Raw genomic sequence first — 1,129,491 nt, 5'->3', positions numbered from 1 at the left:
GGTGTTGAGACTTTGTACCTAATTTACTCAGCTTTCAATATAAAGAAATTAATCTACAAAGTTTACAAGAGCAGAACCATATGAACAACTTCATGGAAGGATAGTTTTCTTTGGTCCAAAACAGAAAAGGCCATTTTTTATTGTGCATTTGTCTCTTTTTGTTTGTTTGTTTCCTTTTTTTTTTTCTTTTTTTGTTTTTGCACATTTCTCTCTTGATCCCAGTTTTACATTTGCAGATAAATTGTAGCTGAATAAGCACTTTCTAAAATTTTATATAGTTGCCCAATGGGGCTGCCCTCAAAATGGAGATGATAGAGAAGATCATCAGAGGTATACATGCTATGACTTGTAGAGCAACTTCTTCTTCATGGTTTGCCATTGTTTGTCTACATCTTCTAAAATTTCCACCATTAGATTTTTTTTTTGACAACAAACAAACAAAACAAAACAAAGCAGAACAAAATAAAAAGGGAAGTAGAGCTTCTTGGTCTACCAATATCCATCATGAATTATCCTCATCATCGCCTACTTTTCTTTGGAAATTAGGTTAACATCCTCTGTCTTCCATTATGATTTTGCTTCTCAACAACAATCTTGAGAAAGAAGGAGGGGCTTAAACTATAATTTAAAAGTCTAAAATAAGAAAAGATCATGCTCAAAGGGGTTCAGTGACTTGCTCAAGGTCACAGAGCTACTAAACGATCCCTCATTGCTCACCCTGGAAACAGAGAAAGCTTGCCTCCCCCTTTCATGCTAACAGATTAGAGAGAAGAGGGAGCCCTGGGGAATTTCCTCTCATCACCCCACACTAGCTGAATAGCGCAGATTGCCTTCTACTTCCTCTCAAACCCCACTGCACCTGCCATCTGTAAAATTCACTTGAGCTCTTCTTCATACTTTGCCTTCTCTGGCTTCTAAGTGTTGAATAAGTAAATGGATGAAAGGTGTGTGTATGTGAACTCCTTAATTATGTAGTAGAACAGGGATCTATACTTCCATATTCTCACAAAATTTAGCATAGTGCAATACTTAAAAATAGTTTTTTAACTTGAATTTAATTACATTAGATAACGGCATGGAAAATACAAGACTTTGGCACTAAGAAGGTAAGAGAGAGAAAAGAAAAATTTTAGTGGAGGTATACCAGGTACATTTGTGCCTACTGAGTCCTTTACCATCATTTAAAGCATCCTTTTGCCAAGACATTTAATTCCCTGACCTGCTCAGAGCACATGCCCACTTCAGTCCTAATCCTGGATCAACTTATAAGTCAGCCTTCTTCACTCTTTACCCTGGTTAGGGAATGACAAGGTATCAAGCAACAGAAAGATTAATATACACTTGTTTACATAACAAAGGATATTTGGATTGAAGAGCCCAAAGGTAAAACTGCCTTCAAATGGATCTTACAGCTCAAATGCTCTGAGCAAGATCAAGCTTCTCTTGGGTGTAGAGAAAATGGAACCCTCCTACACTGTTGGTGGGAGTGTACACTGGTGCAGCCACTATGGAGAACAGTATGGAGGTTCCTTAAAAAGCTAAAAACAGACTTACCATGTGATCCAGCAATCTCAATTCCAGGCATACACCTGGAGAAAAATAAAATTCAAAAAGACACATGCATCCCAGTGTTCATAGCAGCACTATTTACAATAGCCAAGACATGGAAACAACCATCATGGTCCATCATTTGATGGACCACCAAATGTCCATCAACAGATGACTGGATAAAGAAGATGTGGTACATATATACAATGGAATACTACTCAACCATATAAAAGAATAAAATAATGCCATTTGCAACAGGATAGACCTGAAGATCATCATTCTAAGTCAAGTGGGCCAGAAAGAGAAAGAAAAATGCCATATGATGTCACTTATATGTGGAATCTAAAAAAAAAAAAAAAAAAAAAGGACACAAATGAACTACTTATTTATAACTTAAATGACTGATTTCTTGAATATGTATAAGCACATTTGACTGTCCTTTATGATTGGATTACCACATTCTGTTGATTCTTACTTTGTGGTTGGCTTTATTCCTTTAATAACTATGTAAGTTTAAAAAACTAAAGCTCTAATCTGTTCTTAGAAACAAAGACCAGTACATATATGTAAATTAAAAAAAAGTGCAGTATATTGTATATATGTTTTTACATACAATATAATGTATATGTTCAGTCAAACTGTAATAATTCTACCTAATAAAACTGAAAGAGGGAAAAAAAAGTAAGACCAAGCTTCTCTTTGTCTTTTCACTTTGTCTTCCTCAGGGTTGGCTTTATCCTCAGACTGGGCATCGCTTCCTTGCCTTCTGGTGGTCAGCACTGCTATTGAGCATCTGATGCCATTCTTGTTCCTAGTCCTTGGTATGTGAACTATTTTTCCCCACTGGGAGCCTTAGGGTTCTAAAATTTCAAAGTAATCTTTATTCATTCATATCATCAGGGAAAAACAAGTATGTATCCCAGTATTGACAGTAAACGTCCTAGGTCATGAGCCTGCCGTTGAACCAGTCACTCCGGCCAGATAAATGGATAAGTTATCTTCTGTGTTCCATATTGGAGCTAAAAAGGGAGTCAACTTCTCTAGAATCACATGGATCCCAAAAAGAAATCAGTAGTTACTGGAAAGAGGGAAATAGATACTAAAGAACTAGCTAACATGTTCTTCACTTTTCTCCATCTTGGCTGATGGGTGTTGCTAGGATAAGTCAAACAGCCATGTGTAACACACAAAGGAAAATGTGTGGTCGCTACTGTCTGCAGGATTCTTATTACATTAATTATTCTCCTCCATCGTATTTCACTCTCTACAAAGTCCTTGTCCTCGGCTTGTTGATCAAGTATCTCGCTTCACAAAAATGGACAAAACTCACCTGAACCAATGCCAGTTAACTATTCCCTTGTTTATCACCCCTCAAAGCCTAGTGCTTGAAGTCTATACACAATGCAAACCATAATAAAGCGAGACAAAAACAAGGTCCCTGTAACCCACAAAAATATCAGTCATCACCGTCTCCCAGCTAATAAGAGTGAAGATGATCCTCCTTCTAGTCTTCCTTCCCTATAGGTAAGATTTATTGAGCTACCCAATCATAGAATTGCCCTCACTTGAATAAACCCGTGTTTCTCTACACTATCCCCCAAGTTACACAACTAAAGCTCAAATCCAACAAATAGGTTCTTTCCAATGCCCCCTTGTTGAAACACCCCTTGATTCCTCATGGTATTACTACTTGCAATGAGTAATAAAACCAGCTTGTTCAACTAAAGGTATGCACCTAGTGGTCTCTGGCTAGGTGTTGGCAGCCCTTACTGTATCTATGGATGTATTCACTGAAATCCATTAAGTATGATTCATTTCTCATTTGAATTACCACAGCATCCTCAAAAAATGGTTTTCCCTGTTCTCAGTCTTATTTCCTCTAATCTATGTTTCAGAGTCCTTTCCAGAGTGATCTTTCTGATACTCAGATCTAATTCTGTCACCTCCAATAAAGGTGGTGAATAAAGCCTAAATGTTTCAGCCTAGCCTGTGACACCCTCCTTACAACCACGCCTCCTGTCTTATTAGTCACCACCTCCAAACTCCAATTCCATGCACCAGCCTTGATCAAATTGCTTGCAGCTCTTCCAAAGCATCTTTATGAAGCCTGGCACAGCCTTTGGAATTCTTCTGCTGCCTAGAAATCTTCACCTAGCTAATTTTTCCATAAAGATTTGTCTTAAGCATTTTGTCCTCTGAGAAGCCTTGAATCCCTCTGTTTTCTCCTCTCATGTGTCACGCTGTACTGGATTTATCTATCTGTATTCTCTGTGAGACTACCAACTGCCCAAGGTCCATAACCTTGTCTTATTTATCCTGATCTCCTCTGGCAATGGATCATACCCAGGTTCTTCTGCCATGTTTGGAAATGGAAGTGGGGAGCAGGGTTAGGTTGCTCAGGGACTGAGAACTGCTTTGTGGATGGGGCCCAGAGATAACATTTTGTAATATACTGGAAAATTCGGCACAAAGAATTATCTCCTGCAAAATGCTAATAGCATCTCCATTAAGAAACACCGTAAGTTCTGAACAGGTTTCTGTTTGTTGAAGGAATGACTAAGTGAACATGAATGAATAAGTAAACCAATGTAAAAATGAAAGAATAAATTAATAAATAAGTGAAGAGAGAGAGAAGCAAGGAGCACTGTATTTGGAGATGCAAATGCACCCCAAGGGGAGGTACTGACTGGAAAATTCATGCTTTGAACAACTTAAAATTTTCTCCTGGTCATCTTTGCTGTCCCTTTCTCCTGATTTGTGAGTGTAAGATACAAACAGAATTGAAAGAAGTAATGAAAGTGAAAAGATTCCTCAGAAGATGCCTTTGAGGGGAGATAAAGCCAGGATATCTAGATGTGAGGGGGCTGGGCATTTATACAAGGTTTCTCAGAACACTTGGCCTATGACATTTACCTCACCTTTCTCAAAACAAGACATCTTAATTCTGATCTGCACTGTATATTCAACCATTTAACCTAAGGCCTATTACTTGCAGCTTATTGTTGCTGCAAATTAAAATCCACAGGGAGCAGACATGCACTGTGGTTTTATTTGCTAATGCAAGTGCTGTGTGACTCACATCCTCCCTGAAGGGGAATCTTAGCTAGGTGAAACTTTTCCAAGACTCAACTTTTTCTGAAATAACTTTGTCATTAAAGACTGAGGCACTGAATCAAAGGCTAATTGAATCAAAACTGTGGATAATTTAATGTGGGATGCTAGACCCATTTAGTGCATAAATAATTGGTACCAAGTGTCTTTTACGCAAGGATGCCAACTGTTTCTGGGTCCCAATGCAGTCATTTCTAGTTCTGAAGGCAGTGCTTTAAACTTCCTCAATCTGTTCACATACCCAATGACATAAAAAAGATCTCAACGTGATATCAACCCATAAATACTAGTTGATGATCATGACCTAACCTGCACTTCAAAAAATAAAAGACAGCCTTAAAAATCTTTTTTTAAACTTATGCACATTTTTCAGGGAAATATTTTTCTGAACTTCTAATTCCATTAGAGAAAATGACAGTAAAGTCTTCATATAAGGATGACCACGAAGGACTTCTGTTCATTTCAGTAATCATAGACCAGCACCCTAAGTGCTCGATTGCTTCATTTACTGATGGTCAAATGAAACACGGCCATAAAAAGAGACAAGGGAGTTGTGGAACTGTAAAAGAGGGACATCATAATCAGTTGAGGGGATTAGAATAAATTTCTAAATAGAGATTTTTGTGAAGGCATTTAGGGATGAATAGGATTTGGGGGAGCACCTGAAAGCAATCTCTCATTTCTGTGATTGCCAACGTAGGGAAAAATCGTAAAAGACTTTGAAATGGACCAAAAAGATTACTGGATGACTTCAGTGGAAAACTAGGTGAATTCACTGATTCTGTAGGGTCACTGGGCCTTTCATTGTCTTTGAGCTATTTTACAATTCTATGATTTGTGGATAACTGATAGGAATGTAGATAATCCAGTTCATAAACAGGCAAACCTGTCTGCTGGCAGTCTAGTCCCTCTCCGCTGCCTATGTTCAGTGCAGGCACCTCAAGCAGACGCCTGGTGCCCCAGCCCGGGCGCCCAGGTTGTCAGCAGCACATCTACCGCCTCTCACATCTATGTCTCTTCTTATAGATGGTGATGCCCAAGCAGGCTTGGATGGCTTTCCTAGTGGCTCCCATAACGCTTGTCCTTCCCAGTTCCTGCCCACTACCTACCTCTCACTTCTGTCCCTAACACGCAGGAATCACTGAATCACCCTGTCCCTTTTATTTTTAAACCATTGGGGTAGGGGGAGGTAATTAGTTTGTTTTTTTTTTTTTAATTTAATGAAGGTACTGAGGACTGAACCCAGGACCTTGTGCATGCTTGGCATGTGCTCTACCACTGAGCTATACCCTCCCTGCTCTGTCCCTTTTTTTGAATAAACAACTATATTGCCTCTTAAGACAGTATAACTCTAGACAGTAGATTCCAGACTGTGACAGTACAAATAGCTGTTTATGTTCATCCCTATCCATCACCTTCCCTTTAGTACCTGAAGCATAAAATTCCCTCTAAGGACGAGGAAAACTGTAACCCAGGGATCACCGGTACCTTAGAGTTCTAGAGTATAAAGTTGTCTCATGAGATGAAAGGTCCTTCTGCCTTCTAATTATGTCCATCAAACCCATAACATTTTAATAAGAAACCTAGATATTCCAGAAATACTTTTTTAGAATCACAGACATTCTTTAAAAAATAAACTATTATATATACATATATATGTATAACTGAATCACATGCTGTACACCAGAAACTAACACAACATTTTAAATCAACTATACTTCAATAAAAAATAATAAAATATTAGTGCATTGTTTCCAATCTTACGAAAATAAAACAACCCCTATAGTTGTTGCCAGCCCTGAGTTCATTGTCATAAAAATGGCTCTGGCTCCTGATTGAAGTCAGCAACCAGTCCATTATCTTCAGTAGATGTCTCCTAGGAATGCAGGCAAGAATTTGTTTAGGTGCTATTTTGTTTATTAATAAAGTTGTATACCAGAAACTGACCAGTGCTACAGTACAACGTTGCAAATAGTTTTCCATCAGGAGTGGGATATGAAAAAGTTATTCTGAAGTGGAAGCATGAAGCCCATGGCCCAGGACCTTTGCCTGCTCTAGTCACACATCACCGACAAGAGAGGAGCAGACAGGTTCTGAGAGGAGGGTCTTCTCACATATGGTTGTTATTCTGTCTTACTGTTGGGTCTCGAATCTACTTTTAAGAGCAGCACAAAATAGTGCCTTATAGGTCACGAGGAAGTTGAAGCATCAACCAGAATAACACAGAAGGAAGGCTTTCCTTACTATATCCTCAGGAAAACCGAGTTAACGCCCACCCGGAAAGGAGAGAAAGAGAGCCCAGCACAGACTGGGTATCACTTTAATTGAATCTCCGTGCATGATTTGATTAAGACTATTCTGTGGGGGGGGCATTTTTAGGGTTGCAGGATAGTGCATTCATCATGACCTTCCAGTATGCTATGTTCTGGTTATGTAATTGTGAAATCATTAAACTGCCTTCATAAAATTATACGAACATTGAATGATTACTTCTTAGAAATGAACCTCTTGATCCTGCTCAGTTTCTAACCCATAATAAACTTGGCACCACGAGAGAGGGTTGGAAGTGAGACGTAAAGTGAGCAGGGCTTGGCATCCTTCCGCTAAAATTCCTACTGGGGAAGACTGGCCCTTTCAAATAACGCCAGACACTAAACTGGTATTTAATTTAAAAATCTATAATCAACAACCATCCCAACAACCCCTTAGACGTCACTGCGTGTCCATTCTAACTCCCAGTTACGAAATTGCTGCTAATGCGCTCAACAGAATAGGAGCATTTGAATTGGGGACGTTGGAGGTCCTGAAACCATAGAGATCAAGAGATCGCTATCCTGTTTCTGAAAAGAAAATTCTATAGAAACGTAGCTGAAATTAAGAACAGAGGTTTTTGAGTGCTTTTTAATTGAAACTGCTTTAGACAGGGGTACCTCATTCAGTTACTCTCATTCTAACTAGGACAGTAAAAGGATACTACTGTGTCCTAAAATCCACCATCCTGAAATGTTCATGTTTTCACAGTTCTGAGTATCTTAATGAAGAAAAGATTAAGATCGAAGAAATCCTTTTGTAAGTGTCAGGGAACCACGTGAAGAAGACCAAACTTAAGGAGAAATTTCCAGGTGATGGGTTACACTGAGAAATTAGGTATTTCACCCTCCCCACTGGCCCCCCACTGCCGACTCAGCAGATACATATCTCAGCAGACATCATGTGAGGTCTGAGACTCAACCATCTTAAATACCTTCTATTTTTCAAAGCATTTTAGACTTGCCCAGCATGCTTTATAATTCAATTCACAATCATGTCTACCCATTTATCCACAAGATGAAAGAATGCACAACAGGAAGAAGTCCCAAGAAAATCCATCACGGCCTCAGAGATTAACACGGTAAGGACTCACCTTTATCACCAGCTGGGAAGCAGGTGATGACTGACATATGCAGATCTGATCGGCTTCTCAGTGCTGGTACCCGAGGAGAGCCCCGCTAAGAAAGGTGGAAGTACTTTGGAAACAGCAGCTGATGAGTATCGGTCAAGGTAGATTCTTGGTCCTGAAGCATCTCACAAGGTAAAGCCAGCCTCAGTTACAAGTTAGAGATCTGTCTTTGAAACGGCAAGCTGATCCTGAGAAAAGCAAATGAATTAGGTAAGTTGGGGGAGGGTGTAGCTCAGTGGTAGAGCGTGTGCTTAGCATGCACAAAGTCCTGGGTTCAATCCCCAGTACCTCACCAACAGCAAACAAATAAAAATTAAAAATCCTTAAAACAAATAAATTAGACAATGATTTCTGATTCAGCTACCATTTTTCTAAATTTGCTTTGTTTCTCTATGTGTAGGGGGAAGGTTGTTTATTGATTTTGAACTTTGCTAGCAGTGTGCCTACTTCTAGAACTCTGGTCTTGTCCTCATAGAAGTATATCTCTTTAATATTTTAAGAACCTTGTTTATAATGGTACATAGTGTTTCATATTAGTAATACATTTTTTTATTTTCCCTATTATAAATAATAATGCAGTGACTAGCTTCAGATATAAATCTTTGCATGAATTATGAGATAAAACCCCTTGGAATATAGTTAATACCCTTAATTCTTGTCAAATATCCTTTCGCAACAGTTGTACCAACCCACACTCCCTAGTATCATAAGGGAGTGTCTCATGCTATTATCACCAGCATAATTTTAGCTTTTGCCAATTAGGCAGGTAAAAAGCAATATTTTGCTGTAATTCCTAATCATATGGTTAATAATAGTTCATTTAAATTTAACCATATTTTCATGTTTAATGGAAATGTGTTTCTCTTAAATGGCATTCAGTTTTATGTTGTTTATGCATTTCTATTCCTGTTTTTCTTATTGATTTGTAAGAACTGTTTATATATTAAGGTCATTTGTGTTTTACATTTTTGAAGTATTAAGATTTTTCTTAGAAATGTTAAAAATAGAGTATGCCTTTCTGTTGGAAGAAAAGAAGTATATCTCTTTAATAAATATTATTGGTGAAATCTTTGTTTCCACCTATTTATATATTTAACATTTAAGAACCACAGATTTAAGCAAGAAGAGTTGGAAAAAGGGGATACCATTATACTTTAACGGGAGTAGTCATTGCCATTTTCTTATATTATGAACATTTTCCTCTTCTCAGCAGAATCAGTGTTTTATTTTAGTGAGATAGTCAGAAGTGGAGCGGTAAGGAACAGTCTAAAATTTAAATACCAGTGCAGTGATTCCTATAGATTTTCAGGGTTTTTTTGTTTCTGTTTTTGTTTTTTAATCGAAGTATAGTCAGTTTACAATGTTGTGTCTATTTCTGGTTATCTTTTTTTGGCTCTCCACACAGCAGATTAAAGCTGAAAATTCTCAATGACACCAAAAAGAGGTCCCAGGATTCGATTATTCTCATAGAAGGTAAAGCAAAACTAGAATTACACTTGGAGATTCCAAACCAGACCCTAATAATAGCTACGCTTTTCCAGGCATAGTTAAACACTCCCTAGATGAAACAGAGCTTTTAAATGTCTGTGCCGCCAGATGGCACTATATAAACACCTTTATTTTCACTTTTCCCTTCTTCCCCAAGAAATAGGAAGGAAGCAAAATATTAGGTAAGGGAATCCATTCAGTCTTTGAAATGACTATGGTTGATTAATTTAACTCAATCTTTAAAGTATGAACCTAAACACCTTGTAACCGATTTGTCAATACCTTAATTCTCTATCAGCAAGTACAGTTCCATTTATGAGAGGTTGGCTCAAAGGCAGCTTTAGATTTGTTCTTTGGCAGATAGGAAACTGAATAATAAGAAGGCAAGAAAATTGATAATATGTGAGAGGGCAGACTGAGAAAAGAAATACATTTACAAGAAAATGTATAATCTTGAATTTTCTTTGGTTTCCATTAAAACTCCCAGTGCCTCAGAAGACTGTCAGTTTAATGTTCTATCAGCAGTACCATAATTTATTCTTTTGTTACACCACGAGGACTGGGGACGAAAAGGCCCGTGCTAGCAGGAGGCACAGGAAGAGATTATATATGCAAATCATTTTGTAGCTCTTGTACCAGGAGAGGGTTTGCCTTGTAATATTTCTTTTAAGTCCCACAGAGAAATCTTTGGTTTGCTGCCAAAAAGCAAAACTGTGAGCTTTACAAAGAAAAGAGAGAAAGGCAGAGAAGATCTGAAAGGAGTGTGTAAAGCTGTGATGAACAGTCAGAAGATGTGTGATAACTGCTGTGTCTGTGATTTTTGTTTTTTGTTTTAAGGGCCAAGAATGGAAGGGCAGAGGGGATGGGTAAGGAATGCAAAGCAGTTTGGAGACCAAGGTTAAGTGGATTCAGGCCTCAGGAACTGAGGGCATCAGGTCAGATCCAGACAAAATGTGACCCGTGTGACTGGTGGTGGATAGACATAACTCAGATCACCTGCCTTCCTAGGGCAGGTGGGATGCCCTTTGATTTCCCTTCCCAGGAGCAGTCAGCTGTGTGCCACAGACTGGAGGTCCCAGATGCTGATTCTTCCATGCAAGAGACAAGTGGACACTGAGGGAGAATTTTAAAGACATCAGAGAGCCTGAGTGGGCTACCTTATCTCTGTAGCTGGTAGTTCTGCTGGTCCAGGAAGGTCAGTGAGGAATGGAGACAGAGATGGAACATGGGTGGGGGTGGGGGTGGAGGAGCCTTCCTCCTCCAGCACACAGTCAGTAAATTCTTTTTCCTTCCTTTGTATTTTAGCTTACAAACATTGGCTCATCTCTGAAAAGGTCACCCTGTTGTTCAGACAGAATTTGTGACTCTCAGCAGCTGGGAATACCTTGGAACCAAAGAGAACCTATTAGGAAAGAAAAAAAAAAAAAAAAAAAAAAAACCCAGACTCATTGCTAAGCCAAAAATAGGGAAAAGATTAACCTCTGATTTTTTTAAAAATGGCAACAAGAACACACAGCATTTCTCTTTGATTCACAGCCTTAATAAATTCTGCTTTTTGTTTGCAATAATTCTGAGGTGTTCTAAAGACACTTTTACATTAGAGAAGAGTTTCATATTAGTTTAAATTACTTTAGGAAAGAAATGCCCTATTCCACCAAAGTTATGGAAAAATCTATAGGGAACAATTTTTCTTCTCACTAATGAAGAAAGAACCTAATAAAGATTGCTGAATTTTGGAGATCAGGGAGTTATGTTTATACCCACAATAAAATGTTAGGCGACTACATCAGAAAAGCCTTGGTTCATTTATTTTGACACAAGTATTTGAAAGAATTTTGTTTCCTTGGTAAATGGTCTGTAGACTCTTGGAAGTGTTGTTAGCTAAAATATTATTAATGTGAATTCACTCAAGACATCTCATAATTTTGCTGAGAAATGAGATGTGAACACTGCGTTTTATGGGGGCAAATGTTGGAGGAGGGGTGCAGGGAGAGGATGAACAGTGTAGCTGAATTGATGGGAGCTCAGAGCACCAGCAACAGGGAAAGAGAAATCACGAAACTTGGATTTTGCTATCAATTATCATTCAGATTCAGCTTTAAAAAATTAACTCTTTGGTTAATAAACACGTGGGGAATAGCTCCACACAAACTATAGGCACAATGCTGGGGTTTTCCTACGCATTCAGTGCAATCTAGTTTCCATGTGCTAAATTCATTCACCTTACCAGTGTTCTCACTGTCCCCATCCATCTAGTATTTCATTAAGTTTATGCTGGACACCAAGTCTAACATGACTATACCGCCACCCCTACCCCAGACGGCATTAGTAGATCCGACTTCGTGGCCAGGAGGTCAGGAGACCAACTGTCCCAGTTCATGCAGGAACGAGTGGTTTCTTAGGATGTGGGACTCTCGGTGCTAAAATGGGGACAGCAGCAGGCAAACTGGGAGAGTTGTTCAGCCTAACAGCCTAACACTGCTCCCCCTGCACCCACCTCCGACTCCCGCTTTTGTTAGTGCTCTCATAAAATTGATTTTTCTCGTTTGTCTCTTTTACTAGACCAGGTTTCCTGCCTCTCTGTATCCTTATCACCTAGCACAGCGCCTGGTACTTAACTGATACTCAACAATGTTTGTTGATCACATAAAAGAATGGAGAAATACATGCATAGAGGAGGGAACAACAATTTTCTTTATTTCCCCATAAAGAGGAGGCACTTAGGCTTTCCGTGTTGCAATCCTATTATAGAGGGTCTTCAGAGAAATAGGGCCATCAAAAGAAGTCAGAGTTTTGACTGCAGCCCAGAGCTGCCTGGCTAACTTTGGCGCTCTCTTCATAGAGAAGAGGCCCAAGGAGACACCATGCGCTGCCTGCTCTCTTCTCTTCCTGGCAACTCAAGGGTTTTCTCTTTTAAGAAGACTTCTTTCATCCTCCTTCCATTCCAGGTTTCTAAGAGCATTTGTTTGTGTTCTCTACTTTGAAGGCATCTCGAACTGTCTGCATCTTAACTCATTCTTGGATCACCAGAAGCTAGCACTGTATCTGGTCCAGTGTAGATGCTCAACAAAGGAACAAAAGGAAATGTTGAAAACACAGAGGGACGCACTCACCAGTGTCTCATTAGACAGACGTGGAAACCAGAGGAGCTGAACCTAAGAAGGAGTACTCATAACAAGAACATACACTGAATAAGCACTCTGTATCGTTGTACTTGATCCTCACGACAAACCTCATGAAGTTTGAATCAACCCGATTTGATGAAGGAGGAAATAAAAGGTCAGAGTGACGAAGTAATTGCCTGAAGTCTCATAGTGCGTGAGAGACACAGTCCATGCCAGCTTCCTGTTCCATTTCATTTGACCTGCTTTATTTAGGGATAGAGGCTTTTGATGCGCACAGTAAATAGGATGGCATCTGAAGAAAGCAGGAGTGTGAAAACCGGCTCCCAGCATATATTAGAGATGGAGGGCAGGGGTGGACGGGACACACTGAGGAGGGTGTACATTATGACTAAGAGTTTGTGGAACCAACCATCCCCAGAGCTCCCTTCGTAGGAGACATTAGACATGGCTTCCTCAAAGCTCTCAATTCCTCAAATACTCTAGACTTTGAGATCTGCAGGGAGGCAAGCGAGTGTCCAGGCCTAGGTCTAATTTTGTGTTTATATCTATTAGTGAGATATGAGCGAATATGATTATATGATCTTTAGGGACTTTGGAGAAAAAAATCCAGTCCCAGATCACACCTGGAATACAAAACCCGGAGGAATTCCACTTATGAAAAGAAGGACCTCTAAAAGAAAGTTTGAAAAGCAACCCAGGACAGAAAGCCTTATGAATTTTAATAAAAAGTGTGTGTGTGTGTGTGTGTGTGTGTGTGTGTGTGTGTGTGTGTGTATGTGTGATTTAGGGTTAAAGTTTGGTGTTATAATCATATATGCCAAGAAATAAAGCATCTTTACTTCCTATAACTAGTGTAGAAGTAAATGAAGGAATGAAAGACCTTTTTTTTTTTAAATTTAATTTTTTAGTTTTTAAAATTGTGTACAATTCTGTGGCAGAACAAGAGACACTTTAACTTGCCAATTAAAATAACTTCAGGATTAAACAGTTGTGTTCAGGTAAACATTTTGTCAATTTAAAGGTCAGCTCCCTGTTGGAGATGTTCCACCTGATCTGTTTTTCTACTCCACAAGCATCCATGGAGGAAAGTACTTTGGGCAATGTGGGCACTCGGCATTTATGGACTGTTTTCTATTGGTCTTCACCACCAGGCGGAGAGTCTCAAGTAGTCTCTGGATGAGTGTCCATTGAAGTCTAAGTGGAAAGTCCACTGTGCCTCTCCAGCTGTTCCCACCAGCACCCGCTCCCAAAGCTCTGCTCCAAGAGTTGCACATCCAGTTTCTGACTAACTTCCTCTGGAAGGGGAGTAACTTTTTCCTTTTTCTTTCTCTCCGGGAAAAAAAAAAAAACAGAAGAACAAAACTTCCTCTCTATCATATCCTTCTTTTTTTTCTCACAGCATTACGCACAGTGGCTCAGCCTCCACTGCGGGTGAGTGGTCCTCTACACATCTTGACAGAACCTGTGATTTGCATCTGCCACGTGTAGCTCTTAATATGGGAGCTTTGTCATCACTTAGAAACAGGAATTACTGAGAACCACAGAGCACCCAAGGAGTAGCCTCATTACACATGTAAATAAAACTTTTAAATGGACACGCTTGGATCAGTGACTATAGGACATCTTTACTAGATTCCATCTAAATCTAATCCTAAAAGAAAAAAAAAGAGTAGGAAACCAGTTTTTCTCACAAAACAAATTGAAAGAAACAATTCACTTATTCAAATATTTAATGAGTCTCTTCTCTGGGCTCACCATGCGTTTTTGCTGGCTACATGTCCTAAAATCAGATTTAGCAAGTGGAAGGGGAAACCCAAAGGTGAGTTATGATTTCACATACACAAACACACACACACACACACACACACAGATCTGATTTGAAATAACATGTGGTTCTCCTACTTTTGACTGTATTTTAAGCAGAGAAATAATAGAAGCCTATAATTAAGTCTATATGTTTTGATTCAATACCATAGAATACACATTCTTTATTTCTAGGAAAACCTTTGAAAGTTGAAAGAAACGTCTTATCCTGCTAGTCTCCAAAATAATTTTGGAAGTTTTACCCATTTCAAAAACAATATTCAATTACACGTAGAGTCCTTGTCTTTCAAAATTTCCATGAAAGTTTTCTCTGACAATGCAATCATGACGTTCCAAGTTTTTAAAAAGTATTAACCTTCTATGTATTTGATAATTACATACTGATAAATACTATATTAAGTACATTAAGAAAAAAAGCTTTCTTAATGTTTAATATTCACTTTTGACATTTTTGACTTTCTGGGATGAAATAATATGAACTAAAGATAGCTATCAATTTAATTAAAACTGAGTTTTCTTATATTAAGATTAGTTGACATTGATATCTTAGGCATAGCTGGTTAATTTACATTAATATTGGGACAAGAAAAAAATTTATAAACAACGTTTATACTTCTGGTTTTCCAGAGATTTTTCAATATGGAAAGGGAAAGAGATCAAAAGATAGTAGAAAGAACATTGGCTGTACCAGCAAGAATTCATCTGAAAAGGACTGGAAGTACAGAGACATGGTTAACCCCAGCTGCACCAAACTACATGGGATGGAACAAATTTTAACTCTCACCTTGGCTTAGATTTATGCAATTTTCCTGGTTGCTCTGACTTGTTTTGCTGCCAGTATGGTTAATATACTCATTTTTATTTAATATACATTCTATCCACAGTCAAACTGCAGCAGAATCAGCAAGGTAGGGAACTGGCCAGTGCAGCTTTGTAAGAGCCAGGTGGATTTTTGTGGCAGCTGCTTGTCAGTTTCAAATTAAGCAACACCAAAGAGCTTTCATTCTCCTCCAGCTCTCCTCGACCTCACCTCAGTCACTTCACAGTGGACACAGAAAAGGGGCGAAAGTCTCTGATCCTTTTCAAATCTATTTTAGGCACATGGATCAATACATCCTGAACACTGATTCTGAGAAGCTACAGAAACCTTAACCTTCTTTTTTTTATATTTCTCCAATATTGACCTTTATTTCCTATATTCAGGGAAGGTGTGGGACAAGTAGAAGGCTGAAAGCAAAGTGGTCTTATGGAATTAAGATAAAACAAGAAATAAACCCTCAGCTGTTGCGCATCACTGGAGAGTGCACAGTAGGCACGGACAGTGTTGGCATCTAGAACCGAGGCAATGTTATAACCTGAGGATCCTTGGGAGCTACAATTGTGTTGGAGGTGCCCTGGTGGAATTATGAGAGAGGTAAATTTAGGAAATCATAGCTAAGACATACCAAGGACTTTCTATGTATCAAGCATTTCCTTACAAGTTTTAATTTTCACAATCCCATGCTGAGGGAGGTACTGTCATTATCCCTGTTTTACAGACAAGCAAGTGAGGCCCAGAAAGGTAAACTGTCTGACATCACACAGTTGGACAAATGGTGGAGTACTTATATACACAGGCAGGCTGATACAAGAGGCCATGTGTTTAGCCTTTATTCAAAGATGTCTCATAATCATAGTAGACTTGAGTTCATTCAAAAACAAACTGCAGTGTGAGAATCAACCCTCGTGTATATGGTCAAATGATCTTTGACAAAGATATTTATAACACTCAACGAGAAACAGTCTCTTCAACAAATGATACTGGATATCTACATGCAAAAGAATGAAGCTGGACTTTATCTTATACTATATACAAACATTAATTCAAAGTGGATTACAAGCCTAAGTCTAAGACCCCAAACTGTAAAATTCCTAGAAGAAATTATAGGGGAAAAGCTCCATGACAAAGAATTTGGCAAATTTCTTGGATGTGATACCAAAAGCACAGGCAACAAAAGCAAAAACAGACAAGTGGGACTACATCAAACTCTAAACCTTGGTGCATTAAAAGCTACAACCAACAGAGTGAAAAGGCAATCTAGAGAATGGGAGAAAATATTTGCAAATCACATATCTAATAAGGAGTTAATATCTGAATATATAAAGAACTCTTACAACTCAATTACAACTCTTACAACAATAACAACAAAGCAACAAATAACTCCAATTTAAAAAACAGGCAAAGGAGGGGGAGGGGATATCTCAGGGTTAGAGTGCGTGCCTAGCATGTGCAAGATCCTGGATTCAACCACGAATACCTCCAGTAAAATTTTTTAAATAAAAATTTAAAAAAACAGAAAGTGAAAAAAAATAGGCAAAGGACTTGAAGAGACATTTCCACAAAGATGATGTACAAATGGCCAACAAGCATATGAAAAATGCTCAAGATCACTAACCACTAGAGCAATGCAAATCAAAATCACAACGAGATATGACCTCACACACATTAGGATGGCTACCATTGAAAAAACAGAAATAATAAGTGTTGATGAGGATACAGAGAGATTGGAAGTCTTCTGCACTGTTGGTGGCACTGCAGAATGGTGCAGCTGCTATGGAAAACCCAGTATGGTGGTTCCTCAAAACATTAAAAAAGAACTAGCATATGATCTAGTAATCTAGGTATATATCCAAAATAATTCTAAAAGAATTAACTCTAAGAGATACCTGCACACCCAGGTTCACATCAGCACTACTATAATAGACAAAAGGTAGGAGAAACCCAAATGTCCACTTATGGATGAGTGGATAAACAAAGTGTAGTATATACATACAATGTAATGTTATTTAGCCTTAAAAAGGAAAGAAATGTTGTCCCATGCTATAGTATGGATGAATCTTGAGGACATTAGGCTAAGTGAAAGAAGCCAGTCACAAAATGACAAATATTGTATGATTCCATTTATATGAAATATTTAGTCAAATTAATAGAAACAGAAAGCAGAATGGTGGTTCTAGGTAAGACTAGGGGTGGAGGAGGTGAGTTTGGGAGTTGTTAATGGACACAGAGCTTCAGTTTTGCAAGGGGGAAAGTCCTGGAAATCTGTTGCACAATGATGCAAATAGTTAACACTACTGAACTGTACAGTTAAAAATGGCTAAGATGGTAAATTTTATGTGGTATGTTTTTGACCACAGTTGAAATAACAAAGAAATGGCAGTCTGTAGTTGTGAGAGGCTAAATTAGGGGGACAAGTGTATGAGGAGAAGTTGCTTGCTATCTCATTAAGCTGGAGATACAATGTGTTAAAAACAGCTCCTTTGAGCAGAGCACACTGCTTGAACAAAGAGATGTTTTCCTTATTCTGAGTATGTAAACCTATATACTGCTGGAATAATAACTTTCACTGAAGCATTTTTTTTTTTATTAGCAGAGACGTCAGGAATCTCCATAGTCATTACTTTGAAGCAAAAATTAATCTACGAGTAAGAACGATTATTTTACAGGGGAAAAAAAAAGAGAGAAAATATCTTCATCCAAAGTCACTGCCTGGTAGACTGAACTAAAGGTAGGCAACCTTTAATTTTGAAACTCACCTGACAAAATAACATCCCATGTCTCCCTCTGGATTCTCTCAAGCTCAACATCCCTCCAGAGCTGCTTTTCCAGGAGACCATCTTATCTTTCTCTGACTGGTCAGTGGTCGAGGAGTGTTGGAGTGAGAACTTGAGATGAGTACTGTACATTAACTAGACCAAGGGGTCCTTTCCCCTCTCCATTCTCCTCCCCTTCTTCCTCCGGCCACCTTAGGAAATCAAACTTTTAGACTGTTCAACCAGCCAAGTTGTCTGGAAGTACTTAGCGGTTTCTAGTGCAGCCGCCATTCTCTGCAAAGAACCAAAGACATCCCCTCAAATTAGTATCCAGTCCTGAGGAAAGAATCAGCACCACATCATTTCCTCCAGTTTTTGGTAATCTGTTTTTGCCTCACTGATTTCAAGGAGGAATGTAAACTCCTCCTTGAGGTGGTTGAGAGCTTGAGTTTAGAGGCAGTAAACAAGAACTGAGAGTTGAAAAGTGTACATCCTCAATTATGTTTGGCTTCTGGTGCTTAACTTGACTTCCAGATTGGTTATCACAGGTTAGTTTTATGCTTCAAAAACTGCTTTACTAATTCTTATAATAGTGTTTTGAGCTAATCTGAGGTGCAAAAGAGGAAGGAATTTCGGCGATAAGACCAAGGTGAATACTGCTTGAATACTCCCCTTGCACCTTGCTCTGCCTGTAACCCAGAACTTTCCCTGGAAACTAGGAAGGAGGTGAGGACTAACCTCTGTCTCCACAGCAGCCTTCCAATGTATTAGGAGGGGATAATTTCAATGTGAAGCAAAGTTTGAATGCAGTTGCTTCTATCTTCTAGGAAGTGGCCAGCAGTGGTTAAGCCATCCTTAATCTTTCTTAGGTTCTGTTTTCAAAGTTACCCCCGATAAATATACAATCTGTTCTAGTGATTCTCCATCGCCCCACTCCACCCCCGCCTATTCTGGGCCACAAGTGGGGAATCCCTGCAGACTCCTTCATCAGGGCCCCTGCCCTCTGGCTTCTGGTCGGGTTCAGCCCCTGGGAAGCATCTGTAGGAGCTTGGAGGGCAAGCAGGAAGAGAGATCAGGTTATATCTTCCTCTACTCCCTCCCTGCGTTGGTGCCTGTAACCCCTGAGATAACAGCTCTTACTGGCTCTCCACAGCCCCAGCTTTCAGGAGCTCAGAGACACTACTTCCTTCCCTTGCTCCTTCAGGCCTGGGAGTGTGATGACCTCCCACTGCCCCTGTTCCGGGGACTCAGTGTTCCTTGTTAGTTTCTCTGTCCCACACACTTCTGGAGACAGTCCCTTAATTCAATTCCTCTTTTAGTTCAACTCTTCTGAGTGGAATTTTTATTTCTGCTGGGACTTTGACTGATGCACAATTAAGTTAAAAATAGTTTGTTTGCTATGCAAGCACCATTTCAAGACACATTTTTTTCAATTCCCTTTCAATCAGACTAAACCGACAAAGCCCCTTCTACACAGAATTTCTGAAACTCCCATGAGTAATGTTATAATTCAGTCTGGGGGTAGATGGTTCTTTTTAGGAAAACATCATAATGATATGGAAATCTTGAAGAGCGGAGTGAGGAGAGGGTCTGGAAAATCTTGAAGAGCTCCCCCCACCCTTTTGTTTTCCTGCACAGAAATTGTGCCTTCTGATTCTAGTAAGGGTACATGCAGCTACATATTTTAAGAAATTCAGATTTAACTCAAGAACACAAGTGTAACTGTATGTTTATTGTTGACTGAAGGTACTAGTGATGGGAGAGGGAACTCCTGGTGTTCATAGGAGAGCAACCACAATCAGTGTTACTCTTGTCTGCTGATGCCAGACCACATTTCCAACACCTCTTATACATATGACACTCAAAGCTATCTTCTAACACTATTACTACCTCATTTCACAGAGGAGGAAATAGAGGCAACAAGAAGTTAACTAACTTGTTGGAGACGTCACAGCTAGTAAGCAGAAGGCCAGGATTGCAAACCAAGATAGTTTGCATTCAGATGTGAAGTTCTCAATGCCTAACTTACCTAATCTCAAAGCCAGAAATAACCAGCCAGGAGAACGTTCCACTTTGGTTCATCTGCCTCATTATTTTGTTGTCATCTCTGGGGACACGATTCTAAAACCGCATAAAAAATGCTCATTCTTTATTTATCACTGGAAGTGGGAAGGAGATAATCTAACAGGGACTTACTAATTCCATTTTTTCCAACAAGTATTTAGTGAGCATCTGCAAAGTGCCAGAAACTCTTTGAGGTAGAGGGGCAATAGCTGTGAACATGTGGACAGAAATCCATGCTTCATGGAGTGTAGACAGATTCCAGTGAAGTGGACACAGGCAATACACAAAATAAGCATAAACAGAATAAAGGAAAATCAAGTGGAGAAGGATGAACAGACAGGGAAGGCTTCCACAAGAGAGTTGTTCGTGTGTTTAGGAAGCCATGGAGGAAGAAACGAAATCCGTGTTCTCCTTTTCCCCTTTACTTCTAGACTCCTTCCCGCCAAGATGACGCTTGGGTGGGTGCTGGGTTGCCCCAGGAGCCTGCCCACCATACTTTTAGAAATTCACTCCTCAACCAATGCAAAGCTGGAAGTGTTGCTATTAGGTTGTTACTGCTCCTTGTCAAAACCATTTTTAGGTCCTTTTAGGTTGTGGGCCACTCACATGTCTGTAGTTCTTGAAAGATCCTTTTAAGTCAGAGCATCTTCTCCATCTGATCAAGAAATGCAGCGATTTGAACTTCCCCAAATGCCACGGGCACTTCAAGATCCTCACATGCAGGACACCAGTTATCAACAGATGAGTTGGTGGGGAAGGAAATAGCTCAGTGGTAGAGTACATGTTTAGCATGCACAAGGTCCTGGGTTTAATCCCCAATACCTCCATTAAAAAAATTAAAAGTAAAAAAAATTTTTTAAAAGAGATGAGTTGGATTCCCCTGAGGCTTGATCTCAAACTTGTCTGAGGTTAAGACATTGAATGATGAGATTTTCCCTTCCCTTTCTATTTCGTATGTATGTACATTTGTGCTAAAAAGGCAACAGTGCCACAGAACCTACAGAGACAATTATTATGGAAAAATAAAACCATGGTATGAGATCATGCTGACCAAGCGTGTGGTTTTTTGTGGATTCTCACAAATGACCTCACCTAAACACTGAATAACAGTCCCCAAAACACAACAAATAAACAAAACTCGAGCAAAATGCTCATCATGGAAAGAATGTATTTTCATTTACCAAAGGGTTTATTTCCACACTTTAAAGAATGTTCAAAAATCTTAAACAGTCACCATTGACCTCAGTTTTCTCTCTGCTTCCTGAGGAAGGTGATTTCCTCATTCACAAAATGTCACCTCGACCTGCTTATCTGTTTTTGAATATTAGGGAAAACGTAAGCTAGAGATCCATTGTATGACAGCTGGGCATTTTGACACAGCAGTTCTCATAGTCCATGCTTGACTTTGCTCTGTTCAAACATGAAACCCAGGTGACAATGTTAGCAAAGAGATGCGTTCTCCCAGGAGTACCCTCTCCACCTACGTGGCGCCCTTCTTCCCTCTGCGCCTGTTTCCTCCGCATCCAAAGCTAGGTAGCAATGATCACTGTTTCACAGTCACCTTTCCCTCCCCTCTTCTATGGTTTATTCCTGGATTCTCAGTGTTCTCAGACTTTGGAGGAAATAGGGATCCCCACAGAGCCCACTAGGCACAGTCCTGAATCCCTCCTCCCATTCTACAGATCTTTTTTTAGGAAAACTTTTTTTCTTTTTCTCTGAGCTTCATTGAGATATAACTGACATATACCATTGTGTGAATTTAAGGTGTACAAGGTGCTGACTTAATATATGTATATATTATAAAATGATCACTGCCATCAGGTAGTTAGCATGCCCAGCACCTCACAGTATTATCACCATGTGTGTCTGTGTGTGGTGAGAACTTTACGGTACTGTTAACTATGATCACCCTGCTGTACATTAGATCCCATCCTAAAGATTTTGATCTAAAAGGCTTGGGTCAAGTCTCAAGCTTCTGCATTTTAACTTTTTTTTTTTTTTAACGGAGGAACAGGGGGTTAAACCCAAGATGCTAAGTACGCACTCTACCACTGAGTTATTCCTCTCTCCCACAAGCTTCTGCCTTTTAAACAAGTATTCCAGGTGATTCTGTTATTAGAAAGTTTGAGAACCACACTTAGAAAAACAGTGTTAGTGGGAACAAAATACTGTCTCTGGAGAGGATCTACATAAAATTTCAGATTTCAGATATGATCGGTGTAGAAAGAAGATTAAACTTGAGAACTGTAGAGACATAGCATTATGGGATGTTCGGGCTGAGAAGGAGGATCAGTCTAGTTTAATGCCTTCATTTCACAGATGAGAAGATACAGCCTCTGAGAAGTTAGGTGATATGCCCAGAGGTTTATGACACATTTGTGGCTGAATCAGGGCTAGAAATAAAGTCTCCACTTCCTGTTCAGGTTTTCTTTCTCCCATTTTACATTCTAAAAAGAAGTAAAATTGAGAGGATTAATTAGAAAAGTTCTTTTGTTTCTTTTTTTTTTTTAAACCTTTTGTAAGGCTCTAGAGTATCTAATTGTCTCTCAAAATATAGCTCCGGTCTATTTACACATTTTGGAAGGGTAACAAAGGAGCTAACTTCCACAAAAGCAAAAAAGAGCACAGAAAAAATACAGCTGGTAGAGGACAAGCTTTTCTCTGTGAAGAGATTCTAAATAATGATTTTATGCTTCAAATACCTGTAACTAGACCCCTCTGTGTAACCACTCCATTCTCCTTTTGGCTTTTCCACATACAATCTTTCTTTTTTTCATCATAGCAAGGTCAAACAGTGTCTTATTGATGCACACATGATCAGCAAGGTGCGTGTGTGTGAATGCTAACACAAGTGGGCATTATTATTTTCAAGAACCAGGTATTAAGTACCAACTTCATCAACATGGAGAAACAGTCCTTTGACACTAGCGTGTCAAGCTCTTCTCCACTTTGATAAAAATAAAAATCGATTTCAAAGTTGTGCTGCTAAGCTGTTTAGCAGGAAATTTGTAGCCTATAAACATGGCCAGTGATTTCCATGTGGAAAACAGATAAACCTAAGTAACATATAAAATTACTGTATAAATTGTACTACCCTGATTGCTTGGAATATCTACCACCCGAGACAGTCTCTTCTTCAAAGGGAAGGACTCATCAGAAAGTCAACTGCACATTCTCAGTCCTAAAATTCCTTAAAAAAAAACTAAAGCTAGACTTACCATATGATTTAGCAATCTTACTCCTAGGCACATATCCAGAAAAGATGAAAGCTTTAATTCAAAAAGATACATGCATCCCAATGTTCTTAACAGCACTATTTACAATAGCCAAGACATGGAAACAAACTAATTGTCCATCAACAGATGACTGAATAAAGAATATGTGGTATGTATATAAAGGAATACTACTCAGTCGTGAAGTCCGACAAAGACAAATATCATATGATATCACTTATATGTGGAAACTAAAAAATGATACAAATCATATTTACAAACCAAAAATAGACTGACAAACATAGAAAACAAACTATGGTTACCAAAGGGGAAAAGGCAGGGGAGGAATAAATTAGGAGTTTGGGATTAACAGATACTCGTTACTATATATGTAATAGATAAACAACAAAGACCTACTGTATACCACAGAGAATAATACTCATTTTCTTGTAATAAGCTGTCATGGAAAAGAATCTGAAAATATATGTATACATATATATGTATTTGTATAACTGAATCACTTTGCTGTATACCTGAAACTAACATTGCAAATCAACTACATCTCCATAAAAAAGAAAATTAATTTAAAAAGAAAGTAAATTGTACATTCAGAACTTGAAATCTGACATGCTTGAAAGAAGAAAAATTTCCACTGTCTCCACAAAAGAGGCAGTGAATATATTAGAGTAGGGGGAGCACCGGTGTTAGAACCAGGAGACAGACGATCTGGCTTGGCTGCTGTGACAAGGTTTAATTTCAGTTTGCATATGTGCAAAATGAGGCTTTCTCAACCGATGTGACAGATTGTCATGAGACTTACATGAGTTTATACTGTAATATGATTAAATAAGATATTGTTATTTAGTAACGGGTACATGTATTCCTAGTGAAAGCAGTATTAAGAGTATTATAACACATGGTATAAGGAGGAAATGGTGACAATATTTACCATGAAATAATACCTATTTCTGGTGAAAAGGCAACACAGTCTTTTGCACAGCGTAGCATTCCATAAAGCATGACAATAATGTTATTCAGTGCTTTCCCAGTGTCCTGGAACTAGCTTGCAGGTGTGGACTTGCTCCAACCCCTAAATCTCTATTACAGGCAGTAATTAAGCCAAGTAGAAGGAGGAGAGATGTGTTTCAGGGAAGGGGACCATGAGTAGAGATAAATGAGAGTCCACTCTCCCTGCTAGATCCTTAATTCCTTGTATACAAGTCCAAATTTAGGATTTTTTTCTAAGTGGACCACCTACTACAAGCTTTTTTTTTGCCTCTGTAACTTGTCAAATCAAATTCACTGAATGAGATAAATCAACAGCAGTGGTCTGAGTGCCCCCTAGTCATAATCATAGAGTTTGGAGCTGGAAGGAATGCATTTTTTGGAAATTTCTTAGGTGATTCTGAGACCTAACCAGGTTTGGGAATCAAAGCTATAGAAGATCTAATCCAGAAGTTCTCAATCTCTGTTAGAAACAACAAGGGAATTAAAAAAAAATTATCCAGTTTTTTTTTGAGCTGGGCATCAGAACTTTTCTAAGTCTCCCACATGTTTCTAATGTGCAGCAGGAAGGTTAAAAACAATGGCTCTAGTTTAATTCCTATTTAATGAGGGAACTTCACTCCTCCCTTCTTGAAGGGAAAGAATTAACTTTCTATAAGCATGTACCAATCATGAGTACTCAATTCAACTCAAAAAATCTTTACTGAGCACCTGCATGCATATGGTATAAATCCTGGTTCAAATGACTTTATCAGCTAGTAAAAGGGATGAAAACAATTCAAAATCATATAAGGCAGAATCATGCAAAAGATACAGGGCAGGAAAAACAAAGTGGGTGTTTCAAAGGGCTGAGAAATAACTCGAGGTCTTTATCAGGAATACAGAAGATGATTTCTTAAAGTCAGAGGGTGTGGACTTCTGACAGCTAGTGAGGTCTGTATCTGTGGAACTGTAGATAATAGTATGACATGCACACTGTAATTCTATCTCATGCTTTGAAAGTTAGCCTGTGTGCCAGAGAATTGTAAATACTTTGATAATCACGGACATTAGAACTATAAAAATGTCCTGAAAGGAATATTGCCATAAATAAAGGTAACCTTGGATTTTTTTTTTAACTTAAGTGTTTTAATTTACAGAATTGCTTTCATTCTTTTCAAAGTCCTGAAAAATTACTCGAGAATAACTACAAATGATGGTCATGGAGCACATGGTCGAACCTAGATATCTTTTAAAATACTTTTTAAACTTTCTAAATATTCTACTATGTCATTACTTCAATTTCAGGGATACCCACCAAGTTCAGGGCCCCATCACCTACCATCTTAACCATCTCAAAGTCTTTCTGGTTTCCTTTCCTCTAATCCATCACCTGACTCAATTCATTCTACACATTGTGAAATTAGTCATTCTAAAACACTACTATAAAATGTTTTAAAGGTAAAATGAAACTACATTTTGCTATACATAATTTTATAGTATCCATTTATATTTTTCTCCTTTCAGGGTTTAATTATTATTTGTCAAAGGAATACATTTACTAATTAAAGAATTAGAAAAAATTACATGGCTTATAATGCAACACAGCTCTCTCCTGCTTAATCTTTGCATTCCCGATTTCTGCTCCCCAGAGGAAATCATTTTCAACTATTTTAGTGGTTTCTACTGATGTTACTTGAAATGGTATGCTTATATTGTTATTTCAAGACTTTTCAATATTGCCTGTTGATTTTCATTCTAAAGGATAGGGATTTATCTCAATTACACATGCTCTGCCCCTTTCCTGTCTGGAAATAACTGGGGATATGCCAGCGGATAAGACAAAGTCCCCATACTTATGAACTTACATTCTGGTGTGAAAAGGTAAAAAACAGACAAAGTAGCCAAATAATTGGATACTTCCAAAAAGTGATCCATGATATGAAAAAAGTAAAGAAGGACAAGAGAAAGGATACATGTTCCCTTCCTCCAACCACATAACATAGATATAACAACATTTTTGATGTTTTCATTGGTATAACTAGATAAATATTACTAAACACTGAGGCATAAATTGTACTATGATTACCTTCCATTTATTGCACAACGATTTCTTTTCTCTGAGTCTGAAATGGTCTCGTTTTCACATTTATTTAGTTTTTCATTTTCTGAGAACTAATTCATTCACAAACATGCTGCCAGAATTGTAAAACTTTTCTTAATATGATCAAATACTACAGCTAATCTCTCACTTTCTCTTCCTCCTTCCCTTCCTACTTTCTCATCGTTCCTTCCAGAGACCCATGCCCTCTTGCTCCAGTCTTGCCTTTCCAGGCCTGCAGCACACCTGTCACCCTGGGGCCTCCTTTCTCATCTTCTAGTATTTCCCTCTGACTCTCATTGGTGGATCTCCTTTCCTGGACACCTCATCCTCTTCCTTCTTGATTTAGTCCTCCAGTAGCTTCATCAGAAAGAGTGCACAGGAAGTAACTGTTTGCAACCTTATATAATTGAAATGATTTTATTCTATTCTCATCCTTGATGCAGAGCCAGGTATGGAATTCTAGGTTGGAGATGACTTTTCCTTAGAAGTCTGGAAGGACTGCTCCATTGCTATCTGGTGCTCAGCAGTGCTGCTGAGACTTCTGATGCCATTCTGGTTCCCAGTCCTTGGTATGTGACCTATTTTTTCCCCACCGGAAGACTTGGGTTCTAAAATGTCAGAATAATTAGGCTTTCACAGGATCTTTTTTTTTTTTTTTTTTTGGGAGAGGCAAAAATGTGTGGTGATTAGGAACACAGATTCTAGAGCCAGACTGCTGAGTTTATCACTTAATTAGCACTGTAAACTTTGGGCAGGTACTCAACTTCTCTATGCCTCTGTAGGCTGTAAAATGAGGATAATACTAGTATCCACATCATAGGGCTTTGGGGAAGATAGTAGTAGTAGTTCAAAATGCTATTGATGTAAGGTTTTAGAAGAGTATAGAAATAAACAGACTCTTCTCAACAAAATATTAGCAAACAGAATCCAACAGCATATAAAAAAGATCAAACACCATGATCAAGTTGGATTCATCTCAGGGACACAAGGATGGTTCAACATATGCAAATCAATCAATGTGATACACCATATCAACAAAAAAAGGACAAAAACCACATGATCATCTCAATAGATGCAAAAAAAGCATTTGATAAAAATTCAACATCCATTTATGATTTCAAAAATTCTTACCAAAATGGGTATAGAAGGACCTTATCTCAACATAATAAAAGCCAACATAATACTCAATGGGAAAAACATCCAAAACAATAAAATACTTAGGAACAAATCTGTCTAAGGAAATAAAAGGCTTATACCCAGAGAACTACAAATCATTGATTAAGGAAACTAAAGATGACTTAAAGAAATGGAAACATATCCCATGCTCTTGGATTGGAAGAATCAATATCATTGGCCATACTGTCCAAGGCAATCTACAGATTTAATGTGATCCCTATCAAATTACCTAGGACACTTTTCACAGAATTAGAACATATAATCCTAAAATTTATGTAGAATCACAAAAGACCCAAAATTGGCAAAGCAATATTGAAAAAAAAGAAGGAAGCTGGAGGAATAATCCTCCCAGACTTCAGACAGTACTACAGAGCTACAGTAATCAAAACAGCATGGTATTGGCATGAAAACAGACATATGGATCAATGGAACAGAACAGAAAGCCCAGAAATAAACCCACAAACTTGGTGAATTAATCTTTGACAAAGGAAGCAAGAATGTACAATGGAGAAAAGATACTCTCTTCAGCAAGTGATGTTGGGAAAACTGTATAGCAGCATGTAAATCAATGAAGTTAGAACATTCCCTTACTCCATACACAAAAATAAACTCAAAATGGCTTAAAGACTTAAGCATAAGACAATACACTATAAACCTCCTAGAAGAAAACATAGGCAAAACATTACCTGACATAAATCTTAGCAATGTTTCCCTTGGGAACTCTACCCAGGCAATAGAAATAAAAGCAAAAATTAACAAATGGAACCTAATTAAACTTATAAGCATTGGCATAGTAAAGGAAACCATAAGCAAAAAAAAAAAAAAAATGACAACCTACGGAATGGGAAAAAATATTTTCAAATGATGCAACTGAAAAAGGCTTAACTTCCAGAATATATAAACAGCTCATACAACTTAAGAACAAAAAAATCAAACAACCCAATCCAAAAATGGGCAGAAGACCTAAACAAGCAATTCTCCAATGAAGACGTACAAATGGCCCATAAGCACATGAAAAAATGCTCAATATCACTAATTATCAGAGAAATGCAAATCAAAATTACAATGAGGTATCACCTCACACCAGTCAGAATGGCCATCATTCAAAAGTCCATGAATGATAAATGCTGGAGAGGGTGTGGAGAAAGGGGAACCCTCCTACACTGCTGGTGGGAATGTAGTTTGGTATAGCTGTTATGGAAAACAGTACGGAGATTCCTCAAAAAACTAAAACTAGACTTACCATATGATCCAGCAACTTCACTTCTGGGTATACATCTGAAGGGAACTCTAATTCAAAAAGACACATGTACCCCAATGTTCATAGCAGCACTATTTACAATAGCCAAGACATGGAAACAATCAAATGTTCATCAACATATGACTGGATAAAGAAGCTGTGGTATATTTATACTATCGAATACTACTCAGCCATAAAAATAATAAAATATTGCCATTTGCAGCAACATGGATGGACCTAGAAATTCTCATACTAAGTGAAGTAAGTCAGACAGAGAAAGACAAATATCATATGAAATCACTCATATGTGGAATCTGAAAAAAAAGAAAAAAGAGGACACTAATGAACTCATCTACAAAACAGAAACAGACTCACAGACATAGTAAACTATCTTATGGTTACTGCAGAAAGGGGGTGGGAAGGGATAAATTTGGGAGTTTGAGATTTACAAATGCTAGCCACTATATATAACAGATTTTTAAAAAGTTTGCTGTATAGTACAGGGAACTATGTTTAGTATCTTGTAATAACCTTTAATGAAAAAGAATATGAAAATGAATATATGTATGTATATGCATGAGTAGGGCATTGTGCTGTACCAGAAACTGACACATTGTAACTGAATAAAAAAAAACAAAACAGGCTCAATGTGCCATGTTAAAATGGAGGCCTTCTTTTACCCTTAGGTATTAGTATGTTTGTCATTAACTGTAATATTTTATTTCATTCATTTAAATAATTTCTTATAAAACTAAACATTTGTTGTACTACATATATGAAAAATAAATACCTCAGTGTTCTCATAATCTGGTATTTTTTGAGGGAACAAATCAACACTTTGTGATCCAACAGGCTGGTGTGCCCTCATATTAGTCAAACTGTGAATATTCTGTGAAGGAGAACAGACCAGAAAATGTCTATGATTTTGTAAAACAAAATTATAGAATGATTCATGCTAATAAAAGAATCTGTAAAAAAAAATCCCTATAATTTTTATGGAAAAATACTTTTGTCTAGTTTATTCTTCTAGACAGTGTTCAATAAATGTTTGTTAAATAAATAAATGCTCCCAGAAACAGTCCTACCTCATCCATTCAGCTGATTTCATTTCTATCAGAACATTTCCTTTCCCTAACTACTCTCCAAACTCGGCGAACGAAATGTAGAAGTATTTATGGTAACATTTCCCCAGCTGTGCTCTTTGGAATCTCAGATTTGCAAGAACCAGACTTGCAAGAATAATAAGTAACATCTGAGAAAATGATCTGTAGTCAAGTACATTTTATAAACTCCGAGCTCGACAAAGTTAAGTAAATTTCCTTACATCTTCCTAGGCTCTTACCTATGATAATATGCATTGTGAATCTTTAAGAGGGGAATAATTACAATTATTTCTCAAATTTATTTTATTACTAATTCTGTTTAGACAGCATACTATTTTATTCCTTACAGAGTAAATTGCATCAAAATACAGTTCAGAACATTTATTGTCAACAGTATGTTTCCAAATTCTGTATCTGTAAAAGACCTCATTTTCATTCTGAGGAGTAGGTTTTTTTTTTTTTTTTTTTTTCCTCCCATTACCAATTCTATTCTAGATCTCGATCTCTCAGTATTACCCTGTCTTGAAATTCTCTGGAATATCAGGCTGCCTGTCTCCCTGCAGGATATAAATGATGCAGGACGAAATGAAGTCTGTGTCAGAGAACTTTTTCGATTAGAGTTATTGGGGGAAAGCAGAAATGAACAGAAGGTAACAGCGGGATGGTGTGGCACATGGCAGGCCATGCGAGGAGTCCTGTACTGAGCGTGATGCCTTAGGACCAGTGTTAACTTTGAGCAGTATCAGGCAGAGAAAAAGAACACCACGGGTAATCATTAAGCACTCTCTTCTCTCTCTCCCTGCTCTTTAGTGTTTTCCAAACTTTCTCTCGGTGTGTATTAAGCATTCAGAGTCTATGGCCAGAGGCTCAAACTGACTGAACCAGACTCTCCAGAGAAGGGAGCTAGGAATTTGTATGCAGAAAGAATGGTTCTCAGGACTGGCAGGTACAGAAAATACTGGGCTTGGAGCCGCAACTGTGGGGCTCGCCTGGCCACGCCTGTCCATGACCTCATCTTGCTCCCAGATCCATGCTAATCCTGTTGGAGAATCCGAACTTACTCTCTGCCTTCCATATCTACTTCTCTTGGGATGCTGACTGCGTAACTTCTGAGCCCAGTCTCTCATCCTGGCTCTGATTTCTCACTCTCTGTTTAATCTTATGAATTGGCATTAAACTCAATGAATTCTCTCTTGGCAGAGCAGCTCAGAAGAAAAGATCTGAATACCTTCTAATATCTGAGGGAACTGAATGTTAAATAGATTCAAGGTAACTGAAGAAGAGTTGTGAAAGGGGATTTAAAAAATTAGTTAACATCGAATTCAAAAAAGTACAACAAAGCAGTAACTAAAACCTGTGATTCTCCTATACTGTTTCTACTAGCTATGCAGTTCTCCTGCCTGGAAGCTACTGATGTTTTATGAATCCTTCTGGAGATACTCTAATGCATTTATAAACATTTCTGTTATATGTGTGTGCACATTTTTTTACACAAAGATGTTATACAATCTCCACCCTGCCTTGAAAAATTTAGGTGAAAACCTACTTTATCTTGGAGATTGTTATAGATTGAATTGTGTGCCTCCCAAAAGACGTGTGGAAGTCCTAACCCCCAGTATCTCAGAAGGTGACCTTATTTGGAAATAAAATTATTATAGATGTAAATAAAGTTAAGATGAGGTCATACTGGAGCAGATTGAGCCCTTAATCTTATGTGACTGGTGTCCTTATAAGAAGAAGATGCAGATGCACAGTCAGAATGCCATGTGATGACAGACATCGGAGGCAGATATTGGAGTGATGCAGCTTTAAGCCAAGGAACGCTAAGGCTTGCTGCAAATCACCAGAAGCCAGAAAAAGGCAAGGAGGGATTCTCTCCTACGAGGTACAGAGGGAGCATGGCCGTGCCAACACCTTGATTTTGGACTTCTAGCTTCCAGAACTGTGATACAATTAATTTCTATTGTTTTAAGTCACACAGTTCATAGCACTTTTCTCAGCCATGCTAGGAAACTAATACAGAGGTCTTCTCATGTCAACAGAAAGCTGCTTCATTCTATTTGACAGATGCATAGTATTCTATCGTATGACTGGACCAGTTTATTTACTCAGTCCTCTACTGATGAGCAGTTAAGTTGTTCTGAAACTTTGTCATTAAAAACAACAGAAAATGAATAGCCTTATATACATGTCATTTCACACCCGTTAGACTGTCCTGAGCTAAATACACAGGAGTGATGAATATTTAAAATAAAATGTTCTGTACGTGAACAAGTGTGAAATTATTGTGACTTGAGTGATCATAAGTTTCCACAAACAGAGAGTGTAATAAAATTGTGCTTAAGCCAATAATGATGCTAACTGGCAGGAATTTGTCCCGACTCCTCCCTCATCCCTCTCCCTAAATGTTCACCTGCCGCAGGACCTTTTAGACAAGCCTCCCCTCTTTTCTCTGGATCTCTGCTGCACTTGAGTTTTTAGTGTTTTAGTACTTAGGGTCTTAGGGTAGTTATGAGAATCAAATTTTTAAAAAATTTGTGAAAGCCACTGTCCTACTTAAAGACAGGGACTGCTATTGTCTTTGCTTGAGAGCAATCTTTGATAACTTTTTTATGCCCTTCATCCACACTCTGTCCTCACTCACACTCACACATACACACGCAGTTCCACTGGGTCAAATCTGTTTCTCACAATGTGTTGTCATGTATTTAGTAGTTTCTTACCGTCTTTACGTTTGTCCACAACAGTTAGCATAATGTCTTTTTCACAAATGTGACTACTTGACTAACAAAAATCTATTCAGTGCTTCTGTATGCTAAATTTTTCATCAGTGAAACTTCTACATTTCCTGAGGGTAGCCTGAGGATTTACTTTTATGGAGTACCATTTCTCTGAACCACGCTCTTCCTCTTTCTTCTTTTCTCAGATTAGAATAATTGTTGAGGATATATATTTTTAACCAACAGGTTGGAAACGTTCAGTACAAGACACACTTTATGGTCCCAATTAATTCATGATGAGAGCCTTACAAAGGAAGATAGTAATTTCACCTTGATTTCCTAAAGTCATGAAGACTTTTCTTTCTGGAAAGGGTTTAGGATTGGGATGTGGTCACATGGTTATTATTCTTAGTAACCTCAGCCTTGTCGCCTGCCAAGAATTGTCAGAGCTAAGAGGAGTCTGTTGTTTATACAAAATAATTGGTAAAGTGCTAGGAAGAGTCCTGTCTTCACACATTTCCCCTAGAGCCTTCCAAAGTACTGAAAATTCCTACCTTCAGAGTCAATGCTTTCTCTTGCTCAAATGTACATAGCCTAAAGGGATATCATAATAAACCATTAACAGTCATCAGCAACGCAGCATGCATTGGTCTATTAGATTCTTTTCCTGCAGTAGAGGGCCAAGAAGAGAGTGAGAATTCAACAGAGAAGCTTTCCCTGAAGTGAGCTGTGTCCTACGGCTGCCCTGATGAGAGAGAGAAGTCTGGCCAGAGACAGATCCCCCACCACTCTCCTTCCACTGACCAGGAGGCCAGAGCTCTTTTGGAAGCGGGAACTACTAGGATCGGAGAGGTAGAGACAACTGAGCTAAAAGGATCTTCCTCACTTGCATCGCAGGGTCAACTCCAGGCAAAGTCGTGAAGAAGTACGTTTTTCTAGACTTTCAGTATGACATGTTGATGATTCTGGCAAAGCTCAAAATGGTATCTGGCTGTCCAAACCATTCATCAACATTCTTGAGCACACAGTGTTGAAAGTGCCTGTTTTTTGAACCAAGCTACTCAATGCTGAGATGAAAGTACTCTGTACTCTCCTCCATTTCCCCATTTTTCCCATTTCTTTTTCCACTGATCTCCATCTATTGCAGGGGTTATTTGACTTCTTTGATGAATATTTATGGCTAACAAAGTAGTTAATATTCTCCTATGTGTCTTACCTACTGAAGGGAACCCTCAAACCTGAGATCTGCTTGGGGATTGACTGCCTGCTTTGTTTAGATCTCGCTCTCATCTATTTAAGTCTCAGCTAACCAGAAAAACTGTTGAAAGGAGGTGATGTCCCATCTAGGTAAACCTGCCCAGACTCTTTGCCACATCTTTCAAGAATTTGCATTCATTTCAGAAGCAGTAAAGAATTGCAAATTGACAGCGCTCCGTGAAGGAAACACTTACTTTGCTTGAGAACAGCCAACAAATTGCAGGTGGTTTCATAAATTAGTTTCACCCATAGATGTTTCAACTCAAATATTGTTTCCTGTTACTGATTTATTGAACTTGTCATATTATCTCTTTGTGAAATTTATCCGTTATGAGAAAATCTTATCTAAATAAAGAACTCTCCACTTATAATAGTATTTTTATTCAGTTACTGGCTCTTTTTCCTCTGCTTAAAAACACACGCAAACCTCTCTCCATCCTAAAATTAAAAAAAAAAAAAATCCCTTCTTGGATGCTGTTTCCTACTCAAGTGGATGCTTTATGTTTCTCCTCTTTCTTGTAGACTTCTTTTTCTTCTTTTTTTTAAAATTTATTTCTTGCATGGAACTTTTTTCTTTTCTTTTTTTTTACTTTTTAAAAAAAAGTTTTGAGGGGAGAGGTAATTAGGTTTATTAACTTATTTATTTTTAGTGGAGGTACTGGGAACTGAACCTAAGACTTTGTGCGTGCTAAGCATGCGCTCTACCACTGAGCTACACCTCCTCTTCTTGTAGACTTCTTGAGAAGCCTTCACATCCTAACTTCTCATTTTCTCCCTGATTGTGTAATAATAATAATAATAATTATTATTATTATTATTATTATAATTAATAAATTATATATAATTTATTAATTATTAAATTATTAATTATAATTATTATAATAATTATTATAATTATTATTATTAATTATAAAATTAAATAATATAAATTATTATTAAATAAATAATAATAAAAATTTTAAATTATTATTATTATTATTATTATAATGATAGCTAATATTCATTGAGTGAATAATGTGTGCCAGGCACTGTGCAGCTTTCATCTACTATTTCATTTAAATCTTCCAAACATCCAACAAGGAAGGTATCATTAGCAGCCCTGTTTATACAGATGAGAACTCGGAGACTTCGAGAATGTTAGTATGTTGCTCAGCAAATCAGAGAGTGAGTGGGGGCAACACAGATACTCCAGTTTCCTCCTGGGGGTGATCTCTAATCACTGCTACTATCCACAGTGTGTACTGTCTCTACCAATTCACCGCAGCCAATCATTGCTTAATCATCATATCCAAGGGTTTATTTTCAATCTTCATTTACTCAGTCTTCCTGTAGCAGCTGCCACTGTTGCTCTTTTAGACAGTTCTACATCCTTCATTTCCCTGATATGACACTCTGTTAGTGCTTCCACGTTTTTAATTATTCTTTCTGACTTCCTGATTCATCCTCCTCCCATTCTCGCTTAAATGTGGGGCTTATCTGACTTTTCTGTTTCCTTTAAATGTCTTCCGTGGGTGATCTCAATGACTCATGTCCTCAACAATCATCTCAAGTCAGATTCCACTGTCCCTTTCTCCTGAGCTCCAGGTTCATCTCTGCTTACAGACACTAGAAATATCCAAATCAATCTCATTATCTTTCATTTAAAGCCTGTTCGTCCCACTGCATTTCCTCCCTCATTTTAAAACATACTTTATCGAAACATACAAGCTGAAAGACTGAGGGGCAGGGAGTTTTTTTTTACATCTTTTTCTTTTACTTCCACATTTAATTGGTCCCTACATCCTGAGTATTCTAATTTTTAAATTTAAAAATGTGTCCATTCATCTCCATTACCATTCCTGCTGCTTTAACTCCGACCCTCATCCTGTCTCATCCCTTTTGAGGTCAAGTATTGTGTATCGTACTTTATTGTAGCCCCTACAACACCTAACCCAATTTTGTATAGAGATGTAGACCATCAGGCATTTGTTAAGTGACAGATGAATATCTACCCAACACTTACACTTCATGAAGATTATTCTACTGCCTAATACTTGTGCAGCACTTTGCTATCATCACACACTGTGCTAAATGCTTTACCTATGTTACCTTGGTCAATCTTCACAAATTTCTTTTGAAGTAGGTACAATTATTATTCCCATTTTATACATGGCGAGACAGACAGAGAGAGGAATTGACTTAACCAAGTTTATACAGCTAATACATGGCAGAGCTCAAATTAGATCACACTACGGCTTCAAGTTCATACTCTTAACCATTGTACTTCCTAACGTTTCCTTTTGGTCTGCTTCTACCTATTACACTGAGGTCCTAATTATTTTCCCATGATAGCTATGAAAATACAATAGTTACTAAATTCACAAGCTTAGAGATATAGATCTGAACCTGAATTCCTATTCTCAGCTTCCTCCAGGCTCTCTTATAATCCTAGAGCAACTCAGAACCAAAATTACTTCAGAGTTTTGAAGGAAACCTGGAGATTAAGGTAGGGTCCACTGGCCCAACAACACATGACATGCAAACAATTAGCATGGTTCCTTAAACTCAGAGCAAAAGTACGCCTCGGGAGCAGGATCTAGACCTCTTGGTGAGTGTTAGCCCTGCTGCCTGGGACCATGGTAGCACTGAGTTGGAAAGACAAGACTGTAAGGCAGGACAAAACACAGTACGGAGCTGCCATTTAAGACGAGGTGAGTGGATGGTCTAGACCCAGTGAGCCAAGGCAAAAGACAGGTCCACATGGAGGAATGGATGAATGTAAAGATAAAGATCAAGAATACAAAGAAGGTGGGAGCTAAGGTGGGTTAAGGCTGAGGGAGGGACAGAGAGCAGCCAGAGGAGAATGTGTGGAGAGACAAGTGTGTATTTAAAACCAAGGTGAAGTCACATCAGGTTTCTAATACTCTGTGGTAGAGAGATTTTTTGAACTGAGTGTCAGAAGACCTGCATTCTAATTTGGTTCTACCATCCATCAGGAGAGTGCCCCTCGAAAAGCTCCTTAAACTATCTAGAGCTCACTTTTCTCATTTGTATAATAAGACTTCAACATGATGACTCCAGTAGTTACAGAGTTACAAAGTCTAATAGGCTTTACACAGTGGTCGACATTTTCTGATCATCATGGACTCTCAATAGGAAAGAAATCTGAGCAAGTAGGAAAGAGCTGCATGGACAAATTTATCAGTTATTTACAAATATGTAAATCTGTACGTGTACCACTTCACTAATACTAGTTATATTATCATTAAGTGGTATTGCAAGGCACAATATACAGGTGTGGTGAGATTTATCATTATAATGGATGGAAATGCCTATTTGAAATAGTCCTAGACAACTTTGATTCTTTTGTGCACTTCTTGTTAGATCTGATTAGATTTTCATTATTTTTCATATTGCAATTTGGGTGACAAAGAGCTCTTTCTTGGATTCAGGAAAGTGTCAGCAATGTCAATTTCTTACTCACTGGCTCTTACAGATCAGTATGATCTTCATTATGAAGTTTCTTTGCAGAAATCTTTTAAAAACATGTGTCCATCATATGAGCATTAGTTAACTAGATAACGAGATAGTACGAACATTCACTTCACCCGACTTCTTGGGTTCCCTCAATAGCAGCCCCTGAGGGAAGGACTAAGAGCGGGTTGTTTTCTTGGGAGGTGACTCTCGAAAGCACAGGGAGGGCGTAGGCACAGTGAGACACAGCGAGTGGTGATGACACGTTGTGCTGTGGACCCAATCCCAGTAGTGACCCCCTGAGAAGCCATGTGGGACATACCTCAGAGCCATCATCGTTCCTGGATGAGGGCGCGGTGAGAGCACTTGCCCACCGACTTTCATCCCCCGTGGTTAATGGATGTCCCTGGCGGTTTTCTCCCTTCACTTCCAGGTTGGACTTGTCTTTGGTGGAGCAAACACTCGTGGTGCTGAAGAATCAGACAGAGAAGAAGAGAGATACCGGTGTTAGAGGTGGAAGGCTTTTAGCTTGCTGCCAAGTGCTCACCATACCTAAGGTGATCTCAGGACAACTACAGGGCATGCTATCTACAGCATCTGCTCCCCCTGGTGATGGTTAGGATTAGAATTAGGGCCAGGATTACTGCTCTGATAAACTGAAGCAAACAAAGAAAGGAGGGCACCAGCATCAACTGTCCCCTTTTTACCTTGGGATATACTGAGTACCATATTTTGGCAATCTGTGTATTAAACATTAATAATAAAGTACGATTTCTTTAATGTTTTTAGACGAAATATGTAAATAGAAGTCCTAATATTTTCTTTCCACATTTTGAAGGTCACCTGATACATCCCTTGGGAGCCTGCCTCTCTGACCTATGATCAGCTCCCAAGAGCGGGCGACCCAAGGGCCAGGTTCTCCAGGAAGCTGAGATGTACATTCTGGCAGAGGCTGCTTCAGTCCCAGGAAGATAAGCCAGGTGCTGCAGGACCCCACAAGCTTTATGCCTCCAGTGCAAAACTGTGGGTTTCTATCAGCAGCGTAAATGTGTCTTCTCCAAGGTTAGTGTCAGGATATTCTGGGGGCCTCTGGAGGGCGCTGAAAAATCAAGGAGCCCTCTTACAGGAAGTACTTCCGTGAGATGCTGACTTTTCAAGAAAATGAACTGGAGTGGGGGTCATAGCTCAGTGGTAGAGCACATGCTTAGCATGCACAAGGTCCTGGGTTCAATCCCCAGTACCTCCATAAAGGACAAAACAAACAAAAAACTCTAACTACCTCTCCCACCCAAAAATAAAATAAATGAATAAAAGATACATTAAAAAAAGAGAACTAGAGAAAGACAATGGTATCTTATCTACATATAAGTTGATCTATAAGACAAGTTTCATTATTGTATGATTGATGTTTACAATCATGGTAAAGCTAAAATTTTCTCTGAACATCTTTGGCATCGTCACAATTCCACACTTGAATTTAGAGAAATTAAATGAGCAACTTGACATTCAAATGACATTGATTAGGGTAACTCAAATAAGCTAACTCTCTGTAGAAAGTGGTATGGGTTATAAAAAGATGAGTAAAACTTAGTCTCTTACAATATAATTGGGGGAGTAAGCACTGCATGTAAGTAACCACAAAGCAAGGTGGAAAGTGATAAACTCCACAAGAAAAATACCAAGGGCTGTGAAAAATTCTAAGATAGAAAAATTATTTCTGCACTGACTAGTTTATTATTTGTTGTGATGATAGCTAAGCCTAGCCCAAATTCCATGTCCTGGAAATTTCTTTAAACATGGCCCATTTGCCAGCCCACCAGTTGGAGTTTAGTAATAAGCAAGCGGACTTGGGCTTAGAAAAGACAGAGAGGTCTCAGATGGGCCTCTACCTGGGTGATAACTGCACTGGGCTCTAAAAGGCCCTCAAGAGACAAAGCAGATCACTTCTCTAATTCTTAATCGTAAAAAAATCTACCACCACGTGATCTGTTTTTAAGCCATGAACTTTAAGGAATACAAAGGCAAACAATGGAAACAAAACTTGTGCGATATTTGTACTGATAGTATATTGCTGCAGTTTTCTTGAACGTAAAAATATTTTCGCAATAAAGATTTTATCATAAAATGGAAACATGGGTTAGGTGTCTGTTTTTCTTAACTGAAAATCAATTTATAATGAAATTATACACATGAAAGAATTTGTAAGATATTTTAATAGAAAATCAAGTTCAGCAAAGCTATTGAGAATTATAGTAAATAATATCTCATGCTCAAATAACTAGGAACTCTACTTTTCATATTAGGTACAACTGGTGATCTCATAAGTACATTTTTTTCATTCTGTCCAAAGATTAAAAAAAAATGTTAGAATGAACGGCCTATGATTTGTCACATCGGCCATATAGAACATATATAAGACAACTCTCTAAAAACATCTTTCAGTCACAATGTCCAAATTAGTATTGATATGTTTTTAAATATCTTCTTTATGTCAACTCTGATAAGTTTTGTCTTAATTTCAAAACTTCTCATAACATCCAGCTGCTTAAGTGCCAAGCTAAATTCCATTGTTTGATGCAGTGAATATCTCAGTATTGAACCTGTAACATGAAAAGTGTATTATTTTTTAAGTCTGTTTTCCCCATAGAGTAACTCATTTTTTTTTTCTTTAGGAAAGAGAGTAAAAGGTCAGTTTCCAATAAAGGTGCTGTGCTACAATTTCTAAAATTTTTTCTGAAAAGTTAAAATTTATTCTAAAATTCCTGTTAGCTAGCAAGGCATCAGATTGATTACTGTCGTATTTCAAACTTCACCAAGATTAAAGATGATTGAGAACTTGTAACTAATTTGTAATTTATCCATCCATCCATCCATTTAGTTCTTCATTAGGTGCTTTTCTGGACACTGAAGATACAAATAAGAAAGGACGACAGTCTGATCTAGAAGTCAATTATGTAACAAATAATTATCATACATGAGGTATCATAACTCGCTTGGGCAGGACAGAGGATGGAGTAGTGCACGCTGTCTGAAGCCAACATGTTTCAAAAAGAAGGTGATGTTAAGCCAATATTAGAGAATGAATCTGAGTTTACCAGGCAGGCGAAGAAATATGTATGTGGAAAATTCTCTGAGCAGAGTTTTGAATTTCAGAAAATAGAAAAAGAGAAAGAAAAAGTATGACAAGTTTGGGGAACCATAAACTGATTAGTATTGCAGGAGATTTCTGCCAAGCTCTCCCAGGACTCTCTTATTTATGGTCATTATTATGCTTGAAACTTACTTATCCAATGGTGTTTCTTTTAATTCAAAGAATCTTGTTATTATTTTTAACAGTTTCGGGATATAATTACATACTGAATAATTAATCCATTTAAAGTATATAATTCAATGGGTTTTTTTTTTAGCATAGTCACAGAGTTATGCAACCATCACCAAAATCAAATCAATTTTTGAGCATTTCCATCATCCCCGCTCAGAGAAATTCTTATCCATTAGCAGATACTCTCCATTTCCCCCACTACCAATTCCAGACCTGGGCAGCCACTAAACTACTTTCTGTCTCTATGGATTTGCCTATTCTCGATATTTAAATAAATAGAATCATACAATACGTGGCCTCTTAAGACTGGCTTTTTTTCATATAGCATAATTATAAGATTCATTCATGTTATAGCATGTATTAGTACTTCATTTTTATTGTCAAATAATGTTATCACTATAATATTGACATTATTATAAACAAATATGTCGTATTTGTTTATCATTTATCAGTTGTCCTATATTTGGGAATAATGTTCAAACACTGTCCAAACACTGTCCAAACAACATCCAAAGTGTGAAAACACTTTCTGGCTAGTGTGAATAATGGTGTAAACACTTATTTACAAGTTTTGGCGTATATGTACTCAAAACTCTCAGATGTTTACTCATATGTACTCATGTCTCTGGGATATTTACCTCGGGGTGCAACTGCTGAGTCAAATGGTAACCTTTTGCCTAACATTTTGAGGAGCTGTCAATCTGTTTTCCTAAGAAGCTGCACAATTTAACATTCCCAGCAGCAATGCATGAGGACTCCACTTTCCCCGAGTTCTCACCAATGCTTGTCATTACTTGTCTTTTTGATTATAGCCGTCCTAGTGGGGATGAAGTATTATCTCATGGTGGTTTTGTTTTGCATTTTCCTAATAGCTAATGATATTGAGCATCTTACTGGCTATTTGTATATCTTCTCTGGAGAAATGTCAATTCAGATACTTTGCCCATTTAAAATACAGGTTTGTCTTATTGAGTTGTAAGAGTTCCTTGCATATTCTGGGTATAAATCTGTTATCAGATACAGGATTTATCAATGTTTTCTCCCATTCTGTAGGTTATCTTTTTTCATTTTCTTGATAGTGTTCTCTGAAGCATAAACATTTTTAGTTTTGATAAAATTCATTGATACATATTTTTGTTATTGTTTGTGCTTTTGCATCATATCTAAAAGAATTTCCCTATCCCAATGTCACATGAATTTACTCCTATGTTCTTTCTAAGAGTTTTTTAGTTGTAGATCTTACATTTACTTCTGTGATCCATTTGGAGTTAATGTTTTTGCCTGTATGTAGGGAAGGAGACCAACTTTATTTCATCTGCATGTGGATATCTAGCTGTCTCAGCACTACTTGTTGAAAGATAATTATTTCCCTGTTGAATGGTCTTGGCACCCTTGTCAAAAACCAGCTGAACTTAAAAGTGAGGGTTTATACATGGACTCTCAGTTCTGTCTCACTGATCTACAAGTCTGTCCCTGATGCTACACTCTCGTGATTAATGCAGCTGTATGATGTGATTTGAAGTTGTCAGGTGTAAGCAAAGATGTCCTACTTTGTTCTTTTTCAAGATCATTTGGCTATTCTGGGTCTCTGGAATTTCTTTAATACTTTTAGGATCAACCTGTCAATTTCTGTAGAAATTGCAACAGAGAATTTAATAGGGATTATTTTGAATCAGTAGTAGATCAATTTGTGGAATATTGCCATCTTAATATTGTCTTATAATACATTAACAAAGGATTTCTACTCATTTATTTAGGTGTCCTTAAGATCTTTCAGCAATATTTTACAGATTTTCCCACTAGGTTTATTGGGCTATAATGGAGGTATAAAATTAAATACATATTTAAAGTATACAATGGGATGATTTGATACATGTATACATTGTGAAACCACTACCACAATCAAGTTAATTCATGCATCCACCATCTCACACAGTTAACGTTGGGTGTGTGTGGTCTAAGATCTACTCACATAGACACCATGCTGTAATTTTGATCCTCATAACTTATTCATCTCCTAACTATTCATCAGTAAGTTTGTACCCTTTGACCAATAAGCTCCCTATTTCCCCCACCCTCAGCCCCTGGCAGCCACCATTTTACTCTGTGTGTCTATAAATTTTTTTTGATTCCATAGATAAGTGATACCATACAGTATTTGTCTTTTTCTGTCTGGCTTATTTCACTTAACATAATGCCCTCCAGGTTTATCTATGTTGTCACAAGTGGCAGGATTTCCTTCTATTTCATGGCTAAATAATATTCCCTTGTGTATATATACCACATTTTCTTTATTTATATGCTAATGAACACCTAGGCTGTTTGCATCTTGGCTACTGTGAATAATGCTGCAATGATCATGGGAGTGTAGATATCTCTTCAAGATACTGATTTCTTTCTTTGAATATATGCCGAGAAGTTGAATTGTGGGATCATATAGTAGTTCCATTTTTAATATTTGAGAAACCTCCATATTGTTTTCCATAATGGCTGTGCCAATTTACATTCCCACCAACAGTGTACAAGGGTTCCCTTTTCTCCACATCCTTACCAGAACTTATCTCTTATCTCTTTGATAAAAGCTAACTAATGTGAGGTGTATCTCATTGTGGTTTTGATTTGTATTTTCCTGATGATTAGTGATGTTGAGCACCGTTGGTCATTTGAACCTGTTGGTCATTTGTATGTCTTCTTTGCAAAAGTGCCTATTCAGGTCCTTTGCCAATTGTTCAGTCAGAACTGCTATTGCTGCTGTTCCATGTGTTGTGTTTCCACTTTTGTTTTTATGAATATATTTCTACCTTCCCTTTTTAATGTCCTCATTGACCCATTGGTTGTTCACGAGTGTATTGATTTCCATGTATTTGTAAAAATTTCAGCTTTCTGTTATTGATTTCGAGTTTCATACCATTGTGTTTAGAAAAAAATAGGTGGTATGATTTCAGTCTTCTTAAGTTCATTATGACTTATTTTGTGGCCTAACATATGATCTCTCCCAGAGAATGTTCCATGTGTGCTGGAGAAGAAGCTATATTCCATTGCTTTTGGATGGAATATTCTGTATATATCTTTTACATGCATTAGGCCAGAAGTAGAGCTCAAGTCCAGTTTTTCCCTATTACTTTTCTGTCTGGATGATTTAGCCATTGTCAAAAGTGGGCTACTGATGTCTCAGACTTACTGTGTTGCCATCTATTTCTGCCATCAGATCTGTTAAAATTTACTTAATATGATTAGGTGCTCCAATGAGAGTGCCTATATATTTACAATTGTTAAATTCTATTGATGAATTGGCCCCTTTATCATAACATAATGACTTTCTTTGTCATTTGTTAGGGTTTTTGACTTAAAGTCTATTTTTTTCTGATATAAGTATAGCTGTCCCTGCTCTCTTTTGATTTCCATTTATATTTTTTAATTTATTATTTTTATTTTATTATTAAATATTTATATATTTCCATTGTATATTTTTTCATCCTTTCACTTTCAGCCTATGTCCTTAAACCTAAAATGAGTCTTTTGTAGGCATTATATAGTTAGATCTTATTTTTATTTTACCCATTCAGCAACTCTAGGTCTTTTGATTGGAAAATTTAATTTATTTACATTTAAAGTAATTGTTGATAGCTAAGGACTTACTATTGCCTTCTTGTTAAAGCTTTTTTGGAATGTTTTGTAGTTCCTTTGTTCTATTCTTTCTCTCTTGCTGTCTCCCTTTGTGATTTGATGATTTCATGTAGTGGTATATTTTCATTGCTTTCTCTTTCTCTTTTTTGTATCTACAATAGGTTTTTGCTTTGCGATTACCATGAGGCTTACATAAACATCTCACAGTTATAACAGTCTATTTTAAGCTGATAAGTTAATGTTGATTGCATACAAAAACCGTACCCTTTGACCTCCTCCTCTCATTGTATGTTTTTGGATGTCAAAACTTACATATTTTTATGTTGTGTATCTGTTAAAAATTATTGCAACTATAGCTGTTTTTTTAGTACTTTTGTCTTATAATTTTTATACTAAAGGAATTTCCATATCACCAGTACAATACAAAATATTCTGAATCTGGCTATATGCTTACTTTTACCAGAGTGTTTCACATTTTCATGTGTTATGTTACTAACTAGCATTCTTTCATTTCAGTGTGAAGAAATCCCTTTAGCATTTCTTATAAGGTAGGGGTAGTGGTGATGAACTTTCTCAGCTTTGGTGTGTCTGGGAAAGTCTTTAAATCTCCTTCATTTCTGAAGGACAGCTTTACTGTGCAAAGTGTTCCTGTTGGCATTTTTTTTTTCTTTCAGCACTATGAATATATCATTCCACTCTCTTGTGACCTACAAGGTTTCTGCTGAGAAATCTACTCATAGTCTCATGAAGGTTCCCTTGTATGAGATGAGTTTCTCCCCTCTTTCTGCTTTCAAAATTCTCTATTTGTCTTTGATATTTTCAGTTTTATGATACTGCATCTTGGGAATTCTTCTTTTGGTTGAATCTGGATGGGGACCCATAAGCTTCAGGTAGCTGGATGCCCATATCTCTGCCCCAATTTGGTAAGTTTTCAATCATTCTTTCTTTTTAAAAAAATTTTTTGTTGAAGTATAGTTGGTTTACAATGTTGTGTTAATTTCTGGTTTACAGCATAGTGTTTCAGCTATACATATATATGCATATATATTTCTCTTCATATTCTTTTTCATTATAGGTTATTATAAGATATTGAATATAGTTTCCTGTGCAACACAGTAGAATCTTGTTGTTTGTCTATTTTATGTATAGTAGTTAGTATCTGCAAATCCCAAACTCCCAATTTATCTCTCCACTCCCCTGCCTTTTCCCCTGGTAACCACAAGTTTTTTTTTCTATGTCTATGAGTCTGTTTCTGTTTTGTAAATAAGTTCATTTGTGTCATTTTTTTAGGTTCTACAATATAAATGATGTCATATGGTATTTTTCTCTCTTTCTGGCTTAGTTCACTTCGTATGATAATATCTGGGTCCATCCATGTTGCTGCAAATGGCATTATTTCATTCTTTTTTAAAATTGCTGAGTAGTATTCCATTGTGTATGTGTGTGTACACACACACACACACACATATACATACCACATCTTCTTTATCCATTCATTTGTCAACGGACATTTAGGTTGCTTCCACGTCTTGGCTATGGAAACTAGTGCTGCTATGAACATTGAGATGCATGTATCTTTTTGAATTAGAGTTCCCTCTGGATATATGCCCAGGAGTGGGATTACCTGGATCATATGGTAAGTCTATTTTTAGTTTTTTAAGGAATCTCCATACTGTCTTCCATAATGGCATCCATTATTTTTTAAAATAAGCTTTCTGACCCTTTCTCTCTTCTTCTGGTACTCTCAGAATGCAAATTTTGTTTCTTTTGATGGTGCCCCATAATTCTTATAGGCTTTCTCTACTCTTTTTCATTCTTTTTTCTTTTTTTGTCATCTGACTGGATAATTTTAAATGAATTTTCTTTGAATTCATAGTTTCTTTCTTCTCCTTGATCAAGTCTGCTTGGATGCTCTATATTGCATTTTTCATTTCACTCATTGTGTTCTTCACCTGCAGAATTTATGTTTGGTTCTTATTTCTTTCTTTCTGCTTACTCTCTTACTTTGTTCATGTATTGCTTTCCTGATTTTATTGAGTTACCTATCTGATTTCTCTTGTAGCTGAGTTTCCTTAAAACATTTTTTTCCTCACTTTTTTGGTCCAAGAATTTGTAGATCTCCATTTCTTTGTGGTCAGGTACTAGAAAATTATTGTGTTCCTTTGGTATTTGATTTGTCATGTTCCTTGAACTCTTGCGCTGCTATTTTCTCATTTGAAGAAGCACTCCCCTCCTCCAGTCTCTACAGAGTAGCTTCAGGAGGTCAATACCTTTACTGATCAGTCCAGCTAAGGATTCTGAGGCTTTCTCAGATTTTTCCTATGGATGTGCCCACTCACACATGCTGTTCCCTCCTGGGAAAATCTTGTGTTGTATGGCTTCTCTCAATCCTGCAAACCAGACTGCAGGCTGAATGCCTCCTGTTACGCTTTAGTTGCATCTCATGCATTTTAGTATGTTGTATCTACATTTTCATTCATCCTAAAATATTTTCTAGTTTTCCTTTTGGTTTCTACTTTGACCCATTGGTTATTTAGCAGTGTACTGTTTAATTTCCTCACTATTTGTAAATATCCCAAATTCCTTTTTGTTATTAATTTCTAATCTCCCTCCATTATGATCAGAGAAATACTTTTGTACAATTTCAATCCCTTTAGATTTATTGAGGGTTGTTTTATAGCCTAGCATGTAGTCTGTTTCAGAGAATGTTCCATGTACTCAGACAAATGTGTATTTTTTGTGTGTGGAGTATTCTATAGATATCTGTTAGATCTATTTTACATACAATGTTCAAGTTTTCTATTTCCTTTGTTAATATTCTCCTTAGATGTTCTATCCATTGGGGGGGTTGTATTTAACTCTTTAACTGTTTTTGTCAAATTGCTTATTTTTCCTTTCAATTCTGTTTATTTCGGCTTCATGTATTTCATATAGGTGCATATATGTTTGTAACATCTTGGTAGTTTGATTCTTTCATTACAAAATGCCCTCTTTATCTCTAGTAACATTTTCTTTTCATTTGGAAGTCTATTGTATTTGATACTATTATTATCATTTCTGTAGTTGCTGTTTGCATGATATAACTTTTTCCATTCTTTTACCTTCAGTCTGTTTGCACCTTTGAACCTAAAGTGTTTCTCCTGTAGACAACATATAGGTGGATGGTGTTTCTTATCCAGTTTGACAATTTCTACCTTGTGACTGGGTTATTTAATCCATTCACATTTAATATTACTACTTCTGTTTTTTTGTTTCTGTTTCCCCTACTGCTCTTTTTTGAATTAAGTGAATATTTTTAAAGTAATATTTTAATTACTGTAATTACTTTTTTCATTATTTAAAACATTTTGTTGGTGATTACACTAGGGCTTACTATATACATATTATCAGAATCCACTTCAGACTTCTACAAACTTAATTACAATGTGATATAGAAACATTACTTCTGTGCAGCTCTATTCTCTCTTTCCCCTTTCACCCTATTATTGTTATACATGTTACATTATATAAGTTATTAATCCACCAATACTTTGTTATAACTACTAGCTTGTATCATTTTATGTGTATTATACAGGCTGAGAGAAGAAAGGAGAGTAAGTTTATATTCACCGAGTTTGTTATGGTAACCTTATTATTTACTTGTTTTTGGTTCTCTACATATGTTCCTAGGATTCAAGTTACCATCCGGTGTCATTTCCTTAGCCCAACATAGCTTTCCTCAATCCATCTTCTTGGTGCTGTTATTGGCAAATATATTACATCTGTATATATTCTGACCCAACAATACAGTTATATACATACTATTTTATACAGTTGTGTTTTACATCAGTTCAGAAATAAGAAGAAACATTCATTTATACTATCTTTTATAACTAAAATGAATTATTTAATTTATTTAAGTTTAAAATAAATGTTGTGGACTGAATATTTGTGTGTCCCCTTGCCCCTCAATTTGTATGTTGAAGCCCTAAAGCCCAGTGTGATGGTTTTGGAAGGTGAGGCCTTTGGGAGTTATAAATTTAGATGAAGCCATGAGGGTGGAGCTCCCATGAGGTTAGTGTTCTCAAAAGAAAAGGAATAAACACCAGAGCTTCCTCTCTCTGCTGCACACAAAGAAAAGGTATTGTGAGCATACAGAGGGTGACTGCCTACAAGCCAAGGCACGAGGTCTCAGAAAGTAACCTACCCTGCCAACCCCTTGATTTTGGACTTCTTAGGCTCCAGCACTGTCAGAAAAATCTATTTACATTGTTTAAATCACCCTGTGTATGGTATTTTGCTATGATATTCTGCAATAAGACATTAAATTAATAATTAAATTCAAGCAGGGGTAGTTTTTGAAGCTATTTCTAAGATTTGTTCTGACCTCCAGAGGGCCTGTCTTAGCTCTCTCTTTCATTGACTCCCTGGTGAACTGGCTGGACTATGGTTCTACTTGTTGCTCTTACTTATAGGACTTTTGTTTTTGAGATTGCCCTTAATTTAATAAGTGTTAATTTCTTTAAGATATACAAATCAAATGGGAAAATTTTTTTAAAAATCCACTGTAACTATATGCTGACGACATGTTACTATATATAGAAAACCCTAAAAGGTCCACACAAAAACTACTAGAGCTGATTGAAGAGTTCAGCAAGGTAGCAGGTTACAAAATTAACATTCAAAAATCAGTTGCATTTCTTTACACTAAAGATGAATCAACAGAAAAAGAAAGTAAGGAAACAATCCCCTTTAAAATAGCACCCAAATAAAATATCTGGGAATAAATCTAACCAAGGAGGTGAAAGAATTATACACAGAAAACTATAAACCATTGATGAAGGAAATTAAAGAAGACTTTAAAAAATGGAAAGATATTCCATGCTCTTGGATTGGAAGAATCAATATTGTTAAAATGGTCACACTGTCCAAGGCAATCTACAGATTTAATGCAATCCCTATCAAATTACCCAGGACATATTTCACAGAACTAGAACAAATCATAATAAAATTTACTTCAGACAATACTATAGAGCTACAGTCATCAAGACAGCATGGTATTGGTACAAAAACAGACATATACACCAATGGAACAGAATAGAGAGCCCAGAAATGAACCCACAAACTTTTCGTCAACTAATCTTCAACAAAGGAGGCAAGAATATACAATGGAATAAAGACAGTCTCTTCAACAAATGGTGTTGGGAAAACTGGACAGCAGCATGTAAAACAATGAAGCTAGAACACTCCCTTACACCATACACAAAAATCAACTCAAAATGGATCAAAGACTTAAACGTAAGACAAGATATAATAAACCTCCTAGAGGAAAACACAGGCAAAACATTATCTGACATACATTTCAAAAATTTTCTCCTAGAAGAAATAAAAGCAAGAATAAACAAATGGGACCTAATGAAACTTACAAGCTTCTGCACAGCAAAGGAAACCAGAAGTAAAAGAAGAAGAAAACCTATGGAATGGGAGAAAATTTTTGCAAATGAAACCGACAAAGGCTTGATCTCCAGAATATATAAGCAGCTCATACAACTCAATAAGAAAAAAATAAACAACCCAATCCAAAAATGGGCAGAAGACCTAAACAAGCAATTCTCCAAGGAAGACATACAAATGATCAAAAGGCACAAGAAAAAATGCTTAATATCACTAATTATCAGAGAAATGCAAATCAAAACTACAATGAGGTATCACCTCACACCAGTCAGATGGCTGTCATTCAAAAATCCACAAATGACAAATGCTGGAGAGGCTGTGGAGAAAGGGGAACCCTCCTACACTGCTGGTGGGAATGCAGTTTGGTGCAGCCACTATGGAAAACAGTGTGGAGATTCCTCAAAAGACTAGGAATAGACTTACCTTATGACCCAGGAATCCCGCTCCTGGGCTTGTATCCAGAAGGAACCCTACTTCAGGATGACACCTGCACCCCAATGTTCATAGCAGCACTATTTACAATAGCCGAAACATGGAAACAGCCTAAATGTCCATCAACAGGTGACTGGATAAAGAAGATGTGGTATATTTACACAATGGAATACTACTCAGCCATAAAAACCGACAACATAATGCCATTTGCAGCAACATGGATGCTTCTGGAGAATGTCATTCTAAGTGAAGTAAGCCAGAAAGAGAAAGAAAAATACCATATGAGATCGCTCATATGTGGAATCTAAAAAACAAAAACAAAAACAAACAAACAAACAAAAACAAAGTGTAAATACAGGACAGAAATAGACTCATAGACAGAGAATACAGACTTGTGGTTGCCAGGGGGGTGGAGGGTGGGAAGGGATAGACTGGGATTTCAAAATTGTAGAATAGATAAACAAAATTATACTGTATAGCACATGGAAATATACACAAAATGTTATGATAACTCACAGAGAAAAAAATGTGACAATGAGTGTGTACATGTCCATGAATGACTGAAAAATTGTGCTGAACACTGGAATTTGACACAACATTGTAAAATGATTATAAATCAATAAAAAATGTTAAAAAAAAAAAGATGACATGTGTACTCAGTCACTGCTGCATTGTTTTTAATAGCAAAAAGCTGAAAATCTCTTAATAGGGGATTGTTTAAATAAATGGTGGTACATCCATTTGTGGTAGATTGCGCCAGCAGCTCCGTTCTTCAGCTCCTCCTCTGTACAAATCCCTTGCCGTGTTACTTGGCAGTGCTCTCTCACTGTGCACCAGGGAGTTGTAATTCCCTGGTCCTCAGCTTTAGCATGAGATTTGCTTTAACTTACAGCATGGTGACAAATGGGAGGCAAGCAGTATCTTAAAAGGGACTTACGTGGATTAGGTTTACATGTTCTTGTACTTCCACTGCCTCAGCTGTTTCACTGGTCTTGTGGGGAAGGTAATAGCCATTTGGAGCAGAATTGTCTTCAAGTAAGGTGTGTCAGTCAAGCCCAACCTAAAATAGAGCCCACCAGTCAATTTGCAGAAGCATGAGCAGTCCAGATTAGCAGAGTTTGCCAATCAAGTCCAACCCAAATCAACCAACCCTCAGCCAATCTGCAGATTCACAAGCTATACTTATAAATAATTGTTATTTTAAACCACTGAGTTCTGAGGTGGTTTATTGCACAGCAACAGATAGCTAATACCCTGTCCAGTGGATAACACCTACCCATGAAGAATTCTTCATTATACTAATAATGAATAATCTGAGTCTCATAGTTTAGTTAAACATGGTGCAGAACAATGTGAAGTGTTCAATTCCTTGTGAAAAGAATTTGCATAGATGTACAGAGGATCTAACTGGAAGGATACACACAAAAACCTGATAAAAGTCGGCTGCCTACGGAGAGGTGAACTGGACAGCTAAGGGACAGAAGCGGACGATTTTCACTTGTACACCTTTCTGCCACTTTTGAATTTTCAACTGTATAAAAGCATTATATCTTTTAAAAATAAACTAAATTATTTCTTAAAACTCAGGCTATTCATAGAGCTCCAAATCCTTCTAGCATCTAATAGAGCAGAAAAAATTTCTGAAATCATTTTAATTTTTCTTCCCTCACAAGTGCCAATTTAGCTTTAGTAATTGTAGGATTCTTTACTATCTCTTTAAATCTAGAGCTTCAACAATATTTGTCTAGCTTAGAACTCAAATTTATTATTATTTCTTTGTTGCTAGAATATATATTTAATGAACTTCTAAAACTCAATTGTAAGAAAACAAATGGCTCAATTAAATAAATGGATGCATGAATTTATCAGACACCTCATGAAAGAAGATACACAGGTAGCAGAGAAGCCCATTAAAAGGTGCTCAACATCATTGATCAATTAAAAGCAAAATGAGATACCATTACATACCTCTCAGAATACCTAAAATTTAAAAATCCAATCATATCAAGTGTTGGAGCAATTGGAACTCTTCTTCACAGCTGAGGGTAATGTAAAATGGTATGATCACTTTGGAAATTGGTTTGGCAATTCCTGAAAATGTTAAAAATGAATCTATCATATGACCAAACCATTCCACCTCTTGGGATTTGCCCAAGAGAAATAAAAGCATATGCCCAAAGACTTGAATGCGAATGTTTATTGCAAAACTTTTTATGAGATAGCCCCAAACTGGAAAAAGTCCAAATGTCCATCATCAGGTAAAAGAATAAACAAATTGTCCTATATCCATGCCATAGAATACTACTCAGCAAAGAAATGGAAGTGAATTATTGATGCTCTTAACAACATGGATAAATCTCAAATTAATTATGCTGAGTAAAAAGAAGCCAGATAAAAAAGAGCATATACTGTATAATTCCATTTATACAAAATTCTAGAAAATCCAAACTAATCTATAGTGACAGAAATCAAATTAATGGTTGTCTGGACATGGGTTTGGATTGGGGGTGACCTGTGGATGAAGAGATTACAACAGGTCGTGAGGAAATTTTGAGGCTGATGAATATGTTCATTTTCTTGAATGATGGTTTCAAGACTATATACATATGTCAAAACTTACTAATTTGTTCACTTTAATTACATACAAAAGAAAATAGAAAAAGAAATCAAACGTTAGCATTTGTAAAGCTGAAGAGTAGGTACACAGCTTTTCTCAATCCTTTGTTTTTATGAGATTCTATATTTAATAATAAAAATTTTAATTCCACCAAAAAAGAAAACTAAATTTCCCATACTTGAGTTAATTGATTTAATAAACTGGCGGAAACAATAAGTTTCTATGAAAACAGGGCTTTTGTCTGTTTAATTCACCATTGCATCCTCAGTTGTCAGTACAATGCCTAGAAGAACTTACACACTTCAAAGTTATTTATCTAACAAATAATGAATAAACTCAATTTTTAATGACTGGTTATTTTCTTATTTTAAAGATTTCTAATTCCTTATGGTAAAGCTTGGAAGTTATGGAACAATTTTAGAATGATTGCCCAGACCGTGGAAGGCGGTTACCAAAAGAATCAGAAACCTTTATTATATGTATGGATTATATACACATATTTGTATACATTTTTTTTGCTTGAATTCTGGTAGCTTGCACCAACAAAGCCCTATTGGTTGTTTACAGGGGCACCCCATTTGATTGTTAAACACTTACTGGTCCATGTCTTCACCATACTAATTGTGAACTATGTTGAATACCACCCCTTTGCAAACATCATCACATCAATATTTCTTGGGTTCAGGTACCTCCTGATGTCACGCATTCTTCCAGCAGACTTTTGCTCAAGTTCAGTATAATTATCCTTTGGCATGCACTTTGCACCTACCTCCTTTATTCTATTATTTTAATTGCATTAAAATATTCTGTTCTTAAAAATACAAAACACATACTCAACACCCACTCACTGTTCAGGCCATATGATTTGATGCGGACTTGATTTTGTCTCTCTAGTTAAGCTCTTTAGCTTCATTTTTTTCACTAGCAAGGTAATGTGATAAATTTCTATTCCAAAATACATAATATTTTCAGTCTTCTCTTCTTGGACTTTTATGTGACAATGTAAACCAAATCTGATAAATACTCACTTACTGGCCTTGAATATTTCAAATGGTGCTAGAAGGCAACTTATTGACCAGTGTGCTTCAGCTCACTGGGAAAGACTTGTAAAATAGATTAGAGATGCCTGGGTCATGTATATAAGCTTTGGCTCAAGTCTATCTGCTGAATTTCTGCCATGGACATGCAATAGATTGCCTGTCAGTGTGCCAGGATCAGAAACATTTTTAAGGAAAATTCCTGCCTTTGGAAGTGGCTCTGTTTGGAAGCTAAAGTGAATACCACACAAAAGAGACACATTAATAAACATTTATTGAACTGTATTAAATTTAATTGAAATTAATTGAATTTGGACAGTAGCTACAATTGCAACTTCTCCCATTGCTTGGCTGACTTCCAGGTTTGGTTTAGAACTCAGGTTGGGCAAGGACTAGAAAACTGGAAAATCCTCAATGTCAGTTTCAAAGTTGAATTAATTTACAGTAGAGAAAAAGTATTAGGTAATATTGCTGATTTAAATATCGCAATATTTTTGAAAAGACAATAATTTCAACTAAATAAGCCAGGTTCTTCTTCAAGTGAATAAGCTCACTGTTCTACCCTTTACTCTGGGTATTTTTCAGCTTCCTTACAGTCGAACTGACTCTTCAATCTAGAACTATTAGGATTTCTCTTGGATGTCATTTAAAATACAGAAGTTATCTACTATGTCACACTTTTTAGTATTATAAGTGCCTGTATTCTCACCTCCATACTGAATAAATCACCAAGAATTATAGATTCTACCTCTTATATCTGTATGGGTTATTTTCAACCTTTGTAGAACCAATGTTTCCTTTTTAAAACAAGTATTTTATAAAGCCTCCTCTTTATATAAAGCACACCTTCATAGACACTTAAAAATATGTACTATATTTGTCCTAAGTACTTTGACAGGGGTTGCATTGGATCTGTAGATTGTTTTCAGCAGTGTGGCCATTTTGATAATGTTGATTCTTCCAATCCAAGAGCACAAGATATCTTTCCATTTCTTTGTATCATATTCAATTTCCTTCATCAATGTTTTACAGTTTTCAGAGTATAGATATTCTCCTTGGTTAAGTTTATTTCTGGGTATTTTGTTGTTTTTCATGCAATGGAAATGTTTATGCCAGTTATAAAATTCTGGTTTTTGAAGGAAAAAAAAGTGAATGAAGGGCTGCAAGTGGCAAAATACCCTTCTTTCTTATGGGTGAGTTGTATTCCATTACACACATATGCTGCATCTTCTTTATCCATCCACCTATTGGCATGCACTTAGGATGCCTCCATATCTTGGCAATTAATAAAGAATGTTGCTGTTAATAGTGGTGTGTATTATCTTTTTGGATTAATTATTTTTTTTTGGTTGGCAACATTCCTTTGATAACTATGTAAGTTTAAAAAGCTAAAGCCCTAAACATTCTTAGAAACAATGAACAGTACATATACGTAAATTCAAAAACATGTGCAGTATATTGTGTATATGCATTTACATGCAATATGTTGTATCTGTGCAATCAAATTGTAACAATTCTACCTAATAAAAACTGAAAAGTGAGGGAAAAATATACTATATTAACTAAAATATAAAGGAGAAATAAGAGGAGTATAATTAAATGTTGAATGATATGTAGTATAACATATAAATAACTATATCAGGAGACCTACTGAAGTGGTCATTTACTTCCACCTACTTATAAACAGGGTAGGATTTAAGAGGAGTTAGACTAAGACACAAATGAATAGTGGATATAATTTTTCTTTACATTGGACATTTTGAAATAAGAATCACTGTAAATGCAGTAAGTACAAATGCAAACTGATCCAGTTGGTTTGTATTGGTGATTCAAATAGCATGAGGGGCATAGCTGTCAGAGATACAATTTTGGTAGCATTCCAAACAAAATAATATGTATTTTCTCATTCAATGAACATGGTAGCTGCATTCCTGAAAAATTCAATGTGTATTAAAACCATCCTGTAAGTATTTGCAGTTTAACTGTAAAATGGAGTTGTTTCTAGACTGAGATGACTAATAATCAGGTTTTTCACCTATAAGAATGTTTAGAGGGATACTTAAAAGTCAGGTAGGAAGCAAGATAATTTTTAGTTGTATGAGATTATCCCTCTAACTGCAGGATGTCTAATATCCCTTGCCTCTACACACTAAATGCCAGTAGCTGTCCCCAGTGACTGTGGCAACCTTACTGAAAATGCCTCCACAAATACCCAAAATGCCCACTAGGGGCAGTGTTACCCTGTTGAGTGTTCCTGCCTTGCCAATTTTTAACACTGCTTTAGTTTAGTTCTTCAACATCTATCACTCAGAAACTCCCAATTTCTCCCCTTGTCCTCAGTCTCTCTGTCTGTAATTTACCCTTCAAACAGATTGCAAAGTTGATCTTTCTAAAACGCACATCAGATCATGTCATTCCATTTTCAGAGCCTCCCCAGCCCTATAGGATGAAATCAGACTTTTAAAAATAGAGGGCAGTAATCTGATCTCAACGTATTTCAAATCTGACCTTGTCCCACTCTCTCCAATGTGTGCCGTGTTCTTCCCCGTGTAGTTTCTAGAACTGAACAAGTTCTCTGAGTCTCTTCACCAACTTGCTGATCTGTTGTTTGGCAAGTTCTTACTAGTAATTCAAACTGCAACTCAGGTATCACTTCCCCAATGAAACCTTCTCCCATCTCCCCACTCCACCCCTGACTCTTGTACTTACCATATGTTAATTTACCATATGTAATTTAACTGTTACATAGTTCGACTTCACCGCTAGACTGTGAGTAATCTGAAGGCAGGGTATTTTATCTTATCTACCTTTGTAGCCCAAGAACTTCATATAGACGGAGGGCATACAGCAGTCTTAAAAAGTTACACACTTTAAAAAGTTGAATAATCCTGTAATGCTAGCTATCTGGAAAATTCTGCAGGTGACTGTCTGAATGTTTTTATTTACCTTTCAAAATTTTCTCATCCTTGATGAATCACATATTTCCATCCAGTTTAAGCTTTCCAATTTTACAGACTTTTAACTTGTTCTTTCTTTAGTATTTATTTAATCTCCAATAAATTCTGAAATGTCTTTGCTATATGTTTCTTTAACTAGTTCCAAACTCTATTGTACTGACTCATGCAATATGTCCTTTTCAACCCACTGCCTAGTTAATACTTTATTTAGTTTATACCTTTTAGACAAGAAGCTGACTTCTTTCTCAAATGATATGAAATCAGCTCATGAAAAGTTTTCTTTTTAATCATTAACAATTAAAAATTGTTTTTCCATGGCTGTATAATGTTTTTTCCCGAAATTGACCATCAAGTTGATTGTTCTGGTTTTAAGTGTTTTAGATATTTTTCAGATTTGAGAGTGTTTGCCTTTATCAATTCTTTGCTAATTTAATGCAGAGACCGAAATTAGCGTCTTAAATAATCTTGATGTTTGCTCATGCTGGACCACATGGTTTCTACCTTGTGCTTACCATGAGGGTGGCCATAATCACTCATCATTTTTTTTTTTAATACTACATTATTCCTTGCCCTTCAAGGATTCAGCAGCAATATTTTAATAATTTACTAATGACTTCCCTTTGGGTCACTAAAAGAGAAATTGTTCCTGCAGAAACACTGTGTGAAATAAATGACAGTGCAAAGACATTTTCCTGGAGGCTATAAAGTGACCTATTGAAATACACTAAATTGGTTCTTCTCCATTAGGACATTCAGAGCCTTCTTTTATTTTATTTTGGAAGAGAAGAATAAATGGGGGGGGGGATGTGCTCTGAAATCCTCCATCCTGCTTTAGAGCATGTAAATAGCACCATGCACAAAACATTGTCAAGCTGTCAGGAGTTAGGCAAGTATGATAATTTAGGATAATTAAATGCTTAAGACAATCAAAATAGAACTGATCCTAGTAAGCTTTTCTTACTTGAAGAAAACTTCTTTAAAAAGTAGTTACTGATCTAAATGTCTTTCAACAGGGCAGTTAAAAAAATGTGGTAACACAATCCACAGTATAGAATATTTTGCAGTCTTTAAGAAAGAAGAAAGCATACCTATACCTATGGGCACAGAATGATATATGGTAATTTTAAAACCAAAAAAAAAAAAGAATACATATACCATGGTCCCATTCATACTAAAAAATAAACAGCAGAAACAGAAATAAAATATACACAAAGAAAGAGGAGATTGGTAAGATAAATGCACAAAGCTGTGTTCAATGTTGTGCATTGAGAGCTTTTGTTACTGTGTATGTTTCTTCCACCAGGTTATGAGCTCCTTTGTTGCCAGATCAAATACAGGAAGCCTAGTTAAATTAGAATTCCAGGTAAAGAATGAGTGTTTTTTAGTGTAAGTATGTACCAAATTTTGCAGGGACATACATAAACTAAAAAGAATTATTGTTTATCTGAAATTCATATTAACTGAGTGTCCTGTATTATTTGCTAAGTCTGACAACCCTACTTGAAGGAGACATTAAACTGTTCATCTGTATACTCCTACCACTCACATAGTTACAGAGATGGGTTGGGTGCACAGGAAATGGCGAGAGGGAGAGTAATTACGGAGAGCACTATAATAACATGCAATTTTGGTAAGGGTGTTATATGTGTTATCTCAATTCTGATGAAAATGCCTTAACGTCTTATTAGTGGTCCCATTTTACAGATTAAGAAACAGGTATACAGAAGCCACAAAGTAAGTGGGGAAACTAAAGATGACCCCAAATTTCTGAGTCCTGATTAAGCAGCCATAACCAACTGCCAGTTGCAGGCAGGTAGAGGGAAATAAGAAAAAAGAGAATCAGGGGTGAGGTTCTGCCTAAGTAGAACTTAGGAAGCAGAGTAGAAATTCACACAAACTCCTCAATCTTGCCTCAAGGCAAAATGTGAGATGGATACCAGAAGCAGACAAATCTGGGCTTGGTCCCCGCCTCCACCCACACATTCGAAAAAGTTATGTAACTTAACTTTTGCCTCAATTTCCTCCTCTGTAAAACTGGAGTGAGAGGACCTACCCGAGTTTTGATGTGAAGAGTAACTGAGATAATTCCTAAAAGCGATCAGCCCAGGGCTTGGCAAACTCAAGACTGTCAATGCTAGTTATCCTTAGCTCAGAGCCCCAGGTTTTTCCGTTGTACAACAGATTAACACTACCACCAATAACAAGACGATAATCTAATGCTATCTATATTGCTGAGTTGATGGGAGGATCAAATGAGAATACAGCTTTCTAAATTCGAAAGTGCTTCTCACTCTCCTTAAAAGAGCAGAACCAGAATTAATATCATGCTTGAGCATTTCTACATTTTCCCATGAGTACTTAATTTTGGTGTTTTTTTTTTTTTTTTGAGTACTCAATTTTGGGGTTTTTTTCAGTACTTAATTTTGTTGTAAAAATTATCATACTGTAAAATTGACTCTTTTTGGTGTACAGGGTTCTATGAATTTTAACACATGGACAGATTTATGTAACCACCACCACCACCACCACCACAGTCGGGATACAGAACATTACTACAGCTTTTGAGGTTCTTTTTTCAAAGTGCTTCACATTCATGTTACAAAACACTTTTAAAAATAAGAAAAAGTGATTTAGATAAGCGTGCCGAAAATGCAAATGAACAAAACTGGCTTTTTGCACCAATCTTTGCCGTCACCAGCCCCTCTAGGTCTTGTGGGGGCCATTTTTGCTATTGGCTCTGCAGACTATCTCTTCCCACAACAGTAAAATCAGGAATCCACTGGGAGTGGGCCCTTTCTTCACACTAAAGGTACACGTCACAGACACAAACTTAGGCAATCCTTATTCGACTTCTTTTATATTACCAGATCTTAATATTCCTAACTGCTTTCTTTAATTGCCTGTTTTCTCTCCAAAATGAAGAAGCCTTGAATAACCAGCACCTTCTCACCCTTTAAGGGGAATTACTTGATTAGGACAAAGGAGATACAGAGTCATCGAGCGAGCAACGATAGACTTTTCAGGACCCCAAACCTCTCCGCTGTAACAAATCCTCCCCATATGCAATCATTCAACGTCTCATTCCCCTACTCCAGTCTCTTCACGCGCCCTGCCAACCGGTGCCTCCTGGAACGTCAGACTTTAGTACCAAACTTCTGTTCTCCCCAGGCAGCCTCCCTCCCACCTCCACCCCATGAACTCTCCCAGCTTCAGTAACTTGCACTGACACACCACAGCCACATCTGGTGAAGGGGGCGGGTCCGCTTTCCGGGTGACTCACGTCCTCGCTATTTGCCTTTTGTTTCTAGCACGCTTTGGCTGCCGTTTTCTTCCCTCTGCTTTTAATTTGGGGAGGAGAAAAGCTAATGAATCTGGAGTGAATCTCCTCTCCACCAATCTTTTTCCCCCTTCTTCAAGTTGGCTTTCTCGCTTTCCAAGTTCCGTAACTATCCAAGAAGGGCGGGGGCCGGACAGGTGGGGACGCATTAATTGCACCTAAATCTGAAGTTGTCAGTCTAAGGTATCACTTTGGTGGGAAGACTTTATGAAACTCCCTTGCAGGCTGCGGGGCATTTTGCTGCTGCCACTGTGCTTTTTCATTATTTCTTTATGCTGCTGCTTCGCGCTGCTCTGTCACGTCTAAACCTATCTAGTTATTGCCATAAGTGCCCAAATCAGGGTGAATCCCACGAGATTCACCGGGCGGTTTTGTTCCTGTCCAAGGTAAATACAGTATGCAAAATGAGGAACCACCAAAGGATGCCAGGGAAGGGGGAGAAAAAGGGATTCCCTCACCTTTTCCTGCACCTTCCTCGTCAATTTCCACCAGGAGGAGGCGCGCAGCCCAGATCCCCACCTAGTCTCCTTTCTTAAATACCCCTACTAAGGGCTGCCGAGGCTGACCACGCGGCTGGAGCATCTCCACTGGCAGGCCTAACCCTCCCCCTCCCTCCGGGTTGGTTTTTCCCAGCTGCGGAGGTTGGGCCTGGTGCTGGGGTGCGAGGAGAATCGGCGCCTGCAGCGCGGAGCCGAGACGACTCTGGTGGGACTCGGAGTTGTCTCCGGAGGTGGCGGCGCGGAGGTGAGCGATGGAGAGTAGGCAGAGAAGGCGAGAACGGGGGGGCGGCTCCGGGCCTCCTTCCCATTCTCAGGCAGGAGAGTAGCGCAGGTCCGGGGTCCCACCGCCGCTTTGTTCACGGCCTCTCCGCTTGCCTTTGGAGCGGACTTGAACCCCCTCGGATCCGAGGGCCTGGCAAGGGAGCGGGCTGGGGGGCAACTGCCGCACCGTCCTCCACTTCTTAATCCGAGAAGGTACTAAAAGAGATCAAAGGACTCCTGTAACCTGAAACTTCACTCTCATCTTAACCTGGACTCCGGCGGGGGTGGAGACCCCGGAAGGCAGGTCGTCTGCGGAGGCGGTGGGGGAAGAAGTTTGGTCGGGAGGCGCTGGGGATTAAGGGAGAAGTTAGACGCGGGGGACGAGACTGATCGGGAGAGGAGGAGGGCGGGAGCTGGAAGGGTATATATTGTTGGGGCCCGGGGAAAGAAGACTTGGCGCTTGGTGTCTTGGGTTGCGCGCCCCTCCCGGGTAAGGTGAGGGCGAGACTTGGACGGGCTTTCGGAGGGAGGTCTTGGGTACAGAGCGGGGACAACTCTGCTTGGAGAGGCCGGTTCCTGCACTCAAGGAGCTGCAGCCGCCGCGCTCCTCACGCTTCTCTCCCGCTTGTCCCAGGTCGCGCAACGGATCCAGCGTGAGGCGCCAACAAAAGAGACGAGGAGGTGCCACCCGGGGGCGGCGGCAGGAAGAGGAGCGGGAGGAGGAGCGCGGAGCCGAGCATCCTGACCCGCCGTGCGTACTTTCTGGAGGGAAAGGGCGGGGGACTCGGCCCCGGGAGTGGGACCGCCCGGTGGCCTGGGGGTTAGCCAAGTTCCAGCGGCAGCATCCCTCCAACGCTCCCACGAGAGGAAAGTTTGCTCCGGACGCTTCCGGCCCGCCCGCGCCCTCCGGGCCCAGCTTCCTGAGCCTTCGGAGCGGGCGCCGTCCCAGCCCAGCTCCGGGGAGACCCGAGCCGCGATGCCGGGGGGGTGCTCCTGGGGTCCCGCCGCCGTGGACGGGCGGCTGCGGCTGGCGCGGCTGGCGCTGGTCCTCCTGGGCTGGGTCTCCTCGTCCTCCCTCCCCTCCTCGGCGTCCTCGTCCACCTCCTCCGCGTCATTCCCGGCCTCCGCGGCGTCCGCCCAGCCTCCGCTGCCGGGCGGATGCCCCCAGCCTTGCGAGTGCTCCGAGGCGGCGCGCACCGTCAAGTGCGTGAACCGCAACCTCACCGAGGTGCCTGCGGACCTGCCCCACTACGTGCGCAACCTCTTCCTCACCGGCAATCAGCTGGCTGTGCTCCCCGCCGGCGCCTTTGCCCGCCGGCCGCCGCTGGCCGAGCTGGCCGCGCTCAACCTCAGCGGCAGCCGCCTGGAGGAGGTGCGCGCCGGCGCCTTCGAGCATCTGCCAGGCTTGCGCCAGCTCGACCTCAGCCACAACCCGCTGGCCGAGCTCAGCCCCTTTGCTTTCTCCGGCGGCAACGCCAGCGTCGCGGCCCCCAGCCCCTTGGTGGAACTGATCCTGAACCACATCGTGCCCCCTGCGGACCCGGCCGAGTGGCAGAACCGGAGCTTTGAGGGTATGGTGGCGGCGGCTCTGCGAGCGGGCCAGGCGCTCCGCGGGCTCCGCCGCCTGGAGCTGGCCAGCAACCACCTCCTCTACCTGCCCCGGGACCTTCTGGCCCAACTGCCCGGCCTCAGGCACCTGGACCTGCGCAACAACTCCCTAGTCAGCCTGACCTACATGTCCTTCCTCAACCTGACACACCTCGAAAGCCTCCACCTGGAGGACAACGCCCTCAAGGTCCTGCACAACGGCACCCTGGCTGAGTTGCAAAGCCTGCCCCACGTCAGGGTCTTCCTGGACAACAATCCCTGGGTCTGTGACTGTCACATGGCAGACATGGTGACCTGGCTCAAGGAGACAGAGGTAGTGCAGGGCAAAGCCAGGCTCACCTGCGCATTTCCGGAAAAAATGAGGAGTCGGGTTCTCTTGGAACTCCACAGCTCTGACCTGGACTGTGACCCTCTCCTCCCTCCATCCCTGCAGACTTCTTACGTCTTCCTAGGTATTGTTTTAGCCCTGATAGGCGCCATTTTCCTACTAGTTTTGTATTTGAACCGCAAGGGGATAAAAAAGTGGATGCATAACATCAGAGATGCCTGCAGGGATCACATGGAAGGGTATCATTATAGATACGAAATCAATGCGGACCCCAGGTTAACAAACCTCAGTTCTAATTCGGATGTCTGAGAACCAGGCGAGGACAGAATAAGGACAACTATGCATGAGTGTAGACTTAAGCTTTATCCTGTCCCAGGCTTGCTCCACCTCCACCCTCCACTGTAGACACTGACGTTGACTGAAAGCAGTGAAGAGAATTTGCTCCCTTCTTACGTAAAGTTTCTTGGCGTGTTCTGCTACTATAAGATGATGGACAACTGTGCATAGTGTTTTCCCCTTTTCCTTTTCCTGGAACTCAACACGTGTGGAGGGATGCTGTCACGTTTCAGCATGTACATGGACTCCTGGCTGTCTTCCTCTTAGAACAGTTCAAGGCGTAGCAAGTGTACCCACACAGATAGCATTCAACAAAAGCTGCCTCAACTTTTTTGAGAAAAAAAAATTCGTAAATATCAGTTTGATTTCTCATGTACCTAAATCGTGGAGAAAATGATTGCATTCCATAAACTGCCTGCAGACCTTAGCAAGCTCTTCAAAGTAACTCCGTAGTACACGGAAGCACCTGCATCCGAGAGCATGCTTATCATTTACTGTTCTGCATATTACAGAAAATAACTTGCAACCTCAGATAACTTCTTTGATCAAGTAAATTACTTTTTTTGATTGCAGTTTATATGAAACTACGCTGAAGTTTTTTTATAAACTGCATTGAGATCCAAATGACTAAATTGTTAAAAAAAAATCAATAAAGATTCTTAAAAGAATTACAATTGTGTTTAAGTTTGCTATTTGAAAAGAAAGATTGGGGCAATGATACTGAATGGTCCTGGTTCGGATGTTAATTAAGGTATTAGTTATAGCTGAGAATGAAAGAGAAGCAATGTCTTACAAAGACAAACTTTAGAGATGGTTTTGAGATGGTGGATCTTTTCAGGATTTAAATAGAGAATTTGAATATTCATCTAACTAGATGTCTCATAGTCCCAAAGTGAATGCTATTCATTAAACACTTTTGTAAAAGCATTATAAAGTTGGTAAGGGGGAAGAGTTTTGTATAATAAACAGTTCATGGTTTGGGGCTTTTTCTAGACTAATTAAGTTGTTAGGACAGAACAAAATTATTTACATAATAAAACTTTCCATATGAAATTGTGCTGTGGATTTTTAGAGCAGAGTATGAAATAAATACAGTGCAAATAAATGTATGGAGATGAAGTGTCTTGAAGACACAGAATATTCTAAAATAAGAGATTTTAAAATGGAAATTTAAATTTTTTTTCTAAGATTATAATGTATATTGAAACTTAGATTCTCGTGAGAATGTTTTTAAAAACACTTAAAATGGAACATGTATGGTTGATAGTTTATTAGGGCCCCTGCTAATAACATGTTTAAAAAATTGTCATGGTAGGATGAGAATTTGGGGAGATAATCAGAGAGAACTATTTCTGAAAGCAAATGTCTTCACCAATCATAGGTTCTTACGTTTAGTTCAGTATTTAAGAAATTCGGAATATTTTGATTCTAGCTAAACACTGATAGTATATATACCTTTGTGAAGAGTAAGTCACATTAAGGTGTAAGTAAAACAAATTAGTCAATTGACATTGTCTATCAATGAAAGACAAGATTTCCTTTGTTTTTTTTCAGTTTGTTATTTGCCAATTAAGCTTAAAAGTAAGTTCCATTAATCTCTAAGCTCTTATACAAAGTGACTTAAATTTAATTTAGCCATTATTGCATAATTTAAAGTATAGGTAAACTTGTATCAGTAAGTCTGAGGGCCCTTCTTTCTCTTTAAATTGGTTATGTTTCTGGAGTGTTTTATATTTGAAATAAAATTTAGGTTTCCAAAATTTTATAAATGAAATAGGATTAGATAATACTGTGTTCTAGAAATCTGCTTTCGAATAGACTAGAAGAATAGAAACCTATTCCCGCCTTGACTTAAATTCAGAAGTTTTCAAAATAGAGCTAAAAATAACTGAATCTGTTCCTTGTTTAGATTAGATCAAATAGTCAGAATATGATGTTTTAACTTTAACTATATTAAATTTCCTAAGACTCACTTCATGAAATAGTACTCATTATTTCTGGGTTATACTTCAGATCCTACAATTACCTAAGAAAAGGTTAAATATATGGTGCTTAATATTCCATTAAACATTTTAAGTGTTCACCAGGAATTCATAAACTGGCTGGCTGCCATTAGTTCCTAAGAATGATGAAGATATTAGCCTGCCAAAAATAGTGAAAACATCTAATAAATAAAAGCACACCATCTTAGGAATAAACTGCTGATGGACTTTCTATTGGTAAATCTGCTGATACTGTAGAAAAGAACAAATTGTAATAGTCATAGTCTCTGTTCAGAATGATTTCTCCTTCATCATGTGATAATCTAACGGTTAAACCCTGAGCTTTACCTAACATCCAGTAAAGCAGTAGACTCATTAGTCTAGCTTTTCTCATCATCAGCTTGCTAAAAAGTGGAATCTGTGATACAGTGAAGCTGAGTTTTTGCCCTTTAGGTGATGGCTTTTCGGAACTTCTGATTTCTTGCTTCTTTTTTATTCCCTTGCTTCTTCCTTGGTGTGAACTTCCCAGTTTACCACTGCTCTCTTTAACAGCACATCCCTCAATGCTGTTCTCCAATACAAGGCAATAGACATTCTCAGTAATTTCAAAAATACTACTGTTTGAAAAACAATTGCTATTGTGCAGTTACAATACTCTATAAGCTTATAAGGCATTCTTGGGAGATAGGTGTTATATAAATCCAGTAAGAATACAGGAAAAATGAAAATGAAAGTATCATCACTTTAAGTGCACTTGTTTCAAACACTGTTCCTTAGTACCATGAGGCATTATTGATCCTAGAAACCAACAAGTAATCCACTTCTTAATATTTCTTTTGGTTGGGGATACCTTTTATTACTCAGCCTAGCCTTCATTTATCCTTAACAAGTTTCATTTGAAGAAAGTTAGAAAGATACTTAAAAATTTAAGCACTTGATGAATCCCTCAATTCAAAAAGCTATTAAAATGTCCAATACATTTCTATTTAAAGCAGAAAGACTTTAGGGTAATACAGCTATTTGACCCTAAACTGTAATCCCCCTTTCAATGTAACAGTTTAGTTTGCAGCATTAATATATATATGTCATCAGTTTTGCTGCCCTGTGTGATTCAGTGGTGACCTAAGAGGCACATTTGTACCTTATAGCTGATAGATTTTTCTTACAAAATAAGGAGACTTTGAAGCACATTTGAAAAAAAAAATTAAAGAAAAAGGAGCTATGTAAATTGATGCTAACCATAATAGACAAGATTGCTTTTTTCTTCCCCCCAGAGGTGGGGAAAGGCTTGGTGGAAATAAATGGTAAATCCTTTTAAAATATCTTGATTGACAACAAATGTGGATTATGCACAACCTCAATATTTAATCAGCAATAAGTTACATCTTTGTTTTCTGGGTTTTTTTTTTAAGTGGATGGAAAGAAAAAGAAGGTCTAAGCGAACCGTGGTTGTTTCCTGAGAGATCCTGTTGACTCTGTCCTCTTGGCCTAACGTTCCAAATACGGGGCTTACCTTCTTGAGGACTTTAGAGGTTTGCTGTGCTGGTTTGGGCATCTTTCATATCATTTCTGCTTTTCGTTTACATTTTTCTCCAAAGACTACACTCAGAGACCACATGAGGATTTGCAGGTTAAAACCCATTTGGCCCATGCTTTCGTCCTACTTCAAAATCCATTCAGTCATACCGCCCTCAGAGAGTGGCCCCAGAAAGTGAAGATACATTTTTCAGGTGCAATTCAGGTTTCACTTTTACACCTGTGCAAGAATTTTTCAGTGAAGGAGAGGGAAGGAAGAAATTTATATTTCTAGATCATAGATGAAAAATACCTTGACAGTGTCTCTTTAAAATCTTTTAAAAATACTGCAGCACTGCACTAGAAATAATTTGTTTAAGATAATATACTCTACATTGTCCAGGTGATCCTGTCTTCTTTTAGAAGGAGAAAAACAGCTCCTCAAGGATGTTTTATACAGGTATTTTCTCATTCATATCTGCAGAAATGTTTGATTAGAAAATGCAGGCTGGTTTTATTTTGTTTTGCCTTAAAACATTTCAGCAGCCCTAACTTTGCCATGGGTTAAAAAACAAAACTAGATTTAAAAAAAATTTAATATATGATTTATGTAATTTATGATTTATATATTTATATAATTTATATATAATGTATATTATTATATGATTTATACTTTATGTTAAATTATAATTTATATACATTATATAATTTATCCAAATTACATAATTTATATAATTTTGACAAGAATAAGAATTCTTAGTATTTCAGGGCTTAGATGTGTTTCTTAGATGTGTCAAGCCCAGTTTCCCATTCTACATGTGAAAAACTGATAATTGTGACATATCATTGTTATATAGTGACAACCAGGACTGGATCTCAGGGTTCCAGATTCCCCTTCTAGTCCCTTTTTTTTTTTTTTTTGCCATGTGATAGTATTACTGATTACCTAACTTAAGACCTTTGAAATTCTCCTGCCTAATTAAAAAAAAGGGAATTGATGTGAATTTGTTTTGTTTTTGCTCTGCACTCAAATGTTCCCTGTATTTGTTTGCGCAAAATGTCACTTTCAGTGTGTTAAAAAAATTAGTTTCAGACCCCTGAATACACTTCAGTATGTTTGAAGTAATTTTGTCATAAGCAATCTTATTACTGTAAAGCTCCTCTGAATCCACAGTATGATAGGAAATATTTCAGAAGTTTAATGGTGATCTTTCTTTTGAAGAGACAAATGAAACTCTGGAAAGCTGTGCTAGCATGTATAATTCTATCTTAAAAGATGAGTTAGCTCATCTGGTGAGAATACTAAACAAATGAGACCAAGTTCATGGCCATGAAGTCAGTCAGTCACCAGGTGAGACAGTCAGCTTTGCATGGGCTGGTCAGCTGTCCTGGGGGCACCCGCAGCAGGTGCAGGCTGCCACCCGTCCTCTGGGGGACCAACCAGGGAATCTACATCAATGCAAATCCATCATCACCCTGGAAAACCAGTGGACTGATGGACCAAACCCCAGCAGCCCCGTTGCTGATGTGTAAATTCTTTACACACGCAGGTCTTAACATGACAGTCCCTATACCCTCACGCTGTAGTATGCAGGCCACAGATCACAAAAGTTTTCTCATTTATGTGAATTTTGTGAAAAATCTAGAGGTGCCTTTTAATGTATCACATGGGAAATTAATCAGATTTGCCTGGCTATTTAAAATGAAAATGTGGTGTAAGATTCGGGATCATGATTACTATGTCACAAATCTGGATGTAAATGTTTATAAAAATAGAAATGCAGTTTATGTTTAGCTGATATTTTAGGATAATAGGATTTATTTGTGGTTCCCAGTTTAACTTGGTTAATGTAAGAATAAATTTGTTTTTAAGGAAGCAAACACTTAAAATATAACCAACTGTAATACTTTCTGTGAAAAGTAAGCATTTCATATGTTTTAAAGAACCTGAAGATGTCATCAAGATAGGACAAGTTTTTTTAAAGGAGAAGTTCATAGTTTTCCTTCCCCTCTTCCCCACCAACAGTGCTGTTTGTACAACTTTGTGTTTTCTTCCCCGAAAAAGAACTATGATGTATCACATTTCAGGGTGACGACTCGAGCCAGGAGAGTTGCACTGAGACATCAGGTGGGTCAATTTACAAATATACCTTTCTGTGTATGATGCGGTTTCTCTGAGTTTTACAATACAGCTAGTTAAATAGTTTCAAGGAAGACTTTTCAAGTAGATACATTCTGTGCTTATTCTTATGGATCGTGGCTATTAAACATTTAAAGGACATATTTTAAAATTAACCCATGTTTATTGTAGATGATTTAAAAATATGGGGTGGGGAGAAACACCACGAATAATCCTATCACTGAGGAAAAGGTGCCTTAATGTTGAGATAACTTGCCTTCTGTACCTGGCCTTTTCACTTACAGTGTTGTGTTCATTCCCTGCTCTCATTAAAAAGTATTTTATTATCTGATTTTAAAGTATTTCAGACAATCACATATTTTACACATATAGGATGTTTCTAGCAATTTTAGCTAGTGTTCTAATGAGCATTGTTGTAGCTGTGTTTCTGCATCTCCTATTTTCCCCTTAAAGTAGATCCTTGAAAGAGAATTATTGTATCAGAGTATCATTTCTTTTTTTTTAAGCTTTAAAAATATTTTGATGCCTATTTAAAGCAGGAATATGAAACGTAGACCAGCATAGTTCACTGTATGTTTTAAGAGTCTCACATCATACTTTGTACAGAGTACTGAATGGTCTGTGGTCAGGGGTTTGAACAGAAATTTTGATTAAGTTGCTGTTCTTAACTTGTCACTGTTGTTAATCCACAAATATCTATTCTTTGTTAAAATACCAAAATTAGAGGATAACAGTCCATAACCCAGTTATAAGCACGCGCGCGCGCGTGTGTGTGTGTGTGTCACAGAGTCGAGAGAGGTGGTATGGGGTGTGGAGAACACCTGGGAAACTAATTTAACTAGTTGTGAGTTAGCAAGCAATTCTGAAGACAAATCTACATCTTTCTTGAATTGTACTCATTTTTTTTTAATTGTACTCTTTTTAGATGGTTTCTGGGTGTATACTTAGAATTAATTTAGATTCCATGCTGCAATTTGTGCGAATCTTACTGTTAATTTGCTTTAAAATTTCAATGAAGTTCTGTGAATCATATATTCAGTTCATTCAGTAGATATTTATGAAATGCTTTCCATATACTAGACACTGTTGTTGCTTTGGATTAAAAAATGAGTCTCTGACATAAAATTGCTTCTGATCCAGCAGAAAGGATAAATAATGCTAATAGCCAACATTTTATTGAGTGCTTAACAGGCAAAAGCTTTCACACGTCAGATCTTATTCTCTCATTTGAAGAGGAAATTGAGGCTTAGAGAGGATAGGTGACTTGCTCAAGGACAACTAGGTAGCAAGTATCCGATGTGGGATTTTTTTTTTTTTTTTTTGATCTGTTTCCAGAACCCATGCTCTCAACCTCTGAGCTTTAGGGGCAATAAGATGTGAACGACATTGTTAGAGGGTAGAACATGATAAAGCACCACCAGAGATTCAAATTGTGTGATGCAGAGTTCAAAGCAGGGAGAGCGCTTATCTAATTGGGAGATTCAGAAAAGGGTTCATGGAGGAGGTGGCTTTTAAGATGATCTTGAATAAGGGCCAACAGAAACAGTGGGGTAGAAGAGAAAACTTAGGACAGAGGGAAGGGAATAAACAAAGAGAATGGAGGCAATTAAAGGCCAAGTGTGTTCTGGGAACAGTAAAATTTGAAGCATTATGTTTATCAAGGAAAACAGTGGAGAGTGAGACTAGAAAGATAAATCTGTAGTTATGATAAACCGTGTCTACTGAATTCAGTGGACAGCGGGGGAGCTATTGGAGGTCTTTGAGCTGGGGGGTAATTTGCATTGACGTGGTTGTCCCCTACAGGGTGAGAGCATCACCCCCGCCCCAAATAGGTTTGGGTATCAAACCTGATGACACCACACATGCATCGAGAGGGTGTGAAAAGGTTTATTACTCCCATATGGGATTTTCTGGGCGAGCAGGGCTTGGCTGTGCTTTTCATTGTGATTAGGAGGTGGGGCCAGAGCGGGAATTGGGGTTTTCATAGTTTTAACTACCCAGCAGGTGCCAAAGGATGAAGCTCACAGGCCTTCTTATGGGCTTGCCCCAATGTGGAGCAGAAAGTGGAAGTGGGGGGAAGGGCTCGCAAGCTATCAGGACCCAGACGTGACAAATGGAGTCAGACTTTTTTATAATTCACCACTGATGTTTGATTGATGATGTGCTGTGTCTCATCTGCATGATGCTGAGCTGGTTTAAGTAAGCCATGATGGCTCTCTGAGGCTTACAGCGTGCAGCCATTAGGGAGGTGAAAGTTCCATTGAATGTCTTGCTCAAGAGTCTATGGCATGTCTTTTGAGACATGAAATGCATGCCTTTGTTACTATCAATAGTGTCTGGAACACTAATGAGGATAAGAAATATATCGATAAGGCCTTTTACTTTGGCTTTAGTACGGGCAAACATATGGACCTTGATTTATATCTTGGGTATCTGAGAGGCAAGAAGTTCCCATGGTGTTTAGTCCAAAGGAGGTGACCTAGGATAAGTTGTTGCCGTTGGTCGGATTAAATGGACAGATAATTAACTGGTAATGCCTCAAGATTCTACAAAAACGTGCACACTGGGCCAATTTTCGTTCAAGCATTTTCCGTCACTAAGATGACTGCAGGAAGTTTGGCCAACTCACCCTTGATCGACACTGTCCTGGTTAGCAGATGGATACAGGAGCTTGCTAGAGGGCTCCATCACCGTTAGGGTGACCTTACTGGGACTGAAGCAAATGAACTCCCTTTTCTGATCACTCAGTTTATCCTGCGTAATCACACAAACACACACACACACATCCCCCCAGGTGGCCAGTGGATCTGGGAGGGGGAGACTCCCTCTAGCATTTTACTACATCTGGCGAGGGACAGAGGACCAGGGAAGCCAATTCCTCCTGCAGGTGAGATATGCTGGCAGGCCTAGGTTTGGCTCTCTCCTGTAAGTGCAAGCTCCATTTTAGTCAGGAGGCCTCTGTCACTGTGCCACATCCGCTGGGTGTTGACCCAGTGATCCAAGGCTTAGGGGGCAGCTGGGTGTGGAAAGCCCTGGGCTCAGGGTCTGTGAAGGTCTTTGTCTCCAGAAAGGCCTGTATGCAGCCAGCTGCTGATGTTTGGATGGTGTGTAGCATGCACTGAGGGCAGTTCCTTATATCTGAAGTTCAAAGACATCTTCTGGCCATCACAGGCAGTCCAGAAATTCCAGGAGACACAAGAGGAGGTGGCTGTAGCCTCAGCAGTGAAGGCTTCTCTGGAGGGCATTCATGGGAGTGCCTGTTGTAGGATACTCTTTAGACAGATTCTAGGGCCTTTGGTTGGGGGGCAATCTATTTAAGGAAGGCCAGTCAGCAAGGAACCGCTGAACTGAACTGAAGTAAAATCTGTCAACAAGGACTATGTTACCTCTAGAACCTACAAAGTTCAAAAAGATTTTGTTTTAGCATTGTGGGTGCTGAGGTCAAGGACTGTTTTCTGAGTGGCAGGCTGGGAGCAGCCCTTAACTGACAAAATGATTACTAGGAATTTAACTGAGGCCTTGTGTTTTCTGTGGGACCGTGGCCCATTCCCTTTGGTGAGAGCCTCTGTATCTCTGTCTTGAATGAGCATGTCAAACGAGTCTTGGAGGAGAGGGATGTCATCAGTGTCCTATCACATCTGTGTCCCTGGAAAAAGATGGATGTAGCGAAGACCCTGCCTGCGGAGACCGTGTGGGAGGGTAGGGCTGTTGAGATACTCCAGGGACAGCCAGGTAAAAGCGTGTTGTGTCTCTTCAAAGGTGAAGGCATATTGTGGCTGAAAGGCTGTTGAAAGAGAAACTTAATGGAACATATTTGCCAAATGTATGACAGCAAAGCATTTTCCAGTCGCTGATTGGATAGATGGAATCAGTCATTTAAACGGTGTTGAGAAAAGGGCCTTAACTGCAGGTACTGTGAAATTAAGATTGTGATAAATCCACTGTTGGATTAAAAAAACTTTTTTTTTTAAATCAGGTTTAAGCAATGACCAAATTGGGCAATTAAGAGGAAAGCAGCAGGAATGACGGCCCCTTCCTTTTGTAGGTCTTACATGGTGGGTCATAATTCCTGACAGCCTTGTTTTAATCTATATTGGGCTGTATTAACCATTTTAGCTGTTGGGGGAAGGTCCAGGAGATCTTATTTTGTTAGACCAATTGTAAGTGTCAAAGACAATTTTATTTCAATTTGTTTTTTATTGGGTCAAAGCATCCATGCCCAGCATGGGAAATTTTAGGTCAATGGGCACTATGACCATGGGAAATTCAGGCGAGACATACACCAGTGTTAAGGTCATGAAGACCATTGGGTGCATTTTAGCTGATGTTAAATTTAATTTAGAATCAATGTTGTAGAAGCACAAAAGCCAGCCAGTGCTCCGTTAGATAAATTATGTTAGCCTATTTTGGATTTGTAATTATGTCCAATTGCTGAACTCTGTTTCATTTCTTATTCCTCCCCCTATACCAAAGTCCCCCACACCTCTATGTGGTGGTTACTGGATATACTTTTGTGTATATGTATATGTATATGTATATTCACTATCAAGATGGGTTCATAGATGTCCTTTGTGACTTTAAAATGATCAGTTTTATGCTATTGGCTGCAACCATTTTGGGGAAATGTATTCCACAGAGTGAAACTTAAGTTTTGAACACTGGAATAATAAGACCAATGTGGATAAATTAGACAGTTCAAGCCTTCTCTTGAATGTTTTGACCTTAATTATCTGATCTGGGGTCTGTGTTTATCATTTGAATCAGAGGGTTGTGAAATTCTCCCTGGTAAGAGTTCAGAATAATTTGTCATGTCTTTTCAGCTTACCCTTGGCTGGACAATTACCCTCTGGGTGGAGATGCTGAGAACAAGCATTCTTGCCCTTCTTATGTGTCTGCCAGGGGGTTAAAATGTGGTATCCTCAGCAAGGCCCAGCTTCAGGGATTCCTCTGCTGTCTACGTAAACCCTCCCTGATGTGTGCTGCAGTAAGGGTATTTTTCAAGCATCCTGCATCTTCGTGTACAAACCAGCTGCTTCTTACTTTCACTGACTCCATTGGTCATATCAGCACTATAACCTCTCTGTCTAAAGAAACAATTTTTTTCAATGCAACTGACCTTTAGAGTGAAATACAAAATGCATTTGTAGATTGACTTGACTTTTCTTCCCCTACGCTTGACTGTTTTGCTTGTGTAGGTTACAAGACTGTTAGTCTGATGATCTTTGGTAAAAGATGCAGCAACATAAATAAAAAGCAAAGAACCATTAAGTCAGATTTTTCTGTGTGTCTCATCTACCCTCTTGGTTGGAGGTGAGTTCCTTTACCATTGGGAAGACCTGACTCAATTCTGTGATGCTGTGGTAGAAAAAAATGGCATTTAACTAAAAAAAATCAGCAATGTTGACATTTATTTGACAATTTGTTACTGTCATTTGTTTTGCTTGAGAAGCTCAATATGCAGCCAACATTTTGCCAAGAGAACTGAGTACAGAGAGAGAGAACTTGACCGGATGGGACCAGTTTTGGCCCATCTTCAAGTTGAGTCGAGTTCCAAGCTGAGTCAAGGCTTAACTCAAGAGGACTTTCCTACTGGCCATAGCTTCTGGACTCTTTGACCAGCTCCAAAGGCTCTGGAAGTCCGTGGTCTCCAGGGTAGACCAAGTGCATTAATCTGGATTAGGTTTAGTTGTGAGTGTCAGGAAATTCAGTAGAAGTAAATTTATTTCTGTCTCTTACAAGTTTGTAGATTTGAAGTCCAGAGGTGATGTGGTAGCCTTGCTCCATGAAATCCTCGGGAACTCAGGATGCTTCTGGCTCATTGCTCCTCTATCCCTGGTAGGCGGCCCTAATCCTTTTGGTCTAAGTTGGCTTGAGTCTGGGGTCCCTTTAGGATGAGCACTTGGGAGTCTTACTTCAACCAGTAGCTAGTGGACCACACAACTGAGAAGTGCCGAGACAAAAAGCACATTTTGCCAGGATGTTTCTCTGTTTTTTTGTTTTGTCAATAGAGGGGATAAAGTCAGCCTCCCTCTATTTTTAATTTTGTTTCTGTTACACATGTATTTTGCCTATTGAAAAGCAGCATTTGTATTAATTGCAATGTGGTAAAAGCCCTATTTTTCTTGTTTTGGTTTGGTTTTGGGGGTGCTATGTGTCTTTTCTCCCCACCCCAACCCCGTAGCTAAAGTGAATCATCTAACTGTGCTTCAAATTAGTGAGGTTTTCAGTTCAGAAAATATTTATTCAACAGTTTCTAAGGGTCAAGGTCTATGCCAGAGGATATGGGAAAAAAAGATGAACAAGATAGGCTTGGTGCTTTCTCAGAGTGGAAATGAGGCAAGCATACAGATAACTTGCTTTGAATACAAAGCAAAATGTGTATATAAAAGATATACAGTGTTGTGCAAAACCAAAGGAGAGGTAACTTTTACTGGACGACTCAGAGAAGGCCTCAAGGAGTCAATGTCACTAGCTCTTGGCTCTGGAGGACCAGAGGCAACTGTTGGTTGCCATCCCCATCCCTCCCATCTCCCTCCTGGATGGTACAGCTTATCTCCTATTTTAGAGGCTGAAAAGTACTAGATGCTTACATCTCCTGCCTCTTTGAAGCTACAGAAGGAGCATGGAGGACTCCTTGTAATTAGCACCTTAGCAGAAGTCTGCAAGTGCATACTGGATAAGCGTCTCCTTCTGTTAAAAAAGGGATATGGGAGGAACTCCTCTCTTCTCTTTTGACATAGGAAGGAATGTCTGGAGCAGTGGCAACTATCTTGTGACTATAAGTAAACAAGCCTCAAGACCATGGCCAACACTCTAAAAGATAGCGAAGTAGAATGAAAGAAAGCGCATGACCCTTTTTCAGAACTTCTTGCTGTGTAAGGCAATAAATGTATTGTTTAAAGCACAGTTAGTTGAGTATTCTGTTACAGGAAGCTATACACATCTTAACTGAGAGAGTAGGATTTTCCCAGGCAGTTTGGGTTATGGCAACCCCGTGGGGTGGGGTGGGGTGGGGTGGGGTAAGGGAAAGTGGTATTGGAGAGAGAATATTCCAATCAACAGAAACAGTGTGAACAAAAGTGTGGAGTGGAAAAACTCATATTAGGGAAACACAGTGGTTTGTTTTGGTTGGAGTAAAGAGAAGAGAGGATGGCAAGTAGTGGGAGGTAACTGGTAAGACGGTTTGAGACAAAACCAGAGGAGATTGTGTAGCCTATTTAAGAGTTTAGAACTTATTCAGTAAGAAACAGTGAGCAGTTGAAGATTTTTGAGTACAGAGAACTATAATCAAAACTATGCTTTTTCTGAAGAATTTTTGAAGAATGTCATACATATGTATACATGTACATATATATGTACATATATAAAGTATTTATATATACTTCCTCATGGTTACACTTCTCTTTTTGAATTTCCTCCATCCTGTCATCAAAAACATATCACTTACAAAGTCAAAAAGAGGCACAGACTTTTATGCATTTTATAGCACTGTTGCCTAACTTTACATAACTGCTTAACAATTTTAATTGCATAAGGTAGTTTCCCTTTAATTAACTGACTCTCATTTAAACATCTTTAACATGAAGAGATGTGATTTTTATGGACAGCTTGCAGATGAGAACTCTTATAGAGAGGCTTATTCTATTTTAATATGCAATTATTTTGTAGTTTTACCAGGAGTTAAGTAATTTAATCAACATTAATTCCCTTACCCTCAGAACACTATTGCCCTTCAAGTTTTTTTCCTGAAATGAATTTAGTTTTAAACAATTGAAGAGGATGCATTAAAATACTTAAATTGAAAGTATGTAATTGGCTTACATAAGTGAACCAAATAAATCTGATTTCATGGTTTGGCAGTGACATATTATACCATATCTCTAAAGTATTATTTAGATAATGTGTTCTTCAGGAAACCAGCATATTATTCGTTAGGAGTTTTAGTTTATTTCAGGAAGGGAAGGCAGATTATGTCAGAGTAAACAGAGCAATTGCTCCTCCTTAGTAAAAACTGAGCAAACCTCAGTTTCATTTTGGACTTCCAGAAAGACAGTCACAATCCAGTAGGGGTGACTCTTGTTCTGAACAAAGCTTTTTAGAATTTTGCCAGATGATTTACAGCATAATCCTGTTCGCCTGAATTCTGAAAAGACTGCATACAAGGCATAAATTATTCGATAAATGAGTGAAAAATAATAAACTGGACCCATTTAAAACTATTACATCAGACAAAACTAGTTGTTGCTGTTAGATTTGTCATCAAGAATTATTCTTTTGTTCTGTAACATAATTTGTTTATTACACACTGTTTGGGCCCATTGTAACAAACCTCCAAACTCTATGGGAGGATTTCTAGAAACACAAAGTCACATTAAAAGTCTGTTACACTCATTACGTTGAATTAAATATTTAAAAGTTTAAAATTTAGAATTTAAAAAACGACTTCTGATTTAACTTCAATAATTAGTTCTGAAATTAAAAAACCCATCTCTCCTTTATAAGAAATACACGTAGCCGTGTTTTAGATCAGTGCTTCTCAAACCACAGTGTGCACATAAATCATCTAGAGTGCAGTTTCTGACTCAGAAAGTCTGGGGCAGAGCCTGAGAGTCTACACTGCTAACAACCTCAGTGCCAATGCTGCTGGTCCACTGACTACATACATTTTGAATAAACGGCTTGAGAGGAACAGAAAAAAAGAATCGCTCCTGTTACCAAACGAGAAAAACGTATTCTGCGCACTATGTGATAGACCAGTTCAATTACACGTAAATTGGTTGTGAAATGCTGAGATCAGGAAAGGCCATCGTTCAATACTCAACTCTTTGCAACTGCAAAACTGTATGAAATTTTAACTCAGTTACATTTTCTAAAATATTTTTCTTTCGTGCATTCAATGACTCTATAGCCCTGACATTCTTCTGCATCAAGTTTAAACTAGTCTAGGCTGCAGATATCAAACATCAAATACAAGTTCGTATTTTGGATTTGTCTGTGGACGGAAACTTGGAATGAGTCTTTTCCAAGCCTTTGAACATGTTTAAATGCAGTCATTTTCACTAATTACTCTTAACAAGTAATTAACGTTCTGTTCGGAGCTTCACGCAAGCTCACGTCTTTCAGATGATGTTTTTTTTTTTTTTTTTTTGGATTTGTGTTTGATATCATTTTGCAGGCTTTTGGGCTAGTTACTGGTCTTTCAGAAACACTCATGAGGTGGGAAAGGAAGGAATTTAAGCAGAACCAATCCTTTAACTATTAACAGATGAGGTATAATTATATAGAGGTTGTATGTTTTTTTTTTTTAATGTTGAACTCTAGGCATTTAACAGAAAACTTCTATTTCTGCAAAGCTGATTTTTTTCTCCCCGCCCCTTAAGTAAAATCATCTTACACAAGCAAAGGTTAAGGGAAGTAAATATTTATCTCACTGGTTGCAAACGGAGCATTTTAGCAAGTTAGGCACAGAATCCTCTGGCCCATTACATTGGCTCCAGATAGATGGTGCTGGGTCCTCAGGCTTGGGTGCATGGCTCACCCTGTGGGACTCCTTCCCCAACACAGAACCCAGCCCGCCAGGCGGCTCCTGAGAACAGAGAGCCAGATGCAAATTAGTTTTTTTTTTGACAAAAGGCAGTTTTCTCTGCCTTACTGGTGGATGTCAGCAAACTAGTCATTAAATATATTCCTGTCAAAGTTCATTTCTCATATTTCATGTTCTTCAAAGATCAAGTCTGAGGTCAGCAATGAGCACCATGGATCTTAACTGGAAGTGATACCTTTTTGTAAACTACAAGAATGCCAGACTCTGGTAAGTCTGTTCCTGGCCTAAAGAGATTTTCATTTCACTTGAAATTCTCAAATTGTTATTGTCTCCTCATTAGCATAGAGATCTCAAATTCTATGGGAAGAAAATTTTCCTAATTTTAAAAGAGAATTAATTAGAAATAAAATTCCAAGCAAGAACAGAAATGCCCTTATACAATAAGCCACACGACTTAGAGATATGACTCAAGATGGACGATACGTGCCTGCAGATATCCAACACAAATGTCTGCTCATCAAATAACAGCAATTTAATAATCCTGCAGTGCACAGCATTTTTAATCCCAGCTCTCTACTCCCACCCTCCTCCTCTTCTCCACAAATCAAAGTGATTTAACCTAAGTTGAGCATTCAACGAGGGTCCACTCTGTAGCAAGCATGATTCAAAACAGCACCTCACCCAAGCTAACCTTTCCTTGTGGCCTCTGCTCTAGAATAGAGCCCTCACCTCCCCCTCCCCTTCAAAGTCTAGGCTTTGTATCATGGGACGTCCGAAGCAAGCTTTTGGTGACCAGAGCTATACAGACAGGAAGGGATGCTCTCAGCCGGAGAACTTCATCACCTACATGCATTAAGATGTTGGTCCTGACCAGGTTCCAAAGAAGGTATTCGCAGCCTGCCAGAGGGGGGAGGGGGAATGGAGTCATGCTAAGTGCATGATTACACCTGTGCAGCTGGTGAAGACGAAGATTTGCGGGGTAACATTTTTATTTGTTAAAACGATTTCCCTTTCTAAAATTGCCTCAGGGTAAAAGTACAAAACTTCAACCATTAATTAGTGTGCATAAGACAACAGTGATAATTAAGACAGCATCAAAACCTCTTAGAGGAAGTCAGAGTAAACAAAAGGCAATTAGAGGTACTGAAATTGTGAATCTGGTTTGTCACAAGTTTTTACTTCTTTCATTAAGAAGTTACAGGTGTTTGCCCTAGATTTAATTTTACATCAGTTTATCTTTCAGTATTTATGGTGTTGATCAAGAGATCAAGGTTGTATCGAATATGATACCTATCTGTTCTCTGTCCACTGATTTCCCGAGGTTTTAATACCACTGATAATAGCCCATATTACTGGTTCCTGCCCAGATGACTCTAAAGCATTTAGAGGTGCAATCCAATAGATGCTGTGTAAAACCAAAGTGGTGGCTTGGGACTATTATTAGCCTCATTTTGAGAAGGAGTAATAGACTCCAAAGGTTTAAGGGACATGCACTCTTGGCAGGAGTGGGCAAGAGAACCTTCATTAACCTGATACCAGAACTGCAACAGGCTTTGACCCTGGAACTCTTCCAAGAAAGAAGTTTCTTTCTGCTTTTCTGAGCAGATCTGATTCAGCCACCTTTTGGTGTGGCATGCTATCTGCTAGAGATGTTCCAGATAACACTAGGACGATCTGCTCCACAGTATAGTCTGTACGTGTGTGCACGGACGCTTGTGCATGAAAACATAGGAACGTGTTTCCAAATTTAACTCTCCTGCTCGGAACCACCAGGCAGTGGTTCCGAGCTAGTGCAGTGAGATTTCCTGCCTGAATAGTTCCCTCTTGTGTTTCCAGACTCCATCAGTGCTTCTCTTTATCTTGGATTACTTCTCAGGAGTCGCTTAGAAAGAACCAGAAAATTATAGGACTAATTTAATATTAACAAATTCAAAGTGGTATTTTCTCATGCCATATGATATCACTTATATGTGGAATCTAAAAGAAATGAGACAATTGAACTTACTTACAAAACAGAAACAGACTCACAGACAGAAAACAAACTTGTGGTAACTGGGGTAGGGGGGCAATGGTGGAGAGATAAATTGGGAGTTCAGGATTTGCAGATACTAACTACTATATATAAAATAGATAAAATTGATAAACAACAATGTCTTACTGTATAGCACAGGGAGCTAGAGTCAATACCTTGTAATAGCCTACAATGGAAAGGAATGTGAAAAGGAATATATATATATATATATATATATATATATATAAAACTGAATGACTATGCTGTACACCAGAAACCAACACAACATTGTAAACCAATTATACTTCAATTAAAAAAAAAGAAAAACAACAACAAAACAAAGTGGTATCTTCTCATGAAGCAAACAATTGTGAATCTTTTCATTTTCTTTGGCTGTCAGCTACAGGGGGAGGCGAAAGAGTAACATAAATTATTTCAGTGGAAAAATAACATCTGAATCTTTTAGAGGAGCTTTTCATTTAGCAGATACCGAGTACAAATTTTAATATACATGTATATATACTGCAAGTGAATAAGATGTCTACACACAAGGCAGCAGGAGAAAATACATTTGTGAATCCCTCTAAATTCTTGATATATTACTACTGTTAACTTATAATAAAGGAGGAAAACATATGGCAGGCTGGAAAATAGTTCTGAGGACTAGTTTTATGTCGATTTTTATATGGTGTATTTTTTGCTTGATGTTCCAGTGTTTTTGCAAAATAATAAAATAAATACAAATTGAGTGCAGTTTTTTTTTTTTCCTAGGAAGAATAATTGTGCTTTTTTGTGTTACTACTTAGCATTGGGAAAACTGTGCCTCCTGGGGATAAAGTGTTAACGACAATGGTAAATGTCTACTTTTAGTAAAAGGAGTTCATTGACATTGCACAAAAATCCTCATTTTGATGAAGCTTTTACATAAGGTAGTTGTTTCTGAATAATTGGTTTCTTCCCTGGTGTTTAAGTAGCTCTCTATTTTGTACCCTTCTAAAACTTTCAAAAGTGAGTTGAACTGACAGTGACATTTACTGTTTATAATATACATCATTAAGAAAAATATACATATTTCAGAAAAACAAAACTGAGCTAGCCTGTTGTAGGAGGCTCAAACATTTAGACATATTTTTGGAAAAAACAGTTATTTTTCCCTAGCTGAAAGATATAAGCATACAAGTTTTTAAAATTCTTTTTTCCAACTATGTTCAATAAACACAAATACACATCTTCAAAAAATCAATATTAAAAAATAACCATTGTGTATTAATCTTCCCTGTATTTAGAGTACATTTGTTTACCTTTTTCTAAAAATTAGTCTAATTTATACGTTTCCTTCTAAAAGAATTGTTTTGGAAAATTGCCAAAATTGAAATATTTGTTCAGATAAAATGTGTACTAAGTCAATGAGTAGCTTATTTACTTTACTTCTTGCACACCAATTATTCATAACACTTATGCATCTAATGTCATTTTCCTGGATCATTATAACATTTTTCTGTGTGGGAGAGGTAAAAAAATACTTATTATAATTCCAAAGATGAAAGAAACTTCTGAATAACGCATGGTTAAAATTTTTTTCAACTGGCGGTGGCAAATGAATATTTGCTTAAGAGTTCTGTTTGAAGTTTTCATGAATTGCATGAAAAACATTTGATCACTTCTAAAGAAAATGAATTTTCTTATCAAACACACAATTAACAAAGCTGAAGACATAATGTTTCTTGTCCCACCCACTCACTCATGGACAAATTCTCTTACACATTTTCATTTAGATGACAAAGGGCATGCACTGCGGTATGAATTCTGGAAAGGGATAAGATCTCAAATTGTGCGCTAACTTCAAATACAGTAGCAGTCCATTTATAATTTGAGATAGGACTTTATGCAGTATTGCAAAGCCTTGGATTGTGTGAACAGGAACCCAAATTTGAAGAGGCAGTCACAAAATGTGATTAAGAATTTGCACTACGGAATCAGAGGACCAGGTTCGTATCTTGGTCTCTCTCACTTCCTATTTGGATGAACTTAGGCAAGTGGCTTCCATGAGTCCTGATTTTCCCATTTATAAAGTAAATCTTATAGTGGTATTTACCTTAAAGTGTCATGGCAGTCAAAAGAAATAATTCATACAAAATGCCTGGCACACAGGAGTGGCCAATAAATGGTATCTGTTGTATCAGTTTCCTCCCCAGCCGACCTGGTATGCTCAGTGATGACTTCGGTCATACACTTACATTTCATCTAATTAGAAAATTATGCAGGTTTTTTTCAGTTGTAATAGTTGAAAATTTTAAGAGTATTAATATGTTTACTTTATGTAATACATTTATTACATCATATAGTTATAGTTTACCTATGTTCAGTTTAACTTACTCCAAATAGTATGATAAGGAGGTAGAACTATCTCATGACCTCATTTTTCAGTTGGGAAACCAAATCAGAGAAAAATTAACTGAACTGACCAGAATTGCACAATCTATAGCAAAACAGGAAGTTAAGCATTTACATTAAAATTCCAAAGATTCAGAACTTTCATTTGAATAGGAGAAAGCAAATTTATATCATAAAGCAGTTGTATGTAATTGATTCTATAAAGAAGATATATACACCCTGATTTAGAAGGCATAGTTTTTCTTTGCAGCTGAATTTTCATACTAATAGGAGCAAAGTGTTTCATACACTTTAACTGCATTTGAATTTATTTCTAGAGTACTGGCAGAAAAAAAATAACTTACTTTTGAGTGATGGAAAAGGCTTTCAAAATATGGCAAAGGAAAAAAATCCTTTTTTGTGGCACTTAATGCCAAGTTCACGCTTAGCTTAGCTTCTGACACACAGCTGGTGTTTCTTGAGGGCTTTGACATGCTGTGGCCACCATGCATATTCTTATACAGACATCACATTCCTTTATATTTTGTGTAAAATTCTATTCTCTGGCCACATAAACAAATTGCCATTTTGCTAGTCACAACTTTGTTACACACAATTTCTCACTTTTGATTTCACCAAGATGCACATTTATTTGCCATTTTATTAAAATACATCTTGCAAGACAAAGTACCCTTGCTGTTAATAAGTATCTGACAGATTAAAAACAATCAATATATGGCCTAATTCGCTAGTCTATTATTCAAAGATCTTTTCACCTGATTAACCAACCTCTATCTGTGGACCCGTAAGAACTTCTCTAATTTTATTCCACCTTCATTGGAGGTAGAGAGATGAATGCCTGCTGATTTTAACATTTTTAAGAGTTTAGTGATTTCATCATAAGAGAATCATTGACCCAGCCAACTTTATTAGCCCATTTACACCATAGCTCTAGGTTTCCTATATTCACGTGTACCATTCAGACTCACAAGGAATATAAAGATCTCACAAAGTAAAAACGCTTACATTATTTAAACAGTGTAGTATCCACAAAATAAACAATATACTGTTCTGGTTCACCAAGCTTGGATTTCTTCTGTGCCCCCTCTGGGTCCCCAGTGAACTACAACTCATTAAACCCAGATGCATTGGGACATCAGATTCCCCTCTCTAACAAGGAAAGGGGCACCACAAGGAGAAACGTAGAGCTGCTAGTCCGACTCACCTCCCACCCGACACCTGCTTTAATGAGCACGTTCTTGCTTCTTGGGGCAATCCTCACGCTCTCACTGCGCTCTCAGCAAGAACACCTGGGATTCTGCAGCCTCGCCACGTGTGGAGAACAGCCCAAAATAGGCTTGCTAAGACTTCCCAAGATGGATTGCTAGACTTTGTGAGTCACCTCTGAAACCTGAAGCTCTGTGCTCTGTGATTTCTGTTTGCATCATTAGGAAGAGGAATTTCAGCAAAGTTCACCACAATTGCTTGTAGCTAATCTGAGCAGATATAAAAGCAAGCATTTTCTCTTTCAAACCCATACACGTACAAAGGGCAAATAAAGCTCAGGCTTGGATAACGCTTTCACAACTACCCTTCTCAACAAAATACTCATCCACAAAAGCTTTTCAGTATCAATATGATGTTCCACTAAAAAGGAGAAATATATTTCCCAACTTGATGTGGTTTTGAACATTTACATACGATGCTAACAAAGAATAATCAGATCTGGAATATTAAGCATACAGATTTCACACTGGGTCTCTTTACAGGGAGACAGGTCAGGCTCTGGAAAGACCCATGGATCAGCTGGCATTCTCATGAGACTAAAGCATCAATCGAACTGGGCTCGACAGAATACACAGAACATGAGTTATCATGCAAAGGCTGCGCTTTACCAGAGTGAACTCTTGTCCCCACATCCTGTGTTTTCCCCCATGTTTTATGGCTGAAGAGACATATTGACGTTAAAGGGCTGTGTTTAGGTATATGTACCCATAGCAAAGTGGGAGATAGAACTCAAAAATAACCCAGAAACAGAAAAAGGATGATATACCATGATGGTTTAATAAAGACAGAACCAGTGTTCATCCAAATCTAAGTTGCCTCTTATTTCAAGGAGAACCATATACATCTTTATGAAATTTAATGCCTCAAACAGACTCAAACGTCATAGCAGATTGGAATGTTTGGGTATATATGTACTCTGGCAAGGAAGAAAAAAGGCAAAGTGAAAGAAAAAAGAATGGGAAGTACAGAGTAGGTAAGAAAAGCAGAGAAAAGAGCAACATGGAAATGATGAATTTGGTGCCACAGACCATCTCTTCCAGATCCAAAAGATATACAAAAGAAAATGAATAAATGAAGCCATCACCTCTCAGTCACTTAGGACATAGAGAGAAAGGGAGAACACGCTCAAGGAAATGGAGATTAAAGATTTTAAAAAGCTAATTTCAGCTAGTGGGTTCAATTCACCCTAGCAATCCAAGCACATTTTTCAAGGCTTCAAGTGTTTATGTCAGGTTCATGGAATTATAATCTTTAATGCCTCCCATTCATGTCTACATGATAAACGATGACCTACATTAACAACACCCCATTGGCCCATGTCCTCAGATCACGTTAGCAATATTTGCCCTCCTGGACTTCAACAGTACCAAGCAGTATTGCCACCCTTGGTTTGTACAAAGGAGAAAATTCAGACTCAAATAAATAAGTGAAAAGCAGTTGTTATCCAAGATTACACTGTGAATACCGGGGCTGAGTTCAAATACAGCTCAACTGATTCTGCTCACACATACTGCATTTTTTTTTTTGTTTTGGATATGTATGTCGCAAATATCGTTTCTCACTCTGTGGCTTGCTTTTCTTAAAAAATAATATTTATCATTTATTTAGGGGGAGGTAATTTTTTAAAATTAATCAATTAATTAATTATTAATGGAGGGACTGGGGATTGAACCCAGGACTTCGTGCTGAGCATGCACTCTAGCTCCTCCTACACATGCTGTCTTACATTCTACCCGAAAGTTACTGGTTCCCAGACTGGGCAAAGCTGTAATTTTAGAAACTTCTAAAATTTACATGAATTCTTTTAGACCGAAAGTGACTCACAATACAAACACATGAGCAACTGTTTGGTCCCGTCAGTTCCAAGACAGTGCAGGTTTGGCCAGAAATTTAATTACCTGAAGGCCAGCCTGTCTAAATAATAACTGGAAGAGGAGATATTTTTCTAGAAATTAGCTTACGGGGGAGGAGGACGCACACCCAGAAACCAGGCGTCTGACCTCTTTCAGAAGAGAACATTTCCATCAAGTCTGAGAGGGTACAAGGAGCAAGAATTTGACTGGTTCTCAGTTCTCTGAGGGCACCGGCAGGGGGCTGGAGTCTGCAATCACTGGGACCCTGCAGCTCATCAACACTGGCTTGCGGGAGCCAGCTGTTAAATTTTCAGGAATTTGTGAGCCAGTTTTTAATTGGAGTCATTAATAAAACTTAAATTACATAAACTTAAAATTAAAGAAATTATATTAAAAACATAGCTAATAAATACTCAAAATTCATCATGTCCTAATTATTTTCTTACATTTTACTATGACCTGCGCTGTCGAGGTTAGCTGTGTCTGTTGCATCTGCATGGTGGCAGTGCTACAAATAGCACGCTCTATGCATCTCTGATTTCACTGTCGAGAACTTCACGTTAGGAACCTGAAGTACCAATGGTGAGAGTATGGACACAAGGGAGACTGTCAAGCAGCAGGGCTAATGATTTGTTGCTCTATTGTCAACACCAAGGTTCAGAAAACTAGGGCCAGCCCAGCCTGTTCTTATAAATAAAGTTTTATTGGACTACAGCACTGCCCATTCACTTAGGTATTGTCTATGGCTACCTTTATACTACAATGGAAGAGTTGAATAGTTTTGAAAGAGACTGTGTGGCCCATGAAGTGTAAAATATTTACCATCTGGTCCATGATAGAAGTTAGGCCTACCCCTCACCTAGACTGAAAAAAGTGATGAGGAAAATGTTAATAATGCAAATTAAACTTAAAAGCATGTTGTTCATAGTTGTTACATTGTGAATAGCACAAAAAAACTGAGGGAACAGTCTCCCAATATTGGAAAACTTTGATCTGATTCAGCAAAATTGTCACTCACACTGTTGAGCAGTGAGTGAAATTTGAACGGAAGTATGCTAAACCTAAAAGAAATTTTAGTTTAATGAATATAACCTGTATGGGAGTGAGAAAGAGTTGTTAACCTCAAACAATAAAACAGCCAGTTATTTTACCAGCAAAATAGGTTTACTTGGAGCAGCAAACAACTGTAATTTGGGACATATAACTACAGCAAACCACATGCAAGTCCGGCTAAGCAAAGGAGAGGAAACCCTTCTATAGGAGAAGGGGAATTTGGGAGGGGCTGTTATAAACAAAAAGTCCATAGAGGACACTGGGAGTTTGAAGTACAGTGGCTTTTCATTGTCTAAGCTGTTGCCAGGCAGGGAGAAAGATCTTTCTTTCTCCTTCTGGGGAGAGTAGTGTTACTTCCTGCCAGAGATGCAAAGTAGCTCTCTGTTGGGATCTGTATTGGCGTTGAGTGATACATGCATGAGAGCTCCCCCTTCTGGCCTCCCAACTCCATTTTAGTGAGGATTTCCTTTACTAATTTTCACATTTCTCCCTTTTGATTAAGATCTTTTTCTGAAAGCACTGCTGATCAAGAATCTGTTCGCTTGTTTGCTTTAACTAGCATTCAGTGGCTTTTTGTCCTTCAAAGCCAGGAAGAACCTTTCCTGGGTATTGTGTCCCTCATCAGATGGAAAGTATGCAGATTAGAAACCTATTGGATCACATTTGAGTAATAAGGAAGATCTACAGTCTGTATCTTAAAGTAGTGAATATAGCAAGGACACACTAAAAACTGAAGGAATTAAACAAGTGCTTTGGGAAGACGCAATGTAGGAATACACAGGAAGTAATTAAACAGTATTATTATCTTGAAGTGTTTGGAACAAAATGTTTTCTCAGTGATATAGCCTGCAGGTTACGAAGTGAGACACATGAGTTTAGATAAGAATCCAAGAGTACCTGATAGGGGCCTTTCCAGCGAGGCTGAAGAGAGCTCTTCTGGAGGTGTCTTTTCCAACAGATGGAATCTCCCTCCAGGTTGCAAGTTGTAATGCTTAAGGTCTTCATTTCCTGAGAACACAATGGAAAGATTGTTCAACTAAAACTTGGTTATTTTTAATAGAAGCAATTAGGCCTCTGCAATATTGACGATATATCTTCTCTTATCAACAGTGGGTCAAAAGAGGCAGGAGTCAGTTGCATTGGGTGTCCTGTGACTAACTCAAAGGGTCAGATTCCGGCAAGAGTATGGCATCTAATGGATTCTAGATATAAAAGCCATTTTAAATGTCCTCCTTGTTAGAGGTAAGGAAACCACGTTGTTTCCATAGCATCTCGAAGTCATGGGCTGCTCCAAAGGCAAATGGATTATTGGTATAAATGTTTGTCTTTTTGCTCTTGACTAAAGTATAAGCCCAAGTAAGAGTGTGTAACGCAGCCAACTGGGCCAAGGTAGCCATAGGTGAAGGTGCTGCCTCACTGATATCAAAAGGAGTTGCAATAGCTTATCCAGCACTGTTATTTACCACTTTTTCTCCCTTTAAATAAGAATCATCTGTAAACCATGAAAAATCTGCATTGGTTAGAGAAGTCTCCTGGAAATTTTTATGAGGTGTCAGAAGATGTTGGCTGTAATACTCTATGGGTTGATGGTGGTCCCCATGTTTTGGGGTGAGTACTCCAAGGGCATTCGCTTCCTTTTCACATATAAAAGGAAAAAGGGAAACTGATAATGAGAATGTCCAAGCACAGCTGGTCTCATTAGGCTTTTCTTTAAGCCATCAAAAGCTGTGTCATCTTGACCTCCCCAGTTAACAGGGTCAGGTTTGCCAAGTTTTAATAAAGCATATAGGGGCTGAGCCAGAAGAGAGAAATTTGGAATCCAATTTCAATAGTAACCAGCTAGCCTGAGAAAATCTTGTAACTGGTGCTTAGTTTTAGGCTTGTGGAAGTTCAGGACACCATAACACTTCTCAGGATCCAAATGGAGCCCTTGTTCTGCGATCAGGTGCTCTCAACATCAAACCTGAGTTTCAGCAAACTGCAACTCTGCTTTGGAGATTCTGTGTGTCCCTTTAAGATCCCTAGCAGGTGGATGTATTGTGAGGAGACTGGAGGAGAACAGCAGAGAAGCAAATCGTCTATATATTGTAACTAAGTAGAACACCCTTTATATCATCCAAATCAGCTTTCAATATTTGAGAAAAGTAAGAAGGACTTTCTGTGAGACCGTGGGGCATTATTGTCCAGGTGTAATGTCATCCTTCCCAGGTGAAGGCAAAAAGATATTGGCTTGCCTTTCCAACTGGAATGCTGAAGAGAGTACGGCATAGATCAGTTACAGTGAAAACCTGCTCCCGGCAAGCATGGATATCATTCCAGTGCGCAGGGGTTAGAACAACAGGGTGTCAAAGGATAACAATGTGATTTACTGCTCAGGGGTCCCCAACAAAACTCCATCCGTGGCCCCTAGAATTACAGGGACTACAGCAAGGGATAACGATTAATTCTGGGGAAAGATTTTGAGGGATCTATTTAAATCATTTGTGGGAGGTGCACTGGGGATTTATCCATTATTAGAGATTTTGCCCATAGGGGAATGGTAGCTAATTCAATAGGGAAAGATGACCAGTGTTTCCAGAACGAGCTCTTGTACTGTAGGAGATAAAGCAAAAGATGTTGAAGGGTCATTTAATTCACTTGGTTGGCTCATTTGATGGTGTCTGTCAAATTCTAGAATTATTTTCCCCTTTTGGAAGAAAGAAATCCTGGCATGATACTTTTCCAAGAAGTCTCAGCTGAATAAATGGATAAGGGCAGAGCTGCTAAGGAGGAAGGCTGTGTACCTCTCAAAGAGACTAAACAAAAGGGAGTAGGTTCAGAAACAGGAATCTGTTGAGGTCCATTGGGGATCCCCACTATTTGAACGGTTTTAGTACTGAGACAGGGGCTGTTTTACAGCAGTGTGGTTGAGCACCAAGGGTGTGGCTCCAGCATCATTTAAGACAGAGAGATCACTCTCCATCTGGAGAGTCATTTCTCTGAGCTGATTAAGAAGGAGGATTAGGAAGAGTCCCTGTAGTTCCTCAGAGGTCTGTCATTGAGAATTGGGAGGACACTGGAAAGGCTGGTTAGAAGGCTGAAGATGCCTGAAACGTTTAAATTTGTAACAATCTTTCCCTCAATATCCTGGCTCTTTGCAATAAAAGCAGAAAGTGGAAGGTTTTGGGTTTGTTTAGGGAACTTCATTTGCCAGAGTTGAAGATTAAGAAATTTAGCAGTCTTTTTTTGTGCGTGTGTGTGTGACTCATCTAGGGTTTGAGCTAATTTGCCAAATTAACTAAATCTGGAGTGGACATAGTTTCCCACTCCATCGTGGTCCTTTTAACTAAAAGAGAAAAGTCCTGATCAAGCCCATTAATAAACATGGTGTGGAAGGCTACTCTAGTGGACTTAACATCTGCAGGAAGACCAGATTTTCTTTAAAAATAATCTGAAGTCAATTACAATAGCCACGGATAGGTTCATCTAATTTTTGCATGCAAGCCTGAATTTTGTTCCCAGCAACAGGTTAGGAAAGGCTACTGCAATTTGTTGGTGGAGGTTTTCAGTGAGTGCTGTAGCCACTTGCCAAGTTAGGGTTTTGCTTTTCTAACTCCTTCCAGGATGTTCCCAGTGGGCTATTTTCATCCAATTTTGTTTTGACCCTCACCAACCAGCATGTAGACTAACTAATATAAATCTGAGAAACCAGGCTGGTAGGTTTGAATAACTATGTTAAATTCTTCAACAAACCTATGGGGGTCCTCAGTTATTTTAAGAAACTCTTTAACTATGGCTCACAATTTATATGTAATTTGGGGTTTATCTGGATCCTCAGAAGATTTAACATAAAAGGGGCACTTTCTTTTATATTCAGACAAGGAAGGAAATGGTACTGGAGGCAGAGCCTGAGACAGAGAAGCCCTGGAGACAAACATGAGGCTTTGGAAGGCATTTTATCTTTTAATGGTTTGTTTGCCTCAATTAATTTAATTATTGTATCCTGCAGAGAGGCAACTTTTAGACTCCTGATAATGTTTGGAAGCCTCAAAATACCAATCAAAATAGGCATCCACTTCAGTTTTGACAATTTCAGAACGATGGCTGTCTTAACAGATTTTAAGAAATGTAAGTTTAGAGAGTTTAAGAGTTCCCCATAATGGCCACTGCTGTTCTAAGTTACTTTTAGTTAAGGAATTTAACCAAATGAACAGGAGGAGGGCCCATGGCTTTTAAGCTAAAATTGGCCAGGGTCGCTGAAGGTTGTGGGGGGCACCCTCAAAACATTTACATAACTGGGATGCCATTTTTCAGAGGCTTTTCCATAGAGCAAACAAAAATTCTTCAATAGCCTGCAGGCCAAATACCGGCACAGATTCAGCAAGAACAATCTGCTCCTAGAGGAGTGAGGCCTGTCTGAACAGCGCAGTCCCAACAGAACAGCCCCGGCCCCAAAGGAGTCTGACCGAAGACTAGCAGTTACAGTAAAAGCACCCTGATTTCAAGAGTCAGGCCAGGGCACCACACGGGCACTCACAGACAAAAAAAAAAGGCCTTAACAAATAAAGGATGCAGCCTTTAAACAGATCCCGAATACAGCCTGAAGGGCTTCAGAAGGCAAAAAGAGCAGAGCTGGGATCCAGGAGAAAAACTAACTCTCGGATTTCAGGGTCAGTGAGGAAGCAGTGAGCTCCGTGGGCTCCTGGACAGCAACACTTGTTTGCTCACCAGCCTCGGAGTTGTCAGCGTTTTCTGGATCTTTGTGAGACCTCCACGTAACGTTAACTTCAAACAGTAAGGCAGCCAGTTATTTCACCCACAAAGCGGGCTTATTCGGGAGCAGCAGAAAAAAAAAAAAAAAAAATCGCAGCTTGGGACTTGCAACATGATCAGCCGCGGGCAAATCTAGGAGAGCAAATTCTTTTATAGAGGAGAAGGGGAAGTTGGGAAGGGCTATTACAAACAAAAAGTCCATTGGACGAAACTGAGAAGTTCAAAGTACAGTGGCTTTTCATTGGCTGAGTTGTGACAGTCTTTCATTGGCTGAGCTGTTGCCAGGCAGGAGAAAAAACTTTCTTCCTTCTGCTCCTGGTAGTAAAGTAGTATCATTTCCAGCCAGAGATACAAAGTACCTTTCTTCCTGTTAGGATCTGTATTAACGGGAAAGCTGCTCCCTCTGGCCTCTGGACTCCATTTTAGTGAGGTTTCCCTTTATTAATTTTCACATAATTTAACAGTAGATCATTCATCAGATTTAATGACAAATTTTACAGTGTAAGGAGTTAGTGGACTGCCTCACACCCATTATTATAGCTACTATGAAAAAAATAGAAAATAAATATTGGCGAGGATGTGGAGAAGCTGAAACTATTTTGCACTGTTGGTAGGAATGTAAAATGGTGTGGCCATTATGGGAAAAAAAGCATGACAGTTCCTCAAAAAAAAATTGTTTTAATAGGATTACCATATGATCCAACAACTCCACTTCCGGGTATATATACAGAAGAATTAAAAGCAGGATCATAAAGAGATATTTGCACACCAATGTTCTTAGCAGCACCGTTCACAATAGCTAAGAGGTAGAAGCAACACAAATGTCCATCAATGGATGAATGCACAAATAAATGTGCTATATTCATACAATGAAACGTTATTTAGCCTTAAAAAAGGAAAGCACTCGGCCGCCCCTCTCTCCCCCTCTTCAGAGATGGCCCACACTCTGTCTATGGAGTGTGTACCTACTTTTAATCTGAGCACCCAACCCCCACACCTCGTGGCCTTTCTCTTGCTTTTCAATGTATCTCTCTGAATAAATCTACCTTTACTTAAAAAAAAAAAAAAGGAAAGCACTCTTTTCACATGCTATAGCATGAATGATACTGAGAACACTATGCTAAGTGAAATAAGCCAGTCACAAAATGACAAATTTATGATTCCACTTAAATGAAGAATCCAGAGGAGTCAAATTCATAGAAACAAAAAGTAGAATAATGGTTGCCAGGATCTAGTGGGAGGGAAGAATGCGGAGCTGTCATTTAATGGGTGCAGAGGTTCAGTTTTGCAAGAAGAAAAAGTTCTGGAGACTGGTTGCACAGCAATGCAAATATGCTTAATGCTACTGAACTATACACTTAAAAATGGTTAAGATGAATAACTTTTGTGTTACGTGTGTGTTATTACAATTTTAAAGAAAGAGTTAGTGGATTGAGATACAACTCTACTACGCAAATCATGGCTGAATTGCAATCATGGGTTGGTTATGGATATAAGAATTGAGCAAAAATCAAGCAAAGCATCCAGTGATAATCAATTAGCCAAATGGAATTTACATTAAAGAATATTGTATATTTCATTATCATTTGTAAACTATTTGTTATCCATCCATTATATGAGTAAAGTATAGAATAAAATTACATATAAATATACACACAAACATTTTTCTATCCAGAGAGCTGGTTGTTAACATTTACCAGCACATCACCATTAAGACTTGGCTGTCAGCCATGAACTGAAGTCAGTCTGGTAGAAGGATACTGACCTGGGTTCACGTGCCTGGGTTCTATTTCTGACTCCAGTAATAATATGGACAACTCTGGGCAACCTGGGTAGGCTCTTGAGTCTTAGTTTCCTCATCTGTAAAATAAGAAGTGGATTGGGTAACCCGATTACTTTCTGCTGTAAAAGACTATGACCATATTAGATTGTAAGCTTCATGAACATAAGGACTGTTTTTCATCTTTGCATTTCCAAAAGCACTGAGCATAATTCTTTGCACACTCAATTAATGTTTGTCAAATTAAGTTGAGAAGAATTTTTCTCAAAATGCTGGTGATTCCTAGAGATGATAATGGCTTATATTGCCTGTATCACTGTGCACCAGTAGCTTTATCTCATTGAATCCTTTTAACTGTATGCAAGAGGAACAGTTATTAACCCCACCTATACAAACAAAATAAATGAGAGTCCCAGTATCTCATGGATAGTAAATGACAAACTAAGATTGGAATTTGAGTCTGTCCCATTTTACAAACCCTCTTAACCACTGCACTACACTGCTTCAGATCAAAAATTAAGGTCTTCCCCACAATTCTAATCATGTGGAAGCCCTCTGCAATGCTACAGAGTGATTCAACAAGCAATTCTTACATCTCTTCATTGCAACCCTAGAGTGCTATCATCTGTGTCTGTAACATTAGTGATTTAGTCAGGATCACCTGTAGTTCCTCTAGAATGCAAAATTCTGAGCACCACTCTAGACCTATTCAATCAGCATTTCTGGGCTGAGGCCAGGAAGCCACATTTTTAATTGAATTGTTATGATTTGAAGGCCCTGGACCACCTTTGGGGGAAGCACTAGCCTAGAAAGGGACTTTTAAACACTTTAAACCGAACCCACTTAATGAAATATTTTATATTGTGACCCAACACTCACAAACACGACAACAAAAATGTAAGCATTTTGTTTTTCTATTATGTACTACTTTTATTCTTCTATAAATGTTCAAAAGCCATATGTACAAGACCATTTAGCGAAATACCACAATGGCATTCATAGTTTATAATTTTTAAAAAACAGTCAAAAGCTGCTGTACCTGATAAATTATGAAATAAGGGGTTTTGAGTAAGATCGAAAAATATGAGTAAACCTACTTTCCCAGCAGGAAAAATACTGCTTGCCATTTAAAAAAAAATGGTTCGTTTCCCCCCACCTCAATATATAATTAATACATACATGAAAACTAAAAAAAAAAAAAGTGCAGTATACTGTATATATGAATTTACGTGCAATATAATGTGTATGTGCAGTTGAACTGTAACAATTCTACATAATAAAATTGAGAAAAGGAAGAAAAACTGACTTCATTTGAGCATCTATGTCTTATGGAATTCGGTTTTAAGGCTGTAACTGCTCAGACATAACCATTTACACAATTCACTGGCCTCTTCATCAACAAGGCGCCTTATAAATGCACATCATGATACTGTAAAGAAGAGACATGCAAGTACTGTCAAGTCTATTGTAAAAATGGAGCCACTGAATTACAGATTATAATTAGAATGAGAGACTAAATGATATTTAGGGTTATTTGCAGGGCTGACTTCCTGAAGTCCATGCTGGCCAAATGATTACGGTCATATGTTTAATATCTATTTGAATAGAAAGACCCAATCATTTTTCATACCCAACCTTCAGGGCCACCTTCCCCCAAGCTGCACAGTCAGCGTGCTATTAACCACAGCTGCTTCCATGATCACCAGCAGCATCTGTTCCTCTTATTGTACAATGTTATCAACATGGCATTATAGGAATATTGGAACCTCAGACAGAATGAACTTGTAAAATTATCTATATGTGTGGAGTGCTCTTCCATTTAAAAACCAGTTAGGTATGCATAGTGCTGATAAAAGTTTAGCAATCAGCTCTCCAGGGGAGAAAAAAGCCCTGATTTAAAGTGTTTGACAATTTCTATGGTGTAAATCCTCCCATGGCCAATCCCAAGCTTCCAACTTAATGACTTCACTGAATGTAGTGTTGTTTATATAATAGTATTTCCACCACACAGATTACCAACACACCTACAGAGCATGATAATAGTAAAATACTTATGAATGATGAGTTTTGAATACTTATTGCCTTTGTTTTAAACATAGTTTATTTAATTGTAAATTTATGAGGGGGAGAGTATAGTTCAAGTGGTAATGTGCATGCTTATTATGCATGAAGTCTTGGGTTCAATCCCCAGTACCTCCTCTAAAAAATAAATAGATAAATAAATAAGTAAACCTAATTACCCACCCCCCCAAATAAAATAAAACCGATTTTTTTAAAAAAATTGGAAATTTATATAATTTAATATTTATTTTCAGCTGTGTTAAAAAAAAAAAAAACACAGGCTTACAAAGTTTCTAAAAATTTAACAGGCTGCTCTCATGAGTTGGTATGAGCCAGCTCCAGCACACCACTGGGCTATAAAGATATTATTGCTGATTTATAGATGAGGACACTGGGGCTGAAGAAAGGGAGAAAAAATAAACACTTATTGACCACCTATTTGAGGCCATGCACAGTGTGGGACACAATAATAAATCATAACTCCTATAACCCTCAAAACAGCTCAATGAAACAAGAAGTATTATTCTAGTTATACAGATGCAAAAACAGAAATTCCCTTACATCATAATCCTACTAAGTGACAAAAGAAGAACTAGAGCCCAAGGCCTCTGACTCAGGAATCTCACTTTAGTTTATATCAGCATCTCTTACCCTCTAAGTTTCCACATAAACTATGGAGGAACACCACATGCTATCAGACCAGATGCTGTGAGATACAGCACTGGACTACGTACCTTTCAAACTACTATTTTTTAGTGGTGAATATGGCTACAGATTTCAAAAATCACAGTATATAAACAGTGGATGATTATTACTGTCTGTGTTGATTTCAGAAATAAAGATACTGGTTTTAAATTTTTAGTAACTAAAAAGCTTAGGTAAAAATAAAGACTAAGGAAGAATAGAGAGAAATATATCGTAGTAGAGTAATTACATTATATTGAACAGTAAGATGTAATGATGGGTGGACAGTATACCACCACTGAAATTGTAAATAATTACTTTTGGGGTACTCAGTATTGTAAGCAATGACACTCAGTACGGAGATGAGATAAGAACATGTGGATGTTCAATAAAACAATGTCTAAGGTGAATCAGTTTTTCAAGATCAGTAAGTTACAGCAGGGACAGTGGGAATTTATAGCTAAGGTGCACGGTGAGGTTGGTAGATGGAAAATTACTAAGAGGAAAATCAAGGGTCAGGGAGTTCTGGTTAAACTGACCAGGCCTGGGTGATTAGACATCACAGAGGTTGGTAGAGGATGAGGAATCCAGCCAGCTATGGAAGATGCGGGGTGGGGGTGGGTTCTGGTTAAACTGAATTAGGATTCCTGCCAAAATCTGACAACACAGAGACAAAAAGGGAAGCCCAAAAGTCAGGCTTCGGTCAGTGAGAAACAAGTGATTCTTGAAAAAAAATTGTCAACTCTTCCCTTATACTGTTACTGCATTTCTTTTGTAATCAACTGTTTCCTCTAATTTATTGAACTTCCATCATCATTAATAAGGATGACGCCTGACAACGGAGCTGAACGTGTCTCCATCACACTCCTGACCTGGAGAAAACAGAACCCAATCAAACTACAACCATTAAATTAAACTACATACAAGTAAATAAACTAGGGAAGTAAGGCATTTATGCCCAAACGAATGTGAAAACATGGGAACCTAGAGTCAGACTTTATCTTGATGAGTCTCCAGTATCCTTCCACATGGCATTTCTGTTCCAGTAAATAATTTATGAAGTTGTATCTACTATGTAAACAATCTAGATTCTTGCTTTAACAGTGCTCTGATTGTTCTCTACTGTGGAATTCATTATAAAGCAGATTCACTGGGTATCTTATCCGAGGACCGTCGTTACTGGAAGTACAAGAAAACCTAATTAAAACACTACCACGTAGGATGGTCCTCTATGAATCTGTGACAATGCACAGATTAGATGTATACCACAGGGTTTATACTATTGAACCTCAGCATCATTATTACTTCTCTGTCTTTTTGGTTCAAGACTCAGAAATCTAAGCCAGGATAGCCAAGGTCTGAATTACGGTCTGGTGATTCAGCCAAAAATATATTAAAGTTTCCTTCCATGATTCCTTGCCTTGTTCCATTACCTGTCCCCTGCATTATTCCTTGTACTATTAAAATGTAATAGAGACCTGGGGAAATTTTCTCTCTTTTTAAGCATGTTTCATATATTTGTCTGAAGGCATAAGTATTACAATGATAGGTGCTTCTAAAGAACCTGGAGATAAAAAGAGGCATCTAAATCAATGCCCACAACATCAGAACCATGATTACTTGATATGAGAGAGAAGCAAGTCATAGTTTTGAACATTTTTCTTAGGATTAAAAAAAAAAAAGAAAGAAAAACTCTTTTTTGCTGACAGCAGCAAAGTCTTTCGGGAAGGAGGCTGGTATCTGAGAGGATGGTGTGGGGGCCAAGAACAGGACCCTGACCCAGACCACACCGGGTACAAACCCCCTGCTCTACCTCTTACTATGATGCATGTGTCCCTGGGGTGAGCTACTTAACCCTCTGTGTCTCAGCTTCCTCAGCTATAAAATGGGGATAATAGTACTCAATTTTTGAGCCTTATTAGGACTAAAAAGGACTTGATATGAATAAAGTGCTTTATTAAGTAAGCAATCAATAACTATTAGCTACTATTATATAATACACCATGTTTAAAATATCTCCTTTTTGCCAACTGTATAGAATAAAAGAATATAGTTTTTCCTATGATGCCATTATGAGGAATATAAGTATTTCTTAATTTAACGGGGTAGATTCCCACCTGGATGAGTGTGATGTTTCACAGCTGTTATCATTAACGATGCATCTGTCTATCAGGTATTAGACGTCATACTATGGGAGACATGTTGGAAGTAAGGGACTTTCATTAATTGGATTCATAACTGGTTTTAAAGATATGAATTTGTCAGTATTTAGTTTATTCCAGTTCACTAAAAAAAAAGCTATGCATATTGAAACATGTGATATATACTTTCTTCTTGAAGAAAAAGCTATGTTTTGCCTTGAAGAATTTCTAGTAAAAATTGTCTAGAACTTTTTTTTAATGCTCCATGGGTCCAAAATTTGAGACTAATACATTCAACTTCCAGCAAAAATTTTAAAAGCCATTTATTAAAACTGCTCAATAAGATTCATAAGGATAACAGCATTCTGTTTTCTAATTTTATGTAGAGAAACGTCTCTGAAAAAGATAATTAGTACCTGGACTAAAAATACACATTTTCTAGCACAGAGTAGGTACCTGATAACATTAAAAAATTAACGAAAACATATACAAAGAGATCTAATTTTACCCCTGATTCCAGAATTTAATAGTTGTTACTTAAATTTAAACTTTAAAATGCCGATTTTAGTTTAACATACACTGTTATAAGATGAATGCAGACAATACCAACAATTTCTAAAATAGCACTGTCTCTTTTTTAAAAATCACACTGACTTGAAGCTTCATGAGAGCAGAGGCTGTCTCTCTTGTTCACTGTACCCTCCCACGTGTCCCCAACAATGCCAGGCACACAGTAGGTGCACAATAAATATACTTGCTGTCTCTGATGCTCTTGAGTTGAACTAAAGAAAATAAGCAATTTGTCTTCAGACCAAAAATAAAATAAATCAAGAAGGACTAATGAGAACAAAACATTTGAGGTACACTTTTCCTCATCTATTCTTGTGGGAACATGGATTTTTCAGGAGGCACTGAATGCATTTCATCTAGACAGATTTTTTAATTCCTGGCACTCTCTTGGTTATTGAATATTAGAGTTTTCAAAGAGTTGAGACCACTCTAAGAGGTGTATGTTACATAGGAAGTGACATTAATAAATATACAAGATAAGGGGAGGATGGGTATAGCTCAGTGGTAGAACACATGCTTAGCACGCATGAGGTCCTAGTTTCAATCTTCAGTACCTCCATTAAAAATTAAATTAAAATAAAAATTTTTTAAAAAGTCATATACAAGGTGAGTAGAAATTTTTTTGGTTCAAATAATTTTTTTTCAAAGATTTTGAAAGACTAGACTATTTTTACTTTAGGTTTAAGATGATATCATTGGTTTGGATTATTTTAAGATTCTGGCTTGTTTCTCTTTGCTTCAGGAAAAAGCAGCATAATAACCGTAGCTATAACCATAACAACACACTTACCAACTACTGAGCGAGAACAATGGGTCAGGCACTGCCCTGAGTACTTTATAGGTACTGATGTGGTACTTGTCAGAGCAATCATGCAACTGGACGAAAGTTATCTCCATTTTACAGACTAAAAGACAGGCAGAGAGAAAGTAAGTGACTTGCTTAAGTTCACATCGCAGGCAAGTGCCAAAGCCAAGTTGTGAACCCAGTGTGTCTTCTACTCTTATTAGGTGATGAAATCAAAGCCTTTATAAACCTTATAAATCATATTGTATGAATTATATTCGAGCTACATACATGGTATAGGATTAGCACTCCAATTCAATTAAGGATTATTCAAGAACCACTTAAAAAACAGTTTTCTCTTGAGTAAGTATAATCACAAATAAAGTGGCCAAGAATTCAGAAACAATTTCATATCCTTTGGTTCTTGTGTGAGCCATGGAAAGAGACACCCCTCTAGGTATTTTTAAAAAAAGGGGTCTTAATACAGTGAACTGGTTATAAAAGGTGTCAGCAAGACTGGAGGTGCAAAAAGGTGATGCAGTTATCCATAGGTAGATGATGCCATGAAGCCACTTTCACATCAAGTCTGGGAGAAAAGGGGAAATGGTGTCACCAGACCCACACTCACCATAGCTAGGTTTACCAGAGCAACCACTGATGCTGCGGGGCCACTGGGGCCACAAGAGGCACTACCCTGTGGAGACTAGGACTCTAGGAGCTGGGAGTCACCTGCCCCACCATAGGTTCCTCTGGAAACACATCTAAGGCTGCTAGAGTTCACCTCCTGCCACCATGTCTGAAGCCATGCTTTTAGAGCAGGGAGTGTGAAGTCCACAGGCACTTGACTGCTGATGCTACTGCCTGGGACGCTGCCAGAAGCAGAAAAGGAAAAAAATTGGCTGATCCCTTCCTGCCACCTCACATCTCCTGCCACTGCCTCTTGTTGACAGGACTAGCTTGCAGCCACCTGGCAAGGGAGTCTGTGAAACAGAAGTGGCAGAGTTCCAACCTCTGGAGATGCAGATCAGACATCAGAGCCATCAGGCAAGCCTTGTGGCATTTTGTTTGTTTAGAGGCAACAGAAACCATTTAAAAATGAACAAATACTGATGTACCTCTTCCTCAATAGTGGAATAACCACTGGGGTTATTAGTTGCCAACAATAGATGTACTCTATTTAGTTTAAGCAGGAGAGTAAGTCATTAAAGGTTTTTCTGGATAGTCCACAGAGTCTCTGAGAGGGCTGCAGACATGGACCATTAAGGACACCCAGCCAGGTAAAATGCCCACGATACACAGCGAAGTCCCCACCGCCACCTCTGGGCACAGATACCACGCTGTGTACTGGACATTAAACACTGGAATCTCCTTCACTCTTTAAAACCACGCGCTTTCTACTGTTCATGCTCATCAAAAAAAAAAAAAAAAAAAAGGATTCTACATGGTACCTCTGCTCTCACATTGCTCTCTTCGAAATCAAAGTCTTGTGTGATGGCTTTATCACATGCCTATCTTCAAAAGAGGCTTGGGAAAAGCAAGTTTCTGACTTGAACTTTAGGGAGCTGATATTCAGAATGTCATTCAGTCCTGGGATAAGCCATTGTTTGCAAACTACCTGATGTAAAGACCATGTAGCCATTAACATTTGTTGAATACTTGCTACATGCCAGCCTCAGTTCCAGCCACGTTACAGATATTCACAATGCTCTATAATTTCTATTTTGCAAATGAGAAAGCTAAGGTACAAAGGGATCTTTTTCATCAGTTCATAGTTCCATAGCTACCAAGGGCCAAAAACAGGATTTGAACTTAGGCTTCTCGGTTTCCAAGTTTGAGCTCTTAATCACTCAGCTACACTGTATATGGTAAGATCTCAGTAAATAATAGCTATTTCTGTTCACCTTTTTTTCCCCCCTGGAGCTTAGGACATAAAGAACGGAGAGGTCACAGGATGCTGGAGGACGGCCAGGTCATGAAGGAGCTGGGAGTCATGTTGAAGAGTCATGATGAACTTCATCCTGCTAGTCAGTGGTTCCCAATCCCAGCATTATATTGGAATCCCCTGAGCTGAAGCAGTGGTAGCAGACTTCAGATCTGGACTGAGCAATTCACTCAGTAAAGAGGGAGAAGAGGACCAAACATAGTATTCTCTGTTTTGTTTTTAAACATTTAAAAATACACAAAGGAAGCAGAGTTCAGGAAGCTGAGAAAGACTGGTTAGAAAAGCAAGAGAAGCAAGAGAGATTGTTATTCTAGAATCCAGAAGTGAGCACTTGAAGAAGACGGAATCGGCCAAGAGCATTAAATACTGCAGGGAAGCCAACTAAGAGAATGAAAAACTGGCCTTTAAATTCAGAAACCTGGAGGTCACTGAAATGATCTTAGCAAGAGTAATTTCACTAGTGTAGCTGAAGTAGCAGCAGATTGTCAAAGGTTGAGGGATACAAAGGAGGATGTGTAGACAGGAAGTATAAACAACTCTTGACAGGAAGGGAGGATTCAGAATAGGTCAAGGGCAGGCTTTTTATTAAGGTGGGAGAAATGTGAACATTTCAATATGGTGGTAAGGAAGCATCCAATGGAGAGAAGGTTAATGACACAGGAAAAAGAAGAGATAATTGAGAGTATAAAGACCTTGAATAATGGAGAGCAGATAGGATCTCAAGAATAGATAAAGGGACCAGCCTTAGGTATTTCTTCCTCTAGGACGTGAGAAAAAGGCAGCACAGTTATAGGTAAGTACACTTCTGTGGGGAAAGGAATATGAGAAAGATTGTTCCTGATAGATATTCTTTTTTCCCCTTTGAACTGTGAGGAAATGTCTAGCGAGGGAGAAGAGGCTAGGGATGGGATAGGATGTCTGAAGAGAATGGTGAACGCTAGGGACAGCCACCGAAGGGAATGGGAAGGACAGCTTCCCAAAGGGTGGTTCAGCCATGCAGGAGCTTAGCAGAGGGGAGAGGTAGTATATTTTTAGCATGATGTTCTGCATTAGTTGTTAGGAGTCCAGGCATAGGAGCAGAGAAGGCAAATGATAGTTGAGGAAGATCTTCAATTAGCCGGGCTGGAGCAGAGGGGATTGATTCTGACAAGAAATCTGCTGAGATGGTGTGCCACAAAATCTAGACTTGATTGGAGGGAACATGGACAGGGAAGTGGCTGGGGATGGGGTGGGGGAGTGCGTGACCACCTGTGAAAAAACAGAGATGGTCAGAACACTGGAAACAGAAGTGAATTCAAAGATAAAATGTATCGGGAGCAATGGAGTGAGATTTTGGGAAAGATGAGGGCTGTGATCAGAGTGGGACATGAGGGTGTTTCAGGCCATGGTGGCTCAGGGAACAGGGTGATTGAAGAGGATCAAAGTCACAGGCTGCTGGAGAGAAGAAGCTCAGAGGTAGGATGTCTCAGGAATATTTTGAGTTAAAACTTAAGAAACTAAAATGACTCTTTAAATGAGTTTTTTATTTATCCAGAGCCACGAGGGCTTGTTTCTTCCCATAACTCAGCATAAGTGATGGTGGGATTACTTGGGTGAATATCTCATGAGTGTTGACTTTGACCTTTAAGTGTTCTTTAATCAGCAGTGTTGCTGAGCAGAAATGTTCGTGGTTGTCTTCAGAAGGGCAGACTAACTGGTGAATCAAATAAACCTGGAAATGTATTATAGCCCAACCAAGACAGAAATGATGTAGACTTTGCTACAGCCCAAGAACCAGAAAGATATAGGATTAGAGCTTTTTTGGTTTTTAAAAAGAGGATGGCATTAATAAAACAGGGATAAATTATACTATGCTCTTTTAAAAAATAAATTCAACTTCTGTGGGGATTAACAGACACATTACTATAAATAAAATAGATAAACATTAAGGACCTACTGTACAGTGCAGGGAACATTCAATTTCTTGTAAAAAAAATATAACAGAAAAGAATCTGATTAGAAAATATATATATATGTATATGTGTAACTGAATCACTTTGTTGTACACCTGAAACTAAGATTGCAAATCAGCTATACTTCAATAACATTTTTTTAAAAATTCAATTTCTGAAACGGCATCTCCAAAAGATGTTCATGCTTAGAAATGCAGGTAGGATCTCTCAGTGGTGTGATAAAGCACACGTCAAAGGCAGCGGGGAGGCAATTCTGGCTGAGGATGGATGGGCCTAAGGAGGGGAGAGAAAACACAACGTGACTGAAACAAGAGTGGCTCCTGGCCTCACGATCAACACCACCACAGCAGAACCCACTGCCCTCCTCTTGGAACAAGTGCGTCCTTCTCTGACTTCCTTAGTTAATGGACCCCTGAATCTTCTAATCTGCTGGATTTCAACACTGGAAGTAATTTCCTTTTCTGCTTCTCACACACTTGTAAATCCTGCTCAAATCTCATACGGCACCAAGACCTCTTAATTAATCCTTCATCACATCTTCAACAGCCTGAAGAATGACCCGTCAGGCTCATGACACTCGCTACTGGCAGAGGGAGCTGGCTTTTCTGCCTTAGCACTCCTACCTAATGGTGGTCATGTGGGTTTCCTTGGAGACAGCTGGTACTGCCCTAGGAATGCTTCTGTGGACTGGGTTATGAGAACTTACTTTCACAAGGATCTGCCCCCTTCCAACCCTGGGATAAGGTTCTGTTCAGTGCAGTGCAACTACATGCCATTTTAAAAAGCAAAGCAGACATGGGAATAGCTTCTTTTTGGCACCATGGAAATTTTCTGGAATTAGATTGTAGTGACAGTTGCATAACTTTGCAAATGTATTAAAAATCACTGATTGTACAGTTTAAAAAAAAAAAACAAAGCTGAAATGCAGGGCTTTGTGTTACAGATCAAAGCTTGCAGGAAGTGTGTGGGTTCTAGCTCCTAAACAGTATTCGCGCTCACACACACACACAAATGTGAATTCATATACACAAACTCTGTGAAAATTCCCATTAAAAATGAGTCTCTTTAACCTGCCATACAGTCAAACCATGACACCAGAGAGCTACTCCTCATTTAGCCTTGTTCTTATGCAGAGATGTTCTTGGCTATACTAGTCAGAGTAGGCTAACTGGTGAAACAAAAACCCCCAAATACACCATAAGACAAATAAGAAAGGCATTTATTATTTGCTCATATGAAGTCCCAAATGGGTTTCCTTGTTAGTAGATGGCTGTCTTTCAAGCAATGATTCAGGAACCCAGGTTCTCTCCATCTGTGCCTCCACCATCTCTAATATGTGCCTTCGAAGGTCTGCTTCAAGCCAGTGAGAGGAAATGAATGTGCAAGATTGACTGCACTGGCAAATTTTTTTCCAGGATGGGAAGTGGCACATAGGACTTTCACTTACATTCAACAGCCAGAATGCAGCTTTCTGGGAAATGTAATCTGTGTGTCCAGGAAGATGAGTCATGAGGTTAGTAAATAATGAGCAGTATTATTCCCCCGCGCTGGATCAATGTGGGGAATTTACTGAAGAACACCTGCGCTCCTGCACCCAGCGTGGTGACGGAGGTATACAAGCGACTACTGGCCAAGGGAGACGTCAGGCCTTTACGTGGACAGAAAGCCATGGTTACATTCAAGGGGAAATACCTACACTGGATACTCTAATAAAGTCTCCTCATTGTCTAAAACACACCAAAAGGAAGTTTTCTTAAATGAACACACTCTTTGGTAATACAAAGTTGGCAGATTGATGGGTTGAGATGTGGGCAGGAGCAATTTGAAGGAATTAAGCAAGAAGCCCAGACTAAAGAAGCAAAGCTCAGGCAGAAATCCAAGAATGCCAGCGCAATGCCGGTGAGAGGAATCAGATAAGTGAGCAGAAATCAAGAAGCCTGGAGTGGGTAAAATTGGAGTCACAAACCTTGACACTGGGACCTGGCCTTGCCACTTACCAGCTGACAGGAGAAGCCACTAAACCTCTCTGAGTTTATTTTTCATTTGTAGATTTAGAGTAATAATATCTATTTCACAACGATCCACTGGAGAATCAAATGAGATGATGTGCATGAAAACTCACGAGGTCTGGCAAAAAGAGAAAGAGGGCTAATTTTACATCTATTTCTATTTTTGTAAGTTTAGGGTTCCAAAGAGTGTTGTTTAGGAAGGAGAGGATTTGGAACCCGTTGTATGTATAAGTCCCCAATCAGGAATCAAAAGGAGACTGAGAAGAACTAGCTTGTGTGAAAGGTTGTCACTTGGGCTGAAGAAACTCAACAGATTCAGTTTCCTTTATAAAGTCCTGCCTCCCTACATGCCTGTCTTTCTCCCTTTCCATTTGCTTTTCTTCCCTCTTTTTCTTCCTTCCTCCCTCCCTCCCTTCTTTCCTTCCTTCCCACCTTTATTTTTCTTCCCTTTTCTCCATCTAGTTTCTTTGTTAGACAAGCCTAGACACTGAGGACGGTGAAATCAATTTCATTAAAACGGTTCTAGACAGGAGCTTGCTAATGCAGGGTTTTAAGGGCTGATTCAATGATATAAACAGAAAGGATGCTTTGCTCATGAATGTGTTATTGGGTGTAACTCTTTGGGAAAAAAATTTGTAGTATGTTCCCTCCCGGTGATAATTCCCTTTGCCCTGCATTAATTCTTCTGGGTAACCATCCTAAGGAAATAATCAGAAAAATAAAGGTCTTATGAGTATGGATACCCATCATAGTTTTATTTACAGCAGTGTAAAATTTGAAACAGGCTAATTGCTCGACATTAGACAGATGGTATATTAAACCATGTTATAGCCACACAATAAAGTATGTAATTATTAAAAATTGTGTCTATGAAGTGTTTCAGTAACACGGAGAGGATCATGGTAAAATAGTAAATGAAGCTGGTAGATTACAAGGCGATCACAACCATGTCAAAATTGCAGGCAGTTAAAGCCTGGGGGGAATGCAGCACTATGGTGAGAGCTGTTGTTGGGGGGGGGGGGGTGAATACAAGTGCTTTTCCCCTTCTTTCTACTTTTCTGAATTGTCTACATGTTTATAATGCACCTGTATTATTTTATGTTTGAAAATACAAAGTCAGTTTTAGTTTCTGGGAAAGTTGTTGATACTAACTTGCCTCATTTTAGCCCAGTGCAACCGAACAAAGAGCTGGTGTCATTAACAGCAAATCAAGTTCACTTTGTGCATCATAATGTAACTCATGCCTTTCAAAAGTGAGTATAAATATATATGTAGGTACAGATATATAGGTACCCTATATGAATGTGTAATATGGGATTTAACGTTAACCATTTCCTTTCTCATAAGTCATAGTTTTGCTTTACAGGGTTTGGTAAGAATAAAATGTAATTTGTTGGTGCAATATTTTTAGTCCCTCTCATCATGACAGCACAGATTCTATACTCTGACTCATAGCGTTTGCATGTATCACAAGGACTATGTTGGAGTCAGTCAGGGTGAGAGGGAACTTCTCTTTGACTTGATTCTTAAGTTAAGTTATACTTTCTTTGTAGAATATGGTGATGGGGACTACAGACAATGAAAAAATTTGGATAATCATTATATTGACATTGACAAACATTATCAAACAGCATGACCCCATGGATGTTCCTGGGAGTCTGGCTGGGGGCACTGCAATCCACAGCGGCAGATGAAAGAAACTCAATGCAGTCTTATCCAAATGCCCATTTAATTAAAAATAATGACTTAGACTGAAATTCTTGGAAGTTTTGGGAAGATTTAAATGCATTGAGTAGTCCCTGCTAGCTGCGAAGAGAGGAATAGATTATCAAGCAAGGAAGTCACTAACAGTTGGCCCAAAGAGTCAGAAAAGACAGTTGACAATGTTCTGGGAGAATCATATGGTATTATAAGATATTGGTAAACAGATAGAGAAAGTTGGCCAAAGAAGAGCAAAATATTATTTTCTTTATTCAACTCAAAAATAAAATTTCGTGAACTGTAAAAAGTAGATATGGAAAATCCCTATCTTAATATTTACAGGCTTGATTTGGATTCACTGAAAGGTGGTACCACCTCCTACCACGTGGTAAAATTGCATTCAATATTAAAATTACAGGACAGTAAACCATAAAGTTTACCCACGAGGCTGCATATGACAGATTTAAAATGAGGAAGGAAAATATAACACAGCTGACAGGGAAAAAATATAACCTGAATCTGAATTCTCTGCCCATGCAAATGAAGGTGCACTTGGAGTCCAGGAAGCATCACAGTCTATTTATGATAACAGGGCTTTGTAGGTGTCTGGCTTCAGGTGAACTGCTCCGATATTTGGCACCAGTATTAGTCCAGGCACAAAGCTGTATTTTATTTCCTTGCAGAGCTTTCATGATGAAATTGAAAATATTGATTTGTGATCACCCCCCTCTCGATCAATCTCCACACATGGATTTTGTGCTTTGTTTTATTTAAAGGACCTGGATCAGAGATTTCTATTTTGCTTTATGCTCAAAACCTCAAGTCAGTGTTTCTCAAACTTCAATGTCCATAAGAATCTCTTGGGTTTTTATAGAAATGCAGATTCAGGAATAAGCAAGATTAATCTAAATGAAGGAAGTCTGAATAGTAGTTGTCTTTGTAGGGGTAATGGCTGGGAGGGGCATGAGGGAACTTTCTGGGATATGAAAAATGCAGTATATATACAAAAGGGACTGAACGCTACCCTTAGGAATTGTACACTTTACCAAATGTGTCTAATTTGGCAGTTATCATTTTTTAAAAACAAAAATGTAATACAGTTTAAAAATGAAGATTCTTGGATTGTGCTGCAGGGGAAAAAAAAGCGTTAAGGACTGGACCCATTGTAATAAGGCTGGGTCTCTTGTTGGCTGGGATGAACTTGTCAACCAAATATCAGACATGAGGAACAGGAAAAGATAGACACATTTCTTTTTAAGGATCATTGAATTTACGGTTTATTTTCTTCATAGGAATTTTTTTTTTCAGTGGAGGTACTGGGGATTGAACCCAGGGCCTTGTACATGCAAAGCACATGCTCTACCACTGAGCTATACCCACCCTGCTAAGAAATTTTAACTTGACTTCTCACCATTTTGGGTGCTCCTACCCACACCTATTTTTATATCAAGCAAAATCTTAGCTGGTGCTTTTTATAGTAATTCAGAAACTATAAATCTCCTAAAAGCATCCAAATTAGTCAAATCTTGAAGGTTTGGTTTTCGTGTAGCTAAAGGAACAGTAATTGCATTATAATTCTTAGTGTAATATAGTTACTATGCTTGGGAAAATTACCTTGTTAAGATTAACTTTTCCACTCTTGTCCACTTACCATTTTAAGGCCTACTGAAAGAGAAAAACAGCTCTTACATTCTGACTGAAAGGATCTATTGGTTCAGACTTAACCTCAACAGAACGGAAGTATTTTCTCACCAACTATTACTGCACTCAATCCTGCCATGTGGTTCGTGGAACCCTGCAGGAGACCCAGTCATTCCAGGATTTTACTTCTTGTGGGCATGAGCTTATGCTCCGTCCCCAGAGGACATAGTTTGGGTAATTCTTGCTGGCAACACTCTCCTCAAGTCTGTCACAAATTTTACTGCCAGTCTGCAGAATAAACTTCCAGAGGGAAGCCACTGAAAGTATTGCAAGTGACAAATGGGACATTCTCCTAAGCTAAATGGAAAAATGATCAATCATCCCCCTTGTTGCTGAGTTATACACAGTGGAAATCATGTAATGTGTCAGGTCCACCTTGATCAATTCCACTTGTTAACTAACCAGAGCACCCCCAGCAATGAACAAGCAAGGGAAAGGAGGCAGAGTGACCCCAGGACTAACTTCTTTCTTTGCCCCATTGATGAACTCTTCTGCTTAAACAGTTGCTAATTTCTTCCTGTCTTTAACATGGTTTGGCTCCTAGTCGTAAAATGAAAAGAAAAGATGCCAGCTGAGATAAAAATCCCTCCCCACACAATGAGCACCACATTTCTGAGTAAACTACAACCAGATTTCAGATGCTTGAGAAATCGCATGGGCTGAATTAAGTCACGGAAAAGTAATCAGTTTTCAGTTATCTGGTTAAGCTCATGTTTGTCTAGTTGTCTCATTTCCTGCCAAAACAGAAACATCAAAGTAACAACAAGATACCAGACACTAGCCCTGCTTTAAAAAAAAGACACTGTCTTTAATTCAATCATTTATTCAACAAATATTTACGGGATGCCTACCGTTTGCCAGATACTGTTCTAGGCTCTGGGTGTACAACAATGCACACGACACCAAAAAAAAAAAGAAGAAAGCCCTCTTCCCATACCCTATGAAATGTCTGATGACCCATAATGTGAAAATTACAGCAATGATGATGAGATGGATGATATAATACATAGGAGGATAAATGTTTTAATGTGAGAGGATATATGACAAGAACAACATTTTTTCACATTATAAAACAGCTTTTTCTCCCAAAATTTTAAGTAAAATTTTAAAAAAATCTCTGGACTGTCAAACTATGTTTCTATTATTACTGTGAATATTGTACTCAGAAGAAAATAGAGGTGATGTCCAAACACACAAGAGTAGATGAATCTGGGTGCAGATCTGAGCTGTATAGTCACCTGTAGGTTTCCCCAGGCCTTTACCAGGAGCATCTACTGAACTTTCTCAAACCCATTAGGAAACCAACCAAAGAATAAAAAACTGGACATGCTTTATGCTACACATAACAGTTCAGAGCCCCTAAAACCAAGCAGAATTCTTTTAAAAAAAAAATTATTTCCCTATTGAAAGTCTAAATTCTTCTCTCTCAGAATCAAATTTTTTTCATAATAATATTGATTGTACAAATATGCATGTGAACAATGGGTTTTTTTTCAGAGCTTTTAAAGTAATTACAATGAAATAAAATTAAAACTTCAATTCCTCAGTTACACTGACTACATTTCAATATCCACATGTGGCTAGCAGCTACCATAGTTGGAGTATATTTACATCGTATCAGAAAGTTCTGTTTAACAGTGTTCTTTTAGGGAGTTAGATCTCCCTCTAACTTGACACTTTTAAGATGGAGAGATTAGAATTATTTACTTAAATTGCATATATGAAGGTCAGGTTGATGGTGTCAGACAAGCTTAGTGCCAAAGGTACTTCTGGGGCAGTCTTTGCGGGATTTGCAGTGCCAGCAGAAGAAGGGGAGGAGTAAATCCTAAAGAGTCCCCTTAACTCATGATGTTTTGCTACCAACATTACCTTCCAAATGTAGTAGTTGACGTGCAGCAGTGGGCACCTCCAGAGAACATCTGACTAGTCCACCTGGGACTGTTTTTCAGTCCCTTCGTGGCTGAGGCAAAGAGGGATGCCCAGGGCCATAGAGGTGTGGTAGCTGTAAAAGTCACAGATCCCCCAAACTTAAGCAGCATGGACTGTTACCCCAAACCTGAGTCACCCTCTACGCCAAAGGCATTTCAACATCTGCTGTAGGAAGATTTATAAGGCAGCTTGGCAAATTTGCTGAACACAAATGCTGCTGAATGAAGAATAAAGCCATTTGAAGCTTAATGAAGCCAGGGGAGTATTTAAATGTACTAATAAAAAAGCTAATGAAGGAAGCCTAACCAAACTACAACAGAAAATTAATGACAGCAGCATACTTACCTTGGAACTAAATGGTCGAACATAATCAGTACTGCTGAACCGAATTAAATTTGCAACATTTAAATCTAAGTTTCTAAAATTACAAAGGATGCATCTTTATGCAAGGCTAGGATTTTTCCTAGTGAATGAGATGTCAAGAGTAAGAATTCAACAGCTTGTTTTCCTTCTTTGCTTTAAATCCGACATCACATCGCCAGCTCCCTCAAGAATAAGCAGTAATCTTGCTTCTTAAAGTCATCTTCCCACTTACGCCTTTCTCCTTAATCTAATGTATTTCTGCACACATAAATAGTCATGGTAACTCCTTGGTAACTAGTTTATATTCTGTATTGCTAAAATACACCTAATAGCCTTACAAATGATGGTTATTAAGGACCTAAGCATACCCTATAGACTGCCACAGCTGGAAGGGAATTTGGGAATAATCTAGTATTTCTTATCTCCAGGCCATTCATTTTTCAATCGTGTCATGCTTTAGAAAATGTATAACAATAATAATTATTCTTTTAAATTTTTAATTGATGTACATTCAGTTTACAATGCTATGTCAATTTCTGGTGTACAGCATCATGATTTGGTCATACACATACATACGTATATTCATTTTCATATTATTTTTATTATAGGTTACTACAACTTATTAAATATAGCTCCCTGTGCTATACAGAAGAACCTTGTTGTTTATCTATTTTAAATATAGTAGTTAGTATCTGCAAATCTTGAACTTTCAATTTATCCCTTCCCAACTCCTCTCCCCCTGGTAGCCATAAGTTTGTTTTTTATGTCTGTGAGTCTCTGTTTTGTAAATGAGCTGATTTCCGTCTTTTTTTTTAAGATTCCATATATAAGTGATAACAGTAATAATTTATTGAGAACTTACTACATTGCAGGCACTTTACTAAGGACTTTATCTGAATTTTCTCTTTAATCTTTCTACAACTCTTCAGTTAGGTGCTATAATTAACCTCATTTTGAAGAAAGAAAAATGCAACTCAGAAGAAGTAAGTAACTTGTCCACAGCCACATATCTGTTAAGTACCTGGGCCAAGATTCAAACCCAAATTAGACCCCAGAGCCTGAGTTCTGAGCTACCAAACTGTGCCATGTCAGGGCAGGCAGCTCCAGAGAGAGGGACAGAAATGGCCACATGTCTAATAAGAGGAAAATACCATTTTTATCATCAGTGAAAGAACCCATCAAGAAAAGAACAGAACCGCCAGGCAGAGGCTGTTTGCCAGGCATTCTTTGTATTTCAGAGGTAAGCTGAATGATGTTAGTAGAACAAATAAGATATTATTTTAATTAATATCAATTAATAATTGTGTGTGTTATTCTATTTTCATCAAAACCAAAATGCAGTATTGCCCTCAAAGGTAGGTCACAGGAATATGCCTCTAAATTGTTCTCCTATCTAGGAAAAGTTATTCTGTGTTTTAGTTTTTTCCTTTGCTTAAACAAAAGACAGGTCTGAGGGAAAAATGTCACATCAAATTTTCTAACAAATCTCAGAAAGTCAACACAGAATAAATAGGGCAAAGAATTTGCATTTTTTTCTGACACTTACTTAGAGTATTTATTTACATAACTTATAGTTTGAATGGAAATTACCAGTTTGGTAAATGGTCCTCAACATGTTTGCATACAATTAGGCGTATTTTTTTTTTAATTTTGTGACCTATGTATAAATAAAATCGCTCAAAAATGAATTCCTATTTCTCAACAGCTGAGTCAGAAAGTACACAAAGGAGATACATGAACCCATAAGAACAGAATGGTAGACAAGGCACTGAAAGTGTTTATTGATGATACGTGCTTGTCGTTGATTCTTATTCTGAGTGTTAGGACCAGAGACATTTAATAGATTTAAACAGAAACCTATGTTGACTTAACAGATGATGTGACATTCAGCATTTTTTTCCTTTTATAATATTTCAGTTGGTGTTAGTAACATGCACATAGCAAAAAAGATCAAATAGCCTCAAAATTCTCATGATGGCAAAATAATAATCTAAGGTCTCACCTTCTCCTTACTCCCCAGCCCAGCTTCCTAGGGACAACTACTTGTAACTTTTTTGCTCCTTCTTGGTAGTTATTCCCAAACCTCCAAGGAATATGCTATTTGGCTGTGCCGTGGTCTATCAATTTCAGTCACCATCTATTAACTTCCTTGTTATGTCACACAACAGTGTGGTTCTCTTACACACACACAGCTCTACTATGTCCTCCCAAATTAATCACATCATAGCTTTAGAATTAAATAGACAATGTATGTATGACTTACTGAAAGGCTAAGAAGTATATTTCATTTACTTTCTCATGCAGCTTTTTTATTTGACTCGCTATTGTTTTCCTCTCTTTTGCATATTTGCTCTTTTTCCTGTATTCAGATTTTCAACAAAGGCATAGCAGATTGTGTCAAGCCCCTATTTTTTCTCGTTGCCAGAACGCCCTTTCCTCCTACTCCAGACTGGACGGGTTATGCTCCTGGCCTGCTGCACAGCTGTCTTCTTGGGACTTCACTTTTCGGATTTGCTTTTTCCTCTGTTCCATCTTTTTTCTTTTTCTTAGTTTATGTCCTTATTTTGTTGGACACACCCTTGAGAATTTCCTAAGAAAGAGTATGTGGAAGGTGAAGTTTTCAGTCTTTGCATGACTGCAATTTAAAAGAAAATTCTCCATGAGTGGCTGAGTATAGAATTTTAAGATAAAAAATAATTTTCTCTCAAAAAGTTGAGCATCTAGCAATGCTGTTGAGGAGTCCACTGACATTCTGGATTTTCGATTTTTTGAAAGGGGTCTGTGCTTTCTCTCTAGAGATACTTGGCTCATCTCTTCCTTCTAGAATTCCTGAAATTAACAATTCAATTCCTTGGTATAGATAGATGTTTGCCCATTCAAAGAGATGAAAAATCAGTGGGCCCTTTAAATCTGGACACTCATGTTGTCCCTGACTCTGGGAAAGTTTGTCTATTTACTTTTCAATTACTTCTCCCTCTCTGGACCTTCTAGATGGATCTTTGATCTTTTAGCTTTTCTTTCTTATTATGTTTCTTTTTTCATTTTGTTCTGCATTATGCGAGCTTTCCTTGAGATTCTCTCTCAAGCTGTCTACTGATTTTAATATTTGTCAATCTCATTTTTAATTCCCAAGAACTCTTTCTTCTTCCCAATTGTTCCTTTTCTACGTGTTCTGATTTCGTTTCATGGATGCAATATCTTCTCTTGTATCTCAAAGGATGAAAAATGGAGGGGTTTTTTCCTTCTCTTTTTAAATTTTTCTGTTACATGAACTGTCTTTTCTCCTGGGTCTCTTTCTATTTCTTTCCTTTCCCCTTGTTTGCTTGTTTTCTCCAGTGTTCACGTTGGAGGTTTTTCTCAAATGTCTGAATTTATTGATTCCTCATATTTGTTTTTTAATTAAAAAATAGACCACTCTTTATACATTTAGCACTGTGTGCAGTAGAAGCACTGGGATGGGGGCTTTGTTGTTGATGCTACTGCTATTACCTGTGTCACTTAAAACTGAAAGTAACCTTAGTCGTCATCATTCTAAAGACTTCATTGTACAGAATAACAATCTGATTTCCAATACATTTAAGATATTTATACAATGGAATACTATTCAGCCATAAAAACCGACAACATAACGCCATTTGCAGCATGTCATTCTAAGTGAAGTAAGCCAGAAAGAGAAAGAAAAATACCATATGAGATCGCTCATATGTGGAATCTAAACAAACAAACAAAACATAAATACAAAACAGAATCAGACTCACAGACATAGAATACAAACTTGTGGTTGCCAAGGGGGTGGGGGGTGGGAAGGGATAGACTGGGATTTCAAAATGTAGAATAGATAAACAAGATTATACTGTATAGCACAGGGAAATATATACAAGATCTTATGGTAGCTCACAGAGAAAAAAATGTGACCGTGAATATATATATGTTCATGTATAACTGAAAAATTGTGCTCTACACTGGAATTTGACACAACATTGTAAAATGATTATAAATCAATAAAAAATGTTAAAAAAAAAGTTGTGTTATATGTGACACAATGGAATAATACTCAGCCATTAAAAATGAAACAATACCATTTGCAGCAACATGGATGGACCTGGAGATTGTTGTTCTAAGTGAAGTAAGCCAGAAAGAGAAATGATATCGCTCATATGTGGACTCTAAAAAAAAAAGACAACAAACTTATTTACAAAACAAACACTCTCAGACATAGAGAACAAACCTGTGATAACCAGGGGTGGGGAGAAGGGGTTGGGAAGGGATAAACTGGAAGTTAGAGATTTTCAGATACTAACTAATATACATATGGAATAGATAAACAACAAGTTTATACGTATAGCACAGGGAACTATATTCAATACCTTGTAACTTATGGTGAAAAAGAATATGAAAATGAATATATGTACATGTATGTATGACTGAAGCATTATGCTGTACATCAGAAACTGACACAAAATTGAAAACTGTGTGTGTGTGTATATATATATACAAAAAGAAGAGTTATGGTCAAACAACTTTTCTTCAGAGGGTGTCTCTGCTCTTCTGTCTTGTGCTTCAAGATACGGAAGCAGCCATAGTGCACAGAGAAAGTCCACTTCTAGATTGGTAAGAGAGGTGATGATGTGAATTACATTTTATTCATGGTTGCATCATTCACAGCCTGAAGAGCTATTTTGAATAGACAATGGACTATTGACTCTCGTCAATCAATCATATGATCTCAAAGCACAATTTGCAATAGCACAGAGAGTACCACACAGGATCAATCCAAAGAGGAATGCACCAGGGCACATAGTCATCAAATCGACAAAAATTAAGGATAAGGAGAAAATATTAAAATTAGTAAGAGAAAATCAACAAATAACATACAAAGGAACTCCCATAAGGTTATGAGCTGATTTTTCAGCAGAAACTCTACAGGCCAGAAGGGAGTGGCACGACATATTTAAAGTGATGAAAAGGGGAAAACTTACAACCAAGATTACTCTATCCAGCAAGGCTCTCATTCAGATTTGAGGGAGAAATCCAAAGCTTCACAGATAAACAAAAGCTAAAAGATTTCAGCACCACCAAGCCAGCTTTACAACAAACGTTAAAGGAACTTCTCTAGTCATCAAACCATAAGAAGAGAACAAAAAAAAAGAAAGAAAGAAAGAAAAAAGACATACAAAAGATTACTTTGGTTGTTCGGGGTCTTTTGTGGTTCCTTATAAATTTTAGAATCGTTTGTTCTAGTTCTGTGAGGAATGTTATGAGTATTTTGACGGGGGTTGCATTGGATCTGTGGATTGCTTTGGGTAGTGGCCATTTTGATAGTGTTGATTCTTCCAATCCAAGAGCACAAGAAATCTTTCCGTTTCGTTGTGTCATTTTGGTTTTCCGAGTTGAGGTAACCTCCTTGGTTAAGTTTATTTCTAGGTATTTTGTTATTTTTGATGCAATGGAAATTTTTATGCCAGTTATAAAATTACGGTTTTTGAAGTGAAAAAAGAAAGTGAATGAAGGGCCACAAATGGCAAAATATCCTTCTTACTTACAGGTGAGTTGTATTCTATTCCATATATATAAACATATAAATACATACATACATACATACATACATACTGCATCTTCATTACCTATTCAACTAATGATGTGCACTTAGGATGCTTCCATATCTTGGCAATTGTAAATAATGTTGCTGTTAATAACAGGGTGTATGTATCTTTTTGAATTAATTCTTATTTTGTTGGCTTTATTCCTTTGATAACTATGTAAGTTTAAAAAGCTAAAGCTCTAAACGTTCTTAGAAACAATGAACAGTACATATATGTAAATTTAAAAATATAAGTGCAGCAAAAAAAAAAAAAAGGAAGAAAGAAATGAGCTATCAAGCCATGAAAGACATGGAAGAAACTTAAAAGACATATTACTAAATGAAAGAGGCCAGTCTGAAAAGGTTACAAACTGAATGGTTCCAACCAAATGACATTCTGGAAAAGGCACAGCTACAGAAACGATAAAAAGATTGTGGTTTACAGGGGTTTGAGGGGAGGGAGGGCGGGAGGGAGGAATGAATAGATGGAGGACAAGGGATTTTTAGGGCAATGAAATTATTCTGTATGATACTATAGTGGTGGCTACATGTCATTATGCATTTGTCAAAACCCACAGAATGTACAACATCAGGAGAGAACCCTAATGTAAACTATGGACTTTGGTTGATTAAAAAAAAAAGATGGTTTTAGATTAACCTTAGATACCCTTAGTTGATTAGAGTTATTTCTGCATTACCAGTACAGCGAGCTTGAACACCGTCTGCTTGTGTGATTTGTACCTTTCTTGAATTTTTAATCAAAGGCCTATCCATGATCAGAATTTTTATATAATCATAGTTTTTAAGAAATAATAATTCTTACTTAACCTAATGAGTGACTCTCTTCATCAGAAAGCTAAACACTGTGTGCAAAGGCATCTGCTTGTGAACAGCTATTGTAGAATATTATCCCAAAGGTGGCAGAAAATCAATCATTTCCTAAGTACACCAATTTGTACAGTGATTAGGCTACCAAGATGGACCTAAGTGCTCATTTTTCAGTGGGATTGACGTGCTAATGCTGAGCAGTAAAATTTCCTACTGGGTAGGATCTTGTTATCTTAGAGATAATCTTCTTTTTGGTTTGTAAGAAGGTGAAACCGAATTAAAATCTTGAAATTTTCAATTTTGAAGGTCTATAAAAATTTTATATATGCTTTTTATTTGTTTTTTAAAAATGAGTGTACAGGAACATTTCATCTTGTCCTAGAGAAGTTTAAGTATATAAATGATATTTAGCTCTGAAATTCTTCAATCGTAATAACATATTCTCAATGGATTGTTTCAGTGAGGATACTATGGGCTGCAAAGAACAAAACCCAATAATAGAAGCTTAAATAATTAGAGGAATTTATTGATGTAGAAACAAAAAAGTCCAGAGGTTGGATGGATTTCAGGCATCATCTAACCAGGACTTGAGGCCCATTTTTTTGCAACTTGCTCAGATCTGCCTTGTTCCATGTTGGTGTCATCATTAGGCTGGCTTCTTCCATGGTTTTCATAAGGCTCCCAACAACAGTGTCTTTCATGCTTCCTCATTCATATTAACTGTGGGTTGTGGGCAGGGACAGCGACAGGTTGTGACGAGGAACGGACACTAGAGAAGTAAGAATTTTCTCTCACAAACAATCAAATAAGAGTCTTGACCTTTGGTTTAACTAGACCATCCTTTATCAATCACACTGGCCAAGGGCATGCATTCTCTGATTGGATATGGCCATCAGAATCCATCTTTGCAGGGGTGGGTGGAGAGATAAATTACACCTTAACTCAGCCACAAAATGGGGAAAAGGTAGTATGTATGTTGTTGAGATAGCTTCAATTTTCTCTACACTGAGCAAGAAGGGAATGAATTAGTTGCATATAATTTGCATTCTAACATCTGAGAGCTGTAAGGATAGAATGATCATGTAATATGATGGTTCTCAATGTTTATCCTGCCTCACTACATTGAGGGAAGATATTATCATGCATCATCCCACATCCCTAGGTAGGTTTATATGAAATTCTCTTTCTTTTTGCTTCAACCCTCTTTCTATCACTACAGAGAGAATGCTGAAATAATGAGAAAAAAACTAGCTCTATTTCATTTCATTATCATTGTAAATTTCTTGGGTCCAATTCAATTAACTAGAATATATAACAGTGACATCATATGCTGTTAAGAACCTCTCAATTTTAGAGTGGCATCAACCAGCTATCTGAATAACTGCTCTACTAGACAAGAACTATGCTAAAACAGAAACACAAAGTTCTGTTTCTTTTTTTAAAAAAAAAAAGCTTTGCTACTGTATCAATTAGTGTTCTCAAGAGAAGTAAAACCAATAGCACACACACGTATGTGTGTGTATCTATACCTATACTTATACCTATACCTATATCTATATCTATCTATCTACCTACCTACCTATCTAAAACGAGACCTATTATAATGTGTTGGCCTGTAGTAATGGGGGCTGAGATGTCCCATGATCTGCTGTCTGTAAGCTGGAGACCTGGAAGAGCCAGTGTTGCAGATGCCAGTCTGAGTCTGAAGGGCTGAGATCCAAAAGTAGTGAGGGCAGAAGACCAATGTCCCAGCTCAGCAGTCAGACAGAGTGATTTCAGCCTTCCTCTGCCTTTTCACTCTGTTCTGATCAATAGATTAGAATATGCCCATATATACTGGGGAGATCCTTTTCCTTTCCTCAATCCATCGATACAGAAATAATGTTTAACCAGATATTTGGACATCCTTTGGACTGGTCAAGTTCACACAAATTACCATCACAGCTAGGCATAACATAGCAAAATGAAAAGAGCACAGCATGCTCCATCAAGGGTATGGGCTAGAACTGGGCAAGTCACTTCACTTCTCTGAGTTTAAGAGAAGTAAAAATACCTAACCTACCAACATCACACACACACACACACACAAACCAAACAACTTGATTAAAAATGAGCAGATCTGAAGAGACATTTTTCCAAAGAGGACATGCAAATGGTCAACAGGCACATGAAAAGATGCTCAACATCGCAAAGCATCAGGGAAATATAAATCAATATCACAATGAGATATTCCCTCACAGCTATCAGAATGGCTATCACCAAAAAGACTACAAATAACAAATGCTGGCAAGGATGTGGAGAAAAGGGAACCCTCGTACACAGTTGGTGGTAATGTAAATTGGTGCAGCCATTGTGGAAAACAATATGGATGTTTCTCAAGAAACTAAAATTAGAACTACCATACGACTCAGTGATTCCACTCCTGGGTATTTATCAAAAAAAAAAATATCCAAAACCATACATGCACCCCAATGTTCATAGCAGCATTACTTACAATTGCCAAGATAAAGAAGCAACCTAAGTGTCTATCAACAGATAAATGGATAAAGAAGATATGACATATGTATATGTGTACACACACACACACACACACACAATGTAATACTACTCAACCATAAAGAAAAATGAAAGCTTGCCATTTGCCACAACATGGATAGACTTGGTGTGTATGCTGTGAAATAAGTCAGACAGAGAAACACAAATACTGTATGATATCACTTATATGTGGAACCTAAAAAATACAACAAAAAAGAAACAGACTCACAGACATAGAGAACAAACTAGTAGTTACCAGTGGGGAGAGGGAAAGGAGGGAGAGATTAAGAGGTACCAACCATTATGTATAAAATAAGCTACAAGGATATATTGTACTATACAGGGAATATAGCCAATATTTTATAATAACTATAAATGGAATATAATCCTTAAGAATTGTGAATCACTATATTGTTCACCTATAACTCACATTGTACATCAACTATACTTAAAAAAATACCCAGCCTACCTACTGTGTAAGAAGTCGTTGAAAGCTTTAAAGAGATAATTTGTATAAACATATTTTATAATATGGTGAAGTGCCACAGTATTAATTGGAAGGTAAATATTATTATTAGCGACTGAAAGCTCTTTGGATCGTAAGCTCCTAGAAGGTGGGGTACTGTTTCTTTATTTACATTCCTCCACTGTGCTCATCTACCAGTAACTCTTTAATAAATAAAGAGTGACATGAAAATAAGGACAATAAGGCTGGTTATGATAATCGGGGAAAATATCTGTGGTATTGGAGAAAATGAATTGGCAGAAGAAATGATAACATTGGGTAAAAGTTGGGAAAATACAAGGAACAACTGAGTTCCTGGACTGGAGTTAATAATGTATCATCAAAATATTTAGTGTACTCCAAGTTCCATCATGCCATTGGGCTATCCACTGTCTCACTAAAAGTTTGCAGTTAAGATTGTGAGAAGATTTTGCCCCTTTGGGAAATCATCCCTAACTTTTAAAATACATTCAAGGGAAATGGGATTACCTTTAAAGCTGAATTTGCTGGAAGGCATCTATACCATTTAGCAAAAACATACCTGTATTTCCATTTTCTGTAAGTGGCTAGGGGATCTACACAATTGATGAAGTTCTTATAAGTCTCAGGAAAAGAAATAAAAATCTTTGCTACTTCAAGTATGCTCTGTAGCCTCATAAAAATCAATGATACTCTTCACAGAACACATGACGCTTTAAGGCACATGTGTTTTCACTCTAAAACTTCTTCCTATAACTAAAGGCAATTAGTTGTCACATGTCCCCAATTTACTGCCATTTGCCAACACTAAAAATTGGGCTATGATGTGCAGTGTACAGTCAGATGCAATTCCTGATGAGTCGGGGCGGGGGGAGTTTTCCCCACAAAACTCTCAGTAAAGCATCTTCTGTGAACTGCAATAGACAACCCACAAATTTCAGCTACAAATCCTGCAAACTGTACCACTGGGAAGCAGCACTTTAACTGATGGTCCGGTATTTCCAAAAGATAATGTCACCATGACATTTTCAGTCTTTTAATATCCTTTTATTGAGTCCCTTTTGCATCATCCTAGTGCTGGAGCCACTAGAGCTGGAAGAGCTGAAATGCACTCTTCTTTGCCATGCTCTGGTCTGCCAAGCCAGCTGGGCCCTCACATTACAACCCCAAGTTCTCAGAGGGAGCGTCTTACTGTCCCTCCCAATAGAACAAAGACGCTTCTTGGGAAGTAAGAAAGTGTTCCTTTTGCCATGGCTCTCTCTCCAGTAAAGGAATGTCTACCTGTTACTAGGTTGAGCTGCTACGCTTATTCTGTGTTACCACAGAAGTAACAGAGGGCAGCAATGCCCCTCAAGTCTACAGAATCAGATGGATATTTTTGGCCAACATTGTGTGGGTGTGTGTGTGTGTGTGCGCGCAATCACATGAGTATCTGGCAAGTTTGTATAAAAATACATATACAATATATAAGGTAATCTAACGGTTTATCACATGGAGGACTATGTTCAAAACTGGAAATCATCTGTGTCCAGGAAAGAATACCATCAAACAAAAGATAAATGTTTTAAATGGTCATTTTCTTCAGTACATCATTAAAGCAGTTATTTCCATTGCTGGTGACCCCGAATCTCAATGTCACAAACATCCCTTTGCCCTAGCTCTCTCAATTGTACATTTTCCTCTCTTTGGATAGATAGGTGGCTGGCTGGCTGGATAGATAGATAGATAGATTTTGCATTAGTCAGAGTTCTCCAGAGAAACAGAATGAATAGAATGTGTGTGTGTGTGTACACATACGCATATACATATATATGGAAAGAGATTTTTTTAGTCGCTGATAGAGACTAATCTTTTTGTTTTAACCCTTGCCTAAAAGTATTCTTCCCATTATTTAAAGTAAATCACTACCAGTATGAAAAAGCTGGAAAAGACAGAAAGAATAAGGGAAAAATAACAATCACCCCAAATGGTGACTAGTTAAAAACAATAACAAAAAATCTTTTTACCTTGGGAAATCCAACATATAAAGTAAAAAGAATAGTATAGTGAACCTCTATGTTCCAATCATCCAGATTCCTTAATATCAACTCCTAGCCAAACTTATGAAAGAGATTTATTTTAGGAAATGGCTCATGTGATTATGGAGGCTGGCATCTCCAAATCCACAGTGTGGGCCAGCAGTCTGGAGACCCAGGACAGCAGATGGTTCAGATGGAGTCTGAAGGTATTTTGCTGGAGAATTCCCTCTTGCTCCTGGAGGCCAAACTTTTTATTCTATTTAGGCCTTCAACTGATTGGATGAGGCCCACCTTCATGATGGAGGGCAATCTGCTTATTCAAAGTTCACCAATTTGAATGTTAATCTCATCCAAAGCATCCTCTTAAGTTGGCCCACAAAATTAAGCATCTCAAATTTAGGTAGACCAGTATATCTGTGTCTCTCTCTATAGACATATAGATATATCTTTTGCTCACTCTCTCTCTCACTCTCATCAAACAGACCTAAATCCAAATTGCAGCCCCAACAATTATGTGTGACTCGTGGCATGTTAGTGAATCTCCATAAGGGTCAACCTCCTCATTTATGCAATGGAGACATCACACGTCTTCCTTAAGTCACTTTAAGGGTAAATAATGTAAATGAGGCCATATCTATAAAACTCCTGGCACAATGTCTGACTCATAGTAAATGCTCAACAAATGGAAACCATTACCCATTCATTCAAACCAACATGTAGTACCTTGATTCTTTCCACTTCTCCACTTCTACTACCACTACCCTAGTTAGGTTATACTGATATATTTGTCTGGACTAGTTCAATAGCCTCTTAATTATTTTCTCACTTCACCTTGGGGTTGGTGAGGAAAAGCCTGGCTGGAAAATTGTTATTTGAGTGAAGCATGGATACCACAGAAAATTTTTTGGTAGAAGGGGCGGAGAGAACAAAAGAAACCCAAAACAGCAAGAGTGTTGAGGATGGAAATCCACTTCTCTGAGTTTTGAAAAATGGTAACCCTTTTATTCTACTCAACCACGAGAATACAGTCTTTGTAAGTTTTTGAAACAATGTACATGAAATTAGTTATTTCTTTCTTCTTTAATGCCTGCCTAACATGAACCATGGGAATTGACCTATGAAAGGAAACTGTGTCAGTTGCAAGCAGAGCACAGATAGGGGAGAGAGCTCACTGGGCTCCAGGCTGCTCCAACTACCAAAATCAAATGTTGACTTTTTAAATATTAAAGATTAATTGAATCAATATTAAAACAGGTGGACACCCCAGATGAAGTCTCTTCCATCCAGCACTCACATTTCATGGTTTAGTCTAAACTCTATTTGCTCCTTCCTGCATAAACCTTTGAACTCCTTAGTGAATGAAACAGGTGTACCAAGCAAGGCTAAGGAGCTCCAAATGCGGCATTTTAACATCTTGATGTAAAAAGACAGCAGGGGTGAATCAAATAGAGACCTTTAACTCAAATCCACAAAACCAAGAAAGCCAGCACAGTGCCTGCCTGTGAGCTGTAAAGGGAATAGCTGAATCCACAACCAGGATGTTTGTCTGCACAAAACCATTCACTTTAGGTAGGTTTTTCAGTAATGTGTCTATTTTTTTCCTAAAAAATCTGTGGTTTGGGTCTACCATTGACTAAAACTCTGACAAAATACAAAAATTAGATTTTTGCCACCTTGGCACCGTATAAACAAGCTGCTATAATATTGCAATTTGCTCTTTTGTTTTTCCTGCCTTTCTTGACTGCTTTTGAAGGGTTTAAAGTTTAAGCTGTTTTTGTCCTCTATGAAAAGGGGAAGTAGCTTTGACTGATTAGCTCTAGCTTTAATAGCAAGAAGGAATTTTTTTCTTTTTTCTTTTTGCATAGAGGACTTAAAAAGAAAAGAATTTGTATCTCTAGACAAAATGTTTTTAAAGGTAGACAGGAAAGTGGAGGGTTCCTTCCAGGGTAGCAGATATTCCCTTGGGCTGGGGTGGGGCAGGAGAAGTGGGGAGCTGCTCCACCCCAGAGAAGAAAGGACTATGAGCAACTTCTAGGTAGAATATCTCATGGGCAGCATTGTTGCAGGAAAATGGGGTGCAAGAGGTTGGGTATGTCCCAGGTCTTAGGCAAGTCCCTGGGATGTCTTCCGCCAAGTGAGGGTCTTTGACTTCATGCAAGAAAGAATTCAAGACTGAGCTATAATAAAGTGAAAGTCGATTTATTCAGGGAGATACACACTCCACAGACAGATTGTGGGCTGTCTCAGAAGGCAAGAGGCCCTAGAAGACAGGCAGAATTCGGTCTGTCTCAGAAGGGAGAGCAGCCCCAGGGCATAAGTGTCATCTAGGAAAGTGAGAGTGCCTCCAGGGTATGGGGGTGGTTAGTTTTTATGAACTGGCTAATTTCATATGCTAATAAGTAGGAGAATTATTCCAACTATTTTGGAGAAGTGGTGGGGATTTCCAGGAATTGGGCCACCGCCCACTTTTGGCCTTTTGTGGTCAGCCTGGGAACTGTCATGGCACCTGCGGGTGTGTCATTTAGCAGCTAATGTATTACATTGAGAGTATAATGAGGCTCAAGGTTTACTGGAAGTTGAATCTTCCACCATCTTGAGCCAAGTTGGTACTAATCAGTTTATGTTGTATCCTCAATGGCTGTCATTCTTTTAACAGTTGTACCCTTCCCCTGTCCCAGCATTGCTGAGTCTCCTACACCCCACGTATGGCAGGAAGCCACAAAGGACACAATGAGGGGCAGTATCCAAACACTCACAAAGGGGAGGGAGGGAGTCCTTATTCTTACCACCACTTCATTTTTGCCAGCATGGCAATCATTCTTGCAAGCCTGGACAATCTGTGCCCAGGGGCCTTGCTTGCTGTCCCTTTAGTTGCTGTGTCATCACTTGGCACCTCTGCCAAAGTCACCTCCAGTATTAATGCTTGTGTGTGCCCCTAGATTTCATGAGACCATACTCTGAGGGGAGAGCCTCCCTCTCAGCCTCTCAGGGCACCCACACAAGGACAAGAGAGTTTGGAAGGAGCAACTCCAGACCCTGTGAACTAGGACAGAGATGAATAATGCCTCCTCTCTATATAACTTAAGAACTTATTTTTGTCCAATATAAATAGGCATAAATTGTTTAATAAACCTCGTTGGGCAGCAAGCTGTAAAAACTGAAAACTTCTTTGCTATATTTTCCGCACAGGAAAGATTTTAGTAATTATTCTCACTGAATCTTTAGTATAAAATTGCAATATTTGATATCCAGAGTCTTGAGAAGAACAAATCACTTATTTTGCCCAATTTTTTTTTTAAGTAAGAAACACAGCTTCTCCAACTCAACATGGCCTAACTGGGTTTGGCTATTTTTCAGCCTTCTTTCCTTATTCAGCTTCTCTTGAATCTTCCACCTTGGTAACTGGTACCATCCACATGTCCCTTGGTGGGATAAGAATGACTGCAAGAGGGGAGAAGGGTCCCAAAGGGCCAGGCATGAGTCTGGAAGAGAAATGCATCAAGGCCAAGGTGGACACCTAAATTAGGGGTGTGTGCACAGCTAATGGCCAAATGGGAAGAGAGTCAGAGAGAGTCTGCCTGTGTACCAGAACCAAGGAGTCCCAAAAACAGGAGTCTGAGTGCCAGAGAGAATGAAAGAGCAAGACAGGAAGTCTGATAAAATTACCTGAAGGGAAACACAGCAGACTGAGACAAGTCATTATGTACTAGGAGAGTTTAGTAGAGAAAAGATAGTATACCTTCACGAGATACACTTTCATTTCTTTTGAGCAACAACTCTGTGATAGAGATGAGGAACTGAGTGACATAGTCCATGTCACAGAGATGGAAAGTGAGAGAGCCTGCTGTCAAACCCAGGCAACTGACTTCAAGTCCTGAGTCAGGTGTGCACCAGATGAAGGCGGTGACATCTGTAATGTCTACAATGAAGTTGATATTTCAGCTACAGCTGCACCGTCTGTTGTAATGTTCTCATCACCTGCTCTCTCCCATGTCTGCCTGGGACTCTGAGGCCAAAAGAAGACAAGTATTTTTCTTCAGTAGGCTCTACTTGTTTGCATGAAAAGCCACCAACAAGGAATAGGAAGGAGAGCTGATATATTACTGATAGGGCAGGGAGACAGATTCATTTTGCCCTGAGCTCACTACTTTTATGGCTCAGATTTAAAAGAAAATCCCAAATTGAAAACCACAAGTGTTCAGCACCAAAGCCCATCATCACAGAAGAAGAGATGGAATTGTCTTTTGTCTTTCACTGTGAATCTGGAAACCAGTCAACTTGGACATGAGGTGGGCTTCTTGGCAATTCAATTCAGTTTAGAACATGATGGGCTGTGACTCTAGAATGCAGTCTTTGCAAAGTGGGAGTTTTACAAAACAGAACAAACAGCAAACGCTGAATGAAGCACCAGTTTCAGAAATCAAACTGCAAATTGTGTAAACTAATTACCAATATTTTCCCTCCTGGATATGTAGGAAGACAAAGATAGTCTCACTGTTCTACTACATTTCATAAATTACAATAATTTGTGGTGTACAATGTGCTTATAAAGGCAGTGATCTTTAGCAGAACTGGCCATTATGCTCGCCCAGATCATTTAAAATTGCAGGATGTGTGCGATGAGCCTGTGCAATAAATAATTCTGACTGGATTTTTCCCCTGTTTTTGGAGAAAAACTGGGCTGCTAAACAAACGCTTAAAGTGAAATTGTATTTCTCTCTTAGGCAAAACACACTTCAAAATATTTTTGCTTTTTTAAAAAATTGTAAATATTACAGAACCAATGGAAAGTAGAAACAACAACAAAATGAATCACACACAGCAATGCCACTACCTCAATGTAACAATTGTTATCATTTTTCTGTGTTTTTCCCTTCGAGTGTTTTTTCAGCTGTACATATTTCACATGGTGGTCATACACAATTCCACTGAGCAGATACATCAGAGCTTACTAAGCCATTCTCTTATTTTGCTTTTAGATTCCTCCTGAATTTCCACTATAAACACTTGCTTTTAAAATGCTTAATGGATATGGAACACGATTGTGATTGTTTTCCCACGGGGGAGAAGGTGCCACCTTTATATAACCTAAATAAATATAAGTCCAAATCACTTATGAATCATTTTTTAGATGCACGCACTGATTTCTGCTGGCCTCCGATGTGGTTATGACACAGGAAAAATGGGGTGTAAAGGATGGCCATGCCCCAGGTCTCAGTTGAGTCCCCGGGATGCACCCTGCCAAGTGAGGGTCCTTCGCGTGCTTCACGCAGGGAAGAATCCAAGAGCGAGCCATAGTGCAGGGAAGGTAGATTTATTCAGAGAGATACACATTCCATAAATAGAGTGCAGGCTGTCTCAGAAGGCCAGAGAGGCCACGAGGCATGGGAGTGGGTGTTTACTTTAAAGTAAAAGTAGATGCACACTTTATAGACAGAGTGCGGGCAGTCTCCAAAGGTGAGAGAGCAAGAGGCCGTGGGGTGTGTTGTTGCTAGTTTTTCTGGGTTTGGTAACTTTATATGCTAACAAGTCGGAGGATTATTCCAAGGACTTTGGGGAAGGGGCTGGGATTCCCAGGAACTGGGCCACCACCCACCTTTTGACTTTATATGGTCAGCCTTGGAACTGTCATGGCGCCTGTGGGTGTGTCATTTAGCAGCTAATGTATCACAGTAAGCATATAATAAAGCTCAAGGTCTACTGGAAGTCAAATCTCCTGCCATTGTGGACCTCAAGGTCTACTGGGGGTCAAATGTTCAATTGCTGTGTCATTCCTTTAATGGTTGTGCCCTGCCCCCTTCCCGCCTGTCTCAGTGAAATACATGTTTACATTGCTGTGCCATTAACTGAAATGGCTCTGCTCCAAAAGAGATCCTTTGTGTTGAGTGTTGCACAGAAAAATGACTAACACCTGCAACTGTAATATAATACATCTCTATTTGTCCCATTAAGCGCTTGATAAAAGGACAGATCATATTTCTAAAACTCAAATGTTTATCTCAGTGTAGCTTAGCGGTGACGAGCTTGGGTTTTGAAGTCAAGCGGACCTGGCTTCAAGCTCTGACTCTGATCCTTTCTGCTGCGGACAGGGCAGTTGCCTTCTTCTACTCTTGGAACACATTCACACTAGAGCCTAGATGAATGGCGCCCCCTAGAGTAGAGCAGTGTAAAGCCACTTACCTAGACCTCAGCAGCCTTGCCCTCATGGGAGTTGTACAAGGCAGCTGCCCAGGCTTCAGGTAAATTACTTAATTTCTAAGCCTCACCTTCCCAATTTGTAAAACCGGGGAGTGCTAATAGTACTTTACTACTGTTGTGCTAATTATGGGGTTGGGGAATATTTAAGTATTTAGCATAATGCTTAAACGCAGTAAGACCTCAATTCATGTTAACTCCAATTATAAGGTTTCCAAAAATGTATACTTTTCAAAAGAAGGACTTAGAAAGAACAAGTTCTTTTGTATGCTTTTCCATCATATGGTTGGTTTCCGCTTTTGATTAGCCTACTCAGAATGGATAAACAGCATGAAAAAGGATAGAAAAGAATAACCATCTGCTCATATTCTCCATCCCAGTGCCTGAGGCTAATCTGATTTTATCTTAAACCAGAGTCATAAATTATCCCTGAACTAAACTGCTTGTAATCCAAAAGCTCTTGAGAAATCAGCTGTGGGAATCTCCTTGAGCTTGGATGGGATTCAGTGAGGCCACAAGCTACAGCAGGAACTCCTTGGCTCAGGAAACAGGAGTAGGTGAGGACGGGGGCTGGGTAGAGGCAGAAGACATACAAGGCTGATCAAGTTCAGAATGTCAAGAGAGGATCTGAAAGGCAGCCATATTCAGGAACAGTCAGAGAAATAGAAGGTGAGCACAGTCAGAAGAGTCTCTAGAAAAACCATTCATCAATCTAATAAATACCACTTGAATGCCACTATGTGCTAATTCTTGGGAATAAAAAAGGGACGGACCATTAAGTTTACCATCATTTATTCTGATGAGCCTTCTCTACTTTTGTTTGTATCTTGGGCATGGGATATGGGTAGACTGAGTCAGAGGAGAGAGGATCACTAGAATAGACACAGAACTGAGGTTCCAGTCCCAGCACAGACCTTGGGGCCAATCAGATGCTTCCTAAAGCAGTTATAGATCTCTGAGTTTACCTAGCTTCATTCTTCTAGTGGCTTATAGATCAGGAGGGAAGGAGAACCACTCTGAGGTCAACCAACATGTCTTCCCTTCCTGCTTTTATTCCAATTCCACAAGGATTGGGAACAGATCCAACTGTTTGAGGACCAAACAGAGGAATTGGGGCAGCAGAGGGAGCATGTAAAAGAGCTGCTCAGTTGGATACAGCCTAACCCAGGCTGGACTCCCCCAAGGAATCAGGCTGTAATGAATCAAATTAGACTTCCAGACTCGCAAATTGAGGGAAGACTGCTCAAGAAGAGAAAAAGGAATATGAAAGTGGACACTAAGCTGCTAATTAAGAGATATTTTGGATGTGAACTCTTCTCTACAGGATGACAGTTTAATCATGCTGATTTCTCAGCATAAAGTGTCGTTTTGTCAGATAGATTTTAACCATAATTTACTTTAACCACCCTACTGCAGTTCTGAGACAGCACACAGCCAGCCCTGTCAGAGCAAACTCAATTTCCTTTACATCATCAAAATTTTCTCATCTCAGGTGAGAAGCCCTGAGAACCATGCACAAGTTTCTTTAATAAATTGCTTATCTTCTAGCTGGTGTGTATTTACCGCTTCACCATGTTTCCTTTTAGGTTTAAGTTTGTAGGACATGACTCATGTCATATTTCTAGAAGGCCAAAGCTAGGTGAATATACTTCAATATCGTAACATTCAAGGTTGCAATTAATCTTGCAAGCTTCATTTAAGGAAAGTATAACGTAGGACAATAATTCACACTAAAGTCATCAGTTTAGGCCCTGCAAAGTCATTTCTCATTTTAGCTATAAAGAGGATTGTTTTCTGGGAAGATATAAAAGTACAAACATGATAATTGTAATACTAATATAATAGGTTCAACTCTCGTATGGAGACCTTTATCCATCTGCAAAGTTCTTGCTTCTGAGCCAGGTAGGATGCTCTCCCAAGTGAATGAAGAGTTCCATACAATGGTGTAGAGGGGACGTGGCATGGAGGAGTAGGTTTGAGGGGCCAGGGCCGAGGAGGGTCTGCATTCCAAAAGAGGAGGAAGGGAACTGGAGGATGGCTAACGATTTCAGGATGTGAGCGCCTATTCAGAGCCAGCTCTATACACAGGTGTTAAGGAGGTTAAGGATTGTTTGGTTCTAAGAGACAAAAACTTACTGCAGTGAACTTAAGGAAAAGTTGTGTGTGTGTGTGTGTGTGTGTGTGTGTGAAGACTCAAGGGCAAGAAGCACAGGATGGTCTCTCAAAAGAATGGAACCACCCCTGGAAAAGATCTTTGTCTTGCCAGGATCATGTGGTCTCTCGCCTTTGTCCTTCCCAACGTTCCCACTGCAGACCGGCTTTCCCTGTTTTGAGATGGACAGGTTGAAAATCGGCTACCAGCCTGGGCTTTGCATCATTGCCTGTTCTAAGACTGCCATGGACTCACCAGAGCTTCTGGGTCCCAAATCCAATTCTTATAAGAGACTTTAATTGGCTCAGTTTGGGTCAGGCATCCTTTGGGCTGGAAGCCCACTTAGCAGGGGTGATGGGGGCAGGTTCTCTGAGAGGGAGTTTGGAGATGGGAGAAATAATTGGCAGAGGAAATGATTTAAGAAACAATGGCAATTCTTTAGCAAAATTTCTTCTCTTCTGCTGTTGTTTAATTATAATCATTCTTTTAGTGATCAGAAAGTACTCTTAAAATACATGTAACCCTTCACAGGGGTAAAAATGAACCTATTAGCATTCGTTTTAAGATACTATCACAAAAGAACCAAGTTAACTAGTTAATAACCTATCCAACCAATAAACCAATAGCCTACAAATTCCCTGAAGGGGAAGTGTCAAGGACAAACAAAACGTGCTTGCAGTTAAGGAGAAAAACAATACAGTTACAGTCAAATAGTTACCTAAAGGATGTGACACCTGGACGTTACTGGATGCCCACAAGCCTGACCTGGTTCAGCTCTATGGATCCAAACTCCCTCTCACCCCTATGTCTTTGCCCATGGACACATTTACCTGGCTAACTCCTACTCTCTCCACGGTAGTGCTGTGGACTGAATTATATTTCCCCAAAAGATATGCTGGAGCCCTACTGCCAGGTACCTGTGATGGCATTGTTTGGAAAGAGAGTATTGCAGATATGATCAAGTTAAGATGAGGCCAGATTAGATTAGGGTGGGTCCTAAACTCAATAAATGGTGTTTCTACAAGGAGAGGGAGATTTGGAGACAAACACACACAGGGAAGAAGGCTATGTGACAATGCAAGCAGAGATTGGAGTGATGTAGGTACAAGATGAGGGACCCCAAAGATGGCCAGTAGCCACCAGAGGTGGAAGGAAAGAAGGGAGGAAGGAAGGAATGGAGGGAGGGAGGATGGATGGATGGATGGATGGATGGATGGATGGATGGATGGATGGATTTCTTCCTAGAGCCTTCAGTGTTACTGACACCTTGATTTTAGACTTCCAACCTCCAGAACTGTGAGAGGATAAGTTTCTGTTATTTCAAGCCACCCAGATTGGGGTGCTTTGTTACAGAAGCCACAAGAGACTAATGCCAGTGCTATGGTCAGGCACAGCCATGCCTGGGTTTGCTTCCTAGTTAACATTTGCTGTAGACTGAATGTTGGTGTCCTTCCCCCAAATTCATATGTTGAATTCCTAACCCCTAATGTGATGGCTTAGGAGGTGGGGCTTTGGGGAGATGATTAGGTCATGAGGGTGCAGCCTTCATGAGTGAGATCAGTGTCCTAAAAAAGTGGCCCCAGAGAGCTCCTTTGTCCCTTCCACCATGTGAGACACAGGGAGGGGAATGCTGTCTTTGAATCAGGAAGGAAGCTCTCACCAGATATTAAACTTGCCAGCACCTTGGTCTGAGGACTGAGAAATAAATTTCTGCTGTTTACAAGCCACCCAGTCTACAGTATTTTGTTAAAGCAGCCTGAATGGACTAAGGCAGCATTCAAAGACTATGCTGATGTCCTTTCTCTGTACCACCATCCTTTGTTTCTTGCTGCCATAGCTACCATCTCCCCATCATAGTAGAGATGACACTGTTCTATAATAGCATGCTTTTCTGTCTCTGGATCGTAAAGATTTTGAAGTATCAGAAACAATCCTTATTTTTATATTGCCAGTGCCTGGCAGTTTGTTGAGAATAAGTGCTTAGTAAAATGAGATGAAGATTATTTCCGTCTGTATTAAATCTACAATGCACTTGTGGGAAGAGAGTCACCCCTCAAGAATTTAATACATGCAAGTGTGGAACAAATTAAACTCACATTGTTGAATTTCACTCTATACATTAAAGTATGCTACCAGAAGAAGTTAGGGAGCCACAGTAACTGAATCACTGAGTATATCAACTTCTCTTTGGTTGCCCCCAGCCCCGGTAATAGAAAGAAAAGTTTTCTGAATGTAAAAAGTATACTTCTTCGGGGGGGAAAAATAAATCTCAAGTTGGTTCTATGAATTTAGCTCTCCATAGACTTCCTTTCCATTCAAATAAAGTAATTGTAATTCATGAATTCAGAAATGTGGTACAAATGCAGATGAAGATAAATAGCACGTGAGCCGTCGGAGGCAGGCAGATGCACGGGGGAAATTAGAAGCTGTCGTCGGGAGAGTTAATGGAACGTCCACTAATCCTAATTTGCAGGCACGATAAATGGAATTGTGTGCTTTCTATGCAATTTGCTCTCACGTGAGGTCTGCTTCCCTGGAGAGGCTGGGGGCGGTGGTTCCATTTACTGCCAAAGTATTTACCCCCCTCAGGTACATATTAGCTACAGCGCCGTTCTGTGATGTCTGCTATAGATTTGGAACATGTTTCAATTTTTCTAAATAAAGAAATAGCTGAGAGATTCTCTGAGTTATGTAAGGATACCAGTGCTCTCCAGTGTGAATTGTCACTCGTTAATGTTAGATTATTCTTCAGACAAGTGGCACAAATTGTCCGCTGAGTGGCACAAAACTCAGGGGGTGCCGGGCACACAGTCCCATCGACACATCAAATGGCATAACGACACATTCTGTAACGCATGTCACCATGGCTCCTGGGTGGGCAGAGTCTATTTTATCTCTTGTTTCACACTCAAAAGAGCTTCACCTTCTTGAACAAGGTTCCACGCACAGTCTGAGAATCATTCTTCCATTGTATTCATTACCTTAACTAAGCCTGTGAAACTTTTTTCTCACACCCAGTTCCTTGTGTGGGGAGCACTGGGGCTCCTTTCCCAATCATCATTCCGTTTTTGACGAGTATCCTACTCCAGGCCAGGGACTGGCTTAGGAGTGGGTGCGGAACACACTTCTTGCCCGTGAGATGTGAGAGAAATTTGCTGGTGCGGGTGAGAGGTGCATATTCTAGGAAACATGTCCTTGCTCTCGAGAGAGTCACGGGGAGAGATGGCCTCTCTTCTGCTTCTGGGCCCTGTCTGGTGTGGATATAACACTGAAAGGCTACAGCCATCTCGCTACTTGAGGAAGAAAACTTCGTCAAGATGGCAGGGCGAGTGGGGGAGGGAACAGCTCAGCGGCAGAGCACATGCTTGGCATGCGTGAGGTCCGGGGTTTAACCCTCAGTGCCTCCGCTTAAAACGACGACGGCACAGAAACGAAAGAACTTGGGCCCTCAGTGGCCCCTTTAAGCCAATGAATCAAAGAACTTTGAAGTCTCCTCTACGCGGGCACTTACCGTTAATACTAAGTAATAAATTTCCTCTTTATTTAAGCCAGATTTTGGTAGTTGCAGCTGAAGGCAATTCCAACTGCTGCCCTTGGCTTCAATTCCGCTGCAGAAATGGCAGGTGACTAAACTGCAAGTCAACAGCTGGGCCGCTATCTGTGGTGGACACACCTTTTGCTGCCTAAACCGTCTTTGAGATGCTTTCCTTTCTAATTCCTATTCCATGTAGTTTCAGGGGCTGACCCCTGCCTCTACCTTCACAGGGGTCTGTGACCCATGATCTGGCCACGGAGATTCCTCAGGCAATCTGACTGCAGTGACAAGTTCCAGAGCGGGCTTATGACCAAAGCAAGGCCAACGAGCAGCATCACCAGGAACCTTACTCTGTTAGGAAAGGGGGATGAGAGTTGGTAAACTGTTAGGTTATCATCTTAGAGCTGCCGATGGCTACTTTTGCCATCACCTGGAAAAAGCCTGAATGAGAATGAAGCCAAACACCAGAAAGTCACAGAGCGAGTACATGGGCTGTAATAAGATATGGCTCATCCATGTGGGCTGCTGTAACAGGATACCATAGACTGGGTGGCTTGGACCATAGGAATGTATTTTTCACAGCTCTGGAGGCTGGAAAATCCATTATCAAGGCCTTGGCAAGTTTGGTGTCTGATGAGGACCCATTCCTGTTTCACAGAAGTCTTCTCACTGTGCCTCACCTGGCAGATGGGTAAGGGAGCTCTCTGAGGCCTCTGTGATAAGGGCACTCATCCTACTTATGAAGGCTCCACCCTCATGACCCAATCACCTCCCAAAGGCCCCTTCTCCTAATACCATCACAGTGGGGATTGAGACTTTAACACATGAAGCTGGGGGGACACAGACATTTAGTCCATAACAACACTGACCCCCATCGCTGCCCAAAGATCAGCTCTACACTTGGACTTTTCAATGGCATAAGCTCAGAAGGTCCCTTTGGCTTAAATCAGTTTGAGTTTGTTTCTTTATTTGCAATTAAAAGGATCCTAATTAATACAAAATTACATTGATAGCTACCATTTTCGAAAGACCAATTATGTTCCAGACATATTATATCATTATCTCTAGGCTCACAGAGCGTCTGAAATGTAATATGTATCACTTCACAGAAGAAAAAGCTGAATCTCAGAGGGTTGTTGAATGGTATGCCCTCTTCACCTGCTACGGACAAGCAGTGCTGGGCTACAAACCCAGTCACAAATCTCTCATACCTCCTCTCATCACTGGCATTAGTAACCTCCATGTTGCAGTACAGAGACCCCACACTTCTTTTTGACATTTGTTTATCTTCAAGTAATAATTTAGCTTTTTGGTAAAAGACAGTGAAGGATTCAAATGTCTGTACTACTTCTCGCCTCATTTCCCAGAATTTTTTGTACAGAGACGGAGCTACTTGATGCAACCCCTGCAATTTCTCACTTCCTCTGCTCTTGCTGTTTTCTTCTGCTGGGATTTCTTTCTGTTTCTTTATGATCAAATCCCACGCATCCTGATGACACAGCTCAACTATGACTCCTTTCACACAGCCCTCTCCAGTACCTCAAGGTCAAAGCACCTTTCCACTGCATGTGTGCCTAACAGCAATCTCCTCTTACCTATTGATTAAGTTATGAGGGTAGGAGACTTCCACCCCTTAATAGAACGTATGCCCCTTAAGTAATAGGCATTTGATCCAACTTTGTATCCTCATATTACTTAGGATTCTATCAATACTGAATGAATGAATGAAAGGCATTTCGAGACCCATCTTCACAGCTAAAGGATCATACAGGAAGCCTGTTGGTAAGCATGTGAGGGTCTTTGAATCCCATTTAGCAAGTAATGTGAACAAAGTACACATCTAATAATAAAACAACTTGAACTTCGCATAACACTTAGCCCCTTAAAAAGTGAAAACCACTTTATTACGATCTATATTCAAAGTCTTGGTTTCTATAAGTGGCATGCATTAAGTTGAGTTGTACCAACTTTCCTATTTATATTTTTTACATTTACTTGCACTGAACAGTCATAATAGTAAAATGTGACTTCAAATTCTTCTTTATTTTCATTTTTTTGGTGAATCTAATCCCTCAATGACTTCATCTCTCAGGCTACTGTGAGTGTCTATTTTAAGAGTTGGCTTTCTACTAACATTACATGTTTTAAGTAAAGTCAATTCTAGTATTTTGTTTAATTTTAAATTAAAAATTTTTTACTTTTTTTTTAATTTTGAGAGGGAGGTAGTTATGTTTTATTTATTTGTTTGTTTGTTTGAATGAAGGTACTGGGGATTGAACCCAGGACCTCGTGCATGCACGTGCTCTACCACTGAGCTGTACCCTCCCCCCAAGTCAATTCTATTCTTGATTGATGCTGGCCTGTGCCTCAACTGTTTCTAAAAAAGGATGACTTACTGTTACTTTTCTAACCTCTGCTCCTCTGTGATTACACAATTTGAACTCATGTGAATCTACCTGACCATTTTTAATGGACTCTTACAGGTTGGTTCTCTCATATGCATTTTCACTTCTAAACCATTTTCACAAATTTATGTTAAATAAATGGCCTTACCAGGTAGATTCCAAAGTGGGGGGAAAGCTTCCTTTGTCTAAATAAAAATCTCTGGAAGACAGCTGTCATATCAAGTGTGTCATGTAATAAAGTAAATTTAAAATATGATGCAATACTGTATTTAAATAATTTAATATCAAAATTACATTATGATTAGTGTGCTGAAAGATTTTAAAAAATTAATTGTAAAGGCTCAGCCAAGTCATGTTGCACGTTATCTCATGTCTAGTGTAGCTTCATTTTTAGGTAACAATATTTGACTCATTTTCCCTAAAATTCTTAAATACCTGTGCTAGTTTATGGGAGGGTTCCTTTATAAAACTGTGTAAAAATGGACAGAACAATTGTCATAGAAAGATATACTAACTTTTTACCTAAAAAAACCCCAAAGCCAATGTTATAATTAGTCATCTGTCATGTACATACATGAAAACAACCTTTTACTTGACACATAGATTAACACCACAAATGATGCAGGATTTCAAAGCTTCCGACCTTCATATCCTCAGAAGCAAAATCATGAAAGCAAACTTGTAGTTATCAGCAAAAGACAAGCTTGCAATAAGTTGCTTGGCTGCCAGTCATTTTATATCTTTTTACTTTGGAAGAGCAGGGAATTCCTAACCAGGTACTGATAATCAAATTCCTCCTCTTTATTTATGTAGGACCCTATCCCTAAATCATGTTTTGTTTTGTTTTGTTTTTAAATAAAAGCTTTTTAAGGATCTCTCAAAATGATGAGCTACTCATTTTGGATTAACTTTTCTCTCTCTTTCCCTCCCACTCTCTTCCCTTTTCCTTTTCCCTTCTCCCCACTTTCTTTCTTCTTTTAAAGGATCTTTGACTTTTGCAGTGTTGTGTTGACAGGAAAAGTAAACCTAGAGCTCACATACATTTTCTATCCATTTCCTCTCCTTCTTTTTCATTGCATCAATCCCAGGATTAATTTTCTTTTTAACAACCTGCAGCATCACAGTTTAAACTTTGGGAAACCAAGGCTATGTCAGATTTTGCGGGACGGTATTTTTCGATTATGAGGTGACTGGGGAAATCTGAAGCATCCTAGAGTGTTTAAGTAATTTATTTTTCATAAGAAACCTTAACTGAAAGCCTCTTCTTAAAGTAAAGCCTTGCAGTGGTTTCTCACTTAAGCTTAATTTCAGATCCCTTAAGAGGGAAAAATATCTCTAGTTCCTGGAAAGAAGCAACATCTTAATTCATGATAGTAGGAAGCCAGGACCCAAAGCCTTAGTTTCTGTTTCCCACACTTAACTCGTTGTGTCGACACAGGTCAGCACTGTGCATCTGCAGTTCTTAGGAGTTTCTCACATGTGTCCTAACAACTCCATGATCCCACAGCCTCACTCATGACTCGCATGAGTTGTCGGAGCAGGAGACTTTGAAGCTTCCATTTAAGTGTCAGCAGTGACACATGGTCAAATCTCTGCTTCAAGTAGCTTATGATCTTGCTGGATGCTATCATCTCCTGAAGAAAAGCAACGTTGCCACATCTTGTAATCTATTTGCTATGAAATGTTCAGCTCTCATCACCTCTGAACAGCTGAGCGTCTCTGAACATCTCCAGAGGCAGAGTGATTTTTCACCTATTCTATTTTCTTTATCAACACCACTTCAGAGAACTAAACAAATACTTAAAATTCGATATTTAAAAAGTCACATTTTTACACCACGAATGTTTGCCCATTTGCAAACTGTGCAAACAGTAGCATGTTTAAGTTGAACATTATGTCACTAAAAATGAGGATCTAACAGCCCTCAGATAAATGGTTCACAACTTTTTTTTCCTTGATAGAGCTGATGCTTCTAGTGCCTGTCAATTTAGCTGTAGGGCTTAAAGTTTCTAGTAAACAGGAGTCCACAGTTACTGACTGCAACTCACCTGTCTAACCTGGATCCATGTGGATCCAGACAGAGTCGCACATCTACACCAACACAGCCACATGCACCAACTGTGTTGCAAACACTGTTTGAAAATGCTTTGCATTACACAACAATCTTACTACCTGTAATAAACTGTGGCACCATCATCTATTAGGAAAAAGGAGAAATGTACATCAATGCTCTAAAGCAGCCACAATTAGAAAACAATATTTGAATTTTTTAAAGACAAAAACTTTCTCGGCATTTGTAGAAGATACTTAAAGGGTAAAATCTTCTGGTAAAATTTGGTCTTAGGTGATCTTTCTTTCAAAAGTGTTCACTCCTCAGACGACCAGAGAAGCATTTTTGCCCTCTGTAAGTGTTCCTTGCTCTTCTATAATAATCATGAATATCACTGCATTATATTGAAAAAACTTAAAAATCATCTTGGTCATTTACCCTTTCCTGCCTAAGTAATATACTAAACATTTGTAAGTAATATACTAAAGTAATTGTAAGTAATATACTAAAACTTGTTTTGTATTTATCTATGTAAATAATATACCAAGTATTATACTAAAGCATGCTTTATGTTTATCTATGCAGTGCACTCCTTCTTCTCTGGAAAAGATGCACAGTTACGATGTTTGATGTTTTATAGCAGACTATGCAAACTTCTCAATAATCATCTCATTATATTTATGTATAACCAAGACAAAAAAATTGACTAAGACTATTCAAAGACCATAACCTTTATAATTAAGTGCTTGCTATTATTTTTATTCTCTTATGGATTACCAATGACTCTTTTTGCTTATCCTTATTATGCCACTTGTCAAGCTATATTATAATTGTATGTGTGTGTGTGTGTGTGTTTTATGTCTCCTCCCTAGACTAGAAATATTTCATAGACAAGGACTGTATAGTATTTACTCATTATTCTAATCTTTGTGCATTAGCAGGAGAGAGAGGGATGATTAACAGCTATGGATTCTGTCCTGTAGCTTTTATCCCCCCAAATCAAATGGAAGATAATCAAGTTTGATACTTTTGATAATCACAGCTAAATAATGTCTTAAACAGAAAAAGCAGAAATCAGAAGGTACTTTAGGATCAGGGTAACACAATTCTCAAAAACACTAAAACAGATCCCTCAAGGAATCGATTTAAATTCACAAAATTTGTCTACAATAAGTGTTTGCAGAGCAGCTAACGTGAGGAGGTACACAGGCAAAAGGGAGAAAGGAGGGGAAAAGTATCCTCTAATGACAGTTGAAACTGTCATTGTTAATATAAATTGAAGAATTTATTCATTGAGAATAAATGTGAAGACGTTATCACTATTTTGAGATGGATTCAAAAACATTGAAGTTGAACAATTTAACCAGAAGTTACCATAAACACTGTAAAACATGAAAATGTGGAGGGTAAACTTGGAATACTAGAACGGAAGGGCAGTTTCAGAACACTTTAATTATAATCTGCCAAGTTTAGAGATACCAGTATTCTCTGTCAATTGTGACAATATTGTCACTATCTAGATAGTGAGGAGACAGAAAGAAATGGACCCCAGTCAAAAGATTTCACATGCCCTTTAACTTTTCTCGATAAAATTCACTGCTCCTACAGTAACTAGGTATTTCTAGCCCTGCCTTCAACCCTCTGTCAAATCCTAGACTGTTCCTTGGTGTTTGGGAGTGGACACAAAGGGATGTTAGCCTACCAGATTTCCTACCAATGGGAGGAGTCATACTAACCTTTTTTGTTCTTCTTCCCAGATAGAAATTATGGGTCCAGAGTAAGATGCAATTGCAAATGCCTTTTTCAACACACTGACTATTGTTAATATTTACAGTTATTTCCTTCTTCCTGTGGGTCATTCTTGTGTGTTGGCTGGATTGTGGAATAAAGGAATTTCTTGTTATCATGAGGCTCCAATATAGTTTTGCTTTTTTTGTTTGGTTGTTTGTTAAAAGAAATAACAGGCCCCAAATGGAGTCTCTTGTGCTAAGCCCCACGTCAGCAAACCAAGACTTACTACTAAACCTAACTGCAGTGACAACTTCTCCCAGGAATGTGGTCTTAACCAGTGAGTCTGGAAGTTTCTGGTCTACACCAGTGAGGTAATCTGCCATACAACCCTCTTTCATCTCCTGGAGGTGGGTTACCTAAAAAATCCACTTTTTCTCATCTTCTGCCTCTAAAAGTCTTGCATTTTGTACAGCTCCCCGGCGCTCCTTTCTCCTTCCTAGATGGCATGCTGCCAGATTCATGAATCATTCAATAAAGCCAAATAGATCTTTAAAATGTCCTGGATTGAGTTTTGGCCTTTTTTTTTTTTTTAACAGTTTCGGTGACAGTGATAGGATCCAAACCAAACTTCTAATGGCATTTGGGGACAAGAAGAAGTGCAGGCATGGTGCCTGCAAACTACCTTTTTGAGTTCACTGTCTTTCTTGCTGCTTCTGAGAGCAGTGGGTAAGTTCTCAGCTCTGAGCTCTTCTCTCTTTCATCCAACTCCCAATCTAACTGGCTTCCCAATCCAGGGCGGGGCAGCTTAAGAGGAAAGACAGTTCTACCCGGAGCCCAACTGAGCTGGCAAATGGCTCTGCCCAGAGTTAAGTCCTTAGCCTTTCAGACTGCAATTCCCAGGTTCTTGAGTGGAAACCCTCCAGACCTTAATTCTTTCTGAAAATCCATGTGGGAACCCTTAGTGGCAGCAGGCAGTTCCCCATCCACATGGAGCCCCCAGTTTGCAGCCCCCATTTGCTGAGGTCTGCTGGCTCAATTCTTTACCAAGTCAGTGTTCCACGGGGATTGGTGGTGGTCACACAGGACCTTCTCTCGGCCTGTCTAAAGTGACATCTCTTGGTTATATCAAGGTGCACATGTGTGTTTTGTTTTGTGTAGATAAAAGTTAATTAAAAGAGATGGAATCTTTAATTTCCAAACAGTCAAATGTGCCATCTTCTGGAACACCTGCTTATTTTATGTCTTGTAACTATAATCCCAGAAGCTGTAGATATCTGCAAAAATGGCAAAATCTTGCTGTGTCCTAAGAGTCTGGCCTGGTAACCATGGAGTTGGGGGCCTCACAATATGGCCAGACAGAAAGGTGAGTTGCACCTCATTTGTGGCTAGGGTCCTAGCAAAGCACTGTCAGTTCTCAGGGGAATTACAATGGCCATTAGAAGGAACATTCCATTAGAGCAGATCATTCCAAAAGTGCATTTAAAAACAAAGTCTTCCAAATCAACAAACAGAATGAGATACCTATCTTAATTAGTATGCAGAAGCCTTGAAAAGTCTCCAGTATTCCAAAACAGCTTCATTGAAAGATTTGTTGCAAAGGGCTAATGGAAAATTAAAGATGTAAGGGGCACCTAACACAGAAGTCTGTAAAACTGCTGTAATTCCCACTGCTCCCTTCCTTCCTCTTTTACTTGAGTACTCATTCTAGCAGTCCTGTCTCAGTTGTTTTCCACTTGAAAAAGACATAACCATAAACTATATGTGCTGAGTTAATGGCCTTACACCCCCCCAATACCTCCCTTCAGCGGAGGGCCCCCATAAAGGTGCCTCCCAGAGTTGACAAGATTGAAGGAATTTTTTTCTGGTAAATTGCTACGTTTATTCCATTAAACTAAACTGTTAATGCCATAGGGAAACTGAAATTAAAATTTTTGAAAAATCTTGCCAAAGTCTGGGAAATATTGGCACTACACTCTCTATTTTAAATTCCACTCAGCACCTGCAGATGGGATCCTGGCAAAACTGGAACAAGCTGGCGAAGGGTGAAAATCCTCACCAGGGTCAGCTCTCCCAAATCTGCCTACATTACTTGTTAGGGAGAGGAAAATAAAATATCCCTGGAACCCTCTGAGGAAATCTCTTGAGTCCAGGGGGTCATTTGGTACTGCCAGAAATATTTATTATCTGTCCTAGTTAAAAAACTGGCAAGACTGAAACACCTATGATCACACAAAAACTTGAATGTTCAGAGCAGCACTATTCCTAACAGCGAAAAAGCAGACAGATCCCAATGTCCATCCACACATAAATGGATAAATAAAATGTAGGCTATCTACACAATGGACTGTCATTCACCCATAAAAAGGAATAAAGTACTGGTAAATGCTACAACATGAATTAACCATGAAAATAATATGTTAAGTAAAAGAAGACAAACACAAAGGGTCACATACTATATGGTTCCATTTATATGAAAAGTCCAGAAGAGGTAGTCCACAGAGAGTATGTTAGTGGTTGCCAGGGAATGAAGGTAGGAAGAAATGAGGAATGACTGCTAATTGGTACAAAGTTTGTTTGGGGGGCAATGGAATGTTCTAGAGTTAAATGGTGAGAATTACACAATCTTGTGAATATATTTAAAACCACTGAATTGTACACTTTAAACTGCTTAAAGTGATGATTTTTATATCTTGTGAACTTTATCTCAATAAATCTACCTGAAAAGAAAATTGGCAAGACATTTGAAATAATTTTTTTAAAGTAGCTCTATGGTCAAAAGTTGGTCAGAGACTGGAAGCTGGTGTTTAAAGCCTGATAAGAATTTTTTTTTTAAAGCCTTCTTCCCTAAGCAAATTGAAAATACTGTATTTGTATGGATAGATTCACAACCGAATTCCTTGAGGAATTAAAAGCAACTGTCCTTATCTCACAAATCTTTACAAAACCATGAATGTGACTCCAGAAAAATTTCAAAGTGCTCACTGGAGGACTTACATTCCTCCCCTGTGCCTTTGAGATATAAATATTTCACCTGGTCCCCTCTGGGAACTTTCACCTAGATCATCCCCAATTCCTAAAACTAAAGGAAAAAAGGAAAAGAGGGTTTTCAAAAATTCACACTGCTCCACATTTTCCGTAAGATTACTTGTCAAGGACAAATACAAATCTTAAGTGTCTTCTTCACAAATAGTAACAGAAAAAACTTTAGCCATCGGAGCAAGTAAATTATTCAAACTGTACTTTTATAACAAGTGAATTTTATATTATTGTACCGGTCTTAGGGCTAAAATTCTAAAATGAACTGTAAGGTCTCTGTTTCTGTCTGTCTGTATATTTATGTATGTTGCAGATGTGTGGTGTTTCATACCTCTAGATGGTACTACTAAAATTAATTTGTAAAAGAGCTCTATTTAAATGCCTTTAAACAAACTCTTAGATAAACTTAGTATTTATAAAAATCCTCAAAATTATAATACAAAACAACCAAAATGCCTTTCAGCTTCATGTGATCTGGGAAAACATTTGGTATTAAAGGTAGTTTAAGTTTATTGGCTTGATTAAAATAGACATGTCTTAGAGTTACCAACATTGAATATAAACATAACAACTTTTATTCTACCTGGATTAAGTAAGTTAATGATACAAAATTTGTCAATAAGAAAAATAACTTGGTATGATGAAATTTTCACTAGGAATCTAAATCTAATTGTTGAAGACAAGTAAATTAAATAGATGTAAGCAGGATAAAAATTTTATTGGTAAACTTTTTAAATAATTTCCCCAAGTCCTTTTGGTAACCTGAAACCTTAAAGTTTTCCTAGGTTAAGTTAAATGATGAGTCCAGTTAACTTCATTGAATATCCAGATCATTTCCAAGTAAGATTAAATATTGAAACATTAATTACTACCCATATAGGTTTCTCCACTTTTTCCCTCATTTTATAGATGACTGAAAGATATTTTATATTGTTAATAAACATGTTTTATGCCACTCTGAGAAATTTTCTTTAAGAAAGCATGTTTCTAAAAATTATGAAAATATTTATGTCTGCCAAACAATAGAATGTTAATGTAAAAGACAGTTTATAACTGCTTGTGTCAGTTTACACTAGAAATTTGAGGATTTTTAAGGGTTAAAAATGCTAAAATATGTAATTACAACTACCTTAGTAGTAGTTTTATGTGTGGTCAGAACTGGCTAAGATTGGAATAAAATTAATTTAGTAAATGAGGCTCGATATCAAAAGTAAGTTGGTGCAAAACTAGAATTTGAGTTTTCTCTGTTAAAAGAACAAAGCTATTGTAAAAGCTTTATTTACCTCTAAAGTAATCTGACTAGAAAAACCAAAGACATGATGTCTTAAAATAATCACATGTCTCATGTTGTCTTTATCAGGTTTTTGATTACTTATGTAAACCAAATCTTTGCAATACTGAAATAATTAAGTTATGCTCAGAACTATGTACCCTTCTATATTTGCCTGTGAAGTCTTTGTCACTTTGGTTAAGTAGATAATTATTGTTTCACAGTAACCTGTGATCCTATATGACCCAGTATTTTAACATCCTTACATATTTTTGACAAAAATTCCCCAAAATCAAGTTCTAAAGTCTTTCTGACTTCAAGCTAACTTTGGGATAGGAAAAAGGAAGATGTTAAACAAATTAGGTTTACCTGATACGTTAAATTGCATGGGAAGGATTGTCAAATAGGAAATAATACTAAACCTTCTTTATGTTTTGTCTATATAAGTATATGTTATAAGTGTGTTCCCCAATTATGTAAAATTCCTGGAAATCTGATATGTCCTAATATAATGTTATCAGTCATAATTCTAGTTTTTATCTTAAAATGTATGTTACAGGAATAATCACATTTCCTTGTTACTCCCATTATAATAAACTCTCATCAAATCTTTAATAATAGGCACTTTAAGTCTTTTGTCACTGACGGAGAGTTATTGTTCTATTCTGATACTTCTGCAGGTGTTTCTACAGAAGTGCTTCATCTTAAGGAAGATTCATGGAAAGAACCTTTTTAAGTATAGGTTTCTGATAACTTTAAGATTATAAATGTGAACTGGGTACAAATTTCCAGAACTAATGGAAAAACTGGATTTAAGCAGAATCATACATGAGACTGGATGGACTAAGAAGGGGAAATGTTGCTGATTCCTTAATGTTGTTTGTCCAGACATAAGGAAACCTTTTTCTCTTAAAGCTATCAGCAATGTGGCAAGATATAGCTTTGTGAACAAAGATGAAACATTTACTTTTATCTCCTTATTCAATCCCCCCAAAATTTGGAAACACTTGCATATTTTTTTTCATGGCAATATAGTCAGTTATTTTCCTAAGTTAAATAAAAATCTGGTCTCTTTGTAACAGGACACAATTAGAAACATTGGCTATATTACTAAGGCTTTGACTGGTATATCTTGTTTGAGAGATATATGCACAGACTTAGATATGACCAAACAGCTTTAGGAGATTGCTTGAAGTTTAGGTTAGCTTTCTGGCCTCAAGGAGTTTTTGAGTTCTATCAGAGATTCCTTATCAAAAGTCCCAGAAAAGCAGTATTAAGAAGAGCTTGTACAAAAATAAACAAATGGGACCTAATTAAACTTAAAAGCCTTTGCACAGCTAAGGAAACCATGAACAAGACAAAAAGACAACCTATGGAGTGGGAGAAAATATTTGCAAGTGATGCGACTAACAAGGAATTAATTTCCAAAATATGCAGACAGCTCATACAACTCAATATCAAAAAACAAACAACTCAAAAAATGGGCAGAAGACCTAAATAGATATGTCTTCAAAGAAGACGTACAGATGGCCAACAGGCACTTGAAAAGATGCTCAATATCGCTAATTATTGGAGAAATGCAAATCAAAACTAAAATGAGTTATCACTTCATACCAGTCAGAATGGCCATCAACAAAAAGCCTGCAAATAATAAAGGCTGGATAGGGTGTGGAGAAAAGGGAACCCTCCTACACTGTTGGTGGGAATGTAAATTGATGTAGCCACCATGGAGAACAGTATGGAGGTTCCCTAAAAAACTAAAAAATAGAGTTACCATGTGATTCTGCAATCCCACTCCTGGACATATATCCAGAGAAAACTCTAATTCGAAAAGACAGTGCATCCCAGTGTTCATAGCAGCACTATTTACAATAGTCAGGACATGGAATCAATCTAAATCCATTGACAGATCAATGGATAAGGATGTGAATAAATTAATATTGGAATATTACTCAGCCATAAAAAAGAATGAAATAATGCCATTTGCAGCAACATAGATAGACCTAGAGATTATCATACTAACTGAAGTAAGTCAGAGAAAGACAAATATCATATGATATCACTAATACATGGAGTCCAAAAAGATGATAAAAATAAACTTATTTATAAAACAGAAGTAGACTCACAGACATAGAAAACAAACTTATTGCTACCCAAGGAGAAGGGGAGGAAGAGATAAATTAGGAAATTGGGATAACAAATACACACAGCTGTATATAAAACAGATAACAAGGACATATCATATAGCATGGGGAACTATATTTAATATCTTAACCTACAATGGAAAAAAAGCTGTTAAAGAATATATATATGTATAGTTGAGTTGTGTTGCTGTACACCTGAAACACTGTAAATCAACGATAATTAAAAATAAATAAATAAACATTTTTAAAAAGAAAAAAGGGAAAAAAGAACTTATAAGGTCAATCACTATTCTTGCCACAGTTACGTAAATAATCAAGCCAAATTAAATGCAAAAAAATTAGTTTTGCTGTGATTATCCTTGGGGATAAAAGAAACAAGGATAATTGTAGAGAAAAATTATGTTTTCAGCTTTGTCTATATTAGATTTTACTCCTGTTCATCAACTTCGATGTTTCGTTATATGCTTGTAAGTTGGACTGGATTCTGAATTTTTCTAATGTCCTCGAATATTTGGCTGTGACTCTCCAAACTAACGTTTCCAATGTTCTCCCACCCTTCTTATTTGGAATCAGTAAGAATAAAGTTTCCCCTTGAATCTCTTTGGAAGGGACTATACCAGGCCCTCCTCACTACTCAGGTGGCAGCCAGATTTCAGCTGTGATCTCATAGCTAAAGAAGGCTCCACCTGACCTCTAGTCTTGTACAAACTGGTTTGAGTCCTGGCTACTATGGCTCTGAAGGGCACTCCAGACATTGGGAATTATCCTGCTTATAATAGTCATCATAGTCTCCCCAGTGCACTGTGTTCTCTCAAAGGCTTTAAATGTGTGTTCACAGCTGTTAACCACCAGGCAAATGATCTTAAGACTGGAACATAAGAAAAGGAATGAAGAGAATGATGAATTTAAAGATTATGAACCTGAAGCCATGAGCTGTGACTATCACAGGGATTAAGCAAAAACACCATGACCCAGGGACACCACACAAAGATCAACACAGATGTGAGAACTGCAGAGCGGTAGCTGAGAGTGATGCTAATGCTTTAAATTTTGATCACATCTCTCAGTTAAACTGAGAGTCTGATCAAAAGGGGAAAATTGTTAAAAAAAGAAGTGGCAGGCCCCACATGGAGTCTCTTGTGCTAAGCCCCACATCAGCAAACAAAGACTTAATACTAAACCTAACTGTAATGACAACCTCTCTGAGGAATGTTGTCTTAACTGGTCAGTCTGGAATTTTCTGGTCAGCAACAGTGAGGTCATCTGCCATATAACCCACTTTCACCTCCCACAGGCAGGTTACCTAAGCCTGAAAAGTCCACTCTTCCCCACCTTCTGCCTAAAAACCTTCCATTCTGTACATATCCTTGGAACCCCTTTTTACTTGCTAGATGTCATACTGCCCAGTTCATCAATCATTTAATGAAGCCAACTGGATCTTTAAAATTCACTTGACTAAATTTTGTTTTTTAACACTTTTGTACTTCCTCCCTTTGCACTCCACACCCACATGGCTGGCACATGCCTGCCTGGGCATCTGGGCTCATTGTGTCTTCCTCATCTATAACTTCCACCCCTCCCCATCCAGGTAACCTCCATCTACTCTATGAAGCTTCCTTCACACCAAGAAGTGTGACATCACTCCATGCTCTGAATGCTTGCAGCAACAACAAACTTGGCCTTTTCAAACACTGCTTGGTTATGAGATAACTCTTTACCTGTCTCTTATTTTCCTCAGACTGTACGTTCTTTTAAGGGCCAATTTTTAAAAACACGTTATTCCATTATGCATATATTTATATACATGAAACTTAGCTAGTGCTACATAAATATTTTGGACTAATCATTTAAACAGGCTAGAGAAGATAAAATTAGGAATTAAACTAAGTAATAAATCTGAATTCAGATACAAATGAGTATGCCATCTCAGATAGTTTTACCAAAAGTGGTTTGATTGGGCTAAGTGGATGACTTTTTTAGAGATTTCAATCTAAAGATGCTGTATTTTCATCAATAATTAACAAGAAAAACAATCTGTTAATAAATGATACTAGTAGTTTGTGTAATCAGTAAAAATTCTTCCTTCTGTGCACTAAAATAAAGTTCAGATAGTATTAGCAGTTAATTTTTTTAACTAGAAAAAAGAAATAAACATTGAACAAACCTCTCAGAAGATACTTTCTAAATTTAAAACACTAGAAATTATGAAGGGGAAAAAGCCTCCCAGATTTAATGATGTAAAAATGTTAAAATTCTACATGTGAATTGAAAAATTAACAAAAATTTGAAAACCCGTAATAAACTAGAACAAATTTTCTTACTAAATATGACAAAGAATTGTCTGTAACAATAGATTCTGCGGATATTGCATGGGGGAAGAAACTGAGCCTTGGAGTTACAGACTAACCTAGGATGGAATTTAATTACTAGGTGTATGCTTTGGGGCTAATTACTTAAGTGCTATGTGCTCCTTTTTCTCATCAACAGGTAAGAAATGGCAGTGCTCCTTCAGAGCGCATTTTAAATAAGGTAAATATGTAAGGGTTTGGGACAATGCCAGGCACACAGAAGTCACTTAATCAATGGTAGTTTTAGATTTATTACACAAAAATCACTCATACAAAATAAGATAAGTCTTCTAGAATGCAAGCTTCTTGAGGGCAAGGATTTTTGTCTGTTTTGTTTACTGCTGTATCCTTAGTGCCTAGAAAAATATCAGGCACATCTGAAGGTTCAATAAATGTTCCCAAGCATAGGGTGAAGCTTTAACTACTTCACCATTGAGAACCTTTGCTATAAACTTTTTTGTAAATACTCTTCATAAAATTAGGGGAGTTTCCTCTGTTCCTAGGGGACCAGAAGGTTTTTCCTTTCTTAAAAAAACTGTGACTAATTTTCCTTAAAAAAAAAAAAAAAAAAAGATACTTGGTATTAGATTTCATCAAATGCTTTTTCTGCACCTGTTAAGAAAATCATTTTATTTCACTTTTAAATTCTGCAAATATAGTGAATCACATCAATTGAATTTTGTGTGTTAAATTATTTTTGCATTCTTAGGAAAAGCCTAACATTGGTCTATGTTTTTCCTTTCTTGGAATATTCCTGTCAGGTTTCATTATCAAGGTGACACTGACCTAATAGGGAGAGTTAGGAAGTGCTAATTCTTTTTCAATTTGCTGGAAGAGTTTGGTAAGACTGATGTTGTTTCTACCTTAAATAATTGGAGAAATTCCCTGATGAAGCCGTTTAAGTCTGGATATTTCTTTGCAAAAAGTCTTTAAATTAGATTCAATTCCATTATTTGACAAAGTACTATTCAGCTTTCCTATTTCTTCTTGTGTCTTTTATGCTAAGTTCTTTAATGGTAAGTTTTCAAAAGTTACTTGGGTTAGTTTCTAACTAACTCTTGCCTATACTTCAGTGTGGTTATATTATTCATTGAAATGCAGTAACATCATTTGTGTTTCTATTCTATTTCAGGCCACTCTCAAACCTGATTTTTTAAATATGTGACATATTAATATGGTTCTAAATGTTAGATTTATATAAGAAGTTTTTTCAAAGAATGACCCTTTCCCCCATTTCTACTTTATTCTCACCCTTTATCCCCCTGTATCTTTCTTATGCAAAATGTAGCATATTTTTGTTACACAAAAAGTAACATACTATACTCTTTCGTACTTTGATTCTTTCACTTAGCAATATATTCTAGAAATTATTCCATATCAGTTCACAGAGATCTCCCTTTTTATTTTTGACACAGTTGCATAGTACTCTGTTTTGTGGATATATCAAGTTTATTTAACTATTCTCCTATGTATGAGCATTTTGGTTGTTTCAAGTATTTTCCAATTAGAAACAATGTTGCAGTGTACTTTTTGTATTGTAGGAGGTATGTCCTGGGGGTTAATTCCTGGAAATGGGATTGCTGGGTCAAAAGGCGCATTTATGTGCTGTTTTGTTATTTCCACATTTCCTTCTTTTCAGGTCCTGTGTGCCCTGCTGAAGTGAGGCAGCTGCTGCTGCTGGTCCAGTCTGTACCAGCCACAGAATTTCCTTAAAAGGATACAGTTTTATATTATTGGAGGTATCTCTTTGGGAGAAATTCACAGAAGCAAGATTTGTGGCTCCAAAGATAAATGAGCACGTGGTTTTGTTAGATGTCAACTTCTCTTCTAAACGGTTATACTAGTTTGGATTCCCACCAGCGATGGGTGAGAACACCTGTTTTCCCACAGCCTTGCCATCAGGACGTGCTGTCATGTGCTTTTGAATGTTCTCCAGTGCTATGGTCTGAATGTCTGTGTTCCCCCACACCCCACCCCCGCCAAATTCACATGCTGGAATCCTAATCCTAATGCCTTATGTGGTGGTATGAGGACACGAGGCCTCTGAGAGGTGATGAGGTCATGAGAGCTGAGCCTTCGTTAGTGTTCTTCTAAAAGAGGCCTAGAAAACTCCCCCTTTCACCATGTGAAGTGACAGTGAGAAGATGGCCATCAGTGAGGAAGCTGGCTTTCACCAGACGTCAAATCTGCCAGCACCATGATCTTGGACTTTAGCACCATGAGAAATAAATTGATGTTGTTTATAAGCCACCTAGTGTGTGGTATTTTTTACGGCAGCCCAAATGGACTAGGACAGCCAGTCTGACAGGGGAGAAATAGTAACGCTTCACTGCAGTGTTATGCCTTCTGCAGACGGAGAACTGGATGCCAGCTTCCACCCCATAACACAGTGCAAACGCATTATGCCAGACTTCCCTCATTCCTGCAAAAAGTCTTTAAATTATAGATTCAATTCCATTATTTGACAAAGTACTATTCAGGTTTTCTTGGTTTTTGTGTCCTCTCCTGCTAGCGAATCTCAGGCAGGGATCCTCCAGCCTAACAGAGAGGATCTTATCTTAATGAACTTCAAAAGGTACATGGTCATAGTCTCCATCCCACTTCTCCCAAGGAGTTGACAGCCTTGCAAAATTGCCTGGCCCCTACTCACTTACAAGTTTGTAAACCAAGAAGTACCAAAAGGGGACGATTTTAACCTCACAATCTCCTGACAGACCCTGTGCCAGGGAAATGACATGTCTGTCACTGACAGCAATAAGAGGGGCAGTCTCCTGACTTCCTCTTGAACAAAGGCATCTCTGTCCACCAGGAGAGAGAAATAGCAGCTGACAGTAAGTTATTAGTTTACTGATGACGATTCCACTGACCCCAAAGACGCCATCCCTAGGAATGCTTTTCCATCCTCACGTGCCAGAGAATGTTCCAGACTGGAGGTGCCTCTATGTTAAGTATTATCCTCCGAAGAGCTTGACAGACAACTCCCAAGCAGTTTGGCGGCGGGGGAGGGGAGGGGGTTGGTGGTGGTGGTGATGAAATCAGAGGAAATGACAGAACTTCTGAGGAACTGGGTGTCACAGCCACTGCTATACCTGCCCTTAGCACCCTGGACACCTCTAACTAGAGACGTGCTGGTTGGCACACTGAGCTCTCCCCCACCCCACATTAAGGCGCTAGAGACTCCGGGGTACTTTCTTCAGTGAAGGAGCAGGACAGGCTCTTTGTCCCCTGCCAGAAGTGGCACCTCCCTGTGGCTCTCCCTCATCCTGCTCAGCCAGCTACAGACCCCTGCAACCCTGTGGTTGCAGCTTGTGCCCTGATGGAACACGCCTCACTCTCCAAAGATTGCTGATGGGCTGGATCAGCACACAGTAAGCAGACAATCCCAGAATGGAATCCCCCAACCAGCAAGTGAAAACCTTCTCAGGGGCTTTTTAGTAGATAAAATAGTGAAGGAAAGATGCGGGGAGGAAGAAAAGGAGGGAAGTTGACAGACTGGTGTTGATAGAATGCCTTCTAAATCCCCTGGTGGCCAGGCACAGTGGCAACCCGCTCAGCCCATTTCAATTCTAATTAGTCCTTTATTATGTAGTGAGCACCCCATGCACAGAAGAGCTGAGATCCTTACATCATCCAATATTCCTGCCACCTGTGAAGCTTTTGTAGTTTGGCAAAAGGAACAATAAAACCAACAGCAAAATTGGGAAATCTGAATTATTTAGGACATTTGAGTTATCCCCAGGTCTACTGCCAAATAGCTGTATCTGCTGTATGTTAGATGATTATGCAAATGTAAACTATAACACTAACCAGCTACTTTTTTTGGTACACAGTTTGAATCCCACAGAAGAATAGATTAACTTCTCAAATAATGAAACATCGACACACGTAAGCAAAGTATCTGGCACATAGTAACCACTCAAATGGTTTGTGAGGGAGCTGGAATCGTAAGAAAAATTTTATGTGTAATTACAGACATAATTTTTCAGGACAGACAGTCCATCATCTTTTCAATGGACTATTATCCCCCAAAAGGTTAGCAACAACCAGATGAGGCTACGGCATTTCTTTTGATCTGTATTAAACATTACACACATAATAAAGCAATAGCCCTTCCATTATGCTATTTCATACTTTTCCTAAATAACATAGCTTTGCTGTAATCCTAATGACTATTGAAAACCACTGAAAACAAAGATGTGCAAACGTTAAGTTAGTACATTCACAATGTCCTTGAACATTATTATTCTGTTATGCTTGAAAAAAAAAATTGTATCCATTTTTCTTAACAATAAACAGTTTTCTCTTCCAAATGATGTTTCCTTCTAAGGAAATTCACTTTAGGAAAAATATGAATTTTCACAAATATGAACTGAAAGAGATTTTCAACTTTTTAGAAGTTTCTATCAATCATCATATTGTTTGGGGGAATATTAAGCCTATTTGCCAGAAAATTCAGATCTTATATATCCAATGTTTATTTGAAAAATAGGCCATTAAAAGTCACAGATGAATATGGAGATGAACTATGAGATAGCTATAGAATTTTTTAAAGGAACTATGGGGTTGGCAGGATAAAGAGAAGCAGCATGATAAAAATCTAAAGAATGAGTGAATATTTGACATTTCAACAGCTCAAGGCCATATAAATGACTTCCAAGCAGAAGTATTCATTTAAATTCTAGGCCCTCAAGCAAAATGTCATAAAGTAAGAGGAATCGTGAAGTGCTCTTAGGACTTAACTCCCACGGACAAAGGAGAACTTGATGGCAACATGGGAATGACAGAAATAGAGAAAAGAGCCCATGTCATCTTGGAGCTCACAGAAGAAATGCAGTGCTGGACATTTCTGGACACACATTTCAGACTGACTTAAAAGTTGATTCAGAAAGTTCCAAGAAGAATAAGAACATGCCAACAGCCAGAAACACAAAGGAAAAATTACTCACGAAGATCAAAGATCCTGAGCAGTGAAATTCTGACTATACATTCAACGTTTCAACGTTCAAACAAGAGATGTGGGTGGGCGTGATGGACATCAGGAGACACTAGCACGGCTGTGTGGGGAGCTCAGGCTTCTAAAGGACAGGAGTCAAATATGGATATGAGTCAAGCAGAAAAAAAAAATAAAGGCAAGTATAAACCATAGCATTAACAGTTAGGGGTAAGTCAGGGAAGTCAAAGACCAAAGTGAGCAGAGACTGGAGGACAAGACAGTGTTGTTTAAAGCACTTGATATATGTCAAGAAGTGTAAGCCATGAAGTTTGCATCACTATTTCCTTCATTTTAAAGAGGAGAAAATTCAGCTGCAAAGAGGTAAATTTGCTTCTGCGGTAACATATACCTGTTACAGAGTGGAGCAGAGATTTCAAAGCAGTGAAGGCCACTGACTCCTTCCTTCTGTCCCCTTCATGCGAAAGAATCTCCTTTCATCCTGGCTTTTCCCATCTCAATGAACCGTCCACTGTGACGGTCAAGGAACAAAGAGCTGACTGGTGAACCTGTGCTAACTAGTCCTTCCTCTTTCTCTCTTGGGAGAGCTGTCTCTGCAAGCAATGCTCTCAGATGCTCTCAGCCTGGAGGTAACTTAGAGGTGAAGGCCTTGCCCTCTAGGAGAAGGTCTGCAGTGGGCCAGAGCTGCCTGTGGCTGACAGGGAGCATCTCTCAAATCCTGGGGTGCAGCTCTACCTAGCTCACCTGCAGCCAGATATGCCAAATTCTCCAATATCAGCTCCACTATCAGTCATACAGGTGATAGTCTTATTTCCCCTAGGCCCCATTTTTGGGATGGTCCTATTTTCAGTTGTTTCAGAATACAGGCTTTTCAACAAAGCCCTGTTTTTATGACCTCACGTGTGAGCCCCTAACCACTTAGCAATGCCGTTTTGCTCATGTTTTCTGTAAGATGGGGTAAGGCTTCCAGATGGCAGAGACCACTGCCATTTTGTGACTGTCTTTCCCAGAAAATGCAATATTTTGCTAAATTAGAAATGGAAAAGCATGATTATGAGAAAACTGGAAATCAAGACAAGAAAGGGGAGGCATAAAAGACCCTGCAAATTCTTTGAATAAAGTCAGTTTCTCAGACCCTGAAAAATGATACAGCAGCCAGGTTAAATGATTACTACCTCAGAGCTCCTTTGAGTCATAGAAGTTATAGAGTATAGAAAAACATGTCCAAAAGTCTAGAGATGGGCAAATATCCACAGTTTCCGAAAGGCTGAAAAAATGGGGAAAAAACCTCAGAAAATTATAAATAGTAATTGTTGGGGCTTGACATCAACCCTCAAGAACCTTATAAAACAGGTTTGTGAGACACTGATATGATGAAAAACTATAGTCAGGATGGGTCCACTAAAAAGGTATTCTGTTCCTGGCTGTAACAGAGTGAAGCCCTGGTATTGTTTCTGGGTTTATTTATTTATTATTATTATTATTATTTTTTTTTTTGGTGTGTGTTTTGTTTCTAAGCCAAGTACTCAGCTTTAAAACATATAAAATACTGATGCTTTCTGAAGAGACAGAGACTAAAATTATGCTTAAAATCTGGTTTACTCGCATAATTTCTGCTGTGTGGCAATAGTAAATATATATTTACATATTATGTGTCTCCAGTTCTTAATAGCACTTGAGTTGTTTGTGCGAGCAACAAAGGCACTCAAAATCCTGACTGCTGTGCCAAGCCCCTTATTTGTATGCCCAGATGGCATCCTGCCCTTCAGTGATCATGTCTTCCAGGTACTGGCCCTATGTGACCAATGCTGGGGAGAAAATGGGACAGGACTTGTCTTTCTGTATATTTTCTAAAAGTTACTAAAACCATTGCATTAACTGTATGCTCCAAATGTTCATTAAAAACTCAAACCAAGCCCTTTTCACCTTTAGGAATCATGAAGAATCTTTACGTATTTATATAACACATTGTCCATTATATGCATGGCCTGTTGATACTATTTTCAAGAAGGGAATATTGTTTTAAACTAGTAATAAACCAAAATTAACTGAACAAAACAGTATGTTGCCCCAAATTCATTCCACTAACCTGTTAGATAAGTTTACTGATGTGTTTATCAGGAGATGCTAAAGAAGATAGCATATCTCAATTTCAGCAAAAACCACAAACAGAATTTTATAATATGCTTGAGCTGATGGTGGAGAAGTAGAGGCAGGGTCACACTGGTAAATGGCGTGGCCCCTGGAAAATCAATCATAGCGAACGCGAGTAACATTTGTGAGGTGAATGGGGTCTTGGCCTTCTCATCACTATGTTGTACACACCATGTATACACAATTTTTGTTTGTCAATTATGCCTCAATAAAGCTGGAAAAAAGTAAAAAATAAATACAATCTTCAAGTTGCATTAAGAAAAGAAAAAGCCCCAGATCATGGCAAGAAACATTCCTGACGCACTCTTCAGTAGTCAAAGCACATTTTGAGTTTTGAGTGAGTTTCTGAACACTGCATGTTAAGAGAGAGGTGGACAAACAGGAGCAGGTTCAGAGAGCAGTGAAGAAATGGGGAAGATCCTGGGGGCCATGTCAATTAGAACAAGGCCAGGAAGCTGGGAATTCTACTCTGGAGAAGAAAAGACAGTGATAAACATGGAAAGTGGCTTTCAACCTATTTAGCTGTTTGGGGTGACAGATTTTCCTTGTATAAAATGAAGAGGCTTTAAACTGCTGAGGTCTTTTTTTTTTTTTTAAATTGAAGTATAGTAAGTTTACAATGTTGTATCAATTTCTGGTGTACAGCACAATGTTTCAGTCGTACATACATATATATTCATTTTCATATTCTTTTTCATGACAGATTACTACAAGATATTGAATATAGTTCCCTGTGCTGTACAGAAGAAACTTGTTATTTATCTATTTTATATATAGTAGTTAGTATCTGCCAATCTTGAACTTCCAGTTTATTCCTTCCCACCCCTCCTCAATAACCATAAATTTGTTCCTCTATGTCTGTGAGTTTGTCTCTGTTTTGTAAATAAGCTCACTTGTGTCTTTTTTTTTTTTTTTTTTTTAGATTCCACATAGAGTATTATCATATGGTATTTTCGTCCTCTTTCTGGCTTACTTCACTTAGAATGACACTCTCCAGGTCTATCCATGTTGCTGCAAATGACATTACTTTATTTTTTATGGCTGAGCAGTATTCCATTGTATAATGATCCTAGTCTCAACTTCTATGTGCCTTCTGTACAAACAGAAAAAAATCACAGTAAAGAATGAAATTGGATCCCTCTTACTGAAAAAGACAGAATTACAGTCAGTGGGTAATGGTTACAAGGAGGTAAATTTTTAACTAAATATAAAAGAATGTTCTAACAATTAGGTGTATCCTAAAAGAATGAGGGCATTGATAGCTAGTAAGCAGACTAACAACAGAGATATGTGAGCAGTGAATGGTGATGGTGATGATGATGATGTTTATCTGTATTTAATTGTTATCATCACTGTTACAATATATTAGGTGTCTACTCAATAAGCCAGTCTCTGATGGGACCCTTGACATATGTTATCACATGTGGATGAGCTCTTGTTGGGATTGCCACAGTGAGTGTTCTTCAGTGGCTGGAGAGATGGTCTAGATCAATGGTTCTCAAACTCTGGAGGACTAAGTCAAACACAGATGGCTGGGTCCTCCTCCCAGATTTCCTGATTCTTTAGGTCTGAAGAAGATGCTTAGAATTCACATTTTTAACAAGTTCCCAGGTAATAACTGATGCTCCTGGTTCAGGACCCACTGGTCTAGATTATTTCCAACTTCCACCTCAATGCTAAGACTCTAAGTTTCAATAATTTCAATTTCTCCATGAGCAACAAAGAGATCCCCACTCCTGAGAGCAAGATCTTAAAATAGCAAAATCAATTATAAAAAAATCAGATCACTGAGAAATTTTTTAAAAATCCCCCAACTTTCCCTCACTTCTTTCTTAAAATGCTGGTTTGTCTTTTCCTTTTTTTCTGTAGAGTTAAGTTGCTGTCATTTCTAAAGGGGCCTCGGTTCTTTACCATTATACAATTTCAGACACTTTTATTATTGTTATCTCCCAGGATCTGAAATTTGAAAAAAAATCCCCTATACTATAAATCATTACCAGTACTATGTAATGAAAATATTGTTAAAGTGTTTCAAAATTCTGGAAAGATAAACTTTTTGGCTGAGGGTGAGCACGGGAGTGAGTATTTGGAGATGGGGTGTGTGTGTGTGTGTGTGTACATGTATTCCAGAGAAAAGTAAAATTTCATGCCTAGTTGCTTCAGGTGACTTTTCCTTGCTATTTTTAATGCTGTTCATGATTTGGATTTGCAGCACCCCAGGGGTCTTTAGCTATTTCAAGAGGTGTCATGAAATTCTGAAAAGTTTCTCAAGATAACATTTTAAGTCACTTCAATGGAAAAATTACATATTTTTTCTGTACAGAAAACTTCCAACTTGGTGAAAGGGACAAAGAAGGAAGTTTAGAATGGAAATAAACAAAAAAACTGGAAGTTGCTGGTACAGTATTGAAACTCCCATTCTGTGCTTGTTCCTAAACAAATTGCAAAGTGGTTGTATTCTGTGCCCCAAGAGATGTGGCACGTAAATCAAACACCAAATGTGCCACATATTTTGAAATGAGAAAAAAAAAAAAGCCCACATTTTCAGACAGTTCTCAATTATCTCATTAACAGATTGTCTGGAATAACTAAAAGCCCTAATGATTGTTTCTCTCTGAGACTATTTTTATACTTAGAGGTGAAGAGCTGTTTTTCCCAACGACCTAAGAGTTGCATTCAATTAATGTTAAAGGTGCCACTAACAGGGGCTGGAAAGTGGTTCACGGCTCTTATGCAAAAGGAAGTTTTCTTCTCCCATCATGCATGGTCTCTTTTCTCCGAAAACCATTCCCAGAGCTGGGGAGAGGGGACAGAGAGTGTTTTAGAGTTGAAAGGGTGTCTGGACCTCCAGGTGGAGAGAGAGCTGAGATACTAACATTATCACTGCATCGATTAGGCACTAACCCCAAAAGATTAAATTTTAAAAACGAATAAGCCCCTGCTAATTGTCTATGTATGAGAAAGAAACATTCTTTGTAAACACCACACACACCTGTTTTGTTCTTCCCTATAAAGAGCGGCAGGTAGGCAGGAGCGTGCTCAGCTGTCTGTGGGCTCCGCTGAGACGGACCATTAGCAGAGGCCTGAACCCACAGTCCCTCAGGTCCACTTCCTGCAATTTCAATTCTCAGCATCTCACTGGACTCATCCCGCTGCCCAGTTCTCTCCACCCCAGGATTTCTCAACCCTTTAAACCGATGCCAGCTTCTCATAACTATAAACATCTCATTCACACTTCCTGCAGAAATCCTAACCCGGCCCTCAGGATCAGGGCAGGGAAAACGCCAGCTGGGAATCTCTGTATTTTCTCTGTAACCTAGCAGCAACAAGGGTGTTGTGTTTTGTTTTCTGAAGTTGGCGCCATAAACATAATAGTTTCGTTGTATTTTTATAAAATCAAAATAAATGATAAGATTATGTCTTCTCAAATTTTTCACTTGCCTTCTCTCACCCCATTCCCCACGTCCCAGAGATTCTAGTGTTTCTCTCAGAGCCCATTCCTCCAGTTGAGAATTGATGCTCTAATTTCTACTTCATGACCAGGACTGGCTGTACAACTTGTGGGGTCCAGAGCTAAATGAATATGTGGGTTCCCTTGCTCAAAATTTATTAAGCATTTCAAGACACCAACAACAGCATTAAACTGATGGTGGAGCCTTTCTAAGCCCAGGGTCCAGGGTAACTACACAGATTTCATGCCATGAAGTTGGCCATGATCGTGACGTCTCAGCTTCTGCTCCTCCTGTGACTGACTCTCTGTTTCCAACTCTGATCCTTCAGAGTAGCAATATGATTGGCTGAGATAAGCACTTCATTCCAGGGTGTGTCACTGGTTGCAGGCAAGCCTACTCATTGGAGGTCCTTTGGTCAGTTAAGTGTCAGGCCCAAGCTGTTGAGTGTGACCAGAGTGAGGAGGCGATGGGGGTAGAGAGTGGATCTCCAGCACAGGGCATGGCCACCAATGCAACAGAGGCAGTGGAAGGGGCAGTTTTTCTTAGGAGGGGATGTGAGTAGGCAGACAATCATTGACTTTGTTGGTACAAAATATAAAAATATGCATTGGAAAGTGGGTGTGAAGGGACAAATTGGGAGTTTGAGGTTTGCAGACACTTGACTACTATCTACAGAATAAATAAACAACAAGGTCCTACGTACAGCGTATTTTTTTTTTCACTGAGAATGCAGCTTTCATTGGTCACTTCACCTCTCAACCATCCCCTAGAGAGGGGTGGGGACTCTGCATCCAGCCCTCCCCCCCCCAGGGCCTTCTGGCTGGACTATATTCAGTATCTTATAGTAATCTATAATAAAAAAGGATATGAAAAGGAATATACATGTACACGTACGACTGAAACATTATGCTGTACACCAGAAACTGACACAGCATTGTAAATTGACTATACTTCAATTAAAAAAAGAGATTGAAAAAATAAAATTATATGGCTAACCTTAAAAAAAAAAATGCACTTCCAATCTGAGCCTGACACCTATGGATATAAAATGGAGTCATAACATTTCAGATGCTAGTTTGGGGGAGAGGGGCAAATGAGACAATGGCACAAACAAATGGGATGTAAAGCCCTAACAAATAATTGTTATTACCACTGTGACTAAGGGAGCTTATACAGAGTGGAACCTGATTTCGTATCCCAGAAACATCTGTGTGTGACACGTACACTGTCAGGACGTTTCTTCTCTGGCGTCTGCCCAGAACAACGATTACTGTGAACCAAACACAGGTTCTGTGTACTGAGGGCAGACACACACCAGGGACTGTGTCTTCATTCAGATATACAGAGGAAATGGGTACTAGAACTGAATGGGAACCAAGGGACTTCCTATCTAATAGACTGCAGCTCGTGATATCTCTAATCTGTTGATGAAAGCACATGTTACCTATAGAAAAAAAAAGAATTTCCTAACATTCCCCTGAGTCTGTCAGGACCTGGGAGTGACTGTCCCACTTTATTATCACTATGATCATACTTGTACCTCTTCTAGGCTTAAAAAAAAAATTCTTTTTTTTCCCCCTGAGGATTTTAATCTAATTGATGATCTCCTTTCAATTTAACTACTGAATCAAGTCATGGGTTTTAAACTCCAGGCCTTACCTTTTGCCATTTTTATCTTCCCCCTTCCTTGGTCTCATTGCAGTTACATTTTATCATCTATACAAGAATTTAAGTTGATCAAATGAAGGATTTTTGAAACATTAAGGATTTTGAATTCCAGCAGTGATAATCAGTAGCTTTTAATGTTTAGGAATTTTTCCCTTTTGTATCTATGAGACTGGGTGAGTGCATGCATGTCCGTGTGTGTGTTTAAAGAATTCTTAGATTTACAACTGTTTAAGAAGAAAGTTCAAACTGCAAACACTAGGAGTCATGCCAAACAGAGATTTCCACACAGCCTTACATGATGCTCACTGAATTAATTATTACAAAGAAAGTTTCATGCTATTCAATTCTGAAAAAGAATCAGGAAAGTAAAAATCTAAAGAGCTGTGCTTTGGAGAAAAAGAAGTTTGTGATGGAGCATTTTGAACAGCAGAGGGTGGTTGGTTAGGGTGGGGACACCTGCTTCCTTCAGGCTCCAGTGGTCCCAGGTAGGGCAGCTTGCATCTGCATAATCCTGTTACCTGAAGGACACTGCACTCAGCCTTTGTGATGACTTTCATTTGCCAGACGTGCTACACTTAGGACACTGATCATACTAGCAGTTACAACAGGTTTCCAAAGATTGGTGGCAGCCCGAAGTGGAAAAGATCTTACTAACTACCCTCCAAATATTCATTTGAAGAATGTGTGTGTGTGTCGGGGGTAAGGGGCACCATGTGTTCATGTATTTACTCAGCCAGCATGCTGGAGAACACTGGTTTCTTACCACTTGTTTCTAGGCAGAAGCAATTTCAAAACCCCTCAGTTGTTTTGAATGTCAGCTACTGCACAGATACAAAAGCCATGTACTTAGAGAACATGGAATTATAAACAGCCTTAGGATATTACTCTTTCCCTTCTACCCTTCAAAAATCAATTTGGATCTTTAACTTTCCATTTTGGTACAACACTCTAGACAAGGAAGAAGTACATAAATAAGTAAGATTTCAAAAATGTGAGGAGTGTGTCAAAATGCCTTAAACAGCAGTGTGGGTGCTGGAGGACTTTCAGTTCACAGATGTTCCAGTGCTCTGTGGGCTTCACTGGCAAAGGACATCACCACAGATTCTGAAAAGCATTAATCTCCTGAAGGACAAAATCTAAATACACTTACTATGAAGAGAATTGATAAACTACTTTCTCACCATGTAGGTGAAAACTCACAGAGCCATATTTTAACTGTTAGTTTGTCAAGGAAGACTGAGAAACAACACTTTCCTGTGTGTCCAGATTGGGGACCAATGGAATTTTGAGCACTTTCAAGCTCTTCTCATTGAAATTTTGCATAGAATTGGTAGAACTCTGATTCTTTGATGATCAGAAATTCATTTTGGACTACGGCTAATATGACCAGCTATTCCATTTTCCTGGGACAGTTTGGTCTGTGGCTGGTATCTTGCCATCTCATTTGACTTAGCATTAATCCAGAATGCACTTAAAGCTTTTTAACAATGCATTATTATTATTAATAATAGTTGCATTAAAATAAGTTCGAGTTTGATAGACCTCCATTTTGTACTTCAAGTTTCTGATACTGTCTCATCCAATAGCAAGCAAAACACACATATGGTGATCCTAGTTCACACTTAATACGTGGTTAAATCTGAAAGATGACCAGCAATAATCCATCTCTCCTGGGCTGACCCTTTCTCCAGCAGAATGTCAATTAACACCCTCTGCATCAGCTATCGATTACTACATACTAAACCACTCCAAATTTAGTGGCTTAAAATAACAATGGTTTATTTTTCACAATTCTCTGGACTGACTGGGTGGCTCTTCTGCTAATCTCACCTGGGTGTAACCATGTCGCTGCATTTAGTTGGTGACTGGGCTCAGTAGGGAGGTCCAACATGGCTTCACCCACTCATGTGGGGCTCTCATGCTGGCTGTCAGCTGCCATGCTTTGGTACTCCTCCTAGTAGCCTCTGATCTAGGCTTCTTCATAGCATGATGGTCTCAGAGTTCCAAGGTGGAAGCTGCAAGACTTCCTGTTAAGGCTCTGGTTTTAGAACTCCTTGAACATCATTTCTACCACAATCCATTCGTCAAAGCAAGACATAAAGTTCAACCCATATTAAAGAAAGTAGAAAAATAGATTCCATCTCTTGGTGGAAGAGTGACAGTATTCCATTGCAGAAGAGCATTTATATAGAAAGGCAGGCTTCATTGGAGGCTGATACTATAACAATCTACTACATCTTACTTTAAAGGACAGCATGCACAGCTCTTGCTGATAAATTAAAGTATGCTGAGACACAAGGAGTTGGGGACATCCACCTCATTATGTTCTCTTGCGGTGGAGGGAGAAGTACTTGTTACTGATAACCCTACTGGCCATGTTATATACCAGCTGGTGGTACATTGGCCTACACTGAGGCTTCAGATGCACAAAGCTCTTGAACCTCTACCCAGCACAGCTGTTGAGAAACATGGGCAAAAATAAATTTACCAATGTGAAATATGCGTAGAAAATAGAGGATGAGCACTTCTACAAATATTTATTTTATTTTTTGTAATGCTTTTTACTTTTGCAACAAATCACTTAAGGAGTGATGAGCTTTAAAAAAGTTCTTGACTATGATTAACATGGAACTTGCATAAAATACTTGTTACCATTTAACACCACTGGGGCCACAGTAACACCACTATTTAAAAACTAGAAAAAACAAGTATGATGATGAAGCATCAGTATCTACCTAAAAACTACTAGTACCTTAAGAAATATTATGCCCAAAGATGATGATTTAACACATGAAGCTGCAGATGGTAAGTTTACTTAAGATTTCATAAAGCATTACTTTTTATTTAGATCAAATAACTGCTTCACTCATATAGCCAAGTTTTTGTGCACAGGTGAGAAATGAAGGATTAATTATTAATACATTGGCTCCAGCACTAGAAAAAAAGTGCAAACAGCTAAATGACATCAGTATGACATTAACATTATCAAATGTTTCAGCAGAAAATCAGTTAATCCCACTAACAATTTTATGTTTTTTTAATTTAATTCATGGAATCATAGCATTTTGGAGTTTCATTCTGTCAAAACTAAAACATATCTCATTAGTGTGAATGGGAAAACACTTAAAAAGTTTATCACTGAAGATGAAACTCATTGCTTTTGCCATGAATGAAAATTTTGGTGAATAAAGCAAATTTTAATGCATAAACTCAAATTTGGTGAATAAAGCATCATACAAAAAATAAGACTTTTACTAAATTAAGAAATCTGTAGATCAGAAATGTAGTTGGAATGGTGGGGGGAAGGTCAGAGCTGATGTTGAAAACAATGTAGTGTGGTAGTATGCAGTTTCTTTTGGCTGCCCATCATAAGCTGAATTCTTAAAATGTCTGATCCTTTAAATAACTGATTTTTTAAGTCTACCTAATGTTCCACCATGATATTATACCTTTTTTAAAATGACCTCTAAGCAGTTAGACAAGAAAAAGAAATAAAAGGGATCCAAATTAGAAGAGAAGAGGTAAAATTGTCATTATATGTGGATGACATGATACTACATATAGAAAACCCTAAAGGCTCCACACAAAAACTACAAGAGCTGATAAAAGATTTGGCAAGGTACGATACAATATTAACATACAGAAATCAGTGGCATTTCTTTACACTAACAATGAAATATCAGAAAAGGAAAGTAAAGAAACAACCCATTTTAAAATTGCATCAAAAAAAAAAATACTTAGGAGTAAATCTGACCAAGGAAGAGAAAGACTTATATGCAGAGAACTATGAAACATTGACTAAGGCAATTAAAGATGACTTAGAGAAATGGAAAGATACCACATGTTCTTGGATTGGAAGAATTAATATTGTTATAATGGCCATACTACCCAAATCAATCTATAGATTTAATGTGGTCCTTATCAAATTGCCTATGACATTTTTCACAGAATTAGAACAAATAATCCTAAAATTTATGTGGAATCACAAAAGATGCAGAATTGGCAAAGCAGTACTGAAGAAAAACAATGAAGCTGGAGGAATAACCCTCCCAGACTTCAGACAATACTACAGAGCTACAGTAATCAAAAACATCATGGTACTGGTACAAAAAACAGACATATGGATCAATGGAACAGAATAGACAGCCCAGAAATAAACCCACAAACTTTTGGTTAATTAATCTTTGATAAAGGAGGCAAGAACATATAATGGAGTAAAGAGAGTCTCTTCAGCAAATGGTGTTGGGAAAACTGGACAGCAGCATGTAAATCAACGAAGTTAAACTACTCCCTCACACCATACACAAAAATAAACTCAAAATGGCTTAAAGACTTAAACATAAGACAATACACCTTAAACCTCTTAGAAGAAAGCATAGGCAAAACATTACCTGACACAAATCTTAGCAATGTTATACCAGGGCAGTCTACCCAGGCAATGAAAATAAAAGCAAAAATAAACAAATGGGACCTAATTAAATTTATAAGCTTTTGCACAGCAAAGGAAACCATAAGCAAAACAAAAAGACAACCTGCTGAACGAGAAAAAATATTTGCAATGATGCAACTGACAAGGGCTTAATTTCTAGAATATATAAGCAGCTCATACAACTTAAGAAAAAAACAAACAACCCAATCCAAAAATGGGCAAAAGACCTAAACAAACAATTCTCCAAGGAAGACATACAAATGATCAATAGGCACATGAAAAAATGCTCAATATCACTAATTATCAGAGACATGCAAATCAAAACTACAATGAGGTATCACCTCATACCAGTGAGAATGGCCACCATTCAAAAGTCCACAAACGGTAAATGCTGGACAGAGTGTGGAGAAAAAGGAATGCTCCTACACTACTGGTGGGAAAGTAGTTTGGTGCAGCCGTTTCGGAAAACAGTATGGAGATTCCTCAAAAGACTAAAAATAGACTTACCATGTGATCCAGCAGTCCCACTCCTGGGCATATATCCAGAGGGAACCTTAATTCAAAAAGATACCTGCACTCCAATGTTCATAGCAGTACTATTTACAATAGCCAAGACATGGAAACAACCTAAATTTGTCCATCAACAGATGACTGGATAAAGAAGTTATGGTACATTTATACAATAGACTGCTCAGCCATGAAAAATTGTAAAACAATGCCATTTGCAACAACATAGATGGACCTGGAGGTTATCATTCTAAGTGAAGTAAGCCAGAAAGATAAGGAAAAATACCATATGATAGCACTTAAATATGGAATCCAAAAAAGTGACACAAATGAACTTATTTACAAAACAGAAACAGACTCACAGACATAGAAAACAAACTTATGGTTACCAGGGGGGAAAAGGGGTTGGAATGGATAAATTGAGAGTTTGAGATTTGCAGATACTAATATGTATGAAATAGACAAACAACAGGTTTATACTGTAGAGCATAGGGAACTATATTCAATATCATGAAGTAACTTATGGTGAAAAAGAATATGAAAATGAATATATGTACATTTATGTATGACTGAAGCATTATGGTGTACACCGGAAATTGACACAACATTGTAAACTGACTATACTTCAATAACAAATATACATACAAAAACTACAGTGACTTCTATATTAATTAGGGTTGTATTCTGGTCAAAATCAGCTGGACATCCTTATTCAAATAATCAACAAATGGAGTAAATAAAGTTTTAGCTTTTGAAGCTTTACCAAACTTCAGTTAATAAAAACAAAATTTGTAATCAGGAGACATCTAAATATATCAGGATAGAAAGCCCAGAAATAAACCCATACATTTGTGGTCAATTAATCCACAACAAAGGAGGCAAGAACATACAATGGAGAAAAGACAGTCTCTTCAATTAGCGGTGCTGGGAAAACTGGAAGCTACATGTAAAAGAATGAAATCAGAACATTCTCTAACACCACATACAAAAATAAACTCAAAGTGGATTAAAGACTTAAATGTAAGACCAGATACTATAAAACTCTTAGAGGAAAACACAGGCAGAACACTCTTTGATATAAATTAAAGCAATATTTTTTTTGGATACATCTCCTAGAGTAATGGAAACAAAAATAAACATATGGGGCCTAATTAAACTTAAAAGCTTTTGCACAGCAAAGGAAATCATAAACAAAATCAAAAGACGACCTACGGAATGGAAGAAAATATGTGCAAATGATGCGACCAACAAGAGACTAATTTCCAAAATATACAGCTTATACAGCTCAATATCAAAGAACCAAACAATCCAATCAAAAAATGAGCAAAAGACCTAAATAGATATTTCGCCAAAAAAGACATCCAGATGGCCAACAGACACATGAAAAGATGTTCAACATCACTAACTGTTAGAGAAATGCACATCAAAACTACAATGAGGTAGTCTCACACCAGGCAGAATGGTCATCATCAAAAAATCTACAAAGAATAAATACCAAAGAAGGGGTGGAGAAAAGGGAACCCTCATACGCTGTTGGTGGGAATGTAAATTGGTGCAGGCACTATACAGAACAGTATGGAGTTTCCTTAAAAAACTAAAAATAGAGTTACCATATGATTCAGCAATCTCACTTCTGGGTATATATCTGGAAAAGATGAAAATTCTAACTCAAAAAGATACATGCACCCCAATGTTCATAGCAGCACTATTTACAATACCCAAGACATGGAAGCAACCTAAGTGTCCATAAACAGATGAATGGATAAAGAAGATGTGATATATATATTTGTATATATACACACACACAATGGAATATTAATCAACCATAGGGAAGAATGAGATAATGCCATCTGCAGCAACATGGATGAACCTGGAGATTATCAAACTAAATGAAGTAAATCATTTAGATAAACAGAAATATTATATGATATCATTTATATGTGGTATTTAAAAAATACTACAAATCAATCTATATGCAAAACAGAAATAGACTCCACTGAAAAGATCATGGTCTGTAGAAAAGAATCAGTAGAAGATACCATTAACCATAAGTTGAAACTCTGAAGAGGCTTTCAGGCATTTTTATGGAAAAAAAAGACTACATTGAAAAATATTTTTCAAAAAATACTATCAACAAAGACAATTGGAAAAATCATATAAATATATAACAAGTACTATTATCTACTTTTGCATTTTTAACGTTCAGGTAGTCGATATAAAGAAGTTTTTTGAAGTTTTTATTCAGAATATACTGATGTAATATATACTAATATTTCTCATGTGATTTATAGATTTTTTAACTTATAAAATAAATTTAATAAAAATTTTAATAATAAATATCACTATCATAAAAAATATATAACAAAATATTAATTTAATGTTAATGAAATAGATTCAAATTTTATTATAAGTATAAAATACATTTCATATTTATGTTTATATATACATGAAATAACTATTTCAAAAATATTTCCAATATAACAATACATTTTTTGTTCAATAAATATTGTAAAAATGATATATTTTCAATTATTTTTGTTGATCCTTTTAAAAAGTAAACCACATTCTTGGTTTAGATAATTAGTCACTTTACCTACGGTTCTTTTCACTTTTGGTCCACAGTCATCTTGAAGTTCACTCTCTCCCTCTGTGTATCTCTAAAAATCAATCCTTATTTTTAGGAAGCTACTAATAGATTATTTCCTTTGGAATTCCACCAGTCTTTATATTTATAATCTGACAAACCCAAAGTTCTCCTGCTTCAAGTGTTAGTAGCGTTAAGTGTTAGTAGCATGAAATTGTCTCCAAGGTCAGGATGATGTGAAGTGTTACGGTTCTATGTCAATGTATTAACAGTTATGCTTAGCAGGAACAATCACTCAAAGGAATAACCATTCTTTGTGATTCTATGTATTGTTTTTTAAAACTTTGTGGGATAAAAGAAATTATATTTTTGGAACATAGGTACTGATGTAACACTTAAAAATCTGGCAGAGTGCCAATATGAATCGGTAGTATTTACAACATATTTGATTCATATAGCAGTCTCCAAAGAGCTCAAAGTGATTTTACATACATTAGGATATTTGTCCTCCTCATTCCTAGTGAAGTAGATTTTAAAGCTCACTGTGCCTATTTTATTAAGTCTCATGCTTCTTATACTTCTCCAGAAAAGCATGTCTACTTATTAATACACTGTTACTCATTTTGACTAATTATCCTGAAAAAAGCATTAATTTTTATGCCAAAATTATCCAGGTAGTTTAGGCTATTACATGGTAGATATACATATATATATATATAAAACCTTTTCTCAAATATCTCTGATGAATAGCCTACCCCACTACTATCACCTAAAGAACACATTTATTTTTGACACCTGGGGCAATCTACCCTCTAAGTGCCTTAATTTTGTTCAAGGAATTCATCAATTACTTGAAGAAATACTTATTCAGGACTTCCATTACGTAAGCATTGGTCTTTGTGCTGCAAAATACAGCATGAATCTGAAACTGAATTTAATCTAGAAGGGTTTACAGTTTCACAGAAGAGACAGACCTACTTTGATAGCTACAGTATCGGTTAGAAATGGAAGAGGCAGATGAGAAGAACAGATGAAACGCTAAGGAAGTTTAGATGACGAAGTGCTTACTCCAGCTCAAGACATTAATCAGAAGTCAAACTTGTGCTTTCCTCCCTCCCTAATCCCTCCTTGCACTTACCTCTGTACGACTTAGGAGAATGTCGGGGATATAAGTAATAGGAGACACAACTCAAAATGTTCTAAACAGTGAGAGGATTTGTCAGTTTCTATGACAAGAAGTCCTGGGGTAGGCAGGCTCCTGAGTGATTAATCCACTGGCCCAGTAGGATCATACACACTCCATCTTTCTCAGCACATCATTAGGCATATCCTTCTGATCTCAAGGTGACTGCAGCAGCTTCAGGCACCCCGTTTTTTCACACCAATGTCTGAAGGCAGGAACAGAGACTCATCTCTCCCTTGTGTTTCTTTACAAGAACTAATAAGTCTTTCACAGACGTGTTCTCTCCTTTTAGGCTTTATTGGTCAGAAGCAGCCAATCACTGGCAGTGATTAAAGAGTTACTACAATTAGCTCAAGCTAATCTAGATTCCTTTTCCCTGGCAACATAGTTATGCAGCAAAGACTGAACAACTAAATAATTTTGGGTCTCTCCTAGCAAGAAAAAAAGTGGGGTGAGGGAAAGCTTGGGGTAGGTGGCCAAGACTCTTACACTACCTCTAAACTTGCTCCTTCTAACTTCCCTAGTGTGTTTCCTGGTGCCACCAACCTCCCTTTCATTGAATGGATTCAAAATCCTAAACTAGTTCTTTGGTAAGACTCTTGTCTGATGCCCTCATTAATCATAAAGTTTAACGCCTACGTCTTGAAAACGCTTCCCAAGTTCCGGTTCTGACTTTCACATGCCTGGAATGCTGCAAAAGTCTCCTAACTCAGGGGAGCATATGAATACATCATCCAAACCAGTATATTTCCGAGACTGAAATAAGGTGCTATTAATGATTATACAAGGAAAACAGGTATAAACTACAGCCAGCCCAATGCATGTTCATCCTGCCCCTAACTCATTTTATTCAAGTCCAGTGTTTATGTTGTCCAATTCAAGTTCACACTGTCACTAAATTACTCTTTCTGGAGCCCAGCCCTAATCATGCCACATGCCTGTGCTAAAAAACTTCCAGTACCTTCCCCATACACCCACAATTAAACACTAACTGCATACCCCACGTCTTAAGAATTTCTCACAGTATGGTCTCAAATTAAACTTTCCTGGTTTGTCTCTCATTACTTCCTAAACTGTAAACAAAGTCTCAGTATACACTACCCTTCAACCAAAACAGGTTACCAACAATTCAAGTTTGCCTGTGCTCTCCCAACCGCTATGTCTGCCAGTGTGGTTTCTTCCATTTGTATTGTCTTTTCCTTCAATGTCAGCATCATAGCCACCTCTTCAGGCTACAGCAAATGTCTCTTCTCTTTAACAAATCAGATGTGATTGTGCGTTCTTCTATCGGTACATCGATGATGGTTATGGCTATGGTGACCACATTTGTCATGGATTCTGACAATGGGATGGAACCCAAATTGATCATATTGGTGCTTTTACTATAGATGAATTTGATAGTTTTCCTTACTCGATGACAGGCTCTGTGTGGGGAGAAAATGAGTCTTGTCCGTCTTGAACTGGCATATTGCCTTACATGCACCAGCTTCTCTGTAAATATACTTACATAAATTTCCCTATAGATAAATTACTGAGGCCACATAGCAATCACTCATGTCTTCATCTGGCTTAAAATCTATTATAACATGAAAATAGTAATGGTATTTATCTGTTGGAGGGGTAAGAATGGAATAGCTAGAAGACAAGGGGCAGGGCAAACTTCTTCTGTATACACTTTTATACTTTTTGATGTTTGAATTATTTATGACTGCTTATTAAAAATTAATTTGAAAGCTTAAAATTCTAATTGGAAAATGTGCCTTTTAACATGTTGATTGCCCCTGTGGATTGGATGCCCCTGAGGAAACACAACTGTCACCCAGATTTGGGTGCCATGGCAACCAACATGTTAATAAAGGGTTTACATTTAATTTTTCTTTTTAAACAGATAATAGGTATGTAGTCCTGTGCCACATCTTTGTAGGAATTCTGCACATAGAATTTATCAGAGTTGCCATTATTAGCAGAAACAATGGAGAAGAAAAACCAATTACTCTAATAAATATCTATTACAGACTATTTTACTGTAGAAGGATACACTATAAAATATAAAATCAAAGACTTCAAAGATGCAGATTATCTTGGAAAATCTTTTATCTTGCTCTCAGTAGGATTATACAACCAAAAGGGGGCACCACTGGTGGTGTCAAAGGACACCAACAACTTCTGTTTCACTTGATTTCCTTCCACAGTATGCTTTTGCGTTTTAAAGGTTCTTGTAACTCTAATTCATTTACTCTAACTACCTTAAGGTTTCTCATTAATGAATAAACCACAATCTGTCCTACTGATGGACAGCAAGCTTGTTTCCTCTGTCCCCTGTTGTAACAATGTTACAATGAACAACTTTGTGTACGTTGCCTTGTGCAGTGTGAATCTGCACATGTGACCAAAGGGCAAGTGCGTGGCTGACAGTAAAAACAGAGGATGCAAGTGTCAGCATCAATTATCTTCTCTTCTCAGGTCCTTCAGTGACCCACAGAAATAAGTATTTTCAATTATACTGGGTTATCCTTGGAAGGCAGGAAGGCTCTCCCTCCTACTGTGCCTTGAGAGATTATAGACTTGAATATGTCAAATGAACGCCCCACAGCCTTGTATTGACCTTGCAAGAGTCAGGGTCAGGGCTGTTCACACAGACTGCCATCTGCCCACATCTGGCTTCAATGCCCAACCTTAACACTTCGGTGGCGGCTTTCACACCTTTTATGAGTAAGGAAAAAAATGTGAGCAAAACCCAGAGTTTTCAGTACTTTAGCTGGTTAAATGAAGCATAGTCTAGCAAGGGACAAATCGAATGTATTGGAAATGTGCCACTGCCTTCCTCTGTGACCACAAGAAAGTCACTTTGCCTTTCTATGTCTCTATTTCCTCATTCTTGAAATGAAAGCACTCTCGTTCATCTTCTCATTAATTTAAAAAATCAAGTAAAACACCTAAAAGTATTAACTAGATATACTTAGTATTTTAAACCCTTATTTAGAATTATAGTCATTGCATACATTCCAAACTTTGACCGTCAAAGGTCATTTTTGCCAACACAAAAGTCTGGAGGTATTAGCATGATTTTGTATGAGAGTAAATTCATTGTGATCATAGACTTGACCAGTCTTGCAAAGATTTCTATTTTATTCACCTATGCTAACCTTCAAATCTTTCTTAGGACAATATTCTTGGTCATATTTGTATATATTTCACATTCTCAGTAAGGACTAAAGTTAACCCCTAATGTTTATTTTAAACAAGGAAAAGTAAATCACTACATATTTCTGGTTCTTAAAACCTCTGAGATGGTTTCTTTAAACTTCATAAGGTTTTATTTAAAAGTCACTCTTGATTATAGAAAACAGACCATAGTTCTCAGAAGATTCAGTATCCATGTCTAAAAATATAAAATCAGCCATTTTTTTCAGTATTTTTTTTTCAAGGTTCAAATAAAGCTTCAGAGTGGTTAAGACCAACTTGCTTTCTCTAGAAGTTGAGTAACTGCCAGCCCCAAGGAAGTAACATCTAAATCATTTGGGTTATTAACACTTGACACAGATGAGCTTTTCAGAACAGCTGAGATCGGGGTTATTCTGAAAATGGGGCTATGAAAGAGGTCCAGAACCCCAGAAATTATCTGAGTACAGCAATTCAGATTGGGGAGTTTAAAAAGAAGGTATTCAGCAGGTAGAGGGCAGCTTGTTGGAGGCGAAGCCCAGGGGGAGGGAGATGCAGATTTTAAGAAGAGAGATGGTGTTAAAGACAAACTTTCCCTGCTTTTACATTGTGCCACTTCTAAGAATGGAAGATCGGGAGCCTCCCAAGGAGGTCTTGCAGCCCAAGCTTCAGAACATCCAAGCAAGTCACAGGCCTTCTGTGAAAAGCACGGATAAAATCTGGGAGAGTAATTCAGTCATACTGACTATTCACTTTTAAATCTGTAAGTCCCTAGAATGAGAATAACTTGGTTAAGAAGGTAAGAGACAACAGGGACCCAGAAGAACAGACGATTATCAGCTATATTTTATCTTTAATTGCAAACATCATTTTCTATTTGAACCATAGCCTTTCATCAAGTTAGAATATAAGACATAAATTTTGGGGGCTGTGGTAGCAGGGACATATAATTGGTCTTTGTTTAATATGACTTGGGAAATTTAGCTATTTTGAGAAATGAGTGTGGAGGAAGGCATTTCTGCCCCCCGCCCCCAATGTCCCTAGACTCCAAACTACTGGAGATTTTGTGGTCTAGATTTTTTTTTTAAAGCAAATAAGCTGAAGTCACTCTGACCTATTAGTGCCACACCGAGGAATGGTTCTTGAATTCTACTCGATGTCTTTCTCTGCTTTCATTAAATATAGATATGTCCTAAAATATTAAAATAACACTTCTGTGATGCAATTCCAAGACAATACTTTACAACAAATTAGTATCCTTCATTCTTGTACCCTGTTAACACCTAAATATTGCAGACCTTTTAGTACAGAGGATTGTAAACTCCTCTCACAAGACAGCAGCACTGAGAGTAAGTCAATTTTTCTAGTGCTCAGTTGAACTGCAGTTTACAATATAGATCTTTGGCTTTTAAGGATTTAACATGTATAGCTGCAAGTATTACCAGCAACACTGAAGGTCGTGAAATGTAATAATGTATCATTTCACTGAGATTAGAATTTGAAAGCACATGCCTTGTGCCTGACACAGGAGATCACCACTCTTCAAACACTGTGGTTTCCTACTCATTGCAATGTATGCAGGTTTCAGAACGTATCTGTATTGACGGGAAATGGCCTCGGATACATGCAAACTTAAAACATGTAACATGATTGGAACCAGCCCTGATCAAAAGTCACTCTCCCCCTCTTTCAGGTCCTTTCCTTTCCCCTTTGCCATCCATCTTTATCAGAAAGTAAAATCTGTGCCCTGTGCCCAAGGAACGCTGCCCTCCAGACCACCCCTGGGATACCTGATCTTCCTAAAGACAACTTAACCACTTGCCCAGCCAGGGCTCCACCCAACAAGGGCTCCCTGGTCCTTGAGTTTGCATAGCAAAAAGGTAACTAGTAAAGGAATTTTGACAAATCAGTTAGTGATTTTATCTACCAAGGGAAGTTTGCACTGGAGCAAGAACAAGTGAGAAGAGTAATGCTTAACTGAAGAGAAAAATGTCTAGTGGATTGGGATTTCAAGCCAGTTTCACCTAAGGTATGGGAGTTATTTCATTGTGCGGTAATACAAACGGCGAAAAAGTTTCTCACGGCCATAATGGCCTTACAAAGTGTGTGAAATTTCTTATAGTAAATAATTATTTCTTGCTAAAAATACAAATGTCTTTTAGGTCAGTGGTTTCAAAACATGAACACTGCACTCTTCTATGGATTTCTTAAGAAAATGTAGATTCTATCTTAAAAAATGATACAAATGAACTTATTTACAAAACAAAAACTGACTCACGGATATAGAAAACAAACTTATGGTTACCAAAGGGGAAAGCAGGGGAGGGATAAATTAGGAACTTGGAGTTAACATATACACATTACTATATATAAAACAGATTAACAAGGACCCACTGTATAGCATGGGGAACTATATTCAATATCTTGTAATAACATAATGAAGAAGAATCTAAAAAAGATTATATATATACATATATATATATACATATATATATGTATATAAAAAACTGAATCACTTTGCTGTATACGCAAAACATTACAAGTCAACTATATTTCAATAAAAAATATGTAGATTCTGTGTCCCATCTTGGACCTAGAAATCTCTTTTCCACACAGGATTTACCAGAGGTTTATAAAAAAACATCTTTTGGCTTTGTTGAATACTCTCTGTTGTATGTTTGTTTTATATTTTATTTATTTCTGTTTCATATTTACTTTTTCCTTCTTTCTGCTTTCTCTTGTTTAATTTTGCTATTTCCTTTCTAACTTCTTGGGATGGATGTTTGGCTCATTAGTTTTCAGCCATTTTTTTTTTTTAATTCTATGGATTTTAAGACTATAAATATCCCTTTAAGTTTGACCTTTGATATATTCTATACATTTTTAAATGTACTATTTTAAAATATTATCCAGTTTAAAATATTTTCTTATGCCCATAGTTTTTTGTATTTAATTTACAAATGTGTATTTCTTAATAATCAAAGATATAGAAACAGTATTATCTTTTTAATTTTTGTTGCAAACTTAGTTGCACTGTGGTCCAAGAACATGGACTATATGGATTTAGTCTTGCAATTTGTTGAAATTTGCTTTCTGATTGTACAACTGGCCTTTTATTTAATTATAACATACATTAAAAATAATTCTTGTCTACTAATTTTAACATCTGAGGTTTCTAGTTTTGTTTCTCCTGCATTTTATTTGGTTGCTCCACTCATTTTGCTTTGTTTTCTTGTGTGCTTTGTTATTTTTTACTGTGAGCTACACATATTTTTTTTCTGGAAGATCATTTGGGGAAAATCTTTAAGGCCTAAATCAAATATTTCTTTAGTGAGAATTTTTTTTTTTTTTTTTTTTTTTGCTTTTACCATGTGTCTTTATCAGCTCAGGACCACCTTAAGCTAAATTTGGGGGTCAAGGGTTCTTGGGTTATTCAAGTGATGTGATTTGGGGCTGCAAAATCTGCAGGAAGGCCAGCTTTTGGTTGAAGGCTCTCAGGGATGCTTTCCCCTTCCTGTCCTGCACCATTCCAAGGAGACTGCCCTCTGCAGTCCCTTATGGTGGTGGTGGTGGTGAGACGGTGGGTCAGGTTTACTTCAAGTTACTATTACCCTGAGGTCACAGCACTTCGGGGCCTGTGGCTTTAATGAGAACCAGTCTCCTATGAGACATCCCAACGTGGATGAATCCTAGGCTTGGATTTCTGTCCCCTGCAGAGCTGACTTAATCCAAACAGAAGCTCAGTTCTGCGCACCTTCTGTGACTCTGAGCAGCTTCCCTCCATCCCCACTTTCGGTTAGATGGCAACCTGACTACCTAGTCCTGAGCTCCTAAGTGATTTTAAGAAAACTAAGAAAAATTGACAGTATTTTCTTATTTGCTTTTCAGTGTGAGAAATGATCTCAGTAACCTAACTGGCCATGAGTCCAAATGGAAGTCATCGGCTGGCTTTGTTCTGCCTTCCTTTCTACAGAGCAGAGGACATGGCTGTCTGCAGGTCTGGGTCTTGAACAAGAGCACAAAATGGCAACCCTCTCCTTAGCCCCAGTCTGAAAAATCTCCTTTGAGTAGACCCTGATGGCCTGACTGTAGCTGGGAGATGAGGCCTTGAACCAGGACAGAACCTGTCACCAGAAGAAGGAAAGACAGGGGGCTGGGGAGACTGACACAATAGTGTCCACTAAGCAAACCCTACTTTATTTAATTCTTCAGCTATCACCAAAGCTTTCAGTCTCTTTTACCTGAAGACAACAATGGATCAATGAGGCTAAGCAGCTCTTCCAATTTCATTTTACTTAGGAAGGGCAGGAGCCAACTCAAACCTGGGCATTTGCTTTCATACCCCATGTTCTTAACCACTGTACTCTCCTACCAGTTACTCATCCTTTAAGTGGTCACTCACTTACTATGTCTATAACACAACAGGACTCAGGACACGGTACTTCTGATAGAAGGGATGGAAGGTGTGAGAACATGAGCCAGTCCACATGGGCAGCTCAGGGGCCAGGGGATCTCGGCAGGTGAGCGGAGACAGAGTGAGTGGGAGACCACCAGACAAGCCTAACCACACTTTCCATACTTCACCTTTCTGCCAGGATGGACTCGCTGTCCTATTGCATCTTGGGAAGATATAGATGTGATTCAAAGAAAGCTAAGCTTTTTGCACTGCCTTGCATTCACCCTATGCCCAATGTTGATACATCATCACATGCAAGGGTAAAAAATAGGCACAAACCTAATTCCAAAAAGCATTGAAAGGATTATGGGCTTTTCCTGAAGTTTCAAGCGCTGAAACAGCATACAGTGAGGGTGCAGCACGGACATCACAGCGGGGCTTCTGAAAGGGGCCTTTACAGCTCTCCCTCCCTCCCTCTCTCTCTCTCCCTGCCCCCCACCTCCCCGCAAAGCTCCACTTCTCACGGAAGCTGCTCCAATCTCTTAGCCACCAGCTGTTCAAGTTCAACTTATTTCCCCGGCTTCTCTCTCTACATAACCTTAGTGTCCTCCCTGATTTGGGATCTCTCTTCCCAGGTTGCTTAAGCCCTTTCTCCCACAGAACCGTATCCTCCATTTGTTTATCATTAAAAATCTTTTCTTTCTAACAGTACAGTATACTGATCAGTCCGGTAAAGTCCTAGACAAAGGATTCAGGGATGGAGAGAAGGGAAGTTTGCATATACTTTTTTGCTTTCACCTAAGTTTTCAGTGTACACAGGCTTTCAGGAGTAGAAGATGAACCTAAGCAATGTTAAGTGCGCGGTGAGAGCTAAGCTTAAACGAATCTCTATGGCAAATGAGCCGCCTCACGAGAAAAGACATTGTGTTTTCTCTGCAGACACTGGAAGCACGTCTTATTGGATAGGAATCCAATGTGAAGCGTAGGACAGAATTGTTTTTTGTCCTTCAATGTCTTTGTTTGTTCACAGGGATGACGTCCCTGTAAAACACTATTGCTAATCTAATATCGCATGCTTTCTTAAGCCCTGGATCCTTTAAGACCAGCTGCCATGTAAGGTGATTAAGGATACGCGTGCAAGTAATTTCAAGAGAAACTCCACTGATGATACGATGACTTGCAGACACGCAGAGTTTAAGTCAACTGCCTCTCAGCAATAAATCAAATGGTCTCATAACTGACCTGGCAGGTTTTCATCTTGGATTTCCATTTTGTTCACCAGAAATATCTTTTGGGGAAAGCTGAAGTGCTTTTGAAATGAAAGCCAACCAAATCGGTTCTTTTGCAAAAGATAACACCTGACTTTGCTTATTTGTTTAAAAAGAAATTGGTTGGATTCACTTGAAAATCTGTCTTGGTCTTTGTGTTTTATGCTATTTTTTAATCATTTATGTTTACCCCTTAAGAAGTAGACTGCTCAACATCTACAAAATGAAATTAAAAAAAAAAAATAACAACAAAGCACGAAATAAGAGAGACTCATTTAGATAAAATCAGCTTTCACCTTACCCTCCAGCACACCAAGCACTCACACACTCACACTCTTTGGCCACTTGCCTCCTTTCTTTAGTACCATTCACCAGGGCTCACATTATTAAGGTACACACGCACACACACACACACACCTGTATCTCAAGTAGCATGTCATACTTTAAACAGCAGTATTTTTTTCTTAATGGCATGTAAAATAATTATGCCTCTTATAATTAAGCATGTCTTATAATATTCAATAAAGTATGGTGCTGAACTGTACCTAATGAGAGATATTCCTATGGGATTTGAGGGGACCTATTAATGTAGTTCAGTTAAAAATACCAAGAGTAAGGGGTCAAATGACAGAAATTCAGAACATGGAGTGAGAAAGGTATTTCCTAAAAATTAAAGGAAGCAGAGTTACAATTCATTTACTGAGCACTTACTATGTGCCATGCACTGTTCTTGATGCTGTGGACACAGGAGTGAACAAAATACGCCTTGTGGAGTTCACATGGTAGTTGGGGAAACAGACAATAAGTTTTTAAAAATGTATAATGTCAGGGGATAATAAGGGGTGTGAATAAAAACCAAAGTGGTCAGGAATAAGGTAGGGGAGGGGGGTGGAGGGAGATGGCTGTTTTAGATGAGGTGGTCGGAGTGGTCTTCACTGAAGAGGTGACAGTTGCACAGAGAAGGAAGCAAGGATGTATGCTATATGCTTCCTGGGAGTTGAGTGTTCCTTCGAAAAGGAAAGAGCAAGGAAGTAGAACATTCCAGAAAAGGAGGACATATTTTAGAAGTGTTTGAGAACAGACAGGAGCCTGTTTTGCAGCCAGTGAGCATGTGTGGGAGTTCTAGGAGATGAGGCCAAAGGCATAGGAGGGGTCCCAACACGTAGGGCATTAGAGATCACCATAAGGGCTTGGTTTTATCCTGAGCCATGAGATAGGCTATTACGAGTTTTAAACAAGGAGTGATATTGTCTAGCTCACGTGTGGGGTTGTGTGCTGCTGTGTGTGGGGTTGGGGAGGAGGAGAGAGGCTGGCCAGGACAGGAAGAGAAAGATCAGTGAGGAGGTCACTATCATAATCCAGGTGAGAGGTGGTGGTAGCTGGGAACAGGGCAGTAGCAACAGAGGTGCTGGTACTCTGGATAAATTTCAAAGGTAGAGCTGTCAGGATTAGCTAATAAACTGGATACAGAATATGGAAGAAAGAAATCAAGGAGGATGGCAAGATTTTTGACCTAAGCAATTAGTAGAATGATTTGTCATTTAGTGAGATGGGGAGGACTGGTGGAAGGAATTGTTCAGAGGAGAAAAAAAAAAGAGTTCATTTTGGACACATTAAACTAGGAATACCTACCAATACTCAAGAGGAGATGGTGAGAAATGAGTCTATACTTGAGGAAGGAGGTGGAAGGAAATATAAATGAGGAGATGCTAACATACACGTGGAATTTTAGGATAAATGAAATCTTCTGGGCTCTAGAGTAAGGGTATGGATGGGGGTGTTGGGGAAGAAAGATGGAGCACTGGGGCGACCCCACATGAAGATCAAGGAGATGAGAAGGCACAAGCAAAGCAAAGGGAGAGGAGCAGTCAGGGAGATGGGGTGGGAACCACGACAAAGCGGCATCCCAGGTGCCAAGTAAAGGAAGTGTTTCACATCAAGGGAATAATAACGCTGTCAAATTGTCCTGAAGAGATGAGCAAGATATGGCCCGAGATGTGACCACTGTATCTGGAAGCTAGGAGGTCATGAATGACCTTTATGGAAGATGAGTCAGAGGAATGTAAGCACAAAATTCTGGTTTGAAACAGTTTACATGACATGAGGTGGAGAAACGAAAATGATGATGGGAACTGGCAATTATAAACCACTCTTTGTTAAGGGATACTGATATGAAATGTCAGCTGGGAAAGAATATGGGAATAATGTGAGGTTCTGTTTTGTGTGTATATGTTTAAATAGGAGCTATAGCACATTTGTATTCATTAAAGAAGGGTATTCAGTCTCCATTCTTAGGTCCTTTCCCCCAGTCTCTCTAAAGTAATTACTTAGTGCAACTGGGGGAGAAGCATGCAACTGAGATAAAAATTTAACATCCTTTCTAAGTTAAAATCTGAAAGGAATATTACTTACACTTTTACTAGTGACTGTCTTATATTTCTCAAAGGGATCTAAAGAATCAGCTTTTAAAAAATACCCTAATCTGTTTTGTTTCTTAGTAAGAAACGTTATGTGGGGGAAAATGGTATTTTTCTTACATTTTGAATTAGGAATATAAAGTAAAATAGTGTTTTGTGCTAGCAAAATTCATTTATTTCCATATAAAATCCTATTAACAAAGGAAGAATAAGGTCTTATTCTGAAAAGGAATAATCCCATCACCCTGCTCCTCTTTGTTAGTATGAGAGCTGACAGATAAGCCAGTCTCATCAGGAACAGATAGAGTCTTCTGACATCTGTTACAGTAGGGGGCTGACAGTAACCCTAAACACGCTGACTCTATTTATTGCAGAAGAGCCAGACTGGATTAATGGGGATTCTAACTCAAGAAAAAAAAAATCATAGCTGATTATGATGAAAAGGCTTGAAACGATCTAATCTCAAAAATAGAACAGGGGAAATAGCCACCTTCACTTGACGTGATCTGTCCTGGGAATTCTCTCTACCGGTTAGAGCACATGTTCACGGTCCTGCTTGCGTGGGAGCTCCACGCCCTGCTCAGTGAACGTGCGAGGGGGCCAACTGGCATCTGTGGGCAGGATGTCTCTTCTCCCTCCAGTGACTGAGATGACTGTTCAAAGTCTCGGAGCAGTCAGACTAAATTGGCTTTTCTTTGTTCTTTTTACTACACTTGACAGCAAAGTACAAGGAAAAGCTAGGTAGTCACAAAGCTTATTTTAGGCATTTGTTGGAGGGAGAGCAGGAACGAAGTGAACGCAAGTGAGAAAAAGAAAATACGAGAACAAGGATGAGAAAGACAAAACTCAGCTGAAGCCAGATCTCCAGGGGCAAACTCGCTTTTGGTTTCAATTGCCCACACAATTCAGGTAACAGTAGAGTTTTTACTTGAATTTCTGGATAATTATGTCAGTTTTCTGTTTTGTTGATGACAGCCACAGAGTATGTTTTTCCTCTGGAAAGAAAAGTGTACCACAATGAAGATGTTGGACTAAGGCAGTCTTTCTTTTATTTCCCACTAGAAATTTGATTTATAGGACAAAATGCCAAACAAACAAAAACTCTCATCAAATAAAAATAAAGCAGAAAAAGCTTTTGATAAAAACCCAACATCCATTTATGACAAAAACTCTCCAGAAAGTGGGCATAGAGGGAACACACCTCAACATAATAAAGGCTGTATTTGACAAACCCACAGCTAACATCATACTTAATGGTGAAGTTGAAAGCATTCCCTCTAGGATCAGGAATGAGACAAGGATTCCCACTCTCACCACTTTTATTCATCATCGTTTTGGAAGTCCTAGCCACAGCAATCAGAGGAGAATAGGAAATAAAAGGAATCTAAATTAGAAAGGAAGAAGTAAAACTGTCACTGTTTGCAGATGACATGATATTATACATAGAACATCCTAAAGGCACCACCAGAAAACTACTGGAGCTCATCAATTAATTCAAAAAGTTGCAGGATACAAAATTAATATACAGAAATATGTTGCATTTCTATACACTAACAACAAAATATCAGAAAGGGAAATTAAGGAAACAATCACATTTATTATCACATCAGAAAGAATACCTAGGAATAAACCTAAGGAAGCCAAAGACCTGTACTCTGAAAACTATAAGACGCTGATGAAAGAAACTGAAGACAACACAAACAGATGGAAAAATATACCTTGTTCTTGGGTTGGAGGAATCAACATCGTTAAAATGACCATACTACTCAAGTTACTATACAGATTCAATGCAATCTCTATCAAATTACCCATGACATTTTTCACAGAGCTGGAACAAAAAATGTTAACATTTGTATGGAAACACAAAAGACCCCAAATAGCCAAAACAATGTTGAAAAAGAAGAGCTGGAGGAATCACACCCCTCTAACTTCAGGCTATACTACAAAGCTACAGTAATCAAAACATTATGGTATTGGCACAAAAACAGACACATAGATCAATACAACAGGATAGAAAGTCCAGAAATAAACCCACACACTTATGGTCAATTAATCCACGACAAAAGAGGCAAGAATATACAATGGAGAAAAGACAGTCTCTTCAATAAGTGGTGCTGGGAAAACTGGACAGCTAACTGTAAAAGAATAAAATTAGAACATTCTCTAACACTATATGCAAAACTGAACTCAAAATGGATTCAAGACCTAGATGTAAGACAAGATAACATAAAACTCCCAGAGGAGAACATAGCCAGGACACTCTCACATAAATTGCAGCAATATTTTTTGGCTCTGTCCCCTAGAGCAATGGAAACAAAAGCAAAAATAAACAAATGGGACCTAACTAAATTTAAAAGCTTTTGCACAGCAAAGGAAATCATAAACAAAACAAAACAAAAAAACAACCTATGGAATGGGAAAAAGTATTTGCAAACAATGAGAATGATAAGGGATTAATTTCCAAATATACAAACAGCTCATACAGTTCAATATCAAAAAAATAAACAACCCAATCAAAAATTGGGCGAAAGACCTAAATAGATATTTTTCCAAAGAAGACATACAGATGGCCAACAGGCACATGAAAAGATGCTCAGCATCACTAATTATCAGAGAAATGCAAATCAAAGCTACAATGAGGTCTCACCTTACATGAGTCAGAATGGTCATCATTCAAAATTCCACAAATGGTAAATGCTGGAGAGGGTGTGGAGAAAAAGGAACCCTCCTACACTGTTGGTAGGAATGTAAATTGATGCAGCCACTATGCAGAATGGTATGGAGGTTCCTTAAAAAACTAAAAATAGAGTTACCATATGATCCAGCAATGCCACTCCTCGGCATGTATCCAGAAAAAACAAAAACTCTAATTTGAAAAGATACATGCACCCTAATGTTCATACCAGCACTGTTTACAGTAACCAAGACATGGAAGCAATCTAAATGTCCATCCACAGATGAATGGATAAAGATGTGGGGTGTGTGTGTGTACAAAACGGAATATAATTCAGCCATAAAAAAGAATGAAATAATGCCATTTGCAGCAACATAGATGGACCTAGAGATTAGCATACTAAGTGAAGCGAGTCAGACAAAGACAAATATCATATGATATCACTTATATGTGGAAGCTAAAAAAATGATACAAATGAACTTATTTACAAAACAGACATAGACAACAAACTTATAGTTATCAAAGGAGAAAGGGGGAAGGGATAAATTAGGAGTTTGGGATTAAAAGATACACACTACTACATATAAAACTGATAAACAACAAGGACCTACTATATAGCACAGGGAACTATATTCACTGTCTTGTAATAATCAATAATGGGAAAGAATCTGAAAAGGAATACATATATATATGTGAATCAATTTGCTGCACACTTGAAACATTGTAAATCAACCAAACTTCAATTAAAAAAAATTTTAAAGAACAAAAAACACCTTGAATTTCACCAGCATAAGTTGCCTATTTTCTGTTACTCAATTTGGTGTTTTTACATATAAATAGAATCATAGGAATGAAACTATAGAATAGATGCATTCTGGCCTTTCATCTACCATCTATTTGTTTCTAGTTGCACTTCAGATGCACAGATTTCGACTGATATAATCAATCGTCCTCAGCTGCCTCCAGATACATCATCTGCACCAGTTCACCTGTTGTTCTCCTTCTTATAATATTTGGTTTCTTGGTTAGATCCTTTCCTTTCAGATCCCAGCCCCTTACTCCACTATAGACACCCATGCTCGTACATTTAAGGTGTTTCCTTCCAGTACATATTATCTTCCTTTATCTATGTGCATATCTGTCCGTGAGCAGTATACATTGTTTATGGAGAGTGTGCTTTAACATGTATGTTAATGATATTAAACTCTAAGTCACATTTAACTTTGTTTTTTTTAAATCACTCAGCATTATGTTTTGGAGGATTCTGCATGTGAATATATGCAGTTTTTCTCTCTTTTGATTGCTAAATCGTATTTCATTGTTTGCTTATATCTTATTGTAGTAATCTTTTTGCAATAAAGTCATCAGAATTTTAATCTTAATGACAATATTATATTCCAACATATTGAAACATCAATTTAAGAATTTTTCTACTATAGCTTATTTAGTTTTTTTAAGCATTGTAATTAGTCTGTATAAACACATGTATTTACACATGTATGAGTTTGCTGGAGCTGCCAAAACAAAGAACCACAGACTGGGTGGCTTCAACAGAATTTTATTTTCTCACAGTTCCAGAGGCTGGATATGCAAACATACTGTGCCAATGTACACTTCCAATTTCTCTAGATGTGTGCCAGTTTTACCAAATATTGCCAGCATCAAGGGACAGAATTTAAATTAACTTTTTCTTTTTTCAGCAAGTCTGAAATTAACACATTTTTTTCTGGAGTTGCCGTCCCTTGCAGCAGTAACTTCTGATCTCTACCAGCCAGTACCAAGCCAAGACTGTACTTTAGACATCAAAAGCATGACAGCAGACACTCTGCAAAATGGAAATGCACCAACATCGCTGTACAAATGTCCTTATAAAGCAGGAGGTAATTTTGATGGTTTCTGGTTTTACTAGTCAGGAGTCTCCAGAGAAACTGAACCAAGAGGATATCCACCATTCATTCAGTGTTCAAAAGACCATTGTTTCCCTATTTAATGGTTTTTTCCCCTAAGCGATCAAACCTTTATGTTAACAGAGTTCATGAAAAGTTTACCTTGACATATTTGGTGAGAAAAACCTCTACTTCCATTTATAAACAAGAGCTCTAAAGAAAACTGTCACAATTATGTTAGAGGTTTTTAACTCTAAGCGGTATGATGATTTTAGGTAAAAAGAGAGAAAAAGTAATTTAGGTAATCTGAGAAACAACTTTTGTGGACCTACTACTTCAACTTTAAACACATCTTCCACTGTTATTCGTATACTACTTACAAAGATGAGTCGACAGTTCCAACCAACTTAATTCCTTCCCCTCACCTGCAGTCACAACTTTAGAAATCACCATGGAAATGTAACACTTACAATGTCATAAATAAATCTCAAAAGCACTTTTCCTCTTCCTTGTCTCTTGGAAAGTGTCAAGAAATGTCACAGCATTATAGACCCAACTCTACTGCCAGCCCTGGAAGTCAGAGGAGGCACTGAAACAACAATGTGGAGATTTAAGACATTCTTGGGGAAAATGATTACTTCTTTCCTTCCGGGTCTTTTACCATCCAGAGGACCAGTTCCACACAGGCAGTTGCAAAAAACTAACAGAGTTTTGGTGGAACTTGAACAACAGAGTCTAAACAGCTCTTCTTTATGGAAGAACAAAAACCCACAAATACCCAACATCTCTCCTTCAAAAAGAGTAACACGGGAAGACTTAGCTGAATGAATACTTATGATCCACCTCTCTCAATTAGGATAAGGATAAGCAAATAGACCAATGAAACAGAGCAGAGAGATCGATTGCTGGACACGTGCTATATGATGTGCTGGAACCAGCCTTTACCAGCTCCTGAGAGACTGTTAATCACTGGAAGCTTGAAATTGACATTTGGTCCCACAAGGTCTGTTATGTAGTAGATTTAATCTAAAGTTAATGGCTGTCTTCTTATCTGGAATCTCTATTTTTATCTTTCGATATCTTTTGAGAAGGCAGGAGGCTTACCTCGTATTTACTCTATATCACGTAACACATAATTAATGGATTAAAGAATGAGTGAATATATTAACTGCCTTTAAACTGACAAGACTTAGCAATAATTTTTTCCTTCCTGAAATTTATTTGCTTGGATTTGGAATTCAAAATGTTTCACAATGTAAAACTTTTGCTTTAGAACCTCGTCCTGAAGCGAACTTTTAGAAGTCTCTGGATTAGAAAGTATGAGATAAAACTGGAGAACTGTGAGATAAAGTTAAGTTTATTTCTGCTTACAGTTTCTGCTTAATCTGCTAAAGTTTACTGGCCACGATGAGGTTACGGAGGGCACACCCTTACATGCCTCAGTTGGGTGTGCAGGGGGAGGGACAGGAGGTGTGATGGAGTCCAAATTTCTACCCTATTTGGGGCAAGGGATCTGCTTTTAGCTCAAACCCCAACTACAAAGACACTCTTTCAGCCAAAAGGTGTTTCAAAACTTCTTCCAACTCCGAAGGAGAGCAAAGAGTGCAGAACAAAGCGTTATGGAATATACTCAATTCAGAGAGAGATTGTAAACTACAGCTTCCTGCAGAGAGAGAGAAAAGTCCTTTGGGAATTTATTGGTAGCAGGCATTTTATTTTTAAGAGCAAAAGAACTCCTTCACAATATAGTTAAGAGTGTTTGTACTTAAAAAGAAATTTGCACAAATGCATAAGTAAAGAGGGAAATTTAGGTCCTGAAGATAAAAATGTATATCCCAGCGTGGCTCCAGAGAAATACGTTGCAGAACAGTAGATCCTGTTACAGCTGGAGAGACATAGAACCCGGGCTGCCCCAGGGCTTGGAGCATTCCATGGTCTCACCAGGTCTCAGTGAGAAGGAAATGGGACGTTTGCAGAAAACATCACAATCATCCATTTGACGTTTATTGTTAGCTTAAAAATTTAGTGAAATATACAGTACTTTTAATAAAATGAGTGGGTTCAGCCATTCTCAGTTAATCCTTTAAAGTCCAGAGTGAGCAAACTCCCTGCCTTGATCAAAGGCTTTTAACCGGAGTCCCAGGGACAGACTGCCAGGGTTCTTTGGATCAAAGTTAAAAACCCATGTAAAATTTCATATCCATATGTGAATGTTAAGGGTCTATAGATTTTTTTTTTTAGACCCTTGAAGAGGTCTGTGACTATAAACAGGTAAAGAACCAGTATTTTGGATGAAAATCAGAACTGGGCAGTTCATACCTAATTTGTTTAGTCAAAATTCTGTTGTTCAGAGCAAAAAAAAAAAAAAAAAAAAAAAAAAGGTAAACAGCCCACATATAAAAATGTGCATTTACAGGCTTGTTTCTGTCTGAGTGTCCTACATATTACACTGTTTTCATGGGGAAGAAAATATTTAACAGTGTAGAGACTAAAGGTTTTTCCCAAAATCATTAGACCAAAAAATGTTCATCAATTATGATTTTTTCTTCACAAACCATTCCATCTATTTCCTGTTCAAGAACAAAATCAGCTGGTCTTCACATTCAGACTCTATCAGTAGATACTGATCTAAATACCAGCCTGAAAGAAGGAAGCCGCAGGGACGAGGCACATTAAGTGACTTCTAGGTCCACTGCCTTGTTTCACTGAGGTTCTGGGCACCGACCTTGGTGCTCAAAGCATCACAACTCCTATGAGCCTGAGTGAGGCTGAAGCCCGTGAGTGTGGACAGGGCAGTGGGTTCAAAGGGAAAGGAAAGAGGCCAAAAGAACAAGTGACAGTCTCCATCGAAGACTGAAGAACTTCACAAAAAGCTGTTGGAATTCCAGAACTAATATTAGTCCTCTCCCACGCTTGGGGGAAAATATTAATGTAGAGAAAAGTTTGGCAAAAAGGGAGAATACAGAGGAAGGAGGATGTGTGTGTGTGTGTGTGTATAAAGGACAGTGACAGGGGAGGAGCAAGAAGAAGAAAGACATCAAGAACTATAAGTCAAGGAAGCAGAGGCACCTTTATTCAAGTAGTGAACACAGTCCCTGTCTCCTGTGACAATGCAAGGTGGTATTATTTGGTCAAAATCATAACTAGAAATCAGTTTATTTATATATTGCATATTCAGGATGATCTATTTTCTTTCTTTTTCTTTTTTTAATTGAAATATAGTTACAATGTTGTATCCATTTCTGGTGTACAGCAGAGCAATTCAGTCATACGTGTGTGTGTGTGTGTGTGTGTGTTCCTTTTCATATTCTTTTTCATTATAGGCTATTACAAAGTATTGAATATCTCTTTTATATATAGTAGTTAGTATCTGCAAATCCCAAACTCCCAATTTATCCCTCTACCCACCTCCCCTTTCCCCTCTAGTAACCACAAGTTTGTTTTCTATGTCTGTGAGTCTGTTTCTGTTTTGTAAATAAGTTTATTTGTGTCATTTTTTAGATTCCACATATAAGTGGTATCATATGGTATTTTTCTTTCTCTGTCTGGCTTAATTCAGTTAGAATGAAAATAGGATAATCCATTTTCAATATGCAGCCCTATGGTGTTGAGTGTGTATGGTGGGAGGTAGACAAAGAGATGCTGAAGGCTACTTTCAAGTCAGATGCGACGTCAAATGCCAGTGGAATTGGAGAAAGGAAAGAGGATGGCCTTTAGAAGGACAATGTCACCCATTCCTCTGTGGACCTGGGTGCCGTGGACACAGTGAGGAATAAGTTTTAGAGGGTCCCTGTCCTTGGGCAGATGATGTTCACATTGAGTCCAGGGAGAGTCGGGGAACCTGTTGTTAAAATAAAATAATAAACTGAATGTATGGGAAATTTTATACGTCAACTTGGCTGGACTACAATGCCTAAATATTTGACCAAACATGTCCTAGCTCCTTCTGAGAGGGTGTTTTTGGATGAGATTTACATTTAAATCAGTGGACTTTGAATAAAGCAGTGTCCACATAATGGATGGACTGTTTCCAATCAGCTAAAGGCCTCACTAGAAGAAAAGACTGACCTCCCCTGAGCAAGAGGGAATTCTGCAGCAGATGGTGGATTTGAACTACAGCACAAGCTCTTCTCTGGGTCTCAAGGCCCACTTTGCAGATTTTAGACTTGATAGCCTCCATAACTGTGTGAGCAATTCCTTAAAATCTTTATATATATATATATATATACACACACACACACACAAACATATACACACATATATATACACATATACACATTCACACATCTACTGCACCTAATTGGTTCTGTTTCTTTGGAGAATCCTTATACAGTGAACTGCAATAAACCAAACTAAACTAAAATAAAGTTACACTTCTTAAACTATGCAATTAAATCTTCTTAACAGGAGCCAGATTGTCCTTCAGTTGCCACACTTAAGAGTCCAACAGGGAGACTTCCAAAAAGCTGCTTTCTTCTGAGGCTGCTGAGATAGTGCCAGTGGCTGAACCACCTGTCAAGATGAGCTATTTCAGGAGGTTAGGCCTTCTCTTAGAGAAATGACAACAGTTGTCAGTTCCAACTCTGGTATACAGCCTTGAAAACAAGGAGTTTACCTACCATGGATGGTTTTATTATTTTTTAAAAGATCATTATACATTTCATTAGAGACAGAATAAGATTTCCAGATTTGGAAGCCTAGTAATTGTGGAAGACCAAAAATTCTAATGTGAAAGAGGGTTCTAGCTAGAAATTCAGAGAATCAGCAGGGTCAGATATTTTCCCTGATCAATGAGGGCCAACTCTGTGGCAGACCCTGTACAAGGGGCTGAGGAAAATATAAGGAAGGCAATGGTGTTCAGTGAGCATAAAACGTCAGTGAAGAAAATCTGTGGCTACAGAAATGTTAAAATACAATTTAAGAGCTTAAAAATTATATGACAGCAATATAAGGTAATACATATATTTAGCAGCATATGATTCTCAGGTGAGTAACTTAGAAAAAGAGTTCAAGGAGGTCAGGAAAAATCTCTCTTTGGGGTACAGTGCTCTGGAGAAATCACAGTTTCACCACAGCCTTAAATGGAGCCTACAGAATCATGGGTTGACCTTTACATAGAGGTGGACATATGGGATACCTTTCCATTTTATATGACTTGAAAAGGTATACACACACACATAATTCTTTTTTAACGTGGCTATCAAAAATGTAGTAGAACCAATGCAATCTACAGAGTCAATGCAACCCCTATCAAATTACCAATGGCAGTTTTCACAGAACAGGAACAAGAAATTTTAAAATCTGTATGGATACACAAAAGACCTCAAATAGCAAAAACAATCCTGAGAAGGAAAAACAGAACTGGAGGATTCATGCTCCCTGACTTCAAACTGTATTACAAAGCTACAGTAATCAAAACATTATGGTATTGGCACAAAAACAGACATACAGATCAATGGAGCAGGACAGAGAGCCCAGAAGTAAACCCATACATGGATGGTCAATTAATCTATGAAAAGTAGCAAGAATATACAATGGAGAAAAGACAGTCTCTTCAATAAGTGGTGCTGGGAAAACTGGACAGCTATCTGTAAAAGAATGAAATTAGAACATTCTCTAACACCATATACAAAAATGAACTCAAAATGGATTCAAGACCTAAATGTAAGATAAGATACCATAAAACTCCTAGAGGATAACATAGCCAGGACACTCTCTGACATAAATTGAAGCAATATTTTTTTGGATCTGTCCCCTAGAGTAATGGAAACAAAAGCAAAAATAAACAAATGGGACCTAATTAAACTTAAAAGCTTTGCACAGCAAAGGAAACCATAAACAAAATAAATAAACAAACAAAACCAACCTATGAATGGGAATATTTGCAAATGATATGATTGATAAGGGATTAATATCCAACACATATAAACAGCTCATACAACTCAACATCAAAAAAAAACCAAAAAACCAATTAAACAATGGGCAGAAGAACTGAATAGACATTTCTCCAAAGAGGAAATGCAGATGGCCAACTGTCAAGTGAAAAGATGCTCAACATTGTTAATTGTCAGGGAGATACAAATCAAAACCACAAAGAGATATCATCTCACATCTGTCAGAATGGCTATCATCAAAAAAACACAAATAATCAACGTTGGCAACGATGTGGAAAATAGGGAACCCTCATACACTGTTGGTGAGAATGCAAATTGGTGCAGCCATTGTGGAAACTGTACAGAGGTTTCTCAAAAAACTAAAAGTAGAACTACCATATGACCCAGCAATTCCACTCCTGGGTATATATCTGAAAAAAACAAAACACTATTTTGAAAAGATACCTGCACCCCAATGTTCATAGCAGTGTTATTTACAATTGCCAAGACATGGAAGCAAACTAAGTGTCCATCAACAGCTGAATGGATAAAGATATGGTACAGATATACACAGTGGAATACTACTTAGCCATAAAAAGAATGAAAGCTTGCTATTTGCAACAACATGGATGGACTTGGAGGGTATTACACTAAATGAAATAAATCAGACAAATACTCTACGATATCATTTATATGTGGAATCTAAAAAATGCAACTAACAAGTGAATATAACAGAAGTAGACTCACAGATAGAGAACAAAATAGCGGTTACCAGTAGGGAGAGGGAGTGGGAGAGGTGCAACATGCAGGTAGGGAGTTAAGAGATAGAAATTATGATGTATAAAATAAGCTACAAGGATTTATTGTACAACACAGGGAATATTGGCAACATTTAATAGTAAGCTATAAATGGAGTGTAACTTTTAAAAATTGTGAATCACTATATCATACACCTCTAACTTATATAATATTATACATAAACTGTACTTCAATAAAAAATAAATTTTAAAAAATTTCAATGTAGTTAAAAAAAAATGTAGTTATAAGTAGAACCAAAAATTATTCCAGTAAAGGTTTTCTTAGTTCCTGGTTTGGATGAAAACAGTATTATAAATAAAAAAAATTTGTTTTGATATATTCTTTGGGTTTTTTGTTTGTTTTTTGTTTCTGTTTTTGCTTTCTCTGATATCCTTATAATTGAGGATGAGTGGTTAGATTAGGGACATTTTACTTTTTGTGAATTGCCATGGAATATTAACCAGGTTTTTGTCTGAGGCCATAAATCACTACTTTACCCAGCAATATTCTCCAGTTAACATTGCAGATGGTGTGCAATTTGTAGGCAGTCTAAATATTACAAAACAACAATGACTACTGATCTCCAATTACCTTTCTTTCAATCCTGCTGGCCCCAGCTACAAGGAAAACCCTTGTTTATAAATAAATCTTCCCAATTAAAACAAACCCCCCTCAGTATTGAGAGGGAAGGGCTCTTGGTTGCTGCCAGCTAAGCAATGTTCACAGTGTTCCAGCAAGTTCCATACTGCTCCTCCATGGTGGGTCCTCTTATAATTAGGGCCCTGAGCTGGTCCTGGGCCTGGTTCCCCCTGCCCCAGTCATTCCTTGCCCTTCCATCACTCTGCTCTGTTTCAGGGAGATGAGGGTGGGGTGCTGACCCTGACAGATTGCATTTCAAAGGTCTCTGTACCACGTGGTTTCTGGCTGGGTTTGGTCAAGAGGATACTGGTGGCAGGGGCAGGAGGAAGTGGGAGCTATTGCCCTCCACCCCTAGTGCCTCAAGTTGCTGAAGCAAGAACTTCAGCTTCATACATCTTCCTATTTTTCAGAGATCTCATTTTTCCACTGTTGCCTTATGGCCAGTGCTCTCTGGAGCACTCACTACCAAAGAGAAGCTAAGACAATATATTCTTCACCTAAAAATAATACTAAACGAATAAAACAAAATAAACAAGAGGAACCAAAACCCAAGCCGGAGAAGAGAGCATCATCTGCAAAGAAAAGTTTTACATTTAACCCATTTTGTTAGCAAGCCACAGAATAGTCTTAAGAACCTTGGAGATGGTTGGAGGTAGCAACCACAATTACTTCTAAATCTTCTTACCAAAGCCTATCTCTTGGGAGCTGCTCTAAAGCTGGCAGAGTTTAGTCTCTGTTTGTAAAAGATCTGCCAGTACTGAGACTACCTTTTCCTGTGAGAGACTGAGAAAAAATGTTCACAAAGGTTTCGTTTATGGTTTTGCCAGATTCCAAGGAAGGCACTGCCCACGTTCAACAAATTATCTTCGGAAAGAACAGCACGATTCTCTGTATCAGTTGACGGAACCAGTCATAGACCATGCTCTTATATCAACCACAGACTTCCCCCTTTTCCTTCCTAAAGATGTGTACACCTCCCCAGTTCTCTTTTTCCTCTTGTATTCTAAGCATATTCAACAGGGTGTTTATCACCGGTACAGGTTTTCCTTTCTTCCTTGGCTATTTCTGCTTGTTACTTAAGCTATCTGGAACTATCGCATTCCCCTAGGAAATAACTACTGATCTCCTGTTAGAGCATGAAGGTGACTCTCAGGCACCCTTTCCTAGAGCTTTTAAGAAACACTACATAGGAAAGCAAGGTTACAAGCCCCAGCTCGGATAGAAAACCAAACAAGCAGTGGACCATATCCCAGCATGAATCATCGAGGCATCATTCTTTAGACTACAGGAGAGCAGTTCAACTACCACGAGTTCTGATTTTAGTGTTCACACACCCAAAGTATGAATTTTTAGTCACTGAGCCTGTGAGCCAGTACTAAAGGGTTTGAGGGGTATTCTTAATTAACATATTTTCTATGATATCCTACAGATAGGGAAGGATTCATATATGCTTTCCCAAGTGCCCTTGACCCTTATAAGGAATAAAAAAGGAAGGACCGCCCTTCATTAAAGGTCTGGTAAAGAAATGCTGATGTTGATTTACAGGCTTCCCAAGGCACTGGAAGAAGGGAAGGAAATATTCAGTCTATCAAATGAACCCAAACGAGTATCGATGCCTTTAAAATAAGGAACTTGGACTTCATAGCAGCTACGGTTTTCTCCCAGCTCTGAAATACCGGGATTGCAGCAGCGCAGCTTCCTTTCACTCTCTGGTCTTGTGGTGCGGCGTCCTTAATGATCTTCTGATTGTTCATGTCCTTTCTCTACATTCCCCTCTGTCGTCTTAATTGGAAATCATAATTATAAATTATATCTTCTTGAGAAATTTCATTATCCATCTTCTTTACTGCTTTGTAACAGACGCTATTCATGTCACAAAAATCTCTGAGGACTTTATGAATATTCCTCAATGCCCTGTGTCCTTTGCCAGGGCATACAAATGTCGAATAAAAGAAGCAGGTTAGACCTCTGTTTCTCCAGTTAGGATGCAGAAAGATGCAAAAGACCTTTACGCTCGTCACTACAAGAAAAGACCTAGACAAAAATCAAAATCATACTTTTCTATGAGGTTAGTGGAGAACAGTGGCAGCAAGGAAACCTGGATAAACTATATTCCAGAAAGAAATGAGCCTATCACATGTGAGCAGAAAATGGCAGCAGCTTCCATACTTGGATCCAGGGCCCAGGTGAGCTGCCAGAAAGGGGGAGAATTGGTGGGGGATGAGGGGAATAGCCAGCCCTTCCTTGGATGACAGGCAGGGGGCTGAATTGTGAGTCTCAGTCCAGCGAGTCTATTGGCCCAGACTTTCTCACATTCAGAAAGCAGCGGCAGGGGAGGGGCTGGTGAGCAAAGGGCGATCACATGGTCCTGGGCATTTTCACCGTGATTGGACTCCGGGGCCAGAAGTGAATCCAGTACATCTGAAACTACAGTCAACCCCTCCCAGCTCAAATACCAACATCAAAAAGGCACTAATGTTCTTTTAATTTACAATATTTGGAATTCTCTTTCTCCCTCCCTACCTCCCTGCCCCCTTCCCTCTTCCCTCCCTCTCCTTTTCCCTCTTCCTCTCTCGATATAGATATAGATATCAATGAAAAACATGGAGGAACAGGAATGTGATCATCAAGAAAATAGTTGGATGACATGGTAACAGACCCAGAGAGAGCTGCTGAAATTCGCAGACAGGAACTTTAAAACAATTATTATAAATCTGTCAAAGAATGTGTAAGAAAATGCAGATTATGGGTGAAGAAGTGGAATTCTCTCATGATACTCTATGAAAAGTAGAAACACTCTAAAACAACCAAATGGAAATTTTAAAACTTAAAAGTGTGAAATCAGAAGTCAAAGCTTACTGGATGAGCAAACAGCAGATTGGATGTTGCAGAAAAAAGGACGGGTGAACTTTGAACAAGTCAAGAAAAATGAGTCAAACTGTAGTAAAAAGAAAAAATGTTTAAAAATCAACAGACCAGCTATGTCTGTGAGTCTGTTTCTGCTTTGTAAATAAGTTCGTTTGTCTCTTTTTTTTTTAGATTCCACATGTAAGGGATATCATATGGTATTTTTCTTTTTCTTTCTGGCTTAGTTCACTTAGAATGATGATCTCCAGGTCCATCCATGCTGTTGCAAATGGTATTGTAAACTGACTATACTTCAAAAAAATCAACAGACTGTAACTGTGAGATAATAGCTAACAGTCAAATGTAATTAGAGTCCCAGGAGAAGAGAAAGTGGGTCAGGAAAAAATTTTGAAGTAGTTTTTTCATAGCACCAAAGTGTTCATTTCATAATGGTGTCTCTGTCCTCCCGCCTTCTAACTGGTCTCTGCCTTCCACTTCCCCCTGGGCTAGACCTGGTGTGGGTAGATGGGCAGGGCTATCAGCTTGAAACATGGCTGATCCTGAAATTACAATAATTAAGGCAGGGTAAGCTTGCTCTAAGACTCAAGGTGTAATAACCTTCAAATCCAAAGACCATCAGCCAGTAAGTCCCACACGGTTAAAACTACTGTGTAAGTTCTATTTTTAGTCCAAACATAATAAAACTCAGATTCTGACTCTCCAGGGAAGTTGAGGTGGGGTGGGGGAGGGTTTGCAATTTAGAACATAAACATTTCACGTAATCGGTTTATTAAATAATCCCTCTTTCCTCTACATGGCACTTTTAAAATACAAAACTGAAACCACAGAGGGGAAGGAGCAGTGATGTAGCAAGTAAATCTGGAAATGCTCCTTTTAATAACTTATTCTGCCAAATCTTACTATGTAAGGAAACGGAACCAACCAGGTATGAAGAGGCTGTTAAGGGGCAGAAATTCATCTGGGAAGTATGTGGACGTATATGGTTCCATGAGATGAGGCTTAAGCACTACTACCAGGTTAACAGCCTCAGGAATGGGGGTGAGAAGCTCCTCTTCATATCAGAAGATTCACATGGGGTGGGGGGACGTTCTGTCCGCACCAGCAGGAGCGGAAGGGGAGCAGTCACTACTGGAAGTCACTGCAGTGTGCCTCCACCTCTTACTGGCCCTTTGTCAACCACTCGGACAAAACAAGTTTACAGGAAAGGGAAAAAGATCAAAGACGTTTTAATCTTATATCGTAATAATGAAACTAAATGGGGACATTCATAATTCATTCCATATTTCACACTTCTCAGCTTGTCAGTCAGTACTTAATGATCCCTTGGCAAGGCAGCCTCCCTTTCCTGCATTTTGAAATTTTCTGATTATAACTTGTGTCACTAGGTAAGTGTAAGCTATTATTATTTGGGGAGAAGTACTCTTGTTTTTTTAAATTTATTTTTATTTACTTAATTTATTTTTAATTGAAGTATAGTCAGTTACAATGTGTCAATTTCTGATGTACCGCATAATGAATACTCTGATGAAAGAATGACTGGAGAAAGCTGGTGATATTAACTGATCTAGGTGCACTTTGGAGGTAGCATTTTCTCGGATACATGGGCATAAGAGTCAGAAAGAATAGATTTGAAGACGGTTGAGAATGGTGATGAACCACAAAGCCTTAAAGACTTTATAGTCCTCCTGAGCATCACTTTCGAATGAAAATGAAAAAGAAACAGTGTGCGTGAGGGTGGAGAAAGGGGCTGGAGAGGGAGAGGGTATGGAGGATGGGGAATGAATGGATTTAACTGAATGACTACAGTGCTGTACAGAAAAGAGGAGGGATAAAGTTAACAAGAAAAAATAAGTAAAAAGAACCCACTAGTTAAATTCTAGGAATTACTCTTGAGCAAGTTCCATGTACGGTGACTCTCAGCTTGTTTGAATAATAGCTGACTGCTTCTCATTCTGAAAGGCTTCTAAGATTACATTCCATCATTTTCCCTTTTGGACTCATAGGCTCCCTGAAGAAATAATCTTTGCTTTTTCAAAAGCTGTAGTGAACGTACGTCCTTTGACTTTCAAGCTGAGATGAGAAGGAATGGAAAGGACTAGTATTCCTTCCCTTCTGCCCCATCCCCAGTCCTGTATGAGCATCACCACCTCTCATTCTGACCCAGAACAGCACACGTCCACCCTGGCATCCTATCACTATTTTAGTTCCACTGTGAAACTTGGAATTCTTTCCTAAAGAGAGAGTGTGAGACTGGGGATTTTATACTAGATATTTGGCCAGAGAGCAGCTCAGAAGATAAATTGTCTCTTTTTCTAGGAAAAAAAAAAGTTTCCCAGGAACATTGCCAATCCTGAAAGAGTTAATTAACCTCCACCGGATCACACCCGACTCAAGATCCTGCTTGACTTTCCATAGGAGTCAAAATAAGATTGAATTAAGCCTGAAGGAGTCAAAGTAAAAACACTTTTAAAGTGATTATTAACTCAGCCCAGGCAGCAACTATATTTTGTTAAAAGCATATAAACATGATGCCCAGCATTGCCATTATCTTGCCCCCAAGGGAAAAAAAAACTGCTAGCCAAATGTTAAATTGTAAGAACTGGTAGAAAAATTTGGGAAGAGTTATAAAAGTCTTTAAGGATTTGCTTCCTTTTTACGCAAATTATTAACGGTCATGGGGAAGTACAGTGATCTGAGAAGAGAAGCTTGCTGCGTACCAGCTGCTGCTGGAGTCAACTCGCTACAAGAGCCCGCTTGGTATCTCACTAGATACACATGCATGAACAAGAAGGGCTCCAACATTTTACAATTAGACATTTAAGTTATCTTCTAAGACACCTTGCAGTTGCATAAATGACATCGAGAAACAAATTTCCAGCTAGGTTTCATATCATCAATTTCAACATCCTCTGTGATGTCTCAGAGACACTGAATCCAGTTCCTCTCCTCAGTGAAAGGACGGGGCTGTCCTTAGAAAGGAAGAGTAATTGCTGCTGTCAATTTAATAACCTGTCTCCTCCACTAGATTGTGAGCGCCTCCTGGGCAGGGACCAGGTGTTTTACTTCTGTATCCACGGGACCCAGCACAGAGTCCACCATCTGGTAGGTAAGTACTCAGTAACAAACAGCCGGATGGATAACAAGGAGGCGGCAACCACCATCACGCCGTGTCTGACGGTGGTACCCAATGACTCCTCAGGCCCCGAACCTTTCCTTATCAATGTCTTCTTCAGATTAAAACATTAATGGCACTCCTGATAGACACTAACGTAGATGTGAACAAATTCAGAGCCCTCCCCTGTTCTGGAATCATGTGACTCAACATTACAAAGATGTCAGCTCTCCCCAGGTTAACTGATAAATTTACAAACCCAATAAAATACCAAAAAGATTTTTATGGATTTAGACAAGTTAATACTAAATTTCATTTGGAAAGCAAACATGCAAAAATAACCAGAAAAACACTTTGAAAAAGAAAAACCATGACAGGGGGCATCTAGCCCTACCTAAAGCACACTATATTGTAAAGCTTCTGTGACTGAAACATTGTGGCACATGAATAGACAAATAGACCAAAGGAAAAGAATAAAAACAGATCCAAAGACGTACGGAAATTTGATGTCTGATGAGGGTGCATCTGGAATTACTGGGGCAAAGATCGACTTTTTAGTAAAATGGTAGCCATTTGGTAAAAGATAAAATTAGATCTATACCTCACTCTGGACACAAGAATAAACTCCAAATAGATCAGGAATCTTAATGTTATACATGAAAGCATGTAAGTATTAGGAAAAAAAGGTGAATTTCTTTAACTTTAGTGGAGGAAAAGGCTTTCTAGCTATGATTCAAAATTCAGAGGCAATAAAAGGAAATACAGGCACACCTCATTTTACTATGCTTCGCAGATTCTGTGTGTTTTACAAATTGAAGTTGGTGTCAACTCTGCGAGGAGCAAGTCTATCGGCCCCATTTTTTCCAACAGGATTTGCTCACTTTGTGTCACAGTGTCACATTTTGGTAATTCTCACCATGTCTCAAATGTATTCATTCTTATTATTAATATTTGTTATGGTGATCTGTGATCAGTGATCTTTGATGCTATTATTGTGATCGTTTTGGTACAACAGGAACCATGCGCATTTAAGATGGTGAACCTAACTGACAAATGTTGTATGTGTTCTGACTGCTCCACTGACCATCTGTTCCAGTCTCCCTCTCCTCAGCTGTCTCTACTCCCTGAGATACAATATTGAAATTAGGCCAGTTAACAACTAGAAAAGGACCTCTAAGTGTTCAAGTGAGAGGAAGAGTCTATCGATGCATCAAACTTCACTGTTGCCTTATTTTAAGAAATTGCCAAGGCCACCCCAGCCTTCAGCAACCACCACCCTGATCAGTCAACGGCCATCAATATCGAGACAAGATCCTCCACCAGCAAAAGGATTATGACTCACTGAAGGCTCAGATGGTGGTTAGCCTTTTTTTTTTTTTAGCAACAAAGTATTTTTTGAATAGAAAACCAATGTATTTTTTTTAGGTACTGCCATTGCATTAATAGACTACAGTATAGTGTAAACATAACTTCTGTATGCACCAGGAAACAAAAAAATTAGTGTGATTCATTTTATCTGTTTACTGTGCTACTCTGGAACAGAACCTGCAGTATCTCTGAGGTGTGCCTATATTAATACATTTGAAATTAAATAATTAATAATAAAAGTTGAAATAAAAAAAACTGGATGGCAAACACCATAAATTTAAGCAACTAACAAACTGGGAGAAAATATTTGCAATGTGTATCCAAAATAAAAAGCTAAAATTCTTAATACACAAGAACTCAAAAACTGAGGGACAAAGGACTAAAACCCAATGGAAAAATGGTAAAAAAAAAAAAAAAAAAAAAAAGAATAGACAATTCACAAAAATCTATAGAAATGGCCCTTTTAAATATATAGTCCTTAAACTTATGTAAAGCTGCTTAAACTCACTCATAATTAAAGAAATGCAAATTAAAGCAACTCTGAGTTAACATTTCTCATCTATTATCAGATTGGAGAAAATTTTAAAGTACGATAAAACATTCTATGGGGCAGGCTGTGAAGAAACACTGCTAGGAATGCAAACTGGAATATAACTCTTCTGGATGGGGAATTTGGCAAAATGTAACAAAGCTATAATGCATGTGCTCATATATCAAAGAGGGTTTGAATAAACTATGGCGTCTCCACACAATGAAATACTATGCATATGCAACAGTATAAAGAAAGGTAAGGGCAATCACTATGGATGGACAGGAATGGTTTCTAGGATACATTGCTAAGTACAAGAAGCAAAGTACAAAAGATGATCCACAGTGTGTCGCTTCCTTAAGAAATAGGGGAAAATAAGAAAGTATCAAAAAAAAAAAAAATACAGGAAGAACAAACCAGAAACATGAATGGGGATGGTTATCCACAGCGGCTAGGTGGGAATGAGGTGGAAAGAAGAGGGAAAGTATAACTTTTCTGTGTATTCCTGATTTTTAGAACCATGATGATGTTTCACACAATGAAAAATAAATAGTTAAAATCAACCAGGACACTGGGGGAGCCCAAAATGGAATTCAGAGTTAACCTAACTGTATTACCAATGTATGAGGTAACCACACTGAAGGAGTTGGTGGAGAAAATGACTAGCTTAAGTAATCTTGGAAAACAATAGCTTATTATGTATGTATGGCTAAGGAAAAAAGGACACAAATATTGCACTCTATGAAATTTTGTTTTCAAAGGGGGTGGTTAGTAAATCTGAAACTACGTTCATGCATTCTATGAGCAAATAAATATATTTTGGATAACACAAACAGATTTCTTACAGAGATAGGAGTTACAAATAAGAATGGAAAAGGTGCCTATGAAGATGGATAGGAATAAAAAAATTAATTTTTAATGTAATAGTTTACATAGATACAGATATCTAGGAGGGTCTAGAAGTAACAGCACCTAGGTCTTGGTTTCTAAATATCCAACTATAAGAAATCAGGGCTTTTGGGGAAAATTGCTTATTTCAAAGCTGGGGCAGAGATGTTATGAGTGCCAAAAAGTAAGAAGGTCCATTTTTTTAAAAAGTAGCAGCATGTTAGAAGAACAGAGGCACTTTCTTGAAGGAGCTCAATTATTTATTGAAAAATAAATAATAACAGTAATGGATTTTAGCCCACAGAATAAAGCAAACATCCATTAGTCCATATTGATATAAGTAAATAATACATAAGTAAATGGGGGAGAAGGGACTGCTCTTCTTTTTTTTAATTTTATTTTTTATTCAAGTGTAGTTGATTTACAATGTTAGTTTCAGATATACAGCAAAGCAATTCAGTCATACATATACATACATGTATATACACATATGTTTTCAGATTATTTTCCACTATAGCTTATTACAAGAAACTGAATATAGTGGACTGCTATTCTTTATAGAAAAATTCCGATTAATAAGTGTGAAAGGATAAGTGAAATGGAAACAGCCAGCAATAATTGGCAAATACTACAGAAATAATTGTTGTAGGCAAGAATCATCACTGGATGCTAAAATTAGTGTGCAAAAGTAAAATGTGCAGTGTGATATTTGCAGTCTGAAAGTACCTCCCTACAAGATGCTTATTAATTACAGGGGGAATAATAGCAACTTTACAGTGGAGAAACTCTGCAGACACTGCCTTAACCAATGATGAAGATTAAGGTCACCACTAATTAGGTTACATTGACACATGTACTTCCCAATATGATACACTCAGAAGGACAAAACATCTTTTCTGTGGTATTCTTGAGAAAAATGTATAACCTGAGTTAAGAGGAAATATCAGAAAAAAAACCAAATCGAGAGACATTCTATTCACTAACTGGCCAGACTCCTCAAAAGTGTCAACATTATGACCAACCAAGGAACTGTCCCAGTATACAAGAGACTACAGATGCAAAACTAAATGCATCCTGGGATCTGGACTGGATACCAAACAAGGGAAGAACATAAGTGGGACAAGTGGTAAAATTTAAATAAGGGTAAGTAGATTACTTAATAATACTGTATCAATATTAGTTTCCTGAGCTTAGTAATTGTACTATGGTTATGTATGATGTTAAAATTTGGGTAAGCTCACCAAAGGGTATATGGAAACTTTGAGTATTGTTTTTGCAACATCTTTTTGTCAATCTAATATTATTTCAAAATAAAGCAATTTTTAAAGGGATAAAAGAAGATTAAAAAATAAATTTTAGAACTATATTAATGACAGCCCTACAAATGCACACAGTACCAGGGAGTTATAATATGCAAAATTTTTACAGACTGCTTCACATTATAGTTTAAATCAGTGTATCAAAAGAGCTCTGAAGAAGTTGGACACTGGATAAATATATTTTGACTTGGATGAGGAGAGAAAGGGTAAAAAGTTCAGTCTGTTATCATCTCAGTAGGTCTATAGAAAGGAAGCCTTTGTGGCTTTAAGGGAAGCAGAGGGGGCCCTGAAGGCAGGGGGCACAATGTGAAAAACTGGAAATGGGAAAGAGAAGTGTGAATACACACTTGCCAGTTACCTGTTTAGGGCACAGTTAATGCAGTGAACACTGGTCTTGCCCTAGACACTAGTTTAAGTCCACAGTGTTTAAACATCATTAAATTTTTTAAAATTGGAAAGTTAGTCCAAATTATAGAATAACAAACACCTTCACATTCAAAGGGTACTGGTTACAAGTGGCCACCACCTATTAAAACTTAGAGGGAGCAACTTTCCCCAGCCATTTATGTACTTTTCAGTTCAACAAGTATCTCTAAGTATATGGTCTGGGTGAAACAGGAGTCCCATCTGCATTGCTTTTAATATATTCTATGATTTTAAACTGTTAATTATTATGACTGACCTTCTAGAAAATCACTCTAAATTAATAAAACTACATATGAATGAACAGCACCTTCCCTTAAGGAAGTAAAATCACTGCTGGCATAATTATTTCCAAGATCGGTTTGAAATTTAGGCACAGAAAAAGGACATTTTGCATTCTCAAAAAAATCAGGTTAGAATTATAAACAATAATAATAGTCACCATTTATTGAGTTTTATACGCCAGGCACTCACCCTGTGCTTTTCACATAGTATTTCATTTAACCTTATTTAATTAGCAGTTATGATGTTTCCAGAATAGGACATGTTTACTATCAGGAAATGGAGACAGAGGTGAAGTAACTGACCAGTATCATCTCAAATCTGCCCAACGTCACGTCATACTCTCCATGCCCACCAACAGTGAGGGTTCCCTGATTGATGTTACTGTTTTATTTCCCTACACTCTACTGTCTTACAACCACCACATACAAGAGTAACTGTGGACACACAGCATCCCATCAGGAGAAGAGCAAGGGACAGTTACTCTTTTTTCTTATCTGGATGGAACCTTGGGTTACTTCTCTTTGTGATCTTATTTGGCACCTATATTTTCTAGAACTCAGTTCATCTAATGTATTCTTTAAAGGAAAAGACAGACCGTAATGGGAAAAGGTATTTCTCAGATTCTACCAAAAGATTTCAGAGACTGGTAGAGATTATTTCTTTTAGCTAAGGCTTATCTTCAAAGTTTAACCAGTTTCCAAACTTATAATTGCTTAAACTGTAATCTAAGGAATCCCTAAAGTCCTGGCTTCTCAAGAAGCATCAGTTCTTCCGTCACCCATGGGCCAGGGATGACTGCAAGGGACTCAGTTTCTTTGTTCGTTTCAACCTCCTGGGCAATCCCTTCACCTTTCCACCTCCCTTTCCCCTAGCACTCTAAGAGATACCACAAGACCTGGCAGAGAAAAGTTAAATGACTTGACTATATCCAGGGTCATTTCCCTAATTTGAAGGTTTTTTAGAGAGCTGGAAATCAAAGTTGAAAACAATTTAAACCCAAGAAAAATATATAAAGAAGCAGCTAAATATAGACATCAGAAAAGAATCCTATGCTTACATATTGTATATGTGCAGTCAAATTGTAACAGTTCTACCTAATAAAACTTAAAAAAAAAAAAAAAAAAGAATGCTATGCTTGGAAGAAATGGATATCCTGTTCAGTAAAAGGCCCTCTCCTCCCAAATGTTTCCTTTACAACAAAGAAACCCCCTCATTCCTGAACTGTGATGTGCCCGGTCCCACAGCCTCAACCCATAGCTGTGCAGCTGGCCTGTCTCCTCCGCCAGCGCACTTCATTTTCTCCAGGGGCTTGTCCAGACTTGCCAGAGAAACAGCAGTGGATCTAGAAACTGGAGTGTTTGACTGGAAGGAGCAATGAGGATACCTAAGTGCTACCAAAAAGAACGTTTCAATGACCAAGATCCTTGGAGAAACATTTAAGACCTAGTGTTGCCAGAGAGTAGGTCCTTGTCTCATCACATTTGAATAAAGAGATGAGACACGGAAGTCAAGAAAGTAAAGCGAGGATTTATTAAGGGATAGACAGCACACTTTCAAGGGGAGAGCAGGCAGGCTCAGGTGAGCAGCTGTGCCGAGTTTCTTTGGCAAGCTGGTGACACAGGGTAAAAATAAGTGGCTGGGATACTCACTGGGGAAGGAGGGGTTTGGGGTTGTATTCCCTGATTTCCATCCCAACTCCACCTTTCAGAGGGGAGGAGGGGTTTTTGTCCTTATTTAGTCTTGATCGGAAGTGTCATGGCGTTGGTGCATGATGGGTACTTCTACTCTGCAAGGCTAATTGTAATGAGGGCATAAGGAGCAAAAGGTTACATTCAGATGTAGGAGATTCTGGCATTAGCCCACCTTTCTTTCTCTGCCTCCAGGACACCCCAAATGTGTGATTTTTTTTTTATCAGTCTGGAGGTTCCTGCTTTCCTCTGTCTGCCCAAGGACCCCCACTGTTCAGAAGATGTGTGGTTTCCTGCCATTTGGCCTGTGGTACCACCTTTCTCTCCTCATATCTAGCTGTCCACCTGCTCTAACACTAGCATATGGCATATAACATCCATATTTTACAGACCATTCAGACTTAAAATCTGGAGAAATTTTTTAAAAAAGGGGATTTTGTTGCAAATTCTGCATAACTACTTATAGATGATGCTCTGCCAAATAAACCTGTATGTATTTATGATATAAATATGGACTTTGGAAAATACTTTTTTGTTTAAGAGCCTGTCTTTGCTGTGGGTTTAACTGTGGAGAGCTATGCAGAAACTTTAGGCTGGTCCAATTTATTCTGAATCAAAGCAGATCAACTCTTTCTGAATTAGAACTTGTCAACTCATCCATTTATTCAAAGGTGTTGATTTCCTCTTGAATTTTAAGTTTCAAGATTATACCATTAGAAAATTATCTGTGATATTTATTTAATGCCCTACCTTGGTATAAAAGAGATCTGTGGCAGTTTATGCACTTAAATGTTGCACAATGGGATTTTTTTTTAAGGGTAAAGAAATCAGAGGAAAATGACAGGAAGGAAAAGAAAAGCCCAGGAGAGTTAGTTCACAGAAATGCATGCCTCAAGATTCTACACGGGAGTAAGGGAAACCACATAGCAAGTCCTTGGTGGTAGCCCAAGCTAGAAGGGAAATGTAGTCAGCTATGGAATTCATGTTGTCCATAACCCAGGGTGACATGGAAAATACTTTACAACTGGGATAGTTTAAGCCCCAGTTGACCTTATGCTCACCTTAAAAATGCAGCACGGCTGTATGGTGATGCGTGTTAGCAGACTTACTGTGGTCATCATTTCACTATATACACCAATATCATCATTATGCTATACATTTGAATTTAATATAATGTTATATGTCAATTTCACCTCAATTTAAAAAGACAAAAAAATAATTTTAAATGTTGCATAGCATCTCAGGATCTAGAATTTTGCCAATAAGAAATGCCATTCCCTTACTTTGCCACCCTTAGATTAAATTACCCGAGTACATGTTCAGAGAAAGGTTCCTCTGTAAAGCAAACTCTTTGCTTAAAAGAAAAGCATAGTTTCTTTTTCCTTTGTTTGTTTCTCATGGTTTAAAACAGAAGCTTGGTCAAGACTTCAAGTTAAAATTTGAATCTTCGACTTTTGGGGGGTGAGGTTTTTAAGTTAAAAGTAGGAGAAATTTTTCCAAATATGCCTACTGGTCTTATTTTCTATTATACACCTCATACAGGAACACTCAGAGTTTCAGAGATTTTTTTTTCTTACAGCAAGATTTTCTTTAAACTGAGTCCCAGTGAGGACATCTTTAGCTTGGAAGCACTAGAATGCTACAGAACTGGGAAAGAGGAGTTCCACGAACGACATTCTGATTAAGTATGACACAAATGTGGTGTGCATTGTTCCCAGGGAGTGGCTTCTGCAACAGCTCCTCAAAGAGGAATCAGCAAAGAGGAAAGTGGAAATTCTGCCAGGTAACGCTCATCCCTCCCAGAACTCCATTCCTGGGAAAGGGCAGGAAAGCAGTGTTAGGAATACAGTTAGGGTCCCACCCTAATCGCCCCTTGACTTTTCACAGAAACCTTTTTCAAGGGAAACTGAATCCAGTCATGTGGGGAGATTTGAGACTCCTTTCCCTAAATGTCCCTGTCCCCAGCCACAGAAGGGGATTTCCCACATTTTTCCAAGTGAAGAATCTCAGGAACACAGCCATCATTTCTGCATCCTGCAGTCTGTGGTTATCACTGGCTCTCCCTTCACAAGTAACTATAAAGTGTGCGTGACATTAAGGACTCAGACCAACTAATGCAAATGGAATTTAAGGGATCTTTGTTTAACTTGTATGTTAATTTTAATCAGCTTCTGGGGTTTAACAGGCAACCTTTTTTAGTTGTTACCTTATGTCCTGGGGCCACTAACGAACCTCGACAGAGAGGAATGAGCAAAGAGAAGCCTGGGAAAGGGTGTGAGACTGTCAGAGGAAGAGAAGAAATTAAGGGGCAGAACAAAAAAGAAGAAAATGAGAATGAAAAGAGGTAAGCAAGTCACATTTCCTGTGGTGTGAAGGTAATAAATGACACTGAGAAGACTCCAGAACAAATTCGCCATAAAATAAAAATGGGACTGATCATTTCTGGGACAAGAATAAATTTCCTCTAGAAAGAGGTTTTTTAACTTGAGTCCCTAGACCTTTGAAGGGCTCCTTGTATAGGTCATGGGGAACCAATGAATCCCCAGAAATTGTATGCAAAATGTGGTGTGTGTGCATATATGTGTGTGTCATGGTCTATGGTTCTATCAGCATCTCAAAGAGCTCTTTTGCTTAAAAAAAAAAAAAAAAGTTAAAACCAGGGCACAAAAAAGGAATTTCTTTACAATTTAACTTGGATCACCATCTGAAGTTCTTGGTTCATTTAACCATAGAAGGATTCATTACTCTATTCCTGAGCAAGTTAATCCATGAATCTCAGATTCGGAAAAAAAACTGAAATGTTATGTGGCCCATTTCTCTGCCTTCAGAAAAGACTAAAGTCTATAATAAGTGAAAATAGATCCATTTTTCAAACTCTGCAGAGTAGATTTCCAAACCCTTTTTGGTAGCTTATTCATTGTTCGCATTTCTCACCAGAAGGAAGTTCTTCTTTCTGTCAGGTCTAACTCTCTCATGCTGCAAAATGATTTACTCTCTTATGTTTAACAATGCAGTATTTTTGGATACTATTATTAAATTCACCTTCAGTTTTCTCTCCCCCAGGATTTCTGATCTTTCCCCATGAGTCATTCTCAGACTCATTAATCATCTTTATGGCTTTCCACTGAAACTTTTCCAGTTCCTCATGTTTGTCTGTAAATTCAGAAGTGAATGGACTGAAAAGAGACTGATAAAACTCTCAATTAATTGGTAAACTTCCTTTTGGTCTCTACAGCAGGTATGTAATAATAAATTGTTAAAAAATAATAATTATAAGATTGCCCTCTGAGGGTGACATTATAAAATCAAAACAAAATGACTCAGAAACAGATAATTTTTTTTTTTACTGTTAATAGTTATCCTTTTTTTTTTTTTTAAAAAAAAACATTGTTTAGAAAAAAATGATAGTTTTAAGTTCGACTTTTAAACAGCTTTAAAGCAGATCTTTGCTAATATCATTGGGAGTAGTTTGTTTCTTTTGAAGAAATTAGCTTTCTTTGTTTTTACTTGTCTAAATCATTAAGATAAAAAAGAAGACACTTGAAGAAAGTGAAAAGATACAGGAAGAGAAAAAGTAAGTCGCCAATGTGTCTGACACTCTGTGGACAGGGACTGGCACCCAGATGAGCCAGGAGTGGAAATTCTGATTCTATTTTGTACATATATGTACACAGACTCAGACAATTTTTAGTGGGGAGGGGAATTCCAGAAGCAACAGGATGGTCATCTGATTAAAGATCAGATATTAAAGGAAAGACGGTGTCACTCAGAACAGAGGTGTGTTAGCCACGAAAGCTTGAAAAACAAGAATCACAGAGTCAGGTCTTGGCAGTGCCCATCCAAACAGTATCCAGGGAGGAGGATGTGGGCCAGATTCTTCCAATAACCAAGTCAATCTGGTTTCCTCCTGATGAGGAGGTAGCTGCAGTAGCTCAGAGTCCTGCCATCATTACACAGTTGAATCACTGACCAGAGAACCACTGTTAATATGACTGTCCATGTCGCTTGCCTACAAGGAGGAGACCAGCGTGACCAGGAGACCAGAAGAAACTGCCCTTGGTCCTGGAAGCCCTAATTCCTGTATTAAACTTCTTTTTTCCCCTCATACTTGCTAAACTCTGATTCAGATATCAGATAATAATGCGCTTACATTTTTCCAGTTTCCTGAAAAAGTTGGATATGAAAAGTTCATTTTTATTAACCTTGCTTTATTCCACAATAAAATACAACATCTTTTACCTGAAGTTTAAGTCCTAAAAGGAAAGTAAATATGAAGTCTGTTGATTACTATACCAATGCTTACTTGCCTAAAAGAAAACGATTTTTGTTGATTGCACTTCATCATTTTCTTCCTAACATTGGAAAATATAGCTAATTAATAAATATATTATTAGCTTCTAAGAGATATCCAACTCAAAAATCTTCACTGATGGCCCACCCCAGCGAATGCTCATTAACTCATTGCTCTGAAAAATGAAAAGGAATGTACTACTAATGTGCATTATATCCATTTGAACAAAATCACTCTGAATAAAATGCTGTAAATCACAAAGGAAACCTAAAAGGATTCACCAACATGTTGTAAGTGGATAAATCATTAAGAAGTTCATGAGACATGGAGGAAGGTCCAAGATACAGGTCAGCACTACTCTTCCTCTCTGTCTACGAAGGCAATCAGTTAATAAGCAGAAGATGGACATAACTGATAGTATTTCTCTCACCCAGAGTCTCATGGACTTCATTTGCAGTAACAATTTGGAGAGATTTGCCCCACGTTCACAGCAATCCATATATGTCCAATCAGTGATATTTCTAGCATGGCCAACACCCAGAGAAGAATATTATTCCTCTCTATGACAAAATTCTTTTCAGTAATAACCATGACATCAAACAAAGAAAAATAATATCCAGAAAAAAAAGAAGACTGTAAAATTTTTTCTTCATTGACCTTAATAGACATACCCATACCAGAAATGAATGAATCAGTCAATAAATATTGCAATACTAAAAAGGAAGAAATTAATGGATTACTTTCTCAATGTCCTCAAGATACTGTTCTGCAAAGAAAAGAAAAAAATATCTATATTGGTTTGTTACAGTCAGGAATAGGTAACATTACAGTTTCTGTTTTTTGAGGTTTAGCTTTTGCAAATTTGAAACTTTAAAAACTCTAATTAGTCACATTAAATGACAATTAAAGTAACTCAAGGTCTGTTTCATTGTTTTACAACCACTACTAAAACTCTATATCCACAGTAAAATGGGAAGTTAAAACTATGGCAGGAGGGAGCCCCATGATTCTGAGTCATTACAAACTCGCTCTTGGAACAAATGTGGCTGCATCAGTGTCGGGTGGTTCTCTCCACTGACTTCCAGGCGGAATACAAGGTTCATGGAAGAGACCATTTATAAAAAGGAGCTAAATTGACACAACAGTAACTGCTCTCCTTGTTTGGATCATAAACCAACAAAAGACTTCATCAAAGAGGAGTATTTTTCTACTGAGAGTGTTTGGACTTGCAGGCTCAGGGTGTTAATAAATAGTAGACCAATGTTTAATTGGCTTTATTGTTGTTTTTTCCTGCCCTATACACAATGCACCCCTTTTGCCTGTATCTGGGGTGGATTAATCCACTGACCCAACTTTGATATGCTGCTGCTTCCAGTTGGATGAAGCTGGATTGCAATCCTGATGGATTCATGTTCTTCTTCCAATAATATTAAACGTTCCCTCCACTTTCAGCCACAGATCAAATAATATGATCCCTTTTTTTTTTCCCCCACAGAAGACTGCAGCACAGTTTCCTTATTCAGACCAGCATGTGCCCCTTTGTTGGAAAAGTTCTCAGAACAGAGCCTAAATCCTTGACCTGGGATGGTCAGCCCAGTAGGACACCAAGTTTAGAGTCCTGTCCCTACCCCATCCACCTCTCTCTCTCTCTCCCAGGGTTGTGTCAGTGCCTCGCTCCTCAAAGGTACCTTGTTTCATTCATGATGTCATCAAACCCAACATGCAAAAGCTCAAGCCTTCACTGTAACTGCTTACTCTTGACATTGCACACTTTCCTTCCAAAGGAAATAGGTGGGGGTCAACTTTGAACTTTACTGCTTCTCCTACCATAAGGACCCGCCATATTTCTATTATATCTTAGTATTAGTTCCTCTCCTTAATTGGTCTATACATTTCTTATGGACTTATAAGAAATCATTACGTCTAGTTCTTACACACAACATAACATCCTAATTTTCCTCCCTGATGTTCCCAAGCTATATCTTTGCCTTTATGAGTTTAGACTGTGTTGTACTCTGATTGAAAAAAAAAAAAAAAACCTCAAAACCTTCTTTGCTTATCTGTTGCCTGGATCTCTTTGCAAGTAGAAATATTTAGCAACAAAAAAAGTTATCTGGCTGTGGAATGTTAACCCCATCCAAGCCCATGCAGGCTTTGATTCACTGATTTACTGTATATTGTACATACAATTTGTTTTATATATACACATTTATTGTATAAACATATTACACTTATTGTATGAACATATTAATAGAGCTAAAAATGTGACAGAATCTATGCTAGGTGCTGGGGATACAGTGAAGAACAAGGCAGGAAATCCTTTCTGGTTTTGTGAAACTTAATCGAGAAGTGACTACAGTGAACATTACATTACATTATTTCTAGAATTATCCAACTCCCAAAGTGACCTCAGGGAGCACATCTGTGAAATTTTTCGTAAATAACTACCTATTTGCCATAGCCAAGACATGGAAGCAACTTAAATGCCCATCAACAGATGAGTAGATAAAGATGCTGTGGTGTATATATATATATATATATATATATATACACACACACACATACATATATGTATATATACATATACACACATACACATATATACACATACACATATATACACATACACATATATACACATATATGTACACACATTCACACATATACATACTACTCAGCCATGAAAAATAAAGTAATGCCATTTGTAGCAACATGGATGGATGTGGAGATTGTCATCCTAAGTGAAGTAAGTCAGATAGAGAAAGACAAATACCATATGATATCACTTTTATGTGGAATCTAAAAAAAAAAAGACACAAATGAACTTATTTACAAAACAGAAACAGACTCACAGACATAGAAAACAAAACTGTGGTTACCAAAGAGGATGCAAGGGGGAGGAATAAATTAGAAATTTAGAATTAGCATATAAAAGCTACTGTGTACAAAATAGATAAACAACAATGTCCTACTGTATAGCACAGGGAACTATATTCAATAGCTTATAACCTATATTCAATAGCTTATAACCTATAATAAAAAAATATATATTCTTTTTCATATTCTTATATATATATATATAACTGAATCACTATGCTGTATACCAGAAACTTACACAACACTGTATATTAACTAAACTTCAATAAAAAAATGACTGTGGTTGCAAAGACTTCCTGACCTACAATATAGAAGTATATTCAGTTAGAGAGTGGCTGGAGGTGGGGGCAATACTCTGCAATGAGTGAGCGCTCAGACTACAGAGACTATAGGTCCTGGGTCAAATCCCAGCCCTCCTGATGCAGTGGTGGGGAACACTGGCTATCTGCTTGACTTCTTTGTGCCTCATTTTCCTCAGAGTCTTAAAGGGTTAAAAACAGTACTGTGTATCTCATAGAGTTATTGTGACGACTCAGTAAGATGTGAAGGGCTGAGAACATCATCTAGCACATAGTGAATGTTAAATAAAGGCCAGCCGCTTTTGTTATCATTTACTATTATTTATGATTATTTTCTACTACAAATGTTTAAATGAAAGTCCCACTTGACGATAATTAGAAACAAGACATAAGACAATTGAATCTTTAACATTCAAAATCGATGGACTGATACTTCGATGTTGAAGTAGTTGGTTCATAAATGTGTCAGTCGGAATCCAGTTGGGAAAACAGAAATTACACGATGTATTTCACATAGAAGAGACTGACTGCAAAGGTGTGGGCAGGATTAGAGGGAAAAAGGCTATCTGGAGACCAGGAAGCTGCTGGCGTGCCTGGGCTTGGGGCTCACCGGCTTGCACCTGCTTCCTTGATGCCACCTACTGCTGCCAGCCTCAAAACCACTGTGACCGGGGCCAGAACTGCCACCGAGACACACTGCTGCCAGTTCTGGACAACCTGTGAGATGTGCTACCAGGGAACCCTCAATCACCCTCCTCCCCATCCCGAAAATTACCAGCACCTGCCAGTCCCTGCCATGGAGTTGGTGCCAGAGGCAGAAGTCTCTCTTCCTCCTGACTTGTGGTCTCCCACCCGTGACTCCTACTGGCAGAACAAGGCGGGAAGGCAGTTTGTAAGGGAGCCTGGGAAATGCAGTTTGCAGACGACCAGCCCCGGCATTACAGAGCAGAGCAGAGAAAGGCAGGTAGGAAGCTGGGATACTAAGTAAACAACACAGAGAGCAAAACAGACTCAGATCTATGATCAAATTAGAATTGAAGGGGCATCAAGATCACTGAACTTAACTTCAAGTGGAAAGACAAAAATGTAAATGCCCTTTTTCCTGTCTACTGCCTATTGCTTTGCTAGTTGATTTTGTTAGAGTAAAGTTTCATGTTTATCCTGGCACAACCCCTACCATAGAGTCTATTTGAAGTTTCTACAGATTATTTTTTTAAGGGGGTTTAAAAAAGTGTTTTCAAGTGGAAGAATTCTAATATTTGGAATTTAGTTTTAAAATGTCATTCTATCCATCTTACTAAACACTGCCATGAGATTACCGTCTTGGTAACGAGCCCTGTAGAGATGTGGGTATTCTACATTTCTGGGTCACCGAGGAGGATGTGGAAGCTTTTGAATAGCTTCCCCAGCAAATAAAAGCCATGCCAAGAAAATGATAACAGATAATGATTATCGCCCAAAAGACAGAGAAAACGGCCTTTGGAAAGCATGACCGGGTGGCAAGGCAGTGCGGTCCCATTATGCAGTCAGGAAAGAAAAACAGAAAGTCGTGGACTTTTCCTACCTAGCTCTTAAATAAATTTTTGGACTCAAAAGGCATTGAGAATGTAAGGAGACCACTCATTCAGAAGTTTAACAGCTACTAGACAAATATTACCAAAATTGTTTCATGATACTAGGTCTGAAGCGGCTACTTCTGTTAGAATCTGTGATGAGGGAACTAAGACACAGAGTTAATCCTTAACCAGACTAGTTACTTTCACAGGAGAAAGTGAAAGTGCGCCAGGCTCAGGTGCCGCTGGATGTGACAGGACTCAGACGAGGACGTGGGCGCACCAGCTGAAAAGGAATTAGCAAGCACCGAAGTAGAAGTAGGTGGCTATTGACGTGGTGAGGATATACATTTATTTAAAGGACGTTATGGTGAAGCCCTCATTAAATTTCCACCCTCTTGTCAAAGTCTCTGCTCAAGAGGACTGTTACATTTCCCTAATAAAAGTAAAGCCTGCCATCTTTCTCCTTAACCACTTAACGCTTTAGAGTCACGTAGATCAAATAATACGTGTCAGGTATATGTACTGACTGATTTTAGAAACCTCAGGGGTGGTTACGTCAGGGATGCTGAAGGAGGAAAGGGATGGAACAGAGAGATGGGAAGCTTGACTTGCAAATTATACCTAAAGGGCAGCTTATCAAATAAATAAATTAAATAAATAAATAAATAAATAAAATATGTATTTATTTACTACCTCTTTAAACACTTTATTGTATAACTTATGTACCTTCTATATGCAAATATAAATTGGCAGAAACTGTCACACAATACATCTTTTTATATTACAATGTATCACGAATAGCTTACCATGCAAGCAAAGATTATTTTTAGTGAGTGTGCTTTCCCAGTATTTCAGATATTATTTCAAAGGCAACACGATGTTCCAGGAAGAACACAGGCTCAGGCATCACTCAGATGGGAACTTAAATATGTCTCTGCATTTCTCTGAACCATAGGGAAAATGTATGTAAAATCACCCAGCACAAAACAGACCTTTCAGGAAAAGGCAGCATTCGTCTTCAATGATGTACACACAAACATAAAGTGCACGACTCGTCACTGTGACTGAACAGCTGACTCTGTGAATATAAACAATGCAGATACATCAGTGGGGCATGAAGTGTCTCCTCCACACAGCACTGGGAACAGTATTTACACGTGTTTGTACAGCTGGCCCCTGAAGCTGCCTGTTAGTTGGGGGCAGGGGAGCCAGCCGAGAGCAGGCCTGACCTCCAGGAAGCAGTCAGTAGCACAGGACACAACATGGTGAAGCTGCAGAATAAAACTGTGCCCCTGTGCTGCTAGAATTTTATCATCCATGATCAAAATTATGATTTGAAAGATTTGGCCCAGGACCTCCATGTTTCAGGAAAAAATGTTTGGAGACAGCACCAGGTAATGGGAAGAACATGGGAAGAGGAGTTAGAAAAGCTCATTTGGCATAAACTCAGCCAACAGCTCTCTGAGCCCACCTGGAGAGTTGTTCCACCTCTTTACCATGTGAAAAGCTCCTGAAACTGAGTATCCAGAGAAGGCTTTTAAGAGAAAGTGAGCGCTGAGCTGAGACTTGAGTGACAAGAAGGAGCCAGGTATGGGATGGTCTGGCAATAGAGCCTCTCAGGTAGAGGAAAGAAGAGCAAAGGCCCTGAGGCAGGTGCAAGCTCTGAGTGTCCAATGACAAAGAGGAAGCCAGTGGAACTCAGGCAGAGTGAGCCATGGGGAGCATGACCTGAGCTGAGGCCAAAAAGCACACAGGGGCTTGGTCATGTGGGGCCTCAGGTTTTATTCAATAATCAATGGTTTTATTTAATACTGGAGGGCTCGAAGCACAGAGAGGATATGACCTGAATAATAGTTTAAAAGATCATTCTGGCTGCTGCGCAGAGAGCAGTGGAGGGAACAAGAGTGGAAGCAAAAAGATGAAGATGAAGGTGGCAGTTGAGGAAAGAGATGATGATGGCTTAGGCTCACATGGCAGCAGGGCAGAGCAGAGAAGGGGACAAATGCTGGCTGTGTATTAGGGTAGGATCAACATATATGATACAGAAGACCTGGATGTGTGGGATGATGGACAGCAGCTCAAACACAGCGTCGCCTAGGAGCATGCAGGAAATTGCCTTTAACCAGGGCTGGAGTTTCCCCAGGTGAATACCTCAGAGGGGAGAAAGCAGGGGTGAGGGTTTTTGTAAGGGAGTGATTTTAAAAAAAGATAGTCTAATTTTAATTGGCTCCTCCTTATAGTTTCTCATTCCCTTTCACAGTAATCTACATTTCTATCAATAGCTTCCTCTCTTAAATCCTTCAGTATTTTATCTCCTTTTTTTAATTTAAAAAAGTTTTAAATTTTTATTGTAGTTGGTTTACAATAATTTCTGGTGTACAGCATAGAGGTTCAGTTATATATATATATATATATATATATATATATATATATATTCCTTTTTATACTTTTTCATTGTAGGCTATTAAAAGTTATTGAATATAGTTTCCTATGTTATACAGTAGGACCCTGCTGTTTATCTATTTTATATAAAGTAGTTTGATACTCCCAACCTCCCAATTTATCCCTCCACCTCCCTATTTCCCTGGTAACCACAATTTTGTTTTCTGTGTCTGAGAGTCTGCTTCTGTTTGGCAAATAAGTTCACATTTGTGTCATTTTCTTTAGATTCTACATATAAGGGATATCATGGTATTTGTCTTTCTCTTTCTGGTTTACTTCACTTAGTATGACGATCTCCAGGTCCATCCACGTTGTTGCAAATGGCATTATTTTATTACTATCTCCTTTATGAACTCAAGTTCTGGTAGACTAGAGAGATCTGTTTTATTGTTTGTTGTTTCAGGGGATTTCTCCTGTCCTTTTAATTAGGAGTGGTTCCTCTGCTTCTTCATTTTACTTTTATTTCTCTGATGCAATGTTCATAGCAGCACTATTTACAATACCCAAGACAAGGCATGGGAGCAACCTAAATGTCCATTGACAGATGATTTGATAAAAAGAGTGTGGTATATATATACAATAGAATACTACTCAGTCATGGAAGAGAATAAAATAATGCCATTTGCGGCAACATGGATGGACCTTGAGATTATCATGCTAAGTGAAGTAAGTCAGAGAGACAAATACCATATGATATCACTTATATGTGTAATCGAAAAAAATGACACAAATGAACTTATTTACAAAACAGAAACAGACTCACAGACACAGAAAACAAACTTAATAGTCACCAAAGGGGAAAGGGTGGGGAGGGATAAATTAGGAGCTTGGGATTATCAGATACAAACTACTATATATAAAATAGATACACAACAAGATGCTATTATATAGACAGGGAAATATATTCAATATTATGTAATAACCTCTAATGAAAAAGAATATATGTATATATATGAATAACTGAATCACTATGCTGTACACCAGAAACTAACACAACATTGTAAATCAACTACATTTCAATGTAAAAAAACAGCCTAGAATCTTAGAGAAGTGAAGATACAGATAGGTGGGTGATGGAGAGTGAAAAAGCAACAGAGTCAATGGAGTGAAGGTCTCTGTTATCCGTCCTCAAAATGAAGGTGTTAGAGTAACTGCCAGATTTATAATCTTTGGTAAATTATTCAATAATTTTTCAAAGCCTCAATTTCCTCATCTGCAAAATAGGAGTAATAATTGCCATGTTACAGAGCCATGATTGGAATTCAATCAGTTCATGTATATAAAGCATTCACTGCAGTGCCTGGTACCTAGTTAATGCTCAGTAAACAGTAGCTATAATTATCGTAAACCCCTTCCCCTTTCAGTTTCTCTGGGCTTTTTTTGTGCTTAACTGCAACACCAATGGACGTTAAAATACAATTGTGCTTTTGAGTCACTTCTCCCACGTCTGGGGATTGGGTAAAGGTAAAACATTTCAAACACACAAAACTATCATTGCAGGCACAGTAAACAATCTTATGGTTACCAGGGAAAGGGGGTGGGAAGGGATAAATTTGGGAGTTTGAGATTTGCAAATGTTAACCACTATATATAAAAATATATTAAAAAATTTCTTCTGTATAGCACAGGGAACCATATTCAATACCTTGTAATAACCTTTAATAAAAAAGAAGATAAAAAAATATATGTACGTATATGCATAACAGGGACATTATGCTGTACACCAGAAATTGACACATTATAACTGACTATACTTCAATTAAAAAAAAAACACTATCATTGTATTTTAGTCTTCCAAACACCTCTGAACTCAGTAAGTTCCATTTAGCAAAGTTTCAGTTAAAAGCTGGCATTGAGAATCATTTAGACACATTTTATTTTTAGGCAATAAGGCAGCCCCTGGACTCAGATCCCAAAGGTGCCATAAACCAGTAGACCCCACATGTCTGCTTCCACGAACTTATGTTGCTCTGTTGCTCTCCTCTGACCGATTTTCCCAGGACAATGTCCCATGTCTGACTCAGAGAACCCTGATCTTCCAGGATTGGCCTCAGGGAGCAGGTCAGTCATTTCCAGAGGTTGCATTAACCTTTCAGGCACCATTTAGTGGATTAATGTTTTGATGTACTAAAATGGCACCCTAGTGGTCCATTCAGATAGGATGCAGCCTTTAAGGAGAAATTGCACTAAAAACTTTGTTGTTTCTTAGAAAAAAAAGAGCCTTAATATTTGCACTTGTCTATAAAAATATTTCTCTAAAGACCTCATGATGCAGTAGAACCCCATTATGATTCTGGCTTCAAGAGATGGGAATAAAATCTGCATAATGATATGAAGAGCTATATAGGGGAGTGATGTACCATGTGGTCTAATAGGTTAGTTTATAACGATGCTTCCCAAAACTGGCAAGAATTGGCCCTATTTTACAAATATAAATATAAAAAGAGACATGTTCAGTGATCTAAAGATCACTTCAAATAATTCCTCTGAGTAATCAATGATACATCTTTTAATAGCTCACTCTCATTTGATCATTTCTGTGTGCTAGACATATTCTGCATGCTTTATGTCGTTTAATTATTTCCTCTTTACAACCTTATGGTTGTTACACTATTATCATTCCTGTGTTACAGATAAGCAAACAGATGCATAGAGAAGTTAAGTGACTTGCTTCTGTAGCTGGAAGGCAGCAAAATCAGGATTCAAGTCCAGACAGGGTAGCTAAACAGCCTGAGCTCTTAATCATGCACTATATTTTTTCAAATATTTTTGGTCATGATTTACAATAGGAAGTAACTATTATTATTGTTTTTATTTCTTTTAATTGAACTATACTTGATATACAATATTAGTTTCAGGTGTACAACATAGTGATTCAAGATTTATGTACATTACAAAATGATCACCGTGAAGTGTAGTTACTGTCTGTCACCATACAAAGTTATTACAGTATTATTGACTATATTCCCTGTGCTGTGCATTACATCCCCCTGACTTGTTTAGTTCATCATGGAAAGTTTGTACCTCTCAATCCCCTTCATGTATTTCACCTAGTCCAGCACCTCTCTCCCCGCTGGCAACTACCAATTTTTTCTCTGTATCTATGACTCTGTTTTGTTACTTTGTTTTGTTTCTTAGATTCCACATTATAAGAGAGATCCTATGGTATTTATCTTTCTCTCTCTGACTTATTTCATTTAGCACGATAACCTCTCATACTGGTCCATCCATGTAGTTGCAAATGGCAAGATGTGATTCTTTTTCATGGCTGAGTAATATCCATATATATGTATATATGAATCTCATCTTTAGTTATTGATAGGTATGAATTTATTGCTATTTTGCTCATTGTTTTCTGTTGTCTTTATACTTCTTATCTGTTACTTTCTTCATTTTCCCTTCTGTTGTGATTTGATGACTTTCTTTAGCTGTTGTTTGTATTCCTTCTATTTACTTTTTGTGTATCTGTTACAGGTTTTTCGTTTGTGGTTACCATGAAGTTCATATATACCAACCTATGTATCTATTTTAAGTTGATGGTCACTTAAGTTCAAGTGCATTCTAAAAGCACTATATTTTTTACTTGTTCCCCCATATTTCATGTTTCTGACATCATATTTTACAACTTTTTTTCTTTTTTGCACTGCTTAACGAATTACTGGGTGGGGCTGGTGCTCAGGGGAATGCTGGGGGTGGGGTGCATGGTGTTAGCCAGGTTGATAAAGAATAATAGAAATGGTGCCCCCAGTGCTGGGCCAGTTAGGTAGAGAGAGAGAGAGAGAAAGAAAAAAAAAAAAAAGGCACCCTCTAGCACTTTTGTTCCTGCAGAGTTCCACTGGATCCCAGCCCCTCTGGCATACACCCTAAAATCGATCAATGAATCTCCTTATATGACCCAAGCAATTTTCAAGGTGCTGCCTCTATATTGGGACTCTGAGCAAGTGAGTTTGTGCATGAGCCCTTCAAGAGTGGGGTTTCAGTTCCCTCTAGCCCTCTAGCCCTCCCAAACGTAAGTCCTGGTGGTTTCCAAAGCCAAACATTATGGGGGCTCGTCTTCCTGCTGCAGGACCCCTGGGCTTGGGAGACCAATGTTGGGCTCAGACCACTTACTCCTCATGGGGACGTCTGTGGCTGTGATAGCCCTTTCCACTTATGGGTCACTGCACCAGGGGTGTATGTTCTGACTAGACTGCATCTCTGTCCCGCCTACTCATCTCCATGTGGTCTTTTATTTCCTCAGTTACAGAAAATCTGCTCTGCTCATCTTCAGGTTGTTCTCTGAGACAGTTGCTCTATTATAGCTGTGGTTGTACTGTGTCCATGGGAGGAGGTGAGCTCAGGATCTTCCTACTCCACCATCTGACCCAGAACCAAGAAAAGTGGTAGGAGGTAACTTCACATTGTAAACCAGTAGAAAGTTTTAAAAATCGTATCTATCCTAACAATGGGGAACACCTCTCAGTATTTTCCTTTTTATTATGTTCCATCCCATTTTTAATAAATGCTGGCTGAGACTCACTGAATTTATTTTATGACTCAGTAATAGGCTGTGCCCTCAGTTTTCCAAACACACCACTAATTATGCTGCTTCCTAAACAGGAGCCTGGGATTCATAAAGAACCTTCACTGGAACAGAACGGAGGCTGAAATTGGCTTCTCCCTCGTTTCCTGCCCATCCTTCAACCCCCACCTGTGCCCACTTAAACAAACAGCCAGCAGGCGAAGGTCAAGGAGAAGAGGAAGAATTGATCTGCTGAAATTTCCTAATTCCTTGTCAGTTGTTTTCTTTCTTTTGTTCCACCATCCAAATTATGCTTGGACCATTTTAATAGAGAATAAAAACATCACTCAAAATCCAATTCCCCTGAACCCTAGAATAACGGCATTTTTTACTAATGAAACATGCAAACTACTGTCAAGGCCATTAATAGTCTCAATTTTTAATCTCTCAGATGATGGAACATTAAGGTTGCCATGGCAACAGCTTCCAGCTGTTGGGGGATCCCAGGCTTTCAGCTGCGTGACAATTAGAATGAAGCATTGCTGAGACATCCCAGTGTTTCTGTGTCTTCATTATGCAGCACTCAGTATTTTTAAAAGCATTGATTATCACGATGCATTAGTTTAAGGAACTTGACATGTTGGTACCTATCCCGGGAAAAGAGTAATTTCTTGCAGCCTATCACCAGGAGCTTCCTGACCTATCTGGAGTGATGATCTGGCTATGATCATGGTCTTCAGTGTTTGGCTTAAAAATTAATAAAAGTCTTGGTGAATTCAATTATAGACAGTTTGTGTTCCAGGACTCTAATGATTTTTGATGAGGACAAAATCCAAAAATCTAAGAACAAGGCCGGAAAGATCTTCATCTCCAGTGTCCATACATCAGAAGGCTGCAGTAAGCATGTGAAACCTAGTTAATTTGATGGAAATTAACAAGAATTTTGGAGTAAGTGTAGCTAAAAGAAGAGAGACAGGCACCAAAAGAGTGGCAAAAACTAATCTGAATATTTGGGATATAATCAGCTGCCATCGAATGTCACTGATCACAAGATGCACAGCAAAAGATCATCAAGTTTTAACTTCACTAGTTTGAAGGGCGTGGCTGAAGTTACTTTTATAAAGAAAGTTAGGGGCGGGGAAGAATTGGGAGGAAGAAAGAAAAAGAGAGAGAGAAGGCAGGAAGGATGACCCCATTTTTTCAAATATGAGAAAATGTACCAGTAACTTAGATGTTGCTTACATAATAGCATTCACACACAATGCCCATGGGGTAGGTCATCAATGGACCCATTTTATTAATGAGGTGACAAAAACTCGAGAATGTGACAGAGTCAATTCTCTCTGTTAATTAAGCCTGTTTCTATTTTCTCTTGGACATACACACTCAGAGCTTGATCACATTTCTTACCCTGCCTTGCACTTGTAAGAAGTAAGATCACATGACTGAGTTCTGGCTGGTGGAATGAAGGCAGAAGCAGTGTGGTCTCTCCTCCCATCTGTTTGCTGGGTGTTGATGCTGTAGATGATCTTGTGAGCCATGTGTTGAAGGTGGAGATGCATCTCTCAGTCTGGTTCTCTAAATGGCTATGTGGACTAGATCTCTGTGAAGACCCATACTGGAATGGGATGAGAGCAATTAATGTACTTTCTGCATTAAGTCACTGAGATTTCTGTGTAGGGATTCTTATTAAGAATCAACCCAGGCCTTAATTATCCTACCTAATAAAGAAATCAATACCTTTGATGAAGGGTGCTGCTGTAACACAAAACTGAAATGTATGGCATTAGCCTGGGAACTAATATCAGATGCTAGAGGGATGGAAATCAATGTTATACTGCGGCAAAACATCTGGGGAAACTAGTAATATGGAAGACAGACCTTGTGCCTGCCTACTGAAGTGGCCAATTCAAAATTGATTTGAAAGGATGAATGGATGTTGGTGGGAATGTAGTTTAGTGCAGCCATTATGGAAAACAGTATGGAGATTCCTTAAAAAAAAAAAACTAAAAATAGACTTACCATATGATCCAGCAATCCCACTCCTGGGCATATATCCAGAGACAACTCTAACTCAAAAAGATACATTCACCCCAGTGTTCATAGCAGCACTATTTACAATAGCCAAGACACAGAAGCAAGCTAAATGTCCATCAACAGATGACTGAATAAAGAAGTTGTGGTGTGTGTATATATATATATATACACACATACACATACAGGAATCTTTCTCAGCCATAAAAAAGAATGAAATGCTATTTGCAGTAACATGGATGGACCTAGAGATTTTCATACGAAGTGAAGTAAGTCAGACAAAGATAAATATCATATGATATCATTTATATGTGGAATTTTAAAAATGACACAAATTAACTTATTTACAAAACAGAAACAGACTCACAGACATAGAGAACAAACTTATGGTTACCAAGGTGGGAAGGGGAGGGAGGGATAATTTAGGAGCTTGGGATTAACACATACAAACTATATAAAATATATAAACAACAAGGTCCTACTGTATAGCACAGGGAACTACATTCAATATCTTGTAATAAACTATAATGAAAAAGAAAATTAAAAGGAATATATATATATATAAAACTGAATCACTATGCTGTACACCAGAAACCAACACAACACTGTAAATCAACTATACTTCAATAAAAAAATAAAATAAAAGAACCCGGGCCAAGTAAAAAAAATTTATCTTAAGCAAAAATATTAAGAATATTGGCATTAACAAAAGTCCAATTATCTATAGACAGCCCAGTAATCTTACTATTAATTTTTTCAATTCAGTGCCTATTTAAGATAATAACTAGATAAGAAAAAAAACAAGTTAATCTTCCAAATTTTTTTTCTTTTTTATTAAAGTGTAGTTGATTTACAATGTCAGTTTCAGGTATACAGCAAAGTAATTCAGTTATACATATACATACATACACATATTATCTTTTCAGATTCTTTTCCATCATATGTTATTATACGAGATTGAATATAGTTCCCTCTGCTATACAGTAGGTCCCTGTTGTTTATCTATATTATATATAGTAATTTGTATCTGTTAATCCCAAACTCCTAATTTATCCCTCCCTTGACCTTTCCCCTTTGGTAACCATAGTTTTTTTTTTCTATGTCTGTGAGTCTGTTTTTGGTTTGTAAATAAGATTTGTATCATTTTTTTTAGATTCCACAAATAAGTGATATCATATGATATTTGTCTTTGTCTGACTGACTTCACTTAATATGATAATCTCTAGGTCCATCCATGTTGCTGCAAATGGCATCATTTCATTCTTTTTTTAAAATTTAAAAATTTAAAACTGTAGAGGAAGGAACACTTCTAAACACACATTCTATGAGGCCACCATCACCCTGATACCAAAACCAGACAAAAATATCGCAAAAAAAGAAAACTATAGGACAGTATCACTTATGAATATAGACCCAAAAATCTTCAACAAAACACTAACATATCAACTCCAAGAATACATTAAAGGATCATACACCATGATCAAGTGGAATTTACCACAAGGATGCAAAGATTTCTCAGTATCTGCAAATCAATCAGTGTGATACACCACAGTAACAAATTGAAAAATAAAAACCATATGATCATCTCAATAGGTGCAGAAAAAGCTTTTGACAAAATTCAATGCCCATTTATGGGAAAAACTCTCCAGAAAGTGGGCATAGAGGGTACGTCCCTCAACATAATTAAGGCCATATATGACAAACTAAGTTAATCTTTATATTTCTTTCTTGACAGTCATCAACACGCAGCGTTCGCCCAATCTTTCCTCACACAATCCTCACAAGAGCAAAAAATCTTTTCTAATGTAGAATGTTTACTGAGAATGAACTAGCACAGCATGGAAAAAGGGTGGTTATTTTTAAGCAGGCCCATTATATTCCTCTTGAGAGCAATGGCGTACATAATCAAGTAAATTCATTAGACATGGGGCTGATGATGGAAGAACATAGCTGAAAGGGACCGCTGTGGTTTCCCATTAGCAAGCTTGATGATCACTGGTGGACTAACCCTTTGGGAACACCAAAGATGGAGAATGGAGGGAGAAGAAACTTTCCTATTTCTCCTCTAAAATGTGAGCTACCATTTCCTAAAGCTGTACTTATGTAATGAATGGAAAAGATCAGTAGGTGGTAACTATGACTAAGATTCTCAGATGGCGGTTGAGAGGGGCTGGCTGATCTGCAGCAGGAAGACACAGTGGAAGAAATCTGTTGAGTAGTTGTATCTGACACAAAACATGTCACCTATTTAATCAACTGAACAGCACTAGCTCTCAGCCACGACTAACTTATAAACAAGGATCCACTGAGTGATGGGGGTGAGACAACTCAGTGAGTTCGTGTTTGTAACACTTCTGCTCCCAGCAGAAAACGGGAGATCTTTTTTTTTTTTTTAAGAAGTTGGCGACTTAAATACTAACATCTTTTTCCTAAAACTCTTAAGAGGAGATTTAAGAAAAGTTGAGAAAAGACTGAGTAGAAACCAGAAGCACTTTGTTTGATTTATACAGTCAGGAATTAAAATTGCAAACAAACAGTACATATATATCGACTCCTTGTATGTTCCTGTGTTATAGTCTGCTCTTTGGAGGTTATAAGAGGAATGTAAGACAAGCTCCTAATGCTGTGCAGTAACTTGACCCCAACCTAACAGCGGAGCCAGAGCAGGTAAGCAGACATGGAAAACTAAAGAACCCAACTGTTTGGACATGTCAGGACAACAGAGATGTGGTAACTGGAAGGCAGGCCAGTAAAGAATAATTCAGTCTGACTTATAAAATATGTTTAAAGAAATGCATTTTTATTGTTTAGGAGTGCTTAAAGAGAACTGTGTAGTAAGGGACACCTTTAACAATGAGGTAACTGTGACTCTGCCAAAATGACTCACTTCCCTGGAAGGGCATGCCAGTAAGTCCATGGTTAGAAAGAACACAATTTTATAAGCAACCAATTCCAAATATTCTAAATCCAAAAGATAGTCATGGTGTCCCTTCACTGTCTTCCTTGGGTCCCTGTGTTCATCGTTATCCAGGGGTGGCCTCCCAAAAATCTATTTCCCCCTCAGTCATCCCATAGAATCTCAGCTTCTTCCAGCTACTGTTCTTTGTCGTCAAAATCATGGGAAGCCATTCCTGGATCCCTTCGGGGAAAGGAACGGTGGACTCTTCATTCTTCATGGCGAGCATTTAAAGACAAAATAAACTTGTTCTTGCCAATAATCATCACTTTTCAAGGCATGTTCTGATGCATTATTTTCCTAATAAACATTCTCTCCACTGATAATGAGGGGAAAGAATAAAAGAAGAGATGTGAACATTACACTATGTCTAGTATACATAGATTTGTGGTGCGAAGGTACTTGAAAATGGTGTGTTCACCAAATAGGTTTTTATGTATTTGTTCTGAACTATTGCACTTATACTATCTCTTAATAAAAAAAAGCTTTGAATTTCTACAGAAGCAGGTAAGTTATTTTCAGGTTCAGCTCTAACAAAATTATCAAAATTCTTCATTAAGGGAGTTCCAGTTAGTGAGATATCACACTATGAAGACAATCTTTTTATAACTCTGTTCTTTTTAGTCACTGTCACCACCTTGTCTGCGTGCTCTCGGTGATATTTTTCTCTCTCCAGAAAACGCCTCACATTTCAGTCTTAAGCCAGAAATGTTTAACAAAAGTCATTGTTTTAAGAATATGAAATTGTTTTCAAAATATAACTCTAAAGATTCTCCCTCATGCAAATAAAAATGCTCAAATATAGCTCCAATGCTATCATAATGAATAAAATGACAAACTCTCACAAAGAAAGAAACATTCCGAGTCTCAAATGACGACCTGCTCCTTCGTGGCAGCACAGAGAAAGACTGTGCTCATGCCCTGGGAATTCTCAGTAGCCAGGTCTTAGCCGCAGCACTGGTGACAGATGCTTCTTCTTCTTCAAAGAAAAGCGATCCTTTTCCAGGAGGAACTCTCTCTTTAGACACAAATCATTCTGCTGTGTGCGTGTGTCGTGGGCGTGGGCGACAGAGCAAGGGGGAGAGTTCTGCACCCTCTCCATCAAAGACTTGATGCATCTCATTCCAGGGCCACTTTATTTCTGTCCAGCCCATGGCAACAAGGTAAATGGCTAATACTGGCATAATGGGTTGTGCATAATGGGATTATTCCTTTGTTCATAGCTTACTGGTTTACTATTAAACTTTTCTGTTAAAGAAATATATTTGAATGTTATTCATATATTTGTTTGCATTCAGTTGTTCTTGAGGTTGTGCAGAGAAATACTGAGCTTTTGGTCTTTCACCTCCATAGGCAGAGATTTAAGATAATGAATATATGTAGTTTCATGAGGTGAGTAAAGATGAGGGGTAAGGAAGTACAGGCATTATTCAGAGACATTCCGGCTTTGATTCCAGACCACCTGGCTAAAGTGCAATATTTTTGGTTTCCCAGTGCATAGAAAAGTTATGTTTACACTATACTGTAGTCTATTAAGTGTCCAATAGCATTATATCCAAAAACACAATGTATATACCTTAATTTAAAAATACTTTATTGCTAAAAAATGCTAACCATCATCTGAGCCGTCAGCAAGTCGTCATAGTAACACCAAAGATCACTGATCACAGACCACCATAGCAAACGTAATAATAAAGAAAAAGCATGAGATATTGTGAGAATTATCAAAGTGTGACAGAGACATGAAGTGAGCAAATGCTGCCGGAAAAATGGCACAGATAGACTTGATGAACGAAGGGTGGCCACAAACCTTCAATGTGTAGAAAAACGCAATACCTGTGAAAACGAGGTGCATATGCCTGTACCTCTTCTGACAAGTCTCAAACCTCAAAAACATTCTCAAATAAATTCATTATTCATTCATTCAAAAAATATTTATGCCAGGCACTATTTTAGAGAAATAAAGCTGAATAAGGTCTAGTGCTTGCTCCTGCTCTCAAGAACCTCACCAGCTGGCAAAAAAACATGCGACATAAGTTGGTATGTGACACCGGACAGGCACAGACAAATCTCCCGTAACTGCAAAGTCTGACAGGCACGCTGAGTCTGGTGTGTCATGGCTGCTGGGCTAACTGCTTTCCAGGCTGTACTGATGACAGGTTACTTGAGCTCTCTGTACATGGCAGCTCAACAGACATGGCTTAATGAATGGATGGAGGCTGATATTTTCCTTAGTGGCTGTTAATTCATAAAAACAATGTTGAGCCTGGCAAAATAAAATTTATGTTTGTAAATACTCTGTAGCTTAAAAGTTAAATTGTTTTAATGTTCTGAGCGGTCCTAATGAGGGCAGTTAAGTTTAGAAGGAGAGCATCATTACTCTAGGTTAAAAAGTACATGGCATTCCTGGGTCTCGCTGGTTAAGAAACTCACAGATGTGCCTAATGAGTTGAGAGCAGCAAGAGGCAGGAGGTTCCCGGTTCTGCCAAAGACTAGCTGAAGCCCTACAATTTTCTACAAGGGAAGGGGGGAAGAACAACCTCTGCTTTTCAGATTTGTGCTTCTGAATCATCTGGAAGTTTTTTTTTTTTTTTTTAAGGGGGAGGTGATTAGGTTTATTTATTTATTTATCATGGAGGGACTGGGGGTTGAACCCAGGACCTCGTGCATGCTAAGCACATGCTCTACCATTGAGCTCTACCCTCCCCTACCCCCTCCAAGTGTCTTTTAATGAATGGTTCTGTATGGACTGAATTGTGTCCCCACCAAGATTCATATGTTGAAGCCATAACCGCCAGTACCTCAAAATGTGACTGTGTTTGGAGACAGGGCATTTAAAGAGGTGATTTAAGTTGAAATGAGGTCTGAGCATGAGCCCTACTCCAACCTAACTAGTGACCTTTCAAGAGGAGACCAGGACACACAGAGAGGCACCAGGGGCTGGGGGAGCACAGGAACGACCCTGTGGGGAGGTAGCAAGAGGGCGGCCATGTGCAAGCCGAGGAGAGAGGCCACGAGAGAAACAAGCCTGCCGGCACCTTCATCTTGGACTTCGGACTCAAGAACTACGAGAACATATATTCCGGTGGTTTGAGCCACACAGTCTGCAGTATTTCGCAGCCTGAGCAAACGAACACAACTCCCCATCCCCACCCAGTGCCCCAGCCAACAGAAAATCCTGATTCAGTAGAGGCCAGATACCAAATCTGAATTTTTAAAAACACAGGTGAATCTGATGCCAGCACTCCCTAGCATTTACACCTCAAAAAATGCAGCTTCCAAAGAGAACTACATATGTTTTGCCAGAGAGACCCCTCTCTTGCTACATACCTTCACCTGTCCTCCACATATGACCCCACAGTGGCTGCTGCCACCATGGCTGGAAGAGGTTTGGGACCAAAGATGTCGGCTCAGACTAGACCCCAATCATCACACAGATGGAGCAGAGTGAAGGAACGGGAAGCCTCCCCGGAGCCCTGTCTGTTAGCACAGGCGTCCTGAATACTCAGACTGTGACCCGGAGTTCAAATCTCACATATACACTCACTGCCGCGTCAAAGTTACTTCTATTTGGCTGTGCTTCTCTCTTGGGACTCCTTGCAGTTCTCACTCTGGGTTGTAGTTAAGTTTATCAAGCACTACTAGAAAAAAAAAAATCACTCCCATTACCTGAGAAGCTCCTGTGGAAACAGTTCTTTTATAGATCGGGGTCTTCAAAATCCGACACTAATGATGTGAATTTGTCTCAGGGCACCTGGCTATTCAGTAACAGAGTGAGCCCTCCAGCAAAATCACAAGGTTAGAGAAGTCTGTCTTCAAGGTTTTAGCTTCTGTTTCCCATTATCTCAGTAAGGCCACTAATCCTTGCCCCAGACACAGGCGGCTCTTCTGCACTGTACTGACATTTGATTTGGAGGAAGTTCTCCTAACATTCATTTATTCAGTCATTCACTCAACAAATACTTATTGAGTTTTCTCTTTGTAGCTGCTAGACACTGAGCTAAGATACAATAATCTTTTCTGCTCTTAAGGAGATTATAGTCAGGGGTGGGAGAGGGGAGGAAATTCATCAAATACTTCTAACAAAGAGGATATTACTACACATAGATTAAAAAGGAGCCAGGGTGGAAACAGGGGCAGTGAGGGTGCAACCCAGAAACCTGATCCAGGGAAACTTCTCAGAGGGAGGAAAAAAAGTTCCCTTCCAGTCTTACTCAAAGGCAGATGTTACTAGATCAAGGGGCTTCACCTGGTGTGCTACAGCAGAGGGGGCAGCAAACACAGCTTTGGAAGATGCATGCTGATGGGGAGGTGGGACCCAGACTACACGGGGGGTCTTGTAATGGAGCTGGGATTCAGGGGGTTCTCTTTGCATTAAATCATCTGTTTACTGGGAAAAAAGATCAGTGCACTGAATGGATGCCAATGTGATAATTAATAACCATAGTAGACTTACCAAGTAAATTTCCAACACCTATTGTAGGTGGTGATAGAACATGGCTTATTGATATGACTATTGTTTAGCACAAAAGCAGTACTTGAAATTAGCCCCCAGAGCATGACAGGTTTTTCTTTCTTTGGCTATGAGACTATAAATCCACATGAGACTAATTTTTATTCTATCAGATGTTGTAAGGATGATACGCCTTTATCCCCCATCCAAGTGAAATGGTATTTTTTCAACCAAATTTAGCAACTGGAAATTTTTTGTATAAAGTATCTAGGGATGTAATTTATCTGAAATAGCAATACTGAAAGTGAATACTTTCTACAGAGGGCTTTTCTGAGCCGGCTTTTTGTAGAAGGCTTGTCTGCACATGTCTGGCTTATCTTCCCCTTGGAAGAGGAAAATAATGTCTAATCCTGGCACAGGAACTGTTTCAGGGCTGACCACACCCCATTACCAACTGTTTTCTCTTGGAAAGCAAAACTGTACATTTCCACACAAACAAAAGCCAGCTACAAATGCTAACTGGTAAATGAACATGGAGTGGGTGAGACAGACTACTAAAATTTTGACTACCCTGCTAAATTTAGTCAAGGAAGAGCCATCTATGCCAATTTAAAATGGTTTCCAGGGGCTGCTTGATCACACGGTTCAGCAAAAGTCTGAAGACAGAAATAGAAAAAGGAAACGTAGTTACTCCCTGCATCTAAATGTGCTTCTAATTAAGGTGCCTATCCACACCCTGCTTTACAGTAGGAATATGTAGCTCTTTTCTGCTGGCCAAGGATTAGTGGATTCTGTGATGAATTCACTCTGGCTGGCTGGCTGTCTCCTTCACTTGGCCATAGAGACCCAGATGAGCTGGAGCTGCAGAAAGGAAAGGAAACACAGAACTGCCTATATGTCAAGGGGAATCCCACCAGCACTTTTTTTTTTCTTCATGAATTTCAGTTCAATACTAACATGGATCAGGTATAAATTTGTTAAATGTATTAAGTCCTTCTACATAACATATTTTGCCCTCCAGCACTGGTTTCGTTCCAAAGGCTGCTTTATCAATAACATTAGTAGTTTCTTTTGGCCAGTACATTTTCTTGCATGCTTCAGCAACCACCAGTATAAATAATAATGATAGAAGTGATTACACAGCTATGACCTTGACTTGGAGATTCTGAAAATGATACCTGCATTATTCTATTTTAGAAACAACCACCACATAGAGCATGTTTTCAGCCGTTTTGTTCGTTGCCAGAATTGCACAGAATTGCCAGAATTGCTTTGGAATCAGGACCCTGAAATAAATGTGTAGTTCTGCCCCTGACTTTCTACATAACCTTGACAAAGACATTTACCGTGCCTTGGCTCAGTTCCATTTTTCTATCTGTGAAACTGGGATAAAAATATTGACTTTACTAATAGGGCTATGGTTCAGATTAGTTACCCCAGCTTTGCAAACTGCTTTCAAAAATCATCAGGCTGCAAAAATCACATGCAAGCAAAGGATGTACGTATTCTGCCTATTCTTATAAATACGATCCTTTCCCACTCAAATAACTCATCCCCTTCTCCCACATACTACAGTCTCTCAGGTGAGAAATTAGACTAATGGTAGATGTCACCAGGCACCCCTTCTGATATAATCCCATGCAATATGGAGCAATACATAATTTAGTAACTAATATAAAGTTACAATTAGATTCTGAACTCATAGTCTGTTTTTTATTAAGACTCCACTGAACTTTTCATTATGATTTAATTCTGGTTTTCGTATTACATCAATATTGTCATCACACTCATCATCATTATCAATAATGTTTACTGAATGTCAACCAGATGCCAGGCACTGTGCTAAGCTTTTTAACATGGAATATATCATTTAATGCTCACAATTCAATGAGTAAAGTCTTGCCATTATTATTCCCATTTTACTGTAAGGCAGTTGAGGTTTATAGGGATCAAATAAGTTGAAGTCACATGACTTGTAAGAGCTACAACCAGAGCTCAAGCATGGTTCCAATTCCAGAAGCTCAGCTTTGAATAACCTTGCTATATCCCCATCCCGCTCAGCATCATGACTAAATTACTCAGCAACCAAAAGTGGTGTTAAAATTTAATGCAATTATGGAAAGGAAGAAGATGTCAAGTAGCTGATATTATTGCAGGTGTAGAAAATGCCCCAAATTAAAGCAGCTTTTTAATTAAAAGAGTCCAATGAACCTATACAGCCAAAAGGAGGAAAGTTGACCCCAGGAGAGAACACAGTTGATTCTTCCAATTGAGCAGTAGCAGTAAGAATGGAATATAGTTTTATACCAAGTATGTCCAACCTATTAACTTTTTCATATGCCCCTTCAATTATTTAGAAATATAATTAAGGCTTTTAAATAAAATTTAAATCTGTAAAGGATGGTTAAAAAGATATTGCATTAAATTGAATATTAAAGTAGATGAACTCTAAGTTTCCTTCTATCTCAAAAGTTCAGTAATTTTTGGAATAATTGGTGAAAATATACATGAATTAAACAGCACTGCTTTGTGCATATATGGTATAAGATCATGTTCATATTTCTCCTGGAGGCATTTTAAAACTTCTTCCTTCCCCATTAGTCTCCTACAATCACTCAGAATTCCTTCCTCTCACTAGGTAACTTTCATTCACTCTTAGATGAGGAGATAATTTATCATTGACATCAGGATATTTTTGATACTGAAACAGGGCTCTAAAATTGAAATTATATATTGTTCTGGAAAACATTTATTGATTTTTCAAATTTTATATATATGGATATGTAAATAGCTCTAAATAGAAGCTATTTTCAAAGTTAAAATTCTTTATGAAAATAAAAATGACGTGTATATTTAAAGCAAAATTTTCAAAATTTCTTTATACTGGCTATTTGAATATTAAAAATAATATAAGCAGAATAATTAGTCAGTCTCTGAGTTATCTCTGTTCCAAATACTGCATTGCCAGGATTTTTCTTTAAAAATGTCAATCTCCTATAATTTCTTTTTGTGAAATTGCCTGCAATCTTCTTCAAGTTGCAGAAAATTTATTCACAGTTTATATATTTGAAATTGTTGACACTTTCAATTGACTCCTCTCTGTCAATCACAATAGTTTTCATCAAATAAGTTCCTGAATTTTATGATTTTTTTTGATCCCCCTGATTTAGATGCTGCAAAATTTTAGTCTTCCTCAATTTTATTCCATTCTGGCTAAGAATGTAAATTCATTGTTAGGAGACCATACTATACTCTATGGATCCTTCACATTATTGCATGACTTCAGAGTGACTAATGACCATCTTTTGTTCTAGACTGCCTTTTCAAGGATGTTTAATAGAGCAAATAGCCTGGGAAGGTAGAGATAATGTCTCCCTCCAAAGGAGAGGACATGTTGGTTCACAGCCTTAGAAGAAAAAGACAGTGTCTCCCTCTGGAGCAAAGTTCAGACATACTTACTGCCCACTCTAAAAGGTTCAGGTCCCCTAAGGTCAAGGTTTCTCTCCTGGAACACAGCTCACTGCCTGTGCAGGTGTCATCTGGTACTTCGTGCATCAGAAAAGGGAGCTGGAGCTCAGGGAATCAGTGCTAAAAATGCCAACTCTCTGGCTATTACCGTTGCTGTACTAAAGCATCATCTCTGACCTAGGAGTCATGTCGTCTACCACCGTCCATGAAACTCTGGCAGGCTAACATATGAGCCTGAAAATAAGGTCACAGATCTTGCCAGTTTGTGTGATGAGAATGGCATGCTGACAGAGGCATGACTTTGTGGAAGAGAAAGACAGAGGATCTTTGGGGCCAATTTAAGGAATCTGAGGGAAGTCCATAATATTGGTAGAGAATATGTCAACCAGATTGTATGGTTGACTAGGCAATAAATGGCCCTCCAATTTGTTGCCTATTAACGAGGAAGGATTGAGGTGGTGGTTGGAGACTGAATACTGGGAAATCAGTTCAAAGACAGCTGCCAAAAGAAGTGAAGGGGTTGCTGTGAACACTCATCCAGGGTGGGCTTTCTGACCAACTGAGCTGTCAACTTTAAGTCCTCTCCGTCGTGACAACTAGTATTAAGATTCACGCCGGATGTGCAGAAAGTTCCATTCCAACAGTTACAGAGATGAGTACTTACATGGAGTGAAAGGAAGCAAATCTGCAATCTCTGTGGCAGAAACTAGACTGACTGTTAGTGCTCTGGCTGGGTCATCTGGGAGAAAAGGGTGCTGGGTGCCTAATGATTATTAAGGAAAAATGACAACAGCTGGGGTGTCTTATTTCTAAGGCCTTTCTGCAGCCTATCAAGCCAAATTTAAGTTCATTCAGAAATGAGAGAGAAAGGTCTCTGTTCTTACAGTGGGCCTTGGCTGTGATGGGGGACCTTTGACCCTCTTGGAGAGATTTTCCTGAGAGTCAGACTCTTACAGGAAACCACAGCTGAGTCACTGACTAGCATTCAGGGTCTTACTGCCCAGGTTGGGTGTACAATGCTGCCAAACGTCAATCAGTGGACAATGAGAAGCTAACCCAAAGGATTCTAGACACAGTCTTATGGTCGGCCTCATTGACTGGAAAACTCCCCAAGCCCTTACGTTAATTAAAAACTGGGCAAAAACTTAAGAGATGTTATCATGATAATGGGGCAGCAACTGACCCAGATGAAAGCAGATTTTTTTTTAAAGGTTTCATTGTGTAAATCAAGCTCAAGTCACCAGTGGGTGCAAATCCCCTACAGCCCTAGTTGGAAAACAATATGGCTGGCGGCTGCTAAATCAAAGAGTCTTCAAGGCAGAAACAGACAGCGTCACCTTGCCACTCAAGATGGGGAGGAAAAGTGACTCACAGTGGTGAAGAAAAGACTTTGTGACACCTCGGGGAACTCTGGGCCAATTCAATGTACCGTTGCTATTTCTTCTACATCTGAACTAAGAATTGGAGTATTATATGCTTGTACTTTCCTATCCCATAAATGCCAGAAGGATGTCTCCCAATTGGGAAGAGCCACTTGGAGAGAAGTGATATAGGGACCTGGAAAGTGTTCCTTGAATCATCCCCCCACCCCCTCCTAGGTGGTCCAACAGAAAGAGTATGGTATCCAGGGGGAAAAGGGAAATCACAGCCTCAATGCCTTGACTTAAAAGTAGCAGGGGTAGCAAGAGATGCAGTACCTCAATATAATAGCCCTTGATGGCCAATGAAAAAGGCCAGTGGTTGCTGGGGACTTACTGAATTCAATTGCTTCCAAAGCCCAGACCTTGTGACTATAACTGAAACCACTACACAAAATTTTGGCACTTTGTATGGTGTCTTGGACACTGGCAACACTTTTTTTCCTAGCTCGCTGGCACCCTAGGACCAAAATCAATTCATATTCATGCAGCAAGTCCTCTAATACACAGTTGCAATATTCCCCAAGGGGGACCACAATTCCCCTACCATTCGCCACCAGTGGGTGAGTCAGGCTTAGTAAAAATGCCTCTACTCTCTGAAGTCCAAAGCTCTCACTATGTATATAATATTCTTTGGTTGATAAATGAGAAGACTCAGTTTCAGCCTCTCTAACTGCAGTATGATCAGACTTCAGCCAGCGGGGTGGCTGATAAACTCTGATGAAATTCAGGAGCCTGTTTTCTTAATAAAGTTCCCAGGGAACTTGTGGGTGGAATCACGATGTTCAGTCCCTGTGGCAGTCAAGGGAAATCTGCTCTCCCTGGCCACCGAGCCCTAAAAAGAACATCATCTAATTTGGCGTTAGAGACAGTATGTGCCTCGCTCAGGCGTTCTGCTTGGGTATCTGTATCAGCTAACTCACAAATTAGCATCCTTTGAGCTGGCAGGTGGGGGGCATTGGAAGTTATCAGCAAGCTGCAGACGGCTGCCAACCTTTGGGGCCCACAGCCCTGTAACTCTTCATGGCTACAAGATTCGGTGACTGATGCTTTTTTCAGCTGAAGCCTCTGGTAGAGGACAACAGTGACCGCCCCACGGTACCCCTTGTAGTTTTAACTTGTGACCTTCTGACACATCTGCCAGCTTACTGCTTACTGCTGAGCCCCTGCTGAAACTGAACACCTGACCCGTGGAGGTGTTAGGACTCTCCAGGGCCTGATACTCTCATTTTTGGGTGGATCAACTCATACTCACCCTAACAACCTGGGAAGGGCCTAATAAGCCTTGATGGTCACATGGAAATGGTACAGTCAAGAGCACAACTGGCGTGGTCTGAGTGACATCTCAGCTTTACATGAAAAAAAAAAATGACAGCTGTTTCTTTGGGGAGAAACTTTATTTCCCCTTCTACCACCTGAAACTGCTGGCTCACTGAGCTCCTAATTCACCTAAGCGCCAGGACCTAGTTCACTAATGGTTTGGCTAAGCTGAAACCTAATACCATCTGCTGGGCTGTGTGGCTTTTCAACCTCAACACCAGATAATGCAAACTAAAATTGGACATGGTTGCTCCACTCAGTAGGTAGAACTCAAGGCCATTCTCATAGCTTGAGTCAGAATCCCTTTTGACTAATGCTTGGGCTGTGGCCAATGGTCTGGCTGTTTGGTCTACCATTTGAAAAACTGGCCAATTAAAGACAACTCTCTGTTTTCCATTCCAGTTGAACAGGTAATTGTGTCACTACCATTTATTAAATAATCCATCCTTTTCCCACTGAATTGAATCCCCACTCATAATATATAAAATTCTCATATAGCCTGAGATTTTAAATTATTTTTCTCTTCCTATACTCATATTGATTATGGTATGTTGAATACTTGGTAAGGAAATTTCCCCATCACTTCTCATTCATTTCATACATTTTTCTGGTTACTTTAAGGCATTTATTCTCTTATCGGCACTTTAAGATGATTTTTATCTAATGCTTGGAAAATTTTTTATTAGAATTTCATTAAAATTACATATTAATTTTGGAGAATTGAGATTTTAAACAGTAATTAGTTTTTCCATATGAGATGTTTTCCCATTTGTTCAAAATTTCTTTGTATGTCTTCTGATAAGGCTATAGTTTTTTCACATGTCTTATGCTTTTCTTATCAATTTTTTGCCAAATTTTAAGTTTCTTTCATGTGTATATATGTTTGTCCACATGTATGACTCTTCCAAGTGAAGTATTTTTTCCTATTTCCATTTCTAGGTCATTATTGCAAGAGTAGAGGAAAACAATCTCATCTTTTGTCCAGCTACCTTATCAAATTTCCTTATTAATATTAGTGGTATTTTAATAGATGCCTTTTGATTTTCAAGGAATTCAATCTGGAAAATATTTATTTATCTCTTATTTTCCAACATTAATATTTCTGACATTTTTTTGTTGTATCACAGTTGCTAGCTACTCCAAAAAATGTTGAATGGTAACAATGAAAACAGGAATCTCTACTAATTAGTTACTGAGACTATATAGCATAGTGTTAGGGCACGATCTCTAGAGCATAGCTGCGTAATTTTGAATCACAGGTTCACCACTTGCTGTTTGTATTCTCTTGGGCAAGTTATTTAACCTCCCTATGACTCAGTTTTCCCATCCTTAACATGGGGATTATAACATCTATCATGTAAGATTTTTGTGAGAATTATTATATTTAAAGTGCTTAGAATTATCTTTGCACATAATAAGCACTAAAAAAAGTGTTAGCTATTTTTTTTCTTGATTTAGTTGAAAGTTTTAGTGTTTTGCTGTTTAGAATGGTATTTGATGTAGGTATATGATAAAACTTAGTAGTACTTTTAAGTTGTTTCTTTTCCAGTTTCACTGAGCTTTTATTAGGAAAAACTGCTTTATTTTATTAAATGTCTTTTATCACCCATTTATACAATCACGTGTTCTTTTTCTTAAATTTACTGATGTCATAATAGATTATACTGACACTGAATCACTTCTGAATATGAGTTACTTCTTAGTCATAATATATTATTCTTTTGATACATTCTTTTGGCAATATTTTATTTAGAATGTTTGCATATGTTAATAAATGAGTTTTGCTTTGTATTGGGTACTATATTGCTAATTGATAAAGTTTTGTCATTAAGTTGTGAGATTTATAAAATAAATTGGAAAGGTTTCTATCTTCTTCTATGCCTTGAAATAGTTTAAATAACCTGGAAAACTTTTCTTTAAAGGTTAGATAAAACTTGGCTGAGAACCCATCTGTCCCTAGTGTCTGTTTGAATGGTACATCTTTATTCACCTTTTCAATCTTGTCTTCGGTAATTGGTCTATTCAAGGATCTTACATCTTCTTAGGTCAAATTTGGTATTTTATCTTTTGCCAGAAAATCATCCATCTTCTCTAGATCTCCAAACTTGGTGTCAAAATATACATGCAGTCTTCCATAATTCTTTTTAATCTCTTCTATATCTGTGCTTATGTCTACTTTCTCATTATTAATCTTATATATATATTTTATTCTTGTTCTTTTTTTTATAATCAGGCTTATCTGGTTTATTGCTCTTTTCTGAAAACTATCTTTTTGACTTATTTTTCCTTTTTCTTTAGTGTTTTGGTTTTTTTTACTTAATTAAATCCAGTTCATCTTTTAAAATTTCCTCTTCCTATTTTCTTTTGGTATTCCTTTTCTAACTTCTTAAGATGAATTCTTAGTTCCTTTATTTTCTATTTTTCTTCAATACTGAGGGCATTTAAAACTATTGATTTTCTCCTGAGTGCAGCTTTTGCTGTGTTTCATAGATTTGGGGATGAAGTGTTCTTATGTCCTTTTTCTCCTAGATAGCATGTAATTCCTGTTTTCATTTCCTCTCTGACCCAACATAATGTTTCCTGAAGTAGGTTTCTAAGTAGTCAGAGTTTCTGCTTATCTATTTACTATTTATTTCAAATATGATAGGTTTATAACCAGAACATGTGACCCATAAAAAGCTGGTAATACCATTAAAAAATTAACATTTTTTGTGGTCAAAACTCACGACCAGCTTTTGTGAAAGCTGCAGATTGTATAAGAAGTATTTATTCTCTTCTTGAGGAATATAAAAGCCTATTTACACTTATAAGATAAAATGTGTTAATTACATGATTCCTCTATGTCTTTACTTTTAAGCTTTGGCTAATCAGAACTGTCAAACTCTGGAAGAGGTATACTGGAGTTGCATACATTTGCATGAATGGATGATAATCACTATATTCACGTACACACATGTGAATTAGTAAGGATTACTCAGAGTGTTAACAGGATTGCATTCTGTAGTGATTATCAGAAAGCCCAGTAAATAGTGACTTAGCAGAAACAGGTTTCTTCATTTACATAAGAAAAGGTTGTAGGTGGGTAGGTCTAGGGCTTGTATGGGGCCTCAAGTATGCCACCAGGAAAGCAGGACCCTTGCTTTTCTGCCCTTTTAGCCTTAATAATGGCTGCTCCAGTTCTGGGATGGCTTCTGTGTGCCAGGCATCAGAGAAGAGGAAACAGACGTGGCAACACCAACAGATTTCAACACTTAGGTCTCACTGGCCAGAACCAAGTCACATGGGCTCCTCTAGTTAAAATGGAGTCTGAAAAAATAAGTCTTAAGCTTTAGGGCTTCCAAAATGCAAGAAGGTAAGTGAAAAAAATTGGAATGGATGTTGAAGGAGTCAACTAACAGTATGTCCCACACATAAAAACCACTGATAAATACACTTAGAATTCAAATTTTTTAATATTTGCTGCCTCTTTCTTTCTTTGGTGCTGCCCCAACTTTCCTTCATCTCCTCTCGATAGCCTCCCTCTTTATTTAAAAAAGAATTTGCAGAGAGAAGCAAGATGGCAGAGTAGAAGGATGCTTGTAAGCCCACCCTCTCCCACAAATACACCAAAACTCACATCTACGGACTCACTCAGCCAACCAGAGCACCTGCTGAACTCCAACAGAACATCTCCCTCTTCAAAAGACAAAGATGCCAAAAATCTGGTAGGAGAAAAGGAAAAAGAAAGAAGAAAAAACAAAACAGTGTGGGACCGGTCCCATGGGGAGGGAGTGGCAAAGGAGGACTGGCGCTCGTTCACTGGGTCTCCCCTCTCCAATGGAGAGGCCAGTGGGACAGAGGGGGAGCCTCCGAGGCTCAGATCTGCCCCGAGCTCCCCTTGACTGACAGAACTGAGTTAAATGGGCACAAAGGGTCCCCACGACACCCAGCCCGAGACACGAGCCGGCAGCTGGGGCCAGGACAGGTGGCCTGAGCCGGGCGGAGGACTGGGACGGCTGCAGTGAGGCAGCCCCAGGGGACTCAGGGGGCTGCGTGCCATGGCTGGGAGGGGATACGGAGCAGAACAACCTCGGTCCCCCATAAATTGTGAAAAAAGCAAAGCAACACAGCTGGTGTGCCCTGGGGGGAGGGGCGCTGTAGCCTTTGTCTCCTTAGACCTCCGCCGCCATTACTGGCGCTTCTGGAGAGAAGAGAGGCGGGGCACAGCCGCCATCTCCTCCTGTGCACAGCGCCTGGGCGGGGGCGGGGCTGAGCCCTGAATCCAGCAGCAGAGCAACCGGTGCCAGGAAAGGGCAGGCGGCAACCTGCCTTCCTGGCAGTAATGGAGCACCTGACCACAGTGTTGGGAGGGGGTGTGATCCACCCACCTGCCTACCCCCAAGCACAGCATCTGACTGCGGCATTGGGAGGGGGAGTGACCCGCCTGCTCCCCAGGTAAGAACTTAGCACCTGACCCAGTGTTAGGAGGGGGCACGATCTGCTAGCCAGCAGCCACTGGGAGCAGCACAGATAAGGGCCCAACAGAGGGCCTCTGGAAACAGCAAGCTGAGTTCACGAAACAGGGCGAAGACACAAAGACCTCTCGATAAAATCATTAAGAGCATATTGTCTCCAGGAGAACTAGATAACTGATACTCCTTAAGCCACAATGCCAGAGAGATATGAGCAATATGAAGAAGCAGAGGAACCACTCCCAACTGAAAGATCAAGAGGAATCCCCTGAAAGGACGATCAAGGAAATAGACATTGATGGCCTACTAGATCAAGATTTCAAAAAAGGAGTGATCAAAGTACTGAAGGAACTAAAAGAAATAGTGTTTAGAGATACAAAATATGTCAAAAATGAAATAGAAGCTATAAAGAAGAACCAACAGAATTAGTAAACTCATTGGCTGAGATGAGAGCTGACCTAAAGGCTGTACAAAGCAGGCTAGATAATGCAGAGGAATGAATAAGTGACCTAGAAGACAGGACAACAGAAAGCACCCAATCAGAACAGCTGAGAGAAAAACAAATAAAAAACAATGAAAACAATATAAAGGACCTATGGGATAATATAAAGCATGCCATTTCTACATATAATAGGGGTTCCAGAAAGAGAAGAAAGGACAAAGGGGATTGAAAAGGTATTTGAAGAAATCATGACTGAAAACTTCCCAAACCTAAAGGAATCAGATATCCAAGTACAGGAGGCTCAGAGGGTCCCAAACAGGAAGAACCCAAACAGATCCACACCAAGACATACCATAATCAAGATGGCCAGAGTCAAGGATAAAGAAATGATCCAAAAGGCAGCAAGAGAAAAACAAAGAGTAAGTTACAAGGGAACCCCCATAAGGCTCTCAGCTGATTTCTCTACACAAACACTACAGGCCAGAAGGAAGTGGCAAGATATATTCAAAGTCCTGAATGAAAAAAAGATGCAGCCTACGCTACTCTATCCAGCAAGGCTATCCTTTAGAATAGAAGGAGAGATAAAGAACTTCACAGACAAGCAAAAACTAAGAGTTTAGCAACACTAAACCCATGCTAAAAGAAATATTGACAGGTCTACTCTAAATAGAAAAGAAGCAGGATGCTACAAAAATGAGAAACTCATAACTGGAAAGGAGATAACTGCCATGACTTACAAAAAGAATAAACACAAAATTGTAAAAGAAGACATCTAAATCATTAAGAGTGGGAGAGGGAAGCAAGTGTGGAAAACAGTATGGAGATTCCTCAAAAGACTAGGAATAGACTTACGTATGACCCAGGAATCCCACTCCTGGGCATCTATCCAGAAGGAACCCTACTTCAAAATGACACCTGCACCCCGATGTTCATAGCAGCACTATTTATAATAGCCAAGACATGGAAAGAGCCTAAATGTCCATCAACAGATGACTGAATAAAGAAGATGTGGTATATTTATACAATGGAATACTACTCAGCCATAAAAACCAACCACATAACGCCATTTGCAGCAACATGGATGTTCCTGGAGAATGTCATTCTAAGTGAAGTAAGCCAGAAAGAGAAAGAAAAAAACCATATGATATCACTCATGTAGAATCTAAAACAAAACAAAACAAATACAAAACAGAAATTGACTCATAGACATAGAATACAAACTTGTGGTTGCCAAGGGGGTGGGGGTGGCAAGGGACAGATTGGGATTTTAAAATGCAGAATAGATAAACAAGATTATACTGTATAGCACAGGGAAATATATACAAGATCTTGTGGTAGCTCATAGCAGAAAAAAAATGTGACAATGAATATATATATATGTTCATGTATAACTGAAAAAGTGTGCTCTACACTAGAATTTGACACAACATGGTAAAATGACTATCACTCAATAAAAAATGTAAAAAATTTAATAAATTAATTAAAAATAAAAATAAAGAATTTGCAAGGGTTAAAGACTACCTAATTTATGATCTTCTCCTCTGATAGTCAGTGGGATTGGAAGAGGGAGAGCAATGGAGAAAAGGTGGGTGTAATTTTATAAAAGAAAACGCTTTAAAGAATTGTCTATTCAAGAGATTCTCTAAAATCTGCATTCTATTGTAAATATGCACTCAATACCTAAACCAGGTATGAATATGCTACTGCAAAACTAGGTATGCAGAAATGTTACATTCTTTCCTCTCCTCAAAACCAAGTCAACTCTATGAAAGTTTTAAATTTCTGCCTTTTCCATTTAAATTCTTAATCCATGGAGAGTTGTTTCATGTATGATGCACGTTAGAGATTAATTTTCATGCATTTCCCATGTAGCTAACCAACTTTTTCAGCCATAACTATTGAATAAAAACTCCTCTCCCAAGTGATTTTCCATGCCACCTCTATCAAATATCAAAGTTCTATATATGTGTGGGTCTTCTGTTGAACTCTGTATTCTATTTCATGCATCGATTTATTCCTTCTGTGTGAAATATATCTTAATATAGCCCCAGAAGCCTGTATATCTGGAAGCACAACTTCTTCTTCATGTTTTTATGTTTTAAAGAAGTATTTTGGTTATGTTTGGACTTTTGAGTTACACAAACAAGCCTTTTGGGATTTTGACTGGGGTTACATTAAATCTATAGATCTGTGGAGGAAGAATTAAGATTTTTCTGACATCTTCCCATGATGAACATGCGATATGTCTCTTCTACTAATCTTTTTTTAATATCCTTCAAGAATGTTTTGCAGTTTTCTATATACAGGTTTTACACATCTATTGTTAGATTTATTCCTAAATATTGTACTTTAGATTTTTAATTGTTATTGTAAAAAGTGTCTTTCATAGTTATTATTATTCTAGTTGTTTGTTTCTGGTTTATAAAAATGATAAACTTTTGTATTGACCTTATGTAAAGCGGCCTTGCTCAACTCCCCAATTTTTATAATTTGTTTACTCAATTTGGGGGGATTGCAAGTAGACAATCATATCATCTGAAAGTGACAGGATTTTTTTTGCCTGTCTTATCCTTATGACTTTTAATTCATTCCTTCTATAGAGTTGGTTAGAAACTCCTGTAAATGTTGAATAGAAGTGATGATGTGTTGTTGAAATAAAAAGTTTAAAATTCGAAAAGGAAAATATAGAAGAAAATCTTTCTACCTTATGGTGGAAAGTGATTTCTTAAACCATCACAAAACACTCAATAGGAAAGAAAAGATTAAGATTTTGATAGTATCTATAAGTAAAGAACTCCTATGAGTAAATAATAAAAATACAGAAAGAAATGAACAATGTACAAAATATCTGAACAGGGATTTCACGAAACAAAAAACATGTATCACTGAAAAGCATATGAGGTGAGGCTCAATTAACCAGCAATCAAGGAAATTTTAAAAAAGAGCAGGAGAGTTATTTTATGTTCATTCAATGGGGAAAACTAAAAAGTTAGGAATAACAAGCATTCCAGAGATTACAGATTGACGGGCTCTCGTACATCGTTAACAGAATGTAACTTGGAATATTCACTTCGGAAAACAATTTACCATTATTTTATACAGTTGAATATTTGCACACTCAATAAACTAGCAATTCCCCTGCAAGGTATTTACTCAAGAGTTTAGCAAATGTATGTCAGAAAATAACTAGCAGTACTGTTAATGATGGCACAAATCTGGAAACAACCCAGATGCCCATTGATAGGAGTTTGAAAAAACTGTACCATAATCACTGAAATACTAAATATCAATGAAAATTAGTGAACCAAGCTACATGTAACACAGAATGAATCTCCTTATGATAATGATGAGTGGAAGAAACAACTCCCAATAGATGCATCCAGTATGATATCTTTTTATAAAAATCAAAAAGAAGCAAAATATTTTTAGGACGACCTATGCATGTAACAATTTTTCTTTAAGACAGGATAAGAATAAACATAACGTTCAAAATAATGTCCACTCCAATGGCTGACAAAAAAAAATGGAATAGAGAAGAGCACACAGGTGTATATTAGATTCCAGTTCTTGAACTGGGCAATGGATTCACATACTTTCATCATATCGTTAATGACTACATAAAACAAATGAAAGCCATGAATAAGCAAAGATGGCAGTACGTCATGAATCAAAGATCATGATCAGTCCTATTTGGTGCTCTAAGGGAAAAAGAAATGGTAATAACGACAACAGAAACAACAACAATGACCAAACAGATAAAAAAAATTAATTCCATTTACAAGCTCCATCCTGCCAAACTGGCCGAAAATTTAAACTCAAGTATTTGGACGATTCCCCTACCCAGTGCCCTGCAAAGGTCGTGGAGTCTTCTCAAGAACAAAAAAGTTGGGAAGACCCCTCCTCTCTCACCACCACTATAGTTACTACTGAGCTCCCCCTTGTTCTTTTATCTCTATTTCATGCTTTGTAGTCTGTAAGTAATTTTTCCTTCCACCCTGTGACCCAGTCCTTCCTAGAGGCAAGGTAGTACAAAGGTTTTGCTACTTTCTAGGAACTGAATAAGAAAAGAAAAAAATACAGAGGAAAAAGAATAAATTAATATCTCAAAAAATTACTACAGACACCACTTAAAAGAAACTGTATTCTCTATTATATTTACTCACCTGTGAGAGACAGTTTAGTAAGGCTACACTTTTTCTCCAATTTCAGATTTTCAAGGTCATATATATTACATTTTTTTTTAAATAAATTAAAAGGATTCCTACTTGTTATACCACTAAACATTTGGCTTTGCCTCTAAGCCCAACTCTTTGGTGACTGAACTTGAGGAAAAATTTAATTACAATTTTATATGTAACTCTGTTTACTTCCAGAACTAGAATCTGTTGTAATAAATGAGAAAATGAGTAAAGGCATAGAAAACAAATTAAGAGAACTGCCCTATCAAGTGAGAAATGGGCCCTTTGGCAAGTTGTTTTTATTGCTTTTTTTTCCTTTTTATCTAAACAGAGTTTATTAGCATTACATTGCCAAATGAAGCAGCTGAGTCTAGTTCAAGTTTATTACTAACATTATCATTCATTAATAATAAATTTATAAGTCAAATAAGTACTTCATAATATTTGCATGACCCAAACTGTAACCTACGTTATAACCATTTAACAAAGGATGATTTCAGGTCAACTTGCTAAAAAATCAACACTGTGCTTGCCTTTATAAGATAACTTCATCCTCTCACCCTGACGTGTTTTTCTTACACCCATTAATGAGCTCTTCTATTTTTGTCTGTTCCGTATGTAACTTGCAAAGAGAAAAAAAACATCGAAGTTGATACTTCTGAGTGTCAGGTAGAGTGGAGCTACTGAGCAGAGAGAAAGGGGTTGTGAGTGGAGAATTAAATTCGCAGGGCAGCAGTGGAAAGAAAAAGATCTAAGAGGCAAAAACAGAATTCTCCCATTATGAGAGGAAGACAGAGAGAAGAAATTAGGGAGATAACTGCTTTCCAGGATATGATCATAAGAAAACCGCCCTTCCTTTACCCAAGTGTAAGACATCACTTTTCCAGCCCAGAACAGAACATTAATAACAAATACAGATCTGTCTTCTGACATTTTCCTCCCTTTTTATTATCTCTCAAGCTGACAAAGGGAAACTAAAGGGTAAATGCAGATCAAAAAGGTGGTTCTTGGATTAAAGCTACTCTTAAAACATTTGAAGAAACAGATTCTCAACCTTTGAATAAACATAAACACATAGAATATGCTTTTTAAAACTCTTTATGGGTAACTATCATTTTTCATAGGTGCGAAAAATTATACTGCAAACAATAGGCTTGCCCTAGAGAAGACATAATATAATGATATAGAATACTATACTATTATTCATATATTAATTATATATTCATATTTATATTATTTATAAATATGTATTACTTATACATTAATATATTGATATATAAAAATTAATGCCCTTAATTCATATAACAATATATAATTATTAATATTATATATTTATATAATATATAATTAATATTACATATTATATAATGATTATATAATAATATATTATTCTTAATATAATAAATGTTTAGTGTCAGTCTTCATATTTACAGGATTACTGCCGTGATCTCTTAAGCCATTCTCAATGGCATTTAATTACTTCAAATAATTTAAAAGGAGGAAAAGCAAATCCTAACAACGGACTTGTTCACGGCCAAGCCTCTCCTTTTAGAAGTACAGATCACATTTACATCTATTAGTAACAAACTGCTTTTTAAAAATTGAAGTATAGTAGATTTTTTATATTAGTTTCAGGTGTACAACATGGTGGTTCAAAATTTGTACTTATGGTTTCATTTCTTTTTTATGTCCACCAATACGTGGGTGAGGTCCAGATTTTCATTCGTCATGCATCTTGTAAATATGAGAGGCTTACAGAACTCCAAGTGTTCCTGGCCCAGCTGTGCCTGTCCCACCCAAGTACTACCTGTCTCTCCAGCACTGATTCTGAGAAGGAAGCTGTGATTAGAACTCATCACACACTTTTCTGTGAGAGAGTACTTGAAGGAACCATCATGTCTCACAACTGTCTACCTCGGTCTCTGCTAGAAGCCCCAGATTCTCAGATCAGCCTTCACTGCCCACACTTATCCCCTCAGACAATGCTGTTCATTTCGTAATTCTAAACTTTCACCTCCCAAACTTCTGCACTGTACTCTCTGAAACTCACTCTTCTAACCCATCTCTAGATCTTTCTGCTCTTTTCTACATATTAATTTCAACTTCTTCATCTAACAGAAATTTAGCTCTTCCCTGAACATGCTGCCTCCTCTGTAGCCCCAAGCGGCTGCTTTTTAATCTCTTATCCCATGTGGTACCACCAGCCTGGAGACAGAATTGGTGTCTGTTTCTCATGGCTGCTCCTAGAAAATTTTTCTTCCTTCTTTCCATAAAAACAACAGATCTATGGATCACAGCCCATCAGACTGTACCCCAGGGTACCATTCTGCAGTGGTATAGATGGCGATGCTATGGTCACCATCAGCCTTCGGATCCCTCTCTCATTTTTTTCCACGCTACCATTACTTCTGTCGCCATTCTTAGTGAGTTCAATATTCATGTCGATATCCACTCAACATCCTGGCCATCACTGACTTCGTATTTCCAACATTTACTTTTTCCTCTCCATTTTAACAATCCAATCGTAAGGTTATGTTTTAGAACGTTTCATTAACAATTACTCACTGCATCACTTCCAAACATTGTCATTCAGACAGCCTACTTTCTACCAATTTCTCTTTTTCCAGACCATGTATTCTAGTATTCCAACTCCAAAGATATCTGGATCTCAACTCCATTGGTACAATTTTAAAAATTCCCTTTATATTCTCCCTTCTCTCATCTTGGATTCTATAAAACATCATTGTAATCACTCCATTGCATGTACTTTCAACTCTTCCCCTCATCTTTCTCTGGCATTCTTTCCAGGAAAAAGGAAAAAAATTCAATGCTAGCTAAGTTCAACTCCACATGAGCGCTGCATCTGCTCTCCAAAAGATGAATTTGGCTGCAGCAAAATATACAATCATTACTAAAGTACTTTTCAAATCATGATCCAGATCATGTGCACATAAGGGAAATTTCTCTGGTGGTAAAAATGTTCTATATCTTGATCAAAGCGGTGGTTACAGAGATGTATAAACATAACAAAATTCATCAAGCTATAATACTAAAGATCCACATGTTTTGTTGTATACAAATTATACTTCCATTTAAAAAACAACTTTTTAAAAGTTAGTTGGAAGCAGATTCTTTCTTAACAAATACATAAACTTCCATACTAGTTGGAAGTTTAGGAGTCAGGTTATTATGCTGATTTCTGTTAAGAAACTTCTTTCCTGATTATGTTTTTTAAAGTTATTCTCATAAAAGAAATTAGAAAATATTGCCTCTTAAATCATGTTCAAAGCCATTTTTAGGTCAAACTATCTCACAATTTAAAATCCAGGAACAGATAAAATTAACTTTTTATTCAGTGTAAATGCTAACATAATATATGCATGTATATAAAGATATCTATATATACACAAATGTGTAATTTGATTATTTTCATGTAGTTTTTACATTCTAGGGTTGAGAAAACTGAAAAAATATTCTAGCTAAAATCATTTAAAATCAATAAATTCCTCAAGTATATTCTTTTTTTTTTTTTAATTGAAGTATAGTCAGTTTACAATGTTGTGTCAATTTCTGGTGTACAGCATAATGTCCCAGTCATACATATATTCGTTTTCATATTCTTTTGATTAAAGGTTATTACAAGATATTGAATATAGTTCCCTGTGCTATACAGAAGAAATTTGGGTTTTTTTAATCTATTTTGATATACAGTAGTTTATATTTGCAGATCATGTCTCTTCCTCATCCTAGATGCTACACACACCAAAAGCGAGGTGGATATGGAAGGGGTCAGCCACCAGGGCAAGGGACTTAATGCCTCCTCCCTCTTCAGAATCCTTTCTTCATGACTCCTAAGCAGCCAGTAACATTAGGAGTACTTCATGGATGTTCAAATGCCCTAATGCAATGCACCAGTGCAGTATCTGCTCCCTTCTAAAGTAAACCATCCCCCAAAGCATCTCTTTTCTCCCCCCATGTCCTGATCCCAATCAAGGTCCCAGTTCCTCACATAATTCCCTGAATCTTTCTAAACTAGAATGATTGTTAGGCCCAGACTTCACAGCACTGCTAATAGAAATCGATTCCTAATTGATAGAAAAGAGACAAGGGTAAGGTAAGTATTTTTAGCACAAGCTACTTGTTCCACGCCTGTCCTAGATCCTGTCTAAGGAGTTTGCCCATTTATTTTTGCCTCCATTCTGTTGGCTTACCAGAAGAATAAGGTTCAGTGACTTAAAAGCCCATTTAGAAACTTGACAATCAATATTACAATGGGTTGGGAGTTGATGTTTGAAGGGAAAATGGGTGGTTTAAGGACATTTTTATTTGATTGTTTGCGTGATACTATTGTTGCGTTCTAGATAAGCAGGGATACTCCACCTGTCTGCATTGATTCAGCCTTCTAATTTTTAAAATATCAAAAATTTTGTTTATGTAAAGGGCCGCTACCCCAAGCCCCTTGAGGGACTTCCTGTTCCCCCCAGACCCTGTCCCAGGCCCCCCATCTCCCTAGGGTACAGCAATTCAAGGGTTAATATCTAGCATGTCACAGTAGGGACCTTGGAGGCTTTGTTCCAGCACTTTGATGGGTATCAATTCTAACTGGTCAGTACCTGTGAGGCACCAGTTTATTATAACGTAAAGTAATGAGATCTTATAATTGTACTTTTTTCTTCTAATCATCTGTGCATATGAAGTCAACTCTGAGTTAGCTATATCAATGGCCAATTAGCTACTTTAAAATACAGAAAACCACATAAAACACTTTACCAATTTACACTGCAATGCATTTTGTGATTTTCAGCAAGCTAAAATTCTTCACTTTCCTGCTACTATCAAAAGTCAGTAATACAAACTAAGTTACTATTTCTCAAATATTCAAGATAAACAGCATCCAAGGGAAAGTGAAGGAATAAACAAGTTTTGGGCTTTTTCTATGCCTGGCTTGATCTTATTAAATTCTCACAAAATCCTCCAAGTATCACTACTCCCATTTTACTGATGGGCAACTGAATGCTCAAAATTGTGTCTAACATGACACAGTTCTCTAAGCACGAGCACCAAGATGATCTGTTTTGTGCCCCCTCCTCCCAAAATGTGAGGAAATCAAGACTCAGGAAAGTTAAGTAGCTTGCTCGGAACTACACACAAGTAGGGAACAGAGCTTAGGTGAGAACTGCGGTTTTCATATTTCCACATCCTGGGGATAGAAACTTCACAGCATCAAAACTATACTGTTTGAAAAATACATTGTTTTCAGGCTATCTCCCCTGCTTCAAGATACTGCTGGCTGCAGCAGGGCTCCTGTGTGCTTTTCCCCATCCTCCATCACCTTGGCATCGGTCCTCACCAGAGCTCATCAGAGCCTTATTGTTTGTCTCCACTTCAGAGACTGCCGATGAGAATCCCTCAGGGCTATGGGTCAACACACAAACACACACACACACACACACACACACACACACACTCTCTCTCCCTCTTTCTCTCTCTCTCTCTCTCTCTCTCTCTCTCTCTCTCTCTCTCTCTCTCCTCTCCTCTCCTCTCCTCTCCTCTCCTCTCCTCTCCTCTCCTCACTTTAGCAGGATCTGGACTAGCTGGGATTTTAAAAGATCTCAGAACCTTTCATTTTAGGATGAGGTGTCATTTTTTCCTTGCTCACAGCCTCCACAGGGCAGAGAGGAGAGCTGAATGTTTTCTGCAAGGAGAGAGGAAGCCTGTACTTCGCCGTATGCAAACTCTGCTTCTTCCCCAGGTCCGGGTAAACAAACTAATCTAATCACTACGCAGAGCGGAAGGGGGAGAGAATGTCGGTGGGGGTGGAGAAAGACAAAGTTGAGGAGGGGGGAGGCAGAAATAAAGTCACCAGAGATTGCCATGGAAGAAGAAAGAATGTTTCCCAGCGTCAAGCACTCTTCTTTCAGAAGAAAACTACTTCTGGCTGCAAAATAAGCCTCCTACTGTTAGGCTCTTTAACTCTGTCCAGTCTCCAAGGGCCCCATCCAAATGAATTTCATTCTTTTGTCAGGGTCCTCCCCTCTTTAGCTACCCGTCTCCATCTGTGCGTTTTGAAGGATTGCTGGGCACTGAAGCTTCAACATCCTTCTTCCTGGCTGCCTTGGGCTTTTAAGAACAGCCTCTCCCACGGAAGCAACTCATCTAGGGACTTTGGGAGCAAGAACTAATCGGCAAGGGTACTCCTCCAACCTACCAAGAAAACCCCACACAAGTGAAAATGACAAGCTTGTTTTAAATAAAACGCTGCTCCTGGAACTGTTAATTCCACAATTACCACGTTATGCAGCTTTCGCGATCAATCTCCCCATTTATATTTTTCTCTAGAAGATCTGCTTTTAAGGAAGCACTTACCCATGTCTTAATTTAGTAAATAAAATTTGAAATGCAAACCAGTTATATAGCTAGCATCCCCCAAAACAACAGAACCACCTAGAGCATTACCTCCAGAGGACATGACTGAGATTATCTAATCAACCTTTTCATTTTTAGGTGAGAAACGGAGGCACAAAGACCCTGAAGGAATTTCCTCGTTGCACTACACAGTCTGTTACCGGTGATGCTAAGAGCAGAAACAAGATCTGAGTTCTGCTCCAGTGATCTGATCTCCCTCATTGTAAAGTTTGAAGATAGATAAAGCCAGAAAAGGTTCACGTTTAGAACAATGAGAAGCACTCTCACATTAGTAATAATGTAAGCCCACAAGGAGAAATACGTGACCACTTTGCAGATTCCGGTTCTGTTTCCCTTCCACCAAGTAGGTTTTGTATTAAGAAATAAAGGTTGTTCTTCATGTAAATTTAGCAAACACTGAAAGGGAAATGTGCTGCTTCAGAAATCATATACAATATGCTTTATAGTCATGTCTGCGTGTTCAGAGTTATCCATTCTTCTGACTTATCTTGACATTTTTTCTCTTCCATTATTATGGATAATTGTGTTGACTAAATTTAAAAAAAAAACTAAGACAACTTTAAAAAATGCTGTTTTTACAGTTTTCCCAAAATATCTTTGGCATTTAATCATGGCCCCATGCACAGCCTCCCTTAATTTTCTTCATTCCGGATCTGAACTTAGCTGTAACCCAGTGCTATCTTGCTTCTTCTGCTTTATTCACTCTTCCCCCACTTTCGCTAGTACTGACTTTTCCCCTGCTGAATACTTCCTAAATGTGAGTGCTCCCCAAGGCTATGCTCTTAGCCCCTCTGCACAAGAACATTTTCATCTTATTTCTTAGCTTTGCCCCTTTGAAAATAAATCATCACCTTTATGTATTCCTCTTCCCCCAAATTAGTACTTCCTAATTATCCACGATTCCTTCTCCTTTGTTTACACATAGAGTTACACAATCTGAATGCTCTGCCGTCCATTTAATTTTCATTTAACTCAACAGTTATTGCCCTATACTTTATGTAAAGCACTGTGCTAGGTCCTATGTGGCATAAATAATAAGTTGCATTCCTTCCCCAAAGTAGTTACTTGTCAACCAGGCGCGTCCTCTCCAAAAAGCCAAAATGGAGTTGGTAAAGTGTCTATAAGAGATATTTTGAGGAGTAAGGAACTACTGCATGTAGTCCTTAGTGTGTATTATTTAATACTATGTTACTTTTAATATCATTGACAAACCATTTCTTTGATCCTCTCCAGCCCAAAAATGCAGTGACAAAAAGACATAGAATACAAAGCAAAATGTGTGCAGAACAATAGGAGACCTGGTAGGCACCATTTTAAACCAGTGATTAAACATCACTGGTAATGGGCCTTACCAACATCCTTTATCTCTTGATATGAGGCAGAGAAGGGCCCATCACTGTTGTGATATTCTTGCCATAAATATATAACCTGAATCAAATCATGAGAAAATGTCAGACCAACCCAGAAAAAGAAAGTCTCTTAAATAACTGTTTAGACTCTTCAAAAGTGTCCAGGTCATGAAAAACAAAGACTAGGGAGCTGCCACTGGTTGGAGAAAACTAAAGATGCATGCCAGATAAGGATCAGATAAAGGACCTTAGTGGGACAGTTGTTGGAATCTCCATAAAGTCTGTAGATTACTTAATGGTATTGGGTCAGTATTAATTTCCTAGTTCTCATCATTATGCCATGGCTCTTTAAGTTATGATTTGGGGAAGCTGGGTAAACAGTGAACAGAATTCTTTGCATGACTTTTGCAATTTTGTTGCAAGTCTGAAATGATTTGGAAACAAAAGATCTTTGCTAAAAAAAAATAGGAGCAATATAAAATACAGATGTAAGATAAAGGAAAGAGAATTCTTCCTCGATTCATGCTTCCTTGATTCATGAAGACAGTAGAATGATTCTGGAAGATGGAAGCATTTGAGCTGAGATGTGAGGCCACTGATATAGAGGAATGGTATTCTAGGCAAAGAAAAAAGCAGAATTACAAGCATCAAAAAAGAGCAAAAAGCAAGGTATATTTTGGATGTAAGTAATCATGCTCCTTCGGAGTTCAATGTCTGAGAGGGAAGTAGTGTGTGACAGCAGCCAAACTGGAATGTTCCTATGTCTCTGTGGTAGGTACCCCCAAAATGCCCACATCTCAATACCCAGAACCTGTGAATATGTTACTTTACATGGTATGAAAGATTTTGCAGATGTGGGCAATGGGGAGAGGAACCTGGATTATCCAGGTGGGTTCAGTGTAATCACAAGGGTCTTTATAAGAGGGAAGCAAGAAGACAAAGGCAGAAAAGGGGGAGATGGAATAAAGGAAGCAGAGGTTGGAGTGAGATGCTTTGAAGGTGGAGGAAGAGGTCATGAGCCAAGGAATGCAGATGGCCTCTTGAAACTGGAAAAGACAAAGGAAGCAGATTGTCCCCTGAATCTTCCAGAAGGAAAACAGTCCTCCAGCATCTTTATTTTAGACTTCTGAGCTCTAGAACTGTATGAAAATAAATCTGTGTTGGTTTAGCCACTAAGTTTGTGCTAATTTGTTAAAGCTGCAATGGGAAACTAATACAATCCCTATTACCTTACTTTGGGCCATTTCAGCTTCCCCTCCATCTGGACTCCTATAGTGGCCTCCTGCCTGTTCTCTTGGCTTCTATCCTCCATTCCTCCCTTCTACAAAATGATGTCAGATTTTTTTTTCCAAGCCCTGGACTGATCATGCCATTCTTCTAAGGAAGCTCTTAAGGGACCCCAGAACCTACTGAAAAACATCCATACTTACTATCCTGGCATTTAAGAATCTGGCCCCAATATCCATTTCCAACTTTATCTAGATTTCTCTGCAGCATTAAGTCTTCACCCAGGCAAATGGATTTAGTCACAGTCTCCTGAGCTCTCCTGTATTTCAGAATGCCAGTTTTGAAGGTCCAGGTCATATCCCCACTCTTCCATATCCTAGTCCACAGTGATTGCTTTCTCCACTGAACTTCTACAATCCTATCCACAGTCCTTACTCTGAGACCATCGTGCCATCTGTTCTTAATGTCCAGACCCGAAGTAAAGGGCCCCCAGCACTCACAGACAGCCTTAATGCCTGAGAATTGAAGCATGGAAAAATCCCAAATGAATGGGACTGCCATTTGAAGATGTGATTCTGGATTTTATAAATATGTGTGAATCTGGGAGGCAGATTTAGTAAACACTCAAGTCAACAAAGATGAATAAAATATAATTCCAGAAGCAAGACTAAAACCAATACAGAAAAAAGTTCCAGACAACGTGCTACAATAGTTATGTAACTCTGTGGTCATGTTTTCTGGGTTCAAATCCTGGATCTATTGCTGGACAGTTTTATTCTCATAACTGGGATCATTATTGATTAAAATAACTGACTGTCCTTGTTCAGAATGTTATCATAAGCATACCTTCCAATTATAGAATTCGGCTTCACACATATGTCTTCCTCCCAGGAGAGAATCTACTGGCATGAACTCTGGTTCCCACTGTAAATTTCTAAATTGGCATTCAGGTTCATACATCAGTCTCTCATGAATTTTGTTATTAAGTCAATCACTTAGGCTAAGTCCAAAATTACACAAATCAAATGAAGGAGCTGAAGCAATGTGAGGCATTGCTCTGGCCAACACCAATAACTTTATGCTATCAGCATGTGAGTTATTTAGACTGGCTGTCTATGATGACCAAATCCACCCAATGATTGCTCAACTTTTCACTGTAATTTGCATAGATAGCCTCCTTGTGCACCTGGCATTGTCCCTGGAAGTTCTGGGCAGCTGCTCCATCGAAAGCTTCCAGCTGCGAAGCTTAAATCATTTCATGTTTTAGTAAGATGACAACAACATGATATGCGAGCAACTGATCGGAAATTCCTTTTGGACAGCAGCTTGTTGCAAACACAGAACAGCAAAGAACCATACAATACAGTTGTGTGCTTTAAACGCCAGAGACAGAAGCCAGTGAGACCCTCAGAGGAACTTGGTAATTCACAGTTCATAGAGTTGCCAAGAGCATAGTACCTTAGCACATATCTTAAATCTGCTAAATCTTGTGCCTAAATGACACTGCAGAGAATTAAGAAGCACTCTAGCCTGATTCATTGTTCCCTTCATATCCTGGTAATGAAGTCATATTAATTAACGTGCCTATGAACACTTCTTGATGAAGCCCTCTATGTTATTTTCCCTCAAATCCTCTCTTTGGTAAGTGATTATAGAATCACATAAAGTTCCCAACTGCATCATACGTACCTAGCAAAAAAATTTTTGGACAATCCCATGCTTATTTGCATAATTCCTCCTCGCATTATAGGAGTATGCCATTGCAAATTAGTACAACCAACCATATGCATTCAAACTCAGTCTTTAGAAAGGAGGCTACTCAACTCAGAAACCCTCAGATTACCGGGCATCCAGAGACAGTGGGGGTTGATACATGCGACAAGCTCTCTAGCTGACCTTTAAATGGTTTTGATGAAGAAAAGGGCAGCTCACTTGAGTAAGAGAAGGAAGTACTCACCGAAGTGAAAATATCTGACAAGCACCGAGCAAACACCTGTCAGAGGGTCTGCGCTTCCCCTGCTTTTGGATTTGAAAGCAAAGGTCTCTGTTTAAATCCAGATATCCCAGCCAAGGCAATACCTCCCAACACACCGGCAAGATCCTTCCAAAACCCAATCTAAAACTCTCTCTGATCAAGTTTAGTAAGTATTTTCTTGCTTAAAAATCACCAGCGGATATCCATTGTCAAGATTCTAACGTGGAATCCTAACACTTTTTTAACATGGTCTTTCATCCTCTGACCTAGACACATCTTTTCTTTATTTTCATTTTTTAAAGCTTTGTTTAAGCAAGTTTTTCCAATTATAAAAGCAATATGTGGTTACTATAGGCACGCAGAAACACCAAGAAGTAAATATGAAAGTAAAAATCAACAACCAGAAATAGCCACTACCATTGATATTTATCTTTATTTCCCGACGCTGCTTTTTGCTACGTGGATACACACTCATTCCAGACCTCTCTCTTTCTCCTTTTGTTCTTTTCTACATCAGCCTTTCACTCTAAGCGCATTTTCATGAACATTTTCACCCCCACTGTTTAGGAATCCATTAGAAAGGGATCATCATAAAACCATTTTAGTCTGTAAGTTATTAAAGATAGCTATAGGAGGATAATACTTTTTATGTTAGCCAATATTTTCCACTGTTTTCTGATCTTTTTTTTCTTCTCCCACTTATTCAAGGACATTTATTGCCTTGGGATATGGTTGTTAGAGCAAAATTCAGGGGAAAAAAAAGTCAAATTCTTGACTTCTGATTTTCAAAAACCTCAGTCTTTAAGGATCTCATTACATAAGCTTATACCATAAAGTTTGAATCTAAAAGATTAGTAGGACAATCAACCTGCCCTGGTTTGCCCAAGACTGTTCTGGTTTAAAAAATGAAAGCCTCGTGTCCTAAGAACACCCTCAGTCCCAGGCAAATCAGGACAGCTGGGCCCCCCAGCAAAAGCCAGTTTTACTGCCTCTTGTTTGGCTCAATATTCCATGGCACTGGAGGGGGAGAGTCTTGGAAAGCAAGGACTCTGTGTCTCACCAGGAGTCAAGCTCTGGAAGGATGGACAGGATGGCAGGTAGGTTAGGTTCTCCTCCTGGGAGGAGCAGAGTTCTGACTCTATTTCTCATTTAGTAGTAGAGTCAGAACTAAAAACCAAGATTCTATATGGGTCATGGTTATTAACTATTTGAAATAATAAAACTATTATAGGACCTATTTTATGAGTACAAATATTTCCAAAGTGTCAGGAACTGTGTAGGGTCTTGAGATTTTACCCTACTTACAAACAAACAAATTGGGCCTGTTACTATTTCATGGATGCTGACAAAATACACAAGACCCCTGGGTCAGAAACCAAGGACTTCATTTTCCTCTTGAGAGGAGAACCTGTCTTTTGTTTCCCTAGTAGTGTCCAGAAAGCAGCCAGTGGGTCAAAAGATAAAGAGGAAAAAATTCTGATTATCTGCGCTTTTCTCCCGAGAAATAGGAAATGAGCAACCTAGAAAGCATGAAGAACCCTGCAGAGGAAATGACAAGGGGCACTGAGTGGGGAGAGTAACCACAGCACAGCTGGTGGCCCTGCTGAGGGGAGGTGACTAGGCCAGTCACCACAGCAATACCATTGCCTCCAGCTATATCCAGCAGCCCCAACCAGGGAGGACCCTTGAAATGACTGGCCATGGGTTCCCCAGAACACAGTTGAAAAACCACTGATCTAGTTGAACCCCTTTATTTTACAGATGAAGAAACAGAGTCCCAGAGGAATTTAAAAAAAAACATACTCAAGATCATTCGTTTAGTAGTAGAGTCAGAACTAAAAAGCAAGATTCTATACTGGTCATGGCCATTAATTGTTTGAAATAAAATAACCATTATAGGACCTATTTTGAGTACAAATATTTCCAAAGTGTCAAGAACTGCGTAGAGATTGTACTGTACTCACAAAGTAACAAATGGAACTGTTACTATTTCATGAATGCTGACAAAAGCCGCAAGACCTCTGGGTCAGAAACAAAGGACTTTATTACTCACGGCAAAAGCTGTGGCCAGCCTCACAGTCACCTGCTCCAGGTCTCCACGCTCCCCAGGTTACATGGGGGCAAGACAAAGGGCTCATGATGGATGCCTGCAAACAAAATGGGTTGTGTTTAGGGGACAGAAACATTGAGCTTGGGAATTCGCTGCTTTTGGAATAAGGAGAAGCAAACCTGACCTGCTTTGGGGGAAGACAGTACCTGATCTCTAATGGTGCCTGTTGCAAACACAACTCTGATAAACGGTCTAGTAAGAGTGGAAAGGGCCTTGCGTTCTCAGCATACCCAGGAGGAATGTGTGGGGATGCTAGGGCTCATAGCACAATGCCCTTCCCAATAACTCTCCTTAAACTAGATGGAGAAACAAACCTCAGTGGTTATATGGCATAATATTGTCTGCTGGTATTCCCATTCCTTCTGAAGGCTGAAGTTTGACTCACCACGTTAGAGGAAATAAAGTGTCTTCCAAACCCTGCGGTACTTCCTAAACACTTTATGTAATTCTATACCCACTTACTCTACATATCATTGTTAAAGTGTAGCTGTTAAACAAGAGTCATAAACTATTTACAATAGCCGAGACATGGAAGCAACCTAAATTTCCATTGACAGATGAATGGGTACAGAAGATGTGGTGTGTGGGTGTGTACACAGTGTAATACTACTCAGCCATAGCAAAGAATGAAATAATGCCATTTGCATCAACATGGGTGGACTAGAGATTATCCATGAAGCTAGACAGAGAAAGACAAATATAGTATGTTCTCTCTCATATGTGGAATCTAAAAAAGATACAAATGAACTTATTTACAAACCAGAAATAGACTCACAGACATAGGAAAAAACCATGGTTGCCAGGGAGAGTGGGGGAGAGGGAGGGATAAATTAGGAGTTTGGGATTAACATATACATATTACTATATATAAAATAAATAATAAGGACATACTGTATAGCACAGGGAACTGTATTCAAAATCTTATAATAATCTATAATGGAAAAGAATCTGAAAAAGAATATATACATGTATACATGTAACTGAATCACTTTGCTGTACACCTGAAACTCAACACAACATTGCAAATCAACTGTACTTCAATTAAAAAAAACACACACACACAAGAGAGATATTCTAAATATCTAACATGGGCACCAGTGAGAACAGAGCTATGAACTAGTACACTGCATGATATTACCAGCTGCTAAGTTCGCCTAAGTATTCATGCCTAACTTAGAATACAGGAAGTCAAACCCCAGAATTTGCTAGAGTACATAAAAAATGGACAGTGTCTGCCTAGAAACAAGGCAGACGTGACTGCATGTTAGTGATCACAGTCCTGGTCTGTTGGATCTAATTCAATTGGAAGTCAATCCAGAAAATAACTTTATGTTCCCCCAAACCCTGCTATTATACTCCCCATTTTCAAATGAATATGAGGAAACCTGTTTGCATAGAAATGAGCTTGTTTGGAAGGCCAGGGTAACGTACAGCTTCAGCTAAAAAGAATTTTCTAGGGAGCAGCTGTTTGAGAAAGGTCAAAGAATTCTTTCAATTTAAAAAAAAGGTAAAATAATTTTAGGGGATGTTTTTTATAGTCTTGAGGAAGTATTATGAGTGACTAAAACTCTGAGGAATGACACAGTGGCACTTAAGATGCTTTTTTTAATATATTGTCAATTGAGTCTGTCTGGTTAGTCTCTCCAGGAGGCAAGATATAATTGACAGTATGAAAAATCTGCCAGAGAAATTATGTAATTTTCGCTCTCATTTAGAAGAAATGCTAAGGTCCATGCATGGCTCACAGCCACTCAATCAGATGCTTATAATCCCAGAAACATCTCAAGCAGAAAAGTTCTTGCTTACTTTCCTCTCATCCTCAAAGGAAAAATATTTTATGATTTGTTTCTTGGGAATCACGCCTAACTACATATTCCTCAAGGCTCTAGAACACCTCCCTTAGAAAGGCACAAATGACCTTGTCTGCTGAGGGGCAAAAGCAAAGCACAACAATGAAGAGCTGTGAGACTCACTAAGTTCCAGCTGTATGGTAGAATGAGATCTGAACAACAATCTGCAGAGCTATGTCAATTCAAACTATCTGAATAATTCCATCATGTTTCTACTTCACAGACCTGGGACCACTGAATCAGCAGAGGGAACCAAGAAACAATGTCTCAAATCTTCATTATACCCTTGCCACCACTCCATCACCAGCCCTAAAATAAAAAAAAGCACTTCCCCCAAAGGATGTGCCCCACGTGAGGCATTTTCACACACTGTATCATTTTATCCCTAGAACAACCCTATGGGGTGGTGTTATATTCCTGTTCCGCACATCGCAAATGCAAAGGACACATCCTTCTTTACGAACTCTTCAGAATTTTATAATCAGAAAAGCTGAAAGGGGACTATTAGTTTCAGCATACCTGTTTGCGCTTTTCAATTTAGAACTGGTTTTATATTAAATTACATGTGGCAACCCAGGGGCAGGACAAGTGAGACTGCAACCTTCTAAAGATCTTAACTAGCCCTGTTCAACTGCTAAGTGTGGTGATATCTTAGTTTCTGTGGCTCCCATAACAAATTATCATGAACTTGGGGGCCTTAAAGCACAGATATTTATTCTACCACAGTTCTGGAGGCCAGAAGTCTGACATCAAGGTGTCAGAGGGGCTGCACTCTTCCAAGGGATGTAGGAGAGAGTCCTTCCCTGCCTCTTCCAGGAAACTCTGGTGGCTCCAGGTGTTTCTCGGCTTGTGGTTGCATCACCTGCATCTCTGCTTCCATCTTCACATAACCTTCTCCTCCTTGTCTATAGCTTCTCTTCCCTCTCTTTTAAGGATACTACTCACTGGACTTAGGGACCACGCATAGTCCAAGATGATCTTGTCTCAAGATCCTTAACTTAGTAAGGATTTCATAGATTCTAGGGGGTGGGACATGGACATCTTTTGGAGGTCCACCACACAACCCACTATAGGTGGGTTTAGACAAGATAATTTAAAAGTCTCCTGCTTTTGTATTAATTGTATTTACAAATGACTAAAAAAAAAACATGAAAATATAATAAACCATGTAAATAAGAACTCTATGAGGACAAAGGTTTTATATTTTCTTGTCTTGTTTTTCTCTGCCTTTCCCAAGTGCCTAGCATATACTAGACGCTTAATAAACAAAGCTGAATGAAGGCACTCACAGGCCATATATGAATGTGTGGTAAGGTGGGGGGTCATTCTAGAAGAGGAAGCATTTGAGCTAGCCTTCACTGATGAGCTGCTCATTGCTCCTGAATAAATTGATGAAGAAAGATAGGACCTCAGTTCTTAGTGGCCAGACTGAGAGAATAACTAGAAATACCTGGATAGGCAGAGAAATTGACCTGGTTGTAAAGTTAGTCCCTAGGAGATGAAGCCAGAAGTCAATACTTTAAAGCCCAGAGAGGCATGGCAGAAATCAAAACTGTGGTCCACTCTTGTGAAGATACCAAGATGACTTAGCTGTGATATCACATTCAGGTTAATTCTGGCAGATCAAGACCCCAACCACAGGTTGGAACAGCCCCCTAGAGCAGGAGCTATCAAGAATTAAGAAGCATCAAGATCCCAGTCAAGAGGACTGAAGCCCCTGGTACAACTGCAGTGCTGTAAGAAAACTTACACGGAGTCCCAATTTTGCACACTGGAGAAATACAGTAGGAGTTAAGAGAAGTCTGTGACTTAGTGGGCATGCGTACCTATAGTTCCCACACATATACCACAAGCATGGGGGTTGCATTATTTTATGGCCTGCCCTTCCCAGGATCTTAGCTTAGGAAGTGATGGGGCTGAGTCATCCGAAGATGGTCCTCCACTGCAGCAGCTAGGCTGGACAAGAAGAGAATGGACATGTTTGGCAAATGAAAATATGGAAGGAAGTGCATTCCAGTCAGAGAAACACATGATAAAATGCACAGGACCAGGGAATGACAAAACTTGTTTGAAAAGTGGTAGATAATGCGTGGCTAGTAGATTGGGAAACAAAGCTGTAAAGTTCTACAGGGGTCCAGTTGTGGACAGGGAAATGAGACCCATTTCCTTACATACTTCAGGTCATTTAATTTTATGACAACCTTTCAGAGTTCCCTCAAAGAATAAGGAACTCAAGCTTGTTTGGGTTAAGTTACTTGCTCAGATTTAATCAATGGAGCAGATGAGATTCCAATCCAGGGCTGTCTTCACTGCAAATAACAGGCACTTTCCATGGGATGTGAGACTAGACCTGAGTTTGCCCTTCAGAAAGTGAGAAAGACTCCCCAGAAGTGATCACCACAATTAACACAACAATACTGCACATATATATGTTTTTAAGGAGAGCAAAGGACATCTCAGGTAGGAACACCTGTTAGATTATTGCAATGATCCAGGTACAAAGAAGGCAGGTCCTACACGAGGATGAGAACAACAGGAGTAACATACAAAGTTACACTGGCCAAAGTCCATAATGTATTTGTCCCAGGAGTCCAAGTGGTATATCTCAGCACATAGACCTTAACTTAAAACAATTTTTACTTTAACGGATTTAGGAGATGAGACAGAAGAAAAGGAGAGGCACTTAAAAGGAACCAAGACATTTAAGCCTCATTCTTGTTTTGGAAAAAAAAAATCACTGCTTGACTTTTTTCCTCTTAATAGAGAAATACTTACTTTAAATCAGAGAATTCAGTATTTTTAATTTCAAATTTCAGGAGGGTAATTTATTAAGTAACTCTTCTGCTTCCTAAGATATCAGAGAATTCAACAATTTAAATTTCAAATCTCATATGAAGGTCATTTATTAATAAATTCTCCTGTTTCCCAAAATGGTTTGATGATTTATGAATGATGGAAAAGATAGTAAAATTTTCAAATGAAACATGCCATATTAATTGGAAATATTTACAGTATCTTCATCCATTGAAATAAAGCAGAGCAGTGAGGTGTTTGTAATTCAGTAATGTGTGTTGTAATTTAGAATGCTGATTTTTTAAATAAATTTATTTTTCTAATGACAACTGTAGAGACAGATAAAGATGACAACTTATGAACAGCTTGTAGTTCACCTGACTCAAATTTTTTAATCATTAAAATACCAAATTATCACAGAGCCTGAAATATGAGTATCAATCACCATTGTCCAGACTCCAAAGAGGAATCTCACTGAAGTACAAACATGGACCTGGCTCAGAAAAGCAAAGCCCAATGAGAGGGAAGAAAATGCTGGCTGGGAGTGTGGGTGTTGGAGTCCGATCATCCTGAGTTTGAATCTCAGCTCTGCTACTTATTAGCAGTATGTCCTCAGTTATTTCCCTAAGTCTTATATCCCCTTATCTGCAAATTGAGGACAGTTATTCCTATCCCAGAGAGTTTCTTTAAAAATTAAATAACATAATATTCATAAAGTGCTGAGCAAAGTGCTGGGCTCATTTTAAGAGATTAATAATGGGCTCTGCTATGGTTGAGATTTTTTTTTCTCTCTCTCTCTTCCATTGTGTTTCTGTCCTTGGAGGTGCAGGATATTGTGGAAGCTGCCAGTCACACTCCTACTGGGATACTTGTAAGCAGGTTTTCTTTTTTCCTAAAGCAATCAATACAACATCCTCCACCCCATGCATCAGTAACTTTCTTTGTTCATTGCATTTATAGACGACAACTGCAAGCGATTCATTGCAACTGGGAGTAAAACTTAGCAGGTACACGGATTGTACCTGGGATGTGCTGACCATAGGAGGAAGGAGCAGAAAAAAACAGGAAGAGCCATGGGAATGGTAGATTCTGGAGGTTTTTCATATATGAAATTTGACAAGAGAAAATTACAGATGGATTCAAATTATTGGGAATAATTTCTCTCCACATATCACAGCATCAGGCAGAAGCAGCAGGAAGTTCTGTGCTCGCCCAGCTGACCCACAGTAGGTAAAGGTCTAGCAGGTGTGCAGATCCCGTGTCCTCTAAGAGCCAAGGAGACTCCTCTGAGTCACAGAGAATGGTGAGGGGACCCAAGAGAAGCCTCCATTGGTGACGGAATGACAATGTCAGGGGCCTGGTTGGCATCTCCTCACTCAAAGATAAGAATACAGACAAAGAACAAGCTGGGGTCCATAAAATAATCTTTACGATAGGAAAAAGCAGCACTGCCCAATTAAAAAATGAACATCTCTTCAAAGAAGACATGCAGATGGCAAATAAGCACATGGAAAGATGCTCAGCATCACATGTCATTAGGTAAACAAAAACTGAAACAAATGAAATACTACTACATAGCTCTGAGAATGGCTAAACAATGTTGTTTTTTAAAAAAAATGACAATACTAACTGCTGGTGAGGATGGAGTAATTACAGGAACACTCATTCATTGTTGGTGGGAATTCAAGGGAGACATGACGATTAAATGTAATGTGGTACTCTGGATGGGGTCCTGCCTTCAGTTAGGCGTTTAGTTCCTAATCTTTGGAGTTAGATTTCAGGGAACCTTCTGAAGCTCACAAAACACCCAACCCATGTGCTGCAGGCCACGTGGGCTGCCAACTCTGGAAAATTCTGCATTTTGTACTTTCTGCTTGAGAACCAAGTTCATCCCTTGGCATTTCCCTGACTCCACCACACGTACCAAACATTCTGGTCCAGTGTTTACTACATTCAGCCCAGTTTATTTTATTTTTCAACTCAGAATTTTGGAGTATTTTCTAATTTCAGCAAGACAAGTTTGCTATTTCTCTTTCTCCCCTTTTTTAAAATTTACTTTTTACTTGAAGAAGGAGACAGAAAGATCTCTAGTCTAATGTCTCTAACCAGCAAGGCCAATGTTACTGTAATTTCAAAGAAGAGAAAGTATTAAAAAGAGAAGTTAACTGCAACATGCAGCACTCTCTTCCCTCCCTCCCACGACCTTGAATTCGTTTTACATTTTAAGACCAAGCAGATTACAATGGTATTTTGTGGCACCTTTTTGAATTTTCAGGCAGTCATAATAGTGATGTCCTATAGACATTTTAGTATAACAACAATTGCTGAAAACATAAGATAAAATCAATCTATGTTCCCTGTAATATTTTGCCAAACTTCCAGTGAGCAGCAAGGAAGTCCAACAGATTAACATGTGATTTCTTCAAGATTCTACCTAGACTTTGAAGACTTTATAATAATATTTCTCACATTTAAGTGTTTGTATTGCTCTAAATAGTGTTTTTCCATTTAACTATTTATACCCACTATGTGTGAGGTATTAAGTTTCAGAAACCAGTTGACTTTGACTTTTAAAATTTTGTTGAAAATAGCACATACATTTGATATCGCCAACACATTTTCCCAAATTATTTCTTGTTTTACATTTATAGCAATTATCTGCTAAAGATGCTTTGGAAAACAAAAATGGTAACCAAGACTTTTTTTTTTTAAGAAAGGTATATAGGCATGAGGCTCAAATCTCAACCCTCTGTAAACAAACGATATAGCTAAAAAGAGAAGATGCGAGATTTTCCTATAACTTCCCATAAATTCTCAATCTTCTGTCGCCTTAAACAAGTAAAGATCATTCTAATGTGAGCCTTCCTCACAATATCTGGACAGCTAACTCTGCGTCAGAATGGTCCTGGGTACAGAAACCTCCAGTGGCCAAGGGAGAGTGCGCTCTCTGTAGGTTGCACAAGGCTGCCTCCTCTCCGCCCAGGCTCTGCCCTCTGTCCCCAGGCCCTGACGTTTCTATTCAGAAGAGCAGCTTTTACTAGTGCCATCATCTTAGTCCCTGTGTTCCTCTTCCTTCTCCTTCTTCATTGGAATGATATTTACATTAAATACTTTTCAACTCCAGAGGGAGCATGATTTTAGCAGTATTTATCCTTAAGATTTCCATCTCATCCACACTACGTCATAGTATGTGTGTCAAGTGGTCAAGAAGATGCCAGCATGTGGAGGCAGGTGACTCGAATTCCAGCTCCAGGGTCATCCCTTCCCAATGGGCACCTGCAGGGGAGCCTCTCTGCTGTGTGCCTCGCTTCCCTTCTGCTTCAGGGGATGAGGAGGAGAATAGCATCAACCTCACAGAGTGAGTGAGAGGATTACGTGAAATAATGTTAAGTCCCGGGCATCCAATAAGCTTCTAATAAAACCTGGCTATTACAATTCTAATTATTACCGGTGTTTCTTCCCAATTGTCTTCTATTTTAATTTTTACCATTTTATCTTCTTTTAAATAGAGTTTTGATTTTTTTCTTATTGTTTTATAGTATTATAATCTTTTTCCTTTGAAAGCTTTATGGTTTTTAGTCCTTTTTTGTTCATTTCTTAAATTTCACCAGTATAGTTTAATTCTTTCACAGCTTCGTTTATTTTATTCCTAAACTTTTAGTGAATTTTGTCCTTTTATATTTTTGCCTCTCCCCTTTTTGAACACCTTGAATTTCTAAGCTTCTGGGGGTTCTTTCTAACTTGTTTTTGTTTTAACTCTATTTTGTTTAATCATTTCTATTGAAATCTTTTAAATATTCTTTATTTTATTCTTTCTGTTCTTCACCCTGTGATCTCAATTTCTGCTCTTCTCAACCGTCTGCCTCCACAAGTGCATCGATTGCTAACACCCTCAGTGTCTGATGTGGGTCTTTGACTTCTTCATTGTTTGTTTCACGCAGGCCCAGGAGAATGGGGGCAGGGGGGCCACGGAGCAGGACCATTCCATAGCAGGAATGATTAGTACCTATTTCCTTCCAGCCATCCCTCAGGCTCTCATTAATGGAGCTCATATTCCCTTCAATGTTGTTCCAAAAAAATTACTTAATGAGTAATTTGGGAGACCCATAGGATAAAAATCCTCCCTATGACCATACAGATTTTATAGAAATGGTACATCTAGATTGCTGGAATAATGCAGTTTCCTCCTATTGAAAATTTACTTCTTTCCTTATTATAAAGGTAATTAATACTCAGAATATTTTTGGAAAATTCAAGAGTGTACTTTAAAAAACAAAACAAAATTATCTACAATCCCACTGGCCAGAGACTGTCACCTTTATACATCAATGTATCACGTTCCTTCCTTTCAGACTTTTCTGATCTATATATACTTATATTTTTCCTTTAGGATTAGAGAGTATGTAGTAATGCAGTCTGCATCTTCCCACTATCAACATATAATGATTATTTTTCCTTTGCCTGAAAAATATTCAAGAAATCATTTTCAATGGCTCTTATATAACACCAAATAGATATACCATTTTTAAGCATGCCTCTAAGCTGGTGTCATTTCTCCTAATGCATAATCCAGTCTCTTCATGAGAAGCTGTGCACCCTTGGCCCACAGTCTTTTGCAAGTACAACAGAGAGGAAGCAGACTAGATGCACTTTTCATAGCAAGATCACATACAGCCTAACTCCAGTAAATTAGAAACTAGAGTATGTTGGATCTCTGGAGTTGGAATCATAAACTCAAGGAGCCATAAGGAATCAGAAGGCGCCTCAAATGCATGGCCTGGCCTGGGCTTAGCGGCAGTCATTGTGAGTTGTAGGGACTGGAGCCTAAAATCTGGCTCTGGACTCATTTTTTTCAAGAGAGGCTAAAAATCCAAAATGTTAAATGTGTTATCTTATTGTGAAGAATTGACAACTGATGGAAAGTTTTAACACACATTGTGCTGGCAATGTTATGCAAGCAAAACCAAACTGTCTGAGAGCTAGGCTCAGCCCATGGGCCACAAGTCTGAGGTCTCCATGTTGGCTGGCTTCTCATGGAAGGAGTCACATGAAGAACCGCTAAACTGGAAACTTTTTAAATCACAAAATCTGATTGAGAATTACTGCACATTGATCATTTTAGTCTTATCCAACCATCTGTTTCAACCAGACATGTACAAAGGATGGTTTCCGCCCTTCCAGAACAGATCCAGGAACACATCCATGCATATATGTCGATATGATAAGTCCAGAGGCATTTGTGAATCTGTGACCAATTCCTGACTTGAGAAGAAATGTTTATATTAAGGGCACTGGAGAGTGAAGACAGAGGATATCCTTTCCCTTGTATTAATATTAGTGCAAACTGCTACTTCTCACACGGGTGAAGAGTAAGGGAACGATGGCTTTCAGAGAGGTCTGAATCTGCATAAAAATATGAATGCATAGCTCCTTAAAGAAGAGATGGAGGGGAAGAGTTTCAGAGGAATCACAGGATCCACCAGAGATGCTATGAACTAAGGTTCACATTCCCACATACTTCCTCTAGTCCTGGTCTGCAAGGCTTTAAGACTATGGCAAACTTCCAGTGTTTCAGACTGGTAAGAGGGCCGAGATGATTCAGGACCCAGATAAGACAAGGCCATGGAGAAGTAAAATTCTACAAACCAGTAACACAGTGTGGAACTTTTTTATGTAAGCCAAGTATAATAATACAATCAGTATTTACCTCTTCTCTAAACAAAAACGAAAAAAAATTAACTGTGTGTCAGAGGCATTCTTTTTGGTATACATATGCTCAAACAGTATTTTTAAAAGTTATCCGTGAATGAATATTTGATGTCATCATACTCTTTCCCTTAAGAGTTAACGGAAATATTTAACAGCATTTGTAAAGCAGGGTATCTCATTACATTTCTTCACTGACTCCAGGAGGCAAGTATTATTTAAAGCTTAGAGAAAATAAGTAAATTCTCCAAGATGATGGAGTTAGAACTCATGCCCAGACCTTACAACTCTAAATACAATATTTTCAGACTACACATTGATATAATCTTTCTCTTTTAGTGAGCATGAATTTTGATTTCAAAGAACTGTTTTCTTTCCTTTTCCTCATTTCAAAAATCTTCATCTTTGGTCTTTATTTTTCCAAACTCAAACATGAGACCACAAAATCCCTTCCTCCAGTTGTAAATTAATGTGCTCATTTGACTCTCAAACATGTACTAAGTGCCAACCATGCTACTGGTCCTGTGCAGGGACCAATAAACAAGACACCTGCCCCTATACTCATTTTGTTAATGTTAGAAAATATTGAGACAAATATGAGCTGCCACATGATATGCTTATAAAAAGTTGATGTGCAGTGATAAAGATGAATTAATTCAAGTAACACAGCTAGTTAAAAAGGTGCGAAGAGGCAAACTAGGCAGATTTGAGGGGAAAAAAAGTGAGGAAATATAAAGTAAAAACTAATAGAACTGCAAGGAGAAACAGTAGGAATATTATCACTATTACAGGTGGAGACCTCAGCACCCCTCTATCAGTAATGAACAGATCCAGCAGGCAGAAAGTCAGTAAGTATATAGTTGAAATCAACAGCATCATCAATCAACTAGATCTAATTGACATCTGCAGAATACACCATCCAGCAGCAGCAGAATACACATTCTTCTCAAGCTCACATGGAACACTCACCAAGACAGACCATATTCTGAGCCATAAAACACACTTTAACAAATTTAAAAGAATAAAAATCATACAGTGTATGCTTTTAAACCACAGTGGAATTAAACTAGAAATCAGTAACAGAAAGATAGCTGGAAAATCCCCAGCTACTTAGAGATTATATAACACATTTTTTTTTAATTTCAAGAAAAAAATTTTAAACTATTTTGATGTAAATCTAAATGAAAACATAACCTAAAACTTGTGGAATACAGTGAAAATACTGCTTAGAGGAAAATTTATACCACTGAATGCATATTTTAAAAAAGAAAAAAGATCTAAAATCTATCATGTAAACTTCTATTTTAGGAAATTAGAAAAAGAAGAGCAAATTAAATCCAAAGTAAGCAGAAGAAATAATAAAAATTAGAGCAGAAATCAATGAAATTGAAAATAGGAAATCAACAGACAAAATCAACAAAACCAAAGCTGGACCTTTGATAAGATCAGTAAAATTGATAAGCCTCTGGCCAGGCTAACAAAAATAGAGAGAAGACACAAATTACCAATATTATAAATGAAAATGGGAATATCACTATAGATCCCATTAACATTAAAAGGATAGTAAAGGAATATTATGAACAACACTATGCCCACAAACTTGATAACCTAGATGAAACTGACCAATTCTTTGAAAGATGCAATCTGCCAAAACTCACACAAGAATAGACAACCAGAATAGGCCTATATCAAAGAAATTAAACCAGTAATTAACAACCTTCCAAAGCAGGAAGAGCCAGGCCCATATAGGTTCATCAGTGAATTTTACCAAACATTAAAAGAAGAAATTATTCTCTAAAAGCTCTTCTAGAAGATGAAAGTAGAGGGAATTCTTCCTAACTCATGGTATGAGGCCAGCTTACTCTAATATGAAAACCAGAAAAAACATTACAAGAAAACTATAGGCCAATATCTCTCATAAACATAGATGCAAAACCCTCAACAAGAAATCAACAAAAAATTCAACAATATACTAAAAGATACAGTATAATCAAATAAGATTTATTCTAGGTGTGCAAGACTGGTTCAACATTCAACATTAAAAAACCAATTAATGTTATCAATCACATCAACCAGCTGAAGAAGAAAACCATAGCCACTGAACCACTATGCTGTATACCAGAAACTAACACAACATTGTAAACCAACTATACTTCAACTTAAAAACACTGACTTCACAGACTTACTGTAAAGCTACAGTAATTATGTGTGATATGGGTGAATAGACAAATCAATGGAACAGAGTATAGAGAGTTCAGGAAAAAAATCCACAAAATATAGTCAACTGATCTTTAAAGGAGTAAAAGCAATTCAATGGAAAAAGAAGTCTTTACAACAAATGGTGCTGGGCCAACTGAACTTCAACATGCAAAAAAAAAAAGTTAATCTACACATAAACCTTACACCTTTCACAAAAATTAACTCCAAATGTATTGCAGACCTAAATGTGAAATGCAAAACTATAAAACCCCTAGATGATAACATATGAAAAAGTCTTGATGGCCCTCAGTTTGGTGACTTTTTAGATAAAATACCAAAGGCATGATCCATGAATGAAAGAATTAACAAGCTGGACTTCTGTAAAACTTCCACTCTGTGAAAGGCATTGTCAAGAGAATGAGAAGACAAGGCATAGGCTGGGAGAATACTATTGCAAAAGACATAACTGACAAACGACTGTTATCTAAAATATAGAAAGAACTTTCAAAACTCAACAATAAGAAAAATGAACAACTAGTTTTAAAATGGGCAAGAGATATGAACAGACACCTCACCAAAGAAGATATACAGATGGCAAATTAGCACATGCAAAGATGCTCGTCATTACGGAATTGCAAATTAAAGCAACAGTGAGATACTGCTATCTATTAGAATGGCTAAAATTTGAAACACTGACACACCAAATGCTGACAAGGATAGGGAGCAACAGGAACTCTCTATTGCTGAGGGGAAATGCAAAATGGTAGAACCACTTTGGAGAACAATTTGAAGTCTCTTACATAACTAAACCTTCTCTTACCATATGATCCAACAATTGCACTCCTTGGTATTTACCCAAATGAACTGAAAACTTATGTCCACACAAAAACCCAAGGATGTTTATAGCAGCCGTATTCATAATTGTCAAAACTTGGAAACTACCAACACGTCCTTCAGTAGGTGAATGGATAAACCATGGTACATCCATACAGTGGAATGTAATTCAGCACTAAAAACAAATGAGTTATCAAGTCATGGTAAGACCTGGAGGAAACTTAAATGCATGCTACTAAGTGAAAGAAGCAAATCTGAGAAGGCTACATACTGTACGAACTCCAACATATGAGGTTCTAGAAAAGGCAGAACTATGGAGACAGTAAAAAGCTCAGTTGTTGCCAGGGGTTCTCAGGGAGGTGAGAATAAACTGAGCACAGGGGACCTTTAGGGCAGTGCACTATTCTCTATGATACTGCAATGGTATGTCCAAGTCACTAGACATTTGTCAAGACACATAGAATGTACAATATCAAAATCAAACCCTAATGTAAGCTATGGACTTCGAGTGATTACGATGTTTCAATGTTGGTTTATGGATTGCAACAAATGTCCCACTCTGGTGGGATGCTGACAGTTGGGGAGGTTCTATGTGTGAGGGGAGAAGAGGTATATGGGAACTCTGTGTACCCTCTACCTAATTTTGCTATGAATCTAAAACGTCTATAAAAAAAGACTATTAAAAAAGAGAGAGATGAATAAAGAGATAGGTCCTGGAGGATTCCCTAACAAACAAGACACAGTCACAACTTTAGTATATAGTCCATTTCCTGCCTGGAGAGGCATAGCTTGGGGAGGAGATGTCAAAGGCACTGACCAGACTCCTAAATTATATGACATGAAAAGAGACTCTGTATCAAAAAGAGCTGTAGATTTGGAGTCAAGAGACTCCACTAGTCTACCACTGCACATCTGTGACTTTGTAAGTCACTGAGTTTCAGTTTCTTTGTCCTTGTAAGAATTATTATGAGGATCAAGTGAGTTAGCAGGTGTGAAAATCCATGAAAATACAAATCACCATTCTTACAGAAGATTAAAACCAAAACAGGTACAGCGCAAAGATGGGTGAAACAACCCAAGTCTGCCAAGAAAAGAGGCTAAAATGCCCAGGTCACAGGAAATGAAATTGGCGAAAAGAGTCAACTGGTTCTGATGAGTGATTAATTATGTAGAAGTTGGAAATAGGAAGAAGTCGATAGTGACCTTGGGATTTCCTACTGGTGGTACAAGGGGAAAAAAAAACAACATGGGGTGTCCCTAAGACACAGGACAAGCTAGGAGGGGCATATAGTTTTTCATGGAAAGTGATGTTAGTTTCCAAATGGAAACATTCACTGAATAATTTAAAATGTGCAACAGAGACTCAGAAGAGAGCCTGAGGCCAGAGACATAGAGGGCAAAGCTACCTGCTTGAGGCAGACAGGTGATGGCACAGCACTAGAGAGGAGCAGAAGGAAAGCAGGGGGCTGGGAACAAACACCTCCACAGCCAACTCCGCCTGAAGTGCTTCGTCTCCGAGAGAGCTTATGGGTTGGAAAATGAAGTCACCAGACACTCATCACTCCAAGTACTGCCCTTTAAATCTCCCTTCTCTAATTTAAACTGGAGGTAATTAATCAAACAAGACAAAAACTTCCAGAGATTTGTTCTTTTACTGCACTACACATCTCTCTTCTCCAGGCCCTTCTCCAAAGTCTTCACTAAATAGTTCAACAAGCCTGTTTGGAGCTTTTACTGGCTGTAACGTCCATATCTATCTGCCAAGGGAAGTCTTCCAGTGTGTGATAACTAACAAGCTGGACACTTTAGCAGGTATTGAAATAGGGCCTTCAGGCATGACAGCCCATGATAATTGCTCTGGAACTATTACAGGCAAACATCCCAAGGCTTTTTAAAGATATTTTTCTTTTGAAGTCCTGGACCACTGACCTCAGTAGCTTTGAGGCTCTTGCCACCGTGTGAGTTCCATTCCTGTCCCTCCACTGTCAGAGGCAACAATAGCCCTGTCCTCTCTGGTCCAATTGTGTCTTAAGTTTCCTGTCATGGGTACATTTCTTTACATCTCAAGGACATCCAAAATTTGACCACTCAGGGAGAAGTTTGGGTTTTCTTTTATTCCTGATTCTTGTTCCTTCTAACTTTGATCATTTATAGTCAGTCTGAGCTCACAAAGCTTTGGGGATTTGGTTTGATTTGTCAGGCCTCTGGCCTGAGCAAACAAACTAAGCAATACATTTCATCCATGTGTTTCTGCCACTTGAAGCCTGGCTCACATCTATGACAAGCATGCTTCAATGCCAGCTGCCCTGTACCTCCCGAGAAAAGATGGGCACAAGACAGGAATGCTCAGAGCAACCATAATCAAGGACTCCCAGAACCCACAACGGCCTTAGCTCAATGTAGGTTCAAGTGTATGAATGTGGTAAATGTTCTTGTCCACAGAAATAAACACCAGTTCCCCAGCGACATCCCTAGACTTCTTATAAACTACAAAGAGGCCCCTAAAGAAGCCAAAAAGCATCATGTAAAATATGATCTTCTTTAAAGTGACTCAGAGCCCTTTTCCACTTTTTAAACCTTGGCTCATTATCCAAGCGCATTTAATAATTTCCTGCGTGTCGAGCTGTACTAGGCATTTTTACAAGGCTAATTAAACAGACACGGGGCCTAACCTCTAGGTGTTTATAATTTAAGGAAGATGATGCCAGTGGAGACAGAGGAATTCATTCAGGACATAAAGGAAACTGAACGTGTCCCACACAACTGTAGATGAGCTACAAAAATAAATGTGTTTTTGGCAGGCTGTTTCCTGGCAGCAATAGGACCATTCAGCTTCCCTGAGGACAAAGCCCAGCTTTCTCCACTTCATTCCCAAAAATGCATTTATTTCAGACAGGAAGATCACTGGGCACAGTAATTAAAGTCAGTGAAAGAACTAGAGTCACCACTTCACATCAGGGGTCCCAAAGACCCAAGAGAACCCAAATTGTATTTGAACAGAGCAGGTTTGAATAACTTTGCAAAGTAGGTTAAGAAAAAGAACACATTAGACCTAGAGCCTGACCACGAGTTTAAGAGCACAGGGTAGAATTCCCGTGATGGCTTTGCAGGAAAGCAGAGTTACACTTTCTATTAACAGCGGTCAGTTCTATTGTGAAGGTGTCGGTCACTTTCAAGCAGCAAACAGAGGGCAGTATCTGAAGCTGTCACATGCAGTAGTCCAGCAGGGCGAGGAAAAGACACGGCACCTACATGGGACCAAAGGACCTACATGGGACCAAAGCAGACGGACCCTGCTGTCGCTGCTCTGCAGTCAGCCCTGCCGAGCGCTAACACTAGCGTTGTAGAGTCTGCATGGTCCCTTTGGGGCCAGTGCTCCGCTGCTTCTGCGCCTGTGCAGGGAAGACACTTCTTGGGCGAGGCTGGGAGTCCCTCATCAGGGTTCAAACCCATGTCCTGCCCTCTTCAGTCACACCACCTTCTCTGACACTGCTGCAGAGCAGAATGCAAGTCCCTGTTCTTTCTGGGACCTACGCCCAGATTCCCAGATTCCCAGACAAACTCTCTTCTATCTACCTTTTCACAGCTTCTAAAAGACCCAGTCCTCTTGAAGCAGTCTCCAACACATCTTGCAAATATCTTCAATGGGTTTAGGGTTTTCAAAAATCCAGAGCTGTGTCTTGCAGGAAACTTTGGCTTTTGGCCCAGAAACATAAACCATCCATGAGATAAGAAGGCCAAAAAGCTCTGGGTACTTGCTTCAAATGAGGAAAGGGAAAAATACAGGAAAAAGAATTATGTTGCCACAGAGGTACACTGTGGATGTAATGCAGACAGAGAGCAGAAGGCCCCTAGCTGGGGTAGAGAAATAAATTTAAGATGAGTCTTCAGGTATGTAAAATTTACATCTGATCTTTAAGAATATATATTTTACAAATCAGGGAAAACTCACAAAAATTAGTTTTTTTCTGATTCATAAATTTCACTCAAGATGGTCCAGGAACGTAGCAAAAATCACATTTTTTAGTATGTGGTAGATTTCCCAGTGATGTCAATAACAGTGACAATTACAATGAAAACACAGAATGCCATGAACTCCTAAAAATCTTCTGGCATCCAAGTATATATATATTTTTAGGTTTGCCTGGAGGAATGGTGGAGATCAAGTTAGTCCTTATTTTCCACTAGCCTTACTCTTCACACCTAATTGTAATGTGCATGCAGACTGACATGGGTTTGAGTGACTGAGTGAAATCAGACACACTGAACTTCCCAGGTCCAGTAATTAATACCTTGTCAAATAGGAAGACAGAGGTGCACTCAAGGGGAAACGCCCAGGAGTGATTATTCAGTGGCCAGGTTAGGGCTCAGTGACACTGACTTATTGGCTCTGAGCTTCTGACATTGCCTGTCGAGACTGATTTATAACAGAAATGACTCATCTACCCTTCTCATTCTCAGATTGAGTGTGCGTCTTCTGCTCAGGGAAGTCTAACTTTCTCTGGCAGACGGATGGCGTTAAAGTCTAATTAACATGATGATAAATCACATGGAAGCCATTGCCTATTACCTGACTCGCAGATAACCGATTCCATGCTCTATGCTATCGTTTGTCTGGTCCCCGTGCCTTTATAGAGGATCAGTGCAAAGACCATCCTGCACTAAATTACAATAGTTCTTAGAGGTGGGGGAGGGGTGGGTAGGGATAGTGTCATTTGCAAAACAGAATGCTGGAAAGAAACTAAGGAGGAAGGAAGGAAGAAGGAAACATATACTGAGCATCTTTAAGATACAACGAGGCTCTTTCCCTTACACAGCTCTGTGTGTTTTTCACAAGTCTGCAAGAGCCAAAGAGCCAGGCCACCAAGTATCATCTGACTTGGACAGAATTACCCAGGCTGAGAGTACCTAAGACTTGGCCAAAAAGGGATTTTTCTCAAATATCTGGGGGTCTGTGGGAACCCCATGCCACTGGTAAACAAGAAATAGAAATCCAGTAAATGCTGCAAAATTGAAAAAAACAAACAAAAATTTGGCCAACCTACGTATCTTTATTCTACTATGTCCCAGCTGGCAGACCTAAGGTCAGGTCTTAACCTAAGCCTCAGTTTCCTCATCTCTAAAACAGGGAATTAAATGGCGTAATGTGAACACCAAAAAGACAAATAACCCAACTAAAAATGAGCAAAAGATTTGAATACACATTTCTCCAAAGAAAATATACAAGTGACAAATAAGCACATGGAAAGATGCTCAACTTGATTAACCATCAGGGAAATGCAAATCAAAATCACAATGGGATCCTACTTAACACCCACTAGGATGGCTATAACGAAAAAGATAATCACATTGGTTGACAAGAATGTATAGAAATGGGAAGTCCTGTCCATCGCTAGTGAGAATGTAAAATGGTACGGTCACTGTGGAAAACAATCTGCCAGTTCCTCAAAGGGGTTAAAAAGAGTTATCATATAACCCAGCAATCCCACTCCTGGATATTCAACCAAGAGAAATAAAAATATATGTCACATAAAAATATGTGCATGAATATTCACAGCAGCATTATTCATACTTGTTAAAAATTGGAAATAATCCAAATGTCCATTAATGAATGAAGGGGGGATAAACTAGGGGCTGGAGATTAACAGACACACATTACTGTATAGAAAATAGATTAAAAAAAAAAACAAGGACCTACTTACTGTATAGCCCAGGGAACTGTACTGAATTTCTTATAATAACATGTAATGGAAATAAATCTGAAAAGAAAAATATATATGTGTATATATATTCATATATATATATATGAATCACCTTGCTATACACCTGAAACTAACATTATAAATCAACCACACTTCAATTTAAATTTTTTAAAATGTGGTGCATCTTTACAATAAAGTAGTATTAAGCAATAAAAATAATAAGTCAATGAATAAATGGCATAAAGTGCATAAAGTCCTTACCACCATGCTTGATAGATACTTGGTGCTCAATAAAATGTTGGTTATCATCATCACCTTCACTAGGATAAAGAAACTCAGCAGAAGTAGAAGAACAAGGGACAGCCCACACTTGAAAGTCAAGAGCTACAGTCTGAAACTCACCCAACTTGGACGTTCAGTGGTTTAAAAACTAAAACCCATTTTTCATTATATTTTCCAGAGCCAAAGAGATTTATACTTTATATAACAGTAGAACTAATTTCATTTTTCAAAACTTTAATTACACATTCTAAACCATCATAAATTCCATTAAACCAGTGTTTATAATATGTAGTGGGTTAAGTCATACTTCATTTCCTGGTATTTTAAATGTTATTTGTGACTTGACTTTACTTCATGGCACTAAAATTTTTATTTTTTAAGGGGTAAAGAAGTCAGTACTTTATATAACAAAGTTGAGTTCATAGAAAACAGCTCAGTCTCCAAATACAGGATGAGACTTAATTGAATTTTCAGCAGGTAGCATCTAGTCAGTAAATCATTTCCCAGAACAAAATGCAGAAATAATGGAATAAAGCCCTATCACTGACATGACTTTCCAAAATAGTGTCTTGAGTCAGTCAGGATCTCAGAAACATTCTTCAGTTAAAACGGTAATTTCCATGGTTATGGAGTTACTGAGTTTCAAAATATTTGTGCAGCCCAAGGGATGGGAAGTAGCTATCAAAACCAAAGAACCTATACAGGCTTGGGCACTGAAGATAACAAACAGTGAAGGCAGTAAGGCTCTCAATTTTTTATCTGGTCTCAAATACCTAAAACGGGGGTCAAGGGAGGACTGGGTCTGCTAGGAGTACTCTTCTCTTTGCATGAAAACGTGATTTAAAAAAAAGTCTCCACCCTGTCCATCCAAACCTTCTCAGGGGCCTCGATGTCTCCAGTAACTGGACACCCGGGGTGGGGGTGATGTGAAGAGAAGGGAAAAGGAGGAATGCAAGAGGGTTATTCTGACGTTATAGACACCTTAGAAGTGAACACGTTGGAATAAAACTCTTCCAAAGAGGATTCTAAGAGTTGTGCTGGTTCACTGTTTCTGAACAGAATCTAAAGCACCAGGGATTCGGTGCTGGTGTAGGATTTTCTAGGCACATAGAAGGAAATAACTCCAGATAGACAACTGGGCTTACACTCAGGTCAGTGTCATCACAGCCACTGTCCTGGCTGCCACCATCATGTGACCAGGAAGTATCACCCCAGGGGATCAGTGTGCAGACCTGGAGGCCACACCCTTCAGATCTCTCAGCTGCAAGGGCTGAGGATCCTGACCTCATAGGCAGGGGGTCAGGTACATTCAATAATGGTCCCCAAGATAAGAACAAGCATCTGCCTGAAGTACAAAATCAAAAGTTTACCCAGTCCTGATATGAAGAGAAAGGTATTTTAGGGGTGCCGTAACTTTAGTGTCTCGCTTAATTCTCTCCCAGGATGCCCTTCTTTGCTCACACCCTGGGACCCCACATGAAACATACACTGGCAAGGAAATTAGGGTCTCTGGATGCTTTCCTTGGTTCTTGGTCTACACCTTTTTTCATACACTTTAAAAAGTCACTTAACAACTCCGTAAACTGACTATATTTCAATTAAAAAGGAAAAAAAACTAAGTTATTTAGCTAAGCTGTGGTTCAGTTTCCATATCTGCTATAAGGGTACATCAACTCATTGACATTCACAAGAAAAAGACATCTGACCTAGAAATAAAGTACTAAAATTAGCTCTCAAATTCCACTTTGGGTCCTTAAGCAGCCAGTATATATAAAATAACATTTTTAATTATATTTATATACACATCTTTTATTATTAATTAATTAAAAAATCAATATAGTATTACGCTGTTCTACAACATACTTGAAAGTACTCACACATGGTGTGAGTATCATGGGTACATTACTCAGCATAACCTCAGCAAAGGTATCAATTCAAGAATGCAAAGACTGGCGGGGAGAGTCATAGCTCAGTGGCAGAGGGCATGCTTAGCATGTATGAGGTCCTGGGTTCAATCCCCAGTACCTCCATTAAAAAAAAAAAGTGCAAAGACCAGGGTGGTCTCCTGGGGTTCTACTCAGAAAATCTGCTTCACAGTAACTTGTCATTCACACCTCAATCAACAACCAACACTTTGCTAATTAATGTGTATCAGCAATGGTTTTTCATTAATAAAAATAGTGGCCTGGTGAATAGCATGATAAATTTTAGACAGGGCTCTTATTGATTAAATTAAAGGTATCCTAGGTATGGATTGGTTTAAGACATCTTGGAGACATTCAACTCCTTTGCATGAATAAGATATAAAATCCAGTGAGGCCTAAGCCTTTATCTTTGAGGATGGCACCTAACTAAATAGTTCTGTGTTTGGTCATTGGTTTAAGAGGATTTTTAGTTGCCTGATACTGTGTATAAAGGGATAGGATTCTGCTGCGGGAATATGGTTGTGTTTGTCTCAAACTCTGCGTGCAAGATGGCGGTCAGAATAAGCTAAAAGACAGAGAGCCAGGACTTGACTGGGCTTATACAGCTGGTTGTATGAGCTATTTTGTGCTGGCTTTCTAATTAATATGTATTTAATAAACATCTCAATTATGGCAGAATTTGATCTGAGACGTGCTTCCTTTAGAAGCTGTACCAAAGTTGTAGGGGATTATTGACCTTCAGCAACTTCAGACTTCTCCAGTATCTGCCATTATTGATCAAAAAGAACTGAAGTTTTTGTGTGACCAGTCAGTTTACAACATACAGCTATTAACACTGTCAGAAGTAAAAGATTTCATTTGCATCAGGGAAGCCTTGAATTTTATTTAATAACCCAGTGTCTAAAACTTCACTGTATTGGAATAAGAGTTCAAATAACTCTTCAGTGTCATTCAGGGAAACACTGCTTCCTCTCCCCCTCACCTCCTTTTTACTTTGGAAGGTAGAGATCCAACATACTTATTAGACAATTACTAAGTGCAAAGTTCTACGCTGGGTCCTACCAAGGGTACAATTATATGTAACTTGAAGTTTGTGAGTTTAAGTAACTTTCATGAAATGGTGGAGGAAGATGGAAGGAAGACTGTATTAGGAGTTAGGAGATCCAGACTCAGTCCCAGCCAGCCCACTAGGATTTCCTTGAGCAAGTCCACCTACCTCTCTGAACTTCACCTCTTCATTTGAGAACAAAGGGGAGGGGCGGCATGGCTTCCCTAGTTTCTTCCACTGTAACTTTCTTTGATTTTTTTTTTTATCAAGGTCCATGAACTTATGACTGTGGGGCATCAGGCACTTTACTAGTTCTTAGGATTACAAAGATGAGGAAGGTATGGTCCCTCCTCTAAGCAGCACATACAATAGTAGGAAAAAACCAAGGGGGAATTCGTCCTGATCATATTATATTACTCCTGTTTATTTATTATTGTTATCACCCCCATTTCATTTAGAAATAGCCAAAGAGCTTAAACCAACACTGCAAGCTTTTCCAGAAACAATAGGTGAATGCTATAAACAAGGAGATCACCTAAGACTATAGGAGAAACAAAAACCATCAGAATTGGTTCAAGTAATTTTGACTCAGGCTCTAAGGCTGGACTTTGATGTCCCTCCCTTTTCATCAAATATCACTTAAGGACTATAAAAAGGCTTTGTCTAAAAACATAAGCCCTGCTATTTATCCTGAAATCCTATCATTAGGATCACTCTTAGGCAACATAACCATCAAGCCTTGAAAATTTTACTCACAACGGATAATGCACTGGGTCATTAGGAGACTTTACAGACAACATCATAGATAAGCTTATCAAATACACAAGATAGGTGGGCTTTATCAACCTGTGAAAAGAATAAACAAACCATTTTTTAGCTCTCTTCCTTCCAACAACCTCCATTAGGTTGTCCCACCAGAACCTTCACCTCAACATTTTAAAACCCAAGTTATCATCTCCACCAGGTCCTACCTTCCACCCGAACCACTCCAAACCAACCTTCTCCACCTGATATCTCTCTCACTATTAATGTTGCCATTTTTTTCTTAGCCACATAAGCTCAAAACCTTACAACCAACTTTGATCCTTTTAGTCCTCACTGCTGAAATCCTGTGCAGGCTCTCTCTGACATGTCTCTCTTTTGAAAATTGTGGTAAAATACATGTAACACAAAACTTACCACCTGAATAAATTTTTGAGTGCATAGTTCAGTAGTGTTAAGTACATGCACATTTTTTGCAACCCATCTCCATTAACTTTTTCACCTTGGAAAGTAGAAACTCTAAACCCTTTAATCAGTAAAATCAGAACACTTCCTCACACCATACATGAAAATGAACTCAAAATGGCTTAAGGACTTAAATATAAGAGACAATAAACCTCCTCGAAGAAAACATAGGCAAACATTCTCTGACAGAAATCTTAGCAATGTTCTCCTAGGGCAGTCTACCCAGGCAATAGAAATAAGATCAAAAATTACCAAGTGGGACCTAATTAAACTTATAAGCTTTTGCACAGCAAAGGAAATCATAAGCAAAGCAAAATGACAACCTACATAATGAGAGAAAATATTTGCAAATGATGCAACTGACAAAGGTTTAATTTCCAGAATATATAAACAGCTCATACAATTTAATAATTAAAAAGAACAAACAACCCAATCCAAAAATGGGCAGAAAAACTAAACAAGCAATTCTCCAATGAAGACATACAAATGGCCAATAGACATACGAAAAAATGCTCAATATCACTACTTATCAGAGAAAAGCAAATCAAAGCTACAACGAGGTATCACCTCACACCAGTCAGAATGGCCATCATTCAAAATCCACACACAATAAATGCTGGAGAGGCTGTGGAGAAAAGGGAACCCTCCTACACGTCTGGTGGGAATGTAGTTTGGTGCAGCCATTATAGAAGACAGTATGGAGATTCCTCAAAATACTAAAAATAGACTTGCCCTATGATCTAGTAATCCTACTCCTGGGCATATATTTGGAGGGAACTCTAATTCAAAAAGATACATGTGCTCCAATGTTCAACGCAGCACTATATGCAATAGCCAAGACATGGAAACAACCTAAATGTCTATCGACAGATGACTGGATCAAGAAGGTGTGGTCTATTTATACAATGGAATACTACTCAGCCATAATAAAGAATAAAATAATGCCATTTTCAGCAACATAGAGAGACCTGAAGATTGTCATTCTAAGTGAAGCCAGAAAGAGAAAGAAAAATACCATATGATATCACTTATATGTGGAATCTAAAAAAAGAGGACACTAATGAATGCATCTACAAAACAGAAACAGACACAGACATAGTCAACAATCTTATGGTTATGGGGAAAAGAGGGTGGGAAGGAGTAAATTTGGGAGTTTGAGATTTGTATATGTTAGCCATGATACCTAAAAATAGATTAAATAATCAAATTTCTTCTATATAGCACAAGAAACTATATTCATTATGTTGTAATAATCTTTAATGAAAAGGAATATGAAAATGAATATATGTATGTATATGCATGGCTAGGATATTATGCTGTACACTAGAAATTAACCTGTAACTGTACTTCAATTTAAAAAATTAAAAAATAAAAAATAAATAAACCCTTTAAATAACTCTCCATTCCTCTCCCCTTTGCCCTGACCACCACCATTCTGCCTTCTGTCTCTCTGGTACTGACTAGTCTCTAGGTAGGTCACATAGTGTTTGTCTTTTTTGTGACTGGCTTATTTCACTAAGCATCATGTTCTCCAGGTTTATCCATGTTGAAGCAGGTCTCAGAATTTCCTTTCTTGTAAATCTAAAAAATGTTCCATTGCATGTATAGATCCCATTTGTCTATCCCTTCATCCAACAATATACACGAGTTGCTTCCATGTCTGGGGTATTGTGAATAGTGCTGCTGTATTAGGGGCATACAAGTATTTCTTTAAGACTCTGCCTTCAGTTCTTTTGGGTATATACCCAGAAGTTGAATTACTAAATCATACAGTAATTCTACTTTTAATTTTTTAAGGAGCCGCCATACTTCTTTCCATAGTCTGCCTAGTCTGCCATGTCTCTTGTCTTATGACCCAAGTCTGCAGCCCACTAACACCATCCTAATCCAACCTCACCATCTCTCCCCTGCACAACAGCAGACCCCCCCAAACTCTTCTCCTCTTCCAATCCACTGAGTATACTACTGCCAGATGAGTTGTCCTTTAAGTGCAGCTCCGATATCATTTCTCTGCTAAAACAGCAATGATAATTAAAAAAAAAAACAAAACCTTCAGTGGCCCTATTACCTGCCAACTGAAGCACTAAATCTTTGATCAGATTTTTAAGGGCTGTCAAAATATGGCGTCAATCCATGGTCCTACGAGGCTGTGCTCCAGCGTGTCCTTTCCTCTACCACTGCCATGCTCTCTGCCATCGTGTCCACATTTACTCTACCTGCTGAGACAGACTCACCCCATAGAAATGATTTTACTTGGCACTCACACTAGTTCAAATACCTGCACCAAATCTAAGTGTCTATCAGCCTATGATTCATCTGACTAGCTCCCAGGCATCCAGTGTGCCAGAACCATTCGCTATACTCATAATTTCATATGCACTGTCTTCTCCACCACACTGAAAACCTTAAGGATAGGGGAGGGGTCTATTTTATTTGCTGCTAAAACCCCACTGCTCTACACTGCTGGGCATTGAATAAACAGGGGAGAACTGATTGTTGTTTCCTAAATATGAATTCTTCCCTCTTTTGAAATTTCAAACTCTTACAATTGAATCAAGTTCATAAACAAGAGCCCTCTGGAGACGCTCTGAGGGTTCTTTCTTTAGAGTCTAAATTACCCAGTTTGAGTGTCTGCATTGATCAGACCAAAGAGATAAGAGCTGAATATCTGCTTCCCTTGAGCAATAAAGAATCAGTCTTCACTGGATTTCATATTGGACTTTCTGCAATTTGTTCTCTTTCCCTTAATTGTGATCACTGTCTTCTAAATGCTCTATGCTCAGAAATACATTATGGTTATCTAATATTCTAGGGGTCTCATGAAGATAGATTTGAGAAATATTATTCAGTAGGTGGAGTATTATTATCTCAGTGAGAAGTTTATAACTTCCCTCCTTTTTAATTGGTTTATTTTATTAGTATTTTCCTGCTCTATTGAATGGAATACAATAAAAAGAATCACTACTTTTGCCAGGGAAAGACAACATAAAAATAAGTTAAAATAGGAGACAGCCCTACACGCATGGTGCAATTTTAAAGTGAAATTATAACACATAATAAAATTCAAAATGAGTTGCAGCTGGGGTTTAAAAATCTTCATTCTACCGTTGAAGAGAAAATTGACTAATAAACAGCCTCCCCAACACTAACGAATCGGAGTACATATGCAGATAAAAATAACCCATGCTATAAAAGGCTAAAAAGTAATCTATAAAACATGTGGTAAGCTGCCATTTTTCTGGAACAGTCGGAGGAGAGAGTTGGAGGAGGGTAAGCCCTGTTGAGCTTGGGGAAGGGAGGGACAGGAGAGGAAGTAGGGCCAAGGTACGTAACTAGGGGAAACCCAAATAACTAGGGGAAACCCGAACACCTGCCAGGAGGTGAGAACAATGATGGTTCAGAGAACACAGTAAGGAGAGAGCTTCAGGCTCACGAGTCAGAGCATGAAGCACTTTGGTCCAGGAATTCTGTATTTCTCGGACTGCACCTTGACACACCTGACCGGGCCAGGGCATCATCTTAAAACAGCAGAACCAGGATGTACACATCTGTCTTTTACCTCCTATTTGACTGCAGACTCCTTCAGGCCAGAATCCGTCCTTGACTCGTGTTTGTACACACCACAAATGTGCAAGAAACTGCCCAGTGTGTATTTAAGAAATTAATATGCTAAGTACTGCAGTATCCTAGAGCCACACTGAATTGTGCATTCAGATTATTCTGTGATCTATAACCTAGGTCTTCACAGAGTCCAACTTGCCTGAGCTGGTTCTAGTGAACACCTGCTGTCTCCGCAGTTCTTCCTTTCACTCTCAAATGTGCCCAGGTTTGGAAGATAAAATTTTACAGTAACTCTAGTTATAATGTAGTCTGAAAGTTGATTTCTAGAACTTCCTGTCAGTTTGTTTACTGGTCAGTCTTTTTCTGATCAAATCAGAAAAGAGACTATGCGAATTAACGTAGCAAATACTGTGGCTCCGGGTTACAGGTAAACAAATTTAGTTGTCATTATTCTGACATTTGCGATTTTTTCTAGAGAAATAGTTTTCTAAACTCAATGAATATGTATAGATACCTAATGATTTCTATCATCAATTTTTGTCCAGCGTGAATGTGTATCAGAAATGTTACTACCTTCAACTTCCTGGGATATCAGTATAATAAATCATCAAATGTGGAACCACCACTATATTGCAAATTAGCTCTCTCCATGTGCATGCGTGCGTGTGTGTGTGTACGCATCTTTGGGGAAATGGAAACACATTTGATGCTCCCAGAACCATGAGACTTGGCATCATGGTTGTTTTACTTGGCAATGACTCCGCTGTTGGATTTTTTTTTTAAAAAGATAAGCGATAATTTTTTATCATTTTAAAAACATTTTAAAAATTGCTTTGTTTTTAACAACATCTTATTCAGGGCTGCTGCTAGCACATGCCATGTCATTTGTAAGAGTTAGAGAAAAATCACCTCTCTGGATGGACCAAGTAGAAAAAGAACCCTCGTCCCTTAGCTGAGTTGGGGGGCTGGATTTCACCGCTAGACACCCCTGAAAAACAAGTGGTGGCCCTGATTGTAAAACTAATTTTTCCTGCTTTACAAAATAGACACAATCACATAAAGATTGCCTGTGAAGTAAGTCTCCTTATCTTACATTCAGTTTTTTTCATTAAAACATTTTAAAGATGTTCATCTGAGAGGCCAAAAAAAAAAAAAAAAGAGCCAGCTTTATAATGTGGGCATGTGTGTGGAGCTGGCTGGGGGATTCCACTTCACAATGCAGGAAAGTCATCGAAATCTCGAAGTTTAAAGACATGTAGCAGACATTCGATAAGATCTTAAATCTACAATTCAAATAAGCAAAAACCTATAAATCAAAAATAGCTAGAACACTCTTATTTGCAGGATTTTCTGCCAAAGACCAAAAGATTAACAGACCAAACGGAGCTTAAAAGTTCTCTAGTTTTTAATCAAACCTCTAAAATACAAGAAAATGAAAACATGCTGTTCTCGTATATGAATCTCAGTCCCAGCTTCTCAGCAGTTGTTAAAAGGTGGTTAAAATCATCATCATCATCATGAATATTCATTAATTAATTGATTGCAAGACTAAGGAAGAACAAAAACAGAAATACGTGAGAGACGGTGATTCAGAATGTGGCAGAAAGCAGCAGAGGAAAGAGACCTAGCACATTGCCTACAATCCACACTACGGTCCCAGGTGTAACGGAGCTGAATGTGCACGAAAATCTATGGCTGAGGGAAAAAAACATATACATATATATATACACACACACATATATACATATATATGTATGTATACGTGTAACTTAATCATTTTGCTGTACACCTGAAACTAACAACATTGTAAATCAACTACACTTAAGTTAAAAAAAAAATTTTCCAGAAGTAAAAAACTTCTGGTATAAGCAAAGATAGAGTTGTCCTCCCCACCCCGACCCCGCAAAATAAATCTACAGTTGAGAAGGCCCCAAAATTCTAAAAGAAATCTTGGTAAAGGATAGCAAATCGCTTCTCTGATTTACAACCTATGTAGGAGTCCGTTCTGTGCATCCAATGCCTGGGTAAGGAGACATCCTAGTCGCTTTCCATTTTACCTCTTGCTATAACTGCAACATTAAAAGTGCCAGATGGCTTTAGCATAGATGCTGTAACTGGAATGGTGCTGCATAAACAGTATTTTTATACGTTCTGAACTGATCTGTCTGCTCTTTATTTCCACTATCACAGTGTCCTCCAAATCGCAATAAAATAAATGTTTAAAATGCTATCATTTTATCAAAAGACTTGCAGTTTCCTAGAACAAGAGAACAGCATTCCAGATCTTGATGCACCTTTTTTTTACTGACTAGCAAACCAAGTATCATCCCTGCACTTAATTGTAAAAAACTGAATCTAGGGAGTACAGCCCTTCAAGAAACATTGCTGGTTGACCTTGAAAGAAATCCCATCGTCAACTGTACTGATCTAGGATTTTCTTTTGGTATCTGTGTACATTCAACCTGCGATTTATTTACTCAACAGTATTTTGAATGGATTTGTTAAGAAAAAATAAATAGACAGTCTTTACTGGTAAGTCTCAATCACTTTCCATTAAAGATTCTTTTTGCATTTTAATATAGCTCACAGTTGACATTTACACTTGATGTGAAGATTTCATTTCCTTGGGTATCTCGTCTCTTCACTGTAATACTTTTGAGACCTCACAATACAGTTACATGTAACTTTCCTTCCCCACCTCCACATCTGCCATGATTTAGACAGCCACTCCACTAAAACCTATTGATTCATTCGCTTTTCTCCCCAAAACACTTCAGTTCAAAACATAAACCTTCAAGTTAAAACTAAGCTCCCAGTCCTTCACGCCACACACTGCCTTGGCACCCAGTCTGGGTACTGGTTCTATTCCTTGCAATGTTGAGGACATACTCTAAGTGGTTTGGACCCGTTTCCTGTGAAACAATTCCCATAGTGACTGAAAGGAGCACGTCCTCAGAAACACAGGGACCAACAAATAGAGGAGATCAAGGATGTCTTTAAGAGGACAGGAAAGGGAAGTTGTAATGCAAAAATAAAATTAAGTACTGAAATGAATTTTATTGGGAAAAAATCTATAGTCTCTAAGAAGAGGCTTAGACACAGAATGGGGACAAACAAGTTGAAAGGGAAGGGAAGAGAAATATGTGCAAACACTGGTCTATGCTTGGAATCTTCAAGCATAACCCATCATTACTCCTTAGAGGGACCAAAGATATCCACCTTCTGTGACTACAGCAGCACAACCACACTTCAGTTGGCAGATCCTCTGAAGTGAAACACCTTCTTAACAAAGGTGACAGTTCAAAACCAAAACCAAAAAATAGCATCATTTATGACACATAATCTTGGCTTTCATCTTTGTGCTCAGGATGTAAGTCATGTCAGTATGACTGTGCAAGACCAAAATGTTACTCACCAAGCACAGAGTCCATGTTATAAGTCTAATTTTCATTAAAAAATAAAATGTATTGCACCCCAATGTTCATAGCAGCACCATTTACAATAGCCAAGACATAACAACCTAAAAGCCCATCAACAGATGACTGAATAAAGAAGTTGTGGTATATTTATAGAATGGAATACTACACAGCCATAAAAATAATGCCATACGCAGCAACTTGGGTGGACCTGGAGATTGTTATTCTAAGTGAAGTAAGCCAGAAAGAGAAAGAAAAATACCATATGTTATCACTTACATGTGGACTCAAAAAAGAAAAGACAAACTTATCTACAAAACAGAAAATAAACATGGTTATCAGGTGAAAGGGGGTGGGAAGGGATAAACTGGGAGTTCGAGATTTCCAGATACTAACTAATATATATAAAACAGATAAACAACAATTTCATACTGTATAGCACAGGGAACTATATTCAATATCTTATAGTAATTTATGGTGAAAAAGAATATGAAAATGAATACATGTATGTTCATGTATGACTGAAGCATTATGCTATACACCAGAAATTGACACATTGTAAACTGACTATACTTCAATAAAAATATATATATACATAAATTTTAAAAAATAAAGTGTATGTATTCAGTTGTTCATTAATCCAAAAGCTCTTTAAGGAGAGTAACTAAGTGGTAATGATGGCTACTGTGTGTGCCAGATGAATGAAGAAAGGCATGAATGACCTATTCCAAACGCTAGAGTGATTGACACATGATGGCTAAAAGTGAAGACTGATATTAAACTAACACCATTCACAGAGTGCATATGCTGCAATAATGCTATGCTAACAGTTCAACACAGGAGTTCATGCAACACAACAACAGCACCATGGCTAGCCCCGTTTTTCAGATGAGCTCATTAAGGCTTGAAGAGGTTAAGTTGCCCACCCATATCATATAGTCAGTAAGGGCAGAGTTGTCATTACAACTGTCTGTCCGATGTCAGAGCCCAAGCCATACGCCTCACAAAAGCTTGAAAATGTAAAAATGAACCTTTGCCTCAGAAAAGCAATCAGACAAAGGATGCTTAGAAACCTCTGGATGTTTGCATGTCATCACTTATTTGTTATTTATATATTATCTATTTCCAAAAGGGACTTGAGGTAAATTCCTGAGTATAGGCTATACATACACATATACACGTAGATTGCATATATATGTATGTATATGTAATCATAGTTATCAGCTTCTAAAATTAATGGGTGGGAAATAAAGCTGATAAGGACAGAAGCCTTGTTAGAGGGTGGTCCCAAGCAACAAGTCATACCCAATGACACAGCCTCCTGAGTCCTGATCCAAGCCTCCTACCCCCCACCACACACTGAAGTGTGAAGTCATAAAAAGCCCAAGCTGGGAGCCAATCCATTTGGGTTCAAATCTGTGCAGTGAAATGCCAGCTAATAGCCTCTTCCAGTCTCAATTTCCTCATTCTTGAGAAAGAAAAAGATAACAATCAGACTACTTTCCTTGAAGAGTTGTGAGAGAATCCTAGAAGTAAAGTTCCTCATGCAGTCCTAGTACACAGGCACTAAAAAAGAAGGAAAGTTTTCTTGGCAGCACTATTTACAACAGCCAAGACAAGGAAACAGCCTAAATGTCCATCAACAGATGACTGGATAAAGAAGATGCAGTGTATCTATATACAATGGAATACTACTCAGCCATAAAAAAGAATAAAATAATGCCATTTGCAGCAACATGGATGGACCTGGAGATTGTCAGATTGAATGAAGTAAGCCAGAAAGAGAAAGAAGAATACCATATGATATCATTTATATGTGGAATCTAAAAAAAAGGACACAAAAGAACTTATCTATAAAACAGAAACAGACTCACAGACATAGAAAACAAACTTACGGTTACCAGGAGGTAAACTGGGTGGGAAGGGATAAACTGGGGATTCAAAATTTGCACCTCTGAGAGAGTGATGGAAATGTTAGCTATCTTGATTGTGGTGGTGGTTTCACTGGTGTATACATCTATCAAAACTCATCAAATTATTCATTGCAAATATGTATAGTTTACTGTACAGGAATCATACCATAATAAAGGTGTTAAAAGAGGGAAAAAAAAAGGAAGGAAACAAGTTTTGAGAGCAGGAAATGCTATGATCATCATCATGGAGTAATAGCAAGACCTGTTTTCCCACACCCACTCCCTCAAAAGCAAATCCTCCAATTACAAAAGCTCAATTCAAGGAATACCTCTTGACTCCTTGAAATATGGCATTGGTGCTCTCCAAGAACCTACCACAGCCACCAGAAGCAGACGGGCATGTAAACAGTGAAAGGTTCCTGCAATAATAATGTCACGGATACTGATGGAGAGTTAAGGCATTTATTAAGTGTTCCTTTGGAAGATGTTAGGGAAGATGATTAAGAATAACAGCAAAAGATGACCAGACTCACTGGCTCCTGTAAGCGAAAGCCCCAGGCAGTTCCTGAGCCTATTAGAAAGACGGAGACAGCCAGGTCAACAGAGGGTCAATTTGTATCCAAAAGCCAATAAGTAGATGATAACATAAACATATGGTTTGTATTTGCCATCTTGTTCTGGGGTCTCTCGGTAAATTTGGTTTCTTAACACAAGGATGAACAGTCTTTAATGAAACCAAGGTCTACTGACAAGCTGCACAACCCACGAAAGGATCCCGGGGAGAAAAGGTCTTTTTCTTCCCCGGAATATCCACGCATTCGTGCGATGGCTTTTGTTTGCTTTCCTAACTAGGAATGTTCTTTAAATGAATAATGCGTTACTTATTCTCTTAACGTCATGTGCTTTCAAAAGATCTCCTTCATTAGTCTCTTAATCATAGTCTATTTATGGGGAGACTTTGCTATTGAACTGTATCGGAAACCGTTACAGTTTGTCTGAACAGCACAGGTGGTGAGGTTAATTCCACTTCTAAATGATTGCTTTGGACGGCCCAAGACATGAAACAGAACTAGAAGCATATCTGATGTCACTCACCTTAGAGACAGGGCACCTAATACAATTCATTAAGTATAATTGAACTAGATATCCTACAATGAGAATGTAACGAGGAACACTGTATAAATTGACTTTTTGAAGTATATCCTTCCCTTGGTGCACATCTTCGGCTCCCATTAATTTTAATAGACATAAATTGCTCATATATCAGCTAAAGGATTTCACCTGTTCTGTGAAAAACTGGCTGCATAAAGAAAAAGGTGCCCACAAAGAAAAAGTGAAACAGCTGCTGAAGACTGACTGGATAATCAAGTCCAAAGGTAAAGCAGTTAATTAAATGTAAGATGTTGCAGAGAATAATGAAGAATTATGAAATTAAGCAAAGTGGTTTTTTTCCCAATAAAGAAAGCACCTAGGAGAATAATGCTGAGGTCAAGTCATGTTTATCTTTGACTGCTTTCCCACTAAAAATCCAGTGCTCCCACCCATATGGACGGTGAACTAAAGAATGTCTTATTCCCCAGCACTGTACACAGCATGAATCTACCCCACAAAAGGCACTCAGCAGATTCTTCCTGAATTAAAATGGACTATCTGTTGTTTTCTAAATGCTCTCCAGACTTTCACACCTCTGGACTCCTGCTCACACTGACCCCTCTGCCTTGAACATCCTCTCACACAGCCAGCCCCAGTTCTTCAATTGCGAAGTTCCCAATCAGCTCCTCAAGACCCTATCAAACGCTAGGAAGGTCTATCCTTGCGAACGCTGACAGATCAGTGTAGACTCGGAAACCCGTTACACTCTTGAAATTTATTGAAGACTGCAAAGAGGTTTTGTTTAAATGAATTACACCCATCGATATTTACCATATTAGAAATTAAAAGTGAAACAACTTTTAAATATTTTAGTTCATTAAAACTAATATACTCATTACATATTGGCATAAAGGATATATTTTTGTGAAAAACTATTTCCCCCTCAAATGGTGAATACATTGACATTGTTTTACACTCTGCAAATCTCCTTTATGTCTGGCTTAATAGAAGACAAACAGCTGGATTCTTACATCTGCTTTGCAGTTAATATTGGCAGCCTTTTCAGCTAGTTGTGGGTATTGATTTTGATACTACACCGAAACTCTGTAAGTCGTCATTTCTTAAATGTTAGCTGCAATGTGGAATCTGAAACAATATTAATGTTAACTTTTCATACTGTTACATTATTGTCCTATTTTGCACTTTGAAAAAATCTTTTTACTCATGCATGATTTTTTAACATCATGTATTGGTTATTTGGGAAATATTGATTCATTGAGTTAATGCAGATCTTCCAAATGCCATATTCGATAATACAATATTTTAAAAATCACATTAACATCACTTCCAATTTCATCATACAAGCCTTCAACTATTGAGAAGCTGTCAAGCTCACAGTAGAAAACAAAGTTTTCCAAAACCAACTGTCACTTGAAAGCTTGAGTTTTTATCACTGGCAACAAATACTGTCAATTGTTTCCTTTGAAGCGATAAGCTCGCTTAATTCATTTTGAGAAAATGTCTGCCAAATACCCAAGTCTGAATGATTAGTTTATCTGTCAGTCATTCCTTCTAAGTGAAACCGTTGTGTCATAAGAAAAGCAACTAACCCGGCTCACAACAAAAACAACTGCACCAATGCTTTTCCTGGAGATGACAATCGTACTTCAGTATCCCATAGAAACTCCCATTGCATCACGTAGTATATTAAAAATATATGTGTTCAAGGATCAAGACTTTATAAAATTAACCACTTTTACTGCTTAGTCAAGGATGTTAAGTGAAACTTGTATTCTGTCTCACTGTGAAGGTGTGACAGTTAAGGAACACAGTGACTTCCAGCACTGTTGGGAGCCTCTGTCTTGATTTCTACTAAGGCGCCAATGGTTTTATCCTCCACTGCTTTTGTTTGTTCACTGGATCAAAATGTAAATACAGTGAGAGGCAGATAACATTTTAGTATTATTTTCAAGTAGTGTTAACCACACAAATCCCCTTAAAGAAACTTGGGGAACCCCAGGAGCCTGTGGCCACATTTTAAGAAACACTGTGACAGAGAACAACAGACTTTAATAACTGGCCTTAAGCAAATTACTTAAACTTATCTGTAAAATAGGGATAATAAATCTTGGCACATTGGGTTATTGTGAGAATGATATACTGGAACATATGTAAAGCATCCTATGGTGACTGTCACACAGTCAGCACTGTATTCTTACTCTCCTTTCAGCCCTGTGGTACTTACTTGGTACTCCCCAGTACTTACTATGACTACATTTAGATAATGGCTTATTAAATGCTATCTTTTATTTCCCTATTAGATTGTAAACTCTTTAGTGAACATTAATCAACATTTCTATCCTATATAGTGGGTCATTAGCCTTTTTGAGAATCTGTTGCACCTCTCTCCCACTAAAAATGTACATAGACACACACACAATTTTGCATACAACTGCAAACTTGAAGACCCCTTGAAGTGGGTCTTTGGTTCCCCCAAGGAAGAGCTTTTCAAAAGTTGATCCTTGAAACAACTGCTTCCAAGTCAACCTAAAACAAGACTAAAATAATGACTCCCAGGCCCCTCCCACAGCTACAAAATCTGGATCTCTGGCAGTTGAATGAAGAATTTGCATCTTAATAGTTCTTCACGTGTTTCCTATACACTTTCCAGTTGGATTTCTAAGGGAAACCATGGAGCCTGGGTTAAGAAACCCTACTCCATTGTACCTACTGCATGGTTGATACTCAATCAACACAAATTAATCTGATAGACACTGCAGTCTGGAAGTGAACAGAATGGTAAGAGGATCAGTAACATTTAGAAAAGTGTACCCACTGCCTACCTGTTTCAGAGCCTCACTGATCATCACAATTATTTTGCAATTTTTGCGGGGTTTTGTTGTTAAAAAAAAAAAACAAACTTTTGCTTAGGCTCTTCTTCTAGAGGTTCTGATTTGGAAAGGATTGTGTGGGGTCTGAGTGTTTATAAATTTTTTAAGGGTTTTCTTTAGTAATTCTGATAATCAGATCAGATATAAGAATCACTTTGTCTCCCTCTGAAAGCACAAAGTTTGCTTCACTAAAAAACAAAAGAGATACCTACCTCTATAGGTTTAATTGATCTCGGATTTAAATGTTTAATAAATCCAGGACTAATTTCCTTGTCAAAATATTTTCTTTGCATTTTTAAATCATAAAGTCACTCTAGAGTACGTGGCTAACTTTTCTGCATGTTGGAATAGCCTGGAGAGCTTTTAAGTCTCCACACCAGACCCAATCAAATTAAGCCACAATCTCTTAGGGATGGACACAGGCATCAGTATTTAAAACTCCTTAAGTGACCCAACGTGCAGTCAAGTTTGAAAACTACTGCTCCAGAATTTACAGTCAGAGCCATAGGAACTGAAATGTGTTTCTTTCACCTCCTCCCACCAACCCTGGCCATAATAAGACCTTCCTCCTGCTATTTTGGATATAAAACAGAAAGAGGGGAGTTGAAGATTAGGAAAAGGATGGGGGAAAAGGTAGGAAAAAGTAGATGAACCACTATTAATATTTACTACTTTGTGAGTGCCTAGTCTGTGCCATACATGCATACACATAACTTTTTTTCTGAGCTATGTAAGATTATATCACAATTCATTTTAGGGAGGATGACCACAAAAGTAATGTCATGGCCTTCTCAGTGCATGAAACAAGGAGGACACGACACCTCTGCATCATCATTAGTGATGCTAAGTTTGATCACTTAGCTGATCCCATGGAAATCCTTTTTTTTTCTCTTTGTAATTAATACATATCTTCTGGGGAGTTACTTTGAGGCAACATAAATATCCTGTTTCTCATTAAGTTTTCATCCACTGGTTTTAGGTTTCTTTCTTGATTCTTGCCTGAAAATATTATTATTGTGGTGGCTGCCCAATGATGATGGGTCCACTTTTTAATGCCTTTCAAGTTTCCTCTTTTCTTTTAGCAACATCAAGTATCTCTTATTCTGTAGGTGACATAATATTAACAAAGCAGTGGCATTGCTTAACTGCATTCTCAGAGCTGATCAGATTCTAATCAGTCGAATTGGGTTTGCGTCATTCCATACATTCTGGGGCTTCCCTAATAGTGCTGCCATCAAGCCGATATCTGGAAAAATCCTGGTTGGCATATCTCTTCTGAAGTCACTGAAGATTTTCACTGTTTTTTTTGACAGAGTTAAGAACCCTACAAACTCCCTGAATTTTCCTGAGCTTCAAAGTTCTTATGTCAGAAAAACTGTGGATTCTTGACATACTTGAAATGGTAATTGGCCCCCAGGAACTCTTTAGACAAACTGCAATGGTCATTTCTGAGGTTCAATGTACTGTACTTCATTTTATTGTGCTTTGCAGATACTGCATTTTTTTTTAATAAACTGAAGGCTGTGTCTAGTAAGTCTATTGGTGCAATTTTTCCAACAGTATTTGCTCACTTTGTGTCTCTGTGTCACATTTTGGTAATTTTTGCAATATTTCAAACTTTTTCATTATTGTGATATTTGCTATGGTGATCTATGATCAGTGATCTCTGATGTTACTGTGATTGTTTAGGGGCACCATGAACCTTGCTGACATAAGATGGAGAACTTAACTGGTAAGTGTTGAGTTTGTTCTGGCTGCTCCATGACTGGCTGTTCCCCAGTCTCTATCCCTCTCCTTAGGTCTTCCTATTCCCTGAGATACAGCAACACTGAAATGAGCCAATTAATCACCCTACAGTGGCCTCTAAGTGTTCATGGGAAGGGAAGAGTCACAAGTCCCTCACTTTAAAGCCAAAGTCAGAAACAAGCTTAGTGAGGAAGGCATTCTGTAAGCCAAGACAGGGTGAAAGCTACACCTCTTGTGCCAGTTAGCCATGTTGTGAATGCAAAGGAAAAGTTCCTGAAGGAAATCAAAAGTTCCTGAAGGAAATCAAAAGTTCTTGAAGGAAATCAAAAGAACACATGAATGATAAAAAAGTGAAACAGCCTCACTGCTGATATGGAGAAAGTTTTAAGGGGTCTAAATAGATGAAACCAGTCACAACATCCCCTGCCAAAGCCTCATCCAGAGCAAGGCCCTAACTCTCTTCAATTCTATGAAGGCTGAGAGAGGTGAGTGAGCTGCAGAAGGACAGTTTGAAGTAAGAAGAAGTTGGCTCATGAGGTTTAAGGAAAGAAGCCTTAAAGTCTCAATAACACAGAAGTGTCAGGTGAAACAGCAAATGCTGGTGTAGAAGCTTTAGAAAGTTATCCAAAAGATGTAGCTAAGATAATTAACAAAGTAGCTACACCAGACAGATTTTCAACGTCAACAAAACAGCCTAATATTGGGAGAAGATGCCATCTAGGACTTTCATAGCTAGAGAGAAGTCAATGACTGGTTTTCAAAGCTTCAAAGGACAAGCAAACTCTCTTGTTAGGGGCAAATACAGTTGGTGACTTTAAGTTGAATTTACCATTCCCAAAATCCCAGGGGTCCTTAAGAATTATGCTAAATCTACTCTGCCTGTGCTCTACAAATGGAACAATAAAACCTGGATGACAGTACATATGATTACAATAATAAATATTTTAAACCCACTGTTGAGACCTACTGCTCAGAAAAAAAGATTCCTTTCAAAATATCATTGCCTATTGCCAATGTACCTGGTCACCAAAGAACTCTGATGGAGATGTACAATGAGATTCATGTTGTTTTTGTAACACAGCATCCATTCTGCAGCCCAGTGATTAAGGAGTCATTTCAACTTTCGTGTCTTTTTATTTAAGAAATACATTCATTAAGGCTATAGCTGCCATAGATAGTGATTCATCTTATGTATTTGGACAAAGTAAATTGAAAACCTTCTGGAAGAGAGTCAACATTCTAGATGCCATAAGAACATGGGAAGAGGTAAAAACATCAGCATTAACAGGAGTTTGGGAGAAGGTGATTCTAGCCCTCAGGGATGACTTTGAGGGATTCAAGACTTCAGTGAAGGAAGCAATTGCAGATGTGGTGGAAATAGCAAGAGAACTAGAATCAGAAGTAGAGCTTGAAGATGTGACTGAGTTGCTGCAGTCTCAATGATAAAACATTAATGGATGAGGAACTGTTTCATATGGATAAGCAAAGAAAGTGATTTTATGAAATGGAATCTACTCCTGGTGAAGATGCCGTGAAAATTGTTGGTATGACAACAAAAGATTTAGAATATTACATAAACTTAGTTGACAAAGCAGTGGCAGGGTTTGAGAGGACTGACTCCAGTTTTGAAAGAAATTCTATTGTGTGTAAAATGCTGTCAAACAGCACTGCATGCTACAGAGAAATCATTCATCACAAGGAGAGTCAATCATGTGACAAACTTCATTATTGTCTTACTTTAATTGTCACAGCCACTCCAACCTTCAGCAACTATCACCCTGATCAGTCAGCAGTCATCAACTTTGAAGCAAGATCTTCCACCAGCAAAAAGATTATGACTCACTGAATGTTCAGATGATGGTTAGCATTTTTTTTAAACAATAAAGTGTCATTTAACTAAGATATGTACATTGGGTTTTTTTTTTAGACACAATGCTTTGAACACATAATACAGTAAAGTATAGTATAGTATTTTATATGCACTAAGAAACCAAAAGTTTGCCTGATGTGCTTTATTGCAATATTAACTTAATGCAGTGGTCTGGGGCTGAACCTGCAGTATCACCAAGACTGACTCTTCTTTTTGCTTTTAAGCCTATTAAATGGATTTTTGAAACTTCAGATAATGCATTTTTTCAGGTCTAGGATTTCCATTTAGTTCTTTTTTTTTTTAAATATCTATTTTCCGCCTAAGATTTACTGCCTTTCAATTCATTAAATGAGCATATTTTTTTTTATAAACCTGAACATAGTTTTAATTGGCTTCTTTAAAATACTTATCTGCTAATTGCAACATCTGGGTTCTCTCAGAGTCAGCTTCTGATGATTGACTTTTTTTTTAGGAGAAATTTTCTTGTTTCTTCATATGTCAAGTGCTTTTGGATTATATTTTGAACACTGTGAGTGATATACTACACAAACTCTGGACTCGGTTATGTTCCTTTGAAGAATGTTGATTTTGTTATCAGTCAGTTAAGTTGGCTGAATTCAAACTGAAAACTCAGTCTCTTCTCTGGTGAGCAGCAGCTCAAGTCTCAGTTCAGTCCCTTTAGCCATGGCTGAACTGCTTGAAATCTGCACCACATGTGCATAGTCTTGGACCAGCCAGAAATTTGGGCAGAGCTGATGCACAGAATTTTGGGTTCTCCCTTTCTGGGTCACTTCTTTCTAAGATTTCTCTTTTACTTTCTAGTGACTACAGTTTCTCTGAACTATGTCCTCTATTTCTTTAAACAAATAGAATTATATGAGGTACTTTTTTGTTTATAGTTAAGTCCCCCACAAGGCTGACTGGAACCTGTCTAGGGCAAAATGCAAAAGATCTCATGAAATTATATTTCTTTTCCCCAATGCCACCTCCCCTCCCATATTTTCCTGCTTTTATTCACTTTCCAATGACTTTAGATAGTTATTTTTCATATTTTGCCTAGAATTTTTAGTTATCCAAATGTTGGTCCGAAAGGAAATACCTGGCCATTACCAAAGGCAGAATCAGTCCATCACATTCAAGTCAGCAGTTATTTGAGATAATGAATTCCTCTTTATCAAGAAACTGTTACATTTAACTTTCTCTTCTTTTCATTCATTCATTTCCTCATTTGATTAGCAGATACTTTGTGTAAGGCACTATGCTGAGTGCTGTCACAGAATCAAAAAAGAAGGCATAGCTCTCAGCTTCAAAAAATTTAAAATCTAATTGGAAAGATGAAACAAAGTCATGGAAGTTAAATCACATGTAAGGTTGCAGGTGATCTAGGGCCAAATGAATGTTATAAATGAGGGCCCTTTTTACTCAAAATGTGGTATATGGATCAGCAATGTTGGTAACCCATCAGAGCTTTTCAGAAATGCAGTATCTCAGGCCCCACCCCCACACTTGCTGAATTAGAATCTGCATGTTTACATGGTTCCCACATGACTCCTAAGAATATTAACGTTTGAGAAGCACTATTCTAGAAGTTCAGAAGAGGGGACTCTTTGCAGGAAGTTTGGGGGGAGATTACACATAGAATATGAGATTTTAGGCTCTGGATGGCCTGAGAAGCCAGAAAACAGCATTTCAGGTAGAGCACACAGGAACTAGATGGGAAGGAGCTCAAACTGAGGAGTAGTTGAAGATGATCCTGGGGGGACAAAGTTGAGACCTGTACTAACTAGAGCGCTTTTATCTACAGATTAGAGAAAACCTGGCCAAAGAGACTTATAAAATAGGGGCATCTATCATCTCACATAACTAGAAGTCTGCAGATAGGTCAGTTCTAGGGATGGGTAATTGAGTAGCTCAACAATGTCATCAAACATTGGTTCCAAATAGACAATCTGAACAGGCCTATATCTATTAAATAAACATAACCAATAATTAATAACACTGCTTCCAAAATAGGAAGCACTAAGTCCAGATGATTCACTAGTGAATGCCACTAAACATTTAGGAAAGAAATTATACCAACACTTCACAATCTATTTCAGAAGATAGAAGGAATACTTCCTAACTCATTCCATGAGGCCAGTATCACTCAATACCAAAACCAGGCAAAGGCATTATAAGAAACTAGAGACCAATACCTCTCATGAACACAAAAGCAAAAATGTTCACCAAAACATTAGCAAATCGAATTCAGCAATGTGTGAAAAGAATTACTCGCCATGACAAAGTAGGATTTATCCCAACCATGCAAGGCTGGTTCAGCATTCAAAAATCAATTAATCTATCAAATCAACCAACTAAAGAAGAAAAAAAATCACGATTATATCAATAGATGCAGAAAAAACATCTGTCAAAATTCAACACCCATCCATCATAAAAGCTCTCAGTAAAGTATGACTAGAGGGTAACTTCCTCATCTTGATAAAGAATGTCTAGAAGAAAACCTACAGCCAACATCATAATAGTAAGAAACTTGAAGCTTTCCTACTAAGATCAGGTACAAGGCAAGAATGTCCCATCTCGTGACTCCTTTCAGCATCATGCTGGAAGTCCTAGCTAAGTCAGTAAGATAAAAAAAGGAAATAAAATGTATACAAAATAGGAAGGAAAATATAAAACCATTTTTGTTTGCAGGTGACATAATTGTCTATATAGAAAATCTGAAAAAACAACAACAAAAACCTTATGGAATGAATACGACTGCAGGATATAAGATTGATATAGAAAAATCAATTGCTTTCCTATATATCAATAATGAACAAGTGGAATTTGAAACTAAAAACACAATGTCATTTACATTAACACCCCTCAAATGAAATATTTCACCATAAATCTAACAAAATATGTACAAAATCTCTCTGGAAAAAAAAAAACTACAAAACTCCAATGAATGAAATTAAGATATTTAGAACATGGAAAGATATGCCATGTTCATGAATAGGAAGACTTAATTTTGTCAAAATATCAGTTCTTCCCAATCTGATCTTAGATTCAAACGTAATCACAATCAAAATCCCACCAAGTTATTTTGTAGATATTGACCAACTGATTCTAAAGTTTGCATGGAGAGGTAAAAGGTCTAGGATAGCTAACACAATAGTGAAGGGGGACAAAATAGGAGAACTGACACTACCTGACTTCAAGACTCACTATAAAGCTGCAGTCACCCAGACAGTGAGGTATTGGTGATAGAATAAAGTAGATCCATGGGACATTATAGACATCAATGGGACAGTCAGACAGCTGAGAAATAGACCCACATAAATAGAGTTAACTGATCTTTGATAAAAGAGCAAAGGCAATACAATGGAGCAAAGAGAGTCTTTTCAACAAATGGTGCCAGAAAACTGGAAACCCACATGCAAAAAAAAAAAAAAAATCTAGACAGAGACTTTACACCTTCCACAAAAATTAATTCAAAATGGATCACAGATCTAAATGCAAAATGCAAAACTATAAAATTCTTAGAAGATAACCTAGAAGAAAATCTAGATGACCTTAAGTATGGAAATGATTTTTTGATATAACAACAAAAGCACAATCCATGAAAGAAAAAATATATAAATATATAAGCTGGACTTAAAGAGAATGAAAAGACAAGCCACAAAGTGGGAGAAAATATTTGCAAAAGGCATATCTGATAAAAGACTGTTATCCAAAATATACAAAGAACTCTTAAGACTCAACAATTAAAAAAAAAATCGGATTTAAAAAAAAAAATAGATCAAAGACCTTAACAGACACTGCTAAAGATAGAGATGGTGAATAAGCGTATGAAAAAAGTGGTCCTTATCCTATGTTATCAGGAATATGCAAATTAATAACACTGAAATATCACTACATACCTATTAGTGAGGGAAAATAAGAAAATCTTCTCAGAAGCCCTGATAGATTTACCTTCATTGGCCAGAGCTTTGTCACATGGACACATTTAAGCCAATGATTTAGGAAAGTGAATAAGACCATTATAATCGGCTTAGAGGAATCAAGAGTTACCGCCTTGGTTGGGAAGAGCCCAGCCATCATTGAAGGAGATGCTCCTAGGAGGATGGTGAGCAAAAATTAAGGTTCTATTTTCAAAGAAGGTGGATGGCTATTGATCAAATCTCAAGTGCCTTCCATCTTTCAATTTTCTGTCCTGGTTGAGTCTTCCCCTGTAATCAGCCTCCTTTATTAGAAGAAAAGAGTGCTTTAGGAATAAACTACAGCCAATAAATCATGGATAAACATAGAGAACATGATGAGTCATTCACGGCACTTATCATCTGATCCATAAGAAAGCATTTTCTACTCCACATTTTAAAAGACTTTCTTGATTTTACTTTCAAGACTGTCATCATCAAGACCCAAAACCATGCCAAGTTAATAAGTTTAAAATTCAAGCCCTTTTTCACTGGTTTGCATTTGTTTTTCCGATACAGAGAATAACACTTAAGATTTATTGAGTGACATCTGGTTAATTAAATGTCTATTTCCTCCTGCCTATTAAAGGGATCATAACACAGAAAGACAACATTGGAGGAATAATTAAAGTGCAACCAAAGAGCAAGACTAACCTTGTAACTCAGTGTAATTAAAAATAAAATGAGAGCAATATGCTGAGAGAATTGACTGTCTTTATCAGGACACCTGTCTGTATATTTGAAGCCTTATTCTGGAAGTCTCCATTTTGCTTTTCTCCATTTTTGTGTGCAATTGAAAATTCCACTTTCCACAGACATCTCTTTGGCAAACCTGTTTATAGTCAGCCTTTAGGAAAACTTACCTCTTAAAGAGACCAGACAGTATCTTCTACCTGCCTCTACATATAAGCAATGACCCCGTGTTATCACCACTAAAGGAGAAATAACAGGGGTCAGCCAGGAAAGGGTAGTGATCCCAGGTCTTGGAAGCTCTCAGACTGCAATGAGCAAGCTTGCAGGTGATTGGTTATTAATATAACCACATACTTTGCATTTTATTTCTAAGGGAAGAAGTTACCTTCCTTATATTTCCAAAAAGCCTACAGACCAAATACTAGAGGAAATATACCCTAAATGTGTTCCCCCAAACTTTGTTTACCTTAGAGGAAAGGGGAAAGTAGCTCTAAAAGGATTAGAGCCCTAATCAGAGGCTGTTTGAGCTCTGTTCCAAAGTAGGGTATAGAGGCACAGTTCAATACAGTACATTTGAGTCATGACTCCACTATTTTCTGAAAATGTGTTACTAACTACATCATTTACCCTCTGATAGAATCAGTCCCTTCATCATGATAATGATAATTATGCTAATTGGGCCTCTCTATTGTAAGGATTAAATGAGAAAACACATGCTAAATGCTTACCTCCTAGTAGTGGCGCTACTATTATTTCCTTCCATTTAGTCAAGACTGTGATATAATGTTACTGGCTCAATTGTGTCTCCTCCAAACTCATATGTCGAATTTCCAACCCCCAATCCTCAGAATGAAAGCATATTTGGAGATAGGGCCTTTAAAGAGGGAGTTAGGGTTGAATGAGGTCATAGGAATAGACCCTAGTCCAATATGGTGGGTGCTTTTATAAGAAGAGTCACCAGGGATGCACATGCACGGAGGAAAGACCACACGAAAACACAGCAAGAATATGAACATCTCTAAGTAAGGAGTGAGAAGTGAGGAGACACCAACCCTGCCAACACCTTGATCTTGAACTTTCAGCCTGCAAAACTGGGAGAAAATCAACTTCTGTTTTTTAAGCCACCCAGTCTGTGGTATTTTTATTATGGCAACTGTAGAAAACCAATATACATAGTACAGAAAAAAGTCTCAAATCCCACCTCCCATCACCAAAAAAAGTCACTTGCATTTTTTTCTTTATATTAACACCCCATATAATGAAAAGAAACCTCCAAGAGTCATCCACATTGGTGCCATTATTTTGTTTTGTAAGTAAACAATTTAGCAATGAATGGCCCGGAAATAAACAGACAGGGTCTAATCTGATTCTTTCAACAAGACCCCAGGGTTTATGGACTAGCACTTAACTCCTCTGGACCAGAGTTTCCTGAAAAAATTTGATGCAATAACCCAAATCATAAAGCTTTGAGTATCGACTTTATGTCATTCACTAATAAAATGGTGATTTACAGATAATCTTTGGAAGAAGAGAAAGTTCAACTTGTTAAGACATTCTCAACTCAAAGTTTTTTTTTCTGCCCATGACTATGTTTAAACCTCACTTCTTTAAATTTGATTTACTCTTCAAAGGTTATGTCACATTCACTATATCCATGAAGGCTTCCCAATCCTACCAGCTCAGGGCTCTGTCTTCTTCCTGTGAACTCCCATGGTGCACTGCTTTCACTTCTCTAGCATCATCAAGTTCAACTTAGCATCACAGTTTTTTTTTTACTTTTTTTTTAATTGAAGTATGGTCAGTTTACAATGCTGTGTCAATTTCTGGTGTACAGCATAATAGTTCAGTCTTACATATACATTCATATATTCGTTTTCATATTTTCACTATAAGTTACTACAAGATATTGAACATAGTCCCCTGTGCAATATAGTATGAACTTACTAACTAATATATATAAAATAGATACACAGTATCTACAAATCTCGAATTCCCAATTTATCCCTTCCCACCCTCTTCCCCTACTGATAACCATAAGCTTGTTTTCTATGTCTGTGAGTCTGTTTCTGTTTTGTAGGTAAGTTCATTTGTCTTTTTTTTCCCCCTAGATTCCACATAAAAGTGATTATCATATGGTATTTTTCTTGTTTAGATCTTCTGCCTGTTTTTGGACTGGGCTATTTATATTTTTGTTATTAAGTTGTATGAGCTGTATGTTCTGGAAATTAAGCCCTTGCCTTGACTCTCCCTCACTTCACAAAGCAGAGTGACATGCTGCTCTTGAACTTCTTCTGTGTTATATGTAATTATTGCTCCTTGAATAGAAGAAATAGTTTTACATATGATATTCTCTGTCGCACCTGGCATATCACCCTCCTGAACACACAATCAATAATGGTTGGATTGAACTGGATTAAATTAAAATGAAAGAGTTTTCTTTAATGAAAATAGTTCCGATGATGAGGATTCAATGTATTCTTAATAGGTTGCTATGTCATTAAAATAGCTTACTTTACAGCTAAAACTAACATAATAACATACATTGGGGTTAGGAAATATAATATCTGGATAGACAAAATATTAATATAACATTTAAGGGAAACATATTCTTTCAAAATTTCCAAGGAAAAAATTTGTTTAAATCTTACATTTCTCCTGTTTGGTGACTCCATTTGAAATAATGGTTGTGCAAATGTTTTGCAAAAGGTAAATCATTATGTAAACATCACATTTTGGAAGTATTTAGTATTAATGTAATATAGGACATCATTTTCTTGACTTGGAACCATAAAACAGATTTCACTACTGAGAATAAAGAGAGAAAACCTATTTTTGTACTTAGCCAATATGACAGATTTATGGCACACCAAAAAGGAATATCTTATAACTTTTTTTTAAAGCAAAGATGAACCACACCTTGTAAAAGATTCAGTTTTTAATATCTGGAAAGGGCACATCAGTATTTTTAATTTTTGTAACGTTTTTATGCTTCCCAGGGTGATGACTACAAGATCAGTAATAGACACACAATCACTCAGCCTGAGAATTGTACCAGTTTCATCTGGTCAGTCAGCTCCCGGTTGTTCATACTTGTGTAGCCAGTGAAGCTGCTTATTCCATAAATCCTCCATATTAAGGAATGGACTAGGATAGCATATCACATGTTTCAAGGATATACCACAAATGAAATACCCTTTCTAAATTTCCCTACATGATCCCCTAGTTTCTCTCTTTAATCCATTGCATCTACCCATATCTGATTGTACTTAATTCATACCAAGCTGTTTCCTCTGCAAAGCCTCTCTTCAGGGATGTTTGGGTTTCTAAGCACCCCTTCCACCCTAAATATTGTGAGATGATGAAAACTAGGCAGTAGACATGTCCACAGCAAAAAATGAACATTGCCTACCTAAGCAGGGGGACACAGAGCACTGGAGTTACCTCCAAAACTCCTTTTGAAAGTTAATGTTGCCACTTATAATTTCCCAACATAATCCACCAACCTGGGGAATAGCTGGTTACTGACTTGGATGAAATGGTTGCTAATTACAGCAACAGGCAATGAGCCACATTTTTTATGAAAAGTTTTGTGGAATCATACTGTCGCTGTCTCACCTCACACTTCGTATTGTGTCATACTTTATGTTCATTGTGAACTTGAGAAGTCTCCTTTGGTCTTTTCAATGGTTTTCTTGTGTTTGTTAATATTAGTCCTCCTTCTCTCTGCAATAAAAGTGGCTTCACATTCTGCCTCTAGCACTTACAGCACCCAGAGCAAGGCTCACATTGGAAAATATGATCAATTCTTCCAAAAGCACTGTGGGCCTTCCCAGAAGTACAGTCATTATTTTAGTTGCTTCCATCTAATAGTATGGGAGTTTTTTATAATATATTTGCATCAGCATTTTTCACAAAAAAACTCCAAATTTATTTTACTCCAGAAAGACATTAAGCTGTTTCTGCATTCAAACAACTTTTAATGCAAAAGTTCAGTATACCCTAAACTTACCTTATCTCATTTTATAATTTAATTCCCTAAATATCACTCACCTTGGTTTTTGTTACCCTCAAAGGGTAAAATTTCATTTGTGCAACTTCACAAAATATCCTTTTATAAAAAAATCTTTTTTTGCAACCAAGTAATAAATATAGCTAAAGCTTCCCTAGGAGGTTGCATTGTACATCTGTAGTCTGAGTTTGGACTGAAGGCCATCAGTCTGCACCTTCTGGCTTAACTACATTATTATAACTCTGGGGTTCTGTTGTTATTGTTGTTGCTGTTCTTGAGCTTTTTCTGAGACATTCAGACATACAGTTAAAATATATGGGACAGAAGAATCAAACTTATAAATGGTTATTGGAGAGTGATGACCTAAAAGGAAAACAGGCGTAGTCATTTTAGGAAAACAAGGTGGGGTGGAGATCAACTCATGTCCTTAAAAATTACAGTTGACCTTTGAACACCACCAGGTTAGGGGCACCAACCCTCCATGCATCCGAAAATCCATGTATTATAGAGAGTCAGCCCTCCATATTGCAGGTCCCACATCATTGAATTCAACCAATCATGGATCACGTAGTACCATGGTATTTACTGCTGAAAAAAATCCAAGTGCAAGTGGACGCACCACAGTTCAAACCCATGTTGCTCAAGGGTCAACTGTAGTAGATTTTAGAAAATGTTAAATACTAGGAAATCCTAGAATCTATTTCGCTAACAATTTTAATAATAATAGGCTAGATTGTTAAAACAGTCAAACCCAAATGAGGGTATGGCCACATCACACTGAAAGTCAGATGTATACATTCCTTGGACACAGGGAGAGCTGGAAGTTCAGCGACAGTGGACAGGCAATTTGTGAGTTCACAGGTAAGTTCAAGGAAAGTTCAAAAGTAATTAGCAATGTCACCTACAAAAGGATGGAGCTAATAGAAATGAGTTGTGGCAAAAATTTTAAGAGGCAGTGGTCATCTCAGATGGGGATTAAACTTAATTATCATTACAAAGACCGATAGCCTAAAACAAGTTAATTTCCATTGGGACTGCCATCGCTCAGGTCCTCTCCATCAGTTTTTCTCTCTGCAAAATACTTTTCAGTTCTATCTCACTGTCTTCTAATCACTCTTCCTTTCATAGTGTTCCTCTAGTGATGTTTCCAGTGACGTGCCAATGACAGGGTGGCAGGAATGGTCCACCCAAATGAAGGCAAAGGTGGGCAAGTCTACTGAGAGTAAAACAATAATAAAAATTGACTAAAAATGAGTCTACTTTTTAATATCCCTATGAGTCAGTGAGTCTAAACAGTGTCAGTGACAAACTAATTCTCCTACCAAAAAACTTTTCACTCTAAGTTCTAAACAATTGCTGTGATAACTGTTGAGTTCAGTAGTATACGTAAGCTTTAAATTAGTACATTTTAATTGTAAATCCTTTAATAAATATTTTTACATGGAAATTAATTCAGAGAATTCCCAATTATAGCGTCAACACCCTAACTGTATTTATCAACATGACTAAGTTTGGAATGCTTCAATATTGTTCAAGCTCACTTCAAGAGCAGTTTATATCTCCAATCCCTACAACACTACATAGTCTCACATTTAAATATATGTAGTCCTTGCTTTGAACGACATTACAGGACTAAAAATGACCATGCAAGTAGAAGTCATGGAAAACAATCTTTATAACCAATGGGGGACATATGATTTTTCTGTGACTTTCAAACTTTTGGTGGGAACATTAAAAACTCTATGTATTATAAACGAATAGGGAACTGAAAAACAGCAAAATTGATATTTAGTACACTGTAATTTAAAACCCCAGAAATAGCATGAATTAAAGGTGTTTTATTTCTTTGTTTAAAAAACTATCAAAGGTAGTCTGAATGGTACATGACTTCTTATCCTGAACTTGTGATATGGAATAAGTACGTCTATCTCTACCTTGACGAACTGTTCTACTCCTTCCTACATCTGGATAAGGTTCCAACATTTTTTTCTTTGTGTTTTCAATGTCATGAAATATCTACAAGAGTTCTTTCAATATTGAGTTTTTGCCAGCATCCCTTCCTCAGGGACATCTTTCTATTTTTCATCACAGCCACTTTGCCCCATTAATGTCAGTACATTCACCTTCACTGAGTTCCTCTGGCTGCGTATCTAGAGTCTTAAATGGCACAGTGTCAGTATTTGCATGGTCAGCCACTTCCTCCACAACCTCGTCCTTGTTAGACTGGGATCCCACCTCCAGCATTACCACTTTTGTTTCTTTGTTGCACTTTCACCTTTGTTGGCCCATGTTCTTTTTTGATGACCAATTTTTGTAAAATGTCATGTGGATGATCACCAGGCAACAAGGATGCAACACAACTGCACACTTCATTGTACATGAACTAACACACTCACAGTGACCAATGACCAAAGACTTTTAAAGAAGTGTTGTAATTGGTCACTGACCATGATCTGCATCTGTTACTTATGTAGTGATTTGTGGGCTCAAGAGCTGGCAGTGTCAGCTTGTACTTCATTCAGTTCCTCACAGGCAATAAAACAAACTAGTAGCCAAAATCTGAACCCTGCTGTTGAGGGACTGGTGTTACTTAACTAAGTTGTGGTAACTGAAATTTGTGGAAACAGTGTAAAGCAAGGGTTGCCTGTAGTAAATTCTCAACAATTATATTATAGTGATTATAAAGATGAATAAACAAAACTTGTGTTACTTCAGTTTTGTCATTCTGTGTGACTAGTTGATGTTTTTCTGTTTTTAATATTTCAAACAGTGAAAAGAGTGCAAATAATAGGGGCTGTTTAGTAAGTGTAAATTTTAGTTCATATATAAAATATTTTATTAAATTTGAGTATTTAAAATCAAAATGCATTCTTTTAAGATTCTTAACTTTTTAAAACAAAGAATAAAAAAGTATTAGTTATTATTACTGAAAATAGCTTTGTGACGACATACAGGAAGAATGTGATTTTTTAAAAAATGATGCATTCTGCGTGTCAAATATGCAAGGCATGCAATTGGATCTTTCTAAAAGATGGATCTGAACTTACAACATTCCTGATCAAAAATTTTCACTATTTATCACCTATGTCAGTAATTCTCAACAGTATCACCTGTGAAACTTCTGAAAAGCACAAATCCCCAAGTTCCACACACATATATTCCAGTGCAGTAGATCTAGGTGAGGGCTTAGAACACTGTATTCTTAAAACCCATAGGTGGTTCACCTAGGTGCTGATCCACTGACCCACCAGTCTAGTACTGTTTTTCAGCATGAAAATACAAGGGATCTTAATATCTGACACCTACTTCTACAAACTCATCTTACATTTTACTACTTATAACTGGTTCTAGAGCTTGAAGAGCCATGCGTCTCTATACATATTGTTTCATCTTCCAAAGGCTACTCTACGTCCCCCAACCCCATGCCTACATTCACTTGGAACACCTTCATTCCTATTTAAGAGTTAACGCAAAGCTGAAATGTTTCAAGCATTTTTCACAGAACTAGAACAAATAATTTTTAAATTTTTTATGGAAACACCAAAGACCTCCAACAGCTAAAACAATCTTGAGAAAGAAGAATAGAGCTGGAGGAATCACACTCCCTGACTTCAGGTTACCCTACAAAGTTACAGTAATCAAAGCAGTATGGTACTGGCACAAAAACAGATACATAGAACAATGGAACAGGATAGAGAGTCCAGAAATAAACCCATGCACTTATGGTCAATTAATCTACAACAAAGGAAGCAAGAATACACAATAGAAAAAAGACAGTCTCTTCAATAAGTCATGCTGAGAAAACTGGACAGCTACAGGTAAAAGACTGAAATTAGAACATTTTCTCACACTATATACAAAAATAAATTCAAGATGAATTAAAAACCTAAATGTAAGACCGGAAACCATAAAACTCCTAGAAGAAAACACAAGCAGCGCAATCTTTGACATGAATCATAGCAATATTTTTTAAAAGCTTTTGCACAGCAAAGGAAGCCAACAAAACAAAAAGACAACCTATTGAATGGGAGAAAATATTTCCAAATGATATGACTGATAAGGGATTAATATCCAAAATATATAAACAGCTCATATAACTCAACATTAAAATAACAAAAATCTAGATTAACAAATGGGCAGAAGACCTGAATATACATCTTCCCAAAGACAATCAGATGGCCAATGGGTACATGAAAAGATGCTCAACATTGCTAATCATCAGGGAAATGCAAATCAAAACCACAATGAGATATCACCTCACACCTGTCAGAATGGCTATCATCAAAAAAACAACAAACAAATGTTGGCGAGGATATGGAGAAAAGTGGACCCTTGTACACTGTTGGTGGGAATGTATATTGGTGCAGCCACTGTGGAAAACAATATGGAGGTTCCTCAAAAAACTAAAAACAGGACTACCATATGATCCAGCAATTCCATTCCTGGGTATGTACCCAAAGAAAACAAAAACACTAATTTGAAAAGATATACGCACCTCGATGTTCACAGCAGCATTGTTTACAATGGGCAAGGTATGGAAGCAACCTACATGTCCAACAACAAATAAAAGATGAAGAAGATGCGATATATATAAGCAGTGGAATACTACTCAGCCATTAAAAAGAGTGAAGTTCTGCCATTTGCAACAACATGGATAGACCTGGAGGGTATTATGCTTAGTGAAGTAAGTCAGAGAAACACAAATACTATATGTTATCATTTACATATGGATTCTGAAAAAATAAAACAAGTAAATGAATATAACAAAATACAAAGACTCTCAGATGTAGACAACAAACTAGTGGTTACCGCTGGGGAGAGGGAAAGAGAGGGGCTCCAATATAGAGGTAAGAGATTAAGAAGTACAAAGTACTATGTATAAAATAAGCTACAAGGATATATTGTACAGCACAGGGAACATAGCCAAGATTTTATAATAAAACTGTAAGTGGAGTATCATCTATAAAAATTTTGAATCACAAAAAAGAATAAATGAATAACCTTCAAGATAAAGAAAGGCAGATAGATCTGGTAAATGATTAGGGTAGAAAAGCCAAGAATAAATACCAACACTATCATACAAATAACAGAAAACTCAAGTCCCACAACTCTGGACAAAAGCGAAACAAAGGACCTAATTTATGTGTCTTTATATAGCTTCCTCACTGACAGAGGCATCAGGCAGCTCCAGGCTTACATCCTCACAACTGCAAGTGCAGGGGGAAGAAAGCATCACAGGAGCCAGAGAAGACAGGAACAAGCTCATGGTCAGGTTTGGGTCACATGGCCACCCTGGTCCAGCAGTCAGGAGCACTGCCACCCAAGACTCATGGCCTGAGAGGGGGAGAGTGAAGAAAATCAGAAACTCTTCCCAACAGAAAGAAGGACAGGTGATCAGCAGGCACAAAGAATAAATACTACCTCAAACAGATCCCAAAAATGGGAGCTGAGCATTCAGGAGTGAGCATGAGAGGTTAGCAAGGCAGTTAAGTCCAGAGCCCAGGAAAGCCTCTGAAAGCCAACCTGATCCATCACTGCAGCACCACCACCACGTGGCAAAGGAGCTTGGCAGGTGTCATCTCAGTCTGTCTTTCCTTAGGTGATTAGATTTATGACCTAGCTGTTAAGAGGGTAGATTAAATCAATGCTTCTCAAACTTTTTCATCAAAACATCCCCAGCAGGCAGGGAGAGTGCACACTCTGGAACTTGGGCTGAGAGGTAGACTAGGAGGCTGGCAGTATCTTCTGGAGCAGTTTGCTTCAAAACTGAAATTTATTTGAAGTTTCACACTGTTTCTTAGAAATGTATGTTAACTTTTAATTTTATTCCATAGAATAGCTGTGTAATTTAAAAAACATTTTCAATTACTAGTTATCCCCTGACTATATACACTCCACTGCAAGCAGCACAGGATTAAGGAAATCCCATGCCCTGTTTCCAAACTCTATTATTCTCAGGTAGCTGTTTCTGGCAGTGACATCCATCTATAAAAACTCCATTAACAATATATTTTAATGATAATTACCATCTATTGAGCAGCTACTACCTTCAAAGTAGTTTTATGTATTTTCTCATTTAATCCTCTCAGTAATTCTGAAAAGCAAATCGTTACTATCCCCCGACACATGATGGTTGTGAAAGTCACAGCAGGTCACTAGGTCACTAAATCATCCAAAGTTACACAGTCACACACCAGGATTGAAACACAGGACTCTCTGGCTCCAAAACCTACGTCTCTTCCACCATGTCTCCCATCCTTTCTATTTGTATTGCTTCTTCATGCTTCCAGAATGTCAACCTCAGTTATGAAGCAATCCACAAGTTCAAGCAGAAAAAAAAATAACCAGTATCATGATTCTACACACCCTGAGGTCTCCAACAGGGCAGGGTGAAAAAGAAGAGCAGTGGACCGGCACTCCGGAGTCCCAGCTGGTGGTATCGACACCACCCTCAGCAAACCGTGGGGCTTTGGAAAAGTCACCTCACCTGGACCTGAGCATCTTCATCTGCAAGATGAGAGTGGGACTTGGTTGCTTTTGCAGTCCTTTCCAAACTCCAATGTGTTATCATTTCAACATCCATCCCTCAAGACTCAGGTGCTTAAGTGTAGACCGAGTGTCTCATACCACTGTTGAATGTAACACGTCCGCCAAAGGGGACCAGAAAGATCCAGTTATAGACACACTCTCCAAAATAGTATCGCTCGAACGCTAAATTCCAACCTCAACTTCTGAGAAAGTAACCCTCAACAGTACTGTTATAACTGCTACTTATTTATTGCTAATTATGTCCCCGTAACTGTTCTTATGTAAGTATTATGTCAGTTAGCCTTCAAGACAACCCTATGAAGTAAATCCTGTTATTCCCATTTTACAGGTGAAGAAACTGAAGCACAGAAAGTTTAAGTAATTGCCTGAAAGCAAACATACAATGTATGGTAAGTCTACAAGTAAACCCAGCTAGTCAGACTCTGCAGTCTGACTCCAGATCACCATGAAAGACTTGCCTCCCTCCCGACCAGGTACTCTTACTGAGAAATATTCACTTGAAAAGCTTCTTGGGAAAGAAAGTAAGATCTCATCACTACTGCTGTGCCGCAGACTGAATTTAAAATTCAGAGTTTTATCCTGTCAGCCGATGCACACCAGAGTTACATTAGGGTCCATTAATGTCTAGGCTTTGTTAACCTTGTCAGAGTCTGAAGATGACAATTGTCAGGTCTGAGAGAAAGACTGCCCCAGTGGGAAGGAGTCTGGTTGGGACCAGGAGGCAGACATTTTATACAGAAGGATTCACTGCATTGCAATCATTTAAAGGTTTATGGTAAGACAGACCATTATCATTAATCAACACCTGTAAGACAAGCATCATCACTGGCTTTCAAGTTTAAGGAGAGGAATACTAAACTTACTTAATGTTCATTCTCTGGTGCTTTCCCAAATTGGCTAGGCAGATAGTTTCTTTTGTTTGGTTGGTTTTTTTCAAGGAGACTCCTTTGGGACCAGTGTTCCACAGAACACATTTGGAAAATTCTACTCAATAGAATACAGCAAGTTTTGGCCAATAGACAAAAAAAAAAAAAAAAAAAAAACTAGTACAATAGAGAGTTCTTAGCTCCCCACACTATTTGTGCAGGGGGCCTGCTTCCCAACACAGCTGGAACATGGAAGAGGAGGCAGCTCTACACTGTTCATCACTCACACCAGGGGCAGAACAGAAACAGCTTCATCAAGATGTAAAATTACACTACTCAGCCATAAAAAAGAATAAAATGATGCCATTTGCAGCAACACAAATGGACCTAGAGATCGTCATTCTAAGTGAAATCAGTCAGAAAGAGAAGGAAAAATACCATATGATATCACTTATATGTGGAATCAAAAAAAAAAAGGACACTATGTACTCATCTACAAAACAGAAACAGACTCAGCAGACATAGTAAACAATCTTATGGTTACCAGGGAATGGGGGTGGGAAGGGATAAATTTGAGAGCTTGAGATTTACAAATGTTAGCCACTGTATAAAAAAATAGATTAAAAAAAAAGTTTCTTCTGTATAGCAGAGGGGACTATGTTCAATATCTTATAATAACTTTTAATGAAAAACAGGGAAACAAAACAAAAAAAGATGTAAAACTAATCACTACTTTTAATTAAAGACACTATGATAAGTACTTTATATTGTTTATATATTTTTATTTTTTTTAAGTTGGAGCATCTGTATCATTTATAGATGTATGAAAGATAATTTCTGGAAAGAACACTTGCTGGTAACCCAGCTTCACGATGACTCTTTTCCTAAGTAGAATGAGTTGATTAAAATTAGAAGGAAGGCAATAAGAGATTGGTATCAGGTCATGTCCTTAACATGTTCTGCTTAAAAGAATTGCTGCAAACATCCAGCCCAAGAAGAACTTGCTATCTTTCATCTGTACCTTTCTTTTTTTTTTTTTTTTTTTTAGTAATTTCAAATTTCAATTCCAACGTATAATTCATTTTTGCTGTGAATTCTTTATGAACCTCTGTCAAGAAGGAAATCTTGATTAGATAAGGGAACCTCAGATATTTATAGTCCTTAGAAGAAACAGGCTACCGAAGGAAAGAGGGAAAATGAAAGACGGTTCCTTTAAGAAATGAACAAAGAAGCTAGGTTCCCAACCACAAGAAGCAAACTGAAGGAAATAGCCAGCTTCAGAATGTTAATACCATCCCTGCAAATTAGCTTTAATATAAGTAATTAATCAACTTTTGTCACTTTTTGTGATACATTGTGAACATTCTGTGTGAGGTCCGTCCTTCACTGTACTACTTCAAGTTTAAAAGCCTGAGGCTTTTAGAACTTGCCTTATGACATTGGCAAGACCCTTTTTATAGACTAATGAACATGCCAAGAGTTTCAAGCCAATAAAAGATACAACGGTATTTTTCAGTGCTTGAGAACTTTTCCCTGCCCACTTCAAGCACCTTTTACACTTTGACCCTCTCTGCTCAGATACCAGCCCAGCTCACTGGAGAGACCAGCTTTTAATTTCACCTTGAGTTACTATCCCTCCTGGCACCAGTGATGGGTGGAAATAATGGCATCACACTATGCAAGTTCCCCTTTGTGTAACCTCTTCTTCTAGACCCTTTTGGTGGAATGATCAGGAAAAGGTAAATCCACACTCACTGAGATTAAACTCAGTCTCTAAGTGAAAGACCACAGTGGATCGGAGCAAACATAACAGACCTCAGCCTGGATGCCTGTGGCTTCCAGTCACGTGAGCCACGCAAGGATTTGGGAGATGGGGAATGCTGGGTTCCAGCTTTACATTTTTCTTGCTACTAAACCACTGCCTTTTCTATTAAAGCTTAAATTACCAATACACCAATACAGAAGAACCTACACTCACAGACAGCTATTCATGGGGATGTTTGCAAACAAGTAGATTTCCTGTTTCTTGAACCTAACTTAGCAGGACAGAGTCTCATCAGGAAGCAGCTTAATTCAATTTATTAGTATTTCCTTTATATAGGTAAGTGTGCCCATTATGGTATGTAAAGAAAAATAGATAAGAGTAAAAATACCATCACCCATAATTTACCAGTATTAACACCTTTAAGTCATTTCTTTCTTTTTTCTCCCATAACTTTCATTTTGCTATCACACTTATGTGGAGAATGAGCTTAGTTGAAACTGTAAGTGAATTCTGACCAATTGTATTTACTGGCTGTGCCAGGCTCACTGTCCTCTGAGACTTCACACCCAGAGATAGCCCCTGTGTCACCCCACCAAGTTGGAAATAGGACTCGGTGCCCCAGGGGTAGCATAATTTTGATTTCCTTCACAGTCAAGCAGGGCAGACAAGAGGAATGAGGATTACTAAGGAGAGAAAGTGAAGCTAAACTACCAGCTCTCTTTCCTCCACTCTCGAATTCCATTACTGCTTCCTTGCCCAGACACCCTTCCTCTCCTCACCCAGAGCGGTCCACATCCTCAGCTCAGCATCCTTTGCTCCCTTGAAGGGCACTCCAGGGCTGCACACTGCTTCAAAGCCAACCACTACCTTAGCCAACCCTCTGTCCTTGTGGTCCACCCCCGTGGGTCTCCGTGGCTACTTGAGTCAAGTGGGAATCTCATACAAATGAATTCTAAAATCCTTCCCTCCTTCACAGGAATTAGATATTTATCTTGTCACCAAGAGGAAAACATAAACATTTCTGCTGTCACTGAGGTACTCCAAGCATGGCTGCCTTTATTGCACACCTCAAAAAGTCAATTTTGCGTGAAAAATAAAATGTCTTAACATAGGCTTTAACATCAAATGGGTTAAATTCTTCAAGAGACTAACTTACACCTGGAGTTTGAGATTTACAGACAGACGCTACTATATATAAAATAGATAAGTTTCTACTGTATAGCACAGGGAACTCTATTCAATATCTTATAGTAACCTATAATGAAAAAGAATATGAAAAGGAATATATGTATGTATGGGTATGACTGAAACATTATGCTGTACACCAGAAATTGATACAATATTGTAAACTGACTATACTTCAGTAAAAATTTTTAAAAAATGAACTGTGTGAACACAAACAAGCAGTATCTGAAAGGAGAAATCCAAATGATAAATATGGAAACATAGCTTCCATCTCGTTAATAATCAAAGGAATACCAAACAAAGCATAAATGTTTTGTTTACCTACTAGAAAAGCGTGTTTGACTTGAATATTTGGTATCAGCATTGGCTAGGATGTGGGGAGACCTGCCGGTCATACATATACTACCTGTTGGGAGTAGTTTGATAAAAACAATTTCCCAAATACAAATTTGGGAATTTGCATTAACAGTGGAAACTACAGGGGGAAGGGTACATGCTCAGCACGCAAGAGGCTCTGAGTTCAATCCCCAGTACCTCCTCCAAGCAGAAATCAATGAATAAACCTAACTACCTCCCCCTTATAAAACAAACAAGAGTAGACACTACAATCTCTGACCTAGCGATTCTACTTGTGACCCTAAGGCTGTGATTAGTAGTATGCACGAAGATTTATGCATGCATGAGACTCACAGTTGATAAGAACCAAAACTGGAAAAATATTCGACAATAAGGTAGCTATAAAAGACGGTACAGTCACTCAGCAGAACCTTCTGCAGCCATGAACAAGATGCTGGAGGAAGGTCTGTAAACATAGTAAAAAGCTTGTTACAAAATAAAACACAATTTAACCACATTTGTGTGGGAAAATACATTTGTAGAAACATGAACATCTAGAAAAGGGTCTGAGGAAGAGCCAACAGTGGTTATCCCAGGGAGGGGTGGGATGGAGTCAAGGCTAACAGGGTGCCATGTGGTTCAGGGTGGGTGCCTGGGACAGGTCTGTTACATATTCTAACTCTGCCACTGTGAAAACTGTAGCAACTGGTTTATAGATTCCTTATCTGTAAAATGAGAATAATGCTACTTCTTAGGGTTTGGGAAAGATTTAAATGAGATGATGCTAGTCAAGTACATAGCATAATATCTAATACAAATAAATATTTAAAGAACTGTAAAGGTTGATCTGTCATTTCCAATTTTCTATGATGAATATGTATTACTTCTATAATTAGTCACTGCAGAAACTGTAAACAAATATAGAATTTTAATTTGTGACATATATACTTAATTACTTAGGAGGGCAATATCCTTATATCCATAATTTATTCTGAAATGCATCAAAAATAAAATGGATTGATGGTGGGTAGACAGATGTTTATCGTAAAATTCTTTCCAGTTAGTTACATGTTTGATAATGTTGATGATAAAATGTTGAGAAAAAGTTATTTCATTTAAAATGTATTACCTTTTTATTGATTTAACTAAAACATACCCACTCATTTTAACAAAGCATATAATAAAGACAGATATAAAGAAAAATTAATAAACTCCCCAACACACTCTTCACCAATGCCTCCACCCTTTAAAGGTATTTTTGGTATCCTTCTATATCTTTATGCTCATAAATTTAAGGGAAGTTTTTTCATAGGATCATATTGTTCACTTTACCTGGCAGCCTGTGTTTTTCACACTTGGGAAAGTAACTTTTAGGGGATGTAATACACAGCATGAGGAATATGGCCAATAACATTGTAATAACTTTGTATGGGGACAGATGTTACTAGACTTACTGTGGTGACTGTTCCATGATGTATGCAAATACCCAATCACTATGTAGGACACCTGAAACTAATATAATGTCAACTACATTTCAATTAAAAAATAACTTTTACTTTAAAAAACATTGTGAGGTCTCTTACTAATAAACCTATAAGTCACAAATAAATTTTCTTTATAGATAAGATTAACAGTGAGAACATAGCTTCACATATTTTTAAGATTTTAGAAAACTTCACAGCAAAAATATTTGGCTTTTAAATTGTTTCTATATTAAGATACAATATAACTATCTGTGGGTCCACTATCCAGCTAGGGTTTTATACCCACCTCCTTCTCAGGTCCTGAGCCTACTCACCTGTCCCTGTCTGCAGTGGCAGTTTCAACACCATTAGAATTGAGGCTATTTTCTGGAGCCACCCCTCCAGCCCAAGGTAGAGAGAAAAACCCATTTGAGATGCACATGCCTCTGAATATGCATAACCACAATTCCTTTTCATAGTTGTACAGAGAATGTGAAGAAAACAAAATAACTGCAAAAAAACTAAATCCATATACTTTGAGTGATGAATTATTGCATCCACCCAACAGAAGTATCTTGTAATAGCCTATAATGAATATGAAAATGAATGTATACACGTATAACTGAATCACTATGCTGTCCATTAGAAACTAACACAGCATTGTAAATTCACTATACTTCAATTAAAAAAAGGAAACATGTAAAGAAAAGAAAAAAAAAGCAGAAGTTAGCTTTACTCATTAAGGCACGGATACTTCAGCAAAATCACCAAAAATACTTACGCATTTGCCTGAAAATGTAAAAGAATCAGCTTTCTATGATCCACGAGAAGAACCTACTGAAGCTTTGACTGGACTTGCACTGACTCCATAAATCAGAATCTCTGCAATAATGAATCTCCTTTCCCATGGACAGCTAATCTCTTCGTTCAGGTCCTCATTTAATGCCTCATTTATAGTTTTCATTATATATTAAATATATATGTCATTTTATAGTTTTCCCTACAGATCTTGCATAGCTTTTATTAGATTAATTCCTCAGTACTTGATATTTTCTTTTCTGGATATTTTCCAAGTATTTGTTGCCACTGTAGGGAAATGCAGTTGGCTTTTGCACAAAAACCTTATACTCATCCACCTTGTTCAACTCTATTACATCTAACACATTATTTATAGATTATTTTTGGTTTTGTACAAAAATGATCACATCATCCGCTAATGAAGACATTTTAATTTTTTTTTGAAAAATACACTATAACCATGAAAAGGAGCACAGGTGAGTTGCACAGAAGATCCCTGGAAAAATATACAAGCAACCGGTAACACTGGTCGCTAATCTAGGCTTTAAATAATTTTATACCTCATGTCCTTTTTGAATTTTGAACCATTTTACACAATACCTATTGAAAATAGCTAAAATATTTTTTCTCAAAAACAATTCAACCTTTAAGGCAGTTAAGATATGACTGAATAGCAGGACAGGTCGCAGGCTCTCTGGGCTCAGTTACCCGTGTGCCAAGTGCCTTTCATTGGACTAGCCCCAAGGTTATAAATTCGAGGCCTCTGAGTCAAACCCAGCCTGCAGACGTGTTTTGTTGGGCTTTCAAAGTGGGATTTTGATTTTCATTTTATCTAGTTGCCAACATTAAAAAGCAGGCTTCAGTTACAAGTTCAGGTTTCCAGCTTTCTTACACAATCTGGCAACCACAGAGCTGAACACTGGCATCTTCCCTGCAGACAGGGTACAGGCTCTCCAGTTTACCACAGTCCCACTCAGCGGGCCTTAGTCATTTCTATGCTCACCTGTCTGGGTCCTGGTGGGCATTTGACTTTGCAATTCCTTGAGGACAGGTCCCTGGTCCCCTCCTGTTGTGACATATTGCTATATATTCTCTGAGAAGCTACATACATAAAGTGTGTGTGTGTGTGTTTCAGTTACCTGGTAAGGTAGGTACCATTTCATTTACGAGAATAACAGCCAACTGGTAAATGATTTTTTTCAAAAAGAGGAAAATTATTACTGACTGTATTAAAAAGTGTGTAGAGAGATGGAAAGCCAAGTGTAAAATACATTTTATTTAAGCATAAAAGCCTAAGTATTTGTTATAAACACAATTCAGATGAATTTGATAGCAACTTTCAGTTTCCTCTCAATAAGAACCGACCATCGACCCTTAACTATGCAAAGGTTCTCAAACTTTAACATATAAAGATTTGCCTGGGAAATTTGTTTAAAAATACAAATTCCTTGCGAATCAAAACCACAATGAAATATCACTTCACACCAGTCAGAATGGCTATCATCAAAAAGTCTACAAATAATAAATGTTGGAGAGGGTGTAGAGAAAAGAGAACTCTCTTCCATTGCTGGTGGGAATGTAAACTGGTGCAGCCACTATGGAAAACAGTATAGAGATTCCTTAAAAAACTAAAAATAGGCTACCATATGATCTAGCAATCCCACTTCTGAAGGGACTGAAGTAACTCTTATAAGAGTAACTGCTCTGCAGCTTGCTTCCAGTATCATGGAATATCTATACCAATCTCTGCTTCCTTGGGTTCCCCCTAAAATGGGCAAACATATAGCTAGATTTTGCCCCTCTGTGATTCAGAATCCAAGGGCAAATACAGCATTGTCCAACAGAACTTTCTATGATGATGTTCTGTATCTGCACTGTCCAATATGGTAGCCACTAGACACATGTAACTACTGAGTTCTAAAAATGTAGCCAGTGTACAATCTACAGATTTAATGTGATCCCTATCAAATTACTCAGAACGCTTTGCACAGAATCAGGACAAATAATCCTAAAATTTATATGGAATCACAAAAGACCCAGAATTGCCAAAACAATATTGAAGAAAAAGAATGAAGCTGGAGGAATAACCCTCCGAGATTTCAGACAATACTACAGAGCTATAGTAATCAAAACAATGTGGTATTGGCAAAGAAACAGACAAATGGATCAATGAAACAGAACAGAGAGCCCAGAAATAAACCCACAGACTTACAGTCAATTAATCTTTGACAAAGGAGGCATGAATATACAATGAAGAAAAGCCAGTCTCTTCAGTAAGTGGTGTTGGGAAAATCAATGAAGTTAGAACACTCCCTCATTCCATACACAAAAATAAACTCAAAATGGCTTAAAGACTTAAACATAAGACAAGATAACAACAAATCTCCTTGAAGAAAACATAGGCAAAACATTTTCTGACATAAATCTTTGCAATGTTCTCCTAGGGCAGTCTACCCAGGCAACAGAAATAACAGCAAAAATAAACAAATGGGACCTAATTAAACTTACAAGCTTTTGCACAGCAAAGGAAACCATTAGCTAAACAACAACCTACAGACTAGGAGAAAATATTTGCAAATGATATGACTGACAAAGGCTTAATTTCCATAATATATAAACAGCTCATACAACTTAATAACAAAAAAACAAAAAACAAACAATCCAATCCAAAAATGGTCAGAAGACCTAAATAAGCAATTCTCCAATGAAGACATATAAATGGCCAATGGGCATATGAAAAAATATTCAGTATCGCTAATTATCAGAGGAATGCAAATCAAACCTATAATGAGGTATTACCTCACACCAGTCAGAGTGGCCATCAATCAAAAGTTCATGAATGATAAATGCTGGAGAGGGTATGGAGAAAAGGGAACACTCCTACAGTGCTGATGGGAATGTAGCTTGGTGCGGCCATTATGGAAAACAGTATGGAGACTCCTCAAAAAAACTAAAAATAGACTTACCATATGATCCAGCAATCCCACTTCTAGAAGGGAATTCTAATTCAAAAAGATACATGCACCCCAATCTTCATAGCAGCACTATATACAATAGCCAAAACACAGAAGCAACCTAAATGTCCAAAAAATGACTGGATAAAAAAGTTGTGGTGTATTTATACAATAGAATACTACTCAGCCATAATAAAGAATAAAATAATGCCATTTGCAGCAACATGGATAGACCTAGAGACTGTCATTCTAAGTGAAATAAGCCAGGAAGAGAAAGAAAAATGCCATATGATATCACTCATAGGTGGAATCTTAAAAAAAAAAAAAAAAAAAAAAAAAAAAAAAAACCACTATGAACTCATTTACAAAACAGTTAACAGACTTGCAGACATAGTAAACAATCTAATGGTTACCATGGAAAGGGGGTGGTAAGGGATAAATTTGGGAGTTTGAGATTTACAATGTTAGCCACTATATATAAAAATAGATTTTAAAAAAGCTTCTTCTGTATAGCACAAGGAACTATATTCAATATTTTATAATAACCTTAATGAAAAAGAATATGAAAACAAATATTTGTCTGTATATACATGACTTGGACATTGTGCTGTACACTAGAAATTGACACATTGTAACTTGACTGTACTTCAATTTAAAAATGTAGCCAGTTTAAATGAAGACTTAAATTTTATTTCATTCTAATCAGTTTAAATGTAAATAATCACATGTGGCTAGTGGCTATTTATTCAACAGCTCATATCTAAGGTCATTCATTCATGGGCTTTGTATATGGTTATAATTATAGATTTACAGTTTTTAAATATGTTTACTGTCTTTTGGAAGATCCTTCAGGGTCAAATCTGGTTTTCAGTCGTTTTTAACTTTTCCAGGGCAAGCTTACAAGTTTCCATCTAGCAGAAACTCAAAAATCGTCTTGTCAAATCAATCTATAACCAAGGCACACTCGATTTAAAAAGTGAAACGGAACGAAACAAAAAATACCCCACACTCCACTACGCTTCTAATCCTAATTCCCAGGCAACCACTTTCACCTCTAGATGTTTTTTCTACCATTGACCTTCTTATTTCTAAGTAATGACATGGTATATCTCTTAATTCAAAACATTACAGATACCTATCAACTTCCTATTACATTTTAGCTCTTATAATGCTCATCTGCTCCCTCATCTTCCTATTTCCTAATAGTGAAATCTCCATGTAATGTTTTCATGGTTATAATATATAGTATATAAATATCATTCACTGCTGAGCCATGGTATGTACCATGATTACATTTCTTCTCTTGTGCTTTCTGTTTTGCCTGGAGTCACTGCCTCCTCTTTCTCCTCCTCTTCTTCATTTAGCTTGTTTTTATTTGAAAGTAGGCTAAATTATATATATCCTTCAACAACTTCATAAATGCTTCTCATGCAACTTTCAAACAGTCAGATCTGGCAAATGAACCAGGAACCATCTCCATCCTCCCATTTCAATCTAATTGGTTTGTTCTCCAGGCCAGATTTATAGCGAGAGCCCTGGGAATTCTCTTTGCTTCTCTCTTGATCACATTTCATGAAATTCTCCGAATCTACCCCTTCATTCAGTGGATCATGCCCGCCAGGAGTTGGCCGTAAGGGAGAAAAGCAGCCTGGGTAGTGAATTTTTGGTGTGTGGCTTTGTATGTCTGAAATAACTTTATTTTATCCTTGAGTGATAATTTAACTGGGTTAAGGATTGGCAGCATTGGAGGAGGGTAGAGAGATGAATCTGCAAATAAGGAAGAAATAATTTTCCCCTAGAACTTGAAGATTTTCTTCTAGTTTGCAGTGTTGTTGAGTCTGCTGATACCACTTTGATTGAGAATCCTTTATACAGGTCTGTTTCTTTCTGGCAGCTTTTAGGATTATATCTTTATCCCTGTTATTCTGAAACTTCACAATGATGTGTTCGATATGAGGATATTTTTCACTGACTGTGTTGGGTACATGATGGACCCTTTTAATCTAAAGACCCGTATCCAGGGAAATTTTTTTTTATTGTTACTTTGAAAATGTCCTCTCTATCATTTTGTTTCTTCTTTATAAACTTCAGTTTGTTAGGACACTGGACCTCCTGGCTTAAGCCTCTGTCTTAGCTTTTCTCCCCTATTGTCCATCTCTGTTTCTTTTTTTCTCCTGGGTACTTTTCCTTGACTTTAATCTTCCAATCTTTATCTTCCCACCTGTGATGGAAAATTTTAAAATTTGAAGTATCATTTTAAATTTCTAGGTGCTCTCTGCTCAGACTATAGTTGTTTCACAGTTCTGCATTTTTATTTCATTTCATTAAAAGATATTAACAAGAGTTAATTTGTAATTTTTCCCCTTCAATTCCCTGCATTGCTTCTGTTAGCTCCGAGTTTCCTTTATTTGTTTGTTTGTTTGTTTAGGTGGGGAGGAACTTTTCATATTGAAGGCTCTACTTAAATGAAGAACAAAGCATTACAATGCTGATTGGAAGCCCTGCTATGCAGTTGGGGCTTGACAACCAGGGAACCTCACTGTAGGGCAATCAAGTGGGGAGCCAGCTCTTTCACTGAGACATTACCAAAGTGTCTTTATTTGTAGGTCTGGTTGGTTTCTGAGTTTCCTAGAGAAGAATCCTTTAATCCCTTCCCTGGGATAGGAGTCTGGTCGCTGGGACTCTCGGGAAGGGCACTAGAGGCCTCCTTATTCAATATGCAGAGCTACTTACATTTCCCCTGTTTTCCATCCAGAACCCTATCACTGCCCTCCTCTATGCTCGATATCTAGAAGTCCAAAAACCATTTCTGAAATTTCTCCAAGAAATGGATCTCTCAACCCTCATTAGGACCAAAGAGGGGTAGTCACCTGACTTCTCAGAATGAAGGTGGGGATTGGAGTTCAACTGCTCCTGAAACAGACAGACCTCCTAACTCTTCTCCACCCTGGGTGATACCTGGTGCTTCCAGTTTCTCAGAATTCCTGGCATCTGGCAGGATAAATCACCCAGTCTCACTGGCAACCTCCCCCACCTCCACACACACCCCTTTAGATTCGACTTACTTTTAATCTGCTCAATGGTTGAACACTCACACGTTCACTTTCCATCTTCATATATTATCATTTGGAGTTTCAGGTATTTCCTAACTAGATCAAAGATAAAATTGAACACTTATACTTTTGCTGTTGTCATTACTGATCTTGTTTTGCAGTGACTTCTGAGAGGAGAATTGGTCAGAGACATCGTTACTTTGACTTCTCATAACTAAGAGCATCAGTAGTCTTCTCAGTATAGGAAGATTCTTGTTTATTTTTTAAGAGATGTAGGAAGTTATTCTCTACTAGTTAGAAAAAGCCTATCATATTTGTTTTCTTCATACTCTCAGCATGCATTTTCATCTAAATGGTGTGCTGATTTCCTTCATTACATGTCTGATACATAGACAGTAAGAAAAACTATGGCAAGAACTCAAAAAGGAAAGTTCTTTTCATCTCTGGCAGTTCCTTCAACAATTTGAGCTTTATATATTACCCCCATTAGGTGAGACAGAAAGACACTGAGATAACAGGAAGCCAAAAATTTTAAGGACATTATGCCAAAAGAAGCTAATTATCCACATAGAGGACCAGGGGCTTTCATCCGAAAGTTTTCTTTTTTAACACCAAGGGGAAAAAGGAAAATAATGAGGAAATAAAAACATGCGGGTTGAGTGAGATAGGTACCAAACGTGGCCGCGGTGTTGACTTCACAATATTCGGTGCTATGTTCTAAGAACAAAAGCATCAACATCTTCCCCTGAGTAAGGAGAAGCCTGTTTGACGCACATGGCTCTCATCCACGCCCCTCTGCCACCGTCCTCCTAACCGCACTCCAGTCCACATCCCTCCTGGTCTGGCTGCCATTCATCTCAACCTCCTCCCTCTCTTCCTTTGTCTGAGAAAGTTCCCACCTTGTGATTCCCGTTGAGAGGCAGAACTCTCTCCCACTCTCCAGACTGAGCCTGTCAGAGGCTCACCGTCCCAAGCCAAGGCTGCTGGCCTTTGACCAAATCAGACGCATCTGCTCCAGCTAGCGATGTCAAGGCGCCAGGATCACGGAGGGAGGGGAAGCCGCTTCTGCAGCAGCGGCTGTGGCGGCAAGATAGGCTGCCCCGGCAGCAGGAGTACCGGCAGCCCGCCGGGCTCTGCCCGCAGGGCCTGCTCCGCAACCTAAGTGCGGCCGCTAACTCTGCAGCCGCGGCGCCGGGTCCCCACGGACACCGAGCCTGAGCCGGGCCCTCCAGGCTTCTGCGAATTCTCTCCACCACCCATGATCCTTTTAATAAATCCCCTTTCTGCTCAAGTCAGCTGGAATTAAGACTCCGAAACATGCACATTTCGTGTTTTAATTGTTGAAGTGACTGAGCAGTGAAGGTGCAAATCTTGATCTAGGAAACGACGGCAAACGCTAGACAGGTGGGTATAATTATCTCCATTAACGCTCTAGACAGGTAGGTGTTTCTGTATCACAATATTCTTACCAGTTTGAGTAATATAAGCCTGTGTTTTCAGAGTCCCATCCCAAGAAAAAACTGCTAATATTCTTCTAATCCTGCAGATTTCAGGGACCAGGCTAGAGGTTGGGACGCACGAGAACCAAAGTGAGCAAGCTAGCTGGGCTTCCTCCTCATCTTAACTGCCTAGACCCATTCCTCAGACATCAGCAGGCTTAAGGACCACCTCTGGGTCTACACACCTGCCTTTAAAATGCACATTCAGGCCAGAGAGAGAACACACACACGGAGGGAGTTAATAGCTGTGGGAATCATATGAGCTCTCTTTTTAACTAAGCAAAGCTAATGAGTGCTGGAGCCCTTTATAAAGTAGTATCCAGGTGGTGGTTTCGGGTATCATTACTATAAGTAAAGGTAGTGTAAGCTTCAGGGAATCAGAGGTCCAAGTCCTGAGAGAACTTTATTTTCTACTCAATATTTAAATAAGCAACTCAAAATGGAGAGAGAGGCAAAGGAGAAATCTTTTCGATAATGAACAAATAGCTATTTTATAGAAGAAAGTCGAAATAAAATAGAGAACTCACTTAAGACAATGAAACAAGCACTTCCGGGGGCCAGTAACGCAGATGATACCCCATCAGGACAGAAGAGAATCTAGAGATGAAGGGGGCTGCAGCCCCACCATCCCTCAGAATGACCATCTGGGTGACAGTGGAAAAGTGGAAGAGGGATGTGAAAAAAGGAAGATATCTAAGTATGATGAAAGGCAGAATGTCATAAACCAAAAGAGGTGCAGCCAGAAACATTTCTCATGTATTTTTAATTGTCTATTTTTCATTCCCAATCAAACCCTCCACCCCGGGGCCCTCCACCACTGAGGCCGAAGCGCACATCACTTGCAGGGGGAGGGTGGATCTGTGTAGAATAAAGAAGGCAAAGTCACACTATGATTTTTTTTTTTTTCCAATTTCAAGCATTCACAATAGACATGAAAACCCCTAGCTTTCAACTGCAACAGCCAGACTCTTGCAAGAGAAAGCCTTTTCCCAGAAATCTCAAAGGTGGGCTTTGAAATACCCATCGGCCCAGCAGAGAGGACTAGATTGTTGAGTTTTAACTACAAACACAGAGTAGGGAGACGGTAGGAGAAGGGCAGGGATTTGAGAGAGGTCCATCCTGAGGCTGAAGGAGGAAATTTAGGACAGGAAGGGAAGGGCCAGAGAGTCGAGATGCCTGTCTTGGGTACCCCTGGGCTGGAAGCCTGGGGTGGGAGGTGGGTAGACAAGAAACAGGTAAGCTGAGAATCCCACAACGCAGGAGGCCTGAGCATCACTTCTGGGAACTCTTGGAGAAGACATCCTTGCCCAGGGAGCTGGGCCACCCTGGGCAGCAGGGTTGGATGAGGAGCAAGCTCCGTCTAAGCTAAAAGAATCGGGGATAAACCCCCACGCTCCCCTCCATCACGAAGTGAAAACAACCCAGAAAAATCTGGAGTTCTTTCAGAGGGGTACAAAAGGCTTCTGAGAATAAAAAACCTCAGTGTGAGGAGTCCTCGAGTCTGAGAATGGTATGTTGTGGGGAAAGGGGACCCTACAGGGCCGGGAACTAGGGAGTCACCAAAACACTTCAGACTGCGGCCCCAGTGGAAGCAGAGCTGAGAGAGAGATACTGGAAGAGAACAGATGGCCAGCAACGCCACCAGGCATACCTCCAAAACAGACACAGAGAGACTCCACAGAGGGCCAGCCAGGCACACCTACCTGACTGCCCCATTCCCTGGGGGCCCCAGGTCGAGTCCTGCGTGCGCCCCCAAGCTTCTCCCTGGAAGCTGGATGAGAGAAGGGAGACTTCTGAGGATACATCCACCCTGCTAGGGGGTGTGAACCTGAACTGACTCAATTCAGGCCTGATTTAATTAGTGATTGAGTACACCCGAAGTGGCAAAATAAAGTGTTTTCTCCAGCTCCAGCTGATTGGTGGCTGATGAGTTTGTTGGATTCACGTGTAGGAAACCATCTCTATTTCTACACATGGGGCGGTGTGTACATGGGGCCCACAATACAGAAGTACACACCAAATGCAGTGGGGAAGTTGAAGGAATTTTACAACTGCATTGGTAAAAAAATTGAATATAATCCAGGCTAGACTATATTCAGGTTTTTCTTCTGGTTTTTCAAAGAAATTTTGTGAGCTCCTAAAAGTCTCGTGGGCCCTAGGCACTGCACATATCATGTCTAATGGATAAATTGGCCCATGTGTGGAAATGCCAAAAGATCAAAATGATGTTTGGTGTTTTTTTTATGATTATTTTCGCCTTAAAATAGGTGGTTTTTACCAGTTGAAGGGCTTGTACTTCCTCAGCTGGGGTAGGTAACTGGACTCAGCAACTGGTCATCAACAGTAATTATTTCAAGCAGAAAGTTTCTAGAAGACCTGAGTATGACATACCCTTGCATTGGTCACATCGTAGACCTCCGAGTGGATGTGAGGTGGCTGGCTGAGGCCCTGTCAGCTGCGGGAGGCTGAAGAGGGATTCGAGGAGGTGAGCTGCCCAAATGGAAGGCGTGAGGAGCCAACATGGAGCAAAGCAGTACTTCGCTGCAGTACAAGCGGGCGGCGGTGCAGGTGTACGCGCTTGTCCTTTTATGATGCCCGCGCATGCGTATTGTTCATAATGCTGACTCATGCTGCTAGCGCATGCGTACATTTACTTCTTACCTCATACACATGTAAGTTGTTGTGAACGTTGGCCTGAGTCCCATGGCCTACTCACTTAAGACTGCTGACAGGCCGCACTGGGGCTCATTCTAAAATGGGCTTGCATTTTCCTCTGGATCAAAGTTTGGGGAAGTGACGTACCCTACCTGTTCATTTCCTGAAAACCTTTCCCCATTATAGTCCTTTATTCAACAACACAAAAAATGGAAGGATGGAAATTGAAGGAAGACATTGTATTAAGTTGGGGGGCAGAGGGATTAGGCCAGTATTTTAGGGGAGGGGGACAAGGTGGAACCGATATTTTTAACAGAATTTTTTTAAACTATGTCTTAGTGAATTTATGGGGTTTTGACAAGTAGAAATGAGGCGGAGACATTCCAGAAGGCAGAAGGAGGTTGAACAAAGCCTAGGAAGTGGGAGGAGGTGGGAAATGTTCAGGAAAAAATGATGGTCCAATTTGGCTAGAACCTAAGGTCCTCTTCTAAAATTCCACATATGTTCCACCAGAGCCCTGTGCTTTGTGCCTCAGTGACGGGAAGGGTGTTGTAAACATCACAGTATAAGATATTCTGAGCTGAGTGATGCCTGGAAACGTATGCCCATTCCTTAGAAGCCCTGTTGCCTCTGCCTGCTTCCCGTCCCTTCCTGCAAATGCAGTAAACAGACTTGCCACCCAGTGATGCCTCCAGTGGGAAATACTCTTCTCTCATGCTCTGCGAGCAGCCCTACCCGCAGAGGTGGGCTCTTCCATCAACACTTCATCCTTTCATCAGATGCTAGCTTTCACCATTCTGCGTGCCCTTATGATGGAGGCTTCACTACGAGGTGGTGGTTCACTGAGTGTGAGGTGGGGGCCAGGCACTTTTATTTTGACAAATCTCCAGAGGTGATCTAGACCTCTCTTTTTTCCCTTTTCACACTTTCCTTGCCTCCCATTCCTTCATAAAAATTCAGAACACTTTCTGGTACATATTTGGTGTCAGTAACTACTCACTGAATGAATGAATGAGTGCACAGGCACACGAATCCATTTTTCAAACTGTAGGTACAATGGAATCAGCAGGAGGGCTTGTTAAATTACAGATTGCTGGGTCCATCTGAAGCATTTCTGATTCAGCAGGTCTGAGGGAGAAGCTGAGACCATCTCCCTGCTCACCGCCCCTCCCCCTTCCTCCCACTGGGTGATGCCTATGCTGTTGGTGGGGGAGGGAATACACTTGGAGAATGACTGGTCTGGATCAGTATGGAAATATCCCTGAACACTTCAACCACAACCCAAACTGACTGGTGCCTTTACATGTTTTGCCTCCCATCTTCCTGGAAGCTTTTAGAAAAGGATGTTTCCCTACTTTTTCTTACATAAGTTGTAAGAGCAACTTAATAGCATAAATTATAGGCATTGAAAACTGTTTCTAGAAGATATGGAATTCTGATTAAGAATTCCAGGAATCAGAGACTTCTGAGTAAAATGTGAATTATCTTTTTCCATTCAAGGGTTGATGTTTTAATGATGCAATAAATCAAAAAGCCATGAGAGTTCTGTGATTTTTCCCTGGACTGGCCTTCTTCCATATCAAAACAAAAGCAAAAGTCAGGCCACTCCTTCTGGAGTGATTGAGAATTGGATGAAGTGGAGTGTTTCTATTCATTACCTGGAGGAGAATCCATTCTGAGGTAAAACTGCCTTGTTTTTTTTTTATCCTAATAGGGGAAACAAAACAAAATAACACTGTTTCCACATTTAAGTACCCACAAGGGGCCAAGTTTTTGCTTTGTTTTCCAAGCCCTGTAAAAAGTCCAGAATTGTCCCTTAAGTAAGAAAATCTGTAAAAAATTGAGAGGTTTTTTATTTTTGTTTTTTGCTTTACTTTCAAACACCAATGTTAAATATTCATGTTGGGCCATAGGTTTCCTTGGAAAGATTTTTCTTGCAATTTCCTAAGCTGTATATCCAGTTCTATTATCTGTAGAGTCAGACACCCAAACTTTGTTGGATCACTGTAAATAAAAAGGATTTACTTTATAATGGTGTATATCCTGTTTACCATGTGGATTCTTACTGCTCAGAAATTTAGATGCTCAAATACTCTTGTTCCTGCAAGCTCCTTGAGAGTCATCAATTCCAATTATACCTAACTAAATAAATATTATGGAATTCAGATAAACAATATTTGAGCTACAAAGGCATGCTTTTTCTCTCAGAGCCAGACTGCACATGAAATTCCCAATAAAATGCCTGACACAGCTCTGAACTACACAGCTCCTCACATTTATCCACAGGCCTGATACTGATACAGTTCTACAGTGCACAGAAAGAAGGCTCATAAGGGCAGAAAATATCATTTATCTACAGAAGTGTTCATCGATCTGGGCTTTTTATTAAAAATCTCACTTATCCAAAGGCTAATGCTTATTAAGCTTAACATAACTTATTCCAGACCTGAGGCTTCAGCTTCAGATTTATTTTCCTTGCTGTACTTTATAAGACGTGAAAAATTAAATACTCCTGTATGTAATTATTATCATTTGTAATTGCAGGTTGTATTTTGTCTATTGATTGCTCCCTGCTGCCCCAGTGTTCCATGAGTATATGTAATTTTACCTCATACTCTAATTACACATTAGAGAATTTTCTATTTATCTGCCAACGGATTACTTTATCAAAATGCAAATGGGCATAGATATCAGAGGCCTTCATAGCAAAAGCAAAAATGGAGCTTCATCAAATCACTTTTAGGAAAGGAAAACTAGCCGTATTCTCACATAATTTGGTAGAAATTCATAACTTGGTCTCCTGAGTGAACGAGGCTAGCGGAGGTGGGCAGAGGTCAAGAGAGGGAACAGACACCAAGTTCAGGCATGAGAGTGGAGGGCATCAGAACAGATGAGTGTCAAGATAGATAAAGAAGATGTTGACAAGTGAGCAACAGGAGGAAAGATGCAGAATAGGGTTGCAGGTTTGGGAAGCAAAGGTGTGGGATATCCAGGGAAGTAAGGGTACCAACCAGGTGAGCATGCTGAGGGGGCCTGGCTGACTCATAGGGAGGGTGGTGAAGCTGGCAGAAGCTGGCAGATCGAATGTAGAGGGTAAGGAAATAAAGTTAGAGTCAGGGATAGGCAGCCAAGGCTATGACTGTATAATTAATGGAGATGCAAAAGAGTGAAGATGGAAGCAAAACAGACAATCCATTTTGACTCTCCTAATGAGCCTTAATTAATAGCTCTGGCTGAACCCCTCCCATGACAGAACATAGTATCCTCTAGAGCAGCTTGAAGAAGCTATCAGGATGCGGATCAGCTGTTAACTGACTATATCGCTTGAGTTTCTGTTAGCTAGTTGTTTTCCATTGCATGGGTGAATGATCAAAGATGTGACTCTGAATCACCAAGTGAACAGGATACCAAAAAAAAAAAAAAAAAAAAAAGGAAAAAAAAGCTATTAACAGCATTTATGTTACTAGCAGCAACTGTCCTTAGGGAGGGTTAAAATTAATTTTTCAGGAGATCCCATTACTAAGTGTTTAGGACATCTCTGCATAACATTTTGAATTCCTCAGGCAAGCAATCAGGCTAGGTGTAGAAAAACCCACCAGCTGCCCTGTATTCACCTGTTGTCTTCACTAACAAATGAATGTTGAATTCAAGCCTTAAGTTAGTGGCCCTCATCCTGTTTGAATTATACAGGAAGATTCTGATTTAAATTCTGATTTGTTTTGGGGTAGGGAATGAGCATCAGTACTTCTCAGAAGCTCCCTGTGAACCCTCCTACACTACTGGTGGGAATGTAGTTTGGTGCAGCCATTATGAAAACCAGTATGGAGATTCCTTTAAAAACTAAAAATCAACTTACCATATGATCCAGCAATCCCACTCCTGGGCATATATCCAGTGAAATCTCTAATTTGAAAAGTTGCATGCACCCCAGTTTTCATTGCAGCACTATTTACAATAGTCAAGACATGGAAGCAACCTAAGTGTCTACTAACAGATGACTGGATAAAGAAGATGTGATAGGTAGGTAGATAGACAGATAGATAGATAGATAGATAGATAGATAGATAGATAGATAGAAAGAAAAGAAAGAAAGAATAGAATACTACTCAGTCATAAAAAAGAATGAAACAATGCCATTTGCAGCAACATGGATGGACTTGGTAATTGTCAGACTAAGTGAAGTAAGCCAGAAGGAGAAAGAAAAATACCATATGATATTACTTATACATGGAATTTTTTTTTAAAAAGACAAATGAACTTATTTACAAAACAGAAACAGACTCACAGACATAGAGAACAAACTTATGGTTTCCAGAGGGGAAAAGAGGGTAGAGGGATAAAGTGGTAGTTCAGGATTTGCAGATACAAACTACTATATATAAAACAGATAAACAACAAAGTTCTACTGTATAGCACAGGGAACAAAATCCAATACCTTGTAATAGCCTGTAATGAAAAAGAATATGAAAAGGAATGCACACACACATACACACACACATATATATATATATAACTGAATCACTGTACTGTATACCAGCTATACCAGCAATTAACACAACAGTGTAAACCAACTATACTTCAATTAAAAAAAAAAAAAGGAGCTCCCCTGGTGACTGTAAGGGTTGAGAACTACTGCTATGCCGAAGTAACCACAGAGTAAAACACGACTCTGAGTGCCACAATATTAAAGTATGTCCTAGGAGGTAGCCAGGATTTTGCTGCCTCCTAGGACCTCACACAACCTTTGCTTTTACTTCTTTGTATAAAAGAAGGCACGTGGTGACTTTGGCCAATATCAAGAACATGGTTCACCTCCTGAAAGCACTATGACTCTTCTTTCAAGAAAACGAAATATGAGAACTTATTGTGTAATCATACTTTATGAATACATCTGATAAGTTTCCATTGTTTTCTAGGCTAGTACTGATGGTGTTGTTGCACCTCCGTTCATTATGAGTTGTACAGTCTAATTTACCCTTTCAGTTTCTGAGTATATATCCAATGATTTGATGTAACAGAAAAGCAGGAAATGTCTCTCATAGAGATCTAAAGCAGTGGGATGTTTTAACCAAGGCAATTATTGAGAAGCAAAGAAATGGTTTCACACCCAGGAGAAATAGATGTTACATCAAAGAATGCTTTCTAAAAAGTGACATTGGCAAAAGGAGATAACACAAACTTTTGCAGACTCAAGAAGATCATTTTGAACCAAAAATAGAGCTACCATATGATCCAGCAATCCCACTCCTGGGCATATATCCAGAAAATGATGAAAAAAATGAGGACTAGCCTTACATTACTACAATCTTTGTGGACTGGGAGGAGGAGGAGGAGGAGGATCTAGAAAAGAAACAGAATGAGTGGTGAGTAAAGCACGGAAAAGCCACGAGAAGATGTTTCCCAAAGGCAACTGAAGAAAAGGCTTTAGGAAAGGAATACCCACGTGTGTCAAATGCTACCAAGAGCTCAACTGAGATGACTCTTTCCTATTCTCTCTCCTCAAACTTGTTCCTCCCTAAGTATTCATTGGCTCAGTAAATGGCATCAACATTTAATCAAATAGTCAGACTAAAATGCTTTGACTTATTCTTAACTTCTCTATTCTTCTCATCCTCCAAATCCCATCCACAGCAAATACTACTGACTTTAATTTCACAATTCAAGCCAAATCTGATCACTTTTCATAAACTCTCCTTCTTCCACTTTAGTTCAAACCACAACCGTCTCTCCCCTGGACCGTGGTCATGCAACTTTGTCTCCTGCTGTTTTATGACTTCCGTTCATCACATAGTAGCCAGAATGATCATTTTAAGAAGTAAATAGGGTCACAACCTATAGAATGGAGGAGCTATTGCTAGAAGAAACAGTGGAATCCAATGTCTCCTGCTCCTGATAGTTCCTGATGGTGTTAAGGACAAGACAAGAAATGGGTCTAGTCTGTTGATGCCTAGAGTCCAAAGTAGAACATAGGCCAGGATGCCTCTTAATTGTGGTAACAAATTCCTGAAGAGAAAACCTGGACTTGTATCCTGAAAAAGGTGATAAAAATTAAAGCAAGATAACAGAGCAAAAAAATGATATACCAGTTGATGGGCAAGAAACTAGACTGTAGAACAAGGTATGAAGAGGAGGAGTGGGAGTGGTACATGTGAATCAGTGGACCAGATGTGTCCTGCGTCACCAAAGCACCTTCTCTAGGAGTTATTCCAAGTCACAGCACCTGATGAAAGCCGCAGGTGGCCATGCTTATTAGGTGTGATTCTCCCAACCAGGATGATTGTTCCAGGGACCATGATGATGGAGTGGGTGAGAGGCAGTCATATTCTTCTTGTAGAAAAGTGCACTGGGATGCTGGGAGCCTCAGACTGTTGTAAGACAGAGACAAGAAAGCTCCTGGGTGATGAAGTTCTAGAAAGTCTATGGACTGAAATTTACTTCTCATAGTTCTGGAGGCTGGAAGTCCCAGGTCTGGGTGGCAGCATGGTTCTGGTGAGGGCCCTCTTCCAGGTTGCAGAATTCTTGCTGTGTTCTCACAAAACAGAAGGGGCTAGGGAGCTTTGTGGGATTTCTTTTATAAGGGCACTAATCCCATTCATAAGGGCTCCATCCTCAAAACTAATTACCTCCCAAAGGCTCCATCTCCTAATACCATCACATTGAATGTTAACAGTTCAACATATGAATTTTGGAGGCACACAAACATTCAGATCAAATGAAACAGCTAGAACGGAAGTGGGTGGTCTGGGTGTATTACAGAGATGGAATTCTAAGGCCTTTAGATGTTTTCCATGCTCTTAGTATTCAACTGATATGGGAAGCTGGGTTGGGACAGTTTACTCTCTTTACTTTTTTACACCAAGTGAGATAACATGGTGATGCACGAACCCATTGCTTTGGGATGCCTCTCACCTTTGGGCTAAGCAGGGCAAAAGTGAGGCCCTTGGTTGGTTCTACTCTAGGCTACTTAGTTTGGCTCTACTCTTGCCTTTGGATGAAAGAGGCTAAAGCCTTTAGATAAACAAACAGTCACCCAGTCTTCCTGAAGTGAGAGACCCAGAAGGAACCTGTAGGAAATATTTGTCTGGATGCCTCTATACCTAGGAATCCCTACAATGAGGAGTTCTTTGCACATCCCACCACACAAAATGTGTTCAAATGAGACAGTACACCTTGTCTCAATATTCAAGGCCAACAGCATCTGATAAGGAGCAAAAACAAAAACCCAACAAATTATAAGTCACTCAAAATATATTTTTAAAATAATAAGCATGATAAGCTAAAGGAGGAATTCTCAAGGAAAAGCTGAGAATATTGTATGCTCTGTGAAAACACTGAAACACTTCTCAAAAACAATTCAAATGGCAAGGTACAAAATTAAAGGGATTTTAGGACAGGTTAGTGATGAAAGACTGAGAGTAACCATCCCCAAAAGGGAGCTTGCTGTCTACCAAGGAAGGGGCAGGAAAAACACAAAGTCAGCCTATATGAGCCAAGGAAAGGCCACAGGCGGTCAGAAAAATCAAAGAAGCACCAATTTTTTTTGTGATCTGGTTTGAGCATTGTAAGACATAAACACGTCCTTGATGGAACATAACATAAGGGATTTGGCAGATAAAATCTTGATTCTGTTTTGTAAAGCCGTTTGACATTGAAATGTCGGGGGTTTTATTTATGTGGATATGAATTTGAGTAACTACATTAGTGTTCTACTGCTGCTGTAACAAATTACCACCAATTTAGTTGCTTAAAACAGCGTATCTTTATACCTGACAGTTCTCGAGGTCAGAAGTCCAGGACAGGTCTCATCAACTGAAATCAAGGTGTCAGCAGGGCTGCCTTCCTTTCTGGAGCCTCCAGAGAATATGTTTTGTTGACTCTTCCAGCTTCTTGAGGCTGTCAACACTCTTTGGCTCACAGCCCCTTTTTCCATTTTCAAAGTCAGTAACATCCCATCTCTCTGACATTTTCTGTGATCGCACCTCTAGGAAAGGGTCTCTGATTTTAAGGACTCATGGATTAGACTGGGCCCACCTGCCCATTTCTAGGTCCTTAACCTTTTTTTTTTTTAATTGAAGTATAGTTGATTTACAACGTTGCAGGTATACAGGATAGTGATTCAGTTATATATAGAGAGAGTTTTTTTTTTCTTTTCCAGATTATTTTCCATTATAGGTTATTATAAAGTATTGAATATAGTTCCTTGTGCTATATAGTAGAACCTTGCTGTTTATCTATTTTATATATAGTAGTTTGTATCTGTTAATCCCAAATCCCTAATTTATCTCTCCTCCCTCTTTCTCCTTTGGTAACCATAAGTTTGTTTTCTATGTCTGTGAGTCTATTTCTGTTTTGTAAGTAAGTTCATTTGTATCATTTGTTTAGATTCTACATATAAGTGATATCATATGATATTTGTCTTTCTCTGACTTACTTCACTTAGTATGATAATCTCTAGGTCTATTCGTCTTGCTGCAAATGGCATTATCCCATTCTTTTTATGGCAGAGAAATATTCCTTTGTATATATATACACCACATCTTTATCCATTAATCTGTTGATGGACATTTAGTTGCTTCCATGTCTTGGCTATTGTAAATAGTGCTGCTATGAACATTGGGGTGCATGTATCTTTTTGAATTAGAGCTTTCATCTTTTCTGGATATGTGTCCAGGAGTAGGACTGCTGGATCATATGGTGAGTTTATTTTTAGTTTTTTTTAAGGAACCTCCATGTTGTCCTCCATAGTGGCTGCACCAATTTACACTCTCACCAACAGTGCAGGAGGGTTCCCTTTTCTCCACATCCTCTCCAGCGTCTATTATTTGTAGACTTCTTGATGATAGCCGTTGTGACCAATGTGAGGTGGTACCTCATTGTAGTTTTAATTTGCATTTCTGTAATAATTAGCGATGTTGAGCATCTATACTTGTGATAGGTCCTTAACCTTAATCACATCTGCAAAAGTCCCTTTTGTCATGTAGGGTCACATATTCACAGGTTCCTGGAATTAGGTATGGAGCCATTATTCTGCCTACCACAATAAAGAAAACGGAATCTTCTTCAGAATGAGTTAAGCCCACAACTATCTTCAAGTCATCCAGATGTCATCAGATGCCCAAGTCTTCTCCCCAAACTGATGAAGCATTTTCCTTTCTGCTTGTAGTCCATAAATTCTAATGTCCTTCAAACTGTCTTCTTTAATTTACTACAGGAGATGGTGCCTTCTCTAGTCCACTGAATAAAAATTCACTCAGTATATCACTTGATAAATTTGCTGCTCCTTGTACTCAATTAAAATATTGTCCTTAAGAACTTGTTTTTTGTCCTTTGTTTAATCTACATACACAACTGCTACATCAGGCCCTCTCCCAGAGGCCAGTGCTGGATATTTAACTCTCTACAGATGACTTCCACACCACCATGGAGGTAGAGGATTTTTATTGATGCTTTTATCATTTAACAAGCACATGGTAAAACAAGTATGTACTTTATAGACAGAAAACAACAGATAAGTGGTGTTTTTAAGTCCAGCTATCAAAACACCTCAAATTAGGTGAAGTTGGAGAAAAGAACTTTCCAAAGTAAGTCACTAAAAATGTCCTTTAAAAACAATTTTTGGCATGCCTAAAATACAATTTTCAGAAATTCATTTGCTACTTCAAATGAGATACTCCATTAGTGATCTCCTTTGGCCCTCTACCCAGCAGAGGCAGATCACAGATGCCACAGGAGAATGGAGCTGGAAGGGAACTCTGAAATCTAGTTTCACCATTTTACAGATGAGGAAACAGAGGCTCAATAAGGAGAAAAGAATGAAGGCATGAGAATCGCATTGGTTTTATGGGTGAAAATACAGGTTGGGTCGCCTGTATTATTCAGAATTAGGACCAAAAAGAGTTACTTTCACATGGTTGAAAGAAAGAGAAAAAAAAAAAAAGAATTAGGACTAAAAGGGAAAGATTCTCACACTCTCAGACTTCCATATGGCAACACCCCTGTCAAGCTTAACCTTGAAAATGGATAATGGCCACAAGCTAGTGGGGCAGAAGGCAGAGAAGAGAGGGGTGTCCCCCACGCAGATGGAGTACCGGAACCCGGACACGGCCCCATGGGCAAAGACAGTTCAGCATCATTTCCCCCAAAGAGTCTTAGTTAAACGTTTTCAATCACCGCTTGCCTGACTTTTAATAAACAGTAAAGTTGATCATCTTTCTTCTGAGACTGTTATCTCTGATGCTAAAACAAATTTAAATCAGTATGCTGTGTCATTGTATGTTTTCACCCACGTATACAAACACAGGAGCAAACAGCTAACTTCGCCCACAGCCTTTACCCACCTCTCACCTCTTCCTCGCCCCTCTTCTCACACACTTGTGACAGCTGTGAAGATGCCAGGTGGTGTTTTCTGTCAGGATCCACTCATGCCCAGCTCTGAAATCTGTTCCCACGTGTTCTCCTGCCACAGATCTCCTACAGCTGAAGACAACAGGAAGAGAAAATAGAAGAGTTCATTAGACAAACTGAGCATCCCCTCACATGCAGTGATGAAAGTTTAACTCAGTTTTATTCCACTTCCAAGCACAAGTTTCACACAGAATTTGCTCCCGTGTTTTCACTCTCCCACTACCCATCAATCTAGGAAAAGGCTCTGGGACGTTTTTTTCCCCAGGCTTACCGAGGTATAATAGAGAAATGAAATTGTAAGATATCTAAAATATAAATGTGATGACTTGATATACATATACATTGTGAAAAGATTCCTTCCATGCAGCTAATTAATACATCTGTCACTTCACATACTCACACTTTTTCTTTCTTTTATTTTTCTTTTTGGTGAGAACATTGAAGCATTACTCTCTTAACAAATTTCAATTTTATGCAATACAGTTATCAATTATGGTCACATTTCACACAGTAGGTCCTCAGATATTACACATCTTAAGGCTAAAAGTTTGCACCCTGTTACCAACCTCTCCCTATTCACTCCAGCCCCCATCCTGTGGCAACCAATTTTCTACTTTGTTTCCATGAGTTTGATATTTTTTTTAAAGATTCTACATATAAGTAATACCATGTAGTATTTGTCTTTCTCTGTCTGGCTTATTTCATTTAGCATAATGTGCTCCAGTTTCATCTATGCTGTTAAAAATGACAGGATTTCCCCCTTTTGAGGGTTGAATAATATCCCTGTGAGTGTGTCACATTTTATTGAACTACTCATTCATTAACGGAAAATTAGATCATCCACATCTTGGCTATTGTGATTAACGCTACAATAAACATGGGAGTACAGATGTCTCCTGGACATAACATTTTGGGGGTTTTTTGGATATATACCCAGAATGAATTGCTGGATCATATGGTATACCTGTTTATAATTTCTTAAAGAACGTCCATACTAATTTCCATGGTGGAAAAAAATTCCCACCAACATCGTACAAGGGTTTCCTTTTCCCCATATCCTTGCCCATTTTTGAATTATTTTTGTGTGTATGTGGCAAGGGGCTGTTGTTTCTTTTTTGTTTGGGGGCTTTGGGGGTGTTTGGGGTTTTTGTTTTTGTTTTCTTTTGTTTTGTTGGATGGTGGGAGATGGTGAGCCCCAGGGAACAGACAGGGTGAGTGTTTGTGCCCTTGGAAGCAGCTGCTCCTGATTTGCTATAGTCTTGCTAGTCTCAAGGACACAAGACTCTGGCTTTCAGAGCGGGATGTTTTGGGGGCCTGGTCCTCAGGTGGGAATCTTAAAACTCAGGATGCTAAGTGTGGGTTCCAAACCCTCCACTCCTCAGGGAGAAGCAGGGAGTTGGGAGCTCCCCTAACCTCATCCCACAGCTTGTATGGTGCTGTGCCAACGTTTATGGCAAGAGTGTGTTCCAGCCTTTCCTACTCATTTCAATGTGGGTATTTTCTCATTTTTCCATTGTGTAGGAGTCACTCAGCTAGTTTCTGGATTTCTCTCAGAGGTAATTGCTCTGTGTGTGGCTATAGATGTAAAGCTGTCAGTGCGTCTGTGGGAGGAGAGGCATTCAGGAGCCTCCTGTGTCAGCATCTTGGTCAACCTCTCTCTCCTCCAGAAAGTTTTTTTTAGTTCCCTAGGAATCTCTTTATTTCCTGGGTCCTTCTTGCAAACAAAAACTTTACAAAGCTTGAAAGAGCTGAGAGTCAAGTTGGGAGAAAGGGCAGAAGAAATCCATACACAGAGCATACCAATATTACAAAGCAGTTTCTGAGAAGTGATCCTTTTCAATAAATGCTCGCTGCTGCTCCTGCTGCATCTCGGGCTCTGTGATGGGCGCTGAGATACAGCAGTGAAGACACGTGCCTGATCCATGGACTTTTGAATCTATAGACAATTGACTAAGACTAAATCTTCTAATGAAAAGAAATGGTCTAGAATTAAGGTTGAAATAAACTTTATCACCTGCTTTGAATTTGAGGTCAAGACAAACGTTACCACCTGAGGTGAACCAGCATTTGCTCATGGACAAACATTTGTAGAATTAAAATGTTGCCTTTTCCCCTTTTCTGCCTTCTCTCTAGAGGGGCTAAAGCTCTCTTTATCATTTAAATAACTTCCTGAACCTAAGGCAGTATCAGAAATATAGTACATATTCAATAAATTCTTGATGCATAAAAAAAAAATGAAGAAACAGCTGCTCTAAGATTTACTTTTTGAATTTCACCCAGGAAGGTCCAGGAGCCCTTTAAGATCGAAAGCCAGCACAGGATTGACAGACACAAAATAAAGATGTGTCAAAAGAGCAATGCTGGGAAAGGCATATAGACGATCTGCTCACTAGAACTTTGATTAAAGAGAGTGAATCAGGTGGTGGACAAGCCAAGGTGAGAAACAGAAGGTCTGTGGCCCCATCCCCTGAGTCTGACTTCTTACTAAGCCTACTGTGTATAAATTTCTAGCTGTCAATATTCTGGACCACTCTCTTCTAAGCCCTTGGGATCTTCCAGCTGCCCTGAAATCAATGCGTTGCTCATTGAATTCATCTAGTCTGATTCCTTTCTTTGACTCTGCCCAGTTCCTCCCTCGGGCCCAGACACTCATCAGACCTTTCCTTGATGGCATAAACTTCCCTCCACAGGAAAAGGACACACAAATCATAAAAGGAGCCAAGAAGGCAGACAACAAAGGAATCATCCTAAAGGTAAGAGAAGTAACGCAATGTACTATCATGCAAGGGATGTGCTGTTAAAAGGGTGAGGCAGGGCGGTGGGGTGGAGGGGGAGACTTCCAAGTAAAGTGCGAGTCTTTACAGAACAAGAGCTTTGGAGACAACGTGCCAGATTTGCTCTTGTAAACAACTCTGCTGTTTACCAAGTGTGTTAACTTGAACCAATTACTTCATCTTGGGTCCTAGAGCTTCCATACATAAATAATAACAATACCACTTATCCTCATGGCAGTCCGTGAAGACTAAATAAGTTATTACTTTTAATATCTGGCACATAGTATGTTCTCTGTTAAAGTTGCCTAATATAGTAATACTAATGTCACTTCGATCCTTGACCCTTTCACAAGTGCATGAACACACGTAAAAGGTCTTAAAGTTTGCATTTATAATTGCCCAGTTTTGCCATTTTTCTTTCCAGGGGACACAAAATACATTGCCTCCAGAAGAGAATAGAGGAAAGGAGCCTGCTTTGCCCTCTTCATTCACAATAACACATGCTCCCTCTAAGAGGGAAAGAGTTTGACAGATTATGATGTATAGTCCTTGTCAGGAGTGCAAAACAACCTTGCAGTAAATCAGTTTTTAATTTGTGGTTTTGAAAAACTGGGACTATGCTTTAAAATTTTCTGAAATTATTCACTGGTGAGGATGTGATTCTAGGGACATAACTCTCTCCCTTTCCCCAGTGGCAGCAACTCCCCAAAACAGAGCAAGCAGACCTGGTCTTCATGTTGTAGATGGGGTACTGTGGAACCTCATCTTCCAACCTGTAGGCGGGGTAGGCTCCCCTCCAGGGGAGTCCTTTTTGTCACATTAAAAGAATGGTAGCTGTGGCTCTGTCCAGCAGCGATCGGAGCTGAACGCACCTGGGCTGCTGTTTCTGCCCTCACATGGTCTCTACTCAGTTAATGCCCCTGAATGATAGCAACAAACATGAAATGGGAATGGGAAAGGACTGGATGTAAGGGATGGGGGGTAATCAAACACAGGTGGGTTTTAGATTTTTTGAAGTTAATGCCAGAGTCAGTAACAAGAAAAGACCAGAAGATGAGTTCCTGGGAGGGGTGACCCCCTGGGCAGAGCACAGGAATCTTGAATGGGAGCCTAGAAGCTTCAGATGGTGAGAGTGCCAAGGAGAGAATGAATGAAAGAAAAATACAAATCTTGTCCAGAAAAGCCAGGCCACCAAAAGCACCAGGAAAGACTGAGTGACACATGGAGAAGGCAGAGTCTCTAAGACTCTCATATAGGCTGTGTGCCCAGAAAGTCTACTTCAGGAAGACACCTTTAGGAGATATAAGAGACCTCTGGGGCCAGCTGGCTGAACAGTTTTAACCCAGAACCAAACGGAGAAGGGAGCTTACTTGTTCGGTAAGCAGAAGTGCTCAGGGAGAGCAGTGCACCAGCTCCGGGGGGACTGGAATGTTGGTTGTTTGCCTTGCATCCATTCCTTCCTTCTTTCTTCCTAACAAAATCTCAGTATCTTTCTATGGATTTTTTTCTTCCCCTATAACAGTCTCTGAGAAGGATGAACCCATACCCAGTTCCTCCAGTGGGTCTTAGCTGTCTAAAAGCAATCCCATCCTCCTTTCCAGAGGGTGGGAAACCGTCACATGACCCACTGTGACCAGGGAGAGGCTTCCTGGGGCTTCTGCTAAAGTTCCTTCTCACCTTCTGGAAGACATTCTGGATCTTCCTAAAAGATACAAGGGCCAGAACCTCGGAATTAAGTCAGTCCACTAGGGAGAGAAGAGCTAAAGAAACACAAATATAGGGAGCAAGGGCCACGGGATTAGGTCACCAGAAGCCATCCTACCTTTGACTTCTGATTTCACAAACTCATAAAATCTTTATGGTTGAAGCCAGTTTGATTTTGATGCTATTGTCATAGGTTTACACCCTGGAAAAGAAGGAAGAGGTGCAGGAGAAAGAGGAAAAGGAAGAGGAGGAGGAAGAGGAGGGAGACAAGGGAGATGAGGGAGAAGACGAGGATGAAGAGGAATTGTATGTAAGACTAAGAAGAATTATTGCAACTTGCAATAAATCAGCACTTCAGCTCACGTCTAGCTGACTTTGAAAGCCTATCTTTGCCCACTGATATCTCGCACTGCCTGTCCACAGTGAGGAGCAGAGAGGACAGCGCTCTTCATTTCCCACCTGAGTAGGGTGTGCCTGGACCTCCACACTGGCTGGCAAAGTAGGCTTTTGCTTGAGAAACAAAGGGCTGTATATAAAGAGGAAGGGAAAGAGCACTGATCCTGGAACCCGATCTTGAAAGGAGAAACCCAGATCCTATGGAGGTGGGAGAGGCAGAAACTGCTGGCGCTCCTCCTGCTCTGTGGCTTCCCTGGGTCGTGTTTCATCACAGTGCACGTTCTGGCAGTAATGGGAAGAAAACTGCCAGCAACTCCTATTCTCAAGTCCTTGGCAGAAACAAGTTGATGGAGAAAATAAAATGCTACCAGTGGATGCAAGTATGTAGAAAAACTGATGTATACACTTTTCCAAAAAGAGCAAGGAAAGTTACACCCTTACCTTCATTTGTATTTTCCTACCCTTTAAGGCAAGTGAAATAAGACATATATTTCCCCCTGTGAGTCATGGCAATTCAGTATGAACATGCTTTTTTATGCACAAAGTACTTTTTCCTTAGAAAATGATGTATTAAATGCATAGATAACTTGCTTATCAAAGGACACTTTGATAATCCAACAGAACACTCCATTGCCAGATATGCAGTTACCTAAGATGGAGTTAGCACAAGTAATACAGCTACCTGAGACAGCAGTAGGTGGAAAGAGGAAAAAGCATCTATTCTAGAGCACAGATTCCCTCCCTGCCCATCACAGAAGGGTACCACCGCCCCCCAAGGCAATGGAAGACCAAGATTCTGATTCCTCCAGCTCCTGACAGGGAAGAGAGGAGTGGGGAGGTGGAGGAAGGGAGAGCACTCATGAACCTCCCATGATGGAGCTCCCACCCCTTCCCAGGATCAGCGGGTCAGCATGCCAGCACGTGGCCTATGGTTCTCCAGATTACACACCACGATCCTTCCACTCTGCATTTGTGCTCATCAGTTATCCCGTCTCACTGTGAATCTGTGATCACAAACCTCAGGGGGGCCCCAGTGCTGCCTGGCAGTCCTGCTGTATTTCCCCTACGCTATTCATTTCCTCGCTCTCCCAGACAATTATTCCATTCACTCTTCTCACCGTAGGCCTCCAACCTTCCCTGCCCTCCTCATTCTCAACTAATGGCTTTGCTTCTTCCTTCAGTGAGAAAATAGATGCACACAGAAGAGAATTCCAAATCCTCCCATGAGCAAATTTACCAATTGTTCAGATGTATCAACTGTCCTTGTGCTTATCTAGCCAACCTCTCCCCTTGGACACAGGATCTCATCCCCTCTCATCTGCTCTTAATTATGAAGGAGCTTTAAGGGGTTGGTAGACTCTTGAAAACATATGCAAAATGTCCCATGTATATTTTTCCTGAGGAAACATTCATAGTTTTCATAAAAATCCCAGAGGGAACCAAGACACTTAGTCCCACCTTTTTTAGAGCTAATAATAATAGCCGTTAACATGTGCCTAGTTCAAGCATGAATGAGCTAAATGAATTCTCAATGCAATCCTCCAATAAAAGTATTACTGAGGTATCACAGGTGAGAGAACTGATGCTCAGAGGCTCATAGAGTTTTGATAACCAGTTCAAGTTCATACAGCTTGAGCTGTAGGGCTGGAATTTGAGCCCAGACAGATGCTAAAGCCCATGACACTAATATGGCCTCTATGTGGTCTAGGAGAATTGGGATGAAGGATTTAGGATTATCTTTTCCTTCCCCTCACCTTATCTTTGGAAAACATATATGAAAATGCATATACAAATTCTCAAAAAGAAAATGCTACTTTACAATCAAAATTACTCTCATAAAACACAAGGCTGGGGGAGGTGAATGGCTTTACTTCTTAAGTAATTTAAATGATCTATTGCTTTCTATATCGTGCATCATTTTTTAATGAACTATTATGAGATATTATGCAAATTAAAAGTTATCAGCCCTCTGTAAATAACAAAAAGTACTACAAATATTTAATCAGTGATTTATAACAGCTCAAGTGATCAAAGAAGGTAATTTAGCCTGTTCCTTGAATTCTGTCTATTTGGACAATTAGAAGACTGTTTGGTTTCCATTTAAAAATGCCAAAATGCGAGGCACTAGGATACATCCTTACCTGTTACATCTTGGCTGATAATTTAATCTCACGTTATATCTACAGGTCAAGGGACGAGTGCTCAGGACATTCAACTGCCCTGCCTTGAAGCTCACTTGTCCTGGTTCTCAATGAAGAAAACCAAATATTCTTCTGAAGATAAGATGGCCAAGATATAGCCACCTTCCCCTTGTTTCATACTATCTGATCTTCATTTCTTGATGTGCAGAAGTCACAAGCAACATATCCAACTATTTGGAACAGATAGAATCATGTTCTTGACTTTCTGTAATTTGTCAGAATATACAGAGTCTCTGAGAATTCCCATTTCGTCATGTAGTAGGTGTGTTCCTGCCTGTAAGATGAAAAGGACTTACCCCAGAAAACCAATCCAGGAAGAAATCTCAACCCTCACCCTGTGCTTCTTCTGCAGACGGGTTTCTATATCCAGGAAATATGTGACCAGGAAATTCCAGGCAATTCTTCAGTCTTAGCTATCACTTACATCAATACCTGGGAAGTGTCAAATCCACCCCCAAATTTATCAAGCCTCCGATTAAGTTCCTTTACCCCCTACAGTCCATACTCCAGATATACTGAGCTTTACCACTCTGCAAAACCACTCTGTTAACGCTAGATTTGTTGCTGCCTCTGCCTGGAACACCCTTCCCTTCCTCTTTTTCCTCCTTTATTTGGCCAATTCTTCATCCTTCAAACATCACCTCAGATATGCTTTCCTTGGGTACCCCCACCCCAGCTCTGGGTAGGTGACATCCAATGGCTACTCAGTGCCCTGTTTACTCTCATTTTAAGAACAAACTGTTCTTATGGCCTACTCTGTCCCCGTTGCTGGGCCACCATTCTTAGGACAAAGAACTATTTCTGCCTTGCTAACTTTCATCTTTTGCTGTAACCCAGTGCCTGGGTTAGAATAGATGATAAATTAAAATTACTTGTTGAAGGAATGAATGACTGTCCTCATTGATCATTATCCTCTATTTAGGGCTACATGCCTGTAGATGCATGTAGGAAAGGAGTGTGCTGAAGTAAGTAGTACAGGGACACAGAAAAATTTAAAAAGAGAGAGAGAACAAAAAGCCTTACCTCCTCTCTATAGGGAAAAGAAAGGTATATTTATCAGGTAAAAACTGCCCTTCAAAGATAAACATTTCCCTCTTCATCTTTATTTCCATTCCTCCTCCTAGATTGCTACCTTGCTGGTCCTTATGATATACCCTCCTCCTTTCTCATCATTTTATTTTTGCCATATCTTCTACTGCCAACTCCCGATCATTCTCACAGCTTGCCTTTCCCCCTTCTGTCTTCTGATGACCACTTTCATCGATTCAAATTGTCTGTTTCTATTTGGATGTCAAACCAGCATGAAAATAATTTTGCAAACAAATGTGGTGTACAATACATGCCTCACATTAATTTATGCCTTACAATACCTACTAGGGTAGCAAGATATGTGTTCTGTGTGTAGTGAATCTCAACACACCATATATAACAAAAGATCAATAACAGATTTCATCTGGCTAAGATGGAGGGAATAGATTTATGATCAAACCTGAAGCAATATGCACACACCAAAAAATAACACATAAAATACATAAAAGAATAGTTTTAAAGACACTGGACATCAAGCAATGAAAGCCAGTAGTCCCTAACAGCAATGGCACCCAGGTGAAGAAGTGAAGAAGTTCATAGCCTCCCAGGGCACAGAGTATGACAAGCACAGTGATCCTGGCATTGAACGTGGCTGCAGGAACTGCTGACTTCAGTGCCATGTAGTACCTGTTGACCCACAGCAGCAATGTGGATAGTTCATGGACCACTTCTTCTTTCCCCACTCAACTCAGTTCTGAATTTTGGTCTCCTACAAATGCATCTGATTGGCAAAATTTAAATTGCATCCAAAAGCCTAAATACAAAAGTTTAGAGAATATAATTAGCCTTCCAGCTTTTGCAGCCAAGGAAGAAACAAAGAAGTTACAAACAGATGTTGAACAAAACAATCTACTATATGTTCTATATCAATAAAAGTATATATTAGGAACTTCCTGAAGATATGTCAGTTGGAATATCCTTATGTTGACACTATCACATTATTCAGAACATACTGGAGTCTGGATTCTATTTTTATCCATGCATGTGGGAGCTTCCCCTGCCTAGAGAGACAACCATAAATATTGAGTTCCAGTTCAAGATGGCAACTTAGGAGCATCCTGAACTCTTTTCTTCCCGTAGACACTCTGAATCCATAGCTACATACAAGAAAATTTCCTCTGAAAGAAACCCAAAAATTAGATGAGTAACTCCTATACACTGGACAAATGAGGAAAAAAAATGACATTGAAATGTGTAGGGGAATCTGAGACACAATCGCACCATAAGCTCCACCCTTGGTACGGCAACCCATTGGGAGGAAACCCACCATTCCATGCAAAGGGTTTAAACCCCATATCTGGCATCCCAACTTTAACTGCACCCAAGAGACTATTCCCCAAAACATATAGCTTTGAAAGCCAAGAGGGCTTGCATCTATGAGACCCATGAGGCGATAGCAAATTGAGAAGCAGTTCTAAAGGGCTCCCACAGACTTACTGGGGCTACATCCCAGAGCCTAGGACAGAGGCACCTGACAGAGACCCAGTCTTTCTGTGAAAGAGACATATTTGCTTATCTTAAAGCATCAACCTAAGGGGCAGAAATCTAACAACACATATCTGTGGACCTACTGAAACACTACAAAGACCACAGGGGCCAGTGAGTGCCATCTTTGTGTTCTTCCTCTGCCTTGCTCCAGGTCTCCAAAAAAAGGAACCTGAGCACATTTCCAGAGCTCTGGTTTTTATGGCTGCCACCCAGGGGACAACACTTGATTGTCTAGCTCTGTGGCCTGTGGGGCTTATGTTCACAGATCCCACGGTACCAAAACAAATGGAGAAAGAGTTCTTAACCTTCTATCCCCCAGGGCACAGTGGAGAGGCAGTCAACCGAAACACCCAGTCTTCCTGTGACAGGCACCTCTTAGCTTACGTTCATAGCTGTGGCCTGAGGGACAGGCTCCCAACATACATCTAGGGGAAGACTACGATACACTCCAGAGTCCATGGAGGCCAGTGGGTGCCATCTTCACATTCATTCTGCCCCGTGCCAAGGCAACGGTATCTCCAGGAAAGGAGCTTGTGCACATATCTGGCTCCCCAGATTTTGTGGCACATCCCTTGAGAGCTGGTTCTGGTGTTCAGTAGGGCTTGTGTTCATGGTTGCAATGGGACTGTAGCAAACAAAGAAACAGTTCTTAACTGGTTATCACCCCAGGGCTCAGCACAGAGGGAGCAGATAGAAATGCCCATCTCCCATACTTTAAAAGCTGCAAACTGAGGGCCTACCCTCCAATCAGCCTGAGCCTAGCTGCTATTGGAGATCCTCCCCTTAGAGACACTGACAGGTCATGACACACCCTCAACAACTGGGAGCTATTAAAAAATAAAAGAAAAAGCTGCTTGAACAATCACAGAGGTTTGAGAGGCAACCAAGAGCTCAGACAGGGTTGAACAACAAGATTTATCTCCCACGTAGGACCACTCCTAAGACCAGGAGAGGTGGCTGTTTTATCTAATGCACAGAAACCAATACAGAAAATTAAGAAAAACAAAGAAACAAAGGAATATATTCCAAACAAAAGAGCAAGATAAAACCTAAGTCAAAGATCTTAATGAAATGGAGATCTACCTAATAAAAAGTTTAAGCTAATGATCATAAAGATGATCACTGAGGTAAGGAAAGCAATTCATGAATAAAGTGAGAATTTCAACAAAGAGATAAAATATTTAAAAGTACCAAACAGAACACAGGATTGAAGACTACAATAATTGAACTGAAAAAAGTCAATGGAGGGGATCAATAGCAGACTAGATGAAGTGAAGAAAGCTTCAGCAAATGTGAAGACAGGGCAGTGTAATGCATCCAATTAGAAGAGCAAAAAGAAAAAAGAAAGAAAAAGAGTAAAGATAGCTTAAGAGACTTATAGGACAATGCCAAGCAGACCAAGAGTCTCATTATAGGGATCCCAGTAGAAGAAGAGAGAAAGAAAGGTGCAGAAAACTTATTGAAAGAAATAATGGTTGAAAACTTCCCTAATTTGGGAAGGAAACAGATATTCAGATCCAGAAAGCCCATAAAGTTCCAAATAAGATAAATCCAAGGAGTCCCACACCACAGCACATTATAATTAAAATGTCAAAAGTTAAAGACAAGAAGAGAATTTTAAAAGCAGCAAGAGAAAAAAAAATTAAGTACAAAAGAAAAAGAACCCTCCTCAGACTATGACTAGATTTTACAGGCCAGAAGGAAGTAGTACAATATATAAAAAGTTAAAAGAAAAAACCATCAGTCAAGGATACTTTGCCCAGTAGTGGTCCTTCAGAACTGAAAGAGAGGTAAAGAGTTTTCCAGACATGTAAGAGCTAAAGAAGTTCATCACCACTAGACCATCATCACTTACAAAAAAAATGTTAAAGGGACTTCTTTAAGCTAAAACAAAAGGGCACTAATTAGTAACAGGAAAACATATGTCCCATGAAAGAATAAGTATTATGATAAGGCAAATATATACTAATTCAGAATAATCTGTTTTAAAGATGTTAGGTTAATCACTTATGAAGCTAGTATAAATGTTAAAAGACAAAAGTAGTAAAAACAACTACAATAATTTGCTAATGGATACACAAGCTAAAAAGATGTAACATCAAAAATATAAAACATGGGGAGGGAGTAAAAATGTAGAGCTTTAGAGTGCATTCAAAATTAAATTGCTATCAAGTTAAAACACACTGTTATAAATAGAAGTTGTTGTACGTAAGCCTCATAGTAACCACAAAGCAAAAACCTTTACTATAAAAAGATAAAAAGAAAGAAATTTAAGCATACCATTACAATGAACTGGGGTCCTTCAGTGGGAGGGTGGGGAGGAGGAGGAAATTTTAGGTGAGAAATCAGGAGTTATTTGCAAAAATAATTTAAAATAATGTTATTGAGACAGGAGGGAAGGGGGCAAGGCACAAGCATTAAAAGAATGACAGAGCCATTGAGGATACAATATAAACTGGTTAGAACCAACTAGGCCCAAGATGGCAAAGGATCTGACTCCCAACAGAGCTTGAGATTCATTATACACTCATGTAATACATTAGCTGCCAAATGACACACCACAGGCATCATGACTGTTCCCAGGCTGATCACGAAAGGCTAAAAAGTGGGCAGGGGTCCAATTCCTGGAAATCCCTGCCCCTTCCCCAAAACAGTTGGAATAATCCTCCCACTTGCTAGTAGATGAAATTCTGTCTATGGAATGTGTATCTCTCTAAATAAACTTGTTTTCACTTTACAATGGCTCGGTCTTGAATTCTTTCCTGCACAAGACAAGAACCTACTCTCTGGGAACATTGTGTACACTTTTCTACATCTTTGCCTTCCTCCTTTTTCACTTAACTTTCATTTGGTCCAATCCTGACTCCCACTCTGTCTAAACTATATACTGTCTCATCTCTTTTTTATATCCAAAGCTCAAAATGTTTCCCTACAGTTATATTACATTACTATAAAATAATGTACCTATACACATGTTCTAAAGATCTGAGAAAAGACACATCTGCCTATGCCTACAACTCCTGGGAAAGACCTTAACAAGCATACCCACAAGGAAAGTTTTAGCTGTTGTCAATGTCCTCTGGGGTGTAAGTTGGCAGTTAAAATTTGGTTTAGTCAAATTTCTGAGATGGAGTGGGCCCTGAAGTTTTAAGGATCAGGCCAACTGAATTTGAAGAAGTAGCCAATCTTCTCCATTAGTATTCTTGCATATAAAATGATTGCATAACTTAGATTCTGTAAAAATCAAATGCATTTCTTTATTTACATATTATAAGCAAGGCTCATTAGATGTTCTTTTTATTTTAAAAAATGCAATTTTTTAGAGAAGAGTTGAACTTCCGACCCTTCTTCTCATTTTAACACGAGGTTTTCAGATTTCTAAAAAGCCGTACTGAATGTTTAGGTTTTTCTAGTGGCTGATTTCCATTCTAGAATTGATTTGGCTAATCTGTTTGAAAATACTCTTCCTTCTGCAAAACATGTTAGAATAACGTTCCCTTCCTTAACCCCAAAATGACATTGGAATTTAACAGCTTTAGCAATATTCATTTCTTAAAAAAAAACAACAGGGTTATATGACTTAAATTAAGAGAAAATGTTTTGTATCTTTATCAAATTTTCTTTAGCAAAACAAAATATAATTTTAAGCTGAAAAATGAAAGAAAAACTTTAGAGGGAATTTTTAAAATAATAAAATATAAAGACTAAATGAAAATTAAAGTCATTTTATAGATATATATAATAATAGGACAGCTAGCTTAAATATTACTTTCATGTCCTTAAGATGGTGCCAATCAAACCTCTTCATTAAATGATAAAAGTTAGAGATATCATGATCAATGATTAGACTAAATTATTTCAGAATAGAAGTAGAGACTCACCATCTTGGATTTTTAATGGGAGGATGTCAGGGAGAAAATAAAGTGTCATAACAATGCTATTGATAAGAGTTTGCTTTTCTGTACCAAAATGTTGATGAAATGAAAGAGGCTCTTCATCTATTAAAAAAGGATTGCATGTACATAGTGAAAAAAACAATGTCTGCCTTAGAAAAACTGATTAAGATGTGACGAAGTTGGGGCTACAATAAAGCTTCAAGAGAAGAAAAAGTCAAAAAGGAACATATAAGCTCCTCTCGACTCAGGAAAAAAGAAGATCAGAAATATATTTTTCCTTTTATGATAGTGAGCTTCTGAACAATGTTTTGCTTCCCAGAAAAATTGAAAGCAAAGGAAAAAGCATTTCAAAGTGACAAAAAAATTCCCCAGCAATATTACAGAGTAGACTGATCTTATATACATAGCAATATTTTCCTGAAGACAAGAATTCATCTCATGCAAATAAATATCCTACTTTATTTTTCTGCTAAATTCCTTTGCCTTTAGTTGTTTCAAGGCTTTTGAAGCATTGCTCAATTACATAAGTTGTAAAAGCAATTGTTCGTGTGAAAAATTAATGATGTTTATAAAATTATGTTGATATACACTGAGACAAGCTCAATTTTTTATAAAAATGTAATAACTTACTAAACCTCTCTTATAAATACATTTATTCAAAACATGTAAAGGTCTAATTTATCTTAATGGTATTAAGGTAATATTAACTTGATCATCTACATAATACTCACTTGAACAGTAGAATTTTTTTCTATTTCACTCTCTTAATCTAAAGTTTTTTCCAGTTTTATTGAGATTGAATTGACTATAACATTGTACTAGTTTAAGGTACCCAACATACAATTTGATGTATGTATATATTGCCACAATAAGTTTAGTTAACATCCATCACCCCACATAGTTAACAAATTTTTTTCTTGTGATGAGGACTTTTAAGATGTGCTCTCTCAGCAACTTTCAAATATACAATACATTATTGTTAAGTATAGTCACCACGAGGTACAGTACATCCTCTAGGGTCTCTTTTATAAGGGCATTAATCCCATTTGTGAAGGTTTCACCTTCATGACCTAATCACCTCTCCAAATTCCCACTTCCTAATACCACCATATTTGGGATCAGGATTTCAACATATGAACTTGGTGGGGAACACAGACATTCAAACCATAGCAGTGCTAGAACTGACAAAAGCTAGAGACTCAGAATAGAGGAGTCTAGGGAAGACACCAGAATGACTGCCTGGCTCCTGAGAAATTAATCCTGGCAATTGAATTAGGGTAAAACAGGTTTTAATGGGAAGCTGGAGTTTCATCATGGAATTTTCCAAATTTAATTCACCTGTTGTACGTCTGACTCACAACTTGAAACACAGGTCTGAAGTTTAGCAGAGTACTAGGGATTGGATAGATATGAGAGAAATATTCACCAAAGAGGAAAAGATTTGAAAATCATGGGTACAGTAAAGATTGCCCAGAAAATATGGAAAAAAGGCTAAGGATACAGCCCTTGAAGACCACATAAAAAGGACAGATTAGATAAAGGTGCTATAAAAATGTGTGGGAGTCATCAAAGAAATAGAACACCCCAAGAGAGTTGTGATCTGAAACCCTGGAGCCCAAAGAAGGAATGACTTCAACCTAGAGGGGAAGGATGGTGGGACAGTAAATTTTATGTTCACTTCACTAGGCTAAAGGATGCCCAGATGATGGGTAAAACGTTATTTCTGGATGTGTCTGCAAGGGTGTTTCTGGAAGAGATTAGCATTTGAAACGGTAGACGGGGTAACGAAGATCGTGCTCTCCTAAAGCAGGCGGACGTCATCCAATCATTGCAGGGTCTGAAGAGAAAACAAAGGCAGAGGAAGGGGGAATCTGTGCTCTCTCTTGAGCTGGGCCCTCTGTCTCCTGCTGCCCTCAGACATGCCTTCTGACTTTTGCAGAATTACAGCATGGGATTTCCTAGTCCTCTGGCTTGCTGTTAGCAGATCACGGACCTTCTCAGTCTCTGTAATTGCATGAGCCAATTGCATGCGTGTGTGTGTGTGTGTGTGTGTGTGTGTGTGTGTGTGTGTGTGCGCGCGTGTGCGTGTGCGTGTGCGTGTGCGTGTGTGTGTGTGTGTGTGTGTGTGTGTGTATACTTATATATATGTTTTGTTTCTCTGGAGAACTCTGACCAATACAAAGGGTCCTCCGAGAGGACAAGATGGAGGGTTGCTAGAAAATTTGTGAATCTCTCCAAGTCTCCTAACAAAACAGAGAAATAGAACCAAAAAGGGTTAGGGAGGAGGGAGAGAGAGAGAGAACATGGATGAAAAGGAATCCTCCAAAAATTAGTAGGGGTAAGAGCAGGTCTCTTCCCTGTCCCCTCCCCTTCCCCCAGGAGCCTGACCCTGCAGGAAAGTGGCAGAAGCAGAGGAGATCTGCCGGCACTGAGCTGGGGAAACTGGGAGCAGCCCACCAGGAGTCACGCCCAGAAGGAAGAATCGCACTCCAAGTGGGACCTGCGACCACATTAACCTTTGGGGATCAGTGGGCTCTCGTGAGGGAGGATGTGCAGAAGGGCTTGGGAACCCAGGAGGGCTACAAGGAAGAGGGAGGGCAGGGCAGGAAGGGGTCGATCTGAGCAGCCACAGTCAAGACTCTTGGGATCTCAACTAAACCCCTTCCAGATGAACAGAGCGGCACCCGGAGGTAACCTGCTGAGAACAGAACCCAGAAGGGGCATGCAGGGGATAAAGGAGACAGATGTAAAACTACTCATGAAGGAGGGAATCAGAAGTGGCTCTAGGAAGAGGCTACATTTTTTAGCGCCTGGCAACAGCCATGAGGCTGGGAAAGCTTTCCTGCACCCCACCTCTAACAAAGGAACTCCTACAAATACAGGAAAACTCATCATATATTGCCCTGAGTAACAGGGTGGTGTTGGAGCCCCATGCAAATATAAGAAAAAAGGAAGAATGGCCCAAGTCATATACCAGGACAACTACCACAGCTGAGGAAAAAAATAATATATGGTCCAAAAGCAACTGATGACTGTAATCTAGTATTTCAAAATGAGATTAAATAAATTAAGAAAACGGGAGAAGCTGTGAAGGAACAGCATAATACTCACAAATGATGCACTGAGAACACAGAAGGGTATAAAAACAGAGATGGCAAAGCTCATAGGCTCCTAAACAGAAGGGAGAAGGCACAGAAATGGCAGAGAGGGACACTGGAGACACATGTCACAGACAGCACTGTTTACAAGCAGGTTCTCACTTAGAGAACAAATCTGGGCTAAGTTCCCTGGCTAGTTAAACCAGTGTGGCTCTGTCTCGGATTTGCCCTGCCTACGTTTGCTTGTCTGCATCCACGGCTTTTGTCCCCACCCACAGCATTACGTAGCCTCTTCTGCATCATCCCTCAGGTGCTCCTTCCTGTCTTTTATTCGCTCCCTGATACTCTCGGAGCCATTCTCTACACATGTGTCATTCACCTGCAGAGCCCATGGTGTCCAGGCTCTGCAAAGAATAAGTCTTAACCTTAACAGCTTCTTTGTTCCCTCAAACTCCTCCATCCCACCTCAGGCAATACGTAATTCAGACTTCGGCTACAGAAGTGACACTTGGTAACAGACGACAGTTCCCCTTAGCAAATGATCTGAGGATAAATGGAATAAATGGGACCTGGATGATGTCATATGGCAGATGATGCGGGTTTTAAAAATGGGGGTCAGGGAAACTCCCTTTCATGTATGTTGAACTGACTTTAAGTATACAGTAACTGGAATAAGTGAAGTCCAGATAGCATGCATATCATATTTAGCTTCTGTGCTATCATGGCAATGACAATTAGAGAGAGTGGTGGCATTACGGGGTTCCAAGTATGCCAGGAATTCCCGAGGGATGCATTCTCCCCCTGAGATCTCCTCTTTCTGTCCACTGTACCATCTCCCAACAGCCTGGCTCTGACAAGGCAGAAAACTCCATTGCCAAGATGTGGTACCATGTTAAAAAGGCTAAGAGAAGTCAGTGGGGGAAAAAAACTCCCCATATTTCAGCAAAGAATAATGCCATCATTCTTTCTAAGTAAGAAACATCTCTGATTTGGTAAACCAGGTTGTAGAAATCTTAATTTCCCTACCCTTCTGCCCTACCCTTTATTTTTAAAGTTCCAGTCTGAATTTTCCCCTTACTTAGAAATATTAAAACCACCTTGACACTTCGAAAGCTATGATGATTTAGTTAGCACATAAATCTAAACTTAACCTCTAAACCAAGAGTTTCTAAAGCCTTATGGATTTTATCCTACAGATGACAGCATGTCCTCTCAAACAGCTCCCTGCCACTGTATGGATGAGAGCTGGACTTCCGAGGATTAAAGTTGGTGACAATGAGCTTCCAAATTTGCTCATAAAAGTCTAAGCAAAGTTCAGGTAACATGATCCAACACCAACAAAATGAGATGGCATTTCTGATCACACTGCAGAAGCTCAGCAAGACCATTCAAGGTACTCTGTGCGGGTTGCAATAGTACAGGCTGCAGATGTCATGTACAAGCTGGGAGAGACCTACCGATTTTAATTTAGTGGGATAAAAAAATTGTGAGAATGGCACCCAAATCCAAACCAGAAAATGGGTCGGTCAGTGGAGGTGGGGGACAAGCGCAATCAGGATGGTTTAAAATAGTTCATTTTCCATATAAACAAATGTTGATGCATGAGAATGTCAGTGCTGACAGCCTGTTTCTATAGTAATATCCTAATAGCTTGGAGACCTCCTGGGGAAATTATTTCTCTCTCTCCTTTATCTGGTGGTATGTGAAACCAATCACATCCAAAATAAAACACTGAGAGCAGTACAAAATGTAAGCGCAGAGGCAAGCAATGTGTTATATGACTACCTCTTGATCCCAAGGAAGAACTGGGAAAGTGAGCTTGTTTTTTGCAGCAACTTTTGTCCTCTGATTTGCACAGAAGAACGAAAAAAAAAAAGCCTCCCTTCTTCCTTTTTCTGCTGTCAGTGAATTTGAGAAAAGGACAAATACTGCCAATAAGAGCAGAGAACAGAGGGCTGTAACATGTGACATTACCAAAGGCTCTTTTCCCGTTAGCCTCCCTTCTAGCTTAGAGCTCAAGGTGTTTTTGTTTGTTCAGAAGCTCTGTTTGTAAAGTTCAGTAATTATTTTAAGAGGAATAGCTTATCAATCTAATATGAATTAATACAAACATTATTAATACATGTAATATCCCCCATTGTTGCTTAAATTAACTGAGTTCCGTATGGGGTCCTTCAGTTTCATTAAGTCAGAAGACTGCCAGCAACAAAGCTTTTCCTGAAATAAGTCAGTAACTCAATTCTGCTGCAGCTGCTATAGGTGAAAAGCAAGAGGAATGCCCCTCCACACCCAAAAAAAGGACTGTTTATTTTGGGTTTAAATTTCATTAAAGCCAATTTCTGTTTTCAACTGCCTTGAGAATAATCTTCCTGTTTAGTACTCCAGGCAGAGCCTAGAGGCAGTGCAGACCTGGCAGCTGAGGTGGGACATTGTTTTCTTTTCAATCGGAATTAAGACATTGCTTCCCACTTTTCCAATAACCTGGTGGCTGAGAAGATGTCTAGTAGAGATTGCCAGGTGGTAAGGTTATAGCAGCCGCGACCGCAAGTCTTTGATGCAAAGATTCAGGCGATATGAGGTATAAATGCAAGCTCTGCATCGTGATGGTGTGACTACAGACTGCAAGCGCTGTGGGAAAAAATGCAAAAGAAGTCATTGCTAATTACTTAGAAAATGCAAACGTGGTCTTTATCAACAGGCAGGAAAGACTGTTCTGTTTGGGAGAGAGGAGGAGGAAATGAAGGGACCACTTCAGCCAACATCCTGCACTATCTTTGTTGTTGTTGTTGCTGTTCTCAACAGAATACACAGGAATACGTTAACAGCATGGGAGCAAGGCAGCAATGTCATTATCCACAGGAGTGTAGAAAGTGTGTGAAAACTGTTTAAGTCACGGGAAATTCAGGTTAGCACGAGATTACAAATACCTCTTCCCTCCCCCCAACATCAGAGCATGAGCATCTTTGCAGGAATTATCAAGGCATATAAATACAGTCGTGGCATCAAGTACAGCCTATAAAAATGGACTCAAAACAAGATTCACAAGAAACAATTTGTGGCAACACAGTTTAGCCTGTTATGAAGAAGAAAGCCGGGTGAGTACCTTTATGCACTTAAGCTGTGAGACAAGAAAATCAAACTGAAAGGATTTGATAAAATCCCTAAATGAAAGCTTATAGCCCTTTCCTTGGGAAAAGCAAAGAAATAAGCCATTGACTTTTTTTTTATCCCTAACTTAGCCAGCATCCAAAATGCAGTGCAAGGCATAATATTTATCCTCCAACTCTGTGCACAAATACAGATTTCCATAAAATCAATTAGTCTTAGGGGTGGAAGGGGTCTTAGAGGTCACGAAGCCCAGCTTCCCACCCAACACTCCCACAGCCAGGAGATTATCCAGCCTGTGTTCCAAAACCTCTCCTTGGGGAGCTTAACACTGTGAAGGCAGCCCCCTTGCCCTGATGAAGAGTGACAGTTATTAGAATGTTCTAATATTGGGCTGAAATCTGCCTCCTGGTAATTTCCACCCACTGGTCCTAGTTTTGTCCTCTGAAGCATTTCAGAGTCTAACTCACACATTATCACCATGACAACTCTTCAAATATTTGAAGGCAATGAGAGCCTTCTTCACCCAGGCTGTCCATCCCCAGTTATCACACCTCTTCACTTAGAGCTAAACCCTCCATCCCCTCCAGGAGACCCTCCTTTACTATATGCTCTTTGGTCAATGCCCATGTTAAAATACACTGACCAGAAAGCAATACAGCATTACATTTGGGTGCTGATGTGAAGGCTTCTGCCCCTTTCCAGGAACACACATGTTCCTACATAAGGAAAAGAATTCTGTTCACTTTCCTAGTAATGCCTACCACCAGAAGCAGAGGTGGATGGACTCAGCACTGACATCCCAAGGATAGAAATTTTTCATAGCAAACATTATATTATAAGATTGACTTCAGTTTTATTCTATAAATGGTTTCAAGCATTCATGATATAGAAGGCTTTATGCTAAAGGATACGGAAATACAAGATTGAGTATTTTTACATCAAGTAGGAAAATTTTTTTAATGCCTAAATAAACTACAAAACAATATAGAAAGAGATAAGTACCCTAAGAGATATATACAGGATTATAAGATACAAAAGAAGAGGAAACTTCTTCCATGGAGAAGTCTGGGAAGACTGCCTGGAGGACACAGGACACAGTAGGATTTGAGGGTCTCTCCAAGGTGAGATTTTAGTAGGCAGAGAAACATGTTGGGAGAATGAGGGCTTCCAAGATAGAACAGACAAGTGAAAAAGGAACTAGAGAAAGAAAAAAGGATGATGTCACCAGGAAAATAACAGCTCAGTCAGAATGAAGTGCACAAGGTGAAAAAAGGAGGGAGGAATGGGCTATAAAGCCTTCAAAAGCCTATTTGAAGAAGTTGGATATGTTTTAACAAATGCTTATCAATTATGCTAATTATATAAAGTTGACAAATCACCCAGTCATGGCTGGTGACTTTGTTTACTTAGTGTGGGAATCTCTAAGATACTCATTTCTATACTCTTAATATAGTCAAATAAAATTTGGCCACACAGAACCTGTTAGAATGGCCATCATGAAAAAGATAAGAGATAACAAATGCTGTGAGGATGTGGAGAGAAGGGAACCCTTGGGCACTGTTGGTGGGAATGTACATTGGTGCAGCTGCTATAGAAAACAGGACAGAGGTGCCTCAAAAAGTTAAAAGTAGAACTATACAATCCAGAAATTGCACCTCTGGGAATATATCCAAAGGAAACAAAAATACTAGCTTGAAAACATATCTGTATCTTCCTGCTCATAGTAGCATTATTTACAATAGCCAAGACATGGAAATAGCCTAAGTGTCCAACCATGGATGAGTGGATAAAGAAGTTGTGCTATACATATACAGTGGTGGAATATCGTTCAGCCACATGCACACCAAAGAAAAAGAAAAGAAAAACAAGGAAATCCTGACATTTGCAACAACATGGATGAACATTGAGGGCATTATGCGAAGTGAAGTAAGTCAGACAGAGAAAGGCAAAAACTGTGTGATGCCACTCACATGTGGAATCTAAAAACAAAACACATAGAAAAAGAGATCAGACTTGTGGCTACCAGAGGCACAGGCAGCAGGGGAGGGGAGGGGAAATTGGAAGATGGTATCAAAACACACAAAATTCTAGTTATAAGATAAACGAGTACTAGGGGTATAATCTACAACATGATGACTATAATTAACACTACTGTATGTTGTATATGAAAGCTGTTAAGAGAGTAAATCCTGAGTTCTCATCACAAGGAAAAATTTTTTTCTTTTTTTGCTTTTTCTTTTTCTATTACATCCATATGAGATTGATATTAGCTAAACTTACTGCAGTAATCATTTCATAATATATGTAAGTTATGCTGTATACCTTAAACTTACACAGTGATATAAATGTCAGTTGTAGCTCAATAAATCTGGAAAGAAAAAAAACTAGAGGTATAGTATATATTAATATTTTTGCAAATACAATAATAACTAACATATTTTACTTTATTTCATACTACCCATGCCAGGCACTGTACTTAGTGCTAGACATGAATGAACTCATTTAATATTTATAATGTCCATATGAAGTAGGAACTTCTGTTTTCCCCTTTTTATAGAAGAAACTGGGGCACAGAGAGGTTAATGAACTTGCCCAAGATCACACAGCTAGTGAGTGGGAGAGTTAAGACTTGAACCCAAAGTTTGGTTCCGGAGCTAATTTGCTACACCATGCTGCCTCTCACATTAAATATGCAGTTATTTGTTCTAACAACCTGTTTATAACCTTATTTATTCAGACTTTTTAAAAGCTGTTTTTAGCCTACAGGATGAGCTAAAGCAACTTCTTTGGTGTATCTCTATCTGTTCACCTTCCGGAACTCTTACACTATTCTAGATAGTGATTAAAGGGCTCATTTAGTGTGCTGAATCCCAAGAACTCTGAATCATCATGGAAAACAAGTCATTCCTCTATGGCTAACAGAAGGATAACTTATGCGTGGTAAAAATACATCTATAGATCATATACAGTTCCCGTCATTCCTCCTCTAGATCAGCGTCTGTAATTAAGGGAAGCTAATCTCTCTAAGCTGCCTCTCCCTCCCCTCTTCCAGGATGGCTCACAGTTGAACAGCACTAGACAGATAAAAATGTAACCTGCTGTTAAAGTCTCCAGGAAAGAAAATTCCACAGCCACCCCCAAGGTAACAAATCCCCTGACCTGACCACTTGGAGTCATGCCTATTCATCAAATGAAAAAGTTTATTTACAGACTGCCAATGAAAGGGCTTTGTCCTGATTTCCTGGGGGGCCCCCAGGTCCCTGAAAACCTGCTTTGTTCTGCCGCAGCTGGTGCCTGCTCATTGAGGATCACTTAATTGGGTTGTGACCTTGTTTTCTGGTCCTGACTCCTCTGCCACCAAGGAAACTTGCTATAGTTGGCAGACCCAGCCAACAAGACTTAAGGGAAGTCTGTCCCCCTAGAAGGAAGTACTATCTTCACTGACCAAAAAGCTGGGCAGACAGATCCAAGGGTGTCCCAACCCAGGAGGCATGCCCTCTTGGTAAGTCCTACCTCTCTACATCATCTGAGCTGTCTGTTCTGGTTGACCCATCTTTGGGGGGGGGCACTGACTTATCAAGTCCTCAGAAACTTACAGGGCTGGGCTACACTGGGTGAGAGAGCCCCAAAGTCTGAATTTCAAGAAGCTTCCACACTCTTGTAGTGAACACTCTTGGGCAGATTCTCAGGGCTCAGCTGGGTCTTCTGTTTCCTTCCATGAGCAAGGAGACGAGCATAGGACACAGTCACCCTCCCATCATTTCTTAAGTCCGCCCACAAATTCTCCTGGTGTTGCTGGAGCTGGGAGGCGACTATCCCAACATGAATGACTCCACTCAGAACAACAGACTTTCAAATCACCAGCCTCTCCGGACTCCAACCAGCACCCAGGTGGTTGTCAACTCATGACTGAGGTGCAAGGGTGCTTTCGTTCCTCTACAGGCGAGGGGAGGGCACAGCAAGAAGTTAACGACTGCTTGAAGAAGTTGCGGGTCGTGAAATCCAAGCTGCACCTTGAGAATGAATGGGGGTAGGCGTGAAAGACAAGAGGGGATCGAATGGTCTTGTCGAAGGAAGACTCTTGAAACGAGACACTAAGATATAAAACTAGACGCCACATGAGAGACATAGTTAGACCGTTCTAACAAACCGGGTGCCTTTCTCTTGTTCTCGGTATCTACAAAGGAGCAGATTGTGGGAAGAACCTGACAAGCTGCTGTCAGAGATTGGGGGGCGTGTCCTGAGGGAGAGGGCTCCGCCCCTTCTCAAGACCCGAGCCGGATGCGGCTCCGAGAAGGAGTGAGATTTCACCTCAGTAAGACGGAAAGTGCATACGGAAGGTGCCAAGCTGTGGAACTGGAAAGGATGGTGGTTCTATTGCACGTTCCTCTTAAATCCACTTAGAATCCACTGTAAGTACGTACAAAAGGATTCCCACAGTGACTGCCCTCGACCAGCCCACCACTGTGTGTGAGGAATACACTATGTTTTTATTTTTATTTACTATTATTATTATTATTACTATTACTATTATTATTATTTGCTAAGGGACAACATGGAGATTGCTGGCTAATATAAAATACTGCTGAATATTATTCAACGTACATTGCAGGCAAGAAGGAGCCAGCACAGCAAATATTTACTACACCCCTTTTGTATGCCAGGGCCAAGGCCACAGCACACATCAGCTTTTATTTTGAAGGCTCTAGTTCTAGCTTGCCAGAACAGCCACCTTTATTGATCACCTGCTCGGAGCCAGACTTGGTAGTAGCTGCCATATTATATAAATCTTCATCTGCACAAACACCACCTGAAGAAGGTATTACTCTTCCTATTTTATGGATATTGAAATGGGAGCACAGAGGGTGAATAACTGACCTAAATCGCTGTGCTGGGTTTCAGAGATGGACCTGGCTCTGAGAGCCATTACCTCCCAAGCCCCATGTCTTGCCGCAAGCTGCCGCCCTGGGGAGGGCAGGCAGGTGAGCTCTGAGGGATGCTCTGACCCAGAGCACTGAAACCGAAGTTGAATTCAGGAAAGACCACAGATGCAGGGGCTGGCTCTGGGCAGCAGCATTTTTTCATCCTCATCTTCTAAGTGAAGATGCTTTCATTTCAGTATTCTCAGATACTGGATATCTAAGGATACTGAAAGAGGAATGGGCCCCAGACCCTGGGAGGCCAAAGTGACCCACCTTCTGGCCCTGCCTCTTTCTTTAGGGGCAGAACCTCGGTCAGCATCCCCTCAAGTGTGTCTGAGGAAGCGAGGTTCCTGAGAAGTAACTTTTTCAAAAAGTAAAAAATCTTGTTTTAGTTTTGTGCCATGCAGTAGTTCAAAAAGTCACCTGATCCTTTTTCCCATACAACACCGAGCACCCCACAGAAATGACAGCTTACAGGACACATGGTGACACAGGCTAAGGAACCCTCTCACTCCAAAGCAATCCCAACATCCGAGGTGTGGATTAGCCTCTCGGGTGATGATTCCACCGGAGCCTCTGGCAGGCGGTGTGGGTGTGAAGATACAGAAGAATACCATATTTTGATGACTGGTGGAGGGAGTCACTAACTCCTTGGAGCCTCACTTTCCTCATCTATGAAATGTTAGAAGCCTGAGGTCGTTCTGAGGATTAATGACAATAATGCATTGAATGAGTATAATATAACAACCTGACACATAATAAGACTGAAGGAATGTTAGCTATTAGCTTTTTAAATCAGATTCAATGCTGGAGGTAAAAATTACATGAGACATGGGAAAATACTTTAGGAACCCAATAATACTATGTAAATGTCAAGTATTAGTTGCTGTCATTATCGGACACTTCCTGGTCTCTGTGAAATGCTGCAGTTTGGGTATATTTTCCGTGTGCACAGAAAATACTCAGTTGTTGAAGACTAATTATTCAGCTTGTTAAGGGTTCATTATTAATTTAGCCCTGACCTGCAATGGAAAGAAATAAAAATCTGCCTCCCCTCCCCTCCTGTAAATGGGAATTATTTTTCAAGAGGCCATTCCCTCTGGGAGTGAGACGCGAAGCACTTGGGTAGGGGTCTTTGTAATCAATAAAGTGTGAGAAAACCAAGACCATTTATGCAGATCATAAGAAGGTTTTAATATAGTAATCCGCAAAGATCTTTAGAATTTTTTGTTCAGGTGGTCAGTTTCTAGCTAAGTGACCATATGCTAGAATTTCAAGTATCATGGGAAAAAAGTCGAGACATTGTGTATACATAAGCATATATGTACATATGTAGTATACATATATGCATGTGTATATTTGTATATTAAACTACAATTTTTTTTTTGTTCTAAGAAAATTAGGTAAAATTAGGTAAGTTAGGGATAGAAAATCTGAATTGACATTCAGGGGACATTCAAGAACAAAGCAGAGACCATTCAGTGATGCGAGAGGAGAGAGAAAACAAATCCAGCCTCCATATGATTCCAACTTTGCTGCAGCATTGCTGACTCAGGGCTTTTCTTTCTTCAAAGAAATGTTTGCAGTAGCTCTTATATTTCACAAGCTAGCTTATGCTTAGTGTTTTATAAATTCAAAATAAGAATACACATTTTTTAAGATGCAAGAACACACCATAATACTGAATAGTGCTGAGAAAGCACCATAATTTGGTACAATATATTTAATGTATAAGAAAAGAACTTTTCTGAATACAGTTTGGATAGTTATTATCTTAGAACTTGAGAAAATACACATAAACTAAGATATTCTCAAATATAACTATGTGGAGAAACCAAAATACTTTATTAGGAGCTAAATAAACACTCATAAATAAATTCTACCTTTTCTTACAACCTGCTTCCCAACTAGATGGACCATTTCTTTCAGGTTAAAATCAACAGCCCTTTAAAATGCATTAACTAATATTGGACCCATTTGAAAACCCCCCAAAAGACGAAGCTGGGAGAGGTGAGTTGCAACTAGTTTTCTGCATCCTCTGGAATAGCCCCAGGAGTTCTCGAACCTGGGTATCCTTATACTCTGACTGCCCAGAGCTGCCCAGGTCATAGTGACTTATTATTTTAAGGAGAGGAAGGCCTGGGAAATCCAAAAGCATCTCCATGGAATCACTGTATAAATGAGTCATTTCATAATACTACAGAGCTACAGTAACCAAAACAGCATGGTATTGGTACAAAAATAGACATATGGATCAATGGAACAGAATAGAGAGCCCAGAAATAAACACACAAACTTTTGGTCAATTAATCTTTGACAAAGGAGATAAGAACATGCAATGGAATAAAGACAGTCTCTCTGGCAAATGGTGTTGGGAAAACTGGACAGCAGCATGTAAATCAATGAAATTAGACTATTCCCCCACACTATACACAAAAATAAACTCAAAAAGGCTTAAAGACTTAAACATAAGACAAGACACTATAAACATCTTAGAAGAAAACACAAGCAAAACATTATCTGACATATATCTCAGCAATGTTCTCCTAGGACAATCTACCCAACCAATAGAAATAAAAGCGAAAATAAACAAATGGTACCTAATTAACCTTATAACTTTTGCACAGCAAAGGAAACCATTAGCAAAACAAAAAGACAACCTACGGAATGGGAGAAAATATTTGCAAAAGATGAGACTGACAAGGGCTTAATCTCCAGAATATATAAACAGCTCATACAACTTAATAAGAAAAAAACAAACAATCCAACCCCAAAATGGGCAGAAGACCTAGACAAGCAATTCTCCAATGAAGACATATGAATGACCATTAGGCACATGAAAAAATGCTCAATATCACTAATTATCAGAGAAATGCAAATCAAAACTACAATGAGGTATCACCTCACACCAGTCAGAATGGCTATCATTCAAAAGTCCACGAACAATAAATGCTGGAGAGGGTGTGGAGAAAAGGGAACCCTCCTACACTGTTGGTAGAAATGTAGTTTGGTGAAGCCATTATGGAAAACAGTATGGAGACTCCTCAAAAGACTAAAAATAGAATTACCATGTGATCCAGCAATCTCACTCCTGGGCGTATATCGGGAGGGAACCTTAATTCAAAAAGACACATGCACTCCAATGTTCATATCAGCACTATTTACAATAGCCAAGACATGGAGACAACCTAAATGTCCATTGACTGGATAAAGAAGATGTGGTATATTTATACAACAGAATACTACTCGGCCATAAAAAAGAATAAAATAACGCCATTTGTAGCAACATGGATGGACTTGGAGAATGTCATTTAAGTGAAGTAAGCCAGATAGAGAAAGAAAAATACCATATGATATCATTTATATGTGGAATCTGAAGGAAAAAAAATGTACTTACAAAACAGAAATAGACTCACAGACATAGAAAATAAACTTATGGTTACCAGAGGGGAAGGGGATGGGAAGGGATAAATTGGGAGGTTTGAGATTTGCAGATACCAACTACTATATACAAAATATATAAACAACAAGTTTATACTATATAGCACAAGAAAGTATATTCAATATCTTGTAATAACTTAAGATGAAAAAGAATATGAAGACAAATGTATGTTCCTATATGACTGAAGTATTCTGCTGTACACCAGAAACTGGAAACTAACTACACTTCAATAAAAATATTTTAAGAAACCAAAAAAATGAGTCATTTCACCCAAAGTCCATAGAATTTTACTTCCTATAATAAATATACTTGTAGTGTCTAGTATTAAATATACTCTTTTTTAAAAAAATTAAGACTATTTTTTCAGAGCAGTTTTAGGTTCACAGCAAAACTGAGCAGAAAGTACAGAGATTTCCCATATATCTTCTGCCTCCACACATGCATAACCTCCCCCATTATCAACATCTCCCACCAGTGTGGGACATTCATTACAACTGATGAACCTACGCTGACACATTACAATCACCCAAAGTCCACAGATTACACTACAGTTCACTCTAGGTGTTGTACCTTCTATGGGTGTGGACAAATGTATAATGTCATGTATCCACCATTACCATATCATAACAGAGTATTTTCACTCCCCTAAAAATCCTCTGTGCTCTGTCTATTGGTCCTTCCCCTCCCCCAACCCCAACCCCTGGCAACCACTGCTCTTTTCACTATCTCCATGGTTTTGCCTTTTCCAGAACATCATATAGTTGGAATCACGTGGCATGTAGCCTTTTCAGATTGGCTTCTTTCAGTGAGTGATATGCATTTAAGTTTCCTCCACGTATTTTCATGAATTGACAGCTCATTCATTTTTAGTGCCAAATAATATTCCATTGTCCAAATATACCACAGTTTGTTTATCTATTCACCTACTGAAGGATAATATACTTTTAACCACGAACAGTGCAAATAATGTGGCAATGGGATGTAGTGTAAAAACTCTGAGTTTTAGGGTCTAAGGGCTAAACCATATTACAGTAGAAAGTTATAAGGAGATAGGTTTAAATTTTGACTCCACTATTTATGAGCTACATACTTCTGCACAAAACATTTATCCTCCATGAACCTTGTTTCCTCAATTATAATATGAGTACCTAACACATACCTCATAAGTGCTTTGAGGAATGAGTCAGATGACATGCATAAAAACTCACTGTTAGACGTACAACAAGAGTTTTGTAAATCATGGTTGAACCTGAATCTGAATTGAACCTGAAGCTAGATGTGTTCAGTTCTTAAAGGCAAATACATGTGGCTTCCAATTCCCTTGCTATCATCACCCCACCCCAAATCCCGGGAGTCACATTCAGCTAATAGTGGGTTTTCAATTCATCCCACTGATCCTTCCTTCAGAAGATCTCAAAATTCTTAGACCTAACTTCATTCTCAGAAAGTAAAGAATCACACATTTTCTCTGAAAGCACCAGTTTCCAAACATGATGGGCTTTTATATGTTTATTTTGTTTTAAGGAAGATTAATCTTTATTAAACTGAAATTTTATGTTGAAGCACAATCTCTATAAAATCAGTAAAATCTGTCCATACATGAAGATGAAGGTGTGTGATTTTGGAGTAGGGTAGGGTCTGGCCTGCAGCCAGCTTGCCTTGTCTCCAGTGACTAACCTCCTCCATCCTTCCAAAGTCCCTCAGATAACTCCCAGAAATCCCTGGATGCTTTGGAAACTTCTGTTCTAAAGGGACAAATAAGCCTTCCACTCTATGGTAGGAAAGCTGCCAGAAATATTCTCCCACCACCCTCATGACTGTGATCCTGTTCTTTCACCAGACAAATGAAAATATATGTAATCCTGGGGAAATCAGGACATTAAATCCCAATGGGCTCACCATCTACTGAGAAGTCACAACCAAACAGACCTGTCCCCTTATTTCATTTCAGATCCATGTGATCTTTAAAACTATCTTAGGTTAGTTAATTAATAAAGGCTCAAGGTGAGATTTATTTCAATCTAACTGGTTAGCCCAACCTTAGTATTAGTTTGGTGATGGGTAAAATAAATGGACGTCACATAGGGTATTTCTCTTTGGGCGTAAGAGAACAAAACCGCCAGATTCAATATTCTGCAGGTTTAAAGTCGTCTCTTGGTTAGCCCCTAGTTGCAGACACCCTCCAGAAGACTATAAACATTTGGGTCTAAACTGAGCAAAGTAGGCATAAAACTGTTAGTGTCCTCTTTTTCTTTTCTTTCTTTTTTTTTTTTTTTAGACACTAATGAACTCATCTACAAAACAGAAACAGACTTGAAGACATAATAAACAATCTTACGGTTACCGGGGAAAGAGGGTGGGAAGGGATAAATTTGGGAGTTTGAGATTTGCAAATATTAGCCACTGTAATATATAAAAATAGATAAGTCAGATTTCTTTTGTATAGCACAAGGAACTATGTTCAATATCTTGTAATAGCCTTTAGTGAAAAAGAATATGAAAATTAATATATGTATATATATGCACAACTGGGACATTGTGCTGTACACTAGAAACTGACACATTGTGACTGACTGTACTTCAATTAAAAAAACCTTTTTTTAAAAGCATTTGACTGTCACATGTGTTGCCGGGGAAAATGTTTGGGGATACAGATTAGTAGAGATATCCTCGTTTGTTTCCAACCAAGTAAAGAGAATCTTTCTCCTTACTGAAATGTAGTCATCTTAGATTAAACAGTGTGGAACACATTTCTGTAAATAAAGATACTGTGGATAGTCAATCTGAAGAGAAATACAAATAGCTACTGGAAGGCTGTTATCCAGATTCTTAAAACTATGGTTTTAGCCCAAACTTTCTTGAAGAAGACACTGCTTTCACATCTGTAATTACGAAGGTATATAAATAGCCCCTGAATTAAAGCATGCTACTTTCTTTATTCCTTCCGCTTGGGAGACAAGTAAACTCAACACCAGGGCAAGGCGTCATCTGTACTACTTTTGTCATGATGCCTACTTTGCTCAGGCAAGTGCTCATAACACACAAGCAGCAGTATTTTCTACATAGAGCATTAACCATTAATAGAGCTCTTCATTCTCTTGGAAAATAGGCCTTTTCAAATCACTGAGTGGCTCTAATCTAATAAATTAGATCAGCCTGAATCTTTTACACTTTGCTCCTTTTTTTTTTTTTTTTTTTTTGCCTTTTTTTTGCCCTTTTCCATCTTAACACTTAAACGAAAGAGATTTGTTTAGTCCTAGACCTTGTGTTTGCTCTTGGAGAGATGCAAGGAAAATTTCCTGAAAGAATCATGTTTTCCTAGTTGTGAACAGGAGAGAAACAGGATGTGTGGGGTTGTGAGGCACTGACGGGCTAACTTGGAAACAGAGCCTGCTGCTCAGCCTTATGGCAAAAGATTTGGAAGTGCCAATATTCTGGTCTGAACGGGTGGCTGCGTTTCATAAATATCCATGCTGTTGTGTGATTAGCCGCAGAGAAGAGAAACTGTGAGTCACTGAAATGCAAGCAAATTAAAACAAACAAATAAATGAGAACCCAGAAAAAACAAAACGGTAATTCAGGGCAGTATGCAGGGATAAAATGGTGCTTTGTTGCCAATGGCCACAGATCACACCCAATGCTAGCCGGAAAGTCTAGGAATTCACAGGATAGGACTCAGATTCAAGACAGAGGAGCACCGACATGCATCAGCCCACCTTTTCTCCTCTTGTGTCCTATTCAAATGGTAGAAAAGTTATTCATTTTTTTTTTAATGAACCTATAACAATACTGACAAGAAAGGAACCAAGCAGAAGAACGGAAAGGCTGAAGGAAAGGAAGAGAGAAAGCAAATATGGTCAAAGGAACAAAGAAAACAGAGTGGGGAAAACAGCACTTCACAACTACAGTGCTCATGTCACTGTCACACTAAGTGAAGGAGGCCAGAAAGAGAAAGATATCACATGACATCACTGATATTGCTGCGGAAAAACGTGTTACAGCTCGGTGTTACAGCTCAGTTATGACAGCAACCTGGATCCAGGCGAGAGACCAAGCATTACTCGGAGAGTTGGAGAACTCAGGTTTATTATATCAATGGGCCCAGAGGAGTTAACACTCCAAGCTCTGGACCCTGTCTGTAGGTTTACTCAGGCCTTTATGGGCTGCCAGTTTTATACTTCGCAACATCATATGCAATTAAAGTATAACAGAAGTTGACCAACCAGGAACAAGCTTTGTAGAAATAGACCAATCGGGAATGAGAGAAATAACCGATCAGGAGTGAGAGGAATGGACCAATCAGGAGTGAAAGGAATAACTAATCAGGAGTGAGCTCCATGCAAATGAAGTACTACAAATGGATCAATCAGAAGTGAGAGTAATAACCAATCAGGAGTGAAGGAAATAACCAATCAGAAGTGAGCTCAGGGAACCAATAGAATTTTAGGGGTAAGTAAGCCATTTCAGAGGCAAAAAGTGAGATAGAGCCTCTGGGCCAGGGAACCGGATGGTGCCGGCACGAGAGTAGTGGCCCTGCTTGGGGGTCCTGCCGGTCTTTTTATAGGGCTTCCCGCCTCAATATGCGGAATCTAAGAAAAATGACACAACTTATTTACAAACAGAAACAAACCCACGGACATAGAAAACAAACTCATGGTTACCACGGGGAAAGGGGTGGGAAGGGATAAATTGGGAGTTTGAGATTTGCAGATACTGACATCTACACATAAAATAGATAAAAGTCACAAGGTCCTACTGTACAGCATAGGTAACTTTATTAAATATCTTCTGGTAACCTATGATAAAAAAGAATATGAAAAGGAATATATGTATGTACATGTATGACTAAAACATTGTGCTGTAAATATATTGACACAACATTGTAAACTGACTATACTTCAATTAAAAAAAAAAAAACTACAGTGCTCGATGAAACTTTAAGATTTAAGTCAACAAATACAAAAAGCAGGACTGAGCCCTGGGGCAGTCATCAAGGTAATTAATCAAAAACTGAATGCAGGACAGCTGAGCCAACTGGCCCCTTGCAATTTCCAGAGTTATAATGGCTAACATTCATTGAGGACGTCTAAAAAGCCAGATACTCACTGACTCTTCACAATAACTACCTGAAGCAGGTATTATTTTTATGCTTATTTGTTAAATGAAGAAACTGAGGCACAGAGAGGTTAAGCACCTTATTTACAGTCACATAGCTACTAACTGTATTCTATCAAACAGAAAAACCCAGGAACAGACTGTGTCAGGAAAACATTTTCCTAATAGCCATGCTACCCTATACTGACACAAAAGGCCAGCTGAAAACTGCTCCTTATGAAATTGGGAGGCTTCAGATTCAGCATGGCAGATGGAGCATCCCTGGAAATAGCAGCAACAAAAGTTTTTAGTGTTCATTTCTACAGTGAAAAACAAGCAATGCCTCCTTAGGACCAGACACTCTGAGAACTTGTGAACGTCCTCAGACGGAAGTCAAACGGGATCAGATTAAAGAAGAAAACTGCAAACCAAAGCAGATGCAAAAAAGGACTACTCAAAAAAAGGAAGGAGGCCAAAAGTGATTGAAGCCCAAACTACAGCAGTTACTGGAGAGAGGGGTGGGTCTCAGGGCAGCTCAGAGACAAGGGCACTGTTGCTCTGTTTCTGAGCAACAGAAACGATGGCCCCAGTGAGAACTATGACTCTGGGCACTTGGGTCATGGACACAGAGCGGAACCCTGGGTAAGAGGAGGAGAAACGGGTATCCACAAACCCAGAAAACAGCCTGCATCCTCTAAACATGAGCACATGAGCCCCTCCTCCAAGCCCTGGAGTGTGCACCTCATCAGACAAGGCATGGGACCCTCTCCCAAAAGCAGCTTCACAGTCAGTCTAACTGGTAGGCTTGAATATAAAGAAGAATGCAAAACCATGAGTCACCAATGTTTTGATGTAAAACCTAACCAATGGAAGCACTTGCATCCTGAGGAAAGAGAACAAACAGAATAAATCTTTAAGATATCCTCAAAGACATAAAGTGTGACATCCATAAAGTCAATGAAGTGTGCATCTTGAAACCTAAAATATGCGTACTGACTTAGCATTCCTGAGCCCGAAACAGAATCTTCAGACTGGGAGAAACAAGATTCAGCCGAGGGATGGGTTACCATATGAAAACAGGGGAGTGAGTGAAAGTCCAAGTAACTATAGAACCTTGAGACCCATTGCCCTGTTCCCAGGAGGATCCCAGGATGTTTTCAGTGATGTTTTGCCCTCCAGACAAACACTAAGAGATTCCCTGGGAAATTAGAACAGCCCCAGAGAACAGACCTAAGAATACTGACATCAGTGATTCCCCAATTTAACTGCCTGACCAATCTCCCTGCTGGGAGGCCAACAGTCAACAGCTCCAACCATGTTCACAAAGCTTCCCATCAGCTTTTAGTGCTAGAACCAGGGATCAATATACATCTGAGGAAAGCCTGAGAGGAAAGATCAAAGACACATCCAGAATAAACAAATTTGGAGGGAATAGTTGGTTTCAAAGAAATCTTTTAAAAATACTGTCATTATTATTCTTGCAGAAATAAAACATATCCATAAAATAAGATTAAGTTGCCCTTAATAAGGAGCATTCAGAGCAAAAATACCTCCTAAAATTAGATATATGATGGATAAATATTAGAATGCTGGGAACAAAGAGAAAGTCCTAAGAACTTTCAGAGAGTTAAAACAGCTGCATGTAAAAAAAATAAATTAAAATTGCATATCAGCCTTCTCAATGATAAAACTAGAAATGGAGTCCAACACAGAATTAATTTCAAATCCAGTTAATCATCAATTAAGTATGAGGGTAGAATAAAGGCATTTTCAGAAATGGAAGATGTCAAAACTTGTATTCCACACACTGTTTCTCAGGGAGTTACTGGTGGAGGTGTTCGAACACTCCAGCATGACTGCTGGAAACAAGTAAATGAGATTCTGGAACAAAGAATTCAGCCCAAGTGAGGGTAGGAAATTCCCAAAATGATAAAGAAAGGAGACCCCAGCTAGACAACAAGCCTGGGAAGACAAGTCCAAATTAGGGAAGTTCAGAAATCTCCAAGATAGAATTCTTCAAAATGACAAAGTTGATGGAATACCACATGTGCGCAAATATATATCAAAGGATAGTTAAACAATTAGCAGAAAGTTTGGGTATGAGTTAAGAATAAATATATTTTAAAAATGAAAATGAAAAAAGAATGAATAAATCCAGGGGGAGCAAAAAGATGTGCAATAGAGTTCTAAGTTAACTTGGTCATAATCATAAAAAATTAATATTGATCTAAATAAAATTATGTAATTTTATTACATCAGAAAGACAGGAGGAATGGAAGACTGCCTCTGGAATTAATAAAAGAATGATAAATCCTCAATTTATATGATAAAAGATCAATAGATAATTCTCAAAACTAGAAACAAACTAACAAACAAACAAAAACAAGAAGTGGAAGTAAATGTTATTTACTAAGCTTTTTAGAGCTACTTGACTCTGAATCAACAGCAACAACTTGAAGGGAATCATGAACTATGTTGATACAAAACAAATTTTTAAAGGTTCACACCAACCTGCAAAGAAATGAGAAATAAACTGGAACAGGCTTCTCATCAACAACACTGGTTACCACAATACCAAGTGGCAGTACCTTCAATGGTCAAGGAAAAATCATTTTCAACCTAGAATTTTATACCTATATTAATTATCAAATATTGTGAAAATAAAATATTTTCAGCTATGTATGGATTCAGAAAATTTACATTCAGGCATCCCATATGAAAATTTCAGCAAGATAAAAAGGAATGCAAGGAAGAATATGACATGACAATACAGGGAACCATGGCAACTGGGTAATATCTAAAAGATGAAAAGAAAACTGAAGATGCAAATCCCTTGTTCTTTGGCAATTAGGATATTCTCTTCCCAGTAGTTAGAGTTCAGAGACACAGTATTACAGCTTTTGTTTTTTCAGAGCAAAAAGAAAACTTAAGACATAGGAATAACCTAAATGTCCACTGACAGATGACTAGATAAAGAGGATGTGGTATATATATACAATTGAATACTACTCAGCCATAAAAAAGGATCAAATAATGCCATTTGCAGCAACATGGACGGACCTAGAGATTATCACACTAAGTCAGGTAAGCCAGAAAGAGAAAGAAAAACACTATATGATATCACTCATATGTGAAATCTAAAAAAAGAAAAAAGAAGATACTAATAAACTTATCTACAAAACAGAGACAGACTCACAAACATAGTAAACAATTTGTGGTTACCAGGGGGAAAGAGGGTGGAAAGGGATAAATTTGGGAGTTCAAGATTTGCAAATATTAACTACTACATATGAGAATAGATAAAAAACAAATTTCTTCTGTATAGCATGGGGAGCTATGTTTGGTATCTTGTAATAACCTCTAATGAAAAAGAATATGAAAACAAATATACGTAAGTATATATATGACTGGGACATTATGCTGTACACAGAAATTGACTTGTTGTAACTGACTATACATCAGTAAAAAAAAGAAAAAACTTTACTTGGCAATGAAGAATATTTCAGTACTGTAAATGTTTATTTTTATTTCGGTTTAAATCTTTAGAGTCAATCTACAGAAAAATCAGAGAGTGCTGATTCATAGTCAAAGATCATAGTGTAAGTGTTATAAACTTTAACCATGAAAAATAAGAATAAAACTATTCTAAAAGCAGGAAATTGAAGGGATTGTGGTTGAGGTACTATATGTACTAAGTTCCTCATCTTTCATAGTTGAGAATTAAAAGGTGCCATGCAAATTGTGAATTATGAATGATGAGTCATAAATATTTTATTTAAAATATAAAGGGAGGAGGTTATAGCTCAGTGGTAGACTGCCTGCTTATCATGCACAAGGTCCTGGGTTCAACCCCCAGCACCTCCATTAATTAATTAATTAATTAATTACCTAATTACACCCCCCAAAAGAAAAAAAATATATATAAAGGAAAGCACCAGAAGATATAAAGCAAAAGCAGTTAAAAGTAGTACTAGCACTCCCTTTGAGAAATGGAATTAGGTGTAGGGAGAGGTGACAACTATTATTTTTCATTTTGTATTTTTTCCTTATAGTTTAAATATTTTTACTATGTTGCTATGGTCTGAATGTTCATGTCCCTCCAAAATTCACGTTAAAATCCTAACCCCTCAAAGATGATGGTATTACTAGGTAGGGGCTTTGGGAGGTAAATAGGTCATGAGGGTGGAGCCCTCATGAATGGAATTAGTGCCCTTAGAAAAAGAGATCCTACAGAGTTCCATAGCCCCTTCCACCATGTGAGGACTGTGAGAAGTCTGCAACTTGGAAGAGGGCACTTACCTGACCATAACCACACCTTGGTCTTGGACTTCCAGCTTCCAGAACTGTGAGAAGTAAATTTCTATTGTATATAAACCATCCAGTTGGTTGTATTTTGTTACAACAGCCCAAACAGGCTAAGACATAAGCCTAAAAAATTTTTAAGTTTTATAAAAGATTAGCTTAATAGGAGAAAATCAAATAAAGTTGGGCCCTCACCACAGGGAATCTGTAGCACATCCACCAACAGGTGGTAATGCCTCAGTGCAGTGGAATCCTGGCGGATGGTGGAAGGACAAACGGGGAGCTCAAGACCCTCACAAAGGATGTCCACAATGTGATGGTGGTGAAAATGTTTTTCATTCAGTTATTCAATCACTATTAATCAAGGGGCTATGGCGGGCCTAGAACTGTGTGAAGTGCTGGGTGTATACTGGAGAGTAACAGTTCTGACAGAGCTGATGGAAAATAAACTCAGAAATCGATGTATAGTTACATTAGGACTTCTGTACAGACTGAGTCCTAAGCAAAGGCCTCTCAGTTGCAGGAAATAAATATGTAACACGATCAGTTTTGTGTTAAAATTACATAAATATAAAAGCATGCATTATGGATGTGGGCTTGTGCAGACATAGAAAGAAGAATGGAAAGACGTACACCAAGAGGTCAGAACAGGGAGCAGCGAGGGAGGAGGCCAAAGAGGTTCATTTTTTATTTTCTGCATGTGTTTTGGACAAGCATTAATTTTGCAAGTTTTATCATTTAAAAATTTAAAATAACACAAATTCATAATAAAAATAAGCAGAACTGGTCAAGAAAGTGGATAACTGAGCAACAACAGGCTGCTTGTCACTTCTGAAAAAAAAAATTAAAATGTTCTCCCCGTGGATAGAGAATTGTTAGCATCTTATTCCTATAAAAAGCAGAGAGGTAGTAGTCAGCACCTGCAAATCTCAAACTCCCAATATAGCACAGGGAACTATGTTTGGTATCTTGCAATAACCTATAATGAAAAAGAATATGAAAAGGAATATATGCACGTATATGTATGACTGAACTATTATGCTGTACACCAGAAACTGACACAGCATTGTAAACTGTACTTCAAAAAAATTTTTTTTAATAAATAAATAAAAATAAATAAATATACAGAAAGAAACTTAAAAAAAAAAGGAAGGATGTTATTATTTAGGCAAAGGGGCTTTCTAGAGCTTTACTTTAGAGTCCTTTAAGAATCATGAATTACTTAGCATTGATATCTATTTCTTTTATCATAAGCCTCATGCTTTAAGTGAGAGGGTTTTTCATGGACCAACTTAGTGTTTGGCAAGTCTTTAAACTCTGATCATTCAATTCACTTAGATTCAATAAACTTTTTTTTTTTTTGCATTCTTTTTTTACTGGAGTATAGGCAGTTTACAATGTTGGGTCAGTTTCTGGTGTACAGCATGTCATCTCCATCATACACATACATACGTATATTCCTTTTCATCTGCATGACAGGACCTTGGCTAGGACCTGAGGGACATGAAGATAAGTCAGAGGGAGAAGTAGCTTGAGGGAAATTCACAGGGGAGTCTCAGTGTCTCTACAAGGGTCTCAACTCCTCTCAGGAGCCCTGAGATGCTCTCACAGTCAGCCTAGTGCTCATCTTCTCATTTCTGCCTCAAGTTATTAGGTTATTTTTGAAGGTAGCCAGGAGGCCTGTGGCTCTATTCGATAATGGAGATTTGAAATATGACCCTAGGGGCATAAAGCGATCTCAGCAACCAAAAATAGAGTTACGCTGTGTCCAGGATTGGGCTGTCTGGTCATTTGTGTGCACCAGTGTCCCAGCTTTTGCATTCTCATTCTCAGCCAGATTTGTAGATTCAATGCGCCAACACTGCGACGGTGGTTCTAACTCCCTAAGACTTCATCTTGTCCTGATTTGAACGCAGCTGCAGATCTCTATTGGGTGACTCTAAGCAGGTTTAAATGCTCTTACATACCTCACTGTCATTGGACACCAAAAATATCCAGCACCCCAGTGTTTGTACCTTTCATGGCCCTCAAGTTATCATTTATTAGCTGATATGCTTCCGTGTCCATCTTCCCCTCTAGAATGTGAGTTCTGTGATGGCAGGGAAACTGTTACTGTTTTTGTCTTTCCAGTACAGTACAACATGTTTAGAAATAAATTTTTGATTCAGAACTGTTTAATGAATTTTTTAAAGGTTACTTATTTAGTGGACAGTTTACCCTGCATGTATGATATGAAATATTTCTTATTTCTATAAATGTTCACATCCATTTCCCCAAACTACTGAATCTTTGACTCAGTATCTGAAGAACATCTATGAGAATCTGGCCCTGATAATAGTAGCAACATGTACTGAATCCTTTTTATGTTCCAGATCATGTGCTAAGTGTGTGTGTGTGTGTGTGTGTTTATTTACACACTGTGTTATTTTATCTTCACAACAATCCATTAGTATCATCGTTATCAGTCACCACTGCAGACATGAAGAATAAAGGTCTAGAAGTAATATGTCCCATGTCAAGACACAGCTAATAGTGGGGAGGGTATAGTTCAGTGGTAGAGTGTGTGCTTAGCATGCATGAGGTCCTGGGTTCAATCCCCAATACCTCTATAAAACAAACAAATAAATCCAATTACCCGCCCCCCAAAAAAAACTTAAAAAAAAAAAAAGGACATAGCTAGTAAAGGGTAGACACAGGATTTGAAACCACAACCTTCTATCTTTAGAGCCTATATGTAGTTACTACATTATACAAAAGGTGGAGTTCCCTGGACTGTGAGAGAAAATAGTAAAGAAAAGCATTGATCGCATGAAGTGGTAAAGCCAGGCAGGGCACTTAGAAATGTGTGGCTCTGACTGGCATGCTAATCCCTGGGTTAGGTGGAAGTTCATTCTACTCAAGTAGAGTAAGAAGTAACGTGGTATTCCTCTGCTTTAATAAGAATAATGAACTCGAAAAATCACTCCACCACGTTTCTCAAACAGCAGTCACTCAGTATTTACATCATGGGAATCATTACAACTCATTTTGTAATTTGTACAAATATGCATAATGAACTATTTACAATATTTAGACCCATGATTAGGGCATATAATTATAATTTTTTTAACAAGGGTTGATAATATTAATATTTTATTTATTTTTTTATCATGCCTTTTAAAAAATCTCAATGTTTAACTAATTATTAGTATTTTCCTTTCTTTCTGTCTAACATTTCTGGTAAAACTCCTTCCCCTTCCCATGGAAGTGGTTGGAAAGCTTCACAAAGGCCTGGTTTATGTCTTGGTTCTGCCGCTTTCTAGTCATGTGACATAGGACACGTTGCTTAACCTCCCTAAACTTCAGGCATCCACACGTAAAGCAGGAAAAACAAGTCCTAACTTTGGGGTCCAGGTCCTTTGAGAAGAAGAGACGAAGGACATGAAGCCCCTCATGGTGTCTGGAACCTAGTGATGGTGCGGAGGAGGAAGATGATGACGATGAAGACACCAACTCCTTTTACTGAGTGCTTACTGTTTGCCAGGCACTGTTCTGAGCACTTCACATAAATACACTCACTGACTTGATAAGAAGTAGTGAGCAGTGGTCCCTGTAACAACAGTGCTCAGTCTGAGGACTGAATGGCCATGCTGCCATTTCCCTGTCGGGAACACAGTAATGGAAAGTTTTAAAAGTCATTGTAGCTCCTTGGTGCTTACCCAAATGAGTTGAAAACTTAGGTTGACCCAAAAACCTGTGCATAAATGTTTAAAGCAACTTTGTTCATAATTGCCAAAACTTGGAAGCAACCAAGAGGTTCTGCAAGAGGCAAATGGATATACAGACTGTGGTACATCATATAATGAAATATTTTCCAGCAACTAAAAAAATGAACTCTCAAGCCACACAAAGACACGGAGGAGGAACCTGAAATGCATATTGCTAAGTGAAAGGAGACAATCTGAAAGGTACATACTGTATGATTCCAACTCTATGACATTCTGGAAAGGGCTGAACTATGGATACAATAAAAAGCAAACAAACCGCTGTTGTCAAAGGTTCAGGAGGAGAGAGGGAAGGATGAATAGGTAGAGCACAAGGGATTTCTAAGGCAGTGAAACCACAGGTGACCCTGAACAACACCAGTTTGAAGAGTGATGTCTCACTTAAATGTGCATGTTTTTCCACAGTAGGTACTCCTGGACTGCATGATCACAGCTTGGTTGAATCCTCAGGATGCAGAATCACAGATACAGAGGAACTGCCTACACGGAGGGTTGACCTGCAAGTTACACGCAGATGTTCAGCTGTGCAGAGGATCGTGCCCCGAATCTCAGGGTTCTTCAAGGGTCAGCTGTATTCTATATGATACTGTCTATAATCATGACTACATGGCATTATACGTTTGTCAAAACCCAAAGAATGTACCAAGAGGGACCCCTGATGTAAACTAAGGAGTTTAGCTAACAATAATGTATCAGTATTAATATTGAATCATCAATTGTAACAAAGGTACTGCACCAGCGCAAGACGTATTTGGGGAAGTGATGACTAGTATATGAGGGTCCTGTACTTTCTGCTCAATTTTTCTACAAACCTAAAACTGCTCTAAAAATAGTCTATTAATTTTGTTATGAACATATCAGATTGTACACTTTAAAAATATACTACAGGGAAAAGAGGGTGGGAGAGGATAAATTTGGGAGTTTCAGATTTACAAATGTTAGCCACTATATATAAAAATATATTTTTTAAAAGTTTATTTTGTATAGCACAGGGAACTATGTTCAATATCTTGTAATAACCTTTAATGGAAAAAAATGTGACAATGAATATATGTATGTATATGCATGGCTGGGACACTGTGCTGTACACCAGAGATTGACACATTGTAATTGAATTAAATTTAAAAAAAATTTTTTTAAATACTACAGAGTTCTTTCAGAGAGTTAATACCTTTTTTTCCTGAAAAAAAGTCAAAAACCTAAAAGTTGGGAACTGTCTTACTTAAATAAGATTTGATGTAATTGAGTTTATTACTATGTTATTACTGCTTCTTTTTCACATGCACACAAAGAAAAGGAAAAGAAAAAGACATTCAGAGACTAAATAAAGGGAACCGACCTTGAGTGTCCCCTCCTCCATGCTGAACAAAGGGGTGTGGTCCCTGCAGCAGCAGTTTAACCAGGGACTTGTTAGAAATGCAAATCCTCAGGTCCTCCTGAACCGGGGGCGGGGCCCAGCCGGCTGGGTTTTCACCAGCCCTCCAGGTGAGGGACGCTTAGTGAAGTGCCATAGCTAGGGCTCTAAGTCCATGAATCTCTGCTTTACATTCTTAGCCTACACAGAAACTCACAAGCAAAAGTCTTGTTTTGATAATGAGGCTTCAGCATAAGACCAGCACTAGGGTGAGGCAGGTGAGGTGCCAAAACACGTAGTAATCAAGATGGATAATACTTCAATGCAATGTTTTAAAAATCAGAATTAATGCAAAAAAAAATCTATAATGAACAAAATACCAAAAATTTCAAATAAACACAGGATCAGTGTGACCGATTTTCCCTTTCAGTTCAGGCTGCAACGTGGCTCCACAAGGTGCTGTTTCAGCAAGGGGTGGAGGGGCGCGGCGGAGGCGGGGAAGGGGCGCAGGGCTACTTTTACTGAGGCCAGATCCATTCCTTCTTCCTGACTGATGCACACACCCTGTGTCACACCATCCTCATTCACAGTCCCTGCCTCCTCATTGCCCGATTCGACCTCCCTTCACTACACCCAATAAAAAATGATACTAACTGAGTGGAAAATGTTAGCATTTCCAAAAGAAATTAAATAACTACTGTTCTCAAGAAACTTACCATTTCTGTGGGACGATTGAGTTTAACACACAGAAATAAATAGCGGAGAAGCCATCAAATAATCTCTCTACAGGCAAGCTACCACAGTGCCTAGTGTTTAAATTCTGGGGAATCACCAGGGAAAAGAGTGAAGTGAACTAGATGAGGGTCATTTGATAACTTCATGAAAGTGCTCTGTGAACTGCCCATCACTAGTGGTGTTGCAAGAAAATGGGGGGCACATGAGGATGGTCATATCCCAGGTCTCTGGTGAGTCCCTGGGACGCACTAATCAAGTAAAGGTCTTTGGCTTCATGCAGGAAAAAAAAATTGAACAGTAAGCCATAATGAAGTGAAAGTAGATTTATTCTGAGAGAGACACACTCCACAGACAGAGCACGGACTATCTCAGAAGGCAAGAGAGGCCCTGGGACATGGGGTTGTCTAGGAGAGTGAGAGAGGCCCTAGGAGATACACATTCCATAGGCAGAATGCAGGACGTCTCAAGAGGTGAGAGGCCCCCAGGATGTGGGGGTGGTTAGTTTCTATGGGCTCAGTAATTTCATATGCTGACATACTCACCCGGCCACAGTCTTCTCTTCGGGTGCATCCTGTACAGTGCTACTCAGATCTTTCTCCTTGAAGGCTGATTTCATCATGTCAACTGGGTAAGTCGAGAATCTTAAAAAACCTCTTCACTCTCTAAGGCAAAGATCTTAACTTTTTAGCCTTATCTTTATTTTCTAGTGTAAAAAATTATTTACTCCCAATTTATCAGAAGTTAGTATTATAATAATGGTCTCCTTTAAAATACTGACTATGTTAAAAATAAGTAAATAAGTAAAATACTGACTATGTTAACTAGTATATGTAAAATGGATAAACAACAAGTTTATACTGTACAGCACAGGGAACTCTATTCAATATCTTGTAGTAACCTATAATGAAAAAGAATATGAAAAGGAATATATGTATGTGCATGTATGACTGAAACATTATGCTGTACACCAGAAACTGACACATTGTTACTGACTATATTTCAACTAAAAAAAGAAAGAAGAAAAATAACATAGAAATGGGCAAAAAAAAAAAAAAAAAAAAAAAAGGAAGGCAGGAAGAAAGAAAGAAACAAAGAAAATCTTGGCCTGGAATGGCCAGACAGAATCTCATCAGGAGATAATGTTTGTTCTGGGGGTCTTGAAGTGTGAAGATTATTCTGTTTGGGGGAAGGGGGTGGGGATTTCCAGGAATTGGGCCCCTGCCCACTTTTTCGCCTTTTATGGTCAGACTGGGAACTGTCAAGGCACCTGTGGGAGTGCCATTTAGCAGCTAATGTATCACAGTGAGCATATATTGAGGCTCAAGGTCTACTGGAAGTCGAATCTTTTGCCATCTTGGGCTTAGTTGGTTCTAACCAGTTAACCTGTCTTCAAGTGCTGTGTCATTCTTTTAATGATTGTGCCCTGTAAAAAACTTCTGAGAGGCTCAAGGACACATAGGAAAGATGGAGTATTTTAATCAGGGCAGAAATGGAGGCTGGAGTAATTGACCAGACTAGAACTGGGCCAAAAGGGAAATAACCACAACCCAATAGACATTGTACAAAGGAGCCTGGGGGATGTGTACCCTTCTGCAGTCCTGATACTGAACATGGTCCCAGTAACTGGGGGGATCGGCAGCAGGAGTATCTGAAATCTGAGGGTCAGCGGAGCCATAATTTCAGGGCTCTCTCCCTGGCCCTGCAAGGCCAGGCCTGGGAGAGACTTTGACAAAGGCTTAGCCATGAACTCAAGACAGAGAACAGTCCCTCTCAGTGCTGGAGAGTTTAAGAAGCTGAAGTCCATAGGGAATGGTCTTTGCCATCTCTGCTGATGAGCAGATTGCCAATGCCTAGAACACAGCCTCAGAACATCAGGTACCAGGTCCAGGACAATAAAAGTAATCTGTGACCCCATCCAGCCAGAATAAGCTAGTTCTGATTATCTTCACTATTTCCCCAAATTACTATTACAATGATTTACAGGAGGTAAGTTTTCAGTACATATTTTCTGAACAACTACACGAATGTGTTTTTATGCTATGTTAAACTTGTTTTGTTTCTATTTCCTGCAGGACTACAGGCTACATTATCATCACCATCAATCATCATCATAATCATCCTACTAGCTACCAATTATGATGGGTTTACCATGTGCCAGATGCGATGCGGAGAGCTGAGGATCTCTAGTCCTCAGAAAATTCTACATGGCAAATGTTATTAGCCCTCTTTTACAGATGGAGAAAGTCAACTTCAGAAGGATTATAGATCTTGCCCAAACTCGCATATAGCTAATAAGTGGCAAAAGAGTGGGGCATCAAAGCCAAGTTCTACTCATTATCAAAACAGCACGCCTCAGTGGTAAATGTCACAAGTCATTATAAAAAAATTGGTCAAAAGTCATTCTGTTTAGTTGGTATTGTGAGAATGAAACAGTTAAGTGATTTTTCAAAGGTTTTATTATATTATAGATACAGAAAAGTATACAATTTGATGCATTTTTACCAGCTGACAACATTGATTTTTCACATTTTGGTTGGATGTATTAAGAGTTCCATGAATATAGCACAAAAATCACATTTTCTTTGTCTATTACAGCCTTCTTACAAATAAGAGGGAAGAAATACATTTCCAAACTACAGATTTGTATGATCTTATTCTAAAATTTACCAACAGCATTCTGGCACCATAACTCAAGCTATTTTTCTGTCGTTCACATGTTTAAAAATGCAGATCAGTTAAAACATTCAATCAACTCCATCACCAAGAACTTTACACTGACTTGAGGACATTTTATTCCACTATATTCAGGTTATTGTCTGCAAAGAAATATCTCAATTTTCCCCAGTCTCTCCTTAGGAAATTCAACTCTCCTAAACACGCTGAAGGCTTCAGAAGTCAAAGATCTGGCGGAACCTGAGTTGCCCCATTTATTCTCATCACACAAAACTGAGAAAGTAGCAAGGAAGTTACATCTGATTCGCAAAGAACCTTGCAATGGTACATTTTTAAAGTGTTCCTGTCTGTCAGGGCATATGAATTATGATGCTCTACCACCCTGACTGCCAAGCCTGCCCCCTCTCCTGGACGTGCCAGCTGCTGCCTGTTCACCAGCAACAGCTCTGTCACTTTTACTTTGCATCCTAATTAAGAAGACATCAAGGGACACATGGAAGTGCAGGTACCAGAAGGACTGTGCTATCTGTCAGACTGTCCTCCAGATGTTCTAATGATGCCTTTGAATGTGGATGGAGGAGACGCACAGAGAGAACGCAGGCACTAGGACAACTTTTTTGAAGAAAGACAATTAAGAACCGAACAGCTGCTAATGGGAACCTTTAGCTGGAGAACTTGCAATGAAGAGCATTTACCAGCTCTCGGAGGAATTCATACTGATAAACACCTTAGTTATCCTCCTTATTTTTGTTCGAAAATGCACAATTTATCCTTCCTAAATCAGTTTCCTTCAAATACTAAGAGAGCTCATTAAGATAAGAAAGATAGATCACCAATTTAAAAAAAAAAAATCATTCTGTGGGCTCACAGAAGCCTACTACAGGAAGCATTTTCCAGAAATGTATTTTAAAACTTCCCAAATATTTGACTGGTAGCCACTCATGTTGTATTATAGGGGAATTGCAAACATATAGTTTTGAACACTGGAGCCAAATGTCATGAACTTCCCTACTGCATATATCACTCATTCACTTTTAAAAAGATACTGTGCTGAGAGTACCATGACACACCTCCACTTCTCCAGAGACACTTACTACAAGTTCTTGTTTTGGATACATGTGACTTACAGGAAAAAAAAAAAAAAAGAAAGAAAGAAAAGGATACACTCAGTAACTCAAATTACTTTGGCAGTAGGCTTTGTCTTTGAAGGGGTCTGACTTTATTACAGCTATGGGGGACTATTGTTCTATTTGCTCTAAAGTGTAAGATGGAACTGAAAGGTATGGATCTCATAAGGGAGAGTGATCTTGAGCAAATTTCAATCAGTGTTTATCTCATCCCCTGACGGAAGAGGAAGACTAATTAATAAAAAGGTCTTTTAAATAGAAACACTGTCAATTCTGTCCAATTTCATTATTCTAATGACCTCTTTCTCCACCCACAAAGAAAAATGAACACTTTTTTTTTTTTACTAATTTTCATAAATAGTGTACTATGCAATCAGGAAATAATTAATTTAGGGCTCTTCATCAGTAATGAGGATAAAGTTCCTTAATGAACAATGAACAGGCTCCCTTTAATTCAATGATGAGACAACTATTACTGAAATATTTATTGATATAAAATTATATCAGGGAAAGAGAAAAGACGCAATTTTTTTTTAAACTCAGGTCAAATCCAGAATAAGGTACTGCTGATTGCTTGTCCTTTTTATCACCAAAGTAATGAAATTCTAGAACACTAGATCTTTAAAAAATATATCTAAATATTATTTTTGTTAAAAAATAACAATCAAGTTTCATTCATCTTCTCTCTTACAGCATTATGTTAAATAATATGTAGTGATACATATAAAAGAAAAGATTTTCCCTTAAGAAAATGATCATCTAATTCAGATTTTTCTTAACCGCAGCACTATTGACATTTTGGGCTGGAGAACTGTTGGTTGTGAGGGCTTTCCTGTGCATTGTAGAATGTTTAACAGCATCTCTGGCCTCTACCCAGACAGTAGCATGACCCCTTGCCCCAGTTATAACAATCAAAAACATTTCAGACATTACCGTATGTCCCCCGGAAAGTAAAATCACCTCCAGTTGACAACTGACTACTTGAAGAATCTAAAGCTAAAAAACCTTCAAGCTCATAGTTTGCATAAGTGGGATATAATGATAGGGAAAATAACAGCTCAGCATTAAGACAGGCATCTAAATAGCTGGATAATTGGGTGGATTTGGTGATTTTGAGCTTTGACTGTAAAGTCAGATGCTTAGGTTTAAGTCCTGGCTCTACTTTTTTCTAATGTGGGCAGGTTACCTGTCTCTTCTAAGCTTCAGTCTCCTCCTCTACAAAATAGGGATAATAGCAGAATGTACACAGAGGGTTGTTTTGAGGATGAGACAAAATAAAGCATAGAAGGATCTGTAATGAGCCATATCACCCATTATCACCATAGGTGGCACTCAGATTTATGTTGAATTGGATAGACTAGACCTATGAACATTTGGCCATTATTTGTGTAGACATTAACAAGTGCAAAATAACTGAAAGCATATTTTAGTGCTAACAAAAAATGTAAGCATTTATTATTCATTGGTATAATGCTACTTACATTTTTAAGTAATATGTTTTATAAGAAATATGACATGTCTAATCTCATAAGTTTTTCCTTTAGAGTAAAAGGGCACACATTGACCCAGGAATAATTAATCTAGAATGATCAAAATTGAGACATATCTTATGAAAGTTATTGAAGTTTAAAAACAAGCCAAACATTTGGGGGACAGCCAGGCAAAAATATCAAGTAGTACATGAAGAGAAGAAAAAACAAGGCTGATCTCACATTTCTCCACAGAATCCAATGCCACAAACCAGTAAATCAATACCTAAGATTTTTCAAAGAAAGAATTGTGAGCTTAGGAATTTATATTCAATCAAGCTGTCCTTTGAGATTTATAAAAGCTTCAGTCAAACCACCAAATGCAAAAATTCAGGGAATACTGCCATTATCCCTCCTTGAGAAACTCCTGGATGGCAAGTTTCATCCAACCCAAACACAGCTGGGGAAAGTCTAGCAGGAGAAATAATAATGACAAACATTGAATTATTTCACTGTAAACCAAAGGAAAAAACATCTCAACATAGTACATCTAATAAGCATTTGGAAAGAGTTGTGAAGAAAGGTGTTAAGTAAGTTACCTGACTGCCTCACCTTTGACACCTGGAAATCAAAGGATCTCAAAGGTAACAAAATCAAGTATCAGTGTCAACATACTTAGGAGTACAATGAGAAACACTAAAAAAGCTAATCTTATTGACTGAAATAAATTGATAAAAGAAGAGCAGGAGAAGGAAAATGGAACATGCTAATTTCAGTACTGCATATAGTAAGTAGGAAACGAGTCAGTACAGTCAAAAAACATGGAGGAACAAAAGATATTACATAAAACCGAAATGAAAAGGTAATTAGAATAAAAAATATAAACTTCTTACTAACATAAAAACTACCCAGAGGTAAACAATGAAAACAGACTGCAAACTAAAGGACTCTTTGAAATAGAAAATATAACATGAATTAATACAGCAGAATCAAGATCAAATGTACCTGTCATATCAACATATCTAAGTGACCTACACCAATTAAAAGACAAAAACTGAATCACAAATAAAAACCCATTCCATATATATGAAAACTAAACTAAGGTGATTCAGAAAGTGAAAATAAAGAGGCAGCATGATAAAAAAGCAAAGTCAAATAAAAAGAAAGCAGAGCTTAAAATTTTCACAGAAGGCAGGGTGGAATCCAGAGCAAAAAGCATTAAACAAGACAAAGAAACCTATTTAAGATGATACAAAGTAAAATTTACAATGAAGATACAATTGCTAAAATATTTATGCACCAAGTAACATAGCAGCACTACAGACAGAGCAGAAAGTATAGGAGATTCAAAGAGAAATACCTAGAAACATATTAATAGTAAGAGAAATGAAGTCATTTCTCTTAATCTATTGACAAATTGTATAGAGAAAAATAAGTAATATTCTAGAAGAATAAAGTAAGAATTAACAACAAAGCTCTGACTGATAAATACAAAATTCTGCATCCTGAAAATTGAGACAATGCCTTCACTTCACATAAACATTCACAAAAATTAACAACATATTAGACCCCCAAAATAAACTTGTAAATCCAAAAAGTAGAAATTACAATGCCATTAAAATAAAAATTCCATCTAGAAATAGTAAAATTCTCCCTTAAACAACACTTGAGTAAAATAGGAACTAAGAAGCAAAATTTCCAAATTTCTGGAAAACAATGGTTATGATAATGGAACATATCAAGATAAATCAGATATAGCTAACACAGTGCTAAGAGAAAAATTCATAGCCTTAAATGCCTATTTGAAAGATAAAGAATAAAGACCAATGACACAAGCATTCAACTTTAAAATTTATATATGTATCAGGAAAATTAACAGAAGGAACACATATGAAAGAAATTAATAAAGACAATATAATAGCAATTAGTAAGTTAGAAACATACGCACAACAGAACTTCTAAATAAATCCAAAACTCTTTCTATTGAGGAAAGAGGAAAGGTGAGTAATTAGCTAAACTTATCAAGACAACAACAAAGAAAAAAATTGCATGTACAAAAAAAGATGATAAAGTAGAAATGGGAAACATAAGAAATTAAAGAATCACAGATTAATTTGCATAGAATTTGGTGAGTTTTAAAAGCTATATAAGACACCTGAAACTCACATTATAAATCAATTACACTTCAATAAATTTTTTTTAAAAAACCTATATGAAATAGATAACTTTCTAGGAAATGCCATTTACCAAAACTGACAACAAAAGAAATAAAAAAATCTGAAGTGTCAAGGAGCTTCAAACAACAATAACAGGATTATTCACAAGATAATTCCAACAAAAATCAATGATTTTAAACTGCTCAAATTATAGGTATTGACAGAAGTACTTAAATTATTTTTGTGAAGCAAGCTTAACATTAATAGCTACACCTGACACAATAGCATAAAAAAGGAATACCAAAGACAAATCTCACTTATAAATACTAGTGCAAAAATCCTAAATCAAATACTTGCAAATAAACTCTAGCAGCACATTACAAGACTAATATAACATAACCACATGAAATTTTATTGTGGAAATGTATATGAAAAGAATTTAATAACCATTTGTAAAAGAATAACAATCAATAAAATAGAAAAATATAGATATCTTCTTAACATGGCCCCAAAGCCAACCACATGCTTAATAAGGAAACACTATAGGCATTTTCAGAAAAGTCAGTAACAAGAAGTGATGCCTGCCATAATTTCTGTTATTTAACATTTCACTAATGTTACTAGTCAATAGAATTTGCCAAGAATAAAGAGTTACAGGTATAAAATATTGCAAAGGAGGAAGTAACTTTTTTTCATTTTTTGCAGATGATATGATTGTATATCTGGAATATCCAAGCTAATTAACTAAAAACAGTAGAGAATTCAATAAAGGAGAAAGGTTAAAAACATTAATACAGTAGTAATCAATAAATTCATATAGTTTAAAATAACCAATAGAAAATTCAACAGAAGAAATGACTATATAGTCTATCACCAAGGAATAAAATTAACAAGAAATTTACAAGAACATTATGAAGAAAAATTTTAAATGCTACTGAATAAAACAAAAGGAGGCATGAACAAATGGAAGTTTTCTTAGGCAGGATAATTCAATACTACAAGGAGATCAGTACTAAGTTAATTAAATGTTTAATAATATCCCAATAAAAATACCAGCTGATACCTTAAGTAAGAAAGTGAATTCTAAAGTCTGTATTAAAAAAAAAAATAAGAATATGCAAAAAGCTCCAAAATGGAGAGGATTAAGTGGGAACTAGTATCACTAGATTTTTAAAAAATTATAAAGCCTTGATAATTTATAAAATGCTCTGGTATATGAACAGATGGAGCAATTAGTTCAGATATAGACTCAAATTCATTAGGTGATTTAGGATGTTAAAAAGGTGACATTCCAATAAGTGAGAAAGGGAAAACAGGTAGCCACATGGGAAAAGTATCCACACCTTGAACCAGGATCATTTCCAGATGGATTAAAATGTTAAAAGTAAAATATTAAATATAAAAAATACCTAGTGAAATGCCATGGGGGAAGTATTTTTTATGAGTTAAAATTTTCCAAGTTTGACACAAAATCCAGAGGTCATAAAATATTAATAATTTAACATATACAAATTTCCACATGACGAAGCCAAAATACAAAGAAAAAATGGTAAAAAAAAATTTCACTCATATCCCAAATGGCTGATGTTACTAAGTTAAAAGGACCCCCTACAATTCAATATGTAAAAGGCCAACACATCAATTTTAAAAGGTTATGAATAGTTTGCAGGAGTAAAAATAAAAATGGCTCTTGAAAACATGAAAAGATACTAAACCTCACTCTTAAAAATGCTAAATAAAACAACGTTGAGCTTACATTTTCCACTTACGTTGGCAAAGATCAAAAATGATAACACACTGGCCTGGCAAGGATGAGGGAAGAGGCATTCTCATGCACTTCTGCTGGGAGGTTAAATTCATAAAACCATTATGGAGGACTATTTAACAATATCATAATTATAAAAGGTTTTACCTCTAACCCAGCAATTCCACTTCTAGAAATATATCACACAGATAGATATAAACTGGAAAATCTATGTGGTTTGTTTAAAGGCAACCCTAGTCACATAAAATCAGCAAACATTTTGAAACAATCAGAATGGATAATAACAGGAGAATGGTGAAATAAACTTTGATACATCCATATAGTAGAATGAGAAAGAATAATAATGTACTGAAAAGAATACACTGAAATGGAATGAATGTACTGAAATGAATATACTGAAATGTTAAGAAAGAGAAGGAGGGAAGGAGGGGGAAAGTGGTGTAGAATAGTGTGTAGAAAGTCAGGGTTGGGAAATGGACACGCATGTTAGTTTATATACATGTATACAGAAACTATCTATGGAGGGATACATAAGAAATATTTTTAGCTTCTCAACTGGAAGACAATGGTGGAAGAGAGGCTTGCCATTCACTATATAACCAAAAGATGTCTTTTGATTTTTTTTTTAATCTTGTTTTAAGTTTATAGGTTGGATTTGGCCTGTGGTTGCTAGTTTGAAGTTTCTTCAAAAATTATTAGGCCAGAAGTGATCAATTCCTATCATAAAATTACTAGCTTTTTGTCTAAATGTATCTGTCTAAATGCATATAATATTTGCATCATGCAGTCAACCTCATGCAATATCACAGTTATTATAAGATAAGCACTGTAATTCCTAGTTCTCCAAATTCTAAGTCCATTATAAAAACTAAGTATTTTATGCACCCCTATGTTCGCTGCAGCATTATTTACAATAGCCAAGATATAGAAGCAACCTGTGTCCATTAACAGATAAATATATAAAGGAGATGTTATATATATCATATATATATATATGAATATTACTCAGCGATAAAAAATAATGAATTCTTGCAATTTGCGACAATACAGATGGACCTAGAGGGTATTATTCTAAGTGAAATAAGATAGATATAGAAAGACAGATACCATGTGATTTCACTTGTATGTGGAATCTAAAACACAAAACAAATGAATAAACATAGCAAAACAGAAACAGACTTGCAGATACAGAGAACAAACTGTTTTTTGTCATGGCGGGAGCTTGGGGGGATGAGGGAATGCATGGAATAGGTTAGAGTGATTAAAAGGTACAAGTTTCTAGTTATAAAATAAATAACTCACAAGTATGTAATATAAAGCATAGAGAATATAGTCAATAATATTGTAATAACTTTGTATGGTGACAATTGGCAACTAGACTTATCATCATGATCATGTGTAATGTATAAAAATATCAAATCACTATGTTGCACACCTAAATCTAACATAATATTATGAGGCAATTATATCAATTTAATACAAGTAAGAAAAGAAAAAAATAAGAAAAGAAACTCAAGGAAGAGAAAAAGGAAAGAGAACTGGGGTTTATTTTACTCTATTTCTCAAGAGGGAGGCATGCTACATATGCTCATATTTGGAGAAGAGTTTAAAAGCATAAAAGTTGATAAATAGTAATCAGATAAAAAGAAAGAAACTAATCACATCTGACAGCATAATCCCAGAAGAATTTTTTTCTTTTTTTATCAGAAGGGTTAAGAAAAAAAATCACCAGTATTGATTCCCAAATTGCTCTATAGATTCAAATCTCTTTTTTCAGTTTCTGAATGATCTGAATTTCTCAGATTTGGAGGCTTTTATACCTTCCCATAATGTTTATATTGCCAACCCACACATTTTCTTGTATACATATCACTCCAAATTAAATCTGTAACTGGTTTTGACCAAACTGATTCCTCCTATTTCAAGAATTATTTAGTGACACATTTATGGAACTTAATGAAAATGGTATCTACACAACCATCTCATTTTAAAGTTTACTTTCCCAAAAGGCTACTTCAGCCTCTCACTATCTAAACTGAAATTATGCAGTCTTTATTGGACTGTTTATCTATATACTCTGAGCCATTATTTTATATAAAGGTTTTGGGTAAAAGAAGAAGCATGCTTTTATGAACCTTGCCCTTTAATTAGTGTAACCTCCTTGGGGACTGATGGTCTGACTTCATAGCAAGTATTAGAATGGATCTAAGCAACAGTGCTAAAATTAAACATTCCTTCCAAATGTTTCAGGCAATCCTAAGCCGTGAAATGCCCGCCAACCCCCTGAGAAGATCAATAGAGCAACCACTGGGCATATAAAGCAGAACCGCCCACTGGAAAGTCCAGTTAATGAAAATCCTCAATGGGCAACAGGTCTGCAAGATAAGCACGTTCTTACAGAAGAATGGATTCCCTTTAACTCTGCTTCTAACTCCAGAGAATGGTCCAGCGAGCAATTAGACCAGCAAAAACTAACACCCACCAGCCTTAAACTGATTAGCTATCTTCCCACAAACAAGATTAGAGTTCTTGTCTTTAGGAATCACTAGAGTACTGATATTAAACACAAGCATTCAAGGGTCATCTTGAGTCACAAGGCTTTTTTTTTTTTTTTTTTTTTTTTTTTTTTAAGAAATTCAACTCAGAACAGCCAACATTTGGATTGGCTTTTGTAGAAAAAGCAATTTGTCTTTTACTGACCAGCACATTTATCCAAGTCTTTTAGCTTCCTTCATTAAATTTAATGCACATGTATCACACATTATTTTTAAGAGGAAAGACACTCAACTGTTACAGATTCTTCCTAATAAATCCATCAATACAGTGGGATACGCTGTATCTACTTTGCAATTCTACACTAGGCTAGAATCTTTCAACAGCAAGTTATTTATCTTACTAACAATCTATCAAAATAAATATCTCCTAAGGTAGACTATTATTAAACATTTTTCACAGCTGAAATTCCCCAACCCCCTTAGGCAGAATTAATAGCTCTTTTCTTGGACATATATCATGATCCTTCTCAACTAATGGGTGCTGTTACTGATGGATATTTTATTACCACCAGATGGGGACCCCCTTGAAGGTAGAGAATAGGTCTGATTCAGATCTAAATAAGTCCCAATGACTTTCACAGGGCCTCCCACATTAGAGATGAATGAAAAATGAAAACTTGTAGCCAGAGGTTCACAGTCCTCTGTCGTCTACTTAATCCTCATAGCACTGCTGGACTGGGGGTGGCAGGGCAGAGAGAGGTGGGGTGTTGAAGCACTTAACTTATTTCTCCTGAGTTCCTATTAATCCCATAGCCCTAGTTCTCCTTTTCTCTTTAATTCTATTGCTATTTTGACTCCCAGATTTACTATATAACTCTTTTGAATGTAGCAGTTGCTATACAGAATGGAAATTTAGACGCATGACAGTGCAGTGCAACAACAGGCAGCCCGTGGCACTGAAATTACCTCGCGGCACCTGAGGCCCCTGTTGGGGACACACTCTCACCCTGTCCACTGCATAGCCCTCTTCCGTTTCTCTCTTGCACAGCTTCTCCTCTGTCCCTTCTTCTGGTTCTACTCTGCTACGATCTTTTCTTCCCCATCCTCCTCTTTGCAATTCCCTGCTTGTGCTTAGAGTAGCCCATGAGCTAGGACTATTGCTGAGTGGGGCTGGGAAATGGCCCGCAGAGCATTGCCGCTCTTCTTTCATTCGCCCAGAACAAAAATCTCTCATTGATTTTTAAGACTCTTATCTGCAACCCCCAAATCCTAAAACAGGGCTAGAGACAGCCACCACCAGTTAGTACGAGTAGGCATGGAAGCTGAAATTTGTTTGCAAAATCTAGGGCATTTTTATTCTCTTGGCAGTAGAAAGTATTAACTTATTTAGGCCTTAGTACGGAACTGTCCAAAAAAAGCTTTCATTTTTTGCCTTAACACGCCCCCACCCTTCACTTCCATCCTGACGGACCACAAGTGACTCTTCTGGATCACTGAGTTTAATGTGATGAAGAGATAGCATCCTGGCCCAGTAAGAAAAAGTGCTGTAATGCACTGGCAATGTCTTGCTAAGAAACCAAGAATAGAAAGTGGCAACATACATGCTGGATATTTTCTGCATTTGCCCTCCTCTCTTGTCTAGTAAATTACTATTCCAATATCCTCAATGTAATCATCAGGGCTTGCAAAATTTATTTAATTCACTCCAACAATTAACTGAACTTGAGTTCAAGTTAATTAATTACAATTGACTATGAGCCGGTTCTATGCTAGACACCAGACATGTAAAGATAACTAAACACAGTCCTTAATGCCAGGCCACAAATAGAGTCCAGCTTCTAACAACTACAGTATTTCATCTGTGCTTCAGTAAAACCAACCAGTAGGCAACATTATTCATGATCTTGCAGTTTAAAGGAATGGCTTGGCTTGCACAGAATCATACTTTTAATTAAACCATGAAATCTTAAGCTTGGATTTCCAAAAGCCTAAACCAGTCACAAATATTTCAAAAGTTCTCCCTAAATATTGTTTCATTTGAAAGGGGCTTAGGGTCCATGATGTAAGTTCAAATGAAAGTGAGAATTTGTGCGTTAGATTCACATAGTACATGATACTGGTGACAATCGCTGAAATCAGGACAAGCCCACAGAAAACAATAGACTGAAACAATATAGTTCTGCACAAGTATGAATACAGTTGACCTTTGAACAATTCAGGAAGGTTAATGGTGCCAACCACACACAAAGTCGAAAATCTGCCTATAACTTGTAAGCGGCTCTCCTACGCCTGGCTCCTCTGTATCCTGGGTTTGGCGTCCATGGATTTGATCAACCACAGATGGTGTAGTACTGTAGTATTTACCATAGAAAAAATATCTGCCTCTAAGTGGACCCATGCAGTTCAAACCCATGTTGTTCAAGGGTCAACTGTATACACCAGGCCTGGACTAACTTTCCATAATAATCAATCCAGGGTGAGGTGTGACAAACGTAGAAATTGTGACATTGACACAGCCATGATGGGAGTAACAACTAAGCACCATCTGTGCTAAAAAGTTGTTGCCCTTCAAGAGGCAGAACTGGTCAACCTGAGACTGGGTGCAGTGGCAGGGCAGAGTACAGGTCAGAATGGACTATACATACACTTTAGTCTTCAGAGTTAAATCATCTTCCGCGGTCAGGGTATCCTCCTCTCTGTGAATCATCCTGGCGGTTTCAAACCCAGAATCCTCCTCCCACGCATTAGGCTGCTGCTCGTTTTTAGATCTCAAACCCTGCTTATGACAGTATAGCCTCTGACATCTAAATCAGCAAATTTGGGGTTTTGTCTATTTACTTGAGTTTAATTTGTAAGCTTCAGAAAAGTCTCCTAAGTTTTTAACTAGATACATGCAGTATATATATATATATATATATATATATATATATATATATATATATATATATATTTGTTAATCAGATACATTCTAATATGAAATTGGGAGATAGTGTGTTTTCCCCCAAAACAGCCAAAATGAATCCACAAACAGGCTTATTTTCAGCTGTTGCTCTGTACTTACAAGGTGAGGCGGGAGTTCTTCAATCACCTCCCCACCCTCACCCACTTCATAAGAACAGAACGGATCCACAGGACAAAGCATTTCTCAAGAGGCAGCCCATAGACCACCTGCCCCAAAATCGACCTAGGAAACATTAATATGCAGGTTCATAGGCTCCAACCAGGAACGACTAAAGGCCCATAAATCTGCATTTTAACAAAATCACCAGTCGATTCATAAAGAAACTGAAGCGTAAGAACCCCTTCCATTCTAGGGTAACCGATCCATGGGAAACGGCTTCTCCCATCTAGTTCTTAAAGGCATCTATAATACAGCAGCAAAACTAGTCACATTGTGCAAAGTTCAGATCACTGGAAATTTACCCCAGGTTGGCATGAGGCCCCACCATCAGCGTGATGGGTCCAGAATCATCCTGTTCCCTGATACACTGGGGACACAGAGGCCGCGGACGTCTGCCTACTTTGATTCTACGACTATTTGCAGACTGGGCATAGATCTTCAAGCCTCAGCGGACCTCTGGCAGCAGGTCCCGCCCCTCCTAGGACTGGCCAAGCTGCTGTAGCTCCGTCCTAGCACCTCTGGCCACCTGCCTTGCTATTTATTGATGGATATTCCTGGCTCCAGAAGGGCAGTTCCCAAAGTGAGTCACCAAGGGCTTTTTGCAGCATCTCCGGCCGGTGCCACTCAAAGCTGAGCCCCCATAATTCCTCCTGCCCTCTTCAATCAATAGCAGACACAACAAAACACAAACCAGGCAAGTTTAAATTTCAAACATGGCCGCGGAAGGAAAGCACACAGTACCCTGATTCCCCAGGTCCTTTTTAAGAAAGACAAGCTCAGAGATAAATACAGAAAATCATTTTCTTGCTATTTTCCAATAGCTAACCTTTAACTTTGTTTAACTTCAATAATTGCCTGAGTTGAGACTCCTTTTAAAACCAGGTTCAAGTTAAAGACTAAGTTCCCTGTTTGATTTTATGCAAGATAGATTTCCATTGCCGACACCTCAAAAAAGCAATCATTTTGATTCAGGCACACTTATTTCACATCACGCATTTTAACACCGATACAGAAGAGCCCCCGTGCTAATGCTGGTGTAGCATGGAAATACCTGAGTTTGTGCATTTCCAAAGTCTCTGTAAGCCTCTTGGTAGTCATGTTCTGCTGCTAGCAAACATACTTTCCTGGGCAGATCCAGAACAGGATTTTGTACTGAGATCTTAATTTGTATAGAACTGTACTTGAAAGATCTATAGCCAATGAAAGAATTTAAAAAGTTACCGACAAAAGTGACTAGAATTTAGTGGACAAGTGTCATTCTGTAGTGAAAGAAGGTAGATTCTGTTGGGTGAACTGAGAGTTTCCTTCCAGCACTGAAACTGTGATTTGCCTAATATGGCAGAGGCTGTTGGCACCCTGCTTTCTCTGTCAGCAGTCAGGATCCCCAGACAGGCCCACAACTGCCCACAGCAAGCACCTGTGCCTCTCCACCTGCCTGATGGTCTTCTCTGGCCACAGGAGCACACAGTTTATGCATGGGTAAGAGGCAGGTGCTGGGGAGTTAGTGCCTGCAAACAAGCTCTCAGCCAATAACACAGGAAGTTAGATACCAGCCAGCTTCTCACCCTCAGACAGCTAAACCCTGAGAGGCATTTTACACTATCCCCCAGAAGCAGGTACCCTGCTGACACTTCCCCTCTCCCTGACATCCTCACCCTCCTTTGCATTCAAATTCTTGTCTCGGGGTATAATTTCCAGCAGAGACCATCCTAATGCCCAGGCCCCAAAACTATGGCCAAAAGGGAAAATCAAGCTGGTTTCGTTTTAGTTTTTTTTTTTTTTTTTTAAGACAAATATATTGGATCATGTCATGGGAACACAGAGGAAGAAGTCAACAGTTCTGTCTCAAACAGTGTGAGGGGTGTTCACCCAGGTCTTAACAAGTGCCAAGTTTTCAGAATCTTTCTCTCAATTAATACTAGGGAGTTATTAAGAATTGAAGAACACATATCAGTCAGGCTCAAAACTAATTCAATGAGCTTTGAGGTAAAACTGAAAAAAGCAGCCAAATTTCCTCTAAAGCAGCATTCGGGATCCTCGCTCTATGAGGGCAAAGCATCCCAACCCTTCAGGTGTCTTCAGAATTAGTGTTCGGGCTGAAGAAGCCTGATATCTCTATTTAGTTCACTGTATTTCAGCTTTGCTTTAACCAAGACACTTTTACAATGACATTTCATTCAGCTGGTGCTGGAGTAATCTTAGAAAACTTGCTTTAAAGCTTGAGTTTTTATGTTTTCTTTTTAATAGGTAGTATTTGATAACACTTTAGTCCAGTGACAATATTCAATTTTTATTAAATAGGTTTTACAGGTTTTCAAAACAAAGGCTTATTTCTCTTCCATTGTTATATTGATGGATACATAACGACATGAAAAGAGGATTTTAAATTTGAGCCTTCGCTCCACTGACTCTGAGGTCACTCAAAAGATTAATTCAGGATGAAAAATGTAGTAATACGGTGTATTGGTACAACTTTTTCCCCAAGGAAACATTTTAAGTATCTTAAAAATAGTCATTGCTGCAGCAACACAGACAGAAGAAAAACATATATCCGTGTTTTCCAGAGCAAACCAAGACACTAAGATTGCAGGTGAGCAAGTGAATTGCCTGAGACCGTTCGGAGTCAAAGAAGTGAAAACAGGCTGCAGGACCCTAATTCCAGATCATGTTGCCTAGATAAAAATTTGATTATTTAATCTCACTGCCAGACAGAGGTGGATTTACCCCCAGTGTAGGGAAGCTTCAACTTCAGGGCCCTACATGTGCATGAATCATTTCCAGAGCCCTGCGTAACCCTCTCATGTGGTGGCATGATTTTGTAAAATTTGCAAAAGTGCAGTCCTTCTTTTCTTTTTTTCCAAATGCAGGTTGTGTTTCTTTATTTTTTTTTTAAATTAAAGTATAGTCAGTTTACAATGTTGTGTCAATTTCTGGTGTACAGCATAATGTTTCAGTCATACATATACATACCTATATTCCTTTTCATATTCTTTTTCATTAAAGGTTACTACAAGATATTGAATATAGTTCCCTGTGCTATACATTAGAAACTTTTAGAAACTTGTTTATCTATTTTATATATAGCAGTTAGCATCTGCAAATCTTGAACTCCCAATTTATCCCTATCCACACTCTTCCCCACCAACAACCGTAAGTTTGTTTTCTATGCCTGTGAGTCTGTTTCTGTTTTGTAAATAAGTTCATTTGTGCCAAAAGGACAATTTTCTAACTGTAATTCATTAAGATCAATCTTCTAAAAAGGACCTCCCCAAATTTTATAAGCTTCAGATTCTACAAATTCAAAATTCTTTCTTCTGCTGAGTCTACATGAACATCAGCTATACTTCTCAGCTGAACACTTACCATACAACTCACAAACCCACCCAGAAGTTTTCTCTTCCCACAGAGACTTTTATTACAGCATTAGCTCAGGCCTCACAGCACTTCCCCAAATAATGACTTCACTAATCCATGGACCTCCAGAAAATATTTTACAATTATTCTGAACCTTTGTGAGAAACTTAGGAAGCTTTAGTGCATCAGTGAGCCGTTAACATCTGTGGGTTCCTACTGAGATCTGAGGTTTAAATCAATTAGTGGTAACCAGGACTCTCTGCAATGGGCTTTCATAGAGAACAAGCATATGCTAATGTTTTAAATTAAAAATGTACTCTCCTGGAGAGAATGTCTGTCCACACAGCATTCTTCTTCTTTGGCCCATGTAATTCTTATTGCATTTTGCACTCCAAGAGTGATTATGGGACTCATGGAAACAATGAATCCCCAAAGAAAATATTTCTTTATAAGAAACCATAACTCTTTGAATCCCATCATTTTGTGGACTTTTAATCATGGAGCTCTTTTATCTTTGTTTTTTATAAACCCTTGCTGCTCATTCTTCATTCTCTACTCCCAAATCCCAACCAAAGTACCAGATAAAAAGAGATGAGCCCTAACTTAATAGCAGGGCACCCTGATGCTACCATGCTTCCAGGCTGAAGGGAAGACCTGGAGAGGAGCTGACAACTCACCCTAGTCTTCAACTCTTGATATTGTAACTAATGTTGCCAAGTGTGCCTGCACAGGTTTCATTAATAATAATCATGCTAATATTTACTGAGCTCAGATGATAAACCAGGCACTACACTAAGCACTTGTCATGCATTGCCTCATTTGAGCAGACCAATGACTCTAGAAGTAGGTACTCATTAACATCCCCATTATACAGATAAGGAAACTGAAGCACAACAAGGTTAAGTTACTTGCACAGAATTACGTTTTGTTTGACCATCTTCTTTCTCACCTGAGGACTCAGTCCAAGCCTCTCTCACCGTAGATTTAGACATGTGACTCATGCTGCCCAGTGAAAGAATCCCATCCTTCTGGCCATGATGATCAATTCAGGGATGGACATTGTATTAGCTTTCTATTACTATATGATAAGCTACCACACACTTAGATGCTTGAGGTAACACCAATTTATGAGCTCACAGTTCTGCAGGTCGTAAGTCCAAACAAAACACGTCTATATTCTCTGCTCAGAGTTACAAAGCAAAAATCAAGGTGTTGGCCAGCTCAATTCTCATCTAGAGGCTCTGCGGGGAAAATTTACTTCTAGAATCATTCTTGTTAGCAGAATTTAATTCCTTGCTTTTGTAGGACTGAGTTCTCCACTCCTTGCTGGCTAATAGCCACGGGCCACTCTCAGATCCTGGAGGCTGTCTGCAATCCTTGCCACACGAACCTCATCATCTTCAAATTGGCACTGATGTGTTGAATATTTTCATACTTCAAATCTCTGATATCACCATCTCTGACCACTACACCCAGATTTAAAGGGTTCTTGTGGTTATAATAGGCCCATCCAGACATTCTCCCTATCTTAAGATCACTGATTTGGGACCTTAGTTATGTCTGTAAAATCCCTCAACACCTAGATAAGTGCATGGTATAATAACTGGGAACAGGTATTATATACATCAGGGCCTGGGAATTTTCAGATCCATCTTGGAATTTTGATATATAAGCCAAGCTAGGCCAGTCAGAATCCTCTAAACATGGGAGCATTCTCTCCACTCTGGGTTCACTAACTGTATACACAACATACACCTAGAGCTGTACAATGGAGAGAATGCCTGCAATGGAGTTAAATTGTAGGAAGAAAAACTGAGAGGGAAGGAGAGGTTGCTGGTAAAATTAATTGAATATCTGGATACAGGTATCTGCTAGCTTAAGTTGGCATCTGTTATTTGCAAACAGTTCTAACCAACATACTCTGAAGCCCAAGCTCTTAACTATGGAATTTTTCTCTGTGTTAATGGAGGCACAATACAAAAAGATGTAAACTGTGACACCAATAACATAAAGTGTGTTTGCATATGTGTGTATGTGTGTAGGGGGCAGTAAAAGTGTTGAGTTTTTGTATGTGATTGAGGTTATGTTATTATCAGCTTAAAGCAGACTGTTAAAACTAGAGGATGTTTTATGGAAGCCTCATAGTAACCACACAGAAAATACCTACAGAAGACACACAAAAAGAAAGCAAGAGAAAAGCAAAAGAAAAAGGAATCAAAGCATATCACTATAAAACATCAATGAAACACATAGGAAGATAGCAAGAGAGGAAAAGAGGAACAAAAGAACTACCAGACAGACAGAAATTGCAATAGAATTCCTTCCCTCTCAATATTTACTTTAGACATAAATGGATTAAACTCCCCAATCAAAAAACATAGAGTGGCTGAATGGATAAAATACAAGACTCAATGACATGCTTTCTACAAGAGACCCACTTTATATTTAAGGACACACATGGGCTGAAAATGAGGCAATGGAAAAAGATATTCCATGCAAACAGTAAACAAAAGAGGGAGAAGTAGTTATACTTATATCAGACAAAATAGACTTTAAATTAAAAATGGACCCAAGAGACAAAGAAGGACATTATATAATGTCAAAAGGATTAATTTGTCAGGAAGACATAACAATTATATATACCCCCAACATCAGAACACCTAAATATATAAAACAAGCATTGACAGAACTGAAGGGGAAAACAGTGATACAATAATAGTAGGAGAGTTCAGTACACCACTATTAACAATGGAGAAAACATTCAGACAGAAAATCAATAAGGAAACAGCAGTCTTGAACACTACAGACCAAATGACCCAACAGACATACACAGAACATTTCACCTAATAGTAGCAGAACACACATTCTTCTCAAGCACACACACAACATTATTCAGGATAGATCACATGTTAGACATCTAACAAGTCTTACCAAATTTAAGAACACTGAAATCATACCAAGTATCTTCTCTGACCACAGTAGTATGAAATTAGAAATCAATAACAGGAGGATAATTAGAAAATTCAAAGACATGTGGAAATTTAACAGCACACTCCTGACGAAACAATGGGTCACAGAAGTCAAAAAGGAAATCAGAAAGTGTCTTGAGACAAATGAAAACAAATATACAACATCTCAAGCCTTATGGTATGAGACAAAAATAGTCCCAAGAGGGAGGCTTATAGAAATAAATGTACACATTGAAAAAGATGTATCTCAAAAACACCCCTAACTTTACACCTTATGCAAGTAGAAAAATAGAATAAACTAAGCCCAAAGTTAGCAGAAGGAAGGAAATAAGAAAAATTAGAGCAGAAATAAACACAATGGAGACTAGAAAAACAATAGAAAAATCAACAAAACTAAGAGCTAGTTTAAAAAACAAATAATGTTAACAACCGCTTAGCTAGAATAAGAAAAAAAGAAGACACAAATAAATGAAATCAAAAGTGAGTAAGACCCTTTCCTCAGCTGTTGCCAAGGTGCTCGGTCCTTCTGAGGAGGCTAAGGCCATGTTGGGGTGAGGCCCTCACTCATCTGGCAACTAACACTGTGCCTGGCAGCACCCACCTGGAACTCTCCCAAGCCATGGCCTCGGTCTCCGAGCTCACCTGCATCTACTCGGCCCTGATCCTGCACGACGATGAGGTGACGGTCACAGAGGATAAGATCAATGCCCTCATTAAAGCAGCTGGTGTAAATGTTGAACCTTTCTGGCCAGGTTTGTTTACAAAGGCTCTGGCCAACATCAACATCGGGAGCCTTCTCTGCAACGCAGGGGCTGGTGGACCTGCCCCAGCAGCTGGTACTGCACCAGCAGGAGGTCATGACCCCTCTCCCACTGCTGCCCCAGCTGAGGAGAAGAAAGTGAAAGCAAAGAAAGAAGAATCTGAGGAGAATGATGATGACATGGGCTTTGCTCTTTTTGACTAAACCTCTTTATTAACACATTCAATAAAAGGCTGAGCTCTTAACTGCTGTTGATCTTGCTAATAAAAAAAAAAAGTGAATAAGGAGACATTATAACTGATGCCAGAAAAATATAAAGGATCATAAAAATTAGTATGAATAATTATATGACAACAAACTGGATAACCTAGAAGAAATAAATTCCTAGACACATACAATTTACCAAGACTAAATCACAATGAAATAGAAAATCTAACTAGAACAATTAAGAGTAAGAAGATTGAATCAACAACCAAATCCTCCTAAAAAAGAAAACCTCAAGATTAAATGGCTTCAAGGATGAATTCCACCAAACATTTAAAGAAAAATTAACACCAGTCCTTCTCAAATTCTTTCAAAACATTGAAAAGGAGGGCATACTTCCAAACTCATTTCATGAGGCCAGCACTATCCAAATATTAAAGCCAGATAAAAATACTACAAGAAAAAAAATTATACGCCTGATGAACACACATGCAAAATTCTCAATAAATGTTACTAATTCAAGTTCAGCAACATATTAAAAGGATCATACACCGTGATCAAGCAGAACTTACGCCTGGGATGCAAGGATGGTCCAACATCTGCAAATCAATCAATCTGAAACACCACATTAACAGAATGAATGATAGAAATCATATTATCATTTCAGGAGATGCAGAAAGAGCTTGTGACAAAATTCAATATTCATTCATGATTGAAACTCATAACAAATTAGGAACAGAAAAAAGTACACCTCAATATAGTAAAGATCATATATGACCTGGCCCACAGCTAACATCATGCTCAACAGTAAAAACATGAAAGTTCTTTAAGATCAGGAACAAGACAAGGTTGCCCACTTTTTCCATTCTATTCAACATAGTCTTAGCCAGAACATTTAGACAAGAAAAAGAAATAAAAGGCATTCAAAGTGGAAAGGAAGAAGTAAAATTATCCCTGTTCACAGATGATATGATTTTAATGTAGAAAACTGTGAAGTTCCCACACTCAAAAAGTTGTTAGAACTAATAAATGAATTCAGTAAAGTTGTAGGACACAAAAATCAACATACAAAAATCAGTTGTTTTTCTATACACTAACAACAAACTATCTGAAAAGCAAATTAAGAAGACAATCCCCTTTACAATCACATTTTAAAAAAAAGAATAAAATACTTAGAAATATACTTAACCAAGGATGTGAAAGACTTGTACACTGAAAACTACAAAACATTGATGAAAAAAATTGAAAACACAAATCAGTGGGAAGACTTCTGTGTTCATATGTTGGAAGAACAGAGACTGTTTAAAATTCTGCCCAAAGCAATCTACAGACCAATGCTGTCCACATGAAAATGTCAAAGGTACTTTGTTACAGAAATTTAAAAAAATTTTAAATCTCATTTGGAACCACAAAAGCTTCAGAGGAGCTAAAGCGATCTTGAGAAAGAAGAACAAAGCTGGAGGCATCACACTTTCTGATTTTAAAATATATTACAAAGCTACAGTACTTCAAACTGTATAGCATAAAAACAGACATATAGGCCAATGGAGTAGAATAGAGAGCCTAGAAATAAGCCCAAGTATAAATGGTCAACTGATATTGATATAGTGCCAAAAATACACAAGAGGGGAAGAATAATCTCTTCAACAAATGGTGTTGGGAAAACTGAAGATCTACATGCAAAAGAATGAAATTGGATACTTATCTTACACCATACACAGAAATCAACTCCTAATGGATTAAAGATTTAAATATAAGACCTGAAATTATACGACATATAGAAGACAACACCTTGACATTGGTCTTTGCAGTGATTTCTTGGGTCTGACACCAAAACAACAGGCAACAAAAACAAAAACAGATAAGTGAAGCTACATCAAACTAAAAAGCTTCTTCATGGAAAAAAAAAAAAAACAGAGTGAAAAGTTAGTCTCCAGAATGGTAGAATTATTTGGAAACCTTACATCTGATAAGGGGTTAATATCAAAATATATAAGAAACTCCTGCAACTCAATAGCAAAAAAAAAAAAAAAAAATTAAAAAAACCCTCATTTAAAACTGGGTAGAGGACCTGAATAGACATTTCTTCAAAGAAGGTGTACAAATGGCCAACAGGTAAATAAAAAGGTGTTCAACATCACTAATTATCAGAAAATGCAAATGAAAACCACAGTGGAATATCACCTCACACCAGTTAGGATGGTTATTATAAAAAAGATAAGAGATAACAACATCCTGTTGGTAACAGTGTGGAGAAATTGGAACCCCTGTGAACTGTTGGTGGGAATGTAAAATAGTGCAGCTGCTATGGCAAATAGTATGGCGGGTCCTCGAAAAATTAAAAATAGAACTACCATATGATCCAGCAATCTCACTTCTGTGTATATGTCCAAGAGATTGAAATCAGCATCTCAAAGAGGTATCTGCACTCCCACGTTCATTGTAGCATTATTCACAGTAGCCAAGATATGAAACAACCCAAATGTTCACTAACAGGTGAATGGATAAAGAAAATGTGTATACAGTCAAAGAAATATTACTCAGCCTTTAAAAAGAAGGAAATGTTTCTGCATGCAACAACGTAGATGAATCCAGAGAAAATCACTAAAATTAAATACAAAATGGAGACCAGACTTAATTCCTCGAGCAGACAAAACTATTTAAGCCATTTAAATCAAAGTTAATTTAGCTTATTCCGCAAAAAAAGTGAAACTTAACTTGGGCCACTTTTTGTAAATGCTTCTGATAATCAGAAAAGAAACTTAAGTCATCTTCCTAAAATGGTGTAAGATACTCACTTGCAACCAGTCCCTTGCTGCCTGGAAACCTCCATTGTAATAATTAATCATTGTAAAGGTTAAACAACTTCCTCATTTTCACCTTCTAAGCCATCCTGTAACATCCTGCCCCTGAACTTCATATTAGTCTTTGAATTTGAAAGCTCCCAGTTTGTGAACTGTTCTTATATGCAAAATGAACTCTTACTAAATACTTTTTATTGATTTGGTGGTTTTAATTTTGCTGTTTCTGGATTTTTGACATTATGTTAAGTGAAGTAAACCAATCACAGAAAGACAAGTACTGCATGATTCCACTTATCTCATATAAATGATATCTAAAACAGTCAAAATATTAGAGGCAGAAGATAGATTGGTTGCCAGAGGCTGGGGTAGGGGAAGATGGAGAGCTGCTGTTCAATGGCATGAAGTTTCAGTTATGCAACATGAATACATTCTAGAGATATCCTGTAAAACAATGCCCATGGTTAACAATACTGTGTTGTACACTTAAAATTTGTTGAGGGTTAATCTCATGTTCCTACCACACACACACACACACACACACACACACACACACACACACACACACACAACTTACAGTGTTGATGGATATGTCTGTTACCTTAATTGTGGTGTTGGTTCCATAGGTGTATGCATATGTCAAAACCTATCAAATAAGTACAAGCAGGGTTTTTTTTTTTAATATGGCAATTATACCTCAATAAAGGTGTTTTTTAAAAAGGTCCCAATGAAGGGAGTATGTTTCCCCACTGACTTCCATAATAAATCCAAAGGTACATCTATGAATATGGATTGATGAAGGCTTATTCCTCTTGAATGGAGTGTCTTACCCTCAGAGATTCTGATTTAATTGCTCTGCAGTGTTGTCCAAGCATCAGGATTTTTTAAAACTCCACAGATGATTTCAAAATGCAACCATGGTTGAGATTATCTGATATACATCAGTACTTCTCCAACATGAATAAATATACACGTAGCCTGAGGAATCTTGTTAAAATGCAGATTCTGATTTAGGATGTCTACAACGGGGCCAAAGAGTCTACATTTATAAAAAGCTTCAGAGGATGCAAAGGCTGCTCGTCTGTGACTTATTCTTGGAGTAGCAAGTCTCTAGTAGTTGGCAATCTATAACCAAAAGGGCAATCTGGATACAAGAAAAGTGGCTCCTGTAGAAAACATAAACAGTGCTTCTTTAGCCTTGGCTTCTGCAGGGTCTCTTTGCAGGGAAATCCATGAATGGGACTCCATCTTTCATGTTCTTTTTCCATAAACTTATCAAGCAACCACAACATTATTGATCTATTGTAGTGATCTAAGCTGATCATTGTTGGGATAGGAAGAGAACAACTTCCCTTTATGAGTAGAGGTACTCTGGAGTAGGAAAGAAGCATTCATCTTCTTTGTGCATTGCATCTGCAAGTGACAAGCTGTAAACAACAGGGGAACTCATTTGGCACATTCTCCCTGCAGCCATTTGTCAAGTGTCATAATTCTATGGGGAAAAAAAAGCCTTTGGGAAAGTATAATGAATGTATTCCTTACTATTGAATTTCTATTTTGCTGCTATCTCCATAGAGTCTCAGCTTATATCTGTATGGTAACATTATTTTGATGTTAATATCATTAAGCTTTTTGGAGAATTCTCATTTGATATACAAACAGAAGGTATTTTTGTAAAATAAAACACATATAACATTTCAGGATTTTCATTCTCCATAATGTTTGTTCCTAGAAATAACCGGAAGAGACATACTTCTCGTAGTTATACTGGTTTTAAGGTCGCTTTATGGCTATTTTTAACATCATAGAAGTATAAGTGCTGGTTTTAATTTTCATATTAGCAAACAGAAGATGTGCAAATGAAAGGATTAAATGTGATCTCAGGAGGTTTCTTCTAGTTCAGTGGTTCCCAAATGTTTTTGTCAGGAGACCCTTTTCCATCCTTAAAAATTGTTGAGGATACAAATTGCTTTTGTTTTTGTTGGTTATTTCTATTAATGTTTACTCTTTTAGAAACTAAAACTAAGTCATTTTATATATTCACTTAAATATTTAAAAATAACAATAGTATACCCATTACAAATCACCATAAATAATATATTAGGGGAGTATATTTTCCAAAATAAGAAAAATTTAGCAAACAGAGTATCATTGTTTTCTTACATTTTAATAAATCTCTTCTGAGTCTGTATTCCTGGTATTCACTATCAGGTAATTGTGAATATCCTTCTTTGATAGTACACCAAAACTCAGCAAGTGGTCACTTCTGAAAGGTTAACTGCAATATGGAATCAGAAACCTTATCAATAAACTTTCACTCTATGTTACATTAAAATCTATTGATCTAGCTTGCTCTTTGAATGGATCTTTTGCCCACACATGATTTTTTAATATCTGGAGCATATTGATTCGCTGAGTTATGGGGATCTTCCAAATGTTAACATATTTCATTATACAATATCAAAAAACCCATCAATTAATATCACCACCAATCTCATCAGAAAAGTTTTTACATAGTGGAAAGCTATCAAGCTCATGGTGGCAGATACATGTTTTTCAAAATTCAAATTTCCACTTGAAAGCTCAAGTTCTACCATTGGCAACAAATAACATCAGTTTGTTGAAGTGACAGGACCAATTCATTCATTTCTTTTTAAGTGTCAGCTAAATATTCATGCCTCAACACCACTTGTTTGTTAAATCATTTTTTCAAGTGAAAAGGAAACGTTTCCTTGTGTTCCAGGAAAAACATGGCTAGTTCAGCTACAAATCAAACGACTCTACAAGTCCTTTTCTTCAAAATAACTGTCCTAATTCACATGCAGTAGAAGTGTTTGTGCAGAGTTCCCATTTATCCACAGAGATTATTAAAAATATGTGTGCTTAACAGTCAAGATTTAATGATGTTAATAATTTTTACTACCCCAGTGAAGACATTATTAAGTAAACTGACTTTTGTTTGTTTTTTGTTGTTTTACTGCAAGTGTGTGATGGTGAAGAATACAATGGCCACTATTACCATTTGGAGCCACTCCCTTGATTTGGGTCAAGGCACCAGCGATTTTACCCACCACTGATTTTGCACCATCATTATTTGACCACAGGAAATGTTCATTTATTTCTTGAAACTACCACTATCTTCTGCAACAGTGTTCCATGGAACACATTTGGAAAAAGCTGTATTATATACTCCCTTTAGTCCTTTCCTACTTCTAGATCTATGAAAGAATTTATGGTTCCATAAATCTACCATATTATCTCTTTGAATTGACATAAATTTAAGGGGTGGAGACATTTTTACCAATTTTCATTAGTCTTCCATGTTCTTTCCTATACTTTACAAATCAAGTTTTGACTTATGTCTCTAATACCTAACGCAGCACCTGGAATAAGAGTACATGTTTTGAAAATGTTTATCTATTTATACTTTAGTATTTTAAAAAGAGGATGTAAGGCATTTTACCAACACACACAATATGATAAATGCATTTTAAAAATCTGATCAAGCAAAACTGTGCAACATGAACAATTTATAGGAAGAGAGTCAAAAATTTGACTTAGAACTTCCTCACGGTCAAAACATTTAAATCTCATTCAGTTAGAAAATCCACATTATGAACTTAGGTTTTAAAAAGAATTGGGCAGAAGAGAAGTCAGGGTCATAGAAAGTGGCCCCCATTCACATCCAGAGGTAGGCTGAGGCAGTTTAATAAATATTAGATACAGATTTTTGTTTCAATTGATGGCTGGTAAAATATTACTTCTCTTTAATTTTATTATTTCACTCATTTTATTTTTATTCACTAATTTTAATAACATCTACTCTTTTTTAAAAAATAAAATCTACTTAGGATTAGAACTGTGAGGAGCCAAATTGTCCAATAAGTGTTCAAGGGAATGATGCTGTCTCATTTACTGACCAAGTTTAAATTTCTCTAATTTTTTACTATGAAAACTCCAGAATCATAATAGCAACACATGTTGAGCATTCTAGAAGGATTAAATGTAAGTAAATCTAAATGTATTTGTTACTCTATTAATTTATTTATTCAGGAAATATTTATTGAGTACTTCTATGTACAAAACCACTGGGTGTGAGGTATAAGCACCTACATGTTTCCTCAGAGTTAGGTATCCAGATGTTTTAACTCATACAAATACTTTTTCCCAAAATATAAAAATATTTGAGAAGTAGCTAAGAGCAGTCAACTTTTGCATTTACTAGGGACCAACTTTGACTGTTATACACAGAGCTTGAGTAAGAGCTCATATTAAGCAGATCACGGTGATTATTTTGGAATGTATAGAACTTTTGATTTAATATGTTGTATACCAGGAACTAATACAGTGTTATAGATCAATTATACTTCAAAAATAAACAAACAAGTCCATAGAAAAAGAAATCAGATTTGTGGTTACCAGAGGCAGGGCCTGGGGGAGGGGCAATTGGATGAAGTTATTCAAAAGGTAGAAACTTCCAGTTATAAGACCAGTAAGTACTATGGATGTAACGTACCACATGATCAACATAATCAGCACTGCTGTGTGCTACATATGAAAGTTGTTAAGAAGGTAAATCCTAAGAGTTCCCATCACAAAGAAAATTTTTTTTCTATTTCCCTGATTTTGTATCTATATGAGAGGATGGATGTTCACTAAACTTACTGGATTATCATTTTATGGTGTATGTAAGTCAGATATTTTATGCTGTATACCTGAAATTTATGCAATACTATATTTCAATTATAGCTCAATAAAAATGGAAGAAAAAAACTATCAATTAATTATTTAAAAATCTCCAGATCTGTCAGCTAACCAACCAAGGAGGATTTACAACAAAGAACCTTAAGAACATGTCTTACTTGTCCTGAGTAGCATTTTGAGGGCTGGAAGGAATTATGTATTTCAAGGATGCACCCAAAATGCCTCAAGAATTACATTTCTTACCACAAATGGGCGTCAAAAAAAAATGATGACAGATGACTTGTAGAATTTTGTGATTCGCAATGAACAATCTATTTGAACAGTAATAAAATTCAGGCAGAATGAGACCTGCTGAAATTCTCTAATAATCATTAGAAACCCCTCTGTCATTTTTAGTATGATGTGTTCCAGACACCAACCAAATCTCCAGAAACCAAATAAAATTGATGTTAATATCACCATTTTACTGATAAAGAAACGGAAAAATCAGTGAAGTTAAATAACTTGCTACAGGTCACACAGCCAAAAAACAGAAGAGGTAGGACACAATTACATGTCTGATTTTAAGGTCCATGCTTGTAAATGCTATGCAGCCTCACCTTTTAAAAATTTATTTGTATTCTGCCAATTTCTGAAGAGGATTTGAGGTGGCTCCCAATAAAGAAATAAAATAATAAAGTTATTACGACAATGGTAAAAGTAGTTCCAAACAAAAGAGATCATTATACCAAAGATCCCAATTAAAATCTGATTCCCTAGACAGCCCTCAGAGAAGAAAGGAAACATACATTGTATATTTCTCTCTGTATGATAAAAGGAAATAGAGCAGTAATTTGAGAGTTATCAAGTTTCCTATCACTAACTTCAAAGGAAATGGTTAGAGATAAGGCATTGAACAAAATTTCTTCCGTACACAGCTTTACAGATCTGCTGTACAGCACTGGGCCTAGAGTTAATAATACCATATTGGGTAATTAAAATTTTGCTAAGAGAATAAATATCATATTAAATGTTGTTACCATAAAATAAAAAAATAAATCTATATGTGATAAAAACAAGTCAATTTATTAGAAAATAAAGATAAAATAATGGAGAAAAACCATTGTGTGACTATTACTAAGATCAATCCTCAGAAAATGTTGAGGATGTAATGTCACATCACAGTCCTATGAAGGAATTTCTATGAGTACATAATTTTTTAGTGATATGGCATAATACAGGTATAAATCTCAGAGTATATGGAAGTGGTTGTTTAAAAGGTCCTTTAGATGGAACTTGCATACTGCCTTTGAAATATTAACTACTATAAGAATTGCTTTCTCACCATAAACAACCAGAAAACCAGACAAAATAGAAGAAACAACTATTTTCAGCCATTGGACATCAAGCAGTCCAGAACTGTGACCCCAAAGAGAGGAACAAGTCATGAGGACCCTACAATCACCCCAGCTTGCTAGCTGAAAGCAGTTTCCAGGGTGTAGTATCAGGAGGGGAACCCCAACAGTCTAGTAGTCACACTGATCATACTGGAAGCTCTACTCAGTGCTGTGAGTTGAAAAAAAGAAAAAGGCATATATATAGAAAGGAAAAGAAGAAACTCAATATTTTTATTCATAGATGAAATGAATATCTAGGTAGAAAATCCTAAGGAATCCACTAAACAGTTACTAGGGCTAAATTTAGCAAGGTCACAGGATAAAAAGTCAATATTTTTTAAACTATATTTCTATAGTTTATAATTAACAGCAGAAATTGGAACTTAAAAATACATTACAGTCACACACAAAAAATGAAATACTTAGAGATAAATTTATCAAAATATGATCAAGACTCATACACTGAAGGCTATAACATTTCTGAGAGAAATGGAAGAAGGCCCAAGTATATGGTGAGAGAATTGTGTTTATTGATTGGAAGACTCAATGTTATTAAGTGTCAATTTTGCTCAAATTGAACTCTAGATTCAATGAAATTATAATCAAAATCCCACTTTTTAAAAAAATTTTGATAAAAATTGATGAGTCAGTTCTCAGATTTACTATCTGGAAATGCAAAGAATCTAGGACAGCTGAACGACTTTGAAAAAGAACAATATTGGAGGGTTTTTAGTGCCTAATTCTGGGACACACTAGTAATTAAGGTGGTGGTGTGGTACTGACACAGAAAAAACAAAGAGAACAATGAAATTGAATACAAAGTCCAGAAATGGAGCCACATGTATGTGGCCAATTGATTATTTTTCCTGCCAAAGTGCAAAGGTAATTCAACAGAGAAAATATAGTTATAGCAACAAATAGTGCTAAAACAATTCAATATGAAAAAAAAATCTCAAACTTTACTATGTACAATTAATGTGAAATGAATCAGAGACCTAAACACTAAAGCTAGAACTAAAACAATTCTAAAAGAGAACATAGGAGTCAAATTTTATGATCTTTTATTAGGCAAATACTTCTTGCACAGGATATGAAAAGCATGAATCATAAAAGAAATAACTGACTTCCTTTAGTAATCTGTAAAGCAGATCTACTAGTGATAAACTGCTTTCATTTACATGTATCTGGGAATGTCTTAATTTCACCTTCATTCTTAAAGGGTAGTTTTAGCCAATATCAAATTTTTGGTTGACAATTTTTTTTCTTATATATAAATGGTCTGATGAGATGATCATTCACTGAGATAAGAGAAGACCAGGTTTGGGGATGGTATGTGGCCAGATTCTAAGGTCAGGGTTAGATATGTTGAGTCTAAGTTATGTTTCAGGTACCCAAGAGAAGTCAGTGAGCAGTCAGACATATTGGACTGTAATCAGAAGAGAGATCTTGAATGAAAATATAAACTGCCAATCATCTGGTCATCCACAGGAACTAAACCACAGTTCTATCTAGATTCCTTAGGGAAGGAATACAGCATGAGAAAAAAGTGCGGAGTGGGTAGAGAGCAAGCCCAGGACTGTGCTTTGATGGAGATGAATTTGTGTAAAGAACACAGAATAACTGGCCAGAAAATGTAAGATGGAAACAGAAGGATAAAAGAGGATAGCAGGACAGCTGAGAGGCGAAATCATTTTAAAAGGAGGCTGTGGTCATCAGAGTCAGATTAGGTTACTGAGTTCCAAGATTATCCATTGAATTTAGCTACATGGAAGCCATCAGGACCTTCACAGAAAGTATTCAGGTGGATTGAAGAGGACATAAGTTAGACTGTAATGGTTTTGAGAGGAGTAAAGAATGGAGCAATGATTATAGACAAATCTTCCAGAAATTTGGTTGTAAACGGGGAGAAGAGAAATAGAACAAAGCTTATGAGGATATGTGAATTTATTTTACCTAGCAGAGACTTAAGCATAACTGTGCATAGATATGATCCATCATTGTAGTGGAGGTAAAGATTGTGATTCAGGTCCCAAAATCATCAACAAATGAAAGAGACCCAGAAGCTTCTAGATGACATGAACCATTAGAGAGGGTGGGTGATAGGGCTGAATAGAATGGCCCTAAAGAAAAAGTCTTTTCTTGTAAGAGAGTAAGGGAGTACTAAGTTGAAAGAAGCAAGGAGAACATCAATTCCGTCACCAATACTCATGTATGAAATGTGAGTGGTAAAAGAATAAAAAGCATCACTTTGAGATGGCTACAAGGAATGCCCTGTCCTTGGGGAAGAGCCTGATTTATGTTAAGGCAAGAGGTTCTTGGGAAAATTGAGAAGAGGCTATGATATACGGGCATCTGTCTATTAGACTGTGAGAGCCTTGAGATCAAGGATTATGTCTACATCAACAAAATAGTATAGACCTACAATTCTAAAGTTTTAGTATATATCAGAATCACCTAGAGGGCTGGTTAAAACATAGATTTTTTTTTTTTTGGTCCCATCCTTAGAACTTCTCATTTAGTAGACCTCAGATGAGCTCATGGATATGCATTTCCAGTAAGTTCCCAGGTGATGTTCATGTTGCCAATCTGGAAAACACACCCTAAAAATCACTTAATTTTTGAGGAATCTCCATACAAGATCAAGCTATTCTACTTCTGGATATTTATCTGAAGAATATGAAAATACTAATTTGATAAGATACGTGTACCCCAGTGTCTATAGCAGCATTATTTACAATAGCCAAGACATGGAAGAAACCTAAGTGTCCATCAACAGATGACTGGATAAAGAAGATGTGATACATACATACAATGGACTACTCAGTCATAAAAATAAACAAAATCTTGCCATTTGCAACAAAATGGATGGGCCTTGAGAGTATTATGCTGAATGAAATAAGTCAGATGGAGAAAGACAAATACCATATGATTTCACTTGTATGTAGAATATAATAAACAAACAAACAAACAAAAACAAACACATAGATACAGAGAACAGAGTAGTGGTTACCAGAGAGGAAGGGAAGGGTATGATTACAGATGAAAATTAAACCTTTGGTAGTGAGTATGCAGTAATGTATACAGAAGTCAAAATATAATGTTGTACAGATAAAACACAAAAAATAATTTTTTTTTAATTAGCACTAAAAAAAACTTGGATAGTCTATGGTGTGATAACAAACAAACCCTGATATCTCAATAGCTTAATAAATCAAAAGTCCAACTGGGCATTCTCTTCTAAGCAGAAACTCAGGAATCCAGGTTACTTCTACCTTGTAGTGATGCCAGTTGGTACATGTGGCCTCCAAGGTCACACAGGAATGAAAAAAACCTAGAGTCATGCGATATGTTTTCAAGGGTTATATCTGAATGAGGTTTACCTCATTTCTGCTCAGATCTCATTGGTAAGAACTTAGTCACGTGGTCCAAACATAATAGAAAGGGAGTTTTGAAAATGTAAAGACGAATATGGATGTTTTGTGAGCATAAACAATCTCTGTCAGAGCATCTTCTGTCTCTCACCTCAGCAGAGAGAACGATACCAATCAAGATCTGGAGCTCAATATATGCTGATGGTTCAATAAATTGAGTTGACTGAAACTGGGTTTTAGTTTTCCCTTAGACAGACAAAGCTCCCCTTATAATGAACTGTTGTTACCCACACACAGCCTTCAACACACACACGAATCAGAATCTTCTCTGAGTTAGCTTTTCTGACCTTGCCAGGTTCAATTTTGTGTTACTACACTTGGGACATTCGTAGATTGAAGTGATATGAACACATTGAGAGGGAAAAGAAAATTACACTGATGAAAAAAACCAATGCTGTCTCATGTTCACTCCCCTCTGCTGTGAATTCAGCCATGTGAGGCAGCGTATTTAGTTCAACAAGCAGCCTCCTTTTTGAGAAGGTGATGCCCTTGGGATGCTTCACTTTCCAGATTACTTTCAAGGCCTTTATTATATTTGAGGACCGGTGATGGCTGAGTGACAGGAGAGCTGACAGTTCTATTAGCTGTAGAAGCGGGACAGGTCAATCAAGACTTCACATCTGTAGGTAAAGAGCTGAGTTTCCGAAGGCAACCCAGATTCCAGCAGGATGAGCTGCGGTGTCTTTTTATAAGATGAAATGGGCTCTTGAAGGCTGCTTTTACACTCTAGGATCCTCCAGCACCACTTGAGTGTTAGTCCTGTTTCAAACTTGCCCTGCCAGCCTTTGGGAGAATCTAGTGTGGAGTACAGAAATACAAACTGGGAGGGAGAGCGCAGTTTTCTAGTGTCCAGAGAGCATACCTCATCCTCAACTACTTGGGGTCTTTCAGGAAGGAAGACCCTGTGATGAGTACTTAAGATAAGGAGACCTTCATTTTGGTTTCAATCTGTGAAGAAAGAGGTCATTTTTTTTTGGAGGGGGAGGGAATTAGGTTTATTTATTAATGGAGGTACCGGGGATTGAACCCAGAACCTTGTGCATGCTAAGCACATGCTCTACCACTGAGCCATACCTTCCCCCAAAGAAGTCATGTTTTAATAATGTATGTCTTATTTTTCATCTCCAGTTGAAGCACAAGTCTCACAATGTTAAAAAGTTACTTTGTTCAAAAAGCACAACTATTGGGGAGAAGATGAGAAAACTCTGAGAAAAATAAAAGACATTCCAGTGTGAAGTAAAAATGTATTATTCAATGCCTCAATACAATTTGTGTGATGGAAGCATTTCTAGTTGGAAATTAGTTAAATTGGCATTTTATTAGAAACATAATTTTCACAGCATATTACAGATAGAGGATGCATTAGCACGTGTCGTACTGAGCTGCTGCTTTGAATTTTGCACAGTACCAATCTTATTTATCTTCAAGTTCTCATGATAGTGACCAAAGGAAGAAAAAGTTCATTACTTAATTCTTGACCTCAGAGAGATGCCTTTTAAAAGGAAGCAGAGACATTGAGTTCACTTTTCAGGTATAAAGACATAGTGAGGTTTGCACAAACGTGATCTGCATTCAGATCCCTACGCACCCCAGGAAATGACCACCTGAATGATACTATATTTGGAAAATTCCAGTGTGGCTTCAGAGCTACTCTTCTGGGAGGAATGTTTATTCCAGGAATAAACATCTGACTTTTTGATATGCCACCGTAGAGACCTGGGAACCAGAGCTGCCCCAAGACTCGACCCACACACACCATGCCACGGGTCAGTTTGTTAAGTTGTTATTGTCCTTTAAATGCATGAAAACAACATTGCTCTGGAATCAATACTGCACCGAATAAATATTTATTGGGGCCCATTATGTCCAGTGAAAATCATGCTACATAATTCGACACACTTTTTACTGAGTATATAAAAAAGTGAAAGCATGGATCTCGGAATCCGTGTTCCTGTTTCAGCACATGGACAAGGAGAGCAATTCTAAGAAAGAAATATGTCAAATGGCATTGGGAGGCTTGTGCAGAGACTGTGTGATGTAATGAAAAGGGATTTGATGAATTTTTTAATTAGTAATGCTTGAGTTTCATCCTCACCCCATCATTTTCTATCTCTGGGATCATGGGAACGCTATCTAAGGCTCAATGAGCCTTCGTTTCCTCATCTGTAAAAGAGACATTATTTACCTTGTAGAGTTGCCGTGAGAATGAGAGCTACATGAAAAAGCCAAGTGTATAGTAAATGCTCAATAAATAGGAGCCATACTTGAGCTGTAATTGTTATTATTAAGCTTTCTGTGAACAGGTGATTGTACTAAATGTATTCTTTATCAAAAAGAGTATGATTTCTTTTTTAATTTTTATTTTTTTGTTTTTTTCTTTTGGGGGGGAGTTAACTAGGTTTGTTTATTTATTTTTAATGGAGGTACTGGGGATTGGTGCATCCTAAGCGCACACTCTACCACTGAGCTATACCCAAACCTCCAAAAAAGAATATGATTTCTAAATAAAAAGTGCTATGGACTGAATGTGTCCTCTCAAAATGCATATATTAAAATCCAATCCCCAGTGTGACAGTAGTATTTAAACTTTGGGCCTTAGTGGAGGTGATTAGATCATGAGAGTGAAGCCCTTGTGAATGGGGTGAGTGTCCTTACAAATAAATGAGACTCCAGAGAATTCCCCCACCCCTTCTGCCACCTGAGGACACAGTGAGAAGATGGCCATCTGTGAACCAGGACGTGTGCCCCTCCCAGACGCCAAATCTGCCAATGCCTGATCTTGGACTCCCCAGCCTCCAGAACTGGGAGAAATACATTCCTGTTGTTTACGAGGCAGTCTGTGGGATTCTGTTAGAGCAGCCCAAACGGATGAAGACAAAAAGCTTTCTTCATAGAAATTACAAAAGGATCTAAAGGCATGATAATATGTTTGTATAACTGCTAACATGAAATATACATTAGGTTGTAAATGCTTGTTAACCTAAAGAGCTGGTTTATATTTCAAAAGAAATGAGGATGAAAAACAAGAGGAAATGAATCCTGACTTGCTATTTGATGACACTTTCTATTGTGTATTTGGCTTTTTAAATTTCCATTGACCTTTAAATTAAACTGTTTATGTGTCACAGAGTATATTTTGAACATTCTTTTAGACAAGTCCCTAGACAATTTAAAAGAACCAGGCTAAGGTAGGAAATGAACCACAGCATACACAATGAAGTATATCAAACACCATATGAGAGAAAGATGATCCCTGAGTCACAGAAACCAAAGAACTGCAGAAGTGGGAAGTTATTTTAAAACCTGCTCCTTTTTTAATTAGTTCCTATAACACCATTTATCATAAACTGTGAGAGACTTGCTCATAAATATTATAACTTGAAGGTCGTATTTATAGACAATATACCTGCTATGCTTTCTCTAATTGGTCAATTGTCCAGAAGTAGGTATTTTTTTAAAAAAAATTTTTAGAGTTCTCAAAAAATTTCATTTCTAGGAGGTCATGGTCACAGTTCCTGAAAGAAGAACTTTAAAAGACACGGATTGTAAAGAAATGAATATGCCTTTTTCCCAATAAGAAGTTCCTGGATTGCATCTTCCACACTGTTCGACAGAGTTAAATGTCAGAAATCAGTAACAAAGCTTAAATGTTCCATGCCATCTCTGACAAGCGTGTAAGTTAAAAGGCTGTCAAGCTATTTAGTTTTAAAGACAAAGGCAGACTTCCAGGCAGTCATTTTTCCACCACTGATGACTCTGACTGTATCCAGAGAGGATGTGAACTAACGAAGCCGAGACGGGCAAGGAAGGAGGAGGACCAAGAAAGTGAGGAGCACAATGAAGGAAAGAGAAAGAGAAATAGAACAGTTTCAGAGCCAAGAATAGAAACAATCACGTGATTTTTCCAACTGCCTCAAATATGGAGGGAATTCAAGAAAATCAGAAGTCTTTTCTCAGTTGGATATGATAAATAAATGAAAAGAGGCACACCTGTTTTTAACTCAGATGCAATTGTCCTTGTGTGGGAAGAGGCACCCTAGGCCAATGTTTTAAAATCTCATTCTAAATACATATTACACTTCATATTTTAGTTTTAGGAGTGGCATTACATTGGCTCTACTATCAAATCCAAGCAGTGGACTCTGAAAGTAACCAGGTGACATCTCTGATGAATTGATTAGAGGAATGAAAGCAGAATTTGGGAAACTAATTAGATTTCTTATTTCTTTCTTACTCTGCTGGAATGGAAATAAATGAGATCCACTTCTTTTCCAGAAGTAAATTCTAGAACTAGGACTCATCTATGCTAATTTATATATAAATATCTGATTGTGTTTTTTTCTTTATACACATTACTATATCTGTATATTCACCTATAAAAATACTAAAAAAATGAACAACACAGAAACACAGAAAAGATTAGTAGAAATCTGTTCAGATATACATTTCTATGGAAGCCAAGGATGAACAGGTATAATATTTATATTGTTACAATAGGACACTATTAAAAACAGATGGATTTAGATACATTATTGTCAAAATATATCTCAATACAGCTCCTCACTAAAAGGAACCAGGGCTCTTTGGTAAAAATGGTTAATTCCATGGCTGAAACAGGCAAAACGTAAGAGGAGCCTAGGACATCTTGTGCCAGAAAATGCTCACAGAATGAATGAGACATTTTTAAAGGACCTAGAAATCATCTTGAAGGAGCTTCCTCTGGCCAAATTTGAGACAATTAGATCATCAAAATAAATAACAGTAGTAACAGATTATAACCCACTAAACTAAGAAAATCCAAGACAATAGAGTTATAAATAAATAAACAAGCAAATTGAAATTCTGGTGAGGAACTGGCATTTACATAATCTCATAGCACATCCCCACAAAATATTTGGTAATTACAAAAGGAAAAAGAATAAACCTCTAGGGAAGCCTGGAAGACATCATCTTAATCAAGCAGCAAAAGGAAACATCATCAGTGATGGGACAAATCAGAATTGGTACCACCCAATAGGATGCAATGAGATGACGTCAGCATCACTTCTCTCTCTGGTATCCTTGCTAAGACGTATAATCTGAATCAAATCATCAAGAAATACCAGACAACACAAATTTAGGGACATTTGATGAAAATACTGACCTTAACTTCAAAAGTATCAAGGCCATGAGAGTCAAGGAAAAACTGAGAAAGTGGTCCAGATGGAATGAGACTAAAGAGGCATGATAACTAAATGCAATGCATGATTCTGAGCTGGATGCTTTTGCTATAAAGGACATTATGGGCACATTTGGTGAATGGAATCCGAAGATTAGATGGTAGAACTTCATTCATGTTAATTTCCTGACTTTGATGGTTTTATGTGCTGAATTATGACCCACTTCAGATTCCTGTGTTGAAGCCCTAACTCCCAGTACCTCGGAGAGTGACTGTATTTGGAAACAGGGCCTTTAAAGAGGTGATTAAGTTAAAATGAGTTTGTTGGGGTGGGACCTAGTCCAATCTGACTGATGACCTTATAAGAGGAAATTTTGACACACAGAGAGACACCACGGATGTGGGCACACGGAGGAAGGCCGTGTGAGGACACAGAGGGAAAGAGGCTGTGGCCAGCCAAGCAGAGAGACCTCAGAAGAAACCAAACTTGCCAACACCTTGATCTTAGACTTTTAGCCTCCAGAACTGTCAGCAAAACAAAACGCTGCTGTTTAAGCCACCCAGTCTCGGGTATCCTGTTACGGCAGCCCCAGCAGACTAATACCAGGGTTCTATTGTGGTCACAAAGGAAAATGTTGTGGTTTATTAAAAAAAAAATTAATTCAAATAACAGGGTGCTGACTCTCAAATGCTTCAAAAAAAAAAAAATCTTTGAAATGGACCTGTAAATTTTCTGTAAGTTTGTGACTATTTCAAAATAAATATAAATAAATATATATTTAAAATAATATATAAATTTATTCATACATATAAACTTAAAAGCTCCAAAAGAAGTGTTTACACAGTTGAGTGAAGAGCGTATTTCTTTTAATGAAATAAGCTTGAAGGGTCTCCATAAATTAAAAAATCCCTTAAATTTTATTCCCTGCCTTGACTGATTCAGGCATCTGTCTTCATCCTTTGTAAGCAGCGGTTTAGGACACTCTGGAGCACTGACAGGAGTGGTGCATGTTGAAGAAGTGAAGAACTGAACTGCCTAACTCGAGAGCCTCTAGACTGAGAGTTGGCCCCCAGAAGGCTTCTAGGATAGCAATGAGTTCCTGAGTCTTTCCACTCTATAACCCACACCCCTCTAAAACAACCCCAGGAGCTCCGCGGTAAACTGCATTCTCCTTCAAAGCATTCACTGCTCCTGTCTGGGGAAGGACTATACTTCCCACCCCATCAATGACACACTTGGTCTCGTGATTTGTTCTTGGCTGTTAAGAAGTGTCAAAGTGATACATGTTACTTCTGGACAGAAGGCTTTTTTCCCTCCATCACAAAACTGGCAATACTCCAGACAGAGGCTACTGCACGAGCCTGATCCCAAAGATGACGGGGAACAGAGCTGTAGCTGACCCAGGATGGACCTGTACGCGCTATTAGTGTCGTGTGGATGGAAAATAAGTCTTTGCGTTGTAGGCCACTGAGATTTTCGAGGTGTTTGTTAACACAGCCTATCTGGCCTGTACTCACTAATACAATACCCAGTTACCCAGAATCATTTCATAAAAGCAAAAAATGTATTGCTTTAACAAACACTTCGAAAATATTTAGATTGAATTATCATATATTTAGTCTGGCAGTGTTAAAGAGATCGATCCTGGAAAAAGTTGTGCTGTGTTGCTTTGTCTGTGAAGTAATCATTTGCTGGAGAAATAAAGGTAACGAGGTTTGAAGACCCATAATTTGGGGTCCCAAACACCACCTCAAAGGTACACATCTAAGCAGGGTTTTTCTCTCAACCTGCCAATCAGAAAACATATGCTCATTTTTTGTCCTTCTTTATATCACATATTACATTACCTACATCTTTGGAAATGGCAGTCCCCCAATCACAAATGCCTGGAGGTCATAAGATTCTCTGTCACTTAAAGACCCATGATCCCAGCTACCTCTCAGTCGTAGTGAACTTTAAAGCACCAGAAAGTTCCAGCTTCCAGCCCCCATCTGAGAACACAGCATGCAAAGGCCCCTTGTTGGTAAATTACATCATCACGGGCAGGAGGGACATTGGTCTGAGCTGCTCCTGTATTTGACTAGAAGAAAAGTCAGATTCAGACATTTATGCTCCTAGAAAATGACTCTTCTACTATACCCAAAACTTCAATTCTAAAACTCAACAGTAAGACCTTGACAGTATCCTTTTACTTTTCTTTTAGTGATTTTTCTAAACTAAGTTAATTAAAAAATTGGGAAAATATGTAACCATGACTAAATAACAAAGCAGTCAGAGTTCTTCCATTGAGAAGAATTTGTTTTTCTTACAGCAGACTAGATGTTAATTCCCAAGGGAATCACCTGGAAATTTAAAATAAGAGGTGACAGACTGTCCCCCCTGGCTCAGAGAGGTAATTTGGCGAATATAATCTTGTTAATGAAGTTGGAGTTTCACCTAGAAATAATAACTCAGCTCTGTCAGGGATTGATAGAATTTTTTTTAATTTAAAAGGTCGGGCTAAGGTTCCTTTAATTTCTGTAAAACAATATTTCTACAACTGTACTCCTTGAAACAGTATTGTCCTGCAAGTAATTAATAAGAATTATGTGACAAAGAGATGTTAATAAGTATTCTATGAGAACTATTCAAATAAATGTGTGAAATGCTGCATACCACATCATCTCTTTTTTCTAATTGGTATTAGCATATTAAGACCCTGAAAAGTCTTGCAATTAAGGAGAGTGCTTAGCATTTAACCAAGTAATTTATAAAATTATAGGGAGCAACTTATAGCATCCCTGGGAGCTAATAATTCTCTGGATATACTAAAAGAGCAAATCTTTATAAGCACCACAGGATGGTCAGTAGGGTAGAGCCAAATTCTCAGAACTGTCTCAGGTCACCAGGGTAATTTAGACTCTGTGTGACCAAAGACATACTCGTCTGAAGAGAAAGAATCTGGAGCAAGTGTATCCCACATGATTTCAGACATGACATGGTTAAACAGAAGTGCTCTTAAGCTATTCCCGAGGTGCTGCAAGCAGGGAGTTGTTCATGGTGTCACATAAGGAGTGTCATCTGGCTACCCGAGGGCTGGATCCATTTTCAACTCCCACTCCAATTTGCAAGTGGTTCTTCCAACCAAAAGAGATTCACACCCTCTGCTACCACCCCCAACCCCTAGCCATCAATACCAGAGTATGCAGAATGCTGATCTGACAGAAAGAGCATAGCTGGAGAGCACTAGGACTAGAGATACAGACATATACCGCATCACAAAGCCATTTCTGGGGTAATGAGGCTAAAACTAATCATATGACATATGATTAGCAATCAGAGAGCCAATGACTTCAACTGATAGCAATCTTCATCTCTGCTGGCTTCTGTGATCCAGAACCGTCACCCTTGCCATCCTAAGCATGCCACATGGGCTTCTGTATTGCTGAGTACAGATTCTTGAAGCTCTCTCATCTCCTAGTGTCTTGAGAGTTCCTTAGACTCTTCTGAAGTGAAAACACAAATATCTCCTCAAATAGCACTCTTACTGACCGGAGAGGGAGAGATTCAAGGGTGTGTAACATCGTCTGTCTTATATCTGAAATCACAATTTCCTCAGATCCTGACCATATCCAGTGTCACTTCATGAAACCTGAATTCCATTGTCTCACACCCCCATTATCCACAAGACATGTCTGTATGTATCTAAACTTCCCTGGAAGTCTACAGTTCAAGATAGGTTGTTATTATTGTTGTTTCCAGATTCCTCAGTCCCTATGTACATCACAGGGTGCAAATAATTATTTGAGAGAATTACACATTTCATACATTGCATTCAGTCAAGTGTCAGTTCCAGACCATTTATGGCTCTTTATATGTATATAATTTTCATTTCTGTGTATGGGTTCAGTTAGTCTTAACAAAATTGTTATATGGAGATGCCTGGATGGGCTGACTACCCCCTTGGCCAATAGAGTAAAGAGTCTGAGTCACTTTGTAGAATGTTCTCTGGGTATGCTCAACATCACACCACACAGTCACAAGTTTACGTGTTTTTTTGCCCCTGGGGCCTTCACACCCACACGGAAGCACTTTCAACTTTCAGGTCAAAGGCAACATCAGTGGGGCAGACTGGCCTCCTAAGCATTAGTACGTCTGCGTTTCCATTTTGCCGCTCCCTTTCTCCTGTTAGCACAGTGCGTCCACCTTAACAAATCACCTTTTTTGGGACAAGATCACCTTTCTAACATCTTGGAACCTGAATATTTTCTTTTCTGACCACCTGAGCTGAACTTTTATTCCCAGATCCCAAGTTCCCATGCACATGTGAAGCTACTATCTTTGTTTAAGGGCTTCTTCCCCTCCTGCAAGGCAACGGTCAGCCTCCTTCAAGATTTCTGTTACTGAAAAGACCATCAGCTTTTCAGCTGAAAATTCTGACTAGAAGCAACAATATGTTTACAACAATTAGACCAAACTCTTGACAAATAATTTAAATATAATTGACTTAAAAAACTTTTCCAATCATTACTGGATGATATCTTAATCTTTTGGCTATAATATATTATTCCTAAAATATTTTTTCAAAATATTATTGTGACTAAATGTAACAAGGATTCTGTAATGATTTTAAGTATATTTTATTTATACCTTTTATAATAATTGTTTTGACCATATATAACTTTTATGTTATTAATTTTCCATAATTGTTTTGTCTATTGTTATACATATTGAAAATATATTTAGTGTTATACTTTTTAAAAACATTTTTTTATTGAGTAATAGTCATTTTATAATGTTGTGTCAAATTCCAGTGTAGAGCACAATTTTTCAGTTATACATGAACATACATATTTTCATTGGCACATTTTTTTTTCCGCTGTGAGCTACCACAAGATCTTGTATATATTTCCCTATGCTATACCATGTAATCTTGTTTATCTATTCTACAATGCCTGTCAGTATCTACAAATTTTGAACTCCCAGTCTATCCCTTCCCACCCCTCCTATACTCTTTTTTTAAGACAGAGATTCACAAAACATAAATCTTTGGTGTAACTTTTCCTCACATAGCAACCTTATTAGCAATACTATGCATTTATTATTTTATTTTGGGGGAGGTAATTAGGTTTATGTATGTATGTATATATTTTAATGGAGGTATTGGGGATTGAACCCAGGAACTTGTGCATGCTAGGCATATGCTCTACCACTGAGCTATACCCTCCCCCCAACACTACATATTTAGATTCAACTCCTTTCAAGTTCAAAATGATTTCCACATAACGGGGCAAATCCATTTGTAAGTTATTATGTCCCTAACACTGGAGTACCATTTAGTGAGCCAAAAACATGATGTCTTAGGCACTGGGAAATGGTTTAATTATTGCCATTCCTATGTGATGTAGGGGACCTCTATAGGTTAAAAAAATAGTTGGCATTTCCAGTTATGGGGAAAGGATAACATATCCTTCCCTTGGGCAGTGACACTGCCTCTCCCTGTGGAAGTGAGGTCAGCCATCTCTGCCTTTCTTCAGGTCCCAGAGTCCTCCTCCCGCCTACACTGGCAGACACATTGGAGAAGGGGGTTGGAAGCACAGAAGAATATTGGGAATTGAGTGGAAAACACAGAAGATAAGGGTGGCTTCTTTTTTGAGCCAAAGCCAAAGAAAATAGCCATTGGGGGACGAGAGCAGCAGGCACATACTATTAGGAGAAGGTGGTCAGGGTGGTTTTATAATTATTAAGCATATTATTAAGCTGCTGTAACAAAAATATTATAGACTGGATGGCTTATACACTCATATCTCACCATGTTGGAGGGTGGAAAGTCCCAAGCCAGGGCATCTGCAGATTTGGTGTTGAGTGCGAACCTACTTCCTGGCTCACAGGCAGCCTTCTCACCATGTCCTCACATGATGGAAGTGGGTGACGGAATTCCATGGAGTCTGTTTTGAAAGTACACAAATCTCATTCGTGAGGGCTTCACCCGCAAAATCTAATCACTTCCCAATGGCCCCCACCTCCTAATACTATCACCCTGAAGGGTAGGACTTTGACCTATGAATTTGAGGGGAACACAAACATTCAGTCTATAACAAGCACATTTATAGAAATACAGTTTCCTCATCTTCAGGTACACACTACCAGGAAGTAGGGCAAGGAACTAGAATTAGACTAAATTTCTTAAGGAAATTGCTTTACATAAAATCTGAGTAACTTGTAGTTAGTGAATCAGTACTTTGAGGATAAGTGGGTATTTCTGAACGGTTTGAGGGTGTTTAAATTGTTTTGTTCTCCTCCAAGTATCAGTAACTGCCTACAGTATTGTTTATATCATTTATTTCCCTAGTAAAGCTTTTGTTACACAGTCTCCCAGCAATGGCCTCCACATGACCTGTCATGGGCTCTACCACAGTGGGAGGTCGGCCACGAGCTTCGTGTTCAGTCTTGCCTTGCACTGACAGCAGGGCACTTCATCAGAGTTCTATTAAAACCTCATGCCTGTTGTTCACTTGGCCATGGACCCAAGCAGAAGCAACTCTTACCTTCTGTGTTCCCCACTCATGTCCTAATATTTCTCTGTGTTTCCTTGCCCTTCCCCCAAGCCTCATTGCTTCCCTTCTTCCCAGAGTGTGCCATGGAAACAATCCTTTATTCCTAGAAATCTCCTTCTGGGGATGTGTGGGTATAGCTCAGTGATAGAGTACATGTTTAGCATGCATGAGGTCCTAGGTTTAATCCCCAGTACCTCCTTTAAAAAAAAAAAATCTCCATCTATCTCTTTGGCCTGGCTAAAACCTGTCTCCCCTAAGATTGTTGCTCCCAAAGACTGTCCGGTTTCAGGAGATCATTCTAACTCATTTACTTACTCTGTTTACTCCTGGGGGTTGGGAAGTGAGGTTAGTGTTTTCTTAAATCTCTCATGCCACTTCCAGATCATTATTTTTTCCTGTTTTATACTAATCCCTGCTTAGTTTAGGACCCTGCCATTGGGCTATTCCACTTTACCCATCCTCATCTCTGTCAGTTCTGATCTCCATTCACTCCACCCTATTCTACACAGTTTATGGACGTGGCTCAAATTCTTCCTCAGCTCTCCAAGTGTAGCCACCATCCTTTGTGACTTCATGTGGATAACCATCCAGAGCCCTAGCCTCATAGTTCCTCAGAGTTCCACTGATCATGGCCTTTGTCATTCCATCCACTCCTTCCCACATCACAATGGGAACATCATCATCACTCAGAACTTCTCTTCTGAAGTCACACTTTATACTCATTCTAACCTCCTGGCCCTCCCTTCCTTTACTCCCACGATAGCAGTCCAGAACCCTCAGCGAGATTTTTATTCCACTAACACTATCCTCTTCCAGTCAATCAGTTTTTCACATATGCTTTCTCTTTCCTGTCTGAAGTTGAAGGACCCACGGGCTATCATGACCCCTTTACCCTCTTTTATATTCTTCATTATAATGATTACCATCAGGAATCATATTAGTTATTTGTTTGTTTTATGACTTTTCCACTAGAATACAGCCTCCTTAAGGGCAGGGACTCAAGTTCACTGAGGCATTCCCAGAGTCCAACAGAGTGAAACACTAATGAACTTCACACATTGTATAGATTCATTAAGTATTTGTGGAAGGGAGGAGGAAGAAAAAAGGATAGAAAAAAAGATACAGATTTTTCCTCAATCCAGAAACTAGGAACCCCTTATTTAGTCCAACAAGTTTAAATCTGAAACAACTTTTCAGAAATGTGTATATTAAAATGAGTCAGTGAATCTAAGAATATATTATTCAACATTAGAGGGTTGATTTAATGGTTAGTGGTACATCTATATAACACAATACTGGACAGTCAAAGCTAAATGCCTTAGAAGAATATTTAACAATATGAAAAATTTCAAATATCTTGATAACTATAAAAATCAATTATAGTACAGTATATATTATTGTATTTTAATAAAACATACATGAATAAAAAAAAAGAATAAAGAGAAAATCTATGTGGCCTTGGATTTAGTGATGACTTTTTTAGATATAATACCAAAATCATGATCCATGAAAGAAAAAAGCTTGACTTAATTAAAATTTTAAAAATCTACTCCACCAAAGGCATTGTTAAGAAAATCAAAAGATAAGCCACAGAGAGGAAGAAAATATTTGCAAAATACATATCTAAAGGGCTTATATCCAAAATATGCAAGGATCTCTTAAAACTCAACAATAAGAAAACAAACCACCCAATCAAAAAATGAGCAAAACTTTGAACAGCCACCTTACTAAAGAAGATATACAAGTGGCAAATAAGCACATGTAAAGATGCTCAACATCAGTTGCCTTGAAGGCAATGCAAATTAAAACAATAATGAGATACCCTTACACAGCTGCTATAATGGCTAAAATCCAAAAACTAACCATCCCAATTGCTGTTGAGGATGTGGAACAGCAAGAACTCTCATTAATTCCTGGTGAGAAGGCAAAATGTTATAGCCATTTGGAAGAGTTTGGCAGTTTCTTACAAGCCCAACAGTTGCATTCCTAGGTGCATATTCAAAAGATCTGAAAACATATCCACACAAAAACCTGCATGTGAATGTTTACAGCAGCTTTAAAGTGAAAATTAAAAGTAATCAACGTGTCCTTCAACAGATAAATGTAGAAACAAATTTTGGTATATTTATTCAGTGACAAATGTGGAATATTATTCAGTGATAAAAAGAAATGAGCTATCAAGTCATAATACAACACACAGGAATGTATCTTAAATGTACTTTGCTAAGTGAAAAAAAAGTCGATCTGAATAGACTACATACTATAGGATTTCAATTATGACATTCTGAAAAAGAAAACAATTCTAAAAAGACCAATCATTGGCAGAGATTTTAAGGGAGGATAGGAGGGTTGAGAGGTGAAATATAGGGAATTTTTTAAGGCAGTGAAACTATTCCATATAAAACTGTAACGGTGGATACATAACACACTTGTCAAAACCCATGGAACTTTTAGCACAAAGAGTGAACCTCAAATGATGCAAACTTTTTAAAAATCACTTAGGAGATCCTGGGAATTCCAGCATGGAATGTAGAATGTGACAAAAGAATCTAATGGCGTCACAAATGGGTGAAACAACTTCACCAAAAGGAGTAGGGGGAGAGGTATTGACTAAGGAACTTTAGAAACAAGTGAGAACAATAAGATCAAAGGCAAAGGAAAGTGTATATAAATACTGTGTTGTTTCCCACAGGAGCACCAGTTAACAACTCTAATTCTGCTGTACATGTATGCTGGGGCTGAACCGTCATGCCCTTGCTCTGTCAGCTGAAGGAGCCTGAAAGCAGTGACACTCCAGTCACAGTGAGCACACCTCCCCCCCAGATCTTGCTTCCGAACGCCATTCTCTAATAAAAGGACCAGGTTTCCTCTAGGAAGTGGCTGACTAGAACCGAGACCATGAAGATGAGCCGAGATCATTTTGCAGTACCAGAAAAGAAGTAACTACTCAAGCAAACAAATAAAAACACACTTACAGTTAGGAGGGGTACATCAAAAGACAAGAACACAAGAGTCAACTGAAAGAGCTCCCATGGCCAAAGCTGGAAAACAATTCGAGCAAGAAAATAAATAAAGCAGTATGGGATTATAATCTAAGTATACAAAAGTATATTCATATGTATTCATATATTCAAAGTATATTCATAAGTTCACATTGATAAATAAAGATAGGTCGATAGATTGATAGATCTATAGATCAAGAGGAAACAAATCTCTCATGCAGAAGAATAACAAATAATCCATATAGATTCTCTACTCTCCAAGAGGTGGAGCACAACTCCACACTCCATGAATGTGTGTGGTGCAGAGAGACTTCCTTCCAAGGAGGACAGGGGGAGAGAAACAAGTCACTCTACAGTGAAGAAACCTGACCAACACTACTCCATCCAGTTGGTCAAGGTGAGCATCAGCAGTGATAAGTCACGTGTATAGTTTGTGCCCTCAACATGATGGGATCAGAATGGCATTTGACCTCCTTGGTCTTCCTTTCAACAACCCATGGTCCCAGTCTAATCATGAGAAAACATCGAAGAAGTCCCAGTAAAGGGACATTCTACAAAATGCCTGATAAGTACTCCTCCAAGCTGTCAAGGTCATCAAAAACACAGAAAGTGTGAGAAACTATCACAGCCAAGGAAGACCCAAGGAGACAGGATGACAAAATCTAATGTGGTGTCCTGGATGAGATTCCCGAAACAGAGAAAGGATCCTAGGTAAAAACTAAGGAGATCTGAATAAAGTACATTACTTGCTTAATAAGAATACATTAATATTGGTTCATTAATTACAACAAATATATAATACTAAGATAAAATATTAATAATGGGAGAAACTGGGTATAGAGTATATGGAAACCTCTACATTGTACTATCCTGGCAACTTTGCTGTAAATCTAATATTTTTTAAAGGTATATTTTAAAATGAAGAAAAAAACCTGGAAAGACAACCCCCAAACTTTATCAATGATTGTGCTTTAGTAACAGGATTACAAATGGTTTCTCCTTTTGGTTATCTATACTTTTAAAATAATATTATTGGATTTTGATTTTTAGCTCTTGAAGGCTTGACACTAGCCTGATAGGTTTAACATTTGGTCTCTTGCTTCTTCAGAGAGTTTTGGCCCTTGTTAAGCAAGTGACACCTGTTACTACCTCCAGGGAAGGAGTCCCACTGAGCTGAGGATCCCACTACCAGGAGCAGCCATTCCAGGATATCAACCCCCTGTGCGGTTTGCAGGTATCAGGGTTGCTGAGAAAGATACGACCCCCACAGACATGGGACAGAGCAACATTTTACTCACACAGAGAATAGACGAAGCAAGATCAGCCTCGATAGTGAGCCTTCATCTGTCATGGCCAGTGCATCCTGCCCCATAGCTGACACAGGTCTGCACATACTCCTCCTGTGATGCAAATGAAGGACCCCCATCTCTCCCCACCAAGGACAAACACAGCAGTGAGCCTGGCCAGGTGCCATATGCACACTCTTGAAGCCAAACAAAGAAGTACGCATCAAACCCAGAACAGGAAAACAGATTCACAAACAAGGCGCTATGCTCAGCGCAGGCTGTAAGGGCTCCTTCTCTCCATTTAAGGAAACAATGTTCCAAGCCCCGGGCACACACGTCTGTATCCCTGCAAAGGTCAGCAGACCGCGCATGGCTGCCTTGCCCCAAACCCCTCAATCCTAGGAATACACACCAGACAGCGTAACTTCCTTTTGGAGAAGGAAATAAAAGAAATATAATTATCTCACAGTGAGTGATAGAGGTTAAGTCATGTTAAATATCAGGGGAATACAGTGAGCCATTATTTTTAGAGAAACAATTAACTTCTGCAAATTAAATTTTAGGACTCACGCCAGAAAGATAGCTGCAAAACTAATAATGCCTCGGAGAAGTAAAACCTCAAGCTCTCCAGAAAGGCAATCCTCTGCATATGTTACCGAAGTCAGAGGGAGACCAACAGAGCAGACCTTCATTCACAGAGGACGGCAATGTCTCAGGGCAGATGAGAAGACACTGGTCCTACCCTTGGTTGATGAAGGCATCTCTCTAAAATTTGCCCTTCACATCCGCCTGAGGCGCCAAACTCCCAGGACAGTAAGTTTATTTGCCATCAAGGTGGCTGGTTTCAGTTTCAGGCCAGTTCCACAATCAAGTTACATAAATCAAGACTAAAACACCCCATGATGATTTGTTTGTTGTTTGTAAACCATCGGTTAATGAATAATCATTGTGAATTGAGGAGATGAATTTTACTTAAAAATGGCTACTATCTGTCTGTTAAACTCTACAAAGGCAGTATGGGTATAGAAGTTAAGAGCATAGGTTCATAGTCTGCCTTCAGCAATAACTAACATCTCAGTGCCTCATCCCTTCACTTGTAAATTGGAGAGATCTGTAGTCCCCACCTCTAGTTGTTGTAAGGGTTCAACCGAATTAACGCACGTTAAGTGCTTAAGATGGTATCTGGCACGTAGTGAGTTCTATATAAATGTTAGCTGTTATTTTAAGTAAGAGCACTCAGTGGCTTTTGACCATCTCTCTTTTCCTCTTTCACATTCTACTCAGATCTCCAAAACCAATATCCTAGTGCCCCCATCCTTTGTCCCTGCTGGCCTCTCATTCACTCACTTCTCCACAGCCTAACCATTTCTGAGTCACCCAGGTACAAAGTCTATTTATTCTTTCCTTCCTCGCTCCTCTTCCCGTTAGAATTGCTACATCCTTTAGGACTACCTTTGGTGATAGTTCTTGCATGTTTTCCCCACTGCCATCACTAACACTGAACTTAATCAACAGTCAATCACTAGTCTACTAACCTCTTATTCGACTTCCCTCAACCATCCCAATCACTCACACTTTGATGTCAGGTTAAATTTTCTTTTTATCTTAATAACAACTTTGTTGAGATATAATTCACATTCCAGAAAGCCCATGCTTTCACGGTGGACTTATTCAATGGTTTTTTGTATATTCAGACTTATGCAACTATCATCATTACCTAATTACAAAACGTCTTCACCATCCCCTCCAAACCTCATACTCAGCAGTCACTCCTATTTTCCCCCACCACAGGCACAGACAACCCTTAATCTGCTTTCTGTCTCTACAGACTTGCCTTCACTTCCTCATCAATACTTACTATCCATCTTTTTTTATTACAACCATTCCAGTGAGTACGAAGTGTAATCTCACAGCTTTGGTTAGTATTTCCCGGATGACTAATTTCATGTGCTTTACTGACCATTTGTATATAGATTCTTTGTATGTAGTCTTTAAAGAAATGTCTATTCAAATCTTATCCCCGTTTTTTAATTGAGTTACTTGTCTTTTTATTGTTGAGCTGTAGGAGTTCATTATATATTCTGGATACAAGTCCCTTACCAGATATATGTTTTGCAAAAACTTTCTACCATTCTCTGGATTGTGTTTTCAATTTCTTGATGATGCTCTTTGAAATACAAAATGTTTTCATTTTAATGCATTCCAATTCATCTGATTTTTCTTTTGTTGCTTATGCTTTTCGTGTCATATCTAAGAAACCATTGACTATCTAATAAGGTCATGAAGACTTACTCCTATGTTTTCTTCTTAGAGTTTTTATAGCTTTACCTCTTACATTTGGGTGTATAATGTATTTTGAGTTAATTTTTGTGTTTGATGTGAAGTAACATTCTAGCTTCGTTCTGTTGTATGTGGCTATCCAGCTGTCCCAGTACCATTTGCTGAAAATACTATTCTTTTTCCATTTTAAATTGTCTTGGTACCCTTGTTGAAAATCTGTTAACAAAAAGGGTAGAGATTTATTTCTGGACTTTCAATTGTATTCCACTGATCTATATGTCTATCTTTTTGCCAGTACCACACAGCCTTGAATACTGAAGCTGTGTGGTAAATTTTGAAATGAGGAAGTATGAGTTCTCCAATTTTGTTCTCCTTTTTCAAGATTATTTTGGTTCTTCTGAGTTCTTTGCATTTCCATATGAGTTATAGGGTAAGCTTGTCAATTTTTGCAAGAATGCTGCCTGGGATTCTGACAGAGATTAGATGGAATCTATGGTCAACTTCAAGAGTACTGCCATCTTAATATTGAGTCTCCCAATCCATGAACTTGGAATGTCTTTCCATTTGTTTAGGTCTTCTTTAATTTCCTCCAACAATGCTTTATAGTTTTCAGAGTACAAGTTTTACACTTCTTATGTTAAATTTATTCCTAGGTAATTTTTTGATGCTATTGTAAATGGAATTGTTTTCTTAAGTTCATTTTTGAATTGTTTCATTGTTAGAGTATAGAAATACAATTAAATTCTGTACTTTGATCTTGTATCCTGCAACCTTTCTGAACTCATTTATTATTTCTAACAGCTTTAGGATTCCTTAAGAAAAAATACAGGTACAAAAAATGCTGTTATCTGCAAATAAAGATAGCTTTACTTCTTCCTTTCCAAGGAATAACTTTTATTTCTTTTTCTGGCTTAATTGTCCTCTTCAGACCTCCAGTATAGTGTTGAATAGAAGTGGTAAGCACAGACATGCCTATTTTGTTCCTGATTTTAGGGAGAAAGGATCCACACTTTCACCATTTAGTACAATGTTTCTTGTGGGTTTTTTAGAGATGAGCTTTCACAGATGGATGGATTTTACATTTGGGAAGAATGTGAATTTGGGGAGGAGAGGAGAAAGTGGACTATAGTAGGCAGGATTTTTCTGCTCTAATCCCCAGAACCTATTGCTATGATGAAGTTTAATTCCTGTGATTATGTTATGTTGTATGGCAGAGTTAACTTTAAGATAGGAAGATAATCCAGGCAGCCTGAACTAATCATGAGCCCTTAAAATCAAAGAGCTTTCTCCAACCAGAAGCCCAAGAGGAAGTCAGAGAAATTTCAAGTAGGAGAAGAACTCAGTATGCTTTTGCTGGCTTAAGGATGGAAAATGGACTCATGAGAAGGAAGGCAAGCAGCCTTTAGGAGCAGAGAGCAACTCCTTGCTGACAGCCAGCAAGCAAACAGGAACATCTGATTTACAGCCTCGAGGAACTAGATTCTGCTAACAGCATGAATGAGTTTGGAAGCAGATTATTTCCCAGATAAGAACCCAGCCCAGCCCAGCTGACACCCTGATTTGAGCCTTGTGAGACCTTATACATAGGACACAGTCAAACCTACCCAGACTTCTGATCGACAGAACTGTGTACTCATAAACGTGTGTTGTTTAAAGCTTCTAAATTTGTAGTAATGTGTTATGCAGCAATAGAAAACTAACACAAGGACTGATAAAATTCATTCACCACAGCAGAGGAGGTCAGCATATTCTTCAAGAGCGGGGGATAGTAATTGATGTATTATTACGCTTGGAACACACTGGAGACACTTGGAAAAGCAGGCATTGCTGGCGAGGAGACTTCTCAGCCAGGTGAAATTCCTCCTTCATTTGGAAAGTCTTGAACTTGGAACTGTTGTTGGTGTTCCTGCAGTCTGGCAGCTCAAAAAGAATGACCATTTAATTTTACTTCTCACAGATAATTTATAAACATTTACAGGGAAGGAAATGGAAGTAGAAAAATTTTTATAACTTGGTTTTTTGGTCAGAGGAATTATGCTTGCTTGCTGCTTTGTAATTTGCCCATTAGAGGCTAAAGGAAACTCACTTGAATGTGGACAAAATAAGAAGCAGAACATTTCAACTGGATATTATAACTGTCCATTATGTATCTTATTAAAAATGAATGCAATTATTCACAACAGCCAAAAGGGGTAGCAACCCAAGTGTCTATCGACAGATGAGTGGATAAATAAAATGTGGTATTCCATACAGTGGAATATGATTCAGGAAATAAATTCTGATACAGGCTACCACGTGAATGACATTATGCTTGAGGACATTATGCTCAGTGAAATAAGCCAGTCACAAAAGGTCAAACATTGCATAATTCCACTTACATAAGGTATACAGAGTAGTCATATTCATAGAGTCAGAAAGTATAATGGTGGTGTCCAGGGTCTGGGGAGGGAGGAATGAGGAGTTAGTGTCTAATGAGTACAGAGTTTCAGTTTTAGAAGTTCTATAGATGGCTGGTGGTACTGGCTGCACAACAATATGAATGTACTTAATGCCACTGAATACACTTTAAAATAAAAAAATGGTAAGTTTTATGTTACATATATTTCACTGCAAGTTTTTTTTTAAAAGATCATATCAGCTTCCCTTCTTCGGAAATTGTCATCTGGTTGTGTTAAAGGAATATCACTGTGGGTGACTTTTGACAATAAAACTTCCATTTCCATCAACTTATTTGTGTGAAAATTTTTCTTAGAATTTACGTTTTATAAAACACAAAATAGGAATACAATTACTGCTGAAACTTGTGTTTCTCGCAATACTTAGATACACAAATTAATTGATACCAAGCAATACCATCTCAACAAGTGATGAATTTGCAATAAAATTTTACTTTATATGTTTAATTATATTGATCAAAATGTGGAATACATGTGTTATTTTGATCAAATGTCCATTAATAATAAGTTTAATGGTAACTAAATTTAATTTTTTTAAATAAAGAGGCATATTCATAGGAAATAAAAATTAGTATTAATCTATATCCATAATTTATAGAAAGAGTTCTGATAGAGTGATTAGTTAAAAAACTTCCACCAGGATGGGAATGCAGTTTGGTGCAGCCACTGTGGAAAACAGTACGGAGATTCCTCAAAAGACTAGGAATCCTGCTCCTGGGCATATATCCAGAAGGAACCCTACTTCAGGATGACACCTGCACCCCAATGTTCATAGCAGCACTATTTACAATAGCCAAGACATGGAAACATCCTAAATGTCCATCAACAGATGACTGGATAAAGAAATTGTAGTATATTTACACAATGAAATACAATTCAGCCATAAAAACCGACACCATAATGCCATTTGCAGCACCATGGATGTTCCTGGAGAATGTCATTCTAAGTGAAGTAAGCCAGAAAGAGAAAGAAAAATACCATATGAGATCACTCAAATGCGGACTCAAAAAAAAAAAAAAAAAAAGAACACAAATACAAAACAGAAACAGACTCATAGACATAGAATACAAACTTGTGGTTGCCAGAGGCACAAGGTGTGGGAAGGGACAGACTGGGATTTCAAAATGTAGAACAGATAAACAAGATTGTACTGTGTAGCACAGGGAAATACACACAGGATCTTGTGGTGGCTCACAGTGACAGAGAATGTGACAATGAATGTATGTATGTTCATGTATAACTGAAAAATTGTGCTCTACGCTGGAATTTGACACAACATTGTAAAATGACTATAACTCAATAGAAAAAAAGTTAAAAAAATAAAAATAAAAATTATAAAACAGAATAAAAGAAAAAAGAAAAACCTTCCACCAGGAAGTACAGTTATCCCTCAGTATCCAGAGTATTGGTTCCAGGTACCCCATATCCAGCAGATATGAAAATCCACAGATGCTCAAGTCCCTTAGTAGTACAGTGAATACAGTTCACCTCCACGGATTAAACCAACTTTGAGACACAGCTGAATGTTAAGGATGCAGAAACCCACGGATATTGAGGGCCAACTGTATATCGCTATTAAAACTTTTGAAGGAAGAGTGAAATGGCAATCTAGCTTAAACTGAAAGATAGAGCAATATAAAGTTTCTGGCTTTAATAACAATCTTGTTCTTGTATTTTTTCTAATTTGGTGATAGTGTATCCTCAAATGCTTTGGTATTTTGATAATTCCATACTAGATACACTTAAAACTAATGTAAACAATTTTATTTTAAAATTAAAATGGAAGTTATACACTCTTTCAGATAATTATACTTCCTTTTGAAAACTTGTACTGTTTATTTCCTTAGTTTTAGGGGTTTTCCTAGAAATTTTATCATGAATACCTAGCACAGTGCAATCCATGGTTAACATATTAACCTCAACCCAGATGATACAAAGATTTAAAAACACTTTAATTTTAACCACCCCTCCCAACTTACATAATATTAGTTGTTAGATATTATAATTCTGCCCTTTTGTTTAATTCTCACAAATCAGATATTATTTTATACAGATCATATTTGTTTAGACTTAATTACAAGTTTATCAGTTTCTTTGTTCATCTCAGACCTCTTGCATCTCAGACCTCCCTTCTAGAATAATCTTTCTTCTTAAATGCTTCCTTTAGAAGTTCTTAAGTATAGATCTGTTGATAAATTCTCTCCATTTTTGGTTATCTGAAAATGTCTTTATTTGGCCTTTTATTCTTAAAGGTAGTTTTGTTGGATACAAGAGAATTGTTTTTCAGCACTTTAAAGATATTATTCCACTTTCTTCTGCTTCTATTTTTGCTGTTGAAATCACTGTAGACATCAGAGGTCTAATTATCTTTTCTCTCTTGGAAATTTGGGATTCCTTCTGGGGTTTTAGTGTTCTACAGTTTCATTAGGTATAGGTTTCTAGGTATAAATTTCTTTTGGTTTATCCTTCTTGGTATAAATGAATTCATGTCATCCATCAGATCTGAAAAATGTATAATCATTATCTCTTTGAATTTTGCTTCTTCTCCATTCTCTGTATATTCTCTCTCTGGGATCCTAATTATGTATTTGTTCACTCAATGCTTCTCAAATTTTTAGGGGCATATGAATCACCTGGGGAGTTTACTGACCAATGCAGATTTGGATTCAAGTGGTCATCAGTGAGGCTGAGTTTGAATTTCTCACAATCTCCCAAGTGAGACTCTTGCTACTGTTTCATACATCATACTTCAAGTAACACGGTGTTAGACCTTCTCTTTCTATCTTCCACATCTCTTAACATTTCTTTCATACTTTACGCCTCCTTATTTCTTTGTGTTGCATTCTAAGTAATTTCTTCAGGTCTGTCTCCCAGTTAACTTATTTCTCTTCCCTTATATCTAATCTGCTCTTTAACTATCTGTTAATTTTTCAACAACTACATTTTTCGTTTCTAAAAAACGTATTTCATATTTTTTATATATGCCCAGACATTTTAAATAGTGCCTTGTAGCTTGCACACTTTGGTTATCCCATCTTCTCTTTTCTTTTTTTAATTTCATAAAATATCATTTTATGTTCCACATCTTATGGAACTATATTTTATGATTCCTATGTCCAGAATCTTTGAGGGTCTAATCTCTTCAAGGTTACCTATGCTATCTCTCACTCATGTAGTTTAATTTCTTTTGCATGTTTGGTAATCTTTAGTTAAAGGCTTATATTTGTTGATCTTAGTGGAAAACCTGAGAGACTAAAATAGGGATATTTTATCAAGGATTTGGTTTCCCTCAGCCCTGAGCCAGGGTAGGCCCTGAACCTTTTACCACTTAGGCCACCTTCAAGGTTCCTAGGCTTAATCTGGACCCTTAGGTTTAGCAACTTCCCAGCTGCATCTTGCCACCAGGCAAGGCACAGTTTCTTGGCAGCAGGAACAGTTTGGTTCCTGACTTTGGAGAAATATCTCCCTTTGTGTGTGTTTGTTATTTGCTGACTCCTCATAGCTTTTCTCTTTTTTCTTTTTTTTTTTTTAACCTTGAATCTTTTGAGATCTCCCTGAATTCCTTCAAGCCCCAAAATACCCCTCCATAACACACACAGACAGAAATAGTCAATCCATTATACTTCCAGAACTGTAAGTTATGAAAAGAATTTTCACCCAAGACTCCTTCACAATTGGGTACGTGGGACCCACAACTCATTACATGGCTATTTCCCTTGGTCCCATGGTTATGGGAACATGGTTTTATTCCCTTAAACATAACGTTTGAATACATTTCAGTAGCTGGAAAAATAATCACATTAGATTTCCAACTCATAGAGTAAGAGTTAGAAAAATAGGTCCACCTGGAGCCTCTGGACCTGTCTTTTTGCACAGAATAGTTAAATCAAGAGCAGCGCTACACCCCTAGGAGCATAGAGGTTATTGCTACCGTCAAAGGCTAGAAAACGCAGGGTGGTGATTCTAACATGTCCAATTTAATCCTCTACTTTAGTTAATGCAAAATATCACTGATTCTCAGAAAGTAATAAAGAATTTTCATAACTTGAGTTAGTTGATGATGCCAACAAATGCTGCTACTCCAGATGTACTCATTTTAATGGACTAAATTAGTATAGCCAATGGCGCCCAGTAACCAGCAATTGATCCAGTGATTTTTTTTTTTTTTCAGTTTCAACAAGCAGAGACCACCGGAAACCATTAGATTCCCCTGGAATAGAGACTAGTACATCTATGTTATCCTGCCTCAGGATACGTCTACTTCCCAACTCTGGGCCACAATTTAGTTATCAAGGCTGTTGACTATTTCCCAGTCTACAACTTATCTCACTGGTTCACCACATTGATAATAACACTGATATAACCTTAGGAGCAGAAATAGCAAGTTGGCTAGAGGCCCAAGTTACACACCATCTCATCAGAACATGGGAGGTATGCATCACAAGATTAGAGGGATCTGATAGCTCAGTGAAGTTTTTGGCAGACTGGTAACCTGGCACAAGACAGGATATCCCCTGCAAAATTAAAAATTAGTTGCAGTTTCATATCTATACAATTCTTTGCATTTTGAAACCTATATATTACCATATTTACAAAGTAACTTGTTTATATGGTGATCTGAAACTCTACTTGATTTGAATAAGGCCCAGAGCAAGAGAAGAGTTTTTATCTTGTCTGAGCTATACCATAAACAGCTCTGCCCTTTAACTCTCCATTACTCAGCCAATTCAACGGTATGGCACTTTAAATGCCTTAGGCAGATGAAGATAATGTTTTAAGCTTGTGGTAAAATCCCAGCAGAGGAATCACAGTGAAGGCTACCAAGATTTTTGAAGAAAGCCATGTCCTCTTTGGTGTGTGACTATTATTTTTTTGGAAAATAATGGTTTGCTTGTCACTGAGACCATGGGACATCTGGTGATCAGGAACCTCAGCTGACCATCATAAACTTGGAGTTTTCAGATCTTACCTAGCTCTACCTAGCTGACCGTAAGCAATGTACTCCATAATCAAGGAGATGTTGGTGTATTAGAGACCAGCCTTAGGAAGATCCTCGAGGAAAAAACTTAAAAAGAACAATGTGCACTTTTCTAGCAGGGCTACATCTCCCAATGCTGCCATCCCTCCCTCAGCTCCCTTCATGGGCTCACAGTGCTTCATGGGAAGTTCCCTATGACTAGGTGATATGGAAGAGAAATCTGTGGCTGACAACAGGCAGAGGTAGACCACCACGATATGAGAGCCCACCCTAGGGTGGCCCTGAAGAGAAAGAAAAGAAATATTGCCAGTGGGCAGAGCTTCAAGTATATTTTTTGTCCACATAGCCCAAAAGAAGGTCTTGACTGGTTTGACTGGATGGATTGTCAAGTTCTTAGAAGAGGCCAGATCAGAGGATTGATGACAAGAATATCTGTGTCTCACATTGATGCTGATTATAACAACTTTATCACAAAGAAGCTTCTTGGTAATTAGGGAGAGCTCAACTAACCTTCAGTATATCCGGCCTGCCAATCCTTGTTCATTGGGCTTCTGAACTATCGTTCATATTGGCAGAGACAGAGGTAATACACAGACTCATCAAGAAGGATCTGTTCTCACTGTGATTGTCTGGCTATTGTCCCAGTCAGTTGCCAAATCTGTTAACAACAGCCCAAACTCTCTGATACGGTCAAATACTTAATTGAACCATGAAGCCATCTTGTGGCAGATGGATAATGCTGAATCCTGCTACATCCCCTAGAGCAAATACTTATTCTGGACTTGGATATGCCTTCCATGTTGGACAGTCTTTTCAAGTAACAGCAACCATGGACTCATTGGATGGCTTTTTCATCCTCATGGAATGCAGAAGCAATGTTGTGTGGCACCAAGGAAGTCCTTTTATTATAAAAAGAAAGAAGTTGGGGGGAGCAGGTAGCTCAGTGGTAGCGTGCATGCTTAGCATGCACAAGGTTCTGGGTTGTATTCCCAGTACCTCCATTAGAAAAAAAAAAAAAAAACAGGATTAAGTAAATGCAATAAAAATTCACTGGTTATATCTGTTTCCCCACCACCCAGACGTGGCTGGAATTGCTTATTAAATATCATGTCAAGTAGTACATAACATTTTGCAATCTTGAAATGCTGTCCTACAGGATACGGTAAATGCTCTGAAGAGGAATCAGTTTATGACTAGAGGACATGAGTCCCAGCACCAGGGGTGAGTGAGATTGGTACCACTTACAGTTACACCCAACGACTCATTCACAAAATATTTGCTCCCAATCTCCCTGACTTTTTACTCTACTGCGTTTTCAATATCCAAAGGAGAAATGATTCCATCAAAGGATTTAACAATAATACCACTAAATTGGAGGTAGCAACTATCATCTATCATTTCATCTGGTCCTCCTGGGGACACTAGATAAAACAGCAAAAAGAAACAATGATGTTTTCCCTAGTGTCCTGGCTCCCTAGGGGAAATAGAGTGACTGCTGCAAAATGGGCCATGAAGGAGAATGGCTAGAACCCAGTTGATCCTAAGGTGCCTCTATTAAGTCAAGAAGTAAAGATTAACAGAAGAGTCCTGCAATTCAAGACAGTTTGGACATCCAGAGCTCAGATTCCTCAGGAATGAAGGTTTCATTAAGAAACCCAACAATCTGAGGTGCTTGCTGAAGGCTCATGCCAGCTGCACACTTTCTTCTTGTTATGTTATGGATATATTCTTATACCTACACAAATGCCCTTCTCTTTTTCCCCCTTTTTCTTCAGGAAAGTTAATTTTACTGCTTTGTTCTTGTATTATATTGCAGCATTTGAGGTGGTAACCTAATTGAGATCCTAATTAAAATTTAGTTTCCTCCCTTTGAGAGCTTCTGATCATACTAAGGATGATTACACACATTAAGCAATTTTTTGGAAGTGTAAGTATGGGATTAGATTTTTATTTCTGTGTACAAAGCACATAACACAATACAAAAGGCAAAGTACATACCCGAGTAAATGTTTATTGAGTGAATATATGGAAGTAAAGGATTAATGAATAGGTGAATGGATGACTAGATGTCTAAACAAATGGTTGTGTAGTAATAGCAAAGAAGAAAAGTATGTGATCTTTTTTTTCAAGAGGAATTCCACTCTCTATTTCTTCTATTTGGAACTTGTATTAGACATGTGTTAGAGCATCTTGGTCTATTCTTTATGTCAATCTCTAGTTTGTATCATCCATAATTTTTTGGAGGGGGGAGGTAATTAGGTTTGTTTGTTTGTTTGTTTATTTATTTATTTATTTATTTGATGGAGGTGCTGGGCATTGAACCCAGGACCTTGTGCATGCTAGGCACACACTTTACCATTGAACTATACTTTCCCTGCTTCATCCATAATTTTAATGAGTTGCATTATAGTTTTCTTCAGATACATTGTTCAGTTCATTAATTCACTTTTCAGCTGTATCTAATATTCTGTGTAATATTCTCACTGAGTTTTTAAATAATTACATTTTAAATTTCCAAAGGTTCTATTTGTCTCTTTGATTCTACCCATGTCTTGTTTTTTTATACTTCTTTTAACCATTTTAATATACCTTTTTAAAGTCTTAACAGATAAATGTAACATCTGAATTTCTTCAGGTTATGATCCTAATGTTTGTTTATTATCTTTGTTGATTCCAGTGCAGGGTGAATAATTTCCTTGAATATTTTGTAATTTTAGATTGTAAGCTCATCTTCAGAGTGTCTAGTTCTGTGGAAAACCTCTCTGGCCTGGGCTGAGTGTTTGCTCTTTCCAGATGTTCATGGGTTTCACTGACCTGTGACCACTTCTCATGTTGATCCTCAACTTGAGGATTCACAAATCATACAGCATAGTATACATTTGACCCCAAACCCATGAGATAACAAGCCTATGATTATGAAATTCTCCATGGGAAACTCTGCCCTGCAGCAACCAGGCTCAGCTTTAAAAGCTTTGCTTAAAAGACTCCTTGTGAGGATGAGTGGATTTATTTTTCAGTCACTCTTTTGTGAAGGGTGTTACCCTTCAAGAGTTCCACCTTTATACAGAGGCCTCTGTTGCACTCCCTACCTTGTTCAGGCCCCAAGTTTTGTTATTTGACCCTCCATGGTGCTACAATATAAATGCCTAGGTTATCATGACTACTGGAAACCATCCCTCCTATAGACACACACACACACACACACACACACACACACACATACACGCACACACAGAGAAATTACAGTATCAGATACAGTTTTTTTAATTCACTTGCTCCCTAAAGATTATGTTTGGTGAACTCATCTATGCATTTATAGGGAAGGTTTAAAAAATTGTTCACTCAGAGTTTTAAGGTATTTCATCCTGGGAGGATTGGCAGGTAATTTCATATAAAATATTGTCTGAAAAGAAAGTCTCAGGTAGTGAGAAATTAAAAGGCCTGTGAGATAATGCATCTAAGAGATGAGTTTAAATTGCTGAGAAAAGGAAAGAGAGACATATATGGAAGGAAGCAGGAAAAAGGTACCCCAGGCAGAAGAATACTACATATGAAAAAATCCACAACAGGAAAAAGTGAAGCAGGTGCCTCCCATGACTAAAGGAAAAGTCACTCTCCCAGGCAGGAAGGACTGTTAGACAGAGGAGCACAGAAGGGATGGTGTTGGGGGGACTGTGTGTTTTCTGGGAGGTGATTGGAATTTTTTATCAAAAATCTACCAGGCTGCTTTTAAAAGAAGGGTACATGTCCACATTTCCAGTTTCATGGGGAAAGATAATAAGAAAAAAGCCTGACAGTTTTAAATGAAAGTTCATTTGACCAAAGGAGATATAATAGACCTAGGAGGTGACTGTTAAGGTCCGAAAGGAGACTGAGCCCTCTGATACAATGTGACACTGGATGAGTGTTGACAGATTAGCATCCACCAGCATTTCTGACAAGATCTAGTTCCCTCAGGCAGTGGACAAACCTGGAGGTGGGCAACCGACAGCCTGCACTTCCTACCCCCTTGTCCACGTTTTATGATTCCCCGTTAGTTTTCTTTGACGTGCCCCATTTTTCACTGCAGCATCTTCGTCTCAGTGCCTTTATCAGTTATAACTTCATCAGAGCATTTGAGCGCACCATTTACAAAATCGCTTTTTTGCTGAAAGTGAGAGACTACGAGGCAGAGCAATTCTGCAGAACAAAAGAGAAGAAAGAAGTGCTACCCAGAGACGCCAGCACAGATGGCCTTCATTTTTCTAACAAAACACTCCTGTGAGCTGTTTGGCCAATATGTATCTTTATGTCTTACAGTAAGATGAAATTACTGTTGAGTTGATAATGCGGGCAGGTTTTCTCCATAGGTGGATAAGAGAAGAAAGTAAAGGCCTTCCATGGAACGCATGCGTGGTGAAGTGTTGGCGAATGCAGCTTATCTCCACACAAGCTTCTCTCTCAAGTCCTGCAACTCATAATAGAGTCGGTTATTCTAGTTACAAATGAGAACTCAGTTCTCTTGACAGGCAGCTCTATTTTATTCCCTTCCCTGCCTGTGTTCTCAGGCTTCCCTAACATACTTCCCAGCAAGAACTAGAGTAGAGGACGGGCAAATCTGCTTGCTAGAAGTTGCACGCACCACCAGTTCAGCTTTGGCATCCTCTGTTGACAAAATGTGCATGTGTTTATTCTGTTATCCCATGCATTAATGTAGTATTAAACACTACGGTATGATCGGCTCCAACGGCTTCATTCACATTTATGGCCTGTGAATAATCTATCACTCATGAATAAATAAGCTGGTAAATATTATTTATGAAAGCAATATCATGTCCTTGAAGCCACAGATTTCTCCGGGTATCAATCACGGCGAACAGGGGTTGGCATTTGCAATGTAGCCTGTGCTGCCTCAGAGGTCAGACCCCTGGAATCAGATCAGCTTCTCTGTGTTCTAATCCTCACTGCCAATAAGCCACCAGTCCAGGGCAGGTAATTTACCCTCTTTCTACCTTTGTTTTTCAATCAGCAGAGTGAGAGTGGGCTACGATTTGCAACTGGGCTAACAGAGTTCAATAAATGTCACTGAGCCCGTGACCATCAGCTTCTTTGAAGTATGCCTGCAAATGTACCAGATGTCATTGTCCTAGCTGCTAATTACTTCAAATTGCAAATATTTGGTTTAAAAGTTGAATCGAGGCCATTTTTATATTCCAGGGCCACTTCATATGACAAATTATCCTAGCTTAACACAAAATAAACACCTGTCACACTTGGGTATCCACCAAATCCCATCCCCCTCTACAAACATAAGCCATTTATTTAGGAAGAAAAAACCTTCAGCTGCCCTCATGGAAAGTTACTGCTCAGATCTGCATTAACTCCCATGGGTCTTGGACTGGGTGGGCGGCTAACCCTTTCCTGAATCTGCTTTGTATCCAGCCCAGTGAACAGGAAATGGCACATGATTACTGAATTCTGACAGCCCTGCAGTGACCAGAAGCAGCAAGGTGCCCATCTCTGCCCATGGTGGGGGGGTGCCAGGTGATTCACAGACAGGCTGCCGCAGTCCTGAGGTTGTTGGGCTTTTTCTCCTCCCCACTGCCCCTACTTTTTTTGGCAGTTCCAGCAGATGGATTCATCAAAGCCCCAGAGCCCTCGGGCCTCTGACAGGAGAGTCCTATTAGATCCAATGTGTAAATAAATCTCTCCATCACTAATGCCCATTTTTCATTAGCAAATTAAACTGTGTTGATTGAGTAGGATGGTTGTTAAGTCAACCCTTCTCTGGCTTTTACCAGTGAGGATGTCGGCATAAGCTATTGAGACAGGAGGGAAGGGGGCAGGACACAGACGTTAAAAGAATGACCCAGCAGTTAGCACCAAGACGGTGGAAGAGTCAACTCCCAGTAGACCCTGGGCTTCAATGTGTGTTCATCGACATACAATAGCTGCTAAATGGCCCTCCCACAGGTGCCAGGACAGCTTCAGGGCTGACCATAGGAGGTCAAAGGGTGGGGGGTGGCCCAGTTCCTGGGACTCCCAGCCCCCTCCCCAAAGCAGTTGGAACAATCCCTCCACTTGTTAGCATATGAAGTTACCAAGCCCATGAAAACTAACAGCCCTGCACCCCGGGGCAGAGCTCATTTTTCCTGGTTGACCCCAGGCTCTGAGGCCGCTGCTCTCCCTTCTGAGTAAGACAGCCCGCCTTCTGCCTGTGGAATGTGTACCTCCTAGGCCTTTCTCTTGCCTTCTTAGACGGCCTACACTCTGTCTCTGGAATGTACATCTCTCTGAATAAACCCACCTTTACTCAACTTGCTCTTGAATTCTTTCCTACATGAAGCCAAGGACCCTCACTTGGTGGGGCGCATCCCAGGGACTCTACTGAGACCTGGGACACAGCCATCCTCTCCTGCCCCATTTTTTCCTGTATCACTATAACTTACTCCATCCTCAAATCGTTTTCCCCTTTTCTTCCTCCTGTAGTCTCCTTCATATTCAGTGGTAACATTTTTACAGAAGAGTCCACAGTAAATGTTTCATGAGTAGCCTTGCTCAGCAGCTCCCCTTGCATCACTTACATTTTTTTTCCTAGTAACTGCTTGGGGGTGGGAGGTATAGGCAGGGATTGATGGCATTCATACACCTGATGTGGCATACCACACATTTGCCTGGTTATAAAGAGAAAAAGATGTCTCCTTTTAAATAGTCCATGCTTTTTCTTGATATGCATATTATACATAAACTGTGTGCCTCAATCTTAGGATGTACCCTGAACTTTCTCTTAAGTCCTTTTTTTCCTCGGCACTGGCTCAATCTCACATATCACGCCATCTGTATTTTCAGATACTTATCTTTGAAGCACAATTTCTATAAAAATTCAGAAAATTGATTTAGCAAAACCAATACCCATCAGTTCCAACATCACCTCTGGTTTAAAAAAAAAAATCACAACGAATTTCATTCTACTGTCTTGGCCATGTCACCATTACTCCACACGCCTCTTAGAAAGCAACCAAGGGCAGGGGTTCTGCCGCTGAGCTGGCTCCACCCTGGCCCCCGCCAGCCCATACGACCTCAGGTCTACCCAGAGTGCCCATCCAATTGCTGACCCAGACTGGCCCCCCAAACCATCAGCTGCAGGGTCAGTTCCTCCCACCCCAGTGGTGCCACCCAGCCATAGCCCACACCCTGTCCCCCTTTTCATGAGCAGGCAGGAATTGCTCTGTCCCTGCCAGGTCACACAAGGACCCAGGATTTCTCAAAGGAACTCCACTCAGACTCTTCTTCCTGTCTGCAGGGACTTCGATCAAATGCACCCTTGTGTTCAAGTCCACTAGGCCTTGATACATTAATTCAAAAAAATCAGAAAATTCCTTTGTCTTAAAAAGTCTGGCTTTTAAGGTTGTAACTTCTTGCAAAACACTATTTCAGATTTCAGGGGCTAGTTTAAAATTTTCTTGCTTTTCTTTTTATGTTGTTCTCCTCCATCCAGCTCCACCCTCTCACTGCCTTACCCCTCCACCCCCACCTCAATACACCTCCATCCCCCTTTGTATGCCTGCTATAACAATCTTCCACATCCCTAAGGCAAAGAATCCTCTCCAGAATAGCATGAGGTCAAGGCTGGGGGGAATACAAAAGGGAACCTATATGTACATATAGTTTTTTAAATTATCCTCCTCACAAGCACCCATCCTATCTGCAGCTCAGTTAAACTGCCTGACAGCTACAGCTCACTGCTTTATTTCTCTCAGATCCTCTTAACAGCTTGAGCCGTATCCTCTGTACTTCTTTCTCCTGAAGTAATTCCTGGTACCATCTTCATTTTCCCTCTTTCTCTTGTTAAATCTCTGCCCTCCTTTCTTTGCCCCTTATTCACTCTGGGGTGGCATCTTCATGGTTGCCTGGACTTCTCTATTTTCTCCTCTCCTGGACTCTAACCAAACTTCTCACTTCTATTTTAATTTTTGCTATTTTGACTTAAAATTCATCACCTCCATCCACCCCACCCACCATCTTCATAAGTGCTTCTATAGCTGGGAATGTATATTTTTAATTTTCAAAGACTTCAGATTTATTTCTTCCCTCAAGTGCTTCTGGAGCACAGTGGGGATATTTAATGCTATGACCTAGGAAGTCTTAGGACCTATGTAGTGGACATACACTTTTATCTAAGACCCCCAAAAAGAAAAATCCCGTAACAAGCCCCTTACATCCCTCAACCATCAGAATGGGGACCCAGGATCTGCCATAGCACCCAGCTAGAGAACACTCAGGTGAGGGAGAAAGAGCTGTAACAGAGTCTAATAACAGCAAGAGGCAACTTTTCAACTTACAGTTTTCCAGCAAGGCAGGCATTTTGCAGAGTACAGTGAAGGAAAAACCTCTATAAAGACAGCAATTAAAGCAAAGAGTTATCATTTGCATATTCACTGATGGGAGGCAATTTGCAACTAATAATAAGAACCCTGAGAGGAGAGAAAAACCAAACCCCACTACTCTTTTTTGAGTGTTTACCATGCATTGGGAAGAATGCAAAATATTTTATGTATATTATCTTAGTTACTTTTCACACCACCATAGGAAACTGGACTATTATTTTGACAATCTCACAGAAGAGGAAACTAAAGATCAGAGAGGTTAAGTGAACTGCCAAAAAAAAACACAGTATATGTATGACAGAATTCAGGTGGTTTTAACACAAAGTTACATTCTTGGCCCAGAATCATGTGAGACAAGAAGTAGTGATAGGACAAAGTGTTTGGATAACACTAGAAGAGGGGCAATCCCAAACAGAGATCTTTCCCTTAGACACCTGTACATGGATGATCATCCACTACTTAGTGGAAAAGAAAGTAATACTGACATCAGTACCCCACTCAATAATATCTGTATCACTAATGTATATATTTAAGCTTTAAACAATGTATAGTAGGGCCAAGACAGCAGAGTAGAGAAACCCTGAGCTCATCTCCTCCCGTGCGCACACCAAAATTACAACTATTTACAGAGCAACTATTGATAAGAACCAAAGACTAGCAGAAAAGAGTTTCCACAACTAAAGGTATAAACAAGGAATGACAGCAAAATAGAGAGAAGGGGGAGAGACACGGGATAATCAAGACCCACACTGCTGGGGAGATGACCCACAAATGGGAAGATAATCACCATTGCAGAGGTTGCCCCTAAGGAGTGAGGGTTCTGAGACTCATATCAGGGTCCCCACCCTGGGGGTTCTGCACTGGAAAGACAAGTACCCAGAACATGTGACATTGAAGGCCAGCAGGGCTTGCATATTGGAGAGCTGGAGGGCTGTATGGGACAGAGACTCCACGCTTAAAGGGCACACACAAAATCGCACATGCTCGGAGTACCAGAAGAAGGCAGTAATTTGAAAGAAGCCTGAGATGTGATATATAATCAATGGAATATTACTGGGCCATAAAAAAGAATGGAATCTTGCCATTTGTGACAACATGGATGGACCTAGAGGGTGTTGTGCTAAGTGAAATAAATCAGATACATAAAAACGTGTATCATATGATTTCACTTATGTGGAATCTAAAAAATGAAATAATGAATGAGCAAGCATAACAAAACAGAAACAGACTAAGATGCAGAGAATAAACAGGTGGTTGGCAAAGAGGAGGGAGATGGGGGATAGGCAAAATTGGTGAAGAGGATTAGAGGTACAAACTTCCAGCTTTAAAATGAATAAGTCACAGGGATGTAATGTACAGCACAGGGAATATAGTCAATGTTATTGTAATAACTTTGTATGGTGACAGATGGTAACTAGACATTACGGTGATCACTATGTAATGTATAAAAATAATGAAGCACTATGCTGTACACCTAAAACTAATATAATATTGTAAGCTAATTATGCTTCCGTTTAAAACTATATAAATATGTCACCTTCTTTACAGAGAGTGGATTCAGACATTCTGAATGACTTCTTTTCATATTTTTATAAAAGTATATGTTAAAGAATTCCTATAATGTCATCAGTAGATGCAAAAATATTTCAGTCAATATTCAGATAGTAAAACTGATAAACCAGATGAATAGTCCTCTCATTACAGAATTGTATCTTAAGTAGTGTTTCAATTTGGTATGTCAATTAATTCCCTTTTTATTTCGTATTGGGTTACATAACACCATTCTATACCATCTTGAAAAGAGACAAGAGGTTTTTGCCTTTAATCATTTAAAATCACACGCTAGTATTCTCTCTTGCTTAAACAAGAGAGTTTTTATTCTCTTTGTATTCTTTGCAAAGTATTCTAGGCCAGTGAGATTTTTACAGTTATTGCCAAAGCATGAACAGAAAGAGCAATCGTTTCATATTATATTTTATAACTGAAGTTCTTTTTAGTTTGTAATTCTATTAATTCTTTTGGTCTACTTCCTTTTCTGTAAATATTTATACTCTAAGTATTAGCATACACACCTAAATAAATACCTTTTTGTTCTCCCTTCTTGCATTCTGATTAGAAAATGTGATGGCACCATGACATTGTAAACGCCTCATGTTTACACAACTTATTGATCGTGTCTGGCAGGGTGCTGGGCGCACTAAAAGGTGCTCCTTTTTGTAATATTTGTTTACAGAATTTTGGATACCTCTGGGCTTAATAATTAACATTTCCGGAGGGAAAGTAACAATTTACTCTGTGTTTGGCATCGTGCTAGGTTTTAAATTACTTCTTGCATGTGAGCTTCATAACAACACATAATTTCTATTTCACCAATAAGGAAATTAAAATTTGGGGTGGACAGGTGTGCCCATTCCAAGATCACACATCCAATAAGTGAGGGAGCTAGATTCCGCCCCAGGTGTGTCTGTTTCCAAAGCCCATCATGCAAGCTGATGAATAACCTTTTAACCTCACTCTTTCCTATTCCCTTGGAAGACATCAATATTTACTAATTTCAGTCCCCAGTGCCCCTCCAGTTCACATCTATGCCTCTGCAAGAAAATGTCAGAACTTATTACATCTGCTCATTATTTATGGTCCTTCCCCTTGGTGTGCTGGTAAACATTTAACTATCGACTCTAGGGGTGGGGATGGGGAGAGGAACCCTAATTTGTAGTGTTTGATTTCCACGGCATAAATTCTGCTACCAGGGATCATTTCAAGCCACTGTGGTGGTGTCACTGAACACAGAGTTGGAAAGAGATGTGTACAACTGACTTCCTGTACCTGGTGCAGGATTGTTTTAGCACACCACCAGCTCCTCCCTATACTGACTAGCGTAAGCCGAGGGGTGGTTGGAATTTAAAAATCCTCCCTGTTAAGATTAGCTTTGGATGAGTACCTAGGAAATAACATCTATTTTAAACACTTGCATACTGTTTTGATGAATTAAACTGATGTTTTTGCTCTTCCAGACCCACAGATCTCAATTCTCAAAGTGTTGTCCCCAGGCCAGCAGCATTTGCATCACGTGGGAACTTGTTACAAATGCAAAATCTGGGCCCTACCGCTGACTTACTGAATCAGTTACCTGGTGGTGATGGTCGGGTGGGAGCCGGTCAGCAACCATTGTTTTAATGAGCCTCCATGTGATTCTGTTCCTAACTTGAAAATCTCTCTTTCATTTCATCTCTGGGAAAGTAAAGAAATCAAGGTAGAGGAAGCTAATGAGAGAAACCCAAGGTCAATTTTAATGGGAAAAAAAAGTGGGGAATGATCATCGGTCTGGCAAGCAGGGGTGTCATGTAGATGGCACTCACTTACCACCTACCCAGTTACCACTCACATCTGAGTTAGGAGAAGTGACTGTCAAACCTATCTGCAGATGGTCTCTCCAAAACAGAGAAGAAGCTCATTGACTTTTTGAGCAGCACTGGGTTGAATCCAACTGGAAAGCCTCACTCTTTAGTGTACCGCTGGGGAAGATCTGCTCTTCACATAAGTGAGTGAAAACACAAGTTTCCTCCCTAAACACCACCTGGGTTTACTTGGGGTATTTTTTTTTTTTTTTTTTTGTGCCTTCCTTGACAGTTCATCTGCATCAGATTCTCCTGGAGAGCTTATTAAAACCCAGATTGCTGACTTATGTCTCCACATCCCACCAGGTTCCTGATTCATTAGGTCTGGGATGGGGCCCCAAGTTTGTAACAAGTTCTCAGTGATGCTGAAGCTGCTGGCCTGAGAACCACACACCACACTCCGAGAACTAATGTCCAGCCCTGCATGCTCTAAGTTCTCTCCCCCTCAGGATCGTGTTCTTAGATTGTTAAGGAACAGTTGGAGTTTACCCAGAGTCTAGCTTGATGAAGTGGTTGGTGAGGAGATGTGTACAGTGGAACCAGCAGTAGCAAAGCTTTCATTTCAGTAAAGCCATCATTGCAAAACAGAAACACAGTTTAATCAGAGCCATAACTGGTATGTTGCATAAGGATTTTCATTTACTCTGCTGCATCTCATTTTACTCTGAAGAGGCATTTACTGAAGGCAGTTTTTAAAGGAAAATTTTTATAATTAGAGAATGCTTTATAAGTGTAATCAATTTTGGCTTCTGGGAAGGCTTTTCTAGAAATCAAAATGCACAGTCATCAAAATACAAATAATTCCAGAAACAAACGCTATGCAATTTACAAGGTATTCATTAATATTCAAATATACTATTTCCAGCACCTCATTCAGGGATACTTTCTCTGTGAAGACTTCGTGTTCCTATTACTGAAATGACCCAAAGACAATAGTCGGTACAATCTGTCTTCGTCATTCAGCTCCAAACCACATGAATAACCAAACAGCAATCATTAAGTTTGCAGGCGGCATCAAGCTACAAGAGAAATCACCCCAAAGGAGAGAAAAAAATTTAAATACAGCATGACCTTGATAATTTGGAGCAAAGGAGAGAGAATACAGCAAACATTTTCTGAGCAAAGTACGTTGAAAGAGAAAATCCAAATCACAAAATAAAAGAAGGGTCAGTATATAAGTAAGTTTGCCATTTATTTATTCATTTATTCAGTAATTAGTTATTGGACATCTACTATCTGCCAGGCTCCGAGGATAGATCAGACATTGCTCATCACTCCTGGAGCTCAGAGACACGAGAGAAACAGGCCTTAAGCAGGTAAATAAGCAAAAAGTTAATTTCTAATTGGCATGCATGCTTTGGAGGAGAAAAGCGGAGGAATATGAACAAGAACAGCGTGATGTGAGAGAAGGGGGATTTGTCAGGTAGAGTGGTTAGGGCAGCTTCTCCAAGGAGGTGACCCGAACAAGAACACAAATGGTGAGAAGCAGTCAGCCGTGGGAGGAGACTGTTCCAGACAGAGGGCTGTTCCAAGCGGAGGGAGTATCCTGTGGTAATTCCCTGGGCAGGAAAGGTCTTGGCACGCTCTAATAACTGAAAGAAGACCATGTGGCTTGAGCACAGTGAACAAGAGAGAGCGTAGAAAGAGAGGAGATGGGAGAAGACACCAGGTAAATAAGCATCAGCAGCACAGTAACATTTTAAAGCAAGAGGTCAGCGAATTTTTCCCACAAAGGGCCAGAAAGGAAATAGTTTAGGCTTTTCTGAACCATAAGGTCTTTGTCACAAGCATTCAACTCTTCAGGTGGAGCAAGAAAGCAGCCACTGACAATAATGAAATGATGCGTGTGGCTGTGTTCCAATAAAACTTTATTCACAAAAATCAGGCAATGGATGAACTTAGCCTACAGCCAACACTGTCAATCAACTATACTGCAGTAAAAAGTTTGGTTTCTAAAACAGTGATGATTATAGCTTTGGAAAACTCTGACCAAGTGAAAAGTTTAAATGAGTTGATTTATTCAATTTGAACAAGAGGGAAAAGGTGATAAAATAGTTTTCACGGGTTTGAAGTGTTGTTTTCCTGAGATGTGTCCAACTGTTTTCCATGTTCACCGAGTAGGGAGACATGACAATCAAAGGGGAGGGGAAAGTGGGACGTGAGAAGGAAATGGACCTAGAAGGCTATAATGGCCTGACAAGGTAAAAACCTGTACATGATGGTCCCCGCCAGCCCTCCTCCCTGCTTCTGTGGCAGACACGCCTATTCAGGAGTAAAGAAAGATTTTAATCAGTGTGTCTTAGATACACCACTGTTTAAACGAACACCATACTGTACACTTGTCAAGTGAATAGCTGCCCCATAATTTATCCTCTTTTAAACACATCTTCCTTTTTAAAAAGAAGCCCGCATGTACTGATGGATTACTCTATGCCAGGAGTGCTAAGCACCTTACATGCATTTTTCATTTACCCCTCACCATACTCCTATGAATCAATAGTATTTTCATCCTCATTTTACTAAAAATGGAGTCCTTGCTATTGCTGTCCTCATTTCACAGAAAACTTAGACTTAAAGATATTAAATAATTTTTCCAAGGCCCAAGAGCTAGCAAAGCGTAGACCCAATTCTTTTTATTTTTAAAGTGAGGCAGACCGAGCTGTATTTACATTCTTCTTTAAATAGCACTGAGTGATCTCAATCATAAAATTTCCACTTTTTTTTTGTTTGAAGGATCAAAGGTTAAGAGAATGTACTTTTGACTTGAGCCAACTTAGCTCATCCACAACTCTGTAAACATTTCCAAGATCAATGATTTTTATTTATTGTCTGTGTGGGTGAGTGTGATGTGATGAGGCTCAAATCCTGGAAAAGTCTAAGATGTAGATTCATTTGTCTAAGCGCTCCTAATATCTTTTGTAGTAATTAGGGTTTTAATTTCTTTAAACATAGGCAGCACAGTTGTTTTCTCACCTCTCTCACACTTCCAACATTTGAAGTATTTGTGGGTGTGTTTCTTATTCTGTTGGTTCTTACACTTGTGTCTGGTACCCTGTGTGCCTAGGTATCTTTTACTATACGATGCTCATTTCCTTCAGAAAATTGTGAGAATTCTTTGAGCTCTAGGATGAAGGTGCATTCCTCTGGAGAGGATCGGAATTTATTTCTTCCAAGTGCTTGGACGGACTACCAGTTTAAGGCCACTTTAAACAAAATTCACAGCCTGAGTTTTATTGGACTGCAAATCTGGGATTTGGGGCTGCAAATCTGTGTCAGGATCAACTTGTCTTTATGTCTCATGTTTCCCTCCTCCCAGCACTGCCTGGTGCCAAGGTAAATATCCTTGCATGCTCTTGGAGAAGGATGTGAAGTGAGTATTTCTGGTTTCTCTTTGAGGTCCCAGCATGATGAGAGAAGGGTCTGCTATTTTATTTCCCGTCTTGGGCTTGGTCTAGTTTCCCACACCTTTAAGGCCAGCTGGACAAACGCATCAGAATGAACAGCTGTCCTCAAGGCAGGAGTGGCTTCAAGGATCTGCTTACCTCACTGGGTCCCATCTTCACTTAATTTGGGCTCAATAATTCTGTTATCTTCTCAGGTCTTTGATGCTCTTGAAAAGAAGGCTCTGAAATCTTTTGGAGCATTTTAGGTTGTTGTATAGTAAAGAATTAACCTTACTCAGAGAGGGGTCTGGCCTTTGCTGTTGGCTCCTGGGAGGTGCTCTCTAAGCCCCTGGAATGTCCTGCCTGACACCAGTGTCTTGGTTTCCCTACGGGCCTTGGGTTGCACCATTAGGGTTAGGAGTCAAGAGATGTGGGTTATACTTCTATAACTGATTTTACTACTTTCTAGAAATGTCAACTTTGTTGATTGATAGTCCACTGTGGGGGATGTGAGTCCCTGGTATCAGCCACACAGGCTGTCAACCATGTCTAAGTAACCTGGACAAAAATTCTAGACACCAAGGTTCCGGTGAGCTTGTCTGACTGGCAATACTCTGTGCATACTGTCATGTATTCTTCTGGGAGAAGTCAGTCCCATCCATGACTCAGCTGGGAGAGGCAATGGAAGCTTCACATGTGGAACTTCCCTGGACCCTGCCCCATGTGTCTCTCCTTTTGGTGGATTTTAATGTGTATGTTTTTGCTATAATAAGCCATAACCATGAATATAACAACTTTCAGTGAGTTCTGTGAGTCCTTCTAGCAAATTATAAATCTTAGAAGCCCCAAACTTTCAACTAGCGTCAGAAGTAAGAGTAGCCTTGCGGACTTCCCTAACTCTGCAGCTGTTTTTGGTGAAAAGTCATTGCTTTCAGTGGAAAGGGAGTCCTATTACCCAGCCAGCTGCATGACTGGAAATGAAAGAGCCTGTAATAATGAGGAAATGCATTCTCCTGCCTTCAGTCCACGTTTTCATACAAAACTGTTTACTTGAGTTAAGCAGTATGAATAAACTAATTTTAATCAAAATGTCAGAACAGGCTTTTATGAATCAGACAGTCAAATACCGACCGACTACATGGTTTTTCAACAAAACAAATATCGTCACATGTGTATGAATTTATAAATATATATTAATATGACATTTGTATATACAGCTATGTGTGTGTGTGAATATGCCTAACAAAATAGCACTGGATTAGGAATCGAGAGCCATGAGTTATACTTACATAACTGACTTTACTACTTTCTAGAAAAGTCAACTTTGGTGGTTGATTAATCCTCTTGAGTCGACTTCCTCACAGACCCAGTGACACAGCTCAGCGGTTCTCACTGGGAGTGATTTTGCCTACGAGGGGCCATTCTGGAAAGTGAGGAGGGTATTTTTGGTTGTGAGAATATTTGGAAGTACTACTGGCATTCAGGGGGAGTCAGGGATTTTAAACATTCCACAAGGCACGGCACAGACCTGCCCAGCAAGAACTGTTCCACATCCGACACCATTTTTGGATGTTTTATCAGACATTCATTTAGGTGAAACATCTGTTTATAATTGCCTGAGCCTAGAATTGAACTCTGTTTATACATAAAAATAACATATGTTTTGCCTGATTTTAGCACATGTGGAATTTTCCACATTCACGATTGCTACGTAGTTGAGGGAAGACTGCACGTTGTCTTGTCTGGCACTTTCCTGCTCATGTGTTTGAGTCCCTGAGACCAGCCATCCACCTGCACGAGTCTGCAGCTGGGCTTGTCCCACTCACGGCGTAAGCACAGATGGCTTCACTAGGTCCTCCAGTGTGGTCCTAAACTAAGCCTGTGCATATTGGAATGTAGGTTATTATTATACATCACTTTCTTTCACATCGTCTGTACTGAAGTTAGTGCATTATGATTGTCTAAAATTATGTGTGTATGTAGGTTATGATATCTATTGATTTCATTTCTGTGTGGTGTCCTGGTCTGCCTGTTCAATTTTCCCTATACCAGTTGTGTACACACACACACAGGGAATGACTGGGATCCCCTCTTTATGAAAAAATATTCCATATTAGGAATATGCCAGGGTAAAGAATTCTGTAAATTCTTCCTTCCTTGATTCAGTTAATTAGGCAGGTTTGGGCTTTGTGGGATGAAAGACTTTGAGAACGATTCCAAGCCACCCGGCCCCATGTAGCTTCATAACCACCTGCTCCCACAAGGTGTGGTCTATTACCAAGGATGATCCTCTGGTTCAGAGAAGCGACCCATCAAGTCCATTGTCAAATGTAGCCTCTGCTCAGGACCGAGTGAATGTGTCTTCATTTCGGCATAATTCGGTTCGGTGAGCTTACTACTAAGTAGTAGAATCACACTGATCAGTAAGACAGTGTCCTTCATCCCAAAGGGCTTGTCGTCTAACTGGGGAGAATGTCTTAAACCCAAAAGGCTATGATGTAACGCAGAGAATGGAAGAATCTGAAGGGCGAGATATAAGCACAATGCTCTGGGAGAGTTCGCATGAGGATAACTCATCTGACCCGGGAGAATAGGGAAGGTTTAAGAAGTGAGATGGGGTGTTTCAGACAGGGACCACTCAATGAACAAGCAGTGATGTGGAAGCTAGAAAGTGGAAGGCAGGTCACAGGAAAGTCTAACTGGTGCTCTCAAAAATTCAACTTCAGTGAGGAGACAGGGACAAGGTAAAGCTGGAAAAATAGGTTGAGACCCAATCGTGGAGGACCTTGAAAGCAGGATTCTAAGGAAATTCTGCAGGGAGCCAAGTTTTGAGGAGAATGATATGATCAGAGCCCTGGTGTCTGAAAATATTCTAGCTGACTTCTGCAGGATGTGTTGGGGGCCCAGAGGAGGTAGAGAGAAAGGCAATTCTGTTCGTAGGTGGTTGTACCAGCCTGAGTGAGAGTCCAGGTGTGACAGTCTGGTGAGGGTTGGAAGCAGAGCAGCAGCAGCTGGACCAGAACAAGAGGGTGGAGACTTACAGAGGGGGAGGAGGATGGTGAGGGAGGGCTCCAGCTTGGGTACCTGAGTGCAGGTGATGATGCTGCAGCCTGGAGACCAACTGCCAGAGGAACACTGCCTGGGAAGATGAAGACCCTAATGAGCCTGGTTTTCAGACCAGTTGGATTTGAAGGGCAGATACTATATTCAGGTAGAGATGTCCAGCAAGCTATTAGGAAAAGAGGTTGAGGACTCTACAATTTCTAGATTATCCATCACTTCTCACTGCCCTCTCCTCTTCCAAGAAAGGGCCTCTCCTCTGTCATGACCAAGAGGCTACAGATGACACTGAGGATAAAAGCTCATGCTCTGGATCTGACCGAGCTAGATTCCAATACTAGCCGTGCCCCTCTCTAGCTGCCTGACCTTGGGTAAGTCACTGGATTTCTCCATGTCTTGGTTTCCTCATCCATAAAATAATGACAACAAAAGGATTTTCTGCATAATGTTCTGACAAATAAATGAGTTAGTACCTGACATACTGTAATTGCCTTAAAGTGTAATTAAATGAGATAACTTACCATTCCACAAACACACCCCAACTTTCCTACCTCCAGTCATTTGCCCCTGCTGTGGTTCTCTGCTTAGAATGCCCTCCTACTCTGACTCTGACTCATCCACCACTGGACTTCATTCTTCCTTTTCACCTTGCTCCCTACCCAAGATCTTGACATCTTACTTATCTTTGACTCTAGGAGCCATGGTTGGAATTTGGAATTATCCACGAGATTGAAAGAGTATGCACACTTCATCTGCTGACTGAACAAAGTCTTGGCTGGCTCAGAAGGGGAAATGCAGACTTCATTCTAGTATAGAAAATACTCTGATCCCTGAGGTTTTCCCAACATATTTTAATAGAAGGAGCACGTAGCAAGCACCTTGCCAAACACAGGCTTTATCAAGTATTAAAAGGAGAAAAACAAAATCTTGGGAAACTCAAGCAAATTTGGTGTTGTCTAATGTTTGCTACATTTTTTTTCTGTTTTTTGTGAACAGTTGAGTGCTTTTCCCTTGACACTTGTGTTTTGGATTCCTCTTTGGCAGCATTTTCCCCAGTAGAAAGAGCTACCTGCCAGTTCTCTCCTGCTCCCTTCCACCCACGCTTTGTTTTGGCAAACGGAACTTTGCCGGGGAACTGCAGAAACGCAACTCCGCACAGCCCCAGTGCCAAATTGGAAGAGACATCGTTCTCTGTAAAATTAAGATAAGAGTTCAGAAGGGCCGATCTGCTTCAAAATGATTTTAACAATTTTTTTGAAGTTAACCGAAACAGTAGCTCAATGTCATTCTTTGGGTTTCTACTTATTACAGTATCTTTCTTTTGTTTCAGAACAGTTCCTATAGCAATGTAATGAAAATAACCTTTACCTTTTTTTTTCCAGCTGCAAAGAGAGAACTATAAATTATTCCTTACCCTCGTTTGCTTTCAGCACATACAAAACCCAGTGCTTCCTCTGCCCCAATAAATCAAAGCTTCAAAAAGGGCAAGGCAGCTAATCAGAGAACGCAGCTTCTCCTAACTAGACAATGAAATCCTGTCTCTGTCATCTTTGGAATTAATAAGAGATAAAGTGCCACTTTACATGAAGTTTCCAAACCAGGTCAGGAAAGAGTCAGGACACAGAGTGGATTTGCCAACCTGGTCATTATATTCATCTAAGAACACAGAATTCAATCAAGATTGAATTTTCATCTGCATTTCATAGCCATGGGTAAATGTCTTCAATGCATTTCCAATAGGACCAAAGACATAATCATTTTTACTTGTGAAAAATATATTTTCAAAAAAGAAATATTTTTGAGCGGATATAGAAAATGTCTCTGAGAGGAAGTGATACTGAAAATAAACCTTGAAGGCTGTAGAAGCTTTTAACAAAGAGATACACATTTTGCAGCAGATGCTTTTAACAGAGAGATACACAAACATTTTGCAACAATGGATTGACTCAAATGAGTCGTGCCCTATTGTCCACTTTTCTAGTTTTCTAATATTTGTGTCCCCTACAGAGTAATTAATGAAGGCAACATGTATAGAATGCTTTCTCTGCACCATGCTAACCACAGGGTTGAGAAGATGAATAAAGCACTGGGCTTGTCCTCAAGGAGCTTTTGCCCTTCAAAAAGTCCAACTGTTGTTTAATTTTATTACACAAAATAAAACACAAGGAACATTATAAATTGATCCTGAAGTTCAGTTGGAAATTCGACACGAAAGTTTTGCTTCATAGCAATTTTCTCTGAAAATAAAATCAAATGACCTAAGACAGAAAGAAGATAGCTTTTCTTTTCTTTTTTTGAACTTCCACAATATTTTATTTTTTAAATCTTTCTTTAATTAATAAATTTGATGTGTAACATTGTATACAGTTAAGGCATATTACGTGTTACTTTGATACATTTCTACTCTAATATTGCCAGTGTAGCGATATTTATCATACTACACAATTATAGTACAATATTATTACCCATATCCATTATACTGTACAGTAGATCTCTATGGCTTATTTACCACATGTCATAAGTTTGTGTCCTTAACCACCATCAATCTTATCCCCACAGCCCCTATTCTCTAGTAACCACCTTTTTACTTTGTTTTTTACAGTTTTAACTTTTTTATATTCCACATGTGAGTAATATCATATGGTACCTGTCCTTCTTGAAGCAAACTTTTCTAGGACAGAAGGTAATTGAAAAATCAACTGAATCCAATAAATTTTCACCCTAACCATAGCCACAAATTTAGTAATTCTGCATAACTGCTAGAAAATTAAAACAGAAAGAAAAAAATGGTTAATGCTCATGGTATAGCAATTCTGTAAAGGTAGAATAGTCAAGAACATATAAATGTATTGGAGTCTCAACTTCACCCAAACAGTGCCAACATCTGGGATTTCTGGTCTGAGTCTGTTTATATGAGGGACCAAGAAACTTCCAGGGAGTAATTCATTTTAAAAGAAGAAAGAATTCTGCCTATGGGCTTGGTTCAAAAGTGGCATTTTAGAGTGTGGTACTTAAAATATATCTTAAAGTCCAGCCATGGGATGGGGATGTCAAGTTTTAAAAACTGATAGGCAATTTTTACTAAAAACTCTATAGATACTAGGGTGCAGGGAAACACTGCTTTAGGATTCATGTCACAAAGTGCAATGCAATATGAACTCAACATTCTCCCACTTTTGCACTCTACACAGAGGAACGTGGGCTTATCCAAGCTTCCAAGATAATTTCACCCTTTTGCTCCAAAGGGGACATCCAGGAAGAAGAGGCACCATGCCAACTGTGCCCACACACAACAGCCCCACCTTGGACACTTTAGCAGGGGAGATCACCAGCACCAAATGATGCTGGATTAAAAAAAAAGAAGAAAATGGAGGGTGGGTGATAGAAGGTAGGTGATACACAGGAGCGCCCACTAGTGTGCCCTAGATACAGAGAATTTTGCAAGGAGCTGCAGGACTTTGAATAGCAGATGAGGATAAGAACCAGAGAAAGATAGTTTATTCCCGCCCATCTGGCCCAATCTGTCTACTTCCCTATGTTGATGTTGACTATAATACATAAACATAGGTTACTCAAATATTGGGTCCTAGTTCATTTTAAGAATATGCTGAATTATTCTCTAAGAAGAAAAGTGCTCACTTATATGAAATGCAGTAACATAGTCAGCAACTTCTCTCCCATCTGTGGTATTGCTGGCCGAGTATTCCTAGTTTCCACTGCTGTGACCCCACAGCATAATGCTGAACATAAGGGAGGGAGACAAATACACAAGGGAATTAAGCATACAAGGGAACAGGGTTTGTTCACCCTGAAGACTCCACCTTGTTCTCCTGAGAACCAGTGACACTGAACAATGGAAGAGAACTCCTGGTACTTTCAGAAATTATATAAAAGGTAAATTGAACAGGTCAGAAACTTCTGGGCTGGATTTCTTTCCTCCCTTAAAGATTATTTGCAAAAGCTTTCTGCTCACAAGAGAAGACTGAGAAAGAACTCATTGTCAAAGGTCTACGGGGAAATGCTTAGGATGGGTGAACCTGCAGCATCTTAGATCAGCACTGCCAGCAGATGGAAAAGTCTGTATCCTCTTGCACTCTTAATGGCCTCCAAAAATAATTAAGAGCAGAAGGGGAAGAAGCGCTGACAAAGGTACTGGGTCCAGGCATTTTGGGGACAGGTTTTGGGGAACGGGAAGCTTCTTCTCGTTTGACAACAAAAGATCTTCCTTTTCTTCTCAGTCTACTGGGTGCTCTGCCAGCAGATTAATTTTCCTAACACATCACCTTTCTTGTGTCGTTCACCTGAAGTCTCAGAAAATAAATCTCATAAGCAATGGGACGGAGGCGTGGTAGAAACAAACTCATAGAACAGTAACTACAGCTGAATGTACGGCGCACTGCATACCAGGCACCGTTCTAAACACTGCGAGTACAGAGCCCACGCCACACTAAAAACCTCTATGAGACGGATACCAACTTTTTTCCTTTACCCCATTTTAAAGATGAGGTTAGTAACTCACTGAAAACTATACAGGTGACATTTCAACCCAGGCAGTGTGACTCTAGGGCCCCCTCACTCTTAACCACTGCAGCTAAAGATCCCAGAGCTCAAAAGTCCCCTCAGGTCACAAAAGAAAAATGTGTCTCTGGCTCATGTTGTGCTCAATCCCTAAAAAGTCAGAAGGAAGAAGGATCTCTGATTTCAGGATGGCATTCAGTGCTTCCCACAGTCTAACAGGGTCTCTTTTTCTATCTTATCTTTCACTGTCCCATCTCAACTCCTCCAGTCTAGTCAAACGCTCTTACCATCCTGAAATGCTATCATTCCTGAGTACCTCCGTCTTCCTGTCTTTACAAATCTGAATGATCATTAAAGGCCCACATCAAATCCTGCCTCATCCCAACAAGGATGACTTCTTCAGCCACATTCACGGGGAGGGACCTCTTTGGATTCCTACAGCTGTTGTCGTCCATACCAGGGGTTTGGGGTCACCACTCACTGCTTTGTAGGATTCTCTTCTCACCTGCTTTTTCTCACCTCCATTCTAAATTTTAATCCCTTCAAAATAGGGTCTAATGATAGTACGTACACATTCCAGATACACTCTATTGATTGTGTAAGGAATACAACCATCAAATGTGCCACAGGCAGCAGCCTTTCTTGAGAAGACATCCTTGGCTTGAGAGAAGAAAGCAGAGGGAAAAATAAATTCACATATTGAAACAGGCTCTTCTAAAATTGGCTTGAACATTACCACAGGGTTGGAGGGATACACAGGAAATGCGTTTTATTGATCAAGTTCTCTTTGTTTCCTCTAGTGATTTCTAACACATATATTTCCAATTTGCTCATAATTTCTTTTTAAAAATTCAAAGATATGTTTCAGCTTATTTTTCTCTCAATATCAAGAGTAAAACAGCAAGCATCTTCTACTGTGCTAGATGAGAAAGAACCCTGGCTACTTTTTCTTCTTGACATCATCACTTCTGAGATTTTAATGAATGGTGTGGAATTTTATTTCAATTCCTTCATTACTTTTACCTTATTTCAAGAATCCTTAACATTTGCACTAAACTTTGTAAGCATATGAAACAATTGAGAGGATTCATAGCTCCCTTTGTCGAGTTTATCATTCAGAATCTTTGTGGGAGCTGGGGAAGAGCTGTAACTGAGTAACTTTTTTTCAGAAAGTTGAAGTGGATGTTTTCCTTCCTGAGTCTAATATGCCCTATTATGGGAACATAAAAGTAATGATGACGAATTATGGTATTGTTACCAAACTATGAAGAGAAAGTTTCAAGTGAAGAGGCCACGCCAGTTTCCAGCCCTTAAGTCTTGGGTCTGGAATGGTGTCAAGTAACCAAGGCAGGCACTTCTGGTTTGTTTTACTAGAGATGGTGCTGCTCAGAGAGGAATGAGGAGAGGGGGAGGAAATGTAAGGGAGGTCCAGCTCAGAGAGATCTGCCTCCTGTGTCCAAGCACTGGTTTCTAAGACTCAGCGAAGAAATAGAGATTCCATTGCTTTATGGGCATTTACAAAGTCCTTTGTGTCTACAATTCCTTTTCCAGCTGAAGACTGCACAGAGCCTGCCATGGCCTGCTCAAGCCTGGAAGAGTTCTGGGCAAAGGGTAACAAGTCCTATTTTTCTTGATTTTAGAAAAGGTTCAGCCAAAAACTTCAAATAGGCAATTTATTGCTGCAATGGTTTTTTTTTTTAAAATATATATTTTTTGAAGTATAGTCAGTTTACAATTGTGTCAATTTCTGGTGTACAGCACAATACTTCAGTCATATAGGGACATACATATATTCATTTTCATATTCTTTTTCACCATAGGTTACTACAAGATATTGAATATAGTTTCCTGTGCTCTACAGTATAAACTTGTTGTTTATCTATTTTATGTATATTATGCAAAGGTTTTAAATGAAGTTACTCACTTACTGTGATCCTGATTTGGGTCTTTTTAGCAGAGGTGTCGAAATTTGCAACCAATATACTAGTAGAGTGTGTATAAACAAATTTTGGTCATAAAGATTCTTCTCATTTTTTTTTTTTTTTTTGCCTCCAAAGTAAGTATTCAAATAGGAGGAAAAAGTTTTAATCCATGGAATGTTAAGAGATCCAATAAAAATGTTGAAAGGTTTATAGAAGGAAACTAATCAGGCTGTGTGTAGTTGGGAAGAAAGATGAATAATGAAAATGCAGTCACTTGTCAGTAGCTCCCATCCCGAACAGAAAGGCTGTGGAAGGTCACAGATGGGTCTACTACAGGGCAGAACCAGGACACAACTCCTGCACTCTGCTTTTTGTCCCTTGTAGCCAAAGGGCCTTAGAATAAACGTGGAGCCCTGAAAATGGGTTGCGTCATTTATCTATAACAGGATTGAGAACAGATTGGTTTTGCCTATTCTTCATTGAAAATAGTCATGTTTTTAAAAGAATAGTACTATAGATTGGACGCTTTTTAAAAATGTTTTGACCAAGTGTTTCTCTGCCATTCTTCTTAAAACTAGACAATTTACCTCTTAAAACAACTTATTTCCATGTAAGAACCCCCCCACTTTTCCTCCCAGATTAAGAAATGATGAGCTCTCATTTAACAGATAAAAGCTTGAAGCATCTCAAGAGGCAAACAAAGAGAGATTGTTATATTAAGTCACAGTGAAGGCTGCTGAAGAAGGAGTAAGATGATTTAAGAATGTGCAGAACTCTTAGATAAGCAATTAGTGGGGACCACCCCTGAGGTGTGTAAGATAAATGTTCATACTTTCCTAACTATAGACTAAGGTGTACCAGTCATCCTTACAACAGCCTGAATTACAATGAAATGCATTCCAATCAATCTCTGCTATATACTAAGAACAGAAACAAACGTTCCTAGTGTGTAACAGGGACAACAACGAGGCTGACTTTATCCATCATGCAAAACCATTTCACCTTGTCAGCACGGATGGGTTTAATTACCAAAGCGGTAGCTACATCTGAGGGCCGGGTTGTAGTCAGATTATCCATCATCAGTAGAATCCAACAGGCTTCGCTAATATTGGTGTGTCCTTGTTTAGCGAAGCTACTTTTGGCAAAATGATGTTAAGGTGGTGGTTTCTACTCATCTGCTCGCATTTAATAATGTATCTCCACAGTCACTCTGGGATATTTTGACCATATACAGTATCAAAGGTACACATACATTTTAAGCTCAACTGGGACCTCGCTTCACTCTCCTTTAACCCAGCTTTTCTTATTGTACTTATTATTTTCAGGAGTTATACTATTTTATAATAACATACAGTATTTTCTGGCCAGCTCCCCCATGAGAATGTAAGCTCTACGAGTGCAGGGATTCTGCTTCACTGATTCCATCCCCTGTACCCATAACTGTGCCCAGCAAGGAGGAGGTGTGCAGTAAACACACGTCCAATGAACAAACCTGGAAGACTGGTTTGACAAAATGGGTGACCAGCAGAACTTTGCAGCAGGGTCTAGGGACTGTAATTATACTAGGTGAGAACACGTTCACAAAACTACTTATTTAAGTGATGTGTGATTTAATAAATAACCACTCTGTTGACTTGAAGGGAAAACACACAACACAAGAGTTGTGAGTTTTAAGTTTTTCTGACTGTAGACTACAGTGTAGGTTACAGCCATTCAGTTAGCTCTGAGGAAACATCTCCAAAGAGGGAGGTGAGAAGCCAGTATCATGTGATTTCGGGTTGAGGAATACACACAGTCAAGCGTACATCCTGGTAAAACATTACTGCTAATTGCAAAGAACCGGTATCTCAAGTTAATGAATTTAGTGCTTTCCTGTGTATGGGAAGATGTAAGAATTTAGGTTCCTTAAAGTTCTTCCTGAGATATACATCTAACACCCTAGGGGGCCATCCTGTCCAAAGCACAGAGGGCCTCATCCTGTTTTTGACCCTGGATGCCTCTCACAGGGCACGGTTGGCCAGCCTTAACCCTTGAAGGGCTGTGGGGTAAGCAACACTCTTTGGTTTTCTTTGCTCACAATGTTGTAAGTGACAAGTTTTTGGAGAGAGGAAAAAAAAGTGGACTGGAAATCTGATATTTTATATGCTTCTGGTCCTTGGTAACTTCTTAACAGTATATCAAAATTCTGTGCACCATTATTTAGGAATGCTATGGCATAGATTCTGGAATTGGATACACAAGACAAAGGAGGTTAATACGGAACAACTTTCAAAGGTCAATGTTAAGATTGTGCGGCCTATTTCAATTCTCACCAGCCCTTCTATGGTTTACTAAATTTAGATCTCTTTAATGCTGGCTCTTTCTCTCTGACTCTCTCTCACACACACGCGTGCATGCACACACACACAACACAAGCAAGTTTCTCTGCACAAAGAGAAAGACGGCTAGAAAGGTTTCTGTTTCCCTTCTTTTCCCACCTGCTGTGGCCCCAAAGAACTAGACTCTCCCAGGTTCAGACATGTTACCCTCAGAGCTCCCCAGTGACTAGATGTGAGCGGTTCAGCTTGGGCACTGGATCAGCTGTGCTGGCCCTCCGTTCCCATCCCTGGGAGAACCAATGGAATCTGACTGAGCTTGAGAACTTTGCCATGACAAGACTTTAGGTGGCATGAATAGATGCGATATCACACATGGTAACTACAGTGTGTAGACAGAAATCTGCCCTGTGTGTGTGTGCGCGCGTGTGTGTACGCATGTGTCTTCCTCTTATTCTGCCTCTCCCTCAGTCTCTCCCAGCCCCTCCACCTGCACTCCCCAACACAAAGGAGGTGGGCTTACCTCTCTTTGGCTTGGTTCCTTCTAAGACCTCAGATAGAGGTGAAGGGGTTTAATTACATTTGACTCAACTTGACATAGAGAGACAAGGTTAGTAAATTAGAATATTCTTCTAGCTGGCTTTTGTTGAATAATAGTTATCTATGAGTTATAAGCATCTTTATCATCTAAACTATAAACAAACACTAGTATGGTAGTGATTTATTTCTTTTCGAGAAAGAGAAAAACTATCTTAGAATGAAATTCTGTTTTATGCACAGATTGAACTCTGCTTCATCTAATTGATTCCAATCTCCAACAACTAGATGGAAACACAATGAACTCTTAAATAGTCACACCAAGTCACACCAATATCAGCAGCGTTCATCTGCAAAAACAAGAGTATACTAAGGTCAGGCCACGTGCCAGGAAAAGACTCAGATTTTGTGCCTGTGTGACACATTCCAATAGGCAGCCACCAAATTGTTACCAAGTGCAAGTTCACGTGCCCAAAGTACACTGAGGCCAAACAAACCAAAACACGGGAGTTTGGAGCACAGAAAGGTTTACTGCAGGGCTGAGCAAAGAGAACGGGTGGCTTATGCTTGAAAACCTTGAACTCCTGATAGTTTTCAGGGAGATGTTTTTAAAGGCAACATTTGAGGGGGAGGATACAGCTCAAGTGGTAGAGTGCATGCTCAGCATACACAAGGTCCTGGGTTCAATCTCCAGTACCTCCTCTAAAAATAAGTAAGTAAACCTAATTACCTTCCCCCACCAAAAAAAGATTTAAAAAAAAGTTAAGGCAGCATCTGGATGAGGGCTGCAGGGTGTGTGACTTTCTTCTGACTGGTGGTGAGGTACAGGGTGGTATGTTCCAGAATCTGTGTCAGCCTGAAGTTGCCATCCCCCACCCAGGTGGGGCTTAGTTCCTGCAGAGGAACTCAGATGTTGCTATGTGTCTTCCTTGAGAGGGAACCAGGACCCTGCTTTAATCACCGCACTATAGTTTCTTGATTACTTCTTTGTTTCTGCTTTCCCTTACTCCCCTGATGAGCAACTATTTGAACCTGCTCTTTGGTATTCAGGGAGACCTAAGAGACTGAAGTCTTTTTCCTGCAAATAAGAAATGTGAGACACAGAAAGGCTTTTGTGCCCAGGAGGGCCCACAGGGCCCTACTTGGTTTCAATCCCCTCTTTCCTTTGATACTCCTCAATTTGGAGAACAGGTGTTGGATAAGAAAGAGAAGAATGTCTTCGATAGAGAGGTTAATCATAAACTCAGCAGAGGAACTCGGTTTAAGGGGGACTCAGCTTCTTTCTGGCAACCTGGGGGGGGGTTCAAAATCTTGTTCTTGTGACTCAATAGCAGTGGTGCTCAAGTGGGGTTGATTTCAGCCACCAGAGCCATGTCTGCAGACATTTTCAGCAGTCATAACATAACTGGAGGGTGAGGAGGCTACTGGCATCTGGTGGGTAGAGGCCAGAGAAGCTGCTTAACATCCTCCAAGGCACAGAAAGGTACCGGAATGTGTCATCCCTAAATATGCCACTTTGACGAAGGATTATTTTGAGCCAAAGACAACTGAAAAGTGGCAGAGACAAGAAAAGCTTTTTAACCTCCCCTTAACTGCCTAAAAATAAAGTATAAATGTCTCCTTTTGTAAAGGAAATTTACATTTATAAAGGAAATTTCCATTTGTAAAGAGGTCTCTGTACCAGGAAAAGGACTACACCTGGAGACAACTCTTTTCATCTGAGAAACTATTATCTGCACAACAGGACAGTGCTTATTTACTACACATTTCCTCCCTCCCCTTCCTATAAGTGCCTCCCCTGCCCAGAAGTCCCAAACTCTCTTCTCTGTTTAGCCTAAGATGGTATATAAACCTCAATTGTCTGGCCACTTCCTACAGTCTGATTTCTCTGTGAAACTTCTGTGCAGATGATGTATCTGTCATTAAACTGGTGGAGGTTTTTTTTTTTTTTCTGTTGTTAATCTGTCTTTCTAACCGTTTTGATTTGCAAGCCCCAGGCACTGAACCTAGGGAGATATAGAACAAAATGTTTTTCCTTCCCACAGCACAGGATAGTCTCCCCCAATAAAGAATTATCTGGCCCACACTGTAGACAGTGCTGAGGTCGAGAAACCTTGCTCTATACAGACTAGAAATCTAAAGCTCCAAAAGTCAGCAAGGTGTCTGGGAGTTTAGTAGCTTTGGTGAAGTCAAACCAATTCTCCTCTATGGCTGTAAGTCCTGGACATAGGATTGAAAAGAACTTCAGTGTTTCAAACTGTGCTTAATAAAATGACTCTGCAGGATCAGACAGGATTTATTGCTATGTCTGTCCACCACTTACAGAATTAGGAGGGCTACACCACTGCTCTGCTGGTACGACCCATGTTTTGGTTAAACTACAAGGAAGAAGAAATCAGGAAAGGTTCACTAAATCATACTGCCAGTGACCCCTGTGTTAAGGGTGCTAGAAAATTAGGGGGCAGAAAACTGAGGATTTCTTTGAGTAAAGAGGTACTAGTTGGCCTGTAAGGTAGGATTAACACCAGTAGGCTTGACGAGCAGCAGATACAGCTGCAAATCCAGATGCTGCTGGAGAAGGGGGAGCAAAAGAATAGTCATGTCCTAGGTCTCAGGCAAATTCCTGGGACGCGCCTGGCCAAGTGAGGGTCCTTGGCTTCATGCAGGAAAGAATTCAAGAGCGAGCCATAGTACAGCGAAAGTGAGTTTATTTAGAGAGGTACATGTTCCACAGGCAGAATGCAGTCCTTTTCAGAAGGGAGAGTGGCCGGCGGTGTCGGGGTTGTTAGTTTTTGTGGGCTGGGTAATTTCATATGCTAACAAGCGGGAGGACTATTCCAACTATTTTGGGGAAGGGGTGGGGATTTCTAGGAATTGGGTCACTGCCCACTTTTTGGCCTTTTGTGGTCAGCCTGGGAACTGCCCTGGTGCCTGTGGGTGTGTCATTTGGCATGTTAACATATTACAATGAGTGTATAATGAGGCTCTAGGTCTACTGGAAGTCGAATCTTCCGCCATCATGGGCTTAGCTGGTTCTAGTTTTTGTCATATCTTCCAGGGCTGTGTCATTCTTTTATAGGTTGTGCCCTGCCCCCTTCACTCCTGGCTCATAGAGACAGTCCTCCTGAATGAGAAGTGGGCAAGAAGGATCAGCCTGGCGGTAGGGACTGTGTGGTTAGGGACAAGTCTCAAACCTTCTCTATGAACTTGAGACGGGGCTGTGCCCAGTGGGCCCCGCGCCAGCTCTGTCCTCCTCAGCGGTTTCTCATCACCTGCTCTGGCACACAGGGACTAAGACAACTCTGTAACAGGACGCCAGTGAGCTGTATGTATCGATCCACCGTAGTATTTGGTAAAGGAAATAAAGAACAGAAGGAACATGTGCAGGTTTGTATAACTGGGAAAACCTTTAATTTGATAATCACACATTCAACAAACATTTATTTACTGAGCAGCTCCTCCTAATAAGGTACACAAAATTCCATGTTTTATTTAAAAAAAAATGTTTTTATATGAAGCTGAGAAGTTCTCTGAAAGTTTATGTCCTAGGATTTAGGGCAGCTAACATTTGGTTCCACCAACGAAGCGCCTTGCTGCATTCCACACGGGACAGATGGGTCTCCACCAGCTAGATCTCTCCAGGTGGTGCTGACTCAGCACATATTTGAATGCTCCTCTCCATGGGAAATGGAGACGTGAATTCCATACTTCTCGCTCAGCCTGCTACTGTGACTTTCTTCACAGCCTTGGGTTTTGCAAAGATTTAAAGTTAACTCTTCTCTGAGAGAATATATGCAAACAAGTAAACTCAAGACTGCCATGCACTGCCCTCACTCTCTAGCTGGGTTCTTGTCTCTGTCATTGTTGCCCATTGGGCCGACTGCCAGCCACCGGTGCGCCCTGTGCTGTGGAGAGGAATGTGACGGCCCCCGCAGTTACATCTTCAAAAAGGCCACCTGGAAAAGGAAGAAAAACCCACAGTGCTCTCCTTTTATAACACGATGAAATGGCCAAGTGCGCATCAAACCTGAATCAGGTGAGTTTGATGAGTAAGGATGCTCACTGGTCTACAAAGAAAAATGACTCTTGGTCCAGCCAGACATGGCCATTTTACAGCAGGAGCCAGTGAGTCCTTTTTAAAATAAACTCTACAGTAATTAAAATCATTCACATGCACTTTATAGAAAAAAAATGTTTTAATTGACACTAAAGTTGCATCAATGTGAAGTAATCCAGTTCTTTTTCCCATTGGTTCAAATGGCTGTTTTGGACCTTCCATAAGCAGAATTCTGAGTCTCAAAGATTCCTGGACAATTCCAGGTCCCCATCACGACCTGTAATTACACCAGCCTCTCTTTAGGTCATGTCAATGCTTTTAATCACATTCAGCACATAATTCTATTCATTGTGCTTGTCAGTAGCTATTTATCTTAAACCTCAGTTGTTTTTAAAAAGGCTAATTCTTAGAGGCTTAGGTACGGAATATTTTCAGACTAGTTGATAAGGCCCAGATCAAATGAGTCTAATTCCCCAACAGTTTTAGATAATGGAGAAACTAACAATACAGTCACTCGTAAGCGTTCAGAAAGTTTTAGTTCAGGGGTGATAATAAATTGGGGATGTTGCCAGTGTCAGGAAGGCAGCGGAATGCAGACGAGAGAGAAAGATGGGGAAACGCTGTGGGAGGATTGGAAAGCTGGTCCCAGGCCTTTTTTGTCAGGGGAAGAGTGAGCCACAGAAGCAAAAACATTCTACTCTTGGACAGTTGGTACTTGAGTCCCCATACACAGTTGAAGGAGGCTTGTATTTAATGATCCCTGTTGAAGGGAAAAGGAAAAGCAAGAGTCACGCAGGGCAGGAGGCACCTGCTTAATGGTGAGTAATCCAGAAGGATGTTACTCTTCATCCCGTGCTGGTGGGAGAGGCACATGCTGGGTTTCCATATCAACTTCCTGCTGAGTTTCTGTATCTAGTTCGGCAGTGAGAAAACCCCAGTGGAAGGAGCAGGCCAAGAAGGAAGGTTAAGATTCCCAAGCAAAATGTAAACATGGACAACTGACGCAGACCTCCAGAGCTTATTGTGAAGAGTAAGTGAGACAATTGTTATGAAAATACATAGGTTTCTCTCCCTGGCCTCTCAGCTGATGACAGATATCAGGAGCCCATGACTATTCCGATGAGAAGGGGCTGCTGAAGAGGGACCAGCTGGGCCTCCAGGGATGATCACGGAACCGCAGGGAAGGAGACGTAAGGGTGGTTGAATCTGGCTTCTGACTCACAGTGGATAGTGTTTATCGGGAGATGCTGCTTCTCCAAGAACAGTTTACAGAGACCCTCCAAAGAAGACAAATGCCACTGCTAATACTCAGACACAGAAAGATGATGGATGAAAACCAGTTATCTTTTTAATTCTGGAAAGTGCTATGTCATGGAGTATCCCAAACCAGGAACTTCTGAGAATAACCGATGATGATCAGCGTCTCCATAAATACAGTTAAGAACTTGAACTCTCGAATCATACAGACCAGTGGTTCTCCACTTGGGACGATTTTGCCCAGCAGGGGCACTTGGCAGGGTCTGGAGATGTTTTTGGTTGGCACAATGTGGGGGATGCTATTGGCACCTAGTGGGTAGAGGCTAGGGATGCTGTTAAACATCCAATAATGTGCAGGACAGTCCCCCATAAGAGTGATCAGTCTCAAAGCGTTGCCAGTGCCAATGCTGAAAAATGCTGACATTTAGAATTACATTGCTCTGTGACCTTCCACAAGCTTGCTAACCTCTCTCAGCCTTCCCTTGTCTGCAAAATGGGAATTAAAACAGGACATAACTGAAACTTGTAAAACACTTTCCTATTTTGACTCTTCATCCCCGGCCCAGTCTGGTGATTGAGGTAAAGCAGGCATTTGAAACTTTGTTCTACCAATGATGACGCAGAAGCTCAGAAAAATTAGGTGACTTGCTCAAGATACAAAGCTAGTCAGTAGCAATGATGGGTTCAGGGAGAAATTTTGATTCCTTATCCAGGCTGTTCCCACGGTAAGTTTACAGATGATTGAGACAAAGCTGCAGGGGTTTGGGGACTTTAAATCTTCACTATTGCCTCAACTGTTAAAGACTTGTTTTTTTCCGCATGCCTGTGAATATGGACTCAAGATGGATAAAACTACATAAGAGGGTGAGCTGATTAAAATAAATAATGCAAAATGGAGCCCCCCACCAAAAAAGAAAAAACTTTAAATTTGACCTAATACGTCTTTTTTTTTCATCTTTACTTTCTATAGTGCTGCCTGCCAAGTACACTATGCATTTTGCAGGACTTAATAACAAGAAAACTGCAATCATCCTTGGGAACAGGAACTGTACAATGCATTCTAGCTTCTTTTTATTTAAAACATTGTGAGTTAACATATTCCAAATGCTGATTTTGTGTTCCCGAGCTTTTAGCCATGACAGGAAAAATTGCTTTCCCTAACTGCCATTTATTTTAAGAGGGGATAATTTTATTTTGTTCCACTACACTGAGAAAAATCCCTGTATTTCATCTTTTCAGTTTTATTCCCAAAAGTAAAAGTTTGAACGCTTTTCAGAGTCTGTGAGTACAGCTACAGCTTCAGGCTCCGCTGCCACCTTCCTGGAATATCCAGCTACAAAACTACAAGTAATTATTAGAAACTAGAGAAGACAGGACTCTTTTCATGTTGGCTGGAAGGTCTGACTCCCTCTGGTCTCTGCACCTGAATTTGGACACTTGAGAATGGAAAGGGGGAGAGAGAGTGAAAAAGCCTAAAAATAATGTCTCTACTTTGAGTCACCGTCTAAAAACAATCTTCTTAAACCACAATAAACAGGGCCAGGCTGCTGTAATAGCTGGCCGAACGCTACCTCTATAAGGCTTCCATACAACTGCATAATATCTTAAACACTTCTGAATGTTCTTTTTATCTTAGTTAACAAAATTATACTATGAAATTCTATTCCTCAATGTATTTGCAATTTCAATCAATAAAAAGATGTGCTGTCGAAGCAGACTGCACAAGATAAAATTAACATTGAAAAAAAGGTACATAAATGCTTTGAGGTGTGTTAAACAAGACAGATAAAACTGTAAAATGCTGTAAAATGTGAGTTTCAAAATAACTGTGCGCTTTAGAAAAGCCTCTTTAGAGTAAGGAGCAGAGCCAGACACAAATATGTTCCTTTTTAAGGGTACTGTAGACTTAAAAAAAAAAAAAAAAAAAAAAAAAAAAAATATATATATATATATATATATATATATATATAACTATTAAAATCCTTTTTTGGCATAGAATAGAGTTTATACCTTCTATTATAAAACCCAGTTTCTAGGATCAAACTTCATTTACAAAATAAAATACACACTATAAATGTAAATATAAAAGTAATAAAAGAGAATGACTTTCTCAAGCATACCGTTTATTTATTTCAAGTCTTAAATAACAATGGGGTGACACAGTGTTTCCTGACTCACTAATTCAGCATCAATCAGGCCTGTGTAGATGACACCTGGACTCAACTTCTTTTTTTCATTCTGAGTACTTCTGTGTTTGAATTTTCTTTTTAAATTGAAGTATAGTTGATGCACAATGTTGTGTTAGTTTCTGGTGTACAGCATAGTGATTCAGTTATACATATACATATATTCCTTTTCATATCCTTTTTCATTATAGGCCATTACAAGGTATTGCATATAGTTCCCTGTGCTCTACAGTAGGGTCTTGTTGTTTATCTATTCTGTACATAGTAGTTTGTATCTGCTGATCCCGAACTGGATTCAGCTATTTGAGCTGAATAAATGTGTAAGATTTTCCTCTCTGGGCTGACAGGCTGGCTTCATTCATTCCATTCATTCAACCATTAAGTACCATCCCTGTGCCAGTAAATGTCCCATTACAGACCCCACTGAGAAGAAGAAGGCACTCCCTCCAGGTGCTAACATGTGAGTGGGGGAGACAGTCAACACCCTACTAGGATTATAATAGGGTAGAGTAGGTTTAAGACAGACACCTAACAACTGCTGGCAGAAAAAGACCATACTTGGGTTATGAAAGGAAGTGAAATTTCCAAGGCCGTCGCCTGAACGAGGTAGCTGTGACTCTGATTATGAATGCTGTGACAAGGAGAGGCAGGAACACCTGGCATGGCCCAGGGTGGCAGAAACTTCTTTCCACTAAAAGATGCTGGCTTTGCTAAATGTACTCGTAGCAAACAGGAAGGAGGGAACAAAGGACCAAAGATGTGAGAAGCAATACAAAGAGGAAGATACCATCCCTCTTAAATGACAACAATTCTACATCCTCTTAAATGTGGACAGAAATACTAGATTAAGGAAACATCAGGGCAGCCTTCCAACTCCAGGGTTTCCTCATGAATTTGCTAAAAGCCTTCAGAAAGGAGGAAAAAAGCAAGTAAGATCAGTGTCTGTGACGTGATTTAGACCTTTACTTTGTCTTTTCTCTAGGCCATGGATGCACTATGATAATTTACAGAGCAATCAAGGGCTTGTTGGTTTTCATCTACCAGGGAGCAGTGAAGCAAAGCACAGCTGTGTTTTCTAGCGGACGGCAGTGTGTGAAGGACCAGAAGACAGAGGTACATGTGAAAGAAAGAGGACTGATGCCTCTTCATGTCCAGATGGGGCTGAACACGAGGACAAATGCAGCAGTTCCTGGGTCTTGAGCCTATTCTTCAACAAAAAAAGAAAGTTCTAGATGTAAGTTTCTCATCACTCCTCTAGGGTAAGCAGACTGTGGAGCCTTGTTGGTGCGCGATGGTGCCCCCGCAGCCCTGCAGGGAACCAGCCGTTCTGAGCAGTCACTGAAGCTCCCAGTTATATAAGGCAAATCCAGTAACTTCGCTAATGATAGCAAACCCATGAGGCAAGCGTTCATATGGCAACAGTCTAGTTATTACATAAAAATATGTCTTCTCAAGCACAAAACATATTTGTTAACAGAAATAATAATTCTACGATACCAATGTGGGTGGGTGTTAAAATGAATACTGTTAAACCGTGCTACCACAATAAATACACCGTCACTCAGAAATCAAAAGGTCCTTTCAATTTCACGTTCCTACAGAATGTGTACAGGAGGGAACTGGGCAGAAAGAAACGGCGGTACCACTGCAGCTCTGGACAAGAGTGGTGTTTTGAAAATCACCACTGCACTACCCTATTGGCAACATGCCTCTGATCAAATGAGGCATTATTCAGAAATGGAGTTACCTGGGCTCAGAAATGGATTGTTTTTCTATAGCATCAATTCATTAAAATTTTCAGCAGTGAAGACACTTTAATAAATCGTATCTCAAGGAAGCCACACTTGCTCTGATCTATCTTAACGTGGAGAAGCATGGGTGTTGAAGAAGACAACGTACTTGGGACATCAGTACGATGAGAAATTCCAGGAGGGGACACAAACCCACATGGAGACAAAAACAACTTTCCATAGCAGATAACTGGTTCCTGTCATCTAAAGAGATTTATTTCTGTGATATTTTAACTCTCCTATTTTAGCTGCAAATATGATTTCTAATAGAGATGGAACCAAAGGAGAGACTTGCTTCATCCACATAAAATACTTTCCAACCCATTGTCCAGAAGGGAGGAGGGACTAGCTTGTGAGGCCGGGGCCGTGGGTCCCACTAGGTAACAGTGGAAAAGTGCCAGGAAACATCAGGCAGGGATGCGGTATTGAGTGGTCCTGGGCCAGGTCTATTCAGGTGCATGAGTGCAGAATTCTGTCAAGTAAAAAGAATGGCACAAAGTGATCTCCCATAGTTTTTAGGAAAAAGGCTGAGGAAGGTTGTAGCTGCCTCTGTAACTGTCCTGGACAATTTTCTTTCTTGGTTGAGCAGCCTTATTTGTGTTGGTTGATATTCAACAAGTTCTTTACTGTAATTATTAAAACTTAGAGAAGTCAAGACCTGTATTGCTTATTGTAAGACTTTGTTTTAATAACTCATCTATAAATATATTATAGACAAAATGAGAAAACGCAGAAACATAGAGAAAGAGGAAAATAAAAAAAATTTAACTCCATTATTCAGAGATAACTACTATTAATATTTTGGATGTATCCTTTTAGATTTATTTTCTATGTATAACTGGTATTTCTGTATATGCTGTTTTGTAGTATATAGCTTCCTTTTAACCTAACATACTGTGGTAATCTTTCCATGACAATGAATATTCTTCTATGGCATTTTAATGGCTGCATTATATTCCACTGTATATCTGGATCACTTTTAAAAAGCGGGGGGGGGGGGGGGGGGGCGGGGGCAGATTCATAACTTATTTCACCAGAAGCATACTTAAGAGGTTTTTGTTTGTTTCTGGAGGAAGAAGGTGAGGGGATGTTATTAACTGTTGGGCCCAGAGGGCACTTTAAGGTAATCTGGCCTGGGTTTTCAAGGTGTTGTCTCTGGTCCAGCCTCACTGGCATCACCTGGGAACTTGTTAGTCAGGCAGATTCTCTTGCTCCTTTCTAGACTTGCTCAACCAGAAACTCCAGGGGCGGGGCCTAGTAACTGGTGTCCTGTAGGTCCTCCAGGTGATTCTGATGCACACTAGACTTTGAGAGCATTTTATCCTGCTGAGCAAACTTAGGGACAGTGACTGATGTATTTACAGTGACACAGCAAATTAGAGGAAGGACTCAAACATGGGTCTGTTCCTCCTACTCCAGTGCATTTGTTTCTGGCCAGTGCAAAATGAAGATGCTGGTATAGCGTGTCCAAAAATCCTTTCAAAAAATGAATTTTTTTCTTCAGAAAGTCAGTAAGATTGTCAAACAAGGAAGAAAAAAACAAATTATGTGCAGACCAATATCCTGGTATTGATGAAGGAGACTGGGCCCAACATTGACCAAGGGAGAGCTGAGTCCTTTTTGTTAGGTATCCAGAGACTGGAGCAGCCAAGAATCTCAAACTGACCCACTGTGTAAAGCTAGACTATTAAGAGTTAAGTGAATGCTTTTTGGAGGTGGGGAGGGTTGGGAGGGAGGAGCGTCTAATATGCCCTGATGCAGTTTTCTAAATCTAGTATCTGTAGCAAAACTATTTGGTTAGTTCAGCTAAAGGAAAGTGTCACAAACTTGACTTCAGAATAATTTGGCAAAGAAAAAATTCTCCCATACATACTTGGGGTATGTCTCTCAAACCCACAGTACAGACATTCTAGAAAACAGCTTGGCAGTCTCCTTTAAAACTAAACCTGAAATTACTCTATGACCCAGCAATTGCAGTCTTGGACTTTTATCTCAGATAGGAAGACTTTATGGTCACACAAAAACCTGTTCATGGCAGCATGATTTTAATAGCTAAACACCTGGAATCAGCCCAGATGCATGGTTGGCAGTACATCACACCATGGAAGACTTATTCAGCAATAACAAGCAGCAAATTGTTGATACACGCAACAACCTGGAAGATTCTCCAGGGACTTCCATCCAGCTCAAAAGGTTACGTACTGTATAATGCCATTTATATACCATTTTTGAAATGACAAAATGTCACAAATAGAAGACAAGGTAACGGTTAGCAGGGGTTAGGGATGGTGGGGAGGGGAGAGAGGGTGTGATTATAAAAGGGCAACAGGAGGGATCCTTGTGCCAATGGAATTGTTTAGTGTCTTGACTGTGGTGAAGGCTGCACAGACTTACCCAGGAATTATATAGAACGTCATTCACTTGCCTGTACGCGTGCGCGTGCACACCCACAACCACACCCACACCCACAGACACACGCAGAAGAGTCCAAATAAAGCCCGGGAAATCTTAGTAAGACGGGAAAACTGTACCATAGTTCTGTAAAATGTTACCACTGGGGGAAACTGGGCAAAGTGTAACAAGCGATCTTTCATACTCTTTCTTACAGCTGTGAGTGAGTCTACAATTATTTCAATAAAAATTTCAACTAAAATAATGCTACAATACTTTGCAAATGACCTTGTCTAGCTTACTTCAATCCAGTTACCTGTAGTGTAGCTTTGAGATGTATTATTCACAGTCTTGTTCACATTGATGTTATGGTTAATATATCACTGTAATCCCATTTTCCTCAGTGGAATGACCTGACTAAGCTAGTAAGTTAATTTTGGAACGAGTCCCAAAGCAGATGGCTAGCGTGAGACAGAACACCATTCTATGTAACATGAGTTGAGCTGACAGCCCGGCATTAAACTCTTAGGTTACACACAATAGCACCTTAAATCTTAGGTTGCATATGAAGTACTTATTCTAAATAGTCACTAAGCACATTTTTTTGCTTTTTTTATTGCCCTAGAGTAAAAAAATGAGAAAAGATTCTGGTGTTTTTTTTAAAAACCCAAATGGCTGCAGCAAATTTTCCAGACACATAATGGCACTCAACAAATATTTTTTTCAGATTGAATACATTAGATTAAAATTCAAATTTTAATCTTAAAAGTAATAGTACAAAAGATTTGGGGAAACAGGAAAAAAGGAATAAGAAACATATGCTATTAATACCTTAACATAATCATCACTTGGGTCTATTTCCATGTAGCCTTAAGATGCACTTTTCTCATCCTGATTATCACATGTGCATATTTTTTATATCATAAACATTTTTAGGTGCTGCTCAGTAAGTCTTTATTCTTATTATAATAGCTGCAAAGTAGTCCATCACAACTTAATCTATTACAAATTGAAGCTGTTCCTAGGTTTGTTAAGATCAAAAGTAATAATAAAATAATTATTATCATGTTTCTAGATTTTGTCAGTATTTTAGAATATCCCTTTAGGACAGAGTCCCAGAAATGGGATTACTAGCTTAAACGGTATGAATATTAATACAATTTGATGCATATTTTTTCCAATGAACTGTACCAATAGGTAATGCCACCAGAATCAGGTCTTTTTTTTAAATTAGTGTTAATTTAATAAAAAGAAATCACGTCTCAATGCTCTTTGAATTCATTTAATTGATGTGAGTTTAAACAGTCTCCTAAATGTTTGTTTAATAATTGTTTTTCTTGCAAATTGGTTAACTGTGAATTAACGTTCTTTTTTTTTTTAAACCTACCAACAGGGGGGTTAATTTTTTAAATAGTTTGTATAAACTCTTTAGTAAATGTTAGTATGTTTTTTATGCAGTGAATAAATTAAGTACCAGTCATGGTCTCATATCACTAAATCCTTACAAAATCCACTTGAATTAAATATTTAATTTAGTTGTCCCCAAATTATAACTGAGGAACCAAGGTTCAGAGAAGCTGAGTAACTTTCGCTCACTGCTAAAATCAAGCAACAAAGCCGGGTGAGCAATTGGGTCTTTGTCTCTGAACCTAGCGTTCAATCCATTAACAACGCTCCCTTCCATCTAATTACGGTAAGAGATAATTGCTATAGTAACTTTAGTGGAAGAAAGAATCCATAATATTCCAATTTTAAGCCGGATTTGGTAGCAGTTGAAATGATGCAGTTGCTCTGGTTTTTAAGAAGAAAGTAGATTACTTCTTCCGGGTTAGAAGTAAGGAGGAGAAAGAAAAGACAGAAGGGCAAGTTAAAGCCCTCCTCCTTAAAAGAAAATGACTCTTTGATTAGAGGAGAAAGCTTCTGGCCAATAAGGAGAGCCAGCAGGATAAATGAGAAATTGGCCCGGAATCTCAGAAAGGAATTTTTGTCTGTAAGTTTAGAAAGCAGGGTAAGTTATACTAGTATAGTTGGGTCAGTTCAGTAGAAAGGATTACGACTTGGAATAATCAAATCACAGTTAAGGCTCAGAGAGAGAGGGAACGAATTGCAACCAGAGTCCTGTTTTCTTTAGCCACTTACTACTGAGACATTACTTTGAAAATCTAGTATTTTAAAGCACACAAATCTTTAAAAAGGAAAGCATGGAAATAGGTGCTTTTTTTTTTAATAAATACTTTTTATTTCTTAAGCCTGTTATGCGGAGTTGCTGTAAATAAACAGCGCTCATAAAACTGTAATGAATCTGTTTAAAGGAGGAGCAGGAGGATTTTATAGCTACCACATGAAAGTCAATGCTTGTCCCTACAGAAGGGAGAACACTGAAGAGGACAATGCTGTGCAATTTTTTTTTCTTTTTATTTTTTGATTTCTGCTTTAAGCCGCATGGAAAGCAAAGAGGGGCTCTTCTCTATAGAACTGTTCGTGGAGCATCTCCAAGTCAAGAACAGCTTAGGGCGTGGGAGGAGAAAAGAGCACGGAGTAATCAAGGGCTCCCAGGGTTCAGAGTGGTAGCTTTTACACCTGCCATCTAAGCTCCAGGAGAAGCCAGAAGAAATGAGGGGGATTCCAGGAAAGTGCACACAGCTGCACTCTGATATGGAAAGACTGTACAGCTAGAGACAGAGTCCATGAAACAGACAGAAATGAAGGCAGACTGGTGTGAGAAGACGGTACTCTATGCAGCTAGAGGCCGTGGGAGAGCAAAGATTCAGGCTCTGGACTAAGGCAGAGACGAGACAGCATCCCTTCCCTGACACCTCTGAGCTGAAAGCCCCACCGATGGCTGTGGGCACTAGTGACAAAGGACATAAATGGCCCGGCAGGCCTGGGAATGGACAAGGCTCAATAACTATCATTATTATAACTATGTAAATGTTTCATGTATTTTAAATATTGCTACAGATGCATCTTCTCTGTCTGCTGCTCATGAATAAATTCATGCTTCTTTAATTATTTTTTAAAGGAAGAAGTACAAATGGCTGATTGTGTATATAAAATATCTGAGGCTTACATAAGGCTTTCTTTTGCTTCTACTACCTGGTAGCAGTAATACCTACCAGGGACAGGTTCAGAAACTGCAGACACTGCATCTGAAGAAAAAGCTGCAAACCTGTGCTGTTTGCAAATATAAGAATGTAGATGGCTTAGTGTAGAATATCACCTGCTACTCTTAAAATAACTCCGAGTCCAGGGGCCACTGAACTGTGTAGGGAGGGGCATCTCTGAAGGTGGGTAATGGGCAGCTAACCCAAAGGGTTCAAACCTACACATCCTTGGTTAGTGATGGAATTCATTCCACAGAAACTCAGTTCTGAATCCAGGATTACTGACTAAGCCATGAGTTTTTAATGCATGAAACTGTTTGGCTGAATTTACAATAATCAGGCTTTTCCCAAATACATCCAACTTATCCTAACATTGACTAGAAAGAAGAGTCTGACGGATTATTCATCAGACACTGCAGAGCAGTAGAAATGAATGGATGGACATAAACATGACCTATAACCACTCAATCACTAGTGTCTTACAATGCGGACTGGACTTTTCTGGCTACTGGGGCACTGAGTACTTGGCGATGACCAGAGCTCAACTACACTTTGCTGGGAGATGCCAGCAACCCTTAAGATCAGCTAACTGCTGGCCTCCAGAGCTCACTGTGAGTTCCCTCTGCCATCCTCCCACAGAAATGCAAGTTCTGTGAGACGACGTCACTGGCCGATGAAGAACTTGCAGACTTCCATGCAAGCTGCAGGGGGCACACCTAACAGCTGAAAGAGGCCTCCTGACTTAGGAGAAAGAGCATGTGTATTTCCCAGAGGCAATTCGGTCAGATGACCCAGCCTCCATGCCTCCTCAGTTTCTTCAGCTGTGAGGTGGGGCTTCCCTCTTCCTCTGGTTGGGCAAGGACTGTATGAGACGCTGTGATGTCTGTGACTGGCCCCAAGTAGGTAATCTCTTCCCCAGACTGATGACGACGAAAGCTGAGCCAACAGCTTTCCTCCACTCACCTAAATGGGGTCTGAAACTCATGACTGGCTGAGCTGCAAAATGAACAGTAAGTATCTACGGGGCCTTTACAATAAAATGCGAGATGATTCCTTCAGGATGAGAGAAGTTCTGAGACGAGACACAGAAACATTACTTTTGATCTGAGGAGGGTAAGGACTGCAAAGCCATGAGAAAAAGACTGTGCTCCATTTTGATGGGAAATGGAGAGAACGGTGAAGCTCATCCACTGTTTTAGGCATCCTTAACCCACCTAAACTGCTCAAAGGCTGTGAGCACAAACATGAACTCCACTGAGTCTGCCGTGCTCTCAGAACTCCTCCACTTGGTTTATTTAAAGATAAGGCCTATAAACACTTTTGGAAAATGTTCTCTATTTTCCATTGATTTAGGGGTAAACAAAATTTCTTTGAAAAGATATTTTTAAAAAATTCTCCAAAATTTCCTTTGAGGTCACCTTTCTAAGGTATGAGAAATGAATGGAAAAGGAGAGTGGGCCCAGTTGGGGGTCCCTCAGTAAGGGTTTTGGACAACCAAGACCCCGTATGAGATGAGGGTGCACGATCTCATTCCTTTTCTCAAGAACCCTAGGTTCCTAACATTAGTACAATGCTAATAAACAAATGTGAAGGGGGAAACGTTGGGGACAGGTTAGATCAGTGGGTTACCATCTTTTCATTCTGACATACTTATGAACAAACCCATCAGGATAGGGCCCCTCTTTGTATTGTACAAAAATACTGAATCACTATGTTGTACACCAGAAACTAAAATACTATTGTAAGTCAATTATACTTCAGTAGTCATCTCTCCCTGGATAAACTTCTGCCTTTTAACCCATGACACCAACAATTTGCAGGGCACTCAGATGTTTTTCATTTGTTTCTAACTTATGAAAGATTTCAAATACTAATATATTCTGTATTAGAATAGTATAATAAACCTACAAATATTACCCAGAAACAGTAATTACCAACACACAGCCATTTGTCTCATCTGAACCTCTGTCACAGAACTGTTCTGAAGCAAATCCTAGACCTATTTTTTGGTACATAATTCAGTATTTATCTCTAAAAGAGAAGAACTGGTAGAAAAATAAAACCATAATGTCATGATCACATCTAAAATATTCATAATAATTCCTCAACATAATCAAATACCCATCAATTTTCCCAGACTAGCTCCTAAAATTTTTTAACACCTGAAGTTTGTTCAAATCAGAATCCAAACATGGTCTAAGCAGTGTTACAACTGATTCATATATCTTTTAAGTCTCCTTTAAATAAGTTCTTCTCCTCTGCCTTTTTCTCCCTTTGATCTTTTATGTTTTGAAGAAATCAGATCTTTTGCCCTGTAGTGTTTTCCATAGACTGGAATGTGCTTTGTTTGTGTTTTCAGTGTCATTATGAACTCGTGGATTTAAAATATATCTGATATGTTTTAATCAACTGCAGTCATTATTCGTGTTAATGCTCACATCTTCCCATCTTTGTCAATGAGAACCTCAACTCAAAGCCTGAGTCCTGAGGACACGATCCTAGTAGCTTACACTGGTTTTCTGGCTTGGTTGTTTGGTTGGCTGGTTTGCTTTCTGGTAGGACGGACTCAGTCTTATCCCAGACATGGAATCAGCCAACCTCCCAAGGAGCCTGGTTGCTTCACTGGGGAATGGTATTTGGAGATAAGAACGAGAAACTGCCTTACTGCTTCCAAAGTGCTCTCGACACGTTGCCTCATCGGTACACACACACCACCTCCCTCTGGGGGTCACCATGTTCCCTCTTCAAAGTGCACTCTGACCCTACTCAGAAAACAGGTCCTCAGCTACTCAGAGACAAACTTTTCTGTCTGGTTAGCTAAGGAGGACAGGTTAGAAAAATACCACATGAGCATCAGAAATCATTCTGTTGGAGAAAAACCAAACGCAAAGACAGCTCATGAGTCCTTTCCTTTTCCAACAGAACTAAAAGGAAATAGTTAAGTTCTGTTATTAGAACTTAGATAGAAAAAGGAATCTTTCTAGATAGAGAACTTAATTTTTTTTAACTCTGTAAAGACATTCTTGTAAAAGAAAAATGCTTCCAGAAAAAGCCTCACCAAGAAACTCCCTTAGGCATGGAATTACAAAGGTGACTCACTGCCTTGTGTGGGGACAGGTCCCTGCTGTTCATCTGTTTGGCAAAGCTGTGGAGGATGAGGTAGGGACAGTCGTCGTGTGGAGGCTATGGGCACTGGAAGTCTACCCCAAAGAAAAGAAAAGTGGTTTTGTCTACCTGTCTGGCTGATCAGGAGGAGTATTTCTGACCTCACTAAAGGAAAACACTCTATCACTTCACAGTACATTAGGAACAGGGAAGAAAACAAAAAACGGATGGGCACGCTTCATAGTAATTTTGATAATTTAGACCAATTTATTCAGATGGCAAAGGGTTTCCCAGTCCCCGAGGAACCACAGCAGGTTCCTGAACCTACTGGGGGTAGAGGAGGGGGGGCGTATAACAGGGGCTTCTCCAAATCAACCATGGAAAGGCTTAAAACAGACACTTCACAAAAGAACATAAATGACCAAAAAGCACACGGAAGAGCGCTCAGTGTCACTGGTCATTAGGGAGGCGCAAATAACAATCATACAGAGATACCCACCAGAAGGGCTAAAATAAACACTCCTGGCAAAAACCTGATGATGACATTGCTGAAGGTGAAGTGGACCGAGAGTAACGCTCACACGGTGGCTGGGAGTGTGAAACGGCATCACCACTCTGCACAAGTGTCCGGCACTTTATTAAAAGTTAAACGTACATTTACCCTGCAGCCCAGAGATTTCATTCCTAGAAATTTACTGAGAGAAATGAAAACATGTCCACAAAAAGACTTCCCCAGATTGTTTACAGCAACATTATCAAAAGCCCTAAATCAGAAACAACCGAAGTGTCCCTGAAAAGCAATAGATTAACAAGTTGTGGTAAACTCATACAACAGACCACTATTCTGCAAGAAAAAAAAAGAACAAACCACTGATAAATGCAGTAATATGGATAAATTGCAAACATATCATGTTAAATGAAAAAGACCAGACCGAAAAAAGAATACATACTGTATGATTTAATCTATACGAAGTCCAAAAGTAGGCAAAAATGAATCTATGAGGAGAGAAATTAGAGATGGGTTTCAGGGGAGGGAGGAGTAATGCAAAGGCCTGAGGGAACTCACGGAGGAATGGATATGATCTTTATCTTCTTTTTGGATGGTAGTTACATGGCTGTTTGTGCATCAGGGGTTCTCAACCAGGGGTGGTTTTGCCATCCAAGGAACATTTGGCAATGCCTGGAGACACTTTTAATTGTCATGACAAGGGCGACATTACTGGCATCTGGTGGGTAGAGGCCAGAGATTAACAGGGCATCTCCCTACAACAAAGAATTATCTAGTCCAAAACATCCACAGCACCAAGGCTGAGATACCTAGAGTATGTACCGCTGTCAAAACTCATCAAACTGAACAATTAAAATCTGAACATTTTATTGAATGTTAATTACTCTCAAAAGGAAGAAAGAAAAAGAACTCAATAACCCCTCTCCTTACCCCAAAGTGCAGTTGAAGGAGAAGACTGGAAAAAAAAAATGTTTTCATACTTCACTTCTATGAGTTCAACTGCCCAATTAACACGTTTCATATCCACATCATGTTGACTGAAACAAAAAAAGTATTGGGGAAACGTCTGGTTCTGCACGTGAGGAGCCTGGAAGTTGCTCCTCCATCCTAACACGTAACAAGCCGAACAGAATTAAATAAAAATCAACAGCTCTCCTTGGATCCATAAGACAGAGGAGGGCATAGGGAAAACTCAGACTGGGGATTCAGGAGGAGACGGGAGTCAGGCTCCCTAGGGTGGAGATTCAGAAGCAGAAAACCTCGGCAACCAGGGCAGGTGGGAAACCGGAACATAACTGACAAACCAGGCTCCACATCGGCAAGTGTGAGAGTTACGAACTGCAGGGGGATCCAGTCATATTGGGTCCCCCAATTTGGGGAGATTTACCCCCAGGTTTTCACAGTAAATATGGGAGAAAAATCCCCTTGAGTTTCCAGCCAGAAGTGAAAAGGAACCATTCTGAAATACACCAGAGCCCGCTGTTCTTAACAAGGTCTGCCCTCAGGGGAAACTAGTTAACCAGAGCCTAACTCGCTGGGTATGATTGGAGCCTAACAGACTCAGGCAAAGGGAAATGACCAACTCCAGCCCACTTGAGCCCTCCTGTCCCACCTAAGGAGGGGAGGAAAAAATTAAAACTTGACATAAAAATGTACATAAAAATTATCCCAGGGGAAAGATGGATGGGGTTCGGAACGTCGTCTTTACAACTCTCCTTTCAAACCCACTCTTCCTATGTCCCTTTCTTCCACTGGTAAAACTCCCATCTTGGGCTACTCTACTTAAAATTCCCTTAAGGAATTAAATTTTGGCCTCAGGCAATCGTTGAGATAGTCAGTGCACAGAAAGCCCTGGGTGATGGAGCGGTGTGAGTGGGGCTCACAGGGCCCAAGCTGAAGGGGAGTCAGCCCCACTTTCCAGAAGACTCCCCACCCTAACACAATATCACTTCCCTGCCCATCACCCGGAGCTCAAGAACATCCAGTCTGAGGCACCACTGGGAGTGGCAGGCAGGAAACTGGGTGAGGACTTCCCTCTGCCTCACAGCTCACAGCAACAGGGCTGGCAACTGATTTCCATGGCTCTGTCTAAATCTCAAGGAAATTTCTGGTACAAAGTAAACAGTTGTTCTGAGGTGGAAAGGAAAACGGATCTGGAAATGCGATGCTGTGAACTAGTTTATGGTACAGGTGCTATTAACTCTGATGTTTGCAGAAAACAAGCAGCTCATGACTCAAGTTACTAAAGTTAAATTTCATAAACTTTTTTTCCCTGGGGGGAATCTGAGCTGTATACCATTAGCCTTCCTGCCAGTGATTTTCATTCCCTAATGCTGACAGTGGCACCCAGAATACATTTTATGCTAAGCCTGGAGGCAGCCCTGAGTCAGCTTTTCCCATTACCTGTACACCTAAGCCATTCAAGGGAGAGAGATTGTTCAAAATGCCTCTGGAGGAGATGCTGCAGAGCTCCTTCAATATTCCGGCCCTCTCCACTGCCGAGAACTTTTTCCCAAAGTTTGAATTAGCTGGCTTTGAACACATTTAAGCATTCATGTCTGCTTTCTTTCCCTTTATGCAAGAGTAGCTGCTTCGACTTTTGGGCGGGGCAAATGAGAATACCCAAGGTTAGGAAAAAAAAAACGACATCCCTCACTCACTCTCCGAAGCCTGAAGTCCTTTACTTGTCTCCTACCTTTGAGTTGATTCTTCAGAACTTGAGCCCTCTGAGCAATGAAGCCCATTAGCTAAATTCTTTTGGAAACCTGACAACTTCACACTGTGGTTGTTCCTGGGGGCACATCTGCTGCACAGCAGGGGAGTGAAACTGGATGCAGTCCTTCCCCCGCCTTCCAACTGTACTGCTGAAATGGCCCAGAGTTTCAGAAGTGGTGGGCGGTGGACAAGAAAGGCACCTTTACACTTTGGTCACCATCTTCGATCTGTTCAAATACTCCAGCTCTATGGACATCATCGGTTCAATGCTTGAACAGCTGATTCCAGAGAGCTACTTCCAGGGTGGGATTCAAGAAAGGAGACAAAGCACCAGTGATTTTTAATTCCCAAACCTTGCACAAAACACAGCTCTGTGGACTGTTCAACAGCCCTTGCCTGGGCACACCGACACAGTGCTGGGGACCACATGCCTCTTCTGACACGCGGTGTTTTAGTTTTCCTGGTAAAAACCATTCTTACCCACCCCCGCCTCCAAAGGCAAGCTTGCATGTGGAGTGGTAATGTTATATCTGAATTTCTGTATATCCCTCCATGAGGTCTTGCTCGCAGGAGGCTTTCAAAAAATATTTGTTGGCTGGAATGAATAAATGATTGAATTAATGACTTGTGTAATAGAATCCAGGCTTACTTCTTTTTCTACTTCTTTTTTGATGGGATGGAGCTAAAAATAGACTGGGAATTTTGATATTTTCAACCCAAGTATTCTAATACTTCCATGTTACTGGGCAAAGCAGCCTGGCCATAAAAGGACTTGGTTTAACCTTCGTCCAGCACTGCTTCACAGGCCTCAAAGTGGAGACCAAGGGGCAGAGTCCCTCCCTGCTCTGGCCGGCTCTGTAAAGAGGTAACTATCAGAGGGCGGGGTCCCAGGGTTGTGGTGGTTTTGTTTCTTACAAAAGTCACTCATTGGGGGTAACACTGTAAGAGTCCAAGAATTAGAATCAGGTGAGAACCATTTCATGATGCAAACACAAACTTAAAGACAACCTCAGTCATCAAGTGATTTAAAACACAGACAGGTAGGCAGGTGGGGACGCTGACCACGTGAAGATGTTCCACATGTTATTCTGAACACAGAGGCAGATCTGGGATCTTAAATGACCACGGCTCACCAATTTTTCAAGTGTTTGCTTTCCATGCCAATTTTGTGCCATCCTAGTTCAACTCAAAAGATCTAATCCCATTGGATCACCTATAATTAGAGAGCGATGATGCATTCTTAGAAGACAAATACACACATCAGAAGAGATGCATCATTAGTCTGAAAATAATCAATGCTTACCCTCACAAGGCCTCCTACACCAAGATGCTCGGGAACAGCTCGCTAGTGCCATGTCACAGGAGGATGGCAAAACCATTTTTCTTGTCTGCAGAAGTAGGTCACGGCAAGAACGTTTGGCAAGGAAGCCAGAATGGACACGAATGCGTTCTGGGACACAACCCTTTCCGTTGTTCTCATCTCAATGCAGACTTAGTCAGTGGTTCACTGTACTCTCTGATCATCTTCCTACATGGTAATAGGACCAGAATGAGGCTCTGAAATGCAGTATTTGGGGACACGGGAAAAAGCCTCCCTATCAGAACACTGCTTCTAAATTGAATAACAAGAGCTCAGACATTTCAGGCAGCCACGGGGTTCTGCTGTTGTTTTATTTCCAGCAACAGGAAAATAAACCCAATCACCATAAGCTAGCACGCCGATCAGGAGTCTGAGCTGCAGACGCAGAGGCACAGAGGCTCAAGGTTACAGCACTTCGCACAGCAACCTATTAAACTCAGCATATGGCCTGGGCATAAAACAGACATTGTATTTCTGTTGAGACCTCTGTGTAAACTCCACCGGTCAGACTTTGTGCAAACAGTGTGAGTTTTGTGCATTTCACTAGTGCCGCTGCCTCCTGAACAATGAGGATGAAGAAGACGGGAAAGAGAGCGGACAGGAGTGAGAAGGGGGACCGCGGCATTCAATCTCAGAGAACGTCATCGAGGGGCTGAAATCCACCTCTCTGAAAGCTCTGTCCTGCCGTCCGTCAGAAAGCCTCAACCCACTTCCTGTACTAGCAGCTTCTCTGGCTGCTGCTGTGCCCCATACCGTCGGGCCCTTGGGTTCAGGCTGTGTGACGCTGGACTCTCCTCCAGGGGAACGCATAAACCGCTCCAGGACCCCAGGCTTCTCTGAGCGCTGTGCTCTTACTGACCTACATTTTTCTTAAATTGAAGTATAGCTGATGTACAATATTATGTAAGTTGCAGGTGTCCAATTCAGTGATTCACGATGTTTAAAGGTTACATTCCATGTAAAGCTATTATAAAATATTGGCTATATTCCCCGCGTTGTACAGTAAATCCTTGTAGCTTATCTTATACCTAATACTGTGTACATCTTACTCCCTTACCCATCTTGTCCCTCCCCCCTTCCCTCTCCCCACTGGTAACCACTATTTTATTCTGTGAGTCTGCTTCATTTTCCTTACATCCACTAGTTTGTTGTATTTTTACCTACGTTTTACAGGAATGTGCTCTGAAGTGTTGGTAAGAGCCCGAACTCTTGTCTTTGGCTCCAGGTCCGAGTTCCTCATTTGCTGAAGTCCTCTTTTCCCCCCATCATGCACTACAAAGCTTTCCTCTGTCCTTTTTTTCCCTCTTTTCTTCTTGCTCAGAGCAATCCTATTTCATTTTTCATAGAATATGGTTTTCTGTGTTCACTTTATCATTTTTACCCCTCTTGGTGTCAGTAATGACCTTCGAGCTTAGTCAGTTATTCTGTGCTTTTTCTGTCCACATTCATCCTTATTTTTCCCCCATGTCAGCCCTGAAGGACAGTGGTACAATGAGTCAATTGTAAAGTTGTATCACAGTTCCCCTAGGGACAGTCTTCCTCCTTGAGCTATTAAGTTGGAAAAAAAAATTTTTTTTTAAATCAAGGTTTCGTCACTGAGCAGGTGCAAGCATTACAATGTAAAATTAGTCCTTTTTTCCAGTGAAAGTGGTGCAATGCTTTACTTGTAACTGCACAAAGGGAGTTAGGAAATGGAATCCAAAAAAAAGTATCAAGGGCCTCAGAGAGTTATGTACAAAGTTGTATGATATTTTGTTCCTGCAACAGAGACAATAAAGCCATAGTGGTGCAGAATGCCAAAGTTTTGCTTTCTGGATTCACCACTGCAAAATCAGTTCATTTAAACTTTGGAGAAGAGGCAGCTTTTCATTCATGCACGCATCCCTGTGGCCTCCGCTCCCCACGTTCACTGGGTTCCTCCCCTGTGCCAGGCAGAGTGATGAATTAAAAGAAAGCCAAAAGAAAAATAAAAACAAATCCTTTGTATCCTGAAAAACATGTCAATGGTTATCCTCTATTCTAGGCAAGCCACTCACTTCAAAAAGTTATCTCATAAATTATATTTACTTACAGAAAATGAGGAGGCGCAGTAATAACAAACCTGCCTGCAGGCAGAGTCACCGAGGCAGATGTGGGTTTACAGCACTCTGCAGCACCCAGACTGTTTCCCTGGTTACTAACTGGCAGCCCAGTGGGCTTGGACTACAGTGTGGTTTACTGCTGATCTGGCTTTGACTTAGCCTCTCTGACCCTCAGTGTCCTTCTGTGAAACACAGGGCTAGCTGCACCGGTCCCAAAGAGTGGTTCTTCTGACTGAATGAGATAAAATCCACAAAGCTTCTATTACCAGTGCGAAGTCAATGCTCAATAAATTAGAATTTCAGCAGCATCATTATCGTGATCGGAGTTTATAGCCTGGGAGACGTGACTGACCCAAACCAAGGCACTCTTGTTTTCTCAGAAGGGGAATGGCAGGGCTACCTTCCAGGAGGCTGAAGAGACCTAGGTTGAAAATGAATGCATCCCTTGACCTAGCCCTGCGGTCTTCTCTGAGTCGTGCTCCCACTTCCTTCACCTAGCACCCCACTTACTCCTTATCCGCATGAATGCCCCTCTGCATTAGCACCCCATTCACTGCCCCTCACCTGTCACCACTATCTTTCCCTCTCCCTGGCCCAAACTTACTTAGAGACAGCTTAACTCCTGGAAGGAGCTAACCACTTTAAGTGAGTCAAAGAAAGGGAAGAAAAGAGATTGATTTTGATTTTTTTTGGTCTGTGGATGGAAATGATGGAAATGTGAGGAAGAGGATAATAAGGACACAGGGACAATAGGACCACGAGAAAAAAAGGGACTTAACAATCCAAACTTAACAATAGAAACTGATGCTCGCTTGCAGAGAGGGCTATTGATTTCGCATGTTCACCTAAATTTGGCTCACAGAATTACAGAACACTCGAGCTGGAAGAGATCTCAGACTGATTCAGTCAAATTCCATCTTTTTAGAGACAGAGAGACTGAGGTCCAAAGGAGTCTTACACGACATGCCAAGGACAACCCAGATCATGGCCGCAGACCTACAGCTAGACTTGAGGTTTCTTAGTCTCATTCCAAAAAAGAATTTAAAATGACCCAGGTGTAGTATGTTCAGGTGGATGATGTTATCATATTTTGTCTTTGTGTCTGTTGTTCTCGTTTAGCGTGAAAAAGATGCAGTCTGACTTCCTAGGTCTGGACCTGTGGGATTTACTTTATGTGTCTGGTGGTGGAGGCGGAGAAGTCCACGAACGCCCCGAAACTGCAGGCAAAATTGTAAGCGGAGGTACGTTTTCTATGAATAGGGTCCAAAGCTTTAACAGACTCTCAGCGGTGCCAGTGAGCAAAACAAAGCTGAGCGCAGTGGACGAGGAAGACAAGAGTGATGAGACGGGCTTTTCCAAGCTCTGCGGGGACGGATGCTTTTGGTGCAGAGGTGGGGCTACAGGGCAGGGAGAAGCCGGCTGGCCGCGGCCCACCTTGGCTTCAAGCAGGGTGGCTTTATGTTCTACCTGCTTTCTAAATTCATGTTCTGCTCGATTTGCTGAAAGAAAGGCTTCTGCTGCTCAGCCCCTTCTCCCAACTGTCTCTGTTTGCTGTTCCATTATTTCCATATTTAACAATCAAGATGATAGATACCTCTTGCCTTGCCAACATCTTCACGAGTGCCTGCTGGTGGCAAGAAAATAAGGACCAGGCATTGGAAGTGGCTAGAAAGGAGAGTCTGAGTACATCCTTTGTCGTTCTGATAGGATAATGGAAATTACTTTTCCTGTTTCCCTGGCATCTCACAGGATGATGGTCCTGAAGGCCCTGGTGCTGCCAGAGATGTATCAGAAACCCCGAGTGAACTGCCCACCTTTTTTGTTGTTTAATCACCCGAGAAATGCTCTCTCCTCCATTTTTCTCAGACAATAAAGAGTTGAGGGCATATATTTAGAAACAAGAAGTTTTAAGTTTTATAGAATGTTTGATAACTTGGGATGAGGAAAAATGAGAACTAGCAAAAAGCAATAAAGCTTAGAAAGCAATATATCTGGTCGTTTTCACCCCCAAATTAGAACTTCATGCCCCTAAGACACAGCCTAAATAATGTTATTTAGCATTAACCTTAAGCTATAATACGGCAAAAGTAGATTACAGGCGATCACAAGAAAACAGTGATAACATGAGCAGCAGCTAGCAGGAATGCTTTGGCAAGCAATCGCTCTCACAGACCCGGTTATAAACATCAGGACCTGGGCCCGTGTGAGTCCGTACAAAATTCGAGTACAGGCATCTGACTTCAAAAGTAAGTATCCCGCTGAAAAATGAGCACTCCAAAAGACATTTCTCTGTTTGAGGTTTGATGTTTCCCTTCACCTGCTCCTACTGCCTCACTTCATGTGTTTACAAAGGATGGCAGAGCCCTGCGCTGGAGGGGTGGTTAGAGACCAGCTGGCTCACTCAACCAACCCCTCCTGGTCTCCCCAGGTCTAACCATTTCTACCTGGCCACATGGGCCCTCTCCTAGAAGTAGCATTTTTAAAGATATTCTCTTGTCGAATCGCTGGGCTTACACCCAGCAATGTTCTGGGTACTGTGAATTATACAAGTAGAAGATGATGTTCCTGTTGTCGATGAGTTCATGATCTCACTGGAAACCCTGGGACTACATTTAAGCAGCTGTCAGTCCTACTAAGTGATGGCAGCCAGAGCAGGAGGTGATGAAGACACAGGTGTTAATCTTACTGTTGTCCTTCTGACATGAGGTCTATGTATGACACAGCGTGTTGAACCACATAGTGTAGATAACAGAGCATTGGGGCCAGGTCTCCAATAGTAACAGAAGTAGATGTTTAGAATTAGAAACAGAGGGGGGGATAATCACATAGTGACAAGAGTAACAACCACTTATTTAGCATTTTTTTTTCCCAAGCACTTCTCATATATTCATTGCCTTTATAATGACAACACCCATAAAGTAAGTAATACTGTTAAGATACAGATGAATAAACAGAGGCTCAGAGACATGTTCTGCCTGAGGTCCTATGGTCAGCATGTGGACGGGCTGAGCTTTCACACCTACCTGCCTGATGTCTAAGCCCAAGCTCAAAAACGCATCTCGACTCTTGAGTCCTGTCATTTCCAAGATTCTGTAAGTGTGTTGACATACCTAGTATCTGACATCTTATTCAATTATGAAATACAGCAAAGCTCCTAAAGTAGGCAGACATTTCTGCAGAAATTTTACTGACATCTAAGAATGTAATGATTTTCTACTCTTTCCATTAATGTATCTTAAAGACTATGACTATAGCATTTTTATGATAATAACACTAAGACCATGGGGCACACATTATATTTAGTTTCCATAAATTCATAGTAAAGGCTGACACACTCAGAATACATTAACAACTGGTAAATTATTTAGTATTTTATTTAGCTCTGATGAATGGAAGACTGGCTTGAATTGGAGATATATAAGTACCAGGATGGATAAAATCATGTTGGTGAGAAGAAGAAGAAACAAATCGGGTAAAGATTTAATAGTATTGTTTTAAGAAAATTATTGTGAACAAATAACATCTACACACCTTTCAAGTATAATTATTAAACAGGAAACAAACACAATGGACTCTATCTCTAGTGTAAGGACAGTGCACTTACATAGGTACCGTCAGCTGCTTAAAGAAAGTCAGCTGAAGGTCCACTCACTTCTGGATATGACAACTAATTAGGGGCAGTTGCAGGTAACACCTATGCAAGTTCAGCCAGGCCCCACAATGTCAACTTCACTTAGTTCTGGATTATTACGTTTGAGAAGGAACCTTACTTTTTATCTACCCAGCTTCCTGCACTTGCAGCATCCCATAAAAAATTAGACACTGAAGTTATTAAAAGTCTGTTTCTACCTATTAAATCTGAAAACTAACACTGATGATTGCAGAGAAGGGCTACAGGGGGCACTTAGACAGCAAAGGAAAGGCTAAGATTCTGCCTCAAAAATCCTGCTTTATCCTTCTTTTTTAAAGAATGTGGAACAAAATGACAGTTCAAAATGGTAACTTTTTTTGTAATGCTTATTCCCAGCATTGAAATGAATAAATTCTTATAAGAAAATGAATGTCCACTTTCTCCTGAGAGATCACAGAAGCTCAACTGGGAAGAAAGAGAAAGGAAAAAAGGGAGAAAGTTAAGAGGGTGGGACCAGTGCAAACAGACTTCAGTGAATGAAGGAAGAAAACAAAGGTAAATTCTTAGTTTTGGCAATCATTTTACATTTCTCTTCAAGTCATCTGTTAGCTTCTGAAGGAACAATGCATATTTACCCTTGCACCAGGGAAATAAAAATAAAGGGTAAACCAAAAACCTTTCTTTCCTAAATCTGTCACAAAAACCCTTCACACATCTGAGTTTTTTATGCTAATTATATGCATGACTTACTAAAAAGGCACAGGTTTTTAAAGTCATTTTACAAAGGAGAAAATAATGGTATTAGGCACTGAGAAACATACCTTAGTTTCCTCACTGGAAAAGTTCAAAGAAAGAGCAAAGCATTTTCCAGAAGAGATTTCTGGTTTACCTTAGATAAAGTATCATGGAAACTGAAGGTTGGGTGTAACAGCATGACTTAATGAGATATAAACCAGTGTACTGTCTCCTTTGTTGCTATGGAATCATTCACAAAAGAATTATAAGATAGTTTTTGCTCTCCTCCCCTTCCTTAGTGCATAGGAAGGGCAGAAAGACCCTAGTGAGCTTGACTTCTGGGCCCCCTCACACTTCCTGGAGGCTAGAGCTTCCACAGGGCTGCCCTACAAGGAAGAAGCAGATTTCTCATTCTCAAGAAGCAAGTCAGGGGAGGGGTGGGTTATGTTCCAAAGGGGTAGAGACTCCTATTCTTTTTTCAGTGCTTGATCTAAAAAGTGTCAGGACCTGAGGTTGGGGAGGGGAAGCTAAGGACACCAGCGGAGGTCTTGGAGGCAGCGGCATGGGTCTCAATCACCAGCCTAGCACAGAGGAAGTCAAAGCCCTAGGGAAACTGGCTTCTTTTAGATTTGGGCAGAGTGTATTCCCAGAAATCTTCCTGATTTTCCAGGACTGATGAAGATGGGTTACATCAAGAGAATGAATTGACTGGTTACTTTAGGAGAAAGAAAACTTGCTTGAGAAAACCACATGGACACTCTAGTTTCAGCATCTATCCCCACACTGGCAAACAGAAAACAATGTCACACACAGAAAAGAAAGTTCACTGTAAAACACTCACCACCTGAGAAAATAGTACTTTAAACATCTGCATGTGAAACTGCCGTACTAAGAAAAGTCTCATTCCCCAAGTCTGATTCCTCACATTAAGGCTCAACTGAAAAAAAAAGGTATATAAATTGAAAAAAACAACAACACTTTCATAGAGAGAAGTACTATATATTAACACTCTAACCAAACACTACACAGCTGGCTGAAGTTGTGGGAGAGAAGTTTTGGGGGATGAATTATGGAACAAAGGGGATTCACATCTAACAATTAACCTCTAAAGTCCTTGGCCAATGTCTCCCTTCTCATCCAGGCTGACAAATACCTCCCAGAAAATCCTTGGGAGGTATTCTAAGAGTAATTTTTCTTAGAGGAGGCAAAGTAGTAAGAAGGCAAGGTAAATTGCCTTCAGTACTCCTTTGATATGCTTATCTTTTTAATATGGTGACAATATCCTGATCTGCAACAACACAATTTACATGGAAATTTAAGATATATTACACACTTGCTGCCTTTAAAAATAGCAATGCACCAAGTGTAAAAAGATTTCATCAAGCATAATTTAACCTTTTCCTGATGATCCAAGGTCAGCATTATGAATTATCTATTTGTTCTGTGGTCTTAGGCAAGTCACAGGAAACTCTTTAAGCTTCAGTGTCATCTTTATCACTTGAATGATAGGTTTTATCTCATAGAATAATGATGGTGGATTAAATGAGATCATCGCTATAAAGCACTTAGCACAGAGACTTTTGCATTATTAAAAGATTCAAAATGGTAGCTACTGGTACTTTTAACATATTTCCCCACTCTTGACTGTGATCTAGAAAATTTAGCTGACCTATGAATGTAACTTCTGAAGAAGTCACTACATAGGATTTAAAAGTTTAAAAGATGTATTTCTTTTAGGAAAACAAAAGATCTAAATCTCATTTCTTCTAATATGACAGACTTGATGTTAGAGAAAGACATCTCATAAATGCTGGAGACAGTGTGGAGAAAAGGGAACCCTCCTACACTGTTGGTGGGAATGTAGTTTGGTGCAACCACTATGGAAAACAGTATGGAGATTCCTTAAAAAACTAAAAATAGGGTTACCATATAATTCAGCAATCCCATGCCTAGGCATATATCCAGAGAAAACTCCAATTGAAAAAAATACGTGTACCCCAATGTTCATAGCAGCATTTTTTTTATAATAGTCAAGACATGGAAACAACCTAAATGCCCACTGACCAATGCTTGGATAAAGAAGTTGTGGTATATATAATGGAATACTACCCAGCCATAAAAAAGAATGAAACAATGCATTTGCAGCAACATGGATGGACCTAGAGGTTATCATACTAAGTGAAGTCAGTCAGAGAAAGACAAGTATCATATGATATCATTTAACTGTGGAATCTAAAAAACTGACACAAATGAACTTATTCACAAAACAGAAAGAGACTTACAGACATAGAAAACAAACTTACAGTTACCAAAGGGGAAAGGGGTTGGGGAAGGGATAAATTGAGAGTTTGGCATTAGCTGATACAAACTACTATATATAAAAAGATAAATGACAAGGCCCTACTGTATAGCACAGGGAATTATATTCAGTAACTTGTTGATGTTGTTTAAGGGAGCTGTATAGCTTTATTTATCAAGCTGAGACATATATTCAGTAACTTGTAATAACCTATAATGAAAAAATAATATCAAAAAGAATATATATATACACATAACTGAACCACTATACTGTACACTGCAAACTAACAACATTGTAAATCAACTATACTTCAATTTAAAAAAAAGAATTCTCAGTATAAAAGACAAAAACGCTGAAAAAAATTTTTTTAAATCTTTAAAGCACATAGCTGAATTGTCAGGAGACTAACTGGATCCTCTGGATGGCAAAAGAATCCTATACCTCTTGGTAAGCCAGGGCTGAAGAAAGAGTTTCCCTGAGGCCCATCCGTGTAGGTCTGGACTAGAGTGTGAGCTTTAAGCAGTGGAATTTTGAGGGTCAGAGGATAAGTCTGGAGCCCTGCAAAATACGAGGTTGGATCAGAGACCCCTGAAATCCCTGCCCCACCCCTGCAGTGAACAAACTGGGAAAAAAATCCAAGTTCTGGAGGCAGATAGTGGGTGAGGCTACTTGCCTGCCTTGTTCTTGACTCAGAGTCTGACAGAGAGGGTGGGAGGAAGGCATGCCCCTGAGAATTGCCCTCTAGGACATGTTTGGGATTAGAATTCACCCTATTTACAGGGCCTCACAAATAATCCCCTCTATAGGAACATACCTTCCACCTAGGCCTCAGAGAACTCCCACAGATCAAGTTCCAAGGAGAGTACAAGGTCCCCAGCGCCCAGTTACCCAATACATGAGCAGCTCAACAGAAACAAGGTACAGAACCAGACCCACAAGGCTGTAGGAATTCTAATTACAGAAGAATATATAGTAAATGTGTTTAAAGAAATAAAACAAGTATCAAAAGTATGCCTAGGGAACATGAGATTTTCAAAACTTGCAAGCAGATGTGAAAAAGTACCAAACAGTATTTCTGAAAATAAAAAATATAAAAATTAATTTCAGAAATTTAAGTGATAAGGCCAAACGTGAGATTGGCTATCACTGAAGAACGATTAGTGATTAAGACTAAATAGTAACTGTAGCGAACACAAAAGGTATATGCTGAATAACTTTTACCAAAATTCTAAAAATGTGATGAAATGGACAAATCCTTAAAACAATATAAATTACTGAAAATTATGTAAGAAGAAACAGAAACGTTACCAGAGAGTAGGTAGGTTCTTGTCTCGCACAGGAAAGAACTCAAGAGCAAGCCATGGTGAAGTGAAAGTAGATTTATTCAGGGAGATACACACTCCACAGATAGAGTGCAGGCTATCTCAGAAGGCAAGAAAGGCGGCCCCCATTGTATGGGGTTGTTAATTTTTATGGGCTGGGCAATTTCATATGCTAATGAGTTGGAGGATTATTCCAACTGTTTTGGGGAAAGGGTGAAATTTCTAGGAATTGGGTCCCTGCCTACTTTTTGACCTTCTGTGGTCAGCTTGGGAACTGTCCTGGTGCCTGCAGGTGTGTCATTTAGCAACTAATGTATTACAATTAGCATATAATGAGGCTCAAGGTCTACTGGAAGTCAAATCTTCCACCATCTTGGGCCACGTTGGTTCTAACCAGTTTATGTTGTATCCTCAAGGACTATGTCATTCTTTTAAAGGTTATGCCCTGCCTTTCTTCCCTCCTGTCTCAGAAAGTCTGAATCATCCTAAACCTTTACCTCCACTGAATCAGCAGTTAACATTTTTTCTAACTTAGAAAACAACAGGCCAGATAGATTTACAAATGAGTTTCACCAAACAGGTAGTTTCAATCTTATTATAAAGTCTTCCAGAAAGAGAAAAGTAAGATACTCTCTCCAAGTCACTTTATGGGGCACTTGACACGAAAAACCTTGAGACTAAAAACCCACAAACACAACAGAGAAGAGGAAAGTTACAAGCTTACCTCAACTCTGAATATAAATGCAGATCCTAAACAGAATAAAAGCAAACTACAGACCATGACCAAGTTGAGGGTAACTCAAGAGTAAGTTTAACATTTGAAAATTATTTCAGGAAATTACCATATGAACAGAGTACATGCAGAAAAAAAAAATGTGTGCTGCAAAAGCCTAGAGTCAATGTAAAAAAATAAATTAAGCTTTGTAATATCTTTGTAGGCTAATTACATCCTCATTGCATACCTGGTAATTCAAAATAGATAAAGCACTGAAAAGAGGCTAATTTCTTTCTTAAGTAGAAACATGCATATGCAAAAGGAGCATATAAAGAAAAGCCAGGGGGGAAATATACTTAAAAGTCCAAAAACAGCCATCATTAAACACATTTCTCTCTTTATTCAAAAACATTTACTTAGCCTCTACTACATAGTTTGAGCACTGTACTTGACAAGATGCACAGTAATAAAAACAAAAAGGTACAGCCTTTTTCTTGCAGAGCTTAAAACTATTAACTGATAAAACAAAATACTTTGGTGGAAAAGTAAATTGTTGTGAACTTTCCAGAGTGTAATTTGGCAAAATGTATCAAAATAAAAAAATTTAAAAATGTATCGAAGTGAAAAAAAAATTCATAACCTTTGACTTCAGAAGTGTTTAGAGAGTTGGCCAAGGCTTATGGACAAGCATCATATCTGTAGTACAATTTAATTTTTTGTACAAAAAGCTGAATATATTATTTATGAAAACTGCTGAGTAACTAGTTTGTTCAGTCTCTAGTATCACAAACTCAAACATGGTATTTTGCTTCTAAATTCAGTTATATACACTGACAAGTGATTAAGCAATTTGTAAACAATTTTTTAAACATTTTTTTTGAGTTACAGTCAGTTTACAATGTCGTGTCAATTTCCAGTGTAGAGCACAATTTTTCAGTTATACATGTACATATATTCATTGTCATGTTCTTTTTTGCTGTGAGCTACCACAAGATCTTGTATATATTTCCCTGTGCTATACAATATAATCTTGTTTATCTATTCTACATATACCTGTCAGTATCTAAGCAATTTGTAAACAATTAATTACCATTTATAGAATATGTTTTTAAAACAATCCTTGCCCAGCAGGATAATAGCTTTATTTCTAAAATCACTGTATCTTTGCATAAACTGAAAAACAAAGGCTTACATATTTCATTTTATTCTGCATTTTAAAAAATTCCATCACTTGTTTCCTTTAAAAATTTTTCATCCATTCAAAAATATCTTGAAGCTCAACTGTTCAATTTAAGGTGGAATGTAGAAATTTCATAGTATTTAAATTAAACATTATCCTTGTCTTGACTGAGCCTAAGAACTCTAGTGGAGTCCCTGATGGCCTCTCGGTCATGCTTTTCCTAAGATGTGGAATCTCATCTTCATTGGTCATCACCTGCTATGTCTAAATGAGCCCATTTAGAATGAGTCCCCTTCAGCTACGTTGTGGCTGCACATGGCCCTGTAGATCTATACTGTCCACTGTTATTAACAGCAGTGAGCTGACAATCTATAACCTGTCTTATGCAATTTTCAAACAGAGACATCCTCCAGACGTGGTCCTCCATTTCAATGTTGGCCTCAAATAGTTCGGTATGCCACTGGAATGAACTGGTAAAACTTCCAGTGATAGATGACCCTCACCAAAGCTATGTCTATGGCACCTGTTAAGGTCACATTTCTGATGAATGCTGAAGATGTGCACATGATACAGAATGTCAGCTAATATCCTTTGCTCAGCATCAATGTTATCGACTTGTATGGTCTTCCTGTTCTTGGCTCTAATGACCTCTAATGACATCTCCTGACTAGTTGGACTTATTATGCCTTGGGTAACGTTCACAAAGAGGACCAGATCTATTACATTAAGCAGCAAGCTGAACTTTGTGGCAGACATGATGGCTGAGCATACTGCAGCTCCTCCCATTTCAGCCTTCATGAGGTTGATGTCTGTATATGACTACTACCAGGGTCAAAGGACATTCCCTTCCCACAAGCATCAGTGGCATGTTACTTGCATTAAGGCTGCCCCTATAATGAATTTTCAAGAAGACTGGAGGTTTACTCCATCCTTTAGCCACACTTCAAAAAGATCCAATTTCTGGTTCTTCATTCCAAGACTTCAGTGTGACCTGGACTTGAGCTTTACTCTTAGCACTTTAGAGATTGTTCTGGATTATTTCTGCAAATATGGCAGGCATCATCTCATGGGCTGTAGTCTCAATCATGTAGAAGGCCAACTGCTGCCCAGAAGCAAACAGGACTCCTTTCTGCCAGGCCTACTGATCCCCACTTCCATGTAGCTAAGCGAATACAAGAGATTTCTCTTTCTGCTTCACCTCCTCACATTTATTTAAGGCAAGATGTGCCTTTTCCACTGCAGCCCAAGCATCTCCCCATGGACCCTCCTCCACAGATGGGATCTCTTCATCACGAAGTTGCTTGCACTCTGCTGGAATAGTATGTGTGATGTTTTCTTTGCCTTCATTCTGGTTTCCCTGATCATTTAGTTCATCTGCCTTTTTGCCTAGGATAACAGGATGGTGGGGAAGCTAGAATGTAGGCCATAAAAGGTTCACGTTCTGCCTGCCTTCAGATGTGGCTCAAAATGATCAAATTTCTCTTGACTTTCCAGAAATCAGTTTATCAAAATTACCTCCTGTCCATGTGAACTGTGGAGCATCTTCTTTTCCTCTGGCAAAGACTCCTACAGCAAGGCCCCCTGTCCTAGCTGTGATGGGGAGACCTTACCTCTAGGCCCAGATGGGGGCTGTTATCATCTTACGAACTGGAAACAGCCTCAGGCTTCATACAAAGAGTCACACGAATGTTATGTAGCCATTAAGTGTTACATTTGCAAATCACATTAATGGCGAGGGAAATTGTTCACAAAAGTAAAACATTGAGGGGAAAAAAGCAAAATCAATACTATTCATGACTGAATATCATAGATATTACAAATCATGTTTCAGAATGACAGAAGTCAACAGCATAATTGTTAAAAGTCACTCTGGAGTGTGATCTGGGCTTGAATCTCTCTTCTCCCACTTATGAGCTTTGTGAACATAGGCAACTTTTAAAATATTTCTGTGATTCACTTTCCTCATTGTACCCTAGTATCTCCATTAAATAAATAAATAAACCTAATCACCTCTCTCCTAACAAAAAAGTAAAAAAAAAGTTTCCTCACTCTAATAAAGATAGACAATGACAGTACTTATATTAGGGACTCCTGAAAATATTCGACGAGTTCATGTGTACAAAGTGCTCCAAGAGTGACTATCACATTGTAAGTAGCAATAAACATTAGCTATTATTACTATTAAATAATATAAGAAACTGTTTATGGCATCAATGAAGAAAGCAGGATTTAACATTACACACAGTATGATTCTAGTTTTGTAAAACCAACTGCCTTCTCTCCTGACGCTCCTCCCTACTCCCGCTCTCCTAAGCACACATCAAAGAAAACACTGGAAGGAAACACACCCAAATGCTAACGCTGAAGGGTTTGATGCAGGAACTGCCTTTTTTCTTTCTTTTTAGTTTTTAAATTTCCAACAATCACTATGTATTTCTTTTAAAATTGGAGAAAGATGCTGATTTTTTTTTAAAGGCTTCCCATTCCTTCTAGCTGAACCACAGTCCTCCGCCTCAGTGCTAGCGTGCTCATTTTTCTTGCACAGAGATCCAATTTAGGGACATAACTTTCAGGTTAGTAGGTAAGATAAGGAAGTGATTACTAAACGAAAACATACCAGAAATATCAGAATGATGTCTAAAGGGAAACACATCAGAAAGGAAAAAGGGGCAGGTTCCCACATCATGGAGGAGAAAAGTAATTTCAGTATTTCCATATAGAGAAACAGGTCAGCTAGTGATAATACTCATGATAAAAGCCAGCACAGGGGTAAGGAAAATGCGTCCCCCCCATCTCGCCCCCACTCAGCTTTAATTTGCTTAGGTTTCATGTTTGTGGCCTACCAAAGTCAAGATGTCCTACATATATAGGGGCAAAAAATTTGAGTAAGGTCGAATGGCACAGATGTGTCTGAAAACAAAGCCTATTTTAAAAATAAAATAGATGGGGGGCAGGGTATAGCTCAGTGGTAGAGTGCACGCCAAGCATGCATGAGGTTCTGGGTTTAATCTCCAGTATCTCCACTAAAGATAAATAAATTTTAAAAACCTATTTACCTCTTCCCTAAAATAAAATGAAATACAAATAAAAATTTTAAAAATAAATAAAATTTAAAAAAATAAAGTATATGATTTGAAGAAGGAATAATAAACCAAAGTCACCTTTCTTTTCATTTGGATATATTTTTGTCTTTATGAATCAAATCTACTACAACAACAAGGTCCCTGGAGCACTGTCATATTTTCTGCCTGCCCAGCACCTTTTGAACACCTTTGAAATGTTTGAGGCATATCTGTCTTTATTGGTCCCACTCCCCTAAGTTAGAAGCCAGAATGCTTGTTTCCCCAGCCAGCTGTGAAGCTTAAAGAAGGAAATCCCAGCCTGCTTTCCCCAAGCCCTTTCTCAGACTTTTCAGTTCATTTCACTGTGACTTCTAAATTTGAATGTAGAAATGGAGTGGAACTCCTGTAAAAAGTGAGTAAGAATGCAAAATTTGGTCAGACGCTACAACGGATTCTGGGAGCCACACAGACGGATGAATTTCTTTTTTAAGCCAATTGCTATCAACCATGAAAAACAAAAACGAGTCTACAAATCCCTCAGGGACATCTGAAAGCATTATTAATGATGTTACACGTATCCTGAACAAAAGAGGAACAGGAAATAATATGAATTTTTTAAAATGCAGTTCATTTCTGTAATCAGCTCTATACTGCAAATTACCACTTCATCGTAGTAAATTTGCAAGTGTATTAGGGAGCTTAAAAAGATCTTTTAACACCTGTTTTAGGGACACCAACCACCTCATATTAGGCCCTCTGCACATTTAGAAAACAAGATTCATTTACCAAGTCGGCTTACATTTTAAAACATGAATGCATTCAGTGATAATTTTATTTTGCAGAGTAGACAGAAGCACAAGGGAGCTTCTAAATGTTGGCTCTCATTATACTTCCAATTATTTCAATTATTTCAGATTATGCATAAGGCAATTTCCCCTCTGACAAAATTCTGGATAAATATATCCATGGGAATCCAAATAGCAGCACTCTTTGTACATATGGTAAATTATGTTCTTGGGGGGAAAATGCTGTAAGTTAGTTGATGTAATATGAATTTGATTTTCTTATGGAAACACTATTATAACAAAGACTTGAGTAACCAAACTCATTCCTACTTTATATATGTGATGACAAACATTTAATCAACTCTTCTGCATTATTTCAAACATAATTTCAAAAACATTAGGCAACCAAAATAATAAAACTATGCTGAGTATGATTCCTGATTGATTTCACATTAAAAATCAGAAATTAAAGAAACAAATCTTTCTTTGGATAAAGTTAAGATATCCATTTACCTGACAAGCCAATGAATCCTTTCTTAAGGACTTTCTTCTTAGGCGTGGCTTTTCAATAGCCATGTTTGTCCTGCCTAACTCTGGGCCCTAATCCTGTCCAATGGAGATAAGTCCTGACCTATTAGAACTGTCTGTCGCATCATGGAACTAAGATTTTTTTTGGGGGGGGAAGGGTCACTTTAATATTTTTTTTAAGAGTCATTTTTGCTAAGTTTTTTTATATTTAAAGAACTAGATAAGAGCTTTATCTAACTAAAAACCATAGGATTTCGGATTTTCTTACGATTCCAGCTCCTCAACACCACCAGCTCTACTTTGAACCAAAATGTTAAGGCAAGGATGTCTTTAAGATGACGATAACCAACACTGACTTCTTCAGCATTTTCTATCCATCCATCCACCCTTAAAGTGTGAATTTATACCATTAACAAGCTTCAAAGCTTTGAAGTAAATGGTGGCCAAACTCAAAAACAATTAGTTACTGTGTATATATTAAAGCTTCTCACCTCAACTTCAAGTTTTATATGTTATCTTATATACGACAGTAATAAAATGAATTATAACCAGTGTGATGACTTCTTGATTTGTATCCCTGCCTACCTCCTGGCCCTAACTCTCAGATGGAGTCTGGCTGCCCTCTTACACCTTTCTTCCCTAGTTGGTACCAGTATGTTCCCTTTCTCAGGGCTCAAAGGATAAGCCTTGTTCTAGCCTACCACCTTGCATAGACTACCTTTATTTTAATTTTTTGGTATGCCATCCAGTATTTTTAAAACTTTTTTTATCCTGAAATAATTTTAGACTCAGAGCAAAGTTGCAAAAATTGTATAGAGCATTCCCATATGCCCATAACCAGCTTCTCTTAATATTAACATTGTACATAATCACAGAACAATTACCAAAATCAATAAATTCATATGTATACATATTTACTAAGTAAACTACAGAACTCATTCATTTTCACCAGTTTTTCCACGATCGTTTTTCATTTGTTACATTTAGATCTCTAACCTATTTGGAGTTTATTCTTATGTATAATGTGAGATATGGATCTAATTTTACCTTTTTTACAAATAGTGACCCAATTATTCATAGCAGCACTATTCATAATAGCCAAAACCCCCCAAAATAGCCAAAATATCCATTTAACTGATGAATGGATAAATAAAATATGGTATACTCATACAATGGAATATTATTCAGCGATAAAAAGGAAGGAAGCTGATACATGCTACAACATGAACGAAACTTCAAAACATTAAGTGAAAGAAGCCAGTCACAAAAGGCCACGTTGCAATCATTTTTCAAAACTCTGCCGTTTCAACTTGTATGTCCCTTCCATCCAGGAGGTGCTTAATAAGAGAATTTATAAATATCCAGTTATAAAAGTCTTCCTCTTTTTTGTTTTTGTCCATAAACTGTGACTTCTAGCATTAAAGTGTCCTACTTTGTCATATTTAATGCTCCGGAGCTTACATTCTATGTTGCCTGAAATCAGGACCTCTACCACTTCTTTTTCTTTCCATTTACACAATATACTTTTGTCCATCTTTCATTTTTAGAGCATCTGTTTTAGCTAGGTCTCTGATATAAAAGATATACTTGGCTTTTATATTGTGAACCAAACTGTAAATCTTTTTCTTCTAATAGGTAAATTAAGCCCATTCACATTTATTGCTATATCTGATGTGTTGAGTCACAACTCAATCATAATATTTTATAACCATAAAACATGCTTTTCCATCTTTCTTTCCCAACAAGAAGTATCTACTGACATTTAGGGAAGTTTCTTACTTTTGTTCTAGTGTTTATCTTTGAAACTACACTTCTAAACATCCTTTATTTAACTAGTCACCATCTAGATTATCAGGTTTTTCTTTCATGGAGAGTATTCTTTAACATCCTCTTATTGCAGATATAACAATGTTTTCTATTTTCACTCTTCCCCACCCCTTCTCCTCCCATATTTTGGTTACATTATTTCTACTTTGCACAGTACATAATAGTCTTCTACCATCATGCCCATCACCATTCTAGACTAATATGCACATCTTTATATTTTTAAAGGCCATGATCAGTGCTGGTCCTGTGCAGATTTTTCTCAGCCATTACCTGGGAATCCTCTAGTATAGGGGTCAACATACTTTTTTTTTGCAAGAGACCAGATAGTAAAGACTTGGGTTTTGTGGTCTGTGTGGTTCCTCCTAGTGCAATCCAACCCTGCCAGTATAGCACAAAAGCAGCCACAGACAATGTGTAAACATATGGCCATGACTGTGTTCCAATAAAACTTTATTTACAAAAACAGGTGGCAGGCCATAGTTTGTTGATCTTTGGTCTAGTACATTCTTCAAGAAGGGTTGACATGTGCAGGATTCATTCTCATACAGTCAAAACTATCTCACTATTGCCGTAATATCTGAAGGACAGCTGGGCTGGATATAAAATGCTTGATTCACACTTTCTTTCATTGAGGTTTTTTTTGGGTTTTTTTTTTTAATGCTGTTCCACTGTTGCCTTCTTGATTTGTGTGTAGATTTTTCAGTCTGATGCTAGTCTAATTATTTTGCCTTTGTAAGTTATTTGACCTTTGGGTGGGCCTAGAGAATGTGAGAATTTTACCTTTCTTTTTGAAATCTAATAGTTTTAGTATGATATGTCCAAAGTTGATTGTTCTAGGTTAACTTTCCCAGGTACACAGGGCACCCTCTCAATGTGCAGAGTCAGGTCTTTTTCTATTTGTGGAAAATTTTCACAGGTGTGTGGACTCAGCTTTTTTGTATTTCTGAATTTTTTTTAATTAGTTTTAAATATTAGCTCTGCACCATAAAAAATTTTAATGACCCCTTCTTTACCTCTTTCATTCCCAACACATTCTCTGGGACCTGATGGATGGCAGAATATGCCAGCACAAAATAGGCCACTGTGGCATAAAGATTATTTAGAGTTAAAGGCACTTGAAAAATAGCAAAAGCAAGTAAAACACTGACTCTCCTTTTCTTAAAAGCAGGAGATGAAATTCCCACATGAAAGATGTCTTCCCTGAACCAGAAGGAAAGTAACATTCTTATCATCAAGGAAAGTAGAGACTGAAAGAATTCTATACAAAAATAATTACCTTCCTTTAGCCTCTCTACATATAGTTACTTTTCCATAATTGCTTCTCTTTGTTCAACTTACTATCAGAGCCTTTCTCTGGGTCTTCATTCCTTAGGAGGGCTCTTGTGCCACGTAAAATTTATATAAATTTGTCTGCTTTTCTCCTGATCATTTGTCTTATGTCAGTTTAACTCTCAGGGCCAGCCAAAAAACCCTAAGAGGGTAGGGTTCAAAATCTGTCTCCCCTTCAGACAACTTTTAACTTCTTTATGTCATTTTCATTTTCTTAGTTATTTTCCTATCTTTCCTTGAACCATTTATTAAATTTTCATTAGAGTATTTTCACTTGAGGCACTTGTTAATTAATTATTTCCGAGATAATTTTTTTCTTTTCTTCCATTTCTTTCCTGAGTTCAATTAACTCATTTATCTTGGGTTTTGTCCATTTTGCATTTCTGATTCAGGGTAGTTTTTCATATTCTCAGTCACTTATCTGAGCATCCAAAATTCCATTTGGAGTGTGAACGGACAATTTTCTTTTGCTTTGTGGGGAGAATTTTCCTGAATTTATGTTTGTGATTTTTCATTTTCGGATTTTCTGTAAAACTTCTCTACTGACTTGACTTTCCTTTTGTTCATTTTTATGATATTGACAAGCTTTATAAAATTCGCATTTCAAAAAGCGCCCTTTTCTGTCAGTCTAGCAAAGTCCAAGAGCTTTAGTGGGGCTTTCTGTCCCAGTGTCTCAGTGGTGGGAAAGAGGTGTAAGTCCTCTAACTGTGTGACTCTCTTTCATCTTACAGGACCCTAAATTTCCCTTTTCTTCTTCATCCTCTAATTCCTAAAAAGTACTTCATTTCTTCTTGCTTTGTTTTCCCCTCTAGAAGATACCCTTTTGAAAGACCGTTCCATTAAGTGATGCCTACCCTTTTAAATCACGCTGGCCCCTTTGTATTGTGTCTGTCTCTAAATGGTGCACCTGCCCCTACAACATCTGGCCCTTTAAATCACATGTACTCTAAAATCCCTTCTCTATACTCCATGCTTTGATCTGCTTGGACATGTTTCTAGCATTTTAAAATCTGGGCTGAATTTATCTTTCTAGTGGCCATTCCAACTCACTCTTAGGTCCCTTTGCTAGCATCTCCTGACACCGTCTGCAGTTTTTTCATTAGCCTGCTTTTGCTCACCAAAAGCCTTGTGGCAGAGTGGCAATGGGGCAGATGTATAGGGAACTGAGCTTTGGAACCTGTTGATATTTTTCCTATGAACTCACAGTTATTTTGCAGTTTGGCATTCTTTGTCTCCAAGTAACGGTAAAGGTGTGGTTTTGTGTAACATTTTCATAGCTGGGAAGATGTTTCATATGGTTTTCACTTTGGGAGGCTGATGACTACACAGCTACCGCTATTTCCTGCTACCTGGAGGTGTTTGGGAACATTTTTAAACTAGGGGTGATCAGAGGATGGAGAAAGAGAGGGATACAAAATTTTTAGTTTAAAAAAATGGCCAGTTAAAGGAGAAAAGCAGGGCTCCAGCTGACCGTTGTCGAGACTGTGGTAACATGAGACGTGGAAACCTGTCATTTAGGTATCCAGGGTCAAACTCAGGCTGTGGCTTCTCTGCTTGGACCTTGACACCTGACAATGCAGAGTTTTGAGTTTTGCTCTGGGAGGGAGGACACAAACAACTTGGTTTACAAAACTGAGAAGTATCATCTTTACACTGAGACTCTCCAAGCCTTCTACCTGATGAAATGAAAGTAATCATCAACTGAAGGATGAAATTTAATAAACTTTCATATACCCAAAGCAAGTTTAGTTTAAATGGATTTTTAAAAGTACCTAAACTCCAAATAGCAAGTTGTGTTTGGACACCATCACTGGGTTAAAAAGAAACAAAAAAGTTAAGGAGAAATGAAAAATCCAGTGAACGGTTGAGCTAGCCCTACTGTCATTAAACACAATTTCCTTTCCATTTCACACAACTCTAAAAGTAAAAACAAAGCCACAATCCATTTGCCTCCAAAAAACCATTCTGCAATTTGTGACCTGCACCACTGACAACATTTAGGAGACAGCTAAAAAGGTAGGAGTGTTTAATTCTATTATGACCTAAGGTAGTTCATTCCCTCAACATGATACTCACCCACCCCCACAAAATTTGACTCCAAAGACAGTAATGGTGAAATGTGATGCCAATTACATTAATTATAAAAATGGCCACAACTTGCTTTTATTATTTACAAAGTGCTTTCACACAGGAAGGGTAGTTCTTATTCTCCTTCTACTGATGGAGATTAGAAACCAAGGTTCAATTATAAAGACCCAAAGATGACACTAAAAGTCCCTGCTTTGAATTCTTCAAATATGTGGCAATGACGGATAAAATGTAAAGTAAGAAAATTCCAAGTCCTAGCTACACTCAACAAACAAGTTAAGCATTTCCTTGGACCAGAAGCACACATCACTAAGTCAGTGTGCAGCCAGGGGCCTGATGTGGCTGAAGTCAAGGCCAGGGTCCAGGGTGGGAGGAAAAAGGTTCACGGAAGGAGACCCAAGAAAGTTCCTGCTTTCCATCCGCCTGCTGGAGGTTAGGACTTGCACAGACTCCACATTTACAGAAATGGCAAAAGGCCCAGCTGCCTGCTGGTTTAGTGGGTGATCTGCAGGAAGCCCTAGGATCACCACAGAGACCCATCATTCTGGCCTCGGTGCTGGATGAGGTAGGTTGAAGTAGCTACAAACTACCGGGAAGGCAGAGCAGGTTGTGGGGGCGCTAAGGGGGAGAAAAGAAAACTTACACAAGGTGAGCTTGCAAACCAACATTCTAAAACACATGAGGAAATGGAACCCTGAAATAGCGACAAAATTAACTAGAAGATTAGACAACTCCAGACAAAATTAAAATAACAGAAGAAATGAAAAAGACTTAAAAGCAGGTATGTTTAATAGCCTCAAAAAGATTTTTCAAACTTGCTATCATCTATAGAGAACAGATTGGTAGTTGCCAGAGACAGGGAGTGGGGGAGGGGCAGGCAAAACAGGTGAAGAGGGTCAGAAAGCACAAATTTCCAGTTACAAAATGTCCTGAGGGTGTAAGGTACAGCACGGTGACTACAGTTAATACTGTATTGTATACTTGAAAGTCGCTAAGAAAGTAACTCTTAAAAGTCCTTGTCACAAGACAAAAAATTCTATAACTATGTATGGTGATGAATGTTAACTAGACTTATTGTGGTGATCATTTTGCAATATGTACAGATACTGAATCACTACATTGTACACCTGAAACTAATATAATGTTATATTCAATTATACCCCAATTTTAAAAAAATTGGTATCTTGGAAATGAAAAAAATACATCCATTGAACTAAAACTCAATAGTTGGGATAAACACCAGCATGAGTGAACTGGACAAGTTAGAAGTGAGGAATTTATCCTGAACACGTACACACACAGACATACACACGAAAGAAGATTTGAGACAGGAGAATAGATTGGAAGACTCCAGTACATGTGTAATAATAGGAGGTCAACAGAAGGAAATGAGGCGGGGAAGATCATGGAGGTTTAATATAGAATAATGGCTAGTGATTTTCCAGAACTAATTAAAGACAGGAGTCCTCAGTTGGAGTGGTCTCAGAATACTAAGTAGAAAAAAATTTTTCTTTAAATCCATGCTTAGACATCCCTGAAAAACTACAGAACATCAAGCATAAAGATAAAATCTTCCAGACCAGTATGAGAAAAGAGATGGATTCCATCTGCAGAGGGACAGCAAATAATGTTACAACAGCTGTCTTATCAACAGAAATAGATGGCAGAAGGCAATGAGTGATAGATCTTCAAACTGAAAAAGTGCTCAGAATTCTCTACTGAGCTTAGCCATCACTCAAGAACAAAATGAAGACATTTCAGACAGAAAGTCTAAGAGAGTTTAGTACACACAGACCATCTGTGAACAGAATACTAAAGGATATGGGATGTCAGACAAAAATAAAGCATGACACAGATAGGTGTATATGTGATGCATAATATAATATTTAAAATTAATCATTTGTTTTTCAGTGAAACAAAAACAGTGGACAATAACAATGGGGCAGATGTGGGGTAAGGGGGAGGAAAGTGCTTAGTGGGTAGTTAAAATACAGTAAGTTTCTTTCTTGCTTGTTCGAAAAATGTAAAGATACTGAACAATTTTGTTTTTACTAGAACACTTTATATATTTAAAAATTCTAAGAGCAATCTCTAAAGAAGAAACCTGTAAGCTATTGCTTCCAAGCCAGCTGAGAAAATCTTTTACAAAGAGATGGAATAACTATCAAGATGACAGAGAACAAGAAAAAAGAAAAAAAAGAAGAAAAGATCAAGTGTGACAACCAAAAACCATATCCCCCACCCACCCACAAAGATGACAGACTTCAGTCCAACTGCATTATTAGTTACAATAATGTAAGTAGATTTAGCTCATCTATTTAAAATAAAAATAGCAAGAACCATGTCTTCTATTTCAATGCTCTATTTCTGCTAAAAATCATTAGTATATTTGGGGAACTTCATGCTGAAAAAGCAGCTGATGGTTCAAATGGACAGTATCTCAGCTGTATATTGCCTTTACAGATGGCTTCCAAGCTGCAGCTAAATGAGAAGGAAACAATAATTTAAGATCAATAGGACCAGAGTCAGAAACACTGGGATTATGGACAAATGTTTATGAAGAACTTCATTCAACTCTAAAGAGACAAGAAAAAAGGCACCGACACATAAACGTGACTTAACGAATTCTTTACTTCAGTTTAGACCGTGTTCTGCTATTACAGCTTCAAACAATACACCAGACATCCTTTTGCATGCTACAGACTAGTCAACCTGCCTTAAATTCTTGAAAGCAAACTTCTGAGGCTCACTGCACAGAGCCCAGACTGAAGCTACAGAAACATTTTCCCTGATGTCCCAACATAATCACTGCTCTGTGACCTTCACTTCCAACTCCTAACCTGGAAGGAAGCCATGCGCTGACCTCTAAGAAGATGCCAGCCTTTGGCTGGATGCTAACCTGTCTTCTTCAGGCTAACTTAACCCACAAGCTTTCACACATCTGTGACTCCTTCAACTCTCGATGATTAGAACCAGTTAATTTTTGAGCTGGAGGAAAGAGACACCAGGGGTCTCGGCAGGTAAGTCACTCGTGCCCAGTGGTACTAACTGCAGGTACAGCAGCTGAGACCAGAACCCAGACCCACCTCCTGCCCCCACATCAGGGCTCTTCCCCGCTACATCAATGTCAGGTCTACAAGAGCAAGGACCAAAGGGAGAAAGTAACTTCATTCTTGTTCCTCATAACTCTACTGGCCTAGCCTAGCCCCCAACACCTTGTCTATTCTACATCCCTTTGCTGAGCAATTAGTGGTTACTAGATGGGCTCATGAGACGTTCTCAGTGGAGGCTTAGAATAGTTTTCCTTCTGATCCATCACTCCCTTGAAAGTTTCCTAAGCTACTACTTCCCCCTCTAGCCAGAAAAGCTCTTTCAAACAACACGGTAGCTTCCTCCACGGGAAAAGCGACTTCAATCATTTCAATCTTAGTATCTCTGTTTCTAAAAGAAGACACGTATCTTTAGTGTCCTCTTTAAGGAAGCAAGACCCACCACCAGGAAGCCACCTGACTAAATGCAGCCATGCTCAGCATGTGGGAAAGAACCCTTTGTTAATGGCTCGGGCAAGGGGAGAGGCTCACACTTTAGGAAACTTTCTTGGAGTAACCATACTGACAAATAAAATAAATGCAAAGGCAAAACCACTGGAAAATTCCTAAGCCACAGGTGTTTCAGTGGGACCCAGAGTCAGAAACAGAAGTTGAAACTGAAAGTAGAAGAAACCTGAGGGAGAGCAGAGAAGAGAGAAGCAGAGAAATCCAAGGTTGTGCAGAGAACATTCCAAGGGTCCTCCTCTTCCTTTTCTCTCACAGCCTACCTGACAGTGTTTTCCATTCACCTGCCTCTCCATGAAGGGGTGACTTGGGTCTCAGGCAGGAAGAGCCAAGGGCCAGACAGCACCCTGACCCCACTTTGCCTGACCTCTCTTTGTGGCGTAGAAAGGTCTTGTGACGTAGAAAGGTCTTGTGACAGATTTCATTCTCTTGGAGAGAAAAAGAAAATTACATTATGTGGCTACATCTATGCTCTCCTTCAGTTAAACAGTTTCAAGATGTTCAAAAGAAATAAGGATCTAGTCCCTTTAAGGGATAAAGTTAACTTATTCAGCCTGGGTGAATAAATTAGGAACAGCAGGGAACAGACCAAATGACTCTGTGAATCTACTTTCAAAGGAACTTTATAATTTAACCCAACCCCCTCGCTGCACAAAGAAACTGGGATCCACAGAGGTTATCTGGTGAGGCCAGGGTCACAGGTCCAGTGGCGGCAGATCTGAGACTAGAGTTTGCATGTCCGATGTCAGGGTGAGTGTGAGCCTTACCCTGCAAAGGGGAGAGGCTACCGGGGCTGCACGGCTCCGAGGGAGGGAGGATGCTCGGTTCACACTGAAGGGCAGAGAGGTGAGCTACAGAGGTAACTAACACCTGGATCCTACCAAACATCCGAGTGCAAAAAGGAAAGATCATGGTAGAAGGAAAAAAAAAAACAACAGTAAAAGGAAAACTACAAACTTCCTGACAACGATTCAGTTTACTTTCTTCTTAGGGCATGTGTTACATACAGATTCATAAGAAAAAAGGAAGAAAGGAGAAAGATAAGCTATGTGAGGTAGTGACTAGGTGCTCATCATAATTAGAAGTTTTCCCTTCACATGTCTCACTTCAGTAGGAATTTAATCTGTTATCACTTACTTCTTACCTTGCTTCTTGAACACCTTCTTCAGACCCACTTTGGATGTCTGCCCTGATGCGGCTCCCTGGGCTCTCCTCGGAAGCTCCTGGGCTCTCACTGAGGAGTCTGAGGCCGACACTGAAGAAGCAGTACCATCCCCACCTGTGCTCCAGGCCTCCCCACGCCCACCTCAGGGCCAGAGCCACAGATCCTGAGGCCCAGAGACAGGGAGGGCCCTCCAGTCACACAGGAGCCTCAGGCCCTGCCAGGCCTTCTCTGCCCACCAGGCATGAAGGACTGAGGGGTTTAATTTGAAGATTCTACATTTTGGGGCTAAAAGTGCAAATAAGGCTTGCTCTGCTAATGAAAACCAGGCTATATTTTTTCATCATGAGTATGTATTTTCCTACAAAGTCAGGGAAGAAAAGTTAACTTGTTAAAAGCAAGAAGACAAGACAGAGACCGCATTATTGACTTTCTGAGCGATGCCTGTTTCTACTTCTCTCATTAAGGGCAAAGCCAGAGCCCCCCAGCCTGACCAGGCCCCCCACCTCACCCCAGGGGCAGCAGCTTCTCAGCATAAAGTCCAGTAAAGGCCACAGAAGGCCTGGGAGGGGTCCCGCTTCGCCTACAAGCCCAACTCCTCAGTGGGGATAGAAATTTCTAAGGAGCAGGGCCTGCGGCAGGGAATCCGGGAATCCGGAAAGGGGGCTGGCAGACAGGAGGGAGCAGTGACCTGGGCTGGCTGAGCATCTGGGAGACTCCGGGCTCTCTGCCCAGCCCCCACCACTTTGTCTGCGGAGTGTGGCAGGCGATACAGCAGAGTCCAGTGTGCAAGGGGGCAGAGGATGGAGAATTCAGACTGGAGGACTGGAGGAAACTAAGGAGACCCGCTTATTTCCCTAAACCGCAGAAGGCCCTGCAGGGCAGAAAGGAAAGAAGACGGCAGCCTCCTCCTTTCACACCCAAATTGCTGAGGCAGTTCTCAGAAGTCTGCTTTGAGGAGAGAGACGGAAAATAGCCAGAGCAGTAATCACTACCTTTAAGACTGGTTCCCTAAATACAACGAGCGGCACTCACCTCCTGATTATCTCTGCCCACTGAGGAAGCAGGCGGCAGCAGGAGAGAAAGAGGGCTGGCGGGCCTGGGGCCTGAGGGCGCCCACGCTGCACCCTCCCCAATCTCCGGGAGGCGCACAGGGATCACCGCAAGGGCTGAGCAGAGGTGAGTGCCTGCTCATCTCAATGCAGCTCTGGCTGCCTCCTGATTCCATGTGCAGTAACCCTTGGACATCCGGAGTGGCTCTCAGCCTGCCTCCCTCCCTCTCATTCCCCTCTAATGACAGGACCCTTGTTTGTAAGTCCCCAAGAGCCTTTGACAGTCCCTGGGAAGGGACTGTCTTCATGCCAGGGATGAAACGCAGCAAAGAGCAGAATACCACCAGTCATGGACCCCAGCATCTCCAGCGAGGCCAGTTTTATACTCAGATGTACTTCTGTGTGTATATGAGTAGACAGATAGACAGACAGACACTAACAAGAACTACTCTAAATTGTCAATACTGGTTATTTCTGGTGATTTGAATTCCTTTTACATTTTTCTGTATTTTCTAATTTTTTTTTCATCAAAGTGATTATCTTTTTATAATCAGTTTATAAAACATGGTCTTCAAAGATAATTATGGCTTTAATCCACCTAGACATGAACATGGTGTACAACAGGCAAGACTGTTTATATGGTGCAATGTCAAAAAGCAGATAGAGAAAACGTGGTACAGAGATAGGAACTTCACTCTCTTTTTCCTGCCACCCCTTTGTTGCTACTCATACGTTAAGTTTGCAGGCCTCTGCCTCCCAATTCTTGGAGCCACTGCAGATTTTACACATCTAAAAAAAATTCTTGAGTTTACAGTTTTTTTTTAAGAGTATTTGGGGGGGGGATTAGGTTTGTTTGTTTGTTTATTTATTTAATGGGGCTTGAAGGAAGACCCATGCACGCTAAGCACATGCTCTACCACTGAGCTATACCCTCCCTCCAAAAAAGGTCTTAAGTTTAAACAACTTCAAACTTCCATACAATCAAAGCCTTTCACCTAACACGCCAACTAATGGCCAAATGACTAAACCAAATTTTTTTGTGTCATTTTGTTTGCTTCTCTGTTGATACAGATATTAACAAGCAGTGAAAAAGCTGGTTGAGAGAATCATTTGTAAAATTATTAATTTCTGAACAATCGAGAAGCTGAATACGGCTGACCCTTGAACAACGTGGGGATTAATCTGTGTATAATTATAGCTGCCCCTTCCCCATATCTGCGGTTCCTTTCCATCAGCGCATTCAGCCAACCACCGACCGTGTAGTACTGTGGTATTTACTACTGAAAAATATCAGTGTATAACTGGAATCGTGCAGTTCAGACCTCTGTTGTTCAAGGGTCAATCATACATGGTTTTACATCATGGAAATGGTGACACTTAGGTATCAGTGGGTTTCTTAAAGTTAAAATCAAACTACATACAAGTAACATAACTAGTGGAGAATGCCTTCTCTGGAACAGTATATGGGACCCTTATTCACAGTGTTTCATCAGCTTCACCTCTCCCCACTGAATAGCGTGTGATTTCAAATCCCTCTAGGGCTGAGGAAATACCCCTGACCAGCCTTATCAGGTGGTAACACATAAGCTCTATAAAGCTCTTTTGTTTCTCCTTTTCTACATATTTTCACCGCATTATACAACCACTTAGCAGATACATAAAAATTATAATCTCATGAAGTTCAACTTATTTGCCAAGATCTGTAACACTTGAGAACATTACTCATACTGCTCCCATGGCTGAAGGTTGTGGTCCTCCAAAGGATGATATTAATAAAAGAGATACTGTTGCTGCCATATGGTAAAAATAAGATGTACAACACCCAGGGCTATTAAAGATCCATTTGGCATTTCCTTTGATGCAACTGCCATGAGATGGAAAACATAATAGACTCAGAACCGGAGGACCTAGGTTGGAAACACAGCCCTGCATTTTGGTAGTTCTGTGACCTTGCTTACATTATTTACTTTCTGCCCCTTTAAAATGGGGGTTATTGTGAGGATCTTTAAAAGAATAATGACTGTGAAAACACTGAAAATTATTCTAGAATACAGCAATCTACTGTGGCAGGGGGAGGGAAGATGCTTCAATTCTGCAGTTGTATGGAGGGAGGGGAAGACGCTTCAATTCTGGGCTTCTATGCCCTGGAACATCCCACCCACACAGTTTGCCAGGCGTGGAGCAGCTGGGTGGAGCTGGAGTTAAGTAAGGTAAGGTGTGGGAATGGACAAAAAGAGGTTTCATGAGCTGGGGGCTCAAGGCGGGGAACACTTCTGATCTCTCTGTTGACTATAAATTTCCCAGGTAGACTCCTCCTGGGAATTCTCAGAGGGAGTAAAGCATCAGTTAGGAGACAGAGTTTAGCCAGATGGCTCAGTCTATTTTGTGTGTTTTTTGTGGGGGGAGGTCATTAGGTTTATTTATTTATTTATTTTAATGAAGGTACTGGGGATTGCACCCAGGACCTTGTGCGTGCTAAGCATGTGCTGTTCCACTGAACTACACCCTGCTCTCCCTCAGATGGTCAATCTATTCATGGAAGCCTTTGCTGTGTTATTACATGGCTACACCATGTTTAGAGTGGATGAGACCCAACTGAAATAGAACAGACAACAGGTGCAGACAGGGAGAGCAATGCTCAGGCAGGGGCCTGCAGGGCCTCCGGACGGATTCAGTGTGTACCACGAGGGGCCAAAGGCAGGTCTGGTTCCTGTTGTCCCATTCTGACCAAGGTGGCCCTGACCAGCAGGAGAACCATCTATTCACTACAGGGAGAGATGGTATCCTTTTGACCATCAATGGCTAACCCTACCACACTATTCCTTCTGGAGATAAACAGGACGGCCACAAAGGATGCACACTTGAGTACTCTGCCTCAGTCACGGTCATCCAAATCTTTCAAGATTGGGCAGGCCTAGGTCTCCCCATCTCTGTTCTGAGAGCACTAATCCCATAAAATGCCCCTAGAAAAAGTATTCCTGATACCAAGTACATTTGGGAAATAATGCTTCCCAAATATTTACTATATTCTTCAACTAGGAGGGTCGCATTGCCCCTTATACACATGAAAGGCCCTGAATAGTTTTGAAGCTAAAAAACAAAACAAAACAAAACAAAACTTTGTTTAACCACACTTATTTTAAAAGGTAGCATTTCTGGTGGTTAAGAATGGGGCAGGGGCTGTTTCTGGAGCCAAGCTTTGTACCCCCATTCCTCCACTTACTAGTTGTGTGAGCACAGGCAAGTTCAACCCTCTGGCTCAGTTTCTGTACCTGTGAAACTGGAATAATAATATACTGTCCCCATAGTGGTAAAAATGAAATGAGCTAAAAAAAAAGTACAAATCATTGACAACAGGGCCTGAAATACAAAAAGCACTGAATAAATATTAGCTATTATAATCTGCATTATTATTATCTGACAGTTAATATCTGATTGTTCTCTATAATAGCTATTTATATCCTAAGGAACCTGTGTCCCATAGAATAGGGGAGGGAAATAGGGAAAATCACGTGTAGCACAAAAAGCCTAAGACAGGAATCAGAATTTCAGTCCCCAAATCAACTTAGCCCTCCTAGGTCTGTACCTTATTAATAAAAACAAGGTCATTAGACGAGTTGATCCTTCCAGCTACAAAAGTCCAGGAAGCTAAGAGAGAGGCATAGTACCACTGAAACTAGCAGCCCCTACCCAGTCCTGGATCCAACCTGGGTGCCTTTAAGGTTCTACTGTCCAGACACCTTTTCAGATTTAAAGTTGCTATTGCAGGACTTTGGGCTGAGAAGCTGGCTGCTGCTCAGCAAGAAGGATGTGGAAACCGCCTTCCGCCCGCTCCCTGCAGAGTTCTGAAGCCCTGGCCCGGAATCAGAGCAGCAGCAGTCCCGGCGGTAGCAGCTGCAACCTCCCCATTCTAGATTTCGTCAGCACACCCAGCCCCCTCTGCCTCGGGGTCTGGCACCAAAGCCTCATTCCTGTTTCCCCTCCTGTGGTCTCCAGTGCCCAGAGGGCAGACCCGCATACTGGTCACTGCTGGCCCTGGAACTTGCCAACTCCGGCCAAAGGCTGAGCTCTTCTTCCGTCTTTCTCTTTTGTACAAAGCCCCAGGCGGTAATTTCAGATACGCATCAGTGCTCGATCTTGTTGACATATCTTAAATCTGGACTTGCCCTCTTGAGTCCACCCTGTCCCAGCAGGGAAAAAGCTGCTGCTCCTGCCCCTGTGTGTCTACTGCTCACGCCCAAGCTCAGTCTTTCAGACTTCTCCAGAATGTCGGCTGGCCACACCAGTCTGCTTTTCACTTGTTATGTCATCCATCACCCATCTATAGCCAGCCATCTAATAATTATCAAGTGCTTCCTACATCACTAGGTCCTAAGTTCTAGTGATGCAACACTGAGCGTAAACATTCTCCCTGGTCTCGTGCAACACACGTTTTAGGAGAGGCAAAAAGATAAACAAGCATATGAACAAAGATCACTTTAAATAGTGAAAAATGCTATGAAGAAAATAAAACAAGGTTAAGGTTACAGAGTAATGGGGATGGGGAGATGGGAATTCAGTGACGGGGCTCAGTTTCAGCCTCTTGGGCGAGGGGACATCTGAGCTGAGACCTGAAGGACAAGAGGACCCAGCCATGCCAAGCGGTGGTCCAGAGTGTTCTTCTGGAAGCAGAGAGAAGGGCCAATGCACAGACCTTCCAGCCAGGACCTGCTAGTGATGGGGAACAGGAAAAAAGGCAAGCGTGGCTAGACCAGAGGGCTGCAACCACTGCAGTACATGCTTAGCGATACAACAGTGATTCTCAACCAAATCCTACATTCCTGTTTGCTCATAATCATACCAGGGATATTAAGGTACTGTAACAGAGCGGAAGTGAAAATTGTAACAAACCCACCAAAAGAGATCCCTGCTAACCTGAAAGAAATGTTATCCTGTAATTTAAGAAGTCAGAATTTCACATATGTTAATAGCTCTAATTAATAAGATAAACCCTTCCTTTGGGGATTTGGCAGTGAAAACAGCTCAAGCAGGAGTGCCATCTGAATCCTCAGAAACCTAAAATAACATTTTTGCAGAAAAGGAAGCATTGCTCACAGTGACTGACTCGGCCGGGAAAGTTGGAGAACTGGAAATGTAAAGATGGTATCTTTACCAAGTGTCATTCTACTATTTTACAGCTCTTGCCAACATAGCTCTTTAAAAAAATGTGCACTAAAGTGAGCTTCCAATTGAAAAACTAAGCCCCCACTACAGGCAAAATTAGCAGCTCCCTTCCTTGCCACTGTAATAAAAGATGAAGTAAGTGTTGCAAAGATGAAAAAGCAGAGCACCTCGTTCTCATCCTGCTGGACATCCTCCCCTTTTCACCGATCCTTTATCTTGGAGTGAAGACCTGCATAGGGAAGTCGATTCCTGGTGTGTTCCTGATGAGAAGGCATCTTTCCAGGGGCAGCAGCAGGGGACAAATTCTTTTTAGCAGACATTGTTCATGAACCTGGGCCAAGTGTCTCTGTCCCTTTGAAACTGGGAAAGTGTAAGTGCTCCTAAGAATCATACTCAGCAAATGTGCTGAAACAGATGGAGCACAGTCATGAAGAGAGAGGGACATCCCGTAATTAACATCCAGCTCTCAGCGCTCCTGTGATGAAAGGAGCCAACAGCAGTAGCACCAAGAGCAGCCGGGCTTCTGTGCCTATGGGTTTAAGCTGGATTCCCTGTCTCCTGGAGAAGAAATACAGATTGCACCTCCTCTCAAATCCCCCACACCCAGTCTAGATTACTCTTTTACCTTTCATCACTTTAAGACCTGCGTGGAGGCTACTCTGTAATAAGTATTATCCTCCATTTATATCACACCTGGATGATCACTCTGTCTTCCCCGAAATACTGTAAAATCCTGCAAGTCAAAGTCCTCTCTTTTGCTTCCCACTTATCCACCATATAAAAACTTCAAACAGTGTATGAGGGAATGAAATAAAAAATAACTGTCTTCCAGCCTCCCTCCCCAAAGATAACCATTGTTAATTTTCTCGCATCTCCCTTCATAAATGCTTGTGGGCATGTTCAAACTTTTGTGTTATTCAATGTTCAATCCAGAGAGCAAAACTTAGAAGCAATATGGACTGATTCTGAATCAGCTCCCATTGCAGTACACAAATAATTACAAATGACTACAAAGTAAGGGGTGTTGTGGGTATTCCAAAGTAGATACGACCACTCAGTCCACCTCCCAGGACCTCAGTGACCATTGCATCTGGGGAGCAGATGCAGTCATCCCGGCACACGCCTGGTGAGTCCAGCTCTGGCTCTAATCTGCTGGGTGTTCCCTGGCCACCTGACTCCATCTCTCTGGATCTCAGTTTCCTCTCCTACAAAAGGAGAAGGTGTTCTCTATGGTCCTTGAATCCAGGACCGTGAAGTTGATAATCGAGTAATGATAAACTCAGTACCCCACAGCCAAGGTCTGCAATGTGTGTCAGGAAGAAGGTCACAGAGATGATCACTGCAGCAGACTATCAGGAGGAGAGCGATGCAGATCATTACGGAGCAAGTGCTTGGGGTTGTTTGTTTGACCAAATTCCAGAGCTATAATTCATAGGAAAATCCACATGCCTTGTTTTACCACAGAGTCGCACCAAGCAACACATGCTGATTCTGGAGTTATCTTAGGACACACCAGCAACCCTTCAGAAGTAGAACCAGCCCACGTTCACTCGTTTCTCACCAGCCTCAGGGCTTCAGAATGTTTTCCCATTGCCAAGAGTCACAGATGTTCAGGAACATTTAGTAGCTATAGGGTCACAACTTAAGTGACTAGTTAACACCTGAATTCTCACATGCAACCTCAGTGACACGTAGCTGCCTACCAGGGAAGGGGGCTTCTTGCTGGTCAGTCCACATATGCTGTTCTGTTCTGTTCTGTTCTGTTGTGACCATGTGCTTTTACCAGGAGTAGAGATAAACACCCAGAGGAGGGAGACGGTGGTGAGGGAGGGACCAGGGAGAGAGGGAAAGGTGCCAAGGGTACGTAGGACATGATCACTGTTAACACATCCATTTAGCAATGTGACTGCAAGCTAAAAGCAGCAAAGACATTAATGATGGTGGAAGATCTTTGTTCTAGGGCAAAGCTGGGAAAAGGAAAGAGTCTTTGCTAAATATTCCTGCCTTTTCTCTCAGAGGCAGGAAAGACTGAGATTAAGAGCAGAAACCCTGGAGTCAGAGAGACGTAGGTTCAGCTACCACTAGACAATGACCCAATCAATTTTGAGCCTCCGTTTGTCCATTTATTTAAGAAGAGACAGACAAGGCAATATATGCATTGTGCTTATTATCATTATCGTGTGGAACTGTGGATTTCCATGGGCTACTTCCTGTGAAAGACAGGATCCTTAAAACACAATTATGGGTAAAACTGTGAAGTCGCACCCTGGTAAAGGAGCCATTCCTTACCTGGAAAGAATTCATACAGCGGAGGGACTGAGGCAGTGCGGCGTTGCTCCTTGATAATATCAACAGCAGCTCCAAGCAGGTTGCAGAGGGCAGGGTCAGACAGTGCACGCTGATGTCACTTTCCCATGAGCTGGCAAGCCTGAAAACACACCGAGATGTGCAATTTCAGCTTTGCATCTGGTCATAATTATTTCAAAAATCTGACGTGAAAGAAAACGTTCAGTTGTGGGATAAAAAAAAGGAATTTAAAAAAACCAATAAAACACCTTAAAATATATACATATATATATATATTTGCCTTTCTATATACTTCTCTCTGTGAAGGTACGTTTAACAAAATCAGTGGTGAATTCTGGAAGTTTAGAGAGCCTCTGTGGTTGAGGGCACAGTGGATTTTAACACCTCACATGACAAGGCGCAGCAGATGGTTTAGTTGTGGGATCCATCAGCTTACTCAGGCTGATTCATTTCCGACACGTGGTGGGGAGTTAGCTCCTTTTTCAAGCATTCGCCTACCAGCTGGAATGAAATAGGACACTGTCCATCTTCCTAAAAAATGGCCTACTTTCAGCAAGCTGCACGGTTGAGTGCCTTTTCTGTGTTTTAAAAATTATTGTTTTATATTTAATGACTATGTTAGTCTTTCTGCTTTTAATAATGATATTCTCGATGTTTCTCTGGACTGGAAATAAAAATCTTGCTGTCTTTGGTAAATGTCAAGTCATACTAATTAATTAGCAGGGGCTTCATGTTCTTTCTCCCCTCCACCTTCCTTGTGCCCCTACAACCCAGTTACTTTCCACTCCTTGAACTGTGTCACACGACATACCCTGTGTCTCGCTCACACAGTCTTCTCGGCCTAGAAGGCTGTTACCCTTCCCGGTGAACTTCTGTTTATCCTACAAGACCCACTTTGGTATCATTTTCTTGGAGACATCCTGCTGGTTCTTATGAGAATTAACTACTTGCTTAATACAACACTTTCTAGGCACCCTCCTTGTATTCTTATTTAGGCCCTGTCTACACCCCTGACTCATCCTAGATCAGACCTGAGCAACCAGGGCCTGTGGATTCCTCTAACTTTGCAGCTAGTGTGGAAATGAAGATTAGACTAGTGGTGGTGTTTCTCTGTCACACCCAGGTATTCACTTTTTATGGGCTAGAAGAAATATCTATTTTTTTCGCTTATATTTGTATGATCCATAAACAATTTAAGTTTTCAGAATTTATACCACCTACCCATTGCCCACAATAGGGCTGTCTAAAGCTATTTTCATCCTGAAATTTTTTTAACATTTTTTATTGATTTATAATCATTTTACAATGTTGTATCAAATTCCAATGTAGAGCACAATTTTTCAGTTACGCATGAACATATATATATTCATTGTCACATTTTTTTCTCTGTGAGCTACCATAAGATCTTATATATATTTCCCTGTGCTATACAGTGTAATCTTGTTTATCTATTCTACAATTTTGAAATCCCAGTCTCTCTCTTCCCACCCCCCACCCCCTTGGCAACCATAAGTTTGTATTCTATGTCTGTGAGTCTATTTCTGTTTCGTATTTATGCTTTGTTTGTTTGTTTGTTTTTAGATTCCACATATGAGCGATCTCATGTGGTATTTTTCCTTCTCTTTCTGGCTTACTTCACTTAGAATGACATTCTCCAAGAGCATCCATGTTGCTGCAAATGGCGTTATGTCGTTGGTTTTTATGGCTGAGTAGTATCCCACTGTATAAATATACCACATCTTCTTTATCCAGTCATCTGTTGATGGACATTTAGGCTGTTTCCATGTCCTGGCTATTGTAAATAATGCTTCTATGAACATTGGGGTGCAGGTGTCATCCTCAAGTAGGGTTCCCTCTGGATATATGCCCAGGAGTGGGATTCCTGGGTCATATGGTAAGTCTATTCCTAGTCTTTTGAGGAATCTCCATACTGTTTTCCACAGTGGCTGCACCAAACTGCATTCCCAACAGCAGTGAAGGAGTTGTTTTCTCCCCAGCCTCTCCAGCATTTGTCATTTGTGGATTTTTGAATCTGAAATTTTTTTTTAAGTGTACTGAGAAGGTTTTTGCTTTTTCTGAATTGTATCTCTTGTCTCAACGAGTGTCACTGGATACTGTCCTGGAGCATGAATGTCCCCTGGGAGCTCAATTGTTAATCCCCCAAACCTCACCAGGGCTCATCATGCCACAGACCATCAGTACAGGGTGTCCCAAGGTAAAGGGACCATGGCACCTGGGCTGGAGCCACTGGAGCTCATAATTAAGGATCCTGCCAATCAGAGAGTATCTTCAAGGCATATTAACTTTTCATCATTTTCTACTCCTCTTTTGGCAGGAATTATATTTGCAAGAGAAAGGGGAAATGGTGAATTAAACAAATTACTTTTAGGACAGAGTTGTCTTAGTTTGTGGCTATAACCTGCTCTCTGTATGGTATGCTTAAATTTCACAAATCTTAGGTCATAGGTTTCTTCTGACTATCATCTCACCCTCATCCAGACAGGGGCCAGGCACTCTATTTATGGTCACTATCTCTAATCCAAGAGCAGCCCTGAAAGGCAGGCATGATCATCACATTTTAAAGTTGAGGAAACCAAAGGTTAGAGAGGTTAATTGATGGCCCAACAGCACACAGCTAGTGGATGATAGGACCAGGATTCACTCAGCCCGAATTCAAAGCCTGCTCTCTACCCACTGTACTATACTGATGGCTGAGGACACTGTACGTAACATTACCCTCTCCAAGCAAGCCACAATTGGGACCTTAGCAACAGAATCTGCCAATGCCTCCTCCTTCTATATGTTAACTCTTTAGCTTGTAAAAGATAGTTAAGAGTATCTTCATTTTCTGTACCAAGTTATTTTATCCTTCTTAAGCTGCCACTTTATTACATATATATTCTAAAACTTGAACAAGAAAAGTGGTAAGATGGATATGGGAAAATACTCATATGTCATGGTAAGTGAAAATAATTACATGGTGAGAAAAAAAATTTGAAGGCAACACAATAAATATAATAATGTATTTATTAGAGGAATAACCTATGTTTTACATTTTCTTCTTTATGCTTTCTTATGCTCCAACTGTTATTTTTTATAATCAGAAACAAATTGTTACAATGTCAATGTGATTTATTGTGTAGACAAAAGAATGTATGCCTACTTAAAGGTATCAACATGCTAATAAGTGGCTAAGGTGGGATCTATCAAAAAGGACCCTGAAATAGAGAATAAAATACTGCTGTGTCACTCACCAGCAAGTGATCTTGGACAAGCCAAGTTTCCTCATCAGATCTTGGAGTTTACACATAGCCTATCAAACCACCAAGATTTACACAAAGGGACACTCATTATACTGATGATAACCAAAGTCACAAAGAAAAAATCAATTAGTTATACATGTTAGTCATTCATGTTTCTATATAATTGCAGTTACTTGCATGTTATGTGAATCCAAAATTGGCATTTTAAACCTAATCTTAAAATATTCTGTGATTTAATGATTTTTATCCCTCCTGAAGCTTAGAAAGGTGAAAAATGTTGTCCTGATCACATAGTCAGTGATAGAAAAGAAATGTGAGCATGTTCCTCTCTACCTAAATCTCATACTTTTTTTGCTATAGCATAAACAAGGTAAAGCATACTCGATTTTTTTTTAACAAATTCTATTAAAACAAATTGAGGACCCAAGGGCAAATAATGAGATAAATTTTAGATATAATAGAACATTTCATTTTTTAATAATCTGAATAGCCTTATTTTTGAAATCAGACAATCCAGCTGGACCTAATATGACTCAAATTCCTAGTACTCATCCTGTCTTCTCTTTTCCCACAGTATACATTTCATGGGTCCCAGCACATATTTTTTCAATGTTAAGATTTACAAATTTTATCTATAATTTTAATTGCATAAAATATTGCTTTAATCATATGAAACATCCATATACGTGGACAAGGAGAGAAAGTAATACATGAAAAATGAAAGCAGTTGTTTTGGAAAGTTAGAACTACAGATAAATTTCCCCCCAAACTTCAGTTAATGTTTTCACTTTTTTTTTTTAATTTAGGAAGAAAGAAATAAAGAAAAGAGAGCAGGAAGGAAAGAAGGAGAAAATTCATTTTATCTTAAAATTACCAAATTGATTATGTGTTATTTAGGGCTTGTACTGTTTAAGCCAGAAGTGATGTTTGAGACTATCCACTCATGGCTCAAATATTAATACAAATTTCTGTTAATGATATAAACATTTTAAGAAACAGAATCATAGCAATCCAGAATCTGGATTATTTTCTTGTATTTCCTATAAAGACATCATAGATCTAAATCGAATTAGACCTAAATCAGTAATCGTCCCCTATAAAATCAACAAGATACTTCAAATGAAATAAGGAACTAACCATCAATTGAAACCTTTTCTGTAGTTTTTAAAGTACTGGGAGACGAAAAGCTTTCCTAGGAGACCAGAGCTGTCAGTCAGGTGACCTTAGTCTAAGAGACCAAATGCAAGCAGAGGACACAGCATCCTTATTTCTAAACTTCTGCTTTGACAAAATTCCCTAGAGAAGCAACTATGGCCTATCTATTTTTACAGAGGCAACAAGAAGGGGGAAAAAGTCATCTTCCATCACTTCTATCAAAAATGACGAAATTGAGAATGAATCAAACACAAATCAGTATTAAAAAAAGAACTTGAAAAAGGCGATACAGACTTCCAGGAAACAGAGGTCGTTTAATGTAACAAAGGCAAAAAAGACAAATTGAGATGACATAACAACTCTCCCAGAAGTTACAATTATATCAAGAGCCTAATACAGTATAAAAGAGCTCAACATGAAAATAAATTATGACATTTCTAATGATATCAATTCTAATTATGAAGTTTCTGGCAGGCATGTTCATAGGGTCAGTTCTCTTCTTTAGTGATAATGATAATGCCAGTTCTATGTTCTTAACAGCTGGTATCTTGCAATAATACAAGCATTTATAAAAACAGAAACAGACTCACAGACATAGAAACAAACTTATGGTTAACAGCGGGGAAAGGGGGTTGGAAGGGATAAATTGGGAATTCAAGATTTGCAGATACTGAGTGCTATATAAACAACAAATTTCTCCTGCATAGCACAGTAAACTATATTCAATAACTTGTAATAAGCTATAATGAAAAAGAATATGAAAAGAAATACATGTATATGTATGACTGAAACATTATGCTGTACACCAGAAACTGACACAACATTGTAAACTACTGAACTTCAACTAAATTTTTTTTAAATTTTTAAATAAAAAAAAGAAAAAAATCTAAGAAACTACAACAAACCCATACACCATAGGGTTATTTATTTTTGAATGGTATTGTTAAACAAAACATTTAGAAAAAATTTTTAAAGCTTTCTTAAAGAGAAGATATCCTTGTTCACATTTTCCTGCATTCCGTTACCAGAGGAAAGTGGTCAAAAAAGTGACTGAGAAGTGCATTTTCAATCCTTTAATCACTTTCCCGAGTAACTAAAGTCAAGGTATGATGGGTGGGATGTAATAAATTAGATCCACTCTGACAACATTCTCATAAGTAAACCTCTTACTGGGCCTCACTAGCTCCCCTGTCCCATCAGGGGCCAACTCAGCCAGCACTTCCATCAATCAACACTATCCACTCTGTCCCACAGTTTCAGTCCTTTGCAAATGTGGATGTACAAGTGTTTATGATACATAAAGTACAAAGCAAGGGTTTAAAATTTCTTTTATTATTTCCTAGCCCTGGTATATAACAAATAGGTTTTCTTCATTTTTCAATTCAAGTTGGTTGGCTGTGACTGTGTTGAGATGTCCACTGAAACCATGTGGGGGGGTCTCAGCAGAAAAGAGAGATGTAATCTATGGGAGGTCTATCAGCCCCTGGCTTCAGAAGGGGTGTATCCTGGTGGTCTGCACCATCCAACCCTCTCCTCCCCTGCCTTTATTAAATACCGTCATCTTCATGTACCTGGCCACTCTCACACCTCTTCCCAAGTCCAATCTCAGATGGCCTTCTCTTGAAAGGCCAGACACCCTTCCTTCACGAGAGGGCAGCTGGCAATGGTACACAGCTCATTCAGATGAATTGGGTTTGGCCCAAATTGGTAACCTAGTTATGAGCAACTGGATTGCATAACCCTAAATCACAAGTGGTTCTCTCTGACTCATCTAAAGACAAATCTCAAAGACTAAAAATTCTGCCCCTTCATGAGGAGAGATGAGAATCCAAATGCCAGGATCACTGACTTATTCAGTGTCCTTGATTTTAGAGAACGTCCTCATGAAGACTTCAGACCTTCTGTGAAGAAGTCACATGTCAATGTCACCCTGGCTGCCACGCCCATTTCAGGTAAGGTAAGAGAATCCATTTCCAAGTTATCTTGTCCTTTCTCTAAACTTAAATTCAATTCCCCTGTAACAACTTGATTCTTCTGTAGCTTACTAAAATGAATATAAACAATAAGATGTACTAGGTCAAGCCATATTATCTCCTAAATTTTATATCTATCATTTATCCCTTAGCTGACCCTAAAGAGATGTGATTATAGAAACTGGTAAGTATCCTCCAAAGTTCTATTCATAGGTTTTATGGATTAATAAGTATCCCCTAATCAGTGTCTTAAGTCAAAAAGGGAAATATTTAATTAAATTTTTCCAAGGCAGAATTAAATCTTGTTAAATGAAAGCATTTGGAATGTAAGGGGAATTTCATCAAAATGTCCAACAGTCACAATTTTTTAAAATTATTAAATATATAGCTTCTCTTTCCTTGCGACCATACCCTAGAAATGAGCTATCTCTGATAACAGGCTTTCACGATTCTACATTTTGTTCATTTTTGAGAGGCTCCTCTCAATATTTGGTATCCAAAGTGTGAGAAAGACACTTAAAATGTGGGTAATCATCACTGGATAGTGTATGTGTATGTAACTGGGGTGGGAGTGGGGCGTTAAATACGGGGTATTTAAGAAATCAGTATTCTCGAAAAGTTTTAAAGTTATTCTCAGAAACTGGTGAAAGGCAGTTAAGCACCTGAATTTACCAGCGTTAGTTGAGCTAGAAAAGCTAAGTTACCTTTTTTTTTTTTAACAGCAATACATTCCACTGTGAATATAAAAATATTGCCATCCTCTGAACAAATTTATATTGTAATGAGAAATTATTTGTGACTGTTAAAATGAGGAAACCTTGAATTTTTTAGCCTAGGAAATAGGAAGAAAGCAACACAATGTTTCTTGATGGTCCAACTAAAAAAAAGCTAATATTCAATTTTTTTTAAATAACAAAAATATTTCATTTATAACCGAAGTACTTTTGTTAAATTATTGATACAAACATTCAAAATATATAAATTGCTTGCTTTAGTTAGTTAAATGTATTTTTTTTCAGTGAAAGTATACTTTTGATACCTAGTTCATCTCTTGTTAACATCTCAAACATCATCTTCAGTTCTGCATTCTAATTACTTACAACACTGGGTTTTAGAAATGAGAAAAATAAGTCACTACTTCAAAATATGGAAGCCCCCAAAGTCAAGATCTAAATGATGACTGTAGATCTATACTGACATGTAAAGACAGTCACAAAGTTTTGACAAGTTATAAAAAAAGCACAAGCAAAATAAAGAACAATATATACAGCTAAAATTAATTTATATAAAATTTAATCTTCTAATCGCATCTTTCTGTGTATATGCAAATAAAGAGATATATACAAGGAAGAGAGGCAAAATGTTAACTGCAGTTTCCTGTGGAGGCTGAAATTATAAGAATTCTCCTTGCTCTCTTATAACTATAGTTTCCTGTATTGTTTCAAATGTTTACAGTGAATATGACTATTTCAGTGATCATATAAAAAGTCAAGCCATTTTCATTTTGAAAATATATGAAAGGAAGCCTATCTCTGAATGTTTAAAATGTTAACATTATATAAAGTAAAATTAGGGGTTTTTTTTGCAAGAAATCAACCAAATCATCTTAACAAGTACTTTAAATCTTAAATTTACTGGAAACTAATGTAATCAGTAGTCTTTTCCATGAAAAAAGGTTCTTGAGATGGCAAATTTGGAATTCAAGATTTTCATCACTGTCAGTGTCACTCAAGTTGTTCTAGATATTAAAAACATGTTGCCTACAAACTGACAAATTTGGTGGCTGCTATTAATAGCATTCTTTGCTTAGATAACAAAGAATACAAAATATATATACAAATGACTGGTGACTTGAGCAGGTATATTATCTATTATTAGGAGATGATAAGAGATGCTAATAAAACTAGCATCTAAAAAAAGGGAGCCTTCTTTTTTAAAAGTGCAAGGGAAAAAAAGCTTGCATCCCAAGAACATAAGGCAAAATTATTTCAGGTAATTTCCATGAACTTGGAACAAGGTAAAAAGCCCATGTTACCCGCTTCTGTACTTTGCTAAAATAAACCAGGGAGTGTGGCTTCTTTGGAAAGTCAGAGACCAACCTAGAATTCAACCTAGCGTCCGCTCATCCTTCTGTTCTGTCCAATAAAATCATGATAACAGCCAATCTGCCTGCTGCTACTATCCTATTAAGTCGTGTAACCTCAGCAGAGCCAGCTTAAGTCTCATCAGACCAAACAGCTGTTTTAGCAGTTGGGTTTCTCCCAAATTAAAATACTCTATTCCTGCCAGTGCCTACCAACTCAACTGTTAAAACAGCTGCTCAAGTTGAAGAGTGAAAGCCAAGTGTACATACACTCTGCCTCCCATTTGCAACTGCAAATTTGAGATTCTTTCAGAAAAGAAGCTCTTAAACTTAAGTTCATCTTGACATTTCCCAACCTGTTTGTTTTTATGCTTGTGCTGCCTCTACCTCCGGCCTTCAGCCAACACTTCTGCCAGCATCATTTCTCTTGGTGTTTGCCCTTTGTCTCCTTCCTCCTTTGCACCATCACTGCCAGCTGGTAGTTCTGTACTTCTCTCCTTAGAAATACCATCTGCGTGCTTTCCACTCTGGCTCTTCTGTCTACTGTCTCAGAACCAACTTCACTTCCTGTGAAACAGAGGTGGAGACTCAGAAGTTCCCAGATTCCACTAAGTGATGTGTTACCTCCGATGACTTACATTAGTACTGTTTAGGTTAACTGTTGAAGTAAGACCCTTAAAAACAACCCAAAAATGCTCATTGGCTGAAAGTTTTCATTTTTGGTCATTTCATACACGTCTTCAATATTGTCCATTTATTTGGTCACCGTGATCTCACTCAGATGTGTCTGTTGTCCAATTTTTATACACATTCTGTAGCATAGAAATTCACCATTCACCAAAAATTCACTATTCATCAAGAATCATATTATCAACAGGAAGTAGTTTTACCTGTCCATCCATCTCTCTACTCCATCTTTTTTTGTCCATGCACTCATCCATTTATCCATCCACCTTCTCTTAAAATTTCTGCCAGCTGGACTGGTCACATCCAAGCTAAATTGACTCTGATAAGCTCTTACAGTCTGCAAGAGCTCTTGACCCTGATTTTGTAACACGTGCTTTCTCCCCTCAAAATGTCCTCACTCCCAAAAATTGCACTGCATCACAGATTATTTGAAATCCTAGCTCCCAGGGTCTGAGAATAGATTTACTGCAGGACCCAGACTCATCAAACCAGAACATACCTACAAAGAAGCTGAACATATTTCAAGATTCCAAAATTGTTCCTGCAGCAGTTTCAGCTCTTCCACTGGGTTATATAGAGTGATTCTGGCACAATGATCTTAGAAACAACCTCTCTCCCACCCCCCACTTCTCAGCAGGGGAGGGCAGAAGCCAAAGATACACTTCAACATGTGCAGACACCGTAAAGGAAGAGTGCTCATAGACCTTACACCAGGCAACACCGTCCTGGGGCAACTTGACTCCAACGGAGACACCAGAGCGTTCTGTGAAACCGGACTCTTAGGCTGGAAGTCATTTTAATCAGTCATGTCAAACCCTAAATCAGCAGCAATAGTAGAGCTAAATTTTTTTAATTAAAGGAGGCTTTGAAATGCTGGTCCTTCTATCACCGCCCCATTACCATAACGTCAGTGCTGAAGACACTAGCCCCAAAGTTTCTTTACTTTATCTTTGAGTCAGTCTGCAGAACGGTATTCATTCTTCCGGCTTACAGTATTGTTAGGATCAGTTTTGCTTTACAGGGCTAAACATAGAAAAGTTTTCATTTTTAATAAGAGCTTAGATAAATAACCTTAAATCCCAAAGGGCCTCGTTAAAGCAGCCTCATAAAAGTTTTACACTTGCATATGAGTTTGAAAAAAAAAATGTCTACCTAGCAGTTTGAGCTCCCGCTGACTTCTCTAGCCTTGGGGAAGTTATTGTTGAAATTCATGTGTCTTGCTATTTCAGATGATTTAAAGTGGTCTATTATGATAAATCACCATGAAATACACCAAATGAAAGACACTGTTCAAACAAAAATCTCAATTTTAAATACACAAAACACACACAATGCACTCATCCGTACGTTAAATAGCATTAAGGTTCTGATACATTAAATGTCTAACCACAGATTTTATCCTCAGAGCCTAGGATGCAAACACATATTTTGTACTAGGTGATCTATTTTCCCTTTCTTTTTTTAGGAGGTCATTTCAACACATTTTGACTCTACCCTGGAGAATTAAAGTCTATGCAGGAAAGTTCCAACAAAATTGGAAACTAAATCAGTTGGAATAACAAGAACATAGGTAGTGGGCAATGTTAACATTTTATCACCTCCCTTACAAGACCTGGGAAGATTAAGACTGACACAGTATATATTTAAAAGGTGAGAGAATGACTGGAAACAGAACAGAACCTCATACGTTCAAATAATGAAATACCAGAAACAGCTGTTTAAAAATGCCCTGGTACCTAGCACATCATCTTGCAATATGTTAAGTGCTTAATAAATATTTGCTAAATAAACTTTTAAAAATCATTTTCTGCCATTTTTATTCCATTACAGGACTATCATCATTAGTACTTCTCAGACCGTGAAATTAGTGATCAGGAATCTTTACCCAACTCTGACAGCTTGTTAGACTCAAGGACAAAACCTCAAGAGAAGAAACCTAAGAGGAGTGAAGCCCCTCTGCAATATTCCTAACATGAAACTGCATGGTCTTTGCTTGAGTATCTCCAGTAACAGGGAGACTCACTGCAAGGGAATTTTTTTTTTAATTCTTATTTTTTATTGAAGTGTACTTGATTTAAAATGTTAGTTTCAGGTGTATGGCAAAGCAATTCCGTTATACACATACATCTATATTTTTCAGTTTATTTTTGATTACGGCTCATTATAAGAAATTGAATATATTTACCTGTGCTGTACAGTAGGTCCGTGTTGTTTATCTATTTTATATGTAGTAGTGTGTATCTGTAGAAGTTCTTTAAATTGAAGGAAATCTACTCCTCATAACTGGAGCCCTTCAGAAAATATCTGACAACATCTAACACTTTCTCCTGACCTTTCTCTAAGCTAAACATTACCCGTTTCCTTATATCATATGGATGAATCTCATTTTTCAACTTAGGGACCATTTACTAAAATAGCCCTACCACAGTCTTCATTTTCAGTGCAGAATGAAAATTTGCATAGTATCTTTTATCAGACTGTCACATATATCAGCTCATTTAGTCTCCATGGTAACATTATAAAATGGGATTTCATTATACCCATTTTACAGACAAGCAAACTGAAGTTCAAGAGGTTAAAAAACATGCACATGGTCTCACAGAAGAATCAGCACTCAAACTCAGTTCCTCTGATTTCCAAGGGTTTTCCATTATGCTTCTGAACCTCAGTCCTTTCAGCTGTAAAATAGGGGTAATATTTTCCCTTTAAACTTCAAAGGTTTCTTGTGAATATCAAATGAGATAACACATGAAAAAAAAAGCATAAAAGGCAGGTTTTTATCACTAAGATCATTCATATGTAGATAAACTCTTTTTCAAGTATTTAACTTATGAATGGGAGAAGTCCAAGTCAGAGGTGATGTGAATGTTACTGTTCTTTGCTTCCAGAATTCAAAGCATATGGCAAGTAAATAATCCATGAGTATTAAAAGACTAAGTCCTATAAAGATGTAAAAAAGTCACTTATATTTTGGAGTTTTGAATTGAATTAAGAAAGCATTTTCCTAACAGCTCAATATCAAAAAACAAGCAGCCCAATCAGAAACTGGGTAGAAGACTAGAGCAGACATTTCTCCAAAAAGACATACAGATAGTTAACAGACACATGCAAAGATGCTCAATATAGCTATTTATTACAGAAGCACCTCACACCTGTCAGAATGGCTATCATTAAAAACTCTACGAATGACAAATGTTGGAGAGGATGTGGAGAAAAGGGAACCCTTGTACTATGTTGGTGGGAATGTAAATTGGGGCAGCCATTATGGAAAACAGGATGGAGGTCCTGCAAAAAACTAAAACTAGAACTACCATATGATCCAGCAACTTCACTCCTGGGTATATGTCCAGAAAGAACAAAAAAACTAATTTGAAAAGATACATGCACCCCAATGTTCATAGCAGCGCTATTTACAATAGCCAAGAAATGGAGGCAACCTAAGTGCCCATCAACAGATGAACGGATAAAGAAGATATAGAGTGTGTGTGTGTGTGTGTGTGTGTGTGTGTGTGTGTGTGTGTGTGTGTGTGTCTGTCTGTCTGTCTGTCTAATGGAATATTACCCAGCCACAAAAAAAGAATGAAAACCTGCCATTTGCAGCAGCATGGATAGACCTAGAGAATATTATACTAAGTGAAATTACTCGGACAGAGAAAGACAAATTCTGTATGATACCACTTATACATGGAATCTAAAACAATAATACAAATGAATGTCTTTGCAAAACAGAAACAGACTCACAAGTATAAGAAACAAACTTGCAGTTACCAAAGGGGAGAAGGAAGAAGGGAGAGGTAAATTACGGGATGGGATTAATAGATAGAAACTACCATGTATAAAACAGATAAGAAGCAAAGATATATTGTATAGCACAGGGAATTATAACCATTATCTTGTAATAACTTATAGTACAGTCCACAAAAATACTGAATCACTATGCTGTATACCTGAGAATAATTTAAATTGTAAATCAAATAGACTTCATTCAAAAAAAAAAAAAAAGAGAGAGAGAGAAAGCATTGTCCTAGAAAAGGATTTAATTTTTGCCTTTACTGGACACTTAGTACTCTGTCAGTTTTTTAGATTATATTATATTATGAATTCATAGATTTTTGTGGACTGAACTGGAAGCCTATTTGATGTTTACAACATTAATTCCATGAGAAACAACCTTCTAGGTGTAAGGAATTGTCTTAGAAAGAAGCTTTTGGAATACACCCATTTATAGGTAAGAAGAGCCTTTTCCCCCTTTCTTTTGTTAAGGCCTATTCATGGTTTCCTAAGGCATGAGAGGATATTTTAAAATATTATTTTATTCTCATTTTTCAAGCAGAATAAAGCAGTAGTGCAGATTCTAGATCTAGTTGAAGAAGGGAGAGCTGATTTTCAACTCAAGTACAACTCACCACGTGCTAGTGCACGAACTCCGTGTTAAGACCATGACTTCCTTCATTTAGTGATTGTTTGCTAGAAAGATGGATTGGTAAACAAATAGGCAGAAGCCTCTGATAAACTACCTCTGTTTCCCAATGAAAATCATTTAACCCAAATTTTTAAAAAATGTTTTATCAAAAATTTGAAAGATACACAAAAGTAGAGAGAATAGAGTAATTAACAGCCATGTCCCCATCATCCAGCTTCAACGTTATCAACCCATGGCTAATTTTGTTTCAGCAATGTTCCCCACCAAATACTCTCAACCACTGGATTTTTTTTAAAAAGCAAATTCCACAAATGCTACTGTATTATCTGTAAATACTTCAATATGTACTCTAAGAGTTAGGGATTCATTACTCATTGAAAACTACTATAACCATAATATTATCATACCTAAAAAAGCTAACAATAACTCTTCAATCTCATCACATGTCCTCAAGTATTTTAAGGTATTTTTTAAATTTTTAACATTGAGATCTACTTATAGTCCAGATATTACAACTGTTTGATATGTCATGTTTCTTTTAATCAACAGATTCTCCTGTCTGTTTTTTGTTTGTTTGTTTTTTTCCTTTGCTAGGTTTTTGTTGAAGAAACCAGGATATTTGTCTTATAGTTTCCTAGCTTGGATTTTGCTGATTACAGCCTGACTGTATGATTTACCATGTTTCTGTCTCTTGAATTTCCTGTAAGCTGAGAGATGGATCTAGAGACTTGGCCAGGTTTGATGCTTTAGGGAAGATCACTTCATAAGTAGGGTTATATACTTCCATCAAGAGGCATATAATCAACACCTCCCCCCACCAAATGTCTTTCTTCTGTTGATGTTAGCAAACATAGATGATCATTTCCAAGTTCCATTATTTCATGATGGGTCAGGAAATGGTGATATCCCAATTCTATGGTTTCTTTTTCATCTACTGGCTGAAATCTTTCTAGTGAAAGAAACTTTCCCCCATCATCCATTTGGTTACATTGAGGTACAGAGAGAAAAGGCAAGATAAATGCTAGGTTTTTGCTCCCTTTATCTTCCCATTTTCAAAGCATCAAGATGGTTTACTAGCATCTTCCAAAGGTAATGACTACTGAAATTTCTTTTTGATTTTTTTTTAGTATCACTATGAACTCATGGATCTAAACATATTCATTGTTTTATTCTTACTTTTAAGCTATTGTCCTGATTGATTCTCAAATTGACCAGTATTTAGCTAGTGGAGCCTAATTAAGTTGTCTCCTGAGTCCTTTTATCTGATAACTTCCTTACTCTGCCCCATCAAAGAGGAAATGCACGTGCAATTCTGTCACATTCTCCTGTGTAAAGATTGCACCATTCTGCATTCCAGCATTGTATGAGATTTCCCATTTCTCCACAGTTTCAGCAGTAGAATATGTTGCCAAACTTTTGGAATTTTGCCAATCTAATAAAACTCAGGAGAGTTTTACTTTGCATTTCCTTTACCAGGAGTGATATTGAACAACCTTTTTATATGTTGAAGAGCTCTTTGCATTTGTTTTCCTATAAAATATGTATAAATATCTTCAGTCCATTTTTCTATATGGTTATGTATTAGCCTTCTCTGTGGATTTTCATACATAAAGGTTGTTAGTCTTTGTGGTTTAATTTACAGAGTTTTCAGTTATTCTTTTTATAATTTATGATGCTTCTATATTGTGCAAAAGTTTTTTTCAATGTGCAAAAGTTTTTTTCAATGTAATCAAACCCATCATTCTTTCTCCTTATTGCTTCTAGATTTTGAGTCATAGAAAAATTTTCTTCACTCCAAGGTGATAGAAGAACTCATATATATATTCTTTTTGTACTTATGTGGTTTCCTTTTTTTCTTTTTTTAAAAATGTCTTCTCTTTTAAAAAACTTTTTATGCCTTTCTTTGGGGGGGAGGTAATTAGGTTTGTTTGTTTGTTTATTTTAATTGAAGTCCTGGGGATTGAACCCATGACCTTATGCATGCTATGTATGTACTCTAGCACTGAGCTACAAGCTCTCCACGGTATCTTTTTTTAAAACAACTGATTCATTTGAAATATATCCTAGCTCAGGATGTGAAGATTAAAATTTTATCTTTTTCCTTGTATCTAGCCCATTATCCCAACACTAATTATTATAAATTCTACATTTCCTCACTGATTGAAGAGGTCATCTTTATTACATACTTTATTTCCATTTAAGATCAGGTCTTTTTCTATTGAATTCCCATGGTCTGTCTATTTATCAGTCAGTACCATACTATTTTAATTACAGTAGCTTAATGTACTTTAATAGCTGGTAGGGTTAGTCTCCTCCTGATTTCAGGGTGTTTCTCACTATTTTCATTTATTTCCAGGTGAATTTTATAATCAGCTTGTCTGGCTGAAAACAAAACAAAATCTGATGAACTTTTTTTAATTGAGTTTCATTTTATTGGGTTTATATATTAACTTAGGGATAACTGGAGCTTGAAAAGGTTATCATAATAATTACTTAAATTATGTCATATATATTTGTTTAAGACAATTTTTGTAGTCTCTTTTAAGAGTGTTTTACAATTTTTTTCATATAAGTTTTGGACATTTCTTGTTAAGTTTATGTATTTTCTCTCTCTTGCTATTATAAATGGAATATTCCTTTCCATAATATATTCTAAGTGATTTCTGATTATATATTAAAAAACAATAACCTTTACATAACTTGCTAATTCAAAAAATTATTTTACTGTCTGTAGCAGTTTTCTCATGGATACTTTTGGATTTTCCCAATATATAATCATATCACCCTCAAAAAATTTTTATTTCTTCCTTTCTAATTCTTACGCCTATAATTGCTTTCTCTTGTTTAACTGTATTAGCTAATGTCTCCAACAGAATGTTAAAGAGTAAAAGTTTTGAAATAAGTTAAAGCCCATGCTTAATCACACTAGTAATCAGGAAAATACTATTTACAAGAATAAATTATCAAATTGGCAAAATTAAAAAGTGCTAACCATGATGTGAAGCAGTAGGAATTCTTATGATGCTAGTGTGGGAGTAAATCTCTATAGCTACTTTGGACAGCTATTTGGAATTAGCTAATAATATTGAAGATGTACTCTAAGACCTAGTCATTCCACTTCTTAGTGTAAATAAAAGCTCATGTATATTAAGAAGCAATATGAATAAGAATGCTCAAGGCTGCATTACTTGTAATGGAAAAAAATGAAAACAACTTAAATGTCTACTGAAAGAACAACAGATGAATGAGTTGTGGTACAGTCTAACAAAGGAATATTTTACCACAATTAAAATGCATGAATAAACTGTCAGTTTCAACATAGGAAAGCCTTAACAACACAATGTTAAGTGAAAAAAGCAAGTTGCAAAAGAACATGTACAACCTGATACCATTTATATGGCATTTAAAAGCATGGAAATGAATAGTATTAGTCTTAATATTTGTATTTAGTAAAAGTATAAAGCTACATATATTTAGTAAAAGTATGAATGGTAATCAACAACATATACTCTTCTTATTTATAAAAGTATGCATGGCAATGATAAACACCAAATTTCAGGTATCACTTTTTCTCTGGGGAAAGAGAAAAGGGGATGGATTCAGAGACAGCTTCAACTGTACTGATGTCCTATTTTTAAAAAGTATCTATCTATTTGTAACACATATGGCAATATGGTAAGGTTTATTAAACACTGGGAATAAGAAAAAAGATGTTCACTACATTATTCTCTAATTTTTCTACTAATTCAGAACAGTTCATAACAAAAGGCAATTAATTAGGTTTTAAGTTTGGTCAGAACTCCTAGGAAATTAGGTAAAATACTCTGAGAGACTGGCCCTCTCATTGAAGTAGATGTGTGAAAACAAATACTCTTACTGACATAACCAGCGACATAGACAGAACTCTTGAACAATTAGCTTTGAATACAGATGCATGAATCTCCCTTGCTGAGGACATAAGCCAGTGTTCACATGGTCACATGAGGACGTATAAGGGTAGAGTAGATGTCAAGTTTGAGGTGGAGTACTGGGCAGTCACAGGCAGCAGAAATAAGACCAAAAGACCATACAAAATGCTGACATGAACGAACTACTCTGCCATCTCCTTTCTAGCCTTTTTCTAAAATGGGTATTATAAAAGCTTGAGAAATGTCTTAGATACTAAAGAATAAACACCTTATAACACGTGGTAACCAACAGTACAAAGCAAAACTAGCTGTTTCTAGGAATCTGACTTCAAGGAAACAATGTAACTTGAAGTTCCAGAATTAAGCCGAATACAAAAGTGACTATCACTTTTACCTGGAAGAATCAATCCACAACTCTCAGTGACAGAAGAGTTTACAATACTCCACAAAATAGAATTAGAATGGAAATGGATGAGAATCAAGCCCTCAAGCATCTTATTTCAAAATAATGCAGGTATCATTTATAGATCAGGTTTATGAGCTTCTTTGGGGAAAAAAGAAAAATGTCAAGTCGTCGAGAGCAATATAGAGGAAGCAGGAGTTCCTTTACAGGAACAAATTACAGCAAGCTCTCTTACTTATGTCCCTTATGGCTAAAGAGGCACCGTTAGCAGTTCGAGGCCTCTGTGGTGTTCACCTCTGATCCAGAATCATTACCCCTGCCCTCTGCTCTACCAACCTCATTTGTCCAGGAGGCTCTCCAGACAGACACTTCTTCCTTAGGCCAGGATAGTAATTACTCCTATGGGGCCTGGAGAGTATCTGCTAATATATTACTTACCTGTAGGAGAGTCTGCTACTCGGCATGCGGTGCGTTCACTCATCAGCTGCAAAGACGCATTTTAGTTACTACTTTGAAGCCACAAGAATACCAGCTTCCCTTCAGCATTCAAAAGTAAAGGTCAGTGCTACAGGTTTTTTAGAATGTGTCTAGCAGGCTTTCCGGTCCACACCGGAAGCCACCGCAAGGGAGAAAAAAAACAGTAAATGTCAGCAAGCTTTTTTTATAAAGGGTCAGATAATAAATATTTTAGTCTTCTGGGACATCTGTCACAACTGCTAAGCTCTGCTCTTGGATGGCAAAAGCAGCCACAGATAATGTTTACAAATGCACATGGCTGTGTTTCAATAAAATTTTTCCAAAAGCAAGGGAGGCGGGGGGATCCTGGACTAGTTCTGCTGACTATTGTTTGCCCACCCCTGATCTAAAGCAATCAAGCAGACTTTGAAAGAGAACTGTTCCATATGACTATGTAAATTCGTTTCACTTTTTAAAGCCTGATTCTATTCCAAGTTTCATCAGCAAATACACATTACTTATCTATAAGAGATGTTTCCCACCACGAAACCTTTCTGTGTACTCCTCTGGGCCCCACTGCTCTAGTTCCTCTGAATAAAAACAGATTTGTAGCCTTTCATAGATTAAGGTCTTCTTTTAGAAACTGATGAAAGCTTTGATTATTTGCCAAGAAAAATGCATATACACAAATACACACATAATTTTTAATCCAGTTTCATGGGGTTCACTGACACCCTGCAAATTGCTGGAGGTGAAGGCAATATGTCCTAAGACTCCAGGTTTCTGTCTTACCTCTGCAGTCAGTTATCTACCGCTGCATAAACACCACTCCAAAACTTGGCAACTTAAAACAACAGACAACTCATAGTTTCCGTAGGACAGGAGTCTGGGAACAACTTAGCTGGGTGGCCCTGGTTCAGGATTTCTCACGAGGTGGGAGCCAAGATGTCAGCAAGGGAGGCACTCATCTGAAGGTTGGGCCAGGGCCCCAGTGTGCTCATGCTGGCAGCTGGATTCCTCCAGAGCAACTAATCTCAGACCCAGAGCAAGGAGGAATCCACTGTACCTTCTAAGGCTTGCTCTCAGAATTCACTCTCTCACATCCACTTTGTTCTTCCCGTGAGAAGTGAGTCTCTGGGTCCAGTCCACACCCAAGGGACAAGAGAAAGAAGCTCTACCTCTTCAAATGAAGAGTAAAGATTTTGTGGATATATTTTAAAGCCATCACACACTGTCAAATAACCCAATGGCACCAAGAAGTTGGGATTACATTTTATCTGCCCGGAATACCTCATTTTTCCAAGCACCATGCTTATTAAATTAATACCTGGAACTGATTCATTAATATCCTGAGTTAGGCAGAGATCAGGTAGTTTTTTTGTAATAATCCCATGAATTTGGTAGCAATTCATTTTTAGAAGTATCTAAATAGAATCTTTAGTTATTAGGTTTCACAAATGAGTTAAACTCTAATACGAAGAATGGATAATGATTTCTGAGCCATGTTCCCAGGGCTTACAAGAAAATCTGCCTCCCTGAAAACTGTGGCTAAGGAAGATCTTCTATAAGAATATAAAAAGGATAAATTTATTAATAAGAGAGAGTTACCATTTTGAAGATTAAAAAAAAAAAAAAAGCATAGCAATCTCTAAGCAACTAACATTTACTTTCCAAACTGGCTGAACAAAAACTATCTTCCCTTGAGTATTTCCTGAATTCCTAACTTCTGGAATTTTCCCTTAAGGTTTTTCATCAACACTCTGATTATCTATAAACCTGCCAAGCACACAGCCTCAGGAGGTAGAGCTGCCAGGCATAATCAATATGGTTGCAGAGAATGAGATGCATGAGTCACATTAGCATTAATTAGTGTCGCCTGCAAAAGTTTCAAGTGCATCAATAAAAAATGAAGATCTTCAAAAAAAAAAAGTTGTAAGTTAAAAAAAATTCTATTACATTTTGTTTCAATAGATTTCAGTGCAAACATGCACAGAGTCTATATAAATATTCCAAGATGTCAAATAAGCCCTCCAACATTTATAGGTCATGTCTCTAAGGTAAAGAAATAGGATCTATAGTCAGTCTCTGTAAAAACATCTGCATTCTTTAGGGAAGGGAGGATAAAGTAGGAGAAACTGGATTTTCCAATGGAAGTGTGAGTTGGAAGCAGGAATGTCAGCTTTGGGATGGCTGGTTACCTCTCCACCTTATGGGACACGGGCCCTACGGTGAGTGACACTGGCTGTTTGTGTAGATGTGCATAACAGACCCAGTAGTTTTAATTCCTCACAGGCTAGTTTACTTTGAGCTACAGTCCTGGGAATCCAGCACACTGGATACAGTCCAATATGCGAGGCTGGTGTGAACAGAGGTGCCCTTGGACATATTTTGTATTATAAACCATTCTAGAAATTACTTCTATTTGAGTCCTTTACTAAGAACTAACTTTGCCTTTTGGGTATTTTCCATGCAGTCACCAGGTAAGTGGTGGTGCTCTTCAAAATACGTAACTCTAGACATAGATCAGTCCCATTCTCACACTGGATAGTCTACAAGAGCAAGAGTTTTGTAGTTTTCGTTCACTAAAGTTTACCTATCACCTGACATGCTGTCTATGAGATGAATTCATGAACAAACAAATAAATAAACAAAACTTTCACTTTATTTGTGTTTACAGTAGGGCAGGATTCTTGTGAGTGTGTGTGTTAGCAAAATACAATTCATCGGTTAGGTGGTTTATAACATATTAACCTTAAAAGCATAAATAAAAAATCCTCTTATGAATTTCCTTCAGTGAACAGGTGCTCTTGCTAATTATCAACATGTGACTGGCCTCTTTCAATCCATCCCCCTTGCTGGATGTAACCAAGCTATACTTGGCATACACTGACACCTACTGGCCGACAAGAAAATGGCTGCTATGTATGTATATACATTTTCCAATCTCTTTCTTCCTTAAGTGTTTACTTTGCAACTTTGGTTCAATTAATATCAGAAAATCTCTCTATATTCACTCTGCTCCATTGATACACAGGATTTTATTGTGCAATTTCTCAAAAACATACTCTTTGGATCTAGTGTAAGATTCATAAATGGTAAGTACTATATTTTCCTCTAAGCAATTCACACTGAACTTCAGAATATGAAGGTGCTAAGCATTATAACACTAAAAATTTCTATATATACAAGTTCTTTGAGCCCACTGAGTCACAAATTTGTTTAAGCACAAAATGGTAACAATAGTAGTCAACAATTACTGCACAGTAACAACCTCACTTAGTAATATTTGACTATGGCATCATTTCTCCCCTAAAACACCTATTAATATTTTCTGAAATATACATTTGGGAAATACATCTTGCAATTTCCCACCTCAGGTTCTCTCCTCTTCAACCCCCTGCCCTCATTATCTTTCCATCTTCAGTCTCAGATGAGATGCTATTTTCTTCATAAAATTTTCCTTAATTAGAAGTAATCAGAAAGCCCCTTGTTTATGTCTATCATAGGACATAGCATGTATACCTTCTAGAGCTTTTAGGTAATTTGCCAGTTTCCAAGATTAACGCTGAGACTCTGGAGGTAAAATCTGTCTTATTTATATTTTATATATATATTTATATTTAATATTTTATATATCTGTAAGCAGAAAGTTTTATACACAGGAAGCCTAAGTGAACATGAAATGAACCTGAGACTAAGCATTGCATTCATTAAATACTTGTGGTAAGGAAAAACTAAGCCTTCAGTTTAAAAGAAAGACTAAACACAATAAGGAGCTCAAGATCACACTCTAAAATGTGCATGTGTGTCCCACAGTTGTGGTACTGCACAATGTTAAGTATGTCAAAAGATGAGGGAATTAAGGCCCAGAGAGAAGGCTGTCAATGGTCCTGCCAGTGTAGCTTGTCAGTGGGAAGCTGGGACTAGGTTCCATGTCTGACCCCAGCCCCCATACTCTTCCCATTGTAAAATGTCAAATGCTCTCCTACAACTTCTACACGTTCCAGATATTCCAGGTCATCTCAATATCAAGTCCCCTAACAATCACTCCCAACTATTGGATGGGGGAATCACTCCTGTGACTGTCTTACTTTAAGTGCCAAAGTCCCACACCAGATAAGATTATTAAATGTAACAAATACAGGTCTGCAACAGGAGCAGCATAAAGATCCACGCTCAGCTTTTTCAATTAGAAGGTAGTATGGTTACTTTAATCTTGTTCGAGGCTCACTTTACTCTTCCAGAACACATATGCTAAATATATAAAGGGAATTAATAATTTGAATCTATCTATAGGCATCTAAAGAACTGTTTAGGTTAAGAATTTTGCTAAGAACAAGACATTTCTAAGCAATCTCCTACCCTAAAGTTCTGCTTTTTTGTTGTTGTTGTTGCAGTTGTTTTTAAACACAGACCAAATGGTTTCATCAGAGGTAAGAAGCAGCAGGTAAGCCAGGGTGGATATGGAGGTTTTATAATGACTAAGTCAGTCACCCCAGTGGGAAAAAGGTGGGGTGAATATGCAAGTAGCTATTGGAATTAGGTCCAAGGAAGACCAGGGAAAGAAAATGAAGTAGGAGACCTAAATGAGAGCTCACTATGGAGCATATTGGAAAAATAAAGTATTTGCAAAGGAGCCCTGCATGTGAGTCAAATGCGGAAAAGAGAGGGAAGAGGGTCAGCCCAAAAAAGCATCAAGATGGTCTGAAGCCATTAGTGAGTGCATGGGAACATAGAAACAGACTAAGATGGGCCTAGGGGCAGCCAATTAAGACTGCTATCCACAACCAGCAGGGAAAAGAGTAGGTACTGAAATCAGGTTTAGAAGCAGTAGCCAAGTTTAGGCTTTAGTAAGGAGGTAAAAAGAGTGGATTAGTTACTCTCTTACTTTGGGGCTTAAAGGAAGCTTCATGGTATAAATAGAGTTCAAAAGTATTGCTTAGCAAATAAATCCATTTCCACCCTATTTTAGCTTCACTGGCTGTAGTTTTAGATGCTAGTCTGTAAATAATGATTCAAGGAGGACAAGTGGAAGACACAGCCAAGGGTTTTGAAGACAGACCTGTTTTTGTTGTTGCTGTTTTTTAACATTTTTTATTGATTTATAATCATTTTACAATGTTGTATCAAATTCCAGTGTAGAGCACAATTTTTCAGTTATACATGAACATATATATATTCATTGTCACATTTTTTCTCTGTGAGCTACCATAAGATCTTGTGTATATTTCCCTGTGCTATAGAGTATAATCTTGTTTATCTATTCTACAATTTTGAAATCCTGCCTATCCCTTCCCACCCTCTGCCCCCTTGGCAACCACAAGTCTGTATTCTATGTCTATGAGTCTATTTCTGTTTTGTATTTATGTTTGTTTGTTTGTTTTTGTTTTTTAGATTCCACATACGAGCAATCTCATATGGTATTTTTCTTTCTCTTTCTGGCTTACTTCACTTAGAATGACATTCTCCAGGAGCATCCATGTTGCTGCAAATGGCGTTATGTTGTCGGTTTTTATGGCTGAATTGTATCCCATTGTATAAATATACCACTTCTTCTTTATCCAGTCATCCGTTGATGGACATTTAGGCTGTTTCCATGTCTTGACTATTGTATATAGTGCTGTTATGAACACTGGGGTGCAGGTGTCATCCTGAAGTAGGGTTCCTTCTGGATACAAGCCCAGAAGTGGGATTCCTGGGTCATACAGTAAGTCTATTCCTAGTCTTTTGAGGAATCTCAACACTGTTTTCCATAGTGGCTGCACCAAACTGCATTCCCACCAGCAGTGTAGGAGGGTTCCCCTTTCTGCACAGCCTCAGCATTTGTCATTTGTGGATTTTTGAATGACAGCCATTCTGACTGGTGTGACGTGATACCTCATTGTAGTTTTGATTTGCATTTCTCTGACAATTAGTGATATTGAGCATTTTTTCATGTGCTTATTGATCATTCCATGTCTTCCTTGGAGAATTGCTTGTTCAGGTCTTTTGCCCATCTTTGGATTGGGTTGTTTGGTTGTTTCTTATTAAGTCATATGAGCTGCTTATATATTCTGGAGATCAAGCCTTTGTCGGTTTCATTTGCAAAGATTTTCTCCCATTCCGTAGGTTGTCTTTTTGTTTTACTTATGATTTCCTTTGCTGTGCAGAAGCTTGTACGTTTCATTAGGTCCCACTTGTTTATTCTTCCTTTTATTTCTTCTAGGAGAAAATTTTTGAGATGTATGTGAGATAATGTTTTGCCTATATTTTCCTCTAGGAGGTTTATTGTATCTTGTCTTATGTTTGAGTCTTTGATCCATTTTGAGTTTATTTTTGTGTATGGTGTAAGGGAGTGTTCTAGCTTCATTGTTTTACATGCTGCTGTCCAGTTTTCCCAACACCATTTGCTGAAGAGACTGTCTTTATTCCATTATATATTCTTGCCTCCTCTATCGAAGATTAGTTGACCAAAAGTTTGTGGGTTCATTTCTGGGCTCTCTATTCTGTTCCATTGGTCTATATGTCTGTTTTTGTACCAATACCATGCTGTCTTGATGACTGTAGCTCTATAGTATTGTCTGAAGTCTGGGAGAGTTATTCCTCCAGCCTCTTTCTCTTCAGTAATGCTTTGGCAATTCTAGGGACAGACCTGTTTTTGAATCCTAAGTCTAACCCAAATTAGCAGGGCTTCATTGGGCAAGTAACCTTAGTTTCTATAAATAATGGTAACCATAGCACTTCCGCACAGAGATGATATGAAGATTCAATGATAATGTATGTATATGCATGACTGGGACATTGTGCTATACACCAGAAATCGACACATTGTAACTCACTGTACTTAAAATAAATAAACTTATTTATTTATTTCACTGAAGAAAAAAAATTAAAAATTAAAAAAAAAGAATTCATACTAAAAAAAGGTTCAATGACGTAAATGTATTACAAAACTTAGCACAAGTCTGAAGCATAATAAAAGCTCAATCAGTGGTAGTTATTATTAGATCATTGAAACTGTAATATTTATCCTTCAACACTTTAAAGAGGAGGGGATTTATGCCATGCTTACAAAAAAGAAGAGTACATGATGCACAGAAAACACAAAAATGTTACCCTGAAGGAAAAGTGGGAATGGTAGTCTATAGTGTCCATCTAAATCTTACTTAACTTAGAGACATTTCTATTCAGAAAACTCAACTATACCTGAAAAATTTTTCAGAGTTAACTTGAACAACCTAGCATATAAAATGTCAGCTGTGCCTCCCAATCTCCCCCTTTTGTCCTTACTGATTTAAAAACAAACTGTATGATAAAATTAGTAAGGTTAAGCCACTTCACCAGTAAGGGTATTATTATTTTATGCTGCTAAAAGAAAAGTGATGGAAATAACAGATGCTAAGGAAGTAAGACTTTTTAAAAATCCAAAAATCCAAGGACCAAGAATAAGTTTCTATATATTTATTTAATTCCCTAAGATGTAGAGAAGAGTTTATTAGCCATGGATAACAGAAGAAAACAATTTTATATATCTGTTAATGAAGACCTTACTCACACAAGAATACTTAGAAACAAAGACATCAATTTCATTACCAATCCCTTTCTTATAGAAATATTATAAAAATAATATGAATATTGGTTGAAATGGAAAGCTTAGAGTCCCATGGGTAGTTATATACTACTAACACAATGAACTATATATGATCTGCACAGATGAATAAATATTTGAGAAATTGCAGAATTCCATTTTTTTTTGGTAGGGGGAATTAGTTTTATTTTAACGGAGGTACGGGGGATTGAACCCAGGACCTCATGCATGCTAAGCATGCACTCTACCACTGAGCTATACCCACCCCGTCACCAGAATTCCATTCTGATTGGACATGACAGAACATATGACAGGCACAGGAGAAGGCTGGATGAGGGTGCTGAATTGGAGCGAGGCTGCAGAAGACCTTATATACTGATCCAAGGAGGTAAAGACTGGGTGTGGAAAAGAAAGCAAGGGAGTGAAATGACTGGAATGACTGGGTGGGCTCCAAAATATAGGCTAGACCAGGGTTTCAACAGGTTGAGGAAACACTTATAAACGCCATATGAAGAGTAACAAACTTGTGAACTAGATGATGGTAATTACGAAGAGAAAAGAAAGAACAGATATGAAGGAGATTTTGAAGGAAGAGTGAACCTGACTTCATAAGTAGTTTGGTATGGTGGGGCAGGGAACAATCTAAGGCTGACTTTACGATCGGAGCCTGGCTGACTAGGATAATCATGATGCCACTGAATGAGATACAAATAAGAGGAAGCATATGTTCACCAGGAATGTTAATGAGATTTTTCCACCTTGGCCATACTGAATTTGAGAAGTCAGTGGGATATCTGGCAGAGACAACCTGGACAGGATGGAGATGGAAGCAAAGAACTTAAGTAAAAGGGAGGACCGGGAACGTAGACTTGGAAGTTTTTACCCAGCAGAAATCAGAGTCTCTACTATGAAAGTAGATGAGCTTCACAAAAGGGAAGAAAGAGTCAGGGAGAACACTGTTAGCAGGGCATAGGACAAAGCAGACGAGGCAAGGGAGGATGAGAAGACGTCAAAAAAGAGGAGAGGGAAGAGGTCAAAGAGGTCAGAACGAAACCAGGAGAGAGTCAAGGCAAACATCTCCAAGAAGAAATGGTGAATAATGTCGAATCTCAATCTTCTTAAAGATTAAGAAAAGCAAACGATTTTGGTTACCAGGTGACCACTTGAGATCTTTGGATCAGCAGTTTCAGCAGACTTCAGTAAAAACATAAATGGATGTGTTAGAAAGAAGATCTCCTTAAATGTGATACAAAGGTGAAAGCTGTCTAATTCCCATTTTATTATTTTTTAATTGAAGTATAGTTGATTTACAATGTTGTGTTAGTTTCTGGGGCACAGCATAATGATTCAGTTATACATATGTACATATAGTCCTTTTCAAACTCTTTTTCAATATAGGTTCTTACAAGGTATAGTTCCCTGTGTTATACAGTAGGACCTTGTTGTTTATCTCTTTTACATATAGCAGTTAATATCTGCAAATCCCAAACTCCCAATTTATCCCTCGCAGCTCCTTTTCCTCCTGGTAATTATAAGTTTGTTTCCTATGTCTGTGAGTTCCAATTTTAATTTTGACTGGATCAAAATTTAAACTTCTATGTGTCACAAGTCATCATAAACCAAGTTTAAAAGTAAGCTACAGGGTGGAAAAAATATTTTCAACAGATAAAGAATATTCACAATCTATAAGAACTCCTAAAACCAAAGACATACAAATGCACAGACTCACAGACACCAGATCAAGTAGGCAAAGGAACATGAACAGGTTATTCACCGAAGATTCTCAAATGGCTAGTAAATATGAACAAAGATGTTCAATCACACTGGAAACAGGGAAACACTAATTTAAAAAAGATACAATTCTATCAGATTGGCCAAAATGAATAAATAAATGAATAAACCTAACATTATGAAGTATTGGAACAGGTATGAGAAGTAAAAACTACCAATTAAAATAGCCCTTAGGAGAACTGGGCATTATCTATCAAAATTTAAAATATCAGTAGTAATGGCCATTTCTGTCCCCCAGTAAAAAGAACCAGGGTTTCTTTTTTGACTGATTCCAGGGCTGTGGCGGGGAAAATATAAGATGAATCTGGAGCATTTTGTAGTATCAAGAAGTGAAAAAGTGATCAAAAATTCAAAGTATGGGGGCATGTTAAAGGACATAGGAGCCAGCCTAAAAGTGCTCCCAGTGGCCAAAGCTGGAACAATTTGAGCAACAAAATAAATAAATAACAAATAAATAACATATTATACAGCATAAGAAACACAATTTTATAACTTTAAATGGAGTATATTTAAAAATACTGATCACTATGTTGTATACTTGAAACTAACATAATATTGGAAATCAACTATACTTGAATTAAAAACAATGATTGACATAGAAAAAAAAAACTCCCATGTTGTTGCACAGATCAGCAATTCACTCCTTTTTCGTTGCTCAGTAGTATTCCACTGCATGGCTATTACTTGTCCATTCACTTGTTGACAGACATCTGAGTCATTTCCAGTTTGGGGATATTACAGATGAAACTACTATGAATATTCAAATTAATAAAAATAACATAGTGTTGGTTTATAACCCAAGGTATGACATAAATATACATGAGTCCATCAGATAAAAAATAACTGAATAAACAAACAAGAAAAGATACAACTCTTCCTTTAGTAAAAATTCCAAACAATATGTGTAGATACTACATTCTTATAGGAGAAGCTTATCTGCCCCCTTCTCTTAAGAGTGTGGGATAGACTTAGTGACTCCGTTCCTAAGAAAAGAATATGGAAAGGAGAAAACAGTCACTTCACAGTGAGGAAGCCTGGCCAACATCACCTCAGCCAAGTGATCAAGGTGAAAACTGCCAGTGAGGGCTGTGGATTCCACGTACCATCCAATATGATGTGATGAAATGGTATTCTTTTCAAAACCTATAGTCCCAGTCTAATCAGAAGAAAAACACCAGACAAACCCAAACTAAGAGACATTCTAAAACATGTTTAACCAGTGTTCCTCAAAATAGTCAAGGTCATGAAAAACAGGGAAAGTCTGCTACAAACCAGAGGAGATAAAGGAAATTCAATGAATCGACGCAACGTGGTATCATGGGCTGGATCCTGCGATAGACAGAGGGCATTAGTGGAAGACCTGGTGAAAGCGAATAAAGCCTAGAGTTGGGTTAACAGCAATGAACCAATGTTGGTTTCTTAGTTTTGACAAAGGTGTCCTGGAAACGTGAGATAACCTCAGGGGAAACTGAAAACCCGTGAAAGGTATGTATTCAAGAACCATCTGTACTATCTTTGCAACTATTCTATAAATCTAAAACTACTCCAATAAAAAGTTTATTTTAAAAAATGTAAAATAAATATATTCCAGGAGCAGCAACTCTACTTTTTTCTGTTCACTTTAAAGAAGCCCTTGCAGAAGTGCACAAGGAGGAATGTACAGGGTCTTCACTCCAGGACTGTTAGTGTCGGGGAAAGATTTTAAGTAATTGTAACAGAATGGCTTAAGAAATCATAAAATACCTACATGATGGAATATCAGACAGTAGTTTTAAAAAATGAGATATATCTACATGCAGTGGGAATGTATAATACTGAGAGAAAAAATAAACTGCAGAACCATACTCTACAATTAGAAAAAGGAAAAAAGAACACACAAACTATTTCTACATATATTTCTGGGGCATACACAAACATATGCCTGCGTTTAGATAAAGTCTGGCAAGATATAGAGCAACCTGGATGCAGTGGTGACTGATTGGGGTGGGCGACTGGAATTGCAGGTGGTGGCCAAGGAGATGTGAGATTTACCCTAGAATGCTGAAATTATTTTACAAGCAGAATGGCTTTATCATTTATCTGGGGAATTAAGTAATGATTATGAGGTGGGGAGAGAATTTTCCTCTAACAAAGGAGAGAAAATGGCCAGAGGAAGGTTCTGGCAGTTTACGTGGACCAGTGACACGAGGGCATCCCGTGGAGACCAGCAGTACTGCTGGAGGCCCTTGGCCTGCAGCCCTGCCTGGGTCCCTGAGACAAGCACTTTCTGTCATGGTGGATGTCACAGAAGCATCCAGCCTTAGCAACAGGAGGCCAATAATGGAATGTGCAATTTATCTTGGTTTTCAACAGAGGTGCAAGCACCTGGAGGGCTCTTGCAGCCATCTAGATTAAAAAAAAATAAAAAGCACCAAGAGATACTGAAAGAACCTGACTTCTTCCTTCTACTGCAGATGACCTCAGAATCCAAGGTTCATTTTTCACCCCCAATGCCTAGAACAAAAGCAGAACCAACCAGGACCACAGCAGTTGCTTTACATGACAAATGTCAAACTAAAACGCTGGCAGACTCCGAGGACTATGCATCGAAAAGGTTCACCTGTTCTCCCACATTAGGCCAATACATTTCTTTGCAAAGTGGGGTTACAAAAGTCATACAGAAAATCTTGAGAAGAATTTAACTCAGAGCATATATTCAAATACATGCTAAAGCTCCATTTAAAGCACTACAGTCTGCCTTAATACTTTTTTAAAGAGCTCATTTTCCATCAATCACCTGGTATTCTGTAAAATAACACTTCAAGATGCTTTAAATATATAATTAAAAGTAAATTTCTTCTCTACCACAACAAAGTCTCAGTAAATGATTCGAAGCTCGGGCCACTTTCCATCCTTCAATCTTCGTTAAAACAGGCCACGTAGATTCTGTAGACCATCATTTTAATAATACAAGAATTACACAACACTCTTTCCATCGAGACAACACAACTTTAACCCTGATGAACCCAACTCTACTTTCTGAGTTTACACTCAAGTGGATGATAAGCTGGAGAAAGTCACACAGTAAGGAACATTATCACCATAGATTCATGATCGCAAACTGCAAATCGGCAATGAAGATGCCTACCAACCCCTCGCCTGCTCTCCAAATGACCGTTTTTAATCTCCGTTTTCCTCAAACCTCCAACTGCCCATGACCCCCACCTGTTTCCCTCATGCCCTTTCACTCTTGTGTTACAGATAAAATAGAAACCATTGGAAGATGAGTCTCTCATCTTTCCAAAATCTAATATTCAAACCTGTTCTATCCTCTCTAATTCTCATCTCCTTCCCTCCTGTCACAGAAAGGGAACCATCCAAAGGCTGGCTGCTCCCTTGGAGCTTGGGATACCAGCCCCTCCTATCTTGTCAGACGCTTAGCTTATCAGTCATCACTTCCTTCTCCTGTGCAGTCAATTTCTTCTTCTTAAACAGGATCCTCCCTGTTGGTTTTTAAACAGGCTCGAGGAGGCCTGACCCCAACTTGCCTACCTTTCATCAGCTCCCTATCCCCTTCCTATTTCTCCTTCCCTTCAAAGCCAAACTCCTTGAAACCTCATCCATACTTGTCTTTGTTACATCACCTCTCACTCACAGCTCACACATCCCAATCCAGCTCCCAGCCTCAGCACCCAACAAAATAATCCCAGCTAAAGTCACTAATGACCTCTGTAATCTAAATCCAAAGTACATTCTACATTCAACATCTTACCTGACCTCTCAGCAGCATCTGACCACTCCCTTCTTCTCAAAGTACTTCCTTTCCACCATAAACAAAATGAAAAGACAACTTACGGACTGGGAGAAAATATTTGCAAATAATGTGACTGACAAGGGCTTAACTCCAGAATATGCAAACAACCCATACAACTCAATAACAGAAAAAAAAAAAAAAACCCAATCAAAAAATGGGCAGAAGCTCTAAACAGACATTTCTCCAGAGAAGACATACAGGTGGCCAATAGGCATATGAAAAGATGCTCAATGTCACTAATTATTAGAGAAATGCAAATTAAAACTACAATGAGGTATCATCTCACACCAGTCAGAATGGCCATCATTCAAAAGTCCACAAACAAATGCTAGAGAGGATGAGGAGAAAAGGGAACCCTCCTACACTGTTGGTGGGAATGTAATTTGGTGCAGCCACCATGTAAAACAGTAGGGAGATTCCTTAAAACTAAAAATAGAGTTACTACATGATCCAGCAATCCCACTCTTTGGCGTGTATCTGGAGAAATCTCCAATTCTAAAAGATTCATGCACCCCAACATTCACAGCAGCCCTACTTGATAGCTAAGACATGGAAGCAATCTAAATGTCAATCTATGAATGACTAGATCAAGATGTAGTATATATATATATACACACAATGGAATACTAGTCAGTCATAGGGAAGAATGAAATAATGCCATTTGCAGCAACATGGATAGACCTAGAGATTATCACACTGAGTAAATCAGGCAAAGAAAGACAAATATCACAAAATATCACTTATATTTGGAATCTAAACGATACAAATGAACTTATTTACAAAACAGAAACAGACTGACTCACAGACATAGAAAACAAACTCATGGTTACCAAAGAGGAAAAAGGAGGGGAAGGGATAAACTAGGAGTTTGGGATTAACAAATACACATTACCAAAACAGATAAACAACAAGGTCCTTCAAGATGGGAACAGGAAAGGGAATCAAGTGAAAAAAGAGACTGCACAAGGGAAGGGAATCTTGAAGCCATTCCATCTGACGGAGTCTAGCTCGGAGAAGAGGAAATCTAGGAATGAGTGTCAGACTACGTAAATATTTGAAGAGCTGTCCTGTTCAAGAATCAGTAGATTAATTTTTGGTAGTTCTGGATAAGAGTTTCTGGGAAGCAGACTTCAGATAAATAAAAGGAAGGCCATTCTAATTATTAGAATGATCTCAACATGATCCATTTTCTAAGCAGTGGCTTTGCTAAGACCCAGTGAAACACAGTCTGGTGAAATGCACAGCACAGAGAACAGCTGTCAAACATTTCTGTATCAGTGATGGAACCTTTTCTTCAAACAAAAGCTTTTGAGGAGAACCTAATGTTAAACAAGCAAATGGGAGCATCTCTGTGGGAAGATGACTGCCCCTTCCCAGCCCAGCCCCTCTATGACCCAAAGACACTCCATAAGCAGCAGCCACTGAGTTCCCAGAACCCATCACACAAATACACACACGCTGCCCTGCCCAGACCTTTTCAGCTTTTATTGGGACCGGGATGGAGTGGAGGCGAGTACTGCCTAAGTTTCCATTTTCTTTGATTCAGCCAGTGAATACTGTTTCCTATGAAAACCTATCCCTCAGCATGCATGCAGATTTTGGTTTTTTGAAACAATCTTTTGGGGTTACATTTACCATGTTTCCTTAACTTTACTGTCATTTCCTTTCTGGTAGAAATCTTTGCTCTCTTGTTGTGGAATCGCATACAACATAAAACATTGTAGGAGATTTAAAAAAAAAAAAGAGGAAAAAGAGAGACCCAAACTCTTCGGATGTGAAAGCTGAAGGTAACTACTTCAGATCTGACTCATAAAAATACCTAACACATGACTAGTAAACACAGAAAAGTGAAAAAGCAGTTTCATATATACATTCCCATTTCTTCCTTTATCCAGTCCCATTCACCCCGCCTCCCCTTTACCCTCACAGGTCAGGACTACATTTGTCTCATGCTCTTTCGTCAGAAGAAGGAAACCAGATTCCCCCCAAGAAAGCAATCCCAGGATATGAACTGCTTTTCATAGGAAACCTGCTTGATTGGACTCTCTAGGATTAAAAAAACTCACTTTTGTCTTATGTCATGGTCTTATTTCCTGTACCTTTTTCAGTGATTACAAACAAATATGTGGACAGTACAGGAACTCCAAACAGAATAAGTATGACTTCAGGCCACTGTACTTAACACAGTCCACTCAGAAGAGGAATTTTTCCAATTACAGATCAAAGAAGTGTGTGCTCAACTTGCTTCATTATGAAGAATGGTCTCTAGTTGGATAAGTCTTGGTGATAGTATGGTACTAGCAGATAAATATGTGCAAAGTGATTTCTGAAGAAGCATTTATATTTTCCTAGAGGTATCTGATTACTTTCCTGTATTTTTAGATTAACTTTCTTTCCATGGATGCCTGTTCTAAGAAGCTAAGGCTTCCGAAAAAATAAATCACATTTGTATCCTTAAATTCTGATCTGTAAGATCAGGTAAGAACATACCATAAATCAGAAGTTTCTGTTACTGAAGTTACATATTAAGATGCATAAATATTCACTGAATACAGTATATCACACAGTATATTTTGAGTAGTAATCAAAATGCTGACACATTCTACACTACGAGGGGACTAGTTCTTGAGAAAGAATATACATTTATAGTGACATTTTCAGATCGCCTAAAATTTTATGAAGGACTTACATGACATAATGAAAAAGCACTGAATTTGGAATCACAACAACGTGGCTCTAATTTTGGCTCCATCACCAACTAACAAACTAATTGGAGTTATTTCTCTTACTGTCCCTCAGTTTCCTCACTTAAAAAATGTAAGACTTATGCATTTGTCTCTGAAGTTTAAGTTTATCCTCCTCTGCAAAGTCAATGTCCCTAATTGGAGTACACTGACAATGTAACGACTATGTGGGGAAGTAGAAGACATTTGCCTGAGACTGTTTAATAAAGTCCTCTTTAGGGGCTGGTGACACATCAGTTCATTCATTCACTTGTTTATTCATTTATTCATTCTAGTATCATATTCACACACTATCCAAATAATGTGAAGTAATTCAGCAGCTTATGCAATTGTTAAATAACAGGCCTTGGATGTTCTATTAGACATAAAATTAGCATAGACTAACATTTGATTTATTTTTTAATCAAAAAGACAAATTCCTCTAAATCTCAAAACCTTCCAACTTTATCTCCAAAAGGCAGTGTTTCAGGCAACGACAGTCTCTGCCATATCATATATAGAGCTTCAAAATTAAGCAGTTTGGCAATGATTTCTTAGATGTGACATCAAAAAACTTAAAACCTTTGTACATCAAAAGACATAATCAATAGATTAAAAAGGCAACCTACAGAATGAGAAAAAGTATTGGTCATATGTCTGAAGAGGGGTTAATAGCAGAATATATCAAGAACTACTACAATTCAACAACAAAAAATCAAATAACCAAATTAAAAAATGGGCAAAGAACAGATATTTCTCCAAAGAAGATATATGAACAGCCAACAAATATACAAAAAGCTGCTCAAAATCACTAATCATCAGAGAAATGAAAATCAAAACCATAGTAAGATACCACCTCATATCCATTAGAATGGCTACCATGAAACATAAAAACAGAAAATAACAAGTGTTGGAGAATATGGAGAGAAATTAGAACCCTTGCGCACTGCTGGCGGGACTGTAAAATTCTGCAACTACCATGGAAAACAGTAACGGAAGGTCCTCAACAAACTGAAAACAGAACTATCATATGATCCAGCAATTTTCACTTCTGGGTATCCATCCAAAAGAATCAAAAGCAAGGCCCCAGCTATTTGTACCCAAGTTCATACCAGAACTATTTATAATACCCAAGAGGTGGAAGCAACCCAAATGTTCACCGAGGAGTGAGTGGATAAACAAAAGGCAGTACATACATACAATGGAATAGAATTCAGCCTTAAAGAGGAAGGCAGTCTCGGTACATGCTACAACATGGATGAAACTTGAGGACATTATGCTACGTGAAATAAGCCAGGCACAAAAAGACAAATATTGTATGATTACACTTACATTAAGAGTCTTAATTAGTCAATATTATGAATCGAACTGTGGTCTCTCAAAATGCATTTGTTGAACGTGAATACAGTTAGGGCTCTAACTTCCAAAGTGATTGTATTTGGAGATAGGGCTTTTAAGGAAGTACTTAAGTTAAATGTGGTCATAAGAATGCGTCCCTAATCTGATAGTACCGCTGTCCTTATTAGAGGAAGAGACATGAGCTCTCTCTCTCTCTCTGCATGTGCACAGACAAGAGGACACATGAAAACACAGCAAGATGGCAACCATCTGTAAGCCATGAAAAGAGGCCTCACCAGAAACTAATCCTGGTGGCAGCTTCATCTTGGACTTCTAGCCTCTAGAATTATGAGAAGATACATTTCTTTTGTTTTAGTCATACAGCCTGTGTTGTTTTGTTATGGCAGCCCCAGCAAACTAATTCAATCAACTCCATAAAAAACAGAAAGCAGTACGGTGGTTACCACAGGCTGGAGGAAGGGGAAAATGGGTACAGTGTCAGATGTGCAAGATGAGAAAGTTCTGGAGATCTGTTTCACAACAGTGTGAATATACAGTTGACCCTTGAACAACACGAGTTTGAACTGCATGGGTCCATTTACATGCAGGTTTTTTTTTTTAATATTAAATACCACAGTACCACATGATCCGTGGTGGGCTGAATCCAAGGATGCTGGTACAGAGGGGCCTCGAATACAGAGGGCTCACTATAAGTTATAAGTGGATTTTCAACATAGTGAGTTGGTGTTCCTAACCTTCATGTTGTTCAAGGGTCAACTGCACTTAACATTTCTGAATTGTACACTTAAAAATGGTGAGATGATAAATTTTATGCTATATGGTTTTTTTACCACATTAAAGAAAAATTAAGCAAAATGTCCATTTTCCTGCTAAAATAAAGGAGAAAAAAAGATTTGAAAAATACTATTTCACGAACAGAAAGTACTACTTTCTGCATATGACACGTGTATGGGTGTGATTTATGCGCTTTTATTTCATTAGAAAAAGCAATAATGATGACTATCTTAAGGCAAAAACAACACTTCCTTTTTAGAACCAATATTTACCAATTTAGCCAACAGAGAGAAACCTAATTAGTTTATAAAATTTAATCTCTAAATTCTACTAAAATTTGGGGTAAATATGACATATCATCCACATTTCATCCCTCAGTATCTCTGGCAAGAAAATGCCGCTACTACTAGTAGAACACAGAACAATTCATCTCAGTTCAAATTCTCCAGATTCCTAAATCAGATACTGTATCTCCTGAAAAAGGTGGAAAGAAGCCTTACCAATATTAAGATTCATGTAATTTATACAAAAGAAAATTCAATTTAGCTTTTAAAAAAATTATTTTCACTAATGATTACATTCCCCTAAGATCTCATCTCTTAAAAATATAAGATCATAGGACTTTGATACCTATGAAATTCTTCATCATTGTTTAATAAAGTACATGATTCTTCATGTTTCCCTAGAAGAAAAAGAGAGCAGTGTAACACTGTTTACACCATATTTTACCACTCATCCTGTTCATGCTAACAAAGTTAACACGTGGGATTATAGCAATTTTGACTTATGCCACAGTAAAATTTCTCTTATTTGCTCACATAAATATCATTCCAAGAAAACTGTGGGCTATGACACCCAGAAGGAACAGGTAGACGCAGCCCAATTTCAGGAGATAACCTAGAACAGGGTATCTCAACTTTGGCCCTTTGGCCTTTGGGGCCAGATAATTCTTTGTCGTAGTGACTCACAGGATGTTAAAGAGCACCCCTGGCTCCACCTACTAGCTGCGAATAGTCCCTTAAGTGGTGACAACCAAAAATGTCCCCAGACATTACCAAATGTCCTCTGAGGGGTAAAATTACCCCCAATCTAGAGACTATGAGGTCACAGGTGAATTAAGGAATTAGCAGAATTAAACTGCAGAAGTGAACTTAAAGAGTCCCAAACCAAAAAATTTATATTTAGGACCTAAACTCTGATATCCAAACTAAAGAGTGTGAGTTGTAAGATAACCCTGGGGGGGGGGGGTGAGGGGGACTTAAAAAAAAAAAAAAAACAAATCTCAAAATGTTAAGAGACATGTGTGTCTATTGCTAGAAAGAAAAGAACATTCTAAAAATACTACATGCCATTTTTTTGTATGTGCTCAAGGAAATAAAACCATAGTTACATTTGCTATCTTCCTCTTTTAGACTGCCATCTGGCCATCCACACTTTCACTAGAAAAAAATTCTAGCCAATTGTACTAAAATAGTTAATACACCACCCTATGTGCCAAAAATACGCCAGGGAGCCTATGGTGTGTTCAGTCATACCCCAAAAGAAAGAAACTAACATCCCTGAAATATAAAAGTAAGTCATAGAATGCTTACCCAACCTGTGAAATTTCTTTCCCACTTTTGGGGTACACAGAGTCAAACAGGAGCAGGGGGAAAAGCAGATCAAAAGGAGTTCTATAAAGCAGGCAAACTGAAATAATCAAACTCATTTATTAGATGTCATTTTTTCCCCAAGATATATGGAGTTTAAAAAAAAAAGCCCACTAATACATACAGCAGGACACAACAGACTACAGTCATTATATTTCCAGCGTCACAGGGATTTGTTAAAATACATGAAATGATGGGAAAGGTGCACTGAATCCCTGTTAACACTCCTCATAAGGCAGTGCAAAGAGTCTTCATAAGAAACACAAGGTTCACCACCATAACTTAATCTACAACCACTTCCTTTTTCTTAACACTCAAAAGTTGCCCCCCAAAGCCTGGCACATCCAAACTAGTATATCCTTTGAGTTCTCGTTCACTAACCCATAAAGGCAGGCTATGTAGTCACTAATACGTAGAACAGCAACTATCAGATACAAGGATAAGCGGAAAACCACGTGCGATTCACTGAACAAATGTTTTGTTAAATGTAAGCATAAACTGCACGCTTTGGAGCACTTCTACAAGCACTCATCTAGATGTAGTAATGAGCAAGGTGGTCAAGGTCATGGCTCGTGTGGAGTTCACATCCTCGTGCAGGAATTCCAGTAAAATCATCAAATGTTTGGAGAAAGCAACGTCATGAAATGCAGTTCCAAACACAGCATTTCTTTTCAAATAGAGAAGAGTTAATATCCAAGGAAAAAGAGGTAATAGAGAAAACAGAGACTTTAAGTATAATTATTATTCTTCCAGAAATTGAGAGAATATTTCACATGCAAGGCAAGAGCAGATTATGACATAAGAGAAAATTTTGAATAAACGCTTACATTTAGACACATCTGTATGAAATCTTAGAAAACCAAAGATAAAGGGAAAATGCTCAGGGTGTTGGGAGAGACAGAATAGGCATAAGACATCTTCAGATATTCAAGGACTGACTACAGTCCAAGTTTAAAAGAACTATTAGACTGTATCAAATCAAATAAGTGGAACAAAGGATAATAAGAAAAAAAAACTGTGAAAAATTACAGTATAATACTATTTGTAAATATTTTTAAAACACATCAAACAATCCTATATGCTTTTATGGAAATAGACATACAATAAAAATACAAAAACTTCTACAGTCATGATGCAGGAGTGTAGGTAAGAGGTAAGCAAATGGGGTAGAGCTTTGGCTTGATACTTTTTTAAGAAGAAATAACCTCCATCATCAGAATCACAAGTGATCTCAACAAAGGGGAGAGAGTGTCTTAGGGAGGGAGCAAGAGAGTGAATGTGAAACCTTGATAGGAGGCATTTCTTGCTTTGGTGAAGAGAACGGATACTAATTGAATCTAGATAATGAGAGCTTTAAAAATGTTTAAGGATGTGTATTAAAAATTTAACGTTAACCACTAAAAATCATACAAAAATAGGTATTTTTTACTTCCAAATCATCACAGGAAAGAAATGGCACAGAGAAGGCAACCAACGTAAAAGGTAGCAGACTAAATTCAGCTACATCAATAATCACAAATGTGAACCAAGTTCACTAGTAAAATAAACAGACTGTCACATGGGAGTTTTAAAACATTCAGTTACATGTTAATTACCAAGTATATGTATTTCTTTGATTGAAAAATGTCTTTATTTTACCATGCTACTTAAACATTTTGCTGACTTTCTCTCTTCAGTGCTTTGAAGATATTATTCTTTTGTCTTCTGGTCTCTTTAAAAAATTTTTTCTTGACATATAATATACATATAGAAAAGCACACATATCATTAGTATTCAGCTCAATGAGCCCATGTAATCAAATCCTGGACCAAGAAACAGAATGTGGCCAACACCCCAGGAACCCCCTCATACCCACCGCCAGCCACTACATTCCCCACCCCTAAGAGATAAACCCTATCCGGACTTCTACAAGCATACCTTACAAAGTATATGTTAAGAAGACATATACCAAGATAAAATAACACAGGACAGCTGAACATAAAGGAAAGATACAACAAATCAATAATTTTTTTAAAGGAAAGTAAATATACCAATAATAACACGAGGCAAATTAGAATTAAAGGAAAATAGTATCAAATGAAAGAGGAGAAAAATTTTATTGATAAAATATGCAATTAGTCAAGCTGTTATGGCACAAACCTTTATGTACCTAATTACACAGCTTCAAAATACATAATGCAAAAAGAGGAATCAAAACCAGAAGAAAATGACTTTTCTATAGTCATAGTGAGATTTAACATATACTCTCAAAAAAATCCACATTTCAAATAAAAAAGATGACTAAAAAGGTTTTAATAAACTTGACTATATAAGTCTAAAAATATAAAGGTACACACAAAGACACCTCAACAAAGTCCCCAAACCATCAAATACATAAACCATATTCTCTGATCATGCCTCAGTCAAACACAAAGACTGTCAATTGAATCTTTCATTTAGATTGCCATCAGGTGGATAAAAATCTTGTGACATTTTAGGGGAGGGTGTAGGGAAACAGGCATTTATACAAACTTTAAGTAGGAGTATAAGTTTGTAATGCCTTTTTACAAAATAATTTGATATTATCTCTCAAAATTTTTTATGTCATACCCTTTGACTTAGTAATTCTATTTCTAGTAATCCCTCTTATAAAAAAAGTATACATAATCACAAATGTAAAACAACACATAGTGCAATACTAATTATAGCAGCAAAAAAGTAATAACCCAAATATCCACCAAGAGAAAAATGGTTAAATTACTTAAGTACACACATTTCATAAAATGCCAAGCACTGACATGGAAAGATTCTCCAAGACACAGAGTTTCTTTGTTTTGTTTTTTTTTAAGTGTAAAAAATGCACATGTATCATTCCAATTATGTTAAGATGCAAAATAGAAGGAAAAAAAAGTGGAAAAATACCCAAGGTGCTTTTTTTTTTTTCCTGGAGAGGGACATGATGGAGAACTTTCATATTTTACTTTATGGAAGACTCTAGTGTTTGAATACTTTATGATTTGTACTGTTTACATAATTCAAAGAAAAGACAAGCAATAATTTTTTAATTTTTTAAATTTACTTCCCAGAAAAAGACTGGGATCTTTCCATTCTTAGCACAGATTTGATCAAACCCATCAGATAGTACAGGACAAGTATAAACTTCAATCTGTTCAAGTATGAACACTTTCTGTTCCCTCTGCCGGGAATGCTCTTCCCTCAGACCTAGCTGATTCCCTCACTGCCTTCAAGTTTTCCACTTACATGTAATTTTATCCGAGGAACATTCTTAGACTTTTCAGTATGAAATGACAACCTCCTATACCCCTATGACCACTCCCCAACTGCTTTAACTTGTTTTATTTACATTTCACTAGAGTAATTTAACACCTGTGTCTCAGTGTCCTTGTCTCTAAATGGGGTGGTAAGTGTACCTACTCCACAGGGTTGTTGTGAGGCTTAAAATGATCTGGAAGCCCTCAGATGAATACCTGACTTACAGCAAGAGCCATACCAGTCTTTGATTTTTTTGTCTGCTTTCTTTATGGTCTGCCTTCCTTCCCTCTATTAGAACAACAACCCCAGGAGGCAGGGACTCTGTTTTGTTCACTACTGTATCCCAAATGCCTGGGAAGTGTTTATCAGTAAATATTCATAGATGTTGAAGCCTGATTTAGTACTGCAGCCATATGCACAAACAGCTGAGATTACCAAAAAAGACCAATTGTTTTCAGTAAAAGCAAGCTTTCTGCACATAAGCATGAGTCATCTGTAATAATTTAACCTATTTTGAAAGCATAACATGTAGCAGTATGATTCCTAAAAGCATGAAGCAGGGAGGTGGTACAGTCGCATTTAATTCATTAATTTCTTAACACCAATATGGCAACAGAAACTAAACCATAACGTGGAATGAGAAAATAAAGCACAACTTACTTTTCATTCCTGCTTTTGATGTATGGCTGGTAGAGGATCTTGATGGCATTCCAGGCAGAACTGGAGTCAGCCTTTGGTAGGTCTTCCAACAGGGGGAATTTTTGGATACTTGTGGAACTTTCCAAAGATTCAATCACCAAACTGTCTGAATTTAAAAGCCATAGCTAAAGATACGGAGAGAAAAGTCCAAGTATAAGAATATCACCTCCCTATCCATCCATATCTCATACCACCACCCCAAAAAACAAAAACAAGACAAAACCATAAAACACCAGAAAAAAATATAGAGGAATCATGTACATGACTTTTAACTAGGGTAAGCCTTTCAAAGTATAACATTTGGTAGCATCACTGACAACTTAAAGTTTTTTTTAAATTTTTTATTGATTTATAATCATTTTACAATGTGTCAAATTCCTTTATTGATTTATAATCATTTTACAATGTTGTAGTTTTTTTAAATTTTTATTTATTTTTAATTTGTTTGTGGGGAGAGGTAATTAGATTTGTTTATTTACTTATTTTCTTAATGTAGGTACTGGGGATTGAACCCAGGACCTCTTGCATGCTAGGCATACACTCTACCACTGAGTTATACCCTGCCCCCAAAGTTGTTTTTTTTTTTTTTTAAAGACAAGTGATTAGGGGAAAATATTTACTACATACATAACAAAGTTACTACTTATAATAGATAGAGCTCCTAAAAATCAATAAGGAGGGGAAAAAGCCCAAGAAATACAGGCAAAGAAAATGAACAGAACTGAACAGAAGAAATAAGAGATAAATATATGAAAATGTTAAGACTAGTAATAAGGAAATGCAAAATTCTGTGCCACCCTTCTTCACTTATCAGATTAGCAAATACAAAAAGACTGGTAACATCTAGTTCAGAAGAGGGGTTTGGAATAGGTATTCGCATTTGGTGCCCGTGGAGGGGTGTTGTGTGATTTGATGCACGTGCTTTCAGGAGAGAGGGAGAGAGGGAGAGAGGTTAAGGCAGGGAAGGAGCAAGGCAAAGACCTGGACTCACCCTGATCTCACAGGGAGTGCTGGAGCACGAATCTCACCTACAGAGCCTGTCCCATCTGGAGACAGGAGACCGCAGGTTTTGTAGCCCAGGGTCAAGTCAGTGGCAGTGGGCTGAGCAGGGCAGGGGTTGGGGATAGCTGAGGACAGGAAACCACCTAGGCAAAGCAGCATCTGTCAGGATCAGAGAAGTCTCTGGAGAAGAGGGGGCTGTGGGTCACTGGCAGGCAACATTCTCATCAATGGGAAACGAGGAAACCAGCGGAGGAAAGGGACCTGGGTAGGGCACCAAGAATGTCTTTAATGGAGAAAGGATGTTTATAACTTTTTGGAAGTGACAATTATCAGTGTTTAAAATACACAAATTCCAATACTGTATAAGATTAGAAAGACCTGTTTCTAAAGTACTAAAACACATGTGCAAAGATTATTTTCACTGCAGCCTGTCTTTAACAGCTATACAATGGAACTCCGGTCATTAATAGAGTCCAATCCATATTTACACTAATAAGAAACAATCCTCATGATACACTGTTGTGTGAAGTACACATGTTGAAAAAGGATGCTAATCACATCATTCTGTTATTTTTACAAATACCTGTGGGTATATGTACATGTAACTATAAATACTTGGGGAAAAAAACTGTTGAAGTACACATGTCAGTCTGTTAATAATGACTACCTCTGGACAGTCTGACCGCAGGGCAGAAGAGGGGACAAGATGTGGGACTACCACTTCTTGTACATTCCTGTCGTTATAACGTTTTTCAAGAATGTATTACTTTTACAAAAAAGAAAACATTTATTAATTTAAACGCACATTAGTAGTAAACCTTAAAAGTAGGAACTACTTTTGTAAATTGTAATCTATTTGTGATTTTCAACTTGAAAACCCTGCAATAAAAGAAAATGAAAACTGATTTCAGACTATGGCTATGACGTATGCTTAGTATCACCTTTAGTCAGAACATATTATAGCTTTGAATAGAAATTATCTGGACTCACAGACATAGAAAACAAACTTCTGGTTATGGTGGGAGGGAAATAAACTGGGAGTTCGAGATCTGCAGATACTAACTGCTGTATATAAAATAGATAAACAACAAGGTCCTACTGTATATAGCACAGGGAACTATATTCAATATCTTGTAGTAACCTATAAAGAAAAATGATATGAAAATGAATATATGTATGTATATGTATGACTAAAACATGCTGCTGTACACCAGAAATTGATACAACACTGTAAACTGACTATACCTCAATTTTAAAAAAAAAAGTGAAAAAATATCTGGAATTAGAGAAGTTTGGGGTCCCCATGATGGATAGACAGCCACAAAGCCACATGTAATAATAACCTCAGTTCCCTCCCTCCTTTTAGCTATCATGCTTCCCTATTAGCAAGGACCTTCTCTTGTGAGGTCCTGGAAGGCATTTTTGTTCTATCTTGAGCACCTAGAACACTGTCTTTCAAATAAGAAGTGCTCAATGTATGTTTACTGGTTTATTAAAACAGATTGGGAGACAGAGAAGAGACTTGGGTCCTCATTCTTGGACTTTCACATTATACCCCAAATTCTTTTCTGCAGAACATTACTTTCCATAGAAGTAGTTTAATATTAGATGTTTATGGTACAGGTAGGGGATGCTTCTGCTAACTCTTCTCCAAAACTTGCCACTACTTCTCAAACATCCAAGTGTTGAAATCAGCATCTCAAAGAGGTATCTGCACTCCTATGTTCATTGCAGCACTACTGAAACTAGTCAAGATGCAGAAACAATCTAAATGTTCATCAGTGATGAATGGAAAAAGAAAATGTCGTACATACATCCAATGGAGTATTATTTAGCCTTTAAAAAGGAGGAAATCTTGTAATATGTGACAATGCAGATGAACCTCGAGGACATTATGATCAATAAAACAAGTCAGACACAGCAGGACAATACTGCATGATTCCACTTACACGAGGAATCAAATAAAATAGTCTAACCCCCAGAAGCAGACTAGAATGGTGGTTGCCAGGACCTGGGGAGAGGGAGAAATGGGGAATTGCTAATCAAAGGATATAAAGTTTTAATCAGACAAAATAAATAAGTATTGTGCCTATAATTAACAACGCTGCATTGTGCACTTAAAAATCTATAAAGAGGGGTGGATCATATTAGGTGCTCTCACCACACACACACAAAACAATAAAACAAAAACAGAAGCAATAGAACATATTTTAAACATAAGCGTATCAAATAGGAGAAAGAAAGGTGAGAAAGACAGAAATGTGTTATACTGACCAAGAAAACTGAGAGCAAAAAACTTTATTTTGTGGCTTGAGCTTCTACAGAGCTGGAATTAAGTTTTTTTTTTTTTCCTCTCTCTAAACTTCCAGTACCTGGCATGTAGAGGCATTTACATCATTTGTTATTAAATTAAGGGAGTTTGATTTGTGAATTAAACTGACATTAAAAATTCAATTTTTGATCATTTATTTTCTAGACCCGAGAATTAAGAAAAAAGAAATGACAAAAACCAAAGGATTTCTGAGACCCTGGATGACCAGGCTACAAAAAGCTGGGTGAGATAATTTCTTACCAAGATGTACACTTTGCCGTCATGACCTTGAACAGTGAATCTAAAAGTGCTTCTGGCAGAGGAGAGTTCCACCAGACACTGGGCAATCACGCTCTGCACAAACTGAGACCTGTTTGAACAGAAACCAATTTTCACAATGGGCTTCTCATAATAACTAACTGGCATGAATAACCAAAAATACACACAAGGTACCTACAAGGCAGAGGTGGGTGCAGGCCAGACTGTTCTATATGCTGCTCAGTCCCTCACAATCTGTGCTAATTTTAATCTATTTTACTGCATTTGTGTTTGCTCCAGTCTTTTTATAATCTATTCACCAATCCTTAATATATTTTTCAACCCAAACCTAATTATTCCCTTCACTAAATAACAAATACTGTTAGGCAAGTCAATATTCCATTTGAATAAGTTAAAAAAGAAGGTGAGAAATTTCCTCCCAAACATTAGGCAGTATTATCTCTAATGTTTTTTCTTTGTCTCCCCTCAGAGTTTCAGATCTGAGGTACAGAATCAAAGCATTTACAGGAGCATAAAGTTCAAGGTTACATTCAGAGGGCCATGATTTTTAGACATCAATAAATGAGCTGAAATAGACAGACTACAGTTAACTTCATTTGCAGACTAAAAAAGAATCAAAGAAAAAAAAAAACCACTAATGGATTTAGTGGCTAAGTAAAAACACAAGACTCATCTGAAAACTGACCCATGTTTGAAGTAAGTTAAATAAAACCAGAAATAATTACTCAAAAACCTATTGATGACTAGGTTATAAGACTTTGGCTATCTGGCATAGAAAGCAGCACAAAAAACCTTTAGAGCTAAAAGATTCATATGAGCACATTTGTCTATGCCATTATGTAAGGAAACCATAAATAAATCCTCAAGTCTTCTATTTCTATGGTATGGTTCAACTGTCTAAACACCTTTCCAAAGGCTTTTATTTTTCCTTTCCAAACAAAGAAGAGTATAAATAAAAATGAATTTCCAAATAATCAAGTGCACCTATCTTTCCTTACATATGAAATTACAGAATAAGTTTAATTTGCTCTTTGTACCTTGGTATGATGGGAAAATTTCTTTCAGATGGCTGAATAATTATCTCTGTCATATAAAACTTAGTGGTTTCTGGAAACAAAAAATAAGAATATTAAACATCTCCCCAATACATTCATATCTCTATTGTGGGCATGGTGGTTTCAAATTAAGACATTCCAAATTAAATAACTGATATATTGGTACAATTAACATTCAGTAAAACTCTTCCAGAAATGTCTCTGTTTTCAGAAGACAAAGCACTGATGACTACAAGGAGACAGCTCTGAGACTTCAGATAGCTCGGTGTGGTTTCAGAAGAGCATACCGAGGTGCATCTGGTGCAGCAAGATTGCTCACACATACACATGGTTGTAAAAACTAGTCACATGACAGCCAGAGCCAGTGAATCTCAAAACTAGTCATTTGGTTTCCTCATTTCTAGACAGTAGCCAACAAACCTAGGAGTCACTGAGAAAGGTTTTTTAATCACAGTATTCCAAAGCCCATGAACAGAAGCTGTGAATATCACATTAACATTTAGCCAGAATCTCACTGAGTCTATTCATGTTTTTTTTTTTAAACTTTGGGGGGTAATTAGGTTTGTTTGTTTGTTTGTTAACGGAGTTACTGGGGATTGAACCTAGGACCTCGTGAATGACAAGCAAGTACTCTACCAATGAGCTGTACTGTGCCCGCATTAATGTTTAATTCTTACCAAATTTGGTTATCTGACTACTTCATTTACAGAAACATTTAAACAGTAAACTAAATATTTAATAGACATAAATAAATCATTTTGGATTTTTAAAATACCCATAAAAAATGTTCACTCTCACTAGTAACGAAGGAAATGAAAATTAAAATGAAATTTTTAACATCAAATAAATAAAATGTTTTTAAATAATGAGGTGCAGCAGCAACGAAGATATGGAGAAATTAATACGCTTATTTACAGTTTGCTGTCAGAATTGCAAATAAGATTTCTGTAAAGTCATTTGGTGAAGGACTTAAAAATGTGTATGTATTTTGACACCATAATTAAACACCTAAGAATTTATTTCAAAGAAATACTCATAGATATCTGCAAACATTTATTTATTAAGGTGTTCATAATAATATTAACAGAAAAATACTGAAAACAAATTAAATGTCTAAAAATTGAGGATGCTTGGGTTAAACAATTATACATTTAGGCAAGAGAATTTCATGCAGCCATTAAAAACGGTGTGCTCAACATAACATAAAGAAAAAGGCAAAAAAATAAAATCAGTAGTTTAATAGACTATAATACATCTAGAGCCAAGATGATAAATTTACTTCTCCTTGAGGTTCAATTTTCATTTTACTATTTTAAAGTCATGTTATTAGATGCGGAATTGAACTTTTTAACATTACGAAGTGATACTTTCCTCCCAGCTGTTGTTAAACTATAATTCTATAATTCTAATCCCAAAAGGTATTATTGATTTACACAATTAATATTCATTTAGTGTCACCCACATATTTACCACTTTCTTTACTAACCCTTCATGAACTTAGACCTTCTATCTGGGACTGTCTTCTTTCACTTGATATACAGGTAGAATTTCTTTTTGTAAGAAACCAAACCTCGAGAACCGAATTATCCTAGTTTTTGTTTGACAGAGAATCTATTTATCTTTGTCTTGATTCTTTCATATCAGGACAATTTCATCTGATATAAAATCCTAGGCTAACAGTTTTTAACCTTTGTGCACAATGACACTCATTCCACTGTCTCCAACCTCCATTATTGCCGTTCCTTTAAAGGTGATCTGTTATTTACCTTTGGGTGCTTTTAAGATAATCTTTTTATTTTTTTTAACCAAGCACTTTTTTTTCTTTTAATTGAGTTGTAGTCAGTTTACAATGTTGTGTCAATTTCCAGGGTAGAGCACAATTTTTCAGCCATACATGAACATACATTCATTCATTGTCACATTCTTTTTCACTGTGAGCTACCGTAAGATCTTGTATATATTTCCCTGTGCTATACAGTATAATCTTGTTTAATCTATTCTACATATGCCTGTCAGTATCTACAAATTTCTAACTCCCAGTCTGTCCCTTCCCACCCACCTCCCTCTTGGGAACCACAAGTTTGTATTCTGTATCTATGAGTCTGTTTCTGTTTTGTAGTTTTTTTGTCTTTTTGTTTTTTTTTAAGATTCCACATATGAACGATCTCATATGGCATTTTTCTTTCTCTTTCTGGCTTACTTCACTTAGAATGACATTCTCCAGGGACATCCATGTTGCTGCAAATGACATTATGTTGTCATTTTTATGGCTGAGTAGTATTCCATTGTATAAATATACCACTTCTTTCAAGATAATTTGTTTTTTATTTTTCTGCAGTATCACTCTGATACATCTACCTATAGACTTCTTTTTATTTCTCTTACTTGGGCTTCATTTAATCAGAATTCAGTGGACTTCAATCTACAAATTGTTCTTCATCACTTTTGTAAAATTCTCAGCAATTATCTCTTCAAATATTGCTTGTGCTCTATTCTACTTCTTTTTCCCTTCTAGAATTCTGACTAAACATTAGATCTTCTTAGTGTGTTTTATGTCTCTTACTCTCTCTTCTATGTTTTTTGCCTTCTTGTCTCTCTGTGCTGGATTACAGATTTTTCTTCTCATCTATCTTCTATTCATTAACTCTTTCTCCACATTGTACCTAATCTGCTGTTAAACTACCCACTGAGTTTTAAATTTCAATTATACATTTTAGAAGTTCTGTTGTGGATCTTTCCCAAATATGTGTACTGTTATAGCTTCATTTTCCTTTTGATATGTTCAAACCTGTCTTTTATATTGCTAAATATATTAAGTATGGTTGCTTTAGTTTACATCTAGTAATTCCAATAACAGAAGTCTGTTTCTGTTAGTTCTTATTGATGAAAGTCTAGCTTACCTGTGTGCTTATTTATCTTTGGTTGAAGAGTTAGACACTGCACTTGACAAATTATTTGTGGGAATAATATGAGTTTTATAATGAAAAGTATTTTCCTCCAGAGGTGATTTACATTTGATTTTTTGAGGCCTATGGTGTTATGCCTAGTCCAAGGCAGACTAACCAAGTTCAAGATTTGAAATTCCTAAAATCCCAAAAGACTGATACCTGTCTGTAATTCCACAGGGTCGTCCCACTTCTGATCACCTTCACAGTGACGACGTGGTCCTTCTCAGTCTTATATTTTTGTGCAGTCATCTACTAGGTTCCCACTTTTATAGCCTTTGATTTCTGTCCTTACTTCCCAACGTAATCAAAAGTTCTAATTTTATAGAACTGGCAAATTGCAGGGAAAAGGTGGTTTCAATTTTATGCTAACCTCTTTTGAGTTTGCTTTTGTGGTAATTAACCCACATACTTTCCATTTATCTTGCTCTTTATTCCTTCCTCTGGATTCCAATTACCATCTGGTATCTTTCACTTTATCCTGAAGAACTTTCTTTAGCATTGTTTGCAGAGAAGGTCTGTCAGCCATGCCTTATTTCCATCTACTTACATGAAAATGTCCTAATTTTCACTTCATTTATGAAGAATTTTGAGGGATATAGACTTGTGAGTTGACAGGTGTTTTTGTTTTTTCCTCTGTCATTTTGAATATCTCATTTCAGTGTCTTTTGGCTGGCATTACTCCTATAAGAAGTTGGCCTTAATTCCTAATGAAATCCCTATATGTGATGTTTTGTTTTCTCTTGTTACTTTCAAGATTCTCTCTTCATCTTTGGCTTTTACCAGTTTGACTACAGCATGCCTTGGGGAAATGCTCGTTGTGTTTACCCTACTTGAGATTCACTACAATTCTTGGACTCAAAGCTAAAAAAAAATGTTTCACCAAATTTGCCACTATTTCAGCCACTTAAAAAAATTTTTCCCCTGACCCTCTTCTTTTTCTCACCTTCTGAGGTTCCACTTACACATTTATTGAAACAATATTGTTCCACAAATCTCTGACATTCTCTCCATTTTGAGAGGCTTTTTTCTCTCTGTCCTTTGGATTGGTTAATTTCTATTCATCTATCTTCAATTTCAACAATTTTCTTCCTTCTATCATCTCAAATATGAGGTTTAGTTAATCTAGTGAAGTTTCTTTATTACTGTACTTTTTAGCTCTGTAATTACCAATTGATTCTTTCTTTGAAGTTTCCAATTTGTTGGGATTTTCTATTAGTTCACTCAAAAGGTTTTTTTTTCTATTAATTATCTGCCATATTCATAATTAGCTACTTCAAGATCTTTGTTACTTTAATACTTGTGCTTACTCAGTATCTGTTTATTGAGTCCTGCTTTTCCCTTGAGTATGAATCACTCCTTTCTGCTTCTTTGCATGGCTAATCATTTCTGGAAGGAAAGAGGCCACTGTATGTAATACTTTGCAGCAATTCTGGATTTTGTTTTGTCCTTTTAAGGGTTGCTGGTTTACAGGTCAATTAACAAGCTTGGACTTAAACCAAGAAATACATCTTCCTGCAGTGTGTAGTCACTAATGTCTCTGCTCAGTTTTATTTTGTTTAGCCTGACTCCCTTGAGTATTCACGGTTATCGGCATAGTCTGGCTGCCAGAAAATCTGAGGAGAGGTTCTGCTTAAATACCTCAACCTATTAAGGTTTCCACCTTCTACAGCCCAAGTTGTGTGTGCACTGACGAATGCAACCAAAGGCACAACAAATGTTCAGGTCTCCCTAAGCTTTCAGTTCTTAGTGGTCTCCCTGGCATGTATTGATGCATATAGAGCTTAGCCATCAGCCAGAGCTGTGTTAAGAAGTTACCAGCTCAGCCCTTCCACAGCCCTCTTTCTTCCAAAATATTCCTCTTAAATTTCTACTTTCTCCTTTGCTTACCCTAAACCAAATCTCCTATAGATAATAAAGCCATGGGTTTTTCTTGCCCAAGTTGGGGTGGAGTATGGCAATACCTGCAAGCAAAAAGGTCATAAATTTACCTTTCTAATCCAAGGCAATAGCAGTTTTTCATAAATTATCACCTCTCAAATCCTTGTTTCATTTTGGTCATTTTCTAGTAGCTGTTCTTTTGAACTGGTATAGTTTTGCACTTGTTTTCTGCAGAGTAAAACTGTTCATCCCCTTTATGCCACCATTTTTGGAATTGCCATCCTACTAACTTACTTTTCAAGTAGATATGAGTACAGCTCTCTTACAACAGCCCCCACATGCACTCACACATAGTGACCTCCTCATATACTTATGTATCACATCATAAAGATTTTTGGTTAAACCAATATTCAGTGTTCACGTTATTGTGACCATAATGATACCATAGAAGTGCTTCTGTTTTCCTGCAGTGCATAACTGCTTTCTTTTTCATGTGTTTAGCTGTCCAAACACCTTCAGCTAATTTTGCCCATATGATGAAATGGCGTGTCTCAAGATTATTTGTTACATGTGGTCAAACAATTCAAAGAATTTATCAGTTTCAGTGACAACTAAAGAAGTCATCAATACAATTTTCTCTTCCTTGCTTCAACCCAGGCTATCATTCTCTAGGTCTGCTGTACAACCCTGGGCCCTCCTTATCTTGTTCTCTTGTGTTAGATAATGTTCCCCACATTTCATGTTTTCTCCTTTGAGGTTAAATCCCTAGTTTTGATGATACATATCCTATGGTAGATTCCTAAGGAAAATATAACCGAGGTCTATGTTTTGAGACCTTGTATTTCCAAAAATGTATCTGTAATCTTCACACTTGACTGATGGTTTGACTGTGTACAGAATTCTGGGTTGAAAATCTTCTTTCTTCTACATTATGAAGGCACTGCTTCATTGTCTTCTAGCTTTCAACACTGCTGATAAGTAGTTTAGTGCCATTCTAATTCCTAATTCTTTGTACATTTTCTGCTTTTTTCTCTCTAGAAACTTCATCCTTCCTGTCTGGAAATTACTCAGTAATGTGGCTTTAAGTATTTTTCCTTCCACCCCTCCATACACTAGACACTTAGTGGGCCCTTTCAGTCAAAAAATTCAAGCCCTCACTCTGGGAAATACCCTTGTGAAGTGTTCCTAGTATTTTTGTTCTTTGATCATTTCCTACACCCTTTTGTCTCTATTCTCTCTTTCTAGACTTTCTATTAGCTACTTGTAGAATGTCCTAAAAGGTTCAATTCATTCATTCATTCAACAAATATATACTACATACCCAGTATGTGCCAGAGATTACTATGATAAATGAAACAGGCAATGATCCTACCCTCAGGAAAGCTGATTTTTTTAAAATTTTCTTTCTAATTTTCAACCTCTGTTTTTTGGTCCTGATTTCTGAGATAGGTTCTTAATTTTATTTTCCAGTCTTTTGGTTAGTTTCTTTTTAAGCTATTACATCTTTAATTCTACATTCACTGAATTATAGAGGCAACATTATTTCATTACTCCAAGAACATTTATTATTGTTTTTAAAAAGATTTTCTTCTGTCTTATACATAATTTGCTTCTTCTCTGCCCTTATTGTTTACTCGGTCAATTATTTATTTGCTTTGGACTCTTATTATTTGCTGATTCTTGGCAGTCTATTTGTATTTAAGTGTGAAGTAATAAAATGCTGAGAGGAAGCTCTTGGGTGTAGATATAAGGCTTGTTGACAGCAGAATGGCTCAATTTAAGATCATTTGTTTTGTTGAATGACCCCTAGGAAGCACTGTCTGCAAACCTTCTCTCTGGTTAGTACACTTCCATTATTCCAAGAAAGGTCACTCCAGTCTCCTATCATGAGAGTATAAGCACAAGCTGAAAGTGGAGAAGGAGTCTTCGGAATCTTATTGCTCCATAGACAAACTTTGCATTAATCATCCTGCTTTCAGCCCCTGGCCCCTGTTACCTGCTACCTCTAAATTCTGCCCAGTTCTGGAGTTCTGCAGTGAGTACTGGCTCACTCCTTATCCACATGATCTTCTGCAGACACCAAGGCTGCAGCTTCCTCCACACTGCCAAGTGTGTTTCCACACCTTTCTCAAATTTACAGCTTCCAAAAAAATGTTTGCTAACACCTCTCTGTTTGCATCCCTGTTGCCTCCTCTCTGTTTCTCTTTGTCTCTGTGGATGCACTTTTTTTTGTTGTTGTTTTTTTCATTCCTTAACTGACATTTTAACTGGGCTTCAGGGAGGAGAGAGAACAATTAAAAAAAAAAATCAATTCACCTTATTTAACAGGAAGCCATAAAATTTTCTACCTCTTTGCTTAAGGGACTTGCTTTATTCTCCAAAAATGACATTGGGGGTGGCATCCTTTACTACTACTCATTCTTCCCTTTCTGTTTACTCTGAGCAAGTGACTACCTACAAGATTCTAATGATCTTAAAAAACAAACAAAAAATACTACCATCTGCCTTCCCTTGAGTACAACAGTTTCACTTAAATCACATCTTCTAATTAATTATATTAAAACAATTATTCATCACCCACAAAGCTAACACAGCATGCTGTAGCTCTCTAGACATTTTTAAACCATATTTGTAAAGAGTGATGCATTTTAATTAACAGGATTTTCATTATTATATTGTAAAGTGGTGTAACATAGACCTTACGTAAAATATAATTAACACTACTGGGAAAAAGAACAAGGAACAGAATATAAAACTCAGAATGTGCTTTCTTCCATTTCAACAGGTTCTCTGCGCTCCTCCACCCTCCAAGTCTCAAAACGCAGCCCTGAGGCAGACGGCTTCCCCAAAAAGCATCTTCATCATCTCTGGAAACCAGTTTTTCTGGCTGAGGAGCTGTATTAAGAAAAAAGCTCCAATCTTCTTTGAAATAGACCCAAGTACAAACTTTATACTATTGCTTCATATCTACAAAGAAGATAAGAAATACTGAAAATGACCCAACTTCTTAATGATTAAAACTCAATACTAAGTACTTATAACGGTCAAAATATACAAACTTTTTGGCTTATTGGATGACATAATAGTTGATTTCTATTTTTAAAAGCATCAATTCTACAACATATATTAGTCATCTATCTTTCATACATAGTGCCTATAAAATTTCCTTCAACTTTTTTTTTTTAACAAGAAGGCAATCATTTTGGCTTTTTTATTATGAAATTCTTACCTGATGACATGGTCTCTCCCAACATTACCTTGCAACGCTTACAAATTACTTTGGTATTTGCCTTTGGTTTCTGTAGAAGAGAAAAATGTCATTTAAATGTCATTTAGCTTTTCTTAAAAGGAATATATAATTTTAACATAGTCTCTAGAGTATACATTGAACTTTACATTTTATTTTGCCTTCTACTAAATACTGGGAATACATTTAGCTTGTATGCATAATTCACATGCACAGAGATCACTCTCCTCAAGTCTAGAGGCAGAATAATGAACAGAATGATTTTTTCAAACCTAGTCCCTACTTGATAACCTACATGTTGCCAAGCAATCTGAACAAGAAGCATCTTACATTTCTAAAAAGCACCTCCAAACATCCTTAGTATTTAGAATAGGTATATGGTGGGCAACAAAAGTAGAGAGGGTAGGTGACTTGCCCAAACTCATGTGTCTAGAAAACAGAAGAATCAGAACTTGAACTCATATTACTTTATTAGTCCAGTGTAACTTATGTATAAGTAATCTATATTCATAACCACCATCATAAGTGAAAAATATCCAATCCATTCATATAGTTCTATTTTTCCATTTAAGACAAGCATTATACCTGGAAAGAGAGAGAAAGTATGCTGGGACAAATTTCCGAAACATTCTTAAACTCTGAAAAATCCAACTTTATCACTGGGGACACAGATTAAAATAGCTAGCATTCACCTAATTATTAAGCAAACAAAAGACTGTTCTTTTAGATACAGAGAACATACTGGTGGCTATCAGAGGTGGGGTTGGTCGGGATGGGTAAAAGGTACAAACGTCCAGTTATAAAATAAATAAGTCATAGGGCTGTAACATACAGTATGGCCACTACAGTTAATAATACTATACTGCATATTAGAAAGCTGCTGAGAGTAAACCTTAAAAGTTTTCATCACAAGAAAAAAAAATTCTTGTAACTATGTATGGTGATGGATGTTAACTAGACTTATTGTTATGATCATTCTAAAGTACATACAAATAGTGAATCACTATGTTGTACACATGAAGGTAATATAATGTTAACTATGCCTCAACAACAACAAAAAAATCTTACTGACTTGTAGCTTGTTATAAGAGGTTATATTATAAGCAATAGCATAGTGGTTAAGAGCCCAGAGTCTGGGGCCAGACTTCCCAAGTTCAAATCCCAGCTCTGTTATTTACTACATGCATGACTTTGGGCACATCAATTAATCTGTTTTGGTTTCCTCATTTGTAAGATGGAGTTAATAGTAGTGTTAGGCTCACAGAATTGTTTATTAGGATCTAAAAAGGAGTGTTGTAAAGCACTGTCCTGGCTCATAGGTAACAGCTAGGTGGATGTTACATATATAAAATACACTTTTGGCACACATCATTCAAGAAATGGGCAGAAAACCCATTACTTCCCACAAAGGGATCAATTTTTTTGCCTGGATGTGCTGCTAGTAATTGACAGCTGATATCTGAATCCAGGTCCCTTAGATGCTAAAGAGTATGCTTCCTCAGCACTACGCCAAGTGTTCTGCAAAGCAATTCACAGGATCAATTTTATGGGTTACAGTCTGCATTTTTTACAAAATATGAAATACAACAGAACAGAAAATATCACAGTGCTTCAAACATAGGGTAAATGGTGCTTTAAGGAACTTCTATTCAAGGTGTGTCTGTGTCTCTGTGTATGTGTGTATTACCAGATCTTAATGTAAAAAAATTTCTTACTTTAGTTAGAGGTTAAAAAAAGTCAAAAGCCACAGACATAAAAACTAAAGCAAGTGCCTATTTGTTCAGGTCCAGGAAAGGTTATAGGAAGAAGACAGCTTAGAAACCAGGTTTGTTCAACTGTAAAGTTTGGCATTTTGGCAATTTCATATGTTCTTTTTTTCGTTTCATTTTGTTTTGTTTTGTTTTGTTTTGGGGACGGGCTTAGGTTTGTTTATTTATTTTTAATGGAGGTACTGGGGATTGAACCCAGGACCTCATGCATGCTAAGCACACACTCTAGCACTGAGCTATACCCTCCTCCCAGTCTCATGCTTTCTTACAATAAAATCTACCTGTATGGCTCCAAAGTTGTATTAAAGATACTTTTTAAAGAATCTTATTTCATACAAGTTAAATCAGACCATTCTCATTAAATCCTACCAAAAACTAAGGGCTTTACTAAAAACTAACACAGGTATTGGACAAGCAATGCTTCAGAAGAAGGGATTTTTCTATTCGAAGTAGAACATTTTTCGTCAGGTGTTCTGTTATGTATTTCATTTATAATTGCTCTTACAGCACATTTTGCTTTGTCTTTCAATGAAGCAGAAAAAGTGGTTTTTGTTGGTTGGTTTTTAAAATAAAATTTTATGTTTTTAATAGACAGGTAATCAAGATTTTAAAAATCTCATCAATAAAAAAAAACTTAATTAACTCACACAACCAAATGTGTGAATTTTGATTCAAACAGACAGCAGAAGATACTTATAATAAAATTGATAAAATCTGTGTATGACCTGGTCTTGTACCACAAGTAATAACTGTTGATTTTGTCTGGTGTGAAAATGACACTGTGGTTATGTAAAAAAGAAAAAACCATGAAGGAATGAAATGACATAATGTCTGGGATTTGCTTTAAAGGGTTTCAGCAAAAAGAAACTAAAAATAAAAGGGACAGATGAAGCATACTTTATGAATCAAGGTGACTGGTATACTAAAAGTTCATAGTTCTATTCTTTTTACATTTGTGAATGTTTACAAAGTTCAATACACTACTTTGAGAAAATAAAAAAGAGACCCTCAGAGATTTAATGAAGCAAACAAATAACCAATGTCGAAGAATTATTGCTAAGTACCTCAGGGAAGGAAAAAAAAAGGGAAAATTGTTAGTCATACTTACCAGCTATAACATAACCAATGTTCAATTTCATTTGTTCCTCAAAATATAGGATGAAGTCATAAGTATGGCTATACTTTCTACATCTAGAATATTATGAATTTTATAAAAGATCGAGGTGCCATCTTTACTGACCTATTATAAAGATGCAAAATTTTTATTATGTTGGTAGACACAAAAAATATCACAAGAGACAACAACTGTAGGAATAGAGAAACATCCAGCGAATGTCTTTCAAAAACAAAAGGTATTGGGAGGAAGGGTAGAGCTCAACGGTAGAATATGTGCTTAACGTGCACAAGGTGCTGGGTTCAATCCCCAGTACTTCCATTAAAAAACAAATGAATAAAAATAAGTAAATAAATAAATAAATCTAATTACTCCCCGCACCTCCCCCCCAGAAAGTATTTATCACCACATTAGCAGAGGCACAAATAACACACCCTACACTCTGAGGGGGTACTGAAGGGAAGAAACAAACAAAAAGTCCAACACTTACTTATGCTGTTCTTAAAATCTGATCTCTTAAATTAAAATACTATAACACTTATCATTTTCTTAAAGAGAAACTCTGCTTTGTAGTGCGTTTTTCTTGACCCATGCTTAAAGGAAACAACAAAGCAAGTTGTGCCAATGGAACAACCTAACGGGGTGGGAACTCTGCGGAGCAGACATCAAAGACAGACATTGTTGTGGACTAATTAAATCAATATATCTGCGAGATGGCACCGCTGCTCCGAGAGGGGCATTAGCCTCCTGTCCTCGTTTTTATTTTCCTTTGTGTTGTTTCAATTTCTAAGGACCCTTGATATCGTCTCGCCAAAAAAATGCTTCCCAAGAGGCACCATTAGGATGCTGTGTCACCATGTGACATTTCAAAGTCCTGCTAGATGGCTAGACGGGGTGATATGAAAAATAGGTTTTCAATAGCACAGAGCAGCCTGGTTCCCACAGGAGCCTTGAGAGCACTGTTTCAGCAGTCCCTCCAAATTTATGTTACTATTTTGGCCACAGGCATATTCTTTCAACTGCTGCAATACACAATTAAAGTGAAACTTCCATCCAGGCTAAGTTGTAAACAATCTTGGGGGCAGGGTATAGCTCAGTGGTAGAGTGAATGTCTAGCATGCACAAGGTCCTGGGTTAAACCCCCAGTACCTCCATTAAATAAATAAATAAATAAATAAAATAAATTTCCCCACCCCCCCAAAAAAACCCAATCTTGTAAACAGTAGTATTTTTTTTTTTGCCACGGTAGTAATTTCCCAGTCTCCTGGATACTCAAAAACCATAATGTCTGAATACGAAGGGTCTTCCTTTAACACACGGGAAGGTTGTTCATAATTAAGAGAAATTCTTATAAATGGCACTGTATAACTGATAAAAGACATAAGTGTGAAGAAACTATTTCTATACAGAGTGCAGAGCTCATCTGCAAAGGGAAACATGTTTTTTCTCATTTAATCTCTCACTCCTCTTTCACTCACATCTTCCATGTATTTTAAAAACTTTCAGCTTAATCATAAAAAGGAAAGTCAAAACACATAAAAGAGTATTAGTATATAAATTTAGATTAAAATATAATTTTAATATAATCATATTAAATGTAATTATAACATAGGTTTATATTAACTGCTCACCAGTTATCTTTTAAAAATACGTAAGGCTTAAGTACTATCATTTCAAATGAACCATATTTAGGTGAAGGGATGTGTGTTCCTGGTGGAAGATGAGGCACTTACATAATTTAAACTGATCATACCCCAGCCTCGATATTTGACCAACTTCCTTAATCTCCCTCAGAATAGAAAACAGTTCTATAAACCAGCTTACAACCTAAGGGCTGCCTGACTACTGCATATTTCCTAGAGTGGCTCAGTTCTCATTACAGAAATTAAACGAGTTCTAAATGGAATTTAACACACAACAGTTTTATTCCTACCAATAATCAGATGTTAAAATGAAGATTCTCTAGCAATGATTTTCTTTACTTTTTAAATCACATCGGTATTGACTTGCCATCCAGGGAATGATTTTTCACTAAGGCCAAGTCAATGCCATTGATTTTCTTTTAAAATAAGGTAAACCACTTGTTCTCTGCAGTGAGAGGAAATTGCCTTCTCTCTCAAGCAACTTTTATAGCAGGAGCCACCTGACCTCACTTGTCAAGCACTGACTTCCAGCCTGCGGCACAAGCTTTATTTCCACGCCTGAGCTCCTTCATTTCCTCTTTTGCCTTGGTGGCATCTGCTTGTGTGACATCAGCAGAAGTTGAGACTATGGGCAGATAGGGGGAAACACCTAAGCCTAACAGTGTAACAGATAGCCTGCAGCAAAAGAACACTTTTAATGTAAATAGACTAAGAGAACAAAAATGTACATGGATTATGGATTACTGTCCTAGAAACAAGGAAGCAGGGCCTTTTGGTTTGTAAAAAACGGTAACATCCCCAGATCTACGCAGGAAGAAGTCTTCTTTCCTTTCTTCCAGCCCCCAAGGCTGCTTTGGTTTAAGGCCATATGCTCTTCTTATATCAAAAGAGCAGAGCAGAGCAATAGATGGATTTTGGTCTTCAGAACAATGTGTGTAACATGCCCTGAATTAAGAAAAGGTCGCGGCGGGGGTATAGCTCAAGGGGCAGAGCATGCACAAGGTCCTAGGTTCAATCCCCAGTACATCTGTTAAACATATAAATAAACACATAAACCTAATCCCCCTCCACCACCACTCCCAAAAAATCAAAAAGATTAGAGAAGCCAGTTTCTAAGCCAAACCCTAAATGAGCACTTATTTTGAAAAAATACTCAACCAATTTTAAATGGTTCTCAGAAGAAAAACAAGACGTCTCTGCTGGGGCCACTTCAGGTCTTGGCTGTTGCAAATCACTTCTTAAATTCACCAAGAAGAAAGAGTCTCCAGTGAAACAGTCACTCTCCCGTGGATGAAGGGGCTTATTAGCAAAGGGGCTGGGATGACAGCACCACTCTTCAACCAGCGCAGCCCAGTTCTCAGCTGGCAGTGGGAGCACCCTCTGGAGCTTCCTAGTGGAAAGAGGAAAAAGTGTTTTACAGAACAAAACGGATCTGTGACATTCTCTTAATTAAATCAGTATAAAGGATGAAAGAAACTCATTCATCACATTGCTTGCAGTGTTACTTTTCCCCCTGATTACAGTAGCAATATATACTCGTTATAGATAGTTTTGAAAAGGCAGGGAGGTATAAAGCAAATAAAAAGCATTCTTTCCTTACCACCTGAGCACAGGTAACTACTTTGCACAGGATAGTATATTTCCTTGCCATCTTTTTTGTGAGAGACAGTTGTACACATGCACGGAGTCTGGGATCAGAGGATATACACAAACTGTATCTTGTTTTCATTGTTTTATTTAATTATATCATGATTCTTAAGGACTCCATTCTATTCCATAGGTACGCCCAAACTTTTTACATCCTTCCCTCACTCCTAAGATATTTAGGTTTTGAGTTTTTCATTATTAACAGTTTTTCATTATTAACCCTTTGATGAACAGTCTGGTTAGAATATTTGTGTACGCATCTGATTATTTTCTTGGGAAAGAAATCTTACAAATGTGAGATTACAAGCACAAATGATATGCTTATTTTTAAACCCAATTCCCGTATTGATAAATTGCTTTCCAGATCTATAATTCTTCCACTTACCTTCTTCAGAACTGAATACTACCTTTTCCCTATGTAACAGGTGAAAATGTTCTGAAATTGGCAGTTCTTTAATGACTGGTGAGACTGAACTCGCTTTCATATTTACTCACCACTGTGTTTCTTCTGTGGATTGTCATCAATGACTATTTTTCCAATAGGTGTTAGTGTGTTCTTCTTCATTTGGGAAAGTATATTGTATATTAAGAATATCAGTCCTTCATTTAAAATCTGTGACAAATACTTTCCAGTGTTATTGCCTTTAATCTGGTTTACGTGTCTTAAATTTCAAATCATTCAACCCTTTCTTCTGTGATCTCTCCTACTGCTATTTTTTAATCAACTTTTTATGCTGGAGTAATTTTAGGTTTACAGAAAAGTTACAAAGATAGCAAAAACAGTTCTCATACACACTTCACCCAGCTTTCCCCAGCGTTAGCATCTTACGTAATCATGGGAGATTTGTCCAAACTACCGGCTTTTTCTGGATTTCCCTAGTTTTTCCACTAACGTCCTCTTCCTCTGTTCCAGGATCCAACCCACGATAACACTTTGCATTTACTCATCAGGTTTCCCTTGTCTCCTCTGCTCTGCGACAGCCTTTCCTTGTTTTTCAAGACCTTGAGATTTTTGAAGAGTACTGGTCAGGCATTTTACAGAATATCCCTCGGTCTGAGTCTGCCTGGTATCATCTCAAAGTTCGACTGGGGTTATGGGTTTGGGGGAAATCTGCCAGAGAGTAAAGTGTTCTCATTACACCACATCAGAGGGGACACTCTATCAGTATGACTCATCACCAAGGGTGTTAAACTTGATCTCTGGGCTAAGGTGGTTATCTGTTAAGTTCTTGTACTAATAAAGCTCCTACTTCTGCCTCTGCATACACTAATCCTTGGAAGTGAGTCATTAAGTCCAGGCCACACTCAAGGGGAGAGAAATTAAGCTCCACTGTCATTATTTTTTATACTTAGAACATCCTTATACTTAACTAGCCCCTTATATTTGCCATTTTTTGTCTTAATGGTTTTTATTTTTTTCTAGACAGAAATAGACACCTGAGACTTTACCAAGAGGAAAGCCAAACACAGTTTACCCCTATTTAGTCTAAACGGGGAAGATGAGTAGTCTAAGGGAGAAGAAACGTGGGCAGCATGATGAAGAGATTTCAAAATAATTTATCCGGGGGAAAAAAAAAACCCAGAATACAAACATGCTCCTGGTCTTCCTGACACCACAAGCGCCCTGAACGCTTGCTTGCTTCGGCTCCAATCGGCTGGACCAGTTGCCTATTGAGGATCAATTCTGTTTGATCACAGACCTGTTTATGCCACTTATCCATGTTACTTTAGTTACATAATTCAATTCAACAGCATGTAAACCAGGGAAATATGAGTTGCTGTTCCTCCGAAAACTGAAGATTTCAGACTAGAGGAAAGTTAGTTATTAAAAAAAAAAAAATCACTGGTGGAATGTGGGAGGCAGAACTATTAAAAAAAAAAAACTGAGTAGAGTAAAAATCTAGACCAAGTCTGCAGTCAAATTGCTTCAGTGTCTAACTTCTCATTCCACTTTAAAGAAACCCCAAGTGGAAATTACGGATATCAAATTCAGGATGGTTTAAGTGAAAAAAGGTAGAAGAGTCCATAGCAGCAAGCTCATATTCAACAAAAAGTTATTAGTTCCATAATAAAATGCTAGTACATTGATGTACATCTGCATGTTTTACATGAAAATATTTAAGATGCAAATGCATCATTTGTTAATGATTCCCTCATGTGAACCCTTTTTCTTTGATTTCCCCAATCAACAAAGTCTTATAAATGGGCAATTATAACACAGAAGAAGGTAGACATTTAACATTTAATTCCAGAGGACAGAAGAAGGGAACAAGAAAGGCTGATTTCAGTTTAATATAAGCAAGGACATTCCCTTTCAAATTAGGAAATCCTCCACCACTTGCATCATTCAAATTGCTGAGTCTGTTAAGGAGATTAAGAAGTGATTCTCTCAACATGCACTTTCTGCTATGAGTCAGGCATTCTGCTGACACAAAATATTAGTACAGTCTTCTGGCAAGGTATTCACAATCTAATAGGAAATACATACCTATAAATAAGTAATAAAACCATGATATAAATGTTCAAAACCAAGTAGTGGTTCTAAGTTCTTGGGGGGGCTGTGGGGGAAGAAGGGGATGGCTCAAATCCCTTTGAAAATCTGGTGAAAGTTTCAGTCCCATTCTTCAAACATACATTCCCACATGCACACAAAATCTAGGTAATTCAGGGATTCAAAAAACCAATCCATGAATTCAGGGCAACATGTACAAAGAGTTGGGGGGCAATAGAGTGAACACGGATTTCAGAAAAAAGGTAACATCTGAGCTGACCTGTGAAGGATAAAGAGGAGTTCTCCAGGCAATGAAAGGAATTAAGGGCATCACAGGTTTTGGATCTATGAGGACAGGCACCGTGTCTGTTTAACTTGCCACTGTTGTCCTGGTTTCAGGCACAGTGCCTGGCTCATCGTGTAAGTTCTGAAATATTTGTTAAAGGAATGAACTAGCATGTTTTGATGACTGTAACATGTGAGGCCCCTGGCTGGGTCTTCTGCATACTGGGATGAAAGGATTAACACACGTTTTCCCTTGCTTGAGAACCTGACCTTGGGTTTAACCATCTAGACCTGTTACCCTGGAAACCAGGTAGATAGATGGTAGGCATTAATTATAGCTCTAGGCAACACTGATTATGGCAAAAATGATCCTCGACTGGTATACTGCATCTGGGCTACGAGGAAGTTTGAATGAGCTGTAAATATCAGATGAAGGTGCCACGCTTTGGACTTCCCTGAATGCTTCCCTTTGTGGAGAACCCTAGAAACTATGCCAAAGGATTGTCACAAGAGCTACTGGCTGTTTAGGGCATGAGGCTTCTTCTCTGGGGAGCTCCTACACCTGCCTGATATGAATCTTGGGCTTTGCACCCGGAACTGTATCATGCGGGGAGACAGGAGTCCCTGGAGGGGTATGTGAACTGTCATTTGTTTGAACTGCTGCAGGCCCTCTGCTAAAGGGACCTCCTGCTGCCGCCCTGCGGGCAAGAAACGCAGCCTGTGGTAGTGCTGTGAGTCCACGTGTTTAGTGAAACTTAACCTCAGGTGGGCACCACACACACCTTATTCTGTGCAATGCTCACGACAACTTCGTGAGATAAGAATTTCCATTCCCCTATTACAGAGACAGAAAGGGAGGCTCAGAAATGTTAAGGCATCTGTATAAGTTCACAGACCAGAGGTGATAGATGATGGTGAGGTCTTAGCCTTGGTCTTCTGGGCTCCCAAACTCACTCTTTCCCTTGCAATAAACTCCCTCTCCCGGGAACACAGGAGGTCAGTAGAGGGAACAGGGAAGGTGGGATGGTGCAGACTCTATGGGGTGTGACATGCCAGCCTACAAGGGTGGCAACTTAGTTCTACAGAAAGGTGAGGAGCATTACAGAACTTTACGAGGGGGATTTCAATTTTTGCAAAGGAAGGGGAGGAAGGCAAACAAAGGTGCCTGTTTAGAGTAAAAGTTGGGCCTAAACAGGTTCCTAGATCTTCTCCATCACAAAGATTCTCTGTCCCATGACATTGTGCATGTAGTGCCAACAAACAGATCCTCAATCCACTGCAAAAGACCGCAACATCAAAATCTGCGTGATCACAGAAACGAAACGCGCCAAGACTGGCAGAGATCTGGGAGACTCAACGCACATTCCCACAAAACGTGGTATTTCAAACCTAACTTGACCCCATAGCACAGTGAAGAAAACCTGCACTGTATCCCACAGCTGCCTATGTAAGACATTGGGAGCAAGAAAGTGCCTAATTCACAAGTCATGGCAAAGATAAAAGTGTTTTTACAGCAGAAAGAAAATGTCTGATGTTTGGAAAAAACATAAAAACTTTACGAACAAAAGCTGTGTTTTAATCATGGCTCTACTGAAAGTGTGTATCTACCCAAAACCCTGAAACTTTGATAGGATCTATTTCCCAAGAGAACTTTCAAAATAAAATAGATACTGTTTCTTTTCCAAGGTAGTTTTCTGGTGAAAAAAGAAAAAAAAAACAAAAAAAAAAAAACCAAAACCTGAAGCTCTAAAAAAGAGTGAAATGATTTCTTGAAATTTCTCTCAGCTTAAGATTCTATGATGAACAGCAACATATGTTTATAATCAATTAAAATGTGCTAGTTATTTTTAATGCCTCTTAAGCATAAGCTTTTGGGGAAAATAACTTAAAATATACAATTTTAATAAATGCTACTGACTAATGGTGTGTTTAGTTAAAACTTAAACACAGACAAGAAAATGAAGTGCCTCATAACTTTAAAGGCAACCATTAATCAGGGATAATAACAGTGGTGATAACAGTTTTCACAGATGGGATTAGAAGCAAGTGGACAATAAGAATTTTAAGAAAAACATCAAATATCTAAAGCTTAAACTACAGCTGCTGGAATTTAGACAAGTTCAGCTGGCATCATCCAACTGGTGGCCTACAAATCCCATGAAATTAGATTTGCATTTATTATCATTGTGTACATAGTATGATTAGACCCTTAAAAGTATAATTGTTTTATCCCAAAAGTTTGTACAATGTTACCAGTTCAGTTTGTGCCCGTACTCTCTTTTCACCTCTTTGTTCTCTTTCATAGAAAAGTGACTATTCATAGGAGCAGTTATTTTCAGACCACAATTAAAGCTGGTCTGTCAAGTGGACCAATCAACCGGCTGGATGTTCTGACACCTCTTCTGTTTCCCTAAGTCCGTCCTGCTTGTTACCCTCTAGAGCTGGAATGCGCTCTGAGCTGCTGGGCTGACACCCAGCTCTGCAGGTGCAGGTGGAACAGGGAGGCCTGTCCAGAGACCTCAGGAGACTCTCAAATGACTGAAAATCAGGCTTATGTTTGAAAGTCTGTTTGGCCAATCAATATAATGCAAGTCTGACACAATAAGACATAACAAATTCCAAATACAACGACCATTTAGCTGTCTCTGAGACTATTCACAAAGAAGTAAATATTATTACTGTTGTTTGATATTAAGAATTGTTCTTCTCAACGAGTGAACAGTCAAAAATTGTATGGGTTCACATCAAGAGTGAATCCTAATGTAAACTATGGACTTTGATTGATAATAATGTGTCCATGTTGGTTCATCGATTGTACCAAATATGCCACACTGATGAGGATGTTGAGGGTAGGGGAGTATATATGTGTGGGTGGGGAGGGCTATGTGTGAACTCTCTGTAATTTCTGCTCAATTAGGCTGTGAACTTGAAACTGCTCTAAAAATAGTCTATTAATTAAAAACAAAAAAGGACACCTAAAAAAAAAAAGGTAAAAATAATCAAGGTTTTTGCCACTGAAAGACCAGGATATAGTTGTCTGAAGAATGCACACACACTAAATGGCCCATTTTTCAGAGACAATCGGATAAAGTATTACTGCACTTACTTTAACTAATAAAATGCAAATGTGTCAAAAGTTGTATAGGTTCAGACAATTTTTACAAAAAAACTCTGCTGAACTGGTAAAAATGTAAAATGGAGAATTTAATTGTAAGGAAACAAGGCATTGTTTGCTTTCAAGTAACCAAAACAAATGGCTAAGAACACATGATTTTAATGAAGAAAAAGACTGCTGTAATTAGCAGCTTTCCTGCACCCTGGTGCTAATAAGTATTAAAAGCTATTAATGAGTCTTAATACGTTAAACAGTCTTCAGTACCTATAATTTGCTTGACAAGAATCTTTTTCATTAAAAAAAAAAAAGGAACAAGCATTAGTCTTGCACTTTCTAAATAATTATGATTCACAGAACCAAAGGCACAACTTTTTGAGGTTCACTAATCAAAGAATTTTCATGCTGGCAGGACTCGTAAGTTTATCTAATTCACCCTCCACATTTTACAGATGAGGAAACTGAGGCCCAGAGAATTAAAGGGACTTGTTCCCAAGAAGTAAGGCTAGTTGGTTTAGCAGATCTGAACTCTGCTCCATTGCTCCTTACACAAAAGCTCCCCCTACAGATGAACCACTATATTCCAAGGTGCCTTCCAGGAAAGGATGCCTCTAATGACTTGAATTTTTTTTCTAAATCAGGAGAAAATCAAACAAAAGTTTAATAAGGTGTACATATGGGAGAAAGCCAGGAGAACTGAGAAAGTCAATGACTTGATTTTGATTACAGCACATACAAGCCTCCTTTGAAATACCTTTGGTTTTACTTTCTTCTTTTTAAGCACAGATGTCCTAACCACCCTCATGGAACATCTAACCAAGGGAGAAATGAGACCACTGGGCTGAAAGGAAGCAGTCAGCATGATGTCCTTGTGCAGATACTGGAGAAAGCATGTTTTCCCATCAAACAAAGAGCCATAGGGCATGCTGCCTAAGAATGCAATGGAAGCAAACAAGACTGACACAAAACAGAAGATGCAGTTCCTGAACAGGACGAATGGGGGCTACCGGTAACGGCTTTCATATCCACCATCCTTTTCCAATGAAACAAAAGTATCGGCCAATGATGAATATGCATATCCTTTCCAGCAAGCACACCAGGAAATACTGTGACACTCAAGTGAACTTGCTCCTCTGTAACTTCCAGGTCACAAGGGCTCACTGCTGCAGAGGCACGCCTGTTTCAGAAACTGCACATGAGAGTTAAACTAAAGCCTGAGAGAAGGAACACTCTCTTAGTTAAACCACAGAGTCACCCGGAATCCTCAGGACGTTTCAGACCTTGTCCCAGAGGGCATGCTCTGCAGCAGCCTCAACCGTTGGGGAATCTGGGCAAGGACATCCTCCCTCAGCAATTCCTTCAAAAATTCTGATGGAAAAAGAGAAAACTATTGCTAGGCACAGAGTAAATCGGTGTTAAACACATTCCTTACCTGTCCTTTATTGTGACTTCGCCGCAGGACTGGCAGTAAAACGTGTAGCATTCTTGGGCTTGTGAGCTTTGATTAAACACTGAGAACAGTTCTAGAGGAAATCAAGAGAACAGCAAACCTCAGAGGTTTGGGACAAATATATTAACATACTTAAAGAGTTTAATAGCCATAATAAATTACTACCAATAAACACTGCTTATGATCTACCCAGAAGTACACATTTAATTAGCATCATCTGATGACTCAACCAGAAGCAAATATTGTGAAGTGTTTTCGAAAACAGCAGATCTTGCTAAGTGTCTCAGAACGAAGTATTGCCCTAGATTATCCACGTAACAGACTGTTATTTCTCTCATTCTAGAAATACTAACACTAAAGATAAGGGGAAAAGAGCTATTCCTTTCATATCAAGCTAAATCCACAGAGCTTCCCCAGCCGCAGCTATCCTCTGCTATGCTTAGGTACAGATTTTCATCAGTGTGACTGCTGGTTAACAGAGTTCTTCAATTTAAGTTTAATTAGATTTAAACAAGGTTTATGTCCACTTTGGCACGTACAAATAAATTCTGTCTTGAAATTGGTCTCTATTGGGCAGGTCCCTGGGAATGAAATGGCTCCTAGGAAGACTTCGATCTTCCAAGAGCAAAGCTCAATTTCTGATTAAAGCTGTGGGAAAATGTATATTTCCCATATTATGTGAAAGAGCTGTAAAGGTAGTATATTCCTTCACTCAGTTTCCATTATTTCTTTCATAAATAAAGGAAACTTTCATTTTCAAAAAAAAACAAAAAAACAAAAAGCCAAACCCACAAAAATATTTGTCAAAAAAATCTGATGAAATGAGGTAATATTCATGAGAATCAAGCAATCTGACTTTGGCTTATTTTACTTTTTTAAGATTAAAAAGAAATTGATGCTAGAAAAGTCTAAGCCTTGGCAGCTAAAAATCCTTCTGGTTAATTTCTAGGAGTGCTCTATAGCACTAAGATGAAGCAGACAGTCATCTTTAACTGTGAGCAGATAATAAGGAGACCCACGCAATCTAAAATTTTCTTTTCATAACCAATAAACAAATTTTCAGTGAAACACTGCCCTCTTCTGCTCACCCAGCACAGTGCACAGGCCCAGGTTCAAGTCTGAACCTCCAGGTAAGCAGCTTCCTGGGAAGCACTGCCACCTGGGGGTGAATCTACTGCTGGGGCTACATCAGATTTTTACTGTAGCCCATTCTGGGTCAAAGGTCATGATCTGACCTATGCATTCAAAACTGCAATAGTTCTACTCTAGTCCTTAAAAGAGCATTCTTATAGTTGAAAAGCCAACTTTTTCAAAGCCCCGGAATACAACTGAACGCTAAAAATTCAAACCTCACTTCCTACAATAGATTTTGATTCAAGTTTATATCAGTACACACCCATCTGATATTTATTCACTCAACAAATATTTATTCACCACTTATTGTGTGGAAAGCACTAAAGCAATTAAGTACTGAGGTATCTGTTTTGCATACCCCTTCATGCTCTGCAGAACAGGCTTTTGAATGTTTTCCTTTGCAGACAGTTAAAGAAAATATGTCTTAAAGATGTAAAGAAACTGGAGACCAATGAATGCCAAGAATATGCAAACCAACACACGGCAGTCAATTTATTCTGTCCTACAGTTAAAACTAAACAATAATGTTTGCTGATTTAAATTTGCAAAAATAGTTCAAGTTTTGCTTTTTATATATTAACTGTTACAGAATATAGGTAGGCGACATGCCAGTTGTCTCTGGAAGGTCTCCATACTCCTTATGGGACCTAAAATCAGTCCCAGAAAACCAGCAGATCTGAAAACACTGTGGTTTTCATGCCTGCCTTTCCCCAGTTTCCTGATAGGACGCAAGATTCCTGCTGTTACTGTTACTGTTCATCATTGCTAAAGACACGTGATGACATCACAGGAGCCAGATTCCCACGGCTTCTTCCCTGAAACAGCACTTCCTCTGCCCATCGCTAGGTACACACAGGGAGTCTGCTAGTCTTTTTCCCATCTTGATGGCATCTTCTCTCCATGGTTATTCCTATAGCCATTCTTAGGTTTGTTCCATGCCACTTAAGCTCCAAGACATTTCTCTTTCCTACCCCTTGTTCCTAAAACCAACTCTGCCCAATTCAGACTAGCTATTCACTAACCCAGGACTTGAGCAAAAATCACTCCCCAGCAAAAAAGGAGCAAAACTCCCTATACTTCTCTTTCCAAAGCCAGGATAGAGCTCAAGAGAACACCTGACATCTCCTACATGGTTCTTCAGACAATCCTGCCAACCCACCTCTGGGATCCATGCAGCTCAAGTGAAAGTCTTAGTGCTGATGAGGCAACAGTGAAATCTCAAGTACACTTGTAAGAACTATAAACCTTCTCTGATAACAAGCACCACATCCATTTTTACAGCCTCTATTCCCCCCTTTGACATCATTTTTAGTCCTCCAACGCATATTACTTTCATGGTAAGAGAAGCAATGAACCAATAATGTTACACAATAAATTATTCTGGGAAACATTTCTATTGTCTTACTGAATCAACATGCAAATAACGAAATATTGGAAATAACAGGCATAGCAACAAAGTCAAAATATGCATCAAAGTCAATTTCAGAATCTTTATACCTTCTCTCTATTTGGAAATGTCTCTGCATGAATGAGATCATCTCCTTCATTCAGTTCTCTGGCCAAACATTACCTCCTCTCAGTGGCCTTCCCTGACCCTCATCCCCTCCTAGTCATGCCCTGTCCCATTATTCGGCTTTATTTTGCCCATAGCACTTAGCTTTGTATCCAAGTAACTTGTTCATTATCTGTTCCCACCCATTACAATGTAAGCCCCATGAGGGCAGAGACCTTCCCAGCTTGTCCACATCCGTAACCCCAGCACCTAGATCAATGAGCTAGTAAGTTGAAAGAGTGAATTTCTACATAATGCTTTAAAATCAACCAGGACTTATGTAATTGCCATCTGATTTCATCTTCAATTTTACAATTAAAGAAACAAACCAGGATACATAAAATAGATAAACAAGGTCCTACTGTATAATACCGTGAACTATATTCATTACCTTGTAATAGCCTATAATGAAAAAGAACATGAAGAGAAATATATATGTGTGTATAAATGAATCACTATGCTGTACACCAGAAATTAACACAACATTGTAAATCGACTATACTTCAATAATTTTTTTTTAAACAAAGCTGGGAATATGTGGGAAATCTCTGTACCTTCAGCTCAATTTTGCTGTGAACCTAAAAGTGCTCTAAAAAATGAAGTCTATTGTGGGGGGGAGCACTTTAAAAAAAAGCAAAAGAAACAAAGCCTCAGAAAAATTAAATGACAAGTTCAACTGCACGCAGATAATAACGGGCAGAGCTAGCAAAAAACCTAGATCTTCTGGACCCCCAGATCTTTCCATGCAGCTATGAGCAGTTGTTTTCACCTGGGAAAAGTTCAACTTTTCAAAGGGACAAGCCCCTTTGATTTCTAATGGAAAAGCAAATGCAGAGCCAGGAACGCCAGGGCTACTCACTCCTGCAAACTTCGGCCCGCACCTGCAGTCGCAGGTGCAGCCCCTCCCCAGCCACGTGCCGCAGCCCCCGGCAAGACGACGGCACCAGCCTGACCTCTGCTGGCAGCCAGAGCTCTGTGCAGCCTGCGGGCGTTTGCATCCGGAGCGAGGACGGTGTTACAGAAACTTCCAGGGGCATTCCTCCTTCCCTAGGATCTCTGGGAATTGAAAATAACACACAAGAAAATTATTTATCATTGATGAAAGCCACTTGACGAAAGAAACAAAAACGGCTAGGGATCCCTCTGTTTCTCTTCAAGACGAGCCCTAAATTGTCACTGTCCCAGAAAAGTAGCAGTGAATCGATCGTAAAGGAAACCAAGCTATACTAGGTTTAGATGAGGTCAGAGTCCTTTTCGCTGTCACTGTAACATGCAAGTTCTGGGAATATTTTTTATTATTGCTGCTGCTTTTTTAAGGTAACGGTGCATTTTTCAGCGTGCACTTTTTTCCGTAGCTAATGAATCTTGAGTACCAACTGTCTTCCATCTCAATGCTTCCTCCACCTACTCCAGCCTGGACCTCTCCCCGGGTTGCTCCTGGAGCCATTCTGCCGCACAACCTCCTTTCCTTGTGCTCCCGCCATTTCCTCCCACCAGTATCCCCGACCACAGCTCCTGTGAACCAGCACAATCAAATGCCGGCTGGTCATATACATCACGCGCTTGTTCTTCAAAGTATTTTTGGCCAGAGAATTCAACAAGGCAACACGAGACAGTGGCTTCTTCATCTTTGCATCCCTTGACCCTAGTATGCTTTTGACATTTAAGTAACAAGATATTTTCTCTGCGCCTCGCCGCCTCCACCCCAAGTAGGGGAACAAGCAAGTAAACAGGAATGATCAAGGGAGCTTTAAAACGACATTGTAATTTAAAACAACAAATACAGGGGACTATGGACGCACATGGAGGGGTGCAGGGACTACCACAGGCCCAGAACTAAGTAAATGTTATTTGAATAATGAATAGATGAGTGAGTGAAATATTCTTGCTTCTGAAGCCAGCATTTCAATGATGTTTTATTTTACCGACAGTAAATTAAAGCATGGATATTTGATCGAAGGAAGTCAGCACTACGTGAAACAAAAGGTACAGAAGAAAAAAAACTTTGTCAATTTTAGAATTTAAAAAAATAAAGAAAACAATCTAGTGATGTATGAATACCAGGCACGAAAGTACTTGCTAATCCAATCCACTACAAACACAAATCACTTGGTGTAGGCAATAAAGAGTAAAACACAGTTTAAACGTGTAAAACCCATTCTTAGTTCACAGGTTGTACCAAAACAGACCATAGGTTAGATTTGGCCCGTGGGCCAGAGTTTGCCAACCACTGCTTTAAAGATACACAACGTTTCCAATTTGCTACTTCAATGATTTTCCAACTGGACTGTGTAGTTGCACTTGGAAGTGTCTCAAGGGAAACCACTGAATTCCTAAGACCCCCGCCCCACCCACCCCTGGCTTACCACCCTTTACCCCCATCCCCTTCCTGAAAAATTCAGCCAGTTACATAGGGCCTAAGAAGCAGGTATCTTTGCAAGAGTGGGAGAGCCACCACAGCCTGGGATATATCTGAGAAACCCAGCAGGGTGAGGAGCATCCACCAAGAGGGTCGCCAGCAAGGATTTCAGATCCTAAGAGCAGTGAGGTAGAAATCTGAGCAGCAGGAGGGGATGCAGCTCAGCATGGTTTCAGAGCCTGCCTTAGTCAGCTCCAGCTACTATAACAAAATACCACAGAATGGGTGGCTTCAACAGTAGACATTTATTTTTATAGTTCTGGAGGCTGGGAAGTCCCACATCAAGATTGAGTTCTTGGGGAGGGCCCGTCTGGCTTGCAGACAGCAGCCTTCTCACGTATCCTGACACGGCAGAGAGGGGAAACTCTGGTGTCTCTTCTTATAAGGACACTAATTCCATCATGGTGGCTCCTACCTCATGACCTCACAGAAACCTAGGTACCTCCCAAAGGCCCCATCTCCTGATACCATCACATGGGGTTTCATTCAATTCATTTAACATATGAATTTTGAGGAGACAAAAACATTCAGTCTGTAACATAGCCCAAGCAGGTGAGTGGAGGGAAGGGAAGTGGCAAAGGATGCCAACAGAAGGTTAAACACATAGAGTGGAATTGACCGAGTAAAGACATGTCATGAGGATGATGGAAGCCAAGATTCTCACTGTGGGAGAACAGTTACAAAAGGGAGAAAACCAGAATGGATCCTATAACAGTAGACTAGAATTTGAAATTCCTGGGTGAAGTCATGGTTTCCAATGTATATAAACAGAGTAATAAATATAGATATATATGTATGTGTATTAAGACAGATTTACAAACATACACATACACACTCATACATAATACATACATGAACATCATACATATGTCACACACACACTCTAGTTCTGTCTACCAGAGGGCCTGGGAGAAGTGACTCTCCAACAGCAATGAGCACATATAGTGCCCAGATCTTGGTTTCTAAAGGTCATTTTCCACTTAAAAACAAAGGAACAAAAACAAAAGAACACAGCGTTTCTTGCAAAAATAACTACATCAAGGGCTGAGACAGGAAAAGAATGAGATGAGCCTGAAACATCTTTCTGTGCAACAAAGTAAAGAATAAATCAATGATAGGGACATGTCAAAAAAAAAACTTCAGAGAAGTCATCTTGAAGGGCCTCCCCCTGGCCACATCTGGTGGTAATTTGAGCAAAAAAGTAACCCACAGAACCATGGGTCTATACTGATGTAAATGAATGAATGAATAAAATCAAAGTATGATGAGGAACAGGCTATCTACATAGCCTCAAAGGACCTCTCCAATTAATACTTATGGATTATGAAGAGAAAATGAGTGACTTTACGATCAAGAAGCCTGGCAGACACCACCTTATTTAAGTGCCCAAAGTTAACGTGAACTTTAACGGAACAAATCAAAATCATGTGCCACTTGATAGGATGCAACGAGAACAGAGCATCAATTCTGTGATATTCCTGCCAAAGATATATAACCTGAATCTAATCTTCAGGAAACATAAGTCAAAACCAAACGGAGGGATAGTTTACAAAATAACTGGGCTGTAATCTTAGAAAGTGTTAGTATCATTAAAATTAAGGGAAACCGAGGAACTCTCCCAGACTGAAAGAGAAATGGAAACATGATAATGCCATGTGTTATTCTGAGCTGGATTCCTGTGCTGTTACAGATATTAGACAACTGGAAACACTTGAATAAGGTCTGAGTATAAAGATGGGAGAATCATTTCCCAGTTTTGAGAGCTGCATGCTGGTTACGGAAGACAATGCCCTTATTTGTAGGAAATCCACAGTAGAGTACTCAGGAGTGACAGCAGCTCACTCTCAAGTTCAAGACTGTTCCAAAACAGTTTTTGAGACCCTAATTGTCCATTTCTTTTATATGGAAGGCTTTTGTCACTATTCTCTTGTACTCCTTCAGGTGTCACATCCTGCTCAAAACTCTCTAATAACTTCACATCTCACCCTGAGACCAAGCTAAAGTCCGTTTCAGTGGTCCCAGAGCGAGCTGTTAAAATTCCAGGCATTTTGCAAATCAGTTGACCTTACTTTAGTAGTATGGCATCCTCTATGGTGAAAGTATTTACACCACAGGATCAGTCAGTCAGGGAGGAGTTTTGTCCGTTTGTTTGGTTTTCCTGGAGAGCAGGTGGTTAAACATTTACCAGCGCACCACTGTAAGACCCTTAACTATGTGTCCCACCAGTCCACACACATCCCTGCATACTTTCTGTTCTCTCAGAGGGAAACAGTCTTCCACTGCGTATCATATAGTCCAAACCTCACTCCTTTCAGTTTATTGCTAAAATCTTGCTTTCTCGTTTGGAACAAGGCGTTGGAATTTTCTCTCCCTTTTTCTGTTTCTTTTTTTCTAAGTACATATCTCAATTCATTATAACATATATTTGTGTATTTTCCACCCACCTCTTGCCCACAGCCACCATTAGACTACACACTCATTGAGAACAAGTACAACCTATCTGGAGAATGGTTTAGCAATTTCTTGTAAAGTAAAGCCTCCATCTACCCTATGACACAGCAAAAATCCGTATGCAACAATGCACAGCAGCTTTATTCATAATAAGCAGGCTCTAGAAACACACAAAATATCCAGCATAGAAGAATGGAGAAATGAACTGTCATAGAGTCACACAGTGGAAAACTAGTCAGCAGGAAAAAGAATGGACTATTGATATATGCAGTGACACAGATGAAACACGAATCTCAGAAACACTGTTGAAGGAAAGCAGTCAGAAACAAACAGGCACGGGGGCAAGGAGGGTATAGCTCAAGTGGCAGAGTGCATGCTTAGCATACCCATGGTCCTGGGTTCAATCCCCAGCACCTCCTCTAAAAATAAACAAGTAAACCTAATTACCTCCCCTCAAAAGATAAATAAATGAATTGAAAAAAAAAAAACAAGTGCATACTGTGTCAGTCCACTTAGACATAGTTCAAGAAATGGCAAACTAACCTTTGCTGAATGAAATCAGAACAGTGGTTGCTTTTAGAGTAGGGGGGATTGACTGATGATAAAACTCAATAGCCAAAGACCAACAGGGACAACCAGTAGTCCAGCAAAGTTAGGTTTGTTAACTTACTTAAACAGGGAAGAGTAATCCAGGAGAACAGTGAAGGGCCCCTTTGATGAGAGGAAGTAGGGAGGTTGTCTTGCTTTGCTTTGCTTTGTGTTAGGTGTGGGTTCCAAATAACCTTAAGAGATGAATTTGAATTGCACACGCAGCACTTTTTTGAACTTATGATTTGAGAAGAGGCGGGGGCAGAAACGGAGGGGAGAAAGAGAAAGAACAGTAATAAACATTGTCCTCATTTCACAATTGAAAAAATTCAAATTAAAGGATTCTGCTCTGGTGAAGAAGCTGTTAGGCAGTTAGATAGAAATGAGCACTAGGCAGGGGGAGAGGATGGAAAGGAACAACCAAGAAAATAACAGTATGTCTGCACTTAGGATAAGGGACTCCCGAAACTTTTACTTTCTCTAAACGAGGGCCAGCAAAAGAAGCCAGTTAAGATCAAAACCCTGTAGCTGCCTGTAAGAGAAGAACTCAGCGGAACTTGACCCAATGAACCTGCCCAAAAGGGGATGGGAGTGCCAGAGCACAAGAAACCTGAGTTTTCAATCCACCTGAGTACAAGGAACCTGAGCTGTCAATCAGCCTGATCACTCAAAGAACCTGAGACTCAAATGAATCAATCACGAAAACGCCCCTAAGCCAGGATATAAAAACAGGAAAAACAAAGGAACGCCATTTTTCCTCTCTTGCATGGGCCAGCTCCCAGTTCTCGGGAGTCTACTATCTTTCACTACCTTTTTACTTCACTAATAAAAATCTTGCTTATATCACGCTTTTTGTCTCTCATTAAAAATTCCTTGGGGGATGCTAAGAACCAAGGTAATTATTTTCCTTTTCCCGGTAACAAAGCTTGGATTTGAATCCAGTTCTCAAGCTAAATCCAAAACTGCCACACCAGATTCCTAGCTGATTTCAGAAAACTAGAGAAGGCGAAGCATCAGTCTACCTCAGAGTGGAGCTGTGTAATAAAATTTTCAGGATTTTAACATCTAATTTACTCTGCTGGAAACAGCAGTCACAAAGGAAAAGTCGACGGACCACATACTACCAAACAAAAAACACTTTTCCCACTAGTTCCTTCTTTGTCTAATGAATAGCAAGGTAAAGGCTTGTAGACTTCTCATTGAAGCTCGGAATATGAATAAAAGAATGAGCTCCAAGAAATCTGCAAACTTTGCTAGTAGTTCACCGAACACGTGTTTATTGAACCACTGTGTCAATAAACTCTGCATAGAGAACAGTTTGGAGAGAAAAAAAAATTACCAGAGTTCGTGTACAAAACAGGAAGCTCTCACACTGGAACAGAACTTTTAACGAGGGTCCCAAAAAGAGGCAAATAAAGCTTTTTTTTTTCTTTTTGGGGGCACAGATTTGCTGGAAATACAGGGCACTGTCAGTGGTACATTAGGGTTCCTCAAACTTTAAGGTTCACCTCAATCCTGGGAAGCGTGTTAAAATGTCACTTCAGAGTCAGCATTTCTGGTGTGGGGTGAGCAATGCATTCCTAAAAACTCCCAGGTGATGTCGAGACTGCCAGTCGAAGGGGAACGAGGACCCTGGGGTGGGGACACTCCACTTTGAGAGGCTCTAAGAAGCTGGAAAAAAACCTCCACAATCCGTCCTTCCGAGGCAGGCGGAGCCGGCCCGGGCAGCAGAAAAGCGAGCTAGGCTGCGCCCGGGAGCCCGCACTCCACCGCCGGCCTTACCCCAGGATCAGCAGCGCGCTCTGCAGCCGCGTCCGCACCTCCAGGAACACGCGCGCCGGCGCCACAGCCGCCGCCATGGCGGCCGCCCAGCCGGGAGTCCTGCCCAACTGGAGCGACACGGCCCCGGCGCGGCTGCACGTGCGGCCGGAGCACGAGCGGCGGCGGCGGCGCCCGCGCCCGCGCCCGCGCGGGCCTCCCGGACCCCGGCGGCCGGCGGCCTGCCAGCCCACAGCGCCACCTGCCGGGCGGAGAGCGCGCCGCCGCGACGTCTCGATCTAGGGGGCGTGAGCATTTTCAAATCCGGACTATGGGAGTGAGCGCTGAGCAAAGTGGGCGGGGAGAGCCAAACTGTCCTCCCACCCTGCTGACCTGATGCGTCAGGCTCCCTGGAAATGACCTTCAAAATCAGACCCCGAGTACAGTCCTTTGGCTATCGTGGATAGGAATGAGGCTGGACGAAAGGGTGATGATGGAGGCGGGGCTATATAGGCAGGCATTGTGCCCAGGAACCGAGTTCCCCACCCCAAGTACACTTTACCTTTCGTTTTCTTCTAAGTTAATGAACTAGCGTCTCTTTTTTATGAATGCTGGTCGGTCATTTAGTAGCTCTCCTCTGTCTGAGGCAACAAATGTCCAGGATTTAGTTGGCATTGTTTCTCAATTTAGACCCCATCGCTCCAAGATGGAAATGGTGGCGAAAATGTGATGTTTTCTGTTACCCATGCAGAAGAGAGTGTGGTTAAATCCAGTATGAATCACAGGATTAAGCATCCTATAATCTCTGTAAAGAAGATGAGAATGATTTCATATGTACATTTCCACGATTCACTTTAGCAAAAGTAATAACTGATTCAGGGAAGTTGTAATCTCATTGCTACCAAAAGATGATTTTGGAAAGTCTGACCCAGTAAAGAAAAGGATCCAGTATAATGTAAGTACTTATCATGGGAAAATACTAAAATACAAGGCCATGGTAGAATTATAATAAGTATTCATTTAAAGCAAGAAGCTTAAGAAAAAGAAATGAACCAGAAACAATGATTGCTTGTATGCAGAAAATTGTATATTTATTGATGTTCAAATTTATCATTTTATGGTCATAATTACCATATATCAAACATATTAATTGGAAGATTTTTCCAAATAAATAATAAAGCTGTGTCCCTAGAGATACTAGTTTAAGACAATTTTTCTAAAATCCATATTTGGAGTTTTTAAAGTTTGTTGTTTTGCTTCAGAAATTCCTGTATCCATCAGAATTAATTCAAAATCATGGATGGAGGTAACAATGCAGTTAACAGAATTAAATTTACTGCTATTTCTTCTCAAACAATGGTAATGAAGGGTGATGATTTTGATGGAAGAAATTTTCACATATTAGGTAGGTTATGGGAAACACATTCTGGCTTGAACGTTAAGCTAACAGAAACAGCCTATTTGTGTCCTACTAAATATGCATTGTACATCTGCCTTAACCATTAAAGAAAAGAATGCAATAAAAAAAGCAATCAAAATGGAGCCAGCTGGCCATTGCGGACATGGTCTCAGACACATTTCTGCATCACTAAGAAACTGTATTTTCTGAACTATATCAGATTCAAGGACACATCCAGCCATTGTCAAAACAGTATCTGCTAGCAGCTACCAGCTGCAACTTTTTAGTACTGAGTTCTCCCCTTCTAACTATGCAACCATTTTGGAACTCAACCAATCCTTACTTAACAAGCACCTTTACTTCTTGCCAACTCCAATTCTAAGTCTTGACAAATAACTCATGAAATTGTGCGTGTTTTTAAGCTTCCCGTATTTTGTAGTTCAGTGGAACACAAGTCAAGTGTTTCTTCAATCTGTGTTTCCCAGGCTGTAGTCCTCAATTTGGCTTAAATAAAACTCTTTTCTATTTCTGTCATATACTAGTTTATTATTTCCCTCCACATTTTCAACACCTCACATCTTCCACCTTTACTTCTCAAGGCTATTCAGTGCTTAGCTGACACATTATATTTAAACATATACTATTCTTAACACAGCATGCTCTTCATAATTGGTGTTTGTTTAGTTTTAAAGATTGCTATATTTCATATTATAGTCACACATTAGCAAAAGAACTCATTTTTGACCCTTCGTTTTAGGCAAAAAGGTGCAATCCTCCATGTAACTACATGATTTAGAGAGTTCTAGAATCAAAATTGGTCCTAACGTGATAACAACTATTTGTTTCCTAACTTCACAAGTCGTCTAAACTCTCTGGGCTTTGAGTTCCTCACATGAAATGTTGAGAATTAGTTAAATAGTACCTAAATCATTATTCAAATACTGTTTAAAAGCTGTTTTCAATCAAGATGGGGAGGGCCCTGGCGAGTTGAAAACACCTGCTACACCCATTCCAGGTCCATTTCCTCTTTCGGCGGCGATGGGCCGCTTCCCCGACCGTCCGCTTGAGGGCGCTATGGTGACATCTAGAGCCGGCAGCCAAGGAACGGACAGGGGGCGGGGACCGAAGGCCGCGGACGTCGACGCCGGCGTGGGCGCGGGCGCAGTGCACGCTGGGAGCTGTCACTAGGCCCTTCGGCTCCCGGCCTCCCTGTAGCTGCCGCGGTTGCCAGGAGAGCGGCGCCGGCAGGGAGCGGCCGAACCCACGGCAGGTAACAGCGTCCCCGCCCCCAGCGCGGTCGCGAGGCCGGCCGCCGGCCCTGGACGGCTTCCTGGGCCCGGCTCGTTCCTGAGACGCGGGGACGCCCCGCGGGTCCGCTGCTGTGGCGTCGGGGGTGTTGCCGCCCTGGCCCCGCCTGGAGCCGCAAAGCCGGCCGGCCGCCCTCTGGTTTCCGTGGAGGCGGCAGCTGCGTGGGGACCGGCAGGCCGGAGCCGGGGCCGGGCGGAGGCGCGAGGATGGCTGGGGCCGGGGTGGGCGGAGGTGGGGCCAGGCCGGGGCGCCTGGTGGCGGGGCCGAGACTCCTGCGCAGGGCCGAACGGCGCGCGAGGTTGGGGTGGAGGTCGCACCTGTGCGGTGGAAGCGAGCGGACGCACCTCTTTGCTGGCCAAATCGAGGCATCGTGCGGTCTCTTGCGGGGGGGGGGGGGCGGTTCTTTTAAGATTGAGGCTGCACGAATACCTGTCCTGGTTAATGTTCCGTGTAGAGGGTGGGAAAGGAGTGTAGAAGTTTATTAGAGGAAGTCAGCTTAGTCATAAGGAAGTTGTTAACAATCATCACCTTTGATTCTCAAGCGTTTTGAAGTTGCAACATAACAATAGTCACTTGTTCGGTCTCCTCCATTCTTTTCACCTACCCAGAGGGGGGAGGGGTGGCATACTACTTTTTTCAAGCTAGGTAAATTGTGTTTTGATTATTCTTACACTTTCTTAGAGTTCTGTGGAGTTTGGGAAATACAAAGTTTGGGAAAATCTGATTGGGAGATATTATTTAAAGGAATCAAAACTTTTTTTTTTTTTTTTGGTAATTACAGAAAAAAAAAAGATAGGAGAAAAGTGTTTGCCTGACAAATAAGCCCTGAATTATTGAGAGACAAAAATCTCTCAATTTCCATGTTGTTTGCTGTCTTGATGTAGACATAAGATCATGCATTTTATTATAGGTAACATGTGTCAGCTTTAGGCACTAAATAACTTACCACCTGATAAACAGCAGTGATTTAGTTGAGCTGACAGAAGTTATAGCAATAGTAAAGCAAAACCAGTTGGAGTGCAAATGCTTTATTTTAAAATGATTACTTTCAGCCCCTCTGAACTAAATCATTCCCCAGAATTACTTAACAAGAGCAAATCTCCAGGTGATCCTGATTATTAGGAGACTTGACGAATTAAAACCATTTAAGTTAATACATAAACCAGAAAATAACAACATAACCAAAATGTTAAGTGTAAATTAAATGTTGTTAATTAAATGTTTGCTTATATGCAAAGGAGACCTATTTAATAGTTATGTTAGTGGAATAGAGCTCTGGTCTGGGAACTAGAGATTTTCATCTGAGTCCTTTGTTCTCCTGCTAATCAGGTATGAGCTCTCTGGGTCTCAGTTTCCTCATCTGTTTAAAGGAATTGCATCAGATCAGAGTTCTCCAAACTTACGTTTCCCCTAAACACTGTTCTGAACCCATTAATAGGCTTACTGCCCCCAAAACATTATTCCATGGAAAATAATTTGGGAGCACATTGGGTTAAATCAGGTTTAACTTTTGATTTGCTTTTAACTGTAGGACGTCTCAAAACCTTTACTACTGTGCTAATATGCATGTAAACCTCTAGGGTGCAAGCTTCCAGGGGGAAGTTACTGAAGCATTCCCCAAACTTACCTGACCAGAGAGCAAATTTTTTCGTGGCGAACCTGTTAACATCTCCTAGAATGTAATTACATAGAATACCAATTTGAAAATTACTGTAGTTGAGCTGAGTCCCCTTTCAGCTCTGAAATTCCCTACGTTGTATGTTTCTGTGGCTTTCAGTTTAAGCTTTCCAGAGCCTGAAGATAGTGGCAATGCAGTGGTATAACAAACGGCTTATAGTTTCCTTAATGAAGTATTAATATTAAGGATTCATATAGGTTTCCGTGAGCTTTGATGCTTTAATTTATGGCAAAAGTATATCTTCTTTTTTTCTGGTCTCTTGATGCCTTTCTATAACTGTAATTAATTCATGTTTGGAATTTGATTTTGTGGTCAAGTTGCTGACTTTATTAAGAATGCCCTTATAAAGTTCTAACAAGTAAAGACTTCTTGATAATGGCATTGCTTTTTCTATGACTTCCCTCCCTCTCTAGTCGTGAATTCTTACTATGAAATGTATAAAAACCACTTGAAATGTACTTAATAATTAATAACTAATTTTAAAAGCTTATCTCATTGAAGAGTTGAAAGTTAAAATGTAAATTCTAAGGCAGTTACTTCTAATTTGCTTACAAACAGGATCTAAGTATTGAATACAATCTCAAATCATGGTGTGTCACTAAGCACACAATCAGTGTGCCTACTTCCACCTATTCTTTGTTACTTTGTTAGGGGTGTGTACTATTAATGTGCTCCTTTGTTTGCAGGAGTGGGGAACAGTACATTTAATTTTACTAGGTAGACCTTAATTCAGATAAGCTGTCTCCTGAAATGAAACTTAAGTAGAAGTATGGAGTAAATTTTACTGAAAACTTATTATGTGAAAGTAAGTACTTTTGATCCCATTGTCTTTGAATTTGGATCCCTCCCTTCTCTGTTGTGTGTACCTCCCCCTCCCTAAGCTATCCATCCAAGCCTGAAACCTCAATGATTTTTCATTGCATAGGCCAAAGGTGTGGTATCACGTTTATCAAGGAAAAATTTACATGTAATAATGTACACTCATCTTATCTGTACATTATATGCACACCCATGTAACCATCACCGCAGTCAAGATTTACAGTGTCACCCACCACCAGGCCTGTATTGTTACACTTTTCTTCTCGAATGCTTGCCCTGTCTCTGCATGTCTCAATCATACCCATTAAGTCCTAGTTCAAGTGCCACCTTGTCTGTGAATCCTTTTTTGATTACCTCATTTTGAAGTAAATACCTTCTCTTCTCACATTACTGTTTTTCTGTCTTTGAACATTCATTCTTTTCTGTCCTTCATGATGACAGAATGAATAGTGTGTTCATAGTAAGCACTTAACGTTTGTTGGCCTAGTGGATAAATGTGTATCTCTCAAACTTGACTGAGTCACATTCTTACAGCATCTTCAAAATTTTGGCCATGTCTGTTTACTTCCTGTGTACTTACTTTCTTCATATTTATGAATGTAATTATTTACATAATTTTTAAAGGAAACTTGAAATAATCACCATAAATAAAAAGCAGATATCACTTGCCACAAACAGAAAGTAGATATAAAGATAAGATGATAAAAACAAGGTAGGGTATAGCTCAAGTGGTAGGGCGCCTGCTTGGCATGCATAAGGTCCTGATTTCACTCCCCGCTACCTCCACCAAAAATAGATAAATAAATAAAATAAATCACACACACACCCCAAAAAGATAAAAACAATGAAAACAAAACAGTTTTGTTAAATTTGAGAAACTGTTACCTACTGAAGACAGCTGAGGTTTGCTGTTCTTTCTTTAAAAAGGAGATTAGCAAGAATTACAGGCATATAGAGAATGTTCTAGCACCAATCTGAGACTTTCTGATGTAGTTAGAGGAATTGATTCAGTATCACTTTGCCCTGTCCTTGGGCCCCATAAAATCATCTCACATCTGATTTGTGGTCAAAATTTGAGAGACACTGGGTTAATCAGGGCCTGAAAATTCCTTAGAATTTTATCAGTGAAAGAATGGGGAAATAAAGCCTCAGTTGCAAATTAAAAAGTGTACTGAGTTTAGTCTTGTATTGTTAGAGTTAAATATGATCATTATTGAACCAGGTGTTTATTTTTTTTCAAAAATATTTTTAATGTTAGTAATGTTAATTTTACAAATAAAACACCTTTTTGTTATTATGGTACATTAACTTTAAGATATATCTTTGAGTGTAATGAAATAAATCTAAATCTAAAAGCCAGTTGGAGCCTTTTTTGTGACAAAGTGGTGACTGTTGATTCAGGAGTGATGAAATGTTAATAGTACGTTTATCTGACAAACCTATAAAAGTAGATGAGGTAATAAACTTAAAAGAGTCTGAAATCTATTTCTTTCTCTCATCAGTTCTTAAGTTTGAGCTATATCTTAATATTTCCATCTCACAGAAGACATTTATGACCTTTTTTCTTATATGGTAATGAAACATTCTCCTCTTATGGAGTTTTACATGAACAGGCAAGAAAATAAATTCCCTACTCATGTTCTATAAAATACACTTTGTATCTCAACTTGCTGAGATTGTTTACAGGCATACATCTCTATTATGCACTTAAAATGTGTAAATTGCCATTATTTTGTGTTCGTGAACAAAGAGTCCGGGTAAATAGACTATTTAGTTTGGTGCTACTCTTCTCCAAAAACTGATTTACCTGAGTGGTAATATTAGGTTTATCAGTACACAATAATGTGCTACTCAACCAGAGGTCAGATTGCTGTTTGTCTAAGGTTCTGGGATGCAGCCTCAATTTGGGAATAAGAAAAGAGCACTTTGGGTGAATAGTTTTTATTTCATAAAAGAGCCTGCACACAGGCAAGTAGTTTCTTTCCATTGTCTGTACTATAAGATAAAGCAGCATTGCAGAAGCAGTGCCAATAAACTTTTATCATTTATGAGTGACAACTGACTGTATTTGGAAAACTATAAAAGCACAGCTGTCTTACTTCTTTGCTTTTTACATGTAAATAGCCCTACATTTCCAGTTGCTTTTGTTTGTGCCATTAATTATGAAAAATTACTGTAAAATATCAGCTACTTGAAACCCTTAGGGTATGTGCTATTATGATCAGTCAAACTTTCCAGATAGCTGGAATTTCTATATTATATACCACAAATGCCATCCCAGTCTGCAGTAATACTTTTTGCTTGTCTTCAGCCTGATGAAAGGTCATCACTTGGCACAGTTGCTTTCCATACACAGTGAGACGTATTGCAAAGTGTCTCAATTTTTTTTGCATTTTTATATGTATATTTTTTATTGAAGTATAATTGATACACAATGTTAGGTAAGTTACCAGTGTAAATTATAGTGAATCACAATTTTTAAAGGTCATACTCCATTTATAGTTACTATAAATTATTGGCTATATTCCCCATATTGTACAGCATATCATTGCAGCTTATTTCATACATAATAGTTTGTACCTATTAATTCTCTACTTCTATATTGCCCCTCCCACTTTCCCTCTCCCCATTGGTAACCACTAGTTTGTTCTCTACATCTGTGTCTGCTTTTTTGTTACATTCACCAGGTTGTTGTATTTTATAAATTCCACATATAAATGATATCATACACTATTTGTATTCTCTGACTTACTTCATTTAGCCTAATTGCCCAAGTCCATCCATGTTGCTGCAAATGGCAAATTTTCATTCTTTTTTAACGTCTGAGTAGTATTCCAATTTGTGTACATATCACATCCTCTTTACCCATTCATCTCTTGATGGACACTTAGGTTGCTTAACATCTTGGCTATTGTAAATAATGCTTTGAACTTTGGGGTGCATGTATCTTTTTAAATCAGTGTTTTTGTTTTTTTAGCATATATCCAGTAGTGGAATTTGCTGGTCATGTGGTAGTTCTATTTTTAGTCTTTTGAGAAACTTCCGCATTGTTTTCCACAGTGGCTGCACCAATTTCATTCCCATCAACAGTGTACAAGGATTTCCTTTTCTCCATATCCTTGCCAACATTTGTTATTTGTGTTCTTTTTGATGATAGTCATTTGAAGTGAAGTGATATCTCATTGTGGTTTTAATTTGCATTTCCCTGATGATTAGCAGTGTTGAAGATCTATTCATGGGCCTGTTGGCTATCTGTACTTCCTCTATGGAAAAATGTCTGTTCTGTTTTTCTGCCCATTTTTAAATTGGGTTGTTATTTTGATGTTGAGTTGTGTGAGCTGTTTATATATGTTGGATTTTAATCCCTTAGTGGTCATATCATTTGCAAATATTTTCTCCCATTCAGTAGATTGTCTTTTCATTTTGTGGCTGGTTTCCTTTGCTATGCAAAAGCTTTTAAGTTTGGTGAGGTCCTATTTGTTGTTTTTGCTTTTATTTCCTTTGCTTTAGGAGACAGATCCAAAAAAATTATTTCTACAGTTTCTGCCAAAGAGTGATCTGCCTGTGCTTTCCTCTAGGAGTTTTATGGTTTCTAGTCTTACATTTAGGTCTTGAATCCATTTTGAGTTTAACATCATATATGGTGTTAGAGAATGTTCTGATTTCATTCTTTTACATGTAACTGCCCATTTTTCCCAGCAGTTGAAGAGACTGTCCTTTCTCCATTGTATGTTCTTGCCTCCTTTGTTGTAGATTAATTGACAATTGTAGATTAATTGACAATAAGTGCAAGGGTTTATTTCTGGGCTCGCTGTTCTGTTCCATTGACCTATGTGTCTGTTTTTGTGTCAGCACCATGCTGTTTTGATTACTGTAGTTTTGTAGTATAGTCTGAAGTCAGGGAGTGTGATTCCTCCAGCTCTCTTCTCTCTCAAGATTATTTGGCTATTTAGGATCTTCTGTGTTTCCACGTGAATTTAAACATTTTTTGTTCTATTTCTATAAAAAAATGCCATTGGTGTTTTGATAGAGATTGCATTGAATCTGTAGATTACCTTCGGTAGTATGGTTATTTTAACAATATTAACAGTGTTTCTCAATTTAAAATTTTTCTAGACAGAAGTTTTTCTCCTGAGGAGAAAAAAAACCATAGTACTTGCTTTAAAGTTAATGTCTGTCATTTTGAAAGGAAAATGAGTATTTAAATGACTTTTGTATTGTATAACACTGGTTCCATAAGTGTTACCACCAGTTTGTAAGGAGTTCACCTTAAGCCTGAATGATGGGTTCCAGTAACATGATTTTTTTTTTTTTTTTTTACGGCAACTGGCACTTTATTGGAAGGCCGTCTTCAAAGCACTGTGCTCCAGGACTACCTGATTCTTTAATTTGAGGCTGCCTGTTTTACATGATCTCATAGCTACTTTTAAAATTATACCTTTAAAGTTAATAGAGGTTGTGGTTTTAAAAAGGAATAAGTTATTTGAGAATAAACTCTTTAGTTTCCTATTACAACATAACATTAGCACAAAATGTAGTGACTTAAAACAACATATCTCACAACATACCTCTCTCACAGGTTCTGTCAGAAGGGATTAGGGAGCAGTTTGTTTCTGAGATTCTGGCTTGAGGTTTTTGTGATGCAGTCATCTAAACACTTACTTGGGGTTGGAGAAACCCCTTCCAAATTGGCTCACTCACATACTGGGAAATTCTTTTCGCTTGTTGAAGGGAGGCCTCAGTTCCTCCCAACATGAGCCTCCCCACAGGGCTGCTTGAGTGTCCTTCTGGCATAAAGGCTAGCTCTCACCCCAGAATAAGTGATCCAGGAGACATCAAGGTGGAAGCTACAGTGCCTTATATGGCCTAGCTTTCACTTCTGCGGTGTTCTATTTATTGTTCACGTAGGCCAGCGGTACTTTCATGTGGGAGGAGATTACACAAGAGCTTGAATACTAAGAGTTGAGGATCATTGGAGGCCATCTTGGAAACCAGCTACTATATCTTGGAAAGCTACTATGTGAGCATTCACTAAGTAATAAATGGTATATATTTACTTGATATGCAGTTATACACAGCTCATGCTTTTAGAAAGACTTTTCAGAGATTAACTTAAAATGCCACTTGAAGATTACTAAACACAGCAAATACTTTATCAACAAAATTTGTTTCCATGGTTCTTTGGGAATGGTGGGATGCCTCTGGGTTCAAATGTAACCCTGAAGATACAGATTTTATTCATTTTGATTTTTTTTGCTATTTCTCGTGAGATGGAGGATGGGGGAAATGCTACATATTAGATAGCTGCTATTTGATGTTCTTTAGGATATTATTCATTCATGTACCTTTAAAAAATTGAACTCATTTATTTAATACCATAAAAAGGGAATAAATCATATTTTAAAAGTATAAAAAGTGTACAGTGAAAAGTGTTCCTCTCCCTGGCCTTAATTCACCCAGTTCCTACCCGGCCTCCGGGACGTTATCAGCTTTATTACTTTCTTGTTTGTTCTTTCAGAGGTATATGCAGGTTATATGAATGGTAGCGTTCTATAAACACTATTCTGCTTCTTGATGTTTTTACTTCATATAGCTTGGGAACATTTTCTGAATCAATTAGAGTTTATTTTTTTTAAAATCACCTGAGTATATTCTATTGTCATTCAGTTTTTATAGTCTTTATTGGTTATTGTAGGTCAAGCACTGCAGGGAGTTGGGGATATGAAAGCTAAAATGATAGATGAAGATTGTATCACAGGGAATCACAGTTCAATTACGGTAAAGCAAATAAAGTTCCATGATAAATGAAGTGCATTGTGTAGTTCATAGGAAGGAAGTATGTATGTGAATGTTGGGAGATGTAATGGTCAGGAAAAGCTTCAACTCTGAATACAGCATGGGCAAGTGGGACTTCACAGCCAAGGAGTGGTTGGGGGACAGTGGATGGAAAACTACTCTTTAGAGGAAACGTCAGGGGTAAGAGGAGATTCTGGTTAAACTGACCTAACAGTATTTTTGCTGAAGACAAAGCACGATGATCAGTAATTGAAGGATGAGGAACCTGATCAGATATTGAGGGTGGAGGATTCTGGTTCAACTGACGCAGCAGGGTTCTTGCTAAAACTGCGTTTTACAAGAAAGAGCACAGATGGGTCTAGGAGAAGGTTCAGAAGCCTGACCAAAATTTGGTCAAGCAAAGGATCTTTGTTGCTAGGTTTTGCTTATCGAGGACAGAAATATGAATTACAAGATTGAATGAATGGGTCTAGTTTATGAAAAGACTTTAATCATATGATTAAGAGATTGCATTTACTTTGTAAGCGATTGAATGTCAATTGTAGCAGGGATAAGGGTACTTCTTCCATGCTAAGTAAGCACTGGGCTGAAGTGCTTTGCCTGATTTATAAATATATTTTTCAGAACTTCCAGCAGGGAGTAATACACTCAAACTGTTTTTTTCTGTGTAAAAATAATTGGCTCTTAGAATGCTTAAGGTAGTGAAAATGGAAAACGAGTGTAATAGTCCAGGTGGAAACTATGCAAGAACCATGATTAAAAGGCTTCTGAAAGATATGTCCACCACAGTCAACTTCAGCTGGAAGTGGGGGAAAAAAAAGCTGAATTTCTTAATAGATTTGAATATGAAAGTAGAGAATAAAGCCAAAGCTCAAGCTTGTGTGATTGGAAAGATGATGGTGCTGTTTACTTAAATAGTGAAGTTAAAAAAAACAGTTTGGAGAATAATAATAGCAGTACTTAGCAAGTTGTATTTCTTGTTTTGGAATGGTATCCTAAAAAACTGAACAGAGCAGACTGACTGAAATGGAAAGTAAGGAGAATGTAATAATAATGGTAACAGTTCAAGGTGTGTCAGCGCTTTGGAGAGTCCCTAGTTTTTGTAAAGGGACTCTGAATAAAAACCAAGCAACACCTTATTTTGGCTCTGGTTCTGTTAGATGCTTCAGGATCCATAATCTACCAAAGTATTTAGAGATAATTCTCTCTCTTGCAGAGTGAATACCTCAGTTTCTTTTGTTCTTTCATACGTGTGTTGTTAATACTATTGTTCTATTTTCCCTTTAACCTTAAAACGTAAGAGGAGATGAACATTGGAAGAGACATAGAAGTAAGGCAGGTTTGCTGTAGGTAGTTCCTCATTTTTCTCTGTGAAGTATCTTGATACCGTTACAATTTATTCTGGTCTCTTTCCTTTACCCATCAATGCATGTAACACTTGCAAGGCTATTTACTGTCTAGCACCGTTCTTTCATAGCTTTGAACAAAGTGACGTGCACAAACACACGGGTGGTTTATGTACAACACGAATCCTTTCTGTAAATCCCTGTATGTAAAATTATTCAGCTGAAATGTTGGTGGCTTCCTGCCTGTGTAATATTTTGATCCTAAATCTTTTATATGCATGAGCATTGATTGAATTTGTATCTTAATTAGTATGTATGTGTGTGTGTTTTATTCATGACTTTACTTTCGGAACATTTCTAATGAAATTCACAAAGGAAAATAAACTTTACTGTGTGGGATTTTTTTTCATTTGGAAAAAAAATTATCTTTTCTCCCAGGCTATAAAATTTTCTGTACTTATTAGTGTACAGAAGTACAGAAAATTTTGTTCTATTTAGTATATACAGGACGGCATTTTTATGTTAATTTGTGTAGCAGCCGGTCTTTATTTTAAAATTGAATAGTAAAAGTAATTGGTAGTAATTGTTCATTGATTTTTTAAATGCTGAGAACATTGTTAAGTTACTAATTTTTAAAAGATAAAATTTTTTTATTGGAAACAATTAAATTAATATGGTGGGTTTAATTGTACTGTAAAGATTAATTTTGCTTCTTTTTATTTCTAGTAGTTTGTTTTAGTTAAAATAGTTCCTTTCAAAGTTTAAAGCAAAATCATTATTTGTCATTGTTGCTTGAAGAAAATAGCTGCAAATGAGCATATTTATTTTGAAAAAGATACCTTCTGAAAAGTGATGCTTTAAAAAGTACTTGGTAGGATAGCCAGAAGTTACTTAGCCTTCATCTTGTTTCATGTTTTTCTTTCTAATCACTCTGAGTAGCCACTCATTTTTATCATTATTTTCTCATATTTTACCTTCTATGTATATTAAAGAAAACCAACAAGCGATGTTTCCTTTTTCCTAATTGAAAACAAAACCAGAATGTGGTAAATCTAGATAATTTAGATTTTCTTTAAGTGTATCATTCTGATATTTACTTTCAGGCTGACTTAACCTTGCCACCTAAAAAATTTGTTTCATCCCCACCCTATCAATAGGAAAATCAAACAGATTTTAATATTAGCAAATGCTAAATATTAAAAAGTTATGTTTAAAACTTATGGTTACTAGGGGTAAAGGAGGTGGGGAGGGATAAATTGGGAGTTTGAGATTTGCAGATACTAAGTACTATATATAAAACAGATAAACAACAAGTTTATACTGTATAGGCACAGAGAAATGTATTCAATATCTTATAGTAACCTATAATGAAAAAGAATATGAAAAGCAAATACATGTCTGTATATGTATGACTGAAACACTATGCTACACACCAGAAATTGACACAACATTGTAAGCTGACTATACTTCAATAAAAAAGAATGGGGAAAAGTTTTGTTTAAAAAAAGCTTAAGTCCCAAAGCCAAAATTCAGTTGTTTGAGATTCTCAGTTTTAGATTATCAATACAACCATTTTTTCTATAGATATATTTAATATAAATATGATATGACTAAACTGGAATATGTAATTGAATTTCAGTGATGCCCTCAGGTTTCATGAAAATGTGGGACACGTCTTTGAAATATTTATTTTCTGAACTATTATTTGGTACCCTCATGTTTTACTGCCCTTATAAATTTAATCTCCCTTTCCCAAGAGAAAAATAAAAGCAATCCTGTTTTTACTGGGTCTTGTAAAGCATCCCTTGGGTGCTTAATAATAGAATTTATAAACTAGAACTTATCGCAGATCCAACAGAATACATCAGCCTGGGCATCTTTAATTTGAGGTCAGCCACACCTATAATTGTTTTTGGACACACAGCCCAACTCTGTGCGTCTCTCTAGGATTTAACCCACTTGAGAGCGTTATTTTTACCTCTGAAGAATTGTTTTCTCAGGAGAGTAGATTGCCTTCTTATATAAACTATATGTAGTTCCCCTTCCACTGTAGTCATTTATTGAATTAGAATCACTGTGTTACAGGGTATAACCAAAAGAGAACAAAACCCTTTTATATCAGAATTTACAGTCATTTAGCCTTATACTTTAATTTAACCTAAACATTTTCAATATTGAGCAGTGAGCTAGATTTGGGGTATTCAGAGTTGAGCTTTAGTCCCTGTGCTTCAGTCAAGGTCTAGAAGGAACAACAGAGATCCTATGTACTTATATTATTTTTTTTAAATAAGTGCAATAGGAAAAGAAAGTATAGTGTCTAAAAACTGGGGAGTTTTAAGAGTTAAGAAAGGCTACACAGCCTGAACAGCTTTTTGAAAAATGAAAAAGAGAGAAGAGATATGCCAGGCAGAAGAATTAAGAGCTGTGACAAAAATAGTTCAGAAAGGTAGTGATTAAGGACCAGGCCCAGGAGTCAGGCTGCCAGAGTTCTTCCTGGTTCCCCCTCTTAGTCTCTGTGGAATCTCAAACATCAAAGTGCCGTATGTACATGGCTCTGTGAGCAGACTTGCCTCGTGGATTTGTTGTGAAGATCAATGAGATAATTCGCATAAAAGGCTTAGTGTAATGCCTGCCGTGGAGTAATGACTAAGTCAGTGTCAGTGGCTATAATTACCATCTTGAATAATGTATGGACAATGTTGATTTGCCTGGTGTGCTTTGGGGACGAGACAGTTATCTTTAACGCAAGGACATATGTTTAGTGTTCACTGTTATAGATATTTACTATTTGATGCTTACAGTAGAATCCCAGCTACCCATTAATGGATCATTTTAAGTTGTAATACGTGCTCATGCTTATCTGTTTTCTAAATGACTTTTCATATTGCTTATTTATCACAACAATCACCTAATTTAAAACACAAGGAACCTTAAGTTACAACTTCTATAGAATTCAAAGACTATTTTTAATAGATGTATAATTTTGTATATGTCTATTTACTAGGGAAAAAAGAAGCAAAATTCAATCAAGTTTGCTGTTTGTCACCTTGATGGAACACTGAGATTTGTTATTTTTCATATCTTAGATTTAAATTTTGTGTAGTTTTTACTGTAACCAAAAGTGAAAATATAGCTAAATATATACATAAAACACAGTAAAATTATTTGTCAAAGTTTTCTTCAAAGATTTGCACGTAATTAATTTTAAAAGATTTGACCCCTGTGAGTATCATACTTAATAGATTTCCTTTCACAAGGGCGAGAATGACATCTTCCACATTTAAGTAGTTATGCTTAGTAAAGATGCTTAAACTGAGCTAATTTTTAAAATGTAATTGGATATAGCACATTTTTTATAGGTGTTCTTAGGAGAGTCTTTCAATTTTTTAAAGCACATGCTAGATATTTTGAATATACTCTGAAGGGAGTGAGGTCATGTGGCTACTGCACTGGCTATAAAATAGAACTTTAATTCTGCTCTTTTCTACAAAACTTCTCAGAGGAACAAAGCAAAATGGTTCGTGAACTATCTTCACATTGATAGATTAATTCATTCAAAACATTTGAGGGCCTACTGTGTATCGGCTAGTTTTATGGGACTGTTGATACAGAAATGAACAAGTCCAATAAGGCTCCTGATTTCATGGCATTTGCATTCCAGTGAGGGAGGGTAGATAGGAAACAAGCAAATAAATAGGACAATTTCAGACTCTAGTTAAAGTGCTGGGAAGGAAATCATGTGATATTCTAGAGTAGATGTCAAGATTGTGGGCCAGGTATGGGCCACTTGAGAAAGGCTTCTCTGAGGGTTTGATATTACTTGGAGATGGGAGAGAATTTGCCACACAGAGAGTTTGACCTAAGAATTTTCAAGTGTGAAGAATAGCCAATACAAGATGCCCTGCAATACAAAACACATTGCTGTATTTGAGTTTGGATATTCTTTTTTTCAAGAGAAATTTCTCTCTTCCTCTTCTTTCTTTTTTTTGACTTAAAAATTTTTTTTAATTTTTTTCTGGGGGGATTGAACTCAGAACCTCGTGCATGCTAAGCATATACCCTCCCACTTGAGTTTGGATATTATAATGACATAATGTGATTTTTAAAAGATCTCTGGCTTCTCTGGAAAATGGACTATAGGGTTCAAGAATAGAAGCAGAATTCAGTGGAGTGCTGGAGATGATGCTAAGCGGTTAGAGGAATAGAAGAGGTGGTTATATATTTAGGGTATATCAGTTAAGTGCTATTTGAAGCTGTAGAACTAGAGAAGATAACTCAGGGGAGAGGAGAGTTCCTGATTGAGCTATGAAGTACTTCAGCATTTGAAAAATAATAATAATAAAATAAAAATTGAATACAGAAAAGAAGCCAACATAGACTGAGAAAGACTGGTTAGAGAAGTCAGAATATACCTTGAGAGTGAAGAGTCCTGGAAGCCAAGAACAAAGTATTGAGTACTGCTGAGAAATTGATTAAGATGAGGAGTTAGAGAAGTGACCCTTGGTCCCTTTCCTGGTGACCTTTATATAGGTGGTTTCCTTGGAGGAACATTATCATGAGGCATTTTTGAGTGGGCTGAAGAGTGGATAGGACGTGTAGAAATGAAATAGTATAGAGAGACCTTTCAAAAAGTTTTGTAACAATAGAAAACAGAGAAATGGGTTGGTAGCCAGAGAGCCTGTTGGGGGTTACAGGGAGACTAAGGATTTTAGTTTTTGACCACGAAAGATTCCAGGGCTTATCTGTAGGCTGATGGAGAATGATCTGGGAGAGCAGGAGAAACTGGTACTGAAGGAGGAGGGTAGGCCAATAAAGCATTTAGGGAGAATTCTTGAGAAGGCAAGAGGAGATAAAAATCAGAGCACAGCAAAAGGAGGAGAGTCCTTTGTTTACCAGAACAGGAGGGTAAGTAGAAGATATGTGAGTAGGGGGAGAAAGATTTGTAGATTTGTTGGAGGGAATGTAAGAGCGTTCTTTTTTCTTTTCTTACTTGGTCTTTAGCAGTGGTGGAGGGAAGGTGGTATTAGAGCTTTGAGAAGAGAAGCTATGAAATAATTGTGTCAGGCAGGTCCTTAATAGGAAACAGCGGATTAGAAGAGTGTTGAGTATGTGTTTCAGGTTCGTGTCTCTCAATTTAAAGTGCATAATTACTCTCCATCAATGTTCAGGTCCTTGGGTTTATGCATAATTGAGCTCAACAGGGTTGGATTTTGCTAGGTAAGTATAGTGGAGTAAGGAAGACACTCCTCTCCCTGGCCCTGAGGTAGGATTAGGTATAAGAAGGAAAAAGTCTCCATTAGAGTAAAGAGTAGTGGTTATGAATTAGAACTTGAAAGACAGATTGCTTAAGTTTAAATCCCTGGCTCTGCCATTTTATTAACTGTACCATGTGTATTTCTGTGCTTGTTTCTTTATCTATTAATGTGATCAATAATAATGCTAGTTACCTATGACTCATGATCGAATAGGATTAAATGAATTAAAATATGCAAAGCATTTAAACAGTGCCTGGCATTTAGTTAGCACAATGTATAACATTAGCTAAGATGCTGCTGTCTCTGCTGCTTGGAAGGAGGTCTTATCCTTAGGATATAATTAAGACCAGAAGCTGGCAAGACCTGCAGAGAAAAGCTGAAGATCTGTTGATCACATATTTGGAGTTTCCTAGAGTGTATATACCATTTGAAGGTTTGAGATTGGGTCAGATTAGGGGAAGTACAAAACATCATGGTTACAGGGTGACCTTACGCTGTTGGGGGAATACCTGGTAGGTGTTTTCTTCCATCCATGTTGGTAGCCCTCCAGGGAAGTTACTAGTTTCGTGGAGTAACTAGCTTTATAAATTGGTTAAATAGATGACTTACTAAAGATCATTTAGTGAAAGTGTCAACATTGAAATCCAGAACTTTTGACCACAGTGAAATAGATTTGTCAGTAATTGCCATATTCATTTGTTGCATGGTAACAATTACTGAATGACAATTTTTCATTTAGTCCAAAAAGTTTGGAAAAGCATCTACTGTATAGCATTTTTAGGTGCTTTTTCTTTCATGATCAACAAGTAGGGTTTTTTCCCTACTTTAAATAATTCATTCATTCATATCCTTGGAATGTGATAGAATACGTGGACAGTCCCCAGTTATATCTTTAGAATTTGTTAATACTAAATGGAGTTATTTCTCTCTTCAGCCCTCCTCTTACCTTTCATGGCAAAGGAGGGGGGAAAAATGAGAGCTCAGCTAGTGATAAACTAGCCAAAGTATCTTTTGTATAGTTACTCTGAAATTAAGACTATTCATTTTTTATAACCATTTAAACAAAACTCTTTAGAACTTGGATGCTCTATGGAATGTTTAATTGTTTTAGAACGTCTTTTGTATCTGAAGCACATATTTCTGTGTGTTTGTTTATAGTTATGCTTAAATCTAGTTTTAAAAAATTTTTGAAACCATAGATTGATGATAAAACAGACTGCAGAATTTTTAATTTATTCCCAGTCTTAACTATTTTACTTAAACCACTGGGAATGAATCCAGCTTGAGCCTCACTGTTGTGAGTTATGTGCTGTGCAAAATACAGATGTGTATAAAACATAGTTCTGCTTTCAAAGGCGTCTGTCCTAGTAGAGGAATTGTATATTCAACTCTTCTGTAAAACAAAATCAATTTTGAAATGGAAAGTAAGATTATTTTTGATTCAGTTATTTAAATGTCACATTCATCTTGGATTTCTCAGAGGAGTACTTCAAAATACTGCTTTATGTTTGGTTTGTTGCTTTGAGAGTCCAGAGCATGAAGATATAATGATAAAGTGGGTTTTTTCCTCATAAACTTTGTATTATTTTAAGCTCCTAAGGTCAGATATCACCATTTTAAAGAGAAAAGCAAATTGTCTTGAAGGATTTCTATTACCTTATTCTCAACTCCCACCCCTCCCAATTGGGAAAGTAACACAAGGTCAGGGATTTTCTCTAGTCGGCACTAAGACATAGTACTTGGCATATGGTACACTGACATGAATAATTTCACATGTCAGCTGGCTCTATATTTAAGGTGATTATTCTCTCCAAAGATGGGATTTAGGATTTGTCTTTATTTTTGTTTTTATGGATAAAAGAATTGAGGTAGAGAATTGGGAAGTATATGTTGCTTCTTTGGGGCATAATCTTAGCCAGGGAAATTTGATTTAATAAATTAATAGATTTTTAGCTTTTTTCAGTGCAAACAGGTTTTACTAATACAGTTTATGTTCTCTAGAGTAGTGATTCTTAACCTTTTTTGAGGATTACTTCAAAAACTATTTTTGAGACTTATAAAAGTAGACTATATCCCCAGTAAAATGTAAGGTGTGAATTTTGCATGTAGTCTGAGGTAATTCACAAATCTCTGGAGTCCATTTTCATATGCATAAAATGTATACACAGATATATGTATATGTCTTACATATACACACACATATACAGCTGTATGTCTTTGTTGAGGTATAATTCACATACCATACAATTCACCTCTTTAAAGTGTATAATTCAGTGGTTTTTGGTACATTCACAGAGTTGTGTAACCATCCTTAAAATCAATTTTAACATTTTTGTCATCCCAAGAAGAAACCCTATTCTCATTAGGAGTTGCTTTCTGTTTCTCCCCAATTCATTCGCCTTGCCACCCTAACCAAAAACTAATTTACTTCCATCTCTAAAGACTTGTCTATTCTGGACATTTCATATGAATGGAAGCATAAATATATGGTCTTTTGTGAATGGTTTCTTTCACTTAACATAATGTTTTCAAGGTTCATCCATGTTGTAATGTGTAACAGTACTTCGTTCCTTTTTATAGTTGAATAATATTCCATTGTTTTTTTATTCATACACATATCAGTTGGTGGACATTTGAGTTGTCCCCCTAGGCTAGTAGGAATAATGCTTCTTTGAACATTCAGTACAAGTTTTTGTATGGGCATATTTTCATTTCTCTTGGGTATATGTACCATACCTAGGAGTGGAATTGTTGGGTTGTATTTAATTTTATGTTGAACTTTATAAGAATTGCCAGACTGTTTTCCAAAGCAGCTACACCAATTTACATTCCCACCAGCAGTGTACAAAGGTTCTAGTTTCTCCGTATCTTTACCATTACTTGTTACTGTCTTTTTTATTATAGCCATCCTATAGTGTGTGAAGTATGTCTTTGTGGTTCTGATTTGCATTTCCCTGATGATTAATGATTTTGAGTATCATTTTATATACTTACTGACCATTTGGGTATCTTCTTTGGGGAAATGTTTATTCAGATTCTTTGCCCATTTTTAATATTTGTCCTTTCATTATTGACTCGTAACAGTTCTTTGCCTAGTTCAAGACCATTATCAGAAATATGGGTGATATATTTTCTTGCATTTTGTCAGTTTTGCTTTGTTGATGGTATCCTTTGATGCACAAGGGTTTTTAATTTTGATGAAGTCTAATTTATTTATTATTTCCTTGGTTGTGGGTTGTGTTGCTTATGGTGCTTTTAGTGTTATTTCTAAGAAGACCTAGCTTCTAGGTCATGAGGATTTACTCCTGTATTTTCTTCTAAGAGTTGTATAGTTCTGGCTGTTACATTTAGATCTATAATTCATTTTGAGTTGACCTTTGTGTAGGTGTGAGTAAGAAGTCTACTTCATTCTTTTATATCTGGATACCCAGTTACCCCAAATCATTTGTTGAGAAGACTATTTTTAACTCTCATTTATTTGTATTGGCATCCCTTGAGGCCCATTCTTAGACCCTTCTGCAGATCCGTAAGCTCTGCTCTAGGGAAGAGGGTAAAGTTAAAAGTCAGAGAGGATACCAAACAAGTGAAGGAGAGGCCACATTGGTTTTTAAGTTGAGCCTGAAATCCTTATTACCATTCTGTATTGGTTATCTATTTTATTGCTGTGCAAATTACCCCCCACCCCCAACTCAGTGGCCTAAAACAGCAAGATTTCTGTAGGTCATGAATTTGAGACACTTAGCTATGTAGTTCTGGCTCGGGATCTCTCATGAACTTACAGTCAAGATGTCAGTTGGTTCTGCAGTCAAATCAAGGCTTGCCTGGGGATGATGGATCTGCTTTTGAGATGGCTCACTCACATGGCTGTTGGCAGAAAAACCTCAGTTCCTTCCACAGGAACCTCCCCACAAGGATCTTTGAAGTGTCCTGGTGATGTGACAGCTGGCTTTCCCCAGAGGTAGTGATCTAAGAGAGAGTAAGGAGGAAGCTGAAGTGCTTTTATGATCTAGTCTTGGCCATTACACACTGTCACTTCTGCCTCATTATTCCTGTTAGAATTGAGTCCCCAAATCCAGCCCGAGGGGCTGGAGAATTAGATACTGCTTTTTGGAAGTAATATCAAAGGATTTGTGGACATATTTTAAATTACCACATATACTTGTCAGTTTTATTAAAAGTTTTATTAATTCCAAATAGCTGATGTTCTTTCATACTATATGCCCATTTATTGCTTAATAAAATAAGATGATCTCTAAGTCATTCATTTCTTTCTCTTTTTCTTGTTGTTGGGTTTTTTTTTAATGTCCTTAATGTTTCTAATCTAACCAGTCTTAACGTATTTTAGGATCAAAACAAAGTAGATGAGTATTTATATCAGAAATGTTTTATCAGCAAATACAACAGAGAAAAAACATTTCTAAACTGAAATAGATTTGGGAATATGTCTTAGTCTTTTATAAATCCCTAAGTTCTCACAGCCAATTCCCAGTTCCTGGGAAAGGAACACGTGAGTAGGTATCTTTGAAGCTGTCTTTGAATACTTCCATGTCCCTACATAACTGACTAGAATTTTGACCACTTCTAAATCAAGTTAACATTTTAAAGTTAGCTGTTAACTCAGAACCCGTTTTAATACTTTACTTTGTAACTTTGGTTCCTCCTGCAAACTTTTTTGTAGGTAATGATTTTACATGACTTTGGAATTGGTCTCTAGTGGGACGCTGTGGGAGGATGAACACAGAAGAGCTGGAGTTACTGAGTGACTCCAAATACAGAAACTATGTAGCTGCAATTGACAAAGCACTGAAGAATTTTGAATACTCCAGTGAATGGGCAGATTTGATATCGGCACTTGGAAAACTTAATAAGGTATGTCTTTCTTACTTACTTTCATAAAAAGGAGCAAAAATCAGAAATCTGCAGCTGCACTTACTGGATTTCTCTAAACCTTGAAGTAAAGAATTTAAAAACATAGCTAAACCTCAGAATTACTTTTGATTCTGCTATTTTACTTCATGAGCCTGGGTGGTCTTTTTTTTTTTTTTTTTTTTTTGAGGCCAAAACAACAACAGTTCTTGAAAAATACAGTTATTCCATTATTACCTATAAACACAAGACTAGTGGGCAAATATGCTAACCATGAGGGCTAATACGTTTGTCATTGAGCATCAGATGTGGTTCTGGAGTTCCTGGTGGCAGAATGAATTACTGCATATGGAAAGCAGTAACTGCTGTGTCCTTTCTAAACAGTGTGTAGCAGTAAGGAAACATTTCATATCCAGGCAATTCTTGTAGACAGTACTTTCTACAAAAGTGACAAGCAGTTGCTTAAGCCTTGGAGTTGGCCTTGAATGATCCTTCTTGACATGTCTGGCTTCTATTCGCTCCTGTAATGGTGGCATCACTGATCAACTCGTAGCCCTTTTTTCTCCAATTTAGATGACAGTTTCTCACTTCACATCCATAGTTTTAATTTTGGGGCTTTTTGGATTTGTTTTTAATAGCTGTTACTGAATACGAATGCTTCTACATAATAAATGGACTAGGGGAGCAGATAGGAAAGGCGAGCTCTTCCAGTAACTATTCTAATGTCAAAGAGCTTAGCATACAATTATTAGGAAAGAAATTTGTCTTAAAATACATACCAAGGACACTAGTTTTCAACCTCATACTTACTATGCATAATTACCCTAACATCTTACAAAAGAACTTTCATTTTCAATGTGCCAAGGATTTATCTTAAAATTAGAGGCACAAACTTCTGTTTGATGTGTTAACTTTTAACATTTATCATTTGAGGTTTGAGAAATTCTCAAAATTTTTACAACATCCCCAAGAAATTGCATCCAAAAGTAGAAATTTGTTTAAAGGTGGTTAGATTCTTTCTTGTTCTAAAGGGTCTCTTTCTGAAGACTTAGTAGGAACTATTTTTTAAAGCAATTCATTTAATTATGGAAATTAATTTGCCTAATTAACTGCACAAGTAGTTTTTTATAGTTAACCAATATTCACAAAAACGGATTTCACTGTAACCAGATAACACAAAGTAGGATATGCAAGACATTAATGAAACTTACCTAAAATCATGGTGAAACAACAAAGCAAAGAATGAATATATATATATATATATATATATATATATATATATATATATAAAATTTGTTGAAGGTACTTTAAATATGTTTTAAATTTTATTGTTTATTAATATACGAAATTTTCACCTCATTTATACAAGTTTTCTAACTCAAATGTTTTTAGAAAATTGTGCTATATTTTGCTTTTTAAAAAATTATTTGGTATTAGAATTTCTTTATTGAAATTTTTGTGTTACAGATCATTAAATTTCCTTCTACAGAGGTATTTCTGGTAAAATAATTATATTTTTTAAAATGTGTGTACATACTGACTTTGTTTCTATGTTCAAAATTCAAATTAATATTTTAGAAATGGAAAGCATCCAGTTTGAAAGAATAAAAATTTTTTGTAGCTGAATTCCTATTGGTGTTTTGCCCTTAATTTGCTTTGTAGTCATAGATCTAATTTTATTTATATTCATTACATCCAATTTAAAACTGAATTGAAGACTTGTAGTGGGAAGAACATTGAAAGTGCTGTATCTAAGTGGACCTCAGACCCTTGACTTTTTTTATGAACTGGAATGTCTATTGTTGTCTATTCTGTACTGCCTTTGGTAGATTAGATCATTTTTATATATTTTAACCTCAATTCTTCATTTTTTTTTAAATACAGGACTTTTGTATTTCATCTTTATTACAGTTCTAGTGTATTATACTGTATTCATTCTAAGTGTTCATTTTGTAGTAGTCTATCAGCATTTTACCATAATACTTACATGTACTACATTTTTAAGTCTTTTATTACTTAAATAATTAATCTCCTTTGGGTGGTTTGTGAGATAAAATCTTCTATAAATTCTACCTTGACCATTGTCTCTAAAGAAATGTGGTTGAATAAATACAGCAACATGGATTTGGTCCAATTGGGAAATCAGTAAAAACAAACGGGCAATTATAATTTCATATATATTCTTGTTAGCATTAGAATTATTTGCTATACTATGTGTCTACGTTGAAGTTCGATTTTCTTCACAGATTTCAAACAGTGTATCAAAAATAGGTTGACGGTTGAGTGACATTCAAGATTTGCAAAAATCTACAACAATGCCTTCCTTCTGAACAAATATGTTTTGGAAAATACTGTTATTTTTCATAAACATGTTATTTCTGTTAAAATGTAATGAGTTTATTTTTTTAAACAAAGTAATAGATTTTTTTAAGTTCTAGTTTTAATTTTAAATCTAGTATTATTGATAGCTATAAGTGACAAAAACAAAAGGTTTTTTTTGGCATCCTTTATAACTTTTTTAGGGTGTAAAGAAGTCCTATGAGGATTTTTGGTAATACTGTGCTAGAAAATGGAAATAACAAGAAAAAGTAATTTTTTTCCTCAATTGAATTAAAATGTTTTCTTCAAGGTTTTACAGAATAATGCAAAGTACCAAGTAGTACCCAAAAAGCTGACCATAGGCAAACGCCTAGCTCAATGTCTACATCCAGCACTACCAGGTGGAGTTCACCGGAAGGCACTTGAAACATACGAAATTATCTTCAAAATCATTGGACCTAAGCGACTTGCCAAAGATCTTTTTTTATATAGGTGAGAAAAATTTTACTGTCTATTTGCTTGTAAATAAAATATGTTTTAACTATTTTATGCTTTTTGCAGTAAAAGCTACAAAAATTGAAAACTTCTAAATGAAAGTTTTCAGATCTCAATCTTAAATGCTTTGATAAATACATACTTCAGAAAAATTGAGACTATTTCCTAATACAAGATTTTTTTTCTTCTTAGATGTCATTTTTGAAAAGTTTACATTGGAAGTTGTTGAGACTACAGTACATTCTACCTTTTAACCTAGAGAACTACCCTGAGGGGGAAGAAAAAAGATACCTTGATTTCTCAGCAACTTTCAGCATCATTTCTTCTTGTAATAGTCCTTTTCTCTTGGCTTCTGTGATACTACATTCTTCAGTTCTGTTACATTCTAAATCTCCTTTACCAGCCTTTTCTCCTTTCCCTGAATTCTACATATGGAGTCTCTTAAGGCTTGCTTAGTCCCATACCTTGTGTTTTCACTTTCTGTTCTCTCTTTGGGCATGCTTATCCAAGCCCATGATTTATCTTTTATATGCTGACTCCCAGCTCAGTCCACCAGTGTTGACTTCTGCTTTAAACTCCTGGCTTACTTGCCATCTCTGTGTGTATCTTTCAAGGCAACTGAAGCTCAACCTGCTCCAAACTAAACTCACCTCCCATCAACCTGGCCATCTGCAGTGCACTAAAGGCACCACCATCCATCCATTTACACCTGAAATCTCACAGTTACACCCAATATCTTGTTTTCTTTGTCGATATTCTCCTTCCTCTCATATGCACTCTGTCACTAAGCATTCTGTCTCATTGTGGTTAAGAGCAGAGGCAGTGGAGTCAAAAAATTTGTCTTCACAGCTAACTCACTCTATGATCTTGGGCCATTTTCTTCACCTCTCTGTGTGTATTCTCATCAGCAAAAATGGGAATAAGATTATCAATTTCATGGGATCATTAATAGAATTAAGAGTTAATATATGTAAAGCACTTAGAACAATGTGCAGCATATGGTAAGTGCCCCATAAATGTTAGCTACTGTCACTCACAGGCATAGAGAGCAAACTTATGGTTACCAGGGAGTAAAGGGGGTGTGAAGGGATAAATTAGGAGTTTGAAATTTGCAGATACTAACTACTATTTATAAAATAGATAAACAACAAGTTTCTACTATCTAGCACAGGGAACTACATTCAGTATCTTGTAGTAATCTATAAAGAAAAAGAATATGAAAATGAATATATATATATGTATGACTGAAGCATTATGCTGTACACCAGAAATTGACACAGCATTGTAAACTGACTATACTTCAATAAAAAAAAAAAAGAATGAAAAAAAATGTTAGCTACTGTTTCTATATAGGCCCCCAATACATCTACTTCTCCTTACCCTCACTGGCAGCATCCACAGTAAGTAAGCACTATCTCTAGCCTAGTCTTTGTTACTGGCCTCCTAATAGTCATGTAGTATCTGTTCTTATCCTCTTGCATCTTTTTCTCTACATAGTACCAGAGTAAATTTTTAACACGTTAAGTAGATAATGTCATTCCTCCATTAAAAATGTCCATTGACTTCCTCCTGTCACTTAAAAATAAAATTTAAAGACTTTACTATGGCTACTAATACTGTACATACTTTGGCCAAGGCTGTGTCAGTGACCACCAGCTCCTACCACTCTCTATCCAGTTTACGCCTTTCAGTGACATAGGTCTTTTTGCTTATTCTTCCTCATTTTCTTTGCTTTTCCCTCACCCTGTATTGCTTTAATCCAGGTCTCTGATCAAATAGCAACTCTTCAGAGAAGACTTGCCTATTTACCCTATATGAAATAGCTCTTCCTCTACATCTTTGTCCTTAGTACTCTGCAGTTTTACTGCAATGTATTTAGAAGTAGATACCTTTTTTATTTATCCTGATTGGGATTCAGTGGAATTTAAAAATCTGTGACTCAATGCCTTTCATCAGTTCTGGAATCTCTTTATGTCTTTATTCCATGTATTCTCTCTTCCTTTTTTTGGAACTATGATTAAAGATACATTTGAACTTGTCATTCTGACTTCCTCAGATTTTATCCTCTCCTTTATTTTCAAATTTTTGGTCTCTGCTCTGTTGTGGAATATTTCCTCTTACCTAGTTTCTAAATCACTAATTCTTTCGCTCTCTTTTTTCATATAAATGTGAATTTTTTTCCTCATTCTTCTTGGGATGTAATTGTCATACAACATTGTATAAGTTTTAGGTATACTTATTTGATATATATATTTATATTTTGTGAAATGGTTACCATAAATTTAGTTAACACATCAATCACTTTGTAGTTACAACTTTTTTTCTTGTGATGAAAACTTTTAAGATCTACACTCTTAACAACTCCCAAATATACAATATAGTATTGTTAGAACTATAGTCACCATGCTGTACATTATATCCCCAGGACTTTTTCATCGTATAACTAGAAGTTTGTACTTTTTGACCGCCTTCATTCATTTCTTCCACCTCCACCCTCCAGCTCTGGCAAACACCAATTTGTTCTCTATTTCCATGAGGTTGGATTTTTAAAAATTCTACGTTTAAGTGAAATCATACAGTATTTGTCTTTCTGTGTCTGACTTATTTCACTGTTTCACTTAGCATGATGCCCTCAAGGTCTGTCCATGTTGTCACAAACGGCAAGATTTCTTTCTTTTTCATGTTTGAATAATCCATTCTGTGTGTGTATCACAGTTTCCCTATCCTTTCATCTGTTAGTGAATGCTAAGGTTGTTTCCATATCTTGGGTATTGTAAATAATGCTGCAGTGAACATGGGAGTAGAGGTATCTCTATAAGACAGTGATTTCATTTCCTTTGGATATATATCAGGAAATCGGATTGCTGGATCATCTGATAGTTCTATTTTTAATTTTTTGAGGGAACTCCATATCTGTTTTCCCCAGTGGCTGTACCAGTTTGTTTTCCCACCAACAAAGTACAAGGATTTTCCTTTCTCCACTTCCTCACTGGTATTTCTCTCTTGTCTTTTGATAATAGCCATCCTAAGAGGTGTGTGATGCTATCTCATTGTGATTTTGATTTGTGTTTCCCTAATGATTAATGATGTTGAGCACCTTTTCATATACCTGTTGGCCATTTGAACATCTTCTTTGGAAAAGTATCTATTTACGTCCTTTGCCCATTTTTTACATTGAATTATTTGGGTTTTTGCTTTTGAGTTGTATGAGTCTCATATATTTTGGATGTTAACACCTTATCAGATATACGGTTTGCAAATATTTTCTCTCATTACATGGGTTGCCTTTTTTATTGATTGTCTTTTGCTGTGCAGTAGCTTTTTTTAGTTTAATGTAGTCCCACTTTTGTTCTGTTTTTTAGCTTTTATTGCCTGTACTTGAGGTTTCATATCCCAGAAAATCATTGCCAAGACCATTGTCAAGGAGCTTTTTCTCTATGTTTTATAGTTTCAGGTCTTATGTTGAAGTCTTTAATCCATTTTGAGTTTACTTTTGTGAGTGGTATAAGATAGGGGTCTAATTTCATTCTTTTGCATATGCGTGTCCAATTATATATAAAAATGTATTTAAAAACTGTTATATAACAATAAATATTTTATTTTATACTTTGATATTATAAAAATAATTCTAATAGGTAATACATTTCATATAATATAAAAACTTATATAAAAAAGTTACTTTACAAAGTTGCAGTATATTTGATTTTATTAGCAGTATATTATATAAAAATAGTAATTTTGAGTATCATTATTAAGTAGCAGACATTCTTATACACACATATCTTACAGAGTAAAATTATTTTTTTATGACATTTATTCATTTTATTCAACATACAATTGAGTACCAACCATGAGGCAGGTACTGTACTAGGCACTAGGGAATATAATGATGAAAAAAAGAAACCCATTCATAGACTCCTAGAGCTTACAATATAGCTGAAGAAACAGTGTAAATGATTAAGATAGTCATGAAAGACCATTCTGATAGTAACTAGTAATCACTTTGCTCCACTTCTTATAAGAAATAACATTATAACTAAATATGAATAAACTATGCAGACAGACAAAAAGGTCTGCTTAGGTTCTTGTTGTGTAATCATAATGTAAAATAGCTTTGGACAAATATTGAGTAGTCTCTATTACTACGAGAATTCTGGAAGAATATTCTCCCTCTAAAATACAGCAAAATCCTAAGGCATGGCATCTAATAACAACACAACCCCAGCAAAGAAATCAAGCACATTTGTTGCTTCTCTAACCTTATGGAGTAAAATTATATTCTTATTCTATCCTTTTTTAGAAGTATAGCTAATTTAAAAACTAAAGTTTATATTAATGTTGGACTTCTTATTTTTTGTTAGGTAATTTATTTAATCTTAAGGTTTAACATAATTAAATACAAATACTTCTAAAGTTCTATAACCTATTGCATAATGAAATACCATGTTGCATCTTTAAGCTTAATTTTTTTTAATGTGATACAGTACACAGTGTTACTAGGAAAGCTAGACATTCAACTTGAATACTTTAAAATTTTAAATGGGCATTTAAAGTAAACTTTTGGTAATACAAATGTGGACCTCAGGCTAAAGAAAAATTTTAGAGAAGTCAGCATTTAGGCGGTAGTTGAAGCCAAGCAAATGATTGAGGTCATCCAGTACATTGTGAATAATAAGGTGGGGGGAGTTATGAGACTATTCTTTGATTATTTAGGAGTCACATTATTTAAAGGGCAGATGGAGGAAAATAGTGAAAAGTAACAGGAAGAATCAGAGATAGAAAATGTACAGGAGACAGAACTCACCTGGAAGCCAAAAGGGAAAAGAGTTTCGAGAGAAAGTTGCGGTTAATAATATCAAATATTACAGGCAAATGAAACAGAATAGGCTTTGAAAATAGACGATTGAATCCAGCCGTTAGTAGACATTGGTGACGGTATTGAGAACAGTTTGAAAAAGAAGTAGAAGTGTTGTGATTGAAGATCAGATGGGAGGTGATAAATGGGGAAGGGCTTTTGTTTTTTCCTCAAAAGTTGAAATAGGAAGGCGTCTTCAAGCCAGTAGGTAGTTAAGATAAAGGTTTTGGGATTTTGTTGTTATTGTTATAATTTGTTCTCTTTTTAGAATAGTGGGGAAAGATTTAAGCACAATGTGTTGAAAGGCAAAGATATCAGTGGAGGATCGCTTCTCAGCCTTTTAGCTAAGATCAAGTGTAAAGATGTCAGTGGAGGAAGAAAAAAATTACGGGAAAGAAAAAGGACAGGGGGTAAAGCTGTGCCCTGGCAAAGGCAGACAGTGGGCTGTGGGGCAGTGTAGCTGGAGGAAGGTAGCTGTGAAGAGGCTGCTGCTGTACGTTTAAGTCACACTGTACCTAAAATTGAAGACAAAAAAGTAGGAAGTTGATGGAGTTCCCACTAGATGACCTCTGTTTTTTGTATATACTGGTAACGAGACAGATTCTTAATTCATCTTTTAAGCATTAAGTGCATGACTTGGTTCTAGGGCCTTAGGATATGGATATAAAGAGAGAGTCATGCTCTCTAGTATTACAGAGTAATTACTTTCTAGTATTACAGAATTACCTATTAGAGTTACTTTTTTTCTCCTAGTTTTATTGAGAAATAATTGACATACATTGCTGTATAAGGTTAAGACATACAGTGTGATGGTTTGATTTACATATATTGTGAAATGATTACCACAGTAGATTCAGCTAACTTCATCTTCTCATTTAGATACAGTAAGAAGAAAAGAGTAACGGAAAAACAATTTTCCTTAGGATGAACAATCTTAGGATTTACTCTCCTACAACTTTCCTGTATATCATATGGCAGTGTTAACTGTAGTCATCATGTTTTACATTACATCGTTAGTACTTAATCACCTTATAACTGGAAGTTTGTACCTTTTGACCACCTTCCTCTAATTTCCCCTCCCCCACCCATTGCCTCTTGAAAACACAAATTTGGCCTCTTTTTCTATGATTTTGGGTTTTTTTGGTTTTTTTTTTTTAAGATTCTGCATGTAAGTGAGATCATGAGTATTTGTCATTTTCTATCTGACTTATCTCACTTAGTATAATGCCTTCAAGGTCCATCCTTGTGGTTGCAGATGGTAGGATTTCCTCATTTTTATGGCTGAATAACATTCCATTTTTTATATATACCACAACTTCTTTATCCATTCATCCATCAATGGACACTTAGGTTGTTTCTGTGTCTTGGGTCTTATAAATAATGGTGCTGTGAACATAGGGGTTCAGATATCTTTTTGAGTTAGTGTTTTTGTTACCTTTGAATATAGTCCCAGAAGTGGAATTTTTAATTTTTGGCAGAACCTCCATGCTGTTTTCCATAGTGGCTATACCAGTTTGCAATCCCACCAATAGTGCACAAGGGTTAGGGTTCCCTTGTCTCCACATCCACACCAGCATTTGTTATCCCTTGTCTTTTTGATGATGACCATTCTGACAGGCATGAGATAATATCTCATTGTGGTTTCAATTTGCATTTCCCTGATCACTAGTGATGTTGAGTCTCTTTGTGTACCTGTTGGTCATTCATATATCTTCTTTGGAGAAATATCTGTTCAGTTTCTTTGCCCATTTTTTAATTGAGTTATTTGGTTTTTTGCTATTGAGTTGTACAAGTTCTTTATGTGTTTTAGATATTAACCTCTTATCAGATACATAGTTTGCAAACATTTTTTCCGATTGTAGGTTGTCTTTTCACTTTGTTGATGGTTCCTCTTACTGTGAGGAATAGCATTACTTATTATTACCACAGCAATAGAATTACTTATTGTTAATGAGAACAGAATTCCTTATTAGAATAAGTAAGTATTGGATACTACGGGAACATCAAATAGGGAGTGTAACCTAGCCTAATTAAGAGACAGTCTTCTCAGGGAATCGGCTTAGGCTGAGTCCTGAAAGCCTAGAAATCATCCAGATAACAAGGAGGATGTAAGGGAGCAGGAATTACATCTGTCAGAGCATGTGCAAAGGCCTGGACACTAAAGAGAGCATGAAAGTTTGTAAAATGAACTTGAGAGGAATTCTTCAATGTAGCTGGAGCAGAGGATGCAGGAGTGAAATTGGTGAACATACAAGGGCTGTGCAGAGGTATATAGTTATATAGTAGCAAGATGTGAAAAGCCACATTTAGCAGTTAGACTACCTTAAAGGCAACAGGAAACCAGTGAAAGGTTTTATTGAGAACAGCTGCTTCAGGGCAATACTAAAGCAGTACTTGGTAAGATGTGATGATTGAGATATGATGGTGGTCTCTTCTAAGGAAATATCGGTGGAAATGGAGAGAATTTATTGTATCCAAAAAATATCTAGAAGAATGACTTGGAGAGAGAACTTGACTGATTGCAAGTTAGAGTAGAAGATTTTTTTTAAAGAATCAAGGATCACTCCTAGATGTATAGCTTTTGATCAAGTAGGTAGACAGTGATGCCATATTTTGAAATGGAAATTACAGGGGAAGGATCAGGTTTTTGTGGGGGAAAGAGGGAGAATTCTGTTTATGAGCTGTGAAATTTGAAGACCTTGTGAAACAGCTAGGTAGCCACTTGCATTATGACTGTGAAGCTCAGGTGAGGACCTGGGTTGATTTAATGGATATAGAAGTCATCACTATATAGGATGTCATTTTAAGCTGAGCACTATAAGTTACTATGTCATAAAAAATAAAAGATTTATACACACATGTAGGTACATATGAATTAATATTTTGTAGTTATTTTGCCCCCTGCTTTTGTTTGTTTGTTTTTGAATAGTTCTGGACTATTTCCTCTTCTTGCAAATGCTGCCATGTCAGTGAAACCAACGTTGCTCAGTTTATATGAGATGTATTATCTGCCTTTGGGTAAAACACTGAAGCCTGGTCTACAAGGATTGCTAACTGGTATTCTTCCTGGCTTAGAAGAAGGATCAGAGTACTATGAGAGGTAAGATGGTACTGTTACTGTGCAGCTAAGTAATCAGTCATGGATTTGTCAGCAAGCATCCTTAGATCAGTAATAATTAGTATCATAGAAACTAATTATTCTAAACACTTCAATGTATCACCTGAAGATTTCCAATTTCCATAGCAAAAAAATTAATTGTAGTACATCTAGTCTGTGTATCACACTGAAATTTTAGCTAGGTATTAAGAGCACAGACTTGGGAGGTGGAAGAACTGGGTTCAAATCCTGGTTCAACACTGTGTGAGCTTAGGAAAACTTTTCCCCATTTCTGAACTTTATTCAGTTTCCTCATCTATAAAAAAGCATGATACTTATTTCATTGTGTTACTGTAATATTGAAATCACTTAATCCAGGGCCTAGCTCATATGTCACTCCAAAAATTGTAACCCCTAATTTAAAATACTAACACAATAGATAGGATATTTAAATTAATAAGAATGGGTAATTGGGCCATGTGCCATCAATTTTTAAATTGTTAATGGTGGAAAATGGCCTAGCACCAAGGGCAGTGCTATTTCAATAGCTGTTTACATGATACTCTTGATATTTTAACTCTTCAAAGAAAATGATTTGATCTGTTTTAATCCTTTATTATTTCTTTGGAAGTTAATAGTGATAAACAATACTTGATGGCATTAAGTATCTTTAATATCTATATTACTGATATTCTTACCAAGAAGGAAATTATGAATTAAGGTGGCAGAAATAGAAAACGTGAAATTTATTTTTATGAATACACTTACTGATTTTAAATAATTTATTCAAGTACATTATTATATTAATTCTCCTAAGAGAAGCATGATTCAATACCATTTTATAACTGTTAGTTACAATTAAAAATTTAACATAGAAATTGAATAATGATATTTATGACTGTGATATTTCTATGATTTATCTTGTTATGTGTCTTAGTCCTTTGGGGGCTGCTGTAACAAAATACCACAACCTGGATAGAAATTCATTTTCAAAAATTCAGAAATTCAGAAATAAATTCAGAAATTTATTTCTCATAGTTTTGGAGGCTGGTAGTCCAAGATCAGGGTGCCAGCATGGTCATGTTCTGGTGAAAACCTACTTCCTGGTTCACAGCCAGACACTTTTGCCTGTGTCCTCACATATAGAAGGGGCTATGGAGCTCTGTTGGGATTTCTTTCATAAAAACACTATTCTTCATGTGGACTCCACCCTCATGACTTAGGCACCTCCCAAAGGCTCCACCTTCCAAGACCATCACTTTGAGGGGTTAGGTTTTATTTAACATATAAATTTTGAGGAAACACAACATTCAGACCATAGCATTATGTTTTGCTGTTTGCTATGACAATGTAATAAATTTTTGTGTATTACATTGTTTATCTTATGTTTAAAACAAATGAAAAGTAACTGATCTCTAAATGTAGGTCTTAATAAGGCAATAATACATGTTTGATTTTGTCATAGGTCTAATTCATGTTGTGAATTACATAATGTGATTTCAAAGAGAAGGAAATATTTAGGAATATCCTTTAAGATTTTGTAGAAAATCAGAAGATAAGTTCTGCTATAGATTAGTAGGAACTAAAATGTATATGGGTTTATTAGCCCACTGAGGTAGATGGTACTTGTGGAGGCGTTTTTGTTGTTATCTTCATTTTACAGATGAGGAAACTGAACTGAAGAAAGATTAACTGGTTTCCCTAAATTACACAGCTCGTAAATGGTGGAGCCAGGACTTAAATCCAGTTCTCTGACTCAGTAGTCTATCTTCTGTCACACTTGTGTCCAGCGTGGAACATGTGACCATGGCCCAGATGCTTTCATACCATTCTGCAAGAGGATAATGATTTAGGTTTAACAAAGTGAAACTAAACGTTTCCCTTTTTAAACCACTTTATTTTGTCCTTCAGAACAAACACACTCCTGGAAAAGGTGGCTGCAGCAGTGGACCAGTCAGCATTCTACAGTGCCCTCTGGGGGAGTCTTCTCACCAGTCCTGCTGTGCGTTTACCTGGAATCACGTATGTTCTCGCCCATTTGAACAGGAAGCTTTCCATGGAAGATCAGCTTTATATAATTGGCAGTGATATTGAGCTAATGGTAGGTCTCTTTGTGGTTGCTCATGTAACTAATAGTTCTGTATAGCCAGACACACTCACAGTTCTAGGTACTGACAAACAAAGTTCCTTTTTTCATGGAGCTTACATTTTTAATCAAGGAAACTTAAAGACCAAAATAGTTATTAATTATTATTTCGAAAAGCTTCAATTTTTTCGTGGAAAAGGAATTATTATTTACGTATTATCTCCATCATCTGTTATTCAAGCAAATAAATGATCTTTATTACTTTCTTGCTAACTGATCAGACCACTGTTAACATAGTCACATTCATTCTGTTATTCTGAAGTGGACCTTCTCTTGGATCATAGCTTCTCTTCATGGGAGAGACAAATTTCGGACAAAGTGATAACCATATTCTGTATGGGACTGTGCAGGAGGTTGTATTACTAAAGCAGATGGTGAAAGATAGTTGCAAAAATCACACTGATTGCTTACTTATAGTTTTTAACTTCAAGATTAAGAACAGGAGGAAACCTTTTATCTCTATAGTGTTGTACCCTTAAAAATGAGCAAGGAGTCAAAAACAAACACTCAAAGGTCATTTTTTTTTAAATTTTTTTAATTGTGATTAATCACTCACAAGCCCTTGTAAACACTGGCCTATTTTCTATTCATTTAGCTGTGCTTTTTACAGAATGTTGCATAAATAGAATCATACAGTTTTAGCTGTTGTCTGGTTTCCTTCACTTTGTGTAACACACTTGAGAATCATCCGTGTTTTTGCATGTATCAGTAGTTCTTTTAAATTGCTATGTAGTATTGTATGAATGTACCACAGTTTGTTTATTCTTCCTAGTTTGGGGCAGTTATGAATAAAATTAATACAAAAATTTGCATACAGTTATTTCTTTGGACATATGTTCTTATTTCTTGGAAAATACCTAGGGATGACATTCCTGGTTCATATGGTAGATAAGTGTTTAACTCTTTTTTAGTAATGGCTTTATTGAGATAATTCACATACTGTGAAATTTATCCTATTGAATTTTAAAATTCAGTTGTTTTGAAAATATTCACAGAGTTGTATAACTACCACCACTATCTAATTTGAGAACATTTTCATCACCCTGGAAAGAAACCCCATACCCATTAATCTCATTACATTTCTTCCTCACTCCTGTCCCTGGCAACCACTAATCTGCTTTCTCTTTGTATAGATCTGCCTATTATGGACATTTCAAATAAATGAAATTATATAATACGTAGCCTTTTATGAATGGCTTCTCTACTTACCATACTATTTTCAAGATTCATTCATGTTGAAGCATGTATCGATACTTTATTCCTTTTTATAGCTGAGTAAAACTCTATCATATGGACATAACACATTTTATCTATCAGTTGATTACAGCTTGGGTTGCTTCTACTTTTTAAATAAATTTAATAAATAATTCTTTATGAGCTTTCATGTATACGTTTTTGCGTAGACAGAAGTTTTCATATCTTCTGGGTATACACCTAGTAGTGGAATTACTGGGTCATATAGTAACTCTGTTTAACTTTTTAAGGAACTGGCAAACTGTTTTTCAAAATGATTTCTTCACTAATTCACATTCCATTAGCAATATATAAGGGTTCCCATTTTCCACGCCCTTTTCAATACTTGTTAATGGCTGTCTTTTTTATTATAGCTGTTCTAATGGGTGTGAAGTGTTACTGTGATTTTGATTTGAGTTTCCCTAATAACTAATAATGTTGAACATATTTGTGGTTATTGGCCATTTTTATATCTTCTTTGGAGAAATGTCTATTCATATTCTTTGCCCATTATTTAAATTGGGTTATTTTTCTTTTTGTTGTTGAGTTGTAGGAGTTCTTTATATACTTGGGAATTAAATTCTTTTCATATGTATGATTTAAAAATATTTTCTCCCATTCTATGGATTATCTCCTCACTTTCTTGATAGTGCCCTTTGAAGCACAGAAATTATAATTTTGATCAAATCTCATTTATCTGTTTTCTTATCATTTGTGCTGTTGGTGTTAGATATTACCTAAGAAATAGTGTCTAATCTAAGGTCAAATAGACTTACTCCTACAATTTCTTCTACTAAATTATGTTCTAAGGTTATAAGAAACTACCAAACTATTTTCCACGTGTATTGTTGCATTTCCTTTTAATGACTTCATGATAGCTTTAAAGAAGTCATTTTTTAAAATTTCTTCAAAAAACAAGTGCCATAATTGGTAAACTATTTACTACGAAGGACTAGCCTCTTTATTATGCAAAGAACTACTATAAATAAGTAAATATTAACAGTCAAGTAGGAAAATGGATTTGAACAGGTACTTAACCTAAAGGAAATAAAAATAATTTTTAAAATTCTAATAAGATACCAGTTTTCATATATCAAATTGGCAAAAACAAAAAATGCATGGATAAACAGGAAAAACAAATTGTCACACATAGCTGGTCAGACTATGAATATACATAACCTTAAGAGAAAGCATTACACTATTTAAATTGCAACTGCATATGTCCCAAGATCTGGCAAGTCTACTTTGAAGGATTTAGCCTACAGGTGTGTTTGTACATTACATAACTATATTGCAACATTATTTACAATAATGAATGGTTGCAAACAATATAAATGTCCAGCATTAGAAGCCTAGTTAAATAAATTAAGATTTACCTATGAAGGGAAGCATTTCTTTGGCTATAAAAAAAAAAATGAAGCTCTTTATGTAGTGTTAAGGAAAGCTCTTCAGAATATATTAAATGAAAAAGGCAAAGTTTGGGATATATGCATGCATGTTTTTATTTAATCATATTTGCAGAAAATATTCACCAGTAATACTGGTTGCTTGCAAAAAGGAAACTGGGTGGTTGGAAACATGGTAGAGAACCTTTGACTATGTACTCTTATTTTTAAAACCATTATAATGTATTTATCTATTCAAAACAATGTAAATACATTTAATTAGTGATTTTAAAAGAAAGCTCAGAAGCATGCTTTTATTTTTTGGAGAAAATGAAGCATTGTTACATTTTCATGGTAAATATTTTCCAGTGTAATAGACAATAGATACTAAAGACTCTCTTATTTTAGGTAGAAGCAGTAAGTACTTCAGTGCAGGATTCAAGTGTACTCGTACAGAGAAGCACGCTGGACCTCATACTCTTCTGTTTTCCATTCCACATGAGTCAGGTAAAACATTAATGCTGTTATCAATATAAGGCATCCTTTGGAAATTCATAGATTCCTGATGTGTAGTTATTTTCTTTATTTGGATTTAAGTTGGATTCTTTTGTTTTATAAACCAGTAAGTACATAAAAACAAGTTCCTTTTTTAAGGATTGGAATTGGGGAAAATAAGCTTTATTGATTTGGATAAGAATATGGAAAATGAAATCAATTATTTCATACCTTTAAAAAAAAAGAAGTTCTAACCTATAAAAAGCAAGAGCTATTGTGTTCATTGCCAGCTCTGAGTGAGCCAAGACTGAGACCCAGGCCTTCTACCCAGTGGTTATCTTCCTCTTGTAATCTTTTCTTGGTTTGGTAATTTCAAGGATGTATGTCAGACCCTTAGCAGAGTTGGCTGTAACTTGAAAGCCAGATATTTAGTCACTGTGACATTCTCTGGTACACTTGAACCTTGAACAACATGGATTTGAACTGCTCGGGTCCACTTATACACAGACATTTTTCAGTAGCAAATACCGCAGTACTGTGTCCACAGTTGGTTGAATCCAGGGATGTGGAACTGCAGATACGGAGGGCTGACTACAAATTAGACTTGGATTTTCGACTGCAGGTAGCTGTCAGCGCCCCTAACCCCTCGTTGTTCATGGGTCAGCTGTACTTTCATTGCATGAGAACAGCTAACAAATCATGAATGAAACTGGAACTTAATTTAGTCAGTGTCCTCATTTTTAAGGAAGTGATCTAAATTATTTTATGTTCTAAACCCTGATGAGGGGTGATTTAGAGCACCAGTGTGTAAGTGTTCAGAATGGTAGAACTATATAATTAACATAAGTAGTAAGAGGTGGAGAATTTTTACCTTGGAAAAGTAAGTTTCTAAAATTAGCGGAAAAGACTATTACTTGGGGTTTTGTGGTTAGTAAATAGTGAATATTCGCTATGATTGGCCATGCTTTAATTTTTCTTTATACAGTTTGAAATTGGATTAATAATTAAAGGATTTTACACTTCATTGCCTATGCTGTTCCAAATAATAGGAACAGTGTATTAAAGGGGTGGGACATAAACCACCCCTAGTTTCTATTTTGAGACTTTCCATCCTGAAGCCAGGGGCCTTCATTCTGCCTCTGGCTTTTCACAGAAATGCCTGCTGGGACATATCAGTGTAGTCTAAACTTACCAATATAGAGGTGGGCAAGCAGCCCACAAGGTAAGAATGATTTTTTACTCTTTAAAATGCTCATAAAAGTAAACAAAGAATATCCAAAGGAAATGAATGTGGCTTAAAAGCCTAAAATGTTTATTATCTCACCCTTTATTGAAAAAATTTATTGAGCTTTTAAGCATTCCCATTGCTTTCTTCCCTTCCAGACATTCAACATGATTTGTCTTTCTGTACACTGATAGATGATTCAGCAAGATCTAAGAAATTAAGTCATGGTAGACTTAAATTGAGGAGAACAATGTAATGTCACTAGCCTAGTGTTTCTCAGCCTTTTTTCAACCTGAGCTTCCTTCGTACTTTCTTATTCTACCGCCTCTGTATCCCTACCAGCCAAGAAGATTTGTCTCTAGCCTTACCTACTATAGCCATGTTGAATATGTTTTTTAAAGATACATACTCTATCCAGACCCAGTTCTAACACTCTTCCCCCATTACTATACCGTATTACTAGATTACCTGAGAATAAAGATCATGACAAAATAATCTTTGTTCCCACATTCCTTCTTTCCATGTCTTGCATATAATAAACTCATAACAGGTATTGATTGCAGTTGTAATTTAAGAGGGCCTTCATTACATTATCCCACAAAGAGTGATTGCTGTTAAAGAGCTTCAGCAGTTGATGAGTTGTTAGACTCTTTTTACTTATTTTATGGAAAGTTGACCCTAATCTCTAGAAGTAAGACCTTTGAAATTGTAATAGAATTTTTTTCCATATTAGAAATATGTAGTGATGTCAGTAGTAATCAAGAAGTGACTTTTTGCTTTCTTAAGAGTAGTTTTTCTCTCAAAGTTAGATTGGAAGACATTAGTACTTTTCAAGATCTCACAACAAAATCTATAATATACATATCTGATGTTAGATAGATTAGCTGTTTTTTTGGCTTCAGTACCCCATTACACTCTTCAAAAATATGGAGAATCCTAAAAATTATTTTGGCTATGTAAGTTAGATCTGTCTGTATTTATCATTATAAATTAAAAAACTGACAAATTTTAAAATATTTACCAATTCATTTAAAAATAATAACAATGTTCTCACATTAGTATAAAATAATATTTTATGAAGCTATTTCCAACACATTAGAAAAATCAATCGATTAGCATAGTTTTTTAAACATTTTAATTGATTTATAATCATTTTACAATGTTGTGTCAAGTTCCAGTGTAGAGGACAATTTTTCAGTTACAAATGAACATGTATATAATTCATTGTCACATTTTTTTCTCTATGAGCTACCATAAGATCTTGTATATATTTCCCTGTGCTCTACAGTATAATCTTGTTTATCTATTCTACATTTTGAAATCCCAGTCTATCCCTTCCCACCCCATGCCACTACAAGCTTGTATTCTATGTCTATGAGTTTGTTTCTGTTTTGTATTTATGCTTTTGTTTTTTGGGTTTTTTTTTTTGTCTTTTTGTTTTTTAGATTCCACATATGAGTGATCTCATATGGTATTTTTCTTTTTCTTTCTGGCTTACTTCACTTAAATGACATTCTCCAGGAACATCCATGTTGCTGCAGATGGCGTTATGTTGTCATTTTATGACTGCATAGTATTCCATTGTATAAATATACCACATCTTCTTTATTCAGTCACCTGTTGATGGACATTTAGGCTGTTTCCATGTCTTGGCTATTGTATATAGTGCTGCTATGAACATTGGGGTGCAGGTGTCATTTTGAAGTAGGGTTCCTTCTGGATATATGCCCAGGAGCAGGATTCCTGGGTCATACGGTAAGTCTATTCCTAGTCTTTTGAGGCATCTCCATACTGTTTTCCACAGTGGCTGTACCAAACTGCATTCCCACCAGCAGTGTAGGAGGGTTCCCATTTCTCCACAGCCTCTCCAGCATTTGTCATTTGTGGATTTTTGAATGATGGCCATTCTGACTGGTATGAGGTGATAACCTCATTGTAGTTTTGATTTGCATTTTTCTGACAATTAGTGATATTGAGCATTTTTTCATGTGCCTATTGATCATTTGTATGTCTTCCTTGGAGAACTGCTTGTTTAGGTCTTCTGCCCACTTTTGGATTGGGTTGTTTACTTTTTTCTTATTAAGTTGTATGAGCTGCTTATATATTCTGGAGATCAAGCCTTTGTCGGTTTCATTTGCAAAAATTTTCTCCCATTCCGTAGGTTGTCTTTTTGTTTTCTTATGGTTTCCTTTGCTGTGCAGAAGCTTGTTAAGTTTCATTAGGTCCCATTTGTTTATTCTTGCTTGTATTTTATAGATTAGCATAGTTTTATGTTTTTGCAAGTCTCTTTAATGTTTGGTCTAGTAGTAGAAAGCAGAATGTTCATATCTACTTCTGCACTCTGTTGTGATTTTCTTCTTTTGATTGAAGTATATAAATTAAACTTGTTCTCACACAGATACAGTTGAAAAAGGAAGGAGTATTTTAATAGTCTTTTTTAAAATAGTGTATTCTTCTTTGATACTACACCAAAATTCAACGAGCTGTACTTTTTAAAAAAAATTAGTTATAATATGAAAGCTAGTATCATATCAATGAACTTTTCAGTCTGTTTCATTAAAATCCACTAGTCAGTCTTACACTTTGAATCTTTTTCCCGCACATGCTTTTATGACATCATGATGAGTTGTTTTGAAAATGTTGGTTTACTGAATTATGCAGATCTCCCAGGTATTAACACAACAAATTGTCACATTTACTACAGTCACCACTAATTACATCAGTAAAGTTTTTAGATATTGGGAAGCTTTCAAACCAATTGAAGTCATGTAATTTCAAGTCGAATATAAATTTACAAAATTCTATTTCTTCTTGGAAGCTCAAATTTTATTATTTATAACAAGGAATATTAATTGTTTTCCTTGAAGGGACAAGCTGACTTTATTGTTGAGAAAATATCTGCCATGTGTCCAAGCCTGAATAATCATAGCTCAAATCAGTCATTCTTTTAGGTAAAAGTGGTACTCTGTGACGAAAGCTGGTAATTAACTCTCAACTCACCCAGTCACACAAGTGCTTTTCCTGGAGATCTCCATCATCTCCATGACTCAAAGGTCAATATTTAATAAAATAAATGTTTGCTGTTTCATCAGTAGCATTCTTAAGTGAAACTGACTTTGTTTTCTTTTTTTGTTTTGCTTTACTGCAAGTACCAGACAATAAAAAATACAGTGACTACAAGTACAGTGGATGCCACTGCTGGTCCTGCTGCTTTTTGTGCTAAGATGCCAGCAGTTTTACCCACTGTTGCATGATCGGAGCAAATGTTAACACATCAAAAAAGGCAAATAACATCTTGGTATTGTTACAAATACAGCTTTTACCTTGTGGACCTCCTAAAAGGGTCTTAGGGATCCCCAGGGGTCTGGGATCGCCGTTGAGAATTGCTTACGTTAGTAGAAGACATCTGTGTTCTGATGAGTGGTCATATTTTGTCACCTGTTGATAATTTGTGTTCTGTCATATGTCAGTTATTTCTATGAGATTCCTTTAAGATAAATAAGCTGGGCAAATCCCTTTCTAAAGCTGTTAAGAAGCGTGGTGCAGTAAAAAGTTGACTAATCTGGTTAAGGAGAGGATCGTTCTCTTATTATCTAGGGCACTAACCAGACATTTAGGTCTGAGGCCCCCTGAGGCTCTGGTGCTTTATTCTTAAGTGGTTATGAGACTAGTTGATTTCCGCCTTATCTTCTAATGCTCAAATGCCAAGATTCTGTTCTACCATGATTATCTAGTAATATTCTTAAAATTGACTGCAATTTAATTAACTGCCTTTTTTCCTTTAACTTTAACCCTTTTACCTAAAATGATATTCCTTTAGTAAAACATATTTTAAACATGTAATTGAGGCTATTAAGAAAGAGGCAAAGACAAAACTGAATTATTTCTCTTTAAAAGATCTGAAGTAAAATGAAAAAAAATTAAGATTTATTAAAGCTGGGTGATGGGTACAAAAAGGGTTCATTATGTTGTTTTCTGTAGTCCTCTATGTTTGAAATACAAGATAAAATTTAAAAACAACAACAAGAAATGAAAGACTTGGAATTGATGAAGATAGTGAACTTCTAAAGAGTTTATAGTTAGTTGACACCACTGTGAATGTGAAAAACTAAAGGCTTACTGTTGTCTGGTATCTGTCCCATCTTCCTTCATTTTCCTTGTTTTATGTCAGATTTTGCTAATACGAGATAGGCTAAAGAACTTGAAAATGGAGGTTAAAATAATTCAGTTGTAGTTTTAGCCATGCGACTAAGTAGCTGTGTTCCCTAACTTTTCTTATTTCCTAATCAATAAACTGGAAGTAATAATTCCTGCATGTGAAAGATCAAATGAGATAACATTGTATGAAAGTACTTCATAAGCCTAAAAGTTCTGAATGTATTGCAAGGTATTGTTTTTTTAAGGAGAAAAAAATTAATATATTTTTGTATATAATTAAGTACAACGAAATTCCCAACTTTCCCAACTGCTGCAGGCCACTCGACCAGATATGATCAGGATCTTGTCAGCAGCCCTTCACGTAGTGCTAAGGAGGGATATGTCCCTGAACCGAAGACTTTACGCGTGGCTTCTCGGTAGGTGTTTGATGTGTGTGGTCTCAGCTGGGAAAGGATGAAGGGAAAATTTCCATACATAAGTATTATCAACTTTATATCTGTCCAAAATGAAGAAACTAAAAGTTTACTTAAATGGAAAATGAAAACAGGATTGATTGTGTATTGTGTGAAAAAATCATAAAGCTTGTTAGTCGAAGAAGCTGTTTTAATCCATGGTTCGTGTTCCCTTTGATAAGATTTTTTCCCCTTATAAATTGAGGCTGTTATGCTATAAGTATGTAGACAAAGAAGAGTAAATTAATAATCAAAATAATGACATAATTTCCAAAACTTCAAAAGGAATCAGGACTCATACTGCTGTCCCACACATGGTGCCAGTCTCCCACTCAGGCAGTAAGATACTGTGTAAACTTTGTTCTTCCATACTTTTTGTGAGTGTTTGGCCAGTCTTCACAACTCTTCACTGCCTAGCGTGAGAAGACACAATGTAACTTATTTTAGATTTTTTGAATCTTCAGTTATTTCACTCTTTATAAGATTGAAAAAAATAAGATGAATTCTGGAAGTATACTATGATACTCACTTATGTATTGAATTGGTTTCCCTTTATTAAACTATCTAAAATGATCTCTCTTGCTGACATTGATTGGGCTCTAATTGGTAAGTGTTTAGTGCTGTTTTTGAGATATTTGCTGTTTTGGTTTTTAGTGAAGAACAGTTTTAAGAATTCTGTTTTAATTTATTTTACAATTCGTTTCCATGGAGGTTTTGATAACAACGGTGCTATCATAGGACCCAGAAGCACAAGACACAGTAATCCTGAAGAACACGCCACTTACTATTTCACTACCTTTTCAAAAGAATTGTTGGTTCAGGTAATGGATGCTTCCATTGTACTTTTGGTTACTCTGTGACCAGTACAGTTACTCAACAAGTAACAAGTAAGACAAAGTTCTGCCTTAAATGAATTAAATCACAGTTAAGAGTTGGAGACAAGACTCACAAATTTCCTCAGAATGACTGTTACAAGCAAATGCCTACCATAAAATGAATGTCATGAATGGTAAGCTAGACTCATTTTTGGGTAAGTCCAGAATCTTTTTGTTTTCCCCCATTAACTTTGTTTTCATTATTTTATTACAACATAGTTGCAGCTTCTAACCTGTCTGACCTATGAAAGTTGGCACCTTTCCAAAAGTGGGCCAGAACCAGTGTTGTTAACTCTGGTATTCCAGGGAAATCTGGGTTGCAACAGGAATCTAAATGTGGTAAAACTACTATTGTGATGGAGATATTAAAATGACCCATAGGATTACTTCATATTATTTTTGCTTCAATTATATCTATTCAAGATATCTCAAAATAAACTGAGAAAGTAATGGGAAAGTAATCACATTATAGCAAATACTGCCGGGATAATGTGTCATAATTTGGGGCATGCTGACTTTCGAGGGAATGTTTTATTTTTTGGGGAATCAATCAAGTAATTCATGAATTTATTTTTCTAGATTTTCTTTAATTTTGTCATTTTTTTCTAGAGGAAATATAAGCACTTCTTTTTTTTTCTGTCAAGACAAATGAATATAACTTCTTTTTCCCCTAGCAGAGGGAAAAAAGTTAACTTCAGCAAAAGAGCTTTGGAAAAGCAATAGGAGATACAAATCTCTGTTTACGTATGGTTGTATATAAAAATATTTTTCTTCAGAAACAAATATTTGAGTCTGTTTGCTTAAATGACTAATGTACTTTTTCTTTTTTAAAGGCAATGGTAGGGATCTTACAAGTGAATGGATTTGGAGAAGAGAGCACTTTAATGCAGGATCTAAAACCTTTCCGTATTTTGATCAGTCTACTGGACAAACCTGAGCTAGGTAATATATACTGTCCTATGCATAAGATCGCATGTGGTTGTTTTCTATTGTTTCATGATAAAAGTAAAATAAAATCATTAGAAAAATTGCTGTATTTTGGTGTGGCCTTTAAATACAGGTTCTCAATAATTTTGTTACCTAAAATTCACTCTAGAATGTTAAGAAGACATAAATGTACATCCAACTGATATGTTATTGCATATCTGCTCTGTACTACATACATGTGGAGGAGTCACTGTAACTAAGCTCTTCATCATCCTGATTAAGTTACTGAAATTGATACATTTATGATCAGTCATGGCTATCATAGTTCACAGAATTCAAGGACTTGGGCAAAAAAAGTATTTTTGTTATATCCCTGAACTTTGTTCCGCACATGCCGTTTGTTTTGTGTGCTTTCCCTTTCTTCATTGTGTATTCATGTGTTAGATCTACTGGGAAGTTAGTTATGGCACCTGGGACAGAAATGAAGGAAAACTAAATATTAGCAACAATAAAATAAAATAAAGTATGTAATTTTCTTAACTTATATGCAGATGTTTTAGCACATATGCATGTTCTCTCACCAACTCTTAAAATAAGATGAAAATTTTAAAATGTAAGCATAACTTGAGTTGTACCAATGGCTTTGAGTTTATTTTAGCTATTATGTGATAATAGATAAAGCTCTGGAAGTTTTTTATGGAGATTGGCATCTCTCAAAGCAAAAAAATTTAGCCTTGTGCACTTTTGTATTATTTAAATTAATAATAGCAATATAAGTGGCATTTCTTGAATACTCATTATATTCTGGGAACTATGCTACCCATCTTACAAAATTTTTTCCTAACCCTTGCAGTGACAGTCCTATAAGTTTGCTATTATTGTCTTCATTTTTCATGAGGAAACTAAATTTAGCTCAAAGAAGTTAAATAACTTGTCTAAGCTAACACAGCTATTAACAGTACCAATTTCCCTGATTCTGTAATTTCTATTAAGTCAGCCTGCAGTTGAATAAACATTTGTTCAGTTATTTACTGTTTTACTGTTAGTCTCTCAGAATGTGGAGTTTAGCTTCTGGAAAAAAAAACATTTTTTCAAAATAGTTGTTTTAAAGCATGTTTTAATTAGGCCAATTTGTGGATAATCATGATTTGTCGATGTTAATTAATTATTGAATTTAATATGTATATTAATTTTAGGACCTGTAATTCTGGAAGATGTTCTAATTGAAGTGTTTAGAACATTATATTCTCAATGCAAAGCAGAATTGGATCTTCAAATGGACCCACCCTTCTGCAAGGACCATGCTCAGTTAAGCAGGTGGATTACCAAAAAATTAAGCATGACAGAAAGATCCTTATTTATTAATATTCATAAAGTAAACATTGCTATATGAAGTTTGTGTTCTGAATTAGTAAATTTGTTTTAAAATATCACTATATTTTGGTAATATTAACTCTCATAATTAACTGCACCAACCTTTCAAACAGGCATTTATAGCACAACTGCTATGTAGGGGAACCACCGCCTTCTAGGGTTGGTTCTCAGCCTTACTAGGTTAGAAGACTAAATTTTGGCCATTAATGTGAAGATACAGATTCCAGGGAATTTATTTACACTTAGCAAACTCACAAGAAATTAGCTGCCACATGTCACTTAATAATGAAAGTTTGTACCTTGCTTGGTAACCAGGCCTGGTTGTTTGCATGGGGTAGTGCTTCTCAGTGACTTGAGACACTCAGGAAACAAACTCATGGATCAGAAAAAACTTGAACTCAGAGTTAAGTGAATCAAAGGGTACCAGGGGTTCTTTAAGTAATTTTTTTAAGTAATGGTTATTACTTCTATCAGATACAGATTTTTTTAATGCCTGGGGCAAGCCCTGTATCCTCAGCCCTGCATATCCTAAGTCAGTGGTAGATACATGCTGACAGAGTCTTATTTTTTTCATTTCTTCTCTACTTTAAGGAACCTACCTATTTTCCAATCTCATCTACCACTATGGTATGATGAACGATCCAAGTTAATAATTTATTTTACCTAATTTGCACTTTATTAGTGTCACCTTGGTGAGACTTTGGAGATAACCTGGGCTTTCCTAAAATATACTTTTATATATTGAAGTCTTTTAAGACTTTTTTGATTTCTGATAAATATAATCCCCTGTAGTTTTTGTTTGAGAAGTTAATATTGACTATCCTTGTGCTCTGTTTCATTCCGTATTCATTCTGTATGCTGCCTGATAATTTATTTTACCCCGTGGAGTATTTAAGTAGCCTTTTGTACTTTAACATGCTAGTTATGTTGACAGTACCTGACTGTATATTAAAAAAATTGTTTTAACTGTTGAGGGTGACAGGAGATGATAGGTAGGTGGGTATTTAATAGGCTAAGGGTTCCCACTTGAAATGATAAAGTTATTGGAAGGAATTTCAGTAGTAATGGCTATTCACGGTATTCTTTGTTGTTACTATTTTTCAAACTAAAAATAATAATTTGATTGAAACTCGCCAAGATAAACTTAACCTTTCTCAGGCAAATCCTGAATAGTAAAGGAAAGCAGACAAAATTCTTTCAGAATCAAGGCTGTCAGAATCAAATCACTGCTCAGTTTGTATGTGCCAAGGGAAACAAAGGAATTTAATGCCAAGTTCACAGTCAGGCACTCAAAATAGTTCAAAAAGAACTTACTGTACTTTTGCTGGAAGCACAGCTTTTTTTCTTCTGCAAGGTTAATTTCTGATCTTGATGATACAACTGAGTTAAGAAAACTCAAATTTGGAAAAATTACACATAAAATGATAGACTGGGAGTAGATAAAAAGTATTTGCTGCAGCATTCTCACTAGCAAGTTTTCTAGCAAATATTTCAGGAGTATTTACTACCCTAACAATATTGCCTGCAAATTTAAAGTTGAAAAAGTAGATACTGGTATTTATCAGTTTTTGTTTTTCTTTTCTTTTTTTAGTAAATTAAGGGAAAATAAGAAAACAGCGGAACTGATTAAAACTGCCAACCTTCTCTTTAATTCTTTTGAGCCTTATTATATGTGGGATTATGTTGCACGTTGGTTTGAAGAATGTTGTAGGTATGTTAAACTCTTTTGTTCATTTTAATTTAATAGCATCCAGAGCCAATCTTTGCTTTTTTAAGTTCTTGATTTTAATGAAAGGAAGTTCTTTTATACGTTCTACTACTACTACTGACAACTATTAATTATTTAATAGTCATAATCTATCTCTACCATATCACTCTAGAATACAGGATCATTGCACATATAATCAGATTTGAAAAAGAGTCTAGAGATGAGTTATTCCTTCACCAGCATAGATGAAAGATTTTCCCTCTCCGATCTATAATAATCCAGTTTTTCTTTGTTGTAGAGAAAAATAGCAAATTTGTGACTGATACTTGACAAAATGATCCTCAGTTTGGACAGCAAAAAAATTCCTTGGTCACTTTTGTGTTTTTACAAACATAGAACCAGGCGATATTGTCATCCACCCTTTAAGACGTAAGCTTCAGAAGTGCTCTGAAAACCTAATACTACTAGTGAGCCTGGATGGAATTTCTGTCTGGATTTTAGACCAAATCCTCTTAGACCCAGATTAACCTTTCAGGCCTCAGGAGCATATAGTCAACAAGTAAGCAGTTATGATCTCAAGATTAGAAGTCTTTTAAAAATGTAAAACATTCATCCCTTTAATGATTTAGAAAATTGCTTGTTTACTCATTGAGCAGCTACTGAACACCCAGTCAAAAAGCATTCTGCTAGACACACAGTCCCTGTCTTCAGAGACCTTAAAGGTTACAGATGCTTTAATAGATTAAAACGTGGTAAGAATGTGGAGGAATTGTATCTGGCCCTGGCTTGGTTTTCCACTTTGTTTTTCCACAAATATACACCCTTCTTTAGCTAACCTGCACTATTATCAGAACAACATTAACTGAGCCATCAGTGATACTGCCAAGCCTTCACTCATGCTATTTCTTCTGAAATATTCTTCCCTAGCTCACCTGGTGAAGTCCTATATGGAGGTCACCCCCTTTCAGAAGCCTTCTAGGACTCCCTGGAATCTCCCATTATTATCAACTTCTCCTACACTGTGATATTGTTACATTAGTTCTTTATGCTATATTTCTTGCTGACTAGGGACTGCATCATATTCTTAACTTTGTGTCTTCAGAGTGTAGGGCAGTGTATGGTCACATAGGATTAATATAATTTAATGTGAATGTTGGAGGAATGATCTCTACTACTTGGATCAGAAGAGGGTTCCTGGAGAAGGTAACATTTGATCTAAAACCCTGAAGGATGGCTGCATTCTGGATATGAAAGAATGAGGTTGGGGGAGGATAACAATCCAGGGAGACAATTTGGCATGAACAAAGGCACTGAGGTTAGAAATCAAGCAGCAAATAATCCATTTTAGCTAGGAGATGAGATCTGTAATGGTAGCAACGGGAAATACCAAAAAGGAGAACCATCCAGAACACTTGGAAGTTCAGGTGGGAGTTACAGAGAGAGCGTAAGCCTAGGCATCTTTGGGAATTTTCCATGCAGAGGCACAAAGTGTCATGGGGGGAAAGAAACGTACTTCATCACAAGAACATAACTTTGTGCCTCCCAATGTTGACATGACTCTCATTAAAAAGACAGTAATGTCACATGTACTCACATCACTTGATAGTATACTTGATAAAGTGAATTTTGTCCTTTTAGGAGGACACTGCATGCCAGACTTCAGATTGGGCCTGGAGATAGTAGTGAGTCATCTGAGTTACAGCTAACCAATTTCTGCTTACTGGTGGATTTTTTGTTGGATATAGTTTCTTTGGTAAGACCACCTTGGTAAAAAAGAATATTGGGGAGATGTAATAACATTGTTCAAATATTTCATGTTGAAGATAAACCTCATCTTCAAATAAATTTTATTTTTAAAATTAAATTGACTTTTTTCCTTTTGGCATAGCTTTTTAAATAAAAGTTTGCAAGTATTTTGTCCTCTGACATGTATATAATCATATACAGTTTTTATATAATACATGGAATATACTTTATAATTGCATGTTATTGAAATCTTACGTGTTTAGTGTATAATGGTCTAATGCTGCATTTATATTCATACAATGATTCTATTAAATGAAGACTGTTGGAAATCTTTTCCCCTTTTCTCTCCTCAATTCTTTGCTTTCTCATTTTGAAGCCTACTAGAAGTATGAGGGTGCTGTGTCAGGTATGATGTTCAGCCTGTTTTGTTTTTAACTGATTGAATTCACTTTTGTTATAATTTCAGTAATATAACAGATAAAACTGGGGTTCTTTTATAATGTATGTTTTGAAGTACTTAAGTTGAGAATTTGGGAATAGAGATTTTATGCCATTAATAATAAATGACCATACATTGTGAACTAAGAGCATGATACATATAAAATGAGTAAAATTATTTCCTTTTTTATATAAATGAAAAATAAATAACATAACTGCGGTTGTCCACTTTATAAACTTTGGTCATTTCACTTTTATTTTCAGGAGACTTATATTGAAATCCAGACAGAACACTTGCCCCAGTTGCTGCTCAGGATGGTATCTGCCCTGATAAGCCATCTCCAGACACTGCACTTGTCTGAACTCACAGATTCACTCAGGCTCTGCTCAAAAATCCTTAGCAAGGTTCAACCTCCTCTGTTATCTGCCAGCACTGGAGGTGTGTTGCAGTTTCCAAGTGGAAAGAACAACTCAGTCAAGGAATGGGAAGACAAAAAGGTAGTGTTTTGGCTGTTATTTTTGTTATTAGACCAGTTATATTTCTTCAAGGCAAAACAGTTTCTTGGTAAAATCACTTACACATAATCATTTAAATGTTTGTGAATCTTTCCTAGATCCAAGTGTTGTGGCAGTAGACCATCTTGTAGTGCAATTTAACTGTCTATATCAACACTTTCCAAAAGAAATATAGTGCAAGCAATAGATATAATTTAAAATTTTCTAGTAGTTACGTTAAAAAAAAAAGAAACAGGTGAAAATAATTTTAATTACATTTTATTTAGCCTATTATAGTCAATACATTTCAACATGTAATCAATATAAAATTGATGTAATATAAAAAAATTAGTCATGTATTTTACATCCTTTTTTGTACTAAGTCTTCAAAATTCCAGTGTGCATTTTATATTTACAGCCCATTCAAATGCTAAATTTTTATTAGAAACACTTGATCTGTGTTGAATTTCATAAAATTTACATTTGAAAAATTAAATTTACATAACCACATTATTCTCAACATACTTAAAAGTTTTCTCATAACTAAATTAAGTATCACTTTTTAAATTCTAATTAAAATTAATTGAAATAAAAAATTTAGTTTCTCTTGTCAGGTCGGCCACATTTCAAGAGCTCAGTAGCCACATGTGGCTAGAAGCTATCATACTAAACAGGAGTTTCTAATCTAAAGTTTATTGGTCCTTTTCATATATACACTAAACTTTTGACATGTTCTTCAAGTCCAGAATCTTTTTGCTTTCCTCAGTCTTCCAGATTATTAATGCTTACTTTATGAAGTTGAATAGAATTGTAACACTGTTGACCCTTGAACAACACAGCTTTGAAATGAGTGGGTCCACTTCTATGCAAATTTTTTTTCAATAAATATATTTGAAAATTTTGTGTAGATTTGTGACAATTTGAAAAAACCCTCAGATGAATGCACAGCTAGAAATACCAAAAAAATAAGAAAAAGTTAAGTATGTCACGAATGCAGAAAATATATGTAGATATACATACAACATACAAAATATACATTAAGTGACTGTTTATGTTATCAGTAAGGCTTACGGTCAATAGTAAGCTTTTAGTAGTTAAGTTCGGGGAATCAAAAGTGATATGTGGATTTTTGACGGTATAGGGAGTTGACACCTCTAACCCCTGCGTTGCTCAGGGTTAACATAAATTTTAATGTTTGGCACTAGTAACATATTTGAAAATCTATGAAACAGTCGTGGAAAAATCAACAGTTTAAAAGCTTTCAGGTTTATAATATTATAGGACTTCTTAGTAAATATTAATGAAAACATTCATGGAATTAGGTAATTACATTGAATTCAGACACACGGGCAGTATGTTAAAACAAAGATTTAAAAATTTCTAGCCTGTTTGGTTCATTACCTAAATCCTGGGTTAATGTAGTTGCCCTTACTTTTCTTCAGTTGATTTTTAATTTTTTTAGCCAGGCTAAATATATTATCAAGATGATTTCATACATTCTTTTCCATGAAGTCTAAACCCTAAAATGTTTTTTTTGGACCTTCTAAATATATTGGTTTTCATCTTTGATCAATTTAAATATATCCCAGGATTATCCTACATAAACTAAAACTAGTCTGTCTTATTTTCCTTTCTACCTGCTTATTATTTATATGTGATATATATTGACTTGTTGGACAATTCATTTTGCTGTGCTGTTTGTCCTTAATTTATGCCTCTAGGATCTTCTCAGAAATAAAACTAAAATAGATATGAACTTTTATTACTTTGATTTTTATTTATATGAGATTATTGAGAACAGGGAAAGGACCTCAGCATTCTCTCAATAGTATACTCAAGTATGTGAATATTTACTATGTAAAAAACATCCGGAGACACTTTATTGATTGTTACAGGTAAGGTAAATGGGAACACCCATTTATGTTAAATGAAGGACAATGAAATAATATACTTTTTTTTAACATAATGGTTTATTAACCTTAGGTATGCCTTCCCCCTCCCCTTGCTTTTATTTTTGTTGCCTGTTCCCAGTGCATCTGTGTCCTTGTCTATTTTTTACTGAAGCACAGTAGTGTTATCTTCACTAAGATGTCTAAAATTGATCATATATATCATACTTGAAAACTGAGAGTATTTTCTGTATACCTTTGTTTGAAAGTGTAATTGAAGGAATGATTCTTTCCAAAATTAAAATGTGATTTTGTCTCCACGCACTTAGTACATTTTTGTTAACTCAGTCTATTAGATTTCTATGCCCAAATGTCCAAAACATGTAATTCCTTTCTTTTTCCAAAAATATATTTATTATAAAGTAATCTGAAGCATGGTTATGTAGTTTAGACCATACAGCTTATAAATGTATGCAAGTGTGACTGAATTTATAGTGTGAATTCTATTAATATAATATCATCCATTGTTTTATCACTCTTATATTAAGATTAGTACAGAAATAACAATAATAAGCTAATGACAGTTTTACCGTTTAAATAAGACTTTTTAAAAAATGTATTAATACAAGATTTTTCAAAGGAGAAAAACTGACAATTAAATTCAATTCTGATGGCTGCCTCTAAATTTTGGCATTGTAATATGAAAAATTCTAATGCTGTGATCTGCTATGGTGAAAGGAGCATGACATTTAGAATCATCTAATCTGAGCTATTCTACTAACTCCTAAGCTTATTTGCTATAACCTTGGTCAAGTTTTGTATTTCACTTCCCTGAGCCTCAGTTTTCTTACCTTTGAAATAGAGAAAACAACCTCTCTTCATTCAGCACCCACTCTGTGTAAGTAGTGGTCAACTAGGCACACCTAGGTGAACTCTGTCCCTCTCAACCCTTTCTTGCCAGTTAGAAGATACACATTAAACAAATAATTGCACATTTAATTACAGTTGTGTAAATGTATGCAGGAAAATACGGAGTGGTAGGAATCTGACCTGGAGTGGGGCCCGAGGAAAGCTTTCTTGAGGAAGGCTTGTTGGAGTGAAGCTCTTGAGGAATGAGGGTGGGGGAGGTAGGAAGACGAAAGCCCTTGACAGAGGAGGGAGCATTTGCAGAGGCTCTTAGGCAGAAAGGAGCACTGTGCAGCTGGCCAGGGGAGGCACTGTTGCTGAGGCAGGTAGGAGCCAAGTCTTACAGAGCCTTCTCACTGTACTAAGGCTTTTATTCTTTATCTTAGGAGCAGTGGGAAGACACTGAAGGGAAAAAGGCAAGTGACATAATCAGATTTGTGTATTAGAAAAATTACTCTGGCTGCAGTGTGGAGTGTGGATCTGAGAAACAGAAATGGATGTGGGGAGACAGACCTGCAGTAGTGCAGGTGAGAGGTGGTGATAATATGTACTAACAAGATGGGGGAGTGAAGCCAGGAATGGATGGATTAGCCCTATATGAGGAGGAAAAATCAATAAGATGTAGTAATGGATAAGTAGGGTAATGAGTGATTACTAACATTTATTAAATGTTTACTAAGTGGCAAGTACTAGGCCTGGTGCTTTATATACAGTGTGTTACTTAATCCTCACTGGATCTGTAAGATGTACGACTTAGTCATCTCAGTTACATTGATTTGGAAACCAAGGTTTGGAGAACTTAAATAACTTGCCAAGCTGGAAAGTGGCAGAGCCTTAGCTGACTCAAGGCCAACACCCTTGACTGAAATAGATATAGGAAAAGTGGAGAGGAGAGGTGGATAAGGTACCAAGAATCACTCCTGGGTTTGTGCCTTCCTGGTATGATGACTGTGGGGTCATTCACTGAGGCGGGAACACTGCATGAGGCCAAGTTTTGTGGCAGCAGAGCATTTGGTGTATATCTCCAATGATCCTCCAAAAGATCACTTTTTAGTGATCTTACTCAGATTCAAATTATGCTCTGACACAGTGATCCAAGGAGTTTGTGATACGTACTTTTGTTTGCTTAAACCAAGCCAGAAAATAGCCTTGATGATTGTACTCATACTGTCTTTATGGAGAGGGAAAGTTAAGCCATTCCAGCTCTGTTCTACTTCAGTAGCTGGTTCATTTTTTGTTTATATTGTAATTAATTGTCTCTTCTCCTCTAGATCATAAACAATTCCTTTTATTCCTGGTATCTGATATGGCACAAAATGTGGGTTCAGTAATTGTTCATTGGAAGAATGTAAGATTAAAAGCAAACATTTAAATACTATTTTACATATTTCAGACAGAAATTTCACATTCATATTCCTGGAGAGAAGACATATTCGATTTCATGTGTAGTTTTTAAAATGTCATTTTTTAGCCTTACATATCTTATTTCATGCATTGTTTAGACGTTAGGAAAGTGATTTCATGAAGTAGATTGAATAAATTGTTAGTAGTTTGAAAACAAGGATATAGATCCTAGAGATTTCTATATATACACATTTTGTCCTCAAGAACCTAAGCCTAAACTATTTGTATAGTGAATAATAAATATTGAATGACTTAATATATTAATTAGAACCATATCAGTATTTTTTATCATACATATATGAATCAGTTGTAGAAACTGTTAACATTCAACCAAATAATGTAGATTAAGTTGTGAAACGTGAATTAAAAGTTGTGAGTAAGTCTAATCTGAAACTGACTTCTCTCAAAACATGACCATTTTTAATTTTTAATTCCTAAGATATACATCTAGCTACTCAGCCTTTTGCTCTTTTTAATCTCTACCAGGTATCATCAGTGTCTCTTGAAAATCCTAGTGAAGTGTTTGAAGATGGAGAAAATCCACCAAGCAGTCGATCATCAGAGAGTGGGTTCACTGAGTTTGTACAGTATCAAGCAGACCGAACTGATGACACGGACAGAGAACTGAATGAGGGACAGGGGGCAGCTGCCATCCCAACTGGTAGCACATCCTCCGAGACAGAAACGGCCTCCACTGTGGGATCTGAAGAAACTATCATCCAGCCGCCTTCTGTCGTCACTCAGGGATCAGCCTCCCAAAGTGGGAAGACAGCCCAGAAAACTGCAATGCAGTGCTGCTTGGAGTATGTCCAGCAGTTTCTCACCAGACTTATCAACCTCTACATCATTCAGAGTAACTCTCTTTCTCAGGCTTTGGCTACAGAGCATCAAGGGGAGCTCAGTCGAGAGCAAGGAGAGACCTTGAAATGGGACAGGGATTCACATGGAGATGTAAAAGAGAGAAACATAAGTAAACAAAAAACTTCAAAAGAATACCTTTCTGCCTTCCTTGCTGCCTGTCAGCTCTTCCTGGAGTGCTCAAGTTTCCCAGTTTACATTGCTGAGGGAAACCATACGTCAGAGTTACGTTCTGAAAAATCAGAGACTGGTAAGGTCATTTCTGTTTTATTTCTTTTTAAATACTTTCTATGGCACGTTTTTTTGTTTTATTTTGTTTTTTGTTTTTTGTTTTCTTTTTAAGGAGCACTCAGATAATAAAACTGGGTTTTTTCTTTTTTTAGCCAGTTAATTTTTGAAAGTTATTTTAATTTGTTGATTTTTTAAAATGAAATACTGTCATCATGGGGACATTGATATGTTGGAAAATTTTGTGATTTTGATGTCTTTCACAGTTTTCTTGTAAATGAGCAGAAGGTAAGGAAATTAATTCCTTTCTCTGGAGAAAAGTAACGTAACATTTATATCTACTGATTTCCTTTATTATAACTAGCATCATCCCTGTTTGCCTTCATTTAAATTTACGTATGTACACACATAGTGCAGTGAGTACTGCATCATGCTTATTAATTAATATACTGTTTTTCAGGACAGAAAGTTGGTTGTATGACTTGGCATAAGAAAAATACATATTAAAGTTTATTTGCACATACTAACTACTGTACATAAAATAGATTTAAACAACAAGGGATAGAAATGTATAGTACCTACTGTATAGCATGGGAAACTATGTTCAATACCTTGTAATAGCCTATAATGAAAAAGAATATGAGAAGGAATATATATATATGTAAAACTGAAACACTATGCTGTACACCAGAAATCAACACAACATTGTAAACTGACTATACTTTAATTTAAAAAAAAAAAGTATATGAAATTCTTGTTGCTCAATTTTCTTACAGCTCTAGTCTAGGTGAGAAACCATGGTTTTGTTAACAGATCAAGGCTTAAAAGTGTTAGGTAGAGGTGCTTTGTTTTTTGAAATTAACTTGGAAGTGAGGGTATGTAGGAAAGGTTTAGCGTAATGAGCTCTGTTGGCTTTCTTCTTCCGTTTCAGACTGGGAGCATGTGCAGCCTCCACTGTGGCTCCAGACTCTGATGAATGCTTGCAGCCAAGCAAGTGATTTCAGTGTGCAGAGCGTTGCTATTTCACTTGTCATGGACCTGGTAGGATTGACTCAGTCTGTGGCCATGGTCACGGGGGAGAACATCAACAGTGTGGAGCCCACACAACCCTTAAGTCCAAACCAGGGAAGAGTAGCTGTGGTTATTAGACCTCCCCTCACTCCCGGCAATCTGAGATACATAGCTGAGAAGACTCAGTTTTTCAAGGCAAGTTCTAAGAAATACGTACATGACTAAGATGACACTTGATCTCCTTTACTTAGCAGAGATTTTAAAGATGACGATCAGGCTTAACTGAACCCCTCTTAATATCATACCATATAGGGAAAGATACCACACTTGATCAGCACTGCTTTGCCAATCTTGTTCCCAGTTCTGTGAGGAGAGAAAAAGATGAGCGTGAGGGGAGTGTGAGGGTCAAGAGGAAAGCTCATTTACACAGTAAAATGTATTTCCAGATAAAGAGGTTGTGACACTTCTGCTTTTCATAGAGGACAAGCTCGGCTCTCCAGAACTCCCAGGAAAAGTTTCTCTCAGTTATCTGATTATTCTTCGTGATGCATGATGTCATTCAGAAAAAAATGCAGTCTTTGATTCATATCACAACAGTACATATGATATCCTCTACATAGAAAGAACATCAAGTATATTTGACTTAAGCAGTTAGATTCTTGATATATACCCATTAAAAAAAATTTCTTAATATGATTTCAAGTCATTGTGCCCCTTCAGAGAGCTCCCCCTGCTAGGTTAGAGTTGGTTTCTATAATACTGTGGTGGTGAACCCTAAAGATCGTTGGATTTTTGTTAATGTTGTCATAGATCATTAAGTTGGGTTAACACACATAGCACTGAAATACATACAGCCTCTTTTATACGTTATAAGTAATTTAGGTATTTGGACTATGAATTATGTTTTACTTTGCAGCATGTAACTATAAACATTAAATTGCCTTCAGTGTGGGATTTATATCCTCTTAAAGAAAATGTATTCCAGCATCACTTTACTAAACATCACTAAAATAGTGAAATGGGTCTTATCTGGGGCCTGTAAAAACTGCTTACATATCTGATGTTTAAAATAAATTTAATTAAAGGACTATCATAAGAGGTTCTAAGAGCTTGGATGACCAGAAAGTGGGCAGATGGAAAGCTACACTTTTAAATCTCATTCCAGTGGCAAAACAAGTAATAAAGACCTTCTAGGCCTGGCAGTCAGAGGCTTGTTTGTACTTAATAGGAAATGTTTGTTTAATAAGTTTTCATTTACAGTTTTGTAACACTGACTTTTACATTTTTTTTTTTCACTAGCATGTAGCTTTAACTTTGTGGGACCAGCTGGGAGACGGGACGCCTCAGTACCACCAGAAGAGTGTGGAACTGTTTTATCAGTTACATAACTTGGTTCCTTCTTCAAGCATCTGTGAGGATGTTATAAGTCAGCAGTTAACCCATAAAGATAAGGTGAATTCTCCTCTTCTTATCCTGTGCCCACCCTACCCCCGTTCCCATTGCACTATCAGGTAAATTATTGAAACTCTAGGAAAATTTCTGCATCTAGTATCTGAATAAGACACAACATAACTTCATTCAGAGTGATCGTCATATCTTTTTCAAATAAATATATTACATTCATTTTAGAGGAAAGTTCTTTACAAAAGTATCAGTAATATGAAAAATCAAGCAACCCAAAATCAAATATTAGGTTTATTTCTTGGCTCAGGATGCCAGTTGTTGGGTAGTGATGATTAAAGTTGTCGCTGGTCCAAGCTCTTGGGTCGTTTAAAGATGTATTCAGTGGCCTCAGTTATGGAACTGATGAATACATCAACTCACGTATATGAAATGGAATAATGTGTGTTAAGTTACATTTATAAGCTATAGAATGCTAATATGTGATATTATGTTATTTGCATTATAATAAGTATCCAAATAAGGATTTTGTATCCTAATGTATATAAAATGATATAAAAGTCAGAGTAAAGATGGCTGAATTATAAGTGGGCTTGAGAAGAAGTGTCATCATTGTGATTGACCTATTCAGAGTAACTTAATGAATTTTATGGTCTTCCTGTGTCTGCTCTCTTAATATAAATCAGAGATTTTATTAAACAGCTTTTAGGAGTGGATTGCCCTCATTTTTAAAAATTCTGAATGCTTGTGAGTTTGAATGGGCTGTTTTCAGAAAGACGTTGTGCTGAGTACATGAAGCATTTGGCAAGGGGAAAGTGGCAAATGAAGGAGTAAATGAGAAAAATGAAAAGTTTATTCCAAGAAAGATGTCAAAATTCTAATTCTGCTTCAACACATTCTTTCAGAATTGTTCAGAAAATTTTAAAGCTTTGTAATAATTTGTTTTATGTTAGTTATAAATCTAGGACAAATTACATACTTGTTTACTTGTATAACATTTCATTTTTAAATAAATGTTGAGTTCTGAGTAAGGATATTATACATCCATGAAAAAAATTAAAATACCTTTTATTACTTACTTTTTTTCTTTTTAATGTGTTTGTATTGGTTTATGTACAAACATAGGCTTTATAGGAAAAGCATTTCTTAGGCTCACAGAAGAAGCAAGCACTCTAATCTATCACAAACAATTTAGCCTTCAGGTAAAAGATTCCTGATTTCGGGGATCTTTTACTTGAAGGATTCTACAAATGCTAGAGAAAGACTATAAAATTTTGGATAATATCACAATTTCTACTTGATTATATATTAATGCATGTTCCTTATCTAATACCAAATGCTGGTCTTTCTAAATAACTTATTTTTATAGCATTCGATCCATTGTTATCCTAACACTTAATCCTTTTCAAACAATTCCAAAAGTGATTTAATTTTTTTCTTGAAGAGATTATTTTTTTAGGTGTTTAAATTTTTAATCTAACCAGTTTTATAAGTAATGACAAATTCATGGGGATTAATGTATAATTTCTGGGATTTAAAGTAAATTTTATAGTGCCATAAATCAGCTTTGGCTACTATGTATTTATATTAAAATGGGAGGGGGAGGCTTCCTATACTCAAGATATCATAACATGCACACTTATTAGTTCTTTCCATCCCCTGTTAGAAGATAACCTAGTAAACTGATGACCTAGTCTAAACTAAATAATAGTTTATGTGGCAGCATATGATCCTTTAGGTTTAATATTCTGTATATGTTAAGTATTTTCTACATTTCTACTTCCATAAAAAATATGGCTTATTTCATTGTGTAGTGGAGTACTGTGAACATGAACATAATACTCTGTCTTAAACAGCTACTTTGATTTTACTAACAGCAGTTAATAAAGAATAATAAAACAATCTCTCATATTTGTCGTCAGAAAATAAGGATGGAGGCACATGCAAAGTTTGCAGTTCTTTGGCATTTAACGAGGGACCTCCATATAAACAAGTCTTCATCCTTTGCAAGATCTTTTGACAGGTTGGTTACACTTTATATTCAGATATTATAGTCAGATACCTTAATGTTTCTTTTTTTGGGAATCCTCTGGCTAGTTTCCCTAGGGTAGAGCAGTTTGCAAGTTTTATAAAGAGAATTTATAAATTATTTTTAAAAATCTAAGCTATATTAAAATGCATGGCATTTTCATAATCTGACAGATTTTCCCCTCCTAGCTCTGAAGCACCCAGTGCCCCTTTTCACTGGATGACTTCATCAAGTTTCTGCTACGTGCCAGGTGCCATTCTAGGTGTCAAGGATACAGCAATAGATACAGCCTTCTTGAGTGTATGTTCACATGCAGTGAAATTTCATATAAACAGTAGCTTGTATAAGTGTTTCTCTAGCAATTATTCTCGATATTCTGCCTGAGCCAGACTGATTAAAATCTACAGCTAAAATACTGACAAACCCTCTTCCTTGGATTCAGAGAACCTGTAGCCAGCTGCCTGAGAGTGGTTCTGCTGTTTGTCTAGACCACATAGATGACTCATAACACAAATATGAGATTTGCAGTAACTTCTGAGAAGATGCCATTTATAGATAGATTTACATACATTGGCAAAAGATAGCAGGCTCACCAGCAAGTCTCAGAGAGGTGGCTCCAAATGTAACTATGCTTAAAGCCCCGCCCAGGATCAGATTGGATGTTACTTCAACTGGTGATTTTCAAACAGCATTACCATTTTAAAATGATCTGCTATTGAACCCCTATAATGAACTGGGCCCCAGGCCAAGGTGCTTTACAAATACCATCTCTAATTTAATGACTACCTTTCCTCATATAATAAGTGAGGCAATGAAGCCCCAATGGTGTTAAGTGATTTGCACACGATCATCCTACATGAGGTAAAGTAGATGGCCCAGATTTGACTCTTGGGTTTTCTGATTCCAAACCATAACTCCCCACCTTTCACAGGTCTTTCCTGGAATTAAGCACATCACTTTGATCATAAGGAGAATGAGAGCAGAGGAGCATGGACCAACATAGAAGTAGTTTTGACTTACAGGGGGTCTAGTGTTTGGTGATATGAACAGTAATATGTTGCTAAAAGAAGACTAATTCTCTCAGATTTTCTTTCTATTCTTCATTATTTATCTTATAAAAATGTTGTATATGAAATTTCAAAAAACACAAGTATATAAAAAAGGAAAGGACTATTTTCTCCTTTCTCATTGTATCTTCTGAAAGTAGAGATTAAGATTATTAAAATGCTGTGGTCAAAAGATATTCTGAAGTGTAATTACTTTAAAATAGTTAATTCAAAATAAGAAACACAACTTATAATAATGTTAATTTCAGAGCAATTAGAGTATTAGAATTAAAGTAGGTGTTTTGTTCTTTGTTTTAATTATTGGTATTTATTGTAGGTCACTGTTCATCATGTTAGATAGCCTTAACAGTCTCGATGGTTCTACTAGCTCTGTGGGACAAGCCTGGCTGAACCAAGTCCTACAAAGACATGATATCGCGAGAGTTTTGGAGCCATTGCTATTGCTCTTGCTTCACCCCAAAACTCAGAGGGTTTCAGTGCAGCGTGTACAAGCAGAACGTTATTGGAATAAGGTTCCCTGTTATCCTGGAGAAGAGAGTGACAAGCATTTCATGCAGACTTTTTCCTGCAATAATGGTGAATATCACATGGAAGTAGAACAACTTTATCTAGGATTAAATTATTAAAAATAAATTGTGAGAGGTGAACACAGCAGTGACTGTCAAGAGACTCAAACGTGAGAATTTCTCCATGGGTTTATTTTCTCCACTCTGCGTACACTAGCAGCACTCACGTGGGCCATGTCAGAATGTACCCCATCAATGACCATCTTAGAGAACTTGGATCTCTGTTTTTAGTTGACTCTTTCAGGGAAGGAATCAGCACAACTCTGATCAGAAATATTGTTCAGTTTTTTAACAAATAACCTTTAGAATTTATAATCCTGGTCCTGCAAGGCTCTATAGATACTTCACTGGGAATTTATAGTAGCTTATAATGCACCTTTATACTTCACGTGTTATTTTCCTCATCTGTGCAGTGGAAATGATAATACCCACCTCTCAAGGCTTCACTGTGAATGTTGGATGTAGTTATGTTTGTGACATTTTTAGTGCAGTGACTGGCATATCATAAGTGTTTGATAAATATTCACTATTATTAGAATAGAGTCCACACTTCACAAATTGTCAAATGATGTCCTCTATAAAACATTGATAATGGCCCCTTAGATAAGTGTACCTTGGGGACAAAAGACTCAATATTTCATTTGTATCTTTTGTCAAATAACACTGTGAGGTCAGTAATAAAAAGGTCATTTTACTGAGCAGGCAGCTGATGCTTAGAAGGCTGTGGCTTTCTCAGAGTTCAGCGCTGGTACATGATGAGGCTAGGACTGAACCGTCACACTGCTACTTCATCTCTAGTGTGTTTCTGCAGAGCCTTGATTCCTTCCTCTGGCTTCCTCTCCACTGTTTTCCCTGAATCCTCTAAGAACACTCTCTACCCTGCTTATTGCCAGGACTTCTTTGTGTTAGCACTTTGCCTGCCATGGTTCCTGCCTGTCTGCTGAATTCTCACCACTCCCCTGAGAGCATTCTCAGGCCTCACCTGTCATGTCATGATGCTCTCCTTGAATTTGAAGCATCTGATTTTGCACTACTTGTATGGAGCTAAGCCTTCTACCTTTTCTAAAAGAATGCCATCAACATAGTATGCCCCTCAAAAAGTACAGAGATGGATAAATGTCTATGACCCCTTACTAATTTTAAACTCCTTAGAGAGAACAGTGATGTCTTTACTTTCCCTTACCCTTCTCTCCTGGTTTAGGGTCTTACTCAAACTAGATAATTTTTAAATGGATGTTGAATTTTATTAAAATCAAAGAGATTATTATTTATATATTAATGATATACTAAACTATTTTAAAAGGTTGTCTTATTTGGGGATAAGGGCAAAGTTTTATATTATCTGTGTTAAATGTGCTGTTCTAATTCAGTTGAATAATGGGCCTTCTATTGTCTTAAATTCTAGTTAAGTCATCTGTATAATTTTCTAACTTAAGAGGTCAAATATTAAGAAATATTTTAATAGGAAAATGTAAGGAGATAATGAAAATAATGATTAAAAATCTTGTTGAGTCTACATTCCAGTTATTTTAATATATTTTATATTTTTTCTTTACTCTTTTTCTCATATGCTAGTAAGCCAGGTACAACTCATTGCATCTAAAGGAAGTGGTGAAAAGACACTTACCATGGATGAAGTAGAGAACTTCAGTCTTACCGTGAATCCATTAAGTGACAGATTGTCCCTTCTGAGTACCAGCAGTGAGACAATTCCAATGGTTGTATCTGAGTTTGATCTTCCAGACCAACAGATAGAAATACTTCAGAGTTCTGACTCTGGATGTTCACAGTCCTCTGCTGGAGACAACTTGAGTTATGAAGTTGATCCTGAAAACGTGAATGCCCAAGAGGACACCCACTTGCCAGACGCAAGCTCCCCAGATGATGATGTTCAGCAGGTCGTGTTTGACCTGATATGTAAGGTCGTAAGTGGCCTTGAAGCAGAATCCGCATCTGTGACATCTCAGTTAGAAGTTGAAGGTATGCCCCCAAAGGACAGTGATGCAGATCCAGGCGAGGAGGTAATGAAAAGTGAAGATCAGTCTGCTCAGCAGAGCCAGAGTGCTATGCTGAGTAACGAAGGTTCTCCATTTCTGTCTGTGTCCGCAGAGGGAGGCTGTGAGTGTGTGCCGAATGGCATCTCCAGAAATAGCTCCTCACCTTGCATTTCAGGAAGCACACAGACTTTCCATGACTCTTCTGTTGCTTCTGCAGAAACCAAATCTAGACAGAGAAGTCACAGCAGTATTCAGTTCAGCTTCAAGGAGAAATTATCAGAAAAAGTCTCAGAGAAGGAAACAATTGTTAAGGAGTCAGGTAAACAACCAGGAGCAAAACCTAAAGTAAAACTTGCCAGAAAAAAGGATGATGACAAGAAAAAAACTTCAAATGAAAAACTCAAACAAACCAGTGTATTCTTTAGTGATGGTCTGGATTTAGAGAACTGGTATAGCTGTGGAGAGGGAGAAATTTCTGAAATTGAGAGTGACATGGGTTCTCCAGGATCACGGAAATCTCCCAACTTCAACATCCATCCTCTTTATCAGCATGTGCTTTTGTATCTCCAGTTGTATGATTCATCAAGGACTCTGTATGCTTTTTCTGCCATCAAGGCCATCTTGAAAACTAACCCTATTGCTTTTGTAAATGCCATTTCAACCACCAGTGTAAATAACGCATATACCCCTCAGTTGTCTCTGCTTCAGAATCTCTTGGCCAGACACCGGATTTCTGTTATGGGCAAAGATTTTTACAGTCACATTCCAGTGGACTCAAATCATAATTTCCGGAGTTCTATGTACATAGAAATTCTTATTTCCCTCTGCTTATATTACATGCGTAGCCATTACCCAACTCATGTCAAGGTCACGGCACAAGATTTAATAGGCAATCGAAACATGCAGATGATGAGCATAGAAATTTTGACACTCCTCTTCACTGAGCTGGCAAAAGTCATAGAAAGCTCAGCAAAAGGCTTCCCTAGTTTTATCTCTGATATGTTATCTAAGTGCAAAGTTCAGAAAGTGATTCTTCACTGTTTGCTGTCATCCATCTTTAGTGCACAGAAATGGCATAGTGAAAAGATGGCAGGTAAGAACATGGTTGCTGTGGAAGAAGGTTTCTCAGAGGACAGCCTTATCAATTTCTCAGAAGATGAATTTGACAATGGCAGCACACTCCAGTCTCAACTTCTGAAGGTGCTTCAGAGGCTCATTGTTCTAGAACACAGGGTAATGACTATCCCCGAAGAGAATGAAACGGGTTTTGATTTTGTTGTATCTGATCTGGAACACATCAATCCCCATCAGCCCATGACTTCCCTTCAGTATTTGCATGCCCAGCCAATCACATCTCAAGGCATGTTCCTGTGTGCAGTGATACGAGCTTTACATCAGCACTGTGCTTGTAAGATGCATCCGCAATGGATTGGTTTGATCACATCTACTCTGCCTTACATGGGAAAAGTTCTCCAGAGAGTGGTTGTTTCTGTGACACTACAACTTTGCAGAAATTTAGATAATCTAATTCAGCAGTACAAATATGAAACAGGATTATCTGATAGTAGGTAAGGGCTGATTTTTAATTTTTTTACCCTTGACATTTTTTACGTACATGACTGCTTGATCATCTAGAAAGTCAGTCGCAATTTGGGTAAATGAATTAGTGGTTATCATTAGGTTATAAATGGTCTGTTATTTTCACAAAGTAGAAAATTGAGGAAGAGTATCAACAGAAGAATCAAGAGTGGGAAAGAGAAGAAATATACAAACAGGACTCTTTTCTTTTAAGAGCTAAAATTCACTGTGATGCTCTTCTTGACCGAGCTGGCTAAAGTAATAAAAAACTCAGCAAAGGGTTTCCCTGATTTTATCTGTTGTGTTATCTAAGTGCAAATTAACTTCCCACTAAAATTAATTTAAAATAACAGATCTTTTCCCATCTGATTTTATTTCTTATTTTGTATTTTCATGGTTTTGGTGGGGGAATTTCATCTGTATCCCCTGATCATGTTTAAATTTAATCTGTCAAAAATTATCCAGATGTTTAATAGACTAACATCTGGTTTGTCTCCTGTATAACCTCAGGCACTAGATGTAAAATATAAGAAAACTACCTGTATCCTTTAATACTTACATGCCTGCCATTGCGTGCTTGCTAGAGATTCACTGGCTGTAAATATTTGTCTATTTTGTGTAGAATTTAGTATCTGGAAAGAACCTTAGTACATTTAGTGTGACTCAAGTTATTTTGTAGAAGAGGATATAAGAGCTCCTAGTTTATTCTTTTAGTCATTTATTTATGTAATATTTATTGAGCACTTAACTGTGTGCCAGCACATACTGGACATTTACTGTTGATAAAGCATGAACTTTTCTTTCACAGAACTTATGTTCAAATGGATACATTTTATTTCAGACCTCTGTGGATGGCATCAATTATTCCACCAGATATGATTCTTACTCTCTTGGAAGGGATCACAGCCATTATCCATTACTGTTTGCTGGATCCTACTACACAGTATCACCAAGTAAGACCACACAAATATTTGACTGCTTTTTAAAAACGATGAGGCCTAGTAAGTCCCCATTTGCAAACTTCAGTAAGTGATAAGTTTTTTTCCCCCTGACTTTAATAGCTTTTGGTCAATGTAGACCAAAAACATCTGTTTGAAGCCCGCAGTGGAATCCTCTCAATCCTCCATATGATCATGTCCTCTGTGACACTGCTTTGGAGCATACTGCATCAGGCCGATTCTTCGGAGAAGATGACTGTGGCTGCATCGGCCTCTGTTACCACTATTAATCTTGGAGTCACGAAGGTTAGACAATTTGCACTTCATCCTGGAAGCTTGAGTCTGTTTGAGGGGGACAGTAAAAGCTCAGTGGTAGAGCGCGTGCTTAGTGTGCAGGAGGTCCTGTGTTCAATCCCCAGTGCCTTCGTTAAGGGGGGAAAAAAGTCTATTTGAGAACATTCCCAAAGATTCTGTTCAGAATTTCTGAATAATTCGAGTAGCATTTATGGTACTCTACGTGGTTTATGTAATTAGTTATCAAATAATTCTTAAACATTTTATTGAATCACAAAATTCACCCTTTTTAAGTGTATACAATACAGTGATTTTTTTTTTAAGTAAATTTACAGACCTGTAGTACTATCAGCACAATTAATATTAGAACATACCCAGCACCGCAGGAAGATTCTTCATGCCCATGGGCGGTCACTCTGCTCCCAGCCCTAACCGCAGTCACTAATCTGTTTTCTTTGAGGTTCATTCATACATGTTATAACTTTGTTCCTTTCTTTAGGACATTTCAGGTTGACATTTTAATGTGCAGAGCTCTCCTGGAAAAGTTTAGCAATATGTACAGAGATTTTTCACTTTCAGTCTTTGACCTAGTAATCTACTTTAGTAATGAATTCTAAGGTAATCAAAATTATGCAAATATATATATAAATATTCATTATAGCCTTTTAAAATGGCACAAAAAAGAGAGCTTAAACAATAAGGGAATAGTTAAATTATTCTTTCAGTGGTACATTATGTAGCCACTAGTAATCGTGGTTTGAAGAATTAGTGAATTGAAAAGGCTTAAAAATTTAGTGAAATGGATGTTACATAACTGAACAAATTTTATTTCCAATTATGTAAAAAAAAACTTTATCTGTAGAAAAAGGGAATAAAGTTTATCTGTTAACAGTGATTATCTCAGGATGGTGAGGTTAATGGTTGATTTTTAAAAATTTTTTTTCATTCTTATACTCTTAGGTATTTTCCAGATTTTCTACTTTGTATTTAGAGAGAAATTATGTCAGTGTTCGAAAGCATGTTACACCATGGCAAGTTGTCAAATTGATATCCCTCAATTACCTAATGTTGTTCCTAGACCTGACTTCCCAGATCTGGGAGTCACGGGAGCACACCTGGCGCTGTGGGAAAGGGTGAAAATCATTAGAAAATTTTAAGTACGGATGTTTGGATTACACTATGCTTTTTGTTTAATTTCACTTAAATATAAACCCTTTTTTAAAGAACTTACATCAAACGTAATTGAAATTTCGTGTTTTGTGTTTTTGTATTACCTCATTGCAGTGAATAGACTCTTGCATTTGTTTGTTTGATAGTTGCCATTATATAAGGGGTTTTTTTTCCCTTTTGAATTAAAATGACTGTGGTTGAGTCTCTTAACACTATTAGAGTTTCCTCTACCATTATTTAGGTAGTGAAACATACACGTACTATATGTTATTTCAAGAAAAGCTAAAAATGCAGCCTAGTTATTAATGCTTTCATAATTTTTAATTTACTCATCATTTGCTTACTTTTTTTAGAACTTGAGGCAGCAGATCCTAGAATTATTGGGGCCCATTTCAATGAATCACGGCGTTCACTTTATGGCTGCCATTGCATTTGTATGGAATGAAAGAAGACAGAACAAAACTACCACTAGGACCAAGGTATATGTTTAACCATTTGGTATGTTTTGTTTTTTCATTTGATAAGCACATGGTGAGTGCATGCTAATTTCCAGTTCATTAGTTACAGAGGCGCTGGGATGGGCTGAGTAATGGAAGAGCAGCAAGTTTGTCTACAGGTTTAGATAATGATATATTGCCTAAACTTCTTATATATAAAAGGTCTTATGTGAAAAAAGAAATTAGTATGATATTAAAACTGTAGCTATATTTTGCATAGAAATGGGAATATAGTACAGTGTTTTTTAGATGATAGTCATTCAAGGTACAGAGCAAGAATATGGGGAGAAATTTTCATCTGACTAGGTTTTCATTACAACATGACAGCTTGAATAGTTCATTCCTAAGTGTAATTCATGTATTGTCTTTGACTGGATTATATATGTGAAAATTTTGTTGCTTTGTGGGTTTGAAAGCTCAAAAAAGTATTCTATATTGTAAATACTGACTCATTAGAATATTAAGATTAATAAATAATTTACATTCCTATAAAATAAGACTTGTCTAGCTAAAGGCTTCTGACCTGTTATTTTTGTGTTGATTTCACATAACATGCTGATATCTCTAAAGTAACAAAAATAAACATTCCCACTTACATGACACTATTTTGCATATGAAGATTCAGTAGTAGATAACTACATTGAACAGAATTAAAATCCTGGACTATTTAAAATTAATTAGGCACATGTTGTTTAACATGGCATATTGAACACATGAATTTTTCTCTGCTATCTTCCCAAAAGTGAGCGTAAAAAAATTTTAAACAACAAAACCCACAATGACAAAAAATTGGGAGAGGGAACCATAAAAAAATGAGAAGTATCGACAAAATTTTGCAAAATGAAAAACACTTGTCTGAGTTGTAACTGACTTAGTAGAGCAGAGAAAGCTGATATTTAATCTGTGTTGCTGCAAGAAGGGGATTGACTCCCACTGTAAAACTACAGACAATTTCTGAAAGTAGAAGAAGCAGGTACTTCTAAAAGCAAAGGGTTAGAATGGGGCTGAAATCTGGAGGATTGATGGAAAGTTTATAGTTCCCTTTTTCCCAGCCCAAGCAACCACCCACTTCTCTTACCCTACTGCATCAGTAGGCTAGAGTCAAGTTTACTCTGAAACGTTCATCAAGAGAGGCTCTGGATCCAACGGCACAAGGTTCACACAGGCAGAAATTAGACTTTATGCTGAAAACCTCATTCAGGAGAAGTCTGCATAGTGAAAATGGTAATCAGCCTCACCCCAGCAAGATAGTGGGAAGCTATTACGTCCCTTGGGTAGGAGTTTGAGATAGCTATTGAAGTTTTTGAGTCTCCTAACAACAACAACAACACTAGACTGTTGTCACCACACAGGAAGGCTCACCTGTCCAGTAGTCTTGCACACAAATGCTAAACTTCCCATCACTTTTTAATTTCTTTTTGAAAGAGAATAGTAACATGGTTGTTAAGAGCACAGACTTTGAACAAATCCCTGGGGTTCGAATCCTGACTTCTCACTCACTGGCTGTATGACCTCAGGGTAGCAATACAACTTCATGGGGTTGTGAGAATCAGAAATGTGTATGTATATATACACACACACACACACATACATATACACACAAACACATACATACACACATATACACACACCATATATATATATGTGAAGAAAATATTACACAAAGTGGGAAAAAACAGTATATATATACACACACATATATATGGCACTTAGACCAATGCCAGGCACTTAATAAGCACTCTGTAAATATATAGATATAGTTATATTATTACTACATTTAAATATGAATAGACAGCCAAGGAATACCAGTCACATGAAGAAAGCCTCTAAAAAATAGGCAAAAATCAGAACTAGATAGAGACAGTCAAAAGGAACAATGCAGGTAACAGAAGAAAATGCAAATAATAGTAATGTCCTTCAAGAAGTAAAACCCTATTGCATCCATGAAATAAGAGATTATAAGAAACAGCACTGCAAAAATTTTAAATTATCTTGAATAGTAAATTTTATAGCAGAAGCAAAACAAAATCAGTTTGAGAGTTAGAAGAAAAAGTAGATAAATTACCAGAAATAGAATGTAAATTTAGAGATACGGAAACTAGGGGAAAGGAGATTAAAAAATTAGGGAAATGATACTGGAGGCTCAATATCTTTTTGAAGAAAGAATAGAAAAAAATGAGGGAGAAAAATAACTGAGAAAATAGTACAAGGAAATTCCCCAGAAATGAAGGAAATGAGTTTCTACAGGCACTGTGAAAAAGATCTACACAAAGATCAGCAAGTAACTTCAGAACACTGGAGATAAAAAGGAGATCTGAAAATCTTCTGAAGAGAAAATACTGGTCATATCCAGTGGAATAATGAGAAGATTTGTGAGCACAGGATGTTGATTTAAATGAAATTAAGATGTAACTGTGTTGGGAGGATAGGGAGAAAAGTGTAAGAGAGCTAAGTCTTTGTCTTCTAAAGTAGGAAGTCAGTAGATAATGTCTAAAATTGAAGAAGATATTACACAAAGTGGGAAAAAACAGTAATACTCAGAAATGATAGAAAAGAGCTAAGAGTTGAGCATGGTTGCTTTGGGGCATCTGAAGTGCTAGGGTACTGCTATTTTTTTCTTCAAAGGCTTATTGTCCTATTTGATTTTTTGAAATGATGTACATGTACTATATTGCTAAAAAATAAATGTTACCTAAAGTAGTCAAGGAACATGAAAAGGCCTTTGTGTTGAGAAAAGGCCATAAACTATTCTCTTAATTCTGTGATTTCTCTTAAAAGATGTATATATACACACACATATGTGAATACACTGATTTGTTATCCAGGTTATTCCTGCAGCCAGTGAAGAACAGCTTTTACTAGTAGAACTGGTTCGCTCAATCAGTGTCATGAGAGCAGAAACAGTTATACAGACTGTGAAGGAAGTTTTAAAGCAGCCCCCAGCCATAGCCAAGGACAAGGTAAGAAGAGCTCTTCTTTGCTTTTGTTTACACTTGTATTTCAGAAATAAACCTGGTAGGTAATATATTTTTTGTACACTAACGTCCTTTTAAATGTAGTACAGGTTGCAGAGATGAGTGCCTGTGCCCTAATAAAAATGATTACTGGTACCTGCAGTGACTTGCTGTTGTGATCACCCCTGTGGCCAGTGAGGAGTGGCTCACTGCTCGTAGCTCTCTAGGTGTACATCTCAGGCAGTCAGGAACTGTGGGACCTAATTCCTAGGTGAGATTTTTCTGGTCATGTAAAGGAAGGGCACAGAAGCCAGAGCCTGAGGTCTGTTTATCTCAGCTACCTTTTCACGACTTCTTACTGCTTCCTCTTCGGAATGAATGTCTCAAGCCTGTGAACTCCCCACATATACTTAGTTCTAGTCGGTGTCATTTATTAACCGTGTACAAACCTGTGCTTTGCACGGGGTACCAAAAAATGAGTAACAGTCTGTGCACTCACAGTGCACTGGCTCTAGTTAGGCAGACATAAAATCTATAAATTAGTAAAGTTACAGACTTCTCTGCTTTCTCTGCTCTTTGTTCCAGCAACACTAAGAGGCCCTATTTTCTTAAAAAATATTTACCAACTGCAAACATTAGACTTTAAGCCAATCCAAAATAGACCTAAGCACATCCTTAGCAGAATTATGACACATAACTGAAAAATTTTTTTCTATTGCCTTTCTCTTGAATTGCCAATGGGAAGAGTATACTATCAGCATGTGTGAAGAGCTGGTGTCCTTATTAACTTTTTAATAATTTCCTTACTATTCGGAAATCACTTCTCTGGCATTTGTGGTAGAATTTTAAATTTGCATCTGAAAGCTCAATTCAGCATAATATTTTCATCATCTGCTTGTGCCAGAGACATTGGGCCAAGTGTGAAGGATGTAAAACTAAGTAAGAGCAAATCCTCCACCTGCTAAACTGCTGCCCCTCTGCTCTCAATCTACTGATTCTGAATCCATTTGAAGATACTTGATTTTTCTTTGTCTGGTAAGAGGGGAAACTTTCAAGGCAATAGTTGGTACTGAAAAGTAACAAATGGGGAAATGTCAGTGAACATCAGTACCATTTTCTTGCCTATTACTGATTTCGAAGAATGAATGTTTTCTTTTTATTATATGTTATACTCAGCACTGTCTTTAGTTAAAGACTACATTTTAGGCTATTAGGAGTTAGTTCAAATTTGGGACCAACTACACTGTTTTAACAGAAACATGTGGTAAAATAGATTTAAATTCCCATTTTATAAAAAAAAAACTCAACCTGATTCTGATAGCACCAGTCAAGCATAGGCTAATTATAAGCATCAACACTATTTTTATTTCAGAGTAAATGGACCATTTAAAAGTAATGACTAGGATATCAACTTTGAATATGGGGATGAGGGGTTGAGAATCTTTTGATTCCTTCTTTCCATTTTCAGCTTTTTAAGTAGCTGTTGTGTTGTATTTTCCCTACTACATGGAAGAGAGCTGTGGGGTTTTTTAATGACAACCAAGTGCTTGATTGTGTTTTCTTTTAATTTTTTAATTTAAAATTGAAAGTAAAATACAGAGAAGTTGCAACTGTGAAAAAGCAAAGGCAGCATTTTTCTTCGCTACAAAACTGATTTCTTTTGTTTATAGAAACATCTTTCTTTGGAAGTCTGCATGCTTCAGTTTTTCTATGCTTATATTCAAAGGTAAGATTACTGATATGGCTCTCTCCTCACTTAATTTAGCAATGTGTGAAAGTTAGGAAATATAGGAGAAAAGCACCTGAATTCTTTCAGCAAGTTGCTTTTTTTCCCCTTTAAAACTGAAAGAATAAATGCTGGAAACAGAAAAACATTGCTTATGGATTTATTAATAAAAGTCATTGGTCTTTTAATGACCCAGTCATGCAAATCCTACAAACTGAAAGACCTAAATGTATTAAAAATACACTGAGTATTAAAACACCGAACTATAAGAAAATCATTTAAATGTAAATGAAAAGCTAAACCCTACTCTTGAAACCATGTCCCTTGTCACTGAATCCATTATTTTGATATAGGTGAACATGTGGTAATCTCCTATGATTTTTTTTTAATGTTAGGAATGATGATGTGAAAATATCTTCTTGTTATGGTACTCCAGTTTTACATTTAGCTGGCATCTGAACAGAAGTTAGTTGATTTGAGTTTTAACAACTTCTTACTCAAGAACCTGAATCTTACTCTTACCTTATAGGGTAATTTCCATTTTAATCATCCAACTTGGCATCAGTTGTGATCTGTGACCAATATTTATAAAGTTAGGTTAAACTGGTTGTGATTTAGAGCAAGGACTTCCTAATATCTGAATTTAGATACGTAGAGGTGTTAGGGTTAAAGTCAGCCTGAAACAAAGATAATCGTAATTTCGTTAGAGATGAGAGACTGATATTCAGGATAGATTGATGGACCTCCAATGAGATAGAGACTGAGAGGTGAACGTAAAAGACCTCATAGAAGAGAGAAGTGGAGAGAATAGGAAAGGGAGTAGGGAACTATGATGTCAGTGATTAAACTGAGATTCATTACAGTTGTATTTAATTTTGAGAGTTCATGTGATTAAAAACTGGTATTTCTATAGCAAAATCTAGGCTAATAAATCACACATGGTATTTTAAATGTGCTTAGTTTTCTTTTCACATGTAATATTAGTAGAAAATATAAAGCTTTTAGAATGTTCCATCACGGTCTATAAAAATTTAGGAAATGTTTCAGAGAAAGTAGTAGAAAATTTTATGGTAAAGGCTGTGGGAAAATATAAAGCAAATTAAAGTTTACTGTGGCTTTCTGTGTATATATACAGACCATATTTATCTTGCAGAATTCCAGTGCCCAATTTAGTGGATAGCTGGGCATCACTGTTGATACTTCTGAAAGACTCCATACAATTGAGTCTTCCGGCCCCAGGGCAGTTTCTTATACTTGGGTAAGCAATTTCACTTAAAAATATTATTTCCAATGATAGAATAATGTTCATTGTCTAATTGCTGAATAACAGATGTTTTGGGTGACCATGTGATCTTTCTGCCTTCCCAAAGGATTCTCAAGGTACAGAAGTAGATATTTAATATGAGGTGTATTTAAAAAAAAAAAGTGAAGGGTAATGCAGAGGGAACAGTGTGTATTTATACGTACACAGAATGTAAATGTGCTAACATAAAACTGTTGCATGAGTAGTTACTTAGGAGAAAGTGTGGGATTGAAAGGGGCAGGAGTGCGTGGGAAGGCGGAAGGGGAACTTCATAGAGGAGGATCATTTGAGTTCAGGGCCCTGAACGTAAACAGGCTTGGAAAAGTCATTTTCTCTCTGCGTTTTGTTGTTTTCTGATCTGTGTTAGTAATTTGCGTGATGATCTGGTAAATTCCAGTCACCCTTTCTTAACTCCAACACCACAATGTCATGGACAATGTCTTCTGCTCTCCATTATTCTTGGTTTCTAGTATGTCCCCAAGAAATATTTGCTCAGTGAATGGAGGTAGTATGAGCAGGAAGGGAGGGGTACACTGGGCAAGGTGCTTTGTCTGCTTTGGCTATGGAGTAGGGCACAGCCGTGGAATGCGGGTGGATGGAAAGGGAGATAGGAGCTAGAATGCGGAAGGAGTTTGCAATTTAGTTAAGAAATTTGGTCTTGGATGGGGGTGGAAGTCATTGCAGGTTTTGAGGAGAGACATGACTGGCAAGTTAGTAGTAGAGTGGATCAGAGGGGAAAGACGATGGACTAGGAATTCTGGTGGGAGGTAGGAAGTTTGGGTGCTGTTGATGATGAGACTGAATTAATAGGACAGAAAAAGAAGGAAAGAGGCCAGCAAAGGATATAGAAAAGCAAACATCAGAAAGTTCACACCTATAGTTTGAAAAGAACTACTTAAGACATAAGAGGGGAAGGAAAGGGAATAAACTTTTCTCCAGCCTGTTTACATTACCGCATACGGTCAACATGTTTTCACACTGAATGGATGTAAATTCAGCCATGTGCAGAGAACTTGGACCTTTTAGTCAACCTCTGTAGCTTTGATGGTGATTTTATATATGTAGTTGTGTGATTCTAGATACAGAGGCTTAGCTTCTCTGTTGTCCTTAAGGAAACTAGTGATTCTGGTTTGGCAACCAGTGGTGTAGAAAATGTTGAGGTGGAGGGGAGGGAAGGGACGGGTTCTTTTGTAAAGTTGTCTAAAGTTTTCTGGTAGATGTGGGAAGGTAGTCTTCCACGAGGAAGCAGAGGGGAGATGGAGGGACAGTGATGAGGGCTGGAGGAGAGCGATCACCCTACAGAAGGTGAGGAGCCCTGTGTGCCCAGCCCAGCCCAAGTGAGCTCTACCGTCCTGCTCACGAGTGTCGGGGATCATGATGATCCCTAGACATCATTCTGTTTTCTAAATCAAAATGTTAAAGGAGTTTTAGACGTTGAACGTTTAGTGAAAAGAGCAGTGGACTCTGCAATTTCTGGACAAAGGTTAAGATAACTAGTGTGTATGGTAATTTTAGTGATGAGAGATAACTGTAAACACTGGGAATCAAACAACATTCTCATAAGATTTTTGATTCTTACTTTCTGATCTCCAGTTCTAACCCTCATCTCTGAGACCTCGGGTACGTCAGTAAACTTCTCCATGGCTATTTTCCCATCTGTCAGGCCAGAATGATAGTACCTGCCTTACCTACCTCTGCATTGTTGTAAGTCTCAACAAGGGACTATATGGACACTTCTTTGAATCATCACAGATACCCTGCTGGCTAATTTCATTAAAAATTAAAGCCATGTATTACGACTTTTAGCTTCTCCCCCACAAGATTTTACTGTTTCCTCATCCATTTTTTTCTTTCTTTCTTGTTTCTCAGATAATGAAAGCTCCTACCTCCTTCTCAGTGTGTGTATACTCTTGAGTGTTTAAATTAAAATTTGGACATTTTCAGATATACTAGAAAATTATATTTTTTAATTTCTGGTGGTTTAATTTTTCCCCCAACCATTCCACTTATCCTCTAAAATTTCCTAATTGCAAAATAGAGGTCGATGTGATTGTTATTCAGTGTAACTTTACATATTACTTTGGAAATAATTATGCATATAATTTATCTTAATAAAATCAAGTCAAGGTGAATACTGAGTGGAATTTTAGCAAACAGTGGAAATGAATTTTTTTCCATTCATGAAGTATTTTTAATCTATTATACATACACACAAGATAAGAAATCATTTTTATATTATAATTTAAGATTGGTGGGGTTTTAGAGTTTTCTTTAAATTTTTTGTTAATGTGTAAAACACATACAGAAACATGCAAATAATAAGTACACAACTCCACGAGTTATTACAAAGTGATATACCAACTGTACAATCAGAAACCTAAATTAAGAAACAGGACACCATATGTCCCCTCAGGTCCCCTCCCAATTAGCTGTCCTTTCCCTTCTCCCCAAGATAACCACTACTCCGACTTCTAACACCACAGATAAATTTTGCCTTGTTTTTGAGCACTAAGTATATGTAAATACCTTATTTTGTGTCTGCTTCTTTCACACAGCACGTGTTTGTAAAATTTATCCATGCAATTTCACATAGCTATAATTTATTCATTTTCATTGTTGTTTAGTATTTCATTGTATGAATATGCTGCAGTGTATCTCTTCTGTTGCTGGACGTTTGGGTTGTTTCCAGGTTTGGATTTTATAAAAAAATGTTATAAATATCCTTGTACAGGTCTTTTCTTGTGTATGTTTATGCATCTCGCCTGAGTCACAGGATGCCTATCTATGTAGTCATTAAACATATAAAATAGAAATTGAGGCCACAGAACCACTTGCTCACTGTGAGAAATTAGATCGCATCATTTCTTGACACTAATATTTCCTGCTTGTTTTTCTCTTTGGCCCTCTTAGGGTTTTGAATGAGTTTATTATGAAAAACCCTAGCTTGGAAAATAAAAAAGACCAAAGAGACCTCCAGGTAAGTCGTTCTGAATTGAGAGCTGTTGCCAGAACTCTGTGTTTCTCAGTGCCCTCTAAAATGGGAAGGTCAGGTAAGAGCACCTGTGAAGTTTTGTGTGTGTGCTCGTGTACGCACATGGATATATGGTTTCTCCTTGTGTCTTTAGGACGTGACTCATAAAATAGTGGATGCAATTGGTGCAATTGCTGGTTCTTCTTTGGAACAGACAACATGGCTGCGGCGAAATCTTGAAGTTAAGCCTTCTCCCAAAATAATGGTAGATGGAACCAATTTGGAATCTGATGTTGAAGGTATTGATCTCAGACCTTTATGTTTGTGTCTGTAGGCATCTATTCACTAAGAAATTATTGCCGTTAGCACCGTAAGTACTGTAAAGTTACCCTTTTCTCATGTTCAGCCAGTAGCTTTTTTCAGTGGTGGCGGGGGGGGAACCTAACCATGTCTTTACTTTACCTGTCTTTTTTCTTATTTAGATATGTTATCACCTACAATGGAAACCTCCAACATAACTCCTTCTGTGTATAGTGTCCATGCATTGACGTTACTCTCTGAGGTAAATATTACCAAGTTCTTTCACATGAACTTTCAAGTAAACAGTTTCACAGTTAAATATTAGCAAGTAATTCTTACAGAGGAGATTCTAATTTGAAAAACTATTTTGTACTTCAAGAAAAATCACTTTAGAAAATAGTTCTGACTTTGTATTCAGATGAGTAGTTTGTTAAATATTAGTGATAATAAATTTAGATCTCTCTCGCCTCCCCATGCACTGTTTTTTCAAAGTGTCCTTTTTAGGCAGGGTATAGCTCAGTGATAGAGCACATATTTTTTTTAGCATGCACGAGGTCCTGGGTTCAATTCCCAGTATCTCCATTAAAATAAATAAATAAATAAACCTAATTACATGCCCCTCCACTCCCCCAAAAAAGTAAAAATAAAATAAAAAATTTTAAGTGTTTTTTTAAAAAACGATAAGTGCTTTTGTATCACAGTATGGTAGGGATGGGTGGAGGTGGCGTAATGATGCTGGCCACTGTAGTATTTTACAGTTTACCAAACATTTTTATATACATCGTCTGACATTTCTTTTTTACACCCAGTTATACAGCCTTGCAGGTCATTTTTATTTCCCCTTTTCAGATGTGGATACTGAGCCTCACAAACAGTATGACTAAGGCCAAACAACTATTAATTGACAGAGCTGCAGCTCAATTCATTTGGTTGGATTTTTCCCACTCCCTCTCTTAACCCAGTCAGGAAAAGAGAATACTGTTTCTAGTCTTAAATTTGCTGTCTACTCACCATCACATTGGAAAGTTCTTAACCTCTCTTTTTCCATTCTTCCCTATCTTGGCTGTACATAATAAAATTTGCTCATATTTATATCCTACAGTTATAATGGACAAAAACACAAATAGTGGTAGAAACCATTTATGTAAAAATAGGGAGCTTTGATTTTAGATTTTTGTAATTTTAAGGGATTCTGGTTTTCTTACAGACTGAAAACCACCCCTAAATTCTATCATTTTCAGCTCCTAGTGTATGCATTCCATTTAGTTTCTTATGTTTTTTCAGGTTTTGGCTCATCTTTTGGATATGGTTTTCTACAGTGATGAGAAAGAACGAGTTATTCCTTTACTAGTAAACATTATGCATTATGTTGTGCCCTACCTCCGAAATCACAGGTACTATTACTATTTAACTAGATTTCTTAGTTAATTCATAGTCTGTTAGAAATAAATTGTGTCCCTTCATTGCCATTTTTGGAATTACCATAAAATAACTTTATTTTTACCTTGGATTATAGTGATAAAGAAATTATTACTCTTACGGTGTTTTCTCTTTCCCATCCTTGCTTTAGGTAAATGTGAACACTTAGGAATAATATAATATGATGATTAAAGTTATAACATATAGATTAAGGTAGTTTTCCTTCCTCCTAGTGCACATAACGCCCCTAGTTACCGAGCCTGTGTCCAGCTGCTCAGCAGTCTTAGTGGGTATCAGTACACACGGAGAGCTTGGAAAAAAGAAGCCTTTGACCTCTTTATGGACCCCAGTTTCTTTCAGATGGATGCGTCTTGTGTTAATCAGTAAGCCATCTTGTTTCTGTTCAGCATGATAATGCATCTCACAAAGTCTGTTGAAATCAACTCCTATCTTGCAAAGTAGAACACTTTTTTAATAACAACAACAACAAAATCTTACTTATGTACCATAATCCTCATCTCTTTCAGTTGGAGAGCAATTATGGACAATCTGATGACACATGATAAGACAACATTTAGAGATCTGATGAGTGAGTATTGTGGGATGACTACCTAAGCAGTGTCTTTTCTGTATGGTCCGTTCTTATATTAACTTTGCTCTTTTCTAGAAGCTACTGAATTAGCTCATTGTCAAGTTATACACAGTATCCTACAGGAACATAATGTTAAAACTTAAAAAGGACATATATAAATATTGTGATGAATGTTGTGATGAATAATAAGTAGAACTATCTGGCCACGTCTAATTTGTCTCTAAATTGTTTCCCCAGCACATAGTATAGAATCTGGCACATAGTAAACCCTCAATAAGTAATTATGCGATGAATGAAAGACTGACGGGTAGGGAGGCCGAGAAAGGCAGGCAGTTGGATCAGACCTATCAAACAACCCACCTTAAATTCTGGGGCTATGTCCATCTCCTCTGAAGGAAGAAAGAGAGGGGCCAAGAAGGTCAGAATCACTCTCCACCCTCGTCTACTCTGTCTTGATTGGTTTTATAGAGTTCCTCATAGTATTTCATCTGAACAAAAAGGTTTTCTTGATTTTTCTTTTAAGTTTGAAAGTGACTAAACTAATGACCTTAAATAGGCAGTAAAGTTGGATGAATCTGTATGATTTCATGTAGTTCTTAACACAAGCTGCAGTTTCCCCATCTGGAAAAGAGACACAGTATTTTAATCTTCACAGCATTGTTTTCTGCCTTGGAGGGGAGCCCCAAGCTAAGCTCCTCTCTTGAATGTAATAGGGTTTCTAGCCATGTTTAAAAACAAATAACAGAATACTCTTTTTAAATCACTGGAGGACTGTATCACGACCTCTCTTACTTGCCTTTTTTTTTCCAGCTCGCGTAGCTGTGGCTCAAAGCAGTTCACTTAATCTCTTTGCAAACCGTGATGTGGAGCTAGAGCAGAGAGCTATGCTTCTCAAAAGATTAGCATTTGCTATTTTTAGCAGTGAAATTGACCAGTACCAGAAATATCTTCCAGATATACAAGGTAAATAGTGGAAAATACTTTCTCTATTTTCTAAACTACAGGGTTTTTTTGTTCCTTTGAAAATACTTTCCCTAAATTGTAAGTTGGGGTGAAATATACCAAGTGTACACAGGCGGAGAATGTTGCAGAATTAGAAATTTGTTCTTCTGAAACAACAGAAATGATCACCACCTGTATGTAAAAGAAATCAAACACTGACTTTATAGGACTTGCCTAAACATGGTCTCTATTTTATTTTTTGGGTCACATTTCCTAGGAATTCATGTTTGAGAATGAGGTATAAGACTTCTGCTGCAAGCAGGCATGTTAGTGGTTTTTTATTGTGGATAACGGGTTATAAACCTTTAAAGAGAGAACCAAACTACAGGCAGAGCCAGGAAATGTTGGCTAGAAGTAACATTTGGAGATTTAGAGTTTGGGGCCAGGGTGGGAGTTGTGTAAGGTTTTGATCACCTTCATCATTTGGGTTTGGTGGCCTCTGTGTCCTGCAGGATAGCAGCGCAGTCATCACCCTGTGCCACCAAATAGCTCCGTAATGGGAGCGAACTTGCCCCGGCAGAACTGTTGCTGCCGAGTCAGTGTGCTTGTGCACTGCCGGCCTTGTGAGGCAGCGTGGGGACTGGGTTGGGAAGGCCAGTTGTCATCTCTTAGTGAGATTATTTTTCTCTCTCAGAAGATAAGTGACTCCTTCTTTTCTAACGCTTTATACCTGATGTCCAGTGTACAACATGCACACTATTTGTCCTGTGATTTTGTTTTCTTAAGTGGACTAGATTAGTGCTACTCAAAGTGTGGTCCATGGACCAGTATCAGTCTGTTATTCCATCCATGATGAGATAAGTACAGAAATGTAGAATAAGCATTTTAAACCTCTATAGTGATTTGATAGCATCTGCTGAATCTAGTAATAAGAACATGGCATTTGTATTTTATATATCTTCAACTTGATTTTTTTCTAGTAATTCATTTTTATGGTATTTTATGAGAGTGTCAATCTGCAAGAGATTGGAAATTTTTTAACAAGTTGATCCTTCACCACAGGTAGTTTGAGAAGTACCAGACTAGGTTATTTAGAAAAGTTCATATGATAATGATTCTAATTATGTAGATATTGAAAATATTCTGTATTTCTTTCAGAGCGATTGGTTGAGAGTCTCCGTTTGCCCCAGGTGCCAACTCTTCACTCCCAAGTGTTCCTGTTTTTCAGAGTGTTACTTTTAAGAATGTCTCCACAACATCTTACCTCGCTCTGGCCTACCATGATTACAGAACTTGTGAGTAAATTTTAATTCAGTTACATAATAAATCTAAATTATAAAAACAATGTGATTAGCATCAACATGTTTACTGGATAGACACTAACCTTGGAAGAGAATAGAACTTTAGTTCAGCCAGTTATTGACAGTCTTTACAGTTGAAAATAGTAAAACAAGTCAGATTCTGACTCCATATGGGCTGATACTTTGCAATATGCAGCGTTTGCAATATTAGCTCCTTGTGAATCATTACTTTTTCTGATCTGGTTCAGTTCATTCTCTTCTACACCAGATTTTTTTTACTTTGTCATGGCTGCCAGGCCTGGTTGCCACCCACAGCAGTACCTCTAGAGTGATTAGAGATGGTTTAGCTGGATTTAGATGGGCTGACGTAAGGCATTTGTCACTCTTGAAGTGCAGCACATATCCCAGGCAAGCTGCTTCAGAGAGACTTTGACAAGATTGTGTTAACTTCCAATCAGTAAAACCTTCCTAAGTCCTACTACACCAGTCCTTCCCGCTCCCAAACCAAACCTTGTCACCCTCCCCTGAACGACCTGGGGAGCTGGGGGGAGAGAGATGAGTAAAAGGGAAGGAATCTGTAATACTGCAAACCCAGCATTTATAATTTCCCCACAAAGAAATTGGCTGTGATATTTTTCCTTTTTTAATAACTGTAACTCTGTTCTGTAATCACCAAATAAAAACATGCCTTCATCTCACCTTGACCAAATTAGTAGCAAGGCTCTATGCTAAATTTGCAGTTTTACTTTTAGGGACTAAGTATAATTTAAAGATCCTGAAGTTGTGTCCTAAAATTTATATTTGAATTAACGAAAATATAGCTTAATGATAACTTAAAAGAAGGATAATAAACATTTAATATTTATTCCATGGTCTTCAGGTACAGGTATTTTTACTGATGGAGCAGGAACTCACTGCTGATGAAGATATTTCACGGTAATATGGAATGCATTTCGGTATCTTCTTGTCAGTGTAGAATATCCTAAAATCATCCAGAATGCTGCTTCATAACTAGGAGAGTATAGACACTAACTTTTATCTGAATACTTTATATATTTAGCCTCTTATTACCCAGTTGATCATATTTGGATATGATACAGTTTCATTTATTCTTTAGGCATTTTAAACTGGATTAAATTATCAACATTTGTGGCATTTGGCCTGTGGACATAAATTTAGTTGAAAACAATACTGTTTCAGCTACATGAGCCACGTTGGTTTAGTAGGCCAGCTCTTGTTCCTGAAACATGCGGCAGAATCTATTCTGTCAGGTAACATGACTAAGGTATCCGTATGTCTAGATCTTCCAGAATGATCTCAGTTTAATGTACTATAATTTTATTCTTTTTAGTAGAGGCATTTTATTAATATATGACTAAATATATTTTTCTTTATGTAGAAATTTTTGTACAAATAAGTTTGTAAATTGAAAAGTTACTTTAATGTTGTTATTTCTTGAATATATTTTACCCTTCTTTAGTACTAGGTTTATAAGAGAGTCCTCTGTACTGACAGCTGTGTTTACTACAGAAAGTTTCCTTCACCATCTTTGCAGGACACTAAGTAGTAAGGAGGTCTGTTGGTTTTACAGCTTGTATTTTCATACTTCTTGAGTATAACAAGTTACTCTCTACTATTTTTACATTCTTAAAATTTAAAGAACAAAAATGAAATTTTGACAACAGTAAAATTAATTTAGTCATGACCTTGCTTAGCAATTACTGGTACACTTATCAGAATGATTATGAAAAATACTAGCTAGCACTCTGAGATTTTCCAGGAGTCGCCTGTGAGTAAGTGGATGTAACTGCTGAAAGCACTGTCTCCTGCTTATAGGACTTCAGGCCCCTCTGTGGCTGGTCTGGAGACAACCTACACAGGAGGTAATGGCTTTTCTACTTCATATAACAGCCAGCGGTGGTTAAACCTCTATCTCTCTGCTTGCAAATTTTTGGATTTGGCTCTGGCATTACCCTCAGAAAATCTTCCTCAGTTTCAGATGTAAGTAAAAGTAAAGTTACTAAACAGAGATTTTTGAAAATGCATTTGCTTTCGTCAGTGAATCTAAGGCTAATTTAAAATTTTTTTGTGTAAATTGAAATAGTCATAATTTTTTTTGAAATGTAATTGTTTTGGCAGGGGGATAATGGGGCATCACAGTTACAGGGAGCTGCTGAAAGTGGTTGCTGTGGATGTATTAACACTGGCAGACCATTCAGTCAGCAAAATGAGTACCCACCACATGTGAGGCAGCGGGATACATGCCTCACCAGCGTCAAGTCCAGCGTAGGAGACGTTCAGTTAAACACATGATGGATGTTCTGATAGCTGACATGCAGGATGCTGTGAGGCCACACAGCCGAGACCCCTCCTGGCTCTGAGGGTCAGAGCAGGCCCTGAGGGGAGTTTTAAACTGAGGTTGTGAAGAGTGATGGTTGGGGGAAGTGTGTGTGTGAAGACTTAGATCTTGACATGGACCTGGTGTCAAAATAGAGCTAAGATAATTTGAGGATTTATCCACATGATCAAATGTATATTTATACAATGTACTGAATTATATTAGTCTTCTGAAATGGAGTATTAATAGGATAAAGTAAGATATCAGAATTTTTTTCTATATTTGGATGTGCTTAAATTTCTACAAATTGCTGTTTCAGAAGCTTTTCATTAAATTTAATGGTAAGAACTAGAAATTTTTGTAGATGATTCCGGTTCCTTTAATTTTTCTTTCCATTTGAAAATTATATACATCTGCTTCTTAATGAGTTTCAGTGGTTGGGTAGCTATTAAACTGATGTCACTCCTGAAGTTCAGAAAAGCAGAATTGTAGGAAAGTGGCCAAAATTAACTAGGATACTTGTGTTCACAAAGGTGATGGAAACTAGTCTTCATGCTCTAGGAAGAGTATTAAATAGCATGCTCATAGTATTGACTTCTTAGCTTCCATGATGAGAACCAAATTGAGTTATCATCCTCTTTACTTGTCAAGATACAGTTATTAGAAATGGGATGAAATATGCTGTAATATTAACTACAGTTTTTTTTAAAGTACTATATCTTTAAAAAAAAAAAAAACTACAAGGTGTAGTAAAAGATACGGAGAATTTAATAATCTTGAAAGAGTAGTATCTCCCTAAGCATGATATACATTTCAAAAGTTTAAAATACTTGATAATTTAATTACATACAATATTAAGTCTCTATGTGACTAAAGAAATACCATAAAGTTTAAAACGCAGCAGTGAAACGGGAGATGTCTGCAATGTGTATGACCAAACTGTAGCTTGCTCAATTTTGATAACCCAACAGAAAAATGGGCCAATGACAGAATTAATGAGTAGTTATAGAAAAGGAATGGTTTGTAAACACAGGAAAAGTTGTTCAGCCATACTTAAAGAGAAATCCCAATTAAAATTACTAATACAATCAGAATGGTAAAGATATAAAAGTGTATTTCCTTTTACCCTTAACAGTCGAAGCATTCTTACTCTTGTTCAAAGTGTGTATTGATATTGTCTAATTTTTCTCCAAAGAAGTTTATATTTACCAAATTCAAAATACACATTCTCTTTAAGGTAGTAATTCTGCTATATCCAAGGATTTACCCAACCACTGTAGTCTTAGACATGCCCTAAAGTCAAAATTATGTAAGGGTATCTGTTGTGGCACTGCTTGTAATAGCAAGAAATTGGGCAATCTAGAAGACTGGTTAAATCAGTACCTTCCAACACTGCAGCACTATGTAGCTATTAAAAAGGGTGGTGTTTTTTGTACGCTCTTATCTCCAGGGTGTAATTAAAATACACAGCAGTTATTTTTAATAAAAGGAAGGAGTTGTTTATGTGAATGTGTTCTTTCAAGCATGAATTCTGGATGGATATATAAGAAACTGGCAATATTGATGGAGCCTGTGGTAGGAGGGAGACTGCCTTTCTTTGGTATACCCTTTTATACTATTAGAATTATTTTCTATAGTCAGATGTTAATTTTACTTGTTAAGGAAGAAACTAAAACTAAAAATAAACAAAAATCCAATGGAGATATGAAAAAAATCCTACTTAAATTTTTCTTAAGTTCTTTTTCAGTTCTTTGCCCCCTAACTATGTAGTTAGGGGACATTTGGCCAAGTGTACATGGAAGCTTTTTACCTGTTAACAAATGAGCACAGAAACATTTGTTGAGTTACTTGCATTGTGCTCATGAAAAAAAATGGCGTTGAATACTTCCAAGTTTACATGATCATTTACTCATTACAACCCTGTGAGGTAGTTAATCGTGTATTTACTGGGGAAGGCCAGGTTAAGAAGCATGCCCAAGGTGAGGGGGCTACAAACGGGTATTTGAACCTGTGTGAGTGGTGGGGTCACGCCGTGTCTACTGTATTTATATGGCTTTGTCTTAGATGGCACAGAGTACATCTTACTGATATTGGTGGTGTTCTTCTATATGTAGGTACCGATGGGCCTTTATTCCAGAAGCCTCAGATGATTCAGGTTTGGAAGTCCGAAGGCAGGGCATACATCAACGGGAATTTAAGCCTTATGTAGTACGACTAGCAAAACTTCTTCGGAAGAGGGCAAAGGTATTGCATTCTTTTATTTTTTTTTTTTTAATATTTTTGTTAAGTGTAAGGAGGTGAAATTTGTAAAATATTCCTGGATCTTAAGTACATCTTTCACTCTGCATCAGGCTAATTAATTATAAATCTTTGCCCAAGAAAATAGTTATGAATTTCTTATGCTCAGCAGTAGGCCTTTTTAATGAATCTTGTATCATCTTTTCCTTTGCATTCAGAAAATTTGAAAAATACATTGTACAATTTGGGGATAATCTGGGTTATTTCGTGAGTCCTAGTTTGCAGGATGTGCTTTGAGTGCTCAGAAATTTTCCAGTCTTCTGGGGTCCCCTGTTCAGGCAGCAGCTCCTCAACCACATTCCGCTAACTACAGAAATGGAATGGAGGAGTGATTTAAAAGAAGGCTGTACTTGAAGGACATGAGGAACTTGATTTGAAATCAAGTTGTTTCTGTAGGGACTAATAAGTAAAAGAACAGAGATGAAGATGAAGACGAAAGCTGAATCCAGAGTTTAGGATAGGACTCGGGTACTTGCACTTTGATATTGCAGGGTCTGAAAAAAATAATCATTACAACAAATCTGGAAGCAATGTGATTATATGACCCCAGGCACATGTACTTTATGTCATTCCTGGATCTCATTACTAGTAAGAGTTTTTATAAGCTTCCTCCCTTATCTAAGGGATAAACATGACATTCTTTTGCACAAAACCTGTCCCAAAGAAAAAAAAGTGCTTTGATTGGAAAGCATTTTCCCATCCAAAACACCTTACACAAGGTCTTCATGGCCAAGCACACTTTTCACTGGAGCAAAGGCTATGAGTTCTCCTCTTTCCTTCCACAGGACAAGGAAGAGGACTTTAAGACAGTGATTTTGGAGGGATTGGAGATGGCCAAGGATCAGGTGAGGGTGGCTTTTTGATGCTTGTGATATGGCAGCAAAAGTTGCCACATCTGGACCAAATCTTGAGACACAAACCCAGGTCTGGATTTCAACAGTACAAGAGAGGTAAACAGGAAGGAAGTTTTTCTTCAAGTGTAGACTGTTGAAGTGAAAGGAGAAATTGTTCATATAGAAACATATTTGGCTTTTTAATTTTATTTATCGTTGATGAGGTGATGTAGTTGATTAAAAGCAGAAACACTAAAACAAGTACACTCTTTTTGGTCAAGAGCTTAGTAAAAGTCCTTCTCTCAGAGGTACATCTTGAATATAAACAAAAGGTTATCCCCATAGTTCTCTTACACTTAGAAATCAGCCATGTGTAGAGGGTTTGAGCACTGTACTCACTGCCCTTCAGAGAAAATTCATCTCTGTATACCCTTTAATTATTCATAGTTGGACTCAGGGGACTGCAGGTGGTGTGGTCAGCCAGTTAGTATGGTAGTCAGTCCCAAGACTGTCATTAGAACCAGTGTTACAGGTAGGAGAAAGGAAGAAATGAACTGATAGCTGTTTTCTTCTTTTTTTAATTTGGCCATAGATGAAGAACCAGATGATTTTTTCTTGTTTGCTCCTAGAGGCTTCTCTTTTAAATCTATTTTAAAATAAGCAAACTTTGTGAGCACACACAAGAAAATAAGCTGGATTTTGCACCTGCCTTCTCCACTAAGAAACTAGTGATATTAAAATATTAGGTAAACAGTGAAAAGTTTCTTAGCAACATCTGATCTTAGAAGGCAAACTCCATTTGTTAACAAATATGACAGGCTGTAACTCTGCTTCTTGAGTCGCACTTAATTTTTTTCTATCCAGTTCATTGTTTGTTTTCATTATCTTTATTCAGTGTGTTTTTGTATCTATGATTCTGCCCCAGTTCAGACATCTTCAGTTCTCTCATAACTTTCTCTAGATCGACTGGTGTCTACAACTGTGTTTGCATAATATAGTTGCCTTCTCAAACTAGCCTCTTAACTACGTAAGTTATTGTGTTTATATTTAGTTGACAGTTTTCACATACATTCTCTTGACTTCTTTGCTGCAAGATATATTGCCCCATTTTTTAAGTGGGGAACTTTTCTGTATCTTGCCCAAGGCTGCCCACGGTAAGCAGATGGCATAGCCAAGACACTAACCCTGGAGTTGTTTTGACTCCAGGTCCAGCGTTCCTCCCCACATGGTTTAGCACAACACAGAAGCAGACAGCAGTCTCGTCTGAGGGTTTCTTTCCTTTTTCTGTGCTGATAGTTATTACTCACTTTGGACCCTGCTGCTATCCTCTGGCAAGTTTAAGCTATTTGGCAAAAAGGGAATTGATTGATTTACTAATAGTGAAATGTGTAAGACTCCTATCCCTTCTTTTGCTTTAATTTTTAATGACCTAGTCCTTAGATACAGTTAGTGGGAGTCCAGAAATCTGGGAGCTTTTTGAGTATACGCAAAGCACAACATAAACTTTTGTATTTGACTTTCCCTGTCCAAAACCAATTCTCCTAGCTAAGCTTACTTGTGCATTCTAGTTGGAAAATATTACCACAGTGTTAGACACTCAATATACAATTAATTGGCACCAGAAGGCCTCAGTTAGAAGGTTTTAGCCAGTCTGGAATAAAGACTTCATGTCATCATTTGTATTCCTTTCTTAACTCTGTTTGCTGATGTTATATTCTTTTCAGTTTCCTCATGTACTACACTGCCTGTGCATAACAATCCCCCTTTTGTTTTCTGCAGAAAAATCCAGAGGAGGACAACTCAGGGAGAGCGCTGGGCTGGGAGCCGGGGCACTTGCTGCTCACCGTGTGCACTGTGCGCAGCCTCGAGCAGCTCCTGCCCTTCTTCAATGTGCTCAGCCAAGTCTTCAACAGCAAAGTCACCAGCCGATGCGTAGGACACTCAGGGAGCCCCGTCCTCTACTCAAACGCCTTCCCCAACAAGGACATGAAGCTGGAAAACCACAAACCGTTTTCCAGCAAAGCCAGGCAAAAAATAGAAGAGATGGTAGAGAAAGATTTTCTGGAAGGGGTGATAAAAACTTGAGCACCACAAGTGGTTCCATTTAGTTTAAATGTAAATGTAATTATTTAAAACAAACATTGCCCTGAGTTGTATAGTTTCTTCTTTTTTGTATGTAACAGAACATGTTTCAGATTGTACTTAATTTAAATATTTGTAAATAAGAACAAATGTCTGAATGTGGCCTGAATCAAGTTTAAATATTGTGGGCTCATAGTGATTATGGTGCCTGAGAGAGATCTATATATACGTATAGAGTCCATTACAGTCCATTGTTTATTGTCCTGAGTTGTCTTAAACCTGCCAAATATACACTGCACATTTTTATCTATTGGTTTCAGGCCTTGTTTAATTTAGATTGGTTGGGGGTTTCTTTCTTTCCCTTATTAACCACATTCTAGTATTAGAATGGTGCCAGTTCTCTGTCAGAGGCCTGGTAATGTATCATGACTAGCTTCTCCCACATACCTTCACGGAGAGGAGCGAGAATGACTGAGCCTGGGCCATGCAGCCCTGTAAGTGCAGCACCTCAACCTCAGTGTGCAGGGGAGGTGCACACTCACACCTCTGAAATCCTGATGTCATTGCAGAGGTAAGTCGTCTAAGAACTGTTCTGAAGACTCTGCTGTGAAAAATTTGCTTGCATGACGTCTTCTCCACCCTCCCCATTTGTATCAACAGTGGTGAACACCAGCACTGCAAAATGACACTTTGGTGAAGTAACGACAATGGAAGAGACATCACAAAGCGCTGGTAATAAATAAAATTTAATTTTCTAGCAGCCTTCATGAATTTTGCCTTGCTCATATTATAAAGTTAATGACAGAATCATACACTTAAGTGCCAATATTTTACATTAGTGAGATTGATATCAGAGGTAAATTTCATTTTTTTCAGCTTATCTATTTCTAAAGAATTATTCTGGTAGTGTTTAAGAAAAACAATCAGATCTAGAAACCAGTAAGGTGCACTGTAAACAAACATTATAAATGTGTTTGAAGCTGTCACAATAATGGCAGTACTATTATTTTATAAAAACTTTAAAAAACCAGTTTCTCAAGAGTATAAAAATTGTCCTCAGAAACCTGATTGAGGTCTTTCTCCCACTCCTCCAGCCAGCTGAAATACTGCCAGGCTCACTTCATATGCAAGGCTGTCCGCACTTTCCTGAAAATTACATGAAAGGCTATTAGATGAGAAAGACATGGAATCTACCACATTACCTGCAACTCGGGGTGGGGGGGGGGAAGCTTTCTGATTTTGCTTCACTAACATATTCAAATGAGAACTTTTTTCCATCTTTCAGTAACAAATTACAAGACCCTTAAATAAATGGAAAACAAGTCACATTCTTCTGAATCAGGTAAGTTCTTGGTTAACTAATTTTATAATCTGATTTGATTATCATGCTAAACCTCTGAATAAATTCAATAAAACCTAGTCCTTAAAGGCAAGAAGGCTACAATTAGCCTAAAAGTAACTCATTCTTCAGGCCCGAGTTATCCTCTCCTCATCCACCAGGCATATTTATTTGCTATATTCTGGGATGGCCTAGGATTCTGCAAAAAGCTGCCAGCTACTGTATAAATTAATTATAAATGTCTCCTTCTGAGTCCCTAGTGAAGCCACTTTAACTCTGCCTCAACCGAGCACCCACTTGTTATCAAGGGTTTAAGGTGACATACAAGAGTGTGTGAAGAGGGAAAATTATATAAAAGGCTTTGACCGTATGAAGAAAATAGAGGTACACAGCAAGGCTGTCATTTAAAGGGAATATTCTGAAAAACAAATTGAAAGTCCAGAGACAAAGGTGAGTTTCAAGCAGCATGGATGATGGTACCAGTTGATTTAGAAATGGATCTCACAGCTGGCTGTTTTGATAAAGCAAAAGGATTACGTTTTTAAAGGAGGAAAAAAGTATAATCCACTCAAGGATAGATAAGCTTAACAAAACTAAGTATTGATTAGTTACTCATGCAACAGTTAGAAATAGGACATTTTCAGGAAATCTAGAATAAACCAGAAGAAAAATATTTGGGGAAATTTTGTTCCACTATGTAACCCTACTATTAATGAAAATAAGTAATAAAACCTAAAAAGGCCATAAATCTCCAAGACATTAGAGATTCCCACACCATTAAAATAGCTTCTCTCCTGCTACCACCTTCCTCTAGCTCCGTTAGATGATCACGGCCCCTTCCTTCAACAGCCCGGTCCCAGCTTACTTGCGAGTCTGCTTCTGCGTAGACTCGGACTATGTCTTCTGTACCCGAGGGCCGCACAAAAGCGCGGGAAAGCTTGTACTTCTTCACCAGGTCATTGATGGCCTCCTGGAGTCCTGGGGGTTTAACCACTTGTCTTTCAGCATCTGTGGTGCTAATAACTTGCCTGTCTGCCACCTGTGCACAAGCATGTCCTATCGGTTACTCTCACACTCACCTTCAGAAGCTTAACCTGTTCAACGTAACTCCCACCGAAGATTAACAGGCCATTTTAACAGGAACGGACCTACATTTCAGCTTAGTGTACCACAGGACAGCACTGAGATTTCTACAGACTGGCTTATACTTGTCAGTAAACACTGTATGACTTAGTCATTGATTAAATAGTCTTAAGTATTTTAAGAAAGAGGATCATGATAAAAATTTCCTTAAAAAAAAAAAACAAAAACCTAAAAAGTTAATCTCATCAGCAGGCCTTTCTGTGAACTCTGGCTTTAATCTTTCTGTATAGTCACCAACAGAATATTTAAAAAGAAATCAATTAGCGATTTATGGAAATTTATTAGCATATTTATCTGAATATGGAAATCAATTAGCAATTTATCTGAAATGCCTTTAAAAGCTCCTCTCTCTTTCAACCCACAGATTCTACTCCTCAGCTTCTAGCCTCTGGTAGTGCTCTGTGAACTGAGAATAATGCAGAGGAAATATTTCACTTGAAACAGTAGGCTATCCAGGATCTGCTTCAAAGTAAGATGGGGGACGTGGAGAGCACTCGCTGAAATCGGCTGAAGCTGGGTACAGAGAGGTTCATTATTTTGTTCTCTCTACATTTATAATAAAATCTTTTTAAGTGATATGTACTATTTATAATAAGTTTTAAAGATGTGAGAAAATAGTCTTTTCTACGCAATATGTATGTACAAAATAGAATTATTTTAGTTAATTTTCAGAAAAGTAATTTTAAAATCTCGCTCACACCTTAACCTTGAGCTGTCTGTTTGGAAGATCCGTGTAGAGAGCATCCCACTGCTGTATGGTCAGGCCCTTCAGAGCCAAGACTGCCTCAATCACCAGCATGTCAGAAATAGCATCACCAGTTGCCTGCAAGGAAGACAAGAGCACAAGCAAAGCTTGGATGTGAATGCCTTCTGTCTGTCCTGGCTGCCTCCTCCCCAACTCAGCACTACTGACTGGTGTGAGGAGACATGAACACTAGTGAGGGAAAGGCATCTGTGGAAGACAACAATAAAGGGTATACAAAGAATTCTGATACTAGCTTGCCTTCAATCTTCCTGCTAATCTATAGAATGAAATTAGACTGGCTAACTCTTAGGATTCGAGCATTAACCCTCTTATGACTCAGAATTTTCTCTAGATTCCTTCTGAGATACTGTGCTGTGACGATGGAAGGTAAAATGGAGAAACAGGAGTTGGTGTTAAGACACACTTCAAGTTGGATCCATACTCTGCCATTCAGTAGCTCTGAGTCTGAGTCTATGTTTCATTTATAAAACAGGAATTCTAATGCCCCCTCTCCCTGTGTTACTGCAGGCATCACAGTGAGGTATGTGAAGTGCCCAGCGTGTACGAGACACTCAGATGTCACTTCTACTGCTTTTCGCTGACCCACATTTTGCTCTTCCACTGCCACTCTACACTCCAGTCCCAATAGTCTGACCCACATATGTCCTTTGTCAGGGTTATTTTTCCTGAATTTTCCTCAAAAGGTTGGATTAAAAAATATTTAGCCTCATAGATATTTAGTTTACATGCTTCAGATTGTCACGTAATAGTAGCCTACACCTGGAGTCACCAGACTCAACTACTATCTGTCACCACATTTCAGTGTAAGTCTTAACTGTTGCAAGGAAGCTGCCAGGACTTCTCCACTTTGTTTTCCGTACAGCACATAATTCTGCCCACCTTCTGGATAAAGTAAAAGTAACCAAGAGCCCACCACCCCATAGTTCTGACCTGGTTAAACAAGTCAATAACGTTTTCAAGCATCTTAGCAGCTTTGCTTTTCTTATCTTCTAATTCTTTTGCTAGTTGTTTTATCTTCGTTTCAGCAGCTTTACTAAACAGGACCTATAATGAAAGCATACACAATCGCAATACTTATGAATGAGGCATAGACAGTGTTCTATCATCCTAGCTAAACTACTTTTGAAACTCTCAATGAAGCTGGAGAAAATGAGGGGAGAAAAAATGGCAGCCTTAGAATGAACCCACAAGATATTACAAGGAGGGTCCCTTTATGGATTGATTAGAAGACTGGTTATCAAAATGTAAAGAGCTGATTACAAAGCAAGTATCACACTGGCAAAGGTGAACGCCCACAGTGAGTTTATAATGCTGCCTTCAGCCACCTAAGCCAGTTCCAGGCAACCAGGTTCCTTAGGCTTTATCTGTAAACATTTTACTTTGAAGAATGTAATTCGTTGCAACTAGTAGAGTTTTCTTGTCCTGCATTTTTAAGGATATAAGCTAGGCAGAAGTAGAAAAGAGTTTCATCATATATACCACATTATGGCAAACAGTGCCATGGATATTTAGTTTAATATACATCGTGTTCCTCAAGATTCCTGTCATTTTGCATTGCCTTGCCCATGACCTTAGTGCCTTCGGAGGCCCCATGCTGAAGACGAGTAGCACACTAGATTCAGCCACTTAAGGAAATACATCTGTCAGTGAACTAAGGTGCAGGCTGGTCACGTGTTCTTTGGGACCACGGCCACTCCCATTCATTTATCCTCCACCAGAAGGTCTGAGCAGATGCAACACACATCTCGTGGCCCACAAAGACTGAAATATTTACTATCTGCCCTCAAATCGTTTACCAACCACTGCATTAGATCACTGAAGTTATATTTTAACTGAATTTTCTAAGAACTTACTATTTTTCTTCTATTTAAGGCCTCTACCAGCCAATTTCAAATTAATGAAAAGGATTTGACCTAGATAACATTGTTGGCTACCTGAAATCCATTTATGAAATAAGGCTAGTATAAAAATATTTATTAAAGTTCTGAACCTTATGAATATACTAAAGACCTATTAATAGACATTAAAGTGGTGAAATTTATGATATGCAAGTTATATCTCACTTTTTAAAACTGTCTGCTAAGAGCCATAAAAATTTTATATGCCTCTTGTTAAGTTATAAGCAACTAGAAATGAGTTTAAAATAATTCTCAACCTTTCCAACACTTTTCAATTCACCACAGCTACTGAACTTGACTTTTGCCACCTACGGCCAGGTGAAGGAGAATATTTTAAATGCTGTATAGACCGCCCATCTGCTTGTAGGGAAATTAAGAGCTACGTATTTTTTAAGAAACTATATTACAGGAACAAATTAGTATTATTTCTTTACACTCAAAGATCATTATATTCTAAAAGAGAGGCACCATTTCACAGAACATAAAAACACTAACTAAATCTTATTCTATCACCATCCCAGTCATTTCAACAAAGTGTACTATTACCTATTACTACCCAGATACAGAATCCCATTGTAAAAAAAAAAAAAAAAAAAAAGTGGGGGTAGGAGCTAAAGCCAGGTTTAATTGTTGAAAGGAACTTACTGTGCCGTGCCCATTTGCTTCAAAATAAACTCCAATGTCAAACTCTTGAGCCTTGTGGTGCAAATGTTTCACACCAGTTTTAGTGCAATAGACAGGTACCTGTAACACACATAAAGAAACACAGGTACCTGTAACACACATAAAGAAACACAATAGCAGCTATTCAGTCAGCAAATACTCACTGTGAGCCTACCGTCCCAAGGATAAAAGGAACAAAACCTCCTGGAGCTTAGTCTAGTAACGAAGACAACCAAGCAATTCAAAGACAGCATGGTAAGTGTCACTGTGGGGGAGTGATGGCACTGTAGAAGCACACAGCCAGGGGAGAAGCAACAGGAGAGAAGACGGGGCCCCTTCTAAGGTAAGGAAAGATTACAAGTGGGGCAGTGACATGATCGAACTGTACAGAGCTCAGGTTAGCTACAGTGTAGAGAATGGCTTAGTAGGGAGTCTGCAAGCCATTCCTATCAAGGGCCTGATGACTAATGTTTTAGGCTCTGCAGGCCATGTAGTCTCTGTCACAACTGCTGGATTCTGCCACTCCAGTGCAAAAGCAGCCACAGGCCATACGGAAACAAGCCTGGCAGAAACAGCCGGCAGGCTGGGTTTAGCCCACTACTTGCTAAACCCTGGCTTAGAAGGTTAGGTGGTTACTAAAGCAAGTCCCAGTTAGAAATTATGGTGGCTGGAGTAGCAACAGTGGGTAGCTAAAGTCTCAGATGGATCTGAGAAGAATGGTGAAGGAAAGACTGTAGCAAAAGTACAAAAGAGAGATTGAGCTCAGATCAGACTGGCATTTGACTGGATTTCAGAAACGTCAGGAATGGCTAGGGCTAAAAATTTTAACCCATAAGAGAATGCTGAGACATAACAGTTTCAGATCTTCTGTTTCTTCAACAGGACATCTTACTACAAGAAGTTTTTAAGACAGAAATTAAGAAAATACTAGAACAGTTAACCCAAACACAGAATCCCTGTGAAAGGCAGGCAACTGGGCCCCCAGATGGAGTCCCTTGAGTGAGTTTGATATGTGTAAATCAGGGCATAAACTAGCAGCCTTTAGATGTGTTATTTTGCCTACCCACTATTTCTTTTAAATTCTGAATCTGCTGCCAAGACTTTAAAAGTCAGAAATTCACATGAAAATTCAGATTTCCAGCTTTTCTTGAAGAACCTGACTAAAGGTGACAGCAGCTGGTGCTGGTCCACCCACGATACTCATTCCCTGCCCCTAGCCTCATCCTACAGGCATCTGACTTGGCCATTTCTGCTTTAAAAATAATGAAATGGCAACAAAAACTAGTAAAATGCAGGAATTTGAAAAGGGATACACAAATACTGGGAAATATTACACTAGCCAGGGGGAAAAAGGATAAAAGCAAACAGACCCAACTTTGGCCCCACATCTTCTAACTCTTACGGCAGGTGGTGTGGGGCTGATGCTGGCCATCTAGTGGATGTTGGGGAAATAGAAATGAAATCTACCAACGCAGAAAACATCTCCACAGAAGACTAAGAAAACAGTTCTGTTACTAAATAAGCACTAAGCCAGACTGTCATGCTCATCACAGGCCATCTGCTAAGAGACTGCCAAGACAGGAGGAAATTCCACCCTTTTATGAAGCTGAAGATAACTAGTAACAGAGATCTCTCTGTCAGGCTCCTCTGAGCCTGAATAGGTCCTGTCCTTGGCCATGTCTCCAAGAGCCCAATCTTATGAAGAATTTTGCTAAATCAGTTTAGCCAGAATCCCCTACCCTCAATACTTGATCAAAGTCCCCACCCTGTACCATCTAATCACCCATTTTGCCTTTAGCAAAAATCCTGTTTTAGATTGGTTTAGCCAGAATCCCTGACCCAATATTCCTCTTCGTGATTCTCCATCCACCAGCCCCCTCCCCCTACACTTTATTCTTTGGCTACAAAATCCCCACTATTCCTTGCTGTTCTAGGAGTTGAGCCCAGTCTCTCTCCCCTACTACAACACCCCATGGCAATATACCTACTGAATAGGCCTACTTCTCAAGATGATGTCACGGTACCATTTGAGACACAGTTTGTCCTAAATCTACCTGATGCCTGGGGTGGCCATCGGTGTTAGCTAACTGCCCTTATCCAAAGAGACAGTACAACTTCTCACATCTGACAAGTAGGTTGCTATCTGGCTCTAAGTGGTGCCTAAGTTACACTTGAGACTGGGAGATGGGATGCTATCTTCCTTGATGTTTGTGCATTTCAGAGATGTGAGTCCAGGCCCTTATGGAAAACATTTCTGAACTGTAAAACTGACTTATTTTGCCTTTAAAAAGATTGACATTCATTACAAAAGGACAGAGAAAGAATTTACAAGTTTTTTAAAAGAAATGCTCTAAGGAGGGAAGGAGCAAAGCCTCTTTTCCTCTATGCAGCAGGGACGATTGAATTTTTTCTTACTTTTGATTTCTGTGTACCCTGAAGTAGACAACAGCTCAGCGTCATGCACTAACTACAACCTGTTCATTTTTATGAAGGGCATCACTTTCCTCACAGAACTATCTTACAACAGAAGGTAATTATTAAGAAGCTAACAGATTAAAAATGGTGCAATACCTTCACAACTTCTTCAAGATACCGTGTTGAACTTCCATTTGCATATGCAGTTTGTACAACACCAATATTCAGACTTTCTCCAATCTAGACAAAAAGTGATAATTACCTTGCCATCAAAAATTAAAATCCTACAAAAAAAACATGAGAGTTCTAAAGGATGACAAATTATCAGCCAGTACAGCTGTGCCTTAGTTTATACAACAAACGACTCACTGAAAATTTACATGTATGCTAAAAAGGAAGCTAAAATTTTTGAGCATTATTAAAAGCAATTCTACAATAAATTTTTTTTAATCACCTCGTCTAGTTTATATTAGACCACAGTTTATATTAGAATTTGCCCTCAGTGTTGTACATTCTGCGGGTTTGGACAAATGAATAAGGACATGTTTCCATCTTTACAGTATATATAGAGTATTTTCAGTCCTAAAAATCCTCTGTGCTCCACCTATTCAACCCTCAGCATCCATTCCCCCCCACCTTGCAACCACTCATCTTTTAACTGTATAGATTTTATGGGGTTTTTTTGGCAGAATGTCATAGAGTTGGACTCATACTACAGTATGCAGCCTTTTCAGACTGACTTCTTTCACTGAGTGATATGCGTTCAAATTTCCTTCATGTCTTTTCATGGCTTGATGGCTAATTTCTTTTTACTGCTGAATAAAATTCCACTGTCTGCTGTCTGGTTGTGTCACAGTTTATTCACCTATGAAGGACAAGCTTGGCTGCTAAGGATCCTTTTTTAAAAGAGAAATCTTTGGTTTCTTGATCTCTTTCTCTTTAGCTTTTTAATAAAAGTACACACTGAATTCTTAAAGTATAGCTTTTCCAGATTATAATCAATAGTTACCATTGCATTTTATACTTAAAGCTAGCCTGAGACTTCCAAAAGAACAAAACAAAATAAATCTCATGTTACTAAGCTGATCATAATCATAGTAAGTAAATCTCTCAGAGATTTTTCTGTTTAAAGTTGAGGCTCTGGGGAAGGATGTTCATGGAACTCTAATTAAAATGTCAGTAATAAAGAAACCAAAACTTTATAAAACTTCAGATCATGGAATTTTGCCAGTATGAAAAAGAAGTGAGTACCACCTTCAGGTTTCAAAACCAGAGCCCCAGCATTGAAATGATTGGAATTACAACTTCTTTTTGTATATTCCGGCCACAAATGTAAGGAACTTCCCATGAACTGTACCTCCTAGACATTCAAATGACTGCGAGCTACAGAACAATTCCACCAGTGAGCCCTGTTTCACAGGGCAGCCAGTCACCCCACCTTACCTCCAACACGAGCTCTTTCAGGAAACTGCTAATTAGTGTCGCTATCTTGTCCCCGTCTAAGAGATGAAAGTGACCATCCACGTCCTGGTAGTAATAAACGATTCTGTCCGCATCTCCATCAAAGGAACAGCATCTCTCATTGGACTTCATTTCAATTCCTAGCACACAGAATAATTTAAAACCCATTTCAGTCTAGGAACTGGGAATAAAACTCAACATCAAAAATTTTAGGTTTTTCTCTTACACTAGTTACTAGGGAAAATTTTTTCAGTTAAGTACTGATTATAACTGGCCTTTTGTGTTAACGTGGAAGCATGTCCACTATAACCTTACAAGAGCTATTTAAAATTACCCTTCCAAATAAAAACCAATGTCTTAACTTTTAAATACTTTACAGGTTTATTGGCATTTTTACAGGGTAAATTCTTTCACAGCTAACTGAAAAAGAAGCATTCAAAATCCATCCAAGCAGAAACTCGAAATGACACTAAAATTCAAATTCCACCTTATCAGCCAGTGGTTTGGCAACACAGGATCCCACAGTGTTTGGAAAGTGACAGGCACTGAACTGAATACAATTTCCCTAGTACCACCATGTCCTTTACAGGGAAAAATCATCGCCAACAGGTGAGGTATGTGCTTTGATTTAATTCTGACAAAAGTAATTTTTATTTGGTCACATCATCAATAACAAGAGACACTGGTAATTAAGCGCAAAGAACTGTAACTTGCAAGAGTGAAGTGGCTCATACAATTTTCGTAAAGTTACTGAAACCTCAGCAACTGTGACGCTAAATTTATTTGAAACACAGCAGCAGACGGACAGACTCAACACAAGGCAACTAAGAAGTCAAAGTTTGCTTTTTGTCTGGCATATGAATACAAGCCACAGGAAAGCAAGGACTGAAGGTATGGTTCATCCTGTAGAGTGGGAGGGAGGACCAGCTCAACACTCAGGGAACGGACATAGGAGGGACACAGAGCTGGATGGTCAGTAAAGGTCAAAACAAGCAATTCAATGAAAAGGAGCTCGAACTGGTTGACTAAACTGAAAATGTCAATGTTTACTACAGGGAGGCAAGGGGAGGAGGTGGGTGGATTCTGAAGAAGGCATCTGAGGGTGGGGGCGACTCCCCTGCAGATGATCAGCGCCACATGAGGAGGGACACTTTCTGATTTCTGTAAAGAGAAGCCTGAGATGCCACTATTTAAGGGAAATCACAGAATTTTTAAGTGGTGGCAACTAATGCAATTAAACACACTGACACACACACACACAGTAGACCAAACAAAATACATCGCAAACCAGGTTTGGCCCATGGGCTAACAACTTAAGATCTGTAATGCAGCCAAATACAGAATAGCTCTGACTACAACTTCTACCTGAAGAGCAGTCTTCCCCCTAACATGCCCACTGCGGATTGTGCACTTAGAATGAAGCAGAGCTGCCTTCCCTTCCCACAGTGCGCCTGATCCAGCTAAGGTAAAAAAGAATGCTGCCTCCTCTTGCTGTCCTTCAGATCAGCCATCTTCAAAGTGTGGTCCCCAGACCAGCACCACCAACAAAGCCTGGGCCCATGATAGAAATGCAAATCCCTGTTCAACATGACTCCTTCCCCAAACCTACAGAAGCTGCAATTGGGTGGGGTGGAGCCCAGGAATCTGCGTGCTAACCAGCCCTCCAGGTGAGTCTGATGCCTGCTCACCCTTGAGAACCACTGCTCTGGAATACCACACTTTCTGCTTCTGCCTGAGATCTGCACCAGATTTCCTCCACCCTGAGAGGAGTCAGGTGACCCCCAGGCAGAGCGGCCCAACAAGGACAAGGCCCAGACATCTGACAGCGCCAGAGCCAGGACTCACTGGACGACTCTTCACTCGCTGGGCCACCTCTGTCAATGAGACTGGTTTCCAAGAGCTCTAAACACAAATGTTTTACGTACCCTGTGGAGGTTTCTGATGAGTTTTCACAAAGTCGGCCCCACAGAAGTAATTGAGTTTCCCTCCAGATCCATCATTAAAGAGCTGAACTGACAGCCCCTGGGAGAAGTAGGGTTTCATCTCCCCCAGCTTCAGGGCCCCTATGCCATTGGCACAGTCCACCTTAAGTTTCCTATGGTCATCTCCACTGCAGAAGGCCTTGAAAGGAAAAGACACACGGAAGAAAATTTTCAAGTTTTAAAAGTGAAGCCTACTATATAAAAAAATAAGACTAAAAAAAAGTTTCTGCTATATAGAACAAGGAACTATGTTCAATATCTTGTAATAACCTTTAATGAAAAGGACTATGAAAACAAATATATGTATGTATATGCACTACCAGGACATTGTGCTGTGCACCAGAAATTGACACACTGTAACTGATGGTACTTCAATTAAAAAAAAAAAAAAGTGAAACCTAAAGCATATGTCTGTATATGTAAACATCTTTATTATTTCAGTTAAACCATCTATTTTACCCCAGGAAACAAAACACATTCAGATAGAAACTGTAAAACACCAGAGTAAAATTTTAAAACACCATTTTTTGGACCCTGACACTGAACAGTTTCACTGACTGAACAAATCATGGAAATGGCGCTTTATTAGCATTTAGCCTCAATTAAGCAGGGTCCCTTAAAAATAAGACCACAGTCCACATTACATGACAGCCATTCAGATGTGGGAGTGAACAGAGATGAGTGAGCAGCAGGAACACCCATCGTCCTCTTCAGGGCAGGGAACGGCATGGGAGTGTTCGGCTTTTTCCTGTTAGTCTCCTCTCCCATCCATCCTCTCCCCAGAATAGAAGCCCTATGAGAGCAAGGGCTTGGTTTTGGTTAACTGTGCCTAACGATAACATATACATACCCAGTATTTGCTGATCAAATGAACTGTGCCCCTCAAGTCTCGTTCAGGTTTAGGAAGCTAACATAACAAGAGGGAAAGCTTTCTCAACACAGATGCCTCAAGCATGAGGCCAACAGCACCTACAGTAATTCTACGAGCCATGCATCTGAATGAGTATGTGTGAAAACCGCAAGACCACCACCAGGTTTCTCCAGCAGTGATCTCAGGACACACTACGTGCCTTGCCAAGTAAATGCCAACACGGAGTTAGCAGGATACAAGGGCCAGACCTTGTGTAGCCCTAGAAGGAAAAAGGAGATAGGCCGCATTTTTGGAAAAGTAGGAGGAGAAACAAATATCTAATTAAAATAAAGTGTTCCACTGATGTTACTTTATACATCTGATCAAACTCTACCCACATTCAAGAGCTTTTCACCTGTCCAGTAAGCTCCACAAAGGCCTTGGAGAGCTTCTCGTAGTATCCTTCCGTGGTGGCCTCTCCATACTGGCCACTGGTATTTCGACAGTACACCATGTAGTGCAGCTGGGGCGTTGTTAACAAGCCGTAATCTGCCACAGAAACACAAATGGCAATTTACCACATTACTTAAGAAAGAGTTTCATACATACTGTATGAATTCCAGGGTGACAAATCCTCTTCCAAAAAAGACATCTCGGTGAACACAAAAACACTAACTTTTAAACTATCCAGAAAGATGCACAAACATCAACTGAAATCACTATAACTACACATCACCCTGTGATATATAAGAAATATATATTTGGTCTTTGGCCCCATTTCTGGCAGAGCTTCTAAACCCTTGGAATTTCCTTAGTGAGAACAATTAAGGTGTCTTCTGTTATGTTAATGAGGTGACTTTTGGAAAGCCCTTAGAAACCTCTGGATGGGGCTGGTTGCTGGGGAATCACCCCTGTGATTGGAAAGCAGAAACTTTCAGTTCCCTCCCACACCGCCCCCCCCCACCGCTTCACCCCTCATCTCCAAGGAGTGGAGAGGGGAGGGGGGAGGGGCTAGAGACTGAGCTCAAACACCAATGGCTAATGATCTAATCAATCGTGTTTATGTAATGAGGCCTCCATAAAAACCCAGAAGGATGGGGTTCCAGGTTGGTGGGCAGGTCCAGACTGAGGAGAGTGGCCTGCCCGGAAAGCATGGATTTTCCACACCCCTTCCCACAAAAATCTCTACCATCTGGCTGTTCCTAAGTTAATATACTCTTTATAATAAACTGGTAATCTGGTAAGTAAAGTGTTTCCCTGAGTTCTATGAGCCTATCTAAGCACATGAATTGACCCCAAGCAGAGGGCTGTCAGAAGCCCAAGTGATGGGCATCTGAAGCGGGGGAGGGGCAAGGCTTGGGCCACTGAGCCCTTAACCTGTGGGATCTGACCCTACCAGGTAGACAGAGTCAAAATTGTTTGGTGGTGGCCGAAAAGACTCACATTGGACAGATATTCAATTCTAAAAGAAATATGTACCACTTTTGATTGCAAAACCCAATCATTCAGTATAGACAAGTAACAATGTAAAAATAGACCAAGATAGGAAACAACTGAGTTCTATTTCCAGTAACATTACAAACTACATAAGTCAGATGAACCCTCCTCCTGAAAACAACCAAAAATGCTAGACAAGAGAAAAATCTCCTTTTAAAAAGAACTGTAAAAGGAATCCAAATTGGAAACGAAGAAGTAAAACTGTCACTGTTTGCAGATGACATGATACTCTACATAGAAAACCCTAAAGAAGCCACCAGAAAACTACTAGAACTCACCAATGAATATGGTAAAGCTGCAAGACACAAAATTAATATTCAGAAATCAATTGCATTTCTATACACTAACAATGAAATAGTAGAAAGGGACATTAAGGAAATGATATCATTTACCATCGTGCCAAAAAAAATAAAATACCTAGGAATAAACCTACCCAAGGAGGCAAAAGACCTGTATGCCGAAAACTGTAAGCCACTGATGAAGGAAATGTAAGATGACGTAAACAAATGAAAAGATATATTGTGCTCTTGGGTTGGAAGAATCAATATTGTTAAAATGGCCATACTGCCCAAGGCAATTTACAGATTCGGTACAGTCCCTATCAAGTTACCAACAACATTCTTCACAGAGCTGGAACAAAAAATGTTAAAATTTGTATGGAAATACAAAAGACCTCAAATATCCAAAACAATCTTGAAAAAGTAGAACGGAGGGACTCATGTTCCCTGACTTCAGACTATACTACAAAGCTACAGTAATCAAAACAGCATGGTACTGGCACAAAAACAGACACAAAGATCAATGGAACAGAATAGAAAGTCCAGAAATAAACCCACGCACATATGGTCAATTAATATATGACAAAGGAGGCAAGAATATACAATGGAGAAAAGACAGTCTCTTCAATAAGTGGTGCTGGGAAAGCTGGGCAGCTACCTGTAAAAGAATGAAATTAGAGAACATTCTCTAACACCATATACAAAAATACACTGAAAATGGATTAAAAACCTAAATGTAAGACCAGATACCATAAAACTCCTAGAGGAAAACAGGCAGAACACTCGCAGACATACATTACAGCAATGTATTTTTTGAACCAGTTCCTGGAGTATTGGAAATAAAAGCAAAAATAACAAATGGGATCTAATTAAACTTAAAAGCTTTTGCACAGCTAAGGATACCATCAACAACAAAAAAAGACAACTTACAGAATGGGAGAAAATATTTGCAAATGATGTGACTGACAAGGGACTAATTTCCAAAATATACAAACAGCTCATACACCTTAATATCAAAGACATAAGCAACCCAATCCAAAAATGGGCCGAAGACCTAAACAAGCAATTCTCCAATGAAGACATACAAATGGACAATAGGCACATGAAAAAATGCTCAACATCGCTAACTGTCAGAGAAATGCTGGTTAAAACTACAATGAGATATCACCTCCCACCGGCCAGATGGCCATCACTGAAAGGTCTACAAATGGTAGATGCTGGAGAGGGTATGGAGAAAAGGGAACCCTCCTACACTGTTGGTGGGAATGTAGATTGGTGCAGCCACTATGGAGGTTCCTTAAAAAACTAAAAGTAGACTTACCATGTGATCCAGCAATCACACTCCTGGGCATATATCGAGAGAAAAATAAAATTCAAAAAGACACATACATCCCAGTGTTCATAGCACCACTATTTACAATAGCCAAGACATGGAAATAACCCAGATGTCCACCAACAGATGACTGGATAAAGAAGATATGGTATATAAATATACAATGAAACGCTACTCAGCCATAAAAAAGAATAAAATAATGCCATTTGCAGCAATATGGATGGACCCAAAGATTGACATTCTAAGTGAAGTGGGCCAGAAAGAGAAAGAAAAATGCCATATGACATCATTTATATGAGGAATCGAAAAAATTATAAGACGACTAATAATTATTATTTTGATTTCTTGAATATGTGTAAGCACATTTGACTCTCCTTTATGATTGGATTATTGCATTCTGTTGATTCTTATTTTGTAGCTGGCTTTATTCCTTTGATAACTATGTAAGTACAATAGGTAAAGATCTAATCTGTTCTTAAAAACAATAATTAGGACATACATGTAAACTAAAAAAACATACAGTATACTGCACTATGTATTTACATGTAATACAATCTGTATGTACAGTCAAAAAAATTTTTTAAATAATAAAAATAAAAATAAGTAAATAAAATTAAAAGAACTGTAGTACTAACGTTACAAAGGAATTAGGCCAACATCTATGTGAAGGGAGAACTCCAGGATTTGAAGCCGGTTTTGCTCTAACTAGAAATGGAGCTAGGGTTCTTAGTGCAAAAATACCATGCTGGTCTAAGACATGCAAGCTGGCAGACCAGGCCCTCATGAGGCCAGGGCCCCAAAGGACCATTCTTCAGTGAATCAACCCCGAGAGCCCACTCCCTGGAAAGCTGTCCTGGCACCAAGCAGAGCAGAGGGGAAAACCCACCCCTGAAGGGCTGTTACCACCAGCACAGGCCTCCCAAGGACTTCCAGCCCATGCTCACAGAACCACAGAATCCAAAAGCACCCTGTCATCAAAGAACCTCATCATCCAGCAGCCAGGCAGAGCCACAGGGCCCCTGGCAAAAGCAAACATTGAACTCCGCCAGGGAAATACACCTCAAAGATGTCCTACAAATGATTTTCCAAGAAAAACAAACAGCTTCTAGGCAAAAATAGCTGAAGACACAAGAAAGGCACCAAAAGCAAGAAACAGGAGAAACAGCAAAGATGGACCAGGATCCAGCAAATATTCCTTGACTAAACTCATCAATGAGCTTCAAAGTCAAGCACAAGAGTTTGGACTGGAGGCCAAAAGTCACTTTAAATTCTCGAGCCCAGAAATGGTATTCTGTGAAGGCACCTTTGGCTCTGGTACAAAGATTAGCTGGGAGGAGGTGGAAGAGCTCAAGAAAAGTGGAGAAGAGCTTAGACTAGTTTAGTGGAAGTGTGTAAGGAGAGAAAAACGATACTCCAAAAAGACATATGAAAGAATAAAACAAAAGGATTTTTGTGACCAACAAAATTACCAAATAAACATTTGCTAAATGACTATTATAGACAGTTACTCAATAAAAAGCCTCATCATCTATTCCACTGATAACCCAGAAACCTCGAAGCCCTTCACAGTTCCAGTCTCACCACGTATCACAGAATCTTGTGCACTCATTACTAATTTCAACTTTTCCCATTTCGCTCATTGCCGTCAGTCTTGCATGAGTTTCCAGTCTCTGAGCTGGTCTCTCTTCCTTTCTTACAACCTCCCTCCCTCCCTCTCTCTCTACCCAATAGCCAGAGTGACTGGGTTAAAATGAAAATGTGATCATACTCTTCACACATAAAATCCTTCGATGGAGACCCACCACACTTTGAGTAAAACCCCAACTCTTACCACAATCTGTAAGGTGTGGGACGATTGGGCCCTGCTTACCTCCCTAACCCTATCTTCTCCTCACTTCCCCCTGTGCCGAAATACATTAAGTTGAAGAGAGAAATAAGCAAAAGTTTAAAACAGAAATCACTCTCAAGTTTTTCTAGACTAAAACACTTGAAAAGTGATGGTTCCAGAGTTACAATGACAGGGCTGAAAAGGTCCACCATTCTGGGGACGGCAGAAAGAACACAGTGTGGGGCAGGGTGGATCAGGGGTGAGGGGTGGTGGCAGTTACCCAAGTGCAGACATCATCACTCAGATCCGTGCTTTCAAACTGTGGGCCCGAGCCTGTCAACGGGTCATGGAATCTACTTAGTGAGATACGACCAGCATATTTCTGCATTTTCTTAATGAAACAGATGAACGCATGTTGTGTGGTATGGGGTAAGGCCTGTTAACTGAAACTCATTTCAGTTATACACACAAGCACACACGTCATAATACAAAATGGCTTTCTTCCTATAGATTGTGATATGCAGTGAAACAGACTCCCAGAGGGTTGTGCATAGCAGGGAATCAAAAAAAAAATGTCTGATGAACTAATGAGTGCATGAATAAAAGAATACACATGGCTGGAGCAATGGCGGTAAAGATGCTCATTTAGAATTGAGGCAGAATGAAAGCAAGAGGTGAGAAACGCCCCATGTTAAGAGAGAGAGCCTTGTCTTGTTGCACAAGACCAAAAAGGAGCAGTGGCCAAGGATGCAGAAGTTAAAGAAAGGGGGAGGTCGCAGTGTGGAGAGCTGCCCAGACATCAACTGAAGTAAGAACTTTAAAATAAAAATTCAGAAAGTTATTTTTAGCTTTCAGTATCCCTTTCAGTATCTGGCAAAAGCTCGACTCCTCTCCCTAGGGAAGCGTACGTGCAGGTGGCACGGCGCACTGTATCAAGGGGTCCACAGGGTCCCTGCAATTTAACCCAACACGCCCCGGAGGCCGGGGCCCCAGGTTAATCCCTGCTTTACACCAGATGAGAGTGGGGGGGGGATACCTCCCCAGAGGGGCAAGGATGGAGACTCGCCCACAGCAGGCTAAGTAATGGCCAGAACAGCAAACAGAGACGGAAACCGGGTAAGCTCTGGGAAGCAGCCAGATTAACTGAGAAAGGAGAGAACTCACAGGAGACTGAAGAGGTCAAGAGGAGAGATTTTTAAGTGAGAAAGATCTGACACTAGGAAAATTCACCTCTAAGCACAGTGGAGTTACTGCATTCACAAAATGAACAACCAATGTGAGAAAAGGATTCTGGCCTGTTTTGTTGCATTTAATTCTTCTTCATTTGATAAAATGGAAAAAAAATCTGTCAAAACTTAAAATCATGATTACAAGTAGGCCAAAGATATTTTCCATCATTATCTGACCTGTAATAGCGTCCAAATGTGACCAGCTATTAGGGAATACCTGGTATTGTCAAAAACTCCCCAAAATGAACATCTTCAAGTCACTCCGAGGGTTTTTATATCAGAAAACTCAGTCTTACTAAGGTAGAGGAAGTTGTTTAAGATCAGCATTTCCTACATATACTCTCCTACAGGTAAAATAAAATATGTATGCCCAGAAAGTTTTTTTCAATTTTTTTTTAATTTAAAAAGCTAGTAGTTTGTATTGAGTTCGTTGTTTAAGCTTTGTTTATCTGTATTTTCAAACTTTTCTAAATTAAGTACGTATTAATTTTGTGGTTTTTTAAAGTTTTTTCAAAGATTAATTTAATTTACAACTTTGAATAACGAATAACTACATACCATGGACTTGACCTCCTAAAACAGTCACACCGTCTATAACAGACTGTGAAAGTTTCTCACTGCTTGGCCTAGGAAAGAAAGGAAAGAAAATGATATATCCCATCCTGAGACCAAACGAGTTGCTAGTTCTGACAGTAAATGCAGAGATTATGTGCTACAAGTTTAAGAATAGTAAGTCCATTGTAGGTGAACTGAATGAAACCTGCCAAGCCTGAAAACTCTGAAAAGATAATAGGGGTACAGTGTAAGCATTTTCCAGGAGCCTTTCACAATATACTTCTTAGAAACTTTGGCTTTTAAATGACTTTAGGAATAGCTATAAAGGATACCCTAATTACATCTAACCCAAAAACCTTTTCAAGTTTGACTCTAAAAACACATATACTGCCTGAAAATATTAACAGTAAATATTGAATGCACACAGTGTGCGAAAACGCAGGGCGGGGTGTTAAACCACCAAGAGTATAGAACCTATTTTTCACTTAAAAAAGTCAAAACAAGTTATTTTTCTATCTGAAAATAAAGCAGATCAATATATAACTATCTTGGAGGAAAAGATGTTCTATATCATTTAAACTAGGTAATAGGTAAGAGGCAAATATAAGTGGATGGCTATACTGTGAGACAATAATTTGCTTCAGAACACAAGTCACTTGGCCATTTCTGCTCTCTATAAATCCACAGAGGTATTTGTAAATCCCTCTGGTAACATATCAAGGGTAAAACACCAGCCCAAGCCACTGGGAGACTGAGTAGCAATTTCCTTTAGAAATAATCTCTGGCTAAAACCAGATTTTATGCAAAAGAGAATTCTTTTCTTTCAAGGTGCCCCCCCCCTTTTTTTTTTCCCGCAAACTCAACTTTTAAAACGAATCCAGGACTTATTACTGACATCAGCTGTCTGCCTAGAAATAGCCCTAGGCTGCGTGTGACTTACACTTAAATGTGACTTGGCTGAAAACAGCTTCATCAGAACTTGTGGAAAGGCCAACACCTTTCATGTGTAAAAAAGTTACATATGAAAAGTGTGTATCCATGTACCCTTTTAATCTAATATTTGACAATAATATCTTTTGGTAAAGGAAGGCAAAAGCTACAAATTTGTCATTTGCCAAAAAAGACAAGTGTGTAGAAATAATATAGATTGTTAATGTTTTCCAATGAACCCCAGCCTGGGAAAAGAATATTAATCTACAAACTAACAATAACACAGGTTATCAAGTCAATCTCTAAAAATAATAAGTTCTCTAAAAAGCAGGTGTTCTTACTCTCTACAGGAAAAAAAGTAAACCTACAGAAGTGGATGGGAGACATTTGTAAGGGCTTCTCTTGTGCCGGTATGTTGCGCACATTATTTCATGCAGTCTTCAGGAAGGATTACATGATGTAGACTGCATCATCAACACCGCACAGGTGAGCAAGGTCAGCTCCGAAAGGTTAAGTGACCTGCTCAACCATACAGTAAGTGTGAGAGCTGGACCTTGGATTCCACGGCCCAAGCTGCAGCAGTGACTTAGCTCCCACTTCCTACTGAAAGGACCAGGACGTGGCGAAGCCTCTCAGGGCGGTTCCACTTTACTTGATTCATTCAATTTGCCCCAGGTGCCAAGCCTGAGGGCAATCATCTATGCTGCATCCCCAAAGCAGCTGTGGCCAGTAGCTCTGAGGGTCACCTGGTATCTCTACCGATCACCACGAAGGCGTCCTGGTGCAGATTCACAGCCACCTTCTCGCTGATGTCCATCAACACACTCTGTAAATTCTGATCCTCAGCGTTTGCCAAACAAGTAGCGTGTTCCTCCCAGGATGGTGCCAACATTTCACCCAGAGGATCAACCAATTTTACACCATTGTCTTCCTTAAAAGAAAAAAAAGTAATAAGCCCTCCTTGCAGTCATGGGGTGAGGTGAGGACGTAAACTCAAGCTGTTTCACCCCCGGCAAAGGAGAGTGACAGCCGGGCGGTGTTACTGGTGACCACTACTGAAGGCTGGGTCCTGGACCAGGTGTCGTAAATACATCACCTCAGTAAACCCTCACAAGGCATGCCATCAATCTACCTAATAATTCTATGATTACTTCCACCTTACTCTGAGAAAACTGAGATTCAGAGCATTCGGTTATGTTCACATGGTTAATAAGCGTCAGTGCTGAAATTCAAACATCAAGTCTACCTGACTCTTAAACTCAAGAGCCACTGGGCTACGCTAGCTTCTTTAAAAGGCAGTCATCTCTGCATTCACTATCAATTAACTGACACGGCACATCAGAAGCAGAATGACAGTCCCGAGAGAGCCTTCTCGCTATGACTGGACTGGCCAGTGTGTCAGCCAGTGGGTGGTAGAGAAGTTGAAAACTGACACCCAATTCTGGTCTGCTCAAATTTCTGGAAAGACCTAAAGTCTAGTTCAGAGTGAATGTCAATGTGAAGAAATAGCTCAGAACTGTTTTAAGAAGTGCTTCCAGAACAAACAGTAAATTTGGGGTTCTGCCTACAAGTCATCAATCAGTTATGGTGATTTAGACATTTAGATGTTTACACATTTATAGTGATTGACATTTAGAAGTTGAATAATCAATGTCCTCTGGTTTTGGGGGTGGGGAGGGAGGAAAAGGAGGTTTCAGTCTTTCATTAACCCACATGGCTTCGATTTATTGCTGATTTAGCTACAAAGGCAAAAGTCTCAAGTTCCTGCAACCAAAGAGAAGCATATCATTCAAACCATGTCCGGTGACTCACAGGTAGTACAGAATAAGACAGTTAAATTTTGTCAAAAGGAATACTTTAAAAACTTACTTGTCATAAACATTACTTGTTAGAACCATTGGGCCTCATCGATATTCTGCCATAAGCTCCCTTTTGGATCCCTGGAGCCACATGTCTGGCTGTTCATTCCCTAGCTACAAAAACCTGGAGGGCGGGCGTATAGCTCAGTGGTAGAGCACATGCTTGACATGCACAAGGAAGGTACTGGGTTCAATCCTCAGTACCTCCACTAAAGAAGAAAAAAAAAAAGGAAGGAAAATCTGTCTGAAATTTTTCAAAATTCCTAAGTCTTTTCAAGTATTTGCCCTCTCCCCTTCCCCAGCTTGCCTCCAATGTATTTCATCTCTGCTAAATTAACAGAAGGTAACTTTTTACTACTAATGCTGTCTCCATACAACTAACTTGGAGACATTCTGTTATTTCTCAATATGGACATGCTCCAAAAAGTGACAGTCTCATTTCACTCTCTCCATACCCTTTAAAGAGTCATCAGCTAAGTGACCACTTGTTAAGAGTTGTATCAAATCCAAAGGCATATAACAATGAGAATGCACATTTCTAGAATTAGAATGTGTACTCTGGGTCAACGTGCTCAGGCACTATGGTATGGTCTTGCAAATAAAGGTCTGCTTTATCGGAGCACTAAATACATTACCTCAGGATTGTGTGATGCTGTTACCATGACTCCTATGGTAGATTTTGTCTGTTTTGACCTCAGGACAGCTAATAATCCCATGCGAAACATGACATGATCAAGATGTTCTGCTTTCGTTCGAAATCCTGCAGTCCCATATTGAAGAATGAGTCCATCAGGCTTGGCATGGAATGCTGAGCGCTTTGTAAGAGCATCTAAATCCATGTCTACAAAATTAAGGAATATTTTTCATGCATAATAAGAAATCTTTCCAAGACCATTTGCTCCAAAAACTGCCAACCTAAACTAATAGATCTGTCCTCTCATTCTGAACCTCCTCAAAGAACCCTATGCTTGAGAGAGAAAACACTGGTAGAATAAGCTCTGGGAGTTAGCATTACCTGTAATGTCCACTTCAGTACAGAAAGCAGATGGTCCAGAACAATTCCTGAACCCAGGGCAAACTTAAAATGGTCCACTCCCAACTAAGATGAAGAATCCACACCTAGATTCAGAAAATCCTACAAGATCAGGGATCATCGCATTTTACAAATGGGAAAACTTAATCCTGGGTCTCAGGTAAACAGTCTAAATTTACATGAGGAGTTGGTGACAGACTGAGGCCTAGGGTCACATTCTCAAGTGGACTGGGACTAAATATACAGAAAATCTGGGAAATCTGCGTAGTTCTTCTGCTATTTCCCCAGGCTACAGAGACATATTCCCAAAGGAAAAGCAAAGGGCAAAAGTCTCTCCAAGACTGATTGCCCAGACCTCCTGATACCTTGCAGTGGGGTTTTGTATTTTCATAAGGGAAGATGAGGACACCCTTCTAAATTAAGCTCTGAAACTAGCAACATCTTCCTCTCACCTTTAATTTTAAAAATCAAACATCAGCCCTTAGCTCACTGGTACTTCCTTCTCTGGAATACTCCAACATTAAGTGGAACCTGGGGCTTCCAATCTCAGGTGTATGCACTTCTCACTTCCCAATTAGTTCTTGATGAAAAACAGTCCCATAGCTACCAGCCTCACTATCTTTTCTTTACTGTCCTTCATTGCTTCAATGCACAAAAAGTTTAAGGAAATGGTGAAAAATGTTCGGTTTTGTCCAGCTGAAAAAGCTGACGTGCAAGAAGCTAATTTAGCTTGGCCCAGAGTGATCAAATCTATTTCACAAGCATGAAGACATTTTATTAGAAACTGGCCAGTCGGTAATACATCATGATTATTCGTAAGGGCGTAACCCAGTCCTGTTACATCCAGAACGTCTTTTTTTAAAAAAATAAGAAGATAAAACGCTTCCACCTTTTAATGCGTTTTAGGTCCTAAAACTACTTTCAATGAGTGTGCGAAGGCTTTTACTGAAAGTATTTTCAAGTCCAAATTGTGTTCACGCTAAAAAAAAAAAGTTAAGAATACCCCCCTTCCTTCCATTCAATCTTCAACATCTCGTTAGTTCCCCTCTCCCCGCCGCCCCCGAATCGCAGCATGTTTCCCGGCACCCAGACCTGAGGCCTCCACCTAGGTGAAGGATGAGACCCTTCCCCCGGCTCAAGACCCTCGGGCCCGCGCGACCAGCCCAGTCCCGAGCCGCCCCGGCGAGTAGGTGTGTCCTGCGCGGCCCGCGGGTCGGTCGGCCGACCTCCAGTGAACCCTTCTCGCCGCCAAGCCTCGGGGCCCCGCTCGCCTCGGGGCCCCGCTCGCCTCAGGGCCCAGCTCACCTCAGCCAGGGAACTCCCCTTCACCTCCGCCGCGCGGACCAACTCCCTCGCCGCCGCGTTTGGAACAAGACCGGACTCGCAGACGTGGCCCTGCGTGGCTTCCGGCCCATCGCCCCGCCCCTCAGCCAATCACGGCGGGGGAGGGCCCTCTGGCCCCGCCCCGCCTCCTCGCCGGGCACGCGCAGCTCGCGCCTGCAGAATTGCGGATCCGCGTTCTGAGAGGGCTTGGGGCTGTTGCCTTTGAATGACCAGGAAGGGTGAGGCCCCCGCGGTGGCCCGGGGATTGGGGCCGAGGGTCGCGGGCCCTCAGAGCACTGCAACCGACACATACGCAGTCCCTGACTCCAAATTTGGGTCTCAGAGGGTGCAAGGTCCCGCGTTCTGGGGAAGCCGGGGTTCCAAGTGGTCCTGGATAGGGGGGTACCAGTACGGCTATGGGGCCTCTAACAAGGTCTTGGCCCCAGTGAGCGTCATCCTGCCCCTGGCATCTCGTTCTCGATTCTCGAGGTTCATCTCCCAAACGTTTGATTCCGGGAAGCCTTCCCTGGCCGCCACCCCCTCCCCATCCCCCCGCTCCAGCTCGCGCTAAACGTCGTTTTACTTATTTACCTGTAAGACACCCCCACCAACCCTGGGCCCCTCGGAGCAGAGGCCAGGTGAATCCAAATCTTCCGGACTCCCGGGATGCCGTCCCGGGCCAGTGTGGCTCCCGAGAGAGGGGGTCCCACCCAGAAGGAGTCCGTGTCGCTGGGGCCCAGGGGCGGCAACTGGCGTGGAGAGCCGCGGGGCCCTCGAGATCCCAGATCCGGAGGACCCAGAGCTCAGCTCCGCCGGCACTGCAGGCCTCCCTCGCCGCAGCCTCCAGCTCCGCCCACGCCCGAGACCTGGGTGGGATTCGGGAGCTAGGCCCCCTTCCCTTCCCAGAATTCAGGCTTACAGAGCGTCTGCAGGTGGTATTTGCCAACCACCTGCAACGGAACAATTCGGAACACTTGTTGAAAGTCCAGATTCCCGGATCCAGATTGCAAGCGGGCGCGGGGGTGGGGAGGGTGGGAAGGGACTGGGAATTTGAATTATAATGAAGTATCTGGGGGGATGTTATGCATACTAGATGTGGGGCTTGGGAGATAAAGCAGAAGAGTGTAAGTGTCCCCGGTTTGTGCCCCTAGCTCTCGGTGCATAATAGCGTCCCTGCAAAACTGCTTCCACGTAAAGGCAGCTGCGGGAAATTTCGCTGGATACGCGAACGTTTGCAAACCCCATGTCCCTGGGCCTTTGCAGTTTTCCTAGCAGGTTGATTTCGAGTCAACATGTCTGCTTCAATGAAAGAATGTCTTCAGCTTCAGCTGCTGGAGATGGAAATGCTGTTTTCTATGTTTCCTAACCAAGGAGAAGTAAAACTTGAAGATGTGAATGTTCTGACGAATATAAAGAGATACTTGGAAGGGACCAGAGAGGCGCTGCCACCAAAAATCGAATTTGTGATTACACTCCAGATCGAGGAGCCCAAGGTAAGTGTCCTGAGTTGTTTTAATTGTTGCTAGGTGCCCTTTTTTTTTTTGGAAACACTGGGAACGCTAGCTTCCTGTCCAGGAAGCAAATGGAGAATATTCTAGATGCATATTTACTTGTTTGAAAGCAAAATATGGGCTGCCCTGTCATCAATAAATTGTCATCAATAAAGATCTTAAATTTTACATAAATATGTGCACTTTTTAAACCAGTATGCCTAGTGTTTAATGAAACACATCTTGCAGTCTTACACTGCTGTTATTATTTTGTTTACTCATCCACCTTTTTTACCAATCCTACTACTGTAGTATGGTCTATCTTGTACATATATTATGATTTGCACAAATCTAAATATTGCTTTTAGCAAAACTGGCTTTAAAGGAGTGAATGACTTTCTTTGGTGGCACCATGACACTGAAAGCAAATATAGATAGGAAATCTAAACCAGAAAATGAATTTACCTTCATCTTCTGATCCATTTATCTCCAACATCATTAGCATAGCACAGGTAACAAGTGGACTAGGTTTTTGAGAACCACTGTGCTGGCTACTTCCTACTCAGCCTTCGGCTGTCACTGCCTCAGAGGAGACTTTCCTGGTTTCCCAGGCTGGATACCGCCCCACATTTGGTTCCACATTTCGGTGGATCCCTGTACTTTTCCATGGCAGTGCTTCTCACCCTTGAAATTAAATACTTACTCTGTGTCATTATTTGTTTACTGTCTCCTTCACTAGGCTCTAGACTTTATGAAGGGCAGACTTAGTGTCTAGCTTCTTCACCTCTTTATTTCACCGTAGGGTACCCGACACATGGTAGGTATTTGATGAATATGGGAGTGAATGAATGAATGCCCCCATAAATGGAAGGAATTTATGTACGTATAATTGTGTGTGTAAAATCCTGTAGTGTCTGGCACACAGTGGCAGCAACTATTCTGTTGATCAGTATCATGCAGTGGCCAATGATAAACCAGCTTATGTGACTTTTTGGTTCTTAAATCTGTTTGATTTTCATTCTAAGGTGCAAATTGATTTGCAAGTAACCATGCCTCACAGCTACCCCTACGCAGCACTGCAGCTGTTTGGACGATCATCTGAACTTGACAGACAACAGCAGCTGCTTCTCAACAAAGGTCTCACTTCTTACCTAGGGACTTTTGATCCAGGTGAGCTCTGCGTCTGCGCAGCCATCCAGTGGTTACAGGATAACAGTGCCTCCTATTTCCTGAACAGAAAGCTCGTGTACGAACCATCTACGCAAGCCAAGCCAGTCAAGAACACATTCCTCCGGATGTGGATCTACAGTCACCACATATACCAGCAGGACCTAAGGAAAAAGATTCTGGAAGTTGGGAAAAGGTTAGAGGTGACAGGATTTTGCATGACAGGAAAGCCTGGCATCATCTGTGTGGAGGGCTTCAAAGATCACTGTGAGGAGTTCTGGCACACAATCAGGTACCCCAACTGGAAACACATCTCCTGCAAGCACACTGAGAGCACGGAAACCGAGGGAAGTGGGGAGGACCTGCGCCTCTTCCATTCTTTTGAGGAATTACTCCTGGAGGCCCATGGTGACTACGGATTAAGGAATGACTATCACATGAATCTCGGCCAGTTCTTAGAGTTTCTCAAAAAACACAAAAGTGAGCATGTTTTCCAGATATTATTTGGTATTGAAAGCAAAAGTTCTGACTCCTAGGAAGCTATGATATGAGGCCTACACTTGTCATTTCGCTAAGTTAGTGCATCTGTCAATAAGACCAAAGTAGAAGTACCAGTGGCCAATTAGCTTCCTCTGTGGGAAACCCATCTCCAGAATTTCTCCCGGGTAATGAAACACCACAGGCCTTTTAACTTTACAACAGTGTAACTGTGACATTACTGCTATGTTCTTGTGTTAATTGAAAACTATTTAATTGTAAAATAATAAAAGACAGTTTAACCAGTGAAGCCGATTTGATTAAAAAGGAGTCCAAAGCCCAGTTTAACAGCAGTGGTCAAATTGCGGCTCTGAAGTCATAAATATGAGTAGTATTTCCCCTTTTCACCTTGCTAGCACGCAGGTGACACACCACATTTTCTTCCATTGAAGAGGAATTCTAAATCAAGTTTAAAACGAGAACGGGGAGAGAGCACATGTGTACTGCATTTCTGACTTGAACTTAACACCCCCACCCCCATTTTGGGTTTTCTCTTTTAGTAAAACCAAATCCTAACTGTAATCGTAAAGGAATGGAGAGTAATGAAGACTCACCATGCTAAGTGTTGTCTGCTTACATCAGTTGATTAATGGTATTAAGGAAAATGATACCAGTTTTCTCAGTTCAGTTCTCTCCACAGAACCAGATATGGTTTCTGGTCCACGCAGTGTCCCACAGGTGCTGCGCGTAGCAGGCTTCATCCCTGTGCCTATATGCATTGCTACCTGGGGCAAGAGCACTGGGAGAGGACCCCTGGGAACAGCTATGCACTATCACCTTACTGGGGCACCAAAGCCAAGCTCCACATTTTCATGATAAGTCACTGCCACCTCTTCTGAAACTTCCAAGCTCCACAGGTGTCACCAACCTTCTTCAAAAGGGGAGTTTAATTTCATGATAAGAGCCCCTATTTAAGTGGCCCTAGCCAAACCTTTTCATTACAAAGTATCTACCCCTCCCCAGGAATTTCTTGGAGTCTCCACTACCTGTCCTCTCTGAATCTTTCTTTGGTTTCCCTGTCTGTCCTCAGCTACTCCTGCCCTTTCCCAGGGAGCCTTCATTTTTCTGCTGGGTCCCAAGCACCCCACAGATGTACTGGTCCCCTCAGGACACCAAAGCTGAGTGCCAAGATTTAGTGACCTGGAGAAGGACGCCTCACTCCCCATCTCCTGATGATGTTGGATGTCAAAGTTGCTGCATGGGCTGGCGGAACTCACAGAATCTTTGATGAAAGAGTACATTGTAGTTTCTGGTTTTACTCGGTGTCTAGGATACAGACTCGTGTCCTTGGGCAGGGCTAGGACATAAAGAACAGCCGACCTTGCACTAAGCTTGCTCTCCTGATTGAGGCCTGGGAATGGGGTCCACTTGGTTCTGCCTGCGCTCTGAGTGCAGAACTAATTTCCTTTCAGGGCACAACTCAGACCCTCAAACCAAGGCTCTTGTCGTGGACCTATCTTGCCAGATCACCCAGCTTGCCCATTCGTGTTTTAATCCTAGCTCGGCACGTGGCCGGGACTCAAACTGAAGCCTCAAGTTCCCTCTATACAAAGGAAAGAAACAGGTCTTACGATGCCCAAGGCTTATTTCTCAATCTTTACTAGGACTGAAAACAGTATAGGAGTCAAGTTCCCATATAATCCCAAAACCATCAATAAGTAAATAAGCATTCCCAAGCTTTTAGGCCCTAAATAGACGTAACTTCTGTTTTGTTTTGTTTTGTTTTGGGGGGGGCGGTAATTAGGTTTATTTACTTTTTTATTTTAATGGAGGTACTGGGGAATGAACCCAGGACCTCGGGCATGCTAAGAATACGCTCTACCACTGAGCTATTTTCTCCCCCACCAACTTTTTTTCCTTTGAAATGGGACAATAATATATACCCCCCACCTAATATGTGCCTAAGCCACTCACAGAGGTTTTTCTATGATTAAAGTAGCAATAGAAAGATAGGTCTAAAGAATATGGACAAAAAAGATTGTTTATATAACTCAAATGAAGGGAATAAATTCTAATTTATGCATGCTTTACTGCTTCTGGAGCTGTTTCTGATGCTAACTTTTCAGAACCTGCTTTTACATGTTCACTAGGAGCACACAACAGTACTTTCTTCCTATCAGAAGTACTAAAGATAGACATTAATAACAGAAGTGTAGGTTTTATAGAAAAAATACGTATGTCATTCTCATTCAAAGCTCAGCTTTATATATACAATAGACTGCTGGTGGTGTTTGCCCAACCTGATGGGAGCAGGAACCTCCTCCCACCTACACAGACACACACTCAAAACTTACTTTGGGGAGATGCCCTTTCTCTGGCTTGGGAGAAGTGACTAGAATCAAGCTGACCTCTGGTAGCCTCCTGGAGAGATGGTTTTGGGCTCCTGCTGCTGAAATCTCTAGTGCCACCCTCATTTCTGTTCCACAGAATGCTCAGCTGTCCAGTACCTCCTCTGAGCTCCCTAACATCTACCCCTTTTTTTCTTGAACATCAAAATCAGTCTCTATTGCTTGTAATTCAAGAATCCTAATACTGTGTTCATTATATTTTTAAATGGTTATTTGGAAAGAATGCTCATTATAAATGTCTCTTTTTAAAACTTACTGAATTAAATCAATATTTCAAATTATGTTCTTTGCTCGTCACTCCTTGTTGGTCTGTTACGTTAGACTGAGGGTCAAACATACTTGTGTAATGGATTGAAGAAAAGGCCAGGTGAGTTGACGCGCCATCACGCAAGGACTTCTAAACATCCCTATGTTAAATCAGGAATACGTTGCCTGTGAACTTGACTTTCTATGACTACTTACATGCCACCCTTCTGAGAAGGCTTTGAGGGAGCCTGCCTGAGGTCTTCACAGAACCCTCTTGCACAGGAGGATTTTCTTTCACTTGCTTTTACCTCAAGTAGCCCAGTAGTAAGTTGAAAGAATAGGTATTTTCTGGAGAGGGCACGGCTGTTCAAAAATCCTGGCTTTATACAGACTCCTGATTGGCCTCAGAACTCTGAGCACATTGGATCTCCCTCCTCAGGTCCACATGGTAGAACAGCCTCACGGCAGCCTGGATCAGTTGGAGAGACCTTTTTTTTTTTTTTTCTGAGCCCAGTTAAATCTAGAAGCATCTAGACCAACCCATCAATGGATTTGAACATCACACAATTCAAAGAAGCCCACCAAACACTGAAGTTCCTCCTTAGTTGTAGGTGGTACAAAGTGTAGCTTGTTCTTCACTATGGAGGGGATATTCCAACATAGGCCAGACATTGGACCAGCACAAATTTGCCCGAGGTGGCCAGCTCTTGTGCTTTCACGGGATTAATTTCGACCCTCTAGCAGGATGTATCTTAGGAGAGATCCAGAGAAGCTCATGCACCTGTGCTCCAAGCCTTATGAACATACATCATTTTGCATGTGTTAGACCAGCATGATGCCCTGCACAATGGTGAGATGATCAAGGTCTAGTATCAGGAGTTATATTTGGCACATAGAGAGTTCATGGAACATCAAGCGAAGACAATCTTTAATGTTGCTTATTGATAAATTGCTGCTATAGGTGCCCTCTCCTTCCTGGAATAAATAAAAAACAAAGCTCTGGCCCCATTAATAGCTACCTACTGATTTGCTCCAAGAACGAGAACTTGTCTGACAACAGCTACAGTTAGACTCACCATCTAATTAAGCTAATGAACAAAATGCTATCACTCTTAAAGAAACTACTGGTCTCTTGCACATGCCAAAGATCATCTAAGTCAGGATGTGATTAAGAATCACACCCCTGCTTCTTTTAAAGCTTTTGATGGTGGGGCTTATCTCGGCAAATCATTTGGTACTTCCAGCCAGAATAACTCTTCTGTGCATCACGGATCCAATGTGGGGATATCGTCGTAGAACTGAAGAAATCAATTCCAGCTCTTCACTGGGAAATTAACTAAACAATGGACTCACTCCTATAGCATACACTTTGTCCCACAGACCACAGTGGTTTCAGAAATTTGTATTTGTTCATAGATGTGGCGATGATTTCCAAAATGCCTAGTAGTTTCTTTTCTGTAATGCATTGTTATCCTTGTAAACGGAGCCTCAAAGGAAGATTTTGGAAACATATTTATGATATTAGAGAATTCCTCACCTTAGGTATCTTTCATTCATATCTGTGCACGGCAATTTGGGGACGTCTGGTCAGGATTTCCTGCTGTTGTTGTTACACAGATCAGTAGTACTGACATGGGTTGCCCACATTTTTGGTCCTAAGCCCAACTGATATTCAGCTGCTATACAGTGGTGTGGCTGTATCAGTTGTATACACTGGCACCCATTTTTCTTGTGCTATCCTAGTTGTTAAATTTTTCAACATCATTTCAGGCTCTGGGATCCTGTGATTTACTGGTCACCAGGAAAGATTTCTGTAGGCCAAATGATTCTAATTATACTGGACCTGGTTCATATTATAACTGTTTCTACTTTGTCTCCAATTGTTAATTGCCCAAAATGCTGCTTTTAAGCCTCTGGTAACCCCAAGATCCTGACATTTCTACTGAAATAAGGAGCCCATTTTAACTATAGCATTTCCTACAGTCCTCCCCAGCTTACAGAGAAGAGTCATAAAAATGCTTTTCGTGTCCTCAACAAAATATTAGCAAACCAAATTCAACAATACATTAAAAGGATCATACACCATGATCAAGTGGGATTTATTCCATGGATGTGAGGATGGTTCATCATCAGAATATCAGTGTGATACACCAAATTAACAAAATGAGGGATAAAAATCATATGATCATTTCAATAGATGCAGAAACAGCATTTGACAAAATTAACAACCAGTTATGATAAAAACTCTCAGCAAAGTGGGTATAGAAGAAACATACCTCAACATAATAAAGGCATATGTGACAAGCCCACAGCTAACATCATACTCAATGGTGAAAATCTTAAAGCTTTTCCTCTAAGATCAGGAACAAGATAAGGAAGCCTACTCTTGCCACTTTTGTTCACCATAGTATTGGAAGTGCTAGACAGGGCAATTAGGCAAGAAAAAGAAATAAAAAGCATCCAAATTGGAAAGAAAAAAGTAAAGCTGTCTCTATTTGCAAATGACATAATACTATATATTAAAAACCCTAAAGACTCTACCAAAAATCTGTTAGAACTAATAAGCAAATTCAGTTCAGTAAAGTTGCAGGATACAAAATCAGTATACAAAATCTGTTGTATTTCTATACACTAATTAATAATAAACTATCAATTTTTTTAAATCCCATTTACAATTGTATCAAAAAGAATAAAATATCTAGGAATAAATTTAACTAAAGAGGTAAAAGATGTGTACACTGAAAATTATAAGACAATGATGAAAGAAACTGAAGATGACACAAATAGAACGATATTATATGTTCATGTATTGGAAAAATTAATGTTGTTAAAATGTCTATAACACCCAAAGCAATCTACATATTCAGTTAAATTCCTATCAAAATTCCAATGGAATTTTTCACAGAAATAGAACAATGCTAAAATTTGTAGTGGAACCACAAAAGACCCTGAACAGCCAAAGAAATCTTGAAAAAGAAGAACAAATTTGGAGGCATCATGTGCCCTGATTTCAAACCATTCTACAAAGCTGCAGTAATCAAAACAGTATGGTTTTGGTGTAAAAACAGCATACATAGATCAATGGAACAGAATAAGAGAGCCCAAAAGTAAATCCACACATATATGGTCAATTATATTATGACAAATGAAGCAAGAATATTCAACAACAAAAAGACAGTCTCCTTAATAAATAGTGTTAGGAAAACTGCACAGCCACATGTGAAAGAATGAAACTAGACTACTATCTTACCCATACACAAAACTTAACTCAACATGGATTAAAAGCTTGTATTTAAGACCTGAAACCACAAAACTAGAAGAAAACAGGTGGTAAGCTCTTTAACATTGATCCTGGTGATGACTTTTTTGGGATTTGACACCAAAAGCAGAGGTAACAAAAGTAAAAAAAAATTTAAATGAGACTATATCAAACTAAAGAGCTCCTGCATAGCAAAGAAAACCATCAACAAAATGAAAAGGCAACCTACTAAAAGGGGGGAAATATTTGCACATCATACATCTGATAAGGGGTTAATATTCAAAATAAATAATTCATCAACTCAATAACAAAGAAATAAACAATCTGGTTTTAAAACAATCTGATTTTAAAATGTGCAGAGGATTTGAAGAGATATTTTTCTAAAGAAGACATACAGACGGCTAACATGTACATGAAAGGATGCTCAATATCATTAATCATCAGGAAAACACAAACCAAAACCACAGTGAGATAACCACACCTGTTAGAATGGCTATAATCAAAATGACAATAACAAATGGTGGTGAGAATGTGGAGAAAAGGGAACCCTTGTGCACTGCTAGTAGGAATGTATATTGGTGCAATCACTATGGAAAACTGTACAAAGTTTCCTTAAAAAATTAAAAATACAACCACCAAATGATCCAGCAATTCCACGGCTGAATATCTGTCTGAAGAAAAAACACTAATTCAAAAAGACACATATAGCCCTACTGCAGCAATATTTACCCAAGACATGTAAACAACCTGTCCACTGGCAGATGAATGGAAACACACACAGAGATACACACACACAAGCCATAAAGAGGATACAGTCTTGCCATTACCAACAACATGGATGGACCTTTGGGCTAAATGAAGTAAGTCAGATAGAGAAAGACAAATACCATATGATCTCATTTACATGTAGAATCTAAAACCAAAACAAAACAAAAAGCTCAAAGATACAGAGAACAGATTAGATTGGTGGTTGCCAGAGGTGGGGGATTAGGGGGAGCAAAATGGGTGAAGGGGGTCAAGAGGTATGAATTTTCAGTAATAAATCATGGGGATACCATGTATAGCACAGTAACTATGGTTAATAATACTGTATTGCATATTTGAAATGGTGATAGATGTTAACTGAATTTTGTTGTGATCATTTTGCAATATACCAAATATCACATCATTACATTGTACACCTGAAACTAATACAATGTTAACTAACCTCAAATTTTTAAAAATGCTTTTCATTGATGCTGCTGTTCTCCCTTCACCAATGTATTTCTCAAGACCTTAGTGAAAGGAAGATCACCTACAAATCCTATTGGGAGACTGCTAGGGGATTAAGATGGTCCAATTGCACATGACAGATTCACTCCATTATTCCCATCTTTGAAAATCTTTGAATTCCTTTATATCATTGCAAGGAAATGTTTGTGTTCTCAATTTCATTTAATGTGGGTCCTTATCAAGTCTATAAGTGAAATAAGTCAGTTAGAGAAAGACAAATACCATATGATCTCACTTATATGTAGAATCTAAAAACAAAAACAAAACAAGCTCAAAGATACAGAGAAGAGATTTCAGTCAACTAACAGAGCCAACCAGTAGAATCACTTTCAGTTGCTCAAGGCAGCACATTAAATGCAGGATCTGTGGCAGGTGCACCCCAATCAGTCAACTCTGCCCAGTCTATAACTGCACTTCTCCTTCCTAAGTGCAAGTTTCAGAATCCCATACATTTTCCTCAGATTTTGCCAACATAAATAGCAAAGTCTAGCATTCTCTTGGTGGGAGTCTTCTCCTGGGGTTGCCTTTTTAATTGTTTCCACCTCAGCTCTTCTCCATGCTGGAATCTGATATTATGCCTATGGGGATAATGAGAAGTGATCTGGGAGGAGGAGGAGACTGAGTGAGGTCATTACAGGATCTTCACGCAAAGCAGGAGCAACCTCTTTAGGCAGGAAGAGCTTCTGCTTTGATTAGCCTGGGAGGACATGTCAACCATTCTGGGTTGCCTGGGGTTGAGGGGTTTCCTGGGACAAAGGACTTTCAATACTCAGACCTGAGCTATCATCCACCCTAGTTTAGGGTATCACAAGTCCAGGAGTGGGATTGCTGGATCATAGGGTAACTCTATTTTTAATTTTTTAAGGAGCCTCCATACTGTTCTCCATAGTGCCCGCACCAAATTACATTCCCACCAACATAACCCATCTGAAGGCTGAAGGCATCCTTTTTAATACACTGTGAGGTAGGGTTCCAGTTCCAATTTTCTCCACGCGGTAGGTCAGCTGTCCCAGTCGTGCTACTGAACACTCTATGTGCTGACTTCTGTGCTACCTCTGTAACTAACACACGCAGGAGCATCTGTCTGTGAGCTGTTCTATTCCATTGTTCTGTATGTTTGCAAGACTTTGATGTATATTAAAATATGAGGCTTAGTATGAACAAAACAATGTAAAATATCTCAATACTTTCAATGAATATTATAAATACTATTATGAATATTATTCTAGATATGTTGGTTTAAATAAAAGGCATTATTAACATGAATTCCACCTGTTTCTCCTTTTTATGAGGCCACAGAAATTACACCTGTGGCTCACTTTACGTTTTATTCAGTGGTACTGTTCTAACTGTACTCTAGCAAGTAGAAAACAGACTATAGAGAAAGATAAACATGTTTTAAGAGTCCCCCTCCTTCACCTAGTAGCTCTGTGGACTTGGCAAGTTACTTAAACTATCTACTTCATAAAGGAACTGTGGGGGCTACATTAAATAAGATGATGTATATAGAATGATACCTGGTAAGTAATCATCCAATGCCTGTTTCATTTTCTTTCTCTGAGGACAAGGAAGCTCATTCATCACAGTGTACAGCAAATAAGACTACACAAGTATTAAACGAATGAAGTTCACCCTGAAATTAGTGATCAGAATATTTTTAAAATTCAAAATTCCCTGTCATGTGACCACCAAGACCCAGCATTCTCATTTTTAAGTGTAACAATGTTTTAAGAAAAAAAGACAATTATTTTATAATTTTATTCATTCACGTTTTCTATGCTTTAATAAATCTTTTGCATAGGTAAACACACTTAGTCAGAGCTACAAGACAACGTGGAACCTAGACAAGAAACAGGCGTTCTGGATCTTTTCAAAACAACTATATTGAGCGAACTCTTGACTAAATGTTACCTTCAGAAATACTCCTACCCCTTCTACTGACACCTAAAACACCTTGTATAACCTTCAAGTTTCAATTAAATCATTTTATGGTACGGTTTATCTTGAACGGCCTCTTAATACGCTTTTAAAAGTATTACTTCAAAAACAAAAAATCCTCCCCATAATTCCACAAATAAATAGCAACTGTTATTGCACCTGAGCTTAAGAATGTAAAATTGTTTCCATTGGTTCAATGATTCATTTCTAAATTAAACTTAAAATTAACATTAATTTCTGGGCTGTAACTACTGATTAATTTATGTATTTTAATATCTTATGTAAAGATAATTTCTGATATTGGGGAAGTGGTTACAAAACTTTCTTCAAACTCAGAGGGAAGTGAGATGACTATAACACAGTGAGCTCTTATTTACCTGAGCTAATCAAGGGGGCATCAGGGTAGGTCACTCAATTGGGAACCCAGCCTCCCTTGACTCTGGGACTTGTATTTTCAGAGGTCGACTCCACAGGCAGCCCTTTCTCAAGGAGCCTTCCCCCTCCTCTCTCAGGTCTGCCCACTGCGCGGGCTGTGCTCAGCTGAAGGTACCAACCTCAGGACAGGGCCACCGTCCACAAAAGGCCCAGCAGCAATGGCGTGGAGCTGAAGGGTGGTACAGTTGGTCAGGAGGAGAGCAAGGTGCTTTTAAGAAGGGATTTCTGACTGAGGACAAAGGTGATAAGGAGATGTGACAATGTCAAAAGAATATGAAAATCTAAGGCTGCACAAGGCATTGTAAACAGCAATAAGCTGTCTTAGAAATGTTTGAGTTCAGTAGCACAAAAAGCACACACACCATCTAGGGTTGGAATAAACATACCTGAGAAGTTCTTTTTCTCTAGGCAACGAAGTAAGTGTTGTTTCTGTTTTTACCAAAAGTTCACCTATGCCCAAATTCATTTCTACCTTTACTTTTACAAAGTATTTTTAATAAAATGATCAAAGAATTATGGGTTTTAATACTGATCATACCAATTTATTACTAATTTTGGTCTTCCTTTTAGTCCCCTATATAAAAATGATGGGTTTCTCAGTAGTAGTGATGGTAGCTTTTAAAGAGAACTTGGGCAAAATAATTAAGCTAGAAACCATAAATAACCAAAAAGTAAATGAAGCAAAGCTGTCTAGTGTGATGTCTACCCTAAATTATATGAATATTCTTCCATAAATTTTTAAATTGTTAAAGAAAAATTATCTTGATCTAGCATATTATGAATCATTATAAAAGATTCCAATCTTTAAAAATTATGAAAGACTTCAAGATCTCACTAATGGAGTTAGAAATGCCAGCTATTATGTTACTAGTCAAGTTTGGTCTGTATTTTCTGGGCCTCTTCAGGCCAAGAATAACAATCAGGTAGAATCTGGTCATAATCAGTGCTATACATTTGAGAGTAGACAAATGCCTCCTTGTTTTGGGGTTCAGGATAAACTGTGGCTGTCCTTTCTTGGTAGGCATCTTTCACAATCTGGAAACAAGAAGAGATTATTGATTATTTTAATGAATAGAGGTGATGGTGAGCACAGGTCAGAAATTTTTTACCCATTTCAAAAAATTAAGTTATAATTCACATCGTGCCTGTTTCAAAAAAAATTAAGTGTACTGTAATAAAAGCAAACAATCACAAAGAAGATATAAAGTAAACATGCAATTATAAATCACGTAACAAGAGGAGAATACGATTATCAACAACAGTGTGAATAGTGGAGACTTACGCATGTATGATCATACCAGGGTTTCTCCGAGAAGCCAGTCTTAAAAGCCCTGAAATTACCTGATAATTAACTTGAACTCAATACCTTAAAATTCTTGCTGAGTTTGAACTCAGATACCCTGCAGTTTCAATAATCCCGATTCTGACCACAGCCTCCTACAAAATCTTTCTTTATCATAGGGTCTCCTGACTCTAATTAGCAGGTCCCCGTAGACTGGGGAACCCTCAGCGCTGGCTTTCTCCTTTCATAGCTGCCTCCTGTTATATCCTACTTTCCTAACCTTCCTTGGGCCTCTGTGGTTGCACATTACACTTTTATCCTGAAAAAAACAAAAGCAAAAACTTCCTTTCATAGTTCACACAATTCAATTTCAAACCTTCCCCTGTCAAGTCTCCATTTGACTCTAATCACTCCACTGAGAAAATGCCAAGTAACCAGAGCAAACCAACTCAATTTCTCTTTACATCAGCTCAAACTATCGCCTCTGTACTGTCAAACATTCTCTCTTCCCCTGCTTTCTTTGAGGAAAAAAAGATTCTCCCTCACATCAAAAATAATCACTCCACAGGTGCTCTTTAATTCACTCTTTTTCTTTTTTTTAAACAATCCCTAAGGAGCTATATGTATGATAGACTTATCTGAATGAGAAGGACTTGGAAGAGTATGAGAATGATTAAGTAGCTCATCTCAATGTAAAATAATGTACTTAAGAAAAATTATGGTTATGAAGACTGTGCCATCTCAATATGACAAATGTTTCTGACAAAAAGCAGAGATCCAAAGTACATACACACCCTTATGGGTTATTATAACAATTAAGAAAAGAAAGCAAACAAATGGAAACAGCCTGCAAGCAAACACACACACCAAAATGATAATCATGTTTATCTTAGAAAAGTAGAATATCACTATTTTCCTCTTTTCTATTTTCCAGAGTGCCTGTGATGTGGCATTATTATGTTTTTAACAGATATTCTTGAGTTACAATTCACTGACCACAAAATTCACCCATTTTAAGCACACAATCTGATTACTTCTGTAAATTTGGAGTTGTGCAACTACGACTACAGCGAGTTTCAGAACATTTCCATCGCCCTGAAAGTTCCCCTGTGCCTGAATTGCAATGGCCGTATTATTTTTATAATAAAATGTTTCGTTTCATTCCTGATACAGAGTATGTGGAAATTCATTCCTCTTTCTGCTCCCAGGACACACTGTGTTAATGAACCTCTCTCACTCAGTGAAATCGTCACTCTCTCCTTCTGTTCCACGCCAGGCTCCACAGGACTGGCTTATCTTTTTGTTGCTTTCCTGCTTCTCCTCGGACTTCTCCACTTCTTGTACCACTGCAACTGCTTTTGTAAAAGTTTCTGAAAGATTCCCTAACTACTAAATAAAAGTCTTCCTGTGTTGTCCTCGCTAGGAGTTGGTTCTGTCAATCACAAACGTCCACCCCCATCCTGAAACAGTGCCTTCTCTTAATTTCTGACCAGCAGTTCAATTCTGAGTCTCTTCTTAAAATCCTGACCACTTCCCTTTATCATTGGCTTCTTTCTTCTGTCTTCTGGACAGAATAACAAACTGCGTTCTAGCCTCAGTTTTCTTTCCTTTCTATCTGCTCTTTTGGTAACCCAGCACCCCCAGAGTTTCACCTGTTACAACATGTAGATGATGCCTGATCTTTACAAGCAGCTTCTCTTTAAGTTTCAGCCATTGCCATCGACTTGTTAGAACTGAACATCTGGATGAACCATGGATACTGCAAACCTGTGGTCCTCTTATGTCATCTTCCTCCCTGAAGCTGCTTCTCTGTCCTGACTTCCCAACTTCTGTGTATGCCCTCAGCATTCTTTCCTCTTTCCAGGTGTGACATCTGAGTCTTTTGTTCTCCCTTGCCATCCCTTGTCTTACTTTCCCTTCTGTCATTTAAATCTTCAAGATGAACTTAAAGTGATAATGTGCATTCATAATTCAAATTAGTTTAAAACTAGTAGATACAAACTAGGAGAAAATATGAGCATGCTCTTTCATAAATAGATGACCAAGCAGATTATCTGAAGTTTTTTTGAAGGATTACTTGGTTTTTGAAGTGTCTACCCTTAGTCAACAAAATAATGACAAATGAATCCTAAATGTTGTTGTTCTGATAAACTTGCTAATAGTTAATATTTTTAAATAATTAATATTTTTAAATATTTTTAAATTTTGAAAAAAAATTTTAGTATTTAAAAAATTTTTTAATTTTAATAGTTAACATTTATTAATAATTTAATATACAAATTTTCAGCAGGGAGCAGTTTTGCCTCCAAGGGGACCCTTGGCAATGTCTGCAGACATTTTCGATTGTCACAACTGTGCAGAGGCTCCTGGCGTCTGGTGAATAAGGGCCATGGAAGTGGCTCAACATCCTACAATACTCAGGACAGTCTCCACAACAGTTACCCAGACAAATGTGCACAGTGCTAAGGCTGAGAAACCCTAGTTTCAACACATGACTACTATCGTGGCTGAAATACATCACCCCAAAATGTTGAGGCCTTAATTAACCTCCAGGACCTCAGAATGGGACTGCATTTGGAGTCAGGGCCTTTACAGAGATAATGAAGTTAAAATGAAGCTGTCAGGGTGGGCCCTAAACCAAGGTGACTGGTGTTCTTATAAGAATGGAAAATGTGGACACACAAAGAGACCCCAGGAATGTTCATATAGAGGAGAGACCACAGGAGCACCAGCCAGAAGCTGTCATCTACAGTCCAAAGAGGGGCCCCCAAAGGAACCAGACCTGCCAACCCCTTCATCTTAGACTTCCATCCTCCAGAACTGTGAGCAAAGACATTTCTGTTGTTTAAGCCACCAAGTCTGTGGTAGCCTGTTATGGCAGGCCTAGTAAACAAATACAACTGTCCTGCAAAAAATGTCCATTTCTCTCTCATCTTAGTTACAGAAAGCTTCCCTGCCATTAGGTTCTTCTTGGCTAGTTCCTGCAAGAGCTCATCTGCCACCCTAAGAGCTCTGGGTTCTTGGTTCTCATGGTTTTGCTTTCTGCCTAGTATAATCAACTGTGATCTTTAAGAGGCCGGACACCATGGAGACAAGGAGAAGGCAGGAGGTTCAAGGTCTCACTGTCACTCTACTATATGGCAACACTGCAGTGACTTGTCCCAAGTGTGATATGAGAAAAAGGTGAAGTGGAGGAAGCTTAGCAGAAATGAACAACCCTGGTGAATTTAAATTCTGGGAAAGGAAAGGAATGACAGGGAGATGAAGGATTCAACCCACTCTTAAGGATCAAGCACAGTTCCCGAGCTCTGCCGAGGCATCGGGCCTCATTCCTCTGGCTTCTGACATCGTAAGTTGATACAGCTACCTCAAGAAAGTGGATTTTTAATACCTAAAAATGCACACTTAGCAACCGAAGAAGGGAAAAACAATGAGGCTTGCACAAGAGTGGTTTTACCTTTTCAGCGATTTTCAGAGAAACATCTCTGATGGTGTCCAAAGGAGGATAAAGTCGGCCCTCTTCCAAGTGTTTATCTGATACCTGCTGAGCTATAACCTTAAAAAAAAAAAAAAAGACAAAAATACTTCAGATCATACAACGTGGTGGTTGTGAGGATAACTCAGTGATTAGTCACATTCAGGGTCACAGAAGTGGATCACACTAAGGCCATCATCTAATTTCATCTCTCCCTTTATCAAAGGAAAAACTGAGCTCAGAGGGTCTTGGTGACCAGTGGGAATCACATAATTAGTGAAAAAGATGGAGACTAGAATCTGGGTTTCCTGGGGTTTTTTTCCTTATGAACTTCTAAGATTAAAAAGCCATTTTTCTTACTTGAAATATAGTCGGTTTACAATATTTTGTTAATTTCTGGTGTACAGCATAGTAATTCATTATATATATATATTCCTTTTCATACTCTTTTTCATTATAGCCTATTACAAAGTATTGACTATAGTGCTATACAGTAGGACTTTGCTGTTTATCTGTTTTATATACAGTAGTTAGTATCTGCAAATTCCAAACTCTCAGTTTATCCCTCCAATCCCCTTTCCCTGATGGTAACCATAATTTTGTTTTCTATGTCTGTGAGTCTGTTTCTGTTTTGTAAATAAGTTCATTTGTCTCATTTTTTTAGATTTCACATATAAGTGATATCATATGGTATCTTTCCTTCTCTTTCTGGCTTACTTCACTTAGAATGATGATCTCTGGGTCCATCGATGTTGCTGCAAATGGTATTATTTAATTCTTTTTTATGGTTAAGTAGTATTCCATTGTGTGTATATATACCACAACTTGTTTATCCAGTCATCTGTTGATGGACATTTAGGTTGCTTCCATGTCTTGGCTATCATATATAGTGCTGTATGAACACTGAGGTGCATGTATCTTTTCAAATTAGAGCTTCCTCTGGATACATGCCCAGGAGTGGGATTGCTGGATCATAGGATAAGTCTATTTTTAGTTTTTTAAGGAATTACCGTACTGTTTTCCATAATGGCTGTACCAAACTACATTCTAGGTTTCCTCTTAACCCAGTTCCTGTTCTACTTACTGTACCATGAAATGCTGGCAGCTTTCTTACTTGATGCACTAGAGGAATTAGGAGAAAGAGAAGTAAGGAGGGCAGAGGAGGATGAGAAAAGTGATGGAAAAGGACCTTGGAAGTAGAGAGAGGAAGACTGTCAGGGCATCACTCCCAGCTCGCATCCCCTTGCACAGGAGATAGAGCAGGAGGCTGAGAAAGCTATTTCTATGTCATATTAATCTTACACAGAGTCTGGATTATCTGAATCACCTAACTAGCCTCAGCATTTGCTGCCCAAACCCTTCCCTATTTCTAAATGAAATGGTATATATGTAAAAATTTGCTGCAAGGACAGATCTTATGTTAAATGCACTTACCACACATATAAGTAATAATAATAAAGAGGGTGGGAAAAACCTTTCAGAGGTGGTGGATTTGTTTACAGCATAGATGCTGTGACGGCTTCAAAGGTGTGCACTTACCTCCAAACTCATGAAGCTCTATGATTAAGTACATACTTCTCCGCATGTCAATCATACCTCAATAAAGTAGCTTAAAAAATGAGATGAACTGACATTCCGCGCTTCCTGATGTGATGCACTGAGAATACAATTATCAGGCGTGCAGTACTCCTACCAAACCTCTAACTGTACAACTTGAATTAAATCACAAGGAACATTGCAAAAAACAACTAGCCTGTGCTCTCCGAGTGTCACTGCCACCAAAGAAACAAAGGCTGAGACAGTCTTGCAGATGAAGATTAGAAGAGGCTATAAAAGGTTTTCCTTATGGATAGTTGGCAACATCTGAATTTGGATTGTAATCCAATAATAGTATTATATCAACATTAAAATTCCTGAATTGATAATGGCACTGTAATCATGTAAGAGAACGTCCTGAAATATTTAGGGATAAAGGGGCATAATATCTGTAAGTTGCTCATAAACAATTCAACAATAAAATACTATAGATAGATCAATACATACACACATAGTTAGCATTTTATGGTATAATATAATACTATATATGTTAAATTATCTATTGAACCTAACAGGGCACAGAGGTGCACTCAGCAACCTTGAAGCCCCCTCCAGCTCTAATTCTTCTGGTGGAGTGGGTCTAAATCAGTAATATATAGCTGGGTATTTAATAGAACTGTGGGTGTAGAGAGGAAATAGAGAACCTTCCTCATCTGAGATATTTTGAATAATCAAACACTTCTTTTTCAGGGTCTCTTAATATCTTTTAGATTTTTTAAAATCATGAAATTATTTCTGAAATGTTGTTTTGTTGCCATCAGCAAATATGAACGACATAGCATTCCAAGAGGTGGTTCGCAGTTACACGGGTGTTCATGTGCATGGTGTTTTAATGGCTTTGGGATGAGGAAGAATAAAAAGAATGCCAGGCTTCCAAGCTCCAGTGCCTGCTTAGAAACGGGGTGTCACAAAGAGAGGAACTGAGGGTGAAGGGAGATGAGAAATGCTTTTACACAACTGTGTTTAAGGAACGAGCAGGGCATTTCTGTGCAAATACCCATCAGATAAGAAGAGACGTGGTAACAGATAAGAAGAGAGATACACAGATTTGGCCACTTTTTGAATGAAGAGAATGGAAGTTTGAGATTTACAAATGTTAGCCACTATATATAAAGATAGATTTAGAAAAAAAGTTTCCTCTGTATAGCACAGGGAACTATGTTCAATATCCTGTAATAACCTTTAATGAAAAAGAATATGAAAACGAATATATGTATGTATATGCATGACTGGGACATTGTGCTGTACACAGAGATTGATACATTGTAATTGTACTACAATAAAAAAAATTTAAAAAAGAAGATGGGTCGGATCTCTTAAAGCATAATTCAAAGAAAAAAGTGAAGACAAAAAAAAGAATACTAGAAAAAACTTAGTCAAAAGGGACATGAAATGGAGACAAAGAAAACAATGAGAAGGTATGAAAACAGGAATGTTGTGTTGATGCCTAAGAGAACAGGAGGGGAAAGTCCAAAAGGTTCAGCCCGAGAGATAGCCAGCCATAATAAGAATAATACTATTGAGGGGGGTGGATATAGTTCAGTGGTAGAGCGTGTAGTTACTATGAACAAGGTCCTGGGTTCAATCCCCAGTACCACCATTAAAATGAATAAACCTAATTACCTCCCCCTAAAGAAAAAAAAAAAGAAAAAGAAAAACAAAAACAACACAAAGAATAACGCTATTGACATCACCACATCTCACTGTTTTCCTTCAAAGCTGTTTGGAGTGATTATTACTTTGTCTGGAGAGATTTACCAGAGAGAATTTTTTCATGAAATGTGTCACTAGGGGGTGCTGGAGTCATTTAGGAAAGAAAATACGGGCTCCCAAGAAGAAAAAAGATCATTTTTCTTCTTCTGATGTGTCTGCTGTAAAAGACAAGGACTATCTTTCCCTTAATATAAGGACAACTTTGAAAAGCTTTCTTAGTAATTAGACATCTACTTATGTTTAACAAGATTTATTCAGCTAAAAAACGCTCTGAGACGCCAGCCATCATGCTCTTAACGCAGTGAAGACAAAGAAGGAAGCAGAGCTGGCAGACAGCTGTTCTCATGAACGATGCCAACAGCTAAGCCCTCGGATGATGCTTCTTGAGATCATACCAACACAGGAATCTCTCGCAGTGCAGGAAGGTACAGTACGTGTGCATGATGAAAACATGTGAATATTACTCAATGTTTATTTGGTTCAGTTCAGTCAGCACGTTGTCCAGTGGTATAATTCTTAGAGAAGAAATCCAAATTTGTCACTGATGAATTGCATTCTCCTCAAACACATCAACCACGTGAACAGTCTCATTATCAAAAGCTCATGATTTTACAGATACGTATCCAATCACTATGTCATCCCGCTGAGGTGTGGGGGTCAGGGGCACTGACAGGAGCCTGAGGTTTGTAGCACTTCTCATGCCATGAGTATAATATTAAGTCCCTTATTATTATTAAATATTATTATTATTTATAATAAATATAAATTTCATATACAAAACATCAATATTATTTTTATAATTATTACTATTATTAAAGTTTCTGACCTAAGAGTTGTGTGTCTTTCACCAGCATCTAAAAAACGGTGGCAAGCTGACTAATTAGCATGCCAGCAAGGTAAAATTTCACATCCTTCACAGTTCTCAACAGTAGCTTAACAGAGCATCACTAATGGTTCTCCTCTGCGGCGTTCTAAGAATCTTTCCTTAAGACCCACAGCAGAGCCCACTGCAGTCCTTTATAACTTTTGGATTTTATAACCACTGAATTCCCCGTTTTAGTTTCTTCTCTGCTTAAAATATGAGAGTGTTCTGTATTCCGCACTGAATGATTAACGTCTTTTCACCATACCGATTCAGATTGTTATTTTAAATCTTCAAAACGCTGTTATTTAGGAAGGTTCTCCATGGAGAAATATTTACCACTTACTCCATGATTTGGAAACAAAACTTTTAATTGTGTCATTACTGTCACAGAATTTGATCAGGAGTGTGAAGATTTAAAAAAAAAAAAAAAGGTTCCTTTTCTCGTGAATTGTTGATAGGAAAGTAAACTGGTGCAGCCACTGTGGAAAACAGTATGGAGGCTTCTCAAAAAACTAAAAATAGAACTACCATACGATCCAGCTATTCCACTCCTGGGCATATATCCAGAAAAACCAAAAACACTAATTTGGAAAGATACATGGATCCTAATGTTCATAGCAGCATTATTTGTAATTGCCATGATATGGAAGAAATCTAAGTGTCCATCAACAAATGAATGGATAAAGCAGATGTGGTATATATACATACATAATGGAATACAACTGAGCTATAAAAAAGGATGAAAATTTTGCCATCTGAAGCAACATGGATGGACTTGGAGAGTATTACGTTAAGTGAAATAAGTCAGGCAGAAAAAGACAAATATTGTATGATATCAATTATATGTGGAATCTAAAAAATACAACTAATGAATATAACAGAAAAAGCAGACTCACAGATGTAGAGAACAAACTAGTGGTTACCCATGGGGAGAGGGAGTGGGGAGGGGCAAGACAGGGAGTGGGGAGGGGCAAGACAGGGGGAGGGGATTAAGAGGAACACATTATTATGTATAAAATAAGCTACAAGGAAATATTGTAGAGCATGGGGAATACAGCCAATATTTTATAACAGCTTATAGATGGAGTATAACCTTTGAAACAATTCTTCTGCTGGCTGTTGAAGAACAATCATTTCCTAGCAAATCAATGTGAACTTACTACCCACCCCTTATTCTCCACTGGGAAAGATCTGCTTTTCATCGGACTTTACACCTTCTAGGGAATGAGCTGAGATGCTAGAGAAATAAAAAGTCGGACAACCTACAATGAGCCGATTTGGGCTCTGACAGGCTTGGCAAACTTAAGAGTGTGTGACAGTACCTCAGCAGTCGTGAGGAAGACCTTATCTGTGATGTGCCTCAGTCCACAAGCCACAACACCGAGAGCAACTCCAGGGAACACGTAGGAATTGTTGCCTTGGCCAGGATAGAGGGTCTGTCCACTGGGAAGGGTGACCGGATCAAAAGGACTGCCACTGGCAAAAATGGCACGACCCTGCAACACAGACACACAGCTGTAAGAAGCAGCAGGGTATCTTCAAACAAATGCATCAGGACAGAATAGCTCACGCACGGAGCATTTAAAAAGCAGTCTGGTTTTTCAATAACTCCTTAATAAGTCTGAGCAAGCTTTACTGATGTTGGCAATCACTTCTGGAGGGGTGATTACCACTCTTCTCTCCACTCCAGGAGGAGTGTGCAAAGCACAGGGGACCCCAAGACCACCGCTCTGCTGTCTGCTGAGGCCCATCAACCATTCCTATACTAGCAGCCTCCACTCAGAGGCTTCTGGAGACAAAAGTGATCGGTTAATATTTGAGTACTGGAAAGACTGACATTTTAAGTTAGAGTTGAGGATCAACACATTTCAATGTAATCACTGGGGTACGTTTTATATATTTATATATTGTGAAGAACTACATGGAAAATCATCTAGGAAAAAACCAGCACAAGTGGGATTAGAAAATAAAGGAAGACTAAATTATAAGTAATTGTCAAAAACTGTCTATTTTTCCCTAGTCTTATTATTTTGTCATAACATTTTTGAGGGACCTCACGTACTACATGATTTAAGACGGCATTAACTCAGGGCTGGTCAGGTGCAGAATTCCACACTGCTCACCAAAAGGGGAGTGTCTGACCTGCAAGGGTGAGTGTGGAGACACAGATGAGGGCACTCAGGCCTCTCAAGTAGGAACAGGAAGCCCTCAACAAATAAAGCATCGCAATCTAAGAAATGCATTTGAGACCTAAAGCACTATATCCCCAAAGCATAGCTTACATGGTGACAGACAGGGTTATAAATTCCATCTCTTCCATACCTAGAGTCTAAGTCCACTACAGTATTAGTAATCTTAACTTCCTCATTTCAAACAAATGTTATAATACACCTTTCCTATAAAAAGCATAATATGATTCAGCTTTATTCAGGATATAAAAAGATGAAAACAGATAAGAAAGAAAACTAACTCTCATCTAGGTGTCTCTAAGACACTGATGGGTTTTGCACAAAATTGGGTTTTGTTTTCAGACACTGTCAGCTCTGTTTAGCAGATAAAATGTCTCATTACAAGCAGCTTCCTAATGTAACTAAATTATTATTGGATATACATATTTTATATATATATAATTTGATATATAACTTTAAAAATTATATTTGAGAAAGAGACCCACAACATTATATCCACATTTATCACCCTCTCCTTCCCTCCTACTCTTCTGCTAATCATTCTATAATCATCATAGTTTATGGAGGAATGGTATTAAATGAATGAGAGACAGCTAAATGTTCTCATATGCATGGATTGTTAACATGGAGAAGAAAATTATATATATATTTTTGGTATAATTATAGTTTCTTGGGGTTCAATCATCCTTTTGTGTTTTGTATTTTTAACAGTCCTTTCTGCGCCTGCAGCAGTACAGGCTCACATCCAGCTGTTACAGGCAGACCCTTTCCTGTTCCTTAATCCTTCAGCTGAACCAGGGTTTAAGTTTTCAGCTGCAAAATGACTTTTAATTTTACGTATAATGATACAGAACTTTCGGCAAGACCATAAGAAAGTGTTTAGGCCATCTGTATCGGACACAGTCAGACTTAAAAACACAACTATATCAGCTTGGCTAATTTTGTTTACATCGATTCCAGGTGAATCTATCAATTTTTGAGGCCTATTAAAATATACCCAAACAAAATAATCACTTCGACACTTACTTATTACGCATCTTCTATGTGCAATGCACCATGCTAAACATTGTTACTGTTCAGAAATTATTTTTTCTCCTTTAAGGATTTAAGGACTAAGGAATCTAAGGCAAATTCCTCAATCTAGAGATGGGATAAAAATTTAAATTATTGAGGACTTTGATGTCCTCCCAAATAGAGAAACAATGGAATAACTCCTCTGCAAAATTCCATTAATTCTAGTAATAAGCATTAAAGGATATACTATGACAGAAATAGAGCCATCAAGTTCTGATTTATGCAGAGTGGCTTCACTCTGTCTTATTTATCTTTTCTAGTTCATTTTGGATTTCTTTCCAAAATAAAAGTCTCAGATACATATGAGTCAACCTCTGGTTTATTGTAATGACATTCTCAAGTCTTTAAAGGGAAGAAAAAGGCTCTTGTCAATGTATTGGTCAAATATATATTAATACAAACAGAGTATAAAATAAATCACTTTTTGGAAACAGTAAAGTATCAGAGCTTTGAGGACTCCCGTCCCAGCATGGCTGGATGTCAACATAAATGCCCAAAAGCTCCAACCATGGCATCAAAATCCAAACCCAGGAATTAGCAAAGCAAAAATAAGACTGTGGTTTTATACTGTATGCCTCAATGTTTGGGAATAGCTAGTTAAAAGCTATTTGAATAAGCATCGAGAAACAAGCTTTTCCCTTTTTAACTTTTATGTTTAAATTTTAGCTATTCCCTAATCACTTGAGGAAAATTATCAATAAAACATTCCACAGTTTATTTTGTTTTACTGAAGAAGATAATTTACACAACATCTGAAAAAAAGAAAAGAGCTCTTATCCTTTCTGATGCAGTCACTTCTCTTTCAGTCTTGTGTGTATCACTTTTAAAGGTTAACTGGTAAGTACCTGAGATACCCTGGGCTTCCCTCTAAAGAATCAAAGTTTGACTATTAAAATATCAGGCGTATTTTTGCTTTACCTTGGTGAATTGATAGCACTGCTCTGCAGTACATTCTGCCTTGCTAGTTGGGTTACTCAAAGCAAAGATAATAGGCCGTTCATTGAAGGCAGCCATGTCTTTGAGAATTTGTTCTGTGAATGCACCACCAACCGCAGCAACTCCTAACGCAGAAATGAGAAACCAGTGAACAGGATTATCATTGGTTAGTTAATCCAATGCCCAAAAACAGTGAGACGTGTCAGGTCATGTCTAAGACACTTTACCCAAAATACAGAATATTTGTATTAAAGTGACAGAAAGAGATGTTGGTTAACGCCATCAATCTTTAGGGTTATCAATCTACAAGTATCTATTATTAAAAGATCACAGATAAAACGTTTAACTTATAAATAGATTTAGTGACCAATCACTAGGAATTTTGATTACAGGCATTTTTCTCAGCAAATAAATGTGTCTAATATGATTATCACTCTATAAACAATTACAGAAGTACATTTCAGTCTCTCAGGCTATAAAGTAATTGTGTTTTATAATCCAGTGTTAACACTTAAGACAATCATCCAATTCAATTGTAAAACTGAAGTATGACTCACTGAAGAATTTTAACAGATGAATAAAGCAATTAGCATAATGGAAACTAAGATTCCTGATAGAATATATTTTATTTAAAAAGTAATAATAAATAAAGGCTTACTACAATTCCTGTCTTGGAGTAATTGTTTTTACTATGGTTATCATCATTATCCTCAGAAGTGTCATCTGTCTCACAAGAGTTTCTAGGGATGGACTATAATACAAAGTAAGGGCCGTCACTGTCTACTCACAAAATAAGGGATAAAGTTTCATAACTTTGAGTTGTTTTCAACCACACTGAATCTGTCCACGTTAAACATCTCACTGCGCAAGTGTACTGTCTTCAGTGGTAGGAGGAACACATAGATATGTGAAGTTTGGTCCTTGTCTTCAAGGAGGGTCCAGCTCAGTGTTTCTCAGCCTTGGCATCATTAACATTTGGGGTTGACAGTCCCTTGTTGGGGGGCTTTCCTGGGCATTGAAGGATGTGGAGCAGCATCCCTGGTCTCTGTCCACTAGATGTCAGTAGCCCTGACCTCCCTCCCCTTCTTCCTCCAGCTGTGAACACTGCAAATGTCTCCAGACATTGCCAAATGTTTCCTTTGAGGGCAAAATCACCCCCATTTGAGAACCACTGTCCATTTGGAGTACTCAAGCCTGGTAAAGTGCTGAATATGCCAGGTACTAGCAGGCTGACAGAGTTAGCAGAGTTGGGATCAGTGAGATAAAGGAGACAGCCCTGAATTTACAAACGTAGGTGTCTATCGGGGTACCGTTGCCTCAGGGAATGGGGAATTTTGTTCATGAATTCCCAAGGTTAGAACTTCAAAAAGCTAAATAGTGTCTCAAAAATCAGCAGTAAGAAAATGATAATCAGGCCAAAACAGGGCAGGGGTAGGGTCTCTGGAGGGAGGGAGAAGCAGAGGCTTACCTATGAGGGCGGTTGGTTTTATATCTTGAACAATGGCTTCTAGGTTCTTCATTTCTTCATGTTCGTGGGCAAATTCCTCTTTCTCTTGTGTTAAGGCAGCACGTCCCTAAGTAAAGGAAATAAAAAGAAATGATAAATCTGCCAAACGTATGAGAGTCAAAGAAATTTCAGGCTATCACACGTATTACTAGTATCTATGCTTAACATTTTTTATGTATTACGTCTTCCAGCTGTTCTTCAAGTCTCTTCTCCAATTATCAGAGTATTATTTCACTCACTCGACAAATATTTATGTCTCAGACAATGTTCTAGGCAATGGGGATATAACAGTGAACAAAGTCTTTCCCATATTTAACTATTATTTAATATGAAAAATCCTAATTCTACGGACATTTTGTGAAATGGGTGTTAATAAATGGTAAAGCAAAATGCCATTTAAATGAAGTAACTGTTTCCTAGACATGATTTGAGTTGACAGAGCAGCGTCTGAGAGCGCAGGCTTGACTTGGGCTGCAGCACAACCAATTCATGGACCACTCCCTAAGAATGGAACTCAATGTCATATTTATAACATACTTCGATTTTCTGAATAAGTACTAGCTTTGTATTTTTAATGTTTAAATGTTCTGATTGTAGATGTACCATGTGTTACCTACGAAACATCAAATTATAATACCCTAGCTACGAATTTTTAAGATCTTGACTATAATACTAAATCACTGCCTAACTTCATATGGTGCTTTGTAAGTGTTTTTCACCTATTTCATTTGATCCCCTCCACAATTTTGAAAAGTAGGAGAAGCATAATTAGGTTTTTTGCAGGAGGAAACAGAAGCTCTGAGATGTTAAGCAACTTGCCCAAGGCAGGTATTGGAATTCAGTCTTTCCAGTAAAACAGCACAGCACAGCCCTGGAGAAAATGCTTTACAAATAGCGTATGTTAGATTGTTTGCAAATTGTTGATCCTGAAGATGGTACAATTTTCTTGCTTTAAAAGGTTATTATCATTTTACCTCTGTTTTAAAAAGTAATACATGTGAATTGTAGATTGACTTGAAACATACAAACCTCTTTGCACTTGTTTCATCTATAAAACGAATTTCTACCTTATCAGGTTGTCTGCAGACTAAACTAAATAATACGTCTAACGTACTTAGGACTGTGTCCAATTTTTAACAAGAGCTCAATTAATTGCTGTAATTAAAAGTATTTTGGAGAAGAAAAAAATGATTTTTTTTAGAGCTAACAGCTTCCTAAGAACAGGATTCACCACTACTCATTTCTGGGTTCTAAAAGGTTTTTATCTTAACTTTTCTCCCCTGCAATCAAAACATACTACACCTGAGATACTGTGAATAATAATCTTATTTAACACTAACTTGGAAAGATAAATGTGCCCCCATGTTCACTGAAGCATTACTTACAACAGTCAAGTCATGGAAGCAACCTAAGTTTCCATGAATGAATGAATCAACAAAGAAAATGTGTACACACACACACACACACACACACACACACACACACACACAGACAAAGGAATATTATTCAGCCATAAAAAGGAAATATTGCCATTTGGGGCAATGTGGATGAACTTTGAGGGCATTATGCTAAGAGAAATAAATCAGGTAAAGAAAGACAAAAAAAAAAACTCTAAAAATCTCCCCCCAAACCATAACACAAACAAAAAAACCCAAACTCATTGATAGAAAGAATACATTGGTGGTTGCCAGAGGCTGAGGGTAAGGGATTGGCCAAATGGATGAAGGAGGTCAAAGGGTACAAAATTCCAGTTATAAGGTAAGTAAGTCCTAGGAATGCCATGTATAGCATGGTGACTATAGTTAGTAACATTGTATTGTATATTTGAAAGCTCCTAAGAGAGTAGATATTAAAAGTTCTTAACACAAGGAAAAAATCTGTATCTATATGTGGTGATGGATGTCAACTAGAGTTATTGTGGTAATCATTTTACGGTACATAAAAATGTCAAATCATGTTGTATACCTGAAACTAATATAACACTATATGTCAATTATATTTCAATTTTTAAAAAATTATTTAATTCATCCAGAATCAGAATTGAAGTTTACTGTTTCATATTCACTTCAGGAGGGAACATTCTAGTTTCATCATGTTTACTAAAGAAAAAAATTAGTCAAAAGGATCATACAAATTCGGTTTCCACTTTCATCAGAAAGCATCAAATTGTTCAATATAACACATCAGCAAAGCCTTTTTAGAATCAGCCAAAGCCTAACAACAAATAGTTGATGTAAACCTAGAATGGTTTTGTGAGTAATCACTGTATATTGTCAAACAATTCTTTTGTATTTATGAGATAAGGTTTTTTAAATTGCCTTTCAATGATATAAAAAAAATTTTATTACAGTACCAAAATCTTTACAATTCTCACTAAATGGGAGCTGAGGGCTACCAGGCACCCCCATCCATCCTCACCTCTATTAGCTTCACAGTTGGTAAGTTTATTTCCTTGACTCAATCTCAGACATTTCATATCTCACTCACAGGATTAATTAAGGATCATCCTAGCACGTACAAAGTGGCCAAGGCTTAATGATAATTAGTTACAAAAAAGAAAAGAGAGGTAGCCGGGTGCCGCAGAATGCCCCCTCCCAAATGTTTTGATCATTCAGGCTTTGACTTAGGCCCCAGGTCCTCATCATCCCTTTCCTGTGTCTATGCTTTTGCCATGTTACTTGACAGTTCCCTTTATAAAAGGCAGAGGATACTTCCCTACCCCTTGTCCTTGGATTTGAACATGCAGCTTGCTCTGGTCAATAAAATGTGGGCTGAAATAACAGTGTGTCAACCACGCTTAGGCCTTAAGAGTCACTGGTGTTTCTGCTTGCTCTCTCATGCCGTTTCCATTGCTCTGGAAGTGCAAGCCAGCCTGCTGGTCCAAGGAGGATGAGAGCAGACCTGGACCCAACCTGAGCCATACAGCAACACCATCAGAGCTACCCCCTCTGACCCACAGGTGTGTGACAGATAAATAATTATTGTTGTACATCACTGAGATTTTGTGGCCTCTGGTAACACAGAGATAGCTGACTAATATGGGGGATGATTTTAATTTTGATTACATATTCCACTATTTCTTTTTACCCAATGTGCTTCCTATCAGCTGCTTTGAAAATATGAATTTCCTTTCCCTGAAATGCTTTGATGAAAAGAATGCTTTTGCAACCCATCTGCTACCTCAACATCCTTATTACTGCTTAGTTACTTGGCAAAAAATAATCCTGCATTATTAGAGAGAGAAATTCTGATCATGAATAGGAGTAAGAATTTAGAACCATTAGATAGCTTTACAGTATTTAACTATCTCAATTATTTCTGAACTATTTCTGGAAGTAGTGTAAATTAAAATTCATGACTATTTTCATTCTCACAACAATGAAAATTCTGTAGGACAGGTGCTAAATAAAGTTGCAGCTTGGGGAGACATGTTTCCTGGAAATAGTAACTTTCAGCTTCTAGAATTCTAAACTAAACACGACACAATTTTGGCTTGTTTCTCTTTCCCAGGAATGCATATACTCAACTGCAGGTGTAAAGGTAGGTACACTACCCTAAAATTTATCTGAGGCCCTACATGGCAATTATTGCAGAACTCCAAATTGCTCCTAGCATGACCTCCAGTACACTGGAGGCTATATTCCCAGACTCCCTTGCAGCTAGGGTCTGCTTTAAATCTTGCATTCCCCAAGTTGATGTAAGTTCCCAGGACCTTGAAGGAGAAATGGGCATCACGAAGGAGTAGCCATGTGGCTCTTCTGGAAGCTCGTGGTGGTGGCAGTGTTCATTTTAGGGCAGATGTGGCAATCTCTAGTATTTAATCCACCGCCAACAGGTGGCTGTTAAGTAATGCTTTAGAGATTTGCTTTTAGGGTGTTTTCATAGACCAGGAAACCTGTCTAATATTAGAACCTCTGCTAGGTTTTCTAACAGAGAAAAAAGATCTCAGAAAAATTATTCACCTACTCCAAACTGGCTATGGTCATCTCAACTCAATGTTATGTAATCTTGAAGGCTGCCAAGAAAACGCGAATCTCTTAGTGAAGACAGTATGAATCACACGGTTTACCTGTTGGTCTTCTGGTTCCCACCTGACAAGGATTAAGTATTATGTGAATACACTCCATTAAAGGAGTAACCGACACTGAATATGGTCCAGGAATTACCATACTTCCTAGATCTTGCTTTCAATGTTATCTTAATGCATTCTAGAATCATATTTTCTTCTTTAATAACAGTGAAACATTGTAATTCATCTATACTTGCGGTATTCTTTGAAATAGAAAACAGAAACCCCACTGAAAGGATTGTGAGCAAAAAGGACATTTATACGAGTTTCAGGATTATTAACAGAATAACAAAAGGAAGTACTAAAAATTGTTTTAAGAGGAAAATATGCCACTAACTTGTTTAAAAAATGCTTGGGCTCACAAAACAGTATGATTCCACACAATCCATGTAAAACAGGGTGGCCCACAGCATAAAATGGAAGAATTAGAAGCTCACAGGGAAGGCCTCCTAAAAACATCTGGGTGTTTCCAGTCTGAAAAAACAACTGATTCCTGACCAGCTACTGACAAACAATATGACAATGAGACTATATCCAAACTGCTTCCGGTATAGAGTTTTAAATACATTTGCACATGATCTCCATAAAAAATGGAAATCGATTCATTTTCATTATATTACCAAGCCAAGAAGTAGCCTCCAACATGAGAAAATAAAACTAGCATGAGTAAAAGTCTTAAAAATTATTTTACTGGCACCTGAAATAACCAAATTCGACCTTGAATAATCCGAATTACACTGCCGCTACAAGTAACATGCAAATAAGAGAAGAGGGTCTAGTCTGTTTATACTGAATGTGGATCCACAAATCCATAGTGTGGAATGATATTAAAAGACATTGAATAATCTGAGCGTGAAAGAGACACAATCCCTATTTTCTTGGTTCAATAATTCAAAATATTTTCCTGAGTGCAGTGTCCAAGATTACCCCGAACAGCAAATTTTTAAAAATTTAGAAGCATTTTATAAGTTGTCCTCACAACTACTGGCTGCTGTCAATAGAGCATTAGTTTGTGATACATTTTGTTGGCTTAGGGACATGAATAAATAACTAGTAGCAGAATGCATTCTAACAGCCAACAGTAAATACACGGATGTTACTTCTGAAAATCTTAAATGACATGCAAAAAATATAAAGAAAATCTTCCCACTTAGATACAGAAAATGCCATCTGCAAATATTGGAGATTGGTGATGATGACAACATGATGAGAACGAACCTGATCTGGTCTTTCCAAAGCTAACGAAGCTCCAGACTCACCTGAGGAAAAATGGATTCCTCAGCCTCGTTGCCAGATATTTTAATTCAATTCTGGGATCAGGCCCTGGAATCTGGATTTTTTTAAAGCTTCTCAGGTGATTTGAGTGATTAGCCAGTTCTGAGAATCACTGCACTGAAGGACTCATCAGAGCTCTACCAGATGCATTTTTAAAAAGGTACAGGGTATATTTTCAAAACAGCATAAAATGATGACTTCTAAAGAAAACAAGCTACAGAATAACGTAAAAGCACAGATTTCTAGGACTACACTTTTGGCTGGCAACCTGAGATTTAATGAAAAGTACTTAACGTGGCTCAAACCCCCTAAGTTTCCTGGCGTAAGAAGCAAATCATAAAGAACGTAGTAAACATTGTATGAAAAGATGTATGCTTTTATCATGAACATCTTACTTTATTAATCATAGTAACAGCACTGGCAGCTCCTAGCCGCAAAGCCAGACTTGCCAGAAGACATTCATCTAGCAAGAAACAAATTACCTACAGCCTCACCCCCAAGGGCTTAATTCTTGGTAGTGACTTAGGAACGCAGAGAGAATAACTGAAAGAGGGCCAGGAGTCATGCCTGCTGGCACGACTGACGGGTTCTCCGTGCCAAAAACAGAAGAATCAAAAGACAAAACAAAGTTCTCCCCAAGTATTTTCTATACCATTTTCAAGGTTGATGTGACAATCTGGATTAGATTAAAAAACTATTGGAATGTGACCTTCTGTAGATCTGATAATATTCAGGCAAACGCCTTTACCTCTGGGCTTCTATTTAAGTCTCGCTTTTTTCCTCTTTTCAAGATCCAATTTGGAATCCACCTTCTTGGTGCCAATAACTTCAGTTGGAAGTGGAGAGAGAAAATTTATTTTCTCTTCACTCTCCCTTTTCAGGACCCCTTGCTGAAATGCTTCTTGCCTTCTTTTGGCAAAGGGCATGTGAACACTTTTTAATCTCAGAAATCCCAAATCTTACGGTGTTTCTTTCTTTTTTTTTTAAGAGTCTCTAATTAAACCAAATGTATTATAGGTAGCTGGGAATTTCTTCTGAATGTTATTATTTCTTTAGTCTCTCCACTACCCCCTCCTTGTTTTGTGCTGATTCTTAGCACAGGATAGAAGACACAACCACACTGAATTTCTCCATTTCACAAGCACATAGGTTCTGATGGGGGTGGGGAAGATAGGTGGCTAAGAATGTCAAGAGTTAGCATTCCATGACCCAGGAAAGGTGTAACACTGATAAATGTGCATTCCTTCCTAAGCACAGGCACTAGAAGAACTCTTGAATGCACGTCTGCTTGGACAACATGCCCCATTTTCCTGGCCTGTTTTTGTTGTCAAATCATGAGTTCATCAGAGTCAAACCTGACCCCTCTTTATCTGCAGACAGAACCCTCCTAGCACACTGTCTGTCAGGAACGTTCCACTTACGACACAAGTATGTGCGCTTGTTAAAGAGCTGAGAGCTGGGTTTCATCATCTCCGGACAGATTAAAAGGAGATAAATGATGTGACGAAGGTATTTTCCATGTTAGAGGCTGACAAAGGGGTGCAGAGTGGTCATAATTTAAGATAATAGGTGGTTAACTCCATCAGCATTTAACTTTGTGCGGTTAAAACATCCACAATTGTCTGACTGTCTACAAGACTCGTGTACATAACCTTCTGCCTCTGCTCTTGTTAACAGCTACAGATACATCGATCATACTCTATAAGAAACAGAAAAGAGGGAGAAAAAAAAAAATCAAGCCAGGTACTTTTTACCAAGCTTCGAAGTCTCTTCGGTGTAGATTTTTTTTTTTTAAACCACAGTGTATGAAATACATTAACCATCGTTCAAGGTGGTGATAGTACTACTGGCTAAAATTCTGATAAAATCACAAGGGAAAGGAAAACTTTTTCTTTACAGCATGGAGTTTCAAGCCCTAGACCTAAAGATTAAACTCTCAGGAAGGAGATAACTATATTGTCAAAACCACTCTTAGAACATATAAAATATTTTTACTCACTGTCTCTTTCACAGGAGCCAAACTTTTAACTATAAATATAAAGCAAAAAATTTTTTAAATAATTGAAAACAGAATAATGTAAAACAGAACAAAATAAAGTTAAAATCAAAACAAAACACCATAGTCTTAAGTCTCATTCTAGGTTACATGAAGGGTATCCTTCAGGATCTCTACTAATATACTACTTTTTATTTTTGAGTTTTCTATCCTAGTATTCATTTGGCTTATTAGTGAAAGATAAAATGTATTACTTAAGGAATAGATTAAGCCTGGATTGGTTTGTTTTGTGGCTTCTTGTCCTCCCCCAAAATGCTCCAAATTATCACTGCAAAATGCAAACACTAGTCATGCTGCCAGTGTTCACTTTTTCATCCTTTCTTTACTGTATTTACTCTCCCTCTAATTTTTATTTTGGAAGGATTTCTTTTAAACCAAGAATTGGATTTTTATATTAAAATGGACTAGTATTAGTTGGTTAAATAGGTATGTCAATTGTTTCTTGCTATAAGATGCTAACCTAAGATATCTGGATATTACCAATGACCAAATAATCCATTTCAATCAACCTCACTGATACTGATGAGTTATTTAAAATATTGATATTTATAGCCATATGAATATAAGGTAAATGATGGAAAACGCTACAGATGTGATACTGAAAATGAGAACTGAAAACAGAAAACACATTAGAATAATGATCATCTTGTCTGATGATGATGTAACTCCATAAATGAGCTAACCTCACAGTTTTACTTTTTTAGTTCTTGGTTTTATGTCTTAAAGACTGAAGGAGTTTGACTAATAAAAATTTTTATTTAGAGCCTTAAGATAATTTTTATACATTATAAACAATCGTATTTCAAGTTAATGAAATGAGTAAAATGATTATTATTGGTTCTCAAGAGAGGATATAAAAATACAAAGGATAAAGGATAACAAACACAAAAAAATGTAAAATTGAAAGCAAGATTATACTAATTTAGTAGTTACTCTAAGATTTATTATTTCTGCCACAAAAATCAACATCATAATTTCGACTTCTTAAAAACATTAAAGAAAAAGTGGCTAACTGAAGCTTCATATGTTTCTTTTATATTAAATAGTGTACAAGCTATTACATATATAACAATCTTTTAAAACGTAACTTTATTTACCTTGGCAAGCAGAATATACCCAGTTCTTTATCTTGGCAAGTCAAAGACATGAAGTAAGAGTGACTGATTAGGTCTAGGCAACAATTTCACAGTTACTCCAAATACTAGTCATGCTATGATCCACGTTATTCCAAGTATTGTAACCCATGGAATCTGGAGTCCACTCAGTTCAGTAAGTCTATGTTAGAATAATTTGAGATGCTAAAATCTATGCACTTTTATGAAGATTTCACTTTAAAATGTCATTAGAAATCACAAAAGAAAACCACCACCGTGGGCTTTCACTTTTCAAATTCTTGAATGTATCACATCCTTAAGTACAGCCCAGTGTACTCTGTGTTTCATCTGTATCCGTATCAGACAGCATCACTTGGAAACTAAACTCATTCACGTGGACTGACAACCCATGGAGTTGTAAGGCGCCTACTCACAGCACAGACAGCTTCCAGAGCTGAGCCACAGTGCTCTTCTTTATTCAGAGGAGTGTCAGTATCCACTGACATGGGCATTGGTGTGTAATGGCTGCTCTTTTCACACAGTGTTGGGTGGGAGGTGGGTGCAAACAGTCATCTTTGAGATGGGCATTCAGAATGGAATATTGATTCTTATTCTGGTTAAAAATGACAAATTCTTACCTTTACTATTAATCCTTTTGAGTCAACCAACCATATCTTTTTTATGGCTTCCTCCTTGGGTAAACCTTCTTTTTCCATGGCCATAACAATCAGGTGTGCAATCCCTAAGGCAGCCTGAAAACAAAAATTTAAAGTTGTTCCCCATAATAATCTCTTAGCAAGAGTTCCACCTCACCTCATTTTGTCTCTTTTAATAAGAAAGTACAAAACTGCTCTGTCTGTTGACCTAAAGAGTTATATTCATTCATTTATACCAGGAGCAAAGTATTCCTGTCACATTTAGGTTAAGCTAAGTGATAAGTATTTATACTTCTTATTACAACAGAACCACTATTTTGTGCCGATATTCAGCCACAGATAAACCAGTGATACCCTTGACTGTCAGCATTTTTAATTTTGTTCATACAATTAAGATTTTCTCCAACAAGAAAACACTGCATTTAAAATAAAGAACTGCTCAACCTTTTATTTGACTACACTGTTTATTGTTCGGTTCAGGTACTGCTAATTGAACTTGAAAAATGAAGCCTGGTCATTTGGATGGGAATTTGACCAATTAGGCAAGAAAATGAAACACATAAAATCTGTGTTCCCCCACATTTATTTACTCTCTTCATTTGGACAAAGAAAGTACTGTGAAATTTTTTGCAAGATGAAAAGAATCAACATCTTCGGTATATGATAGATTTTGAGATAATTTGTGAAATTTCCAAAACCTTTATAGGGACAAACAAATGTCAGTTTTGAATCATCCAACCATGAACACCTCCTGTCCTGCTGAGGACCAAGGATTGGCCTGTGCCACTCAACAAAACCCTTTGGAAATTTGAAGAAGTCCATTAAAATTAAGTACAGCATGTAACAATTCACAGAAATAAAAAACTCAAATATTAATGAGCTATAATTTACCTTTGATTTTTATTCTGATATGAGAATAAATCTGACTTCCATCCTAAATACTTTCCCATATTTGTATTTTGGCATGTAAATACCAGCTTCATGTATTTTGTTTTATTTTAAGAACAAGTAAATTCAAAACCAACACAAGATACATAATTTCCAGCTGTATAATACTCTTATTCATAATCATATTAAATTTGAAAATTTAAAGCTTCTTAAAATATGGATAGCCACAAAGTATTTTTCCATTTATTGCATTCCATAGTGCTAAAAAGACGTTGGCAGTTTTCTTACAAGAAGCCTAAACTAAACTTGACAGTATAATTTCTATTTGGGGGGTGAGTTATAATTGCTGGAGTCTCATTTTCTTCTTTCATATTATTAATTTTCTAAAGATAACAGAAAACAGTATTGTTTTTTTGTCTTCCTGCCACACCTTCCAACAATTTAAAATGTGTCAGTTATTTTGCATGTGAATGGTTATAATGCATAATGAATCTCTACTTCAAAATATTTTTTTCTTAAAAACTTGTATATAGTTATATTCATGCACATTGAATTGTGAGTCAAGGTAAGAAAATTTTTGTATGTGACACTGGAGGATACTAAAAATTAGCGTCAGCTGTAATAGCTTAAATTTAAAGGTTTCTCTATATAATTAATCATACAATGGAAACCTTTTTAATTGGGGGAATCTTTCAATAAAACCTACAGCTGCAATATACTAAAAATTTGAAAGAATACCTCCAACATCAAATTAATGAACAATTCAAGTGAATGTTATGCTCACTGGCTTAGAAGAATGTAAGCACTGTATAAGGCAGGTACCTCTCCAGCTCCCTGGAATAGTACTGTTTGATCAGACAGCTTGTTCTTGGTTATTCGAAGGGCTGCGAGGATGCCGGCGACTGCAACAGACGCTGTTCCTACAACAAGTAAGACACGCCATGAGCGATCCTCAAACGGGCGCTGCAGAGTCCCAAGCCTCACGTCCTTACTCACATCTTGAAATCATCACACACCAGGTTAACTGGTGCAGAAAGGGAAACTGCAGTTGTCCGATCTCATGCCGGCATGGTACGTGACATTCTCAGGTTGCTGACATCAGTCTTTTAAGATAGCAACTTACTACTTTTGAAAACTCTCCAAAAAGAAAGTTCCATGGCTTAATTTGGTGATGCAACAAATAAGAACGTGGAATTTGGATTCTGATGTGGATTTCCAGCTCCACCTGCTAACCAGCTGAATGAATTTAGAGAAATTACTGTGTGTATCAATTTCTTCAGCTGTAAAATAGTTGTACTATTTGAGACCAAAGAGTACCAAGTGCTATTAGAAAATTAAAATGCTTTGCTTTTCTATTGGAAAAATGAACAATTAGTAGCAATTAGAATCTAATGTCACTGCGGTCTTCTTTTTTTTAACATTTTTTATTGATTTATAATCATTTTACAATGTTGTGTCAAATTACACTGCGGTCTTTATTTAATTGGCTTCCTACCTATGACAAGTCATTGGTGGTTCCCAAAGGTGCTGGACAAAATGAATATAAAATTTATTTAGGATAAAAAAAGTGAGTTTTCCTCATGTCTTATTGTTGTAGAAACCTCATCAGTTCTAATTTTATTACTTTTCCATGTAAGCTTTCATAGATCACAGAGCAGTTCTTTTGCTTTGAACATAATTACACCGCTCAACTTCTTCATGGTTCACGTCTGAAACAAAACTCTGTCACTCTTTGTAGTACTTCCCAGCTGTACCTACAATTTACTCTTTTAAAGTAACATTCCACCTATGATTCCCAGATCACTCAGCTCAGCACTAAAGCTGAGCAAAATTTAAAACACCCTCCTTTGGTTAAAAAAACATAGATTAGAATAGGTTTGATGAATGACACAGTGATGAAGTGTTATGTAAGCCAAGCACCAAAGATGCACTAAACATTTTGCCATCAGTAGATTTCTTCTTTTCAACCTTTTGGTTGCTATAAAATTTGGAAGTCATAAATAAGGTTGTAATAAATGATAATTACAGAGACCTGCATGTCTCTTACAAGTTTTTTATTTAGGAACACAACAGCATGGATCACAAAAATAAAATGCTTGTAATCTTGACTCACCAAACAATAAATTTTGGACTGTAGTAAGTCACATATTACACAAAGGAGTCTCTTCTATACATTATTTTAAATGAATGCCTGCATAACAATGTGGCTGATCTACGTAGGAAAGATACCATGGCAGGATTAGAATGCATCTGTCTCATACATCAAGGAAGAGTCACTAGAGTTGTTAAATAGGTGAAAAGAGAGTTTTAATTAGAGAGGCATATCTATCCAGTCACTAGATAAATAGTCATTCACAAATAATACCTCAAGCTGTCTAAGTTGGCCAGAAGTTTGGATTTGAGGGACTCTAAGCTCCTTCCAACTCTGAGATCCTGTAACTTCAAGAGTGCAGAATCCACCAGCACTGTAAGATTTAACCAGCTGAAGAGTCAAAGCTGAAGGTATCCATCAGCAATCACGGTTTCTGTATTACTGTATTGATTTTAAACAGAACTGGGCATTTAAGGGTAGACAGAAAAAAATATTCTAAATGATCCTAACTATACTGTGTGACTTATTTTAATACGGTTATGCCGCATCATTGTATATTAAAACTCACAATGTTTTAAGTTTAGACATATGACCCCAAATAAGGCAAAGTAAGTCTCTATCTACACTGGGTATCAGAGTCTTACATTTAAATGTATATTCTATAATATTTCCTGAGGACAAAATGAAACATCTAAACCTCTCTTTACAGAATTAATTAGTAAAATTAGAAAGATATTTTTAGCACTACCAAAAAGTTACCTTGAACATGAATGTTATACATGGCCTGGTACTACCTTGATTTGAATTTCATTGCAGCCAAGGGAGTCAATGTGGCAACTTGATATTACATCAAAACGGGAGTCTCCACAATAAAATGTTCCAAAACAACTTTTGTCTTGAGATTGAAAACTAAACTTTTAGTAAACCAAAGACAGGTTAAAGTTTATCCTTGTACTGTCATTTTTAAGTACTTAATATTTAACATGATTAGTGAGATGCTAAAAAGGATCAGTCTTAAAAGTGCAGAAACTTCTCTTTGTATCTGTAATAAACAACCTTATCATTAAAAGCAGCACCAGTTATGCTGTGCTTTTGATGTGGTTATTAAATATCAGTCTCATCTTTTATCAAAGAATGACTTCTACTAATGCAATTAATTTGTTAAATCTGAGGAGAATTACTATATAAAGCTAGTAGAGGAGACTTCTGTGTAATCAAATAATGATAATCCTCATCTGCTTTACTAAATATAAATAAACAGATCAGACGAAGCACAAGAACTAGAAGCAGCAGGAGGAGGAGGAGACCTGCTCCGGCAGGGACTGCGGCATTCAGAGCACAGACTACCCGAGTGCAGACTCAATGGAGGACTCAGGGGAGAAGCCCAGGACCTCAGGGAGGAGGACACCCCAGGCAGAAAAGGCACGTGCAAACACATGGAGGCAGGGATGACTGTTTAATGATTTTTAAATCGGGGACTGAACACATACTTTAGTTTTTCTTCCCCCCAACAAATTCTACTTAAACAACAGAAAGAAGATTTTAAGAAAATCAAAGAGTTTGACACAACATTATAAAATGACTATAACTCAGTAAAAAAAAAAAAAAAAAAAAAGTTTAAAAAAAAGAAAATCAAAGAGACCAGGAGAAGAGGAGAGTAAGAAAATTTTAGAAGCTGGAAGACGACAGGCCATGAGAAAGCTAAATTCTTGGCTGGCCATGGGGAATGCTAAGAAACAATCAGACTGACACAGCAAAACTGTCAACAGGCCTGGGTGAAGGAGACATGAAGTATGCCCGGAAGTGGGGAGATAAGAGGGGCAAAACACAGGAAGCTGGCCAAATTCTCAGCAGTTAGAACCAAGGTCCATCTCCCTTTCCTCTGGCATACAGCTGACTCTCCCACACTCTGGCGTCTGGAAAGACACTAGAGGTTTATTTTCTAGAGAGGGTCTCCGGACTGTAAGGCACCAGACATAACTAAGATTCCAGGGATCACTGGGTGGAAGGGCGCCACACTGAAAATAAGAAGATTAAATGAAAGTTTACATTCTCAATATGGGGGGAGGGTATAGCTCAGTGGTAAAGCGCATGCTTTGCATGCACAAGGTCCTGGGTTCAATTCCTAGTACCTCCATTCAATAAATAAACAAACAAGCAAACAAACAAACGAACAAACCTAATTACCCTCCCCCCCCAAAAAAAACAAAAACAAACAAACAAAAAATATAATTCTCAATATGGAGACCCCAATCCTCTACTTGGCCCCAAGAATACTGGCAGAAAATCAATACTGGCAGAAATAATGAAAAACATAATAATAAACAAATCGCCTATAATCCCACTGTCTAGGTATAATAATTTTGAACATTCTGATATACATTCTTACAAATTTTTTCTACATGTGACATATGCAAATTCAAGTTTTAATTTATAATAAAAATCTCATGCTATGTTTCCTATTTATACTTTTTATTACTTTAAAATATACTGTGACTGTCTTACCCTGTCAATGATATAAAATATTATTTTGTATAGTTATAATGTTCTATAGGGTGAACAGGTGATAATTTATTTAACCAAGCCTATATTTTTGGGTATTTAGAGTGCTTCTGATTTTGTCATTAAAAATAACATCACAATAAATATCCTCAGCTAAAGAGACATCCTGCCAAAAAAGACATACAAATGGCCAACAGGTATATGAAATGGCATTCACCATCACTAATCACCAGGGAAATGCCAATCAAAACCAGAATGGACTATCACGTCACACCTGTCTTTATGGCTTTATCAAAAAGACAAGGGACTCGCATGTAGTTTGCTGTATCATGCATTTCCCAAATTGCAATTCCTCTGCTATTTCTGAATAAATTTAATTCCTGGTAAAAAAAAAAAAAAGATAAAAATAATATGCGTTGGCAGGATGTGGGAAAAAGTGGACCCTGGTGCACTGTCAGTGGGAATGTAGTTTGGTGCAGCCTCTATGGAAAATAGTATGGAGATTCGTTGAGAAATTAAAACTGGAACAACCATGTGATCCAGCAATCTCACTCCTGGGTATTTATTCACAGGAAACAAAATCAGTATCTTATAAGGATACATTCACCCCTATGTTCACTGAAGCATTATTTATAATTGCCAAGACATGGAAACAACCCAAGTTATTTGAAAAATGAGTGGATAAAGAAAATGTGAGGTAGAGATATATATAAATATTATTCAGCCATAAAAAAGGAAATTCTATCATTTGTGACAACAGTGGTAGACCTTGAAGACATTATGTGAACTGAAATAAGTCAGACAGAGAAAAACAAATACTGTATGATCTCACTTACATGTGGAATCTAAAACAAAAACAAAAACAAAATACCAAACTTAAAAATATAGAGAACAGATTGACAGAGGTGGGGCAAAATGGATGAAAGGGGTCAAAAGGTACAAACTACCAATTATAAGACAATTATGTCCTGGTGATGTCATGTACAGCACAGTGTCTAAGTTAATAATATTATATTGTACACTGAAAGTTAGTAAGAAAGCAGATCTTAAAAGTTCTTATCACAGGAAAAAAATAATTTGTAATTATGTGTGGTGACAGATGTTAACTAAACTTATTGTGTTAGATGTTAACTAAACTAATCATTTAGCAATATATACATGTATCAAATCATTATGCTAAATGTATACCTAAAACTAATACAATGTTATATGTCAACTGTATCTCAATTTTTTAAATAAATAATAAATATTTAAACTACCTAAGCAAATGTCCTTGTACATTTGCTTTCCACACCTTTATTTGCTGAGGATAAATTTCTAAAAACAGAATTCTTAGATCAAAGATCTGTATATTATTAAGGTTTTTGACACATGTTGCCTCCCCAAGAGTTGTATCAATTTATATTCCCAGCATCAATGTACAAGAGTGTTCATTTTCTTTTTCTGTTTGCTCTTGTTTTTGTTTTTCATTGAGATATAGTCAGTTACAATGTGTCAATTTCTGGTATACAGCATAATGTCCCAGTCATGCATATACATACATACATATATATATTTTCATATTCTTTTTCACTGAAGGTTACTATAAGATACTGAATATACCTCCCTGTGCCATACAGAAGAAGTTTGTTTTTTACCTATTTTTATATATAACGGTTAACATTTGCAAATCTCAAACTCCCAAATGTATACCTTCCCACCCCGTTTCCCCAGTAACCATAAAATTGTTTACTATGTCTGTGAGTCTGTTTCTGTTTTGCAGATGAGTTCATTAGTGTCCTCTTTTTTGAAGAATGTTCATTTTCTTAAAGCATCATTAACAGGTGGGATTACAATAAAAATCTTTGCCAGTTTGATAGAAAAAAAGAGTTTCTCATTTGCTGTTTAATACACTCTTTAAAACTTTAAAACATGTTTCAGGCCAATGGTATTTCTTCTTTTGTGCAATGTCTGTTCTATCATGTCTTATTTTGATCTCTTCAATTATCATAGCATTTAGTATAAGATTAGGCTACATTTACCCTATTTTTAAAAATCCTAAAAAAATCAAACTAGTTTATCACGGCAAAAATTTCTATGTAAAATACTTAGAATGTCACAATAGAGAATAGCCATTCCAGAGAGGGTATTATAGAAAGAAAAATCTCTCTTTGAAGTTGATTTTAAATGACTAGAGGATGAGACCTTATTCTTTTGATATGAATTTGCTGAATTCTGATGGTCTCCAGATTACCTAATTAAATCTCCAGTTTCTTAACAGAGTTCATTTGCACATTTTTTCTAGTTAAAAATAATTTATAATTAAAATGCATTAAGGTCTAAATAAATTTTTGAACCAAATTCTCTATCATTTAAGATTGTTTTAGATAACAATATACTAGAATTTTAAAATATAGTAGATTTTTAAAAATCAAGTACTTTTCATAAAATACTAATAAATGTAAATAACACATCTGTTAAAGAGAAACGAAAAAGGTTCGCCCAAGGGTCTGGTGTAAAAACACTTATTTACATGGTAAGGCTCTAATAGTTACATAATTATTTTCATTGGCAATAGAATGCAATTTGTATGCCCACAATGAGGAAAGTATTACATTTGTGGGCAAAATGGTAAAAACATAAGGTTAAAAAGGTAAAACAGAAACATATGGGGATGATGTATCACTAAGGACACTAGTTTGGTGTGAAGAAACCAAAAGGTTATTGTTGGAACCCTGTAACTTTCCAAAATTTTTCTCTAGTCAGAGATTAGACCACTTTTCTCAAACTTAACTTCCTGTTGGCTAAGGCAGGAGCACACTAAAACTCCTACATGGAAATATGTGGACTGTATGTGTGCAGATTGTACTTTAGGGGAGATTAGTTGTGGGTGAAAAATGAGCTATTTAACGCCTCCACAGTGGTGACTTGCTGGGGGATGTTCTGCTGTGGATTCTCAGGGCAACTCCACAGGCAGTGCTTGTGGCCTTGGCTTGGCACTGACTCCAATTTCCTGTGCTACCAGCTTTAATTCTGATGGAGCCCAGCCCTTGACCTCTAAATTCTTGGCCATAGTTGATAGAAATTCTGACCCTAATTCCTAATTGCTCATTTTGTTTGATGACTAAGATTTAGTATTCTTTTTCTTAAACTAACCCTGATACCTATTAATTCTGCATAATGACTCAAAATTATGCATTACTGTTCTTTAACTTCTATACAGACATTTCTGTGAAACCTAAACAAAATCAAAACATATAGAATATTAAAGAGAGGACAGTATGGGCTTGATCAACAGTTAACTGGCAGCTATTTAAGAGGTTGCTGCAAAATGAATTGATAAGTGACTTGGACACTGATCTTCAAAGCCCAAGTCTGCAGGATCAAAGGCACTCTTATTCTTACACTGTATCTTCAAGTTAGGGGTGAAGCACATTAAAATTATACTGTCTTCATTTCTTTTCTGAAATCCTCCAAATATTTACTTCTCATGCATAAATACTCAAAAAAATTTAATACAAAAAGAAGAAAATACAGTTGAAATAACAGCATCTCTGTCATGCAAATGGAACACAATAGTGTAATTAACATCACAAAGGATTTTAGGAAAAGAAAGATTAGACCAATTACTTTGGTGTGCCTCAAAATGTGTAAGGAGACTATTTTTAAACACATTATATTTATATAACTATGTCAAACTAAAGAACTTCAGTATAGTGAATTTTAAAAATTATAGTTATAAAGCACACTTCTGTTGGTAGTGTATTTCCACAAATAATTATTTTGTCCACAACATAAAGTCTATGGGAGAAACATGATCGTCCTATTTTACATTTAAACTTTTCTTTGACCACATCATTTTCTTTTTCTTTTCCTTCTATTTTTTTGGTGGGGGGAGGTAATTAGGTTTACTTATTTATTTATTCTTAGAGGAGGTACTGAGGACTGAACCCAGGACCTCATGCCTACTAAGCATGCGCTCCACCACTTGAGCTGTCCCCTCCCCCTGACCACCTCATTTTCAGTGGCATTCATCTCACCCCTCTTTGGCCCCCTTCCTCCTAAGTTTCACCTTGGTGCTTACCATCACTCAGAACTGATCCCTCCTGGAAGAAAGAACTACATGAGAATACCTCACTCTCCATGGTCTATAATCCTACCTTCCCAGTTCTTTATTCAGTTATCCCCATTACACCTATTATTAAACGCCATGGAAGCCAGGCCCTTTTAGCCTGTCCACCCATTTTTGTATCTTCACTTCCTTCTCTGTCCAACTTGGTGCTATGGTCGTCACTTTAACCTTAACTCTTATCCCATTGTCCTTTCCTGCACAAATACAGTACAATACCCAGCACAGATAAACCCAACCATCCTGGCCTTGCCTACTCCTGGGATCTTGAACTCAAGCTGCTCAGCCTGGTGCGGGGATATATTTGTGGTATCCAACTTCAATGGATCCTTAACACCCATGACTGAGTCCTGTGTTTCCTGGTCAGATGGCTCTCAGGTCCTCTACTGCAATTCTTTCAAATTTCCTTTACTCAAATCAAACTTCTAATCCTATCTCTTATTTCACAGGAAAAAAAAAAGCAGCTACTATGTAAATTCCTGCTGTAGATGAGAAAACTAACACTTAGAGAGGTTAAGTAAATGGATCAGGTCCACAACTAATGAGGAGCAAAGCAAGTCAGTTTGACCCTGGAGTTCTTAACGTCTCCATTTACAACGTCTCTCATTTTCTCTTTCTCAGTTACTGCCCTGCCATTCTACCAGTTCTTCAGGGCAAAAACCTAGGCTCCATCCTTGGCTTCTTCCCCGTCTTCATCATCAATAACTAATCATTTGTCTCTTTCTCAGCCCTGACTGGCATCCTTCTGAAAGAACCAGGCACCATCACCACGTACTTGGACCACAGCAACAGCCTTTACATTTGCTCCCTTTCAGTCTATTCTCCACACTGGAAACGAGGTGAGTGATTTCCCCAAAATGCAAACCTACCTTAGCCCACCTAGTTCCTTTTTTCAACTCTCAGCAACTCTTTCAAACTCAATCCTTTAGACCAGAGATTGGCAAACTCTTTCTGCTAATGGTCAGATAATAAATATTTTAGAGTTTGTGGTCATGTGGTGTCTGCCCCAGACTTAACTCTGCTTTTGCAGCACAAAAGCAATCATAAATAATACATAAACAAATGGGCATGGCTGTACTGCAATACAACTTTACAAAAACAGACAGTGGGCTGGCTGTGGCCCACAGGCTGTAGTCTGCCAGCTCCTGATTTGGACATGTTATAGTCATTTGTTTCATTAATATTAAGTCCCTTCTATGGGCTGGGCACTGTGTTAATGACAAGAGATACAGTGATAAACAAAACAGGCATAATCTTGTCCCTCACAGAGCTTAAAGTGTGGTGGCAAGGGAGACATTAATACTTAAAATTATGTAAATATATAAAATTGTTACTGTGATAAATGCAACAAGGGAAAAATAAATAGTGCTGTGAGTGGCTATGAGAGGTGAATCTGACCTAGCGCAAGAATCGGGAAGGTTTTTCTCAGGGACGCCATGACTGAGATGAGAGCTGAAGGAGAGAGGAAGTGTGTTCTAGGAAGATGAATCAGCATTTGTATAGATCCTGTGCTGGGAAGAAACCTGGCTCGTGTGTGGACCTGGAAAAGGTTGCTATGACTAGAATGGCAAAAAAAAAAAGACTGGAGAGAGAGGTAGGGCTCAGACCATGCATTTTGGACCATATTTATGATTTTTTACCTTTATCCTAAGTGCAATGGGAAACCATTAAAGTATTATAAAGAACAGATGATATGACTAGGTATCTACAGCAAAAAGAAAATTCTGAACAAATTTCTTCTGTATAGCACAGGGAACAATATCTTGTAATAACCTTTAATGAAAAAGAACATAAAAATACATGTATGTATATGCAAGACTAGGACATTGTGCTGTACACCAGAAACTGACACACTGTAACTAACTGTACAAGAAAGAAATGAAAGAAAGAAAGAAAAGAAAGAAAAGGAAGGAAGGAAGGAAGGAAGAAAGGAAGGAAGAAAGAAAGAAAGAACAAACGAATTTTGTCCTGTCACCACTAAATCCTCAGCACCGAGGTCTACATCAAGCAAACTGTAGTGATACATGTAAGAAGAGGAAGTAACAGCAAATGTGGAGAGATTTCTTAGAAATATCCATTATTTAGGAGAGATGATGGTAACTCACGTTAGGGTCATGGAGAGGAATCTATGGAAGAGACAGACCTTTACAACAGAAAGTCAGGAGGATGCAGTGATAGACTGTAATCGTGCTGGGACAGACGGAGACAGAGACATCAGGAATTCACGGAGAAAGAGAACACATAAAGAAGTTCGAGTCTATGGGGAAATAAGTGTTTGCTTTTGGGGATGTTAAGGAGGAGATAACTTTGAGATATCCAGGAAGAAATTTTAAATAACCAGATGTGTATATGGACCCGGAGCTCCGAGAAGCCTGGGCTAGAGGTATGAATCTGCTAATGAAATGTGTGTCCTTGGAGTATATCCCTAAGAAGAAAGAACAAAAAGAAGAGGGCCTGGGCCTGAGTGCTGAAGTGCTCTGTCACTTACTAGCTAGTCAGAAAGGGACGAACCCAGGGGGAAAAAGGTAAAAACCCAAAGAGGCAAGAAGACAGTCAGCAGGGTGCTGTGACATGGATGTCAAAAGAAGGAAATATTTCAAAGACGACGGTGAGGTCAACAGCGTTAAATGCTGAGAATCCAAGTCAGATCAATACTGAAAAACGTCCACTGGAATCAGTGAAACAGAAGCCATTTGCGATCCTCTGTCAAGCTGCCAGAACTCATTATGGTCTTCTTCCTCTGGATCCCTGCCTGTGCTTTTAATCCACCTGCCCTTAATGAAACAAGAAGAGTAAGACTCTCACAGGAGGGTTTTGGATTTGGGGAGGTGGGTTGGGTGTAGATTTAGAGAGAACTGGAAAAAAAAAAAAATTCTTAGAAACAAAACAGGTAACTTAGACAAAAGCATGTAGCCAAGCATCTCCAACCAATCAAGGACAAACAGCAGAATGTAGTACGCTGTGTACAAAGGCAGCATCTGAGTGAAGTTCAGAAACGGTGGCCAACTGAGGTGAAGGCTGAAGAGAGATGTATACGCACTCTCAGTTTTAAACAATGGAGACTATATTTTCATACGTTTCATTCTTTGTTCAGCCATAATCACTGGGGATTTTATCAGATTTTAGGGCTCATTCTCTACCTTGTGGATTATACAGTACATTCTAAAGTCACAGAGTGCTTCTCTCAAATACATAAAATTAAATGAGAAATAATGTGTGAAATCATCAAAGCACAATTTCTGGCATTTAATAGGTATGTAGTGCCCATTGACTGAATTTGAATCATTAGAAAATTATGAACTAACATCAGGATGTGTTGTTCTTGATCCATACACTTACGGTAAAATTTGATTACCTTGAATATCATCATTGAACGTGCAATACTGGTTTTGATACTTTTTCAGGAGACGAAATGCATTTATATTGGCAAAATCTTCAAACTGAATAAGGCAATTCATGCCATACCTATGGGACAAAACATTCATATGAGAAGAGGTTAAGAAAATAGCATTTAAAAATCAACCTTTAAAATTAGCCTATAGAAAACACAAAATATTATTTTCTTGTAAAGGTCCTATCTTGCTACTTAGTATGAATATGCAATGCAATGTTTCTTCAGCAAATATTTACTACACGCTTACTACAGAAAAAGCTCTGTGTTGGCACTGTGAAATCATACAAAGATGATAAAAATATGGTACCTACAGTCAAGGAATTTAAAAGTTAGTAGAAACTAAAATATTTTCAAATTAATGGAAAGTGCATGAAAAGTAACATGAGAGTGATATAAACAAGGAATTACAGATGTTGAGAAGATAGGTATTATTTCTGACTGGGGCTACAGGCCAGGTAATAAATGAACTGAGTTTTAATCAAGACATGGTTTCAAAAGTATAGATACAGGGTCTTACAAGCTGAGAAAACAGCAGAAGTAAAGTAACTGAAGAGAAATCTGGGAAAGAAAAATATCATTCAAAACGCAGTAAGAGGCACCTTTGGCCAAAATGTCACAGTGGATACGTGTAAGGGTGTAGTTAAAGATAAGGTCAGAATTTTATGCTGGAAACCTTAAAAATTCTAGCTTAGGATTCTGGTTTTTATTCTATGGACATGGCCAAACTCTGAAAGGCTTGGAGTTTTGAAATATACAGAATAGATTTTTTTAAATACATTTTTTATTGGAGTATAGTCAGTTTACAGTATTGTGTCAATTTCTGGTGTAGAGCACAATGTTTCAGTCATCCATATACATACATATTTACCTTTTCATATTCTTTTTCATTATAGGTTACTGCAAGATATTGAATATAGTTCCCTGTGTTACAGGATAGATTTTTATTCCTGAAATTAACTTATTTGACACTTTATTCTTATGATCATCCATTACCTATCCCTCCAAGGCAAGGAAAATTAACATCACTGATAACTCAAGTACCTGAGAGTTGCCAGAGAAAGCCTTAAAGCCATGAACATCCTTTCTAGAGGACTTAAGAGATTTATGGTCTCCAGTTTCGGCTAGATTCCCACTGCGGCCCTATTGTGATTCCTTTTATTTGTCCTTGGGTTCCACTTCTACTGCACCCAAAGACTATTCCTAATCTTTCCCAATCGTTTTAAATCGTGACCTCTTTTCCTACTTCCTGGCATAGTGAGGACATAATGTGTGACCTCCCTCACCTGTTCTCCCTGCTCCTCACCCCGCTTCTCTGTCTTCAGAGCCACCCTTCAGGCATCAGTCAGCAAGGTGCTCCGCTTCCAGTTCAACGTAACTCACTGCTGCTGCCCACACATTCACCCTTTCTTTCTTAATTAGCTCCCTCTCTGGTATTTACAACTCCTTCTTCTGGACACGTTCCTTTGTCTTTTTCGATAACTGAGTTTCAGTTTCTAATTAGAGGGGAAAAGTTCTCTCTTGACCCCATGTTTTTCCTATCCTTTCCACTGAATTTGCTTGAAATAGTAGTTTACAGTTTAGCTCTTATTTCTAATAGTCTCCTGTTGTTTACCTTCTGCCCTCACGACTCTACTAAAATTTGATGTTCTCAAGTTACAGTATATCCTGACTTAAAGTTCAAGGAACACTATTTTCAATCCTTCATTTATTAGAGCTCTTTGCTCTACTGCCACTAATTCAGTTTATCTTTTTTTTGAAACTCCCCCTAGGCTACTGTGATACCACACTTCTCTGTGCCTTCTCCTAAACCACTGATCATGTATTCTTTCTCCCTCAGGGAAATCTTAGCACTTAAAACACTGGTGTTTTCCATGACTCTTGGTCTACTGAGTGTGTGTGTGTGTGTGTGTGCGCGTGCGTGTGTGTGTATCCTGACAGAATCTCAATTGTACTCATATTTTAATCACCAAGTATTTTTTATATTTCATTTACTTATTATTTTATTATTTAATTATTTTATTTTGGCAATGAGGAGGTAATGAGGCATATTTATTTTTAGAGGAGGTACTGGGGATTGAACCCAGGACCTCATGCCTGCTGAGATGCCCTCTACCACTTGAGCTACACCCTCCCCCTAATCACCAGGTATTTACAGCAACTCCCAAATGAGTGTTTCTAGTCTATTCCTGTGAACCGCAGACTTTTAAATCCCATGACCACTTGGATAACTTTACTTGACTGTACCTCAAACTGAAAAGGCCAAAACTAAACTCATTATATTCCGTTAGTACCTATAAGCACTCAGCAAATATTTGTTGGATGAACATAATTTATAGATATTTTTTCATTTTATCTCAAGAACAATTTTATAAATGAGGAAAGTCTTGGTCACCTGGTAAGTTGGGGAGGGGAGATTTGCACTCAGGTCTGCCTGCTGTTTAAAGTAAGCTTTACATTTATCATTGATTCTTTGGTTATATTGTAGGTTATTATCTATACCTTCCAGTATGTCCCTTTGAGTAACACCAAGTTCTAAGATAAAAATAAAGAGCCATATAACAGAAAAGTTTTGTAAAATTTAATCAGAATAATAAACTAGTGAAAAGATGAAGCGTCTTCGGGGCTACACTTTACTGCAAACCAGCGGTCAGCAGAAAGCTCCTAGGCAGAGGTCTGGCCTTTTAACATTCATGGTGGTCCCACCTCTTCATGGTGAAGTCTGTCTCCTCAAGACTTAAACCAACACTTCTTACAGATTATTTACTCTGTATTTCCAATCTAAATAGCCTACTGAAACTCAATCATCTTCACTGAACACTTCTAAAATCAGGTAGACTCCTGACTCTCAACTTCAACAATTTTTTTCCATAACGAAAGCACACATTTCCACATCTCAGAGATCAAAAGACCAAAGCTGTCATTTTATTATTTCCTTTTTTTTAACCCATAGTATTCAGTTAACTGCCATAGCCTATCATTTCTACTATTTAAATATTATTGTAGCCAAAGAAATTAGTCTCACCCCTGCTAGGGCTACAAAAAGTCTGTTGGTCTCTCTGCTTCTCCATGTGTCCCCCTCAAACATATAACACACAGCTGCCAAGTCTTTGTAAAACAACTTCCTCCAGCTACTCCCTTGCTCAAAATTCAGAGTGGATGGCTCTAATAATGGCACCCAAATTCCTTCAACTCAAGGATTTATAATCCTGTTACCTGTCCAATCACCTTCTCGCTCCCTACATTCCAGTGAAAGTCCCTTCTCTCTCTTCTTGCAAACACATTGTATCCATCTCCTTCCGCGTCATGAACACACTGCCATTGCAAATCAGTCTCTAGTGAAGAATTTACTCAAAAGCTACTTTCTTCTGGGAATTTCCTCAATCTTTTCCAACTCAAGTGATCTTTCTTTTTAAAAAAAAAAAAAAACAAAACCAAAAACCTCTTGGCAAATATTTTCTATACTACTTATGTTGGGTCTAAAACTGCTAGCATGTAACTGTGTCATCAACTAGATTAAGAGAGACTTAAAACTCAGTACAATTTCAGTAGAGAGAACATAAAGTGAATATAATACATAAGCAAAAATTTATTTCATATATTAAGAATAACCAATTGCTTAATAATAATCTGCACTGCTGAATACTACGACTATCAGTTGGTTTGAATGAGCTGCATCAGAGTAGGTTTTCCATTTATTCCCCCAAATTCCAGAAGTTCTCATGTTCTGCATTTTTTATACTAGTTCAAAAAATTGTAATCTTTATATTATTTAAACAGATACAACTTTTATTCTAGAATGTCTCTACTATTTGGCAAGGAAGAAAATCAAATCCCTTTCATGTTACTTTTTAAAGAGTAGGCACTAAGTAGGTTATGGAAGTTTTCAGTATCAATAGTTTCTATTAATAGAAGTAAAAAGGTTAGCCTCATCAAAGATTTTTCAAAAAACTCATTTAGTACTAAAAGACTTTAACATAATTTTCTCTTTTGGTTGAATTCCTAAATACAAACAGGAATTTAAATGTTAAATCATGTAAATCGTGGTTATCCTTATGATTTTTCATCATATTAATCTGCCCCTTCTTTGAAAATATTTATTTTCTACAGTTTCCTAAGAAAACAAATTCCTCTGAAACTGCTATTTTTCCCATCAGCACTTTAAAATTCTTTCCCTTATACATTCCTCTTTTCTTGCCTTGTCTTTCTTTCTCTCAAAGTCCTTTCGGAAATGTTAATTATTTGCTCAGAAGACTTTCTACAATAGTGCTCCAGGTCTTCAAAAGAAATATTTTAATCCAAATAAACCTTAGAAAATTCCTATATGAGCAAAAAAAAAATGTGAATATGAATTCACAATAAAATATGAATTAATAATAAAAAGTTAATGATCTAAAGTACTACTGCCAATATCTTAAATTCTAAAATATTCTCCTCTCAGCCCCTAGTTCTGTCTTCCCTCCCTTCCTCTGACTCCTTCTTCAGCACACAATCCGCTCTTCATTCCAGTCCTTCCTGCCCTCCTAGCTCACTCTTCCCCTCACCTCTGTGCGCCAAGGCAGGTACACCCCATTAGTGCACCAGCCGCCTCCCCAGGCTCCCCCAGCCCCTTCTCTCCTTCACGCCACTTAGACAGCACAGAAATCCATAACATCGGGTCTCAGCCAGGACCTCAATCACGTCCTGCAGTATTTGTTTTCATTGCTTCCTGGTTCACAACATGATCCCAAAGCAGCATTTGCAAACCTATTTCTACTCTCCTTGTCTCACAGAACTCAACCTCTTACCAGTCACTACTTCACTGAGATCAACACCACCCAGAGAGAAGAACCTTCGTTTCCTCAGCTCTTCTCCATATTTAAAAATATTTGTGCTTTTATTTCTTTTCTTCCTTTCGCTTCTGAGATGTATTCTTACCTCCTTGTTTCTAATTTGTCTACAGAACCTACAGCCTCAACTTACCTCTCTACACTAACAGCTTCAGTTTCTCTTTCTCCACTGGTCTCCAAGTGGGTTCTCAGGACTTCAATTTTAAAACCATATCCCTCAGCCGTGACAAAGTCCAGCTGTGGCTACTTATCCCTCTTCCCACCCACTGCCAAATTCTTAGAAGAGGTGATCAACCTTCCCTCACTCTCCACTTCTTCTCAACATTATGCCTATAATTCAAAAGACAGTCTTAAGCCACCACATCCTGACATCACAGTGCAGAGAAGGTCCCTTTCCTCTGATTCAACAAAACACTTTGTAAGTCAGCTGTTTTCACTCCATTGTGGTTATTTATATACTATTATATATGTATCCTTGAAGGTCTATCTTTTTAAATCACCATAAAATTCATAGGTGAAAACTGGTACCTGAATTTTTAACTTGTTTTTTAAAAACAATTTTTATTGAGTTATAGTCATTTTACAATGTTGTGTCAAATTCCAGCGTAGAGCACAATTTTTCAATTATACATGAACATACATATATTCATTGTCACATTTTTTGTCACTGTGAGCTACCACAAGATCTTGTATATATTTCCCTGTGCTATACAGTATAATCTTGTTTATCTATTCTACATTAACTTGTATTTTTTTGATTACTCATGAAGCTTGGCATCTTCTATGTCTATCAGCCATTTGTAATTCTTTCTGGAAGATTATAGGGTCTTTGGCTCATTTTTACTTTTCTTTATTACTTCATAAGAGCGTTTCACACATTAAGAATATTAATTTTCTGTTATATGTGTTGAACATGGTTTCCCTACTCTAGTATACTGTGCCATTAATCATTAATCACTTACACAGTGTTCCTATTTGTTTTCACAAAAGGAATTTAAAATTTTTATGTAGTCAGATCTTTCCTCTTTTTATTTACAGTTTCTGACCTTGAGGGTCTGCTTATTACAATCCTCTCCATATACATTTATTTAACACTAATCAAACATTTCTTCTAATGATATTATGGATTTAGAAAACAATTAACCTTTATATTTCGTATTATTTTTTACTGCATAGATGTAGATTTGTTAAAAATAGAGATTAAAATGTCTTGTTTTCTATATAATTCACCCAAATACACCAGTGTCATTTATTTAATAGCCCATCCTTTCCCCTCATCACCTGTAATCAGATTTTATATTCTCATACATAGCAGAGTCATTTTCTGTGCTTTTCTCTTTTATTCTACTATGGCTAAATGACAAAAGCTACTTTTTACCTTTTAAGTAATACATGTGTGTGTACATGTGTGTACACTCACGTGTGTGTGTGTGTGCGTGCACTCACTCTTCACGACTACTCTCTGAGGCAGATGCTATCACTATTCTCATCTCACAGATGAGAAGACAGGCACACCAAGTGGGTAATGGCAGCCTAAGAGTAATGGTTAGTTTACTACTCTATCCATAAAAAATGCCTCTACCTTAATTACTAGAGTTTGTAGGTGACTTTAATATTTAGTAATGTTATTTATCACTCATTCTTCTTTTTAAGTATTTGCTTGGCAGTGTCAGCAGTTTAAAAACATAGGCTTTACTCAATAGCAAAACAAAAACAAAAACAAAAACAAAACAAAACAACCCCAAAAGCCTCCAACTAAAAAATGGGCAAAGATCAGAACAGACATTTTTCCAAAGAAGACATACAGATGGTCAATAGGCACATGAATAGATGCTCAGCATCACTAATTATCAGAGAAACACACATCAAAACCACAGCGAGGCACCACCTCACATCAGTTAGAATGGCTCCTGTCAAAAAGATAAAAATAACAAGTGCTGGCAAGGACATGGAATCCTCATCCACTATCTATCGGTGGGAATGTAAACTGGTGCAGCCGCTATAGAAAACAGCAGGGAGGTTCCTCAAAAAATTAAAAATACAATTGCTGTATGATTCGGCAATTCCACTTCAGGGTATTTATTTAAAGAAAATGAAAACAACTACCTCAGAAAGATACCTGCACCCGCATGTTCACTGCAGCACTCTTTACGATAGTCAAGAAGGTGAGGGTACAGGGTGAGCAAAATGGGGGAAAGTGGTCAAAAACTACAAACTTCAAGTTACAAAACAGTAAGTCCTGGGGATGTAATGTGCAGCATGGTGACTATAATTAATAAGATTGTAATGCATATTTGAAAGTTGCTAAGAGAATAGACTTTAAAAGAAAACAATTTTTTATAACTCTGTATGGTGATGTTAACTAGACTTATTATGGTGATCATTTCTCAGTGTACACAAACATCAAATCATTATGCTGTACACCTGAAGCTAAGTGTTATATGTCAATTATACCTTAATTGAAAAAAAAACTAAAAACAGACTCGAGGGTCAGAGATCCCGGGATGGAATTTTGTCCTCAGTCTGTATCCTTAACTGTTCTGTACCTCTGTTTATCCATCACAGTCAATAATAATAATAATGGCATATGATCATAAATGGTTAACAGGATTCAATGAAATGATAACTGTCAGTGTTCAGTGTGTGAAGGCTGGCACACAGGCGCTGTATAATCACTAAATATTTTTTATTACTCAATAGCAATGATAGAAGCTGTAGGCAGTGAATTAATACCTTCAAAAGCCTAAGAGAAAGTGTCATTCTCAAATAGTATATCTAGCAAAGCTATTCTTCAAGAGTACAGTTGAAACAAAGATATCTTTAGATAAATAAAAACCAAGGCTTTTACTAAAGGAACTTCTAAAGGGCATATTTCAGAGAAAAAGGAAGTGATCTCAGAAAAAAGGTCTGTGATACAATAAAATAAAATATAAGAAAATACAAGTAATATTTTCCACATAAAATAGTAACAACAGATAAGGCTGCTCCTGGCATGACAGAATGAGGAGGTTGGCAAACTTGTTTCCCAAACAGCAACAATATAGCAACAAGCAAATCCTTCAGTACAACCATTTCAGTGCTCTGGAAATCAAGTAAAGGCAAAGAAGCAAAAATTTACAGTAAAATGGAGAATCGGGGGAGGAGGGTATAGCTCAGTGGTAGAGTGTGTGCTTAGCATGCACAAGGTCCTGTGTTCAATCCCCAGTACCTCCATCAAAAGTAAATATGTAAACCTAATTACCTCCCCCCAACAAAAAGATCAAAAAAAAAATGGAGAATCGGGTCAATTATTGAAAGGAGCATAAAAGTCTTACGTCCCTCGTATATATGATGCCATTCTAGGACACTCTTTAGCTGTCTTCATTAAAAATTACTGAATCGTTAAGAATGGGTAAAAGCATCTCCATGGTTATAAATCATGATCCTTTTTTTTTTCAACCTTGGTGGAGAAGCCAACTTTGTGGTAGCAACTGATTACCCCAAACACAAGTATCAGTCGATAATCATCTGGTGCTTGTAATGGCTCCCTCCCCACTTCTCCGGTTTCTAAGCAGCCTTCAGAAAGGAAAGCGCGTTTTCAGACAGTGCCCTCAGATGGTTCGCTCCTGATGTGTCATGTCCTGCGGTCTAGCAGCACCAGATGATCTGTCATTATGTTCCAAAGCAGCAGAACCTTGTGGTTACAGTATGTGAGGAGGAATCAGAGCCTTCTCAGTTCTATTCCCGGACCTATTACTTACTTAGTCCTGTGGTTTTGGGCTTGTTACAATTTTTCTGTGGTTAAAATGAAATCCCCACAGTATGGTTTGCCTTCAGTGTTTAGGACACAATGCGGTCGGGCTATAAATTTATAATGTTTCTAGGAGAAATCTGGGAATAAGCATAGGTAGTAAAATGGTGCACAAGATACCTTATCATTTACAGAAGTGTATTTTAGAATTACCCCTTGGAGAATACCACATATCAGTTTTAATTTCAAGAATTTTCTCTACCTGGTAGTTAACTCTGATTTCAGTCCTAAAGACTTAGGGGAGAGGCATCCTGAATTCATTTTGTGATACAAGCGTCTTGCATCATACAATGAAAGAAAGCCATGTAAGGGATATTTTGTTCCAGAATGAACCAGCCTGGTCGCTATGAGATTATAAGTAGTGGAACACAAGGAAGTGAGCCAACTCGCAGAATACATAACTACGAAAAGTACCTACTATTTTACGATCAAAATATCACACAAAATAGCGGGTGTAAATGGTCTTAGAAATTAACAGAAATGCCACCCATAAAATTAACGTGTAAAAACTGCAGAGAACCTTCTCTTGCGGTATTGTCAAATTAGACAATAACCTTATGACAGGGACTGGTCCCTACACCTAGCACTTACTTGGTGTCAGGCACAGTGCTCCATACTTTATATGGATTTTCTCTCCTTTAATTCTCTAAGCAACCCAGTGAAGAAAGTATAGTGATTATCATTTTACAGATGAAAAAACTGGAGCTCAGAGAGACTAAGGGCCATGGTTGAGTTCTTACTGCTCACAAGTGGTTAAGGTCTGGGCTGAACCACAGGGCCCATGGTTTTAACTACTTTATTTACTGGGTCCCACAGAGCACCAATGTCGTCATCAAGTCAACTAAGTGAACAGTGTTATTTAGGGGAAAAAAAGGACTGCCCTGATAAAACAAGGGAGTTACAGTCTTATCACAAAACTAGCAAGACAACACTGGTGTGCATTCAATATCCTAGGTATTTTTATTATAGAAAGTATATGGATAGACGCTGGTGAAAACATTAGTCTTTCTCTGATTATAAACTATCAAGAATTCATTGTAACCAGGTCAAGCAAGGACATTTTGATTTAATAAACCGTTCTTTTTGTTTGTTTTTTGGGTTTTTTAGGATTTACTACATACATGGGATTATGTAGCATTCAAGATCCAGAGTATTTTAGCTCTGATGGGTACCTTAGAGATAATGCATTCCAAATTACTCATACTTGAGAAAATTTAACAGCAAATAGGGAACATGGATCTTGCCCTCAAAATGCCTACAGTCTCACTGGGAAGACAAAGATGCAAGCAATTAAAAGAGGGTTCAAATTAAAAGCAGAATCAGTGGTACACAAAGAGCTCACTACAGGACTCCGGGAAGACAACATGAATTAGGTTGAGGCTTAAATTGGGCCTCTGGGTAGGATTCAAATGAGGAAAAGAGGGAGGTGGGAAATAAAACCACACACGTCTCCGAGTTTGTGCTGGAGGACCCTGAGGACATTAGTTGGAGGAACTTCAGAAGATCAGTACAGTCCCTGAGTTTCAGATTATGAATAGACTTGAAGGCTAGGATACATAACTGAAAGTTGACTGAAGTTCTCTTTGGCCAAGAACCATTCCACTGTAATTCTTCCTTGTAGGTAACAATTAGGAACAGAAATGTCTTCATTCCTCTGTCGACCCATTGTAGATGGCTCCAGTTCCTGCTACTTTACTTCTGTATTATTTTGTAACATTTAAATACACCTTTCCCTTCCCTTATCATTCCTTCTGTTATATTTTTGCTGACATTTCTTTTTTTTTTGAAGTGGGGGGTAATCAGGTTTTATTATATTTTATTAAATGGAGGTACTGGGGATTGAACCCAGGACCTTGTACATGCTAAACACACACTCCACCACTGAGCTCTACCCTCCCCCGTTGCTGTCACTTCTTAATTATTCTCTGTGACACTGGAGACTGTAAAGATTCAGCAGTGATCATCCATCTTTTCCTTCTTTTCCTCCTATAATGTTCCCCTTATCAAGTTCACATATTCTTAGGGATTCAGTAATCATCTTTAGACAAATAATTTCTAAATCTATCATCTCTGTTGTTGATCTTTCAAAACAACTCCAACTCTCTGTTGCCAAAATGATAGTAAGAAAGACTTGGAGAAATGTTATATTATGTATCATTTTTCTTTAAATGAGGAATAAATATTCATGAGATAATATTTTTATATCTTGTCAACCATTCTAACTCAGTTATAGATTTATTTAAAAGGATTTGATGAAAGGATTTATACAACTGTTTTACATCAAGGACAAACAATGAATCATAAGCAAAAATGAAGTCATCTTCTTTGGTTGTCTGTTTCTCAAAAAATTAGAGTTTGTAAGATTCTGAGTTCCTTAAAATTCAACAAATTCTGAAACTGCATTTATAAGTTAAATTTCTATTTAGTAAGACATTTAAAAACTACTTCTGCTTCCCAAATCAGTGAAAACTTTTCTATGATTTTAATATGTACATATAAAACTCGTAGAAATTCTGGACTTTTTTCCTTACAAACTTATCCAAATTTTTCCTATGTCCACCAATGTCAAAATAATCAATTTCCATTTTGCTTTCCACATTACACCCTAGTGGTCAAGTTCTGTTGTGCCTTCTCCTGAAACACCTTCCGTATTAATTATTACGCTTTCTAGTCTAAGCAGGTCAGTTCAAGTCCAGGCTCTTTCGACCATATCATTGCAATAGTACTACAATCTCCTGATTAGCCTCCTTGCTTTTGTCTTCTTCCCCACTGAAATCAGTCTAGACAGTAAAAAATGTGTTCGTGCTATTTTAAAGCAGGCCCTATGTAATGCGATCTCATCTAAACTTACCTCCCTCTATTCTCATAAAGGAGCCTTATCCTTCCTTTCTTCCCTTATTTATTCACTTATCAAATAATACGCTGAGCACCTGTAGGGGTCAGGAATTGTTCCAGGTGCTGTTGACACACTCCTGCCCTCACAGAGTTGACAGTCTTGTGGCAGATACAGTAAGTAAGAGGTTATAATGCAGTGTGGGAAGTGATGTAACAGAGGAGATTCAGGATCCCACAGCACAGCAGGGGCACCTACCCAGAATTAAGAGGGTTAGCAAAGGATTTCCAGGGGAAGCTAAAGCCTGAAGGAGGAGTAGGAGCTGGTCAAGTTAAGAGGAAGAGGAAGAATTTGTGAGGCAGAGGGAACATGCTCAAAGGTCCAGGGTTGAATAAATCAATAGCATATTTCAAGAACTGAAATAAATTAAATATGATTGAACCACAAGGTTTGAAGGGAAAGAGACAAGAATTAAGGCTAGAGAGGTAAGTAGGGCCAGATTATACAGGACCTCTAATCTGTGTTAAGGGCTTTGTAATTGATCCTAAAAAAAAAAAAAAAGATATTGAATAGGAGTGTGACATGATCAATTTGATTTTAGATGAACTCCGCGTGGTCAGGGTGAAGAATAGATATGAGAGGGGCAGGACTAGATGCAGGAAGTTTACTTAGGAGATGGCTGCAAAACTCCAGGCCTGCCTCTGGAAATGAGAACGGGGATGAATAGGAGGCGGATTCAGGAAATATTCAGGAGACAGAACTTAAATGAAGAGAAGCAGATGATAAGGGAGAAGAAATCAAGAACGAATTCCCAGTTTCTAGCTTGGGCAGCTTGGTAGAGGATGGAGAGTAATAAAAAATAGAAGATGCAGCTCCACTTTGGATGTGCCGTTTTTGAATAACCTTAGAGATACGGAAGCAAAGGAAGTTGTCGCGAGATTAAGATGTGTGACTTGAGGATTTCAGAGTTTGAGCAGCTGCCAGTGAAGATAAGTCCCCTGATATGGCCATGAGTGGGAATCTAAAGAGGTGTGGTACCACAGGGCCTCAGAAATGATGATCTTAAGAACCAGAAAGCCCAATGCACAAAACACGTCATCCACCTGGCAATTAAAGTGGGTTGAGAGCAAGGCTTTGAAACGGTAAGAATTAAGGGTAGTTAAAAACAAGACAGGGATATGATACATCTAATTGACCTAAGCATCAAAGAAGCAATGGGAGGGGCTTACATATGGATGGAACACTAGTGGTCTGAAAGGGCAGAGGGGAGGGGACGCTGATAGCATCTCCCAACTTTAAAATGTTGCATGGACCAACAGGCATTCCTATTTGAAAGCACTGTAGGAAAAATGGAGGTCTTAAACGGGAGTAAAATTAAAAAGGAAAATAAAAGATCCTTCCTTCCAGCGAGGAAGTAAGGGAGCCTTCATGAAGGAACAGGTTTCCAAAGGCAGAGCGGAAAGTTTTGAGAGGGAAGGGAGTGTTGGAAGTTTGCTTTAGGGGAGATGAAACACAAAACACAAAGTATGAAAAAGCACAAAGTATGTGAAAGAGTAAATGAAAACAGACAAAGGGCATGTTATTTTTATGCTGCATGTTATATTTACATTTCTACATTATGTTGTAAAAATAACATGTCCTTCGTCTATTTCCATTTACTCTTTCACCTTCATGCGCTACGACAATAATGTGAAGCAAGATTTTCGAAGAATTATGTCCAGAGGCCACCTGATGGACTGCAAAGGCGGAGTGCAAAGAGGTGGGTATTTGGGTGGAGGTGGGGGAAGGCTGCATCCCAGTCTCCACCAGTTGAGAAGCGGCTCTGGTTATCGGCTAAAATCCTCAGGGCAGCCCTGGTTTTAAAGGACGGCTCTGTGCTTCAACATGCCATTGCACTTTGACATTCCATTTCTAGTCTGCACCATTTCTCATGCCCTGAATGCCTTCATAGAAAGGATGCAGAAATTTAGAAAGTGCTTTTATAAACTCCGTCTGCAAACTTACCAGAGAGAATTAAAAGTCTCCTCAAATGCATGTTCCAGTAAATGCCTTATCCCCAACCTCAATTATGTCATTTAGCTCTGTAGTTTAAATCACTAAATCTATCTATGTCTCCTTCCCAATTTAGTCTAGATCAAACTGTTTATTTCTAAAAGCCAACAACTTCCACAAAGCACTAGGGATTAAGTTTTGAGCAGCAAAGAGAATCGTGTGTTATTTTGCTGCAGACTCTCAGAGTCATAAAATTTTAGAGCTAGAAAGGTCCTTGGAGGACACTTAGCAACAAGTACTCTGCCCAGAAAGGATATTTAGTAACACTGAAGACACCAGGGGCAGACACACAGTGAGTATTACCACCCAAGAGAAAAGCCAGAAAGTCCAAATACAGTGGCCACTTATGACGCCAGCAGTCTTTTTTTGATGTAGGAAAATATCTTCTATTTTATTTCGGACTATAAAAATACAGAATATTTTTGGGGTGGTTTGTCAGAATTTACATATGCAAATGAATATGACCATTATCCCTCAGAGTGCCCACCTTCAGACTCTGTTCCTTTATTCTTTCTTTTTAATGACGCTGCAACTGCACAACCACTTTCAAAATGAGTTTAAAACTCAGTTTCACTACTTTACAGTTCTATTTTGCAGGTAATTTTCTTCTCTCTTTGCTAGCAATAAAAAAAAATGTGAGGAAATATTTCATGAACAAGAACTAGATCCAAATACTGACTTGTAACAATATTCTCATTCTGACTACTCTCAATTTTCCGTTAAGTGTCATCCTGTGATATTTAACAGAATTGCCATAAGTTCTAAAGACCATATTCAAAGAAGCATTCCAAAAGTACTGTGACCATTAGCAGTAATCATTGTACAGAGTTCCAGAGCATTACCTGCAGAGGTAACACTCATTCGGATCTAACATTGTTTTAAAAAAAAATCAGTTACGCTATTTTACAGTGAAACCTCAAAATCAAGGTACACATGAAAAAGGACTTTGCATGTATAATTACTTAAAATAAAAACTTTGAAAGATGATAACCATTCTCATGCCACGGGAATCACAGATATCTATGCGTATTATTCAAGAAAAACCTGAGAACTGGACGCTTGGAAATAGCTAAAGGCACAAATCCAGTGTCAATTATAAATCTGGCCTCTCTGGCACAATCAACTGGACAAATGTCAAAATTTGAACACTAACCATGTTCCATAACTAGAATCCACCTACCAATAATGTGTCCTGAGGTTATGTCTATTTATATTTCCATATTAACAGCATTTCTTATGGGAGTATTATTGCCTAATACTAATAAAAATGCCAAAATATCATGTTCCCTGATTTATTAATAAGCTCTTTTCTTCCCACACACTGGGGAGTCCATGAACTAAGCCATCATATGTTCCAGTGGCACTGAATGTTTTTTAAGCCCAAACTGCTTTAAGATTGTTTCTATTGGCACCTGTATGGGTACATTTACCTCCACGTCAATGCCTTTTTTCCCCCTTGAAATAGCTCAATAATTAGCTGAAGAGATTTTTATCTAACGTTCTAAAATGAGAATTCTACTGTAGAGTCCTTACTTAATTCAGAACAATTCTTAGGGACAAAACCTGACATAGTTCTAAGAATTGTTTTGACTTCCTTTCACATGAAACCATTTTTAAATGACTCTGATACTTTTTTGAATTAACAAGCACACTTACATTTCAGTCTAAGTTTCCAAGAATGCAACTATTTCTCTGCCAAACTGACATATTTCCAAAATCTGATTTTGGACAGGGGTCTGTGAAAGTATGACAATTTATCATTTGTAAACTTTATTCTGGTATCACTGAGAAATATAAGCTAAGGCAAGTACTTCTGGGCCTAAAACAGTATTTACTGAAAAAGAACAGTTACAATGAAGTTAATAATCCAATGGGCTTAGAATCTAACTACCTAGGTATGAGTTCTGCCTCTTTATTTAAAATTTGAGTCTTCTGGGCCAAATGGTCAGTTTTTCCACTACCTTTCTGAGAACTCCTTTTTCAATTCTAAATCAATAAAAAGACTTTTAAAAATATACCCAACAGAGGTCAGATTAACAATACAGATCACCTATTACTATGCAAAGTATTCAGGCTTTGAGAAAGTCTGACTCTGCTATCAATCTTATTAGTGAAAGTGAGGAAATAAAAATCTGATAATTTTGCTCTCAGTACAGTCCAAGTGGAGAACACCTGGAGCCTCTCTGATTATAGAGATTTCTGAATAAAACTGACTACCAGTGAGGCAGGCATACATGGCAAGATGTATAAATTTTGCCTTGTCCAGAAAGGAATATTTTTATACACCTGTTTTCTATAGATGTGTAAGAAACATAAATTCTGAAAAACGATAATTACGGTTGACATTTGTAAGAGTATTAGAATTCCATTCCTACTTGCGATCAATAGTAGACTATAAAGTCGAAAGAAATACTGAATAAATTTCTCAAATCTTTATTTTTATATATATGCATGAATATTGTGACCCACTTCATTGATAATTCATTAGAGAATATCTAGAGAAGAGGAACACAGATACATGATATCTGATAACCTTTTATAATAAGCCAGTAGTTTCAACATCCTCCTCGCTCAAACAGCCTTAACTGATCAATTCAAATATTTTGTTCTATTTTGTTTTTCAAACTCCATTAGGTTTTCTACTGAGCAGTAAAACTGTCAAAAGGTAGGACATTCTTTAAAAAGGAGAAAATAAAGTGACTGGAAAATCTAAATACTGAATAACAACAAAATCTATAAAGTCACCTAGATAAATGATAAGGTACTGTTACAGTGTTATGTCAGACTAAGATTTTTTCTGTGCCTTGCTTTTTTGAAAATTAACTTTAATGCATATGATTTACATATAGTAAAAAGCACCCATTTTAGGTATATAATTTGATTAGTTTTGATACATGTATACCTGTCTAACCACCTCCACAAGTAAGATACAGAATATTCACCACATCCCAGAAAGCTCAAAGCCCTTTCTAGTCAATCCCCAGCCTAACACTGACCCCAGGCAAACACAATCTACTTTCTGTTGTTACAGATTAGTTTTGTCTTTTCCAGATTTTCATACAAGTGGAATAATACAAATGAAATCTTTTGTATTTGGCTTCTGTTACTCAACATGATTTTTTTTAAGATTCATCCATGCTGCTATATACATTAGTAGTTCTTTCTTTATTGCTTAATACTATTCCATTACATGGCTATAACACAATTTGGATATATTGTATCTGGACACACCTATACACAACTATATCTGTATTACATCTATAGCTGGACATTTGGGTTGGCTGCAGGTAGGATATCTTACAAACAAAGCTGCTATTAATATTTTTAAGTTTCATTTGTCTTTTGAAAATACCAAGGAGTGGAATTTCTTGGTAGTGTGGTAGATAAAGAAAAAATGCTGAATGATTTTCCGGAGGGGTTCTGCCATTTTACATTCCCACAAGCAGTGTATAAGAGCTCCAGTTGCTCCAAATGCTTGCCAGCACTTGCTGTCATCAGTCTTTAAAGCTTCATCTATCTAACAGGCATGGAATGGTATCTCACTGTGATTTTAATTTGCATTCCCCTGGTGACTAATGAGCTTACAGGTGCTTAACGATCATTGTGAAGTGTTGTTTCAAATCTTCAGTCCATTTTAAAAATTGGGTTCATTATCTTGAGTTGCAAGAGTTTTTAAAAAAAATATATTCTGGATTGGTCATTCATCAGATGTATGTATCATAAGTGTTTCCTCCAATCTGCGGCTTGTCATTTCCTTAACAGTATCCTTTGAAGACCATTGTTTTTAATTTTGCTGAAGTTTAATGTAAAAACTTTTTCTCTTATGATCTATGCTTTCTTTAAGAAATATTTGCCAAACCCAAGGACACAAAGATTTGTTCCTATATTTTTTAAAAGCTATAAAGTTTTAGCTTCATATTTAGGTCTATGATCCATTTTGAGTTAATTTTTGTGGGGTAACTATGAGATAACGGTTGAGATTCATTTTTTCCTTATGGATATCTAATTGTTCTAAGACTATTTCTTGAAAGGACTACCCTATCCATGCTGAATTATGCTGGCACTTTATCTAGAATCAATTAATCACCTGCACGTGGGTCTACCTCTGGATTTTTTCATTCTTTTATTGTTCTGTTGTCTTATTCCATATCACACTTTCTTGGTTTACTGTAGCTTCACAGTAAGTCTTAAAATTAAAGACTGTAAATCTTCCAACTTTATTCTTTTTCAAAATTGTTTTAGCTATTTTAGGCCCTTAATATTTCCATAAACATTTTGAGCCATCTTGTTAATTTCTATAAAAGGCCTGCCAGGTTAAATAGTATTTTTAAAAAAACAATTTATGTTTTTGTATCATCAAACTTTTTAACAGGATTTCAGAAGAATGGCACTGAGCTGCCTTGACTGTATTATTCTATTTGGATCTGTAGTTAGAATGTCTGCATGAGAAAGTCAATTTCTGATGCATACCTACTGTTTCACTAATAATAATTACGTATATAGTAACAAAATATTTTCACCATAGAGAAAAGCATTAGAGAACATTAACATCTGTGTGCTCCCCTACACAATTTTGTGAACTATTAACACTATGCTGTATTTACTTCAGATCACAAAACAGGTCACACATGACTTGAAACCCCTCTGCCCCTCCTGGATCCCACTTCCCTGTGGTAAACACTCACCTAAATGTGATGTTTATCATTCTCATGCATGTTGCAAATGTATAATATCCAAAAGCAAACAAGACATTGCTTTTAAACTTACGTTACATAGATAACTGTATATGAATCTGATGGATGTTCAACGGGATCTGATCCTTATGAAATGACAGTGTGGTGCGCTATTAAGAGTTCAGGCTGAGTGAGTTAAAATGTCTCCTCTTTTGGACTTTTTTCCTCAGTTCTATTATTCTTAGATATATTCAAGTGGACACATGAAGCAGCAGTTCAATTTTTATGTACTGTACATTATTGCAAAAAAATATATATATATATATATGGCACAAGTTATCAATTCTCCTGTTGATGGACATCCAAAGTGCTTCCAATTTTTCACCACTACAAACAATGCTGTTGCAAAAATTTCTGTACATGTCTCCTTACAAAGGAGCTTCTCTGGGGTCCACATGCTATACTGTAGGTTATGACACTCTGAACTATATTGCCTAAGAGTTTTATGAATTTGCACCCCTGCAAGTAGTGTACATATCCATCTACAGCCTCATAAGCATTTGGCATTGTCAGATTTAAATGTTTTTGCTGATCTGATGGATGTGAAATGGTCTTTGGTGTCTGTGAAACGGCAGTATGGTGTCAGGAGCCATGGAAATGTACTGCTCAGAATGCCCTTCAAGAAAGACAAATATCACATGATCTCACTTACATGTGGAATCTTAAAAAAATGACATAAATAAACTTATTTACAAAACAGAAACAGACTCATAGACATAGAAAACAAACTTACGATTACCAAAGGGGAAAGGGTGAGGGGAGGGATAAATTAAGAGTTTGGGATTAGCAGATACAAACTACTGAATATAAAAGAGATAAACAACAAGGTGCTACTCTATAGCACAGTGACCTATATTCAATATCTTGTAATGACCTATAATAAAAAAGAATATGAAAAAGAATACATACATATAAATGTGTAACTGAATCACTATGCAGTACACCAGAAACTAACACAACATTGTAAATCAAGTATACTTCAATAAAAAAAATCAATAAATAAATACGCACTCAAAAAAAAGAAAGAAAGAAAGAAAAAAACAAAGAAACAAAGAAAGAGAGAAAAGAAAGAACTTGCCTAAGAGTGTAGTTGGATCAGTGTCTCCAGCCACAATGCTTTAAGCTCAGCTGCAGCACTCAGTCTAAGGCCGTGCCCTTCCCGGGGAGTCCCTGGTCAGTGACTGAGCACAGCAGTAGCACCAGGGCCTGGTCATTTCCACTCAATGTGGAGCTCATCACACAAGCAATCTCTGCTCTGCAGCTCCCGTTGGGTTGGCTGAGATTTGTCAGACACATATTACAATCTGAGATGCTCTCTGCCCAGTTCTGCTTCCCAAATGTGCACTGGTCTGAAGGCTATCCTTGCCCAATCCCTCTCCCTCCCTGTTTCACAGACATTCCCCCTACTGTGCTCCACATCCTCCAACTCCATCTTAGGAACTGCTCATGGAAAATCAAACCTGTATCTTGATTGGGTAGATTACAGCTCAAGCCTCTACTGAATCAAACTGCTTGATTCTGTATCCTAGCTCTACCTCTTATTACCTCTGGACATGGAGAAGAGGGTATTTAATTTCCCTATACCTCAGTTTCTTCATCTCTACAGTGGGAGTAATAGTAGTACCTATCTCATAGGTTTGAGAGATTAAACTAACATAAGTCCCCAAAACAATCTCCGGCACATAAGTTTTCATTAAATACTAGTTTTTGTTTGCCCAGTGTGATTTCCTTATTTATCACAAGAGCTGCGACTAGGCCTGGGAATATGTGAAACCATGATGGAGTAAACAACGACCCGGGAGTACTTATTGGTCCCTTCCTCAGATATGTGTGTATATTTATACAGGTGTTATTACAGCATGTGTGTAAAGGTAGGGTCATCTCAAATAAAATATTCAGTGATGATACATAGTTCCAGGCTGATTATCTTGGTCAATAATGAACCTATACCCCAAAACTCATTTCTCTACCATTTGTGTTTTTGATTTTTTTTTTTTTTTTTTGCTTATGATAAAATACACATACAGGTAACATTAAAGTAACAAACTGTAAAACTTGAGAAACATTCTTGGGGGGCTTTGATTAAATGTCTTCTCTATCATAAAGTACAGCACATATTTGGCTTTCATAGTCCACAAATCTTGAGACTGTCATACTAGTTTCAGGGGAGATATTAAGAATCAGCCACACAGTATCATAAACAGTCTCCAAGACAATGCAGAAGTCAAAATATTGTGAGTATTCTTTTTCAAACTGGTTTTTTCCCCCTGAAATTATTTTCCCAGAGATGCATAACAGTTCCCTCTTTTTTCATCAGTCATTTTCTACAATTCAAATAATTAAAGTCCAAAATGCATCTATCTATGAAGAAAGATCAGGAAAGAAGAGTAGTAACTAATGTATTCCTCCTGCGTTCCTGTCTTCAGAGACCAGGTGAATGAGAATTTGGAAGAGCATTCAATCTTTAAGAATGACCCAGGCAAATGTTTATTGTAATAAGCTTCTATTCCCTATCTTCAGCTTTAAAACCAGGAGTTTGGCCAAATGCAAACTTCTAGAATAAGTAGCTACTTGTAAAAATGAAAGTCTCCGTTAACTTTGTGAATTGTATTTTCTGCCTCATTGCAAAATTGTTATTTCTCCATAGCAAAAAAAAAAAAAAAAAAAGTGTATTGTTCCAAAATCACATATGAAGTATATACCCAGAAGTCTGGGCCTACAGACCTCTATAATGCATTTGTGCAAAAAGATCATATATTCCATATTTTATCCATCCAATGGAATGAAAAACCAAGACAGTGACTCAAAAAATGGTGCTGAAGTAAGTGGTATAGGAAGAGAAAAAGATTTGTACCATCTTGTCAGTAAAGTAAGTAACAGTCCCATACTTCAACTGATTTGGATAATCAATTCATTCCTATGTAGTTTTCTAAGACATACATACTATTAAAATATATTTTTAATCAGGCTATATCTGCTTTTATGTACTATAACTCATCGTCTAAATCACCACTCTTCATTTCTTTTTGTAGTTGTTGGCTAAACTCCAGAACAGATCAGGTTCCAGATTTCCAGATGAATAATCAAAATCCCCTCAAAATAAAATTTAAAAAGCTTGATCTTTATGCAGGACAAACCTTATTTAACCATTACACTTCCCTCTGCCAAAGTGATCACTACTTTAGTGATAAGGAACATCTGAGAAACTGGGTTTCTTAGAACTGTGTGCTACAGTGAGTTATCTGGAATTTTGTAAAAACAGCAATTCTTGCCCACATGGTTTTGAGAGCCAGTAGGCAAAACAGAATAAAACAGGTCTCTCCACTCAGCACTTGAGTTTTCAGAACTTTAACATACTGTTATAAACTAATAATCTCTGAGAAAATGCAAAATATGTGAATGTATCATTCTTATTTAAGTAAAAAAAACCTTTCCGTAGCCTTTTCAAAAAGAGTTGAGAAGAATACTGAAAGGCCTACACATGCAACACTTAAAGTAGGGTAAGAAAGTCTCCAAGCTGTTCAACAGTTTATAGTAAAGATCTTGCAGATGCTAATATACATAAAATAGATAAGCAAGAAGTTTATACTGCATAGCACAGGGAACTATATTCAATACCTTGTAGTAACTTATGGTGAAAAAGAATACAGAGATGAATATATGTATGTTCCTATATGACTAATGTACTGTGCTGTACATCAGAAATTGATACAGCATTGTAAACTGACTATACCTCAATTATATATATATATAATATATATTATATATATATATTATATATATATACACAGTTTATAGTAAATATCAAAAGAGTTATTTTTAAGAGTTAATTATTGTTCTATGCTAGTAAACAGAAAAAGGACGCCATTTTTTGGAGGGGAAACTTTAAAAATCAAAACAAGGTATGAGGACCATCAATACCAAAACACTCAACTGATCTCAAATGAAGAAAAGTTTGTGGCTAGGCTAAGAAGTTTAAAAAAAAAAATCTAACAAGGGACTCCACACAAAACTTCAGGAAAGGACCTTCTACTTTTTGGTAATACAAAGTAAAAAGGCCTCAAGGAAGAATGGGCACATGATTTGAGGATATTTCTATCTCAAGATTATTTACTGGTATAGCTTTAACTCTTTTCAAAGCTAGACATGTTAAATAGTACAAAACTTTACAAAGTTGCACAAAATTCAAAAGGGATAAAATTTTTTAAAGGAATTAAGTCAACTGACAATTTATAGACATAGTCCCCTGAATGCACCGAGTTTTCTCTCCCTAAGGGTGGCTCTACCAAACCATAAGAGAAAAGAGGTAGACAGCAGTTTAGTGGGGAAAAGGAGAATGTGGCTACAACTGAGTCATGTGGAGGCTGCCTTGGGGTTTTTGAAAGTTAGCAATGTTTAAATCATAAGCGTATGTGGAGTAAAGATGTCCCCCCGCTCATCTTTCTCATATGAGCTGTATTAGTCACTTTGTTTTCCCATAAGCTGATAACAATAACATTTTGTGGATTCTGTGGGATCCAGAAAAAAGGGTAAAGTTTAAATTTCAAACCCAAAGTTAAGATGAAATTTTTCAATAAAAGAGAATACAGATGGAGAGCACGGTGCTGGCTGTAAGCAAACTATCAACTCTGGGACAATTCCAAATTCTCCCCATACCAAGCAAATGTAAAGACAATATGAAAAGTTGGAGTTTAAGAGGTTGTAACTTCAAATACAAATTTTCAACTTCATAATCAGAATAGACAGTAAGGACAACATTTTAAAACATGCACATCATTAAACCAACTCATCAGACAGACTAAAGGACCCTAGAGATGTGAAGTAGCCCTGATACTCCTTGACGCTATAGCCCAGAAAAGTCTGAAGGTTGCCTTGAAATCCTAACAAATAAAGACAAGGATTTTTTTTACTGACATTACCTTAAACTTCACATTGCTATGTGTTAAATTGTAAAAGATACCACTTTCAGATGTTATAGAAGATAACTTACATGTAACACACTTTGTATCTAAACACAATATTCTAGGCCTAAAAACAGAAGTATAGGACATTTTTTAAAACCATCTGAAACAGAAGACGGTAGAACAAAGAATATCAGGACTAAAGTTGGAGAGACTTACATATCCTGCTTTCAAGTATTCCTATGGTACTGAGTATCAGGAAAGCTGTGCTTTGTTCCTTTCAGGGATAATTGGAAAAGCAATGCAGTCAGTTACGAACTCTAGCCAGCTCCGTAAATCCGAGGATTGGAGTCACACAACTAAAGTCAAGATGAAGCTTTCCTCTAAAACTGAGGACATATACAGCAGGCATTTCCAGCGTCTGCCTCTATTGGCAGGTTTAGCATGCGTATATTTAGCACATCTGTATCTTCATGCAAACAATTTTATATATCTATAGAATTCATAGATATTTAAATATCAGTTTATATAATTAATCTTTACATGTAGACTAATCCTGTAAAAACAACTACTAGCTTCTCAGAATAAAGGCAAAAGACAAGATATAAAGCTGCGATATCAGTTTCTAAAATGAGTTTCGAATGATCTCTTTTAAGAAGACATAAAATAAGAAAGTTTCAATATTCCTACGAGCTAATCTTTTGCAAAACCACAGTTAACTATAAACGATAACTAAACATATTATATAGGAATACTGTTTTTTCCTAGGTTGGATTCACAAGAAACTTATTTAAAGACTGCTCTTCCAATTTTCCACTATTACCAACTTTTAACAAAATACAAATTACAAAATAATCCACTATCTCAAGTCAAAACATAGTTTCAACAAAAAATCCTAAAAGTCATTTTCTTCTATGGTCAAAAACAACATTCCCTGATAGGTAAACTAGGGTTCACTATATTTTCCTATTTTTGTGTCTGTTTGAAATTTTCTATAATAAAAATAATTTAAGACTCAAAAAAATGCAAGCAACATTCCCTGATTGCAAAGAAGTTTGTCTTTTATGATGAAGCATTTTTTATCTAAAAGAAGACAGAGGTTGGAAAAAAAAAAAGACAGTGGTTGATTTTCCCCTTATACTCAATTAGACTAATATATTCAGATGATGGATTTTACAGTGTCGAATCAGGTAAAAATCACTACCATTCTGCAAAGATTTTGTCTGCTGACAAGAACCTACTTCATGGTATGTGTTATGAGATGAAAGTCATACGACACCATCTCTGCTGCTTCAGTTAAGTCTTTTTCTGCCAAGGCTTTTAACTCTACTCCCATGTGTGTCCTACTGACCTTATTTGGTTAAGTGCCTGTTAACCCCTTCATGTCAAGTATCCTATTTTTATAATGGAAAAAAGGGGGGGGGGGGATTTCAATGGGAAAATTTTAATCCTTACCTGGCTGGATCCACTGCTGTGTTTGGCCCTATTAATCCCTCTTTCCTGAAACTCTTATCTCTAGCCTCACTGCCACTGTTCGAGAATCTGTCTCCTCCCCTCTGCTGGGCTAACAACTCTCAAATATCGGTGTTCCCCCAGTGCTCTGTGAGCAGTGAAATACAGAGAAGGAAAACCTAGTATTATTTTATGCTTATGACCTGATTTTTTAAATATCCATTCTGATCTCTCTTATGATACTCGTAAGAAATTGTTCATGTCCATGATTAAATTAAAAAGGAAGCGGGGTGGAAAGTACATTTTTACTCATTTATGAACTGCAAAAATTTCTATCTAGTAACAGATTATCTGTTAAACTGCCACAGGAAAAGAGACTAATTCTGAGTCCAGCTTACATGCTACAATTCTTTAGCTCTACAACAGTTAAGAAAGTGAAGATTTTTAGAAGGAATTCCAGTGCATTAAGTCTTAAGATAGAGAACCATCTGTTTTTAAACAAAACAAACCAAACCTCAAAGAAATACTTAAGAGATGAATGATAGCATTCCTTTAGAAGAAAATACAGCAATAAACATTCTCTTGAATACAACTTTTAATATATTTTGTGAACTCAATAATTAAAATAAGCCTAGATATTTACCTTGTCTTTTGTAAACAGAATATTTATATTCTTCCTTTTGCGGGGGGTGGGTAGATAATTAGGTTTGCTTATTTATTTTTGGAGGAGGTACTGGGGATCGAACCCAGGACCTTTTGTATGCTAAGCATGCGCTCTACCACTTGAGCTGTACCCTCTCCCAAACCCAGAATATTTATATTCTTCGATTCACTCACTGTGAGAGCCAAGATGTATAAAGTCTACCACTTAACTACTACAACTTTTTAAATGATGTGTAAAATTTAATGGCTTTTGGAATCTGGGTATAAATCCCCCAACAGGCCTTGCTTCCACACTTTAATCAGAATCAACCATAATTCTCTATGTGCAGAAAATACACCTGAAAGCCAGTGTCCACAGGCCCACCACAGCATGCTGATTCTGGGTCATGGAAGATCAAAGGCAAATTGGGCTTGTGGCATAACAGTTAGAAGATGCTGCAGTTTAACGTCATAGAACAAGGGGAAAGGATTCATACAGGACATGATAAGGCAAGGTGATGTTGGACTGTCAAACTAAAACAGAACAGAAATAAGATTGAGAATTTCAACTCAGTGCACCAGAAAGCTTCCTTATGTTCTCGGACCTCCTGCCATCTGCATCCCAGATTTCTGAATCTAGGGTCAAGGTTTCCAGTCTGACACGCAGACAGCTTGAAATTCAACACTCCAGTCATCACAACCAGAAGAAATGCTGAACAAACTCAAAATGAGTAACTTTTCTTAGAACAGTCCTGCTGCCCTGAAAACTGGAGAGACAAACCGGGAAATGGGAGCAGAAGGCCAGGAGCAGAAGGCCAGGAGCAACCCTCCAACAGGAGCCAGTGTCTGTGCCCACGCTCCACACTGTCACTGATGACCTGCTGGCAGCCCGGGACAGACCACTAACCTGAGGGTGAAAATTCCCAGGGGGCTCAGGCTTACGGGGACCCCCCACCACGGTTCTGCCTCCAGGAGCCTCACAAGGTTCTCACTGTGAGACTGGAGAAAATATTCCCTCGCACTTCGAGCAGAGGGAAGGGGAAAGCAAGCATTTTGCGATATACCCAGAGTTCTCTGTTCTCCTTAAAAAGGCCTCTGTAGCCTTCAACACGGGGGAACGGAGATACCCAACTCCAGCTCCCTCTAGCCTTCAAATGAGGGGAAGAGAAATACCCATCTTACGTCACTAAAAGCCCGAGTCCTAAACGCAGGACTATACGACACACTTTCCTCCCCGCTGCGTCTTAGTACCATCTCGACAGGGCTCCAGTACAACAAGAGATCACAGCTAAAAGAACTGCAAGCCTCAGACTCCACTGCCCGAGTCCGTGGGGAAACACAAACAAAGGCACAAACAAAGACACTGAGGAAATTTCAGCCTCTAACACCACAGCTACAGCAAACAGGAAACACAGCCTAACTCGAGCCAGATGAACAAAAACCCTCACGCTATAAGCTTTTCCACCTTAGTTCCTTTTACCCCATATGTCACATCCAGCTTTCAACAAAAAATTACAAGGCATGCTAAAAGGTAAAAAAGTGCAGTCTGAAAAGACAAAGCGAGCATCAGAACGAGAATCAGATAGGGTAGGGATTTTTAAATAATCAGATCAGGAATCTAAAATAACTATAGTTAATATGCTAAAGGGTCTACCAGAAAAAGTAGACAACATGCAAGAACATATGAGTAATGTAAGCAGAGAGATGATACCTCTAAGAAAGGGTCAAAAAGAAACAGTAGACATGCAAATCACAGAAACATAAATGAAGACTGCATTGATGGGCTCATCAGCAAACTTGACATGGAGGAGGAAAGAATTCCTGAGCTTGAATAAATGTCCATAGGAACTTCCAAAATTGAAATGCCAGAAGAAGAAAGGAACGAAGGAAATATCTGAGGTAATAATGGCTAAGAATTTTACAAAATTAATGACAGACATCAAACCACAGATCCAGGAAATTCAGAGAACACCAAGCAGGATAAATAACAGAAAAATCTATACTTAGGTATATCTTATCCAAACTACAGAAAATCAAAGACAGAGAAAACTCTGAAAGAAGCGAGAGGGGGAAAAACACCTTACCTACAAAGAAAGTTAAGGATTACACTAGATTTCTCTTCAGAAACAATGCAACCAAGAATAAAGTGGAGTGAAATAATAAAGTGCTGAAAGAAAAAACCCCACCAACCTAGAAATCTGTATCCAGCAAAATTATCCTTCAAAAGAGAAAGAGAAACAAAGACTCAGCCAAAAATTGAGGGAATTGATCACCAGTAGACCTGCCTTTCAAGAAATGTTAACAGTTCTTCAGAGAGAAGAAAAATGATGATAGTTAGGAACTAAGATCTACATACAGAAAGGAAGAGCATTAGAGAAGAAATAAGCGAAGGTGAAGTAAAATCTTTTTTTCTTTCTCTTAACCAATCTAGTAGATAACAGTCTGTTCAAAATAACAATGTGAAAAAGAATACATGTGTGTATAACTGAGTCACCATGGTGTACATGAGAAAATAACACAACACTGTAAATCAACTATACTTCAATAAAAAAAATAACAGGGGTAACAATGCATTTGGTGATGATAGCTTATGAGTAAGTGAAATGAATGACAGGAATGTTATAAGGGATGGTGGGAGGAACTGGAAGTAGTCTGTTACACTGTACCCACATTACCCATGAAGCAATACAGTTACCTGAAAGTGGGCTTGTACTAGTTGTAAATGTGTATCACAAATTCTGAGGCAACCAGTAAAAATGTTTTAAAAGAAGTATAACTGATACACTAATAGATGAGAGAAAAATGAATGTATGTCAGTACTTGTTTCTTCTACTAATTAACTCCTTGGCCTTCCTCTACTCGTAGTACCTGTTAGATGTGTCTGTTGGAGCTTTATGTTTTGGCTCTTCCCATTGGTCTATTTTTTCGATGCTCATGTTTTGGCAAGATAGTGAATAGGTTAAACAAACAGCAAAGACTGCTCACAATAGTGAAAGGATAGATCCAACACCACATTGGCTAAACACATGGAAATATGACAGAATTTTTATAACCCTTGCCTCACCATGACCATATAACTGGGTGTTAGCTGATTATAGCCATTCTGTGCAGGTGAGTCTGAAAGTACTAGTAATAAAAATGTACCGATGTCTCTAGTGCCTAGAACAATACCTGGCATATAGCAAATGCACATAGTTTAGTCAAGGAATAAATGAATCAATGTTATAAAAGGAAGACTATTTGATACCTGGTGAGGAGCAACAAAATTGTTTTTTAAAAATATTTGTCAACCTTCTTTAATATCCATCTCACAAATGAAGTGAAGTCTCTTGCATTGGTTTGCATTTCTGAAATCTAACATTGTAGAAGTATTTAAAAGTATGCCTGGGAAAGATCTTACATCTGGCATACTAAAAGGTGTAGAGGCCAGGTGTCCAAGTCTTTAAACATAAAACACTCACTTGTGAAAAAACACTTGGAAAGCTTTCCAAATATGTATGCAGATTTAGGCAGCCTTACCCATGATTAAAGCCATTTCATGGAAATTTAATATAATTTCAAAATACTGAGGGATGATGGTGAATCAAAATGAACAAAGTGAGCAAATCCACCCCTAATTGTAATCTCATACGTTTGGCACGTAAGAAAAAAGAACAGTTCATACTAAACCATCCTTCCTATAAAAGCCAGACGAGACAAGTGAGGTAAGTCTTCTCTGAAAACTCATCCCCCCACACTACTTATTAAGCACATTTCTTGTATTCTTTACAATACCCAACTCACTTCTACTACAGAGCTTATTGAAAATGACTGTTTATTTCTGTCTCTCCACCACTACACAGAATTCCTTAAGACAATTTAGCAAAATGAATGCCTGCCACATGTAAGTGCTCGATGTGCTTGCTGGATGAACAGATAATTCAAGGTACCCTATTTTTTTCGACTAAGTTCACAGAAATCATTGACAGGGTGTTAGTCAGTCACAACAACCTGTGGACAGCTGTGGAAGACAGGGCTAATTACTCTCTCCGTATGCCAGTCAGCAATATTTGGTTTGGTTTTGTTTTTCCTTTACCCTCATTAACATTTATTTGTTTCCAATATATCAACATAGCTTACCTGGAGAAAAAGTGTAACTCAGACAATCATAAAAATACTGGTTTGACTGTGAACCCTCGATGAAGCTCATATTAAGTCCTATTTGGTTATGGCAAGCCCTCTTCCTATATATGGCATTATGTTGCTGAAACAACTGACCTATCAAATTTAAATGGCTACCTTTCTATTCCAAAGATGTCTGGGGAAATTCTTTACCTCTCTAGGCTGGCATTCCAACATTTAAAATTCTAGACAACCAATGATTTTCTCACTTGCTGAATAATAATACATAGTTGTAAATCAACCAATGCCTAGTAGGGGGAGAAGGTGATTCTAAAGAAAAATAAAATATGACTTCCATTCTTTTTCAGATTTTACAAAAATAAAATGAATTCTTGTCATGGTGACGTATAGCTATCAATCTAATTTAAAGATTAAATTGAAGAATGAAAGGCAAAAGAAACGTGGTGACTTCCAGTGCTTTGGCTGGGTGAAGTGTTGTAAAGCAGAATGTAATTTCAGAAGAAATCTATTATGTGTTTACAATTTAATATGCATCATTGTGGCATATATTCGCTCGTCTTGTCTTAACATTAGAATGTTAAGAATGAAAAAATGGGACTTGGAGTACAACATATTATAAAACTGACTAACACAACAACCTGAACCACTGGAGAGTAACATGTGTTTAACAGCTACTGAAAACTTCTTATGTGTTAGGGACTGTTCAAGGACAAGTGGATTGGTTTCTTCTGTTTTGTTCTTTCACCTGCAACACAAACAACGAAAGCTTTCATTCTAGTTAACTACCAGCTAAATCTTAAAGTGAACTAGTTAGAAACTAGAGATAAAGTCAACGCATTCAACAAACACTTACTGAATGTTTCCTAGGAGTCAGGCTTTGGTGATACAGCAGTGAACTAAATGGATAAAAATCCGCATAGAGTTTATATTGTATTTATGGGAGAAAGATAACAAATAAGAATAAGTAAACTATATAACATGTTATAAAGTGACAAGCAGTGTAGAAAAAAATAAAGCAGAGAAGAGAGACAGAAAGCCAGCCCGCATGAGGGGTACAATTTAAAACAGAATGAAGAAGGAAAAACTTCAGTGAGAAGGTGACAAGAGACTCAGAAGAGGGGAGAGAAAGGCCTGTAGGGTCAAGAGAACAGCACGTGCAATGAACCCGAGGTGGGAGTGCATGTGAAATGTACCTGAAACAGCAAGATTTGGAATTCCTATGGAATAAAAATTCTCCAGAATTCACAAAATTTTTGTTTGTAATTCAAATACCACAAAATATCATCAAACCACTTTGTTTCTTTAAGGAAGTTATAATGCTTAGAGAAAGAGGAAAACGCATAGTTTTCAAACAAAATTACCTAGTTTTCCATAATTGCTTTTTCACAGGTGCTAGGGAACTGCTTATCTTCATGGCCACGTGTTTAAAATTCAGCCAAGAGCTTAAGAGTTATTGTCACTTCTATATTTACTGATATACCAAAAGCTGCATTTATAAGATGTCTGAACTCAGAATGGACTATAGATACCACATTATTTGCACTTGACATATCTGGATAACATTCATTTTTTTTAAGTATATATTTTTAAGAATTCTTTTGGGGGGGCAGTAATTAAGTTTATTTGTTAATGGAGGTACTGGGGATTGAACCCAGGACCTCATGCATGCTAAGCATGTGCTCTACCACTGAGCTAACCCCTCCCTTAACATTCCTTTAAATCAGAGAAGAATGCAGTACAATGATTAAAAGCCTGGGCTCTGGAGCCAGACTGTCTAGATTTGAATTTCAGCCCTGTTGCTTTCCAGTTGGGTAGTTACAGAAATGTATTTAATCTCTCTGTGCCTCTGTTCTCTTATCTGAAAAATGGGGATAAATAACTGTAAGAACGTCATAGGGCTGTTGTGAGGATTAAAAGAATGTAAAAGAGGGGAGTGGAGTATAGCTCAGTGGTAGAGCACCTGCTTAGCATGCATGAGGTCCTGGGTTCAATCCTCAGTGCCTCCATTAAAAAAATAATAATACGTAAATAAACAAACAAACCTAATTACCACCTCCCACCCCAAAAAGAATGTAAAAGCACGTAGAACAGAACCTGGTACATCCTCAGAAACAGAGTAGCTGTTGTTGTAGTTGTTGTTGTTAATAAGGATGGGAAACATCTGGTGGGTTTTTTTTGATGTGTCATAACCAAATTAAGAAGGAATTATGATTCCTTAATTTTTAATCTTTGTTCTCTCTTGATGGCAACAGTAAAAAACCAGTCTTTAATTTTTGAAGATTCATATCCATGATAATATTTGAATGCATGTCCAGTATTCATTCTTGTATTTAAATAGTTTTAAATATCAAGAAAACAAAATGCTGCAATCAAATCAAGCCACCTTCTGATAATTTCTAAGTTAGAAGAAAATATGCCTTTTAATATTTCTGAGTGCTCAGTAGTATATGAAAGCTATATTTAAAAGCAAATTCTTTTGTATTTTATAACAGTTAGGAGGAAAATACAAACAAGTGATTAACAGAGGAGCAGGGTAGCTATTCCAAGGAAATTTGCAAAGCATAAAATATTCCTGAAAAATACAGTTTCCTTAAGGCCAAAGTTTCCTTTTGGCCGTAAGGTGTTCTCTCTGTGTCTATATAGATAGCCCTTGTGAAATACATCACATCACATTGAGTTACAGTGCCAGTATCCTGTCAGTAAAAGCAGTTTAAAATGAATTAACAACAAATTGCATCAGAGTGAACTGAAAAGTGAAAAGTTACTGTATTCAATTACAATTGAATTGAGCTTTTTACTATTCCAGGCACTTTACATGGACTGTACATTTCATTTAATCCTAAATAAAACATTTTAGTCTCTAACACTGAATGGTATTTTCCTAATCTTTAAAAAGCTTTTTCACTGAAGTTTTCACCTATAAAAACATTACTAACAATGACTCTTTTTTAAATTGTGGTAAAAAATACCTAACGTTAAATTTCCTGTCTTAACCAATTTTAAGTGTACAGTTCAATAATTTAAGTATGTTTACAGTGTTGTGCAACAGATCTCTAGAAACTTTTTAATCCTGCAAAGCTGAAACTCTATACCCTTCTTTTCTTTTTTCGTTGTTGCTTTTTAATAGAGGTACTGGGGATTGAACCTGCAACCTCATGCATGCTAAGCATGTGCTCTACCACTAAGCTATACCCTCCCTACCTGAAACTCTCTACCTTTTAAACCCTAATTCCTCCTCTCCTTTCCCCAGCCCTTGGCAACCACCTTTCCACTTTGTTGCTATGATTTTGACTACTTTAGATACTTCATATAATTAGACTCAAACACTCATAGTTTCTCATGGGCAAAATTTTATTTAGGTATGTTTTATCGAAATTGAAGACTTAGTATCTAGTATTTTAACCTGGACAATGAATGTTTTCTAAAGTAAACCTAACAGAAGTGAATTTTGCCTGGTAAATCAACCACGTGTATACGTGGCACAGGGCACGGGGCATGGGGTGAAGCAGGAGGGGGAAGGGGACGTCACGCCAGGCCTGCCACGGGGTCCTGTGTTCCACTGCACTTGCCCTCGTTCTAGGACTCTCCTCAATCTCCCTGTTGTCCAATTCCTATTTCTAATTAGCATCTCTACCATACAAATTCTCCAGGGTCACTTATCACAAATAACATTAAAATGAACTAAATGTTTTAATCATTCTCTTGCATTAACTTGTAACTGCTTTTTATTTACTGTCTGTGCACACATGATTTTCAACAGCTGTAAATTCTCTGGGCAGAGACTATAGGTCTGGAGTGATCCAAATGCTGGAAATGATCCAGAGTTTAGTTTGTAAAACTGAAAAAGGTTAGATTTATTAGTTGTTTATATCCTTAACTATCTGTAACCAGAAAACAACACAAATTCTTGCAGATTAAATCATGTATGAGACATACATATGGTTAAACTTTTACTTTCTATGCAAAAAATCCTTTTGCCCTCGAAATGCATATAAAATACTAAAGTTTGCCTAAAAATACCGAACAAACATACAATCAACTCTATGTATGTTTGCTCATCTTTAAAGAGTTGTTAGTTTGACAGTATAAAGCCATAGAGAGTAGAAATATTTTCTCTATGGAATTTAGAATTGATTTCAAGTAATCATCCACTATACTTTCCCTTAAAGTTATACACTGTCTTCAGGAACAACTCTGACACTGCAGAACCGTAAGACTTCACCTCAGCCTTCATTCAGCAAACATTTTTCTAGCACCTGCTATGTATAATGATAGGTATTATAAAGGAAAAGAAAAAAAAGACCCAGTCCTTGACCCCTAGTATTTGCAAGACTCAGTGCTACCATAGATGAATAGATGTAATTACGAGTCAGTGTGATACATGCTATTAGGGTGTATCCATGCTAAGGAACCACATAGAAAGCTTCTTTTATCTAGACTGGGACATTCTATGTGCTTAAGCTGGTTTATGAAAGACAAGCACGAATTAAATACTCCAAAATAGTGCGGCAAGAAGGAGCAATATGTACAAAGACAGAGGTGTGACAGACAGGGATGTGTACAGGCAACTAAAACTAGTTCTTCGTAAATTGCTGAAACGATACAGAGGGTGGAGAGTGGCCAGAGAGGAAGACTAGGTGCATGGGCCACATCAGAAAGGAGTTTATATGTGGAAGGTGAAAAGAGTTAATAAAGGGGTAGAGAGGTAAGTTCATGAAGACTTATTACCATGACACAAAAGACAGCTAGAAGTTACTGCAGGGTTCTGTATGGTGATAAAGATAGAAACTGGTCAAGGTCTGGGGAAGGTGGGTTCCGGTGATGGAAACAGAGCCGGGCACGGATCAAGTGCGTATCAGAGGAAATGCCCGATGGATTTAGTAATGAAATCTGTTCTTGAGCTAAATGCACAGGAAAACACTGGGGGCGGGTCACAGAAGAGACTCCAGAAGAAATTTGTCTCTGGGATATAATTCGGTGGTGCTGACACAAATGTTTTAAACACAGAGAGAGAAAGTCAAGAACTGGTCTAGTTGATTAGCATAAATGGCTTATGGAAGTCCAAGTCTCATTTTTCATCTTTGCACAGTTAATTCGACAGCTTTTAGTATCTTTAATATCATTTTTTTATTGTGGAAGTAATTTTTATCATGAACTTGACTTGAAGCTGATGATACAATTAATATATAGCATAGGGAATATAACATAAGGCAAATAAAAAACCTTTTGTGAAATTCTTTTCTCTTGTATTAATCACTGCCAATTCTCAATTGAGCTCCTGATAAACTTTGGGCAGCAAGGAAAAGCTAAAGTTTATGCAAAACAAAGTAGTTTAAAACACTGAATGAGTTTATTCCTCTGGGTCAAGTATAATTATATGATGTGATCAACATTTTCAACTGACTCATAATGATCACAGTCATCCTCAAATCACTAAATTTTAGGATACAGATCAGTCCTGAACATTAAATGAAACACAGCTTCTTTAGAACTTCAATAAAATCCTCAAGTTGGAATGCTTTTGAGACTGTTTAATTATATATAATCCAGCCTCTCACTTAAGACAGAAATTTATATACTGCCCATGCACTTTTCAAAGCCCAGGTTTAATTTATCACATGTTCCTGAAATACGGGCTTTGTACACAGGCAAAATGGGGTTTCTAAATTTCCTAAGCTGAGCATCAGATCCCAAACTATGGTGAACTCACTGAAATAAGAAATGTCATTGTATGAAGACTATGAAGAAATGAGCTGCAAACCTATCCCAGGCGACCCTCTTCCAACTTGTGCTCAGAATGACTGAGCCTTTTTCTATTTGAATGTCTATAATCCCAATCTAACCATACTGGTTAACAATCAACCTAATTGCTGCTTATTTTGTTTTCTACTTGAAAATGTGGCAGTCTTTACACGTATACCATAGGATGTGGTATTATTTTGACTAAAGATGTGAAAAAAAAAAATGGGTCACCATCTGTGGATACCACAAAGAAAAACAGACTAAAGAATTAATCACTCCATCATGGTTAAATCAAACTCATGGCATGCTGTGTTAAAAATAATAGTCAAATGATGGAAAACTGAGTTAGCCAGAATGTGATCATCTTGGCAATATGGATGATTAATTTTCTTCTTTTTTCCCCCCAATTTCCTAGTCTTTTTTTTTTAATTGAAGTATAGTCAGTTTACAATGTTGTGTCAATTTCCATGTGCGGCATAATGTTTCAGTCACACATATACATACTTATATTCCTTTTCATACTTTTTCATTACAGATTACTACAAGATATCGAATATAGTTTCCTGTGCTATGCAGTAGAAACTTGTTGTTTATCTATTTTATATACAGTAGTTAGTATCTGCAGTTTTGTTTTATGTCTTGATTATGGCAAATTTTACACAAACTTTGTTACAGCTTTAAATAACAGAACCTTGAAATCTATCAGCTCAAAAAACATCAACTACCAACTTGCATTAAATGTAGATTATGTAACACACCAACATCAGTATTTATTTCTAGCCCCTCAAGCAATAATCTGTCCATGAGAAGATCAGGTGTTCATCACTCACAACGTCTGTAAGGCTTTCCTTCCCCATGAAAATGACGGCAGTAACTCATCAAAAGTAAGGCATGTTTAAAATTTAATTTTCTAGTAATAGTGAAAGCTTTGTGCCAATTCACTCATATTCTCTGGTGCGGCCTCCCTTTGAGTGTAGTTCAGTTCAGTTCAACAAATATTTACTGTGTATCTATTGTGTGCTGGGAACTGGTACAGGAACATGCACATAAAATGAACAAACTAGATTTCCTGTCCTTGGGGAACATACATTTTAGTGGGTGAGATACACAACAAGCAATACATGTAATAAATGATTAAAATATATGAAATGATATAATTTATGAAAATAAAATAAAGCCATAGAATAAGAAAAAAGAGAGCAAAGCAAGAATATCAGGAGGGCCGGGGTGGTGAGAAGGTGGGGCTGATTCCTGTGTTATCTGGGATGGTCAGGGGAAGCCTCAGAGAAAGGTAAGATTTCAACAGATACTGAGAAACCAACATCACCAAGCAGACTTCTCAGGGAAAGAGTATTTCAGAGAGAAGGAAGAACAAGAGCAAATGCTGCAAGATGGGAATGAGCCCTGTAGTCCGATGACCGGGAAGGCAGTGCTGAGGGCTTGGGGGCGCAGGGGGAACCAGGGAGGTCAGGACGGACCACCGCAAGGGCTCTGGCTCTTACTCCTGAAATGCACTGACCCGCAGCCGTAAGGTTAGGTCGAGCTACGATATTAATGGCAAATTAGAGTCCACGTTTCCTGGAGAACAAAAAAGTCCCCTTAATTTCTGACCTTACCTCCTGCCAACTTTTCGACTTCGCTTCCTTAATTCCTCTCTTCCTTGCCCCACCTAATCTCTGGTAATAAAATTATATGTATCTCGTTCAAAGATTGTTACACTATTTCTCCATCAAACCCAGCCCTACAGATAGTCTTTAAAAATAAAAACTAAACTGCTTTCTTAGGGACATAAGTGCTTTATCTTTGTTTACAAATACATAAATTAAGATGGCAGGGAAAGAAGATCATAACAAAGGACCTTGTTTTGACTCACAAAACATTGCTACTAGCAATGCTATTTGCTTTTGTTTTTAGATTAATCTATGAGTGCAACCAAGGAAATCTACATGGAGTCTTCTTTTATTAATACTGTCAGAGAGCAGATATATTCATTCTTTTTTCCCCTAATTTATTACATTTGGTAATATTGATGGAAAACAATAAGAAACACAAGCTTTAAAAAAAACACAAAAACTGGAAGACTTAAAAAAATGGAAAGATATGCCATGCTACTGGATTGGAGAATCAATACTGTTAAAATGACCACACTGCCCAAGGCAATCTACAGATTTAATGCAATCCCTATCAAATTACCCAGGACATATTTCGCAGAACTAGAACAAATCATGATAAAATTTATATGGAACCATAAAAGATCTAGAATTGCCAAAGCATTACTGAAGAAAAAGAAAGAGGCTGGAGGAATAACTCTCCCAGACTTTAGACAATACTACAGAGCTACAGTCATCAAGACAGCATGGTATTGGTACAAAAACAGACATATGGACCAATGGAACAGAATAGAGAGCCCAGAAATGAACCCACAAACTTCTGGACAACGAATCTTCGACAAAGGAGGCAAGGATATACAATGGAATAAAGACAGTGTCTTCAGCAAATGGTGTTGGGAAAACTGGACAGCAGCAAGTCAATCAATGAAGCTAGAACACTCCCTTATACATACACAAAAATAAACTCAAAATGGATCAAAGACTTAAACAGAAGACAAGATACAATAAACCTTCTAGAAGAAAATATAGGCAAAACATTATCTGACATACATCTCAAAAATGTTTTCCTAGGGCAGTCTACACACCCAACAGAAACAAAAGCAAGAATAAACAAATGGGACCTAATTAAACTTACAAGCTTCTGCACAGCAAAGGAAACCATAAGTAAAACAAAATGACAACCTATGGAATGGGAGAAAATTTTTGCAAACGATGAAACCAACAAAGGCTTGATCTCCAGAATATATAAGCAGATCATACGACTTAATAAGAAAAAAACAAACAACCCAATCCAAAAGTGGGCAGAAGACCTAAACAAGCAATTCTCCAAGGAAGACATACAAGTGATCAATAGGCACATGAAAAAATGCTCAATACCACTAATTATCAGAAAAATGCAAATCAAAACTACAATGAGGTATCACCTCACACCAGTCAGAATGGCCGTCATTCAAAAGCCCACAAATGACAAATGCTGGAGAGGCTGTGGAGAAAGGGGAACCCTCCTACACTGCTGGTGGGAATGCAGTAAACAACAACATAACGCCATTTGCAGCAACATGGATGTTGCTGGAGAATGTCATTTTAAGCAAAATAAGCCAGAAAGAGAAAGAAAAATACCATAAGAGATCGCTCATATGTGGAATCCAAAAACAAACAAACAAAGCATAAGTACAAAACAGAAACAGACTCATAAATATAGAATACAAACTTGTGGTTGCCAAGGGGGGCAGGGGGTAAAGAGACAGACTGGGAGTTCAAAATTTGTAGATACTAACAGGCATATGCAGAATAGATAAACAAGATTATACTGTATAGCACAGAGAAATATATACAAGATCTTGTGGTAGCTCACAGTGAAAAAAAAATGTGACAATGAATATATGTATGTTCATGTATAACAGAAAAATTGTGCTCTACACTGGAAATTGACATAACATTGTAAAATGACTGTAACTCAATAAAAAGTTGTTTTAAAAAAATGGGCTTCACCTAGCTAAATGAAAGTCAGCAGAATAGACAAAGAAGAAAGACACAGGGAGACATGGTATACAAACTGTCAAACCAGAATGATTATCTTTAATAAATATAAAAATTTAGCTTTAATAAACTCAGATAAAGTATTAAGGAATTCCTCTATATAGATCTCAAGGTTTGGTGATTCAAAGAGAAATAGAAGGGTAATAATGAACACAGGAATTTATTAAAACACTTTTCTTTAGAGAAAATTTAAGATCTAAGACATAAATGAATCTACATAATTAAAATCCAAATCTCTTGTTTACTGAAGGCGGAGCCACTTTATTTGGAAAACTGTATGGTTCTCTGGTTTACGTTAGGAAGTCACCTTTCACAGGCATCTCAGTAGTTTCATGACTGTTAGCTTCAAAGTTTAAGCAACACTTTCAGTTTTATTTTATATCCACTATGTGGTACAGCATAACATGGGACAGTCAGAAAAAAAAGTAACCCTTAATAATAAAGTTCTTTTTTTGGACAAAACTCACATTCTAGTAAAGAAAATAGGGCACAATAACACAATACATACATATGACTCAGATAAATAGAATAAAACCAGTGCAAATAATTTACACCCCTATTAAAGGAATGTTGGAATTGATGCAATTAGAATGAATGATTAGAATAAAACAGGATTAGGCAAGGAAAGCAACTAAAATGAAAGAGTTGTAAACCATGTTCAGAAAGAGGTGGTAAGTTTGACTTTTTCCTCCAAGTAATATTGGCTCCTCCAAGGCTGGGCTGGAATACGGGCAAAGAAGCAAAACTAACATAAAAATACTGAAGCATATATCCACCTTAAATCTTTTAGGAAATAAAACTCTATGTACACTCACACTTACACACACATAATGTAGGCCTACAGATTTTTAATACTTACATGACCTATCTTTTTCATTTACTTGAAAGAAAGTGGAAAGATACAAATAGAAGTAGTTGGCATTTCAAGAAAAATATGGCTATAGTTAAAGTGTGAACCTAATCTTCCTTCGGATGGGAAAATGGAAAAAAAATGTGAGTCATAAATCTGATTTGAGTCATGTTCCTTAGTAACATGGTTGCTGATTTTTCTCATATTGACAGACATTCTTTCCATTTGACATTTTTTTTTTCAAATGGTTTACATCACCTTTGGACCACAGGGAAGAACAGCAGGTGGTGTCCCATAGAGTCATGTGTTTTCATTAGATTCCTTATGGAAACCAACATAAATTACGCTGATCAAAGTGACAGGTGGACCCCAAAGAGCCTCACAGATTTACAGATAAAATCATCTAAGCTATAAATAAACCCGTTCGTCTAAAAAAAGGACCAGGCTTAAAAGGCAATGATTGGAACAGGTGAAAGAAGGCAGCACAGAAAGTCAGCCATGAAATTAACTGCAGCAGAAATGGCAGAAAGAAGGATAACAGGGCAGTAAAAGGCCCCTTCCCCATGCGGCAGCCGAAGATTTAGTGCAGAGTGGTGGAGAAGCGATTGAACTGTACCTTGTGCAAGGATAAAGAGTGCATAAACTTACATATCCGATGACATCTTTAGAAAGAGAGGATATTATTAATAATAAAAACAAATTTACTAAATCTGGCCATGACAATCAGGGAATAGATATCTTATTCCTTTGAAATCGGATATGTGACCCTCAAGAGCTTTGACCAAATTATAGCTCCTCTGAATAGCAGGGTCTGTCTCAGGCACACAGTCAAAGCTTTAGTTCAATACAGAATCAGTGAAGAAAGGGTCGTTTTATGAAAACACCATCATCACATCTTGCAGCAAATGGCAGATGGTATGGCATCAGGCTAAGATTAATTCTCTTAAAGGCTACATGACAGATCGTAACAAAATTTGTGATGGGAGCCAAGGCTGGCGGAGGTTGTCTAAATATAATAATCATCTTTGTTGTTCATTTCGAGTGCTTCCAAGTGATTGTTTATTTTAATCAAAGTAGAAAGGAAAAAAAAAACTTAAATACAGTCATTGCTGAATAATTTCTTTCTTTCATTGAAAAATTTTAATACTAGCTTCTTAAATCTTATTTGAAGTACTGCTTTTTTTTCTCATTTAGTTAATAACCATCAACAAAATTCTGATACAGAGACTTCAGATCAAAGCTGAAGCTGTCACTACTTTTTTAAATTTACTTTCTAGGGCAAATGATTCTGGGTGGAAAAAGGCTACTATGAAAAATACAATCACAGAAGCAAACAAATATTTAAGGAGTGCATACAAATAGTGATTTTAATACGTACTTGACAGCAGGCAATGACTGTAAGAGCTTGACTATTTCCTGAAATTAAACCACATGAAAAGAAGGAATTCTTTAGAACATCAGAGTTCTTCCAGTCACACCTATCGCTTTAAGCTATATAAACAAAACACAAATCAAATTCAATCATTCATCTGACAAATACTTACTGAGTACTTATCACATGCTAGATAATATTTTATAAGCCAGGCATATGGCTGTGAAGGAAAAAGAAAACTCCCTGGGCTCATAAGACTTAACGGTAAAGGGAAGTAGGCAGAACATAAACAATTAAATATGTCAGATAATGATACACACAGGGAAGCAGAAACATGAATTGGGGGCAAAATCATAAACAGGTTGGTCAAGGAAGGCCTCACTGAGAAAGAGGTATTCAAAGACATCTTAAACATCTCTTTAAAGGAGGTGAGAGAGCCAGCCACGTGGAAAACGGGGCAAGGTGAGGGTGGGGAGGACTCCAAGCAGGAGAAATGACAAGCCTTGAGGCATCAGCACACCGGGCTTTAATTAAAAAAGCAGCAAACAGGGAATCAGAGGGTCCAGGGCCTTTTGTGCTATGACAAGGATTTAGTTTTATTCTGCAGGAAATGGTAAGCCTTTATAGGGTTTTGAGCAGAGAAATTACCTAACGTACAATCATTTTAGCTTCTGTGTTGAGAACAGACTAAAGGACGCCAAGGGAGGAAGCTATCACACCAGTTAAGAGATTGTTACCATAATTAGGGGGAAAGAGTTTCAGATAAGGGAAGCAGTAATACAGGCAAGGAGAAATGGTGAGATTCTGGATATATTTTGAAGTTCAAGCTAACAAGTTTTGCAGGTAGCATGGGCATGGAGTGGTAACGCCAATGTTTTTCATCTTAGAACAGGAAGAATGGGGCTGTCGTTTTCTGAGACCAGGAAATACTGCAGCGGGAGCAGGGTTGGGGGAGGGTGAGAGGTCAGGGGCCCAATTCTGGACTTCCTACCTAGGCTCTCTCTATGATAGTGCTATGGAGGGAGGTCAAGGAGGAGACAAACCATGATCCTGGAGTTCAGAGAAGAGGTACAGACTTGAGACTCAGATTCGGGAGTCACAAATGTAAAGATGAATGACCAGATGGGGCCACCAAGGGAGTGGGGATAAATAGGAAAGAGAAAAGCCCCTGGTCTTGCAGCTTTGTTATGTATAAAGGTTAGGGGGCTGAGAAGGAAGAAGACAAGGGAAGTGTGAAGGGGCAACCAGTGAGGAAGCAGGAAAGTAAGGAGGGTGTGCTATTCCAGAAGCAGAGGGAAGAAAATCATGTCATCAAAATGCTCAGTGAGCGCATCTGGGCATAGAGATTATTTCTTGCTCAGGATTATTTTCTGAACCTATATTCTCAGATGTAGAATTACTAGGACCAACTAATAAAATTGTGTAAAAGGCAAGTACTAGGGAAACAGATGAGTGGTACTCCACTGGAGATGCCACTTAAACTCCGGGCTAACCAATCAATACTTTCTGGATTCAGTTTTCCATTGTTAATGAATTCATCTAACTATCATCAAAGAGCTCACACTAATTTCCAACAAAAGTATCATGACTAAAAAAGGATCATGACTTTGACAACTGACTTCTTAGAAGAGCTAACTGTATCCATAACAGTGATCTGATTTTATGTCAATTAAGTCACTCCCTAGCACTCTTGGTCAGAAATTTCTTGTTTCGTTCATTGCCTTTATCACAAATTTCATTGTTTCATTTGATTATTGCTTATTTACTTGTTTATTACCTGCCCCCATCAGTAGAAAAGCTATGTCAAAGGCAGGGATTATTTCTGTCTTATTCAGCCCCATATCACCAGCACCACACACAATGCCTGGCTTTCATCAAATGAATAAATGAATCAAAACAATGAGCAAGAAAAAATAGTTTGACATGACATTTTTACTGGAGAAAGCTAGCTTCTGTTAGGGCACAGTTGCCTGGGGCAACTCAATGGTTTGCTCTAATGGCCTATCTTTCCAGTGCAAAAATACTATGCAGAGGCGAGCATGTGTCTGGCATGTGACTTGATAGCCGACTATCAGAAATAGACTCCATCCTACGTATTCTAGAACATGCCTTTATTACGAACCTTAAAACGGTTTTAAGCTCAGTTTCTACTTTTATTTAAATGTCACTATGCTAAATACAGTGATACGGCGCTCAGATCCCCGACTGTTGCCACTGCATCAGTTACAGAGAGCACTGCACTGTGGGTCGTCCTCTTTCTCAGGGTGACGCACATCCTGACTAAGTGATGCAGGAACAAAAAGGACTGGCCACCTCAGCTCAACTGGGGATAACTCTGAAAAGTCACTGTAGTTCCAGAGTCCCCATGGGGTCAGAGAAGGTGTCTTGGACTTCATCACAGCTCCATTTTTCCCTGTGCCCTTTCCTGTTTTCTGTGTACCCCTTTTGGGTTGATCTCTAGGGCACTTCTCATAAATCTCTTGAACACTAAAGCTCGTTTCAGAATCAGTTTCCCAAGTCACCTAATCTGTGACAGTTGGTACTAGGAGGGGTCTGAAAAGCAGGTAGTAAGACTGGGTTTTGGAGCTAAATCACTAGCTGCCTGGCTGGCAATGAGGACCCAATCCCCAGCGGAGCGCAGAGAACTCCCGGCACAACGTGGCAGTCCAACTGTTGAAGCTCTCACTGGAGGAAGGCTGGCTGGCGTTAACAGTAGAAGTGAACAGTTTAGCAAGCAGCTTAGGAGATGGTACAAACTGGCTACAAGAATGGCTCCTAAAAACAGGGACCAAGTAACAACGCATATTAAATATGGCTGAAAGGCCAGAAATGCTGTGACACATGGCAGAAGAGGGGAGCACAAGGGTCAGAGAGTGCACTCTGGGGTGCATATACTACTTAAGGCCAGAAAACACACTATCTACCAAAGCCCGAAGGAATGTGCCAGCGGGAAGCCGTCTACATGACTGAATTCTGTGTGGTGGTTCTCTTCTGAAAGCCAGAACTGAAAGAGGAAAGACTGGTAGAGAACCAGGCTCATTAATAGCAATGGGGGTAATAGAACCCAGTGAGGATTGGAAGCCAAGTCGGCACAATTATCATGAGAGCAGCCAGGTTGGTGTGTGTGGAGGGGGTGCTGACCCACAGAGAGTTACAGCATAATTAACAGACTACAGCATCCTTGGAGACAAAATAAAAAGCTAACAAGGCTACTATTCAATATGTACATTCAAAAGAAATCAAAGATGGTGGCCACAACATTGAGGTAGTTGCCCCAATAAAGTCCCAAATACTTGCTCAGTTTCCAAACCTTAGCTAATTTTCGGACCCAGAACTCACTAATTGAAGAAGAAGCCTAGTCTCCAGAAGGAAGGACCTTCCAACACCGAGGTAAGATTTTAAGGTAATAAATCCCCCAATCTTTCTCCAAAGGGACCTACGGCCCTTTACTTGGGCAACTGTACCATGAGGATGGGGAATACCCAAACATTTTGAGGGCACCGAGTTGACAGTGATACCAGGAGACCTGAAGCATCAATATGCCATCCCTCCTCACTAGAAGCACATGGAGGCCAGTAGTAAGCGGAGCCCTGAACAAGGTCTAGCTCATAATGGGTCCATTGGGACCACAGACCCACCTGGTGGTGATTTCCTCAGTCCCCAAATATATAACCAGAGTAGACATACACTTGGTAACACTGTAACACCCATATCAAGACTTTGGCCTATGAGATAAGAGCTCCAATTGTGGAGACAGCCAAGAGGAAGAAGCTCTTGTCCCAATCCTGACAAGACAGTAAATTAAAAAACCAACATAACATTGGTTGGGGAGTGGGGAAGAAACATTAGTGTTCCCTTAAGGATCTAAATAGCATGCAAGAGTGGTCCCAACGAGGTTATCGAAGGCTGTTGGCAGGTCTACACTGCACCTCACCTTTTCCTTTTATCCACTTCTTTTTCTGTCCCCTTCCTTCCAAAGGGGTTGATTCCAAGTGCACTCCTTAATAACTCCATCTTGGAATCAGATTCCTGGCTAAGCCAATTTGTAACAGTCATTTTCCACCTTGAATGTAAGTTATATTTCCTCTTTACATAATCTTGGACTTATCTTCAGGGCTATCTGCCAATTTAACTTGATAATGCCAGGTTTCATTTCTAGAAAGAATTTTTCAAAGTAGTGTCATGCTAGAAAGTATCTTTGGAAAGTCTTTGGGATTTTTCTGCGGGAAGAGCCCAAAAGTGTAATTCCTGATTTATAGGTAGTCTCTGCATTTACAATTATTGTTGACTCTCATCAATCCCCATTTCCTTATCATAGATTTTGGGTAACCTCGCAATTCAACGCTGAAAAGCAAACAAACCAATTTTTCTGATTCTAGATTGACAAGGCTCATTTAAAATTAGCTTTTCATCCAGAAAGCTCTTCATTAATTATGGAATTATTTCTCTTTTGATTTCAATAGCATTCAAGTATATAGGCTATGTTCACAGCTTGTTTAACATATTCTTGGTAAGTATATTAAAGTTATCTATATAAAGACAGATTTTATTTACACAGACAATAAAAACAAATGTTGAGAATTTCATTTTTCTTTCCTTTTATATAGCCTCACAGTATTCTCTATACAATCTCTTGATTAAAGTTACTACCTAGAAAGTTACAGAGAATTTCAAAACTTTACATAAGTTTTACCGGGATTTTAAATTAAGTATGAAAAACTACTATCAACTAACTGTACAATGCAATCTTGAACTTAAGCTGTAGTTTCTCAACTATTTCTATGAGTAAGTACAGTCTAATTAAATAAGTTAATAAATAATAACAATAAATAAATCAGGCACTGATTTTAAAAAGAAGTAGGCCATCCTAATTGGCAAACATACTCTTCCCTAAAACCTTGGGTATAAGAGATTCAATATATTCTAAATATTGTGCAAACTGATGAATACAACTTCTGAAAATTAAACCTTATAATAAAAAGAAACCCAAAGTAAGTCTCTAGTTACAGTTGATTCTAGTGATGAGTTCATTTCTATGAAAAACCAAAGCAACATATATGTTTTTAAATAGTACATGGTTTCTGTGGCTATACACTTACATATGGGATGACTGTTAGTATGACAAAATTCTCTCAGAATATATTAGGAACTGAAGGTAGAGTTTCTCCTTTGAAGGAAAAATACTAGAAAACTTTTCCAGTAGCACTTGGCCCACAATTAAGTGCTAACTAGACGAGGTGAAATACTGTACTGCATCTTCATCAAACACAGCGGACTTAATCAGATTCATGGTGTGACTGGATGTCCTGGTTCTTGCTCCGTCTGGACCCTTGTGGACTGTACCAGCTCACGCTCACTTCTTCCTCTGTTTCTCCCAGCATGAGAGGGCCAGAGCCACCCACAAAGATGAGCGAAGACCAGATTTTATCAGCAGCCAGAAATAAAGTATAGACTGCCAATAACCATAAAAAGGCTTGCTCGGGTAATTTAGTCACTGGCCACTGCCTCATTCACCATAGTCACACATTCCAAACCACAGAATCTGAAGATTCTTGTAAGAAAAAGGTATCTTCAGGGATAGCAACAGAGACAGCTTTTCTGGGGACAGACACATAACATTATCATTTGGCCAGCAACAGTTATAAGGATATATATATATATATGTGTGTGTGTGTATTTCATTCAAATCACTTCTAATTATTAAATATACTGCACCAAACCGGGATATTTTTATAGTTTGTTAGGTTATCTTTAAGTATTTGAAATTCTACTCAAATATCGGTAAAGATTATACGTACTTGGAAGAAACTGCCTCCATGAATTCATCCAAAAAATCATCATATTCAGGGCCTCTCACTCTTCTCTGCCGTAGTCCAATGTACAGCGGATCTTTAAGTAACTCCTATTTTTTAAAGAAAGTTATCATAAATATAGAAATAACTAAAGGCAGGTCATTTATTCTTTCTGAGTGAGCTTCATTTCCTCATCTGTATAATTAAGGAAAGAAATGAAAATAAAATCTGGCTATACTGATCTAGAATCAACCTACAGAGTTATTATTTAGTACCACATATACCTACAGTGTTTATAAGTAAAAATAAGAAATATAATTACTAAACATTAAAAAAATTCTTACTTTTACTAGTATTCTTACATCTTACTCTGAAGGAAAGAAAAGGTATTAAAATCCCTCAGTTGTGCCAAATTCAGACTTTACGTGCAAAGTTTATCACACAAAAAAATAACATTGAGCTTTGAAGTCTCATAATGGCTTAGGAAATGGAAAGAGAGCAATTCCTTTCTTAGATTAAACTTCTGTTTCTGAAAGAAAAATCTTCAATCAACATTTTGAATTATACTTTTAATATGATAGTTGATTGATGAAAAGTTAAAAATAAATTTCTAAGCTTTGAATAAAGTTTTTCTTAAATTTTTAAAACTACACAGTTTAAGTTTTTTTCTAAAATGGATATATATGAGTCAACATTGTTCTGCTTATGTTTTAGGATAGGTAGGGTTTTTTTATTAAATCAGTTTTTAAATTGAGGTATAATTTACATACAGTAATATGCACCCATTTTTAACAAAAGCTCCCAGTAAACTAGGAATAGAAAGGAACTCCCTAAATCTAATAAAAGGCATCTGTGAAAAACCCACAACTAACAACATATTTAACAGTGAAAGAAAGAACGCTATTTCCCCCAAATTGGAAACAAGACAAGGATATTTATTCTTACCACTTGTAGTCAACGCTATACGTACTAAACACCTCTAGCCATTACAATAAGGCAAGAAAAAGAAAAATAGGAACACAGATTGGGAAGGAAGAAGTAAACTGTTTTTATTTGTACCCCCAAGATCATATACATAGAAAATACTAAGGAAACTACCCAAAAAAAAACCACTAGAAAAAATATGTGAATTTAATACGATTGTCGGACAAAAGGTCAATTTACACAAATCAAATGTATCTCTATATACCAGCAATGAATAGTTGAAAATGAAATAAAATACACAATTCCATTTACAATAGCATTCTAAAACATGAAATTCATAGGGACACATGTAACAAAATACGTGTAAGTCCTGTATACTGGAAACTATAAAATACTGCTGAAAGAAATTACGAAGACAGACTTTTTACAGACTAGGAAAAAATGGCAATCTATGTCATATAATAGGGAAACAATTGGCAAAACTGTCACTTTTAGTAACCTAGAATAGAGAAAATATACACAATGAACTTGTGAATCAGACTAAAGAGATCTCCAGAAGGAATGTTGAATGTGTAAACTGACTTCTCATAGCTGTATGCTAAGGTTAAAATGGACAAGAATTGAAAAAGGAAATGTTCACCTTATGAGCAAAATGTAAAGAGAATACAGAGGACACAAGACTTGCTTGTAAAAGATTTCCAAAGTAAACTAAGACCTGCAGTAAAAGATCAAATTAAGTGTGTGGTTCTAACAATTCTTTTGAAAACCTCTGAATGATTTAAAGCGGAGACCATCTTGCCTAGTTAAATGGAACTGGTCCCACAGCACTCCGATATGCCAACCAATACAGGGAGAAGGCCTATTTTGAAAAGTGTGAGTAGGGCTTTATCTAATAGAGTAGACTATACTCTGATACATGGAAAGCCTAAAAAAAAAATTTAAGGGTACTATACTACTTGGATTAATTGACACAGAGACACTTCAAAATGAGAAGACTTCATTGGGTCCTCAACTTTCCACCGGCAGGAAATAGACTGAGAAAGCTACTCTGATGCAACAGGGCCATTTCTTATGGAAAAGGAAGATTATCTGAGAGGACAGAGCCAAGAGCCTAGACAGCAGAGCCAAAAGCCTAGAACTACAGAACCACTCTGAGGAAAGAGAACTGGGCCCTATTCAAAGAACATTCCCTGCCCCACCAAGTAGGTGACACGGCAACACATGTCCAGTGGGATTTCAGATTGCTATGAACCATTTACAGACATATGATTCCTGTTCCTCCCATGCTGAATGTGAGGGCTGACTATGGTTGTTCTGCCCCTGACTCACCACCTGTATGTTTGGTGTGTGGAAACAGATAGGAAGAGCCACACCAAGGAGCAAAACACAAGAAGCTTCATTGGAATCTAGACGTGATTTAGATGACCAGATCCTGAACTCTGGGCCTGCTGTTGTTATTCGGATGAAATTTTTAGAAACCTAGGATGGAGAGGAGTACATTGTACATGTGGAATGTGAAGGATGAGAATCTATATGGAGAAAGGCTAAGCTGCCCCAAGCACCCCAGCCTTCCTCACCATCCCAGCAACATCAATATGAATAAAACTGTAATTATTTTGAGTCACTAAGTTTAGATGTGGTTTGTTACAGATAAATGACATGGTTTTGCAGGTCTAGAATGTTGTTAATAAGGCTAAACCATTTGAATCATCTCAGTTAGGATTTGCCTAAAGCCAACAGCAATTACAGCCTGGTTCACACATGTCCTAGTGTAATTACCAACAGCATCCTCTTTCACTGTGAAAGTGTCTTGGTTCAGCCAAAGCGGTCATCCTACTTATAATGTACTGCACAGCAATGAGTTAAGGCTGTTTGGCTAGCTGGAAGTTAACATTCAGATCATATAAATGTATTTCACATGAAATATAAAATCTGAAACCAAATCTACTTTAAAGCCCAGCTGTTCCCTGAGGCCTCAAAATTTTAAACAATCTACTGGCAGGCTTCTGAACAGCTGATGTTGAAGTGCCAACGAGCTACGAATGGCTGCCAGAATTAAAATACTTTCTCCATGTCTGGGATATATTTGGACTTCTAAAACGTGACTTAGAAAAAGAACACAATTGAGAAAAGATGTTACATGTTTCTCCTCCTCTTTCCTTTCATTCTTTCCCATGCTAATAATTAAAGTGTATATCATTAAAAAGTGTGATGACAATGAAGAGTCAATTACAAAGATTTATAAACAAGATAAAGCTTTTGAGTTAAGTCAGGAAGTTATAAAATTCCTCCAGCCATAATGTCTCTATTAAAAATGACTGTTTCTTCAAAATTTCATGATAATTAAAGATTTAATAATGAGTGCATTCTCAGATTTGACTGACAAAAAAATAATATCTACAAAAAAAGCAATTTAAAAGATTACCCAATTTTGAAAATGGCTCCATAGACCAAGTAGCCTGGCACAGAAGTGACATTAATTCATTGGATTAAAAACTTCTGGTGGGGCCAACAGTAAACACTTAACAGATCTTTGGTGGAAAGTAAACGAAAGATTTGGTATTAAGCAAACACTTAAAAAAGATTAGACCTTCTTTAACAAGAGATGTCACATGCAGTGCATTTGTAGTCACTGAAGACTAGTGAAGACTTAGGAGCATGACAGAAAGAAAAAGATTAGGGTTTGAAAAAAGAGTAAAGGACAAAGCATACAGGAATATAAGGGAGTTTCAAAAAGGAAATACAGAGGGTATATATTGGTAAAGTTAATTACCTTACTTGTAAGCACTATCTCAATTCTGGGACCTTGGAAATTCTTATTTGAAATTCGTAATAATCATTATCAACTTTCACGTTATTCTTGTCTCTCACATTCCTACCTTTCCAATCTGACATTTCTGAGAATTAAAAAGTACGTTTTTAATATGTAAGGTTTTTATCATTACAAAAAGCAGGATTTCCTATCAGAAAATTTGAGAGCACTGAAATGTAAATTAACAGCAAAGAAAACCAATAATCTCTACCCATTCTAAACTACCCACCACTAGCACCTTGATGCATATGCTTCTAGATCCTTTTCTTTACATTTGTGAGTGTATAATATTACGTGCCCAAATGTGGGACAGTATCATAGACTTTCCTAATCCCTTTTGACATAGGAATACACTGTGGAAATTTTTCATGTCACTCACTAGATGAATATTTTCAAAATCTGTGGTCTGTATTGGAACTCTACCCTTCGAGAGAACAAATTAACAATCTTCCCAACCAGTGACATAATAAATATGTTTATTCTCTTGCAGCCAAAGGAAGAATATTATCTTTCCACATATATATGTGTGTATATATGTGAAATATACATGTAAATATATGTAATAAATTAAATGTATAATAAAATGAAATCCATAAAATATATTTATAAATAATGTTACGAATATTCATTTGTATTTCTTTTCTAATATCATTAAATATTTTCTCGTAAGTGTATTGACCATTTTCATTTCTTCATTTTTAAATTATCTGTGCCCATTTTTCCTTAAGCAATCTGTATACTGCACATTTAACATTTTCTTACTGAGTTGAAAATGTTCTTTGAATACGAAGAACATTTTAAACCTTTATCTGCCATAAACGTTATTACTATCCCCCATTTCAATATTTATTTTAAAATTTTATTTATAATATACAAGTAATCATTCTCTTCGCTGCTATTTACTCATTATTCTCAAATGAAAAGCCAGATTCTGTAGAGAAATAACAGAAAATTTTTGCTGTTTTGCTGATTCACGTCATCAACTTTGGATTAAGCAAACTAAGTGCCAACGTTCAGTCTAAAGCAACACTTAAAATGTCAGCTTGCATATGAGCTGGCATCAATGTTGAAAAAAAAAAAAGCAATGGAAAAAAAAATGACTAAAATTTGACTGTGATTCAGTAAGTCTGGAGGGGAGCCCAGGATTCTGCATTCTTAACACATGCCCCGTGTAATTCTGAAGTGGTTGGTTCATGGAATGTATACTGAGAACCACTCATTTCAAACTTATATTAATTTAAAATAAAATTATTCTACTTCCCAAAATGTTCTCATCTCATGTAAATTTTTTTTCTATTTTAGTTTCTATTGTGGGCATTTCTAAAATTTACCGCAAACTTTGAGGAGTTTCTGATAGTTAAAGTACATATAAAACCAAAATGAAGAAAAAAAGACTCCATTCTCTTTCCCGAGGCATTGGTGCAGTGTCTCAAAAGATAAGATTCAGAAGTTCTTGATATAATCCATTATCATCTTCTAATTTAGAGACAGTGAGGTAAGAGGAGACCACTGAACGGTAAGCACGTGACAATACAACCAGAAGTCTGGGGACTGAGGCATTATCTTCTCTCCTCCTTCTCTCTGCTTCACTTTAGTGATTAGTACTCATCAAATGCAGGCTCCCTTGTCGGAAGGGGCAGGCAGTCCCCATGATATGAAAAGACAAAGGCTAGAAGTGAGGGGGGCGCTGGCGGAGAAATGCTGGCATTCTTGCTGGGACCGTGGGGAGGGCACAATGATGACACACTCCTCCCCCCCACCAAACCTGTAAATATATTACCTTATGTGACATAAGAGACTTTGCAGATGTGATTAAGGGTGAGTCCTTAAAAGTGAAAAGCCTTCCTTGGCTGTAGTCTGAGAAAGAACTGTGATGAGGGAAGCAGGGTCAGAGAGACTACGCTGCTGGCTTTGAAAATGGATAAAGGGACAAGGGATAGAGGTGGTCTCTAGAAGCTGGAAAAGACAAGGGTGTGGGACTCAGCCCTGCTGACATCTTTTAGCCTTTTGAGATTTGTGTCAGGCTTGTGAGCTATAGAACTATAAGGTAATGTATTTGTGCTGTTTTCAGCCACTATATTTGTAATAATGTGTTATGGTAGCAAGTGAAAATGAGTACCAGCCACATTCTAGTACCAGCACCAACTTCTATGCAAGTGCTGAAAGGCGTATGGCAGGTACAGATGATAGAAAATCTGTAACGTTTTTCTTTTGTTCGGTTTCTTTCCAACATAGCTGGTTCATGCCGAACATACAGAGCACTTTCTGGAACACAAGGGGGAACCTCCTCAATGGGAAGAAGCTTCAACTTTGAGACTTCAAGTTCCAGGAGGGATGCAAGATCTAGATACACTGTGCACATGCACTGACGGCCAGGCCAAGCATAAAACCAGGATCAGAAAAGCTGAGACCTGGAACAAGGGCTGAATAAACAAAGAATGACCATGTAGACAATACTCTCCTGCTCAAACTGCCCATGCCCTCTTGAAGACTGACCAAGTGTTAAGGGCTGAACTGTGTCCCCTTCTCCCCAGTTCATGTGTTCAAGTCCTAACCCTCGTATCTCAAAATATGACTGTATTTGCACACAGGGTCTTTAAAAAGGAAATTAAGTTAAATGAGGTCATTAGGGCAAGCCGTAATCCAACATAACTGATGCTCTTATAAGAAAAAAAAATCAGGACACGGCTGCAAACACAGGAAACATCACATCAAGACACTGAAGGAAGACAAGTCAAGGAGAGAGACCTTAGAAGAAACTAACTCTGTTGACACCTTGATCGTGGACTTGGAGCCTTCAGAACTGTGAAAAAATAAATTTCCATGGATTAAGCTACCCAGTTTATGGTACTGTAATGGCAGCCCTAGCAAAGTAATACACCCCACAATACAGGTAGCAGTTTTTAAGACCTAATAATGCATGGAAGAGCATGGAGGGACAAGGAACATCTACTCACATCTTTGGTTAAATAGCAAGCTTTGATACTGGTCACTTATTAAAGAAGAGGCAAATAAAAACCCTAGCGTCTATGATAGGATTTTGCAGTAACAGGGAAAAAAGAAGAAATAAAGTATGGGGTGCTCTTAAGAAACAACTGAAGACAATTTACTTCAGGTAACAGAAGCAAATTTTATATAGCAACTGCTTCAAAAGTTAACCGAGGAAAACATGGACTGTGAAATAACAGATGAAAGATAAGACGAAAACACAAACATCCTACCTAAATTAATGTGGTCCATCATTAACATAAAAAATGAGTATTTTTTAGCCACGCACTTCTGTGACTCAGTTTCAGTATCTTTGATCTTTCAAGTTCTTTTAGCTGAAAGTTGTAGAGATTTAAGGAGTCAGGCTAGTGTGACTTAACAGCAAGTGAGGACTGTCTTTTCAATCAAGCTGCTAAGTCCTTTTCTACCTTTATTACTACTCAATATAGGTATTTATGATAAAAGAGGAAAACATTTATAATTTATAAAAAAGGGATCGAGTTTTCATGAAACTCTGCTAGGTTATTCTGGATAAGAAACTAAGCACTGTTATCAACTACTTTTATATTTTTATTATGAAGTGTAAAAACTGGACAGAGATTCACAAAAAGGATGAGATTAAAAATTAGTACTACAGGATGGTTTTCCACATGTGAAAGTAGAACATAAAAATGACATCTTTTACATAAACCCATCAACTTGGTCATATTTTAGTGAATTCATCTAGGTAAAGCAGCAGGGCAAGAATAAAAATAAAATGTTGGAAGGTGGCCAAGATATCAGAGTAGGAAGACCCTGAACTCACCTCCTCCCACAGATACAGCAAAATGACGACTACTTACAGAACAACTATTCATGAGAAAGACCTAAAGACTAACAAGAAGGATTTTCCACAACTAAATACATAAAGAAGCAACTACAATGAGACAGGTAGAGGGGCAGAGTTCAGGTAGTCAGGACCCACAAACAGGAGGAACAGCACCATCACGAGGTCCTCCCCAACGAGCGAGGGGTCTGAGCCCCATGTCAGGCTCCCCAGCCCAGGAGTCCTACACTGGGCAGATGAGCCCCTAGAACACCTGACTTTGAAAACCAGTGGGGCTTCTGTTTGGGAGAGCAGGAGGGCTGTAGGAAATAGCCCCTTGGCTCTTAAAAGGTATAGGCAAAATTTCACACACTCCACTTTCCAGAACAGAGGCAGCAGTGTGACAGGGGCCTGGGTCCAACCCACTTGCTGATCTTAGAGAGCCACGTAGAGATACAGGAGGCAGCTAAGATGGCCCCTGGGGAAAGAGGGGCTAGCAACAGCATTTTGGGGAACCCATTCTACTATGATAACACTGGCTCTGGCAAGTGCCATTTTGGAAACTTCCCTCTAGCCTATTAGCACCGTGGGCCAGGCCGTGCACTCCAGCAGGTCAACACTGGCCCCAGGACCCCCAGCTGCACAGACAGCCACACAGGAACCCAGCCTTGCCCACCAACAGACCAGCAGCAGTCCCGTACCCCACCAGGTTGCACAGCCAAACACCCAGGAAGCCTACCCTCCCCTTCATCAGGCCCACAGCCACCTCACGAGGCACAGCCTCACAATTAGCCAGCCCTGCCTACCAGTGCACCCACAGTAGCTGGCCTTGCCAAACCAGGAGGATGCACCCAGCCCACAAAGAGGGCACGCCTAGAATATACAGTCCTGGAGACCAGAGAGGAGAGTGCTGCTGGGCCCCACAGGACATCTCCTACATAGGGCCACTTCTCCAACACTGGGAAACATAACCGGCCTGCTTACCACATAGACATAAACACAGCAAATTAGGAAAAATGAGGAAACAGAAGAATATGTTTCAAATGAAGGAACAAGACATAACATCAGAAAAAGAACTAAATAAACTGGAGATAAGCAATATACCCCCAAAATATTTCAAGGTGATGATCATAAATATGCCCTCTGAATTTGGTAGATAAATAGATGAACGCAGTGAGAATTTCAACAAAGTTAGAAAATATAAAAATATAAAGAAGAACCAAACAGAGTTGAAAAATACAATAACTGAAATAAAAATACACTAGAATGAATCAACAGTAGATTAGATATTAAAGAGGAATGGACTGGTAACCTAGAAAAGAGAGCTGTGGAAATCAACCAAGCTGAACAGAAAAAAGAAAAAAGAATTGAAAAAAAATGAGGACTTTAAGAATTCTCAGAAGCAACATCAAGCATACAAACCTTCACACTATAGGGGTCCCAAAAGAAGAGAGAGAAAGGGCAGAGAATTTGTTTGAAGAAATAATAGCTGAGCACTTTCATCACCTGGGGAAGAAAACAGACATCCAGGTCCAAGGAGCACAGAGAGTCCCAAAGGAGGTGAATTCAAAGAGGTCCACACCAAGGCACATTATAATTAAACTGGCAAAAATTAAAGATAAAGAGAGAATCCTAAAAGCAGCAAGAGAAAAGGGACTAGCTGTGTACAAGGGAACTCCCATAAGGCTATCGCTGACTTTCTGGTAGACACTTTACAGGCCACAGGGAGTGAAACAATATGTTCAAAGTGATAAAAGGAAAAAACCTACAACCAAGCATACACTACTTGGCAAAATTATCATTCAGACTTGAAGGAGAGATAAAAAGAGTTTTACAGACAAGCAAAAGCTAAAGAGTTGAGCACTACTAAACCAGCTATACAAGAAACGTTAAAGGGACTTCTCTAAGTGAAAAAGAAAAAGCCGCAACTAGAAATACAAAAATTATGAAAGGAAAACTCTCATTGGTAAAGGCAAACACAGTAAAGGTAATGGACCAACTACCTATACAGCTAGTAGGAAGATTAAAAGAAAAAAAGTAGTAAAAAGCATCTGTATCTAACATAAGTGGGTAAGGAATACACACAATAAAGATGTAAAATATGACATCAAAGACATAAATCGTGGAGGTAGGGGTGAGTAAAAATGTAGGACTGTTACACATTCGACCTTAAGAGATCATCAACTTAAAACAGATACCTATTTATGTATAGGTTGCTATATATGAACCTCATAAAACCACAAATTAAAAAAAGTATAGTAGATGCACAAAACATAAAAAGAAAGGAATCCAAACATAACTTTAAAGACAGTCATCAAATCACAAGGCAAGAGAGAAAAAGAAAAAGAAAGGAACAGAGAAAACTACAAAAACCACCAAAAAACAATTTTTAAAATGCCAATAAGTACACACCTATCAACAATTATTGTCAGTGTACACAGATTAAATGCTCCACTTAAAGACACAGAGTGGCTGAATAGATCAACAAACAAATAAACAAACAAAAACTAAAAAAGAAAGAAAAAGAAACAAGACTCATATATATTCTGCCTGAAAGAGACTCACTACAGATCTGAAGACAGAGACAGACTGTAAGGGATGGGATGGAAAGAGTCATTTCATGAAAAAGCTGGGGTAGCAACAGTTATATAAGACAACATAGATTTTAAAACAAAGACTGTAATAAAACACAAAGAAGGACATTACATCATAATAAAGGGATCAATCCAAGATGAAGATAGATCAATTAAAAATGTATATGACCCAACATAGGGGCACCTAAATACATAAAGCAAATATTAACAACAGAAAGGGAGAAATTGACAGTAATACAATAATAGTAGGGCACTTTTAACACCCCACTTACATCAATGGACAGATCAGATCATCTACACAGAAAGCAGTAAGGAAACACTGGACTTAAATGACACATTAGACCACATGGACTTAATAGATACATAAAACTTTCCACTCCCCAAACAGCAGAATGCACATTCTTTCAAATGAACATGGAATGTTCTCCATGACAGATCACATGCTAGGCCACAAAACAAGCCTCAGTAAATTTAAGAAAACTAAAGTCATATCAAGCATATTTTTTGAACACAATGCTATGAGACTAAAAATAAGTAAGAAAAAAACTGCCAAAAACCCACAAAAACATGGAAGCTAAACAATATGAAATTAAACAACCAATGGATCACTGAGGAAATCAAAAAATATATCAAGACAAATGAAAACAAAAACACAATGATCCAAAATCAATGGGACGCAGCAAACAGTTCTAACAGGGAAGTTTATATCCAGAAAGGAGCTAGAAAAATAAAGAAAGAAAATCCAAAGTTAGTAGAAGGAAAGCAATCATAAAAATCAGAGTAGAAATAAATGAAATAGAGACTAAAAAAAAGAAAGAAAGAAAAGGTCAATGAAACTAAAAGCTGGTTCTTTGAAAAGATAAATAAAATTAATAAACCATTACCACAACTCAACAAGAAAAAAGGGAGAGCCCAAATCAACAAAATCAGAAATGAAAAAAAGAGGAGTTACACACACACCATAAAAATACAAAGGATCGTAAGAGATTACTGTGACCAATCATACAGCAATAAAACTGACAACCTATTAGAAATGGATAAATTACTAGAAATTTTCATCTCCTAAGACTGAATTAGGAAGGAATACAAAATATGAACAGATTTATTATAAGTAATGAAATTGAATCAATAATAAAACATACTCCCAACAAAAGAAAGTCCAGGACCACAAGGCTTCACAGGAAAATTCTAAAAATATTTTAAAAAGAGTCAACACCTATCCCTCTCAAACTATTTCAAAAACTTGAAGAGAAAGGAATCCTTCCAAACTCATTCTACAAGGCCACTATCACAATGATGTAAAAACCAGACAAAGATGTCACACAAAAAAGAAAATTACAGGCCAATATCACTGATGAACATAGAAGCAAAACTCCTAAAGTAAATATAAGTGAAACAAATTCAACAACATATTAAAAGGATGAAACATGATCAAGTGGGATTTATCACAGGAATGCAAAGTATGGTTCAACATCTACAAGTCAATGTGAGACACCACACTGATGTGAGACACCACACTGACGTGAGACACCATAAATTCTAGTATCTATCACCCATAACTAATCCAAATATTAGCAATTAAGGATAAGCAAAAAATGTATACTACTTAATATATAACTTCAAGATTCTAAAATATTGATGCAGGGAAGAGAAATGCTAAACTTCAAACCATCTACCTCAGATTCAATACAAACTTTTAGAACAAGATTTCAGAATGATTAAACTTAATTCTTCGGGATTAGTTCCTGCCTAGTATAAAAATAGTTTTTTCAAAAGTAACTATGATATCCTAAAATAAAACAAAGACTCCATAGAATAATAGTGTAAGTGCTCATCAAAGGGTAATAAAACACTAAAGAAGCTGGTAAAAGACTAACCATATTATAGACTAGGAGAGAGAAAAAAGAAAAGAGAACAATTTTCTTATAAGAGTTGGGGGGATGGGTTTGAGGAGACAGAAAGAACCGAACAGAAAAAAAGGTGAATTCCATGCAGTTCCTAAAATAATCTCAATGCATTCATTGGTACTATTTTTTAAGGTGTATGGCTGTGTGACAGACTTAAATTGTTTACCTCATTTTCTGTTCCCACATCCAGCATGACAGGCAGACATTCTTGGGGATTCACCCCTCCACAAGCTGTGTACAGAGCCAGTTTACCCACAGGGATGCCCATTCCATTACAGCCAAGGTCTCCCAAGCCAAGAATACGCTCTCCATCAGTCACCACAATAGCCTCGAAGAAAAAGAAAAAGTATCTATTAATAGAAGTTTGCAAATCCTGGGGCAGAGTTCCTATTTTCTGAAGTTAATACTTCTGCATTGAAATACTAAGCTGTCAAAAAACATAAATTGGAGGGGAGGGTATAGCTCAGTGGCAGAGTGCATGCTTAGTGTGCACGAGGTCATGGGTTCAATCCTCAGTACCTCCATTTAAATAAATGAATAAATAAATAAACCCAATTACCCCCCCAAAATAAAAAATTTTTTAAAAACCATAAATTGAATACACATGAAAAAAATTATATGATCATAAGTGTAGAAGAGTGGGGAGACTAAATAAATTTGACATATGTATTTTAAATACATGTATGATTAATTTATTTATTGAAAAAAGAAGAGAAGGTACATACATAAAGATTCAAACAACCCAAACAACTCAGTCTTTAATCAAGAAGTGCAAGAGGGAAGAATACAGGTAAATAAGAGTTCAAACTGGGAACCAGAGTGAAACCTAGAACAGGTTTGAAATTAGGCACATCCACTTTGAGCACAATTACAGGAGTGCCCATGGCTAAAGAATGCGTAATTGCTCATTGGTCCACAATCATCTGATCTTTACTTTATGCATCCTCCTAATTTCACGAGGTTGATCCACCCTCTTTAACTCCTATAACCATTGGATATTGTTCTACCATCTTTGAAATATGCCAAGCATGGTCTGCTACAACTCTTACCTGAAAACCTTCCAGTAGACTTAATGAATTGTGCTTAATTTGTTTCTAATCATCATGAATGTCTATGAAGCATACATTTTAACCATGTGAGGATTTTAATTCTAAGAAATCTGATATCTTTACTGAAATGAATGCACCTATCACTTTTATTCTGTGATTCATGGCCATTACATGAATTTAAGTAGAACCAATCTTGTGAAATGAAATTTATCAGATTTTCTATAAACTGCTACCCTTATATCCATATAGCCTTGAAAAAAGTGTCTGTTGTTCGACCTTAGATAAACTAAAGAATTAAAGTTTCTGTTTCTTATTTATAACAATGGGAATAATAAAGGTATTTTTCAGAGTAGCTGCAAAAAATTAGGAACTGACTCTGTTTTGCTCACTACTTTCCACCAACACCTAGCACAGCATTTGGCACACAGTAAACAATCAATAAACATTAGTTAACTGAATAAACCTATGATTCAATAAACTGAAATCATGATACACAAAGGACTTACCATAGTATGCGGTACATTACAAATTCTCAAAAATTGTAGGTATTAATACTATTATCATAAGGACTAATGTACAAAGTCATGGCACTTTAGAAGTAAAGGGGAATTTAGAGTACATTCAATCTATCCCTCTTATAGATTAGGAAACTGAAGATTCGAGAACTGAAATAATTTACCTCAAGTGATTTACCTGGTTAATATCAAAGAACCAGACCCTGGGTGTGCTAACTCCTAGTGCGGTGTTTTTCTACCATACTACACTGCAGGACACATTGAAAGTATTTTTGAGGTCTTTTCATTTAGTTTTCCATTCACTTATATTATGCAGCTCTTAAAGAACTGCCTTAAAAGTAAATACATCTGAGAGATGGATTAAAATTATTTTTGCATTTTCCATAAAGCTGACCTTTGTCAAATTTTCCATGTCTAATTGCAAAGGGTCAATATGTTTGGTTGCTTTGAAGAAGGAAACTTGATACCACTGAGTTAGTTTAAGAAAAATAAATACTGCAGAAGACTATAGCTGTGGTTTTTTTATTATTATTATTATTATTATTATTATTATTATTATTATTATTATTATTGTTATTATTATTATTACTGTTCTTTTTTCAGAGGGGGTAGGTAAATTTATCTATCTATCGGGAGGTACTGGGGATTGAATCCAGGACCTCGGCACGCACTCCACCACTGAGCTTCCGCCCTCCCCTGCTTTTTAAATTCAAGCCAAATTTTCAAAGTCCAAATGTGTAATATATAATGATTTTATTGATTGTACTATCACAAATAGAGGCACTTTCATATAACACTGATAATGTATACTTTTATGAATGTGTTCCTTAAACAAGTAAAGTCCAGTTGGCCCACACAGACTTTTAAATATTTTTCTAAGATATTTTATAAGGAGAACAACATTGTCATATAACTTAGTTATGATCTGAATAATTTATGTAATGCTTTCCAGGTTTCCTTAAAGATATTTAAACCCAAAGAGTTGTTACTTATCATTTTCATCTGTTTCTGATTTTTTGAAAGAGGCATTTAAAATAACAGCATTTTCATTTATTTTTGATAATATTTTTAAGTTAAACTAAATATATGTCTTGAATACAAAGTCAAAGGAAACCATTATTCTTTTCTGTTTTTTCATACTTTCTATTCCCTAAGCAATTCTCTCATCTTAAGCTGTTAAATTATATAAATAATACCATGCATATTTATAGAGGTGGCAGTTGTTTGAGCAATCTTTAAGCTGTTTTGATGAATTTGCTATTTTAGCTCACTTTTCGCCTCATTACAAATATACATTTATACTATTTAATTCATAAACATTTCAAAATTAAGGAGTAGGTTTTAATAGTGAAGGTATCCTCTGAAATTCAAAAAAAGGTGTTATATATACAGTTTATCACCAAATTAATATTCCCTTGCTTTTGTTTTTATCTGCTTTATCTCCTGCTTAAGAAAAATAGAGCAGTTGGAGGTTTTCTGTATCATAATTAAGTTCCAATTGCACAAGAACACATCATTCTCTTCCCGAACTTAATACCTACATTCATTCATATGCTTCATTCTTAGGGCAGTATATTCTTCCCCTTCTAATATCAAAGGCTAGATTTAAGTTCCAACTTTGCTAGAACAATTTCTTAACTTTTCCAGCCGTCTCTGAATGAATGAATATGGCACTTCTAATTTATACAGACAGTTAAATTACATATTGTCTCATAATCGATTGCCTTTGTTTCATATGTGCTATCAACTACATATCTCACTCTTCAATTGCCTATTACAACAAACAGCTGCAATTTATTAAGTGCCTACTATGTACCAGGCACTGTGCTAGACTTTTTAAATGACAGTAGGTATAGTTAGGATCAAGACTAACAGGGAGAGGGGGGTGGATATAGCTCGGTGGTAGGGGGCATGCTTAGCATGCACAAGGTCCTGGGTTCAATCCCCAGTGCTTCCATTTAAGAAAAAAATTCAGTGAGGGGCCCATAATAGGAGTTAAAAGGATAAAGGCAGACTATCAATGAAGTGAAATATTCAGAAATCGCTAGTAGCAAGAACATGAAGCAAGATGATTGCTTACTGCCCAGCTGTTAGGATTGGAGAGATATTAGTTAAGACCTTTCCACCCCAGAACTATTTCCTATATTGACTCATGCTTCAAATCATCTCTAGAGTCCTGGTTAAAAAAAAAAAGTAAGTACCCTTCCACTTAGAGAATCAGACATTCATACTTCACAGAATTTACACATCCTTAGGGTAGTTCCTAAGAAAAGGGTCTGTGGACAATGCTGTCTACTTGGTGGGAGAAACGGTGAGGGAGCAACTTAGGTGGGGAGAGTGAAATAGCTGGGAAGACTGGGAACAGTGGACAACATGTTGTTTTACAAGTTTACCTAGCGTGAACCTTAAAGAGCAGATTGCATCAGTTCAAGCCACAGCTGCTCAACAGGAAAGATGATTAAGGGACGTCATATGTCAGAACCAGAGCTGAAGTGCCTTGTATCACAAAAAAGGCATAACTTTATTCAATCTTAGTCCTTGAAGATACCACAAAGTTGCTTGGCACCAGATACCACAGAGAGGAAAAAGGGAGCCAAGGAGGTAGGTTGTAAGTACATCTCACGTTCCCTAGACCAGGAAGGTGGTACCACGAGCGCCACACTGGAGAGCGAGGGCTGGGAGGCCGGCACTCAGTTCCCACCACCACTACCACTGTGCACCACCATGTACCCGATCTGTGCCTTCCTTTCCTCATGGAATTATCATGACACTGCATGAGTTAATCCAGGTAAAGTGTCTCACTCAGAAAGCTACCAAACGTCAATACTATTGTTATTTTGTTTTCGTTAGCTCACTCCCAGAGGGAGGTCGGGCGAGGAATTTCATCACCATGACAAAGGAAATGAATGAACAGATTTTTTTTCTCGGTTGCCTTGATTCCTCTTAGTGGATGATTACACACAGAAGGTATGAAAAAGGAGTTTGCTTAAAGAAATTCAGACACCACTTCAACATTTTTCAATATCTACATCACTTATAATGAATAAAGATATACTAAGAAATTTGATAGCAATAATGGGAAAACAGTCTCTAAATGGTCTCAGAATAAAATTTATCCACTACGTCAAAATCAAAGGCATATAAATTAGGTGACTCACTAGAAAAGCTGTGAATGCTCGTGTCATGAGTATTCACAGCTCATGAGACGTGTCCATATGCTATGAAACAGGACAGATTTGCCACAGTGGAAAGGGTGGTAACTAACTTACCTTAATGACATCCTCTGGCCATGCATTAAGGACTGAAGCAATGTGCCCTCGATCGTGGATGCTAATAAAGAGACCTCTGCCAGGAAAAAAAGAAGTCATTTTAACTCACTGCAGATGTGTCAACCTATCATGGACATTTAAAAAAGTATTCAAACCCACTTACTATATCTGTATCTTTATCAAACTAGTGAAAATTATTTCCTTAAACAATAAGGGACAGGACACTTAGAAGTAAGGAAAACATTATTTTAAACCATACATTAACATCTACAGTACAGGTAGGTTCATACTTTTATTACATATTCTTAAATATTTTCAGGGGGTGTGGCTGTGTGCCAATAAAACCTTATTTACAAATACAGGCAGCTGACTAGATTGGCCCTTGGTCCATACTTTACTGACTCCTGAATTAGGTACACAGAGCATGCAATAAAAACAGGTAATCAAAAACCGTTTGTAAAATAAGGCAAATTTCTCAAAACTCTGCTTTAGAGATTCCCAGTGCCAAGTCTTTAAATTCACATATTCGGCGACTCAGTAACTCCTCTATCATGCCTTCCTTTCCTCCCACAGAAGTGAACTGAGGGACGGACCAGCTGGACAGTGATCGTAACAAGTAATATTTTTTAACTAAAGAAACATTCACTACTTTCATACACAGAGAATTTAGATAACATTATCATTTCCGCTCATATTCATTTACAGTCTTCACTAAATAAGATAATACGCAGAAAAGCACTTTGAAAAACAGCATGAAGCGCGTGTGGACAGGCATTTTCAGGGCTGAAGTGATGGGATGTGAGCCGGGCAGTCCTTCCAGGACTGACTTGTGAAACCCTGAAACCGAGTCCCCACAAAACCAAGTTCCCTTACTGAGTCTATGATTCATCTCTCTATCCAAAACTTCATTCTCTTTCTTGTGCCCTCTGACCTCAATCCTGTGCTCCCAGAACACCTATCAACTGGGGTCAGCTGACAAAAATGGATGCTCTGATGACACTGCTAACACACTAACACTGCTGTTGTCGATAACCTGGTTGATGCACTAAAACTGCTCTTAAGGATATCATTACTAACAAACAAACTCAGGTTGTTTCTCCAGGGCAAGACGGGCTAACAGACCCCCAAGGCATGGGGCACCTGGCCAGAGAATCCTAAACCAGATACATCCTGAATCTCGGAAACGTCACAGGAGGGCGATTAACCCCAGCCTCTTTGTTCTTCCCCTTTTGAAAAAACACCCTTAACTCAAGGACCAAGCAGGAGTGGATCTGGGGCTTGTCTCCTACTCCGTTTCTTGGCACCCTGCAAGAAACCCTTCCTTAGCTGCAAACTCCCGCTGGCAAAGTCCGGCTTTCTGTGCCCCAGGCAAGCAGGCACACGAGTCTTTTGTTCGGTTTCACTTGATTCTTTGATCTGTGGTCTCAGCTGCCAGCAATTCTGTTATTTAGACCGTCAACTGTCGTCTTTAACACTGCTCCCCGACTGCTCCCCCATTTCCCATGAAAGCCTAACACAATTTCACAAATTAAAATAAAAAACTTGTAAACCTCTTAACCTCACTTAAAAGGTTTGCTTTAGTATTGTGAAATATGACTCGAGTGCAGAGAACCACACACGTACAAGGGGACAGCTTAAAGAACTGTTTACAGCAACCACCCTTCTACCCTCTCTCCTTCAGAGCAAAACCCTCGGAAGACTTGGGTCTTCTTATTGCCTTTGTATCCTTACCTCCTGTTCTCCCTTCATTCTACTAAACAGGCGTTTTCCCCTCACTTCTCCGCAAAACAACAAAGGCACCGATGACTGACATCTGATTAAAGGCGAAGGTCAACTCTCAACTCTCACCATACTCGACATCTCAACTATGTTTGACGTGCCTTTCAGTGTTAGGTGTGCAATGAAGATTCTCAGACTTCTATCTTCAACCTTGACCCCTCCCTTGAGCCCCAAACTGTACATCTAACTATGCACTTAATTCTCTCATCACTCAGGCCTCAACCCACACCTAAGTTCCTCCGAAAGGCCTTCTCTGATTACAGCTGTGCAAACACCTAACCATCTTCCTGATACTTACAAGTATCCGAAATCATCTTAATTATTTTCTCATAGGTCTGCTGTCTGTCTCCTCCCTGCCACCAGCCCCAGGACGCACGGACACAAAGCAGCAAGTTCCTTAAGTGCAGAGACTCTCTATTTGCCACATTTGTAGGCCTGATGCCTCTAACTGTGTAACATAGGCAATGTGTCCAACAGTATGTGCTGACTTCAGGGCTGAAAAAATAAGGCTTCTGGAGTCAAAAAAAATTTAAGTACAGAAAGCATGAAGTAAACCCAGGCTTACACTGACTTATTAAGTGACCAAAAATTATATTATGATAGTAAGTGCCACAGGCAGATTACTGACAACGGTCTGACTCAACAAAAACACTAATTTACCAAGCTGGCCCTAAACTGCACCACTTCCTGGGGGTTTTTTTTGCTGTTTAATATGAATTTATTTTGTTTCTCCAAAATAATTATAAGCTCTTTATAAGTTGTATATTTCTTTTGGATCCCTGTCATATCCAACTGTGCAATTAACAAGATCTCAATAAATAACTGTCAAACTTAAATGAAATATATTTGGACTTTCTAAAGACAGCAATTTGGCTAAATTATTCTAAGAGGTTCTTGGCAATACACCATTAAGTAATGTTCCTTGGGAACTTGTTAGTTAGCCAAAGTTCTCCAAGTAACAGTGGTCTCAGGAAACAGGATCATTTTTTTTTAAATGAGAGAGACAATGAATGTATTAAAATCTGCATCAATTAAATGTCGAAGTTTACCACACAAACAGTTGAGTACTACTTCAGTGGAGAGCCATTTGGTCACCGGTAGTCTCTTGCACTGAGCAGACATTCATTTGTGGCAAAAGTGCTTACATTTGGGGAGAACTCAGTAAATGAACAATCTGTCATGTTCCACCAAAGTCAAGCATTTTGATAGGATAATTTGTAATACTTCCTGGAATCTTTCCTTGACCAGAAATCTAATGATATCCAAGTGTTTCAGCACAGGAATGACTCATGCTTCCTGGTGTAGAATTGGACATGAAACATTAATTCTCAAATATATATATATATATGTATGTATGTATATATAAAATGAACAGTTTAGCCAAGAAAGTTATTTGTCAATGATATTTTTAAATGAATGGAATTTATTAATAAACAACTTTTCTTGGCCCATGTTCTTGTTGATCAATTGGTTTAAAGTATTTAATCTTTATTCAAAGTATACTAAACATGCCAATTAAAATCCTCATGCTTTTGTGTCTATTACATGTTAGAACTGGGACATTTTTAAATGTCCCAGTAGATCATTTTCTCATATACTGAGTTCCAACTTTTCTCATAACCTCTGACACTGTATATATATTTCACTCTCAAAATAGATGTTAGATGAGATAATTTTCTTATTTCATGTTGTCTCAGATAACATCCCTAGTGAAATTTATTTCATATCAAAATAGAGTTCATTTTCTAACATGCAACTTTCTGTTTTTACCAGACTTCTATTTTCTCAAGGAAATGGGTTCATGACCCTACTCCTGACCCAGTAGGGGAGGCAGCAATGCTAAAATTTTCTATAATAATCTTCTCTTGTATTACAGAAGCTGAAGAAAATCAGACCCCATATTTTGCATAAAATTTAAGTATACATTAGCAAGCCCTGGGAGTTAACCTAAAGTTGGGTTATACCAGCAGATCTGGGCTGAGATGATGAGAAAAGACACCTACTAAAGAGAGCTTAGTTCAGGCAGAACGTAAGTCTAAAGATCAGGAGAGACCTAGGGTAAAGACGCAGAGGTAGGAGTCACATGCCTAGAGTTGAAAGGAGCAGAAATGCTGTACACCAGAAACGGATGCAACAACACAGAGTGTCTATACTTCAATTAAAAAAAGAGTAGAAGAGGAGAAAGAAAAGAAGGTTAAGGGGAAAGCACTACAAATTAATACCCACTATCGAAGAACAGGATGATTAACAAGAGTCCTCAAGAAAAAAACAACCTAACAGATAGGACAACCAGTGTTTCTGAAGCCAGGAAGTCAAGGGAAGACAATGTTACAAATATCAATATTAGTATATCCTTCAGTAAATGCTTAAAAGAATTCTTCTAAGTATATTACAAAGAATTGTTTTCTCCTGAACTATCTGAGAGTTAAGTAGCCAACCTGATGCCTTATCATTACCAAAACTTCTAGTGCAATAAAAAAAAAATTATCCTATATAATTATAATCAGAAAATTAATATTGACACCTTACTACCATCTAATCCTCAGACACCACTCACATTTCACCATTCATTCCAATGATGTCCTTCAAAACAAGAGTCCAGTTCAAAATCCTGCGTTGTATTTAGCTGTCATGTTTCTTTGGTCCTCCTCAACCTGAAACATTTCCTCAGTCTTTCCTTGACTTTCATGACCTTAATACTTTTGAAGTTACAAGTCAGTGTGTTTGTAGACTGTCCCTCAACTTGGGCTTGTGTGCTGTTTCCTCACGATTAGCTTCAGACTGTACATCTTTTGCAGGAAGGTGACAGAAGTGAAGCTGGCTTCTTCTCATGGCATCCTATCAACTTCCCTCTTTGTCCCGTGTTCACTTTGATCACAGGCTTCTTCACTGCAAGATAGTCTTTTTTTTTCCCCTTTGTAATTAACAAGTATTTTAAGGGAAGATTCTTCAAAACTCTGTAAATATTCTGTTTCTCCATTCAAGTTTAAATTTATTTCATATCAATGTGGGCTCATGTTTATTATTTCAGTCAGTGGATTCTCATCTGTTGCAAACACTATTTGATGCTTAAAATTCATGTCCCAAATTTGGCCAATGGGAGCCCCTTCGAGCTGGCTTCTCCATCCCTTTGACACGTCCCCAATCATTCTTTGAGCACTTCCTTACTTTCTGGTACAAGATGTTCTAAGCTCATCTTTTGCTTATCCTGGCCCAGCCCTGGAATCAACCATTTCTCTAAGGAGATCTGGTTCCTTCTGGCAGAGAATGGCATTTAGATCTGGAGTGCTAGGTGTGCTCGTTGTTACAGTGGTGACACTGCTCCCAAGCCAACTCAGAGGACAGAAATAGAGAACAGATGTGTGTACACACATACTTTTTACATGTATGTGTATATATACATACATACATATACACACACATCTAGTTCTATGTATGTATTTCTATAGCTAATCCATTTTCTACCTATACATTGAAAACCAGAAATTCACACTAATACCTCCAATTCCAACACCACCGCAGGGTTCTTTCTACTGTTCTCAGTTTTCATATTTATAATAATTTTCTCCACTAGTGAGAAACCAAGCTCCCATTATGCCTAATATATTTACTTACTTGATCAGTCCTCCTGCATGACACCAATCTTGTTCTCTTCCCACATACACACCCCACGCACTCTGCTAAGGCCCCAATTTCTCAAGTAGGGGGCTAGCTTCCTACACAGATGCCCGCCTCACCCCGCTGGGGCCCTGACACCTAGCGCTGGACCATCCTCCCACCCAGGTCCTCCCTTCACCTTGCTCGGCTCTCACACCTGAATCAGGCTGCCCTCCTAGGCAGGTGTTCTGGCTCCTGCCCAGGCTCCAACACACCAGGCTGGGTCCCCAACCCTTTTAATCCAGAGACAGAAGGAGCATGAAGCAGAGAGAGGGTGCAGCCTGACAGCTGCTGTTACCTCTGAGGAACTTGAGGAAACTGGTGCTGGACGTGCAAAAAGAAGCTATCATCACCCACGGCTGCTGAAGAAGTACCAACCTAGATCCCATCTTTACAGATTAAGGGTTTTTGTCCCTTTGCTTAGCATTCTTGTAGAAATTTGTTTCCTGATTTTCTCTCTCACTTTCTGTTTGTTGTTGTTTTCCATTTATATATAGTAAAACAAACTGATGTTTCTCCTTTCAGATTTCTTAACCTTTCTTTTAAGTATACAAAGTCCTTCCTCATCAATCATGTCTCTCTTTTTTTTCCTAGGTTTGACCCAGTTCTTTAAACCCATCTAAGATTTTAGTCTAGTCTGTGACGTGAGGATCTAATGACCCACGTCATACTTTTCCACATACCACACTTTGACCTCGTGAATGTCTCCTGACTTTTGGCACCTGCTTTTATTTTTTTTCCCTCCAAATTATCAGTCTATCCTGATTGAACTTCCTTCTGTATTCAGTTAGATTTTATCCATTCTGCCAACCATTCTTAACTCCCTTGTGTTTTTCTCTTTCCATCACACCCTTGCAGAAAACCCCCAAATCTAAATAAATCAATCCATCTGCCTTCTCTCTTCCTCAGGCCCTACTGCAGAACGACGCTGGACACAGGCACTCAACCACGTGGGTTAGATCCATCAAACACTCGTGGCCTCTCCAGCGTCAGGGAGGTCCTCACAAGGCACCACGACTCCCTCCAGACCTTCTATTGCCTGTTCTTTGACTCTCAAAGAGAGCTACTTCCTATTTCTCCATCTCTTCTACCCTCTCATCAGATTCACACACAGTCTTTTACTCCAAAGACAAAATAGAGACTTTCCCTTTCTAGCTATCCATCTATAAACTTCCTTTCATTATTCCTGATTCATCGTTGAATAACGTGTCAGGATCTCCGTCCTCGAGCCCAGTTTGTCCTCATGCTGTGACTCTTTGCCCACTTCCTGGTCACATTTACAGGCTCCTGTTTCTCCTTAACCCTTGAATGCTGGCACTCCCCAGGCTCAGAAAGAGTTCTCTTTTTCGCTCTCATGCACGGGGAAGGTCTATGGACTCTGCTTTGCTCCTCCTCATTGTCAAGGCTCACTCTGCCTCAGCTCCTGCTGAATATCTGATCTTTTGGCTTTAGCTCTCATTTTCGGTCCCATCCTTGCTCTTGGCATCTGATCAACCGTTCAGCCTGAGAACTATCTAGCTTCCAACTCTGGATGGTCTTTTAAGGATCCATTTAGGCATCCCTCCAGCCCCTCCAGCCCCTCTTCCTTGCTAGGCCAACGCCTACTTGCTTATCGGAGACAGTGCAAGTGTTACCGCCTGTTGGAAATGTTTCCTGACCAACGTTCAAGCTGAGCTGGAATGTCTCTGTAATCCCACAGACTCTTGCTGCTTTTCTGTAACATAAAACTTACCATATTGTCATGTAATTTTTCACTTTCTTATATGTCCGTTCTACTAGATTATGAACTCTTGAAGTCAGGAAATCTGCATTTCTTACAGGAAAAAAAAAAAAGAAGGAAACGGGGAGTGACAGAATATAATAAGCAGAGAGAAAGGAAGGCAGTTCAGATATGATTATGGCACTAGCTAACCCAATGGTGGGTAAAACACTAGAGCAAAAAATCTGGGATAAAGAACACTCAGGTACTATGTGGTCAATGTATACAATTCTGGGGGTCCCCTGAAAATGACAAGGTCAAAGAAAAGATGGAAGAAATCAAACATTATGGGGGAGGCCCCTGGAAAAGTACACAAGAACCAGAGCCAATGCCCAGTTGTAGGACTTGGAGCACTTGGGGCTAAGAGATCAGCAATCTGAGATCTTAGTGTTAACATGGCGGCAACCGATTTTCAAGATGGCAAAGGACTTAGGAAATAATGAGAGAAACAACTGACAGCTTCAGAGCCATGCGGTCTGAGGAAGAATAAACAAATGACAGGTCACATCAGCTTTGAAGAAAGGTAAATAAGGTGGTTTAAGTGCTTCAGGATTCATTCTGGTGGAGCTTAGAAACAAAACTAGGATGAGACAGAACCTGTAGTTTGGGAGAGACTCAAGGGAAGGTGGAGGGGCCAGTGGAAGGTGACAGAGAATTTCTCCAGCTGGTCACAGAAGGGGAAGTCAGAGGTTCAGAGCGTGAGATGGTTACTACAAGATGCTGAATAGAGTTCCCTGTGCTACACAGTGTAAACGTGTTGTTTACCTATTTTATATATAGTAGTCAGTATCTGCAAATCTTCAGCTCCCCCAGCAACCATAAATTTGTTTTCTATGTCTGACATTGACACATTGTAAACTGACTATACTTCAATAAAAATATATTTAAAAATAATGAAAATATTTTTTTAATTAAATTAAATAAAAAAAAAAGTGAGAAGGATTCCAAGTGCTGCTGAGAACTTAGAGGACACCAAGTAGCAAGGAATAACGGCTACTTCTAACAGCTGAGAGCAGTCCCCAGCTGAGGGCCAGCAAGGAAACGGGAACCTCAGTCCTACTATTGCAAGGAACTGACTTCTGCCAAGATTAAGTTGGAAGTAGATTTTTCTGCACACCCCCAGATAAGTACTCAGTCTGGGTGACCCCTTGATTTTAGCCTTGTGATATCCAAAACATAAAACCAACCACACCACGCCAGATTTCAGAACTGCGAGCTAATAAATGGATGTTGCGTTAAGCAGCTAAGTTGTGTAATTAATTTGTTATAAAGTAATACAACACTGGTAGAAATTCAGGTGCTCATTCCATCATTTATCATATATTCAGACTTATTTTATGAAAGACATGACACAGTGCTAGACGTTAGGGAAAATACAAGAGGACTACCCATGTATTGCTAAATAGCTCTGTTGTCACTTCCATGACCTAATTACCAATGCATAACACTATTTAGCATAGATGGCTGCAGTTTCCAGAAATCAAAAGTGACTACTATGATTAGCAATACTCTTACAAGTGGTGGTAGCATGCAACTTACTACAATTCAATTTTTAGAATTCCAAAAGAAAGCAAAGAAAGCATTCCTTTAATAGAATACAGATACAGTGTGGTAATGGCCCAAAATATTATGTGAGAAAACGGGAACATTTAGACAGAAAAAAGAACTATACACTGGGGAAAAAAAGAATTTCTTTTTTGCAGCTTGGTTGAGTAATAAAAACAACTGTATTATTATAACTTACTGTTCATCTAATCTAATGCTCTAGTATAGATATTTTAAGATGTTTGATTTCACGCCATCAGTGGGGAATGAATAAATAACTGCCTTGAGGAGGGGGTGAGGGTAATAGGAGTAATCCTGGAGGCTAAAGAGGCCGTCAATGTTACCGCTAATTTAAAAAAATCAAATGGGACACAATGTTAACAAATGTCAGTTCTAGATGATGGACATACGGGTGTTTATAATTAGTCTTTGAAATTTTCATAATATTTGACTTTTTCAAAAAAAAAAGATTTTATTTCATATCTTTAAGAAAAGAGTGAAGTAAAGCAAATATAGTTCTCTTTGAGGAGAAGGAAGATGAGTGATTTCTTTTTCAAGCTTGGAGAGCTGCTTAGTGGCAGAAGTAGAACAAAAACTCTGATCTTATGAGACCTAGAGCACTCCTAGAGGACATAAACTCCTTCTCATCACTAGGACGAATGACTCTGTAAACCATGTGAGTCGACACCCAGCTGACCAGTGAGAGAGCAGATGAGGTAGAGCCAGGTGGCCAGGCCATGAGCAGTCAGGGCTTCCTATTCACAGGTCAGAGGTCTGGAGCCAGTCTGAACACACGTCATGATAAGAGAGAAACACTATGAACTAATGATCAAAGTAGGAGGGCTGAGGATTGGGGGAGTAAATCAATTGCCAAACAAGAAGGTGTAGAAGTGGAGTGGACAAGAGGGTGTAGAGATGTGGATTATTTGATGACTTTTTGGGAACTAATGGTCCTTTCTGTGACATTCTCTTGCCTTGACACTCTTTCCTTGCCAGGGAATGAATCTCTAAAGTGGTAAAACTATGGCATAAAAGTCATATTTTAATGATTTGTACACACATTAATAAGCTTAGATCTTTATTTCCATGTGCTTTAAATTAGCAATATTTATTAATACTGACAGAATATATTAATTCTGTTATTTTTCTGGCCTTTATACATTTCCAATTTTAGTTGTAGTTAGTTCTCCAATTTCAAAGGCATTAAATATTATCTAGTGAATTAAAATACAATAAAGCTATATATGTTGATCTCACAGTTTATGTAACTAATGCACATAGCAGTTTAATGAGTGGGCCATACACATACTTTTTGGCTTCATACGATAGCAGAGCACTGAATGGGAACAGGAATTTTAGTCACAGCTACAAAACCTGAGACCAGTGAGTTAACATTTCTAGTCTCAGTAACTTACAAATAAGAAAGATGATTTGGTCTAGGATGATCCGTCAGCCGTGTCTCGATAGTCTCTGCAACTATGATGGTGTCTTTCCCAATCCTGAGATGGCAATAGAAAGGATTTTCCAACCTCAGTTTCCTTTTCCTCTGCCATATATACTAGCTACCAGCAGAACTACAAGACTGAATGGAGAAATTCTCTGTTCAAAGAAAATAGACTTAAAAAAAATAAAAACAGATGTATGCTTTATAGAATTTTCTCCTCTGACTTTTCCCCCCTCTTCCTGCTAGTTGCAGGCACATAGTTAAGAATCAAGTTTAACAGCTGGATAATATTCCATTGTATGCATATGCCACAGTTCATTTATTCATTCATCAGCTGATGGACATTTTGTTTCTACCTACTGGCTAATGTAAATAATGCTGCTATGAATATTCATGTAGGAAAACAAAGAATCAGGTCAGGTGGGTCATTACTTGAAGAGAAACGAGGGATGATGAGTAAAAAATCACAGACCTATTGAACTGTTGGCACCCCAAAGAGAAGATGTCACTAGAAATTTCATTTCTATCCCTGACACCAAACATACTGTAGGCACTCTAAATATCTACTGAAGTGAACTGAGATATGATTGTTTCATACTTTAAAAAATAATCCTTCATTTAGAGTTTTGGCTGATTAAATTATTTTAAAGCAATTCCTCAGCTTTTCCAGCAAGTCAATAACCTTGCTTTCCCTTTTTACGTAAATGCAAAGTCTGCTATCACATAATAAAAATACTTTTGTTCCTAAGCTGGAGATAATATCTTCTGTTTTTGAGTGACTAGTAGAAAAATAACCCTTCTATTTTCTAAGAAGAAAACGTTGATTATTATTGTTACAAGTATTAACCACAATTGGTGATAATTTTTAAGACTGTTTCATCAAGCAAAACAGACTACTTCTCCTTTTGTTCAGCTCATCAGTACAAATGGATAATATGTCGATCATTACACATTCCTTATGAACAAAGATATTTTTTTAAAATATCATTGGTTCTTCTACACAGGTCATACCAACTGATCTGAACTGGCAGCACTCTTTATATAGATGATACTGTTTTGGTTGTTTCAGAAAATGTAAGTTCCCTATTCTCTATTATTTAGGCAATATACGTATTTTGGCCTTATCCTGAACTATCTATACCTTATAGGAACAAGACAAACATCTCCTATGCTGACTGCACACTCAGTGACAAAGAGTTGAACTCTTAATATCCGGAGAAAGGATGTTCTCATTTATTGCAAATGTCATACCAGGAAAGAGCAAGAATATCTACTACTATTAGAAATGAAAGCCATATGCTACTAAAAAAAAAAACAATGGGTCAACAATGAAATCAAAGAAGAAATTAAAAAAATGAAAGCCATAGAAAACAATGTTTTTTTTTTAATAATAATCTGAGAGGAAGGAATATGTTTTCTCAGATCAAAACCTGGCAGTCATTATATCAAATTCCTATATATTTTTAATCAGATTAAGAAGATTTAAAGGGATTATAGAGAAATTTTTAAAGGATCTTATAAGGACAGCAAAGGTGATTCAATGTTTTAAAAGGAAACCTCTAACGGAAAAGTTTTAAAAGGATATAGTAGAGAAGACATAAAGAAAGACAACAGTTTAAAATACTTATCAGATTATTACAAAGAGTATGAGAACTCTTATTTTTAAAACTTTAAGCAAGAATAAAATCTTAGATGAAATGTAAGTGACTCAGGTTAAGAAGATCACAGATGTGTTTAAAGTTTTCTGTGATATTAGAAATTAAGGAAATGAAGCAGCTGACATGTCCAGGTCTTTCTCGGTCTGTACTGCTATTATTCCAAGACACTATGTGGTTGAGAGGAAAAGGTACAGAGCATTCTACAGTTAAACTTTGCAAGAAATAAAAGGCAACCTTACCTACCTTGTGTTCAATCCCTTAGGTGTTATTTGCTTCTTCTAAACTCCCTTTTAGGAAAGAAAGCAGAGACAACAAAATATCTGATAGAATAGTCTAAAATTCTTCAAATATGACATGATAGTGAGGAAAATAAGAAATACCCAGAGCTATGAAGCAGAAGCTAAAGTGAGAATAGACAAACATGGAGAAACAGCCATAGAACGGCAGGCTCCTATACACACAAAAACAATTGTGTTATTACCAACTAACTTGCCAAGCGTCCATCTGACTCATTCTGCTTGAATTAGAAAATTCTATCAGAGCAGAAAAATTACTTAGACTCACATCTAAGCTGGTATCTCAGGTTCCCTGCCAAAATTACAAATAACAGCAATGAAGTAAAGGGGGTGGGGAGCACTTTTCTTCTGTTATGGGAAAATACATAGATCCTATCAAACATTCATTGGCAATGAAAGGACAAAAATCCCTCAATTACTTGATGTCTGTGGAATGAGGGTTCTGTCTGCAGCCAATATAAACTGACTATGCTATGGCATCTCAGAGCGGAAATAACAGAGACACTCAATGATGGAAGTGCACTAGAGTAATGCCCCTGCTTCTGAGGCAAGAAGTCTAAGGCACTAAGGACACAGAAGAATTCAATTATTTCTATACATTCATATAATGCTTTACTCAGACCATTCAGATCTGTCCCCATATTTACATGAAATTTACCCACTCATCTCATGTTCAAAATTTTTAGGGAATCTGGACATGAATGTTAACAACTTCCATTAATCATGCTGTTGTTGCTATAAACTGACTGAAGTTTATCCTAATTCTTTCGTTCTCATTTCTCTGATAAACAGCATTCTTGGATAGCAAGAGCTTCTTAGATGAAACTTTGCTTTCAGGTTCCTTTCAAACGGCTAATAAAATAAATCCCACAGCCTTAACTCTGGGCCTTTATCCAGGAGTCTCTCCTTTTGCTAATCTTTACTTTGGAAGTTTGTATTCTTGCAGAAGAGTTATGTAAACCCCAAACTAGTCATCAGATTATTCAACCAGTTAGTCCCAGTTCCTTTTCTAATACTGAAGAAAACTGACCAAAATGTATGCACATATGCTGAGAATTATAACAACAGGACTTTATTAACCCAAAAGAAAAAAACTGCTGTGTACAGGTATTGTCCCTAGGTAGTCTTTTTTTTTTTTCTTCAGAGACAGAAAATTCATCAGTAGAAAAATAAAAGCCACATGGGCCGACTTGGTATACTGCCAAACACAGTTCAAGCAAATTCCTTTGATGTGAGGCCACTTGACAAAAGAATTTTCCAGAGGAGGTGGGTCACCGCTGGGGCCTAAGAAACTGATCCCCCTAATACTATTCAGTAAACTAAATAATGTCCATTTTCCCTCAGGTTTAGACCATCCCTCCACAAATTCTTATTTATATTATCACTAGAAATCTGTCACATTTCCTGGAAGTCAAGCACAAATGAGAAATATGCCCTCAAAAAGCAGAAGCGGGGGTGCTATCACATCAATAAGGCTTTGGGGAAATTATAGAACAAAATGAGACAGTGTTAACCTGATTCCTAATAGGGTTCTCAGGCTATTCCCTCTGGGGAGTTGCGCCTAAATCCCACTTCTGTCTGCGTCAGGGGCCCCTCCTACGATTCCAAAGCAGCTTCTACTCTCCTACCATAGTGTTTATCACACAGTGCTACAATTGGTTATTTTTTCTCCTCCATTAGACCACATGCTTCAAGATGCAAACCGTAGTAATATCTGTTCTGTTCATTATTTTACTACCGTGACCCAACACAATGTTTAGCATGGCAGCTGAGGCAGATTAAAGATGGCTACAAATTCTTCGACACTCTGATCTAAGCTTCCCCCTTGATTCCGGAGGGCCTCTGTAACTGTGCTGACCAATATGGCAGAAGTAACACTGATAATTTCCAACCAATTCTTAAGAAACCAGCAGTTCCACTTCCTATCTCTTAGAACACTTGCTCTTTGAGCCCTAAAACCAACAGGTATGGTTTAGACTTTCCAAGGGGTACAAATGCATGAATATTTTTAAGAGAATCAATTTCCAGGTATTTACTTTCCATGCTTCTTTTTCCTAAAATTGATCTATTAAGACCTGGTGTGGTTCTCCAAAGACAAATTTACGCTGATTCTCCACTCCTTTCTCCTTTCACACTAGACCTTCTATCTCAGAAAAAAAAAAAGACATGAAACTATCTATCCTGAATTTTACTATAATGCATTATCCTAGAGTGCAAAATCTTTGGGATTTTATTGGCTCTGATGAGGCCTGTCTTACCCTATTTTTCACATATTCCTGTTAAAAGTGAACTATGGCAATGGAACGAGGGTGTTCTGGTTCTGAATTTAGATACAATAAAGTGTGGATCAGTGGGAGGTGACTTTAGTCTTGACGGAGACACCCAAACAATTAAAGCCAAAGAACTACACATTGAAAATGGCCTTTTTCCTTTCACGTATTTAATGAAAAGCATACATTTCTGTCATTCTCAATAGTTAGAATATGTCTTCGAGATTTGCAGATACTAACTACTATATATAAAATAGATAAACAACAAGTTTATACCATACAGCACACGGAATTCTATTCAATATCTTGTAGTAACCTATAATGAAAAAGAGTACGAAAACGAATATATGTATGTGTATGTATGACTGAACTACTATGCTATAGACCATAAATTGACACATTGTAAACTTCAATTAAGAAAAAAAGTCTACTGGAAAGAAATTTTCAAACAGCTGAAAACAGTAAATGCTTAGTGATATTGTTTTAAATATAACTGAATATTTTCCAAACTACTAAATATTTCTAGATATACTGGATAAAATCTGCAGGTAAAAACTTAATATGACTTCATTAAAATAAAAGGTGATAATACAATTAGATATTATATAATTTTATCAAATTTATCAAATATTTATTCCTATTATAGTTAATACTATTATTTTATGGAATGTTTCGTATTTTTCTACATCTTTGTCTAAAAGGCAAAATTATTATCCACCACCTCAATTTGTTTTTAGCAACATGTATTTTTATATTTCACTAAATATGCAGTAAGTTTGACCATTATGTCTAACAAAATTAATGAATTTATTTTTTATTACTTACATACATTTCTTACCTAATTGTTTCTAAAGGTCCAATGCCAGAATTTAATATAGGCATACATACATTCTTACCAAAGTAATATCATGTCTTGTTTCATACTCTTTACTTTAGAAAAATTTGTAATTTTAGCTACATACTATATTGCTTCATAATAAATCAATTAATGAGATACAATTACTTTGTTTTATAACTTGTTTCTAATGGATAAATAAATTTAATTGAACTGTACCATTTTAATCTTGGCATTATGAATTTTAATAATCAACCATGTAGTATGTGTTCTCTAGATTATTTCTCAGTGGTATTTTTAATATTCTAAATATTAACACATCCATTTGAACTGGCAGAAAGTCTTTTGGCTGAAAGACTTGATAAAAAGGACTGTTTATTTTCCATTAAGTAAATGAGCTAAATATGCAACTTCCAAGTTGTAACAAAAGTGTAAGATAAACACATTTCCTATTGAAAAAGTCTGTACTGTACAAGATATACTGAGATTAATATTACAATTTGCCCAATTCTTTCTGAGTATATCAGGTTAAATAAAATGCCTTTAAGTGAATGGGCATTACTGGCTATCTGAAAAGTCCTGGTAACAACTTTTCAGGATACTTCTTAGAAATCAAAAAAGTTATAACTCTAACCATGGGATAACAAAACCTTTTGCAATGCAAGTGGTTTCTAATTCTTTGCTTTCAACATTTGTGAAAAATGCTGAAGAAGGATGTAACAGTTGTCATTTGGTGGATCAATGAAAGTAAGTTTTCATGACATATGTCTACGTGATTTTTGACACATAACTTGGAAAGAGTTCAAAGAATTAAGTAATACTGTTATAACAAAATTATTTCCTATCCCATCTACTTATTTGCTTGAGTAAGGGTTTGCTGCACCTGTATGTACAAGCATAGAAAACAGGAATGAAACTGATCCTAAACATTGTCTTCTACCTGTAGATAACATACATCTAGACACACACAAAGTGGGAGGAAAACAAAACCTCCACTTCATTAAATGATCCATTTCCAATAAAACTGTTTTTGTGTTAATCAAAATTCAACACATATCTGCTGTTTGATCAATTGTATGCTAGTCATAACCCTAATGACAGATATTTTTAATGGCTGGAGCCTTAATTACAGGGAATAAAAATATTAATGTCACTTTATACACATAGTTTTGTTGCATAGAAGTATAATATTTAATCAGTAAAAGACCTTCAAGCCTTAAAATGTATTACATTAGGATAAAATCATCAAGAGCAGTGGAATAAAAATATAAATTCAAGAAGATAAAGGAACATGACAATATTTCTGTTAAAGAAGCATTTGTTTTTTGCATATTTTAAAAGGATGATGGAATATATAAGATTGTATTCCTTTGGAGTCATTAAAATAAATGACACAACAGTTTTACTTTGATATGTCAATAATTTAAATATTTTAGAAACTACACTCCTTGCAACTACTCAAACTTACGATGAAAGTTTCTAGATGTCAAGTTAGAAAGGGCAAAGGGTGCAGTTTTTCAAAATTCTCTTAAAGGGTTGCAGGCAAAATAGTATGATGATCACTGACCTACAATAATAAACATACTCTTGAGTTTTTACTGATGTTGACAGACGTGCCATCTTAGTTTCCCGTATGATGCAAAAGTTCAGTGTAAGTAACAGTTATTCCTGAATGTGACTGGCCACAGAATTGAGCAAAATTCTTAAACAAATCAGCTGAGTAGCATACCAAGAATGCGTGTACTTCAGTAAGGGACTGCCAATGATTTTAGAACCCAAGAAGTAGAGTTTTCGCTGTATTTAATGAAACATGAATCTTGAAAGTTATTTTTTAGTATTTCTAGACTGTTCTCATTAAATTAAGGATTTGTGTTTCCCATACCCTGTGAATAGCTACAGAACTCTCTCAATGGTGCACTGTTACACGGTGGCACATTTATAATACAACATGAAGGAAAAGAACAAATTACACTCCTATCAAGAATGTTTCTTTAGAAAGGGAAAAGAAAATCATTTGGCACTGATGAAATTACCAGTTATTCTAAAGCCTGCAATTGCATCTTTGAGAGTACAGTTATTAGAAATATTTAAATTTATCCTAATGTTTGGCAACAATCAAAAGCATTTAATCTTTTAAGCTCCCAAATACTTAACAAAGTAGTTCAAAAGGGAGAGTCAACAGGTTGGTGAAGAATCAAATCACTTGAAAGAAAATGTATGAAGCCTTTCAGATCTCAGCCATTAGGCTCCCTGAAGATTTTGCTAATTAACTAATTTCACATGTTCATTGCTGGGAAAACAGAGATTGGTGCTCAAAAAGTATTAAAACAAAACAATGACTGAAATGACAGTTTTAGTTTCTGTTCTTGTTTTCTTCTCCTTTTAAACAAAAAATAAAGCAGAATCAATATACTGATAAAGTGTTTTCATTACATTCGTAAAGGTTTGAGGCAGTAACCAAGATAAGTTACAGATTCAGGAAAATCATGAAATCATGCAAATCATAGAAAAATGAGAGTAAACACAGAGATCCAGAAGACTGGCAGGCTTTACTGTTTTCTCTGGGGTGCAGGAAGCCACCCCGTCCTGGAGAGGGAAGAAGGTGTGGAATCCTACCCGAGAAGATGCTATTTTTTTTTTTTTTTTTTTAGAGGACTTGGGCTTTTCACTTAGCCTGGGAAGAACTCGAGGGCTAATGACTACCTAAAACCTGGGTCTGCAAGACATATTTACTACAGAGAATTAATAACAATTGCGGGGTGGGGGGCAGGAAAAAGACCATCTAAAGAAAACAACCACAGCTGAGTGCAAATACAGCCAAAGCCCAAGAGTGAAAGCAGAGTTAGTTCTCAAATCTAAGGAAGCATACTGCTGTATCTGGGAAAGAAAAAAAAAGGCAGTTTTTCAATTTTGACAGGAATTTATCAAATGGGTCTCTATATAAAGGGACACTGAACAATATATTGGATACTGTTTGCAATATGAGTCTTAATAAAAGACATATAAGAATCTTCTCTATCTGGCATTTCTTTTTCATGTGGACCCTAATAAAAACAGACTATCATGTTAAATTATGAATACCTGCCAACCTAGTTGAATAAATCAAAAACAAACTTCACTGCTAACAGCTTGCTGTATTGTTAAAGTATCAAACTGGGAGGTATAGTTTCTGCTCAGTCATCATTTGTCTATTGACTGAGGGCATCTGAGTGGAGGGAAGGTTTTATATCAACTCAAGGTGGCAGTCAGCAGACACTTGCACAATAGAAATCCTTCATACATATGTGAAAGTTTTCTTAAACTGACTCAACCAGCTTAATACATAAATGAGACTTTGTGCAACTTATTCATCTGTTTTCCAACCACAAGGAATTCTTCCCACCATAGTCACTGGTGGTTTTCTCTGGGTAAAGAGTGATGATCATCCTCTGAAATTATTCTGAATTTTTTATTTGGGGGGGGGGCATGTATCTCTTCCTAAAAAAAAGCAAGAAGAAAGCAGTCCTGTATATATATTCTTTAGGATTGCTCATGTCAGTGTTACATACTTTAATATACACAGTGTTCAAGTTACTTCCTTATTTATACTACTAATAAACTGTGTTTCATTAGTACAACCTTTCCCATTATTTAGTGAACTTTGTGCTCTATTCTGTTACATGAGAAATAATGAAGGGTAATAAAGGAAAAAGAAACCACATTACCATGTCCAAGACTTTAAGTCACATGTTAGGAATGTCTTATAACTACAAGACAATAAATTAGAAGCTAAATTTGGTATAGAAATAATCTTTGCAAAAAGAAGTATGCAATGTCAGTATCTCATGTGTCTTACTGGAAAAATTAACGAGCTCATCTTTTCATGTGAGAGAGAGAGAGAACTCCCCATCACCGATAGGTTTTTTTCTGGGTGAGTGTTTCCTTGAGAAACTTTACGGAGTTTAAATTATTGCTTGTACTTAACACTTTCCATCTGTTTTCAGAAATACTTGTACCATATAAACTGGCCATAAGGCAAAATAACATATAAACTTCCTTTGTGTTCTACAAATACTTATAGACCCATGTTTTGGGTAATTTTTTACGAGTCTTGATTTGCAAGTGCCTTAGAATTATCTTCATTAGTTATAATACACAATTTTTATCTGCGTACAGTTTTTTTGAACCTTTCTGATCCCAAAAATAGTTCGAGTTGATGATTCATATGAAACCCATCCTTTTCTGTTCTTATATTTCACTAAGTTCATTTTACAACATCTTAACTAATTATGTTTTAGTTATAACTACTGTTGTTAGTGTTCAACTAAATTTCCATATAGAAAAACAGAAAATTTCTGCTTCATAAGCTCAGAAGTGGGTATTTGAGAACTGTAACTGCATTTGAATTTCAGATAAGTTACTTTTTAAAATTCCTACTGTACATCTCCTGTCAAAAGATAGTTATTAAGAAAGATCATCTTATTTAAACATAATAACAATGCTCATGTTACAGATGAGGAAGCTAAAGATCAGAGAATTTATGTTACAGACCCAAGACACCACATAGTAATTAGAAGCAATAAAGAGACTTATATCAAGCCTCTCTCGGTCCAAAGCACAGGCTAGGCTGGCAACATTTATTCATGATCTATTACCTAAATATCCTCTCAGTAAAGACTGCTAGTTCCACCAGGTTCTGGGTAGAGGTGAAGGATACAGAGTTGCTACCCTATAGGAAAAAAATCCAATCAGACAGACAGAAAAGAAAGCCAGTTACTATATGTCAGTGTGATACAGACTATGATGGCACCCAGGAATTCAGGGGGCACTCAGTTTGGGGTGGAGAACCAGGTGCGAAGAAGAGGAAGGGGGTAATCATGAAGACAGAGAGGTAGGCAAAAAATCCCTGAATGCCACACTAAGAAGTCTGGGGAGTCATTTGATGATTTGAGTCAGGGAAGTGACATAGTTAGGCATCCCTTTTTGAAAACTCACTCCCTTTTGAAATGAGATGGGCCTAATCTAAAAGATTGGCAATGGGATTGAATGGACAGGAGAGATTCAACAGATAATTAAGAGGTAAGACTGACGAGGCTCAAACAGGGAAAGGAAGAGGGTTAGAATCCTGAATATCTCCAAGGTGTCTGACTTAGGTGACTGAGTGGATGGCACTGCATCTTACAAATGTGAAGAAATCTGGGGGACTGGGAAGCTAGGCTGGGGAATAACAGAATAAAAAGAAAACAGGACCCAGAAGAAAACACTGGAAAGCTCGGACATCTGAGTGGGTGGAGAGGCTCACGACACTTAGTTGTAGATTAAGAAGGAAATATACTGAGGAGGGGAAACGGATTAGGTTTAGTTCATGGAAATAAAATGTTAATTAAGCCAATGAATTCATAGGGGAAATGGAGAGGCATGTGTGAGATAAGGAAAAAAAGGCAGAGTGCTTACATTCTTGCAACCACAAGGTTGAGATGAGCCAAGAACACAGCTGGAGTCCACCTCTGTGCAGCAGAAGGCTCAGGCGAGACTGAGCCATGCAGGCAGTTACAGAGCTCCACCCCAACACTCATTCTGATAACAAAGAGGTGTACAGAAAGGAACGGTATGTAACGACAATGTCTAGCTGGCTCTTCCCTGAGGGGGAAGAAAGAGTTGGTTGAGGATGGATTAGTGCAGTGAACAGCGGATAAGATCATAGAAGAACTGACTTGGGTTATAAATACAATCAGCTGTACTAAGCCTGCAAGCCTGAGGAATTCTTATGTACAACATATCTTCTCTCTTGCTAATGTTTTTTGGGTCAGTGCAAACAAACTTGGTCTTGTATATCTGCATCACTGCACCTACATACACCCGTCACTGCAGGACTAGGAGAATGTGCAGTTACTCCCATGTGAATTGGTTACCACTGTTGGCAACTGTGTTAGCTTACAGCCTTGCTTGATCTCCTCGCTCCACATCCTAAGGGGATCGAGTCCACTCAAAGAAATCAGGATTGATGGAGGGGAAGTCAAAATTCCAACAGTCTCCTTACTGGTCCTCCCAGTTCCATTCTAGTCCCTTATTTCCAATCTTTTAACCATATAGTGGCCAGAATCATCTGTTAAATCTTTCATTGGATACCATCATTCCTCTGCTTCAAATACCTCAATGGCCCCCCAAATGGATGGAGAATAACAATGAAACTCTACCATGACCCACAAGGCCAGCATGTGACTCCTTCCTAGGTCAACCTCATCTCACGCCACCCTCACCACTTTCAGACCTCTGAAGACACAATTTCCTTCAACTCAAATGCTTTTTTTCTGGTTTTCACAAGCAAACTCCTCATCCTTCATGTATCAGCTTAAACACTGTCTCCTCAGAGACCATCCCTGACTACACCACGAAAGGAGGTCTCCCTGTTAGTCTTTATCTCTGCCCTCTGTTCACTTCTTTCATAACACAAGCTGTGCTCACGTCTTTCTTTGTTCACCCAAAGATCAAAGGCATGCCGCATTTTACTGTGTTTTGCAGATACTGCATTTTTTACAAATGGAAGGCTTGTGGTAATTCTTCATTGAATGAGTCCCTTGGTGCCATTTTTCCAGTAGCATTTGCTCATTTTGTGTCTCTGAGTCACATATGGGTATTTCTCCCAATATTTTGAACTTTTTCATTATTATTCTATTTGTTACGGTGATCTGTGATCAGTGATCTTTGATGTTACTATTGCAAAAAGACTACAACTCATGGAAGGCTCAGACAACAGTTAAAAGTTTTTTAACAATAAAGTATTTTTAAATTAAGGTATGTACATTGGCTTTTTAGACATAATGGTGTTGCACAACTTAACAGACTACAGTACAGTGTAAACCTAACTTTTATATGCACAGGGAAACCAAAAAAATTTGTGATTCACTTTATTGCAATATTCAATTTCTTGTGGTTGTCTGGAACCAAACCTGCAGTATCTGTGAGATACTCTATACTTGTAAACTCCACAAAGGTAGAAAATACAACTTTTATTTACCTATACTCAGATTAGTAAAATGCCTGGCGTGCAGTGGACACTCAGTAAATTTGTTAAAGAAAGGAAGGGGAGAAGAAATCATGAACACAGAGAATCAGCAAAAAGATTCTGTAGAAGTGGCAGAGCTGGGAAGAAAAAAGAGAGAGAGGACCTTCCAGAACTGAGTTGTTTGACAATGTTGTCTGACAATATCTAAAACTAGGTTTAAACATTAAATTATTGTCATTAAATCAATCACTGTTAGAAACTTTTTAAAGTGAAACCATATTTAAACAATATCTCTAGGGAATTTAAATTAGAATTAATTCTTTATAAGTAAACACTCCAGTATTTGGGAGAATAATCTTAATTAACAATACAATATACAATTTTAGCTTTTGAGAATCAGAGTACATATTAGTCAATGAGGAGAAGCCCAAGAAGCTGTATGTTAAGAATGCAGCTTCTCTTAACAACTCAGATCCACGGGAGGAAATATAATGAGTCTAAGAAGACTCAACATTAGTCTGGGAGAATGTGATGGTTAATTTTATGTGCCACCCTGGCTAGGCATGGTACCCAGATAGTTGGTCAAACATTAGTCTAGATGTTTCTGTAAAGGTAATTTTTAGGTGAGATTAACATTTAAATTAGTAGACTTTGAACAAAGCAGATTACCTTCCATAATGTGGATGGGCCTCATTCGGTCAGTTGAAGACCTTACTAGAAAAGACTTAAAATGACCTCTGCCAAGGGAGAGGGAATTTTGCCCGCGGGATACTTTTGGAGTCAAACACAGCATCAGCTCCTCCCTGGGTGTCCAGCCTGGCGGGCTCCCCTACAGATTCTGGACTGGCCAGCCTCCACAATTGTGTGGGCCAAACCCTTAAAATAAATCTTTCTCTACACACGCATACATTATTGGTCCTCTTTTTCTGGAAAACCCTAACACAGAGGACTACAAGGTAGAAAAATGAATTCAAGTCCCAATGCTGGTATTTACAACCTACGTGATACTGAGTTTCCTTGGATGATTGTTTTCAACTATAAAATAAATAGATTTTAAAAACCAACAACTACCAAGTGTTAATGACTCCATCTCCATATACTGTGTATCAATCACTGTTTCCAAATAAGTGTGAACTGAAAATGTACATAAAAGCAATTTTAACTAAGCTCTTCTTTATTTACTCATTTTAAAACTAGTATGAGTATATCAATTAATTAAGCACAAATTAATAGATGTTCTGATAGTTAAAATCCAAAGTACTTTCCATGGTAGAAAATGCTGGAAAAAATCCTAAGGTAACACTGAATCCATCAAACACATGGCATTTATTTGGCACACTGTCCATAAAAATTAACTTCTTCCATTAGGGAAATAATATACTTACACATTTTCAGCTTTTAAAATAAATTACCTCATTACATAATGAAAATGTTTTATTTCACAAAGCAGAACTGTTTTTGTAAAATGTGTAAAATGATACCTTCCAAATTATAAATGTCATTCATTCAGCCACCAGACAATTCTAATAAGACTAGAATTTATATTCATAAATGAACATTTTCTTTGCTTAGAAAGAAATGAAATTCAATCACTTTCATGACTTATTTTAAGTAGATAATGACTTAATTTGGAATTCTATCAAATATTTTATAAATTTTACTACAGTGAATATAATGTACTATAAAATATATAGTATGGAGCTAAAATTGACAACTTCAATTATAACTTTAAAGAGTTAAAATTTATACTATAAAATAACCTAGGTATAAAATATCCAACATGTTTAAAGGTTATAAAATAATTCTTAGACAACATTAAATACAGATTAAAACTGATGAAAACAGATCTTTGCATTTTCAGAAGCATACCTAAGAAGCATGTAGGAAATTTTGGAAAGAATAATGAAAACAAACTCTAACATGGCTATTTCCCCTCAACTACTGATTAGGGGAGGGGGGCATTGGTGGGTAGAAGCATTGCCTCAGGGGAGATTCTTCCTAATAATTCCTCCACTAACTAAAATTGTAACAAAGGCATAGAAAACACATAAAAATATACAACAGTTTAAAAGTATACATAGAAAAACAAATAGTCTGAAAAAAACTACAAAAAATTTTAAAATTAGATCAGAAGAATGTAATTACCTCAAATGAGAAAATGCCAACATTAAACTTTTTATCCACTCAAACTGGAGAAATGAGGAAACCGAAACATTACAAGCAGGATACAGCTGTGCGGACTGACCTGTGCCTGTGTGTCTGTCTAGGGGAGGGAGTAGGAATTTTGATGAGATGAGTCATCACATCACTTGAAATCTGTTTAAAATCCATCTTATATGAAAACGTATTATTTTTAATAAACCCTGAGATGGTGATTTAAAGCTGTTACTAAAAACTTTCTGAATCAGAAAGCAGGGTTATTTGAAATGATGTGTGAGTTACTTGTAAGATGTTCCAAATATCTGACGCTATACACCTTGTACAGGCTGCTCTTTTAAAAATTCACAGAATTTTCTAGTTATAAGTGCACAATCACACCCAATGTGAGAATGTCACTCATAATGTGTATGACCAGTGATTATCCAAACCACACAAATGTTTCCAGTGATGGAGAATAAGGAAAGTCTATCCCAAAGTCAGATAAACTATCAGAAAAGTTTCCTTTACATTGAAGTTAAGTCTACATCCCTGTAATAATTTCTACCTACTGATTTCAGTTCTACATTGTGAGGCGATTCTAGGCAGGTACACTCTTTTTTCACATGAAAATCTTCCAAATAACTCATGACTTAGTTAAACTTACTTCCCTTTCAAGTCTTTTCTTTTCATCTACACACTTCTATTTCCCCCAACTCTTTCTCATATAATAACTTTTCAAGAACTGTCACTGGTTTGGTCACTCTTCTCTGGAATCATCTCAGTTTGCCAATGACCTTTCAAAAATACAGCATCCAAAAATAAACACAATATTCCAGATGTGATCTAGGCTATGCAATGTAAAGGGCTACTTATTGCCTCCTTGTTAAAAGAATTCCTTACTTTTAGTGAAAACTGGAGTTTATAATCCTTCTAAAAATATGTAACAACACCCAAATTAATGTATTTTCAGAAATACTACCTGAGATAAAACTTAGTAATTTTTTGTAATTTTCCATATGCTGTGTGTAAACTTAAATCAAAACACCTGGGTGTACCACACAGATTACAGTAAAGTTATTTTTGGATCCTAAACTTAAATTTCCATTCAAGTTCTCCACACTTAAAAGTCTCTAGCTGTATATGGAGACTCGATGAACTGTTACTTTACACTTCTTAAAGGTCTTTTACAGTAAAAGTTTCAATGCCTTGCAAAAGAGATTTATACGTCTATGCATGCATTTAGACAATCCTTAGATCCTGATGGGAAAAAATAATGTTTGAATCATGCCTACATTTTTTCCATTCTCCAAATTTTTCCTAATTAAGGAAATACTTAGGAAAGAAGATAGTTTGGTATTTTAAACCACCTCTGGGCACGCTGAATTTCCAGTACTTAAGATACAGGCTACCCTACCTCAGTTCTATTCAGCACAAATTGCATATACACTCTCATAAATACGACATTTAGTCTGCTCAGAAAAAAAATAGTTAATGTGAACTAATTAGTAGTTCAAGAAATCACCATCATCTAAATCTCCATTATAATGAAAATCCACTTTTTGCAAATAATTATCTCTAAAATAATCAACTGAGGTAATAAGAGACCTGACCTAGCCGAGATATTTTATCTAACTTGTCTTATAGTATCTTTGAAAAAAAATTATACCATGTAGTGCTGCTTCTCATACTTTAAAACAGGGTAGATGTATTACACCTATTTCAAGGGAAATGAAACAAATGAAGGAAAGAATATTTTTGAATAAGCGTAAGTCAAAAATCAAAGGCTTATTACTGTAGGCAAAGGGTAAAAGGCTTATTAATAACTGACATTCAAATGATCACTTTTCTAGACACATTTAAAAAATTAGCTGCTCCCTTAAATATCAACCATCTGAATTTCTAGAGATTCTAATATAATGAAAATGTAGAAACAGAAAATTCTAACACAATAAAAAATGAAAATTACAAACTGAACCAGGGCTGTAAGCCAAAAACATTCTCTGGTTTTCAAAAGTCTCCTAAATATTTCTAAAGATTCTAAAGTGGCTTAACCGAAGAAAGCCAAGTCCAATCAAGAACAGTCCTGGTCCACTTGGGCAGATCTGTATCCAAGACCACTTAGAGGTGTGGACCCTTTGCTAACCCCTTCCCAGAAACTTCCACAGCTCTGAGAGTGACATGACCTAGGAGGGCGAGAGATGTCTGTTAACCTCTGGGCACTGAACCACCTGATAGTTTACATCACAATGGATCACGACGGATAACTAGATAAAACTATTAAAAATACCACAGCCTTGTGGGGTTAAACATTTAATTTCCGCTTTTAAAACTGCCTGAGAAACCATATAACCCTATTTCTTTTCCATAAGCAACTTACACTCTCCTTATGTATAACTGATTAATGAGTTATTAAAGTACTTACAGCTTGATAAAGTAAAATTGCCATCATAAACCTACATAGCACATCATAAAAATTGATTATGTTTAAGAAAACTGGGTAGATTTAAAATGAGAACGTTTATGAAACGATACAATATGAAAGTGTTCATTCTATTAACAATTAATTTGATAGTTATAAGCTGCAGCATATAATGAGAGCATTCTTGGGTTAAAAAAGTATTAGCTTTGGGAAGGCTTCTTTTTATATTTATTCCTTTGAAGCTTCTTTTCTTACTGCTATTTCACAAACCAAATATCAATTAAAACGGATACCCTCACCCTATAAGACTACATAATTTGCTGAACTTTTGGCCTATCAGCAGAAACTACATGTTTCCGTTATGAGTAAACAAACTCCATTTATAGTCACAGTCTAACTGCGGTCATGGTTATGACTGTTTCTGTATTACTAGGTATACATCCTCATATGAAATTATACATGAGGTTAAAAAAGAAAGCTTACTCTTCACAATTCAAATAACAAATGCTGTACTTCAAATTCTTTTTTGGAATTCCAAAGGAAATAGGTATACAAATGAACAATAAATATAGAAAAATTATTTCAGGTTTTTGTTTTGGTTCATCTTAGTATTTCCTTTTAAGCATTTCTCTAAGAATTTTCTAGGAAAAAATAAACTAAAAAAAAGAAAATATCTTATTGATTGCTTTCTTTGACAATTAGCTTGCTAATAATCTTAGTCAATGTCAAAATTCAAAATAGGTACCATTTATGTAGTGTATATAATGTGTGAGTTAAAATACTAGGATCTTTAAAAATATTATCTACAAAGTTCCACGTCCATACATTTAACTGCCTATTAGACACCACTCCCCAACTTTGGACGTCCGAGAGACATTTAAAACTCAGCATGTCCTGAAAAGAACTATCCATCTCTCTTACAAACACATTCTATTCTGTTGAAGCTCGGTGAGTAACACCATCATCCATTTTCAAGAAATCCAGAAGCTATAATAAAACTAGCTGTAATAACCACTCTTCGGGAAAAGCTACCTTGTGCCCAGATTATGGTAGGTATGTTATCTATATTGAATCTAATCTTGCCATTCAAAACACCTTGCAAAACAGGTGTTATTCTGAGAAATCTTACAGTAAAGAATCTGTTTAATTTTAGTTAATTCAGGTTTTCTCCAATTAATTTGAGCACTGAATGCTTTTTTTCACCTAATTTTTGGCAAACCAATTGGTATCAGTAGGATCAAACTTTGGAAACTCTTTTTTTAAAAACTATCACCGACAAACTGCTGTATTAGCTCCTCCTTTTTGCCAAAATAATTATCAGTGATGTACTGCATAAAGATGAGTAGTTGAAAGGAGTATATGTGTTTAAACTTGTTTATATTTCACCAAAATTTTACTTCTTCACTGCTTGATTCCTTGGAATGAAGCTAATTTCTTTCAGATTTATTATATACGAGAATTTACCTATTAGAACAATATGCTTAAAACAGTAGGAGAAATAAAGAACATATCAATACTTCAAATTTTTCTTTGTGAGTGAATGAACAGAGTAATATTAAGTTACTATCTCTACTAGGTAGCAAACAACACACATTAATCCAGCACCAACCAGACATGAAGCTTAAACAGCATGGGAAATACAGGAATAAATCTTTAGATGTGTGCAATCTAGTTGGGACTAAATGAAAGTAAAATGCCAACAAAAGAAACCAAGAGGGGTTAAAAAAAAAAAAAAAGAACCTGTAGATAGAATAGATTGTTGGCTGCCAGAGGTGGGGGGTTTGGGGAATGGGAGAAGTGGATGAAGAAGGTCAAAAGTTACAAACTTCCAGTTATAAAATAAGTCGTGGGATGTAATAAACAGCATGGTGACTGTAGTTGATAATAGTATTATTAACTATAAAGCATCACTATATACAATACTATGTGATAACAGTATGACATATTTGAAAGTTGCTAAGAGTAGATTTTAATAGTTCTCATCACAAGAAAAAATATTTGTAACTATGCATGGTGACCGATGCTAACTAGACTTATTGTGGTGATCATTTCACAGTACATATAAGTAGCGAATCATTAGGTTATATACCCAGAACTAATATGTTATATGTCAAGTATACCTCAATTTAAAAACTGAAATAAATTGAATTTAAAAAGAAAAGAGACCAAGAGTACTTGGATAGAACATTTGAAATATTCAAAGTAGGAACATGATTAACTGCTAAAGGCATAGTGAAATGATATGTAGCCAATAAGAACTCATAGGAGAGGGAGATGATTCTTGGAAAAAAATGCAGTGTAAAATACAGCAGTTAGAAATATTTCCAAAGAAATTACCTAAATCTGCTTTAGCTGTTCTTTACATATGTCTGCAGTATCAATTTGCACAAAACTTTTCTTAAAGAAAGTTTCACAGAACACAAGTAATTTAAGTAACACAGTAGGATCAGCATTGAGCAAAAACATAAAGAACTGTCTTCAGCTTCCCAAAATCACAACTCTGTCTACAAATTAGCCACAGTTAGATGTGTTGACATATACCCTACCAAATCCTGAAAATTCTGCAAGAACTGAATGTTACGGGAATAAGATAATCTAAGCAAACTCAACAACATTCTTAAAAATCATTATCCATGACATCTTGAAAAACTCACACAAAGTACTATGCCAAAGAGAAAAGAAATTCCACACAAACCCCACAAATGAATATTCCAGCATCATACCTTAAGAATGTTAGAAGTAGAGTTATTCATATAAGAATTCATTTTTGGACACCGAGCCAGATTTTAATGCCATACTCAAAATGAAAAATAACTATCTAGCCACAGAAAAGTATCATGCCATTAAGATAAATTAAGAAGTATAAGATCAAAAGATATGTCTGTTTGCAACTGTATTAAGCTCAGTACTTGTACTATTAACCCTTAACTTTCACTAATTATGTTCCTAATTGCTACCACCAAGCCCACAAAGTAAATATAATAAGAGGTGTAATCCTCCTGTTTAGTTTCTAAACGTCTTAGAATATGTACTGTTGCAGCAGGGAGGACTGAAGAGACATCTGTAAATTTTGGCTTAAAAAAAACTGCTATATGTTAACTGATGCCTGAAAGACCCATCGTTATTCAAATACAATCACAACTTCCTTTCTAAATACAGTATCTAAATACATGCCACATAACACATTTTCAGACAGGTTTCTTTCTTTTTTTTTTTTTAAATACTCATGGAAGAAGCTGTGAGAATTATTCTACTAAAGAATTAAGGAGGGTGGGATCAAAATGGTGGAGTAGGATGACCCTGAACTCACCCCCTGCCATGGACTCACACCAAAATCACAACTACTTAAGAGCAGCTATCCACAAGAACAACCTAGAAACTAGCAGAAAAGACTTTCCATAACTAAAGATAGACAAAGAAGGAGCCACAATGAGATGGGTAGAAGACATAAGTCTACTTGGGACCCACATGCCCAAGCTGGTGACCCACAAACAGGAGGGCTACCACAGCTGCAGAGGTCGTCCCGGAGGAGTGAGAGATCTGAGCACCACACTGTGCTCTGCAGCCTGGGGATCCTGCACCAGGAAGATGAGGCCCCACAGCATCTGGCTTGGAAACCAGCGGGCTTTACATTTGGGAGAGCAGGAGCAATATTAGAAACAGAGACTCTTCTCTTGAAGGAGAATCACAGACTCATAAGCTGAGTCCCAGCATAGAGGCAGCAATCTGAAAGGCGCCTAGGTGAAACCCACTTGTTGATATTGGAGAGCGTTCCAGAGAGGCAGGTGACAGCTGGGAATCCCCGTGTGGTTGGAGATGCTGGCAACAGTCATTTTGGGGATCTCACTGTACTGTGTTGATACAGGTGCTGGCAAGCACCATCTTGGAATTCTCCCTCAAGCCTATGAACTCCAGGGCCCTGCCCCACCCACCAGTGCACCCACAGAAACCACACAGGGCAGGGCCTTGCAGTCAGCTGGGCCAAGGGCCAGCCCCACCTACCAGCATGCCCACAGTAGTCAGCCCCACCACAACAAAAGGGCACACACAGCCCACACAGGGGGCACCATACAGCTCTGGTGATCAGAAGGGAGTGCGCTGCTGGGCCCCATAGTATGTCTCCTACATAAGACCACTTCTCCAGGATTAGGAGGCATAGCAGACCTACCTAATACACAGAAATAAACAACGAATTAGGCAAAATAAGGAGACAGAGGAATATGTTCCAACTGTAAGAACAAGACAAAACCTCAGAAAAAGAACTAAATGAAACAAAGATAAGCAATAAATCTACAAAAGAGTTCAAAGTAATGATCACAAAGATGCTCACCAACTCAGGAGAAGAATGGATGAACACAGTGAGAATTTCAACAAAGAGTTAAAAAATATAAAAATGAACCAATCAGAGCTGAAGAATACAACAGAACAAAAGATACACTATGAGGATTACAGTAGATTAGATGATACATAAGAATGAAACAGCAATCTGGAAGACAGACAGAATGAAAATCACCCAATATATTTGCAAATGATATATCCAATAATGGATTAATATCTGAAATATATTAAAAACTCATGCAACTCAATATCAAAAAAACAAACAATCCAATTAAAAACTGGGCAAAGGATCTCAATAGACATTTTTCCAAAGAAGACATACAGATGGCAACAGGCACATAAAAAGATGCTCAACATCACTAATCATCAGAGAAATACAAATCAAAACCACAATGATCATATGGTAAGTCTATTTTAGTTTTTTGAGGAATCTCTGTACTGTTTTCCATAATGGCTATACCAAACTACATTCCCACCAACAGTGTAGAAGGGTTCCCTTTTCTCCATACCCTCTCCAGCATTTACCATTTGTGGACTTCTTAATGATGGTCATTCTGACTGGCTTGAGGTGATACCTCAGCAATCCTACTCCTGGGCATATATCCAGAGGGAACTTTAATTTGAAAAGATACATGCACCCCAGTGTTCACAGCAGCACTATTTACAGTAGCCAAGACATGGAAACACTAAATGCCCACTGACAGATGACTTGATAAAGGAGTTGTGGTATATTTATACAATGGAATACTACTCAGTCATAAAAAAATAATAAAATAATGCCATTTGTAGCAACATGGACTCACACCAAAATCTTTGGTGTGACTTTGGAGATCGTCATTCCAAGTGAAGGAAGTCAGAAAGAGAAAAAAGTATCATATGATATCACTTTTATGTGGAATCTTAAAAAAAAAGACAAACGAATTTATTTACAAAACAGAAATAGACTCACAGACATAGTTACAGGTTACAGGGTGGGGAGGGGTGGGAAGAGATAAATTGGGAGTTCAAGATTTGCAGATACTAAGTACTATATATAAAATAAACAACAAGTTTATACTGCATAGCACAAGGAACTATATTCAATATCTTGTAGGAACCTATAATGAAAATGAATATATGTATGTATATGTATGTATGACTAAACTATTGTGCTGTGCACCAGAAATTGACATAACATTGTAAGCTGACTATACTTCATTTAAAAAAAACCACAATGAGATACCACCTCATCTATAGGAATGGTTATCATCAAAAAGACAACAAACAACAAGTGTTGAGGAGGATATGGAGAAAAGGGAACCCTCATGCACTGTTGGTAGGAATGTAAATTGTGCAGTCACCATGAAAAATAGTATGGAAGTTCCTCAAAAAATTAAAAATAGAACTACCATACAATCCAGCAACTTCACTTTCAGATATATACCTGAAGAAAACAAAAACACTAATTCAAAAAGATATATGCACTCCTATGTTCACCGCAGCATTATTTACAACAGCCAAGATATGGAAGCAACCCAAGTGTCCACTGATAGATGATGGGTAAAGAAAATGTGATGTGTGTATATATATGAATATATACACATATATGTATATATATATAAATATATATACATATATACAATAGGTTATCACTCATAAAAAGGGATGAAATCTTGCCATTTGGAACAACACGGATGGATGTAGGGTATTATGCTAAGTGAGTAAGTCAGAGATAGACAAATACCGTATGATCTCATTTATATCTGGAATCTGAAAAACCAAATGAAAACAGACTCATAGATACAGAAAATAAACAGGTGGTTATTAGAGGTGAGCGAGGCGGGAGGCTGGGCAAAATAGGTGAAGGGAATTAAGAGATACAACCTTCCAGTCATAAAATAAATAAGTCCCAGGGACGTAATATACAGCATAAGAGAAATGATCAATAATATTGCAATAACTTTATACGGGGACAGATGGTTACTAGACTTATTGTGGTGATCACTTTATAATATATTTAAATGTCAAATTACTCTCTTCTTGACCTGAAACTAACACAACACTGTACAATAAAAACAACTAAACGTCTATCGACAGATGACTGGATAAAGAAGCTATGGTATTTATGGCTGAATAGTATTCCATTGTATAAGTATACCACATCTTCTGTATCCAGTCATCTGTTGATGGACATTTAGGCTGTTTCCATGTCTTGGCTATTGTAAATAGTGCTGCTATGAACACTGGGGTGCAGGTGTCATTCTGAAGTAGGGCTCCTTCTAGATATATGCCCAGGAGCAGGATTCCTGGGTCATATGGTAAGTCTATTCCTAGTCTTTTGAGGAATCTCCATACTGTTTTCCACAGTGGCTGTACCAAACTGAATTCCCACCATCAGTATGACAACATAACACCATCTGCAGCAACGTGGATGCTCCTGGAGAATGTCATTCTAAGTGAAGTTAGCCAGAAAGAGAAAAATACCATATGAGATCGCTCATATGTGGAATCTAAAAAACAAAACAAACAAAAAAAAAACAAATACAAAACAGAAACAGACTCATAGACACAGAATTCAAACTTGCGGTTGCCAAGGGGGCGTGAGGTGGGAAGGGATAGACTGGGATTTCAAAATGTAGAATAGATAAACAAGATTATACTGTATAGCACAGGGAAATATATACAAGATTTTGTGGTAGCTCATAGCGAAAAAAGAAATGTGACAATGAATGTGTATGTTCATGTGTAACTGAAAAATTGTACTCTACACTGGAATTTGACACAACATTGTAAAATGATTATAAATCAATAAAAAAAAGTTAAAAAAAAAAGAAAGGTGGCCAATTTGAAAAAAAAAAAAGAAGCTATGGTATATTTATACAATGGAATACTACTCAGTCAGAAAAAAAGAATAAAATAATGCCACTTGTAGCAACATAGATGGACCTGAGATTGTCATCCTAAGTGAAACAAGCCAGAAAGAGAAAGAAAAATACTATATGATATCACTTATATGTGGAATCTTAAAAAAAAAAGACAAATGAACTTATTTATAAAATAGAAACAGACTCACAGACATTGAAAACAAATTTGTGGTTACCGGCGGGGAATGGTGTGGGAAGGGATGAACTGGGAGTTCACTGCAGATACTAATATAAATAAAATAGATAAATAACAAATTTATTCTGTATAGTACAGGGAACTATACTCAATATCTTGTAATAACTTATGGTGAAGAATATAAAAACGAATATACATATGTTCATGTACGATGGAAGCATTATGCTGTACACCAGAAATTGACACAACACTACAAACTGACTATATGTCAATAAAAGATATATATATAAAAAAATGTGGATAAAGGATGTTGGGCTGTAGTATTATTCCCACGTTACAGGGGAGGGAGCTGAAGCACAGAAAGGTTAACTAATTTATTCGAGACTAAAACAAGTGGCAAAACCAGTAAGTGAAAGCAGGCAATCTACTCATACTTCTCACTACTGCTCCAGGAAGCCTCCAATTCAACAGGAACTCCTCGAGACTTGATCCAGAAACTGAACTCTTACCCTAATTCATTGTTTTCCTCCTAATCTGAGCCACCATTCTCACTAACTGGGCTTCCTGTAATAGCCTGCTAACCAGGTTACCCGATTCTTCTACCCATTTAACTAACAATAAAAGCCAATGTTCTTTAAAATAGCCCACAGGAAACTATAGGTTCTGCATCCTCCCTTTTACCGTCCATCTGTGACCTCACCGACAACCCTCCCCTCTCCCACTCCACTCCAGCTACCCTGTCTCTGTGCCCCTCCTGGTCTCCAGGCGTGTTCCCGCTGCGGGCCTTGGCAGTGACTATTCCTCCTGCCTGGTACATTTCCCCTTGAATGTACATGACTCCCCTTCTCATTCCTCCAATGACATCTTCCAATGATACTTACAATGTCCACTCCATTTAAAATTGCTACTGCCCCTCCCACAAAGCAAGTGGCACTCCGTATGCCCCTTTTCTTGCTCTGTTCTTTCTTTCTTCATAATACTTGTTACCTTCCAACATTCTAGACAACTTACTTATTTTTTATTCACCTGCCTGTCTCTTCTGCTCCTGAATTTATATATATACCATGTATCTTATGGCCTTAGAAAACCATCTAGTACATAGTAGGTGTTCAAAAAGTAATTGTTGATATTGAGATTTCTACGTAAACTTCAACCCAAATACTTGGAGCTAAGTTCTTGTACATTTCTTACAGCTGTTAGCATTTCTCAGTATCTCATAGAAAAGTTAGAATTTCAATAAATATACTTAAATTACATTTTAAAACAGCTAAGTTTTATACACTAATGCTTTTATTAAGAGTCTCTGTTTATGTAGAAATACGTTTTATAGACATGGACAGATGTTAATGTCACTCAGAGAAACAGGTAAAAAATAATTTAAATAGTATAATCCTTTCTATAAGGAAAACAGTATGTATTTGTATGTATCAGGTTTTTTGGCATGATGACATTAGGCATTTTTAAAATATTTCTTCCTACTACGTATATTCATATTTCCTCATTTTTTCAGTAATGAATATGTATAATTTGTATGATTAAAAATGAATATACTTATAATACCCAAAACAGAATTATTCATCACAATATAATTACTAGCTAAATTCTAACTCTTACTTCTCTAGGAAAAAAATTCATTCATTGTTAACATATAAATTATTTATAATTGTATAAATATATAAATGCAACATAGATCTGTGCTATTAATGTAATTTAACCAACCATCTACAAATATTTATCTAATTCTTCTCTTTATACAAGGGATAATGTGGCTAATATCATTATACAAAAGGTACTGTGGCAGTGTGCTAAATATTATCACTACAGCAATGTATCTTCGTGAAACCTACATATTCAATCTAACTTTCAGACATTACCTCTGAAATACCCCTTTCAATGACAGCACTTTCAATAAGCTTTTATATTTGTGGTATAAACTAATAAACACTCTTTTTTATCTTTACATACAAAACCGTAAGTAGCACAAATATGTTCAACTTGAGCTTTTGCTGTTGCTGAAAAGCATTAGTATTTATTTACTTCAATTGTTCCTTGTTCTAAAAGTATTTAAAGTAATACAATAAATAAAGGTAGAGTTTTAGAAAATTGTATTAAAGTTATAAAATGTATTAAAGTAATAAAATGAAAAAAGTAAAGCTATGAATTAGAAAAACTGTATATTATATTTCACATCTCTTCAAAGGTGATCATAATTTCACTTAAAAGAAAACAAAAGAGCCAGTGTTAATGCCAACACTGAATTTAGAAAATTATGACCTATTACCAAAAAAAGTTCATTTAATGTCTGTAAAAGGAAACCTAAATTGGTTTATAAAAAAGTATCTTCCCACGATCTTAAATCAAGAAAATACTGTTTTTTAATGTTATATATATTTTTATACTTAATATTCTTTTAAATGAAGTTTGATTTAGATTTTTCCAAACTTCAGTTCCACTCGATAATTTTTAAATTACAAAACTCTTGCAAAGAAATAAATAAAGACACAAGTTGTATTTAAAATAAAAGTTTACATACCTTGGCTTCCGAAAGGCTAAGCTGTATTGCTGACATGCCAGACCCACCGTGGGGGTATAGACAATAGGCATGAATTTCTCGATGTCAGACAGTAGCACTCTATAAAAGAGCTTCTCATTTCTATCTTGAAGATCCATTAAGAGAAGATACCTGTGGAAATTGTATATAATTAGATCTATATCCCAACAAAGTCATAAAACAGCTGTTTAGATTTCTAACTAAACATTTTTGAACAAAGTATTCAATGTTTTTTAGGTCACACAGAAAAAATCTGATGGAAAAAGACTTTAGAAATGTTCCTAGTAATCTCAAAGGATGAAGAACCCTAAAACCTGAACTAGTGTCATCCAAACATTAAAATCAGTGCTGAAACAGCAGTTCTGTTTAATATTTGGAAAGACTTTATCCCTATTTTAAAATGAAAGACAAATGAAAATATCATTATAAATATAGTTTAAACATTAAGTAAGTAAATAGAAAGACCACTCTTTAACTTGCAGTACTGAATAGTCACGGGAAATGACAAGCAGAAAATGTGAATGTAGCACTGACCCTGAAAATTCCTAAGTTCAAGGGACTTTTCTTGTTTATATCAAATGGTCTTTTTCTTTCTAGAGGCATTTCTGACCCAGAATTATCTTTCTAAATATCAACCTTATCGTGTTACCTGTAACCTTCAATCAGTTATAGAATAAAACTCAAGCTGCTTGGTACAACTTAAAAGAATTTTGCAACATTATCCTTAATAGTTTTACCAGCCTTTTTGGATTGATTCTCCTTCCCTGGAATACTTGAAAACACACAGAATTTGAAGTCAGAGATACAAGGACTCTAATGCTTGGCAAATAGACAAGTTATTCCAAACCAAAAAAGTAACATTTGGGAAGAAGATGATGACTTTTAGACATGCTAAAATTGATTCAGCAATGTGGAAGTCATCATTGCTTAATCAGTGATCAATTCTCAGACCTTATCTTACTTTATTTATTGGAATATTTGAGGCCAATGGCATTCTCTGGGGCTGGACACACTTCCTCTACCTGCCTTCCAGGCCCCTGTATTTTCTTGGGTTTCCTATTTCACTGATCATTCTTTCTCTGTTTCTTTGCTGTTTTCTCCTCTTCGCTGGAAGCTCTCTAATAGCCATCTCTAATCTATTAGGAGATTATGCCAGATTTGCTAAAAGATAGTCCAAATCTAAACATCTTCATTGCTACCACCCTGGATCTAAACCACCATCATCTCTTGCCTGGATTCCTGTGAGAGTCTTAATACTCTCCCTTCTTACATTCCATTCTCCAGTTTGCACTTGTCTTCTGGAAATACAGCTCAGATCATGCTGACCTTCTGTTCAAAATCTTGAATGGCGCCCCCTTTCAGAGTAACAGCAGAAGTCCTTCAGTGGCCTTCCTAATCTGTCTTTACATGATCTGTCCTCCACGACCTCACTAACTTCCTCTCCTAACCTCCCTTCCTCACCTCGCTCACTCTGCTCCAGACAGGTCTCCCTGCTGGTCCTTGAACACAGCAGCACAAGAACACTGTTCCTCAGATTTCGTCATGGCTAACCACCCCACTACCTTTTATTACTTGCTCATAACTCACCTTCTCAATGAAGTCCATCCTGGCCACGCAACTGGGTCCATCCTGACAATGCGAAGTGACCATACCCACCCCCCAGCATTCTCAGTCCCTCTTACCCTACCTTATCTTTTCTTTTCTTTATTAGCATTTGATACTTCCTAGCATATTAAATAATTTACTTATTATTTTACTATTTACAACTTTCTAAAAAATAATTAAAAAAAAATAAACTACATCAGTTCTGTGAGGGCAGAGATCATTGTCTGTAATCCCAGCATCTAAAAGAGCACCTGATAGGGAGGATATAGCTCAGTGGTAGAGCACGTGCTTAGCATGCACAAGGTCCTGGGTTCAATCCCTGGTACTTCCATTAATAAATAAAGAAACCTAGTTACTCCCCTAAAAAACAAAAACAAACAAATAAAAGAGCACGTGACACTGAACTGATGCTCAATATATCTTTGAAGAACAGTCTGTGATAAAGAAAGTCACTAGCTCTAAGAAGGCAGCTGATAAAATGGCCCAGGAAAAGAATACAAAGTAAAAACAGATGCCACTGAAGGAAGGACTTAAGAAACAAGTGAAAGGGATAGTAAAGGAGTTTAAGCAGCAGCAAATATGCACGTTGAACAAACTGAGTTAGCCTTTCCCCACTGCCCCCGTCATCACCTATGGGCTCAATAAGACAAGTCGCCATGGCAGGGATGGAGGTTATGCATGGGCTCAGCAAAGTGGACTTCTACCCACCAAGGCCAACTTGGCGACTGACACTGCTGAGCGCCCAATCCGCCAACAACAGAGACCAACACTAAGCCCCTGATATGCCACAACTCTGTGGGGTCATCAGCAAGCTACCTGGTGGCAGGTGGATTATAGTGGATTGCTTCCATCATGGAAGGAACAGTATTTGTTCTTACTTGAACAGACACTCTGTATGAAGATTTGCCTTTCCTGCACACAATGCTTCTGCCAAAACTACCCTCCATGGACTTAAGAAATGCTTTATCTGCCATTATGGTATTCTACCCAGCATTGCTTCTGATCAAGGAACTCACTTTAGAGCAAATGAAGTGGGGCAGTGGGCCCATGCCCAAGGAATTCACTGGTCTTAACATGTTCCCCACCATCCTGAAGCAGCTGGCTTGACAGAATGGTGGAATGGCCTTCTCTGACAGTAACTAAGTAGCAACACCTTGCAAAACTGCGGCAACATTATCCAGCAGGCTACACATGATCTGAATCAGTGTCCAATAAACGGTTCTATTTCTCCCATAGCCAGGATTCCCCCATCCAAGAATCAAGGAGGCAGAAATGGAAGCAGCATTACCTACTACAGCCCCCAGTGACCCACCAGCAAAATTTCTGCCTTCTGTCCCTGTGACCTTATGCTCTGCTGGCCCAGAAGTGTTAATTCCAAAGGGAGGACTGTTTCCACCAGGAGACAAGGATGCTATTGAACTAGAAGTTAAGACTGATACTGGCCACTTGGGGCACCATGTGCACCTGAGTCAACAGGCAGAGAAGAGAGTTACTGTGCTGGCTGGGGCGGTTAATCCTGACCACCAAGGGGAAACTGGACTACCCCTCCACAATGGAGGAATGCGAGAGGATGTCTAGAATATATGAGATCCCTTAGGGTGTCTCTGTGATTAAAGTCAAATGGAGGGGGGAGGATATAGCTCAAGCGGTAGAGCGCATGCTTAGCATGCACGAGGTCCTGGGTTCAATCCCCAGTACCTCCTCTAAAAATAAATTAAGAATTAAAGAAATTACCTTGTCCCCCTAAAAAAAAACAAAATAAAAAATGGAAAAAAAAAATACAGGCAGACATCAAGTCAATGGAAAACTACAACAACCCAATTCAAACAGGACTACTAATGGCCCAGACCCTTCAGAATGAAATAAAATGGGTAAGGGAAAAAAGATGGTTATAAATATCAGCTATGATCACATGACCAGTTACAGAAAAGAGGACTGTAATTATCATGAGTACTTCTTATTCTTATATATAAGTACTTCTTATATATATACACACATATACATATACTTGTAATATATATGCAAATATATAAAAACAAACGTAATTTTTTCCTCTTATCCCTTTATTGTGTGACATAGAGGTACCGACTTTATATCATAGTATTTAAATACAGCTGACCCTTGAACAATGTAGGGGTTAAGGGTGTCAACGCCCATACATTTAAAAACCCACGTATAACCTTGTAGTTGGCCATCCATATCTGCAGTTCCACATTCAAGGATTCAACCAACTGCAGACTATATAGTGCTGTGCTATGTATTTATTGAAAAAAATCCACATATAGCTGGAACCACACAGTTCAAGCCCATGTTGTTCAAGGGCCAACTGTATTGTTCACTTTACATCATAGTATTAAAGTTGAGAGATGTCAAGGAGAGAGATAAACATCACCCAAGGGCTTTCTCACATCCTCTTTTGGGGAAAGGGTTATGTATGTTTTCGGTTGTACCTGGGATAGTTCTATCATATTAGGCAGAAGTATGACCTTTTTATTGTCTTTATTCAGAGATTAAGATTGGTTTAAGGAGATGTGTATGGGTGCCAAGTTGAAAAGGAGTGGTTAATTTTGTGTCAACTTGGCTAAGACACAATGCCCAGATTATCTGGTCCACTATTCTGGATGTTTCTGGGAGGGTGTTTCAGGGATGAGATTAACATTTAAACTAGTATACTTCAAATAAAGCAGATGACCCCCCCATAAAGTGGATGAGCCTCATCCAATCAGTTGAAAACCTCAACAGAACAAAGACTGGCCTTCCCTCCAACTCTCCAGCTAAAAAAGAATTCCGCCAGCAGATTGCCTCTGGACTCAAACTACAACTCTGGACTCCAACTGCAGCTCGTCTAGCTTGCCAGTCTACTCACAGATTTAAGACTCACCAAGACTATAATCACCTGAGCCAGTTCTTTAAAATCAATCAATCAACCCTACCTCCCTCTCTCTTCCCTCTCTCCCTCATATTTGTATGTGTATACACACACACACACACACACACATCCTGTTGGTTCTATTTCTCTGAAGAACCCTGACTAACACAAAGACTTACTAGGTATTGTGTTCGTTATCTCTTCTAACCTTTGCAAGACTATTTTCAAATAACTACTATTCTCTTCAACCTACAAATGAAAAAAAAACTGAGGTTTGACAAGGTTTAACACCTTAATATGAAAAGGTAGTCAAAAGCAGAGGGTAAGTCATACACAGTGTTCACAGCACTGGCTGTAGTGGTTTGCTCAAGGACCTGCCACTAGCAAGGTACAGCCAGAATTTCAACTTAGGGCTAGCTAATTCCAAAGGTATGGAAGAATGTTACCTTTATCTTTGTACAAACATGGAAACTGGATTCTAATCAAAGTAACTGACCTAAATTCACAATAGTGTTGGAACCACGCTTGGAAGCTGAAAAAGTGTACTTTCACTTACAATGAACTAGAAGTGTGACTCAAAGCCATTTTAACCTAGTTTAGAATGGCATTTCCTGGCAATTTACCTTTAAAACACCGATTTTACCACAAGAGAAAGGAAGTCTCTCTGAGGATAGAATTTAGAAAAGAAAATTTTACTTTATTCAGATGTAAATACTACACAGTCTGCAGGTGGTTTTTAAAAATATCGTTCTATTTACAGGCAAATCCTACTCAAAGTTGACCACGCTTTCCAAAGCACTAAATATTTTAACATTCTCATCTAATAAAAGAAACTAGACAACTGCCTAAGATAAATAATGTGTTACCTGTCAAAATCAGAATTCAGGCGCTCAAAATTTTTAATTACTCTAAGGACCTGGATATCCTGACTGACGAAACATGGTGGCAACAATCCATGAATGTTCAATTGCTGTCTCTCTTCCAGGGAAAAAGCCAAGTCCTGTGGAGAAAAGGAAAACACAATAATTTGAGGCAGAGGAAAAAAAAAAGACAAAAGACATACATACATACCAATAAAATCCAACTAGTACATGGAATTAAAAATCGGAAGATCTGACATCCCTCTGAGCATGGTCATGTGACTGGGTAAATCATGTAACCTCTCCATACCTGTTTCCTCATTTTTAAATATTAGGATACTATACACAGGGAATTATATTCAATATCTTATAACCTTTAATAAAAAATAATATGAAAATGAATATATGTACACATACACATGACTGGGACATCAGTTACGCTGTACCCCAGCAATTGACATATTGATTATACTTCAATTTAAGAAAAAAAAAAAAGGACGGTGGGAGAGTAGAGCTCAGTGGTAGAGTGCTTAACATACACAAGGTCCTGAGTTCAATCCCCAGGACCTCCTCTAAATAAATAAATAAGTAAACCTAAATTCCCCCACCCCAAAATTAAATAAATAAATAAACGGATACTATAATATTTTCAGATCTGTGTCGTTCAGATAGTTAGGATAAAACCAGGTAATGGATAGGTGGAAATTATTTGAAGACAGGCAAATAAAAGAAGATATAATTATCAGTATTAGTATCATTAAATATAAAATGAATAGTAGTTATTGTGAGATTTCAAATTATGAACATGAGTAGTTCACCTATAACCTACAGTGCTTCTATGCATAAAATAGGTCAGGAAATGCCTTATCTATGACTCTGAGGTACCTTTTCCAATACTCCTCTGCCACGCTGTCTCCCGCTATTCTTACACACTCCTGGTTACACAGAACTTCTCACCATGGCCTGAATGCACCACACCCCTTTTTCTTCCACAATACTATGGTCAAAAACATCTTTCTTCCCTGCTTCTCTCCTTTCTAGCTTTACCTCAAATGCTCCCTCCTCTCTGAAACCTTTCCAGACTCACCCAGTAAGCCTATTAGAACCTTATTGTACCTATGCTATGTACTTATATCAACATCGACTGTATAAAACAATGTATTACAAACTATGAGGGTCAAAAACAAGCAAAAAATATATATATATGTAACTGATGAGCTGATTCAGAAACCCAGAATGGACCTAAGAGATTTGCCAGGATATGACAGAAGGGGGAGTAACAGCAGAGAAACTCCGGTAGTCTTTAATCTGGAAGACGGCGATGAGGACTCTCCCTGGAGATGCTGAAGCCCCAGCGGCTTCTTTGACTAGACTGTGGCTGCTGTTCCTTCGGGGATGGCAAATGTGCGCCAACATGAAGATGGGTGGGTTTGCTCCAAGAGCTCTCAGCACAGCAGGTGTCCACTTCCAACATGTCCTCCCCTGCCAGCCACTCCCATCACTGCAAAAGCCCCCGTTGTTACATGCTCAGCTGGGGGTCCCCCAGAGTTCTAATACGTGTGGAAAGCAGCAGGATGGTCCCTTTCCGAGAGGATAATCCAGCGTGTCCAGCTGGACCCGGTGCCATAACCCTCTCCTGGGCGCCTGGAGAACGGCACACCAGCGCAGCCCCTCTGTCCTCTGCCTGGAGTTCCAGTCCACAGCCTAACCCCACAGCATCTCCTGGAACCTTCTGCATGCCATTTTCTATTTTATTTGTGGTCTGTGTCCCTGCTCCAGAATGCAAACTCCATGAAGTCAGGGAATTTTGTCTGTTTTTTTTTTTTGTTTTTGTTGTTTTATGCCTAGTGCTCAGAACACTAGCTGACATAATTAGAACTCAGTAATTTGCTACATGAACAAAATAGAAAGTTTAAAATATTTTAGAGACTTAACATTAAAATTTTAAAAACATTAAAATTGCTGCTCAGGAAACACATTAATTAGCATATTTATCCCGGTAAGATAACATTTAAAATTTGAAGCAGCCAGAAAGGGATATTTTTGTAAAAAAGTAATCTAAAAACTTGGAAGGCATACTTCACCTGTTCAAAGATACAACTTTTTATGAAGATATAAAGCAAAATGTCATGAAATAACTCCTAGAAATGGAAGTTATGTACAGTAATATATTTGAACAAGAAAGAAAACTCAATAGACTTTTCTCTAACTCGAAATGAAAACTTGGAAATCAAAAATGGGGGGAAAAAGCTAGGCTGAAGTTAAAGTCTCAAACATATATGAAGAAGCGTAAACTGGTATGTTGTGCCCTTGAAAATCTGCCTGCAAAAATAATAATCAAAATATTAATATTCTGAGAATAAGGCCTGGTATCGGAAGTACTGACATACGTACACTCCTTCGTTTACTTAATAGTGGTGCTTAACCATTTACTAGTGTCATTAGCCACACTTTTTTACATGAATTTTCCAATGTCTGGTCTGAAGCTAATTCCTCCGTCTAACAGGTCTGCCATAACTTACACCATGTAAATGATAATGCCATCTGGATATCTCTTCATATTCTTTGATGTTTAGTAACTACAAACTCCCACAAACTGTTTGCCAAATTTTCCGAGACACACTAAAGTGCCAATTCAACTCTTTAAAAAAAAAACCCAAAGCAAACAATACCAGGGTTTAGAAATCTGGAGAACTGGGCTGAGTTAAGAGTTAAAAGTCCTACGACTGGGTTCATATTCTATTACTACTGTAACAGGGAAGAACAAATCTGACTCCATATTAGACCTGATTCTTTTATTTTAACCTTTGTATTCTATTGCTTTTGCTTCGAATTAAGAATGTTGCCTACAGCCTGCAATATACAGGAGAGCCCATTCTCAAGGCTCTGACCTTTAAGGGTATAACGCTTTCCGATTCATAGATAAAAAGTTGCAGAACAGAGGATAATATTTGTCTTATTATGAGTTTACAAGAACATCATGACCTGACCTACATGCACAGCTGCAAAAGCAAAGCCTTATCCCATCCCCTGCAGGGTCTGGCTGGCACCAGGAAGTCTGCAACAGCCAGCCACGCCCCCTCCCCTTTCACTATAAAAGGAGCCTGAATTCTACCTCGGTTAAGATGGTTCTCTAGGATGTTAGTCTGTCTTCTCGGTCTGCTGTCTTTCCAAATAAAGTCATTATTCCTTGCCCTAACACCTCGTCTCCCAATTCACTGGCCTGTCGTGCGGCAAGCAGAACGAGTTTGGATCCGGTAACACTACCTTCTGTGAATTTAAAAAAAAAAACAACAAACCAAGGAATATGTAAACTTTAGTCCTAAAACTCCTGAAAAATTTTAAATATGTATGGCAATTTTCAAGAAGGCCACACATCAGTGTGATTTCTACCAACCAGCAGCTTCCCAAAAAGTATTCAGAGAAGCAGCCAGGGGAATTCTGAACAATATAAGGATCCTGGCTCTATATTTTTTTTCATATTAACACAGACATATTAATAGATATCTTTTGTAGAAATTTATAAACAGGTAGTTATGTCTCCAACTTGACAGTGACACTCTAATATATTCTCTCCATTAAAAGTTGAGGTAACATATACCTGTTACAAAGAATTTTTCCCTTAGGGTTATCCTGCAGGGCCAATCCAACAAAGAACAGTGTATCAAAAGTAGACAGGCAGGTTCTAACTTTCAGTCAGATTTCTACTGAGTCTTTCATGTAGTTTAAAAGCTTAGCTACACATATATTAGGTTTCCAGACCACCTATAATTGTAATTCCTTAAAAGCATTTTACACTCTAGTTCAACCCTGGTTTTCTCTTTTTCTGTCTTTTTTTTTTTTTTTTTTACTTTACCTACTCCTTAAAAACCCTTTGGACTAGATCCCTAGACAGCAGAATGGTATGTTGTTTCACTGCTGAGGGCAGCTAACAGGACAACTATTCTTCTGACTCTACTAATTCATCTACGTATGTCTTCTTGAGAAAACTGAGACAATCAAGCAGAAATGAAAACAAAATTCCTGGCATAACAGGAGACTTATATTAGAAACTATGTTTGCACAGAGCAAACAAAAGTGAGAAAGGAACTTTGTCCAGACTAATTTATGAGAAACAATTACCATAAGAACAGAACAAACAGGATCTATATTCCACACTAATAATCTTCGTTGTTTCAAATAAACTTCAATAGTTTGCCTTCTTTTTCCCCTGAACAATGACTTAAAATAATCAAGCAGAATTGCAAAAATGGAAACATTATCTAAATCACAAAAATCTTCAAGACAATCTATACATGTGTGGTAATTCACTATAACAGAATTTATTAATTTTAATGTTTGAAGCCATAATCATACATTAGGGCAGAGACGTTTGTATGTTTTATTCAACTGGTGAATCCCTAGTGTCCAGAACAATACCTGCCACTTTGTAGGCAATCAACAAAAAATGTTTTGGATGAACACTTTAACACATTAATCATGAATAAATTATTAATTAATGATTTGCTATCACTATACAATTGCTATTATATGTTTTGGAGAAGATAAAGCAAAAAAGTAAAGAAAGAAGGTTTTAAAAAGTAGAAAGCAATAATCACAAAAAACTTGAATCAACTAAGCTATATCAGTACCCAAGAACATTAATAGTAAAAAAAATAATAAACTACTGAAACAAGAAACACAGATAAATCTCAAATGCATTATGTTAATGAAAGAAGCCAGGCTCAGAAAAGGCCACATACTGCATGATTCCACTTATTGGACATTCTGGAAAAGGCAAAATTATAAGGATTAAAAAAAATCAGTAGTTCTCCAAAAGCCTGGGAGTGGAGAGAAGAGTTGACTGCAAAGAGGAAAGATAAGGGAATTTTTTGATGGAATTTTCTTGATTGTGGTGCTGGTTATACAACATTGTACACTTGTCAAAACTAATAGAAGTGTACACCAGAAAGAGTGAATTTCACTGTGCTAAATTTTAATAGTTTCCATAAAAAGTCAATTCAGCAGCTAATTTGTTCCTTGCTTGAAAAGAGCAGAATTAAAATGAGTAAAAGTCTTAGCAAATTATGGATATATTTCACACTCCAAATTTTAAAATATCCTTTTTAAAATCTAATTCGTCCTGAGTTCTTTACAAATTTTTTTTAATAATTTGTGTTTTCAACTGAACTACATACATACTTGATAAATATGACATTAAAGATAATATGGCACATATGTCCTAAAAGGTATTTTTTCATATCAAAAAGGTTTTATAATTAATTTTAATAGCAATTTCAGGGACAAATTATTTATATGTAAAGAGTACAAAAGGAGGGGGCTTTATATTTTTATTATGTATTATTCTAAAATAGAGATCAAACTGAGCTTCAGTTTTAAATACAACATTTTCAAATGTGTTAACATAGTTTATGTGCATATTGCATATCTACAGAATAAGAAGTGATACTCATTTGCCCTGGACACATTTCACTGAATGGTTCTTTCCCCCAACCCTTCCAGAGCCAAAAACTATTCTTTGAAATTGACTTTTTAAAATTGTAATTGACAATATAGATAACAACTTTTAGAATTCTCCTTCTGGCATGCAATCTCATGTCTTCAAAAAACCAACAGCCAGATTTCCAAGGTAAAGTTTATATCAGAAAAATAATCATATAAAATTGATTATTTTGCATGCATTCAGCTGTACAGCCAAATTCTCTAGTGATAGTCTCCTTTAAGAGGCAGAAAAATCAATTATTTAAAACCAGTAAGACTCAAAATGGCTTAAAGACTTAAACATAAGACAACACTCTAAAAACCTCTCAAAAGAAAACGTAGGCAAAATATTCTCTGACATAAATCTTGGCAATGTTCTCCTACGGCAGTCTACCAAGGCAATCGAAATAAAAGCAACAATAAACAAATGGGACCTAATTAAACTTGTAAGCTTTTGCACAGCAAAGGAAACCATAAACAAAATTAAAAGGCAATCTATGGAATGGGAGAAAATATTTGCAAATGATGTGACTGATATGGACTTAATTTCCAGAATATACAGATAGCTCATACAACTCAATAACAAAAAAACAAACAACCAAATCCAAAAATGGGCAGAAGATCTAAACAAGCATGTCTCCAATGAAGACACACAAATGGCCAACAGGAACATGAAAAAAATTGCTCAATATCAGATAAATGCAAATTAAAACTACAATGAGGTATCACCTCACCAGTCAGAATGGCCATCATTAAAAAGTCCACAAACAATAAATGCGGGAGAGGGAGTGGAGAAAATGAAACCCTCCTACACTGTTTGTAGGAATGCAGTTTGGTGCAGCCATTATGGAAAACAGTATGGGGATTCCTTAAAAAACTGAAAATAGACTTACCATATGATCCAGAAATCCCACTCCTGGGCATATATCCAGAGGGAACTCTAATTCAAAAAGATACATGCACCCCAATGTTCACAGCAGCACTATTTACAATAGCCAAGACATGGAAACCACCTAAATGCCCATGGATAGATGACTGGATAAAGATGGGGGGGTGTATATATATATTTCATTATTATTTATTATTATATATTCACATATATATATATGAATACTACTCAGTCATAAAAAATAAAATAAAATAATGCCATTTGCAGCAACATGGATGGGCCTGGAGATCATCATACTAAGTGAAATAAGCCAGAAAGAGAAAGACAAATACCATACGATATCATACATATGTGGCATCTATCTAAAAAAACAACACAAATGAACTTATTTACAAAACAGAAACAGACTCAGACATAAAAAACAAGTTTATAGTTGCCAGGGGAATAAGGGGGGCAGGAGGTGGAGGGATAAATTGGAAGTTTGACATTTGTAGATACACACTACTATATATAAAATAGATAAACAGCAAGGTTCTACTGTATAGCACAGGGAACTATAGTCAATATCTTGTAATAACCTATAATGAAAAAGAATATGAAAAGGAATATATATATGTATCTCTAAAACATTATGCTGTACACAAGAAATTAACACAACACTGTAATCTGACTATACTTCAATAAAAAATTTTTTTAAATAAAACCAATAATATATTAACAGCTTTAAGAAAAACCTTTAACTTTATTAATAGCAGTTAATTTTTACTCATATCTGATATAAAGTAATCTAAACTGGCATAAGAATGATCATAAAAATATATCTAAAATATACTTGGCCCTAGATACCCTAAAACTTACAGCAAAATATCATAATTTTATAACATCCCAAATTTATTTCATCTAGGTATTAAAGGGTATAAGCAAGTATACTATATTGTAGTTTAAGTGATCTTTGCTTAATTTAAAAAAACACCTCTACCTAAGAAAGAAAAATGGACTTTTTAAGTATCAGATGAGATATTTAATTAAAGTATTTCTTGCTTAAAAGTCAGAAACTTTACAGATTTCATATCAGGCTGAGAGACTGTTAACCATCAATGTCAACACTACATTTCCAAACATAACTCTTAAAATCATTAATAAATTTTTAAAATCCTTTCAGCAAGATGGAGTGCTACTGTTCCCAAAGAAGAAAGGCAAATTTCACAATAGAGAAAAGTACATGCTAAGCAGGCAGAACGGTAATTCTTAGCAAACTATTCAAACTACCAATGTACACAAATGACAAAACCAAGTCTAAAATCTTGGATTGACATCCAAACCTCCAGTCTCACACACATTTACACCGTTCTTAAAAAAAAAAAAAAATCTTATATATGTGACTCAGACAAAACCCTCTAAATATGCCTATAATATGTCAAGTGATTACACAGGTAGTGAACCAAAAAGATCAGGATTACAAGACAATTGCCTATTGTGCCTTCACTTGATTTCTTAACTCTTTGAGGTTGTAGAAGAATCCAGACTATGTAAATTGGACTGCAATTCCACACATTTAGTTACCAATTAATCTGTAAATGACCGTTGCCTAATCCTAATGGTCTCCTTCAAGAACGCTTTTCCTCCTTCTTTCTGAATCAGTGAGGTGTCCTCTCATGATACTCCCACAATATCATGTGCTTCTAACATGGAATTTTCTGTACTTCACTGTTTTTGCTTATCTGGTATTTTACCAAGAGGTCTAGGTGCTTCTGAAGGACAGGCACTATGCTATTCATATTTGTATGACAGCACCTAATCCAACGTCAGGACGGAGCAGTGCCTCGATAAATTTTAAATAAACAAATGGCTAAATAAATACATCAATCTGAAACAACTTTTCAGCTTCATGCAGTACAGTTCTGTGCAGTTCTATTTTGAATAACCAACCCACTCGATTCAAATTCAAACTAAGATTTTTTTAATATATATGCAATAATACAAACAGCTCAGGATTTGAAATCTCAAATAGTAACAATTGCACTTTCCACACATACATTAGATTATTTAATTAAATTAATCCACTAGTAACAGCTTTTTTTTTAATTGAAGTATAATCAGTTTATAATGTTGTGTCAATTGCTGGTGTACAGCATAATGTTTCAGTCATATATATACACACACATATATTCCTTTTCATTATAGATTACCACAAGGTATTGAATATAGTTTCCTGTGCTATAGAGTAGAAACTCGTTGTTTATTTTATATATATTAGTTAGTATCTGCAAATCCCAAATTCCCGATTTATCCCTTCCACTCCCTTTTACCCTATAGTAACCCTGTTTGTTTTCTATGTCTGTGAGTCTTTCTGGGTTTTTTTTGTTTGTTTCTGTTTTGTAAATAAGTTCATTTGTGTCATTTCTGTAGATTCCACATAGAAGTGATATGTTGTATTTTGCTTTCTCCTTCTGGTTTACTGCCTGATGATCTCCAGGCCCATCTATGTTGCTGTAAATGGCACTATTTTATTCTTTTTTATGGCTCAGTAGTATTCCATTGTGTATATATACCACATCATTATCCATTCATCTGTCGATAGACACTTAGGTTGTTTCTGTGTCTTGGCTGTTATAAATAGTGCTGCTATGAACATTGGGGTGCATGTATTTTTTTCAAATTAAGAGTTCCCTCTGGATATATGCCCAGGAGTGAGACTGCTGGATCATATGGTAAGTCTATTTTTAGTTTTTAAAGGAATCGCCATACTGCTTTCCACAATAGCTGCAACAAACTACATTCCCACCAGCAGCGCAGAAGGGTTCCCTTTTCTCCACACTCTTCCCCACATTCATTGTTTGTGGACTTTTTAATGATGGCCATTCTGACTGGTGAGGTGATACCTCATTGTAGTTCTGATTTGCATTTCTCTGATAATTAGTGATACTGAGCATTTTTTCATGTGCTTATTGGCCATTTGTATGTTTTCATTGGAGAATTACTTATTTAGATCTTCCACCCATTTTTAGATTGGGTTGTTTGCTTTTTTGTTATTAAGTTGTATGAACAGTCTGTATATACTGGAAATTAAACCCTTATCAGTCAAATAATTTGCAAATATTTTCTCCCATTCTGTAAGTTGCCTTTTTGCTTTGTTTATGGTTTCCTTTGCTGTGCAAAAGCTTTTAGGTTTAATTAGATCCTATTTGTTTAAGGTTGCTTCTATTTCTATTGCCTTGTTAGACTACCCAAGGAAAAACATTGCTAGTAGCAGCTTTTTAAACTGACTTTTAACCAGGCATTCAAGATCAACTTGGTTTGACAAAAAGACATATCTGCGTGTCAGCGTAAGTGCCAGAGCTCATGGGGATTTTTTTAAGTATCTTCCTCTGAACAAGGGTTTCTCAATCTCAGCACTAGTGACATTTTAGGCTCCATGATTCTTTATTGTAGGCAGCTCTCCAGTATGTTTTAAATATATTATAGGATGTGTTAATCCATACATTTTAAATGTACAAGCATATTTCACCAGCAAACGTGAATTCATGGCGACATACTGAGTCTAAAGAGCATACTGTTTGGATTTAGACCCAAGTTGGAATTACAAGTAGATATTCTTAACACTGTGATCTTGAGTAGGTACTTAAACCATTTGGGGTTAAATCAAGACTCTCCTCAACTTCTGCACTTGCTAAATAAGAGTAATCAAACATACGGAACACAGAGTATATGTGTACGTTATCTGTGTCTCATTTGGTTGTTGAGAGGATAAAATGAGACCAGCTATTTCTGCATCCTATGTACATTATAAAGTATTATAAAAATGCTTGTATTAATAATAACTTTTAAAACAAAATCATGAATATGAAGAGCTAAGTAAATACTGACTTTTATTCTACGCATCCTTGGTATTGTCAGAAAACTCCTGAATTTTAGAATCAACTTTTGGAGCCCCTATTCGTGCTTTTTGTTAAGATCCAATTTAACTCCCCACCAAGGATTCTGAACCTCAGGTCCATGGACCTAATCACAGACTGTCAAGGAATCAATGGGTATAATTCAGGAGTCTTTAAATGTGGACATCTTTTCTCACAGTATGAAACTTCGGATTTCCTTCCATTATTAAAAAGAAGGCAACAAACAAGAGAATTATTAGCAGTAGTTCCTGTGACTGTCAGAAATAAATATTTTTGTATCACACTACATCTGTGGCGTATACCTTGATACCATTTATCATTACTTTGAAATCACAATAGTTTTATTTTTTTTTTAACATTTTTTATTGAGTTATAGTCATTTTACAATGTTGTGTCAAATTCCAGTGTAGAGCACAATTTTTCAGTTATACTTGAACATATACATATTCATTGTCACATTTTTTTCTCTGTGAGCTACTATAAGACCTTGTATATATTTCCCTGTGCTACACAGTATAATCTTGTTTATCTATTCTACATTTTGAAATCCCAGTCTGGCCCTTCCCACCCCCCGCCCCCTTGGCAACCACAAGTTTGTATTCTACGTCTATGAGTCTGTTTCTGTTTTGAAATTACAATAGTTTTAGACTCACGATATGGTTGTTTTATAGCATGAATAGGCATACAGTCTAGTCATACCAATGACCTTCATACTTATCTCTTTAAAAAATAAAATTTTAAATTGCCCACATTTAATTATATTGCCTTACTAATTAAGTCTTTAATGAAGAGGAATATATCTTACAAAATCACATTTATTTTTTCAATATTTTGGTATCCATATTTCATTATAATTGTTTTCTTCTATAACATTATATATCCTATTTATTTAAAAACACTGCTTTAATGAGTCATCAGATTTCACCAAATTTCCAAAGGTGACTTTGGCAAAAAAATATGTTAAGAACTATTGCAGAAAACTATGCTTCAGTTTCTAAGGGATATATATATACTTCACATATCAACATGATATTCCCAGAAACACCACAAGATGGCTTTCTTACTTTAGATCCACAGTTGAGATTTTTCAGAAACATTGTGTCTTCTATTATAGTTACTTTATGGAAGATTAGGAAGTTTACTGCATTTATTGATCAGAGTTCTCCAGAGAGAGAGAGAGAGCCAGTAAGGTGTGTGTATGTGCATCACAAATATGAAGAAATTTACTATAAAGATTGGCTCAGGCAATTATAGAAGCTGACAAGTCCCCAGATCTGGTAGGGTGAAGACTTGGAGGGCCAGTGGTGTTAGTTCTAGTTCAAGTCCAAAGGTCTGAGAAACCAGGAGTGCTGACAGTATGGTTCTAGTGTGAAGGCCAATAGATTCAAGACCCAGGAAGAGTCAAAGATTCAGTTCCACTCCAAAGGTAGGGGGGAAAAAAAACCAATGTCCCACTTGCAGGCAGTCCAGCAAGAGGGGTTCGTTCTTACTCACAGAAGGGTTAACCTCTTTGTTCTACTCAAGCCTTCAACTGATTGGATGAGGCCCACTGACATCAGGGAGGACATCTGCTTTACTCAATCTACCAGATTCAAATGTTAATCTCTTCCAGAGACACCCTCCCAGACACACCCAGAGTAATACTTGACCAAACATCTGGGTGCTCAGTGGCCCAGTCAAGTTGACACAAAAGTAATCATCATACTCAAATATTTTTCAATCAATGTATGTTGAGTGAATGCTTACAGTGCTTATAGGCGCTAACTCAACAGAACAGTGACATGTCATACATGGTCCAGAACTTCGTGAAGTTTACAGTCTAGACAGCTTAACAGGATGTAACATGAATAGCCACACAAATAACTATAAAATAACAACATGATAAGTACAGGGGAAAGAAAAGGAAAAACTTAAGATCTAACTTAAGTTAGAAGGTTGAAAAGGAAGAGCTCACTGAGCAGGGAGGTTAAAATGAATTCAGAAGGACAAGTAGAAGAGGAGAAGTCGAGCAGGTGACAGTCTAGGGGTGGTAATGCAGGAAACAGGGGCACAAATCCTGATGCAGAAATACATGGCTTCTTGGAGAAAGTATAGGGAAGGAAACGTCAGCTGTGGGAAGAATAATGAAATATGACACTGGGAAAACAGGCAGGAACCAGAGCAGGCAATACCTTGTTGACCAGGTAAAGTTTTAAACCCTAAACCTAGTTTTGTTTTGTTTTCCCTGATTAGTTATGCCCTTTCATGAAAATGCTACAAAGGAGTTAGGAGCACTCAGTCCACAAGATCTGTGACTCTCATACTGAGGAGTCCCCATTCTCAAGCCAGGTCAGTAAAGAAAGAGGAGACAATGCTTCAGAACGAGTTTTATTGGACCAGGCAGAGGATAGAGGGCTCTCATCCTGTTTTCCATGATTCACACACATGCTCCCAAGTGCAACAGTTCTCTTTCAAACACCACCCCTCTCCACTGCACTAAGGGCATATTGGATTCACGTCCTACATCAATGTCATTTTAACATATGAAAATTAACTTTAAACGATACACTTCATATGACATTCCTAATACATAATGGAAACACTGGTCACCAGAAACAGCAGTTGCCTCTAGGAAGGGGAACCAGCTCGTAGGGGCACAGAAATGGAAGGGAAACAAACTTTTCATATTTTTGTATTTTTATTTTTATATAGTGAATCTGTAAGGAAAAGAAAAAAAAATACTAAGAACTATTAAGAACCATTTATCTCATTTTTCAAGAACAGTATCACCACATTTATTATTTATATTGGCTGTCTCTAGCTTTATGTTTCTGGAAGCTCTGGCTACAGCAGAGCCTGCTAATTACTTACCACATCTGTTCTCCCCTTCCCCCAGTAAGAAAATCCTCATATTCTGCGGGATGGTGACGCAGCAGAAAAAAGACTATAATTCCAGTCTACCCTGTATTGGATGCGGTCATGTGACTAAGTTCTGAACAATGATATAGAAGTGAAAGTGTTGGATGGGGGTGTGGGGAAGGCTCCTTAAAGAGGCCACTGGAAACAGGCCTTCCTGTGTTCCTCTCATTTCTTTCAGCGGCCAGCTTGGAATGAGTGTATCATGTCTATAAACCTACGGTCACAGAGGACAATGAAGTGCTCTTTAAGACAGTAGAGCATCAGTGTTCCTGATGACTTGGCTGGACCCACCAAACAGCCCTAGTCTGTCCACTTGCAATTTCCTTCATGTATGAAAGAGAACTAAGGTAGACTTTGAGTCACTGCTGTTTTGTTGCTTTTTGTTTGTTGGTTGTATGTAGCAAAGCCTAATTCTAAACAATACACCAGTCATCCTCATCCCCACTAAAGGAAAGAGATTCTCCAACACACACCCAACAGCATATTCAGCCCCCAAAGTGGAATATGACCTGTGGAGAGAGGTTACAGTCACATCTGAAAGGTAGAACAGAGCTACCAGAATGTTACTTCAAGAATTACCCTTCATTTATCCCTTCAACAAACTTTTACAGATTACTTAACTGTATTCCAGGTCCTGTGAGCAACTATCTTGGAATTTCTGTCATATTTTCTCCATCATAACATGAGGAGGAAGAGAAGTGAAATACTACATAGAGCTCAAAAAGACCTCTTTCTAAATTCTTAGAATATAGAAATTTTTTCTATAGAACTCTACATAGAAATTATGTAAAGTTCTTATCTTATATGAACCACAGTCCACAGAATAACCTTTATTACTTTTATTTGGCTATAGCAACTATGTCCCCCATAAAATGGGCAAAAATATAAATGGACATTTGAGAGCTGATACCCTGATGTTTTTTCCTCTGAAACTTCAAATCAAGTTTCACACATTCACACCTTTAAACTAATAATCTGAGGGTTCTGGTTCTGTGCAAGATTGTAGAAGCATTCTTTTTCTAGTCTCTCATGCTAGAACCAACTATAAAACTTGCACAGAATGCTCTGAGCTATCTGAAGATTCTGAAAAGTAAACAGTAGCAGAAGAACTGGGGAAGAAGACCAGAAGCCAAATCATCGGTGAGGTTTCCTGGAGAGTCGCCCTCGAGTATGACCTAGCTTTTTTTTTTTCCTATCCCCCTCTGTAATCAACTGGCCTTGACTCAAAAAGCATCATAAAAGCTGGAAAGGCAACTAAATGCAGACAAAAAAAATAGTGCCAAGAGATGATTTCTCCTTCCAGTCCAAGATATCAGAAATCAGAAAAGGGTTCTCTTTTTAAAGGTCACAGAAGAGGGAAATTCACTATTGTTTTCCATCCTCTCCAGCCCCAACCCCTGGGGTAATCCTGCAGTGTGTGGCAGGAGCATGGCCACTGCAGATGTCTAAAATTCTGAGGGAGGAAAATCATTCTTTTCAACCAGAGGAGCAATGGTCCCAAGATCACAGGTCAAGTGTCTGTTGCATTTTTCTGTCTTCAGGTAACTAGGCGCCACATGCAGATGCAGCTGGAGGATGTACACAGTAGAGCAGGGAAACTGAAGGCCCAGTTTTCTGGCTAGTGGGCTGGACAGGGGGCACCTCAAGAAGACAAAATGTATCAGAAAGATCACAGGAAAAAGGGAACTCAAAAGAGCAATCCCATGAAGTTGTATATGAACTCCTGGGGCTCACCTCTGAGCTATGCATGATTAGATCTGAGCTTAAACAGCGTAACAAAGGATTTGAGAACTAAACCATGGAGTAAACCACTGCAAAGATCCCACACTGGCCACTGGGTGGTACACATGATAAACAGATCTAAATAGTACTGCAAAGTAGGCTTGGAAAACTTAATTGATACTGGAACCACAACCCACAGAAGGTGGGCCCAACTTTTGAACTGCCCTAACCAGGCTGAATGGCTGCAAAAATTTAAAAAAGGACAGTATACCCCTAAGGATTTAACCATAACCTAGAATATTCTAATATGCAAATATCCAAAATACATGTAAAAATTCCTTAGAATGCACAGAAACAGGAAAATGTGAACTCTCAAAGGAAAAAACAAAACAACAAACACCAATCCTGAGATGACACACATAATGGGAGTTATCTGATGAAGATTTACAATCAGTGTTACTATGCCACAAACCGTAAGGGCAAAATACTTGGAAATGAATGGAAAGATAGAAACTCTTGGCCAAGAAAGAAAGCTATCAAGAACCAAGTGGAAATTTTAGAAATGAAAAATACAATAACTGAAGTAAAACATTCATTGGATGGGCTCAAGAACAGAATGTAGATAAAGAGCAGAGAGTCAGTGAAGAAGATAGATAATTAGAAATTAGCCATCTGATGGGGGAGGATACAGCTCAAGTAGTAGAGCGCATGCTTAGCATATACAAGGTCCTGGGTTCAATCCCCAGTTCTTCCTCTAAAAATGAAATAAATAAGTAAACCTAATTACCTCTCCTCCACCCGCCAAAAAAGAAGAAATTAACCATCTGAAAAGCAAAGAGAAAAAATGACTGGGAAAAAAAAAAGAAGTCAGAGTCTCAGGGACCTGTGGGACAACACCAAAAGGCCCAAAAGAAGAGGAGAGAGAGAAAATATTTGGAGAAATAATGGCTAAAAACTTACCAATTTTGGTGCAAGACATAAACTTACAAATTCAAGAAGCTCGGCCAACTCCAAGAAGGACTCAAATAAATACAAACCCAGAAAAATTATCTTCAAGATGTGGAAAACTAACAACAAAGAAAACATCTTTAAAGGAGCCAGAGAAAAATGACACATTATATACATACAATAATTCAAATGACTGCAGACTTATCAGAAACAGGAGGAAGAGAAACGGCATTTTAAAGTGTTGAAGAAAAACGAATGTCAACCCAGAGTTCCATAACTGGTGAAAACATCTCTCAGAAATGAAAATAAAATAAAGACATTCTCAGATGAAGGAAAACGAAGACAAGCAGTCTCCAGCAAAATGCTCTAAAAGAAATGTCAAAGGAATTTCTTCAGGTGGAAGGGAAATGATACCTGAGGAAAACCTAAACATCAGGAATGAAAGAAGAGTTAAGAAAAAGCGTAAATATCTGGGGTAACTAATAGATTATCCCTTCCCTCTTAAATTCTTTAAAATATGTATGACAGTTAAAATCAAAAGTTATAAACATTACATTAAATTATTACATCAAAAAACTTTTTTATATAACTCAACAGCAAAAAAATCCAAAGAATCCAATTTAAAAAAATGGGCAGATCTGAATAGATTTTTTTCTAAAGAAAACATACGGATGGCCAACAGGCACATAAAAAAAGTGCTCAGTATCACTAATCATCAGGGAAATGCAAATGAAAACCACAGTAAGATACCACTTCACATCTGTCAGAATGGCTATTATGAAAAAGACAAGAAATAATAAGAGCTGCTGAGGACGTGGAGAAAAGGGAACACCTGTGCACTGCTGGTGGCAGTGTAAGTGAGTGCAGCCAATGTATGGAAAACAGTATGGAGAGTCCTTAAAAAATTATAAATATTAGTACTATATGAACCACTCCTGGGTATCTATCTGAAGGAAACAAAAGCACCAATTCAAAGATACATATGCACCTCTGTGCTCACTGCAACATTATTTACAACAGTCAAGATATGGAGACAATCTAAGTGTCCATCAGTGAATGAATGGATAAAGAAAGTGTGGTGTAAATGTACACAATGGAATATTACTGAGCCATTTAAAAAAGAAAGAAATCTTGCCATTTGAAATAAACTGGATGGACCTTGAGGGCATTATGCCAAGTAAAGTAAGTCAGACAGGGAAAGATAAATACTGAATGATCTTACTTATATGTGGAATTAAAAAAAAACAAACTGAAATTCAGAGAACAGATTGGTGGTTGCCAGAGGTGGGGAGTGAGGAATGGGTAAAACAGGCAATGGTGGCCAAAGGCACAAACTTCCCGTTATAAAATAAATAAGTCATGGGGATGTAATGTACACCATGGTGACTGTAGTTAATTATACTGTATTGAATGTTAGGTTGTTAAGAGAGTAAATCTTAAAAGTTCTCATCACAAGAAAAAAAATTTTGCAACTATGTACAATGATGGGTGTTAACCAGACTTACTGTGATCATTTCACAACATATACAAATATCGAATCATTACATTGTACACCTGAAACTAATATGCCATATGTCAATTATCTCAATTTTTTAAATATTATGTAATACATGTATAAAGATGTAAGTGCATGTAACACAAAACAACTATAACATAAACAGAGGAAAGTAATGAGACTTACATGATGGTAAAATTTCTACATTCCAATTGAAGTGGCAAAATGTTCATTTTAAGTAGACTGTGAAAAGATGTATACCATAATTCCTTGAGCAGCTAATAAAAAGACTATACAAAGAGATACTGTCAAAACTCAATAGAGAAATTAAAAAGGAATAAAAATATTCTAACAATATAAAAGAAGGCAGGAAAGAAGAATAAAAAATCAGAGGGAATAGCCAACCACCTAATAATAAAATAGTGGACAGAAATCCAAACATATTAATAATTACATTAAATGTAAATGGTCTAAACACAGAAATTAAAAGACCGATATCAGAAATTGACAACGGCTATAAGAAAAACTGACTGCTTAGATCATTACTGTTTCTCACCTAAATGTTCCTATGAAGATCCAGGAAATGTCGACCTTCACTTCTGACTCTACAAGTCACCCTTTCCAACTCCTCCATTTGACTTTATGTCATTGGATCTTTCAAATCAGTAACATCTCTGTATTATTTACTAAGCTTTCTCATTTTCCCAATTTCTCAACTGAATTTTCTCATGATTTGGAGAAACATAAATTTCCCAAGAAATCTGAGGAAGAAATTACTGTATGGAAAGATTATTTTTCCCCTATGATGTGTCCTGCACTGAGAGATATTTGTTAAAGTCTTCCAGTATTTGTGTGTTTATTTCTCTTTGCATGCCCTATAGTGTTTTTTATGAAGGTAGCTGCTGTGTCATTTGGTGCACAGACATTCATTATATGTATAACTTCATTCAGAATTGTACCTTTCAACATTTATAAATGTATTTTGTCTCATTTAATGCTTTCTGATGTGACCACCACATTGTCTGATGTCAGGATAACCCTGACTTCCCGATGTTTGCATTTTCTCACCTTTGTTTTTAGCCTTTTTGTAACATTTTGTTCTCAGTGTATTTCTTATACACAGCATAGTTTGCTTGTGCTTTGTGAAACAATCTGAAAATAATTTTATTAATAGGTGAGTTAATCTTCATTCATATTTATCGATATGACCAATTTATTTGCTTTCAATTTTGTCATGTTACAGTTACCATACATAAAAATTAAATATAAGCAAGATTTGGAATAAGTAAAAATTTTAAAGACCAACAAAAATGCTCATTAGCCAAGTTACAATTTCTTTCTGGCTCTGGGCATATAAGTAAGGACTTACTGTTCTGGTGACTAGCCAGACCTGCCACTATTAGTAACAACAGTAATGCTCTCATAGTTTCAAGATTATTGGTTTAAAAGATACCTCGATCTGGACACGCAGATGGAAAAACAAAAGAAGGCTGAGCCAGTACTGCCAAGGCAAACTTGGGCCCCATCCACAACACTAAGACCCAGAAAAGTAAGTTACTCTGTAATAATCACCCCAGGTATATGAATGCACTACTTAAGTCTTAGAGTAGAATTTTTTTAACTTGGATTTTAAAATGGATGAAATGAATTGTGATTCACAGGTAAATCATAGCCAACATTTAAGAAAAAAATTGTTATGGGATCTATTAGAGTACACTATACACAGCAAGGGAAAAGTACTGCAGTATGAAATTTTCTTTCAATTCCATCAATGTATTACTTTGCTAAAGCTGCCATTACAAAGTACCAGACTGAGTGACTAAAACAACAGAAGTTTATTTCCTCACAATTCTTGAAGCTAGAAGTCCAAGATCAAGATGTCTGGGCAGGGCTGCTTCCATTCTGAGGCATCTCTCTTTGACTTGAAGGTGGCTATCTTCTCCCACTGTCTTCACACTGGCTGTCCTCCGTGTATGTGTCCTGATCTCCTCTTCTTATAAAGCCACCAATCATACGGGATGAGGGCTCACCCTAAATACCTGATTCTAACTTAATTACCTCTTTAAAGACTTCATGTCCAAATAGTGTTAAATTCAGAGATACTGGGGGTTACAACATCAACATAGGATTTTGGGGAGGACACAATTCAGCCCGTAACAATATGCTTACTATGTATGTATGCATGTATGTATGTGTGTATGTGTGTGCGTGTGTGTGTCTGTACATGTATCTCAACCAAAAAAGTTTGAAAATATCTTAGAGGACTCTGTATAGATATTTTAAATGTATTTTAATATACTGTAAGCTTAAGAGGCCTAGTCCTAATGTTACAATGGAGCCTTAGGACTCCTTCAGTCTCCAGATCCTAGAGAGACAGGTTAGACTTCAACAACCCCAGGGATACTCATAGTGCAATCATGAGCATTCCTATGAACATGCAAGTACTCTTGCGGATGTTCTAACTCAACCATTACCTGATTGTGGGAGCCCATGACTGGGTTAACAAACTGTAACAATCCCAGCGCTTACCTCTTTTAAGATGTGCTTGGTAACTGCCTTGAGTCTTTAGCAATGACCCAGGCCCCCGGCTATAAACGCTGGGCGTGCCTGTGCCTGCTGTTAGTCTTCTATCCCCAAAACAGCCTTGGGCTGGAATGGTAAACAACTTATAAAAAGCTGCAGACTCAGAGGTGAGAAGGCTGGCTAACCAACGATGGGTAAGATCCCCTGAGGGGGGCAACCTAAGCCAGGCACAGCCGCCTGAGTCCAAGAAAAATCTTGTTAAGCAGCTGATTCTCATGCGTTCCGCCCTGATAAGCTGAAAGGCTCCACAGGAACATGATTCACCAAAAGGGTCTTCTGGCCTTGAGCCAAACACCAACAATAAACAAAGCCTTTGTACTCATTGTGATCCCACCCTGTCCTTCCCTAAATTCCTGCATTCCTCCTTTGACTGTACTCAATAAATATGAGAGATTTGAGAGGCTCATGGAGTTAGCTCCTGACTCCCTCTCACTCTCTTGACTTTTCCACAGAGTCTTGAGTAATTCATTCTGTCTCGGTGGGACTTCTGCTGGCCAGAACCCACAACTGGTGGCAAACCCACACCTGATTATTTAAAAAATAGTATTAATGTTTTAGGCCAAGGGTTTGTTCATTACTATAGGAGCGAGTTAATGTTTTTATGTTTTTAGAGAACATTATTAATTATTATACTGACTTCCCAAACTGCCAAATTAAACTACAGAAACTTAAAGGATAGTGTCTCTCCCCTCTCTCTAATCTCAAAGGTCTCAAGTATCTGAAACCAGTTTAGTCGATGGCTAACTTAGATACAGCTTCAGGGCCTAAGGAAAAATATTGATGTTTTAAATTTTCTAAATTCATTGAAGGCAACAATAATCCTTTGTTTTAAAGTGTACTGTAGATACTGACAGGCATATGTAAAACAGATAAATAACATTATACTGTATAGCACAGGGAAATATACACAAGATCTTATGGTAAGCTCACAGAGAAAAAAATGTGACAATGAATATATGTATGTTCATGTATAACTGAAAAATTGTGCTCTACACTGGAAATTGACACAACAGTGTAAACTGACTATAACTCAATAAAAATAAAAAACAGAAAACTTAAAAAAGTGTACTGTATTACATACATCAAGCTAAAGAAAGGTAACAACATATTATCCATAAAATATTTCAAATACCACTTTGTATCAGTTTTACCAATACACTTTATATTTAGGCCCCCATGTCTAAGAAAATTTCTTAATAATTTAGGTTAGAAACATTCCCAAATTAGTTCTACTGAATTTTAACATATCTGATGATTGATTCTGGACCCATATACTGTCAACAAGTTTGCTGAGTTGGCTCAGTAAGATAAAATAAATAATGATGTTATGAGTAGGCCATATCAGGCCACCTGGAGTCTGTAACAGTATTGGGTCATGTCAGTTTTGAAAACCATTGGAAAACAGTCCAAATACTTGTTCTGTCAGAATAACTGATTACTTTCAAAGTCAAACATATTAAAGTAAAGGCTGGTTTCACACCACTGGAAGTTTTAAATTTCCCTTCTTTGCAACTCACCGCTCTTATCCCAGTAATTTTTACTACCCAGGGCATACCTCTACTTTTCTCAAATAAGCCATAGACTTTCATACTTCTACGTCTTTACACATTGTGAGCAGAGTCCCAAGAAGCAAAAAGCTTTCCTTGTTGTTTTCCTTTGCAGAGCTATCTTTAACCCACATCTAGCATTCTGTGAAAATCCATGATAGGTTGCAAAGGTCACGTGGTATCAGCCAAGCTCACTTATATGCATCTCAGAGTAAAATGTAAATCTGCCTCTTCCAGAAAGATATATTTTTGTTTTTTTACTATGAAATTCATAAATTTAATAGACAACACAATCATGTTTGATTTGATATAAATCAAAAATTCGAGAGATGGGGTAACAATTACACTTTAAAAAAGTACTTTATAATTGTTCTAGCTATGAGTTCAGACTACATAAAAGTACTATCATATTAATAGCTATTGTAACAAAAAAACCTGTTTTTATAATATATAGTTTAGAAAAATTAATATACACTCTTTAATATCTAAGTAGAGAGGTAAAACATAAATATTACAATGGAATATAAGCACATTCACAGGACTCATTCATGGCTATGTCCTCTGCACCCAGAATATTACCTAGCATACAGTAGGTTCTGAATAAATATTTGTTAAATTTTAAAAGAGATAAATAACTAAAATTATCACTCTCTTTTACAAGGACAGTAACTGAAGCTAGTTAAGAAAATCTCACTTGAAATCTCACAACTGCTAATGAAAAGAATTGCAACTTAGGCTCATTTCTTCTAGACACAAAGTCTTAGAAGGTTCGTTCCATTATTTTGCATTTTCCAAAATTAGAAGGAAATCAGAACACAAAATGAAAAATTTCAAACCTATTCCTCTCTTCAATATTTTCTGTATGCCATATCTTCTGGGGCCCTATCACCAGTTCTCAAAATCAAGTTCATCTTTCTACTCATTAAGGCACAACATGTTCTGGTTTGGTGCTGTCCTATATTACCAATGCAACAAACAAACATGGAGGCATATGGCTGTACATCTTCATTACAATGGCTTTCCCATCAGTGGGATTCCATGTTAAATGATGTATATCAGTTGCTCATATTACTGAGGGAACTCCAGAGAACTGTATGTACTGACAAAAGTTTTTGAATAATTCATTCTAGTATAATTTACACTGAAGAAAAAAGAGGAGGTTTAAGGTAACTTTCCTTCATCATCACCCTTGTTTCCTTTTTTCCCTACAACACATTCAGCTAGGTCTTGACCTATCAAGACAAACGTCTACAAATGCACTTGCCCAGAAGCTCATTTTTCAGATTTAAAAGTTAATCATGCTCACCAAAACTGACTTAGATAAAACACCATCACTATCTGAAACTGGATCTAACTGCCTTAAATGTTGAAGAGTGGTATCTTTGAGAGATTTACTTGTAGGTCACAATATCACTTAATCTTAAAGATACAGAAACCATGTAAACTCAACTGAATTATGATAGACGTATCAATTAGGGTTTACTGACATTGCACAGAGAAATACAGCAAACTAGTAAGTTGAAAAATAAAGAATTAAGTGTGATTACTTTTATTGTGTGTAGAATTTTAATTTTGATGAATAAAACATTATTATTTTAATGATTATTGAAAATTTCTAAGAAAATTTGAAACACAACTCATCAGAATCAGAAGGTATCTTTGAAGATCATAAACATTAAATTAAATAAGCATCTGTAATGAAGGCAAAGATAAGCGCCTGAAAAGTAGTTTGAACTGTGAACAGGAAGATACTGAACCTCCTAAGTGTGAGGCAGAAATGCTTCTCCAAATGCTATGATGATATCCTACCTGGAATGATGCAAACTTGAGTATACAAATAGTAAGAACCATACATGAATTACTACCAATAAAGAAAGATCCTATTTCTCTAAGGTTTTCAAAATTCTCTATTTTTTTTAATTCAGATCACATCTACTGTTAACTTTGATATTTACTAAGACTGAGTACCTCCCAAAGGTTATCCAGAAAATAATTAAAATTTCATGGGATGGTCAGGTTTAAACCAAATTCCAACTTTTCTGACTACACTCCATTATACAATACAAGGGTTTATGGAGTCAGCTGAACTTCAGATTTCAATGTGAGTCAGGAAATTACACTAAAGAGGATAAATGTCTTAGAACAATGCCCAAACTACCATTTGAAAAGCTACCTGCTTCAAAAGCTGAGTACTGCTTGGAAATCAAAGAAATTTTTTAAAAATATGGTTCATTCTTTAATTAAACATTTATTTAATGTCCGCTGAGCAAAATTCCGTACTAAGGATTATGATCCCCACCCTAAGACAATCAAGATCAACTAAGAAAAAAAAATACAATGCAGTAAATATAGAATAACATGGTACAACTGATTACACAAAAAAGAGGTGTTCAATAATGCTAATAGGACCGATAATTAGGAAAGTCTTCCCCCAGGAGATCATTAAATCAATTAATGACATTTTAATTGTAGGAATTACACAGAGATAAAAGGAAAGTATTAAGAGATTCAGCAAATATATTTTAAAAGGAAGGCTAAGGTGGTAAACTAATGAGATAAATTTGGAGAAGACAGTAAACCTAATTAGCAGATTGATTTTACATTCAACATAACAGGAAACGACATCCTAAAAACACTTGGATAACAGAAGAGTAACAGGAAGAAAACGCTAATTGATGAAGATATTTCTCTCATACCCACATGTAAGACAGACTAGAATACTGAAAACCAGAAAAGCTGTTGCAATTACCAAAAAGGTGAGGCAATTAAGATGTGTGGGATTGTAAGTGAAGAAGGCTTAGGGTAGCCAGGTGACAGACTGGACTGTTTTAGGGCGTAAGATCTACTAATGATTTCTTTGCAGCCAAGGTTATCACAAAAATCAGTAAAAATTCCTGGGCTACTGGAAAATTTAAAGGCCCAGAGGTCTTCAGAATAGAGCCTATCAAGATCCCACTGCTATGGTTTCAGTGGTACAAATGAGGACATCCTGTTACTTCCATGAGGTACCACACAACCGTCTCAGAACTAACAAGAGTCAAGTTTATTCCAGTGATCACCCCCAAGTTGGTGAACCAGATTTTAAATCCAATTTGACACTATGCAGACAGTAAAGTTCAATTACAAATTCAAAAAACATGTTCTTAACACGTTACTGATTCACCTTAATGTCCTTGATGGAAGATCTCTGTGATATTATTACTCTTAAGTAGAAATTAATCCTTACTCATGAATGGGAGTTAAAAGGATTTCAATATCATAAATTCTTGATGTAGACAGTAATGGCATAATTGCTTTTGCTCAGGGACTGCCTATTTCATCTACCCACTTGAAACAGACATTCTTGCCCCTGACTTGAGGAAATTCAAACAGGTTATACCACTCAGGTATAACCTTCTTAAGTGGTTCTTCTTAAGTGGCAACCCATTATTTGGTCATAAATTACAGCAGGCAGGTACACAAAAAAGTCATAAATTGTTTTGTCACATCAAATTTTCCCTTTTTCCTACTGAAAATAGGCCCCAATCTGCAGAATAATAAAAAGGAGGAAAGAAAATCAAACTAGCAATTAAATTCATTTTGAAGAAAAAAATAAATATTTAAAATTTCATAATGCTTTATGACCACAAATACTAAATAATCATAGAAAGGTAAAAATTGCCTGTCGCCACAAAAATCAAAAAGAACTCGCAGTAGCTATAATTTATACAATAAAACAAATCACAAGTCTTCAAGTCATTAATAATGATCAACAAATCACTGGCACCATGGTGGGGGAGGCCGGTGCTGAGGTCTAGTTCTTAATGCAAAAAGGTATCTAGTAAAGAGACCCAAAGCGACTCAACAGGCCTCTGTGCTGACTGATGGCATTTTCCATGTACTCAATAAAAAGGAATCGTCAGAAGCACACACTTACACAAAAGGAACAGTCAATCCACACACAAACCTGGCTATAAAATAAGTGTGACTACTAAGTATCTAGAGAAGCAAATTTATCAATTCCAAAGTGTTTTTCAATTGAAAGAACTCTTAGGTATACCTACACTACATTATCAGTGAAGAAAAACGAAATGTTACCAGGATCTGAAGAAGGGCCTGTTGAACAGTGCACTAAAATTCCCCTTTTAATAAAAAGAGGTCTATTAAAAAAAATTTTTTTTTAATTTCCCAAAGGCCAGATTCAAAAAAAAAAAATAGTAATGGCTTCATCCACAGAGCCATATCTGGGACAGGGATTTTGCACCAGGTCATGCGGTGCCCAAGGCAGAAGCCACCCACCACGAATTCCCAGCCTCTTAACCTCCAGAAACCAAGAGGCCCCACTTCTAGGTTGTTCATGGGATCCAAGACTCTGAACACGTTTCTGTGCAGGCTGGACCAGGAGGGCCACCTCTCTCCACAGCAGCCTCCTATGGTCGCCACACTGAGTGGACCCAGTACGTGGGAGGCACATTGAGGCTGAGCGGGCAGGCCACCTGCTACCTTCACAAAAAACATTCCATTCATGCGCTTTGCTGACCCTACTTTCCTTAGCTTGGCTCTTGCCTTTGGAGAAGAGAAGCCGCGAAGCGTTTAAACAAGTTCCCTCTCCATGGTTCCCCAAACGGGATGCCAAGGCACAGCACCGCCCTCCCATCGCGCTGCCGGGTACCGACGCGCCCGGCCCGCACCGAGGCTCGGGGGGCACCCCGGAGGCCGCCCTGCTCGCCCGGCTGCTGACGGGGCAGCGTCCCGGGAGGGCGGGAGGGCCTGCCTGCCGGTGACCGTGACCGGGGTTGGGGGGGGGGGTTGGTGCGGGCGGGCTTACCTTGTTGAGGTGGGGGCTCCGCGTCACGGCGTAGCCGCGCAGCTGGGTATAGCGGCGGCGGGGGGCTTGGGGCTCCATGGCGGGCGGCGCGCGGGGACGGCGGGGTCGGGGCAGGCCGGGCCGCGCGGCCGATGCTTTCGGGGCGCCTGAGCTGACTGCGCCGGCGGCGGCGCGGGGAAAGGGCCGGCGGCCGGGGGCGGGCGTGAGTGGCGAGATGGGGTGGACGCGGCGGGAGGAGCCGGCAAGAAGCCGGTGTCCCCGGCCGGGCGGCCTGCGAGAAGCGCTGAGTCATGGTAGGAGATCAGGCGAGCGGTGAGCAAGAAGGAGGAGGAGGTGGAGGAGGAGGAAGAGCGAGGCCGGGGCGACACCGTTCCTTACACGCCTCGCCATCGGTTTACAACCACAGCTGGCCCAGCCCCTCCCTGCGTGGGACGTGGCTCGGTATTGTGCACGCAGTCCTCTTTGCTCCGGAGACCTAAGTGGGGAGCAAGGTCAGGCTCCCCCGCCCAGCCCGCAGGCACCATCATCCCTGGCCAAGGTGGCCCCTCAGCCCCACCCGCAGGGAGGTAGAGAGGGTGGGAAACGGCGAGCTTAGGGCAGAGGGGCTGAGGCACGGAGGGGGACCTGGGGGATGTTTGCAGTAGACCTCAACTGATTGATGAGAGTCAGACTTCATCTTGCCCTTCCTATCAGTTCTTCAAAACGCTCTATCCACTGCCCTGGATGCCAGCCAGGTCCGGGGGCCTGAGGAAACCAACCTTGACCCAGAAAGCCCAGGCCCGTGAAGAACTGGGAAAAAGGCAAGAGAGGAGAGTGCGGGCCTCAGGGCCACGGATCCGCAGGAATCCCTGTAGATCATCCATGGGAATTTTATTTTAACACCCCCTGAAAGACAGGGCCCAATGAACAGCCACATTTATTTTGTATATGTTAACAGTTCTAGAAGCCGGGGTGTTGAAGAATCTCTCTCCCTCTCTCTAATGATGGTTAATTCAATCTTTAAAAGCTTCAATTTCTTCTTTGGTAAAACGAAAAGGTCAGAATAAATAATCTCCTAGTTCTGAAATTCTGTTATTATTGATATTTATACTTGAAGTTTCAAGGAATGGAGGAGCAGTCATACCCCAGCCAGAAAGAGTATCTAACACTACGCCAGACACTAAGGGCTTTCTGTGCCCCAGCTTCCTTTGCAGGCGATAGGATGGCTAGTTTCTGCCCTCTTCCTACCTAATGATATTAGAAAAGATAGTGCTTGGAATTGAGGACTTGATTTGATATATCCATAAACTAGACACATTCAGTACAGTGTTTTATTTCTAATTATATTACTTTTCCTTATCAGAAATATTTACTACAGTCTTGTTTTTTAGCCACACCTATATCCAGAAACCTTAGTCCTGGTGTTTAAATTATCTAGAATCAGTTCTTTTAATAGAGAACACTGTATTTGCATTAGAGTTCTTTAAAGAGTCCTTGCATGTAAGTAACACTTTTCACTGTGAATTCTATAATCCATAAATAATTAACCCCACAACATCCGAGAAGAAGGTATACTTTACAAAACTCACTCTTTTGAATTAACTGAGGCACATTGCAATTAAGAGTGTTTTATCCAAGACAAAAACAGTTTAACAACAGGCCTAGAAACAAAACACAAGATGCTGAAGAAGAAACAAAAATGTTAGTACAACAGAACCTTATTAGAATACAGCTCGTATTATGTGAATTCAGACATATTATTTGTCTATTCCTGTTTCTGTCATAAAATATTTATAGATAGAAAAGCTGATGTAAATACAGGGAGTAGCCTAAAAAGAGTGTGTGGGCTCTTCCCTCAAGCCATCATTACAAAGAGATTATAAGATCCTGCCAATGTAGGTAAAGTTCACATCTCTCTTCCATATGGTTACTTCTCATGAAAAGAGCTCCAGTCCTCTTGAATGAATATATTTTGTATATTCGGGTGCAGCTCCAAGAGTGCCGGAAAGAACCTATTTTCCCCACATAAATGTTAGTGAGAACACCAGCTTTTTCAATCCTTTTTAAAGGTTTGTGAGGTTAGGTTTTACTGCAAAAAACCAAAAACGTGTAAGAACAAATACACTGGAATACAACTTTTGAGGGGGGTAGGGATATAGCTCAGTGGTGAAAAAAAGGTATGCTTAGCATGCATGAGGTCCTGGGTTCAACCCCGATTACCTCCGTTTAAAAAAAAATAGAAAAAAAAACTTTTGCTATAATTTTCCTTGTAAGAAACTACAGTCTTAACAATCATTCTACACACAATGGATGTTAAGAATGGGTGTGACAAACGAAGGAACCAGGATGTGTAGATTTCTGTCACACAGTGAGAATACTCTATCAAAATCAATTTTTCTTGCCCAAGTTTAATGCACAATTAGCTTTAATAATATTAAAATATGATTTTAGCATTCCTATCTAATGTCATTGAGATTTCAAGTAGAGAAAATTCAGGAAATACCTCATAGCACATATAACATTTCAAATTTAACTTTCATGAGAAGAATGATGATGTAATAGAAAAAAGATGTAGCTATGTGATGGTTTGTGGTATGAAGTAAATGATCCTGTATTTCTTCACACAAAAACACATTACTGCTATGGAAAATAAGTTTCGATTTTTTTTTAAGTTGAAAAATCTTACTATGCCTGGTTCTTCATACATTTCTGTATGAAGGAAAGACCTTTGACTTCTGGGGGTTCTAATTTGAGAATTCCAGTGTTCAGTATAGTAGAGAGGAGAAAGTTTGTACGAGTGGCCAACCTAAAAGTTCAGAATCAAAATCTGAATCCTTGGAGTGGCCAGCCCCAGGGTAATTGCCAACCTTGGAGACTTGACTTTCCCCCTGCACATTGCAGTGAGGATATAGCTTAAATGAGCACTTGTGTGGTAGAGGCCCAGACTTTACCTCTACCACCTTAGGTTGTCAGCCAGGACTCTAACAAGATGACATGTTAACAAAAGAAAAACATGTATTAACGCATGCAGTACACATCATGCAGGAGAAACCTAAGACGAAGAGTGGCTCAAAGCACAGCTTAGAACTGCAGTGTATGAAGCATCTTCAACATAGAGCAATACATTTGTAGAGAAATGACAGGACGAAGGTAGCAGCTTTAAGCTTCTAAGGGTGGCAAACCACAGAAAGATAAATACATGGCAAGGAATGGAATGAGGTTTGTCTGCAGATTCCTTTGGTCCTCAGAGATATGTTTTCTGGGCTGACATATCCTGGCTTTATACCTGACTTTTAATAAGCCTGATGAACCAAACTGTAAGTTACTGGTACTTGAGTATTGTAGTAACAGGTGAAATGGGTATGAGTCATTTCATTAGAATGCTTTAAAGAGATGTACCCTTATTTTATTGTATTCTTTAAGCAAAAGTTTATGCCAAAGCCCTATCCTCTAGAGGACCCTACAGAATGTCTAGAGCTCTATAAGGCATAATTTTTTTAAGAAAGCAATATTCCTCTTTATTAACCCTTAAAAGCATTAGCCCTACTATTAGGAACAGTGTAATACCACTGAATTCTTATTTTGTGTCAGTCATTAAGTATGTGAATACATATGATGAAACACAGTTACTGCATGGTGACTTAGTCTATGGATTTATTCCAAAATTACTAAGTCTCGACATGCATAAATCATTTATATCTTAACTATTCATTTATACCTGAACAAATTTGCATTAAGCATACTAATAATTTTCAAATGATGTAATGAAAAAATGCTGCTTGCAGTATTTTTATTTGGCTAAACTGCATTTGGGAAAAAGAAGCTAGCTGTTTCACTTATTTCAATATTAGTATATTCTGGATCATATTCTACAGAGATAGAAATTTAAAAGATCACAAATTTCCTACAAGGAGGTATTATTTAGTCTATGTCATTGGTATGTATTTGCAAAACATTTTAAGACTGCAAACATTAGAAGTTTCAAGATGGGGCACTGGAAAAGGTTTACGCTCTACTACACTGACGCAGGGTACTTCTCCAGAAGCCTTCATTATGATGTCAATCAAGTGGAGGTGGGAATTTTCAATGAACTTGATATTCATCGTTCCCTGGTGACATGAACTGTGCATCTTGCTTTCATAGGTTTTTAAGGTGACATTGACTGGAGTTACCAATGTTTTTAGCTTTTCTGCAGTAGGAGAACCAACTATTAGGGCAACTTAAGGATAGTAATCTCCATGGCACTGGAGAATAGAAATATCTCCGTTAGCACCACTGATGGGCCCCCCTGGAATCAGAGCCCCCAATGGAAGTCAGCAACTGTACCTAGTAAAACCTGCCAGTTTCTGCTGTGTGGTAACAGCAATGCATAAAGCTCCTTCCTGAAAAAAACCTCCCAAAATAATAGTGTTAAAAGGAAAAATGTTCACCTCTGCTCTATTAACATTTTTACATTTTCTGATGCTTGCTTAATTCCAGGTTTATCCTCTTGTGAACCTGGCCAAAGCCCAGTTAATACCAAACCGACAACGCGTAGCGAACGCGTAGCGATGTTCACACTTACTGTATCAGGCATTAACTGACACGAGAGGGTAATGATATTTGATACGTGAATTTCCGGTACCTGTAAAGGCCTCTTGCACATCCATGGCCTATGTCCCCCAGTCCATGAAGGAAAATCACGGCAGCGGTGGCCTTTCCCGGGCGAGCAGGGCCGGACGCCGGGCGGACATGTTGGAAGCTGAGAAGAGGGCGTGGATTAGGCCAGTGCTTTTCAGCCTTTATCCTGTATTAGAATCACCTGGAGAGCTGCAAAAACACTCTGGATTGGGCCAAAGTTGTTGATTTAATTGGTCTGGGTTATAGCTTTCGCACAAGGAGTTTGTGCAGCAAGGCCCCCAGATGATTCTAATTTACAGCCAAGTTAGAATTCTGGACCAACGGTCTAGAATAATGGTCCTCACACTTTTGCTTGCATCAGAATCAGTGCGAAGGCTTGTTGAAGCAGGCGCCACCCCCAGAGTCTCAGATTCTTTAAGTCTGAGGTGGAGCTCCGTAATTTGCAGGTCTAATAAGTTCTCAGGTGAGGCTATTGATGATGGCACCATGACCGCATTTTGAGAAATGCTGGTCTAGAGCAGCACTATCCAACTGAAATGGAATGTGAGCCATGTGTATAAAGTTTTCCAAGGAGCCACATTTTTTTAAAACTAAAAAGAAACAGGTGAAACTTGTTTTGATAATGTCTTTAACCTAATATTATATCCACAATATTAGTATGACTGTATGTTGTCGATATAAAAATTATTAATAAGATGTTTTACTTTTTTCTTTTGTACTAAGTCTTTGAACACTAACGTGTATTTTATACACACAGCACATTTCAATTTTGACACCAAATTTTTATCAGAAGTACTTGTTCTGTACTTAGATTTTATAAAATTTACAGCTGAAATAGGAGATTCGTATATCCAAGTTGTTGCCAACATACTTAAAAGTTCGTTAATAACTAAACTGAGTTTTATATTTAAATTAAAGTCGAATAAATTTCTTTTTCCTACTTGAAAAATTTAAGACTGTTTGATCTACTAAAGGTTGATCATTGACATTACCTGTTTTTACCTGTTTGTATAGGCAATTTCCATATTGTTAATGGATTGTGTTCCTAAAGTTCCTATGTAAGTCAATGATTTAGAAATCAGGTTGCATTTTTTCATATAAATAATTCAAAAAATGTTTCCAGGGTAGCATTTAAAGCATTAACACATAATGGCTGAAATATTGTGCAAAGAACGAACGAATACTTCCCTGAAGTTTTTAAAAAATAAAATGTTTCTGGATAAAATGTCTGACAAGTTCCAGTTCAGTATTCCACGAGTAGAATTGTTCTGTATGTCCTTGGGAAATGAAAGAGCAATATAAAGAATATTTCCCAGTAGGTACGAATTACTTCACTTGCTTTAAAAGGTAGAATCAACTACAGTCACATTTGGCTTTAAATAACAATTGTTTTCACCTCACTGCATAAATAAAGGACATTCATACAACCTGTGCATTAAAAAAAAATCACAGGAATATTTCCAAATGCAAGATACAGTTCAGAATTACTATACTAGAAACAAAAACAAGACTGAGTTGTAAATTTAAGTCCTCTGCTCAAATTCTCCAGTGGCTTCCATCTCACTCATAGTAGAAGTCAAAGTCATTGAATGACCTACGAGGTCTGGTACTATCTGCCCCATCCCCTTAGCTCTGTGGCTTTGTTATCTTTATCTTACCCTCCTCTCTCACTCTGTTCCAACAGCCTCTAACTGTCTTACTTTTCTCCAAGTAGGATAGGCACATTCCTGCCTCGTGCCTTTGCTCTTGCTGTTCCCTCTAACTGGAAAGCTCTTCCGCCAAATGTCTGCATGGCTTCCTCAGTCCTTCCAAGCCTTTACCCAAATGTCTTTTTTTCAGCTGGAGCTTTCACCGAGTGTTCCACGGAAGACAGCAATCACTGTTCTTCCTTCTCCTACCTTCCTTACCTCTGTCCTTCTTCCTTAATTTTTCTCTGTGTAACTTTTCACATTTAAATATAATATACAGGGTAAGTCAATAAAGTATCCATTCATGAATAGCATGTATTGTATTACTTAAAACCTAAAATTACATCTATTGTGAAAAAGATCAGGTTCAATGATTTTTGTGATTTGATTTCACTGAATTAAAGGTTTTAATGCTTCCTGAAATTTTCTTTTTATCAGTTAATCTAGATAAAAACCAACTCTCACCATTCTTATGAATAAATCTACATCATTGCTTCCAAGTCCTTTTTAGTATAGCAACTCTGCCATTTATTGGTGTGACTTTTTTACATTCAATATATTTAAACTAAAACAAAAAACAAAAACACTTAGGTAGTTTAGATAGAAATGAGCACTGGGCAGGGGGAGAGGAAGGGGAAAGGAACAATCCAGAACACAAAGAACCTGAGCTGTCAATTAACCAGAGCACAAGGAACCTGAGTTGTCAATCAATCAATCAATCAGTCAATCAATCAATCAATTAACCAATCACAAATCAAGGATATAAAAACAGGAAAAACAAGGGAATGGCGCCATTTTTCCTCTCCTGGATTGGCCCACTCCCAATTCTCGGGAGTGCACTATCTTTTACTTCTTTTACTTCACTAATAAAAATCTTGCTTAGATCACGCTTCCTGTCTCTCATCAAAAATCTTTTTTTTTGGGTGATTAAGAACTGAGGTAATCCTTATTTCCCTTTTCCCGGTAACAACTTCACCCATTTCTCCCACCTCCCAACCTACCACCTCTGACAACCACCAATCTGCTCTTTGAACCTATGAGCTTGGTTTTATTTATTTATGGATTCGACATATAAGAGAGATCATATATTATTGTATGATTGTCTTTTGTGTCTGACTTATTTCACTTAGCATAACCACCTCAAAGTCCACCCAGGTTGTTGCAAATGGCAAGATTTCCTTTGTGGGTTTTTTTTGCCTGAATAGTATTCCATTGTATGTGTGGGGTCCACGGATATCTGGCAGATTCCTGCTCCAAGGCCCTTCAAGCATCCAGTTGCTGCTTTAAAGATACTAAAGAACATTCTTTTCTTAATACCTACCTGCCTTAGCTGAACTAACTACTCCAGACAATGATCAACTTTATAATGACCAGAAGCCTAGCCACCAATGACCAGTCACAACCCCCTACCCAAATCCCTAGCCCTACCCTTTCACAAACCCCCCATTCCCTGCTACCTCAGCATCAACCAGAGAATTGTGCACAAGCCAATCATGCACCTGCAACCCCCTTTGTGCCCACTGTCACGTAAGCACAAGGAGTTAAAGGTTACCCTCCCTTCTAGAAGACCTCAGCGACCAACCCTTGGGGCTCACAGACACCTCTAGTCTGTGGCCCACTGCAGCCTATAGCAGCATATCTAATAAACTTTTACCATCTTCCTCCTTTGTCTCTGGTAAATTCTTTTACTGCCTGCACACCAGCCCACTGAATCCCACAACAGTATGTACATACAACACTTTATCCTTTCATCCACTGATGGACACTTAGGTTGTTTTCATATCTTGGCTATTGTAAATAATGCCACAGTGAACATGGGGTGCATATATCCTTTTGAGTTAGTGTTTTGTGTTCTTTGGATAAATATCCAGAAATGGAATTGCAGGATCATATAGTAGTTCTATTTTTCATTTTTTGAGGCCCCTCCATGCTATTTTCCTTAGTGGCTGCACCTACCAACTGTTCATGAGGATTTTCTTTTTCCACATCCTCACCAACACTTGTTATTTCTTGAGTTTTTGATAATAGCCATTCTGACATGTGTAAAGTGATACCTTATTGTGGTTTGGGTTTGCATTTCCCTAATAGTTAAGCTGTAGAGCATCTTTTCACGTACATGTTGGCCACCTGTATGTCTAAGAACATTGAATTGAATGCCTCATTTGCACCGGCCATATTTCAAGCACTTAATGGCTACATGTGGCTAGTGGCTATCCAATTAGAGAGCACAAATCTAACTCATTGCATTTGGGTCCTTAATTAAATTTTTTAAGTAGTTGAGAAGGTTAAACACACACACCTATTTTTTTTGTGATATTCGCACAGGAGTTGTTACATTACTTTCAGAGTAACTCCAGTTATACTACCTAGACTATCTTTGACTTATGTAGCTATTTATAACTTTAAATGCTGTGTAGCATCTTGATTTCCTTTACAATATACTTATTCTTTTCCTCCTTCTGGTCACTTTCATTGTTTAATTCTTCAAACTATTTTATTAACCTTTACAATGTCTCAATTGATAACATGGTATAGAGAATAAAACTCTAAAACATTCATGTAACCAAGCAGGACCCTGTGGGGCCATCCCCAGGACAGACCCCTCCCCCATATCCTCGGCCAGTAGCCTCTCTCTGAAGTAATCAGATAATAGTATCTCATGTATATTTCCTGAGATTTTCAGATGCTAAAAAGTACCACCAAAGGGAAGAAATGAACTTGTTGATGATCAAGAGCATGTGGTCCCCAGACTTCCTGGCACCTAAGGGTTGATAGTGTTGATCGCCCTGTTATCTCAGCATCAACCAATCAGAGACTTGTGCACAAGCTGATCCTATACCCTGAGTCCCCCACCCTTACCTGGCCTTTAAATACGCTTTGCCAGGAGTTCAGCGTTTTCTTGGGCATGAGCTTTTTCATCCTGCTTGCTCAGCCCTGCAATAAAGCTTTCTCTGTTCCAAACTCCGATGTTTCTGTTTCTTTGGCCTCACAGTGCATTGGGTGCATGAATTTGCATTTGGCAACATTAAGACTGTATTTAAAACAAACCTCTAGAATTCAGATGTCCAAGTAAATATCTTCAAAATAGTCACACTGAGAAATTTTGCACATACTCCCGACAGCTGCCATCATTTGAAATGTTTTTTTGAATTGTTCTTTTTGAATTATTTCTTATCCTCTCTGGGTAAGCACTCAGCCATTTAAGAATATATTAATTTCACATCCACAGGTACCAGGGATTTAGAACTTCAACATATCTTTTGGAAAGGCACAGTTTAATCTGAACAAGTGTGAAGTCTAGAATTAGACTGGCCATATTTGAATCTTATCCTACCAGTTTCTAGCTCTGTGACTTTGGGACACTTATTCTGTCTGGGCCTCAGTTTCCTTATCTGAAAAATGGGGCTAATAATAGTACCTGCCTCTTAGCATTGTCATAGGGGTTAAATCAGTAGTAATTTGTGTATTTATTTATTCAATAAATATTTATGGATCACCTTCTACACGCCAGGACCTGATCTAGGCCCTGGAAGAACAGTAGTGAATAATACAAAGTCTCTGGCCTCTAAAAATTACATTCCACTGGGACAATAAACAAGCTATATATGCAAGCTATCTACATCATATCAGAGCTTACTGTAAAATGTAAAGTACTTAAAACAGTGCCTGTCACATAGTAAGCACTCAACTAATGTCATCCCTTTCCTTCAAGATCTAGATCAAACATCATCTCATGAAGCCATCCCTCATTCCGTCACAGAGTTACGGATCCCTAAACTTATTCAAAAGGTTTATTGGACACTTATATATGCTAAGCCTCAAGCCAGGCACTAGTATACAGACATAGGCTTATGAGGAGAAACAGCCAACATACAAATAAAGAAGCTGATAATTACAAACTCTGCAGTGTGGAAGGAATCAACATGAACTTCAGCAATCAGTAATATGAAGACTCGTTTTAAAATATTTATAATGTCTTTAAATTATATATTTTCAGAATACTTGCATTGCTTTGTATTTAAGTACTTTGAAATATCTCTAAATAACAGCTGCATTTTTTTCAGGTGTAACTAAAGATAGCTTCCATCAGGCATCACTTACATGGTGATAGCAGTTTGTCTGCACTGAGGATATTCCTAGAAATATATCATCAACTTTGAAGGGGAAAACACTCATTTAAGCAAGTAATAGCTAATGCATTTGTCCAAGAGGCAGCAAGAGTAGTGGTTTAGATATAGAGTCTGGAGCCACACTTCCGGGGCCTCTTCCAGCTTTGCCACCTCCAGCTTCTGTGCCTCTCTTAAGTTACTTACCTCCCCTCGTCTCCTCAGATGATTTATCCCCACGAGTAATAAGCACTATATGAATATTTATCAAATGAGAACAACCCAGATGAGTAAGTCAGGCACACTACTCTATATACTTAGTTTGAACTTTTAAAAAGAAAATACCACCCACCCCTGTCACTGGAAGAAACTAAAGTGTCCCAGGAATATAATTTTTAGTTAGAATTTCGGCAACTAGAGTTTGGGCATTAGAAAGCAGAATTAAGTGACTTGACCAGTGCTGAGTATTCATTCTGAGGGGTTATCTAATGTACTAGATTCTTCTGTTTGTATTCTTTACTCTCATAACAAAATAAATATGATTCAAAATCACTTGTTTTTGTTGAAATTCCATTTTTTAAACGTGGAGAGGAAGACGCTTGAAAATACAGCTGAATCCATGGAAGTTTCCTTGGTTGGTTTATCTTTCCAAGATAGCACAGCAATACAGCTTCCACGATACATCATTTATCGATCTAGGTCCACTCTCTCTGAGTTGCATGTTACAGCTAACCATTCTCATTGTCCATTGTACCTATTCCAGTCCAAACCTCTCCCCTAGACTGAGCAGTAGAGCTATTCAGATTCTACAGGAAGCAGGGAGATTGTGCTACGAGAAATTTGGGGAAGCTTGTAGGGGATTCCAGTTGTCCATTGGTATGTAACATATTACCCCCAAATTTAGTGGCTTCAAGCAATAACAACCATTTCATTATCTTTCATGGGCTTAGCTGGGCAGTATTGGCTCAGCATCTCTCAACGTGGCTGCAGTTAAACAGTGGCTGGGATTGTTCTTACAGTAGCTGGCAGCTGGCAGGGCATCCCTCTCTCCTTCTCTCCCTCTCTCTCCCTCTCTCCCTCTCTGTTCAGTACCCTCAGGCTCTCTCCATGGGGTCTTTCATTGTGGGCTAATTGAGTTCCTCAGAGCATGGCAGCCTCAGGGCAGTCAAACTCCTTACTTGAAGGCTGAAGTCTTCCAGGACAAGTATTCCAGGGAGCAGGGTAGAAAAAGTGCTTTTCCTTTTGATTACCTAGCCTTGGAAGACCCAAAAGCCTGTCTCAGTGGGAGGGGTGCCAAAGCCACACTGTAAGAAGAGCTTGTGTGCTGGGAGGTATGTTGCAGCTATTTGGAAAATACAGCCTACCACATGGGAGTGTGAAGAGATCTATTAAACTATTTATTCCCACCACTTTTTTTAGATCACCAGTTCACCTAAAATATGCAGTGTGTGGAAGACTTGACACAGACAAGGTTTTGACACCAACATAAAATGTGCCTAAGTAAACAAATGGAGAAAAACTTATTCCAGAAAAGCAACCTCGGGGGTACATCATAATTGAGTGTAGATACAGACCCTAACTGTTACTACATCTTCAGTGTATCAGATTTTGGAGTCACTGAGGATGATTCTGAAAACAAAGAGATCTCAAAGTGCTTTGTCAATTGTTTTCAATGTGGTTTAACACAGCCTAGTTTCTTCTAATGCTTTGAAAGATGGCAATTTGTAGAAAATATACATATATTAGTGCCAGAATATTAAATTAGCCATAATAAATTATTCTCCAATATCTCAATTATCTTAAATAGTTAGGAGGTTACTAAATTAGGCTAGTTTCATAGACTGTTAACAAGGAGCAGTGAAAGAATTAAATATTAGATACCAAAGGCATTTGGGCCAATTGGAACAGTGTGTTGGTTTAGCTGTAGTAAGAATACAATATTAAAAGTAACACTGAACGCTAAATACTGCATAGGTAGAGGTTTTTTCCTTCAGTTTGGAAAAATATGCTCCAAAACTATTGATGGTTTGTTTCATTTTATAGTTCTGTAATGTTGGAAGTTTGTGTAAAGCATATATATTACTTTTACACTTAAAAAAAAAAACTTTAAAATTTGGAACATAACCAGGGGGTGTATATAATTAAAGCAATATACTGTAAAACGTGGGCAATCTCAATTTTTTCCTTTGTTCCAAAGGTAATTTGAGATGATGATTTGAAACGATACCTCATTACCTTCCTGTAGTATGGATACCTTAAAATGTCCGCTTGCCAGTAGGCATTGAAGCCAGTCACGAAATGCAGTTCTGAGACAGGAAGGATAAATCTTATTATATGTTCTTCGGCCAAATACCTGTGTGGACCCACCTTCCTCTTCTAACTGTGAAAAAGCTGGACTAAAAACAAACAAACAAACAAAAGATCTAAAGATAAAAACTTTAAGTTAAAAAACTGTAGAAATTTAACCATTTTTTTCATGACAATATACATTAAATTTACCATTTAACCCTGACTCACCCAAATAACAGATTATCACTTAATTTAGTTAACAAATAATTGATTTTCAAAGAGAACATGATGTTAATCACAGTTTTCTAAATGGCAATGTTACATGGCTTTTTACTTCTCAGTATCTGCTTCATTTTTTGGAAAAATTTGATGTTACAATTAGAGAAAATACACATTAAATATGATTTATTTTTAAGTAAAGTTTTTCCATCACAAAAAAAATGGTTCCAAAAACTACTTAAATTTCCCCTTTTCATGAATAACTAGTAATTGCTTTAAAATTGCCACTGGTTCCTGACGCTACCTTAAATTATTTGCCTTCATATCACAGACATTATAAAAAATAATAATTCAAAAAACCACACATGCAAAAAAGTTAGCCTTATTGGGTTGCTGTATTTAATTTGAATTTCAGGAGACAGAATATTCTTTATTTTTGGAGATCGAGTCAAAATACATTGACCTTGTTAACTTGGAGCCCATAGGCTATATCTAGTGGTTAGCATCCAGCAACCTGCCAGAAATACAGCTAAGCCAGCATTAGGCACCAACTATCACTCTGTAATGCCACCAGAAACGTGGCATTTCAAATCTAGTTCTAAGCTGAAGCTCTAATACAGTGGCAGAGCTCCAGACCTTCTGGTTTATGGGAGAAGGAGACTATGTGGATGAAAGTCTGTACTCAGGAGAGCTATACAAGAGATTCATTCATGACAGATGAAGAGACTTGGTAGGAAGCACGTAGGCCAGGGTGGAAAATTGGAGTACTAAAATAAACTTTGCTCTAGTGGAAACAGCAGGACCAAACTGTTTTCCTAAAGACATGGTCTATTTTCTGAAAGGAAATTGGGAATCTTTGGGCAGGAGAAAAGAATTGTATAGATTTAGTAGGCAAGTCATTAAGTCACTTTGGGGTTTTGACAATAACCGGGCTTTGGGTATTTGTCCACGCAAATCCATTTAAATCATGCAAAATTTCTGAATTAGGGTAGAATTTATATTGACACAGGAACCTTAGATGTAATAGTGTTATTTCTGGGCCTGTTTATATTCAGATTTGGAGATAAGGAACCTTTGCTGGAACCATACACAAAAAAAGGGTGGAAGAAGTAACCAATCACTTTCCCTGTGCTTCCCCCTCCTGCACCTCCCCACCCCCATAGCCACTTACCATCTGAGGCTACTGGAGCCTGAAAGGTGGATCCTCAGAGCACTTTTCTCTCCTTACACTGTGGAGGTGCAACAGAAAAGAACAAATCTGACTCTGTATTACATCTGTTCTTTTGGCTCTAACCCTGTGCTCTGTTTCCTGTGCTTAGTCATGCTGGTTCTCCACCTTTTGTAAAAAAATGTTGCCTAGAGCCTAAAATGGACACGATAGCCCATTCTCAAGGCTCTAACCTTTAAGGATATTAACATTTTCCCATTCATATAAGGCTAAAAAGTTGCAGAAGAGAAAATAACATTTGTCTTGTTGGAGGTTTTCAGGGACACCATGACCTGACCCACATGGACAGTTACAAAAACAAAGGGTTCAGACACCAAGAAGTTTGCAACAACCAACCCCAAAGCCCCCTCTTTATAGTATAAAAGGAGCCTGAATTCTGACTTGAGGTAGATGGTTCTCTAGGATAGTAGCCCCTCATCTTCTCGCTCTGCTGGCTGTGTGACTCAAAATACCATTCTTATCTCACAGTTTTTGTGGGTTGGGAATTTGGAGGCAGCTTAGCATGATACCCTGGCTCAGGGTCTCACTGAAGGTACGTCAAGGTGATGCCCAAGGCTGCTTGCATCTCAAAACTCAACCAGGGAGAATCAGATTCCAAGTTCACTGACATGGATGTCAGCAGGGTTCGCTTCCTGGTTGGTCTTGCTTGCTACATGGGGCTCTCCATAGGGAAGAGCAACCATCAGCAACTTGTCCACCAGAACAGGCAAGTAAAAAGAGCCAGAGAGAGAAAGAGAGTACAGCACGAGCTTCCAAATCTCAGAACTGACTTGCATCACTTTTGCCCTATTCTATTCTGTGGAAGCAAGTCACTGGGTTTTCCACACTCAAAGGGAGGAGATTCCACAAAGTGTGTGAATACCAGGAGGTGGGGCTCTTTGGGAGCCACTTTAGAGACTGCCTACCATACCTGACGTGGGAAATTCTTTATAATTCCAGGGCTTTTTCATATCTCAACACTTTTGGATAATTGTTTCTGAAGGTTAGGGGGTTTTATTTTCCTAAAACACGGTCCATTTTGTACTTTAACATTTTTAAAAATGTGGGGAAGGGAGAAATTTCCTATGTACATTTAAAAATAATTGCCTAGTTTTCACTTATTAATGATCTCTCTGAACACTTGATATACCTAAAATATTTTTTTGACTAAACAAAATTAAAGGGAGTGAAAAGAAAACTGAGATAAATAATATATTTTTTCAAAATTGGTTCAGTATTGAACTAGATAATATCATGGAATATAGCTTATTTGACACATCTATTGTTCAATAACTCCAATTTTACAAATAAATTAAGACAAAGGGCACTTACTTAAGGCATGGAAGCAAGCTAAGTGTCCACTGACAGATGATCTGATAAAGAAGTTGTGATATGTATATACAATGGAATACCACTCAGCCATAAAAAAGAATAATGCTATTTTCAGCAACATAGATGGACCTGAGATCATCTAAGTGAAGTAAGCCAGAAAGAGAGAAGAATACCATATGATATCACTCATATGTGGACTCTTAAAAAAATAGGACACAAATGAACTTATGCACGATACAGAAACAGAGTCACAGACATAGAAAACAAACTTATGATTACCAGGGGAGTAAGGGGATAGGGAGGGATACATTGGAAGTTTAGGATTTGTAGATACTAACTACTATATATAAAATAGATGAACAACAAGGTCCTACAGTATAGCATGGGGAACTATATTCAATATCTTGAATGGCCTATAATGAAAAAGAATATGAAAAGGAATATATATATATGTATAATGAATCACTATCGTGTACACTAGAAATTAACAGAACATTGTAAATTGACTATACTTCAATAAAAAGGAAAAGAAAGATAAAGGCAGGTATAGATGGATAGTAAAATTGTTTCCAAAAAAATAAGCAAATCCATAAAACAGTCCAGTCAATTTTTTAAAAAAAATTTCCTTTTCTCCATGAGGTCAAGAGTTCTCAACCAGATACTTTTGTACATTTATAGATGTCAAAACTTGATGTGTACGTGCATTTCTCTGTAGGAGTTAATTGTATTCATGAGATTCTCAAAAGAACAAGAACCACTGCCCTAGTCAACAAGAATTTAGGCACTGAATTCTCATACAGAGTCTCATGAATTTGCTTCATATACACAACAAAAAAGGTAAAGCAAAATTTACTGAAGTTTTTAACTGTTCATTTAATCTGTGGAACTAGTGCTGGATTCCATATTCATTCAACACATATTTATAGAGTATCTACTAGATACCAGCCACAGTTCTAGGCAATTGAAATACAAGTTCCATCTTTAAGGGGTTCACATTCCTGAAGGTATGGGGGTGGGAGACAGTAAAATATACAGTATTAGGTGTGATACGTGTTGTGGAGATATAAGCAGAATATTCCTGAATTCTCCAAAGCTTTAATGGGACTATACAGTTCACCTTAGGTCATCCCTTCTGATCTTTCATAAAACCTTCTAACATCAGTAAAATACACTCAGTTCAGTCCAGCAAATGTTTGACTTGCTATGGGCTAGTTATTGTGCTGGATGCTGGAGAGGCGGAGACAGGCATGCTGCTCTGAGAATTATCTTGGCTTAGAGGGATCACTTCCTCTAGGAATCCCTCTAGGCTGGTTTAGGCGTCCCCCCGCTGCGATCATACGGTAACCTGGGGTTAGCTTTATTGTGCTTACCTCCAAGGTGAATCTGTTTAAATGTTATCTCTGTCCTCCTTGATTATGAGCTCTTTGAGAGCAAGACATACATTTCACTTATCTTTGAATCCCCAGTGCTTGGGGCAGAGTAGTTCAAGATATGTTTACTGATCTGCACTTGCAGAGGCAGTCTAACTATAGAGGGATTGCACCTGTCCCAGGACTTCCACTAACTTCTGTTTTAAGCAGTAAGATGCTGAATGACTGACATTTTTCCTCTCTTAGGTTTCAATCAAAATCAATGAATATCACTGATATGAGATGGAATACGACATAAGAAGTGTCTTTATCAAGATCACATGCATTCTTTCTGAGGGACACTGGTTAAAAACACATTGCCGTGTTTTATCAACCAAGACTCGTTCTTCATCTCAGTCCTCTCCCTCTTTCCTGACCTGAGACAGTACTACAGCTCCACCCATCATGCTCCACCTCCGTTCTTTCCCTAGGTCAGCAAGTGACCTGGGAAATGGAGAAAAGTGTTTTAAGGCAATGACCTCTGCTTTTGTCTGTTTCACTGGCAAGTTTTAGAAGAAAGGCACAGATTAAGTTTTAAGCTAAGTTTTACAAAAAAGGAATCAGATTCAAGTGTCAGGTCTTCAGGGAAATAGAAAAATTCAAATCAAACTGAGCTTCCCAAGGTCAGTGTATTCTATGTGTATATTGTATCAAAACAATTATATCATGTAACCATTTCTCTCTGAATAAGGACTAATCCTCTGCCCGCACGCAGCAAAATTTTTTTATTCAAAATTTTTCTCAAAGGCAGATGTTTTCCCACACTCAGAAATGTGTTCTTGGTCCTCTGAGTAATCATGCTATGCCAAGTTTCAAACTTTTAGTTCTAAACTCTTTTGTTTAGTTTTTCCTTAGCATATTTCTATAGCAGAAGAGAACATTTTTGTTTGACTGACTCAAAAAAAGTTAATCATTATTTCTATGAATTCTTGAGAAAATTACTTTTTTTCATTTTATTTTGTATTGAATTGTGGTTGATTTACAATGTTAGTTTCAGATGTATAGCAAAGTGATTCAGTTATACATGTACATACATATATGTATATATATTTTCAGATTCTTTTCCATTATAGCTTACTACAAGAAACTGAACATAGTTCCCTGTGCTATACAGGAGGTCCTTGTTGTTTATCTATTTTACATATAGTATATATGTCTGTTAATCCCAAACTCCCAATTTATCCCTCCTCCACTTTCCCCTTTGATAACCATAGTTTGTGAGAAAATTACTTTTAATCTAAGACATAGAAGGAGAAATTCCACCAGACAATCTCATTTTTTGAGAATATAACCGATATGAGGACATGGCATCAAAGGCCTGTATCTTCATTATTTTGCTGTCATACTGTATTACTACAACTATTGATACATTACTATTACTCAGAAGAGTTGGGTTTAAATTAACAATCCTAAAAATAGTAACAGCCCTGTATCAGCCTGGAGGGAAATCACTAATAGAATGACACAGTGCTCTATCCTTGTCTTTATTCTTTAAGGCTCTTCAACTTCTTAAATGAAAATGTAGACAGCATACCTTTTTTAAAAATAAGGTGATATGTATTTTAAAAATTTTTTTTAAATGATAAAAAGTTAATACTTAATATAGACAATTTAGAAAACACAGCAGGAAATCATTCATCACAGTGTGACTTTTCTTTCTCTTGGGCAAATTATATTTCCTGAACAAGTTAGCATGGATCTGAAGTATTTTTGTGTTTCCTAGATGTCCATGTTATAGGCCTAGCAACATATTAACTAAATTTTGAATGATATGGAGATTGGAAGAATAGCTAATATGTAAAGGGGAGAATTAAGATTCAAAACCTCTCCACAGTATTGTGTATCAACTATATCTCAACTTAAAAATTATTGTACATCAACTATACCTCAATTAAAAAATAAGAAAACAACCCACAGACATAGAAAACAAACATGGTTACCAAAGGCGAAAGCGGGAGGGAGGGACAAATTAGGAGTTTAGGATTAGCAGATACAAACTACTATATATAAAATAGATAAACAGCAAGGTCATACTGTATAGCACAGGGAACGATATTCAATATCTTGTAATAACCTATAATGAAAAAACTATCAAAAAGAATATATACATGTGTAATTGAATCACTATGCTGTATATCAGAAACTAACACAACATGGTAAATCAAGCATACTTCAATTAAAAAAAAAAAACCAGAAAAACCTCTCCAGAGGCTGGAAGAATTAGGTTGAAACTAACAAGAGTAATTGCAGCAAAAGCAACCTTAGAGCTCTGGTACGGGAACAACTGCACAGCTCTGAAGGAGGCAAGGTGTCCATTTAGGATTTCCTCTGGAAAAGACCAGATCCTTCTAGTTGTTGACAACTTAGTATTGGGCTATAGTCACTACAAAAAAAAAAAAAAAAAAAAAGATAATGTGAGTTTATGTCCCAGTAGTTAAGTACAGAATTCTGACGAGGGGAAGAAATGTTGCTCTATGCCACGTGGTTCAGGCCACATCTGGAGCATTGTTTTCATTCTAAGGGCACATATAAAGACAATGTCGAGAAAATTGGAGTCTTCCCAGCTGGAATTTTTTGTTGAAATCATGTTATAGAAGGAACAGTTGGAGACACTGGTGATATTCAGCCTGGAGAAGAAAAATCTAAGGGAAGTCATGCTAGCTGTCTTCCACAACTGAAAAGGCTTTTTTCTGGATTGCTCCAGAGGATATCACCACTAGGACAAAGGGTGGAAGAACAGTCGTCCAGATTTCAGCATGAGTGAAGCCTCCTCAGCAACATCTTGCCTGAGGTAGCCACCCAGGACCAATAGGTAATCCTATTTTAAGTTTTGATATTACAGATATCATTACCTATTAGTTAATTTCCCCCTACAAATTATAATTATTTCATTTATTTTTTGTCTGTTGGTCTGTTTCTTCTCACTAGAATATAATTTCCCTGAGAATCAGGTCACTTCAGCCTTGTTCAAAGTTATATACAGTAGCTGGAACAATGTTCCTATAAATATTGAATTAGTTTACAAAGAAGCAGATTTGGACTTAACAGAAGAAAAAAAATTTTTCTTTTTTGTGAAGATAGAAGAGTTGAGGGGGAGGGCTATCAGTCACTGAGCATACTTTATATTAACCAGTTTTATCTTCAAAGTTTGTCATTAGAGATTTTTTGAGCACTTATATGCAGAAACAGGCAAAGAAGAAAAGGCTCAGAGAAGGTGATTAACTTTGCTTTACCCCGTGTTGCTAGAACTCGGACTGTAATCCAACCTGTCAGTTTCCAAAATCAGTGGGCTTTACAGTTTATCATAAAGGGAACAAGGTTTTTATGATGAATTTCCCATCACTGGTGGACTTTAAGCTGGGGATAGATGACCAGCCATCAGGGTGTTAAGTTATACTAAATAATGGATTCTTTAACTGGGTGGGATGTTGGATTAGGTCCAACCGTAAGATTCTGCAATTCCATGATGGAAGGAGCCCATTCATAATGGGAACTGATTCTGTAACAGGATTTCTTTATTTGGGAAATAACAAAGAAGAAAGGAAACCTTTTCTGAAAATGTTGCTTGGGACCCAAGAATGTGAATTTACACAATTACTGAGACATTATCCTTTAACCCTAGCTTGATGGTGTGGAAAGTGAACACAGAAATATATTTATGTTTCAAATATGATAGTTCCTATAGTCTATAAGTAAAAAATAACAACTGAAACTATAAAATGGAAAGTTTTAAATAAAGTAAGAAAATTCTTTAGTGATCCCGTAATTGTTCAGGGTGAATGTCCAAGCAGCATTTACATAATGAACTCTGCAAAGGAGTCAAACAATAAAAAAAAGAAAAAGAAAAAGAAACAGAAATTGGCAATGTCCCAGGACATTTCCATTATTGTAGCTGGTTCTATTGGACAGTGCTAACTGGAGGTTGACAACAACTAGACCAGATGGCAATTTCATTAGAGAAAACAAAAATGGAATTTGATATACAATTGAGATTGGACAAAAATCATTTTAATATTGAACGATCATTTATCATGTGACCAGTGACTTAAGAGGGCCTTAACATTCCTTTTGCCTGACTAAAATTTTGAGAGGCTCCTTCCTCTGAAATCCCTTTCCTCAAATTATTGTCTTTAGAAAACTTGTCACTGTAAATCATTTCTCTGTCCCCCTGAGATGTATATAAGCCTTTTAAAAAGCTCGCCAGTGTTACAAGCCAGGAATATCTTTCTCCATAACCTGGGTGCTGTCTCTTTGAAATGTAATCACCAAAGGAGACAGCACCTCTGTCTCCCAGGTCCTGGGGGAGGGGAGGAGCCCAACTTTAGTAGGCACCTTGATCCAAGTTGCTAAACTACCTCCTGTCATAAAGGTATGAGACATTTATTTTTCTTTTAGATATAGCCAATTAGCAAACACAGATGGCCTGTCACTTCCCTCCAACATTCTCCAGTTCACCCGAGTCCTTAAAAAAACCTACCCCTTCTCCAGCAAAGTTGAGTTCGGAGTTAGTTCTGACACTTGGAGTTAGTTCTCCCCTAATGCAATAGCCTTGAATAAAGTCTTTCCTGCCTATTTAACTTTGGTGCAACTTTTGCTTTGACAAAAGTTTTTGGAAAATGATGAAAACAGTCATTCAAACTAGTGTCTTAGTTTATACTGAAAATAGTTTTGATAAGTTTCTTAAGGTAAACCACCTGTTGAATGGCCCATGCAGGTAATCAGTTATGTGGGCAGGGTGAAATGGTTTGATTGCAGAGATGAATACAATTCCAGGATTTAAGGGTACAGACTTGCAATTACATGCAGCCATGCCTGAAATGGCTTCAACAGTACACATACCTGTAACCCAGTTTAACTGCTCTACCATGAAAACATGATGGGAAAGGAGGCCAAGCTTTCTGATCTAGGAACATTTCCTTCTGGAACATGCTCTTCCTCTAGCTGAACATCAGAGGAAACCCCAGCTAGGCTTGGAACGGTGGAGCTGGGTTCACCAGTGGGTCCTCCCGGTGATCTATTACCATTAGGATTTCCAGGCCCAACCAAGGTCACTTGTAGCCCAAATCCACACTCCCAGGTGTTCTTCCAGTTTATATTCTCTGCAGATTTCAGGGAAGTAATCATCATATCTGTCGGCTTTTTCTCAGCATTTTGTCAAAGTTGAATCACGATTAATAAAAAGCACTTTCTTCTCAGAGAGTAAGTCCGACAGCTTGTGGAGAGACAGCTCTTTGAAGTGATTTTCTTTCCTTTCTCAGTGATATCCCAGGACATTTACTTCCATTACCACCTGAGCACCAAAGGGAGTCAGAAGATGTTGACTCCATCCAGCTTTTGTTCCTGGTTCACTATCCTTTTTTAAAGAAAAAATTAGATTTGGAGAGAGATGGTTTTGCAGGGTGGAGGTTGGGGTGGGCGTGAGAGGAATCACGGACTTTCATTAGAACTAAAGATACCTGAGAATATACAGATGTATTTATATATTTCTGGTGCTTTATAATTTTCAGAAAATTTTCATGTTGATTCTTTCAATCCTCCCAACAATCCTGTGGGGGAGGGTTTTAGTATTTTCCCATTTTACAAAAACAAAACAAAACACACTAGGAAGCTTAGAGACACTGAGTGGCAAGCAAAACCTGCAGAAGGGTGGTCTGTCACTATTGTCCCCACTTCTCATTGCCATTCTCTGTGACTCATGGCAGTCTGTGCCTGGGCTCCTATCACTGCCTGAAACCACTCCCTCCAAGGTCTCCCACAGCCTGTGTGTGGAAACCTTCCAGTCCTTATCTACCCAGAGTATCCTCAGCACTTGACTTTGTGGGCCACACCCTCCATGGTTTCTGGGACACCACATTCCTTTGTCTTTTCAGTTGCTTAACCAGCTGCCCTTTTAAGGACTTAACTTCCTCCACCTCAGAGCTTCCCAACAGGCAGGAAGCAAAGAGACTGACTGCTTTACTCAGGCAGGTCCTGGAAGTACACCCCCTCCTAGCCGATGGCCGTGATTACAAGCATTTTCACCTAAGAAGAGTGGATCTGAAGTTGTGCCACTCTCCCTCCCAGCAGTATATGAAACTCACTTCTCTACTAGTAGCTCTGGTAGGGGCCAAGTTGCGCATCAACTTTAGTAGCCCAAAGGGCGGAGTGCACGGCTCAAGATACAGCTGGTGGTGGTGAGGAAGCCAGGTAAGGGCTCCTTCCTGTGGGAGAAGCAATCAGAGGACCAAATTCAATCTTCAAATGTATTAGGGTCAATTCCACTTTTAATCTTCTCCAAGGTCACTGCAGGATGCAAGCTTATTCACCAAGAGAAAATTTGATTGGATTATAAATCCAGTCTCATCTTTGCAAGAAATTTACTACTACATTTGTCAATGAAATAAAAAAAAAAAAAAGAAAGGGCTGATAGAGCCTTTAAATAGAATATCAGCCATCACAAATGTTTGAGTGGGTGTAAAAATGGCCTTACATTTTTTAATTACCTATTTGTGTGAACATTTACCACCAATGGTAATGATCAAGAATATGAGAATCAAGCACAGGGAACTATATTCAATATTTGGTAGTAACCTACAATGAAAAAGAATATGAAAAGGAATACATGTATGTATATATATGACTGAAACATTATGCTGTACACCAGAAACTGATTATACTTCAATTAAAAAATATTAGAAATATGAAAAAAGAGTTAATCAGAAAATTCAACAAACTACTCTGTTCCTTGGGGGAAAAAAATAAAAATATGAGAATCAGATTTCCCTGAGCAGAGGAAAGAAACCATGTCTGTTTTAAAACTAAATGGCAAGTAGATGTTCAAAAACCTCACCTACCACGTAGCTGCTGAGAGGCCTGAAATCCAACTCCCAACTCCAACTGCTCTTCGTTGATTTTGCTTCTCAAGCCAGTGTGCCACAAGTCACAGGGCCCACGGTGTCCAGCTTCAGTAGAACTGTGCTGGACAGGAGGCCCATGGGTTCCAAGAGCAACAGGGGCCTGGCTTGGAGCAGTACTAATTTTGGCTGCAAAATCACCTCCAACCAGGCCTACTCCAGCTCAGGAGTTCCCTGTGATGCCAAGTTGGTAGAGAAAAACTTTGAGACAGACATGAACCTGAACTTCCAAAGCCTGTCACTGACTGGGCTCTGCATCCTCCTACTGACAGTGTCCGGGTTTATCTGCTCCTGGTGCTGTGGCTGAGGTCCAGCTGATGTCGCCAAGATTGCAGCCTCTGAGGGCCCCCTGCACCCTTCCCTGCTCCTCATCACCCCCTCCTCTTTCCCTTCAAGCCAACTCCCTGTCCCCTTGAATGAAAAGTTTCCTCCCACCTCCTTGGCCCCACTGGCAATGCCACCGATTGGGTCTGACAGGGTATTTGTGATGGAGATGCTGAAGATCTGCCAAACACTGCTGCCACCTGCCCTGGTCCCTCATTACTGCTTGTCACTGCCTGATGTTCCCAGCAAAGGTCGGGGCTGCTGCAGCCCCTCCTGACTGTGGAAACTCTCCCTACCCCTCCCTAGAGATCGCCTCTGACGGATGGTGGATCCCCAGTGGGGTCTCTTGGTCTCTAGCTCCTGGGGAAGGGTGTGAGGAGTTTATATTGTCAACATAGTGTTCACAAAGAAATATGTATCACTTTTTCCCAAGATGTGGATGAAATGATCTCATTATCTAGACCCTGCTGTACTATGTACCCAAGCCACATTATGTATTCTGCTACCCATGGTTTCATTCAAAGTGATTTGGAAGAGGAAAAAAAAAATTTGAGGAGATCATGTATAATTAGAAAGAAGGTATATCCATTTCAAACATAAAATCTGATATTAAAAAATCAGCTTAAATATTACATAAATTCAATATTTAGCATCCCTACTAATTTTTTTTTTTACATATATATCTACCTCATTTATTTTTGGGTTATTTTGAGGGGGTAATTAGGTTTGTTTGCTTGTTTGATTGATTGATTGATTGATTGGTTTTTACCAGAAGTACTGGGGATTGAACCCAGGACCTTGTGAATGCTAAGCATGTACTCTACCACTGAGCTATACCCTCCCCTCTCTTCATTTGCATCCCTACTATTTTTTCTTCTCTTTTCTTATTATAGTTATGGTATGTAAAGAAATTATTATTATGGATTTAATTGTATCCCACCCAGAAGATATGTTGAAGTCCTAACCAGTACCAGTACCTCAGATTATGATACTATTTGGAAATAGTGTCATTTCATCTATAGTTAGTTAAGATGAGGTCATATTGGATGGAGAAATGTGGACCTGCTAATCCAATATGACTGGTGTCCTTGCAAAAAGATGATTATATGAAGACAGAGATACACAGGAAGAACACCATGTAATGACGAGGGCAGATATCCTAGTTACGCAGTTTCAAGCAAAAAAAAAAAAAAAAAAAAAAAAAAAAGCCAAAGACTGCTGGCAAACCACCAGAAGCAAGGAAGCAAGAGAGAAGCAAGGAAAATTTTCCCTTATAAGACTCAAAAGGAACTTGGCTCTGCTGACACCTTGATTTTAGACTTAAAAGTCATCAGAACAGTGAGACAATATGTTTCTGTTCTTTTAAGCCCCCCTGTTTGTGGTACTTTGTTGTGGCAGCCCTAGGAAACCAATACTGAAGGGAATGAAAAGTTTCACCAAGTCCACATAGACACCCCTGAATCTCCTACAGTTTACCTGCAGTGTGCCACACAAATGCTATTTTCTTTTTCATTATCGTTTATTACAATATGTTAAATATAGTTCTCTGTGCTATACAGGACCTTGTTGTTTATTTTATATATAATAGTCTATATCTGCTAATCCTCAACTTTTTTTTTTTTTATTTGAGTTATAGTCAGTTTACAATGTTGTGTCAATTTCTGGTGCCAAACTTTTAATTTATCTCTCCTCTCCCTCCCTTTCCTCTTTGGTAACCATAAGTTTGTTTTCTGTGTCTGTGAGTCTGTTTCTGTTTTATAAACAAGTTCATTTGTATCATTTTTTAAGATTCCACTTATAAGTGATACTGTATAATATCTGTCTTTCTCTGTCTGACTTACTTCACATAGTATAATAACCTCTAGGTCCATCCATGTTGCTGCAAATGGTATTATTTCATTCTTTTTTATGGCTGAGTAATATTCAAATACTATTTTCTATGTGTGTTCTGATATGTTTAAAGTTGGGAAACACAGTCCTCCACTCTCTGAAAACATTGACATTTCCTAGGAGGTTTGTCCTTGGCCGTCTTCTCAGTGAACCCATCCTTGCTGAGTAATCTTATCTAGTCAATTTATATCTGAAAGTTTATTACTTCAACTCTGTGTCTCTAAGCTCAGATCTCTCCCCTGAGCCCCAGACCTTATATCCAACTGTCTGCTGAACTTGGAGTCCCCACAATCACTCAAGAGTACAAGACCCAAGGGACACAATAAAGGGAATTCAGAGTGGCTTGAATTTAGATTTTCAAGAGAGCTCGGAGACGTAGGTGTCTGGGCATTGCTTCTGGGCATAGTTCAAACATTTTCCTCTTTAAAGCAGAGGTCCATCATTGGTTTCTTCCTTGAGCCCACCTCCCATCCCGATTAAGGCAGTGTCAATAATCATTCCTGTGAAGTAGCATCACCCTGGGGAGCCTAAAATACTGGCTAGATAAAGTACACAATTTATGAGAATTCAACCACACTAAAATAGAGCCAAATATGCCACATGTAACAACTGGCTAGTTCATGATATTAAAGAGAAATTATTCACCAGAAATCATTCACTACTCTTGCTGAAAGTAGCAAGACAGATTTTATGTGAGCTACTGCAGTAGAAGAGAAAGACTTCAGGATAGAACTGAGCTAAACTTGGCAAAACAAAAGGCAGGAGGCTTTTTCAATGCTGGGTGTGTCAAAGGAAAAGTCTTGAAGGCCATCAGGGGGCTTCGGGCTGTGACTAGGCCATCTGTGTCTGCTAACTGGCATGTACTGAAGGTAGGCTCTTATTTTCCCCAGGGGCCTAGGAGACAGGGCCCTGTCCTTGATGATTACATTTCAAAGGGATGGCTCCCAGATCCTTGAGAAAGACATTCCTGGGTTGTAGAAAATACAATCTCAAAGAGACAGAGAAAGGATTTGCAATGGCAAGCTTTCTAAAGTCAATGCTCTAAGAAAAGTGAGGTCATGGGCCTACAGTCAGGTTTTTGCTAGAACAAACAATAAGTTCTTTAGGCAGTATTGAGCTTTTTCAGGCATGGCATTTTAAGGGGACTGGGGTCATCATCCTAGGAACACTTTGAGCTGATAGAAAATATGTCAGTGTTTGTCCAAGTCTCTTAGTATGAAGAATGGATGAAATCATTTGTGCTAAAAGTTACAGTTCTTAAAGGCATAAGTGGAGGCCTAGTCAAGATGAAGGCTCAGAGGAGCCTGACTAAAGTTTGGCCAAGAAGAAAGTCTTTGTCAATGACTATAGGAATTAATATAAATTTCCTCTCATAATACCAATATTCTCAAAGAATACAATGCAAGTTATTAATTTTTCACTATTTCAAAAATACCTAACAGTCCAGACATATGCCTTTTGTGAAAAGCAAGAGTCAGACTCAAAAAACTTGAGATGTCTCTTATCACTAGTGTCCAAGAGGCAGAAATTTAATTCCTATCAGTGGGCTAAGATGCTGAGAAAGGAGTTTATTAGAAAAGCAAGTGATAAGGCCTCTGCTATCTCTGTCTTTGGTTTGCATCTTTTATCATAAGTAAGCAAATGGACTTTGTATCTTACCAACGTATTTTACCTTGAAACTTGCCTTGTGCTCTAAGGAAAAGCCAAATCATTCAACAAATATTCATTGTGTGCCCACCACATGCTAGGCACTGTTCTTGGCCCTGAAGATACAGCGGTGAATAAGACAAACTGACCTCTGCCTTTAGGGGGCTCTCATTCTAACAGTGAGAGACAGACAATAAATGAGTAAACAAATAAGATAATTTCAGTTAGACCATTTTATAAAAAATTACAGTACATTAATTCAAACAGGGTGATAAGACAGAGTGTGATGGTCTGGGAGGGATCTGCTTTAGGTGTGGAGCTCAGGGAACCTCTCTGAGCAGGCATCTGAGTTGGGCTCTGAATGATCCTGTGTCACACAAAGATCTGGGGGAAGAGCATGCTGGACAGAGGGCATATGTGCAAATGCCTGGCACATGTGCAAATGCCTTGATGTGGAAGTAGTTTTGGTGAGTTTACTGAACAGAAAGGAGTCACTGAAGCATAGTGAATGAGCTGGGAGTGGTCTGAGATGTGGATGGAGAAGAGTCAGTTTACACAGGACATCAGAGGCAGCCATGAGGAGTCAGGATTTTGTTCTAAGTACAGTGGAAACTCAGGAAGGATTTTAAGCAGGGGAGTGAGAACAACATAGATAGACAGATAGACAGACAGATAATAATAATCTCTCTTTATCTATCTATCTTTTAATCACTTTGATTATCAGTGTAAAAAAGAATGGCAGGGGATAAAAGTGGGAATAGGAAAGCAGTTTTGAGGTATTAGAAAGTCTGGAGAAAATGTGATGGAAGCTTGTATTAGGGTGGTAGTGGTAGAGAAGAAAGATTAATGAGATGAAGAGACAGGGTAGAGATGAACAGATTCAGGATATATTTGAAAGGGGAACTGATTTATGAATGGATTGGACTCTGGAAAAGGAAGACACTGATTTATGGCTTGAGGGAAATACTAGGGGAAAATAGGTTTAAGGTCAGGGATGAGAGTTAAGTTTAAAACGAGGTGTCACCCAGGCACTGCACATATGAATCTAAAATTCAGGAAAGGGTTCAAGTTCAAGATGTCCATTGGGGAGTCATCAACACATAGACAGTATTTAAACACATGACCTTTAGGATTCAAGGAACACAAAACAGAATCCAAAATGGAAATATTTTAGCTGAATGGGCAGATGAGGTGAATATACTTGTCTATGTTACTTATTACATTTAGTGGTAGTTTTATTATGTATTGTGTATGTACATTTTATATGCTATATGTTAAGTGTGCCCTTGGGCAAACTTATAAATATCATGGGGGCAGGGAGAGAGACTTTGCCATTATGTTGTATGTTTTATGGTGTTGTAATCTTCAAAAGTATTTATCAATTTTTCAAATCAACAGTGCTTCATATGCTAATGTACACTTACTGGTACAAAGGCAGAGAACAGAAGTATCTGTCATCTCCTGGAGCATTCCTGCCTTTTTATGCAACAACTATAGTAAATGCAGTGACTTTTAGCCAACACTCACCTCTGGAGAAAGGAGGGTGGAGGCGAATTGCTCCTATGGCTCATCTGGGGCTATGGCACATTGGGCCATTTATGATTTCTGTGTAATTGAAGCAAGTCTCCCATGGCACAGCCCCAGAGACTGTCAGCTGAGCCTGTCACAACCAGTAGGCAGGCCTGCCATGGTTGCTTATGTCTGATCTCCACTGCTCATATTTTCTGATAACATCTCCTTTGTATGAGATTGAATATTACGCTGCAGCAGGTCAAGCAACTCCAGAACGTAGTCAGCATTGTTCAGATATGGGTGCTGTTCATTTGGAAAGGTGCTTTTTTGTGGGCTTGATGCCCAGCCACAGTGTGACCACACCCAGTTCCTTAGCAGTAGTGCAGTCTTAGCAGTAGTGCAGTTTCATGAATATTGTTAGGTACCCAAAGTCTAATAAGCATTTTATGGAATTAGAAGGGAAAATTATGTTTCTAATTCATGGCTGGTTGGATTAAATGATTCTTTTCTTCAAGCTTTAATGTTTTGTTTAGTTGAAATGAATGCTATAGATTTTTTGTCCAATAGAGACTATTTCAGCCAAATGGCCTCTAGTGTTGCCTACAGACCTCTGGTGATCAAGAATTTTCAGTTCTCTGACACAGTCTATTTTAAGGGTGCATAGTGGTTTAAAGCTGATTAATTTCTAGTATACACAGCAGCGGCAGGCACATAGTAGAACTAAAAATATTAACTTACAAGCTTTGTATCAGGCAGTTATGGCTTCAGATCCCAGTTCTGCTTCTTTAAAGCTGTGATATTGGAGATGTTAATCTTGTAAGCCTCAGTTTAATCATCTATAAAATGCAATTAAAACATTTATCTGTTGTAGGTCATAATACTTCAAAAACAAACCAAACAAGCAAACAAACAAACTCATAGAAAAAAAGATTAGATTTGTGGTTACCAGAGGCAGGGGTGGCTAGAGACGGAATTGGAGGAAGGTGGTCAAAAGGAACAAACTTCTAGTTATAAGATACTAAGTACTATGGATGTCATGTTCAACATGATAAAGATAATTTAACACTGCTGTACATTATAAATGAAAGTTGTTAAGAGAGTAAACCCTGAGTTCACATCACACACAGAAATATTTTTTTTATTTCTTTTATGCTGTATATAAAAATGAGATAATACATGTTCACTAAACCTACTGTAATCCTTTCATGATGTATGTCAATCAAATAACTATGTTGTACACCTTAACTCACATAATGCTGTATGTCAATTATACCTCAGTAAAACTGGGCGTGGAGGGGGGGGAAGCACACCAAAAAAAGTTTTAAAAAGTAAAAAAAATATATTTTGCTATGTTTCTATAGCTTAAAGTAAATTTGAAGTTTACTTTTTTTTTTTAAAAAAAAAAAAAGGCAAATAAGCACAGGAGGAATGATAATTTTAAAACCAGCATTTTGAATCTTCAATGTAATAATTTATTCAGAGATTATCATCAGCATAAGTGAAAAAAAAATTTAACCACCAAGTGACATGTGAAAATTTAACTGGAACTTGGGTTTTTAAAGAAATGCTATAAAAATCACTTCTTGGATAACAGGGGAAATTTTAATATGGGCTATATGCTAGTGATATTCGTGGTGATGTTTTGTTTTGGTAATGGCATTATTGTGGCTATAAAAAAGTATTTCTCTCACAGGGCTATTGGAAAGATTAAGCGTAAAATGCCTAGAACAACGTTTGGCCAAACTGAGCAGCGGTCAGTGGTAGCCAGGTAAACCTTTATCGCCATATATGGTGGGTTCGCTCTTCATATCTCTCACCTCAAGACTCTCACCCACTGGGGCCACCAGTAGTGCCATCTGAAGCTTCCATTGCCTCCAATGGGTGACTTCAAACAAAAGCCTTCAAAATGTCAAGTTCTTCAAGAAGGATCTGGATGAATAAGTGACCCATTTCCTCCCCATCCAGCCTCCTCCCATCTCCCGAATATAAAGATCCTCTGATCTGAGGGACTGAAGAGGCAGACAGAGAAGAAAGAGTGTGAGACTTAAGTATCCCTGGGCCCTGCTCACCCTGAGCCGCCACTGCCCTGCGCCCCCAGGACCTGTCATTTACTGTTTGTGAATGGACGGCTTGTGACTCGCTAACTAACCCCTGTGCCCTGTGCCGCTTGGTGCATGTGTGGGAAGAAAAAGGCTCCCCTTCTGAGAAATCTTGAACTTTTCTAATGTGCCTTGAAATGACTTTTTTCTGCATTTGGGGGTTTGAGATAAAATCTGATAGACAAAAAAAAATTACGTTTTGCAGTTCTTAGTATCTGACTTAAAAATTCCTACAGGCTATAGGAATTTTTATCTTTATAATATTCCAAGTGTTTCTCTAGTCTAATTTCTATCCAGTGGTCATATTTCTACCCACTAGTGTCATAGAAATATAATTTATCTTTTGTCCAATAACTTATCAAGTATTTTAACATGAAAATCTGTGTCTTAAATTTTCTCTAAGTTAGAATTGCTAGGTTTGTTAATCATTCAGTACATACAACGATTCTACACCCTTTCATTGTAGTGATTGTTATCTGTACATACTGAAGTAAATTTGTCTCTCTTAAAAACCAGTGCTCAAAACTGGGTTTTGCATTTTATATAAAAATTTTACTCTGCTAAATGGGATTAATCTTTCCTGACACTAAGGTCATAAAGAACTTTTTTTTTTTTTCAGGGGGGAGGTAATTAGGTTTTTATGTATTTATTTATTCATTTATAATGGAGGCACTTGGGGTTGAACCCAGGACCTCGTGCATGCTATACACGCACTCTACCACTGAGCTTTACCCTCCCCCACTTGTAAAGAACTTTTAAAACAATGGGGAATAATTGTTCTAAACAAAAACAAAAACACATAGCAAGAACTCTGAGTGTAGTAGGAACTCAAGTTTTAGTCACTCCAGTGAATTTCTCTTCCCTTCATTCTGAGCTTTGTCCTCTTTTAGACTCTTCACAAATGCCAACGTTTATTGTGCTTATTGTAAAATAACTTTATCAGTCAGAAAAACCGTTATTTACCATATTTACAAAAATCGATTAACTTAAAAGTTAATAGCATACAATTAAAGTGAATTATGTACTATCTTATTTACGTCTTTGGAGAAGATCCCAGAATGTCTGTAAAATCTTGCGGCAGATGGCATAGACATCAGCAAAATCCAAGTGGAAAAATCAGTCTGTTCAAAACATCAAACAATTGTTAAGAGTTTTGTATTTCCCCCTTCCCTGTTGCTTTACACAGCAATGACTCCTAGTTTCTGGTAGCTGTCAAAGGTGATTGCATGTTAAGTAATGTAATGCTAGCATTAGAGGTTATGACTTAGTGCATTAACAACTACCACCAGTGTAACCATCTTTCCAGATTTTTCACTTTGCTTGAATGGCTTGCAAGCTGACATCTTTATGCTATTCTCATTACTCAGGTGAGTTCAGTTGGGCAAAGCGCATTAGGCTCCTGCACCAGCAGTTCCCAAAGGGAACCCGGAGGATGTGCAGCCCCTGAAGCCCTGGGGATGCTTCTTTTTACTGCTCTCACAGTGCATGGCCTGACTGTAGGTACCACACAGTATGGACTAGTGAGCAAAGCCTGGGGAAGAGGTCAAGATTCAACCAGTAAATCTGAATGTACGTATATTCTGAAGTAGGGCCTTTAAGAGGTTCTTCAATTAAAATGAAGCCATTAGGGTGAGCCTTAATCCAATCTGACGGGTGTCCTCATAAGGAAAGGAGATTGGGGCATCCAGAGAGAAACCAAGGATGTGTGTACACAGAGGAAAGGCCTGGTGAGGATGCAGTGAAAAGGCTGCCACCTGCCAGCCATGGAGAGAGTCCCCAGAAGAAACCAAACCTGCTAACACCTTGGGACTTCCAGCTTCCAAAACTGTGAGAAAATAAAGCTCTGTTGTTTGAGCCACCCCACCTGCGGTGTTTTGTTTATGGCAGCCATACTAACACAGTAGCCGTCCTAATGGGTATGAGGTGGTGTCTCATTGTGGTTGTGATTTGCGTTTCCCTAATGAGTTGTGGTGGGCATCTTGTCATGTGCTTTTTGGCCATTTGTATATCTTCTTTTGAGATACATCTAGTCAAGTTCTTTGCCCATTTTTAAATCGAGTTGTTGGTTTCTTTATTGTTGAGTTGTAGAAATTCTTTACATTTTCTGGATGTCAATCCCTTATCAGATATATGATTTACAAATATTTTCTTCTATTCCACGTTGATAGTTGCATGAAGCACAGAAATTTTAAATTTTGATGTAGTCCAATTTATCTATTTTTACTTAATTTTTTTAACCTATCTTTGCTGTTATATCCATGAAATAATTGCCAAATTCAGTGTCATAAAGTTGTTCCTCTTTGTTTTCTTCTCAGAGTTTTATAGTTTTTAGCTCTTATGTTTAGGTCTTTGATCAATTTTGCGTTGTTTTTGTATGTACTGTGAGCAGGGCCCAACTTCATTCTTCTGCATGTGCACATCTGGGTTTTATGACCAGTCTTCCCAAACTCAAAGTTGAGGATGAGAAACCCACATCTGGGAAATGGTCTAAGCCAAGCCTATAATCCTCCAAAAGCAAAGTGTCCAGACTCCCCATGTGGGCCCTGCTGGGACGATGCAGGGTTCTAGAACGCAGGCTGGAAGGATGACTTTCCAAAAGTACCTCTCCCATATGAAGACAAGAGCCCGTGCTTGGCATGCCACAGATGCTTCAGGTGGGATGTCTCCATTCCCTAGGACTCCCAGAGCTATCCTCAGTATCCTCCATTGTCTTAAGGATTATTACTTCTTAGGCAACACTTAAAATTGCACTCAACCCCACCTCCTGCTATAGGATTCCTCGCAGACTCTGAGTGGCTCTGAGGTCCTTCGGGACCTTGCTGGGCGCTCACCCCTGCACAACCGGGAGGTTCAGGGGAGTCAACACCCCTGGGCCCACCGTGGACCCATGGAGAGTGGGAGGTGAGGGGTAAATGCTTCCCCCTTTCATCCTCTAGTTAGAGAGTTCTCAGGTGACTTCACAGGGTCCCGGTGGAATCCAGCACCATCACCTGCAGCGGGGCCCAGCTTGACAACGTATCCGTATTTTTCCTCCCCTCACCCTCTGTTTGACTTCCCGCTGGCCCTGGGGGGGAAGTCTGCTGCTCCACAGAATCTCCATTCTCAATAAGCACAATCACACAAGCATTTGTCTCAGACTCTGCTTTTAGGGTAGCCCAGGCTAAGATCGGCATTGTGGAATCACAGAGTCCCTTGTTCCTCCTCAAATTCCTGCCTACCCATCCACACGGACGGCCTACTGCCTTGTTTCTTTGGCTGAAAAGGGATAGAGGGAACCAGAAAAGATAATGGAGAAATAGAGCTGATTTTCTAGATGGGGGAAATTGAATTTCTTTTTATCTCATTGTTTTATCACCACAGGAAAGGGACACATCTCAAAACCTTTTCACCAACTACTTCCAAGTGCCAGGAATGGAAAGAAAATGGAGGACAATGCCTGCAGGGACCCACTTATTCTGCCGTCTGTTAATCACCGTGCGAGTTCTCTAGGCTGCATGTCAACCAACAAGCTGGTCTGCAAGGAGGCTTCTTGCTGAAGCAGAGTAGGTGGCAGTTTCCTGGTAAGTTAAACAGATGTACTGAGTGACACGTAGTTTCACTTAAGGGTAGGAATAGAAGGAAAACAAGAACTTGGGCCACTGGGGAGGATCTCTGAGCAGGAGTCAGGAAACACCGGCTCTGGGCAGCTCTGCCACAGAGACACATAACAGCTCACAGGCTCTTCCAGCCCCCACCCATCTCTGCCAGCTCACCTAACAAGCAGGCGCCTTGGTTCTGGTCTCAGTTGGGCTCCCAGGAGCTGCAGCTGGATAGGTGAGGGCATGAGACCCTCAGAGAGAGTCTTCCGTGAAGTCAGGCTCTGGAAACAAACAAACAAACAATAATCTGAAGCCTGCCATGCAGGGATGGAAAGGCAGAGTCTGCTATCTGGTCACCCAGGAGAAAGCAGATTAAGGCAGGCTCTCCAAGGCAATGAAAGGGCAGATTTCCTGAGAAGCTTATGCATAGAGCAGGTACCCCCTTTTGTCACATTCCACAGCCACAACTGTGGGCAGGAAGTGAACTGGTAAGGACACTGGGACAGTTCAGACATCCTCTCATTTAGATCCCTGGATCCTTGTTACCCAAAGTGGGACCCATAAACTAACAGTCTTGCCAACACTTACAAGCTGGTTGGAAAAGCAGAATTGCACTCTCCACCCCAGATCTACTGAGTCAGAGTCTGCATTTTTAACATGATCCCTACTTGATTCTCACACACAATAAAGTTTAAGAAGAGCTGTCAGTGAATCAGTGGTGTCAGCAGAGGTTTCCTGGTTGTCTATGAGCAATTTGGCTTTGAGGTTTTCAACAGGGAGGGTACCATTCCCTCGGGCACACAGGGAAGTTGGTGGCGGCATTAGGGTTGTCATAACATAATGACTGAGGCTTCCTGGCATGTAGTGGGCAGGTGCCAGGGATGCTAAACAGCCTGCAGTGTGTGGGAAGGTCCCTCAGAGAACTGTCCAGCCCAAACGCCAACGGTGCTCCCGACGAGAAACACGTTGGCTATAAGCGTTTGGACAAGATGAATTCCAGTGTTCCTCCCAGCTCTCAGATTCTTTTGTTCTACCACTGTCTTTGCGCCAATTTAGAGAGTTCTCAGTGCTGCCTTTCCCTCCTAATTACGGCTGCTCTCAGTCCAAGTCATTATCATTGAGACAGTCCCATGGGACCAGTCACAGAGAATAAACTTAATGAACGTAATTCATATCACTCCACGTTAAATGCAACCTGCCTGTTCTGGCTAGAATTCAAAGAGCCCTTTTAGTCAATTTAATGTATTTGCCATTACGATGCTGATAACACAAAACAGTCCGGAAACACTATAGTCAGCAAAATCTTACTAGTTAGCAGCTAAGGGCAATCACGGCCCTGCCAGATTTTAGCTGAAGTGGCTCTCTGCCCACTCTCACAGAACCTGTGTCCTGTTTGGGTTCACTGGGAGTAGGAACACTGGCCAAGATGCAGTTGCCAGCAGCTGTCTAAAATTGTCTCTAAAGAGGCAGCAAACACGTGGCGGGTCGCCATCAGGGTCTGGTGAACCTGACTGCACTGAGAACTTTCTGAGTATGTGGGCCTGGTGAAGGAGATTAAGTAAGGCTGGAACCCGTAGAACCGCAGGAAAATCTGAGTAAACAGTTGCGCTGCTTTGTGTGTGGTGTCCCTATTAGAAAATAAAAGCATGAATTAATTGCTGCTTATCCCACTGTAGTGCTGTCAGGACAAAGGAAAGCATCTATTGGAAAATGTGAACTTTTGGAGAAAAGGTAGCGTCTATCTCTAAATCGCTGTTAGTATTTACCCTCGTGCTATACTTGACACACGCTACAGGTGCCCAGGTTAAGAAATTAAGGTCTTTTATATCCCCAAGGAGATTATCTTTCCTGGGATCATTTGTCTGGGGATTCTGTGTAGTAGCAGTGTTTGTCGGTGCACTCGCCATGCTATCTTCTGGCTTCAGAAATTAATGGTGTGGATGAAAGCACAGCCTTTTGATAATTGGTGCTTGCACAAAGCGCCTCTATACATGCTGGTGGCTGGCTGCTGAGCTAAGCAAACAAGAGGGACAATGTTGAAGACTGGAGTTTTGTCTGCGGCTTAGACTCCACGTCAATCAATAGTGTACTAATTATGACCCCGGTGGAGCCCTGGTCAGCAGCAGAAGAGAATGATTTTTTTGATGTGATTGGGAAAAGCAGTTGGTCAATAAAGGCAGTTAAAAATAATTTTTAAAGAGCATGCCTTAACATTTTATTTTAATATGAAATGTGTAAATGCATGTGATGTGTCAAACCTTATTAATGTCCATTCTTAGAATCTGCTGATTTTATGGATTCCACAAGATCTTTGCATAAACAATGTGTATAACACATTTGCTATGATATCCAGTTTCAGTTTCTTTAAAGCGGAATGAGAACTAAAGACCCTTGTGAAACAATCTTGGTGCAGGTTCTAGATTTTTCACTTACTGTTTTCCAATCTCTTACAGTTGCCTTGTCAACTATTTTGACAACACGTTAAAACTACTGAATCTTTCTAGAAATTGCCAATGCAGTTTTCATAGGAACAATGACTCCTTTTTGCATTCACATTCATTAGTTTGCATTATGTTAAATTAAATCACACAACGACAGTAACAAGTTCAGCAGGCGTGAACAAGTCTGGAATCACCACAACTGAACACTCAACATGTGGGAATAGTAGTTTGGGGCATAAAGTGAGTGGTCTTCTAGCATTGAGCCTTTGTCAGGCCATAAGTATCTATGCTTTTTACAAAGGGAATGGAGGGGATCAGTTAACCTGGAAAGTAAGTTAAGTGAAGGATTTTAAATAGCTATCTGTTATGGAATGAATGTATCTCCCAACTCCTAAATTCATACGTTGAAGCCCTAACCCCCAGTGTCACTGTATTTGGAGTAAGAAAGTAATTAAAAGTTAAATGAGGTCTTAAGGGTGGGGCTCTGATCTGAGAGGATTAGTGTCCTTATGAGAAGAGACACCAGAGAGCTCACTCACCCTCCGCCAAGAGAGGACACAGCAAAAAGGCAGCTGTCTGCCATCCAGGAAGATGGATCTCGCCAGAAACCAACCCTGCTGGACCTTGATCTGGGACTTCTAGCCTCTAGAATTGTACGGAAATACATTTTCATTGTTTAAGCCACCCAGTCTATGATATTTTGTAATGGAATCCTGCGCAGATGAATACACTATACTTCTGTATTTAGCATTTAATACTATGTCTTTGGTCCTGAGGAACACTTGACAGCAAAGTTGAGTTGGGTCAGAACAAACTTATCACCATTTCTGGAAAACTGACTAAGTGCAGAGCCCAAGTGAATGGATCCTGATAGAGAGCATATTCAATTTAATTTCAGGCATTATTGAATTGTATTTACAGGTCTAATTCTGGTAGTAAATTATTGAATATAGCTACTTAAATCAGCTCCTGGGCTTATCACAGATAGCTCTTTACAAGTTAGACAGCTTCTCTCCTTATAGTATCTGTATGTATAATTATATATAAAATATATAATTAGTATATTATAATACTGCTATAGTAATACCATAAATAGGTATACCATACCATATGCTGTATACCAATAGATTGGTATATGATATACTATATTATATATAGTAATACCACATGTATAGCTATTTTATAACTAAAAGAGAAATAAGGATCAGGAAAAAGTCATGAAACTGTCATTATTTTCAACTCACATGCTTTTCTATGTAAAATTATCCAAAGGAGCCAACAGATAAATGATTATGCAAACCAACTTCATTCCTCAAATCAGCATCAAATGGTTCAACAATATAACTTAGAAAGGTATCATTTATAATAGCAACAAAACATACGAGTTATCTAGAAATAAATCTTAAACAAGTGTGTAAGATATCTGTAATGGAAAAAGGAAAAACTTTTTGAAAGATATTAAAGAAAGGAACGTCATGCTCAGGAAGTCTCAATCACATACAGACATCAGTCCTCCTGACAGGCTTTTACTTTGGATGAAAGGTAATCCGTTATTACCCTGAAGTCCCAAAGGGCCAGGAGTTGCTGAAATAATTTTGAGGAAGAACAAGGGGGACCCGCTCTTTAACATATCATGCATCTTGTATCCTAAAGTCACAGTACTTAGGAAAGTGTGGTTATGACCGAGTAAGGCTAGCACAGGGATAGAAAACTAGATTGATGGAAAGCCTATAAACAAATCCACTTCTATATGGAAGCTCATTATCCAACAGAAGAGCCATAGTAAATGACTGGGGATAGGGTGCTGGAGTAGCTGGTTGTCCATACAGAGGAAAAATATTTCAATCTCTACTTCATATCACTCCCCAAAACAGATTTTAGGTGAATAAAAGATGTGAATGTGTACAGAAATACTTTAAAATTTTTAGAAGAAAATACAGGAAAATATCTTTATGATCTTGGGTTAGGAAAGAAGATTTTAGGCAGGATTTTAAAACTATATGGCATAAATGATAAGATTAATAAACCAGGGTTAAATTAAGATTTGAAACTTCTGGACACCCAAAGGTACCATAAACGAAATGAAGATGAACCTCAAACTGAAGGAATTTATTACGAGGCACCTATCTGATAAAGAATCAGTATTTAAAATGCATAAAAACAATCCTATAGATAAATTTTTTAAAAAGACAGATATTTCAATAGAAAGAAGATCAAAGGGCAGGATAGAGGGTCATTTCATGGAATAAGAAATTTGAATGTACAATAAATATAGGAAAAAATGTTCAATCTTATTGGCAATTGGTAAATAAGAAATGCACACGTTAAAAAATGAGATTCCACATCACACCCATTGGATTGGCAAAGATTGAAAAGTCTGACAATACCAAGTATTGGGAAGGATACGACGAAGTTCTGTGTATGAGGAACTTCTTACACAGCCAGAAAGAGTTATTAACCTGTAGAGCCACTTTGAAGAGCTACTGAAAGAATTTCATGAAGTTGAAAATATGCATACATGACCCCGCAGCTCTATTCCTAAGCATATACTCTGAGACATGCTTCCACCTGTACCTGGAGTCGTTACAAGAATGTTCCACAGCATTGTTTGAGATAGCTAAGAATTAGAAATGACCTAAATAGTCACTAAGAGGAACTGATACATAGTGATACAATCACAAAATAGAATCTTATACAATAAAAATGAGCTAAGCAGCCATATTTCCCAACATGACTCTAATGAAGACTCCATTTTTGATGGTAGACCATTACCTTTTAGATTCTTACTTCTCTTCTCTGCCTGTCTCAAATTTGGGCAACCTTGATAAGAGGGCCAGTGCACACCCCCGATCCCTGGGTACCAGCAGGAAGTTCAACCCTTACACACCCCCAGCCTGTGCAGGAGAACTCTCCCCTAACCCCCGCCCACCACCCATTGTAAGAGCGGAATCCATCCTTTTTAGCTTCACTCTTGCTTCACTTCTGACTAAGCCAGAACCTTTCTCAGCGAATCCTTTTGCCTTTCTGTGTGAGTAGCAAACTTTAGTCCATATCCCTTGGTACCTGTGTGTCATCCCTCTCAGCATCCTTATAAATTCCTGGTTGAGGGACAGACTGCCCAGCATTCAGCCAGGGGTTCTAGGAGCCCAAATAAAATAACACTGTTCTCAAAAACATAGTATCGAGTAGGAAGAAAAAAAAAAAAAACAAAACAGGTGCAGAAAGTCAGACAGCATGATACCATTTACATACAGTTTTAAAAACATACAAATGAGTATTAACTGTTATTTATGGATGCAAACATGTTAAAGAAAGTATAAAAAACACATGTGGAATGAGAAACATCAAATGTAAGGTAGTGATTATATCTGGTTAAGAAGTGAGGAACAGGACTGGGGCAGAGTACACGGGGGTTTCATATGGGTCAGCAATATTTTCTTTCTTTTTTTTTTTAGTAATATTTTATTTCTTAGCTTAAATAATGGGTACAAAATTTCCTAGAATTTTATGCTTAAAATATACCATACTTTTTAAACAGAAAGATAAGACGGACAAATTTAGAAACCAGACCACACCTCAATGGAGGGCCCTATTGGAAAGATGTATCAGTAAAATATTTCTGGTAAAAATGAACACGGGGTCTTTAAGCAAGTGGTTTTCGCCAAGAAGAAGGCCTGACAATGTGCAGGCAATAGGCTGTGCTGACTAAGGAGAAGGGGGTGAAGATGGTAGGAGAAATGCACCAAGTATGTATTTCCTTTAGCCATGTAACAAATGACCACGAGGTTAGCAGTTTAAAACAATACCCACTGATTAGCTCACATTTCTGCAGATCAGAAGTCCAGGTGCAGAATGGCTGGGTTCTTTGCTCAGGATTTCAAAGGCCAAAAATCAAAGTATTGGCCAGACTGAGTTCATGTCTTGAGGCTCTGGGGAAGGATTCTCTTCTAAGCTTATTCAGGTTGTTGCCAAGATTCAGTTCCTTGGAGCTGTAGGACTGAGGCTCCCTCTTCCTTGGTGGTGGTCAGCTGGGGGCCACTCTCAGCAACTAGAGGCCCCATGCTGTGCTACCTGACCCCGTCTATCTTTGAAGCCATTAACCATGATTTTCTCCCTTGTGAACTCCCTCTCATGTTTAAAATCGCACTGACTCCCCGTCTCGTACCTCCAGAGCTAGATTTAAAGGACTTATGTGATTAGGTCAGGTCCACCCAGACAAGCTTTCCATGATTTCGGACCTTAAATTACATCTTCAGAATTCCTTCAAGGCAATACCTAGATAGTGTTTGATAGAATAGCTGGAAGAAAGTGTGTACACCAGCACTCAGGAATTTGGGGAACCAAACTTCACCTACCACAGACTAGAACTAGGGAGAATACAGAATAGAAGATCAATGCCAGGGGAATTACTAGTTGACAAGTACCTTAAATTGGCACAACAGAGGCTGGGATAGATCAAAGATTATTTCATGAAAGAGGGGACATTTAAGTTGGACCCTAAAGGATGGTAGAAACTTGATAGCTACTGATGAAGTGGCAGGTGTTATTAGGTGTAGACACACGGCCAGAGGTGCAGCGATGGGTTTAGGGGAAAAGGAACAATTTTCTTTTGTTGGTATATGAAGTACAAGTAGGAAAGCAGTAAGAGATAATTCAGGAAAGATAAGATGGATTATACCGAGGACAGTGTTAAATGCCAAGCTATCACTACTACTAACTAAACAATTCAGTTTTTATTATTCCCCTCACCATGTGTCAGAAATAGGACCAGCTGCAGTGTAAACACATAGAAGCATGAAATGTGGTCTATATGTGTATAGGAAATAAAATGCAATTCAGATACCCCAATTTAAAATTGTCTCCACTCCTTTCAATTTTATAAATATTCTGTTTTTAAAAAACATTTTGTTTATATTTATATTTAGGTATGTTTATATTTAACTTTGTATTTTTATTGAATTTATACTTACCTATCAATCATTTCCATTGGCATTAACTGGAGAGATGGTTCAAATGGCAAAGTAGTTTTCCATCAACTTTCCTATGGCTACCTTCATCTGTATCAGCTCCCTGTAGTATCTGTTACTTACTGAGCTTTCGACTGTCAGCTTCATAGAGATTTCCATAACATTTGTTCGTTTCCCTTAATTTTTAAGCATGCAGAACTTCATGAGCCAAATATACAAGCCAATCTTTAATATTAAACATCTAGGAGATATATGGCCACTACTGAAAACAATGCCATTTGCAATGACATAGATGGACCTGGAGATTGTCATACTAAGTGAAGTAAACCAGAAAGAGAAAGACAAATCATATGATATCACTTATATGTGGAATCTTAAAAAAATGAGACAAATGAACTTATTTGCAAAATAGAAACAGACTCACAGACACAGAAAACAAACTTGTGGTTACCAGAGGGAAAAGGAGGTGTGAAGGGATAAATTGGGAGTTTGGGATTTGCAGATACTAACCACTATATATAAAATAGTTAGACAGCAAGGTCCTGCTGTAGAGCACAGGGAAATATATTCAATACCTTGTAACAGCCTATAATGAAAAAGAATATGAAAAGGAATATATATGTGTGTGTGTGTGTGTATCTGAATCACTATGCTGTACACCAGAAATGAACACATTGTAAACTGACTATACTTCAATAATAAAAAAAAAATTAATTAAAAAAAGAATTAGAAAAAAAATAAAGAAAATCAGTTGAGCACAGATATACGGATTTACTTCTGGACTCTCACTTCTGTTCCATTGATCTAAATGTCTAGCCTTGGGCTGATACCATACCGTCTTGATCCCATTGCTCTGCAGTAAACTTTGAAATTGGGAAGCGTGAGTCCTCCTGCTCTAGTCCTCTTCTGGAGGGTGTTTTGGCTATTCTGGATCCCTTGAAATTCCATATGAACTTTTGAATCAGCTTGTCAAATTGTACAAAGAAATCAGCTGGGATTTTGTTAGGCATTGTGTTGATTCTGTAGATCAGTTTGGAAAGTTTTGCCATCTTAGTAATGTTAATGGAGTCTTCCAACCCATGACTATATGATGTTTTTCCATTTATTGAGTTTTTTTTAGTTCATTTCAACAACGTTTTGTAATGACTATGTCTTTTTGTCTTTAACACAGTGCAAAAATCAAGGTGAAAGAAATTAAGATAATTATTGCTAATAGAGAAGATTTTAGCCACATCAAAGAGACCTTAGTTACAATCATATGTTGCAGAATTATTTCTGAAAATTGCCCAGAGTTCAGTTTCAACACTTCACCAAGAAAAATCTTTGGTCAAGCATAATCTCCACACATGCAGAGACTTGCATCATACCTTCCTGCTGTAAGCCTGGATAATATCAATCACCAAGGGAAGGAAGTTCTCTAGGGAGTTTGCTCCAAATCTCTCTTAAAACCTCCCTTTCCCTGAAACTTTCCAAACAAAGCTCAAGCACATTACCAGAGCGAGAGGAAGGTATTTCCTTAAGAAATCAGTTAAAAAAAAAAGTTGACATGAAACCAAAACAGCGTATGTTTCTCCTATGCTAGAAGTGGCTGACATGATCTCATACTATGGTTTTCATGAATTTTGTTGTACGATTTTATGGAAATAAATACTTAATTAAATTAGGACATCATTCATCTGTCTCTTAAGAGATTGTATGAATGTACAACTTTTTCCTTCAAATACTTGAGTTCAATTCTGGCCTACAAGTTAAAATTGTTTCACAGAACTATTTATTCTGATAGACTAGTAGGTTATCATTTAACCGATTACTTCTTTGTATTTAGAACTTAATGAAGTGATATCCTTAAATTATGAACTGTGCTCTTAAAATTCATCACTGAGTTATTTGGGAACTAAAGGCAACCCTCACATGTGCAAGCATACATGCTTTCACACATGCATGCACACACATGCGCATGTGTGATACACGCACATATGCACAACACCCCCCCAAACACACACACACCCCTACACATATGCACCACCCACATATACCTTGTAATAGGAGACCAAATTACTTCACGTAGGAAAAAATAATAACCACAATGCAAAAGTCCAAGGGTAAGAACTGTGACTGTGTGAATTTTGGTTTTTGAGTTAGTAATTTATTCCCCACATCATCAAAACACCTCAAGTTAATATAAAAGGTTAGATAAAATAGGAAGGAAAATTTTGATTAACCCCAAAAAACAAATCCAGTAAAGGAAGAGCAAAGTCATATAGGACAAATTGAAAACAAACACTGAGATGACAGACTTAAAACTATGTCAGTAATTACATTAAATATGAAAGGACTGAACATCACAACTAAAAGGCAGATATTATTAGATTGACTAAAAATAGACCTGACAATATTCTTTATAAGACAAACTTTGAATATTACAGAACACAGAACAGTTGAAAGTAAAAGGATAGAAACATACATATCATGTACCATGTAAACACTAACCACAAAAAGCTTGAAAATTAAAGTTACTAAGTTTTAAGGTGAAAAGTATTCCCAGATATTCCCGGGGGCTTTTAATATTGATAAAAGGGTCAATCCAATAGGAAAATATAATAATTCTTAATATGTGTATGTGCCTGAATGCATGCCTGATAGCATGCATTCAAAATGTGAAGTAAAAATTGACAGAAATAAAAGGATGGATAGATAAATCCGTAATTAGAATTGGAGATTTAAAAACATATCTTTCTGTTATTCATAGAACAGGCAGACAAAAATTAGTCTCAATAAATAAAATGAATAATCTGACCTAAGCAGACATTTACAAAGCATTTACAGAATATTATAGCCAACAACCATGAAAAAGAAAAAAGAACATATGCCGTTTAAGATCATTCGCAAAAATAGACCATATACTGGGCTATATAGCAAGTCTCGATACATTTCAAAGGACCAAAGTCATATGACATATGTTTTGTGACAATGGAATCAAGTTAGAAATCAGTAACAAAAAATAGGAATCATTCAAATATTTGGAAATCAAGCAACATACTTTTACATTATCTATTGGTTAAAAAAGAAATCAGAAGGTAAATTAGAAATTTTTTTTTAAATTTAAGTATAGTCATCTAACAATGTTGTATTAGTTTCTGGTGTACAATATAGTGATTCAATTATATATATACTTTTTCATATTCCTTTTCATTGTAGGCTGTTACAAGGTATTGAATATACTTCCCTGTGCTATACAGCAGGACCTTGTTGTTTATCTGTTTTATATATAGTAGTTAGTATCTGCAAATCCTGAACTCCCAGTTTACTCCTCCCCAACCCCTTTCCCCTGCCCAGTAACATAAGTTTGTTTTCTATGTCTGCGAGTCTGTTTCCACTTTGTAAATAAGTTCATTTGTGTCTTTTTAAAAAAATTCCACATAGAAGTGATATCATATGGTATTTTTCTTTCAGTTTCTGGTTTATTTCACTTAGAATGATGATCTTCAGTTCCATTCATGCTGCTGCAAATGGCATTATTTCATTCACAAACTATTTTGAATGAATAATAATAACACAAATTAGCAAAAATCGTGAGATACAAATAAAACAATGCTTAGTAGGAAATTTACATGTTCTAAAAGCGTATGCTGAAAAAGAGGAAAGTTTTAAAATCAATGAGATAAGCTTCTACTTCAAGAACCTGGAAAAGAAAAGCAAATCAACAAAAAGTGTGCAAGATCTATATGCTAAAAACTATCAAACATCGCTCAGAAAAATTAAAGAAGATCTAAATAAATGGAGAAATATACCACAGGCTTGATATTATTAAGACAGCAATTCTTCCTAAATTGATCTATAGATTTAACACTATTCCAATCAAAATCCCAGAGGGCTTAATTTTTTGTGCATAGAAATGAATTATCTGAATCTACAGTTTACCGGGAAAAGCAAAGGACATAGACTAGTGAAAACAACCTTAGAAAAAAAAAAAAAAAAAAAGAACCAGGTTGGAAGACCTATACTGACACATATTTAACTGACTCTAAAGCTTTGGTAATTAAGATAAAGAGGTATTGGCAAAAAGATAGACAAACACAGCAACAGAACTGAAGAGAGAGTCAAGAAATAAACCCATGTACATCTGGTCACTTGATTTACAACACTGACACTCAGGCATTTCAAAGAAAAATGACAGTCTTATTAATAAGTGATGCTAGAGCAACTGGATATTCATACGAAAAAGAAATAAAATTTGACATTTATCTCTTACTATATACAAAAATCAATTCTGGGTAGAGCAGGTGTAAATTTGAAAGGTAAAACTACCTTGAGATAATGGGGAACAAACAGCACTAACTGTAACAATTTTTAATTGATAAGTTGGTCTTCATCAATATTTTAAAATCTATTTAATGAAAGATACTGTTAGGAAGTGAAAAGGCACTCCAGAGCCTGGAAGGACATATATCTAACAAAGGACTTGTATTCAGAATGTATGAAGGAGTCTTACAATTCAATAATAATAGGGCAAACAACCTAATTTTTGAAAAGGCAAAAGATTTAAGGAGATAATTTACAAAAGAAAATATCTAAATTGTCAATAAGCATAAGAAAAACATTCAACAACATTACTTATCAGAGAACTGCAAATTTAGAATACAGTGAGATATTTCTATACACCCACCAAAGTTCTACAGTTAAAGACTGACAGCTTCTAGTGTTAGCAAGATGTGGAATAATTGAGACTCTCATACATTGCTGTTTGGCTGTTTTTATTCAAAGTTAAACATGTGTCTTTTCTATGGCACAGCTTTGTCCATGAGAAGACTTATGCCAGACCCTTTCATAGCATATTAATTTAGAATGGTCAAAAATTAGGAACCACCCAAATATTCATCATAAGAAGAATGAAGGAGTAAGTCAAGGTCTGCTCATGCAATGGAATGGAACACATCAATAAAAAAGAATGTGCTGATATATACAACAAGAATGAAACTGAAAAAGATGTTGAGAGCAAAAGGAGACAGATACAAAGGAGTATGTAGTTCAGGATTCCATTTATATGAAGTTCCGGGAGAGGCAAAGCTGTTCCACAGTGATTGATAGAAGTTAGCACAGTGGTTATCTCAGGGTTGGTTTTGCCCAGGAAGATACTATGGGAACTTTTTCGGGGAGATGGACATGTTCTGCATCTTGATTGGTGGTAGTTACACAGATTCACAAATATGTAAATGTTTATCAAGCTGTGTTTTTAAGATTTGTATACTATACTCTGTACAAATTATACCTTAATAAGTAACTTTGCATACTGAATATGTGATATAGTAAAAAATAATCTATAAACTACGTAAATTTGTAAAATTTTGACAATGTGTTACCTCAAATACAAAAGGAGAAAGAAAAATAAAGGATCTTTAGCTTGTAGTGTGAGAAATGAGTAGCTCGAATGGCTGAATTCCACTCAGGGTTGTTCATAGTAAGTTAATGCTTTGAAGGTCAATATTTACTTTTAAAGGATAGCGATGATTTCTACAGAGAAATTTATGTAAAATGTGAAAAAGGGAGGCTGACAAAGACATAATCAGGCTCAACAGAGTATAAACATTTCCAGGAACCAGAAAAGGAACAGGACATGAAAGAGGGAGAGGCCTGCTGAAACCATAGGCGTGCTGGGGCTCAAAGTAACTACTAAAAAGTGAAAATAAAAAATAATAGGAGAAAGATCACCCTTACCTTACAAAGTCTCTGAGGATAGAAAGGGTACATAGAAAACTCTTTCATTTAATGCAAATACAGGACGAGGAAGAAGATGGGTAAAGAGGATGTGAAACAGAAAACCCAAACTAAGACAGCAGAAATGAGAAAAATTCTAATACATTTAAAAGAACTATCTTCACCTATTAAAAAATATTATCATATCGATTTTAAAAAACAAATCTTGATATATGCTATATACAGGGAACAAAACTACTAGAAAATGATCCAGAAAGGTTGAAAATAAAGGTATGGAAATAGATAAACTTAGTAAGTACTAACCAAAGAAAACTGATGTTGCAATGCTGATATATAATAAGATAAAATTTAGAATTAAATGCATTAATTAGGATTAAAAGGAGGACTATAAGGAAATGAAAGGATTCAAGAAGATAAAAACATTTATAAACATCTATGTATCCTACAGCAGAGCCTCAAATTATGTATAGCAAAAACCAACAGACTTATAAAGATAAAATGAAAAAAATCATATTAAAAGTGTCACTTCAAAAACATTCAAAGAGACAAAATAATTAATAGGAATAATCTAATGGTACTTTGATAATTTGACCAATTTTAAAGGACTGACATCAGACTAGAGTGACTAATCACCCTGGTTTGCTTGGGACTAAGGGGTTAAGTGCTAACATGGGGAGTGTCTTGGGTGAACCAGGATGACTAAGGACACTAATTCTCTGGCCATAATGCAAGTAAAACAGAAGCCCTGTAAGTATTTCAGTCTGTATCTATAAAAGACAGTAAGTCTTGTTTTTACACTCCAAATTAACAACAATCCCATATTATCCACAGGATAATATCCCTGGGTAGGCTCAACATCCAGGAACTGTTAAAATTTCCAATTGTATCATAAATACCATATTTTTACAAGTTGTTTGAATCAGAATCCAAAGTATGAATACTGCAATTGATAAATATGTCCTCTAAGTTGCCATTTAATCAATAGGTTCTCCTCTATACTTTTTTCCCTTGCAATCTATTTTCTTAATGAGTTGTTTGTCCTACAGAATTTTCTACAGTTTGGATTTTGCCAATTGCTTATCTGTGGTTTAGATAGAATTAGAGGTTTAATCACACCCAGGTTCAAAGGTTTTGGCATGACTGTCTCATTTATGTCAATATCCACTGAGTTTTTAATTTTAGTTATCATGGTTTCATTTAATTATATTCGGTTCTTTTTTCAAATCTGCTTGGTCTTTTAAAAACTAATCTCTTGATCCTTATGCATATTTTCAACGCCCTCTTTTATTTCTTTAATCATGGTAAACAGGCTTATTTAATATTTTGTGTCTAATTTCAATGTCTTCAATCTCTGTAGGTTTGGTCCTCCTGGATCTTGTGCACATGTCCTGTTTCCTTGTGAGCTCACGATACTCAGAAATGTGTCTGAAGGAATTTTTTGAGGTCTATCTTGAAAGTACAAATATAATAAAGAGACTCAGAACGCCAACATCTGGAGCCACAATCCCAAGTGGACCCAGAGGAGTGGCCCCAGGAGCAGAATAAGACAGATGACACATGACAGAGGTCACTACTACACTCTAGTTACAAACTGATCACCATGCCACGTGACTCCCAGGAGAGGCAACAGCCCCTGAGACCTCTAGCGTCATCTTCCTGTCTCTGCCTGGGGATGTTACATGTCCCCTGTCTTTTCTCATTATACCCTGAGGCTCCAATAGAATCTCCCAGAGGAGGAACAAACAAGCTGGGGCCAGAGGATGACTAACAAAGAGAAGTAGCCACATGTTTCAAAGCAGTTTTGAAAGAAAATCATCAGATTTGCTACAAATAACACTCAGTTGTGGAGAAAATGTATGAGAGTATAAATGAAAAAAGTCAATTACTAAAGCCAGGTGATGGGGACATGGGCATCCATTATATTCTTCTGTCTATTTCTGTATATGTATATATTTGGAGAATTGTGAAATTCTCTGAAATAAAAGATTTTTTAAAAAATTCAAAACACCAATAGATGGTTTTAACAATAAATGACATAAAATAAACTGGAAGATATATTGGGGAAAATTATACAGAATGCAGCAGAGGGAAGAAAAAGGAAGTTGAGAGACCGGAGCAGGTATTGAAAACTGGAGGGTAGGACCAGGGACAAAAATAGAGGAAGAAGAGTAAATGAGGAGGGTGGCAGTGAAAGGTGAGTAGTCCTGAGAATTCACTTAGAAGGGGTAATGGATGTTTTTGGCTTTGTAGATCCTCCATATGGATACATTCAGAATCTTTCCTTAATGTCTCTGAAGAAAGGGGTATATATGCTTTGGGCCACATACGGTTCCCCGGCAACCACCCTCACTTCAAGCAAGGCCTTAGCTGGCAGGCAGGCTCGCCCCATCTTGGCGACGTGCTGCTACTTGTGAAGGGGATTTGGACACTGACTTCCTTCCTCGTCTTCAATCTCTTCACGTGGTAGACTATCAGCAAATGTCAAAATCACTAAAAATGTAGTGTTTTCAGATGTTCCAGGTGAATGTTATTTTTCTTTGAAAAGTGGACCAACCTTTTCAATCATCATCATTAGGTCACAAATATGCTACATGTTTAGATGATTAGGGGAAAGTCTTCTGTAAAACAAACAAAAAACCCTTCATTTTAAAATGTCAACAGCAAACCAGAGGAATATTTTCAAGACTATGATAGACAACTGGATAATATAGGTATTATTTTAAAGTACACAGAATTGTCAAGAAAAAAACTCATACTTATCTGTGGTATTAATTTTCAGTATTGTATTAGGAATATTAATTTTTAATTTTTAAAATTTTTAATAAACTTTTTTAGAGTCATTCTAGGTTTATAGAAAGATTACAGAGAAAGTACTCTTGTACACAGTCTCACCCATTACTAACATCTTGCATTAGTGTGGTGCATTTGTTAAAACTGGTGAACCGATACTGACACATCATTACTAACTAAAGTCCATAGTTTACACTGGGGCTCATTCTCTGTGTTGTACAGGTCTATGGGTTTTGACAAATGCATAAGGTCATATATCCACCATTACAGCATCACGTAGAATAGTTTTACAGCCCTAAAATGCCCTGTGTTCTACCCGTTCAAACCTTCCTCCCTTTTCCTGAACCTCTTGACAACCACTGACCTTTTTCTTGTCTCTATAGTCTTGCCTTTTCCAGATGGCAGATGGTTGGAGTCATGTCATGTATTTCTCTGCTCACGTTGACAGAGAAGATAACCCAAACTGGGTGACTTAAACAGTGGATTTTTTTTCTCACAGTCCTGGGGGCCAGAAGTCCAATATCAAGATGCCATCGGGTTGGTGTTTGGTGAGGCCTCTCTTCCTGGCTTGCAGATGGTCTCCATCTCTCTGTGTCCATACGTGGCCTCTTGTCTGTGCACGTGCAGAGAAAGAGAGTGAGTGCTGCTGTCTTTTCCTCTCTTATAAGGACATCAGACCTATCCAATTAGGGCCTCATCCTTATGACTTCATTTAACCTTAATTACCTCCCCAAATGCCCTATCTCTAAATACAGTCAAATCGGGGGTTAGAACTTCAACATTTGAATTTTGGGAGGATACAATTCAGTCCATTACATACCATATGTAACCTTTTCAAACTGGTTTCTTTCACAAAGCAATATGCACTTAAGGTTTCTCCATGTCTTTTCATGGTTTAATAGTTCATTTCTTTTTTTAGTTAAATAATATTCCCACGTTTGGATGTATAAGTTTGTTTATCCTTTCACCAACTGAAGGACTGCTTGGTTGCTTCCACTTTTTGGCAATCATGAATAAAGCTGCTACAAACATTCATGTGTAGATTTTTGCAAAGATGCATGTTTCCATCTCATTTAAGTAAATACTAAGGAACACAATTACTGGATTTTATGGAGCCTGTGTTTATTTTTGTAAAAACTACCAAACTGTCTTCCAAAGTAGCAACACCATTTTGCATTCCCACCAGCAACGACTGAGAGTTCCTATCCCTTCACATCCTCACCAGTATTTGGTGTTGTCAGTGTTTTGGGTTTTAGCCATACAAAGAGGTATGTAATGGTTTTTTTAATTTGTGATTTTCTAATCATATATGACGTTGAGCAATCTTCTCATATGCTTATTTGCCATCTGTATGTATTCTTTGGTGAGACGTCTGTCCACATTGTTTGCCCATGTCTCAATTGGTTGTTTTCTTATTACTGGGTTTTAAGAGTTCTTTCTATATTTTGGATTCCAGTCCTTTATCAGGGATGTGCTTTGCAAACATTGTCTCCCAGTCTGTGGCTTATCTTTTCATTCTCTTAACAGTGTCCTTCACAGAACAGAAGTTTTAAATTTTAGTGAAATCCAACTTATCAATTTTTTCTTTCATTGACCATATTTTTGATGTTGTATCTAAAACTCATCACCAAGTCCAGGGTCACCTAGATTTTCTCTTATCTTCTAGAAATCTTATAGTTTTGCATTCATAGGTCTATAATCCATTTGAATTAATTTTTTTAAAAAGTGTGAAGTTTGTGGCTAGATGGTGATAATGAGGAGGAGGAGGAGGAGGATTTGTATGTGGGCATCCAGTAGTTCCAGCATCCCTTGTTGAAAAGACTTTCCGTTCTCCACTGAATTTCCTTTGTTCCTTTGTCAAAGAACAGTTGACTATATTTGTGTGGGTCTATTTCCAGACTATCTATTCTGTTCTATTTATCTATTTGTCTATTACTTCACCAATACTGCACTGTCTTCACCACAGTAACTTTATAGTAAGTCTTGAAGTCAGGTAGAGTCAGTCCTCTGACTTTGCTCCTTTTCAGTGTTGTATTGGCTCTATATGAGTCTTTTGCCTTTCCATATAAACTTTTGAATCAGTTTGTTGATATCTACAAAGTAATTTTCCGGGAGTTTGACTGAGAATGTGTGGAATCAATAAATTAAGTTGAGAAGAACTAACATCTTGGTGAATTTGAGCTTTCTTATCCATGAACATGGAATATCTCTCCATTTATTTAGGTATTTTTAAATTTTATTCTTTTATTTATTTCAGCAGCATTTTATAGTTTTTAAAAATATAGATCTTGTACTTTTTATATTTATACCTAAGTATTTCTTTAAAAAATTTTAGTGCTAATGTAAACAGTGTCTTTTTAACTTCAAATTCCAATTGTTTTTTGATGCCATATAGGAAAATAATTGATTTTTAAATATTGACCTTGTATCCTGCAATTTTGATGTTACTGCTTATCAATTCCAGCAGTTTCTTGATTGGTTCTTTGGTATTTTCTACATAGATATTCATGCCATCTGGGAACAAATTCTTTCATTTCTTTCTTTCCAATCTGTATATTTGTTTGTTTTTATTTTCCTGTCTTATTGCATAAGCTAAGATCTCCAATCTGATGTTGAATAGGAGAAGAGACATCCTTATTCCCAATTTTAGGGGGAATGCATTTAGTTTCTCATTATTAAGTATAACCCTAGCCATACAGATGTTCTTTATCAAGTTAAGGAAGTTCCTCTGCATTCTTAGCTCGCTGAGAGTTTTGCTCATAAATGGATGTTGCATTTGTCAAATGTTTTTTCAGCATCTGTTAATATGATTATATGATTTTTCTACTTTAATCTGTTGATGTGATGAATCAAAATAGTTGATTTTTGAATGTTGAACCAGCCTTGCATACCTGGAACAAATTTCATTTGGTTGTAGTGAAGTATACTGATGTCTGCAACTAACTGAAATGTGTTAAAAAAAATTAGATGGATAGAGTGATGTGTTTGAAAGATTTTATAATAAAATGTTGGAAAACATTATAAATCTATATGGGCAAGGACTGTAGTAACAAATACAAATATAAAAGCAGAAGTGATTAGATTTATGGTGTTTTTGTTACTGTGGCTAATTTTTTTCTCTCTTCAATTTGAAGTACTCTGAATGTTGCTAAAAATTAAAAAAAAAAAAAAAAAAGAAATCAGTGGTAAATCCCCACTGGGTTTTTAAAAGCTCCTTAATTCCCTAAAAATATGTTCTTGTTTTAAAACTCGGCCTAAAGGTCAAAATTCCAACCAATATAACTGTTTTTCACTAGCAGCAGAAATACTCCTCTGAGCTCTGCTTTTTTTTTCCTTATGACTTAAATTCTAGTTAAACACACGATTAATTAAATATTTTCTTAATGTTTTAATTTCATAAGGGCAGGCAATACAGACAGGAATGAAGGAATTAAACTTGTAGTAAAGTAAAAAAGTGTCCACCAGCAACTTACCAAATGTCTATTCATCACCAGTTGGATTTGGGTTATGATTTCTCTGCTCTTGTTCTACATTTGGGTTGCTCTTTTATTGTAACTCTGAAAAACATTTTTTAAGAGAAAAGAGGACTAAATTACCCAACAAGAATGTTTTTAATAAACAGAGTTTAAATTCAAACATCTTAAGTCCAGAAATATCAAAAGGAAATGTTTACTGTTGCATTTTTTTCTCAGTTGTTTTTCAGCCTTATTTAGAGAAAAGATTTGACATTTCAGATGAATAAGCTTAAGTATCCATAATATTCAAGTTACTGTGCTAGGCATATTTTGGAAATGTAACAATGAAATAGATGAAGTCCTTATTTTGTAGTGCAGAAATCTCAACATTTCAAACATCCCCCAATGCAGACTGTAAGGGCAACCAGCAGAAGGAGAGGGGAGAGTAGAGCTGACTGTAGAGAAGAGGGCATGTGAGCTTAGAGGCAAGGCAGCTTCAAGGAAAAAGTGTTTTAGGAAAGGGGGTGTATTAAGGTTTTCCAGAGAAATAGAAAAAAAAGGTGTATACAGAGGGAGAAAGACTTCTTTAAGGAATTGGCTTATCTCCAAAATCTTCAGGGTGGGCTGGCAGGCTGATGATGCAGACAAGAGTTCCAGTTTGAGTCCTAAAGTGGTCTGGTGGAGGAATTTCCTCTTTTTCTAGAGAGGTCAACCTTTGACTGATTGGATGAGGCCCACCCACATTATGAAGAGTAATCTGTGTTACTCAAAGTCTACTGATTTAAATTTTATCTCATCTAAAAAAATACCTTCACAGAAATATCTAGAATAGTATTTGACCAAATAACTGGGTACCATGCATGGCCCATCACAAAGGGAGAAGCACATTGTCAGGCCTGGGGAAGAACAGAAGACCTGTAAGAGGGATCATCTGTAGTAGGGATTATTCACAAAGCAAAGTTAGAGAGAAGGGAGTGGGCTATGATCAAGAGGGGTTGTCCTTAGAAAGAAGGATGCTAAAGGATGGGTTAGGTCATAGGTTAAGGCTTTTGAGATGAAGAGGAAAAAGCTGAAAGAGACTCATGTCAGACAACTTCTGTCTCTCAGGGGAGAATAAGATATTTGCTGGAACGGAGGGCTGGGGGTTGGTGGCAGCTAAAGGCACATTTTGGGGACCAGGATGGGGTTTGAGAATGCAGAAAGTATTAGAACTCAGAATGATTTTTTTATTTTTTAAGAAATGTTGAACCTAAGTTGGGTTTCTCCTCCCCTCCCCTCTCACTCCCTCCAAAGCATGATTTCTAAAAAAGGAGGAACTGTGGAATTATACCAACTGGAGTTTGAATCCCAGGAACCCACTCACCAACCCACTATGTGATCTTGGGAAAACTATATAAACTCTCATAGTCTCTGTTGTAAAGAGTAAATAAAATGACCTGTGTAAAAGTGTTGAGAACAGTAAGGGGTGCTTGACTGGGGTGATTTTGCCCCTTAAAAAACATTTGGCAATGTCTAGAGACATTTTTGGTTATCACAACTGGTGGAGGGAGGGTGGAGGAGTGCTCTTGGTATCTTTGGGGTAGAGGCCAGGGAGGCTGCTACACATTATTCAACATACAGGCAGCGTCCCCTACCCCAACAAAGAATGACCCAGTTCAAAACTTCAGTGGTGCCAGGGTTGAGACACCCTGCTTAGAACAATGCCTGAGGCATCATAAACACTACATGTTGGTTTCTGCTGCTCTATTAATCACGGCAAACCAAATGGAGTAGAATTTTTACCCATAAGTGGCTACATCTGATGGTTTATTTTCTAAAATATTTCAAGTACTCTGTTGTTTGAAGAAGATTAAAGTGTAATTTAGAGACAAAAAAAAAAAAAAAAGAGAGAAGGGACTCTATCCAGAAATAAAATTCTTACACAAATAAAATAGGAAAAAGATCAACAAATTCAAGAAATACCCAAAGTCTAACACCTCCTTATATAAAGGCCTCCGTAGTTCATTTTAAAAAGCTCTGGGTGGGGAGTGGGTATAGCTCAGTGGTAGAGCGCATGCTTAGCATGCATGAGGTCTAGGAGGTCCTGAGTTCAATCCCCAGTACCTCCATTAAAAAATCAAATCAAATCAATAATAATTAGAAAAAAGAAGCTCTGGGCCATGACAGACTAGTTCTAAGGTGTTATATGCGATCAACCAACCTTTGAGGGAAACTTTGAACTGATTGGGATTTACATTTATAATCTTTTTCAAACACTTCCCCTCTATTGATGACATATTTTGGAAATAAAACAGACAACATGGCCCATTGAATGGTTAGGTTTGATCCAGACTTACATGGAATTTCTTAGCTAAAAATAAAACTGAAAAACCTTCAGCAACTTCGTACATAGTACAGCTGTATCTGAAATATCTCAGTATCTCTGGTTTCTCTAGGAGCACAGACACCAAACAAAGATGCAAAGATAAGGTGACTGTAGTTTTTCTAAATCAATTTGACCTATTTCTGTCAAAAATTCAAAGAATTTCTATTCTATTTTATGGAGCTCAGTGGGAGGAAGGCTCTATAAATACATTACCTAGCATTTAGTAATGTTACCACACCTTAGATCCCACATTTGTTTCATCTTTTTCCTTACATTGTGAACAAAACTTGCAGAAATAAAACATGCCAACCTTGCAAAAATTTGCCCTCTCAAAGGCTTTTGCTTGTTAAATGTGGTCAGGAGCCTTGAAAATTACTTCGAATTTGATGATAAGGTTTGAACTAAGGAGTCAGATCAGCTTAAAATAAGTAGAGGAAGAAACTGAGCCCGTGTGCCTGCTCACTGGCCAGTGGCCTGGAATTTGTTCCTTGGCCTCAAGAAACTGATTAAAGTCTAGAGAAAATGAGAGGGAGTGTTATCACTGGAACTGGACAGAAAAATGTCACTGGGGGTTAGGGAGGAGCTGAAGGCCGTGGCTGAAACCATCAATTATGTCACTCTTGTGAGCCAGGGTAAAGCGTTTTCTAAAAATACTAAAAATAGTAGCTGCCTCCTGAGGCCAGCCTACCAGGGGCCCAGCTTTTTATAAATATTCTTTTATTTGATCCTAACAACAACCTTTCAGGGTTAAGATTATCTTTCCCATTTTCCAAATAAGAAAAATCAGAAAGAGAGATTAAGTAAATTGTCTTGAGTTCACCCAGCTGATAAGTAGCCATGGTGGGACTTAAACCTAAAATGAGAGAAATGTTGGGATGACGGAAAACTAAAACTTGATACATGCTTGTCCACAATGAAAATAGAGCTATTGTAGGTTTTACACAATGAATGAACTTCATTTTTTAAACAGTTTCAGGTACATATATTTATAAATTATCTATAATCACACAAGAAAATGACCATCAGTTGGAATCTCTCAAACTCCATATAACCATTCCCTGCACCTTTTCTATGGTTACACACACATACCCAATTTGGCAGAAATAAAAGCCACGCTCTTTAAAAACTCAAAGACCGTGTCTTAATAATATAGGTTTTATTTTACTTTCCTCCTACTTTCTTCATCCTCCACTTACTCCCACATTCTATCAATAACATGTTACCCATACTTCTTTCTTCGTTCATGTAATTATAACCAAACATACAGGTTCATGTAAGAGAATACAATCATGTCTGCATATACGTACACATGCAGGTTTGGGGGTAGTTGCTTTTTAATTGACAGAATCATCTCAGTGCATTCCACCTAATTACACTCAGAGGAAATCCCTCCACAGCAGCTGGTTTGGACCAGGCTTATTCCTGGCAATGGCAGCTTGATGTCCCAGAGTCTAGACAAGCCACGGTATATTCAACCGACTTCCTTTAACGGGCGCTCACTTTGTTTCTATTTTTCTGCCATGAAATCAAAACTGTCGTCATAAACATCCGTCGAGGTAGCCTTGCTTTATTTTGAGCCTTGAAATTCTCCCTTTCCTTCAGTCACCAGCTCCCTCAATTTCATCTCCAACCCCATCTGGAATCTGCTCTCTCCCCGCCTCCAGGACTACTGCCGGGCTGGAACGCACATGACATTTAGTTTAAACTATTGTAGTTGGCATTTAACTGATCTTTCTACGTTTGATATTTAATCCTTCTCTTTCACTTTATCTCCCTCTCACAAGAACAAATCCTTCAGCTTCCAAGATTATCTTTCCAAAGCACAAACTGACCTTATCTTTCCTGGTAGCTCCCTATGTGTACACAGTACAGCTGGCTGAGAGAAACAGTAACGCATTGAGGCAACACATGGAAACCAGCACTCAGACTGGATACAGGGCCGGTGAGAAGGAGTGGGGACCATGGTCACACTCAAGACCGGCTGCCTGTGCCACCTCATTTGTCAGCTCCAACTTAGCTTCCACTGACTACTGCCACAAGGGAATGTGAACTAGACTTGTGTACTTTCATTTTTTGCAGAAAAACCCTAGAAATTAGGATTTTCATGGTAACCTCCTGATTTACTAGCTACACCAAATCCTCTGTAATCTGAAGCATTGGTCCTAAGATCAAATGTTGATTGTTAAGATCTGTGTGTTATCCCCATCTCTCACTGCCCCTCCCTTCCTACCCTCCACTCTACAATCTATTGTTTTAATTGAAGTATAGTCGATTTACAATATTGTGTTAATTTCTGGTATACAGCACGGTGAGTCAGTTGTCCACATATATGTTCCTTTTCATTAGCGGCTATTACAAGGAACTGAATATAGTTCCCTGAGCGAGACAGTGGGACCTTGTTTGTTACCCTTCACTCTAAACGTTGGTGATCACTCCCTGTTCATTCACCCTCTACCAGGCTACTTAAACGTTATGAAGGATGTTTGATTTAATTGGTGCTTCATCTCTGGATCTGGTCAGAGTCGGGGTACAACGGAAACAGAAGGGAAAGCATAGCAGAACGAGGAAGCTGACATTAGAGATCCTGGGGTCCCTTGCCTCACCTGGGAGTCACGTGGAGGCACAGAAATCAGCTTCCGGTTACATGGGGAGTGAGGGAGTGCCCTCCGCCATAAGTGACCACTACACTCTACTCTGGGCCTACATCTCTGATCTGTGCAGTCGGAATCCCAGCTCCATTTCTTGATCACCTATCATGGGCCAGACCGCAGCTTAGGACATTCACATACAGTTTCACAGTGATGCTTCACCACCACTCTCCCAGGCAAGTGTTGTCACACCAAATTTTCACATAGGGAACAGGGGGACCGAGAGGTTCATTGGCTTGACCAAAATCATGTAACTAGTAAGTGGCAGCATTCAGCGTCCAACCTTAGTCTCCCAACCCCAAGTACATTTCCATCGAGGGCACTGTTGTTACAAGCCCGAGAGTGACTCAGTGCCACATTCAGAGAATAGCCTTTATTATTACTCATTGGATACATGATGGAAAATATAGTTTGCCCGAGATTGTCTTGATCTTGTTAAAGATCTTTATGGAAGGTTTGCTCATGTCATGTAATTATTTATATTTCCCAAACCAAAAAAAAAAAGTTACTAATAATAGACATAAAGGTATTATGAGCTTCCAAGCTTGATATATAAATGGTTCTGCTCCATCAGCCTCAATTTACATGTCTATAAACTCAGCTTTACAAGAGTCTCTCTCCCCCAGCAAGGCCCTATGAAATCCCATCTCGGGGAGACTTTCTGGTTGGGGTCCAGTGTTTTCATCCTAGCTGCCTTCCCTGGGGTCCACATCCTCTGCAGGTTTTTTATTTATACTTATTTGTGATGGCTCTAAGTTGGGTCTTAGGAATTTCTGTGGGAAATCTGATTTCTTCTGATAATCTTGCCTACTCTCCCTGACTCACAGATGGCAGTGGTAGAGAATCTCTTAATTCTGCTCCCGTTTTTGGAGACCTTTTCATTTTCTCAGTTAACATGAAACATCTAAATTACGGGTACTGCAATTAGTGCTGGAGACAGAAAAGCTTCGACGCCCTTGAGGTTCTCACAGTCCAGTCTGGGAAGCGGATATGGAAACAAATAATTCTGTAAAGGGGTAACAGGTTCCCAGGTCCATGGTGGACACACAGGAGGGCGAGATCAAAACCGCTTATCAGAGAGCAGGTCCAAAACAGAGAAGGGCAGCACCGAGGGACCCGACTGCCAGGTTTCTTTGGGGAACACATCATTGCTTCTCCTTGGGCCACAGTGAAAGATGGAGAAAGTCAATGGTTCTGCAGGTTTGTGGAGAGCCAGCAGTTGTTCCTCAAATTACCTGATCATGGTGGCTCCCATCAGAGTAAATGTAAACTGAGGGTAAATGTCACCTTACCTTTTAATTTTTCTTATCATCATATTTGCTTATTTTCTCAATCTGTGTTATTCCAGAAGCCCTGGGTTTTTAAACATGCAGAGCCATATCTACACTACCTAATGAGAAAAAGGTTTTGATCAAACCTTGGGATTAAAAGTTAACAAAGAAGATTCCAGCCACAGCAAGTCATGTCCCTTCTACAAGGTTGAGTCATCGCTTAGATCTGACCAGAGACCATGAAGCAGCTCCTCTTCCTGTCTTTCCATTGCTAAAACTTTCCAAGTACATTTCCATGACAAACAAGATTCAGCCTTAGAAAGGGAGCTGTTCTATTTTGGCCTGAGTCTCTTGGGAAATCAAGTTTAGGAAAGAAAGCTAAGTGATACAGCCTTAGTCATGGCCAGGCCTGGCAGGGGCCACTGCTTCTCCCAAGGTTACAATATCCCTAATGACCTAAAATGTGACAAGAGATGTCACATTTCTTGGTCCATTTCTGGAGGGGTCCATTTCTGGAGGGGTATACAAATGACCCCATTAACCTAGGGGCCCCACACAGGGTGGGCAGTTATGAAGTCTACTGGTGCATTAATGGAGGGCTTGGGTTGTACTGAAGACAATTAGATAAAATCTTTGGTCACGACAGCCACAGTACTGGGAGACTAAGCCTATGAGTATTGGGAAAAGATGCCTAGAAACTTCACTATTCATGTTTTATTTTAAACTGACAATGACATTGCCTACAATGCATTATTTCTTAAAATGGTAGGAGTCAGCCATATTGTATGAAGTGTTCTTTCTCACGTAGAAAACTGGTTGAGGAGCACTGGAAAATTGTAGATCATTGTAACATGACCAGAATGGGGACCTTGAGGGGTTGGCAAAGGGCTCTTTTGTGATACAGTTGGGTATGGGTGTCTGAATTGCTCACATAAGGCCACAGAAAACCTGAGGGACTGGACTAGGCCAGGTGAAGAAATGCTGGTAACGAGAAGCCAGAACCTTAGAACCAGAAAAGCAGTATTTATCACCACCAGGGCCAGATGAGGTAAAGCCAGGAATTCATTAATGAATTGGTTAATTAACTTTTAAAAAGTCAATTTAATGCTAAGACAACCTTGAACAGAAGCAGAAATAGAGAAGGAGAGGGGCTTGAGATAGACCAGGGAGTGATGTCACCAAGATGGTGGGCTCCAGCCCCTGGATCCACACAAAGATCAGAAATTAGACAGACACCCATGAACAAAAACAGATCAGGAAGAGTTCTGGAGTCCACTTAAGAGATTTCAGCAAGATGGTGGAGCCACACAACAAGGGAAGGAAGACAGTTTCATTTTGCCTGCATCGTTGCACCACACCTTCTCATCTCCCCCTCCCAAGCTGGCACTGCTCAGTGTGAAGGGGGAAGACCCCAGCAAGAAAGAGTTGCCCTCGTAGAGAAAGGATGAGTGAGGTGAGCTACCATCTTCCCCAGCCTTTCAGGGTACCACATGGAGGTCCTGCTTCGGTTTCACCCTGACCAGGGACCACAGAGCTTAGACAAATAGAGATGGCCAGGAATAAGGAAGAAAAGCAGGGGCTCCCAGTAGTAGGCAGCCAGTGGGAGTGATCTTGGTTCTCAGTGACCTGCTCTGCAGATAACTCAACAACTATGAAAGAAGCCAAGGGCCAGCACACCCAGCACGGACCTCCAGCAGATTCCACTAGCTTTCATCTCCCAGGTATTCATCTTTGCTGATACCAGCTACTTGTGTCTCTCCTTGCTCCTCACTCCCTCCCCTAAACCCTGTCAGAGTCCAGGAACCACACAGACAGCTAGTACAGGCCTCTCAGGCTGTGTGAGTGTAAGACACCAGCCTAGATCCCAGTGGCTGACTGTTATCACTGTGTATGTGCTCAGGGCTAGCCCCTCCAGCTGTGCAAATGCACACAGCCAGCTGATGCCCATCACCGGCCTTCACTGCCATGCACATGCCTGCAGGAGAAGGCTGAGGGCCAGGAGAAAGCATGCCAACAGTCAGAGCACCACCCCACCCCCACCTCACCCACCTCACCCCCTCTGCCCCAGCTGCTGTGGGCCCAGGTCTGGCCCTGTCTTCCTGTCACATGCTTGTACTGTGCTCACCTGCAGCTGTGTACCTGCGTGCCCCCGGTCCATCCTCCATCATCAGCCTCCACTGCTATGTGCCCATGGCAAGACCTGACAGCCACAGTGGTGCATACCAATAGCCAGGGCCTCCACAGCTGCCAGTATACCAGGAGTTGGCCCCAGCTGTTGCTGCCTGCCCTGGCCCCTACCACTCTGCGTGTGTTTGCAACTAGCCCCTGCCCTACACAGGGGCCCACAGCTGACCCCACAGCCAAGTGTGCGGGTACCACTGGTCCTGGTCACTACTGGCAGCTGCTGGACCCGGAGGTGCTGCTGGGGACCCACACAGCCCTTACAGCCCCTGAAGACCTTCTGCAGAGCTCACCAAAGACATGCAGTTGTCAGTGCCATGGCCCCAATGGCCTGTACTGATGAGCTACTGTGCCCCCCAGGACTTGGTACCACCACGCACCTATGCACTTGGCTCTCAGCAGACTTCTTAGCAGAGACCTTGCAGAGAAGGAGAGAATGGGATGATATTCCACGTGCTAAAAGAAAGAAACTGCCAATCAAGAATACTCTACTCAGCAAATTTTTCCTTTAGAAGTGGAAGCTAGATAAAGACTTTTCCAAACAAACAAAAGCTGAAGGAGTCCATTAACACTAGTCCTGCCCTACAAAAAATGCTTAAATGAAAAGATGCTAACTAGAAACATGACAACAAATGAAAATAAACAACATAATAAAGGCAAGTATATAAGTCAGATTCAGAATACTCTAATACTGTAATACGGTGATGTGTTAACCACTTAACTCTAGTATAAAGGGTGAAGGATAAAAGTACTAAAAATAGCTTATAGCTACTGTAATTTTATAAGTGGATACCAAATATAAAAAACATATATTGTGACATCAAAAACATAAAATGTGGTGGGAGGGGGATAAAAGGGCAGGGTTTTTGTATATGATCAAAGTTTAGTTGTTACCAGCTTAAAATAGACTATTATATCTATAGGATGTTTCAAGTAAGCCTCAAGGTAATCACAAAACAAAAATCTATGGTAGATACACACTAGGTAAAGAGAAGGGAATCAAAGTATACCACTATGAAAAATCATTAGTTCACAAAGATAGGAGAGAGGAATAAAAGAAAACAGCCAGAAAACAATTAACTAGTTGGCAATGGTGGGTCCTCACCTAGCTATAATTACTTTAAATGTAAATGGATTAATGTGTGACAATGAATATATGCACGTTCATGTATAACTGAAAAATTGTGCTCTACCCTGGAATTCGACACAACATTGTAAAATGACTATAATTCAATAAAAAAGTTAAAAAATATAAATGGATTAAATGCTCCAGCCAAAAGACAGAGAGTAGCTAAATGCATCAAAAAACAAGACCCAACTATATGCTGCTTATATAGGAGACTCACTTCAGCTTCTAGGACACACAAAGGTACAAAGTAAAGGGATGGAAAAAGGCATTCTATGCAGATAAAAACCAACAGAAAACAGGGGTAACTACTCTTATATCAGGCAAAATAGACTTCAAACCATAACAAGAAACAAAGAACGTCATTATATAATGATATAAAGGTCAATTCATTAAGAGGATCTAACAATTGTAAATACATACACCCAACATCAAAGATTAAGCAAATATTAACAGATTTGAAGGGAGTTATAGAAAACAGTACAATAATAGTAGGGCTTTAATACCCCACTTTCAACAATTGACAGATTATCCAGATATAAAATCAATAAGGAAACAATGGACTTGAACTCTACTTTAGATCAATGTACCTAACAGACATATATTGAACAATCCATCTAAAAGAAGCAAAATACATATGCTTCTGAAGTACACATGGAACATTCTCCAGGATAGATCATGTTAGGTTACAAAATAAGTCTTAGCAAAGTTAATAAGACTGAAATCATACCAAGTATCTGTTCTAATCACAATGGTTTAACTAGAAATCAATAACAGCAGGAAAACTGAAACATTTACAAATATGTGGATATTAATACACTTCTGAACAAGTAGCTAAAGATGAAATTAAAAGAGAAATAAAAAACATAGTGAAACAGAATGAAAATGGGGATACAACACACCAAAACCTACGGGATGCAGCAAAAGCACTGGTAAGAGGGAAGTTTATAGCAATGCATGCCTACGTTAAGAAAAAAGAAAGATCTCAAACAAACTTAACTTTATATCTCAAGGAGCTATAGAAACAAGAACTAAGCCCAACGATAGGAGAAGGAGGGAAATAACAAAGGTCAGAGTGGAAGTAAGTGAAATAGAGTATAGAAAAAAAAAGAAAATTTTAAAGAAATTAGGATTTTTTTGGAAAGATAAACAAAACTGATAAGCCTTGACCTAGACTTATCAAGAAAAAAAGAGAGAAGACTCAAATAAATAAAATCAGAAGTGAAAAAGGAGACATTACAACTGATACTACAGAAATACATGGATCATAAGAGTACTATGAACAGTTATATGCCAGTTATAAGTACTGGAAGTCTTAGAGTAATTAGGTACAAGAAAAAAAAAATCTGAACTGGACACCCTAGAAGAGATGGATAAAGTCCCAGAAACATACAATCTACCAAGTTTGAATCATGAAGAAAAAGAAAATCTGAACAGACCAATAACAACTAAGGAGGTTGAATCAGTAATCAAAACCCTCCCAACAATGAAAACCCTAGGACCAGATGGCTTCACAGGTGAATTCTGCCAAACATGTAAAGAATTAATGCCAATTCTTCTCAAACTCTTCAAAAAAAAATTGAAGAGGAGGGAACACTTCTAAACTCATTTTACAAGTTTACCCTTGTAAACTTAAAATACTTGTAAAACAAGTTCAAGAGCACATTAACATGATCATACATCATGATCAAGTGAGATTTATCCTTGGAAAGCAAGGATGGTTCAACATATGCAAATCAATAAATGTGAAATACTACATTAATAGAAAGATAATAATCACATGATCATGTCAATAGATGCAGAAAAAGCACTTAACAAAATTCAACATCCTTTCATGATAAAAACTGTCAAAAAATTGGGTATAGAAGGAACATACCTCAACATAATAAAGGCAGTACATGACAAGCCCACAGGAAACATCATACTCAATGGTGAAGGGCTAAAAACTCCCCTCTAAGATCAGGAACTAGACAAGAGTGTCTGCTCTCACCACTCTTATTCATCATAGTACTGGAAGTCTTAGAGTAATTAGGTACAAGAAAAAAAATCTGAATCAGAAAGGAAAAAGTAAAACTGTCTGTATTTGCAATCACATTATCTTGTATGGAGTAGTACAGAGCAAATTCCAAAGACTCCAAAAAACTCTTGGACCTAATAAATAAATTCAGTAAAGTTTCAGGACACAAAAATCAACCTACATAAATCTGTTGCGTTTCTATAAACAAATAACGAAATATCTGAAAACAAAATTCTTAAAAATCCCCTTTACAATAATGTCAAAAATAATAAAATACTTAGGAATACATTTATCCAATCAAACTAAGTATCTATACACCCATAACAGATGCCTATACCAACGGAATAGAATTGGGAGCCACAAATAAAACCACACATATACAGTCAACCAATATTTGACAGGAAGCCAGAAATACTCAATGGGCTGAGGGGCAGGGGAGATGGGGAGAAGTTAGTCAAAGGGTACAAACTTTTAGTTACAAGATGAATAAATTTCAGGTCTCTAATGTACAGCATGGTGATTATAGTTAATAATACTGTACTGTAATCTTGAAAATTGTTCTGAATGTAAGGCTTTAACATTCTCACCCTAATGACAACCAAAACAATGATAATTCTGTGACCTTTCTGTGGTAAATATTCCACATCTTGTAGGTGTAGCAACTCATCACATAGTGCACCTTAAATTAAAATGATATTATATGTCAACTATATCTCAGTAAAGCTGCAGGGAAAAAGAAGGCTTGGGGTTAAAGGCTCGGGAAGAAGGGGCCCTGAATGGGAGAGCACTGAAGTTGACTTTACGAGTTGTCATTGAGGGGTGGTGACAGAATTAAAGAAATCAGACCTGCATCCACACTAAATCCTCCTGGATTTATGCAGTGTTAGAATTCCCCAAAATGTCTGAGAAGTATAGATTATAAAACTCCTCCAGATAACCTTAATTTACTAATGAAGAGGCTGAAGCCCAGGGCACAACTATGCAGGGTCAGAGGGGTCTCCGCATTCTGAGTTCTGGGCTTTCTTTACCACTTCCTCACACTCCATTTCACTGGTGAACTTTTTTAGTTCAACTCAGTCAGCAGTCATTAAGTGCCAGGCCCTCTGGTGGAGGGTGGAGATTCAAAGATGCATTTGAAGATTATGATCTAACTGGTGAGACCGAGAGCTTCAGAACTAATTATTCAATACCAGGTAAAAATTATTAATAGATTTTAATTATATGGGTAAGTGCATAAATAAAGTGTAAAAACGGGGAAATGAAATGATTGTATATGTTCTGATCTCCTTCTGCTAAAAAAAAAAAATACATAGAAACTTGAGAAAAGCAATGTACTACGATTGAGCCAAGTGTTCCGGGACATGCTAAGACCTTGTGTTATAAATACTTGTGCACTTATCTGATTTCTTCCTTGGGGGCCAGGACCAAGTTTTCGTACTCATTTCTGTATGGGTGCATCTGGCTTCAGCCCTGACCCCCAGCAGAAGACGAGTAGTCGCTGAATACTTTCCTTAGGGGGGTCCCCACCCCAAAGGAGCACTCTCCTAAGGAGCAGAGAAGAGTCTAAGAGAGAGGTAGTTAGAATTTTGGTGGGACTGAGGTGGGCAAGGATGTTAAACGATACTCGCCAAAAAGCAAAAAAGCGCCTCCTAGCCTCGCGACAGACGGAAAACTGACGGGCTCCCCCTGGAGGCCCCACAGGATGCTCACGGGGTGACCCAGACCCCAGCCCTCCAGGGTCGCAAGTCCTCACGGCGGATGTGGGCGCCTGCGAGGTCCCGGATGGAGACTGGCTTGGGTTGGGGTTAGGGAAATAAATGCCCATGTGTATTCTAGACGGCTGGGGTCTAAATCTCGAGCACGGAGATTGAGACTCGAAGAACCACTCCCACGCACCCCCCCGATCCCTCCCCTCCAAGCACACATTTCGGGGTATCTTCTTGAGACTATTTTTGGGATGCATACTATTACGGAGACAGACACCTCTTGTGATCTCATTATTTTTTCCTAGAGCTGAATTAATCACTCTGGGGTCAAAGATGCTGGGGTGAGAGGCTGCCTGGTTCACCCCACACTTCCAAATAAATCCCCCCCGAGCTCCGCGTCCCGGTTCCTTCTCCCTCCCTCTCCTTCCTCTCTCTCCCCTCTCTCCTCCTGCCCACCTCCTCTCCCCTCTCCTCTCCCCTCGCCTCCCCCGCGTCCGCCCGGCGCCAACGCCCCCTTTCCCCTCCCATCTCCCCTCCCGGGCGCTCAGCTCTGCTCTCTCCTCGCAGTCTCAGCCTCGAGCTCTGAGCTCCCGACGGTGCTGGCGGGCGGTGACCGGGCGTCCCGGGCTCTGGCTGTCCCGAGGCTGGTGGCAGCCGCGCCCCCGCCCTCCTGCCTCACCAGCATTGGTGACAACCTCGGGACACTTTGATTCGAGCTGGGCAGCGCCCCCAGGACCGAATCAGCTGAACAGGTAAGGATGGAGCCCCCCTGGATAGGGTGAGACCCCAGAACCTGGACATTTCCTTAAGAAAGACAGGACCTACCCGGGGAGAACTTTGAAGGGCTCTAAAGTTAGGGATCAAACTCAGCACTTTTAAGTCATCAAAGAAACGACTCTTTCAGAAAGGCGATTCTTCGTGCCGGCCTCTGCACAGTTTAATAGTAACAGTAACAATGTTTGCATTGGAATATAAATGGAATTCTTTCTATTTAAGTACTACCAGAGGGGACCGTCTTTCTTTTTGTGATTATTAACAGATGCCATTGAAAAAGGTGTAAAACGCATTCCTGGAAAGTCTACTCTGGTTGAAAGCCTCTTTGGCAGGTTTACTATGACAGCTAGGAATTCCTCTCTCTCTCATCAATTTGGCTGCACAGGTCAGCAAAAGGAGCAGTGCAAAACATTTTTTTAAAATGAGAAGGTGAAATAAAATTGAAAAGTGTTGGATTTGCTTTAAAATACTCTAGAAAAAAAGGTGGAGGAGACAACTGAAACAAGATTGGCAAAATATTGGTAAAAATTGCAGCTGGGTGATGGGCACGTGGGGTTTACTGTTCTACTTTTTAAAAAATAGCTTTCTCTCTACTTTTGTGTAGTTTGAAATTTTCTACAATAAAAGTCTTTGAAAAGTTGTAGAAACACCTCCTGCCTCATTCCTCTGACCTTTTCGCACTGTCATTGACGTGAAAGAAGCTGTCAATCTTGTATCTAGATGCTCCCTTCCCCCTTTTATTAAAACCCTTCTCACTTCTGAAATTAATTCTCATTTGATCCCAAGTGCATGTGTCTCCATAGAGAACTATAAAAGTCCTATGTTGCTGCTTGGAGAACTATGCTTAGAATCTGGTTTATAATTTAGAAGAGGGAATGTGAAAATTCCAGCCAAAGAAGTCAGTTAGGCTTGAAAGGAGTGCTCAAGCATCATATGGAATTTTATTTTTATTAGGAAACACTAGAGGAGCTCCTTTAATGTGAGAAGAGGTTGAATGTTGACACTTTTCCTACTTTCCTTCCAGACAGCTTGGAGGTCTGCACGCTTTTAAGAATCTTTCTCGTGGTGTCAAATGTGAGATTGTTTAGCCTAGTGCTTGGCATACAGGACGTGCTCATTATTTGTTAAAATAAACCATTGCTAATGTGAGCTAATTTTCCCTGTTGAGTTAATGATTTATCTTTCTCTGCCCAATGCTCAACTATCCAAGGCAAGCATATTGCATTTTAACAGTGGGTTCAGACTGAGACTTCTGGAGGCTGAAGCTACTTCACCTAGAAGGGAGTTAACTCTGCCCAGGAGAAATCTGAGATGAGGAGGGTGGGAAAGTTAAATCAGCGGGACACAGGTTATTATTTTGTGACTTTGCGTAACTCAAGTTTTTTCAAGAGCGTCAGAAGCTTTAACAGATGTTTGCTGAGCTGAAAACAACCGTGCATAAGCTTTAAAGCCTGAAGAGTAGCAGACCTAATGCATTTACAGAGATTCTTTGCTTTCAAAGGCCAACTTGCAAGATAAAAAGTTAGGAGCCATATGCTGTATACTTCCTATGCCAGTGGATGAAAGAGCCAGCAGAGGGTTCTCTAGGGGCTCCCTTAGTGCCACTCACCCCGAATTTGATTTACACACAGCATATCCATTGCATAATTTGAAATGTACAGGTCCTGGAAAAATAGCTAAAACAAAAAGAGAGGTTTTTTTTTTTTTATTGTGATGAGAAACAGAAGTTGTGGGTTACTGTAAAATAATCAGCTGTGTAACTTTACCATCTTCCTTTCCCTCAAGTACTGCTAAATTTTTAAAGCAGACATTACTTTGTCTCCATTCCTGAAACTACACTTGAAGATGGTGTTATTGGTATGATATTCTGCATAGAAACTGGCACATTGTCAGTGAACTTCCTTGCCATTTATTTTCAGCCTAGAATCGGTGGAGAGCTTATCCTTTGAAATGGATTATAAAGTATTTGATAAACATGTGAAATAGTTGGTGGGTTGAAGATTTTTCTTCGTGTTGGAATGAACGGCAGCACATTTGGGGGATGATTTAGCGGTGCCGTAGGTCAGAGTGGAAGTGCTGGTGGGGCAGTGGTTTTGGGAAACCACCTGCCAGGAAATCGTCTGGCCGTGGACATCATCATCAACCTCAGCTCATCAGGACCGTCTCTGTGGTCTGTAGGTGGATTTGCTAAATGTGATCAATTCCACATGTGACAATGTCTAGTGTATTATTAACCAGTGAGACTTCTCTCCCTCCCATGAAGCCTACCTGCCTCGAAAATAAATTCGATTTCCTAGCTCAGTGAATGTAAACAATTTAAATGTGGGCTCTTAGATCTGGCATCAATAGGCCAGCTTCGCCATCTCGTGGTAGCAATATGGATAGCAGGCAAGTTCCTACCCTCCCAGGACTAGGAATTGAAGCTCCTTCAGGATCATTGATGAGTAAATTACTTGTGTTTTTCTCATTTGTGGTTTAATGTAGGACGTGAGGGCTGAAAGATATCTTAGGAATTTTCTAGTCCAACTCAATGGCCAAGGAAGAGTATCACAGAGATTCTGAAATGAGGAAAGAGGCTTTGAAATGATGCGGGCGTAACATAGTTAAGCTCTGTGTGCATTTGTAGAACACACGAATTTATCTACCCTGTTCTGATTCTCGTTTCTTCTAAGCAGTACTTCTCCAGGCCCCATAATGTTTTGTTGTGATTTTCTGGGTTTAGTTCTAGAATTGTGTGTCTGTATAATTTTCCTAAGAAAATTTCCATTTAAGTGTATGTCTCTGACCCAAACATTCTTTCCCACTTTATATCAGTCCCTACTACTTCCTTTCTAAACATCAAAGGCAGACAATTTAAAAAATTAGATTTTTACCTTTATAAGGGTATTCATTTCCGGGGGGGGGGGGGCTATAGCTCAGTGGTAGTGCACGTGCTTCGCAATGCATGAGGTCCTGGGTTCAATTTCTAGCACCTCCATTAAAAAAATAAATAACTAAATAAACCTAATTATTACCCCTCCAAATAAAACAAACAAACAAAAAAGCTACAAATACTGAAAAAAAAATTTTTTTAAGTGTATGGGGGGAGGCTATAGCTCAAGCAGTAGAGTGCATGCTTAGCAAGTACAAGGGCCTGGGTTCAATCCCCAGTACCTCCTCTAAAATATAAAATAAATAAACTAATTACCCTCCCCCCCCCAAATGTATTCATTTCCTATTGCTGCTGTAACAAATTACCAAAAACTTAGTGACTTAAAACCACACATCATCTTATGGTTCTGGAGGCCAGAAGTCTAAAGAGGGTCAGCAGGGCTGCATTTCTTTTCCTGGAAGTTCTAGAGAGAATTTGTCTCCTGGCCTTTTTCAGGTTCTAGACCCCCCACCCCAATTCCAGAGCTTGTGACCCCGCCTTACTCTGACCTCTGCCTCCATCTTCACTGCTCCGTCTTACTACTGCCCCTCCTGCCTCCTTCCTATAAGGATCCCTGGGATTACACGGGCTCCCCTGGACAATCCGAGCTAATCCCCTCATCTCAGAATCCTTAGCTAACTCACATTTGCAAAGTCTCTTTTACCAGGTAAGGACCATTTTCACAGGTCCCCGGGACTAGGATGTGGCTTTCCTTGGGAGCCATGACAGGCACAATTTGGAGATACCGTGGGTTCAGTTCCAGACCGCCACAATATAGCAAATTGTGCAATAAAGCCAGTCACATGATTTTTTTTTTTTTTTGGTTTCCCAGTGCATATAAAAGGTACTGTAGTCTCTTAACTGTGCAATAGTATGATGTCTAAAAAGTGATGTATATAACTTAATTTAAAAAATGCTTTGTTGCTAAAAAATGATTGCTGTCATCTGAGCTTCAGAAAGTCATAATCTTTTTGATGGTGGAGGGTCTGGCCTTGATGTTTATGGCTACTGACTGAGCACAGTGGTGCTTGCTGAAGGCTGGGGTGGCCATGGCAATTTCTTAAAATAAGCAACAGTGAAGTCTGCTGCATCGATCGTGTCTTTCTTTCACAAACGATTTCTCTGTAGCATGCAGTGCTATTTGATAGCGTTTTACCCAAAGAACTTCTTTCAAAACTAGAGTCAGTTCTCTCAAATCCTGCTGTTTCTTTATCAACTAAGTTTATGTAATATTCTAAATCCTTTGTTGTCATTTCAAGAATCTTCAAAGCATCTTCATCAGGCATAGATTCCATCTCAGGAAATCACCTTCTTTGCTTATCCATAAGAAGCAACTCCTTACCCATTATAGTTTGATCGTGAGATTGCAGCAATGCAGTCACATCTTCAGGCTCTACTTCCAATGCTACTTTGCTTCTATTTCCACTACATCTGTAGTTACTTCCTCCACTGAAGTCTTGAACCCCTCAAAGTCATCGATGAGGACTGGAATCAACTTCTTCCAAACTCCTGTTAATGTTGATGTTTTAACCTCTTCCCGTGAATCAGGACTGTCCTTAATGGCATCTAGAATGTTGACTCCTTTCCCAAAGGTTTTCAATTGACTTTGCCCAGATCCATCAGAAGAACCACACCTATGGCAGCTGTAGTCTTACGAAATGTATTTCTTAAAAATAAGTCTTGAAAGTTAAAATGACTCCTTGATCCACGGGCTGTAGAAGGATGCTGTGTTAGCAGGCATGAAAATAACACTAATTTTGTTGTCCATCTCCATCAGAACTCTTGAGAGACCAGGTACATTATCAATAAGGAGTAATATTTTGAAAGGAATCCTTTTTTTCTAAGCAATAGTTCTCAGCAGTGGGATTGAAATATTCAGTAAAACCTGTTATAAACAGATATGCTATCAACCAGGCTTTGCTGTTCCATTTATAGAGCACAGGCAGAGTAGGTTAAGGATCCACGGGTTTTTGGAATGATCAATGATTATTGGCTTCAATTTCACGTCACCAGCTGCATCAGCCTCTAAGAGAGTCAGCCTATTATTTGAAGCTTTGAAGCCAGGCATTGACTTCTCTCTAACTATGAAAGTCCCAGATGGCATCTTCTTTCAATATAAGTCTGTTTCATTCACATTAAAAATCTGTTCAGCGGGTGGGTATAGCTGAGTGGTAGAGCACCTGTTTAGCATGCATGAGGTCCTAGGTTCAATCCCCAGGACCTTCATTAAAATAAAAATAAACAAAAAAGTTACCCCCCAAAATTAAAAAAATTTTTTTTAAATATACACAAAGAAAATAAACAAAAAATGCTCAACAGATAAAAGAAAAGAAAAGAAAATCTGCTGTTTAGCATAGCCACCTTCATGAATTCTCTGGGCTAGATTTTCTGGATAACCTGCTGCAGCTTCTGCATCAGCACCTGCTGTGTCACCTTGCACTTGACGTCATGGAGGTGGCTTCTTTCCTTAAATCTCATGAACCAACCTTTGCTAGCTTCCAACTTTTCTCCTGCAGCTTCCTCGCCTCTCTCAGCCTTCACAGAATTGAAGAGAGTTAGGGCCTTGCTCTGGATGAGGCTTTGGCTTAAGGGAAAGTTGTGGCTGGCTTGATTTTCTATCCAGACCATTAAAACTTTCTCCATATAACCAGTAAGGCTGTTTTGCTTTCTTATCATTCATGTGTTCACTGGAATATAGCACTTTTCATTTCCTTCAAGAATTTTTCCTTTGCATTCACAACCTGGCTACCTGTTTGGCACAAGAGTCTAGCTTTCAGCCTGTCTCGGCTTTCCACATGCCCTCCTCAGTAGGCTTAATCATTTCTTGCTTTTGATTTCAAGTGAGAGTCTTGTGACTCTTCCTTTCACTTGAACACTTAGAGGCCACCGTAGGGTTCTTAACTGGCCTAATTTCAATACTGAGTGTCTCAAGTAACAGGGAGACCTGAGGAGGAGAAAGAGGGGGGAGAGGGCCAGTCATGGAGCAGCCAGAACACACACAACCTTATTAAGTTTCCCAACTTCTATGGGCATGGTCTGTGGGCCCCCCAAATAGTTACAATAATAACATCAAAGATCACTGATCACTAGAACAAATATAATAATAATGAGAAAGAATTGCCAGAATGTGAGACAGACACACGAAGTTGCCAAATGCTGTTGGAAAAATGGCTGGTAGACTTGCTCCACGCAGGGTTGCTGCAAACTTTAAATTTGTAAAAAACACAGTATCTGTGAAGTGCAGTAAAGTTCAATGGAATGAGGTCTGTACTCGGCATACCACAAGGAGGTTCAGGGATGCATGAAATCCCTTATAAATACCTGCCTATGTGTTGACTCCTACTGTTTGATATTATAAAACTAATTACCATTTGCTGGGGGCTCGCTGTGCTCTGGGCATTGTGTTTACATGTATATCATGTAAGTGTCTCACAAAAATACTCTAAAATATTATCCCTCTGTAACAAATGCAGAAAATAATGTTTGCAGAGATTAAGTGACCTTCACAAAATCATACTGCTAAGAAGTTGCAAGTGGACTGCTGTTGGTTTGGCTTCAAAGCCCACTGCCTCCATCATCATTGAAACACCCGAGTCATCTTCACCACATCACTAACACTTTCTCATCATCCTGATCCCATACGTTTTTAGCTGAAATCTGGCCTCCATTCAATGCTCCACTCAGTGACTGACAGTCAGTGGGGGCTTCAAGTGGGCCAGGAATTGAATTTAGGAAAATACCTATTCTCCTCTGCATCTGCTCTCAATTTGTGAAAGAGACTATTAAAGTGTTACAAGCGTTCTCCAAACCCTAACCCATTAATGCTTGCTTTCTACCTGTGTGCTCTCACTAGCAATCCTCCTCCTCTCCTGCCCCAGCCTTCTGCCAAAGCCAGTACTTCTCCCTGCAGGTGTGCAGAATATGGGCCAGGCCATAAAGTCGACCTGTGGTGTGTCGATCTTGACTGAACAGGTGGAGGATGACAATGGAGGAAGAGAGAGATGGCTGAAGCATTTTTTCACATCCGTGCATATGTGTAAATGTAGGCAGTGATGTTGGGAGGAGCAGGTTGGAATCATGGATGGTTAAATAAAGGACAGGGAATGCAATCACTGCTGTGTCCTAACATAGACGTTATGGTAGAAGTTGGTGTTGGCCCTACCAGGCCACTGATCTGACTGAGTGGTCTCTGACTCATGACAGCCCCCCCAAAGTTGTTTGACAGTAATGCAAAATGATGTTCCATGGCAGTATGCTCTACATGTGAACTTGGACAAATACCTCACTGTACATTACAAGGGAGCAGGTAAAGGGCGGGGAGGGTATAGCTCAGTGGTAGAGCGCATACTTAGCATGCACGAGGTCCTGGGTTCAATCCCCAGTGCCTCTATTAAAAATTCAAAAAAATCAATAAATAGACCTAATTACCTCCCCCCACTCCAAACCAAACAAAACCCAACCAAACAAAAAAAGGGACCAGATAAAAAGAAAGGCCCGAGTAAGTGTGAAATCTATCACCTGGTACAGCTGCTAGATAAATAAGGCAGCTCATTTTCATCTACAAACAAAGCAATTCATTCAAACCCTTTAATATAGAGAGCACTCATCTCATCTTTCATTCGTCTGCCTGCCCCACCTAAGCTAAAATATCAACTTCTCAGGGTAACAAATCAAAAAATGAAAAGAGGAACAGCCTGAGGATATAATTATGTCATGCCATAGTAAAATTCTATACATTCCAGATAGACTCAGTCAAAAAGTTAGGTTTTTCTTTCACTGTAAATCACTTCCTTTGAGGAGTTATTTTGACATTGACTCTGTGTCCTTTTAGGCCTAGGTCCTGTTGGCAGTTTCAGAATTCTTAGGATAGATCCAGGCTAAAAGTAAGACACAGGAAATGTAATTCAAGTGTTCTGTGGCTGGGTAATGTTTAAACACACTTGAGTTTAACAGCAAAGAAAAAAATACATCACAGAGCCACAGATATTCATAGAAATGAGTAATTAGGAAAGCATTCATTTGGGAAGTCTCTAAAGTGAAGCTGTCCTTGAACAAAAAACAAAACAAAGAAAAAGGGAGCTTGAGAGGGCATAAGAAACTATCCTGAAATAAAACTGCTTGACTGTAAAACTGACTTTTTTGAAAACTACAAGTGCTATAACTTTGCCTTATATAATAAACTGTTTTAAAGTGATGTTAATTCACCCATTAAGGTAGGATAATAATTATGAAAGAACTTATTATTTCTATGTTCTGGGCTCAGAGGTAATTCTTTGCATGTATCAACTTACTTAATTCTCACAATTATGTTATGAAGTTGAGATTACTACCATCTCGCCTTTGCCGACGAGGAAACTGAAACCTAACTGAACTTAATGAACTGCCCAATTCAGATGCCTAATAAGTGGTAAAGGTGAGACTCAGCCCAAGGTGTCTTACTCCTTGGTCTGCCTTTGTAACCATGATGCTGCTACAGACACTCAAATATTCTTAATACTATCAGCACTCACATTTCTGAGAAAGCATAAGCACACAGACAAACCAAAGCCATAGTAAGTTAGCCCTTGTAGTTATGTGTGGCCATTTCTGTTAATAGTACAGACCAGGTACAAATGTGGAGTAAGATTTACTCCATTGGTAGGAGTTCATCCATAAATCCTGATAGGCTTGCCTCTTCCCTAATTCCCTTCGCCTCCATTTGTCTCCATGATCCAACCCATAATCAGCTATTGAACACTGACCCATGGTGGGGGCCATGACTGCAGCCTCCCTTTCATTAACCCAAATTGGAATTTGAAGCCCCAAATGCAAGCCATCTGGAAAGTGCCAGGGAAGGTCACAATTATAATGGAAGACAGGAAGAAGGAGGAGGAGGAGGAGGGAAGACAAGGGACATTAAAGCTTTCAAAATACTATAGCTGCTTCGCGAGCTGGGACCACATCCCTTTAGTTAGTGATGTTGGAAGACAGGCGTCTGTAGATGTAGCCACTGAACCATGGATGGCTCTATCAGTAAGAGCTATCATTTACATCACATTGACATTTTACCACAAGGCAAACTTCAGGTTTTCCAAAAGAAAGTGTCCTGAAACATTTGTCCAAATTTTAAATTACAGGCCAAATTAGACAGGCTAACTGAATCCATGTCCTTTATTACTATGATTCTGAGATTCTATTACAAGGCTCTGCCTTTCCTGTGCCCAAGGATAGATGTGGGCATGGCTTTTACTCCTGGGCTGCACTGCAGCTGAATCCCTCAAAGGGCTCCAGACAGGGCTGGCCAGCCAATGCCCTTGCATCATCCGGAGCATCAGATGTTGGAGGTATTACATACAAGCCTACTGAATTTGCATCTTTTCAGACATTGCTCACTAACTTATATAAAAGTATGTTTTTTTTCTATTCAAGGCTGAACCATTCAATATTAGCAGTTCCTAACACAGTAAAAGAGCAGAGTTCAGGATAAATTTATTTTGTACACAAAGATGAAGCAGAGGTCATTTGAAACCTGGTTAAGCAATGAGCCCTGGAAAGACCACTTTTTAGATCAGGGCTCAAGCTGGTACAACAGGGCCTTGGCTGCTGCAGTGGTTCTCAGGCTGTACTGAGTATCAGAATTGCCTGGAGGGCTGTTTAAAACACACAAAGCTGGGAACCCATGCCCCTTCAGGAGAGTATGGCCCTGAGAATAAGCATTTTAAAAAAATAGAGGTACTGGGGATTGAATCCAGGACCTCATGCATGCTAAGCACACATTCTACCATGAGCTACACTCCCAACCCCTTTAGCATTTTTAATAAGTTCCTAGGGGATGCTGACACTGCTGGTTTGGGGACTACAACCAGGCATCTTTTGATGTGACAGAGTTTATTTTACCACACACAAGAATTTTATTAACAATCTAATACTATTCTTTTGAGTTGTTCATGTTTCATTTTGCATCCAAAGCAGGATAAAAACCAATGGCACCACTCAATGCAGTCAGGTAGGAGTTCTTCATTACTCACAGAAGAGTCAGGCTTTTTGTTCTAGTCAGGCCTTCAACTGATTGGATGAGGCCCACCCACACTAGGGAGGGAGGTCTGCTTTATTCAGTCTACCAATTCATATGTTAATCTTATGCAGAACTCCTTCCCCACAACAGACACACCTAGAGTAATATTTGACCAAATATCTGGGTATCCAGGGGTCCAGTCAGGTTGACACATAAAACTAACAATTACATGGGGCTCTTAAAAGTCTACCTACAGAACTATGGCACAGGGTATGTGTTTTATTTGGTAAAGAATGGGGGACTTCTACATTTGAGAGTTATATTCCCATTCAATGATTTGTATGGTAAAAGGTCATCATGTCAGTTATAATTTAATATTTGCATTCTGCCTATCTAAACCATAACTATCTGAAAACTTGCAACACTAAATTAAACAGTACTGAAAAACAAACAAACAAACAAACAAACAAAAACCCAAATCCCCAAACTAAAACTTAACTGTGGAAGCAATACCACAGGACCATGATTTACATCCTCACTTTTGCCTAGGAATGCCTTTTGCACATTCATTACTCCACAGATCATTATTATCAGTTATTAAAATGTATAAAGTGATTCTATGTATTTTTTAATGAGGGTAAGTGGCTTTCAGTCTTTGATGTAATTATGTGTTAAGTATACAATGAACAGCTGCTATCATATAGGGCTAAATGAAAAATCAGTTTTTAAAAATTTTATTTCCCACACCAAAAAGCTCCCTTGAATGAATTTTGCTAAGAATTAAGTAGATAAAAAGATATGTATATATTTTTAATTTTTAAAAATTTTTTGTTTTTTGCAGGGAAGGAGGTAATTAAGTTTGTTTGTTTATTTATTTATTTATTTATTTATTTATTTATTTATTTATTTATTTATTTAATGGAGGTATTGGGGATTGAATCCAGGACCTTGTGCTTATTAAGCCTGCACTCTACCACTGAGCTATACCCTCCCACCCCTATATTCTTTTAAAATCATCTATTTGGGGCTGTTGATAAGCTAAGAGGCAGCAAATAACTCTCTTATTTTAGCTTTTTTTAAGGGAAAGATAGAACTTTTCAAACTTGGAACCGTCTAGTTAAACACAATTTCAAGGTCTCAGTATAGTTACCAAGTTGTTAGCCTTTTTCATTCCAATCCAATTAAATAAACTGGATGAAAAACTCATTATGAAAATTGCACAGAAGGTCACAGAAGAAAATAGGTGGTTCAATAAAACTGTTACCAGTATTATTACTGCTTTGTATAAAGTCACATTTGCCACGGTGGTGATTAGAAAATATTGTGACATGATTGTGGATTTTTTCTGACATATTCTTTACTGATTTTTTGGAGAATATCCATCACTCTACAGAATAATGCTCCATCTCCAAAATAAAACAAACTATTTAGCAAAGAACAGTCTAATGTTAACCAGAATCACCATTACTGAGCATTCAAGTGTGAGCAAATGAAGAAATGAAAACTGTAAAATTTCTATGTCATTCTGCTGAAGCCAAGTCATGGTTAAGATTATTTTAAACTTGCTTAATACGTTCAAAAGTATAATGTACGATGGTTCAAATTGATTATGTCCTGTTTTGATGGATAATGTTTAAACAAAAAGGTGGTTAATGGGTATGTTTTTGTTTTCTCAAAAGAATGCTCTTAGTTTGTTAATAAACTTCTGTACTTGTATATAGCAAAATGGACTCTGCTGTATCAGGAGATGCCCATAGTCAGCTCTGCAGCAGAAACAACTTTTGCTTTTCCTGCCAACACACAGGTTCTTATGGGTGCACCCAGGGTTGTGGGCCATTCCTAACATTTCTTAGCAGCTTTCTTTTCCAGGCAAAAAGAGTTTAGAAGAAAGCACTGAGAATGAAGGTACTGTACGAATAATTTAACTTTGAATTGCCTCTGCTTTATACACAATGCAAATCATTTGCAAAGCCTGGATATTTTAACTATTAGTTAAAAACAACTTGCCGCAATGCTTGCAAATGTCAAAACTGCTGCTCCAGGGAGGGCTACACCCCCACGTACCCTCACAAAGGAACAACTGACAAACAAATCAAGTCTAGGAATAAATTTACATACTAGTGAGCTTAGAGAAGCAGGAAGAGAGAGCGAGATGATGTGAACATTAGAAGGGTATTATACCATGCCAGGTACTGGCAACTGCAAACCGCTATCAGGTGATGTGACCCACAATGAAAGGGACTATAATTAATCATGACCATGTTCCCCCAAGTCGTAAATTCAGAACCATAGCCTGTGCTCCATAAATCCTTACAATTTTACTATACATAAAATGTCACTATAAAGCATTTGTGTGTGTTGCTTTGCTTAGGTGGTAGTTCTAAGCACAACTTTGTTTAAAAAAAACCATGGGGTACGTTTTCCTTACTTTTGAATAAACTGGCCTGTGCTGTGCATTTTTTTTTGATAAAGGGTTCTGCTTGTAAAAATCAAACCAAGTCAATAACCTATAATGAAAAAGAATATGAAAATGAATATATGTATGTATACATATGACCGAAACATTATGCTGTACACCAGAAAGTGATACATCGTAATCTGACAGTTTTTTAAAAAAGTAGCTCAATAGCAGATGGGCCCATTTACTTATTTCTAAAACCTCTACTGAATATTTTAGAATATTATCCGATGATTTCACTTGTGCCATCCATTAGCTTGGTCTGCAAACCGTGATACAGGGAAATTCACTGGATTCCAGTGAATGTCTCTTCGAGCTCTATGCTAGGCACTTACACTCTAAAGATGAGGAATTTATGATCTCTGCTTTGATTAAGAAGCTAAATTCATGGAAAGTGCCAGACATCTTCTGCTACCTTTATTTCTAAATCATCTGGAGCTAAGATTGTAGGAGAACTTGGAAGGAAGACGGTTTTACCTAGGGAGCAGGTGATCCCAGCTTGTCCCCCCATCCTACTCCCCCATGTGTTAGGTTGTCTAGGGAGGCAGAGGGGAGATGGCAGGTGGGGGTGGTTCACGTATCCACATATTAGGGCTGGTAGAGGGAAGTTTGGGTGAGAACAAATTACTGATTTGGGACATCTGTATGAGCCTACATAGTCAGGGTGTTTATTGAATCTCAGTAAAATCTAAGTATAGTGAAAATAAGGACCCCTATTTGTGTTAGGACCCAAGGCCTAAATGAGTAATAAGTAACATATTTAAAAAGAAAACATTATAAAACTTCTCTTTCTTTTTCTATTTTAAAGGACAACAGAGAAGAACGAGATGGAAACCATACTATTTTGGTTGATATTTTTCACCCTTGGGTGGACCATCATTGATGGATCAGAAACGGAAAAGGATTTTATGTGGCACTTGAGAAAAATACCCCGGGTTGTCAGTGAGAGGACTTTCCGTCTCACCAGCCCCAACTTTGAGGCAGATGCTAGGATGGTGTTAAAGAGAGTGTGTGGCATTGAATGCCAGAAAGAACTCCCCGCTCCCAGCCTTTCTGACCTCGAAGACTCTCTTTCATATGAGACTGTCTTTGAGAATGGCACCCGAACCTTGACCAGAGTCAAAGTTCAAGGCTGGGTCCTGGAGCCAACTCAAAATCTCACCACACAAGGAGCACCTGTTCGGAGGAAGAGGCAGGTGTACGGCACCGACAGCAGATTCAGCATCTTAGACAAAAGATTCTTGACCAATTTCCCTTTCAATACTGCCGTGAAGCTCTCCACGGGCTGCAGCGGCATCCTCATCTCCCCCAATCACGTCCTAACAGCTGCCCACTGCATCCACGACGGACAGGACTACATCAAAGGGAGTAAAAGGCTAAGGGTAGGGTTGTTGAAGATGAGAAAGAAAGGTGGTGGCAAGAAACGTCGGGGTTCCAGGAGGAGCAGGAGGGACGCAAGTGGTGGTGATGAAAGCGAGGTGACCAAAGAGAACCTGAAGGAGCGAGCCAGCGCCAGAAGGAGGAGGAAGGAATCTGCTCGGGGTCAGCGAGGTGCTGATGGGAAGCCCTCCTTCCAGTGGACCCGAGTCAAGAATACCCACATTCCCAAAGGCTGGGCCAGAGGCGGGCAGGGAGACGCTGCCTTGGACTACGACTACGCCCTTCTGGAGCTGAAGCGCCCTCACAGAAAGAAATACATGGAGCTGGGAATCAGTCCTACCATCAAGAAGCTGCCCGGCGGGATGATCCACTTCTCAGGCTTTGATCACGACCGGCCAGATCAGTTAGTCTACCGGTTTTGCAGCGTGTCTGATGAATCCAACGATCTCCTCTATCAATACTGCGATGCCGAGTCGGGCTCCACCGGCTCTGGGGTCTATCTGCGTCTGAAAGAGCCAGACAAAAAGAGTTGGAAGCGCAAAATCATTGCGGTCTATTCAGGCCACCAATGGGTGGACGTGCATGGTGTTCAGAAGGACTATAACGTGGCGGTGCGCATCACGCCCCTCAAGTACGCCCAGATCTGCCTCTGGATGCACGGAGATGATGCCAACTGTACTTCTGGCTAACGGAAACCTGAAGCAAGTCCGTGGATTACTCAACAGCCAAGAAAACCAATTCTGATGCTTGTCGCAAGATCACGCCATAGGTTATGCCTTGACTTGAACCCTATCAATAGCATTTCAATCTTTCTACATTTACTTTTTCAAAATTAGGTGCTTTTCATCCATTTAAAAAAAAGTTTAGGTATACATATGGAAACTAGATGGGTACTTCAATGCCAAGTATATATTCTTTACATGGTGATAAGTTTCACTTGTGGGAAATATGTTGTTTCTTTCTGCCTTCTTAAAGATTAGACACTCTTTAAAAGTCAAGCTGGTGTTATAAATAATATGTGATTTCTCAGTGGACTAGTTCTCAGGGTCCTACTCTTCAGAAGAGACTAATAAGGTGCTGGTTGCATATTAAATGTGAAGCTACATACACAGAGGTGGAAAGTAACATGATTAGAATTGGGTTAGAGACACTAATTTACAGACACAGTTTGTGCTGTTCTGAGATGGACACATTCAGCTCATGACCTCTATGTTTATACTGTGTTTTCCTTTGGGTGTCTGAGAAACTTTAGGTTTTCTTTCTTTTTTTTTTTTATTTTAAGAATTACAAGAGACAGCAAGCTTTAGAGACAAACTATTAACTATTTCACTGCTTTAAAAATACCAACGAAAGTGTTATTATTTATGGGAGAAACACTTTGCTCTATGAAATAAATTTAGTTTAGAAATAGGGAAGCTGAGAATTTTTAAGATCTCAAGTTTTTATTTAGTTTTCAAAATGGGCACTTTCCAAGTATGCATAGGGAAGACAGTTCAAAAGCTATAAATGATCATGTATTTAAGCCCCATCATTTGATGCTACAGTCTCCTATGTACGAGGTATTATAGTTTTAGACAAGGATTCTATAGTCTTCCTCAAGAGAAAGCCTCTCTTCCCCTTGACAAAGTTCAGCTTTCTTAATAGGGCCATAGGCATATTATTTTGGTGAATTCTTTGATTGGTAATTTTAGATATGTCCTTTTAACAAAATGAGGATAATTTATGAATATGATTTGTAAAGGAAGTTCTGATTATTTTCATTAAGAACCAAGGTTGTGCACTCACTTGGGCCATCTTGGCAGCCTGAACAGAGTCCAGATCAAACACAGAGTAGACATTCAATACATATTTCTTGCACAAACAGGTATTTGCTGAATGGCTGTAAAAGACGGTTAGTTCAGCCCATTATGATGAAAGGGTCTTAGTGATTTGTAATTGAGCGCACCATAAAATTCAGGAGTTGCAGGCCTGATTTCTGGGCTGGTCTTCTGACAGTTTTTAGAGTACATTCTCTCGTCTCTTGGGGTACACCCACATCGTTTATTCTGCCTGAGTTCAAATTCATTTTACTTATAATTTTCTTTAACAATGGGAAGTTATACCCTTGACTAGTAGGCAAAGGACTACGTGATTAGATTATGATAAAAAATGATTTTGTAAAAGATGTTGAAAATAGCTGAAATTTAATACATTACATTCTTTTATAATGTGAATCTGTCAAAAATCATTCAATAAAAATTTAAAAAATCAATCAACTATAACTTACTGTGTTTATGTATGTACAAGGTTTTAGCAAGTATGTAATTAACTGTTGTTTGTTTTAAAAAAATGATTTTATTTAACTCTAAGCACATTTTGCTGGGTAGCATTTCATCACTGTTGGCAGTGGAGTATGGCTATTGTCTCAAAAGTGTTCATCAAATCTTTTCTGAGGAAATATCTATATGATCACTGCGACTAAAAATGCTTCACTGTCTCACTAAAAGGTGAATTTTGCACATTCACACACACACAATCTTCATCTTAGATTCACGGAAAGTAAGTTCCAGGTTTCAGTCAGCTCAGAGTAATTCAGGATGCTTAGCATCAATAGTGTGGTGCTTATGGTTAAATTTTGAATACACACGATTTCCTTAAAATCATTGCACAATATACTTTTCAAAAACATAAAATTTAGCTCATTTTATTGGCAGAGGTTTGATGCTCTGATTTTCTTCTCTTTTCCAAGAGAATCATGAATCTTGTAAGACCTATTTAGGACCACGAAAATGGACTACCTTACTCAGAAGCTTTACTTCACTTCCTTTTCCTGTTACGCTTATCAGATCTGAAATAGAAAATTAATTTGAAATCACTTAGACAGATATACCCACAGGAACATATGCTGCCTACTGTGTGCAAATGACGATATCAACTTATTGCTTAGAGGGACTTATCAATAATTGAATTCAAGACCTATTTATAAAACAACCGAAACTTAAAATTGTGGGGTTTTTCTTTACCCAAATAATACATTTATTTATATTTTTTTCTGGCTCAAATCAATAAGTCTGTCTCTTAAGAAGAGACTTAACATATTTTCCCTTCTTGATATGCTTCTTAGTTAAATCCCAAATGTTTGTTTCGAAAAAGATTTAAATGTACACATGACCAAGATCAGAGTCTACTTTAACTCCATAATTTAAATTTCCCTCCAGAGCATTCCATTTCAAGGAGCTGTCCAGTAATAAGAGAAATCTTTTCACCACTTCAATATTGTTCAGCTATTCAAATTAATTCAGGAATATAATTTATTGCTTTAAATGACTAGTCCAGTTTGCTCTATACTACACAAATTGTATTGTGTTTATCTTCCATTTTATTCCATTGTTGACAATTCCAGTTACTCATAATTCTTTGGCTTTATGCTAGTAAATCAAGTGTTCACTCCCATCAAAAATGAACTGTGATCATTAATTAAGAATATTCGGACAAGGCAATTGAACCAAGCACTGGGCATTACAAGGATGATGGTCCATAGCTATAAATAGCCTGGAAATAGCATTGTTCTTCTTTAATGTGGTTTTCTTATAACATATATTTTGGCTACTGATTTTAAAAAGTACCTGCCAAGGCTTAAAAATATTTTTATAAAAACTGATTTTTTTTTCAAAACTGGAAGTGTTACCTGTCCAATTTTTAAAATCTCCAATTAACTAACACAAGCATCTTTTTAATGAACTTATTTTCCTAGCTCTTTCTTCAATGGCCAAATCACAAAGTTCATAGACACTCAGGAGACTTGGTCTAATGGGTGGTGAAATCATGTTCTTATCAGAGGGGTCAGTGTATAGGCAGATTCAAGATTCCTTATTGATTCATCATTCAACTAAGGAAAAAAAATCACCCTCAGATGGTCTTCTTTTCTAAATAAAGTCTAGGAAGGAAATGCCCTGTCTACTCCTTTCTATATTTAATAACTGGTAATTCGATCCAGTTGGTGAAACTGTCTAGAGCGTGGTGGCCAAGAACTTGTGATCCTACCCTCAGCCAATTTCTTTTACCCACAGGCTACAAATTGTCTTAGTCAGTTTGGGCTGCCATAACAAAATACCATAGACTGGGTGGCTTAAACAACAGAAAAATATTTCTCACAGTTCTGGAGGCTGGGAAGTCCAGCACGGGAGGTTTCATTCTGAGGTTTCTTACCTTGGCTTGCAGGTGGCTGCCATCTTGCTGTGTGCTCACGTGCCTCCTCTTTGTGTGTTCTCAGAGACAGAGGGAGAGAGAGAGAGAGAGGGTGAGCAAGCTCTTTGGTGTCTCTTCCTATAAAGGCACGAATCTCAGCATGAGGGCCCCACCCTCATGACCTCATCTAATCCCAATTACCTCCCTAAGGCTCCATGTCCAAATACGATTGCATTGTGGGTAAATCTTCAACATCTGAACTTGGAGGAGACACAAACATCAGTCCATAACAAGTGTGTATCTAAACCTTCAAGCTGCACCTTGGGCCATAAGCACAGCAGTCACCAGAGGAACTAGGCAGTGGGGTATGAATGGCCACTCAGGCCAACCAGTCTCCTTCTCCCCACTTTCCTGACCATCTCAAGTACTTACACCTGGCACAGAGGAGGTGATAAACACACGCTTAAAATGTCACCTACGAGTCTTTGAGGCTTACCCTTTCAGGGCATTATCTGCTCTGTTCTCCGTGGCAAGGCTCCAGAACGCTAGAGGTACTGTCTTAACCGCATATTGCATAAGCTACATGTTCAAATAATGGGAATGTTTATTTGTAAGGAGAGTTTTAGTATCAGAATATTGTAGCATGGCATAGGAACCAGACGTCTGCCACGTGCCCTACTAGCTCAGGTGTTTCTGATTAAAGTGCCTTCAAACACGGTGCCAGGCTCCTGGAGTTATTATGCCCTGTCCCTGATCTGTCCAGTAAATATTTAATCAGATAATCTCTGTTTCAAAACTTGCCTCCAGAGTCTTTCGTTTTAGTAATATTTTAAAATTTCCAATGACTTATTAAAGTTCATTCACTTTTCCCAGGCACTGGGGACAAGTCATTTACTTAGAATATCTACTTAATCCACACTGCAGTTGCCGTGATCATATGATCCACTGTTGCCTTCCAGTGTGGATTCACCAAACTGGGGCAGTATGATCCCATTTTAATCTATGTTTGTAAATGTTTTACTACTAAGACAACTTACATTTATGCTACTGACACCCTCCGTGTATGCATTCACATACTGAAACGCTTGTAGTGTATACTCACACATGTGACACTTCAGGGCAAAACTCGGCAAATGTTCATAAGGCTAAACACAGAGTTTGGAAAGTTCCTCTAGCCTTTTGTTCAGCATAACTACCACTCTTGTTTTTATTCCTCTATATATTTTACTTTCAATTTCATCAGTGCTTTGTAATATACCATACAATGAATGTCTCTCTGATCTAGAATTTCCTTTGCTGGTAATTTGAAGTATCCAAAATACAACAAAAAATATTAAGCCCAAAATGTTATCCTCTGATAACCAACATGGATGACATGAAATTAGTTTTACTCTGGAAATAGTCTTAACAAGTTTGGTTCTCTCTTTTCCCAAACTATAATTGAAAGTAGCTGCCAAGGCAAGTCTAAAACAGTCCCCAAAAGTGACAGCCTGACACAGGCGGAGTGTGCAGACAAACTACTAAACAATGGGAACAATAACAACAACATGCGTATTAAAAAACTACAAAATTGCAGTAGTTTGGAGCTACTGAGTTTTGGTGCTAGGAGCTATGTGAACCACACTAGTTGTGAAAGTATACCATATATGTTATGCGCACAATGTTGACTGAATAATTGATATAAAATTAGTTACATTCAGTATGACTTTTGGAAGGCATTACATTACAGAAAATTCTTCATCCAAAAAGCTTAACACATTTATTTTTTTAAACCTTGTTTAAAAGAAGAGAAACATCAGTGGTCTATAGAATTGACTTGCTTTTGTACCAAATGAAATTCTAACCTTGAAAGCTGAGGAAAAGAAATCTTTCCCAAATATTTTGTTAACCCCCATAAATCTTTAACTGTTAAAATATTTGTGTATTTTAATTGAAAGTTCAGAATTAGCCATATAGCTGTACCTCATTTATGCATAGTTAGCACTATGACACAGAGATACAGCAACTCAGGTGTACTGGAAAAAATTCAGGATGCAAAATACAATACTTTTAATTATCTAACTAATTATTATTAGTTACATTATTATTAATTATATTAATTATATCAATTATTTGATAATCTAACCATAGTAAACTTCTCTGTATAAAAGTAAATGTCTACCAAAGAGAATATGCTCATAATTGTAATCAGTATTATAAGATTTTAGAAATTACCTACTATCATTGAAAGAAAGAAAGACTGGAACTTCCTAAGGGCAGAGATAAGCAGTCAAGCATCCCTGAAGAACTAGTGCGAGTGAGTGTGTGTGTGTGTGTGTGTGTGTGTGTCTGTGTGTGAGTGTGTGTGTGTGTGTGTGAGTGTGTGTGTGTGTGTGTGTGTGTGCTGGTGCACTTACTGGGAGGACCGGGGTGATGCAACTCTTGTTTTCTGAAACCAGTCAACCTCCCCTCCCCACCACCATGTTACTCTGACCCTTCCAGTTTCCTGGGATTTAGCCAACAATACAGTGGTTTTCTACCAACTCCCCATTAAGGAAGTTCTTTCTTCACAGCTGGATAAGCCCTTCAGAGGCTTCCTGAGAGGAATCCTTAGACACTGAGGCTTCTGGAAGTCGACGAGAAGTCCCTTTCTGTTCTAAGCATGCTCCCCCTACCAGCCGTTCCACTCTCCTAAATTGACAGGAGTCGAGATTGCAATTTTTGCTTTACTTAAGATTTGAACTATGGCTACTGACCCAGACACCAGGTCACAAAACAACATAAGTCTCAGGGTATCAGAGGAAAGAATACACGAGTACACTGTAGAGAGATCTGGGAGGACATAATATTTTCCCCCTCAAAACTCCTCTAAATGGATCGGTTGTTAGAAAACTTTGCAGCTAATAATCTTAGAAGATGCACCTTTTACATTTTTTTTCAATAGTTTTTCTTTACAATACCTACAAAGTGCCGTTTAATTTTTTTCTTGTAAAAATCAGGGTGGGCTTGATGCCAAGATTCTACTGCCATCAAAAGTACAACTCAATCAAGCAATTACCTAAAAATAAAAGCATGTTATCTTTGAGACAGAACCAAATTTAGTATTCTGCCACTGTACTTGGAACATTTACTTTAAACAGCTCTCTTTGTGGCCTGGGAAAATCAGCGACACCATTGTACCCACCCAGTGGGCTGCTGTGCCACTTCATGGGGACTGGTACGTGACTGACGTGGCCCCATGGATGGAGGCTGGCCTCGCAGTCCTGGGCCCAGGCTCTCTCTCCTGCACACACCCCCAAATTAAAGCTTGGTTTTGGTGGAAACCAATGCATCATCATGCCACATGGACCATCTTTTTATGACTAGGAACTAAATGTTTCAATTTTTAGGCTAGATGAAACAAAATACTCAGTGGCTTCCCTATTTTGAAATATTAAGACAGTTCTCTTTTGCTGGAATCATTTATAACTTTCAAACAAAGCTACACACTGTGGGTCCACCAGATTTATGGTATTTCTGGGGTTTCCCAATTGGGTTGATCGTCGGAATGACCTAGGGAATTATTTCAGAAAGCTTGTTTCCAGGGCTCCACTGAGGTCTTCCCTGGAACCCTTAAGAGTGAGGCCCAGATTTTGATGAAGCCCTCCATGTAATTATGATGATCATAATTTGAATTGATTTGGGACCCACCATCATAACCTGTCTTCCCCCAACTAACTCCCTCCAGCTACCACAGCTTTCCCTCACTGCACAATATCGATGTTTCTCTTCTTCTCCTGGATTAAATGCTTTCTCAGCTTTACCTACCTTTGTATTTTTTCTTGTAAACTTCCTCAAGTATTCTGGTAAGGAAAGTGGTGGTAAAACTATCAAATGCATAAATGGTATCCTTTCCAGTGTTTTATAAAGTGGAAATACATTTTAGGAGTAACAGTGTCATAATACTATTTTATGATGATAAGAAATGAATCAAATTTACAAAACTCCAGAACATATGCAATCATGTTACAATCAGTGACAAAATTCAATTTTACTTACTTTCTGGAAATTAATAGATACTATATATTTTTTATTCCTAATCTGCTTTACACTAAAGGTGAGATCAAATCAATATAGTGCAACAAACTTACTGAGTCCAATTTTAGACACACAAGAGTGTTAAGTCCTAGATTCTACCCTTCAAAGAATTCATAATACAGTAAGAAAGTCAGACACATGTTTAAAAAAATAGTGTGGGAAAAAGTGAAGCAAGTACAAAGTGCTGAAGGGACACATTTGAGAAGAATCAACTCTTATCAGGGTGGGTACACGTGACAAAAAGATTTCTAGAGGATGTGATATCTTGGTTGGGTTTTGAAGGATAAGTTGAAGTTTGCCAGTCTATCCATGGGGAGCCTAGGGGAGGGGAGGGCACCCACGAGAGGGGAAATAGCCTGTGCAAAGGCAGGGAAGTGTTGCCACTGCACGGTGTGCTTAGGGTAGTGTTTGGGGATTGCTGCTGTAGGAGGTTAGCTCCTCCTAGTGGTGAGGAATGGCAAGAAATCAGGTTCCAAGCTAGACTTCTACCCTTGAATAGACTTTTGACCTTGAATGCTATGCTACAGAGCTTGGACTTTAACCTTTAGATGACCAGGAATTGACACAGGGAGAAGTCACGGAAAAGTCATGTGATCATATGGGTACTTTGAGAGGGAAATCTGGCCGCACCACGTAGGCTGGATTGGGGTGGGTTTGGCTGGGGATTAGACTAGAGGTATAGAGTCCAGTAAAGAGCTGCTGTCCTAAGGAAGTGGCATCAAGGAATGGCAGGAGAAGGCAGCTCATGAGACATTCTGAGGGCAGAATGTTCAGTATACTTAGTGGCCCTCTAAACGTAGGAGAGATGAAATGAAGAGGTCATGTCACCCCAAATTCCTGGCATGGGAGACTAGGTAGACAGTGAGACCCCCAACCGAGACTAAAGAACCAGGCTTGAGGAAAACAGATAATGAGTTCACTCTTAGACATGTATGTTAAACATTTTTGTACACTATGTTATCAACAAATTTGATAACACCCAGACACAAAGAAAGCAACAAAAAAGTTAAATAGTAAATATTATGTAGTTTTATAGTGAACTAATCCATTAGTTAACACATAACCAACTTGTCAGTTACGTAACTATATTTTGTTTTGTACCCAATCAAATAGAAACCACACCTTTGTCTGTTTTCATCTAAATGTTCCTTTTAATTTAGCTTTGAAGCCATATCTTTTTTCCCCTGAGAGAAGAGACAGGTTGTTAAAAAAATCTGACCCCAGATTTACATCTAAAACATTACATACATGGTCACAACTCCATGTCCCGTTTTCAATAAGGTGTCAAGTCATGTGATCCAAAATAGCAGATGATTTAAAGAAATAACACCAAATTTCCTTGGTTAAGACCCTTCAGGCTGTAAGTTTGAACTTCCTGTTTAAGTTTTATAAAGACAATTATTATAAAATTCATTGACTTACCCCAAAGATGTTCCCTACTCTGAAGAAGAGAGATGAACCACGGGTTGTTCGGGTATCTGGAGATGAATTTTTATTAAAGAGTGGGTTAACAGCAGGGAATCCCATCACTAAGAGAGGACAGCCTCCCCCTCCCCTTGTTGGAAGGGGAGCGTGCTAGCTCCTGCCCATCTGCAGGCCTGGGTTCTGTTCCAGGCTACTGCCTCTTGCTACCATAGGCTTTTTTTCAAAACTATCTCCGTACTCCAGCCCTGAAGGCTACAACCTACACACACGATGTCCGGTCTGGATATTTTCACTTCAATAGTATCTTCCATCTCTGTCAAATAATCGTTAAATATTTATCCTAGTTCTTTTTTTTTTAAATCACTGTCAAAGTATATTTGTTAAATATACTTGATCTCCAAGTAGAAACACTTTTGGCCAATAGAAATAATTCCAGTATGGGCCCAAAGCATCTATCATATCATCATCTTTCATTTATGTTCTTAAAAAGTGACATTTAGATACTGCAAACTGTGCTAAGAAGGAGGAACTAGGAAATCAAGTTCAATTTGGTGGCTGTTGTTTGTGCCCCGCCCAGACACCTCATCCTCCAGCTCTGTGTTGAACAGTGAGTGGTATTTACATGTGTCATAGGCACTTACATTTACCAAATTTTAAAACACATCGAGTACTTCTGGTGATTGTACTTTCTTAGGGACTGTTCCTATTATTGACTATTTTTCATGCTTCTGTCTTCTCCATCTTTTTGTGTTCTACAATTCTAGACCAATGACAAAACCTATAGCAAAAATAACCATAATACTTTTAGAAGTGCAACAGCAATATTTACCAAGCACTACCTTTGTACCAAGCATTCTCTACGTATTAGTTCATTTAAGAGTAAGTACACAAATAGAAATTTTCTCCCTTCCATGGACAAGAAAACAAATTTAGAAATCTTACGTAACTCATCTAATAGTGGATGGTGGAACAGAGATGCTCTTCCGTGGAGGCTGATACAGAACTCCCATTCCTGTACACGCCTCGTGGTCACTCAAAAACAAATGTTAGGGTGATGAAGGCATTTGGAAAGACACTGAACAAGACATAGTGGTGGTGGTTGTGTTTTTATGTTACCCAGTAAATTTTTTCTTTCAAATGACATGAGAACAATTCTTTTTGATCTAAAGAAGCGGTTCTCAAAGTGTGGTCGGGGGACTCCTGAGGACCTGGAGTCCCTTTCAAAGGGTCTGTGAGGTCAAAATTACTTTTATAACAAGACTGTGAGGGAAAAACTGCCTTCATAAGACTGCTAAGATGCTCATTTTCTTACAAGTACGCTCACAGTGAAATTTTCAATGACTGCATGACATGGGATATTGCAACAGACTGAATGCAGAAGCAGATGTAAGAATGCAGCTGTCTTCTGTTAAGTCTAACTTAAAGAGATCTGCAAAGACAGCAAAACAATGTCACTTTTTAAAATTTTTTTTTAGAAATTAGAATTTTTCACAAAAATATTTGACAATATAGAACAGTTTTAGTATTTTTAGTTTTAAATGAATTAAGCAAAAATTTAAAGTGTTCTCAGTTATAAATTCTAACATAGTAAGTACTGACAGACATAGATAGCGCACATAAGCTTTTGGAGGTCCTCAATACATTTTAAATTTCAGTTCTGAGACTAAAGAGTTTGTAAACTTCTGTTCAATGATCGGTATACCTTCCTATTTCAGTATACCTTCAGTATACCTTCCTATTTCAGAATTGCTTGAACAGGCATGCCATAAGTGGAAATGAACTTGGATGATTTTCTGCTGTAGCAGAAGATCTGAGAGTTTAGCTAAGGTTAATTCCCATACAAATGAATCACAAGACATCACTCCCTCATATATTTCCACTCACACAGGAGATCTGAATAATGTATCCATTAGTGAAATCTGCCATCAGCCAGGTTATGAGAAACAGAAGTTTTCTTATGGCCCAAGAGGATGAATAACAAGCTACCATAAAACCCACTGCCTCAAAAGGCTAGACCAACGTGACTTTCCAACTGAGAAACACATTTTGAGTTTCATCAACTACTTCCACACAAGAAACACTGTCATCACTGCTACATGACCATGCCCTTTTCCCACCATCAAAAATTTGGGGAGATACTGTTAAAGGTGTGTGTATATTTAAGAGGCAGAAAGAGGGCTCTGCACATTTTATCTTTCTGTCAATCAAGTTTTCATTTATTTTTTCATGCCCACTCCTTTCTTCCTTTTCTGAACCCTGTGACTCCACCACAAAAGTCTTTGGTTCTTGTTCTTTTTTTTTTTTTTTAAACTACAATAAATAACATGAAAAACAGAGAAGAAACACTTTAGTACTGAGAAAACCACTAGCAATCATTATATCAAACAGAAAGTGACTCAAACTTTCAACTCAAAATGATTTTTTGTTTTTACTTAAGTATAGTCAGGTTTTTAATGGGTGTTAATTCTTCCATTACAATGGCTGAGAGAGAGAGAGTTATTAAAACTCTATTAAACACTTGATAACAAACGCACTGTGTGAGTTACTCTTCAGTCATCAGAAATACAACAGCCTGGCAGCACCCAGATAAGTGAAGGGACCTCAAACAACTGACATATCGTGTTCATCCCTCAGACACTTACCTCCTGAAGCCCTAGCTGCTGAGGGTATGAACAAGAGGAGACTTTCCTGCCTTTGAGGCTCACGCATGGCCAGAGCAGATGCCACCTTCAAGCTCATGATAACACAGCCTGTTAACTGCCATGAAGGCTGATGGAAGTTGCGTCCTGAGAAGAGGAGGGTGGGAAGCCATGATGGACAAGTAGGAGCTGCATCTGTGGGGTTGGTGAGGGAATTTAGGCAGAGGGCCCTGTGTTAGCTGGCAAAGTGACCCCTGGTGTGAGCAGTGGTGTGGTCACACCCAGAATAGTGTGCTTGTGTGCACGTGTGCCCGCATGCAGAGCCCAGGGGCGAGAGCAAAAGGCATGCTCACCAAGAGGAAGGACACCACGGGTCAACTGGACCTGTGTTGGAAATTCTCCAGAGACATTAACTGTTTGAGCAGAGGACCTCATCCCACGTATCATCTCTAAGACAATTCCCCCACCGGGACATCAAGAAGCTCACCACAGCAAGGTTCCAGGGTCCGATTTAAAAACTATGTTCTTGCTGCCTTGCCTATTAAGAATTTACAGCAGATGGGCTACTGAAGGAAGGGAAAAAGGATGTTAAAAATGTAATATTAAGCTTAAAATTATTTACAATCTAAAACACATTTTAATTACATTATGCCCGCAAAGTAACATATGATCCAAGTGTAACCTATAAAAACCAGATTACATAATCAGATAGTAGCTTCTGAAAGTTAGTTCTAAAGACACAAATCCTAGGTAACTCAGGGAAAGACAATTTTAGAAATAAGAATATGTTCCTATTTGAAGAATACTTCTATTGGAGATGGGTCTACTTTCAGAGACAGTGCAACAATCTAGTTAAAGGCACAGAGTCATCCAATTTTACTAAAATTGGCTAATCTAGATTGTGTGTCTGAGCATCTGTGCACGTGTGAGTAGGTAAACTATTACCTAAAGTCATATAATTCTTCACCGTCAACAGAGAATTCTTGCAAAACTATTAAAAGAATTTAATTGCATATTTTAAAAGACAGTTCATCCTTTTTTCCCCCTGGAATATGGAATTTCAGTTTATTTGGTAGCAGCCACTTAGAGTCCCAAGTTTAATGACAGCTGATTAAAACTGTTCTTTTTTCCCTTGTTTTTCACTTTATTGAAAAATCATCAAAACTATGTTGGCACAGACAGCATTTCTCACCCCAAATGCTTTAAAATTTGCACTATTTTGTGTCATTTGAAAGACTTTCCCCCGTAAAAAATAATAAAAGAGAGAAAGATTAGGTTTGCATTTTCTTTGTTCAAGGTGTTTATTGCATCTCAGAGGGCGTACATGCACTGGGTTTTTAAACTGAAATACAAAGAAAAGCCATTTTGAAATTGGTTTTAGGTAATTTTTCCCCATTACAGTGTATGTTATCCCCACAGTAAATTCAGATACAACCACTTTTGAATGGTACCATATATCTATTAAATAATTTGAAAAAAAGGCAAACACCTTTCCAACCCAATATGCTTTGACGAAGAGCTGCCAAGCCACTAGCAACACTGATCAACAGTGACCTCATTTATGCATCAAAATCTTAAGCCAAGCCATCAGCACAGACAGTGTGACAACAAATTAAAAATCAAAGAATACAGTATGTACAGCAAAGGATACAATTCTCTGAATTAGTTTAAATTCTAATCACAATGGTACAACAAAAGCTACTTTGAGCTCTGTTGAGGGATGGAAGAACACTAGTCTACAGAACACACAAAGAATTACCAAATTAACAGATGTACATAAAACCCACAAGAAAATAAAAATATTTGCAGTAATCTTTAAATTACAGATATACCTTGGGCGTGCCTTCAGCATCACTTGAATAGCACATGTCTAATTTCATTTTCACGGGCATGATAGAAACGGACCCTTTGCTTTTCAGTGCATTTAATCAAGAATGAATAAATAGGTCAATTTAGGTGCAAAACCTGTCAAATATCATTAAAACAGATTTATTTTAATACAGCAGTGATTAAATAGGGAATTCTTCTCATATGATTTTTCATTCTTGATAAGGTAGCTTCAAGGAGAAATATTTATCCTGGACATTAACCTTTATATATTTTTTAAAATAAAATGTCTTAAACATATACAGTGCCACAAAAATAAACATTTCCCACAACAGTTGAAGTTCCTGTGATTGGAAAAATGTACTCCACACCGAAAAAAGTTTTGTATATTTAAGAGTGTTTTCCTTACTATCTGATATTATCACACTATATTTGTAACATAGATACAGAAGAAAAGAGAATTTATGGACAGGGAGAGTTTCGGTTTGTCCAAAAGTTATATATACATTGAAACCTTCAAAAACACAGACACATCTTTCCAAATGGCTCACCACACAACAGCTGCATCATTCGTCCATGGGTGAGGTCCAGAAAAGCACTAAAGGCATCAGAAACATCCATTCATTGTTTACATCGTACAACACACAAATAACCCAAATACACTACAGCTTTGAGAGTAGGGATAACAGCTAAGGTAGTACACATTCCTAGTGTTCACTTTCACAGCTGTGCTACACATTTTGGAAGAGAAGTTATGACTAAGCATTGGGATTGGTACTGGTGGCTCACTTTGAAACTCTGAGCATCAATCTTATTTGAAGGCTCCAAACTCATTTTTTTTTTCCTATTCGGTCACAAAAATTGCAGCTGTAAAGATAAAAAGCACTTGAATTAGCAAACAGTATTACATACTCCTCCAACATTTTCCCTTCCTTGCTATTTTACGTCCCAGTGAAAAATCTTCACACAAAACGTTTCTGTGTTACCAAATTCACATTTAGAAACTTCACAGTTCTTTAAAACAAGCTTAAAATTTCAGCCAGGAAAAACAACAACAAAAAAAACCCTTTAATGTATAGCTTCATTTTAGATAAGAAAATTGTATCAGTGAAATTTTGAAATTTGGATACTTAGAAATCTTAGTAAGATGTTCACTATCAATTAAGAACAGTTAACCTTTCAAAAAAAAAAAAGGGCAGTGAAGTAAGTGGGAATAGCAGGGATTTCTTTTTTTTCTTTGGGTTCTTTTCAGGTATGGTGTTCAATGAGCTGCTAACCAGTTGAACAAGTGACAGAACAGAAGAGAAGTGAGACGTCCCTGGTGACTCAATGCCTTCACTGACGCCACTCCCCACTAAGCTCCCTGGCTATCTCCCATCCTTCACCAGTCATCTCTGCCAGGAAACCTTTCCTGGGGTCTTAAGGCTTAGCCATGGGGGTAACTCTTCTTCATAACATCGTCTGCATCAGTCTCTCAACTCTGAACCTCTGAGGGCAGGGACTGCCTCAAGCATATGTTTCAGGTACTTATCAGAGTTCCTGGCGTATGATGACAGCAATATTACTGAATAAAAGGTGGATAAAAGGCTGCTCTCTGCAGTGTCCCTGGTCATTCCTGAAACTCCAACTGGTAAGAAATAAGTACTCTCTGTCTCCCATATGCCTGCCTCAGCCCAATCCAACGCAAAGTGGAACAGGAAAGTTGGGCACAAGGAGAAACCACTTGGCTGAGATGTCAAGGTCTTCAAATGATAAGGTATTAATTTTGCATGAAGAAAAAACCTTAAAACAGGAATCCAGAAAAAAATCTTAGTCGACTTTAGAGGAAGCTTTTAAAAAATATAGGTAATAGATGGATGGTAAAAATAGCCCTGGGTAGTGGTCCAAAAACTTGGACACTCCTACAGCGTGACCTTGGGCAAATCACTTAATGCCAAGGAACAGTTTTTTCAGCTGTGAAATGGAGACAAAAGTATCTGGTGATTTATCTCACAGGGTCTGATCTCCTACAGAGATGATCAAAAGAGTTAATAACTGGGAAGTGGATACGGAAACGACCATGTAAATGAGAAGCATCACTATTACGGATCATCCACATTCAGCAAGTATTTGTTGAGAACTCATCCACTGTGTGAAGTGCGGGGTTACTAGTAAACCATCTTCCTCCATCAGTTTCCTCCCATAACTCCACTATTAGTCAGTTCATAAATTACATCAAATTAAATTAGAATGCTAGAAATTTAAAATTCTGCCTGAATGCATAAATATAAAGGGTAATAATAATCTAAGCTTTATCTGATGAGGCCAAATAAAGATTAATAAAATAAAAATATAAGTATGTAGCCAAATACATTCTTAGACAATTTCTTTTCTTATTTTTATTTTTTTATTTTTGTTTTTTTGAGGGGGGTTAATTAGGTTTATTTATTTATTTATTTTTAAATGGAGGTGCTGGGGATTGAATCCAGGACTTTGTGCATGCTTAGCAGGAACCCCACCATTGAGCTGTATCACTCCCCTCTTCTTAGACAATTTCTAAATGCCATATTATAAATATTAGCTTTCTATAAACTCCAGTCATCATGTAATGAAGTGGTAATTTTCTAATTTATCATGTAGCTTGGGCAGCTTTTTGCTTTATCAGTATAATCTTGTGCTTTCCAGTGAAAGGACAATTTAGAGTTTTCTCTCTCTCTTAGGTTTATAAATTAAGTATGATTAAAAATCATTTTTAAAGGTAGCTTTCAACATTGACTTAAAAAGCATAAATACTCATATTATTATTATTGTATACATATATTCATAACACAGAAGTATAAACATCATAGCGAAAATAACTAAGCAGAGCATAGGTCATTATTACAAGCCCACAGGAAAAGCTCAATATTAGATACCTTAAGTTGTTTACAAGAAATCCTTGATGTTAAGATCCGCTAATGGGTCCTTTGCTGGAGGTTTCTTGGGACTCTGAGTGGCAGGTGTAGGGCTTGGAGAAAGCTAACGGGGGAAAAGCCAGCCCAAGACAGTGGAAACAGAAAGCAAACAGAGAGAGATGAGCATTAGGCAGAGCACATACTACAGAAAACAAACATGCGGAGGATCAGACGGCTAAAAATTTACAAAATCGACTTTGCTCTACTTAGCCACAGTGTTGTCTTAGATGTTGATTTATAAAACATACTTCAAGTGATACTGGCTTCCTTGGCATTCTTTGACATCAAACTTAGCCAAAGTGAAGTTTGAGGACTCTGTTAGAACAATGTATTAGTCAGGGAAGATGTGAAAAACTAGTCACATAAAGCTATTATGAACACATAGTTAAAAAAAAACTCAAACAACGTTTCTACACAAAAGCATTTTTACTTTGAGCTATTAGTAGCACTAAACTAATAAGGAATAGGAATGACTTTTCTAATAGAGTTTGAAGGAAAATTGGAAAGAAAACAGTTTGCAGAAAGCCACTTAAGAAATTACTTAAAAGTATTAGCTAAATATATTAAGGTTTCATGTAAAGTATTTTAAGTGAAAACCTGTCAAGTTTGGGGGCACGGATTGTTTCAGATGAGCAAAGAGTCTCCTAGTTACAAATGTCACTAAATTCCAGTACTGCCTGTCTAGCGTGTGGAGAAGATTGTCATATCCTACAGGGAAGAATCACACTAAACCTGCAGCAAAAGCAACAGAAATTTACTTACCTTGTTTCTGTCTAATTAATACCTAAATTATTTCTTTGTGTGACGGAAGTCAGTTCTGGGAACAGGCTTTTGCAGGAATGGTAGGATACAAGGTGTTGAAAAGGTCATGTAATCTACGCAGAGTAATAGCTGACGTGTACCCTTTGAGTCTAATTACTCTCCTGTGCTTGGAACACGGTGGAAACCTCAGAAACCTGGGATCACAGGGCAGGGAGGTATGTTTTTATTGGTTCAGTAAACAGAGCTCCAGAAGTAAGGAGTTTTAGATTTGTTCCTAGGTCCAGAAACTACTGACTGATTATAGTATCTGTCAGTCAAATTTCCATTTTTTGAAACCGGGATCATATTTCATAGAAAGACCAGGAAAAAATAAAGGTAAGGGTTGCAGTTGTTTGGAAGATAAGGAACTCCAGGATTGGTCCCTAATTAACAATTAGGTAAGATGACATCATCACGATGCCAACCAGCTGAGGGACAGTGGGACAGGCCAGGCATCGGTGATGAAAAACTGCCCTGCTTTCTGCAGCTACAAACGCATGCTTATTTTCTGATCTAGTATATAATCAGCTATGTTTCTTAGACACAGGAAGTACAATCTAAACATTGTATTAATATGGCACACCATTTCCTAAATTACCATAAATCCAATTAAATGATTAAAAGCACTGTGTTCTCATCATAGCCTCTATTTTTTCATTTTCATTCTTTGAATTAAGTAAACAAATTGATACTATGCAACACTGGTACCATGCAGGGAAACTACCTTAAATAATAAACTGTATTGATTTTTTCTAAAGCTTTCAGCACACCAAATACAGTAAGATTTTTAAAAACCTCAGTAACATTTTTCCAAATTCGTAAAAATAGAAACATCTCTCCTCTTTTTCAAAAAGGTGGTAATCATGAATATATTCAACCATTAAGAAAACATTCACAATAAATGAGATCTTTCTTAGAATTTAAATATCTAGGGTAACCCCAACTAGTACACCCCAAACCTTCCTTACTCCCCTCTCAAAACTACTCTAGGCAGCATTCATTAGTCTCAGAGCAGAATAGGAAATTTCTCATGAAGCCAATGGTTTGGTTATGGCCTTGAAGGCTAGACTCTCTAATATCTAAATTCATCTCTTTGAACACCCCACCATCCTCTCTCCTGGGCCTATGGCTTTTGAAGGGTTAAAGTAAAGAAGTTGCAAACAAATTTTGGGAACAGGTAGAGAATAAATTTGCAGATGATTCAAGGAAGCAGAGGGGATTAAAGCACCCTCAGAAAGTTCACAGTAGGGTCCTCTTGATTAGACAATGTAAGTACCCATGTGGGAAGTTAAAAATATGCCAGAAATGAAACCATGTACTAATATTATTAAAATACTCTGAGCTATGTGTTGTGGTTTGCTCAGCACCGTGCTAGCAAAGTTATAACTTGGTGTTCTGCCTTCATCCAAATCAACTGCTCATGGTGAAAACCTCTTTGGTTCCACACATACCTCCATTCTGGCCCGGCAGTTTATAAGACGAATAGAGAAAGGGTGGCTCATCAGTGTGACTATAACGATTAGCAGCAGAACAGTTCAACAAAGTGCATCTATTTTAGCATCTTTGTTAATAAAGGTAGCACACTGTGTAGTAAGAAATTTGGCCTCATCCAAAGAGAGGTTTGCCCTTTGCCCTGGACCCTGGTAGGTAACTTCTAAACCCTTAGAATTTCCCAAGTGATAGGAATGTCTTTGTTATTCAGGTGGGTTCCTGGAACCACACCTAATAGTTTCTGCTAACAAGATGACTTGGTGGGTGGTTAGCCATGTCAGAAAGACCAACCATGTAACTAGAGAGTTAAGTCTTTGGGCCACATGATATGAGTTTGACCTTCAGGGAGGGAAGAGGGCTGGAGATTGAATTTAACCACATGGAAAATAATTTAATCAATGGTTGCCATATCATGAAACGTCAATAAAAACTCTGCACACTGAAGCCCAAGTAAGCTTCTGGGGCCGGCAGGGCTGCGTGCGTGCGTGCGTCTTGTCACATGTTGATGCTGGGTGTGCACCCCTGAGGGCAAAAGTGGGGAACCCTCCCAGACGTCCCCCCAGGCATCTCTTCTTTTGGCTGCATCTTACTGGTCTCTTTTCAATGTGATAAAACTGTCATAAAGGTATTGCTTTCATTCTAGAAAATTGACTAATCTGATGGTCCTGTGTGTTGGGCCCACTGTTGTCCTTCAAAGTCCAACAACCCCCACTCCTGGCTCTCAGATGCCTGCCAGTGATCCCTCAACAGATAAAGTACATTCTTAACTGGGCGTGTTTCCCCTACAAATAGCCCGAGGTAATGCCTAATCTCACAACAGCTAGGGCTGGCTTATTTCAGCCCACCTTGCCAGATTCACGAACCCCACTGCCCTTCATGGACCCTAAACCTTTTACCAAAAAGTCAAAAAGTGGGCAGGGGGCCCAAATCCTGGAAATCCTGCCCCTTCCTCAAAATAGCTGGAATAATCCTCCTGCTCATTAGCATGTGGAATTACCGAGCCCATAAAGACTAACCACCCCACATCTCGTGGTCGCTCTCTTTGGCCTTCTGAGACGGCCCCCACTCTGTCTATGGGCGTGTCTCTCTCTACATAAACTTGCTTCCACTTTAAGATGCCTTGCTCTTGAATTCTTTCCTGCGTTAGGCAAGAACCTATTCTCTGGCCACAGAGGGACCTTTGAACAGTCAGTTATTTCTATCATTTCCTCCAAACCTCACACTGTTGCCAATCTGTCTTCCATGTTCCCTTTACATCGGAAGCAACAGATATGAAGACTGCATCCGGTAAAAACATTTTTAAACCGTTTGCCGCGTGACAGTTTTACACTCATAAATGAGTATCCCTCCTGGGTGGACCCTGAAAGACTGACCTGTGTGCCAGGAACAGCTGCAGCTCCAAAGGGCGGCCTCATCACGGGCTGTGCGAACATGACCGGCTGCTGAGGCATCATGGGCATGCCTGTCCCTGCGGGAGGCTGGGGGGCAGAGGCATTCACAGCGTGAGTGGCGCCCCCTCTGGCGATGCCCTGACATTTATGTCTTTAACATGCTTCTGAAACATTACTGAGGAATCCAGGTCTGTGAGAATGCATAATCTGTCATTTTGAACCATGGGTATCGGGAGGCCGGCTGACTGTGGAGCATCAGGGAGGGGCGGTAGGAGCCTGGCCGGCCTCGCAGCATCCTCGCTCTCACCAGGCTTTGTGTTGTTTGTTCGTCTTCTGTAAGCGTAGTTCTTGAAGGGATTAAACACTTGTTTCTTTATGGAAGATGGCCCTACAATTTGCTAGTGATAAAAGTGAGAAGGGAAAAGTCCTACCTAGTATAGTGATGAGGGGCTGATTCTGATGACGGAGCTAAGAACCGGTTTCGTAACTAGTACGCCAAAAATGACGTAACAGGTACTATAAAAATTGTTGATGGCGGAGTTTATTTGAAGTATTTTGTAACTACTTTATCATGTCATGTGTAAGACGCCTTAGGTCATTCTCAGGTTTTAAATTTTAACCTTACTGCATTTTGGCAGGAACTGTACTCTACAGTAAATCCGGGATCTGGCAAACGCCTCAGGAGTCTCAGTTACAATTTTTAGCACCGGCCATCACTCACCATTCCAAATCCTGCTCCAGGTTGTCCAACTGATGGGGCAGCGGCAACAGGAGGAACCGAACTGGCTGGAGGTACAGCTCCTTGCTACAGGGAAAAAAAAAAAAAAACAACAAAAAAACCCACAAAACACACACACAGTGGCAACAACAACAAACAAAAAGAACCAACATAATTTGATTTTAAATTAACAGAATATAATTTAAAAATGCGTGCTCGTTAGGTGTGTGTAAATATGTAAAGAAATCTCAAATTTTAGTTTGAAATTAAAAAAAAAAAAAAGCTCTGGCACCAAGCCAATGACAGGAAGAAGGTTCCTCACTTGTTCACTGCGGTGGTGCTTTTCGCGATCACTTATTCGGGCTCAGCTTACACACAGCATCGGCCTTCCTCTCTACCTCTTTATACCACCCGCACCGTAAACAAATCTAACTTCTCTAAGCGTCTCTTTGCCTATCATTATATCCTCCAACAGATACTGGGTTAGACATCTGCTGAATGCTTTCATTTACATTTTTCAATGCTTGGTTTCCATTCCCCGCAATGTTATATTATTCTTTTCTGTGTTATCCTTGCTTCTTTCTGACTTTTTGACTGTTGTACATTTGCATAAGGACCAAAATTAATTCTAAGTTTTAGGACGCATTTAGAAGACTGCACATAATATAGCACACACACCCCATTTCAGGCACAGGCCTGATAGTTTTCAGTCATACATCAAAACCCCCAGTATTCTCCTTATGCATAAAATTAACCATAGTACAATCCCTTAAATTTAAGTTAACCATCAGAGCAAAATGCTAATTGCTTGTTTGGTTTTTTGTGGGGGAGATAATTAGGTCTATTTATTTATTATGTTTTTTTTTAATGGAGGTACTAGGGATTGAAGCTAGGACTTGTGTATGCTAAGCACACTCTACCTCTGAGCTATACCCTCCCCCCAAAATCCTAACTGAAAAAGAAAACACTATAGTGATGTCAGCAAAAATGGTGGAGTAAGGAACTCCAGGAGTCCCTCAATCCATAAAAGCAATGGAAAAAACAGGCAAAAACAGTCAGAATCAACTTTTTTTGAACTCTGGGAACTTATTAAAAGCTTGCAGCAAACTAAAAAGTACTTAATCAAGAAAATCAGCTTAACTTGGTAAGAACAGTGAGCTTTGGGGCATTTTAACTGATCTCAGGTCCAGCCATTGTTCTCCAGTTCAGCTATTACCTTGAAAATAACAGCACATATGCCCAATAATAGTACCAGAATATATTTAATTGTTTGTTTTGTCTCCTCTGGGTGGTTCCCTGGCAACACTGACTCAAAAGGCTTGTCTTTGTCTTGCCAAGCTGGGAAGGCACCTATGCTAAAGTTGTTATCTAAAGCCATTTGTGGAAAATAGTTACAGGCATATGTTCCAGTTGTTGCTGTCTGAGGCAATGGGTAACAGTCAGGGCAAATAGCAGACTAAACAAAATGCTCAGAAGGAAAGACTGGAGGAGAATGAGATGCTCTGAGGATTAAGGGTTTGGAAAGCTTAGACATACTCACAAGAATTTAGACAGCCATGCACATGCCTAGGGCTGTGCATATGCTCAGGAAAGACTTGAGATGCCTCTGGCTGACCTTGAGGTTTTAAGCAAGCAGTGGTGATTGCTCAGGCAGAGTTGCAAACTGCCTGGCTAAGTTTGAAGACATGCCTAACACACATTCAGAGCCCCTCTGCAGGGGAGATAATTTTTGGTTCCAGGAGTTTAAGTAACATTTGTCTAGTCATTAGCTGGCCATTTAGCTAATGGAACAGAGGCTTCAATGATCACACATGACAAAAAATAGACTTTACAGAATTAGTTCAGAATGTCATTAAACAAACAACAAAAGTATCAAAACAACAACTAAAAGTAGTCACAACAAACCTTGCGGAGGGGTTTAGAATCTGATTTCCAGAGCTGCCATATTATAATATTCAAAATGTCCAGATTTCAACAAAAAATTATGAGCCATGCAAAGAAACAAGAACAGGAGAAAGATCTCAAATCAATAACCTAAACTTCCACCATGAGGAACCAGAAAAAAGAACTAATTTCAAAGTAAGCAGAAAAAGGAAATAATAAAATTAGAACAGAGATAAATGAAATAGAGAATAAGAAAACAAAAGAAAAAACAAAAGAAACAAAAAGTTGGTTCTTTGAAAAAAAATCAATAAAATTAAGAAACTTTCAGATAGGCACACCAAGAAAGAAAGAGAAACTTAAATAACCAAAATCAGGAAAGGAAGTGAAGATAATACTACCAACCTTATAGAAATAGAAAGAATTATAAGGAAATATTGTAAGAAATTGTATGTTAAAACATTAGATAATCTAGATAAAATGGTCAAAGTCCTAGAAAGATACAAACTACCACAAGTGATTCAAGAAGAAACAGAAAATCTAAATAGATATATAGCAAGTAAAGACACTGAATCACAGAAAAACTTCCATCACAGAAAAGCACAGAACCAGATGGCTTCACAGGTTAATTCTATTAAATGTATAAAGAGAAGAATTAATATCAGTATTTCTCTAGCTTGTCCCCAAAAAAAGGATGGGGGGACGTTTTCTAATCATTCTTTGATGTCAGTATTACCATGATACCAAAGCCAGACCAGAGCATCACAAGAAAAGAAAACTGCAGACCAAATCCTTTACAAACATTGATTCTTAACAAAATACTAGCGTATCAAATCCAGCAGCATATTAAAAGAATTATACACAATGACCAAGAGAGATTTATCCCAGGAATGCAAGGTTAGCTTAATCAATGTAATATGTCATATAAAGAGAATATATGAAAAAAAATGATTATCTCAATAGATGCAGAAAAAGCATCTGACAAAACCCAACATCCTTTCATGATAAAACAACACTAAATAAATGAGGAATAGAAGGGGGATTCCGCAACCTGATAAAGGGCATCTGCAAAGAGCCCATGGCTAACATCATACTTAATGTTGAATGACTGAAAGTTTTCTCCCTACACGACAAAGATATACTGGAAGTCCTAGTCAGGGCAATTAGGTAAGAAAAAGAAATATACAGCATCCAGATTAGAAAGGAATAAATAAAACTATATTTGCAGATGATGTGATCTTATATAGAGAAAATTCGTGAGAATCCACACATACAAAAAACTATCAGAATTAATAAACAACTTTATTAGCAAAGTTGCAGGATATGAAATCATTATACAAAAATCAATGTGGTGTTTACCTTATGCTAGCAATGAACAATAAAAGATGAAATTACAGAAACAATTTAATCTACAAAAGCATAATAATAACATACTTAGAAATAATTTTAGCAGGAGAGTACAAGACTCGTACACTGACAACTATAAAACATTGTTAAAGAAATTAAAGAAGACTTAGATAAATAGAAAGACATCCTCTGTTCATGGATTAAAAGACTTAATATTGTTAAGATAACAGTACTTCCCAATTTGCTTTATAGATTCAGTACAATCCCTACCAAAATTTCAACTACTTCTTTTGGAAAAATAGACAATCTGAACCTACAATTTATATGGGAAAGGAACCCAGAATTGCCAAAACAATATTGAAAAACAAGAAAAAATTTGGAGGACTCACATATTCTGATTTCAGAACTCACTACTAAGCTACATTAATCAAAACACTGTCATACCAGTATAAGGATAGACATATAGATCAACACAACAGAATAAAGATTCTGGAAACAAACCTGTACATCTAGGGTCAACTGATTTTTGAGAAGAATGCCAAGACCAATAAATGAAGAAAAAAAATAGTCTTTTCAACAAATGGTACTGGCAATACAAAGAATTTGGACCGCTGTCTCATACCATACATGAAAATGAGCCTAAAATAGGGCAAAGACCGAATGTAATGGATACAATTATACAACTCTTAAAAAGATATCTAGTTGTAAATCTTTAAGATCTCGGATTAGGCAATGATTTCTTAAATACGACATCAAAAGCACAAGCAACAACAACAAACACAGATAAACTGGAGTTTATCAGAATTAAAAACTTTGTGTATTAAAAGACACTATCAAGAAAAAGAAAAGACAATGCACAGAATGGGAGAAAATATTTGCAAATCACGTATCTGATAAGCTTCTCATCTCCAGAATAATAAAAATCTCTTAGAACGCAGCAATAAAAAGATAACCCAATTATAAGATGGACAAAGGTTATAAATAGATATTTCTTGATATACAAATGGCCAATAAGCATGTGTAAAGATTCTCAAGATCATTAGTCGTTAAGGAACTGCATACAGCGCAAGAGTCACACACACAAGCCCTAGCAATTCCATTCCTAGAGAACTGAGGACATACAGTCAAACCAAAACTTGTATACAAATAATAGAAGTATCTTTCATAATAGCCAAAAACTGAAATAATACAAATGTCCATCCATTGATGAATGAATAAACAAAATGTGGTCTATCCAAACAATACAATAGTCAGTCATAAAAAAATGAACATGCTACAACACGGATGGACCTTGAAAACATTATGCTAAGTGAAAGAAGCTGGGCACAAAAGGCTCCGTATTATATGATTCTGTTTATATGAAATATCCAGAGTAGGCAAATCCATGGAGACAGAGTACACTTTTGCATGTCAGGGGATAGGGAGTGGGGGGGGGGATTGGGAAAGACTGTGTTCTTTTATGGGGTGATGGAGATACTCTGGATTTAGATAATGGTGATGGCTTTACAACTTCAAAAATGTACTAAAAAAATTACTGAATTGTACACTTGGAAATTGTGAAAACAGTGAATTTAACATTAATTTATCTCAAACATTTTTAAAAAGAAAGAAAATACTGAAGGGTAGCAGAGTATGCCACCCCCAAACAGGCTTCTTTGGAACAAGGATTACTTTTGAGCTGACTATTTTGAGAAGCAGCAGATGCAGAAGCAGCTCTGAAAACAGAGTAGAAGGTAAACTTTCGTAAGGGACATTTAGATTTACAAAGGAAACCCCCATTTGTGAGGGTGTTTCCTTCTCTGTACCAGGCAGAGAAGGATGACTGAATCACAAGAGACTCTTATCAATGAAGAAGGCACTGACTTAAACCCACATAACAAATCTTATGTTCACTGACCCTGCTTTTCCTGGTAACCTCCCTATTAACTGGCCACTCCATACCATTCTTTTTTCTGTCTTTAGCCAAAGGTCATATGTAAGCCAGTGGTTTAGACTACATCTTGAAGTTACTCGTTTTCCCCTGGGTATCTCCCATGTGTACATGAGGCATACACATTAATAAACTCCTGTTTTTCTCTTGTTAATATGTGTTTTATTACAGGAGCTAGTCTACTAAGAACTCAGAATGGTAGAGGGAAAGTTATTTTTCCTCCCCTACAAGTGTTATATTTCAGATTCACTCTTTACTCATCATTTCAACAGGACAGGTGGTAGGCTAGGTGAATACATCACCCCAGAATTGTATCATTTATTAAAATTGCATTATTTATCAGAATTGTACCATACAATAATAATTGCATTATTTACAAGAGTTGTGTCATTAGGACTTAAGCGTGTGAAAGAAAGAGGGTTTTTTATCAGCTATCAAAATAAAATGAACTTGTAGATATTCCTGATCAAATAAATGGGTCACGAAATTTAAAGAGTGTAGTCTAAGTTTGTTGTTTTGTTCAAATGGTAGATTAACTCTTAATCATTTACTCCCTCAATATTATTTATCCTAAGGTTTTAAAATTGCTTTCTTTTCCGACACACAGCTAAATGTTTTATCTCTAGGCATCTAAAGATTTGATGTTTTTAGGGGGAGAACTGTGGATTCAGTGGCCTCCTGCAAAATGCACACATTTCTGAATTGCAAGTACCTTCCTAGTTTGTCTGGTGGAAACTTAACAGGTCTGCTGTGCACTGAAAACAAGGAATGAGTGACCCTGGAAACACGGGGCTCTTGATGGCCGTGGTGATAAAGCCTCACCCGGAGACAGATTTTTAGATCTCACTTGGGTTCTGTGATCTGAAAACTTTTAGAGCGGCACCCCCAAGCAGCGTTTGACAGAGATTTGAAAGAAATTGGGAAAAGTAACCTTAGCTCTCTTCTACCTACAAAAACTTCAAAAAGCAGCACAAGGATTCTCACCCCCACGTCTGCCCCCTTGTCTCCTACTCAAAAGTAAAGGCCTTCAGATGAACAGCGAAACTTTGAAACACTGTTTTGCTACTTCTGAAGCACACGTTTTGGCTGTCTTTCTTCTTTTTCTAGAACATTCTTAGAGAAAGAGACTCAAACATATTTTAAGGAAATAGAAAAATGGAAGAGAGGTTTTATGAGAGAATTGGGTGGATGGAAGCCAAACTGCAAGCAGCTTCTTTGCCCCCTTTCTGTCCCCCTTTAACCTTCAAAGAACCTAATTATAGGAATGTGATCACTAAGCAATTGAAACTAACGCCTGACTTAAGCTTCCCTGAATGCACACCATGCCTTGGCTAACCCGTTGATTCCTTCCCTAGATAAAAAGAAGCAAAAATAAAGACTTAGGCAGTTAAAGAATAATCAGCTCTCTCTCTGCAATAGCCCCTTAGCAATCCTGCAGGCAGATCACCGGGCAAGATAAAAGAGTCAGCCAGTCTGCATGCAGTGGAGATGCAAACCCAACCTCCTGGCTCGAGGATTCAGTGAGATCCACGGTGCCCAGCAAATCCCCCTCCCCGACACCTACTTTTTTCCTTTCAAAAACTGTCATGGCTGAGCAGAACCTTCAGAGATGGTCTCTGGACAGGAGTCCACCATCTCCCCACACTGCGGCTTTTCTGATCAAAGCACCTTTCCTTTCTATTGACACTTGTCTCTTGACTACTGGCTTTTGAGAGGTGAGCAGTTGAACCTGAGTTTGGTGACAAGACGACCTCAGAATGATTTCTTAAGTAAAAGTAAAGCCAGAGCTTTGTTCAGGAAGAAGAGCTTTGCAGTGAATGGAGTGAATGGTAGTGAGTTTATATACCACTAAGTGAGAGCTAATAACGATAACACAACTGCACAGGGCAGCCTTCATACTGTCACCTAAAATGTGAAGTAAATAAACAAAGAACAGATCTACATGTAACTCTTGTCTCCTAATAAATTCTTTCTGTTGTTCTAATTTCTCTTTCCACAGCTGCTGTGGATGCTTCACAAAGCTAGCGCCTACTGTCTTCAACTTTTTTCGGGTTTCAGAACTAACAATTTATTTTTCTGTTTCATAAATGAAAATAAGGACTTTGGCGGGGGTGTTAAAAAAAAAATGAGGGCGCTAGTTTCAGTCTCAGAGATGGTTCCTGCCAATCAGATAACAACCTGTGCCCTGAAGAAGTAAAACAGCTGTTAATTAAGTATTTGATGCATTCTTAACCATGCATCACCTCAGGGGAGGTGATGGCCAAGGAAGGTCTGCAACTCAATCTTGCTTTTCAAGTACTTCTCCCTTGTTTTGGGGGTAATGGTCTCATTATTTAGCAAAAGGCCCCACATGGAAACCGGGAAGCCAGTGTCTCTGGGTTCATTCACAATAATCCCCAGTTGCGTGGATTCTACTTGAGAATTTTCTTTCTTGTGTTTCTTTCCACCTTAGGCTCTCAAATTTTTTTTTTTAAACTACAGCTGATCTGCTAGATACCAGCATTCTCACCATCCTTCCCTCCACTCCCCTCTGCTCCCCTTAGACTTTGCTCCCACCATGACTGTTTTGAAACTAACCTGTTAAAAAAAAAAAAAGTGAAAGCTTTATCCTGCTGATAAGGGCAACATTACTATAGTACAAACATCTTAGGACCAGATATAAGGTCTCACTAATTTTGCACAGAAAAGGACAGAAAATTAGTTCCTTTAATTTGGTGATGAGAATATAAATTGGCAGATTTAATGTCAATATGCAGTATTAGTAGATTTATAAGAGAGAAGCTTTCTCTTTCTTTAGGGATTTTATTTACATTTATTGAATTTCTCTCCCTCTAACCCCAATAAGAGAGTGGCTCGCAAATATATTTACATCTAAGAGTGGAGTGCTCCCTGTTCATGGTCTCAGTGTCTATGTGGACCCCCAGCCACAGGTACATGCTTGGGGCCCCTGGGTACTAATTATGCTTCCTTTCACCCTTAAAGAAGTTGTAGTTTGGGCAATAAATTATATAGCTATCCTGGGCAGAGGTCAATTTAAAAGAGGTATATAGTTTTCTACTGAGCATCCTTTAAAAAATTAAAATGGAACTCCTTATTTTATAGTTAAGTAAAAATGGCCCTCTTTTAAAATAAAAAAATTTTTTTAATTGACATATTGATTTATAATGTTGTGCTAGTTTTTAGTATACAGTATAGTGATTCTGTAATGCATATATATATTCTTTTTCATTATAGTTTATTACAAGATATTGAATATAGTTCCCTGTGCTATACAACAGGACCCTGTTGTTTATCTATTTTGTATATAGTACTTGTATCTGCTAATCCCAAACTCCTAATTTATCCCTTCCCCTCCTTTCCTCTTTGGTAGCCATAAGTTTGCTTTTTATGTCTGTGAGTCTGTTTCTGTTTTGTAAATAAGTTCATCTGTATCATTTTTTAGATTCCACATATAAGTGATACATGAAATTTATTTTTCTCTGACTTTATTTAGTGTGATCATCTCCAGGTCCATCCATGTTGCTGCAAATGACATTATTTCATTCATTTTTATGGCCAAGTAGTAATCCATTTTATACACACACACACACACACACACATGCCATATCTTCTTTATCCAGTCATCTGTTTGTGGACATAGGTTGCTTCTATGTCTTGGCTGTTGTAAATAGTGCTGCTATGAACACTGCATGTATCTTTTCGAATTAGAGTTTCCTCTGGATATATGCCCAGGAGTGGGATTGCTGGGTCATATGGTAACTTCGTTTTTAGTTTTGTAAGGAACCTCCATAGTGTTTTTCACAGTGGCTGCACCAAATTACACTCCCACCAACAGTGTAGGAGGGTTCCTTTCTGTCCATATCCTTTCCATACACTGTTTTGTGGACTTTCTAATGATGGCCATTCTGACTAGTGTGAAGTGATACCTCACTGCAGTTTTGATTTGCATTTCTCTGATAATTAGTGATACCAAGCGTCTTTTCACGTGTCTATTGGCCATCTGTTATGTCTCTTTTGGAGAAATGTCTGTTTAGGTCTTCTGCCCCCAAAATGGCCCTTTTGAGCATTATTTTTAAATGATGCAAAGAAGATTTAAATAGATAAATACCTAGATATAATAGGCAATCTTCTCATTGTTATCTGTTAGAAATAACTTCTTAAAATCAAGTTTTCTCAGACTCTGAACTCACCAAAGGCAGAGAATACTAGTCCTTGAATTCTCTCCTCTCTTACCAACACCAGGGGTGGAGCGGGGAGACCAGAGGAAATGGGTTTTGAGAACCCAAGTCTCAGCACAGAATGTATTTTCCCATAGAAACTATGGTATAAACTGTAGTTCAATTACTACTATTAGTACCGTTTAGTGGCAAATTTTGGTTCAAAAGGCCCCTTTCAGATTGGTTTGAGCTTACTTTTATTTATAAAACAGTTATAAAACTGTTCATATATAAAAACATTACTATTTATAGAAGTATTTAAAAGAACATGTGTCCTAAATTCCAAAACTCAGGTATTTAAAAAAACTTCTGGAATATATCATTTTTAATTAAGTCGATCTAAAAACATTTATATTTTAATTCATACTAATTCACTTCTATGCGTATTTGTTTGGCCAGGGTTGGTGGGTGATGGTTAGAAATTAATTCAGGCACCAAGGAGAGGATGGCATTAAGAAAGCCTTAGGGACCGGGTGATTTATACAAGTGAAGATGTAAACAAAGGTGCAATATTACAGGTGAGCCTGGGAAGCAGTAACTAGCCTCATTTTGCTAAATATGGGGGCATTTATAGGAAAACAGTAAATTTTGCCATCCTGGAAATGTGTTTTTTGTGGTGGCAAATTTCCCTAAGTAATAATTAAGTCTTTATTTCCGGCATTATGCTCTTCCATAGAGTGAATGGTGGTATTACTATATTAACAGAAATAGAAATTTAACAAACAGAAATGAAATCTATTTAAATTTGCTAGAAAAGATGGTGGTACTAGTTTCAATTAAAAAAAAAATGGTGAGTTACAGTTACCAAAGTGGAAAGTGGGGAAGGGATAAATTAGGAGTTTGGGATTAGCAGATACAAACTGCTATATACAAAACAGATAAACAACAAGGTCCTACTGTATAGCACAGGGAACTATATTCAATATCTTTTAATAACTTATAATGAAAAAGAATATATATATGCATATGCATAACTGAATCATTATGCTGTGACCAGAAACTAACATGACATTGTAAATCAACCATACTTCAATAAAAAAATGGTAAGAAGAAATAATAGGGTTTTAAAATGGCATTTCACTTATACAACAGAAAACTGCCCAGTCTTTCTGGTAAGAAAAAAAGCTTTCACTACTTATTAAGACAATCAGGAAAATCTGGGCAAGAAATCTGATAAAAATACAGATCAATGATAGTAAATGTTTTGAAAAATCATTTCCATAATTGTACAACTAAAGAAATAATATCTGAAGAAGCTTTAGTTTGGGAATAAGATAAAAAAAATAGGTCATAACCTTTATTAAATAGAAAGTAAGTGAAATTTGCATGTTGGCAAATATTGCATCTGGCTTCTATTTCTTTAGTTTGGATAAAAAAGTACAACGCCAGTAGCAAATTTCAGCAAAATGCACCCTGCACTATACACGAAGAAACTGGCAAAGTGCCCGCCCTGCGCTGCCCTCTGGTGGCTACTCACCAAAGGTGCACTTGGTGGAACGCCTGCTGACCAGGTTGCGGGGGCTACTTTCGGCTGCCAGTTGGCTCCCCCAGTCAACTTCTTCTCTCCAGCATTCCACTGAAGATCTCCCCTAAATCAAACAAAAACAAAATAAAACACTTATCAGGGAAGAATGGTGTCTAGCTCTTCAGATACTTTTATTTGGAGTCAGAAGCAGTCTGAGTCAGGTGGTAATAAAGAGAACGGATTAAAACTGATGGTGCAGTCTCACAATATTGTAACTAAGAGAGCTTCAGAGCATTTGACAGAAAGTCGATGAGTTTAGACCTTAGGGAAAACAGCAACTTCCTATCACTTCTAATGAAAAAATGTGCCACAAAACTCTACTGAATTCTTCACTGGCTATAAAAAACTCCAAATAAGTATACCATAAATACTGTATACTTGTCCTTTGTTGAATCTGATGCGTCCATGATAGTACTTTCTGGATTCAACAGAAGGTTTCACACAACTTATACCATGACCACCACCTGCTTTATAGTGATTGTAAGATACCATCTATTGTAGATTGCATCCCAACTTCAGAGATGCTGAAATATGCTTCTAAAAAAAAGTATGCACTGTCATTTTTACTATCTTTCCTTAAAATTGATCCCCCATGAGAGACTTTCTAAAATCAATGTTAGCCAGAAATATTCTAATGAATCTAGAATTTTAAGCTATTCAAGTATTCAAACCATAATTCCACAGTATTTCTAGATGTAACTTAGTAATTAGGAAACTGAAATAGATTATTCCTTCTCATTGCAGAGCCAACAGTTTGGAGGTTTTAGTAGATTCTAGTAGAATAACAATAAAAACAAAAATTAAGAATGAAATAAAAACCAATTTTGAGGTCACCTAGCCTGAGAATGAGTGATTACTCCAATAAGTACCACGTTTGATAGTCTCAAATAAGAACAAACACACTGTCATAAGAAAACCAGACAATCTCAAAAACTTACTTTTTGGATGCTGTACCAGAAATTCCAAGATCTATAAATGGATAAAAGAAAAAAAAGAATTTAGACCTCTATACTCATCTTAAATGACATGACATTTAAAAGATCAAAGAGGTCTAGCAGCAAGCTGCAATATTGATATGGAGTGTGTAGGTACTTCTCCCTCCTCCACCATTTTGGAATATATTTTAGTTAATAAAATATTTACTTATAGTGAAGTTCAATGGGCCTTTCTGTGGGGGAGTGGTACATTTCTATAAATTTTGACAAATACATGGGTTCATTTAATCATCATTACGGTCAGGATACACAACACTTTAATCACTCAAAAATATTGTCTTGCTGCCCTTTGCAATTAAAACTGCCCCGACTCCTAACCCTGGCAATCACTAATATATTCCCTATAGTTTTGCCTTAACAAAAACATTATATAAATGGAATTATACAGTTTATAATTTTTTTGTGTCTGCTTTCTTTCACTTAGCATAATGTATTTGAGATTCATCTGTGTTCTTTTGCACATCAACAGGTCACTCCTTTTTATTTCTAAGTAGTATTCTATTGAATGGGTTACCAGTTTGTTTATACACATTCACCCACTGAAGGACATTTGGGTTATTTCTGACACTTTAAAATAATACTCCTATAAAGACACATATACAGATTTTTGTGAGAACATATGTTTTCATTTCTCTAGAACAAATCCCCAGAAGTGGGCTTACTGAGTCACACAAGTACAGATTTAACCGTAAGAGTCTGCACGACTTCCGTGCTGACCCCATTCTGTATTCCCACCAGCCAAGTGTGAGAATTCCAGAGGGTGCATTCCCGTGTAAGCACATAGAAATGTCAGTTCTTTTTTTTTTTTCTTTTAAAAATTTTAGTGTTTCTAATGAGTGTATAGTGAGATGAGATTTCTAAAAAAAATTGATATAATTTATACTTTTAAAGAGTAAAATTCAGTGCAAAAAGTATGTTGACAAGGTTGTGAAGTCATTATCACACTCAAAACATTTTCATCACCCTAAAGGAACCCCTGTGAGGAATCAGCAGTCACTCCCACTCCTTCCTCCCCCAGACCCCTGAGCACTACTCATCTACTTTCTGTTTCTAAAGATTTTCCTGTTCTGGACATTTCATATAAATATAATCATAAAACATGTGGCTTTTTGTAGTTGGCTTCTTTCACCTAGCAAAATATTTCCAAGGTTCATCTTTTTATGGCTAAATAACTTTATGAGTGTATCACATTTTGTTTTTCTGATCAATAGCTGATGGACATCGCGCTGTTCTCCGCTGTTCTCACTTTTTGGCTGTTATACAAAGTTGCAGCTATGAATATTTCTGTGCAAGTCATGTGGATGTATGTTTTCAATCCCCTCGGGCGTATCGCTAGGAGTGGAATTGCTGGGTCACACGGTAACCCTATGTTTAACTTGTGAAGAACCATAAAACTGTCCTCCAAAGTGGCTGCATCATTTTACATCCCTACCCCGCAATGTGTGAGTTCTGGTTTCTGTACATCCCTGCCAACATGTTACTATCTTTTTGATGACAGCCTTCCTAGCAAGTGTGAAGTAGCCTGTGACTGTGGTTTTGATCTGCATTTCCCTTATGGTTAATGATGTTCAATATCTTTTCATATGCTTATGGTCCACTTGCGCATCGTTTTTTGAGAAACGTGTATTCAAATCCTTTTCCTATGTTTATTTTATTTTTGCTTATTTTTTTCCTTTTCCAATTTTTAAATTATTTTACTTTTTGTTGTTGAATTGTAAGAATCCTTTATATATTATGGCTAAGTCCCTGATGAGATATATGATTTGACAGTATTTTCTCCTGTGAGTTGTTTTTCACTTTCTTGATGGTATCAACTTGTAACACAAAAGTTTCTGATTTTGATAAATTTTTACTAATTTATTTTTCTTTTCATTGCTTGTATTTTCAGCATTATCTCTAAGAAGCCACTGCCTTATTCAAGGTCATAAAGATTTACACTCAGTTTTTTTTCCTAGGAGTTTTATAGCTTTCCCTTACATAGCTCTTTGACTCATTTTGAATTGATTTTTGTGGATAGTATAAGGAAGAGGCCCAACTTCATTCATTGGTATATGGCTATTCAGTTATCCTAACGTAATTTTTTGTTGTTGTTTTTTTGAAAAAGATTGTCTTTTCCCACTTTGAATGGTCCTGGAAGCCTTGAAAAAATTGTTTGACAATGTATATGAGGTTCATTTCTGAGCTCTTTGTTCTATTCCATTGGCCTATCTTTCTATCCTTACACCAATACCATTTGTCCTGATTACTGTACTTTGTAGAAGTTCTGATACTGCAAGATGTGACTACTTCAAATTTGTTCTTCTTTATCAAGATTGCTTGGCTACTCCTCTAGTGGGCCAGCTTTCTTCAGCTGAGATAACTGTCCAAGGTGGCTGCCACTGGAGGCTGTGTGCTGGAGACCCTCTCAGCAGCTGGAGGTATACACCATTTATTTCTGAAGGACGATCTGGACAGTATGTTACAGCGTTCAGCAAAAGCAGTTACCACTGCAGACTATCCATCAGTAAGATGAAATTTTAAAGTAGGAAGAAATATTCAAATAACCTCTCCATGGGTGTCATCAAAGCATTTTCATGAATGTCCAGACCAAGGATGATCAATGGGAAACAAAAGTATGCCCATAGGATAATGCAGAGGAAAAGAGGTCTGTCTTAGGGATCTGCTAAACTTTTGAGATAGCCTTGAGTAAAATGAAAGGTATCTGCAATGGTAAATCCATTCACCTTAATAAAAAATTGAATTCAAAGTTTTTAAGAAAAAGGTCAGTCTTTATAATAGCTGCCCTCATCTTCTAAGAGTCTCTCCTTCAGTTACCCAGCTCCAGCCACTCATCTCCTTGAAAAAATGCCAGGCAATCTCTGCCCCAGTGCCTTTGCACTAGCTATCTCCTTTGCCTGCAAATACTCTCCTTCAGATATCCATATGGGTCATTCCTTTACTTTTAAATCTTTGCTCAAATTTTACCTTCTCAGATTTTAGGCCTACTCTTAACTACCACTCTGCAGAACTCACTATCCGTCTTTGCCTGTTCTGTTTTTCCTCCATGGTACTTATGGCTCAACAAACTAGAGAATTTATTTATTTGAAAATGTTTAATGTTTGTCTCTGCCCTTCCCAATCACCACAAGAACAGATATTTATACCTATTCTGTTCACTGATTTATCTCCAGAGCCTGGAAGAGTGCCTGGTCCTCAATAAATATTTGTTGAATGAATAAGTGAAACTAACTTGGATACTCAACTGGTAAATACAGTGCATTTAAGTTACCTTGTGTTATTTCCAAATGAAATAAAAAATTAAGTACTTACTATACGTAATACATCTGTTTTCATACTTGTATATGCTCCTTATTACACCTTTGATAATTTAGCTTACGAGAGGCATGGGTACTGCTTGGGAGACAATGCAATAGTGACTGAGTATCTTCCAAGGAACTGTACTGGGTAAAGCACTAAGAATTTCTGTCCAATCCTTGATACTCTCACCTCTAAGTGAACCCAGAAACAATACATATGAAAAAATAGGGAAAAAAGTTCACATATGATTCAGTTAAAGAAAGCTGTATTACTCACTGCCTACTAAGCTGGCAAGCGATGAGTCAAGATCACTCCCAAGGGCTTTGCTCGCTGCCATTGCGGGACTGGGAGGGACCATTGAGATGGGTGCAGGCTGCCCGGCTGGTGCCATGGTTGGCATCAGAAGATCACCTAGACCATCAAACACTGGAAATCAAATAGACCAGGTTCAGGATAATTTTAAAAGATATGCAGAATTAAAGGGAAACTGTCGTTTGAAAAATTATGGAAACAAGTGAATGTACAATCTTACAAAAGAAGGCATTTAATTCACATGTTTAATGACTAACATCAAGAAAAACATCTCTACATATGTCTACTCATAAAGTATGGAAATACTAATGAATATGAACAAAGACGGAAAAAATAAATGTGTCACGTACAGCAAAGAGCATAGTGTTTGGAATCAGAATTGGGCTCAAATTCAGCTGCACGCCTCACTAGTGTGTGACTCTGAGAAAGTGACTGAGAGTTAGTTTTCTCATCTGTAAATGGGGAGAGCACCACTACTACGTGGATTTCTTGGGAAGATTAAACCAGACAATACATGTCACGCCTTTATTATAATGTTAGCTCTCTACAGGCATTCATTACGTGGTAGTTACAATGCCTGCTTTTATAACAGCTCTTTAATGAGAAAGGAAGGCTGAGTCTGCTAGTTCCTATGAAGTCAGTGCTGGAATAAAATCAGATCGAATGGTCAGAACCTGGTAATAAGTGTCTGAAAAACCGTTGACCACACTGTAGAAGCAAGAGTTTTGATTCTTTTCTCTGATTACAGTATTCCCTTTTGGCTCTAACTTTAAGGGTATATCTACAGTAAACACTATTTTAAGTATTAGGAGTCATGCCATTATTGATGGTTCCTAATCACCATATAGCAAATGACCATGTGTTTAGTTTCTGAAATATAGAAAGACCATTCAAAATGCAGGCTCATAGGATTTGCACAAAAGTTACTGCTAATATCTATGTCAAAAATGTTATGGTTGTTAATTTTTATCAAAAAAACACCTACGCATATCTACCATAAACACCACTATGCAATAAGTCTAAACTGAAAAAAGGACAGCATTCCACTAGGCACTGGCAATGGAAGCAACCAAATTGTCAGGCAGGGGATATATTTAGGGTGTTTCTGAAACACATTTAATTGCCAAAAACTCACCAATTGAAAATTTGTAGTAAGGACCCAGCATGGGAAGAGTAGAATGGAAGAGAATACAAACAAAACGACAGCAGGATGAAAGGTTAAAGGCAGGCAGAGAATACTATTTGTGTCAACTTCATAAAACCGAGGGCCAGGCAAGCTTCAGAGGGCGTAAGCAACAGCAGTGGGAGTGTCCACACACTGAGATACTGCACAAAGATTTAGCACAAAGTATTTGTTTTCCCTTAACCGTCTCCAAACCCTGTGAGTGTAAGCTCATTGCAACAGATGGTGTGCATGCTAAATTAGATTTCCGCTAAAAAATGAAAAACACAGAAAGGGATCATAGGTTATTCTTAAAGCTACCACGATGTATGGAAAATCTTTACTTAAGTTGCAGAGTAAGAGATTTACTGAACAGTTTTAAAACCAGGTCATTACTTAGTATTTGCTTATAAATTTCCGGATATCACACTAACCTTAGGTGGTGTATTTTATAATCAGAACAAATCAAAAGAATGTCTGAAAATCACTGCCTCACCTGACGGATCAAAGGAGCTGCCGCTAGAAGTTGAAGGCGTTGTTCCAAAAGCTGCCTCAAAGTTGGGCTGGAGCAGGTTATTCTGAGCTGGAGTCACTGGTGATGGAGAAGGGGCCATGAAAGAACCCCCAAATCCTGGGGAAAGAATAGTTCCAGTAAAGTATAAGCAGAAACAACTAAAGTTAAGAAAAGGCCATACAAACAGAGTCAGAAAAAGTAACAGAAGACCAAAAAGGAATTGAATGAGTATGGAAGAGAAGTCAATGGGATCCGAGAAGTTCGTTTTTAAAAAGTTTTTCAAGTATCGTGATATCTGTCATTTATTAATGAGAGATTTAAATTGACTGAAATCAGACAGCACACAAGACTATCTACCCTTGTTGAGATAAACCCGGGGCAACGTAATCTTCTGCTTTAATGGAGTATATACAGCTGAGGTCTCACTAGAGTTAACAGTCAGACAATTCTTTTCATCATATTTAAATTTTGTTTTTTCAAAACAGTATCAGGTAGCTAGAAAATGCTTAGTTGTACATGTTCGCTCAGTGTAATAACTAAATGCAAATCAGAAAAATATGCACGTACTCTGCCATCAAATCCTCCTTAATGTCTTTCCTACATGTTCTAGTCCCATTGCTGCTACAAGTTGAGGCTCCACCAACCCAGCTCTTAGGATTCTGAAGTAGTCACCCCAGGGGGCTTCCTGCCTCTAATCTGTACCTCCTCCAATCTAGTCTCTACAATGCAGCCAGAGTGATCTTTCTGAGTGAAAAATGCCGACAAAGTTATTTCTCTAAAATCCTTCACTGGCACCCGTAACTTTTAGATTCCTGTAATGCAGATTCTGTTCTACAGCAAACAGTGCCTCTGGCTCTGGCCCCCTCCCCTCCCCATCCCTGCAAACTCGCTTGTAGCCTTGAGACATCACGGTGAGTCCGGAGCCAATTCTGGGAGGGTTTCCTTGCCTTATACTGCCACCCACTGCTGGCAGCCTCAACTCCCCTGGCCCCTCCCGCCCCACCCACCCCCGGGACCCAGGAGTTAGGCGCTCTGTCTCTGCGTCCTCAGCACCTGGTGCATCTCTCTGCCTTACTCCCATCACGCTTTATTCCCACCCCCAAAGCCCCACCCTGGGAATGACTTTCTGGTGTCAGGAACTGTGTCTTTATCTTTTCCAATAATATTCAGCAAAATGCCTAAAACATTGAATTAATGTTTATTGAATGAAGGGCACTTTTGAATATAGAAGGTGAGGAGAAATCAAAGGACTATTACTGTAAGTAACCAAACCTTAAATTAAATATTTATCTTTTGAAGTCTGGAAGTAAGTTTTTTCTCTCAGTCAACAGATAAAAACAGGGGCAGAGCTCACTTGGTATTGCTTCTGTACAAACATATGCAATCTGGGAAGGAAGTGATTTCTTAACAACACATCATATGATGTTCTAGTATCAAAAATGTCTTACTACCAGAAGTCTTTGTTATTCTCAGTTTGGGGGTGTGTGTGTGTGTGTGTGTGTGTGTGTGTGTTGTGTGTGTATGTGTATATTCCTTTCTAAGCTACCCATATCTTTTCTTCTTCACAAACTGCTTGCAAAAAACCATAGAGAATGCTTACAAAAGTCCTTAAGCTTACATTTCATAAAAACCAAGTTATAATTTTGAAAATGACTTCCATTGAAATTCTCCAGTTACTATTTTTCTAACCAGAAAGTCATGCTATCCCTGGAAATTGACAGTGACACAGGTTTAAGCTTTCCTTGTATATGTATGAAAACACTGCAATTTGGAAAACTGTTACCTATTCAAAGATGGTCTTTAAAATTCATGGTGGCTACTGTAAGTGGTTTTAGCTGTATTGAATGACAGAAGGATCATGTAACCTTCTTAAATGAAGACAAGACATTGCCTAGATCTTTAAGAACTAATATTATAAAGCAGGGATGGGCTAAATGTAACATTATTTTTTTAAATTTTTAGATTTAAACAAATTGAAGTATATTTTGATTTACAATGTTGTGTTAGTTTCTGGTGTATAGCACAGTGATTCAGCTATACATATATATATATACATATATACACACACACACATATATTACACATTTTTCCTTATTCTTTTTCATTATAGGTTACTGCAAGATACTGAATACAGTTCCCTGTGCTATCCCATAGGATCTGGTTGTTTATCTATTTTATTTTTTATAGTAGTGTGTATCTGCTAATCCCAAACTCCTAATTTATCCCTCCCCTGCTAGATGTAATTATTTGAGGATATAACCATTTTGGTTTTAGGGAGATTGGTGGCTGTTAATGTTGACTTTTGAGAAACATCCCACGCCTCAAGCTGGAATATGACTGGTTAATTTAGGCAATTATTGGAGGGTGTGGTTCTCTTTGTTACAGGTGAACGTGGAAACAACTGTATTTGACTCTCAGTTTCTTAAAATGTGGCCAAGAAGAGACAATTTACTCTCAAATCACAGCATTTTAGCGCTGGAAAGGGCCTCTGATTCAATCCCATCTTTCCACAGCTAGAAAAGATGCAAAGAGAAGTGAACACACCTGTTCACAATTCAGCAGCAGAAAAAGAAAAACGTATGCATTTACCGGGGCTCATCTGCTCAGTGCCATGGAGGGTCATGAGCAGACCGTTTCCATGGGTGAAGGAATAACACCATTCAATGAAAAAAGTTGCTACCTTTAAGAAAGTGAAGGTAGAGTGAAAATTGGCATAAAGCCCACCAGGTGTCAGGCACTGTTCTATGCATTTTTTTAAGGTTGAATCCTCTGAACCACATAATTGCCAGTATTTGACCATTTTGGTCCTACAGAAACAATTTTATATCACTCAGCCTAAAACAGATACTAGCTCATTTAAGCCCCACGACAACTTAACGAAGTTTTACAGGTGAGGATACGGAAGCCAGAGAGGTTAAAGAATTTTGCCCAAGGCCAAACAGCAGGTGCAGAGCCAGATTTCCACAAAGGAGTCTTCCAGAGCCTTGGCTCTCTACCACGATACTACATGGCCTCCTTCCCACAGCCAGGAGCAACACCAGAACTGTCCCCTTCTGAGAGGCTTACAAACTGTGCAGAGATCTGGAGAGATGGTGGCCTTCTGTTAATACTCAGTTCTTACAAAACAGGTGCCCTCACAAACCTAGACTAACTTAAAAGCTCTAAAGTGACATAAAACAACCAACTGATTATGTTCAAGGAACAAAACCTGTTGCTATACTCTAAATGAATCCGTGAGCTACCCAGGAAAATCACAGGCATTAGCAGGGAGTCTGGGGAACTCCTCCTGCTGAGTGAAAACTTTTTGAGCCCAAGAATAGAGGAAAGCAACGGGAGAACCCTAACCATGAATCTTTCTACATGGTTCTACGTTATACTAAGACAAGCATTCTGTGGGACTGAAAATAAAGTAATAATCACGAGGCTTCCGGATGTCCTGCAGGCATGTCTGAACTTCCCACAACTGAATCACCAATAACTGAATCACCAGCTATCTTCAGGTCCTCACCCATCTTCAGACACACTGCCTTGGGTCACAGGTGATTAGTCCTATGAATGGAACCTTCTCAACCCTGCACACTTAGTGAAGTTCTATTAATACAGACACGTCAAAACCCACAGTCATAGTAGTTTTGTAGACTTACATAACACATTGTATCACTTGGGTCAAGAGAGTGCATTTTAAAAACTATTGGCAGATAAACACCCTCCCGCCCATACTCCTCCACACTCATCTGCTCCATTACGTTAAAGATGCCGCCATTTCCATTATTCTCAGTGGTACAGTCAGTTATTCATTCCATTTACTAAGATCAATCTGAGATAGTCAACATTTCTAGGAATAATTGCCTGAGAGCCCGCGGCCTACACTTTCCAGTTTCCAACCCCCATGGAGGATGAAGAATTGGTCCTCAATAGATCTTCCCATTTAGTGGCCACCGTTAGTTATTAATCCCACACTGAAAATGTTTATATTTTAAATGAGTTCAAGGACATCTGTGGCTCTGCTAAGAAACCATCTGTGTCATGTGGTTAACAGAGAATGTAAAATTATGAAAGGCCTCAGAAGGCAGGCCCATAGTCTCCCCTGTTTATGGAATTAAAGACAAGAAGAGACACATTCCTACAGTAGTACAGATTATGGTACTGCTGCCCCAGAACTGTGTCTCTCATGGAAGAACATGGTTTTCCTGTTTGCTGTCAACCTCAGAAGTGAGGCATATCCTTCAGCAAACCTAACCTCCCTCAATAATCCATTTTTTACACTGCCAGCCAGGCATCTGTCTGTATCTTCCAAACACCTGTATTTTCAGCTGGTACATCACGGGAAGAGTGTGACAGCGTTATTCCTCCCCGGGTGAAATCGTATTTCCTTTTATTTGTTATAAACTTGACTCTCAAGTTCCCCGCCAGACTCATCTCAGATATGGGTAATACTGCATCCCACCAGTAATCTCAATGACTTGAAGAGAGTTATTCTCTCATTCTGTCCTCACTGGCCACGACGGTTGCCTTTTCGAGAACTTTCTCTAGTTTCCCCACACTGGGTGCACCGAACAGAACCTGAAATTTTAACTCAAGGGGTAGAAGGTGACTAAGATGATATTTCATGTAGTTTTATTCTGGGACTGGTATTATGTGACAGTTCCAGACATAAATTTGAATAAAGGTGGATAACCAGTTTTTATGAGAGATAGACTCATTTTTAAGAGAGTATCCATTTAGTCTCCATTTTTTTAGCTTTAAATTACAAACCTATTTCTGACAGAGTTTTCTCCCCAATTTTGAGATGATTCTTAATTTTTAGTTTAAAATCTCTCAAAATCATTTAAAATATTTAATTATTCTACATCTTATTACATTTCCCTTGTTATTTACATGTAAGTTCATGCCTTCAAAAAATCTAACTTTAACCAGGAGGGTGGGAAGAGTCCCCAGTCCACCAACCATCATTACTTTCGGACAGTCTAAACTTCTCATTGCTATGTTGGTGTATTATTTTTCCATTTTCATTCTTTTACAACAGTCTTATTACTAAAAGTAAGAATCTAGAGACTCACAAAAAGCAACTTTCTCTCCCTCTTTCTTTTTTTTTTAATTCAAATGCCTACTTTGAATCTGATCATACTTGTGGACTTCCTTATTATCTATGATTAGGCTCATTTATCTTTTAAAAGAATGTTCCTATTTATTCCAATGGCCTGCACACTTAGACACACACACAACTATAACCCAAGTGTTAAGCTTCACTGCAAATTACCATAACACAGTGCCCCAAGTACTTGTTCCACTATTGATATTCATCAAATAAAAATATCTAGGCGATGTGAAAACTCAGAAATAGCCACTATCAACTAGATTACACACATAAATGTGATTGTGATTTTATACTGTCTGTATTAGCAGTTTTTTTGTTTCTTTGTTTTTTGGTTAGGATAGTCACTTCTAGTTCATAAGATAGAATTATATTAACAGTCTGTGATATTCTACAGTGAAAACATGGCTTCTTGCTGTTTTGTTACTTGAACAAGCACGACAAATGTTTTTCTACAAGCAAAACAGAGGGAAGCATGAAAAACGGGCCCAAATAATCAAGACCTAGAGAAATCGGAAGTAATTTAAAATTTCTTTTATCAGGATATATGATGAAAATAGTTGGCCTCATGTCAAGTAAATCAGACAGATAAGTACAAATTAAATTACAAGAAACATAGTTTGGAACACACATTAGACATTAAACCCCATTTAGACCTACTGACATTAAAATTTAATTTCCTTAAATAGGAAAAAATAAAGATGACAATGTATACAAAAGTACTTTTCCCATCACTGAACAGTCACAAGAAGATGCAGTGGGAAAGGGGGAAAGGGCGCTGTCAATACAACCTGTGCAAATGGCACTCTCACTTTCAGCACCAATCACTTCCTCTTTTCTGCCTCATTTTACTAAGATTTCAGGATGGACAACACAACCGAGTAAATCTAATCTCACTTTTGGTGACGGGACCTGACTTGCACCTTCTGTGCACTTCCCCTGCTGGACTCATCTGGGTACCAAGCTGTGCACTGAGGAGATCGTTCAGCTACCTGCTCTTAGCCTCCTAGGCAGTAGGTGACAGAACCCTTCCTGCCTGCTCCCGGTGTATTTTAGATCCATCTCATCTCCCAGGATCCAATCTCTCAGCTCTGATGTCACTGATATCCTGGGAGTGGAAGGGAAAGTGCATTTTCCTATAGGCTCTGACTAGCCTCTCTGCTCCCATTTCTAGTTGTCATTGGCTCTTCTGGAAACACAGTGTATCAGGTTCTAGTCCTGGAGACACAGAGAGGCCAAACGGAGTGGGGACCCTGGGGAAGACAATGTGGCTTTGCAGCACTGGCTCTTGTCAACAGTGACTAACCACTTTGCCAGGCTCCTATCTGGAGGCTTTAAACCCCTCTCTGGGGTCTGTGGCAGGGGAAGGGGCTACCCAGAGAGAAAGAAAGGTGACTTAGAATTCTGCAAAAAGCCAGAACATTTGCTTTTGTGTGCCATCTCAACCTTAATGATAACTTCAAAGCAAATGGTTTATAACCAGCAATCTCATTTTAAAATTGACAAGGTTATTTCCCCCAAGTTGGCAATTTCTGTGGTCTGTTAAAATCCTATTGCTGAACTTTGAAAATGTGAATTAAGTTTACTGGTTTGGTAAGGGCTTGAAAGTTACTGTGACTGATTTGAAGCTGTTATGAAGACTGCCCCGGCCAGGAGAAACTAGGCAAGGTGGTATTTTTGCCCCCAAGTAACCAGCTGCGGTTTCTGTTAAGTGCACTGCCTCTGATATTTGCAGCTTCCAAAGTCCACAGTGACATCACAGTGGAACAGTGGCTCTTCGTCATTCAGGAAAGCACCAGCTGGCAATCACTGGTATGACATGGATTCAGCAAACAAGAGTGTCACGTTTAACCAGGGTAGTCTGGAGAGAAGGGGAAAGACACAAAAGAAATGCCATTGTCCCTGGGAAAGATTGCTAAACAACCAGTCTGAATGACCGGCGGAAGGACAGGGTAACAGCTGGGCTGTGACCACCCCCTCCAGACTCTGGAGGGATGATGAGACCTAGTGTCAGACTTCCAACAACTCTGAAAGCTGATGAGGGTCCTTGAATGAGATCACTAGTTATCGTGAATCCAAGAATCCAAGCTCCTTAGTCTGCTGTCCCTGGTGTCAGGGTTGTTCATGACATTAAGAAATGAGAACCAGTTACTAACCCTATCCAGGGCTACATGGCTCGCAAGGAATTTCAGCTGAGAGACCCTGGATGCGGTGACTTCCCTGTGCTGATGTGAACCACACTCTCGTGAGCCCCTTGCCAACCTTAGGACAAAATGCATCCCTTGTGGTGACTGGGAAGGGACATCGGAAGCTGCATCTGAGTGCCTGATGCCTCTGTGGTGCTCTTCTGTACTTCCTGTTACGTTCCCTTCTAAGTAAAGTCAAAGCACGGGAAACCAGCAGTGTCTGGTGAGTTTGACTGATAACCTGATCCTGAAACTCACTACTGGGGTCTGGCCACTGGCAAATGCTTTGCCTGCAAAAATAATAATTTCTATGTCTGGCTGTCATTAAGCGCACTTGCCTTGCTCCCAAGGGAAACTGGGAGTTGGCTTTTCCTATCTTTTGAGTCCTTGAAATGTTTCCTTTTGTTCTATTTATCCCATCCCAGCCATAAGCAGTTAATCTGAGGCATCCTGTGCCAATCTAGTTCACGCTATGGCCCTGTCGAACTGGGATCGCTCCCGGGGTTTTCAGATGGAAAAATGATCAGATGGTTAAAACAGAGGCATACGTAGCAGCAGCTTCAGCCCAGTGGTGGAAGTCTACAACAGTTTCTCCCAGAGTGATTCACACATTACAGAACCAACCATAAAAAGATACCATCATGGTGTCTTTCCCTATAAATTCCTTTAAAAAAAAACAGATGGGCATAGATAATACAAGGTAAGAATTACTATGTAAACCTATTACCTATAAACAAAAAGGAATGTGCTAACAAAGTAAGGCATGTTAAGAGCATCCAAGAAGCCACAGCAATGGCTTGTGTACAACTGTGATTTTCCTTTTTTTTGGGGGGGGGGGTGCGGGAGGTAATTAAGTTTATATATTTATTTATTTACTTAATGGAGGTACTGGGGATTGAACTCAGGACCTCATGCATGCTAAACATGCCCTCTACCAACTGAGCTATACCCTTCCCCAACTGTGATTTTAATTTCATAAAATCCTGGGAAATAATCAACCTTCTGGGATACAAAGGTCTTCTTTTTCAATTTCATGCCTCCAAAGAGAAAGAAAACATGCACCTTAAAATTTATACAGTATTTGAACTTCATAAAAATATATCCAAACGTAAACTTTCATAAAACACTATGTTAATTTAATTTAATGTAATTAATTACCAGCTAGTAGGTCTGCCGATGCTGACGAGCTAGAAGCAGCCTGAGGTGCAGGTTGGGGTTCAGAAGCACCACTTCCAAATGCATCTACCCATTATCCATTATGCAGCGAAAAAGTAGAAGAGTGTAAACAGTAAGTACAGCAAGTCAGGTGAGGGTTTTGCAGAGAAATGCACAGACATGACACTCTGTGGGGTGAACTCATCTCTTGTGGATGTGTGAAATGACTGAGTGAACTGAACGATGCTCTGACCAGTTTATTTCCCCCCTCCAAAAAGAATTCTAGAATATTTAAGAATTAACACTTCTTTGAAAGAGTAAGAAAATTCTTTTCTTGAAATTTAAATACAGATTTATTTGAATCAGTTAAAAAAGTTTATACAACAAAATGTTCAAATAGTGTCAGTGCTGTTGAGTTCTGAATATTTTTGTGAATGTAAAGTATATTGCATTAAACACTTAAAATTCCAAATTTTAGGAGAAAAATGATCTTTACTATAAAGATATTCTAATGGATTCTATCTATGAAAATTCTCTTTTTTTTTTTTTAAGAGTAAAACTTTGGGACTAAACCCTGTAATAGATCAAAACAGGATCAAATTTAAACACATTTTGCCAAAGGTAATAGAAAAGAATCCCCACACTCAGAACTCTACTCAACTTAAAAAAAAATTAACCCCCAGCTTAATTTGAGCAGCAGCAGCCTTGACTTGTACCTATATATCAAAGCTGAGTGGTTGTTTGCACTCTGAATGCCCGAGGCTGTGACATCTCTGAACCCCTGGTTCACCCATTGTGGCTCCAGCCATGATGCTTCGATGTCCAGGTGGTACCCTGTGTGGGTTTAAGTTGCTAAAGATGGTATTTTAGCCCACAGCATACACACAGATGGCTATTCATGAAGAAATCTCTTCAAACCTGTACTTTCCCCTCTAAATCTACTGCTAATAGAAGACCTTGAATGTCTCATCCAAATGAGCAGTTCAAGAGTTAACTCAGCACATCTGCCTGTCTTCAGATAACACACAGAAAAAGGCAAATGCATTTAAATCAGTGAAACCTCTGGAAGGATTTAGAAACATTAAACTCAACATAAATAAACCCTATAGAATAACGTATGACATCAAGAGCTTTCCGTTTTGACAGGCTTATTTGTTTTCAACTCTGAATTACCTATGTTTATGCTGCTTTTAAGAACTTAAAAACACTGATTTAGCCAACAGATCAGGGTCCCCTGCAGGAAGTGAAAAAAGAATAGCAAAAGGCAATTCCAACCAGTGGATTCTACATTAAGAAGAACAAAAAGTAAAAACACAAGGACTTCAAATGAAAAAATGATCTGGTTTTGTCAGGACATGCACTAAAAATTATGATGAACTGAGAAGGATGAAGATGATGACAAAGAAATGGAAAAGATCTTAAAAATGTAAGTTTAGATTTAAAAGATGGAAATAACTTCATATGGTCAAAAGAAAAAAATAATACAATAGAATGAAACAGAAAATCCAAAAACTATTCAGAGGGAAAAAAAAAAAGATTCTGTGAGTGTTGAAGGAGGAGAGATACGCACCCCCAAAAAGGTCTATCACACCTGAAGAATCCACCTTTGCTGGAGAGGCAGTGGTTGCAGGAGACGGTGCTACAAATGCATCCACTACAGCAAAGCACAGAACAGGAAAAATCGCATGTCACCCACAGGATAATGGAACCACAAGCCTTGACAAACTTGAGATTCTTGAGATTCAATGTTTAACAGCAGACAATCTTAACAATTAAGGGAAAGCCAACAGATTTTAAAATACATGCTTTCCAGAAGGAAATACAATTTGACTTCTTGAGGCCAGAGGTTTTAGTGTGAAAAAGTTGTCTCCTTTCAACCAGCAGTAGATTTGAAACAGTAAGCCTCATCAGTTAGTGATGGACCAAAAATGAGATTTTTTTAAAAAAAAAAATGCATTCTGAGTTTAAAAGAACTCGGGAGGAACCGCACTGTTTTCGTATCCACCTCTGCACACAGAACCCCCACAAGACATCTCGGAAGACGTGACCTTGACAAAAGCACTCACCAGATAAGAGGTCAGCGGTGAGAGAGCTCTCAGGCACGGGAGAGGCCCCTTGTGGTGGAGAGGAGAAAGCATCTTCCGAAAGTGAAACAAACCAAAACCAAGCAGAGGTGAGTAGAAAGCTGAAATCAAAGTCACAAATCTAACAAAGGCATTATTATCACAGGCGAGCACAAAGAGCCCAAGGGTGAAAACATCTAGGCAAACTACAGTAAAGGAAGGGTGGCTCCAGTTTACCTGTCCCAAACAGGTCTATGCTAGGCGCAGCATCCGGCTTGGGCGCCGCGGTGACTTCGGGAGCGGCCTCAAAGAGATCTAAGACCAAGAACACACATGCCTTTACTCAGCTTGACTCGCCTGCCTGAGACGGCCTCACTTTCCAGTTCTGCGTTCGCAGTTTGGAGGATTCTGAAACTGCAAGCGGCAAATGGTTTCTGGAGAACCATTTAGTTACACAGGATCCTTGCAGTCATCCTTGGGTATGCGGGATATCGCAAGGACCAGAATTCACTCCACCAGATGGAAAGAGTTCAACAACATCAACAACAACAACAACAACAACAACAACAACAAGAAATTACCACCAAAGATATCTAGAGCAGGAGGAGCGGTGGTGGTGGTGGCGGCAGAGGTGGTGGCAGTGGCGGTGGCGGCGGCGGTGGTGGCAGCGGTAGTGGCAGCAGCGGCAGCTGCGACGGTAGGAGCAGGAGAAGGAGCGGTGGCGGGAATCGGAGGGGCTGTGCTAGCTGTAGGGGTAACTACAGGAACACTGGTCTCAGGTGGCTTCATTGCAAAGAGGTCCAGCTCGGGTGCAGCCTCTGCGCTACCTTCAGATGGGGCAAAGGGGTCTTTTGGAAAGGAAAGCGGAGACACACAGCATCAGTCAGGAAACAGACAAGAGAGAGGCATCATAACTATAGGTGGGAGGCACCTGACACAGCCATTCACACGCTAGCTAGGCGTTAGGCTGCTTGGACTGAACTACTATCTCAGGAGCAGTGGGCAATGACTAGGATGCTTTTCCAAAGAGAAAAGAAATTTTAGTAGGGACCATGAGTTAAGAGACTGAAACACTCCGAAGAACTGTCCGACTGGCCTAGGGTCTGGGATCAGAGACCATTCTTCAAATCCTTACTTAATCTGGTCCATCTGGTAGCTTTGTAAATTCATTAAAACATCCCTATAGTTTTGAACTCAGTGTTGCAGAAGAGTGCCATCTAGCATTAGAGGAAAGGGGAAGAAAAAACATTAAGAGAGCATACTTGCACTGACAAAAATTGTCAATCCTGAGAAATTGTCAATTTTGATAAGTATGCCCTTCATTTTCTTAATGTTTTAAGTGCCAGCATTATTTATTTGGTTATGATGAATGATACTTTATACTTCAGAGAAAGTAAAATTCGAAACACAGCGTGGCCACGTCTAACTACGGGAGTTTCACGTGAGGACAGGACAACGACAGACGGGCTCGGGGCTTGAAACCCACCATTTCCTGAACATGCATCAAGCGCCGCTGCTACAGGGGTTGGGGGAGCTGGTGCGGCGGCCCCTTCGGATGCTGCAGGGGCCTCCCCAGGAGAAGCTGCAAAGGCATCTTGGGTGCAGGTTTTACAACAACAGAAATGAAAGGAATAAAAAGAGAAGAAAATATAGTAAAAGAACCAAGTTAAATTGCGAAGAAAGCTCCCTTATACAACATGAATTTCTGAAAATGCATTTGTGTGGCCCATGCACTGTTGGCGGTCCCCAATGACGCTTGGCGCCCCTAATGTTGGCTACATGCAAGTCGTACAGTGTTGCTCCTGCGGAGGCCCATTGCCATCTAAAAAGTAACAAGATTCTCATTGTATAAGGGCTCTGAGAAGCATGTTTCATGTATCATTAGAAATTAATGGATGTGAAAATTAAAACACAAAAATAATTTTATTATGTAACTTAAGACATTAATCTTTAATGTCCAGATAACATTTAGACACTGTGTTACTATGATGTCTCTGACTAGTGGTTTCTAGAAAACATGATCAACGCCAATCAAATTAAATATACGGCGATAATGCAAACAATTCTAGCATAAATGCTCTTTCACAGTCTACTACAGGCAAAATTACACTGGTAACATGAGAAGTATATTAAATATTCATAAAAGTTAAGTGTTCCTTATCCTTGAAAAACATTTTCGGACACAACCAAGGATTTGCTTGTTTTAAAGAAAGAAAATTAGGAGATGACACCATAATACCTTTATGTCAACTTAAATTTATTGTTTTTTTCAAATACTGTATTGCTCCAATTATGTGGAAAATGATGTATTTTCAACAGATTAAAAGTATAGTTGCATGTTTTTAAGACTACAGGTGTATAACTATTTACAGTAGATTATAATAACATATAGTAAGATCCATTAATATACAGGCAGCCCCAGTTTATAAATGTCCAATCTATAAATAGCCGATGTGTACAAATAATTTCTAACGTTTCTGCCAGCATACCAGATTAATTATGGTAAAAATTGCTGGAGTTTTCAAAGAGACTCTTTAGCTCCAAAGTACAAAAGGAATGAAGCCATTCTAAGTATGACCTGCTTACAAGAAACCCCTGGAAAGTAGGGACCAACACCCACTCAGAACCTGCCACTTACCTGCAAGACTTCCCATCTGCAATATCTACCAGTGTTCCTTAGAACACTCTTCCTCTAGCCATTAAAAAGAATTTGCCAAACATGCTTGGGTAATGTGACACAGTCTATCGCGTTTCTCGGAGGTTTACATGGTATATTAGGCTGCAGGAAGTCCTACGGTCAAGACACTTGTTTCTCACTTTAACCAAGCATGTTCCAAACTGATCTGAGTATGAGATACACTATGGTAACAACGTCCTGAAGACCAGCATTAACAATCATGAAATATGAGAGAATCACTTGGGCTAAAAAGTCCTTTACAAAAACAGAGATGTCCCTAGAAGGTACAATGGGTCATTCAGTTATTCATATGTTACAGACTGACTTGACTGGACTGCTTCCCTTAGCTACACTGAGGGAATTTATGTTCTGAGTAGGGTTCCATCAGGGGAGAGGTCAAATAATAATAATGAAATAGGAAAAACACAGGGGACAGAGACCTACCTCCCCAGATGCCACGTTAAGGATACTATCCCAGAGAACCTGGAGCAACATGAAAGCACTAAGCACAAGAAAAGTCTAAGAGGAGGCTGGGAGGGCTGAAAATATTTTGCCACAAGTCAGGTCTGTTTTCTTTTTATTCCTATAAAATCTGGAAATGAGGCTCAGAATATTGGAAATTGTAGGAACAGTAACAGCCATCACTATTTAGTATTAAGATGCCAGTCACTGTGCAAGTATTTTATTTGTATTATTAAATTTCATTCCTACAACTCTTGTGAGGTAGGTTTCATCATCTTCACTTTGTAGGTAAGAGAATGGAAACTTGCCAGGTCTGAGGACTTGACCAAAGCCCAGCAAACGATGGAGATTCAGGATTTGGCTGTAAGTCATTCGACTCAGGTTTGTGTGTCTAACCACTCTGCTGTTATGAACTGAGCCACATACTATGCTGCTGCCTCCTTGTAGGGTGGAATAAGTACCAGTCATGTCAGTGCTAGAGTTCAAACGAATATTCATGGGCTCGCCTCTTTAATGACCACTTCTGGGTAAGTCAGTGAAACCCGTATTTGTAGTTCTATCCTCAGGAGAGGTGGTATTTTTCTCTCCCTCCTGTCAGCAAGTCATCTCCTTTGAATACGTCTCTTGTTCCTCAAAACTAAACATTACTAACTTAACTCATCTACTCCTGCTAAAACCTCTCAAACACAGGGGCACCCACTGCTCCAGCCATTGCCTGTTAAAGTCTTCCCAGCCCAGGAGATGAAGACCTGAATGAGAGAGACTGTGGATGGTCCCAGCCCCAGCCGCTGTCTGCCTGCAGCCACGAAAGGGACCCCCAGAGAGAACTGTCCAGCTGAGCCCAGAGGGCCCCCCGCACTGTGAGAGATATTAACAATTCTGATGTCGTTAAAAACAAAACAACAAAAGTTCTTAGCTACCCAGCCTTCTCTCGTTATTGATGCAGTATTATCATCCCAGTATTGAAAACTAAAGCTATCTCCAACCTAGTTCTCTTCCCCGTGTTACTCATCTGAAGTTCATGTCCACATTCTGCCGAAGACCAACCAGTGCTATGTCCTGGAAATGCCTGTTCCTGCGCTTCTGCAGTTACGGACTCAGTCCAGGGCCTCCCCAGTAAAGCAGTCTCTCTCTGACACTGCAGGGGACTAGCCTTCTCTCCCTTCCGGCAAGCCTAGAAGGATTTTCTAACCTTTTATCATGTGACTATCTTTGTAAAAAGGTCCTTTTGCTGTTGTCTCCCCCAGCCTGCACTGCTCTCCCTGCCTCCTCCAGGCATGTAAGCCATCTTTAAATCACATACTGGGCACAAAGGTTTCAATCATTCTCAACAGCCCAAGAGTCACCATTCCAAGCTCATCTTCTTCCCCAAAGGTTCTAGATGATAAGACACTTACATGAAATCTAGTTCTAAGTGCTTGTATTTAAGTATTGGTTTCAGGGAAGGTTGATTGATTTAGTTTGTTAACTTGTGCAAATGAAGTCAAGCTTACGAGGCAAGTTCTCTGGTTTTCCAGCCACTTGGTTCTGTGCTCACAACCTCCCGTCCTCATCGCATGGACTGCTGATTGAAAAATCAGCACGGCTGATTGAAAGGGTACGCTGGTGAATGTGCAGAGGAATTAGCAGCAACTCAGCATTATACTGCTTAGAAAAATACTGTGCTGTTACAAACTAATGTGCTGTTGTCAGCAAAGTTTACCTAAATGAAAAATAATGCCTTTAAGGATTTTGTGTTTTATCTTTATGGATATCTGTTAAGTTTTACTGAACTTTTTAAGCACAACTAGCCTTGCAGTCCTGTTCTACATGACCACAAAAGGCAGATTTTATTTCCTAGAAGTTCCCTTTCAAAAATAAAGCATTTAGTAAATAAAATGCTTCTTAAAAAATACCTTTAAATGACTTATACTGAAATGACTACATTATGTGGGTATTGATAGGAATATTTTAAAGTAACAGATATTTCCTCTTTTTCAAATTTGGAATGAAAGTATGAGATGAAACTATATAGAAAATTTTAATGTTTTAATATTTCATATTCATGAAATTAAACAGCCATTTTTCAGAAATTAAAATTCATTAACCTTATTTCTAAAGCAATATACTTAATACTGCTGTGCTAGCTACATAAAACCTCAAAAGGGCATATTTTAAAGTCATATAAACAAAATAACTGGTGCTCTTAGTATTCAAAAGTTCTACCACTTGCCTATTGTAGAGATACAAAAAAATTTTTAAATAGCCACACAACATGGCCAAAGAAATTTTAGTTTAAGTTTTTATTTAAAATCCTACCTCTAAATGATTCCTTATAAATCCATAAAGAGCATGGAAGAAATTAGGGAATATCACTGAAAACTACAAAACCAACAGTGACACATAGATTTCTGAACATAAAGGCTAGACATTTTAAAGCTGTTAGAGGCCAGGAGATAGTTGACAAAGCTATACAGATTAATAAAAATAATGATGAGATTTGGGGATGTTCTCATCTTTACTCAGCCTCCAGCCAGATGACTGGAAAGGATGTTGGTGAAATGAAAGGAGAGCCCCCATTCTTTGGCATGAAGTTATATGATTTTCTGCAGCCCTGATCTTTTAAATTTGTATTTCAGAGTAGAAAGAACGACATCATGAAAGTATTTCCAAACGTATGGATTCTTCTGCTTGATGAATGTGGTCAAAGCAGTAACACAAAATAGCATAATGGCACAAAGAATATTTCAGAGAAATATCTTAGGCCCATGAGAAAAGCAAGATGGAACTGGTTAATTTCACAGGGGGGATTAATTCTTAATATGGACTGAAAAACAAAAATCTAAATAGCTAAAGATATAGAAATGTTTAAATAAAAAAATCCGTATTTTTCTTTAATTTTTCTGGTGACATAAACCTATAAGAAACCATCCACCCACAAGACCAATGACGGGGGAGGGAGGAGGGGGTGAAGAAGGTGATTTTATAAATTTAAGCTAAAACTAATTTTTGGTCTCAAAAGTTATAGAGGCAAAGCTGGAAAACTGACTTTATCTAGTGGATGACTCTTTATAATAAATTATTCAAGAGTCTGCAGAGCCCTTCCAACACATTTTTTAAAAACAGATTTTTTTCCTGTAATAGAATGGCAGTGCCTCAAGGCAGCAGCAAAGTCCCTGCGTGAAGCAGAGGTAACCATGCTGTGTCTAGCTGAGTATTCCTTGCCTCAGACAACACGGGCAAGCCTCAAGGACTGGGGCATGGCTTGGAGCACAGTGGCACATGACAGTGTGTGTACGTGTATGTTCCCAGGGAAATACACTAACTCCACCAAAGCCTGCCAAATCTCTCCTGCCCCTGCCTCGCCCTTCATCTGCTTCCTCCAATTTCTTTACCATATTCTCAAAGTGCCCTGGGAAAGATGTTATACTGTCATGAAGAAACACAAAACTATGATGACTATAACACTATTTGATGTATGCATTTGATATGAGCACTTCTCCAGGTCTGGACATTAGCACCACTCAGACGGGAAGATGTAAATAAACTCGTTTCAGATGGTTCATCAGGTCCACAAATATATTGGCAAAGTTTAGGGTATTTGACTCAGGCTCAAAGCTGTAAGTCAACTCTGTGTCAGAATATATATTTGGATGGAAAAAATCTTTATTTTTAGACCATCATTTCAGAGACTGATCTAAACCTGTTTTCAATCAGCATTGCAAGTGCTGACTCAAATAACTTCTCAAGGTTCCAAAGCCAAAGATGATCCCAGTTTTCGCTCGGACAGAATAAGCTTAAAGTTACAAAAACGTGCATAGCCCTAAACTCTCTTCAGAGACCTCTATATATGAACTACCTTTAACTAATTTTTTTATCCTAAATCTTAAGAAATAACTTAGGCCAAGATTTCCCCTTCAATATTCCCCAAATATTTTTTCCTCTCAGCTAGTTCGAACTGGGAAAAAAAAAATCCAAAAAGCCAATTCTACAGATGATAGAAGGATCTGGTACCACTCTTAAATAGACATTGCAGGGCTGGAGCACACATGTGACAAGAGTTCTAGTAGCAACTTAAATCCTAACTTTGCAAAAGACAGAAAATCAAAGAGGTCCAAAAGCATTGCGACCTCTACTGTGAAATCACTAAAATTAAATGAATATGAAATGAAGTTGACAAACTGAGTGAAGATAAATACATCAGAATAAACATTTAAAAAGTACCTAAACATGCTGACATGCTGTTATATAATGTAAAACATTTTGAATGCCCTAACTCTAGGGTAACTTTCGCAATCCTGGGAGGAGCATGAAAGAACAGTGATGTGGCTAACTAACCTCCAAAGAGATCCACTTCGGCAGTGACGGCAGTGACAGTGGTAGTAGTGGAGGCAGAAGCCGCAGCAGTCACGATTTCAGCAGCTGTAGTAGGAGGAGTGGGCTCTGGTGCAAAGGGATCTGAAATCTGTGCTTCAGAGGGAGCGGAGGACAGCGCAGCCAGAGAGTCTACGTTGCACCATAGACAGAGAATAAATGGAGGAGAAGGAAAGGAAAGGACAAAAGATATACGAGGCTCCAGACAATCAATGAAAGGACAGTTATTATGATATGGAAATCTCTCAAAACAGAGGTTTAAAAATAAAGCTTTACTCACCCTCTCCCAAAAGGTCTGTCGACATCCACATGTCAGCATAGGAAGAGATAAGAGATAAAGCTGAAACATCCAACCCCACCAATGTCCGAGCAGGGGGAGGCACTAAGTGAAGGAACTTGAGCTTTATGTACCTTTCTGGACCATGTGCAATTAAAAAATAAATGTATTACCTATTATAATCATGGAATTTTGAGCTGGAAGGGACCTGAGGGATCCTCTTGCTCAAACTTCCAATTTCACAGGTGGAAAAACAGAACAAGCGAGGTCAGGAGACTTACCTTAAGTTAGGTCTAAACAACCTTAACAAATTCGATTTATTTCTTATCAGATTTACCATTTCATCTGCTTTGGTTGACTTCATTTTATTGTAACTGTCAATTCTGAAGAAACTGTAGTTAACTGACCATTATTCATCATCTTTATTTGATATGCCACTTCAGTGCAGAATTCCAGAGCATGGATAGAGGCTTTATAATAGCTGTAGTTTGACTGTAGAATATACTATACTGAACACAAGTTTAGGGGTTAGAGGAAAGAAACTCTAACCTAAACTGTTTTCTTCCTCATAAGTTTTCCATTACCAGATGTTTTTCATTATGAGAGAATTATTTTTATTGAGAATTATTTTTAAGAAGAATGTGAGATTATGTAGCATCAAAACTTTTCAGCCTTCCTGAGGTCAGCATTCCATTCGGTTCAGGTTAGGGTTAGGGTTAGGGTTTAGACTTTCTTAGTGTTCAACAATGGGATTACAGTAGGCATCCTAAAAGCCTAGGAGGAGCTATTCCTAACCATAGTAAGACTTTAGGTTAAACATTTAGAGTGTCCAATGGCATTCTTCTACTCTCATTCATATGACACATCTCAGGCATCACATTCAAATTCATGAATGTTACCGGAAATCTACCTTACTTGTGAAGAAACTGTCAAAACTCATTAGGGAGCTATTTTTTTTTCAGAGCCTTAGAAGCAATATGAGAACTCAGTAAACCAAAAGTTCTAGAAGACATTTAAAAGATTGAGAAACATAAATTTGACATTAAACATAGGTACTTCAGATATAAAGACACAAAGACTGAAAGTGAGGGGATAGAAAAAGGTATTCTATGTAAATGGAAATGAAAAGCCAGGGTAGCAATAGTTGTGTAAGACAAAATAGACTTTAAAACAAAGACCACTACAAGAGACAAAGAAAGACATTATATAATGATCAAGGGATCAATTCATGAAGGAGATATAACAATTGTAAATATATATGTACCCAACACAGGAGCACCTAAATACATACAGCAAATATTAACAGACACACAGACAGAAACACACTAATAGTAGGAGACTTTAACACCCTACTCACAACAATGGACAGATCATCCAGACAGAAGATCAGTAAGGAGATACTGGCCTTAAACTACACATTAGATCAGATGGACTTTATATATAACATTCTTTATAAATATATACATACACATACACACACATAAACATTCCATCCAAAAGCAGCAGAATATACATTCTTTTCAAGAGCAAATGGAATTCTGTAGGAAAGTTCATATGCTAGGCAACAAAACAAGTCTCAGTAAATTTAAAAGACTGAAATCATATCAAGCATTCTTTTCCAACCACAATGCTGAGACTAGAAATCAACTACAAGAAAAAAATTGCAAAAACACACAGATGGAGGCTAAACAATATGTTACTAAACAACAAATGAATCACTGAAGAAATCAAAGAGGAAATAAAACAAAAATCTGGAGACAAATGAAAATGAAAGTACAGCAACCCAAAATCTATGGGCAGTAGCGAAACAATTCTAAGAGGGAAGTTTAGATACAAGCCTATCTCATGAAACTAGAAAAATCTCAAATACAACCTAACCTTACACTTAAAAGAACCACAAAAAGAAGAACAAAAAGCCAAAAGTCAGAAGAATCTGTAGGCTGTGTTCATATACATTCATGTGTACACACGTACACACAGTCTTAAAGATTTATGGAAACTCTGAAATTCACAGTCCTATAATGAAAATTATCATGACTTAAATGTAAGCCATTTCTATCTAGATATACATACATATTATGAAAAGAATACCACAATCAAACTAATTAACACATCCATCATCTCACACAGTTACTATCTTTACTATATCTTTTGTGGTGGGAATACGTAAAATTCACTACCTTAGCAAATTTCAAGTATATAATACAGTATTTTTAACTATAGTAACCATACTGTAGATCTCCAGATCTTATTCATCTTACAACTGACTATTTGTACTCTTTGATCAATGTCTTCCCATCCCATGCCCTGCCCTCCACCACTCATCACCACCTAGCACCCTTCTACTTTCTGCTTCTATGAGTTTGACTTTTTTAGATTCCACATACAAGTGAGATCACACATATTTGTCTTTTGTGTCTGGCTTATTCACCTAGCATAAGGTCCTCCACGTTCATCCATGTCATCACAAACAGGAGGATTTCCTTTTTTAGGGCTGAATAATACTCCACTGAATATATACAACACATTTTTCTTATCCTTTTGTCTGTTGACAGACATTTAGATTATTTTTATACAGTGGGTGTTGTGAATAATGCTGCAATGAACATGGGAGTACAGATATCCATCCATCCAAAAGTATGATTGGTGAGTCATGTGGTAATTAACCTCCATTATGTTTTCCATAATGGCTGTACCAATTTACATCCCCACCAACAGTGTATAATGGGTCCCTTTTCTCTACATCTTCACCAAACACTTGTTATCTGTTGTCTTGTTGATAACAGTCATCCTAACAAGTGTGGGGTGACATCTCTTTGTGGTTTTGATTTGTGTTTTCCTGATGATTAGTGATACTGAACACATTTTCATATACCTGTTGGACACCTGCATACCTTCTTTGAAAAATGTCCATTTAAGTCTTTTGTCTATTTTTAAATCAAGTTATTTGGGGTTTCCTTTGTTACTGAATTGTTTGCATCCCCTGTATATTTTAGATATTGATCTCTTATTAGACATATGGTTTGGTTTGCAAACACTTTTCCCCATTCTACAGGTTGCATTTTCATTTTGTTGATTGTTCCCTTTGCTGTGTGTAAGTTTTTTAGTTTGATGCAGTCCCACTTGCTTATTTTTGCTTTTGTTGCCTGTGATTCTGGTGTCAAATCCAAAAAAATCATTGCTAAGATCAAGCTCTGGGATTTTTTTCCCCTATGTTTTCTTCTAGAAGTTTTATGGTTTCAAGTCTTTTATTTAAGTCTTGAATCCACTTGAGTTAATTTTTGTGTATGATGTAAGTTAAGGCTTCAATTTCATTCTTTTGCATGTAGATGTTTCCTCAAAACGTTTGTTTTCCCAATACCATTTATTGAAGAGACTATCTTTTCCTTGTTATGTATTCTTGGTATCCTCGTCAAACGTTAGCTGACTGAAAATACTTAGGTTTATTTCTGGGCTCTCTATTCTGTTCTGTTGGTTGAGGTGTCTGTTTTGAAGCCAGTCCCATACTGTTTTGATTATTATAGCTTTGTAATATAGGTTGATTTCAGGAAGTTTGATGCCTCCAGCCTTGTTTGTCTTTCTCAAGACTGTTTTGACTATCTGGGGTCTTTTGTGGTCTGTGTGAATGATAGAATTTTTTTCTATTTATAAGAAAATGTCTTTGCAAGTTTTCAGGGGATTGCAATGAATCTGTAGATCATTTTGAGTAGTATAGCCATTTTAACAATATTAATTCTTCTAATATATGAACACAGGATATTGCTCCATTTATTTTTGTCTTCAGTTTCTTTAATCAATGTCTTATAGTTTCCAGTGTACAGGTCTTTCACCTCCTTGGTTAGATTTATTCCTAACTATTTTACCCTTTACAATGCTATTGTAAATGAGATTTGTTTTTCATATAGCTTGCTACTAGTGTATCAAAATGCAAGTGATTTTTTCATGCGATTGTGTCTCCTGCAACTATAATGTATTCATTTATCAGTTCTAACATTATTTTCGTGGCGTTAGGATTTCCACATATAAAACTGTCATCTGCAGAGACAAGTTTCTTTCTTTCCTATTTGAATGTATTTTATTTCTCTTTCTTGAGTAACTGCTCTGGCTTAGACTTCCAGCACTTTAATGAACAGAAGTGGAGAGAATGAGCATCCTTGTTTTGTTTCTAACCTTAGAGGAAAAGGTTACAGATTTTCAGCATTAAGTATGATGTTGGCTGTGGCCTTTTCATATGTAGCTTTTATTATGTTGAGACATTCCTTCTATATCTAATTTGTTGGGCGTTTTTATCATGAAAGGATGGCGAATTTTGTTAAATGCTTTTTCTGAATGTATGATATGATTTTTATCCTTCATCCTGTAATGTGGTGTGTATCATTTGCATATATCGAACCATCCTTGCATTCCAGGGATAAATGTCATTTGATAATGCAGTATGACCCTTTTAATGTGCTGTTGAATTCAGTTTGCTTATATTTTGTTGAGGATTTTTGCAGCTATGTTCATCAGGGATATTGTCCTATAATTTTTTTTTTCTTGTAGTGTCCTCATCTGGCTTTGGTATGAGGGTAAAACTAGCCTCAAAATTAAGTCTGGACGTGTTCCCTCCTTTCCAATTTTGTGGAAGAGTTTGAATAGAACTGGCATTAAGATTTCTTTAAATGTTTGGTAGAATTCACCCGGGAAGCTATCTGTTCACGGGTTTTTCTCTGTTAGGAGGTTTTTTATTACTACTTCAATTTCCTTATTCATTATGGGTCTGTTCAGATTTTCTATTTCTTCTTGATTCTATCTTGGTCAGTTTGTATGCTTTCAGAAATGTATCCATTTCTTCCAGGTTATCCAATTATGGTATATAATTGTTAACAGTAGTCTCTTATGATCCTTTGTATTTTTATGGTATCAGCTATAATGTTTCCTCTTTCACTTACAGCTTTATTTTTGAGTCATTGCTCTTTTCTCTTGGTTAGCCTAGCTAAAGATAATTTTATCTTTTTGAAAAACCAATTCTTAGGTCTGTTGATCTTTTCTATTGTTTTTCTAGTGTCTATTTCATTTATTTCTGTTCTAACATTTATTACTTCCTTCCTTCTGTTAACTTAGGGCTAAGTTTGTTCTTCATCTAGTTCCCTGAGATGTAAAGCTAGACTGTTTGAGAACTTTATTTTTCTTAATATAGGCATTTATTGCTATAAACTCTCTCAGAATTGCTTCTGCAATTTTGGTGTGTTGTGCTTCCATTTTCCTTTGTCTCAAGATTCTTTTAAATTTCTTTTTGATTTCTTCTTTCACCCACTAGTTGGACATAAGTATGTTGTTTAATCTCCACATATTTATGAATTTTCAAATTTTCCTTCTGTTACTGACTTATAGTTTCATACCACTGAGGTCAGAAATGGTATCTGACATGACTTCAGTCTTCTTTCAGAAATTTTTAGCATTCCCAACATACGATCTATCCTGGAGAATGTTCTATGTGTCCTTCAGGAGACTGTTTATTCTGCTGTGTTAGATGAAATGTTCTTTATATGCCTGTTTGGTCCATTTAGGGTAATGTATTATTCAGTTTGGCTATTTCCTTATTGATTTTCTGTTTGGATGATCATTCTACTGTTGAAAGTGGCATAATGAAGTCCTCTACTATTATTGTATGGCTGTCTATTTCTCTCAGTTTTGTTAATATTTGCTATAAATATCTAGGTGTTCTGAATTGTGGTGTATATATACTTATAATTGCTGTATCCTCTTGAATTCATTTTTAAAATCATTATATAATGACTTTGTCTCTTATGATAGATTTTGACTGAAAATCTTTTCCCATCCCGTCATTTTGCCTATGTGTGTCCTTAAAAGTTAAAATGAGTCTCTTGAAGGCACCATATTGTCAGATCTTGTTTTTTATGTTTGTTTTTTTTCCAATATCCTTCGAACTACTCTGTCATTTGATTGGAGAATTTAATCCATTTATAGTTAAAGTAATTATTAATAGGTAAGGGCTCACTGCTGTCATTTTGTTACTGTTTTATGATCATTTTGTAGTTCCTTTCTTCCTCTCTTGCTGTCTTCCTTTTTGACTTTCTGGTTTCCCTTAGTGGTATGCTTTGATTCCTTTCTCTTTATATTTAATAACTACTAGAGGTTTTTTGTGTTTACCATGGGGGCTTACATAGACATCTTATAGCTGTAAGACATTTTATAGCTGTAACAGTTTATTTTAAGCTGATAACAACTTAACTTCAACAACATACAAAGAGTGTAGACATTTTACTTTTCCCTACCTTCTGGGTTTTATGTTTTGATGTCACAATTTACATCTTTTTATACTGTGTATGTAATAACAAATTACTGTAGCTTTAGCTATTTTAAATTTTTTAACTTTCATGCCAGAGTTAAAGGTGATTTATCTACCACCATTACAGTGTTAAGAGTATTCTGAATTTGACTATATATTTACCTTTACCAGTAAGTTTTATACAGTTGACCCTTGAACAACATGGGGGTTAGGGGTGTCAACCTTTCATGCAGTGAAAAATCCACCTATAACTTTACAGTCAGCCCTCTATATCCACAGTTCTGCATTTGTGGATTCAACTAACTGTGGATCATTTAGTACCGCATTACTTAGTGAAAAAAAATCCATATATAAGTGGACTCAAGCAGTTCAAACTTGCATTGTTCAAGAGTTATGCTTTCATATGTTTTCATGTAGTTACTTAGTATCCTTTTCTTTTAACTTGAAGAAATCCCTTTAGTATTTTGTCTAAGGTAGGTCTAGTGGTGATGATTTCCCTCAGCTTTTGTTTGTTGGATAGTGTCTTTATTGCTCCTTCACTTCTGAAGGACAACTTTGCCAGGTACAGTACTCTTGGTTGGCACTTTTTTTTTCCTTTCATTCTTTGAATATATCATCCCACTTCCTCCTGGTCTGCAAGGTTTCTACTGACAAATGTAGGATAGCCTTATCAGGATTTCCTTGAATTGCTTTTCTCTTGCTGTTCTCAAAATTTTCTCTTTGTCTTTGACTTCTGACAATTTGATTATATACTGTGTCTCAAGTAATATTCTTTGGATTTACCTTCCTTGGAGACTTTTAAACTTCATGAATTTAAAAATCCATATCCTTACCATAATTTAGGATGTTTCCAGTCATTATTTCTTTAAATAAGCTTTCTGCTCTTTTTCTTTTTCTTCATCTTCTGGAACTCCTATAATGCATATATTCATTCACTTGATGACATCCCATAGGTCCTGTATGCTTCAATTTTTTTTTTCCTTTTTGTTCCTCTAATTAGCTATTTTCTAATGATCTATCTTTCAGTTTGTTATTTCTTTATCCTGTCTGGTCATGTCTTCCTTTGACGCTCCCTATTAAGTTTTTCTTTTCAGTTCAATCATTGTATTCTGAAGCTCCAGGAGTTCTGTTTTGTTCTTTTTTGATGGGTTTTACTTTTTCATTACATTTCTCTTTTTGTTCATGTATAGTTTTCTTGATTTCATTTTGTTGATTATTTGTGTTCTCTTGTATCTCACTGAGCTTCTTTAAGATGATTATTTTGAATTCTTTCTCAGGCAATGTTTAGATCTCCATTTCTTTGGGGTAAGTTATTAGAGCTTTATTAGTTTCCTTTGGCAGTGTCCCGAGGAAGTGTCCCAGTGTCATGTTTGTTTGCCTGACTCTTTGTATTCTGTGTAGCCTCGTGTTGGTGTATGTGAATTTGAAAGAGTAAACACCTCTTCCTGGTTCTGAGGACTTGTTTTGGCAGGTAAAGACCTTATCCTGTCAGGTCCATGGGCTGATGATTCTGTCTCTGAGGCTGGAGTTGAGTGGGGTTGGAGCTGTGTCACGTAGCTGCTGCTGGGTCTGCTGGAGTATCCATGTCGGTGGGCCTGTTACCAGGGCCTTGGGTGGATGTGGATCCTATCCTGGGTGGATAGGACTGCTTTCAGGACCTTGGTCAGCAGGGCTAGAGCTGGGATAAGAGTTCACTTCAGGGTCTTCAGTTGGGTCCATAGATGGTGGGCTTGTTATCAGGTGTGTGTTTGGGTATAGCTCCTGCTGGGTCTATTGAGTCAGAGGGCTGCTTTCAGGTCCATGGTTGAGGCCAAGGTCTGCAGGTCTGCCCCTAGGGGCATGGATGGGTGTCTCTCCCAAATGCTCCCTGGGTGGGCGGGACTGCTCCCTGACTGGGGCTGGGAGGGGCTGGAGACTAGTCACAAGGCTGCTTCAGGATCTGAGGCTGGACTAAGATCACTGGACCTGCCTCTGGGGGCACAGACAGGTGTCTCCTGGTGCATTCCTGCGCAGGCAGGACTGCTTCTGAACCATGACTGAAAGAGGCTGGAGCTGGGTCACAGGCAGTTTCAGGGTCCACAGCTGAGACCAAGGTCAGCAGGCCTGTTACCCAAGGCATGTGTGTGTGCGGCTCCTCCCCAGTCCCTTGGCAGATGTTGCTCATGGCAGGGTCACAGCAAAACAGGACTGCAGTGAGTCCACAGGGGAATGGCAGTGTTTTCAGGTCTGTAGCCAGGACCAAGGTTGGTGAGCCTCCTACCTGGGCATAGACCTGCCTTCTCAAGTCAAGCCTTTAGGTCCTGGGCTCCACTTGGGCTTTGCAACCTCCTACCTGTTCCCAGAACTCCCACAAAAGCACTTTTATCTGTGGATGGCTGCCAATGGTTGGTGCGGCAGGGAGGTGTGATGGGATACCTCCTATTCCACTGTCTTGCTTATGTCATTTTCTCGGTTGTGTGGTTTCTATAGCTGTATGAGCCATTTTCAAACTTAAAAAAAATCTTATTTTGATAGTCTGATGTAGTAGGGTAAAAGACTTAAAAACAACTCTGTGCAGTTCTGAGAATTAACCAGTAATCAACTTAATTTTTATATTGCTATGAAATATTGGTATTTTAATCAAACACATACAAAAGCTTAATTGTTTTCCAAAATCCCCATGAATAAAATGGGAATCAAGCACTTAGGTGTGATTCCTCTTAATCAGTTTAGTATGGATCTTTCTCAGCAAACGAGAATCTATCCCAGATTTCAACTGCATGAAGCCAAATACAATGTGAATAATGACAATTCAGGTCTAAAGGAATCCGTGAAGGAGACCACATACAAGCAAATCAGATTTTCGAAATGCTGCCTTGGAGTAACCGCATAAGTTCATGGGAACACCCAACCTTCTACAGCCTAAATTTCTAGAGAGCAATTACTAAAAATAATCAGAATTTTAGACTAGCAAAGAAAAATACTGCCATGGTTCCAACTTTTAAAATTAAAAAATTTATGATTCCTTCACTATTTAAACCAGACTATGAGTACTTTTTCTGTCTCTGTCTCTCTCTCTCTCTCTCTCTCAATATGTATTTCAATCAGTAGACGCCATTCTTGGCATTTGCTCTCTGAATGAGTTTCCAGCACCATTTCGGATAATCAGTAGGTAAGCCTAACAATTACAGCCTGAATAAAAACAACTAAATAGAAAAATGGCATGGCCACCTGGTGTCACTCACCTCCCCACGCAGTGGCACCTCCTGAAGGTGGTGGTGGTGCTGGTGCCGCGGCTGCGGCCGCCCCTCCGGAGAAGTCTGGCTGGAGGTCCAGGAGATCACTAGATGGTTTAGAAGTGCTGAACGGGAAACATAATTTTGAAGTCAGCTTTTGAAATTTTATAATGTGAAGATGCTTTTTTAAATACGGAAAACGTCACAGGTTTTGGGTATTTTAAATCCAATAAGAGAATAATATTTTGGGAAGTACAGCAGTATGGCATATGTTCTTCTATACCAGGAGCTGGCAGACTGCGTTTGCCAAGGGCCAGATGCTAGTAAGTATTTTACGCTTGTGGGCTAGACAGTCTCTGTCACTCCTTGACTCTGCCAATGCAGCATGAAAGATATAGGTGACATATGAGACAATATGTAAACAAATGAATATGCCACTGTTCCAGAGATTTATTTACAAAAACAGATGGTGGGCTAGATTTGATCTATGGGCCATAGTTGGCCAACTTTTGCTCCACAGACAACAAAGTTAAACCATACTTCAAGCAACAGGTCACTCATATCGTAGAACAGAATTAAAAGGGAAAACCCAAATGCCCCAAAGTAGGGAGAAATGTTGAACATGTTAGGTCCATGAGGTAGCACTTGAAACACTGGTAATAAGGACTGTGACAAAAGGAAACATACTCCAAATCTTAAAGGTAAGAGAATGATTGGTGATTTTTTCCTTTTCTTTATTTTCTAAAGTTTTCTTTTTCTTTTTGTATGGTAAATCATTCTTGTCTTGAGAAGAATTTATTTATAAACCAAAGAATCCTAAAATAAATCTTCACTAATGTATCTGTTTTTCTAAGTTAAACTACAATATATCAAGTTTGCCTAGCAGAGGCCTCCCCTAAAAATATTTCCATATTTTTTACACTTATTCAGCTGGGGCTGTGCTTTTCAAAGCTCCCGTGCCTGCAGACGTTCCAAGGAGGAGTCTAGAGCTTTGCTGTTCAAAGTGCTGTCTCCTCACCAGCAGCATCCCGGGGCCTTGTCAGGAATGCAATTCCAAGACCTCTGCACCTTGCCTAATGTTCATTTCATAAATACAGCTGTTCTAAGAGCCAGAATAGGGACTTATTAAGACCTGAATCAATGCTTTTACAAGAAGCAATTTATCGCACTACAGAGGCAGAAAGGATCTGGTTTGACCAAGCCTGTGATTAAAAACGCAGAATTAAGCCAGTAGAGGGGAACCTACATAGTTAACATGGGAACCTTATGTGGATCTATTGTTCAGTTCACAACTCAAGCCTCCAAACAAGGCATTCATCATCAGTGTCACAGATACTACAAAATGGGACTAGATTCCTCTCAAGGCTAAAAAACCAAAGAATTAACCTAAAATCATTATCTGAAGAAGCTTCTATGAGTTGGGGGCTTCATTTTAGGCAGCCTGGAGATTTTACAGGATGCACGGTCACTCTACCTTTCTCATTACTGTTCTGACCTTTAGGTGCTATAAAAGCAATTAGGAACATCCTACCACCAGAGTCTGTGCTCCTCATACACACCAGGTAACTGGCCTACAACTGCAAGTTTTATTTTATTCTATTTTATTTTTTTATTTAAAATTTTTTTAAACATTCAAAAATTTTCTATTCGATTTGATTCAATTCTATAGCACTTTAAGACACCCTTTAATTTCACACCAGAAGAAACTGATTTTAGAAACCCTTTCCACGACATCTGATTTCAGAAGAACCTGAAATGTGTGCACCATTCTTCTACTTCCTTCCCCAAATGTGTGAGCAACAAGGTGATTTCTACAGCTTAGGTCTATCTTATGCTTTGAGAGGTACAATCCTACGAAAGTGTTGTAAGTGTAGAAGATCTTACCTTGTGGACTTGAAAATAAACCCTACCCCCAAATCACACGCTTACTAGGACTCCATTTCATTTTGTGAAATCATCTGGGCTCAGTACATAAAACAAAAACCTCATCAACACACTAACAAACAGTTCACTGCATTGTCATTAACTAACCTGACCGGGACAGCCACAGATGCAGTTGCAAACAAATCAACCGGTGGGGATGTGTCGATCGTTTTAGCTGGTGTAGAGTTAGGAGATGTAACAGTTGTGGCTGGAGAAGACTGAAAAGGAAGACGCACAACATGCTCTGGTCAAACGTGGATTTGCAGGACACAAAGCAACAGGGCTTCTGCTGTGCAGACCCACCAGCAATTTCTTGGTAACTCCTCATGGGAGGAAAAAACTCAGGAAAATTTGAAATTGAGACTTGTAATAAATAATCAATATTGGACAAAACATGTTTCAAAATTTAAAAGTTACATGTCATTAATGCAAAATTATGGAAAAACAAATTTGGTCTAACATGGCAGTGACTTCTATGCATGTATTAAAAATCAAAGCCAAACATATTTCCTAAACATAAAATTAGTGGGAAAGATCTTGCTAACTGCTGAAAATTAAAAAAAAAAAATCAATTGTAATGACTGCGAAACCCAGGCCATTTTTTTCTTTTCTATATCCTAAAAAGACTTCATGTAACATCTTCTCAGGTGCCTTAAATATGTAGAAATCTGACTTACAAATAGTCCACGGGTGGCAGAGAATGATTCACAAACAAGATTGAAGTCACTGACAGCTTGATGATGTCCCATCACTAATGTGACACAGATAAAACTTAAAAAGTGAAATAAAATTTAACACTTACTGTCTCGGACAGTTTTAAGAAGAGGACTTAATACTCAGCTAAAATATTAAAAAATAAATCACTTGTTTAGCAACTACCCTAATTCTGCTTTCTTCTACTTGGTATATTTAATTAGCTACATAGTCACAAAAGAAAGATGAATGGAACATCTCAAACCAGTGCACCAATATTTAGTTCTTCAAGTGGAAATGAGACGTAACAGAAAGCAAAGTGCACGAAGACCAAGATCAGGCAAGGGCCATGAGACACTGCTGTGACAGGACATCTAATTTCAAGTAGACTAAACTTAGAGGAAGTTTTAAAAAGAATAAGTTAAGAAAAAGGACTGAGGAGATAAGAACTGTATAGGCTTTTCCAGACTTAGATAGTATTTGCTTGATAGCTATTGGGCAAAGAACATAACTAATCAAGGAGTCAAAATTCAATACATACACAAGTGCCGAGCATTCAGCACTTCAAGAAAGAGAAATCTGGGAGCAGAATGGATACTGTTGCTCAGAAAACATCAACTCAAGCTTTGTTCTTCAACCAAAAATTCAAATTTTCCAAATGTAATGTGAAAGATTATCAAGAGAACAGAAAGAACTAACAAAAATTAATGTGCATGTCATCCATTGTGAACACTGATAACTCTGAAAAAAATCAGTGGGTTATTTTTTTTATACCAATATATGCAAATAAGCTTGGAAAGTGATGTTTATGAAACTAGCAATGAATCTACCACATAAATGCAGAAATGAAGGTCTTGGCCCATTAAAAACTGCCTTGTAGCAATAAACTCTGAAGAGATAAGAAAGGTAGGAAAACAGAACCAAAATAATCCTGACATTACACAAAGAAAAAGTCAGAATTTGATTTGGCCAAATGTAGAAGCAGACCTTCCCAAAGGATGCCCCATAATTTTACCACATTCTACTCAGCAGTTGTATGTTGGAATTTTCCCACAGATAGAATGATTTTAAACCTGGCTTTGTATTAGAATCACCAAGGAGCTTAGGTTGTTTGTTTGTTTTATTTGATTGTTTGAGCTCCCCGAGGGATTCTTAGGCAGAATACTGGCACAGCGCAGGGTGCCTGGAATATCCTGTGCAATCATAATATCCTTCATGTCTGTGATAATGGTAATTATACAATAGAAATTTGGCAAAGAGGAAAGAGCACATTTATTTCACTTTTTTGCCTGAAAAATACAACAGCAAATGTGATCTACCAACCTACAGCAGTACATACTCTTGTCACTGAAAACCCTAATCCTGTCCTTTAAGATACTAAAGAGGACAGAGGGAGGTGATGGAGTTATGACAGTAATTACGGTAGGCTGTCTGAAAGGCGTGCTTGTGAGGATACCTAAGGACCATTAGTTTCTCTACCATCAAAACACACAATGTTATGTGCCTTATTCATCCCACAGGGCTGTGATTCAGAGTACGTGAAAGTGCTCTGTAACTAGTAAAATGTTACACTGATACATTTGTTTTCAGGTGTAATATAAGTGTATGAACATTCTCCTATTTAAAAACATTTAGTCCAAATAAGGGACTAAGAAGACACTGTATAGTACATTGGACTGAGAAACTAATATAAAGGAGAATATATAAAGACTTACCTTATCTTTCCTCAAAAATTTAAAAATAAAATGACCATATGATTCAGCAGCCCCACTTCCAGGTGCACACCCAAAAGGACGGCCGGCAGGGACTCAAATAGGTATTGGTACACCGTGTTCACAAACAGTGTTCTTTACAACAGCCAAAAGGTGGAAGTGACCCAAGTGACCATCGAGGCCTCGACGGATGGATGAACAAAGTGTGCTGTATGCCCAGAATGGAATATTATTCACAGGTAAAAAGGAAGGAAATTTCTGACATACGCTACAACATGGATGAACCTGGAAGATACTACGCTAAGTAAAATCAGCCACTCACAGGAGGAAAGATACTCAATGATTCCACTTATCTGAGGCACCTAGAATAGTCAGATTTATTGAGACAGAAAGTAGAATGGTGGCTGCCAGGAGCTGGGGGTGGTGATGCTGGTGGAGGGTGGGGAGTTGCTGTCTAAAGGGCACCAAGTTTCAGTCTGGGAAGATGATAAAAGTTCTCTAAATGGATGATAGTGATGGTTGCCCAACAATGTGAATGAACTTAATGCCACAGAACTGTACAATCAAAAGTTGTTAAAATGGTCAAAAGAAAACAAAAACAAACTTACCTTACTTAATGGAGAGGGAGCACCAGATCTAAAAGGCAATCAAAAAAAAATGAAAACTGAATATACATGAAGACATTTGTAGAAGCATTTAAGCTTGATGTTTGGTCAAGCATTAAATTGTTTATACACAGACTTTTTAAGCAGTGGATAGACTATTTTTTAAAAATAATTTTTAGCTTTTACTCAATTTTGACACCTGCTCCCAGTGTTCCCCATCCACTTAGTTTCTAGTGCTGGGAATTATTAAATTCAAAACCTTTTCTGCATCTCCAGTCACTCAGTTCTTCGAGTTGATCTTTACGTGCCTATGTCCATTGGAAATAAACTGTTCAAACTGGAATTTTAAAAACTTTACCAAGACATGGGAAAAATGATGCTTTATGGAATTGAAAAAAACCCTCTGGTATCATTTTCAACAGGTAGTAAACTCATTAATGTTAAAAAACATGGTAGTTCATTTAATCGTAATTGTGAAATATAAAAGGAACACTAGAATTCAAAAAAAAAAAAAATCCTTACAAGCCCCATGCTTGAATTGTGTCTCAGCTTCCGTATGCAACCCTCTAGAGTGTTTTTTTTTTTCATGGCTGTAATTGAAAACTATCTATGAAAAATATCCCCCGTATCCTGTTAGAACTTGGAAGCTTGAAAAAGAACAGTAATCTCAGTGCTTGTTTCTAAGGGAGTGAGGAAAAATCAGGAAGGAATTTTTTTTTTTTTCAGTTAGATGACTAGTAGCACTGACTATTGTGTATCATTTCTCGCAAAATGCTTCAGAAACAACTGCCTAAACAGCTTAGATTTTACTAACCAGAGCTGGTGGGAAACGATTTAATAATAAACAAAAGTGAAGGGAAAAAAATGTTTCAGTAAGAAACCTATCGTCGGGGTCTTACAGGACAGCAGGGATGGCTTGATGGCTTTCTACTCAACTACAGAGAAAATATCACATGTGGCAGCAGTAAAATGAAATTAGAGATTTAGTACCTGGAGTTTTGTATAATCTCACAAATTTTTGTTTCATTGGCTACAGCAAAAGAAATTTTACAATATTATATGTCAGATTAACACCTTTTAGGTTCAACTTCATGTGCAAACACATGCCTGCCATTTCTCGTTTAAATTTACCTTTTACTAAAAATGAAGATGAAAGCAAGGGCTCACAGAGAGTTTTGTTATATAATGAAAGACAGAAGCCTAGGGGTAGAACTTGATTAGGTTAGGTGTAGTCTGGCTGTTCTCTTCAGAGAAACATATCCTATGAAGAAAAGGATATATGTTCATCTATATTGCTCTCAAGGATCTATTGAAGTAAGTGGAATCATAGTTTTCTCTGTATCCCAGAAACTTAGGAACCTAAAAATCTAGTATAGCATAAGACTAAAAATTCCCTAATGAATTTCTGGCTAAATAATTTCTCCACCCCCACCATTTTTTTTCTCTTTATATATGCAGAAAAGGAAGGGAGTTAAGTCTAAACAAAATCCCCCCCCCCCCAAATAGCCTTAACTTTGTAAAGGAAACCGAGAAGCCATCTGACATGGTCACTTTCTAATAATGAGTTCACTAAATTAATTTGTTTATCTCTCAAGGGATTCTCATGAACCAATTCTTAGTGGGACATACTAATATGGAAAAGAGAACTGAGGATGAACAAGAACTTTTTGAACTATATTTCCAAACTAATACATAAAAGTTCCTAGTATAGTCTATACTCTGTAGCAAAATAGAGTGAAAAAAGAATTTCTCTACCTGCTATTAAAGAATATCATGCTCAGACCTAAGTACGGAATATTATAACTGGTACAAGAATCAGTCTGCCTAGCTCTTGAACCCCCATGAACACTACTACTAAATGACACTTGTAGTTAACCTGTAGATTAATTAAGCAAACAAATGAATTCTTCTATTGATTCTGTCCAGCTGTCACCCCCCCCCCTTACCTTACTGTATCTTTTTTGTCTGTTTAGTTATCTGTCTTCTGTACTAGATGCTAAATTCTTTGAAGGAAGGGAACCCATCCCATTGTTTCTATCCCCCTAGCACTTTACAACAGCACTTGGCATTTTGTGCCCACTGAAATATATTTTGGTATTATCTGAATTTTAAAATGAAAATACTACCTTTATGTAATCTTTGTGTAAAAAATGAATTAACCGAACATCTTAAAAATTATTTCGGGTGATGTTAAACTGTCAGGATGGATGACTTCTGTTCCCATGGACCAGATCCAGGTTTTGCCATGCTTTCATCAAAAAGGTAGAACCAGAGGTGCTCCCCTTGGGGCCATAGCTTTAAAAAGCATCATTCATCACTGATTAAAGTCTGAGGGCTCTGAGGCTCAGAGAGGTAAATAACTTGCCAAAGTCTCATCATTCTTTAATGGTGGATTGCAGACTCTGGTCCAAGTCTGTCTGAAGCCCAGGGCTTGTTCACGTCTCACCTTTGAGCCTGTCCTGACGATAACACAGATGAGCCCAGGGCACCTATTCTTCACTTATATATTGCTTTTTTTAATCTGCTCCTCAGTTGATTTCCTACCCTACCACAGGTCATCTGCCCCTTGTAAAAGAAAATGCTACCATCTTTTATCTATAGATAATGACATTAATTTAAGACCAATAGTTATTTGAATTTTAATAATTTCAGCTAGGGAAATCTAGTATGTAGTGAACCATGTTGGGAAACACAAAGAATAACTGTAATTTTAAGACAATGTATGATCCATAGTAATCTATCAGAAATTCTGTAAAATGCTACAAACAAATCCATGGCTTTTTACGAAGAACACAGAAAAGGTTTACTTCCAAGATGTAATAAGCTATCAAAATACGAAGTTTTGTTATTTCTTATTCACAACAAATTTAACCCCTATACAGTTTTGGTTATAAAAGTTAGCCAGAAAAATAAACAAACAAAACACAGATGTGAAAAACCTATTTATGTGTTCCAAATTATTTTAGTTACAATAAACTGATCTTGAGTTTCTTGCACCCTCAATGCTTAGTAAACCCACATGTAAAAACAAACTTAGTTGCTCTCTTTTGTTCTGTGGAATTATAGAAACAGACAATATGCAAAGGCCTATCAGTACTGCATAGAATTTTAAAAATGAGTACCAGTGGATATAAGGCACTAAATATGAAAGGCATTCACATTTTTAGTGGACATTGGAAAATGCTTCATTTTATGCATTTACTTGACTTAAAGGTTAGAACAGTTTTATACTGCTACTAGAAGACAAAACAACTTTAAGTAATGAATTTTCTTTATAACATTGCCTTTTGACACTTCTGCCATGTGCCACAGGGAAATCTTTTGTTTACTAAACAAATGAAAAAATTTTTGATTTCTAAAATTTAAGAGGAATACGTATATATACATCTAAGAGAGACTGTTAGTCTTCATCTAGGAAGACCAAAATAAAGTAAAACCATTTATGCCAGTCACCTTGGGAGATAAATTTTAAAAGTATAATGAAAGAACACAGATGTGTAAAATGGGCAGAACCAGTTTTAAATGTTCTAAATTTTAAAAAGTGTGGAATCTTAGGAGTGTTTTTTGCATTTTTCGTAATTACCAAATGCAAAAAAGTCACTCAATATAGTACTCACCCTTCACTTAAGTTCCCAGGTAAGCACAAATATACAAAGGAGAAAAGTTAACTACTGTAGTTCATTTATTTGAAAAATAGGGAATAAGCAAAAAACAAGTTCATATGTGGTCTCAGCCAATTCAGAAAAGAAATCCGATAAGCATAAAATGATTTTAAAGGCGAGAGGAAAATTATGCTCAGCAAAAGGTAATTCCAAACAGAATTAAGTTACTTTACCACTCTTAGAAATGTAACGAAGTGTCCATAGCTAAGCAGTCCAAAAATAGCTTGCGGCAGCCACTAGAGGGCGAGTTTAGATGTGAAGTTAGGGCTAAGGAAATCCACTCTAGAAGGTGGCTTCCCACATGACTGCAGCACTGGCAGATTTAACGAGGGCAAAGGGTGGATCTGTGCAGGGTGTGGGGACCTGAGGGGAAAGAGTGCAGAGAAGCTGACTTTCATGAATGCACATCCCACGTGGCCCAAGGAAGAGGCTCTAACTCAGGGAGATGCACGTTTCCTTAGCTAAAGGGATCTTCCTGCCACAAGAGCAGGGACATTTCTCCTTTGGCTCAAATCCTAGGCAACTTATTTGACCTCCCAGACACTGTAATATCGCGGAGCTGGGAGGCAGCAATTTCTGGAAGTGGGCACCTTCTATTGTGACGTAATATATGCTCACATCTTTCTTAGTTGACATCAGTCTACACACAAGAGTCTGCTCGTCCATGGCCACACTGAAGCGGGGGCAGACCTTGGGTTCTGGTACAACCTTGCCAGAGCCTCTGAGGGGTCCTGCTGTCCATCACTTCAAACATCTCTGCGGCAACCACCTGAGCAAGTCCCACACCGGTGCTTAACATCGAAAACTTAAACGACATGCAAACATTTTTATACCAACTTAGGAGAGATGACAGAAATAACCCCTAGGTGATGAAACAACAAGCAAAAAATGACATCAAGACATGACACTGTAGATTCTGGGAGAATTCTCAGAGAAAAGAAAGCAGAAAGGAGGTGCGTGTTGATGGCTGTATCACCAGTAAAATCCAAGACCAGCCTATACAGCCCTGCAATGAACATTTGATAGGTTGTCTCTGCCACTTTCTGCTGTCAATCTAAACAGAATCAACAAAGCTGGGATCACCAACAAAAACAGATTTCATATTGACTCTGTGGAGAGAGCCACATTAAGTTTTTAGGTAGAGATAATTAAGTATAAAATAATCCTTGAACTAAAAGAAAATCTAGTTAAACCACATGCGTTGGGGGAAAGGGGAGACATAACACAGTGCAGGGCACGATTAAGGAAGGCTTCTCTAGATGGCCCTCCCAGGATGTGAAAGATGTACACGGGCAGAGACACGGAGGGCAGGCATCTGAGATCAGCAGAAGCAGTCTGAGCAAAACACAGAGACCGGAAAGCACCAGGTCGGGTGAACAGACAAGCGTGACACCGGCTGGAGGGAAGAACAGAAACGGAACCTGGACATGTTTTACATACAATGAGGAGAAAGAGTCAAACATCTAAGTGACCAAACACAAAAGCTGAAAATCTAGCAAAACTACACTTAACTGCTGCTTGATTGCTACTCTGTCTATAAAAAGATCTCAGAGTGAAATTTCAGCGGAGTGCCACAACCAAGGGTCCAAGTGGGGAGAGTCTGGAGTCCAGACGACCACACCTGAAGGCTTTGTTTTTTCACAGCGGGGTTGGTGCCCTAACAGAGTGTTTAAGATTGCGTGAGAGACTGTTTTCACTCGTGCCCAAAGGAGAGGGCCTCAATTTCTAGACATGAGCAACTCCTTTTCTGTGTATTGTAAATCCCTTCTGAGGGCAGGTAAATAACTCAGCAAGTTCAGTCAACACAGGTACAAACTACGACTTGCTGCCTTAGCCCGCAGATAGGCTGTAGACAGGTCACCTCTACACGGGATCAGGCTGTCACAAGTCAAGGAGGAAGGAAGGGGGTTTTGAGGGAACTCAGACGAATTACAATAAAGCACATCCTTAAACTGTAGTAGCACAAGAAAACTCATTTTATAAAGAATGACTATAGGATTTTCCATCTTATTTAGTATATACAACTAATGCGTACTTGTTTCCAGGTTTCTTTCCTTCTAATGTATTTAGATGCTGTTCAAGGGTCTCCATAAGACTGCTGGGAGCCTACAATAAGAAAGTAAGAAATGAATGTCTGTGTTGCTTTCTTTCAAAATAAATACACTGGAACATCACTGTAACTTTGCATGGTGGAGGTCTGTGGGTGCACCCCAACACATATGGAGATAACTTCATTCCAGCTTCTTTGGGTATTTAAGTATTTAAATTCCATGGAATCTCAGACAGGCCCATTTTACACAGACTTAACTTCTCTGCATAACAAACAGTGTTACAGCGTGGTTTCAGTGTAGAGATACATCAGATAAACTTTTTCTAAGATATTACTTAAATGCAGTAAACGTAATTAAATCAAGTTCATCATATGTTTCCATAAGATCACAGTGAAAAAAGTAGAAATATTTGTATCCAAGTCAAAAATATACATGTCCAAATACAAACTTACAGAAATATGAAAATACAGTAAAATTTCACTTATCCACATTTGACTTAAATATTAGGGACGATTACTACTTTATTAAAAAAGGGCGGGGTGAGAGTTGTGGGGGAAAAATATAACTTTAACAGTCAACCATAATTAAGATTTTCTTATTATTGAGCTATTTAATATATATATAATTTTATATATAATAAACTAACTTCAGCAAATATTACTAATGTTATAATAAGACTACTATGTATTGGCAAATTTAATATATTTCAACTCTTTTATTAAGAAGTATCTGAATGTTTGTTTTATAATAACATTTTAGACAAATATAAAGTGATGGTATTTTACTGTATGTTAGGAGAAATAATAGGCTCATATAAATATTCCACCCCATCTATTCCTCAAGCATTAGAAGTTTAATTTCATCTTTATTAAATAATCTTTACCCAAATTAGACCTTAACAGCAGCGTAGGCATTCAAAGACTAGCATAACATTTATAGACGCATTTAATTCTGACAACTGTTCTTTATATAATATAAAATTAATTTTGAAGGATTTTAAAGTAACTATGCTAACTGCTAAAACTGCTCAAGGAATTAAAAAAAATCATATAACTGTACATTTTACATTGCACCTATAATGACAAATGAAAATAAAATTCTTATTAAAATTTTTAATTCTGAAAGTCCAGGACATTTAATGTTCACTTTCATTTCAGTAACAGACTCATAAACTGCCTTAACAATAATGTTTATTATATATGTAATTATGTGATTATTATCAGGGTGAATGTGAGCCAAATATAAATTAGTAAATGAGCAAAAAATAATTTAAAATACAGTTATAATAATACCATATGCATAATTTTAAAAGGGCTACAGGTGACCACACTTGTATTTATAGCGCATTTTCTAACCTAGAGGTAGAAAGGGACAGCCCTATGAGCATTATATAAAAAGTTATGGACTACAGAGTATAAAAAAAATAATTATCAGGGGATATAACAAATTTTAAGTATAAAAATTAGAATTTTAAAATATATCTTAGGTAAAAGTGGACTTACTCAGCAAATTCCAGTAAACTACAACTAAAGTCTACTTCTAAGTTTTGAAAAATAAATTTTTAAGAGATAAAGGAAATTTTGCTCCATAGAACAAGTAATAAACTATAAAGATGTGCTCATTTAATAAAGAGAATGTGTATTGTAACCTTAAAAGGAAGAAGAAAATATAAATGACTTCACAATTCTTAGATGAATTCACACCTGCTAACTTTAAAACTGTCATGCTAATTGTCATAATAATTATAATTGTCAGAATAATGGAACCTAGGAGGTCTGGGCATATAACTTTAAACTTTTCATATTCCCATTCTTTTCATTGGGATCACAGTAAGAAAAAATATATATCAAACCACAGAACCTCTCTCCAGTAGAAGCCATGGAAGACCTAGGCCCTCTGTCTACTAAACGCAATGTAAAAGAAATGCGATTCTGTGCTAAATCTGTTAAAAAATGCTATTTATAACTGCAAAGTAGAGAACAATATGGGATAACAAAAAAGAGGCCATATTTTTCCCTACATAGTTTCTTACTTATCTAAACTAAAAGACCTAAAACTAGGATGATAGTTTGCAATCTCATTCTTTTTGTAAAGTTTCTTAATAATTTAAGAAAAAATGAAAAATAATGTAGTAGTCACAAAAATCACAATAGTTGAAAGAAACTGGACCAAGAACAAAGACTACAAAACTGACTTTGTCTTTAAGGGGAGTTAATTTTGCAATGCATTGAACATAAAATTAACTTGAGAGAATTTTATCTTAGAGGTTTAAAAATGCGCCACCATTGATACCTCTTATAAGGACATGCAAAATCTAACAGAAATAAACTCCTCAAATGTTGCTGGAGGGAAAAAAGTTACTTTGATAGTAAAATTTGAGAATCCAGAAATATCAGCCTTCTTCTCAACTGTATCTAGGGCACTGAGCACATCCTGACAAGCACAGAACACAATAAATAAAAACTGTCCCAAATTTCCAAGGGGCCAAACTTGGAGAATGCCTCTGCTGTTGTAAAAGGAGCTTAAGGTTAACAAAGTAGAGTTAGCAATATCTTTAGTTATTTATTTTAAATAATGCCAAAGTCAATAGACCAATCAGATGGAAATACCAACCCAAAGAACAAGAGTTAGCCTATGAAAGCTAATAAATGACAGTGATAGATCACGGTTACCGAGTCGTCAGTGGTACAGCCTTTAAAAGGAGACTTTTCTTTACCAGTAGTTTTCAGGTCAACCAGAATTCCTGACATCAAAACCTGAGATGTTTTTCATAAATGGAGATATATTAAATGTGGAATGCACACACACACACACACACACACACACACACACACACACACACACACACACACACACAAACCAAACAGGAAATAATATTTTGGAAATCCTTTTTTTGGAATCAACTCATAGTTGATTGTGAGTACAGGATCAAAAAGGAACCACAATTCAGATGCTTTAGATTCTAAAGCATCACTAAAACCAAATGAAAAAAAAAAGTCAAAAGATCATTTGAAATTTTAATCATCAGATCTAAGACACCACTGGAAAGTGCTGAGGAGAAATATTACAGTTCTGGTAGCATATTCACTTCTTACCCAGTAAAGTATTTCTGAATATTTTTAAAAAATTTCAATGATATTTATAAGTCATTTAAAATGCAGTTAAGGTGATAACTGGATAAAATCAAATAAATATGATAAAATCATACGCACAATTTTAAAAGGGCTACAGATGACCACAGCACTGGTATTTATTGCACATTTTCTAACCTAAAAGATATTCATTCAGTTCCTCTGTTTCATCTTGCTGCAAGAGGAATTCTAATATTTTTCAGTTAGGAGCAGCCTATCTCTACTCCTCGTCAATAGGTGGCCCTTCAGGTCCCCATCCCCTCTTCAGTCCTCTTCCTTGTTAGGTATTTTGTTCATTGTCACAGCTAGATTCAGTGGCTGTGGCGGCCACAGAGAAGCCTGACAGAGAGCAGAACCTAGTCTCGGATCTCAAGCTGAGTCCACACAACCTGGCATTTCTGACTCATCTTCAGATTAACCCTGGTCCAACATTATCTGAAGGACTAACCCTAGAACAGCTCACTGTCCAGCTCAGCACTGATTGGATTGTCGCAGTGGGTCTAAATCCCCAACTCAATTACAAGTCTCCATTAGACCTGTGGAAGGGGCTCTAAATAAAAATTAGGGAGTATGTTCATTAGCTCTATTGCTCACGATCCCAAGAGGAATCAAAATTAGGTTACTTATTAAGACATTTCAGAAGCACACAATATTCTTGAATTGAGATTTAAACACACACTGGAGAAATGAACTAGAGAATTTTTAAATTTTTTATGAGGAGGTTAATTTAAAAGTTAATCTTTTAATACTGAAATTTATGTGGCTCTTAAGGCCATCACAAAAGCAGAGGATATAGAGTTACCCTTCTAATGAATCTCTACCACAGAAGAGCTTTCTATTGGACCCAGAGCAAGATTTATCTTCTTTAAGGATGGGTCTCTGTTCCCCAAATTATGATAACACAGAATATACATCATTATATGCAATACTGTATCTCTGGACTTGCTAAGAGAAGATAATATAAATTATAATGAGGATTACAGGACCATTAAAAATTAAACCCAAATATGTAAATCCTTCTTTCAATGAAGTACTGTAATTTTCCAATTTTAAAAACAAAAAGGTATTTAAGTATTCCTTTAAATGTTTCCTTGTTTCCCTTCAGACTCTACCCAAACGGAGACAAATGAGGACTTATTTTCTATCTTTTTTTCATTCTTTTAGAAAAGTTTTTATTATTATTATTTTTAACAGAGGTACTGGGGATTGAACTGAGAACCTCAAGCATGCTAAACTTGTGCTCTACCACTGGGCTATTACCCTCCCGCCAAGGACCTATTTTCTTAACTGCCAGCCTAACAACATATCTAGTTTTACCGCCACTCCATAGTGAAAGCAGTCTATACAACTGAAATAAAGATGATTTACCATTTTCAAAAGCTGTTCACTGACTTAAGTATTTAAATATCTACTTTTTTTAGGTAAACAATGTATTATTTATCTGGGTTATTTTTAAAAAGTGCAATGTAAATGTTTATTATAATTAAATAATTTAAAATCAAAGCACACTGATTTTCTTTGCTTTTTATTACAGCATTACAAAATTCATAAATATTTATCTAATAAAGAGATTTTTAATAATCTTATGCACATTTAATTTTTAGCTATATCCAGGATGACACTCTTATTTAGGTATGTACCTGATCTCAAAGCAGCAAAAATATTTTGAACCAATATTCTGTCTATTAGAAGGTGCTATCTCCCAACTTTTAAACCAAAAAATACAATGCCATCATGTTCTAAACTGTTCTGTGAATCTCATTTATGAAGAATTCTTGGTATTTAACTGGCCTTTGAATAATGTAATTACAGAGACCATTCCTTTGGGTTTCTCTAATCTTTAATAAAAATTTAAGGTTAACATTATTTAAATATGGAAACATTTTAAGGGATTATAACGATAGTAAATTATTAAACACATTTTGATACTATTTAAAAGCGGGTAATCTTTCATTATGACAATTTTATTCAATTACAGTAACTTTTTTTTTTTTATTTACAAAGATAGAAAACCCATAGATTCATTAGTGGTATCTACAGCAGCTCTACGTGTGTTTTCTGTCATCTGTCCTAGAACATGTTAGGGACAGAAACTGACCATAACAGACTGACGAGTTAATTAAATAAAAACAGCCCCTGCCATTTATGAGAAAGGTCACACAGCAATTCTGCACGTGTGACTGATCTTGATTCTGTATCTGAGGAGCCGTACAATGTGCCCTGTTGACAGATAAAAGGATCGATAAGGAAGCACTACTATTATTTTGGCTCTCTAGATCGTCCCCAGAAAACCTCTCATCTACCACTACTACCTTTTACAAAAAAGGTTCATTTGTGTATAGAAATTCCTTCACTTGAGAGGGGAGACAAGAATCAGTGTAGCAGGACTGTGACAGCAGGATCCTCCCCATTCACGCCCCTCCTCCACGCCTGGGACACGCTGAAAACCAGGAGAAGCAGCAGGAAGACCAGTTCAAACGCTCTTACTAGATGCCCACGAATAGTCACTTCTCATGGGGAAAGCACTTTATAACCAGTATTCAAGGCCTCCTTGTGATTCAAGTTTAAGAATGAAAAAATGAGCTCAATAAGTAAATTCAGTTGCCTTTAAAGAAGAAACTACTTTTATAAGAGTAGGAAAGTCTTTGTATTACCTCCAGAAATGTATTCAATAGCTAGAAAAAATAAGCTTGAATGATTCCCAGGAAAGGTGATTGGTCTACCTTCAAAATGCATTAAAGCTTACAAGACTCTGTCTTAGGTCAGAACATTTACGGTAAACTATGGTGTAATAATTTCATGCATACTAAATTTTTCGCTCAGAGAATTACTTACCTGTGTGAGGTCAGGAATGTCACCTTTATCAATGCCAACTTGCTGTGGATTTAAAAAAAAGTTACTTAATAGGATATTTAAAATTAATTTCTTTACATTTATAGATCACTAAGAGAATGGGTTAAAACCACAGCTCAATCATGGTGTAAAATAATTGTTATTACACATACCAATCTCAATTTGAATATATGCTCTTTCTATAGTTTTCCACTCAACCTAAGAGCAATGATTTTGGTAACAGAGTTATACATAACAAATGTACAGAACTTTGCTAGAAGCCAAAAAAAGAATTAAGGACATTTCAATTAAGAAATTGAAGTGTGAATGGTTTTCTCCATGGTTAACAGCAGCTAAAAATTAAAAAAAAAATGCTTAGACTAAATTTACATTGTTAATTATACCCAGGGAAGGTTCATTTAATTTTAGTAACTTGCTCAGGGTGTAGTTTCCACACTTCCTCATATAGAGAGAACCATTTTGTTAGCTTCTTAACGTACCCTTCCAGAGTTTCTTTATGAATATCCAAGGAAATAGGAAGTAGGTAAATACATATTTATGTCCACATTATTATACAATAATAGTGTATTACATACAGTGGGATTATACTTTCATTTAACAATATATTTTAGAGCTATATCCATGTTAATACACAGAGTTCTCTCATCTTTTAAACAGCTTCCTTGCCCTGTGACGCAACAAGTCACCCATCAATGAACATTTAAGCTGCTTCCAATCGCTGGCCATTGTGAGCAGTGCTGCACGCATCATGTTGCACCTGTGTGGACACGTCCGCAGGACACTTTGAAGAAGTAGAATTACTAGCCAAAAGCATATGTGAATTTTTACTTTGGGCAGCTTGGGGAAGGAAAGGAGGGGAGGGAGGGGCAGAAAAAGAGAGAACTAACAAGAACGTGAACATGGGAATACATTAATAGAGGTGAATAAATGAGAGCATATAGGTATTCACTTCACAACTGTATCAATTCTCTTGTAGGTTTGAAAAATCACTTAAAATAAAAAGTTGGGGAAAATACAAATCATAACTTCAATTTGCTCTTTTTTTTTTAATATAAATGATAAGATTGAGGCTCAAAGAAACAAAGAGGATTAACCCAAGACTATCTCTGAGAAATGAAGTGATTCAACTGTGATGATGGAAACGTGGAAGGAAATACATGAAGTGTGAGTGCTGGGCTCCTACAGAGACAATCAGGCAAACTGCAGAGTGGAAAACCCATTTGTGTGTCAAATGCTGAGCTAACTTCTTTCCTTTGCCTTTTCTGTATCTACAGCTGGGTTTCTCAGCCTAGGCACTGCTGCCCTTTGGGGATGATAATCCTTTGTTGGGGGCTGTCTTGAGTGCATGGTAGGAAGTCAGCAGCATCCTTGGTCTTTACCCATTGGGTGCCAGCAGTCCTCTCCCTCCTCGAGTGTGACAATCAAAAATACCTCCAGATATTGTCCCCTGGGGAAGAAAGGGGAGCAAAACTGCCCGCTGTAAAGAACCACTAGTGTAGAGCCCCGGTCCTTATCCCTCTGTATGTCTCAGGCTGGAGATTCCTCCCAGAAGTATAATCGTTATCTGCTAATGACTGAAGTCTGGCTTTAGGGACGTCCTGATGCTTCCCTAAACTCACTTCTGTTATTTCAGATTATGGAAATTATAAACTAAGGCAATTCATTCTGTTTATTTCCGTATTTTAATACCTCTTGAGATGATCCATTAAAATATTATTATGAATGAAGTATTTTTGAAATTAAAGCATAACGGATCCTTAATATTGGAATCAACTTGGTAAAAAGTGATGTGTTTCTATTAAATGGATAATTCTGTAAAAGACAAAATTTAGGTGTTCTTTCTTTACACTGCTATTTTTACTGTCTTGAACCACAATGAAGTTGGAGGATGGAGCTGAAGTGTGAATGTATCACAGAGATCTCATCACTCTCTGTCTGCAAGTATTCTGGGAGACATAGCTCCTACGACTTGGTATTTACCTTAGAATAGCAAACTAAGAATAACTTAGCTCTGTAAAAGGGAAGCGCGTTTAGCAGAAATGCCTATTACCTGCAGAGTAACCCTCTTACAAGCTTTCAGTTGTCTGTTTTAGTAGACTTCAGTATTAGAATTTGAAACATGGGAAGTTTTCCACGCTTCACGCAAATCCTCTGCAAAATTTGGATATTTCCATAGAAATTACTCAACTACTCTACATTTAATACTGTGAGCACCTTAATGTTAACATTTGCCCAATAGCCTATATATAGTGGTATTTCTAAAATGACATTCTAGAATTCTTCCACACATTCTTCAGGCAAATAGTACTAAGTACAGGGGAACTCTCTGGTATCAGTCTGTACACACACACACCACACAAGTACCATTTGGTAGAAAGAGAAGCTTTCCACATTTGTTGAAAAATTTCTGTATTTACCAATCATAACCAAACCACTCAACATTGGTATTCAAACCAGTGGTGTTTAAATTATGAACAATGCAATTTAAATGAGAAAGAAAACACACAAAGTTATGGTCAGCCTGTTGTGATGTTTATGCTCTTAAACATATGTCTGTAACTCAGCATCCATTCTACAAAAAAGCCTTAGTCATAATGTTCAAATAAAAGTAAAATATTTATTACAATGTAATGTAAAGGAAGACTCTCAAAATGACATCTAATTTCTGTATATCTCCTTCTCAACAGCCTCAAATGGGCCTATGGTAACACGAGGTTATCAAGAGACACGAAGCATAATTTTACATGTAAGAACAGACGGAATTGATAAATTAGCACCCCGTTACTCATGGAGACTTTGAGCCCAGCCTTATGTTGCTGACTAGAGAAATATACACCCCAAACTGTAACCTCTCCAGCTCCTGACTTTTCCGACGTATATAATACCAGATGGCACCATAAAAAGTAATAAAATAATGCTATTTGCGGCAACATGGATGGCCCTGGAGATCATCATCGTAAGTGAAGCAAGCCAGAAAGAGAAAGGAAAATACCATATGATATCACTTATATGTGGAATCTAAAAAAAAAAAAAAAAAAAAAAAAAAAAAGCAAACGAACTTATTTATAAAAACAGAAACAGACTCACAGACATAGAAAACAAACTTATGGTTACCAGGGGGAAGGGGGTGGGAAGGGATAAATTAGGAGTTTGAGTTTTGCAGATACTGACTGGTATATATAAAATAGATAAACAAGTTTATACTGTATAGCACAGGGAATATATTCTATATCTTGTAGTAGCTTACAGTGAAAAAGAATATGAAAACGAATATACATATATTCACATATGACTGAAGTCTTGTGCTGTACACCAAAAATTGACACAACTTGTAAACTGACTATATTTCAATTAAAAATATCAGATGGGAAAATGGGGAAGCATGTGCACCAGGAATTAGTTGAACTATGAAATAACCTTCTGCCCTGGGTGCTTTGGTATAATCGATCCTTTCACAGAAAGGAATTAGGCAAATTTTACTAGATTATATTGATAACTAAGGTTAAGCAATGGGAAAATCATATCCAATACAAAAAATAAAACTTGTGTAACAGCAAAAGTTTCAAGCCCATTCCATCCTTCCTTAAAGACCACCATCAGTAAAGCCATGGAAATACACATGAACATGTTTTAATGTGTATGTAATTTATATAACCTAATCTTTACCTTTGGATTCCCATACTATATAATTTAAAAAGTTCTGATTATAAATTATATGGATTTAAGCTCAAGAGATAGCATTTTACAACATTATTTTGGTTTTGGAATTAGTGTGACAATAATCACTCTTGTGAATAAATGAAATATGAAAAAATAATGCATGGACTAGAGTGCTTTTGAAATGATGTGTATAAAGTGCTTGTTCTTTTGCTATATCCTCCAATGACAAAAACAGCAAAAACATGGCACGAATGTCCCATGTCCGCAGTGTTTGATGCTTTGCTGATGATCTTCAGAACCCCTGTCATAAAGCACTCCGGTCACTGCAGCGATCACTTAGTTAACATGTAAAATAAGGACACATTTGTCATCCTGACAAAGAACTATTACTAACAACATCGTAATTTCCACTATCAGTATGAATCAATCATTGGATTTCCTAAGAGGAAACACCAGTTTACAGGTAACCTCAGGAACAACCACTGTATGGTTACATAGCTACTGTGATTAAGATACAGAGGCATTCTTAAGAAACAATTTATAAACTTTATACAATTAATTATATTTTTATTTTTTCATTCTGTTTAAATCAGTGACAAAGTAAGAAAGGTCAGATCTTATGGTTGGTCATTTACATGCTAAGAACAATGGACAGACATTTCTGAGGGCTTTCTTCCCAGGGTACAATACAAAGGAAGCACCTTCCTTACAATCAGAGACAGCCACTAGGTGGAACAGAGGCACGGACCACCCTGCAAAGCTGTAAAAGAGCTCATTACCCATGAAACTTTTACTTGAACACAGAAGATCCTCTGATTGAAATGCAGGCATGCAGAGCACAGCTCTGAGTGACTTCTCAGGTCACTTCCAACCCTAATACACTGCGACTTTGTGGCAGAACGTCTTGCCAGGTTATAAACTCTATTGTTTACTCCAGATATGTGAGTTTACATTACTTACCTCTGCAACTTTGAGAAATTCAGACACGCGTGTCATTCTAGTTAGAAATCGTTTGTAAATTTCCAGAGCGTCTTTACATTGTCCTTTCTTCATTTCAAAAAACTTTTCTAGAAGAGATAAGCATTCCAGAAGAGTATTATATTCAATTTTCTACTAAGTTTATGTTGATACTACTTATGTTGATATTACTTAAAACTTTAATGTTTGAATCAAAACACCTGACACTAAAACTTATATGAAGTATTAAAACGTAAACAAGGGATGCCTAGGAACGGTGTTATGTTGTAAGGTATCTCACATAAAACAATTGAAATAATGAAAATGCACTTAAAGGAGAAGAATATATTAGCTGTCACAACAGGCTTACTTCACGATCCATGTATCCTAGTATTCTGTTTTGGAAAATAGCATCAAATTCTTGCCAGTAACAATCTCAAAAGTGATGACTGCATTCCACAGCATCCTTATTTTCTCACTAGTTCATTATAAAGCAATAATCTATAAACTTCCATGAAATAAAGTATTCTTTAAACTGTTTACACTCTGTATAAATTGATTCTTGCTTTTATTGGTCATAAGTTATTTTTTTTCAACCATTATAACATGTCTTTCAGGTATAAAACAGTGGAGTTTTGTGACTTTCTAGTCTATAACCATATCCTCTTTCTCAACCTCTAGATATCTAGACAGAAAAACAGAGGCTCCTTTTGCTGTTCTCTTCTGTGTCCCAAAACTAGAATTCAGTGGGGAGGAAGCAGTTCAGTGGTAGAACACGTGCTTAGTGTGTATGAGGTCCTGGGTTCAATCCCCAGGTACCTCCACTAAAAAAGAAAAAAAAAAAAAACCAACCTAGAATTCAGCCACGAATTATAATTGTGGTGTGAGAGTATATTTTCTCCATACACGTTCTGGAGAAAACAAGCACTTTGAGAGTGTTTTCCCCAGCCTGTCATTCATCAGTTCATACAGTCAATAATTACTGACACTGCAGATAGAGACACAGTCAGCCAGCGTCTACGGCAGCTCCCGGGCAGCTCTGGATCATAACCCACGGTTCAGTATCGTCAGGATTTTATATCTGCGCGTGGTTGAACACATGCTATTTTTGTGCTCTCTCACATTTGAAAGTTCTGGATTTCATTTGGCATGTAATTTTACTACCTCAAAACCATTTTTAATTTTCTTAAGAAACGTTTCATAATATGTAATTACACAAAGAACTAATTATTGACAGTAGCTACTCATTACCTTCTGTTGACAGTCTTTTGGGAATTTTACTTTTAACATGGACCTCCCCTGTCAGGTATTCAAGGGAAGCAAAAAGATCAAGAAAACACATATAGATTCCCACTTGTTAAGATTTGAGACAGAAGTGAGTCTTTCAAAAAAAGGCCAAATTTTAAAGATATCTTTTTTATCCACTCCTGTTTTCTCATGTTAGAGATAGAATTATGGTGCAATAAAGGAACAAATCTTCTTAGTTTAAACTTTTGAAAAGAAGGACTTATTTGGGTAAAATAAACTTCTCCTTCTTTTTAAACAATCTTCACATAAATAATTTTTTCCCAAATGTCTAAATTACTACAATCTAAGTTTATTTCTTTGTAATAGAGAAGTTAAACTGAATCATCTCAATTTCCTTTTAGAATTAATGCACGGAAATTTTAAGCAACGTTTCTCTGTCTCCTCTGGATGGATGCTTTTTAAACATTGTATCTTTCATGGTAATTTAGGATTCAGCAACAAGAGATTCAATAATGATGGCTTTAGGTTATAATCTCATTGTTGTTTCTGTAACATTGGTAATGACACAGAAAGCCAACATGCACTATCTATGCAAAGCTATGAAGTTCCCTTGTCCTTTTCGAGATCAGAGAAGTCAACACTTCTAACAGAGGGGATGGGCCACCCAGAAATGAGCCTCAGTCTTTCCTTCATACCAAAGATAACATATGTTGGTTTTCAGTATTTAAAATGATCAACTATGGATATTTGTAACATAGATCTTTATAACGCGCTGACGAATTCCCTTGTCATATTGGTACTTTCACAGAGTAACTGTCCTGGGAAAAGAACCAGATGAAAGGGATCTCGTCCTTGTGAAACAAACTGAGACTCTGCACATGGACTAATGACCACTGGTCAGGAAGGGAAGCACCTTCTTATTCACACATCAGAGTTTCATTCCTGGGGTAAAATGTCTGCGAAGGCTGGCACCTCGACTGATTTCAACATTGGATGTAAAGAATCAGTTGTGAAGTCCTTGACTGAAACTGACCCATAATACATGTATAAAGTTAATTCCTAGCACTATTTAGTAAACAAACAAAAAAGACCTGCCTCAAAACACTTGGGAGACTGAATGTACCTTCTACAGTGTTAACTTTACAAGAGCCATTTGACAACAATGCTAAATGAAGGCCACTGGACGCCAGAGTGCTGTGAGGCAAGAATGTAGCACTGATGCCTTTGAGAAGTCAGGTCTCTGAGATGGAAATGTACACCTCTTCTTCTTTTCTGCTCCTAATCTTAGCCAAGAGACTATCTTTTTCAAATTAAATGAAATAAAAATATATATTGAATGGTTATTATTTTAATACAAGGCGAAAATGCGTTCTTAGGACAACCTGTCTGTCAAGGCAACACAGTGAAACATTAAAGTAGAGCAGCATTTACAGAGTGGTTCAAGACAACAGAGGAGACTCCCAGGGTTTAACATATTTAGCTGCTAAATCAGGTGTAAAGGCGAGAAGCACAATGTTCTTGAAGCAGAAGTGGGCACAAAAACAGGGTGCACTGGGGAGAGAGGATGAGGATGAATCAGTAGCACTTCCCTTCTGACTGGCATGGATTTTAGGAAACAGGCAACTCAAAGATAACTGAGGTTTCAGGTTCAAAAGACTAATTACATACAAACATAAAGGAGATTCAGAAGGGTAGTTTCAAGAGTTCGGTTTCAGAGACTGCCGACATTTAGGTGAGAACACAGTATCTAAATTGAAGTGCCTACAAATAAGAAGACAGACAAAACTGAAGCTCAGAAGGAAGGGAAAAACTGAAATAATATATGTGAGACTCATCATAATGGTGATAGTAAGTTTTCCAGTGACGAACACACAGAGAAAGCAGAAGAGCAGACAGCCGGAAATGAACTCCAGGCGAAGCTCACGTCTGTGAGTTGTAAGGAAGAGTAGCTTCAGCCAGCAAGAGAGAATGGGGAAATCTATCTTGCTTGGCTTGTTGACAAAACTTGCCCACCTGAAATAAAGGTGATCTGCTTCCAAACCACATGCTATGGGCAGGAACCTTCCCCATGAAAGGCAAGACCTCCAAGGGCACTGGATTCGATGCTGGTGACTGGCTCACCCAACTCTGTTCTATCTTTTTCTAGACTGATGAGAAGTCAGGGATCTGGACACAAGTTGAGTTCTGCTCATGAGACAGACCTGGAGGATCTGGAAGGTGAAACTGGGGCAGCAGTGGGCTTCCTGTGTCTGCCCAGTGGTTTCTAATGACAAGTGATAAGACCCCGGAAAGGTGAGGTATCTTCCACGCATTCCACTGTCCTCCCTCCGGCTCCCTGGGCTTTGAGGAGTAATGGTCACAGTCACAACCACTTGATGGGACTCCCTACCCCGAGTGATAGCTTCAGGGGTCCATCCTCCATCCTCCCAGTGTTGCAAGGCAGCTGAGGTGGTGGCAGCAGCTTCTCGTCCCTAGCCTGCCTGAAAGTAATGGCCTCAGAAGTGGCAGCTTCCCTTCCCCAGTGTGCCAGAACTTACCACTCCAGGAGCATCTCCCGAGGTGGAGCCTAGAGCCACCTCCTGCAGGCTTCCAGTAATTACATGCGCACCTAAACCCCTGTAATGAATCCCTTTCTATTTCGAATGTGTAGAGGGGTTTCTGTTTTTTGAATAGACAACAGTATTTGGTAGCTGACATGCCTGTATAAATCAAGACCCTCGAAAATGTCAAAGGCGGGATTCTGGGATTAGATACATAAGCTGATTGAATTTGAAGGCAGTGATGACCACCTGCCACTAACAGAGAATTGGATTTTCAGAATCTGTGCTGTTAAAGGAGCAAAAATAATTACTTAACTGATCACCTATGGTTTTCTGAAATGAGCACCTAGAATGAAGCTTAATCAGAAGCAGCAGCTGCTGGGATAGACCACAATGAGGACAAGGCAGATAGAACTGTCGGGTGGAGGGCTGCTTCAGACTCCACTGGAGAGCTTAAAAAAGGAAAATGACACACAGGATTTAAAATTATTGGCTCAGGGCTGGAGTCAGACGGTGGTACTCCAAGCTGCCCTAAAATAATCTTATCCCTGCAGACACAGGGCTGTCGTCGCTAGAAGTCAGAGCGTCTATAATCTTGTGAGTTGCTGAATTACAACATATGTGGGTTAATTTCCAGCCTCACCATGGTCTCCTCTGTGAAAGTTAGGACTGTTTTTGAGACAGGAAACTGGAAAGTACTTGGGTGGATTCAAACCAAAGTGAGCTGCCCTCACTGGAAAAAGCTTTTTCTTCTCAGTCTGAAGGGGCTGGTCTTGCCTTGCTTGGAGATCCTGTAATCGACCCACCTTCCACAAGGCCCTGTCCCTTTACTTCCTAACCCCTCCCCCCCTTGCCAACTGCCTCAATACCTAGAACGAGGTGTAGAATCCAGCAATCCTGCACGGCCTCGGGGGACAGTGCAAAGTCTGACGCAAGAGGGAAAAAGCCTACATGGTAAAAAAAAGTATAAGATTGTGCAAATTCATGTTGGCAGGAGGGTTGCCAGATAAGATACAAGACACTGAGTTAAATTTAAATTGTAGGTAACAATTTTTAGCATCAGTATGTCCCAAATATTCCAGGGGACTTATTAATACTAAAAAAGTTATTCATGTTGATCTGCACGCAAATTGAACCAGGTGTCTTGTATTTTTCTCCTCTTGAATCTGGCAAATCCTAATGGAAAAAAACCTAGAGGATCTGAATAAATTCTAAGGTTTCTGAGCAGGAGAGGAGTATTACGTTATATTTTGTGATGTCATTGAAAATGTATCGATTTGCGTGAACATGCCCAAAAGCACAGGTTCAAAATGCTGGCCTGGGCATCTGGAAGTAGCTCTAACACTGAGCCAAACTGAAGCCCCCCAACACCGGCAGCCAGCGCACTCAGGCCCTCATTAGGAATGCAGATTTTCAGGCTCTACCCCAGACCTACTGAATTAGAAACTCTGGGTTAGTGTCCAGCAACCTGAATTTTAATAAGCCCTTCAGATATTCTTGAACAAGAGCCTTCAAACACAGCCAAAAGCATTTATTCCTACTCTTCTGCAAAAGGACCTTTACCAGAGTGACTATGCACAGGGGAAAGAGATACACCCAGGGTTTTCAGGGACATGGACTCTAAGCGGATGCTATTCTCCAGGGATCCAAAATCTCACTATGTCTTCCACCAATTTGAGTGGAGGCTGTCTGGGGATTAGGAGATTTAAAAAATTAGATCCAGTGGGTACACAAAACAATCAGTGGTCCATCTTCCCAGTTTCCTGAATATATAGTTGAAATAGAAATACTTTAAAACTAGCAGAATCCCCACACTGGTTTCTTGATCTCTGCAAAGGTACAGGGTAGCAATTCCATTGTATTCCCAGTTAACTTGCGTATCTGGTTCATGCAAAAGATGAACGGATTTTAGAGACTAACAGTGGGTTACTATAAACTCAACCAGGTGAGTTTGACTCCTACTGGCAGAGACCCAGATGTGTCTTCCTTTCCAGCATAAAATCAGCACAGCTCCTGACACCTGACAGGCATCTATTAAACTAGGAAATGCTTTTATATCTACCCCCATAAACAGAGCCTGTCAGAAGCAGTTTGCTTTCATCTGGCAGGGATGCTGGGACACACTTATTATCTTATTTCAAGGATATCAACCTCTCTGGCTGTCTTAATGCTACTGGGTATCATTTGGTGACATCAGGATGCTTGTACCTAGAGGGCAAGAATTTCAGGTATGCTAGGTGTCTTAATAAGTCACATGCATGTCAAAGGGTAGGAGACAGAATCTATTAAAGTTCAGGGACCTGCTACCCCAGTGAAGTTTCTGAGGGTCCAAAGGCCCCCTCCATATGGAAGACACATTGCTTCACCTTGCACCCCCTCTCACTAAATGCAGGCAAAAGTTTTGCTGGGCTTCTCTGGTTTTGGCGGTAATATATACAACATGCATATGTGCTGTCTAAACAGAGTATCTGGGATGGTGGCAGATATAAGCAGGGCCTAGATCAAGGAAGACACTGCAATTGTTCCAAACCAGAGCCGCGTGGGCCTTTGTTCCTACAGATCTAAAGGTCCTCCAAGTGTCTGCGGCAGATCCAAACACTGCAGGATGGCTCCAATACACTCCAATTGGAAAATACAACAGAAGCCTCTGGCACTTTGGACAGGGGCCAAGTCTCTTTCAGACAGTAACTCATCTCCTTTGGAAAAAACTGCTCTTGGGTTGCTTCGAGAGACTGAGGTTCTGACCATGGAGTATCAGGCGATCTCTAATACACCAAACCATAGAGTGGACAAGTGCGAGAATATTCTCCATCATCACATGGAGGTGGTAATAGATGAGACCGATCTCAAGCAGCTCCTGAACACCCATGTAGGCCGTGTGGAGAGATGGCTCGTGTTCCCAGGGCACTTACATCTTCTACAACCTACGTGGGTGTTCAGGCATGACTTGAGGTCTCTGAGGAGTTCCCTCTGACCAGCTGACAGAGGGACAAAAGAATTCAGGCTGGGTTTAGAGATGTTTTCTCATACTGGAAGCAGCTGGAAGTGGTCTGCTGAATCATCATGTCCCAGAAAGGGGTGACCTTGTCAGCAGGAAGAAATTTTTTTCTTGTAGGCCAAACTTGAAGTGTGTCTCTCTATCTGATGTTCACTTTATGGGAAAGAAAGATGGTGAGACATACGGAACTCCATCAAGATATGAGCAGCTGCAGGGGTGGTATCAGAGGTAGGTGAAAGCACAGCGGAAGAGTTACTTATCCTTACGGGACTCATTCCAAGAGGCAGAGCCTACAACTTGCTCCTTCAGGCACTCCAAAATTCTGTGAGCACCAAAATCTCTGTCTGAAACCCCTTTCTGCTTAAAACATATGGCGGGCTTTCCATTCCCTGCATCAAATCTGGACAGAAGAATTCACGCAGAAACGTGACCTGAATGAGTCATGTATGTAGATTTTTATGAAGTCTGCAGTGTCCAAATCTTTGCATTCTGATACAGACTCGACTCACAGACACCAGTCAGTAAATTACCTACCAAGTAAGTTAATAACTCCATCGTTGTAGCAAGCAAAAAGTTTGATAAGGTCCTTGAAAAGAAGCATAAATGCAGCATTTATGACACCATTTGTTAGTTCATTTGGATGTACCTAGAAAAAGATGAAAATTTCATATGTTAATGGCATATCATCAAATGACAATTCTTCTCAGAGCACATTAAGATGTCTCAAATGATTACCAAGAAATTCACTCATATTCAACAAACGTATAACTCTTTTAGGAACCCTACCAATGTCAAAAGATGGACTGCCCATTTTTTTTTTGCATCAGTTTAAGTCAATGGGAGTTAGTCCTATTAACTCTAATAAGACATATACACAGTTTATGTGATCAGTGATCCACAGATCAATGAAATCCAACTTTTGGACACCTGGACTCTTGTTGCTTTTACTATGTCATATTGCATTCTTCCTTCCCTGATGTAACATTCTCTATAGAGGGGTGGAGGCTCCAGGGACTCAGAGGAAGCACAGAGTAGGGGACAGAGACCCGAGCCAGCTACCCCTAAAATAACTCCTGAGACTCAGAGCGTGCATTTACCCACCAAATACTCCAATCGCCAACACAAAGCATAATTTCTCTCCATCCCCCAATCCTTGCTCACAACTCCCCAAGCTCTGCTCTTTTTCCTTTTGTGACTTTTCTCCTTTAATTAAGATAGTACCATTCTTAATGGTAAGGAAAGCAAAGAAAAATGAATGAATAGAAAGAAAAAAAGTTAAGAGAATTCCATATACACCTAGTGAAGTCTTTACTGTAAAATCTGTCAAAACCAGGAAACTGATATTGATACAATCCACTGATCTTACCCTGGTTTCCCCAGGTTTACTTGTTGTGTGTGTGTGTGTGTTTGATTCTATATAATCTTACTACACGTGTAACTTAGTGTATCTACCACCACAGTTAAGATATAGGTAAGATTTTAAGAAACAAGCCATGTTGGTATTGCCAGGAAGAAGGACCACATCACCACAAAAATTATTCTCTTTGGTGGATGGTGCTATTTAAGCAGTCTCTATAAAATGACTTCTAACAGCAGGCTGGGTTATTCAGCTGCCTGAATGTACTTTCTGCAGCTACTTCACCCTGTCAAACACAACAGGAGGCCGCAATCCTGCTTTGAACATGGGGAAAAAGACAAGAATGCACCACTCATGTTTTCCATGACTTAAGTAAACACCTGGTAAACGGCTCTGACCATCTGGACAACCAAAACCACCTTTATTGTGCTAACAGCCTAAAGTAAGTGCTCATCTAATTTATCTCAATGAGGGAGAGCTAAACCTGCTTCCTGAGAAAATGCTTTATCTGTAGCCCACCCTTGAATAAAAGGCAATACTGATTGTGTAAGAAACAGTTTATGGTGAGATACATACATCAAATTCCAGCAGTGCATCAATTTGTCCCTGTAGTATGGGCATACTCTTTAGTAGCTTTTCAGGAGCCATGGTCCTCATTACACCATCAGCCCTACGATTAAAAAAAAAAAAAAGAAAAAGGTAAAATTTACTTGTATGTGGAAAATTCGAGACCACGTGCATTGTTCTGAGCTGCACCCCCCCATTTCCATGTTAATCTCATGCGGTGATTTCGAGATGTGAAGAGGTTGTGGTTGGTTTCCCTCCCTCACCCACTGTCTCTCCTCAACCACACAGGCAAGGCTCTCTATGCACTGCCTTCAGGAAGGAAAGCTATGTGGTCTGGATAAAGGAGGTCAGCTGAATTTATAAGTGGATTTTTCTACATCTGTAACAGAAATACTAGTATTAAAAGTCTAGGTTTCCTAAACCCCAGTTTCTTTGCTTTTGAGAAAGAGAGAGAAAATGTGTCTTAGAAGTCTCCAAAACCTATAGGACTAGGAACAAAATTTATACAATTTACCCATCAAGTGAAGAAAAATGCATTCTGATACGCAGTTTGGCCAAACAGAGCTGAATTTCACCAGCTGCAGAGAATGCGACTGGAGGTCAGTGCTGAAGGGGGCAGCACAGGGGGCACTGAACGCTCTACCAACTGCCAGGCCTCTGAGGGAGCCCCGTACCCAGTGATGGTCAAGGAGCGGCAGTACTGAAACAGCTGAGGAAAACGCCCAGGCGGTGGGAATGGGCTGATAAAGACAGCTATCAGGGCCCCTCCCACTTCCACAGTAGGGAAAGCACCCTGAAGTGCCCTTATGTACCCAAACGGGGGCAGAAGTGGACCTACTGTGGTGAGGTCACAATCCAGCCGAGAATATCAGGCCTGGTTGCCCAGGGCATGTAAGAAGTCAGAGCAAGGCATATGAACTAGAACCATCTCAAATGAGATGGCCATGAAGTCAAAACCTTCATTTTATCAAATGTTCACCCATGAGAAGCCAATATACTTTGAATAGGTGAGTTTATCTTTCTCAGCACCATGGTTAAAAAAAAGAAGCAGTTCAAAGCTAAGGTTAGGTCAACTATTAGAAACAAGAGTTATATCTTTTTGTGTGAATTCTTGAGGCTATAATATTAAACCTTCTACAATATGTTGCCCTTATTTCAAGTTAGAAGCAGGTTCAAGATTTGCACAAATTTATGGTTGAACACTTCTGCTTAAATTCAAACTATTAAATTTAGAGGGAAATAAATGGTAATTATGAACTAAAATGCAAGTGTTTCTATTTCAATGAGATTTTCTTAATCAATGGTTAGTATTAATAATTAGTTTAATTATGGTGTGTGTGCATGTGCACACATGTGTGTGTATAACAATAGGACAGTATTACAGATCTTCACCATATACTTCACCAAGTTCAGTTTCACCCCAATCAAAACACGTGAAGTTTTTAAAAAGCCACATTGAAGTAACTATCGTCAACTACAGCCCAAACTCCCCCTGTACTTTTAAATGAACCTTGTTTAAATTCTCTCCATTTAAAATTATTTAAAGGTGTAAAGGTGTTCAAGAACTCTGAATTGATTTTAGCAAATAAAATGGTATAGCACGTCAACTGTGAGCAGAAATCAATTTTCTGCATGAAAATATAAACAAAGGAACACATATTGCAACCTCAAGACTAACCTCTGTAATACTGAGTTTCTTTTTTCAGGTGATTATAAGCCAGGCCTTCATGACTGAAATTAGTTGGCATTTAACTTAGTTAAGATAAATCAAGTATGCCTCAAAGACTTACTCTGCTCAGGGAAGTATGAGAAAGAAGAAAACATACCCTTTCTTCACTCTGGCAAAATCAAATGCCATCTGTCTGTAAGAGAAAGCCTTTTCATTCAAATATCTGCTATAGCGCCTTATGAAAGTAGACATATCATAACCTGGAGGAAGGGGCAGAGGAAATAAAATTAATAAAATACCTTCAACTGGGCTTTGCTTAGTACCAGTTTTTTAAGTTCCTTAAATGTAAACAATTCTAAAATGAGGTCAGCAAGTGTATCAGACAGGCCTCAGTTAAGTCCTAGTTCAGGGAAAAATATTTTAGGCATGAGACATTCTGAAACTATTCAATTTCGTTACGCTACTATCCTTGTACAGATTCCTCTTCTGATTTTTCCTTGCATTTTTGTTCACTGTTTCAAATAAGCACCTGTTTTAGACTTAATACGTGTAGTTGTCTGAGAACGATCCACCTGCTTGGTGTGCTTGCCTTACGCACAATGGGCAACCAGTAAATATGACGAACGGACAAATGATTGCAGTTCAAATTCTATTAATTTACAAAAAACATTAAAAACTGGATTTTTTAAATTGGGAAAGTATTTTTCATTTCATTGCTTTCTTACATCTTCATAAACAAACAATTGAGGGCCTAGAATACTCACTGTTACTTTTAAAGGTAAACATTGAAAAAGACAAAACAATAAAAACAGATTTGTAGATACTAACTAGTATATATAAAATAGATAAACAGCAAGATCCCACTATAGAGCAAAGGGAACTATACTGAATACCTTGTAATGGCCTATAATGAAAAAGAATATGAAAAGGAATATATATATATAAATGAATCACTATGCTGTACACCAGATAAACACATTATAAACTGACTATACTTCAATAAAAAAAAAGATACATAATTCACATGCTAAATTGTCTAAAAACTAAATATTTGAAAGCCACTATAAAGTAACTATATGAGATCACTCATATGTGGAATCTAAAAATTAAAAAAAAAGAACATAAATACAAAACAGAAACAGACTCATAGACATAGAATACAAACTTGTGGTTGCCAAGGGGGAGGAGGGTGGGAAGGGACAGACTAGGAGTTCAAAATCCGTAGATACTGACAGGCATATGTAGAATAGACAAACAAGATTATACTGTATAGCACAGGGAAATACATACAAGATCTTGTGGTAGCTCACAGCAAAAAAAATGTGATAATGAATATATATGTACGTTCATGTATAACCGAAAAATTGTGCTCTACACTGGAATTTGACACAACATTGTAAAATGACTATAACTCAATAAAAAAATGTTTATAAAAAAGCATTAGCAAAAAAATGTCAAAACACAATATTCTCACCATGGGATCCACTTTTGTCCAAAAAATTGCTGAGATTGAATAGTGTATTTCTAGAAGCCAAATACTGAATAAATCTCTGAAAAACAAAAATTAGAATTATCAAATTCTCAAATCATTAAACGATTTCTGATACTAAAGGGAATTTTTTAAAATATAAATTCTCATTGTGATCTTTTTAACTTGGAAAGAAGTTTCCTGGTCTGCGGGCTTTCTCTGAGGGTGAATAAAGACTGACTCATACTCATGAATTAGAATTAAATCATATGCTCTTTCATTTCTGCATATAACAGAAACACTGCAGTTTAATAGGATTTAGTAGGTATCCTAAATAAAGTGGCTAAGTTTTAGTCTGTCAGTATTCTCCAAAATTAAACATTTTTATGAAAGCAATTGTCACTTAGAGGCACAAAGGAATATTTCCTACAGGAAAGATAATTTTGTTGTTCCTTTGTCCCATCATCTTTGTCCATTAAATATGGCATATACATAGCTAATACTTCAATATTGCTAAGACAATGTCTGACAACACTTTTTTTTGAAAAATAGGTAAAGAGAAAATCAAAATTGTACTCCAGATGATTTTGAACCATACATTTCCTCTTATTTTTCTCCTAATTAATGAAAGCCCAAAGGGCCTTCAGTTAGCACCATCTTCTCTATAAAAGCCTCCATCCCTGACCAAAAAAGGCAAAGTTAAGTTCACATGGTTTACCTCATTTCCATGCACCATTAGATGATGTGTCGTGACTAACGCTTTAAATACAACCACCCAGCTACTATTGGTCGCCCGCTCAAAGAGCGTGTCTGCCATCTGCGGAATATTAACGTTGGTCTCATTGGTGGCCTGGATCAAATCTACGAGAATAGAAGGTTTTGGTCAATGATACTAATCACTGCAAAAAAAATTCACCTCAAATTTTAAACATTTAAACCTACACCTAAATACATTCACCTGAAGTATTTATTTTTTCTGGAGCTTATTTTTTTCTATTGAATTCTCTTCTGTATCCTCTTCTAAATTTCCACCGTTTTCTGGTATTGATGTCACTTTTTAAAAATTCTAAACCCCAGGAAAGCTAAGCTTCGTGTTACTTTTTGGGTTATCACTCCTCACACAATGTCTCAAACACACACACACTTATTCTATACACCACTGGACAGCAGTAACATAAATGTATTTTCTTAAACACTCTACCTAAAAGCATACTTCACTTGTATTTTAGTTTTGATGAGTGCTAATAAATACACTTGTCTTGTAAGTGGCAGAATGAGAACAAAGAGTAAAAGAGGAAAGATTCCATGGTGCCCGTCTAAGCTTTCACAGAACATCATGAATGCATTATATCACTATGATCTGACCTGAGTTTATAAGAGAGTAAATCTTTCCAATATATTCACTGTCCACATCTACATATTAGCTATGATTCCAAGTATACCTCACGAAAAAAATGTATATAGGTTCCAAGAGGGGCTGCCCAGAATTCAGAAAAAAATGAGTACTGTCAAAAAGTTAGCTGAGGTAGCCAAAGATCATGTCCTAATGAACAGAAGCTAAAGCCACCCTGGGGCAGTGTGGACTTAAGAAAGGCACTTCCCACAGCACAAGGTGACCTCCTCAGGACAGCAGAACTTCAGGACTTCTCCTACAGGCTGCATCCACTCTGCAGAGACCTGCATGGGATACTCAGTGCCTAGGAAATCCCAGGCAACAAATACAAAGACAAGCCCATCCTGTTCCTTACTTAAAATCCATACTCAGTACTCATTAAGCTATATACATAAAATACATAAAACACCTGTTTTATGCATTTCTTTATTTTATAATAAATTGGTTTTAAGAAATTGATACTCCATCACTGAAATGGCTCTTAACTCTAAGACTAAAGAGTTTATCAGTAATTGATCTGAATTATAAATGGACCAAACCAGGCTTCTTTCTTACTTTACATTTATTTTGAACATTCTATCCCCCTGAAGAGCCCTCCCTCAAGATTTTCCTTTATTGGAATTCTACTCATCTTTTAGGAAATCTTTCCTGGTCCCATTTGCATGCAGTACTATGTGACCTTCCTCTGCTTAAAAACCTAAGGCTATTTATTCCTGCTGGCTGTTCAGCATTAGATGTGTATCTGTCACAAGTTCCTACTGCACCAGCGCTCCCTGAGGATGGAAACTGTCATACCAATATCTGTTTCCTGTGCAGGATTTCAGAGAACGCTGTGCCCAGTAAACATGTGTGGAGCAAAATGTACAAAACCCAAAATGTTTGACCCAAAATATAAATGAACAGCTCTTTTAAAAGAAAAATCACTATGCTATAACATTGTTTCCTGAGACTGTATCATGGGACTGCTTTATACTTGAAACTCTGTGTCAGTCACGAATTCTTCTATTCCTTTAGCTACTGAACTGGTGATATGGAAACATACTGCTGGTCAAAGGAGATGAATACATGTCCAGATAATAAGGAAATCCCTAGAAGAGTAAAGAGAGGTAGATGATAGAGCAGAAAGAGCCCATGTCCAGAGCCCAGCTTAGACTGTCTAGATGCATAATTCCAGGCAAGTTGCTTAATACAAGTTCGACTCAGGCTCTCATCTGTAAAATGGGGGTAATAATTACTACCTTTCAGGGTTATTGTAAAGAACATCAACGGTCTGAACAAAGTAGGCACCCAATATAGATGTTTGTAAATACTGTTATAGATGCATGACATTATGAGACTATGGTGGGGTATTAGGAAAGACTCCATGGGGAGGAAGGGGTTGAGTGGGACCCTAAAGTCAGCGATGACACGGGAGGGGAGTGGAGACATTTTTGGCAAATCTGCAAAGGGTGGAGCTGTTAAGAGGTGACGTGTCCTTAGAGAACTGTGGTGCTCTGGGGGCTGGGTGTGTGTGGGCAGATGGAAGAGGGGAACTTAACTAAAGACCCGGGGACTGGCCAGTGAGGATCTCACATGTGGCATTAAAGAGTCTGGGCTTCACCCTATGGACCAAGGGAAGCCCTGGAGGTCTTTTAGCAGAAAAGTATCAATAAGATTTGGCTTTTACAGTCAATCACATTACTCAGTGACACCTGCAAGTAAGAAGAGGCGCCAAATCGGGAATAATCACCTCTGTGTGGAAAGATACGTTAGAAGACAGGACAAGGGGAAGTTCGAAAGCCCAGCTGAGCGCCAGAGAGATGAACCTGAACTAACGAAACGGCAGGGGAGGCACAGGAGATACTACACGCAGCAGGAAGACATTGAGGACGTATGGTTGACGGGGATTTGCAGGTGAGCACATAGATGTTAGAGGTGAGGGGGAAAGGAAACTTAACTAATTCCAGAGTTCTAGTTGGGGCCCAGTGTTAATGCTTTTTACTTAAATAGGAGGCAAGTTGATTTCAAAGGAGACACACACTATTTTGGACATGATACACAGGAAGTAGCTGTTGGAGCTCTAAGCTGAGATGTCTGACAGGGGACTGGAAGTGTGTTCTAGAGGTCAGGGGAAACACTTGGCCTGGATACAAATCTGGGAGTCATCAGCAATGATATGGGAGCTGAAATCATGCAAGTAGACAAGGCAACCTACATATACAAAGAACGGTAAAAATGATATATTATACATAAGAAAATAAGAATCAAAACCAAGAAAGATCAACATTTAAGGGATGAATGGAGGAAAACTGAGAGCAAGAAAAGTCAGAATGGTAAAGAGAAGCCTAGAAAGTGAAACTGTGGAACGAACGAAGAAGAGAGCTTCCAAAAATTTCAAGAAGCAATCAGTGGTCACTGGGATCAAATACCACATAAATTCCCAGCAAACAGAACCCTAAGAACAGAACATACAAGTAGGAGGCTGCTGCCTTGTAAAGGAGGCAAAGCCCAAACACAGACTGGGTGTGTGTCGGGGGGGAGGGTCAAGGGTATAGCTCAGTGGTAGAGTGTGCGCCTAGCATGCACGAGGTTCTGCGTCCAATTCCCAGTACCTCCTCCAAAACTAGGTAAGTAAACCTAATTACCACTCCTCTCCCCCATCCCTCCAAAAAAGAAATGTGTACTAGGAAGACTTTAATGGTTTAAAGATAGGAGACACTTAAGCACATCTGAGACCAAGAAGGAAAAGCCAAAAAGGTGAGTTTGAAAAGAGAGCAGAGATAATTTACAGAAGTTCTCAAGGCAGGATAAGCTCTAGAATCTGGAGCTCAGTGTTGGGGTTAGCCTCAGAGAGGAGGGCACACAAAGGAGAGAGGTAAGAGCAGGTGCTCTTTAGTGGAGGTGGAAGAATGATGACAGCATGACTGGGAAGCATGTCTTTGACGATGTAGTGAGTTATTAATTTTATCAAGTCTTAACCTTAGTATTCTCATCTTTTTAAAACTTTTATGTCAGGGCTGGCAAACTACAGCTTGCCAGGCAAATGTGGTCTGCTGCTTGTTTTTGTAAATAAAATTTTATTGGAACACAGTCATGCCCATTTGTTTCCATATTGTCTAAGGCTGCTTGCACAATGCAGTGATGTAGCTGACTGGTTACAACACTCAACTCAAACTCAATTCAGTGGTCCACAGCACCTAACATATTTACTCTTTGATCCTTTATGGAAAATATTTGCTGACTCTGTTCTGTCCCTAAATGGGAAGTATGCATAAAGCACTTCTTATGCCTAACAAAGAACAATGCCTATCTCAAGGAAAAGCAACTGTGTGCTTGAATTGTGAGCAGAACTAATCACTTTTTTCACAGACTACCATTTTTACTTGAAAGAATGATCGACAGATTTCAAACCATCAATGAGTCAGACATAGTATTCAATAGTTGTTTTCTCAAAAATAAAGAAAGCAAGACTGTCACTTCAAAGAAAATGAATAGCAGTATTGGTTGCCACTGATAAAATTCAATCTGGTTTCAAGTAAAAATTAGAATTTTAGAAGACTTATGTCTGCCATGGTAAGCTTGGCAGCTTCCAGGTCTTTGAGATTTTTCTGATAAAGACTGTTGGTAATATTAGTGAGTATCATTTGTTGATAACATATAATGAAATGTGTCAACATTTGGAAGATGTGAATAACTCAGCCAATATTTTCCAAATGACTAGTGAATAATGTTATAAAATAATGCGTTCAATACATTCAAAGTACAGATCAACAAATGCCAATGGGTTTTAATGCAACAGAGGACAAAAAGTTCACTGATTTGGTTTCACATTCAACATTGGAATTGAAATTTAAGAAACTATCACTTAGAGAGTTAGGATGTAGTATCAAAAAATATCCACAATTATCTGAAGAGGCTCTCCCTTTTCAAATTGTCGTTGCGAGGCCAAATTTTCCTCATACACTTCAGTTAAAACAGTATATTCCAAAAGACTGAATATAGAAACAGATATAAGCATCCATCTTATATTGAGCAAGATAGTAAAGAGATTTGTAAAAATATACAATACCTTTTTCTCACTTTTTTTTTGTTTTGGAAAACAATTATTCTCCCCAAAAGTATTATTTGTGTTAACATGTCAGTATGTTTATTATAGTTATTTTAAAATGAAAAATATTTCTAAACTTTCTCAGTTTGATTTCTAATACCAGGAAATATCTAAAGATATAACTCACATAAACAAAAGCTCTTTGAATTCCTCAATAATTTAAGAATACAAAGGAGTCCTGAGACAAGCAATCTGAAAGCTGCTATTCTTGGTGTATACCTGGGAAGAGAATTGCTAGGTTGTACAGTAAGCACATATTTTACATCATGAAATGTCTTTACATGGTGATTGCACCCATCTAAATTCTCACCAGTAGTTTATGTGAGTTTATACTGCTCTACCTCTTCATGAAATAAAGGGTTTCTATGTAAAGAATTTCAAAAAATTAAACAAAACAAAGACATAAACATGTGGAAAAATATTCTTGAAAATTGTGGGACTCTAAATGCTGAATCTCTATCATACTTAAATTCCTTAGAATTCAAAGTCTCAGCTGAACTTAGGAAGACAGTTCTGGTATCGTTCTGGCAGTTTAAAAAATAGTTTCACTGAAGTATAACTGAGTACAAAAAACTGCATGTATTTAAAGCATACTCTTTGATAAGTTTTGACAAACGTAAAACTACGACCAAAATCAAGATAATGAACATATCCATCACCCCGAAGGCTTCTTCAATCCCTTTTATAAATCTGCCTTCCAACATCCACCCCATCCTCCTCCCCCACTGTCCCTTAGCAACCACCAATTTATTTTCAGTAAATATACATTAGTTTGTATTTTCTAAATTTTCTGTAAAGAAAATCATAGTTTTCTCTTTCGGCAGGGGTAGGGGGAAGTCTGACTTCTTTCGCTCAGCCTAATTATTCTGAGACTCATTCACGCTGTTGACTGTATCAATAGTTAAATGAACTCATTTCCAAAACAGAAACAGACACACTGACATAGAAAATAAACTTATGGTTACCAGAGGGGAGAGGGGAGGGCATGGAGGAATAAACTGGGAGTTCACGATTTGCAGATCCTAATTACTATATAAAAAATAGATAAACAACAAGGTCCTGCTGTAGTACAGGGCATTATATGCAATACCTTGTACTGGCCTATAATGAAAATGAATATACATGTATAACTGAATCTCTATGTGGTACAGCAGAAATTAACACAACATTGTAAACTGACTACTTCAATAAAAAATAAATTAATTAAAAATAGTTCATTCCTTTTTATAGCTGAAGTGTGTTCTGTTTTATAGACATGCCAAAACTGTTCATCCATTCACCTGTTGATGGACATCCAGTTTTTGGTTACAAATATAGCTACTATAAACATTTGCATACAAGTATTTGTATGGACACATGCTTTACTTTCCCTTGGGTAACTGCCCAGGGGTAGAATGTGTAAGCCATTTGGGAGCAAATACTTAAGAAACTGCCAACTACTTCCAAAATGATTGTATCATGTTACATTCCAACCACCAGTATATAAGTGTTTCAGTGTATTCATTTTTTTACCATTAACAGGCACAGTGTGGTATCTCACGGTGGTTTTTCTTTGCAGTTCCCTGACGACTAAGGACGTTGAAAGTGTTTTTCATGTGCTTTTCATTAGTTTACTTGCCATTGGTGGATAGTCTTTGCCCATCTTATTAGATTGTTTTCTCATTATGGAGTTATTCTGGATATAGTCCTCTATCAGATACATGATTTGTAAATATTTCCCCAGTCTACGGCTTTTTCATTCCCTTAACAGTGTCTTCCATAGAACAGAAATTATGGTGAAGCCCTATTTATCAAGTTTGTCTTTCATGGTTTATGCTTTTGGTGTCATATCTAATAAATCTTTGCTTAAGGAAAGGTCACAATTATTTCCTCCTATGTTTCTTCTAGAAGTTTTACAGTTTTAGGATTGTACATTTAGGTCTATAATACATTGCTAGTTTTTATAAGTGGTATGAGGAATGGATATATGGTCATTTTTTTTAATGGATCGATATCAAATTTCTCCAGCACCATTTGTTGAAAGAACTATTCTTTCCCCACTGAACTGCTTTTGCATCTTTGTTAAAAAACCAACTTGGAAAAAAAATCAACTTGACCACTTATCTTTGAGTCTATTAAGTTATTCTTTCAATCTGTTCTATTGATCTATTTGTTCATATTTACAATAATATCACCCTATCTCATCTACTATAAATTTATGGTAGTTATTGAAATCAGGTAAAGCTAATCTTCCAATTTTTTTATTGAAATCAGGTAAAGTTAATCTTCCAATTTTGTTCTTTTTTCAAAGTTGTTTTTAGCTCTTTAGATCCTTTTATTTCCATATAATTTTTAGATGGAGCTGATCAATTTAAACAAAAACGTCTCCTGAGATTTTAATTGGGATTATGTTGAATCTACAGATCAATTGGAGGTGAACTGGCAACTTACAGTCCATATGCATGGTCTGTCTCTCAGTTTACTTAGATCTGCTTTAATTTCTCACAGCAATGCTTTGCAGCTTTCAGTATATAAGTCTCACACATATTCTGTCAGATGCATTCTGAAGTATTTCATATTTTTTGATGATATGGCAAATGATCTTGTTTATTTTCCATTTCAATTTTTAATTGCTCATTGCCGTATTGAGAAATACAACTTATTTTGTATACTGACTTTGTATCTTACAAGTTTGCTGAAGTCACTTTCCAGTTCTTTTTGGTAGATTCTATCACATTTTCTGCATATATGATCATGTGATCTGTGATAAGTCAGTTTTTACTTCTTTCCAATTTCAATACCCTTTCCTTCTTGATTTTTTTAAAAATTAAAAAAAATTTTTTTTAACTTAATGATAATGGCTAGAATCTCCAGTGTAATTTGAGTAGAAGTGGTAGACATCCCTGTCCTTTTTCCTGGTTTTAGAGGGAAAGCATTCAGTCTTTCGCTAGTAAGTATCATGTTAGTTGTAGATTTTTCAGAGATGTCCCATATCAGGTTAAGAAAATTCCCTTCTTAGTTTGCTGACTGTTTTTCTCATGAATGAATACTGGATTTTGTCAAACAGTGATCATATGGCTTTTCTTTTTCAGTCTGTTATTGACTGAAATTACACTGGCTTATTTTCAAGTACTAAACCAACTCTGCATTCCTGGGATAAACCTCTTTGGTCATGATATTTTGTCTAAATGTTGTTGGATTTGATTTGCTAAAATGTAAGAATTTTTACATCTGTGTTCGTGTGGGATGTTGGTCTATAGTTTTTCTTTTCTTGTAACATCTTTGGTTTTGGGATCAGAGTAATGATGACCCCACAAAATAAGTAGAGAGATGTTCTCTCATTTTCAATTTTCTGGAAGAGTTCATGTATTCTTCCAGAAAGTTTGAGGTTCTTTTATAAATAAAGTTTTGAAAGAATTCACCAATTTAGTCATTTTGGCCTATAGTTTTCTTTGTTAGAAGGTTTATAACCATAAACTCAATTTCTTTAATAGATACAGGGTTACTCAGGATTTAATTTTATTTTTGAATGAGGCTTGGTCGTTTGTGCCTTTTAACAAATTTGTCATTTTCATATAAGTTGCTGAATTTATTGGCCTCAAGTCATCAGCAGTATTCCCTTATGGTCCTTTTAACATCTACAGAATCAGTAGTGATGTCATCCCCTCTCTTAATTATCTGATACTGGTCATTTACATCTCCTTTCCTCTTTTCTGCTCAGTCTGGGTAAAGGCATTTGAACTGCATAGATGTTCTCAAAGAACCTGCTCCATCTCGACCATTCAGGAGACCACTAGGATCCAGCTGGGGTTCTGCACCCAGTGCTACAGCACAGGACCCTCTCAGGACAGTGGACTGGGACAGTCCAAGAGCTAACCTCATCCACTTTCCATCTCTCAGGGATCACTGTCCTTTACTGTTGAATGTCCAACATCCTGAAACCAGTTATTCCATGTGCTATGTCCAGCTTCTGAGCTGTTTCAGGCAGGAGGGTAAATACAAGTATCTCTCTCTCTTTTCGGTAGTTTTAAGCAATTAAAAAATGTCTTAGAAAAATCTCTCTGAGGCAAGATAGCATCATCAAGAGAATAAAGGAAATAGATGTCAAAGGGAAAACAAATTTAAGGAGTTGTAAATAATTGTTCACTAAAATAAGGAAATAGCAGCAAACCTGAATTACTCTCAAATCTGCAATCGCCTGCTTCCTCTTCACGACTATGCGAGACTCTCATCCACTTGAGCCACATGAGAAGGTAGCTCAGGGTATGGGCCTCGTGACCTCTCACTTGGACGGCTCTACAGCCGGCTCTCTGGCTCACCTCCAGCCCAACTAGACATATTTGTGGGCAAAAAACTGCCAGAGTGTAGCCATCTGACTACAGCAGTCACCTCCTCACTCCCCCAGCCTGTCCCAAGCTGTCCACTGAATTAAATACAAACATCTCAACCCTAAATACAGGGCCTTTCATTAGAAGGCTCAGCTACCGTCCATGTCTTTTTCTTGGCTACAAACTGCGCGCCAACAGTATGGTACTGAACCTTTCCTGCTGTCCTCGTGGGCCCGGAATGCCTCCATCCTCACCCTGCTGAAATCTCATCTCCCCTGGACACTCTCAAATACCACAACCTCCGTCAGTTTTTCCTGACATTGTCCTCAAATGGAAGTGATGCTTGATTTTCTTTTCCATGCAGAGTGATGTAAAGGATACTGGACTTGGGGCCAGAGATCCAGCTCACAAATTGACTCTGCTGTTTTTGGACAAGTTAATTTGACCACTCTGGGCCTCTGTTTTCTCACCAAGAAATGAGGATAATATTCACTACCTCATAGGACAGCACTGTCATTTGTGCTAATCCTTACTTTACACATCTCTATTGCAGTTTTATTACCTAGAATTGTAATTGCTTACATATGTCTCTGCCCCATCGGAGCTCCAGGTCCAACAGGTAGAAACGAGGTCATATCTATATCTTTGGATCCCCAGTACCTAACATAGGCCCTGGCACATAGAAGAAACTTATTAAATGAGATGGCCGTGACTGGCTGAATATTACCTGCTTCAATCTAAAACACTTTCATGATAAAATTGATAGGTATTAGAGGCTATTTCTTTCCATAACTCCTAATGGACATGACTGAGTCACCAAAGTAGACAGGAAGAATGACTTTCTATTTCATTGTTACATATGCATTTGTCACAGCCTACATTTAGACAGGTATCTTCTATTTCATTTAAAAATCTCTCCCTAAAAGCTGGACAGCTAAATGTAAATCAATGAAATTAGAACATTTCCTCACACCATATGCAAAAATAAACTCAAAATAGTTTAAAGACCTAAATGTAAGACACCATACAATAAAACTCCTACAAGAGAACGTAGGCAAAACATTCTGACATAAATCGTAGCAAAATTTCTTAGGTCAATATCCCAAGGCAAGAGAAATAATAGTAAAAATAATGGGACCTAATCAAACTTTAAAGCTTTTGCACAGCAAAGGAAACCATCAATAAAACAAAAAGACAATTGATAAAGTGGGAGAAAATATTTGTATACAATGCAACAGGCAAGGAGTTAATACCTAAAATACACTAACAGCTCATAAAACATAATATTGAAAAAGCAAACAACCCAATCAAAAAATGGGTAGAAGAGTTAAACAGATACTCTTCTAAAGACACATGACCAACAGGCACATAAAAAGATGCTCAACACCTTTTATTATTAGAGAAATGCAAATTAAAACCACAATGAGGGATCATCTCACACTGGTCAGAATGGCCCTCTTCAAAAAGTCTACAAATAATAAATGCTGGAGAGGGTATGAAGAAAAAGGAATCCTCCTACACTGTTGGTGGGAATGTAAATTGGTGCAACCACTGTAGAAAACAGTAGAGAGGTTTCTTAAAAAACTGAAAACTTAAAAAACTGTATGATCCAGTAATCCCACTCCTGGGTATGTATCTAGAAAAAATGAACTCTAAATTCAAAAAGATATATGCACCTCAATGTTCACAGCAACGGTATTTACAACAGCTAAGACATGGAAACAAACCAAGTGCCCATCAACAGTCAACTGGCTTAAGAAGATGTGAGATAGATATAGATACAGATATCATTCCACACAATAGAAAATTTCTCAACCATAAAGAAGAATGAAATATTGCCATTTGCAGCAACATGGATGGACCTTGAGAACATTACACTTAGTGAAGTAAGTCAGATAGAGAAAGACAAATATTATATCACTTATACCTGGAATCTAAAAAGAATATAGATGAATCTATATACAAAACAGAAACAGATTTATAGACAGAAAACAAACTATGGTTACCAAAGGGGAGAGAGATGGCGGAGGGAGGGACAAATAAGGAGTGTGAGATTAACAGATATAAACTACTATACATAAAATAGACAAGCAACAAGGATTTACTACATAGCACAGGGAATTATATTCAACATCTTGTAATAAACTAAAATGGAATATAATCTGAAAAAAATAACTGAATCACTTTGCTGTACACCTGGAACTAACACAATATTGTAAATCAACTGTACTTAAAAAAAAATCTCTCCCTTAGTTCAATTACATGATTCTGTCAAAACCCAGTAAAACAGCAATTTTCCTTAAACTAAATGCCAGGAAAGACAACAAAGACTTGTCATTCTTTTATCTTACAATCATCATCTAGACTTGAGCCCCCAAAAGAAAACGAGATGCTACAGATGGAAGTCCAGCAACACACTAATATGCAGTTTTTAAGCATTCCTGATACATCATATTATCTCAGAGTTTTTGCCCCATGAACTAATACATATGTAAATACATTAACTACAGTTCTTTTAAATGTATATATTTTTTCATTCCATCCTCACTCCCTTCCTCCCTCCCTTCCTTCCTGCTAGTTAACATCAGAGAGCTTAAACATCTGTAAAGAGAAACTAATCCTTCCAATTTGGACAATACAAAAAGAGAATGATGCAGGATGGTTCAGAACTCAAGAATTCTTCTCAAGTTCAGTACTAACAGCAGACGTTAATGGTTGCCTCACCAATAGCTATTTCCTTCTCTCTTCTGCACCGTCAGAGTCTTCCCTTTGACCCACCAGAAAGACTAAAAATGCTCGAAATGCACAATCCCTGCTTCCCCTGTAATTAGCCATGGACATGCTGGACCACCTGGGAAAACTTTTCCCTTTGGAGTAAGCAGCGCTGTATGATTAACAGACTGGACACATGTCTTCTCTCTCAGTGGATGTAGCTGAGTATGCCTGTGACATCATGGTCACCTTGACACAGAAGTACAGGCTTCACCAACAGGCTGAAGACAGCAGAGGGGAAACACGGAAAGCACCTGGTTCTGTGGTGATGTCGCTGCGCTGCTAATCAAACCCAGGAACTGCCCCACTTCCAGACTTCTTGTTACAGATGGTCAATAACCTTGTTCATTCCTTTCTTAGGATGTTCTGTTACAGGCAGCCAAAAGCATCTTAAGTGAAACAACCCACACAAAACACAACAAAAGGAACCAGGCCTATGATCTCCACAGTGTCTTCCAGCTCTAATATCCTCTGAGTGTCTCACTGCTCCTCAAAATGACATTGCTTCCGTGCTTTTACAGAGTGTTCAACAACCCCAGCAATGCCTTCCCTTGAGATAAGTGCCCTGTGCATAGAAGTTCTGTTTCGGGTGAGCTGGTTACAGGGACTAGGATAGAGGAGTAAACCACTGAAAGGATGATATTTTGGGGAAGGAGAAAGAAAGTCTGTCTGTCTCCCACGCAGAAAGACTTAACGATGTGAAGTCATTTTATAAAGTATATATTTTGCATATGGACATTCTGGGGTAGCATGGGGCCAAGACTAGAAAACAATCAGGACAAAAATATGAAGGAGCATATTCCTTTATATTTTGGGGCATCCCATGGACATCCCAAAGGAGAAGAGGTTGATGAGAGGTGCTGCGAGAACTGTGGCAAGTCTAGGCAGGACTGAGCATGTAAAACGAATGATCTCGTGAGGGCTGAATGGGGAGAGAGGCGTAAAGGGGAGGTGCTGAGAGCTATGTAGATGACAGTAAAGGCAGTGACAGCAAGAGTAAGAAGGATGCCCCTCAGGTGTCGACTGTAGGTGACAAGGATGGAGGAGCAGGAAATCAAAGAATAAACACCTTTGAGTTTACAGATATCAGGGGAGCAGTCTGTAAATGTCCACCATTCGATGAATAGGATTTGCAGAATGTAGCAACAGGTCGCCTTCTTCAAACAAATTCTTTAAATAGAAAGGTGGAAAATGTTAATGTTTAATGTTTCACTTAATCTAGTCCATACAGCTGAATAAAAACATTATTTGCATTTTCACATTACTAGACGTGAATTTTAATCGTATTCCTAAACTACTAAGGGGACTTCGTTCATCTTAGAGAAAAATACTTATGCTTTGTAATTTTTGGTAGTCCTTTGTAGAAATATATAGTACAAAAGTCTCCTTCTTATCCTATTTGTTCCCCTGAAGGATTCAGGCAAATTCAAAATGAGGAGACGTCATCTACCGATAGCACAGTCAAGTCACTCAGTTAAAGTTTTGGAGCCAGACTGCATCCTGTTCAATTAGCGTCCATTAGTTAATAATTGGGCCAAGCTGCCTCTCTTAACCTCCACTTCTGCAATACTATGATAGGGAGAGTAATGGCACTGATCTGATAGCTGTTTTATTCAAGGGGGTAATGCAAGCAAACTATCTAGCACAGAGCCTGATACACTATGAGGAATGGATGTTTTGATAATATACTGGGCTGTGTGCTAGATACTGTGCTTGATATATATGTACACACACACATATACACACACATATATACATATTCTACCACATATATAGTAAAATACACACTAAAAGGGATGGATACACAAACACAATTATAATTAGATGCACTCTGGCGAGCTACATCACAAAAGGACTTGGCATACTCTGTTAATTAATTCAATCGATTCATTCATTAACAAATATTTACTGAATGCTTATCACGTGCCAGGCAAAGCTAAGTGATGTGATGAGAAATAAAATAAAGGGATAAAGGGTAATAGTGGGTACTTTCAGGTAGGGTGATCAGAAGAGGCTGCCCCGTGGAAGTGACATTTAAAGAGACCTACACGCAGTGAGAAAGGAATGTTCTATGCAGCACAAAGAGCAAATGCAAAGGCCCCGAGGTAAGAGCCTGCCTGATGGATTCCAGAAACAGCAAGAAAGTCAGGGTGCCTGGAGAAGAGTGAGAAAAGGGAGAGCATGGCAGATGGAGAATGATCTGGACAGGGCAACTCAGTACATGAGGGCATTACAGGTCACAGGAAGGATCTGGTATTTCATTAAAATGCAATGGGGAATCCCTAGAGGGCTTGATCAAGGGAATAACACAATCCAGCTTATATTTTGGAGAACTACTCCAGTGGCAATAGGCACATGCTGGGTAGAGGGAGTGGAGTTAGGGAGACAAGTAAAGGAGGCTGCTGCCATAGTTCAGGTGAGAGGTGATAATGAATTTGTATCCGTGTGACAATGGGACAGAAGCAGGAAAACAAAAGGTAGGATTCTGGGTATTTCCAAGGTAGAGCCAAGAAGATTAGCTGACGGATTTGATGAGAGGCATGAGATACAGAGAAGCATCAAGAATGATAAGCTTGTAGCATCTGAGCAACTGGATGAACTGCCCCTCGTACCCTCAGGGAAAGAGAAGCAGTGTAGGTGAGGCACACGCTTGTACGCGTGTTCTTGTTTCTCTTTCTACCCACTTCCACCTCTTTTGTCACTCTCCTCTCCGACTTCACTCCCATCCACAGAGAGCCCCATGCCCTGCACAATGTTTGAGCTACATCCAAAGGTATGCCTATCATTCATGGATCACATAAAAGGATGTCCCACAAATTATGTCAGTCATGTAAGCATCATGGAAACTATACCCAGCAGTGTTCTAAACATGGATTGGTTTGAGATGCAGGCACTAATAACTTTTCAAAATAAACACTATAGATCACTGACTGTGATTCTTCCGACCAACTGGAGTAGAGGAGACACTGACCATGCTGCCTCCCGAATGCGGGGTCATGACTCGTAGAGCTTCAAGGAGCCGGCACATGTGCCCCCCCAACTGCCTGCATGATCCTGGACCCAGGGCATGGACCATGATTGCTTCAGATTGCAGGGTTGGGGGGCAGGTAAGCAGTCCATGTACCAAATATTGCACCCTCAGTTAACTCTAGGGTAGTAGAAATCCTTGGACAAAAATTGGAAGTTTACATTTGTGTCTTTAAGGATCTGTACACAGCCAGTTCTGGCATTAACAATGTAACCTTTAAGCAAGTCATTGGATTTCTTTAACCTGGAGTCTTCATTCATGAGGTAGAAATAATCACGTATGTCCATCAGCCATAGTACTATGTTGCTTTTATATTTTATCTTCTTTCAGTTGTTTTCTTATAATTTATCACAGGGTTCTCAAAAGAACTCTATGCTTTAAGAACCAGATGACAATGGATACGAACAGAAGTTTAAAAGGATGCACTAAAAAGTAGGTAGTCTTATAGAGGTAGAAGATGACCTTTGTAACAGAACCACTGAAACAGAAGATCACGGTGTTCTGGGCAATCCGCAAAGAATCTCAAGCCAGTTCTTTAAGCTGGCAGTAACTGCTGGAAGGATGGCCTTTGCTGACTTCGTTGCCAGGGAGATTCTAGAAGATACGTGCACCTTGGGTTTCTGATTTCCTGCTACTGCCACACGATGATCTACCTGTGTCTAGTCTTCAAGTGTGTCAGGTAAACGAACTCATGTCCTATTTATATGAAGCTCTTAACTTCTGTTTTTGTTTTCCACAGAGAGTTGGACTAAAAATAAGCTTAAAGGGCTTAGATTTAAGTTATCCCCAAACAGCATTTTTGGAGTCTCTTGGGAAAAATTGCCATGTTAGTAAATTACCATACCCCAACCCTGATCAACCCTGCACGTCTTTTTAAATGTCTAATTCAAGTCCCTTGTGCACTAACCACAGCCCATCACTTCCTACTCCATCCTCAGAAAAGAACAGTCATTTCATCCCCAGTTAGCTCTTTATATTCAGCATCACCTCTTGGAGTGCTCTAGAGCCATAAAGAAACACAGGGTTGCATAGTTAGGGTTCAAGCAACAGAAACTAGACATGAGTTTTCTGATTCCCTTCGAGCCCCCGACCCACATATGAGAAGCTTGTGTTTCCTAGAAATAAACAGTATCCAGAAGCGACAACTCCCACTGCAGACATGTAGAACTTTCCTCCTTTGCTGAGGCTACAGCCTAACCTCAGGGTTTCTCCCAAATTCTCACGCACTTTTCACCCCAAGGCTAGTACAGGGCTGGGTCTCGTCTTCCACTCCTGCTCCTTCTCCAGGTGAGCATCTGTGGCAACATCTCCCAGCACCATCCCATCCCCTTGGCCTTACCCAAAGCCTTCTTTGTCTTTATCCTTCACAACCCTCTACAGAATTTCCTAGAAGGAAATGTCCAAAAGAGACCCAAGTCTATTTTCCTTCTGAAATACCAGGGAATACAACTCTAGTTCTTAATACATATTTATTTTATGTATTATTTAACACATAAATATATATCACTTAACACGATATATATTTAATACATAATATATAGTATATAAATATATATATATATATAGTATATAAATATATACATAGTATCACTTTACTGCAGTAAAAGAGAAAAAATATTTCAGTGAAATAAGAATATTTCAGCCTCTTCTTCATATATATCCTTAATTCCTAGGGGAAGAAGGGGGGGTAAATAAAGGAAAAGCTGAAAAAAGGCCTTCTGTTTGCTTTAGAGACATGGAAAAGCAGCTGATGAGACCACGTGTACTGATGAGTTAATGGAGATAAAAATGAGAGACGGTCAGAAATTGCGACATGACAGGTGGCAGTAGCGGAAAGGGAAATTGGTTAGTCAACTCCTCAAAGCCCAGACCCCAGTGTGAGCCAGCCCTTCTTTAAAACTGTCCGGGTCTTAGTGCTCTGAGCATGCTCTGCAGATGAGAGGTCTCACAAGTCTAGGCTTTAAGCCATCAGTTTTGCTCTCTTAGATTCTCTCCAAACCTTCTCCCAAGTTCTGTCCATCTCCTTACCCATTTTTCACGCTCACCACTAAGAACTACGATTTGTGTGTGTGTTTTCTTAAGTTCCCTGATGGCTCAGTCTAGAACAAGTTTCGTAGCCTTCTCACTGATGACATTTGGGGCCAGAAAATTCTTGGTTGTGGGGGGCATCACAGGATGTTTAACAGCATCCCTGGCCTCTGCCCACAAGATGACAGAAGCAGCCTCCCACCCCCAGCCAAGACAAATACACCTCCAAGCGTTGTTCAATTTCCCCTTTGGGGCAAAATCGCCCCTTTGTAACAACTGCTTGTCTAGAGAAAGAATCTGGAGATCTCAGGAGCTGAAGTCAGGCTAGGGCCGGTCCCCGGGGAAGCTGTCCCAGCGTGTGACCAACATCTTCTCCAGTTTCAGCTGTGGGTACATGACCACGCAGCATGAGTAACGGTCCATGAGAACTGAATGTACATGTATAGCATTTACTATTGTGACCAAAGAAGATTTACAGAAAGGGACTCTCACACCTAATCAAGGAAGGCAGCTCCCAACTTTCAAAAGGGTTATGACTGTTGTGCTTTAAAAGCTTACAAGTATATTTTGAATCAGGGACACATTCAGTCAAACTATCAAAATGTCTATTTTGTCAATCAAAATGGTTTAACAACATCGGCAGTTTCATAGAAGTCAGCCTACTAATTTCTTTCTGAAGCAACAGGTTTCCACAAAATCCTATTGAGCGATTCTACTCCGGCTGCCCGGCTTCCTCAAAGTCCTCAGGTGCTATTGACTTGCATTTTCATTTTCACCGAGACCGGTCTCTGTTCCTGATGAGGTTTTCCACCTTTCTGCACCCTGTGGAAAAATACACCGCCTCACACCTTTTCTAAGACCCAGCAGTCCAAAGAGAGAGAGAGAGGTCTGTTCCCTGGGTTTCTCTTCAGCTCTTTTCTCCCATTTATTTAGATCCCCAAGATAAAGACAAGCGAGACGTCTTGGTAGATACAAAAGTCCGCTTAAGATTCATCTATACTTTACAATATGACAAATATGGCTAGCCAGCTCAGGAAAAAAAAAGTTAGAAAACATCAAGGGACAAACAGATGAGGAAAGAAAAAGAAGTGCATATGTTGGAGGTGAACAAGACTAGAGAATGCAGGGAACCGAAGGATGGGTGCTTTGAGCTGCAATTCTCCATCACAGACGACAGCAAGGGTGGAGAGGTAGATGAGAGGGTTATCTAGGAATCAGTGATCAACTCTGCACACATGAACTTGTACCAGAGATCACCAGTCATGGTTGACCATGCCTCCCGAGTGCTCTGAAATGGGGTGTGGTGGTGGGAGTCCTGGACTCAAAACACAGCGGAGATAGAGAACTTAAATTTCAAGCTCTAGGGGTCACAGAGAGCTCATCATCAAGTCACAGAAGTGGGGACAAGAGGCACACAACAATATTCTTTTAAGTCACAGGGTAATGAAAGCTCGCCTGATTTCTGCTGATGCCCTCCGGAGCCCCCGGCCATTTGGTGACATGACAGTCTACTGCTTTCTCTCCTCAACCTTGGAGAAAAATGAGTCTTCTCCTTCCTGAAGCCACACCTCATCCTGGGCTTTCATTCCCCCAGACCTTTCTGCCTACTCTGTGTCTATCTTTGCTCTCTCTGGATACCCCCTCCTCTGTATCTTCTAAATACATGTTCAACACTGCCCATTTTGTAGGGTAAAGAAAAAAGAAACCCCTTTCTTGACCTTGGGTTATACTCTAGACTCCCTGAACTCACACCTTCTCTCTCTCTCTTTCTCTCTCTCTCTCTCTTCCCCCGTTTCTTCACATAAGCCTCTGGAACCCATTATAACAACACGCACCAGGCTACCAAATCTGCTCTGGGGTCAGCAGTGATGTCTACACTGGCAAAAACCAAAGGACACCCTCTAGTTCTCATCCTATTCCATTTCATGTGCCACTGAGCAATTACTTTTTTCAGAAGATTATAGTTTTTCAAGTCAGTTTTCTGGGATTTGGGGAACTACCTTTTTAAATCTCTGCTTTTCCTTCTCAATCTCCATTACTGGCTCTTTTCTTCCTCTACTCTAATCCCTTACATATTGAGTGACCCCAAGATCACTTTTCTCACTCAAGAGTCTCTTATTAAGCAACCTCTTCCATGCCTAGACTTCTACCAGATATGGATCATTTGGAATGGACCAGCAAGACAAAAGTCAACACTTTCTCTTTAAGCCTACATTGCCCAGCCTGGACAGTGGTGCCGTAATCCACAGAGGAACCTCAGCTTTCTAGCTCAGCACCGTCCTTTCTGTCTTTTGTATTTAATTACCAAGTCAAAGAGCTCCTACCTCCCACATATACCGGAAATGGTTTCTCTGATCTGCCTTTATCCCCTTACCATCTTCTACTTGGATCATGATCACAATTACCCCCTAACTTGCTTCCCTATACTTTCTCTCTTTGTTTTTAATCTGCTCTCAAAAATTTCATTCTAAATACAAATTTGTGGAAAACAGTACGGAGATTCCTCAAAAAACTAAAAAAAGACTTACCATATGATCCAGTAATCCCAATTCTGGGTATATATCTGGAGGGAACTCTAATTTGAAAAGATACACGCACCCCAATGTTCATAGCAGCACTATATACAATAGCCAAGACATGGAAACAACCTAAATATCCATTGACAGATGAATGGATAAAGAAGTTGTGGTATATTTATAAAATGGACTACTACTAGGCCATAAAAAAGAATAAAATAATGCCATTTGCAGTAACATGGATGGACCTAGAGATCGTCATTCTAAGTGAAGTAAGCCAGAAAGAAAATGAAAAATACCATATGATACCACTCATACGTGAAAGCTAAAAAAAAAAAAAAAAAAAAAGGACACTATGAACTCATCCACAAAACAGAAACAGACTCTGAAACTTATGGTTACTGGGAAAGGGGGTGAGGGGGGATAAATTTGGGAGTTTGAGATTTACAAAGGTTAGCCACTATATATAAAAATAGATTTTTTAAAAGTTTCTTTTGTATAGCAAAGGGAACTACGTTGAATAACTTGTAATAATCTTTAATGAAAAAAAATCAAGACGAATATATGTATGTATATGTATGACTGAGACATTGTGCTGTACACAAGAAATTGACACATTGTAACTGATGGTACTTCAGATAGATAGATAGATAGATAGACAGACAGATAGATAGATAAAATGTGATCATGTCATCCTACTGAGGAAATGAAGAATTTCCTAAAATTCAGCACTTCTCAACTGGGGCTCCCCAAGGCCCTAAAGCAGCCATTTGATGTAACAAATCACCTTCTCTTGAGTGCATCTGGAATGGTATTAGAGACTATCATTGAGAGAGTTGAGGAAAGAGTCAGTGAACAGTACCACGTTCTGTGTGGCTCAGTCTCTGACTGAGAGAGACGAACAGATTTCCCGCTGCCCAGCTTCCATCACATCCTGCTACTTCATACCCAACCTGCTTGTGTGATCATCTTGAACTTACTCGAGTTAGGAGTGATCCCTCTTCGTATTGACCCCCACTTGAATTCTTCTTAATCACAGTGGGGTGAATGTCTCTGGACAAGGAAAATCAAAGAGTTCATGCTTTCCTCTCTTAGTCTATGCCACGTGACATATTAGGCATTGCTCCTGCTACTTCCAGACCTCTGCCAGAAATTAGATGTCTTCCCATGTGGAAGGAGGCCTGGACCCCTGAGCCGGTGCACCTACTGTGTTTGGGGATGCTGAAGATGGGTTTTGACAGTCTTGTTCTAAGGGTACAAGCAGACAGCTGTGTCCAGATGGGGTGCAATGCAGGCAGAGTGAGGTGTTGGGGGGGCTTGTGGTTAAATACCTTTCACCTCCAAAGAACATGCCTACTGTACAGACATAGTTGTCCTTACCTAATACTGTGATGATGAAAAACATTGTTTTAAGAAAAATCCAGCAAATTATTCTACACCCTTCAGGAAATTAAAAAAAAAAATCCTAAATGGGTTATATGTTTGTGATGAAGCTCATATGAAATTCAACTAAGAGATAACTGTGGTTAGAACTTCCAAACCATACCTGTATCACAACACACCCAAGAACTTAAATTAATAATGTGATTAATAATATTTTCTTGCTACATACATTTCATTTTCTCCTACTATACTGTGAGCGCCTGGCAGGCAGAGGCCATTTCACTGGCAGATACTGGGGGGAAAGCAAAGCAGTGAGAAAACAATGCAGTTGTAAACAGGAGCGTTCCATTATCAGCTTTATTTTTTAGAAATATTCATCTGGTTATGTAGAAGAGGGCTCTGCTCCACTAGGGAGAATGGAGACTAGACAGAGACATTAGAGTCAGTTAAGTGACAATGAGGATCTGAACAAGGAAATTGCCAAGGGTATAAAATGGAGAGCCTAGATCTGAAGGGAAATTCTGCTGCAGAAGCTCTGGGACTGTTTTTGAAGGGTAAAGAGGAAAGATTAGAGACCAGAGAAACCTAAACTTTTAAGCTGGCTAACTACGGAGGCGAAATGAATGAGCTTGAAAATATTTAGACGCTTACACTCAGCACATCCAAGACTGAACTGTTTATCTTCCTCTCAGACCTGTTGTATCTCCTGTCAGTCATCAGAGTCTCAGTTGATTGCAGCTCCATCCATTCCCTTGCTGAAGTCACTGAGGTCACTCTTGACTCCCTCCTTTCTCTCCTACCCCATATTTTGTTAGTTGGGAAGGCCTGTTGGCCCTACCTGTCTGCAGACATGTAAGGATCCAACCACTCACTGCCACCTTGGCTTCCATTCCCAGCCACCACCATCTCTTACCAGGATTCCTCCAACAGCCGCCTAATTCTGCAGCTAGAATGATCCTTTTATATGCAGTTCTAGTCATGGCACTGCTCTGCTCAAAACCTCCATTCCTCTTACCCCCAGATTGAAAGGCTTTGTAATGACCTCCAGGGTCTGTAGGATCTGACCTCTGTCCCTACTGCTGCCACCTCACACTGGGCTCCAGACACGCTGTCCCCTTACTGTTTCTGAGCGAGTCAAGCGGGTCTCCACCAGGGCCCCCATGGATCCCTCTGCCTCCAATGCCCTATTTTGACCCTCCTACCAAATTATAAAACTGTAAGAGCAAGAAAGCCAACACTTAGCAGAATATTCCATGGTCCTCAATAAACATTTGTTGAACATAGCAATGATAAATGAATCTTAATACATTTTGCTCATACAAAGAATGGTTAAAAAAAAAAAGGTAGATTAATGGAAAAAAAAATATAAAACAAATGCTAAAAATGGAACTTTCAAATAACTTTGGGATAAATATTTTTTAAATCTGGTAAATATTAACCCAAGTTCAGCATGATGGTATTCTCTCTACTCTGTCATCCAAGTATAAAGATCAAGACGGAAGACCAAAAAGAATGAGGTCTCAAATTCTGAAAACAATTTTTGACATCACTCCTCCAAAAAGTACAGCTATTAATATCGCACCTTTAGTCTTCTATTAACTCATGTCAAATAGTCTTCAAACCTCCCATTTCTTCATGTCAGTTGGCTCAACTTCCTTTTTTCTCTTATACATTCTATCTTGACATTTAACTCTCCAGCTTTTCTTCAGAGTATACAGTTTTGTCTTAGTGGCTTGCTATAACTGTCTTCATTTCTTCCTTTTACTTCCTTTCTATTTCTCATCCTTTATTTCATTTTACATGTTAAAAATTTTTTATTAACCACAACATCTTCCTCATACTCCACCCTATTTCTGAACAGTTAGTTAAAATTTTCTTTGTGTTTGTAATTAATACTAAAAAATGCTCTCAGGTAAGTTTTCTTGAACTAAGGATAAAAAGAAACCTCATATATTGAAGGTTTTCCTAAAGATTATAGATATAGAGCAATAACTTACTTTGAGTATTTAAACTTTTTTCCAGGAAGTACTTCTGAAAACTACTATGATGAACAAATTCCTTTTTGAAGAATAAATAATACTGTGATTAAGACAAATGTAACACATTTCTAAAGTACCTGTACTTTAGCACAGCTTTTTAAGAGAACTATGATCTCACTATCTTTCTTCTGCTGTTTAACTCAAAACAGACTAGGACATATTTTAAGACATCAAAATTTGTTAAGAAGCGCTTGTTGAAAGAAGGTCTGTAGGTCTAGGAAAACACAATTCAGCTCAGTTACACATTAATAATAAAATACCCAATTCTCTGTTAAAGCGATAGATACATTGAACAAGTTGTTTTGTTTGGCTGGTTATAGCCTAACTGACTGACATGCCAGCAAAGAAAAAGAAGGCTGATAGTATAAAACCTCACGTGTTTTCATAGGAGTAAGTTTGGAAACAAATAGTGAATCTTTAGCTCAACAGAGTAAGTCTTACAGCTTTGGCAATTTCTGCTTTTCTGTCTCATTCCCTAATACCCTTCCATTTATCACTTCTGTTATACACTATAAGAATAATAAGATGGGTAGTATTAATTTGGTTCCTATATTAACAGTCCAAAAATAAGTATTAAATTAGAATGGGGAAGGCATTGATTTTTCTAAGAAGTTTCATGTCATATAAAGGAAATTATTTAAACTACAAAATAACACAGAGCTTTATATAATATAACCAAGATTTGATATATATATCTGTATATATATACAGTTATGTATATGTAATGAATCATACTATGATGCAGACATTGCTAAGATTCCATTTCTCATACATTTCAACTCCAATGCTCTACTACAGATAATTAATTCTTTGGTTTTTAAGATTAAAATTTTAACTCAAAAATGGTACTCCCAAGTGAACACAAGTGTTTCTCCTTTTCACATTCTTAATAGAGGCTGCCCAATTTTAGACATTTTAAGAAATGTGTAACAACACACAAAAGTGTTTAAAAATAAAACAGATCATGATTATGACCTACTTATGATTTTGACAAGCTCTGTGTATTACAACCTCCCTACAGTTACACTGCACCTGGTCAAATAGCTTATTAAATGCTATGAATTCTTAACCACACCTACACAGCTTACTGTTAGCTAAAAGCACCAAATTCCTACATGTAAAATTTTAAATGATTTAATTATCCAGCTAACAGTTTTTCAGAGTGTCTTCAATCCAAACAACAAACATCGATATCCTTAACATGACCTATTGACTACATTTTGCTATGTGGTTCTACTAAGTTTTGTTTTACCTTTCTATTAGTACTAAAAATTGTCAAATCCTTCAAATATATTTCATTATTATTTATATACAAGATAAATTGTGATTTACCATGAAATTGATCTCACTTTTAAATCAATTTTACTATCAATTCAAAATTTTTAAAATATATAAAAAACTTTCCTCAAATTCATGAATGCTTAATGGAAAAATATTTAGTATCTTTCCATTTCTACTCATGTGTTCAAACACAAACTGAGAACAGGACAAAATGCTGACCATGAAGAATCTAGATCCAACAATAAAGTCACTTCACATTTTTCAATTCTGTGACTTCCTACATATCTTATTAAACATTTCAGAGGACAACCACCACCATTTTTCTTAAAGAAGCAATAAACCTCTTTTACTAAGTAAACAAAGACTCTATACTTGAAAAGCTTAAAATCTAAAATTGCTAAATTTAGACCTATACCACCAAGTCTCAAGAATCCATTTTAGTAGATGATTTCAATCAAACACAAGTTATACTTTTATTTTGATAATTAGTACTAACAGTTGTCAACAGAATAAAAACAAGATCATGAAACAACACAGTGAGAGTTTAACTGCCCAATTCTCTTTTCATATCTTCTAGGAATAAACTATCATCTCTCAAAGATAAGCAGAGGGCAGGTGAGGTTGGGCTCTTTTCGCATGCTTATTGCTGCATTCCGTACCGGAAAGATACCTAGGACTGTAACTACTGGGGCCCACAAGGCTTATTCCTCTAATAACAGTAATTTGCAGAGGAATTTAGGGTTGAAGTTTGTTATTATTGCTGTTTTTAACAAATCTATTTATTTAAATGTTACCATAACGCCATGATTCCTTAGAAAAGAGGAGATTGAGACCCAAAGAAATGAAGTTCATCTGGCCAAAATCTCAGCCAGAAAGCAACAGATCCTAGAATTGCACTAGGTCCTCTGATCACAAATCAGTACTCCTGCTGTACCTTCCAGCACCAGGGAAAGTCCCTAACGAACAAGCATATTAGGCTTCAGTAGCAAATCATCGAAAGACATGCTGATGAGGGGTGGAATGGGTTAAGGACAGTCATTTGAAACCACCTCCTCCACTTTTTCTTCCCTATTAGCCAGAAGAGGATCTTCTCAGGGGTTTTGTCCATCAAGCTAATTAGCTAATGAACTGTCTTTAGAGCTCACACGGTTTTTTGCTCCCTACAACAATCATATGGTGTTTTAACTGGTCTTGTTTTGTTTGGATTCTTGCCACCTGTGACACTGGAGACACCGACAATATGTAAAAAACATAATACAAAGTTAAAAAAAAAAACCAAAACCTTGTAAGTCTTGCAGTTAGAACCCCTGGCTCCTCCCCTCATTAGCTGTGGGACTTTAGCTGAGTTTCCCAACCTCCTTGGTAAGAGTATTTTCTTTACAGGGGTTTTTGAGGATAAGAGCAACTGATCGTGTGCATGTGCCAGGCCCAGTGCTCACATCTTTCAGCCCTAGAGGGCCCCTTTATTCTTCTTCACTTAAATCTTACAGGAAAAGACAGACTACTAATATATTATACATCAAACAAGTGGATCAAAAATCATCTTACGTTAAAAAAGAAACCATATCCACGTAGGTACCTAAGCAGCAATTGAAAGAAAATTTCTTGGTACTAAAATTCTAATGTGCTTTGAATAGCTTATATTTTAATAAGCAATTGGTTAATATCAGACTTGATGCCTAGAGAAAGTTTAGATGTTTAAATGCAAAAATTCAAAACATCCTTTCCCTGTCTTAGAATAGCTGTAACTGTCTCTGTTAATGCAAAATATAAAATCAAGAACCACCACCCTTTGCTGTTAAATGGAGCAAGGAAGGACTTCTCTCCATGGCCTAACCACACAAATCACTGGATTACTAGCTCTTAAAGACAAGGTTACTGGCAGATGAATCCTGGGCTTGGAATCAGCCAAGGTGAATGTCAACTCTGGGTGTCTAGACAAATCCAGAGTGGTCTGCCTCAGTATCCAGCATAGATACATGACAAATCTGTTTCATCTTAAATGTCAACTATGACTGACTGTGAAATTCAAAGTTTTATATATATATATATATATATATATATATATATATATATATGTATGATTTGAGGCCAAATCAAAGCTTTGAAGAAAAAAGAGTGCCAGGATCAATCTGCAGTGTCTGCTGAGGATGAAGGAATGTGTGGTGAGCCCACTGGTCAGCCATTAGTCATCTGTTTCCAGAATTACCTGGCCTCACTGAAAAAAATATTATCAGCACCTAGCTGATTACTAGATATTAATGACCACATTACTATACCAGTTAAATCTCTGGAGATTTCAGTGCCATAAAATAAGTGTTTTTAAGATACAGGTGACAAGCCATAATCCATTTTCTTTTTCCTGGGCATGGTGAAGTCAACACTGTGTGTTCACATCCCATTTCCTTCTCCTCCTAGACTCAGAGCTAGACTTCATTTCCTAACTTTGCCTATGTTTTGGTGACATCACAGAGTTCTTGCCAATGGAAAATAGGCAGAAATGATGTTTTTAGACCTGGACCTATATCTTCCCGTTTTTCCTCCACCAGATAGATACATAGAATCCAGCAGAGAACTCTGAAACCCTAGGTAATGAAATCCCTGGGCAGAATGAGCTATCCGCAGCAGACCGTGATGTGAGCAAGAAATAGAATTTGAATCAAGCCACTAGCTCTTGGGATTCCCAACTAAGTAGTTTTGGTTAGACTGATAATCATTAGTATCGTGCCATGTAGTCACACAGGTCAACCATGACATGAGCAAAGCAAATCAGGGTCCTTCCCTAAGATTTGGTAAAATGCTAGTTCTAGGTAGACCATCCATTTCTTCTGGTGAAGCGGTGGTGATGTGAGCCTGGGAGCTTTAGTCCACATGGTTCCAGACTTATTGAGGAAGTTAGTTTGTGAGAATGAAGCCAGTGCTCCACCACTGTCATGTGGAACAGAGGCTAGAGAAACAGGGGTGAAGGGAGAATCCTGGACCAGTGAAGCCCAGCTGCCTCCCTGCCTTTCCCTCAGATTGGTTATCAGGGCAAGATCTTCCTCTTCTTGCCCAAACTAGTTTGATCTTTATTCTTGTAACCCACATTTCAAAACAGAAATGATTAATACGGGGATGAAGTAGAAAGTAAAAATCTTTCAACTCACAGACAACATTTTGGCATATGTCCTACCAAAATATGTAATATGGTCATAAACATACTTTAAAAAAATGAAAACTGAGTATCTCATAAATGTCTCTCCATGTCAAATGTACTTTAAGAAGCTCATTTTTCAAGGTTGCCCAGTGTCTTATTATTTGCATACACCATCCTTCTTTTAATCAAGTATTTAGGTGCATTATTTTGTATTCCTATATACATTGCTACAAACACCCTTGAATGCCTACTTTTGTCTAATTTTCCAATTATTTGAGACAAATTTATAGAAGTCAATTTTCTGGGTCAAAGGATTTTCAAGCGTTTTGATCAGTATCACCAATCTGCCCTCCCAAAAGTTTGTACCAATTTACACTTCCACCAATGGAGTGCCCAAGTCACACTCTTCTACTTCCATCTAAGAAAGCAATGCAGAACTCAACTAAAGAAGCCCTTCTTTCTGAATTCACAGCATTACTCCATGGAATGATTAGTACAATCTACAAGCAGGACCAAAATCAAATCTCTACTCTCTCTCTCTCTCTACACACACACACACACACAGACACACACACACAGAGAACAGACCCTTGGCATAGTGATGTTACTATAGCACGTTGTTCTTCGCAAAATGCAATAAGCATAATTAAAAATCAAGTGACTCCTTTGGAACCATAATGAGAACTTGTGTGGAAAAAAAAAACAAGCCGAGAACCACAAAGCAAAGAGGAGATGCAGGTGTGAAACAGCTGGTGCAGCCTGTTCATTAGCACAGCCTCCAATCAGCCTTCCACGGAACCTTCCATAAGTACCTGCATGCTCACTCAACAGTGGCCAAAACCAGAACATTAAATGTTAAAATGCTTAATGAAGAGTCCAGAAAACCATAAACACACTGCAACTCTGTTGGGATAGGGAGACAAAAATAACAAGACTTCATTAAGCCATGCTCTAAAGGAATTATTTAGTGAGATGATGGAGGGTCTGTAAACTGTATAATTTGAAGCTCACCAAGTTGATAATGAGGTTATAGAAGTTTTTAAAAATTCTATTATTGCTCTTGAGAAATATCTTGAGAATGTTACTTTTTAGTATTTACCCTGAGGAAAAATTACAAAGGACACTGATGTAAAAGCAACTGGCTTTGGAAAGAACAGAAGAAGGGTAACATTCTTCCCTTGGATATTTTATTAACCTAAATTTGAATAACTTTTGTATTTTTCTTTGGTGTTAACAGACTAACAAACCAACCCAGTGAAGCATGACATGAACATACTTAGAAATATACTTAATATAAATAGTGATTTGGGGAAGTTATTTTCAGTTTTTGTTTTGGATTTTTTAATAGGAAGCCTGATTTACAAAATTCCATTATTTAAGTGGTGATAGTTAAGGGCTGTTATAAATTATGCTATCACAATAAGAAGACCAAACTAAATGGCCTTTAAACTAAAGTTTGTTCTAATACATAGTTTTTAGAAGACTTTTGACTGAATGACACACATCTGTCCTCTTTACAGTCTTCATTGTCACTGGTAGCACAGGGAGCATTCTCTGCTGTCGGCACCAGGACCCAAGAACTAAGCAAAAGACAAGGAGAGGAAAAAGATAAGAAGGGTTCAGGCTGGCAGGATGAGTCCTGGAACACTTAATCAGGACCGCTCCCTGCTTCTGTTCTGGGGTCAGAAGTGCGCAGGGTTATGTCTGCATTTATGGTGAACTTGAATTCACACTATTAAAGTGTGTGTGCATGTCTGTGTATGTTAAAAATATACACACACCCACACACATATATATTTTACATTTCCCACATGACCCACACACCATATTATCTGGAATAGACACACAATCAGAACTAGGTAAACAAAGCAATGACCCATCAGGGCACCTGCACAAGGTGGACAGATGAGAATTATTCAGTATTAATACAGGCAGAATGTGTGATTTTTTGTCTCTTTGGGACTCAGATTCCTCATCTATAAAAAATAAGAGGCTCGACAGCTTCTAATATTCTCTGCAGCCTAGAAGGTCCTCCAGATCTGGCCCCCGCCCACAGCTCAGGTCCTATCTCCTAACATTCTCAGTCTTCTAGCAACCCTAAACTTCTCTAAATTCCCCCAATGCATCCTGCTTTCTCTGAGCATCTCTGAACGTAACAGTTTGCAGCAGCCCTTGCCCTCACCTCACCTAGGTAAGCTGAGATCATTTTTCGAGGCTGGGCTTAAGCATCGCTTCCTCTGCAATGCACCTCCATGGTAGTCCTCATCTCCCTGTTAAAACTTCTTTTTGAACCACTTGTAATTAGTTTTTTTCATTTTCTGAGTACCTTAGTAAGTTGCGAGCTCTTTGGTGCCCAGAATCTTGTTCACCATAGTATCCCTGCCTCCTGGAAGAATTCCTGGCAGTTAGTAAACACCCAAATATTTATTAAATGAACAAATAATGGGATTGTGCTTAGTAAGCTACTAAACATCTCAAGACTAAAAGTAATTTCTAATTTCTCCAAACAGGTCATTAAAAGCCAAATTAAATATGCTCAGTCATTGCTCTCTTTACAGAAGCAAAAGAATTCAAAGCTTTAGCTTAAGCTTGTCCCTTTTCCTCACTGCTTTTCTAAAACCCTCAAGTCATTAATGCTAATATGTCAGTGAATCGCATCACTATACACTTGGTGAATAATACCACTTCAGTGAAAATCTACAGCTACTTCTGAAATAATGCTTTTCTTCCATAACTACCTTTACCATTCATAATGTAGGTGGTTATACATTATAAACTGGTTATTGAAAAGCCATGCTACCCAAGTGTATCCAGCTCAAAACAAATTAAAGCAAATGGGTACACACATACACACACACACGAAGCTAGTGAAGAATTTTCTCTAATAGTAGTACCCAATATCTAATCCATACATGTGTTTTAAACCCACAACCAAAAAATGCTTCACATCAAGGATATAATTTTCCCCAAATTAAATTTTCATCATGTCACAAGAATGCAAGCGTTAACAGACTGTCAGGAAAACGCACGTTAACTACGCACAGTAAGCAATTTAATGTTTCTTTCACTTGCTTGTTTTCCTTCAATATTACTCTTCTATTGCTTTCCTCAACTTGAGAGAAAATGGATCCAATTTAACTCCCTGCTCTTAAGAAAGGTTAGCAAGTAAAAGTAAAATCTTTAAATAGAAAGTTTATAAGAAAAAAAAGGTCTAAAATTTGGGAAAGGTATTATAAAAAAATCACTCAGCAAGTGTTTACCTAAACCTGCTAAAGTGCTACGTTTGGTGTTAGGGATAAGGCAGTCGCAACCAAACTGTAGATCAGAGCCAGCCACTAAAGCCACCACAGCCCCAAGAGTGATGTGACACGGACATAACAACAGGGGACCAATGATCTGAAGGAGGACTTCAGGAGGAACTGACTGAAGCTAGGTTTCAGAAATGAGACTTTAAAAATACATTAAAACATAGGAAGCACATGTGCAAAGGCCCCAAAGTAGTGCAGAGTGGAGTGAAGCTGATGAATGTCGAAGTTGCTCTGGGATGAACTGCGGGGTGTTTAAGGGGTGGGAGGAAGAGGACAGGCAAACAGGCTGGTTCCATTTCTAGCATACTGGTGGACTATCGAGGAAAAAGGAACACTTGATAACTTAGACAAATATCACAGGCATTTTTCCACCCATCTGCCTATACTCATGAGGACATAAAAGCACTCCCCAGGGCCAGAAATGAAAAATGTAAAAAATCACAAGGAAAACTGAAACTTAAGAGAAGGCTGCCCTGAGGCCACGTTTTAATCTGAGTGGTCAGAGGCTTAGATTTTTAACAGCTCTGTAGGGAACAGAAGACAAGGCTGTTGGGACTAAGCAAGATGGTTAATTGGAACTAAGACATCTACATAAAACTGGGATCCTCAAAGAGTTCTTCCCTTACTAAAATTGGAAGGGAAAAAAAAACACCTTCAAGCAAGGGAAGACAACAGGAAAACTTAACTCACTCAACCTACATTCTTAGTAGACACAGGGGCATTTATAATCATAGCTTCTCACCTTGCCCAAGTTTGTGATTCAAATTTACATCACAGATTCACACTCCTCCATCCAAGATCCTTAGACCCATATATGTTTCAGAATTTAGGATTTTCCAGATTTTACAAAGTAACCTAGTATAACCTGGACAACACACCATAATGCGACAATGTTTCGTAGCTCAGTGTATGAACCTTCATGGTAGGTAATATGACAGCTATATCCAATCAAGTTTTGCCACCAAATTATTTACAAAAAGAATTTTGCTCTTCTGAGCTTTCTGGATTTTCAAGTTATAGATAAGGATTACAGATCTGAACCTGCATTAGATGGGAAGCCCCAAAAGCAGAAATCCACTTATGGTGCTCCCAGGATAGTAGCACTTGTGGGACCTTGCAGAAGCAAACGCAAATCCTCTTTAGGTGATCTGAGGCTTCCCAGGATCCCCATGGATGAAGTCCTAGCCAGCGTGATATCAGAGTCCAAAGTTACAGAACACATGAGGAAACAAATCATGATTGAAGGTCAGGCATAAACAACAGCAGATACAGAGCTTCATTATGAGGGCTCTGTGAGATACAGAATATAAAACAAGTCATGTTCAAATGGTAAAGATATAAAAGAGGAACTCAAAAATGCGAGCGAGAAATGTATGCCATCCAAAAACAAGGCAATTTTGAAAAACTTCAAAAATGAAAAATATAAATGAACAAAATGAGAAACTAAGGGTGAGTAAAAGCAGACAAGACACAGCTAAAGAGAGAATGAATGAACTGGAAGATATCTGAAAAACAAAGGCTGTCCCACAGTAAAGAAAGTGTTAAGAAATATGGAAGGTATATTTGAGATGGAAGGTATATTTGAGATGTAAGGATATAGTGAGAAAACCCAGCATATTACATAATCATGTTTGAAGGAGAGAAGAAAGAGAATGGGCACAGGCAACAATCAAAGGTAACAGGAAGATGGAGAATTTTCCAGAACTGATGAGAGACATGAATTCTCAAATTCAGGAAACCCATCAAGCTCCAAATAGGATATATAAAAAGAAAACTACATCTAAACACACACATGGCATAGAAGACAACAAATAAGATTTTAAAAGCAGCCACAAAAACAGAGATTACCTAAAGGCAGGCAGACTAACAGATGACTTCTTAAGAGCAACAACAGAAGCCAAATATTATCTTCAAAGAGAAAATATTTGTATATCCAGATAAATTATCCTTCAAAAATGTGGGTAAAAGATTTTTTTTAAACACTCAACCAGAGTTTAAAGAGCCTCACTGAAGGAGTTTCAGAAGGATATAGTTAAGAAAATCTTAAGAAGGAAGGAATGGTGAGCAAAGAAGCCAAGGTGTATATAGCTAAGTAAACACTGCCCATATGGAATAATAACGTCTAGCTCTAGAAGTTAAAACAATGATAAACTAAACCACTGGGCAATAATAGCATGTGCATAAGAAGTGGGAGATTGAAATGAAAAGTTTCTAAATTTCTTTTCTTTGAGGGGGTAAAAAGAGATACTGATCTATTTTTGACTTTATGCATATTTCAAGGGCAATCACTAAGAGAACTGAAACAGTAAATACAGTTTGCAAACTATGGAAGGGAAAAGTTGGAATTAAAATAGAAACTGAAGGAACTGAAAGGAAAAGGCAAAAAAACAGTAAGGAGAAATCAGGAAGGATCATGTATCAGCTGTCATAGCGGTAGGAGTAGAAGTAATGGTACCAGTAGCAGCGACAGTAGCAACGACAGCAAATGTGCTAGCAATAGTTAACTAGAGTAGCGGTAATGACTCGTGTTCATTGCATGTTTGTGTGTCAGCTCTGGGCTGGGTGTCTTACATGCATTATCCCTCTTACTCCTCACCAAAAGTGAGGTAAGTACTAGCACTAATCGTTTTACAGGTGAGGCTTATTACTGATCTAAAGAAACCAAGCAGAGGCAGCTAAAGAAGATTTCAGAGAGTTTTAAAAGAACTGATCACCCATGGTATTTGAGAGAGAAGGGAGAATCCTCGGGGCAGTGGCCAGGGCAACACCTAGCGCCTCACAGCGATTCTAATATTTCATGCATGAATTAAGCCAATCAAAGGCACAGACTATCCAAAGTTGGGTAGAGATGAGTTTGTTTTCTTTGGAATGGTGAGTCTCTGTGTCAAAAAGTTGGGTTGTGAAAGAAAAGCAAGCGATGACAAGCTGGTTGCTGGAAGAGGGCACAGAGTCCAAGGAGAGTTGTGTGTAGGAGGTTTTGTTTGTTGGTTTTAAATCGAGATACTTGAAAACTATGTACAAGAGCTAAAGGGAGAGTTTAAAGATACAGAGGACAGGATAATTGGTGTAGAAAGGAGGAGAGTTCTGTCTTACAAAAAAAGTGGTAGCCCTAGGAGAATAATCAAATGATCAGGGCCAAAAGCAAAACCATACAAAGCAGGCAAACATCCAGCTTCTCTCTCCTGGGCAGCCAGGAATGACACATCACAAAATCTATTAGAAGACACAAGATCCTTCTCAAAGATGCATAATAGAGAAATCTTATGTACACGTGTGAGGGCAGTGGAGAGGGGTGGTCCTCACATACTTGGGACAAATGGAGAGAGAGCAGGAAAACAGCTCTAGAAGGACTGTGGGCTTCAGGGTATAACTCTCTCTGGTCTGTGCTTTCAGCCAACTGCTCCAAGGAAGACTCCACCATTTTTCACTTATAGGTCATCATGCAATTGACAGGGGGTATGCCACTCAACTATCCTCTTCTTGATGAGAAACAAAAGATAGAGAAACTTCCACGTTCTATAAACACCTAAGAAAAAACAGCCAGCCAACATTTCCCTTCAAACAATATATTTCTCTGAAGAGGAAGGAATTTACAAAGTGGAACCGAGGAATAAATATCTTTAATGGCAAGACACGTGGCTTTTCAAATTAATTAACTGCACTAAGATTATATGCGAAGGCTCTCTCAAGAGCTGCTGGCTCAGGAGTTGAGTCACCTAAAATTCAACTCTGTAAGGAAAGGATCCTCGGCCCCCAGGGAGCAGGGTTATATGTCACTCCTGACCTTCTTTACCAAGTTATTGAAACCAAGATAATTGTCAAAGAACACCCTATCTCAGCATCAGTCAATTTCAAGAGAGGAGGTAAGACATTTAAAGGATATTTACTTGTGAAAAGCTAAGCGAAAGGCCCACAGCAACTAAGTGCACAGATTAAATTTCAAACAAGACTTCAGTAGCCATTTAATAAACATTAAAACTAATATGGCAATGTACCAAAAATCTAGATTTTAATCTAAAATGAGGCAAGCTAACACTGCAAGATTTGAACTGACCTACTGTATACACAGTTTTATATATTTTCCCATACGTACAATCTTTTAAATCACTTGTGCAACTTCTGAAAAATCAACTTGAGTTACCAATTTTGTACTGGTTCTAAGTTAGTTATCTGCTAACACATTGATCACAAAGGGGAAAAAATATCTTAAGTGACCCAAATATATTTAACATTATCCCACAAAAAAAAAGATTTCTCTGAAAACGTGGAAGTAAAAAGATCTAGAAAAATATCCTTATTGTTCCAGTAGCTGATATAAAGCCTGCTTAATTATTCTAAGTCATTTCTAAAGCTCACTCCCTACTAGTACCTAAGACTCTTTACCACTCTTCTACTTCCCTTGCTCCTGCCAACTCCTAGACCTCACATGATCTTTTCTCCCCTCCGAGGATGCTGAACATCATCTGAGAATGTCACAGGACCACACAGATGGGACTCCTTACAGATTTGAAGTCTGCATGATAATCGGCTTGAATGTTTTTTAGGAGTCTGTTTCCTTCATCTCTTCCTAACTATGTAAAAAATAATAGAGACTATTCTAAACCATCTCCACACTTGGGGTGGATCTTCTGATGAAATCAAAAAGGAGAAACAGAGTACGCATTGGTATAGAAAATTAGAGGGTATGTTTAGACAATGACAAATAGTGAAACAAGGACCACTGGAATCAAGGCAAAACATATTTACAGCAAGTTAGTATACTTCTCATATTGAAAGCTACCTTAGTGTTTGGTCAATTTTCATACATTGTCCCAAGTTAATTTTATTCAATAAACTTAGCTCACAGTTTGGATCTTAGCACTATGGAAATCTCTGTAAGTTATCAGAAATGGAGCTATGGTATCAACAGAATGAGAGTGCAAATCATAGTACTATAAATCGAAATATGTGTTATATATTATATCCTAAGCAAGCTTATATAAAGCAAATAATCTTTTTGGTTTAAATTTTCATTCTATGACGACTCACAAAATTTCTTATTTATTAACAGATATTTTATAAATACAGTTAAAGCAGCAGAAATTTTGTGGTAATTTGCCTTGAATCAAAACACAGTCTATATCTCCCACTACCTTTACCAGTTGTTTTTGTAAGAGAGACAATCTTATTTTTTTCTTAATTTTGGAGGAAAAGAATCATTTATAAAAACACCAGTATCTCTCAAACATGAGATTCAGGACTTGAATCACTTGTTTATTATGTGGAATAAGCTCATTATTAAAAACTCGCAAGAGGTTTAGAATGGAAAACAAATAGGATTACCGATAACCAATTTGGCTTTTCATAAAGTCTGGTGTGATGTTAATAGTAATGTCTAAATTTGGAATTTTGATCATCTTAAATAGGGTATTTTAACAATAGAGTAATTTTTTAAAGGGAGAAATCTACAATGAACATTCTATTCAGATTTTCTGCAGCCATTATGGAATGTGTCCACAATTTAAATAATTCCATAAGAACCTAGTGACCATCACAGAGCACCTACTATGTGGCAGACGCTACATATGCATAATCTACAGTCTTCAAAACAAGGTAGGTCTTATCTGCCGCAAGTTTCAAATGAAGAAATTAAGACTCAAACAGATGAAGATTCTTATCTCAAGATACAAGATGGATCACGGACAGAGCTAGGCTTAAGTTGGGGCTTAACAGAAATTGTTCATAGAGCAATTAACTGAAATGAATCTTATATAAGGGCCACAAAATCTTCCAAGTCCTCCCTGCAGGTGTTACTTCGGGCCAGCCCTGCTCTGCCGTCGTTGCAGTTCTTCAGCCCTGAGACAGCACGTGGGTAGGTGCTGCATGCCCTACCGGATGCTGCAACTTTGTTTATTTGACTTGGGCCATCCCTTAATGTGTCAACTACAAAACAGAAGAGGAAAAGCAACCGGAATGTAAAACAGTTTACATATTGTAATGTAACGTAACCAAGAAGGTGAAGGCTTGCCAAGTCCTGGATGTTTCCTGTCCTATCAGATAGGCACACCGTATTACAGGGAAAGGAAGTGAAGATGCACAGATGGATCTAGAAAAACTAATGTCAAACTAACATTGGCTAGGTGTTTAATTTTCATGTGCAAAGGGCAACACTATCATAGTAGAGGAATAAAAGTTCTACATAATCCAGAAGTACCTTAAAATATGTAATCTTTACTTAGATTATTAAGGTTAACCACATCCTGTTTATTTCATCTATAACTGCTGATTATGGTGGAGCTTTTCTGAGTAAATTCTTCCTCCAAGAAACATACTATTATTGGGAAAAAAGTAAAACATTTTTGAGAATATATGTCTACAGTTTCCTTAACCCTACCTTCTCACTGTATGCAATTCTGCCTCCAGATGTTAACAAGTCATTTCTTCAAATGAATAAACCATATATCATGAAGCATCATTTTATAAATAACCATAATTAACAATAATTTTCATAGTCTATTGACTAAACATAAAAAGCTATCTTTTAAACCAGTAATTTAAATAATATTAAATGCACATTTCATATAGGTTCTGAGCCTATTCAATTATGTTTTTTAAAAACATCACAGAACCAGAAACTCTATTCTTATAATCCTCTAATCTGAACTACACACTACAAAGTACACACAAATCAAAAGAACTAAATTTTTTTTGGTTTCAAGTCCCCAACTCTACATTTTGTGCTCTTTTCCTCCCAATTAGTATTTAACATTTTCAAAATTAAAACACTAACTACTTAAGCTGATTCCAGTGCCTAAGTGAAACTTAGTTATATGTTTGCATGTTTTAACAACTGGTGTGACTCACTTTTAAAACTTGTGTTACTGAAAACCTGTAAATAAATTACTAAGGTAGCCTACTGCTATTTAAAGAAACATTATAAGGAATTCTGTGCAAAGATGCCCTTTTAGAGTGCAATACAACATTTTTTGTATTGCACTCAACATTATTTATATGTTCAGATTTTCTGTATCATCTTTTCCTGAAATAGGACATAAATTCTACACTAAGAGTGGTTTTAAGTGAAGATTATTTTATGTCTTCTTGGAAAAGTAAAATGTTAAAAAGAAATACCAGTATTCCTCAGTGCCTGGCTTTTTCTCATTCTTTTAAGTGACAGAATTAAATGTTTTTCGTGTGTACCATAGAAATCACAGCGTGTGGGGCTGTGACGCCAATTTCACACAAAGCCATACAAACAGGATAGGTGTTTTGAGTATTAGACTATCTGGGCTCATGCAGTTCCTTTTTTCCCCCTCATTAGAGAATATTACTAAATAAACCACAGATGGCTGTTAAGTGCAGTGGTTAAAACCTATGGAATTATGCTTCCTGAGCCTGTTAAGCAGTGATAAATTAATAACATAAAAGTCCAGGGCCTACCATATAGTAATTGCTCAATAAATGTTTAGCTCTTATGATTATTCATGTTAGTAATTCAATACCAGTTCCTACTTCAGCTGCTTTCTTTAAATATGGAATCATTCCCCTTATGTTCCACATCTTCAAATCACCTTAACTGACTAACACAGGCTGGAGATACCGAAAAACCTCCCAACTGGACTTTTTTTTTTTTTTAAGTGAAATCCTGGGGGTTGAATCCAGGATCTCCAGGACCTGGTGCATGCTAAGCATGCGCTCCATCACTGAACTATACCCTCCTCGATCTGGAAAAATTTTGAAAGAATTGTCAAGATCTAGAGATTAAAGTGACTATCTAGATATGGGAAAGTCAGTTTTTATCTGAATCGTGTTTAATGAAATGCTCCAACCTGTAAATTTTCTCTGAAATGTATCAATACATTGATTTATCATTTTCAAATAATTTAGAGAATCCATAACCTATACCTGTGAATGTTCTCTGAAATGTATTAATATATTGAGCTATCATTTTCAAATCATTTAGCAAATCCATAACTATAGCTTTTTTATTATGAGGACTTGCTACATTGACACATAACTTTAAGACATGAGTCATTCTTTTAGAGTTGGGGAAACTGATGGAACGATGGCTAAATGATTCAGCACACTGCAGCAAAACGAGCTGGTTATGACCTGATCTCTTCAACTTCTGTTAGGTACCCTGGCCCCGGTGACCTCTCTCATCCTGTACTGCACATATAACACACGATACCATGATCAACGTTTGCTAAAAATTCCCTCAGGAAAGGAGTAATGGTGTTTTCCCCTCAGACAAGCTTCTAGTAGCAAAAGCATCCAATTTTATGAGACAACAGGGTCGCAAGGCTGGATAACACTTAGTGTCCAGTTATAAGCTTCATCAAGCTTTGCTTACACTGATCATAGGACCAGAGTCAACTCTAACAGTGGTGCCATTTTCTCAGCTGCACAAGGCAGACACTGGGGAAGACCTGAAGCATAAGAAAACTAGAAAATGGGCAAAGGAAGCCAGATGGGAAATGGATATGGCTAGACCTGTCTTTCATGTCAACACTGACCTTTACCAACAAACAACATAGCAGGGCAGATCCTATGCAGGTCCAAAACACTGAATAGCGACTACAGAACATATTCTGAGGAAGCCTTATTTGTAAGGAGTCTCATTGCTCAAAGCAGGTGAATGCCTTTTTCTAAGGGTCCGTATTCGCCCTTCAATAACATAAGATTTACTATACTAATCATATGAAATATTTATTTCATAAACATATAGATTTCAAACTAGATTAAAGCCTTTCCCCATTAAATAACCAGTACAAAAAAACAACCCCATGAATTTAATGTTTTCATCTAAGATTGCACCATCTCAAATGCTGGGAAAGCACATCCATTTTGTGCCCACAGCGTGGTCATTCTGCCCAGCAGTTTCTGAGAATGGGACAAAGAAGTGTGCCAGGTTGTGTCAGATGAAATCGCCATTATCCACGAAGTGCAATTTCCTCGTTCAAGAGCTTGAATTGATTTCAGTTTGCTGTGGTTACATACAACACACACACACACACCGACACTCGCACACCAAATCGCCAGCAGCAGCACTGAAAAAGATGACATTACTCTACAACCATCCAAAATGTATTTAGGAAACAGCTAGGGTGATAAGTGTGACCTTCCATGAATCTATTTTTGTGATTATTGTTGTTATGACTGTGTAACCCCTGGTTTCCTCTAACGTGGACTGGAGAAGGGGGCAGTGGAGAAAGGGGGGAGAGAAAGAGGTGAAAAGCTCCTAATCCAGAATGCACAATTTCTCGGTATCTTTCTATCTATTTATCTATCTATCGATCTTTTTTTTCTTCACCAAGACCTTGGAGGTCAACAAGAGGAAAACAAAAGGCTCAAAGACAAGGTTTCAGGGCTGACCTAAGGCGACACCTCCACGGTGGGAGATTTCGAGCTCAGGGGCAGCCCAGCTGGAAATCCAAAAGGCTGCAGCATTACCGACAGCAAGCCCAGGTCGCACCGCCCGCATCCAGGGCGCCTCTGCCCTGCGCATGTCCCACTTATATAAAGAGATGCTTACAGTCCAGGTGCTTTTTCTTGGGGCCCATCACTTCATGAGTGGTGGCTTTGCAGACCGCTCTCGCTACAGCGGAGCCTGTCACGCTGTACTGAGCGGCAGCGATCCGATCTGTGAGTGTTTGGCCCGACATCTTCTCTGGCTGCGTCTACCGCCTCCTCTTCTGCGGGAAAGAAGGGGAGACGGTCCTGGTTTAAGCCGCAGACCCTACCCTTAGAGCATCCAGGCCTTGCCTCCTCCAGCCGCACGGCGGCTCTCTTCTCGGTCCCCGCCCTGGTACCACCTCTCCAAGCCAGCACCGCGCTAAGCCCCGCTCCCGCGGCGCGGTCTAGGGGGGGCTCGAAGAAGACTAGGTCTTCCCGGAACCTCAACGAGGACTCCGGTCCCAGCATCGTGACAGTGGTCCCCGTCCCACACTCCACCTCCTGATGCCACCCGCCTCACCCCTCTGCGTTCGCTCTGTCAATCAGCACTTTCCCTGCAACCTGATCTCCGGGTGCCAGACTGGCCCCCGCGTGCGTCGGGGTTATCCCCTGGGCGCCGTGCCCACTGTGTGCCCACCTCTCGCCTCCCCTCCGCAGCGTTTCCTCCTAGCAGCCCGCAGGCCTCGGAGAATGGATCGGTTACCCGAGCCCTGGCCGCTTCCCTCCTCCTCCTCCTCGCGTTACTGCAGCAATGGGCTCGGTCGCGGCAGAGATTATCCTAGCGTTGCGCCATGTTCCGCGCCCGCCTCCCCTTCCTTCCTAGTCGCGGTCTCCAAAGCCCCGCCGAGGCCCTTCGCCGGCGCCCCCTCTCCTCGCCCCCAAATCCCCGCCGCAGGGGCCGCCCGGGGGCTCTGCGGAGGCGACCAAGTCTCGAAGCGCCTCGCCCTTCCCGACAGCGGAGCGGAGACCGGCTGACAGTCCAGCCCAGCCCCCCGCCCTCGAGCGCGCCGCGGAGCTGTCACCCGTCCGCTGCCCTTCTCCGCGCCCTAGGATTATCCTCTCCCGATCCCCGCGCGGCCCTAGAACGAGGAGGGGGCCGAGCGGGGGCCGCGGGTACTCACCCCGCCCCAGGAGCTGCGCCGTCCGCCTCAGGACGAGCGGAGCCCAGGCAGCCGAGTTTAGCCGCGCCGGGTGGGTGTGTGCGGCGGCGCGCGGACCCGGTGCCCCGGGGCGCGATGCCTCCAGCCCCCAATGCCTGGCCCACGCCCTCAGCTCCGCGGTCCCTGCGCCCGTCGCCCGTGGCCCCAGAAGCCAGCCGCACCCGCCCGCTGCCGCCGCCGCCGCCGCGTCTCTCCAGCGCTCCGCGCTGCGTCCCCATCCCCGCCCCCACCTCAGCTGTAGCTGCTCCAACGAGTCAGGTGACGGCGGCGGACAAACCCGGGCGAGCTCTCCACGGAGCGCCTGGCGGCCCCCTCCCAGCTACTCACACACGCCACCCCCCGGGGCCGCGAGCTTACGGGCAAGGGGGCGCCGCGCGCGAGCATCCCCAGCAGGCGCGAGAGGAGAAGGAGGCGGGGGGTGGGGCGAGGCCGACAGTCACTCGGCCAACTACTCTGTGAGACGCCCAGCAGCCCCCTCGGCTCGCTGGATCAGCACGAGGCACGCACGGCGTGCGCGCGCATCTCACACACCTGCCGGCGGACTGCGGGATGCGTCGGGGGTGGCGGGGGCGTTGGCGCAGCCTAGCGAGTGGGCTTCCGGAGTTCTGATCTGCAAAGGCCGGGGCTGGGGCGTCGTCACTCGCTGCCTGGCAAACCAGCCCCTTCTCCTCTACTTCTGACTCGCCCGCCTATTAAAGGCTGCGGAGGCCCAGATCCGCAGGGCGATTTGAAATACCAGATTCTGCTAGCCAACCGCGTCCGTAACCTGTGCGTCCTCAACTCCTTGTATCTCCTTTACTTGTCTCAGTTATTGCTGGGAGCCAGGGTGGGCAGGTACTTCTAGCCACTTTGGTCTAAACGGATACTGAAGTCTGCCACAAGGACGAACAATGAACAAAATAATCAATCGAGTCCTAGATCATAATCACATTATCATTTGGGTGTTTAAGGAAAATTCTTTGTACCTTTTAGCAATTTCTGCCAATTAAATATAGTGTTCGGGATTTGGCTAGGTTAACAGTTTC

General features: G+C 38.1%; 9 protein-coding genes, 2 long non-coding RNA genes, 2 other non-coding genes and 2 pseudogenes across 40 annotated transcripts; 6 read left to right on the top strand and 9 right to left on the bottom strand.

The window, feature by feature from the left end:
* Positions 1-37,734: 37,734 nt before the first annotated feature.
* Positions 37,735-93,708, bottom strand: LOC116154332 (uncharacterized). The gene is made up of 4 exons (XR_004138156.2): positions 93,492-93,708; positions 87,872-87,982; positions 51,173-51,295; positions 37,735-37,891 (listed from the first exon to the last, which is right to left on the bottom strand). It is a non-coding gene; the product is annotated as an uncharacterized LOC116154332 (long non-coding RNA).
* TPBG (trophoblast glycoprotein) lies at positions 61,881-64,147 on the top strand. Its single transcript, XM_031455973.2, has one exon. It carries the CDS (start codon positions 61,921-61,923, stop codon positions 63,187-63,189), a length of 1,269 nt encoding a protein of 422 aa, XP_031311833.2. The 5' UTR covers positions 61,881-61,920; the 3' UTR covers positions 63,190-64,147.
* A 14,950-nt stretch (positions 93,709-108,658) lies between the features above and the next one.
* On the bottom strand, positions 108,659-108,731 carry TRNAA-UGC (transfer RNA alanine (anticodon UGC)). The gene has a single exon. It is a non-coding gene; the product is annotated as a tRNA-Ala (tRNA).
* A 233,359-nt stretch (positions 108,732-342,090) lies between these two features.
* Positions 342,091-608,720, bottom strand: UBE3D (ubiquitin protein ligase E3D). 4 transcript variants are annotated; one of them, XM_031455976.2, is made up of 10 exons: positions 608,569-608,720; positions 602,188-602,384; positions 598,625-598,715; positions 590,816-591,047; positions 585,114-585,183; positions 577,041-577,110; positions 575,986-576,094; positions 572,373-572,536; positions 530,436-530,574; positions 342,091-342,264 (listed from the first exon to the last, which is right to left on the bottom strand). In XM_031455976.2, exons 1-10 carry the CDS (start codon positions 608,643-608,645, stop codon positions 342,259-342,261), a joined length of 1,155 nt encoding a protein of 384 aa, XP_031311836.1. In that variant the 5' UTR covers positions 608,646-608,720; the 3' UTR covers positions 342,091-342,258. The 4 variants fall into 4 exon arrangements, with proteins under 4 accessions (XP_031311836.1, XP_031311835.1, XP_031311834.1 ...); XM_031455975.2 differs by lacking the exon at positions 342,091-342,264 and adding an exon at positions 476,549-477,116; XM_031455974.2 differs by lacking the exon at positions 342,091-342,264 and adding an exon at positions 477,123-477,494.
* On the top strand, positions 407,279-407,693 carry LOC105090104 (large ribosomal subunit protein P1-like). Its single transcript, XM_064487123.1, has one exon. The coding sequence runs from the start codon at positions 407,308-407,310 to the stop codon at positions 407,650-407,652; it is 345 nt and encodes a 114-aa protein (XP_064343193.1). The 5' UTR covers positions 407,279-407,307; the 3' UTR covers positions 407,653-407,693.
* LOC135321600 (cytosol aminopeptidase-like) lies at positions 507,648-509,515 on the bottom strand (annotated as a pseudogene).
* LOC116154539 (U7 small nuclear RNA) lies at positions 548,909-548,969 on the top strand. The gene has a single exon (XR_004138513.1). It is a non-coding gene; the product is annotated as a U7 small nuclear RNA (small nuclear RNA).
* A 2,375-nt stretch (positions 608,721-611,095) lies between the features above and the next one.
* On the top strand, positions 611,096-705,077 carry DOP1A (DOP1 leucine zipper like protein A). 14 transcript variants are annotated; one of them, XM_064486910.1, is made up of 44 exons: positions 611,096-611,213; positions 630,824-631,014; positions 633,641-633,822; positions 641,610-641,780; positions 643,689-643,882; positions 646,954-647,048; positions 652,736-652,835; positions 653,583-653,692; positions 654,580-654,688; positions 655,870-655,990; positions 657,639-657,758; positions 659,394-659,508; positions 659,878-659,907; positions 660,204-660,437; positions 663,616-663,645; positions 665,120-665,741; positions 666,651-666,925; positions 668,030-668,182; positions 670,054-670,154; positions 671,544-671,803; positions 673,369-675,358; positions 676,177-676,321; positions 676,430-676,612; positions 678,124-678,249; positions 681,093-681,227; positions 682,892-682,947; positions 684,101-684,205; positions 687,161-687,227; positions 687,376-687,520; positions 687,704-687,783; positions 688,806-688,915; positions 689,174-689,323; positions 689,468-689,529; positions 690,343-690,495; positions 691,633-691,769; positions 692,656-692,711; positions 693,612-693,776; positions 696,228-696,357; positions 697,197-697,256; positions 699,024-699,897; positions 699,987-700,058; positions 700,612-700,668; positions 702,173-702,325; positions 702,536-705,077. In XM_064486910.1, the coding sequence occupies exons 2-40, from the start codon at positions 630,877-630,879 to the stop codon at positions 699,327-699,329; spliced, it is 7,521 nt and encodes a 2,506-aa protein (XP_064342980.1). In that variant the 5' UTR covers positions 611,096-611,213; positions 630,824-630,876; the 3' UTR covers positions 699,330-699,897; positions 699,987-700,058; positions 700,612-700,668; positions 702,173-702,325; positions 702,536-705,077. The 14 variants fall into 14 exon arrangements, with proteins under 14 accessions (XP_064342980.1, XP_064342981.1, XP_064342984.1 ...); XM_064486911.1 differs by having other exon boundaries at positions 653,610-653,692; positions 699,024-700,058; XM_064486914.1 differs by having other exon boundaries at positions 676,210-676,321; positions 699,024-700,058.
* PGM3 (phosphoglucomutase 3) lies at positions 700,057-723,780 on the bottom strand. 2 transcript variants are annotated; one of them, XM_010980280.3, is made up of 13 exons: positions 723,691-723,780; positions 721,988-722,193; positions 720,240-720,424; positions 718,567-718,634; positions 712,259-712,392; positions 710,937-711,132; positions 708,994-709,151; positions 707,707-707,790; positions 705,118-705,216; positions 703,505-703,618; positions 702,509-702,631; positions 701,531-701,704; positions 700,057-700,472 (listed from the first exon to the last, which is right to left on the bottom strand). In XM_010980280.3, exons 2-13 carry the CDS (start codon positions 722,189-722,191, stop codon positions 700,383-700,385), a joined length of 1,629 nt encoding a protein of 542 aa, XP_010978582.1. In that variant the 5' UTR covers positions 722,192-722,193; positions 723,691-723,780; the 3' UTR covers positions 700,057-700,382. The 2 variants fall into 2 exon arrangements, with proteins under 2 accessions (XP_010978582.1, XP_064342993.1); XM_064486923.1 differs by lacking the exon at positions 701,531-701,704.
* Positions 723,781-723,870: 90 nt separating this feature from the next.
* RWDD2A (RWD domain containing 2A) lies at positions 723,871-727,140 on the top strand. Of its 2 annotated transcripts, none has more exons than XM_031455989.2 (3): positions 723,871-723,947; positions 724,972-725,201; positions 726,224-727,140. In XM_031455989.2, the coding sequence occupies exons 2-3, from the start codon at positions 725,001-725,003 to the stop codon at positions 726,899-726,901; spliced, it is 879 nt and encodes a 292-aa protein (XP_031311849.1). In that variant the 5' UTR covers positions 723,871-723,947; positions 724,972-725,000; the 3' UTR covers positions 726,902-727,140. The 2 variants fall into 2 exon arrangements, with proteins under 2 accessions (XP_031311849.1, XP_010978580.1); XM_010980278.3 differs by having other exon boundaries at positions 723,885-723,947; positions 725,080-725,201.
* An 8,647-nt stretch (positions 727,141-735,787) lies between these two features.
* Positions 735,788-905,624, bottom strand: ME1 (malic enzyme 1). Its single transcript, XM_031455990.2, has 14 exons — positions 905,106-905,624; positions 878,846-878,979; positions 873,488-873,637; positions 836,792-836,867; positions 832,125-832,286; positions 819,935-820,038; positions 773,133-773,242; positions 761,898-761,995; positions 760,170-760,283; positions 750,999-751,104; positions 749,513-749,655; positions 746,654-746,827; positions 741,140-741,238; positions 735,788-737,435 (listed from the first exon to the last, which is right to left on the bottom strand). Exons 1-14 carry the CDS (start codon positions 905,181-905,183, stop codon positions 737,268-737,270), a joined length of 1,716 nt encoding a protein of 571 aa, XP_031311850.2. The 5' UTR covers positions 905,184-905,624; the 3' UTR covers positions 735,788-737,267.
* LOC116154505 (acyl-protein thioesterase 1-like) lies at positions 905,480-912,046 on the bottom strand (annotated as a pseudogene).
* Positions 912,047-955,208: 43,162 nt separating this feature from the next.
* Positions 955,209-987,547, bottom strand: LOC135321502 (uncharacterized). The gene is made up of 4 exons (XR_010381317.1): positions 987,437-987,547; positions 959,284-959,367; positions 956,175-956,423; positions 955,209-955,638 (listed from the first exon to the last, which is right to left on the bottom strand). It is a non-coding gene; the product is annotated as an uncharacterized LOC135321502 (long non-coding RNA).
* PRSS35 (serine protease 35) lies at positions 973,029-989,347 on the top strand. Its single transcript, XM_010980274.3, has 2 exons — positions 973,029-973,331; positions 986,525-989,347. Exon 2 carries the CDS (start codon positions 986,544-986,546, stop codon positions 987,783-987,785), a length of 1,242 nt encoding a protein of 413 aa, XP_010978576.1. The 5' UTR covers positions 973,029-973,331; positions 986,525-986,543; the 3' UTR covers positions 987,786-989,347.
* Positions 989,348-1,000,646: 11,299 nt separating this feature from the next.
* On the bottom strand, positions 1,000,647-1,128,943 carry SNAP91 (synaptosome associated protein 91). Of its 10 annotated transcripts, none has more exons than XM_064486901.1 (29): positions 1,128,428-1,128,653; positions 1,127,386-1,127,545; positions 1,087,312-1,087,454; positions 1,086,600-1,086,675; positions 1,085,283-1,085,385; positions 1,083,466-1,083,559; positions 1,082,067-1,082,178; positions 1,074,750-1,074,856; positions 1,070,112-1,070,153; positions 1,064,130-1,064,200; positions 1,058,436-1,058,463; positions 1,055,531-1,055,640; positions 1,053,509-1,053,624; positions 1,043,996-1,044,010; positions 1,043,680-1,043,847; positions 1,037,710-1,037,817; positions 1,036,805-1,037,071; positions 1,036,461-1,036,538; positions 1,036,227-1,036,298; positions 1,035,731-1,035,814; positions 1,034,164-1,034,247; positions 1,025,707-1,025,841; positions 1,024,013-1,024,147; positions 1,020,383-1,020,413; positions 1,019,397-1,019,508; positions 1,008,548-1,008,631; positions 1,007,809-1,007,913; positions 1,004,105-1,004,207; positions 1,000,647-1,002,077 (listed from the first exon to the last, which is right to left on the bottom strand). In XM_064486901.1, the coding sequence occupies exons 2-28, from the start codon at positions 1,127,513-1,127,515 to the stop codon at positions 1,004,115-1,004,117; spliced, it is 2,703 nt and encodes a 900-aa protein (XP_064342971.1). In that variant the 5' UTR covers positions 1,127,516-1,127,545; positions 1,128,428-1,128,653; the 3' UTR covers positions 1,000,647-1,002,077; positions 1,004,105-1,004,114. The 10 variants fall into 10 exon arrangements, with proteins under 10 accessions (XP_064342971.1, XP_064342972.1, XP_064342973.1 ...); XM_064486897.1 differs by lacking the exon at positions 1,128,428-1,128,653 and adding an exon at positions 1,128,824-1,128,943 and having other exon boundaries at positions 1,000,648-1,002,077; positions 1,024,013-1,024,162; XM_064486899.1 differs by lacking the exon at positions 1,128,428-1,128,653 and adding an exon at positions 1,128,697-1,128,775 and having other exon boundaries at positions 1,000,648-1,002,077; positions 1,024,013-1,024,162.
* Positions 1,128,944-1,129,491: the final 548 nt, after the last annotated feature.

The sequence above is a fragment of the Camelus dromedarius genome, chromosome 6 (assembly GCF_036321535.1).
Source record: "Camelus dromedarius isolate mCamDro1 chromosome 6, mCamDro1.pat, whole genome shotgun sequence".
Classification (NCBI taxonomy): Eukaryota; Metazoa; Chordata; class Mammalia; order Artiodactyla; family Camelidae; genus Camelus; species Camelus dromedarius.
Note: the sequence above shows the minus strand (reverse complement) of the source record. Positions and strands in the feature narration are given on the sequence as shown.

Coding starts and splice junctions, on each gene's coding strand:
- UBE3D (XM_031455974.2), bottom strand. CDS start 608,645: ATGGCGGCGGCTGTGGCGCCGGCGCGCGTGTTCCTGGAGGTGCGGACG. Junction 591,048..598,624: donor GAAGTCACAATAAAGGACAG/GTAAGGAATGTG, acceptor TCTTTCCACTAG/GAAGCTCCAGAGGGTGCTCC. Junction 577,111..585,113: donor GGGAGAGACCATGTCATCAG/GTAAGAATTTCA, acceptor TTTTGTTTCCAG/AAACCACTAAGTTTTATATG.
- TPBG (XM_031455973.2), top strand. CDS start 61,921: ATGCCGGGGGGGTGCTCCTGGGGTCCCGCCGCCGTGGACGGGCGGCTG.
- ME1 (XM_031455990.2), bottom strand. CDS start 905,183: ATGGAGCCCCAAGCCCCCCGCCGCCGCTATACCCAGCTGCGCGGCTAC. Junction 832,287..836,791: donor GGCCAGAGGATGTCATTAAG/GTAAGTTAGTTA, acceptor TTTTTCTTCGAG/GCTATTGTGGTGACTGATGG. Junction 820,039..832,124: donor ATGTGGGAACAGAAAATGAG/GTAAACAATTTA, acceptor TTTAAAAAATAG/GAGTTACTTAAAGATCCGCT.
- DOP1A (XM_064486910.1), top strand. CDS start 630,877: ATGAACACAGAAGAGCTGGAGTTACTGAGTGACTCCAAATACAGAAAC. Junction 654,689..655,869: donor ACTGGACAAACCTGAGCTAG/GTAATATATACT, acceptor TATTAATTTTAG/GACCTGTAATTCTGGAAGAT. Junction 689,530..690,342: donor AACATTTAGAGATCTGATGA/GTGAGTATTGTG, acceptor TTTTTTTTCCAG/CTCGCGTAGCTGTGGCTCAA.
- SNAP91 (XM_064486897.1), bottom strand. CDS start 1,127,515: ATGTCGGGCCAAACACTCACAGATCGGATCGCTGCCGCTCAGTACAGC. Junction 1,024,163..1,025,706: donor CAGCTCCTTTGATCCGTCAG/GTGAGGCAGTGA, acceptor TTTGATTTCCAG/TGTTTGATGGTCTAGGTGAT. Junction 1,008,632..1,019,396: donor TTCCACCAAGTGCACCTTTG/GTGAGTAGCCAC, acceptor TTTTCCCTGTAG/CAAGGAGCTGTACCTCCAGC.
- RWDD2A (XM_031455989.2), top strand. CDS start 725,001: ATGTCTGCTTCAATGAAAGAATGTCTTCAGCTTCAGCTGCTGGAGATG. Junction 725,202..726,223: donor TCCAGATCGAGGAGCCCAAG/GTAAGTGTCCTG, acceptor TTTCATTCTAAG/GTGCAAATTGATTTGCAAGT.
- PRSS35 (XM_010980274.3), top strand. CDS start 986,544: ATGGAAACCATACTATTTTGGTTGATATTTTTCACCCTTGGGTGGACC.
- PGM3 (XM_010980280.3), bottom strand. CDS start 722,191: ATGGATTTAGATGCTCTTACAAAGCGCTCAGCATTCCATGCCAAGCCT. Junction 711,133..712,258: donor TTGTGGAGCTTACTGGACAG/GTGAAAAGCTCT, acceptor TTTCCTTTCAAG/GCCTTCTGCAGTGGAGATGA. Junction 703,619..705,117: donor AAGCAAATGGGCACGGCACA/GTAAGTTCCTTT, acceptor CTTTCATTATAG/GTCCTGTTTAGTAAAGCTGC.
- LOC105090104 (XM_064487123.1), top strand. CDS start 407,308: ATGGCCTCGGTCTCCGAGCTCACCTGCATCTACTCGGCCCTGATCCTG.